Source organism: Ovis aries, chromosome 7, assembly GCF_016772045.2.
Source record: "Ovis aries strain OAR_USU_Benz2616 breed Rambouillet chromosome 7, ARS-UI_Ramb_v3.0, whole genome shotgun sequence".
NCBI lineage: Eukaryota > Metazoa > Chordata > Mammalia > Artiodactyla > Bovidae > Ovis > Ovis aries.
The window spans coordinates 26,657,662-27,594,594 of record NC_056060.1 but is presented as its reverse complement, the minus strand read 5'-3'; the positions used below and the strand labels follow the sequence as shown (position 1 = coordinate 27,594,594).

General features: G+C 42.0%; 5 protein-coding genes, 1 long non-coding RNA gene and 2 other non-coding genes across 8 annotated transcripts; 3 read left to right on the top strand and 5 right to left on the bottom strand.

The window, feature by feature from the left end:
* Positions 1–20,746: 20,746 nt before the first annotated feature.
* On the bottom strand, positions 20,747–36,443 carry LOC101123559 (transmembrane and coiled-coil domain-containing protein 5B). Its single transcript, XM_027972197.2, has 12 exons — positions 36,409–36,443; positions 35,590–35,739; positions 35,159–35,276; positions 34,821–34,871; positions 34,186–34,254; positions 32,556–32,612; positions 32,025–32,084; positions 31,385–31,449; positions 25,546–25,677; positions 22,875–22,950; positions 22,568–22,611; positions 20,747–20,945 (listed from the first exon to the last, which is right to left on the bottom strand). Exons 1-12 carry the CDS (start codon positions 36,441–36,443, stop codon positions 20,747–20,749), a joined length of 1,056 nt encoding a protein of 351 aa, XP_027827998.2.
* Positions 36,444–84,147: 47,704 nt separating this feature from the next.
* Positions 84,148–84,254, bottom strand: LOC114115968 (U6 spliceosomal RNA). The gene has a single exon (XR_003590068.1). It is a non-coding gene; the product is annotated as a U6 spliceosomal RNA (small nuclear RNA).
* A 4,749-nt stretch (positions 84,255–89,003) lies between these two features.
* Positions 89,004–96,511, bottom strand: LOC105612491 (uncharacterized). The gene is made up of 3 exons (XR_009601463.1): positions 95,622–96,511; positions 92,615–92,784; positions 89,004–89,315 (listed from the first exon to the last, which is right to left on the bottom strand). It is a non-coding gene; the product is annotated as an uncharacterized LOC105612491 (long non-coding RNA).
* Positions 96,512–96,523: 12 nt separating this feature from the next.
* RYR3 (ryanodine receptor 3) lies at positions 96,524–672,676 on the top strand. The gene is made up of 103 exons (XM_060419037.1): positions 96,524–96,876; positions 286,170–286,289; positions 317,129–317,236; positions 347,509–347,583; positions 349,823–349,901; positions 358,676–358,788; positions 359,901–360,000; positions 362,797–362,890; positions 370,666–370,740; positions 373,506–373,662; positions 385,620–385,793; positions 389,707–389,828; positions 402,372–402,540; positions 403,893–404,028; positions 405,783–405,878; positions 407,293–407,411; positions 416,881–417,014; positions 419,108–419,349; positions 429,654–429,846; positions 442,852–443,068; positions 448,348–448,452; positions 450,138–450,241; positions 451,708–451,791; positions 453,604–453,763; positions 455,096–455,243; positions 456,102–456,307; positions 456,887–457,061; positions 467,310–467,518; positions 469,105–469,280; positions 470,173–470,209; positions 471,976–472,139; positions 475,678–475,843; positions 482,977–483,063; positions 483,482–483,708; positions 486,716–487,511; positions 490,042–490,242; positions 496,947–497,049; positions 497,846–497,983; positions 521,397–521,670; positions 525,195–525,309; positions 526,792–526,921; positions 528,248–528,351; positions 530,056–530,191; positions 539,189–539,369; positions 540,555–540,666; positions 543,613–543,733; positions 549,336–549,505; positions 552,456–552,676; positions 556,821–556,911; positions 558,781–558,921; positions 560,700–560,863; positions 563,097–563,175; positions 567,176–567,265; positions 569,291–569,437; positions 569,724–569,786; positions 570,947–571,022; positions 571,137–571,260; positions 573,982–574,097; positions 574,632–574,699; positions 575,623–575,744; positions 579,124–579,173; positions 579,551–579,611; positions 582,003–582,241; positions 583,603–583,684; positions 595,708–595,838; positions 602,955–603,275; positions 605,316–605,556; positions 614,306–614,393; positions 614,494–614,586; positions 621,373–621,543; positions 621,835–621,894; positions 624,798–624,929; positions 625,395–625,507; positions 628,789–628,885; positions 630,705–630,811; positions 631,214–631,265; positions 632,258–632,314; positions 633,539–633,638; positions 633,789–633,868; positions 635,251–635,327; positions 637,807–637,880; positions 638,136–638,153; positions 638,574–638,654; positions 639,121–639,209; positions 640,143–640,271; positions 643,677–643,781; positions 645,521–645,602; positions 646,261–647,594; positions 649,675–649,733; positions 650,864–651,035; positions 652,274–652,360; positions 653,574–653,774; positions 655,397–655,527; positions 659,828–659,870; positions 660,319–660,446; positions 660,856–660,916; positions 661,199–661,345; positions 665,503–665,637; positions 666,882–667,038; positions 668,100–668,164; positions 668,562–668,662; positions 670,746–670,797; positions 671,708–672,676. The coding sequence occupies exons 1-103, from the start codon at positions 96,826–96,828 to the stop codon at positions 671,801–671,803; spliced, it is 14,604 nt and encodes a 4,867-aa protein (XP_060275020.1). The 5' UTR covers positions 96,524–96,825; the 3' UTR covers positions 671,804–672,676.
* Positions 632,772–632,844, top strand: TRNAG-CCC (transfer RNA glycine (anticodon CCC)). The gene has a single exon. It is a non-coding gene; the product is annotated as a tRNA-Gly (tRNA).
* Positions 672,677–672,809: 133 nt separating the features above from the next.
* On the bottom strand, positions 672,810–866,021 carry AVEN (apoptosis and caspase activation inhibitor). Its single transcript, XM_042253120.1, has 9 exons — positions 865,910–866,021; positions 859,405–859,922; positions 824,022–824,199; positions 722,995–723,062; positions 683,061–683,131; positions 677,500–677,595; positions 674,702–674,825; positions 674,116–674,476; positions 672,810–673,320 (listed from the first exon to the last, which is right to left on the bottom strand). The coding sequence occupies exons 1-9, from the start codon at positions 866,019–866,021 to the stop codon at positions 673,205–673,207; spliced, it is 1,644 nt and encodes a 547-aa protein (XP_042109054.1). The 3' UTR covers positions 672,810–673,204.
* CHRM5 (cholinergic receptor muscarinic 5) lies at positions 796,587–877,235 on the top strand. Its single transcript, XM_027972196.3, has 2 exons — positions 796,587–797,469; positions 872,579–877,235. The coding sequence occupies exon 2, from the start codon at positions 872,656–872,658 to the stop codon at positions 874,252–874,254; it is 1,599 nt and encodes a 532-aa protein (XP_027827997.3). The 5' UTR covers positions 796,587–797,469; positions 872,579–872,655; the 3' UTR covers positions 874,255–877,235.
* Positions 877,236–885,164: 7,929 nt separating this feature from the next.
* Positions 885,165–902,543, bottom strand: EMC7 (ER membrane protein complex subunit 7). The gene is made up of 5 exons (XM_004010419.6): positions 902,277–902,543; positions 898,425–898,544; positions 891,038–891,176; positions 889,571–889,651; positions 885,165–887,427 (listed from the first exon to the last, which is right to left on the bottom strand). The coding sequence occupies exons 1-5, from the start codon at positions 902,507–902,509 to the stop codon at positions 887,275–887,277; spliced, it is 726 nt and encodes a 241-aa protein (XP_004010468.1). The 5' UTR covers positions 902,510–902,543; the 3' UTR covers positions 885,165–887,274.
* Between the last annotated feature and the right edge of the window lie 34,390 nt (positions 902,544–936,933).

Sequence of the window (936,933 nt, the reverse complement as noted above, 5' to 3'; positions counted from 1 at the left end):
TCATGTCTCAAAGGATTTTTTAAAAAGCAAGTTCACACCTGGAATGGTGGGGTGGGGGTAGGACTAAGGTGATCAGGTGTCTCTGCTAATCATCAGATTTATTACCCTCATCTGGCTCCGTGCTGGAGCAGAGATTCACTGGCTTCTTGCAGAGCTCACCATGACTTGAAATATCCATGTCTTACACAATTCTAGAATATGAAAGAGAGAGATGAGATTAGTTGATTGGAAGATAGTCTTCACTCTTAGAATTTCCTTTCTCATCAAGTTTTATTTTAGAGATCTGTGTATCATTGATTTAGGGCTGCAATCTAGAATTAGTTCATCTTGATCTGTTAAGCTCTAAGATAAGACTCTTTGTGACCCTGTGGACTGTAGCCTACCAGGCTCTTCTCTCCATGGGATTTTCCAGGCAAGAGTACTGCAGAGGGTTGCCATTTCCTTCTCCAGGGGGTCTTCCCAACCTACGGATCGAATCCAGGCCTCCCATATTGTAGGCAGATGCTTTATGTCTGAGCCACCAGGGAAGCCCAGGACAAGACATAAACTGAAGCTACTTTATCTTCACTACATGAAGTATACATTCAAAAAAACCTGGAGGGCTGGGAGGAACCTCCTCTTGTTTCATTTTCAGTAATTTTCCTAAATAAGCTAATGGGTTTATTTTAACTTAATGTTAAAAGTGTTCTTGCAATCTGGATCCTTGGAGGAAATGACTGGGGAGGTTTACAAATTTTAAAAAGCCCCACGGAGAAAAATGACATTTACATAAAGTTAGTAGTAGGCAGAAACTTCCTAAAAATAAACCTCTTTTATAGTATGTATGTGAAAGATTAGAAAGCCATACCACTGCACCAGGTGGAAGCTTTTATGTTGATATAGTTGGGATCACTCGCTCTTCTTTACCCTTCAGCCTCATAATAATGTATAAGGGGAGATGCTGCATTTGATCTTTGAACTCCTGGGGACCTGGAATCTGCCTAAAGATGAACCTGGTAAAACTGTGCATGTAGCCCTAAGGCTTATGATATTAAACCACACCAAAAATCAGTGCTCCGGCTGAGCTAGCAAATCCATTTGAAGTTTAAGTCAGCTATCCCAAATCCTTCACAAACCAGATTCAGAAGGTGGCTCCAACTGGCTAATTTGAAATAGAGGCACTTGGGCAAAGACCTGTGAACCAGAATGATGCACTTTAGAGGACAGTTGTGCCACAATTTGACTTGTTTGGGGGGGAGCGAGGCTCGATTCTGTGTCATCTTTGTGCTTAGTTTTATTTTGTAAAAAGATTTTACAGTTGTAGTTGGAAATAAAAACCTGAGTAACTTTAGATTAGGGACTATGGATTGTACAAGGACGTAGAGAGTGAATATTTGCTTGGGATGAGAGAGGCTTGAGAAAGGGAAATCTTATGGTGTTAACAAAAGCAGTTCCAGGATCCTCCAGAACCCATGTTCTCATCCAGAGAGCCTGAGAAAATAGCCCCTCAATTAAGATTAATATCAGAGCACACAAAGGATAATGGTTTCATTGAACATTCAGTTATAAGGACACTCCTTCTCTCTGACTGGGAACGCCTTGTCAATCTCATTAAAATTTGACATCAGAGAGTAAGGGGACAAGTGCAGGCTAGACTAATTCAAAAGAACAGAGTGGAGAGGATCCCTATTCTAGGATCCTTTAGCTGGAGAAAGAATCCAAGGAAAATGAGCTGATGGTTGGGTTTAGAAGTGTGTGCTTTTTTATATAATGTTCAAATTAAGTCATAGATCATTTAAAAAAAAATCTTAGTTGTCTAGGGAGATCATTGAGTCCATTCCCTTGACTTTGGAACAATTCTGGAAAATTATTTTCATGTTTTATAAATCTAGTTGTCTCCTTTTGAATTTTTAAGTAAATGGTATATGAAGATTAACTTAGCCATATTTTGCACAGAGTTCTTTCTCTGCACCTCACACTTATCCACTGTGTTTTCAGAAATGTGATTACATTATGATTTACTTTAGCCATTTCATCATACTATTCTTTCACATTTCATACTCACATAGTATTAGGAAGAATTTTCTATAACAAATTTATTCACAAACTTATAGTTCTTATTTTCTTTGCATTTCTTCTACAAATAAGTCAAACACACCAGAGTTTTCATTCTGCTGGAGTTTAATATCAAGTCCCTGTGAGTGAAATACATATACCCAAGACACTATACTTAATGGAAGAAGCAATCTGCTGTGTATTCTGAGCATCCCTGCATGTTTGCTGAGTGTGCAGAGAATGCAAGGCTCTGACCACTCATTAGCCAAGCCATTCCTCAGAGTTGTGTTTGTAGCACATAACCTTGAGTTCTGATGTAGTTACTCCCCCTGGACCAAGAGCAAGTTTGCTTCTGCTTATAAGAAGTGGTAAATCCCCAAACTTACCTTAGTGGTAGTCCTGCAGCTTAACCCATTGTGTGTGCAAGTGTCTCTCACAGGCCTCGTGTTGCCCCCGTGGGACTTGGAGAACACAGAGAACCAATCCAAATGAATGGGAAGTTCTGGCTACAGTGAGGAATAAAGCTCTCTGCTTTTGACTTAAAAGTCTTGTCACATCTGCCAGCACCCTACAGCAGGCTAACTGGGTAGCTTTTAAGTAGGGTAAAATTACAGACCCAGCCTGCACAGTGTCCACCAAAGTTTTGTATGTTATCACATGTAACACTCATGAAGCCCCTATGAGACTTTTCCCCCTGACTTTTCTGAAGTCATTCTTAACAAAAAGTTAATCAATGGTCGTTCTAAGAAAGAATGGAAAATTTTATTTGTACCAACCTGGGAGACAGTCTCGGAAAGCTGCGAGGACTGTTTTAAAGAAGTAAGGTCAGGGGGCAGCACAGACATGATTTTGGCAGAGGGGTATGTGCAATCAAGCACACATCTTGGCAGAATGGTACTTCTATTTTCAAGAAACATATATCTTGGTTAATGGTTTTAGTGCTTTTCTACTTAGGGGAAGATGCAATAAACTGGGCTGGTAAAATTTTCCCCTGAAAATAGCTAACTGTCTGGGGGCCTGCTCTGCCAGTTTTCCCAGAGCACAAAGTGTCTGCGTCATCCTGATCTTCACCTTGAATTCTTTCAGAGAGTATTTATTGTAGGTCAATGACATCAAGCCCTGGAGAAACTGGATGGTGGGCAACGTTCTTTATTTCACAATCCCTTCCCTTTTGGTCTTGACTTTAACCAGGGTGTGGGAGACATTTCGTGACCAGTTTGTCCCATGGTGCCAAAGTATTTAAGCTAAGAACTTTCACTAGGTTCAGCCCAGCCATCTCCCCAGGTGGTCTGACCCAGTCAGTTCCGTACCATTTTCTATCTTTAAAGGAAATTATTTATCAGCATTGTACTTATGGTTCATCAAAGACATTTGCACATACAGGGCTAGTGGTTTGTCATCATGACCTCAAACAGGACTGAAAAAGGAATGGGATCTGCTAAGCCATTACATTGCTGGAGCCAGAAGAGCAGGCCTGTCTGCCATTGGAGAGGTCTGGTTAATGCATATTGCAGACGCCCAGTGCATGCCAGAAGGGAAGAGTTCCAAAGAGCAGAGAAAAGAGAAAAAAAAAAACCCTCTGATATTTCTTGTCTGGTCTTAGAGCATGAATTTTATTTCACCACTGTCAACACTCTACTGGTCTCATTTTCCTTTGCTAGGTCTAGAATCCTCTGCCATTCTCTTGTCAGCACCCTCAGCTTCATATGCTTCCCCTGCAAACACCAGGTACCACCCACGAAGCTGGACAATCCCAGGAAACTTCTCCACGCCTGTGCTGTTAAGAGCAGTGCTTTCATCTGCAGACAGGGAGTCACCTCATGTAGGCTCGCTGAGACATCTCTGACTGCTCTTTGCTTGTCTAAGGAGTGTCTCCACCTCTGATCCTCCTCAGGTCCTAAACTTCACTCTTTCCAGCAATCTCTTCCTCTAATTCCTGGACTTCAGTGTCCTATTTCACAGAAAGCATAGATATTCTTGGGAAATGATTTTATCAACTCCCGTACACACAGACCATTAAAGGTGTGTTTGTGAACATGATCCCAACAGCTTCCATTCTTAAAAACCCAAGCTTGTCAAGTCAAATGTTTCCCCCCAACTCATGCCTTTGATCTAGTCTTTGCATATTGAAACAGCACATAAAACACTGACAAGCTTAAACTGGTTTTGCCTCCTTAAATAGGTTGTTGATTAATCAAACTTTGAATTATTTTACAGAGACAATACTGTGCATGCATAGGATGACCTCAGAACCAAGAATTTCCATCTGTGGAACTCAAAGAAAAGAAATATTAAGACCACAGACCTTTATAAATCAAAAGGCCCTTCATTAAGGAAAATCTAGCTTCCAGCAGTGTGGTATCTTAAATGGACTGATTCAAGACTAGCCAATCAGCTTCTCAGTTTGACATTTCCCTAACCCTTTAAATTGTCGTCCTGATCTCGAATGCAAGAGACAGATCTGAGAGACGTCCTTCTTTTCTCCTTGGTGGTAGACTTTGCAATAAAGCTTTTTCTTTTCTCAAAAGCCAGTGCCATAATATAGTCTTCTGTTGCCATTGGGCAACTCTCTCTGGCCCACCAGTCCACTTATGCTTGAACAACCACAGGCTATAAACATTCTCAAATCCCTAGCCTTTACACAAAAACCTTTTCTCTAGACTTCTCCTCTACAATCTCTTCCTCCTTTTCTTTTCTATTCCAGCAAAGATTACTCCTCCCTGTCTTTGCTCCTCTTCCAGGCTTCCATCCATTGCACCTCGTAAGTACTCTGGCAAAATTTAACTAAGATCTTCTGACTGCCCAGTCTGGTGGATCTCTCTCTTCTCTACTCATCTAAGCAACAGGACAAAGGTTACCAGAACCAGGGAGATGCAGGGTTCGGGTGTTCTGCCCTGGTTAAGGGACATAGCCAGAGGCAGGTAACCCCTCAGGGAGTAGCCATGAGAATTAATACCCTTGTCTCACTTTCCTCTCTCCCTCTTATCTGTCTTGGGTACTAGACCCAATTGAAAGTAGGAAGCCCTCACTGATGCAGGCTGAACAAGCCAACCTCTAGAACCAGAGAGAGCAAGTGAAAAAGGATGAGAGCTGACCAGAAGGGCAGATGGAGGGCACGTAGAACAACCCAGCACAGCACACTATGTGAGAAGGGCTTAGTAATATTTTTTCAAATTTTTAATAACCTAAATTTTTGTCTTGGAGACAAAAGAGCAGAAGGCATATATATAGCAATCAAAACAGGGCACAGAACCTAAAATTACAGATTAAATAAATGACTTTAGATTTTCTCCATTTACACAGGCAAAAGCACCACTTAAACTTCTATGATGGGCTCAAACCATGAGACTGAAATGGTATTCTTAAATGATTGTAAGATGCCAAGTATTAACTATAGTAGGAGTTGACATTTGAAGAGGCTGGGGAAAACTGATAGGTAATTTAGAATAAATGACCTTCAAATAGGTTTTGCTGGATCATTTGTTACATAGAGAAGGGAAGAGCAAAAAAAAATTTTTTTTTTCAGTTTCAGGTTAAGTTATTTGCATCATTTTTTGGATACTATTTTTATTGTGTGCTCAGGTATGCTGGGGGAGTATGTGGCATAGCCACCACTGCTGTTTAATTTCTTTAGAAACTGAAATGTTTAGCTTAAAGTGCAAAAATTAGATATTCCATGGCCCTATGACATCCTTTGGCCGAGCTCTGTATTTAATCAGTTGGCAACACCTTCCCTGTGATGTCTGCCAAGGACAGACATCAAAAGTAAGAGCAGTAAGGACCTTGAAGATTCCTGCATTTCACACCAAAATTTTACAGCTGAAACTAAGGTCCAGGGATGCTGCAGGAATTATCCAAGGGCAAGCAGCAGTTATTAGAAGAGATCAAACCAGAATTCAGTTACTCATAATACTTAATAGTAAGTCTGCTCTTATTTCTACTTTCCTAGTGTTGCATGGGGCCACTCAAAATATGGAGCAAATCTTCTCTTAATGCTGTTCTGTTGCCTAGAGGCTCCTTTACCTGGAAGCAGCGGGGAGAGATGCCCAGAGCCCAGTGCTGAGCATTTGGGCACCCATGTCAGAACCCAACTTTGACCCAAAAGCGTACATGCCCTTTTTCTCCTACTGGGCCTAAATTTCTCCTTCTGAAAAACAAACAAGGGAGGGGTGTTAGGATAATATTCCTATAGTCTCATTCGGATCTGCTTCTGCACAAATGCAGAAAGGAAAGCTTGAGTTACTGCTGTGAAATTTTGTTTTAAGGAAATAAAGATATGGGTGTACTATATTTGCAGGGCACTTTAAATCTCTCTACAGATATTCAAGGAGATTTCTAAGAATTATGATTTATCTTTTAAGTGGATTATTTTCTTATTTCTAAAATAAGGACACTTACTGAACTTTAATAACATCAGATTAGAATCACAAAAATTGCTATATATCCACTTTCAAAACTGGCACACTTTCACCCAAACATTTTAGCGGGCATGATGGGAAAGGATGCATCGTCATGTGTTCACCGTTCTGCCTATCCCTCCCGAAGGTTGGAGCCTCTTACTTAGATCTGTACTGTTCTCATGCCATAGCCTTCCTACTCTGGGACAGATCTGCCTTGTACTGGAGACCTTATTGCTAATTGCAGGAAATGTGTATGCCCACAGGCTAGTAGTCATAGTTCAAATCATAGGTTCAAAAGTCATAGGTTTTAGTCAAAGTATATAAATATAGTTCAAAGTCATAGGTTTTGAATCCAGATTCTCATCTGTAGTTAGAGTAAAGTGCTTTCCTCCAATTTCTCTCCTTTAAATGCCCACTGCCAGTTTTTTGTCACTTGAGAATGGGTTGCAAATAGATACAGGCAAAATTGGTCAAACAATCTCTCTTAGGTTCTTTTTAACAAAACAATAACCAAAAAGGTAGTCACTAAAAAGTTAGAGATGACCAAGGATTAGCAGTCCTCAGTGGCTGTAAGCAACCAATTTGGAATCAAGTCTTGAGTCCATACACAAGGTATAGACTACATGCCTCCCTGGATGCTTATACTCTCTGTTCATGCATGGATCAGTTCAGTTCAGTTCAGTTCACTCGCTCAGTCGTGTCTGACTCTTTGCGACCCCATGAATCGCAGCACGCCAGGCCTCCCTGTCCATCACCAACTCCCAGAGTTCATCCAAACTCATGTGCATCAAGTCAGTGATGCCATCCAGCCATTTCATCCTCTGTCATCCCTTTCTCCTCCTGCCCCTAATCCCTCCCAGCATCAGGGTCTTTCCCAATGAGTCAACTCTTCGCATGAGGTGGCCAAAGTACTGGAGTTTCAGCCTCAGCATCAGTCCTTCCAATGAGGTGGATCAAAAATGTCTTGGCCGGATTTACTTTCATAAAAAAAGAGGGGATAATGAAGGGATAGAATTGAGAAAATACTTTTTCATTTTATAATTTTTAATATTTCCAGATCATGTTTCATCTTTCTTTGCATGTCCCACTTTTATAAATGCATTGTACATAATAGGTGTGCTTTTAATCTCCTTTATAAAATATAATTAAGACATATTGGCCTTTGCCCTGTAGAAATCATTTGGAAATCTTAAAAAAATGTGGCCAGTCACAAAACAAAATACCCTTCATTCACAGTAAAAGCCAAATTTCTAATATTCAAACCATTTAACCATTAATTTTACAGATAAGCTCATTTTTGAAATTTATTTCATTACCCAAGTTTCTGGTGTTGATTGGTGATGGATAATAGAAGGGCATGGAGTTGTTGCCTTCAGAACATGGGCTCCCATTTTTAAAAATTTTATTGGAGTATAGTTGATTTACAGTGTTATGTTAGTTTCAGGCGTACAGCACATTGAATTAGTTATATATATACATATATCCACTCCCTTTTAGATTCTTTTACTAGACAGGCCACTACAGAGTAGTGAGTAGAAGAACGTTGACTTCCTGGTTAATTGCTAGCTGACCCTCAAGGCCAGCTGCATTCATGACTGCAACACCAGCTGAAGCTGGGCTGCAGCTTAACCCAATCTGATACAGACACATAATAATATCATGCCATCCATGCTGAAGTAATGAGGTAATTTCTTTCTCTCTGAGGAACCCTGGGGCTCTTTCTATCACGCCTCTGTCTGCCGCAAGGATGTGAGCTGGCCTTAATGTTATTTCCACTGTTGACAAGAAACGCCTCCCTCCCTTCCCACACTGTCTTCTATCTCCGCACATCTCTTCCTTCCTCCCAGCCTCGCTCTGGGTAAAGCCAGCTGTTTCCTGCCTCAAGGCTTTGTCCTTGGTCTTCTTTCTTCTTGGAGTACTTTCCCCTTGGCCTTTAGTTGCCTAGCTCTTGCTCTGTCACGTCAGCAGAGGACCTTTCCAGTGTACCCATCAAATTCATCTGCCCTTTCTCCCCAGCTACATTGTATAACCGGAGAAGGCGATGGCACCCCACTCCAGTACTCTTGCCTGGAAAATCCCGTGGACGGAGGAGCCTGGTGGGCTGCGGTCCATGGAGTCGCAAAGGGTCGGACACGACAGCGACTTCCCTTTCACTTTTCACTTTCATGCATTGGAGAAGGAAATGGCAACCCACTCCAGTGTTCTTGCCTGGAGAATCCCAGGGGCGGGGGAACCTGGTGGGCTGCCGTCTATGGGGTCACACAGAGTCGGACATGACTGAAGTGACTTAGCAGCAGCAGCAACACGTTGTATAACATCGGAGTTTTTCCTGCATATATCACCTTCCACATGTTTTAATTTTCTTGTTATTTATTGTCTTGTTAATAGTCTGTTGCTTTAACTGTTTCTTATTCATTGTCTTGTTTTCAGAGCCAAGAGGTCAGGTACCACGTCTACCTCATTTACTCCTGTCTCCTTCATTACTAGCGTAGTTCTTGCACCTAGTAGGTGTTCATATTTGCTGAAAGAACATACATGGTCTCACCCACTGAGCAGGAGAGGTGGACCTCTAAACACTTTTGCTTACAGCAGTCAGGGTTTGCCTGTTTATTCACGTCAGGTTACCATCGGCATTTTGAGGGTCTTCAAAAAATAAATATTCTTTTACTTATCACTAGAGCTTCTATCCTTCATGCTCAACAAACTCCCTTCACTCCCTGTCTGTGGAAATAGGATTGCTCAGTTTATCACACTATGGCTTGTATAGGTCTTTTCCCACCATTCACCTAATTTTTTTTTTTTGTCCATTATAGACTATTGACTCTGAGGTCCAAATTTGCCCTTTTTGCCTTCTCCGCGAAAATGGATCTTAGCCCCTCAAGTACTGTTCCTTTGCCAACTGTCCAACTGTAAACTTTGCCAGTAAAGGACACTGGAGAGACGCTGCAGGAGGAGAAGATTTTGGTTCCTGGTTCCTGGTTTGCTGTGCACAGATTCAGCAGAGCCTATTAACCTTGTAGAATGTCTATTTCTCCATGGCTGGAGACAGGAGGCACTGCATAAACATTATAGTGGAATAACACCGGGTTGCTAGTCTTAAATTCTAGCACGAGAATTCAGCATCTCAAGAGAACTGTCCTGTCTGTATGGACTGTTGCCAAATCATTTGTTAACAAAGTTTCTTCTAACTTTTCAAAATCTACTGACAATGTGGCAGGGAATATGAACTCCTGGTTCCTCCGAAAATTGCCCAATTTGTCAATAGCTCTGAAAAGCCTAATTCATCAAAAAATCTATTAAGAGTCCCTATGCCATAAAATGTCCAATAGACACTATGAAAGAATATGAGATGAATCAAAGCTAAAGCCCTTCATTAAAGTTGAACAATTATAAGGAGCACAGCAAGTACAAAGTACATATTGGATCCATGAACAGATGAATGGATAACAAAGCATGGCATATACGTAAGTGGAATATTATCCATCCTTAGAAAGGAGTGAATGAGCCTTAAGGACATTATACTAAGTGAAATAAGCCAGGCACAAAGCACATAATTGAATAATTCCAATTAGATGGGGTATAAAATCAAATTCATAAAGACAAAAAGTAGAATGATGATTTCCAGAGGCTGAGAGGAAGAGAGAATGGAGAGTTATTGCTTAATGGGTACAGAGTTTCAGTTCAGGAAGACGAAAAAGTGCTAAAGACGGATCATGCTGATAGTAGCAGAATACTGTGAATAGACTCAGAGCCACCAAATTTTACACTTACAAATGGTTAAAACAGTAAATCTTATGTTGTGTACGTCTTACTGCAATAAAAATAAAGTGACAGTCCAAAATGAAAACCTAAAGGTGTATCTTGACCTGACCCCTTCTACTTCCATACTCACTTCATCCTGATTTTGTGAATATTATGCTTTTTCCTCAGGAAAACAGGACAAAATAGCTCCATAACTACAAAATTGTGCTGTTTTATCCCATAGGCAAATCACTCACATGCTTTAAGTCAGTGATATCCAACAACAATAGAAGGTGAGGTATGTGTGAAATTTTTAATTTTTCAGAGGCCACAGTAAAAGGTAAAAGACAGGGCTCTTCTGGTGGTCTAGTGGTTAAGAATCTGCCTGCCAAGGCAGGGGACTTGAGTTCAGGTCTTGGTCCCATGTACCACAACTACTGAGCTTGTACTCTGCAGCCTGTGAGCTGAAACTCCTGAAGCCTGCGTGCCCTGGACCCCATGCTCCAGAACAAGAGAAGCCACCACAGTGAGAAACCCATGGACTGCAATGAATAGCCCCTGCCTCTGCAAGCAGAGAAAGCCCATGAACAGCAATGAAGACCTAGCAACGAAGACAGTCAGATAAATAAATAAATCTTAAAAAAAAAAAGTAAAAACAAACAGGTGAAATTAATTTTAGTGTTATAGTTATCTAATCCAAAAGAATCCATTAAATCATTTAATTACAAACCAGATTGCAAAGGCTTAGAATGATTCAAAAAAAGTTAAATATCTCTAGTAATTTTCTGTATTGCTTATATACTGAAGTGATATCCATATAGATATGTGGATATTTATTCTGCCTTCCACATTTGGAAAGGCATAAGTTTCTGCTTTACCCTGATCTCTGTACTCTATGGAATAGAAAAAAAAAATGAACAGTCTGAAGAAACTATTAAAGAAGGTTGAGTGCCAAAGAATTGATGCTACTGAACTGCGGTATTGGAGAAGACTCTTGAGAGTCTCTTGGACTGCAAGGAGATCAAACCAGTTAATCCTAAAGGAAATCCGTCCTGAATATTCATTGGAAGGACTGAAGCTGAAGCTGAAGCTCCAATACTTTGGACACCTGATACGAAGAGCCGACTCATTAGAAATGACCCAGAGGGATGATATGGGGAGGGAGGAGGGAGGGGGGTTCAGGATGGGGAACACGTGTATACCTGTGGTGGATACATGTTGATGTATGGCAAAACCAATACAATATTGTAAAGTAACTAACCTCCAATTAAAATAAATAGATTTATATTTAAAAAAAGAAAAAGAAAAGACTCTGATGCTGGGAAAGATTGAAGGCAGGAGAAGGGGATGATAGAGGATGAGATGGTTGGATGGCATCACCGACTCAATGGACATGAGTTTGAGCAAGCTTCAGGAGATGGTGAGGGACAGGGAAGCCAGGCATGCTGCAGTCCATGGGGTCACAAATCATGGGACATGACTGAGTGACTGAACAACAACAAAAAGAAAGCATTCTTATCAACTCAAGGTAGAAGGCAGCAAATGTAGACCCAGGTGGAATACACCAAGCAGTTGTAAATAGGAAAGGAGAATGATCAGATAGCTGGCTTCATATCGAGGTGAACTCTGTTTTCCCACATAGAAATGTCCCTGCTTCTACTTACTTTCCCAATTTAGAAATAGATGCCCACATCTTTCTCTTTGTGTAAAGAATCTGGTGGTTACTCTAAATGCTTTTAGAACAGTGGTTATCAGCCTTGGCTATATATTGGAATCATTTGGAATGAGGGTGAGGGCTTTTCAAAACTATCAGTGACTTTAAACAAAATCAAGATAGCTAAGGTTGGGCCCCAGGCACTAATATTTTTAAATATCCAGAGACACAGAGGAAAGGCCACATGAAGATGGAGGCAGAGACGGGAGGGATGCGGCCAAAAGCCAAGGACACCTGGAGCCACAAAACCTGAAAGAGGCAGTAAGGACCCTCTTCAGGGCTTCTAACATCTGCAGGGAGCCCAGCCCTGCAAACATCTTGATTTTAGACTTCTGGCCTCCAGAACAGCCCATGTCTGGTGTTGCTGCTGAGGAATTTTTTTCTTATTAAATATATGTATATATCCCCAGGTGATTCTAATGTATTATTCTCTAGTGGGAGTCTCTGGTGTAAAGAAGTAACTGAATTTCTCTTCTGTAGACTCACAAAATGTCCTTTTCCTTTTCTTTACTAAATAGTGTTTTGTTTTGTTCTGAGTATCTCTGAAAATCACTGGTTTTAAAGTTTTAAGAATTTATAAATTTCGACCAGGGAGGGTGTCGGAGGTCATCAAATGGACATGCCTACTAATTGACTGACTACCTGGACTTGGGCAATCAGGACTCCTTACCCCTCCCCCATCCTTGGAATGTGTGTTTCACCTGTTCCCCCACCCACTCCACCCACCCCACCCCACCCCACCCCCACACTAGAAGATGCCTCAAGGATGCTGCCTTGAGAGAGTAATATTTTGTTGAAACCATCTGGATGGTACACGTGACTAAGGCCCATTTAAGGCCTCTACAGAAACTCTGAGATTTGTTGGTTGGTGTGGAGGTCTCCTCATCTTTTTCCGCCTAAGACAAACCTCCTCAGTTTCTTGCTTATTAAACTGCTGCCCACCAACCAGGAGTGGTTTGCTTCTTCTGTCTCTCCTTGCCCCTGGTGTATGGGGGCTAGTTTGTGAACCAACAGGGGATGCTCAGGGTTATTTGGGAAATTTGCCCTCCAATCATGTCAATATTTAATCCATTGAAGACAGACATTGCCTGAATCCGCTTTGGAACTCTTTCTTGAGTACCAAATATAAGTGAATAATTAATCACATCTCTTGAACAATTAGTAATCAAGTAAACTGCTGTAAAGATGTTCTCTCCTAGGAGAATTTTCTTTCCAGGTTGAAAGGATTAGTGGAGCTCAACTCTTTCCCTGGGCCTTTTAGATTAATTTATTTACAAGTCCAGGGAGTATCTGAATCACCGTTTCTCATCTTCCTTTAGTTGGAAAGCCCTTCCTTTGTCTCTGAGAGTTGAAATCTGTCTCTCTGTCAAAGCCTATTTCAAATGACACCTCCTCATCCACTCCTTCCTGCTCTAGATACTATTTACTTTGAGCCTCCTTGACACTCTGTATCCTCTTTTTAAAAAATTTATTTTGAATTGGGAGATAATTGCTTTACAATATTGTGTTGGCTTCTGCCATACAATATGAATCAGCCATAAGTATACATAGATCCCCTCCCTCTTGAACCTCTCCCCCAAACCCCTTCCCATCCCACCCCTCTAAGTTGTCAGAGAGCACTGAGTTGAGCTCCCTGTTATACAGCAACTTCCCACTATCTATTTTACATATGGTAATATATATGTTTTCTCATGATGTACTCTTCACATAAGTTAAATAAGCAGGGTGACAATATATACCCTTGACGTACTCCTTTTCCTATTTGGAACCAGTCTGTTGTTCCATGTCCAGTTCTAACTATTGCTTCCTGGCCTGCTTATAGGTTTCTCAAGAGGTAGGTCAGGTGGTCTGGTATTCCCATCTCTTTCAGAATTTTCCACAGTTTATTGTGATCCACACACAAGCTGGAATCAAGATTGCTGGGAGAAATATCAATAACCTCAGATATGCAGATGACATCACCCTTATGGCAGAAAGTGAAGAGTAACTAAAAAGCCTCTTGATGAGAGTGAAAGAGGAGAGTGAAAAAGTTGGCTTAAAGCTCAACATTCAGAAAACGAAGATCATGGCATCTGGTCCCATCACTTCATGGGAAATAGATGAGGAAACAGTGTCAGACTTTATATTTTTGGGCTCCAAAATCGCTGCAGATGGTGATTGCAGCCATGAAATTCAGATGCTTGCTCCTTGGAAGAAAAGTTATGACTAACCTAGACAGCATATTGAAAAGCAGAGACATTACTTTGCCAACAAAGGTCCATCTACTCAAGGCTATGGTTTTCCAGTGCTCATGTATGGATGCGAGAGTTGGACTGTGAAGAAAGCTGAGCGCTGAAGTATTGATGCTTTTGAACTGTGGTGTTGGAGAAGACTCTTGAGAGTCCCTTGGACTGCAAGGAGATCCAACCAGTCCATTCTGAAGGACATCAGCCCTGGGATTTCTTTGGAAGGAATGATGCTAAAGCCGAAACTCCAGTACTCTGGCCACCTCATGGAAAGAGTTGAGTCATTGGAAAATACTCTGATGCTGGGAGGGATTGGGGGCAGGAGGAGAAGGGGACAACAGAGGATGAGATGGCTAGATGGCATCAGTGACTTGATGGACCTGAGTCTCAGTGAACTCCGGGAGTTGGTGTTGGACAGGGAGGCCTGGCGTGCTGCGATTCATAGGGTCCCAAGTAGTCAGACATGACTGAGTGACTGAATTAACTAACTAACTAATATATATGTTTTAAGGCTACTCTCTCAATTTGTCCCACCTTCTTTTCACCCCACCCCCCTCCATGTCCCAAGGTCTGTTCTCTGCGTCTGAGCCTCTATTCCTACCCTGCAAATAGGCCCTTAATGGTACTCGCCTCACTTTGCTTTACCTTACAGTTACTTAGTACTTTCTTCCCCTTGCTAGTAGATTATAAACTCTTTCAAGGTAGAAGTTAGGGAATCAAATACGCAATTCTGCTATGTGCTAGGTAGGTAGGAGAGACATGAAAAATTGTTGAACTGACTCTTTTTCATATAAATTGGTCAGTGGTGATCTTCCCAGTTGGAAAATACCTCAGGAGAGAATATGTTTCTCATGACATAGGAAGTCACTGGTACACTTGGCTCCCTGCTTTTGTTGACTCTGGTCTAGTTTCCTAGACCAGAGATGCTCAGACTGTGCCTCAAGAGGCAGATGGATCTTTCAACACCTTGTCTCAAATTTACCTCTGATTTTCAGACTGCAGCACTGACTGTGAATTGTACAGGGTTTACACTCTAGTGTGGTTTTGGTTAAACTTGACTGAAAATGTAGTTCTAGACCCAAGAGTCCTGGAAGGTAGAGAATCTCCTAACCACCTACATTTGGAGCAGGAGAATTCTAGCAAAAGGAAGGATTCATAGGCAGGAAATCTATTTCCCTTTTCATTAGACCTTCTTGACATTCCCCTCTGCCAAGCTGCCCTAGCCTTCACCTCCATCCTGTCTTACTGCCCCCTGAATTGTGACTCTTTTAATGCCTGCTGAAAGTCACTGCCCTTGTTCCCTTCACTCTTCTGTGAAATAGCTCTGTGGGGCTGAGAAAAGCCTCAGGCCAGATCCAAGCTTCGCTAATCTTCCAACAAACCTCCCAGAAGAAAAATAATGCTGAGCTCCAAACTGGAATCAGTCTCCTGCAGACTGTTGGCAAAGGGTGGACAGTCACACACTAGGGCAGCTTTGCCAGCTGAGCAGGAAAACCTTCCTGCCCGAGCAAGTGCAGGGAGCAGCACCCGCTCATTCGTGGTCCCTCAGGGCTGGCAGCTCTTGAACTCAGGGACCACAGAGCCCACTGAACTCCCAGAGGGAGCCACTAATGTTGTTCTTTCAAGCTGGCAGCCACACGCAGTGGGTGAATGACGTAAAGCATAAAGGCAAGGATTTAAAAAGATCTGACGAAGTTCTAACTGGTGAGTATATATGGTGTGTGGGAGAATGATCCACCAGGAACAATTCAACTGAGCTTTGCAAGAGAGCGATCTGCAGGGGACAGTGGCACCCCTGGACAGGGTCTGGTTCCCTCCAGGTCCAATTATTTTGTACTAAAAGATGTAAGATGAGAGTGGCATGGTTATGTGTGAGAACTAAAGTTTTCAAGTGGACTCCGCAAGGGCTATCTCAGGCAAAGCTGCTCTAGATAGAGTGACTATTCTAATGCTTACTTCAGCTTCCCTGTTACTACCTTGATTCAATACCCTCACCCACCTTCAGGGGACAATGGCCTTAATATTTCTTTCAGCTCCTCCTTTTCCCCTGTAAAATCCAGTTCTTCCACTTTGTATTTGTACTAAGATACAAATGGCCCTCAATGCCTTGATAAAACATTTATAAAAGTTATCTTTTATTTTAATGGGAATCATTAAACTAGAGGAATAATTCAGCCCCAAATGAAAATTTAAGGCAGTAAAAGGAATTATACTGGATCTCAAGAATATAAGTAATGGAAGAGTAACTGACTTATATAGTTCTAATATTCGGCAGATTAATTTTGTATTAGAAGATGACTTCAGGGGTCTAGATTATGTCTTTCTTACTTGCACTGCATGTGTCCCAGAGGAGCCCAGAGGTGGCCTGTGAGCTCTGGCTCTGCCATTTACCATCTGGATAATATCAGGCATTTCACCAAACTAGGACATAGAGATCATAGGCCCAGAGAGGGTATGTGACTATTTGGCTTGTAGAAAATCAGCCACATAACAGAAAGACTGGGACTAATGTCCAAGGCTTACTTCCTTATTTGGTGCTTTTTCCTACACAACACTGGTGATTACAAAAAGATATCATAAAGTGCATTTTTAAAAGGTACTTTTAGTGCTATGTTTGGAATAGGAAAGATGAAGGGTGGGCCACTTCTTAGGGTATTCGATATAATGTTAAAAGAAAAAAGTCTATTCCACTCCAGCCATCTTTATCAAAGAAATTGATCTTTAGCGTGGATAAGAAATTGATCTTTAGCATGGACAAGAAAGATAGTCCAAAATAGTTAACAGGTTCAAGTTTCATGATAGGTTAAAAGACACAAGGAAAGTGCTTAATCCATTTACCTGAAGTCAAGCCTTCAGCCCCAAAGACTTTCCATTTCAGAATACTGGAGAAAAAAACTTGGCAACTGCTGTAACAATTTCCTGAAGGAGAGTATAATTAGCTACTTTAAAGCCAGGGTTAACTAGCTGCCTGGGGTCAATAATTATTACAAAACCGAAGACCTCTCTCCATCCAAAGTTCAGCAATGTCTCCTCTACCAGGCGGCTCAGGTCATTAAATGGACCAGTAACTCCTTCATATAATCTGAGTTTTTATTGCAACAGACTGAAACAAAGCACCCAAACCACCAAATGAAATTTAATAAAGCAAGTAGTAAGTTCTACATGGTTTTTAGCATTATTTTGTTAGTATGACTTTTTTTGAAAATCAGTACAAATAAAAAAGAGAAGATGTAGGATAAAAATAATTCATGTCTGAAAAGGTTAAGAATCTCGGTTGACTGCAAGCTCATATTTTTGAGAGATACAGCAGGCAAAATGACTAATGAAATTTTAGGCAGTTTTAATAAAGTCATAGTTGTTTAAACTAAAGGGAAAGGGCTACAGTATTCTTGCCTGGAGAGTTCCATGGACAGAGGAGCCTGGCAAGCTACAGTCCATGAGGTCACAAACAGCTGGCCATGCCTGAGTGATTCTCTCTCTCACACACACACACACTCTGTGCCAAACAGACCTCATCTGTAGTATATTCTGTTCATCTTGGTGGGTGCCAGGGAAGGGTAAATCAGATAATACAAGATCTAGAAACCATGTCATGTGACAGCTCAGAGGACTTGCAAATGTTCATTTGGAGAACAGAAGGCTGTTCATTTTAGTGACTACAATATATAAGAGGCAGTCACTTTGCTGTGTTGCTATATGAGGTTAACTGCTGCTAAGTCACTTCAGTCGTGTCCGACTCTGTGAGACCCCATAGACGGCAGCCCACCAGGCTCTCCCATCCCTGGGACTCTCCAGGCAAGAACACTGGAGTGGGTTGCCATTTCCTTCTCCAATGCATGAAAGTGAAAAGTGAAAGTGAGGTCGCTCAGTCGTGTCTGACTCTTTGCAACCCCATGGACTGCAGCTCACCAGGCTCCTCCATCCATGGGATTTTCCAGGCAAGAGTACTGGAGTGGGGTGCCATTGCCTTTGAAGGCAAACTCTCATGTAAAAGAAAGAAACTCTTGTGGTTGATTGCCCACCATGTGCCCTCTGCTGTGTTAGGTGTGTTATATCATTTTGTTACAATCTTTCAGAAACTGATGAGTATGTGACGGTTGGATATGATAAGCTCCCATTTGCTGAAAGTCCAATGTCCAGCTCAGCACTGTTAATTTAAAGCAGCAGTAACCACTCTTGTTCTTCCCAGACCTTTGAATGTTTTCCAGGCCCGTCAGGACCCAGCTTCCTACCTGGAGCCAGGCTCTCCTGGTGGCAGAAAAGGTCACTGTGCTTCTGCAATGTGAATTTCCAATACAACTTTAAGGTTTCAGTCCCCAGTGGATTAAGAAAGTGAGTAAGTAAGTGAAGTCGCTCAGTCATGTCCGACTCTTTGTGACCCCATGGACTGTAGCCTACCAGGCTCCTCTGTCCATGGGATTCTCCAGGCAAGAATACTGGAGTGGGTTGCCATTTCCTTCTCCAGGGGATCTTCCTGGCTCAGGGATCGGACCCGGGTCTCTTACATTGCAGGCAGACGCTTTATCTCTGAGCCACCAGGGAAGTCCCCCTGCCCCCACCCCAGTAGATTGCTGACTACAAATAAGTAGGCACCTAGCCACAGTTTTCCTAACCCGGTATTTCCTAGCCAGTCTTTATTGGGATGGGCCCACATCTGTCTAGGATGTGATATGGGAGGGGCTGGGTATTGGAGGGGCACCTAGGCATTTCATGCACTTGCGAGGGACTGTGTGACCAGAGATGGGAATGACGCAGGAAGTAATGTTCTGTGGATACACCTCTTGGCCAGTTGCAGGTGTTTTCCTCACATACACCTGTAGTTAGAATCGGCCGAGTCCTGAAATCCTCCAGCCTGGGGCATGTGTCTGGCCAGTGAACAGAGGATCAGCCAGGATCTTGGTACTAACCACTAGGCTATCCTATTCCTACTTAGCTCAGAGGATTCCAATGAAGAGAGTTTAATGAAGGGATTATTAGAGAGGTGTGAGCAGGTAATCAGCCAATGAAACTCAAAAACAGCAAGAGGCACACTCCATGTTCTAGGCCAGGTACTTGCTGTCTCCTAGTTGGCTCAGCCACCCACCTTGGTACCCACATGCCTTCATTTCCTCCAGGTCTTGGTTATAATACTACTTTCTCAAGGGAAAGTAGTATTTGTAACCGCTGCTCATCATCGTTTCTTTCCTCCTCCTCCATATCCTAATATCATCTGATATTTTTATATTTTAATAATTTATTATCTGACTCTACTCACTACAGATTCCCAGGTGGCTCAGTGGTAAAGAATCTGCTTGTAACGCAGGAGATGGAGGTTTGATCCCTCAGTCAGGAAGATTCCCTGGAGAAGGACATGGCAATCCACTCCAGTATTCTTGCCTGGGAAATCCCATGGACAGAAGAGCCTAGTGGGCTACAGTCAATAGGTTTGCAAAGAGTTGGTCATGATTTAGTGACACACCCACCACAATGAGAGAAGAGATTTTTTTGCTGTTTCATTCATTGCTTTAAATCCAGAGCCTGGACCAAGCAAAAGGTTCAGTGAATATTTGTTGAATGAATGAATGAATGAATACTAATTGGACTTCTTAGAGCTCAGAGAATTGTCCAAGACCCATGTTTCTGCTTCAACTTGTTAATCACACACCTGCCTTTTGGAGGGATTCCTGCTGAAATGCAATAGAGCTTGTATTCGACCACAAGAGGGCGGTGTTGATCAGTTTTTCACTTCTTTTTTTAGGCGTCTTGAGACCATTCATTCACTCTCTCCTCCTTAGACCCCCAAAAGAAAATGTGGGATAGGGTCATGTTTGCAGCCAAAGCGAACACACAATGTGTTTCTTCCACCTTGACATTACTGTGCAAGTGAAATTCAGTTAAAACCTTTTCAAGAGAATGGTCTTGAAAGGAGAAAAGTCACCAGAAAGCAAGGGCTTCAGAAATGCATAGGAGGAAGGAGCTGCAAAAGGAAGTTGCCTCCACTACTCAGCTTCAGTATCCAGTAGACGCTGCTCTCCAAGGAGTCTTTGCAAAGACATTATGCTTGGGGCCATGTGTGCTGATACAGAATCTAGGTATCAGAAGCCCCACCCTCAAGACAGTAATGGTACTGCAAGGCAGAAGTGGGCAGGCCAGTAAGGGAAGCCCGGAGAAGGTGGCAGGTGCAGTTGGAGGATCAGAGGAGGCATTATGGGAAGGAAGGCATTTGAATTATGATTTGATTTTATTACAGCACTTGAATTTTAGGGTAATTTTCTTCTCAATTGAGAATGAGTAACCATCTGTGTACAATGTAAAAGGTCAGCTTTTCAGGCTATCCTACTCCTAAAAGACATAAAATAATATAAAATAAGAGAACTTTAGGGAAGATAATGTATGGTTATCTTCGCTAAAGGACCCGTGGACCAAATTCTCAGACCAACACAGTGAACTCTGATCAAACATATGTTTTATTTGAAAAAGAGACACTCTGGAGAAAAAGCGTGGGAAAAGAATGAAATGAAGAGGTCAGATATCAAAGCAGCAGCCCTGAGTCAGAGCTCCTACTTCTTTCCTGGCCCATTCCCCACCTGGGGGCCGCAGCCATGCCCTCCTCTCCACTTGGGTGCAGTGTGAAGCCCCCAGGTCACTCCAGACTAATGTGGTAGAACTTCTTCCACCTCTAGAGTGAGGAAGGGAAATAAGGCTTCCTGCAGTCTCTTCAAGGTTTCTCTGCTCATGACCACGGGCAGGGCGTCCACAAGGAGGTCTGGGTTTATGTACTGCAGGTAGAAAAGCATGTAACCCAGCAGCCTAAAGAAGATCATGACCATGGAGATAAAATACCTGAAATGCCTGCAGAGAGACATTCATCGTTAGCATGGGGGAAAGAGACAGCCCGGGAAGCAGCAGCAGGAGGTGAACCTCATCTTCATAAATGACCGTGAATCGCTTTCTTTGGGCCAGCCTGATAGGGAAGTGGGGCATGCAGACACAGAGGGTGAGGGCAGGGGGTAGGTGATAATAGAAAAAGACTGATGTAGTCATGAGGACTGGGATACAGCCCTCCTGACTTTTAAGCCCTCCAACAGAAGTATGGCAAAACCAATACAATACTGTAAAGTAAAAAAAAAAAAAAAAAAAGAATAGATGTCCACACAGAAGAGCTGGAGATGCAGAAGGATAAGACCTTCCAGGTACTATATATGCAGGCCTTTGTGGGGGTTGTCACGAGAGATCCAGAGCTGCACTCTTGAAAGTCTCACCATCAGCGGTCCTCCCCACTCTACTATAGCAAGAACTTTTAGAATGTGAAATATGTCTGGGCCATCTCTGACATTAACATCCACAGAAAATGATTGAGTTGTGGGTTGTTGTTGTTTGTTGTTGTTTTTTTTTTTTTTTTGCTAAACATCAAGTGCTAAAAGAAACCAACTCGGGAATTCCCTGGTAGTCCAGTGGTTAGAACTCCATGTGGGCTTTCACCGCTGAGTGTGCAGTTTCAATCCCTGGTTGGGGAACTAAGATCCTATAGGTCACGTGGTGTGGCCAAAAAAGAAAGGAAGGAAGAACAAAAGAAAATAAGAAAGAAAAAGAAACTGAAACAATAATAGGTTGTGTGCATGTGTTTTCTTGCGTGCACCCAAGAAAATTCCGCCCTGAAAACTGGCCCAAGGCTTTCCATCTTTAACTATACTGCTGCTGCTACTGCTGCTAAGTCGCTTCAGTTGTGTCCGACTCTGTGCGACCCCATAGACGGCAGCCCACCAGGCTCCCCCGTCCCTGGGATTCTCCAGGCAAGAATTCTGGAGTGGGTTGCCATTTCCTTCTCTAATGCATGAAAGTGAAAAGGGAAAGTGAAGTCACTCAGTCATGTCCGACTCTTAGTGACTCTATGGACTGCAGCCTACCAGGCTCCTCCGTCCATGGGATTTTTCCAGGCAAGAGTACTGGAGTGGGGTGCCATTGTCTTAACTATACTAAAATGTCACAAATTGAAGTTTTTCATTAAAGTGCTACACAGAGCATCTTAGTCTCCTTGTTTCAAAAATTAAAAAAGAAAAGGCACGGAGTTCAAGTGATTTTTTTTTCTCTAAAATTTTACAGCCTGCAGTAAAAGAACTAAGAAAATTAATGCACCTTGAACTCTCTTTCCAGTAAAGAGGAGAGCAGATTATCAGGTTCAGGATCTGAAAAATAGAAAGGAGCCCTACTATGAGTCTTAAAAGTGGAAATGGAAATTAAAATGCAAGCTTCACCTTAAATGTCTCCAAAACAGCCATTTTCTCCAGCCACCAAGTCCTACATAACTCTGGTTTTCAGAAAAGAAGAAAGGGAGAGATGGCAGAAATCTGGGGCTGCCTGGTATTTTCTGGTTGGTGGATGTGTTTATCCTTATTCTACATGCTCTTATCAAGTCACTTACTGCTACAGAGTGAACACGACCTAGACTAGGAAAACATAAGATTCTAACTTACCTGTACCAAAAGATTCTCTTCTGTTTCTTAATGATGGTCTTCTCCTATGGGAAGCAATAAAAGCCACAGGTGTGCCTGTCCATGTGCTTATAGAAAGGCAGTGTACTAGGGTGGCTAAGAGCTTGACCCAGGAGTCACTGGCTCTGCCACTTCCTAGCCACTGTGGTGTGAAGCAAGGTACTGAGCCTTGTTAATTTCCTACCTCTAAGGTTATTGAAAAGAAGGGAAGGGGTCAGGGGGCAGCAAGGGGGAAGCCAGGGTAGGAAAAGATAGAGGAAAACTCCAATCTGGGGCAAGGAAAACTTACCATATTGCTTTGGATTGTCTCCATCAGAGTTGACCCCGGTTTCACTATTTGGACAGAGTTGTTCTGGGCTTTGCATCTGAGTGACAAAGATCAGATCCAAGAATTAAGCAACATAATCTGTGGGACCAATGAAAGATGCTTTTCTAAGTCAGGCAATGTATGCAATTCATTTCCTAGATTCTTGATAACATTCACAAGGAACAATATTCAAAATGTGTAATTGGTCAATATGCAAAGAAACAGCAAAACGTGGTCCAGTCTCAAGAGAAAAGACAACCAATGAAGGGTAACCATGACACAACCCTGATACTGGATTCACACTGCAAAAATGTGAATTCTATCTCCTGCTGGCAGTTCAAACTTCAGTTCAGGTTTGATATCTTCAGCTGGCCACAGAATGCCTTGGGAGTGCATAGTTTTGGAGGTCAGTTTGTGATTTGGTCAGAGTTTAGATACAACTTGAGACTCTCCATCTCTAGCTCTCTGTTTTTTTAATCCAGCAGTTTGACTACACTGAGCTCTGTCCTCTATTTTCTATCTCAGAGAGACTGTACGGTTCCCTCAAGACTTTTAAATAGACCTTCACATCAAGTTTAGCTTAGCCTCAGACTCAGTTCAGTTCAGTTCAGCCGCTCAGTCGTGTATGACTCTTTGTGACCCCGTGGACTGCAGCACACCAGGCTTCCCTCTCCATCACCAACTCCCGGAGCCTACTCAAACTCATGTCCATCACGTCGGTGATGCCATCCAACCATCTCATCCCCTGTAATCCCCTTCTCCTCCTGCCTTCAATCTTTCCCAGCATCAGGGTCTCTTCAAATGAGTCAGTTCTTCACATCAGGTGGTCAAAGTATTGGAGTCTCAGCTTCAGCATCAGTCCTTCCAATTAATATTTGGGACTGATTTCCTTTAGGATTGACTGATTGGATATCCTTGCAGTCCAAGGAACTCTTAAGCGTCTTCTCCAACACACAGTTCAAAAGCATCAATACTGCAGCACTCACCTTTCTTTATAGTCCAATTCTCACATCCATACATGACTACTGGAAAAACTATAGCTTTGACTAAATGGACCTTTGTTGGTAAAGTAATGTCTCTGCTTTTTAATATGCTGTCTAGGTTGGTCATAACTTTTCTCCCAAAGAGCAACCATCTTTTAATTTCATGGCTGCAGTCACATTCTGCAGTGATTTTAGAACCCCCCAAAATAGTCTCTCACTGTTTCCATTGTTTCCCCATCTATTTGCCATGAAGTGATGGGACCAGATGCCATGATCTTAGTTTTCTGAATGTTGTTTTAAGCCAACTTTTTCACTCTCCTCTTTCACTTTCATCAAGAGGCTTTTAGTTCCTCTTCACTTTCTGCTATAAAGGTGGTGTCATCTGTATATCTGAGGTTAGTTATTGATATTTCTCCCAGCAACCTTGATTCCAGCTTGGGCTTCATCCAGCCCAACATTTTGCATGATGTACTCTGCATATAAGTTAAATAAGTGAGGTGACAGTATACAGCCTTGATGTACTCCTTTCCCGATTTGGAACCAGTCTGTTGTTCCATATCCAGTTCTAACTATTGCTTCTTAACCTGTATACAGATTCTCAGAAGGCAGGTCAGGTAGTTTGGTATTCCCATTTCTTTAAAAATTTTCCACAATTTGTTGTGATCCGCAGAGTCAAAGGCTTTGGCATAGTTAATCAAGCAAAAGTAGATGTTTTTCTGGAATTCTCTTGCTTTTTTGATGATCCAGTGGATGTTGGCAACATGATCTCTGATTCCTCTCCCTTTTCTAAATTCAGCTTGAACATCTGAAAGTTCATGGTTCACAAACTGTTGAAGCCGTGCTTGGGGAATTTTGAGCATTACTTTACTGGTCTGTGAGATGAGTGTAACTGTGCAGTAGTTTGAGCATTCTTTGGCATTGTCTTTCGTTGAGATTGAAATGAAAACTGACCTTCCAGTCCTGTGGCCATTGCTGAGTTTTCTGAATTTGCCAGCATATTGAGTGCAGCACTTTCACAGCATCATCTTTTAGGATTTGAAATAGCTCAACTGGAATTCCATCACCTCCACTAGCTTTGTTCATAGTGATGCTTCCTAAGGCCCAGGACTTCACATTCCACGATGTCTGGCTCTAGGTGAGTGATCACACCATCGTGATTATCTGGGTCGTGAAGATCTTTTTTGTATAGTTCTGTGTATTCTTGCCACCTCTTCTTAATGTCTTCTGCTTCTGTTAGGTCCATACCATTTCTGTCCTTTATTGAGCTCATCTTTGTGTGAATTGTTCCCTTGGTGTCTCTAATTTTCTTGAAGAGATCTCTAATCTTTACTATATTGTTTTCCTCTGTTTCTTTGCACTGATCACTGAGGAAGTCTTTCTTATCTCTCCTTTCTATTCTTTGGAATTCTGCACTCAGATGGGTATATCTTTCCTTTTCTCCTTTGCCTTTAACTTCTCTTCTTTTCTCAGCTAATTGTAAGGCCTCCTCATACAACCATTTTGCCTTTGTTCATTTCTTTTCCTTGGGGATGGTCTTGATCCCTGCCTCCTGTACAATGTCACGGACCTCCATCCATAGTTCTTCAGGTACTCTGTCTATCAGATCTAATTTCATGAATCTATTTGTCACTTCCTCTGTATAATTGCAAGGGATTTGATTTAGGTCATACCTGGATGGTCTAATGGTTTTCCCTACTTTCTTCAATCTAAGTCTGAATTTGGCAATAAGAAGTTCATGATCTGAGCCACAGTCAGCTCCTGGTCTTGTTTTTGTCGACTGTATAGAGCTTCTCCATCTTTGGCTGCAAAGAATATAATCAATCTGATTTGGGTATTGACCATCTGGTGATGACCCTCAGACTAAAAATGATCAGATGAGAAAACCGCCTCTTGCCTTTCCCTTCTTCCAGCTGGCAGCCCCCGCCCCCCAGAATTTGCTTGGTTTTAGTCACTCTCCAGGGCCTTCTGATTGCTCATTCATTTGTTTTATTTTGCTGCTCAGAGTTTGGAACTGTGTCCTGCCAGAGGGTCAGTTCCAGTAAAAACTTTTAGACTTCTCATGGGAATCTTTTTGTAATCATCAGATATTGAAGAAAGGGGAGAAACAGCCCAGATTTCAGGATCTGGCCTTGATGGAATAGTTTGCTTGAGGGTAGTCCATCTCTACAATCAACTATAAGAACTGGACAAAGTACATAAAACAGCCACTTGAATGAATTAAAGAATGCAGTCAGAAGATGAGGGGATACATATCCTGAGCAAAGTAAAGCATACTGAGATAATCCCTCATTCATCCAAGGCCTTTCCCCAAGGGCACTTGCCAATTCCTGGTACAGTGAATAGAGTCCAAGCAGCAAGTGGCAGCATCAATTGACTGAGGAGACAGAGATTGCAGTTTAATTCCCTAAAGGGGGAAAATCCAAGGAAAGAAGAAACCATAAAGAAATGAGTTCAAATATCTGCATGAACTTTCCTTAAGGTGATAGCTGGCTCTTAAGCTGTATATGAGTAGCTCAGGATTCCAAGAAAGCCCAGAGAGCAGAAGATGCCTCAAGAGCTGAGCAAAGATTATAGTAGTCATGCTGTGCTGGGAAGTAGAATTTGGAGTTTGAGACCTGTTACACTTAGACCCTGATGCTGGGAAAGATTAAAGGCAAAAGGAGAAGGGGTGATAGAGGTTGACATGAAAAGACAGCATCACTGACTCAGTGGACATGAATTGGAGCAAACTCTGGGAGACAGTGGAGGACAGAGAAGCCCGGCATGCTGTAGTCCATGGGTCACAAAGAGTCGGGCATGACTTAACAACTGAACGGAGACGGAGACTGGAGTTTAAGACCCTGAGAGGAAAAGTCCAAGGAAGGGTTTCAGTCCTGAGTCTATCTGAACTGTTCCAGCTTCCCGCCCTTCGTCGCTGCTGTTCAATCTCTCAGTCATGTCCGACTCTTTGCAACCCCATGAACTGCTGTGTGTCAGTCTTCCCTTTCCTTCAATATCTCCTGAAGTTTGCTCAAATTCATGTCCAATGAATCGATGATGCCATCCAACCAGTTCATCCTCTGCCTCCTTCTTCTCGTCCTGCCCACAAGCTTTCCCAGCATCAGTCACTTCCAGTGAGTTGATTCTTCACATTAGGCGGCCAAAGTAATAGAGCTTCAGCTTCAGCATCAGTTCTTTCAGTGAATATTAAGGGTTGATTTTCTTTAGGATTGTCTGGTTTGATCTTCTTGTAGTCCAATGAACTCTCAAGTGTCCTCTCCAGCACCACACAGATCGAAAGCATCAATTCTTCAGTGCTCAGACTTCTTTATGGTCCAACTCTCACATACATACATGATTACTGGAAAAACCATAGCTTTGACTATACAAACTTTCATTGGCAAAGTGATGTCTCTGTTTTTTAATTTGCTATCTAGGTTTGTCATAGCTTTTCTTCTAAGGAGCAAGTATCTTTTAATTTCATGGCTAAAGTCACCATCTGCAGTGATTTTGGAACCCAAGAAAACAGAATCTCTAACATGTATACTATCATGTAAGAATCGAATTGCCAGTCTATGTCTGATGCAGGATACAGCATGCTTGGGGCTGGTGCATGGGGATGACCCAGAGAGATGTTATGGGGAGGGAGGTGGGAGGGGGGTTCATGTTTGGGAATGCATGTAAGAATTAAAGATTTTAAAATTTAAAAAATAAATAAATAAAAAATAAAATAAAAAAAGAAAACAGAATCTGTTTATACTTTTTTCCCACCTATTTGCCCGCCACTATAAGGTGATGCCATGATCTTTGTTTTTTGAATGCTGAGTTTTAAGCCAGCTTTCTCACTCTCTTCTTTCACTCTCATCAGGAGGCTCTTGAGTTCCTCTTCACTTTCTGCCATTAGAGTGGTATCATCTACATATCTGAGGTTGTTGATATTTCTTCCAGCAATCTCTCCTTGGGTGAGCTGTTTATTAATTCCTTTGTTTTTGAGGGATAGTGGAACATGAATTTTCAACTGTGCAGAGGACTTGTGCCCCTAACCCCCACATTGTTCAATCTATAAATGAATTGTATTTCTATATACTGTTCAGTTCAGTTCAGTTCAGTCGCTCAGTCATGTCCGGCTCTTTGCGACCCCATGGACTGCAGCATGCCAGGCCTCCATGTCCATCACCAACTCCCGGAGTTCACTCAGACTCACGTCCATTGAGTCGGTGATGCCTTCCATCCATCTCATCCTCTGTCGCCCCCTTCTCTTCCTGCCCCCAATCCCTCCCAGCATCAGAGTCTTTTCCAATGAGTCAACTCTTCGCATGAGGTGGCCAAAGTTAGTAATGAATTAGAAAATCAAATTAACAATTTTCTTATTTACAATAGCATCAAAAATATCAAATATCAAACCTAGGAATAAATCTGATGAAAGATGCACAAAACACTATAGAAAACTACAATACATGTTTATGAAAAAATAAATAAGATCTAAATACATGTAAGGATGAAAATGTTCATGACTTGGAAAACTCAATGTTGTTTAGATATTGTTAATCTCCAAATTTATCTATAGATTCCATATAATTACAATCAAAATCTCAGCAATATTTTTTGGTAGAAATTTAGAAGCCAATTTTAAATTTTATATGGAAATTTGAAGAGCCAAAAATAGCTAAGATAGCCTTGAACAGTCTTGAAGAACAGCATAGGGGTGCAGAACTTAAGATATGCTAAATCAAAACTAATTATAAAACTAAATTGTAATTGTAATCCCTGTCAGTCAGTCAATTCAGTTGCTCAATCATGTCCGACTTTTTGCAATCCCATAGACTGCAGCACACCAGGCTTCCCTGTCCATCACCAACTCCCGGAGCTTGCTCAAACTCTCATCCATCGAGTCGGTGACGCTATCCAACCATCCCATCCTCTGTCGTTGCCTTCTCCTTCTGCCTTCAATCTTTCCCAGCATCAGGGTCTTTTCCAATGAATCAGTTCTTTGCATCAGGTGGCCAGAGTATCAGAGTCTCAGCTTCAGCATCAGTCCTTTCAATGAATATTCAGAACTGATCTCCTTTAGGATTGACGGGTTGGATCTCCTTGCAGTCCAAGGGACTCTCAAGTGTCTTCTCCAACACCACAGTTCAAAAGCATCAATTTTTGCTCCAATTTTTTATGATCCAATTCTCGTATCCATATATGACTACTGAAAAACCATAGCTTTTATTATACAGACCTTTGTCAGCAAAGTAATGTCTCTGCTTTTTAATATGCTGTCTAGGTTGGTCATAACTTTTCTCCCAAGGAGCAAGCATCTTTGAATTTCATGGTTGTAGTCACCATCTGCAGTGATTTTGGAGCCCTAGAAAAGAAAGTCTGTCACTGTTTCCATTGTTTCCTCATCTATTTGCCATGAAGTGATGGAACTGGATGCCATGATCTTTGTTTTTTGAATGTTGAGTTTTAAACCAGATTTTTCACTCTCCTCTTTCATTTTCATCAAGAGGCTTTTTAGTTATTCTTTGCTTTCTGCCATAAGAGTGGTGTCATCTGCATATCTGAGGTTATTGATATTTCTCCCAGCAATCTTGATTCCAGCTTGTGCTTCATCCAGCCTGGCATTTTGCATGATGTACTCTGCGTATAAGCTAAATAGGCAGGGTGACAATATACAACTTTGACATACTCCTTTTCCAATTTGGAACCAGTATATTGTTCCATGTCCAGTTCTAACTGTTGCTTCTTGACCTGCGTACAGGTTTCTCAAGGGGCAGGTCAGGTTGTCTGGCATTCCCATCTCTTTCAGAATTCCAGTAGTCTATGCTTGTAGTCGATGCCTCTATCCTTGTGTAGTACTGGCACAGGATAGAGGCACAAACTAATGGTACAGAATAAAATATCCAGACCAGACTCACACATACATTAATATGTCACCTTACTTATAAAACAAGGCACCAGTGAAAATGCATGCTCTTTTAAATAAATGGTGCCGGGCCAACTGGCTGTCCACACATGGAAAAAATGCATCTTGATCTCTACCTCACACCACACGCACAAATGTATTTCACATGAATGCTTACATTCATTTGAATGTAAAAGGCAAAACAAACAGAAAATTATTTGGGAAAGCATTAAAGAATAGTTTTATTATCAAGAAAAAGTACTGAGCAAAAAAAGAAAAGAAAAAACTTTCATGGATTGGATTTCCTTAAAATTAAGAAATTTTTTATCAAAAGATTCTATTAAGAGAGTAAAACAGAAAAGCCATAGAAATGACTGTAACATGTGTGTGTGTGTCCGTCCATATCTGATGATGGATCGCATAAAAAATATAAGGATATCCTATAAAGCAATAGGAAAAAGATGGATAATCTCCCAAATAAAGGCAAAAGACTTAGTACGAAAGCAGATAACCAAATTTCAAGTAAGCATTTTAAGGCATATATATTAATAATCAATAGTGAAATGCATTATTAAAATAAAAATTAAATATCACTATACTCCTGCCAGAGTGGTTAGAATTAAAAAGACTGTAAATATGAAGTGAAACGAGGAACAGAATACCTGGAACTAGTATAGATTCTCATTGGAGGAGATTCTGGTAATCCATTTTGGAAAATCATTTGACTTTGTTTAGTAAAGCCACAGATATGTATACGCAATGACTTGGGAATTCTACTCCTTGGTACATAACTGACAGAAATGAGCATATATGTCAACCAAAATACATGCACAAAAATGTTTATAACAACTTTAGTTGAATAACCCCAATCTGGAAATGACCAAAATGTTCATCAGTGGTAAAATAGATAAATTGTGCCATATTCTTACAGTAGAATACTATACACAGCTAGGAAAAGGATGAACCACAGAGCCATGCAGCAATGTGGGTAAATGTCAGTGACAGCCAGAGACAAGAGAGAACATACTGAGTTCACGTGAAGTTCAAGATCAGACAAAACCAAGAAGAAATGATAGAAGTTAGAATCATGGTTGCCTTTGCAAGAAACAATGACTGAGAAGAGCGCACAGGGAGCCTTTTGGTGTACTCAGAATGTTCTGTATCTTGATCTGAGTCATGTTAACACACCACTTGAGATTTATGCACTCTCTGTATATTGCATTACACATTATAACATGTAACACAGTTAAAGAGTGCAAGCAAACAATGGAAAGTGTGTCAAGTCCTAAACCATGCAAGTCTACAAATACACAATGTATGTAAATGGCTATTGCTGGGGCCCCCAGTAGGGGTCCACCATGTCCTGGGAAAGGGGTCCACACAGTCAGTTTTTTCAAGAACAACACTCAACTGAGGATGCATGAAAAGAGACCTTTTAAACACCAGCTGCTGAGAAAGGCAAGAGAAAAGCCTGAATGCTGATGAATTTTCAGTACAGAACATGGAGCAGAAGTTGACAGGGATAACTTGGGGGCTGTTTATAGGGACACAAACTGGTCTGAGAAGTACTCTGCCCTTCCAGGACCACTGGGGACTACAGCTTCATCCCACCAATGAGGTCATTTTCCCAAACTTACACTTCTTTTTCAAGAAGCATCATCTCCTTTTCCTTTTCCATCTGTCTCAGAATTTCCTGGTATTTCTTCCCATGGAAATAAAAAAAAAATTGATCATAATCAAGAATTTCTGTATTCTGAATTTCTGTATCAATGACATTTCACTGTCATTGATAAAAGATTCTCTTAAGATTAACTCCTAATTTTCCAAATGGTGCATGCAAGAATGTACACACACAGTATGAAGATGTTCTAATAAAAATTAGGATATTAGTGACTGGATGGATGCATATGGAAAAAAAGGGAAAGAGTTCTCTCTTTGGATCCTGCTTGTAGGAAAATCCCAGCTCTCACACTTACTGTGTTTTCAGAGCACATTACCAAACTTTGAACCTGTGTTCTTGATCATAACAACATGATCCTCAAAGGGTTACTGGACAAACTAATTGAGAAAAATACTGTATGTAGATTGCTTAAAAATATTATATGGGCCAGTATAAATAAATCCTTAACATACACCTGGTTCTTGTTGTTGTTGTTGCTGCTGTTGTATAAACGGTATTTCCCCTAGTGGCAGATTTTAGCCTGAATGAGAAACCAAGGGATCTGTGGCATTGGAACAATTCTGCCCTACTATGACTTGTCCCCAGGGGCAGTGTACCTTTATGTAGTGGGCCTGATCCTCACAGAGCTGATACACAGATTGATAGTCACTCTCTATCTAGAAAAAATGAGAATTAACAAATTTCATGGATTAAATCACAATGAAGCCTGGGCTGCTCCCAACTGGTGCATTGGCTATTTGGCTGGTCACCTAGCAACTTCTTACCAGGGAAAGCAACCACATCATAAAAGCCAGTGATCTCATCATTCATGGGCAGGGTCTAATTTTGAGCAAAGAAAGTTGTTTTCCCAGGTTCTCATATGCCTTTTACATGAGACATCAGGAGATGTTTCAGGGCACTTAGATACGGGCTTCAACAACAGTGTTTGAGTCTTTGAGGTAGAGGGGTATTGTACTTTTAACATAAGCTTTCTTTTCCTTTACCTGCAGGTGAGTCAGAAATTCACTTGCCAGATATTCTTGCTCCTCCCCCTCCCGTGCCTCCAACTGTTCTGTTTCTAAAACTTTTGGGATTCTCTCTCATTTGTACCCTGAACAGACCCTCAGTGGAGGAGACTCCACCTCTACCTTGACCAGTTCCTTCTCTTGACTGGCACAGGATTCTGTTGACTTCTGTAGTTTCACCTGGTAAAGACAGCGTGTGACAGCAGCAGGTTGAGAGCATTCTTTTGTGAAAGCAAATGGGTAATATTCATCTTCCCCCAGACAGGCAATGAGCATGACAATAGTGGTGGTGATGGTTTAGTCTCTAAGTTGTGTCCTTCTCCAGGGGATCTTCCTGATCGAGCGATTGAACCCATGTCTCCTGCATTGCAAGCCATGTCCTGCATTTCAGGTGGACTCTTTGTTGCTGAACCACCAGAGAAGCCCAGGGAATGATGATAATGGCTATCATATGGTGAGGACAGACCATAACAACCTGGAGTGGGCAATATTACTGGCCCATTTACAGGTGCCGCTGCTGTTGCTAAGTCGCTTCAGTTGTGTCCGACTCTGTGTGACCCCATAGATGGTGGCCCACTAGGCTCCTCTGTCCCTGGGATTCTCCAGGCAAGAATACTGGAGTGGGTTGCCATTTCCTTCTCCAATGCATTACAGTGAAAATTGAAAGTGAATTCGCTCAGAATGCCTGACTGTTTGTGACCCCATGGACTGCAGGCCACCAGACTCCTTTGTCCATGGGATTTTCCAGATAAGAGTACTGGAGTGGGTTGCCATTGCCTTCTCCGATTTACAGGTGAGGAGGAGACAAAAGTAAGGGAAGGTTAAGTGCATGACTTATTTGAAATCACACAGTGGCAGAGTCAACGTTTAAGCCTTGGTTTTCTGACTGCCCAGTCTTTGGACCTAATCACCCTTCTTCCTCCAGTCCTACTGAATAAAGTGCCAACCTGTTCCTCCATCTTATACTCCACTGGGTGCACTCACATGCAGCCTGAATCATGGAGCAAGAGAGAAACCTTCTGCCTCTTTTTCAGAGAAAAACAGAACAGGAGTGCTCTGGCATGCTGGGCTCAGCCAAATGGTCATATTCACCACATAAAGCTGCAGAGAGCATCTCCATAGGATTTCTGCCCTCTACTGGGCATCCAGTTCATCTTTTCATTCAACAGATATTTAGCGAGCTACTGCCATGTGCCAGACATTATTCTAGGCACTGGGGAAATAGGTGTGAACCACACAGACAAAACTTCATGCTCTCATTGAGTTTGCCACCTAGTAAAACATTCAATTCAATTAAAAAAAAAAACTCCCTTAAGTTATAAACAATGGGTCAGAAAATCAAATACAATTGTTGACCTATCCTTCTGCAATTGTGGAAATTAGTATTCTCTTCTTCCTCGACTATCTGTGTGTCATTTAGATAATAAATTTTTAGAGGGCAGGTCCCGATGGGCATTCAGAATGTATGTCCTATTGACTGATGGATGGAGAGGTCTCTGGAGCAATTCCCTTCACTTTGGGGCATTGTAGTCATCTCTGCCACCAGTGTGACTAAAACTGAAGTTGCAAATGCTGCAAAATAATTTATGATCCTGCCCAGGTCAGGGGGTGAAGCAGAGGGAACAAAGGACACGGGCTCACCTCTGTGAGCACACAGACAGCCTGGTGGGTTCTTGGAAGCTATTCCTCCCCAAAGTTAGAATGACACCACATCTCCCAGAAAACCGGCATATTTGCTTTTCTACTCACTCACCTTCAATTCTGCCAGCATCTGCTTTAGGGCTTCTTTATCCAGGCCAACATTCTTACATTTCCTTGAAATCTGAAATACCATCCCCCAAATTGTAAACTGAGTGAGGCATCCGGACATGAAAACGTGGGATAGACTTGAAGGTCTCAAAGTAGCAGAACAGTGGTTAATTGATTCAGATCCCAGATGGAAGCTTAATAGAACGCTGTCTCTTCCTTCCTCTGGAATCTGCCTGACTCCGCGCCAGACCTTTTTGTTCCCAGAGCCCATGAAAAGTACAGCACAAAGGAGGCAAGGCAGGTGGGGAGAGAGGGAAGAGAAACTGACGCAGAGCAGCTGTGGGAGGGAAGGGCAATTCTCCACTCTCACATTCCTTTAACCTTCCCATCCCAGAGCTGGAACTCCCAGAGGACCAAGGACGGTATCAATTAGCCAGTTTGTTCTAAGAGATTTGGAAGGCAGACTGGGAGGGAGCACACCCATTTTGCCGGTTCCTCTTCCTCCTGTTTTTCTGACTGGGGAGTTCGGAAAGATGATGGATCCTACTGGGATTCCTAAGAAATGAGCCTTCTTTCAAGAGTGGGCTTATTATCCTGGGACCACCCTCCCTCCCCCCAAAAAATCAGGGCCCACCTTACCTCCTTCTGCACCTCCACCACGCTCCTGCTTAGAATTTCCTTATTTTTTTCCTGGGGAAAGAAAGAGGTAAAGGATAAAAACCTCACCCTGCTCTCAAACCCTCTTCCTCACTGGGCCACTGACATCCCACCCAGGGACGAGGGCCCCACACAGAGGATCTGGGAACTGAGCCCAGGTCTCGCCCCCACGCCGAGCACATCATGCCCAAAACACTTTGCTAGACAGCTGTGATTTCCACAGACACAGCAGGTACCAGCAATGATGGTCCCCTGGGAAAGAGAGAGTGGTGGACTGCAGCAAAATGCATCACACTGTCCTTTTCTAGACACCTCCTTACCAGCTTTGCCGTCTCTAATTCCAGGTCCCGCAGGGCTTCCTCCTTCTTAGATATGAAGTGGTTCAGCTCCTCCCTCTCTCTGGCTTGTCTGACCGACAGTGTGATATCTCTTTCCAGACTGAAACATAGTCACCGAGGGGTGGCTCAATCCAAAGGAAGCTGCCAGGGCCCCAGCTTGAGAAGCTACCGCCAAGGTCTCGGGGAGCCAAAGTGACCACCCAATGAGGTGGCAATAAAATAATGACTTAATGTGGAAATGTAGTGAAAAATCTGTACATAAAACCTTTTGAGGACACCGCTGTTTATGGTTCAGAATTTAAACAACTTGCCTCAATTCTTGGACAAAGAAGTAAACTTTCCTCCCACCCACCTCTTGATCCCAAGGGGCATTCAGATGAGGAGAACTTTCCCATCCAACTACAAAGCCTGACCTTTGAATAGTTTCTTCTTTCTCTTGAATTTTTTTGAGAAGAACCTGATTTGCCTCATCCATTCTCTGCAGGTCCTTTTCAAGGTCTGAGTTCAGGAAGTCCAGGGTCTGCTTTGTGACTTCTAGTTTCGGTATTTCCATCACCTCCTGCCTGCAGGAAAACCATCTTCATTACCAGACTCAGGACAGGAAAACAGATGCGCTGTCATCTCATTTATTGCCCTGTCTTTGGTTGTCACTACGCCTCACCAGCCTTGCATTATCATTGTCCACAATAAATTGATTTCTATGATGTTTTGCACAAAGCAAATGCTTGGAGTCAAATCACATTTTAATTTTAAATATTATAAATGGAACCCATTACAACACAAATCTTTTAAGAAGCAAAAGAAATATTTTTTATTTGAATAATTATATTCTAACTTACTTGTTTTCAAAAAATTTATATAGAGTATGTGGACTCCACGCCACACCTATAAAGAATTCAAGGAAGAGGCATGTTTTCAGTCTTCCTTTTTCAGTCTGCTAAGGAGTTTGTTATATTGAAAACCTTCTGTACTAGTCATATAGGAACATGGACTGGGTAAGAGGCAGGGATGAGGGTCTTTTCCCCAGGTAAGACTGATTTGCTTTTGGAGACATTGGCTGTCTCTACAAGCCCCACTTCTAGTCTGATGAAGTCCAAAGAACTGAAACCAAAGCCTTTCCTCCCTAGGAAGGCTTCCAGGCTTGAGGATACCGTCCTGCACAGTCAAGGTTTTCTATCTTACTCGATTGCAGTAGATGCTTCCCATACTACTTCCTCGTTCTTGTTACTTACACATCATCCAATGGGTCCTGTCCAGCTTCTTCCATTGTAGGTCTCCTATGTTGTTAATATAAACATGTGTTATGGAAACAAAGCTTCTAGTGTTCAACATAGTCATTAGCCCAGGAAGGAGCAGAGAAAAGGTTTGACCAGGCAAGACAGAACCAAGACTAAACCTATGCCTCCTAGACCCTTTTGTATTTCAGAATAAGTTGCAATATTTTGCTAGATTTCAGTAAGCCAGATCATATCTCTTAAATGAATCTCATAAACGAATCCCACTGGAGTACAGAAATCTTTTTGTTTTCACAAAAGTGTTTTTACACTTTGGCTACCTTGCCCCTTTCTTGCCTGCACATTGGCAGGTAAAGTGCTAGGAGAAAGTTTGTATCTATTGGCAAACACACTGAGAGTTTATTTCTAACCCTGACCTTCAGGGAGACTTAGGAAAAAAGAATAATAGAAAAATTGGAGGATATAAAAGAATTGGTTGGCTGATTTCTGTTGGTCTATAGCCATCCTACTTTTTTTTTTTTTTTTTACAAACTCTAGATGTTATGGCTGGGTTGATGCTGAAAGGGGAACAAATAAAGCAGCCTGGGTAACAGGATATAATGACTGAAAGGGGTTATATGAAAATGTCAGGTTCTCAGGGATGGTATCTGCTCCACTGCCTCAAAATTAAAGTTCAGGACTGAACCCAATCTAACAAAAGGAGAACGCCAAATCTCCTTTCACATTCCATCTTCTCTTCCTTCTCTCTTTCTTTGAAGTTTTCTTGTTTTGTTTTTAATTCCCCTTTTAATTCCTTCCTGTACCTTCTTCTCCTTTCATAGCCCTCCCTGAATTTCCCTTTTCTTTTTACTCTCTTTACACATTAGGAAGCCCAGCTTGTGATGACGCCCTTGAGCTCACCCTTCTCTTCTCAACAGAGATTTCTTCTGCTCCCACTGAGATTTCCAACTGAATGTCACAAGTTTCAGAAAAGGCATCTCCTTGATGATGGCATTCTCCACATATACCTGGACCTCTCATCTCTAGCCGGGTGGGGCAGCATGTCATAGTGGATAAGGGTGGGTGGGGTGAAAGCAACTCCTTGTCATCTCTGTAGGCAGAGTGAGAGCAGAGTTCAGAACTTTAGGACAGTTTAATTCTCTTCCTAAAGAGAGATAAGACCCATGGAACAAATTTCTGGACACAATTTAAACTGTTCTGAAACAGCACTCATCTCTATGAGAAACATTCCTTCATTTCCCCAGATCCATTGACCCAGCAGTAGTTTATATCATGCTCATTTCCTTCACAACCTCTGTGTGGTATGTGAGCAAATTACTGTACCCAAATCCAAACCAAGCACCTCTAGTCAATGTAGTCAACAGGTGAGCGGTAGGAACATCTGAGAGCGGGGTAGGAAGAATATGAAAGATGTCTTATCTATGAGCCAAGCAAATCTTAATTCTTAACCAAGTTGGATTTTTGGAGCAGCAAAACAAATTTCTTTATTTTTCCTAGGGAGGCACTGCCAAGTCATTGGGAAGGAAAGCCTGATGTTTCAAAGGTAGTTGAGTATGTGGAAGTCAAGCTGGAAGGAGGAAAGAGGAGGGTTAGATCCAGAGACCCTACTCAACTGCTCACTTATACAGAATTCTATCCTCATTTTTTTTTTTTTGAGATCTTAAATTAATGGAATAGTAGATGGGATTTTACATTATCAATGTCACTCTACTAACCAGTTCTAGATTCCTCTCTGTATTACTGGAGGAAATGAGGCAAGATACAGAATTGGTGAGATATCCTTATAAAGGTGTGTGCTTGGACTTCGTGTCTGTCATTTCCAGCCCTCTTACTTGGTTCACTTCTCCAAGATGTAAGTCTAACCTTTTCCAGCTAAATGATACTGACCTTAAGTCCTTAGAAAGGCCTTGCAGAACATACCACTCTCTCTCCAGGAAAATCTCTCTCTCCTGCACAATTATTGGTCATGAGCTTATCCATCCTTCTCAGCTCAGCTCAGATGCTGCTTCTTCTACACTCTCTCAGATACCACACCCTCAAATCCTGGCAGAATTAATCCCTCCAACCTCTATTCTCTTTTGTTATTTTGTGTTGTTTTTAGGAATGTGCTCACAATGGTCTTCACTCCACAGTTAATCTATAAACTTCTTGAAATAGCGTATTTTAATCAAAGCCATTTTGATTTCCCTCCTGATTTGTGCTGCAGGGGTACCATTTGCAGAATTCAATAGCAATGGTGCCCCCTAGAGTCGTTCAAGAAGAGGATGACCCTGAAAACAGAGAGTGGGTTAGATACAGAAAGCACGCAGATCAAAACCGAATTTCACGGGATTTCACTCTGTCCTGGCACTTTGAAGCTGTGGTACCCAGGTCATTGCTTAAGCTCTCTGAGGTCCGGTTTCCTGATCTGTAAGATGTGTATTACTCCTGCTCCGCAAAGTCATGTGTGCTCAGTCGCTTAGCTGTGTGCAACTCCGTGGCCCCATGGACGGTAGCCCACCACGCTCCTCTGTCCATGGAATTTTCCAGGCAAGACTACTGGGGTGGTTGCCACTTTCTACTCCAGAGGATCTTCCCAACCCAGGGATCGAACCTACATGTCTTGCATCTCCTGCATTGGAAGGTGGATTTTTTACTGCTAGTGTTACCTGGGAGATTAAATGAACTAACATATGTAAAACTCCTAACCTTATGTGTGGCATGTGTAAGTACCTAATTCTCATCATTAGCCAACACAAAATATGTTTCATGTTTTAAAATCTTATATTACCTTTGCACATGGCATATGCTGAATGTTTTTAGAATGAATGAATGAAAGAATGAGTGAATGAACAAGTCATTCCACTCCCTTTATCTAGAACAGTTGATATATCCTCCCTGTCCTTTCCACCCTCCTGGGAGATGCTTACCTGTACACTCCTATTAGTACACTCTCGTTGGCAGTCCAGCATTCTCAACAAAGGGCCACACTCCCCAGGAGGCCAATCTGTAATCACTGGGGATGCAGTTTGAAAGCCTCTGTTAAGCTCCTTAGAGCAGTAGGCACCTCTGACTGAGAATCAGTGATAAAGAACATATTCTCTCCACTCACTGCACCCTCCTTTCCCTAAAGACACCACACAAGGACTTCCTTGGTGGTTTAGTGGTTCAGACTCCACAGTTCAACTGCAGGAACACATGGGTTATCCCCTGAATTGGGTTGTAATTATTTTTATTTTAGCTATTCTAATTGATCTGTGGTAATAGCTCATCACAGTCTTGACCTGCATTTATTTACCTAATGATTAATGATGGTGAACATTGCTTAGTTTACCATTTACATATTCTCCTTGGTGAGATGTCTTTTCATGTTCTTTGCCTATTTTCTTGGATTATTTTTTCTTGCTGAGTTTGGGGAATTATTTATATATTTTAAATACAATCCTTTGTCAAGTATGTGATTTGCAAACATTTTCTTCCAGTCTATAGCTTTTCTTTCATCCTATTAACAGTTTTCACAGGGCAAAATTTTAAAATTTTAATGTCAATTTATGGATTTTTTTTTTATGGATCATGCCTTTGTTTGATCTAAGCCCTAAGTCCTTAAGTTATTTTATTATGTTTAATTTTATTTTTAGTTTTCTGTTTTACATTTAAGTCTATGATCCATTTTCAGTTAACTTTTTGTATGAGGTTATATATTGAGGTTCATTTCCTTGTGTATGAATGTCCAATTCCTCCAGCACTGTTTGTTGCAAAGACTAACATTCTTCCAATGAATTGTTTTTGCACCTTTGCCAAAAATCTATTGGCCAAATCATGGTCTTTCAACAGGTTCAGCTAGTTAAATCCAGTTGTGGTAATACAACATTTAGCTCCTAGGTAAATGCTGTTGTAAGTGAAAAATGTTTTCCTTTTCATTGGAAAAGTAGAACTGTAGAGTTAAATCTTTTTTTTTTTTTTTTTTCTGGGCTTCTATTAGCATTTGGGCTTCCCTTGTGGCTCAGATGGTAAAGAAACTGCCTGCAATGCGGAAGACATGGGTTTGATCCCTGGGTCGGGAAGATCCTCTGTGGAAAAGGATATGGCAACCCACTCAACTTAGTATTCTTGTCGGATATGATTGAGCAACGAACACCGATAAACAAGTAACACTTAGCATTTAGCAAGTGCATATGTATGACTAATTAGTAAAATGTATTTGGATCTTTCTATGGAATAAAACATAGTTTGAGGTCCTAGGCCCCTATACATATCAATTTTTAAGAGTATGGCCCATATGTTCTTTTTCCTGGTGCAGTGTGTGATCCGTGAATGTGAACCACTCGCTGTGAATACAAACCCAAATATATGCCTTCTTGATGTAGTTCTATTCATGTGACCCTGGCAAACAGAAAGAATGATGTATGTATCAAGAAGATAAAGACCTATTTAACACATCCGTTTTAAAAAAAAAAACAAAAACTAAATCTAAAAGCAACTAACTCTTTAGATTACCTACGGCACTCCCTACACCTAGCTGTCCTCTTGTAATGAGGCACCAGAGAACTCTAAGCTTCAGCAGCTTAGGGAAACAAAGAATTGATGGTTTCTATTTATTGTTTTGGACTTCCCTGGTGCTCAAACAGTAAAGCGTCTGTCTATCAATGCAGGAGACCTGGGTTTGATCCCTGGGTTGGGAAGATTCCCTGGAGAAGGAAATGGCAACCCACTCCAGTACTCTTGCCTAGAAAATCCCATGGACGGAGGAGCCTGGTGCAGGCTACTGTCCATGGGGTCGCAAAGAGTCGGACACGACTGAGCAGTTTCACTTATTTACTGTTTTGAGTTCTGACTCTTTATCTCAACAGCTTAGTTTTACTGAGAACTGCTCCTGTTTTGTTCCAGTACCTAAGGCTATAGAGGAGGTCTAGACTAATTTGCATGACTGCAGAATGCAATTTTAACCATTTTCTTAGAAATCCCACACGTCAGAAGGATTTGTACTGTCATGCTATTTTAGGTCCCTACAAATATCACAACATAGCAAGACAAATTGTTGCAGCGTCAAGAATTAACTTTGTTTTCTGATTAAGGAAATTCATTTTCAGTCTTTGGATTGCATAATGGAAGAAGATCAGAAATGTAGCCTTAATACAGTTCAAAAATCTTGCATTATTCTCTTAACATGCAGATATGTAAAAAATGAAATCTTTTGAGATTTAAAACAGATTCACTTATTTTGCATTTTATAACTTTTCATAACATTGAGACTAAGTTGTCAATCAAAGCTAATAGAATAAAATAAAATTTCCTGTATCATTATTAGAGCTGTTCACAAGGTAACAGTGAATCTGCACAATTTGTAATCAAAGTTTATCACATCAGGATGGTAGAGGCCTTGGGAATGCCCATGGAAGCTGGTGGCTGTGTGATGTGGTCTCTGACATAGCAACAACGAATGTCCCTGCATAGGTCTGGCATCAAGGGATGAGGTTCAGTGGATGGCCACCCCTCAGTCCTCACAGCAGTTGGATGGGGAGAATGTCAGTAGGGTCAGTAGGGACCATGATGTATGGCTAACTCTTCTCTCCCATTTTCCCTGAAAGAAAAAAAGGTGAAGATCCTGGTTATAATACAAGGAAGGATGGGTGGCAAGGGGAGGAAGCAATACAAACACATTGATATCAGGTATCCCATTGATCTTGAAAAGGCAGGCTGAGGAACAGATTTGACTTGATGGAAAAAAAAATCTTTTTTTGTACCTTGATTTCTATGGGAACATTCATTCATTCCATTTATGCAGTGTTTTATGATGACCTGTTTTGTTGGGAGTTTTGGGCTTCCCTGTGGCTCAGGCAATAAAGAATCTGCCTGCAATGCAGAAGACCCAGGTTCAGTCCCTAGGTTGGGAAGATCCCCTGGAGAAGTGAATGGCAACCCACTCAAATATTCTTGCCTGGAGAATTACATGGACAGAGGAGCCTGGTGGACTATAGTCCTTGGGATCAAAAAGAGTTGGACACAACTGAGCAACTAACACTTTCACAATTAAAATAACATCTAAATGTTTCCAGTCCCTGTCTTTCCTCCCATTCAAAAAAGAGAATCTTGCGTTTGCTAGCATATTCTTACTCTCTTGATCTCTGTTGATTGATCCCAGAGCAGTTCCTATACTTGAACTGCCAGAGTAGAATCAGAAATGGGTGAGAAAAAGTGAAGAGAGGGGAGAAATGAAGGAAGGTAGCTAAATTGAGCTTCATCACATCAATAAAAAGTGGGAGAGAGGGGAAGGGAAGAAAATGGATTGGGTAGAAAGGGATGGGGAGCGTCTTGACAGGTGAATCAGCCTGAGGGCCAGGTGGTAGAGGACAGAAAGGTAAAGACCAGGGTGCTTCAGTCATGAAATAAGACCTCCCCTTAATATTTAAAATTTATTTAGCAGTTTTGACAGACACAATATAAAGAAATGGAATTGCTCTTTGGCAGTAGGTGGGAGAATGAAGTCTCATTTGGACCTGATGCTGATACTTACAGAAGCAAGGCAATGAGAATCCAGGACTCATAAGGGTTACCCCACAGCATGGAATCCAACAGATCCAGACCCTGGCGAGGGGACTTTCACTTAAGAGGGACGTGTCCAACTTTAGAAGTGGGCAGGCAGAGGAGCAGATTCCAGTAGATCAGATAAGACATGGGTAAAGTCCCGAATCCAAAGGGTAAGGATGGTGCCAGTGGGAACGTGACCAACCAGAGCTACAGCAGAAGTTGAGTGCTATTTCCATTTCTCTACTGCCTACAGGGGTGGGAGGCTCTCATGCTTTGGAAGGAGGTCAGATGAAGTCAAGGAAACCCTGAGCTGATTTTTTGCTGGAGTCACTAAAAGATCTTAAAAGGGGAAATATTTAGTAAATGTTTTTCTACACATTTTCCTCACCTGACCATGCCTCGCTGCTGATTAGTGGGTGTTTATTTGGAATATAAACAAACGATTTTTATGATTGCTGTCACATACCATTCTAAGTATTGGAATTCAAATATATTCAAATTAAACTCATTTAAATTCTATGGATATTTGCATAATGCCTATTGTTTATATAGTATTTGAATTTTGCTGATTGTGCCAATAATATTCTTACAGCAATTTTTCTATATCTAGGATCACACATTGCATGTAGTTGTCCATGTCTTTTTCTTAATCATTATTGAAGTATAGTTGATTTGCAATGTTGTGTTAATTTCCAGTATGCAGCAAAGTGAATCAGTTATACATACACATAAATCCACTGTGTTTTTAGATTCTTTCCCCATATAGGTCATTACAGAGTATTGAGTAGAGTGGCCTGTCCTTATTGATTTTGTGTATAGTAGTGAACATGTCAATCCCAATCTCCCAGTTTATCCACTTCCTCTCTGGTAGCCATAAGTTTGTTTTCTCTATCTGTGACTCTATTTCAGTTTTGTAAATGCGTTCATTTGTACCATTTTTTTTAAATTCCGCATATAAGGAATATCATATGGTATTTGTCTTTGTCTTACTTCACTCAGTATGACAATCTAGGCCCATCCATGTTGCTGCAAATGGCAGTATTTCGTTCTTTTCTATGGCTGAGCAGTGTCCCACTGTACGTATGTACTGCAGCTTCTTTACCCATTCCTCTGCTGAGGGACACTTAAGTTGCTTCCATGTCTCGGCTATTGTAAAGAGTGCTGCAATGAATATTGCGGTGCATGTATCTTTTAAATTATGACTTTCTCTGGATATATGCCCAGGAGTAGGATTGCTGGATCATACGGTAGTTCTATATTTAGGGATTTTTAAAAATTTGTGTTTGTTTTTTGCCAGGCCACCTAGCTTGTGGTATCCTACGTACCCACCAGGGATGGATGAACCTGAGCCCCCGGCAGCAAAAGTGCAGAGTTCTAACCACTGGACTGCCAGGGAATTCTCTATATAGTTTTTTAAGGAACCTCCATGCTGTTCTTCATAGTGGCAGCACCATCTACATTCTCACCAACAGTGTTGGAGAGTTCCCTTTTCTCCACACTCTGTCCAGCTTTATTGTTGGCAGATTTTTTGATGATGGCCATTCTGACCAATATGAGGTGATATCTCACTATAGGTTTGATTTGCATTTCTCTAATGATTAGTGACGTTGAGCATTTTTTCATATGCTTTTTGACTATCTGTATGTCTTCTTTGGAGAAAAGTCTATATAGATATTCTGCCCATTTTTTTTTGATTGGGTTGTTTGTTTTTTTGATATTGAGCTGCATGAGCTGTTTGTATATTTTGGAGACTAATCTCTTGTTGGTTGCTTTGCTTGCAAATATTTTCTGCCTTTCTGAGGGTGGTCTTTCGGTTTTGTTTATGATTTCCTTTGCTATGCAAAAACTTTTAATTAGGTCTCATTTGTTTATTTTTACTTTTATTTTTATTGCTCTAGGAGGTAAATCAAGAACTATCTCTGTTTGCAGTTGTCGTGTCTTTCTAATCTCCTTTTATATGAAACAGTTCTGCCTTCTTGTATCTTCATGACCCTGATATTTTGAAGACTAAGCCAGTTGTTGCATGAAGTATTCCTCATAGTACATAGTCTTCTTAATATTAAAAAAGATACACATAGAGAATATTCTTGTTCAAGGAACCTACGAAATTATTCCACATTGCTTTATTTTACAGATGAGAAATCTAGTCTGTAAGCTAATTTAAAATTAATTTTATAAGAGTACTCCAGACATTACAATTTCATTAGGCAGTTGACACATATAAAAGGTTTGGTGGGGGTTGCAGTACACTCAGACGGTCCCATGGAGGCCTCAGGAGGCTGAAGACTCATGAGACTCGGGAGAGAGAGAACACAGAGCACCAGGTCCCCCGTGAACAGGACCCCTCAGCGGAAGGGACCACTTTGTTACATTTTCTGAAGATGGCCATATGTCTTTCTAGGACTTGACCACTCCCTTATCAGGTAAGGAGCCCAAGTCCCTTCCTCCTCTAATCTGGCCAAACTTGTGACTGTTTTCGTAAATAAAATGCAGTGGTGGTGACACTGAGTGGCTTCCAAGTCTAGGTTAGAAAAGCCCCTGAAACTTTGCCTGGTCCCCTGGAACTTAGCCGCATACTTTGAAGAAGCCTGAGCAGCCCAGGAAAAGGCTCAAAGTACTGGGCTCACAGGTCTGGTTGAGCTGCTTGGAAATAGCCAGTACCAGTTTTCCAGCCACATGAGTGAGAAATCTTGAAGACAGGTCCTCCATCCTCCAATCAAACAGCCCCAGCTAATACCTTGGAAAAGAGACTAGCTCTTCCCATGAGAATCTGCCCAAGTTGTAGATTTGTATAAAAAAAAAAAAGGAAATATCTTAACTGTCTTCAGCATCTAAGTTGTATGTGTGGTTTGTTGTTCCAGAGATGTAGATAACCAGAACACTGTCTAACTTTCAGGTCCTGTGAGCAGGAGGCAAGAAACCAAGAGCAAGGTGCTTAGAGTCCTTCAGACACAAAACCAAGAACAGGGTCTCAGTTCAAGCATTCTGCAACTGCAGGCATCCAACCAGAAGAAGTTAAACAGAGGGCTCTTTCCATCTACTGGACCTCATGAGCAAGACTCAGTGGTCACTCCTGAAAGACTGCAGCTGAGAAACCCCAAGGGTCATCCCCGGTTCCCTGCGTGGCTCCAAGGAGCTTTGCTGGATTAACCTTCACCTTCCTGCACTCCATCCTTGGCCTTCACACGAAACACCACATCTCATCTTTGTCCTGCTTCTCCAGTGTGTTGTGAGTCTCCTCCATGTACTCTCTGCCTCACCCTCAGTGCTTAACTCCAGGTTTTTGAAACTGGGACACTTGAAACTGTGAATGGTAAGCCGGTGCCTCTACAGTATTGACCCAAAGTGTGCAAAGGCAATCAGAGCCATCGTGCCTAAGACCAACCCACCTCCATAAGAGCCACTGCACCAGCTACCCAAGTCCTGAGACTATCTCGGGAAGATAAAAGCTAATCTCTGGCAATCACTTCCCAAACGCGGGGTGAGGTTTTCTCCCACAGGTTGATAGCGGGCCCCTTGACAGTCATAGAAAGAGCTTTCAATCTTTCCTCAAATTTATTAGCCACTCATTTTCCTTTTCTCAAGTACATCAAGGGAGTAGTTGAAAGGCTCAATTGCAATTGATAAACTCTAATTAGGGACTTACGGTTTCTCTAGAGTTTAGGACCAATAGCTATAGACTCTTATTAGAAAATGTAATTAATGTTTTCCCATTACATTTTCACTTATTAGTGGAGAAACCAAAACAGTGGTGGAAAGCTTTTCACGAGAATGAAAAAGTTATGTAAATTACCATTTTTAAGTCTCATTACAGAAGGAAAACACTCTTTTAACACAAGCTTGTTCAGCTAAATGAATAAAAATGCTTCTCCACACTTTTTTTTAAATTCCCATTTTTCTTCCTTGTTTTAAAATAAATTAAGGCTGAAAAAGATATTCCAGTTTCCAGTGAAATCAGTTCCTCATGGATTGGGAAAAATGTAATCATGGTCATAGAGGGCAAATGAAACAAAGATTCCCATGGCTAAGACACAAAGTTAACGTCTGATGATACAAAAGAAGGATAATATTTCACAGTTTTGTCCATGCTGTGAGAGAAGACACTAAAGTTACTGTACTAAGACATATCCCCACCAATCTACCAAAATGACAAAAATTCCACAAATAACGATTCACTGCTGCTGCTGCTGCTGCTGCTCCTAAGTCACTTCAGTTGTGTCCGACTCTGTGTGACCCCATAGACAGCAGCCCACTAGGCTCCCCTGTCCCTGGGATTCTCCAGGCAAGAACACTGGAGTGGGTTATCATTTTCTTCTCCAATGCAGGAAAGTGAAAAGTGAAAGTGAAGTCGCTCAGTCATGTCCAACTCTTAGCAACCCCATGGACTGCAGCCTACCAAGCTCCTCCATCCATGGGATTTTCCAAGCAAGAGTACTGGAGTGGGGTGCCATTGCCTTCACTGAAAGATTCATTGCTGCTGCTGCTAAGTCACTTCAGTCGTGTCTGACTCTGTGTGACCCCATAGATGGCTGCCCACCAGGCTTCCCCACCCCTGGGATTCTCCAGGCAAGAACACTGGAGTGGGTTGCCATTTCCTTCTCCAATGCATGAAAGTGAAAAGTGAAAGTGAAGTTGCTCAGTCATGTCCGACTCTTAGCTACCCCATGGACGGCAGCCTACCAGGCTCCTTCGTCCATGGGATTTTCCAGGCAAGAGTACTGGAGTGGGGTGCTGTAATTTTTACTAAATCTTTAAATGCTGTTATTCCTGGAATGAGTACTATATCAATTATGACCAGTTATTGAGGGTTTTTTTTCTTTGATAATTTTTTTCTTTCAGTTTTATTGAGATATAATTGACATACAACACTGTGTAAGTTTCAGGTGCCTGACATATGATTTGATTTACACACATCCTGAAATGATTATCACAATAAGTTTAGTGAATACCCATCATCTCAAATACATACAAAATGCAAAATTAAAGAAACAGAGAAAAACATTTTTCCCTCTGATGAGCACTCTTAGGATTTACTCTCTTGACAATATTCACATATAACATATAGCAGTGTTAATTATACTTATCATATTGTATATTACATCCCAAGTGCTTACTTATCTTATAAGTGGAATTTGGTAACTTTCACAAAATCCTTCTCAGTGAGCCAGACTTTTTATTTGTTGGTTATTAGCATGAAGATTTTCATCGAAAAATTATAACTTTTGCAATAAAGAATTGCTGCCCTAAAATGAGAAAACAAATGTCCTGAGTGAATGAGGGTACAGGACAGATGCTTTGGATGTGAAAAGGAATTTCACAGCGTTTCAGGAAAGCTGGTCTTCATGGGATATAGAAAGTTGAAGTTGAAGAACTAGTCTTCTCATCTTCCAGGGTTGGCCTTCATCTTTGTTAGCAGACCCAGATTAAACTATATTCTAATTGTGTGTTGTGTGTGTTAGTTAGTTAGTTAGTTGCTAGTCATGTCCAACTCCATGGACTGAGGCCAGCCAAGCTCCTCTGTCCATGGAATTCTCCAGGCAAGAATACTGGAGTAGGTTGTCATGCCCTTCTCCAGGGAATCTTCCCAATCCAGGGATTCAACCCTGGTCTCCCACTTTGCAGGCAGATTCTTTGTCATCTGAGCCACCAGGGAAAGCCAAGATTCTAATTACATAAAAATAATGACAGAATTAAGCATAATGAAAGTTTACTCATGCTGTGTTTTTCCTCTTTAGCTGAAAGTCTTCTGCATTTTTTTACTTTGGAAACGCCTAGTCTCTTCTCAAGATGTAGCTACTTTTTGAAACTTTCCAGGAATCTCCAACTCCTAGAGCAATTAATTACTCTGTCTAATTTATTCTTACAGAATTTTGTATATACCTCCATTATAAATGTATCAGTTCAGTTGCTCAGTCGTGTCCGACTCTTTACAATCCCATGAATTGCAGCACACCAGGCCTCCCTGTCCATCACCAGCTCCCAGAGTTCACTCAGACTCATGTCAGTGATGCCATCCAGCCATCTCATCCTCTGTCATCCCCTTCTCCTCCTGACCCCAATCCCTCCCAGCATCAGAGTCTTTTCCAATAAGTCAACTCTTCGCATGAGGTGGCAAAAGTACTGGAGGTTCAGCTTTAGCATCATTCCCTCCAAAGAAAACCGAGGGTTGATCTTCAGAATGGACTGGTTGGATCTCCTTGCAGTCCAAGGGACTCTCAAGAGTCTTCTCCAACACCACAGTTCAAAAGCATCAATTCTTCAGCACTCAGCTTTGTTCACAGTCCAACCCTCACATCCATACATGACCACAGGAAAAACCATAGCCTTGACTAGACGGACCTTAGTCGGCAAAGTAATGTCTCTGCTTTTGAATATACTATCTAGGTTGGTCATAACTTTTCTTCCAAGGAGTAAACGTCTTTTAATTTCATGGCTGCAATCACCATCTGCAGTGATTTTGGAGCCCAAAAAAATGAAGTCTGATACTGATTCCACTGTTTCCCCATCTATTTCCCATGAAGTGATGGGACCAGATGCCATGATCTTAGCTTTCTGAATGTTGAGCTTTAAGCCAACTTTTTCACTCTCCTCTTTCACTTTCATCAAGAGGCTTTTTAGTTCCTCTTTACTTTCTGCCATAAGGGTGGTGTCATCTGCATATCTGAGGTTCTTGATATTTCTCCCGGCAATCTTGATTCCAGCTTGTGTTTCTTCCAGTCCAGCGTTTCTCATGATGTACTCTGCATAGAAGTTAAATAAGCAGGGTGACAATATACAGCCTTGAGGTACTCCTTTTCCTATTTGGAATCAGTCCGTTGTTCCATGTCCAGTTCTAACCGTTGCTTCCTGACCTGCATACAGATTTCTCAAGAGGCAGGTCAGGTGGTCTGGTATCCCCATCTCTTGAAGAATTTTCCACAGTTTCTTGTGATCCACACAGTCAAAGGCTTAGGCATAGTCCATAAAGCAGAAATAGATGTTTTTCTGGAACTCTCTTGCTTTTTCCATGATCCAGCAGATGTTGGCAATTTGATCTCTGGTTCCTTTGCCTTTTCTAAAACCAGCTTGAACATCTGGAAGTTCACGGTTCACATATTGCTGAAGCCTGGCTTGGAGAATTTTGAGCATTCCTTTACTAGCATGTGAGATGAGTGCAATTGTGCGATAGTTTGAGCATTCTTTGGCATTGCCTTTCTTTGGGATTGGAATGAAAACTGACCTTTTCCAGTCCTGTGGCCACTGCTGAGTTTTCCAAATTTGCTGGCATGTTGAGTGCAGCACTTTCACAGCATCCTTTTTCAGGATCTGAAACAGCTCAACTGGAATTCCATCACCTCCACTAGCTTCACACCATCATGATTATCTGGGTCTTGAAGATCTTTTTTGTACAGTTCTTCTGTGTATTCTTGCCACCTCTTCTTACTATCTTCTGCTTCTGTTAGGTCCAGACCATTTCTGTCCTTTATCAAGCCCATCTTTGCATGAAATGTTCCCTTGGTATCCCTAATTTTCTTGAAGAGATCTCTAGTCTTTCCCATTTTGTTGTTTCCCTCTATTTCTTTGCATTGATCACTGAAGAAGGCTTTCTTATCTCTTCTTGCTATTCTTTGGAACTCTGCATTCAGATGCTTATATCTTTCCTTTGCTCCTTTGCTTTTCGCCTCTCTTCTTTTCACAGCTATTTGTAAGGCTTCCCCAGACAGCCATTTTGCTTTTTTGCATTTCTTTCCCATGAGGATGGTCTTGATCCCTGTCTCCTGTACAATGTCACGAACCTCATTCCATAGTTCATCAGGCACTCTATCTATCAGATCTAGGCCCTTAAATCTATTTCTCACTTCCACTGTATAATCATAAGGGATTTGATTTAGGTCATACCTGAATGGTCTAGCGGTTTTCCCTACTTTCTTCAATTTGAGTCTGAATTTGGTAATAAGGAGTTCATGATCTGAGCCACAGTCAGCTCCTGGTCTTGTTTTTGTTGACTGTATAGAGCTTCTCCATCTTTGGCTGCAAAGAATATAATCAATCTGATTTTGGTGTTGACCATCTGGTGATGTCCATGTGTAGAGTCTTCTCTTGTGTTGTTGGAAGAGGGTGTTTGCTATGACCAGTGCATTTTCTTGGCAAAACTCTATTAGTCTTTGCCCTGCTTCATTCTGCATTCCAAGGCCAAATTTGCCTGTTACTCCAGGTGTTCCTTGACTTCCTACTTTTGCATTCCAGTCCCCTATAATGAAAAGGACATCTTTTTTGAGTGCTAGTGCTAAAAGGTCTTCTAGGTCTTCATAGAACCGTTCAGCTTCTTCAGTGTTACTGGTTGGGGCATAGACTTGGATAACTGTGATATTGAATGGTTTGCCTTGGAGATGAACAGAGATCATTCTGTTGTTTTTGAGATTGCATCCAAGTACTGTATTTCAGACTCTTTTGTTGAGTATGATGGCTACTCTGTTTCTTCTGAGGGATTCCTGCCCACAGTAGTAGATATAATGGTCATCTGAGTTAAATTCACCCATTCCAGTCCATTTTAGTTCTCTGATTCCTAGAATGTTGACGTTCACTCTTGCCATCTCTTGTTTGACCACTTCCAATTTTCCTTGATTCATGGATCTGACATTCCAGGTTCCTATGCAATATTGCTCTTTACAGCATCGGACCTTGCTTCTATTACCAGTCACATCCACAGCTGGGTATTGTTTTTGCTTTGGCTCCATCCCTTCATTCTTTCTGGACAGAATGTGGTCCACTGGAGAAGGGAATGGCAAACCACTTCAGTATTCTTGCCTTGAGAACCCCATGAACAGTATAAATGTATAGCCTGTGTTAAAACATGAGCTCCTAATTTTTTTTGACCACACCCTGCAGCATCAAGGATCTTAGTTCCTCTGCCAGGAACATAGCCACTAAACAACTAAGGATCAAACTCCCATCCCACACAGTGGAACAGTGTGGAAGGTCAGAGCCTTAACCACTGGATGGCCAGGGAAGTCCCAACTCCTAATACTTTGATGGTGCCTACAGGTGAAGAATAAGTCTGCCAGTGCAGGAGAGATGTGGGTTCAATCCCTGGGTTGGGAAGATCCCCTGGAGGATGGCATGGCAACCCGCTCAAGTATTCTTGCCTAGAGAATCCCACGGACAGAGAAGCCTGGCAGACTACAGTCCATAGAGTTGCAAAAAGTCAGACACAACTGAAGCAGCTTAACATGCACACAGGCAAACAGAAGAGTCTAAAGGTTAAGAGGTGTGAGAAGCATTGTGGCACCTGTAATTTCTGTGCTATTTCTTTTCCAATTCAAATGCAACCCATATGTTATTTTTCCTTCAGTAACATTCAGAATAGAGACAAAGAGAAAGCATCAGCAATATGCAAATCAAGAAACTATTCCCAGTTAATGAGTATATATTGGCAGGCATTTTACCAAGCTTACTTAACAAAGCAAATCTCCTAAGAAATAAACTTGATGAGACCTATTATATAACATCTGAACCTGTACATTCGCAAATCAGAAATTAGAACTCTGAAATTAGCAACAAGTGCCTTGATACAAAGGAAACAGCCATTTAAGGCCAGGCCAATAACAGCACTCAGTAGAATCCGAACAAGCAGAAAAGGGTGCAGAGTCAGAAAGAAATAATTCACTCATTTTCTATATGGATAGATTGGAAGTTAATTCTTAAATAACAAGATATAGCATTTTTATTTATTCTCTATCGATCTATCATTTAGACACTGAGTTAACTGAACAGTAAACTATTGTTCTTGTTCATCAGTGTGAGTTCAGGCATTCTCAATCCTTTGATGAAATTTTCAAAAATTGGAAATAATTTCTCAAGTATTATCGTAGAGAATTATCTCAGTCGATTCTACTGATTCAAAAATTGCAAAGGTAATTTGTAAAGGTAACCTTGGTATTCAGAATGAATAAAACAGATAAGCTTTTTTCCTTATAGAATTTTCCCCTAAGAGGCACATTTCTGTCTGATGTGCTATACTGACTCCGAGCATACATTCTCTCTAATTTTATATTCCTAAGTACTAATGTAGTGACTAATATATGTGGGCACTCAATAAGCATCTGTTTATGAGTGGATCAAAAGGGTGCCATAGTTCCTTTCAGCTAAACACCAAAGATGAAGCAGTTGAGTGTTTTACTGATGGGTACATAGTCTATCTTGCTGTTGATGATAAATATCATACAATAAATCTATTGGTACAACAGTGACTTTCATTAAATCAAACTCTGCGTGTGTGTGAGTGTGCGTGTGTGTGTGTGTGTGCGTGTGTGTGTGTGTGTGTGTGTGTGTCTTGATTCTTTACCAACTGAGCCACAAGAGAAGCCCAAGAATACTGGGGTGGGTAGCCTATCCCTTCTCCAGTGGATCTTCCTGACCCAGGAATTGAACCAGGGTTTCCTGAATTGCAGGCGGATTCTTTACCAATTGAGCTATCAGGGAAGCCCTTATATTAAACAGCTCATGTAAATACTGTCCTTTTTTTTTTTTTTTTAATAGTGAAGTCTCTATAATTTTTTAAAAAGTGTGTTCTAGCAGAGAAGATGGCTCTAAATGGGCAATGAGAACTCTGAAATAATACTTTCTCACTTCTGGTTTAGTTTGGAATCCATAAAATAGTGGTAATGAAGATCAAAGATATAGGGTTTCATGCAAAAGAGCATTCTTATCCAAAGGCGCATCAGCTCAAGTTTGTACACACTATTTATGAAACTTCGGATTCTTCATCTCTAAACCAAAGTGGGCCCAAAAAAGCTTTTCTGAATCAAATTCAGATTGATTTGGGTCAGTATCTAAAAACTAGAATCTGAATGAGGATTCATGTCAGATTTTAGTTAGGCTTTCTTAAAGCCATAAAGTACCCTCTTTACTCATGTGTTCCTGCAAAACTAGAAAAGTAGATATTTCCTTTTCTGATAAAGACATATGCCAAGGTCATAACTGCTACTTAAAATAGGGAAGACGGTAGGAAAAAATGAGTCTAATTAGCACTTGGCAAAAATGCAACACTGCACATATTTTTAATTAAAGTTTCTGAAACTAGATTCAATGTCAACACAATCAGTAGTTGTCACCATTTGTATTGACACATCAAGGTAAGATTGTAACTCTGGGATCAAGGAAGAGTAATGAGTAGTGACAGCAAAGAAGTCTTTTATTAATTTGTAGGTTGAGTTATGCACAGAAAACTCTTCTCAGATTAGAGTCAAGAGGTGGTGCACACAAACACGATCAACTTGAAGGACTGAAATGCTAAATAGTTCAACTCTCATTAGTTTGATTAAAACAGCATCTTTTATTCCTCAGAAAATATCCAGTCTTTGAGAGACCACATTTATTGTTCTCAGGCAATGCTTTTGTACAGTAGCTCTAAGTAATAAAATAGTTCTTAAGTTGGAACCAGAAGTATGCTAGCTTGTGGGAAGTCTAACCTAGTTCAAACCAAGAGGCAGGAGGGCTCAGAAATCACCTGATAGCTGTACATAGAACCCCTACGTATTGTCATACAGTCCGACCAGCACAGAGAAAGGGTTGGCCAAATTTCCTATTTTATATTACTGTGCTAATTCACGGAGAAGGCAATGGCACCCCACTCCAGTACTCTTGCCTGGAAAATCCCATGGACGGAGGAGCCTGGAAGGCTACAGTCCATGGGGTCGCTGAGGGTCAGACACGACTGAGCGACTTCACTTTCAGTTTTCACTTTCTTGCATTGGAGAAGGAAATGGCAACCCACTCCAGTGTTCTTGCTTGGAGAATCCCAGGGGTGGGGAAGCCTGGTGGGCAGCCGTCTATGGGGTCACACAGAGTCGGACACGACTGAAGCGATTTAGCAGCAGTAGCAGTGCTAATTCAACCCTTTTATTACATGGAATGGAGACATTGAGGTAAAAAATAAATAAATAAATAAGATAGATCATATGGATACACAAGAACCAACCCTTGCAGGTCTCGGGATCTGGGGTAATTCTGTTAACCATGTTGTTATTCAGTGATTAAGTCATGTCTGACTCTTTGTGACCCCATGAACTGCAGCACACTCAGCTTCTCTGCCCTTCACTATCTCCCGGAGTTTGCTCAAACTCATGTCCATTGAGTCAGTGATACCATCCAACCATCTCATCTTCTGCCACCCCATTCTCTTCCTGTCTTCAGTCTTTCCCAGAATCAAGGTCTGTTCCAATGAGTTGGCCCTTCACAACAGGTGACCAAAGTATTGGAGCTTCAGTTTTAGCATCAGCCCTTCCAATGAATATTCAGGGTTGATTTCCTTTCAGAATGACTTGTTTGATCTCCTTGCTGTCCAAGGGACTCTCAAGAGTCTTCTCCAGCACCTCTGTTCAAAAGCATCAATTCTTTGGCACTCAGCCTTCTTTATGGTCCAAATCTCATACCCATACATTACTACTGGAAAACCATAGCTTTGACTAGATAGACCTTTGTTGGCAAAGTGATGTCTCTGCTTTTTAATACCCTGTATAGGTTTGTCACAGCTATACTTCCAAGGAGCAAGCGTCTTTTAATTTCATGCCTGCAGTCACCATCCACATTGATTTTGAAGCCCAAGAAAACAAAATCCAACACTGTCTCTACATTCCCCCATCTATTTACCATGAAGTGATAGGACCAGAAGTCATAATTTTTGTTTTATGAATGTTGAGTTTTAAATCAGCTTTGGTACTCTCCTTTTTCACCTTCATCAAGAAGCTCTTTAGTTTCTCTTCACTTTCTGCCATTAAAATGGTATCATCTGCATATCTGAGGTTGTTGATATTTCTCCTGGCAATCTTGATTCCAGCTTGTGCTTCATCCAGCCTGGCATTTCTCATTATGTACTCTGCATATACGTTAAATAAGCAGGGTAACAATATACAGTCTTGACATACTCCTTTCCCAATTTTGAACCAGTCAGTTTTTCCATGGTCAGTTCTAACTGATGCTTCTTGTCCTGCATACAGGTTTCTCAGGAGGCAGATAATGCTGTCTGGTATTCCCATCTCATTAAGAATATTTCACAGTTTGTTGTGATCCACACAGTCAAAGGCTTTAGCATAGTCAATAAAGCAGAAGTAAATTTTTAAAATCCCCTTGCTTTTTCTATGGTCCAGTATATGTTGGCAATTTGACCTCTGGTTCCTCTGCCTGTTCTAAATCCAGCTTGTACATCTGGAAGCTCTTGGTTCATGTACCGCTGAAGCCTAGCTTGAAGGATTTCAAGTTAACCTTGTACTCCTTGCTCTCACTCTTGGCTGGTGAAACTGGCCTCTCACAAGGCCTTGCTTTACTGGGGCTATCTGTTTTATCATCCTATGTCCTTATTTTTAGATGAGGAGACTACTTCCTACTACATAGGACTATTGCGAAAATTAATGCACAAATTACTAAAAAGTACTTAGAGCAAATGTACATTTTAAAAATCCATTCAGAGACTTCTCTTTCTTCCAACCTTCCAAACTTCCTGACTCAATCTCATTCTTAGATGATAGCCTGCTTTATATTTCTGTAAATCCAAAACAATGAGAAGAGAATATCCATAAACCCCCACCACCACCTCACCTTGCTAACAAGCATCTGTGCCAAGCTATTCTGCCTCCCATCCTAGCACCACAGAGCAGGTCTGTCTGGGCACTCCTCTGCTCATGCATCAAGCTCCTCCCTCTTTTCTACACAAGGTCACCACCCCTGCAATGTTCCTCTCTCTTCCCTGTATTATCATTTTCTCCTCTCCAGTGCATCATGCCCACCAGGATACAAACCAACCGTAATTTACTCTACCTTGAAAAAATAAAATCAAAGACCTTCTCTTGACTCACATCATCCTCTGGCTACCTTTCCCTCTATCTTTTTCCCTTTACAGCAGAACTTGCAGAAAGAATTGTTTATTCTTTTCCCAGTTCCTCTTGTCATATATTGTTTTGAAACCACTCCCACTGAGCTTTCATTCCCCCCATGGCTCCACCAAAACCGCTGCTCCTGAAGCCATGAACAGTTCCCGCACCTCCAAACCCAGCTGCTTCCCTTGGCCGTCTGCAGCATCTGCCTCTTCTCCCCCTTCACTCTGCCTTCCCACTCCTTGTTTCCCCTCATCTCCCTGGGTCTCAAGCTCAATTTCATATCCTGGTGTTTCTTCACCTCCCAGATCTCTAAATAGTGATGAGATCCAGGGGCAGTTATTAAGCCTTTTTTCTTCTCTACCTACTTTTCCCTAGTTAGTCTTCTTCTGTGTCTTATGCTGGTGTTCTCAAATATATGTCTGAAGGACAGTTATCTCCACATTTATGCCTGCATTGCAGGAGACCTGGGTTCAATCTCTGGGTTAGGAAAATCCCCTGGAGACGGGAATGGCTACACACTCCAGTATCCTTGCCTGGAGAATCCCATGGACAGAGGAGCCTGGTGGGGCGCAGTCCGTGGGTCACAAAGAGTCGGACACAATTGAGCATCTTTCACGTTTGCTGTCACTTTGTGCCTAGTAAGCACCACAAACCTATACCCGAATGAGCATCTGATCATCCCGCCACGAGGGAAACCTGCTCTCCATGGTTTTCCTTGTCACAGGAAAAGGCAATTTTATCCTTCCAGTTGTCCTGTCGGTCTTGATTCCCCTCTTCCTTTGAACTCCACATGTAAATGGGCAGCAACTCCTGTCAGATTCATCTTTAAAATATGCCCAAAGCTTACCACCTGCTTCTCACACTCTCCATGACTCCGACCTCCATCCCAGCCTCCATTGCCTGCCCCCTGGGGTGCTACAGTAGCTTCCCAGCCACCTGGGCCCCAGTAGCCTGCTCTCGGCACGTCAGCCAGAGGGAGCTTTTAATAAAAGAAACCAGCATATGTCACTCTTCTACCTCCCACATCCAGGGACTCTCATTTGACTTAACGGTAAAGGCTGAAGTCACTATAGCGGCCTCTAAATAATGCCCAGCACAAACCAGCCCTTCCCTCCACTCATCAGCCTCTGTCCTTGTCTCCTCTATTCTGCTTATTCTGCAACCCAGCCTTTCTGGTTGCTCAGGGCCTTAGCCCTGGCTGTTCCCTGGGCCTAAAATGCTTTTCCTTGTGACTCATTACCCGGCCTCCCCTTGGATGCTAATTCAAATATCACCTTCTCCAAGGGGTCCTCCTGACCACTGCTTTCAAAATTTAACTCTCAGACTTCCCGGGTGATCCAGTGGTTAAGAATCCATCTTCCAATTCAGGGGACACAGTTTTGGACTCCTGGTAGGGGAGGATCCCACATGCCACAGGGCAACTACGCCCATATGCCACAACTACTGAAGCCTGTGTGCCTAGAGCCTGTGCTCCACAAGAGAAGCCACCACAAGGAGAAGCTCACACACCGCAACAGAGAAGGCCTGCATACAGCAATGAAGACCCAGTGTGGTCAAAAATAAAGTAATCAATTAAAAAAAATCATGCTATCGTCCTGTCCACCGCAACAGAGAAAGCCCGCATACAGCAATGAAGACCCAGTGTGGTCAAAAATAAAGTAATCAATTTAAAAAAATCATGCTATCGTCCTGTCCACCGCAACAGAGAAAGCCCGCATACAGCAATGAAGACCCAGTGTGGTCAAAAATAAATTAATCAATTTTAAAAAATCCTTCTATCATCCTATCCACCCCCCTTTCTTGCCTTATTACCCTTCATAGCATTCATCACCATTTAGTACACTTCTTATCTCACTTGTTTGAAAAATTGCCTCCATGTGAGAATGCAAGTTTCATGAGAGCAGGGTTTTGTTATGCTTTGTTTCTGCATTTTTAGCATGTGGAAAAATGCTTGGAACAAAGTAGGCCCTCAAGAAATATTCAAATAGTGACTGGCGCATGGTAAATGTTTCATAAACATCAGCATCTCAACTGACCAATTGGCATCTGCTCTCAACTGACCAATTTTACTTCTCTGAGCAGAGGGCAGTTCATGGAGAAATTTCAGTTTCAAGAGAACATGCCATAAAGAGGAACGAAACTGAGTCATTTGTAGAGACGTGGATGGACATAGAGGCTGTCATACAGAGTGAAGCCAGTCAGAAAGAGAAAAATAAAGGCTGTATGTTAATGCACATATGTGGAGTCTAGAATAATGGTACAGATGAACCCGTTTGCAGGACAGGAATAGAGACACAGCTGGAGAGAGCAGATATGTGGACACAGGAAGGAAAGGGGAGGGTGTGGCGGACTGAGAGAGTGTCATTGACAATATAAACTAAGTGTGTAGAACAGATAGCTAGTGGGGAGCTGCAGCATGGCATGAGGAGCTCAGCTCAGCGATCTGTGATGACCTAGAGGGGTGGAATGTGGGGGCTGGAGGGGAGGCCCAAGGTGGGGGGTGTATATATACTTATAGCTGATTCACTTTTTTGTACAGCAGAAACTAACAAAATACTGTAAAACAATTATACTCCAGTTAAAAAGCGCGCATGAGAGAGAACAAGGGCTAAGCCAACTCCCAGAGTCCCTGTTTCTATGTTTCTGCAGAGCAAACAGCAGCCTGCTCATACTGCAGCCAGGGCCTTTCACCCTGGCCTTCCGCCTGAATTCCCCCCTGAGAAGCTGGTGAGCTGTGCACGCTGCTGGCCCCCTCTGCCCTGTCCCCCATTTGTCACCCCTGGGGAGAGAAGGGAGGGATCAAGGGCTACTATAACAGAAAAGATCAGAACAACAATGGATGGAAACCAAAGCATCTAGAAGAATCAGTAGGCGGTTAATGGCAGTTCTCTCTGGGAGGGTTTGTTTTTTGTTTTTAAATATTCTGTGAAAAACAAATAGAAGAAAAAGGTTTGAAAACTTTGTTTTATAAAAATGAGAAAGAAAAGTTACATTCGGAACTTCTTCTGCCAGTAGCATATCTCCAGAAAGTCCAAAATAGCAAGCACCCTGAAACTGGAACCTGCTGCCCTGGGGGCGCCTGTGTCCTGAGAGAGGGCTGGAAAAGCATCCATTCCAACACCCGTGGGCAGGAGGTTCACCCTACCTGTTTCGTTTGCTGTGATGCTGTGAGCACCAAGCAATATTCTGATAATTTAGTATCCCAGGAAAATTGCCTGCAGGGAGAGGCACGCGAGCATTCATCTTGTTGAGAGTTACATTTTCTTCATTAAAAATTAATATATTAGCTTTCTGGATTCGGCTTTTAAGATGATGAAATTTTTTTTGCGGATCCTAGCTGAGAACAAGCTCAAAGCCATTTTTATTCAGAAATCCTATTTCCTTCTGGCTAACGTGTTTGCCCTTGTATGTCCCTGGCTGAATGTGAGTCCTGCATCTTACCTGGTAGTCAAAAGTGGCCCTGAATTTCAGGTAACAGCTGCAACCAATGACCGGGCCCCTGGCAAAAGATCAAACATTTTGTTGATATTATGGTGAGCAAGAGAAGGGAGACTCCACTGAAAGAAGCAAATATGTTTATGATGACAGAGAAGTAACTAAACCTCACTTTGGTGGATGGCTACACGTTAAAAATTTATATCATGCCTGTAGCTAAAAATTGTAATCTCCTTCTTGAAGAGTGAATGATACAATTTATGCCTAGCAATATCGCTATAATTTTATTTGCATAAAAATCTCCTGGGGAGCTCATTTTAATTGGAATCCTAGAACCCACTCTCATACTCTGGTTTTGGTCAGCACAAGAGAGTGGACGTTGTTTGGCAACTCAGTTCTGGGCCCTGAAATCCAGCAAGGCTCGGCCCCCTCTCCTTGTTCTGTTTCCTCAGTCTGTTTCTGCTCCTTTTGTCTCCTGCGTGCACGCCTGCTCAGTCACTCAGTCGTGTCTGACTCTTTGCGACACTATGAACTATAGTCCACCAGGCTCCTCTGTCCATGGGATTCTCCAGGCAAGAATACTGGAGTGGGCTCCCCTGCCCTTCTCCAGGGCATCTTTCTGACCCAGGGATCAAACCCAACTCTCATGTGTCCTCTGCAATGCAGGTGCATTCTTTACCCACTGAACCACCTGGGAAGCCCCTTGCCTCTCTGATCTGTTTGTCCTGTAGTTCCTCCCCTACCCCTCAGGTCGGATGTCTGTTAAGCCTCCTTCAGACCTCAGCTCAGCTTCTATCTTTGGTCCATTCTTTCTCCTCAAATCTGTGGTTTGTGATCGTCCCAACCCTGATTTTAGGCCCATGATGGAATGAGAATAGAGGCTGGGAGCCATTGCCACAGGAAAAGTATGTATTCAAGTTTAGAGTCCAGGAGAGAAATAAAGGACTCTGCATTTTAAAATAACTCCAGGAGATTCTGATATACTGTGTGTATTGTGGGAGGTCTTTGGATCACATTTTGAGAAACACGTTAAAAGGCAATATACATTTTTCAAATTACAGATCTTTATCCACTGGATCATGGAAAAAGCAAGAGAGTTCCAGAAAAACATCTCTTTCTGCTGTATTGACTATGCCAAAGCCTTTGACTGTGTGGATCACAATAAACTGTGGAAAATTCTGAAAGAGATGGGAATACAGACCACCTGACCTGCCTCTTGAGAAACCTATATGCAGGTCAGGAAGCAACAGTTAGAACTGGACATGAAACAATAGACTGGTTCCAAACAGGGAAAGGAGTACGTCAAGGCTCTATATTGTCACTCTGCTTATTTAACGTCTATGCAGAATACATCATGAGAAACCCTGGGCTGGAAGAAGCACAAGCTGGAATCAAGATTGCCGGGAGAAATATCAATCACCTCAGATATGCAGATGACACCACCCTTATGGCAGAAAGTGAAGAGGAACTAAAAAGCCTCTTGATGAAAGTGAAAGAGGAGAGTGAAAAAATTGGCTTAAAGCTCAACATTCAGAAAATGAAGATTATGGCATCTGGTCCCATCACTTCATGGGAAATAGATGGGGGAACAGTGGAAACAGTGTCAGACTTTATTTTTGGGGGGCTCCAAAATCACTGCAGGTGGTGACTGCAGCCATGAAATTAAAAGAAGCTTACTCCTTGGAAGGAAAGTTATGACCAACCTAGATAGCATATTGAAAAGCAGAGACATTACTTTGCCAACAAAGGTCCATCTAGTCAAGGCTATGGTTTTTCCTGTGGTCATGTATGGATGTGAGAGTTGGACTGTGAAGAAAGCTGAGCGCCAAAGAAATGATGCTTTTGAACTGTGGTGTTGGAGAAGACTCTTGAGAGTCCCTTGGACTGCAAGGAGATCCAACCAGTCCATCCTAAAGGAAATCAGTCCTGAATATTCATTGGAAGGACTGATGGTAAAGCTGAAACTCCAGTACTTTGGCCACCTCATGCGAAGAGCTGACTCATTGGAAAAGACTTTGATGCTGGGGGGTTTGGGGGCAGGAGGAAAGGGGACGACAGAGGATGAGATGGCTGGATGGCATCACTGACTCGATGGACATGAGTTTGGGTGAACTCCGGGAGTTGGTGATGGACAAGGAGGCCTGGCGTGCTGCAATTCATGGGGTCACAAAGAGTTGGACACGACTGAGCGACTGAACTGAACTGAACTGAATCCACTAGGGGCCATGACATCAGTTTAAAGGGTCACTACCAGTATTAAAAAATAATGAATAGACTAGGACAAAACAGAATAGACCAGAGTGTTACTGAGTCCAAGTTCATACTGCTCACTGCACAACAGGCCAATAAATCAAGAGATGAGTTGTTGGGGCAAGGAATAGCAACTTTATCCAGAAAGCCAGCAGACAAAGTATATGGTGGACACATTTCCCAAAGAATCATCTTCCCTCAGTTAGAAGTTTATGCTTCATTTATACTAAAGAGGGAAGGGTGTGGATAAAGTCCTGGTTCCCCAGAATCTGGAAGGTATGTGTTAATTTCTTTCTTCCTGCATTTATTCACAAATGGGCATGGTTCAGGGTGTTTCCTGTGAGCTAAACAAAAGTAGCTATTACCTGGGAGTCAGGGTTCCCAGAGATGAGCCATTACAAATAATTTAAGCTTATAGGCAACATCCCTTTAGTGATTAACTTATAATAAAATAGAAAGGCTCTTCCCTATTATAAAAGTACATCACAGAAAATAAAATATATTTCTTATTATGTGTGTGTGCTAAGTCACTTCAGTTGTGTCCAACTCTTTTTGACCCTATGGACTGTAGCCCTTCAGGACCCTCCAAGCGCCTCCAGACTCCTCTGTCCATGCGATTCTCCAGGCAAGAATACTGGAGTGGGTTGCCGTGCCCTCCTCCAGGAGATCCTCCTAACCCAGGGATTGAACCCATGTCTCTTACATCTCCTGCATCGGCAGGCGGGTTCTCTACCACTAGCACCACCGGGGAAGCCCATTTCTTATTATAGTTTACAGTTAAACAAACAAAAAAGGAAAAGTCCTGTCTTAAAGGATAGACTTAGGAATCACAAACATGAAAAAATTCTTCATCAAATGCTGATTTTGCTTTCCATACTGGAAGGTAGGTGATTTGTCCCTATCTTTCTTTTTCTTTTTTTTTTTTAAGGTTTATTTATTTTATTTTTGGCTGTGCTGGGTCTTCATTGCTGCATGCAGACTTTCTCTAATTGCAGAGAACGGGGCTACTCTCTAGTGGTGGGCAGGCTTCTGCTGGCAGTGGCTTCTCTTGTTGCTGAGCACAGGCTCTGGTCATGCGGGCTTCAGAAGCTGTGATACATGGGCACAGCGGTTTTGGCTTGTGGGCCCTAGAGTGCAAGCTTAGTGGTTGTGGTGCACAGGCTTAGCTGCTCTGCAGCATGTGGGATCTTCCCAGACCGGGGATCGATCGAACTGGTGTCCTTTACATTGCAAGGTGGATTCTCAACCACTGGACTGCCAGGGATGCCCTGTCCCAGTCTTTTTAATGCTCATACACTCTTCTGGGCCAGTGGTATCTCAAGTTCTGACAGTGTATGGTTCACCGTTGCTATGGCAATTTTGATTTTAGTTCTATCCGATTGCAATTCCTTAACAAACATGGCCCTCCTCAGTCTCTAAGCTTAGTTTGAGATTTAATTAGACAGGGTTACAGACCCCCTCTTAATTTAAGCAGTATTTATTCAAAGATTATTTTATAGAATTTTCTATTTAATCTCTTAATGTAACAGTGGAGAGGAATAGCAATCTGGAAGACTGATTTTAACTGTTTATCACATCATTCAGGAAGTATTCATAGGTGATCAAAAGCTTCACATCCCAGGTGATGATAGAGTGATGGAAAGGAGTGAGATGACTGGGCTGGCAAGCCTGGAGCCCTGTTCCTGGCTCCCTGCTGGCCTCATCTTGCCTGGGAATAGGCCCATGTGTCCTGCAGAAAGGATGGGACATTCTGGGGGAGCCAGGGCAAGAGCAGGATAAAGAGGTTAATATGAGAGGGATCTTCATGTAGGAGCAGATGGCTGGGATTGAAGATTCCAAGAATGGGTCCCAGGACATGATCTGAGAGGTCTGTTTGGGACCAGCCACGCTGCAGTGATTACCAGTCAAAGATGCAGATCAGACAAGCCATACTATTGTAAAGACCAGCAAGCCCCAGGGGACACCTACCGCAGGAACCCAGTAAGATGCATCAGAGACCTCTTAGGAAGGAAGAGACAGCACTCTGGAACCTGAGAGTTTACCCAGAGAGACCAAGTCATCCAAAATATATGCTTTATACTAGCCCCACTGGGAAACTGGACTGTGAATAATCTGATTCAGGAGATTGTTTAAACCCTAAGGGACAGAAACTTTAATTAGCAAATTAAGTAGTAAGTTTTTCTAGCACCTAGGGAGGGCTGAGGCTTATGGAAAATTAGCTACATTATTTTTTTGTCCATTTGAATACAGAGTCTGAGTTATTTGTAACCTTCCTATGTTGACTGAGAAAAACACACATGAACTCCAAGGAAAGTTCTTTCCTGCACTTTTGCTTTATTGCAAACTAAGCTTAGTTGGGGAGCCAAGGGCTGGGTGGACCCAGTCTACCTAAATCACCCAATTCTCCATCCATGAGCTCAAGTGTCACTCTCCATCCTTTGAAGTTATGCCCTGTGGGTATTTATCTCACCCACAGTGACTCACTCGTCAAACGTCTTCCTCTCCCCTAACTCCTAGTGACTGAATCGTAAGGCATGTGTGACCTTCTGTAACTAGAAGTCCAGAGAGTTCAGGCCTGTTTGATTCAGTGGCCCAGCCATGCTACTAAGTCTCCCGTATGTTATCATCAATGTTGTCTTAACTCTCAGGCAAAAGTCGAAACAGTGACAGATTTTATTTTCTGGGGCTCCAAAGTCACTGCAGACAGTGACTGCAGCCATGAAATTAAAAGACATTTGCTCCTTGGAAGAAAAGCAATAATAAACCTAGACAGAGTATTAAAAACGGATACATTACTTTGTGACAAAGGTCCGTATAGTCAAAGCTTTGGTTGTCCAGTAGTCATGTACAGATGTGAGAGTTGGATCAGAAAGAAGGTTGAGAGTTGAAGAATTGATGCTTTCAAATTGTAGTGCTGGGGACTTCTTGAGAGCCCCTTGGACAGCAAGGAGATCAAACCAGTCAATCCTAAAGGAAATCAACTCTTACTATTCACTGGAAGGACTGATGCTGAAGCTCCAAAACTCTGGACACCTAATACAAAGAGCTGACGCATTGGAAAAGACCCTGATGCTGGGAAAGATTGAGGGCAAGAGGAGGAGGGGATGACAGATGGTGAGATGGTAGGATGGCATCACCAAATCAATGGATATGAGTTCGAGTCAGCTCTGGAAGATAGTGAAGGACAGGAAAGCCTGACATGCTGCAGTTCGTAGGGTTGCAAACAGACATGACTGAGCTGCTGAACAACTCTCAGGCTGGGAGAAGATGACTGAGGCAGCAGACATAATGATGACCTTGGGAAGCAAGACCATTTCTTCCTGTGCTTCCTGGTAGCCCTCAGCAGATTTCTCTAGAATCTCATTAGCAGAATTTTGTCACCAGCCTATTCCTAGCCAAATGCTGGCAAGGGTGGAATTACAAGATGACTTAATCTATCTTCAATAAAATTAGTATTGTGGGATCAATAACTACCTATGCCCCTTTCCCATTTTTCCTGCCCCAGTAAAGTATGATTCATTTCTCCCCAGCCCTTGAAATCTTGAGTACTTTCTTGGAGGGAGTGTCCCCTAATCTCTTCTGAAAACTTCAGGCTGGTAGTATCATACCATTCACTGTGTTGAGGCTTCTGGTGCAGAGAGGAAGAGACTTCAGGTCCTGAGGGTGGAAGAGGCTGGGAACTCCACTGAGGAGTTCTGACTCCAGCCAAGAGCTCACTCTATTTATTTCTCTTTTCCTCCCAATATCATAATCGTTTAAAAAGAAAGAAAAAGCTCTCTCTCAGTGTAGGAGCTAATCTTCCACCTCATGTTCGAAGCCTGTTGTGTCAAGAGAATGAACCTCTGCCCGGATTCACCCCTACAGCTTTCTCCTCCTAACTTCCAACTGATTTGCCACAATTAGCCACAAGTTGTGATGTGTGCTTACCAGCTCGACCTAAGCTAGCCGGCCATGGGATCAAATCATCACACTAATTGTTAAATATTTACTGGAGTAGAAAATGGGAAGACTCAACAGTCAGGGAAGAAGCTGGATCTGTACACAGCCAAGGCCTGCAGAGATGAGCTCAGAAGGAGGAAGAGAGGAACATGGTGCTATGTCTGAAGTCTGTGAAACTCTAAGCTCCAGGCCATGAGACTTGCCTCAGTTCTCACTGCTACTTGAACTCTAATAATGTGGAGCTGAAAAGGAAATGACTTGCACATTATCTGTACAGAGTATAGCTTACTTTATAGCTACAGAGCTCTACTATAGTCATTAATGGTCAACTATTATTATAATTCCAATTACATAGTTACAAAATATTACCTCCATTAGAAAGTACACATATTAACTTAATGAACAGAAGAAAACATTCACAAAACTTATTTTTTTTTGCAGCTAATAATGTAAAACTTGTACCTTACTGAAAAATTAAAAATGCAAAAACATGGCAAGAATAAAATAGCCATAATTCCAGTGCCATCACTGGTTATAATCTGCTTTGTCTTACTCAAATAATTTTTCTATGCATATACCACACATACACACACATGCATACTTATTGAGAATATACTTATACTCATTGAGAATATAATACATTTTATTGTTCAGTCGCTCAGTAGTGTCCAATTCTTTGTGACCCCATGGACTGCAGCACGCCAGGCTTCCCTGTCATCACCAAGTCCTGGAGTTTGCTCAAACTCATGTCCATTGAATCAGTGATGCCATCCAACCACTTCATCCTCTATCCTCCCCTTCTCCTCCTACCTTCAATCTTTCCCAGCATCAAGGTCTTTTCCAATGAGTCAGTTCTTTGAATCAGCTGGCCAAAGTATTGGAGCTTCAGCTTCAGTCCTTCCAATGAATGTTCAGGGTTGATTTCCTATAGGAATGACTGGTTCAGTCTCCTTGCTGTCCAAGAAACTCCCAAGTGTCTTCTCCAGCACCATAGTTTAAAAGCATCAGTTCTTTGGTGCTCAACCTTTTTTATTGTCTGGCTCTCACATCCATACGTGACTATTGGAAAAACCATAGCTTTGACTATATAGACCTTTGTCAGCAAAATAATATCTCTGCTTTCTAATACACTGTCTAGGTTTATCATTGCTTTTCTTTCAAGGAGGAAGTGTCTTTTAATTTCATGGCTGCAGTCACCATCCATAGTGATTTTGGAGCCCAAGAAAAGAAAGTCTGTCACTGTTTCCATTGTTTCTCCATCTATTTGCAATGAAATGATGGGACTGGATGCCATGATCTTCATTTTTTGAATGTTGAGTTTTTTCACTCTCCTCTTTCACCCTCATCAAGAGGCTCTTTAATTCCTCTTTGCTTTCTGCCATAAGGGTGGTATCATCTGCATATCTGAAGTTACTGATATTTCTCCTAGCAATCTTGATTCCAGCTTGTGTTTCATCCAGCCCAGCATTTTGCATGATGTACTCTGCCTATAAGTTAAATAAGCAGAGTGACAATATACAGCCTTGATGTACTTACTCCCTTTCCCAATTTTGAACATACTATCTTATAAGTTGCTTTTTTTTTCACTTTAAAGTATATCATGAACACTTTCCCATTTCATTAATTATTTCTCTTGAAATGTATTTTCCTTTTTCCTTAATAATTATTAGTCATCATGATGAACCTGCTATGTTTGGGGAACTTGTGTTTTGTACACACAGAAATTAGTGGGAAAAAAGTGGACTAGAGCCCAGATCTGTAGACTTTTTAGCTTACATTCTAACAAACCATTCTACCTGATGCCTTTCATTTTCTCAAGTTTTCTGACCTTTGGCATAATAATGGGACCACTCACTTGCCATCAGCAATGGTTGTAAACCCTGTTTTTAAATTGCCATCAGCACGTCAGTCTCATAATCTGAAGTCATTTTGATTGTCCAGATAAATGTCCTTTGACTGGGGTCTGAGAGAGGATTCCTTTTCACAAGCCTTTCTTTGGGGAAACATCTTGCCCCAGTATGTTTTCCTAGTCCCTGAGGGCACACTGTTAATTCTGTGTACACACTGGCCCCTTTCTGCCAAACTGTTAACACTTTCATTCCCCTTTTTTCCTGTCTAGCTGGGTCCTGCTGCCCCCAGCACTAGATGGGAAGTACGACTGTATATGCAAATAATGCCACAGGGACCAGGGATATGAATGGGAAAGATGTGTTTAGTGAGAGCCCAAGGTGGAGTTATATATGTGTAGTTATATATATGGGAATTTGGTGTAAAATCTTGACTTCAGCATTAAGAACTGCCAACCATTTGACATAATGTTGCTCAGTGTCCTTCCTGTCAAAATGATCCGTGATGAGTGTCTTCATTTCGTTATCATGGTCGTAATGCAGACTCCCTGCTGTTGGGAGCGTTACTCATTTAATGAATACATACTAGGAGTCTGCTGGTGGCCAGTCATGAAGGAAGATGCATCAGGCAGACACAGAGCCTACCTGCAAGGAGTTAGAGTCTGGTGAGGATGCCCACATCTCAACAGGTGAGTCCAGCATGGTGTCATAAAGGCCAAGCATGCACGAAAGGAGTGGGTTGAGGGGGCTGTGACAGCACCAAGGGGACACTTAACCCAAGACTTAACGCCTCCTGGGGAGGGGAGGCAGCCAGAGAAAGCCTCCCAGAGGACGCTGTCTAGGCTGAGGACAGCAGGAGTGGCCAGAGAAAAAAGCAACGGTGGGAGGAGTTAGTGGAGATACGACAGGAGGAGGGTGACACATGAAAGCTCACGGAAGTCGCGAGCCATACAGATTCTTAAGGAGGCTGTGGAGGGCTGCTCTTGCGCTTCCAGACGCTCAGCACACCCTACTCCAGGCTCCATCTGTCCAAACCCTGAAAGAAAACATGTAGTGCTTGTCACTTAAAGGCATTGAGCAGAACAGAATTTTATTTACGGTATGTTTTACGGAGAGCATTCCTAGCAAACTTAGTGGTACGTTGACACTTGCTGTCCAATCACTAAGTCATGTCTGATTCTTTGCGACCTCATGGACTGCAGCACGCCTGGCTTCTCTGTTCTTCACTATCTCCCTGAGTTTGCTCAAACTCATGTCCATTGAGTCGATGATGCCATCCAACCATCTCATCCTCTGTCATCCCCTTCTCCTCTTGCCTTCAATCTTCCCAGCATCAGGGTCTTTTCCAATGAGTCGGCTCTTCACATTAACATTTAGACACCACTAACTTGAGAGCTTTTTATTGTCCCCATGAAATAATTATATTCAGATAGCTAAATGCTGGGATGAAAGAAAATCCCAACTGTACTTCAATTAAACTTCAACACAAAAAAAATTATAAAAAAGAAAATCCCAGCAAATACTTTGATCCACTACACAACAGAGATGTCCTGTGGTGCATAGGGATACTTACCACTGGGCTTTTTGCTTTTATTAATGTCCCATTTTAATAGATTTTTATCTTCTCTCTGTCCATGAGAATGTCAGACGTCTCTCCTCCCGAATGTCAGTATCCTTGCATACAGGCTTTCTCTCCTCCAGTCAGATGTGGCCTTGAAACATAGGACCATGCTTGCTATAAGTACATGCAATATAAAAACATATAGTCTGTGAGTGAGGAATTCTCTGAAAAATAAATTTCTGCCACCGGGCCTGAATATTGGGAGCGTTTATGGTTTTCACTATTTCCAATCATTTTTCATTCCTTTTCAGTTGTGTTCTAAAGAGGAAAGCTGAATTTATTTAGAAAGGTGAGGACCTCTGTGTTTCGAATACTGCCATCTCATGTCTATTTCCTGATCTGTGGGCCTGTAGACATTCAGTTGGGTTGCAAGTACAGGGAATTGCCATGATGAGTCAGTTGTAAGGTGAGGACCAGAAACCTTATGATCCGAGGATTAAGGGTGGTTCACGAAGATCATGGCATCTGGTTCCATCACTTCATGGGAAATAGATGGGAAAGAGTGGAAACAGTGTCAGACTTAATTTTGGGGGCTCCAAAATCACTACAGATGGTGACTGCAAGCCATGAAATTAAAAGACGCTTACTCCTTGGAAGAAAAATTATGATCAACCTAGATAGCATATTCAAAAGCAGAGACATTACTTTGCCAACAAAGGTCTGTCTAGTCAAGGCTATGGTTTTTCCAGTGGTCATGTATGGATGTGAGAGTTGGACTGTGAACAAAGCTGAGCGCTGAAGAATTGATGCTTTTGAACTGTGGTGTTGGAGAAGACTCTTGAGAGTCCCTTGGACTGCAAGGAGATCCAACCAGTCCACTCTGAAGGAGATCAACCCTGGGATTTCTTTGGAGGGAATAATGCTGAAGCTGAAACTCCAGTACTTTGGCCACCTCATGCAAAGAGTTGACTCATTGGAAAAGACTCTGATGCTGGGAGGGATTGGGGGCAGGAGGAGAAGGGGACGACCGAGGATGAGATGGCTGGATGGTATCACTGACTCGATGGATGTGAGTCTGAGTGAACTCCGGGAGTTGGTGATGGACAGGGAGGCCTGGCGTGCTGCGATTAATGGGGTCGCAAAAAGTGGGACACGACTGAGCGACTGAACTGAACTGAACTGATAGAGGGAAAGGCCACAAAAAAGCAGGAGTTCAGTTCCAAAGAAAACTTCTAAAGTATCAAATCCAAGAGGTGAGTTAAATGCTGAAAACCAAATAGACAAGAGACTGGTAGTTACTCATCACTCTTTATTGTGATTATGCAAGTCACCTGAGTTATCTATTGTGTTGTTAATATGGGCATCTTCACCTGTACAATGTTTCTTGCTTCCTTCTCCCATCTATTCCTACCTCCACCTGGCACTTATCACCTCTCACCTGAACAGTTGCAAGCCACCCAATCAGTCACTCCACTCCACTCTGGCATTACATTATGGAATTTTTTCCCTTAAACTTTATTTTTAAACATATTTTTGGTTCTACAGAAAAGTTTTAAGAAAAGTACCAAGAATTCAAGACTGTCTTTCAGCTAGACCCTTCAAATATTAATATTTTATCACATTTTATATTTTTCCTCTCTGGGTAGATAGATACATATACACCCCACATATGTGTAGTTGATATATGTATTACATACAGATACATATGCATGCATCTATATTTCTGAACCATTTGTCAGTTGCAGAAATATGTCCTTTTACCCCTAAATGCTGAAGGGGACATTTCCAAATATCCTCCCTAACACTCTGCCTCACTTGCCTTTTAGATAAACCCGTTATATTATGTAATCCTTATTCTCTGCCCACCCTCCCACTTGACTACTTGCTCATTGTCTGTTACCATGATTTCCAGAAACTGCCTGTTGGACTGAGTTCCCTCCAACACTAACATGCGGATCTGTCTTCTGATGTCCGAACTCCCCTTCAACAGGTGCACTTTTACATCTGGATTCTTTCCAAGTTATCCCAACTGGCCTTTCCTGGCCCTAGGTAGCCATACAATCTCTCATCCCTGCAGAGTGTTAGCTAATTAAACAACCATCAACAGTAGTCTGTTGATTGCTGGCTCAATGTCAGTTTGACAGGAGCTCTCTAGAGAATACTGAAGGGCTCTAGACTTAGTTCTGTACTGCTCAACTCTTTTATTTTTATATTTTAATCAAGGATTAAAGGAAACTAGAAAAGAATACTCATCAAATTTTCAGATGATCTGCAGCCTTGGGAAATAGTAACTATGAATGAGTGAAAGTCGCTCAGGCGTGTCTGGCTCTTTGCGACCCCATGGATTATACAGCTCATGGAATTCTCCAGGCCAGAATACTGGAGTGGGTAGCCGTTCCCTTCTCGAGGGGATCTTCCCAACCCAGGGATTCAAACCCAGGTCTCCTGCATTGCAGGTGGACTCTTTACCAGCTGAGCCACCAAGAGGAGTCAGACTTTTGATATTTTGAGAATATTCTAAGACCACTATGAAAGGGCAAAACAAATAATATGAGTATTAAAGTTAATAAATGTAGTGACCTTTACTTAGGTTCTAAAATGTAACTTCTCAAGTACAGGAAAGGAAAAATCTGGTTGTCGGTGATTTACACTCGACAATCGAGCAATGTAGAACTACCAACAGCTCCTTTTTACACCATGCTCTCTCCCACTCTCTTGACATTTTTCTTCCATCTAGGTAGTCTTTCCAGTTCTTTCATCTACTCAAGTCTTTCTCGTATTGTAAGACGCAGCCAGCCACCTCCTTCAGAGGCCTTGTTCCTCTTCTGTAGCTCCTGTGGCTCCTCCACCATCGTACTGATCACTTATGCAACACGTAGATGGCCTTTGACTATCGCCCAAAAGGAGGCTGTGAGAAACTCTGAGATCTGGATTAGATCTTCTTCATATTTCCTATCTAGTGCTTAGCCCAGGCCATAGCAAATAGGAAATAATAAGTGAAAGTGCTGGAACAGTCTTGGTCTTCTTAATAGCTTTCTCTTGTTCTCTGGGCTCATTCCTGAAAGACCTAAAATTGCTCCAAGTTTTCATTCTGGATACCACCTCTTTAACGTGTGTTGCAACCTTGCCTGTTTCAGCTTGAAACCATTTCACTATGGATCTTGATTTTTATCGTGACTTGCTCCTTAGCTGTTAAATTTCTATTTTTCCCTTGCTTTCTGGCCTGCCCTCATTCAGGACTCCTTTTTCCATTTTCTCCTTAGCCTGGGCCCCCAAACCCAGGACAAGGGCCAGACTGGTTCACTCCTCTGTCCACATGCCAGATCCTGTTCCAGAGACCCAGCAAATGTAAGAGACATTTCCTTAACTAGCGCCCCCTTGGCCCCTCTCCCTTCCCACTGCACAGTATAGTTCCCTTGGCCAGGATGGTGGCTGGAGCAGCAAGATCTAGGGCTTTAGTTGATCCGGGGTACCAAATATTCTTAGCTTCCCAGGTGGCACTAGTGGTAAGAACCTGCCTGCCAATGCAGGAGACATAAAAATTGTGGGTTTGATCCCTGGGTTGGGAAGATCCCCTGGAGGAGGGCATGGCAACCCACTTCAGTATTCTTGCTTGGACAGTCCCATGGACAGAGGAGCTTGGTGGGCTACCACCCATATGATTGCAAAGAGTTAGACATGACTGAAGCGACTTAGCATGCACACACACCAAATATTCTATAGAGTGTACCCTATGAGAGAAGGCAGGCTACATAATTTCTAAGGTCTCTTTAGTTTCTGCAATTCTGATTCCACGAACTTATAAAGCACCCATTTCAGCCTATATTCTAGTTGCCTGATTGGTCCTACTATATTCCAAACTCCTTGAATATATGGATATTTTGTCTTATTCACATTTTCTACACTTAGAAGGATACACTCATTACAAACAGATTTACTCAATAGGTATCTGTTGGGAAATGAATGGATGAATTGATGAATGGATCAAACAAGAACCCGTGAACTTCTCTAGGAGTTTTTCTGTGATCTTGAGAAGGCCCTCATTTTTTCTCTAATTAATGAAGTGAGCATTAACTAATAATCCTTCTGCCTGCAGTGTTAGAGGAAATAGCTAGTGTATGAAACTAAAAACACTGGAAACATAAAAATGTTAGACAAAAATCATACTAAAAGAGTGCTTCACCAATGATCTTCACTCCTGTCTCAAATCCTTCTATTAAAATTTGACTTTTTTTTTCAAATTATGGAATTTTATAGCAGACATTTAGGGCTTCCGTGGTGGCTTAACTGGTAAAGAATCTGCCTGCAGTGCAGGAGACCTGGGTTTGATTCCTGGGTTGGGAAGATCCCCTGGAGAAGGGAACGGCTACCCATTCCAGTATTCTTGCCTGGAGAATTTCATGGACTGTATAGTGCATGGGGTTGCAAAGAGTCAGACACGACTGAATGACTTTCGCATTAAGGCTCAGATGCATTTTTATCAAAGAGATTTTTTTTACTATTATATTCCTTGTAAGAAATCTTAACAGAGACATAAAACTTTTTTGTAGCATGAGGTAGAATATATGACTAATGACTAATGACTAATATATGACATATGACTAATATGACTTTAGTTCTACTACCTAGAGTCAATGAGATAAATAAAAATATCCACTTCCTTGTTAATCATCAACAACAGTAGCAGCAGCATAAACATGTACTTATTGGGGTCAAATCTAGAGATCATTCACTTGTTTTAGACTGATATGAATTTTGTCTTTGTAGTGGACATCTGCTGAGTTATCTGCCCCAACCTCCAACCCCATCCTATTCACCCTGCTTGCAGTCATGGTTATGTAGACCTCGATGAACCCTTGCCCAAAGCTCATTTATAGACTCTTCCTTTAAAATTTGAATTTGAAATTAAATGTCAGGCTCTCTCCCTGCAGTTGTGTCCATAAAATGTCCACTTTGATGTTCATTTCTGCCATATTTTCCACTGTCTTTTAAATAATCAGAGGAAACCTTCTTCATGTATTCATTGTTTTTAATTATCTCCCTAATGTGTGAGCCAGAGAAGGCAATGGCACCCCACTCCAGTACTCTTGCCTGGAAAACCCCATGGATGGAGGAGCCTGGTAGGCTAAAGTCCATGTGATCGCGAAGAGTCGGACACGACTGAGCGACTTCGCTTTCACTTTTCACTTTCATGCATTGAAGAAGGAAATGGCAACCCACTCCAGCGTTCTTGCGTGGAGAATCCCAGGGATGGCGGAGCCTGGTGGGCTGCCGTCTATGGGGTCGTACAGAGTCGGACACGACTGAAGCGACTTAGCAGCAGCAGCAGCAATATGTGTGCATATATTATTGGTCAGTGCTGATTGCAGCTTTCTGGAGAATATTGAATTAATGTTACTTTGGTTAATATTTAGGTTGCAAGTGGAAACAGTGTCAGACTTTATTTTTGGGGCCCCAAAATCACTGTAGATGGTGACTGCAGCCATGAAATTAAAAGATGCTTACTCCTTGGAAGAAAAGTTATGATCAACTTAGATAGCATATTCAAAAGCAGAGACATTACTTTGCCAACAAAGGTCCATCTAGTCAAGGCTATGGTTTTTCCTGTGGTCATGTATGGATGTGAGAGTTGGACCATGAAGAAAGCTGAGCACCAAAGAATTGATGTTTTTGAACTGTGGTGTTGGAGAAGACTCCTGAGAGTCCCTTCGACTGTAAGGAAAGCCAACCAGTCCATTCTGAAGGAGATCAGCCCTGGGTGTTCTTTGGAAGGAATGATGCTAAGGCTGAAACTCCAGTACTTTGGCCACCTCATGCGAAGAGTTGACTCATTGGAAAAGATCCTGATGCTGGGAGGGATTGGGGGCAGGAGGAGAAGGGGACGACAGAGGATGAGATGGCTGGATGGCGTCACTGACTCAATGGACGTGAATCTGAGAGAACTGCAGGAGCTGGTGATGGACAGGAGAGTCGGACATGACTGAGCAACTGAACTGAACTGAATACTGGAGACACTTAGAGAAAAAAGAGGAAATTAAAAAAATAATTTTATGTATGTATTTTTGGCTGTGGGGGGCCTTCACTGCTGCACAGGCTCTTCTCTGGTTGCAGGGCGTGGGCTTCTCATTGTGGTGGCCTTTCCTCCTTATTCCCGAGCACGGGCTATAGGTTGCAGGGCTCTGGCAGTCGAGGCTGTGGGCTTAGCGGTGGTTGTTCCCAGGCTCTAGAGCACAGGGGCGATAGTTATGATGCACTGGCTTAGGTACTTCATGGCAAGTGGAATCTTCCTGGATCAGGGGTCGGACCTGAGTCTCCTGTATTGGAAAGTGGATTCTTTACCACTGAGCCACCAAGGAAGCCCGAGAAAATGTATTTGAATATCATCAGAGGATCTAGTGAAATCCAAGAACACAGAACCAGACAGTGACAGTATCAGGACAAGAATCCTGTCTGTTTATTAATAATTAATCCTATCTGCTTAGACAATGATTGAAATTCAATTATTACTTCTTTTTTCTTATCTCCTAGTTATTTTCAGTAATTGTTGGCCTTCAGATTCATTTCAAGTAGGTTTGTGAAGGCTGTTTTGGCTGAAAACATCTACTTATAAATCAGAGTGTTTTATTTGCCATCAACAGTGAAAGCTTATTTTCCAGGCTTTCGATCAATCTCAGTAACAAAGAATCCCTATCAATGATACCTCTTTTTATAAAATAGTCGAATAATTATTACTCAGGTTCTTCAAGATCCCAAATTGCTTTCTGAATTATTTACAAGAAATTTAAAAGAAACTATAAGTAGTTTATATTTTGTGGTTTCTTTATTCTGTAAAAATTGTGAGTTTGTATTTTCTACATATGAAAACGCTGTTTATCAAAATGTTGAACTCATCAGAGGGATGGCAGAGAATAAGATTAGCTCCTTGCCACCAGAGGGCAATCTAACCTAATTATGGGGATGCTCAGATCTCAGGAAGGGTGATGGATGGATCAGAACTGGTTGTTGCTGTTTATTTGCTGCTGCTGGTACTGCTAAGTCACTTCAGTCGTGTCTGATTCTGTGCGACCCCATAAACGGCAGCCGACCAGGCTCCCCGTCCCTGGGATTCTCTGGGCAAGAACACTGAAGTGGGTTGCCATTTCCTTCTTCAATGCATGAAAGTGAAAAGTGGAAGGGAATTTGCTCAGTCGTGTCCAACTCTTAGCGACCCCATGGACCACAGCCTACCAGGCTCCTCCATCCATGGGATTTTCCAGGCAAGAGTACTGGAGTGGGGTGCCATTAGCAGTGTCCAACTCTGCGACCCCATAAACTGCAGCACGCCAGGTTTCTCTGTCCTTTACTATCTCTTGGAGCTTGCTCAAATTCATATCCATTGAGTCAATGATGCAATCTAACTATCTCATCCTCTGGCATCCCCTCCTCCTCCTGCCCTCAATTTTCGCCAGCATCAGGGTCTTTTCCAGTGAGTCACCTCGTTGCATCAAGTGGCCAAAGTACTGGAGCTTCAGCTTCAGTGGATAGATATTTGGAGATGAATGAGCTGGATCTGGAGTGAGCCTCCAATTGTTGAGGGAGAATATCACCAACGAGAACACAGGTTTGGAAAATTAAGCATATACATGCTTGCAGTCTTCCATTTCCCCCTCTTCATACTTCCTTGTTTCTAAAAGCCTGTTCATTTATTAGGGACACACTTACTATTTGCTACTTGATATTTTAATGTCTTGTCTTGGTTATTTCTAAACCCTGCCATTGTCTCATTGTTATTGCAATAACAAAAGTTTCTTTAGGTCAAAGTTTATATAGAGGTCTTCCCCTGTGGTCCAGTGGTTAGGACACCATGCTGTCACTGCAGGGTGTGTGGGTTCAATCCCGGTTGGGGAGCTAAGATCCCCATGCCATGTGACCAAAAAAAAAAAAGAAGAAGAAGAAGAAGAAAAGATTATATAGAAAATAACGCACTATAGTATTTGTAACTTACTGCCTAAAATTGACAGAGAAGGCAATGGCACCCCACTCCAGTACTCTTGCCTGGAAAATCCCATGGACGGTGGAGCCCGGTAGGCTGCAGTCCATGGGGTCACAAAGAGTCGGACACGACTGAGCTACTTCACTTTCACTTTTCACTTTCATGCATTGGAGAAGAAAATGGCAGTCCACTCCAGTGTTCTTGCCTTGAGAATCCCAGGGATGGGGGAGTCTGGTGGGCTGCCGTCTATGGGGTCGCGCAGAGTCGGACACGACTGAAGCGACTTAGCAGCAGCAGCAGCCTAAAATTGAAAGATGGCCTCGAGCCCCTCCTAACATGTAGGAACCCCTCCTGTTTTAATGATGCACTGAAGCATTTGTTCTATTTTCTCTCCTGTTACTACAGCAACAAAGTTCTGGTGGCTTAACCCAAATCCCTAATTCTAATCCACATTTTCCTCCTTTGTCCAGTAGTGATGGAAACAGCTTGTTAAACACAGAAAATTTTGTTATGTATTCCCTCGGTTTTTCGCTCTTCCTATTAAACAATATGCATTCTTTTTAGCTTCTTTTCAGACATCACTTGGCGTTACAACTCTCTAGCTTTGTTGTTATTCCAGTGCCTTCTTCTGAAACAAGTGATTCAGTTGATTTCACGTTCAGCACTCTCTCGTCCCAACCCTCTGCATTAGCTTGCCTCTTTGGGTGCCTTGGTGAAGTGGTGGGTGTTTCCTTGTTTTCTTCCGTCTTACTGTAGACTCACACCAGAACCAGCTGTTTGGTGTGAAATCATACTGCTTTCCATTCCTTCAGCAGAACAGGAGAGCAGTCCCCAAACCTGTTTCCAGACAAATAGCAGATCATTACCTGAAATCGGCCCTTTGATTCTCAAATGCAGATACCAGGCGAGTCACAGTCCCCTTGCTGCTGAAAGATCTTTTTTTGGGCAGGCCGATGACAGGGCTCAGTCTACAGGAGCCTGGGGAGGAGAGAAGACTTTGAAGTTAGGTGGCTGCCGTCCTGTCCTCGGTGTGCTTCGCTCATAGCGTTCATCTCTAATAATATCTCATGAAGACAGTCTTTCCTGGGAAACAAATCAGGTGACTGCTGCAATCTGTGTGACGGGCTTCCAAGACGTGTATCACGCTGCAAATATGTAGGCATTAAGGAATATGTTTTCCTGGCTCCAGACATGAAAACCAACTCTGTGCTGACAGTTAACCAGTAACCCAAAGATCCTTGGCAAACAAACACGCTGCCCGGTCAGCACCATCATGCCCTTTCCCTCCAGCAAGAGAAGCTCCTGTCCCAACTCAAACAGGATCTTGTTGGATTGAAGGGGATTGTCCCAAACTCACACACAGCAGAAGGTCAAAGTGGAAGCACTGTGTCTTTAATGCCCCAGTGGCTGTCCTCCATTTCCAGGCTTTTGATGAGAACGAAAAAGAAGCAAGACAAATCTGTGTTTTCTTTCCTCACCCACAGCAATCACTGTGGGAAACAATGTGTCTCTCTAGTGCTTCGAATATTAAACATTAATGATCAAGTAGGAGCAGAAATTTCATTTTCTGGCCCCTCTATTCTGCCTAACACAAAAAAGTGTTAGGCATATAAGAACAATAGCATTTCACATTTTTTCCCAGGTGTTTCGTGGTGCCAGGCCCCTTTGCTGAACATTTGGCATACATTATATCATTTAATATTCACCACAAACGTTTCAACTTGTATTACTAGTATTCATATTTTACAGATAGGGACACTGAGGTTGGTAGAGTGTGAGAAATTTGCTCAAGATCTCAGCCAGTAGGATGAGCTTTGATTCAGCACTTGTAACTGTACTTTAGTCTGGACTTAAAAACTGTACAAGATAGAGCATGTACATAGTCAGTATATCCTGGGTTGTATATCACCAGTCTCTAATCTGTGGTTGATCTATGATCCAGGCTGCAAATATTGGTGTCCTGGCCTGCTAGTTTCTTGAACCAAAGGAAAACTTCAGAATCTCCCAGACTTAGTGACTCCATCCATGCACTGAGAAAAGGCTGCAGGCTTTAGGCTGTGTGTGTGTGTGTGTGTGTGTGTGTGTGTGTGTCTGTCTGTGTGTGTGTGTGTCTGTCTGTCTGTGTGCGTGTGTGTGTCTGTGTGTGTGTAAGGGCAGAGATTCCCACAAGTGTCATTCAGGGTTCCACCAGAGAAATAGAATCAATGAGTTCTGCATTTATCTGTATATCTATATCCATATATGGATACTGATGGCCTCCAACTTATGATGACTTGGCTTATGATTTTTCGACTTTACAATGGTACAAAACTGCTCATGTTGTAGCTCTTGAGACTGATATTAAGCTTCTTGAGCTGTATGACAGAGACCTCCTTACTTCAAATTAATACATTCTGCACAATTGAAGTTGGAGAAGGAAATGGCAACCCACTCCAGTGTTCTTGCCTGGAGAATCCCAGGGACAGAGGAGCCTGGTAGAAGGCTGTCTATGGGGTCGCACAGAGTCAGACACGACTGAAGTGACTTAGCAGCAGCGGCAGCAGCAGCAGCAGCAGCAGCGGCACAATTGAAGACCAACAGACATCAGTCAATGCATTTTATACAGTGTGTGTTGTGTATTCATGGTCCTTCCAGGCTCTATAGAAGACAAAGAAGGAGTATAAAACACAGTCTCTGATGTGGATTTGACCACTAAGGAGAGGAACAGGCTTGAGGCTCTTTGTCACTCTAAATTGCTTCCGATTCCTGAGGCTGGCCAGTCACCCCCGCCCCCACCCCCACCCTCAGGGCACACTATGCTTCTCAGTCCAACAGAAACATAATCAGTGATGTATAACCACAGTTTCTCAAGCATTTGGTTTTAGAATTCTTTACTCTCTTAAAAATTACTGAGAACACAAAGAGCTTTTATTTATGTGAGTTATCAGTCCAGTTCATTTCAGTTGCTCAGTCATGTCCGACTTTGCGACCCCATGAATTGCAGCACGCCAGGCATCCCTGTCCATCACCAACTCCTGGAGTTCACTCAGACTCACGTCCATCGAGTCAGTGATGCCATCCAGCCATCTCATCCTCTAGCTAATGATATTTCTCATGTTAGAAGTTAAAACAGATCAAATTTCTAAAAATAGGCATGTATTAACTCATTTAAAATAATAAAGTTATTGTGTGTAACATTTTATGTAAAATATTTTTTCCTGAAAACATTAGTGAGAAAAAGACCACAGTGATACATTTTTTCAAATCTCTTTCATGGATGACAGTAAAAGAGACCATGACTCTTAAATCTGCCTTTTCATTTCTAATATGTTCTAATATGCTGGTTTGATTGAAGTGGATGAAGAATATATCGTATCACACAGAAATACAGGTGGACATGGACGACCTAGCAGACCCCTTGAGAGTGTGTTGGGGACCTGTTGGGATCTTGAAACCACACTTTTGAGATGACTGATCTTTATGCGGATCTTTAACCATTTTGCACGGTTTAATATCAGTCTGTGATCATGTATGGGAAAAGGCACAGGACTGTGTATGAATATGGGTAGTTGATTAGGTGGCTGAGTAATAGGATTTGAGGAGAGTGAGGAGGAGCTCCTGCCCCAAGGTATTCTCTTTCACTGCCCCTCATGGCGGAGAAGGCAATGGCACCTCACTCCAGTACTCTTGCCTGGAAAATCCCATGGATGGAAGAGCCTGGTGGGCTACAGTCCATGGGGTCTTGAAGAGTCGCACACGACTGAGCAACTTCACTTTCCCTTTTGACTTTCATGCATTGGAGAAGGAAATGGCAACCCACTCCAGTGTTCTTGCCTGGAGAATCCCAGGGACGGGGGAGCCTGGTGGGCGTCCATCTATGGGGTCGCACAGAATCGGACACGACTGAAGCGACTTAGCAGCAGCAGCGGCTCCTCATGGTACATGAACCTGACCATTTGTCTTATCACTGGGTTAAGACACTGGATGCTCTTATTTAAATGTAAATTTACCAATTGGTCTTCAAGTGAACCTGTACGAAATGGCATAAATTGCAATGCTCAGAGCTAGGAATGTAAATGTGAATAAAACAGAATAATAGAGCGATGTATTAGCAACGAGGTCCCTGAGAGAATGGAAAACATGACAAGTAAAGCTTTGATGGGCCAGGGAAGAGTGACTGAAAAAAGTCTGAAGATGGTGTTTCCTGGGACTAATTCAGACCAGAGGGGAGATGGCCAGTATGCATAACTTGAGGGAGATTCAGAATTTTCATCTGGATCATTCATTTTGGATTTCATCAAAGAAAAGCATCACTAACAATTCATTTCTTTACATGAATCAACTCCTCTTTTAAAATGAATGTGTGCTGCCTCTCCCAACCACTATAGGGACTACTTTCAGAACTCTTGGACATTCCCACTGTGTCATTCTGGGTGCTACCAGAGAAATAGAATCAGCAAGTTGTGTGTTTATTTATATATCTATAATTCTGTGGACAGAGGAGCCTGATGGGCTACAGTCATGGGGTCACAAAGAGTCGGACACGACTGAGTACCCGTGCATGCGTGCATACTCCTATATGGATATAGACAGTCCCCAACCTATGACAGTTTGACTATGATTTTTTTGACTTTACAATGGTGCAGTAGAAATCATACTTCATATTTTGATCTTTTCCCAGGCTAGTACGATACTCTCTTGTGATGCTGGGCAAGGGTAGCTGTTGGTCAGCCACACAATCAGTAGGATAAGCAGCTGATGCATTTAAGAACCATTCTGTACCCTTCAGCCACTCTGTTTTCCACTTTCAGTACAATATTCAATAAATTACACGAGATATTCAACACTTAATTATGAGAGAGGCATTTTGTTCGATGCTTTTGCCCAACTGGAAGCTGATGTAAGTATTTTGAGCATGTTTAAAGCAGGCTTAGGCTAAGCTATGATGTTTGGTAGGTTGGGTGTAGTAAATCCATTTTTGGCTTAAGATATTTTCAATTTACATTGTATTTACTGATACATTGTTTCGCTGTTGTTTAGTCACTAAATCGTGTCTGACTCCTTTGTGACCCCATGGACTATAGCTTGCCAGGCTCCTCTGTCCATGGGATTTCCCAGGCAACAATTCTGGAGTGGGTTGCCATTTCCTTCTCCAGGGGATATGTATATGAAAAGAAATTGACTTATGTGATTGTGGGAACTAGGCAAGTTCTAAATCTTCAGGACAAGCTATCAGGACAAGAAATCTGGAAACTCTCAAGAAGGAGCTGATGTTGAAATCCACAGGCAAAATTTCTTCTTCCAGGAAACTTCAGTTTCAACAGTTTAGATCAGTCCCACTCATATTATTCAGGATAATCTCCTTTATATAAAATCAATGGGTTATAGATCTTAATCACACTACAAAATATCTTCACAGCACCAACAGATGAGTGTTTAAATGAACAACTGGGTTCCATGGTCTAGCCACCCTGACACACAAAAATGACCACCCTACCACCTTCTGGCGAATTTGTTTGATCTTGACTTCTTCCTTCCTAAAAACTTTTTATAAATTAAAACTTAAAAACAACCTAGGGAGAAAGAAGGATAAAGGATATATATATATACCTCAAGAAGAGACTAGGAAGAGAAAGCTGGTCAGGTGGAGGGGAATGGATGAGAGAGAAACTGCCAGAGAGACCCAAAATCAGAGCGGGAAAGACAAAGGACAGGAAAACAAAAAGAGGGAAAAGGGATCGTTTCTCAGGTTAATTTCTCTCATCACTAACTTTACAGTGGGAAGTAGAGAAATAATTATCCCCAGCTTTTCATTTTCCTTGCCCTTGGAGCTAAATGGCAAAGTTTGCCAGGTAGGAAAACATAATTCCCAAAGTGTAAGTGATCTGAAACTTATTAACTTTAGCTGGTCCCAAGCTAGGACATTCCGTCTCTATGCCCTTTGTTGACACAGGTTTGGTTCTTCTGAATTTGACCCTAAGGAAAACTTGCCCTTTTCCTCTCTTGATCAGTGCCTTGGGCTCTGAAGTCAGACCGTGTGGAATGCATCATGCCCTCAGTGATCCTGCCCCCTGGTGCTGACAACTTTGTATTAATATTATACACTCTGAGAGTGGGTGGGACCGTGTAAAGTATGAGACAATACATACTGTTTTAAGTCACTAAGTTTTGGAGTAATTTGTAATACAGCAATAGATAATGAATACAAGCTGCCTGTATTTATTTATTTATTTATTTATTTATTTTGTACTTCCTGTTTATTTTATTATTATTATTTTTTTAATTTTAAAAACTTTAATTCTTACATGCATTCCCAAACATGAACCCCCCTCCCACCTCCCTCCCCATAACATCCTTCTGGGTCATCCCCATGCACCAGCCCCAAGCATGCTGAAAAATATGGAACGCTTCACGAATTTGCGTGTCATCCTTGCGCAGGGGCCATGCTAATCTTCTCTGTATCGTTCCAATTTTAGTATATGTGCTGCCGAAGCGAGCACAAGCTGCCTGTATTTAAATCTCACCACTGATTCACTATGCGACCTTGGGCAAGTAACTTTAATTCTGTGCCTTAGCTAACTTACATAAAATGTGGGCAATAATAATAATACTGACCATATAAGACTATTGTAGGACTAAATGATTTAATACATGTAGAAGCCAAATGGTGCCTGGCACACAGTCAATATGAGCTTACTACCACTACAGTGGCTATTACGATTATTACCATCATCATCGTTAAATTTTAGGGAAGGATCATTGTATATATCCTTCCAGAGAAACACACAGTCACCTCCAGATAACTAAGACTAACCGCTGCTCCTTAGGGAGTTAGACTTACATTTTCAACATTAACTTCCCAAGCTCGCGCTAGCTTCATGTGATTCTAAATTTGGAATGGCATGTCCACAAACACAGGTGGTCCCAGAGAGCCTAGTGCCTCAAGGAGCCCAGAATATCCTAAAACATTTCTGAAGTATTTGGAAAATGACCTCTAAAGTGATCCTTTTGTATCTGTTCCCTTTCATCCTGGTGTGATTTTACCCAAGGATTTTCAGCACCCAGTCATGGATTTATCTGATTAAAAAAAATTGGAGAAGACCTCTGGCCTCAGGGATTGGCAAGCCGTCGCTTAACCAGAACTCGGAGAAGAGCCTGCATCTGCCCTTCCTGTGATCTACTCCAGACGCTTGCAGAGTTTTTCCTCTGGGGATGCTAAAATGGGAGGAGGCGGGTGGGGGTGCCGGTTGGGGGTGCGCAGGGGAGTGTCTGCAAGAGGGAAAGACCAAATTAAAGGATCGTTATTGGCCATCTCTCTTTACCTGTAAACAAAGGATAATATTTTACTCTCTTTACTTTCCTAGGCTGTCATTAGAAATGAATGAATGAATGAATATCTGAATGATGATATCTTTAATGCATCTGTTACAGTGAAAGGAGGCTTCAGGTAATGAGTACCTCTGATTAAAAAAAAAAAATGCCAAAAGGTAACAGATGGAATGTTAAGTACTAGCTGAATGAGCCCTGCAATTTTTGCAGAAATGGAGCTGAACTCAGATCTCAAGGAATTCTTCTTCTCCTAGAGATCCAAGAATGCCATAAATGCACCATCTGTTGACCAAGGCAAGGAAGCTGTCACTCAAATGGATCTCAATCTATTCTCTTTTGTCCCTTTCCAATTTGTTTTCTCTAAGCTTGCAGCAGCTGCTGGGATAGAAGGAGCCTTAGAAGCAGTCCCCATAACAGTGCCGCTACTCAAAAGAAAAAAAAACTATCAATGTAAGTGCTTTAAATCAGTCTGCAGGATCTAATGTGACTATTCCACATTTCAAGTAATTAAAAGAATTCTTTGTCTCCTCTTTGCTTGAAATGAAGGCATCAAGTATAGTGATTTGGTGTGGGTTTGAAATGAGATAGACTACGGTGCAGATTCAAATTTAAGTTTAGAGATATTCCTTAACCTCCGCTCTTAATCTCCTCATCTATTAAGCGGTAATAAAAATGCCTACCTCACAGAGTTGTTGATAGCTATTATTATGATATGAAAGGTAATGTTGAAGATGGAGGATCTGTGCAGGGGTGGAGAGAAAGTGAAAGCTGGATCTGCCCTTAGGAGTGCTGCTTGAGGGAGAATGGCAACACAGCCAGAACAGATCGCATTCATATTCCAGGATAACTGACAGAACTTCCAAAGCAGCAAGTCCCAGCCCCTAGGCTTTCGGCATTGATACCTAGCATCTAGGAAACCCTTGGGAGATAACTAGCATCTAGAAAACTCTTGGGCCCAATCAGTGTATTGCTACCTCTTGTAAACTCTACTCTGCCTTTGTTCTTGTAACTGAGAACTAGTCGTCATGTCGTTGTTGTTCAGTCACTAAGCCGTGTCTGACTCTGCGACCCCATGGGCTGTAGCCCGCCAGCCTTCTCTGCCCCCGGAATTTTCCAGGCAAGAATACTGAGGTGGGTTGTCATTTCCTCCTCCAGGGGATCTTCTCAACCCAGGGATCAAAAATGCGTCTCCTGTACTGGCAGGTGGATTCTTTACCACTGCGCCACCTTGGGAAGACAATCGGCATATAGGGCTGAATTTTATCCTATTTACTCCCTAGCATCCATTCTGACAGCCCCAGTTCATGGCAATCTCACCCTTTCAAACAACTTCTACTCCGTTTGCTGGACACTGAGCAAGTCCTAATTTCCATTGCTGCTTACCTTACAGTACTATGTTTCTAGTTTGTCTCAGGAACTAAGCTGCATTTCCTTGAGGATGGAAAGGGTCCTAGGAGCAGGCACTATGGACTGTGCTTCTCAGACTGCTCTGTAGATCTCTAAGATTCTGTGCAGAGAACTGGGTTCCCCACGCAAATCTTGGGCTCATCACCCCCACTCTCTCCTCTCAGCCAGGAGAGCCTGGCTTTCATCTGTTTTGCCTTTGGACTTCAGCAGTGATGATGACTATGTGTATTTATTGAGCATACTGGTAGACAACGCCCCCATGTATCTCCTTGGGCCCTACTATTGTAGGGGACTTACCAGCCCAGTTTCCATCTGCCTGAGGGCTTTCTCTGGCAGCCAGGGCTGGTGAAAGTGCCAGAGAATTCACTTCCCTGGGAGCAGGCTTCAACACTGACTGACCGGAGTTAGTTTATAAATACCTCAGCCTCCTCGTCCTTCTGGGGGTGACTCTGAGGTGGGTGTTCCTTACTAACCCCCAGAGTTCCCCAGTGAGATTAAGTGTCCACTTTCTCACAGGGGAAACTGACTTGATAACTTACCCCTTACTGGCTTTCTTCCCCTGCCTGCTTCTTCCCTGCCCTTCCCTTCATCACTTACAGGTATTTCCTGGGATCAACTCCTAAATCCATGTCTCAGGTCTACTTCTGGGAAACCAGAGTTGAACATAGTGTCTGTTCATTACCAGTCACTGTTCTAAAAGCTTTACAGATAGTGACCACTTTTAATTCTTCAACCATCCTATTAACAATTTTTAATTTTGAAAGTGAAGCAAGGAAGAGCCGGGTGTCGTATCCAAATTCACAAAGCTAATATATGTGGATACCAGGATTCAAAGCATAGGGTTCCAGAGTGGCGAGACCTTGAAATTTGCTGATCTAGGTAGATACCACACCCATTCGAGAAAAATCACAATTTTCTCCAGAAGTCTTTGGCCAAGCTCATTTTCTCTCATTAACTTCTGAATCTTGTCTTTGCTTTTAAATATTTTAAGTCTAGATGACCTTGGTCTCTAGTTTGAGGGTGATTCTGTAGGGGGCATTATAATTTTTAAAAATTGAAGTTTTTAAAAAAAATACTTTAAAAAATACTTTCTTAAATTTTTTTTTAAATAAAGACTTTAAAAAGGGAGGTGGGAGGGGGGTTCATGTTTGGGAATGCATGTAAGAATTAAAGATTTTAAAATTTAAAAAATAAAAAACTAAAAAAAAAAAAAAGAAAAAAAAATAAAAATTGCAGATTGACAATGTTGTGTTAGTTTCAGGTGTACATCAAAGTGATTCAGATATACATATTCATATTCAGATATACATATTCATATTCAGATATACATATTCATATTCATATTCAGATATACATATTTGTTTTCAGATTCTTTTCTTTTATAGGTTATTACAGAATATTGAGTATAGTTCCCTGTGCATATAGTAGGTCCTTATTGGTTATTTATTATATATATATATTAGTGTGTATCTGTTAGTCCTAAATTCCTAATTTATCCCTCCCCATACTTTTTATTTTATTTCTTACAGACAGTAAGAGCAGGGCAGTACAACAGGGAGAAGCAGAGTGTATTGATATCTTGACTGAGTGGTGTTTATTATTTCTGCTGGTTTCCTTGTTCATGTCACTGGAGGAATAAGGCCTTGGTTCTAGAAATTGTTCTTCCAAGGATGGTGGTACCAATAACAGAGATGTAGACGTTGAGAGGAAAAAGAAGACAGCTGGTATGGAAAAGGAGAGTTCATGGGGAGGACTCTTACTTATGATGAGATGAATTCTGCTTTAGTCACGTTGTGTTTGAAGAAACGGTGATACACACAGTTGGAAAGGTTCAGCATGAGGTTAAACAAAATGAGTTTGGGACTTGGAAGAACTGGTAATAAAGATTTGGGCCTAGAAGTGGTGGTAGCTAAAGTTATAAGAAAGGATAAGGCTTGGATTTTATAAAGGATGAAGGCGGGTCAAAGATGGAATATTGGGGAATGCCCATTCCTGATGAAGAAGAGAAGTCATCAAAGGAGGTGGAGACACAGGAGTGCCAGGATAGTGCTGCTCAAGGATGGGCCCTAAGGGTAAGGAAGGAACAGTGTTAGTTCCAAGAAATAGTAACTCATCGACAGGGATAAATAATTCAATGGTCAAGGAGGAGAACAAGAAGAACTAAAATTAAAATGCCATGCTTGGGATGCCTCTCTTAACCCTGGAAATCAGAGACTAAATTATTGAGGTAGAAACTAACATGAGGAAGGTTATGGAAAATGACTTTCACACAATCAATTTGGTCAGGTAATTTAGTAAATCAATCCTCCGCTTTGATGAAGGCTGTCCTGGAACCACCCAATCCCCAAACCACTTCAACATACTGTTTTAATGTATAAGTGTTTAAGTGAGGAATCTTTAAGATTGACCTCAATCTTTACTTTCTGGGTTTGTTTTGTTGTTACTGGTTTAAAGACTAGGAAATCATTCCTTTGGGAACAAGGACTCCAGTTAGCCACTAGAGAATTCCCAAACAGGTATTTTTTATTTCTAAAGAATTAGACCATAGTCAATTCACTTAACATCACAACTTAAGAGAAGGCAAAATAATTGTATTTGATGATTAGGAAGATACTCCAGGATCAGGCTGTACCTCTGGGACATTACCCTGAATTTCATTACAAAAAAAACTGGAAAATAAATACCAGACAAGGAGCCAGAAGGTCTGGGTACAGCTCCAGCTTTCATCAGTTCAATTCAACCTCGGAGAGGCTCCATTTTCCCAATCTGAGAATAAGGAGGTTGATTCCCAGACCAGAGTTTGTCTCTAATGATGTTTGCATCTCCTTTGCAGAAAAGGAGGGTGGATGGGGGAGGGGAGAGAGAGGGAGGAAGATAGAAAGAAAGGAAGAAAGAAATTATGTAGTGAGTTGTTTATAAAGTCAAATTTATTTTTAATTCTAAGATTTGTCATTTCTACTGTTATGCTAAAATGTTCTTTCTTTTATAAAACAATGGTCTAGGCATTCAGTTCAGTTCAGTTCAGTCACTCAGTCGTGTCTGACTCTGCGACCCCATGGCCTGCAGCACACCAGGCTTCCCTGTCCATCACCAACTTCCAGAGTTTACTCAAACTCATGTCCATTGAGTTGGTGATGCCATCCAACCATCTCATACTCTGTGGCTCTCTTCTCCTCCCACCTTCAATCTTTCCCAGCATCAGGGTCTTTTCAAATGAGTCAGCTTTTCACATCAGGTGACCAAAGTATTGCAGCTTCAACTCTAGCATCAGTCCTTTCAGTGAATATTTAGGACTGACTACCTTTAGGATGGACTATTTGGATCTCCTTGCTATCAAGGGACTCTCAAGAGTCTTCTGCAACACCACAGTTCAAAAGCATCAATTCTTCGGTGTTCAGCTTTTTTATAGTCCAATTCTCACATCCATACATGACTACTGGAAAAACCCTAGCATTGACTAGATGGACCTTTGTTGGCAAAGTAATGTCTCTGCTTTTTAATAAGCTGGCATTAGCAATTGGATTTTTAAATGTGTTTACAAAGCAACAGGAAAAGCTGGCAACTTCATGGTACTGCTGACAATTTCCTCTAGATTTTTATTGGTCTATGGACTCAATGGGCTAGAATGCTTATCTCCTCTTCAACTCTAGGTTGAATGAGGCAGGTAGAGTTTAAAACCTCTGACTTTTATTTGGATCTCAGATGAGAGCAACAGGAGGCAACCAGGAGCACTGCCAGTCTCCAAACTCTTATCAGAGTCTTGGAGCGATCTGCCACACTTGTCAGCAGCAGTGACATATTGAGAAGAAATTTCAAAAGCCGAGCTCGCGTCCCAGGACATTGCAGCTCTGAATGCCAATGGAAAATTGTGCATCCTTGTAGAGAGCAAGAAGATTTGCTTTGATAAATTCCTTAATCATTGTAAAGGAAATTTCACCAGCTCAAAGACACTGGAAATGAGATCTGCTCAGCACAGGCTGAAAAGACAAATTAACCCAGAAGTTGGTTATGGAAATATTACTTTAGAACCAGAATAAAAGTTATTTACTTCCATTATTACTTCCTGAAATGTGGGTCTTACCCTGGCACCTGAAATAAATGACACGAAACTCCATTTATCTCCTTCCCACTGTGTACCTGCCTATTTCAGCAGCAACTCTTAAAACCATAGCAGGTCAGAGCAAATTGTTGCTGGCAACAGTTTCAATAAATCTGTGCCACTGAACTGCAGGCAGGAAAAATTAAAATGCAGAAATTAGAAATCAAAGGCATTGAGTTGAGTGTAACTGAGACTTATCTGATTAAGTGTAGTTTCATAGATCTCAATCTCATAAAGCCCTAGGCAAAACCTGACGATGGAGGTGGGCAGGGAAGATTCCACCTACCAGAGGAAGCCATGAATTTCAATATGCCATGGCAACAGAATACATTTCTCATTAAAGATGTGGACATAATACAGCTCGGAATAAAACTCCGTGTGAAACAAACACTGAAAAGCAGTGTCGGCATTCACCGTGAACTCACAACACGTGAGACTGGCCCAGAACGTTTTGCTTATTGGGGCAGGAAATTGGGTCGTGAAATCAGAGGCACTGTGTCTTTCTTGGTGGGTAGAGGCCTCATGACAAATCAAAAGAGAAAGGAACTTTAAGAGAGGCAGGCCTATATACATTGTTTTTAAGATATCCTTTTCCATTATGGTTTATTACAGGATGTAGAATACAGCTCCCTATATTGGCACAGTATTGTAAATCAACTATACTTCAATTTTTAAAAAGGCACACAAATAGATCTGAAGGGCAGGCATTGGAAATCAATACAAAGGAAGAGGAAGGGGATGGATCTGCAAGAGAGATCTCAGGATTTCCTACTGAGCACTTTTACTCTGCTAAGCATTTTCTAATCACTAGGTCATTTAATCCTTAGAGGAACCTTGAGAAGTGGGTCTTTTCATTCCCATTTTCCAGAAGATGAAATAGGTTCCAAGAGCTTAAATCACCTGCTCTGGGTCATAGAACTCAAACCCTCATCTGCTTAGTGTAAACTTTGTCCTGTGTACTAGCCAGAGTACAAGTTTAAGGTTAAATCGAGGTTTTCATGAAGGCAAATGTAAATGAGCAGTGGTCCTATTGTTAATCTATTGCTTTAACAACTGTTCCAGCTGGAAATGCCCAGAAGCTCAGCTCAAAGGAGACAGAAGGTGCGAGGATCTACCCTTCAGGCTTCTGCTGGTGTGCTCAGCTTGCCTCCAAATCCGTAGTTGTTTTGCTGATGTTTAGTTGCTAAGTAGTATCCCACCAGGCTCTTCTGTCCATGGGATTTCCCAGGCAAGAATACTGGAGCAGGTTGCCATTGCCTTTTCCAGGGGATCTTCCCAACTGAGGGATCGAACCCGTGTCTCTTTTATTGGCAGGCATTTTTGTTGTTGTTTTGTTTTGTTTTTAAACCACTGAGCTACGTGGGAAGCCTTCCATATCTGCTGAAATTCAGTTACCCTCCTCTCCTTGGCCCCCTCTTTGAGTGGTTCATTAAAGTGGCGATTTAACCTTATTATATAATCTTCTAATCTTAAGGTGTCAGAAAAAGAATAAAGACATTTTTCATGTGTTAACGGCAGGAAGGTCTTCTTAACTATAGCATCTTGTCTATATTAAGCAGTTGTGATGTTTGTGACTTTTATAAAAGAGATAAAACAGCTATCAGTAGAAGAAGACAAATATTTCCCTGCATCTGTCCCCTTGCTAATGAAAAAAAAAGGAATTCAAGTCAAGGCTCTTTGGTATGGCTTCCAATTCTTTGGACCAAAGGAATCTAGCAACTGAGTAACTTATTGCATAAGATTTTGGAAACTAATGATAATCACGTAACATTAAATTTAAAAAAATAGACATCTGTAAGTTTATACAGCATCATTCCAATCAGGGCCAAATCAAAAGCAGGTGTCCTTTTTAGGAATTATTTCTGTTCATGGGCTTAACTGGGGACAATCCCTTATTGCCCTCCCATAAGTAAAAGAGCTTCACAATTTAAATAGAGAAAAAGCACAGAAATGTGCTTTTTTTTTTTCCTATTTGTTAATGAAAAAAATAAGTAAATCTTCAGTCAATATATAAATAGTACTTACATTTGTAGTGTTGGATCAAAAAAGGTGGCAGCTAGCAGAAGTCAGCCCCTCCTCTACAGTTATTCCATCATTGCCTTTGATACTTTCCCCAGGTGGAATCTGAGTCAACTCAGGCCAAAGTCATGAGCACAATTAACTGGAGAAATGTATTTTCAGTAGATGGATGACTCCTGTAGTTGGGAAGTGAGGTTGAAATGGATATTGAAGACGGATTCAATGTTGTGTAGAGTTTAATATATCTCTAATACGATGGGGAAGGCTATCTCTATCAAGTGTGGCCTCTTAGCTTCTGTGTCTCCAAGCATGGTAGGTCTTAGTCACAAGGCTTGGACCTGCCTTTCCTATGGATAAACCAGCAAAGATTTATGAGGCTCTTGGCCAGAGTAAAGGGGCCAAGGTCTTTGACCAGCAAATAGAGTGAGACTAACTGGCCCTCCTGGAATTGAATCCACAGCCCTGGCCTTATTAATACCACTTGAGCAATTGACCACCATGAGTAATAAAGCATAGCAAATAAGATACTGAATTATATGACTACAGCAATTTTTCATTAATATTCTAAAGCTATATCAATCTTTCTGGTAAAACACATATAAAAGGCCCTGTAACGTGAGAAAATCCTCAGGACCAATACTTCATTTGAGAATTTGCCAGAGGGAAAAATAAATACATGAATTTTATTTCAATAATCAGGCTTGATTTTTTTCAAGCCTTTAAAATATGTATGTAAAAGGAACATATATAAATGTACGTATATAAATACAAGGATAAAAATGTCCAGTTTGGCCCCACAGGCCTCAGAGTTGTTACAGTGTGCTTTCCAGCTGTTGGTGATATTGACTGCTCAGCGCCCCACCTCCAAAGTTGCTAGTTTCCAGGGCTGTCTTTGAACAACTTGAGCATCCCAATGGTATTTTATTGCTCTGTGGACACCTTCCTGAAAATTTAATAATGACAGAGAACTTTCAAGGATTTAAAAACCTGAGAGGCTTGGCTTTTTCCAATGAGACTATAGTAGATGCTGCTGCTGCTGCTGCTGCTGCTGCTGCTAAGTCGCTTCAGTCATGTTCGACTCTGTGCAACCTCATAGATGGCAGCCCACCAGGCTCCCCCATCCCTGGGATTCTCCAAGCAGGAATGCTGGAGTGGGTTTCCATTTCCTTCTTCAATGCATGAACGTGAAAGTGAAAGTGAAGTCGCTCAGTCGTGCCTGACTCTTAGCGACCCCATGGACTGCAGCCCACCAGGCTCCTCCATCCATGGGATTTTCCAGGCATACTGGAGTGGGTTGCCATTGCCTTCTCCACAGTAGATGCTAAGTCCTCTAAGAAACTGAGGTCCAAGTCCTCTAGCTTTCTATGAAGAGTAACTAATTTTCAGAGAGACAGTTTGAAATACAGGGTGTAGGAGAACAAGCCTGATATGTGGTGGTGTTGGGTGGTGGGAAGGGGTATATCAAACTGATGGTTTCCACTTTGCTGCCCTAGAAGCAAGGTGGCACAGGATAAAAAGTATCAAAAAGTATTAGGCTTGGAGTCAGACAATCCATGTCTGAATGACAGCTCTGCCACTTACCAGATGTATAACTTAAGACAAGTAACAATCTTATTCTCTCCCAGGCTTCATGGGAGGACTAACAAAGCCCAATATCTGAAATCTGTCATCTATCTATCTTATCCATCCCAGTTTCTTTCAACTGTCTCTGAAAACAAGGGATTCAGCTGTCGTATTCAGTGTTATATCTGCAGACCTGGATTAAATAAATCCTAACGCGATGAGATAATGTTTTCACCTGATTAGAGCATCATTATTGGTGAATTTGGGGGACATTTTAAAGATTGGAAGAGGATTTCACATAGGGACAAATGTTCTACCTTCCCCCAAATGTATGCTGAGCCCCAGAATCAATCCTAGACTGGATAATTAAACAGCTCACTTTTACACACACTGAAGGAATGTAAGGATCACCCAGAATCCAATTGGATACATTCACAGTGTTAGATCACTCGTTACCACTTCCTTTTTCTCAGAGGTTATTTGACCAGTAAAGCAAGTAGTGTCTTATCTCACATATCTTGATTTCAGTAAAGTGTGTGAAAAGGCATTTGTAGTCTCATAAACAAGGAAAAATTAGGGATGCAAAATACTATGTACATAAACATAGGTTTAAAGAACATAGGTTCTTTACCTGTCAAATAGTCATAAATGAAAGCATGCAACATCACCCAAGAAGGTATGGCAAAGGTAGGCCATACTATAGATTAGTGATAATCAGCACTTCAAATGGTATAATCTAGATTTTAAAAATGTCTTAAGGGACCACAGATAGAAATAAAATAAATTATAATAGAAATATTTTTTAAAGCTGGTACTTAAGTATCAATACTTGGATACGAACAGAATGTTAAAGTCTTGACGTTAGTGGCTTATGTGGGAAAGAAAAAAAAAAAACGACAGAAATTCTAGTTAAATGCACACATAAAGTGTCATTGGTGCTGTTCCAAAGCCAATCCAATAATTAGGCTTTGTGTACAGGCTGTCCAAAGGAGGAGAGCACTCTGATTTAGGAGGAAGAAGACAAACTAGAATGCTTCTAACAAGGCCATCAGAGACGATGGAGGCTTTGGAAACTATGCTATAGAGGCCGGTGAGGGAAAGAGGAATCTTTAGTCAGGAGGTGGGAAAAGTGGATGAGGGTGAGCATGACAGTTGCCCTCCAATATATAAAGGGCCAAGATGTGCAGATGGCTTGGTTTATTCTAGGCAGGCTTCAGAAGAGGAACAAGGGTCAAGGTGCAACCTCTGAAAGGAAGCAGTTTTGGTAAAATATAAAACAACAACAACACATTCTTAGCATCTCTGATGTCCGGCAGAAAAAGTAGAACTGGAGCCCAGGAAAGAGGCCTTAAGGCAGAATCAAGAGAGAGGCTGTCCACAAGGAAGCTGCGAAATTGGTTGGGGTTTCCAGTGTTCTGTGCCACCAGCAGCCCAGAATTGTCACCCATACCTCTTCCCGGTTTCTTTTCAACCTAGGTGTGCAGCTCTTCCTAGCGTGCCTTCTCTTGAAAGCTTCTCTGGCCCTGGAATTTCTCGGCCAGCAGACAGAAGGGGACATCCCGAAACCTCAGCTTTAGCAATCCGACAGCCTCCCAACTCCAGAAAGTGACCTAAGGGATGAGATGTCAGCAGTCCAAAGACAGAAGGGGTCCCACTGTTTCTCTTTGCAGAGTTCCCTGGGCTGGTACCCTAAAATGCAGAAGAAATTTAGGAGAGGAGGGTAGGCAGAGAGAACAGGTTCATGCCACCTAACCTCTGAACTGTGGATGGAATGGAGGAATCCCTGGAAGGTTTTTGAGGTGTAGAGAGATGGTACTCTGTCCACCAACAATGGATAATCAGTTTGGTAAAACATACTGACTGGGTTTTGCAGAGAAGGGGTTCTCTTAAGGCGCAGAAAGGGCCATGCAAGCAGAGGCAAAGGCAAACTTTGTTGTAAATGGACAGACACCTTCATTGCACCGTTTGCTCTCTGCTGTTCAGATCACAGGCACACCCCTCTCAGCCTTCCGCGGCTGGGGGTCCGAACGAGGCACTCAGGTTGGAGCAAAGCATTGGAGCCCAATACACACACACACACACACACACACACACACACACACACACACACACACACACACACAAACATGCACGAGGGGAGAGTGGGCAAAGAGAGAGGGTAGATGCCTAGTCTGGGCACGCTGGAGCTAAGCAACTGGCCTTTGTTTGCGAATCCGAGCAGGGTAGGGGCACTCTCTCGTCGCCGCGGGGCGCACGTCTCCGCTGAGCTGGCTGCGCGGCGCGGTGCGTTGCGGGGGAGGCCCCACTGCCCCCGCCCGGGTCGCAGCGCCGCCCCCGCCCGCTCTGTGCGCCAGGCGCTGCGCTCTCCGCGGGCCCGGTGGCCGCCGCGCACTTGGCTGGGGCGAGAGGCGAGAGGGTAGGCGGGCTGCTTGGTTGGCGTTGGCGCTCTGCAGTGCAGTGGAGTGTTGCCCAGCTCCCTATATGGTCGGGGATTAGCTCGGTGCTGCTGAGGCAGAGCCAGGAGCCGGAGGAGGAGGAGGAGAAGGAGGAGAAGGAGGAGGAGAAAGAGCGCAGCAGCTGCGGGCGCACGCCGAGCGGCTGCCGGGGGAAGCAGAGTCGCCGGAGGCTGGGGCACCGCCGACGCCTCGGGAGCCATGGCCGAAGGGGGAGAAGGAGGAGAAGACGAGATCCAGTTTCTGCGGACTGTGAGTCTCCGCCGCGGGGGCGAGGCGGCGGGCAGGTGGGGAGGAGCGCGGAACCCGGCGAGGAGGGGCTGCGCTGCGCCCAGGTGCCCGATGCGCGGTGCCCGATGCCCGGCGCGTTCTCCGCACCCGCGGGCTGCAGAGACGGACCGGCCACCCACCCGCGGGGGCCGCAAGGGGGCTGCGTGGAAGGGCATCTCTTCCTGCCTGCCCCTTCTTCCCTATCGCCACCCCCACCCCAGACCTCCACCTCCACCCACCTCTACTGCTCTCCCGGCAACTTGCTACTTGATCTGAAACCTTTGATGCCCAAACTTCCAGGCAGGGTTTGCTCATTCATGGTTCTGACCCGGAGGATCAGAAGTGGAAACTGTTGCCCCAGAGTCGACTCGCTCTTTCACCCCAATATTCCACCCCAGGCTCCTGTCGCCTCCTCCATGCACTGGGGAACCGCCAGAAAGAACCAGTGGGGCAGGGGCGAGCTTGGGATACGGAGAAGCCGGCGCCCGCGCTGCGTCCCGGACCTAGGATCGCTTGGAAGGGAATTCGCCCAGCACTGCCCCTCGCACTTTAAGCCCCGAACCGGCAGCTGCTGCTGGAGCGTTGCTTGACTGCTCCGAGTGTAAGAACCGTGGTTTCTCCTGCCCGCTCTTCAGAGCCCCGCAGGACAGGGAAACCCCGGGCTGTGGCTCCGCGTCACTCGGGTCCCCTCCCTGGCACCGGGGGGCGCTGCTCCGCCCCAGATTTTAGGGCAAGTGGCGGGGATAGGGGTGGGGGTGGAGTTCCTTGTAATCACATCAACCTTGCCCCTTAGGAGTTAACATAAAGGTTTTCCAGGTGGATAACAATCAGGAGGGGTGGGAGCATTGGGATGCGTCCCAGCTCTGACTTTCGCCAAGTGACCTTGAGCAAGTCGCATAATCCTCCCTTCCTAGCCTCAGTTTCCTCATAGGTAAGATAAAATTACACCAGCTTTTCAGGGTGATAAGGATTAAATGAAATAGTGAATGTCCTAATGTTTTGTAAGCTGTAAATTGCTCTGTATTAGAGCATTTTATTTGTTGCCTGGATCTCAGGAACTGGAATCCTTTCCAATTCGCTCCCTCTTTTCCTAAATGCCACCTTCAAACCTGGTTTCTGAAGATCCCAGCTGAGCTCTTGTCCATTTTTTGCACCATTTCCCTCTCCTTGGAGTGTTCCCTACAAATCCCTTTAGTTTTACTTCCAAATATGGTTTCTCTTTTGGGGCTGGGACTTGGGTCTTGTTTGGGACCTACTACTCTTTGGTCCTGGAGAAGGAAATGGCAACCCACTCCAGTACCTTTGCCTGGGAAATACCATGGACAGAGGAGCCTGGTAGGCTACAGTCCATGGGGTCGCAAGGAGTCGGACACTACTGAGTGACTTCACGTTTTTTCTTTCTTACTCTTTGATACTGCCTTCTGATACTATAGAATTATCCATCTCTCTATCCTGGCTCTGATCCACAGACCCAGACCTCAGTCTCAGCTCTCACACTTCGAACAAGACAGCCTCACGTTTACCTCTCCTTAGAGCCCTTTTGCTGTGCATCTGCCTGTTCCTCCACACCAACAAAACCCTGTGAAATCCTTAGGCTTTCCTTCCAACAGGTGTTCTTGGTACTGGATGGTTGGCAGCTCAGGTGCTTCCTGCCTTTTGCCTTCCTCAGTCAGTCATTTCTTCTGCTTATTATTAATGATCCTGTAGCTATTGCTGCGGAGAAGACAATGGCAACCCACTGCAGTGTTCTTGCCTGGAGAATCCCAGGGACAGAGGAGCCTGGTGGGCTGCCGTCTATGGGGTCACACAGAGTTGGACACAACTGAAGTGACTTAGCAGCAGCAGCAGCAGCAGCAGCAGCAGGTATTGCTGATTGGAGAAATTCCATTCTGACAGATAGGCTCAGTCCAAATGGATTGATGGCCCAGAAGGTCAAGGTGAAGTCCTGATGGTTTTCTTGAGATCCGATCCTGTGTATTTCTTTTGGCTTCTGTGGCTGTCTTCCTTGAATTTTTCTCTCCATCAGGCAGTGTCTCCTTTTTTTTTTTTTTTTTGGTGCACCTGTAACCAAGGCTTACTGTACAACAATGCTTCTTAAACTGTTTGTGTCAGTGGGTGTCCTGCCCCTAGATCAGAGCAGGTGGGCTTATTTTAAATTGGCAGGAGCCAAGTCATGGCTCCCCATGGGGTTCAAGGTCCCAAGGTAAGAACCTCGGAAGAGTACTGCATATCAGTTATGCCTTTGATCCAGACCTGCAAGTGACCAAGAGGCTAGTGACTCAAAATGTGGTATTGATCCCTTTCCTTCGAATAACCACCTTTAGATGTGTTTCTTAGGAACCCTGAGAAACAGCTTAACGTCCTCATCTTTAGCTTGCTGGGGGCAGAATAGGTGATGAAACGGAGGCACAGGAAATCCAGTGCCCTGGCCATGGTTGCCCAGCAAGTTGCCCAGCTAACAGTTGTCATTCCATAATGTTAAATTCCCACTAGAGCCTGGTATTGAGCATTACTCCAGAGGTTATTTATAATCTTCAGAATATACTGAGATGAGAACTGCCATTTTCTGAACCCTGACACGTCTCCATATCCATGAATTAGGCAAAGTTATTTCTTCAAACCTAATCAACATGAGCTTTTGATACAAGATTTTGACTTTAACTTGCTGCTTTTAGGGCTATCAGGAATCATGGGGCTGTGCTGTCTGTGGGGAAATTTTTCACCTTTGACCAAGACTGGGTTAAAGAACATATTTCAAAGTTCCTCACCTATCTTTACCTTAGAGTTTCTTTCTTTTCCCAAAACAATATCTTTGAAAGCATTTCGACTGTGTGTTAGTCATGTTATGTCTTTTCACCTTAACATTGTCCTGAACCAGAAACTCCTGAACCCGAAGGCGATGAAATAGAATTCTATCTTTGCAACCAGGAACTTCAAGGGTTGCCACTCCAAGAACAGAGGCTTTTAAACCTACTTAAAAAAAAATAGATCATAGAATAGCAGTGTGTCCAGGACCCTTGGGGGTCACAGTGTCCTGTTTATCATGAGAATGACAGAAATGAAAGCAGCTAGAACTATGGGTGACCTGAAATGGGCCAGAATTACTGCAGTAATCACTGCAGGTGTGCGGGCTGGGGCTTCAGGCACTTGCTGCATGGTGGTGTTCACCTTGGTTGCACCCTCTGATTGAAGCCCACCCTCTCTCCTACGTTGGGGGCAGGTCCTACACAAGGGGTTTAAAAGCGTAAGCCTTTATGAACTAAAACCTCCTGTACCCCCAACTCGAAAATGGCTGTGTAAAGCCACCTGTTTCCTCCTGGCTTTCTGAAATCAGTGGCAGTCATCTAAGTCAGTGTGAGCGAGTCAGCCACACGGACAGACCGAAGAATTTTCTTGAAGGCTACAATTTTCCCTCCCACTGCTGCTGGCAGTGGCATCATCCTCCCTTCCGATTGCTCTTGCTGACGTAGCCAGTGTCACTGACGTGGCTCCGAAGCTGCTCAGAAGCAGATAAACCTGCCAGCCTCTGATCTGAAAGCAAGAAGTTTCGGTGAGAAGAGTGACAGTTACCTTCTCTCCAGACGGTTGGTGGAGCGGCTGGCACCGCGTCAGGCTTTGAGAGTGCCAGGGAGAAGATGGTTTCTCCGCCTCCCCCCTCCCATTTTGTTCCCCTTGGACTGCAGCATCCTTGGAAAAAGAGAGAAAGGAAAACCTCCAGGCCTCAGCTAGTTGTTTTTAAAATGCCATAGCCTTCTCTTTGCCAGCCCCCTCTCCACAATAAAGTTAACTGAAACAGAACTCAGCATGAGAGAGACACGCATTTCTATTAGTTTCCATTAAAAATTGGTCAAGTAGATGCCTCATTTAGCCCTCCTCGTAGAAAGTTGTCCTCCTCCATCTAAATTTGCAGCTCTCAAGTGACAGGAGAAGGCACTTGGGCTGAGAGTTGAGACTGCTCCCGTGGTCTTGGGTTCCAGCCTCAAGGGAGGCTAGGACAAATCCCTGAATTTGAGCTGCGGCAACAATGTGAGCTCATGTCGGTCCAGAAAAGGGAGTAGTCCCAGGTTGGGATGACAGTGAACTTGGCCTCCATGGCATATAGATTCCTGCTTGGTTCTGCCCTCAGCTGAGTCTGTTTACATAACAGCGGCATGTTGCCAATGTCGTGCCTTTGATCACTTTTCTCACGGAGGCAGGGGGAGGAGGTGGACACCAGTGATTTCTTCAAGCACAGCGGCTTGGAACGACAGTGTGTGGTGATGGAGGCAGTGCCAGAATGCAGACCCAGTACCAGGCATATGTGGTCGGAAAGCAGGGCTGGGCTGTCCTGTAGAATCAGGTTTGATGGTTAAAATGGCAAAATGCAGAATGTCCCCCTACTCTGGATCTCCCAACATCACTTCCCACCTTCTTGGTCTCTTTTCCTTTGACTTTGGGAAGCTGATCTTATTAAGGAGCTGTAGCAGAATAGCTGGACATCCAATATCCCCTCCTTTCCAGGGAAATGGCCCAGGTGGACGTAAAAGAAAGCCAGGTCCTCCTCACAGAAATTGACTTGTGTTAGAAAGGTCACATCAGCACTGGGGATGGTGGGGTGGTGGTAGCTTCTACCTGGAGGAACTGATTGTCCTGACCAGGGGTTGTCCTGAGGGATTGTGAGCTGCCGAGTTCCAGAGAATGAGGTGATGACAACTGTGAACTTGGAAATATTGGAATGCATTTTAGCCCAGTGTAGGAAGAGGGAGACCGAGAGCAGGTGGGCAGTTGACTAAGGTGTGTCTGATGTTGGCATAATTTTTTTTATGTGAATATGATTGTCGAGCAGGATGAGGACATGTCAGTGAATTACATTTTTTAAAACAATTCTTTATTTCCTTTCCAATACTGAGTTAGAGGAAATACAAATATATTTCTGAGTTCCTTAGGGTCAATCTGAGGGGGAAAATGTTGAGAAAGAAAAGGTGAGAGGAATTTATCTGGAGAGTGAAATACCCTAGTAATTATTTTTAAAGGATTTGTATTTAAATAGATTTTATTATGAGTATTTTTTATTTGCCTCTGTTGCTTTTTTTGTGATCATCTGTTTTCACTGCTTCCTGGGAAGGATTATTCATTTCATCATTTGACTCTACCTTACAGATTAAAGAATGTTGAGTTTAGAAACAACTGGCTCCATCATTTTCTAATTGACCTGCATCCTTCTGCTTGATTCTCCCTCATCTCTTGTGCAGGCCCAGGAATGTCTTCAGAAACCAGCATTCTGGCTCATTTCCTACAATCCCACATCCATATAAACCCTTCTTTATTCGCTCTGTCTTTAAGCTACCCTCCTTACAATATTTATCCAGTAGAGGTGGAATGATGTGATAAAAAGAATTGAACTTGGAGGCAGGAATTCTTGTTTCTGGCCCTAGCTCAGTGTGACCTTGAATGAGTCCCTTAAGAAAATGAAGGTTTTCCTCCCTGTCTGGAGGTAGAACCTGCTTTAATTGCTTCACAGAAGAGTCGCGAGTGGCAGTGGCCTTTCAATAGTACCTCAAAGGAGTGAAGAGGGTGTATTTCGTCGGGTGTTATTGCTGTGTTTCTCTTGCACGAGGAAATCGACCCTGCTTGTGACTGGGTCTTGTTGAAAGGCACATTTCCCTTCATCCAACATGCTCTCTGCCACAGGGCTTCCCCTTCATCCCAGAGTTGTTAAATGGGCTCCAGAGTTGGTCCACCTGCAGCATATCTGGGAAATTACTTGACTAAAACCAACACCCACTTCTCTCAAGCTATTTGACCGAAAGACTTGATTGAGAAGGCAAGTTACTTGGTGCTAGAACCTTCAGAAGGTAGCCCCCACCCCAGGATTCCAGCCACCAAACGGAACATTCAGAGTTATTTTTTGTCTTCCCAGAAAATTACCAAAGCTATGATTTCTCATTGGACCGCCTTTCCTTGTTTAATCCCTTTCTCACTGAATATCTTCCTTTCAAAGCTGTCCTTCTCATTGCTTTTATGAGCCCCTTCCCCCAGAGCATTAGGACCAGCTTTTCTCTAAAGCCAACCCTGCTTTTCCTCCTAGAGATTTTGCTGCTTCAGTCATGTCTGTTTGGGGAGTCAGGACCTTTGAAAAGTTCCTTTTTGGCCGCACCTGGAGGAAGCAGATGCTTTTATGGCAGGATCCCAGCCAGTGCTGAGGCTGCAGGGCACCAAATCTCCCCCGGGAGCCACGTCGGGTCCTTGGGCTGGCATCCTCTCAGTCCTCTCCCTGTTTGAAAGCCAGTGGGGTATTTTAGGGACAAAGACATTTCCAGTCACTGCATCTCCCTTTGCTTCAGTGAGTTTTGCCGTTATAGCACCTCTTCAACTCAGAGAAAGGGAATGAAAAGTGCTGGCGCCTTGGTCCTGATCCTGCCATGGGGATAAGCCTTGGGAGGTGCCAAGCTTGTTTTTTTCCTCCTCTGTCATTTCTGATTCCTGATTATTAGAAAACAAAGTTCAGATCGGCTCTGAGACTGATGATGTAGTGTTCAAAAATAAAAGAGCTGTGCTTCCTCTCCTCACATGCACTGCTTCCCTTGGCTAGCTCAGAGCACATTGCTGACTCCACAGGAATGCTCAGGGCTACTGCCCTTTTAGGCTGGACACGGCCATACAAGTAGGAGACACTGAGGCAGGAGGCCCTGATTTTCTCTTTGTTGGCTCTTTCTTCGTTTTCACCTTCCATCTCCTTGGGCAGTGAACTCCTCTCACTGGTTACAGGCCTTGCAGCCCCCATTCATAATTCTATTTATTGTTGGTCATGCTGGCTCTTGGCTGCTGCGGGGGCTAACCCCTAGTTGCAGTGCACAGCTTCTCATTGCGGTGGCTCCTCTTGTGGCAGGGCACAGGCTCCAGGGCACGTGGGTTTCAGTAGCTGTGGCTCATGGGCTCTCAAGCGCAGGCTCCATAATTGTGGCGCACAGGCCTGGTTGCTCCATGGCACATGAGATCTTCCCGGAGCAAGGATCCAACCTGTGTCTCCTGCACGGGCAGGGGGTTTCTGTACCACTGAGCCACCAGGAAAGCCCCCAGCCCCCGTTTAGGCTTGGCTATTTGAAGAGGTCTTACTTTACTGGGTCCAGTGACCAAGAAGGACAACAAACATTATATCCTCAAATCAGATCACAAAGAGATTCAGAAATTTCACTCAACGGGAGCCATCCCCTCGGGGGTGGCAGCTGCTTGTTGCTGCTTACTGTTCAGAGAGCAGAGGAGGCAGGAGAGAACTCTGGAGACAGAGCTGCTGCCCCTGTGCAGAACCTTAAACACCATCAACAGTTTTCTACTGAGTTTATGTGTGATTTTATGCCATAGGAACAAACCCATGTGATGAGCAAGGCAGCATAGCTTTCAGGGAAGTGTCGGAATGCAAATCTGAGTTGGTGTCAGTGTTACCCAGAAGGCTGTAGTTTTCCTTGGTCTGCCTTTGGGATAAGGCAATGACTCAAGAAATGCCCTCTATCAAAAGATAGAAATGTGAAATTGTTAGCTCAGTGGGTACCATCAGTGATTAGCATCATTGACAGCTGAGCAGAGCCAGTTTCTGAAGCACTAGGAGTTGGATTGCTGTCACCTGAGAACACCTGGGAGAGCTCCTAAGTGGGGCAAGCCTAGGCGAGCACTTCACTGGTTCTTGGGGAACCCTGAGTAGGCAGAAGAAGCATCAGGGCATAGAAGTCTGGCCTGGGGGTGTGTGTGGCACAGAGACCCCCATCTTTATTTGCTTGTGACCTTTGATCAGAGGTGAGGAATCCTTGAGCTACATAGAAGAAAGTAACCAACCTCATTTCAGGCATTGGTAGGATCACTGTTTATAGCCAGAAGTGGTGCTACTTAATACTTTGTTTTAGATAATTCCGAATGAGAGACAACAGTTAGAAAAAGACAGTCTCTGATTGTTGTACAATGAGGTGACTCTATGGCAAATTGAGCACTAAGGCAGTGCTTTCTAGAAGAAGGAAAGAGTTCAAGCCACAAAACTCCATTGTCATTTATCGTGTTTGGTGATGTGTTGCTCATCGTTATCCCAAGCAAATGCTCCAGAGTCCCTGAGACCAATCCAGGGACAATTAGGACAATCCTGCAGCAGAAAAGAATGCCAAGGAGAGCCGCCTATCCTCCAGTGGAGCAAATAGGAAAGGCTCTTACTGGAAGGTACACACCAGTATAAGGCCTGGCATTTACTCCCTGATAATTTCGCAGTCGAGTTCTCTAATGGGCCTGAGCAGAGAGAGCTAGTCAGTGGGACTACAGGAAGAAATGGAAAGTTCTCCGTCAATGGCAAGTAAATGTCTACAGTGTAAGAAGTATTGATTGACACTGCTGTACTCCACACCGTGGACCAGATCCAGACTGTAAATAACACTGGGGCAGTAAGAGAGATCTGGTTGGCCACAGCTTCACATTGAATCAAAAGCTGAATCCAAGAGGTCATATTGAAAGAGAGCGAGCAGTCCTGGAGGACCGTGAGCCTCTCCTAAGCCCCATCATCTCTATCATACAGGACATGTGGCTGTTATTCTGAACTACTGCAGTCGTCCACCTCCAAGTCAGCCTCTCTTCTCTCCAGGCTGCCTGGCAAAGAGGAGTCTAAGAACAAACCATGGTGATGTCTTGAATAAATCTCATTTCTTCACAAGATGAGAAATGTAACAGAGAACATTCCAGTCAAGTGGGTAAACTCGGAGTGAAAGCATTTGCTTTATTCTGGGGAATTCCATCCCTGGATACCTATAGGATTGTCTGTCCTTCCCTGGGTTGCAGTTTATCCATTTCTGAAGATGTGGCCATAATGAGTGTATCTCAGGGATGCCTTGAAAATAGGAGTGAGGTGATCCTGAGTCTCCTCTAGGAGAATTAGATATGTGTATATGGAAGGAGTCACTTGAAATAAAAGATATTTAGTGGCCTCATTGCCTGAAAAGTTTTCTATCCACCTGAAGTGTTGACCATAGATTATAAACTTTAGGAGCACAGAGGTCTCTATTCAGTCTACTCCAAATCCCTGGGTACCAGTAGATTGGTGGACTCACTTTTAAACACTTTTGGGTCCAGGCAGGTAATGAAAATGGCAACCCACTCCAGTATCCTTGCCTGGAGAATTCAATGGCCAGAGGAGCCTGGCAGGCTGCAGTACATGTGATTGCAAAGAGTCGGGCACGACTGAGCTACTAACTCTTTCACTTTCAGGTAACAAAATGTGTGAATCTAGCTTTATTTGCAAAGAGAGGCAGCCCTGATCTACACATTCAAATAAAAATTTTAAACACTGCCAGCCAAGCAAAACATATCTGCAGCGGGATCCTGAGCTGTCTGCCAGTTAGTTTGCAGCCGTGGATGCACCTTTAGATTCTAAGTGAATGTGCTCCCTGGAATGCATGAATATTTTTATGAGTAGGATCAGGTTCACAATGCACAGCAAGGTCCTTGGATGAAAATGTCAACATAAAAGACAATGTATCATCTGTTCACAGTGTATAGGAGAGATTGGCAGGCAGACAGATTAGTAGGCTTAATAAATGATAGACTTGATCCTCAAAATGAATGCAGATTGTTCTAGCCTTTAAATACCCTTTAAAGTTGTCATATAGATATAGATATTGTGAAATACAAGGTAAGCAGGGTATTCATTCAACATTTATTGACCAGCCTGGTCCTGACAAGTGACTGGGAGTTGCATGGATGAGTAAGACATCTTAATGTACCACACCTCTAACAGCTGAAGGTCAAGAGAGGGCTCAGTCTGGTTTTGAGGTAACAAAGATATCAGTCACTTCAGATGCATTTATAACAATTTAACTTGCCCCTACTTCAGTGGTACAGAAATTTTCTTATTAAAATTTACAACCTTAAGGACGTTTCTTAACATCTGTACCTATTTCCACATAGGTTAAATGAGAGTGGTAATAGTGTGTGTCTCCAAGGGTTGATGTGAGAATTAAATGAGTTAATCCGTGTAAGGTACTTGGAAGAGTGCCTGACATATACTAAGTCCTCAATAAATATTAGCTATTAATATTGTCTCAACAATCAGTGGAAAACATTGACCTTAGTCACATTAGCTATTCCAAATGTCATTGCACATCCATTTTAGAGTTGGAAAGTACAAAGGGACCATACCTTGGGATTATTCCATGGTCTGGATTGCTGACATTCTGCTTAAGTATAATATGACCAGGCCTTGTGAATGGAAATGAGCCAGGGATGTACATGGCCCCAAGTGCAGACTGAAAGGTCAGTTCTCAGAGTATCTGCTTTACACAACCTCTTGATGCAAATGCTAACTGATTCATCCTCCAGCAATTTTTGGTTATCTGTAAGAGTGGATGGACAAAGTGGTTTGCAAAATCCTAAACACAAGCGACTCATTGTCCTTGGTTTGGGGAGACTTTTCTCAACCTATGTCTTAAATATAGAAATTTGCTTTTCAGGGAATTCTCTGTATTTTCAGCAATGCAGTCATCCTACTGTAAAGATCAGCTATGCACCTTGCCTGATCCCCTCTCATGTCTGTGGCTGCAAAGTCTGAACCTAACATAAACCTTGATACTTGCTTTAAGGCTCTCTATCCTGAGGGGTCCTGATGCAGGCAGTGGCCCAAGCTTCTGATTTTTACCTCCCTCCTTCCCTACCAAACATTATTGCCATTATTTCTTCTTTGCTTTCTGTGGAATTAAGTTGGATAATGTTGGTTATTTAATCTTTATTAGAAATTTTCCCTCCCTTGGATGAGGGTAGATGTTTACCTAGTTAAGTCTGTCTGATCCTTGTGGTGTGGCAGGTATAATGGGAGTCTAGGCACATGGGCTGGCTAATGGCTTCTTGTTTTTGATTAGGTTTTAACCCTCAATGGGCTGTTTATTTTCATTCTTAAAGCTGGTTCCAACAACCAAAATAATTGGGTTCAGTAGATGAGAAATTATGTTTTAAAAAATTAAAGTGAGAATTCTTCCAACCAATAGAGAATGGGTGGGCTTTTGATTTCTTTGAAGAAAAGAGATTTTGGGGGTGGTGGGGTTACTGAATCTGGGTGTTTCACTAGCAATTAATTTCACTTTTTAGTTGTGAATAGAAAACTAAAGTCTATGGATGAGCTATTTCATTGAATCTAGCCTCAGGTTCCTAATCTATAGAATTAGGACTATCATAATTAATTCATGGCAGAGGTCAGGATGGAATGACCACACCCTGAGATTCTCCAGAGCCATACCCTATTTCATTAGTATTAGTTGCCTGTTTCCTCCCAATACTTGATAATGTCTGGTGCTTGAAAATGTCCTCAGACAGCATCTTTTGCAGAATATAAAACGCTGTCAAGATGTCACACGTGCACGTTAGAACCTGGGCAACAGTGAAGTCTGATTACATATATAGAGAGATGACTTTATAATCAAATACATTTTAGATCAAAGTTATTCTGACATTTATTTTTGTACATAAATATTATTGTGGTGACTTATAATTAGGCATAATTTACATGATTCACATAAATGACTATAATTAGTATAAATTTTGCCTAGCAAGACCATTTTTTAAAAATTGCATGTCTTAGCTCTCCTGTTATTAACAGTTCTGTTGATCGTTTTTCTCGCACTACCACCATTTTCAGATCAGCATTACCTTCATTAACATCAGTGTCAACACCGTCGTCATATATAGTCTTTGATAAGAGAGTTTAAGAGCTCCAGGTAAAATAAACCCGAGTGTGGATTTTGGATTGATTATTTGCACAATATAAGATCCTGATAATTTCCTCATCTCTCAAATGCGCATATTGATAACTTTTCAGGTAACTGTTGAGATCATTGAGGGTGGTAACATTTGTACAGCTGTAATGAGCACAGTATCTCATGCTGTGCCTATGTCCTCCTCTGCTACAATATATAGGATGTGATAGGATACAGATTCTCATGGAAAGTCCTCCCCACAGTGGCTGGGGATTCCCTTTGCCAGGTCCCCCGCTCCCATGCCCAGCCTGTGCTTCTGTGAGTCACCTGGGATCCTGAAGCAGCTGCTCTTCAATGATATGGGAACCGTTTAGAGGGTAGAAAATGTACTTAAAACTGTTTATTTACTACAATTTCTAACTCAATTAATTGGAAAAAAATCTAAATAGCTCTCCCACCTGCTCCCTAGAAGCTTTCGCCAACTGAAATCCTGTGGGCGTGCACATGTTCCTCCGTGGTTTTCTGCACGCATGAAGGTTGCAGTCCCAAATCGTGCTTTTAACGAACAACAGGAACCTGGGCCTGACTCCTGGATGCTTATTGCTGCTGCTAAGTCGCTTCAGTTGTGTCCGACTCTGTGTGACCCCATAGATGGCAGCCCGTCCCTGGGATTCTCCAGGCAAGAATACTGGAGTGGGTTGCCATTTCCTTCTCCAATGCGTGAAAGTGAAAAGTGAAGTCACTCAGTCATGTCTGACTCTTCATGACCCCATGGACTGCAGCCTACCAGGCTCCTCCGTCCATGGGATTTTCCAGGCAAGAGTACTGGAGTGGGGTGCCATCGCCTTCTCCAGATGCTTATTAGGTGATGACAGATACATTTACTGATCCCCAGGCTCTGCTCTGGTCCCTGGTTGTGCTAAGTGCGTGTCACTCATGTTCATGTCCTGGCAGGGCCTCCAGAATACACATCGGAAGGCAGATGTCTCACAGAGTATGAAGAGGCTCCGCATTTAAACTCTCGAAATCAAATGAAAATTAAAAGTAGGTTTATTGAGGTTTTAGAGTTAAAAAGATTTAGGGTTAACCTCTCTTTACCCCATAGGTTAAGTATGTCACTGGGGAAGAGAGGCCCCTTTGCCCGAGACTTCTCTCTCACTGTGTGACAAGGTGCATGAAATTCCTGATTTCAAGAAACTCCTTTAGCTTAAGGCACTGTCTCCATTGTTTGGGCTTCCCTGGTGGCTCAGTGGTAAAGAATCTGCATGCCATGCAGATGATGTGGGTTCTATCCCTGGGTCAGGAAGATCCCCTGGGGAAATGGCAATCTGCTCCAGTATTCTTGAGTGGGAAATCCCACGGACAGAGGCGCCTAGTAGGCTACTTTCCATGGCGTCGCAAAAGAGTTGGACACAACTGAGCAACTAAATAACAACAAAGGTATCTTCTGAGGATAGGGGAGTGGCTTTAGATGTTGCTATGCTTCCTCTTGGATTATCAGATTATCTAAAAATAAAATACTGATCTTTTAATATGGCATGTGGGGCTGAAAGAAAAAAAATGGTCACTGGGGCACTAGCAGTTTCAATTCCACAGTTGGTTACCCTGAATCTCCTAGGGGAATAAAGAGAAAGTATGTTTAAAAAAAGTAAATAGCACCTAAAGGGTAAGGATAAGGAGCAGAGAGGCCAAGCATCATTAACTTCATAATTTTCATCCCAATCTGATTTTGTAAATGTCAGTATCTTAGATGGAACTCAGTGTTTGCAATTGAGTGACTTTCAAGTTAACTGTCTTTTCTTACTGCTAATTTTTCATCACCTTTCACACTTATCAGCATCTAGCATACTACTTAGAGAAGGCAATGGCAACCCACTTCAGTACTCTTGCCTGGAAAAATCCCATGGACGGAAGAGCCTGGTAGGCTGCAGCCCATGGGGTCGCTAAGAGTCGGGCACAACTGAGCAACTTCACTTTCACTTTTCACTTTCATGCAGTGGAGAAGGAAATGTATTCTCCAGTATTCTTGCCTGGAAAATCCCAGGGACAGAGGAGCCTAGTGGGCTGCCATCTATGGGGTCGCACAGAGTGGGACACGACTGAAGCAACTTAGCAGCAGCAGCAGTAGCTGCAGCATACTACTTATTTTATTTATTTAATCTCCTACCACTCAAGAGTCAGAATTGTATCTTTTTTTCTTTGTTATATTTTCAGTACCAAGGATGGTGCTTGGCACATAGTAGGTCTCTAAGAACAGTTGTTAAGCTAATGAACACATTCTCACATGCTGGTCTTCCAGCCCATGTCCCTACCTTACTGTGTTCTCACTGTCTGATTTCCCTGTTCTGTTCCCCACTATGTGCCCTTATAGTTGGTGACACAGAAGTAAGTGAAATGTGGTTTACCATGAAGATAAAAATCCCAGTCATATAATGGAATAATCCAGGCTTGGGGATATGAGGACTAATGTCTCACTTTCTGACCTTAATACTTGCACGAATCAGCTTGTAAAAAAATGAGAATGGCTCTGGCATCACATATATGTTTGCCTGCCTCTCAGAATTAAACACACATGGGACATTTCTAGGTCCTTATGGAAACAGAAAATGAATATGGGACAATTCCATATGTATGGGACATATGTCTGCTCTACATATCATTGATATCAGTTTGATGACTACTGACATTTTTATACTTTTTGTGTTTCTAGATGTTTGCAAATTGATGCTTATTTGAGTAGCTGAAGGCTCTTTTGATGTTGGTCTACTTTGGGAAAGATGTTTATGTGCTTTCACAGTCTTTAATCTGTATAAGACAGAAACCATTAGCCCTTCTGTATGGCCCCTTTATTTCCATGAGATTCTTGAGCACTAGCAACAGCATATACCAGCATCCTCCACTGGAAGATGCATGTTCACTGCACATGCAGATTTGAAGTAAAACTTAGCCACCATTCATATCTACAGATGAAAAGAAGCTGTTTTACTAGTAGTTCAAGTTGTTGCTAATTCAAGATTTATTTTTGTTTGGCTTTGAAATGTCCTTTACTACACTGCTTTTTGCTCAGCTTGTTTCTACTTTTATGCTACCGCTATTTCTATTTCCTCCAAGTACGAGCCCTCCTTTGGAACCTAGAGGTTCTTCTAGACCCTTTGCTGAGATTTCTTCCTGTAGGGTCCTGAGAAAGACTCTGGTGAGGCTCCTGTTTCTTTCATGTGTGAGTCTAATGAGATGTTTTTTTTCCTCCCTCAGTGTCTACTGAGCTAAATGAGAGCTAATAGCTTTCTAAAAGAATCCTAAGACATTTATAGCTGGTTAATGTCCCTTGGCAATCATCTATTAATTTTTATGTTAGGAAGCTGAGATGCTGTGTGTTATTCATTCATCCATCCATCTACCCATCCATACATGCAACAAGCATTTTTGAGTACTTATTATGTGAAAGACACATGCTAGGAACTGAAGAAGACTTCAGTTCAGTTCAGTTTCTCAGTTGTATCTGACCCTTTGTGACCCCATGGACTGCAGTGCGCCAGGCTTCCCTGTCCATCACCAACTCCTGGAGCCTGCTCAAACTCATGTTTGTTGAGTCAGTGATGCCATTCAACTATCTTATCCTCTGTCGTCCCCTTCTCCTCCTGCCTTCAATCTTTCCTAGCATCAGGGTCTTTTCCAATGAGTCAGTTCTTCACATCAGGTGGCCAAAGTATTGGAGCTTCAGCATTGGTCCTTTCAATGTATATTCAGGACTGATCTCCTTTAGGATTGACTGGTTTGATCTCCTTGCAGTCCAAGGAACTCTCAAGAGTCTTCTCCAACACCACAGTTCAAAAGCATCAATTCTTCAGCACTCAGTTTTCTTTATAGTCCAACTCTCACATCCATACATGACTACTGGAAAAACCATAGCCTTGACTAGATAGACTTTTGTTGGTAAAGTAATGTCTCTGCTTTTTAATATGCTATCTAGGTTTGTCATAGCTTTTCTTCCAAGGAGCAAGTGTCTTTTAATTTCATGGCTGCAGTCACCATCTGCAGTGATTTTGGAGTCCAAGAAAATAGTCTGTCACTGTTTCTATTGTTTCGCCATCTATTTGCCATGAAGTGATTGGACCGGATGCCATGATCTCAGTCTTTTTGAATATTGAGTTTTAAGCCAACTTTTCACTCTGGCAAAACATGGTCCACTGGAGAAGGAAATTGCAAACCACTTCAGTATTCTTGCCTTGAGAACTCTATGAACAGTTTGAAGAAGACTTAAAGGGGAACAAAATACATAATCCTATCCTCAGGCAACTTAAAGTTTAGTAGGAAGGCTTAGAATTCTAAAGAACTAACAGTAGACTAAGACAAGGATAAAAGTTATACAGTCTAAATGGTTAATTTTGACTAGAGAGTCAGGAAAATTTGAAAAGAGAGGGAGTATTTGAACCAGGTGGATTCTATAAAGTGTTGGTAAATGGAAATGGGGTTAAAAGTGCATTTCAGACAGAAGGATCACCATCAAGTAACACCCAGAGGTGTGAAAATGTATTACACATTCAGGGAACCCTAAAGAGTAGAGTAGAGGGGTACATGAAAGATTACTGGTGTATGAGAGTGAAATGTAGGTCAGAGTTGGACCATAAAGAAGGCCGAGCACTGAAGAATTGAAGTCTTTGAATTGTGGGTGCTGGAGAAGACTTTTGAGAATCCATTGGACTGCAAGGAGATCAAACCAATCAATCCTAAAGGAAATCAACCCCGACTATTCATTGGAAGGACTGATGCTGAAGCTGAAGCTCCAATACTTTGGCCATCTGATGTGAAAAGCCGGCTCATTGGAAAAGACCCTGATGCTAGGAAGGATTGAAGGCAAAAGGAGAAGAGGGCAGCAAAGGATGAGATGGTTAGATAGCATCACTGACTCAATGAACATGAATCTGAGCAAACTCTTGGAGATAGTGGAGGACAGGGAAACCTGGCGTTCATGGGGTCACAAAGAATTGGACACAACATAGTGACTGGACAACAGCAACAATAGTGGAAAACTATTTTGAGAGCAAATCAAGATGATCTGACCTGAATTCTTTAGGTAATGGAGAACAAACTATCATAAATACAATTGGTTCTGAAGATCTGCTTATGGTAACTCACTATTACCTAACTTTGGTAGAGTAGAACATACAGAGCCAGCTTATGTAAGGGTACTCTTTTCTACTGGTTTCTTCAGTTCACAGTTGTATATCTGATACTTTGAGAATCCAGTTGTCCCTTTATGGACAGATACAGATAACTCAAGCCTCATCATCTGTAAAGACAGGACTTGACAGGGCTTAGGCTATTACCAGCGAGAACCTTCACTGACAGGGTCCTGGCCTTGGCCATGGAATGGAAATGAAAGAAGAGTCTCACGTTGTACCTAAACTTTCCCTCATGGAATGAGATCTATTCTATAGCTATAGATGTTTCACCTTCGCTCAGGACAAGGCTTTAAGGTAACAGAAAAAGAAGTGGGCACTTCAGGAACATCTAGAAAATAGAAACTGACTACAGCTGAAGGTGGAGAAGGAAATGGCAACCCACTCCAGTGTTCTTGCCTGGAGAATCCCAGGGACGGGGGAGCCTGGTGGGCTGTAGTCCATGGGGTTGCGAAGAGTTGGATACGACTGAGCGACTTCACTTTGACTTTTCACTTTCATGCATTGGAGAAGGAAATGGCAACCCACTCCAGTGTTCTTGCCTGGAGAATCCCAGGGACGGGGGAGCCTGGTGGGCTGCCATCTATGGGGTCGCAAGAGTCAGACACGACTGAAGTGACTTAGCAGCAGCAGCAGCAGCACTGAAGGGCTGTAGCTCTATATAGGTGTTACTGAGGGAAGGCTCTGGCTGCTAACAGTTTCGTATCAGCAGTATCCCTCATACCTCAGACAGTTTAACTTTGGCTCCTGTGCTTCTTCCAGAGGCCATTTCTTGACCACGGGGCACCTGAGCCCTAAAGCCACTGTAGTATTGGAATGTGACCCTTTCTTGAGTAGACTTTATAGGCTTTTATACCCTGGTTCTTGCCTTTGCTGCCCTATCATATGGTTATATATAATAGTGAGGAAAAATAGGAGATCAGAATTCAAATCAGCACATTCAGATGGTTTGTTTAAAATTTTGCTAAAAGATTAGTGTGGACTGTTACTGGAAAGTGCTCGCTAATTATTGTTGTCTGAACTAAATAATCTGGCACTTGATCATACTGTGCAAACTTGGTTTCATGAGGCATAAATCTCCTTTTCTCTGCAAAACTAAATAGCTCTCTGGGGGCAAGGTCTTCTTTAGTTAGTTTAATTTCTAACAATTCCCATCAGTGCTCATATGCATGTGCACAGTGGCTCAGTGATTTCTTGCATGATTTTTTATTGTGTTTCTGCAAGACCTCATTGCTTAGATTAAGTATTCAGCACACCCAAATGGTGTGTTTTTACCTAGTTACTCACAAACAGGGATGTCACCTTTAGAAGCTGCAGATTCCATTCTGAATTAGACAGTGCGCACTTCTAATAGGACTGTGACTCGTTTCCCATAAAGGTTAAAAAGTGTGTGTGCGTGCGTGCGTGTCTGTTGGTGGTGGTATGTCCGTGATTAAGGCATTTTAGATTTTTGCTGTTGTTGTTCCTAATGTATCTCCAATGGCAAACAGAGCACTACAGCCTACAGCAGGTACTGAGTAAATACTTACAGAACAACCTAATAAAACAAAGTGGAGAAAATAGGAGGAAACTTTATTTGAAATCTGATACCTCATGTTCTAACTAAACTCAGTCCGGGAAATGGAGTTTAAAGTTGGGAATTAAACATAGCAGTACAAATGGGCAAAAAAGAAGTGATCCTGGATCTAAATACAAAGACCCCGAGGGTCTTTTAGGGCAGCCTGTTTACACAGGCTTGAGACATTGTGGGCCTAAGTCAGGCTGGTCAGTTTCTACTTGTGCTACATTCTATGGAGGCACCATTCTGACCAATCCATCTCAAGAGTAACTAATCTCAAGGTGCTGGTTCTTTAATTTTGGGTAACATTTTTCTTCACCCCCAAATTATTGGGGTACACCCTTTCATGGGCTCCCTTGTCTTCCATTCACCAGCCAAACCTACTTGTACTCCCTCCCCATGCCCCCTGTTTACTTCCAGAACTTACACTAAATAAAGCTCAAAGAAGAATGTCCTTGCCTTTGTTTTTATTTTCTTTGCCCTGGCATCCCCGTTTCTGAAACAGTCTCACGGGAACAGTTGCCCGCATGTCATTTCCCCAGCTTTCCTCCCACAGCTGATGGTGCCTTCCGGCACCCACATGCTCGGGAGTGCTGCTCATAAGCTAGCTCATCCAGGAGGCTAACTATGCTGTGCTTGAGTTGTCTTCTTTTTTCTCCCCTCCAAAGTCTGCCTTCCCAGGGTTCCTTTACATCATGCTTCTATTCGGTATCTTGTTCCTATCGCTATGAATTAGTTTGAGCTAAGATATTAAAGAATTACCAAAACTGCACCTAGATAGTTTTATTTTAAAATCAGTCTTCAATGCTTTGATTCATAAAAGTGAATAATAACTGGGATTTTAGGCATGCTACCAGCAGGATGGCATAGATTGTGGCTACAATAAGAACAGCCACTCACAGCCACCTAGTCCTAGGGCTATCAAGTCCTTTCATCCGTCTTATGGATGTTGTTGCACAGAATTAAAATGAACTAAAGAGCAGTGAAATATTTGTTTTTGCAGGATTATCTCTTGAAAGTACACACTCATTTAGCAACTGGGTTGTAGTCTTAACTATGTCACTGATTCTGCAAATTTGATCTACTGCCCATTCATTTCTAAAATGAACATGGCTAGATAATTTGGTCTAACAGTCCCTGATGATACCAGTAACTGACATTTTATTTATGAACTATCTGCCTGAGTAAGCATTTCATTATTCTAGTATTCAGCAAATATCTTTTGAGTGCCTTCCGTGTACCAGGCACTGCAGTAGGTACTAAGGATGTGATAGTAAGCATGACATGTGAAACTCCTGCCCTCATGAAGCTTACGTTCCAGTGAGCGAGAAAAAGAGCATGCAATAGGGAGTGAATGTGACTTCACGTAAGACTGAAAGCTGTGAGGAAAAGTAATGAGAGGGTAACAGGCAGAAAGGCCGGGGGTCTCCAAACGGAGGAAATAGCCTGCAAGTGTCAGACATTTTTATCTCTCTTAAGCGGCAGGAGGAAACCAACTATTGATATTTTTTTCTTCTCTATACAAATTTAAAAGGAGGTTTCTCTTAAAATACTGTGTTGCCATAATGACACCTGGTTTCACCTGAAGTTAACTATTCTCAAACCTAGAGATAACCAATGCATTTCTCTTATGAAAATGTTTATCTCAAGCTATGCTAAATGTTCTATGCATTTACTCCAAACTGTCTTCAAGTCGGTTCTGCCTCTTGGCTCAGAACCTACTTGACAAACCAACATGTTATACTCAGATATTGTTCCCCTAATCTATGTAAACGAAACTATTTGTATGGTGATTTGCCCTTCTTCAAGATTCAAGTTATTCATTTTGTTGGCCCAGGATGAACCATTTGGTGCCAAGATTATCCCAAAATGCATCTTATGGGTGAGGGGCCTGGTGCCATTCTGAGTTTTAAGACATTCCTTTCTTTCATTAACAGACTGCTGGTGATTATATAACATCCAGCTGAAGACTAGCAGGGGGGCACTCTTTCTGCCCCCTTCTGATGCCTATGTCAGAAGCTTTCTCTATCTCCTTTATACTTCAATAAAACTTTATTACACAAAAGCTCTGAGCGATCAAGCCTCATCTCTGGCCCCAGATTGAATTCTTCTCCTCTGGGGGCCAAGAATCCCGGCGTCTTTGCATGATTCAACAACAACCTTTCAGTAACATATGATCTGAGTATAGAGAGTGAGGGTCTGCGAAGGTCTAGGTGGTTATTTAAGGTGAAATGATTGTAATGTTGGGCTGCCCCGGTGGTGCAAGAGGTAAAGAACTTGCCTGCCAATGCAGGAGACTCAGGTTTGATCCCTGGGTTGGGAAGATTCCCCAGAGGCGGGCATGGCAACCCACTTCACTATTCTTGCCTGAAGAATCCCATGGACAGGGGGAGCCTGGTGGGCTACAGCCCATAGTGTCACAAAGAGTCACATAGTGTCACGACTGAAGTGACTTAGCATGATTGTGAGGTTACATTTGAGTTAAGCTCTGAATGGTATGAGAGAGAAAAGACACAGCGAACATAAGAGAGGAAAGAAAGAAGACAAGTCAGAGCCCTAAGCCTGGCGAGGCTGGTGTGGAACGGACAGGAGGAAGATTGCAGGATGTGAAGTTGGAGGGAGTCAGCAGTGGGATCTCATAAGCCTTGTTGATTGTATCGTGTGGGAATCACATCAACCCTATGCTATGGGCAGGCATTGTTATTATCTCCATTGTGCTTGTAATAAAACTGAGGCTCAGAGAGGATAAGCAATTTCTTCAGGTTCGCACACTGTCCGTGTCTGAGCCAGGGGGTCTGTCTCCAGAGAATCCGCTTTTGACCTTTGTGCTCTGTTTTTAAATAGGAAGTTGAGATTGAATTGAGATGGTGTTCTAATAAGAAGTAGTTGGAGAAATTGAGATGGTGTTCTGATAAGAAGTGGTTGGAGGTTTTTTTTAATATAAATTTATTTATTTTAATTGGAAGTTAATTACTTTACAATATTTTGTTGGTTTTGCCATACATCAACATGAATCCGCCACAGGTATACACGTGTTCCCTATCCTGAACCCCCTCCCTCCTTCCTCCCTGTACCATCCCTCTGGGTCATCCCAGTGCACCAGCCCCAAGCACCCAGTATCATGTATCAAACCTGGACTGGTGATTCATTTCATATATGATATTATACATGTTTCAATGCCATTCTCCCAAATCATCCCACCCTCTCACTCTCCCACAGAGTCTAAAAGACTGTTCCATACATCTGTGTCTCTTTTGCTTTCTCGCATACAGGGTTATTGTTACCATCTTTCTAAATTCCCTGTATATGTGTTAGTATACTATATTGGTGTTTTTCTTTCTGGCTTACGTCACTCTGTATAATAGGCTCCAGTTTCATCCACCTCATTAGAACTGATTCAAATGTATTCTTTTTGATGGCTGAGTAATACTCCATTGTGTATACGTACCACAGCTTTCTTATCCCTTCATCTGCTGATGGACATCTGGGTTGCTTCCATGTCCTGGCTATTATAAACAGTGCTGCGCTGAGGTTTTAAGAAGAGAATGACATGGTTGAAAGCTCTGGCTTTCATGTAGTGAAGGAGTGGAACCAGGGAAACCAGTCGGAAAGTGACTGAAGTGGTCCTGGTGAGGAGGTAGTGGCTTGGTTTGCTGGTAGACCATGGTTTGCTTGCTCTTTGACCAAGATAGATTAAGGAACACTGCGCCATGTCAAAGACATGTGATTATGCACTTGTGCATCTTTGTGCTTATTTTTATTTTCAAAATTATTTAGGCTTAAAAGTCCAAAAACAAAAACAACCCACCCATTTCTTCTACCCACCACCCCATGCCTCTGGTAACCATCAGTTTGTTCTTGGTATCTATGAGCACACACACACACCACACACAAGCACACGCATATGTATATACATATACATATACACACTAAATATTTAAAATTCCACATATAAGAGAGATCATATGTATTTTCTTCCCTCTAACTTATTTCATTTGGCACAATGCCCTTGAGTTTGTCACAAAAGGCAATATTTCATTATTTTTATGGCTGAATAACATATATATAACTGTGATAATTTAATAGTATTTCTTTATCCATCCATCGATGGACATTAAGTTATTTCCATGTCTTGACTATTGTGGATAATACTGCAGTGAACACAGGAATGCATATGTCTTTTTGAGTTAGTGTTTTGTCTTCTTCGGATAAAAACCCCAGAAATAGAATTGCTGGATGATATATCATAGTTCTACTCTTAATTTTTTGAGGAACCTCCGTAGTGTTTTCCATACTGGCTCCACCAATTAACATTTCTACCAGCACCACATAAAATTTCCCTTTTCTGTACATCCTCACCAGCCCTTGTTTTTTCCAATTTGTTTTTAATAGCCATTCTAATGGGCGTGATATCTCGCTGTGGTTTTGGTTTGCATTTCCCTGATGACTAATCATGTAGAGCATTGTTTCATGTAATACCTCTCTTTGGGAAATGTCTACTCATGTCTTCTGCCCATTTTTAAATTGAATTATTTCCTTATTTTGCTATTGAGTTATATGAGTTCTTTACATGTGTTGGACGTTAGCTCCTTATCAAATATGTGATTTGTAAATATTTTATTGTATTCAGTAGGTTGCCCTTTTCATTTGATTGTGGTTTCTTTTGCTCTACAGAAGTTTTCTAGTTTGCTATAGTCCCACTTGTTAATTTTTGCTTTTGTTGCTTTTGCTTTTGGTGTCAGATTCAGAGAATCATTTCCAGACCTATCTCAAGGAGCCTACTGCCTATGTTTTCTTCTAGGAGTTCATGGTTTCAGGTCTATGCTCAAGTCTTTAATCCATTTTATCGTGTCAGATAGTGGTCCACTTTCATTTTTCTGCATGTGACTGTCCACTTTCCCAACACCATTTATTGAAGAAGCCGCCCTTTCCTCACTGTATATTCTTAATGCTTTGTTGTAAATTATCTGACCGTAGATGTATGGGTTTATTTCTGGGCTCTCTATTCTCTTCCATTGATCTATGTATTTGTTTTTGTGCTGGTACCATACGATTTGAATTACTATAGCTTGGTAATAGAGCTTGAAATCAGAAAGCGTGATACCCTCTGCATTATTCTTTCTCAAGATTGCTTTGACTTTCCAGAATTATTTATCTTTGTGCTCTTATCTTTTGCTCCTGTATCTTTGTGCTCAATATGTCTGTTTTAGTTTGGGCTTTATTTGGGATGGAAGAGAGTACATTTGATGATTTAATGTATTCAGATTTATCACTCCTATAAATACAGAGGATTTCACCTCTCCCCAGAGCAGAGCATTCAAGTGGCAGTGCCTTTTTTGCAGTTTTATGAGCTGAGTTGAGAGAATCTATTTGGAAGTTTGGTGTTTGAGATTTTCAGCCTCTTCACTGTGTTGTATATATTTTTTAATACTTTAGAGTTAACATCATTTTTATGGACAAATATTCTCTGTGTCTTTTGAAAAAATAACATTTTAAAATTGATTCATTCTCTTTTAAATATATATTAACTTAGTATTCTTGATGTCAAGCACCTTGGGGTACATTCACATAGTTAAGGCAAAATAACCTATCCTTAAGTTCATTCTATCTATTATGTTATAGCTGTTTAATTTGTTGATGTTCTTATAAAGTAGATCACTAGCTAATTCCACATTTAGGAAGATGTACTGAAGCATAGTCTGGTTTAATTAACTAATTTTTGGTAGCAAATTGGAAATAGACTCTTCACTAGCAAATAAAATAAACTCTTAATAGTTTAACTAGAAATAGACTTTTAGTTTTCTTGATTCACCTAGAGCTAATGCTTCTAACTATTCTGTGACAAAAATATATACATACAACACATTTGTATAGTACATATAGTAATTTTATAATTACTTTAATAAATATATAATTAATTCCGGGGTGACCAAAACATATACATATATATTTTTTTGCATATTAATGGGTGAGATATCCAGTGAAATGATCTTTCAAGTATAAAAACTAAATATGAATATTTATAGACAAAACAAAGCCAAGGAGGCTTACCACCAACAGGACTTAACTGAAAAATATATTTTATGTGAAATAAAAATGATCTCAGGAAGAGGGTCTGGAAAGAAAGAGGAAATGGTAAAAACAAAGCAAAATAAAAATAGTGAACAAGTTGGTGTGAAACAGTAACAATGAGTTTGAGGGTTAAAAGAATCTATGTATATCTACAATTCTAGACAATAATAGCCTATAAATCGGGAAGGAGGTGATTGATTCTTTTATTGTTGTAGGAAGGTAAAGATATTAATTTGAGACTTTAATATAAATATATGTTAAAATTTCTAAATTAACCTTTAAAACAAGAAAGAAAAATTATGTAAGTTTAAAGCAAGTAAAGAAGAAAATACAGTGAAGGAAATGTCTAAAGGCAGAAAAAATGAGAAATAAGAAATCAGATAATCAAAGTAATCCAGATATATCAAATAATTATGATCAACTAAATGGACTTAACATCTAATAAAAGTTAAAGATTCTCAGAGTGGATATATAAAAAAATTCAACTATATTCTATTCATAAGAGACACACTTATGACATATGATTAGCAATGAATAGCATTAGAAATGAATAGATACAATGTTTATCTTCATAAGAGAATCAATTCACCTGGAAATTATAGAAGGTTTAATTGTTATATATCTGAAAAAATAAAGCATATATGGTCAGTGCTATAAGTGAAACTGATAAATCCACCCTTTAGTGGGAAATTTTAATACTTCTTTTTAGTAATTCATTGTTTAAGCAGGCAATCAGTAAGGATACAAAAGATTTTAAAGATATGATTAATAAGACACTACACATACATATGTATAGAGAATACGTATTATTTTCAAACATACATTCATTTCAGTTCAGTTCAGTCACTCAGTTGTGTCCGACTCTTTGTGACCCCATGAGTCGCAGAAAATTACAAAAGTGATCATATACTAGGCCAGGAATAAAATTTCTAAAATTTTTAGAAAATTAATGTCACACAAATCTACCTTCTCATTACAGAACAAGTTAGTCAGAAATCAGTTACTAAAAGCCTTGGGAAAAAAACATGTTTGGAAATTTAAAAAATATACTTTCTAAATGACATATGAATCAAAGAAATCATACTAGATAAGAGAAAACACAGAGTTCAGAAGAGTTATGCAAATACTATGTAGCAGAATTCGTGATGTCACTCAAGGGATACGTAGAGAAAAATCTCTATCCTTAGAGCAAACTTTTTCTGTCAAGGAATAGCTACTAAAATATTACTAGTTACAGACACAGTGTTGTCGTACCTACTCTACTTTGCCGTTGTAGCACAAAAGTAGCCACAGACAATATGAAAACAAATGGATGTGGTTGTGTCCCAGGAGAACTTTATTTACGAAAGCAAGTCTGTGGGCTATTGGTTTGCTGACCTCTGCCTTAAAGACTGATGTTAGAAAAAGTGAGTGGTTGAATTAATGACTAATTATTTAACTTAAAAACTTTGGAAACAAAACACAAAATAGACCCAGAGAAAAGAAGAGGAAGGAAATGGTAGACACTAGCAGAAATAAAAAGAAAGACTCTCTAGACCAAAGCCAAAATCTGATTATTTAAAAAGATTACTTTGGACTTCATTGGTGGTACAGTGGCTAAGAATCTTCCTGTCAGTGCAGGGGATGTGGGTTTGGTCCCTGGTCTGGGAAGATCCCCCATGGCGTGGACCAGCTATCCGATGTGCCACACTGGAGCCCGTGTGTTCTAGGGCCTGTGAGCCACAACTCATGAGTCCACGCACTGCAGATACTGAAGCCTGTGTGCCTAGAGCCTGTCTCTGCCGTAAGAGAAGCATCTACATTGAGAAGCCTGCACACCACAACGAAGCGTGGCCCCCACTCACTGCAGACCCCATTCATTGCAGCCCCCACTCACCACAACTGGGGAAAGCCTATGCACAGCAACGAAGATGCAAAAGTACATAAATAATTTTTGGGAAAAAGACTGCTTTAGCCTGACTGTTCCAGAAGGCAGATCCTTACTTAGGTCAAGACTCAAGTTTTGAATACTTTTTCACTTGAGAGATAACAAGCCCAGGGCTGTGGGCGTGAGGTTAAAAGAAAAAGCGGGGGGCATGTAGAGAAAGCACAGAGAACTATCAAAGGGCATAGTCCATCAGCACATTCATTCAGCAGTGTGACCTAGCATCCAGGTGACAGTGGAGGGGTGAGCCGGTGTGAGCGGGCCCCGTGCAAGAGAGAGAAAGTAGAATGTGGTCAAGAAAATCCAAGAATGCACACTGTGTTACAATACAAAGACTAATAATGTCTTTCAAAGTCTGGTAAGATTGATGTAAAAAGAAGAGAAGGCATGAGTAAACAGTATTAGGAACAATATTGTTAAATCTCTGATGCAGCAGACACTGAAATGATAAGAGAATATAATGAACCACTTTTATGCCAATGATTTGGAAAACTTAGGTGTTAGGTCAAATTCCTAAAAGAGTATAAATTAGTAAAACTGATTTGAAATGAAAAAGAAAATTAGAATGCTCCTAAACACTATTAAATGAATCACTGTATTTAAAAGTTTCCTTCAAAAACTGGGGTCTAGGTAATTTATTAGACAAATTCTACAACAGCAAAAAAAAGAAAGAAAAAAAAATCAAGCAACTGGTAATTCCAATCTTGCAAAACGTTTTGAAGGAGTGTAAAGAGAAGGAATACTTCCAAATTAATGTGAGAGGTCAGTACAACCTTTATATCAAAATCAGTTAACTATTATTTAAGAAAGGAAAGTTACCAAATTCACTTTTGAACACAGATGCAAAATCTTAAACAGAATATCATTGACTGATTTTTATCAACAGATGAAAAAGTTATGAGTGTCCATTGGTATAGCCACTTTGAAAAACAATCTGGTATTGCCAGATCTCATACATACCCAGGCCCCAGCAGTCCTAGATGCAGTCTCTAAACTTACACACATGGACATGTGTTCAAACATGTTCATGATATTGTACAAACAGCCCACATACCAGTCAACAACAGAATGGAAAAGGGTGTGCATACTGTACATATATATTTACGTAGATTTGTAGAGAACAGTGAAATGAATTAGCTACCTGCAACAGTGTGGGCAAATCTTATGAACCCAGTGGTAAAAAGCAAATCCTTGAAAGCTGCAAACAGGTGGTCTCTCTTAAAAACGAGCAAAATTAAATAATGTTATTTATGGGTACACACACAAGTGGTAAAGCTACTAAGGAAATCAGGAGACTGAAAAGCGTGCATATCAAGAGACCTCTGACAGATGAAAAGAAGGAGAAGAGGGCTGTGTAAGATGGGTAATAGGTGACATTCTGTTTCTTATAATGGTGGTGGGGATATGAAGGTTGTTGTTATTATATCATAGATGACATTCCACACACACACACACACGCTCAGAGGAAAAAAATAATCATTTCCCCAAAAGAGTTAAGACTACCACATAATTCGATCCAGTAGAGGGAAGGGTCATGCTGGGTTTGGGGACTGGAGAAATGTGGGGCTCTGTGCCTGTGGAGGGATGGGCATGTGGCTGAAGGGTGGACTGGAAGGGCAGATAGGATTATGAAGATCCTTGTCTGAGATCTGTCTTTCGGAAGGCAGACTTCTGACCATCTTTTGGAGAGAATATGAGAGGGTAAGTCAGTGATCAGGAGAAAACTTATAAAACTTTAAAAGTTTAGCTCTGGCAAGAGGTGACAAAAGGATTATCAAAAACAGTGGCGGCCAGGACAGAGAAGAGAGGAAAGATTTGAAAGGTATTTCAGAGACAGAATGGACAGGACTGGGTGAAGCCTGGTGGATATGGAAGAGGAGAATCAAACGTTAAGATGACCTCAGGGATTCTAGCTGGCATCATCAGAGGGATGTACCTAGGCTCTGGAAGCAAGAGGAGGCGTGTGTGTGTGTGTGTGTGTGTGTGTGTGTGGTCCAGCTCTGGAAGCAAGAGGAGGCGTGTGTGTGTGTGTGTGTGTGTGGTCCAGCTCTGGAAGCAAGAGGAGGTGTGTGTGTGTGTGTGTGTGTGTGTGTGTGTGTGTGTGTGTGTGTGTGTGTGTGTGTGTGTGTGTGTGTGTGTGGTCCAGCAGGGAAGGAGAGAGGAAGATGACAGAGCTTGAGGGATATCCAGGGTTGGCTTGTCCAAAGGACATTTGGTCACTGCCCTCCTAGGACCTGTCCTACTACACTGCCTGCTTCTTCTGGGAAGACAGGAACCTCATACCTTACATTATTCGACCTTCCTTAACTACTCCTGACTTAGTGGTCCCGTTAAGCCCTCTTATAGGGCTTCCCCTGTGGTGCTAGTGGTAAAGAACCTGCCTGCCAATGCAGGAGACATAAGAGATGCTGGTTTGATTCCTGGGTCAGAAAGATCCCCTGGAGGAGGGCATGGCAACCCACTCCAGTCTTCTTGCCTGGAAAATCCCATGGACAAAGGAGCCTGGTGGGCTACAGTCCATGGGGTCACAAAGAGTTAGACACGATGGAAGTGACTTAGCACGCATGCTCACACACACGACCCCTCTTGTGAGGACCACTGCTCTCATATGACTGTCAAAACCTTTGCATAAGATGCAGGTTTGGAGAACTTACCCTCTGAGCAGTATCTGGGATGTGTACATGGTCAGGGTCTAGGAAGCCCTCTTCTTACCATCTGTCCAGCTGAAAAACAGCCATTCTAGGGATTCATTTGTTTCTTTACATCTCAGAAAAACTTGTTAGAATTCCAAAGCCATTTTAATTGAGATAATAGATTCATGTCCAGAGAATCAGAGGACCTGGAGTATTCATTTGCTAGAACTGTCATAATAAAATGCCACAGCCTGAGTGACTTAACAGAAATTTATTTCTCACAGTTCTAGGAGCTAGAACTCCAAGTTCAAGGTGTTGGTCAGTTTGATCTCTCTTGAGGTCTGTCTCCTCGGCTTGCAGATGGCTACCTTCTCTCTGAGTCCCCACATGGCTTTTTCATTGTGTGTACACATTCCGGCCACCTCTCCCTGTTGATATAAGGATGACATTTCTATTTTAGAGGCCTACCCTCTGACCTCATTAACCTTGTGTGTGTGTGTCTGTGTGAGTCGCTCAGTCGTGTCCGACTCTGCGACCCCATGGACTATAGCCCGCCTATCCGTGGGGATTCTCCAGGCAAGGATGCTGGAGTGGGTTGCTATTTCCTTCTCCAGATTAACCTTAATTACGTCTTTAAGGCCCTGTCTTCAAATTCAGCCACACTGGGGAGTTAAGGCTTCAACATATGAGTTTGGAGGGAGGACATAGTTCTGTCCATAACATTTGATTCTCATCAAGGCCTAACCACACATTAGAGGTGCCAGCTGGGGCAAGTGACTTTTCTTGCACTCCTGCCCTCATCATAAAGGAAGGTGCAAGGACTAGAACACTGGATCCCAAACACTGGCATGCATTAGAATCACCTGTATGGCTTGTGGAAACCCAGATTACTGGGTCCCATCCCCATAGTTTTTGATTTGGTGGACTAAGGCAAGTGAGACTTTGCATTTGAAAAAGTTTTCAGGTGCTGCCGGCTGCTGCTGGCTCAGGGACCACACTTTGAGAACCATTAGGATAGAATGGGATAGCTTTAGCATTCTATGGTGATCCAATGGGAAAGTCATAACTTACAGCCTTTGTCAATTGGAGTTGCTCATCTGAATCACATAACCTGAAAGTTGATCCGAGAGGCTGTTTCTCAGTTCTCCAAAGGATGGTGCATAACTTGTACCAATCTAGATACATAAAAGGGAGGTTCTTTCATCACAGAGAGGGGATATCTTACAATATGAAATCTCCATCCCCTCATGGACACGCTGTTGAAAAGGACTGATAATTAGAGGTCCACGCATGCTCAGAGGACTCCAGTAATGAACTTTTACTTTTCTCAAGGTGGTGTCCACAGCCTGTAAGAGAGCAGAAACTCTATCTCACCTGTCATTGCCTTCTGTCTAAAAAGGATTTTTTTAAAAATCAAGAGACAGAAGAGTTCAAAGAGATTGTAAATTATTTCTAGACCAGAAAGCTATTTTTTTTTTTTTAGAAGAGGAAACTGAGGTTCAAGGATGACCTATTCAAAGCCACACGACAAATTAGTGGCAGGGCTGGAACTAGAACTGAGGTCTGATGATTCATCTGGCCAGTTCAGGTGCTCCATACCTACTTAGCATGATAAACAGATGATTCAGCAGGACAAGTAAGAGGGACAATAAAGGAGTGGATGGGCAGGGCTTCTGCTTTCCAGTGGAACAGCAGGTCCTGCCGCCGCAGCTGCGGTGGGGTGGATTACATCAGCATTTAGGAAGGGCTGCGTATGTTACGTATGTTGTGTATGTTACGTAAACGCTCCTGCGGGGAGCCTTCACTGACTTCTGGCCCCTGCCATCTGCAAATTTCCATAGTGTGGGGTTTAGGAAACTGACAATTAGTTGTGTTGCCTCAATCTCAGTTTTCAGAAATCAGGAATAAAATACAAGATAATGAAAGTTATGCTCCTAAAAAGAACTTTGTACCCGATCAAAGTTGAGAGATAGTCTTTCTTCTCAGCTGAGCTGGGATGTAGTGTTCATTTCTTATACTGACATCAAGCTCTGATGCCCATTTTCTGCTTGATGCATTGATATCTGTTGACTAAGGATTGGAATGTTTTAATAGGGGAAATTTCCATGACCTGCAATAGTTTAAAAAATCATTTCAAGGTAATCTCTCATTGATGTACCTGATATTATCCAGTGGTCTTGATGAGGGTAGTTAGAGCCAGTTCATGTCAGTCAGTTTCCTCTTTCATATTCCTTTTTCCATCCCCCAAATCCAGAGTCAGAAACAAGATGCTTCCCTTCAGAACTGCATGATTTTCATTAAAAAAATTTTTTTCCAGCTACCAGAATTTTTGCCTCAGATTTTGGCTCTTATTACAATTTTAATCAAACTATGAATTTCCCAGCCTAGCTCTGAGACTAAACCTCGAAGCCATTTCCAAAAGACAAAGACATTTCTTGATGTTAACTCCCAGCTCAGAGGTTCTGTTCAAATTCTAGCCCCTAGGTCCCTCCTCCTAGGCAATGTTGGAGGACAAATAGTGATCTGTTAAGAGATATTTAGATATAATATCTCAAGGGATTCTAAAGGTGCAGAAGTATAAAACAGAGTTGGTTGTTTTAAATGTTCTGTCTTGCTCCAGCTAATTAAGACAGAAAAAACATCCACTGCAAAGCTCTTTCTGATAATGGAAATGAGGAATGGAGTCAGGAAACATCACGATTTTCTTATTTTCCCATCTTTCCACTATATATATATATATATATATACATACATACACACACATACATGCATATATATATAAGAGCAGTCATCAAGGTAATGCATGCTGCTGCTACTCCTGCTAAGTCGCTTCAGTCGTGTCTGACTCTGTGCGACCCCATAGACAGCAGCCCACCAGGCTCCCCTGTCCCTGGGATTCTCCAGGCAAGAACGCTGGAGTGGGTTGCCATTTCCTTCTCCAAGGCAGGAAAGTGAAAAGTGAAAGTGAAGTCCCTCAGTCATCTCCAACTCTTAGCGACCCCAGGGACTGCAGCCTTCCAGGCTCCTCCGTCCATGGGATTTTCCAGGCAAGAGTACTGGAGTGGGGTGCCGTTGCCTTCTCCCAAGGTAATGCATGGAGCTGTCTTTACTGGGAGTGTGATTTTATAGCATCATCATGGTATAAGTAAAGCCTACTTCCACAGGTCCTCTGAAAGTTCTGAGTTCTTTAAACACAAGGGGATAGCTCTTTGCTTCCCCGCAAGCTCCCAGTTTCCCTCACCTGCCCTTTGTTGTCAAATGAAAAACAAAAAATAGCCTTCATCTTTTATTCCCTTTCTCCTTTGAAGCCTAACAAACACCTCCTTTTGTGTTTTTTTTTTCTCTGTACTGCCTTCTCTGTGGTGCCTCCTGCTGAATCACACAAGAGAATTTATTTTGGGCTATTTTGTCACTATTTTTTGCTCTCCCTCACTCCCCTAGTTTGACTTCCCAGAAACTCACACTTCACCATGTTTTGAATTTTTCTGCCCTTTCCATCTTCAGGGTGATTTGTGATCATCCTTGCCTATTCTTTTTTAACTGTCTGAGGAAAAGAGATTGCTCCTTTAAGTGAAAAAACTTTTTTTTTCCCTTTTTTATTACCTGTCCACACATTTTGAGATTTTCAAAATAGTTGGACATTTATTATTATCTTCTATCCCCATTGTTTTGATTTCAGTTTTCAGATGAAGTAGCCAGGAGTCATGCCATCCCAAGAATAGAAGCAAGCTTTTGCTTCAGTTTCTGATTATCTGGCCCAGTTGCAAACAGCTTGACTACTTAATCAAAAAGATGTCTTGGGTGTTTGCATTTTTCCTGTACAGTAGTAATTTGTGGTAACCTCTGGCTTTGGAGCATGATTAGTGAAATGGAGAAAGGTGAAGGAGGTTTCCAAAGGTGGCAGCTTCTAGCAATCTTATTTTAAGATTCAGAAAGTTCTCTGAGGAAAAAGTCCTGAATTGTTATTGCACACTTATATTCAAAAATACTTATTCACCTGCAGGAATTTTTATTGTTGCTTTTTACAAAGCAGTATTACTGCCCAGTAATGAGAAGTACCAAAGGCAGGAAACTCTTTGCCTTCATTGAAGGTGAAGTTTCCATCCATCCTTGTAAACACCCACAACTCCATTGACTTAGTTTACCATTGTATCTAGTACCAAAATCTGTCAAATGGCTGAACAGATGCTATGGTAGTACTGAGCTGAGTAATAAAAGTTATTGCTTCCTAGAACGTATTTCCCAGTACTGACCGTGTTCCAGATGAAGGCTGAAGTTAGGAGAATTAGACTCCCCAGTGGCTGTATCCACACTGGTAAATGTTTCCTAACAAAGCTCTCAGTTCTCCATTTGCTTGTTTTTAACATATTCATTCTTGGTGGACACAACTTTTTTCCAAAAGAAGTTTTAGAATCAGCCAGTTCATATAGAAAAAAAAAATGTTTATTTTCCGAGGCAAAATATTTTTTCCAGGTGGCATTTAAAACCACTGGTCTCAAAACATTCCTCAAATGTTTCCACTCAACTCTGAAGACTGGTTCTGGGTTAAAGACTTTTGCTGAGTACATTTGATACAAGCATTTTGAAGATGGTTTCTTTAGACAACGTGATCTATTTTCTATTCATTCTACTTTCAGTTGAGTTATTAAATCTATGGCCACTAGAAAGCTGAAATGGGCAAGGAGGAGGGTTACAAGATGTGACTTAATATACAGAATAAAAGAGCAAGACATAAAGGTTATATTTAATAAGTATGAAAGCCCTGGGCTTAGATATGACTACTCCCACATAGGATGACAAAAGTCTGGATGCTGTAGCTTATTTTCAGAGGTTTATTGTTGAAATCCACCTTCCCAATCCTCCCCACGTTTTATAGACATGAAAGAAGAGTTCAGAGATGTGAAATGACTTCCCTAAATTTGCACAGTTGATAAACAGCACAACCAGAAACAGAACTCCTGTTTCTTGGTTTCTAATTCATTTCTTTCTTTTTCTTTTTTTTTTCAGTTGTTGCTTTTTTCAGTATGAAGTAACTCTGTGATATAGTGTCTAAAATATATGGTGCAGTCAGGTAAGAGAAGAATAGAGCAGAGTGTAAACCTGTCTATTCTCAACCGTCAGCTTATGCATTCAATAAATATTTATTGAGTAGCCACTGTAAGTCATGAATTATGCTAGACATAGCATTAAAAATGGCTATTCAGGATATCATTGAACAACTATTCTGTAATTTTGAATCACATTTATAATTCTGGGGGTGCTGTGCTTAATCGCTCAGTTGTGTCCGACTCTTTGTGACCCCATGGACTGTGGCCTGCCAGGCTCCTCTATCCATGGGATTCTCCCGGCAAGAATACTGGAGTGTGTTGTCATTCCCTTCTCCAGGGCATCTTCCCAACCCTGGGATCGAACCCAGGTCTCCTGCATTGCAGGTGGATTCTTTACCATCTGAGCCACCTAAATTCCAGCAGAATTTTGGGGGGAATACCTCTGAACTCCTAAGAATGAAATGGCTGTCTCATGAGGTAGTGTGGTCCCTGTGTCCAGCCAGGAGCTGAGTAACCACCAGGTGGAGATTCAGTAGAGCATTTCTGCCATGAATAACATTACAGCTTAAAGTCCTACTTGAGCAGAGGAGAAGGTAATAGGGCAGAAGAGTGCCTCAGACTTCATTCTCTGTCAAGTGTGGGCTCCACCTGGGTCCTGGCAGAACAATCTACGTCCTGGTGCACAGATATCTCCTGAATTGCCAGCGCCTCATTTCATCAAGCCACATGATAGTCAAGAGAAAATACATTTTTTAGTATTGAAAAAGTTTCAAATTACAAAATTAATATTCTCTGCTTATAGAAGTTCAAACATGACATAAATCCATACATATAATTCTTTATCACATCATCCTCCTATAGAGCAGTTTGGAGTGCATTTCTCCAAATAGTTTCTTCTGAATATACTAACGTATATTATTATATATAACTAATATATTAGTTAGTATATTAGTTACTATATTATTAGTAATATAATAACATATATTATATATAATTAATATATATTATAACATATTAATGTACTCCCTTTCTGAATAAAAATCAAATTACATTATACTGAGTTTGCAACTTTTTAAATTTAATTATCCTAGATATTTTTCCATGTTAGTATATTTATTTTAAGAGGCTATGTAGCATTCTATTGAATGGGAGTATCATAATCTAAAACTATCTTTTGTATTTTTTTCTATTTCTAAAATAATAATACTATAACAACTTCTAAAGGATGTTGAGTTTTCTTTTTTAAAAGATAAATATGACAGGTGACTTTTGGAATACGGAAGAGAGAACAAAACTTTCTTGTTCTGTGTGTGTGTGTTGGGGTGAGAGAGACATAACTGATGGGGAATTGATCATAAAAATTTACCGAAAAAACCAGATTGCAATTTGTAGACAGACAGTGACATTCTGTTGCTCTTACTGACCTAAAGTGGTTTCAGTGCAGTGCTACTGACATGAATGGAGTAGATCTTCTTCTCATTATTTACCTTCATTCTTAAATAAAATATGCACCAAAGTATGGCAGTGCCCTAGGGAGCCGCAAGACCAGGAGCCCCAGGATCATTTGGGAGGGGCATACAGTGATTATTCAAGGATTTACTTCCTAATTTGAATAATTGTATCCAGGGAAATGTTTCAACTCTTGATATCCAAATGTAAGAATTGACATGGGTTTAACTGTATAAGGTCAGAATTCTTCAAAATACGCTATTTTTGGGGTATATCCTGTCATAATTAGAAATCCTATTAACACCAGAAAAAATGGTATGCAAGTTTCTCCTGTAACTCCTCTTTATAAAATACCAGAAAAAGCAGAGGAACCAGCATAATCATATTGCTTTGCTGGTAAATGCCCTAAGAAAATAGTGTGCCAGAAGACAAATTAGTGTTGTGGATTTTTTTTTTCCATAAGCTTTATTTTTTAGAACAGTTTTATATTTACAGATAAAAATGAGTAGGTAGTACAGAGTTCCCATATTACTCCCTTCGGCCTCATGCAGCTGCTGCTGCTAAGTTGCTTCAGTCTTGTCCGACTCTGTGCGACCCCATAGATGGCAGCCCGCCAGGCTCCCCCATCCCTGGGATTCTCCAAGCAAGAACACTGGAGTGGGTTGCCATTTCCTTCTCCAGTGCATGAAAGTGAAGTCGCTCAGTCGTGTCAGACTCTTCGCAACCCCATGGACTGCAGCCCACCAGGCTCCTCCATCCATGGGGTTTTCCAGGCAAGAGCACTGGAGTGGGGTGCCATCGCCTTCTCCTCCCCCTCATACTCTTCTATTATTAGCATCTTACATTAGGATGGTCCATTTGTTACTGTTAATCAACTGATATTGATACCTGATTATTAACTAACATCCATAGTTATTCAGATATCCTTAGTTTTTACCTAATGTTCTCTTTCTGTTCCAGGGTCCCATCCAGGATTCTATACCACGTTTAGGTGTCACGTCTCCTTTAGATTTTTCATGACAGTTTCTCAGAGTTTGTTGCTGATGACCTTGACGATTTTGAGGTGTTCTCATCAGGAGTACTGTAGAAGACGCCTCTGTTGGAATTTGTCTGGTGATGTTTTTCTTATGTTTAGGCTGTGGTTCTGAGTTTTTGAGAGGAAGATCACAGAGGTGAAGTGTCGAGTTCATCACATCATATCAAGCGTACATGCTACCCAGATGATTTATGACTCATGGTGCTGACCTTGCTCAGCGGCTGATGCAATGTTTGTCAGGTTTCTCCGCAGACAAGGTGCTTTTACCTGCCTATCCACACTGGCGTCTTTGGAGGAGGTCACTATGCACAGCCCACATTCAGAGTGGGGAGTGATGCTCCACCTCCTTGGGGGTGGAGCATACATTATTTGGAAGCCTCCTGCATAGATTTGTTTCATCTCCCCTTTATTAATGCATTCACTTATTTTCTTCAGTGTGAAACAGTGCACTGGTCCCCAGTCTTTGTGGCACCAGGGCTGGTTTTGTGGAAGACAGTTTTTCCACAGACTGGGGTTGGGCGGATGGTTTGGGGATGAGTCAAACTAATTAAATTTATTGTGCTAAGGATAATCTGTATTTGCAGCCACTCCCCAGCGCTAGCATCACTTTCTCAGCTCTACCTCGGATCATCAGACAGTCCATTCTCACAAGGAGCACGAAACCTAGATCCCTCACGTGCACAGTTCACAATAGGGGTTGTGCGCCTATGAGAATTTCACGCCACCAGTGATCTGACAGGCGGTGTAACTCAGGTGGTAATGTAAACGATGGGGAAAGGACCCTGAAATAATGGATACTTGTTTTATACTTTGAGTTATAATCCGGTATCACTTTGTTTTGTGGCTCATATTGTTTCAGCTCTTGGGAGTTCTTTCGGTTGGCTTCTGTGCTCTTTTGACATACCCCTGTCATTTTATTTTTCCAGTAGTCATGTATGGATGTGAGAGTTGGACTATAAAGAAAGCTGAGCCCCAAAGAATTGATGCTTTTGATTTTTAGTGTTGGAGAAGACTCTTGAGAGTTCCTTGGACTGTGAGGGGATTAAACCAATCAACCCTAAAGGAAATCAGTCCTGAATATTCATTGGAAGGACTCATGCTAAAGCTGAAAACTCCAATACTTTGGCCACCTGATGCAAAGGGCTAACTCACTGGAAAAGACCCTGATGCTGGGAAAGATTGAGGGCAGGAGGAGAAGGGGACGACAGAGAATGAGATGGCTGGATGGCATCACCAGCTCAATGGACATGAGTTTGAGCAAACTGCTGGAGTTAGTAATGGACAGGGAGGCCTGGTGTGCTGCAGTGCATGGGGTCACAAAGAGTCAGACACTGCTGAGCAACTGAATTGAACTGAGTGAAAAATTTGTTTCCATCCATCCACCATCCATTTACTTAATGGCTCACTTCTGGTCTACACATGTAACAATATCAGAATTATTGACCCTTTGTTTCCTGTGGGAGACAACTAAGTCTACTAGAGGGCAGGGCCATGTGCAGTTCATTTTGCCTTTAGTCTTATAGACTTCATTCATTTCCAAAGTTACATGGAGTAGCGTCTTCTCTGCACCCCTCAGTAAGTTTGTTTCATACATTTGCAATAAAATTAGATTCTTGTTGTCATCATATCCATTCTTTTTCAATGTTTTCTCATCTTCTAAATGATTTTTCTAAATGTGCATGTGTTAGGATTCACTTTTTATGCTGTAAAGTTCCATAGGTGTTGACAGACGCTTAGTATCATATATCCACATTATAGTATCATATGGAATAGTTTCATTGCCCTAAAATCCCCTGTGCTTCACTTTACCCTTCCTCCCTGGACCCCTGGCAATCACTGATCTTTTCACTCTATCTATAGTTTTGGCTTTTCCAGAAGGTCATATGTGTAGTTAGAATTATATAGTAGGTGACCTTTTCACACTGGTTTCTCTCAGTTAGCAATGTGAACTTAAGACTCCGCCATGTCTTTTTGTGGCTTGAGAGCTCTTTTTATTTTGTTAGTGAATAATATTCCATTGGGTGGATGTATCCTAGTTTGTTTATCCATTCACCTATTGAAGGACATCTTGATTGCTTCCAGTTTTGGCAATTGTGACTAAAGCTGCTATTAATAATATTCATGTGCAGGGTTTTGTGTGGACATAAAGTTTCAAATCAATTCAGTAAATACGTCAGAGCGTGAATGCTGAACTGGATAGTAAGACTGTGTTTACTTTGTAAGAGGCTGCCAAACTGTCTTCTAGAGTGGCGGTACCATTTTGCGTTCCCAGCAGCAATGAGTGAGACTTCCTGTTGCTTGGCAACCTTACCAGCATTTGTTATGTCAGTTTTCTGGGTTTAGCTATTCTAATAGGTGTGTGGCGGCATCTCATTATTATTTTAATTACCAATTCCTAATGACAAAATGATGATAAGCAATTATTCATAGTGCTTTTGACCATCTGCTTATCTTCTTTAGGTGTCTATTGAGATATTTTATCTGTATTTAATTGGGTTGTTTGTTTTCTTATTGTTGAGGGCTTTTTTTTTTTTTTTTAAGCCATACAGAATCTTAGTTCCCTGGCCAGGAATCAAACCTGTGCCCCCTGCATTGGGCGCACAGTCTTAACCACTGGATTGCCAGGAAAGTCCCTATTGTTGAGTTTTAAAAGTTCTTGTTATACATCTTTAGATACAGATCCCTTTATCAGATATGTGTTTTGCAAATATTTTCTCCCATTCTATGCTTGTCTTTTCATCCTCTTAACAATGTCTCTCATGTGTTGTTAAATTTTTAGTCTCAAAGAACAGCTTTAGGTTTGAGGCCTTCTGGTGGTAAACAAGATCAGTTGTTCTGATACAGCCAATACTTTCTTCCTCCCCTTCCTGTTTTGATATCCACTGTTCCAGGTTCTCCTGCCAGCCCAAGCCCACCACACTTTGGAGTCTCTTGCATTGACTTAACTGGGCTGAAGCAGTGGGGAAATAGGTACGAAAAACTCAAGAGATTTGATGCTTAGTTCTGGGTCTGCTTATGGCTAGCTATGTGGCTTTAAAAAGATAGAGGTATTTCTTTGCATCTCAGTTACTTTGGCTCTGGTACTCTGTGTGTGTGTGTTTATGCTTCCTCTGATACTCTTTTAGCTAATAGTGAATAAGATATTATTCACAGGCAAAAGCTCTAGTGTCAAAGCTTTTGATTAGTATCACTGAGGCTTAAGGTTGGCTACTACCATTAGTCTTTTTAAAAATTGAAGCATAGTTGGACTTCCCTGGTGGTCCAGTGATTAAGACTCCAAGTTGCCACTGCACATGTGTGATCCCTGGATGGAGAACTAAGAACATGCATGCCATGTGATGTGGCAAAAAAAGAAAGAATTAAAGTAGAACTGATTTATATTTCAGGTGTACACCAAAGTGACTAAGTTATGTACACACACACACACACATTATGTATATATTCTTTTCATATTCTTTTTCATTATAGGTTATTACAAGATACTGGATGTAGTTCTCTGTGCTATACAGTAGGTTCTTGTTGTTTATTTTATATATAGTGGTATGTTTCTGTTAATCCCAGATGCATAATTCCTAATGTATCCCTGCCCTTTTCTGCTTTGGTAACCATAAATTGGTTTCTAAGTCTGTGAGTCTGTTTTGTAAATAAGTTCACTTGTATCATTTTAGATTCTGCATATAAATGATATTAGATGATAGTTGTCTTTATCTGAGTTACTTCACTTAGTATGATAAGCTCTACATCCAGCCATGTTTCTGCAAATGTATTTCATTCTTTTTTATGGCTGAGTAGTATTCCATTGTACTTATGTACCAGATCTTCTTTATCCAGTCATCTGTTGATGGACATTTAGATGACTTCATGTCTTGGTTATACAATTAGCTTTTAAAGCAGAAGCCTGTCCTACTTCTGTTCATGCATGGTGGTGATTTAAAGAGTCAGTGTTAAAGCTATCACTGGATTATTCCTAAAAATATATAAAAGTAACTCTAAATGTCTCACTTAACACATCAGGACTTTGTGGACCCATTTGCTCTTCTCTCAGAATATTATGTTTACCATGGGCTATAAATATCCCCTAGACCTAAATGAGCTTTCCTTTGGAAAATGCTTCTCAAAGTGTAGAACCTACTCTGTAAGGTCATCTTCTGACATTGTTATACCAAGTAGAAAGGTTTAGAACTGCAAACCCAGTATTATTTCATCGTCTTCACTCTTCTGAGATATATAAATGTATTTTTATTTCATTTGAATTTCAGAAAGAACAGCCTTATTTGGAAGGTAGCAATGTACAGTCAAGTCTGTTTTTTTCCTTGGTAAGATATTTCTGTTATTCCATTTGCCAAAGGAAGCAGCTGAAGGAGTTTAAGGAGGATATTGATGTTTTGATCTCTTTTAAAAGAGCTTACTCTTAATGGTGCAAAAGATATATTATGGGGACAAGAGTGGAAACAGGGAAACACATTAGAGAGGGATTATGATGGGCAAGACTAGAAAATGGCTTGGACAAGTGGGGGTAGAGAGACAGCATCAGAGTTGGTGCCTATTTGGGAGGTTGGGCTAAGTAGACTTGCTAAGAGATTGAACGTGATTGGTGGTTGCTGGGATAAGACAACCAACCGCACTGATTCACCCAATACTGTCCCAGTTTTAGCATGGGTCATGTTAGTAGGGAATTATCCACTCTTTAAAATCAGATATTGGATTAACATATCATGAAGGTTCCTCTTGGCTCTAAATTGTGTGTTGCTGTGATTCTGTGAAATACTCCTTTTAAAGCAGTTTTCCCCCAGTTAACAGGAGGTCTAACAGCAATCTTGGTTTGTTTTCGCCAGGGCCAGGGCAGACACTTCAGGAAAAGTCTCCTCTATAAGAATAACATATCCCCCTCACCCCATAACATCTATGTGAAAGAGAGTCCTCTCCCAGTAAGGGAGCTTTAGCTTCTATAAAAGAGATAGCTTTCTAACTGTATAGCCCTGGGAAATGGAAAGCTGTGACTCCTCGCTTTTGAGAGATCTTTGAAGAGCCGTTTGGACATCCATTCATCTGAAGGCTGTTCAGAAGCAAAGAAAAGGTTGACATGACCTTCTGAGATCAGTTTGTGATTCTGGCAAATGGTTTGAGTTCTATAGCAAAGAAGATGGCAAATGCAAAATTTAATGAGTGTTTATTGTCATTACCCAAGATAAATGTTTAACATTCCACTTTCTCAGATACAGGTGACATCCATGAGAATCCTTAGAGATGCATTTGACCTTGAAGCTATTCAATTCAACGTCTCTGCCCCACCTGCCAAGAAATCATTTGTGAAAGAACCATGCAGTGAGATGCCCATTTGTTAGTGTTTTATCCACTCAGTTCTAATCCTCTCTTTGGAATCTGGTCTGCCCCCACCTTTTCTGATATAGCGTTGCTTTCTATTTGCTTTTCTTTCTGCAAACTGCACACGTTAAGTGCAAACATTTTGACTAATGCCATGTGTGAAGCCCTGAAACTACCCATGGGGAAATATCTGGAGTCTTTTCAAATTCTGTAAATGAGAGCATCTTTACAAAAAGAAGACCTGCTAGGTGTCAAGTAGCACTTCATAATGCAGCTCTTGACTCATTATTTGAAAATGCGAGGCCTTTCATCTGCTTTGCAAACCTGCTCTGGTTGATTCAATCAGCTTTCTGAGCGTGGCAGGAAATTGTCGTACAGGAATGGGGGTAGGGAGTAGTTTCTTACTAACTCTTACATACGAAGCTTCAATACTTTGGGTACCTGATGCTGACACATTTGAAAAGACCCTGATGCTGGGGTAAGATTGAGAGCAAGAGGATAAGGGGACAAAAGAAGATGAGATGGTTGGAGGGCATCATTGACTCAATGGACATGAATTTGTGCAAACTTGGGGAGATAGTGAAGGATCGGGAAACGGCATCCCATGGGATTGCAAAGAGTTGGACCTGACTGAGTGACTGAACAGCGAAGAACAATAACTCTTACATATACTGTCTATAAAATAAGGAGATCTTCCTTTCAGAGATGAGTTTCTCCAGGCTGAGCTGGAAGGGTACCCTGTCCTGTGATCCTGATTTCCCTAGAAATTCACAGGTAAAAGGAGCTGGACTTCATTGGCTAGTCTGCGACAGACCACCTTTGAGCACGTTCATCATGCACCCTGACAGTCAAGACCGTGGCATTGCCAGGCAGGCTTATCATCCTTACATCTTCTAAAAGAAGCATGGGATTTGGAAAATTGTGTTTTCAGTATTTAATCATGAAGGTTTCTAACTTGTGGTCATTTAATGGCAAGGAGAATAAAGCATGCTTACAATAATAGCTAATATGTATTTTGTATCATGCAATAACTCATTTACTGCCCTCCTATTGTCACTGTGAAGCATGTTATTAGCTTTATCAAATAGATGAGGTAATTGAGGTTTGGAAAGTTTAGGATGTTTGTCCAGGCTCTTTCTGCTGACGAACATTAGAGATGGGTTGGCTGCTACTCTGGCTACCCCATAAGACAGTCAAAGCCATGGTCATCTTTTCTCCTGCCATATTTGCTCCTGGGATATTACAGAACCAGTCTTAATCTAGTCATGAGACGTCTAAAGGGTCTGGACCTCTCAGGCTGGTGTTTCTCCTACTGCAGCTGCGTTTGTGGAGACCCTTTGTCACTTGAACTGCCAGAAGGAAATGGCTGCCTCTCACCCTGTTCTTCTGGTCTGGGCAGCACTGATGCCAGTGGTACCCAATGGTGCTGAGATACAGAGGATGAGAGCTTGGTATCTCCTGGTACCTATGCTGACCAGGTTCCCACCTCCTCACCTAGCTCAGTTTTGGGATGTTCTCTCCTTTTCCTTTGAAATTACTCATTTATTTATTTATTCAGTAGGTACTATTAAGTACCCACTTCATTCAGGACCCTGTTGTAGATACTGTGAGGGAAACAAGCGAAAGACCTACAGCTAGGACATTTGGATGGAGATGCCTAGCAGATGGATAGTAGAGCTGTACTTGAATTTGGGAGACAGATGAGGACTGTAGCATAGATTCTTAAGTCATATATATGATGAGGTTCGATGAATCTAAGTGAAGCAACATGACTTACTGGAAACAGTTCAGAATTTGAAGTAAGAAAGTCTATGTTAGAATCTCATTTCTCTCTATTCCTGAATGGTTGACCTCTGGCAATCTATATAATCTCAACTAAACTCAAGATTCCTTATCTCTTAAAACAGAATAATTATCATTTCTACTTCACAGCTTTGTCACAAGGAAAGCAATAAAGTATTCTGACATGCTGTTAATGTTCTATCATGATTTATGTCATTGTTGTTATTATTACTATGGTTACTGTCATTAACAAGGGAGAAAGACAAAAGTAGGTGAGGGTGGATCTTCATGGAATCAACCCCTGGTTACTGGTTATCATATTTGAGGTGGGCTTAGAAGTCTGAATTTGAATTGGTAGACCTTTCTCTATGGACAGATGCAATGGTACAATCAGAAGAAACAATGATAGCTAAGAATACATCAAAATAAAATGTATAGAAAAAAATTGTCACGTATTCTCTCTGAATTTTGGTTTCTTCCTTAGTAAAATGGAAATGATTATATATTCAACACATATATGTTTGTTTTGAGAATAAATGAAATTAAAAATGGGTATTCAAAGCCTCTTAGCACAGTCATCGCCCATAATAACAATGCAAGGCACTGGCCCAGTGACTGCTTAGAACAGTCTGGTGTTATGATGGTTGGTTAGTGCTGCCGCTTACTTTGACCACTTACTCAAGTGTTAGTCCCTCAGCTCTCCCATCTGTATATAGACAGTTTATTGTGACAGTACTTGCCACATATTAGGCATCCAACCAGGTATATTATTAACATAAGTTTGTATATTGAGTTAGTATGAGAGTTGAGATCCATGGAAGCTAAATACTGAAGACAGATGGGAACAAATGGGAATTTCCCACCTGTTTTTTCCATTAGTCAGAATCAGTTGTCTAGACTGGTAGGAAGTTAGGACCTGCTTCTGACTATTCCTATATTCAACAGAGCCTGAGGCAAAGGACCTAGAAAAGACAGATGGACCTGGAATTGCCACAGGTGAGCTATTTATAGGTAAAGATGATAAACAGAAGTAAAATTAGAATTTATTGCCCAAAATTGTGTAGGGAAAAGGAAAGATTGGCTCATTTCACTCACTTGCAAGACTATAACCAAATAAAATATTAGATTTATGGGCTTATGGATTCATTAACTTCAGTAAGCATCATAGTCAGGCTGTCAAACAACCAAAGATTTGAACTCCAAAACAATAATTAGAGTGATGGATTGTTATGGTAAGTCACAGTTTGTCAAAAGTAATTCATAAAAGCTATTGTTATAAGTTTATGTAAGAAGTCTTTAGTTGTATTCATTATATCAGAAGCACTAGAATCTTTCTGGAGGGGCTTTCTCTTAGCAAATTTGAGAATGTTTTTGTTAAAGTCTGGCGATTTGCTGACTTTTCAAATTGAAGTATGTACAATAGACCACTGGGATTGAACTGAATGAATGATAAAAATATCATCAATCTGTAAAGCTAGTCTGTTTTTAAAAGGTGTTATCTTGGACTAGATTATCAGCTCTTAGCCTTGACTGAAGGAAGATTTACTTTAGAAATGAATTTAATAATAGCAGCTTATACTTCCTTAGTAATGCTATTGACGTCTGTGATTCTGTTTCTTAAGCCTGGCAAAGCTTCCTCCCTGGACAAGCAGGGTGGGGGGCTCTGGGCCCAGCCTTGGCTCCTGAGGTTCTGGACTGAGGGTGGGGTCAGGCAGAGCTGATGACAATACATCAATCAAGGTGATCTGAGAGGATCTTGGGGGTGTGTTGGAAATAAAAATCCAGGGAGCCCCTCTGAAGAGGCTCCTGAGAGGGGACCAAGACACAGAGTGGAGGCAGGGACACAAGTTCAGATCAGGGGAGTGTATGGAGACTTCCCTGGTGGTCCAGTGGTTAAGAATCCAGTGCAGGGGAGGTGTGCCCAGTCCCTAATCTGGGAAGACCCCCATGCCACAGGGCAACTAACCCCATGTGCTACAACTACTGAGCCCATGAGCCACAACTACTGAAGCTCATGATCTCTAGACCCTGTGCTCTGCAACAGGCAAAACCACTGCAGCAGGAAGCCTGCACATTGCAGCTAGGGAGCAGCCCCTGCCCGCTGCAACTAGAGATAGCCGATGCACAGCATGAAGACCCAGTACAGCCAAAAACGGGCACTGTTGTTGCATTTGGAGAAAGCAAACAACAACAAAAGAACATGTGAAGCTGGGTAAGGAATGAAGGGGAGAGAGTCCGCTGAGTCACTGGGATGGAGTCTCAGACACGTGCAAGCCCTCACGAACTCTGACATCTGGAAAGAAAACCTTGCTTCCAAGTCTTAAGAAATTGTTCAGTAGATAAGATGAAGATTTACTCTCTAGGCACCAAGGCAACATTTAACTGGCTCAGAGGTGAAAGCATCTGCCTGCAATGTGGGAGACCTGGGTTCGATCCCTGGGTTGGGAAGATCCCCTGGAGAAGGAAATGGCACCCCACTCCAGTATTCTTGCCTGGAGAATCCCATGGACAGAGGAACCTGGTGGGCTGCAGTCCATGGGGTCACAAAGAGTCTGACACGACTGAGCGACTTCACTCACTCACTTTCAGTAAGCATCCAATAAATGGCAGATAGTAACAGTTATAATATGGAAAGACAGGATTTCAGGGGCCAGGGTTTAGCAGAGTCATTGATTATCAGGTAGTCTAGTCCAGACACTTCTTTAGAAGGACTGAGTCCCATGCCTCGTGACTTTCCCTGATTCTCTTGGATGGGCCTTTAGGAAGTGGAGGGTGCGTTCTGGCCTTCTTTCTGTCCTGCCTGCCTTTCCTGTCTGCTTGCTGCCACTGTCCTTGTTTTCTTACCATGTGGTCTGGTACGTGACATGTGTGGTATTTGCAGCAAAGAGAGGTCTAAAAATGTTGAAAGAGGGCCTGGCCCTCTTTTCTGATACTTAATCAGGCCTGTATTATTTAGGTACTACCTACTGTACTTCTTTAAGATGACATCAGCTCTGTTCTTGAATGATCTGAGAAAGAGCAAATAAACAAGACCCACCAAACAAACAAACAAGACCCCCTGCTCTTGTAGGGACTTACTTATTTGGGGAAACTTATTTGCCACATTGCTCTTGCTTACTTGACAAGAGAAATGTAAGGCTGTGTAGATCAGAGAGTGATCTGGGCATCACTGTCATCCCCGAGGGACCTGCATGGCACCCCATATTACCCTAATCTGTCATGGATTCTCCTAGGCTTCAGAATTTTTCTAATGTGCAAACACCTTCCAGTTTTAACATTTGAACCTAATTCTATAGACTCAGCCATCCAGATTTCCCAATTTGCTGAGTTTCTGTATTTAAAGTTATTTTATAATGCCTATTTAAAATGAGCAATGATCAAGTTTTCCTGGTGTCTCAGTGGTAGAGAGCCTGCCTGCCAATGCAGGAGACATGGGTTTGATCCCTGATCTGGGAAGATCCCCATGGCAAGGAGCAGCTGAGCCCTTGTACCACAACTATTGAGCCTCTGCTCTACAGCCAGTGAGCCACGACCGCTGAAGCCCGTGAACCCTGGAGCCTTTGCTGTGCAACAAGAGAAGCTCCTGCAGTGCGAAGCCCATGCACCGCGACTAGAAAGTAGCCCTGCCCACTACAACCTAGAGAAACGCCTACTCAGCAGCCAAGACCCAGCACAGGCATAAATAATAAATGAATAAATAATGAGCAGTGATCTTTATACATAGGCTAGAAAATTTAGAATTTATAAATATTTTAATACATAGCTTCTCCTTTCACCAACTTTTAATTACCGTTTAAACACAAACATACAGAGTACTTTCTCCTTCCTGGCATCAGTGTTGAACCTGATCATGTTTGAGGTCTTTTAGATGAGAAGTATTTTACATGAATGACAAACTTGTATTGGATCAGGTTGGAAGCTTCACTGGAAGAAGGGCTGCATCGAAGACCTTTTACAAACCAGTATAGCATTACTACCTTTACCTTAAAGTGTGAGGGACTTGCTTCACCTCTGATTACTTTCTTCTGTGCTGGCAGAGGAGAATGGAGTCAAGTTGGTTCAAATCCTGGCTGAGTGACCGTTAACAACTCACATATTTGCACTGTGCTTTGCTTTTACTGTGATAAAATGAAGATAATGATGCTAACTTCATGGACTTGGCCAAGGAAACTACATTGGATCAAGCAGGCTGGGGCACAGGTGTGGCTCTGTCCTGGGCACTCCTGCCTGTGAGCTCAGACTCAAGCAGCCATCTGGGAAACGTGTCAGGGTTTCTCCTCTGGAAAACTCTCTCAGCCTCTGTTTGTCTTTCCCAGAGTTTGTTTGACAGTGTCTCTAGCTGACTCATACAGAAAGGGGTTCAGGCAAGACTGAAATGCATCAGATTCAGTTCTGTATCCAGGAGTAAAATTCTCTGTTGTGCTAATGATAAAAGAGGCTGCAGAAACATAGCGACCTGACATGATTCAGCCTGGGACCCGGATGGAGCTCAAGTCCTTAATTCCTGCCCTAGAGTCTAATGTTCATAAGAGTTTTGACTGCATATCCTTGTAATGACTGTTATTGAAACAGGGGTAACAGCAGTGTGGAAAAAGTTGGAATAATTTTACCTTGATTTTAACACTATTAAAGCTTGCTTCAGTCACAGTCCCCTGCACCTCAGCAGCAGTTAAACTTGTGAAGATGAGGCCCCTCACAACCCTTTGACCAAGAACACAAAGTGCTGCCTTCCCCACAGGGATGATGGCTGTTCTTCTACCAAGGAAGAGTGATAATCGTAGCTCACAGTGAGTCCTTAACTATATGCCAAGTGCTCAGATAAGCACTTTTCAGGGGCTTAGCGTATTCTAAGCACATTTCTATTCCATCTTTCTTACACTATTCTAAGTACTATTCTAAAGAGTATATCAAGTGCTTAGAGTATTCTGAGTACGTTTTAAGTACTTAGGTAGTTAGAGTACGTGGATTTCTTTTGCTTTTCCTCGGAGCCTCTTGATGAGGTAGGTACTCTTTACTCCCCAGTTTAGCCTGACCCACCTTCTGCCTCCTCCATTCTTATAGACTAGTCCTGGTCACTGTCACTTTTTGCCTGGGTGCTGCAACAGTCTCCTAACTAGTGCCTTCATCTTTCCCCTTCCACCTCTGTTATGCAAAGCAACCAGCATGAGGCTTCAAAAGTATAAATCAGATCATATAAAATCATTTGTTTCTTATACTAAAAAGAAGATACAGCAGTAACAATAACAAACAAATGTTTCCACTCATTTTCCAACATCAGTTCAGTCACTTAGTCGTGTCTGACTCTTTGGGACCTCCATGGACAGCAGCACACCAGGCTTCCCTGTCCATCACCAACTCCCAGAGCTTACTCAGACTCATGTTCATCAAGTTGCTGATGCCCCATCCAACCATCTCATCCTCTGTAATCCCCTTCTCCTCCTGCCTTCAATCTTTCCCAGCATCAGGGTCTTTTCCAATGAGGCAGTTCTTCGCATCAGGTGGCCGAAGTATTGAAGCTTCAGCATCAGTCCTTCCAATGAATATTCAGGACTGATTTCCTTTAGAATTGACTGGTTTGATCTCCTTGCAGTCCAAGGGACTCTCAAGAGTCTTTTCAAACACCACAGTTCAAAAGTATCAATTCTTCATCCCTCAGCTTTCTTTATAGTCCAACTCTCACACCCATACATGACTACTGGAAAACCATAGCTTTGACTAGACAGATCTTTGTTGACAAAGTATTGTCTCTGCTTTTATTATGCTGTCTAGATTGGTCATAGCTTTTCTTTCAAGGAGCAAGTGTCTTTTAATTTCATGGCTTCAGTCACCATCTACAGTGATTTTGGAGCCCAAGAAAATGAAATCTCTTACTGTTTCCATTGTTTCCCATCTATCTGCCATGAAATGGTGGGACTGGATGCCATGATCTTAGTTTTCTGAATGTTGAGTTTTAAGCCAGCTTTTTCACTCTCTGCTTTCACTTTCATCAAGAGGCTCTTTAGTTCTTTGCTTTCTACTGTAAGGGTGGTGTCATCTGTGTATTGGAGGTTATTGATATTTCTCCTAGTAGTCTTGATTCCAGCTTGTGCTTCACCCAGCCTGGCATTTTGCATGATATACTCTGCATAAGTATTAAATAAGTAGGGTGACACCATACAGCCTTGACGTACTCCTTTCCCAATTTGGAACCAGTCTGTTGTTCCATGTCCAGTTCTAACTGTTGCTTCTTGACCTGCATACAGATTTGTCAGGAGGTAGGTATTGTGGTCTGGTATTCCCATCTCTTGAAGAATTTTCCACAGTTTGTTGTGATCCACACAGTCAAAGGCTTTGGCAATAGTCAATAAAGCAGAAGTAGATGTTTTCCTGGAACTCTCTTGGTTTTTCAATGATCCAGCAGATGTTGGCAATTTGATCTCTGGTCCCTCTGCCTTTCTAAATCCAGCTTGAACATCTGGAATTTCATGGTTCACGTACTGTTGAAGCCTGGCTTGGAGAATTTTGAGCATTACTTTGCTAGCATGTGAGATGAGTGCAATTGTGCAGTAGTTTGAGCATTCTTTGGCATTGCCTTTCTTTGGGATTGGAATGAAAAGTGACCTTTCCAGTCCTGTGGCCACTGCTGAGTCTTCCAAATTTGCTGGCATTTTGAGTGCAGGACTTTCACAGCATCATCTTTCAGGATTTGAAATAGCTCAATTGGAATTCCATCACCTCCACTAGCTTTTTCATAGGATGCTTCCTAAGGCCCACTTGACTTCACATTCCAGGATGTCTGGCTCTAGGTGGGTGATCATACCATCATGGTTACGTGGGTCATGAAGATCTTTTTGTACAGTTAGCTCTTCTCTGTGTTCTTTCCACCTCTCCCAACATTCTCTATTCCAGGTTTTCTGCACAGTCCTCGAAAGAGCTGCAGGGTCAGGCCTTTAGTCTCCTGGTCCCAACCGTGCTCAGCTGGCTTCAGTCATCGTGGTTTCCTTGTCATGTGAGGTCCTATGTTTCTGCAGCCTCTTTTCTCATTAGCACAACAGAGAATTTTACTCCTGGATACAGAACTGAATCTGATGCATTTCAGTCTTGCCTGAACCCCTTTCTTTATGAGTCAGCAAGAGACACTGTCAAACAAACTCTGAGTAAGACAAACAGAGGCTGAGAGAGTTTTCCGGAGGAGAAACCCTGACACGTTTCCCAGATGGCTGCTTGAGTCTGAGCTCACAGATGGGTAACCGAGACACAGTTCTGCCTCAGGGCCTTTGTACTTCCTGTTCCCAGTACTTGGGAGGTTCTTCCCTAGGTCGTCATCATCATCGTCTCCTCCTGCTTCTCCTTTTCTGGCTGTCTCTCTCCCATCTCTTTCTCTCATGTCATTGAAGCTTCTGCTCAAAATGTGGTCTCTTCGGAGGGGCCTTCTCTGGCCCTTTGTCTAAAACAAAACCTCTGTTCCTCTGTATCCCCTTACCTGTCTTTATTTTGATGATTAAATTAATCACAATGAGTTCATTGGAAAAGACCCTGATGGTGGGAAAGATTGAAGGCAGAAGAAGAGGGCAACAGAGTATGAGATGTTTGGATGACATCACCAATTCAATGGACATAAACTTGGACAAACTCTGGGAGACAGTGAGGGACAGGGAAGCCTAGCATGCTGCAGTCCATGGGGTTATGAAGAGTCAGACACAACTTGGTACTGAACAACAACAAATGTCTCCTCTTTACGAAATAAAGTTCGTGAGGACAGACATTTTGTTTCATTCATGACCACATATCAGCAGCAAGAACAGTACCCAGCATGTGGTAGTGCCTTATATAGATACATTTTATTTATTGAGATGCCATTAAGTACAATAAAATATACCCACTTAAGTGAACTTGAATGTGATGAATTTTGACAAGTGTATAAAGCTGCATAACCACTACTACAATCATTGATGGAGCAGTCTCCCAAAAGATTTCCTCCTGTCCCTTTATAGTCAGTATAGTCAGGCCCTGCCCACTGCCCAGCTCCTAGGCTCAGGCAAACACTGTTCTGCTTTCAATCCCTATAGGTTAGGTTTGTCTTTTCTAGAATTTCATGTGAGTGGAATCCTGTAGTGTGTACTCTTTTGTGTCTGGCTTCTTTTGTTTAGCATAATGTTATAGATAGGATGTATATCTATCTATTCTAGGTTGATCTGTCTGTCTATGTATCTCTCCACTGATGTTATTTCATGTACCAGTGGTTTGCTTTTTTTTGCTGAGTAGTGTTGTATTATCTGCATGTATCAGTTGATCAGTTCACCTGCTGATGGCTGTCTACAGTCCTTGGTTCTGATGAATAAAGTGAAAGAAAGTGAAGTTACTCAGTCGTGTCCGACTCTTTGCGACTCCATGGACTGTAGCCTACCAGGCTCCTCCTTCCATGGAATCTTCCAGGCAAGGATACTGGAGTGGCTTGCCATTTCCTTCTCCAGGGGATGTTCCCAACCCAGGGATCGAACCTGGGTCTCCCGCACTGCAGGTAGACTCTTTACCGTCTGAGCCACCAGGAAGCCCTGGTGGGGCTGTCATTTATCTGATGAATAAAGTTGTTATGAACATTTATGTAAATCTTCTTGAGGATACATGTTTTCATTCTGTCTACTAAACACCAAGGACTTGCTTAATATATATTTGAATGAAGTTTACAAATGGGGAATTGGAACCTTAAAGAGGGTAAATGACCTTCTGAAGAACACAATTGGCAAGTGGGCAAGCTGTGATTTGCCCCTGAGTGGCTCAGCTCCACAGTGCCTTCACTTTGAATCTTTCCTTGAGGATTTCTATAGCCCCAGGCAACTAAGGAGTCTGGCACGTGCCTCAGAGTGGCCAGCTCCTCTACTCTTGGAGACGAAACAGTAGACTGGGGTCTGAGCAGATGTTGGACGCCCACTTCCTCCCTGATTCTCTTCCCTCTCACCTTCCCTTCCTGCCTCCCTTCCTCAGCTCAGAGCAGTAGTGGCTCTGTTAAGGGAAAGATGGTGCACAGGACAGCTCCTAGTCTAGTTGGAGCACACGGCATGTTCCCTGCTAACTGTAGGCTTCTCGTCCACGTGGCTCATGCGCCTGGAGGCAGGTCATCAGCTGGGCTGGTGTAGTTTTACTATTGCACCTTCATGTGTACAGGGAGAAATAGACACTAGATCGCAGCTCTCCTATTTGGTAAAGCAGCTCTCTCTTCCTCACCCAGGACTCACCACTGTGCACCCGCTAAAGAGGTAACAAAATTATTACAAAGACTAGGACCCCTTGGCAATCTATAGCCTTGCTGGTTGGATGGTGAGCAAATATACACTAATGCCATTTTTGCAAAAGCATTACACAAATAAAACTACCTGACCATGCATGGCTCTCTCAATTCCACCAGTGTGGAAATTATATGATGGTATCAATAGGATAGACTCCACAGGAGAGGATGAAGACGGATAAAGTTCACGGATGTCTCCTTTTGAAGAGTAGCCAGAGCAGAGAAAAGTAAAAGAAAATGCAAAAGTTGCAGGTGCCCAGGCCTCAGGCAGCATCTTTAATGCAAAACATGGACTAAATTAGCAGCAGAAAGGGCTTGCTTCACTGTGAAATTAACAGCTCCCAACCTTGAGGAGCCCTCTTATTTTGTGTTTTTCCCTTCTGGAATGACAGTGCCTTGGCTGATACACAAGCCAGTGGTCCCTGGTTCCCGGTGTGTGAAGAATAACCTGATGCCATGTTAAAAGCATAGATTCCCAGAGCCTACTCTCAGTGATTCTCAGTTAATCAGTCTAGAATGGGACCCAGTAATCTGCATTTTAGCAAATCCCAAATGATTTAGATGATTGTTGTCCCAGAACCATACTTAGAGAAAGAGTGACTTAACCTCAGCATCTTCCTCTGTAAGCAGGGTCCTGTGCAAGCCCCAGGAAGGGAACTGACCAGAAGCCAGCTGATAAGGCACTACCTGAGCCATTTGGCCACTGACCAGGTATCCTTAGCCAGGCAGGACCCTCTTCCAACTGTCTTCATAGTGTCCCCCAGGAGGTGAATCCAACAGGTTAAAGGTATGCGTTTATTACACATTGCTTCTGCCTCCTGTGGTATGTACCAAAGCCTCTGCAGCTCTTGTAAATAAGAACTCCCTGTTGGCTTGTGTTACAGCATTTATTCTTTGGTATTTTTGTCTTCTGTTCTCTTTTGCTTTGCTTGTTCCAAAATGAGCAGCCTGATGTTCCCCATCTCCTCCACATCATGGGGTTCTTGGGAGAATTAAGTGAGATAATGCATGTAAACCATGGAGAGTAGGGCCTGCCACAAGCACTCAGTAAATGTTAGTTGTCTTCATCATCATCATCATTTCATGGGTAAAATCCTGCATATTTGTATAAATGTGTTTATATGTTTAAACCTCTGTTCAGATGCTAAAACAGAGGCCCCAGGACCCAACTCTTAGCCTGGCAGCCAAGGTTGACTGCAGCCTTGCTTATCCATCTTAGCTATCTCTTTCACCCAGTGTTGTAATAGAGTTGAATTGCTCAGTTTCCTCTACTGCATCCCACTCCATGCCTTTCCATGTGGCTTCTCACCCTTGACTCTAGGCTTGAAAGTCTTTCTCTGAAACATTGTATGTTTCATCATGACTATCTTTCAGTGCTCAAGACAAGACGGTAAAGTCTTCCTCCCAAAGTTTCCCTAACCTTCCTGGGATGTATTAATATTTTCCTCTTGTGAAATCTGTATAATTTATTTCCCTTGTCTTATGCCACTTACACTTTTTACATTGTGATAGTATCTGTTGAGCTTCGGTCTTCTCTCCTCTATTAGAGAATAAGGGCAGTGGCTTTAGCACAGGGCAGTGAATTAGTAAACTCACTCTGTCCTAACATCTTCTTCCCCAACACAGTGATCCATACAGAATGGCAGTTCCATGCACGTTGAATAAATCAGCATAGAATGAACATTGCAAGGGTGTCTTGTGTATCCATCAGCAACAGAGAGAAAGCAGGCAGCTTTTTGCAGTGCCTACTGTCTTTGTTTATCTCACTTTATCCTTGGAAATGGCAACCCACTCCAGTATTCTTGCCTAGAGAATCCTGTGGGCAGAGGAGCCTGGTGGGCTGCTTGTCCATAGGGTTGCACAGAGTCGGACACGACTGAAGCGACTTAGCATGCATGCATACATTGGAGAAGGAAACGGCAACCCACTCCAGTATTCTTGCCTGGAGAATCCCAGGGACAGAGGAGCCTGGCGGGCTGCCGTCTATGGGGTTGCACAGAGTCAGACACGACTGAAGCGACTTAGCAGCAGCAGCAGCAGCATCCTTTGCAGAGAGACTTCCTTAGCCAGTGTGGCCAGTGCTCTGGATTTTCCTTCTTACCTTCCTCCTCATTCCAATTAAAATGTCTTGGTTCCGTGTTGATTACTGACTTGCTAACAATTGATAACTAATTTGAGTATGTTAAAGCTTGATAATAGATTCAGAGCTTTCTTCCATTTTAACCAGTTGTTGTTGTTCAGTTAGTAACCTGTGTCTGACTCTTTGCGACCCCATAAGCTGCAGCACGCCAGGCTTCTCTGGCCTCTCGGAGTTTGCTCAAACTCATGTCCATTGAGCCAGTGATACCATCCAACTATCTCGTCCTTTGTCATTCCATTTCCTTCCTTGCCCTCTATCTTTCTGAGCATCAGGGTCTTTTCCAGTAAATCAGCTCTTTGCATCAGGTGGCCAAAGTATTGGAGCTTCAGTTTCAGCCTCAGTCCTTCCAGTGAAGACTCAGGGTTGTTTTCCTTTAGTGTTGATTGGTTTGATTTCCCTGCAGTCCAAGGGACTCTCAAGAATCTTCTCCAGCACCACAGTTTGAAAGCATCAATTATTTGGTACTCAGCCTTCTTTACAGTCCAGCTCTCACATCCATACATGATTACTGGAAAACTATACCTTTGACTTTGGCTTTCCTGGTGGCTCAGATGGTAAAGAATCTGCCTGCAGTGGAAGGAGACCTGGGTTCAATCCCTGGGTCAGAAAGATCCCCTGGAGAAGGGAATGACTCCGGTATTCTTGCCAGTTGAATCTATGCACAGAGGAGCCTGATGGGCTACAGTCCATGGGATTGCAAAGAGTCAGACATGACTGAACGGCTAACAGACCTTTGTCAGCAAAGCAATATCTCTATTTTTTAATATGCTATCTAGGTTTGTCATAGTTTTCCTTCCAAGGAGCAAGCATCTTTTAGTTTCGTGGCTGTCGTCATCATCTGCAGTGAGTTTGGAGACCAAAAAAAGAAAATCTATCACTGTTTCTACTTTTTCCACATCTATTTGTCATGAAGTGATGGAACTAGATGCCGTGATCTTAGTTTTTTGAATGTTGTGTTTTAAGCCAGCTGTTTCACTCTTCCTCTTTCACCCTCATTAAGAGGCTCTTTAATTCTGCCATTAGAGTGGTATCATCTGCCTATCTGAGGTTGTTGCTGGCAGTCTTGATTCCAGCATCTGGTTCATACTGCCTGGCCCTTTGTTTGATGTACTCTGCATTATAACCAGTACAGATCTCTAATGCTCAGTTTTGGGGTGCTGGGAAATCCTTTAGACTGTGGATTCTAGCATACAGGATTCATAGGTTACAATAGGAGTTATTACAGTAGTTTTTCAAAGCCACAGGTATACTAAAGATGTGTGTGCTGACTTAAAAAAAAACAAAAACACTCTTTGAGATATTTATTTTTGTAGTTTTTAATTTAATTTTTAGATGCTTACTCCTTGGAAGAAAAGTTATGACCAACCTAAATAGCATATTCAAAAGCAGAGACATTACTTTGCTGACTAAGGTCCGTCTAGTCAAGGCTATGGTTTTTCCTGTGGTCATGTATGGATGTGAGAGTTAAACTGTGAAGAAGGCTGAGCGCTGAAGAATTGATGCTTTGGAACTGTGGTGTTGGAGAAGACTCTTGAGAGTCCCTTGGACTGCAAGGACATCCAACCAGTCCATTCTGAAGGAGATCAGTCCTGGGTGTTCTTTGGAAGGAATGATGCTAAAGCTGAAACTCCAGTACTTTGGCCACCTCATGCGAAGAGTTGACTCATTGGAAAAGACTCTGATGCTGGGAGGGATTGGGGGCAGGAGGAGAAGGGGACGACAGAGGATGAGATGGCTGGATGGCATCACTGACTCGATGGGTGTGAGTCTGAGTGAACTCCGGGAGTTGGTGATGGACAGGGAGGCCTGGCGTGGTGCGATTCATGGGGTCACAAAGAGTCGGACACGACTGAGCGACTGAACTGAACTGATAATTTTTCAAGCATATGTATGTATAACTGTAATTAGTAAAATAAAATTATTTTTTAAAGGAATTACTAAATACATCTTTTTGCCAGTGTGCCTTTTCTCAATAATGGGGTCTTAGCTTAAAAATCCAGAGAAGACAATGGCACCCCACTCCAGTAGTCTTGCCTGGAAAATCCCATGGACAGAGGAGCCTGGAAGGCTGCAGTCCATGCGGTAGTGAAGAATCAGACACGACTGAGTGAGTTCACTTTCACTTTTCACTTTCATGCATTGGAGAAGGAAATGGCAACCCACTCCAGTGTTCTCTCGAGAATCCCAGGGATGGCGGAGTCTGGTGGGCTGCAGTCTATAGGGTCACACAGAGTTGTACATGACTGAAGCGACAGCAACAGCAGCAGCAGCAGCAGCTTAAAGATCACTATTATGTGTTCAGGCCAAAAAATTTTTGTTAAAAGAGAGGTTATAGCATTGAAAACTTTCTGTTTCTCCCCATTGTGCTGTCTTGTTTGGTAGCCAGCAGCCATGTATGGCTATTATGCACTTGAAATGTGGTGGTGCAACTGAGGACTGAAATTTTAGATTTTGTTTAGAGTTTAAAGCTTAAGTTTAAAAAACGGACACTGAATCCAGCTGTTGGAAATGCTTTAAGTACGTTTGGAACAACGTGGATATAAGGAGCTACTTTTTCAACTGTAAATTTTATAAAATCTAAATACAAATCAGGTATTTCTGGTGAAAATTTAGCATTATAATTGAGGTGTGTAGTAAATCAGAATTATACACCAGATTTCAAAGACTTAGCATAAAACTACATAATATCTCATAGTGACTTTTTAATATTGAGTCCATGCTGAGGTTGGAGAAGGAAATGGCAACCCACTCCAGTATTCTTGCCTGGAAAATTCCATGGGCAGAGGCGCCTGGCAGGCTGCAGTCCATGGGGTCACACAGAGTCAGATACGACTGAGCGACTTTCACTCACTTCATGCTGAGGTGACAATATTTTGGATCTATTGGGTTAAAAAAAATGTTCTGGACAGTTATTTCACCCTTTTCTACATGTTTGAAGTGAGGCTCCTAGAATGTTTATATTACATGTGTGTCTCACGTGATACATCTGTTGGACAGTGCAGCACGAAGCTGTGCAGCTCAGTGGTTAGCTCATCGTTCAGCTCATTGTTCACAGCACAGATCTATTCTTTCTCCGTATTCTCAGTGTTTTATGTGGACCAAAGAGGCTCTGTGATTACCTTAAAACAAGTGATTATACATCTGTGTCTCTTTTGCTGTCTCGCATACAGGGTCATCATTACCATCTTTCTAAATTCCGTATATATGTGTCAGTATACTGTACTGGTGTTTTTCTTTCATGGCAAAGCCAATACAGTATTGTAAAGTAAAATAAAGTAAAAATAAAATTAAAAAAATAATAGTAAAAACAAAAGTGATTAAGCAAAATTTCTGCCTTCTATGCAACCTCATGAACACTCCTTTGTAGGATCCCCATCTGTACCTTTTCTCTAAATTCTCATTTTAGCCAGATCATGATTTTTGTTAGCAGCTTGTAAAACCATGTGCACAATAATGGGAGAAATGCAAGATACAGTAACAGTGAGAATATTCAAATATTTGGACCTGTGCAGGCAAACACATTCAGCTGAAAAGCAGAGGGCCAGACAACGCACTGACATGCTTTACAATAAAGGTCCTTTTCTACGATGGAAAAGAAGTGACAAGATGGACAGAATTTTGTCCAACAAGGAAGCCCCAGATTGATGAGCTGGAGAAGAATGCACTCCAGAAGAAAGTGATTCTCTCCTTAGAGGTTATTAGAAAAAAATTTAAAGAAGACGAGACAGAGAAATTCTAGACTTGAACAAGGCAGACTGTAGAAATGTCAGAAAAAGCAGGAGATATGATTCAATGGTATCTAAAGTGAAGTCACTCAGTCGTATCCAACTCTTACACGGCAGCCTTACAAGGCTTCTCCATCTATGGGATTTTCCAGGCAAGAATACTGGAGTGGGTTGCCATTGCCTTCTCCAGGAGATCTTCCTGACCCAGGGATTGAACCTCGGTCTCCCACATTGTAGGTAGATGCTTTACCATCAGAACCACCAGGGAAGTCCACAGAAATGTCAGAAAAAGCAGGAGATATGATTCCATGGTATCTAGTTCTAACAGAAAAGAGACATCAATAGTGTTGGGGCTTTCTCAAAAAGTAACTCAGTTCAGTTCAGTTCAGTTGCTCAGTCATGTCCGACTCTTTGCGACCCCATGAATTGCAGCACGCCATGCCTCCCTGTCCATCACCAGCTCCCGGAGTTCACTCAGACTCACACCCATCGAGTCAGTGATGCCATCCAGCCATCTCATCCTCTGTCGTCCCCTTCTCCTCCTGCCCCCAATCCCTCCCAGCATCAGAGTTTTTTCCAATGAGTCAACTCTTCGCATGAGGTGGCCAAAGTCCTGCAGTTTCAGCTTTAGCATCGTTCCTTCTAAAGAACACCCAGGACTGATCTCCTTCAGAATGGACTGGTTGGATGTCCTTGCAGTCCAAGGGACTCTCAAGAGTCTTCTCCAACACCACAGTTCCAAAGCATCAATTCTTCGGCACTCAGCCTTCTTCACAGTCCAACTCTCACATCCATACACGACCACAGGAAAAACCATAGCCTTGACTAGACAGACCTTAGTCAGCAAAGTAATGTCTCTGCTTTTGAATATGCTATTTAGGTTGGTCATAACTTTCCTTCCAAGGAGTAAGCTTCTTTTAATTTCATGGCTGCAACCACCATCTGCAGTGATTTTGGAGCCAAAAATTAAAATGTCTGACACTGTTTCCACTGTTTCCCATCTATTTCCCATGAAGTGATGGGACCAGATACCATGATCTTTGTTTTCTGAATGTTGAGCTTTAAGCCAACTTTTCACTCTCCTCTTTTACTTTCATCAAGAGGCTTTTAGCTCCTCTTCACTTTCTGCCATAAGGGTGGTGTCATCTGCATATCTGAGGTTATTGATATTTCTCCTGGCAATCTTGATTCCAGCTTGTGCTCCTTCCAGCCCAGTATTTCTCATGATGTAGTCTTCATAGAAGTTATATAAGCAGGGTGACAATATACAGCCTTGACGTACTCCTTTCCTATTCGGAACCAGTCTGTTGTTCCATATCCAGTACTAACTGTTGCTTCCTGACCTGCATATAGGTTTCTCAAGAGGTAGGTCAGGTGGTCTGGTATTCCCATCTCTTTCAGAATGTCCCACAGTTTATTGTGATCCACACAGTCAGAGGCTTTGGCACAGTCAATAAAGCAGAAATAGATGTTTTTTCTGGAACTCTCTTGCTTTTTCCATGATCCAGTGGATGTTGGCAGTTTGATCTCTGGTTCCTCTGCCTTTTCTAAAGCCAGCTTGAACATCTGGAAGTTCACAGTTCATGTATTGTTGAAGCCTGGCTTGGAGAATTTTGAGCATTACTTTACTAGCATGTGAGATGAGTGCAACTGTGCGGTAATTTGAACATTCTTTGGCATTGCCTTTCTTTGGAATTGGAATGAAAACTGACCTTTTCCAGTCCTGTGACCACTGCTGAGTTTTCCAAATTTGCTGGCATATTGAGTGCAGCACTTTTGCAGCATCATCTTTCAGGATTTGAAATAGCTCAACTGGAGTTCCATCACCTCCACTAGCTTTGTTCGTAGTGATGCTTTCTAAGGCCCACTTGACTTCACATTCCAGGATGTCTGGCTCTAGGTGAGTGATCACACCATTGTGATTATCTTGGTTGTGAAGATCTTTTTTGTATGGTTCTTCTGTGTATTCTTGCCACCTCTTCTTAATATCTTCTGCTTCTGTTAGGTCCATACCATTTCTGTCCTTTATCGAGCCCATTTTTGCATGAAATGTTCCCTTGGTATCTCTAATTTTCTTGAAGGGATCTCTAGTCTTTCCCATTCTGTTGTTTTCCTCTATTTCTTTGCACTGATCACTGAGGAAGGCTTTCTTATCTCTCCTTGCTATTCTTTGGAACTCTGCATTCAGATGCTTATACCCTTCCTTTTCTCCTTTGCTTTTCACCTCTCTTCTTTTCACAGCTATTTGTAAGGCCTCCCCAGGCAGCCATTTTGCTTTTTTGCATTTCTTTTCCATGGGGATGTCTTGATCCCTGTCTCCTGTACAATGTCACGAACCTCTGTCCATAGTTCATCAGGTACTCTACCTATCAGATCTAGTCCCTTAAATCTATTTCTCACTTCTACTGTATAATTATAAGAAATTTGATTTAGGTCATACCTGAATGGTCTATGCCCCAAGCAGTAATGCTGAAGAAGGAAAAAAAGTAACTCAACAACTCATGAATGATCTCCACAAAGAAGAAAAGAAGATATTTAAGAACATATATTTAAGAACTTACCTTCTTTCCTTCATTGCTGAGATCATTTGCAGTTACCTCAGGAATGCTTAGGGAGCTTCTTCAAGAGCTCAGAGGAAGAGAGGACGTATTCCAAAGATGAAGAGAAGGACATGTAACCAAAAGGAGTATAACAAAGCAGCAACACGTAAGAACAGTACTCCGAAGGCTGAAGGTTCAGAGCTGCTAATGCTGGTGAAAACTAATGGCAATTTTAGGAGCCATTTTAGTTCAGCTGGTGCAGAAAGGATAGCAAGAAGGGACAGTCTGGACAGACTTCCTCCTTGAAGCCACGGTGCTTATCCTTGTCTTAAGATGGAGAGAACAAACATTAATTAGTTGTGGGGAATTGAGAGCTCGTGGCTTGTAGCCTGGATGAATTACATCTGAGGGGAACAAAAAACAGTAAGATCACTGAATTTTCTACAGAATTTCTAAGAGATTGAGAGGAGAAGAAAGGTGCTCAGAGCTAGGAGAAAGAGGGATATAAAGTTTGTAGATTTAACAAAAAAGGAAGGAAATGATAAAGACCAGTAAATTATAAAGAATGAATTTGACATCAGTTCCATCCAATACTCAAGAATAGGTTATAAAAAGGGTAGTTTGTGTGAAAATTAGACAAACTATCAGTGATCAATAGATTTAGGTTCACCAAGTGTAAGTAATCTCAGAGAAGTTTATCTTCCTTAATTTGTTAAGATTGAGATAGTTTTTCACATATACACCTACATTTTATACAGTACTTAATAAGGTCTCTTGTGAAAGTGTAAAGAAAAAAGAGAGATGTAGACTGAGTGACACCAGAACTATATCTGGTTACTAATGCTCACACTTAAAGCACACATCATATGTTACTAGAATGCAAACAATTTTATCAGTGAATTAGGTAAAGTTTAAAAAGACATGCTTTTCAATTTGTAGATGTCATGTAGTTTTCAAGAGTAGTTAATATACTGGATGGCAGAATTTTAAAAAATTGTAATAGTTAGGAATGACGGGCCCCATCCAAGGTAAATTTTTTAAAATTAATTTTTACTGGAGCATGGAGACTCTTAAGAGTCCCTTGGACTGCAAGGAGATCAAACCAGTCAATCCTAAAGGAAATCAGTCCTGAATATTCATTGGAAGGACTGATGCTGAAGCTGAAACTCCAATACTCTGGCCATCTGATGTGAAGAGCTGACTCATTGGAAAAGACCCTGATGCTGGGAAAGATTGAAGGCAGGAGGGGAAGGGAATGACAGAGGATGAGATGGTTGGATGGCATCACCAACTCAACGGACATGAGTTTGAGCTAGCTCCTGGAGTTGGTGATGGACAAGGAAGCTTGGTGTGCTGCAGTCCATGGGGTTGCAGTGTTGGACACGACTGAGCAGAACTGAATGGATATTTTACAATGTTATGTTAGTTTCTACTGCACAGCAAAATGAATACCCCCTCCCTTTTGAACTTCCATCCCATTCAGGTCACCACAGTCCATTAAGTAGAGTTCCCTATACTATGTGTACAGTATGTTCTCATTAGTTATCAATTAACACATAAATGTGGAATCTAGAAAAATTATATAAATGATCCTCTTAAATACTTGCAAAGCAGAAATAGATACACAGATGTAGAGAACAAATATATAGATACCAAGGGGCTAAGGTGGAGAAGGAGGGGTGGGAGGAATTGGGAGATTGGAATTAATACATATACACTAAGATGAAATTTTGTAGGAATTAATGTTGGGCTTTGTGTTAATACTTAGTTTCAAAAAACTAAGAGAACCAGCCGCAGTGGTACATGTGAACAAGACTTCAGTTCAGTTCAGTTCAGTCGCTCAGTTGTGTCCGATTCTTTGCAACCCCATGAATTGCGGCACGCCAGGCCTCCCTGTCCACCACCAACTCCTGGTTTTCACTCAAACTCACGTCCATCGAGTCCGTGATGCCATCCAGCCATCTCATCCTCTGTCATCCCCTTTCCTCCTGCCCCCAATCCCTCCCCAGCATCAGAGTCTTTTCCAATGAGTCAACTCTTCACATGAGGTGGCCAAAGTACTGGAGTTTCAGCTTTAACATCATTCCTTCCAAAGAACACCCAGGACTGATCTCCTTCAGAATGGACTGGTTGGATCTCCTTGCAGTAGAAGGGACTCTCAAGAGTCTTCTCCAACACCACAGTTCAAAAGCATCAATTCTTCAGTGCTCAGCTGCCGGGGTCCAGCCCCGGTGGATCCAGGGTGATTCGAAGGTGGGGGGACGGAGTCGGCGTCTTTGGAAAAATACATATTTAATCACAGATATAGAGAGATTAGAAATGGATAGTGTAGTAGGAAGATTAGTGGAGAAAAAGAGGCTGAATAACTTGGATTACGTGGAATAGCATCCATGCTCCAGATGGGAGTTCAGCCAGAAAAATGTGAGTAAGAAAGAAGCGACATGGGGGAATCAGTCTTTCCGGAAACTGATCCAATTTCTTTATTTTTGGGTTTGCTTATATACCTTTTGTTACACATAGGGATGAATACAGAGCCACGCGGGGGTCAGCAGTCCTGACCTTTATCAAAATCAGGTGCTTCACATAAATGTATATAAAAAAAAAAGTCTTAGGGATATTACATCATCTTCTGGCCATGAGTGAGACCTGCTTACATTTTATGATCCTTTCTTTCTGATAACCAAAAAAACTTATTTCTTCCAAGGGTGTTTTTTCTTAAACCAGGCACCACCCTCCAAATAAAGTTACATTCCTATAGGGTGAGGGTGTAGTGAGTTACAAGCAAGAAAGGAATTTATTTAACCCAAGGTTAACATGATTAGTCTTAAAGGTTAACACTTATTTCTCCTATATGCTTAAAGGTTAATACTTATTTCTTCCTATATGCTAGTTATATTCATTATAAGAGTAGGGAACATGGAGATTTAGCAGCAAACATCAACCCAACAAATGAAAATCCTTTCACCAATGCTCCCCTTAAGATCTATTTAGTCTTAAGATATGATAAAGTTACATTCTTACACAGCAAGGACACAGTGATATATAACAAAGTACAGTGATCTATTACAAAAGAGAAAATCCATTAACTCAAAAGGTCTAGTATTGCTAACATCAAAAACTACCATATTTCCTTTGCTATATTCCAAATACATTGATTAATATATTCCCAGGTACCTAAGGATATAGAGGCCTGGCAGCGATCATTGACTCAACAAGAAGAAAAAGTCGTATGCTAATTAAGACTCTCAAAATACTCCAAACTCTCTGTGCTGTTTATGGTTGAGAGGTAGTAAACAATCATGTGCCTAGTGGCAGCAGTATGGATAATCCTGTCACACAAGCTAGTCTGTCAGCAGAGAGGTTTGACCTGAGACATCCTTGTCCCACCCAGCGCAGGGAATTGGCAACAATTATTGACACAACAAATGAAGAACCCTTCACCAAATAATTCCTAACCAACACACTATACTAATAATTTTAACTCCCCAAAATAATTTGCCTTTAGTAAGTCTAAAACATCTCATGCCTCTCAGGTTGGGAGGCTGTAAGCAATCACATGTGGCCGGACAAACCTATACAGGTGGGCTAGATAACCTTCAGAGGAGTCCGTAAGCTGAAATACTCTTGTCACGCCCAAGAATTTTTATTGCCTTGGAGCTGCACGTTTACTCCTTCTCAGAGAGAAACGGTTATGGGGGAGAGCCCCCCGTAAAGTCAGAGGTGTAGGTGAGAGCATAAAACAGACTCTGGTTTTGGGGTTAGATGCTCGGGAACAGGGGGTTTCCTGAGGCTTGATCACGCCTTTGCGTATGCCAAGCCTCCTTCCTCATGACCTTTGCCATGGGCGGAATTCCTCACGCTGGCCCCCGGCACTCAGCTTTCTTCAGAGTCCAACTCACATCCATACATGACCACTGGAAAACCATAGCCTTGACTAGACAGACCTTTGTTGGCAAAGTAATGTCTCTGCTTTTCAATAGGGGTTTTGAATTGATAGTCATCTCAATATGAATTTACTGTGTGATGTGCTTGTTAAAGAACTGATGTGAATTTGGGTAGCACTGTGGTAGACAAAGATAAATTGGAGCACGGGTTTGCTAGGAAAATGACTAGATGTTGATTAGTTTAAGCATTGTGAGCTAGAAGGAACTATTGCACCCATGGAATCATAGAGCTTGGAGACACACAATCAATGGCTTTAACTACTCAAAAAATAAGAGAATTTTGCTATATGCGAGGGATTTGCTATACATAGGCTAAATGCAGAACAATAGGACTAGTTGGTAGAAAATGGGGGAGGTGGATTTGAGCCCAACAACAGGAAGCATTTTCTAATAGTGAAGATGGAATAGAATATCATAGGAGGAAACAAGCCACCCCACCTCTAGAGGGAGGCAAGGATGCCTGGATGACACTGGGTATGTCTCATATCAGAGAGGTCATTCTGTTTAGTACTGGGAGTAAACATTGATTCATTCATTTAAATGCTACTGAAGACATGCAGATTATTTAAGAGCTATGAAAAATAAATAACAAAACGTTATTTTTATTTCTTTAAGTGCATTATTTTCAGCAGCCAGAGGCTGTGATCCCACCAGTGGTTATGTCATCAAATCAGAAAACATGCAGTTTACTACCAGATGTTAACTTCTGTCACATTGCATTTCTGAAAAGAACTTCAGAAACTATAAAGAAAATAAATAGAAAAGAAGTAACTTTTCTTCTTTTCTTAGAGACCTTATCTTTATTTCCTCTGAATTCTTACTCTCCTCCTTTTTTTCATCTCTATCTCCTTTTTCCTGCCCTTTTTCTTGACTCTCTTGTTATTTTCAGATAATTGATTTATTTTAAAAATATTTATTTTGAACTCAAAGTTTTGAAAACCTTTTTTTGTTTAAAGTATACAAGACGATTATTTCATCCACATGTGTATTGCAAATTGATGGCCATAGTTGGGTTAGTTAACACCTCCACTTCCTCACATAATTATCATTTGCATATGTCTGGTGATAACATTTAAGATCTACTCTCTTCACAGTTTTCAAGTATACAAAGCAGTATTGCCAACTATAGTCATCATGCTATAGACACATTATGCCTCCAGAATTTGTTCATCTTATACCTGGAAGCTTGTCCCTTTAACCAACATCTCCCCATTATTCCCACTCCCTAGTTCTACCCTGGTAACCACCATTCCACTTTCTATTTCTATGAGTTTGCCTTTCTTGGATTCTACATATAAGTGAGAATATATAGTATTTGCCTTTCTCTGGCTGACTTATTTCACTTAGTACAGTGTCCTCAGGGTCCATCCATGTTGTTACAAAAGGTAGAGTTTTCTTCTTTCCTGTGGCTGACTAATATTATTCTTTTATGAATCCATCCATCTGCTGAGGGACGCTTAGGTTGTCTCTGTGTCTTTGCTGGAGTGAATAGTGCTACAGTGAACAAGGGGGCACAGTTATCTCTTTGAGATAGTGATTTTGTTTCTTTTGGATATAGACTCAGATATGGGATTCCTGGGTCACACAGTAGCCCTAGTTTTGAGTTTTAAGCCCTAGTTTTAAGTATGAATGTCCATACTGTTTCTTATAGAGGCTGCACCAATTTATACTCCCACCAACAGTACACAGATGTTCTCTTTTCTCCACATCCAATACTTACTTCTAGTCTTTTTTATAATAGCCATTCTAACAAGGGTGAGGTGATATCTCATTGTGGTTTTGATTTACATTTGCCTAATGATTAGTGATACTGAGCACCTTTTAATATATCTGTTGGTCATTTCTGTGCCTTCTTTGGAAAATGTCTCTTCAGATCCTCTGCCCATTTTAAAAGCAGATTTTTGTTGTTGTTGTTATTGAATTGTATGAATTTCTCATAGACTTTGGGTATTAACCCCTTTTATCAGATGGATGGTTTGCAAGTATTTTCTTCTATCCCATAGGTTGCCTTTTCATTTTGTGATTGCTTCTTTTGCTCTGCAGAAGCTTTTCTTGATTTTCTTGATTTTCAAGAACCAGTTCTTGATTTTTGCTCTTCTTGCTTGTGCTTTTGGTGTCATATCCACAGAATTTTCTCTAAAATCAATGTCAAAGAGCTTTTTCCTACCTTTTCTTCTAGTAATTTTATAGTTTCAGGTCTTACATCTTCAATCCATTATTCTGTGAGTGGTGTAATCCAAGGGTCAAATTTCATTCTTTTCTACGTGAATATCCAGTTTTCTTAACACTGTTTATTGAAGAGACTGTCCTTTCCACACTGGATGATCTTGGCTACCTTGACAAATACTAGCAGGTCATATATACATGGGATTTTTTTCTTGGCTCCTGATTCCATTTCATTGGCCTGTGTATTTGTTCTGTGCCAGTACCATACTGTTTTGATACCTGTAGCGTTATAGTCAAGTTTGAAATCAGGAATTGTGATGCTTTTCATTTTGTTCTTCTTTCTCAGAATTCCTTTGTCTAATTTGGTCTTTTGTGGTTCCATGTGAATTTTAAGATTGTTTTTCTTTCTCTGTGAAAATACCATTGGAATTTTGATTAGGATTGCATTGACTGTATGTATGGTTTTTGTCTATCAACACTTTAACAATATTAAATCTTCTGATCCTTGAACACAGATACTTTTTCATTTATTTGTGTCTTCTTCAATTTATTTCGTCAGTGTCTCTCAATTTGCAGTGTACAGATTTTTACCTTCTTGGTTAAATTTATTCCTAAGTATTTTATTATGTTTGATACTATTGTAAATGGGATTGTTTTCTTTATTTCTTTTTCAGATAGTTTATTGTTAGTATGTAGTAATGCAGTTTAGCTTTGTGTATTGTATCAATATCCTGCAGATTTACTGAATTTGTTGATTAATTCTAACAGTTATTTTCGTGGAGTATTTAGGATTTTCTGTGTATAAGATCATCTCATCTGCAAATAGTTTTACATCTTCCTTTCTGATGTGGATGCCTTGCATTTCTTTTCCTTGTCTAGTTGCTTTGGCTCAGACCTCCAGTACTATGTTGAATAGGAGTGGTTAGTGTGGGCACCCTTGTCTTTTTCCTGATCTTAGTAGGAAAGCTTTCAAACTTTCACTGTTGAGGATTATGTTGGCTATGGGTTTGTGATATATGGCCTTTATTATGTTGAGGTACTTTCTTTTTATACCATTTTTTTAAGGTTTTTTTTAATCATGAAAGGTTGTTGAATTTTGTCAAATGCTTTTCCTGAATCTATTGAGATGCTCAGAACATTTTAATCTTTCATTCCATGAATGTGATATATCATATTTATTAATTTTTATGAAAACCATCCTTGCATCTCAGAGATAAATTCTTGCTCATGATGTATGATCTTTTTGAATATACTATTGAATTTGGTTTGATAGTATTTTTTGAGATTTTTTGCATCTATGTTTATCAGAGATATTGGCCCATAGTTTCCTTTTCTTGTATTCTTATCTGGCTTTGGTATCAGGGTAATGCTAGCCTTGTAAAATGAGTTTGGGGGTATTGTGTTGGAGCCCCTGGGTAGGCAGGTCTTGCATCTGGACTAGAGAGTGGGGAAGCTTGATGTTTCGGTATATGGGGACAAGTCTGGAGCCTGCTGTCACTAGTGTGGGCCTGGTGTTTGAGTTCATGGCAGTGGGCCTGGCACCTGGGTCTGCATGGGCAGGCTTGCATGGTGGGTCAACAGGTATCAGGGACCACAGTGTGGGCTCAGCACCTGGGACCCTGGGAGGTTGTCTGATCCTGGGACAGGCCAGGAGCTTGGTTTCCCAGGAGCTGGCCTGGTGGTTGAGTCTATGGGGTCCTCTGGTGGTGGGGCAGATCAGGAGTCTGGGTCCAGGGGGTTTGGCTTGGCTGGGGCCTGGGGCTTTAGTGGTGAACCTGGCTCTGGGTCCATCTGGAAGGTTGGGTTTGTGGGTACCCACCTGGAGTCTGGGTTTGCAGGAGCTCTTTGGAAGCCTGGGGCCACAGGAACTGCCTGGACCATGAATGCTGGCCAGTACTGGGATGTGCTGGGGGCCTGGGTTTCATGGAGAACACTGGGTGCCTCTTTGGATCACAGGAATTGGCTTGCTGCTGGGTTGGGCTATGCTGAGGTCTTGAGTGAAATGAGTACCCACTTCACTCTCCTCTCCTAGAGGAAGGCTATTTCTCTCTGAGCAGGGCTGCAGGACTTGGGGGAAAGAGAGATGGGGGTGATTTGAATCTATGTTTTTTACCCTCCTCGATTCATCTTCTCTTATTTCCATACTTCATCTAAGTGCTATAATTCCTCACCTGAAATCCTTAGATCTTGTGAAGGTATATTTGTGTGAAGATAATGGTTCCAGTTGATATTTCTGGGAGGGGACAGGTATTAGAAATGCCTGTACCAACATTTTGTTGATGTTCCCTTAGGTGATTTAACTTAAATGGTGGGGAAATCCAATTGCATTAATGAGAAAATCTGAACAAGAAAAGAAAACCACAGACCAGTATCCCTGATAAATATATAGTTGTTCCAGTCATGAGCACATGTACACAGAAACCTTGAAGCAAGAAGAGAGAGAAAACGAAGCCCTAGAATACTTCTGAGACTTAGGCTAGACGAGGACCATTTCAGATGAACGCAATTATTGGTTTGATACTAAGGCTGCCCGTAAAGGGACTTGTTCTCAATAAGTTAAACAATGCCTGTGCATGTTGCTGTTGTTTAGTTGCTAAGCCGTGTCCAACTCTTTGCAACCCCATGAACTGCAGCATGTCAGGCTTCCCTATCCTTCACTATCTCCAGGAGTTTGCTCAGACTCATGTCAGTTGAATTGATGATGCCATCCAACCATTTCATCCTCTGCCATCCCCTTCTCCTCCTGCCTGAAGTCTTTCCCAGCATCAGGGTCTTTTCCAATGAGTCAGCTCTTCGCATCAGGTGGCCAAAGTATTGGAGCTTCAACTTCAGCAGCAGTCCTTCCAATGAATATTCAGAGTTGATTTCCTTTAGGATTGACTGGTTTGATCTCCTTGCAGTCGAAGGGACTCTCAAGAGTCTTCTCCAGCACCAGTTTGAAAGCATCAGTTCTTCAGCACTCAGCCTTCTTTATGGTCCAAGTCTCACATCCATTCATGGCTACTTTGTTTTGACTATATGGACCTTTGTCAGCAAAGTGATATCTCTGCCTTTTAATGCCTGTGTATACCATGATTTGGAGAAGGCAATAGCAACCCACTCCAGTACTCTTGCCTAGAAAATCCTATGGACGGAGGAGCCTGGTGGGCTGCAGCCTATGGGGTCGCTAAGGGTCGGACACGACTGAGCGACTTTACTTTCAATTTTCACTTTTCACTTTCATGCCATGGAGAAGGAAATGGCAACCCACTCCAGTGTTCTTGCCTGGAGATTCCAGAGATGGGGGAACCTGGTGCGCTGCCATCTATCGGATCGCACAGAGTTGGACACGACTGAAGTGACTTAGCAGCAGCAGCAGCATGCCATGATTTAAAAACAAAGCAAAATTCACCCCCCTCTTGATGCAGAAGTACAATATTATACATTTCTGAGCTGTCCCCATATCCCTGAAGCTGCACCCAGTGGCCGTGCTGGCTGATCTGATGACAACATATTCCTTTAAGTGCCCAGATTTTGTATGTTGCAAAGAGCTCAGGAGATCTCCGTTCAGCCTCAACATTTTGCAGATGTGAAAATTGAAGCCCACAGAGATAACTGACTCATGTAAAGTTGTGTGGCTTCTCTGCAGCCAGCGATCTCTTAGATTGGCTGTAAAGTTTTCCTTTGCTGTGTTTATGGGACACATAGTCTAATCAATGTATGTATATAGATATTGTTACTAGTGTAGACAGGAAGAGGGAATACAGGCTTGAACTGAACTCTAGTTTTATGGCAGTTTTGTTATTCTGCCAGTAAATTGCAAAAACCCATTCACTTTGCTCAGGTTGCCTAGTCAATCGCTTTGGAAAAGCCAGCCCAGCTACCAGCTCTCCAAGGTAAATCACAAAAAGACATTAGGACTCAGCCTAAGGAACAAACAGACCCCTACAGAGTTTGAACTGCCACAGCTTTTCTGAATATATCCTTTAGACTAGATTCTGGGTCAGAGCCTGGTTTTGCAGTTTGAGGAGGAGAATCTCTCTCCCTGTTACAGTCTCTCCCTCTTTCCCATGCTGACCTCTTTTCCTAAGCCCTGGTGAACCACTTTGCATCTCTCCTTTCAGCATCAGCCAGGCTTATAAGTAAGCTTGGGGTGGGGGGTGCAGGGTTCAGCTTCAGCAGCCCCATGTTGGTCTATGCAGCCTGTATCTGTTGCAGGCTTTGCCTTTGAGACCTTTCTGAGGCTGGTTAAGCTGAGACCATAGGATGTGGTGAGATTTATAGATGTGCTTCCTGGCCCCATTTTAGTGGCGGTCAGTTCAGTGATATGTTCAGTATAAAAAGGGTGCAAAATGCAGTGAGTCGCCCCCTGTGGGTCCACCCCGTCAGAACAGGGTCTCTTCATTCACAGTGTCCACCGCCTGGCGCCCTCAGCAGGGAGAGCAGTGAGAGGGGGTCTCCATCTGATGGTGGATCCTAGTGCCTTGAGATCCAAGAGACAAGCCTGAAGGGCCAATCTCACAGCAAAGTCCAGAAGAGAAGATTTCAGTCAGAGAGAAAGCAGTGTCCCCAAAGCTTTACCTTCCTCAGTGCACCTCAAAATGATGGCTCATTATCAGGCACGTTTAGACGTCAGGAACATCTCCCAGGTTGGGGGAGGGCCTGAGTGATCCCTGGCTTTGTACCAGCACGCTTACAGGCAGCGACCACTTCCTCCTTGGTTGAAGCTCATGTCACTATGTGCCAGATTCTGCTTTACACATTTGAATGATATAAAAATCATTTAATCCCTAAAACAACACAGTAATCCCTGGTTTGCAAAGAATGAGGCTGAATCACCAAAGGTAAAGTTCACTCACCTAGGAAGTGGCCAAACCAGGCAAGCTGGCTCCGAAACTAAGTCCTAACTGCTCTGCTCTGGTGTCCCACGATGGACCTTGCTAGCTTCCTCCTTCCACCTTCTAGCATTCTCCTTACATTCTAGCCATTCCACGGTCACAAGAACCACTGACACTCTTCCACCTCTGTGCCTTTGTTCAGCTTCTTGACCTTGGATACTCCTGGCCTTCTCCCTGTTTGTTAAAACCTACAAATCACCCAAGGCCAGGCCCATATGCTGTCTCTTCCATGAAGCCTACCTTCTCCTTCTAGCTGTAATAATTTCTTCACCTGTGTGCTTAAGGAACACTTTTATTAGACAGTCTTGTCCTGTTACCTTCATGACAACCATCACTTTGTAATCCCTCGTCTGTCTATCTTTCTATCGTCCATCTATCCACCCATCATCTTATCTATTCATTGATCATCCATCAATCTTCTATCTATTATCCATCTATCTATCTTTTGTTGTTTAGTTGCTCAGTTGTGTCCAACTCTTTGTGACTCCATAGACTGCAGCACACCAGGCTTCCCTGTCCTTCACTTCTATCTGTCTTTATCATTCAACTCTAATTTATCATCTGTTGCTCAGGTGTCTCCCTATCCTAGTTGAAAAGGAAAGACATCCTGCTTATTTTTCTTTTCTTTTTTCTAAAATATTCTTTTCCACTATGGCTTATTACAGAATATTGAATATATCGCTTTGTGCTAAACAGTAGGACCTTGTTTATCTATTCTATGTATATTTTGCTTATTTTTTCTAATCACTGGATACCCAACATCTATAAGAGAGCTTGGATTCAAATGTTCATTGAATGAATGAGTTAATAAGTGAACAGATATTTGTACCATTCCTTTAGTTGCTATCACATTCTGCCTTATGTTTTAGTTTTCTTTATGAAGTATTTCTCTGCCAAACTTGGTCATAAACCTCTAAGGCTTAGAGCATGGACAGCATCTGATTCATCCCAGCCTCTATCCCACACCTAATCCAGTGTGCCTAGCACATAGGAAGTACTCCTCAGTGGATATTTGTTACTTGAATTGCTGGGGCCTCCTGACACTTTCAGCCATCACACTGCCATTTATTTGAATATTTCAAACAAGTGTTTCAAAATGCATCTTTTTCTCCCTTGTAGGAGCCTTGGTACCATGGCAACGAAATTGGTTTGACTTGGAAGTATGTCTTAAGAGCTGAAGGCTTGTTCTTCTACCTGCTGCTATAAAAACCATGCAGTGAGACACTTTCCAAAAAGAGCTTTTGTTTCCATCTGAACAGATTTGAGTAGGTAGAGCCCTTCACACTGCACCCTCTGACATGGTTTCCACCTAGTTTCCCCATCTCCACTTCTCACCCCATTACTGATGAGTTATTTTGAGGCCTGTAATCATGATGTCAGAAAATCAACAGTGGTCATCCCCTTGGTGCTCTCACTGGCTCAGAACACTGAAGCCCAGACCTCCCATGCCAGATGTGCTGAGAAAGGTGGCTGGCGAGCCGTGCTGCTTGCAGAATGGACACAGCTGGCCGTGAAGAGTGCTGACTCTCAGTTCTTGGCCAGGTTTCTCATCTTTCATGTAGGTAATCACTGTTGTGGCCCCAGTGTAAAATAAACTTTTTGAAGTGGTGATATGTACCCAGTTTTCCATTTTCCAGCTGGGCATTTTATGGGAATTGTTGTGCCAGGATGCTGGCATCCTTGGTGCAAGACAAGCAAGGCTGGAGCCAGGATGGAGCAAGTCAAGTAAAGTGAGTCAGGTAAAGCATCAAGAGGAACCAGAGGCAAAACAGGACCCAAGGCAAAGTCAACTTTAAGGCCACTTTAGACAGGCAGGGAAAACAGAAGTATACACCGGAAATGAAAATAACTGCAGAAGCAGCTGTTAAGAGGCAGGTGCTACTTCCCACTGTCTACCACCTGCATTCCAGGGAGATTCAGGCCCTAGAATATAAACGCCAGGAGACAAGAGTTTGGGTCTAGTTTATATCCTACTTGATCTCCACCTCCAAGAATAGTTCCTGACACAGAAAGGGTGCTCAGTATATATTTGGTTAATGAATAAATGAACTGAAGACAGATTTTTAAAATTTTATATTTATAGCATATTTAGCAAAAGCATTCACCCACCGCATCCCATGTGATCCTGTAACAACTCTTTGAGGGAATATATTATCCTCTTTTATGAATGAAGAAGCAGGCAGTGGATAAAGGGACTAAACAGTGGGGTCACTCAGCTGGAAAGTGGCATCTCAGGGCCTCAACCCCGAGCTCCTTCTGCACTTGGAGTCAATCACCCCTCAGCAGACAAGCCAACAGGGATGGGGAGCTGGGAGCCAGGAACAGACTGACATCTGACAAGAGACCTCATGTCTGTTTTCTGGGAGTCAGGGGCTGGTTCTTCCAGTGGGCAGTGCAAGACTGGAGACGCAGCAGCTCTTGATGCTTTGCAGGCTGTGGCGAGCGTGGCCAGGTTCTACAAACAGTGCGTCCAGGGCCGGCTGTGAGGTGGGGGGTTGGCAGAGGGCCAGTGGCCTGAGCCAGCAGTGATGCTGCTCTGCTGAGCCCTCCCGAGCATCAGCCAGTTTATTTATGGGGTGTTTCTGCCAAGATACTGAGGCCTGGAGGGCTCTGATACTCACCCTGGCTAACGAGCCTTTTGCCTTCCTGCTGCTGCTGCTGCGTGGATGAGAGCTGATACCTGTGGATGCCTGGCTTGCCAGGCCCTGTGCTAACTGCTCCACATGGGGCCCTTACGGCAATGCCATGGAGGAGGCACCAGTGCTATTCTCAGTCTGTAGACCAGGAGACTCGGGCTTTGATGGTGTCCTTGCCTGACTCCTGAAGCTTTGCCATCTCTTTACTGTATGAATCTGCCTGCAGTGCAGGAGACCTGAGTTCAATCCCTCGGTTGGAAAGATCCCTGGAAAGGGAATGGCAACCTGCTCCAGTATTCTTGCCTGAAGAATTCTATGGACAGAGGAGACTGGCAGGCTATAGTCCATAGGGTTGCAGAGTCAGACATGACTGACTACGCTTTCATATTTTGATCACTATACAGTGCCTAAACAGCTTGCAGGTCCTCTCCTCTTGTGAAGAACCTGGCCTTTCACCGTGTGTCTCCTGCTTCACCTGGACCACTGGCTGACCCTTGTTCCCTCCTCTTCCTTGATCTGCCTTTGCTGGCCTCCCACCTGCAAGACCCTCTCGTTTTTGTCTCTCCTTGTGATTTAAAGCTCCACTCAAGTTTCAGCTCCTCATTGGCCTTCCTGACTATTCCAATCTGGGTTAAACTGTGCCTTCTTCAAAATCATGAGTCCTTTAACTTAGTACTCGAACAATAGATATCCTTGCATTGCTCATGTTTCTGTGTCTATGTTATACCTGAACTGGGTTATATTCCTTTGTAGGCAAGGGCACTGTCGTAGTCCTTTGTTTTGTCCCATAACAAAATACCATAGACTGGTGGCTTAAAAAAGACTTTTGTTTTTTCTCACAGTTCTGGAGGCCAGAAGATCAGGGTGCCAGCATGGTTGGGGTCTGGTGAGGCTCTTTCCCTGATCTGCCATCCAATGGCATTTATGGAGTGTTCTCATGTGATGGGCAGGGGACAAAGCAAAGGGGAGGGACAGAGACAGGAGGAAAGAAAGGAGAGAGGATGAAGGATAACTTACTCTCGCCTGTCTTTCCCTATAAGGGCACTAATCTCATCATGAGAGCCCCACCCTCATTATCTCATCTAAATCTAATTACTTCCCCAAAGCCCTACCTCCTAAAAGCTTCACATTGGGAGTCAGGGCTTCAACAAGAATTTGATGTCATTTCCAATAGAAAACACTATGTCATACTTCTCAGGTGTGTCTCTGCCTTTGGGCCAATCAATGAGTTTACTGACCTGCTCTATTTTCAGCTAGTTTTCCAGGAATGGTGGATTTTTGGTGTTTGAGTCCTCTCTTTCCTAGTTTCTTTTGGATCCACATCTGCAAATTGCTGATGAGAAGAGTCCTAGTTCATCACCTTCTGTCTTAAGAGTGCATCTCTGTTTTAGACTCCCTACTTGTTTTTACCTTCTTTATCATCTCTGTATTAACACCAGAAAGATCCAGATGATTTGAGGTATTTATTCCTAGTTCATCTACCAGATGAGAGACTTTCAACAAATTAAACTTCTTTGAACTTTGTTTCTGTGTCTGTAAAATGGACTGAGTAGTATCTATTTTCTAAGTTTGCCACAGGGTCTAACCAAATTAATGAGGCAAAGGTTCTGGTATAGTAACTGATCCATCTATTTTTAGGGAAAATAGTGTTGGGGATACACCACTGAGTGGAATCAATATATTTTTTTGGACATGTGTCAGATATTGACTTAACAACTGCTCTATGCTTTGTTTTTTATTGTCCAGGATAAGTTTTCAGGAGATGACTTGCTTTTTGTATTCTGATGTGTTTTAAATTGCATATAATCCTAGAAAAAGGCATCATAATGCTTAGTTCTGCTGCAGATCCTCAACACTGAAATTGGATTCCCTTGAATAGGTTCGAGACGATTAAACTGAGGGCTGTTGGAAGCAACAAATGTGGAAGAGGAAAGGCAGTACATGATCTAATTTGTCTCTCAGTCATCGTGGCTACATGAAGATGCGGTCAGTCCTTGGGGTTTGCATGAAGAGGGTGAGAGGGCCCTGTGCTCTTCAGAGCAGTGCAAACCCCCCACCTTTCCCCCACCCACCTCCCGTGAGCTTTCGGGGCTACATCATCTCAGAGCACAATCCTTCCTGAAGTGCCCTAACGGCTTAATTTATAAGTAGCTTACATGGAACTGAAAACACAACGTTTCCTTTTAAAATAGCTAAGAGTTCTGACCTTACAACCTTTAAAATACAATATACATCTCCTCAGCCATTTCACGGCACAGGATTTGGTCCCTACACAGTATCTATTTCTGACTCCCAAGACAAGTGTCTAAGGCTTTTCCTCCCAAGAGCTGCCAATATTTCTGATATTTTCTAAAAGTGCAAGACAGATGAAATGGAATTTGAAATCATTTAAAAATATGTTTCAGTAGGAGTAGAGAATAAGAGGACAGAAACTATCAAAGATAATTAAAATCCACAGATGATTAAAGAAAATAAATCTAATTTTACATGATGGTATAAACCACCTTCCTCATAAGACCTTAAATCAGGGATTCTGGTAGAAAACAGAGTTTCAGTTGGTATCTTTTTATTTTCTCTGTCAAATCTCCAATGGAGCAACTAATCAGTAGTGAAATGTTGAAAAGATAGGTAACTAGAGGGAAGAAGATGAGTAACAACAACAACAAAGAAATCAGAACAGAAAAAAAAAAAGCTCATTTCAGACCCTGGATCCTCAGCATTAGAATAATTGAGTGTTGACTGTGGCTGCCTTCCTAACTGACTGATGTGGGACTGATTCTAGACTCATCCCTCATTTAGTCAGTGGCTGAATGTCACTCACATATATACCCCCCACTCCCCACCCCCACCCACCCAATCCCATTCTTTCTCTGTCTTGCTCAGTGCCATCTCTGTCTTCTTTGCTTCGAGCAGCCCAAGCAGAGGGAAGTAAAAAATATCCATACTCAGTGGCATCAAGAAAGGTGCCAGTTTCTCAACATAGCAGATAAAATGTATTTCTTTGGGACAGTTTGAAGTCATAAATGGTGGCCTGAAATGAATCTCACTGGGGTTTAAAAAAACCAACAGCAAATCTGTGTTTTGAATGGCAATGAAGTAATGTTATAATTGAAAGCAGGTGTGAAGTATATTGCACTGAACATTCAACAAGCAGAAATGTAATCATGGTGGCATGTGTTTGGGGCATTTTGGATGCCCCCCAAAGCCCCCCAGGACATTCAGCAGCTGCAGTCTGCTGCTACACAGCCTTGGCCTTCTGTGGGTTATAGCCAGCCTAAATCAGAGCTTCAAGTTCATGCCTCTTGACTCTAAACCAAAGAAGTGCTATTATTTGTTTTTAAAAGCTTTTTTGAGTACTTGTTATAATCATCACATTATTAAAAGCATAGCTATCATTTTTTATTCAAGTAATATACTTTATTAAATATGTCAAAAGAAAATAGTGTCTAGTGGGGAGGATCCAGCCTTTGGAGTCAGAGTTGGGTTTTAATCCTGGGCTCTATGAATATGGGTAAGTTGAAAATTTTCTTTGAGTCTTTGTTTTCTTAACTATAAAATGGGGATAATAATACCTCCTTTAAGGGGTAGACCTATTTTTAAGTGAGATAAGGTATAGACTGAATGTTTGTCTGCCTCAAGAATTCATATATTGAAAACTCACCCCACGGTGATAGCATTAGAAGGTGGGGGTCTTTGGGAGGTAATTAGATCATGCATGTGGGGCCAGCACAAATGGGGTTAGTGCCCTTATAAAGGAGATCCTAGAACATTTCCTTACTCCTTCCACCATGTGAGGTTCTGTGTATGAATCAGGAAGGAAGCTCTCACCAGATGCCAGACCTTGATCTCGAACTTTCCAACCTCCAGAACTGTGAGAAGTAAATTTCCTTTGTTTATAAGCCACCCAGTCCATGGTATTCTATTACAGCAGTCCAAATGGACAAAGACAGTAAACAAAGCATTTAGAACACCACTTGACCCATGGTAAATACTGAAGAAAGGGCAATGACTGTTACTGCTGTTGCTATTGCTATTGTCCTCCCTGCTCTGCGGATGGAAGAGAGGTTGATTCTTTAGCTGGTAATATAGTCTAGCCACCTGGACTAAGAGATGAGGAGTAGAGATAAGGAAAGAAGTTGTCACAGTCCTCAAAGAACCTTAAAACTCCTAAAAGGAGGGAAATCCAGCTCCATTAAATTCAAGAGAGAGTGAAAGGAGAAGGGCAGAGTTCTGAATGAGGCCAGCTAGGAAAGTTTCAAGGCTCCAAACTTGAACATGGGAGTCGTATTGTGAACCCCTCTTTAAATCCACCACAGTGAGATCAACAGTGGTAGAAAACTGCCACACATGGGGGTAAGAGAGGGAGCCGAGATTTGAGGCAAACATTTTTTATTGAAATAAAATCTTCATACCATAGTAAAATGGGAGGAGCTTGCATGTAAAATTTGAATTTTGGAAATTGCATCCAACTCTATAACCCCGGTTCTGATTAGGACATAGAACTTTTCTGTCAACACAGAAAGATCATTTTTTTCCACTTTTCAAGGAACTTCCTCCTCATTCTAGAGACAGCTACTTTCTAATTTCTAGTACTGTAGTTTTACCTGAGTTGGTATTTTATCCGAGTGGAATCATCACACTATATGTACACTTTCCTTTTTGGCTGCACCACACAGCATGTGGAATCTTAGTTCCCCAGACTGAATCTGAGTGCCCAGCATTGGAAGCCCAGAGTCTTAACCACTGGACCACCAGGGAAGCCCCCCATATATACTTGAGAGCCCTTCAAAGTTGTCCCAAATTGCGACAAAGGGACAGGTCTGTTTTGTTCCCAGTTATTGGATAAGAGCTGTCTCTGGCGATAGAATCTAGCTCTAGTGAGGTAGATCCTTTTTGCAGAAGGAGGCATCTGGAAAGAAACTCAGCTGTGAACCACAAGAGCCAAACACTTGCAGCTAGGGGAATGAGGGTTTTGGTCTAAGAGGGGGCACCTAGGTAGCTCACCACAGCATCCACTACACCGATCTAAGAAATTCTCTTCTGCTGCAACTTCATGCTTTCTTTTTTCCTCTGAAAGTTTCATAGTTCTTTTACATTGTCTATGACTCATCTCAAATTTATTTTTGTGCATGAGCGAGTTAGGAATTGAAGTATTTTTTCTTTCTTTTTTTTTTTTTAAAAATACAGATATCCAGTTGTTCCAGCACCGATTGTTGAAAAGACTTCCCTTTCCCTATTGAATTTCTTGATGCCTTTGTTGAAAATCAATTGACCACATATGTGTGGGTCTATTTTTGGACTCTCTATTCTGTTTCATTGATCTATTTATCCTTATATGAGGCAGTGTTTGAAAGAAATCTGGCAGAAACGGCATAACCCTTTTTGATCAGGAAGGTAATTTAGTAGCTTAGGGAAGCAAGGAAAACAGGATAGTTTATGCAGACTCACTAAGGCAGATTATACAATAATGCCCCCCCCTAATTAAAACCTGAAGTAAATTGCATGGTGTGTGCTCAGAATTGATGAGGCCGTGCCATGGTTATAAAGCAATCTTGAAATCTTAGTGGCTAACTCTTACAGAAGTCTCTTTCCTGCTCACATCACACCTGGTGTGAGCTGAGTGACTCTCCTGGGTACCTCTTCTCCAAGCGATGACTGGGGACACTCCATCTTAGAACTATGCCATTTGAAACTTGAGCTTTCCACGGTGCCATGGACAGGGAAGAGAGAGCTGAAGGTCCGCATGGGACACTTTTAATTGTGTGCCCTAGGTGTGCTCACACCATTTCTGTTGGTATTTAACTACTCCGTACCCAGTCACGCGACACAAGGAAGACTGGGAAACGTAGTCTGTAGTAAACACGAGAATCGTCTCTGCTGCAGGTGAGCCTGTTCAGTGAAGACACGGGCCTTTCCTTGTGGGAAGCTTTTTAGTAGAGCTGTTAAATTCCTGAGATCTATGGCCAGATTTTCCCAGGTTCAATCCTGTTTCTTCCCCCTTACTACATGGGTGACCTTGAGCATGTCACATACATTTCCTGATACCCCAGATTCTTTGTCTGTAGAATGCAATGGATAATAATACTAAAGTAGTTGTGGTGAGAATTTAAAGAATTAGTGTACATATAACCCTTAGCATAGGCTTGGCGTACAGTAAGTATTAATATTTAATGACATTGTAGTTATTATGTGCATTCATAGAAAGCTGCAGGCATTACTTGAAAGGGTTCAGATCCCTAGGAGCCAGTCAGCCTAGCTTCCACCCGTCTATTCAGTGTTTTGTTCCACAAATCCTGGGAACTCTTGGAGGGACCGCAAGGACTGAAACAGCTCTGTGCTCCACTGCCTGTTTCTGAGCCTCACACTGCTTTCTGTTTTCAATTAAAGACATTTTAAAAAAATTCAGGTACAGCTGGCTTACAATATTATGTTTCAAGTGTATAGCAAAGTGATTCAGATATATGTGTGTGTAGTATATATATATATATATATATATATATAATTATAATTATAATTTTTTGATTATTTTTCATTATATGTTATTAGAAGATATTGAATACAGTTCCCTGTGTTATGCAGTAAATCCTTATCTGTTTTACGTATAGGCTTTGCTACACTGCTTTAAACTTACAGGTGTTGTTTCCTGGGATAATGTTAAGGGCTCAGAGGCCATACATAGCAGAATTGTAAAAGAATGTTTAGTTCCAAGCATCTTGGATTGTAAGTATTTTGAAGCTTTCTCATCATCTTTGATAGAGGATAATGTGGTCAGTGATAAGCTGATTTGCAATGACAGCCAGTGAAACCCAAGCTGTTTAAATGAGAAGCAGATAAGGAGAGAGGACCTAGTGTCTTTTTATGGAGCAAACTAGAAAGGTGTACTCAGATTTGTTTGGCTTATCACAAGTTAGTTTTAGGACAGAGGGTAGATTGAAAATATGTTTTATTATGATGATTAATCAGAGTTAAAGTCTTATCTGTGTTACTGCAAAGGTTCCCTTTTCTTCCTTCTAAATAACAGTGGATAAACTACTTCACCCCTCTGAGTGTTAATCTCTCCACATCTAAATGGGAAAAAATTGTAGACAGTATTGATAAAAGGCAACTGATTCTGATAATCTTCTGATCAGGAAAAAAATGATAATCTTCTGATCAGTAGCAGTCTGGCTCCTGCTTGATAATCAAATACAACTGGAGAAATGTTGGTGACATTGTGAAACACTATGGTTTCAAGAATTTGAAATGTTGATGATGTAATATTCTGAAATAAAGATAAATATGACACTTGGTTATTGATGACTAGTCATGCAGCTGTTCCTTATAGTTTAGAAGGACTAAAATTGAAGGGTCATGCTGCGGCGGGGGCGGGGGAGGCTGGGGAAAATTGGACACAAAGGTCTGGTTTGAATTTTTTGTTTATTTGCTTTCAAAGAAGTCTTTTGTTTTTATTCTGTTAACAAAGTGCACTCGACTTTGACTTGGACTGTCGTGCCACCTAGATTTTATCATTGTTTATTTGTTTTTCACTTAATTGGAAGCAAACAATGGAATTAAGTCAACAAAAATAGAACTGAGACTAAGCCATTGAGTTCTGCTTCAGTTCCTAAATTGGTGAGTTCTCTCTCTGTCGATCTTATCTAAAGAGGCTCCTGGTGTCTCAGCCTCAGCAAAGGGACTGGCTGGACTCTGCTCTTGGAGGCAGGAGATAGAACTCTGTATGGGGGGTTCTTAAGCAAGTGCCTATTGCTTGCTCCAGGGAAATCCTTCCAACTTTTTATTTTAAGGTGTTTTCTGGCAGGGAACATTTGTCTTTGAGTGACTTCTAAAGTTCCGTTAGCCATGGGAAGGCTGAACTAGAAATGGCTTTGCGATTAACTACCAAGGTGATAAGCACTCTAGTATTCTCTAGCGAGAGGGCTAAAGATAGCAAATTCCACATGCTGTGCTTATTACCAAAATGCCAGGGAGACAACTCACATTACTTGGGCTTCATTCATCTTACATGGTGTAGCCAGTTGTGTATTTACACGTTGTCAAGCCGAACCCCTTGGAGTGTTCTGCAGCTGGTACAGGCTGTATGGTATTCCTCTGGCATGCAGGACATTCCTTTGTAGCCCATGAAGCAACACATGTACCTTAAGCCTAGTCTTATGGAGATCCAAAATTGTCCTTAGCCTGCAAATCTATCTCTAGTTCTGTTGTTCTCAGTTAGCATCATAGCAGTGAAGCCTTGATAACCAGCTATTTAACAGAGATGGTATTTTTAGGAAGCAGTGGCTTATTGATGGTTTATCAAATCTATGCTATTCACCCACGAATTTAAATCTTAGGATGTAGGTCTGGGTCTTTATCACCTTATAAAGATCAGTTATCTCCTAAATTGTTTCCAGCTTCCTATTTTTTTTTCCTGCCTTCAGTTGATCAGAACAGACTCCTTAAGCCTCTTAAACCTTGAAAGTGTCCCCCATACACAGAAAACACAAAGGCTTTCTGCTGCCCAAATGAAGAAGTCCCACTTCCATAGCTCTGTCATCTGGCTCCACCAGATTTCTAACCTTTTCCTATTAATCTTAGAATGTTGGAGAGAAAAAGGATTTTCTAAGATTCCAATCTTAGAAATGCCCAGCAGCCATACAGAAGGGAAGCTTTGCTCAAGGTTACAGTGGGAATTAGCAGCAGCACCCCTGGAATGGATGCTCTGTGAGGTCACAGCAGTATTTTGCTTATTGCTGACTCTGGTGTCCAGAAGAGCCAAAGATTCAATAAATGTTTATTGAATTAACTCATGGAGGAGCCAGCCCTACACCGCCAGTCATCAAAATCTGAGCTCAGCTGTCTTCCTGTCTCCCTCTCTTCTCGGCAAACCCCACCCTGTTACTCGTCCAGGTGTCTGCTCAGGGCGTACTCCCTACTGTGATGGCTCCGGCTCAGTCTACTTCTTCCTTCAAGACTGAGTTCAGTCCTGAGATAAAAATGAAAGTGAAAGTTGCTCAGTCATGTCCAACACCTTGGAACCCCATGGCCTGCAGCCCAGTAGGCTTCTCTGTCCATGGAATTCTCCAGGTGGAAATAGAGGAGTGGATAGCTGTTCCCTCCTCCAGGGGATCTTCCCAACCCAGGGATCAAACTCAGGCCTCCTGCATTGCAGGCAGATTCTTTACTCTCTGAGCCACCAGGGCAATTCTGTCCTACCACCACGCAAAATCATTCTTGATGGCTCCAGATCTCGCCTCCTCTCACTCAGTGGGCCTCCTGTGGTCTCTGTGCTATTCATGCTCACTAAGCCCAGGCTGCCGTGTGTGGTGCATTGATCCTGGTCACCTAGGGGCACCTTCACCTCCTCACCCATATCAACATCTTCTGCTTTGCAGGAAATCTGTTCGTGGGTAGTGAGCGTGGCAGTGTCACTGCGTATGATGAGTTTCATTCAGGCTGTTATATGCCTCACTCCATCTTCTTTTCAAGTATCTATTATTTCACCTACCTATATGTCTGTCTGCATCCATCTCAGGTCTTGGGTGTGCTGGGATAACGGTAGGTATAACAGTTGTTTCCAGAATGCATGGAGCAGAGTGTAGCACAGGAATCCACAGAGTTCAGATAAAGAAGGAAGGACACCATAGTTAAAATTTGAGTACTTTTAGAAGAGGAGTGAAAGTTGGCCAGACAGAGAAGGGCAGAGAGGACAACACAGGCAGCTGTAACCTAGAAGCACAGAGTTTGGGGAACTGCATGTAGTGTGGTGTGGCAGGGAAAGACTGCACCCATGGGGAAGTGGAGGAGATGAAACAAAGGGTGTCGGCAGCGGCCAGACGCTAACGAACTTGTCTGCAGAAGGGTTTCAGCTTGACTCCGCACTCGTTGTCATTTTGTCTCTGAGAGTACAAGACTGGGAAAACAACATAAATCCTCACAGAGGGGTGCTAATTAAAAATTATGGTTTATACTTGGAAATGAATACCATTCAGGAGGATAAAGTACATCTGTATCTGTTCATATGAGAGAATCTGCAACTTAAAATGGGTAAAAACCATTTATGTAAAATTACAAATATCCATGTATCAGTTCAGTTCAGTTCAGTTGCTCAGTCGTGTCCAACTTTTTGCGACCCCATGAATCGCAGCAAGCTAGGCCTCCCTGTCCATCACCATCTCCTGGAGTTCACTCAGACTCACATCCATTGAGTCCGTGATGCCATCCAGCCATCTCATCTTCTGTCATCCCCTTCTCCTCCTGCCCCCAATCCTTCCCAGCATCAGAGTCTTTTCCAATGAGTCAACTCTTCGCATGAGGTGGCCAAAGTACTGGAGTTTCAGCTTTAGCATCATTCCTTCCAAAGAAATCCCAGGGCTGATCTCCTTCAGAATGGACTGGTTGGATCTCCTTGCAGTCCAAGGGACTCTCGAGAGTCTTCTCCAACACCACAGTTCAAACGCATCAATTCTTTGGCACTCAGCCTTCTTCACAGTCCAACTCTCACATCCATACATGACTCCTGGAAAAACCATAGCCTTGACTAGACGGACCTTAGTCAGCAAAGTAATGTCTCTGCTTTTGAATATACTATCTAGGTTGGTCATAAATTTTCTTCCAAAGATATCACAGAAAAATTGTGATATCTGAGAAACTACTAATAGTAGACTTTCTCAGGGTCTGAGATGAGTGAAAAATTGACATTTCATTGTCTATCCTTTAGTAATATCCAATACTTCATTCTCCTGATGCGAAGAGCCGACCCATTGGAAAAGACTCTAATGCTGGGAAAGATTGAGGGCAGGAGAAGAAGGGCACAACAGAGGATGAGACGGTTGGATGGCAACTCTGACTCAACGGACATGAGTTTGGGCAGACTCTGAGAGATACTGGAGGATTGGGAAGCCTGGCATGCTGCAGTCCATGGGGATTGCAAAGAGTCGGATATGTCTGAGCGACCGAACAACATTAAAAAACTCAAAACTGTATCTGCATCACCTTGACTAAAAGAAAATCCTTACTTAAAACATGAGCAGTTCTTTATACCTAGGGTCACTTGGCATCCTGAGAGATTTTAAATAAGGAAGTGATGTGATATGATTTCCAAAAGATGGTAAGCCAGCACTGGAGAAGGCGACGGAGAATGCTGACAAAGGCAGGAGACCAAGTGGTGGGCTGAGACTCCTGCAGGAATCCCAGGCAGTGCTGAGAGGCAGCAGCGGAAGTCAAGATCAAGTGCAATGGAGGAGCGAAGGATGAGCATGCAAAAGCTCTAGGACAGGCATATGAGGAGCAGGGAGGAGGGCAGCGTGACTACCACGTTTGTATTGTAGCAACTGGCTACCTAGTGTTGCTGCCACTGGAGAGGGAACATGGGAAAAAGAATTTTTATTTTAATGCATGCAGTTTTTAGATAGGTCACAGCTGAGGTGCTTCTGTTAGGCAGTTAGTATTCTTTAAGAGGACTGGTGGTCCTTGTTGGTATCTTCCAAGAATTGCTTTATAGATTTCACACTAATAACATAAATGGACACCCACCATTTTCATGGCATCCACAGCACCTGAGTCTCGCCTTTCAAACCACAGGGGTCCAGTTAGTCTTTAGTTAGTAGGACCAAGAAAGCAGAAAAACGGAAGCAGCTCTGGCCCTGTGTCCTCTGCCCCTGTTTGATAGGGAGGAAGTTCTGTCTCCTTGATCTTGAATATAAGACCCATCCCCCCCACCTCCCGAGAATCTTGCTGTTTGTGATACAGTGTGATACCAGGGTTTGAACCCAGACTAAAGAAAGATGGTTTGACTGCTTACGCTTTTTAAATTTTCAGAGCCCAGCAGTCTAGTTTGTCTGCTTCTCTAGGTACTTGAAAAGGTAAAATGAAGGAACATAAGTTTAGTTTACCAACCTATTTATTAAGTTTATTTCATTTACTAAATAATACATTCCAAAGGCAGCAGGGTGGGGGCGTGTCTCTCCAGAATTATCTGGATACCTCCCCTCTGATTGTAATTCAGTTTCCTGGACATGAATTGAGTACTTTGCACTTGTTTTGACTAATGATTTTCCAAAGGTTGATTGGGGGTGGTATGGGATTTCTAGGGCTATCTCATAAGCATTTAAAGCTAAAGGGTAACTACGGAAGGAATAGGAAAATCAGACTGTAATACAGTAGCCTTGATGTTTTCCCCTCCAAACCTAGGTGGTCCCCAGAATAGAAAGAAGACTAAACCCCTTCCTAGGAAATTTGACATAAACCAGTTCCTCAGCTTTTTCTTTATTCTCCTACTTTTTTGTCTGTATTGAGTTGTTTAATTTCAGCATGTGTACAGCACTTGCCATTTCACTCATGGAAGCGAGATGCTGTGTGATTAGTTAATAAGTGTTTATTGATTACTTCTGGGCCTCTTGGCAGAATTGAATTAGAGCCAGGTGCTACCCCTTTGTACTCATTGGTAATTTTTTTTTTAGTTTCCTTGTAGAAGATGAAGAAATATATTTTCTTTGCTAACAACAGTGACAATGGAAATTTTCTTTCTTACCTCTGTAAATGCCAAGATACTTAAGTGTGGCTTCCTATTTTTAGCTGAATGATGAGCAGTATGATTCAAGTCATTTTCTTTGTAGCTGCCTCCAGTACAGTTTTTATATATAAAGGAAGGAGACCTGAAGTTAAAAAGTGGCTGCTTCTTCCTACAATAAAAAACAAAAGCAAAACCTGAGAGTTTAAAATCTGAATGACAAAGCCAAATATTCATCCTCTATGTTATCACTGATTTAGGGCAGGAATGCCTTGTCTCGTTAAAAATTTTCATGAAATGTATTGATACCACTACCCTCCTTTCTTTTCTCCAAAAGCGCCTACTTTTGTAAAACAGAAATAACACTTTTTCAAGAAGAAAGAATGTATGGATTTAAAAGTCTGAAATGTTTATAATTGTTTTAAAATTTCTAGCCAATTTATATACGTTGGTGACAATTCATTTTATTCGTAAGCCCTGAAATTCTTTCCTTCCAGCACCACTCCCTTGTCTGCTTTATATATTCTTAAAAGAAGGTATAAATTAAGGATAGAATGCCTAAGTTCTACTCACTGGCCTTTGATTCCTTGATGCCTTCATTTTATTATAGCTATGACTTATTTCCAAATAATGAAACAAATTTTAAGGTATCAGAGAGTACATTCTCTTGGAGAACAAATGTTTATATGAATGTATAATATTAATATTGATCATTGCTGTTGTTGTTCAGTCACTAAGTCAGGTCTGACTCTTTGCAACCCCATAGACTGCAGCACTCCAGGCTTACGTATCCGTCACTATCTCCCAGAGTTTGCTCAAGTTCATGTCTATTGAGTTGGTGATGCTATCTAACCATCTCATCCTCTGCCACCCTCTTCTGCATTTGCCTTCAGTCTTTCCCAGCATCAGAGTCAGAGTCTTTTCTAAAAAGTAGGGTCTTTGCATCAGGTGGCCAAAGTATTGGAGCTTCAGCATCAGTCCTTCCAATGAATATTCAAGGTTGAGTTCCTTTAGGATCGACTGGTTGGTGATCATTGCCATATCCAAAATTCATAAAATTGACATGAACTGGTACACTCAAATCTGTTTGAAACCATGCCAGCATGGGCTGAAATGGTAATTACTGAGAAATAATGGGCAGGATGACAGTGCTTCTGCTATAGCTTCCTGTAAGTTGTTGCTTTTAACCATCTTAACCATTTTAAATGCACAGAACAGTATTAAGCATATTCACATATTCACGATTGTGCAACCATGTCCATACATTTTTCATCTATCAGAACTGAAATTCTATACCCTTTAAACAACAATTTCCACTTCCCCTCCCCTAGCCTCTAGTAACCATGATTCTTTATAATTTGGCTGCTCTAGAAACCTTACATAAATGGGGTCATGCAGTATTTGTGTTTCTGTGGCTGGCTTATTTCACTCAAGATTCATGCATCTTGCAGTGTGTGTCAGACCTTGTCTCCTATTTTAAGGTTGAATAATAGTCCATTTTATGTATATACCGCATTTTGTTTATCCACTGATGGCCAATTGAGTTGCCTTTACTTTCTGGCTATTGTGAATAATGGTACTCTGAACATGAGTGTCAGACAGTTCTTCTAGATTCTGCTTTTGATTCTTTTGCATATAATCACCGGAGTGGGATTGCTGGATCATATGGCAGTTCTGTGTAAAATTTTTTGAGGAACCAAATACTATTTTCCATTGCAGATGTATCATTGTATATTCCCACTAACAGTGCACAAGGGTTCCAATTTCTCTGCCTCTTCACCCACACTTGTTATTTTCTGTTTTGTTAGTAGTCATTCTGATGGGTATGAAGTACCTGTTTGCTTTTTGTTACTTGATGCTTAATTATGAATGATTAAGGACCACCAGATAGTTGAAGAGAGTTTGATAAGTGAAAAGAAAGAAAAATGAATAGAAAAAATGACCTCACAGAAAACAGAAATTAGTCAAATGGTAAGAGAGCTTTTTTATGATTTTTCAAGAAATTGTGAGTAGATATGGTACCCATAAAACAAGAACAAACGCTCAAACAGTTAAAATGTGACTTGATAAATAACAAGGTTCTACCGTATAGCACAAGGGACAATATTCAATATCTTATAATAATGTATAATAGAAAAGAATCTGGAAAAGCGGATTCATTTATGCAAATGAATCAATTTGCATATACCAGGAACTGACACGTTACAGACCAACTAGACTTGAAATTTTTAAATGTGACTATTGAAATTTTAAAAATACTGAAAGCATAGAAGGTAACTTTGATACAGTCTCTTACAAAGTAAAATAAAGAGATAGAGTAATGGAAAAAATAAGTCATGGAGAATAAATATAGAAGGATGAGACAGAGAGAACAAACAAACGAGAAAGAAGAAACTTCCCAAGCAGATGTTTAAGATAATTTTTTTAAACTGAAAGACAAGAATGAAAAATTTTTTGAATGTCCAAAACAAATGAATAAAGCATGGTCCGCAGAGAAAACACACAGTTTCAGAAAGTTCTGAATGGAAGTTTTTATGAACTTCTTGAGAAAGAAAATAACAAAATAAACATAAAAACAGGCAAACCACAAGGGAACAAGAATCACAGCAACAAGGGATGTAATTTGTTCATGAGATAAAACTTCAGGTTTTTGAGTGAAAATTTTCAATTTAGATTTGCCTATCCAGCAAAATTATCCGGCAAATGTGAGAGTAGAGTACAGATATTTTCAGATATTCCCTGAGAGGGAGAAAAAACAAAAGAGGAAGGTGAAATTCTGAAAATAATTTCAGCCCAGGAGTGTAATGAAAGAGAGTACCAGGGTAGCAGCTCGGTTGTACTGACTGGTAGCAATTAGTCTTGATTGGAACAGGAGGAAAGGTTGATTTAGGAAGAAGTGATCAGAGTAGGTATAGGTGAGGGAAAGACATTCCCATATAATATATCACCCCCTTTGATTCTCTAGATAATATAAGAAGGTGATACAGATAGACATTATAAGAAGGAAAACAAAAGCTACTAGAAACTCAAGGAAAAGTAAAGAACCATCAGTTCAGTTCAGTCGCTCAGTAGTATCCGACTCTTTGCGACCCCATAGACTGCAGCACACCAGGCTTCCCTGTCCATCACCAACTCCTTGAGCTTGCTTAAACTCATGTCCACTGAGTCAGTGATGCCATCCAACCATCTCATCCTCTGTCGTCCCCTTCTCCTCCTGCCTTCAATCTTAACCAGCATTAGAGTCTTCCAGTGAGTCAGTTCTTTGCATCAGGTGGCCAAAGTATTGGAGCTTCAGCATCAGTCCTTTCAATGAATATTCAGGACTGATTTCCTTTAGGATTGACTGGTTTGATCTCCTTGCTGTCCAAGGGACTCTCAAGAGTCTTTTCCAACACCACAGTTCAAAAGCATCAATTCTTTGACACTCAGCTTTCTTTATGGTCCAACTCTCACATCCATACATGACCACTGGAAAAATCATAGCTTTGACTAGACAGACCTTTGTCAGCAAAGTAATGTCTCTGCTTTTTAATATGCTGTCTAGGTTTGTCATAGCTTTTCTTCCAAGGAGCAAGCATCTTTTAATTTCATGGCTGCAGCCACCATCTGCAGTGATTTTGGAACCCAGGAAAGTAAAGTCTCTCACTGTTTCCATTGTTTCCCCACCTTTTTGCCATGAAGTAATGGGACTGGATGCCATAATCTTCATTTTTTAAGTGCTGAGTTTTATGCCAACTTAATATAACCATATTGTACCATTTAGCTCTCAGAGTGAACAATATTTATGGAGTCATCAGTATATAGATACTGTTTAGCCTAATTCTAAAAGTTGAAATCAATATGGACAAAGTGTGGAAGACAGTCCCTGACTACAAAACAGCATGTAAACGATATCAATCTTACACCATAAAAATGTAAATATGAGGAACAGAAGTTCAAAATTAGAAATTGGATGGAGAAATGAAGGGTACTCATAATCCTTCATTCCCACAGAGTGGGAAATCAAGAAAATCATTACTTATAGCAGATGGAAGAAGAAATGAAGAGAGAATTTGTTGTTGCTTATTCACTAAGTTGTATCCGACTCTTTTGTGACCCCATGGACTCTAGCCCATCAGGCAAGAATACTGGAGAGGGTTACCATTTCTTTTTCTAGGGGACCTTCCCAACCCAGGGGTCAAACCTGCATCTCCTGCAGTGCAAGTGGATTCTTTACCACTGAGCCACCAGCGAAGCTGAAGAGATAAGTATAGTATCTGGGTTTCCCAGGTGGTGGTGGTGCTGCTGCTGCTGCTAAGTCACTTCAGTCGTGTCCAACTCTGTGTGACCCCATAGATGGCAGCCCACCAGGCTCCCCCGTCCCTGGGATTCTCCAGGCAAGAACACGAGAGGGTTGCCATTTCCTTCTCCAATGCATGAAAGTGAAAAGTGAAAGTGAAGTCATTCAGTTGTGTCCGACTCTTTGCAACCCCATGGACTGCAGCCTACCAGGCTCCTCCATCCATGGGATTTTCCAGGCAAGAGTACTGGAATAGAGTGGCATCGCCTTCTCCACCCAGGTTGTGCTAGTGGTAAAGAATTCGCCTCCCAATGCAGGAAACACAAGTGATGTGGGTTTGATCCCTGGGTTAGGAAGGTCCCCTGGAGGAGGAAATGGCAACCCACTCCAAGAGAATCTCATGGACAGAGGGGAATGACAGCAGCTGAGATATAGTAAGGCTGTTGTGATATTTTATTTTAACTCATTTCTTGACCATTTGATTTTAAACAATATGTATAGATTACATTGATTAAATGAGAATTTTTAAGAACATATTAAAAGTAAACCAATAGCAAATAATGGAATGTAATAATAGCACACGACATCTATAAAGAAACACAGAAAATATTTGTTGTACCTTGAACAATCTGAAGGTAAAAATACAATGTGATCATAACTTCATCAAATATGTATAAGTGTGAGCAGAAATTAAAATATAATATTCTGATAAAATAGGTATTGTGTGAAATTGTGAATGATTCTTTCTTTGCAAAATTTAATATTTTTATGTTACTTTTTCAAGGATGCAGTTTAGTATTTATTATTATTATTATATGCAGCTGTTTTACCTTTCAGAAATATTTACGAAAATGTAATGTGACAGTGAATTACATGAGAAAATAGCATCCTATAAATATGCTGCTTTGGCACTAAGAAAGGTCACTTTGGCTATAAAAGAGTTACAATGAAGAGGACCATTTATATAGGCTATGCTGATCAGTTTCCAATTTCTCTCATTTCAAATATATAAATTATTGCTGAAAACATGGTTTATGTTTGTCATAAACAGATTTTATGTCACTAGATGAGTTGGCTTCGTTGCTGGAAACCTCTGCTTTTATTCCAAGCAGTGTCTTCTTGTTGGGAGACAGGAGAAGAGATGGGCTTAGTTTCTAATGTGCTTTGCAAATGAAAGCAATCATCAAGCATAGCCCATCTGTGTTGTCAATTGGAGATTTACAAAATTTGGGGTTGGTATATCCTTTGGGCTGGGCCAAGACTGGCTTCAATACCTGGATACTTGGAGGCATCAGGCACTACACCTGAGCCTCTTAATACTGATGTTTTCCAAACTACTCAGGACTATAGAACTTCCTACTAATTTACTTTTCTTTCTCTATTGATGTTATGATGTTGAAAATAGGGGGAAATGTGTTCTATTGGTTTTCACAATTTCTTATTTACAGGAATGGTAGATGTGCAGAAAAAAGTTAATATAACAGGCCTGAGGCCTATTTTTTAAGGCTCTGCTTACAAGGCTGGCCCTTGGCTAGCATTTGGGAAAATTTGGCACTTGACTCATTCCCTTTAGAGATAAGGGCAGTCCACTGTGCCTAGACTGTTTGCACAATGTGGTCGTGCCAAACACCTGCTCGCTTCTGGAAGTCTAGCATGGTGGTATGTGGTAGGCAGAGGGTGCCTGTGTGACCATACCCCAGTAAAAACCTCATGTGCTGACACTCTGATGGGATCCCTAGACCGAAACATTACACATCATTGCATTTCTAGTTGCTAGAGAAAGGAGAATACACAAATGTACATTTCCACAGGAAGGAGAGGGCAGAAGGAAGCCTGACATTGATTTTTCTGCCTGTCTTTTTCTATTATGATCCAGCTGTGTATTTTTACTATGTGGCTGTGACATATCCTAGCTAAGAATACAGCTATATGCTGAGTTACATGAATCCTAGTGAATTTCCAAATGTGGAGGTGACTCTTTTGGGACCCATAAAATAGCAAGAAATAGATTAATCATGACCCCTTTCTCTCATTTCTCCAAACAACCCCTTATCACCACCAAGTCAAAGATTTAAGAGTAATTTTCAAACACTTTTTCTAACAAAGAACTTGAAGTCCAACCAGTCTGAACCAGTATGTCTCCACTGAGGTTATACTTTCCACTTTACTTTTGAATAACTTTAACATTTCATGTTTTTAAATGGAGTTGATGTTGAGCTGCTAACTGGTATTTGACTCTGATTCTTTGCGATTCCATGGACTGTAGCCTGCCAGGCTCCTCTGTCCACAGATTTCAAACAATTGACTGGTTTGATCTCCTTGCAGTCCAAGGGATTCTCAAGAGTCTTTTGCAACTCCACAGTTCAAAATATCAAGTCTTTGGCACTCAGCTTTCTTTATGGTCCAACTCTCATATCCATACATGACTACTGGAAAAATCATAGCTTTGACTAAACAGACCTTTTTCAGCAAAGTAATGTCTGCTTTTTAATATCCTGTCTAGGTTGGTCATAACTTTTCTTCCAAGGAGTAAGTGTCTTTGAAGTTCATGGCTGCAGTCACCATCTGCAGTGATTTTGGAGCCCAAGAAAGTAAAATCTGTTACTGTTTCCATTGTTTCCCCATCTATTGTGCCATGAAGTGATGGGACCAGATGCCATGATCTTAGTTTTCTGAATGTTGAGTTTTAAGCCAACTTTTTCACACTCCTCTTTCACTTTCATTAAGAGGCTCTTTTGTTCCTCTTCACTTTCTGCCATAAGGGTGGTGTCATCTGCATATCTGAGGTTGTTGATATTTCTCCCCGTATTCTTGATTCCAGCTTGTACTTTGTCCGGCCCGGCATTTTGCATGATGTACTCTGCATATAAGTTAAATAAGCAGGGTGACAATATACAGCCTTGATGCACTCCTTTCGCAATTTGGAGCCAGTCCACTGTTCCATGCCTGGTTCTAACTGTTGCTTCTTAACCTGCATACAGATTTCTCAGGAGGCAGGTCAGGTGGTCTGGTATTCCATCTCTTTAAGAATTTTAAGGGATTAGAAGAGGGTATAGGCTTTCCTAGGTGCTCCAGCCACATTTGCCTTCACTCTGAAACACTGTCTCCTTAAGCCTCAAGGCTTTTATAAGTATTGTTTCTCTGCCTGGGGCACTATTCCACCTACTCTTTACCATGCTCACTCCATACCCTTACATTAGTCTTTGGCTAAAAGCTACTTCTTAAGGGAACTCTTATCCTCACATGTAGATAGGTGTTTGTTGTTTTTTTTTTTTAATACTCTGGTTGTGTTCTGTACTTTGTCTTCATAGCATCCATCAATTAAACCCTTTTTTGATGTCTTTCTCTTCGGCCAGGGGCTGCCTTGGTGGCTCATATGGTAAAGAATCTGCCTGCAATGTGGGAGACCTGGGTTCAATCCCTGGGTTGGGAAGATCCCCTTGAGAAGGGCATGGCTACCTACTCCAGTGTTCTTGCCTGCAGAATTCCATGGACAGATGAGCTTGGTAGGCTACAGTCCTATAAATTTAATGAGAAAAAGATGGTGTCTGTCTTGTTAACTGTTGCAGCCCTAAAACCCAGGACAGTGCCTAGCAAATCCTCAAAAAAATTTATGTTGAGTAAAGGCATGAAGAAACTCTGTTTGGTTGCAGCAGTAAAGGTTTTGGTCTCATTGCACATGTTTGTTTCTTAGGTTGGACTGAGCTACAAGCATATCTTAAGATAAGATTGGAGTACCAGTAGTTTATTTAGAAAGTGATTTCAAGAAGCATTGTTAGGGGAGCTGGGAAGCAAGGCAGGGAAGGGAAGCCAACCCAGGGTGAATAGCAGGTTATCTCTGTGGGCACAGTGATTCAGTCCTGCTCAGGGCCTCCAAGACTGTGCAGAACATGCCTCAGAGTTATTCTGAGGGGTGAGAAATTGGGTATCTAGTCACTAATTCCCTTTTCTATCTTGTCTGAAGGCTGCTTCCAGCCTATTCCATTTGAGGGCCTAGCAGGCTCCTGCCGTGAGGGATGCCTCCTAGGCAAAGAGGAGAAAATGCTTATAATAACAGGACCTCAGCCTTTAGTGGAATGCTGTTGAGGGGATACCATGGTGGGTCACCAACAGCTTCTGGGACAGTCAGAAATGCAACTGGGTGAAATTGAAACAAAGAGTATCTATAATTGTGTCCTGTGGCAAAAATTAAAGGAAAAATAAAACCTTTGCCTGTGCTCAGTTGCTCAGTTGTGTCTGATTCTTTGCGACCCTTTGGACTATAGCCCACCAGGCTCTTCTGTTCATGGAATTCTGCAGGTAGGAATACTGGAATGGGTTGCCGTTTCCTTTTCCAAGGGATCTTCCCAACCCAGGAATCAAACTGTCTTCTGCACTGGGCGTTGGATTCTTTACCGCTAGTGCCATCTGCAAAGTCCCCAAACTTTGTATACGCAGTTGTTATTGTTGCTCAAGTATATTTGGGAAGTGTGTGGGCCAGTGAATTTGCACAAAAAGCTAGCACATGATGTATGTATAGCTGTAATCACAGGAAAGCTCATATTGGCTTAAAGTTGGAGATGTTGAAAAAGGTTCTTTCAAAGTCCCTGAATGAGGGGCTGAGACCATCTCACCTCTGTCCCATGCAGTCATCTCTACCAAGAGGGATGTGGTCAACAGTATTTAAGTGTGTTTTGTAATTGCTCAAACATTTTTAGGAAACAGTCCTCCTAGCTAGAATCTAATAACTGACCTGACTTTAACAAGGAACTGAAAGATCCCAGGACTGAGTATTGGACCATAATCATTGCTTGCTTTCAAAACATCAGCAAAAATATCAACTTTCTATGTACCTACTGACTTTCCTCTCAGTGGAGTGGTTTTATTGCTAGAGCAAGGCTATTGTAAAGACCACAAGAATCGTGCTGAGAACCTATGCAGCCTGTGTGAAAATGCAACATTTTCTATGTCATTACCGGGACTCAGGGGAGAAAGAACCACATATTACAAAATAAGGTGTGGAAAAGGAATAAAAATAGTAAAAGTTGATTATTTGTTGGGAAGGAAGCAATTACTTGTTTTAGATTGAAATTGATCATGAGCCCACTCTAACCCATTATAATTGAGAAGCAAGATGGGAAAAATTCAACAACATGAGGTGACTGTTGAGTTGGACCCCAGGTTAGGAACTCTCTGTTCTGTTCTAGGCCTGGCACATTGCCAGTTTGGTGGCTCTGGGAACCTCTGATGGATGCTGGTGCCTAATGATGAGCTTGAATTCCAATCTTGAATCCTTGTATCACCACATGGCATTTTCTGTTGGCTTTCCTGACTGATCCCAGGGAAAGGGAACAAGCACCACTGAGCAAGGACCATGTGCCTGACCCAACATTAGGTGTTCTAGCATATGGTATCTCATTTAACGCTTCTAGCAGCTGCATAAGCTAGATGTTGCAGTCTCCTTTCAGATGAGGAAACTGACTCACAAAGAAGTTAAGCATTTTTTCCCAAGGCCAGACATCTAATAGGTGGCAGGGCCAGACCCCCATGTGTCTGGCTCCAAAGTTTGTGCCACCCTGTGTGGCACAGGTGACCTCTCCATTTTCCCATGACCTTGGGAAATCAGCTGAAGTGTTATTACCCTTGTTTCTTTAAGCCCATACATTTAACACTGCTCAGCAGTGTCTCCTTCCCAGAGCAAAATAGCCCTTTATATTAGTGTGGTGCCTACCCTATAATGGGCTGAAATGGTGGGGAAGAAAGCAAGGCATTCAGTTCAGTTCAGTTCAGTTCAGTCACTCAGTTGTGTCTGACTCTTTAGACCTCATGAATCACAGCACACCAGGCCTCCCTGTCCATCACCAACTCCTGGAGTTCACTCAGACTTGCATCCATCGAGTCAGTGATGCCATCGAGCCATCTCATCCTCTGTTATCCCCTTCTCCTCCTGCCCCCAATCCCTCCCAGCATCAGGGTCTTTTCCAATGAGTCAGCTCTTCACATGAGGTGGCCAAAGTATTGGAGTTTCAGCTTTAGTATCATTCCCTCCAAAGAAATCCCAGGGCTGATCTCCTTCAGAATGGACTGGTTCGATCTCCTTGCAGTCCAAGGGACTCTCAAGAGTCTTCTCCAACACCACAGTTCAAAAGCATCAATTCTTTGGCACTCAGCTTTCTTCACAGTCCAACTCTCACATCCATACATGACTACTGGAAAAACCATAGCCTTGACTAGACAGAACTTTGCTGGCAAAATAATGTGTCTGCTTTTGAATATGCTATCTAGGTTGGTCATAGCTTTCCTTCCAAGGAGTAAGCGTCTTTTAATTTCATGGCTGCAGTCACCATCTGCAGTGATTTTGGAGCCAAAAAAATAAAGTCTGACACTGTTTCCACTGTTTCCCCATCTATTTCTCATGAAGTGATGGGACCAGATGCCATGATCTTCATTTTCTGAATGTTGAGCTTTAAGCCAACTTTTTCACTCTCCACTTTGACTTTCATCAAGAGGCTTTTTAGTTCCTCTTCACTTTCTGCCATAAGGGTGGTGTCATCTGCATATCTGAGGTTATTGATATTTCTCCCGGCAATTTTGATTCCAGCTTGTGCTTCTTCCAGCCCAGTGTTTCTCATGATGTACTCTGCATATAAGTTAAATGGCAGGGTAACAATATACAGCCTTGACATACTCCTTTTCCTATTTGGAACCAGTCTATTGTTCCCTGTCCAGTTCGAACTGTTGCTTCCTGACCTGCATATAGGTTTCTCAAGAGGTAGGTCAGGTGGTCTTGTATTTCCATCTCTTTCAGAATTTTCCACAATTTATTGTGATTAACACAGTAAAAGACTTTGGCATAGTCAATAAAGCAGAAATAGATGTTTTTCTGGAACTCTCTTGCTTTTTCCATGATCCGGCGGATGTTGGCAATTTAATCTCTGGTTCCTCTGCCTTTTCTAAAACCAGCTTGAACATCTGGAAGTTCACGGTTCAAGTATTGCTGAAGCTTGGCTTGGAGAATTTTGAGCATTACTTTACTAGCGTGTGAGATGAGTGCAATTGTGCAGTAGTTTGAGCATTCTTTGGCATTGCCTTTCTTCGGGATTGGAATGAAAACTGACCTTTTCCAGTCCTGTGGCCAGTGCTGAGTTTTCCAAATTTGCTGGCATATTGAGTGCAGCATTTTCACAGCATCATCTTTCAGGATTTGAAATAGCAAGGCATTACAGAATAACAAAACTCTCACTAGGTTTTAACAGTGTTTCAAATATTTTCTGCAGAACCCAAAAGAGAGTTTGGAGAATCAGAATATCAGAGCATGCGGTAATCTGAATCCAATGATCAGAAAGAAAGAATTTATGTTTCATGATCTAACTTTCCATGTGGTTTTGACTGGCCCAGATTTCAGATCTTTTGTTTTTCAGACACGAGGGCATGGAGGTGGGTAGGTGTGAGACACCTTAGTTTTTTCCATCACTTTGAGTCACAAGTTGTCACTTTGTCTGCTGAACTGACTTTATGTCTTTGGGGTGTTATCCTGTGAAGAGAACTGTAATATCAGTGGAAGAATTCTTTCCTTCATTGCATAAGATTCTTGGCTGAGGCCACAAACTCATTTGATTCTGAAATGATGCTGTATAGAAAAACTCATCTTTGAATCTCTGGGGCTTCCTCCAACTGAAATGTGCCGACTCTGTTTTTCACAAGTCATGCTAATTTCCACATAATGTAGTGATGGCTCAGGCAATAACAAGGGGGAGGGAAATTGATTTTGAAAGCCAATTCTGAGAAATGAATGGAAAAAAAATTCGAATTTGAAAGGTAGGGAGAACTGTACACCATGAGTCATGATGAGTTTTAAAATGCTGATGCCTGGGTCCCAGAGGTTCCGGTTTCATTGGAATGGTATGGTTGTGAAGCTTTGGTACTGGGATTTTACAAAGCCAAAATCTGAGAACCACCAGGTTAGAAAATAATGTGTGTTCTTCCCTGAGTTGTGATGTCAACATAAGTTTTAAAGAAAAACCAAAGTTTACTGAGACATACCAGAAGGCTTCCCTGCTGGCTTGTTCGGTAAAGAATCTGCCTGCCACGCAGGAGACCTGGGTCAGGAAGATCCCCTGGAGAAGCGAAGGGCTCCCCACTCCAGTACTCTTGCCTGGAGAATTCCATGGACAGAGGAGCCTGGCAGGCAACAGTCCACAGGGTCACAAAGAGTCAGACACAACTGAGCAGCTGCCACTAGGCCAAGAAGGTGGTTGTGAGGTCTGATTGAGAGAAACTAGCCCTGCCCTCTTAGTGTGCACGCATCAAAGTGTCACTTTCCATATTAGTCGCAAACCCAGGGGGCTAGCTGGAGCTGGTACCTCAAGGAGTGGACTAATGGGAGAGCACTTCTTTGGAGGTGATGTTTTTAGTTTTCATATTTCTTTACCCAGAGCTCCGGGAGCACTGCTGTGTTTGTAAGAGTTTGAAATCTAAAAGTGGAAGCCATCCAGGGCCATTTTATCTCTACCATGGGCTGCATAACGCACTGCGCAGAAGTAGTTTGGCACCGGGCATTTCTAAATGTCAGACTAGGCTCTCAGATGACTGACAGGCAAACCAGAGAGACAGGCAGAACATAAAATTTGAGCTGGTGATAGAATCCGTGCCGGACCCTTGACTGACAGGCTGCTGGTGACCCAGGCAGCTCTACTGAGTCTTTCCTCTGGAGCTGGAGCCCCACATTTGTCAGACATCCTAGAAATCATATCTGGCTGCTCTCTGCAGTGACGAACGTGGACTTGCTTCACTCTGGGGCTCATGCCTGTTAAGTCCTCTCTGGTTAGTGGAGTGATTTATTTTGGGGACCGCTCACCTCAGAATTGAGTTTTTTGGTCTGCTCTGCCTGTCCCTGGGGACATCTGGCTCAAGTGAGTGGGTGTCAGACTCCACCCACCTGAGCTGTCATTCAGGGACACAGATGTTTTAGAGTCATGCCTTTTCCTTGGATTCTGAAGAGATGTGGGTGTTTTCTGAAGTGATCTTGTATTCAGTTGTTGGCCCACTTGGGTAATTCTGAAGAGTTGGATGTATTCTAACCCAAAGTGTCTCACCTCACTGAAAGAGCCCCGCACAGGCTTTGTTGGGACTGCCCTCATTTAGATTAGAAATTGGAAAATATACTCAGTCTGTGTGGATGGGAGTGGAGCCCCCCCCCCATCATACCCTTGTGGTTAACGCCGTGGGTGGCACAGCGGACCCCTGCCCAATGGGGACAGTCATGGCTTTCGCCTCAGTGGTCTTCTCCTGGCCTCTGCCCGCGGAGAGCCATGTCACCTGCTCTCTGAAGTAATGGGACTTCATCACAAGCTCTCCAACTCCTGTCTCCTCGACTCCACTCTCTAGTTCAGAGGTCTCATGCCCTTATGATCACAGGGTCAGACAGGGGGTGACAGGTCAGGGTAGAAGACACTGGGGGTTCTAGGCACTGTGGCAGACTGGAGAACAGGGGACCCATCTACTGAGAGCACCTGCTCCCGAACTTCAGCCAGTTGTTGCCAAGAAGGGACTTGAGACCCCAGAGTCTCAAGACAAACGGTAAATACGGAATAGTGGGAAATCTCTTGATTGTATATGTTGACAGGAAGTTAATGTTTTAAAGAGAACAAGACAGACAAAAACTTCTATGTGTCAGATACGGTCTGTGGCCGCCGCTTCTGGTCACTCACTCTCAGACGCAACCTCTTTCAGCAGTAAGAAGAATGAATTGTTCCATGGTATGATTTACAAACAGTTCATCTGTTCCCTTGTTGACGAAAATTTGGACTGTTCTCAGCTTGGAGCTATTATGAATAAAGATGTTATAAAGACTCTTGGTTAAAAAAAAAAAAAAAAGGAAAGAAGCAACCTCTTTCTGTGCCTGTGGATCTCTCTATCCCTCTGTTGCCACCCCTGCCTCTTGCTGCCTCTCAAAACTATACATGAACATGTAGGAGGGACCCAGTCCAATATCAGGGCTCACTGTTACCAGTGAGAGAACAGATGATGTGGGTGTGGAGCCCTTTCACCCACAGAAACTTCATCCCACAGGATGGAAGACTTGGGCACCTTCCTCCTTCAACACCCTTTATAATCTTTGAAACCCAACCAACTTCTTTATTTCCTTGGTCAAGAAACTAAGCCAGATGTATTTTGTTAATATCGATCGCTAACATAAAGCAAAGAATAATGTTTGCAGAAGAATTGGAGCTTGTATATTCCCTGAGAAGGAAACAGAATACATTTGATTTTTGTGATCTGTCAAAAACCTAGTATTGCCATGCCCTTCTCCGGGTATCTTCCCAATACGGTGATCAAACCCAGATCTCCCGTATTGCAGGTAGATTCTTTACTGTCTGAGCCAACAGAGAAGCTATCTGACTTAATATTGATAATAATAATATACTTTATTTAAACTCTTTCTCTAGTATCCCATTCAACTCAGGATTCCTTAAAGAATGGTCCTTTATAAATTTAAGGTACCCTTAAATAGAATGTGTGACAAACACACAATGCTTACAGAAACTATTCAGGAACTTTCTTTGTTTCTAAGTTTTGTTTTATTTTTTCAGAGTGTATAGATCGTGAAATGTCAGTGGTCAAAGCAAAGCTGATAGGTTTTGTTATTAGAAACTGTCAAGGTGGCTGTCCATCCATAGCCTTTGTGAATATCAGGTGTGCTAGACTTCAGTGTTCAGCAGTAAGAGGGATTTGTGGCTTTGTAATATCTTTACTGTCAAGAACATAAGTAGCAGACTCGGGAAATAGTGTCTGGCAACCTCAGAGTCAGAAAATTGTGGATCTGAGTCAAAACTAGGTCACTGAAGAATTGTATTGTACTGAAATGTACTGTGGGTCATCCCTGGTAGCTCAGATGGTAAAGAATCTGCCTGCAGTGTAGGAGATCCAAGTTCAATCCCTGGGTCAGAAAGATCCCCTGGAGGAGGGCATGGCATGGGTATTCTTGCCTGGAGTATTCTGTGGACAGAGGAGCCTGGCAGGCTACATACAGTCCACGGGGTCACAAAGAGTTGGACACAACTGAGCAACTTTCACTCACTCACTCAAAATGTACTATGCTTGATAGAAGGCTATACAACGGCAAGTGAAGCTGTACTGGTTTCACTATGTGTAAAACACGTGTATGGCATTTCAGGGGGAGAGATTGTCCCATGCTTTCCTTGCCCAGGCAGGGCAGGCTTTGGTTTCCTCCTGAGGGAATGAGGTTGCGTGGGAAGCACTGTGAAGTGCAAAGGCAGGCAGGGACCTTACGTGAGGCATGATGTGGTGCAGACCCCCGGGGTAGAGCTGAGCCGTGCATCCGGCTCAGAGGCTAGTGAGGCCCCAACCTGGAGGGGTTCCCTCACCCTGGAGAATGTGGGCATCTCCAGCGGTCAAGGCACCGCGGTGCCGATGGGCAAGCACTGTAAGCTGTCACCTGCCCACAGCATGCTAAGAATGGACCTTTCAGATTGTGCTGATATTTCCTTATTTTCTGCCTTGACTGTTTGCTGCTGCTGCTGCATCGCTTCAGTCGTGTCCGACTCTGTGCAACCCCATAGACGGCAAATTGTAGCATTAGACGTAAATTCAGAATCTTGCACCAGGGTTGGGATTTAGTTGAGCAGTAATTGAGTCCTGAAATCACAGAGACCTCATGGTAAAGAATGCAGGCTTAGCACCCATGACACTTGGAGCCAGATCCTGGTATGACCTGTGACAGGGGACCTCCTCTGTCTGAATCTCTATTTCTTTACCTGTGAAATAGAGTTGTGTTGTGGCGAGACTTGGATGACATAATTTGTATCTGCCTGTTACCATTTTAAGGACAACATTTATAGTCCTTGTTAAGGTCTGCATTGCTACAATATAATAAAGCAATTGACCCAGAACAGAGCTCTCTTTCCCTATATTTAAAAATATAACCTTGAATTGTTCATGGGTCACACCTCTTTACCTGTACCTTCCCACTCACAGGCAGGAAGAAAAGTGATATGGCAGCTGATACTAACATAAATCTAAAAGAAAGGTACATTTTTAATTATAGCTGTAGCTATAAAGATATGCATATAAATATATATGCATACATATAAAGATATATGTGTATATGTGTGTGTATACCTATGTGCAAACAATCAAATCCTAAAGCTATATTTTAATGAACTTCTAAAATTGAAGTATTTTTGCCTGGGAAATTCTATGGGGTCACAAGGAGTTGGGCATGACTTAGCAATTAAACCACCACCAAACTTGAAGTAGAACAAATAGAGAAGTCCCTGTATCATAACAATGCAGCTGAATGAATTATTACAAAATCTATATAACCCTAGATCAGGAAATAGAATGGATTATTAGAAGAATCCCCAAAGCCCCTTCCATGCCCTGCCCCTCTCCTTCCCCCTTCCCCCAAGGAGCACTCTGACTGGCTTTGTAACCCTGTGGCTACCTTTTGCTTGTTTTTGAACTAGATGGAATTGTGAACGTATTCTTCTGTGTCTGAATAATTCCACTTAAGAGTTACACTTGTGAAACTCGAACATATTAATGTAAAAGACAAAAAAAAGTGTGTCCTAACACTAGGTAAATATAAGTTAACTGGGACCATCCTGGTTTATATTGTCTTATAATTATTGATGGCATGTTTTTTCACTCTTGAAAGTGTCCTGATTTGGATAAGACATTGAGTGACTAACCCTGCCTACCCCCAAGGTAGAGAGATGAAATCCTTCCTCCCACATACCCTATAGGCTCCCCTTTGGTCACTCCTTTTTCTTTAAAAGCCACGCTCTCAATGATGAAGATAATTGACTGAACCTGTTGCTCTTTGCGTTCACGGGGTTGGAGCGCGCACATGACACCCTGGGCCATTTCCCAGCTTAGAACTTGGTGAAGCTGCAGAGGGCTGAGCTCCATCGTTCATCTGAACTTCCTTTACCGAGACCTTCTTCCTTCACGGGAGCTGTGAGAATCAGGTAAGAGAAAGGGGTGCTTTCCTGAGGTACGGAAGGAAGCGGTAAGGTTTCTTGATTTGTTTGGAGTTGGAAAGAAAAAGAAATAGCTCCCATGGTGAGGTGCCTGAGTTGGTGTCCATTGGGGAGCAGTATTGCTAAAATTATCACTGATTTCTTTCTTGCCCCAACTCACAGTTTAACACTCGGAAGCTATGACCTGAATGAAAAACAGCAGCCTCTGAACCTACTTTTACAAGGTTGTTTTTGTTTTTGTTTTCTTTTTGTGTTTTTCTTGCCTCTTATCTCTGAGTGACTGTTTGGGTCAGTTATACTCACTTAGAACCAAGGCAGCATGGCCAGGTTCATCTTAGAGAAACAACTTGCCAGGCTAGCTGCTTGCCTTTACCACCCACAGTAACCTGGTCACCCTGAAACAGCTTTAGTTACCATAAGAAAATGTTCTGGTTACCAGGACATGTTAAAGGCATTAGCAACCCGGGCCAGATATGAAGCAGTGTTTTTTAAAAAATTATTTATTTGGCTGGGTCATGTAGGTCTTAGCTGTGGCCTGATACATCATGCAGGTTTGTAGCACAGACTTCCTGGTTGTGGCTTGCAGGCTCAATAGTTGTGGTACACAGGCTTAGTTAGTTTCCCAAAAAGGGGTCAAATCCCTGTGTCTTGCATTGCAAGGCAGATTATTCAGCATTGGTCCATCAGGGCTGTTATTATTCGCACCCGGTGAAGTATGTCCCTTGAGCATCTCATTTAGTGTTATCTTCTGCTCAGCTATTATGAGATCTTAAAAACAGCACTGCCTTGTTGGGGCAACCATCCTGAAGGAGAATAGAGTCAAGAAACCCCTGGATGCTTTCCTTCAGATGATGGAAGTTCTGCCTTACGTTTGTAGAGCATTTTTTACTTCTCAAAGCTCATTCAAAAAGTTAATATCTTTATCCTTAAAGTAATAGCCTTGGTCAGGACAGATGTAACTTTCTTGTTGATTTCACAAGCACTCTGTATTGTATGAATTTAAGCCACCTGGTAAAACCCTGTAATATGCCATCCAATCATTACATTCAGCTGTCCCCCTCCCCAGCTGAATACTAAATAGCCATTAAAATGATGCTGTAAAGACAGAAATAGAGATCAATGGAACAAAATAGAAAGCCCAGAGATAAATCCATGTGCCTATGGACACCTTATCTTTGACAAAGTAGGCAAGAATATACAATGGAGAAAAGACAATCTCTTTAACAAGTGGTGCTGGGAAAACTGGTCAACCACTTGTAAAAGAATGAAACTAGAACACTTTCTAACACCATACACAAAAATAAACTCAAAATGGATTAAAGATTGAAACGTAAGACCAGAAACTATAAAACTCCTAGAGGAAAAGATAGGCAAAACACTTTCCGTGTTTTGCAGCAGGATCCTCTATGACCCACCTCTCAGAGTAATGGAAATAAAAAGCAAAAATAAACCAATGGGACCTAATTAAACTTGAAAGCTTTTGCACAATGAAGGAAACTATAAGCAAGGTGAAAAGACAGACTTCAGAATGGGAGAAAATAATAGCAAACGAAACAACTGACAGAGAGTCTCAAAAATATACAAGCAGCTCCTGCAGCTCAATTCCAGAAAAATAAACGACCCAATTTAAAAATGGGCCAAAGAACTAAACAGACATTTCTCCAAAGAAGACATACAGATGGCTAACAAACACATGAAAAGATGCTCAACATCACTCATTATCAGAGAAATGCAAATCAGAACCACAATGAAGTACCATCTCACGCCAGTCAGAATGGCTGCTATCAAAAAGTCTACAAACAATAAATGCTGGAGAGGGTGTGGAGAAAAGGGAACCCTCTTACACTGTTGGTGGGAATGCAAACTAGTACAGCCACTATGGAGAACAGTGTGGAGATTCCTTAAAAAACCAGAAATAGAACTGCCATACGACCCAGCAATCCCACTGCTGGGCATACATACCGAGGAAACCAGAATGGAAAGAGACACGTGTACCCCAACGTTCATCGCAGCACTGTTTACAATAGCCAGGACTATTTGTTGAACTGTTGACAATGTTGTGTTAGTTTCATGTGTATAGCACATTCAGTTACACATTTTTAATGTATATATTCTTTTTAAAATTATTTTCCTTATAGTTGATTACAAAATATTGAGTATAGTTCCCTGTGCTATATAGTAGGTAATTGTTGGTTATCTATTTTGTATATAGTAGATATATTCCTAGTTTATCTGTTCCCCAGCCCTTTCCACTTTGCTAACCAGAAGTTTGTTTTTAAAGAGTCTGCAGAGGCTTAAGGCTCCAAGATCCCTCAATCCAGGGCAGTCGTCCCTAACAGGGAAAGATGAGATTCTTTCCCCATTATCATTATGAAATAGTAGGCTGCAGTCCATGGAGAGTCGGACACGACTGAGCGACTTCACTTTCACTTTTCACTTTCATGCATTGGAGAAGGAAATGGCAACCCACTCCAGTGTTCTTGCCTGGAGAATCCCAGGGACGGAGGAGCCTGGTGGGCTGCCGTCTATGGGGTCACACAGAGTCGGACATGACTGAAGCGACTTAGCAGCAGCAGCAGCAGATAGAGAAGCAAAACATCTACAAATATGTCCTGCAAAAATGATGAAAAGTATTTGCTTTGGGGGAAAGGGGATAGAAATCAGTGTAAATGTTGTGTTTTAAGAGTGCTTTCTTGGTCATAGTTATTTCTGTACAATGTAAGAATATCAGGTGGGAATGACATTATAAGACACTAATACCTTCAGAGTTGTTTTTGTGGTTGATTCATTCACAAATGCCTTCCTCATAGACCAGAGAAAATTTCCAAGAATGGTAAATCTTATATTTGGTAGCATTTTGGGATCAATTATGATCTCTTCCCCTCTCTCAAATCTGTATCCATATGAATAATTGAGCAAGGATATCGACCAAGATGTTAACAGTGATTATCTCTGGGGTAGGACTGTGGGTGATTTAATTTTCCATTTTAGTGGTCAGTGAGTTTTCCATAGCTGTTTCCATTTTATAGATGAAGAGAGGCAATGAATAGCACTGCTGAAGTGGTATGATCAGTAAATACCAGTGGAATTTAGATTTTCTGATTTGATTTTCACTCCCCAAATACTGAAGGTGCAGGGGAGGCTTGCATTCACTTGTTGCATCCGATATGTGAAAAGGTATTCACCAGGTGCTGGGTGTTAACTGTCATATTTGTGCCGATTCCCTATCTACCTTGGATAAATATCTTTTATTCATTGCCTTAACCCAGGCCTCTACTTGAGAACCTGATATATGGAAATACAGACAGTTAGGCTAGTGTTGTTTTTGTTAATACTAGGCTGAACTTAACATATTAAACAGCTTTGCTAGACTTAGGCCACCAGCTCTGGAGATGATCCATTAGGCATAAATCCTGCACAGATTCAGAGCATGTCTCTTAGGACTTGTCCGAAGCATGAGGTGCCCAAGGACTACTACTCAAGGACTCAGAAGATTTGCTGCTGTGGGATATCAAGTTTGTGTTTTTAGACTTGGTGCTATTTGTTGTTATGAAATTGTATGCCCAGTTGGGCCGAGACTAATGAGGCTGACCATGGTGTCAGCTGCAGAGATGTTAGTGGCCAGTGAGTTTCCCACAGATGGAAAGCGGTGGGCAGTGCCAGCCCCTTGGGCTCAGCCCTGACCTTATTGTGTGTGATTACATCCACCATCACATGAATAGAGACAGGGTTATTTAAATGAGCAGTTATTGGCATTTCACTCTGGTACTTTGTGTCTTTTTTTTATGGGACAGCAAAGACATGAATGAATGGCTGGGGCAGCTGATTGGGACATCAAGAATTGTAAAGACTTCACTTCTGAACCAGGACTCTATAAAGAGGTTTGAAATCCAGTCACTGATAAAAGATCCTGTTAGCCAGCTAACTATACTGGTATTTGCTTTTTAACCGTGTATGGCAGCAAATTAAACCTGTGAGAATGCTTTTTCTTTTTTCAAAATTGTGAGCCAATATCTTTATAAGATACTTGGGTTTGTGAAGATAAGCAAATATAAACTGTAAGTAAGGTATATACTTATAGCCGTAAATCTAATACTGAAGACTATGCTGAGAAATGCTAAGATTGATTTTGTTTTTTTCTGTTAGTGGGTATTAGATGCTTTTAGTAATCAGAGATGAATTGAAATACTTTATATGTCAATGGTGAGTGACTGAACTGAACTATATATGCCTGATACATTTTAAATATAAAGTCTCTGAATATTCTTTCAGGTCAAATTGTAAATTTCACTATAGAAAAATAATTCTGTAAGAAAACTTTTAGTAAACATGTGTGATGCATTGATATAAATATAATTTTAGAAAACAAAATGAATCATTTTTCTTTTTTCATTGAAGTAAATAACCATGATTTTGCCTCCCATCAGCTTCACGGCCAATAATTATATTCAAGTATTTCTGTGTATGCTTGATATCCAACGTTGAACTTAAACAGTTAAGAGGAATCTGTTCATAATCAAGTCCATTGTTTTCTCCAGTTTCTTCAAAACATCATCACTCTTAGTTAGATTTGGCTGAGTTCTTTAAATAAATCCTGGATGGTTTCCAAATTAAAGCCAGAAGAGAGATTCTTAGCTAGCCATAATTTTAGATGAGTTATAAAAAAATAAATGGCATTGCCAAAAAGCATATGGAATATCTTGTCAACCTAGAGATAAACAGTTGTTTTGCATGGATGTTTCTCACTTGTAATAGCAGGCCACATGCTCCTGTTCTGTCAGAAGTGTTTTGCTTCTCCCTTTCAAGGGTGATGTGGTAGTAAAAAACCGGTTAGCTTGCATCTGGGATGGTGCCTTTTATTAGAAGAAATGATGACAGTATATAAAATCAAAATATTGCTTGTGCTCTTGTTTCTTAGTTTATACTGGTGACTATAAATGACAGACATATTGGTGATCTTTAAAGGGAAGAAACTCTTTTATTGAACTTTTATGTGTCTGTTTCAAGGCATCTGGTCCCATCACTTCATGGGAAATAAATGGGGAAACAGTGGAAACAGTGTCAGACTTTATTCTTTGGGGCTCCAAAATCACTGCAGATGGTGACTGCAGCCATGAAATTAAAAGATGCTTACTCCTGGGAAGGAAAGTTATGACCAACCTAGATCGCATATTCAAAAGCAGAGACATTACTTTGCCAACAAACGTCCGTCTAGTCAAGGCTATGGTTTTTCCGGTGGTCATTATGGATGTGAGAGTTGGACTGTGAAGAAAGCTGAGCGCCGAAGAATTGATGCTTTTGAACTGTGGTGTTGGAGAAGACTCTTGAGAGTCCCCTGGACTGCAAGGAGATACAACCAGTCCATTCTAAAGGAGATCAGCCCTGGGTGTTCATTGGAAGGACTGATGCTAAAGGTGAAACTCCAGTACTTTGGCCACCTCATGAGAAGAATTGACTCATTGGAAAAGACTCTGATGCTGGGAGGGACTGGGGGCAGGAGGAGAAGGGGACGACAGAGGATGAGATGACTAGATGGCATCACTGACTCAATGGACATGAGTTTGGATAAACTCCGGGAGTTGGTGATGGACAGGAAGGCCTGGCATGGTGCAATTCATGGGGTCACAAAGAGTTGGACACAACTGAGGGACGGGACTGAACTGAACTGACTATGTGTCTGTTTGCTCATTTAATCCTCAAAATAATCCTAAATGCTGAACAATCATCCCTTCTTAACCAATTTAATATACAAGCAACTTATGCAGCTCAATTCCAGAAAAATAAATGACCCAATCAAAAAATGGGCCAAAGAACTAAATAGACATTTCTCCAAAGAAGACATACGGATGGCTAACAAACACATGAAAAGATGCTCAACATCACTCATTATTAGAGAAATGCAAATCAAAACCACAATGAGGTACCACTTCACACCAGTCAGAATGGCTGCGATCCAAAAATCTGCAAGCAATAAATGCTGGAGAGGGTGTGGAGAAAGGGAACCCTCCTACACTGTTGGTGGGAATGCAAACTAGTACAGCCACTATGGAGAACAGTGTGGAGATTCCTTAAAAAATTGCAAATAGAACTACCTTATGACCCAGCAATCCCACTTCTGGGCATACACACCGAGGAAACCAGAATTGAAAGAGACACATGTACCCCAATGTTCATTGCAGCACTGTTTATAATAGCCAGGACATGGAAACAACCTAGATGTCCATCAGCAGATGAATGGATAAGAAAGCTGTGGTACATATACACAATGGAGTATTACTCAGCAGTTAAAAAGAATTCATTTGAATCAGTTCTGATGAGATGGATGAAACTGGAGCCGATTATACAGAGTGAAGTAAGCCAGAAAGAAAAACACCAATACAGTATACTAACACATATATATGGAATTTAGGAAGATGGCAATGACGACCCTGTATGCAAGACAGGGAAAGAGACACAGATGTGTACAACGGACTTTTGGACTCAGAGGGAGAGGGAGAGGGTGGGATGATTTGGGAGAATGACATTCTAACATGTATACTATCATGTGAATTGAATCGCCAGTCTATGTCTGACGCAGGATGCAGCATGCTTGGGGCTGGTGCATGGGGATGACCCAGAAAGATGTTATGAGGAGGGAGGTGGGAGGGGGGTTCATGTTTGGGAATGCATGTAAGAATTAAAGATTTTAAAATTTAAAAAATAAAAAACTAAAAAACTAAAAAAAAAAAAAAAAAAAAAGAAAACTAGTCTGAAAAACCAAAAAAAAAAAAAAAAAATGGGCTTCAGAGCTGCTAACTAATTTGGCCAAGGTCACGTAGGTGGGGGTGGCTGTGATCTGAATCAAAGTTTATGTGATACCAAAGCTCAAATTTGTTGGGCTAGACCATCCTCATTAGCCTGCTGGTTCGTCCACACACAGTGACTGTCATTGAAATGGATAGTTCAATTAGCACAATGACTTAGCACAATAAACATAATACAAAATAGGGACCACTTTTAAATGAAGAATATCTACTTACTACTGTTGTTACTTTTAACTGTCAAATTTGGAAAAGACTAAGCTTGAGTCATTGTGAAAAGCATATAAACCAAGCAAAGTACTTAAAAACCGAAAAGCATTACTGGTATAACAAAGTCTTAATGCAAATGGAAAATAGTTGGGTTCATAATACATTCATAATAAATGTACAAATAGGACTGACACCAGATTTTTGAAAGCTATAGACTAGTTTTTTTTTTTTTTTTCTTTCTTTCTAGACTCTTTTGTGATCCTACATTGCCCGCCAGGCTCCCCTGTCTATGGGATTTCCCAGGCAAGAATACTGGGATGAGTTGCAATTTTCTTCTATTCTTTCTAGACAGAATATGTACTTTTAACCTATACATATAATCTTTGCTTAAAGTCCTCCCCCGCCCTCCACAGCCATTATCAGATATCAAGTGTCCTAGAGGCCATCTCTTGGGGAAACTTGGAAGCAGAATTAAAACAGCATGAGTCAAATGGTCCAAATTTAAGTCCTAGTTGTGGCACTGACTAGTTTGGTGACCTTGGACACATGGAAAACCTTGGTTGTCACATTTGGAAAGTAGAACCATAGTACTTCCTAGGTTGCTGTGAAAGCCCCAGTGAGATAATGTTTATGGAAATACTGTAAATACATAGAGTCCTCTGAGTCAAGAGTGATGATATTTTCTATCAAACATAAAAAGAAAGCTTCAGCCTTGTTGGGTGGGTATTTTTAGTGTGAGCTGTGGCTTAGTGATCTGAGTGAGCAGCCATGGCTGGTTTTCATTTTCTACGGCCATAGTCCTGGTGCCAGAGACAGGCTGTAAACCACACTCTTGACACACTAGGTTAAGTATGTGACTTGGAGTTTAACTGGGTAAGACGTGCTCTTTAAACTGTCTTCTATCCACTCTGTAGGGATATTCCCAGGGACTTTTCACTGAGTTATTTGGCCAAGATTCTAGGCCAAGAGACAAGTTTCTGGGACCACGGGAGATTTACCTTGCCTTCCATAGTGAAAAGAAATATGGCTGAACAAACCTTGAGAACCATGAAATCTCTCTGGTGTGCTGATATAGTCTTTTAGCCCATACATATTATGTATTCAATAGTTTCTCCAGTAGAAAACAGCCGTCAACTCTGGATAGGTCCTTCTCTGATACAAGCAGGTAATGCCTGTAGATAGTAATGGTGTGTATTAAAGATATTTCAAGTACAAAAATCCAACTCAAATGAGCTTGCAGAAATGGGAAAGTTATTTGCTAATGTAATTGGATAGTGATGGTGTTGGCTTCAGACCCAGCTGAACTGAGGATTTAGGTGATGTCATCAGGATTCTACTCCGTATCTCTTGGGCTCTGCTTTATTTTCAGGCAAGTTCTCTCTATGGGGACAAAGAGACCCACAGTGGCTTCAGGTTCTTAGCATCCTCACCACTGTAGATCCTGGGGAAGAGAGTACATCCCTTTCTTCTCTGCCATCTCTGTTAATTCTAAAAAGGACTTTCAATGGCCACACTTAGGTCATGTGCCTACCCTTGAGCTAAGCAGTGTACCTTGAAGGATGTGTTGCTCTGGTCATCAGCCTGAGTTGCCTGCTCATCCCAGTGGCTAGGAGGGTATTCAGCTGTAGTCAGGGGTTAGGATGGAAAGAGCATCGCAGTGTTTCACTAACACTTTGTGTGTTCTGAGGGGCATACGTGGACACAGCAGTGTGCCTGTCTGTGTCTTTGTGTGCTCAGTCCTGTCCAACTCTTTGCGACCCATGGACTGCAGCCTGCCAGGCTTCTCTGTCCATGGAATTTTCCAGGCAGGAATACTGGAATGGGTTGCCATTTCCTTCTCCAGGGGATCTTCCTGGCCTAGGGATTGAACCCACGTCTCTTGTCTCCTGTATTGGCAGGCTGATTCTTACCACTGCGCCACATGGGAAGCCCAGCAATGTGAATGGATGCCAAAGAAATGCTTTCTTCCCTTACGATCTTCTCTGATTAGAGAGGTGATTAGGGAGGAGGGAGTCTCAAGCAGTAGATAACTGATGACAGATAACTGACGCCCTTTGCCCAGATGGCTGGGCCTCTGAGTATTTTAGCGCGCCTCGCAGGAATCCTCCAGCTGGTTTCCCCTCACCTACGGCCTCACCCCACCTCCATAAAACATCTATCTGTGATCTATTCCCATCAATCTCTGACAGTAAAAGGGTTGACCAAATGAGATTTAATTGCCTCTCAAGAACACTTACACTGGAGCTTTTCATTTTAAGGATAAGCTTTTAAGAGTCAAGGAATCAAACAGTGGACAGAGGGTCTCTAAATGGGGGTCAGACAGCGCTGCCCTGCAAATGCTCAAGTACATGCTATGCAGGCAGGCCCCCAGTCTGCTGTGAGCTGCAGTTTCTGGCCCTGTGTTCTGAAGAGTCAGTTTGGATGTGGCTGAAATTTAGCCAGCCGATGAGGACCCTCCTGCTGAAGAGAGGAGAAAGGTGTCAGGCCAGACTATGGATTCCTTCCACGGATGTTTATTGAATTTCTGATACCTGCCAGGTTTGAGTCTGGGTTTTAAGGATATATCAAGGAACAAAAGCAAAGCTCCTGCCCTCATGGAGTGTTCATTCTGGAACAGAGAGAACAACAAGAAGTAAAAAAGCAAATAAATATGTGTGTCAGCAGGGAAGTAAAACGGAGCAGTGGGAGTAGGCTGTGTCTGGTGGAGGGGAGGCGCCTCACTGGACAAAGGCCTGATGGCCGAGTGCGAGCGAGCCTCAGGGGGACCTGTGGAGAGAGTTCCAGGAAGAAGGGACAGCAGGCAGCTGTGCCTGAAACAGACCTTGCTTGACGTGACAGAGCAGCAGCAGGTGAGGTGGCTGGAACCAGAGGGCTGGGGGCTTCAGAGGCCACTGTGAGAACATTGACTTGTGCTGTGAGAGAGACGGGAAGGTCCTGAGAGGTGACATGCCCCTGGAACCCAGTGAAGGCCTGAGAGCTGGGTAACTCATTCTCTGTCATTGGATGGAGTAGGATGGTGTTCAGGTAACTTCATACCAGCCAAGTGGCACCCTTGCTCCTTGGCAGTGGGAGAGAGTGAGTAAAGAGAAAACGGTGGTGTCTGCAGAAAACCAGAATGTATGAAGAAAGGCATTTACTCCTGACATGGCTTCTGGCTTCCAGATTAACCGTGAGTTGTATAGTCACCATCTGAGTGGTTCCTGCAGCACGCATATTCTTCCCTTCCCTTTTTCCCTCACTCGAGAGTCAAATCTAGTAGGATTCTCCTGTACACCATTGCCTGGGAGTAAGGTTCCCAGATTTAGAAAAGAAAAAGAGCACCCTACTAAACCTTAATTTCAGATAAACAAGTAACTTTCCTATATGTCCTAAATGCTATATGCCATCTAGTATTTTTATCTGGCAGCCCTCCAGGGCAGAACATCAGTATTTTTAGTCTGAACCTCAACTGCTACCCTCGTTGAATGAAAAAATGAATCTTTAAGGTTTATAGCCGTTAACTTAAAGTGATTGATACGTGGAAAATATTCTTCACAAATTTGACAGAAATATACACTTGCGCATATGTATCTAGATGGGAGTTTTAAAAACCCTTAAGTACTTCTTTTCCATAATGCAGCAGGGGGTCCACTTTTAAACTGCTAACCTACGGCCTTGCTGTCTGCAAGTACAGACAGGAGAATTCCAGTTATCCGGTTGGTTTGGCCAAAATCCTAGGTGACTCCATTCTCCTTAGAAATACAGGACACAGTCCGGGGCCTCCTCTCTGTGTGCAGCTCTCGCCTCTCTGGTCTCTCACTCAGGCTCCCCCTGGGGGGCCCCTCCCCAGGCCATAGCTTGGAACCCCCAGAGGCAGAAAGCAGGGCCAGCTGGAGGGCTTACCACCCTGCTTTGCCTCATGGCCACTGTCTTCAAAACTGTTGTTTCATATGGATTATCTTGTCCTAGATTTTTTCTTTTTTTTGTTGGCATTTCAAGTGGGAGGATAGGGCTTACCACCCTGCTTTGCCTCATGGCCACTGTCTTCAAAACTGTTGTTTCATATGGATTATCTTGTCCTAGATTTTTTCTTTTTTTTGTTGGCTTTTCAAGTGGGAGGGTAAGTCTGGTCCTTTTGTCTCATCTTGGCTAGAAGTGGGTATACAAGAGACAGTATCTTAGGAGTTTCTCACTCCTGGAGTTCTAGCTATGCTTGCAAAATAGCTAAGTTAAAACCCACCTCTTAGAGGAAATCAATTTATTTTATAGTCTAAAAAGCTACAAGGGAATCAGGCAGTGCTTGTTCCCATTGCCTTTTTCCTTTGGACCTGGAATGGACGAGCATTTCAACCCAAGAGACTCCGAAAAGTACCAGGGTCTGGTGGTCCTAGGATTCAAATCATGTTTATAGCTTGAAGCAGTCCAAAGCAGGGATAAATTCCAGAGAATGTAGAAGTCAAGTTCAAATAGATTCTGTTTCCTTTCTTTCATTGTTTGGTTTTGAACTTGGGAAAATTGTGCGTCTTCACTGCATAAACAGGATCTGAGGCTCTGCGTATAGTGCTAAATGAGAGTGAGAGGAACTATGTAACTGGCCCATAAAATGCAGCTGCTTGGGGAAGACATGTCACAGCACCGATAAAGCAGATATTTGGGCCCAAGCTATTGGCCCATCAGACTCAGGGGCGCTGTTGCTCCTTATGTATTTTTAAATAGCTGAACATGACACTTTACTTCTTCAGAGCGCTTGACAAGCCCAAGGCTCCCTAAATTGGAATCATCTGGGAAGAACTGAACAGGCAGGTAGCCGCTACAGTGGAAATTAATTATTCACCACATGTCAAGATGTTGGGAATGATTTGCTACAAGTTTAGACAAACTTTTTGTCACTCAAGTTCATCCTCATTATTCAAACACAGGACTAGCCATCCATAATGGATTCACGAAGAAAAGCTTGTCAGGCAAAGAAAGTCGACTGCTCAGCGGCACTGAGCGGTCTGTTTGTGCTTCATTGCCTTATTTTCATCTAATTGTCAGAGAGACTTGGAATTGAGTTGTAAACATCTCTTGGAGATGTTGCTCTCCACTGTAAATTGTTTCATCTCCAGAGTGATGGGAGGGGAAGGGGCCTTCAGACAGCGCAGCAGTGGGTGGAGAGCCCAGCCGGGTACACTTGCCATATCCATCCCTGGCTTAGGAGCTCACTGCTGATACCCTGCTTAGGCCCCTCTGCCTGGATTTCCCTTGCTCTGGTTGCTTAAAAGTTGCTTTCCCACTGCTGAAATTGTCTTGCTGAACCCCTGGGAAAAGTTATGAGATAGCTAGACTCAGTGTAAACAATAGATTGTTGTCTCTACACAATGCTCAGCCATCACCTTGACATCTTTGAGGTATTAAGTGACACAGGTAAATGCCCTTCCTGCCTTAAGAAATATGGGGCAGACATTTGTCATCAGAGCAAACAAATTGGCACATTCTAGTCAAATGCACATCATAAGAGGAGTTTGTGTGGCCACATATAGACATGAGAAGGAATAAGGTATAAGCATGGGTAGGTAGGATACTTGTGGGGTGATTAGGCAACATCACCTATTTCTTGGTCATGTTCTGTTTTTAAAAAACTATTTTTCTAAAATTTACAGATTGAATGAAGCTGCCAAAATCTGAATCACAGAATTTACCGCAGCATCAAATTTACCTTGAGTTAATTTACCTGACTGCTCATATACAAACGATCATGAGGGCTACAGAAGTTTCACACTTTCTGAGAGGTGTCTGTGCAGATGCTGCTGAGCAGGTCTCTATCACTGATGGCTTCTCATGGACCTCGCTGGTGGCCATCACCTCGGCAGTAAGCCCCAAGACATAGGGAGAAAACTTTCAGACCTCTTGCAAATGTCTGGTCTGTCTTTCCTGTCTTGTGGAGGTTTTCAATAGTCATCAGCTCCATGAAGACATTTTTAGGCCAAATTAGCCTCCAAGAAAGAATTTGTCACAGTTGTCCGCCAAGGGATCTCCTGTTACCGTGAATGTAATATCAAATGTATGTTTCTTGTGGGTCAGTTACACCTGTTGATGCCACTCACTAGGCTCCTTAGTGAAGAGTTTCTAAGTTATTGAGGATATTTACTTGGGCAAATAGATATAAATACAGCCACTGAAATGAACTAGACATCCCCCTCTCGGACACAATTTTGGGCTCACAGAGGCTATAGTTTCTGGCAAAAGAATGCATCTAATGACCCCTTTGGCCCCAGTTGGGAAGGGCAGCTTGCACTGGTCCCTGACTTGCTGCTGACCTCTTCCATGTGCCAGAGGTATGTTCCCAAGCTGGATCTGGGTTTGGATGCCACTCCACCCCAGGGGGGCAAGCTGACAGTGGAAACTCCAACGCTTGTTAAGCCCTTAGGAGAATCAGCAGCTGGTAGTGTGTGGGTTTCCATCAAGTAAGTCGACTGTCACCATAAGGATCACTTTGCAGCCATCCCTACCAACAGGCCATGTGTGTTGGCCGAGGTCTCCTGCCCTCTGCGGAAAGAAGAGGAAAGGCCCATGGCTTCCCCTCAGGGCCTAGCCTTTGTCACCAAGGCTCAGGAGGACGGGACTCGGGCCTTTTCCTGCCCAACTGGGGATGGACGGGGTTTGGTTGTAGCTCCGAAGCTGAGCAGAGTGGCTAAATTGAGCTCCTGCTCTGCTGGTGCATTTTCAGAACTGTCCTCCGGTTTGTCTGTTTCACACCCTCCCACTTCGGCAGCTTCCTGTTTGCAAACAGATTGGCTTGTTAAACGGAGAAAACCAAGTTTGTATGCATTTGTGTCAGGGGAAGGAGGAGGAAAGCCAGTCTTCCTGGAGGAAGGCGGCTGGGGTTGAGTCTTGATAGAGAAAAAATATTCTGTTCAAGAAAATAAGGTTCCATAGGATGGTTTCTTGTCTTTTCTGTTGTTTTCTTTTTGAGGATGGGAATGGAGTGCCCATCTCTGAGCCTGAAAGCAAGTATATCATCTTGATAGTCATGATTTTTTAATACCAAGGTTTTCTCATGTATAAAATAACTCTACTTTAGGAGAAGAAAAATGAGGTGTTCTTGCAACCTCTTGAATTCTGACATTTGTGCTTCTAGAAGGGGCCTGGCTATGCTTTTTAATAAAGGAAAGTAACTAGTATTTTCAAGGAAACATGGTAAAAACACACTTGTATTGTCAAAACACTTTTTTATTTCTTTTGCTGATTTAGAGGATTCTCAAAAGATTTATGTCTTGGGCAAGAATTCATCCTATTTCAGCAAACTTCTGAAAACATGAACATTAGAAAGAGATTCTATAACAAGTGTGATTTCCAGAAGACTCAAAAGAACTCTGAATGTTCTTTTAAAAGCAGTCATTACAGTGCAGTATGTTAAGTGAGAAAAGTGCCCCAGTGCCATAGGGGCCCTGAGGACAGCGAGACAAGGGAGTAATCACTGCCAGCTAGGGAGTGGGGAGCTTCAGAGAGGAGTTGCCAGTTGAACTAGACTTTAAAGGAAACTTAGAAATAGGTGGAGAAGATAGAACATACTCTAGCCAGAAAGAAAAGCATAGTGAAGACAGCAGGATATGGAAGGGCTGGACAAAGTGGGCTGTAGGAAGAGTTCAGTTTGGCCAGAAAAGGAATCATGTAAAGGAAAGTGATGTGGAGAAGGCAATGGTGACCCACTCCAGTATTCTTGCCTGGAGAATCCCATGGACGGAGGAGCCTGGTAGGCTACAGTCCATGGGGTCTTGAAGAGTCAGACACGACTGAGCAGCTTCACTTTCACTTTTCCCTTTCATGCATTGGAGAAGGAAATGGCAACCCACTCCAGTGTTCTTGCCTGGAGAATCCCAGGGACAGAGGAGCCTGGTGGGCTGCCATCTATGGGGCTGCACAGAGTCAGACACGAGTGGAGTGACTTAGCAGCAGCAGAGGAAAGTGATGCAGGGCTGATAGCTGGGGAAACTGGACTTTAGCCTATAGAAAACTTCCTATAGAATAAGCTACCCTGTAAGGGATGTGTAACTGAAAGTTTTTGAATAGGAGATGACTTCTGGTTTGTGTTTTAAAACAACTAGCTCTGGAGGCAGTGTAATTGAATAACTAGGAAAGGCAAAGGTAGAAGCCCTGCCAAGACCAAGCATAAACTCGTATCCAGAGACATGAGGGCCTTGACTTCAGACACTGGGAACAAGAATGAGGCAAGGTGACGGATCCATAAGATATTTAGATGGTGTAGAGAACAGGATCTGTAAAGTTGAGTTGCTGTAGGGAGTCAAGGCAGTCTGCTGGCTTGAGGGCAGAAGCCAAAATACAGTTCTGAGTTTTAATGGAATGAATGGAGGTAAAGAACAGGCAGCTGTGAGGACAGATGACTCTATTTCCAGAAGCTTGAAAGTGCAGGAAAGCAGAACGTTGATCAGACTTTGGTGGGAGGGCATGGGGGTGGTACACAGCCATCCGCTCTGTGTTTCAAGATGAGGGAAGTTTAAGCTCTTGGTGGCAGTGAGTCGGGGATAGGACCAAGTAGAACAAGTAGAATTATAAGAGCAAGGGGATAGTCGGTGGGCAAAAGTTTCTGAGGAGACGTGGGCAGGGGCTGAGAATCAGGAACTAAGTAAAGGAGAGAAGTCAAAATTTGAAAAAGCCACCGTGACAAATTGAGGTTGCTGAAATCCTCAATTCTCTCAGTAACAGTGACATCGTAGACTTGAAATTCTTAAACTTGAAATTCTTAAACTTGCAACGAGCATCTTAGAAGTATCCGTCCTGTTTATGCCTGCTGTTGACCTCTCTAGAAGGGGTGGGGAGTCCTTTTCAAGTCAGGAGGTTGGAACAGGCTATTGGAGGTGGCTTATGCCAGGAAGCAATCAGCCTGATGTTGGACTCTAATCACAAACATTGAGTTCCTGCTCTCTTCACCTTTTTGTTTCCTTTTTAAAAATCGATATGCTTTTCTTTGGACTTTAGTTTGAAAAGACATAAGGAAATAGTGTCTTGTAAAGTGTTCTTTGACACTTAATGGTGATAGTACCTTTGCCTGATAATGTGACCACATAAAGTACATTTTTTGTGCTTCATCTCGGTAACTTGGGCATTAGGTTTGATTACTGCTAAGAATCCTGCTTGTAGCTCTAAAATTCTGTGGTGGTAGCTCTAAGTTGAATTGGTGCCCATTTATAAGACAGGAAACAGAAGGAAAAAGTGATACAGCGTGTGCTCATCAGTGAGGGAGCCAGTGTCGATGGGCCACATATGTCTAAAGTCCCCGTGTTGCCTTTCCAGGCATCTGGAGCGCAAGGACATTCTGCCTGTGTAAGCAGCATATGCTTCAGCTCAGAATATATGCCAAGCACACTTGAGAACTTTCATATTTTGCAGCTGAAGTACAACACAGCTGGCCTCCTAAATGATGTAAAGTCTTCCTCTCCACCAGCAGAATTAAAACTAAGAGACTGTTATGGTGCCTCTAAGAGAGCAGAGATGCAACCTATAATTATGAATTTATCAGACAATAGGTGACTTCCCGCAAGCAATCCTTAACGTGTTACCCTAATCACACTTTTTCCTTTGGAGAATCCAGCCTTGTTTTCACAAAATTGAGTTGCGTGGAAGGAAAAGAGGATGGAATAGGGGAAATGGATGTGTTGCTCATCCATCCAGGGTGCAAAAAGAAAATTGAAGGGTTTTCTCCTTAAGGAGAAGGGGGAGACAGAGAATGACTTGGTTAGACAGCATCATCGACTCAATGGATATGAATTTGAGCAAACTCCAGGAAACAGTAGAGAACAGAGGAGCCTGACGTGCTACAGTCCATGGGGGTCACAAAGTTTCAGATTTGACTTAGCAGCTGAACAATGACTCCTTACCTGCAGCTCAGCAAACCAAAAGATAGAGGAATCAGAGTGTCGGGGAGATGGGTGTTCAGTAGGTGGCCTGCGTGTCTCAAGCCTAGGGTCCTCTGTATGTCTCTCCACAGAGCTTAATCCAGGCCTGTGTGTCATGCTACTTGTGTTGGTATTTACGTTTAGCCACTGTTTGGTGAAATTCGTTGCCTTTCTTGCTATGAGAGAACTGGAAGGCTTGCGCCATGTAAGGGAAGGAGAAAGGGAGAAGTGTGCATAGAGGAGACTGCAAAGGAGCATCAGGAGCAGTCACAAAAGGACAAGTCATGTGTGATGCCTGCCGCTTACATGAAATGGCCAGGATAGGAAAATCCATAGAGACAGAAGACAGACAAATGATTGCCGGGGCTGGGGAGAAGGTTAAATGAGGAGTGACTACCAGTGGGTACAGCATTTCTTTTTGAGGTAATGAAAATGTTTGAACTTTAGGTGCTAGTGAAAGCTGTGAATTATATCTTAATAAAACTGTCCTGTATAAAGGGAGCTTCAGTAAACCAAGCACCTTAATTGCGGAAGAGGTAGGGCTAGTGCAGGGTTGGGGGGCAGAGGAATGTTGTAAATTGGTGCCATCTTTCACCTACTTTTCTCCAAATCCTTCAGTAATCAGGCTGAGCCCACCCAAGTCAGGGAATTGCATGTGCCTAGAAGTTTATGCTTACAATTCAATTAATTATAAACAAGAGACCAACATGAGAGGGACAGCTCATTTCAAAATCACAAGACTGTGAAAAATGTTTTCCTTGGTGTGATAAGCACAAAGCAGCCACAGTGTAAAAGGACCTGGAGGCACCAAGGCTTTGAATTACCATCATGTTTCACATCACTCCTGACAGTGTTTTCTTTTTATTTAACCCCAGAATAAATAGAACCTATTCTTGCAAGAATGGCAATTTAAAATCTTTTTACTTAAGTTGAGTATGTTTTCCATTATCTGTGGGCTTACCCTCAGCCTTCCATCTGCTTGGGATCCTGCTGAGTTGCTGTTGTTTTATTTCTCCAGAGATACCCAGGGAGTTAAAATGGACAAGTTAAAATGAAAGGGATGTGAGGAAATCCAACCCAGCCACTCGTCAGAGCAGGCACATGGGCAGCAGATCTGGGAGGGCCAGGTTTACGAATCACTCTTAGGAATTAGTCAAGTTCCAGTTTCTAGCTCTTAGGTTTGTAACAATCAGTTCTTAGTAGAACAGTTTGGGGGGACCAACTTCTCAAATATAAAGGATGTGTACACATGCATTAAAACTGGAAATTCAGAGGCTCAGAGGAGTGACTGACAATCCCAGCTTCACGTGTGGGATGAAGTCAGGAAGCCAGAGTTGAAACCTAGGGCTTCCATCCTCTGCTTCCACTGCTCATCATCTTTTCTCCCTGCGGCATCAGCTGCCACCTGGGTCCATCTGAGTGAGGACTTATGAACTGGACGTGCTAAAGGGCATCTGTGAACCTTCTCTGGGCTTGGACACTCGTGACTAAGCTAAGCCACATCCTTCTGAATTGAGCCTATTGAAAGCCTCTATGAGGTTCTGATGAAATGTGGCATGACCTTTAGGTAAACTTCTCAGCTAGGCCCTTTGGGACTCAATCACACAGAATCCAGCTTGTTTCTTTTGGAATTCCCCCAAAGACCAGCATGATGCCTGACATGGTGTCAGATGAGGGCTCCAGGAGAGAAGACTCATACACACAGGTCATTTACTTCCAAGTGGTGGTCAGGGGTCCAGGATGCCCTGGTGGGGCACTGGCTTTGGCTTACTGATAATTAAAAAAACGCTGGAGAAGCAAAATTTTGATATTCCATTCTAATTCTGTTCTTTAGTGAATCTAACATTCTGGTAAAAATAGGATCTTATTAGCATGACCAGAGTGTCACAGGGGAGGTGGAAATTTAGTGGTGATTCCTATCCAGTCAGGCCAGGGGTACTAAACAGACTCCACCTGAAAAGTAATTAAAAGTTTACTTTAAAGTTAGCTGTGAAGGATATGGAATAAGTTTTCCTAGTGAAATAGCGATGTAAATGTGGGTTTTAGGTAATAAAAATTGAGCAGAGCTGGAATTAACTAACTGAGGAAAGGGGGGAAATCTAGGGAGTGTAATAACCACCTAACCTCTTGAAAGAGAGAAAGAAAGGAGGTGATCAGGGAAAGATCTTTCTTAATATAACCCCCCCCATTTCAGTCATAAAGGAGTTCTGTAAACCCTAGATGACATCATTCCTACCTAATGTTGGAATTCTCAGTCCTAAAGAACTAAATTTTCATTTTAAATTATGCTCGTGCAGGGCCTAATCATGCTGACCAGACTCATGGGAGTTTATCAAGTAAAACATCAGTTTGTTAATTCTTATCTAGAAACCTATCTTTCTGATGACTGGAAAACCACCTATTTATACCAGCTGCATCTGCGAGATAGTGCTTTGGAGTAATAGCCCAGTTATCATATGTATTTAGAAGCAGAACAACAGCAAAAAAGGTTGGATTTTAAAGGAGCTTTATTTAGTCACATAAAATGTGGAAGGTCTTCTATTGAGGAACAGACATATTTAGTGGCAAAAATAATAAAATTACCAGTTTGATAGTATTGGATGATTACTAACATTTTTATTTTTCACCTTCAGATTTGATTTCTTTGCAGTGCAACTCAGTGCGTCTTTATAGTTGACCAATTATGAGCGACTTCACTTTCCCTTCCTACTTTCATGCATTGGAGAAGGAAATGGCAACTCACTCCAGTGTTCTTGCCTGGAGAATCCCAGGGATGGGGGAGCCTGGTGGGCTGCCATCTATGGGGTCGCACAGAGTCGGACACGACTGAAGTGACTTAGCAGCAGCAATTATACTTCACTGGGAACACACTTTCAATAAACTGCTTCCCATTTGCCTTCTTAGGGAACTTCTAAGTTTCAAAGTGTGTGGATTTCTTAGTAGTCCCATGAAAGTGAAAGTGAAGTCGCTAAGTCAGAGGCTTTAACCTCTGCACCACCAGGGAGGCCCTAGATATGGGTGATCCTTTGCAGCTTTTCTAACTTTGGGATGTTCTACTTCTTACCTTGTATTCATGCTGAAATTTAGTATCCATTGAGGAAGGGCATTGAGGTGCAATGTATTGGTAGAAGTACCAAGTCTGGTAGACTACAGACATAGACATAATCAATTGCTATATTACAATTGCTATTATAGAGGGATCAATAAATAAAGGCAATGGGCTTGGTTAAGCAGGCTCAGAAGTCCAGGCAAGGCTTCATGAAACTGAAATTGGATGATAGATAAAGAGTTTGCTGGATCATAAAGGGATGGGTGCATGGTGAGCCCTTCCTGAGCACATGGAACAGCATGGGCAAACCATGGTGTGAGGGAGCCCCGTGTTTCATGGGGCATGTCACTATCCCTGAAGCGTAGAATTAGCAGAAGGGGTGTGGCAGATGAGCCTGGACTTAGACAGCTAAGTAGGAGCCAGACCAGGAAAGGCCTTGCATCTCCTGTAAAATAGTTTCCACTGTAGCCTGTAGGTTGTAGGAAGCCACTGAATTCTTTTGAATAGCGTATTTTGAAGGTTCCAGGCTTGTTTCAATATATTGTAATTCTTATCCAGCATGGGGGCCAAGTTCGACACAGTTCTGTAAAGAAAGGTTGCATTTATTTTCTCTGGCAATGGTTGAGGCAACTGCACATTAGCTTTTTGTTTTCTTTGAGGAAATTTTTTATTGTGTTCATATATATATATATACATATATATATGTATACACACACATACACACATACATATATACATACATACGTATATGTTTACAGCTTCCCTGGTGGCCAACATACATTTTAAGTACAATCCAGTGGCATTTAGTACTTTCAAAATATTTGTAATCATCTCTACTGTCTATTTCTAAAACTTTTCCATCACCCAAAATAGAGACTCTAACCAATAAGCAAAAGCTCCCTGTACCCCTCCCTCAGTCCCCTGGTAACCTCTAGTCTGAGTATCTGTGAATTTGCCTATTCTAGACAATTGAATTGTTTCTACCTTTTGGCCATTGTGAATAATGGTGCAATGAACATTGGCCTACATGTATCTATTTCAGTCTCTGCTTTTAGTTCTTTTGGGTATAAACCTAGAATTGGAATTGCTAGGTCATATGATAATCCTATGTTTAACTTTTTAAGAACTGCCAAGATGTTTTCCACAACAGCTGCACCATTTCACATTCCCACTGGCCATGTAGGAGGGCTCTAACTTCCTTACATCCTTGCCAACACTTATTTTTCCTTTTTGATGTTTTATTTTATTATTATGGCCATCCTAGTGGGTGTGAAGTGCAACCTCATTGTGGGTTCATGCCCACTAGTTCTGAGATATGCAAAGACATTTTCTAGTAAGTAATATCAAGCTCTGAAGTCGTTTTTGTCCCTGAGGCTTCGTGTTTCTGTTTTTTGCCATGAAAAATGTTTGATTGTAGATTTTTATTTCCAAATGAATGGTTGTTGGAGCATTCTTTAAAAAAAAAAAAAATTTTTTTTTGTAAGGAAGACAACTCTATGCTCTGAAATGCCCGCTATTGCATTCAGGGTCAATTTGCTAAAACAGCAGCTGCTGGCTATACCAATGTGCTAGTGGTACAAGTCCTGCTTTCTTTGCCCTGGTTCAGATCCTCCACATCTCTGGACAAGTCCTGCTTTCTTTGCCCTGGTTCAGATCCTCCACATCTCTGGGATGGACTAGGGCCCTGGCCTGCTTTCTGCCCTTCCTGCCTGTGATCGCCCTCTCTTGTAGTTCTAAGAGCATGAGCATTGGAGTCAGATCCTCATCAGAGATACTCAGAGCTGTCACTAGATGTGACACCTTGGGCAAATCACTTAATCTCACTAAGCCCTGTGTCCTTACCTACAGAAAGGGGAAGCAGTAGTGTCTATTTGACTGGACTGCTGTAAGGACAGTACATGCTGAGCCCTTGGTATCTGGCTTAGCATGATGAGCACACTCGATAATTGTTAATTTGGGGCCCATTCTGCAGCCAGCAGACTTACCTTTCTAATAATCTGATTATAGAACTCTTCTATTGGAACTACTTTGGATTTCTACTTTCTCAAAACAAACTTCAAACGATTTGGCAGTGCACACAGGGCCTTCACACCCTGGGTTGCTAGCCTTGTGTACTGTCTCACCCCCTTTCCTCAGCCTCATAAGCCCCCGACTGGTAGAACCCAGACACATTCGTGTCACCAAAGCTTAGTGTTTGCTCTTCCCTCTGCCTGACTGAGCCTCGTATAAGGGGTTTATCCTTGATTCTGGAAGTCCGTAAGAAGACGCCCTTCTCTGTGAAGCCCCATCTGGCATGCTGAGCTGGGTCCTAGCTCACTTCTCTATATTACAGTGATTGTCTGTTATCACATGAGTGGTTTTGCATTCCTCTGTCTTACTTATCTCATTTATTTTACGCATCCAGTAGGGGTTTCATCAAGATGTGAATATGGTAATTAGTTACCTGCCTAAGTCCTTTACAGAAAGCAGCTCTACACCCTGTTCTCTGGCTTGACATGGTTTGGGCAGGATTATGGGTAGAATTTCCTTATCTTAAAGCTCATCTGTCTTTCCTGGTATAATCATCAAAACAGACTCCTTAACAGTGAATCTTATTTGCTTCTGTTGATGTTGACCATGGTTTGCTTCTGTTGATCTTGACCAGTTTTTTGTTTCTTTGATTGGTATGTGTGTGTGTTTTTTTTTTTCTGTGCATTATTTTACTCTGTTTTTTTAAACTTTTAATTTGATATTGGAATAACAACGTTGTGATAGTTTCAGGGGGGACAGCAAACGTACTCAGCTATACGTGTACAGGTATCCATTCTCCCTCAAATTTCCCTCCCATCCAGACTGCCATGTAACACTGAGCAGAGTTCCCAGTGATACACAGTAGGTCCTTGCTGGTTATCCACTTTAAATACAGTAGTGTGTACATGTTGATCCCAAACTCCCTAACTATCTCTCCCCAAATCCTTCTTCCCCACGACCGTAAGTTCATTCTGTAAGTCTTGTGAGCAACCATGTTTTATTTATTGAACACCCAGTTTGTAAAAGTCACTAGAAAGCCCCCCTAAGGTAGACAAAGAATTGCATAAGAAGTTTCTGTTAATGAGGCTTCTCAAAATAAATGGTCTTGCTTACCCTGTGGCTTTGAAAAATGTAAAATCTAGTAGGAGAACTTGTAGTCTTTATCATTTCCTTCAGAGGCCTTGGGAATTCTGAGTCCTCATGACATCATTGTATTTCCAAAACAGCTCATCCTTCTTGGTCGACAGATGGGGCCACTTGTAGTCCTGACTCAGCTCCTGAATTTCTGGTGAAATCTGAAGCTAGAGAGATGAGAGGACTCCTGCTGTTTGCAAAGAAGTCAAGAGGGAGCTCACAATAGGTAGCAAGCAATTCAGCAGTAAACACTCAACAAAATAATCCTGTGTCATCTAGAGTCTACAGTGAGTTTTCTTATGCCGGCTGTTTAGTCTGAAACTACTAGGTTGAGGCTCACAATTTTGTCAGTTTTTGTCCTTTAAAAAATGTTCCTTCATTGTTTATAACCTGACTCCCTCATCTTAAAACAAAAACTACAAATTCGGTAGCATTCTTTTGAAAAGACATTAATGAAAGGGGGGGAGGTGAGTCAGGAGAAAAGTGCTAGCAAAAAGCACAGTTTTGAAAATAGACATAAAACTGAGTTCTAAGCTTCTTGACAGTTAAGGCAAAAGAGAATAAAAGAAAGAAAAAAATAAATAAAGACCAAGCACGGAATTAACACTTTGAAATATTATGATTTCAAAAACTTTGAAATTGCTTAGCTGAAAGTTTTTCTTAGTTTTTAAGAAAATATGATTATAGGTTTCCTCTCTGGTGCTTCACATCTTGAGATGATGTTGGATCCACACTTGCAGTGAGAATGGGCTTTTGTTCCTAAGTTTGAAAGATAGCCGGCTACGGGCACTCACTATTATTCCATCTTTTTCAGCTGGTCATTAAAAATGTCATCCCTAGAAATGGTACCTTACCACCGTTTTAGTGGTCAAAGTGTAATGTTTTTGTACTAAAGGCAGTTTAGTAGGTACAAAGTGACACAAGAGTTACATAGTTTATTAACTGCATCTAATTGGATTCAGCCATCCCAATAACTCTCTCATGGTTTATCATCATCCACACTTAACATGGGTAAAACTGAAACTCATAAAAGTTGAGTAAGTTAACTGCTGATTTGTGGCAGAACCAGGATGGAAATCAGGTCTGGGGATTCTCTGGCCTCATTTTCTCCATTCCACCACACTCAACAAGCATTTGCTGGGTCCCATAGTTACTAGCTAATTAGTGCTTCTGATGGATGCAAGGGTTCACAGGAGAATGTGCAGCGAAGCTTTGAACTGAGTGTGTATGGATAGGTGAGTCAGTGGGTGTTCATTAAAAAGATACAGTGGTATCAAAATTTAATGTTGTACTCTTGAATTTAGCCCCAGTCTCATTAAGAGGGCTGGTGTCAGAACATATTTCAGTCTAAGATTCAAACTGTGATGCTTGGTAATTAGTAATAGAGAACTCTGCTCATAGCTATAATTTTATGTGTTTTTAAGTGATCTCTTCAATAAATGTTTATAACTAGTATTCTTTCTTTCTTGAAAAATACATTTTGGGATGATGACTTAAAAAGAAATAAACTTTTATTCTCTGAAACTGGCTATTGTATGGTAGCCCATCCATGGAAGTTTATTCATGACTGTCTTGGAAATGAATTTTTATGCATCTGTGCAAAGCTTGCCTCACGTCTCCAAGTGGGACCAGACACCAATCAGTGGCATCACAGTGAAAGCCAGAGATGGAAAGGGAGCAAGTCCAGATCCACTAATATAATGCAGGATACTGGAGCCAGACATTAAAGAAGTGTTATGACTGCATATCCTTTCCCCTATTCCTGTTGGGAAGTCTTTTTCTAGATAGGAGCTCTGATTCAAAGAAAATAGCAAAGATCAGGTCTTGAGTAACCTAGAAATGTTGGTTCAGGAAATATTGTCTTGATGAACTCTTCTCTTTTCTCTCCTTCCATCCTAAGGCATCTCCTTGACCTCACCCCTTCTCCTTAATCTATCTTAACCATTGTGTATAATAATCTACTGTGTATGTCCAGTATGTGTGTATATTAAGTTCCTTGAAGAAAAGGTTGACATCTTTGTCTTGTTGTAGAAGGCCTCCTGCTATTTTTCAACAACAAGGAATTCCTAGATAAGCCTCATGTTTGTCATACAGGGAGAACTATGGTACATTTCTTTCTTTCTCCACATCTTTCTCCATCTCTTGTATTACAATGTGCTACTTCTATGTCAATGACACAGTGATACTTGACAAGTGAGCTCTTAGTAATTAATAGCAATGGGCACTATCTCAGGTTTAACAAACTCTGCTCCATAAAGGATATCACTTTCTCTCCCTTTGTTTTCTTTATGAAAATTATCTGTATGGGTACAGATATTAAGATCTATACTTTGAAGATTTTAATAACTCTAACCCAAATATTTTGATAAAGAAAATCCTCTATATTGTTGAACAAACAACAAAAACAGAATACCTCAGTCCCTTGTTTCTGGGTCTTCCCATATCTACTTAAGGGAAAATAAATCACCCATGTGGAAGTATAACCAACCTTAATCTAATTTTATTCAGGATTTTTTTTTTCTCTCCTATCTTTGAAAAGGAAGATGTGTGAGAAAAATTCTCAGATTCATTACAATTCTAAGATTACTTGATTCCTTAGTCTTTTCTAGCATTCATATAGTAGTCAGGGCCAATTCAAATTTTTTTTTCTGCAACTTGATTTTTAAGAGTGAATAGTACAATTAAATTTTATTTTAGAGGAAATAGTTTAATGGAAAAAAAGAGTTGTTAACATGACTCTCTAGGGTACTACATTAGGCTTTTCATTGAAGTGGTTTTTGAGAGATAATTGACATATTAGTTTCAGGCATACAACATGATGATTATATATATGCATATGTTGTGAAATGATTCCATGATAAGTTAAAATCTGTCACCACACAAAGTTACAAATTTTTCCTCTTGTGATGAGAACTTTTAATATCTGCTCCCTTTCAGTTCAGTTCAGTCACTCAGTTGTGTCCAACTCTTTGTGACCTCATGGACTGCAGGATGCCAGGCTGCCCTGTCCATCACCAACTCCCAGAGCTTGCTCAAACTCATGACTACTGAATCGATGATGCCATCCAACCATCTCATCCTCTGTCTTCCCCTTCTCCTCCTGCCTTCAGTCTCTTCCAGTATCAGGGTCTTTTCAAATAAGGTGGCCAAAGTATTGGAATTTCAGTTTCAGCATCAGTTCTTCCAATGAATATTCAGGACTGATTTCCTTTAGGATGGACTGGTTTGATTTCTGTGCAGTCCAAGGGACACTCAAGAGTCTCTTGCAACACCACCGTTCAAAAGCATCAATTCTTCAGCGCTCAGCTTTCTTTATAGTTCAACTCTCACAGTCATACATGACTACTGGAAAACCATAGCTTTGACTAGACAGACCTTTGTTGGCAAATTGATGTCTCTGCTGATGTCATTAAAAATATGCTGTCAAGGCTGGTCATAATTTTTCTTCCAAGGAGCAAGCATCTTTGAATTTCATGGCCTCAGTCACCATCTGCAGTGATTTTGGAGCCCAAGAAAAGAAAGTCTGTCTCTGTTTCCATTGTTTCCCCATCTATTTGCCATGAAGTGATGGGACTAGATGCCATAATCTTTGTTTTTCAAATGTTGAGTTTTAAGCCAGCTTTTTCACTCTCCTCTTTTACTTTCATCAAGAGGCTCTTCAGTTCTTCTTTGCTTCCTGCCATAAGGGTGATGTCATCTGGGTATCTGAGGTTATTGATATTTCTCCCAGCAATCTTGATTCCAGGTTGTGCTTCATCCAGCCTGGCATTTTGTGTGATGTACTTTGCATATAAGTTAAATAAGTAGGGTGGCAATATACAGCTTTGATGTATTCCTTTCCCAATTTGGAACCAGTCCGTTGTTCCATGTCCAGTTCTAACTATTGCTTCCTGACCTGCATGCAGATTTCTCAGGAGGCAGGTAAGGTGGTCTGGTATTCCCATCTCTTTAAGAATTTTTCACAGTTTGTTGTGATCTACACAGTCTGTTGTGATCTACACAGTCAAAGGCTTTGGTATAATCAATAAAGCAGAAATAGAAGTTTTTCTGGAATTCTCTTGCTTTCTCTATGGCCCAACGGATGTTGGCAATTTGATCTCTGGTTCCTCTGCCTTTTGTAAATCCTGTGTGAACATCTGGAAGTTCATGGTTCACATACTGTTGAATCCTGGTTTAGAGACTTTTGAGCATTACTTTGCTAGCATGTGAGATGAGTGCAATTGTGTGGTAGTTTGAACATTCTTTGCAATTGCCCTTCTTTGAGACTGGAATGAAAACTGACCTTTTCAAGTCCTGTGGCCACTGCTGAGTTGTCCAAATTTGCTGGCATATTGAGTGAAGCACTTAAACAGCATCATCTTTTAGGATTTGAAATAGCTCAACTGAAATGCCATGATCTCCACTAGCTTTGTTCATAGTGGCCCACTTGACTTCACATTCCAGGATGTCTGGCTCTAGGTGAGTGATCATACCATTGTGGTTATCTTGGTCATGAAGATCTTTTTTGTATAGTTCTGTGAATTCTTGCTACCTCTTAATATCTTCTGCTTCTGTTAGGTCCATGCCATTTCTGTCCTTTATTGTGCCCATCTCTGCATGAAATGTTCCCTTGGTATCTCTAATTTTCTTGAAGAGATCTCTAGACTTTCCCATTCTCTATTTCTTTTCATTGATCACTGAGGAAGGCTTTCTTATCTCTCCTTGCTATTCTTTGGAACTCTGCATTCAATTGGGTATATCTTTCCTTTTCTCCTTTGCCTTTAGCTTCTCTTCTCTTCTCAACTATTTGTAAGGCTCCTTAGACAGCCATTTTGCCTTTTTGCATTTCTTTTTCTTGGGGATGGTGTTGCTCCCTGTCTCCTGTACAGTGTCACCAACCTCCGTCCATAGTTCTTCAGGCACTCTATCACTTCTAATCCCTTGAATCTATTTGTCACTTCCTCTGTGTAATAGAAAGGGATTTGAGTTAGGTCATACCTGAATGGTCTAGTGATTTTCCCACTTTCTTCAGTTTAAGTCTGAATTTGGCAATAAGGAGTTCATGATCTGAGCCACAGTCAGCTCCTGGTCTTGTTTTTGCTGACTGTATACAGCTTCTTCATCTTTGGTTGCAAAGAATATAATCAATCTGATTTTGATGTTGACCATCTGGTAATGTCCAGTGTAGAGTCTTCTGTTGTGTTGTTGTATGAGAGTTTGCTATGACCAGTGTGTTCTCTGGGTAAAACTCTGTTAGCCTTTGCCCTGCTTCATTCCATATTCCACGGCCAAATTTGCCTGTTACTCCAGGTATCTATTGACTCCCTACTTTTGCATTCCAGTCTCCTATGATAAAAAGGACATCTTTTTTTGGGTGCTTGTTCTAGAAGGTCTTGTAGGTCTTCATAAAACTATTCAGCTTTAGCTTCTTCAGCATTGCTAGTTCGGGCATAGACTTGGTTTACTGTGATATTGAATGGTTTGCCTTGGAAACAAACAGAGATCAATCATTTTTGAGATTGCACCCAAGTATTGCATTTTTGACTCTTCTGTTGACTATGATGGCTACCCCATTTCTTTTAAGGAATTCTTGCCCATGGTAGTAGAAATAATGGTCATCTGAATTAAATTCACCCATTCCAGCCCATTTTAGTTCAGTGATTCCTAAAATGTCAATGTTCACTCTTGCCATCTCCTGTTTGACCACTTCTAATTTACCTTGATTCATGGACCTAACATTCCAGGTTCCTATGCAGGATTGCTCTTTACAGCATCAGACTTTACTTCTATCACCAGTCACATCCACAACTGGGCATTGATTTTGCTTTGGCTCCATCCCTTCATTCTTTCTGAAGTTATTTCTCCACTCTTTTCCAGTAGCATACTGGGCACCTACTGACTTGGAGAGTTTATATTCCAGTGTCCTGTCTTTTTGCCTTTTCATACTGTTCATGGGGTTCTCAAGGCAAGAATACTGAAGAATACTGAATCAACTTCCAAATATAGAATACAATGTTATTAATTGTAGTCACCATGCTTTTCATTATATCCCCTTGACTTATTTTATAATTGGAAATTTATACCCACAACCATCTTTACCCATTCCACCCGCCAGTACTTCTCACCTCTGGCAACCACCTGTCTGTTCTCTGTATCTGAATTTGGCTTATTTTTAGACTCTGTATATAAGTGAAATCATACAGTTTTTGTCTTTCTCTGAATCATTTCACTTAACATAATGGCCTCAAGGTCCATCCATGTTGTCACAAATGGCAAGTTTATTCTTTTTTATGGCCTGAATAATAGTCCATTGTGTGTGTGTGTATCTCACAATTTCTTTATCCATTCATCCACTGACCAACATTCAGATTGTTTCTTGTCTTGGCTATTATAATACTGCAGTGAATATAGGGGTGCAGATATTGTTTCAAAGTAATGTTTTCATTTCTTTTGGGTAAATATGCAAAACTATAATTGCTGGATCATATTTTTGTTTATAGTTCTAATTTTAATTTTTTTTAGGAACCTCCATACTCTTTTCCATGGTTCAGTTCAGTTCAGTGTAGCAGTACCAATTTACATTCCTACCAACAGTGCACAAGAGTTCCCTTTTCCCCTCCATCCTTGCACTTCTTATCCTCTTTTTATATATATATAATAACTATTCTGACAAGTGTGAGGTGATATCTCATTGTGAGTTTGATTTGCTTTTCCCTGTGATTACTGAGGATGGGCATCTTGTCACGTACTTGTTGGTCATCTATCTGTGTTCACTGGCAAAATGCCTGTACAGATCCTCTGCCTATTTTTAAATCAAACTGGTTTTTGGTTTTTTGCTATTATATCTATGTGAACCATGAACTTCCAGATGTTCAAGCTGGTTTTAGAAAAGGCAGAGGAACCAGAGATCAAATTGCTAACATCCGTTGGATCATCGAAAAAGTAAGAGTACCAGAAAAACATCTATTTCTGCTTTATTTACTATGCCAAAGCCTTTGACTGTGTGGATCACAATAAACTGTGGGAAATTCTGAAAGAGATGGGAATACCAGACCACCCGACCTACCTCTTGAGAAACATATATGCAGGTTAGGAAGCAACAGTTAGAACTGGACATGATACAACAGACTGGTTCCGAATAGGAAAAGGAGTACGTCAAGGCTGTATATTGTCACCCTGCTTATTTAACTTATGTGTAGAGTACATCATGAGAAACGCTGGGCTGAAGGAAGCATAAACTGGAATCAAGATAGCTGGGAGAAATATCAATCACCTCAGATATGCAGATGACACCACCCTTATGGCAGAAAGTGAGGAGGAACTAAAAGCCTCTTGATGAAAGTGAAAGAAGAGAGTGAAGAAGTTGGCTTACTAAGCCAACTTAGATTCAGAAAACTAAGATCATGGCATCTGGTCCCATCACTTCATGGCAAATAGATGGGGAAAGTGTCAGACTTTATTGTTTGGGGCTCCAAAATCACTGCAGATGGTGATTGCAGCCATGAAATTAAAAGACGCTTACTCCTTGGAAGGAAAGTTATGATCAACCTAGACACCATATTCAAAAGCAGAGACATTACTTTGCCAACAAAGGTCCGTCTAGTCAAGGCTATGGTTTTTCCTGTGGTCATGTATCGATGTGAGAGTTGGACTGTGAAGAAGACTGAGCGCCGAAGAATTGATGCTTTTGAACTGTGGTGTTGGAGAAGACTCTTGAGAGTCCCTTGGACTGCAGGGAGATCCAACCAGTCCATCCTAAAGGATATCAGTCCTGGGTGTTCTATGGAAGGTCTGATGCTAAAGCTGAAACTCCAGTACTTTGGCCACCCCATGTGAACGGTTGACTCATTGGAAAAGACATACTTGGAGGGATTAGTGGCAGGAGAAGGGGATGACAGAGGATGAGATGGCTGGATGGCATCACTGACTTGATGGACGTGTGTTTGAGTGAACTCCGGAAGTTGGTGATGGACAGGGAGGCCTGGCGTGCTGCGATTCATGGGGTCACAAAGAGTCAGACACGACTGAGCAACTGAACTGAACTTACGTATTTTGGATATTTACACCTTATTAGATATATGATTTGCAGATGCTTTCTCACGCTATGTAGGCCATTTCATTTAGTTGATGGCGTTCTTTGCTGTTTAGAAACTTGGGCTTGGCATGGCTCTCACCTGATTATCTTTGCTTTAGTTGCCTTTGCTTTTAGTGTCAAGTCTAAAAACTTGTGAAGACCCAAGTCAGAGTTTACTTCCTTTGTTTTCTTCTAAGAGTTTTATAGTTTCTTTTTGTTATTTTAATCCAGTTAGACTATGTTTTTTTAATGATGTAGCATAGTGATCCAGTTTTCTCCTCCTTTATGGGGTTGTCCATTTTTCTTGACTTTTCAGGTGGCTCAGTGGTAAAGAATCCACGTACCAATGCAGGAAGTACAGGTTCGATCCCTAGGCTAGGAGGATCTCTTGGAGAAGGAAATGGCAACCCACTCCAGTATTCTTGTCTGGAAAATCCCATGGACAGAGGAGCCTTGTGGTCTACAGTCCATGGGGTTGCAAGAGAGTCCAACATGACTTAGTAACTAAAGAACAACCGCTTTTCTCAGCACCATTTACTGAAGAGACTGCCCTTTATCATTGTATATTCTTGACTTGTCACAAATTAATTGACAATATATGCATAGATTTTTTCTGGGCCCTCTATTCTGTTCCACTGATGTGTCTATTTTTATGACAATCATTCTGATTTTGATTATATTTTGATTCTATATTTGTGATAGAGTTTGAAATCAGATAGTATGATTCATCTAGCTTTATTATTTTTTCTCAAGTTTGCTTTGGTTATTCAGAATCCTTGTGGTTCCATACAAATTTCAGGATCGTCTTTAAGCTCTGTGAAAAATACCATTGGAATTTTGGTATTGCACTAAATCTTTAGATAGCTTTGAGTAGTATGGACATTTTAACAATACTAATTTTTTCTAATCCATGAGCACAGAATACCTCTCTATTTGTGTCACTCACAATTTCTTTCGTCAATATCTAGTTATCAGTGTCCAGGTTTTGTATCTCCTTGGTGAAATTTATGTCTGTGTATTTTTATTATTCTTTGTAATTTGCAAATGGGATTGTTTTATAGTTTCTCTTTCTGATATTTCACTATTAGTATATAGATATACTAAAGATTTTGGTATATTGGTTTTGTATCCTACAACTTTCTGAATTTATTAGTTCTAGTAGTTTTTTGGTCATGTCTTTGGACTTTCTATATGGATCATCACATCTACAAACAAAGCAATTTTACTTCTTCCTTTCTGATTTTATGTCTTCTTTTTCTTGCCTCATTCCTCTAAGACTTCTAATACTGTGTTGAATAAAAGTGATGAGAGTGGGAATTCTTGTCTTGATCCTGAACTTAGCAGAAAAGTTTTTCAGTTTTTCACCACTGAGTGTGATGTTAGCTGTGGGCTTTTCATATATGGCCTTTGTTATGTTGAAGTGCATTCGCTTTGTGCTCACTTTATTGAGAGGGTTTTTTAAAAATTATAAATGGATGTTGAATTCTGTCACATGCTCTTTCTGAATCTATTGAGTTAGCCATGATTTTCATCCTTCATTTTGGTTAATGTTGTATACCACATTGATTGAAATGCAGATGTTGAACCATCCTTGCACCCTTGGAATAAACCCCACTTGATCGTGGTGTACTGTCAGGGAATGTTTCACAGGAGGATTCCTACATGCTGTTTCTCACAAGTCCTTTGTTTCTTTTTAAGCGAAACAGCACACTGCTCCCAGGAACTGAGGTCATTGTGTGAGACAGGCTTGAATCTCCTTTAATAAACATTCTCTTTATGACACAGCTGCTTAGTCTCGATCCCCTTTCTTGAGATATGGATTGTCTCCTGACCTTGTGACCTTTATTAATCCCTTGTTCCATTGGTGACAGTTGCTGTACATTTGGTTTTCTGATCTTTATCATTGTCGAAAGAAACTTCTTATACCACAGCCTTTATATACTCACAGAGAAATCATTAAAGCACCTTTGCTCCATCAGCACTTGGGTCCCCATGTCTGTCTGTCTGTCTGTCTGTCTGTCTGTCTCTGGCTCTCTCTTTCACTTTCTTATCGTCGACTCCAGACCGCCAGGAGTCCGTACAATCCTTTTTAATGTATTTTTGAATTCAGTTTGCTGTTACTTTGCTGAAAATTTTTGCATTGATGCTCATCAGGGATATTGGCCTGTAATTTTATTTTCTTGTAGTATCCATGTTTAGTTTTGATATCAGAGTAATGCTGGCCTCACAAAATGAGTTTTAAGTGTTCCCTTCTCTTCTATTTTTTGGAAGAGTTTGAGAAGGATTAGTATTAATTCTCTCTGAATGTTTGGTAGAATCCATCAGTGAAGCCATCTGGTACTGGGGTAAAGTTTTTTTTTTTTTTTTTGCTATTGTTTTATCGGCTACACTGGGTCTTCACTGTGGCGCACAGGCTTTCTCTAGTGTCAGTACACATAGACTTCTCTTGTTGTGGTGCACAGGTTCTGTAGCATGTGGGTTCTATAGCATGTGGGTTCTATAGCTATGGCACGCAGGCTCAGTAGTTGCAGCCTGTGGGCTCAGTAATAGTGATGTGCAGCCTCTCTAGTTTGCGACAGGAGAGCTTAGTTGCCCTGTGACATGTGAGATCTGATCTCCCCAATTAGAGATTGAACCCACATCCTCTGCATTGCAAGGTGGATTCTTAACCACTGGACCACCAGGGAAGTCCCTCAATTAACGTTTTACAAATACCTGAGTAATGAGACCTCATACCAGAGTATGATTTGAGTGTCTGGTGACTTCTGTTCCTTTATGCTATTGAAATTTTCTGCCATTGAAGCGTGAGAATTTTAAGAATAGCGCCTACACAGGAACCTTGTTTCCCAGCCATCAAAATGGCCAGTCACTCCAGAATCTTGGGAAAGAAACAATACTTTATGTTTAAGGATGGGACACTGCAGGAATTTATTTCTCCTTTTTTTCTACCCTGATCCTTTGTATTTTCAAATATTCCTTTAAAATAATTGTTGAAATAGATGATGCAGGAGGCCAATGAAGCTAAATTTTAAATGTATCTAAGTGTTTTTAAGACTCAAACCACCAGGGACCCCAGAGAAATTATAATTTTATTTCCTATCAGTTGTTATGGGTTGATGCGGAGATTTGTGAGAAAGCAAGGAAACATTTTTTAACCCAATTAGTACCCTACATTAGTGAAGTATAGGAGTCACCAAGGGTTGTCATGTAGCTCAAAGAGATTTAATAATTTTCTTATAAACTACCTTCCTTGCAATAATAAAAGCAGCCCCTTCTGAGAAAGGTTAAAAAAATCTGAGATGATAAATTATAAGTATGTATTACTGTAGGATTCCTCTCTTTTTCTTCCACTTAGCTTCTAGGAGGCTAAGCTTTTAATGGTGATTATCAGATTTGAGCTAAGAATGGTGTTCTAATTTACTGGTTTAAAAGTGCATTGATGGCACTCATGTTTTTATTGTGCTTTTAATAAAGCTCTTTGAAGAGAAGAAATGCTCCTCAGAATTATGAATACTTCCCTACCACTCCTCTACATCCCCCTTTGAAACACTATTTTGAGGAACTTCTTCCTTTGTACATTTTGCTTAAATAGATTTATTGAGAATCTTTTGAACATGTACAGGAAAATCACAAAAATCTAATGAATAATTTAAGAATCTTCTTAAAGTGACTGGGTACCTCTGACAGTTGGCTTTTGGAAAGACCAAAATATCATTTTAATATTATATATTATATGACACAAATAAAATTTCTTTGCAGAAGATAGGTTATTATTCGTGTTTCCTTAGGAAATGGAAATAGCAATGGGATATGGGCTTCCCTGGTGGCTCAGTGGTAAAGCATCTGCCTGCAGTGCAGGAGACATGGGAGATGCGAGTTTGAACCCTGGGTCAAGAAGATCTGCTGGAGAAGGAAATGGCAACCCACTCCAGTATTCTTGCCTGGAGAATGCCATGGACAGCACAGCCTGGCAGGCCACAATCCATAGGGTCACAGAGTCAGACATGACTGAGGCAACTTAGTACTAGCACACAGACAGCAATGGGATAAAGACATTTCTTTGGTTTTCTACAATTCCTTCAGCCAGAAGTTCTCCAGAGTACATCGGGCCCTCTGGCTGGGTATGCCTGGGATTGATCTAATACGAAAGGGGTGTTCATTTGACTAAAAGAATGCATGAGATTTCCAGCCAACATCAGAAAAACCTAGGAAAGAGGAAGTGTGTATTGTTTGAGAGAGGTGATTCCTAGTAAGCTCATCAAATATCAGCAGCCTCAGCAAAGTTTAAATTTCTTTCTTACTACTCTATTTCATTTTTACCCACGTTCTCTATCCCTGGTCAGAAAATGAACTCAGGGGTCCAAAAAAAGGGTGGATCAAAGTGAACTGCCCCAGATAAAAATGGTGACAGTATCAAAACTAGCTGAGAATGCAAGGTAACTGGAACTCTCCCTCATTACTAATGGCACTATAAATTGGTACCGCTACCTTAGCAGGTGAATTGGGAGTTTCTGACTCAATGTTGCTGCTTCAGGAGATAAGCATAGGAGTATCCTTCACCAAATAAGAGTATTTACATACCATGGTAAAATATGAAGCAGTGAAAGGGAATAAGCTAGATCTGTTCTAGCTCAGCACAGAGGAATTTCCAATATGCATTGAGTGGTGGGAATAAAAGTTAAGAGATTACACACACACACACACACACACACACACACACACACACATATGCATGGAGAAAGAAGAGCATTGTCTTTTTTTGTGGGGCATAGGGGTGAATCTGGGAAATTTACGGGGCTAGAGAAAGTTTTTGCATCATCAGTGATCTGCTGACATATTTTAGAGAGCAAACAACTGTATTGATTGGAGATAAGAATCTCCAATCTACTGCTGAGTCAATGGGTTACCCCCATGCGTAGTGCTTTCCCTAAGAAAGCAAGCTTTCCAAGAGTTTTCTGATTTGGCTTCTGGTGGCTCAGACAGTAAAGAACCTGCCTGCAATGCAGGAGACCTAGGTTCAATCCCTGGGTCAGGAAGATACCCTGGAGCAGGGAATGGCTATGCCTTCCAGTATTTTTTGCCTAGAGAATTCTAGGAACAGAGGAGCCTGGTGGGCTACAGTCCATGGGGTTGAAAAGAGTTGGACATGACTGAGTGACTAACACTTTCACTTTTAAAAAAGTGAATGTAACAGCTGGCTCTCATTTATCCTGAAATTGCCTCACAAATATTAATTATTCAGTTTCACATGAGAGTAAGTTGATGTTCTCTTCATGGCTGAATGAGTTTTTTAGAGAAAGCCAAGATGAATGTTACGGTAGGAGCTTGTGAGGATTATAGAAATCGTTGGTACCAATGCACAGAGTTGACTAGGACAGCAGGAAAAGAGCCACGTCTGCTTTAAGCTAAAAGGAAGAACAGCCTGGTCTCTAGGGAGAACAGGGGATATTATTGAACTGCATAGATGTTGTCTTGAAAACAACACACCTACATTTAACCTGCCAGCGCTCATCCCATAGCTGTATCATCTGTTTGAGAAAAGTCACTGTTCCAAGATTTTTCCTCCCCTCTGGGTTGTGAAATGTCCTGTCACTTGATGAGTCCTGCTCCAAAGATTTGGGACAAGACTGCACTTAAGTAAGGTTTTCAAACAACTGTGTAACTAGTCCTGAGATGGAGTCAAATGTTTTACCCATCAACTTTTGACCGTGGGAAGCACTTACATTCCACAAGATGCAAAGCTATTATTTCTAGTTCCACTAATTCCACACTGAATTAGTTTGTGTGGAACTATGAAGTCAGGATAGAAAAATCAATAGACTCCAACTCTTTGGCCTAATTTAATCTTACAACCTTGAAAATAATGCCCATCATATTGGCTGCATTAAATTAGTTTATTGATTAACCCTTTCACTTGATTTGTCCATTGTCCTAAACTGTATTTGGAGAAGGAAAGGGCAACCCACTCCAGTGTTCTTGCTTGGAGAATTCCACAGACAGAGGAGCCTGTCGGGCTATAGTCCATGAAGTTGCAAAGAGTTGGCCACGGCTGAGTGGCTGAATACACTAAAATGTATTAACCTTTACTTTGATCAGGTTTTGACTCAGGCTAACATTCTGGATAAAGATGAAATGGGATCTTCCAGTTCATTGCTCTCTCCTGTATAGAGATGCATTTTAAGTTGTATATAGTCAGATATGTGTTTTCTGTTAGTGTGTGTGAAGCATAAAACTGCCACCTGGGCTTGGACCCGGGGGTTACCACACTGCTCAGCTTACTGTCTCCCATAGGAAATCCACTGTTACAGAAGAGCATCCTGGTGTGATATTTTTTTTTTTTACAGCATTAGTATCAAAGGTTAGACCCTCAAGCCCTTTATTCCATTATTAGACCCTGAGTGTACCTTTGAATTTATCTAAAGCTGTTTTGGTCATTCATCATTTCATTTAGTAAGTATGTACTAAGTGTTCAAAACTTGTTCTGTATGCTAGACATCAAAGATGAAAAGAAGTAAGGATGTATTCTCAAAGAATCTAGAGGATATTTGGAAAAATTAATGTATAAATAAATGCAGTGTTAGGAGTATGAATAAAAGTAATAAAAGGTAAAAAGTAAGAAGCAGCCCATTTATTTCTTGATTATGTGGCATCTTTTGGAGTAATGAGTTTCACATAATTCTATATAAAAATTACTTTTAGTGTTTTTAAAGTAAAGTGAATATGTGTGAGAAAGCATCTAACTTAGTAGCTAGTACATTTCAGATTTTCAGTATATGTTGATTTCTCCTTCCTTTTCTCAAGCTCTGAGATGCCTGGTCTATAAATTGATACATTCCAGTTACATTCCTTTTCAAATCTCATCTTCTAGACTGGCAGACTCTTGTATTTTAGTGTGACTTCATTGGGTATAACTTCATCCCCTCGATCATTATACTTAATTTTTTTGAATCTTCTCCAGATCCATTACATTTTTCTTTAAGAAAACAATTTGAACTGCACACAATGTACCAAATACATAAGCACCCTTGTTCTCCAGAATTATAGGATAATATTTTGTACCTTTTCTAATGATAGTTGACATTTTGTTGGCCATTTTTCTGGGCAATAACACGCTGGATCAGTGTCATTAAAAATGTGATGTCATGAAGGCTTCTTTTTTAAGTTGTGCCAGGGAGAAAGCTGTTTAGACAGCTGGGAAAATATGAGTTATTATTTTTTTAGTAAAAATACTGTCTTCTGCTCACCCGTGCTGAAATTTTTTTAATTAATTATTTTTTAAATTTATTCTTTTATTGAAGGAAAACTTCTTTACAGAATTTTGTTGTTTCCTGTCAAACCTCACCCATGGTGAAATGTACTAGTTGTTTTGCTGGTTGTTTACCTGTCACAGCTTCAGAAGCTTGCTCTGCACATCACCTCCAGTGCCATGGGGGCTGTGGTCCTTACTGTTCATATTGCTGCAGAAGCTCTGTGTCATTTGCACATTTAAAGATTTCAAAGTATATTAGCTCCAGGAGGTGTTAGAACTCAGTTGAATCCATTCATTCCTTCCCATATTTCCAGTGAGTCTAAAACTATCTCCTCTCTATTATACAGAACAGCACTGACCAATTTCATGGTGATGTTTTTGAAAATAGAGTTTGGTATGGAACCTTGGCAGTTTTATGATATGTCTCACGCATATAAAAATACATAGTACCTCTATGTAAGGTACAAAGAATAAAATGAACATACGTACTTATTGTTCAGCTTAGCCAACATTATCAATAACCGTATGTGTCTCTAACTGTATTTCTTTCCCTCCTCCCCAGAGGTAACTCCTGGCCAAAATTTTGTATTGGTTATTCTCTTGCTTTTCTTTAAGGTTGGCTACATTTCTCTATGCACTAGTAAACAATGTTTGTATTTTTTTTTAAATCTTTATATAAATGGTGTCATATTCTTCTGAAACTTATATTGTTACTTAATAATGTGAGCTTCATTTATGTTGACATATATAGTTCTCATCAGTTAATCTTCAATTGTCCTTTGGTATTCCAACGCATACATTTATCACAGTGTATTTATCCCGTCGGTGGAGAGTGTAGTATTTGTTATGTGTGTGTTTGTGTGTGTGCTATGCCATGAACATTCTTGTACCTGTGTGAGAGCGTCTGCAGGATATAGACCTATGAGGGAAATTGATGAGCTGTGGGCATCTTCATTCATATTGTATCACGTCAAACTGTATTCCAGAGTGGTGCTAGTTTACGTTCCCACCATCATTGTCTGAATCCACTTTGTTCTGTGTTGTTGCTGTACTGGTTTTTGTTAGACTTGTATATTTTTTGCAAATATGATAGAGTGAAATGGTGTCGCGTGGTGTTTAATTCTTATTACTGTAGCAGTTGGGCGTCTTTTTCATGTACTTAGCAGACATCTGTGTTTTTTTCCTTAATCCCTGCTTGTGACTTTTTCCCATCTTTATACTGAGTTACTTTCTTTTCTAAATAATTTGTAAGAGTTCTTAGATCTTATAATGTACATTATGTAGTAAATGTTAGCTGTTAAGCTGTGGGCTATATGTTACAAATATCTCCCAATTTTGGCCTATATTTTTATATTGTTTATTAATAAAACTGTATTTTTAGTTTTATTGCAGTCAGGTATATTAGATTTGCAAGATAGGTGAAATTGTTTGTTTCCTGTTAAGTGATCTTTATCTATCACAATGCCCAAAGTATTATCTTCTACAATTTTAAAAGTTCTTCGTTTTACACTGAAGTATTTAATCCACTGGAATTGATGTTATATGTGTGGTGAGGTGAGGATCTACTTTTATTTTTCGGGAAGCTAACCGGTTGTCTAGATGTCACTTACTGGAAGGATTTATACTTTTACCTCTATCAGTATCAAGATTGTGTACATGTCTACATGCAGGTTGGTACTCTATTTGATTATAAGCAATAGAAAATATCACTAAAGTGGCCTGTTAGGCTAATATGGAACTCATTTATCTCATGCAATAACTATCTGGGGAAAGGCAGTTCAGGCAGGCATAGCAGTTCAAAAGCATCATCAAGAGCTTGACTTATTTTACATTACAACTCTGCCATCCTTCTCATCAACATTTTCTTCATGGTTACAAGGTAGCTGCTGCACCTCCAGGGATCATATCTATGTCCATGTCTGGAAGAAGAGGGAGAACTGTAAAGGGCAAAGATCCAGTCTTTGTGATGCTTTACCTTGTATTGTTTAGGAAGAGAAATTTTTCCTGAGGAAATCTTATTGTATACAACTGTTAAAAAAAATGCTAGCCTGAGCTTAACGGGGGTTAGGAATTTAAATAGACTGTTTAATTGGGCAGCCTCTGCTGCAGAAGAAAGCAAGATGGAATGAGGTAGAAATAAGTGTTGAGTGAGCCAGCTTAACAGCTTCTGCTCCAGTGGCCTGTTTCTGAGTTTTCCATCGGTTATACTTTTCCATTGGTATTTGCTTATGTTGAATGCAACACCACATTATCTTGCTATAACTTTAAAATAGAGCAAGTTCCCCTTTTTATTCCCTATTTTTCTTCTTTCAAGCATCTTAGCTATTCTTTTTTTTTTTTAAAGAACTTTTTATTTTGTATTGGGGTATAGCCGATTAACAATGTGGTGATAGTTTCAGGTGAACAAACAAGGGACTCAGCCATACGTATACATGTATCCATTCTCCTCCAAACCCCTCTTCCATCCAGGCTGGCATATAACATTGAGCAGAGTTCCATGTGCTATATACCAGAGGGCCTTGTTGGTTATATATTTTAAATATAGCACTGTGTACATGACCTTCCCAAAGTCCCTAACTATCCCATCTTAGCTATTCTTACTTCTTTTACACTCCATGTAATGTTTAGAATTATCAAGTTAAGCAAGTGTGCGCACACGCACACACACACACACACACTGTTTTTTTTTCACATTGTACTGAATTGATATATTAATTTGAAGATAATTGATGTCTTTATATCTTTGTTCTCTTTGATCATGGTCCATTTATTCAGGTCTTCTTTAATCTCTGTCAGTAATGGTTATGAGTTTCTGCTGAAATTGATAGATTTGAAAACATAATGATAACTAAAAGAAAGTGTGGAATCAATGGCACATTACCTTGTACGTCAGATAAATATACAGGCACATAAAACAGTAATCAGCACTTTACAAGGACCTGTACAAACAAGGATACAAATCAAACACGTTAGGATGTTTTTCTGTGGGTGCTCTGGAATTGAAGTAGAAATCAAAAATGGTCCATTGTTGATTTTCCGGGCCAACAGGTGAAGAGTGTTATCAGCTCAATGTTAAAAAAACTGTAAGTCCTATAATCCTTTGTTAATACATTTTTTTCCTGGTTCATTTATTGTTATTTAATTCTTGTTATTTTTAAAAATTTTGTTTTGTTGGTTTTCATGCTTCTGGTTTTTTGGATGTTGATCTTAGAACCAGCCATTTTAAACATTTCTTAATATTTCTGTTTGTCTTTGGATTCTTTGGGCTTTCTGTACATGAAAGTATATACATTGCAAACAATGATGGGGTTTTTCTTTTGTGATATTGCATAGTACGATATCAAACAATACTAGTAATCGTGGATATGCTTGTTTTAATTTTTAAAGGGACTGTTTCCAGGGTTTTTATCACTGAAGATGACTTAGCAAGCTCCCTCCACTTCTTGGTTTGCTGGAGCAGGGAAAAGAGGGTGGGGGTATTGGTTGTTTTTTTAAATTTTTTGTGAATTAATATTCCAGTGCTTTTCTTTACCTATTAAGATTATCATGTCATTTTTCTACCTTATTCCATTAATGGGATTGGTGCAACGTCAGAGAGTATATTTATGTTCTCAATCTTAGTATCCCTGGATTGTGCTCAGTTAGATTATGACACATCTTCTTCTTACTGTATTGGATTCAGTTTGCCATTATTTTGTTGTTGTTGTTTTAATTTTCACTCATAATGAAGCAGTCTTTGTTTTTTCCGCTCTTCTCCTTAAGTGGTTTTAATTTCATAAAATAAAGTAAGGAATATTTCCTATGTCTTACCTCTAATGAAGTGTTTTAAGACTAAATTAACTACAGCCATAAAATGGTTGTGTGACTGTGGACCAGTTAGTTACTCATTAAGTTTCACTCTCCACGTGAATAAAATGGGGACGATAATAGTACCAGTGCAATGAGATTATTGAGAGGATTCATTGAAATAACCTTATGAAGCTTTTAGCTCATCGACTGACATTGCAGGAAGCAAGTTTACAAAAAAAATGATAGAGTTGTATTATCCTTCATTAGTCCCTTTTCAACCATAAACATATGGACGTGTTCATTTCTTATGGAAAACAGGTTGCCTTTTATGTGCTGTAATTACACAAGCATGGATATTTGAAACCACTGAATGCACCAGGATTGATTCCCCTGGAGCCCAGTTAGAATAACCAAGCATTAGAGGGCAGGTCAGTGGGAGCAGAAGTTTGTTCCTTGGCTTAAAACTCACTCCTAATTTGACATCTGCAACTAGCAATGGCTAGTGCAAAACAAATTCCCTTCAGTTTCTTGAATTATAACTTGTCTTTTAACAAATTAAGTTCAACCTTGTGCAAGCTGTTATGGGAGATATGAAGAGAATTGAGACTGGGATGCAGAGTACCGTCTTGAACCGAAGTAAACAAGGAAGCCCCTAGGTGAACGCTTGAGCCTCAGAGCTTCACTGAGGCAGTCCGCTGAGCCTTGATCCCATATACTTTAAGGACGAAATAGCTCAATTTTTCAACCAGGGGTGATTTTGTCCAGTAGAGGGTGTTTAGTGATGTCCAGAGATGTTTTTGATTGTTAGCAACTGGGGTGTTGGTGGCACTCCTGGCATCAGGTAGGTAAAACCAGGAGATGCAGCTGAACATCATACCATACACAGGGTAGCCCTGGTAACAGAGATCCAAAATAGCAATAATGCCAACTCTAAAACCTATTATGTATTTAAGGGACTCTGAGTCATAGCATCTCTAGGTATCTTTTGGGTTTCTTGTTCAAAATTGTAAAAATTGTAGGCTCCATCCCTAGAGATTCCTTTTTCCCCCTTGTTTTATTTGCTGTGTGTGTGTTTTTTTTTAAACTTTTTATTTTGTATTGCAGCATAGCCAATTAACAATGTAGTGATAGTTTCAAATGGACAGCAAAGAGAGTCTGCAACACATATATGTATATCCATTCTCCCCTCAAACTCCCCTTCCATTCAGGCTGCCACATAACGTTGAGCAGAGTTCCTGGTGCTGTACAGTAGGTCCTTTTGATACAGTAATGTGTACCTGTCCCTCCCAGCTCCCTAAAAATCCCTTTCCCCTCAATCATAAGTTCGTTTTCTAGGTCTGTGAGTCTGTTTCTGTTTTGTCCCTAAGTACATTTGGATCACTTCTTGTTAGAGTCTCATATAGGGGACTATCCCTAGAGATTCTGTTTCAACTTGTCAGAACCTTAAAACCTGGATCTTTAAACATGCAAATGAATCTGATGTAGGTGATGCAGGAAGTTCACCTTAGGAAATACTGAAGCAGATACAGTGTGCGCATTTTAATCAATGCATTGACCGAGTACACGGTACAGGAAGTACACAAGCGCACGAAGAGAGGAACGGAACAAGAATAATAGTGATTCATTGTCAGGATCCAGGAGCAGCCAGGCTCTCATTGGCTTGTTCTCCCGGTGCTAACAATGACTTCTCAAGGCACTCGCCTTTGTGAGGCAGTGGCTCCTTACCCCAGTGACAGGCAGAGCACAGCTGAACGATTTCTGTCATTATCAAGCACTTTGTGCTCAGCCAGCCACATCTTCAGGGTCACTTCAGTGGTGAGGATCTGCCATCATTCTAGGCAGGCTACAAACAAGGCTGAGTGCTATGGATTAAATTTATAGTACTCTTCACAGAAATGTATTTATTGCAATCCTGGTTGCTGTTAGGGACAAGAATATCTAGAGGAAATTGCACATCAGGTTTTATTCTCTGTTTGCCAAATCACTCATTCCGGCTTTTGAATCATCTGTTTCTGCAGCAGTGTTAACTAATGTCACTTTGACCAAAAGCCCCTTTGTAGGATTCATCTTTGTATAATAGGTGCTTCTTTAGCTAATACTTACATAGCACTTACAATTTTCCAGGAGTTTTTCTAAGTAGTTGACACAGGTGTTTTAATTTTTGAAACAGCCTTGATGAGTAGGTGCTATTATTCTTCTCATTTTTAAGATAAGGAAATTGAGGAAGATAAGTGATTTCCCCCATAGTCACACAGACAGTGCAAAAGGAGACCGAAGTCAATGCTTCATTCCAGAGCCCATGCTCTCAGCCACTTGACCAAACCAACTCTCTCATTTTCTGTGATTATCGAATTAAATTTACAAAATGCTCATGCCCTGAAAGTTCACTGTTTTAAAGATCTCTGCTTTTAAGTGGATGCTCTGCTTTATACATTTGGCTCTTTAATTCCATGTTATTTCTACAGATGTCCTAAATACCTTACTGCTGTTGATTGTTGCAGATCCTTAAACATGGTCACCATATTGGATTCCATGGGACCTTCTTGCTGGAGACTGAATCATTTGCTTGAGAGTAGGAGAGAGAAGAGAAAAGCTATTAATTGTACAGAAGGGAAGTGGTTTTCAGGCATATCACTGGAATGAAGTGAAATGAAAGTCACTCAGTCATGTACCACTTTTTGTGACCCTATGGACTGTAACCTGCCAGGCTCCTCTGTCCATGGAATTCTCCAGCCAAGAATACTAGAGTGGGTTGACATTCCCTTCTCCAGGGGATCTTCTGCTACCCAGGAATCGAACCCAGGTCTCCTGCATTGCAGGCAGATTCTTCACCATCTGAACCACTAGGGAAGCCCCATCACTGGAATATCATTTAGCAAATTAATTCTCAGTTACCACTTGGGGGTTATTCATACGTATTTCCAAATTTCATTTTTTCTACCACTCAGGTGAGCCATAGGCAATTGACTAGGGTGAAACGAGAGAGAAGGCAAAGGTAGAAACTGATGTGAGTGTTAGGAAGTCACTTTTGAGTGAAACAAAAAATATTTTTTTAACTTCTCAACTTAGTATTTGTCCCCAGTATTTCAAAGTTGACTATAATGATAAAGTAATCAGTATGATAAATTACCCTTTTTTCCATCCAAGAGTGGAAGTGTAGCCAGAGCATGGTTGTGAAAATAATATTCAGCCAGGCAGTTGGCATTTACGTCATGAATTAATTATATCATTTCATTCCATTTCATTTTTATGTTTTCCCAGAACCAAGTTAGCTGTTGAATACAACTTACCTTTGAGCATTTGTGTTCAATTTTTTTTTCATAATATTAGGTAGTTAAAAAACTTAAATATATTTAATGCCCTCATATTTTGCTCCTAAAATTCTTTTCACAGTTTCAAAGAAGAATTCGATTTAAGGATTTCAGCGTGAAATGGTTTTCTGTGATGCTTCTGGCCAAACTAAATGGGAAAGGAGTTTGCAAAGAAGTGACATTCAAAACTGGCAATGCTGATAACAAAGACAATTACCACTACAGGTTATAACTACCTGACTGTATCAGCAGATTGCACATGGCTTGGAAATGTCACCTTTTATTTCCTTTCCTCAAGCCAATAAGTTTTAGACAGAAATTTCCATAAAGACAATACTTCCTTTATCTGGAGGTCACTTATCCAGTATTTGAACATTTAAAATATAATTGGCGATCTAATAATAAGCAGAGGCCTCCAAACAACTGAAATGAATGTCACAAAGCCAAAACACTAAGTGCGTGTATCCACTCACCCCAAAGGGCCGTAACCAAAGGGCGTTTGTTCTTAAGTTAGGTAGCTCTAATTGTTTTGCTCTTTAGGATTTCCAGACCACTGCACAGTAGAAGATGGGAGAAAGGAAGCAATGACAAACTGCACAGGCAAAAGCACACATTTCTAGTTGGTAGCCAGGAAATGAACCAAACCCTGGAAGCCCAAAACAAGCAAAGAGAAGTGCCCTGGGGCTGTTCACATGGGCCACCTAGCACAGTAAGGCCACAGAATCATTATCGAGCTGGATTAAGTGAGCGTAAGTGACCAACGGTGGGCTAAATTATGTTCAGTAGAGGCAGTTTAATAAAGCAAAAGTTTATAATCCATGTTAAAAGAGGTTAATCCATTATGTTGCCCTGAGAAATTAGTGAACAGTCCCTAATAACAGGACAGCATCATATCAGAAGTGTCCCTACAGGGAGCCCAGTCTGGCCTCTGCAATGGCCTGGGAGGGGTGGGGTGGCTTGGGAGGGAGAGGATATATGTGTGGCTGCGGCTGATTCATGTTCTTGTGCGGCAGAAACCAACACAGCGTTGTGAAAATTTAAAAAAACACTGGAAGAAAAAGTGCTGCTAACTTCAGATGGTGGAAACAAGTTGTGATGTTGTTCAGAGTAGTAGTAGTCAGGTTGCGGAGCCCCTGCTTGTTTTACATGACACGGGGACCCCAGAGCCTGGAAGTGATGGAGCGGACACACAGTTAGCATGCCCATCTTGCGAGTGCAGTTGGGAATTCATGGGCTGTGCCGCAGCCACCTGCACGCAGCGGCGGCTGCTCTTTGTCGCATTGTCCCTTATAATTCCCTCTGGTGTTCTGCCTTCATCTAGCTCCTGCTATCTTTGGTGACTTCAGCCTACGTGTTGACAGTTCATCTGGGGTTTCATGTAAGACAGCCTGCAAATCTGTTCCATCCCCACACAGCACAGTTCCTGGGGGAGGCAGCCTAAGTCTGAAGTCAACTTCTCTCACACCCTGCAGGTTACGTTGGGGTGATTGTTGCAGGGCGCCTCATGTGCCTGAAATGAATTTGAGGGCTTTGTGGTTAGCAGTTTGTTGTTTTTTTGTGTGTTTTTTTTTTTTTTTTTTTTTTTTGGTCTGGAAAACCAAGTTGGGACCCACAGTAATACAAGTTGAGTGGTGGTGGGTGGGAGCAGATTTTTTTTCTATGTCATGGCCTGTGAAGAGTCCATACTCAAAGCTGTGACCAGGAGGCTATCACAAACTTGGTCAAGATAGGTAAGTGACACTAATTATTTAGCTCCATGAACGGAAGCTTGTTAGAGCCTGGTTTTCCTAGCAGCAGCTTCTCTAATTAAGCCGATTTGCATTTTAATTACTTTTCTGAAGAAGAGAAGGTTTAAAAGTATTTCATATTTTGCTAATTTCAACCACAGAGCAATAAGGAAAAAGTGCCTCCCAATGCTGGGTTCAGCATTAGATAGCCAGAGTCCTACTTAGAAATCTCCTTTGTTTGGTGGCTGTTTATTAGGACTTTCTAATAAGTCCTAATTCGGAGAAGGCAATGGCACCCCACTCCAGTACTCTTGCCTGGCAAATCCCATGGGTGGACCCTGATAGGCTGCAGTCCATGGGGTCGCTGGGAGTCAGACACGACTGAGTGACTTCACTTTCACTTTTCACTTTCATGCATTGGAGAAGGAAATGGCAACCCACTCCAATGTTCTCGCCTGGAGAATCCCAGGGATGGGGGAGCCTGGTGGGCTGCCATCTATGGGGTTGCACAGAGTCGGACACAACTGAAGCGACTTAGCAGCAGCAGCAATAAGTCCTAATTAGGTGGCTCAGACGGTAAGGCAATGTGGGAGACCCGGGTTCTATCCCTAGGTCGGAAAGATCAGCTGGAGAAGGAAATGATACCCACTCCACTACTCTTTCTTGGAGAATCCCATGGATGGAGGAGCCTGGTGGGCTACAGTCCATGGGGTCACAAAGAGTTGGACACAACTGAGTGACTTCACTTTCACTTTTCAGCCAGTCATGGGACACAGTGTTAGAGGCCCTCCCTGCCCTCAAGGTGCTTACATTCTGGTGGGCAAGAGACAAAGAGAAAGCATGTGATTAAATACAGATTGTGACAGGACCCTGATATATTAACAGTGGTGTGTGAGAGAGGGTAGGGGTTGGGGAGCTCAGCATCAGGTTCCAGACTTAGATCTGAGTGGAGTGGTGAAAGTGAAAGTCACTCAGTCATGTCTGACTCTTTGCAACCCCATGGACTATACAGTCCATGGAATTCTCCAGACCAGAATACTGGAGTGGGTAGCCTTTCCCTTCTCCAGGAGATCTTCCCAACCCAGGGATCAAACCCAGGTCTCCTTCACTGCAGGCAGATTCTTTACCAGCTGAGCCACAGGGAAGCTCAAGATACTGGAGTGGGTAGCCTAGCCCTCCTCCAGGGGATCTTCCTGACCCAGGGATTGAACCAGGCTCTCCTGCATTGCAGGTGGATTCTTTACCAGCTGAGCTGCCAGGGAAGTGAGTGAGCCACCATACACGGAAGCTAGCAGAACTGCATGGCAGGCAGAGAGAACGGCAAGGTCAGAAGCCCTGAAAGGGAAAGGGCTTTACACATTCAAGGACTGAGATGAGACCAGAGTGGGTGGGTCCCAGTGACCCGGAGGGACACTGATGACAGTCGAGGTAGGCATGAAGGCAATGGGCAGGTCTCTCTGGACCTTGGAGGGCACAGTAAGGCATTTGGATTTGTCCTGAGAAAAACTGGGTACTACCGAAGGTTTGTAGCCAAGGAGTGCTTTGATTGTTTAAGTTCTATAAAGATTGCGTTTGACTGCTAAGATGACCAAGGAAAATGAAGCAGGAAGTTTGAGTTCAGCACTGGCCAGAGCAGAGGTGGTTTGGGCTTGGGCTGAAGAGTCAGCCATGAGGATGCTGTGAAATGGCAAGATCGAATGTGGTTTGGAAGTGGTGGTAGTGGGAGCTGCCAAGGAGCTTGATATTGGAGGAAGATAAGGGGGAGGATGGGATTGAAAGTGAAGATTTGAGCTTTGGACAACTGGATGAATGGTGGCATATTTGCAGTATTGAGGATGACACGAGGAAATTAAAAGATCGATCTGGGGCATAGTCACACTGAAATGCCTATTAGCCATGTAAGTGAAGAAATACATCTTACTTTTCTTGATTTGAGGTCCCCCTCTGGGGAATGTGGCAGACGCATGGTAGGCCTTACATCTGGTAAATATCATTAAATTGCAGAGAAGCTGCCTCTCAGTTTTTCAGTCTCAGAGGTGAATGTCAGTTCCCATCTCTCCTTATTTCATTTTGCCACAAGAATATGTACATACACACGATACATACATGAAAACCCTTTTGAGACTCAAGAGATTCAAGAATTGATTTTGATTGAAAAGTTTAAAAATCATGTTGACAAAGTGATTATTTTTTTTTACTTTGAAAATTAAAAAATCAACATAATTGATCCTTATTTTGTACTGGGATACTGGATTGTACATTTTATAGCCAAAGAGGAAGATTGGTGTAAGTTTTTGTACCGTCATAAATAACAGTAGAAGTGCTCTAAGTCAGACAATGAAGACTCTGAAGGTTCTGAGACGCTGAAGCACTTTAGTAGGAGACTTGCTTCCCTTAAGCCTGTACGTGAACTCTCAGGAGTGACTTCAGTGTCTATAGTCCTGGGGACAGTGGAGGCAATTTCTTAAGAATATTGCCACCCCCACACCCCTGTATTTATTTTCTGCATGAAAACGTTTTAGAATGGGAACTAAAAACATATCTTTTCCCCTTATCTGGAGAAAATGCCTTTTATTACTATTGGTCTAATTTCCCTTTTCCTCTTCTCTTGCTCAAATTAGTGTTCTCATGAGAACCAGGCAAAAGAGATTAAGGTAAAAGGTATAAATTGAAGACGTAGGAAAATGGAGCTTTCCCCTCTCAGGTATGGAAACTTTAGAATAAACACCAACATCTCTATGTGGGTGTAAATTGTTTTAGAAATAGACTGAATATACTTGTATTAGTTTGCTAGGTCTGCTGTAACAAAATACCATAGACAAAGCTATGGTTTAAAGAAATAAATATGTTTGCCCACAAATCTAGAGTTGAAGTTGGAGATCAAGGTGTCAGCAGGGCTAGGTTCTTCTGAGGCCTTTCCCTTTGGCTAATGGAGGGCTCTCTCCCTATCCAGTGTCTTCATGGCCTTCTCTCTGTGCCTGCATCTGAATCTCCTCTCCTGTTCAGGAGACCAGTCATATTGGATTGGGGACCAGCCTAATGACCAAGTTTAACCTTAATCACTCCTTAAAGGTTAAGGATTGATTAAGATGGTCATTAAGCTTATTATCTCTAAATGCAGTTGAATTCTGAGGTGCTGGGGTTAGGATGTCAACATGTGAATTTGGAGGAACACAGTTATGCCTGTAACAGTATTTCCATTTTGTAAAGCTCCTCCTCTCCACCCCCCACCCCCATAAAACTCACTCTGGTGTGGAAGCTTCCAGCCTTCTCTTTTATAAAAAGACCAATTGTGAACTGTTGTGGATTCCCATCTCTACTGTCTCCTCCTTGCACACCCTCCCCTTTCTCCTGCTCAAGTCCAGTTTTTTGCTGTTGTTCAGTTGCCCAGTTGTGTATGATTCTTTGTGGCCCTGTGCACTGTAGCATGCCAGGCTTCCTGGTCCTTCACTATCTCTTAGAGTTTGCTCAAACTCATGTCCATTGAGTCAGTGGTGCCATCCAAACCATCTCATCCTCTGTCACCCCCTTCTCCTTTTCTCAATCTTTCCCAGCATCAGAGTCTTTTCCAATGAATCGGCTCTTCCCATCAGGTGGCTAGAGTTTTGGAGCTGTATCATCAGTCCTTCCAATGAGTTTTCAGGGTTAATTTCCTTTAGGATTGACTGGTTTGATCTCCTTGCTGTGGAAGGGACTCCCAAGGGTCTTCTCCAGCACCACAGTTTGAAAGCGTCACTTCTTCAATACTCAGCCTTCTTTATGATCCAACACTCACGGCTGTACAAGTGCAGTTAGAACCTAACTGATCCCCATGCCCTCCCTCCAGTTTGTTTCCCACACAATGTTCAGAGTGATCCGATACACAAATCCTGTTACTATCCTGTTTGATATCCTTCAGTGGTTTCCCATTTTCTAAGAGAACATCTAAACTCCTTAGTATAGCTTCTCATAGTCTATCCCCACTTACTTTCCTATATTCCTCCCAGATTTGCCCCTTGAGTGTTGATCATGAACTGCTGATGCTTGTCAAAGGTGCTGGGCTCTGCACATGCTTCTTCTCTGCCAGGAGCATCCTCCCTTCCCTTACACACACTGATGAATACAAGTTCTGTGATGCCTTCACAGCCTTGATCAGCTGCCTCCTGCTCTTTTCCCAACATCTGCAGTTGATTACAGACTCTTTATGATGCCATATTGTACTTCTCATCCTACACCACAGTTCTTTATTTGCTTCTCTAATTTTGTGTAGAGTGAGAGAAATGAGGTCAAGAACTGTGTTCAATATTGTATTCTAGCGTTTAGCCTGACATTTAAGCTCTTAATCAATAAGAAGGTAAAATATGTACAAATGTTGGATTTAGCTTGAAGGTAGCATGGCAACCCGCTCCAGTATTCTTGCATGGAGAATCCCATGGACAGAGGAGCCTGGCAGCCTGCAGCCCATAGGGTTGCACAGAGTCAGACATGACTGAAGCAACTTAGCATGTATAGGCATAGCTTATATATCACATAGTGTGAATGTAAATTTTCATGCTCTCATGAACCTCACACAGAGAACCCCCTGACTTCAGCCAGCCAGTAGTCATTAAGGTGACTAGATGATAATGATGTTAATTGGGTACAAAGTGACAAGTATCCTTCAGAACAAGTAGAACTGAATATCCTGTTAGTAGTAAGTCAGATGCACTCTCTTTGCCTGAAAGGGCTTCCCTGTCCACCCCATACCCATTCACAAAGTGCTTTCCTCTGAGCAGTACTGCACTCCTGGACTCCGTAGGAGGTCAGGGTGATACTGTGCAGTGCTCTCTGGTCAGTGCAGGCCATCCACTTGTGCTCCCTGTGGGAAGGATGTGAGAATGGCAGCCTGCTTTGGAAATATAATAAGGTATACACCTAAAGCTACATTGTCCAATATGGTAGCCACTGGCCATACGGCCGTTTATTCATATTGAAATTTGAAAAAACTAAAATAAAATTTAAAATGTAATTCCTCAGTGTTGCTAACCACATTTCAAGTATTCAATAGCCACCTGTGGCTAGTGGTTACCATGTTGAATAGCACCAACTGTAGAACATTTCCATCATCACAGAAAGTTCTGTTGTTCAACGTGGCCCTGAACTTTAGATCATAACTTTTTGTTGGCCATTTACTTCAGTATATGACAATGGTAGTCCCATTTAATGTGCACTCATCATGCGTTAGACTCCATAAAATCTCAAGTTGAGCATGTGGAAGTGGAGGCTCAGTGAATTAAGTAAACTGCCCAAGATCCCCAAATTAGAAAGTAATGATTGAAGGCAGGAGGAGAAGGGGACAACCAGAGGACGAGATGGTCGGATGGCATCACCAACTCAATGAACACAAGTTTGAGCAAGCTCTGAGAGATGGTGAAGGACAGGGAATCCTGGTGTGCTGCAGTCCATGGGGTCACAATGAGTTGGACATGACTGAGAGACTGAACAACAAGTGCTAGAATAATAATTTAAAAAATTAGTCTTAAGAATTACTAAATTAATAAGTACAAAATGGTCTTTCACAATAACTTGAACTTGTGTTCACCCACAGTGAAATTAAATAGTTCAAAGCTGATCCTAGAGAGATAGTCTTATGCTCAGCTGGTCTCAGGTTGCTACTGCTCACCTTATCTGGGTCCCCAGTGCCCTGAGGCAGCTGAGTCTTCCACTGAGGGGCCCCCAACCATGAGCAGCTCTTCTTGGAGAAGCAGAAGTCTGTCCAGCTGCCAGACTCAAGAGAATGTGGAGGCAATCCCCATCCTGCCATATCTCATTTAGAAGGAAAGTTTTGAGCTTTTTGTTCCTCCTCCTTTTCTAGAGCTAAATCATGTTTAACTGGGGCTAAGAGTAGGTGAGACTCTGAGAGAGCATAGTCTACCAAAGAAAAGATGCTCTGGTTGAACAAGAAAAGAACCTTGAAGATCTTAAGGATGTCAGTCCTTCATTCATTTTTCTATGTGATTTACAGAACTCCCCGATTAGGGGAGATTATTGTAGCCCTCTTAGAGAAATGGGCAAATATTTCTAAAGGGAACCAAGAAAAAGGCCTTGACATTGAGATCTGAAGGTGACTGAACACTAATGAAATAAGGAAATGCACATAAAATACCAATCATAGAACAGCAGTTTTCACAGATGGTGTCAAAATAAAGAGGGGCCTTTAGCTGATAAAGCAAAGGTGAGATTTATCTGAAAATCAATTCTGTTTCAGCATAGTTGGGCTCCTAAAGAAAATCACAGACAGACTGAGGAAACAGAGGCCGTGGGAAGTGGATTCTGGGCCTCATAGGTGACAGAGGGTGACAGGCGACGGCACTCTTCTCACACTGTCAGATCCTGAGGATAAATGGCTTTGTCTTGGTGGTCCATTCCGATTGATGGACAGGGACTGCCCGGAGAGTGGGGAGAGAATGTGGTGTCCACAGATTCCAAAAGGGAAGCGGAGTACACATGTCAGATTCAGAGTAATTAGTTATCTGCTGCTGTGTAATAAGTTACCCCCAAACTTAGCAGCTTCAAACAACAAACATTTATGATCTGTTACTCTGGATCAGAATCTGGATGTGGCTTAGCTGGGTCCTCTGTCTCAAGGTGTCTCACAGGTCACAGTCATCTCAAAGTTCTAATAGGGAAGAGGTACTTCCAAGGTGACTTACCTTGCTGTCAGCAGCTTCTGATCCGTGCTGGCTTTTGTCTAGTGAGGACCCCACCCCCCACCCCCGTGAGGCTGTGGCCATCCACCAAAGAGAGGAAGAGAGGACACGAAACAGGAAAGCCTCGGTCTCTTCCTAGCCTTGGAAGTGGCATCACACCATTTTGCCACATTCCTTTCATCAGAAAGATGTCCCCTGGTCTAGCCACACTCAAGGGCCAGGGAATCCACAAAAGTGGGGGGATCCCGGGAGGCCATCTGAGAGCCTGTCTGAGGCATATTGTGGTGTGGGAGGGCAGGATATTGAGCACGCTACAGAAATACATTTGTGTTCCTGCTAATAAATTTTAAAATGTAACAGTGCCATGTGTAGTCCCATGCTGCCTATAAAAATAAATGCCATAATGAAACTGGGAAAAACCCCAACAGTTCCCTAAGGTTTAATCAGATTGCTTTTTGTGATAACATCATGAGCCTGAAAGTTTTGACAAAGTGTGTAGGAGGTCAGTAACTTTGGCGCATGGATCTCTTTGCTCCAAAGACCGGGAGCCTGTGCTGGCAGGAAAGGAAGGTATTCAGCCAGAGGGAAGCATTGAATACACTGACATTTTGGAAGAGAGTAGACAAAGGGCAGTCAGGGAAATGGGATAATGCCTAAATGAGGTGGGAGAGTACACCAAAGACAATGGAAACCTGTTTTGAATTTTTATTTAGGTTCGGTCGTATCCTTCCCTATTAGAAAGCGAAGATCCAGGTGTTCTCTCTTCTCTGAGCCCCTTTTCCCTGCCTTCTTGTGGCTGAAGCACTGAAACCTAGAGAGGAGATAGGGCAGCAGCACGGGGCTAGTTCTGTTGACACCTTCACAGGAACACCCCTTTAATGGAAGAATGATCGAGTATCACTTACCTGTGTGGCCTCACCCAACAGGCATGAACAAGAATCTGAGATTCTCCAGTGCCCTTCTATACACACACACAACACACACACACAACACGCAACACACACACACACACACACACAGAAAATCCTGCCAACTAATTAGCTGTTGAGTCTGTTGGCTACACTGGATTTGGAAAAGCAACAGCCTGATGGGGAGTTTCTAACACAATAATTGATTCCTCAGGCTGGGAGGAGAGAGGGGAGGGACTGGGTGCTGCCAAGCCCCAAGCCACATGCTATAGTTTAGTGCGCTGCAAAGCCACATTTCCTGCCTTCATCTCAGGCCTCCCCAAGTTAGATGTTTCTGCACCACCATTTACAGAGCCCTGAGTGCTGAGACGAAACCCTTTGGATCAGCGTGACATTGTCTGTTACCAGAGCTCTAGCACTCCCTGGTCATTTTTGTTCACTTGTTTAAACAGTGTCAGCCTATGGACAATATACGTAGCCTTTGTTTAGACTACAGAGTCCGCAGAATCCTTATCTTTGCAGAAGTGTCAGCCCCAGCTCCCTGTTCTTCGCATCCAGTCAACAGATTTTGGTCATGTCCCATCTGCATGCACCTGTAGGGGGCTGGGAAAGAAAAGCCTTCCCGAACACGTGCTCTGGACCACAGGAAACAGAGCAATGTGTCTCCTATCCCGGGTGCGCCTCATCACCCTGCTCTGAGGTGGGAGGCATACTCAGTGGCTTTCCAGCTCACATGTTCCAGTACCAATTTCCAGCTCACATGTTCCAGTACCTATTTCCAGCTTTGCCATGATCTCTGAAAGAAGCAGAGATGAGATGTGCTTTGGCCCTTAGAGGCTCGTTGAGGGGGCTGGAGAAACCCACTGTTGGCAGAGGCAATGTAAAGATGAGGTGACTTTTCCCCTGATCCCCCTCCAGCAGACCTGGATTCTTTTTTTCTTACTTCTCCACACTGTACATTTCATATCCATGACTTATTTTGCAACTGGAAGTTTGTATCTCTTATTCTCCCTCACCTATTTCTCTCCTTCCCTCAACCCCCTGGATTCTCATTTCATCTCTTACACTGTGTGGCTTTGGGTAAATGACATGCACTCGGAACCTTATTACTTTTCTGTGAAATGTGTGCAAGGTTATCGTCAGTGTTGGTGAAGGACTGTTGACAAAGTGCCCTGCACGGAACCACTGCATAACAGGTGCTCAGTTAACAGTTGCCTTCTTCCTCTTTTCCCCGGCAGATAGCAAGACTGTCAGTCGTTTGTGGATTCAATCCTATATCCTAATCTCTCCTCTCTCTCTCTTTCACCATTATGCACCTTTCAGGATAGTAACAGTCCCCGTTTGCCTGGAAGAGCTCATGTATTTTATAACTGTTGTTTAGTCACTAAGCAGTACCCAAGTCTTTGTGACCCCGTGAACTGTAGCATGCCAGGCTTTGCTGCCCTTCACTATCTTCCAGAGCTGGCTCAAACTCATGTCCATTGAGTCAGTGATGCCATCCAACCATCTCATCCTCTGTCACTCCCTTCTCCTCCTGCCCTCAATCTTTCCCAGCATCGGGGTCTTTTCCAATAAGTTGGCTTTTCGCCTCAGGTGGCCAAAGTATTGGAGCTTCAGCATCACTCCTTCCAGTGAATATTCAGGGTTGATTCAGGGTTGAATATTTAGGATTGATATAAACTGGATGAAGAAAAGTGCCCACTGGCTGTGTAACTCTGTTAGAAGTTGTCAGGACTGTCAAGAAAGGAGCTCGAGTTTAAAAAACCAAACACTGGGAAGGATTGTACCATCATATTAGTGAGGCAAACAAGGAGGTTCCATTAACTCCTGGATTATTAATGGCAGTGGCCTGCCAGAATTTAACTGAATGGAAGAGAACCCAGAAGATCAAGAGGCCAGAGATCAAGTCCAGAGAGGAGCTTGGGGATTCTCTAGCAAGGATGATAGAGCCCCAGGCAAAATGGGAGACTAAAAACACAGCTGAAGACTAAAAGAATCTTGGTCACTAATATTTGTTATGATCAAATTGTTGCCCTGCCTGCATGGTTATGTTACTTCTTACAGTTGTCTCTGATTTAGACATTATTAATTTCATTTTGTAAATAAGGCTCATAGAAGTGAGGACTTATCCAGAGCCGTGCAGCCAGTGAGTAATCAGCACTCAACCTGGGAACTTGGGAATTTCGTTTTGGTGCTTCTGCTGTTAAATCCACTGTCATGAATTTCATCAGACTGTCTAGGACACTGGAAATCTGGTTGAAAGACAGAGAAATGCCTCCATACTCTAACAACCAACTAGAACTAGAGAGTGGAGTAATACTTTGTGGTCCAGGGTATGTTTATTTGTCTCTTTCCCAGAATTATAACCGGTTGCAAAGAATGGGAAGGGTCCAAGCTATATTGGGAATGAAGAGGCAACCTTGGTCGTGGGGTCTAGAGCAGGTGGTTACTTGCTGTCTGGTCAGTGCTGGTGACACCGAGAGTGTCCATTGCAGAACAGAAACAGTATGTTTGTCATTTGACTGACAACATCCAAAAGCAGGACTGATACCGCAGGTGAGGGATTTTATGTTGTTTAGGTTTAAAGTAACATCTCAGTTTTTATAAAGTCAACCAGAAAATCAAAATCAGCCTAATTTCTCCCTCTAAAACATGGTTGTAACTCTGAAGATCAATGTTTTCTATTGTTATAAGGAGACATAGGCCATTAAATGTTGCTTATTCTTAAAGGCTTCTTAAATAAAGTATGGTCATAATAGTGACAAAGTACCATTATCTATTGAATGCTTGTTCTGTGCAAGAAGAGTTCCAGGGTTTTATATTCACTCATTTCTTCTCAAATGATGCCTGTAGAAATTATTTCACCACCAAAAAATATTGAGACCAGAAAGTGATACACTTTGCCAAAGGCCACATGGCTAGATTCAGAGATAGGATCCCAACCTAGCCAGTCTGATTTCAGAGCCTGGTACTCTTCACCACTCTGCTGTAATGGATTTTATATGAAAATTGAAGCAGCAAAATCAATCAACATGCAAGACAGACTTGAAAAACATCTTAATGCTTTAACCATAATTACATGAAAACCTACAGCAATATGTTACTGCCAGTGGAGGTTTTCTCTCGCTGAATGTGTAACTTGTCAGATAAAATTTCCAGAGCAGCAAGGCCCCCAGTATTCTGGCTCTATCTGTTTCCATCTCTTCAAAAACTCCAGGGAGGTTTGCTGCTATTGAAACTAGGATTTTCTTCTTAGGGGCTGCAGCTGGGATTGTAGCTTGGAGCTTCAGAAAGGAATCTAGTGAAGCAACAAGTTGTATCTCTAAGCTCTAAATAAACTAAGACCTTTATTAAAACATCCATTTGTCCAGTGAAATGGAAGAAAGTTGAGAAGGCTAAGTGCCATCTTAAAGCAAGATTCATGGACAAATAAACATTAACCACTACTATTTAGAAGGCTTTTCAGCATTTTGTATCCATTTTGCTTTCATCCTGGCTCAGATGCAATGAATTCCACCAGCTTTTTCCAACTCTGTTAGTGGTTACCTTTAACTGTTTGGGAATTTTTAATATATTCCTCCTCTAGAGCCATCTCCCCATAAAAGTCTGGCATTACATGTGTAGAAAGCGAGAACATCTGTTTCCATGATTGCCTGGGTGAGAAAATCCTGTATATCGATTACTTGTCCATGAAAAAGCAGAAATCTAAAGAGGGACATATGACAATGCTGTAGGTTTAATGCAAAAGTCTGTAGCTTTAATGGTACTGTATTGAATGACAATTTAGCCTCCCTAAGAGTGTACATCTGTATGCAAATGTTGATGATGCCATTATACTGCAAAGTTGTTATATCCATACTTGGAAAATAAGCAGGTGGTACTGCATTATCTCTGTGTTTCTGCAGTAGTCAACACACAGATTTCAGTTTGGCTTTTTTTTTTTTTAATCAAAAGACAAAGCAACAAGGATTTTAAAAAATATAATATTTCTGTACCTGGCTGTGCCAGGTCTTATTTGTGGCACGTGAACTCTTAGCTGTGGCATGTGAGATCTATTTCCCTGACCAGGGATCAAACCCAGGCCCCCTGCTTTGGGAGTGCTGAGTCTTAGCCACTGGACCACCAGGAAAATCCCAAGGATGTTGTTTTTAAGGGAAGTATTGGCTTTAGAGGGGCAAACATGAAATTAATGCTCACACACACAAAGGAGCTGAGATGCACAGCACTGAGCAACCCTTGGACTCAGCTGAAGAGGCACAGCACGTTAAACGTGGACTTTCTTTGGCCATGGGTTCTTTCTGAGGCTCCATGGGTAGACATGGACTCGTGCTGAACTAGGAGTTGCTGGGTTCTTGTCAGGTTTGGGGGTGAAATTGCCCTTGAAAATTGGCAGCTGCTCAAAACCTGAACAGGCATAGTGGGAGTTCAAGTAAGGCTGGAGGACATCCCACTGGTCTGTCCCTTTAGTTCTTTCTAAGGTGGGGGCTCACATGACAAAGTCCTGTGATGACAATGCTGCTGCTAAGTCGCTTCAGTCGTGTCCTACCCTGTGCAACCCCAGAGATGGCAGCCCACCAGGCTCTGCCACCCCTGGGATTCTCCAGGCAAGAACACTGGAGTGGGTTACCATTTCCTTCTCCAATGCATAAAAGTGAAAAGTGAAAGAAGGTGCTTAGTCATGTCCGACTCTTTGCAACCCCATGGACTGTAGCCTACCAGGCTCCTCCATCCATGGGAATTTCCAGGCAAGAGTACTGGAGTGGGGTGCCATTGCCTTCTCCAATGGAGGAGAGAAAACCATGGCTCCTGACATCAATGAGCTACCAGTAAAGAGAAGATTTGAAGGCTAAGAAACAAGGAGCAACACAGTTGTTGGGCACTTTTAAACCAGAGCAACCAAACAGCTTTCCTGTCTCATTCTGACCTCAGTGGATAACAGATGGTCACCATCTTCCATATATCAATCCTTCCCATATTTGCAGATGGATAATAAATTTCCTTTCTGTTTGGAATTCCCAAGGCTAAATAACTCCAATAAAACCTAAAGAATTGATCTCACAGAATGCCAAGAGAGTTAACTAGTTAACAGGCCCTGGCTGTGGGTAGACAGAGCAGGCTAGCACATAACAGAGGAGGTTTTTAATTTGGAAAGAGATGGCAGTTGAGAATGTTGAAACCAGCCTGCTGTTGCATTGCATGTCACATTGGCCTTTTCTTTCCACTGACTTTCCCATCCAGTGGCCTGGCTGAACAAATAAAAACTAGAAATTAGACGATGAACTCGATTGTATAACAGGCTGAGTTGAAGACCCTGGGCCACTAAGCTCATCATTCACTCATGAAGCATTTCTGGGGCACTTTCTCTGTGCACAGCCTTGCTCTCAGCATACAGATGAATCAGAGAATCAGACATAGTCCACATCTTCAGGGGTCTTATAGCCAGCAGAGGGAGTCAGACAAAGCTGCAGTTAGGGTACAAGGTAATAATTATGCAACGAGTACTATGGAAACAGAATGGTGGTCCTTTCCAGATGGGAAGATGTGTCTCCCAAGTCTCAGAAAATGGGCAGTGTCATGGGGATAGGTGTTCTAGACTGAACAAACTGTGTGTGCAGAGACTCCCAGGTGAGGGGAGAGCATGGCACTTCAGTAGTAGCTCCAGGGGACTGAAGTTTAGCATTGAGGGAGGGACAGAGGGGGCATGGATAGGAACTGAAGCTGTAGAGAAAGGGAGGAGCCAGATGAGGAGGAGGAGTCTGAAAGTTACAGGGAAACCAGTGGAGAGATGTAACTAATGGAGTGAACTCCTCAGATAGGCTTTCTGGGGATGTTGTTCTGTCAGGAGCACAGAGGGTTGGGGGAGGGCAGTGAAACAGAAGGCCAGGCTTGGTAAGGAAGCTATTGTGATCCTCAGGACCTAAACCAAGGCAGGAGCAGTGGGAAGGGAGAAGAGAGGAGGAAGAAAGGATATGCGAGAAGGAGAAGCTATGGATGACTTCCAGTTTCCTGCCATGGGCGTGTGAATGCATGTGTGTCCCTGCACGCCCATCCAGGGAGTGCAAAAGGAGCAAGGTTGGGGAAGGAAGGGTAATGAGAGGCTTTGGATGAATTGATTTGTTCATCAGGGACATCCAAATTGAGATAATCATTTTACTGATTCCAACATAGGGGCCTGGGCACAGATAGGAGAGACTGAGGAGTTGTAAGTGAAGGAGGAAACCAGTGACTTGAATGGAGTCACTTGGTAAATAGCATGAGCTGACAAAAGCCTGATGAGCCCTTACCTCTCTAGGCATGAGTGAGGCTGAATGAGAGGTAAGATGATGGGAATGCACTGGGAGGGCCATGTGGTGCCTTAGAAGCCAAAAGAGAAAACATTTCCAGAAAAACGTAGAGATTTGCGGTGCCCATGGCCTCATCAGTCAGTCAGTTCAATCGCTCAGTTGTGTCTGACTCTTTGTGACCCCATGAACTGCCAGGCCTCCCTGTCCATTACCAACTCCTGGAATTCACCCAAACTCCTGTGCATCGAGTCAGTGATGCCATCCAGCCATCTTATCCTCTGTTGTCCCCTTCTCCTCCTGCCCCCAATCCCTCCCAGCATCCGGGTCTTTTCCAGTGAGTCAGCTCTTTGCATGAGGTGGCCAAAGGATTGGAGTTTCAGTCTCAGCATCAGTCCTTCCAATGAACACCCAGGACTGATTTCCTTTAGGATGGACTGGTTGGATCTCCTTGCAGTCCAATGGCCTCATAGGTAAAAAAAAGACAATCAGAAAAGATCCCACAGATATGACAAACTGGAGGTTACTGGAGACCTACAGTGAAAGCAGCTGGCCATAGGAGCAGAGAATATCACACATCATCAAATAAATGGATGAAGCTTTGTCGCATTGTCACAAGGGACAGACCCCAGGAATCCTGGTCTTTCGATGTTGGTTCTAGACAAAAGTATTAGGCACAACTGTCTACCTTGTTAAAGAGCAGCAAAAATACTTTATTGCCTATTTATTTGCACATAATGCCATGTTAAATAGAGGAAAGGGAGAATTAAACACAGTTTATGCTTTCATGGAGCTCACATCCTCTAATGCACAAGTATCAAGATGCTAAAATTGGGTAAATCGACCAAAAATAATCTTCTTTTAATGGCTATTTCTGCAGACTTATGTTTCTACTGAATTTCCAATCACAAGATACTTTAAACACTGCCAGAGGAGACAGTTCTGTATTCTATTTGTAAATAACTGTAATCCAATCTTGATAATTTATGGTCATGTTTAACCCTCACTTTCAGTAAGACCTCCCTCATATCTCATTTTAGTCTTTTCTTCCATATCTTCAGAGCTTTCCTGTCTCACTCTGACCTCAGTGGATAACAGATGGTCACCCTCTTCCATATATCAATCCTTCCCATACTTGCAGATGGATAATAAATTTCCTTTCTGTTTGGAATTCCCAAGGCTAAATAACTCCAATAAAACCTGAAGAATTGATCTCACAGAATGCCAAGAGAGTTAACTAGTTAACAGGCCCTGGCTGTGGGTAGACAGAGCAGGCTAGCACATAACAGAGGAGGTTTTTAATTTGGAGAGGTGTGAAAATTAGTATTACATCTTTCAGTGGGTTTTTATCTTCTCTTTTGATGCTGCACCTGTGACTTTTCTCCCTCATTTGTGTGAATGAGCTCCCAAGAAATTTGGATTCAATGACTGTTGAGATGCTACTCCTTCAAACATGCTATGGTTCTATGTAGACAGTTTTTTTTTACTCCCTGTATCTTGGTTTGGAGGTATATTTGCACAGAGAACCTGATCTTCCATGCAGGGAAGAGGAAAGTCATGAGCACTTTCTTAGCATGTTGCTGGTAGAGATGGATACTGTTTGAGGCTGTTGCTGGTATGGTCTGCTCTGTGCCGTTTAAGTTAGTCAAATCATCAGAGCAACAGTTAGTTGTAACCATGGTTTAGTAGGTAAATCCTGCAGTACAAGAGATGCAGGAGACACGAGTTCAGTCTCTGGGTAGGGAAGATCCCCTGGAGAAGGAAATGATAGCTCACTGCAGTATTCTTGCTGGGATAATCCCATGGACAGAGGAGCCTGGTGGGCTATAGTCCATGAGGTTGCAGAGTCAGACACATGGAGCATGAGATTGTCTTGTCTTGTAGGATAAAACAGGGGCGTTTCTGTATCATTGATCTGCTTAATAAAAAAGAAAGCTAATAATTATATATGTAATACTATAAATCACCTGTATTTCCATTTTTCTTCAGAAATATACTTAATCCCTTCTAATATCTTGTATTCATTCATTCATTCATTATTTTTAATTGACCTATAGTTGATTTATAATGTCATGTTAATTTCAGAGGGACAGCACAGTTATGTATACATATATACACACATTCCTCTTCTGATTCTTTTCCCATATAGGTCATTACAAAATATTGAGTGGAGCTCCCTTCGCTATATAGGAAGTCCTTATTGGTTAACTGTTTTATGTGTGGTAGTGTATATATATATTAATTCCAATCTCCTAATTTCCCAGCCACCTTATTTCTCAACCACCTATACTTCAATTTTTAAAAAGTTTAAAAAAAATAAATGAATAAAAGCAAAGCATAGTGCCACTCTAACTCAACTCAGGGATATACAATCTAAAATTATTAAAGGAAAGGTGAATATTACAGTGACTAGAATTCTGCTTATGTTCAACACGTGCATAACCACCTATAGATGAGCTGTTTGTTTGAAATACATTTACTTCTAAGTCACTCAAATTATGCAACATTGTGTGATCCCAACCATAAACATACCCCACCTCTAGGAAAGAAGAGTTAACATTGCTTTCTCTATTTCCAGGTAGAAAATACAAGGCAAAGAAGCAAATGGATACCTGTTAGCTTTGGGATATCATGTAGCTATTCTGCCTCTCTTCCCAGATCAGCCACTGGGTGACTCTGAACAGTTCCCATATCCATTTTGAGGCTTGTTTGTCCCCAGCTACAAAACTCTTCAGTTTCTTTAGGGAATGTAAAGAGCATTATTAATTCACAATGGTTTTACTTACGCTTCTCTGAAGTTATCAGAAATTCATTCCTACTTGTCCAGGAGGGGTTTGGGAGTGTATTGGGGCAAACAGAGGAAGGATCCACAGGTTTCATGCATAGATGATTTCAGGTTCACTGAAAACAGGTAATAAGTAGTCGCTGGCTGGTTGGCTAGCTTTCTGTTTTAAACTTCTCAGCTCACTGTTACTTTATGATTCACTGGTTTTGGAGGTGTCTGCAAGATGTTAGTTTCTCCTGGTGACTCACTTATAGCTGACAGATCATTGTCCTATCCCCTGTACTTAGGAAGAGGAGTCTCATGAGGCAGTATTATAAATGCCTAGCAAAAGAAAAGAGAAAAGGGGCATCAGGCTGTGTTCTAGAGGTACATACCTGATGAGGTATGTTCTTGAGAGTCCCCTGGACTGCAAGGAGATCAAACCCATCAATCCTAAAGGAAATCAGTCCTGAATATTCATTGGAAGGACTGATGCTGAAACTGAAACTCCAGTACTTTGGCCACTCAATGTGAAGAACTGACTCACTGGAAAAGACCCTGATGCTGAGAAATATTGAAGGCAGGAAGAGAAGGGAACAACAGAGGATGAGATGGTTGGATGGCATCATGGACTCGATGGACATGGGTTTGAGCAAGCTCCAGGTGTTGGTAATGGACAGGGAAGCCTGGCGTGCTGCAGTCCATGGGGTCACAAAGAGTCAGACATGCCTGAGCAACTGAACTGAACTGAACCTGATGAGGGACCTGCCTCATGACAGATGACTGGAGGGCCTCAGATCAACTGTGGCCTAGCTTTTGTGTCCTTGATTAAAAGGAAATGAGGATACTTGCTTCCCCCCAAGATTTTCCTTTTATTGCATCCAGAACTCACTCATTTTCCCCTGAGATTCCATATCTGTATCAGGGCATCTGCCAGTCTTCTCTGACTTCCCAGTTGTCACCTCTGACCTGAGTCTGGAAAGGAGTTCTCCACTCTAACTGTGCGTGGGTCACCTGGTGAGACCATACCCAGTATCCCTCCCCAGAGACTGCCATTATTTGGCTCAGGATGGGGCCCTGGTGTCAGCATATTTTAAAAGTGCTCCGGGTGATTCTCATATCTCCATGGTTGAGCACCACTGCTTTGCAGCAGAAACAGATTTGGTCATTTTCTGTTGACTCATCAAAATGAAAGAAATTGGGAAAAAGAATAATATAGAATAAAAATAAGTTACTTCTTTTCATTCTCATCCAGACAGGCTAGGCTTTGAGTCCTAGATAACTGGGACTTCCTTTTGTGCTGAGGACTTTTATTTTCCAGAGTCTCTTAGAAGTGAAAAACTGGAGTGGTCTTAGTAGGGGATGGGTCCTGAGGCTTGGATGGAGGAGGCAAAGTTGCCAGACCTGGCAAAGCCTTGCTTTTAGAGGCTGGAGGAAAGAGCATGGTGGGGGCTTCATAGGTAGCAGAGATCTCCAGCCCTGCCCATGTACTACCCAGGAGATGGTAAGAGGATGGGACTCAAGATGCTGATCCTGAAGCACCAATACTTGGAGACCACAGTCTCTATGTCTAAGAAGGGCAAAGAACTACTGGATTCCTGCCAGCAAATGGACCACAAAGGCTTAGAAAATGGGTATCTTGACAGCAATTTGATGGACCAAGGACCAGCTGCTTTGCTCCAAATTTTATGGACTGTATAAATCTCCTGTGATTGTTATATAGCTCTGGGAAAGGGAAAGTTTCCCTGAACATGACTGAGATTGAAATCATTGCAAGTCAAGATCCAGAGCCAGATGTTACTATATTTAGAAAAAAAGGCAATATAGTATTATTTTTCACCTGAGATATGGAGTAAATTCTAGTCTGTATGACAAAAAAAATCAAGCAATCAAATGACCCTATTTCATATGCTTTTAATTTTATTGGGTTTTCATTAGATTTTGGCTTGGCCAAGAATTCTGACGACTTTTGCTAATTCTGACATCACTTGCATTTTCTAAGCCTGTTCAAAGGATGTAGTACACTCTGAAATTAAAAAAAAAAAAATTCTTAGGTTCAGGCAGGATTTACAGATGGCAGTGTGGTAGTGATCTAGTAAACAGAGTGCCTGAGGAACCATGGACAGAGGCTTATAATGTTGTACAGGGGGCAGCAAACACAACCATCCCAAGGAAAAAGAAATGCAAGAAGGCAAAGCGGTTGTCTGAGCAGGCTTTACAAATAGCCAAGGAAAGAAGAGGAGCAAAAAGCAAGGGAGAAAGGGAAAGGTACACCAAACTAAATGCAAAGTTTCAGAGAATAGCAAGGAGAAGCAAGAAGGCCTTCTTCAATGGACAATGTAAAGAAACAGAAGAAAACAGCAGAAGGGGAAAGAATAGAGATCTCAAGAAAATTGGAAATATCAAAGGAACATTTCATCCAAAGATGGGTACAATAAAGGACAGAAATGGTAAAGACCTAATAGAAACAGAAGAGATCAAGAAGAGATGGCAAGCATACAGAGAGGAACTGTGCAAAAAACATCTTAATTACCAGATAATCACAGTGATGTGGTCACTCACCCAGAGCCAGACATTCTGAAGTGTGAAATCAAGTGGGTCTTAGGAAACACTGCTGCCAATAAAGCTAGTGGAGGTGATGGAATTCCAGCAGAGCTATTTAAAATCCTAAAAGGTGATGCTATTAAAGTGCTGCACTCAATAGATCAGTGAATTTGGAAAACTGAGCAGTGGCCACAAGACTAGAAAAGGTACATCTTCACCCCAGTTCCCAAGAAGGACAGTACTGAAGAACACTCAACCTACCAACAGTTGCATTCATCCCCCATACTAGTAAGGTCATGCTCAAAATTATGCATGCTAGGCTTCAGCAGTACATGAACTGCCAGATGTATAAGCTGGGTTTAGAAAAGACAAAGGAACCAGAGATTAAATTGCCAACATTCACTGGATCATAGAGAAAGCAAGGGAATTCCAGAAAATCGTCTACCTCTGTTTCATTGACTACACTAAAACCTTTGACTATGTGGATCATAACAAACTGTGGAAAACTCTTAGAGATGGGAATAGCAGACCACCTTACCTGTCTTCTGAGAAACCTGTATGCAGGTCAAGAAGCAACAGTTAGAACCTTGTGTGGAAAAACTGACTGGCTCAAAATTGAGAAAGGAGTATGACAACACCTTTTATTGTCACCCTGTTTAACTTATAAGCAGAGCACATCGTGCAAAATGCTGGGCTGGATGAGTTACAAGCTGGAATCAAGATTGCTGGGAGAAATATCAACAACATCAGATATGCATATGATACCGCTTTAATGGCAGAGAGTTAAGAGGAACTAAAGAGCCTCTTGATGAGGGTGAACAAAGAGAGTGAAAAAGCCAGCTTAAATCTAACATTCAAAAAACTAAGAACCTGGCTTCTGGTCTAATCACTTCATGGTAGATAGAAGGGGAACAGAAGGAAGAGGTGACAGGTTTCCTCTTCTTGGGCTCTAAAATCACTGAGGATGATGACTGCAGCCATGAAATTAGAAGACAGCTGCTTCTTGGCAGGAAAGCTATGACAAAACCAGACAGTGTATTAAAAAGCAAAGACATCACTTTGCCGAAAAAGATCCATATAGTCAAGGTTATGGTTTTTCCAGTAGTCATGTACAGATGTGAGAGCTGGACTACAAAGAAGGCAGACCACCGAAGAATTGATGCTTTCAAACTGTGGTGCTGGAGAAGACTCTTGAGAGTCCCTTGGACTGCAAGGAGATCCAACCAGTCAATCTTAAAAGAAATCAACCCTGAATATTCACTGGGAGGGCTAGTGCTGAAGCTCCAGAACTTTGGCCATCTGATGCAAAGAGCCAACTCATTGGAAAAGACCCTGATTCTGAGAAAGCTTGAGGGCAGGAGGAGAAGGGGGAGACAGAGGAGAGAATGGTTGGATGGCATGACCAACTCAATGGACATGAATTTGAGCAAACTCTGGGAGTGAAAGGCAGGGAAGCCTGGCGTGCTGCAGTCCATGGGGTTGCAAAGAGTCTGACACGACTTGGCTACTGATCAAGAGTATGGTTGTGAATGGCAGGGATGGGTTGCAGGCAAAAAGAATGACCTGGGGCTTGAAGTTCTATTTGCACTTGACTAAGATAAAGAAACAATTGGGTGTTTACATCTTATTTAGGAAAGAGGAAACTACCCCTTGAATTAGTCTTCCAGCTATACCACCAGCCCTAGTAAGGTGAGAAATTGGACAACAGCATGACAGGGTGGGAGTGGTGTCAGTTATTAAATTACTGAAATGCTTTCTTCACCAAGAGGCCTTGGTACAGTAGGAAGGATGTGGATTTGGAGTTACACTGAACAAGATTTAAATCCCTGCTCGCTAAATCAGATGCATTTTTGTCTTCTCCGGACCTAGTAGTGCACAGCGTATAACAGGCATTAATGAATACTTCATAAATTAATGAATAATGAATGAACAAAAGCAATAACGTCTGACTCTAGGCTGTTACTTACCACTTCTGAGCCTATGCCCAAGTGGCTCTGCCTGTACGATGTGCATACTGATGACTAACGTGATGAGGTTCTTGAAATGTTATAAAATGTGAAGTTTTTAAACCTGCACCTGGTGGGTTCTCCTTGTGTTTGATTTGCCTACTGCACATACCTTTCCTCAGTGCTGTATATTCACTGATTGGTGATAGCAAGATCCTCACTGAATTGAAAGCATCAAGTATAAGAAATTTTTGCACACAGTAGTCACCTTTTAGCCCCAGATTAGACTCTGAGAATGAAACACTGAGTTCTGCTCCAGGAGGATGTGTCCAGGCGAATCCCTGTTAGTAGAAACAGGCTTGTCTTGGCTCTCATGAGTCCCTGCTTTTTCATGAGGTGTGTCTTATGATCCCAGACAATGTCTGGTTTTGGTGCTCTTGGTCCACAGCTGTTTACTCAGCTCTGACCCACCATTCTGATCCACCCTTTCTCCCCACCTTTATGATTTTCATTTAACAAGCAGCTGTGGCACGTTGGCCATAAGGTTATTAATGTGAAATGTGAAAGTGAAAGTGTTAGCCGCTCAGTCATGTCTGGCTCTACGACCCCATGAACTGTAGCTCGCCAGGCTCCTCTGTCTGTGAAATTCTCTGGGTAAGAATACTGGAGTGGGTAGCCATACCCTTCTCCAAGGGATCTTCCCAACCCAAGGATCGAACCCAGGTTCCCCATGTTGCAGGCAGATTCTTTACCATCTGAGCCACCAGGGAATGCCATACAAACAAGATGGAGATGAGCAGGATATTATCCTTGCCTGCCAAGCAGAAAAATACCCGGTTAAGGGGGATTTTAACAAGAAATCCAAGAGTTACAACATGGAGGAGTCAGTTCTCTGATAGAAACACATACCGGAGTTCAGTCAGGAGAGAGGAGATGTCAGGAAGGAGAGAGACATATCTCAAACATTCCTGTGTTCTCTTACTCAGATTCCTCTGGTTCTGAATTATATCATCTTATATCATCATCTCTGCAAACCACTGCCACCTAAAGCCTATTTGAGCGGATCTGTATGACCACATTGTCATCCACTTGGACTGGGGGCTCCAGGAGGGCAGATGCCTCATCTTTGAATATACCACTTCACCCCAGGCCATGAAACAGAATCTGGCGCAGCAGCAGGCACACAAGTATTTCTTGCATGACTGAATGTAAGCTGGATGAAATGGATATATATATATATATATATATATATATATATATATATATATATATATTTTTAAAGAAACTACCCCTGGACAGTTGATAGGGTTTTATGAACTATTAAATGATGAAAACACTTTTGCCTTTAAGTGACCTATTTTCCAAGCCTTTCCTTCTCAATGTCAGTCCATAAATTTCATTATAGTCTACTAACTTCATCAAGCATCTTTTTTGAGAAAGGAGCAGTGTTCCCTAGCTATTAGATTGTGTATGGAAATTGCTAGATGCTTTGTTCTTGCTTTCAGATGCAACCTCTGTCAGTAAGTTGATATGCACACAGAGTATATGCTACATGTAGGGTATTTTCGTTCAGTTTGCTTTTTCTACAAATCTTAAAGGGGAAAATTCCAGAAAGTTCACCATCTGAGGCGCTGCCTTATGCCCATAGAGAGAAACTCAATGCTTAGTTTATGTCTAAGAAACAGAAGCAGATGGTACTGTGGCCTGCTCCCCCAAGCATAGGGATTGTTAGAAGATCTGATTTAAAATGGGTGAACTGCTACAGGTGAATTACATAGCCCAGGGAGGTGTTATACCTCAAGTCAGAAACCGGAGATCCCAGAATCAATGCCAAAATTAAAGGAAACTGACATAAAGACTAGATCTAATGTAAAAATGTAGGTATCATTGCACAGTTCATCCGGGTCTCCCAGTAGTGTCCTTGGTAGAGTCAGAATTGGATACTCTTTGTCTCTTTCTAGGGTTTCAAGGCTCATGGTTTCTCAAGATGAAGGTGGCTTGCAAACTCATCAGCAGTTATAATACAAACATGGGAAATTAAAAAGTGTGCTGTTCAAACTCCCTATTTATTTTTTTAAAGTTTAAAAATTTTATTTTATATTGTAGTATAATTGATTTACAATATTGTGATGGTTTCAGGGATACAAAAAAGTGATTCAGCTACACCTGTACATATATCTATTCTTTTTCAGATTCTTTTTCATTATAGATTATTACAGGATATTGAGTGCTATACAGTAGGTCCTTATTGATTATCTATTTTATTGGTGAATAGAAACTCTAATCTTAGTTCTTTGTAGTTTTTTTTTTAGCTTTATTATGGAAAAATTTAAACATACAGAAGTAGAGAAAATAAGAAATTTCATGAACCCATTGCCTATCATCCAGCTATTTTTAACTTATGGCCAATATCGTTTGTCTATGCTTCCTTTCCATGTCTCCTTGCCACTTATTATGAGGATACACTCAGGCATTATATCAGAGAAGGAAATGGCAACCCACTCTAGTACTCTTGCCTAGAGAATTCCGTGGACAAAGCACCCTGAAGTGACTTAGCGTGCATGCATGCATTGGAGAAGGAAATGGCAACTCACTCCAGTACTCTTGCCTGGAGAATCCTAGGGACAGGGGAGCCTGGTGGGCTGCTGTCTGTGGGGTCACACAGAGTCGGACATGACTGAAGCGATTTAGCAGCAGCAGCAGCAGTGTGTGTATGTTAATCCCAATCTCCTAATTTATCCCTTCCCCTCTTTCTTCTTTGGTAACTGTAAGTTTGTTTTCTAAATTTGTGAATCTGTTTCTGTTTTGTAAATAAGTTCCTTTGTATCATTTTGGGGTGGATTTCAAATAAGTGGTATCATGTAATGTTTATCTTTTCCTGTCTGACTTCACTTAATAAGATAATTTCTGGCTCCATCCATGTTGCTGCAAATGGCAAGATTTCATTCTTTTATGGCTGATATTCCATTCTGTGTGTATATACACACACAGAGACACCCACAAATATCCACATATATGTATGCACATGCCATATCTTCGATATCCATTCCTCTGTCAGTGGGCATTTAAGTTGCTCCCATGTCTTGGCTATTGTAATAGTGCTGTAGTGAACTAGGGGTGCACATATAGTTTCAAATTATGATTTTCTCTGGATATATGCTCAGGAGTGGGATTGTAGAGTCTTATGATTATTCTGTTTTTAGTTTTTTAAGGACCCTTCCTGCTGTTCTCCATGGTGGCTGCACCAATTTACATTCCCACCTTTTTCAAATTAGGTTCAGAGCAATGTTAGATCTAGAGACCTACCTTTCCCTATCATAACTATCATCAACCCTTGCTCCCTCTTATGCATCAAACATCATGATTGCTTTAGTATTCTAGCTTTTTCTGTTTGCTCTTCACCCCGGCTGATGTGTCTGAAGAAGAGAGAAACCAAAGGGGTATGTGTATGCTCCTGGGTGTGGTGGTCACTCACTTGCTTTGGGGGAGAATATTCAAAATATCAAGTTATGTACAATTTTATTGGAAAAAAGTGCAAACCTTCCTGTGGGGCCCGAAATTGCCTGGTACCAACTCGATCATTATTTTTCTACCCTGTGAGGGTCAGAAATTTAAATAAATTGACCATTATTTCCCGAAGAAGATGTTACGGGTCACTGCATTCTTCTGTGTTGGCTAGCAGCCTAGTCTACCTGAGAGGGAGTGAACTGCACATGGGAACCCTAGTGCCTGCAGATCTCCCTAATCAACTCAGGGAAGGCTTTCCCACTTTGCCTTCTTCTCTGCAAGTTCCAAAAGGACCAAGCCATGGGAGAGGCTGCATCAACTATATCATCAGACTTCAAATTCAGTCTTCTTGGCAGTGGGAAAAGTTATCAAGAGAAAACAAGACACTCTTTCCAGGTACCTGCCTACAGGCTGTGGGTTGCTTCTTTTGTTTGTCAGCCCTTAATGGAAACCCTTAATCCCAGCCGAGTCTGAGGAATGATTACACAATTCGTGCAAAGGAATAAACCACTAGTCTTTTTCTTGGGGCTGAGTACCTACCTTGTGGGGCTTTCCAGATGGCTGAGTGGTAAAAAGAACCCATCTACCAACACAGAAGACTCAGGAGATGCAGGTTTAGTCCCTGGGTTGGGAAGATCCCCTGGAGAAGGAAATGGCAACCCACTCCAATATTCCTGCCTGGATAATCCCATGGACAGAGGAGCCTGACAGGCTACAGTCTGTGGGGTTGCAAAGAGTCAGACAAGACAGAGTGGCTGAGCACATACTCATGTACCTTGTACCAGGCACTGTTTTGCACGCTGGAGATACAGCGGTGCCAAAACAGTATCCATGGAGCTTACATTCTAATGAGGAGGGAATAGATAAGAAACAAACAAGTGCACGTTCTTAGGTGGTAAGTGCTGGTGGAAGGAAGGCAGATGAAGCAAGATGGAAAGTGCGGAGTGGGAATGGGGTTGTAATTTTATAGAGGGAGAGCCTCTCTGATAAACTGACACTGAGCAGACACCTAAGGGAAGTGAGGGAAGGAGCCCTGCGGGGAACTGGAGAAGAGCATCCTTGGCAAAGAAAAATCCAGAGCAAAGGGTGGGAGGGCGGAGCATGCTTCAAAAATCTAAGCTCCTAGAACCAGGCCAGTACAGCTGAGACTAAATAAGCAAAAGAAGAGAGATCACAGGCAAGTGGGCCTGTTTTTAGGACCACAGTAAGAATCCTGCCATTTTCCTGAGTAAGACAGAAAGCCACTGAAGAGTTTTGAGTACTGGGGAGACAGGATCTCGGTAAAAACCGAGCTAGTGTGTAGGGAAGAGATATGAGTGGGAAATAAGTTCAGAGGTGCTTTCAGTAATCATGTCAAGAGGTGATGGTGTGACCAGGTGGTGTGGTGAGGAGGATGCAAGCTGGTCTAGTCAGATAGATTTTTTAAAATATAAATTTATTTATTTTAATTGGAGGTTAATTACTTTACAATATTGTATTGGTTTTGCCATACATCAACATGAATCCACCACAGGTATACACATGTTCCCCATCCTGAACCCCCCTCCTTCCTCCCTCCCCATACCATCCCTCTGGGTCATCTCAGTGCACCAGCCCCAAGTATCCAGTATCATGCATTGAACCTGGACTGGTGAGAGGTGATGGTGTCAAGAGGTGATGGTGTGACCAGGTGGTGTGGTGAGGAGGATGCAAGCTGGTCCAGTCAGATAAATTTTGAAGATAGATTTGGTAGGATTTGTTGCTGGCATGGAAGTGAGGTGAGAAAAAAGGGAATTAATTCAAGATTTTTCTATTGCCTGAGTACCTGAAGAATGGAGTTGCCATGTCCTGAGATAGATCATCAGGAGGAACATACAAGGGACATGATTATGAGTTGAACCTGTTAAGCAATTGGAGATAAAAGAAGTTTCAGCAGGTTATACAAATTTGAGAGTCATTAGTATTAATGACTGGAGCTTCCTTGGCAGCTTCAGTGATAAAGAGCCCACCTGCCAATGCAATAGACCAGGGTTTGACCCCTGGGTCAGGAGAATCCCCTGGAGAAGGAAGTGGCAGCCCACTCTAGTATTTCTTGCCTGGAAAATCTCATGGACAGAGGAGCCTGGCAGGCTACATACTGTGGGGCTGCATAGTGTTTAGACACAAATTAGTGACTAAACGACAACAATATTAGTGACTACACATGATTTTCAAAGCCATGAAACCAAATGATATCTCCAGGGAGGAGAGTTCAGATAAGGAAAAGAACTCTGAAGAATAACGTAGGGGCACAGCTCCCACATTAGAGAAGATGAGGCGTGGCCAGCCAAGGAACCTGAGAAGGAGATGTTCTTGAATAGGGGCAACATGAAAGAGAAAGTCTACCTTGTGAGCCAAATGATGACTGTATTTTACAAAGGAAGGAATTATCAACTCTATCAATTTTGTCTCTTGGACGCTGGCATTTCCACTGTATTGCATTGTGCAACAAGCAGTGAGTAGTAAGGAACCAGTGATGGTAGCTTAATAATTTTTAAGGTGGGATTAAGAGTATTTCTAGGTCTCATTGAGCCATTGTAGAAGTGAACGGGATATTACAGAGCCTTATATAACATTCCAACTGTTTTCATGTTGACATTCTAGAGTCTACAAGTAAGGAAATGCAGAAATATCTTCATGATGCAACTTTTATATGTAAGTATTTTGTTAATATTACTAGTTTTCAGTATATATGGTTCTTTCATTAAATTCAGAAGTATCTCTGCTTTTCTACTCAGTGCCAGCCACTATGCCAGACACTGAGGATTTACAGGGAAATGAGAGGCTCCTGCCCCTGAGGAGCTTAGGACCTGAGGAAGCAAATAGTTAAAATGATTGACACCTAGGGCACAGTAGACCGCCAGTGCTGTTAATCCTTATGAAACAGTCTGTAGATGGTCCTGTCATCCCAATAACCCACTTATTTTTCATTTAAGAGATGCTTTTGGATAAAGCCTTGGAATAAGCTCTCTCACCCATGTCTGTATATATATTTAGCAGGTAGCTCTAACTGTATCAGCTCCCAAAATAGTGCCTGCTGTTCAAGAAGAGTGGCGAGGCCACATATTCCTTTTTAAAGCAATAAATGGTTATGGATTGTCCTCTGAAGTCCTGTCTGCACTTATATGTGGACCATGAAATCTGCTGGACTGCGCCCTGTCCCACGTGCCCCCGCTCACGAGCTGCTCAGCACCAGTGATGTGCACAGCTAACTATAGGGCTGTCGTCAGCTGCCTAATGATTGACCTTAAATAGGGCTCTCAGCCATTTTGTTTTGTCCCAAAGAGTCCTCTGCAAATGACCCAGAGAGAGGAGAGGGAGCCAGGGTGCCCCCGTCCATCAGCTCCGAGATGGCAAACACAGACCTTCTCTGGCCCTGGTGCTGGGAGTCGGGGTGTAAGAAAGAAGCAGCAGGAATAGAATAGGCAAGCTCCATTCATTTTCAAGTTCAAAGTTCTCTAGTGGGGTATGGGAAGAACATTGTCAGAGGCAACCTGTGATAACATGACATCTCAGCCAAGAGAGCCAAAGGCTGTATATTCTTGTTCAGGGACAATCACTCAGCACCACCCAGGCTGGAGCTATGACAGGAATAGCCAGCGCTTGTGAACCACATGGCTTGAGGGGATGCTGATATACGATATACCTTGGATTTTAATCATTCCCCCCCACTGCTACAAGTTTAAGGATGATGTTCACTCCATCCATCGTTACAATCATGGAACACTGAGAAATTTGATTTTATTTGATTTTAAGTTCTCTGGCTGTTCTCTCTGGCATCATGCTCTCCGATTTGGTTGCTTTTTGTAGTTGGATCACCATGTGAGAGGGCCAGGATATATCTATTTTTATCAGCACCGTCACATGGGTGGGCCTTAGAATCAGGAAGATGTATTTCAGATCTATTGCTAAGGTCAGTCTCTTGGAGTCAAGAGCTGTTTTGGCACCATGATCAGGAGGACAGGCCCCTGATTCATGTAATCCCAGGTTCAAGGTTGGAAACTGTTACTTACATGTGGTGTGGTGCTAGGCAAGTTAATTAAGCTCTCTATGCTTCAGCCTCTTTATCTATGAATAGAGAGAATATTAGGGAAGTTGTAAGGACTAAACTGAGGTGCTGGAACACGGTGACACATAGTGACTGTTCATTAAATGTTTATTCATTAAAATTAGCTAAATCCTCAGAGCTTTGGTTTCCTCATCCTTAGAATGGTTGTGTTGTTATGAGTGTTATGTAATCTAGGAGGGGAGGCTAGATTTCAGCAGAGTGTCTGATATAGAATGAATGGTTATTATTATCAGCAATAACAATTAAGCAACAGAAACTAAGAAATTTTGAAATGGGCTCCAAAGCCTCATTATGGCTTTTCCCCCATTCCTCCTTTATGTTAATATCTATTCTGTTTTTATAACTTTACTCAGTTCTGGCTCATCAGTGAAGCAGTGACCCCTTCTACAAAAACTATTGTTCCATGAGAGTAATCTCTTCTTTTAATCAGATTTCATATTCCAATCAGCCAACATGATTTTACCAAACACATTACATTCCCAGCTTGGATGGGGAAGCTGTTTTCTGCTTTAACAGAGTTTGTAATTAACTGGGGTTGCAAGGTGGAAACACGCCCACTTAATAAGTTATAATTGGGTGCATGATGTGTTTAAGGCACCATGCTTGTGAGTATCCCAATAGGTGTAAAGGTGAACCAGATGGGGACCCTGCCTTCAAGGGGTAAATGGCCAACTGAGAGATGCTGGGAAAGAGAATGTGGATACAGTCTGTCCAGACTGGATACCAGGCTCCACCCCTTGCCACCAGGAGACCTTAGGCAAGTTACTTAACTGCTCTGCACAGCGGCTTCTCATCTGTCACATGGAGATTACAATAGTACCGACATCATAGCACTGACATGAAGTTTAAATGGGTCACTGTGCATAAAACACAGTGCCTGTTACACAGTCAGAGATCAGCAAATGTGAGCCGTTTCCAAATACATAACTGGGGATATGGCATATTATGAATAACCATTATGCAAGAGAATGGTAATAATTGCTATGCAAGTTTGGCAGGAGAGGCATAATGACCTGGACTTCATAAAGAATATGGTATTTAAGCTGAGCTTGGGAGGCCAGCGGATCTGTGATCACAGGAAAACAGGGCAAATCATGGCATAGGGGTAGAGATGGCAAAGACATCTGTAGGGAAGAAGTTGGAAAGTGGAGGTCCTTATATACTGGTTTAAGAAATTTATATCTGTTTTGTGGACAGTGTAGAGAATCATTATGGATTTTCAGCAGGAAAATGATGAAGTCGGGGCTGTGCCTCCAGTAAAAGACCAGAGGAAGACTGCTTTGGGTATTGTTATGGCCTTGTCCTGAGCTCTAGAGCTCCAATGTCTGCTTCCTCTGATCCATATGTTGCAGAAGAGGAGAGAGAGAAGACTCAGATAGGAGGTGATGGTGTTTGAGCCTGGGCTGCAGAGGGGTTGGATATGTCATTGACAAATACAGGAATCATAATAGAAAGATGAATACATGGGAAAAAAGGAAGCCTTTTGATACAATGGAACATATTGGTTTGAGGTATTGAGAAGTCCATGGATCAATAGGTGGATATTTGGAACTATAGAATGCCATCATGTTGGAGGTGTGTGTGTGTGACTGTGTGCATACTAAGTTGCTTCAATCGTGTCTGACTCTTTACAATCCTAGGGACTGTAGCCCACCAGGCTCCACTGTCCATGGGATTCTCCAGGCAAGGATACTGGAGTGGGCTGCTATGCCCTTGCCCAGGGGATCTTCCCAACCCAGGGATCAAACCCTCATCTCTTATGTCTCCTGTTAGGCAAGCAGGTTCTTTACCACTAGCTCCACTGGAGGTACAGATGGCATAATGACTCTCAGAATAAACCTGGAAGCCTGAAGACTGAGTGAGATTTCTAAGGGAAAATGACAAAGACCCACCCTTGAGTGATCCCTGTGTTTAGGAGTGGCAGGAGAAAGGGAACATGGGAAGGATCCATCATAAAGGGAAGAGAACTAAGAGACTATGGAGTTGAATGAAGGAAGTGGGGCTTTCAAGGAGGAGCATTCCATGAACTCTGAGCAAGGCTTATTTGGGAGATGGTAGGCAGTAGGAATGAAGGAAGATAAGATGAGAGGTGGAGGGGAGAACTCAGTGGTGGAGACATTTTCAAAGCCAGGCAGAGACCTTTAGACTTATTTGGTAAAAGAAGGAAAACCTTCTGTGGTCTTATGCAGATTATTTCCTGGGGTCCCAGGAGATTCATAATGCCCACCCAAGGACAGAGGCTGGGTTTGAAAGGTCTTACTGTTTCTGATTATTATGCCCTCCAGCCTATGCTTTCTTCCCTTTAGTTTACCTCTCTTTCTATTATAGATGGAAGCTATTATTGTTTGATATTGACTGAGTTAAGTCTGCTGTAAGTCCTATGAAAAAGGAAAAAATTTATGATTGTGTTTCAATGAAGCAAGGTTCAAACAAGTTGAGAATGTTACCAAAAATAACCCTTATAAATTTATTTATTGTTTGTTTTAATTTTTATTGGAGTATTGTTTCTTTACACTGCTGTGTAACTCAGTTTCTGCAGGACAGCAACATGAATCAGCTGTACTGATTCATATATATTCATGTATACATATATCCCCTCTGAACTGAATTTCCTTCCCATTTAGGTCACTGCAGAGCACTGAGTAGAGTTCTCTATGCTATATAGTTAGGTTCTCATTAGGTATCTGTTTTCTACATAGTATCAACAGTATGTATATATGCCAATCCCGATCTAGTTCATCCCACTCCCCTTTTCCCCCTTGGTATCCATGTGTTTGTTCTCTATGTCTTGATTTCTACGTTGTAAATCATCTATACCATTTTTCTGGATTCTACTTATATGAGTTAGTACACAATATTTTTAAAACTCCCCAAACTTCAAAGCTGTGGTGTTTTCTCTTTCAAAAAAATCAATCATTTTCCTTGGTGGGGTGGAGAAAATAATGACGATGGAAGTGTGCCCTCTTGGAACTGGCCAATTTGCTGAAGGGGAAAGCAAGAATAGTGCAATGAGAAAGCGAGCAAGAGAGAAGAATGCATCTGTAGAGTAAAAGTCCAGTTTTGGATCTTAGAACTGGATTCATTCTAGGTCATGACAAGGAAGTTTCATTAGAGTGTGTTACCAAAACAGAGGGTCAGTCATTAGGTCAAGTTATTCATTTCGAATTTGGAAAACTCAGCAGTGGCCACAGGACTGGAAAAGGTCACTTTTCATTCCAGTCCCTAAGAAAGGCAATGCCAAGGAATGCTCAAACTACTGCACAATTGCAGTCATCTCACACGCTACTACAGTAATGCTCAAAATTCTCCAAGCCGGGCTTCAACAATATGTGAACCGTGAACTTCCAGATGTTCAAGCTGGTTTTAGAAAAGGCAGAGGAACCAGAGATCAAATTGCCAACATCCGCTGGATCATGGAAAAAGCAAGAGAGTTCCAGAAAAACATCTATTTCTGCTTTATTGATTATGCCAAAGCCTTTGTGTGGATCACAATAAACTGGAAAATTCTGAAAGCGATGGGAATACCCGACCACCTGACCTGCCTCTTGAGAAACCTATATGCAGGTCAGGAGGCAACAGTTAGCACTGGACATGGAACAACAGACTGGTTCCAAATAGGAAAAGGAGTACATCAAGGCTGTATATTGTCACCCTGCTTATTTAACTTCTATGCAGAGTACATCATGAGAAATGCTGGGCTGGAAGAAGCGCAAGCTGGAATTAATATTGCTGGGAAAATATCAATAACCTCAGATATGCAGACGACACCACCCTTATAGCAAAAAGTGAAGAAGAACTAAAGAGCTTCTGGATTAAAGTGAAAGAGGAGAGTGAAAATGTTGGCTTAAAGCTCAACATCCAAAAAACAAAGATCATGGTATCTGGTGCCATCACTTCATGGCAAATAGATGGGGAAACTGTGGAAATAGTGGCAGGCTTTATTTTTGGGGGCTCCAAAATCACTGCAGATGGTGATTGCAGCCATGAAATTAAAAGATGCCTGTTCCTTGGAAGAAAAGTTATGCCCAACCTAGATAGCATGTTGAAACACAGAGACATTACTTTGCTAACAAAGGTCTGTCTAGTCAAGGCTATGGTTTTTCCAGTAGTCATGTATGGGTATGAGAGTTGGAATATAAAGAAAGCTGAACATTGAAGAATTGATGCTCTCGAACTGAGATGTTGGAGATGACTCTTGAGAGTCCTTTGGACTGCAAGGAGATCCAACCATTCCATGCTAAAGGAGATCAGTCCTGAATGTTCATTGGAAGGACCAATGTTGAAGCTGAAACTCCAATCCTTTGGCCACCTGATGCGACCTGACTCATCTGAAAAGACCTTGATGCTGGGAAAGATTGAAGGCAGGAGGAGAAGGGGACGACAGAAGATGAGATGGTTGGATGGCATCACCGACACAATGGACGTGAGTTTGAGTAAACTCCGGCAGTTGGTGATGGATATGGAGGCCTGGGGTGCTGCAGTCCATGGGGTCGCAAGGAGTCGGACACGACTGAGCAACTTAACTGAACTGATTCATCTTGAATAGATTGTCCACAAGAACCTTGAAATTACTTGAGATGATGATTAAAGCAGAGTGGAGAAAGGCTGTGGGCTGGCCTCTCAGGTGTCAGCTCCATTATTACAATATTAACATATCACCTCTTATAAAACCTGGTGTACTTCATGATATCCTGGAAGAATTCTTTGCCCTTGGAAGGCACTCAATAAATGTGAGTTGCATTCACACAAAAATGTTTATGAAATTCCCCAATTGTCATTAGAGTCAGATAAAGGATGGGAGAAGTAACTAGTCTGTTGATAGACTGCCAAAGAAGGTGTGGAGATTGGCTATCATGTATCTGAAAATAGAAGATTCTTGGCACCTGAGTAGAAGAGTAATCATCTGAGTTGGCACTGAGGATTGTGAGGGGAGCTAGAGTTTCTGGAAGAAAAAATAACAAAAGTGGGAGAATTTGCAGCCTTCAGTTAAAGGGGCTTCCTCGGAAATAGCATTATCTGGAAATTCCCAGATTTGCTTTAAAGCAAAGGGATAAAGGAAGAGAGATAACAAGAGGGGAGAAAGCATAATCAGTATAGGGATGAGTAAACTAGATAGAGTTGGTAATGGCATAGAGGGGGTTGTGTTCTGTGTTTCACTAGGGAGTGAGAAAATTAATGAAATGGGTTAAATTAACTCATCTCATGATTCCAAATGGTGCAAAGATTTCTGCATCAAGCACTCTTTGGCTCCAGATGTCTGTCTGTTGAAGGTTTGTGGTGCTAATAGCTGCTGTCTGGAGGGAAGGCAGGTACAGGCTGCCATGCCAGCTGGTGTCTACAGCCAGGTCAGTCCAAGGTGTACAGTTCCAGACAGCAGGTGGAAAAAAGTGAACGTGTTTGGAGAAGGGTAAGTTGGCCCAGAGTCACACAGTCACGGGTATCCCCCAGAGTGCTGACTTGGACAGTGCCTGTATGTGAGTGCTCTTCAGGAAGTGGTTACTGAGCCAGGGCAATTCCTTTATTTCTTGAGTTGATTGGTAGCCTAGGTTATGAGGATGTGAATTATAGCACAGGTCAATTTCAGAAGACAAATAGATCCCTGAGGCAGCTAGTGCAAGATGGTTTGGGCACTTTAGGGTGGAAAGAACATGGGAAAAGTGATTATGGAAAGAGATTCTCTAAGACACATATTATAAAGAAACTTTGTTGACTTCCCCTTTGTTTGTGAGAAATCTGGTCCATAGATCTAGTTCTGTGATTTCCAAATGCCTGTTTCCACTGGTGAAGGGTATGTGGGTAGGAGATACTTAAAGTATTTCTCAACAGGGGGTCTTCTTGACATTTTGGATGGAAAAATTATGTGTTTTGAGGACTGCCTCTTGCAGTAGAGATCATTGGATTCCCATGCCCCTGTTTCGTGGCACCTTTCTGAAGTTTTGACAACTCAGAATCCTCCCACATTCCCTCTGCCCCCCAGGGGGGATGGTATTGGCCCTGGGTTCTGGGGGATACTCTGCCTGGGGAAAAATTTCATTTTTTTCAAAGATCTCCCCAAGCCCACATTTCGAGAGAAGTGATATTCTGGAGTTCTCTTCTGTCTCAACTCAAATGAATATTGAATTCTGAAGCAGAGGCTTGAATTTATTACTGACTCAATTTGGTGATGAACGGTGACATTTCAGGGCTAGCAAAAGTATGGAGCCTTTTGTATTCCCTCAATGTTCACCTCATATGTCTGTGATTTGTGACGTTTCCAATTTCCCTGTCACCCCTGGCCAATCCCTGGGCATTGCAGACCTCTTTGTAGGGGTTAGTCCCATTGAATCTCCTCATGTTCCCACCACATAGAGGATTTCATTTTTCCATGTGATTAGATGTATTAGTGAAGAAAAACTAAAAAGCCTCTTGGTAAGAGGAGAGTGAAAAAGTTGGCTTAAAGCTCAACATTCAAAAAACGAAGATCATGGCATCTGGTCCCATCACTTCATGGGAAATAGATGGGGAAACAGTGGAAACAGTGTCAGACATTTTGGGGGAGGGGCTCCAAAATCACTGCAGATGGTGACTGCAGCCATGAAATTAAGGATTTCCTTAATTTTCTTACTCCTTGGAAGAAAAGTTATGACCAACCTAGATAGCATATTGAAAAGCAGAGACATTACTTTTCCAACAAAGATCCGTCTAGTCAAGGCTGTGGTTTTTCCAGTGGTCATGTATGGATGTGAAGAAAGCTGACCACTGAAGAACTGATTCTTTTGACCTGTGATGTTGGAGAAGACTCTTGAGAGTCCCTTGGACTGCAAGGAGATCCAACCAGTCCGTTCTAAAGGAGATCAGTCCTGGGTGTTCTTTGGAAGGACTGATGCTAAAGCTGAAACTCCAACACTTTGGCCACCTCATGCGAAGAGCTGACTCATTGGAAAAGACTCTGATGCTGGGAGGGATTGGGGGCAGGAGGAGAAGGGGATGACAGAGGATGAGATGGCAGGATGGCATCACTGACTTGATGGACGTGAGTCTGAGTGAACTCTGGGAGTTAGTGATGGACAGGGAGGCCTGGCATGCTGTGATTCATGGGGTTGCAAAGAGTTGGACACGACTGAGTGACTGGACTGAACAGAACTGAGATGTGTTCTAGGCACAGTGGAAGAAAAATCATGTCTATTTAGTGTGCCTTTCCAGTACTGGACTTCCCTGGTGGCTCAGACAGTAAAGCGTCTGTCTACAATGCGGGAGACCTGGGTTCGATCCCTGAGTCGGGAAGATCCCCTGGAGAAGGAAATGGCAATCCACTCCAGTACTATTGCCTGGAAAGTACCATGGACAGAGGAGCCTGGTAGCTACAGTCCATGGGGTCTCAAAGAACTGGACATGACTGAGCCACTTCACTTTCCTTTGCTTTCCTTTCCAATACTGTAGGATAGGACTGATACTAACACAAGGGGATCTGGGACTGAGACGGGGAACAGGAGAGCAAGCGCTGAGAAGAAGCATTTCCACCTGGCGCGCCTCTGCTTCCCCCCTTTAATTCAACCGTGCCTGGAAGTCTTCCTTGATGTTTGAAACCCAAGGTCAAGTGGTGGTGGAGAGAGAGCATGTGGACTGACAGGTTGGAGGAGCAAGGATGGAGGGATGGGTAAGGAAGAGGTTTGCCTCTCATCATCAGGAAGGGTTGTGCAGGGGGTGATCATGTTCCTGTAAATGGAGGTCAGCCTCATTTCTGGACCATCAAGCAGAGGAATGCCACTCAAACAAGGTGTCTGCAATTGAAGGAAGGCTGCTTTTGAGGCTGCCACCTAGGAGGACGGTCCTCTCCTTGGGAATTCAGAGTGGCTCTTCTATTTGACCACTCCTCCTTCCAGCCTGGATCCTCAAGGCTTCTCTCAGTCTTCCTTTCCTTTTAGTCTTCCTTAGATGCATATCTAAAATGCATCTCCTTTCCCATATAGATTATTACAGACTACTGAGCAGAGTTCCCTGTGCTATATACATTTGTGTTTAACTGAATCACTCTGCTGTACACGTGAAATTAACACCACATTCTCAGTCAGCTATAACTTAATATAAAAGAATTTAAAATTAAAGGCATCTGCTGGCCCCTCCGCAGCGTCCTCTGTCATCTCTGGCGAATGTGTTTCACTGCATACATCCCTCTCCTCCAACAAAACATGTCTCTTTCCAGCCTGTCATAGAATGGACCTTCCCTCCACCGATCCTGCCTCCCTCTGATCTCTGCTGCCATCTCAGTTTCCCTCATTGTTTAATTGCTTATTTGGAGAAATTGCTTAGGTTTAGTTTAAGATTCCCTCAAGGGTTGAAATCCTCTGCTTACCTGGATGGTGTGCAGTTTGTACATTTCAGAAGTGAGGCTCACGCTGTGAACTTAAGTAGTACCTCTCTTCCAAGTCCTTGCTACCCCACTCCCCAGAGATGAATAGAATCCTGACTCAGGGGAGGAGCTCAGGTATGCCATGCAAGGAAAAAACTCTCCTTTATCTAATATTCAAAGGCATGTGCCCCTCAGCAGACCTGAGGAAGATGCAGCAGGGTGCCTTAGGGGCTTGGCTCTGCGTTGGGAGGTAGTCCCTTGCCCCTCACATGGGTCTCTGTTCCCCTGGCAGGAAGATGAAGTGGTCCTCCAGTGCATCGCCAACATTCACAAGGAGCAGAGGAAGTTCTGCCTGGCAGCCGAGGGACTTGGGAATCGCCTGTGCTTTTTGGAACCCACTTCAGAAGCCAAGGTGAGATTGACCGTCTGCTCTGCACCTTCCCTCTTGACCTCCCAAGCAGTCATCCGGGGATGGGACTGCTGGGAAGTGATGATGAGGGTGGTGAGGAAGAAATTCGAAAGATATACTTATTTTGAAATGGGAATGACCCAGAGAGATGTTATGGGGAGGGAGGTGGGAGGGGGGTTCATGTTTGGGAATGCATGTAAGAATTAAAGATTTTAAAATTAAAAAAAAATAGAATAATAAAAAAAATAAATAAAATAAAGTAAAACCACAATTCTAATAAAGAATGCTATAATGAAAAAAAATAAAATGAAAAAAAAAAATAAAGTAGATAATAGTTTACCAACCTCATAGGACTGTTGTGAAGGTCTTGTAAATGGAATAGTGAATGTAAAGATGTTAGTATAGCATGAACACAGCAAAGGCGCAACAACATTTAATTAATTGATTGTTATAAGAATCATATGGTGAAAATTAATCTCTGCATTCTATTATGAATGAGAAAGCAGCAGATTTATAGTAAAAGTTTATATTTCATAATGTGTGAGTATATGGAATTTAAACAAGTGATAAATGTTTCTCTGTTTGGAAGGAAGTTTGTTTGTTTAAGTTCTTACCTATCAACTGTAGTATGAATGCCCTTATAAGAGAAAAGAATTACTCCGTGAGATTAACACTTTATTTCTCATTTCTCCAAAAATATGTATTGTAGAGGATTTGAATGTTAATAGGCACAGCTAAGTCTAGTAAAGAAGAAGAAAGTGAAAAAAAAAAAAATGGGAAGCAGATCCCATAACTCTGACCAGCCTAGAAGGTTATACAGTGGAATGTGAAGAATTAATAGTACCTATCTTTAAGTGTTCAGCAGCACATGGGGGAGACGCCTTGAGGTCACTGTCAGTCTTCAGGGAGAAGATGCTTTTGTTATGCCCCAAACGCCTTCCTTGTTGTTAATTCCTGGAAATCTAAGTGTGTTTTCTTTACTCCCAGCTATCATTTTATTGCCTTAGCGATTCATGGGTCCTTGGGCCTGTGTCTCACAACAAGCTCATCACTTTCAGTTGTGACTGTGCTGAGATGGTTGTAACTGCCTGCTGTGACCCAGGGGCAGAGAGGAACATTTGCTGTGGTCCCCGCCTGTGTGGCAGCATGTAGTGTTATCTCTCCTCAGTGAAACTTACCTTCCTCCATTTTCATTTGCTCTCTACTTTTCACAAACTGTATGTCAGGTGGCTCTGTGTGCCCCATATGCTCACAGTACTTTGCAGTCCTGGAAAGACCTTTATATCAGTCAGGGTTTTCTAGAGAAACAGAAGCAATAGGATCTCTTCCTTTTTCTGGCTAGGTGGATGGATGGGTGGATGGATGGATACAGATTTATTTTAAGGAATTGACTTATGCACTTTTGAGGGCTGGGAAATCTGAAATCCATAGGTCAGATCAACTAGAAACTCAGGAGTTGAATCTGTCTTAAGGCAGACATTTTTTTCCTCCAAGAAACCTCAGGTTTTATTCATAAGGCCTTTGAATGATTGGGGAAAGCCCACCCACATTATCAAGGGTAATAATCCCCTTTAAAGCCAACTGATTGTAGATGTTAATTATATGTACAAAGTATCTTCACATCAAAACCTTGATTGGTGTTTGATTAAATAACTGAATACTATAGTTTAAACAAGTTGGCACACAATTATCCATCACCCACACCCCCATGCTCAGTTTTTCCTATAGAATGTTTTAAATCAGAAAATGGTTATATTTTCCAGTAAAGCCGCCTGATTAGTATGTCATTTCTCCATGTTAACATGTACAGCACAGACACATGCAGTTTGGCCAAATCCTAGAACATCAAGTGTGCCCTGTGGTGGCCACGCCTCCCTGAAGCCCCTCTGCTCTTCATCACTTGCCTCCCTCCCATGTAGGGAGGTCCCTGGTCCATGAGCACAGACATCTGTCAGTAGCGTGAAGGACAGAGTCACATTCAAATAAATGGCAGAGCAAAGAGACAAATAAGATTTTTATCTTTTAGAGGTCTTAGGTTTGATTTCCCTGAGGTCTTTCCTCATTTACTTTTGCTCTTAGCTAGGTATTTTTCTCTTCATTCCCAGCAGTCTGGGATAATAGGAAAATCATTAGATTATAAGTCAAGAAGTTGATTCTCAGCCATTAGCTCATCATGTGACCACGAGCAAGTCACTCAATCTTGTTTCCAGCTTTTCCATCTTCCAGATAAGATGCAGTCTGGTGTAATGGAAAGAACATTGGTCTGAATTAGAAACCCGTGGTACGATTTGCTAGTCATCCATTGAGTAGGGTGTAGGACATCAGTTTAGGGCATTGCTCTGGAGCCAGACTCTGAGTCTGAATCCTGTGTTTACCACTCACCAGCTAAGCTAGGGCCTTGAGCAAGGTACCTCACCATTCTGAACTTAGTTTTCTTCATCTGCTTAGTGGAAATTTAATAGTAACAACTTAAGAATGTTGTTATTAAGATTTAAATTAGTTAATATTTGTGAACCACCTAGCACAGTGTAAACTCTCTTTCAGTTCAGTTCAGTCTCTCAATCGTGTCCAACTACTTGCGACCCCATGAATCTCAGCATGCCAGGCCTCCCTGTCCATCACCAACTCCCAGAGTTCACTCAGACTCATGTCAGTGATGCCATCCAGCCATCTCATCCTCTGTCGTCCCCTTCTCCTCCTGCCCCCAATCCCTCCCAGCATCAGAGTATTTTCCAGTGAGTCAACTCTTCGCACGAGGTGGCCAAAGTACTGGAGTTTCAGCTTCAGCATCAGTCCTTCCAATGAACACCCAGTACTAGTTTCCTTCAGAATGGACTGGTTGGATCTCCTTGCAGTCCAAGGGACTCTCAAGAGTCTTCTCCAGCCCCACAGTTCAAAAGCATCAATTCTTCAGCGCTTAGCTTTCTTCACAGTCCAACTCTCACATCCATACATGACCACTAGAAAAACCATAGCCTTGACTAGACGGACCTTTGTTGGCAAAGTAATGTCTCTGCTTTTGAATATGCTATCTAGGTTTGTCATAACTTTCCTTCCAAGGAGTAAGCGTCTTAATTTCATGGCTGCAATCACCATCTTCAGTTATTTTGGAGCCCCCAAAAATAAAGTCTGACACTGTTTCCCCATCTATTTGCCATGAAATGATGGGACCAGATGCCATGATCTTCATTTTCTGAATGTTGAGCTTTAAGCCAACTTCTTCACTCTCCTCTTTCACTTTCATCAAGAGGCTTTTTAGCTCCTCTTCACTTTCTGCCATAAGGGTGGTGTCATCTGCATATCTGAGGTTATTGATATTTCTCCCAGCAATCTTGATTCCAGCTTGTGCTTCTTCCAGCCCAGCGTTTCTCATGATGTACTCTGCATAGAAGTTAAATAAGCAGGGTGACAATATACAGCCTTGACATACTCCTTTTCCTATTTGGAACCAGTCTGTTGTTCCATGTCCAGTTCAAACTGTTGCTTCCTGACCTGTTACTCAAGAAGTTTCTCAAGAGGCAGGTCAGGTGGTCTGGTATTCCCATCGCTTTCAGAATTTTCCAGTTTATTGTGATCCACACAGTCAAAGGCTTTGGCATAGTTAATAAAGCAGAAATAGATGTTTTTCTGGAACTCTCTTGCTTTTTCCGTGATCCAGAGGATGTTTAACCATTGGCTATTGTGATTTAGGCCAGATTACCTAAAAAAAATTAAAGAGAACTATACATCATAACCTAAGAATTCTTTGCATCCCTCAGGTGTAAAATAATAACCCATACCACTCAGAAGTGTATTAGGGATGAGAAAAACCCTTCCTAACACCCATTTGACTGATTGTTCTTATTTTGGATTTTCATTTTAAATTTAAAACAAGATAACACAACTGAAGAAGTTTTGTGAGAAATGTGTCATCTATCACGGTATTCCCTGTCACAACTATTATTTTTGTTTTTCACTCTGGCCTTTGTCCACATGTACCCATATATTTTCAAAGTCACACTCATAATGGATATTCAGATGTTCTGCTTTTTTTCTTTCCCATTTCATCTAGTTTCACATTGCTATGTAATCTTCATGGTTATTAAAGAAAAATTCATGTACATGGTTTTGTTGGTTTACTTTTGCTTGCTGGATTATTGTCCAGGAGAAGAATTAATAGCATCAGAGAATAAACAACATTAAACTGGTTTTCCAAAAGGATAAACCAATTGTTAGAGTTGGCACCCATACTATCATTGCATAAGTGTGTGTCTCTTATGTGTATAGTGTGAAGAAAGTGCACCATGAGGGCTTCTCACAGAAAAATAGGATACATTCGTGGAAAGGATAGATAGGTCTTCAGAATTTCCTGTCACCACTACTGGGAGCAGCCTGCTAGATTAACCCATTTTATGTGACTTCAGGCTTTCCTATAGTCAGCTCCAGCTATGCACATCCCTCTTCTGTCCTGTTCCCTCCCTTTTCACTAGATATTTCTCTTAATTCTCTACTATCAGATTTCACAACCAATGGTGCCATTCTTAGGCTCTTGGAAACTAATGTTAACCCTGCAATGAAATGAGAAGGTCTGTTTTTTCCTGAGCCTGGCAAACTGGGTATAAGGCATGGACCTCAAACGTCACTCTTATCAACTGGCTACAGAGCCAGCTGGTGACCTTGGGCCATCCCAGTCAAGGGTATTTCAACTTAGTCGAGACTCGAGGTAAAATTGAGATGAACTCTAGGGAGAAGAAAGACCTTAGAGAAAGAAGACATGAGATAAGATATTCTCTGTGTACAAGTCCTGAGAAAAAAGAGGTCATATTGAAGCAGTGAGCAAGAGGGTAGAAATACAGGAAGCAAAAGTTTTAGAATATCAACACCTGCTATAAACCAGGAACTGCTGAGCCCTTGGGAGAGTTCTTGTGACTTTGAGTCTTGTTTGTCATGGTCTTTTCTGAAGGCCCCTGAAATTGCAGATATTAATTTACAGAAGCACCCTTATTCAGCTTTCCATTCAAATGAGCACAATGTGAGGAGTTAAAAGGTATTTTGTTTTGTAGGGAAGACTCAGTGTTGAAACCAGGGACCAAGCAACATTGAAGGTAAATGTTGCTTCTCTGTTTTTATCAATAGCAACAAATGCTTATTGATGGTCATTTTTTAAAATTATTTACTTTTAATTGGAGAGTAATGCTTTAGAAAATTGTGTTGGTTTCTGCCAAGCATCCGCATGAATGAGCCATAAGTATACCTATGTCCCCTCCCTCTTGAACATCCCTCCCACCTCCCTCCCCATCCCACCCCTCTAGTTTGCTATAAAGCCCTGGTTTGAGTTCCCTGAGTCACACAGCAGATTCCCAGTGACAATTTATTTTACATATTGACAGTCATTTTTAAGTGGAAAATGTACTCCCAGGAATCAGGAATTGACTTTTTTCCTTTGGTTCTTAATATTGTGTCTCATCTATGTTGTATCTGCAGTGTCCACCAAGAGGTTGCCTTTGGTTCAACTTAACATCCAGACTCATAAGATGCTGGTAGACCCCAGTCTGCTTAGTTGGACAAGAGCCACAGCTTGCCTGCTGGGAAGTGTCAGGCACTTCTGCAGAAATCCTTGCAGCCTCCAGGGTCTGCCTTCTCAATCCCCACCCCAAATGACAGCTCAGGTTCAAAGAGACAAGGTCCACATCAGGCAGGTGTAGAGTCATCATGGCTTAAAAGGCTCTGTACCACAGGAGTTGATGTATCTTGTAACAACTCCACAGGCATAGCTTTTGAAGGACCACCCCTGATACAAAAGTCTTCACACTTGAGGAATCACAAATAAAGGGCTTTCTATGAAGTACTGGTGATCTTTCCAGTCCAGATGCAGGCTACAAACTAGGGATCATTTTCACCCTAAGCAATATTCTCTCGTAACATAATTAGCATATCAGTTTAATCAGGTTGTCCTGAGAACAAAACTGGACAATTAACTGAAGGTCAAATTCTCAGGCAAAAAGATGAGAGAGTTTCATATACCTTACCCCACAGGAATCTTCATTGATTGCAGTTATTTATGATTATAAGCCAATACCTTTCCAAATCCTGACTTCTGCATTCCTTAATTGTAGATCACCAAAAAAGAAGAAAAATATGGAAACTCTTTGTTGAAAATCAGTTGTAACAGACCATGGTTTGTTTGTTTCACCAATTTTAGTAATGAAACTAATGTGGATGAAGTGAAACAGTTTACCCTAGTGCCCTTTAAAAGTCAGTGTCATATCTGAAGTCTTTGGGCTCTCTCAGAAAAATGTTCCACCTTTCTGTCAGGGAGCACTGTGTCTTGCTGACCATGGTTTACTCAAAATGAAAAATCCAGTATCAAATCTAATTTTCAAATTGAACATTTTCCAGGAAAATTTCATTCCTATTGTTTTCACTTCCTCTTTTGAAAACTGAATAAAATAGTCTCCTGTGGTTTCTGAAAACTTGTATAGGTACTGAACACCGAGAATTAAACATCTGTGTTTGTGCAAACATCATTGTGTCAATGACATTAATTACAACAGAATTCTTGGCAAAAAAAAAAAAATTTTCTGTTGCTTTTATTATCTTCAGCTCAGAAAGATTTACTGTTTACTCCTAAAAAACTAAGTCTGTGCAAATTTATGGAAACAGAGGCTCAACCTGAAGTTGTATACCTTTTTTTGAACTTCTCAATATAATTTTAGTGTGTAGTCTTCTCAACGGGCTTGAGATCTTATAAAAGCCAAACTATGATAAAACTGTAAAAATTGCATGTTTTTTAATATAGAGATTTAAACATTGAAATTCTGATTTTTTTTTAACTTTTATCAAGCATTATAGTCTGTGTGTTTTGTACTGCTGTGGATGCTTACACACTCTCATTTAATCTTTACAACCCTATGAAGCAAATATTGTTTTCATTGTTTAAAAAAAAAGATAAAGCAATTTAAACAAAGTTAAGTGACTTCCTGAAGATGGTTCGTTCCAAACTCAAACCACTGTCTAATTTCTATAATACTCAGGAATAGAGAGTATTATGATTCTTATTTAATAATAAAGAAGCCATATTTCTTCAAGTGGCTAGATTTTTAAGAATACCCAGGGAGATCTCTATATGCCCTCCCACAACCTTGTCGCATCTGTCCTTTGAACGCCTGACACTCCAAAGTTAGAAATATGTATTTGCTTAAATCAAACCGAATCTATTAAAATGCAAATACTCTCAGTACATGAAGCAATATTGAAATTTTTATAGCTAACTTTTTTACAGATATAAAGATTATCATATTTTTTTCTAGCAAGTACATTTTTTAAAGAGTGATAAGGCAGATGTATTGTGCCTCTGTATTGGGAAATAAGACACAGAAGCACTGTAAATGGGAGGGGCGTGTCAAAACATCCATTGCATTGATTTAGGATGGTTTACCTGTCTTTTCTCCTGCACTCCACCACTCTGTGATTCCCAAAGTTAAAGATTATATGGGTATACCTTAGAGATATTGCAGGCTTGGGTGCAGACCACCACAATAAAGCAAATATTCCCAATAAAGTGAATCACACAATTTTTTTAATTTTCCAGTGCATATAAAAGTTATATTTACATTTTAATATTGTCTATTAACTGTATAATAGCATTATGTCCAAAAATGTACATTCCTTAATTTAAAAGTACTTTATTGCTAAAAAATGTTAACCATCATTTGAGCCATCAGTCAGCTGCAGTAATAACATCAAAGATCACAGCTCACTGTTACAAATATAATTTTAAAGAAGTTTAAAATATTGTGGGAAGTATCAAAACATGACACAGAGACTCAAAGTGAGTGAATGTGGTTGACATATGGTACCAAGAGACTTGCTTGACATAGGGTGGCCACAGCCTTCAATTTGCAAAAAAAAAGGAGGGTGCAATATCTGCCCAATTTGGAACATACTGAATTCAAATGCCTGAAAAACATTCAAGAGGAAATTTTGATAGGCATCTGGATATATGGAGCAGAGAGGTTGAAATGGAGATAATATTTAAGAGATATTGGCTTAAGGTTAGAGAATTATGCTTGGAGAGAGTGAGTGGAAAAATTATGGATTAAGAAGGGAAGAGAAGAGGGCTTGGAAAGTGTAGATATTTAAAGATGAGTAAAAGAAGAGAAACACAGAATAAGGAGGAGAATCCTAAGAAATCAGAGGGAAAGTAGGCATTTGCAATGTCATAGAAGCCACAGAAACCAAGGGAAGACTGTCAAGGAGTATGGTCCACGTGGTAGAATATCAGTAGGAGGCAAAGTAATGTGAGGTTGGAATGTCCATTAGATGTAGTAACACGGAGGCCAGTGGCAGTCTTGGTGAGACCTTACTCAACGGGCTGACAAGTGCAGAGCCAATTAGCAGAGGTGGAGTCCAAGTGGAAAATGGGAAAGACAGCCAGTGCAGATATCTCTGAAAGAGAGAGTGATGGCTGGAGAGGGTCGGAGGATGGAAGGATTTTTATAATAGAAGAGACTTAAATGCGCTGAAGACTTAAGCATGTTCCCATGCTGATGGAAAGGTACAAGTCAAGAAAGAGAAAAAAAAGTGATGCAAAACAGTGAATGGATGATTTAGTGTGCAAATTGCTGATATAGTGGGAAAAGCTGGTATTAAGAACAGAGGTGAGGAATTGGCCTTCAAACAAAAGAAGAGCTCTTATACCATTGAAGAGGAAGAAGGCAAGAATAAAACTAACCCTGTAGGTTTTGTGCAGAAAGTTTTGGAGAGTGAGCCAAAACACTTGGCAGGGGTCCCTAACCCCATGCCATGGATTGGAACCAGGCCACACAGCAGGAGGTGAGCAGCTGGCAAGCAAGGGGAGGTTCATCTGTGTTTACAACTGCTCCCCATTGCTCGCATTACCATATAATCACAATGCACAATATAATAATAATAGAAATAAAGTACACAATAAATGTAATACACTTGAATCATCCTGAAACCATTCCCCCATCCCCATCCTTGGAATAATTGTCTTCCACGAAACCAGTCCCTGGTACCAAAAAGGTTGGGGACCACTGGCCTAGAGGAGACTAGTGCACTTGCTGAGCAGTGTGAGGGCTCAGCTGGAAGAGCCACTTAAGGTTGGTAACCATAACTTTTCAGTGCTACCAGTTTTCCAAATTGTGTCATCTTGTGTACACAGCCCACCAGAAGCATGAAGAAAGTGGATAGTTGAATTCTGCCAGGGTCAAAGTGTTGCTGGGTAAGTGTGATAAAGTCAAAGGGACAAGAGAGTTTAGGAGACTGGACCGTGGTATCTTGGAATTTAAGCTGAATTGGGAAAGAACTGGGAGTGAAAAAGATTAAGGGGTGTCAGTAGTGATGAGAGTAATTGAGTGAGCAAGCCAACTGGAAGGCGGCTGCATGGTTAGACAGTGGGTGTGTCCCTGAGAGGCTTCAGAGGAAACCAATTTGGCTGAAACTAGGGCCCAGGTGTATGATCATGATAGACAGTGGCTGAACTGCAGTGTAGAATATCATTGATGAAGATGAAGAAAAATAGCTGAGAAACTGTAATATATAATAGATTATTCATATAGCCCATTAGTTGCCTAGGGCTACTGTGACAAATTAGCATAAATTTAAGAGACTTCAAATAGAAATTTATTCCCTTACAGTTCTGGAGGCTAGAAGTCTGAAATCAAGGTGTTAACAGAGCTACTCTCCCTCTGAAGCCTCTGTGGGAGGATCCTTCCTGCCCACTCCGGTTTCCGGTAGCCCCGAGTATTCCTTGGCTTGTGACAGCGTAACCTCAGTCTCGGTCTCCATCTTCATATGGCCCTTCTCTCTGTGTGTCTCTGACTTCACCTGGTGTTTTCTCCTTCTTATGAGGACATCAGTCTTATTGGATTAGGCCTCACCCTAATGACTTCCTCTTTTTTTAATTTAAATTTATTTATCTTAATTGGAGGCTAATTACTTTACAATATTGTATTGGTTTTGCCATACATCAACATGAATCCACCACGGGTGTACACGTGTTCCCCATCCTGAACCCCCCTCCCACCTCCCTCCCCATACCATCCCTCTGGGTCATCCCAGTGCACCAGCCCCAAGCATCCTATATCCTGCATCAAACCTGGACTGGCGATTCATTTCTTATATGATATTATACATGTTTCAATGCCATTCTCCCAAATCATCCCACCCTCTCCCTCTCCCACAGAGTCCAAAAGACTGTTCTATACATCTGTGTCTCTTGCTGTCTCTCATACAGGGTTATCATTAGCATCTTTCTAAATTCCACATATATGCATTAGTATACTGTATTGGTGTTTTTCTTTCTGGCTTACTTCACTGTGTACAATAGGCTCCAGTTTCATCCACCTCATTAGAACTGATTCAAATGTATTCTTTTTAATGGCTGAGTAATACTCCATTGTGTATATGTACCACAGCTTTCTTATCCATTCATCTGCTGATGGACATCTAGGTTGCTTCCATGTCCTGGCTATTATAAACAGTGTTGTGGTGAACATTGGGGTACACGTGTCTCTTTCCATTCTGGTTTCCTCAGTGTGTATACCCAGCAGTGGAATTGCTGGGTCATAGTAGTGAAGTTGCTCAGTCGTGTCTAACTCTTAGCGACCCCATGGACTGCAGCCTACCAGGCTCCTCCATCCATGGGATTTTCCAGGCAAGAGTACTGGAGTGGGGTGCCATTTCCTTCTCCAGGGATTCTTCCCGACCCCGGGATCAAACCTGGGTCTCCTGCATTGTAGGCAGACGCTTTACCGTCTGAGCCGCCAGGGAAGTAGACAGTTCTATTTCCAGTTTCTTAAGGAATCTCCACACTGTTCTCCATAGTGGCTGTAGTAGTTTGCATTCCCACAAACAGTGTAAGAGGGTTCCCTTTTCTCCACACCCTCTCCAGTATTTATTGGTTGTAGACTTTTGGATCACAGCCATTCTGACCTGTGTGAAATGGTACCTCATTGTGGTTTTGATTTGCGTTTCTCTGATAATGAGTGATGTTGAGCATCTTTTCATGTGTTTGTTAGCCATCTGCATGTCTTCTTTGGAGAAATGTTGGTTTAGTTTTTTGGCCCCATTTTTGATTGGGTCGTTTATTTTTCTGGAATTGAGCTGCAGGAGTTGCTTGTATATTTTTGAGATTAGTTGTTTGTCAGTTGCTTCATTTTCTATTATTTTCTCCCATTCCGAAGGCTGTCTTTTCACCTTGCTTATAGTTTCCTTTGTTGTGTAGAAGCTTCCAAGTTTAATTAGGTCCCATTTGTTTATTTTTGCTTTTATTTCCAATATTCTAGGAGGTGGGTCATAGAGGATCCTGCTGTGATGTATGTCGGAGAGTGTTTTGCCTATGTTCTCCTCTAGGAGTTTTGTAGTTTCTGGTCTTACATTTAGATCTTTAATCCATTTTGAGTTTATTTTTGTGTATGGTGTTAGAAAGTGTTCTAGTTTCATTCTTTTACAAGTGGTTGACCAGTCTTCCCAGCACCACTTGTTAAAGAGATTGTCTTTTCTCCATTGTATATTCTTGCCTACTTTGTCAAAGATAAGGTGTCCATAGGTGTGTGGATTTATCTCTGGGCTTTCCATCTTGTTCCATTGATCTATATGTCTGTCTTTGTGCCAGCACCATACTGTTTTGATGACTGTGGCTTTGTAGTAGAGCCTGAAGTCAGGCAGGTTGATTCCTCCAGTTCCATTCTTCTTTCTCAAGATTGCTTTGGCTATTTGAGGTGTTTTGTATTTACATACAAATGGTGAAATTATTTTTTCTAGCTCTGTGAAAAATACTGCTGGTAGCTTGATAGGGATTGCATTGAATCTATAGATTGCTTTGGGTTGTATACTCGTTTTCACTATATTAAGTCTTCCAATCCATGAACATGGTATAGTTCTCTATCTATTAGTGTCGTCTTTGATTTCTTTCACCAGTGTCTTATAGTTTTCTATATATAGGTCTTTAGTTTCTTTAGGTAGATACAGTCTTAAGTATTTTATTCTTTTCGTTGCAATGGTGAATGGAATTGTTTCCTTACTTTCTCTTTCTATTTTCTCATTATTAGTGTATAGGAATGCAAGGGATTTCTGTGTGTTGATTTTATATCCTGCAACTTTACTATATTCATTGATTAGCTCTAGTAATTTTCAGGTGGAGTCTTCAAGGTTTTCTATGTAGAGGATCATGTCATCTACAAACAATGAGAGTTTTACCTCTTCTTTTCCAATTTGTATTCCTTTTATTTCTTTTTCCGCTCTGATTGCTGTGGCCAAAACTTCCAGAACTATGTTGGATAGTAGTGGTTAAAGTGGGCGCCCTTGTCTTGTTTCTGACTTTAGGGGAAATGCTTTCAATTTTTCACTATTGAGGATAATATTTACTGTGGGTTTGTCGTATATAGCTTTTATTATGTTGAGGTATGTTCCTTCTATTCCTACTTTCTGGAGAGTTTTTTATCATAAATGGATGTGGAATTTTGTCAAAGACTTTCTCTGCATCTGTTGAGATAATCATATGGCTTTTATTTTTCAATTTGTTAATGTGGTGTATTACATTGATTGATTTGCAGACATTGAAGAATCCTTGCATCCCTGGGATAAAGCCCACTTGGTCATGGTGTATGATCTTTTTAATGTGTTGTTGGATTCTGATTGCTAGAATTTTGTTAAGGATTTTTGCATCTATGTTCATCAGTGATATTGGCCTGTAGTTTTCTTGTTTTGTGACATCTTTTTCTGGTTTTGGGTGATTGTGGCCTCGTAGAATGAGTTTGGAAGTTTACCTTCCTCTGCAATTTTTTTTAGAAAAGTACAACTTTTCAAAACTGAACCAGGAAGAAATAGAAAATCTTAACAGACCCATCACAAGCACAGAAACTGAAACTGCAATCAGAAATCTTCCAGCAAACAAAAGCCCAGGTCCAGACAGCTTCACAGCTGAAATCTACCAAAAATTTAGAGAAGAGCTAACACCTATTCTGTTCAAACTCTTCCAGAAAATTACTTCCTCTTAACTTAATTACCTCTATAAAGACTCTGTGTCCAAATCAGGTCATATTAATAGTTGCCAGGGGTCAATTGTTGGGTGTCATATATTTGAAGGGAGCACGCAGTCAAGGCTGAGCGCCGAAGAATTGATGCTTTTGAACTGTGGCATTGGAGAAGACTCTTGAGAGTCCCTTGGACTGCAAGGAGATCCAACCAGTCCATTCTGAAGGAGATCAGCCCTGGGATTTCTTTTGGAAGGAATGATGCTAAAGCTGAAACTCCAGTACTTTGGCCACCTCGTGTGAAGAGCTGACTCATTGGAAAAGACTCTGATGCTGGGAGGGATTGAGGGCAGGAGGAGAAGGGGACGACAGAGGATGAGATGGCTGGATGGCATCACTGACTCGATGAGCGTGAGTCCGAGTGAACTCCGGGAGTTAGTGATGGACAGGGAGGCCTGGCGTACTGCAATTCATGGGGTCACAAAGAGTCGGACACGACTGAGTGACTGAACTGAACTGACACAGTCCAACAAATACCGATGTGAGTGTTCTAGTCACCAGGAATGGGAATGAAAACGGGCCTGAGATTTCAGTGGAGATGAGGAAGGTGAAAGAAATACACAAATTGCAAAAAGGGAGGGAGCAAGGGATGATGTCACCAGGCATAGGAAGCTTAAAGGAGGAGTTAACTTGTGGAAGAGCAGCGATCTAGAAACACTCCTGGGAAGGAGGAGGACCCAGACCCTACCTCCTAACTCTGAGTTATCTGAAGAATGAGAGAAAGAACATCTGGAATTGAGAGAACCCCAACGGAAGATTGTTCACATTGGGCCAGGGACTTATGTTGTTTTGTGTAGGCAGGACAAAGGACTCATTTCCTATTGGTCTATATGTAAATTCATCAAGTTGAAGGGCTGGAGTCCAATCCTAGGGATGCTCAGATTCTGCAAATCATGGCCACATGGGGCAATTCTTCCCATTCAGCAGCTAACTGGTTTCCTGTCCAGAAATTTTCTTTCCATTTCTACATCCATGTTGAGTCTCATGCTCTGCTGTTTCTAACAGTTAAGAGATAAGGGAAACAGACATCCAGACGAGTAGCATAAAAGTTAAGAGCAACGCACATCAAGTTTATTAATGCATTTGTCATTTGCCAGATATCTTCTCTAGTGAAAAAAAAGGAGGGAAAGTGTTAACCCTGAGATCTTGTCTCATCTATATTGTCCTCCTTCCTGTTTGAGTTATTAATACTGCCTTGATAACATACCTGCTTGAGGCATTACCGTCCCTTCTTTTTATTTAAAGACAGTCTGTACCTTTAGTTGTGGGAATCTTCACAGAGAATTTATTCAGTGTGTAAAGTGGCACCATAGCTCAGCTGCTCATTTGTCATTCACTTGTTCACAGCAGGCAAATGGCCCCAGGTGAATTATGAGTAGGTATTATTCATACCCGGGCTCCTCTGCAGCTCTTAGTGCTTTGCTCTTCAGACCTGATAGCTGCTATTTTGGTCTCGATTAGCAGTATTTTTTCTTCTTCCACCAACTCCTGAACTTACTAATTAGATTACAAAGACTTGCCTTTTTTCCCCCTGTGATTAGAAGAACATATCTTTTCCAGTTGTTACTTTTACATGGAATTAAAATGATGCATTGCATTTATGTTAGAATTTGTCAAGAACCCCAGGCATGTGACATCCACCAGTTTTATTCCTCATGAGTGTTTTAAAACCTGAGGATAAAACCCAAGTCATGCTGATGACCTTTTATGTGAGCTTTTGAAATGATGTGCATGTTCATAGTTCACAGTTGAAGTAATTGTTTACAAAGAACATTGATAGTGATTCAAGAAAACTAGATAGTTTTGCTCTCATTCCAACATGCTTTAAAATGTTACACAAAATAACCTCTCAAATCTGATTTGCCTGGCCATCACATGAGAAGAGTTTTGTAAAGGAAATGTTTAAATTGTTTTAGAAATTAAGATTTTCAGTTTAGTTGACAACTTTATTTCTCCCTTTCGGTAGTTTTCAGTGGTTTCGTTGATTTGTAAATAGTGACCTGAAACAACTATATGAACTGAAATCTTTTTGAGTCATTTGGAAGCAGTATCTTGTTGGTTCTTAAATTCTTGTTGTTGTTTCGTTGCTAACTCATGTTCAACTCTTTGCAACCCCATGAACTGAAGCATGCCAGGCTCCTCTGTCCTCCACTATCTTCCAGAGTTTGCTCAAACTCATGTCCATTGAGTCTGTGATGCCATCCAATCATCTTATCCTCTGCCACCCTCTTCTCCTCCTGCCCCCAACCCTTCCCAGTATCAGGGTCTTTTCCAGTGAGTCGGCCCTTAGCATCAAGTGGCCAAAGTATTGGAGCTTCAGCATCAATCCTTCCAATGAATATTCAGGGTTGATTTCATTTAGGATCGACTGGTTTGATTTCCTTGCAGTCCAAGGAACTCTCAAGGGTATTCTCCAGCACCTCAATTCAAAAGCATGTTAAATTCCTGATGTATAGCAAGCAGTTGATTTTAAATAATTGAAAATGCTATGGAGAATGAGTTTTTCTTCATCCAAATTATTTCAGGGGATGGTTACAAATTGTTCTTAAGACAGTCATTTCAGGATTTAGCTGCTTTCTCTGTTAGGATGTTTTCCAATCAATTTTCTTCCATTCCACATAAACTCAGTTGAGCTTTATGCAAATTCTTTAGATGAGAGCAACTGGTACAAGAAAGTTTTTTGTAAGACTCTGTCAGACAGCTGTTTTTGAGCTATTGAGTGGTTGACAGAATTTAAAAACCCTTGACCCTAATGATCTATTTCTTATTAGAGCACTTTCATCAAAGACTTTAGCCATTAGCCCTACTTTAGCAGTTCACTATACATCCCAACACATTTCTGCTTCAAAATAGAAGAAATTATCTTCTTTTTGGGGTGGTTCAGGTAGAGTACTGCCTCAGAACACCCAGGGTGGAATAATTGATTGCCACCCCACCTCTCCCATCCCAAGAACAGTCACCTGAGACTTGAAATTTGAATTATTACCCTGATAAGTTGTAGCATCTAGGTTCAAACAGTTCTACTTCTTTTGCCTAAAGATGAGAGGTTTTAGAATTTATTGCAAGCTTTGAGACTGAATGAACACAAGAAGGCTTACTGTTATCATTCAGCAAAACATGGCTAAAGAGAATTACTTTTTTTGGTGAAGAATATAACCAAGAAAAATGAGAACTTTATGAGGTCCAAGAGGAAGTTTCCACAACCTACTCTGATCACTTTTCAAGTTGACAAATGAGCACTGTGGTTTTGCTCACTCCCTGGTTTCCCAGATAAATTACGTCATGAATGCTTTGTCTTTAAAGATGGTGATCTTAGCCAACAACTGCAGGGTTTGGCACCGAGCTCACCCAGAGGGCCCTGGTTCTCAGACTTGAATGAGCACATCCTTGTCTTGGGCGGGGCCAGAAATCTGCTTTTATTTTTAAAACAAACTTCTGCCTGGCTTTTAGGCAGTTGGTCCACAGACCTCACTTTTGGAAACTGGGAGGTCTGAATTTGCAGTCATCAGCCTTATACATCTGTTTCCCTGTTTGATTAAGTAATGACAAAGTAGCTAGATGGCATCACAAAATGAGGCAAAGCTACCACCAACCTTGACTTCATTAGCATCATGTTCACACTTAACTGCAGCCTGCCATGGAAAGTTTCCAACTGCTACAGTGATGAATGAACTTGCTTCTTTCCCAAATGTGCAAGTTTACTAGAAAGCCAGACATGGCACTCAGCTTCATCTTGTTCACTGAGAACTTTAGGACAGCTGATTTGAGACATTTATGTTCATGAGGTCTGACAAACTTATCTTGGGTCACCATGAGCAAGGACTTTACATTTTGAGATGTGGCATTGGTCTGTTGGTTTCTATCAATGTGTTGATTCTCATGGTGCTGAGCTGACGCAACCATTGTGTACTGGAGGTGAGTCCTGATGATGGCTTTTCCTTTCTCCTTCCCTCCTTGATAATCTTCTCTCTCCTCATTGTTGATGGGAAACCTCAGTCACCTGGGTTAGCTACCTACCAGAGCTAAGGAAGGGAACTCAAGTTAAGGCTCTGTCATACGAACTTGGATAGATGGACAGGGGCAGTATTCAACATGGTTATTTCCTGGGCACCTTCATCAGATGCTGAGTGATGGGTTGGGTTCAAGTTAGAAGAGACTGAGTCTCCTAATGATTTCCCTATGATTATCAAATCTGGCACATGAGCTGAGTGAAAGGTATCGATGACTTCAGCAAGAGGAGGTTTGGAGAGAATGGCATCCAACAGATCTCCATAGTTCAATGAGCATGTTGATGTTTCTTTGTCCTTCATACGTGGAATGCTTCCAGGTAAGGAAAGCACTAGTGAAGTAGACACAGACCACTCCACTGTGAGAGTGCTTATTATTAAGTGAGCATTTTTAACTTGTGCAGCTACTTCCCGAGGAGCAGTGCTAAATCTCTCTCCAGTGTACATGTTTTAAAATATCTGTTGAGTACTATATTCTCCCTTCCAAATGGGGCCTGTGGTGCGAATCCTTGCAAATATGAACATCTCCTGGTAGTAGTTTAGATCAGATACTATGAGGCAGTTGAAGGGGATGGAATAGTGGAGGACTTGTACATATTGGAGAAAAGTTTTAGAAAATTTTAAACTATTAACATTTATAATTATTATTTATTTCCACAAAGGTTTTTTAAATTGCAACTTTTAGGAACACATATTGAATCCAGAAATGACATTTTAGGGATATTTATCAAAATGAAAATTCCACGGAGGGGACAAAAAAATAAAAACTGCATTTCCATTAGGAATTTGGATTCAACTTGAGAGTAGGAAGGAGGTGTTGGAAGAAAAATTCAAACCATTTGGAAACCAGGCTGTTGTCCTTGGTCTTTGGTGCCCTAAGCTTTGTGTCCGCTTCAGACCCTGAGTCCAAGAGCCTTGTGGAACTGATGCTGCAGCCAAGCAGGACTCAGTACACAGGAGGTTCTCCCTGTTAATAATCTGGTGATCATTGCCCCTAAGGGGGACAGCACTGCTGTTGGGTACCCAGTGTCTCTGTTCCATCAGCCTTTAGTTGAGCTTGGCATTTTCTCTGCTCTGTGGGCACCTCAGAATGTTTCCCCCAATCTTCTCCTTCCTGTTATGCAATGAGAGGCCAAGAGAAACACAGTGTCCTCTCCTGCAGCTGCTGGATACCACTTCTGGGTAATGGAGAAAAGCCTCGCCATGGTTTCTAAATTCTCTAATAACCACGTCATTTCGCAAAAGGGAGGTGAGAGCAAGTGAAATTGCCAAGGAATATGGGGGTGGTACCCTGCTGGTCAGTGTTCCTCCCACCAAAGCTAAAGGAAACCAAGCTTGAGACTAAAACACAAACATTAGGTTGAGACTAGGCTCTCCTGCCAGCCTGCCCTCCTCAGCTCTGATCTCATGGCTTGACATTTCTGTCCATCGCACTTCATTCTTGCTCTACCATCCTATGCCCTCTGCTGCTCTGCTTGCTGATGCTGACACCCCTGATTTATTCACAGCACATGGAACACACATGCTGGTTTCATCTCCTTGCTGACACGCTGTCTTTCCTCTTTCCTGAGCGCTGCTGTTTTTCCAGCATGTAAGCTCTTTGGAATAACAACTTCCATTTCTCGTAGTAGGTCCCACTGAAAACTAGGAATTTAGGGTCCCATTTCTTACTGCAGAGCTTGTTGTATTGCCTGTGCTACTCATTAAGTTAGAGTTTTATTTATGGCCATATTTTTAAGGACCATATAAAGAGTCATTGTTTCCACTCTGTCTATAAACAGTAGGTATTGTTTGCTGCTTCTCCGCACAGCTTGTTTTTTCCAGGTGCAACCGTTCCGCATTTCCACCTTTCGGCACCTTTGTTATTTAACACGCCAACCATGCCAGGCAGGAAAAACTTGGCTCAATCAAGAACCAAATCAACCATCCAGCCTGTCCGTTATGCGTTTTCCCAGCAGGCAGCTTTACAAGCCAGCTGCCCAGCATTTTGACTCTCATTCTTTGGCTGCCCCTTCTTCCTCATTTTAAAGAACACAAGCTTCGCAGCACTGATTTTTGCCAGGCTCTTGGTGGACGTTCTTCCTAACTGTGCCAGAAGCAACTGATGCTTGGCAGAATATTGGTGTCCAGGGTACCTCAGTGTTACTTTTGGTTGGGGCCATAGCAGGCAAGATCATAAAAACAACAATTATGTGTTTTTCAAATTATTGGGTTATTTGTTTGGAAGAAATTCTTATATTTTAATGAATTGAGCTCTCTAACAAAAGATCTAGAGTAAAAAATCAGTTACTGTCCAGGGACCTGAATTTACTTGTTCGGTTCAGTTGCTCCGCAGTGTCTTTCAAATTAGGGTTAGAGGCATCCTGCTTCAGAGTCACCTGGGATATTCTTTTAAAGTACCACCTGAAGAAGTATCTCAGGAATCATAAGTGTCAGCAGTCTTGCCCTGAAGATTCTTGGGCCAACTGTATTTCTACATTCACAATTCCAGAACAAGCTTATTTGTGTTGCCTCTTGTGAGAAATCTCTGAGCATCATCAAAAGGATAGCTGATGCTGCCAGTGTGGCTCATATTTGAATTAATAAATATTCTCCCTGTGAGAGGCTAGACTGTAAAAGATCTGTTGATCAGTGTCAATTAAACAGCCAATATCTGGGCATTTGAGGAATGAAGGAAAGAAACAGTAACTGTGAGTGTTTTTAGTTCTTTATCACTTTCGGCTGCTATTTCCTGGCGGGGCTTCTGTCAAAGGATATTTGACCTGCAATTTGGGTTTCCTGCTTCTAAGTGGCAGTGGCTCCTTGCTCACATAGGAAGTGTTTCAGCCAGTGTTCTACTCAAGTAAATTTTTAACTCCCTAGTAGAAGCTTTCTATTTGATTTTTTTAAATATTAACACTGTCCTGTAACCTGATAATATTCTTTCTTCTTCTTGTGAGTGATCAATCTACTCCAGCCCTTTCCTTCTGAATAATCTTTCTTTCTTGAAGTAAACCTCAGGCCAGCATGACATCAGGTGCTGAAGTCACCCTGCTCAGGACCATGATTTTGCCTAGTAAGTCTCCTTGCGCTCTGGTAGTGATTTTCCACAGGTGTCTGTCCTCCCAGGGATGCTCACTGTTCCTTAGAATAAACAGCCATCAAGAGACTGGTGGATGCCGAGAGCATTGCTTTCCTGTGGCTGATTCCTTGGGCATCAGAAGGCACTTTCTTTGCTCCATTCCTTTAAAACATAATAACATCTTTGTCCTCTCCTCCCCAAGAGAATGTTTTCCATCTCTGAGTTTAAATTCTGTCTGCCTTGCTGTTTACATACTTCGTTTTTGTTAGCAAAGTCCAGGCAAAAGTTGAACTCAAATGTTTTGAATAGTTTCTGTGTATAATATTTTCAGAAAGACCGTTTATCCTTTTCCATAGCAAAATAAATTTTTTTAAACACGTATGCAAGGATTTATACATTTTAAACTTGTTTCACACTAACTCTTAACACAGACAGGCAAAATCTCTTCCTTCAACATATGTAAAATCTGGATGTATGCATGTTCAAAATCTACATATGTATTGTGTGCGTGGTGGAAACTTGTCTCGTCATGCCCAGAGTTGAATTGCTTTTTGGAAGAGAGCACTTACATGGTAAGTCAGTGTCAGATTTCAGAACTGTGTAATGATGGAAATAAGCTTGCCTGCCAGGAGTCTCAACTTGAGAAAGTTCTTGAGCCCAGATAGTCCCACTAACTGCAGTCATAGTCTCTGCATTCCCAATGGCCCATTCCAGACCAACCCTTCCTGAGACAGTCAAGAACCTAATATGAAGTCCTTAAATTATTAAAGTACAAGAATTGGGAGGGCACTTCCAGCCCAGTGGTTAAAATTCTGTGCTTCTACTGCGTAGGGTTGATACCTGGTAGGGAAACTAGGATCCCCTCATGCCACATGGCACAGCCAAAAAATAAAAATTGGGAGGGTGTAGCCTTGTAGAGTTAGAGTCCCACAACATTGGTGTAGAAATGAGAACCTTCTCTTCAGGAACATTGACATAGTATCGGAGAGAGTTGAGTTTGGAATTCCTGCTGCTGCTGCTAAGTCATGTCAGTCGTGTCCGACTCTGTGCAACCCCATGGACGGCAGCCCACCAGGCTCCCCCATCCCTGGGATTCTCCAAGCAAGAACACTGGAGTGGGTTGCCATTTTCTTCTCCAGTGCATGAAAGTGAAAAGTGAAAGTGAAGTCGCTCAGTCGTGTCCAACTCTTACTGACCCCATGGACTGCAGGAATTTCTGACTTGAATGCTATTCTCAGATGTGGTTATGGGAAAGCCTTTCAGCCTTTCTGACATACAAACTATCTATAATTTTGTTGTTAGAGTTGATGTTAGAGTTAAACGGGGTAAAATTTAGTACAATACCTGCTACAATTATATAGATAGGTAAATAGATAAATTTAAAATGTATATATGAATTCAGTTCTTGTTCCTCCACTTGCCCATATTAAGTTTTACCTAATTCTTGTGTATCTCAGTTGAGCCAACTCTGAAATAGTTGTAAGTGTTGGTCTTAGTTGCTCAGTCGTGTCTGACTCTCTGTGACCCTGTGGACTGTAGCCCGCCAGGCTCCTCTCTCCATGGGATTCTCCAGAATCCCATGGGAGAATACGGGAGTAGGTTACTGTTTCCTCCTCCAGGGGGGTCTTCCTAACCCAGGGATTGAACCCAAAGCCACCAACTATTTTTGCAGAAACACAGAGACTGAGCAACAACCTCAGATTTAAATATCCACTGTTAAAAATAAATAAATATTCACTGTTATAACTTTCCTCATTATATTCTACCAAACACTTTGCAGAAGTGACAAAGGTAAATGTGAAAGGCACTTAACTGCATAAATACTTAAACCTGGTTGGGACAAGTTGCAGGTGCTAGTTTGGTTAATGATCGGCTCTGCCTTTAAAGTATAAATACAATGCAAATAATTATGTATTATCGATGATAGAGAAGCACTCCACAAATGAGCTCATGTCTGCTGTAGATGGATGAGATCATGTCTATGAAGCGCTTAAAACTCCTGAAATACAAGCTGTATGTCCCATCTCTAGCCATCCTGATGTTCTCCCATGGAAAGCTGGTCTTATCCAATGCCTTCTGTACCCAGTGGGGCCAGATTGACCTGGAACATTTTCTGGAGGAGAGAATAATTTTCTGCCCTCAAGGGCTTGGGAAGTCTTCTCATCCACAGTCTTTGAGTAGGACTCCATTGAGCCTCATGGAACGAACTCAGGTTTCCTGCATTGCAAGCAGATTCTCTACTGTCTGAGCCACCAGGGAAGATCCCCTGGAGCAGGGAATGGCTGCTCACTCGGGTATTCTTGCCTGGACAATTCCGTGGACAGAGGAGCCTGGCAGGCTACAGTCCATGGAGTCACAATGAGTTGAGCATGACTCAACAACTAATACTTTCATTCTTTTCACATTGAGCCTCATAGGGAGATTTGATCAATCCTGTTTGAGGCACTGTGGTGAAATGGAACAAACGAGTCACGTAGAAGCCAGATCACTGGGGATAGACCCTTCACTAGTAGACATGGTGCTCATGGAGATAAGTTGGAGGTGTGGCTGAATTAGGTGAAAAAGCAAAGGGAAGTAAGGACAGAGGTCCTGCAAAGCCTACAACTTTAATATTCAGCTTCAACTAGTGGAACTTTAAACAGAAAGAAAGAAAGAATCCACACAAGAAAATGGAAAAAGAACTCTCCCATCTTGTTCATTCATTAAATACGAATTCAAGTTCTGGCTCTGTGCAGGAACTGCTTGCTCTTGAAACCCCTCTTCAGGCCACACTCCAGCCTGGGCTGACCTTTTCCATCACAACATTGCTTCTGGGTCCAGCAAAACATAAAACTCAAACTACTCAATTTAGCATTGAATATCAACTTTTATATTGTTTCATAAAGTCTCATGTATGGTAGATCTGTCTCTTCAAATAGCTTAAAAATTCTTTAAGGTTAGAAACCATGTCTTTCTCTTTTTATTCCCCACAGCAGGTGACACAGTTGTTGTTCAGTCACTAAGTCATGTCCAACTCTTTGTGACCTCCTGGACTACAGCACGCCAGGCTTCCCTGTCCTTCACTATCTCCCGGAGTTTGCTCAAACTCATGTCCATTGAGTTGGAGCTGTCATCCAACCATTTCATCCTATGTTGCCCTCTTCTCCTGCCTTCAAACTTTCCCAGCATCAGGGTCTTTTCCCATGAGTTGGCTCTTCACATCAGGTCACCAAAGCATTGGAGCTTCAATATCAGTCCTTCCAATGAATATTCCGGGTTGATTTCCTTTGGGATTGACGGGTTTGATCTCCTTGCCATCCAAAGGATTTTCAAGAGCTTCTCCAGCACAACAATTTGAAAGCATCAATTCTTTGGTGCTCAGCCTTCTTTATGGTCCGACTCTCACATCCATGCATGACTACTAGAAAAACCATAGCTTTGACTAGATGGATCTTTGCCAGCAAAGTGATGTCTCTTGTTTTTAATATGCTGTCTATGTTGGTCATAGCTTTCCTTCAAGGAGCAAGCATCTTTGAATTTCATGGCTGCAGTCATCATCTGCAGTGATTTTGAGAAATTTTTTTTATTAAGAAAATAAAGTCTGTAACTGTTTCCAATTTTTTCCCCATCTATTTGTTGTGAAGTGATGGGACCAGATGCCATGATCTTAGATTTTTGAATATTGAGTTTTAAGCCAGTTTTTCACTCTCCTCTTTCACCTTCATTAAGAGGCTCTTTAATTCCTCTTTACTTTTTGCCATTAGGGTGGTGTCATCTGCGTAGCTGAGGTTATTATTTCTCCTGGCAATCTTGATTCCAATTTGTGAGTCTTCCAGCCCAGCATTTTGCCTGATGTACTCTGCATATAAGTTAAATAAGCAGAGTGATAGTATACAGCCTTAAGTTACTCCTTTCCCCATTTTGAACCAGTCCATTATTCCATGTCTGGTTCTAACTGTTGCTTCTTGACCTGCATACAGGTTTCTCAGGAGACAGGTAAGGTGGTCTGGTATTTACATCTCTCTAAGGATTTTCCACAATTTGTTGCCATCCATACAAAGTCTTTAGCTTAGTCAATGTAACAAATGTAGTTGTTTATTTTTTCATTCCCTTGCTTTTTTTTCTGATCCAATGGGCATTTTCAGTTTGATCTTTGGTTCCCTCTGCTTTTGTAAATCCCGCTCGTACATCTGAAAGGTTCACATACTGTTGAAGCCTAGCTTGAAGGATTTTGAGCATTACCTTGCTGGCTTGGCACAGTACTGCACGCATATTGTTCAGTTCAGTTCAGTTGCTCAGTCGTGTCTGACTCTGTGACCCCATGAACCGCAGTATGCCAGGCCTCCCTGTCCATCACCAACTCCCAGAGTTACCCAAACTCATGTCCATTAAATCTGTGGTGCCATCCAATCATCTCATCCTCTGTCGTCCCCTTCTCCTCCTGCCCTCAATCTTTCCCAGTATCAGGGTCTTTTCAAATAAGTCAGCTCTTTGCATCAGGTGATCAAAGTATTGTAGTTTCAGCTTCAACATCAGTTCTTCCAATGAACACCCAGGATTGATCTCCTTTAGGATGGACTGGTTGGATCTCCCTGAAGTCCAAGGGACCCTCACAAGTATTTTACAACACCACAGTTCAAAAGCATCAATTCTTCGGCGCTCAGCTTTCTTTATAGTCCAACTCTCACATCCATACATGACTATTGGGAAAACCATAGCCTTGACTAGACAGACCTTTGTTGGCAAAGTAATGTCTCTACCTTTTAATATGCTGTCTAGATTGGTCATAACTTTCCTTCCAAGGCATACGTGTCTATTAATTTCATGGCTGCAGTCACCATCTGCAGTGATTTTGGAGCCCAGGAAAATAAAATCAGCCACTGTTTCCACTGTTTCCCCATCTATTTGCCATGAATTGATGGGACCAGATGCCATGATTTAGTTTTCTGAATGTTGAGCTTTAAGCCAACTTTTTCACTCTCCTCTTTCACTTTCATCAAGAGGCTCTTTAGTTCTTCTTCACTTTCTGCCGTAAGGGTGGTGTCATCTGCATATCTCAGGTTATTGATGTTTCTCCTGGCAATCTTGATTCCAGCTTGTGCTTCCTCCAGCCCAGCATTTCTCATGATGTACTCTGCATATAAGTTAAATAAGCAGGTGACAATATACAGCCTTGACGTACTCCTTTTCCTATTTGGAACCAGTGTGTTGTTCTATGTCCAGTTATAACTGTTGCTTCCTGACCTGCATACAGGTTTCTCAAGAGGCAGGTCAGGTGGTCTGGTATTCCCATCTCTTTCAGAATTTTCCACAGTTTATTGTGATCCCCACAGTCAAAGCACATTGTTAGGTTCTCTAAATACTGGCTGACCACCTGATGGGGATGGGAAAGGAAACAGAGGATACTTGGGCTGATTTTGGCTGCTGGGCCTCCAGAAATTCTCCTTTTGTGGAGAACAGGTGTCATTCTCTCCAATTCCTTATGTTTTCCCAGATGAGCCTCCCTCTGCTGACACCCTCAGGGCTACCACTGTATCTTCTCAGAGCCTTTGTTCTCCCATCATCATTCTGTTGCCCAAATGGAGATCCAGGGACAATTTGCTAAATGTAATTGCTATGTGTGTGGTCCTCTGACCCTTGAGGTGGCTTGTTCTTCCTGAATCTTTTTTTTTTTTTGCCCTCTTTTGCCATCTGATAGAAACACTGACCATCTTCCACTCCTCTCTTACATCCAATTAGTCACCAGATCTTCTCTCTCTTAACTTCTGAAGATTTTTCTAATTCACTACTTTATCTCCGTGTCTACCACCATTACTTTACTTCATGTCATTGTTATCTTATAAGCAGTTTATTGCAGCAACCTCCTAACTTGTTTCTCTGCCTTGGTTCTAGCCCCTTCACACTGGAACTGCAGTGACTTTTCAGAGATGCACGTTTGATTCTATCACTTCCTTTACTCATTGGAAAAGACTCTGATGCTGGGAGGGATTGGGGGCAGGAGGAGCAGGGGACGACCGAGGATGAGATGGCTGGATGGCATCACTGACTCGATGGATGAGAGTCTGAGTGAACTCCGGGAGTTGGGGATGGACAGGGAGGCCTGGCGTGCTTTGATTCATGGGGTCGCAAAGAGTCGGACACGACTGAGCGACTGAACTGAACTGAACTGATTGCCCTGAAGATAAAGTTCAAAATCATTGGCAGGGGGACTCATGACCCTCAGTCTAATGCCTGCTTCTTCCCCAACCTCACTTCTCACCTTCTCTCCTTGTTCCTCTCCCCTGCTTTAGCCCCACTCAGCTCTGTGTGCTTCCTCACACACTCCCTTCTCCCTCTGTGGGCCCTTTGAATCATGCTTTAAATCATACTTGTTTTCCCCATACACCACGAGACAACACAGCCTTAAAGGGCAGGGATTATCCTTACACAAAATAAATACTTGAAAAATTATATACATGAACATTTAAGTGAGTTATTGATGTTTGGACTTCACTGCCCTCTGTGGATAACATTTGACATTTATTTAGTACTTACTATGTGCCAGACTATGTATGACTATGTTTAAGTTCTTTAAACATAAAAACTGAGTTTATTCTAAGGAGTAAGTACCATTAGATCTCTACTTTACAGACAAGGAGACTAAGGCACAAAGAGACAAAGCTACCCACCTAATATCATTCAGCTAGTAAGTGGTTGAACACAGATAGGACCTCAGGAAGTCCTGTACTACAATGTTCACTCTTAACCAATAACCCATTAATGTGGTCACAGAGTGTGTCATTGAGTCTTGGCTGTGTGAGAGCCAGATGGATCAACACTAAATGGGAGTAGACCCATGACAATGAGAGAAGAAAGTTCCCTTGACTTAAGCTGGAGACTTGGGGAAGGGGCTCAGCCGGGCAGGTGTGTGCTCAGTGCAATACGTCTGCAACCACAGGCACCATCAGTCACGTGCTCTCAGATAGTCTCGGACACAGAGTCCATTCACGAAGGTTTGAGTTGAGCACTTGCTGTTCCGTGTACTGAAGAAACCAAAAGTAGAATCAGACACATATTTTGCAAGATACCCACAATTTAGTGAAACCGACTGCACCATGTGAACAACTATGTAAGCCACAGAAGACTATAGTTAACAGTGTAATGGAGAGAGGACAGCCCCACTTCTGTTAACTAATTCTCTTCATTTTCCCGAAGGCTTGTCTCATACCAGCTAGTACCCTGGTGAGCGTACAATGTGGGGTTGCTAGGTAGAAAAACGCTATGTGAAGCCAAGAGTAGAAATGTTAAATTCCCACCATCTTGGACTTGGTAAGCCCCAGAAAAATACTTGGAGTACCTAGATTAAGGGAACATGGAGGGTCCATAGGCCTTTTCTTTTGCTCTTTTCTATGTACTGGGGCTAAATGAATACCTAGTTCCTGGCTTAAACAGAGCCCTGGCATTTCAAGGTTTTCTGTAGGACATTTGGAAATGGTGCTTCTCTAGGGTGAGGACTGGGCTGCAGAGAGTGATGAGCTATTTCAGAACAGATGTCAACAGAGCCCTTCTCTCCATGCTGAGAATCATCAAACATATGCCCCACGCCTGCCAGGCAGTGACTGAGGCTCAGGCTCCAGAGCACAGAGACAATGAGCCGGCCTCCTGGGGGCTCTTCTGCTGCAAACAAATTAGCTCTGATGGACCAGTGGCCTCTGCTCACTCTTGGGAAATGTGGAGGTGGGATCCCAGGCCGGTGTGGAGTTTAATTAAGGATGGCAGCTGGCGGAGCAGGTCAGATGGCTCTGTGCTTCATCTCACAAGTTGTTAGCTGCTTTTTGTTTTTCTCCACATATTCCCATTGTCCTCTTCTTTCCCTTGCTAGTGCCCACATGTTGTTCTCAGTGTTTTGGAGTGGTGTGTGACTTTATCCCCGAGTATGGAGAGTACAGGCAGGACCACACTCTAGAGGTGGAAAAACTAAGCTTTGAGGAAAAGATGTAAAACTATGGGAGACACAGGGCTCCTGCAGGAGATGCTTCCTCTCCATGCTCACTGTCTTTCTGTAAATGTACCCATTGGTACCAGTAATTAAATAGCAACCATCTTGGGACCTTTACCTATTTTTAAACTTTAAACTTTTTATTTTGTATTGGGGTGTATATAGCCAATCCACCTTGGGACTTTTAATATCTGGGGGGAAAAGAAAAGTTTAACTGGAGCCTGCCTAGTGTCTGGTATCAGGTTGGAGGATGGTGGTGCCTGAGGAGAATTCCTATCTTTGTCCAAGCAAGCCACACAAGGAGGGAAGAGAGCTGACTTAGAATCACACAATCTTGTATAAGGACAGAATCTCTAGCACTTGGAGCTGTGAAAGTTTGTGTCTTAAAGAGACTGGGATACAAGGGGTTCTTGTTGAAGTGAGCATGAATGTTGGGGTTATTCAGTTGATTAGTCCAAAATGCACCCTTTAAAGTACATTACACCCTTTAAAGTACAGCTACACCTGCTGACATTCCTGAATAGAAAAAATTCCAAATCACATCCTCTAGTGAAGTGAAGGAGGAAGGAAAAACACTCAAACCCTGGCTTTTTTGGCCTCCTATTCTGGGGACATGAGATCCAGATAGACCAAGAAGTGGTAGGGGAAAAAACCTCTGTAAAATCTTGTGAGATGGTATCCTCTTTGGGAAGACTGAGTCAGACAATATACGTTTATGGCATACGATCTTTATGGAAATGCTTTATCATATTATTGTCTGCCACTTGTAATGATGCGATATGTGCTCTAAAAACACTCCCTGAATGTGAAGCCTTGCCCTACATCACCAGCTGTCTGCTTGCTCCAGTCCCATACAAATGAGTTAATTACCTGCAGCAGGAACAAACCTTGAAAACAAAGCAAGGAGTGTGGAAAATAAAGGCAGTTGTCTCCTGGTGGTACAATTTCTCCTTGGTTATATCATGTTCATAAAGAGAACTGGGCAGTTTCCTATAATACCAGAATTCTAGGAAGTCTGGGTTTTTAGGATTTCTGACTGCAGAAACCCTGAATAGGAAAGTATGTAAGTGGCAAGTACTCAAAAGGTGAAGTCGCCCATGGGCCAGTAGCCTTTGGGGTAGGATCGCCTGTACTTGGATCAACCGATACTTGGTGGTGGTGGTTTAGTCGCTCAGTTGTTTCTGACTCTTCATGACTCGTGGACTGTACCCCTCCAGGCTCCTCTGTCCGTGGGATGTTCTGGGCAAGATTACTGGAGGGAGTTGCCATTTCCTTCTCCAGGGGATCTTCCCGATCCAAAGATTGAACCCAATTCTCCACATGTTCTGCAGCGCAAGCAGATTCTTTACTGCTGAGCCACTGGGGAAGCCCACTCTGGGCTTGGGGCATGTTAAAACTTTACTAAAGGGAAAGAGTGAGCAAGTCCAACAAGAAGGATATCTTTGTTTTTGAGGGCATTGAGGTTGAGGAGGAGGAAGAAGGTACAAACACTTGGAAAGTGAGGAGAACTTAAAGATTGCTGATTCCGTATTTATTTTATAAATGAAAATGTTGAAAAGCAGAGGGCTTGTCTCTGCTTTAGCAGCAGGTTTGTTTTAGCTTTTAAGCTGAAGGTTCATGAAAACAACGTTACCTGTCTCTGAGTGTTAGACATAGCTGTGGATGACTTCTGGCCCTCATTCCTCATTCCTGTTACTCTCATGGTGCCAATATTACAGGGGAAACAAAGGCTTGATGTGAAAGATGAATGTAAGCGGTATTCCCAAGGGAAATGGTGCTTCGTGGAACCAGGTGGTAAACTCCTAAAGAGTAGTAATTTTGTTTGCATGTCTTTATATCTTTCTGAATACCAAGCACTGTGTCTTACAGAAATTAAATACTTAAATATTTGCTGATTGAAAATATTCTAATTGTGGAAAAAATCTGCAGTGTTGTCAGCAGCAGGAATAGAGTTGGATGTATGGATTTGAATCCAACTCATCCACGTGTAAGCCATCACCTTGGACAGATGACCTATGTTCTCTGTGTCTTAATTTCCTTTGCTGTAAGCTGAAATACTACTATCTATACATGAAATAGTTGTGTGGGTTAAAGGAAATCACTTAAAGTAAAGCACTTTAAATAGTATCTGGCCTAGAAAAGTACTCAATGAGCATTAGCTGTTACTACAGTCTACAGAGAAGGCTATCTTTGTTTTTGAGAAATGTTTGAGAATATCTGGTATTACCTGAGCAATGATGTAGAATGATTGCTGTAGGGGTCATCAATTCTTATCGTTCTGGACATTTCTTTGTTCAGAATTAAATGTATGTAGCTCCTTTTACACTGTGGTATCCAGATTTTCTGAACAAGTAAACGAATTCCCTATTTTGGTCACTGTTGTTGAAAGCCACACTGTGGTCTTGTCTGCTTACAGATTGTTATGGATAAGATCCCAGTGACTTTCTTCCTTTGGTCCCACCCAGACATCGGGGTCATTCAGCCTTCCCTGCTTCAATAAGGCTGTATGTGTAGTGCTCTCCCATGGGTGCCCCCAGCCCTCACTCAAGTTGATCCTGACATCTTGGTCACTGTTCCCTTGAGACTTTGGGATTTTCTTCTCATCCTACTTTAGAATCCAGCTTGAAACTCATCTTAGCATGAACAAGAAAAGCCTGCCTTTGTACTCATCCATCCATCCATCAAATGTTACTTTGATTCATGGGCTCTTTGCCCTTGAGATGTTACTGCGTGACTGACCGACATGAGTAAGTATCCTCACTCTGGTTTTGTTTCTACAGTATGTTCCTCCAGATCTCTGCGTCTGCAACTTTGTGCTGGAGCAGTCCCTCTCTGTCAGAGCCCTGCAGGAAATGCTTGCCAACACAGGTGAAAATGGCGGCGAAGGGGTAAGTACCTGAATTATGTCCTGGGAGGGGAGGGATTGGGACACACCATAGCCCAAAAGTACACACTTCATTTCATTCCTCCAGTTTTGAACTAGAACACCTTGGTTTTCCAGTTTCCTTGAATCCATCCTCCTATTCCTCTTATTCAGCAGCCCCACTTCCTTTGGGTTAACCAGCTTCCACCAGAAAATAGACTAGATCATCTTAATGCTGCCCAAGCGGGGCGTAGGTCATTGAACCCATAATCCACCAGGATATATGGAGAGGCTGAAAGAGCCTAGGAAGGGGAGGGAGGGTTATCTGTTAGGCTGATTCTTTTTTCTTGGAAAAGTCTTATCAGAGATGTATGACTGTGCCAATGAAGCACAGCCAGATTACAGCCATTTGGAGAGGATTTCCTATAGAATTCAGAGTCATTGACACGTACCCAGATCTTCATGGCTTCACTCAGGATGAGCAAATACAGAGCTGTATTAAGTTTCTATTGTCAGTAAAATTGTTTCCAAGTCTTTAACTAAGGGATAATGGCCTTGCAAAGGTCTCCCAGGCAAGACATTGACCAGAGACTTCAGAATAATCTTTGACCCTTTCCCTAATGACTCACCTAGTTATATTCACTTATCATGTCAAATATTCTAACTCTATGGACTGAATATCTCACATGCAGGCACCACTCTCCTATGCCCCTTAGATACTGTGTTAGATGACTATCCTTTATCTTCTGGGTTATTACATCAGACTCACCACTCTGATTCCTTCTGTGCTTGACCTCACCTACAATTTTATTTTCCCTAAGCTGAAATAATGCTCTTTACAAAATATAGACCTAATCATCCCACTTTACCATTTAAAAATTGTCTTTCTGCCCATTATAGTGAATGAAATCCCATATTCCTTAACTGGGCATAAAGAACTTCAGGATTTGGTGAGTCCTGCTCACCTTGTCTGTCCCGTTTCTCACCACATCTTCCCAAATACTCAGTGATCCAACCACATTGAATTCTTTTCAGTTCCTCAAACATAACCATTCTCTTTGCCTCAGAATCATATGTGTCAGTTCTTCCCTCCATTTAGAACACCTTTCTCCACCTCTCTCTCCCCTTATATGATCTTTACTTCTCTTTCAGGGAACAAGTCTACATATTAGGTCAACGGAGAAACCTATAAGTTGACCCTGAAAGTCTAGGATAGATACCCTTGCTTGAACAACAGTCAGTGAAGAGTTCTTACTACTGTGTACTATAATTACAAGTCTAATTCTTTATACCCTGTAGTGTGTGTAGGTAGGAATATTTACAGGACCTAGCACCGTTTATTATTTGACTTGAACAAACTCATATATAATGAAGTGTCTCATTGGTGGTAGAAGAGACAAGATCTGTAGCCCCAAGAGAACCAATATTTAGATTTAGGTCATCTTTCAGCTCTTAATGTGATCTTACATAAATCTTTTAATCTCTTGGAACCATAGTGTTCTTATCTATAAAATTAGGAAGTATAATTAATTTGCTAGGGTCCTTAACACCAATATTTGTGATTCTTCACTCTTTTGGTTTAGAATAATATGCTTTCATCAACCACGTGAAAATAGCTTTGCTTTGTTCCTTAGAGCATAAACACAGGTGAGATTTTGTTCTTTCCAAGTTTATCTCCCCCTGACATTGACCTCAGTACCCCCAACCTTTCTTCCTTAGGCACACACCCTCAAACATTTCCAACTCAGTGAAATAAATTACTTTTTAATTGCTCACTTTTCCTCTGAGATAATTAACTCATGATTTATAGACATCTTTGGTGAGGAAGACCTGGTTGATTTGGAATATCACCACTTTCAGTGTCAACCAAGATCAGCTAGACCCTGCAAACATATGGCCCCAGAATAGAAATTGGGAAGATAGAAGCTATTTTAACTGGATAATTACCTCATGGGCATTCTCTTATCTTGTTTGTTTACAAATTGCATCTCAAAGGACTTCTTTTTCTTTACCATCAACTTTGTGTAGTTCAGAGAATCCTGCAGGTGGACTTTTAAGTCAAATGAAAAGTTCTGGTTATAATCTTTGCTCTTCTTTGTTGCCAGGAACTTAATTAATAGTCTTGTCCTGGTGTGTCTTTTGAAAAAGAATAACTAATTCATTTTCCGTATAGAATAGAAAGACCAGTTTAATAAGATCAAATGCATAGTTTTGGAATATATGTCTAATACATACCTATAATTACCATCCATGTTCTAGCAAAAGTTTACTCCGTGTAGTTATATATTTCAAGGACCATCTTTAATTCACAATATTTAAAGACAAATAGGTTAAGTCTTATTGGAGGATCCAGTCTCTTTGAAAACTCTAGTCTAAAATAAACAATCCATGACATTTTTACGGTTAAATAGTCATTGGATAACAATCACCATATTGAGTCAGACTCTAAAATTTCCCATGTGCTGTATTGCCATTTTGTGCTATTTTACCAAAGAAAAGAGCGAGCTAATAGTTATTTCCCATCCTGATATATTACTTCTTTGTAATTAATAACTGGAGATCTTAGAGCTAGAAAGAAGAGACTTGAAAAGAGAGCTGGAGCGCAGATAGGAGAGGGTACTGTCTTTAAATGATTTAGATTTTATTATTTGTTGGTGGCTCCACTAGTTACCCGAACAGCAGCTTCAGTTGCTAGAACCCTCTTGGAACTCTCTTTCAATTCCATCTGGGCTCTCAGTCTTTATTATGAAGAATAATATTTTTCATATAACCTCTTGAGTCTGAATGTTTTGCTTTTCTGAAGTGATTGCTGTGTGCACTTACTATTAGTACTTAATTTGATTTGAAATGATAATATTCAGCAGGGGAGAAAAAGAAAAAAGAAAAATCAAGGAAGTAAGTTAACGCAACAGACCATAATGATTCTCTGGGGAGCCAAGGGATATTTGAGTGGGTTGACACCTCCTCTGCATGCCAGTCCATTCTGTTTGGAAAGAGACATTCACTGCTTTTAAATGGATATTACTTACACTAATGATCATCGCTACCACCAGACGGGATGCTTTGAAGAGTGTCATTTTTCCTCCTGGGCATAAATTGGTCTTTGTGTGTCTGTTCACTGCTGCACAGCAATTGGACTTTTTAAAAATAACAAATATTGGTTATTTCTTTATTCATATGATGAGCATACAGAAGTCTTTCTTCAGGGATTGGTGGTTCTGCAGCAATTCTTTTCAGTAACAAAGAAAACAGAGGTGTCTACCTTGGTTTAACAACAGAGGGTTTATTATTGAAACATCCTTAGCTATAGCCAGTAGCACCTGGGACTCAGCTTTATGTTGAAAAGGAAACTGAATGATGAGAAGGCCCCAGGGGGCAGAGGATGTCAGTGCCCCTCAGAGCCCACCCTCGCTAAGCTCATCCTTGGGTCACTTTACCTCTGGTTAAATCCTGTCTGATGTTATTCTGGGGAATATTACCAAGAGATGAATGCTTGGCACTGTGGCCAATTAAATAGCTGGACTTTGATGTAAAATCCCTGCATACAAATATAATATATTTTTACATTAATGGAACCTACAGTGTACGAGGTACCCAGCCATCTTCAGCAGGACAGGGAACTAAAAAGGATGTCACCATCTCCCTCTGAGTCCTCAGTCTTCAGCATCCTATAGCAATGACCCTGAACTCAAAACTAGCAACATGTGCAGTGAGAGAAGCTCCATTTTTGGAGTCAGGTAGATGTGTTTTCAGTCCAAGCTGTACAGGAGCAAGTGACTTCTAGGACAAATTGCTTCCCCTTTCCGTACCTAACTTTCCACACCTTCAAAATGCAACCTCCCTCATAGGATCAGGTGAGAATTACATAAGTGTTGACAAGCGCCTATGGGTGTGGAAATGAATATTGATTCCTCTTTTCATCTCTCGTCTGCTTCCTCCGGTCACCGATCCTTCAGGCATATTCAAATGCCTCAAAGGAAGGATTCCCATGCTATATGACCAGGTGCATGTTAACTCGAGGGCCGTATAACTACAAATGAGTTTTGACATGAATGAATATAATGCTTCTAAAAATGGAAGACCTTGATTAACACAGTTACCAGCTGCACTCCTGATAAGGGCTCAGGTTTTCTCTAAAAGTTGACTTAATCACTGTCAGACTTTCACTACTTAAAACCAGGAGATGCAATATATATAAAAAGAATGAATGTTATGGTTGTATAAGATCATGCTAGATTTCAGATTCTAAAATCTCTAGAATGCAAATACACAATCAGCCTTTTAAACTTGATTGGGAGATGTGACCTGGAAAGATACTGTTTCTGTAAGAACCTCTCTCACAGATAAACTCACTGTGAGGGGGTCTTCTAATTCCCCGTATTACTTATGAGGGAAATTAACACTGAATATGCATCAGAAGGACTGAGGCTGAAGCTGAAGCTCCAATATTTTGGCCACCTGATGCAAAGAGCTGACTCATTGGAAAAGACCCTGATGCTGGGAAAGACTGAGGGAAGGAGGAGAGGGGCCAACAAGGGTGAGATGATTGGATGGCATCCTTGACTGAATGGATGTGAGTCTGAGCAAACTCCAGGAGTCAGTGAAGGACAGGGAAGCTGGTGTGCTGCAGTTCATGGATCGCAAAGAATCAGACACGACTTAGCAACTGAGCAACACTTAATTATGAGACGGTCCCTTTAACACTAAGGAGCTTCAGATTCCTTTCACTTGGCCCTGTCTTGGAGCAGGGAGTACTACACACAGCACAGTTGCTCAAGAAATGCACACATGTGGCGGTACATTTGCCATGCTCAGGAATGACGTGCACATGCTTGCTGAGAAGCTGGAGGTTGCCTCCTGCCCTTGTGAGACCTTGTAAACAGCCAAGGAGGCATAATCTTACATGCTGCTGTATTCACATAGATTTTATTTAAAGTATGTGTCGTGAGATACATTGTAGCCAAGTTCAAAGCATTCATCCTTCTTATAAAGCCACAGAAAATCTAGTCACAGAAAGGTGACAGCATCATTAAGAAAAGAATCTGCCAAAGATGCACCTCCCCTGACGTGGTTAGGTAATGAACAAATCAAAACAGATGCTGAGGAGGGTGACTAGAGGCCTGTTGTCTAAAGTTTGGATTCTGGCTGTGCCCAGATTTAAGACATCTTGTGGGAACTTCCAGAATGAAGAAGGCCAGTCAGAGCCTTACCTCCTTATTCCTGGGGCCCCGAGATCCCTCGCCCCCGTCATCTGTATATTACAGAAGAGGAGGGACAGCCCCCATCAACCAGAGGTCACTTCTCAGTTTTCTGAGGCTTTTGTCTTTCCTCCGTAATTGTCAGAAAACAGCCGGAGTGAGAACTTACTTTGATGTGTGTGTGGGGAAGGGAACAAGACTGAGGGGGGGAATCATGTACACAATTCTAAATAAACTTCATCCCCATTGCCATTGGTTTTTTTTCTTTTTGTTTTTGCATGTTTCTTATATATTTTTTTTTATTTTTAGTTTTTTATTTTTTAAATTTTAAAATCTTTAATTCTTACATGCGTTCCCAAACATGAACCCCCCTCCCACCTCCCTCCCCATAACATCTCTCTGCCATTGTTTAAAAGAAAGAAATCGTTTGATGAGTCAAATCTAACAGGAGGTGTTAGTTGCACCTTTAAAATAGGACACAGATTTTAAAATAGGACAAAGATTTTCTTTGGAGAAAAAATACAAAGACACCTCTGCCTGTTTTGGGATGTCAATCCCAGAACTTGCCCATATATGCCCTTACAGCGGGGGTAGTCAGAATGTGCCAGAATCACCACATTAGGTTTCCAAGTCTGGACTTCCTTTGTACTAGGTGGTAAGACGCCACTGCATCAAGCTCTCCAAGTACCTCCTCGGTGCTCCCACTCAGGACCTCCCCTCTTCAGTGCCAGCGCCTGTCAGGTTGCTCATGCTGGGGATGTTACCCATGCCTGCCTGCTGCCTAACTGGGAAGATCCAGATACCACTTAAATTATTGTTTAACCACATCCTGCTTTTTGTTTTGAAAGGGAGAAAAATAACATGCTGATTTCGGATGCTTCCACTTCTTTTTTAACCTATGGCTGGTCATCCACACCCACTGTTAAAAAAAAAAAAAAAACTACTTTTGTATTAACAGAATCACCAAACCTGTTTGGTGAAATCACTCTTATATGCAAAAGCTTGAGTTTATATATCAAAACCTCCTCTTTACAGTCTGCTCCATGTTAGAGTTTGCTCACATTTGCTAATAGCAGACTGTTCTGGTGACAAAGCTGTGTCGGTGGTTTCGCCCTAGAACTGCCACCTCCTGGAGTTTTGCATGTTAAGTCGCTTCAGTCTTGTCCAGCTCTGCAACCTATGGACTGTAACCTGCCAGGTCACTCTGTCCATGGGATTCTCCAGGCAAGAATACTGGAGTGGGTTGCCATGCCCTCCTTCAGGGATCTTCCCTACCCAGGGATCAAACCTGTGTCTCTTATGCCTCTTGCATTGGCAGGCAGATGCTTTACCACTAGCGTGAGCTGGGAAGCCCTCCACTGACAAGGGCACATCACTAATTAGTTCTGTAAACACTAACTTGTTTGTATTAGTCGTTATTCTAGAGACCCTGGCTCCCATAATATTAGGTAGATGGATAAATGATTTTATTCTCTTTCTGCTTTGTTGTGAACAGAGAGAATTTTTCAAATTCCATCCATAACAGCAACCCTAAAGCTCTAAGTGATGACAACATGGTTTTAATTTTTTGAGACATGAATAGCCTATAAATCTTCTTATGGAAGAATATGAGAGGTATTCTGTAGTTTTGACAGAATTTCTTTCTTCAAGAGCCAGATATTATTTTCAGAAATTATACAATAATGAAAGATCTCCAAACTAAGGTTTTTAATGTATTTTTTTACAGACCAAACTGTCATCAAACTGTGTCCCTTGTCTTCTTTCTTTCCCCTCCTTACTGTTCTCTCATTATATTATCTTATAATTTTATGCTGATATAATGGATTTAAATATTTCTCTGATAAGCTAATACTAATGAAAATGTGCACAAGTAACTTATCTTGTTGAGCTGGCCTTTTGATAACATGATATCATTAAAAGTTGCCATCTGGGAGACTTTACTTCATGGTAAGAAAACTCCTCTTTGGTAAAAGAAAAAGTCTAATTGGTTGCTTGCAATATTTCTAAGAAAAAGAAATTCCAAATTTTCTGATGTACGGTACTGACCTTTGTCCTTGGGTGGATTTTCTTACATAAATATAATTACAAAAAAAAAAACAACTGCTACAGACAAATTTAGGCTACAGCGTGTAGCTTGTTTGCCAGTTTCTTGATGACATCAGCATGGTACTGGAAAGGTAAAATCAGACGTTTACATCTAATGCTGCTGCTTCCTCCTAGCTAAAATCACAAAATACTCACTAGGTCGGAATTTTATTCCCATTGTGGTTTTTGCTCTTCTAAGTATCAGCAGATTCCTCAGATGACTTGAACGCTTTCAGCAGGACTGGTCCACACTCAAATATACATTGACCGTCTTGTGTTTGATTTTGCTAGCTCAGTGGCCTCTTGGAATGGGTATGTTGTTCACTCCTTTCCTGTGTGTGTCTCTGCATGGACAGCTGACTCTAGCTGTATTTGTAATGAGCTAGGCTTCTCACTTGTGAGTGTTCAAGGCCGTTTCCATCCTCTGTGCCTCTGCAATTGAAAAAAGCACCGCACACCTCAATCTGGTGGAATTAGAGGTGCCTGCACACTTAGAAATTTGTTGCTAAGAAACTTGTTAAACTGCTGCTCTGAAATTACAAGGACGGCCTGCCTGTAGACTCATTTTTTCCTTTTCCTTCAAGATATTGAAGTTCAGGTCAGTCACTCAGTCGTGTCCGACTCTTTGCAACCCCATGAATTGTAGCACACCAGGCGTCCCTGTCCATCACCAACTCCCGAAAATTGTTTCTAAAGTCTTTTTCCCTCTGACTATGGTCTAGATGGCCTGTGGCCATACGGTTCAAGTTGATAAGGTGACAGAAGTGTGCAGCCTTGCCTTATTCCAAGCTTCTCGGTGCTTCAGACTCACCTAGTCTATTATGCAAGTCCAGCTCTGCTCCTCTGGAAAGCTGGAATTCATAATAAAAATGGAAAAAGCTAGTTGGATATTTCCCCATTTTTCATGCAGCATCCCCAAAGTGAACCAGCAGAAGAATCAAATGTTAATTTCAACAGTTAAGAATAACCATTAAAGTTAACTAGCTTTTTACATTTATTCATATCCGGAGTAGAAGCATTTTAAAGTAAAGAGGCCACAGAATTAATTTTTAAAGCTCCAGACTCTATCCAATCTACTTCTTTATGAATATAATGTTTCAGCTTTATTGGAATAGCTTTTTCTTCAGCGGATTTTTTTTTTTTTCATTCTGAAGTCAGTACCGCCTGCTTAGAGTAAATATGTCTATGTCATCTTGGGGTTATTTTGCTAATGTTACATCAGCTTGGCTGATGTTACATAAACCCTGAAATTCCTCTTATTGTTGCTGTGGACATTCAAATGCTCTGGGAGTATAGTCATGTCATAATGACCTAAGTTGTCTAAGAAAGCTTGAGCTTCTTTCCCAAGGCTAGATGTAGTTTTCAGTGATTGTGTATGTGTGTGTGTGTGTGTGTGTGTGTGTGTGTGTGCGCGCTCTTAACATTTTAATTGCAAAAAAACAAAACATCTTCATTAAAATTTCTTAGAGGAGTGAGGAAGGATTGGAGTACTTTCTCTGGAACATACTAAGAGGTAAATAGTTGTATTCTTACATGAGATATTTTGAAGAGAAATTTGCTGAACTTAAAATAACTATTTGAAGGGTCAGAGATGAATTTCAGCTACATTTTTAGGAATTTGATTTAATCCTAAATTGTGGAATAGTTGAATTAGGGGAAATCTTTCAAGAGACTTGCTTACCTTTTAAAAATGAAGCACATTGGAAATTCAAGAAATCCTGGGAGAATCGAAAACTTTCAGGTGATTTATTAGACTTTCCTTTGATTGTGAAATTTACTTTCATAACTACCAGGGTTTAAATTATATTTTTGTTGGGAAAATTGAATGAACTAGAAGAAAAGACCTCTTATTTATTTTCATTTCATGAAAGTTTAATGTTAACACCTATTTGCAAATTCTAGTAAAGAAAAATTTACTTGGTACCAGAGAAACCCTGGTCTCAACTGGTGCTTTAATCCTCACTGGAGTAAAAACCATGTAGCCAGTGTCCCAATGCTATGATTACTAATATTTGGTTTTCAAATGGAAGGATCTTGAATGACTAAATGGAATCAATGGAAAGAAAGCAAGAATAAGAACAAGGTTTTGGGAGTTTGTGGGATAAAAGTATTCCTGCTCTGTACAAGAAGAAGAGGAAAGCTAATGGAAGGATGTATCTTTTTACCTGGCATCTCCTGTAGCTGAGACTTAGGCTGGTACTGAGAGGGAGAAGGGAGTGCCTGAGCCTTGTTCCTCAGTCCAGAGATATTGCTCTGATGGGAGGGAGGAAAGTGCAGGACTAGAAGGGGCTGGGCATTCTGGCCCAGGCATTGCTGCTCTCTGGGCCTTGTTCTGTCCCTTTGCAAAATGGGGCTTCTGAACTACATTATTGACTCCTGAGCATCTTTAGACTCTTCCAAGATAAATGTCTATCCATGAGGAAGAATTTGCAAGTCATCAGGGAAATTTGGAAATAAAGACAATATACGAATTGTTTCATTAAGCGAAGTTTATAAATGGAAAGGTCTGCCTTTCTTATTTTCTGTGATTGTGGCCTTTTTAAAAAATGGTTTATTTTTTATACCATTTAAACTTTTATACTCCATTTACAGCTACAATAGAAAACACTGGCTGCATTCTGCATACTGTACCACGCATCCTACACCCAGTGGTTTGTTTTTGTGTTTTTGTTGGCAGCAGGCACTCACATCTTCCTTGGTGGATTACTCTGGGTCTTAGCTCCATGATGGAAGGAAGGGGGCTCTGAGTTCCCAGGCACCAGCTGCATCTCCTGTGTTTTTGGTGTGGAGAGACAAGTGACGACAGAACGTTAGTAAGAATTACCTGCTGCCATTAGTGATATGGAGCTAGAGGCTGGGCTCCCTGCCTGCATTTCTCTGCTGCTCATCTGCTTTTATGAGGTGGAGGGCAGTGGGCAGGAGAACCAGGATGTTGCTCCTGGGAATGAATTCAAAACTGTGTCTGGGGTCAATGTGGCCAGCCCTATGCAGGCTTCTGCGAAGAACAGCCTTTGGGAATTTGCTTGAGGAGGTGTTTCCTCTTCCTGAGCCCTCTGAGTCCTGCTCTCTGGGTGGGGCTGGGCAGTGATGAAAACTTATGGCTTGATCACTACCGAAAAATACCTGTTTTCATGTCTCTGGTGAAATATTAGAAAGGTAAGATGAATGCATGACTTTTTTTTTCTTTAAACTGTGTTTATCTTTAAATAGTTGCCCCTTTTCTGAAGCTTATGACTTGGTATTAGAAGTTTTCAAAATTACAGCTGGAGTGCAGAAATCTCTAGATTTTATCTTATTAGTGGATACAGGTGACTGAATTGTCATTCTTGAGGCACCTATAGTCAGTCAAGCAGGTGGAGCTATCCGTGGTTCTGATTCTGTAAGTTAATGCAGCTTGCCTCGTGTTCATTAAGTTCAAGACTCCAGGGGTGAGAGGACCAGGCATTTTGCCCCAATAATTTGTAGGACTGTTTCTCCATGTTACAACCCCAGCAACTTTACCTTATACCCTACCCTTGTGGGGATATTTCCATGTCAGCTTGCTAAAGGGACTGTTGGGAAACCCTCATCCAATTTTAGGATTTACACAAATTTGGGGGAAAAAATAACCTCATGTATTATAGTATCTCAAATTCACCATTCTTTCTCTCAGCCTTGAACAGGGTCCAGTAACATGTTTCTATACCAATTTCATCCATTTTCAATAATGGGAAAAATGGAGGGTGTATATTTAACAAGATGCTAGCATTTTCAAACCTCTTCCTCCCCTCAGGGTTGTAAATTTTGTGGTGAATTCAGCTCCTTATTCTACTCCTGCATTGTACCCAGGCAGGCCTCAGCCCTAGGTGATGCGAAGGGCCAGAGGGTGGTCTAGCAGCAGGAGTCACAATTCTCTGACCCGAAGTGATTGGCCTGCGTCACCAGAAGAATGAGCAGCTGCAGTTTCCAGTTCATTGTTCCCTCTGGGCAGCCGCTTCAGTGTGTAAGGCAACAGGGGCACACAAATCCATGATTTATTGGCTGCACTCATTTCAGTCAGTGTCGGTGGGAGAAACACTAGGACTGTGGTACTCCCAGGCGCTCTCAAGGATGCAGTCTCTTATAGACATAGAAAGTAAACTTATGGTTACCCGAAAGGGGAGGAGGAGGAAAGAGAAGTTAGGAGTTTTGCATGAACAGATACACACTACTATACATAAAATAGACAAACAGCAAGGATCTGCTATGCAGCACAGGGACCGCTACTCAATATTTTGTGTTAATAATAACTTAAGGGGAAAGAATCTGAAAAAGAATGGATACACACATACACACACACACACACACATAAAACCAAATCACTTTGCAATACACCTGAAACCAACCGCATTGTAAATCAACTATATTTCATTCTTGAAAACATCAATGTTCTAATCATAAGGAAAGAAAACTGAAGGAAAGAATGCACTGTCAAGTTAACCTGTTTATATAAACCTCCAATTCCTTGTCTCAAAACCTCACTCTTTTCCTAGAACACAAATCCCTCTTAAATTTTTTTTTTACTGTATCCTACAAATGGAGCTACCTAGGCCATAGTTGCTTCACCTCTAATGCTATTGACTTAGTTGGTAATTTTTTATTAGATTTCATTAGATTGAGCTGTTCCCAGGGCAACCAGGAATAAGCTCACGTGCTGAATCCCAGAGCTAACAAGTCAATTGGCAACTGATTTCTTGTTTCACTTAGTTTGTGTGTGTGTGTGCTTGCAGGAGTATAAAATGCTCCTGGGTTCTGCCAGTCCCTTTCCCCCATTTTTCTACCTGTCCATAAGGACTCACTGACTTGTATACTTTTTTCAAAAATGCATTCACTTCATTTTAATCCTGTTAATGAACCTTGAGATTTTTCTTTCTTGTGGATAATAAAATATCAATCAACATTCAAGCATTCCTTCACATTTACACTTGTCTTTCCAAACTTATCCTCCTATACAAAAGGAATATATTTCTGTCTGTACTTTTTATTTCATTTATCCACTGTAATACTCTGCTACTAAACTGTAGTTTAATAGAAGAAAAAAAAGCCTCCATTTAATTTCTTGCATTAAATTATGGTGAAAACTCAGTTGCTTAAATCTCTCCTCTAAAGGGTAATGTCCTGATGTTTATTGTGAAACATCCAAAATAAATTAAGAGATTTCCATACTAGACATTCACTCTTGTTTCATCCAGTAAGGGCTGCTTTAGCTTATACTCACTAGCACAAAACATAGGTACACCCATCCCCAGGTGATCTTGTTCTTAGCGTATATACCTATGTGTATTCCTCCAAAACAAAAGACATCCAAATCTGTAAGATCTATTTTAAATATCCTCACTTGATCTAGGGCAGAAGTCTCAGGTTGAGGCCAGTTTTTTCCTTCAAGTCCCAGGGTCCTCAGGAGCAGGGAAGGCTCAGACTCTATCTCCTACACATGGTCCCCAGTCTCCTTGAGGCTGGGACCTTGTGACTCCAGAAAGTCCCGATTGTGGTTCATGAGGCCTTGTGTACCATTCTGTCCCAGATGGAGCACCTACAATCCTTCATAACAGATGTTTTTTTTTGAAAAGTGACCCCTGTGGTAGTTCACTGATAAGGGACAACTTGGGTCACGATGTTATTATAATCAGTGCAAGAACCAAACACATGACTCCAGTGTTCTCCCACTTTCTAAACAGACTTTCTACTTTCGTTCAATGATCTAGTGAGTGAAAAATAGCATTGATATAGGGCTGTCATGATTTGAACTTAGAATCCCTGCTCTAAGGCTGATAGGCGCTCACGTGTACGTTATGGCGACACTTTCACACGCTGTGTCATCGCATACCTGCTTTAGCATCATCTTAGACTCACACCTCTCTCCAGGTACCTGACATGTCCCAAAATGCAGCCTTCGCTTTCTCTGTGATGCTCAGACCCTGTCTGTTTGGCCCAAGGGGGTGCTCATTAGCCCTTTTAGCATTCCCGCTGAGGTCTTTGAGAGCAGCCTTGTTTCCTTGCAGGTGTACGGTAGCCCAGGCCCATCTTAATTTTTTTTTTCTTTTTTGTCACAGACATGAAATTGCATGACTCTTTAAATTCATGGTGAATAATATTAGAGATTAGATTCTGTGGTGACAGCTGTATGTTAGATTGACCCCACCACAACCGGTAGGAAGGAAGCATTTGTATGATACCGAAAAGAAATATTACTTAGAGCACATGGTAATCAAGACTTCATTTTTATGAAGAACATGAATTTAAAGTTCACAATGATAACTCTAGTGTAATTTCAGCCTTACTTAATCTTTCTGCCTTATTAAAACATGAGCACTTGTGAAATTATTTTTGCTCTTTGAGGTGACAGTTTCCCTGTTACACTGTATTGGGCTGTCCTTTCTCCATTTATTTAAAAAGCACTTCGGGGATCCCTTCGGTATACCCTTTCCCTCCTCTGGTTTCATGGCACGATTTTCTAGTGTATTAAGGAAGATCTTGAAAGTGCATAAACAGGTTTATATAGAAGCATATTGATTATTAGACAGTGATAAATTACCAGGAATGTCTTAACTGCTTTCAATCGAGACTGTCTGTTCCTCTGAGTTTCCCTCTCACTGCAGACTCTGTAGATAACATAGTTACTTCTTCAGGTTTCTGAGGATCTTTCATAGTCAAGCAGTGATCCCTCCCAGTGTAAAGAGGAGAAATCCACTGCAATATTCTTTTTATTGCTGTTGTTGTTTAATTGGGATACAATTGATGTACAACACTGGTATACACTGGGACGACTTGGCATACTCGTATTGGAAAACAATTACCATAGTAAGTTTAGTTGATATCCATCACCTCTACATTATTATAATTTTTTTCCCTTGTGACAAGAACTTTTAGGATTTACTCTCTTAGCAACTGTCAAGCATACCATCCAGTAGCGTTACCTATGGTCATCGTGTTATATATTGTATCCCCAATGCTCATCATTCCGAAAACTAGAAGTTTATACCTTTTAACCAGCTTCACCCAGTTCCACCACTCCCAATCCCTTGTCTTGGTAACCACAAATCTGATGTCATTTGCTATGAGTATGAGTTGTTTCAGATTCCACATGTAAGTGAGATTATACAGCATTTATCTTATTTCACATAGCATAATGCCCTCAAGCTCCATCCATGTTGTTGCAGATGGCAGGATTTCCTCTGTTTGTGGTTGAGTGGTAGTCCATTCTACCACATTTTCTTTATCCATGCACTTCTGTTGATGGACTTAGGTTGTCTCCATACCTTGGCAACTGTAAATTGCTGCGCTGAACATGGAGAGTGTGGATATCTCTTTGACATAGTCTTTTCATTTCCTTCAGATAAATACTCAGAAGTGGACTGCTGAGTCATATGTTAGATCTATTTTAATTTTTTTGAATTTAAAATACTGTTTTCCACAGTGGCTGCACTTATTTACATTTCCATCAACTGTGCACAAGGGTTCTCTTTTCCCTGTGTCTTTGCTAGCATTTATTATTGCTTGTCTTTTTGATAATAGCCATTCTAACAGCATAAAGTAATATCATAACATTTCCCTAATGATTAGTGACAATGAGCACCTTTTCATGTATTTGGCCATTTGTATGTCTTTTTTGGGGAAAAAAAAATGTCACTTCAAGTCCTTTGCCCATTTTTTAATGAAGTACTTGGAGTTTTGGAGGTTTGGGGTTTTTTTTTGGTTTTTTTTTTTTTTTTTTTGGCTGTTGAGTTGTCTGAGTTCTTTATATGTTTTGGAGAGTAACCTCTTATCAGATTCATAATTTCAAGTTTCCCCCCATTTCGTTGATCATTTGCTTTGTTGTGAAACTTTTATGTTTCATATAGTCCCACTTGTTTATTTTTCATTTTGTTGCATCTGCTTTTGGTGTCATATGCAAAAACAAATCAAAAAAAGCGTTGCCAAGACTTGTGTCAAAAGGCTTTTCTCTAGGTTTCCTTCCAGGACTTTTGTGGTTTCCGGTCATACATTCAAGTTTTTAATCCATCTTGAGTTAATTTTTGAGTGGTGTAAGATCATTCTTTTACATGTGAATATCCAGTTTTCCCAGCACTGTATTGAAGAGGCTATATTTTCTCCATTGAGTATTCTTGGCTCTCTTGTCAAGTATTGGTTGGTCATATATGCGTGAGTTTACTTCTGGGCTCTTAATTATGTTCCATTAGTCTACCTGTCTGTCAATACTATACTGTTTCGATAAAGGTTGTAATATAGTTTGGTTACACACAAATTTCATTTTTATTTTTTCTATTTCTATGAAAAATACTATTGGAATCTTGGTTGGGAATGCACTGAGTCCATGTATGACCTTGGGTAGTATAGATATTTTATCATCTAATCCATGAACACAGAACATCTTTCCATTTATCTGTGTCTTTTTCACTTTCTTACATTATTGGTCTTGTATTTTTCAGTGTAAAATGTTTTTTACCCCCTTGGCTAAATTTTTTCCTAAGGATGTTGTTGTTTGATCTTATCATAAATGGGATCATTTTATTTCTTTTTCAGCTAATTCATTGTTTGCAGTGTTCTTTCATGTACCAAATCATCACATCACACTCCCACTGGGAAATGATTGATTGATGTTTCTCCAGCCATTGAAGGAGTCAAACATTAGCACAACTGAGATTTAGTTTTGCTTATTTTGGTGTAAGTTTTTCAAATTGTAAACCATGCTTGACATTTCTGAGCCAGTCACTGTCTTCCTCCTCCTCTTCTCACAGGTACAGTTCAGTTCAGTTCAGCTTAGTCACTCATTCGTGTCCGACTCTTTGCAACCCCACGAACTGCAGCACGCCAGGCCTCCCTGTCAATCACCAACTCCCGGAGCCTACCCAAACTCATGTCCATTGAGTCAGTGATGCCATCCAAGCAGCTCATCCTCTGTCGTCCCCTTCTCCTCCTGCCCTCAATCTTTGCCAGCATCAGGGTCTTTTCAAATGAGTCAGCTGTTTGCATCAGGTGGTCAAAGTATTGTAGTTTCAGCTTCAACATCAGTGCTTCCAATGAACACCCAGGACTGATTTCCTTTAGGATGGACTGGTTGTATCTTCTTGAAGTCCAAGGGACTCTCACAAGTATTCTCCAACACCACAGTTCAAAAACATCATTTCTTCAGCACTCAGCTTTCTTTATAGTCCAACTCTCACATCCATACATGACTACTGGAAAAACCATAGCCTTGACTAGACGGACCTTTGTTGACAAAATAATGTCTCTGCTTCTTAATATGCTGTCGACATTGGTCATAACTATCCTTCCAAGGAGTAAATGTCTTTTAATTTCATGGCTTCAATCACCATCTGCAGTGATTTTGGAGCCCCAAAAAATAAAGTCTGACACTGTTTCCACTGTTTCCCCATCTATTTCCCATGAAGTGATGGGACCGGATGCCATGATCTTCGTTTTCTGAATGTTGAGCTTTAAGCCAACTTTTTCACTCTCCTCTTTTACTTTCACCAAGAGGCTTTTTAGTTCCTCTTCACCTTCTGCCATAAGGGTGGTATCATCTGCATATCTCAAGTTATTGATATTTCTCCTGGCAATCTTGATGCCAGCTTGTGCTTCTTCCAGCCCAGCGTTTCTCATGATGTACTCTGCATAGAAGTTAAATAAGCAGGGTGACAATATACAGCCTTGATGTACTCCTTTTCCTATTTGGAACCAGTCTGTTGGTCCATGTCCAGTTCTAACTGTTGCTTCCTGACCTGCATACAGATTTCTCAAGAGGCAGGTCAGGTGGTCTGGTATTCCCATCGCTTTCAGAATTTTCCACAGTTTATTGTGATCCACACAATCAGAGGCTTTGGCATAGTCAATAAAGCAGAAATAGATGTTTTTCTGGAACTCTTTTGCTTTTTCCATGATCCGGCCGATGTTGGCAATTTAATCTCTGGTTTCTCTGCCTTTTCTAAAACCAGCTTGAACATCAGGAAGTTCACGGTTCACGTATTGCTGAAGCCTGGCTTGGAGAATTTTGAGCATTCCTTTCCTAGCATGTGAGATGAGTGCAATTGTGCGGTAGTTTGAGCATTCTTTGGCATTGCCTTTCTTTGGAATTGGAATGAAAACTGACCTTTTCCTGTGGCCACTGCTGAGTTTTCCAAATTTGCTGGCATATTGAGTGCAGCACTTTTACAGCATCATCTTTTAGGATTTGAAATAGCTCAACTGGGATTCCTTCATCTCCACTAGCTTTGCTCGTAGTGATGCTTCCTAAAGCCCACTTGACTTCATATTCCAGGAAGTCTGGCTCTAGGTGAGTGATCATACCATCGTGATTATTTTGGTCATGAAGATCTTTTTTGTGTAGTTCTTCCGTGTATTCTTGCCACCTCTTAATATCTTCTGGTTCTGTTGGGTCCCTACCATTTCTGTCCTTTATTGAGTCCATCTTTGCATGAAATGTTCCCTTGGTATCTCTTATTTTCTTGAAGAGATCTCTAGTCTTTTCCACTCATCACAGGTAGAAGGTACTAATTTTAATGTGCCTTTCTCTTCTTGCCCGGAAAGTTTTGCTGTGTTTTCTTGAGGCTCTAGTTGGTTTTACTGTCAGTCTCAGTCGGTTATCCTATCAATGTCCATGTGATGAATTTACTCTGCGTACAAAGAGTAGAAAATAGATCAGGTAGTGCTTCCTCTACCCAGGGCCTGGCTTCTATTCACAGACCAGAAGAAGAGACTTTTTCCCTCAAAAAAGTTTTATTTTTCTTTCTGACTGAAAAATTAGCTGGTAGCAAGAACACTTAGACTTAAGCTAGGCTTTTGAGAGCAGCCATGTGAATCACACTGCCCAAGTGTTAGATGATTCAGAACAACTAGAAGCGACATTGTAGCTGTAGGGGGGACAGTGGAGTGTTATCAGTGAGAATGCAGAAGGGCCAGGAACACAGAAGCCAGAGCGAGAATAGAAGATTGGACGTGACTGAGTGGGGACGGGGTGACCAAGTAGTGAGAGAAGAAAAGTGAAAGTCCCTCCCCCTCATCTGTTCTGCTTTTTTACCCTTAACTTCATCTCTTCCCAGGCCTGATAAAATCCAGACTGGTGGGAGAGGGGAGGCCAGATTGCAGGTAACACAGCTCAGGAAGGGTCTAGCTGGTCTTAGATCCATGAAGATGGGTGTAGAGACCTAGAAGTCATAGGCCTGGACTCTTGGTTTAAAAGAGTCTGAATTGTCTAGAGCCCTCTCCAAGCAGGTTTTGCAACAGTTATCTGTGTCTTTCCACCTGTCACAAACATGGCTAGCAGAGCTAAGAGACCGAGAGTTTTAGCTGAACATGAGGCCTAGAGCCTTCAAGGACCAGGGGCAGCAGCCACGTTTGTTCTTTGCTTTGGTAGGGTTCTGGACAAATGCTAAATGAAAAATCAGCCACTGGTCCAGAATAAGGCTTCTGAGAACAGGGAAGTATTTGCACTGTAAGCATCATATCGATTACTTATATGAAGGGCCCGCTGTGGCTGGGAAGGTCTCAGAAGGGTGGTGGCTCTTAAGCCTGGTTCTGTCTTAGAATTACCTAGGATTCCTAGGACTCATTGAAGATCTATCAAATAAGAGTCTTAGGGAAATAGCCTTGCCTTTGAGGCTGTTTTCTCTCTCTCTCTCTCTCTCTCTCTCTCTCTCTCTCTCTCTCTCTCTCTCTCTCTCTGTTTTCATTTTGAAAGCCCTACTAATGATTCTGATGGATATCTGGGATTGAGGTGCAATTCTGTATGATCAACCCATGAGAGGTTCTGAAGACCTATTGCCTCTGAACAGTGTGTGGTCCACAGACACATAGGAAGTATTAGGAGCACCTGTTCTATCCATCCACTGGCTTGAACATACACAGAGAACTCTGAGAATCAGCTCCTGTACCTAAGGCCACTTCATATCCTTCAAGGAAAGATCAGGCTTTTGTGTGTTGTTTTTCTTGGAAGTAGTAAGTTGGCCCTAGGCTTATTTGTGAATGCAGAGAGAACAGGATACATTTATCTCTATGCAGCAAGATCATAATTGGGAATAGTGCAAGGGAGTTGGAGGGATAAAGGAAAAATAAGTTGTGTTGATATAGAGAGGGAGAAATAGATTAAAGAGTGCAAAGGAGAAGGAGGAGAACCAAATAACAGAATATACTTAAGTGCATTTCCTTCCTCATAGCCCATATGAATAGAGGTATTTGCACACAGAAGGACTCAACAGTGGTTTTGTAATAAAAACTGACTCCTATTTTGTTAATTCCCAGGATGAATGGTGAATTTTTTTTCCCCTAGAGACATAGTAGATTAAAGATAGAATTTGATTTTTCATGTCAAGGTAATCTGATCTTTCAGATTTTTGTTGGAAATGTTTGTTATTCGTTACCTTGGGTGAAAGGAGATGGTTGAGCAGAGTTTTTGGTGCCACTGGTCTGTCCTTTCATCAGAGGCCTGATGGATGATGAGGATGTGCGGTTCATATAAAAACTAGAGCAGTGACTGGAAGACAGATCTGGCTGACAGGGGCCTTTCATGTCAAGAATGGACTTGGCAATGTCAGGTTCTTACAAATCTGTTAGTGAGCTATAGGAGAAAGGGGGGAAGTTAATTCAGAGAAGAAAATAATCGCTTCACCTCTTTCAAGGTATACTTGTCATCAGTCTAAATGTCATTAATTCCCTGACAAATATCTCCTGTCAATTTGCTCCTTTAAAAGATACCATAACAGGAAATAAGTTCGAGCTGCCACCCTGGCTGTCTGGTGTCTACCTTCTGAGAAAAGCACAGTGCGTCTAGAATGACCCCATGCTCAATCTGGAGGCAGTCCCATGGCCGCTTTGGTTCCCCCTCAATGAAGGATGCTTATCCTCCTGTTTCACAATCAGCATTTGTAAAATTGCAGCCCGAGTGGGAATCTCCAAAAGTCATTTAATTATTTTCCCACATGTCATGGGTCAGGAAAGAGGAGAGAATACGATTGCATATATCCGCCAATCTCAAAGAGCCAGGACCCTTATTTTTAAAGACTTGAAAGGCAGAAGCTTCCTCAGTTTCCTTTAGTCATGAGTACAGGGCCCAAATCTGCACCGTCCACAGGCTCTTCCTTCTCATGACTTGAAGTGCTCACAGGAAATTATGAACTCGGGGTCATCACAGCAGCTCTTCTGTGATCCCTAAGTCATCTGAGCCATCTCTCAAATTTTCCTTACCCCTTCAGCCAGATCTGTGCAAAAGAGAAGCCCTGTAAGCACTTGCCTGAAAGAAAACGCCTTCTTGCTGTGCAGGTTCTTGTTACAGATGATGCTTAAGACCCAGAACTTACATTTCCTCACATCAGGTTCTGGCTTTTCATCCTTTTGTCCTGAACTGTTACCATGTGGCAGTGAAATTAATGACTTGAACAAAAATGAGTGTCAAAATCCTCTTCACTGAGGAAGAATAATTCCAGGTGCATCCATGAGGGAAGGTTGGCTGAATTCAGTGAATTGTAAAATATAATAATTTGGCATTTTATGGTACAAACTATGGTACATTTGGCATTCAGTGCTCGGTCGGGGGATGGATTATTTAGGTTTTGCTTGTGTTTTCTCTGTTTAAGAAGTGAAGGAAATTAACGATGCTAGCCTGACTTTGTGCACAGCTTTTGGAGTATCCTTTCCTTGGGCTCTGGGATATGCAATGGTGGGGAGGAGGCAGCCCTGAAGGGGTGGGAGGTGGGGCTCCCTGGAGTCACAGTCCCCCTGCTGACCTTGAGGGGAGAGCACAGCCACAGACGGGGCAAAGGCTGCCATAGGCCCTCTGCAAACCAGTTTCAGCCTTTTCTCTTTGGAATCGTGTTGTGCCTGCAGCCTGTGAACCGTGGGCTTGTCTTGTCATTAAGGCAACTGGGGAGATGATCAAGATCATTGAACTTGGGAAGGAGGGAGATGCTGCATGTCCTCCTCTTTTCTGAACTTCATTAAAATCCTGTTTCATGATTTCCGTTTTTAACAATATCCCAAGAGGCCCACGAAGGATGCCAAGAAAGTGGCCTCCTTTCATGTGTGTTTATCTTAAGGGCCTGCACTTTCCTGGTTGAGTTGGCCCAGACTCACTTAGAAGGTTTCTTACAGGGGAAACCTCGTTAGGGGACTCTGTCCTGATGCTGTTGCTTTCTCAGTGGCCAATGTCTCAGAAATCTTTGACTAAGAGTTTTAGATCCAGGTTAATTATCTTTTTACAAGTGAAAAATCAAGGTGTCAAATTAAGAGAATGATACCTTAGGCTTTTTAGAATGTCTTTGTATCGTGAAGTAGGGACCCAAATGCTGGACTTGGCAGTTACCTAGCTGAAGAATAGAGTATTGGATCCAGAAAAAGTGGTGAACAAAAGGGTTTAGTGTGCTGCATTGGGTTTTCCAGGATTTCGCATATAGCGAGGGAATTAGGATGGCTGGATGTGCTTGTAGAATTGCTGTTGGCATATTCCCCGGCTCTGACTCCAGATCACAAGTCAGACTAGTCTGTACGTGTGCCTTCTGACCTCGGCACTTTCTAAAGTCCAGTATACTACTTTAACTGTCATTAAAAATGGAAAGCTGTCTCTGTTACCAGAAGTTTCCAGTCTAAGACCTGTTTAGAAAATGCCCCATTAGTTTCTTTGGTGCCATTTGAGCTGGCAGTTCCCATCTGTCTCACTGATTGTACAGTGCTGTCAACCTCTCCTAGAAAAGTAGGATGCTTAAGTGGAGTCTTGGGAATTTAGCCAGAGGGGCATGATGGCTTGTAGCAGTTGGGGAAGGTGGTCCTAGAATCTGATGGCTGGTTGAGGCAGCATTGGAAGCATAGAATAGTGTGGAAACCAAGTCTCTAGGAGCAAGGATGGAGAAAGAAATGGCAACCCACTCCAGCCTTCTTGCCTGTGAAATCCAGTGGACAGAGGCACCTCCAGTCCGTGGTGAGCTATAGTCCATGGGGTCGCAAAGAGTTGGACAGAATTTAGCAACTAAAAAGCAAAACGGACAAGAATGGAATCCAAGGTGAAGGGTCCACTAACAGCCACAGCGGCTGTCAGAAGAGCCTCTGTGTTTGAGATCCAAGCAAGAGTGACTCCCTGGGCAAGAAATTTCCCCTTTGGAGTCTGGGCTAAGCCTGAGGGAACTCAGAGGAGAACAGAGGTGTCTTGGATAAAGCCTGTGTTTCTCGGCTCTCCATCCAACACCAGGGTAGGGCTAGACCATGGAATCAGTGCCTAATTGTTAGCACACTAAGTACGCTTTGCCAGCCACCTTTCAGGCAGGTAAAGTCATTTACAGAGAATCCTGGCAAATTAATCAGATCTCAAGGAACTGAAGTTTTAAGAAAGACAGAACACTTTCGTAGCCCTCTTTTCCTTAAAAACACATGCAATACATTGTTACCCCCCATGCACACACACTTATTACTGAAATGGTCTTTTAGTAGTGGTGCTAAAGAAAAATTTGGAAAAGCAAAGTCCAGTGGTTCTACACCCAGTCAAATGGCTTTCATTTTTATAGGTTTCCTTATCATTCTTGCATACATACTAATAGTGGAAGGCATTTTGCACTCTGCCTTTTCCACAGTGATCTATCAGAACCATCTTCTGTGTTTCTAGGCACCTCTGTAAACTATCTTCTTTAATGGTTGCAGGATAGAACAGCCTGAAGAAGCCCCATGTTTTACTTGACAATATTTTTCTTCTGGATATTCAGGTCCTTTGCAGGTTTTTTGTTTGTCCCACTATGATGCTTTTTTCACAACAGTACCCATTCTGTTTGGCTTTTTTAAAAAATTATTCCCAGAAGTAGGATTACTACAGCAAAGGTTATTAACTTCTTTACACCTCTTTTTATATATCACCAGATTGCTTTTCAAAAGAGTTGTACTCGGTGCCACCTTGTACGGGGTAGCACCAGCTAAATTATAGCTCTGATGGCTTTCACACTTTTTCTCCATTTTTGAAAATCTAGTTGACAAAACATGATACATTATTTTTTTTTTAGAATGCTTTCTTTTTTTATTTTTATTTTTTTATTTTTTTTTTAATTTTAAAATCTTTAATTCTTACATTCATTCCCAAACATGAACCCCCCTCCCACCTCCCTCCCCATAACATCTATTGTCTTTCCTTTCATTACTAGGAGGAAGAAAATCTCTGCCATATGTTTTAATTTTATGCCTGATATGAATCATTTATTCATATCCTTTGCCCATTTCTTTATTTGATGCTTTTCCCCCTACATTTCAATGAGATGGCCATCCTTTTGTCAACGTGATAACAAAGAGTTTCTCCAGTGTATTAAATGTTGATACTTCCATTGTTCTGAAGTTTAGTAATCTTGGTAAAATCCTGTCTTTTATTTCCTTTGAGTTTATCTGTTGCTTCAGAGCATGGAGAAGTATAGGTCTATAAAAGAATGCGGACTGTTTATTACATGCTAGTTGTCATAGAATTTAATTTTAAAATGAATTATTTAACTCTTTTCCATCCAGAATCTATCTTTTATATTTCCTGTGGATCTTACTGAATACTTTTCTGTTTTGCTATCCGCATATCAAAGAGACATTTGCTTAATCATCGTGTCTTCCCCTCATTGTACTAAAAAATCTGCTTTATCATGTGCTGCATTTCAGATTTGTTTATGGACTATCTGTATTGTATTACATTCTTCTTTTGAACCACTACCAGAATCAATGAACTAATTTTGCTTCTTGACATTTCCTAAAACGTGGTTCCTTTTTAAAATAAAACTTTCTTACTGTTTATGTTTGTAGATTAATTTTATAGTGATTTTGTTGAATTCCAAGATACCCTACCAGAATTTTCATTAAAACTACACTGAATCTGTAAGTTCTGTTTAGGAGACTGAGCATTAGCAAACACTAGTATTCTCATTCTATGGGCACCCCACTCCAGTCCTCTTGCCTGGAAAACCCCATAGATGGAGGAGCCTGGTAGGCTGCAGTCCCTGGGGTCATGAAGAGTTGGACGCCACTGAGTGACTAGACCGGAGAAGGCAATGGCAACCTACTCAGTACTCTTGCCTGGAAAACCCCATGGACAGAGGAGCCTGGTGCGCTGCAGTCCATGGGATCGCTAAGAGTCGGACACGACTGAGCGACTTCACTTTCACTTTTCACTTTCATGCACTGGAGAAGGAAATGGCAACCCACTCCAGTGTTCTTGCCTGGAGAATCCCAGGGACGGCAGAGCCTGGTGGGCTGCCATATATGGGGTTGCACAAAGTCGGACACGACTAAAGAGACTTGGCAGCAGCAGCAGCAGCAACAAAGTACACCTTTGCATTTCACCAAATCAGGTTTTATTTTATAGAGCAAAAGTTTGTGGTTTCATTTTGAATGTTTAGCTCAACATCTAGGTAAATTCCTTAAAATTTTAATGTTTTGTACCAACGGTAAATATAACTTTTCGCTATGTTTTCTAACTGAACATATTAGGTTCCTTTTACTTCTGATGCTAGGTGGTTACTAGTTTTTTGGATTTTGTTTTTTTGTGGGTTTTTTTTTTTTTTCATTTGTATGGCATCATGGTTACTTAGTTGTCACCTGTGTCAAAGGAAACCTCCTGGGTGATGTAAAGGCCCCCATGTGTTCAGGAAATACTGCTCTGTGACCTTCTAGCAAGGCCTCTTTCTTTCTTTGATGGCCTAAAAGAATAAGGGTGGGTAGGGGGAGGAAGGAAGATGGAAGTACATACATCACCTCCCAGGAAGTAATGTCACGCCTTACCAGCCCTCCAGGAAGTATCCCCCAAAGCTTTCACAGCTTATGTTAGATCCGCAAGGAGTCTCTCCAAATCCTGGGACCCCCTAAAGTGGAGTCTGGGGTTCCAGATGATAAAAGAAGGTGATTTAGAGATCTGATAGTCTTGAAACATGTATGGCTGGAGAGAAAGAGAGTTACCCTTCCCTTTATTGCCATATCAGGTTTATCTGACTGGGTGACAGTGTCCTCTGGGAACCACCAAAAGAAATGTCAGTGACAGAATCACTTTTGCAATTACAGATGAGATGATTGAATTAATGATCTAATGGAACATTTTACCGTAGGACATGGCATCAGGGCACTTTTGCTGGCTTCTCCCCTTACTCCACTCCAGTCCAATGAGATGGTACCACTTATTCTCATCCTGCCAGTGATGACAGCCAAGGTCACTCCCAGCAGAGACAGAACTGCCATCCCAATAAGGTCTCACTAACCTGAGGTCTGGATCCCCCTTATGAACAGATCCAAGAAGTCTTCTATGTGACTCATCATTGCTTTCCTGGGATGTTATCCAGACTTAGTGTCAAATAATGAGAAGAGTTGGTAGAACTTGTGGTTAGACTCAAGTTCAAATCCAAATTCACAAGCTGCCCACAGGAGAGTTTCTCTTTTCCCATTTGTGTAAAGGAGGCAAAAGGACCACCTCATCCAGTTATTATTCATTCGTTCAGGAAATATGAATATGAAAATGACATTAAGTGCTTGTTTGCCAGGCACTGATAAGTCATATAGACGCGACAGAGGACATACCAAAGACTCATGGAGCTTATGTCCTTGGGGAGAGAGGGAGGAGAGATACATGTCAAAAATAATATATAAGCTAATAAATGCCATGAGAAATAATAAAGCAAAAAAAAAAAAAATGTTGTCCAGTAAGGGGGATTGTCTTTTAGGAAGGATGAACAGAGGAGGCTTCACTAATGAGATATCTGAGCACAGAGATGGATCAGAATGGGAATGAACCATGAGAATGTTGAAGGAAGAGCATTTCAGACAGAGGGAAGCACATGTGCACAGGCCCTGCAGGAGGAATTTGCGTGTCTGAAGAATAGAGTAAGGGCCACATGGCTGGAGCAGAGTGGGTGGTGGAGACCCTCCTCCTGGCAGGTGACGAGGTCAGATAGGTGGAGAGGACCACATTAAGTAGGGCAGGGATCACAACAGCAGGTCAGATCTAGCCTATGCCTGTTTATATACAGCCCTCTAGGTAAAAAGAGCTTTTAATTTATGAAAAAATTGTTTAAAAAAAGAAGACTATGTAACATGTGTCCTGCAACGCTCCAGTTACTTATTGTCTCATCTTTTATAGAGAATATTTTGACAGTTCCTGATGCACAGCCTTAGAGGCCACAGTGTGAAAGGGAATCATGAGAGGAGGGTTGAGTAAGAAAGTAATGTGAGGTGATTGACAGTCTTAAAAAAGACAGCTGTGACTGCTGTGTTAGCTCAGACTGTAACCAGAAAGGGTGCAGCGGGGAAACGCAGTTAAGAGGCCATAGTTAGAGCCGGGGTGAGACGAAGCAGTAGGAGAGACCAGACTGAAAGCAGAAGGGCGCTGAGTAGTAGGTGGATAGAGAATATATTTTGAAGGTGGCACCGAAGGTGCTTTGGATGGACTGTGGCATGTGAGAAAAAGGGAGAAGTAAGGGATGATTCTAAGATTTTTCAGTCTATATCCTCTCTTTAGATTGTCTTGGAAACTGAATGAGAGAGTCATCTTTTCTGTCCTTAGGGTTTGATGCCTCCAGTTTTTACCATTTTGCAGTCAGGGTTACCTTCCTAAGGTACAGTTTTTATTGTTCTCCATGCAGAAGTCTCCCCCAGTGTCCCATTAGCTGTTGAACCATCAGATGGGACTCTCCATAGTCCAACAGCCCCAAGTCTTTGCCAGCTATTCCCTTTCTTCCAACCCTAACCAGTGAATTGTCTACCAGTTCCCCCCATGAACTTCATAGTCTCAACCTCCAACCCTTTGCCTGTGTGGGGTCCTTATTTTTTTTTGTTTGTTACATTGTTAGATGTCAAGGATCCTTCCAGAATATAAGCAGCTCCTTAACACCCTCATCACCTTTCTGGTCTATTCCTATTCCAATGTTGTTTGTCTCCCCTCTTTTAACAGGGATGTCTCTGTAACATGGGTTTTTATGCACAAGCCTTGTCTCCTGCCAGAATACAGACAAGAAAATGTTGTAATAGAGCACATAGTTAAATCCTTCCCTTTATTAAATTCCAGCTCTGCCCTTGGAACCTATATGACTTTGAGCAAGTTACTTTACTTCTCAAAGCCTCGGTTTATGCTTCTGTAATATGGAGGTAATTCCATTGTCACTTTGCAACACTAATCAAGAGGTGAAATGAGGTGACTCACTCACTATAGTTCTGTGCCTGCCATATGATCAGAGCTCGTTTAATTGACACAGTTGTGTCAGTTCTCCTTCACGAAGCTGAGGAGCTGAGACAGTATCTTTCTGTTCTTCCTGGTGCTGTGTTCCCTGGTTTTGTACACAGTAGGCAAATGAATATATTATTTAAAAAATTGGGTGAAATGAGTCAGGTTTTAGACTCAACTCTGAGTTCAGTCCCCCTCACCACCACATCGAGCTGTGTGACATCTAGCTAAGGCAAGAGCCTTATCTCTGAGTTTCAGATTCTTCACATTCCGAGAGTATGAAATCACCCCTACCTTGAAAAATGAGGCGAATAAGCTATGATGGTTGTAAAGCACCCAATGGTTGTAGAGTGTGGTTTGTGCCAAGGATAGTGTTCTCTGGAATGATGATTACCAGAGCTTCTGCAGAAAAAGCTCCTTTGCGGTGCTGCCACTGAAACTTGATCATTCCTTAAAGCAGTGGTCCTCAAAATGTGGTTCTGGACCAGCGGCATCCGTCAATGCCATTTTCCCCAGAACACTTTAGAAACGCATGTTCTCAGGCTCACCCCAGGCCTAGCAAAGCAGACACTGTGGAGTGGAGCCCAGCAGTCTGTGTATTAACAAGCTGATACTCTCAGGCACCTAAGACCCACTGCCTTAGCAGAGAGAGGAGGCGGCTTGTGACGTCCCATACAAGCCCAGTGGGGTAGTTAAGTCTCTCTGCTTTTCTGCTGGCATCAAAATAGAGGCCATGAGGGCCAAGAATGTTGCCAGCATTGCCAGAGAAGGGGAGCACAAGCCCCTTAGTGCCGCTCTGGGGGGCTCAGCAATTCCTGATTCTTTACTTAACGAGTCCTCAAATTGGAGGAAAGTGTAACCCATGATAAACAACGGGAAGTAGAGTTCAGTTTGAGACACAAGACTAATCTGGGAGCATAAAGCCACACCATAAACCCTCACAAGCTATCAATTCACTTGCAGTAGTACAACTATACAGGAAGAATACCAGTGAGACTGACGAGATATGAAACTCTTTCAGTATGACTAATTCTAAAGGAAGCTGTTGACACATTTGTAAATACAGCAACTAAAGTTAGTTCAGATGGTTTCAAGAAATCCTAAAACATTGCAAAGAACATTTAATCTTTTCATAGTATTAAAGTCTAGAGAGCATTTAAATATCTCTATAGCTATGGAAAAAGCACAGCCACATTTATATATAGTTGCTGGCTTCTTTTTAACAAGATACCACATTTATTTTTTCCCTTGTCTTTAGGCTCATGATATGACATGAAAAATCATCTCTTTGACAGGGTGATTCTGTTAATCCAAATTTAATCTGAATAGAGTTGAAGTAGAAGTACTCTGCCTTCTTTCCCCCTTATTGTCTGTGGCCCTAAAGGAGGGTCAGCACAGGAGACGAGCAGACCCTGAAACCAGCCCTTGGGCTGCTGCTCTGTAGCGCTGACTAAAATACCATGCATAAGGGGTGCCCTTGGCTTATGGAAAGAAAATGTTAGAATTTCTCTGTACGATTACTTTTTTTTTTTTTAATTCTACCTTGGCTAGCCAACATTTTTTTTTTCCTTTTTTTGCACTTTAGTTTTTTAATTGAAGGATGATTGCTTTACAGAATTTTGTGATTTTCTTTCAAACATCAGCAAGAATCAGCCATAGGTACACCCATGTCCCCTCCCTCCCAAACCTCCCTTCCATCTCCCTCTCCATGCCACCCTTCTAGATTATCACAGAGCCCCTGTTTAAGTTCCCTGAATCATACAGCAAATTCCCATTGGCTATCTATTTTATATATGGTATTGTAGGTTTCCATGTTACTCTCTCCATATTAATTTTTAATCTCAGGCTTTGAACTTTCTTTTTGTGTGTATTTGGGGATAGGAGCCTATGCTCACATATTTTTTCCTAAAAGGAGTGTGTGATCAAAAAAGTGTGACTGCCTCTGAGGGCAAGTTCCCATGACAGGGAGAGACTTGGGTAAAAGGTTGAAAATGATGAAAAAAAAAATCTAAAGTCTTCTATAGATTTCAGTTTTTCATGTTACCTGGTCACCCATCACTGGAATACATAATGGTTTTGTCTCCCATCATGTCAATACTATTCAGTTCAGATCATGGTTGTGCAAATCAAATAAAAGGAAAAGCAAGAGGCAGACACCAGTGGCTTTATGTGGGGCTGTCTCTTCTTCTTGGGCCTGTCCCACGGCTCAGACTGCCACTGAGTGGACAGCCAGGGTGGTGCTGCCTGGTGGGGCAGAGAGAGGGCATCTAAACGGCCCTGTAAGTGGAGGAGATATCTATTCCCCGTCACTGGTCACCCTTTTAAAGGCCCGGATATCAGAGCCATCACTGGTGAAATGACGGTAAATCAGACCCGTTTAAGTGAGCAAGTAGGAGGCACAGGTGCCTTAAAAAGTCCACAAGGCACAGACTGAGTATATGGTATGCCTTGTCCCCCCAACCCCGTACACTGCCTTTGTGTCACTAGGCTGTAGTTACATCGCATTTGTTTCTCTCTCTCACTGAACGCTTCTGAGAAGTTTCAAAGGAAGGTAAGCAGTACCTATCTCATCCACGTGCTTTTCTGATAGAACAGCTCTGGGTTTCTGCTGATTCCGGGCAGGGGCCATTCTGGAGAAGAGGTTTGGCCCCACCCACCCTCTCCCAAGGATGTTGCATGGCTGTGGTCAACCAGTCGCCTCCCCGCCTGTAGGCTGGCCACTCGCTTCTAGAATGAATTCCTTGGGAGCTTCGCCATGGGTCTTTCCTTTGTAGTGTGTCCTCCAAGAATGCTTTTCCCTCAGAGTGGCCACCCCTGGCCCGTGCTGACACTTCTTGCCCTCTCTCCCCACAGGCAGCACAAGGGGGTGGCCACAGGACCCTGCTGTATGGCCATGCAATTCTCCTGCGGCACTCCTTCAGTGGCATGGTAAGCTCACCTGGATCGCTGTCACCACTCAGGAAGGAGGCTGAGGAGGTGGGAAAGGGTGGGAAGTCAGCGAGTGTCTCAATCAGGTTAAGAAGTCAGCGGGAGTCACTCGGAATGGAAATTATAGTACATTACTGTCTTAGTAACTTACCTCACTTAGCAGTTGTACATCTGTGTTTACTTAACATCTGACCACCTTCCCTGCCACTCCATAAGGAAAAGGATTATGTCTTTTAAAAAAAATTTATGTAACTAAACCTAACTTGATCAAGTGTGGTGCTCTGATAAATGCTTAGAAAATATTTGTTGACTGGATGATCAGATATACCTGGAATAACTGATGACTCACATGCATAAGGATAACCAGCATAGGTGGAAAAGCAATCAAATGGGATTTTTGTAAAATTTCTCTTTTACTAGCTAAAGGAAATAGGATGATATCTGGTCCTTCATTCCTGAATTTGAAGGTATTACGTTAATCCAGAGGCAGGAAGCAGATAAAGAGCAGAGCAGTCACAGAAAGCAGACCAAGCTATAACTATTCAGGGATCTAGAACTAGAATTAACCGAAATTAGATAACTCAATATAACTTGAATTTTTTTTCAAGTTTTAATAAATGTAATTTGTAAAATTCAAATATTGCAGTTCTTTTGCAGGGAGTGTTAAAAGGAATATGGTGACCTCGGTCAAGTATAATCTGAGGCAATTCTAATGATATTTACCCCCAGTTCCTACATGTATCATTCTCCCTTATTATCAGTGTAAGGAACATTTCTTTCTCTAACCCCAGTGAAAAACTGTTACGTTAACTCAGGACTTTATTTTCACACATTTTACACCTGCAGCGGACACTGCAAAATTCGTCTCAAAGCTTGAACTGTCAAATTGGCAGGCAGAACAGCAGCTGCTTCTTAAATAATTTATTTATTGCAGCTTTTTTTTTTTTTCCTGAACACTGGTAAGAAGTTGACCTTTTCAGCCTGAACATTCATCTGTGATAGTCCCTTGTGGCAAAGGACAAACAAAAATGACCAAATGGAAAGTTATCTGAGCAGGAGATGGGGACTGTTAGAGAGTAGGGAAATTTTGCACCCTGGCAGTCTCTAGAACTGAGAGGTGATCATTTTATCTTTAGGAATCTGGTGCTTATCCATAGGGTAAATAAAACCCTAGCACCTCTCTTTTTCTCCCTAAATAGAATAAATAAAAGCTCAGACAGTATACTTCTCTTGGCTTTAAAAACTCAGGCTAGCATTGTGCTACAAAGAGGAAGGTTTGCATTAGTCATCATGAGGTTGGTTGACCTCTACCCCAAGAAATCGCACTCACAGTTAACATGAACCCTATACTAGCCAGTTCCTTTTAGGAGTAGCTCTGAGAATAAAGCCCGTGAGAGATGGCTATACAATACAATGATTCTGTGTTTTCCTGTTGCAGAGAATTAGAATTATAACTCGGGAAGTTTGTGCCAAATGCATATCTGCCTCTCAGTCCAATTCTAAGACCACTTGCCAATAAAGGAGGCAGGGAATAGTCTGTGGACTTTTTTCCTTTATTAAGTTACTTTTGAAAATAATTTTTCAATTTTACATGCACATGTATTTTTATAGTTAGAAAAAATCAGACATTATTTGAGAAGCTTTAAAGCTGATAGAAAAACTGAAAAGCAGAAAATAAATAGAAATGAGGATATTATCATGGATGTTCCCACTGTCCAAAGACAACCTGCTCTCAGTTTGGTGTAATTCACTTTAGCCCGGTTGCTAGGCATTTGAATTTTGCATACGTGGCAACCATACCAGTACGCTGTCTTGTGTATATTCCATACTGTTCTACACTCTTGATAAATACTCTCCATGGTAACATAATATTCCATAAAATGAAGTACCAGAGTTTATCAACCTTTCCATTATTGTTGGTCATTTATGTCCTATTCATATTCTCAGTTTAAAAGTTTCAGAGTATCTTTGAACTAAAGCATATTTCATATTTCAAACTTTTTCTATTTAAGCTTATTTCTCATAGTCCTATGAGTCAAATCACTGGGTCATCAGATAAGAACATCTTCGAGGTTTTAAATACATTATGAAAATATATCCCAGAAGCACTCTAGCCATGAACAATCAAGAAGCCCTCTTCATAGCAGCTCAGTGTTGAAACAGAGAAGCCAGCTAATGGTGAGATGCCAAGATCCAACAGAAGAGTATGACTTTACTAGCATCTGCTCTTATTCCACAGTATCTAACATGTTTGACCACATCAAGATCCCAGACGGATAAACTTGCCTTTGATGTAGGTCTACGAGAACACGCCACAGGTAAGTCAACGTGCCCTAGATCTGCTGCTCAGTGGGATCTTGGGCTGGGGGCGGTTGAGAAGGAGGCTGGACACAAATCATTTGGGATTCCAAACCAACCTGGTTAAGAAATAGGTCTGATAGAACTCTGGAAAAGAAGAATAATAAAGAATATTATTGGAATGCAGAATGAAAACATAGGAATGCAAAATGAAAGTGAGCATGAGGCTTTAACCACAATCTGCCAGAGTCTCAAAGAAAAACAATTTTTAGGGTTAGATACTGAAAATAAGTAGAGAAGTTATTCCTGATAAAACCCAATGGTAATGAATAACCGCTTTAAAAAACAAAGCATAATGAAGGTTTACATAATAAAGTATAGTCTAGATTAAAAAAAAAAACTAGTCCCATTTTATTCTGCATTGAATCAGCTATTTTTAAAGCAGTGTTTCCCAGATATTAGTCAATGATATCCACCTTCATAGATCTGCCATTCCTGTGCATCAACTTTATTATTAATTTATATTTTTCCTTAAATTTACTTTTGTATTTAAAGTTTTATAGACAAAACTAACATCATTGCTGTAAGTAGAAAACTGGTATTGCTTGCTGTAAAAAAGAATATAATGTAAAGAAAACCATGTCACTCAATAATTGAAGAATGTCGGCAAATATTAGAAAAGTGTTCATGGTATACAAGTTCCAAACTGAAAACTTTGTTAGAGTCAAAAGGTTTGAAAGTAGTAAAGGAAATTTCTCTCTATATGACTCAGTGTTGTTTAACTGCCCTCCACCATTAGCACTATACATCATATAGTATGGGAAACAGTGGCTATTTTTTTTTATTTTAGTTCAATCAAAAATGACAGTCAAGTGGTGGATCCTAAAAAAGATGGTAACCAGGATGATGCAGGTTTGAATGAAGAGCAGAGGACTAAGATAACTATCAACAAATGTTTCTAGTTAATCAAAGAAGGGGCTGACTTGCTGTAGGTTATTCCAAAGACCAGTGGAACAATGGATAGAAGTTGAAAACAGGCCCATTTCATCTCAGTGAAGGAAGTCACTCTGTAATACCTGCAGTATCCAGCAAAGGAACAGCTGGCCTCGAGATGGAAGATGTTTCCTGTGGCTGGAAATATTCATGAGCAATCTGCCTGCCAAAGGCATTACGTATGTAATTTCTGCTCCGTTTAGAGTTTGGGCTTATGGACCAATCAGGATTCTTGGTTGCAAACAGCAGAAACTGACTCCGTTAATTCAAGCAGGAAGAGTTTACTGGAAGGATGTTACATAGACCTGCTCTGAAGCTGAGCCCCAGGCTTAGAAATTGGGCAGGAAAAAAGGCCAGGGAAGAGCAAACAGCCTAGGTTACATGGCAGGAAGAGTCTCATTGGAGACAGTCTTTAATATTATGACATTTTCCCCCAAATTGTTGGGGCCAAAGAAGGACAAAGTTCATGTAATTATTCTAAAACTACAGCAGTACCTAAGGAGATGGTCTAAGATTATCTGATTTTACATATGATTTAGAAAAAAAAAATGTATAGTTTAACCTGTTTTTAAAAATCTAGAATTTAACCTAGATTTAATCTGGGTGGGGAAGGAATTGAGGGTTTACCCTGGATCTGTTATTTCTGGATCATACACAGTCATGTCCAAGAACACCTGACGTAAGCCCCCCACATCTCCTTCTCTTCCCCTTTTTATACAGAGCAGAAGAGTGGGCCTGCCTCAGCCCACTAAGTTTGGCTTTTGTTTGTTTGTTTTACTAAAGTCAGATTATATTTGAATGTGATTTGAGGTTGCTTTGTTTTCAGCTAAAGCATGTTATTCTTAAAATATAATTTCCTCTAAGGTGTTGTCAACCTTCACTGAAAATTACAAAATAAGTGAAGTGATGCATTCTGAGTGTCAGCTGACCTCTAAATATAAACCAACTGTCTGTCTTGGAGCACGTAATCGGAAAAGTCATATATGGTTATAATATTTATACCAATAAAATGACTTCAGACTTTTTGAGACTTGGGAAGAAATTTGAAAAATAACCACTTTCTAGTCATGTGTTCAGGAAACCTATTTTTTTGTTTTTAGTTACTAGAGGCCTCAGTAAAAACATAGGGAAATAGCAGAGAATATTACTCATTCTACCACTTTTTTTTACCCCAAATTCCTAAAGTCAAACTTGGTATGAATTCTGCTAACAGATGAGGGAAACACATGCATCAACCCAGGTTCAAGCTGGCTTTTCAGAAGTGGCTGACGTTGGCAGAAAGACGGGGGGACAGGGTTGACCAGGCGTTCATGAAAACCTCAGTTCAGTTCAGTCGCTCAGTCGTGTCCGACTCTTCACAACCCCGTGAATCGCAGCACGCAAGGCCTCCCTGTTCATCACCATCTCCCGGAGTTCACCCAGACTCACATTCATGGAGTCCATGATGCCATCCAGCCATCTCATCCTCGGTCGTCCCCTTCTCCTCCTGCCCCCAATCCCTCCCAGCATAAGAGTCTTTTCCAGTGAGTCAACTCTTCTCATAAGGTGGCCAAAGTACTGAAGTTTCAGCTTTAGCATCATTCCTTCCAAAGAAATCCCAGGGCTGATCTCCTTCAGAATGGACTGCTTGGATCTCCTTGCAGTCCAAGGGACCCTCAAGAGTCTTCTCCAACACCACAGTTCAAAAGCATCAATTCTTCGGCGCTCAGCCTTCTTCACAGTCCAACTCTCACATCCATACATGACCACTGGAAAAACCATAGCCTTGACTAGATGGACCTTAGTCGGCAAAGTAATGTCTCTGCTTTTGAATATGCTATTTAGGTTGGTCATAACTCTTCTTCCAAGGAGTAAGCGTCTTTTAATTTCATGGCTGCAGTCACCATCTGCAGTGATTCTGGAGCCCCAAAAACTAAAGTCTGACACTGTTTCCCCATCTATTTCCCATGGAGTGATGGGACTAGATGCCATGATCTTCGTTTTCTGAATGTTGAGCTTTAAGCCAACTTTTTCACTCTCCTCTTTCACTTTCATCAAGAGGCTTTTTAGTTCCTCTGCACTTTCTGCCATAAGGATGGTACCATCTGCATATCAGAGGTGATTGATATTTCTCCTGGCAATCTTGATTCCAGCTTGTGCTTCTTCCAGCCCAGAGTTTCTCATGATGTACTCTGCATAGAAGTTAAATGAGCAGGGTGACAATATACAGCCTTGACGTACTCCTTTTCCTATTTGGAACCAGCCTGTTGTTCCATGTCCAGTTCTAGCTGTTGCTTCCTGACCTGCATACAGGTTTTTCAAGGGGCAGGTCAGGTGGTCTGGTATTCCCATCTCTTTCAGAATTTTCCACAGTTTATTGTGATCCATACAATCAAAGGCTTTGGCATAGTCAATAAGGCAGAAATAGATGTTTTTCTGGAACTCTCTTGCTTTTTTCATGATCCAGCAGATGTTGGCAATTTGATCTCTGGTTCCTCTGCCTTTTCTAAAACCAGCTTGAACAGCAGGGAGTTCACGGTTCACGTATTGCTGAAGCCTGGCTTGGAGAATTTTGAGCATTCCTTTACTAGCATGTGAGATGAGTGCAATTGTGTAGTAGTTTGAGCATTCTTTGGCATTGCCTTTCTTTGTGATTGGAATGAAAACTGACCTTTTCCAGTCCTGAGGCCAGTGCTGAGTTTTCCAAATTTGCTGGCATATTGAGTGCAGCACTTTGAAAGCATCATCTTTCCAGATTTGAAACAGCTCAACTGGAATTCCATCACCTCCACTAGCTTTGTTCGTAATGATGCTTTCTAAGGCCCACTTGACTTCGCATTCCAAGATGTCTGGTTCTAGATTAGTGATCACATCATCATGACTATCTGGGTCGTGAAGATCTTTTTATACAGTTCTTCTGTGTATTCTTGCCACCTCTTCTTAATATCTTCTGCTTCTGTTAGGTCCATACCATTTCTGTCCTTTATGGAGCCCATCCTTGCATGAAATGTTCCCTTGGTATCTCTAATTTTCTCGAAGAGATCTCAAGTCTTTCCCAATCTGTTGTTTTCCTCTATTTCTTTGCATTGATCACCGAAGAAGGCTTTCTTATCTCTCCTTGCTATTCTTTTGGAACTCTGCATTCAGATGCTTGTATCTTTCCTTTTCTCCTATGCTTTTCCCCTCTCTTCTCTTCACGGCTATTTGTAAGGCCTTCCCAGACAGCCATTTTGCTTTTTTGCATTTCTTTTCCATGGGGATGGTCTTGATCCCTGTCTCCTGCACAGTGTCACAAACTTCATTCCATAGTTCATCAGGCACTCTATCTATCAGATCTAGGCCCTTAAATCTATTTCTCACTTCCACTGTATAATCATAAGGCATTTGATTTAGGTCATACCTGAATGGTCTAGCAGTTTTCCCTACTTTCTTCAATTTCAGTCTGAATTTGGTAATAAGCAGTTCATGATCTGAGCCACAGTCAGCTCCTAGTCTTGTTTTTGTTGACTGTATAGAGCTTCTCCATCTTTGGCTGCAAAGAATATAATCAATCTGATTTCGGTGTTGACCATCTGGTGATGTCCATGTGTAGAGTCTTCTCTTGTGTTGTTGGAAGAGGGTGTTTGCTATGACCAGTGCATTTTCTTGGCAAAACTCTATTAGTCCTTGCCCTGCTTCATTCCGCATTCCAAGGCCAAATTTGCCTGTTACTCCAGGTGTTTCTTGACTTCCTACTTTTGCATTTCAGTCCCCTATAATGAAAAGGACATCTTTTTTGGGTGTTAGTTCTAAAAGGTCTTGTAGGTCTTCAAAAACCGTTCAGCTTCAGCTTCTTCAGTGTTACTGGTTGGGGCATAGACTTGGATAACTGTGATATTGAATGGTTTGCCTTGGAGACGAACAGAGATCATTCTGTCATTTTGAGATTGCATCCAAGTACTGCATTTCAGACTCTTTCGTTGACCATGATGGCTACTCCATTTCTTCTGAGGGATCCCTGCCCGCAGTAGTAGATATAATGGTCATCTGAGTTAAATTCACCCATTCTAGTCCATTTTAGTTTGCTGATTCCTAAAATGTTGATGGTCACCCTTGCCATCTTTTGTTTGACCACTTCCAATTTGCCTTGATTCATGGACCTGACATTCCAAGTTCCTATGCAATATTGCTCTTTACAGCATCGGATCTTGCTTCTATCACCAGTCTCATCCACAGCTGGGTATTGTTTTTGTTTTGGCTCCATCCCTTCATTCTTTCTGTAGTTATTTCTCCTCTGATCTCCAGTAGCATATTGGGCACCTAATGACCTGGGGAGTTCCTCTTTTGGTATCCACATGAAAACCTAGAGCCTAAAATAATTTATTTTACCTCCCTCATCCCTAACCCATTTCATATTCACCTTGAAGAAAGTCAGCTTTGTATGTGTGGGAGAGGGAAATAACTTCCCTGCAGCTCAGATTCAGTTCAGTATGGCCTGGGGTGAGTCTTCTCTCCTTAAAAGGAGGGTTGCTCAGGAACCAACAGAATAGCATTGCTTTGTTTACCCAGGTCATCCTGGGAATGCGCTTTTGACTCAGAAGCCACTTCTGAATTGAAAACAATAGTTGAGTTGAATGTCTAGGACAATGTGAGGAGAAGTTTGGAAGCAGTTTCTTGAATATTTCTGGAAGCGTTTCCCCTGCATAGTGGATAATAAGTGATTTGACTGACTTAACAGAGCTGATGACCATTTTGCCCTTGGTTTTGCTTAAGGAGTTCTTTTTTTCCCTTTCGAAAGTTTTTGTTGTTGTTTTCTAGACATAGATTTAGGATTAGTTTAGAATTGGGGGGAAAAAACATTTTAGGATCCTCAACTGGCTCCACATACCCTACTGACTTAGGGATTGGCCCATTCCTGGGCTCCAGACCACTGCCCTGCTCCCAGGAGAGGGTGAGAGAGCAAAGGTGCCTTCTCCTATGCATCTCTTTAGGACCCCTTCATCCTGATCCCCCTCAGTGGTCCAGTGCACATGATGGATACTCACCTGTCATTTTCCTCTTTGAATGTAGAGACCAGCCTCTTCTGTTATAAAATTTTAAGTCTAGTTAAAGTGTAATCAATGTTATCATATTTATTTATCCAAAGTGAATCAAAGTAATACCTGAACATAAAGAGAGACATAGTGCTCTTTTGCATACAGAAAGCATCTACCTCTTGCCCCGCCCCTCCCTGTTCTGGACCCCCGCCTCTCAGGCATCCACTTTCAGCTCCTCCAGTATGTTCCGCACTGTGTGTAGTCATACGGCTTCCTGCTCCTTAGTTATTCTTTCCAGATTGGGCATGATATATTGATGTCCTAAATGAATAATAAAAATGTACCTCTTGTGCTCCTCTCTTCTCTGTTTTCTCCTTCCACCTGCCTAGTATATTTGCACCTATTTTTTATATAACTATCAAGTCAATATTAACTACTTACATTGGCATAACTGTAACTTTTATTTGCAAATGAGACTCATGATATACTATGGTCAGTTCACTTTGTGGTATTACCTTTGTGCTTTCCACTACTTAATAATTGCCTTGTTTGTTGCTTTACTTTCCATGACCTAGTCATTTATTTCCAAACCGTCCCAAAGAACAGTAACTGTCCCTGATTAGATTCGGTCACAACAGCTATTCTGTTGGTTACATCCTCTTAGAAACATACACCATCATGAGGGAAATTCCTGTTTCCTCTTTCCAAGATTCTGTATTTCCCAGATCTCATGTTTTCCTCCCTTATTGGTTGATCACACCATTTGGGGGGAGCTCGTTTCCAGTAACTTTTACAGAAAATATCCATGGGAGACAACTTGTTGTCTGAAAGTTTCTTAATTTCAGCTTCACAAGTAATTCGTAGAAGCATTCTATATGGGAAATATTTTTTTCTCAGCACCCTGAAGGTTTTTTGTTTCCTTCTAGCTTTTGGTCTGGCTGTTGAGACGTCTGTCCACATTATGCTTCCTGATCCTTTGTGTGTGACCTGTTTATAGTTTCTGAGCTACCTGGATCTTCTCTTTTGCCCTGATGTCTACAGTTCCACAGTGCTGTCTTGTCCTGGATCTTTCTTGTTCTTTTTTTTCCTTTCTTTCTTGTTCTTAGTCTCACAGGACTGGACCCTGGTGTGTGTGCATGCGTGTGTCTGTTCTCCACTGTGCTAGGGACTCTGCAGGCCCCTTCATTCTAAAAGTGTTTGTCTTTCAGCCTTGGGAAAAGTTAAATATCTCTTAGTTAATGTTCTCCCTTCATGTTCTCTTACTGCTTTCTGAAATTCCTCTAGGTCGGTTTCCTAATTTTCTTTGCAGTCTTGTTTCTAATCTGCTTTTCTTCATTGTGGGAAAAATTTTCAACTTTATCCTATAACTTTCCTGTTTCTTTCTCTCTTTTTCAGGATCAAAGAGATTTTTTTCTCTTTGAAGGGACCCTTCATGGATACTTTCCTAGCTGCTTCATGAATGTTACTTTTCCTTATGCCTCTGAGATTATTAATTCTAAGATTTGTTTGAAGTTATCTTTAGCTCTCTGTAATCTTCATTTTTCCCCTTTCCCCACTTTTTGGTTTATTCCTGTTGTTCATGTTAGAGACTTTCCTTACATGTCGGCTTATCCCTGGTCCCAGCTGATGTTTAGATCAAGGCAGTAAAAACCGACAGGAAGCCCCAACTGTGTGAGTGGCTTGCCATGTGTTAAGTTTCACTTTGGGATAATCTAGCAGGGACCTGGAAATTGCACTGGATATGCCCAAACAGCAGTATGGTTTTTGTTGGGTAGTTTTGCTTCCAAACTAAACAGTAATCTTCATTTGGGTCGGGGGTGGTTCAGCATCACAGCTGGCATTCAGGAAGCTGACGAATGGAGGTAGAGGAAAGGGAGCTGAGATTTTACTAATCAGAGCACAGAATTCTAATTATTCTCCATTTTCAGCGATACGCTTTACTTCCATGTCTGACAGTGCCTGATACCTGGAGTGGTTTGTCATTCCACGGATATCACTTATATTCTTCTGTAGAGTGGAGGAGGAAGAGCCGCCTGGCCTGCAGGATAGAGAAAAAGATCAAATGTTCCCTTAAAACTTTCAGCCACTCCTCCTGTTTTCAACCCCATCTTCTATGGTTGCCTTCACAAGGAACTGCTACCTCCAATTTCACAGAATTTCTGGAGAATATGTAGCAGGAGTGGCCTTACTTCTTAGGATCAACTTCTCAACCCATTTTCTGACCCAGAGACTGGAGTTGTAGCTTTGTCTTGGCTAAAAGCATCTTTTGACATTCCTTTCCCCAAAATATCAATTTTTCTCCTTTGCTATTTATTTCTTACCTGTTGTCTTAGACCTTATAGATTTAGACCTTTTGATTTTTTCTGATTTTTTTTTTTTAGTGAAATTACTGATGATTTAGTAGAATTTCATAAGGAAGGGGTGAGGCAAAGATAATGGTCTATAAGTGGTCAGTAGACCAATGAAGTTATTTCTGAAATATTTGTAGGTGCATATGAAAAAAAATATCATTTTTCTGTATGTATTAAAAATATTCAAAGGCTTATGTAGCTTTGGGGCTCCAGTATTCTTCTCCAAACACTATCTTTCTGTTTGTAAAGAAAATGAAAGTGACAAACATAATCAAGAGCAGATGTGGGGGTAACTGGAATGCTTATAGATAAATAGAAATTGAGGTCTGGAGGGTGCGTGCGTGTGTGTTTGTATGTGTGTGTTTCAGGGATTCTCAACAGGAGGAAGAATGAGGGGCAGAGTTAGGGACATTGACTTCTGTGATGCAGTCACTAATTCAAGGAGCCTTTGTGTAGGAGAAGCCTGTTGGTGGACCATTCATCCCGCTTCCAAGCAGAGGTCTGAGGGAGAAAAGGTTCGAATTGGTGATGACCTCATCCTCGTCAGTGTGTCCTCTGAAAGATACCTTGTAAGTACCTCCTAACACAAGCATCTTTCATTTCCAGACTTGTTTCTTTTAGGAATGGATGGCCAGGGAAAACAGAACCACATCAGATTGGGTAGGATAAGATTAGCTTTACACAGTATACTTGAGACGATGAAATTGTCTCTCCTGCCATATTATCATGGGGCCTGGAATGTAACTTTACTTTTTTTTTTAGATTAAAGCACTGTTCCCAGCTTAAATGCCCCCAGGCACTTCCTAAAAAGCCAACAATTGACACAGTAGTTACCTTTAATAGTAGTGTTAGCTGTTCAGTCTTCCAACTCTTTGTGACCCCATGGAATGTAGCCTTCCAGGTTTCTCTGTCCATGGGATTTTCCAGGCACGCATACTGGAATGGATAGCCACTCCCTTCTCCAGGGGATCTTCCTGACCCAGGGGTCAAACCCGGATCTCCTGCATTGCAGGCAGATTCTTTACCATCTGAGCCACCAGGGACTCAGTTTATCACTTTGGTTAGCTCTTGTCTAATTAGGAACAAGCCAGAAAGTGTTGGATATAAAACCATAACTGGAGGGAGAAAGAGAATTGGACGTGTTTCAGAGTGTGGGATGTCACAGTGGTTGGAAGAGGCAGGTGAAATTTTGCCCCTGGTAGTGGTACTTGCAACCATACAAGATGTCAAGCAGCACTGACATCAGGCCCTTAAGGGATGGGGGCAATTCCTTATGGATCAGAGAAATGTCAGAGATAAGTTTTTAAGCTTCCCAGCACCAGTTCTGCCAGCAGATTTTGCTTTGCCTAGACCAAAGGCTGGATTAATTTTTCCCATTTGTAAGTCCCCTTCTCCTGCCAAGGATAAATGTTGGTAACTTCCTGTTGAATTTGAGATCCAGCTGAGGGGATGAAGTCAGCATGTCTGCCACCTCTGTAGCTGAATACTTCCTCTTCCCTGAATAAAGTGCCCCACTTTGAAACTGCTTCGAGATGGGGTGGAGCAATCTCCCACAGCCTAGGTAGAAAAAGCCTGATGAGAGTAAGGCTGTTTAATTCAACCCTTGAAATTCTAGGTGAGCTGCTTCTGTCAGGCCTGGCCTGGTGATTTAAAGGATGTCTCATTTCTGTTTCTGCTGCAGCATCTCTCAATATCAAATGGTAACATACAAGTGGATGCCTCCTTTATGCAGACACTCTGGAATGTACATCCTACGTGCTCAGGAAGTAGCGTTGAAGAAGGTGTGCTTCTCTCTGTGTGTTCACCTCCCAGCCTGCCTGTTTGTCTTATGCTGTGTTTTATATTGACGTATTTTGCGACTTTCCAGTTCTGGCACGGGTGTCTCAGTACCCACTTAGTATGATTTTTGGTTCACCTGAATTCCTTTCTCTCATGTTAATATGGGTTATTTCCTGTCCTGATTTCTGATTTCATGAGCACTTCTGACATGATTTTACAATTCTTTCAATGTACCATTGTTTTCGCACTGTGTGCGTTCAGGACCTTGGAGACATACCTTTCTTCTTCCACTGACTTTTCAGTTTTATTTATGGTTATAAGTATACAGACCTTAGCAGGCTCAATTTTAGAAGACATTATTTGCCAAGAAGGTGATATTTTTTATATTTCTCCCCAATGCATCTCTCTCTACAGGTGGGAGGAGGACTTTCTCTATAATAAAAGGATGTTTGGCCATTTGTTTTTACTTATATTTATGGAAGGCCATTTAAAAATAACAAATGGCATTTTCTCCATATTTTATTTTTCCCTTAGAAGTAAGATCATCAAAGTTTGTTCAGCACATTCTATTTTTTGAGCTAGGCAAAGTCAATAACACCTTTCAAGTTATATAATAAATATACTGGCCTTATTTTACTCATGGGTAATATCACTGCTGAGCAGGATAATCAGATGCCAGTGACCTAAGGGTTATCACATCACATTCTAGCACTTTATAGCAAGATCAGAATTTTTAAAAAAAATACTCATATCACAGGTTCTAACCCTATTTTAAATCTTGAGTCTGTGAAACCTCTTTCTATTAGATGATGTTGGAAAATGGAAAATTGAGAGTTGTCAAGGTGATACCCCAGTTTCAGGAGGCATCACAGCTACCTTGAAAAATGAGGAACAGCAAATTTTTAACTCTTTTGGCAACTGAAGGATGGCTTTTCAAAGGCAGGATGTGTTCAGCTCTCTTCTTTCACACCAGAATTCACCCACTGCTCTAAATATTTTGTCAGTCATTCCCTTCCTCTCAGGAACCAGGGAATCCCAGGTTAAAATATTCCCTGAGGAAGTTTTGACCGAATCTTCTCCACGTTAATTTTGTTCATTTCCACTATAGGGATAATATTAATGCTCAGTCCCACAAGAGGGTTTGTGGAAATTAATTAATTGCGAATCATTTCACAACAATGCTTTTAAAAGTATTGAGTGCCCTTGTGGTAGAGCTTGGGCAGCTGATCACTTGTGTTATCTGACTCTGTGCAAAATGCTCTCTCAGCATCTGCTGGTGAGAAACCCAGTTCAACCCTTGAGAAAAGGAGTGATCCTCCTCGTGACCCTTCTCTCCTGATTATTGCCCTGGTATATTTCAATTAAGAAATGTTGTAATGCGCCAGCATTTGGCAGCTTCCTCGTGCCATAGAATATTGATTGGAGAAGCCTGGGGACTGTAAATGATGGGCTGCAAATGGAGCATGGCTGCGCCATTGTAAAATGATAGATCATTTAATCAAGAATGTGATCATGGAAGGGGTTAACTTTCTAAATAAGTTGGCTGTTAACAGTGCCCCCACAGTATATCATGAATTATTTTAATGCAAAAAAGTATACAATTGTAAATATTTGTACAGTAAAAGAGAGGAAGATGAGAAAATAACTTCTAAACATTTGAGGAAAGCTTAAGAAGAACTTGCCTTACCTGAACAGATGGAGAAAATGAACTAGGGAATATCAAGACTATCCCTGTATAAGATGTATTGATAACACCCTTTTCTCCCCTGGCATGACTTCTCCTTCTTACTGTTATAATCCAACACTTAAAATAGTTTCACAGGCCCTAGAGTGATCTAATTATGTGATTTTCTCAAAATCCTGATACAGACATTGAACATATTAAGTCCATATGTCTCCTGAGAACAGACTAGTTGGGAGAAATTTTTGTTTCAAAGGGATGACAAATTCCACTTCTTCGTGTAAAGTAAAGTTCATACTGGGACCCTTCTTCTGCTACCATGTTTTTTAAATGGAGACTTGCCGTTTATTTGAAGACTATTTGGCCATCATGTCCTTGAAGGTCATTGTTTCCTATCCATCTCTGAACTCCATGGCTATTGAGATTCCTTTCCTTATTGTGGAAACTAAGGGCTAGGTGATACTGCCTCTCTGCTTGGCCACTCAGGGATTCTGGAATGTCATTCTGCCTTCTCTTGGTGTTAGAATAGCATTCAGGTTTGATCTGTGTTTATTTAACATGTTCGAAAACTAGCTACTCCTAAGAAAGCTCAGAATAAGTCTGCTTCTCCTTTCCCAGTATCATCTTACTTTCTCATGACTGCAATTTGATTTGAAACTTACCACAAAATACACACATCAACATTGTAAGAGCTTATCCAGGAACTTGGTGTTGGGTGTATTTATATCCTCAACAGTTGGAAAATCCTTCCTAAGCGTAGCAAGTCAAATTTCCTTTTGGTTGTGTGTGTATGTGTATTTTTTTAACGTATTATTTTATTGAGGCATAGTTGATATACACTGTACTAGTTACAGGTGACCTTTTGGCTTTTAATGACATGAATTAACATTGTTTTCACCTTCCCTTTGGATACTGGGCTTGTTCATCTCTGAATCCCTATTTAACTTTCAGTGAATTGGTTTGACTTTCTTGTCGATTTTCTACCTGAGGCCTGAACTCGTGGAATCTGTCATTTCCCAAATGCTTCTCTCTTTGTGTTTTCTAGAATAACTGACTCAGATATGTTCTCATTATTCAGCTTCCTGTCAGCTCATGGTAGGGTATAATTCTGTTACAGGATACCTGCTTGGTGGGCATGTAGTACGTCTTTTCCATGGTCATGATGAGTGTTTGACGATACCATCTACAGACCAGAATGATTCCCAGCACAGGTAAGCCAATAGCTTCCTCCTCCTCTTGTTGCCTGTCTCCGGTGACTCAGACTAAAAATTTTGCATTTGGATATGTCCACCAATGAATTCTGTAAGTGTTGGTTAACTGACAGACTTCTGTCCAGTCGTGAGCTGCAGCTGTAAAATAGGAAAGGCAGTATGTTCAAGTTTGCTCACAGGAATGGCTATACACACATGCTGCTTCTTAGGCAAGCAATTCCATCATGCTTTTCAATCCCACTGTTTTCTTTGGTTACTCTGGAATCTAAGGAGTTTCTGGTAGCTTTAATTGCAGACCGAAGCCCCCATTTTGGTGTTGGAAATCAGGGTAATCATTCTAGTGAGTCTGTGCAATTACATAAATTATTCAGCAGGTTCTTCAAAGGCAGATCATCTCTCTTACTCCCCCGTTTATGTGCTATGAAGGTGGAGTTCAGTGGTTTCATTCTGCTTATCACCAAATAGGATAGGAGAAACCAAATGTCAGTGTCCAGACAGAGCTGGATTTAGCAGAGGACAGCGCTGAAGGGAGTGTGTAGAGGGAGCTGCTGAGCATGGTGCTTTCTCTGGCCCTCTAGTTATCCTCTCAGTGGATGCTTTTCCATAATGCAAAGTCAGGAGATGGAAGATGTTAATCTAGATCTTAACTTCATGCTGAAGCATCCTTTTGTATTCGGCTTATACATAGAGGAACAGAATATACAAACTTGGCCCCGGTAATTGTGAAACCCTGATGTATTTTAAAAACTCAAGTCTCAGATCCAAATTAAACTGAACTTGGTATAGCAAAGAATCTGCCTGCAATGCCGGAAACCCCAGTTCAATTCCTGGGTCGAGAAAATCCGCTAAAGAAGCGATAGGCCACCCACTCCAATATTCTTGGCCTTCCCTTGTGACTCAGCTGGTAAAGAATCCGCCTGCAATGCTGGAGACCTGGGTTCGATCCCTGGGTTGGGAAGATCCCCTGGAGAGGGGAAAGGCTACCCATTCCAGTATTCTGGCCTGGAGAATTCCATGGACTGTATCATCCATGGGGTCACAAAGAGTCAGACACGACTGAGCAACTTTCACTTTTTCACTTGAGGCAACAGGGAGTCTGATCTCCCAGTTGTCTAATACGTCCTTTGTTTTTGCATGACACCTGTGGGAACCTCACTGATTGCATTTCTTTACTTTGTTAGAAACACAGGTTCACATCTATACGTGTTAGAAACTGTCTAACTCAGGCTCCTGCCAAAGGTCACACACTGGATGATTTTGGTTGGGACCCTGAAAACTAGAGATGCTAACTCTCTAGCCAGGGCTCCTTCCTTATTTCATGTCCTAAATGACACTCAGGAGCACTGTGCTTGAGTGTGTTATTGTACATCTTAGGAACTATCCTTTGGCAATGCTGTGCTGTGCTTAGTTGCTTAGTCATGTCTGACTTTTTGCCGACCCCAGGCTCCTCTGTCCATGCAGATTCTCCAGGAAAGAATACTGGAATGGGTTGCCAGGCCTTGCTCTAAGGGATGTTTCCAACCCAGGGATCGAACCCAGGTCTCCTGCATTGCAGGCGAATACTTCACCATCTGCGCCACCAGGGAAGCCCATCCGTTGGCAGTGTCTATCGTTCTGAGCCTCTTCCTACTCACTCTGTCCTCTGTGTGTCCCTTCGTAGGAACCAGATGTGACCCAGAATGGTGTCTAGGACACATAAAACACAGACCTCTGGCAAGTGCCTGATTAATTCTGGTCCCATGGCTCACAGTTATCTCTGAGTTAGAAAAGAGGCTGAGTTGATGTCCGTTGGAATTAAAGATTCCCTATGCTAAATGACGTTATATGATCCTATTCAACTGCCATTTTCTTGTCCTTATTTTTAAACTGTAAGATTGTGCAGTAGCCCAAGTGCTGTCTCTGTAATATCTTATTCTGCTGCATTAAGGGGAAGGCTTGCAGAACTGAAATTTTGTGAGCAGGTTGTGTAGAGTTGTCTACATCTAAGATGGAACACATTGGAACTCACTAGTTCTTTCTTTCCATTCCTGTTCTTTTTATTTTTTTCATTCCTGTTCTTTTTTTAAGGAAAGAAATTTGGAAAAAATTAAAATAACCTGTACATGGCCCTTTACCCCACTCCCCCCCCTCCACATTTACGCATGCGTGTGCACACACACACACACACACACACACACACACCATTATATTTAGAATGAAATTAGAAGCAGCCCAGGCAGAAACTGTGCTGCTTGGAGAAGCTTGTCATTTTCTGGGCATTCCTGTGGAGTAGTTCAACAAAATCCTGACCCAAAAGAAAGTTGGGACAAGAATTTGAAAGAAGATGCTGGGGAGATGAATTCCCAGAATGGGCCCCAGAGCCAGGCATGAATGCCATCATTGAGTTAAGAGCAAAGGTAGCTTTCCTTTGACTGAGGATTTCATGTGAGCTAATTTGTATTTTAGAATAAAAGAAATATATTAAAAAATCTAGATAAAAAAAGAAATAGATTAAAAAAAATTGTAAGGAAGCATGAAAGGGTTGAGACTGGGTTGTCAGCAGTGGTTCCTTGTACTGGAACTTGGATCTTTGTAGTCACTGGTCTCTCATTCAACATAGGATGCTTTGGCATTATTTGATGTCTTTGTGAGGTGAACGATAAGCCTCATCATTGTCATGAGTCATCAGATAAACCCCCAGAGTGGGCCAGGATGGCCAGGAGTACCAAAATGTGGAAGAGCACAAAGAAATAGGAAATTGAGAATATTCTAGGAGGTCCCCACAGCCAAGATACCATGCAAGTGATTCCACTGTAATGGGGCTGACTTTCCAGAGGAAATCACTTGTATTCCTTATAAAACCTGAGAGCAGCCAAGCCCATGAGAAAGGCTGACTGTCCCAGGGTGCAAAGCCAAAAGGATAATCTAACATTCTGAGCTCTGATCCTTGGCTCTGCTCGGGCTTGTAAAGCACCCTGGGGTAAGTCACTTACTGAAGCCAAGGCTGAGCTGTCAGCCACGCTTTCAGAGCACCTCAGTTCCCCACCCACTCACCTCCTCTCCTGGGGTAATTGTTTTAGAGAGTGGGAGCAGGTTGTTTCAACCCCTGTAACCTTGCAAGATTCACTGGAGCAAGCTGCCTCCTTTTCCTAGACGAGAAGAACTAACCTTCTAGAATTCATAGATGGCAGAGGGGGAGAGTCCTCAAGTCATGTGACCTAAGGTGACCTGCTCCACCATCTCTACCTGAGAGACCCTTTTGCTCTCACTGAGGGTGGAGAAGCATCCGTGAAAATCTCAACTAATTTTCCTGTGGAGCTAGGTCAGTGCAGCCTCATTACTACTCTGGGCCTGGCACAGAGATGCCTGGGATGCTAGAGCTTCCTTTTAAATACCTACTACATATTTCCTGATAGTATGTACATTTGCAAAAAGTTTAGAATGTCTTCTATAATCCTAAGAACCAAAGTTAACTATGGTTGATGTAGTGTTTTATTTTATTCTTGTGCCATGTAATATAGCTTTCCATGCATGTTTATAAGTGTCTATAGACAAAATTTGGATAAATCAACAGTACACAATATTTTGTGCATCCATGAACATCTTTGTACATGTTCATTACTTTGAGTTCAATTCAGTTCAGACACTCAGTCGTGTCCGACTCTTCGCGACCCCGTGAATCGCAGCACACAAGGCCTCCCTGTTCATCACCATCTCCTGGAGTTCACCAAGACTCACGTCCATCGAGTCTGTGATGCCATCCAGCCATCTCATCCTGGGTCGTCCCCTTCTCCTGCCCCCAATCCCTCCCAGCATCAGAGTCTTTTCCAATGAGTCAGCTCTTGTCATGAGGTGGCCAAAGTGTTGGAGTTTCAGCTTTAGCATCATTCCTTCCAAAGAAATCCCAGGGTTGATCTCCTTCAGAATGGACTGGTTGGATCTCCTTGCAGTCCAAGGGACTCTCAAGAGTCTTCTCCAACACCACAGTTCAAAAGCATCAATTCTTTGGCGCTCAGCCTTCTTCACAGTCCAACTCTCACATCCATACATGACCACAGGAAAAACCATAGCCTTGACTAGACGGACCTTAGTTGGCAAAGTAATGTCTCTGCTTTTGAATATACTATCTAGGTTGGTCATAACTTTTCTTCCAAGGAGTAAGCATCTTTTAATTTCATGGCTGCAAGTCACCATCTGCACTGATTTTGGAGCCCAAAAAAATAAAGTCTGACACTGTTTCCACTGTTTCCACATCTATTTGCCATGAAGTGATGGGACCAGATGCCATGATCTTCGTTTTCTGAATGTTGAGCTTTAAGCCAACTTTTTCACTCTCCACTTTCACTTTCATCAAGAGGCTTTTTAGTTCTTCTTCACTTTCTGCCATAAGGGTGGTGTCATCTGCATATCTGAGGTGATTGATATTTCTCCTGGCAATCTTGATTCCAGCTTGTGCTTCTTCCAGTCCAGCGTTTCTCATGATGTACTCTGCACTACTGCGGGCAGGAATCCCTCAGATGAAATGGAGTAGCCATCATGGTCAACAAAAGAGTCTGAAATGCAGTACTTGGATGCAATCTCAAAAATGACAGAATGACCTCTGTTCATCTCTAAGGCAAACCATTCAATATCACAGTTATCCAAGTCTATGCCCCAACCAGTAATGCTGAAGAAGCTGATGCTGAACGGTTTTATGAAGACCTACAAGACCTTTTAGAACTAACACCCAAAAAAGATGTCCTTTTCATTATAGGGGACTGGAATATAAAAGTAGGAAGTCAAGAAACACCTGGAGTAACAGGCAGATTTGGCCTTGGAATGCGGAATGAAGCAGGGCAAGGACTAATAGAGTTTTGCCAAGAAAATGCATTGGTCATAGCAAACACCCTCTTCCAACAACACAAGAGAAGACTCTACACATGGACATCACCAGATGGTCAACACCGAAATCAGATTGATTATATTCTTTGCAGCCAAAGATGGAGAAGCTCTATACAGTCAACAAAAACAAGACCAGGAGCTGACTGTGGCTCAGATCATGAACTGCTTATTACCAAATTCAGACTGAAATTGAAGAAAGTAGGGAAAACCGCTAGACCATTCAGGTATGACCTAAATCAAATCCCTTATGATCATACAGTGGAAGTGAGAAATATATTTAAGGGCCTAGATCTGATAGATAGAGTGCCTAATGAACTATGGAATGAGGTTCGTGACATTGTACAGGAGACAGGGATCAAGACAATCCCCATGGAAAAGAAATGCAAAAAAGCAAAATGGCTGTCTGGGGAGGCCTTACAAATAGCTGTGAAAAGAAGAGAGGCAAAGAGCATAGGAGAAAAGGAAAGATATAAGCATCTGAATGCAGAGTTCCAAAGAATAGCAAGAAGAGATAAGAAAGCCTTCTTCAGCGATCAGTGCAAAAAAATAGAGGAAAACAGCAGAATGGGAAAGACTAGAGATCTCTTCAAGAAAATGAGAGATACCAAGGGAACATTTCATGGAAAGATGGGCTCGATAAAGGACAGCAATGGTCTGGACCTAACAGAAGCAGAAGATATTAAGAAGAGGTGGCAAGAATACATGGAAGAACTGTACAAAAAGATCTTCACGACCCAGATAATCATGATGATGTGATCTCTAATCTAGAGCCAGACATCTTGGAAAGTGAAGTCAAGTGGGCCTTAGAAAGCATCACTACAAACAAAGCTAGTGGAGGTGATGGAATTCCAGTTGAGCTCTTTCAAATCCTGAAAGATGATGCTGTGAAAGTGCTGCACTCAATATGCCCACAAGTTTGGAAAACTCAGCAGTGGCCACAGGACTGGAAAAGGTCAGTTTTCATTCCAATTCCAAAGAAAGGCAATGCCAAGGGATGCTCAAACTACCACACAATTGCATTCATCTCACATGCTAGTAAAGGAATGCTCAAAATTCTCCAAGCCAGGCTTCAGCAATACATGAACTGTGAACTTCCTGATGTTCAAGCTGGTTTTAGAAAAGGCAGAGGAACCAGAGATCAATTTGCCAACATCTGCTGGATCATGGAAAAAGCAAAAGAGTTCCAGAAAAACATCTATTTCTGCTTTATTGACTATGCCAAAGCCTTTGATTGTATAGATCACAATAAACTGTGGAAAATTCTGAAAGAGATGGGAATACCAAACCACCTGACTTGCCTCTTGAGAAATCTGTATGCAGGTCAGGAACCAACAGTTAGAACTGGACATGGAACAACAGGCTGGTTCCAAATAGGAAAAGGAGTACGTCAAGGCTTCATATTGTCCCCCTGCTTATTTAACTTCTATGCAGAGTACATTACTTTAAGGAAACCACATTAAATGCTCACAACAATTCCTTGATGTAAATACCCTATTAGGTTCATTTTACAGACAAGGAAGCTGATGCACAGAGATTTGAAAGAACTTGGCAATTTCATAAAACTAATAGCTTCAAATTCAGGTCTACCTGACACCCAAAATTAATATTTGTAACCAACTCATAATTATATTACTTCCTGGGAGAAACAAATAATTACTGCATTTTTCCTCTTCCCCTCTGTTAATTAACTGTTGTCTCAAGATGTAGATCAAGATTCTCCTGTGGTTTGAGTAATTCAGTAGTGATACGTTCAAATCTTCTACAGTAGAGGCATCTTTTTAAATTAGTGAAATTAAATGAAGTTAAATGATCAATCTTGATCTAAAGTCACAAGATTCTCAGAAAGTATCTGGATTCAGTATGCCCGGAAATCAGGGACCACTATTCATGAGACATACCTTTAAACAAGGATAGTTCATTTAATTTCTCATAATCTGATATGGATAAGTTGGTCCCTATTGTACAGATTTTTTAAAATAGACTTTGCTAATCATCAGATAGACAAACCCAGTTTTACAAAAAGGCTGACTTGTGCTCTTCAAACCTGGCAAAGGCATGAAAAACAAGAAAATACTAAGAAACTCTAAGAGACCAAAAGAAACAGGGAAAACATAACAACTAAATGCAATGTGACACCCAGGATGGGACTCTGGAACAGGAAACAAAATTAATAGAAAAACTGGTAAAATCGAAATAAAGTCTTGAGTTAAATTAGCAGTGATGAGCCAATGTTGGTTTCTTAGTTCTGACAACTCTGCTTCCTATTGTAAGATGATAGCTATAAAGAAACCTGAGTGAGACTTTACAGACACTTTCTGGACTATCTTTGCAACATTTTTATAAATCTACAATTATTCCAAAATAAAAATTTTAGTTAAAAACACTTTAAGATGATTGTTAATGCAGGAAAGGGAACAACAGTATAGTAATAAAACCCTGAACACCACAGTAGCTGAGGATAAAGCTTTGTCCCCAGCTTCCTAGAACAATGGAAATGAGTTCACCCTGTACTGCATGTGTTTTACAAGTACAGATACATTTTATAAAGATATGAAACTGCATCAGGGAGCTGAACGTGAATGAAACGGAGCATTCAGTACTTGATCTGATGATATGTGACTGGACTGTTTTGACGTCTGATGTAGAAATGGAGACGGTCCTTTCACTGTACACATGACAGTCCATGAGTGTCCACGACATGTATGTGGTGAGCATTTCCTTCCCCTTTAGCACCTTTTTTCCCTTTTAAGAGAGAATAGGAAATTGTGTCTGTCTTTGAGGTTTGTTTCTCATTTTGCTTACTATGAGTCCTGAGAAATATAGTGTGTTCTGAGCAGCCTCTGCAGGGAGCTGTCCCCTGCCCAGTGCTGATCAACATCACGCGCGGAGGCTCTAATCTCCACCTCTTTTCACAGGAGGATATACTATGAAGCTGGGGGAGCTGGCACGAGAGCCAGATCGCTATGGAGAGTGGAACCCCTTCGGATAAGGTAATGGAGCTTCAGGGTTGCATTCTTTTCAAGATTGGTTCCCCCCGCCCCCGACCCCTGCCAAGGACAACCTATTGTCTTAAATGTTACATTTGTTCTACAATAGCTGGCAAACTCTCAGAAGTTACTTGGCAGAGGTAAATTCTGAAATGTCTGTGACTTTTGGTTTTGTTTTTAAAGCACAGTGCACAGACATGTGCGCGTGTGCACGCACGCACACACATGATTTCCAAGTCTTCTGCTTTGACTCTGAAGTTAGCAGGCTCTATTGCTTGATCCAAGCCCCCAGCTCCTGCTACCCTTGCAGTGACTATGTTATAAAAGGCAAGCATAGACATGTCCACCGAAAGCCATGGAAGCTCTTCTCCCATTTATTTTCTTAAATAGATTCTCTGGAACCCAGGTGAGTCTTCCTCCTCCCGGTAGCCTTGTTGGCTCCAAAGCAAAGTTAGCTTTAATTGACAGAGTGGTGGCTGTGATGGCATGAGGTAGGGAAGACTAAAACATCACTGGACATGTAGCTCTGAAGAAAACCATATTTACCAGGACTTGTCAGAAACAACTGGATGGAAGGAACAGGACACCAAGACTTTGGAGACAGGTACTTGAGTAAAACATGGCATCTCTACTGCAGCGGAGTTCAGTTAAGCTCTGGACCTTTCTTTTGCTGAGCAGGATCACAAGTTAGGCTAAAGCTAAACTGCTCGGGGTAAGAGCAGAGGGTCGGTGTGGCCATTTTTTGTTTTCTTTCTCTGCCTTTCCCTCTAGCTCTCTGTTCCATATCTCCCTGAACACATGTTCAAAATAAAATCTCTAGTGGGTGGGGGTGTATATGCCTCCAAGGGGTCCTCAAGATAATCCATTGGCGATCAGGAGAAAATATTAGAATTTCTCTTACACACAAATACAGGTACATTCAATTTTACTTTATTGAGGAACTCTAGAAGAGGCTGACCGAAAGAGTACGGTGTCCTAAGGAGTACCCACTTGTTAGCTGGCTTGTGGCATTTATATTCTCTTTCAAGCCTGCTGAAGTTTTTATAGCAACATACTCTGTTTTTTTTTTTTTCAGGATATTACGGGTTGGTTCTTGTTTAATGAACTTTTTAAAAAATAAGTATGTATATATAGTTCCAGTTATGGTTCTTTATTTCTCCAGAGTCTTAAACATGAAGAATTTAAGGCTTCTATTAATGTAATTTGATTCTTTGGTACTCCAAAGAATTAGATCAAGGGGAGAGTCATTTTAAAAATTGATACATGTATTTCTGAAACATTTTGTTCTAACTGAAAAGATAATTAGATACAGATTATTCTGTGAATAATTTCTGCCCTAGCACTTACCATGACTTTTATTGAATGCCAGCCTTTTGATGGAGGACCATATGGTTCTACAACCCATTCAGCATGGACTCTCACTTATCTCAATCATCTTATTCTGCTTTACTTTTTCCCATGAAATTTAACATCTTGTAACATTCCACAATATTTACTTATTTATGTTTATTTGTTTATTATTTGTCTCTCCCTGGTGAGTATAAACAGCATAAACATTCTTATTTCTCTTGAAGAGAGGATTCTTTTCATTATTAAAGTAGGATTGACATACAGTATTATATTAGTTTTATGTGTGCAGTATAATGATTTGACATTTGTTTACATTGCAAAATGACTATTGAAGTAAGTTTAGTTATTATATGTCACCATTACAGAATTGCAATTTTTCTAGCAATAAGAGCTCTTAAGACTTACTTTCTTAGCAACTTTCAAATTGTGATGATCGTCAATAATATATATATTACTATTGCTATATATAGTATATATATATTATTGACTATATATATTATAAAATATGTATATTACTGCCATGCTGTACCTTACATACATCCCCATGACTTATTTATTTTATAACTAGAAGTTTGTACCTCTTGATCCCCTTTAACCGTTTCTCCCACCTCCCCAGCCTCCCTTCTCTCTGACAACCACCAGTCTGTTCTCTGTTTCTGTGAATTCTGTGTTGTTTTGTTCGCTCGTTTGCTTTGTTTATCAGATGCCACGCATGAGTGAGAGTATATGGCGTCTGTCTTACTGTCTGACTTACTTCACTTAGATAGTAGCCTCAAGATCCGCCCATGTTCTCGCAAATGGCACGGCTTCATTCTTTGTTATGACTGGATGCTATTCCATTGTGTATGCGTATATGCCACGTTTTCTTTTTTAATGATGAACACTTGGGTTGCTCCCATGTCTTGGCTATTGTGAATAACGCTGCAATGAACGTAGGGGTGCGTATGTCTTTTCAAATTAGTGGAGGTAGTAAAATACTTGAGTGGAGACTGTGCATTTGGAAATGCCTCACTTTCCCAGACACAAGTTTCTCTTCAAAAGCGGGCTTCTCATTTTTTGTGTGTGATTTTTGGCATCAAGACATTTCAGTGAATGAAGGAAAAATTAGAAGCTTGGAACTTCCAGTTACATTAAACCACGGACCTGCCCAGAGGGCCATGTTCCTTGTTGGTGATCTTAAAGGTTAGAAGAGAGCTCACAGGAGAATGCCATGCTGAGTTGTAGACACTTGATCTTAGCCAGAAGAGTGAGAAGTGATGAGCTGTAGGCAGATAGACAATCCTGGAGCAAGCCAGGAGTCAGGGGATGTACCGTTGAAGGGTACTGAGTCAGACCATATGTAAAAATGCACAGGGTAAACATTGAAAAAGACCTATTTTTTGTGTAAATTCAATTTCTTCTCTCTTTCATCTGTCCAGCTGGAGTGGCAGTAACATCAGATGGGGACAGGCTTTCCGCCTCCGGCATCTCACCACAGGCCACTACCTGGCCTTGACAGAAGACCAGGGCCTTATCCTGCAAGACCGGGGAAAGTCAGACACCAAGTCCACAGCCTTCTCTTTTCGAGCATCCAAGGTGAGGTGGATTTTGACTTTATTCTCAAAGCGAAAGCTCTGAAACCTCCAGGTAGAACTACGACTGCAAAAAAAATAGGCTGGAACAAAACGGAATTGGAAATTAGACCAGTGATAAATACTTTGTTCTTTTATCTTTTAAATTGAATTCGTAGAGGAATGTGTACCCTGGATGAAGACTGAAGTCTTAAGAGAGAAAGGCTTGAATGGAAAGTGGAAAGCCCTAAAAAACAAAAGGATCACGGGAATGACAGTGTTGCTCTGGGGCTACTGGAAAATGTTATTGTTGCTTAATATGTTCTGAATTGTTTTTAATACTTTTAAGTCTTATTAGAGCTTACCTGGTGGCTCAGATGGTAAAGCGTCTGCCTGCAACACGAGAGACCTGGGTTCAGTCCCTGGGTCAGGAAGATCCCCTGGAGAAGGAAATGGCACCCCACTCCAGTACTCTTGCCTGGAAAATCCCATGGACAGAGGAGCCTGGTGGGCTACAGTCCACGGGGTTGCAAAGAGTCAGACATGACTGAGCAACTTCACTTTCACTTAAGTCTTATTGCTTCACTCCCATACAGCAAAGATAACATGGAGGCATGAGTTCCAGTGTTATGTTTATTTAAATCAAAGAAGTAATTTCTCTCAGAGAGATGCAGAGGAGGCTTAATTCTGGACATGGCATCGTCTTGCAGTTATTCATATTAAACAGAATTACTAGTTCTTTTCCTCATCATGTGTTTTCTGCAGATCTCTTAGCTCCACTGTGCCTCGCCTGCCTCTGCAGAGAGCACATTCTGTGGCAGCTAGGTTAACCCCAAACACGTAGATTTGCCATTTGATGTGTAGAGAGAGAAATGTTTTTTTTTAAACTTCTGTCTTTAACGGTCAGCCAAGTTTTGACTCTATGTTACTCAGAGTCTGATCTAGCTGGATGGTCAGAATCACACGCTGAGCCAGCTCCTGATGGACGGTTTGGTGCTCTGTCACTTTAGGATTGTTCTGGAAAGAGCACCCAAGCATGAGACAGGCTCTGCACAGTGTATCCATAGTTATAGCAGCCCACACTTTCTAAGAGGCTCAGCATCTCTGTTGGGAGCTTCATCTCTAGCTTCACTCTTCTTTGCTCCTTTCCGGACACAGATCTTGATTTGTGTTCTCAACACAATTTCCATAAAGGGTTATTGATGATTCTGTTCGTGTAGGACTTGGTGTCAGGCTGACAGCTGAATTTCCATGGGGACATCTCTGTTTCATAATGAATCAGAAGAGGCCAGTTTTTCAGCACCACCTTCCTTGAAGCAGAGGGTCAGACTCCTTTTCCCCTCTCTTATGGCCCTAAAGTATTTGAGGCAGAGAATCTCTTTGGCTTAGAGGTTTTTCTGCCCTAGTTACCCTCTATCAGAGTTAGGCTTTCCTGCACCCATCGTTCAAAGATGAAGAAATGAGAGCTTCCTGGGACTTTCCTGGTAGTACAGTGGTTAAGACTCCGAGCTTCCAGCACAAAGGCAAGGGTTTGATGCCTGATCAGGGAAAAAGATCCCACATGCTGTGTAGTGTGGCCAAAAAAAAAAAAAAAGAGAGAGAGAAATGAGAGTTTTCTGCCCTAAATTTCTTTCAAGCATCTCTTCTCTCTGCTTCTCTTCTAATGGTGCATTAGCTCCTTGACTCCATTCGGGTTCTCAGAACACATCTCCATTTATATTACCGTCACTTTTATTTTTTTAAGATTCCCCACACAAGAAGGATTTTAAATTCAAGTTTATAACCATGGAGTAAAACATTTTTACCTCCAGGAAATGAGTTACCCGGAGTCACTCAGTCGTGTCTGACTCTGCAACCCATGGACTGTAGCCCACCAGGCCCCTCTGTCCATGGGATTCTCCAGGCAAGAATACTGGAGTGGGTTGCCATTTCCATGAGTTAGGGCACTGCAATTGGCTGAAAGGAGCAGCAAAACAAAACAACAGGAAAGTTCTAACAGCAGAGAGGAGTCTTCCCATTCTTCCCTGAGAGACAACTCGGATGTGGGATGTGGAGGGAGGGCAGGCAGGGGAAGCCAGAGAGAGGCAGAAGGTAAGAAGTGACTCATCGTGGCCGACGACCAAGGAAATGCCTGAGAATGCCAGCTTGGCTTGTCCCCTCTTCGAGTATTCCATCCCGGTCTTCTCAGCCCTGGATAGACCCCGACTTGGAGACCTTTACCAAGAAAGAGGCTTCTCTTGTGACAGCAGAAAAGTCGGGTGGCCTTCCAGGCAGCTGGCAGGATCCTGTTCCAAGGGGACTCTTCCCTTCCATTCCTTTCTTGGCTCAGCCTCACAGAGCATGGCTCGGCACTGTGCTGCGGCCTCTGTGGGAAGCCAGAAAGGCTCAGAGCACCACAGAGAGTCTCCGTAACACTCCTTTCACTTGGCACCACTTCCTGCCTGTGAGCACATTTTACCCTCAAAAGGCTCGTTGCTTATCTCCCCCCCGTTCCCACACACAGGGAGGCCAGCAGCGGATGGCTGAAAGCCGTCATGGTACCAGGGGGCTGCCCACATGGCAGGGCTGGACAGAAAGCCGCCCGTGAGTCACACTGTCCAGCGCACTTGGCAGCGCACCTGCATCTCATGGGCGTCACAGAGTCAGAGGTTTAAATAACTCTCAGTGCAGCGGTATTCAGCCCAGTTACCTTTATTTTAATTTGAAAGAAACTGAAATTAAAATGTCCTAGTCTCCATGTCTGATCAAGATAAGGCTGCTTCCCCAGGAGATCCGGGATTCCTTGGGATATCGTGTGGGCAGGGCATTGGGCATTTTAGCCACAAAACTGCACAGGAAGGAAGAACATGCAGGAGCCCATAGTTCTGTCCTCAGCAATCTGAAGAGCTCCTGCGGAAGAACTCTAGAGGTGCCTTCATTTCTCTGGGCCTCCAGACTCCTCCTCTGTAAATGTCTTTTTAAATTTTATTTTATTTTTGGCTGCACTGGGTCATCACAGCTGTGTGCTGGCTTTCTCTAGTTGCCATGAGCAGAGGGATCCTCTCTGGTTGCACTGCGGGAGCTTCTCTTGTTGAGGAGCATGGGCTCGAGGGCTTCACTAGTTGCAGTGCACTACGTAGTTGGCCCACGTGTGAAATCTTCCTGGACCAGGAATCGAACCCGTGTCCCCTACGTTGGCAGGTGGATTCCTATCTACCCGACCACCAGGGAAATCCCAGTAAATGTCTTTTTATCATGCTTGGCACAGGCCCTCTGCCTTAAATACACTCTCCAGTTGCTTCCCCTCACTTGGGAATAGTGATGTTCCCCAGCAGAGGGATTAGTTTGCTCAGGTTTTCACAGCAGGAAGGTGCTGTGTTGTCTTCCTAGCTCTCGGCTGTACCAGGTGTTAGGTGATGGAGCAGACAGCAGAAAGTTGTCTGAGATAGTGGACCAGGTTCTGAAAGGTGGCACAGGGGTTGAGGAGACTCACTGGGAAGGCTGAGAGGAAGAGACAGTATGTTATTTGTGCCTCTGTGAATGAGATTAAGTGGGGGATTATCTGATTATCTGATCTTCTCTGTATGCTGGAGAATCTGAAAAACAAGAGAAGAGACTCCTGGAAGGAGTGCCGTTTAGGTGCCTACATTTCTAGGAGGACACTGAGGGCGCTGGGCTGTGAGTCATTGGCAGTGATGGGCTTCCAACCCCATGTTTCCTGTCAAGTTGTGTTAGCCCATGACAGCTATGACTACATGATCGGGGCCTGGGGACAGCTGCAGGTGTGTGTTCACATCCTCAGCAAGATGCCCTTACGAGGAGGATGGCAGGTATCCATGTGACTCTTGTACCCACAGGACAGGACAGGGACATGACTGAGCCTTACTGGGAGGGGTCAAGGTTAAGCATCGGCTGCAGTGTTGCTTTGTTCAAATGGAATCAAACTGTGGTCTCTGAGCCAACTGTGTGACTGAGCGGAACAGGATCTTGGTCAGAGCTCACATTCCTCTCCTTCACCAGGAGATCCAAATCAAAGTGGAGGTCTGGGAGGTTTTGGAGGCTCTGAATTACAGCCTTGCTCCTGTCCCCTCAATCTGGAAGGAGTAGGGTGTCAGATAGAGCATGGCTTCCAAGTCATCTAGATCTGGCCTTGATTCCCGTCTACCCTCTGTGGAACCTTGAACACAGTTCTTATTCTAGTTGCGCCTCATTTGAAGTCTGTAGTGCAAGGTGCTCTAAGAGCCAACCCCTGGGGACTTCCCTTGCAGTCCCGTGGTTAAGACTTCACTTTCCAGTGCAGAGGGTACGGAGTTGATCTTTAGTCAGGGAGCTAAGATCTCACATGCCTCCAAGCCAAAAACCCAAAAACATTATACAGAAACAATATTGTAACAAATTCAGTGAAGACTTGAAGAGCCAACCCCTGCCTACCCTTCCATAATATCTCTGGCTACCAGCTCATGTTTGCCTTGAGCTCTAACATACTAAGTACATACTGTGTTTGAACATGGTATCTTTTCTCACAGCTAAACCTGTAGCTAGAATACCTTTTAACCCTTCATGTACCATAATCAGCAAACTCCTCCTCATTCTTCAGACAAGTGTCAAGTGCCCCTCATGGGAAGAAGACCTTTCCCCGCTCCTCCAGTGGGGGCCTTTTCGTGACTCCATTATAGCCATCACTCACTTGACCGGGAGCCCCTAAGTGACAAGGAGCACACATCCTTCCACCCGCCTTTTCTGCACCTCTGCACCCCACACAGTGTGGAGCGTGTAGTAAGTTTGAATTTCACTCGCTGAAAGTGGTCGTATAGCGAAATCCTTTCCACTTTAACCTCCATCCTCTTCACAGAATTTTATAGCCATTGTGTAATCATTTTCAATCACAGCACAACCCCGCAAACATTCAAGGAGAGAGATTCATTAATTTGAACATCGAAGTCAAATTTCTGTGAACTTGATTTCGCATCATTTTCCCATGGTCTTGACATTGCAAGGCCATTCCCCAAGGATTGTTTGGTAATGTGATTTAATATTTACTCTGGCGCAGCAATGCTGTCTATTTAGATGTTATGTCTCCGTGTCAGTTTATAACCCTCACTTCCTTTCAGGGAAGGATGAATTAATAATGTTAAAGCAAGCCTTATTATATGAAGCCATTCACTTTTTTATTTTTTAAATGACTCTACCATAAGTCTGGAATGATTGAGATAGAATCTCAAATTTTGCTTCTTTTATTACAAAAAGCCAGACAGCTATCACTGTTCTCAATTAGAGGAAATTTTTTCTCAGTGGGTAAAAGCAATTCAATTCAGTCAACATTTGTCAAATGTTGCCTGCTATATCCTGAGATCTGTGTTCTTGGCCAAAAATGATGTTCCCTTTTAAAACTGCCCACTGCTGTCTCTGCTGTGTGCAGAAAGCATGCTTGTAGACCGGATCATCTACTCTTTAACCTCAGCAGTCCCACCGGAAACAAGGGGGCAGCCGGGTTCACAGCATATCCCTCTGTGAAATCATGGGCGCTGACGTAGTGCTGTTTGCGCCTGTCCCCTTGCTTGCTCTGCAAGTTCTCAGTTGGGGAAAGAGAGGGTATGGAGAGAAGGGGAAAGAGCAAAACATGGACCTTGAGATTCAGTCGTCCCCAGACCGCACCACCTCCTGCAGTTTCCGTTTTTATTTTTTAAGTATTTATTTTTGGCTGTGCTGGATCTTCGTTGCCGCGCACAGGCTTCCCATTGTGGTGGCTTCTCTTCTTGCAGAGGGCAGGCTCTAGACATGTGGAATTCAGTAGCTGCCGCTCCCGGGCTCTAGAGCACAGACTCAGTAGTGGGGCACACGGGCTTAGTTGGTCCGTGGTATGTGGGATCTTTCCAGACCAGGGATCAAACTCATGCACCCTGCATTGGCAGGCGGATTCTTAACCACTGCACTGCCAGGGAAGTCCCTGCAGTTTCATTTTAAATAAAATCTACAAAGCATTTCAAAAATTTAAACTGATAATTTCCCAAGTCTTAATTGTTTTAAGTGGGCCAGACAGAGAGGTAGTCAAGAAGAGCTTTGAGCTTTGGAGTAGAAGAAACCTGGGTTTGAATCCTGGCTCTGCCTTTGCTGTTTAGCCTTCCTGTCCCTGATTGTAAAAGCAAAACAAACAAACAAAACACAGGAGTGAAGAAGTGTGTCTTGAAGGACTCTTGTGAGACCAGGAAGATGACCTGCGAGACCGTTTCCTTATCCGTGAAATGTCAGGAGTGCTGCTTACCTGAAGGTGATTGTGTAGAGAGGGACTGACGAGAAAGATGGAGGAAAGAGCCCAGCACAGTGACCTGCACAGGGCATGCACCTTCCCTGAGGAGACAGGCAAGCCCGCTCCCCTAGCATGCTGGAAACAGCGGAGGGCTGTCCTTGGCCTCCCACCAGCAGAGGCTCTGCAGCCAGCCTTGGGGCCAGTCAGGCTCCTAGCAGCATCCTGCAGTGTGCAATTTTTTAAAGGCCATTCTAAGACCTCCCACCCGAAATCAGAAGTTCAAAGGGGGACTGTATTGGTGGGAAAGTGAGTCTAAAGGTAATTTCTGAAAGTTAATTCTGGGAGTTTTAGGAAGCAGTGATCTAGCCAGCACTGTATTGGTGGCCGACCCCAGCATCCATGAATGAGGCCCATCTTCCCATGTTTCCTTTTCTTCTGAATCTTTTTTGGTTGCTTCCTGTCTATGGAAAGCTACTTTCTTGTCCTCTGTGGACATAGGTGGCTTAAATATGTCAAGTTCAACAAATTCCTATCTAAGTGATAAGCATGAATTAGGACCTACTCTGTTCCAAATATCATGCTCGATTTTTATTACCATAGCAAAAACTGGTCTGTCTCTGTATATTCATTTCTTTTCAACCCAGCATTCACCTTGTGGCTGGAACAATTGTTCTAAGATACAACCCTTGTGTTTTCCCTGCTTAAAATTCTCAGTGGATTCCCATTACCTGCAATAGCTTTTCCCAAGAGGTGTTCCAAACAATGATTTATGAAAAAGATTTAAAATGCTTATGTTAAACAGTTGAATAGGTTGTTTTGGTTCCTTTTGTTCTTCTTTTTGTTTTTTTACTGTAAGACTCATAACAATCTAGTTTATATTATCCTAAGATTCCCTTTCCCTCCTGAAAGAAAATACGGTCCTGTCGGAAGTCCTCTTTTCCCGCAGAAATTCCGTGAACAGCGTGAGTTTGAGAAGCATGCACATGTAGGATAAAGTCAGTCCTTGTTTTTCAGGTCTTTTCTGGACTTCATCACTCTTCCTGCCACACTATTCCTGTCTTACTCCAATGTTGTCCCTTTCCATATTCCTCATGTCCCCTCTTTCCCCTAGCCATGCTCACATCAAGCAGCAATTGGTATGAAAGCCTCCTGAAGTCCCCAGGCACGGCGGATTTTTCTCTCTTCCAAATTCCAGTTGCACCTTCAGTGTGAACTCTATCATTTTGTTGCCATTAGTGGTTTGTGTGTGTGACTCCTAAAGCTTAGACGTTAGAACCCAGAGTTATTTTTCATAAAAGAATAACATATATTTTCAACTTCTTTGTCACAGCATCCTAATACCTAAAACATTAATAGAATCAATGCTTAACTGTGCTGATGGTTACCATTCAACAAATTCTGTTCAAATGACCAACAGGCTTTGGATTTACACTTGGTTTTGCATTCCCTTTCATTACTTACAAGCTATAGGGCTTTGAACAAATTGCTCCAACTCTGCAAGCCTCAGTTTTATCATCTATAAAGTAGGAGAAATAAAAACAGCAGGTCCAGTGAAAGGTTTAGAGAAAATGTTTTTAAAATGCCATGAATAATATGTATCACTGTGTAGGCCCTTGGTAAATTCATGATGGTATTATCATTATAAAGTACTTGGCAAAAATGCTTTGCTCAAAGTAGGCATTAAATACTCGTTCCAGTTACCTTTCTTGTCCCAGAAATTTTAAATCAATCTGGAGAGCAGCAACTTATCATCTAAACTAAATACATGTTTTTGTGACAATTATTATGTGGTCACAACCATTTCCTTATAAATTCTCAGTGGGGACAAGGGATGATGATGGTTATTCCTCTTCAAAACATCGTTAGGGCCAAGTATCCTGTTCCTTCTTAGAATCCACTCATCATCTAAGATATGAAAGGTTGAGGCACATACACAGATAAATTGATGCCCACTGACCAATAAAACAAAAACAAATTATTTGCAGCCTAGCAGAGCTTAGTATGAAATGTAAAGACCAACAAACCTCAGTCTTGCCCTTAGAGGATTTCCAACCGGGCAGGAGACAGGAAGTCTACCAGCAAAAGATTCCTATCACAGAAGATGGTAAAGAGCCTTGGGAGAGAGTAAGGGAGGTGCCATGAAATCAGAGGACATGCACAGTTGGATCTGGGAAAGGCTGATGGATAAGATGTAAAAATGCAGAGACGAAGTAGAGGCCTTCCAAGCAAGGAGTGTAATGTCAGTAGAGGCCCTGAGGGAGGGAATACTTGGTATGGCACACAAACATAGTCCAGTTTGGTTAAAGCATGTGGCATATAAGAACTTTAGAGGTGAGAATTGTATTCCGTAGGAATTGGGGAGTTACTGAAGGGAGTGATCAAAAGACCCCTATCATGTGGGAAGGTTCCCATAGGAAGATTCTGTAGAGGAAGGTTCCAGCCATAGAGTAAATACATCTGGGCCACATTCAAATGAAGACAGAGGGTAGAGCATTAGTTCATGACTTGAGTCAGAAGCTCACCCACCTGTGATCAGCCAAGTCCAGCTTCTCTGTCTCAGGATGCTCTCTTTTCTTTAAGCTGTGTCATTGTTGTGTAGTTTTGGGTAGAGTTGGCTTCGGTGTTGGGTTGTTTGTATGTTTTGGTTTTCATTTTTGTTGCTCCGATTTTTCTTTAAATTAGAAGCAGTCCTAACAATGCTGGCCATAAAACTTTGGGAGTTGATGCTGTTTTGCAAAAGCAAAGACACAGAGACAGTCCATTCTATTATCAATAATGACCCATTTATTTTAGAGACTCTAAAGAAACAAATCTTAGTATTTATTTTATTTTGGCAAAGTCATATTTAAATTAATGAAAAGTGATAAAACAAGTGAAATGATCATAGTCATTCATCATTGGGGAATATGTGCTATTTTAACTATGAGCTCTTGGTAATCACCGTAATTATTCATATTTAACAGTTATAGTGAATAATATTTTTGGTTTGCTGCATTGTCTTTGGTTAGGGAATAAGCTAGAGATGAAACCTTTGACATATTTTAATTACATCTATTGGTTGAGTGTCTGTACAGCTATGGACTTTTTTAAATGAAAATGAAGTATCCATTATTTTATAGAGTAAATGCATTCTTGACCACTTGCCTGTGGATAAATCCTTAAATATCGAATTCTGTTTTCCCATCGACTATGTTATAAAATCAGAAATATTTTCCTTTGGAAATGTTCATTTTGAGAAATGTCATTTCGAACAATCCAACCAGTGCTTCAATATATGCTTAAAATAAGAAGGTTCTTACAGTGTATTGCTATTGCTCAAAATGATCCTATAAATGTGTGCAAAATAACTAATTTTACTTTTTTGAGTGTTTAAAGGAAAGAAGAGCCAAAATGAAAAAATATACATTTGAAAGAAAGATGACTCAGTTGTATACATTTGTTCCTTCAACATATGTTTGTTAAATAATTGATAGGTGCTGGATTCTCTGCATTGTTGTTCCATTGCTAAGTCGTGTCTGACTCTTTGTAACCCCATGGACTGCAGCTATGCATTAGGAATCCAAAACTAACAATCATCTGGCTCAAACCCTTCATTCTCATAGCCTGGCAAAAGGAAACATCATATAAACAAGCATATTTACATTATGGTTTGTTAAGTACTTGATAGAGGGATGAGACTCTGCTGGAGAAATACAGCAGGAGAGACTAACTCTGCCTTCACAAAGAAGGTGACCCCTGAGCAGGGTATTGAAGGGTGAGTAGGAGTTTGGGGCCATGGGAAGAGCATAGTCTCTGGAATCAGACTTCCTGGTTTAACTCTTCCCCTTTCACTACCTCTTGAGTGACTGTGGACAAGCTGTTGGTTTCTCTGTTCCTTCATTTTCTCTCTGTAAAACTGGAATATTTGTAGCTACATCAGAGGCCATTATGAAGTGCCGGCACATGTAACAAGCTGAGAGCACTGCCTCGCACATGTGAAGAGCTCGATGCCTATGTTCCTGTCGTTCCATCATTAAGAATGAGAGTAAGGTTGGCACAAGCAGAGGAAACAGCATGCAGCATTTTTATTCCATGAAAAATTTTAAATGTGCCTGCTGCTGCTAAGTTGCTTCAGTCATGTCCGACTCTGTGCCTAGCTAATGGCTTTTACAAATGAGCAATTTAATGCAAGATGTAGAGAAGAAACGGCAATAGGATAGGGCCATTCAGAGGCCCTGATTAATGAGGAGAGGGACAGAGTTACCAGACTGGTTCTTGACTCACTGTGACAGGCACCTTAGGTTGTGCCCTAGATTTCTCCATAGGGAAATGGTCAACAATCGTTTATTCTATGAAACAATGGATACTTGATGCACAAAGGGAGGATACACACCTGGTACACAGAAATTCCCTCTTCCATACTAGCAATGAGTTTTGTGAAACAGTGGCAATTGGAGAATGAAATCCACTGACTGCAACATACAACTGAGGAGGCCATAGGGAACTACTGTCGGGCTTCCCTGGTGGGTCAGTGGCTAAGACTCCATGCTCCCAATGCAGGAGGCCCCGGGTTTAATCCCTAGTCAGGGAACTAGATCCCATGTGCCCCAATGAAGATCAAAGATCCCACATGTGGAACTAAGACCCAGCAGAGCCAAATAAATATCTAAAAAAAAAACGCCAGGACATGGAAACAACCTAGATGTCCATCAGCAGATGAATGGATAAGAAAGCTGTGGTACATATACACAATGGAGTATTACTCAGCCATTAAAAAGAATTCATTTGAATCAGTTCTGATGAGATGGATGAAACTGGAGCCGATTATACAGAGTGAAGTAAGCCAGAAAGAAAAACACCAATACAGTATACTAACACATATATATGGAATTTAGGAAGATGGCAATGACGACCCTGTATGCAAGACAGGGAAAGAGACACAGATGTGTATAACGGACTTTTGGACTCAGAGGGAGAGGGAGAGGGTGGGATGATTTGGGAGAATGACATTCTAACATGTATACTATCATGTGAATTGAATCGCCAGTCTATGTCTGACGCAGGATGCAGTATGCTTGGGGCTGGTGCATGGGGATGACCCAGAAAGATGTTATGGGGAGGGAGGTGGGAGGGGGGTTCATGTTTGGGAATGCATGTAAGAATTAAAGATTTTAAAATTAAAAAAAAAACAAAACTAAACTAAAAATATAAAAGAAACTAATCCAACAATTACTGCATTAGACTTAAGGCACAGTAGCCCCCTACCTGCTGCAAGAGTCTGTTTCCTCTGCTGATTTCTACAAAAGATATTTATATGATTTTGACAGATATATTTAAAGCCCCAAATGAAGGCTTTTATATAAGATAACTATTAAAATTATAGAAGGTACAACTTGCTGAAAATAAGTTATTTGGCTATTAAGGGTGAGTTATTAAGGTATCAAAGTCAGGATGAGGAACAGTAAAAAAAAAATAAAAATAAAAAATAATGGGGAATTATATAAAACCAGAACCAAAGACAGAACCTATAGGCTGCCTCCATTTCCCACGGATATAAATAATCACTAAAGTAGCCAAAACATGAAATCCATTGATTTTACAATTAGCAGCAGATAAAGGAAGCAAGCCTTTCTAAAATTCTGGCTTGGACAGGCATATCATGATTATCCTGGTAATTGGTTCCTTGGCTTACAAATTCTGCATCAGTGACCTGTTTTATACATTGCATTTCTATTTAATCAGACATGCCTACGTTTGTTTCATTTTCTGTGAAATAGGAAATCAAGGAGAAATTGGATTCCAGTCACAAGCGAGATATAGAAGGCATGGGAGTCCCAGAAATCAAGTATGGAGACTCTGTCTGCTTTGTCCAACATATAGCCAGTGGTCTGTGGGTGACCTACAAAGCACAAGATGCCAAGACATCCCGCCTGGGACCTCTGAAAAGAAAGGTGAGGGGTCAGAAAGGCTGGAAGCAACTAGGCCTGAGAAGTGATTGTGGAAATAAGGTGGGCATGATGGATTTTTACTTCTTAGCTTCCCAGAAGGCTCAGTAGCAAAGAATCGGCCTGCCAGTGCAGGTGTGGGTTCGACCCCTGGGTCAGGAAGATCCCCTGGAGAAGGAAATGACAACCCACTCCAGTATTCTTGCCTCTAGAATTCCATGGACGGGAGAGACTGGCAGGCTACAAGTCCAGGGGTCACAGAAGAGGTGGACACAACCACGAAACCTAAATTCTTACTATTCTGAAGAATTATTTCTGTGACAGAGTGTGTAGCCTAGTGTGGTTACTTTGACTTCATATTCAGTGTGAAAAAGAAAAAGTTAAATAGATGACAAATGTGTGAAGAGGGGCTAGAATACGCTCCTTTGCTCTAAAACCTGTACTAAATGACTTTTGGTGGTATGCTGTTTGGGGATTATCCACATCATTGCTCCTTTCATTAAGTGGATAATTGAGTTGCTATGCAGTTTTCATAATATACAGACTAAATAGAATCCCTACAGAGAGATGCAGATTGTATGATAACAAGCACACAGGAACCAACATGCAGAAAGATGAGATACTGTTGAATGATACCGTATCCACAGGGAATGGATCCAGGTCTCAGTGATCTGTTACAGCCTGCGACAGCAGGAAATCCCACTTGAATACACAGAACATCTTTTTTTTCCAGAAAGTCAACTGCCATAGTAGGGTTTCTTTTGATAGGAATCAGGAAACATATGCTCAAGTCATGCTTAAAAAAAAAAAAAAAGAAAGCCCTTAGAAAGCACAGGTTTGGATAGTCAAGGAGTCCCATGATGATAAGGTTCTAGGAAACATTGTACAATGTAGTTTATGTAGGTCAGCCTAATATGGAGGTGATGAAAAATTTCCCAGAATGCTGGTTATTGTAAGAAAGGAGGTTGGGAGGAACCCATAAGGTAATAGCTTATTTTTGTGCAAAGTGAAGTTTACGAGGAAAAGGGAAAATTATGAAAAGGAGATAGAAAATAGAATATGAAGCCGCAGAGACTCGCTTGTAGAAAACAGAATACGAGGCCACGAAGACTGCTTGTATGAGCCCAGCCCTTCCTCTGCCAACAGTTGTAAAGGCTGGACTAAACATGGAAACAAATAAACCATTGGAAGATTTCAACAGCAAGGCACCCAGGGCGTGAGTGCTGAAGATCCCGCTAGAAGGGAAGTGCACTGAAGCGAGTTCCTCCTGTATCACCGCTTTGCCCTCAGTGTCTTGCTGAGATGCCGCACAAGAAATGGGATCTCCTGTTAGTCCTGTGGGTTGGAGAGCCATAACTGTGGTAAGGTCAGCCGAGGTTTCTGAGACTTAAGGGATCATATTCCAGAGTGCAGGAAGTCACAGAAGCGTGAACCTGGAATTCCAAATGCAGTTTCTCCTAGTATCTTACACGGACCATGAATAGGGTATAAAGCCAAGACGGCAAACAGAAAATGATATTTCTCTATGGTGGAGACGAGCAAAGCAGAGATGTGAACAGCGTGACAGTGGTAGGGAGACAGAGGCTGGGGTACAAAGTCCCTCGGGCCAGAATGGCCTTGAAAATACAATAGACTTTCAGTTGAATTCCAGATAAGGCCTCTACCCCCAGGAGTACGTGCAAATGGAAAATAGATGCCAAAATCTGATCATCTCCCCTAACAGCCTATCAGGAGAAAATGCAGTCCTCTGAAGAGTATGATAATATCATCTAGAGTTTCCACAATTTTTCACATTTACGAAGATAAAGATGATATTGAAAGAGTAGAATTTGTGGATCTGGGCTCTAACTCTGGGTAGGTGGGGACACACTGGAAGGATCCTGTCAACTAAAGGGAGGCCCCAGTTTACGATGTTGGTTTATTGTGCCTCTACCTGCCTTTTTCTTCTGGGACCATAGTCTGTAGGTCCATTTACCCGCTGGAGTGTGGATTTGGAGATGGTTTCAGAAACTCGCTCTAAATGATGCCCTAATGGTAAGCCTTTGTCAGGGCTTCACAGCTCCATTTCCTGAAGACCTCTCCTCTAAAAATAAAAAGGATGTCCAATCTTGTTGATTGTTCTATGAAACAAAATAGGAATTTAGAAAAACCAGTGGGAAATAGACATAGTGAGAAACGTGATGAATGGTAGCTCCCCTTTAAGGAAGCACCTTCTTTCCATTACCATCTTGGGCTTCTACTTTCTGCTGTCAGTTATGGAATTCCCAGGGGAAAAAAAAGGACCTTAGGACCTGAGCTGCAGCGATCAATAGAACACATAATAACAACATTCTAACAGCTGCATTTCCCCATTTCTCATTACATTCTTGTTTGACTGGCCGGTTTGAACATGTTATTTGAACAAGCAAAACATAAGGAGGTGGGTCTTTAGGGACCCAAAAGCTGGGACTAAGGCCAGAGTAAACCTAGGGACATGTAGGTTTACTACATCTCACTAAATGCAACATTGATAAGCAGTTGCTGGGAATCTCAAAGTAATGTTTTGAAAGAGTTGGTGAATCCAATAGTAAGGGCATCCTTTGCTAATGCTTAAGCTATGGTATATAGATGAGATGCAGGTCTCTTCCAAAATGAACATAAATTTATGCAAGCCAGCATGCTTCTTCCTGGGTGAATTCATTAAATCAGGGTGCATTTTCAGAAGAATACAAAATGAGAGATTTTTACCTGGAAATGAGGAAATAGGTTGTTTATTTATGCTAAAAATGAGAGACACCCAAAACCCTTATTCTAAAGATATTTTGGGGGGGGCACATATTTTGTTTAATTAGCATATAAATTGACTGACTCCCACCCCACTTCCCTAGGACCTACAGATGGTCTCATTTCACTTACTCACATCAAGAGGAAACCATGCCAGGAAGTTAGTTGAATCAGAATTTGACCCTGACCTGAATCAGGGTCAAACCATCCCAGTTAATAACCACACATATTTGGTTGGCCCTTTCAAGAGGGAAAAAAAGCACTGACCTCCACACAAAAAGCTGCTAGCCCCATCTAAAAAAAATAAAAATGTATCATGATGTCATTGGTGAGCAATAAGTACACTTAACTTCCTAACAACTGATCTGAGATCAGTAATATGCTGTCCCTTATAACAAGTGTTCATTGAATACCTTTCATATTGTAGGTAACATGCTAAATGACTGACATGTAACTTATCTAGTCTTCCAAACAAACCACTAAAATAAGTCCACCTGCAGACGGTGAAGTCACAGCAGAGAGAGGTTAAATAATTTGCTGAAAGTCACACTGCTGAGAAGTGACCTAGAGGGATTAGAAGTCAGGTTGGCTGGTACCTAAGCCCATGCTTTCAAACCCCCTCTCTTTCCATGAGAAGCAAACTACTGTCTCAAGCTGCTTCCCTGGTTCCAGTCAACTAACCCAGTGTGGCCATCCTTCAGGAGAGAAAGCCGCACCTCATCCCAGTAGAAAGTTTTAGAGGATTTTACTTTAACTTGTCTTCCTACTTCTTTGGTTTATCTCTGGAGTAAAAGGCTCTGAACGTAGTGATTTTTCTCATTTCCAGAGATAAGTTTTTGTGTTCATTTTAAGAGAAAAATCTATCATAAAACTTGTTTTCACCTATTCAAATTGTCCATCCAAGCCCAAGGAATTTATTGTAACTCAAACCATAGTGGCACATAAAATTTTGTTTTCGTCAAAGCACTGTGTCTCAGGAATGAATCATATATCAGTAATAGGGTATATGGGCAAAATAACTTTGTTAATGTCCCACTTTCAAAATGAACGCAGGGGAACTTGGTCCATTGAAGGAATACAAGGGATGAGGAAAATACTGCAAAAAACATTGACTGTCCAATGTAACCTGGCCCTGGTGTCCTTGGCCCTGGGATAGGTCATACTCCATCAGGAAGGCCACATGGATGATGGGTTAACACTGCAGAGATGCCAGCGTGAGGAGTCGCAGGCTGCTCGGATCATCCGGAACACAACCGCCTTATTCAGCCAGTTTGTAAGGTACGTGAGCTCCTTCCTTTTCTCTACTCGTTGGTTCTATTTTGCAGCCATCTGATCCCACCGACCACCCCCTTTTAATACTATGAATTTTCAGGAAATAATTATGTACCAGCAAAGAGTTCTACCAGAAAAAGCTTGGGATTGAAACTTATTTCCAACTAGGTGAGCTCCTACCAGCTTCACTCTCAGCCCAACAAATGCCCAAGCCTCTTTAGTTGGTGTCATTAGTCGGTATTCAGGTTGGTGCCATAAATAGCCAAGGTCTTCTTATGACAATTAAGTGGAAAGAGAGGGAGCGCTGTAAATCCCCTTTGTATTAGCGCTGTAAGTCCCCTTTGTATGAACAAGGGAAGAGAGAGAAAAAAAAATGGACCTACAACCTCTGTGCTATTTAGAAAGGTTTTCTACATCTTTCAAAATGGTTTGGACACGAGATTTGCATCAAATGCTTGGGTTACCCACCTATGACTAGGATTTAGATGGGGAAAGTAACTTAACTACCTACTTGGATCATAATCCTTCCAGCCTCAACAGTGCTGCCAAAATAGAATTCTAGATTGTATTCACCAATTACCACACACACACACACACACACACACACACACATATTCTGTTGTAAACAGTGCAGTGTTGCAAGCCATCCTTCTCTCATAGGAAAATTCTCTCTAAAGCCTAGAGGATTTCAATTGCACATGTGGATCTGCATGAAATGAGAAAAACCTTTGTTAATGTCCCACTATACCTTTATTTTCCTTCCTGTTGAGTCACTGTGATCCAAGGGATATGTATTAGTTAGGATACAGGCTAAGCTGCTATTGTGGTTCAGAATAAACTTATTTCTTTTTCAAGTAATAGTATAGGGGAGGCAAGTGGTTTAGGGAAAACAGACCATCCTGCTACTGGGACAGTTTCCTTCTGTTTTGCTGCTTTGAAATCTCTATAGGTTCTTAAAGTATGTCCAGTTCAGCAGCATCACCTGGGAACTTGTCAAAGACACAAATTCTTGGGGTTTATCCCAGATAGACCTAATCAGACACCTAAGAGTGGTGTCTCAGAAAAATTGAGTTTGGATGGGTCCTCCAGTTGATGCTGATGCATGCTAAAGTTTACAAACCATTACCCTGGAATAAAGGTCTTAACCTTGGCCAGGCATTAGATTCATCTGGGAAGCTTTTAACATCCTGATGCCAAGGTAGCATCTTCAACCAATTACATCAGAATCTCTGAAAAGTGAAAGTGAAGTCACTCAGTCATGTCCGACTCTTTGCGACCCCACGGACTGGAGCCTCCCAGGCTCCTCCGTCCATGGGATTTTCCAGGCAAGAATACTGGAATGGGTTGCCATTGCCTTCTTTTTTTAAAATATAAATTTATTTATTTTAATTGGAGGTTAATTACTTTACAATATTGTATTGGTTTTGCCATACGTCAACATGAATCCACCATAGGATATTCCCCATCCTGAACGCTCCTCCCTCCTCCTTCCCCATACCATCCCTCTGTACTGGTGATTTGTTTCATATATGCTATTATACATGTTTCAATGCCATTCTCCCAAATCATCCCACCCTCACTCTCTCCCACAGAGTCTAAAAGACTGTTCTATACATCTGTGTCTCTTTTGCTGTCTCGCATACAGGGTTATCGTTACCGTCTTTCTAAATTCCACATATATGTGTTAGTATACTATATTGATGTTTTTCTTTCTCACTTACTTCACTCTGTATAATAGGCTCCAGTTTCATCCACCTCATTAGAACTCCAGGAGATCTTCCCGACCCAGGGATTGAACCCCAGTCTCCTGCATTGTAGGCAGGCGCTTTACCGTCTGAGCCTCAGAATCTCTGGGGTGGGATCCAAACACAAGCTTTTTATCAGAGTTCCCCAGATAATTCTAATACTCAGCCACAGTTGAGAACCAACTATCCTAGTGTGTATTCTTCAACCATGTGATTAAAAATGTGTACTATCACCATGGCTGAGGTCTGACCTGAAAAGATGAGAAGAGAGAGGAAATAGAGGGCAAGCCATTTCTTTAAAAAAATAAATAAATAACCCAGAAGTAGATCACCTTATCTTATACTCTGGTAGCTAACACTAGTCACATGTCCACACCTAGCTAAAGGAAGACTGAGAAATATCTCTGGTGGGTTACAACTAGAGGGTCTTGATACTAAATTGAAGGAAGAAAAGCAGACGGTAGGGCTATTCTTGCCACAAGGTGGGACTAAGGCCTGAAAAGCAATGATCTTTGCCTGATTTTGACTCCGGCACTGGTTTCCCATGATTCTTGAGCAAAATATATCCTCCTTTCCATCCTTTACATCCGAACTGCCCCCCTTCTTCACAGAAAGAGTGTAAGATTGAATGGCTTGGTATAGGTAGGAAAAATCAGCTACATGCATACATGAACTTTGCATGCAGTCTCAACTAGACCACACCATTACCATAGGGAGTGAATAGTTGTATCTAATTCTCAATTCTCTCAACTTCTGCCCTTATGTCTTTCTTAAGTCAAGGCCCCTAATTCACACATTTACAAAAATTAATTCAAAATGGATTAAAGACATTATTATAAAACTTAAAATGATAAAACCTGGATGAGAAAACATAGGCTTGAATCATCATGACCTTGAGTTCAGCAATCTTTTATTCAATATCATACCAAAGACAAAACCTACAGAAGAAAAATTAGGTAAATTGGACTTTATCAAAATTAAAATCTTTTTTGCTGTGAAGGGCACCATGGAGAAAGTAAAAAAAAAAAAAAAAAAAAAAACAATTCATGAATATTTGCAAATCATAGATCTGATAAGGGAATAGTATCTAGAATAAAGAACTCTCACATCCCAACATTAAAAAGACAAATAGACCAACTTAAAAATGGATGAAGAATCTAAACAGACATTTCTCCAAAGATGATATGCAAATGGCCATAAGCAGATGAAAAGATGTTCAATACTATCAGCCATCAGAAAAAATTAAATCAGAACCACAATGAGATAACACTTCATTCTCACTAGGATGGCTATAATCAAAAAGGCTATCAGTTAGAAGTGTGGACAGGATGTGGAGAAATTCAACCTACACTGCTGGGGGGGATGTAAAATGTTGTAGTCACTATGGAATACAGTCTGGGAATTCCTCAAAATTTTAAGCATAGAGTTCCAGATGACTCAGCAATTTCATTCCTCAGTATGTGCCCAAGAGATATTAAATATTGATCAGTTGCTTAATCATGTCAAACTCTGTGAGCCCATGGATAGCATCACACCAGGTTTTCCTGTCCTTCACCATCTCCCAGAGCTTGCTCCAACTCATGTCCATTGAGTTGGTGGTGCCATGCAACGACTTCATCCACTGTCATTCCCTTCTCCTGCCTTCAATCCTTCCCAACATCAGGGTCTTTTCCAATGAGTCTGTTCTTCACATCAGGTGGCCAAAGTATTGGAACTTCAGTTTTAGCATTAGTCCTTCCAATGAATATTTAGAACTGATTTCCTTTAGGATTGACTGGTTTGAACTCCTTGCTGTCCAAGGGACTTTCAAGAGTCTTCTCAAACACCACAGTTCAAAAGCATCAGTTCTCCAGTGCTCAGCCTTCTTTATGGTTGAATGCTCACATCCATACATGACCACTGGAAAAACCATAGCTCTGACTAAACAGATCTTTGTCAGCAAAGTAATATCTCTGCTTTTTAATATACTGTCTAGGTTTGTCATAGCTTTTCTTCCAAGGAGCAAGCATCTTTTAATTTCATGGCTGCAGTCACCATCTGCAGTGGTTTTGGAGCCCAAGAAAATACAGTCTCTTACTCTTTTCATTGTTTCCCCGTCTATTCACCATGAAGTGATGGGCCCAGACACCATGATCTTCATTTTCTGAATGTTGAGTTTTAAGCCAGGTTTTTCACTTTCCTCTTTCACCTTCATCAAGAGGCTCTTTAGTTCTTCTTCATTTTCTGCCATAAGGGTGGTATCATTTGCATATCTTAGGTTATTGATATTTCTCCCCATAATCTTCATTCCAGCTTGTGCTTCATCCAGCCTGGCATTTCTCACGATGTACTCTGCATATAACTTAAATAAGCAGGGGGACGATATACAGCCTTGACGTATTCATTTCCCAATTTTGAACCAGTTCATTGTTCCATGTTCAGTTCTAACTGTTGCTTCTTGACCTGCATACAGGTTTCTCAGAAGGCAGGTAAGGTGGTCTGGTATTTGCAACTCCTTAAGAATTTTCCATGGTTTGTTATGATCCACACAGTCAAAGGCTTTAACATAGTCAATGAAGCAGAAGTAGGTGATTTTCTGGAATTCTCTTGCTTTTTTGATTATCCAACGGATGTTGGCAATTTGATCTGGTTCCTCTGCCTTTTCTAAATCCCGCTTGAACATCTGGAACCTCTTGGTTCATGTACTGTTGAAGCCTGGCTTGGAGAATTTTGAGCATTACTTTGAGTGCAGTTGTGCAGTAGTTTGAGCATTCTTTGGCATTGCCTTTCTTTGGGATTGGAGTGAAAACCGACCTTTTCCAGTCCTGTGGCCACTGCTGAGTTTTCCAAATTTGCTGGCATATTGAGTGCAAGAGTTAAACAGCATCATCTTTTAGGACTTGAAATAACTCAGCTGGAATTCCATCACCTCCACTAGCTTTGTTCATAGTGATGCTTCCTAAGGCCCACTTGACTTCAAACTCCAGGTTGTCTGGCTCTAGGTGAGTGATCACACCATCATGGTTATCTATAAGGTCTTTTCTGTTTAGTCCTTCTGTGTATTCTTTCCACCTCTTCTTAATATCTTCTGCTTCTGTTAGGTCCATACCATTTCTGTCCTTCATTATGCCCATCTTTGTATGAAATGTTCCTTGGTATCTCTATCTTTCTTGAAGAGATCTCTAGTCTTTCTCATTCTATTGTTTTCCTCTATTCCCTAGCATTGATCACTTGGAAAGTCTGTCTTATCTCTCCTTGCTGTCCTTTGGAATTCTGCATTCAGATGTGTATATTATTCCTTTTCTCCTTTTCCTTTCACTTCTCTTCTTTTCTCAGCTATTTGTAAGGCCCCTTCAGATAACCAAACAAAAACTTGTACACAAATGTTCAAAGCAGCATTACTCATAATAGGCAAAAAGTAATAGCAACATAAATGTCTATCAACTGACGAATGAATAAATAAAAGGTGCTATATCCATATACCAGAATATTATATGTCTGTAAAAAGGTATGAAGTTCTAACATACACTACAACATAAATGAACCTTGTAAACATTATGCTCAGTGAAAAAAAGCCAGTCACAAAAGACTATTACTACATTTATATGAAATATCTGAAATAGACAAATCTGTAGAAACAGAAAGATCTGGGAATGGTGTGATAGCAGGTGATAAGGGGGGGATGACTACTAATGGGTATGGGATTTGAGGGAAAGCTGATGAAAAATTCTAAAATTGACTTAGGTCATGGTTGCAGAACACTGTAAATATACTAAAAACTATTGTACCATTTGAATAGATTATGGTATAATACATGAACTATATTTCAATAAAGCTGTTATTTTAAAAAATTCAGTGGGAGTCACATGCCTAACAACGGGAAAATTATTTTTAAACAGCTTTATTGGGTTATAATTTGCATATCATAAAATCCATCCCTTTAAGTGTACAACTCAGTGAATTTTAATAAATGTATGCAGCTGTACAGCCATTGTTACTATTCAGTTTTAGAACATTTTCATCACCCCAAAAGGATTCCTTATGCCTACTGAAGTTTATACTAGTTGAGACTCCCAGCCCCAGGCAACCAATCATCTGCTTCTCTCACAGTTTAATGCATTAAACTGATAAACCATACAATATGTGGTCTGTTGAATCTAGCCTTTACATTTAGCATTACATTTTTGAGGTTCATCCCTATTGCAATATGTGATGGTGTTCTGTTCCTTCTTATTGCTAAAAAGTATTTCTGTGAATATGTTTTAAACACGTATTACATATATAAATTGTATACACATACATACACAAAAAGGCATACATGTATGTGTGTATATATATGATTGTGTATATATGTGTATGTGTGTGTCTGTGTATATATATGGAGAGATAACAAGTATACTCATCTCATATACTAAAACATGTTTATAGTGAAATAGCACTATCTTGGTTAATATACCTTTATCATAAGTATTAAATCAGATAAAGTGAGTCCTCCTACAATGTTGTACTTTTTTTCAATATTATTTTAACTCTTCTGATCCTTTGCATTCCCATATAAATTTAAAGGGTGAATTTATCAATTTTTGTAAGAAAGTCTGCAGGGATTTTGATAGATATTACAGCGGATGTATACATCAGTTTTGGGAAACTTTTATCTTAATAAATCTTTCAGTCCATAAACACAGAATGTCTGTCCATTCATTTATTCTTCTTGGATTCCATTCTACAAGATATTAGATTTTCCAGGATATAAATCTTACAATTTTTTATGAAAGCTATACAGTATTTATTTTTGATGCAACTACAAATGGAGGTGTTTTCTTAATTTCATTCATTTTTTTCTTAATTTCATTTCACATTGTTCACTGCTGGTGTCTATAAATATTGACATGTAGAAATTGAGGTTTTAAAATGTCACCCATGTATCCTATGTCCTAGATGAAATTTTTTATTATAGTGAGGGTATTTTTTGGTGTGGATTCTTTAGAATTCTCTACATATGGGATCGTGTCATCTGTGAATAAAAGGAGTATTTTTTTTCCTTTCCAATAAGAACAAATGCCCTTCATTTCTATTTTATTTTGTGTGAATGCCCTGGATAGAACATCTACAACAATATGGAATAAAGTAGAGAGAACAGACATCCTTGTCTTGTTCTTGATCTTAGTGGGAAAACATTTGGTCTTTGACTATTAAGTTTGGTACTTAACTTGTAGAGTTTTCGTAGATGTCTTTCATCAAGTTGAGAAAGTTCTCTTCTACTTCTAGCTTGATGACAGCTTTTTATATTTAATGAATGTTAGTTAGATTTTGTCAAATTCTTTCTATTGAGTTGATGGTGTGGTTTTGTCCTTTATTTGTATAGTTTATTACATTATCTGCTTGAGAATGTGATTGAAATCAGTATTATTGTTGAATTGTCTATTTCTCCCTCAATTCTGTCCATTTTTACTTCACATATTTTGGTCTCTGTTATTGGGTGCTTTGAAAGTGAAAGTATTAGTCGCTCAGTCACGTCCGACTCTGCAGTCCCATGGAGTATAGCCCATTAGGCTCCTCTGTCCATGGAATCTTCCAGGCAAGAATACTGGAGTGGGTAGCCTTTCCCTTCTCCAGGGGATCTTCTCAATGCAGGGATCAAACCTAGATTTCCCACACTGCATGCAGATTCTTTACCATCTGAGCCACCAAGGAGTTTATAATAAATATATCTTCCCCCAGAGTGATTCTTACACAATATCGCCCTCTTTTCTTTTTTAAAAAATTTTCCCCAAGTGTTTCTTTTCTTTGAAATTGAAATATAGTTGATTTACAATATTATATTAGTTTCAGATGTACACTGTGATGATTCACTATTTTTGCAGATTACATATCATTATAAGTTATCACAGGATAATGGCTATACTTCCTGTGCTATGCAATATATCTTTATTACTTGTGTATTTTATACACAATAGTTTGTATCTGATAATCCCATACCCCTATTTTGTCCCTCCCCACTTCCTTTTCCCCTTTGTTAACTACAAATTTGTTTTCTGTGTCTGTGAGTCTGTTTTATATATACATTGATTTGTGTTATTTTTTAGGTTCCACATATACGCAATATTATATGGTATTTGTGTTTTTCTGTGTGACTTGTTTCCCCCTGAATAATATTCTCTAGGTCCTTCTGTGTTGCTGTAAATGGCAGAAGTTTATCCTTTTTTATGGCTGTGTCCCTTTTTATATGAATATTTTTTGTCTCAATTTATTCTGTAGAGCCACTCTAGCTGTCTTACATGCTAGTTACAGTTACTGATTGCATGGTGTATCTTCAGTCCTTTTACTCTCAACTTATTTGTGTCTTTGAATTGGAAATGTGTCTTGTAGATAGCATACTTTGAACCTTTTTTTTCCCCCCGGAATGCAGTCTGACTGTCTTTTCCTTTTACTGGTGTGTGTAATCAATTTATAGGTAGTGTAATTATTCAGATGATTGGTTTCATGTGTGCCATTTTGCTATTTGATTTTTATGTCTTTTTGTTCCTCTATTCTTCCTTTACTGCTTTCTTTTGTGTTAAATTGACATTTTCTAGTATAATTGTAATTCCTTTGAGCATTTCTAACTACTTTTTTAAGTTACATTCTTAGTTGCTCTAGGGAACTTAGTATGTCTTTGATACAAAATAATCTACTTCACATTAATATGAACTTAACAAGTAAATCAACTTTGCTCCAATATTGTTCTCGTCTCTCTCAACTCCTTTGTGACAATCCTGATATATGTATTACAGCTTCATGTGTTATAAGCCCAGCAATAGAGTTTTATAATTATTATTTATGCATTTTTAATTAGGTCTAAGAACAAAAAAGAGAAACATTGGTACATATTCATTTGTTTTATATTGAACTACATAATAACCTTTCAGTTCAGTTCAGTCGCTCAGTCGTGTCCAACTCTTTGCGACCCCATGAATCGCAGCACTCCAGGCCTCCCTGTCCATCACCAGCTCCTGGAGTTCAATCAGACTCAAGTCCATTGAGTCAGTGATGCCATCCAGCCATCTCATCCTCTGTTGTCCCCTTCTCCTCCTGCCCCCAATCCCTCCCAGCATCAGAGTTTTTTCCAATGAGTCAGCTCTTCTCATGAGGTGGCCAGAGTACTGGAGTTTCAGCTTTAGCATCATTCCTTCCAAAGAAATCCCAGGGCTGATCTCCTTCAGAATGGACTGGTTGGATCTCCTTGCAGTCCAAGGGACTCTCAAGAGTCTTCTCCAACACCACAGTTCAAAAGCATCAATTCTTCGGCACTCAGCCTTCTTCACAGTCCAACTCTCACATCCATACATGACTACTGGAAAAACCATAGCCTTGACTAGACAGACCTTTGTTGGCAAAGCAATGTCTCTGCTTTTAAATATGCTATCTAGGTTGGTCATAACTTTTCTTCCAAGGAGTAAGCGTCTTTTAATTTCATGGCTGCAGTCACCATCTGCAGTGATTTTGGAGCCCAAAAAAAGTCTGACACTGTTTCCACACTGCTGTTTATTTCTCAGTATGGATTCTAGTTAGTGTCTGGTGTCATTTGCTTTCAGCTTGGAGTACTTATTTCTTGAGAGGCAAGCCTGCTAGCTTTTGCTGATAGACCTGTGTGTGGATTGGATAATATGTCCAAAGGTCAGGCAGTTTTAAGATCGTCTTGGATTTTACTTTCTGCTTGCACAAGGCCTCCTCATATTCAGCCAGAGATGAATAGATACCTGGGGCGCTCTCTGGTTCTTCCTGAGTGTGTCTGTCTGGGACTTTGCACATGGCCTGCCTCACCCTGTTAGACCTTCTTTTCCTTGGAGCTAGGGGAGAGGATCGGAGAAGGCAGTGGCACCCCATTCCAGTACCCTTGCCTGGAAAATCCCATGGATGGAGGAGCCTGGTGGGCTGCAGTCCATGGGGTCACTAAGAGTCAGAAACAACTGAGCGACTTCACTTTCACTTTTCACTTTCATGCCATGGAGAAGGAAATGGCAACCCACTCCAGTGTTCTAGCCTGGAGAATCCCAGGGGAGCCTGGTGGGCTGCCTTCTATGGGGTCACACAGAGTCGGACACTACTGAAGTGACAGCAGCAGCAGGGGAGAGCATGGGAACTATCTCGGGCTGAAATATCGTAGACTCCCACTATTCTTACCAAGGTTCATTATTGGAAAAAAAAAAAATACTTCTCAATTTCCTGTATACCTTGGTCAATTTCCAGAATCCTCAAACAGTTTTTTGGATGATTTTGTCCAATTTTGTCACTTTTATTGGGAGAAAGAACTCGCTGAACTCCTCATTTCTGGAAGCCCCACCTTCAACGAGAAATTCTTGATTCTCCCTGACACAGGACATTTTACAAGAAAGGAGGGCTAATGAATACCAAACCAGTACAGTAGAGGCGAGGGCTACAAAAGCCCTGGTACTTACATTATGCAAGAGCTGGAAAGTGAAGGGTGACACATAATTTGGAAATAGATTCTCCTCTCCCATCCCTTTTGAGAAACCAACAGTGCGTGTGATGTACAAATGGAAACCAGAAAGAGAGATTGACCTTCTGCAAGAACAAGTTAAAAAGGAATAAAGAATGAAGAAGAAAGAACAATGAAGAAGATAATGTTTAAGTTTCCTGTACTGTCTCATCATCCCCTGTGTGGTTGTTGGGAAATGTCCCATAGGATAAATGAACAGTGTGATGGACCGAGGAGTCTCAGGTGTCCTGCTGGAGAGAGAAGATGCTATCCAGCTGTCCTCTGAGTTTAGCTTTTGGAGGGGAATGATATATAAATAATTATGGTAACTGTATGGTAAATACTCAGAATCACCTGAGCTTTTACTTAAGAAGTCCTTGTCAAAGATCTGAGAGCATAATGGGACAGTGGCTGTAGGGGTTGGAGGAGGGCTGAGCTGAGATGGGGGCCGGTTGTAGTTAGTTCTGAACTGCAGCATCCTCTTGTCCCTGTCCATCTAGATCCATCTGGGTCTCCTCCCCCAGGGTACCAGAGTAGACTGCGAGCATCATGAAGCCATTCAGAGGATGTGTCCTCAATGCCAAGCGTGTATTATGTGTTCTCTTTTGAAGGAAGGAGGCATTTTCCCTGGAGAACTGTCAGATTGATGTTTCTTCAAGAGGCAAGATGAAGTGATCCAGCACTGAGAACCCACAGGGAAAAAAAAATTAGCCCCAGAAGGGTCCTGGCAAACATAAAGTCTACCTTCCTGTGTTTCAGTTGTGAAACTGAAGCACTGGAGTCTTAGAGGCACGCCAAGGACCTCACAGTTAAATGGCAGTGACTATAACCTGCGCTTTCCCACCCTCTGTATAGGGATGTGCTGCCCCATCAAGCTACAGACATGCCTACAGACCTCTTCTTTCCTCCTCATTTCTCATCACACGAGACCATACTCTTCACTTAACTGGCCTGAGTGTCTCTGGTATATGGAAAATATTATATTTTTTAAAAGAGAGAGAGGGATAGAAAAAACTCTGCAACTAGATCAGAAATATTGAGGAAAATTTATTCATTCTTACTGAACCTGGAACTGAGGAGTCATTTCTGATTGAGTTCTTTTTCCCAAACCTTCACCTCATATCCATGTGAGATTCTCTTCCTCACTGTCTCTGAATCCAATAATATCCCAGAGAATCTTTAATGAGCACCTGCCGTGGTCAGAGGACACACTGCTGAGAAGTGCCTCCTGCCTGTAATTCACTCTTCTCTCATTGTGTGCACTTGGCATTTTTATACAGAAGTGGAATTACTGTCATCTCATAACCTGAGTATTTTCAGGACTTGTTTATAAGCTTTGTCTGAGGCCTAGCTCACAATCTTTTCTTTAGCATGTGTCCAGATATATAAGCACATCTGCAGTAAATGTAAAGGATAGCTCATTAGAAAGCAACCACAGAGGAAAACCCCTGATGTTATTAACTCATGGAAAAAGGTCCCATTCCACTAGGGTCTCAGACAGTGGGGTCTCAGATTCAGTTTCACGGACTGCATCCACTCCCCCTTCCTCTTCTTAGCCTTGGCCTCTGAAAAGCTCGCCAGTGTACCTCTCAAGGAGACAGGAAAACAAAGGGTCGTTTTGTCATCTGTGGAGGTTTGTGGCCTCTCTGTTGGAAGGACTCAGTTATAAGATTTGTTTGGAAAATTACGACAGAGGGAGTCAGACCCACATATATATAGGATGGGAGGAACACAACAGAGGGAGGTGGTGGGGATGTTGAAGCAGAGAAGAATGTTGAGAGATGGGACACTGGTAGGGGGTGGATAAACAGAGACAGGCCACACAGAGGAAGCTGAAAAGAGAGAGCTAGGGAGATATCAACACATCAACAAATAGGGTGCCTGCAAACATACAAACATTAAGAGGAAAACACCCACAGAGGTATCACAAAGACACATGGGGAAGACAGAAGACAAAGATGTAGATGGAGGAAGAGCCCCAGTGATGAAACCCCTTCCAGCTGATGCTTAACCTGTCTCAAGAACGTGTGGTAGTCTAAAAGAACTATGTTAATAATTATCTGTAAAAGTACTTCTACTTAAAAAGGAAGACCTGGCACACAGCCAGGGATCCCTTCCATTGATTTAAGAAATGGTTTGAAAATTGAATTAGAAATTCCTTCCCATTATGCTGTTTGTCAGCAAACTTCAATTTGAGGTTATCAGTACAGTGATTATCCCAGGTGCCCAACAGCCGTACCAGTCCCTGTGCCCAGTTCAGGGCAAGGAGGAGCTAGGACCTAGTGGACCCTCGTCAGGGTCCTGCTAGAGACCCACTGCCTAAGCCATGTCCATCTGTGGTTTCAGTGGAAACAGTCGCACAGCTGCCCCGGTCACCCTGCCAATAGAAGAGGTCCTGCAGACCTTACATGACCTGATTGCCTACTTCCAGCCCCCGGAGGAGGGGATGCAGCATGAAGGCAAGCAGAGCAAGCTCCGCTCACTCAAAAACAGACAGAATCTTTTCAAGGAGGAGGTAAGTCCAGAACATTAAAAAGTGAGACGCTCTTTTGTGTCCAGAGCTAAAAGTGCCCCGATGACTGCAGTTTAGAGTCTCCATGCAGTCTCTCTGTCTCCGTGCATGCATGTGCTCAAGAACGAGAAGAGCAAAGAGAGAAAGCTGGAAAGAAAAAGATTCACTGGAAGTTACCCTTTCCTGTCAGCACCTGGATCACATTAGCAGCAAACAATGTCATGCTTGTACTTTGGTACATTCAAACCAGATTAATTTAAAGCTTCAGTGTCACCTATGTATCCAAAATTCGTCTTTTGTAAAATCTCAGCTATGAGAGTATGGCATTAGCTGTGATTCCCAAATTTTGGAAGGTATCAGAATTACCTTAGAACTTTGTTGGAAAAATATGAATTCCCGGGTTCCACCACATCAGAAATGCCTGGGGAGCTGGTTTAAGAGATGCAAACGCTACTATGTCTCAAGGTGAACTTGAGCATCTGAGTCACTAGGGATGGGCATAGATATGGGGAAAATACTAACTTGGGGCTCAAGGAGTCCTGGCCCTAGCTCTGGCTTCATCCCTGGCTGTGTGTGATCTTAGATCACATGGCTTTTCTAAGCTTGGGCATGATGATTTGGCATTAGTTTTACGGCCATGGCCATATTCCTGCGGCCTTGCGTTCCTGTGGACAGGGCTTGTCCTTTGGGCGTTTCTGAAGTTGGCAGTGTGGGAAGCAGACCTGTCCCTACTGAGCCTTCTGAGGTGGGCAGGCTTTGGCTGGGGAAACATTCTGTGTGCCTTTATAGGCTGCTGGAACTACACTTAACATTTCCCTCCTGCTCTTGAAGAACAGCTGGGCACAGATGTTTTTACTGGGTGGCATAGTACCATAAATTAGATGGAAAGGTCGTTTTAGAAAATCCTCTTTGAGTCTTATTGTCTCTAAATTCCCTTTTTGGAGCAGATGAGGAGAGGCACACGTTTGCATCTTAAAGAAAAATAGATCCTATATCCAAGGGCTGTTTCTAGGTGAGTCAGAATCATTTCACACCAGACAAAGCAGGCTTCTGTGAGACTCATTCGTGTTCCCTCTTCCTCACTACGTCCTTGGTTTAAGTTAAACACGTGGGGTCAAGCCCGTCAGAGGAGACTGCTGACTCACTTCCAAAATGGAAGCTATTTAGGTCCCTGAGGCATAAAAATGTATATTTTGTTTTGGGGAGGAAAAAACAAAACCCAAATTGGCACTGTGAAGGTCTGTTTGCACATTAGTATCACCAGCTTTGAAAGGTGAATGATATGGGAGAGGAAAGAACAAAAAGGATCCTGAGGTCTTACGTACTTTTACTTTTTTCCCAACTCGCCTTCACAGGGAATGTTAGCCCTTGTGTTAAACTGCATTGATCGCTTAAATATCTACAATAGCATAGCACACTTCGCAGGCATCGCCAGGGAGGAGAGTGGGATGGCCTGGAAAGAAATTCTGAACCTCCTGTACAAATTGCTCGGTAAGTACATGCCCAGAGCTGTCTCCCTGGGCAGGTGGCTGTGGAGGTCTATAGGCATTTTTGTTGCAGGAAGGCGGAGCCCAAAAGGGGGCTCTTATCTAACATTCAGAAATGAGTGGTCTGGGGAGATATATATGCTGACAAAATGAGAGAATTTGTTGGGAAGGGGTACCTGGACGGAGAGAGGAGCGTTAGGGAACCTGGGAGGACTGTTCGGTCCTGTGGCCCACAGTCTAGGGTCTTATGGTGATGGGATTAGTTTCCAGGTTGTCTCTGGCTAATGACTGTCACTCAGGGTCCTCCCTGGTGGTGCATGCATTGCTCAGCCAAGATGGATTCTGGCAGGGAGGATTCTGGGAGGTCAGTAGGTCCTGCAGAGCCTCAAGGTCAACCCTCTTGTTGTTGTTCATTCACTATGTCATGTCTGACTCTTTGACTCTCATGGGTTACCACATGCCAGGCTTCCCTGTCCCTCACTATCTCCCAGAGTTAGCTCAAACTCATACCCATTGAATCAACGATGCCATCCAACCATAGCATCCTCTGTCACCCCCTTCTCCTCCTGCCTTCTTTCTTTCCCAGCATCAGGGTCTTTTCCAGTGAGTCTCTTCTTCACAGGTGGCCAAGGTATAGGAGCTTCAGCTTCAGCATCAGTCTTGCCAGTGAATATTCAGGGTTGATTTCCTTTGGGATTGGCTGGTTTGATCTTGTTATGGCTGGCCTGAGAAGCAGCATAGGAGATTAGACTGAATTCTGCCCTTTAATGACTGTGGAGGTACAAAGCAGAGGTCCCGAGGAAGAAAATCCTTATCCAAATGCCTCACAAATGTCTGTGAATACCACAGTCTTTGAAAACCAGCAGCATGGCGAGAAAGCCTCAGAGCCAATCAGTTCACATGGACTTATTCCAGAGTCCCGTCTTTAGTACTGGCCTCTGGAGGGAAGGTACTTGGTCTTATAGTGAAAATCTAGTGACAACGTATTCTCTGTCTACCTTTTCAGTATCATCTACCAATGGTCCTCAAAGATGAACAGGCCTCAGAATTAGCTGGAGGGCTGGTTAGAACACAGTTGCTGGGCCCATCCCTGGAGCTTCTGGTTCAGTAGACATAGGACAAGGCCACGAATTTGTGGTTTTTAACACCTTCTCAGGTGATACTGACATTCCTATCCGGGGATCACACTTTGCGAACCACTGTCATGTACTGATGCATTTTAGAGTTTCGTGTTTTGTTATTATTTGCCTATTAGTTTAACCAACCCTTTCAGTTGTACTCATTTGGATGCCTTCTTTTAGCACTGAAGAATAGCAAGTGTTTAGCTAGATTTAAGAAAATGTTAGAGGAAATTGAGATCTGAAGCCAGCAACCAAGCAGATATTGTTTTCTTGCTTATCACTATCTAAAGTAATTTTTTAAAATCTGTGTGTATTTTGTCTCTCTCCTCCATTTCACAAAGGCAGGGAACCTGTTGTGTTCCCACTGCCTTATTCCCAGCAAGTAGACAGATGCCTCATACACAGCGGAATCTCTGGAAATATTTGAATGAATGGTAGTTTGGTTTTTTTGTTTGTTTGTTTGTTTGTTTGTTTTGCTCTTCAAAATGTAGACACAGGAATGTATCAAAAGGCTTGGGAGGGGAAGGGAACTATTTCATTCTTTCTAACTGCTAAGCAGATGGAGTATTCAGCAGTATCCCAAGTTCCCATCACTGTGCCCTTTAACCTACATGATCAAACATGTTCTCATTCACAGCTGCTCTTATTCGTGGAAACAGAAACAACTGTGCTCAATTCTCCAATAACCTTGACTGGCTGATCAGCAAATTGGACAGACTAGAATCTTCCTCAGGTAGGATTTGACAGGAAACACAACTGGAGAAGGTGGGGGTTTTTTTGTTTGTTTCTGTTTATAAGAGAGAGAGTTTAATCTCTGGACAATTTTTTCCCCCACTGGATTACAAGCAATCCTCAGTAATTACTTCAACAAAAGAAACACAATCCTAAATCTTCCTAGTACTCTTAAAACTTTGCTGATCGACTTTAAGCCAGGCATCAAAACTCTTTCCTTTCCTGCTTCATTTTTCACTTTGTGCCCTCATCTCCTCTCCCTGAGCCCTTGAATCATTCCCCACCCAGTTTGAACATGGTCCTCTCAACTGTTTAGAAGCAGGACTGAAAGATGGCCAAGAACTTAGAGGAAATGATACGCCTCATACCCCTGAGTCACCCTCAACACCGTATCTAGAGCCCTTCTTGATGACTCACAGAGAACGTGGACCAAGAAAAGTGGTCATTGTTAGTAAATGACCATGCCATGAGGCCCTGCAGTTTGCTTCCTCAGAGATGAGAGAACGTGACAGGTGTGGGTCCCCCTCTGGCAAGCTGAAAGATTTCAGTGCTCTTTTCATCATTTAGAGATGACAGGAGCTTGAACAGACAAGCCAAGGGAAAGCTCCTCTAGGATTGTTCGCCTCCACATATGTCTTCTAGAAAGAAGTCTCTGTTTCCTCCAGAACCTCCTTCCAGGGCCAGACCACATTTTAGGGTAATTTATGAAAACCTTGGGGGAAAAAAGAGAATCAAGAGGACTCTTCTCAACAAAACCTATAAGGATATTAGCCAACAACTTTCTGTGCATTTCCACCCCAGTGTTAGATGCAGGTACCAGGCTATAAGGGCCACCTGATTGTTTTTCTTACACCTTTGCTTAATACAGAAAACCATCCAGTGTGCCCAGAAAAGGGGACAAAGCCCAGTAATCTTTATTTAGTGAGGTTACAGTTTACTCATATACCATACCAGTGCATCTAAAAAAAAATTCTGGAGTGATTCCTAGAAAAATTCTTTTTCAAGGAACGTTCAAAGCATTTTCTAAATTGTTTGAATGACCTTTAGGATTTGTAGTAAACTAGGTATCCCTTTTTCTGTTTTTAAATTAAGTATTGCTTGGTTTTATTGGGTTAAAAATTCTGTTCTAAAGCTGCTTCTCTATATTTTGACCCAAACGGATCATGTCTTTGTCCAAGAAGAGGGAGGAGGGGTTAGTAATAAATAAACTCACCTCTAAATTAGAGTCTTGCCCCAGGGGCTCCTGAAGTCTATCCGAGATGGCCTCATCTTCCTTCTGGCTGGAAGTATTTAATAGATCCAAAGAATGATGGCATTCTGTCCCCTTAGGAGGATCATTTCTCTCTCAGGTTTCTAGTTATAATTAGCTCTGCCAGTTATTTAATGTCCAAATGATTTTTGTGGCATACATGCAGGTATCTTGGAAGTTTTGCACTGCATCCTCATTGAAAGCCCAGAAGCCTTAAACCTGATAGCAGAGGGCCACATCAAGTCCATCATATCCCTGTTGGATAAGCACGGACGGAATCACAAGGTAAGTATGGAAGGAATCCTGGACAGGGATTGACTTTACCTGCCTTTTCCTTCCCTGCTGCTTAGTAACAGTTGTGTGTTATGGAGAGAGTATTGACTACTCTCTTTCTTGGCTTTGATTTTTTAAAAACAAATTAGAAAAAAAAAAAAAACCTCTGGAAACTAAGGTCCTGAAAGAGAGAGAGTGATGACTACTCTCTTTCTTAGCTTTGATTTTAAAATAAATTTTTTAAAAAATCTCTGGAAACGGAGGTCCTCAAAGACCTTTCTTTCTTAGGAGCACACTCTGAGCCAGTCACACAGGGCCTTGGGTGGTCCCCTCAGTTTCCACCAGCTTCCCAAGCCTGGTTCATCATTACCCCCTTAACACCCAGCTGGTTTGTGAGGCATTCAGCTCTATACAGGGTCAGCTGCAGGAACTGATCCCACCCTCGAGTCTAGGAGCTTAGAAATGAAACAGTTAGTGCCAACTTTATAAAGAAGCTACATAGTAATCAGATTTAGGATAATGTAGAAAGTCTTGGTAACATGGCATGTTCTTAAATGAAATCAGACTTGCCATGAGTCAAAGCAGGTGGAAAAAACTGGGCTTTTCATGAACAAGCCAGAGGGAGCAAGCGGTGGGGCTCTTCCCTAAGAGGAAACAGTTGCATGACCTTGAGCCCCCCTCATTTCAGCTGTAAAATGAAGATAACACCACCTCACTTACGAAGGCAGAATTCTGGGTCAAGTTTTTTTTTTTTAAAGGTCTCTTAAAGTTCTAATTTCTCTATGTGTATGGAATTATATTTCTAAGACACCATGATCTCTGGGGATTAGTGTTTGCTCAGTCATGTCCGACTCTTTCTGACCCTATAGACCATACCCCTCCAGGCTCCTCTGTCCATGGAATTTTCCAGGCAAGAATACTGGAGTGGGTTGCCATTTCCATCTCCAGGGGATCTTCCCAACCCAGGGATCAAACCTGGGTCTCCCACATTGCAGGCAAATTCTAAACCATCTGAGCTACCAGGGAAGCATGATCTCAGGAAAGTCTATTAAAAATATGTCTTATCCTGACCCATTGATATCTGCCCAGTACATGGAAGGGGATATCTTACCAACTCATTAGTGAGCAGGCAGGTACTACAAGGCTGAAGAGGAGCACTTCAAGATCAGGTGGCATATTTGGATGTGAGGGACAGCAGCTGGGCTCAGGCAGAGTGGAGAGAACCCAGCTTGGTCACTGGCCCTCTCTGCTCACCCTCAGCTGGGGGCACTGCACATCCGAGACACGTCTTGGAGTGGGGGGTCCAGGAGAACAAGCCTCTGCAGCACTGCTCAGATGATATGTATCATCCTTAGGAAACAAACAAGCCACGGGCCTTAGCATCTATGAAATTGCTTGGCGAAAAACAAAAGAAATATGTGGGGTTGGTAATTGCTTTCCCAAATGTGGTAAATCAAAAGCAGGCATGAGGCTCCTGCTTCAGCCCAGCTTCACTATGTCCGAACATGCCCCTTCCCATCTGCAAAGTGTAATAAGAGTAATTGATAAGCACCCGAGTAACCCATGGCCTGAGTCGGGAGCCATGGGCAGAAATCAAGAGGAGCTCGTAGAAAGCAAAGCTGCTCTCCTTTCACTGCTCCTGGGGCTGCTTTGTGATCACACTGCAGAACACACTTAGTAGGTAACGAACTTTGCGATGGCTTCTTTCAGCCGAAAGCTACAAGCCCTTACTGGATGGCCAGTCAGTAATGGCAGCTGATTACTGTTCTGACCACGGTATGAGTATTCCACGGTTGAGAATACTGAAACCTGTTGTTGTTGCTGTTCAGCCTCTTAGTTGTATCTGACTCTTTGTGACCCCGTGGACTGCAGCATGCCAGGCTTCCCTGTCCTTCACTATCTCCTGGCGTATGCTCAAACTCACATCCATTGAGGTGATGATGCTATCCAACCATCATATCCCGTCACCTCTTCTTCTCCTGCCTTCAATCTTTCCCAGCATCAGGGTCTTTTCTAATGAATTGACTCTTCGCATCAGGTGGCCAAAGTGTTGGAGCTTCAGCTTCAACACCAGTCCTTCTCATGAATATTCAGAGTTGGTTTCCTTTCGGACTAACTAGTTTGATCTCCTTGCTGTCTGAGGAACTCTCAGTGCCTAGGGACTGAGGCCTAGGGAGCTTTATTTCTCTGCTAGGAATCAATGCCTGACCTGATATGTTACCTGAGTATACTAGCATAGTACTCTTACAGCTTCCAGACTGAGAAGTTCTGGGCAATGATGTCAAAGCTGAGGCAATGTGATCGTGGTACAAAAATAATCTCTTCTAGGATGTCCCATTTTTTTGTTTTCTGGTGGATTTTTTGAATGGGGGCTGGCTTGTCATGAACTCAGTTCCCCCATTAAAGTTATTCATGTACATGACTTTTGTTTTCAAGGGAAACCTAGTCTTAGATCATTACCAGGGATGTTTGTGGTAGCTTGGCAAAGAATGTGCTGGGTGCAGACTAGACTTCCATGGCAGCATTGTATCTTAACTTGGAAAATGCCAAAGCAATGTTCTCCTATCCAGGCTGCTCTGTTTTCCATAGTTCCAGGTGTCCAGACATTTCTGACCTGTTCACTTAGGTTTCCGTGAAGATAGTAATTCAAAATACATAGAATTTTAGAGCCCAGGGCACCTCACAACGCCTCCAAAAACACATGATGATGATAATGATAGTGTACTTTTATTTTGCGTCTGACAAATACCAGGTGCTATGCTCAGTGTTCGCATGCATTTTCTTTCTTCCTTGTTATTATTCCATGAAGTATTGTTTCCACTTGAGGCAAAAACAAGGCCAGTGTATACGACACCTTAAAATATTAACTAAGGTTGCCAGACAAACCAGGACCAAAATTTAGGTCTCCATCACTAAGTTCAATGTTCTTTCCAGTGTTTCTCAAGCTGTAGTCTGGCATGTTCTATGAGACTATGTTTAATTTTGTGTTCCAGTTTTTTTTTTTTATTGTATAAATATAAAAGTCTTCACATAAAAAAATTCACAATCAGAAACCATTTTCGTGTAGTAAGTTAGTGTTTCTCAGACTGGAATTTGAGAGTTCCTGTGGGTCCATGAAGTTGGTCTTCAAGACCATGATATTTTTTGTTAAAGGTTTATAGATACGGTGGGTTTGAGAAACCCCTTACTGTACGGCGCCTCCTCCATTCATGTTTAGAAAGGAAAGGCATTCTTTGCTTCCTTTCTGAGCTGCCTCGGGCTCACCATTGTAGTAGCTATAATGTGATGGCTGTGACATTCTTTGTTTACTGATATGGCAAGTAGTAGTTTAGTTCTCAGCTCTATACTGGCTGTGAAAAGTGTTGCCAGTCATCTAAAGCATGATCAAATTTAGGTCCAAAAGTTAGAGAGAAAGCACAATCTTTGGAGTAAAAAGGACAGAAGTGGAGTGTGCTGCCCCAGTTTCTGAATGAACTCTACCCCATGACCTCACAAGTGACAAGGCTTACTCATCCTCAGCATCTCCTCACCTTCCACTTTTCCAGATCCCATCAAAATTCTGTTTGCCTTCAGACAGTTCAGATGCCACCCTCCCCATGGATCTTTTTCTGAATCCCAGCTGGATGTGATCTCCTCTCCTCCCCTGTGCACCGTGCACTTTGTTCCATGGTGTTTCCACTCTGCCTGTCCTTGCAGGTATATTATGTGTTTATTTCTCTCAGAGACCAAGTTTCCTTTACAGCAGGGACCTTGTGATCCCCATAGTGCCCAGCTCACATTATTACACACAGCAGGCGTCTAATTCATGTTTTTGAGGATGTGATTTAAAAAGGAATGGATGAGTAGAACCACCATCTCCTCTTGTCTCATCTTGAATGGATGGAAGCTCACAAATGCACCCAAATCTCATCTCATCCAACAGATGGCTGTTCATAGCATGAGACACACTTACTATGTTGGTGGCACCAATTTTATTGAGTAAAATGGAGAACTGTTGAGTATTCTGACAGTAACCTTCTAGTTTTTACATGAAGTAAGTATCTAATAATAAAGATGAAGTATGCCCTTCTCCCTGCAACCTAACATACTTCACACCTGCTCAATGTTATCACAGATGAATTTTTTTTTATATTCTTTGTTTCACACGGATTTGGAGCCACCTGTGAGAAAAAAATACATACAGTAAAATAGTCGCATCATTGGTCCTGAGAAAGTATAAATCAGAACTGAGATGTTAGCCCTAATAGGTAGGTGGGGTGGGCATGGCACAAAAGAGTACAAAGGCAAGGAAACCATTAACTCCCACAGATTTGCTGTAACAGCGCCACAAAATCACCTGAGTTCCCAGGCAGTCAAGGCAAGATAGAAGTGCTCCCAACCATTCAGTTCACACATCCACAGGGAGAACAGAATCTGTTCACCAGGGAGAAAGCACTCATTTATCAAGTATAGAATATGACATAAAATTCACCAAATTAAGTACCTTTTGTATTTTAAAAAATAAAGCTATTTTAATAGAAAGCTGAGGACAAAATGCAAGAGCCAAATGCTATTTCCATGGATGTGCAGTGCCTCTTTCTTAATTTTAAATCAGAATTCCCACATGAGCCTGTGTTTGGGGTGGTGACTAATAGAGATTAAATGCGCAAGGAAAGATCTTGGATGAAATGTGGTGTCAATGGTGAAAATGGTTTTACAATTAAGCAGCAGATGAATTTCACAGAGTGGGCCAGGGAAATTCTCAAGCTGGACCAGTGTCTAGATTCAGTTCAGTTCAGTTCAATCACTCAGTCATGTCGGACTCTTTGTGACCCCATGAATCACAGCACACCAGGCCTCCCTGTCCATCACCAACTACCGGAGTTCACTCAAACTCAAGTCCATCGAGTCAGTGATGCCATCCAGCCATCTCATCCTCTGTCATCCCCTTCTCCTCCTGCCCCCAATCTCTCCCAGCATCAGGGTCTTTTCCAATGAGTCAACTCTTCGCATGAGATGGTCAAAGAATTAGAGTTTCAGCTTTAGCATCAGTCCTTCCAGTGAACACCCAGGACTGATCTCCTTCACAATGGACTGGTTGGATCTCCTTGCAGTCCAAAGGACTCTCAAGAGTCTTCTCCAACACCACACTTCAAAAGCATCAATTCTTCGCTGCTCAGCCTTCTTCACAGTCCAACTCTCACATCCATACATGACCACTAGAAAAACCGTAGCCTTGGCTAGACCGACCTTTGTTGGCAAAGTAATATCTTTGCTTTTGAATATGCTATCTATTTCTTCCAAGGAGTAAGTGTCTTTTAATTACATGGCTGCAATCACCATCTGCAGTGACTTTGGAGCCCAGACAAATAAAGTCTGACACTGTTTCCACTGTTTCCCCATCTATTTCCCATGAAGTGATGGGACCAGATGCCATGATCTTCGTTTTCTGAATGTTGAGCTTTAGGCCAACTTTTTCACTCTCCTCTTTCACTTTCATCAAGAGGCTTTTTAGTTCCTCTTCACTTTCTGCCATAAGGTGGTGTCATCTGCATATCTGAGGTGATTGATATTTCTCCCAGCAATCTTGATTCCAGCTTGTGCTTCTTCCAGCCCAGCGTTTCTCATGATGTACTCTGCAGGGTGACAATATACAGCCTTGACATACTCCTTTTCCTATTTGGAACCAGTCTGTTGTTCCATGTCCAGTTCTAACTGTTGCTTCCTGACCTGCATACAGGTTTCTCAAGAGGCAGGTCAGGTGGTCTGGTATTCTCGAGATATCTTTCAGAATTTTCCACAGTTTATTGTGATCCACACAGTCAAAGGCTTTGGCATAGTCAATAAAGCAGAAATAGATGTTTTTCTGGAACTCTCTTGCTTTTTTGATGATCCAGCGGATGTTGGCAATTTGATCTCTGGTTCCTCTGCCTTTTCTAAAACCAGCTTGAACATCTGGAAGTTCACAGTTCACATATTACTGAAGCCTGGCTTGGAGAATTTTGAGCATTACTTTACTAGTGTGTGAGATGAGTGCAATTGTGCAGTAGTTTGAGCATTCTTTGGCATTGCCTTTCTTTGGGACTGGAATGAAAACTGACCTTTTCCAGTCCTGTGACCATTGTGTTTTCCAAATTTGCTGGCATATTGACTGCAGCACTTTCACAGCATCATCTTTCAGGATTTGAAATAGCTCAACTGGAATTCCATCACCTCCATTAGCTTTGTTCGTAATGATGCTTTCTAAGGTCCACTTGACTTCACATTCCAGGATGTCTGGTTCTAGGTGAGTGATCACACCATCGTGATTATCTGGGTTGTGGAGCTCTTTTTTGTAGAGTTCTTCAGTGTATTCTTGCCACCTCTGCTTCATATCTTCTGCTTCTGTTAGATTAGAGAAGCCTAATTCCAAGACAGATAACCCCAGATTCCCACAGTGAAGTCACTGTATCAGGCCGGCCAGTGGGAAGGCTCCATGCTGTGTGGTCATTCAGAGACACACTTTTCTTCCATCTAGCAGCCTCACTGTCCCCCAGGACAGGACTTCACAGATTTTATGTGTTTGTAAATCCCTTGGGAATTGTGTTAAACTGAAGGCTGTGATCTGATAAGTTTCTGGGGGTAAGTCTGAGCATCTGTATTTCTGGCAAGTTCCCACGTGATTCCAGTGCTACAGGATCTCACTTGGAGTAAGGAGACCCTTGGATCTCCACATCCCGCTGGAAAGGGAGAGTATAGGGGCCAGGCCTGAAAGCAGTGCACATCACATCCACCCACTTTCCACTGGCCGGAACTCAGTCACATGACTCCACAGCACTGCAAGTGTGTCTGGGAAGTGTAGCCTCTGTGCCTAGGACGAGAAGGAGGTAGAGTCTGGTGACCACTGGGAAGTACCTGCCACAGCCATCAAGCACCCCAGAGGTCACTGAGATGCTTCCTCTCCATCAGGAAGTACAGATGACCCCTAAGGACTGTGTCTGCATTTCCCCAGGGTGGACTGACCCATCTACATGCCCTTCACTTTCCAAGAAAAATTTATTGGGATATAGTTGATTTACAATGTTGTGTTAGTTTCAGTTGTACAGCAAAAGTGATTCCGTTATACATATATTGATTCCTTTTCAAATTCTTTTCTCACATGGTTTGTTACAGAATACTGAGTAGAGTTCCCTGTGCTATACAGTAGGTCCTTGTTGGTTGTCTGTTTTATATACAATACTGTACGTGTGTTAATCCCCAGTTTCAAATTTATCCTCCCCATACAACGTTTCTCCTTTGGTATTGATGTTTGTTTTTGAAATCTGAGTCTATTTCTCTTTTGTAAATAAGTTCATTTATATTATTTTAAAATTAGATTCCATGGATGAGTGATATCATATGATATTTGTCTTTCTCTGTCTGACTTAACTTCACTCAGTATGACAATCTCTGTCCATTGCAAATGTCAACGTCTCGTTCTTTTAGTGGCTGAGTAGTATTCCATTGTGGGTGCGTGCGCGTGTGTGTGCAAGCGTGCGTGTGTGCGTGCACGTCACATCTTCTTTATCCATTCATCTGTTGATGGACACCTAGGTTGCATCCACATCCTGGCTATTGTAAACAGCGCTGCAGTGAATGTTGGGGTACATGACCCCAAGAAACGCCTGGTAAAATAAAGCCTGAACGCTGTCAGCACATTCTTTGCAGCATCGTTTATTTGTAGGTGATGTACTATTCCATTAGGCTGTGTGCTTTTCAGAGGCTTTTTTTCTCCTCACTGATCCTATTGTATGTGGATTAAGCTCTACTTTCCTTCCGGCTGTGACAGTAAGGCTCCTACAGCCGTCACTTCAAGGCAAAACAGGTGAAAATGTGTGCTAGGCTGGATGATAAGTATTTAATTTCCTGGCCATCTATGGGCTCTTTTCTTAGAGGAACAAATTATCCTCTGGGTTTCCAGTGCCACGGTCATATGTTTCATGGAGTGGTAATAGTGAGAGTCCTCCATAAAACTGCCTTTGCAGTGCTTTTCTGCTTGTCCCATTAATGTGCTCTGTATTTATTTGGAATGGAGTTGACGTTCAGGGAGCCAGGTAGAAAACTGGTTTGTGAGAATTATGGATACAAACCCCATCAACAACATGAAGCCATCCAACCCCACTAAGCATGGAGTCTTCGGTGGCCACTGAAGACTGAACTGGGGCTGCCCCCTCCTTGTCAGCGTAGCCTGCCACGGTCCTGGCTGTTATTCATCCCCTGCCGTTTGCACACTCCTCCCCCTGGGGGAGAGAGGGAGGAGCAGTGCCTGGCCCTGCATGTTTGCTCTGCTACGCTGCTGCTGCTGCTAAGTCACTTCAGTCGTGTCCAACTCTGTGCGACCCCATAGATGGCCTCCTACCAGGCTCCTCTGTCCCTGGGATTCTCCAGGCAAGAACACTGGAGTGGGTTGCCATTTCCTTCTCCAATGCATGAAAGTGAAAAGTGAAAGTGAAGTCGCTCAGTCATGTCCGACTCTTTGCGACCCCATGGACTGCAGCCTACCAGGCTCCTCTGTCTATGGGATTTTCCAGGCAAGAGTACTGGAGTGGGGTGCCATTGCCTTCTCTGGCTCTGCCACGCCAGGAACATGAAATATGGATGAATGAGGATTCAGCGCAAGGAAACTGGGCAGGCAGGCCAGTGCTTGGGAGAGGTGGCCAGGGGCTGTTCCCACTTCCTGGCAGCTGGCATATGAGGTGGTTTAGGAACAGCTCGTGGTGGGTCTGATAGATTCAGGGTCTGCCTGGTTTGCTCGCTCTTATGGTTTATTCTCACTCTTCAGGGGAAAAAAAGCAGGTGAAACGTTTCTGAATAGGGATTTCTAGGAAGATAGGGCTATCTTAGTGAGCTTTCATGGTATCATAGGAGAAGACCAGCATTCGGAATCTGCCCTATTGTCCCCTCTATCCCACCCATGTAAGGATCCCAAGCCTGCCACAAGCAAGGGACCTTAGCCAGATGGAAATCTGAGTGTCTTTCAGGAAGCCCTGTGTGAGTGCCTGCTGACCTTGTGCAAAGTGCCCCCAAGGCCAGGCAGGAGCACGTGCTTCAGCTTGAGGTCCATGGGGGCCCTTCCAGCACCTACCCTGAGAGGAAGTTGTTGCCTCAGCTCACCCCAGTCCTGGACCTGGCTGGAAAAGAAACCTAGACAGGCTGTCTTCAGAGCTCAGACTCTTACCCACTTTAAGAGAACAGTGACCACAGGTGGTGTGCCTAGTTTGGAGGGATGGGTCATAAGACTAGGGCAGAGTAGCTAGAAAGGAACCCAACCTCATTTCCCCAAGGGGCAGCAGGCGCCTGGGCATCACTCACTCATGTCCGGTGAGGCAGGTGTGGCTTCCTTGACTCTGAACAGGTGCTCACACCTGTCACCTGGCCCTTACCTTGGTGAGGCGGGCTTCCTTCCTGTGCTGTGGTCATCAGGTCCTGCCCACTAGGCACCCCCCTCAGGTCCTAAGGTCGGCTGGGGTGTGTCCTGCTGCAGGTTCTGGATGTGCTGTGTTCCCTCTGTCTCTGCGATGGGGTCGCAGTGAGAGCCAACCAGAATCTCATCTGTGACAACTTGCTGCCCCGGAGAAACCTGCTCCTGCAGACACGGCTGATTAATGACGTAACAAGGTAAGGCCACCACCATCATTGCACATGCCCATCTTGTCCCCAGAAAGGAAAGGAAGAGTGCTGATCTCAACTCCAAAGCCACCTACCCATCATCTCCATTCTGATGTGACCACATAAGATAAGACCAGCAAATGTGCACATCTTTTAGGGCCTTGTACTTCAACCCCTTCAGCTGCATTTCTCAAACTTCTCCCCATGGAGTAAATATATCACCTGAGGACTCAAGAATTTGGCCTAAGGGAGTGATCTACCATGTTTTATTTTAAACATAAATGCATATCTTATACCTTCTTCATAACATATTGTATTCTGATGTACCAACATTTTTTTCTAAAACTCTTTTGATAGAGTGGATGTCCCATGTTGAGACCATGGTTTCTTTTATCCTCTGGCACTTGGCCATTTACCCCCAGGGCCATCTGTGAAGGCCAGAATGGTCTCATGAAGAACCCTGGGGGTCATGAACTCCCTGGACCTGGACTAGGGAGCAACTTCAGCAGCTCTCCACCTGGGCTCCCTCCCTACTCTGCAACAAGAGAAAATAATGTCCCCTCCAAAGTGCAGAGCAGGTTCAGGTCTGTAGACACCACACAGGCTTTCTTCTAGGTATCAGTATGGTTCTTCCCTTGCCCACCCAAAATGGACACGGTATTATCCCAGGACAGTGGACCTCTAAGAGTAGGATTCCAAGAAGAACAACTCCAAGTGGTTTGTCCCAAGCTTTTAACCATTTTTCTTCTGGATACACTAGAATCTCTATTCCTTAACAAGATTGCCTAATACTGATGTATCTGCCCCCCACCTTTTTTGTCATAGAGGTTGAATTTTTTTCAGCTTTATTGAGGTATAATTAATAAACAAAAGTGTAAGCCATGTAAAGTATACAATGTGATGATTCAACACATATAAACATTATGAAAGGATTCTCTCTCCCCTAGTTAATTAACACTTCCATCACTTCACACATTTACCATTTTTAAGTGAGAAGATGTGAATTTCGGTTTTATAATACAGTGTTATCAACTGTGTGTGCATGCATGCTCCGTCACTTCAGTCATGTCCCCATGTGACCCCATGAACTTTAGCCCACCAGTCTCCTCCATCCATGAGGATTCTCCAGGCAAGAATACTGGAGTAGGTTGCTGTGCCCTCTTCCAGGGGATCTTCCCAACCCAGGGGTTGAACCTGCATCTCCTGCATTGCAGGAGGATTCTTTACCCACTGAGCCACGAGGGGAAGCCCATTATCAACAAAGTCACCATGTTATATCCTCAGACTTTTCTCGTCTAATAAGTGAAAGTTTGTGCCCTTTTACCAACTTCTCGCTATCCCCCTGCCCCTACTCTCCAGAACTACTTTTCACTTCTCTCTTTCTAGGAGTCAGACTATTTTTTTCAGATTCCATGTGTAAGTGATACCATGCAGTATTTGTCTGGATTATTTCTAATGGTGACTTCTTAATGCTTTTAAGAGACCATTATTATTAATGCCGATGGGGAAAAGCTTAAACCAATTTACCAGAACCTGAATAAGTCATTTCTTACACTTACAGAAAGAGGCGTTTGCAATCATACAACTCTACATGATGTTTTCAGCATCTTTACTTATGGTTGGCACTCAATAAATGTGTGTAGCCTTGAATATTGGAAGATATATCTTTTATAGTTTATAATGGAATTAATGTTGTCCTGACATCTCCCACTAAGAACTTGATCAAGTGTTGGAGGCTTGAAGATTATTCTGCTTTAGAACAAGAGAAAAATCATGAAATTGCTCTTGCTCTCAGTTTAATTGGGCTTTCCTGGTGGCTCAGACCATAAAGAATCCACCTTCAATGCAAGAGATGTGAAGATTGTGAAGATGCCCTGGAGAAGGGAATGGCAACCCACTCCAATATTCTTGCCTGGAGAATCCCATGGACAGAGGATCCTGGTGGGCTATAGTCCACAGTGTCGCAAAGAGTCAGACATGACTGAGCGACTTCACTTTCACTTTGGGGTTTAATTGGGCCCATGCCTCCTATGGTCTGGTTCAGTTTGCTTTCCTATTTCTTAAGAGTCTGTAGGCGCCACCTGTCTCCTGTTTAATTTCAGTATTCGGCCAAACATCTTCCTGGGAGTTGCTGAAGGCTCAGCACAGTACAAGAAGTGGTACTTCGAGCTTATCATCGACCAGGTGGACCCCTTCCTCACAGCAGAGCCCACGCATCTGCGGGTGGGCTGGGCCTCTTCCTCTGGCTACGCTCCTTACCCCGGAGGTGGAGAAGGATGGGGAGGCAATGGTGTTGGTGATGACCTATACTCCTATGGCTTTGATGGACTTCACCTCTGGTCAGGTGAGCACCTTGCTGGAGCTTCGGCCCCTGATTGTTCAGATGGAAATGGTTACTTGTTGAAACGATGCAGACTCAAGTCTCAACGAAGGAGATGGTTAAGTAGGAAGCGCATCACATCTGAAATGAGACTGCCCTGCTGTTCTGTATGTATGATGTTATGGTTTGTTGGCTGTGCTGGGTCTTCGTTGCTGCATGGGGTTTTCTCCAGCTGTGTGACAAGTGGGGGCTACTCTCCTGGTGCACAGGCTTCTCACTGTGGTGGCTTGTCTTCTGCAGATCACAGGCTGTAGGGTGCATGTGCTTCCGCAGCTTAGTTGTGGCACTAAGGCTCAGTAGTTGCAGTTCCCAGGCTCTAGAGCACAGCCTCAGTAGTCGTGGCACACAGGCCAAGTTGCTCCCAGGCCTATGGGATCTTCCCGGACCAGCGAGCGTACCCATGTCTCCTGCACTGACATTTGGATTCTTTACCACTAGGCCACCAGAGAAGCCTGAGACTGTCCTCTTTTAAACCACGAGTCTGTACTTCAGTTACAGCATCTAGTACAGATCCCTTAACTTTTCTCAAGCTCAGTGTCTGCTTCTTTACAATCCTAATTGCATGGATTTGTCGAGGTTACCTGGGCAAACAGGAAAGGAGAAAAAGACTGAGCATTTATTGACTTTGCAGTAAGCTGCATATCTTTTGTACATTTTTTCTTTCATTTTATCCTTACAATGACCCCCTACAGTGGATAATATTGATCTCATACTACAGACATAGAAACTGAACACAAAGATGTTTAGTTAACTTATTCGCAGTCACACAGAGAAGGCTCCATATCTGACTACAAGCCTGTCATCTTGTGGTTGTAACATGTTGTGTTGTAATACACTTTATAAGGTGTCTGGATCTGTACCTGACACATGGTAGTTGCTAATCTCTTCAAAGATTTCAAAACTTCCCTTTTAGATATACATTTATGCTTTCCCCAGAAATGTCCACGGTGGTTGCCTGTGGAGGAGCGATTTGGCTTCTGAATGGGTGGAAATGTAAGACTAACCCTCATACTTTTATCCACAGCAGAGGCTCTACCCCTCCCCTCTCCTATCTACAGCTTGTCTTATCTGTATCTTTTGCAAAACTGGAACTGGGGATATTGTGTCCCTTATAGAAATTCTATGGTAAGCATTGTGCTGTGTGCCTCTTACATAAGGAACCAGGACATACAATCTTCCTTAAATCCAGTACCAGGGAAAAGTTTGTATGTACAAGGCAGACCTATGTATTTTCTTTTGTAACTGAGAACTACAAAATCCATCACATTTTCCTCCTTCCTTTAGCTTCCAGCTAAAACCAATAGCTCAGATCCTAGTGACATGTTTCTTACAGTTGATTTTTACTTTCAACTGATCAATATTTTTTAATCTTTGTGCTATTTGATATTCAGTATAAACATTTTTTACCTCTTAGGAATGATGCAAATGTGTTTGTTTATGTATGTATCTGGGATCATTTATAAGAAGGAATTGCCTGATTCTGTGTTTTGTGTATCCCAGGGGACAGTGTGTTGCACACGAAAGTGGGTACAAAATGGCAGGATGATAGAGTGAAGTGAATGTCTTGTTCTCTTATCCTCCCAGTTTAACTTTCCCTGGTTCCATTTCATGAGGAGTGAAGGTGGGTCTTCTCTGGATTCTCAGAGCCCCACTATAGAGCCATTGTTTCTGTGGTCATACAGTTGTAGTAACCTTTAGCTTAGGTTATCATCAGATGGCATAAGGATCTCGGAAAGTTATCTCTGGGGAAGTGATTTGAAAAGAACGAATGACTCTTCTCGTATACCTACAGCTCCTGAGTTTAATAAAATTGAACCTGTAGGGGGATGAGTGGGGTTGAGGAGAGAAAAGCATTGCCCACTGCCTGCTGGTTGCTGCTCAGTTCCTGCCCTCTCTTCACCACGACCCACGCATATTCTCTGGATCCCAGCTGTATGCGCTCAGTTGTGTCCGACTCTTTGCAGTCACATGGACTATAGCCCATCAGGCTCCTCTGTCCATGGAATTCTTCAGGCAAGAATACTGGAGTGGGTTGCCATTTCCTACTCCAGGGGATCTTCCTGACCCAGGGATCGAATCTGCATCTCTTGCGCCTCCTACATTGGCAGATGGCATCCCAGGTGGTGCAGAGGTAATGAATCCCTCTCTGGATCCTGGGCTGCACTTATGGAGAACTCTGGATTGACTGAGGCAATATGAAGTCCACCAAGACCCTTGGATGGAGCAAATTGGCCCCTAGTTTCAAAGGAAAAGCAGCCATTCTCAAAAGAAAACATTTATTCCATCTTTTCCAGATTTCACAGCCCTCCATGGGGCACTTGACATATCCCTTTATAAAAATTTGCAAAATAAATGCATCAGTGAGTCAGGAGGCAGAGAATCCACTCATTGCACATCCAGAAAGCACTGCTATCAGTGCATTTCAGAACCTGGACATCCATCATATTGTAGGATCAATCCATCCTATTGTGTATCATTCCAGGAATGTACAATGCTCCTTTTCTCCTTCTTATCCACTCAAGACCAGAAAGCCAGGTGAATATTATCCAATAGTAATATAACTTCACCTAGGAGCACTTTGGGGATCTTCATTACTCAATGTTCAGCATCTGGTGAGGTGTCAAGAAACCAGCATCCAAAAATTGGCTTCTTTTATGCTCACTAAAACACAAAGCTTCCTTGGGTCTGGGCATCATCCTGAATTCTCCAGCTTGCGCCCAGATAACATTTATATTGCAGAAGACAAAACAGGTAAATATGTCAGCGTGCGCACCAGTGGAAGAAATAAGGTTTCTGTTAATGACTCCACCAGGACAGCAGTGAATTTTGGACTGTCTGATGAAAAGGTAATAGTTGATGTAGAAATGGAGTGGAAGGGATGCTCCAACTTACTACAGGAGAGAATAGAGGGTGGCGAGGGAGAAATGGTGGATGCTGCTCTGACCATTCTTCTTCCTTTCTTGAGATGTAAATGTCCAGGTCCACTGCCTGTATTTCTTATTGGAGTATAGTTGATTTACAGCGTTATGTTAGTTTTAAGTGCACAGTGAAGTGAGTCAGTTATACATATATCCACTTGGGTTATTTTTAGAGTCTTTTTCCATATAAACTGTTACAGAGTACTGAGTAGAATTCTCTGTGCTACACTGCATATTTTATTAGCTATCTATTTTGTATATAGTAATGTATACATATCAACCCCAATCTCCCAATTTATCTCTCCCCATCCCAATCCCCTGGTAACCATAGTTCGTTTTCTACATCCGTGACTCTACTTCTGTTTTGTAAACAAGTTCATTAGTACCCTTTTTCTTAAGATTCCACTTATGAGTGACATCATGTATCTGTCTTTCTCTGTCTGACTTAGTTCGCTCAGTGTGACAATCTCTAGGAATGGGGAAATGTCTGCAAGTGAAGCAACCAACAAGGGATTAATCTCCAAGATATACAAACAGCTTATTCAGCTCAATATCAAAAGAATGAATAATCCAATCAAAAGATGAGTGGAATATCTCAATGACATGCCAGAGAAGACAAACAAATGGCCAAAAGGCAAATGAAAAGATGTTCAACATCACAGTTATTAGGGAAAAGCAAGTCAAAGTTTCAGTGAGGTATCACCTCATACCAGGCAGAGTAGCCATCGTCAAAAAATCCACAAACAATAAATACTGAAAAGGGTGTGAAAAAAAGGGAACCCTCCTACACTATTGATGGGAATGTAAATTGGTACTGTCACTAGGGAAAACGGTATGGAGATTCCTTAAAAAAACTAAAATTAGAACTACCATATGACCTAGTGATCCCACTACTGGGCATATTCCCATAGAAAGCTATAATTCAAAAAGATACATGCACCCCACTGTTCATAGTCACATATTTTACAATGTCCAGGGCATGGAAGCAACTTAAATATCCATTGCCAGATAAATGGATAAAGATATAGTACACATATACAATGGAATATTACTCGGCCATAAAAAGAACAAAATGATGCCGTTTGCCACAGCGTGGATGGTCTATTACCTTTAAACTTATCTATATGCATAAATTAAGCCACAGCCTTGAGTTGGACTTTACTACTTATTAAAGCACAAAGGATGTTGCTGAAGTTGGAAAGGATGGCAGAGCCCCTGATACTTTTGTCAATAGAGAAATTTAAGAAGCAGCAGCATGACTTTGGAGTGATGCCTGGGTTTAAATCCCAGCTCTTCACTTACTTGGTTTTTTTGACACCCGGCAAATTACTTAACCTCCCAGATACTTGGTTTCCTCAGATAAAATGAAGATGATATAAGACTTTTAGGAAATTTAAATGAGATGAAGGATGCGAAGTTCTTGACACACACTAAATGCAAAATAAATATCTCTTCCCTACTTTTATTGTCTATGAAGTCAACTATCATTGAGACCAAGTGCAGAGTTCCGAGCATCTCCCTCGAGACCATGAGATTAGCTCCATCCTGAGAGGAAACAGAGCCCAGGTTCCATGCTGAATAAGGAAGAAGGTTTCAAAGTGACATCCTGGGAAATATGAATGAGTTTTTCCTCTGTGTAGGAGGAGGGCAGCCTTCGTAGGTCTTCACCAAAGCCTATGAAGTTTCTTTCGATCATCAGCTGTACAAATATCCCCCATCTGAACCCTGCCCAGCCCTCCCTACAGACTCCTGAGTCAGCTCAGCCACTGTGAATATCCTTTCAGAAGAATGGCTCTTTCCTTGTCCTGGCATTGCTTTCTTCTCCCGATACTGCCTTACATATGTAGCCTTTCAGAACTGCAGTTGGGGGTGAATTTGGCTCAGAGTAGCCTATAGAGTAGGGCTTCTAGGTGGTGCGGTGGTAAAGAATTTGTCTGCCGATGCAGGAGATGCAAGAGATGGGGATTCAACCCCTGGGTTGGGAAGATCCCTTGGAGTAGGAAATGGCAACCCAATCCAGTATTCTTGCCTGGGAAGTTCCATGGACAGAGGGGCCTGGCGGGCTACAGCCCATGGGGTCACAAAAACTTGGACATGACTGAGCATGCACACACATATACACACACACATACACAGCCATATAATATATCGCTGGTTAGGGAGCAATTTCATAGGAGGAAATCATACCCCCTCTTCCCTTGTTGTAAATTTTCCCCTTGAAAATTTTGAATAAGCAAAGGAATTCACCTTCTTAAGAGATAAAGTGATACAGAAAGTAGATGAATGGAATAAAATTCTTTCCTGATTCCTTAGCACTTCTGACTCATCAGGACAATTTGATGACAGGGCACCTGCCTCCCTACTAGGATGAGCTCCAGGGTATTGGTTCATCTATCAAAACACAGCCCACTGTGACTTGGACTTTTCCAACCACAGTGCGATATGTAGAGGATTCAAGAAGTAGCTGTAGGACACCACAGTTTTGATGTGTTTGAATCTTCTCTGTTTCCACATGCCTGAGTATTTGTGTGTACGTTACAACATCAAACTCTGCGGTGCCTGGGGCGATGGAAGTGCTGTGTGGCAGTGTTTCCACTTGTCTGCATGACTCATCGGAAGAAATAAAAGCCTGCAGTAACACATCCTTAGGTTCATTTGAAGATGTGTGGCATGTGATTAAGTGGCTTTTTCCTTCATCTTAAAAATGCTAGGCTTGAAATGGCCTTTCAAAGCCCTCTGGGACCTTCCAATGGTCCTGAGCCTATAAGTCAGGGATTTTTCTTGAGACTTACAGAAGCCACAAGGCTTCCCAGCCTGTCCCAATAGGTGGTCTCTAGGATTACTCAGAGTTCCTAATATCTGGCAAAGCAGTTAAAGCGATTTAGAAAAAACTCTCCATGTCATATTTGCCTCTCCTTTCTACAGCATCACATTCCTGTTGGTTGTGCCAAAAGCATCCAGAACATTTTAAATGTATTTGAAAGTGCCTGTTTAGAGCATGGTCTTTCAATAGCGATTTACTGATTTTTCAGTAACTCGGTTTTCAAGTCACTTTCCTGGACTCAGTCCTCAATGCTATGATTCTCTGTACTGTTGTTTTTACCTAATAGTATAAAGGACATAATATCCAAACAATATGCTAGTAAGCTTATCTTCTGTTAACCTAGTAATGGAAGTGTCTGGAGTTATACGAGCAATAGAAATACCATTTATTGTAGGTTGCACTGTGTCAGGCTCTTCCAGTTACTCTCATGGAATAATTAATTCAAAACTCACAGTAACCCCAGGACATTTTTATTTTCATTAGATGGATGAGGAACCTGTGTCCGCAAAGGTAAGCCCAAGCTCACACAGTAAGTAGCAGCACCGGGACTCAAGCCCAGGGAGCCTGCTTCTAGAAACACCCTTTACTGCTATGTGCAACTGCCTCTGGAGAGATACACAGGACAAAAGTCATTGTCTTGTCAAAATCATGGGAATAATAATTTTCTGTGCTCAGTCACTCAGTCATGTCTGATTCTTTGCAACCCCATGGACTGTAACCCACCAAGCTCCACTGTCCATGGGATTATCCCAGCAAGAATACTGGAGTGAGTTGCCATTTCCTTCTCTAGGGAATAATAACCATACTTTAAAAACCTCTTGACAGCATCACTGTGAGCATTACTGTCCCCATTTTGTGGACATAGAAGCTGATTTTTTAATGAAATCACAGCAGATAAAGACTGGGTGTTTGAACTCAGCCCTTTCTGTGGCTCCGAGACTGCTCTCACCCCTAGCCGACCCCCTTGCCACCTCATTACAGGCAATTGGGAAAACAAGCATATTGTTTAAATGTGGAGGTAGGACCCTTCAAAATCATCCGGAGTCATTAAAACCCTCCTCAGGTAGAGATTGCTTCTTCCAGATGGGAACAGTTTTATGAAACAGAATGTACAAAAGCAGTCTCACAATTCCATCATTTTCTAGTTTCAAATCTTTACTCATGTTTTAGAGCTGATGTACTTTATCAAATGACCTTTTACAACATGAATGTTATGTGAAATGGACTCTCTTATTCAAATAGACTTCTCATTACATTGCCCTAAGCACTTGCTAAGCACATACTTCATATCCAGTGATTAACCACAGTCTCCCTTCAGTTTCTGAATAACATTGATCCCAAGTCTATATTCTCTCTATGTTTTAAATATAGGCTCAGACTACGATTTCAGCTTGCCTACAGATGCTCTTAACAAGTATTCCAATGGCAACTGCTACTAGGCTCGCAGTCTCTTAGAATAAGGGAGATAAAAGACAATGTTCTTCACCACAAGGGCACAGTTGCTCATCCTGTTGGTGGTTTTCAACCGGGGGAGCACACTGGACAGATACTCTCCCAGCCATCCTTCCTCGGGAAGGCCCCTGGCGCTGTGGTGTCAGTAAAGCTTGGAAGCTTGGTTTCTGATGGCATCAAAGCACTGCTGTATGAAGGACATCCACCACGAAGGCTGCTCGTCCTCTCTTACTGGCTGAGTCTCAGACTGGCACCAAAGCCAGGAGCAAATGCTGAGAGGGTGGGATGAGAGGGCGCCGGAGTCGCAAGTCAACATGGTCAGTTTTGTCCTAGTTAATGTGGATCTCAGAAAGGTGAGATCTGTTAGTATCTTTGTTTTCTCAGCTGTGTCAGGCCTTAGTTGCAGCACATGGGATCTTTTCATTGCAGTATATGGGCTCTCTCTAATGTGGCATGCGGGCTTAGTTGCTCCTCAGCACGTGGGATCTTAGTTCACTGACCAAGGATTGAACCCACGTCCCCTGCACTGAAAGGCAGATTCTTAACCCCTGGGCCACCAGGGAAGTCCTTTCATTTGTATCTTTATCCAGCAAGGATATGGATACTTTTGAAGTTAGTTGTCTAACTCAGCATTTCAATTAATTCCTGGTTTTCACAAATCCATAGAAATCTCTTAGGATTTATTCAAATGACTGCAGTGATATTTTCCAGAAGTTAAACTAATTGAAAAAGAAACAGTTGAAGCAGGAAAGATTGGTTTTTAATGGAAAAACAAGAGCTCCTAAGAATGGGACAATTATGGCCAGGTTTGCTGAGTTTTAATACCATAGGTTCCCTTCATAACAGTTAATATGACAAGGAAGGAAAGATTCTGGGACCCTGGGGTATCTACACTCCATAAAAGGAGCTGAGAGGTCTCAGTCTTGTCAAATGGAGACAGGAAAAGTATCCAACCTATCTACTCATCAATTTTGCCAAGATTTTTTTAATAGTGTTGATTGTAGGTCCTACAGGCTTCCCAGGTGGCCCAAGTGGTAAAAAAAAAAAAAAAAAAAAAAAAAAAAAAAAAAAACCCACCTGCCAATGCAGGAGACATAAGAGAAGCAATTTGATCCCTGGGTCAGGAAGATCCCCTGGAGGATGACACAGACCCCACCCCAGTATTCTTGTCCAGAGAGTTCCATGGACAGAGGAGACCTGGTGGGCTGCAGTCCATAGGGTCACAAAGAGTCAGACACAACTCTAGTAACTTAGCATACACATAAGTCTTACAGTGAGGAAATTATTCTCCATTCTCAGCAATGCAACAAGGTGTAAAGTTACAAAAACAGAGTCTGAGGCCATCCCAGGCTAATTTGCCAGTGTGCATTGAATGTTTCAGATGCTCTTGCGCTGTTACTGTGCTGATGGTCCAGGTTCTTTATTCCCTGACCACCCCTCCTCAAGCCCAGCCTCTCCAAACTCTAGCCATTCTGCAAATATGTCATATACTCCTTTTGCACAAGCTGTTCCTTCTGTCTGGAATGCTCATTTCTTTCTCATTTATCTAGTGAACCTTTCTTTCTTCATTTTAAACTTGTTCCACACTCCCAGGCTGACTTAGCATCTTCTGCCTCTAAAGACATCTCATCGTGTACACCTTCACTCAAACAGTTACACTGAACTGTAGTTCTTTATTTGAACTATGAATTTCTTCAGGACTGGAACTGGGTCCTCTGTCTTTGATCCCCAGCCCCAGGTACAATAGCTGCCTCATTACTGTTTGTGGAAGGGTGGGAGGGAATAGAGTGTAGTTTTGTGAATTACCCAAAATAATCAGAAGTGGGTACCTAATTTTTCACTAAGGAGAATGTAGTAGTTTCACTATTTTAAAATCCACCACTTGGTTTGGAATCTATTACTAGAATAGCAATAACCACTGAAACCATTAAAGAGTTCTAAACAGAGATTAGGAATATTACATAGCATAGATGTATATACAAGATTTATGAACAACTCATATACTCATCATAAAGGGATTTTTTAATTACCTTTTCATGGTGTTTTATTGTCATTAAAATCTATTTTATGATGAATATTCCATTATAAAATCAAATATTTGCAATGTGATAAATGGAAAAAACAAGTTACAAAACCTACAATATCCCAGTTTGAATATTAATATATATATATGAAAAAGTTAAAAATTTTTATTTTATATTTTTCCCTTATTTATAATTTTCTATATATACAGTTAATATTTATAATGAATGCGTACTGCTTCCATGATCAAGAAACAAGATATATACTTCTAAGTGTTTTGCTTGAAACCCTGTTCAAGGGTTTTTGACGAAAGCTTTTGCCCCTTCATTGCCCCCAATTGAATTGAAAAGTTGGTAGGGGGATGGGCAGAGTGGTTCCAGTAATTTACTTCTAAACCTTCCAGAATTAGATGGTATAACATAGAAAACTTAAGAGATGATTTTCTTACTACTTCAAGTTAGGTCAGGAAATGTTAAATCATCTTACAAAAGATAAGCAACAATAAAAGAAATGAGCAGTACAGCAAATAACAGACAATGGGTTTCCCTGCCTCAGTAAAGTAATAAAATTCTTTAGAACTAGCAAGTAAACTGTTCGTGACTAGACAGTCTTGCCCTACTTACTTGGACAGCTCCTTCATCCAGTGCTGAAGCAGCCATGTCTTTTTGGGGACAGGAAAGAGAGAAAGGTCTTTGAGCATCTATGAATACACAGACACACACACTCACTCACTCTCTCTCTCTCAGAGCCATCCCTGGCAACTCAGTTTGCCCGTTAGACACCATGCCAGAATCTGAGCACACATCAAATGGGTTGAATTCTTGTTTGTTCTCGTTCCTGGCAGCCTGACCGTTTCCTCTGGGACTCATCTCATCATGGCTGTCCATTCGCAGAGCTTAGGAAACCACTTCTCATTGCTCACCTCTCACAGGAAAGGCAAAGTCGCATTTAAATGCAGTGTATCCAGACCTCTGTCCCTCCTCCCTGCCAGGGTGGCCTGTGAATGTCTCCCCAGAGTCCCACATGCCTTCCTCCTGTTCTTTGCTCACCAGGTCGCATACCCAGAGCCGTTGCCTCCATCAACCAGCACCTCCTGCAGTCAGACGACGTGGTAAGCTGTTGCCTGGACCTGGGGGCACCCAGCATCTCTTTCCGCATCAACGGGCAGCCTGTGCAGGGGATGTTTGAGAACTTCAACACGGATGGGCTCTTCTTCCCTGTGGTGAGCTTTTCAGCAGGTGTCAAGTAAGTTATGGCTGTGATTTTATGGAGAGTAGTTGTTCCCCCACCTCCCCATCATTCCTATGAGCTGGCGAGCATGGTAATCTCCTTCAGGGTTTCAGCACCGTAAGCCAAACTCCCCCAAGAAAGCAATGGTGAAAGGGGAGGAGCAATTAAGAGTCACATGTATATATTTTTTGAACACATACTTCCTGCCAGGGTTTATATATAATGTCCTCTGATAAATAGTAAGATGAATAAGATAAATCTTACATAGAAAATGACCTTCATAATTATAAGTATTTTATGCTCTTTATAAAAAGATTTAAAAGATACCACTATAAATAAGACAATAAATACCACCCATAATCCCAGTGTTTACTTATAATCTCTATTACTATTTTGCTGTATTTTTATCAAGATTTTATACTATAGATACATGTATTTTTTAATTAACATCACACTAGGAAGTTTTATGTCTTGATTATATTTCATTCAATAATAAGTAGTAAGTATTTTCCTGAATTATTAAGTATCTTCCTCAAAATGATTTTTATGGCCAATAATACCCTTTTATTTGGCCATCCCATAATATAACCATTACTTTGTGTTAGACTTTCATGCTGATTTCATTTTTATTGTCACAAATGAAATTATTGTCAACATCCTTGAGGATAACTCATTGTCTGCATTTCTGTTTAGTTCCTCCCAGAAGCAGATTAAAAGGTATAATATTTTTAAAGTCTAAACTTATAGTTGCTTGGCTGAAGAGACCTTCAGAAAGATTGTATGAACATTCAGAATTCATGATCAACAATTCTAAAATCTAAGAAGCTCTGAAAAGCATCCATTTGTTCTTTAACAGATTTCACTGCAAAATCTGACCTGAACTCCTTTTATGGCAAAAGCCATCATCAACAGAAATCAGACTGTTTTCAATTTTTCATGTATTCTATTTCTTGTGAATATTTACATTTAACTGCAAAAGTATCAGTGTGTTTAATTATGGAGTACAGCCCCTCACCTAGCTGGAGGTTCTGTCTAATATATACTACATCTTATCTTTGGTCTTTTTTATTTATTATTATTATTATTTGAATTGGCTGCTCCAGGTCTTATTTATGGCACATGGGGTCTTTGATCTTCACTGCAGTATGCAGAATCTTCTTAGCTGCAGCAGGCGGGATCTTTAGCTTTGGCAGAACTTTTAGCTGTGGCATGTGAGATCTAGTTCCCTGACCAAGGGCGGAACCTGGCCCCTGCACTGGGATCAGAGAGTATTAGCCACTGGACCACCTGGGAAATCCCTGTCTTTTTTAAAATCTAAAGTCCCAAGTCTGAAGAACAGCTGCAAAAATTTCAGAAAAAGGATTTGTGCCTGTGGTATCATTTAAAGTAACCCAACTGATTGGCTCCTCATTAACTTTTACTGTTATTGGTTATTTTTAATCTTTGCCAGTTTGAAGAAATTGTATCTTAAAGTTTTAGCTTCCTATTTCTTTGATTACTGATGTGATTTAACATCTTTTATGCTTACTACTCTTACATACTATTTCAGCCCAGTATTTTTTTAAATTTTGTCTTCCCTGCCTTTCTGGTATTAATTTTATGAGCAATTTTTATATATTAAGGTTATTAAACTATTATTGCTTCCATATATTTTCCCAGTTTGTGATTTACCTTTTTAACACTGAGTGTTTTTTTTCCTATTTCTTTTTCCCTTTTACACAAGTAATGCAAGTCCAAAGAAAAGAAATACCAAGAACCCATAACTGTACCACCCAGAGATAATCATATGACTTTTTATTTATTCATCTCAATAATCTTACATTACACTGGGCTTGTACTATGCCTACTGTTGTCCTTCTATCATGTTCCTTGTTCTGTCTCTTTCCTTGTACCAGTTGGATGCTGTATTATTTTAGTCTGAGAATACATTGTAACATTTTTAAGGCAAGACTTCATTATAACGCTCTTGTTGCAAAATTTTCTTATCCATTCTTGATCCCTGCTTGCTAAAGAGCTCATAATTGAGTGGGAAACTAGAGTAAATACAGTTAAAATCATGTTGATTTCCATTAAAAAGGGGTCATGAAAAGAGGAGAGTTGTGGAGAGCATATGCTTAGAGTTGGGACCACAGAAAAATCCATCTGAGAACTTCTAGTTCCCTAGTGCTGGAACTTCCAGAGTAATGCCACTGTGACGGATCTTAGTGCCTCCCGAAGGTTGATAAACCAAGGCATATGCAAGTATTCCGCCCCCCGAAAGTGGATATAACTTTCAATTTCAGGTAAATAAACTATTCAGGAGTAAAGAGTTATCCTTTGAATGGAATAGTTAGCCTTTGGAATCTGCCACAGATATGCAAACATGTATCGGATATCGGGCTTCCCGGGCGGCGCTACTGGTAGAGAACCTGCCTGCCAATGCAAGAGATATAAGAGATGCACGTTCAATCCTTGGGTCACGAAGATCCCCTGGAGGAGGGCATGGCGATCCACTCCAGTATTCTTGCCTGGGGAATCCCATGGACAGAGGAGCCTGGTGGGCTGCAGTCCATAGCGTTGCAAAAGAAATGGAAACGATAGAAGCAACCTAGCACACATGCACGCGTGCATAGTAGGCAGTACAGTTGCACCTTGTTTTATTGCACTTCACTTTATTGCAGTTTTTACAAATTGTAGGTTTGTGGCAACCCTGCATCAAGCAAGTCTATTTTTCCAACAGCGTTATTTTTTAATTAATGTATGTACATAGTTTTTCAAGACAGAATGCTGTTGTGCATAAAAGACTGCAGTATAGTGTAAATGTAACTTTTATATGTACTTGGAAGCCAAAGTATTTGTGTGACTCACCTTATTGTAATACTTGATTTTGTGATGTCTAGAACCAAACTCATAATATCTCCAAGGTACGCCTGTAATGTATGTTTGCAAATACACATACCAGCACTCATACGCATATACATGTACAGGCATATTTATAAACATAGCCATGGAGATGTATATAATATATTGAAATTAAGCATTTTCATTGTTTGAGGTTCTTGTAACAAAAGGAGAACAAGTATAGTAAAACCTTGCTCTAGTTGCTAAATCATGTCCTACTCTTTTGCTACCCCACATACTGTAGCTCATCAGACTACTCTATCCACAGAATGTTCCAAGTAAGAATACTGGAATGGGGTAGTCATTTCATTCTCCAGGGGATCTTCCTGATTCAGGGATCAAACCCATATCTCCTGCTTGGCAGGTGGGTTCTTTACCCCCGAGCCACCTGGTTGGTGACTAGGGTTGTAAATCTGCCCATCACAGGTTCAAGCCAGAGATGCTAACATCAGCATTAAAAACTATAAAGAGTTAAGGGTTATTTACCTGTGTTTCTCTGTGCTGAGAATATTTCCTTGAGAATGTCACCCCAGTTCTTCCTTTTGAAGTGTAACAGAATGTTATCATTTCTGTTGCAATCCATAAGGAGCATGTAGAAAACATTATTGAAAGACACAGGCACTATAAACACAAAGAAGATTGGGCAAGATTCTCTGGCAATCAGGGAAAGCCAGGACAAGCCCGACTGTACATCTTTCCCACTCCATTCCCCAGGAGTAAAGAGAATGAGCAGAAATCTAAGTCCAACGTAACAGCATTTGGATCACCCACCTGCTGGCTCGGTGTCCTCTCTGGAGAAGCAAGTTCACTGATCAGCTAGTTCTCAGGCCCATGCTTCCCCGAGTAGCTAATGGCCTTGGTCACCCAGCATCAGGGCCATCCCTGTTTTCTTTGAGTGCATCCAACTCTCTGGTTTTGCGAATTTTCAAAGAAAGCCCACCTACTTCCCAAGAATCTCACGTGAGAAAAGTGCTTAGCTTGTAGTCAAATCTCTGGAGAAGATGTCTTTTCCAATCTGCTGCCCAATGGAGTTTTCTGTGCATTCTGTGTTTAGCTAACAATACATCTGATCCCACATGTTACATGATTTTTAGTTATTAACCCATCCATCCAGTCTCCCTCAGAGCATGAGACAGGATTTTTGAGTATGTACATTTTTGTTGTTTAGGATCATTTTTTTTTTAATCTTCTTTCGGTAAAAGTTCCTGGTGGCGCAGACGGTAAAGCATCTGCCTACAATGCAGGAGACCTGGGTTCAATCCCTGGGTCGGGAACATCTCCTGGAAAAGGAAATGGCAACCCACTCCAGTATTCTTGCCTGGAAAATCCCATGGATAGAGAAACCTGGTAGGCTACAGTCCATGGGGTCGCAAAGAGTCGGACATAACTCCACTTTCACTTTCTCTTGGTAAAGGTCATGGCTAGCAGGGAAAGAGATAGGGGGCTGAAAAAGATAGGGGGAGAAGATGTTTCTAGTATCTTGTGCCTAGGTCAGTGGGACATGCACCCTTCTCAGTGCACAGGAAAAAGAGAAGCAAAGTTCCAGGATAAGAGTGATGAGACATCTAACCCATTTGGAAGGCATAACTGCTGAGAGAATCTGAAAGAGGGGAGTCCAGATACATTGACTTAAGAAGTTAACATCTTCAACATCAGAACTTCTTGCTTATAGAAATTGAAGGAGCGTAAACTGAAGAGTGGTACTCAGGAACTTGATGTCTCCTAAGGCTCCTTTCTATCAGGAAAAATATCACCTGTGACATATGCCTATCTTTTGTTCTCAGAACATGACATGGTCTGAGCAGAGGTGGAATCACAGTGGGTTGCATGCGTGGGAAATACATTTTACTGAAATACATCCAGTCCGTCACAGGATGTCTTTACTCACGGTCAATGCCAGTCCTCTGTTGAAGTAACCAGTTTGTTTATTTTCACTTTTGAGCAAATGGGATCAAGGTACCTGTACTTACTCTTTCACATCAACTGGTAAAATATCATTTGGTACTGAAACCCAGCCCTTCCCCTCTATATTACTTTGGTTCAGTTGTGCAAAAAGCTAGAAACAGAAAGCAAGATATTAATTCCAAGGTAAAGTATCTTATTGAAAATAAATGTGTTTAATGACAAAATTGAAAAGAAATTAGTGTTTGCACCCAATATAGTAGAATACTTGCATAGTTTTATAATGTCGTTCTCAGCAAGATGCAAGGTTACTCCTATCTAGACAGAGATTTTTCTCCCATCATACAAGAACTCAGAATTGTTTCTCATATTTAACTCCTCTCATTTCCTCCTCTTTATTGGTCTTTACTGAGGTCGTAGTCTTGAATTTATGATCCCACAATTATTTTTATAATTACAAACTATGTTGTTAACAGTACCTGATCAGGATGTCCCTGCCAGAGGCATCAGAGAGCAAAAATCTTTTTCAATTAGATCTACCCACAGTGAAGTCAAAAGCAGTATGAGTAATTACTAACAAAATCCACAAATCAATATGTGCTCTCTTTTCTAACCATTATAAATGTGCCTCCTTAGTTTCCTTCTCATGCTAGTTTGTTTGTGGAGGGTATTATGAGTGTAACAGACCCTCAGTGTAACAACCCTATTTGTACTAGGACAGAATTTGGGATGAAGCATGTGTACCTTGGAGCCCACCCAAAAGGTTGAATTACTTAGATATCAGAAAGCTCTTATTAAAAGGTAATCTCACCCTGCCAAATGGCATGATGGTGTGTGCCACACAGAGAACATTGCGCTAAAGCCACAGTATATAGTGAGATTTGGGTGCTTAGTTTTGCAGAAAATTGATCCGTTAAGCTGCTGTAGTAGAGTATATTTTATAGCTATGGTTAAATTCCCCTTGCGTGTGTGCTGAGTCACTTCAGTCATATCCAACTCTTCGTGACCCCATGGACCACAGCCCACCAGGCTCCTCTGTCCATGGGATTCTCCAGGCAAGAATACTGGCGTGGGTTGTCATGCCCTTCTCCAGGGGATCTTCCTGACCCAGGGATCAAACCCGAGTCTCTTAGTCTCCTGCATTGGCAGGTGAGTTCTTTACCACTGGCACCACCTGGGAATCCCAAATTCCCCATTGATCTATTTAATCTTCATATGTAAGTCTTTTACCAGCCTTTCTAATTTATAAAAACAACACTCTCCAAAGATGGTTGGTATTTGCGGTTGCTGTTTGTTTTCCGCACCAGCCTTGGCTAAAATTCAGGTAACCAATAGCTTAGCTATTTCCAGCTTGCTGTGGTCAATGCTGTGGAAATTATTGCTGAGATAAACATACTTCTGCAAAGAACATGATGAGCACTGGCTGAATTGCCCTGGGCTTTCATCAAACACTGGCCAGAAAGAAATATGAATGTGGGAATGTACATAACTCAAATTGTTCTCCTGTCTTAGCAATGTGGATTAAAGATGCAATTATGAATCATGACTTATGAGTTGAGTTCAGGTCAACAAAAGCTTGCCATTTCTTTCTGCTGCTAACCACAGCCTGTATCCTTTTCTTCTTTGGGACACTGTCCCAACTCCTGGGAGGGATTCAATAAGAATAGTGAGACATCTAGTGTGACTAAAATGATTTCACAGTTTGCTAGTACAGTATGAATAAGGAAACTTAGTCATCTTTTTTGAGTATGGCAAAGGTTTGTCTTGATTTTTGCTCTATTTTTCATTCATGGGTCAGTCCTTCAAACTTAGGGATTTATGTTAGGTTTTCTCATCTCTTCTGCAAATTGGTAAGTAAAAATGCACAAATCTTAAAAGATGAAATTGCAAATGCTAGTGGGGATTTTTTCAATGCCATTTTCTCTGTTTATAAAATTAGCCTAGTAAATAAAAAATTCCTCTATGTATTCTCAAACTTCAGTACTCCCAGGTGACTATTACTGAATCTATTGCTCATCTTTAAAGTAGAGAAATCTAAGGAAGCTTCCCTTATCGTAATCACTTTAGGAAGAAAAAAAACCTTGGAGAGCTGATGGTGTGTCTGAGTTATAGGAAGAACCCTAGAAGATGATACAAGTGCTTTAGTGGAAGAGAAATTGATTAATGAAATTGATTTTTAAAATCTATTAATGTAGAGAAAAATCAGAGGATGAAGAACTAAGTTTAATGACCTCTTAAATTATCTTTTTATTTTCACTTTAATATTTTTTGTGATACTAAGAGATTCAGTGGAACCCAAGGAGCAGGGAAGAATACCCCAAGAGAAGAGAGGTTGATATTCTAATTGAAAATTTCTCATCGATGAATGAGGCCAAAGGATTTAAAAGCTTAACAGTAAGTGCCAGATAACAGATTTATTAGAAAAAGTAGACTAGATAGGTATAACTGTTGTCTCTCTCTCCACGCCTTTAAATCCTTTCTCTGGACTCCTGGATAAGTTCTTGGGCAGGTTCTGTAGCCCTTATTACTCCTTTTAAGACCAGGAACCATCTTGCCAATACTTAAAAATTCCATCTTTTGAAAAGTACAAAAACTCCAGATTTGTATCCAGTTATCGTTTGAGCCCTCCCCTACTCTCCCTGCAGTTTGAAGTGAGGCTCCTCCTCAGCCACCAGCTCCTGTCTTAGGCCCCTCCAGGGCCTAGGGTCCAGCCCAGACTCAAGATAACTGAAGGGTGAGCACATTCCATGGAGTTGATTCAGCTGCCTTGTGACATCAGCCTTTTTGTAGCTGCTACATAATTGCGGCATCTTTCTCTTCTGAGGCTCTTCGATAGGTTTCTTGGAGAGCCCCAGGCTGGGAGCATCCAACTTCAAATCTCTTGACTTGGCTTCCCCACCTGTGCTGGCTGCTCCCTTCTGGCTGACCCCAAGCCTCCTCCGTTCCCCCTCCCCCTCCAGCTATGTGGGCCTCCTGCCTCCCCCAAGCCCTGAGTTTCTGATCTCTGCTTAGTCATTTTCCTTTCCAGGCAGGATTCCTTTCTGATGGCTAGCAGCTGGCTCATCTGTCCCTCTGCTCGTGCCATCACTAGGCAAACATGTCCCTTGCTACGTTCCAGGAACACTCACAAGCTTCTGAGTAGTTCCTTAAAGCCCTCATTTGACTCCAGATTGGAAAGGACTCCCATCCCCTTCTTCATGACAACTTTCTCCAAATGAATTCTTTACCTTTCTTATCAGGAGGTAAGGCTAAAGCTGCACTGATTTCACAGTTTTTTCATGGATCCTCATAGTTGGTCCAGCACCTCACTTCAGGATGAGAAAACATTGGCATCCCCTGAATTAGTTGCATCTGGGACTTCTGCTAAACCAGAGACAAAGGGGGATCCCATTTTAATATCCTCCCATCATTAAATTGGGTTTTAGGTATCTTCTTTCTTGCTTTTGGTTGTTCCCTTTACACCTGTATTTTATCCCTGAGTATTCACTTTGACCTGGTTGCTGGGGTCTCCGGGAGAGGGTTTATGAGGAGCACCGGCCTTCGTGGTGGTTTGTCGGAGCCCTTCCCGCAGACTCTGGGCAGCGAGAGGAGGAGCCCAGATGCAGTGTGCCCACACCGGCTCCTGCCCAGTCCCGCCTGCTGGGGAGCAGGGCTCCCGTCTGACAGGGCTTGGGAAGCCACCCAGAACCCTTCTTTCTACCCACCGAAGCACAGCATAATGGCACTGGAAGATGAATGCTTCAGTAGGCAGTAAACATGTTAATTTTTTATTTTACTATCTTTGTGGCCATTCGAGGCGATAAGATTCAAATTTATAACCAAATTACCATTCTCCTTTTAATAACTGAATATAAAAGCAGCATTGTTCTCCCTAAGTGCTACATGGATTTCTACCTTTCTTGATTTGTTCTCTATCCAGAGGACAATAGCAGATTTTAAAGCATAAGAGAAATGTTAAAACTATACATAACTGGCAATAGGGCTTATGAATAATAAAGTCCATCTAGACGTCCTGGTAACAGATCATTTAGTTGGTCTTAGAATCCATACACTAGTGAGTAACAAGAAATACATCAGTTGTACAAGCTCCTCTTGGGTGTTCAGCTCTTCACTGAAAGAATGCTCAGTGAGAAGGGAAAAGCAGAAAACTTCCCACACAAATTCTTTGCTCAAAATGATTTAGTTTTGTCCCAAAATGATTTAGTTTTGTCCCATAGTTCCAGCCTGTTCCAGCACGTCCGTAACCCAGTCTGTTCTGTTGCAACTGAATTTTGGAAAGTTCACAAATATTAAGGCCTAATTATTATTTCCTGAAGGTTTACTAAATAAGTAACATTGCAGGCTAATGACTCAATTTTGTTCCAATATCATTGTTCATATTCTTAATACACATAGATCGTGTCCTGTTATATAACGGTTAATGTAGGAACACTCACACGGAATAATTGTGGTTCTAATTCTCTATTATTGTTATTTAGTACTTTAAAATGGGAAAGTGGGAGGCTTCATATGATTTCTGTAATTAATTTTAAAACAGCATTTTATAAAATGCTGTTTGAATAAAGAATTTATGTTGGGAAGAGGGGGAAGAAACTTAATGTCTTTTACTTGGAGAGACTTTTATTTTCCAGTTTTACCATTCAGTTCAGTTCAGTTCAAATGCATCCTACTCTTTGCGACCCCATGAATCGCAGCACGCCAGGCCTCCCTGTCCATCACCAACTCCTGGAGTTCACTCAGACTCATGTCCATTGAATCAGTGATGCCATCCAGCCATCTCATCCTCTGTCGTCCCCTTCTCCTCCTGCCCCCAATCCCTCCCAGTATCAGAGTCTTTTTCCAATGAGTCAACTCTTCCCATGAGGTGGCCAAAGTACTGGAGTTTTAGCTTTTAGCATCATTCCTTCCAAAGAAATCCCAGGGCTGATCTCCTTCAGAATGGATTGGTTGGATCTCCTTGCAGTCCAAGGGACTCTCAAGAGTCTTCTCCAACACCACAGTTCAAAAGCATCAATTCTTCGGCGCTCAGCCTTCTTCACAGTCCAACTCTCACATCCGTACATGACCACAGGAAAAACCATAGCCTTGGCTAGATGGACCTTAGACGGCAAAGTAATGTCTCTGCTTTTGAATATGCTATCTAGGTTGGTCATAACTTTTCTTCCAAGGAGTAAGCGTCTTTTAATTTCATGGCTGCAAGTCACCATCTGCAGTGATTTTGGAGCCCCCGAAAATAAAGCCTGCCACTGTTTCCCCATCTATTTGCCATGAAGTGATGGGACCAGATGCCATGATCTTCGTTTTCTGAATGTTGAGCTTTAAGCCAACTTTTTCATTCTCCACTTTCACTTTCATCAAGAGGCTTTTTAGTTCTTCGCTTTCTGTGAAAGTTTTACCATTAGCTGCTCATAATCACAGTTACTCAGCCAACACTGAGACTCTGCTGCAAGGCTTCCCCCTACTAGAATATTCCAGTTAAAGGAAGTGAGACCTAGTAGAGAGTATTGCTGTGAGAGCTTTGCTAGATCATAACGTTCCCACATATCCCTCCACACCCACAGCCCTACTCCATCACCAATTCCTAACAAGCCAAATTCCAAAACAAAGTTGGAATCTAACCACTGCTTTCCAGCTTGGTCTTCATCATCTTGTTCCAACCCAGCCTCGTCTCTCACTGGGACTAGATTGATGTCAGGTGCCTCCTAATTGGTCCCAGACCTGTCTACATAACACAGTGAAACCAGTTCTGTGTTTCTTCTCCTTAAATCCCTCAGAAGCTCCTCACCTGAAAGAAACAGACCCTGCCTGATTTAGCCCTGCCCCCTGCCACCTCGGCTCTTACCCCTTGGGCTCCCCATGTTCTCACTCACACCGCCCTCCACCCACATCGTCCCTACCTCAGGGCCTTTGCACGTGTTCTTCCCTTCACCCAGAACGCTCTTCCTCCAGATTCTGAACTCACTGGCTTCTCCTTTTCCTTTAGGGTTAACAGAAATATCTCCCCCTCACAGAAGCCTTTCTTGACCCCAGTCTAGCACTTCCCTCCTTCCCTGAGTTGTTTCGGTCTCCCTCTTTATTCCCTCATCAAATGCCTCCCAATCAGTGGTTATGACTGTTTGCCTCGTTGGATGCCTGCTCTGTGACACGAGGGTCAGGGTATTCTCTTTTTATTGTTGGTCCACAGTGCAGAGAGCAGTGCAGTTCATGTGGGTTCAGTAAGCGTAGTTGGTTATGCTGAGGGAAAGTGGGAGGGAGTGAATACGTGTAGCTGCTATGTGTGTGGATGGGTTTTTCCTGTGTAAGATTATTGGTGATCCTGCAGGACTGTGTCTCTTGTCATGTCTTAATTACTTAATGTTACCATCATATTTTCTCATCAATATGGTTACAGATGATTTGCAAAAGCTGTATATCTAGTCTCAAACCTAAAAACCTATAAAGTGTCATGTTGAAATATTTCACTTTCACTCTCTTCTTGCAGAGGAACTTTGTGCGCTAACCCTAACCTAACAATATATGTGGGGCTGATGGTAGCCAGAATGCAAAATTAAAATATTTTAAAGATTTCAGTTTGTTGGTAATCAGTGCCAGCTGTGACTGTGGCCCCACAAGGATTCTCCCTTCTTCTTTGGGAGGTCCCTGTAGGCACTGCTGGGGTGGGCCAGGGCATTAGGCCTGGATGCCAGCAAGGCAGTGGTGCCCCCTAGAAGGCTCTGGATCCCTAGTGAGCAAACTGGATGCCCATTTGGCCCCCCATGGCTGTAACCACCTGCTGATACTTTCTCACAGTCTCCCTCATATGGCTACTTTGGGAACTGCAGCCTCTTCAGTATATCTTTTCTATTAACATCTCCTGCCGTGTATACCATTTCTGTTTAATATTCTCGTGTTATTTGATCTTTTTGCACCGTAAACTAGGAATTTCCTATTTCCCCCAAATATTTATAGCATGTTTTCTTTCACTGTTGTGTGAGTAATCTCTCTCAACTAAAAAGACTTGAATTCTCATGCTGTTGTTTCGATGTGATCTTTTCAGAATCTGGCATTATCACTGTTACTCTTTTCAAACTATAGTAATAATATCTATATTAATGATATCTATAGTAATGATTCTCCAACTAGGGTAAGGATGAACTTGATTTTTTAAAATCTAGTGATTTTAATATATGATATTTTTTTTCTTTCTGACTCACTTCACTCTGTATGACAGATTCTAGGTCCATCCACATCTCTACAAACAACACAGTTTCATTCCTTATCATGGCTGAGTAATATTCCATTGTATATAAGTACCATATCCTCTTTATCCATTTATCTGTCAATAGGCCTTTAGGTTGCTTCTATATCTTGGCTATTGTAAACAGTGCTGCAATGAACATTGAGTGTATGTCTTTTCGAATTATGGTTTTCTCAAGGTATATATGCCCAGGAGTGGGATTTCTGGGTCATATGATACTTCTATTTTTACTTTTTTAAGTGCCTCCATACTGTTCTCCATAGTGGCTGTATCAATTTACATTCCCACCAACAGTGTGGGAGGGTTCCCTTTTCTCCACACCCTCTCCAGCATTTATTGTTTGTAGACTTCTTTGATGATGGCTATTTTGATGAGCGTGAGGTGATACCTCATTGTAGTTTTGATTTGTGTTTCTCCAATAACTGGCGATGTTGAGCATCTTTTCTTGTGCCTCTTGGCCATCTACATGTCTTCTTTGGAGAACTGTCCATTTAGATCTTCCGCCCATTTTTTGGTTGGGTTGTTTTCGGTGCTCTGTGATGACCTAGAGGGGTGGGTTAGGAGTGGGTGGGAGGGAGGCCCCAGAGAAAGGGGATACACATATACATATAGCTGATTCACTTCATTGTGCAGCAGAAACTAACACGCCACTGTAAAGCAGTTATACTCCAATTAAGAAAAAGAAAAAATCTAGCAGTTTCACTGTATCTTCATTTTTAAGAACTTAGCTGACGTGGCCAATTGAGAATTGTGGGCAGTCTGAACTGACACTTGGCTCTATCTCCAATTTAGGGTGTTTACTATGATGTGTACTTTAGGGGGTTTACTGTGATGAATCTGACATCATTCACTTCCCAAAAAAATAATTTGGGTTAATCTGACATTGTTCACTTCCCCAAAAAATAATTTAGATGAGGGGAGCTGATCTTTAACTTTCACTTATTTGGGCTGGCATGTTATTTTTTTAACCTCTCTCTTCCTGGTCTCTCCAAATAACACAGAGTACGTTTCCTGCTGGGTGGACGTCATGGAGAATTTAAGTTCCTGCCTCCCTCTGGCTATGCCCCTTGCTATGAAGCCTTACTTCCAAAGGAAAAGATGAGATTGGAGCCTGTCAAAGAGTATAAACGTGATGCTGAAGGAATTCGAGATCTGTTGGGTACCACCCAGTTCCTCTCCCAAGCCTCTTTCATCCCATGCCCCATAGATACCAGTCAGGTAGGTTCAGGCTGCCAACAGCAGGCATCCCATGGAGATAATATAATAGGGTTAAATCCCCCTTGCTTCTTCACCGTTGAACCATTCTTACCACACCTTTTGTAGCATTGTCGTGATATATGAACAGCCATTATTCTTTACATTTCCACCACATGCGACAATTGAAGTCTAAGGATTTTGCAATCCATGAACAAGCTGAGCACTTGCTACACACCAGGCATTGTACCAGGCTCTGTGAGACACAGGCAGAAATGTCTCAAGATTCTCTGGGAATTCGCAACCAAGTTGAAGAAATAAGCAAAAAGAAAAGCACATGTGTAATTTTATTTTAAGTCTGACTTTCAGGCTGTGATTGACTAAGGAGCACTTAATTTAAACAGGTTATCTTATTTAACCAGTAAAACCCAAATACAGTTGTCGTTTGTTTGCTAATAGTTTCCCCAATTTTGCTCCTTATCAAAATATCATGCCACTTAACCTTGGCTTTTCAATAATAAGTCAGTTTTTATTTTTTTAATTTTTATTTTTTAGGTGTATTTATTTTTTTAATTTTTATTTTTACTTTATTTTACTTTACAATACTGTATTGGTTTTGCCATACATTGACATGTTTTTAAAAGACTGTCTTTACTCGAAAGTCAAATAGTGCCTTTTATACATAGCTTAAATATTTTATTGCTACTTTTCTCTGTAGTCTCCTTGTATATCACTGACTTGGTATACTTTTTCTAAAAAAAAAAAAAAAATCTCCATGAGCTCCCCTCCTCAAACATAATTGGGATTTTTGTAAATAATGGAAACACTAATAATCATTATACTAGAACCAGGGAGGTGACACAGAAAGGAAGCAGGTCAAGGGTGCAGGCCCTCTAGAGCAGGTGGCGATTTCTTAGCCCTAGCTTAAATAGCCAAGTAAAAGTGTCAGGCCAAAGTTAGAGTCTTCCAACTGCTCAGGAGATATTAGAAATCTGAATTTTTATATGAACTCGTGCACTTCTTATGAACTACCAACTAATAAATGAAACGGTAATTGTTTATTGTTGTTACTGTAGTAGTTAGTCAATTAGAGAAAATAAGGGAGAGAAAAGAGAACTTGAGTCCGCAGTTTGTGACCTCTGTGGAGAGAGGAGCAAAGTGCTGGGAAAACATAGAGAAACTTTCCCTGAAGGTCTGGGGGAAGACACTGACACTGAGCTAACAACAGAAGGATAAATATTGGGGGAGTTTGTATTAAAACCTTTAACTTCTCTTCTTTTCACAGCTGTTTGTAAGGCCTCCTCAGACAACTATTTTGCCTTTTTGCATTTCTTTTTCCTGGGGATGGTCTTGATCGCTCCCTTCTGTAGAGTGTCACGAACCTCCACCCATAGTTCTTCAGGCAGTCTGTCTGTCAGATCTAATCCCTTGAATCTATTTCTCACTTCCAGTGTATAATCATAAGGGATTTGATTTAGGTCATACCTGAATGGTCTAGTGGTTTTCCCTACTTTCTTCAGTTTTAGTCTGAATTTGCCAATAAGGCATTCATGATCTGAGTCACAGTCAGCTTCTGGTCTTGTTTTTGATGACTGTATAGTGTTTCTCCATTTTAGGTTGCAAAGAATATAATCACTCTGATTTCGGTATTGACCGTCTGGTGATGTCCATGTGTAGTCTTCTCTTGTGCTGTTGGAAGAGGGTGTTTGCTATGACCAGTGAGTTCTCTTGGCAAAACTCTATTAACCTTACAAATAGCTGTGAAAAGAAGAGAAATGAAAGGCAAAGGTGAAAAGGAAATATATACTCATTTGAATGCAGAGTTCCAAAGAATAGCAAGGAAAGATAAGAACCTCATTGATCAGTGCAAAGAAATAGAGGAAAACAATAGAATGGGAAAGACTAGAGATCTCTTCAAGAAAATTAGAGATACCAAGGGAATATTTCATGCAAAGATGGGCACAATAAAGGACAGAAATGGTATGGACCTAACAGAAGCAGAGGATATTAAGAAGAGGCGGCAAGAATACACAGAAGAACTATACAAAACAGATCTTCATGACCCAGATAATCAGAATGGTATAATCACTCACCTAGAGCCAGACATCCCGGAATGCGAAGTCAAGTGGGCCTTATGAAGCATCACTATGAACAAAGTTAGTGGAAGTGATGAAATTCCAGTTGAGTTATTTCAAATCTTAAAAGTTGATGCTGTGAAAGTGCTGCACTCAATATGGCAACAAATGTGGAAAACTCAGCATTGGCCCCAGGACTGAAAAAGGTCAGTGTTCATTGCAATGCCAAAGAATGCTCAAACTACCACATAATTACACTCATCTCACAGGCTAGTAAAGTAATGCTCAAAATTCCCCAAGCCAGGCTTCAACAACACATGAACCAGGAACTTCCAGATGTTCAAGCTGGATTTTAAAAAGGCAGATCAACCAGAGATCAAATTGCCAACATCCGCTGGATCATCGAAAAAGCAAGAGAGTTCCAGAAAAACATCTATTTCTGCTCTATTAACTATGCCAAAGCCTTTGACTTGTGGATCACAACAAACTGTGGAAAATTCCGGAAGAGATGGGAATACCAGATCACCTGACCTGCCTCTTGAGAAATCTGTATGCAGGTCAGGAAGCAACAGTTGGAACTGGACATGAAACAACAGACTGGTTCCAAATAGGAAAAGGAGTACATCAAGGCTGTATATTGTCACCCTGCTTATTTAACTTCTGTGCAGAGTACATCATGAGAAACGCTGGGCTGAAAGAAGCACAAGCTGGAATCAAGATTGCCGGGACAAATATCAATCACCTCAGATATGCAGATGACACCACCCTTATGGCAGAAAGTGAAGAGGAACTAAAAGCCTCTTGATGAAAGTGAAAGAGGAGAGTGAAAAAATTGGGTTAAAACTCAACATTCAAAAAACTAATATCATGGCATCTGGTCCCATCACTTCATGGGAAATAGATGGGGAAACAGTGTCAGACTTCATTTTTCTGGGCTCCAAAATCACTGCAGATAGTGACTAAAGCCATGAAATTAAAAGACACTTGCTCCTTAGAAGAAAAGTTATGACCAACCTAGACAGCATATTAAAAAGCAGAGACATTACTTTGCCAACCAAGATCCATCTAGTCAAAGCTATGGTTTTTCCAGTAGTCACGTATGGATGTGCGAGTTGGTCTATTAAGAAAGCTGAGCGCCGAAGAATTGATGCTTTTGAACGGTGGTGTTGGAGAAGACTCTTGAGAGTCCCTTGGACTGCAAGAAGATCCAACCAATCCATTCTAAAGGAGATCAGTCCTGAATATTAATTGGAAGGACTGATGCTAAAGCTGAAACTCCAATCCTTTGGCCACCTGATGTGAAGAGCTGACTCATTTGAAAAGACCCTGATGCTGGGAAAGATTGAAGGCAGGAGGAAAAGGGGACGACAGAGGATGAGATAGTTGGATGGCATCACCGACTCAATGGACATGCGTTTGGGTAAACTCTGGGAGTCAGTGATGGACAGGGAAGCCTGACGTGCTGCAGTCCATGGGATTGCAGAGAGTCAGACACAACTGAGCAACTAAACTGAACTGAACTTGTATTAAAACCAGAGCTGGGCATCAGTTAAAGAGATAAAAACAGATCTTACATAGAAACTCTTGCAGTAGAGGAAAGGGAACTCTATTATAGAGCTGGGGTCAGTTCTGAATACAACACAGACAAGTGGAGATTTACAGCCAAGGAACAGGGTGGGGTGGGGGGGGGGGGGGGGTGGGCATGTCAGTGATGCAAAAGGAGTAAGTGGAACATTGGGGTTGGGATGGATTCTTACTAAACTGACCTAACAATTCTCACTGAAGGCAGGTCTGAGTGATCTGATATCACCTGGGGGAGGATTGGGGGTGAATAAATTTGATCAGACATGGTGGGTGATCAGATATCAAGGGTGTGGGTTGTCAGTAAACTGAATTAGCAAGATTCTTGCTAAAACTGGAATCCTGAAGACAAGGCCCAAGGATTGAGCCTAGAGAAAAATAGCTCAGAAGCACCCATCTAGAGATTGGGCCAAGGAGAGAGTCTTTGTCATTTGTCATGTGGCATGGGGGCAGGGAGAGTACACATATTATGTGTATTATGGGGAGTACTAATAAGAATAACGGTTGCATATATCAGGGCACAGAACTGTGAGACAGTGTGGCCTTTGGGGAGAATTTAGGGAGGTTTGGAAAGGATGTGTTTGGGAGACTGTGATGAGAGGCCTGGAGAATGGCGCTGTATTCTTGGTCAATCCTTGTGTCTTAGTCGAGGGGCACTTGGGGATGCTCAAGAGGAGAGTGTTTTGATGCAGTTGTATTATTGGCAGCTCATCACTCTGGTCACATTGGTGGGAGTTGGCGAGACCAATTGTGAATGGTCTTGTAATGGTCCCAGTAGAAAATAACAAGGTTGAGTGATGTGAACGAGGGGAGCCTTCAGAAAGATGTTTAGGAAACAAGCATGTTGGGTTTTGTGACTGATTAGGTGTGGTTGGGGGTGGGCAGTGAAAGTGGGAGTATAACGCCAAGACAAAAGACACTAAGATGACTTTCAGGTTTAAGACAATTGTGGGCACATTCATTTAACAAAAGAGAGAAGCTATAAGAAACAAATTTAAAGGGAAAATAATGAATTCTGCTTTGAGCAACATACTGAGTTCACTTTGGTGGGAAAATCCTGCAGGCAGTTAGAATAGTGTGTCTGAACTGCAGGACAGACCATGAATGGAGGCTGGATGGTCAGGCGTGACCAGCTGCAGATGGAGGAGCTCGCTCAAGAAGAGAGCATAGGGGAGATGGAAAGGGAGAGATGGTCCAGAGGAAGCCAAGAGAGGAAGCAGCCTATAAAAATAGCCCCTCTTGACTGACATGTTGTTGTTCAGTTGCTAAGTCATATCCAACTCTGTGACCCCATGAACTGCAGCACACCAGGCTTCCCTGACCTTCACCATCTCCCAGTCTCTGCTCGAACTCATGGCTACTGAGTCGGGAATACCATCCAATCATCTCATCCTCTGTCACCACCTTCTTCTCTTGCCCTCAATCTTTCCCAGGTCTTTGACAATCAGTTGGCTCTTCACATCAAGTGGCCAAAGTATTGGAACTTCAGCTTCAGCATCAGTCCCTGCAATGAATATTCAGGGTTAATTTCCTTTAGTGACATGTAGTGAATTCAACTAGGGTATCTGATCTGCCTAGATTTAATGATAAGATCTTAATAAAATTGATTCTCATAGTTCTGACTTCTCATTTTTTGTTTCCTTTTAGGTTGTTTTACCACCTCATCTAGAGAAAATCCGAGACAGGCTGGCTGAAAACATCCATGAGCTTTGGGGAATGAATAAAATAGAGCTTGGCTGGACTTTTGGCAAGGTATGTGTTTGAGTGGCCTGGCTATAGTGGAGGCAGAGGGGGTTGCCTTTTACCTGGAAGAGTTCTTCAAAGACTCAAATGATAAAAAACAAAAACCTCACGAGCCCAAACCTACTTCTTACTGAGTCCCATCCAGCTCTCACTGTGTCCAGCAGCCTTGCTCAGAAGTTTGTTGAACTGTGGTCAGGTGTGCCAGGGAGACCGGCTCTACACAGGCCGACCCAGGGGTTGGTCTCCTCCTTACTCCCAAATGCTGGGTGTTTTCTTCAGGGAATATCAAGTGTGGTCATCCCTCATCTCCTCCTTAAGTGCCCTCACATCTTATTTCTCTTCAGAAAAAGCTATCCTCTCTGCATGGCTGGTGAAAAGAGGCTGATTCACTGTTTTGAATCAGAATTTGTTTATTGTGGTTTTCAGATGTATCACTAAGATTCATGGACACTCAGAGGAGGTTAAGAAATCTCTTTCACTAGAGAACCTTGTTCAAAGAGGATGTAAATGGACTTTCTTCTGTGATTTGTGTAAGGTCATGTCCAAAGGCAGAAGGATCCATGATTCTAAAGCTTCCTATGACCCTGACACTCTCAAATTATGTACCATCCAGCTTAGTTACTGAAAGGGTCCCTGCACCCCAGCACTTACATATTGATACAGCTCATAAATATTCTCTTTATATGTGACCCCCTCTCTGCTATATGCTCTTGTAATGCCACAGATTTCTCCTTTGAGAATGAATCACGGTTGCAATTAAACACTTACTTCTTTGACGATTGTATTTCTGCCCATAAGACTGTGTCCTGTCCCAGCTCACCGTTGAACTCCTAAGGTCTAGCCCACAGCCCACCACCTAGTAGACATTCAGCATGTGTTTGTGAAATAAACGAACAAATGAATGAGTGAGTTACTGCCTGGATCGGCACTGCACTATTCAATAGCTGTGGGCCACATGTGGCTACTAAGCACTTAAAATGTGACTAGCCTGAATTGACATGTGCTGTAAATAGAAAGTACATGGTGGCTTTTTAAGACTTTCTATGAAAAGCCAATATAAAATGGCTCAGAAATAATTTCTTAATTATTTGTTAAAATGGTAACGTTTTGAGGGTTTGGGTTAAGTAAAATACATTATTAAAATTCATTTCACCTGGTTTTAGCTTTTGCTTTTTGGAGTTTTTTTGTTTGGTTTGGTTTGGGGTTTTTTTTTTGGTTTGGTTTGGGGGGGATTGCTGTTGTTGTTGTTTTGGTTTTCTTATGTGGTTACTAGGAAATTTGAAATTGTGAACGCAGTTCCCATTGGTGGCTGATTCTGAGTCTCCATCAGACAGTGCTGGGCCAGAGTCTGTGGTCCTTTATGTTCTGCAGAATGCTACCCTGCAGTGGCACCAGGGTTCTGTGAATTTGGCACAGGCAGGACCATGAATGAAATTGCTTCTCTGGGAAAGTATGTTCTGAAGGCAAACGCTTGGCTGGAAGCAGTGCCCAGAACACAAGCCACCAGCAGCCCGGGGCCTGCATGTGTCACTCACTAGAGAGAAGGCCGTCTATTTGGCTGTCAGCAAATAGCTGTCGTTGCTCTGCCTGATGCGAATCGCCTGGGCCGTTTCAGAGTGTGTCCTTTCCTGTGTCCCCAGGCAGTGCTGGTTGTGAAAACTTAAAATCATATTCTTTCTTTTGTTGTCACCTAGATGAGAGATGACAATAAAAGACAGCACCCCTGCCTTGTCGAGTTTTCAAAGCTGCCTGAAACTGAGAAGAATTATAACCTACAAATGTCAACTGAAACCCTAAAGTGAGTGCTTAATTGAATTTGGATTAAACAGTGAGTAGATGATTTAATGCCTTATAACTAAACCACAAACTTGTTGTCTCTTGCCTCGAAAACATGATGCAGTCTGACAAATTAGCAGGAATGGGGATTAGTCATGCCACAAAAGGGTTTAGCATAGTGAATAATACATCCACCGTTATTATTTAGCATATACAGTTCTTTAGAGACCATTTGCTATTTGCCAGGGACAAGGAAAATGTAGGCCGAAAAAAGGAAGAGAAACTTGCAAAAGACTGATTGTCTCTTTCGTTGTTTAGTTGCTAAGTCATGTCCAACTCTGGGATCCCATGGACCATAGCCCACCACGCTCCTCTGTCCATGGGATTTCCCAGGCAAGAATATTGGAGTGGGCCACCTTTTCCTTCTCCAGGGGAATTGCCTCTTTTAGTTCATGTATCATTAAGAAAAGAAGATATATAGTAGATTCTAGGTCATATTGAAACTGGACAACTTAACCTAAGTCTCTGTTCTCTCATCTAGAAAGTAAGGATAGTAATAGTTCTTATCTCTTCATAATTGTTGTAATGGTTAAATGAGATGCTGAACATTAAAAAACAAGGATACATCATTTCTAAAAATCAATGGAAAAGCATAGTTTAATTAACTAACATTCAACTTAGAAATAACTTTTAGCTTCTCTATGATCCCACCCACAGTTTCAACATTGATTCAGATCTTCATTAACTTTTTTAGCCCAAGTTTATGTCTCCCTTCTTGAATCCCTTTGTATTTGTTACCTGTGCTCTCTGCCTAGTATTTCTCCGTTCACTCCTTGTCAGTACAGAACTTTTTAACTTCAGGTTTGCTGGCATAGTGATGCCTTGTCTCACAGGAACCCATGTGAAATGTCTTCCATCACAGCAACCCTCCTCAAGGATGGGGCTTTAGTACCTCATGGTGTCCAGCACAGCTCAAGGCACTGTGTGCAGGGAGCACCCAAGAAATGCTTGCTGACTTCCAGGTTTGCTATTAGGGTCCCATCTGTCCTCTGGAATCAGAGAATCAGGATACAATCCTAATGCAGATTCATAAACTAGAAAAGGTCTCCCAGAATGAACAAACTTTTTGTTGCATTCTTATGCTATGCATTCAGGAGATGGCAGACTAAGATCCACAAACTTATCTAACCAGCCACCTATTTTGGTTATTAAAAAAATGTTTATTGTAACAAAGGCAGGCTCTTCATATTGTCTTGCATTTTGTCTGAGTGTTTCCCCTCTGCAGTGGCAGAGGTGAGTAACTGTAACAGAGACCCAAGGACCACAAAGCCTACAACATTTCCTATCTCACCTGTAAGAAAACGTTCGGCAACCTCTGGTCTAAATGAATGAATATAGTCTGTTTTTATCACTTCTGATGGAGGTGGGGGCTCTCCCTGTCCTCTACCTTGCTGCTGACCTTTGTTTTCTCTGTCCACTACATCACAGAACTCTCCTGGCCCTGGGGTGCCACATTGCTCATGTTAACCCAGCTGCTGAGGACGATCTCAAGAAGGTCAAATTGCCCAAAAAGTAGGTGATCTTTTAATGGTTGGCAACTTTAATGCTTCAGTCTTAATGTTTAAACTGGGAGGACAGGAGGTCCATGCACAGAGGCAGGGAACCGCCCCAGATACTTCCAGCACCAGGTCAGGCAGTTCCTCTGGGTGCCTAGACTATACTCAAACCAGCTGAAGTACAGGGTTTCCAGGCTTCCTCTCTTTTTACTCCTCCTGCCTGGACCCACACTACTATCTACTATTGTGAGTTTTGAGCCAGAAGATGTGGCACTCAGAAGGATAAGCTGTCATAGTCTATAAGAATAGCAGTTGGCACGAGAAGTTGAATATGGTCGGTAGCCACAGCAAAGATTCACTCCTCTGGCATTGGGCCAACCTTGCAAATCTTGTAGAAATGGGCCTCTCTGCCAAGATTTAATTTGGCCCCTAAATCTGCATGTGTCCTTCTCTCCCTCTCATCCACTCGTCATGTGTTCTCACACTCTCAGATATGGGCTTGCTGGCACATCCCCTGGCTCGCTTGCTCACTCACACACGTGCCAGCCTTGGAGGTACACACATTCACACCCAGGTGTTGTCATGACTTAAGAGCCAAGGCAATGCCAGCTCTAATTGAATGCTTATCTTCCCCTTCCTCCCTATGAAACCCCAGGCTGCCAAGCTTCACTCTCAGAGGCAGCTCCTGAGGCCTCTCCTGTGTGAGAGGCAGCAGCTGGAGGGGTGGCTGGGCTCAGTGATTAACACATGGTGACCTTGCCCAAGGTCAGGCATCCCTGGAAGGTGGATGAGGGACAGCATCATGCTACGGTAGACCTCACATCTCCTACTGCTCTGAGGTTCTTGGGTAGAGTAGCACCAGTCTGTAAGTCGTCATGTTCAGGTTCTGGCCCTGAGCTGAGCGGTCAGTGGCTTGGGGTCGTGAGTGCCTCTGAACTCACATTCTCACATGACGATGGTCAGTTGCTCTCCTGTGAGTCACTCCACATGGACCCTGCTTCTCTCCGTTCACATGACGCATCTCCCTGGGCTCCTGCTGAGCTTTTCCCATCCTTACATTATCTAGCAAATTACAGACAACTGTGGCTGTGATTCCTGGACTGGACAGCAAACCATGATGGTCATTTCACACTGTCTAATGCTATGATTTTTTTTTAAATTCTCAAAGTGAAGGTTTAGTTTTCTAAAACTGAGCAATCATATTCTGCTACTTTATAAGAAATCATTTGGCTCAAGGTCACGTCCTTGCCCGTGTGTCATAACCTATGTGTTTGTGAAGTGAGGCAAAGGAGCATTGGGTGATGCTGAATTATACTGAGTGTGCCTGTGGTTTGCACACTGAGAAATAAGGATGGGTTTGCACAGACCATCCATTTTCTCCACTATTCACCTCTGATCTGTAACACACATTGGCAAAAAATAGATGATGAATTAAGGGCTGCATCTAAAGACTTGAAATCAAACTGAGCTATCCATTCTGCCAAGGGGAGAACCTGTGCTTGCATGCTCAGTTGCTCAGTCATGTCCAACTCTTTGTGGTACCATGGACTGTAGCCCGCCAAGTTCCTCTGTCCCCAGGATTCTCCAGGTAAGAATACTGGAGGGGGTTGCCATTTCCTCCTCCAGGGGATCTTCCTGACCCAGGGACTGAACCCTTGTCTCCTGCATTGCAGGTGGATTCTTTGCCACTGAGCCATCTGGAAAACACATAGAACCTGTGACTGTAGCCTTATCTTTCTAGTATTCTGACCTGTGCTATTGGTCAAATATCCGAAATGGGGGAGATTTACAGTTCTGTTCAAAATATATATTTTGCATTTACTTGTAGCTACATGATGTTGAATGGCTATAAGCCAGCCCCTTTGGATTTGTCTGATGTGAAGCTGTTACCTCCTCAAGAAATTTTAGTGGATAAGCTTGCAGAAAATGCACACAATGTCTGGGCAAAAGACAGAATAAAACAAGGATGGACCTATGGCATTCAACAGGTGAGAGGTGCTGGGTCAGGCCTGATGGAGAAGCCAGGAGATGTGATCATCTATCGAAAAGGTATTTTGCTTTAGTGGGTATTAGATTGGAAGATGGAGGTTGCCTTTGCAGTCTGTTGCTCATCCCTCAGCACATTCATTATTAATAGAATCATGGGGCTGAATGGAATTCACAATGGGCATGTTGACATTAACTCCAGCAGTGCATAGGCTTACGTGTCATTTGTTAGTCCAGTACACTTGTGATCAGGTTGCCTTGTGAATATGGCCTCTGGCTGCATCTTCTCTGATTCCCTGTCTTGCTGCTTGTCCCATGGAAAGCTGAGCTTTCACGCACTCTCCAAGGCCAATGTAAGGCTCACACGAATCAGCATCACAGCTCAGCAGTATTTTTGGAGTGGTCCCAAGTATGTATCACTGAAGGGGAAACTAGCCCAAGAGAGGGGCAGACCAGCCCAACAACAAGCCTGTGTCCCCTTACTTCAGTCCACAGGGCCAGAATTCCCAGGCAGAGTTCTTGGCTCATCCAAAGGCAGCATGAGAACCCAGCAAGGAGTTAGGTGGAGTTTAGAACCGTGATTCAGCCCTAACCCACCTGGTGCACCTCTCATTCTGAAATAACCCCCTCATCTCAGTAAGGCTCAGGCTCAGGGAAGTTCACAGATGGCTATGTTCACACATGCTCATTCATTCCTGAGCCTCTCAGCCTACACATGTCTGGAACCAAGAAGATGACAACTAGGAAACCATAGCAGGGAAGGGAGTGGGGAATTCAAAACAGCATGTCAGATTATGATGACTTATCACTGCCGTTGTCATTGTCTTCTTAGTCCCCACTGAGGACCGAAGGAGGACTCATACACCTATGCGCTATTACGGTGCAACAGCCCCGCCGTGGCTCTGCCACTATTTCAGATGTTTCTCTGTGAGCAGAGATGCCTCTCTGTGAAGGATCTGTTGTGAGGAGGCCATAACAGTTTAAATCGTGCCTGATCTTTCATAGGGGAATAGTTACGCAAATCCCCATCTGCCTCGCCTTGGGAATGGAGTCGTCTAACTAATTTCATGACACTTCATTTTATTCACAGGCTGGCATTATTAAAATGTGGTTTTTACTGCTGGCTTTGAGTGTTAGTGCCAATTTTCCATTTGTACTCGTTTGATCCTGAAGTGGCAAATATGTTCATTGGTAAATGGCAAGGCACTGGGAGAAGAGCTGGCAGAGTCACATGGGGGAAACCAGGACTGTTGCTGGGAATGTGTGAGTGGGACGAGCTCTTTGTAAAGATGAAATGCATTTTCTCAGATCCTCTTTTCTCTGGCTTCACGTAGGATTTAAAGAACAAAAGAAATCCACGTTTGGTGCCATATTCACTGCTGGATGAGCGTACCAAGAAGTCAAACAGGGACAGCCTTCGTGAAGCTGTCCGGACGTTTGTTGGTTATGGCTATAACATTGAGCCATCAGACCAAGAGCTAGGTAATGAGTGCAGATGGTTCATTCTGGCTCCAGTTTGCGAAACACGTCTTCTTCTGGAGGAATACTGATGTTCAATAGGTCTAACTTGCACTGTTAGAAATACTGTTGGTGCTAAAGAACATTGAAAACAATGGTGAATTTTAGGAAGTAGGGAACCATGTTGATCATAGAGCTGTGTTCCATTGACCAGATATTTCTGTAATGAGCACATCTATGACCCAGCCCCACAGGGAATAAGTTATCCTCCAGCATAGCTGAGCTTTTCAGAATAGTTGGTCCCAAAACCAAGTTAACCATTATTTCTCTTATTTTCCAAACATGAATATCATCTCACGTTGGGGCAGGTAATGTCATCTCTCAACTGAATTCTATCACGATTAAAATCACCACCTTATGAGTATTTAACATGTCACTGCCACCTTATACCCCAGGGGATACCATAGGCACGTGGGGCAGTAAAAAGTGGTTAAGGGGATAGATTTGGAGTAAGACAGACCTCAGTTCAGATCTTGGCTCTCCTCGGTTTATTGGCTGTATGACCTTGAACAAGTGAACCTCTCTGAGCCTATTTCTTCATTGGTAAAATGAAGACAATAATGCTGATTTCATAGGATTATTGGGAGGAAACACTGAGATTTAGTTTCTACTGCGGAGCACTCACACAGTGAATGGTAGTTTGTGTTTTTATGACATGATGACGGCCATGATTCTTTCATGAACTTTATGTTATATTGACTAGCAGGAGATCTGCCATTTGCCTTTGTTGTTGAACATCCTTTGAGGAGTCCTCCCTAAATATTGAAAGCCTGTGTTCTCTCTCCCGCTCTGGCAACCTCTCCTCCCTTTCCTTCTTGATAGCTGACCCAGCTGTGGAGAAAGTCAGCATAGACAAGATCCGCTTTTTCCGGGTAGAGCGCTCTTATGCCGTGAGATCGGGAAAGTGGTATTTCGAGTTCGAGGTGGTGACCGGAGGCGACATGCGTGTTGGCTGGGCCCGGCCAGGCTGCCGACCCGACATTGAGCTGGGGGTGGATGACCAAGCCTTCGTGTTTGAAGGCAGCAGGGTGAGTCTGGCTGGTGTTCACACTCCTCAGTCCAGGTTTTTCTGCTCCAAACATTTCTCCAGAAGTGAGCAGAGCTGAGTATCTGGAGCTCTGGCTTCGAAAGGGAGGAGCCACCACATGGATTGATTTAGACCGCAGTGCGTCACCTAGTGTTTGTCCCTTTGCTGTAGGGCAAAGGGGAGGGCTTGTACACCCTAGCTCTTTCTGTAATCACCTCCATATCTGCCTTGCCCCTGAACCCACAGCCCCTTCTGCAGGGGAAGCTTACAGAACCCTGTGCAGCCAAGCATGTGGGGCAATCTTACCACTCTGTCTTAGGGGGAGTCCAGCTTAGTTACATAGCTGACTATGTATTGGGAGACTTGGGCCACCTTTTCTGATGAGCCTTGTATACCTTGCTTTCCCACATCTGTAGATAGACCACTTCGCCCTGAGCACTGTCCTTGGTAGAAAGGGAAGTATCATGTGGAAATCAGGCACCACTGCCCATTAAGAGAAATTACTCATGGGTCACTTCTCCAACAGCAGAGGGGCCTCTAGGACCTCCATTTCTCTAATCCCTGGGCTCTTGTCTTATAGGGCCAGCGGTGGCATCAAGGGAGTGGGTATTTCGGACGGACCTGGCAGCCAGGAGATGTGGTTGGATGTATGATTAACCTGGATGATGCTTCAATGATCTTCACGCTGAATGGGGAGCTGCTGATCACCAACAAAGGCTCTGAACTTGCCTTCGCTGACTACGAGATTGACAATGGTAAATCCACCAACCTCCCCACCCCTTTCCATGTCCACAAGGTGAAGGGAACTCCAGGGAGCGGGTGAGATCTTCTGCCTCCTCACTCATGGCACACTGACCTTTGCAGATCTAAAGCCCTGCAGTGAAGACAGCTCTTATACTATCATTTTTTAAGAATCAAGACAAATAATAGAGATAGTTGATATATGCAGCATAAATGTAAGTCTGAACTTCCAGCGAGATTGACCAAGGAAAGTGTTAGTTGCTCAGTTGTGTCCAATTCTTTGCAACCCCATGGACTGTAGCCCACCAGGCTCCTCTGTCCATGGGGTTCTCCAGGCAAGAATATTGGAGTGGGTTGCCGTTTCCTTTTCCAGGGGATATTCCTGACCCAGGGATTGAACCCTGGTTTCCTGCATTGCGGAAACTCTGTACCATCTGAGCCAGATACCGGCATAGAATGACCAAGGCTCTCCCCTCTAATCCCCTGCCTTGTGCCTTGGCATGGTGATGTTCCCCAGGTTTCTCAGGATCACAAAGGAAGTGCTGGTTGCATGTGCACTGATATCCCTGGCAGGAGAGAAAAGTCAATGAATTAGAATCACCCTCTTATTCTGATTTGAATTGTCATTGTGAATGTTGGTATAATTGAACTTAATGTTTTGATGAGAATCACTGAAACATGGAAGTTGACTTAGCTGTTCCTTGAATGAAACAGAATTTAATCTGAAACTCAAACATGCTGTGAAACCCAAGCACAGTTGCACTTGTTAATGGCCGGGAATAGACTACAGTCAGGTTGGTGCTTCCAGCTACACAAAGGGGCAATAGGTGCTTCTTATTTCTTGTCTACAGAACTCCCTTATGTACACAAGGCTGCTGGCATCAGGAGTAGGGACACTGGACTGTGAGTCAGCTGGCTTGCTCCTAACAAGCTGTGGGCTCTCAGAAAGGCTTGGTTTGACTCCTCTGGGCTTTGCCTCCTTCATCTGTACCAGGAAACAGGATGATAGACCATATAAATGCCAACATCCACCTCAAATGTAATAGTCTATGGCAGTGACTTAATACCTGCTGTGATCACACCTCTGGTCCTGGTGCTGTGCCACTCTCTGCTCCTGCAGTACAAAGGAGGGGGAGGCAAGGAGGCAAGGAGGCTGAGGGGGAAGAGGCTGCTCCAGGGCAGAAGACCTGGGTTCCCGTCCTGCCTCTGTCCTTCCCCTCCTGTGACATCTCGGGTTGACTTTATTTAACCTCTTTGTGCCTCCTTTCCCCGTCTGTAAATGATTAGGATTCCGGGTAGCTCTAAATTTCTGGCACTTTATAAAAAGAGACAGTTTCCTCTCCCTGCATCAAATGTTAAAATAGAGAAAATTGCAGAGGCAAGAACAGCAGAAATAAATGAGCATATAATTGGGGCTTCCCAGGTGATGCTAGTGGTAAAGAACCCACTTGTGAGTGCGGGAGACATAAGAGACACAGGTTCAGTTCCTGGGTTGGGAAGATCCCCTGGAGTAGGGCGTGGCAACCCACCCCAGTATTCTTGCCTGGAGGACTCCATGGACAGAAGAACCTGGCTGGCTATGGACCATAGGATTGCAAAGAGTCGGACACAAAGGAAACAACTTAGCATGCATGCATATTTTTAATACATATAAAATATTCTCTACAATGAGTTTTAGCTTTATAAATCATTTTCATACTTTGTACAGACACCTATTATCTTCAATATGCATCTCAGCTGGACCTTAAAAGAGCTTTAAAGATTTTTCTAAGAGCCATATATTTGGGATAATAGAGAAGCTGCAAGTCAGTGTATTTTCTTAGAAAGACAGGATGACTGAAGCAATATGGGGTCATGTTTTCATGCCTTCTAAAAAGGTTTAAAATCCGAGTTTTAAAGAATATATTTTTGGAAACACTGGGAAAAAAGTTGCTACAGAAAGAATGGCCCGTGTACTGGTTCCGAGGCAAAGAGGGAGGAAACATGTTGATGAAAGGAGGGCGTTGGGGACGAGCCATCCTCTGTCACTGCTGTTTGGAAGCAGATATTCACCAAGTACCAGCACAGGCAGTGCTCTCTTCATGTTGTTTTTATTGAGTCACTAAGTCGTGTCTGACTCTTTGGGACCTCACGGACTGCAGCACGCCAGACTCCTCTCTCTTCCACTATCTCCCAGAGTTTGCTCAAACTCACGTCCATTGAATCAGTGATACATCCAACCATCTCATCCTCTGTCGTCCCCTCTCCTGCCTCAATCTTCCCCAGCATCAGGGTCTTTTCCACTGAGTCAGCTCTTTACATCAGGTGGCCAAAGTATTGGAGCTCCAGCTTCAGCATCAGACCTTCCAGTGAATAGCCAGAGTTGATTTCTTTTAGGATCGACTGCTTTGATCTCCTTGCAAGGGACTCTCAAGAGTCTTCTCCAGCACTACAATTTGAAAACATCAATTCTTCAGCATACACTCTTCTTTATGGTCCAACTCACACATCCATACGTGACTACTGGAAAAACCATAGCTTTGACTATTTGGATCTTTTTGGAGTCATCAAAGTGATGTCTCTGCTTTTTAATATGCTGTCTAGGTTTGTCATAGCTTCCTTTCAAGAAGCAAGTGTCTTTTAATTTCATGGTTGCAGTCACCGTTTGCAGTGATTTTGGAGTCCAAGAAAATAAAATCTTTCACTGCTTCCACTTTTTCCTCTTCTATTTGCCATGAAGTGATGGGACCAGATGCCATGACTTTAATTTTTTTAATGTTGAGCCAGTTTTTTTCACTCTCTTCTTTTGCCGTCATTAAGAGGCTCTTTGGTTCCTCTTCACTTTTTGCCATTAGACTGGTATCATCTGCATGTCTGAGGCTATCTTCAATGAGACTGGAGAAAAACAAAGAACTAGGTAATTTAAGCTCATCGCCAAGGAAAGGAGCTTCCTGGAGTAGGCAGAGTCCAAAGTCCCGTGACCCTGTGGACTTGGGGAGCTTACTTGTCTATAAGACTTTGGCTCAACATAAGGAAGAGAAAAAGATCTTGTCAGTGTTCAGAGTTTTAAGAACTCCATGAGGTCTAAAGCCTTGATAATCAAAAGTGTGATCTGCTTGTTATAAATGCAGGGTCTCAGAGCCCACGCTAGTCCTACTGATTCAGAAAGCGCATTCAGACAAGATACTCCGACAATTCCCATGTACTTTGAAGTATGAGAAGCAGTGGTCTAAAGTATACACAAATGTAAATAGTAGCAAAATTAAGGAGTTACTTTTCTAGTTCAAAAAAATAAATAAAATGAAAATACAGAAAGGTAACTACCAATACAAAGCGATAGGTCAGAAATGGCAGTTGACCAATATAGGATGAAAATTCTAGAAGACTGGAATTGGAACTGAAAGTTAAATGAAGACTGTGAACTGTCTCAGCAACTACCGATGAGCTTTTTACCCCTAAGAAGGGTCTTCTTCTCAGGGGACGGGGGTGTAAGTAGAGTAATAGAGAGGAATCAGGAAACTGCAGAAAAGAGTGATGATAGCATTTGCATGATTGTGTATGGAATTTATAGAAGACAAAACTGGAAAGAACGAGAAGTTACAGATTATAGCCTTGAATACCAAGACTTGGTCTTTTCATTCAGGAAAACGTATTGTCTAATCTGGGCCCACTCTTCTTGGGCTCCACTCTCTATGACATGGGGGGCTGTCCTAGGGTTTGAGCAGAAGAATACTATAAAGAAAGGGGATGCTTTAGGAGAACTCTGCTTTTAGAGATCGTCTGTGCTGTAATGAAAGAGATGCCTCATCGACCCTTTGTATAGAGAGACATGATTTGACCTTCAGAATAACAAAGTCTATTATTAGGACTCTGTTTTATAATAGAATTGTACTGTATTATGTTAACACATTGTACTGTAGCATCACACTGCACTTTAATAACACGGAGACAGGATAATTGGGAGGCCTTTTCAGTTCTGTGATGGCTCAGGAGTCAGAGGAAGGGCAATTGAAAGGGAGTCTGCATGCAATTCTTTGAAGACAATAACCCAGAGGCTTAGAATAACCATAGTAGTGCCGCTCTTTAACCATAGAGCATCTCTGCATAAAGCGGAAAGAGGCAGCAATTCTTGCCTTGAGCTGTTAGGAAAACCATCTGTTGAATATAAAACATTGTGTGCATTACAGCCCCTCAGAAAGCAAAACCCCCTGTTTTTGTGTGTGTTCTGGTCGCCAACATCCCAGCCTTGATTCAGGCCGTTTACCCTGCTGGGGTAAGTATTTTTAGTCCTTTAGGGGAGGGAATGGGAGCAGGCACTACAATTCGTGGCTGATTTTTTTTCTGTGGGTGATTTATAAGCTGTCATCCCCATCCTCGTCTGCATCATAGATGACATGCTCTTGTCGGCTTCGTTTTCCTAATCATTGTTCTCTACTGTGTTCCCTGGCCTGCACCCTCACAGCTCTCAGTGTTGTCACTGAAAGGCATCTGGAAGCTCAGAAGCTCTCACAGAGAAACCTTTGCTGTTAGTCTTCTCTTTGATCCCATTTAAAGGAAAGGAAGATAAAATTCTGAACATCATTCTGGACCTCAGAACATGATGTCTGAAAGAGTTTAATTTAGAGCTGGTCTCCCTTGCTGCTGCTGCCAGACACCCCCTGGGCACACCCTGCTTCACTACAGCTTCGGTGTCTGCAGGGACAGCCTCCCAAGCTCTTCCTCTATCAGCATGTCAGGGCTTAACAGATCCCCCAGCTCTGGCTCTACCAGCAGCCCTTCCACAGGCAGCAGATGAAACTTTCTTGCAGGCAGAGTCACTGTCGTCTGTGCACAAACACACTGGCACCTAGAGCCCCCCTGTCATTCTCTCCCCAAGTGGGTGCTGTGCTTCAGGAAGTGGCTGTGGCAGGGGAACGCAGCCTCTTGTTCCCTGTGTTTTCTACAGAGCTTGTGACAATCTCAATGCTGTCCCTGAACTCCATCTTTGTGAGGCTTAGAAAATTAAAATTAATGGATAAAACATGAACTGCTGGATGGAAACTCTGAGGAAACACCCCAGGAATGGTCTGGGCTGCCGTCTCACCACTTCTCCCAATGATCTGTTTTTCCACTATTGGGGAGTGATTGGCTCTCAGTAAATTTCTTCAGTTTGACGTGGATTCTAAAAAGGATCCGTGGTTGGTGTGGTCTAGACAACTGGTTTCTTTCCAAGCTCCTGAATTATAAAAAGATGACCTCCTGGGGGTCCCTCTTCCTAATCACACAACCCTATGAGGCCTTGTGATACAAAGTTTATCAGAACCTGGGGTCCTCTGCAGCATTTAAATGAATATGTTCTTGACATTCCTTTCCTCAAACAGGGATGCTGTGTACATCTAGGTTCCAAATAATGCCGTTTGCAAATTTCCTCCTCAGACCTCTTCAATGACGTCAGCATAATTGCATCTACTAGTCTGCATGTCGGGATGGAGTATTGTTGTTCACCTTTATTTTTCCATCTTGTTACATCTCCTGTCTCATTTGAGTTGGGGGTTATAGTTGAGTTGTGTACAAAGTGTGGATGCTTGTGTGTAGGTAACATTGTCCACGGTGATGCCACGTGGCCTTACCAAGTGGATCTGTCCATCCAGGTAAGACCAAACCAACTCCAGGGAGCCATGTGGCCACTTGTGACAGGCAGCCCTTCTCCTGGGGGCCTGGAGTGCTTTGTGGCCGAAGGTTTCCCGCTGCCTGACCTAGAGGCAAACTAGTCAACTATAGGACATTTAGGAAAATCATCCGAAAACTGAAGGAAGAGTTCATCACAAAGCCAGTCACTGGAAATGAGTTAGAAAGCAGGCATCTGGGCCTCGGTCCCCACTGCTCACTCTGGACTGCTCCTCTGGAAGTCTTGTTCACATGCTGGCCCTGCATATGCTCCAGGAGACAGTCCTTTGAGCAAGTTACTCAGCTTGTTAGGCCTCAGTTTCCTCACTGTAAGACAGTCACAATCATATATCCATAAAGTGCTAAGCCCAGGGCCTGACACCTAGAAGGTACTTGATAAATATTAGCTGGTGTGGTTTATCATCATTGTCCCTCCCTCATCTGTCTATCAAGCAGAGTTACTGAGTTGCATGAAGTTGTAATGCCTCAAGTAAGGAAGTTGCGGAGAAGGAGTGATCCTTAGCTGGAGCCTCTCTACCAGGTGGAGGGAGCTGATCCAGTTTTAAAGTACTCCTCCCCGGGAGAAAGTGCTGGTGCCTTTGAGGATGTCGCTTTGCTCTCAGTCCTTTCTGGGGTTTCGCTTCTTTGATGCAAGCCTGGCATTTAGGTTCTTGTCTGCCACTGTACAGAGTTGCCCCGCTGAGCCCACTTAGCTCCCAGGAGGTCCCTGACACTCCCTCCCGTTGCTTTGACTTACCTGACTTTCGCTGCTGCTGGGGAGCCTGTTTTCAGGCAGTGTTCAGCTCGCCCCTGTAGCGGTGGCTTCTGCCCCAGAGGGCCAGGGCTCTGCTCTGTAATGAGGGCAGCCCTCTGCCCCAGGACATGACTGCTGTTTAAATCTGGGGCATTCACCCCCTGTAACCTTCCCCGCTTCTCTTGCCCACTGACTGGCAGCTGGTCTGTGACTCAGAGGGACAGCAAAGTACTGTCCCCTCTGCTGATGTCTTAGGAACAACGAGGAGCCCAAGTTCCTTAGAAAAAGGGCTTTGTGCAAATATGACCTTTTTCCCTTTCTGCGTGCATCTTACATTGTCAGGGTGTCTGTAATTAGGAAGTCACTGATGTGACCTGAAGTTATTCAGAAGTCCTCATGTTTTGAATCTGCTGCTTACTTATCCTATCATTCACGTTATTGGAGAAGAAAGGGAAAGAGTGGCTCTCTTTTTTTTTTTTACTGATTTTATTGAAGTACGCTTGATTTACAATATTGTGTTAATTTCTTTTGCCCAGCAAAGTGGTTCAGTTTTATATCTATACACACACACACACACATATACATACTATATGTGTATGTATATATATATATATATATATATGTATTTTTAAATTCTTTTCCATTATCGTTCATAACAGGACATCAAATATAGTGCCCTGTGCTATACAGTAGGACCTTGTTGTCTATCCATTCTGTATATAATAGTTTTCATTTGCTGACCCCAAACTTCTAAACATCCCTCCTCACCCCACCTCCCCCTTGGCAGCCTCAAATTTGTTCTGTATATCTATCTATGAATCTGTTTCTGTTTCGTAGATAAGTTCATTTATGTCATATTTTAGATTCCATGTATAAGTGATATCCTATGGTATTTGCCTTTCTCTGACTTACTTCACTCAGTACAATAATCTCTAGGTCCATCCATGTTGCTGCAAATGGCAGTATTTTGTCTTTTTATGGCTGAGTAGTATTCCACTGTATATATGTACTGTATCTTCTTTATCCATTCATTTGTCAATGGACATTTAGGTTGCTTCCAAGTCTTGGCTATTGCAAATAATGCTGCTTTGAGTATAGGGGCACAAAAATCTTTCTAAATTATAATTTCATCCAAATATATGCCTGGGATTGGGACTGCTGAATCATATGGAACTCTACTCTTAGTTTTTTGAGAAACCTCCATACTGTTCTCCATAATAGCTGCACCAACTTACGTTCCCCACCAACAGTGTCAGAGAGTTCCTTTTTCTCCACTTCCAAGAGACCTTTTTAAGATGTCATGTCTCTGCTCATATCAGGGATGGAATGCTTCAAAATCAGGTCTCCCAGATAAAGCTACTCTAGTGGTACTTGTCCAGGTTGGAAAAAAAAAAAGTACTGTCTTGCAAGTGGGGATGTCTTACCACACGCCATTCACTCTTCCACATTCCACTTGTCATCCTCATTTCTCTAAGCCCGTGACAACCTCCTTCCTTCACACCTCATAGCATAAAGCAGAGCCCTCTGTCCCAGTAGGCACCCCGAAATTGTGCCAACAGGTAGTCCTTATTCCATGCTAGAGTCATATCTTCAAAGCTTCCTTACTTATAAAAATCTCTGTCTATAAAGGGGGTAGTTTCTTCTATTATAGTCTCAAAGGCTATGAAGCATAATCTCAGAAACAAAGCAATACTCAGGAAGGTCCATGAATCTGATCGACCAGACCTTCCCCCTTCCCAAGGGATGGGGCCACCACCAGTGGTCCTGGGTGGAGGCTGTTTGTACAGACATCACCTTCATTGCTAGGAATTCACTGTAGCTTCTTACTTAGAAATAGTATTAAAAGTATCACATAGTATCTTAAATAAGTTCATAGTTTCTGAAAACAACCAACTCAGCTTGGGAGGGATTTATCTTTCACTTATATGACTTATTTACACAGAAACTTTGTGATTTAGGTAACAGTATATACACACTGGCTTTAGGAAGAGTGAACTTTGGCCTTGATCTCTATGAGTGACTTACTGTTGAACATAAATTCTCCCAAAATTGACCTTTAAATGTCCCTCACATAAACACTCCTTCCTTAGGAGTGACACGGTTTTCTTTTTGGGGGCTCCAAGCCGTGGTTTAGCCTCCAGCCTCTGAGCCCTTCGTGCTTTTCCGAGCAGTCTGCAGCTTCAGCTGCCCTCCGGCTGCCTGCCTCATGTCTTCCCAGGTCTTGGATAATTAGTGCTTTCCCAACTCTGCTGATTTGTTGGTCCACAATTATGATTCATAAATAGCCCACAAACAAGAACACTAAGCGATTAACTTCTGCTTTGGGTCTGTTCTGCATGGCAATGCTTTCTTTATTATGATGAGGACACAGAAAAGAGCTTAGAGAGACAGCAACTGTAGGAGCGAACAGTTTTCTACAGCTCCTGCTTGAAAATCTCACTTTCCTACTTAGGAGGGGACTGTAACTATAGACTGGGAGGATGGGATTTGTAAGATATATTTTGTAAACAAGCAGTCATAGTGCTAGCGTCCAAAACTTCTTAGCATACTCTCAAATGACAAGAGCCATTGTACCTCTCATTTCACTGGAGAAGATGCTGGGACCTAGAGAAATTTGGCAGTTTACATCAAGTCATTCTTTGGGATGCTGGGACCTAGAGAAATTTGGCAGTTTACATCAAGTCATTCTTTGGGCTTCTTGCATTATTTGGGGCAAAATTTAAAATTACCCAGGGTTTAAGTCATGGAAGCAATCTAAGTGCCTATAAACAGATGAATGATTAAAAGATGATGTGTCTGTATATGTATATACATATGTATGTATATATCTGTGTCCACACGCACACACACACACACATGAATATTAGTTAGCCACAAAAAGGAATGAAATTCTGCTATCTGCAGCACCACGGGTGAATCCAGAGAGTATTATGTTTCGTGAAATAAATCTGACAAAGGCAAGTGCTGTATGTTATCACTTATGTGTGAAATTAAAAAATGAAACAACTGAATATATATAACAAAGCAGAAAGAGACTCACTGATGCAGAGAACAAACTAGTGATAAACAGTGGGGAGAAGGTAGAGAGAAGGAGCAAGATAGAGGTATGAGATTAAGAAATACAAACCACTATGTATCAAAGAGATAAACAAGAATATATTGTACAACACACAGGGAAATATAGGCATTGTTTTGTAATAACTTCAAATGGAATATAATCTATTTAAATATTGATTCAGTATGTTGTATACCTGAAACTAATATAATAGTATAAATCAACTATAAATTTAAAAGAAAGTATATCTCCAGAGATAAATAACATAAAATTACCCAGGGCCTAATTGGAGCTAGTGATAAAGAACTTGCCTGCCAATGCAGGAGACATAAGAGACGCGGATTCAACCGCTGGGTTGGAAGATCCCCTGCAGGAGGGCATGGCAACCCACTCCAGTATTCTTGCTTGGAGAATCCCGTGAGCAGAGGAGCCTGGTGGGCTACAGTCCGTGAAGTCACAGAGAGTCGGGCGTGACTGAAGTGACTTAGCACACAAGTAATATCAGTTTTACCTAAGACACAAAGAATATCACTTTTTCTCTTATTGGTTTTACTTTTCCAGATGACATTTATTTACATCTTGGCTGGATGATTATTTTTTCTGCCAATCATTTTGAACCAGACTCACTTGTCTTTCCCATATACCAAGGGCAGCCGTCAACTCCACATGGCCTCCTGTTGTTGAGTATATGGGCCAGGAAGAAAGAAAAGGATGCTGTCCTGTCTTTTCTACTGGGGCTCAAAGCTGTGAAGGAAGCAAGGGTTCTGCTTCCTCCCAGCCTCCCGGGACAGTCCTACAGGCTGACCGAGCTCTCTCACCACTCTGCAGGCTTTGTGCCCATCTGCTCTCTGGGGCTTTCTCAGATCGGCCGCATGAATCTCGGGATGGACGCCAGCACCTTCAAGTTTTATACCATGTGCGGTCTCCAAGAGGGCTTTGAGCCTTTTGCTGTCAACATGAATCGCGACGTGGCCATGTGGTTCAGCAAACGCCTCCCAACATTTGTCAACGTGCCCAAGGATCATCCGCAGATAGAGGTATGCTACACGTGCACATCGTGGGGGGCCCTGGCAGGGCAGGGGGACCCAGGCACTGAGCGCCCACTGATGCTCCTGTCATAGCTGGTGCTGGCCCAGGTCCACGCCCTGCTCCCCAGTCACCTCCTTGCCGGACTCCAGAGCTGTCATTACAGGCACCTTAGCTGTGGCAGCTGAGTGGCATTTTACAAGGGGTAACCAACCACCTTGCAGGTCCATATCCCCAAATCTGTGGGCCACTACATTTTCTCCAGATGTTGCTATAGTAGTATTAGAGCAAAACAGAATCTAGAGTCCTTAAATGTCATTTTCCTAAAATAGTTCAGTACCTGCACTTAAGATGATATGTCCCAGACAATTGTTCTCCTCTGCTCAGGACTTAATGTCTTTTAGGCTGTGTTTAATTCATGCACAACCATCTCCAGCTTTTTAGGTGGAGGCGCAGTAGTTGATTATGGTGCTTGTACCTTGTGTGAGGAGCAGAGAGGCAGAGGAGCCAACGATTGTAAGGATCCTGATTTGGATTCTGGTTCTACATCTCCTTGCCCTGCGTCGCCCACACACACCACGATTTTTTCATGCTGTCAGGGTGAGGTGGGAGCCGATGGGATGTCAGATCAACTCCACTGAAGCGTTAGATTCAAGGGCTCACTTCCATCACAGTGTAAGTCTCCTTCACTCACCACCCAATCCGAATTCAGCAAGCATCAGCTCTTCATCCTCCCTTTTCCCTCAAACCCTTAAATAGTGGAGACTTGAATTTCTCTGATTTCTACCTGATAGTTAACTTTAGAAAGCTGGCTCATAAACTTTTTGGAAGTCATGAGCCCTTTTGACAAACCGATGGGCTCTAGAGACCCTCCACTTAGAAAACTAAGCAGACCCCACAAACCTAGGTAAGCATGCTCATGGACCACAGGATGGGAACTGTCTCTAGAATGCAGCAAGAAGTGCTCAGATCATAAAATCATCATTGGAAGTGTGCTCACTTCCTCTGCTCCCCGTCCCACCCCTACACATACACTTCAAACACCCAATTGTGATCTTTCCTCCTCCACTGCACTCCTCAAAGTGCTCCCGCCCTGGAGCTGAGAATTTCCTCCTTTGTCAGGAGCCTCTGTGAGACTCAGGCTACAACTGTGGTAAAGGCTGGAAGCCCGCTGAGTGGGAGACAGGGTCCTCTGAGGAAACTCTAATGTCACTTCTGGAGTCTTGGGCTTTCCGGTGCCTTCTCCCTTAGAAATTCTCATGCCCACTGACATGGAAAACCTATGGAAAGTTTCTTCTTTAGCCACTTGCCACCTTCCTAAAAGGTCAGCATCAACAAGCACACTGCAACAGCCCTGCTGCCTGGCGCCCCTGACCTTGCAGAAAACCCAGCAGTCTTGTTTTCAAGTCCCTAATCTCCCCAGCCAGAGCTGGGGCTATGATATTTTACTGGGCAGGGTCCTCGTTAGGATAAGTGTAATGGTTGGATTACCACTCATGACAACCTTTGCAGTTTGCAGAAAGCCTTACATAGGTAGTCAGGGAAGAGAGGGTGGGTGGGAGTCGGCTGTGTCACGTGAGGATGGTGGCATTTCCAGGTCGTGAGGATCGACGGCACCATGGATACCCCTCCATGCCTCAAGGTGACCCACAAGACATTCGGCACCCAGAACAGCAGTGCCACCATGATCTACTGCCGCCTGAGCATGCCCGTCGAGTGCCACTCCTCCTTCAGTCACAGCCCCTGTCTGGACAGTGATGCTTTCCAGAAAAGGTGAGGAGGGGTGGCTCCAGCTCTCAGAGGTGCTCAGCATTTCCGGTGCAAGACTGACTTTGTCTGCTTCTCACTGCACCATGGCACAACTGGAGCCCGGTCTGTAGGGTTCCCTCTGCTTTCAGTCAGGAAAGAAATAAGGGTGTGTGCTCACACGTGTGTGTGCCCATGCATGTGTGTGTATGCACACAGTGTATAATTAGGGGGCCAATCAAGCTTAATTATGTCACATCCAGTGGACACGTTTCTGCCTTTCTCAAGCTCTCTCAGTCCCTAGCCTCCTTGCAACCTGTAATTCCCATGTTTTGGAGTAGGAAAGAATGTAAGCGCATGAGAGGATGCAATTATTGTTGCCATTGTGTGAAATTAGAAGCTTCTGTAGGCAAATACTACCTTCTTTGCATAACTGTGGCCAGTGTCCAACCCAGTAGCTGTGTGACTCATGAGTAATGTGACTTCCTTCTGCCTGATAAGAAATATATTCCTTGCTGTCTTTCTTCCCTTTCATGTCTATTTTTAATCGCTGATGTATGGCTGGTGCGGGTTTCCTCAAGAGTTTTACTATCTACCAAGCTTTAAAGAAGCAAAGCTGTTTGAGAGAACAGGATAATGTATCCCAGGGTATCCCTGCCTATATTATTACCATCTCCCCAGCCTCCCCCTTGCCCTACCTTACATCTGGGCTGAAAGACAAAAGTTGGAAGGCATAGTCCTGCCTGCTGGTAGCAGATTGCAGATGAAAAGTTCCAAAATCAGTTGGGATCACTCACATGTGGGAAACACCCAGCTTCCTAAACTTGTCTTCATCATTAAAGGTAGATCAATTGCCTGTCAGACTTGTGGGCTTCTTTATAGAGCTGAAGAACTAAAACATGGATTATCTTCCCCCCAGGAAACAGATGCAAGAAATACTCTCTCACACAACAACAGTAAGTAAATATGCTCAATTATGGTTTTAATTATTTGATTCTTTGCCATGCCTGGTAATATGCCCCTTACAGCAAAGATCTGTCTAGAGATCCTCTTTAATTGCCAATTACTCTGCCTTTTAATATCCATCTTAATGCTTCCAGAACATATCTATGGCATCTCTCAAGTGGGGGAAAGAAAAACAGTTATTCAGTGCAAAATAGAACTCTACCTAGAGCATCTAATTGGGCCTCATTGTATACTTGGTGCCTATTTGCCACCAGGGACCCAGCACTGCCTTTCTGATTGAAAGGAACATCAGTTGAGGGGGAAAAGGGGGGCTGTTAATTTAATCCTTTTGTTTGCTCTTTTATGTAAACTTCTGTGAATCAACTCTCCCATCTCTCTGAGCAGCGCCAGGAATTATATTGAAAGCAGTCAAATGAAAACAAGGAACAGGGAGCCAGCCCAGAAGATGGAGGCTGCTTTTGGTTCTTTTGCTATAAACAGTGGTCAGAAAGCAATGCTTCCTAACTTCTTTCTCTCTTTTGAGCTTTCCTGGTGGTTCAGTGGTAAAGAATCTGCCTCCCAATGCAGGAGATGCGGATCTGATCCCTGGGTCAGGAAGATCCCCTGGGGAAGGAAATGGCTACTCACTCTGGTGTTCTTGCCTAGGAAATCCCATGGACAGAGGAGCCTGGTGGGCTACAGGTCATGGGGTTGCAAAGAACCAGACACTTAGCAACTAAACAACAACAACTCATCTTTCTTTAGCACCTGACCAAAAAAAAAAAAAAAAAAACTCTTTGTAAGAAATGCATGTCACCCCTTCGATAAAGTTATCCTGCAACCCGGATTCATAGGTTGTCAGGCATAAGACTCTTGCCTTGGCGTGTCACACACCTGCTGTGTGCTGAGCACTGCACTGAGTGCACCGTGTCAGCTTCCCCCTTAATTTCCACTGCAGCCCTGGGAGATGAACAATCTCTTGCACTCCAAGGCACAGAAGACAAATGACTTGTCTAAGGTCACACGATTAATAGCTGCCAGGGCCAAGATTCCAGCACAGGTTGTGTCTGGCTGACTCCTTTCTCTTCCAATCAAAAAATTGGCGATAACAACAAATATGAGGACTTCATTTAGAATAAATGTGTTCAGTTTCATAAAGAAAATGGTGAAGCAGTCACTTAACTCAGTGCTTCAATTGCTCTTACAACGTAGTGATAAACTTCACAAATTGTTACAGTGCCTACCTAAGAATGTTTGTAGGTTTCAGCCCTGCCTGTCACTGAGCCTAATGGCTATATGAAGCACATTTGGCCACAATGTGGGCTTTTTCTTTTGTAGCATCCTTTTTAAGACTTGAAAAAATATATCCCTGGACTTCCCTGCAGAAGTGGCAAGTGGGCTTGTTCTCTGAACCTTGACTGTTCTCTCTGAAGGCAAAGACAGTGCCCAGCTCCCCCCAGCAGCCCAGGGAACCAGAAGACAGTGACGGCTCTATGTTGACCGTTGAGTGGCTGCCCCTGATCTCTGCAGCAGCAGCATCTTCTGGGCAGAGGGTGACAGATTAGGTGCCTGATTGTCTAGGTGCTAAAGCACAACAGTAAGCGGGCAAACAAGGAAGCCAAGTTCTCGCATCAGCCCTGCCCCTGATCCAGAGAGCAGTGGCACACCTCCAGTGCTTTCTAAGAAAAGGGGACAAGTGGGCTGCTGTGTAATGTCTACCTCTTGAGCCCATTCCCCCCAGCTGAGGTCACTCACTCCATCTGTGGTCTCTCCCCAGCAGTGCTACTATGCAATCCGCATCTTTGCCGGACAGGACCCCTCCTGCGTGTGGGTCGGATGGGTGACTCCGGATTATCACTTGTACAGTGAAAAGTTTGACCTGAATAAAAACTGTACTGTGACTGTTACTCTGGGGGACGAAAGAGGCCGAGTCCACGAAAGGTAAGAGGACTTCCAAGGGGCAGGTTTGGCCATCAGGTTCCTCCCTCCCTCATCCAGCAGTCCTTTTCCTCTCTCTGCTCACAACTCAAAGAAGGAAACATCCCAACTTCTATATTAAAGAGGGAAAAAAAGCACAGGCTTAAAATCCTTGAGTGAATGAGCTTGGGGTGGGGTGGTGGAGAGCGTACTATGGTGGGAGAAGTTATTATCAGCCAGAATAAAGGGCAGTTTCATTACATATATAAAACATGGCCCAGGAATGGGAAATACAGATGGACAAGTGAGAGGTCTAAGCTCCCTCTAAGTCTTTTCTCTGTGATTTCTGGGCAAGTCCCAATTTCTGCAACATTAGAAAAAGGCAGAGAAAAATCCTCAGGTGCTTGAGGGAAATCAGTTCCAAAGAAATAAAAAGATGTAGCACGTCACACACGGCAGCTGATCAACTCAGGACTCCCCATCCTAAAAGGTGGCAATGACTGGAAGAATAAAGACCATCAAAGAGACATGACCAATTCTGGAATAATTACCGCTGAGTAGAAATTTAGTTCAGTTCAGTCAGTCAGTCGTGTCCGACTCTTTGTGACCCCATGAATCGCAGCACGCCAGGCCTCCCTGTCCATCACCAACTCCTGGAGTTCAATCAGACTCAAGTCCATTGAGTCAGTGATGCCATCCAGCCATCTCATCCTCTGTCGTCCCCTTCTCCTCCTGCCCCCAATCCCTCCCAGCATCAGAGTCTTTTCCAATGAGTCAACTCTTCACATGAGGTGGCCAAAGTACTGGAGTTTCAGCTTTAGCAGCATTCCCTCCAAAGAAATCCCAGGGCTGATCTCCTTCAGAATGGACTGGTTGGATCTCCTTGCAGTCCAAGGGACTCTCAAGAGTCTTCTCCAACACCACAGTTCAAAAGCATCAATTCTTCGGCGCTCAGCTTTCTTCACAGTCCAACTCTCATGTCCATACATGACCACTGGAAAAAACCATAGCCTTGACTAGATGGACCTTTGTTGGCAAAGTAATGTCTCTGCTTTTCAACATGCTATCTAGGTTGGTCATAACTTTCCTTCCAAGGAGTAAGCGTCTTTTAATTTCATGGCTGCAGTAAGAATTATGGATCTTAAAGAAAAACATGTCTTAGGTACACCCATATCCTCCCACCAGTCCACTAGAACTGCCATCAGAAAAAAGATCTTTGGCTTTGGCCAGCAATGCCCCAGAGATGAACTAGCAGACTTTATTTCCACCTCAGTGAGATTTGCCAGAGTCCTTGCCCATACAGACTTATATAGAAATGTAAGAAGTTGGTCGTCATGCTGACCTTTATCCCTAAAAAGTCAGGATGTTTTGCAATCAATGCTCTTTAGATGCTACTTGCTCATCAAAGACTAGGGGCTGAGGTCAGGCGGGACTGCTGTGTCCTGGGAGACCATTGTGGTGGGTAGTTAAGAGGACAGAGTTTGGAAGCAAATTGCCTCCATTTTAAACTGGGTTCCAGTGCTTTCTAGAGGTGTGACTTTGGGCCTGTTACTTAACCACCTTGGGTCTAAATCTCCTCATCTATAAAATGAGAATAATAGTTCTAATCTAACAGAGTGTTATGACGATTGAGATAAAACATAGATAAGTGCCTACAACAGTGCCTTGACCCAAGTACTCAATAAACATCACTCTTATTACCATTACTGAGTGTCCATCATGTTATGAGACCCAGAGGAGAGGCTGCAACCAAATGCAACATCTGGTATGGTTACGAAGAAAAGTATGTGAAAGCCCTTGTCCAGTCCAGACTGAACTCTTCAGCCAAAAGCACAAGAAGCCAGACGGTCTCCTCCCAGCTGGGTCTCTTGCCCCAGTTTTCTGGCTGTGCCACACCAGACTGATAATTGTATTTATCTGAGCCTCAGTCCACGTTCACTGAGAAAAGTATGTGACACGTTGGCACCTAGAATAAGAGGCAGTAAATAGCAGGTGCTCAGTAACTTCACTTCACTTCAATAACGCTTGGTTCTTTGTCTTGTATAATAAGAAATAAACACGGGATCGACTTTCAGATGCTTCCGAGCATTTCAAACTTGAGCCCTTTAACACAGGACCAAAGTGTAGCAGTTCACACTCCCATGTCTTTCATACGTTATTAACTGGATTCTGTAGTCCTCAATGTACTTAGTGCTCTAATCACTGAAAAGTAGTAGTAACACAGCTGCAGTTTAACCTTAATGAAAATCTAGCAATGGCTATAACTCACTTGAAAGGCGCAATCTGCACTGGCTCTGCCTGAGGGTCTTTACACTGGGAAACCAGCCCCACTGGTGTCCTAGAGAAGAGGCAGGCAGAGGAGGTGAAGGCATGCTTATCAAGGGGATTTCTAGCTGTTGGAGAAAGCGATAGACTTCGAGACTCAGAAAGAACCTGGAAGAATTCTAATCAAACTCTTGGCTTTCCAAGGCAAAATCAGATCAACCTTAGGAAGTTTAAAGGGCTGATGTAGTGTCCCATGTAGAGTCACTTTCTCCTTTGTGCGTGCTTAGTCACTCAGTTGTGTCCCACTCTTTGCAGCCCCATGGACTACAGCCCGCCAGACTCCTCTGTCCACGGGGATTCTCAGGGCAAGAATACCAGAGTGCGTTGCTATGCCCTCCTCCAGGGGATCTTCCCACCCCAGGGATTGAACCCAGGTCTCCTGCATTGCAGGCAGATTCTTTACCATCTGAGCCACCAGGGAAGTCCTTTAGCCTGAGATAAGTCATTTGATGCAACTTTAAGTTCTCAGGTCCCTCAGATGGACACACCAGGGCTGGGCTTGCCCTCAGCTGTCATAAGCAGCTCTGGGAACTCATGTACTGCTTCTCCAGAGCCCATCCAGTGGTTGAAATCTTACCATTAAGAAATTTGGCTTTGGGGCTTCAAAATCTTTTGGTTATTATAGTTGGCATTTTCATCTAAATGCCTAGGTTTTCTTCATGGGAGTGGTAGCCAGCTAGCTGAGAAAGGCACCCAAGTGCGTAGGTGTGGAAGGGTGAGGGTGCAGAAGGCAGGACTCCAGACAGCTGGGAGGGCAGGTAGTACAGGTCAGGAGGCGAGAGGACATCAGAGGTTGACCTTATCTACTTTGCAAGTCTTCCGTGGCCCAGACCTGCCATCCTAGGGAACATGGCCTGCATCTCAAGTGTCCAGTGGCCTTTTGCCCTGGCACTGGGCCGGGGCTCAGGACACAGACCTTTTTGTTCCTACCTCTTATACCAAACCTCTAAGTCCACGTGCACCTTTAGTTCTCCCCTCTAATACTGTGGTCCCTGATAGCTGTTTCAGAAACGTGAATTGACAGTGAGCCAGGAAACAGATTACCTGAACACTCTGTTCTTCGAAACAGATAGATTGCCACATTCCTAAACTCAGTGAATTCACTTAAGATAAACAATTATTGAGGGCTGATGGGAAAGCTTCCCTGGAGGCTTTGGGGGCATTTCAGTCCTGAGTCTTGAGTGCAAACTGCCCCAGTCCAGGTTATTCTTTGTCTTTTGCTCTCTTTGGCTCCTAGCGTGAAACGCAGCAACTGCTACATGGTCTGGGGTGGGGACATCGTGGCTACATCCCAAAGAGCGAGTCGCAGCAATGTGGACCTGGAGATCGGCTGCCTTGTGGATCTGGCGATGGGCATGTTGTCCTTTTCAGCCAACGGGAGGGAACTTGGCACCTGCTACCAGGTAGGAGTGGCCTCGGGGACCATGACAGTGGCATCCCGGGCCCGGGTGCTCAGGGCTGTGCTCCTGTCTTCTGTGTGGTTGGCATCTTCACCACAACACATGGAGTTGACGTACCTACGTGGGCCAAGGCCATCTAGGAAAACAGACAAGAACAAAGTGACTTCATTTTGTTCAGAGAGGGAAAGATCTTATTTACTGGTTGATTGGAAATGCTGGTCATCTTTCTAGCAGATGAGAAGGCGTTTCTGTGGCGCTGGGCTCCGAAAGGCTAGTCGTTAATTCCATCCATATTTCCTGCGCAACGCTCACATTACCTACGCTGTAGAAGATGCGAAGTCTAAAAGGCCAACGGAGACACTCCTCGCTTCAAGAAACGTCTGTGCTCAAAATATAGACCTATAAAAACGGATTAATTTGTCAGGGAGTATTCCCTTTGCAAAAAAGGTTATTCTCATTCACTATGGCTTCTTTGCAGGGTCCTTAAAAAACTACATTTATATAAATAGTGTATCTCCCTCTTTCGCTGACTACAAACTGACAGAACTCCTTGGGGAAACTATCAACTATATACATGTAGGTTTACCTGTCATTAACCACAAGAAAGCTAATCTGCTTTAAGTTGGATTTTTCACCTTTGATGGCCAAGTAAGCTTGGGAAAAGCCACAAATTATATCTTCCTTTGGAAGTTTTGCAGTTTAAGTGTTAATACAGGAAAACTTTAAGAAATGGTTCAGAAAGAAACCTAGCCAACCATTTCTCATTTAATCAAGAAAGCTTTTTTTAAATTTAATAATTAGTAATATTCTATCAGCCCAGAGTTCTACAGAGCATACTACGAGAAAGGCTAAGTTAAGGAATTAAATATCTGTATTAAAACTTCTTGACACTTCAAAGGTAGAATGGAAAGCTTCCTATATGTATGGATAGAGTGTTATCCAAGTTCAGAGGAGGAGGAGTCTGCTTCCATGGAAAGTGGTCAAGAAAAATTTATTACAGAGAAATCTTGATTATGAAACAGAATACTTCCAGGTAGAGAGAGAGAGAGGCATGTACTTGGTTGAAAGAAGGGCACAAAAGCATAATGGAGATGAAGGCATAAGAGATGTTTATGTTTGAGGAATGATGGACAGATTAGAATGGGTAATGGTTGGTGATAACAAATTTGGAAAGGTAGGGAGGAATTAGGAAGCAATGAGGAACTCCGAAAGAGTTCTCAGGACAATGGCAAACAGTGTTGAGGGGAGCTCAGCCAACTGCTGCTGCTGCTGCTAAGTCACTTCAGTCGTGTTCGACTCTGCGACCCCATAGACGGCAGCCCGCCAGGATCCTCCGTCCCTTGGATTCTCCAGGCAAGAATACTGCAGTGGGTTGCCATTTCCTTCTGCAATGCATGCATGCATGCATGCTAAGTTGCTTCAGTCGTGTCCAACTCTGTGTGATCCCATAGACAGCAGCCCATCAGGCTCCTCCATCCCTTGGATCCTGGCAAGAGTACTGGAGTGGGTTGCCATTTCCTTCTCCAATGCATGCATGCATGCATGCTAAGTCACTTCAGTCGTGTCCGATTCTATGCAACCCTATGGACAGCAGCCCACCAGGCTTCTCTGTCCACAGGATTCTCTAAGCAAGAATACTGGAGTTGGTTGCCATTTCCTTCTCCAGCTCAGCCAAATACAGGAGATAAAAAGCTCTGCTGTAAATGGCTCCTGTGTCAATGGCTAAACCCCAGATTCCAGAATCAGCCCCAGGTTACAGCCTGCAGGCTGAAAAGCCGCTAGGCAGCCATTTGTCTGGCTTGTGGTTGAAGAGCAGGGGTCTGTAGCTGCCCCAAATCTGAAATGTTAAGTGATTGAAAACACAGGCAGAGCTCTTTATGGGGGCCAGGGACAGCCTGCCAGTGTGGCGGTCTTCCCCAGGACCTCCTGCAGTGGGTAGCCCCCTGCACACTACACTGGGGCTCTTCCTCTTCCTGGAAAGAAGTGGAATCATCACCACTACCCAGCAGCTGGGACCCCACCAACTGCTCCCAGAAAGCGGCCTTTGCAAATTCGGACTTTGAAGCAGAAAGTAGCGTACTGTTCTTCCAGTACTTTCTCATGATTCCACCTTCCCCTCCCCTCTTAAGTCCCCTGAGAGGAGGCTTATATACATTACTACCGTCCTTCAGAATCCATTAGCTTTTTTCCATTAACTTTTGAAATGAGTTTGACTAAAGGGTCCTCCCTGAGCTGCTGAGAGTTCCAAGACATCTAATCACATTTAAGGTCCCTAAATAAATAAATAAAACCCAACCCACGGCATTTGCAGCAGCAATGACTTGCCTGCTTCAGGAAAGAGCCTATGATGATAAGAAGATGTTACGACAAAGAGTAGATCCTGTGCCGTTTGTGTGCTATCTTTCACAGCAGTTCCTGGATGATGTGAAGCTGGTCAGTTTTCTGAGCTGCTAATTGGTATCTGCGCCCCAGAGTGGATGGTGTTACTCCACGTGTAAATCCTCATGACTCTGCTCAGGGCTTCCAACCAGCTCCCACCCTGGGGTGGGAATGGGGAGGAGGTCAGGGCTCTGAGCAGGGACCTCCAGAAACTTCCACACACCCAGCCCCCTTCTCATTCCTGGCGAGACAGTTAACGTGTCCAGCCATGTGTCTGGTCTCCCAGCCCTGGGATAATTGTTATTCTGCAGTTGTAGCCATTTTCATTTTTCAATTATCTTGAGCAGAGCAGGGTAGTAATATTTATACACTGGCTTTCCGTTCAGAAAGGACCAGTAACCAAAATAATAAGTGAGGGATTCTCTCCAAGGTTTCCAGACCTCCCCATTAAATACTGCTACACAATCTGAAAAGCTTTTTCTGTCTCACTTAATGTAATCATGGGAGAAATGAGAAATAAAATGTATGTTCAAGAGATAGTCCTCACTTACTGCCATCCCAGCCGCACAGCTCTGCGAGCAGAGGCCAGCTATAAGATTCAGATTTACGAGAGGGGTTACCTTTCAATTCAGGCTGTTACCTACGCCCTGACCTTCACACATGATTAGAGATAGAATGTCCATCACTGCAAAGACAAAGTAGATCAGCCAGCGATAAAAAGTACCTTAAACACAAAGGGAAGAAAGTCCATGGCACTTCGTGGCAGCCTCACATCTGGACTCGCTGCTTATTCTGTCTGCTTATTCTGTCAGGCTGCAGTACCCCCTTCCAGAACATAAGCTCCTTGAGGGCGGGGGCTGCCTCCCCTGGCGGGTTCACTCCTGTATCCCTGCACATGAGACTGTGGTACCTGGCACCCAGGGAGTGCTTGCTAAGCATTTGTTATCAAACCGACCAACTTGGCTGGGAACCCACTAGATTTTTAGTTGCTGCCTAACAAATTACCACAGAATTAGCAGCTTCAAGTAGCATCCGTTTATCATTTCACGGTTTTGTAGATTTGACTGGGTTCTCTGCCCAGGTCCACACAAGGCCAAAATCAAGGTGTCAGCCGGACTGAGCTGGCTCTGTCCTGAGGCTCTGGGCAACCTCCCTTGCAAGCTCCTTCATGTCGTCAGCAGGACCCAGTTGTGGCTGTGGGCAGAGGTTCCGAGGTCCCCACTTCCTTGGTGGCTGACCCCTCTCTGCTCCCAGAGGTGCCCGCATTCCTTCCCACGTGGTCCCTTCCATCCTTAAAGCCAACAAGGGCACACCTGGTTCTTCTCATGCTTTGACTCTCTGATTTTCCCTTCTGCCCCCAGCAAGAGAAAACACTTGGTTTTAAGAATTTGTGCAATTGGATTAGGCCCACAAGGCCATTGTCTCTATCTTAAGGTCAGCTTGTTAGTAGCCTTGCTAACAGAATCAGTTTTGCCCCATGACATCCAGGATCACAGGACTAACCGAGGGGTCAGGAGGGCTGTCTAGGATATTCCATTTACCACACCATCAGTTGCAGTTTCTTTCCTTATGGACACCCATCAGGTGCTCACACTTTGTGTTCTTATTTTAGTGATTGAAGAAAAGTTTCCATTGTACATTATGGTGGGAATGTACTCTGAGGGTAGAAATAAACCAACCCCAGAGCATCCATCCTACATGCTTTCAAGGACCTCCTCTCTGCAGGGAAGTTTGAGGAGGACCCTGCCATTTGACTGGGTAGCTTATGACATTTGCAGGGATCATTCCTGAGGGACCTAAAAATGTGCCACCTTCTTTAGCCTGTCACTCCCCATCATGGTACTATTTAGTTCAGCATCAGAAATCTCTGAGTGAGTGCATTGCTCTCTCTTCCACCTGGCTGATTCAGGCAAAGTTTTCTCACCCACCAGACCTCTGCTTGCTTCAAGCTGCAATGACTTGAGAGGCACACATTGTTCTAGACTGTTACCTGTTAGAGTATTTGAGAAATCTGGGGCCAGCCTAAAGATGACTCTTGCCTTGTGACCAAAGTAGCACAGCAGCAAATCAGAATTTCCCGTTTGTGTCTCTCACCCATAAACCCAGATCCTGGCACAAAGCAGGTATGAGATAGGCACTAAATAACTGTTAAATGTTCTCAGCAAAGCTTATTTTAGACATAGCCTAAGCAGTTCTCAGAGAAGGCAATGGCACCCCACTCTAGTACTCTTGCCTGGAAAATCCCATGGACAGAAGAGCCTGGAAGGCTGCAGTCCATGGGATCGCTGAGGGTCGGACATGACTGAGTGACTTCACTTTCACTTTTCACTTTCATGCACTGGAGAAGGAAATGGCACCTCACTCCAGTGTTCTTGCCTGGAGAATCCCAGGGATGGGGGAACCTGGTGGGCTGCCATCTATGGGGTTGCACAGAGTTGGACACGACTGAAACGACTTAGCAGCAGCAGGCAGTTCTAGCAGCTCCGTCCCTACCTATTAGTTTTACTAGCATCATCCTTTCATAATCATCCAGAGGTACCTGAAGCATCAGGTATAAAGCAACTGTCTTATCTGAAATGTGAGCTCACTGCAGTGTGCTTGAATGCCATATGCTGGGAACAAGCCTGGTATTTAACCAGTCTGGCCTCTTCATCATAAGCCAACAGCTCTGAACCAGACAATCCTTTAAGTCACTTCCAGTCTTAAAAATGTGTTTATAAATATTATGTCTAAATGCATTGAGGAAGTTTATTATTTACAGGAAGCCTGTAACAAATATCCTGGCAGAAAGGAAAATCACTGTACTCATTTTCTATTGCCTCATAACAAATTACCACAAACTCAGTGACTTAAAGGGCCTCCCAGGTGACTCAGATGGTAAAGAATCTGCCTGCAGTGCAGAAGACCCAGGTTCAGTCCCTGCGTCGGGAACATCCCCCTGGAGAAAAGAATGCAACCCTCTCTAATATTCTTGTCTGAAGAATTCCATGGACGGAGGAGCCTGGCGGGCTATAGTCCATGGAGTCGCAAAGAGTCAGACACAACTGAGCAACTAACACTTTCACTTTACTTTAGTGACTTAGAAGCATTCATTCATTGTCCCATGGTGTCCATGGGTCAGGAGTCAGGACACAATTTATCTAGGTCCCAAGCTCAGCATCTCCCAAGGCTGCAGTCAAGTTGTCAGCCAGGCTGCATTCTTTTCTGGAGCTTAGGGTCCTTTTCTAAGTTCATGTAGTTGTTGGCAGAAATTCAGTTGCTTGCATTTGTAAAACTCAGGTTCCATTTCTTGCTGGCTGAAGCCAGGAGCTTACCACTTTCAGCCCCATGAAACCCCCTAGAACTCCTTGCCACATGGCCCTCTCAAAACATGGCAGCTTACTTCTCTAAGGCTATCTGAAGCAACTTCTCCAGTCTGCTGAAATGGAATCGTCTGTATAATACAACCAATCAAGGGAGTGGCAATCCTTTAGCTTTTGCCATATCCTGTTTGCTGGAAACAAGACACAAATTCTACAAGAGGCGACTGTACAGGGGAGTAACTCACTGGGGGACACTTTTAGGGTATGTCCACAACACCCAGAAGCCCTAACTTGATGGGTCTGGAGAGTTGTAAGCACATCCTACTGTGTGAATTGCTTAGGCTGCCGTCTGTGGGGTTGCACAGAGTTGGACACAACTGAAGCGACTTAGCAGCAGCAGCAGCAAAGGACTTTAGTTGGTGGGATTAAAGTCGTATTTCTTCTTCTGTGGTTCTCCAAGTCTGATCAAAAGCTCCACATCAAAGTAAATAAGTGATAAATGAAGCCCTCGATGTCATAAACATATCACATGCCTCATCTAAACACCAGCTAAAAGGCAGTTGGTGAATCTCACACTATTTAATATAAGAAGTAAAATCATGAGTGAGGAAGGGGTGGAGAGAAGTCTAGAGGAGCCAAGTGAGGAGGAGAGGTTTTGAGGGAGGAGACAGGCTCTGGGGGCAGCTTCTTCATGGAAGCACCAGCGGTCCTTGCCTGCAAAGTTGGCTCTCGAGTGGGGGCAATTCTCCCTTCAGGGACATCTGACCATCTCTGGAGACATTTTGGATTGTCATGACCGTAGTGGGGTGGAGAGTACTACTGACATGTTAGTACGTAGAGGCCAGGGATGCTGGTAACTACAAGGCACAAGACAGCTCTCACACAGAGACTTACCCAGCCCAAACCATCAGTAGGACCGAGGTTGGGACATTCTGCTATAATTCCGCCAGGCTTGCTTGACCAACGCCATGTGCCTTCAGAAAGAATGCTGAAGTCACCTCACTGCCCTAACTCGTCACCTCCCATGGGCAGGAGTAATGCATGATGGTGCTCCCTGAGGGCCAGGAGTCTCCTTGTGAAGAGCAAGTACCCTACCTTGTTCTGTGAGCAGACCACGCACAGCCTCTGGTGGGCAGATGGTAGCTCCTGCCTGTGACTGCCCTCCTGTGCGCTGGAGAAAGCTGCTGGCTTCTCAGTTACCTGAGAGGGAAAATAAAAGGATGTGAGATCACTCAGCCCTGAGTGGAGAGAGGAGTACTGAAGTTAGGAACAGTGACAGTAGCTACCAGTAGGCACCGGGTCTCTGGGAATTTCTGAACAGTGCCCCGTGAGCAGCCAGTTAGCTTTCCTCTTTCCCCTCAAGTTAGAATGAGGGCATTGATTGAAACACTCATGACTCAGCCCCCTAGGATTTTATAATTCTGGGAAAACCTCTGGATTTGTGTTGGTTTCCAGGTGGAGCCCAATACCAAAGTGTTTCCAGCCGTCTTCCTGCAGCCCACAAGCACCTCTCTGTTTCAATTTGAACTTGGGAAGCTGAAGGTATTTATCTGTCCCTTGTCTAATGGCTATACATAAGAAGATGCACAGGTCATTATGAGGAGATGCTCAGGCATGAGGAAACCAGGAAATCTGTGACCTCCTCCTTCTCAAATGCCCCCCTCTACAAACCTCTACACGTCCATGTGAAATTCATGCGGCAGAACATAGGTTCCCACTTTCCCCTTCTCCCACTTCTTTTGGGTTCCAAAAGGATTAATGGGTGCTCCTATAACCCATTATGTCAGGTCTTTATTAGTGCTGGAAAAGCCCTCATTGGTCCCTGGACGCATTCTCTCTCTCTGATGTACAGTTCACTTTAATGTATGGCTCACTGTTGCTTATTGTGGGCCCAGTGGAGTGTGCAGTCACTGAGCATCTCTGAATTGCATGTGTCTGACGCCTTTCTGCCTTGCCCCAGAATGCCATGCCCCTGTCGGCAGCCATATTTAAGAGTGAAGAGAAGAACCCCATCCCGCAGTGCCCGCCACGGCTGGATGTCCAAACCATCCAGCCTGTGCTCTGGAGCCGCATGCCCAGCAGCTTCCTGAAGGTGGAGACGGAGAGGGTGAGCGAGCGCCATGGCTGGGTGGTGCAGTGCCTGGAGCCCCTACAGATGATGGCACTCCACATCCCGGAAGAGAACAGGTAGTACAGGGGCCCATGGCGGAAGAGGAGGGGCCAGGAGGTGGGGAGGCGGAGGCAGGACCCAGGAAGCCCGGGAGGGAAGCGGGAACGTCCTCACTGGCCAAGGTCCAGGATGGTTGCTGATTGCCCAGAAGGGTGGGTTTCTTTTCTCTTTCCCTTCCCCATTTTAACTGTTCACTCAGAAACAGGAGGAGGATATTCACGATGATGTGCCAGCCATGGGGCTTTCACTGTAGCCCTGAGTTCTGCACTCAGGGACATTTCCATGCCTTAAATTTTAAAAAGCATGGTTCAGGAATCTGTTATGATGGCAATACTGGGAAGAATGAGGCAAGCCTAGATTGCTTGGAGAACCAAGAATCAGGCTCCTGGCCCCCCTCCTCATTAAGAGATGCTCCTGTTTTATGGCTTGGGTTCAGTTGAGTGCTGCCACTTGCTGTTTGTGGCTCTTGAGTGATCTACTGATACACCCCAGGCTTCAGTCTCCTCATCAATACAGTGAGATCAATGCTTACTAAATGGATTGCTGGGAGGGAAGAAAGGAAGTTGTGTAGGTAAAATCGAGTTCAGTTTCAGTTCAGTTTAGTCACTCAGTCGTGTCTAACTCTGCGACCCCATGGACTGCAGCACACCAGGCCTCCCTATCCATCACCAACTCCCAGAGCTTACTCAGACTCATGCCCATTGAGTCCGTGATGCCATCTAACCATCTCATCCTCTGTCATTTCCTTCTCCTCCCACCTTCAATCTTTCCCAGCATCAAGGTCTTTTCAAATGAGTTAGCTCTTCGCATGAGGTGGCCAAAGTATTGGAGTTTCAGCTTCAGTGTCAGTCCTTCCAATGAATATTCAGGACTGATTTCCTTTAGGATGGACTGGTTGGATCTCCTTGCAGTTCAAGGGACTCTCACACGTATTATCCAACACCACAGTTCAAAAGCATCAATTCTTCAGTGCTCAGCTTTCTTCATAGTCCAACTGTCACATCCATACATGACTACTGGAAAAGACATAGTCTTGACTAGATGGACCTTTGTTGATAAAGTAATGTCTCTGCTTTTTAATATGCTATCTAGGTCAGTCATAACTTTCCTTCCAAGGAATAAGCATCTTTTAATTTCATGGCTTTAGTCACCATCTGCAGTGATTTTGGAGCCCCCCAAAATAAAGTCTGACACTGTTTCCACTGTTTCCCCATCTATTTCCCATGAAGTGATGGGATTGGATGCCATGATCTTAGTTTTCTGAATGTTGAGCTTTAAGCCAAATTTTTCACTCTCCTCTTTCACTTTCATCAACAGGCTGTTTAGTTCTTCTTCACTTTCTGCCATAAGAGTGGTGTCATCTGCATATCTGAGGTTATTGATATTTTTCCCAGCAATCTTGATTCCAGCCTGTGCTTCATCTAGCCCAGCATTTCTCATGATGTACTATGCCTATAAGTTAAATAAGCAGGGTGACAGTATACATCCTTGATGTACTCCTTTTTCTATTTGGAACCAGTCTGTTGTTCCATGTCCAGTTCTAACTGTTGCTTCCTGACCTGCATATAGGTTTCTCAAGAGGCAGGTCAGGTGGTCTGTATTCCCATCTCTTTCAGAATTTTCCACAGTTTCTTGTGATCCACACAGTCAAAGGCTTTGGCATAATCAATAAAGCAGAAATAGATGTTTTTCCGGAACTCTCTTGCTTTTTTGATGATCCAGCAGATGTTGGAAATTTGATCTCTGGTTCCTCTGCCTTTTCTAAAACTAGCTTGGACATCTGGAAGTTCACATATTGTTGAAGCCTGGCTTGAAGAATTTTGAGCATTACTTTACTAGTGTGTGAGATGAGTGAGTTCAGTTTATGGACATAGAATTAAGTTTTATTTTTGTAAATGTTATTACCCCTTGATCACTTAGACAGAAAAAAAGATGGAGGGCAGAACTACGTTGACATCCATGTAGCTCCCACTTAGGTATTCCACTGGGTCGTGGACAGCAAGAGCAGCACAGGCACTTGTAAGGAAGGAGCAGAAAGGAGTCCTGCCAAGTAAGCTAACTGCAAAGGGTCCTCAGGTTCTCAGTGAGAAGACAAAATGGAAAAATCTAAGCAGAGATCAGAGCCTGTGCCCTGGACCCCCCACACCCATACACAGCTAAAGATTGCTACAGCCAGGATGGGGAAAGTGAACTGACAACACCAGCTCACCTCAGGTTGGAAAGTCTTTCCTCTCTGGACAAGAGTCCAGGCATGTGTTTGTTTTCAGGAAAGGGAAATCCCTATGGCTGATGGTAAATTAGAGATTACATAGATGAGGCAGATGGTAGATTGATGGAGAGCTTTAACTACATGTTCTTCAAGGGCAGAGGATGTCCTTGAGCCTACAAATAAGAAGGCAGAGTCACCTGGCATGGACCTGATGAATGTTTTCAGTATTGAGGTTTGGACATTTCCCTAATGTTGAGGACTTGGATATTTGGTAAGCTAGTGTCTTCTTTTGGAGAAGGCAATGGCACCCCACTCCAGTACTCTTGCCTGGAAAATTCCATGGATGGAGGAGCCTGGTGGACTACAGTCCATGGGGTTGCTAAGAGTCGGAGACAACTGAGCAACTTCACTTTCAGTTTTCACTTTCATGCATTGGAGAAGGAAATGGCAACCCACTCCAGTATTCTTGCCTGGAGAATCCCAGGGACGGCGGAGCCTGGTGGGCTGCCATCTATGGGGTCACACAGAGTCGGACACTACTGAAGCGACTTAGTAGTAGTAGTAGTGTCTTCTTTAACTCTTTCAGATTTTTGAGACCTTTATAGTTAGAAATAGTGGATTATCAAGAGCTGGGATATGGACCAGAACTGCAAGAGGAATAATAACCTATAAGACCTCTATCTGCTCTGCCTTCGTTGGGGGAAATCTGGGGATTCCTATAGTGAGCACTCTGTTGAATCCTGGCATGTGGATTCACACAGAGGAAATTCACATTTCCTCCACATGGAGCAGTTGATTACTTTTCTGTTCCTCAGGTGTGTGGATATCCTGGAGCTCTGCGAGCAGGAGGACCTCATGCGGTTCCATTACCATACGCTGAGACTCTACAGCGCCTTGTGTGCCCTGGGAAACAGCCGGGTGGCCTACGCCCTGTGCAGCCATGTGGACCTCTCCCAACTCTTCTATGCCATTGACAACAAGTACCTCCCTGGCCTCCTGCGCTCAGGCTTCTATGACCTGCTTATCAGCATCCACCTGGCCAGCGCTAAGGAGAGGAAGCTGATGATGAAGAATGAGTACATCATCCCCATCACCAGCACCACCAGGAAAATCCGCCTGTACCCGGATGAGTCCAAGAGGCATGGGCTCCCTGGGGTGGGCCCGAGAACGTGCCTCAAGCCAGGGTTCAGGTTCTCCACCCCCTGCTTCATCACCACCAATGAGGAGCACCAGAAGCAGAGCCCCGAGATTCCCTTGGAGCTTCTCAAGACGAAGGCGCTGGGCATGCTGACGGAGGCAGTGCAGTGCAGCGGGGCTCACATCCGGGACCCTGTCGGGGGGTCTGTGGAGTTCCAGTTTGTGCCTGTGCTGAAGCTCATCGGAACCCTGCTGGTCATGGGGGTGTTTGATGATGATGACGTTCGGCAGATCCTCCTCCTCATCGATCCCTCTGTGTTTGGGGAGCACAGTGGGGAGACGGAGGAGGGAGCAGAGAAGGAGGAGGTGACGCAGGTGGAGGAGAAGGCTGTGGAGGCTGGGGAAAAGGCCAGCAGGGAGGCTCCCATCAAAGGCTTGTTGCAGACCCGATTACCGGAGTCCGTCAAGCTGCAGGTAACCCAGGGCAGCCAGCATCCTGCCTTTGAAAAGAACTAGGGAGGGAGACAGGGCAGCCTGGTGATGGGGATTGGACTGTGGACATGGGCCTGAATGTGGAGTGGAGCAGAGAGAGAGAGAGGGAGAGCACTCCTGGTCCTGCTTGTTTCTGAGCTGGAAGGTACTCTCTAGTGAAAGTGAAAGTGTTAGTTGCTCAGTCATGTTCAACTGTTTGCTGCGCCAAGGACTGTAGCCTGCCAAGCTCCTTTCTCCATGGGATTTCCCAGGCAAGAACAGTGGAGTGGGTTGCCATTCCCTTCTTCAGGGGTTCTCTCTGACCCAGGGATCAAACCCAGGTCTTCTGCTTTGCAGGCAGCTTCTTTACTGTCTGAGCTACCAAGTCTTCTAAACCAAAATGAGAATACCAGCCCTCATCAATAAGGCGCCTGCTTTAGAATTGTTTTTCTGGTACCAGTGATAGATTTTCCCTGATCTTATCTCCTACTCCTTGGGACTAAAGGGTTTGTTGGTGAGATCTTGTCTAGAGACAGGGAGGAGCCTTTGGCTGTGGAATTGACCAAAGGAACTGGGTTATAGGATGGCCACACACATCGCCTACTCTCATGCATTGCCATACCCTGATCACCAGGCTGATGTGGGCCTGTTATACTGGCATTCAAAGAAAATGCCATCTGAGCTAAGAGTCCTACTCACTTAGAGTTGCCCCCTTGGCATCACCTGAGGAACCTCAGTATTTCTCAAAACATAGTCTTACTAGACATGAGCTAGCATCAGTGATGTACTGGGGATGATGGTGACTTTGTCTTTTCAGCATTGAGAAAACAGAAATGAAAAGAAATAAAGGAGAAATTGACATAGTGCTGTAAATCAATTGTACTTCAATAATTGGGGAGGGAAGAGGGAGGGGGGTTCAGGATGGGGAACACGTGTATACCTGTAGCAGATTCATGTTGATGTATGGCAAAATCAATACAATATTGTAAAGTAATTGACCTCCAATTAAAATAAATAAATTTATATTTTAAAAAAAAAAACATTTTTTAAAGAGTAAAAAAAAGGAAAAATGGAGGAGAGGAGTTTGTCTTAGAGGAGTGAGCCTGGTCCAGGCATCCCTGGATTTTAATTCCTGCTCCTTGGCCACTTACTAGCTGAATGAATTTGCCAAGTTAGTAGCTCATCAGTCTTAGCTTTATGATTTGTAAAATGTGGATGATGATATAATAAAACATAATATTAAAATGTTTTATAAACTATAATTTGAAATATATTTAGTATAAAATATATTATAAAAAGTAATCTGCACTTAAGTTCTCTTATCCAATGTGGTGGTGGTGATTTCATCAAAGCCTTAAATATAGAGCAGAAGCATAACAAATTTCCCATATGTACCTTAAACATTTTATTAAAATGTGCTATTCTGGTGGAGGGCCAAGACCTTTTCTTTAATGTGAGTCCCTGACTGGCACATAGAGTTCTCTCCTCCATGGATGTTACCTGTCATGAACCATCTATGATTGCCAGTCTAGGGTCTTTAAGGTACTGTGAGATCTAGAGGTAATCAAAAGCAAGCTGAGTGCAAAATGCTTCTGGATGTTTATGATTTTCCTAATTTTTTATACTTGTCTAACAGTCAATTTTAGCATTTTGTTTTTTTTAAAAAAAAAAAAAACTTGCCTTTCTCAGATGCTCCCTAGTCACTCAACTTCATTTTCCTATTTTATTGACCCACGTGACTTTAAATGGTAATTAAAGTAGAATGGGTGTAAGAGATGGGTCCCAGTTTACCTGGTGGGAGCAGAGGCTGTCCTGCTGGGCGACAACACCCCATCACCAGGGGCCTTGCCTGTGCCCAGACACGCCAGAGGGTGCTCCTTAGTCATATGTGTGGTGTTAAGTGGAGATGGGTGAATAGAACTTCTGCTTTAGTAAAAATATGCAAAAAACACATAAGGTATGGCAAGTGCCTGGCACAGTTTCTGGCAAATAGCTGGTGCTCAGTAAGCTACAGCTGTTGTTTTTCTTATTAGTATAAATTCTAATATGATAAGATTAGCTATAGCAATCCTGATAAATTGATCAAACAGTGCCGATAAGCAAAAGGAATGAAAGATTCTGAGAGAAACCAAAGACTCACTTACCCATCACCTAGAAGCAGAAGATGTCAGGAAAGAGACTCAGTCCTCAGATGGTGGTCTCTGTACTGAGCATAGAGCCCTAGGAGAACACTCTCCTACATGTCTACTCTGTCTACACAGGCAGACGTGCTCTGTGTCTAATGAGCTCATTTTCCTGTTGCAGTTCTGGTCTCAGCAGTGAAGAACTGGGCTCTAGGTTCAAATACTAATCAGAGTCATCCAGTAATAGCCAGCTTGGACTCCAGTAATAGCTCTGTGGTTACTGTGTAACACTGGGCAAGTTCCTCAAATTGTCTAAGCCTCAGTGTTGCCATCTGTAGATTGGGAATGATAATTGCATCACCAGTGGACATGAAGTTTTATTATATTCTCACGTGTGTACACTTTTACAGATGTGTGAGCTGCTCAGCTATCTCTGTGACTGTGAGCTGCAGCACCGGGTGGAGGCCATTGTGGCCTTCGGTGACATCTATGTCTCCAAGCTCCAGGAAAATCAGAAGTTCCGCTACAACGAGCTCATGCAGGCCCTGAACATGTCTGCGGCCCTGACCGCCCGGAAGACCAGGGAGTTCCGCTCACCCCCACAGGAACAGGTGAGAACCTTCCAGCCTGTTCCTAGGGAAGAACTGCACCCTCTGGAGCAGGGTACACACAGCCTTTATGTGAAAGGGGGTGGGCAGCCATGAGAGCTAAGGGAGATGGAAAGACCCCAGCCAGCACCAGCAGACAGGCTAGTCCTGGGCTGAGCTGATAAGCATCTGCCAGGCATCTTGGGTGGGAAGATAACCTTCTGAAACCGCATGGGGAGGGGGCCAGGCTTTTTCCCATCCTGCCATCCCGCATGCCAGGGCCTCTGTCAGTAAGGCAAAGGCCAGATCACATCACATCACTAGACCAGCATCCTGTTTCTCCCTTTAGAAGAATTTTTGTCCAGTCCATCCAAAAGCAACTCCTCTCCATCAGAGAGCAACAGAATATGGTCAGCTTTTCCTGATTCATGAGCGCAGGTGCACAGTCTTTCTCATCTGAGGGCCCAAACCTCTCACCCAGTTATGGAGACCCCCCTGGAAACTGCCCCCCAACTCCAGCTCCAGGAAGCCTGGAGAGCAGAAGTTGGGTGAGGAAGTCCCTCCTGTGATGTTCTGTCTCCATTCTCTGTGGTCCCCGCCTTGGCCTCACTCAGATGGAAAGGCTGCTTGGAAAAGAATGAAAATCCCGAGAAACTTGCAGATAACAGAGGGACATCCTGTAAAATGATAGTTTCCAGTCGTCCCTGCTGCTCAGCTGCTCACATATATCCTGTAAGCCATTCAGCAAGGCTCCCTCAGCGTTCAAGGGAAAAGATAGATCTTTCAGGGAAGAAATTCATTCTCTGTCTCCAAAACCAAATCTTTGGATCTTATACATATTCAATAAGCAGCCTATCCATAAATTGTTGTCAGTATAATTACCACCACTTTATATTAACGACTCCACCACAACTTGGTCCAATTACTTTCCTAAAACCTGTTTTAAACCTGTTTTATAGGCTACAGATATTTATACTGGCTTAAAAAGGAACCGCCTCTCTGGGTTTTTTAAGATTCCTGTGAATGATAGTGGCCTTGATAAAGAGCAGATCCATCACAACCCTTTGCTAGAGGCAAAATGAGAGGCCCTGTGGATGGATGGGAGCAGATACTTTGTGCTGTGCTAAGGAAAACGGAGTGAGTGTGCAGGGAGCAACGTGCGGTGAATTATTCTTGAAGGCTTTACAAATGTTGTCAGGCTGCTTTTAGACTGGCAACAGGTGTGAACATTCCCTGTTTCGGCTGGGCAGTTGCTGACTCACATTTGTGAAACATGGGGTGGCAGATGATGTGGTGATTAAGACACCGGTGTTGGCTGCAGAGCCTGGCTGCCGTTCCGGCTCTGCCATCACTCATGGTGTAGTCTTGAGCATATTACTTCTCTCTGTCTCAGTGTCTTCAGGCTGCAAAATGCAGATAATGTTCGTGAAAATCCCATGAGTAATTCACGTCGATTGCTTGGCAGGAAATCAGCCACGTAGTAAACATTCTATAAGTAGGAAGAGCTGGCATCAGCTTTAGTGTCAGAGGTATTTGCTTTTGCCTCATGCCATCTTAGCTCAGTTGGCAATCATCTGCCTGCAATGCAGGAGTCCCAGGTTCAATCCCTGGGTGGGGAAGATCCCCTGGAGAAGAAAATGACAATCCCCTCCAGTATTCTTGCCTGAAAAATCCCATGGATAGAGGAGCCTGGCAGGCTACAGTCCATGGGGTTGCAAAGAATCAGACACGACTTAGCAACTAAACCATGTTCTATGACCTTCTGTCAGTGAGCCAGTGACTAGAGTTTACACATGTCTTCTGGCATGTCCTCAGCTCAACCAGGACTGCATTGTCCATCTGACATTATCTTTATCGACGCAGCTCATGATCCTGGCTCTTGGAAGGATCCTTTCACTCTTGCTGCGGTCTGCTTCCTTACCTTCTCTTCTGCCATCCTCGGGACTAACCATCACTTCCTCCTTTAACCTTGTAGGCAGTCCTCTGAACAATCATTTCAGACCCCTTTCAGAAGTCTCAAGAACTTCTTTCCTTATGTATTAGACCAGTGATTCTTGAGCAGACATCAGAATTCCTGGAAGACTTTAATAAAACACAGATTGCTGGTCCCGCCTCTAGGGCTTCTAATTCAGTAGGTCTTGGGTAAGTCCTGAGAATTTGCATGTTTAGCAAGTTTTCAGGGGATGCTAAGGTGTCCAGAAATGAAAGAAAAGAAGGGACACTCTTACCAAACTCAGGAGTCTCCTTTGCCACCCCTCCCAGAGTATTCATTTCTAGAAGAATCTGCCAATAGAACTTTCTAAATAATTAAGAATTTAATAAAGAATTTGGAGGATTTCAATCAATTTCAGGGCATAGGAATGCAAGATCACTTGGAAAATAGGATACATAGGAATTAGAATTTTAAAACAGTGATATGATTACCTCACTCTTCTGTAACTTCTGAGAATAAAATAGAGGTTTTCAGCCCTATATCCATTCACTGTTTAAAAAGATGAAATAGAAACATACTTGGGGGGTGTAACTAAGTATAAAGGTAAGTAAAGCTAGGATTAGTCCAGTGATTGTTGGCAAATTATCCAAGCATAGTCAGCAAGCCTTTCACTTTGAAAAGGACTTCATTTAGAGGGTATGACCTACAGCTGAAAATTCAGCTCACTCCCATTTTTAGTTATGCCCTGAGGGCTCCCACTTGCTTCCTAAATGTTCTACCAAAAGGAAAATCTTTCATAAAGAAATTAACTTTCTGATTCTTGGAACCAGATCTTCAGATCTTATTTTAATGAACAACTCATTGATATATGTTGCTGATACAGTTACCATAATTCCACCAATTTTACCACCATGAAACAACTACAAAAATAACATTTCCAACCTGTTTTATGCAACCTGTTATTATACAAACAATACCTCTACTTTCAAAAAATTATTTGCACTAGAAGCTTTGAATAAGGATCTTCCTAACAATATTAAGTAAGGTTCATAGTTTCATAAAAGATATTATAACTGTTTTCACCTAGAAATCCCAAACAAAAGGAGAAAATACCCCTTTGCCTGGTGTTTGGGTTACCGTATATGATAGAGTAAAACGGACAAGATTACCTCTGGTTGTTTGTATTTACTTATTTACGGCTACGGTGGTTCTTTGTTGCTGTGCGTGGGCTTTCTCTCTAGCTGTGGCGAGCGGGGGCTACTCTCTAGTTATGGTACGTGGACCTCTCATTGCAGGGGCTTCTCTTGTGTGGAGTACAGACTCTCAGCGCATGGGCATCAGTAGGTGCGGGTGCAGTAGTTGCGTCTCACGGGCTTAGTTGCTTCGCAGCATGTGGAATCCTCCCAACCAGGAACTGAACCTGTGTCCCCTATATTGGCAGGTGGATTCTTAACCTCTGGACCACCAGGGAAGTCCTACCTCTAGTTATTACTTCAGTGTCTCCAGATATTTACTAACCAGGGTCATGGGTCTGTGGAAAACTTTAGACATCAAGGAATCTGAGTGTTAGCTTTATTTATTTATTTTTTTTACCAAATTTTCATTAATTTCTAATAGCAGTTCTTCCAATTATTGATGTAGGCAGCAAAGCAAATACTTGACTTTGTCACCCACAGAGGTTGTATATTTTTTCATATGGTATCACAGTGGTTCTAATACTTGGTGATATCATTTACATTCATCACTGCTTCAAGATCACAGTGGGTATGAGGGCTGCCCCTAGATCTTTTTGTCTAATGAATTAATAAATAAGTATATAGGTTACTATATCACAAATACATTTTTATGATCTTGTATATATGTTACTATATCACAAATACATTTTTATGATCTTGATAATTAGATTTCATTATACCTGTTTCTCTTTGTAATTCCTTATATTTTATTTTAGATATTTAAAATATTAATTTGAGAAAAACATCCATGAGTTTCACCAGACTATCCAAGTAGGACATGCATGCTCGATAACCCAATTGTGTCTGAGTTTTTGCAATCCCACAAACTATAATAGCCTGCCAGGCTCCTCTGTCCATGAAATTTTCCAGGCCAGAATACTGGAGTGGGTTGCCATTTTCTATTCCAAGGGATCTTCCCAACACAGGAATAGAACTTGCATCTCTTGAATTGGCAGGCAGAGTCTTTTCCAATGAATCACCGGGAAAGTCAGGGTAGTCCATGGCACAGAAACAGTGAAACATCTCTGACATAAAATTGTAAAGGAAAGGATGATAGGCTGGCTTCAAAACATAAAACTGACATGTCAAAAAAAAAATTGTATAAAGACAATTAAAAGCTCACTAAAAACTGGGAAATGTATTTGGAATTGCGACCCCATGGACTGCAGCCTACCAGGCTCCTCCATCCATGGGATTTTCCAGGCAAGAGTACTGGAGTGGATTGCTGTTTCCTTCTCCAGGAATGTATATTACCAAGAGATAATAACCTATAGAGATGTGCAAAACACTTGCCAATTAATTTTTAAAAGATAATCACACAACAGAAAAATGGAGGAAAAACATGGATGGGAAATTTATAAATGATGAGATAAAAACAGTCCTATGTGAAAAAACAGTTCAACCTCACCAATTAAATGCAAATTAAAGCAACAGGGATATGACATTTTTTACTCATTAGATTGGAAACTATTTGAAAATATGTTAACTCTCATTACTGTAATGGAGTTGGCAAAGTAATACACACTCTTGTATAAATCTGGTAATAATGCAAACTGTTGTGAGCTTTCTGGAGAGCAATCTGGCAATTCATATCAAAAGCCATTAAAATGTACAAACCTTTTGATCCAGGCATTTTGCTTCTATGGGTTTATCCTAAGAAAGTGAACAGAGATGTGAACAAAAATTCCATAAAAGGAAATTCAAAGTGACTTTATTTACAGGGGTAAAAAATGAAAGCAACTGAGATATTTCAGAGCAGATCGTTAATTTTACATACATTTTATATAAATCGCTGTTCATCCTTGTGATGAAATGCAGTGCACCTGTAAGAGATCAGGGTAAGAACATTTTTAAATGCTTGAGATAAATTAAGTTGAAAAATTGAGTTTCAAAAATGCCGAGTTAGATTGTAATCTCAATCTGCCTATATAAAAATATTAACTAAAATATAAACAGCAGCTATCTCAGTGGGGAGATCTCAGTAAATTTTCTTCTTTAGCTAATCAAGTTCTGTGTTACCTTTATAATCAGAAAAAAGGAAAAGCTACTTTTATTTTTTTAGCAACTCACAGTTTATGGCTTTATTTCATTAGTGTATTATTTACGTCTTTGTATTCTCATGACCTGTCTCTCCAAAGATCATTTAAAATGCATGCCCTGAATGCATGACTTTCTTCTCAGAATCATGCATTCCTTCTTAAAGGGAAGGATTAGAGCCATAGTCACCAAAATAGTTATTCCAAAGAAGGAGGGTAGAGACAATATTTTGGTGATGTAAAGCAATATGGCTAGAATATTTTCTTTTCCTTTTTTTTGCATGTGTAGTGGGGTGCCCGCCCCCCCCCCCGCCGCCATTGTTGAGGTTTGATTAACACAGAACATTGTATAGCTTAAGGTGTACAACCATAATCACTTGATATGTCTATATTGTAGAAAGATCATCACAGTAATTTTAGTTAACATCTAGAGGCTTCCCTGGTGGCTCAGACGGTAAAGCGTCTGCCTGCAATGCGGGAGACCCGGGTTCGATTTCTGGGTCAGGAAGATCCCCTGGAGAAGGAAATGGTAACCCACTCCAGCACTCTTACCTGGAAAATCCCATGGATGGAGGAGCCTGATAGGCTACACTCCCTGGGGTCGCAAAGAGTCGGACGCGACTGAGCAACTTCACTCTATCACCTCGCATAGTTATGAATTATTTTTCTTACGATGAAAACTTTTAAGATCTATTCTCCCAGAGAGGGAAGGAGAGAGCAGGACAAATTGAGAAAGTTGCACTGAAAGTCGCCCTACTACATGTAAACTAGAGATGGTCAGATGGCATCACCAACTCAATGGACATGAGTGTGAGCAAACTTAAGCCTGGCGTGCTGCAGTCCATGGGGTCACAAAGAGTCAGACACAGCCTAGCAACTGAACAACAAGGAATCAGAGAGAGAGAAAAACTGAGTATATTTTGTACTTCTTTTTTAACTTTGTGTATGTTGCCAAATTAAATTAATAAGAATTAATAGGAAAAAATAAAATAGATAGCTAGTGGGAAGCTGCTGTGTAACACAGGGAGCTCAGCTCAGTGCCCTGTGATGACATAGAGGGGTGAGATGGGGGTACAGGAGTGAGGTGGGAAGAAGGCTCAGAAGAGGGGGGACATATGTGTACCTACGGCTGATTCTTCTTGCTGTACAGCAGAAACCAACACAACATTGTAAGGTAATTATACTCCAATTTAAAATTTAGAAAAGATCTACTATCTTAGCAGTTTTCATGCACAGTGTTGGTATATTACAGCCCCAGACTTACTCATCTCATAACTGGAAGTTTGTGCACTTTTTAAAAATATTTTTAATTTTTTTATTGAAGTATGGTTAATTTACAATGTTTCAGGTGTACCGCGAAGTGATTCAGTTATAAAAAGCTATTTTTAAATGTTGGCTATCTTTACACACACACCAAATCAAGTTAAATAAAGTTTGCAAAGAATGTTAGGTGTCTAAGGTTGGATCTGAGTTCTTTAGACAGACATTGAGAACCAACGAGCCAATCTTTTTCGCCCCTCCAAGATCAACATGCTTCTTAACTTTCAACTGGGGGAGAACTGCCCCTGCCCAGAAGAAATCCGGGAAGAGCTGTACGACTTCCATGAGGACCTTCTCCTTCACTGCGGTGAGCTTCCAGATAAAAGCTTTATCCAAGACAAGGCTGTTCATGGTTCCTTGGTTAGAAGCTCATGGGGGGTTGTAAAGTTAGTTTCTGTTTAAAATGATAGTGCTAATTGTCCAAGAAATGATTCTTTCCAAACTATTTGGGTCAGAGAAGATATAGGACATCATCCTGGAATAATACATGACTGAAACTCCTTCTGTCTATAAGAAATGTTGCTGAGATCTGAGAGGGGACTGGGTCTCTGAAGAAGGAAAGAAAAGAACAGATCTTTATATAAACCTCACCCAATTTATCTCAAGTTAGATAGCTGGGACGCTCTTCCCAGGTGAACCAAGATTCTGATCACCTTTGCTTTTTAGCTTCTGCAATGAAATGAGTATGACCATACCTGCCCTTAAGGATTCTAAACCAGCCATTTCTACTCTGATGTGTATCTGCTGGTTTTAAGTGCCCATCAGCAATTGTGCTGCTTTTGAGAGCTATGTGGATAACAGATGAGTTTTTCATTTGAAGTAACAGGTTGTTAACTGTTTCTTTCTAGATACTCTGGAGCCCATTTGGGGTATGGGTTAGAAAAAATAAAGTCTTGGGATTGAAATTACTTTATGCTTTTGTACACAAGAAATTATCATTTAAAAAGTTAGCCAAAAGACATGTAGATAAATATTTATAGGAGGCTGCCTATAGTATATTTAGAAAGTTCCGAAGGATGGAAAGCAATGTTTCTATGTTCTTTCAATTATCTGGTGGCTTTGTGTACTGTTTGAGGTTGTCCCTCTTTCTGTGGCTTGCTTAGGGGTTCCCCTGGAAGAAGAGGAAGAAGAGGAAGAGGATACCTCCTGGACTGGAAAAATCTGTGCCTTGGTGCAGAGAATCAAAGGCCCTCCCAAGCCAGAGAAGGAGCAACCAACGGAGGAAGAAGAGAGATGCCCTAGTAAGTTCCCATCCCTTTCGATCATGGTGCTCCCAACCCAGGGCTCTTCTAAGCCGTAATTAAAGTAAAGTGAAAGTGTTAGTTGCTCAGTCGTGTCCACCTCTTTGCGACCCCATGGACTGTAGCCTGCCATGGGATTCTCCAGGCAAGAATGCTGGAGTGGCTTGCCATTCCCTTCTTCAGGCGATCTTCCTGACCCAGGGATCAAACTCGGGTCTCCTGAATTGCAGGGAGATTCGTTACTGTCTGAGCCACCAGGGAAGCCCCTAGTTAAGGTAATGAACTTCCTAAACATATATTGTGGGATGGAGAAGGGCTGCTTAGCTTCCAGGAAGCATCTGGGCATTCTGTTATAATTGGTGCTCTTAATGCTCTATATTTGGGGGTCTGCTTTCCTTCTGACTTAAGGAGCTTACTCTCAGAGTCTTCTGAAAGGGATCAGTTGCTTGGTAGGTCTGCTCTTGTCTGTCTACTTTTAAATGCCTGATACCTGAACACAGATTTCTGTTTTTCTTTCTTTTACGTTTTCATAGTCTTCCTCTTGTGACCCTCATTGTTCTTGTCATTTTTGTTTGTGGTTCCTTCGCATTGAAAATTGCCCCATACTGTCTGAGCTACCAGGGAAGCCCCTTAGCAATCAAAGGGAATCGGTTATGGAGTTTGGAGCAGGGGAGTTTGTTTTCGTTTGGGGGCTATGATTTTCCTAATACAACACCCTAGAGGACTTGGACCTTCTATCTTTCACCTTTCCTGAACCTTGTTCAAATCATTTCTCTAATCCTTATAGTACAAATAATTCCTACCATTGAAACTATTCCCATTTTGAAACAAGATCATTGTTTGTAGTACAAGACAGTTTACTGTCCATAAACTATTTATACTTCAAGAGGAAGATTGTCTGCATATTATAATCAGTCTGCCCTGTACTATGAAATTATGCAAATATTTTACTTGTCTAAAGAAGAAGGAATTTTCCAGGTTTAATGTAGCTGTCTTATTCCCTGTTCCTATCCATCTTAGAACATGCTTTCAAATTATAGACTAGAGCAATAGACTGTCAAGATATGATCAGTTTTTCTGAAAACACTACTTTGGGGTTCATACATCCTATTGCCCTTTCTATTGACCTTCCATCTTTGTCAGACTATCTCTGAAGGGAAAGAATCATCCCCATTTATCAGGAGAAGTGTTGAAGCCTCAAAAGAGTGTCTGGGGTACTTGGCAGCAGTTGTACTGGCAACCCTTGATCGGTCCTATTTCTCACCATGGAGGAGGGGAGGTCTTTGGTGAGAACATGCCAGCATGATTCAAAGGTTCAGAAAAGTGAGCTTAGAGTTCCTTTGTGGTTACTGCCAAAGCAGAACTAAGAACAGACTGAACTGACCCACATTACCTGCGGAGAGTCTGTTTTTAAAATGGATGTTCTTTCTAAGACATTATGTCACGACCAGGGGTCCTCCAAGGCAACCACTTCATGTTAGGTAAATAGAGTCCGTTAGATTAGCTCACTTGATTCTGAAGTCTCCCTAACTCTAAGAATGGTTTTCATGCTCCAAGGACTATAGTGTTTAGCATTTGCTACCCTGGGGTTCAGGCAGAAAGATTATGTTGTGTCTGTTCTGGTAGGACACGTGGAACAACCTGGAAGGCCGCTCCAGCATAAAACTGCACGGTTCACCCCACACTTCTTCCCTTCCACAAGCAGCATTATGAGAGGCTCAGACTTTGTGTCATAAGCCTCCTATCCTGCCATGCTGGCCGAGCATGTCTGGTTGTCAGCGTATGGGTTCCCTGCCAGGTGTTCCAGGGACACAGAGCTCCTCAATCAGGGCTGACTTTTTAAAAGAAAATCTTGGAGATGGTTTTACTGCCATATTTCCCCCAAGATTGCTTTTGACTTGATTGAATGGAAATGATGGTTCTGAATACATACCCAGTTGCCATAAAGGATTCTAATCCTTTAAAATACTGGTAACGTCACCCATGTTACTGCTTGTGATTTCCCTTACCCTTGTATTTGATAAACTATTAAAAGTTTAGATGATGAAAATAGCATGCTATGGTGAACTGACAATTCCCAAAATAATTCATACGTATTAGTTTACTGTGTTAGTTTTTGTCACTCTTCCATTGTGTAGTTGATGAACATAAGACTCAGAAGAGTTAAAGGATACTTATTCTTTCCACTGTTACCTGGTTCTAGAATTTCCAGGTGCCTGATGTCAACAGCCCAAGGTAACCACAATGAGTAAAGCTGTGACTTGATCGAGGTCTTCCGACTCTGATTCCACACTCTTTCCATCATCCAATGAAGCTTGCCGTAGAAATTAATAGCATATATATTAATATGATGAGCCCCCAACCTACATATTACATATAGAATGCCTTCTTGAAACCATCATCTTTTTATCTTGCTTATTGTATCTGTGCGGTAACTCACATCTGTGACTCACTGTTATGTGTAGGAATCTGAACCCAACAGAGGTCAGAATTTTAACATCAAAAAACTGACCCAGCCAAAGATCTGGACTCGGGCTTTTCAGGGTAGGTGGTGCAATTTCTCCTCTATGAGCAATTGGTGTTGGCCTGATAACCTGCAGGGGAACCTCAACATTTAGGAAAGAGGAAGAACAGTGTCCTGAAACCCATAAGAATGCTGCTAGCTGGTTCAGTGTTAAAGGGATTTGCCCAAAGTAATTGCAACCTATATTGTGATAGAAGTTGCTACAATCTTATCAAAAATTTATATGATAATGAAGAGGTTAAGAAAAATAGTAGCAGCCCACCATACAAAGTAGCATTTTTTTTTCAAATATCCCAATAGAGCAAGTTGTCCAGAAAATCTTTTGCCTGTTAGTTGGAGGCCAGTGCTTCTCAGAAACACACTACAATTTAAGTAGAGTTTCCTTGAATTTAAATTTGTAACCACTGAGTTTTTCCTCCAGAAAAGGCCAACCAGCTCTTTCTGCTAACTTCTTAGTTAAAAAAAAATAAAAGTCACTTGTCGCTTCACAACTCAAAGTCGGTGCCTTCCTGACCTCTGTGATTCACTGGGTGCTTTCCCTATGGCAGGTGTTCACACTATCTTTTCTCTGCAAAGAAAGCTGCTGCCTGTATCAGCTCTCACCCAGTCATTGAATAACCTGAGGGCCCAAGCCCCAGATCCCACCCTGCCTACATGCTGCAGCCTTTTCTCATGCTGAGGAGGGAAAACAGTCTACTGTTCACCTCCAGAATAAATCCTGGGCCGCAGCACAGATATGCGCAAAGTAAGAGAATTGGGCAGTAGGTGTATCTGTGGTGCTCCGGCAGTGTTTCCAAGCCTCCATGGATTCCCTCCAATCAGCTTCTCCCTGAGATATACACACACAGATGCGTCCTTCAGGAAGTCTCTTTTTTCCACCTCATCCCCCATCTCCCTGCCCCTGCCACATTGTCATAAAATTTCTAATAGGACATGTGCCATCCAGGGCATGACACAAATTTCTAACATTGCCATGTGTCTAACAGGGCAACGTCAGGAAAGTCATGCCCCCTTAGGCAAAGAATTTGTTACTGGGACTTACTACAGAGACCATATCTTACTCGTTTCTACATTCACCTGATCAGCACAAATCTTTTCCACCTCAAATACGTGTTAATCATTTGAGACTCACAAAGATGAAGAAATAGTGGTGCTTACAGAGAAAGGAGGAAATGGGTGTGGACAGTCAAACTCCATACAGCCTGAGGTTGGGTGTGCTGTGGTACAGATGAAAGCACAGATAACGGACAGCAGGTGGCCAAAGGAGGGGAGTGAAAACTCCATAAAGATTAAAAATTGGTAGAAGAAAAAGCAGGAGAGTTCCAGAAAAACTTCTATTTATGCTTTATGGACTCTGCCAAAGCCTTTGACTGTGTGGATCACAATAAACTGTGGAAAATTCTGAAAGAGATGGGAATACCAGACCACATGACCTGACTCTTGAGAAACCTATATGCAGGTCAGGAAGAAACAGTTAAACTGGACGTGGAACAACAGACTGGTTCCAAATAGGAAAAGGAGTACATCAAGGCTGTATATTGTCACCCTGCTTATTTAACTTCTATGCAGAGCACATCATGAGAAACGCTGGGCTGGAAGAAGCACAAGCTGGAATCAAGATTGCTGGGAGAAATATCAATCACCTCAGATATGCAGATGACACCACCCTTATGGAAGAAAGTGAAGAGGAACTAAAGAGCCTCTTGATGAAAGTGAAAGAGGAGAGTGAAAAAGTTGGCCTAAAGCTCAACATTCAGAAAACGAAGATCATGGCATCTGGTCCCATCACTTCATGGGAAATAGATGGGGAAACAGTGGAAACAGTGTCAGACTTTATTTTGGGGGGCTTCAAAATCACTGCAGATGGTGATTGCAGCCGTGAAATTAAAAGACGCTTACTCCTTGGAAGGAAAGTTGTTATGACCAACCTGGATAGTATATTCAAAAGCAGAGACATTGCTTTGCCGACTAAGGTCTGTCTAGTCAAGGCTATGGTTTTTCCAGTAGTCATGTATGGATGTGAGAGTTGGACTGTGAAGAAGGCTGAGTGCCGGAGAATTGATGCTTTTGAACTGTGATGTTGGAGAAGACTCTTGAGAGTCCCTTGGACTGCAAGGAGATCCAACCAGTCCATTCTGAAGGAGATCAACCCTGGGATTTCTTTGGAAGGAATGATGCTAAAGCCGAAACTTCAGTACTTTGGCCACCTCATGCGAAGAGTTGACTCATTGGAAAAGACTCTGATGCTGGGAGGGATTGGGGGCAGGAGGAGAAGGGGACGACAGAGGATGAGATGGCTGGATGGCATCACTGACTCAATGGACTTGAGTCTGATTGAACTCCAGGAGTTGGTGATGGACAGGGAGGCCTGGAGTGCTGCGATTCATGGGGTCACAAAGAGTCGGACATGACTGAGCGACTGAACTGAACTGAACTGAAGAGGGAAAAGTACTTTTGATGAAAGGAGCTACTTCCACAAAGCCCAGAGGCAAATAAATAAATAAATTCATATTCCAAGAGTGGCAGTGAATTGAGATTGGCTGAATTGTAAAAGGAATAGAATGAGGAAGTGTAGGAAAGGCCGGGTGTGTTACAGCAGCGTGTCCTGAAAACTCCAGTGGTTCACAGTCTCAGAGTGTGACGTTGTTGTTACCATGTATTTTATACTACTTGGCCTTACAGCTGCCAGGAGGGAGGGGCTGACACTTACATGGTGTACCCACTGTGTCCTGAGTGTTGCCCTGGCACTTCTTTGAGTATTACCTCATTTAATTCTCCCAAAAAAATAAGCAGTCAACAATGTTTTTCCTATTTTACAATTGAAGAAACTGGTGTAAAGACAGGTTAAATAACCTTCCAGAGTCACACGGAGGGTAGCATATAAATTCAAATCTCTGTTTATCCCACAGCAAACAACCAGATACAGTGGTAGCCAGGTTCCCGTTTGGTACGCTAGGCAGCCAAGCCTTAGAGAAGCGGAGTGATGCGGACAAGGCTCTTGCAACAAGTGAAGAAGAGCCAAGATGAGAATCACGCTCCATATCCAGGGCCCCTGAGTTTTGAGAACTGTGCAGGGATGCTGGGGGGTGCGGTGGGAGAGGGCAGGGGAGGATGGAGAAGCTCAGAGATCCAGGATGCATGGCCAGGAGCTTGCCTCAGTTCAGTTCAGTTCAGTTCAGTCGCTCAGTCGTGTCCGACTCTTTGCGACCCCATGAATCGCAGCACGCCAGGCCTCCCTGTCCATCACCAACTCCTGGAGTTCAATCAGACTCAAGTCCATTGAGTCAGTGATGCCATCCAGCCATCGCATCCTCAGTCATCCCCTTCTCCTCCTGCCCCCAATCCCTCCCAGCATCAGAGTCTTTTCCAATGAGTCAACTCTTCGCATGAGGTGGCCAAAGTACTGAAGTTTCAGCTTTAGCATCATTTCTTCCAAAGAAATCCGAGGGCTGATCTCCTTCAGAATGGACTGGTTGGATCTCCTTGCAGTCCAAGGGACTCTCAAGAGTCTTCTCCAACATCACATTTCAAAAGCATCAATTCTCCGGCACTCAGCCTTCTTCACAGTCCAACTCTCACATCCATACATGACTAGTGGGAAAACCATAGCCTTGACTAGACAGACCTTAGTCGGCAAAGTAGTGTCTCTGCTTTTGACTGTGCTATCCAGGTTGGTCATAACTTTTCTTCCAAGGAGTAAGGGTCTTTTAATTTCACGGCTGCAATCACCATCTGCAGTGATTTTGAAGCCCCCCAAAATAAAGTCTGACACTGTTTCCACTGTTTCCCCATCTATTTCCCATGAAGTGATGGGACCAGATGCCATGATCTTCGTTTTCTGAATGTTGAGCTTTAAGCCAAATTTTTCACTCTCCTCTTTCACTTTCATCAAGAGGTTTTTTAGTTCCTCTTCACTTTCTTCCATAAGGGTGGTGTCATCTGCATATCTGAGGTGATTGATATTTCTCCCAGCAATCTTGATTCCAGCTTGTGCTTCTTCCAGCCCAGCGTTTCTTATGATGTACTCTGCATAGATGTTAAATAAGCAGGGTGACAATATACAGCCTTGATGTACTCCTTTTCCTATTTGGAACCAGTCTGTTGTTCCATGTCCTGTCCTAACTGTTGCTTCCTGACCTGCATACAGATTTCTCAAGAGGCAGGTCAAGTGGTCTGGTATTCCCATCTCTTTCAGAATTTTCCACAGTTTATTGTGATCCACACAGTCAAAGGCTTTGGCGTAGTCAATAAAGCAGAAATAGATGCTTTTCTGGAACTCTGTTGCTTTTTCCGTGATCCAGCAGATGTTGGCAATTTGATCTCTGGTTCCTCTGCCTTTTCTAAAACCAGCTTGAACATCAGGAAGTTCTTGGTTCATGTATTACTGAAGCCTGGCTTGGAGAATTTTGAGCATTACTTTACTAGCATGTGAGATGAGTGCAATTATGCGGTAGTCTGAGCATTCTTTGGCATTGCCTTTCTTTGGGATTGGAATGAAAACTGACCTTTTCCAGTCCTGTGGCCACTGCTGAGTTTTCCAAATTTGCTGGCATATTGAGTGCAGCACTTTCACAGCATCATCTTTCAGGATTTGAAATAGCTCAACTGGAATTCCATCACATCCACTAGCTTTGTTCGTAGTGATGCTTTCTAAGGCCCGCTTGACTTCACATTCCAGGATGTCTGGCTCTAGGTGAGTGATCACACCGTCATGATTATCTGGGTCATGAAGATCTTTTTTGTACAGTTCTTCTGTGTATTCTTGCCACCTCTTCTTAATATCTTCTGCTTCTGTTAGGTCCATACCATTTCTGTCCTTTATCGAGCCCATCTTTGCATGAAATGTTCCCTTGGCATCTTTAATTTTCTTGAAGAGACCTCTAGTCTTTCCCATTCTGTTCTTTTCCTCTATTTCTTTGCACTGATTGCTGAAGAAAGCTTACTTATCTCTTCTTTCTATTCTTTGGAACCCTGTATTCAGATGCTTATATCTTTCCTTTTCTCCTTTGCTCTTTGCCTCTCTTCTTTTCACAGCTATTTGTAAGGCCTCCCCAGACAGCCATTTTGCTTTTTTGCATTTCTTTTCCATGGGGATGGTCTTGATCCCTGTCTCCTGTACAATGTCACGAACTTCATTCCATAGTTCATCAGGCACTCTATCTATCAGATCTAGGCCCTTAAATCTATTTCTCACTTCCACTGTATAATCATAAGGCATTTGATTTAGGTCATACCTGAATGGTCTAGCGGTTTTCCCTGCTGCTGCTGCTAAGTCACTTCAGTTGTGTCTGACTCTGTGTGACCCCATAGATGGCAGCCCACCAGGCTCCCCCGTCCCTGGGATTCTCCAGGCAAGAACACTGGAGTGGGTTGCCATTTCCTTCTCCAATGCATGAAAGTGAAAAGTGAAAGGGAAGTTGCTCTGTCGTGTCCAACTCTTCGCGACCCTGTGGACCATAGCCTACCAGGCTCCTCTGTCCATGGGGTTTTCCAGGCAAGAGTACTGGAATGGGGTCCCATCGCCTTCAATTTAAGTCTGAATTTGGTAATAAGGAGTTCATGATCTGAGCCACAGTCAGCTCCTGGTCTTGTTTTTGTTGACTGTATAGAGCTTCTCCATCTTTGGCTACAAAGAATGTAATCAATCTGATTTCAGTGTTGACCATCTGGTGATGTCCATGTGTACAGTCTTCTCTTGTGTTGTTGGAAGAGGGTGTTTGCTATGACCAGTGCATTTTCTTGGCAAAACTCTATTAGTCTTTGCCCTGCTTCATTCCATATTCCAAGGCCAAATTTGCCTGTTACTCCAGGTGTTTCTTGACTTCCTACTTTGCATTCCAGTCCCCTATAATGAAAAGGACATCTTTTTTTGCGTGTTAGTTCTAAAAGGTCTTGTAGGTTTTCATAAAACCGTTCAGCTTCAGCTTCTTCAGTGTTACTGGTTGGGGCATAGACTTGGACTACTGTGATATTGAATGGTTTGCCTTGGAGACAAACAGAGATCATTCTGTCATTTTTGAGATTGCATCCAAGTACTGCATTTCAGACTCTTTTGTTGACCATGATGGCTACTCCATTTCTTCTGAGGGATTCCTGCCCGCAGTAGTAGATATAATGGTCATCCGAGTTAAATTCACCCATTCCAGTCCATTTTAGTTCACTGATTCCTAGAATGTCGACATTCACTCTTGCCATCTCTTGTTTGACCACTTCCAATTTGCCTTGATTCATGGACCTGACACTCCAGGTTCCTATGCAATATTGCTCTTTACAGCATCGGACCTTGCTTCTACCACCAGTCACATCCACAGCTAGGTATTGTTTTTGCTTTGGCTCCATCCCTTCATTCTTTCTGGGTTATTTCTCCACTGATCTCCAGAAGCATATTGGGCACCTACTGACCTGGGGAGTTCCTCTTTCAGTATCCTATCATTTTACCTTTTCATACTGTTCATGGGGTTCTCAAGGCAAGAATACCGAAGTGGTTTGCCATTCCCTTCTCCAGTGGACCACATTCTGTCAATCCTTTCCACCATGACCCACCCATCTTGGGTTGCCCCACAGGCATGGCTTAGTTTCATTAAGTTAGACAAGGCTGTGGTCCTAGTGTGATTAGATTGACTCGTTTTCTGTGAGTATGGTTTCAGTGTGTCCCTCTGATGCCCTCTGATGCCCTCTTGCAACACCTACCATCCTATTTGGCTTTCTCTTACCTTGGGCGTGGGGTATCTCTTCACGGCTGCTCCAGCAAAGCGCAGCTGCTGCTCCTTACCTTGGATGAGGGGTATCTTAGTGCGCTGGTCACAGCCCCCTGCGCTTAGGCTTGCCTCAGCATCAGTTTATTCTCCACACTGAATAGACATAGACACTAAAATAAAAGCAATTTGATTACCTTCCCAACAGGGTAAAGACAGAGACCCCAGGTCCCTGAGTCTTTTGCTGTCCCATCTGTGTCCCATCTTCATTCCAGGGCTTTCAGCGCTTCCCTCCCTAGCACATCAGCAGACATCATCTATTCTCTCTGTGCTCTCTTCCCTGTTGTCTTCATCGGTCATTTAATCGCCTGAATGTTTTCGAGAAAGTGATTATGAGGCTGGTTGACTGATTTCAGAAACAACAGGCTAATTATCTGCATATGATGGATGAGACCCCAGGAGGCTGTGGAGATGGGCTGGCAGAAGTGCAGTCTCACGGATGCTTTGTGAGGCTGCCTCTGATGGGAATGGGTGTCCGGCCATCTGGGGAAATGGTCCTGGGGGTGACACAGCTGCTTCACAAGTGGGGAGGCTCTGGCTAAGGTAGAAAACCACTGAGAGAGGGAAACAGATTTAGCAGAAATAGTCAAACACCAGGAGACTGTCCACACACGACCAGCCCTGAGAGCCAAGGTCAAGGGCATCCAGACCAGGGGGACTGGGAGTTTTGTGGGGTCCAATTGTGCAGAGATGGGAGAGGCTCATCTCTTGTATGGCCCTAACTCCCACGCTGCCTCAGCCTATAGACCATCTGTAGACAGGAACCTTGATTTGTTTATTAAATTGTAGTGCTTCTTTACCTAAATAAAAAGTAAAGCAAGGATTAGTCTAACAACAGCCATCAGTGTTGGGGAAACTTAATTCCTACCACATCTGTCTTTTCTGTTCTTTCCTGATGATCTGGAGAGTTACGTGATGATTCAGGTACCACCTTTAGCACAGAGTCAGACTCACAAGAAGTTCTTAGCAAATATTGGCTACTACTGTTGTGATGAGAAATAGAGTATTCTAGCAAGCTGCCTAAACTTTTACCCTTATTTCCCAGACAGGGAAGCCAAAAGAGAAGGAAACAAGTGTGCATGTCTACAAATTAAATATAGCTCTGAGATGAAGGAAAGCTGGGTGCTTTCTTAGATGTTCAGCTGCTTGCCATGGAGCCCGGGGAGGCGGGGGAGTGGGAGAGTTGCACATCGCATGCCTCTGGGGGTCTGACAGCCAGTGCCTGTCCACTGGGCCCTGATGACACAACATAAACAGAGCGGCTCTTACTTGTCAGTGGGGAACAATGTCTAGTTGTCTTTGCAGGCTTTGCTTTTCAGGTTTTCAGAGCCTTGCAGCCTTGCTCTCGGGGATCTCTGTAGAATCCTTGTTCTACTGAAATGAGGTGAAAGTGATACCAAATGCGCAGCCCAAGCCAGAGAGGCACCAGGAAAGCTCAGAGAAATTGTTGTTTAGTTACTAAATTGCGTCTGACTCTTTTGTAACCCCATGAATTATAGCCCGCCATGGACTGTAGGCTCCACTGTCCATGGAATTTCCCAGGCAGGAATACTGGGGTGGGTTGCCATTTCCTTCTCCAGGGGATCTTCCTGACCCAGGGATCAAACCTGCACCTCCTACAATGGCACGCAGATTCTTTACTGATGAGTCACCTGGGAAACTCCAGAGATATTAGCATGATGAATTTTCCAGATCTCCTTGAAATGTATGGATTTAACTTTCTCTCTGACGTTTTCTGCTAAGAAGTTGTAGGTATTTGGCCACTTTATAACACAGAGCAGACTTTCAGCCCAGAGGAAGCTCTGGAGCATGGAACACAGAGGGCATGACACTCTCCCTAGTAAATCTTCCCAACTAAATCTAGCGGGTGTTATTGTGCCATCTGACCCCTGACACAGGAAGGGCTCTTTCTCCACCAGCAATCCGGACAGTCATCAGAAAGGCCATCAAGTTGCCACAGCTCATCTTCTGATGTAAGTGATTAGCGATGTGCGGTGAAGCTTTGATAATGGCCACTTCTTCACCAGGGTCAGTAACCACTGGCATTTAAAGATTTTATTTCCTCAGTCTTAGATTTTACTATTAGCAAGTGCAAGCTGGGTAACATCATGATAAGGCCGGTTGGCATTAAAATTCAGTGGTAAAATTCTTAGTGCTTATCAGTTTAACTCAATGAAGACATAGGTGTTCATTTCACCATTTTCATAAATTAGGACAACCCTTTCAAGAACTCAGTGGGTTGGATAGACACAGAATTGTAGAATATTAAACCGCAAGTGACTTGACTTCATACAAGTGAACAGAGCCACAGAGAGGTAAAGCATCTTGACCAAGGTCACACAGGCAGAGCAGGAGCAAAGTACCCAGCACTCTTGTCACTAGACGACACACTCATTCATTTTCTTCAACATGAACTTCATATTGTTCACTTCATTTTATTGGTGAAGAATCTGAGCCTCTGGGAAAATGACTAATCTGCCCAGCTCAGAGTCAGTTAGAAAAAGAGCTAAAGCTTTATAATTTTCAGGATTTATTTCTGAATCCATTTTGGAGTTTATGAAGAGAGCATCTAAGCAGTATAATATAAATTTAAAGCATTAATAAAGATAACTATTTTTCTGAATTTTATGAAGCTATTGAGAGTAAGCAGCACTAAGATGGCAACATAGATGGGTTTAGATTCCAGCAGGCAAGGTTTGATTCCCAGCTCTGTCATTTACTGCTTATGATATTAAGCAAATTTCTGAAACTTTTCTGTTTTAGTTTTCTTGTCTGTAAAAAGAGAATAATAATAGTTCCTTTCTCACAGGGTAGGAGAAGGGAATATAAGAATTCAGTAAAGCGGTGCTCAGTTTAATGTTCTGGTACTTAGAAGTTGATATACCTTTCAGCTCCTGCAGTGAGTATAAAAGGTATAGTTCATACATAAGAACTTCACTTCCATGTTTATCATTTCGGGTGCTTTCAGTGAAAAAAGAACAGAAAACCCAATTCAGATGGAGTAACGGATAAAGGAATTTTATGACTGGTGTATCAAGAGGTGATGGCCCCAGTCCCTTTGTTGAATTAATTCCTTGGCCCTGCTCACCTCCACAGCCAACATGGTGACTGCATTTCTGGGCCTCATCCATGAACAACATTGTTCAGGGGAATGGTGAGAAGGTTTCTTCTACTCTGGTATTCAAGGCAAGAATCCTGAGATCACTTTTGACTGGCGAACTTGATCAGGGGTCAACTGTTGAACCAATGGGCGTGACCTAGAAAATAACACGTGCTGGTGACTTCGTCACCAGAGCCACATTTGGAGGAGGGTTGGGTCCTTTCACAGAGGAACATGGCCATGAGGTAGAGAGGCAGATATCTGTACAAAAGCAGGGTTCTGTTAAGAAGGAAGAAGGGTCAAATAGATGCCGACTCGGTGGTCAGGAATATTCAATATGCCATGATGATCATCACCTACAGCATCTTTCATTCATTCGGTGGGTAGTGCTGAGATGTATGCAGCTCTGCACTTGATGTTCAGAAAGGGAGCAGAGGCCAAAAAGCTGTGTTAAGGAACTAGAGAATGTGCTGTCTGTAGCGTGCATGCGTTATCTAATGGGCCATGGTGGCTCTGTGGCGAGTACTTTCTGCGTTTAATGTCATTCGCGTTTGACACAAGCCCTGGGCCAGATCCAGACAGTCTTCACTTGTGTCAGCAACGCTGTCATGTATTTACTCCAGCTGCCTCAGCAAAAACTTCGAAAACTAGCTCTCTCTCAGGCCTGATGTCTGTAGTGCTTGCTCACTGAAATGCTCCAGTCTGATTTGAATCTTCAGAAAAGGAATCAAATATCCTCAACCCAGGATTGTCTATCCATGAGACTATGTCAGTTTCCTGAACTGCTGTAACAAATTACAAATTTGGTGGTTTAAGGGCTTCCCTTGTGGCTCAGATGGTAAAGAATCTGCCTGCAATGCCGGAGACCTGGGTTCGATCCCTGGGTTGGGAAGATCCCCTGGAGAAGGGAAAGGCTACCCACTCCAGTATACTGGCCTGGAGAATTCCATGGACTGTATAGTCCATGGGGTTGCAAAGAGTCAGACACGACTGAGCGACTTTCAGTTTCACTTTTGGTGGCTTAAAACAGCATAAATTCATTACCACCCAGCTCTAGATGTCGTAAGTTTAAAATGAGTTAGTAGCATTACAGTTCTTCTAAGGAGAATCCATTTCTTGCCTTTCCCAACATTGAAAGGCTGCCTGTATTTTTGACTAGTGGCCCTCCAGCAGAGGTACCAGTCCAGCCTCTGCTTCTGTCATCACAGGTCCATCTCTGACTCTTAACCCGCCTTCCTCCCTCTTATAAGGACCCTTGTGATTACATTGAGCCCACCCAGATAAGTCTTCCCATCTCAAGATCCTTAATGTAATCACATCTACAAAGCATCTTTAACATGTCAGGCAACAAGGTCACAGGTTCTGAGAATTCAGAGCTGAACATCTTAGTGGTGGGGTGGAGGGGCCTTATTCAGCCTACCTCAGGGAGGAAGAAAGCAAAGGTCGAAATACACTTGTTCTTTCCACTTGAAATTGATCTACCACCTGTTATGCCTCCAGAGCATTTGCAGCATACCGCAAGCTGACTTTTAATCACCTAGAATTTAAAAGTAAGTCTATGTAATTTAGAGGTGCATAATTATTTTTCTTTTCCCATTGTAAATGTGAGCATTATAAATTGCTTTCTAAGTTAACTAAGTACAGTGCAGTTCTGTTGGCTCCCTCTCCACAATGTAATCAGAATACTTTTTCTTCCAAACTGACCCAGGTTTAGGAGCACACTCAAAGAAATGTCACACCAGCCTAGGCTTGGGAATATGTAAGATGTTGGGATTTGCTTTGCCAGTGGCCAATATCTGCTGTTTGACATTAAGCATGCACCTCATTGCTTGATGGCCAGTTGGACTATGGTCTAAATTTAGGGACAAAAAGATTCTTTCCAGACCTCTGAAGCCTAAAACTTTAAACCTGTACCTTGAGAATAAATGACCTTTCTCTTATTATAGTTGGCAGTGCAAAGCTTGTAATTTGACCATTTAGAAAAGAGTTATACTAAGGATGATGGGTGACTCCCTAGAGAATTTTCTTGCAAGTTTCACAGAATAATGGACTTGAGATTCTGAGGTTCAATAGCTAGTTATAAAGTGACAAGTGGAAGGAAATAAGCAACCTACCAATAAATACTGGGCTCCCAAACTAATATATTAAACCTAGGTCTAATTTGAAGACACTCTAATCCTTTCTTCTTATATGGAGTATCTGACTAGTCGAGAAATCAAGTAGTGAAGTAGCTGTTTTTCTTTTAGACTATCTTTCAGTCATCAAATCTCCCTAAACAATACAGTGCCTTAGAAATATTTCCACTCTGAGTTAACCTGAGCAGTCATTTAAAATGTGGCTTCTAGATTGTATACTTGATATAATTGCCTGAATGTGACTATCCCTAATTACACTAATTACAACAGTGGAGTGTGAGTCAGATAGTTAATAATTTCATAAACGAAGCCATTTATAATCATCAAGGAAACCACGCGTATACATCTAGCTTCCCAAAGGCATTCTGTTTCATAGGAGCTGATTTTATTTCTCATCAGAAAAACAAGAGCTTGGTTCCATATCTTTCTTTCTTTTTACTTTTTGAAAAAAAGCACTACAGCTTTTTTAAAATCCCATGAGCTGAACCATCCAGTGCACTTGACAAGGCCTTCTTGGAACAGATAAATCGGTGGATAAAAATCCTATGATTGCAACCAAGACTGTGGAAGCAACTTCATCACGTGGTGGGCAGGTTCTAAGTGGAGCAGTTGGACGTCTGTGCACATGTGGGAGACGTTAAGAGGGGCCCAAACAGGAAGGCAAATGGCAGATTGACCTCTTCACCTCACTTTGTGTTTTGCCTAGAGCCTCACCCCCTTCAGGAGGTGTGTTTCTTTTCTCTCTCCCTCTCTCCCCTTTTTTTTTTTTTTTTTTTGTAGTTTGAACAATTTTATCTTCAATTGATTAACCATGTTATGTTAGTTTCAAGTGTACAGAAAAATAATTCAGTCATACCTACACAAGTATCTACTCTTTTCAGACTCTTATCCCATGTAAGTTTTTACAGAATATTGAGCAGAGTTCCCTGAGCTATATAGTAGATGTTTGTTTATCTATTTTAAATATAGCAGTGTATATACTTGTCAATCCCAAACAGGCTATCCCTTCCCCAACCCTTCCCCTCTGGTAACCCTAGGCTCATTCTCTAAGTAGAGAAACAGACTTCCAGACTTAGAGATGTTTTTCCTATGAACACCAAAGTGTTCTCAGTCATGAAAGGGCAGCATTTCCAAAGATGAACTTAGAAAAACAGCAGAAGTGAAATCAGTATTTAGTTGTATCTGTCTCTGCTTAAGAAAGAGATTCAAGTATTCTTGAGAATCATCTCCATTTGCTTTTCTGAAAATCCTTCCAAAATTGTCAGCACTCTACCACTGATACCAGAACAACAACAACAAAAATAAGTATTTACTCATGACTACTTCTGTAAATTATCTTTTGAAAGGAAATGGCATTGCAAACCATCGGAATGTGTTTTCTCTCAGATCATTTCATATTTTCCTTGGAAGATAAATTCATGATAGAATTTTTTCCTCCTTGCTTCTTTAGTCTCCATGCAATATGGACCTACAGCTTCCCCTGTGGCTCAGAGGTAAAGAATCCACTGCCAAGCAAGCAAGACAGGTTCAATCCCTGGGTCAGGAAGATCCCCTGGGGAAAGGAGTGGCTCCCCATCCCAGTATTCTTGCCTGGGAAATCCCATGGATAGAAGAGCCTGGTGGGCTACAGACCCTGGGGTCTCAAGAGTCAGACAGGACTTAGCAACTAAAAAGCAGCAGCAATATGGACTTATTCCAGAAATATAAAGAACTTCAGATAAAGGACTCATCATTAAGGGGAAAAGTAAGAGAGGAAGATCTGATCATTTCTCTTCTCTGATTTCTTTTGGGCGTGTGTATTATAACGGAAGTTGTACCTTCTTATAAATGGTCTCGTTTCTAAATGTCCTGGGAAAATACAGTTTTCCCCATTATTTTACACTTTATTTACATATTTAGTTTTCCCGGCTAGGCTGCTGTGGGTAGTAACTGTGTCTTGAAATAGTTTCATATAGAATACTTTATTCAGTATTGGTCATGTAACAGGAAATGTCATTCAATTGATAAGCTAACTTAGGGGGACATAACTGGAGGTAATTCACCTACTAAGATGAAGTGAAGTGAAGTCGCTCAGTCGTGTCCGACTCTTTGCGACCCCATGAACTGTAGCCTACCAGGCTTCTCCATCCATCGGATTTTCCAGGCAAGGGTACTGGAGTGGGTTGACATTTCCTTGTCCTCTAAGATGAGGACAGGCAGAAATGGATGAGTGAGGTGTGTCCTGAGGTGTGGATACACGTGGCAAACCCTTCTAGAGCAGACCACCCTGGTTTCAGGTGTTGCTGAGAATAAAGTCTTTGCTGAAGGGTCAGCAAATGTCAGGGGCAGAAAATCAGTGTTTCCCTCTACAGCCTGCAGCCCTCCTTTTCTCTGTGCCTCACTGTACTGGCTGCAGAGCAGGCTGCAGAGGGCGTGGCTGCCTCGGTGTCAAAGATACCTGGCTCCCTCCTTGCTCCCAAGGTGACTCATCTTCAACCCAAATGAAAGAGGGAAGCCTAGGGCCCTTCAGGCTGGTGGGGAGCCCTTTGGTAATGAGTGAATAATGGCCCGACCCCTTGCTGACTGCCAGGATTCAATTTTCAAAATAATGATTCTTTAATTTTCATTTTATTTCTCACGTGAGCTGTGTTACTCTCTTTATGCTCGTTTAATTTACCTCTCATCCGGAAACAGAGAAAGCTTCCTAAGGCACAGTTTTCAAGGTTCTGGTCTCAACCACTTGATTAGAATCACAATCTAATGGAACAGGGTTTATCTTAGCCAAAGGGAATGATTTGCCTTCCAGTAACAGCCATCCCCTAAGGTAGACCCTTTTATAGAGACAGTGATCCTCTAAATTTCAGCCTTGAGGCCCCTTTATGCTCTTAAAATTTACCAAGGATTCCAATATGCCTTAGTTTATGAGGATTGTATCTATTATATTACACAAGTGAAACTAAAATAGAATTTAAAACTGAGATTTTTTAAATATTTGTTAATTCATTGAAAAATAAGAAACCCGCTTATGCTTAATGAAATAATTCAGAGAAAGACAAGCACAGTGTATTATCACTTATGTGTGAAATCTAAAAAATAAATGAATATAGCAAAACTGACACAAACTCACAGATTCAGAGAACAAAGTAGTGATTAGCCTTGGGCACAGTGAGGAGAGAAAAGAGGGGAGGGGCAAGATTGGATACGGGAGGAAGAGATACAAACTATTACGAATGAAATAAACTGGCAGATTCGTGTTGATGTATGGCAAATCCGATACAATATTGTAAAGTAATTAGCCTCCAATTAAAATAAATATATTTATATTTTAAAAAAAAGAAATAAACTGTGGTGATATAGTATACAGCACAGAGAATATAGCCCCTATCTTATAACTTTAAATCAAATATAATCTATAAAAATATCAAATAAGTCTATTGGATACCTGAAACTACTATAATATTATAAATTAACTGTACTTAAATAAATACATAATAATAGAGTAAACCCATTACATGTTACATAAAAAACTTCTATGAAAAACAACTAAATAATTCAAAAAACTAAATAATTCAACAACTAAATAATTCAAAAAAATGATTGGTGATATTTTGCATTTTTATAAATCTCTTATGTCTGACTTAGATAGCTGGATTTTTTTTATTCTGATGTCTGGTTAAAGAATTAGCCTCAAACAGATATATAGTTGGAAAGAGAAGAAGTACTATTGGTAGCCTTTTCAGATAATTGTGGATATTCTTTTGATACTATGTTAAGTCTCAGCAAGTAATAGTTCCTCAAAAGTTATTTGCTGTGTGGAATTTGAAATAATAGTAAAGACTTTCTTTTTATTTGGTTATATAACAATCCATTGGTCTATCTTGTTTGTTAAATGGATTCTTTTATCCATGATGTTTTTGTAACACTACACATTGATCATTGGGAAATGACTGGTTCACTGAATTATACAGAGCTTTCAAATGTTGACACAGTTTATTATAAACTATTTCTTAAATTACATTCATTAATATCAACAACTTAATCAAAAATGTCTTTAAATGTTGGGAAGCTGTCAAATTCACAGTGGCAGATAAACATTTTCCAAAATTCTAGTTTTCTTGTGAAAGCTTGAATTTTAAACTTGGCAAGAAGTCCTAAGAGTTGTTTTCCTTGAAGTGACAGGCTTGTTTCATTTTTAAGAAAATATGTGTCAGTTACTCAAGTGTGATTAACCATAGCTTGTCTGTTGTTCTCTTAGTTAAGATGGCATTCCAAGAAAGAAGCAGCTAGTTTAGCTAGCAACAATCATGACAATCACACAGGTGTTTTTCCTTAGGAAAACCACTGGCCTTTGTACAACAGAAGCGCTTTAGAAATATGTATACTCAGGAATTTGTTGTTCAGTTCAGTCACTCAGTCATGTCCAACTCTTTGCCACCCCATGGACTGCAGCACGCCAGGCCTCCCTGTCCATCACCAACTCCCGGAGTTTACTCAAACTCACGTCCATTGAGTCGGTGATGCCATCCAGCCATCTCATCCTCTGTCGTCCCCTTCTCCTCCTGCCTTCAATCTTTCCCAGCATCAGGGTCTTTTCCAGTGAGTCAGTTCTTCACATCAGGTGGCCAAAGTATTAGAGTTTCAGCTTCAGCATCAGTTGTTTGTTGTTAATAAAAGTAATAATCTTTCTATGCCACTCAGAGCATTCTGATGCAAGCAGTACTGGTCATGTTCTGGTAATGCAGCAGGAAAGCATAGCATTTGGTGCTGCTGTCTTGATTTTGTGTGAAGGACCCAGCTGTTGTTTTCGTTTGTTTGTTTTTGCCCCACTAGTTTTACCTACTATTGCTTTTGCACCATTAGTGCAGCTAATCACACAATGAAAAAGACAAATAGCATCTTAGAACTATTATGAAAGTACAACAGGCCTTGCAAACTGCCTGAAGGGTCTTGGAGACCCCAGGGCTCTGTGAACCCAACTTTTATAGTTACTGGCACAGATAGCATAAGAGTTACCTTTTATTAAGCCCATGGTTTGTGCCAGAGGTGGTTATGTGCATTAATTATTTTAATCCCCAGGTATGCAGTTACATGAAGAACCTATCACATTCTAGAAAATGTGTTCTTTTTAACCTCTCTACCCTGGTTCATTTATGCTGTTCTATTGCTGGTTCGTGGGAGCTAATTAAATTCCGAGCAATTTTCAACTGCATTGCTGCCAGGGGTATAAAGCTCCATTTTCTCAGTCCCAGAGGTGTTCAGACCTTTAAAAATTCATGATTCAGCCTAGGTTTGCTTGGTGGGTGCTAGGTCTCCAGCGTATGTCAGGCTGCAAAGTACGCTGTGCTTCTCAGGGCTCTTAACAATGTTTCTCTCCCTGTCCCCAGTTCATTTTCATCTCACAGTTATACTTTCTCTCACTTTCTGAACCTTGTCTCACAACCTGAAACCTTGTCCAACAAGGATGGTCTTAAATTCTGTGCCTTCTACTGAGTTACATCTGCCTATCAATACACAATGGAGAAGGCAATGACACCCCACTCCAGTACTCTTGCCTGGAAAATCCCATGGATGGAGGAGCCTGGTAGGCTGCAATCCATAGGGTTGCTGAGAGTCAGACATGACTGAGCGACTTCACTTTCACTTTTCACTTTCATGCATTGGAGAAGGAAATGGCAACCCATTCCAGTGTTCTTGCCTAGAGAATCCCAGGGATGGGGGAGCCTGGTGGGCTGCCGTCGATGGGGTCGCACAGAGTCGGACACGATTGAAGCGACTTAGCAGCAGCAGCAGCAACAGCATCAATACACAATGATGAGGTGCTTTTTCTGTCAGGAGCTTGGGAGTCACAATTTTTTAACTGAGCATTAGCTGGGTCACACATAGATAATTGTTTAGCCCATTGCCTCACATATACATTAAAGACTGACCTGGACAAAGAACCCATGGGGCATTTCTCATTCTGCCCTTTCAGGTTAAAGAGCTGTTTCCCAGAAATGTACTCACAGACATAGGGAACAGACTTGTGGTTGTCTAGGGTGAGGGGATAGGGGAGAAGGATTGGGAGTTTGGGATTAGCAGGTCCAAACCTATTACATACACATTGAATAACAAGGTCCCCTGTATAGCACAGGAAACTGTATTCAATATTCTGTGATAAACCACAATGGAAATGAAAATTTTTAAAAAGACTGTGTATATATAATATATATATACATGCATACACATAACTGAATCAGTTTGCTATACAGCATAAATTAACACAATATTGTAAATCAACTATACAAAAATAAAATCTTGCCCTTTCCAAAAAAAAAAAAATATATATATATATATATATATATAGCTATTTCTATTCCCATTTGCCCTCTCATGAGGTATTATGCTGAAATGAACCATTCTCTAGGCTATAAATGTTGATTTGGATTGATAAGTCAGTGTGTGGCTAAGAGCTCACCCGAATCTTGAATTAATCCGAAAGACAGGTTAAGGGAATATTTACATGGTTTCACTGTGACTCTGTAGAATTCCCTGTTGAAAAGAGGATGGTTCTTGAGCTGGTTAATACTTCTGGTTGCTTTTCATGTGTGGCAGGGACTGTGGTCATGTGTATTATCTCTGCAAAGGATTTGGTTGTAAGTATTGAGAACTGTAATTCTTTCAGTCCTAAGTCAGGCTTAAGAGGAAACTGTACGTACAGGCCCAGGTAAGCTGATGTTGCATGCAAGAACATCTACGGTTTTGTCCTGCTTTTACTCATTAGTGTGACTATTAAGTAGGAGAAACAGAAACTTTCACATTTGACTGCTGAGAAAACCAGTTCCTGAGAGGAGACCAGGCTTAGACGGTAACTAACTTTTCTCCCCCCGAAAGTTCAGCTATTGTCTAACCTAACAAATGTTAGTCAGCAGTCCCTGCCTGGTGAGATCTCTTAGGAACATCTTTTAACTGTGCTTCTCTCTGCCTTGGGTATCCTTTTTTTTTTTTAGATTTTTAGCTTGTGTCTCCTGTCTAAACCTAAAACTCCCCCAGGGGTGATGGACACAGAAGTAAGGTGAATTAATCCTTTACATCTAGAGCTCTTCTGGAGCTTTGGTAACAAAGTTCAGCTTTCATATCCTTATGATGAGCCATTATTGTATGTAGAGAAGACACCTGCCATATTTAATGTCACAGAGGCAGAACATTATGTAAGACAGGGCGCAGGCTACTGAAAGCACCTATCTGAGCTTATTCCCAGTGCTTTCACTGAAGGACTGCATAACCCTCATCAACCCCTGAGCTCTGCCTTTCTCACTGGTCTGAATTAAGGGTCTTGGTGCCATCTATACCTTGCAGGAGTGTAGCAGGCAGAGCTGGACTTGGACGCAGTAATAAGAGCAGCGTGTCTCACTGTGTTACAGCATCTTCAGGAAATGTGTATGACATGGTGGGGGGGGGTGGTGAGCAGTGCCTCCCAGACGTTCTGGCAGGATCCCCTATCACACTGTCCTCCTGCTCAGATCTGCGTCTCCCTTTTGGTCATCTTCTTACACCGATGCCCATCGGCACTTCTCAGGGGCCATTCAGTTCAACCTGTGAAGGTCCCGGTGCTGGTTTGGTTCCCACCTGAGCCATCTTTCCTCTACTTGTGCAGCCAGTGGTGTTTCTGTGCAACCAGCATGAGCCCTGAGACGTCCTGCATTCACTCATACTGGTTTCTCCCTTGATGCTTGTGAAGCATCTGACACAGTGTCAGCTGACTCCTGCCAAAGATCCAGAACAGCACAGTCAGTTGAGGATGGTGCTCAGATGTCCGGTTGCAAAGTCTTTGGACCTAATAGAAGGTTCTCAGTCTACTTCGCTCTATCCCCTAATGTATTTTTCTATTTGTGTCATCTCAAATATGTTTTAGAGTTCTTGAATCAGTGGTATGGCTTACTCAGTTGGTAACAAAGTTCAGTTTTCATATGCTTATGATGAGCCGTTATTGTATGTAGAGAAGACACCTGCCATATTTAGTGTCACAGAGGTAGAAAATTATCTAAGACAGGGCACAGGCTACTGAAAGCACCTATCTGAGCTTATTCCCAGTGCTTTCACTGAAGGACTGTGTAACCCTCATCAGCCCCTGAGCTCTGCCTTTATCACTGGTCTGAATTAAGAATCTTTGTGCCATCCATACCTTGCAGGAATGTGGCAGGCAGAGCTGGACTTGGATGCAGTTATAAGAGCAGCAGTTATAATATCTATATCTAATGAACTCTGGGAGATGGTGATGGACAGGAAGGCCTGGCGTGCTGTGATTCATGGGGTTGCAAAGAGTTGGACACAACTGAGCGACTGAACTGAACAACTGAACTGAATATATAGATATTATACTATCTATAATGGTAGATAGTATCTTTAGAATACTTTGAGGATGTATTTATGGTAGAGAAATCCTAGCACTTAATGGTGCTTTACTCCCAAGAGGCAGTGCCCAATGTCTTCTTATGTTTTCGTCCATCCAGAATCACTCCCCACTCTATCCTGTTGCACTTATACACAACCCCACCTTAGTGTGTATTGCATTGTATTACAAAATAAGGATAAAATGTAGCTTTTAAGTCAAAATGAAAAGTTGTGAGCACCCTGACGGCAAGAAGGCATCTTATTTTGTCTTTATGTCCAGCATCATTCAAGCATCACTGAATGCCATTTAATCCAAATAGAACATTTGGCCTTCTCAGTTCAAATTGAAGATATCTTTTATTATAATATGGCTCATGAACCTGCCTTTTGGTATGCGTTCTACTTCTCTGTGTGCCATAATCCACCTTTAAGAATGTTTTTAACCCTACCCAGCTGATGTTGTACGTTATCACTGAGTGGAGTGACAGAGGTGCGCAGTGCTCCTGAGCTTCGACAGCCACAGTACTGGTGCTTCCCCTTGTCCTTCCAGCGACCCTGAAGGAGCTCATCTCACAGACCATGATCCGTTGGGCCCAGGAGGACCAGATCCAGGATGCGGAGCTGGTCCGGATGATGTTCAACCTTCTGCGGCGGCAGTACGACAGCATCGGGGAGCTGCTGCAGGCGCTGCGCAAGACCTATACCATCAGCCAGGCCTCCGTGAGCGACACCATCAGCCTGCTAGCCGCCCTGGGCCAAATTCGCTGCCTGCTCAGCGTCAGGATGGGCAAGGAGGAGGAGCTACTCATGATCAACGGGCTGGGGTGGGTCATTCCCATCAAGGGCAAGCTTGCAGAGGAGGCAGTTCTGAAATCAAGTCACATAAAAACCTCTGGGTTCCCCATCCTGATTTCACTCCTTTTGGGATATATGCTCATTAAAGCAGTCCCCTTCAATAACCTCAGAGACCAGACAGTGGGCTACTTGGGGTGAAGGGCCTTGGCCAGAAGTAGGAAGGAATCTTGGAAAAAAGCAGATATTTAGTTTGAATCTGATAAAAATAGTCCCAGGGAAGCAATGAAAAAATTCAAAGGAAGGGACAATGTGTTCAACCCAACATGAGAGAAACTTTTTTGAGCACCTAAGATTTTAACTGGAAATCTTCTGAGGCTTCCCTTTGAATAATTATAGCCTTTTTCCTCCCTTTTCTTGGGAGTAGAGTCATTGTCATCAATTCTTCAAAATGTGTTTCCTCATGACAATAGCTTGTAGATCTTCCTTAGAAGCCACATCACTAGAAAGATTGGATTTTATTTATTTGCTTGTTTTTGTTTTCATAATTTTAATTTTTTGATTTTTAAACAATTTTAAAGGTTGCTTTCCTTTTACAGTTATTACAGAATATTGGTTATATTCCCTGTGTTGTACAATATATGCTTGAGCCTATCTTACACCCAACAGTTTGTACCTCCCATTCCCCTACCCCTATATTGCCCCATCCTCTCCTCCCCACTGACAACCACTAGTTTGCTGTCTAATCTGTGTCTACTTCTGTTTTGTTATATTCACTAGTTTCTTGTATTTCTTAGATTTCACTTATAAGTGCTATCATACAGTATGTGTCTTTATCTGTCTTATTTCACTTAGCAAAATGCCCTCCAAGTCCATTCATGTTGCTGCAAATGCAAAATTTCATCTTTTTATGGCTGAGTAGTATTCCACTGTATATGTACACCACAAGAAAGATTGCATTTTAGATATCAAAAAGATTTCCTTTAATTAGGTAACATAGTTCTATACTGCAGATGAGAAACCTAAAGCCCAAAAAAATAAATTCACTGACTAACACAGGATTGGAAAAGGTCAGTTTTCATTCCAATCCCAAAGAAAGGCAATGCCAAAGAATGCTCAAAATACCACACAATTGCACTCATCTCACACGCTAGTAAAGTAATGCTCAAAATTCTCCAAGCCAGGCTTCAGCAATATGTGAACCATGAACTTCCAGATGTTCAAGCTGGTTTTAGAAAAGGCAGAGGAACCAGAGATCAAATTGCCAACATCTGCTGGATCATCGAAAAAGCAAGGGAGTTCCAGAAAAACATCTATTTCTGCTTTATTGACTATGCCAAAGCCTTTGACTGTGTGGATCACAATAAACTGTGGAAAGTTCTGAGAGAGATGGGGATACCAGACCACCTGACCTGCCTCTTGAGAAACTTCTTGAGTAACAGGTCAGGAAGCAACAGTTAGAACTGGACATGGAAAAACAGACTGGTTCCAAATAGGAAAAGGAGTACGTCAGGGCTGTATATTGTCACCCTGCTTATTTAACTTCTATGCAGAGCACATCATGAGAAACGCTGGGCTGGAAGAAGCACAAGCTGGAATCAAGATTGCAGGGAGAAATATCAATCACCTCAGATATGCAGATGACACCACCCTTATGGCAGAAAGTGAAGAAGAACTAAAGAGCCTCTTGATGAAAGTGAAAGAGGAGAGTGAAAAAGTTGGCTTAAAGCTCAACATTCAGAAAACGAAGATCATGACATCTGGTCCCATCACTTCTTGGCAGATAGATGGGGAAACAGTAGAAACAGTGTCAGACTTTATTTTGGGAGGGCTCCAAAATCACTGCAGATGGTGATTGCAGCTGTGAAATTAAAAGACACTTACTCCTTGGAAGGAAAGTTATGACCAACCTAGATAGCATATTGAAAAGCAGAGACATTACTTTGCCAACAAAGGTCCGTCTAGTCAAGGCTATGGTTTTTCCAGTAGTCATGTATGGATGTGAGAGTTGGACTCTGAAGAAAGCTGAGTGCCGAAGAATTGATGCTTTTGAACTGTGATGTTACAGAAGACTCTTGAGAGTCCCTTGGACTGCAAGGAGGTCCAACCAGTCCATTCTGAAGGAGATCAGCCCTGGGATTTCTTTGGAAGGAATGATGCTAAAGCTGAAGCTCCAATACTTTGGCCACCTCATGCGAAGGGTTGACTCATTGGAAAAGACTCTGATGCTGGGAGAGATTGGTGGCAGGAGGAGAAGGGGACGACAGAGGATGAGATGGCTGGATGGCATCACTGACTCGATGGACGTGAGTCTGAGTGATCTCCGGGAGTTGGCGATGGACAGGGAGGCCTGGTGTGCTGCAGTTCATGGGGTTGCAAAGAGTCAGACACGACTGAGCGACTGAACTGAACTGAACTGAACCCACAGTTTTACCTGAATAAAATCAAGTGCTAGAACCATAGTCTTCCTGCTGCTGGAATTGTCATCCTACCACCCTCAAACCAGCAAAGTAAAGGAGCATCACTGAGATCCAGAACAGGGACACTGGCAGTTGAGGCAGGACGAGGGGATACATGCATTCCTTAAATTCATTTCCAAAGAGGAATCTTACAATAGAGGTGAAGAGACTTTTATGGAGAGAGGAAATAGCTGCAGAATTAGCCTTTCTCCCAGCCCTTGTGGTAGACATAGCTCCACTAAAACCTAGTGGTGTCTCCTTTTAACAGCTGCAGCCCTCTGGAGAAAGGGATATGGGCTGAGAGTAACCACTTGCAAGGTATTACACAGCCAGGTCACAGGTCGCCTCTGTATTTTGATTTGCCTGCAGCTTTAATATGTGATTTATGTTGAATGACTTAAAAACATAATTCTTTTCATGTTTCATTTTGATCATTTTATTGAGTGCTATTATACCAAAATATTGTTTGCACCTAATACACAATTGCCTTAAGAAAAGGGCACAACCCTACCCTACCACTTGGATAACTAAAGTACATAGAGACATAGATATAAGGACACGAGAACAAAAAATAGAAGACCCTTAATACACAGAGGAAGAGAAATTCAGTGGTTTGGGCTATCTCAAAATTATCACAAGCAAAAAAAAAAAAAAAAACGAGGGGCAGCTACTTGATGTCATCAGAAGGAAATATTTAAAAGAAAGAAAGTAGAAATATATGAGCATAGATATTCCTATCAGCTAAAAACATCCCTCCACATATATTCCACCAACCTAGTGCCTTCTGACCATCTTTCCAGCAGATGGCATGTACATCAGAAGTGAAAGTTTTAGTCCCTCAATCGTGTCCGACTCTTTGTGACCCTATGGACTGTAGCCTGCCTGACTCCTCTGCTCCTCTGTCCATGGAATTTTCCAGCCAAAAATACTGGAGGGGGTAGCCATTCCCTTCTCTAGAGGATCTTCCCAACTCAGGGATCAAACTCATACGTTAGTTCACCCTGAATGTGTATGTGTGTGCATTTGTGTATGCTCAACGCTGAATTGTTGTGGCATTGAAATAAGCAAGGGCTGACTTCTCTCTCCAATCATCCTAGAGACATAATGAACAACAAGGTGTTTTACCAGCACCCCAACCTCATGAGAGTCCTCGGCATGCATGAGACAGTCATGGAGGTGATGGTGAACGTGCTGGGTGCAGAAAAGTCTCAGGTAATGCTCCAAGGAGAGTCTATCTTGAATTTGACCCCTGCACGTGGCTGGTGCCTACTGCCTACTGATTCTTCCCAGGGAGGGCACGGGGATGAGCACAAAGCCAAGAAGGAGCAAGGAGATGGGACCCAGCCAGTGTAAGGATTCTCAGTCATTTCACTGGGCTGCTCAGTCTCCTTCACATCCTCTTCTGCAGTCCTGCTCCTTCCAAGATGGAATTCCTCCGGGTTCCACTTAGGAGCCTGGTGTGTTTGGTGCTGTGTCAGAAGGCAGTTCTAAAGGAGAACAGGATTTTAATAACGATCCTGGCACTTTTCCCACTGGAGTGTACGTGTGTCCTGTCTGAGCCAAGCTCCTGACGATGTCGATTTTCTAGCCAGCCCTGCCATAAGGGGCCCGGGAGCTCCTGCTGCTGAGGGACGGGGAGTGCCAGTAGGGCCCACCTGGGCAGGCATTGCACCTTGTCCAGGTCCTTCTCAGAGTCAGAGAGGTTCTAAGGCAACAGATAGGGGATGTTTTTAAATATTGGAAATTCTAGAGTACCTGGTCCTAGGAAAGCAGTGCCACCGATATTGACAGGTGAGCGTTGTGAAGGAAGAACCCAGGAGCCCCATTCACCTTGCTCCTCATTTGCTTCCCTCTGATCTCTCAGGAAAGTGGACTCTCCCCAGAAGACCTCTGAACAAACACCTGTGTGCCTCAGCAAGCAGACAGACTAACTTTTAGAATCTTACTTCCTAGAGCACGTTCCATGATTCTAAAAGTGGAAATCAAGGGCTTTCTTGGATCCTGAGCCAAGGTTAACACTGACACCATTTATTGAGCATGATTGATCAAACAGAAAATGTGGCCAGACCCTGGAGATGCTAATTACTTTGTTAAGCAGGGAAGCCAACCACTCTTGATGGTAATAGAAGTTGGCACTTTGGTGCTAAATTGTAAGAATCATATTATGAATGCTCTAGGAGCCCATAGGAGAGTGGTGATCATGGACAGAGGTAACTGGGGGAGGCTCACAGTCTGAAAGGGTGATGCTGTTGAGGCTTCTCCAGCAGGAGAGGCCGATCTTCACCCAGAAGACTTAGGTTTGATACAGGGCTAGATCTTGTTTTCTGTGATCAGCCATCTCCCTTTCTGTCCCCTCCCTTCCTACTCAGAAACAGTGGTCTGATGTAGGGTTGAACAATTTCACATGACATCTGAGGATGACTAGAATTCTGGCTTGACATCTATTTTTTTTGAAAGAAAGATACTTCAGGAGCTATAATTAGCTCTCGATATTTTTAGAAGCCTCTCATTAGGTGTCTATTCTCTGTCGCTCCTATGAAAATGTCTTGGAAACAACCGGAAGCAAGGAGAAAATTCTTTTTCCCAACTGTTCACAGCTTACAAGGCTCCCACCTAAGACTCTTTGAAGTCAGCCTTTTCAGAAAGGCTTCGTGATAGATTCTTCCCCGTGACACTTTCTACTTCTCCCTACAGATTGCCTTTCCAAAGATGGTTGCTAGCTGTTGCCGCTTCCTGTGCTATTTCTGTCGAATCAGCCGACAAAATCAGAAGGCCATGTTTGAGCATCTAAGTTACCTGTTGGAGAACAGCAGTGTTGGCCTAGGTAGGTCATGTTAGAACTTCTGCAGTTGGCTTGGGTTACCCTTCCCTTGCTGGCCGCTTAGGCAGTAAAAGCAGAGAAGTCACATGTATGCTATGGTATTTTTAAATAGAAGAAGGAATCCTGCCTGGTCTCAAAACATGTGAGATGATAATAATACCATGTCTCTGCTTTCCAACCTAAGGAGAGAAGTCGCTGCCAACGGGCCGTGATGACAGTAACGATGACAGATTTGTTTTGGCTTAGGCACATAGTTTATAGTCACATAGCGCACATAGTTTTGCTTCCTCTCTCTGGGGACCCGGGGTTCATGAAATGCTACCTGAGATTATGGATGTAGTCTGGAGATCCAGCACCTCCAAGCCCATTCAGCTGACCAGGGAGCAATGCTAATAATTCCAAGGTCATGGATCCAATCCCTTCTTGGCAGGCTGGCTGCAGGCGACATGCCTGTCCCATCAGCTAACCAGCCAGTGCTTTCATAGTTGCAAGGCCAGGCCAGGAGCAACTATGGACAAACTGTAAATCCAACACCACCGCTAGGAAACCAGTGCAGGCACTTGTCTTACTCACTCTTCTGTATGTGAACTAAATAAATCTGTGGAAGACACAGATACATTATGTGCACGTGAAATCTGAAATCTCGGGTTTCCTGTTTATCAAATGCAACCTCATGGGATTGCAAAAGGAGGTGCACACGACTTAGGGACTAAGCAACCACAAGCTTAGACTAACCAACCTTTTTATAAAATGCCACCTAAAGTTTTTCTCAATTTTAGCCTAAGAACCAAACAAAGGGAAATGAAAGACAATGTTGGTGACCTGATATAATTCTAAGAGCTAGTCTGTTTCAGGTTATTTTTAAACCCTAGGTGGTGACCCCAGAAATGACCAAGTTATGTGAGCTTGGTTATCAAGTGACATCTGAGACTTTTGAATGGTCTCAAGAACGATGGCCCAAGAACTTCCATGTTAGAAAAGCACTTGAAAATACGTGGCCCCAGTTGCTCCTATGAAGTGATTTTCTAACTTAAGCTATATTCACTGTCAGTAATGAGTGTTGGGGAGGAAGGATAGAAAACAAAGCTGCTCTTGTTTTGTTTTCCTCCTTTCCTAATAAACCACTCATTCTCTCTCAAAAAAAAAAAAAGAAAGAAAGAAAGAAAAGAAAGCTGCTCTTGGATTGGGCGGGCAGCCCCCCTTTGAGGACAGCGATGTATCCAGGTTTTGTGTTTGCTGACCTCTCCTGGCCATTACTGTGCACTGCAACCTCAGCTCAGCGCCGGGTGGCCTCTTTCTCCCTTTCTCTCCCCTTCTCTCCTTCCTCAGCTTCCCCCTCGATGAGAGGATCCACCCCGCTGGATGTGGCCGCTTCCTCCGTGATGGACAACAATGAGTTAGCTCTGGGCTTAGAGGAGCCAGACCTCGAGAAGGTAACTGGCCTTGGGGAGGTGCTGTGCCTGCTCTCCCCTGCTTATAGCACAGCCAAGCCAAGGGAAAGCAGACCAAAGGCTGAGCCTCCATCAGAACCTCTTCAGTGTGTAAGGAAAGTGTGGCGGGATGTGAGTCCTGGGAATCGTGTGATAATTAGGACCGGAGCATCTGCTGTGGACAGGACTTGCCAGCTCCACAGACACCTTCACCTTCTTCCTATCCTGTCTTCACTGTTTCCTTGACTGGACAGCTGATGAGACTGACGATGCACTTTCTCAGTCTGGAGAGGAGCCATCTAGTCAGGAGGAGGGGGACAAGGAAAGGACTGTCCACTGTGTGCTGGGTTTGGGAGCAGCTAGGAGCAGGCATCTGACTCCAACAAAGGGATCAGGAAGGGCTCTCAGCAAAGAGGTGACCCTGAGGGTGGGCAGAAGCTACTCAGTCATACTGAAGACAAGCGTGTGCCAGGAATGTCTGAATTTCAGAGAAGAGAGCATGGTGTGCTTGAACTTCAGAAAGCTGGCTGTGACCAGAGCCCCGAAGCTTGCGGGGAGTGCTGAGAGGGGAGGAGAAACAGAAATGACTGGGCCCTATGCTGCCATTGCTGCTGATCGCAGAGGTCCATACACCTGTGGAATCACTGTGTGCCAGGCCTCACTCAGAATTGAGTCACATGATCCTCAGACAAGCCTTTTTATCATTGCCCCAGTTATAGGAGAGGAAACTGAGGCATAGAGAGATGAGGTAGCATCCTCAGAGTCATCGGGTCCGAGTGTCAGAGCCAGGGTCGAAAGCGCTGGGCTCTGGAGGCCGTGCTGTTACCTGTGATGTTACGGGTCCTCACTCTAGAGCCTCGAGCCACAGAAACCACTGGAGGGCTTCAAGCAGTGGAGAAACACGACACGGTTTTTTATGTTCTGGAACACGTCCTGGTTTTAGGAAGAAGAAGTGATTGGAACAGAAGCAAGACAAACCCCACCCCACCCCATACACACACGAAGTCAGGAGCTGCGCACCCAGCAGCGAGTTTCATGATTGCTATTCTGTGAATGCCCTAGGCATTCCTGGCCTCTGCCTCCGAGACAGAGCTTAGTCAGACTTGGGTATTCATCCATTTACATGGCAATAAATATCTCAGTTTTCATTTAGGTGATATGATGCTAACTGACACCTGTATTTAAAATTAGGTGATGAGTCTCTCAGAAGGGAGACCAGGAGGCAGGGAGGAGAGAGAGAGGGTACCCAGGGAAATCTGTAGAGGAGAAGGAGAGCCCACCCAGTCAACCAGTGACTGGACATTTTGGTTTTGAAATCCCATGGTCAAATGAACAGGCCCAGCCTGCACCCAACATTGTCTCCCCCATGGCGCCTTAGTTAGGCCTATGTTGAAATCCCATGTCCCTCTTGCCAGAACTTTTAAATGGCATGTCCCTCTTGCCAGAACCGGGAAATCATAGCATATGGCTTATATCTACATAGCAGTGATCATCAGTCTTGTCAATTGCTTGGAAACAAAAATGAGTAAAAGGTTCCAATTTCAAATCTGCTCAATTATTTACTTGGAAAGTAGTGGGCTGTCTCCAGCTTCTAGAGAAATGAAAACCCTTCAGTTCCCAGAATTGTGCATGCCTTACCAGCTATATAAAAAACTTCCATTCAAAAAAAAAAACCTGGGCACTTAACTTTTGTTTTGTGCTTGGCAGGTGGTGACCTACTTGGCAGGCTGTGGCCTGCAGAGCTGCCCCATGCTTCTAGCCAAAGGATACCCTGATGTCGGCTGGAACCCCATTGAAGGGGAGCGCTACCTGTCCTTCCTGAGGTTTGCCGTCTTCGTGAACAGTGAGTCTCAGTTTCCCATGCCTTTCAGACCTAGGATGGCACAAAAGCACTGCGTACCAAGAAAAGGAAATTCTTTGCACTGCTTCCTATCTATAAACACGATAGATTGTATAGGTAGGTGACAGCTGATAGAAAAACCTCTGGGACAATCAGGCTAGACAGGGATCAAGAGTGGAATCCAGGGGAGACAGTCCTGAAAGCTAGGACCAGAGCCTACGAGAAGCTCACTACATCAGCCTGCGCTTGTCACCTCTTCGTACCTCTTCTTCTAAAAGAGGGCGCTTGTTAATATCTTGATCTCACTTGTTCCCAGAATTAAATGCAAGGGTGTCTCTAGATTCTTAGAGTTTTGGATGGATGGATGAATGGTGGGATGGATGGGTGGATGATTGGATGGGTGGATGAATGACTAAAAACATGGAAGAGCTGATAGCTGTTAAAGATAACTAAACTCCCAGTAGGGGAAAAAAAAAAAAGAATTGTTATAGAAACACTAAATATCCTTCTTCTTAATGCAAACCACCTCTCATTCATAGTGAATTCCAAGTTGACACAAATTTTGCATTTCCACTAGTTTAATATGCTGAATATTGCATAAAATGAGTAGTTTCTTAAAACTGTACCTTGTCTCCAAAATTGTGTTATGATATTAATACCAGCTTACTTGTATTTACATTATAGTTACAATCTTTCTCCCTTTTCCTATTTTAGAGTTTCTGGCTAACAAACCTAGCTGGGCTAGTTAGTGATTGCAGAGAGGGATTTCTGTGAATAAGCAGTCGTGCCGATTGTTCTATGAGAATTCACCTAAAAATGTATTGGTATCACGCGGGCATTGTCTTGCCATGTGCTCTTCTTGTCTCCTTCTCCCCAACCCCCTGCTTATTTTCCTACATCATAATGCACTCTGTCCTTAATGTTTGAATGGTTTCCAGTGTCCCAGTTTTTTCCCTTTCTTGACTTGGTCACAGACCTTGAGATGCTTGTCTTTTGTCCCCCTAGGACTCAGCCCAGCCAGGTTTTCAGGGATCTGGGTTTTCTGCCTCCCTCTGTTCCATATCTACTGTCTGCTCATCATCGACATTGCTAAACTCCCATTTTCTTCCTCTGTGCCAGTTTCAGAGTATCCTCTGATAGCCTGTCTTACTTCTAGTCCAGATGACTGCATATCCCGAATTAGTGCAGCGTTATTGTGGTAATAAAGGGGATTTTGTGTAGATTTTAAAGATTCATAAAGGCCACCAAATTCTATCAATAGACTGTGTGACACATACCAGATCCAGGAAAGACCCATTTATTCATCTTGGCCAACTTCACAGGAAGATCAAGGGTTTTGAGTCAGTTAGTGGGACTGTCTACTTGGATTATGAAGGTTGAGGAATCCACTGGCTGTTTTCTTACCTGGATGGCCAACGCTTGCTTTTGCTTATGTGATACAACCATATTCAACTAAACTCTGAAACAATATGTTCGGTCCACCCTCTTTGCTTTCAGATTGTTTTATGCCTTTTTAATATACTCTACAGGACAATTTCATAATGCAATAAACTCCTGCAAATCTATTAAACCATCAGTAGGAAGATAGGTGCACTTTAACCTTTATTATGTCTCTTATCAGGTGAGAGTCACATTTGGCTTTGGCAAAGACTATTGGCTTCTGCTTTGAAAGAATTTACAGTCTGGTAAGGGGAACAGACATGGACAGAGGTCACTATAATAAGGAGTGGAGTAAGGTAGGGACAGAGTACTAGTGGGTTTCATGAGGGGACTCTCACATCCTGTTGAGATCAGAAAAGGCCTGTTGGGTAGGTAATATTAGAGATGAGCTTTGAAGGGTCAGATTTCCAGATGCTGAGATGCAGGAGAGGAGCCAGTTGAGCAGTGGCCCGAGGGCTAAAGCGCATGTGCTCAGGAAACACAGTGATCAGCTGGTCTTGGAGGATAGATGCACGGATGATCGTGCTAAGAGACAAGGTATAAAAGGTAGGTAGACAGCTCTGAGGGGGAGAATTGAAATGCCAAGCTGAAGTTTAGTCTTGACTCAGTGTGCAGAGAACTGGGAAACCTTTTCATCAGAAGAAAGACTCGCAACCACTGGGAACTTTTGTGCCCTGGTTAGGATAATGAGTTTCTGAATTGTAATGGCGGTGATGGGAATGGGATAGAGGAGATCCATTTGAAATAAAAAATACGGACCGAATTTATAGGACTCACTGGTGGTGAGGATTATAATGGCTGAGTCCTGGATATTTTGACATAAGGGAAAAAACAGGTCGTTTTAGAGCTTAGATATTTAAGGGAGAAAAGAAGTAAGGGTGGTCGGAAGGACAAAGTGGTTGGAGATGGAGGGTGATGGGCTTGTGCGGTTCGGGGAAGGATTTTGCAGTGTGTGACCCCCCAAATGGAGATGCCCCAAATTGAGGCTATAGAATAGAGATCAATCAGGCAACAGATTGGGACCAAGTGGACTTGCACGTCACTCGCAGTTGAAATGGAAAGAACAGACTGTCCAGGGGAGAACGTAGAGCAGGATTCATATGTGCAAACTGATTCATTTTAAATAACAACCCAGCGAGTTAGATATAGTTATCGTCATCATTTTATGGATAAACACCTTGATGCTTAGAGCCATTAATAAGTACCTTTGCCAGAATCACACAGCTAGTAGACATTTGTGAGGATTTGAACCAGAACAGATTGGCTTCAGAGGCCAAACTTTACTCAAACCATTATATGGCATTGCCTTGTAAACACTGTCTCCTAATGAACAAGGAGAAACAGCATTTTCTCCTTTGAGTTGATCAAAAATTGTGGAATTGTTTAATTTCTGTTTGGTGCTAGTGTTTGTTTTAAAAAAAAATTTTTTAAGCCAAATCAAAAGCTCTTGCTATATCAAAATAATAGAATTAGAAAATTCTCTTCTAACATTATTTTACTAGTTTCTCTTAATATTGGTGTTAAATCTTCTTAAACAAGATTTGTCTTTAAGAGAACTTCTTAAAGCATATAATTTTCTCCACTTTATTTTTATTAGCTTGCTGGGAAACCTTGGGTTGTGTTTAACTCTGGGAGGACTGAAGTTGAGAGGTTTCTAATAACCCAGCAATTACAAACTTTATAGCCTGTCTAGACACTGATGTGTCTGGGTGTGTGATTAATCCCTGCCTAAGTAGGAAAAGATTCCTTACAGATCCACAAGAGGAAGGGGAATTCCCTGGCAGCCCAGTGGTTGGGACTTGGTGCTTTCATTGTTGAGGGTCCAGGCGCAGTCCTTGGTCAGAAAACTAAGATCCCACAAACCATGTGGCACAGTCCAAAAAAAAAAAGAAGAAAAAGGAAGGGGAAAAGTAAACCTGTGCCTCCTTAGAGTCCTTGGAGTGTTTTGGTGTATCTTCCTCAGGCTGCAAACTAATCTGAAGAACACAGTGTGTCCAGCTTCACTGAATCTGTTTCCCTAGGCAGCTTGATCATAACTAGGACATCCATCGTGTGACATGTGAAGAGTACACGAGGGGCTATGAGAAGTGCCAGGAGACACGCGCGAGACGTCTACCCTGAAGTCACTGAAAGTCAAAGCAGCAAGCAGAGCAAACTGAAGAAAAATGATCAAAACATTACATCCATACTAAAACTCAACTACACCCACCTCCATAGTGCCACACGTGGCTGTTGGCAGGCCAAAAAGGATGGTGCTTATTGGAATCTTGGAATATAGGAATGCCTGGGGAAGAAGGCAGATGTTGAACAACATCCGGAGGAAAGAAATGGACCTAGTTTAACAGAGTAGTTAGGGGAGAGCATACTGAGAGGCGCTGAGCTGGGAGCCAGAAACCTTTTAGGGTGTGACATTTATATCTCAATAATGCTGAAAAAAAGGTCTTTTAGGATCAAGAATACAAATTTAGCATGTTAGCTCTGAAGGGCATAGTAGGTACAGATGCTTAAAAGAATCAGCTGGTTCTGTATTCATGTTTTAGAGTCAGAAAAAATGTAATAACCACTCTTCATTGTGATTGGTATTGATGACTGGGGATGGTTAAGATTAAAATGTCTAAGATTTTGTTCTTGTTGTCAAATTTATAATCCTAGGAAATGGACAGCCTCAGTTCTTGCAAACAATGGCTGATAACTGCGTTGGTAATGCAGTGATGGATAATCACCCTCAGCATTCCATTTGATCCTTTCAAGCCTCTAAATGATATTAACAAGAGGCCTGAGCATACAGGGTTAGATAAGTCAGATATGGACCGTGTTCTCATTAAATACACAGTCTAGTATGAAAAATATTGATACCAAAACATTCATTAATTACACTTGTGTACAATGCTTTAAGAAAGAAGATGGGGTGTTTTGGAGGATTCGATCCTCTGGAAATTTCCAGTTTAAGCTGATCCTCAAGGGCAAAATGGAGTTGCATAAGTCAAGGGTTTATGTCAAAGGAATGGAAAGGAAGAGAGCATTCCAAGCAAAAGAACTTAAAATAGGGATTGTGGTTAGAATACAGACAGTAGGAAAAGCAATGGGCAATCATGACATTCTTATTAATCATTCCTGTGATGAGAATGACTGCTTAGGATTAAAATGGGGAGAATCATTCCATTTCCATCTAACTTCCCAGGAACATTGAAAACAAGGCGGTGATACAAAGGCAGTGTTGAGAGACTTTGAAGAGAAGCTCTGAACGTGCACAGTTGCTAAGCTTATTATGCATGTGGAACTCCAGCAAAAACGCTGCTGCAAGCCCTTGGACAAAACTAGTTTACCTCAGATCTCTCTCTGCCTTGAAAAATGCCCTCAAGATCAGTATTCCTCTTCCCCCTGGGGATTTGGTTGGCAGCCCAGCTTACTGAGCTACAGGTAATTAGAAGAGACTGTTCTTTTTTAATCAGACCAAACTTTCTACCTTGCAAAACCTTCAGAAATACTTTTCCTTGGTCCCCTCTCCAACTAGCATCAATGGTTGCACTTCAGTTCCTTCCTCTTGCAGAGTCCTCTCTGCATCCCCGACGGATGACCAATATCCAGTGATCAAGCTATAGCTTCCTGGGTCCATTGTACCAACCAACCTAATTAGCTTAGATCTGGCATCTGGCCCCATCACTTCATGGCAAATTGATGAAGAAATAATGGAAACAGTGAGAGACTTTATTTTGGGGGGCTCCAAAATCACTGCAGATGGTGACTGAAGCCATGAAATTAAAAGACGCTTACTCCTTGGAAGAAAAGCTATGACCAACCAAGACAGCACATTAAGAAGCAGAGACATTATTTGCCAACGAAAGTCCATCTAGTCAAAGCTACGGTTTTTCCAGTAGTCGTTTATAGATATGAGAGTCGGTCTATAAAGAAAGCTGAGCATTGAAGAATTGATGCTTTTGAAGTGTGGCATTGGAGAAGACTCTTGAGAGTCCCTTGGACTGCAAAGAGATCCAACCAGTCCATCCTAAAGGAAATCAGTCCTGAATATTCATAGGAAGGACTGATGCTAAAGCTGAAACTCCAATACTTTGGCCACCTGATGTGAAGAACTGACTTATCGGAAAAGACCCTGGAGCTGGGACAGACTGAAGGCAGGAGGAGAAGTGGATGACAGAGGATGAGATGGTTGGATGGCATCACTGACTTGATGGGCATGAGTTTGAGCAAGCTTCAGGAGTTGGTGATGGATAGGGAAGCCTGGTGTGCTGCAGTCCATGGGGCCGTAAAGAGTCGGACACGACTGAGCAACTGAACTGAAGACATAAGATTCAGATAAAATATGACTACCTTGGCAAATGAATTTCAATAGCATACTCAGTACAGAACTCACAGTCTTAATTCTTCAAATCCTTTTGGACATTGTGGTCCACGTTCCATCAAACTTCATGACACTGATCACTTTGGAAAGAACAAAGTTAATTTCAGCATACTGGTTAAGACAAGGGTTGACCCTTAAATGTTTCCATTCTGAGAACTGAAAGAATCTGAGCACAGTGTTTAAATAAGCTTGACTAATAGGGTTGAGTTTTTCCTCCATTTTTGACACTTAAAATGTCAAAGTTTTAGCTTCATTATTCTTGTAATAGGAAATGACAACTGGGAGTGTAGATATATGTGCTACCTGATAGGTGTTGAGGGCCGACAATATTTGAAAGTCGTCAACTGTGGGTTACATCTATAACTAAAAATATTTGCTTTCAAGTATACTGATTCTCCTGGTGGTTTTCTTTAAGTATTCCACTGTGAATAAACTCTATCATGTATAAATGCTAGGTTGACCTCATGGAAAACATGTCCTTAGAACTAGCATCACTTCTTTATCTGAACTCCTCTTGTAAACAGTACAATGTCAACCTCCCCGTGGGTTCCTTTCCTTCCTGATTCTCTCCACCATATCATTAGTATGACTATTTTACCCTTTTAGCATCTCCTGAGAATTTTCTTCACATGGATTCTGGCTTAGTTAAAAACAAATTCTGTTTTGATACTATATTAGATGAAACTTGAAGAAAAACTTCTTTTTTTATTTTTTTTTAATTTTTATTTTTACTTTATTTTGCTTTACAATACTGTATTGGTTTTGCCATACATTGACATGAATCAGCCACGGGTGTTCTTTACTAAAACATTTAGTCTCTTCTTGAAGGATTGAGCTATAAAATAGTGAATGCATGCTGATGGGCTGTATAAATTCAGTTTAATGAAACTCTATTCTGAATCTAATTACATGGTTGTAAAACTTATGTTGGTGTATACTTAACAATCTTGAATTTTACCTGTGGTATAGAAGGTCAAGTGGTAAGAAAGGGTGTCAGCAGGCCACGCTTAGACCAGGAATACTGGCAGACTGTCTAGGGCTGTGAGACACAGCAGTGTGTTCACATGTGAGTTTGAGTGGGCACAAGTTAATTTCAAGTATTTGGAAGCAAGCTCAGCCCTTCTAATGCTGTGGACATGATGGAAGAAATCTCTGCACATGAGTAAGACTAATAGACTCGCCCTAAAACTAGAAGAGTCACAAGTATCTCAACAGGACAAATGAGACTCGGTGAGCTGGTGCAGTGTGCCTGCTCACACAGGGATTTGCTAAAAATCTGGAGGAGAAGCCCGGCTTTATGGGTTCCCATGCTAATGCGCCACTCTAAGTTGATTCATAAAACTGTTCATTACACAGAACTTAAACTCTTGTGATAAAATACATCCATAAATTCTTCCTCGTACCTCCCTCCAAAAGATGGAGCCTACTTCTTCTGCCTTTGAGTGAGAACTGGATTCAGTGACCCACTTCTCACGAGTAGGATATAGCAGAAGTGACAGTATGTGACAAGGTTGTAAAAGGTATTCAGCTTCTCCCTGACGCTCTCCCTTGGATCCTTTGTTCTGTGGGAAGCCAGCTGGCATGTCATGAGACCACCCAAGCAGCCCTATGAAGAGGTCTCATGGTGAGGAGCTGAAGCCTCCTGCTCACAGCCATGTGAGTAAGCATGGAAGCTGATACTCCACGTCCAGTCAAGCCTTCAGAAGATGGCAGCCCTGGCTGACATTTTTACCGCAGCCTCATGGGAGATCCCGAGCCAGGGCCGCCTCGCTTAGTCACTCCCAAATTCCTGAACTACAGAAACTATGAGATAATAGTTAGTCTTAGCCTGTTAAGATTGAAGATAATTTTTAATGCAAGGATAAATAATTAATACAACAGCGTATCAAGATGCAACCTCTATTATAGAATCGAATCCTCCAATAATATCTAGTAATTTCATTAAAATATTTTTCTTCAGGTTTCATCCAGTACACAGTGTCAAAAAGTCTTGTCTTTGAGGTTTGGCCCAGGGGTGAATTCTCAGACGCAAGTTAAGGTTTCCTGTGAGACAATGAGACAAAAAGTATGTCCCAGGAAGTTTTCTGAACAAGCTGTAAAACTACTTTGGATTGTAAATCTGACTCTGAGAAGCATTGGCGATCCCTGTCCACATGTGACAGTTCACTGCTTAATCACTTCTTTGGGAAGTGATACCTTGTCTTGGTTATCTACGGTTTCTTCCAAAGAGAAATACCAGCAAATACAGTCATCCAATTTTTAGCTCCCCACACAGCAATTCTAAGAATAACCAAGACAACTTTACCAAGTAGATTCTTACCCAGATAAATGATTTCAGAAATGCCCTGAGGTCCATCCCCAAGAGTTTCCCTGGTGGCCCAGACAGTTAAGAATCTGTCTGCAATGCAGGAGACTCGGGTTGGATCCCTGGGTTGGGAAGATCCCCTGGAAAAGGAAATGGCAACCCACTCCAGGATTCTTGCTGGAAATCCCATGATACAGAGGAATCTGGCAGGCTACAGGCCATGGGGTCTCAAAGAGTCAGACACGACTCAGCAACTAACACTGTCATCCCCAAGAGAGACGTACCCCAGAGAGAACAGCTGAGGCATGTCACCTCTCCAGATGCTAACTGAAACACACCAGCTTGAGCTACCCTATTACTTCCTCTCAAGGAAGCAAGGAAATGCCTGTTAAGCACCCCAAGGGAGTTAATAAGACATAAAGGTCCTTTATTCTCTAAGTCACTGGTGAATTAATCAGTAATCCATGGTAGATGCAGTCATGTATTTCTTGCCCTCTGAGGACCTAAATATAGTGAAATAATGTAAACAGCATAAAATCGCGAACTGAGAAGCAAGACTCTGTTCTAATACTGGTTAGTTGTAATACTTCAGATAAATAGATTCTGACCTAATTTATCAAAGCTTTCTCTGCATCAGTATTACCTACTAATCTTAAGAGTATCTGCCAAGCTAAATCAAAACTGTTCTTCTGGCCTTATCAATTAGAAATCAATTCTGGGCGCCTTTGTCAGCAGTCCAGTGGTTAGGACTGCACGCTTTCACTGCAGGGAACACAGGTTCAATTCCTGGTCAGGAAACTAAGGTCCTGTAAGTGACATGGCATGGCCGAAAAAATGAAATCAGTCCTGAGGTTGTCCCCTCCAGGGAGATGGTAATAATGCCTCTTTCCCTTAGGTGAAAGTGTGGAAGAAAATGCTAGTGTGGTGGTCAAGCTGCTCATCAGACGCCCCGAGTGCTTCGGCCCTGCCCTGCGGGGTGAAGGAGGAAACGGCCTGTTGGCGGCCATGCAAGGCGCCATTAAGATCTCCGAGAACCCGGCCCTAGACCTCCCTTCACAGGGCTACAAGAGGGAAGTGTAAGTGAATAGAATTGCCTTCCCGCCTCCGTATGGTTGGTGAGCCCCCCAGTATTCTCACTGCACGCATGATAAAACAAGTGTCAATAACTTGTCCCTGGTAAAGCAGCCCAGGCTCTTTACAGCTGTTGCTCAAACAGCTTAGATCACTGTGAGCTTGTCATCTTGACTCTCCCAGTAAGCCTCTTGATCAGTCCTATCTTCCCTGCCTTCCCTTTCCCCTGCTCCAGACAGGTCAGTTGGCAAATCGAGACGTCGCAACTTCAGGCCCCACCACACCCCACCCCCATACCTCCCCGTGGCATCCCCACCAGAGGAAACTGTGTCTAGGCTAAGAGGCCTGGACCAACAGGCTCCAGTCACTGTCTAACTCCAGCCCGTCTCCTTCAGTATTTCGAACCCCAGTGTTTCACCTCATACCTCTCATACTTTTAAAAAGAGGGAGCAACCTCCACTTCCTCTTCTGAAAGTGTCTGATTTGATTCTTGAGGTAAAAAGAAAGCTGCAGAATGAGAAAAATCACAGCTCTACTAATCTTGGAATTTCACAGTTAAATATATAGTTAGTACATTATCGGCCTTGTGACCTTCCTTTCACTATGTCTCGTGACTATTTCCCGTTTTTCACAGCCTCTAGATTAGACCCCAGAATCTAGAGAAGGGATATAACTCAGCCTAGCTTGGGATATAACTCCAGCCAGGGGCTCTTTTTTCTTCTTTTTTTTTATGGTCATCATTTCTGGTAGAGTTAGAACCCAAAACATAAGCTGTCCCAACTTGCTCATGTAACGTGGGAAAAACTGAGGCCCAGAGTCATATAGCTTCTTAGCATCAGAGCCAGGGCCTGAACTTGGCCTTCCTGACTCCTGTCCAATGAGCTTTCCATGTCTGCCTAGCAGGAAAATGATGGAATGGTTGGTAGACGTTTAGGGGGCCACAGTCCTGCTCCATGAGTGTGTGTGGTCTGCAGGATCCACTCATGGCAGTTAAGTTCATGGGAATATATCTGGGTCATTTGAGCTTGCTGAGTTAAACCACCTCATTGACATCTGGGGGGAGAGAAAGAGTCCAGTGGAAAGGATGCGTGATGCCGAAGGTGAGCAGAGAAAGTATTTCCATATCGTGTCTAGAACATGGTGCCACCTGCCTGACTTCCTTACAGCTCCTTGTGTTGCTTCTGTCTCAGCAGCACAGAGGACGATGAAGATGAAGAAGAGATTGTGCACATGGGCAATGCGATCATGTCATTTTATTCGGCTCTTATAGACCTGCTGGGCCGCTGTGCTCCTGAGATGCACGTAAGTGATGAGTGCCCAGAGAGCAGCTTTGAGGGACTTGAATCGGGAACATGGTAGATTTTGTGAAGGTCATTTCTTCTTCTGTCCCCGGCACGTGTGAATGTGCCTTTCCCTCTGTTCCTTCTAGCCAGCATCAAAAGTAGTTTCTGCCTCTGGTAGCCGATTCTACAGCTTTCTGAGGAATGACTCCTGGGAAAATCTCCATGTCTTATGATTTCTCTGTGCCCCTAGTAGGGCATATCTGCTACATATTCTTGTCTCAGAAGCCTTCAAAACTTACACTTCCATGTGACCAACTTGATTCCATGGTTGTCTCTGTCAGGACACTCCACATGGAAGATCTTTTCTTGATGACCATGGTGTTAGGCATCAGGAAGGTAGTCACGATTCATGTTTGATTATTTCCCAGCGGTAAGCTTTGCAGACATACTGGAAAAGATGATTCTATTTTTATGAGATGTCTTCTCAAACATTCAGTTTCAAACTGAATTTGTGTATTCAAAGTTGTGTTTTCACCTTCCCTTTTTCATCTCTGCTGGGGGTGGAGACACGTACTGGCCCTATTTCTCATAAAGTCTCACATTATTAAGTGAGAGAGGAAATAATCGCTGATTGTAGGAAAACAGAAAACATAGCTTCTTATATTTTAAAAGTACTTGGTGACTGTTTAATAGAACTTTGTTCATCCAGGGCTCAGGTGCTCTCTCTACAGTGTTCACTGCATTTGGGTTATGCCAGTGTCTCCTAAAAGTACTTGCAATGCAGACTGCTGTTGCCGCTGCTGCTAAGTCGCATCAGTCATGTCCGACTCTGTGCAACCCTATACATGGCAGCCCACCATGCTCCTCCATCCCCGGGATTCTCCAGGCAGGAACACTGGAGTGGGTTGCCATTTCCTTCTCCAATGCATGAAAGTGAAAATTGAAAGTGAAGTCGCTCAGTTGTGTCTGACTCCTAGAAAATCCATAGACTGCAGCCCACCAGGCTCATCCGCCCATGGGATTTTCCAGGCAAGAGTACTGGAGTGGGGTGCAATGCAGACTAGGGTGATATAAATAGTGGTTTCTGGTGTTGATGAGGTTATATATTTGGTCACAGACATGATAACAGTGGATATGTTGCCTTTAATGCTAATGAAAAAAAATAGCATTGATTTAAGTAGTAGCTTTCAAATTGTTTTGACCAAAAAAATTATTTTGATCATAGTAAGAAATTTTGGGTTGGGTAACAAGATCATTTGGGTTTTTCTGTAACAAGTTTTTCCAAACAAACTAGTTGACCAACATAATATCATTTACATTGCAACCTACTATACATATGTTCCAGACGCAAAACTTATCCAGATTTTAAAATTTAAAAAATAAAAAACTAAAAAAAAATAAAAATAAAAAAATAAAAAAAAATTAAAAAAAAAAAGATAATGCATTCTAATAGTTTCTACTCTGTTCTAATATATTTCATGCTTTTTAATGCTGGTGACAATCCACTAACTGATTTTACAACCCACTAGTTGGTCAAGACTACAGTTTGAAAGACACTGCGTTAAAGCATTCACTCTTATCTTTCTTCCTGTATGTCATGTGTTATCTGCTTAACAATGTAGCCTGTTTGGAAATCCATCTACAAGTGTTAAGGGGAACTGTTCCAGTATGGAAGAATCGAGGGTAAAAGTACTGTGTGCTTTTGTGACCCCATAAACTGTAGCCCACCAGGCTCCTCTGTCCATAAGATTTTCTAGGCGAGAGTACTGGAGTGGGTTACCATTTCCTTCTCCAAAAAAGTACCATAGAGAAAAGAAAATCTAAATCTTCAAAGGGGAGGCTGATCACAATTCTCAACTTGTAATAGTTTCTAGTTCCTACTGTGGAACTAGCGCCTCACCCACACGGGCCCATCTTTCCATTTCTGTGCTGTTAAACAAATAAAGGAAAATGAAAGGGAGCTAGGGGAATTCTCAGGTGTCCTTCTGTCTTAGGGTGGGGGGTCAGTTCCCTTGATCACCTGTCATCTCTTCACAAAGCAGGTTACGCAATTTGCCTAGTCCCAGGAAGACTGGCTGCATGGGATAGCTAAACTCTCAGAGCCCCACCTGGGAGAGAGTTTCTTCCTTGCTTACTGCCCCTCAGATTCAGCCTCATAAACATACACATGCTTCTCCCCTGACCCCTCCTGTGTGAGTAAGGGGAAGGGATGATGCGGTCATCACTCACAGCTGCCCCTGTGCTCACAGCTAGGCTCGCACATAGATGTCCCCCTGTCTCTTGTGTCCCAGCATGTTACCCAGCTACCTCCTAGGTACGCTCAGTCCTGAGCTCATGACACTTCCATTGCCAGCTAAGAGCCTGTGCCCAGAAGCATGCCTGCTGCCCCCACATCCAGGAGGATGTGGCTGTATACATGCCCACCGTGGCCGTAAGAATCAGGTTATCCATTCCCAAATAACTCCCTTGAGATGCTGAAGCTCTCTCTGACATCATCTATACTCCTCTTGTTGCCCCTATTCCCAGCATTAATCAAACTCTTTTAGGAAAGCAAAACACCTAAGTCATGTCTACACTGAGCAGAATTCCGGGGTCTGGAATCATGGCCACATTGTCACCACACTTGCCATAGCTACCTAGAGCTCCCAGGACTGCAGTCACACTGAGACCTAACAACAGGCTGCCTTCGCTGCTGAGACTACACGACTGTTGCTATCACAGCAAAGGAAGCCACTTGCCCTTCTTGGCCAGAGTTATTCCCTCAGTAGCACCTCTTCTAGAAAATCAAGAGAAAGCGCTTCTTTTTCCCTGTGGCCACCCATGTCTAGAACAATTAGGAAGACAAAGAAGTGTACCCATCCCGTCCCCCCACAAGGAGAATCATTTTACGGCCCAAGGTTTGAAGGTGGGGTGGAGTGGGCATATGGGAACCTCATTTATCTTACTCTCCAACCCTACCTTGCAGCTTATCCAGACAGGAAAGGGAGAAGCCATCCGGATCAGGTCCATCCTGCGCTCCCTGGTTCCCACTGAGGACTTGGTTGGAATCATCAGCATCCCCTTGAAACTGCCTTCCCTGAACAAAGGTAAGGGAATGGCTGAAGACGGAGTCCTGCCAGCCTCCCCAGGGCCACCCGCTCGCAGCAGGACCCTGTGTGCAGAGCAAGGATCCTCCTTACCTCCTACTACAGGGCAGGCTTCACAGGAACAGGATCTTGCTCTTTTTCTGGCGGTTGAGGAGTTCTCTCCTCCCAGCTCCAGCTGGCTGCTTGTCTCCTCTGCTCCTTTGGGTTGAGACTTCCCTACTCCATTTCCTATAAATACGGCTAGCCCAGACCTCACTGTCTTCTGAACTCCAGTCGTCTGGAGAGGGGCTGATGGACTGGGACCAATAGGAGCTCTCCCCAAACCTCCCATCTCCTTTGCCTCTGTGCCCCCAAACTGTGCAGTGAGCTGGGGCAATGGAAGGCTAGGGTCTGCCCCAGGCTCCCTTGGCCATAGTGCTATGCACCTCACGGCCATGGACCATAAAGAGGCTTCTCCCACTGCTTCTCCTGACATTGGGCATCAGTCTGTGTTAACCTTACAAAACTTATACTCTCCCCAAAACACAGAGGCTCTCCATGGCACTCCACCTACTATCCAGTTAGTCTCCCCCTGGCTGATGGAAAAGTTGAAAAGATAGCATGATGCTGCTGCAGTGTTTCGCAAACTGGTGTTCTGCGAGACATTTTGGTAAAGGATGCTAATTGCTGTACATGTTAACAAGGGGTTTGGAGTCAAATAAGTTTGGGAAATACCACATTTTTCTGTCTTTATTTAGATATAACTGACATATACTGTTGTATAAGTTTAAGATGTACAGTGTGATGATTTGATATGTTTATCAAAATTAAGTAAATGCATGCTTCACCTTGCATAATTATCATTTGTTGCTGTTATGGTGAGAACATTTAAGTTCTACTCTCAAAGTAACTCTCGAGTATACAATATAGCATTGTTAACGATGGTCACCATGCTGTACTTTAGATTCCCCCAAACTTACTCATCTTATAACTGCAAGATTGTACCCTTTGGCCAACACCTTCCGTTTCCCTCCCTTCCCCCAACATGTAGTAACCATCCATCTATTCTTGCTTTCCATGAGTTCGATTATTATGAGTTCAATATATGAGTGAGCTCGTACAATGCTTGTCTTTCTCTGACTTATTTCACTCAGCATTATATCCTCAGGGTCCATCCATGTTGCTACACAGGGCAGGATTTCCTTCTTTTATGGCTAAACAGTGTTCCTCTCTGTGTGTCTGTGTGTGTCCTTATGTCCCACGTTTTCTCTATCCATCTATCTGTGGACACTTAGACTGTTTTTTCCTATGTGTTGGCTATTGTGAGTAATGCCGCAATCAGCATAAGGACGCAGATACCTCTTGAAGATACCGATTTTGTTTCGTTTGGCTATATATCCAGAAGTGGCATTGCTGGATCATTTGGTTGTTCTGTGGGTGATTTTGAGGAAACTCAACACTTTTTCCATAGTGGCTGCACAATGTATATTCCCACCAACAACAAGGGTTCCCTTTTCTCCTTATCCTTGCCCACATTTTTTATCCCTTTTTTTTTTTCAATAATCATTCTGATGGGTGTGAGGTGATATGTCCTTGTGGTTTTGATTTGCTTTTCCCTGATGGTGAGTGATGTTAAGCATCTCTTCATGTATCTGTTGGCCATTTGTATGTCTTTGGAAAATGTCTGTTTGTGTCCTTTGCCCATTTTAAATCAGATCATTTGTTTCTGTTGTTGAGGTTTTGAGTTCCTTGTATATTTTGGATATTACTCCTCATTAGATATATGATTTGCAAATATTTTATTGCATTCTGTAAGTTGCCTTCTTATATTGTTGATTGTGTATTGTTGATCATTTCTTTTGCTATGCAAAAACTCATTAGCTTCATTTGTCCCACTTGTCGATTTTTACTTTTGGTGCCATATATCCAGAAAAATCATTGCCAAGACCCTATCAAGGAGCTTACCCACTGTGTTTCCTTCTAGGAATTTTAGGTTCTATTCTTACATTTAAGTCTTTAATCTATTTCTAGTCAACTTTTGTGATAAACTTTTGTATAAGATAGGAACCCAAATTATCTTCATCTCTGATTTTAGACGATTTTATTATAATGTGTCTTCGAGAAGATGGTTTGGGATTGAAATTTGAGGGTGACTTATTAGCTTTATAAACTTGGATGTCCAAATATCTCCTCAGGTTTGGGAAATTCTCAGCCATTATGTCTTAAATAAGCTTTCTGCTTCTTTCTTCCTCTTTTCTCCTGGACTCCAGTGATGGGTAAATTATTTCTCTTAATGGTATCCCTTAAACCCTGTAGACCTTCTTCATTCTTTTTCATTCTTTTTTCTGTTTGTTCTGCTTCCTGAATAATTTCAGATGATTTGTCTCTGAGTTCACTGATTCTTCTGCTTGGTCCAGAAGACGCTCTCTATTGAATTTTTCCATTTAGTCTTTATATTCTTCAGCCCCAATATTTCTTTTCTGTTCTTTTTAATTTTTTTATGTTTTGTTCTATCACTTTGTTGAACTTATATTTTTGTTCTTGCTTTCTCTGTGTCATCAATTCGTTTATCTGGATTCTCTTGTAGCTCTCTAAGCATCTTTAGGATAACTATTTAAAATTCTTTGTCAGGCAATTCATGCATCGCTGTTTAGTTTCAGTTACTAGGCATTTACTGTATTCCTTTTGTGGAACATGTTTCTCCTGTTCTGCATGAACCCTGTAGCCTTGCATAGGTATTGTGCATTTGAGGAAACAGTCACCTTTTCCAGACTCTATGGACTGACTGTGATAAAGAAAGACCTTCGCCTTCAGGTGGGGCTCTTCTGGTATAGGAATGTAAGGCAACTTCAGGTCCAGACAGCACATGACGTCTTGTTGACTCGGGCCCCTGGGGTCAACAGTATTGACGACTGCGTGGTCCTTGACCAGTGCTGCCTGGGGCTGCCGTGGCTGATAGGGCTGCGAGGTCCCTAAGCAGCGCTTCAGGTCCAGCAGCTAGGGACCAGGGCAGGCAGTGGTGGTGGTGGGCAGGGCCAGTGGTACACACACTTGCAGGGACCAGCTGCAGACTCACGTGTACTGGCAAGGGCGGGGCCAGCAGCAAAGGCCAGAGCCAGCTGTGGGTACTCTGGCACGTGGGGAGACCCTGCTGGGTCTCATCTGGGTGCAGGTATGGCAGTGAAGGCCCGGAATCAGAGCTGGGCGGGCAGTGTGCAGGTGCACAGCTGGGGTGGTAACCCTGCAGCTGAAGGAGTCTAATGGTGCCTCATGCTTGCACAATCACAGGGGCTGGGGCTGGCTGCTGGTGCAGATTCAGGGTTCTGGCTGTTGCTGGGGAGCAATGGGGAGAGAGTCAGGTGACTGGGCATCGGTGAACACACAGACCCATGGGACAGAATCCCGTGAAATCTGTATTTTGTGGTGGCTGTGCTGGCTTTTGGTTTCTTCAGTGGCGAAAGCTGCTGGGTCCTCAGCAAGCAGGTCACTGGGAAACACAGATCTCCTACTGTGTGGCTGATATTGGCCACCCCTGCCCATCTTTCGTGTTCCTAGGTGTCTCTAGGCATCTCAGCCAGTCTCTGGGTGGGTGAAACCAAAGCTGGTCCTTCATGCAGTGCCCCAGAAGGCTCTGGAAACCAATCACACACCCTACTCTCACTAACTGGAGAAAGAAACTCTTTCTAGTTGAGTTTCCTTCTTGGCTGAGCAGGGCCAGCCTGAAAATGCAGGCAACGTGAAGCCACCCTTCCCTCCCTTTTTGTGCACTTACTCTAAGATATTTTATTCCGCTATGTTCATTGCAAGGACTGATGCTGAAGCTGAAACTCCAGTACCTTGGCCACCTGATGCAAAGAGCCAGTTCACTGGAAAAGACCCTGATGATGTGAAAGATTGAGGGAAGGAGGAGACGTGGGCAACAGAGGACGCAATGGTTGGATGGTATCACCGACTCAGTGGCATGAGTTTGAGGAAACTCCTGGAGATAGTGAAGGACAGGGAAGCCCGGTGTGCCTCAGTCCATGGAGTCACAAAGAGTCGGACACGACTGAGTGACTGAACAGCAAGTGTTGCCCTCCCTAAGCCCTCCCAAAGCTGGTGTTGCCCATGGAGAGCCGATCTTTGTGGGGAAATCAAGGTTGTAATCTCCTACCCCACCCCATCTTAGTGACGTCATTCTTGAATGCATCACATTTTATAACTTCATGAAGCCTCTGAGAAATCATGTGGTAAAGAAGATAAATGTTGAACTCAGTGTTTCCCTTGAACACAGAACGCTCATTAGTATCCGGGCAAAGCACTGTCTTCAGAATACTGGATGTTTGAGAGATTAATTCCCTGTTTGTAAACAGCTCCCCCTAGTGCTCAGGGGAGGAGACGCAGGCAGCATCCTTGCTCTCCCAGAGTCCTGCATAGATGCCTGGGCTGAATTAGGTTTTGGGCTGGATAGCACCAAATCTTTACAACCCTCAGAGTGTCTTATGAAGTGCAGAATTTATATAAGCTGTGACTTTAGCTTGATCATTCCGGGGCTCTCTTTTCTAGTTTTTGGTCTTAACTAAACTGTAGGAGGAAGACTTTTTCTTTTTTATCCCCTTTAAAGATCCTTTTTGTTCTCCACGTCAAGAAATTTTTTTTTCTTCATGGCATTTTCCTCACTTTATCTTTGACCCTTTTTATTAAAATAAGGTTACAATTCTTGGATGATTTTCTGATCTGAATTTCACCTAAACCAGATAATACTCACTAAATACTGAAAGAGTATGTCCTCAGCTTTGTGCTATCTAGGTTGCAATGCTTATAAGCATGACATACTTTTTAATTTAATCTGCCTTACATTTTTCTCCCTCCCTTTTTTATGTCATCATTGAACAAAGCAGTAAATCAAGCCCTGACTGCTGGCATTTGCTCACCAACCTCAAGCTCCCAATGCAATATCGCTGAGCATAGAGTTGGACAGAGAATTCACATAGCACCCTGCTGTACTGTATTTCCAACCTACAAATACAATAGATGTAAATAAAATCAAATGTAGATTGCTGCTACTGCTGCTAAGTCGCTTCAGTCATGTCCGACGCTGTGCGACCCCATAGACAGCAGGCCACCAGGCTCTTCTGTCTCTGGGATTCTCCAGGCAAGAATACTGGAGTGGGTTGCCATTTCCTTCTCCAATGCATGGAAGTGAAAAGCGAAATTGAAGTCGCTCAGTCGTGCCCGACTCTTAGCAACCCCATGGACTGCAGCCTACCAGGCTCCTCCATCCATGGGATTTTCCAGGCAAGAGTACTGGAGTGGGGTGCCATTGCCTTCTCCGCAAATATAGATTATAGTACAATAATTGGGAAGTGATAAGCTTTGAATATTTATCCTGTTTTAAAATATAATATACTTAATTACAAATTATAATTTTAATAATGGACATATCTAGAATCAGGCTCACTAAATTCCTGAAATTTTAGCAATCAACTCTTCCAAGCCAGTATAAACTGACTCTAGCACATTGTATTATTTCAAAAGTTCCTATTCTTGTCAGGAGAACAAGCCACAGACAGACAAGCTCCGTGTTCCATTTGAGACTGTGGAGATAGAAGAGACAATATGACATTCTCTGTGTTTCTTTCAGATGGGTCGGTCAGTGAGCCAGATATGGCAGCCAACTTCTGCCCTGACCACAAGGCGCCCATGGTACTGTTCTTGGACCGTGTATATGGCATCAAGGATCAAACTTTTCTGCTCCACTTGCTGGAAGTTGGATTTTTACCTGACCTAAGAGCCTCTGCCTCTCTAGATACAGTAAGTGGTTAAAATGAGAAAATTATTTTTTCATCATTGTAAGCAATTAATATTGGAGTTAGAAGTGAAGTTTCTATCCACTCCCTGATCACATATTAGTAGCTTGCTTTAAAGGGTGAGAAGATAGAGAAACAAGAAATGGAGGATCTGAATTTTCTGGTCCAGAGACTTAAATGTGGGTAAACTGGACCTGAGATATTCAGTCTAGCTTGGTCCAGTGCAGTGTCCTTTCCTCGGCACTGTGGTGGTGGTGGCAGAGAGTGGTGCTATCCTGTGCATTGCAGGGGTTTAGCATCATTCCTGCCCTCTGCTGGTACCACATACCAGTAGCACACCCCCAAAGCAATTCACCAGCTGTACCCTGGGAGACACAGCCACCCTCACATGAGAACCATGGCTCTATCACTTATGACGAAGGATGGCTGGCAAGCATGATAGGCTGGAAATACTCTTCCTGCTCTGACTCCTTACGTTATATGCGCTGACCATCAGGAAGGATAATAGTCTGAAGCTCAGGGCATAACAAGGTCAATGTAACAGGCCAAGTACAAACCCAAGTTTGGCAGTCAAGTGTGAGGTAGGGTAATCCATCATCGACAGACATCAAGACAGGAGGCCCAGGAGTTAGAAAACAAGAATGCCAGGTGCTCCAGGTCAGGATGAAGCAGAGAGAGAGAACACTAGAAGTTCTGGGTTTAAGGAGGAAAGACCAACGAGATCAGCTTAAGTTTTAAAACAAATAGTGACCAGCTTAGGGTTGTTTTTGAATTGTATTATCACTTATTCATTTATCTAGCTTCTCGGGGTCTTTGTTGCCGCGCGTGGGCGACTCTCTCGCCGCGGCACCCAGGCATCTTGCTGTCGTGACTTCTCTCATTGCCGAGCACAGGCTCCAGGTACACGTGGGCTCAGCAGCTGTGCCAGGTGCACGTGGGCTCAGCAGCTGTGGCTCGAGGGCTTTGGAGCACAGGCTCAGCAGCTGTGGCACATGGCCTTAGCGGCTCCGCTGCATGTGGGATCTTCTGCACCAGGGATCGAGCCAGTGTCCTCTGCGTTGCAAGGTGGATTCTTAACCACTGGACCCTCAGGGTTGTTTTTAAACAGCCAGTGGCATATCTTCTTGATCAGTTGTAAAGTTCCTCAAAGGCACCACCTGGTGTCCAACAGCAGAAGTGTGAGCTCCGGTGAGGGGTGGTCGGCTAGCCAGTACCTTAACTGGGGTGAATTCCACTTGAACGAGTTACTCAGAAATGGATGGAGTCACCCAGAAGTGGAAAGCAGTATGAGCCCCAATCCGAATGGGCATTCCATCCGTAGCTGTGGCATGGAGATAAGAAATGGTATATCCATGAAGGCATTAGGGGCATATGGCTGTTTTGTAAAATTAAAACAGTTAAAAGCTTCCACTGCTTTTTTTTTTTTTAATCTTTCTTATAAGTTCTTTGATTTAAAAAATAAAAAATGATTAACTTGTGGGACATTCCCAAATTTCCTGATCAAAGCGTTCACTTTGTTTACAAATCAGATAAGCAGCAAATAATCTTCTAGAATTTGGTGTTCAAATCATAGGCTTATCTACACACTAACTTCCCCAAAGGAAGCTTTGTATTCAGTTTCTCAGCACATGCATTTTCATGCATTCTCTTTTGAAAACTTTTAAGCCACTGGCATCAAAGCTCTTCCTCATTTTAAAAACTCTGTCTTTTAAAGAGATAAATGTGGAAGATTAGCTATTTCTTTCCATATGATTACTGCAGCTCCTAGAAGGCAAACTTTTGATAATTAATAGAAATACCCAGAAATATGTACCATTCAAAGAAAACAGTTTATCAAATCATGTTATAGGAAATGTGTTACAGATATACTGGCTGTAATCATCACAGGAAATAAGGATATTTCATCTCTGTGGGCCGCAAGGTTTCTTTAGTTCTTCCTTTAAAAAAAAAAAAAAAAAAGACAGTTAACCATGCTTTGGCTATATTTAACGTCACTAAGTGGGCCTTCCTTAAATCCAGCCTGTCTAAAGGAGCCAGAGAGAATGCTGTGAGTGATGACTACAGCAGAGTTTTAGAGAAGGCCGTAGGTTTCTATTCCATTACACGTTTTCCCATGAAGTGGGTTCCCTTTAGTGATGTCTTACCCTCATGCCAATTATCAGATTTCAGATTGCTCACAGTGCTCATAAACCAGGTGATGGGGTTAGAGCTCCACTTTCTCCCTGTGAAACTGTCACAAAACCAGTGTTTGCGTGCTTGCTGAGCCTGTGGTGGTGGTAGTTTAGTTGCTAAGTCGTATCCAATTCTTGCAACCCCATGGACTGTAGCCTGCCAGGTTCCTCTGTCCATGGGATTCTCCAGGCAAGAAAACTGGAATGGATTGCCATTCCCTTCTCCAGGGGACATTCCTTACCCAGGAATCGAACCCACATCTCCTGCATTGCAGGCAGATTCTTTACCGCTGAGTCACCAAGGAGCCTGTAACCATTTGCTCATCTCGAAATCACAAGAGGACAGCTTGTGAGTCTCTGTAATGAGAGAAAAGAGATGGAGAACCAGAATAATATTATAAATAATAATACAGCAACTTGGAAGTTGGACTTTGCAAACAACAAGGGTGTTGGGTTAGATTGGTCATCAGCTCGTTTTAACAAGCGTTTGGAATTCTTCTTGAATGAAACAAGAGTTTGTGGACCATTTGGAATGAGTTAGCACCAGTCAGCATTTGCTTTTCTTTTGTTTATTATTTCTTTTAACCTGATTCTTTTTTTTTTCCTTTAAGATGCAAAAGATAAACAGTTCTCTTTAGACAGAGTAGGCAGTTATTCAGTCTGTCACTGTGAAACACACATATGAGTACACCTCCCTGCCTTGCTGGTTATGAGCTCAGCACGGGGGAAGCCTGGCCCTCCCTTCCCAGGAGACTGACCAGCATCTCAATCCCCTTTTCCTAGGTTTCCCTAAGCACCACCGAGGCTGCACTGGCGCTGAACAGGTACATATGTTCTGCAGTGCTCCCACTCCTCACCAGATGCGCCCCTCTCTTTGCCGGGACAGAGCACTGCACTTCTTTGATTGACTCTACACTGCAGACAATATACAGGCTTTCCAAGGGGCGATCCCTCACCAAAGCTCAGAGGGACACCATAGAGGAGTGTTTGCTGGCCATCTGCAAGTAAGTGCGCACTCCCATGTGTTTCACTTCTGTGTATGTATCTGTGTCAGCTGCATTCAATTGTGTAACCCTAGACCTGGTAAATCTATGCTCAGACTCTACGATTGTGCTGGGTCCCCTACTTGCCACAGGCTCTTTCTTTGTTTTTAATGTTCTGTTGAAATATAGTTGATTTACAATGTTGTGTTAAGTTTCAGCTGTAGAGAAAAGTGATTCAGTGATATATATACACACACACATATATATATATATATATATATTCTTCTTTAGATTTTTTCCTCTGTGGATTATTAAAAGATATTATTCCCTGTGTCACACAGTAGGTCCTTGTTTATATATATATATTACACAAACACACACACATACACAGGCTTCCCAGGAGGCACAGTTGTAAAGAATCTATCTACCATGCAGGAGATGTGGTTTTGATTCATGGGTGGGGAAGATCCCCTGGAGGAGGAAATGACAACCCACTCCAGTATTCTTGCCTGGAAAACTCCATGGACAGAGGAGCCTGGAGGGCCACAGTCCATGGGGTCACAAAGAGTTGGACATGACTGACTGAGCATGCGCATGTGTGTGCATGCGTACACACACACACACACACACACACACACACGTGTAATAAACTCCTTACTTATCCACAGGCTCCACAGGCTCTTTCTGATGAAGCTCATCTCTTGCTCTGGGGAAGTGATGGGACTGACAGCTGAGGCTCTAGCCCTGAGGATTGGTAGGCCAGAAGATGAGACCAACTTTCAGGCCTGAAGTATTCAGATTAAGAAGTGATAAATTAGGCGGTTAGGATTACACAGTACTATATGTAAAATGTATAACTAACAAAGACCTACTGTCTAGCATACAGAACTCTACTCAATATTCTGTAATAATGGATGTAATATATGGGAAAAGAAGCTGAAAAAGAATATGTGTGTGTGTATATAACCGACTCAGTTTGCTGTAGACCTGAAGCTAAGGCAACATTGTAAACCAACTATGGTAGCAGCAGTAATGTTAGTCACTTAGTTGTGTCCAATTCTTTGCAACCCCATGGACTGTAGCCTGCCAGGCTCCTCTGTTAATGGAATTATCCAGGCAAGAATATTAGAGTGGATAGCCATTCTCTTCTCCAGGGGCTCTTCCCAACCCAGGGATCAAACCCAGTTCTCCTTCATTGCAGGCAGATTCTTTACCTTCTGAGCCACCAGGGAAGCCTAAAATCAACTATACTCCAATATAAATTTAAAAAAAAAAAAGAATGAATGCTTTAGTTCCTAAACTAGAGCGAGAAGCAGGTTTTCCTTTCTGGGTAAGTAGACCTTTACACAGAGGCCAGACTATAAAAGCATGAGTCAAAGCAGCCCACCTCTAAGCCACATAAGACCTGAAACAAACAAAAGAAGGCATCTCCAGTCCCAGTGGGGAATCAAGGCAGGGGTGCTCACTGCCACAGATGGGCAACCAGGGACAGAGTGTCAAGCCACCCTGAGACCCAGAATTGGCAGAAAACTACATCAGATCTCATGAGGTCAAAGGAAGAAGGGCTCTTCCAATGGTGAGCCTCCACCACACAGTCCAGGACCAGGCTCTGCTGTTTAAGCCAGTGGTTTTCCACCTCAGCTATGTATTAGAATCACCTGGGTGTCCAGGCCACATCTCAGTCCTCAAAATCGAAACCTTTAGGGATGGGAGCCAGGCTCCTAGCTTGTGAAGCTCGTCAGACAACTCCGTGATGCAGCCAAGACTGAGAGTCACTGCTGTAGGTTGTCCTGGAGTCAAGCCCAGCAGGCGTCCCTTTAGTGGCCAACTGGGCCTGGCCCTGATTCTTGCTGAGTGGGTTGTTTCCTAGTCACACTAGAGATGACTGTGCAGTGGTGGGACTGGGGCTGCCTAGAAAAAAGCAATTGGTCAGTCCGTTTAGGACATCAAATTAAAAGGCCATCTCACATTTATGTTTCAAATGTAACGTGGTCCTTCTGTTTTAAATGCTTTATTAAAATTAACCTTTAAATGCCATCTGTCATCTAAGGCCTATAGACCTCAACTATTGAGTTGCCTGAAAAATGTGTTCGGGTTTTCCTGCTAGACATTATAGAAAAACTCAAACATTTTGGCCAACCCAATACTTTTATGGGTTAAGCTGTGTCATGCACAGTGCTGTTTGCCTAGGATGTGGAGTGGAGGGGGTGGGCCATCCTCCCAGGCCCCATAAAAGGGCTTTCTCTTGAGATCCTCTACCAGAATCAGGCTCTTATACTCTGACAGCACTTCATTCATTCCAGTATTATTAGAACTGGCAGAGAAGTAAGCTTATTTGGATGCTGTTGGTCCTGGAAGGGAAACACACTACAGGCCTCTAGGAATTAATCGGGTGACTAAGGTTTCCATGCCACCACTTCACAAGGAGGAGCAGGAGCCCCTTGACTGGTGGATATGGTTGGGCATCTACTTTTCTCCTTAGTGGCCAAGGGAATAAACAGTGAGTCTGCACAGAAGTCCTTCCTGTTGGCATTGGTTCTGTAATTGGCTGGTAGCTACGTCCATCACAGCTGTAGGTCTTGTTCAGCCTTTTCCTAGGTCTGAACTCACCAGGTATCTTGGGAACCAAACCAAAAGTCCTGTCTCCCAGCATAAGCTGGTTCCTAGTTTTGTGTTTTTGTTTTTTTTTTAAGTAATGGCAAGACTAAGCTTTTAACAACAGACGAGCTTTGTTGTTAGCATATATGTCTTTTTTTTAATTTAAATTTATTTATTTTAATTGGAGGCTATTTACTTTACAATATTGTATTGGTTTCGCCATACATCAACATGAATCCGCCACGAGTGTCTTTAAAGAATCAGACCAGATGTTGGGAAAATTAGAATTTTGTATCAAACCAAAATTAGAGCTCACAGCCCTATTCCTATGTTCCTAGGAGCTTCTCCACTCCTCTTCTTGGCCATCTGAGCTCTAGAAACAGCAGACAAACTGATACTTACCTAGCTTTATTATTTATTAAGTCAGGAATTAATTCAGTTCGAGATTTATTTTACTCCTTGATTTTATTTGTTAGTCTAAGGTGATACTGCTAATTAGGTAAACAGTGTAAAAAAAACAATTTTATATGTTTATGATTATTACATTTAGAGACAAGCTTTTACTTGCTATACATCATGATTGACATTTTCACTCCAGGGGTTTTTATCGCAAGGCCAGTTCTAGAAAAATTTGTGAAACAGACGAGCTATGTTGTCCATCTCCATTCACGTCTGTCCTCCTTGTTGTAGATGCCTCTGAGGCTCTTGGTGGCATTTTAACATCCAAGATCAGAGTTATTAACTTTGCCTCCTGTCTCTTAGGCATCTCTGGAAAGGGGCCTGTGAGCTGAACTTATGTGCCAAATTGTGTCTAAGTGTGTATTTTATCTGGGAAGAATCCAGAGGTTCCGCAGGGTTTTGAAAGGTTTGGCAGTCTAAAGCTAATGGCTAAATCAACCTGGTTTATCTCTCTTTTCTCTCAGAATTTACTTGTACCAATACCCAGGCCATGAATGCTTCGATGATTCAATTCATTGTTCTCTAATTATTCAATTTGCTTTTTAAAGAATTTTTTTTTTTTTTAAGGACAAACTCTTAACCCAAAGACATGATTTCGATAATGAGAATTTCAGGTTCAGTAACTCAGAGCACCCTTCAAATCACCAGTAGGTGTCCTCAGATTCCACCTGTGCAGCCGGTCACCTCTTGCTTCTTCCTTGGCAAAGTTCAGGAGCGTGGTCGGTCTGCAAAGAGAGTTCTAAAATCACCTGGAACTTTCTTTCTGTTGTATTTCTGTTATATATATATTTCTTTGCCCATAGTCAGCGGCTGTATTTTGATTGAGTGTCACAGACCCTAGAACATCTTGTCGCACAGTGATTAGAATTTAGCCTTAAAGATCTCAAGCCGTGAGCCCCACTCTCTCTTTCTGCATTTTAACTACACTTGATTTTTAAAGTCTTTTACCATCGACTGTGGTTTTATCCATGATCTTGTGATTTAGGGGCTAAGTGTTTTGAAGCTTAGCTCTTAATATACGGTTATCGCTGCTGAGTATTTCTTTCATTCTCTCTCTCCCCCTTTTTTTTTTCATTACATCCTTTGTTTTCCTTATTCTGTGTTGCAGTCACTTGAGGCCTTCCATGTTACAGCAACTCCTGCGACGTCTAGTTTTTGATGTGCCCCAACTCAATGAATACTGCAAAATGCCCCTTAAGGTAAACCTCTCTGCTACAGAAACACAGTCTATGGCACAGGAAACATACCTTGTAAAACATGATCTTCGCAACAGAGGGAGCAAAATACATCTGAAATGGGTTTTACCGCTATGAGTCGATAGCAAACTGAATACAACCTCCAAAATCAAGCCCTGTCTTCTTTATGATTTATTTATTTTTAATTGGAGGATAATTGCTTTACAAGATTGTGTTGGTTTCTGCCATACATCAACATGAATTAGTCACAGGTATACATATGTCCCCTCACTCCTAAACCTCCCACCCCCCAGTCCCGTCCGACTCCTCCAAGTTTCCCTAGAGCACTGTGGAGGGCTGTGGAATCTCTGACAACATACAAGCTGTTGTCAACACACAACATACAAGCTTCTTGAGTGCAGAGGTTGGAAAGAATAATTCTGCTGGATTCATTAACCGCTCCAATTTGCCTTAATCGATTTCCACCAATTACTTGTTATTTAGCAGAGGTTAGTGAAGGGACTTGAATCTTTGTACTTTCCTGCCCTAATTAGGTTTTCAGAAAGTTTTTAATCTCAAAAGGCTTTGAAGTCCTGTGATTCTTCCTTTAGGTACAGGAAGTAAAATGTCCCTTTTCTTTTCCATACTATGTTACCCTTTTTTTCCCTTTTATAACAGATCTTTACATTTTTTTCACTTCTTTTCTCTTATTAGTAAAAAGTAAGGCCACAGAGCCCTGTTTTCATCATCTGGTTCCCTATTTTCTCACAAATTACCAACATTTTATTGCTGGTATGGTGAGCATTCCGGCCTGGTTGAGAAGACACCAGAATCAGGCACCCACAAGGGCGATGTGTTTCATCCTTTACCTCTGAGGCACCTGCTCTAGTTGTATATTCAAAAGGGTCAGCAGTTTCCAGCCGCACCTGAAAATTCTGCCTAGTGATTTCAACAGAACTTTCCTTCTTTTCAGAAATAATCTAAGCAAAGATTTCAGGAAGTGTTTTACTGGGATAAACAGAATTCCAAGAGGCCCTTAGTCCATCCTCTTGTTCCATGCCAGGTAGAAGACAGCTTGTATGTTGTCAGAGATTCCACAGCCCTCCATGGGCTTATTCTCCTGTCTAACCCTAAAACTCTCGGTTTTCTTCCAAAAAGTCCTTTAGATAAAAAACACAGTTTTTACAGTTCAGCTTGGCATTGCTTCCTTGGAATGCCTGTGCCATCAGCTGAATTCTGGCTCCCAAAGGGACATCATCACTAGCACTCAGCAAGCTCACTTTTACCCCTTAGATCAGCGGGATTTTTCCTGGCGGATGTGGATCCTGCCTGCTGGGATGGGACCTCTGGCAGTGTACGTGTCCCCTCTACTGGCCACATGGGGAACTGCTGTAACATGGCTAGACCATCAAAAGGCTCAAGGGAAAGGCAGGGAAGCCAGGGGCAGGAATCAATGTGGAGAAATCTGTGGACCCACAGCCTGCTCCCTGCCCACCCCTCCTCATATCAGCATTACCAGATTTACAAGCAAAGATCTCAGAAAAAATTTTCTTCAGGCCTGACTGGCTGGAACACAAACACTTCCAGAGGGTAGCATTTTCCCATTTGGAGTAGTAACAGTTCCTCTCCTATTTTATAGCAGCCTCTGGGGGTGATTTAGGAGGCATGAGAGTTAATGGGGCAGATTCCGTTTGGGCTGAAGCTCGTGAGGCACAAGAGCAGACCATTCCCAGTGGCGTCCGGGGGCCTCTCTGTAGACGGCCTAACTATTTGCATTGTTGGTTTCACTCTCCTGGTGGGTCTGTGCTGTGTTCTTCTCCCCTGTGTGCTGTCGATGCCTGCGGATCATCTCTGCCCCACCCCGCCGGTGCATACTTGTTCTCAACCTGCCAGCTTCTGACGAATCACTACGAACAGTGCTGGAAGTATTATTGTCTGCCTTCGGGCTGGGGGAGCTACGGTCTGGCCGTGGAGGAAGAGCTACATCTGACAGAGAAGCTCTTCTGGGGGATTTTTGACTCCCTCTCCCATAAGGTAATGGCAGTGCTCCTGGAACAGAGCGGGGTAAGGGCAGCTGGACCTCGGTGATACAAGCACCTACACATAAGAATAGCTGGTTCCCAGTCACCCTCTGCCATGTGCCCGAAACTCTGCCAAGCACTTTGCAAGCGGATCACATGCATTATCCCAACTACCCTGACCCTCATTTGACAGGTGGGAGATCTGTTGGTAACTTGCCAGACTCACAAAGTTAACATGTGGAGAGCTACTTTCAGAGTAAATCAGAAGAATACCTCCAGGTTCCAGGATTAATGACTGACTTCATTCCCTTCCTTCCCTCCTCGCCCCCCCAACCCCGACCCCCACCGATGTTATATGGCTCCCGTTAGCCTGCCTTCACCAAGTTCAAGCCTAGAGAAGTCCTAGCATCTGCGCTGAGGTGGGGACGTGGGATTCCCAGGAGACTTTTCAGGGGAGGAGCTGTCCAGCCCCTGGGGAGGAGGAGCTTGGGGGAGGACTAAGGGCCTCTGCATCCCAGCCTTCCTGTGCGGTCTGATTGGAACACAGCCCCAATCTCACACGTGCTCCCCTTCCCTTAACATATATTTAGATTTGCGATATGACCAGCTTTAGACGAAGTCAGTAACATTCAGGATGGTGTGGCCGTAGACAGGTCACCAGCTTTAAAGTTTTTGGGTATTCATACAGAAGTCGAAAGCAGCAATACAGCTCCACTCTGGTGTTGGTTGTGAGTATGTGCTCAGTCATGCCCGACTCTTTGAAACCCCATGAACTATACCCACCAGGTTCCCCAGTCCATGAAATTTTCTCCAGGCAAGAACTGGAGTGAGTCACCATTCCCTTCCCCAGGGCATCTTCCCAACCCAGGGACCAAACCCCATTTCTTGCCTCTCCTGCATTGGCAGGTGGATTCTTTACCACCGCACCACCCGCACTTAAATGATCTTCGCGCCTGTCTCCCTTTGGTCTACTATAAGCAGATCAAATATTGTCCCTCACCCCACGTGTTTCAGCTGAGATTCCTTCCTGGGCGAGGTTTAGGAGAGGATGGTGATACCAAGCAATCTGCTGACACTATCAGCGTGTGCCCACATTGGCTACTGGGGGGCCCAGCCAAGCTGCTGTGCCCTCTCCAGGCGCAGGCTGGGTCAGTGTCTACAACCGTCTATGGCCAACAAGTTTGTAGACTTTTCTGGCCTAGTGAGAAGCACTTTAACCTTTAGATATTCCTGCAAGTAGCTAAATATGAGATACTGACTTAAACCTTGATTTAAGGTTCCTCAACCTACAGCAACGGAGAAGACAATGGCACCCCACTCCAGTTCTCTTGCCTGGAAACGCCCATGGATGGAGGAGCCTGGTGGGCTGCAGTCCATGGGGTCGCGAAGAGTCCGACACGACTGAGCGACTTCACTTTCACTTTTCACTTTCATGCATTGGAAGAGGAAATGGCAGCCCACTCCAGTGTTCTTGCCTGGAGAATCCCAGGGACAGGGGAGCCTGGTGGGCTGCCGTCTATGGGGTCGCACAGAGTTGGACACGACTGAACTGACTTAGCAACCTACAGCAAATGGTGACTTGAAGGCTTTACAGACTGTCGCTATTCTGTGACAAGGATACCTCAGTTTCCACCAGAATGCATTATAGGTCTTACACGTTCCCCATTTTGGTGAACCTGGGAAAACGCGTGTGTTGGTTTTTCTTTTCTTCCCCCAGCCAATTGGTGAGTGGTTCTGCCGGTGGCTGTGGTTCTGGTGCTGTGCTAACGTGGTCTTTGTCTTTCCTCACAGAGGTATGACCCAGATCTTTTCCGGATGGCCCTGCCCTGTCTCAGTGCAATAGCGGGGGCCCTGCCGCCAGATTATTTAGATACCAGAATCTCAGCCACATTGGAGAAACAGGTCTCAGTGGACGCAGATGGCAACTTTGACCCCAAACCCATCAACACCGTGAAGTGAGTCCAGAGTCGTCTCTAAGCTGGTCCTCTATTTCACCCCATGGCCAGTGTTTCTCTTTCAGAAGAAAGCCAGGAATTTACACTTCCTTCCCTTCTCTCCCTTCCCTTCCAACGCTGTTCACCATGTCCCTTGACACTGCGAGTCACATCAGGTGCTGGATTTTGACCTCAACTCCTGAAGGTTCAATCCATCCGTATCTGATTATATGTTATATTATTCTATTCTGCACTTCTTTTTGGAGGGTGGAGTTGGTTTATTTATTACAAAAAATGGACGCTCTCCACATATGTCTCCCGAGGCATTGTAAGTGTCCTGACAAATGATGCAATTAATTTATTAATGAGTTTTTTGACAAAATCTTTGCTCTTTGTGAATTAGGCCTGTACAGTACTAATAGCATCATACATCAAAGCCCCTCCTTAAATCACACTCAGCTGAGCTCCCACAAGACTTCAGGATGTGAGGGCAGAACAGCCCGGGGGGGTCCTTATTTGAGAAACTGGACCTGCTCTTTACCAATGAATGCTGGATTTTTGGAATGACTCTACAATAATTCCTTTTAATTTCTCCCACTGATTCTCCAGCATGCCTCACTGGTGGTGATTAGGCCATGGACAAAGTATTAGACAAGATCTAGTCGATTTTGCCTTTGGCAATTCTGCCCCAATTATGATTATGGGTCATGGGGCATACAGGCCTCATCTCCAGCTACATTTTCAGTGAAAAGCTCCAAACCTGCTGTGGTATGAGCAGGGGAAAGCAGGCATCTTCTTATGGACCCCTTGGACTTCTGGTTTACGGCAGTAGTTCTCAGATAAGAGCCATAGTCTGAGCCTTTCTCTGGAGCTGTCAGTTTTGATAACATATAAAATTCATCTTTGGGGAAATTAAATACACATTCCATCAGCAGAACCTTGAGCTGAATAAATGGTGGGAAATAGAATTGAACCTGCTGTAAGAAAGAGGTAAAGGATGTGGTATACCTTCAGGCTGGCCAAAGGGAAGGCAGGTATTGATTTTGGAGAACTTGGCCCCGTGAAAACATCAGTGGGCCAAAGGATGCCGAAAGGTGTGACAACATGGACGCTTTTATAAACATTATAAGACAGTGTGAAACTCTAGCAATTGTGTGCTAATGATGACTTGTTCCATGCTAATTTGAGAACTCTGATTTCTTCAGATAGACTTCTGACATCAGAGGTTCTTTGAGTACTATGAATAATGAAGATTAACTCTGACCAAAACTTAAACAAAAAAGGACCTTATTGTAAAAAGATACAGGGTCATTATTAAAATCTAGGGAAAGGCTGACTAAGCAGGCCTCAGCAAGGACAGGAACTAAAGCAGAGTGACCACATGGACATTCTCCAGGTGTCCCCGTTGGATGCGTCACCGTGAAGAGTTTGCTGTCCTGATCTCACTCAACTCAAGATTCAAGTTACAAGTTCTCTGGTGGTCTAGCGGTTAGGAGTTCTGCACTTTTACTGCCGTGACCCAGTTTCAGCACCTGGTCAGGGAAGCGAGAGCCTACAAGCTGCACAGCACAGCCCTCCCCCTAAAAAAGATTCAGATTCCAGAGAGAATGAGTCCAGTTGGCCTCATCAGAGCCAGTCCTCAATGACAATTCACGTAAGACTACATACAATGCAGGAGGACTTGCTTCTTAAAGGGAAGCAAAGGTGTATTACCAACAGAAGGGGTAAAGCTGTGGGGCTAACAGAGATGACAGATGTCCACTGGACTGTCGTGATTCTAGCATTTAAGCATGAATCACCAGACCTCAAAAGGTAGACAGGCACTCTTTTGGACCCCTAGGTACTCTGGCTACCCACCCCTACCATCCCCCGATTAGAGTTGTGAGATGGCAGGGCAGTGTCTTTGATGAATGCATTCTCACAATCTGGCCAGGACAAGTCTGGTCCAGGAGCTGAAGTGGTTCTTAGGAGCCAAGGGAACCTGGGGCAGCTGGAGGAAGGCTGCCTGAGACGCAGAGGCTGCTGCAGAGCCGCCCTCTGATCAGCTGTGGGTGTGTCTGTGACCTGGTCCTGAATATGCCACACCTGGAGCTCAGCAAGGCCACCGAGTCTGGTGTTCAGCTTCAAATCTGGAGTCAGCTGGCTGATCGCATCCAACTTCTGTCGGTTGATTGTTAGTTCTGACTATCTTTTTAGCACATCTGGCTGAAGTGCTTGGGGAGGTGGTAATTTTATTTTTCCCCTCTTTTCACAGCTTCTCCTTGCCTGAAAAATTGGAATACATCGTCACCAAGTATGCTGAGCACTCCCATGATAAATGGGCCTGTGACAAGGTAGGGATTATCATCCAGCCAACAGTTGTCAGGGGGGTAAAAATAACCAGCCCAAGAACATTAAAGTGTTCAGTCCAGGAAATCTATCTGACGCGTCTAAGTGACAGACTTGCCATGCCAAGAGCATTCATTATTTTTGAGTGGCCATTTCCCAGGGATGGTGGAGGTCGGGGAAATAGGTGGTGGCAGCTGCTGGTGCAGCTTTTCTTGTCTCTCAAGAAAATGATTGATTCTGAGAGGGCTGCTGTCTCTCTTCCCGTTGCATTTCCTGGAGCTGGTGCTCAAGCACATGCTTATGTATGTTTGACATAAATGCTTAATGTGGGGCCAGAAGCTTTTATTCAATTTTTTTTTAATGTAGCATTAGGCAAGGGAAAATTGAATGGAAAGCTTTACTCTCACGTTTTGCCGGCAAGCTGAATTTTGGTCTAGGGAGGACACTCATCTTCCCATGACAGGCAGTGCTGGAACTTCCAGACTCTCCCTTATTAATAAGCCCGTCCATCTGGTGTTTAAAATTCTTCACCACATGAGGTCAGGCTGCTTAATAAGTTTAATTGCTCTGTCAGCCCTTTAATGCTGGCAGGCAAGAGGAGAGGAATGTGCCAAAGCCATCCCGGAGTCCTGTAGGCAGCCAGTTAAGCACTGGGGCCATTGCTCAGCTGCAGTTTACAGCCCGAAAGAGTGGACCCACCTCCATAGCACAACTGCAGAAACCACCTTCCTGGTTGCACGCTGGGTGAGATATAGCTTGAAGCCTTGGCTCAGCCTCTGTCATGAGCTGGGCTCAGCTCTGATTCTTTCCTGAGCTACTGTTTGGGGCTCATGACAACAACGATCATTGTATCTGTAGAATGGGCTCATGATTCTAGAACAGAGGTTGGCATGCTTTTTCTATGAAGGGCCAGATAATAACCATTTTAGGATTTGTGGGCCAGACAGTCTCCATTGCAGCTACTCATCTCTGTTGTGGTAGTGCAAAAGCAGCCATAGCCAACATGTAATGAAGGAGCAGCCCATGTAATACACTAAAAACTGTATTTCTAAAACAGGGACTCAGCTGGATTCTGCCCAAGGGCTGTCTGTAGCTTGCTGACTGTTGCACTAGAGCATCTGTGTTTTCTCAGCACGCCTTCATATGCCCATCTGGGCAGCTTTGACTTAGGGACAGGGACACCTCCACGAATCATCCGGTGCATCCCTAGGTCACATGCATTTTACCTTTTTAGTCGCTCCTGAATTTATACAGTTCTGTCTGACCAAGCCATGGTTTTAGACCAGGCTGCACTCATCTTTTGCCCAGACAGTGTGATAGCCTTTCAACTAGTCTGCCCATGTGTATTTTATCCAGTCCGCTCCTCATGCTGCTGACAAGCAATGGTTGCAGTATGAAGGTTTGGTCAGATTCCCCCAAACGGATCATGTTCCCCAGGCCAGTCCCTTTTCCTTGTTAAAATCCCTTAATAGCTTCTAACTGTTTTATTGTCAAAGCAAAAATCCTTTTTGTGGTCTGAGAGACCCTGCCACCATCTCTAGCCTCATCTCTCTCCCCTCATCCTCTGCCTTCCAACCACATGCCTCTTATTTAGGCTCATTCCTTCCCTCCCTTCCCCACCCCCATCTCTCTCTCTCTCTCACACACATACACACTCTCTCTCTCTCTCTCTCTCTCTCTCTCTCTCTCTCTCTCTCACTCTCCATAAGCCTGGATCCACCTTGTCTGAGCCAGGTACCCATCTGTACTCAGGTGAAAACACCATTCATCAATTCCTCCTTCAAAATCTATCCAAGTGTGAATTCCTAGGATACCTCTTTCCCTGATTTCTCAAATATAGGCCCTCTTAGCACCTTGCTGTTTTCCTTCACAATATTTTTAGAACAGTCTGATATGGTTCTATTCATAACAGTTATCCATTTATATACACCAGTTATGAGCTATGCATTTACTGGTGTGGTATTTGATGAATCTCTTTTCCACTATCCTGGAAGCTTCACATTTGCTCACTGTTGCCAGGTGGGCATTGATAATCTGACAAGGAGAAGAGTATTTCCCCTTCCCCGCAGTCTGTGGGGTCCTTGAACTAAATGAACCAGCCATTGTACAGGTTGTGCTTTGCTGTGATGGGCATGAGCACTGGGTGAGAGCATCTGCAGGAGACCCCAGCCCAGTAGAAGGGGGTCCAGGAATGCTTCCTCGAGCTGATGACATGTACAGTATGTGATAGAAAACATTGTTCAGACACAGGGGAGCAAATGCTGTGTAGGCTGTGGAAGCAATGGGTGGCAGACCCTGAGAAGCAAGAGTGTGTGGTGGCTTTCAAGGAAGTTTGGTTCAACATAATGGGGTCACAGAGTAGGGCAGGGGCAGGAAGGCAGGACACGAGACTAAAGGGGCCAACAAGCTCTTTGCTGCAGCCATAGAGGCCAGGAAGAGCTTGGATTTTTACCGTGATGGCAGTTACAAATCAGAAAATTTTAAAGCAGCAGAGTGCTCTGATCAGAGTATTTTATAGAAATAACCCGACAGTGGTATTGAAAATGGAATCCATTAGAGAGGGCAAGACTGGAGGCAGGTACCCATCCAAGTAATCCAGGTGACAGCTGACGGTTGTTTAGCTGCTAAGTCATGTCTGACTTTTCAAGATTCCACAGACTCTAGCCCACCAGGCTCCTCTGTCCATGGGATTTCCCAGGCAAGAATACTAGAATGGGTTGCCATTTCCTTCTCCAGGGAATCTTCTCAGTCCAGTGATCACAGCCACAACTCCTGCCTGGCAGGCAGATTCTTTACCACTGAGCCACCTGAGAATGCCCAAAGTTGGCTTCTTATTGTTGAGTTGCTGCCATGCCTGACTCTTTGTGACCCCATGGACCGTAGCCCACCAGGCTCCTCTGTTCATGGTGTTTCCCAGGCAAGAATACTGGAGTGGGTTGCCATTTCCTCCTCCAGTGGAGAGTGATGGCAGCCTGGGCCAAAGCACTGGCAAGAAAGTGAGGGCGAGGCAGACGATAGGTCTGAGAGGTTGAACACATGTGAACAGGTACAGAGTGAAGGGGATGTTGAGGAAGGCTCCCACGTTTCTGGCTTGGAAAGTGAGTGTAGGCTGATGCTGTTCATGGAGATACAGGGACCCCAAGAACAAGAGCCATTTAGAGAAGTGCAGTGCTGGATTCTCTTTCTGACATGTTGAGAGGTACCTGCAGACAGCCAAGCAGAGCTCAGATAGATGCGGAAGTTACGGATCTGGACTGCAGATACTGATTTGGTATTCATTTACTTATGGACCGGGGCCTAGATTACATACCCCCGGGAACAGTGTGCCCTGAGAAGGGACACAAGCTTGAAAAACTCCCCATTAACAAGTGGGAGGAAGCAGACACTGAGAAAGAGCAGCCAGAAGTCTCTGGGCGGTGAGGTTATGAAAAACAGACTGTGACTTATCTCTGTATCCCCAGTGCCTGGGACAGAGTCTACAACCTACTGTCATAGACACTCAACCAATGTTTGTTGAATAACTTTCGAAATTCGTCAGCTTCTATGATTCTAGGAAGCGTGCTTTGCTACCGTTTTGCTCTGGGCTTGGCGGGCAAGGGGAGCAAACCAAATCAGTTCCTCCATGCCATGGCCAGTAGGTCCATTTATCACAAGGATTCAGCCTTGACAACTGTCCTTGCCTGTGACTGTGACACGTTGACCTGAAAAGCATTGTTCTCGGGCCTTTTGAAGTATCCTTTCTGTCTGTAAAGGGCCTGAAACACAAGCAAGTAAGTGGAGGGGACAGCCACTAAAACAGGAAGAAATAGAGGAGCAGGGTTCAAAACTCAGGGGGCAGAGAGCCTGGCAGCCTTAAAAGATCAATTAGATATTTTGGGGGGAAATTTCCAAGCTCTGTCACGTTCCATTATTGTATTTGTTCAGTGAAAATAGAAGCTGGGCTGTGGGTCACATAGCAGGGCTCTCAGGATGCCAAGGATATTTGAACTGAGAACATTTCTACAGAGTCAGAATGGGTGGAAATACGGCATTTCCCTGGATGAAAATGTGAAGACCCATCCATTGATCCGGCCTTTCAAGACATTAACCGAGAAGGTAAGGACCACTGAGTGGCCGTGCTGGTTTCCCTTCCCCGGGAATTACGTCCCAGCAGAGGAGCTGAGGGCACATTCACGGTCCAGCTCCTTAGAGACTTTTCAGGACTCAAGAAGCTCCTCAGGAGCTGGCCTATGACCCACGGCCCCAGGACCAGCTTTGAAGAGCCCGTTGGAGAAAGAAACACTGGTCAGCACTCAGAAGCTGTACTAAAATACATTTGGTGGTTCACTTGGCAACTGAAATAGGAAGTGCTTTTGTTAGATTATTGGGGGGATTATTTTGTTAGATTTTTTTAGAGGGGGAGACATGAATTCAGATGGAGAGGACTTCCAATCACGAAGGATGACAGGAACAGAGGAGAGAATCCCCAGGGAAATATGAACAGGTCTCATAGTTTGGTTTGCTTTGTTAATTATGAGATTTGGTTCAGCTTAACTCTGAATTCCTATCTTGCCATCAGTAAGAGTTCTCTGTAGGCATAAGATTTACTGTCACAGGTAAAGGATTATATGTATACCTTTATATGCATATTCACTGGCTATCAAATTGTGTATGACTCAAAAGAGGATTGTGCATCTAAGGAACTCTGGTTCCCAAGCTCAGAGGAGAGCTTTGTGCAGATGCATTTTGATGTGCACCATCTTAAATACCTTCCAGAGAACAGAAGTCACTCTTGAGAGAAAGGGGTGGGTGCCGAGGTCCAGCCGCAGCAGAGTCCAGGCTTATCCTCAGGATGGACGACGTCGGCCAATGAAGAAAGATAGATACAGAGATAAAGAAAGAGACACGGGGTGACCAAGCTTCTTCGAGTGAGGCCCCTTACTTTATTCTTCTCCAGGCTTTTATACCCTGAGTTATACATACAGCAAGGTGAAAAAATGCAGAGTCAACTCAACATTCCATCAGTAATAACTTTTATCGACATCAGATTCCTTCCTGCAAAAGTCTTATTTTCTGTACATCATCTTCTATTCTGGAGGCCTGTTGATATTCCATGATCTCCTTTTGATAAAGGTTGGTCAGCCAGAATACCAGAACAATGATTTTTCCTTACAGTGTTTCTTCTTAAATTCTTAGCCTGTGTCACCCTTAAAGTACAGAGTTACATTCTTATGGAGCAAAGATTCAGCAGGTTACAGCAAAGAAAGAACTTATTAACTCAAAGTCTAATGTTGCTAATGCTAAGGCTATTACTTGCTTCTTCTACATCCTGACTATATGCACTCCCAGGAACACAATGGATAAGGGATGTGAGAACTTGGCAGCAAGCATTGCATAGGCCCAACAATGTTGCAAGAGTCTGGATAAAGCTGCCATGTAAGCTAGAATGCTAACAGAGGGTTTGAAACACTCCTTTCACGCCCAGGAGATTTAGAAACTAAAGCCCAAAGTTAACTCTTTTGGTCAGGGACAGACCCCTGCTAATGTCAGAAGAGCTGGTGAAAGACAGAAAATAATAAGACAGACAGATTCTGGTTTGGGGGTAGATGCTCGAGCAGGTCCAGGGGGCCCGTTGAGTCCTGAGGCCTTGCTCATCAGGACTCTTCCGCATGACCTTGTCATGGGTCAGGTGGCCCAGGGATTCCCTCGAGTCCTGCATGACCTTCTCATGGGTGGGATCTCCCGTGCTGGCTCCCAGCAGGCGGGGCCCAGGCGGGTGACACTTGCGCAGTAAGTGCTGCCTGGAGGAGGCAGAGGTGGCAGTGCTGGAGGGAGTGGGGTGGGGAGAGGGGAAGGGAAGAGTTCATTGTCTTCTTGCTTCTCTTTAACCACAAACTGTGGGTAATGTCTGGCACATTCCCCTTAAAAGCCTCAAACTGTAGCGTCTTTTACTTAAAAACCTCCAAAAGGCTGAGGATGTGTTTCAGATGGGATGCTGCAGAGGGTGTTTTGACCCAGTGAGAGGAAGCTTAAGTCAGTTAGCCTCCTCCGCTGTGGGCTCCAACTTCTTTTCCAGGAGACAGGCCAGCCAGAGTGCTGGAGCCTGCCCTACACAGCTCTTCTGCTCCAATGTTCTTCCAGGAGAAGGAAATTTATCGCTGGCCTGCCAGAGAGTCCCTGAAAACCATGCTGGCTGTGGGCTGGACTGTAGAGAGGACCAAAGAAGGAGAAGCTCTGGTTCAACAGCGGGAAAATGAGAAGCTTCGAAGCGTGTCCCAGGCCAGCCAGGTACGACCATCACACCCAAAGGCCAGTGCTCGGCCAGTAGAACCCGTGGAGAATCTGGGAGTGCTCTGCCCAGGCAGCAGAGATGAGGCTCTCCACCCATGAGCCCTGGGAATGCTCTGCTCAGGTAGCAGAGATGAGGCTCTCCACCCATGGGCCCTGGGAATGCTCTGCCCAGGCAGCAGAGATGAGGCTCTCCACCCATGAGCCCTGGGAATCTTTTGGGACAAACCTTTGGCCACTGACATTGGGGATGCTGATAAGAATGATTCTGCCTTTGCTTCCCTAGGGCAACAGCTACAGCCCTGCCCCTCTGGATCTCTCCAATGTTGTGCTCTCCAGAGAGCTCCAGGTCAGTCTTGATGCCTTCAGAGCCAGTGTAACCTACTTTCTAAAACACCTCAAGTACAGGGAATGTCAAACTCCAAAGAGTTTAAGAAAAAAAAAAGAAGGGAGAGAATGCCTGAAATATCACCACTGAAATATCAAAATTAGGGTGGGCCACACTGAGCAGAGGCCACTCATACGAGACAGTCTCAGCAGAATTGACCAACGGTCAGAGGAGGTGAGGCTTTGCACTTCTTGGGACATCAAAATAGGTCATAACTCACTAAGAGGAAGAACAAACAGCAAGTTTCTGTATCAAAACCCAAAACAGAACTTATAAGAGCCAGGAGAAATAACTAGTAACAAAACTAATAACAACTAGGAGAAAACCTATGAGCCGCCCCTGGGTGGGGGTGCTGGCCTGGTCACAGTAGGTTTCCCCAACCTTGAGGACAACTGTATATTCCATGGTGGATTCACTCAGGTTGCCTGTAGTGGTGCAGATGAGTCATCATTGCAGGATATCAGGACTTGAAACCAAGAGAATGAGATTAAAAGCCCTAAGTGGCTTCCTCCCACCTTGTGCACCAGTGACTGTGACGGAGGCAGCTACTCCTCAGAGCACCCATCAGACCAACCCTTTGTACCTTAGAGAAAGTTCCTTTCCAAAGTACACCCTTCATTCCAGGTCACTATCTTATAAGTCTTGTAAAGATGAGTTCTATTTGAGAAATCTCATTTTTGCCCCAGTTTTCTCCAACATGGAGCCATTTTTTAGTTGGCTAAGCTGAAAGCTTTGGGGATTCTAGATTTTTGCTTGACCTCCCACTTACAGCTCGCTTTCTCAGGTCAGGAGTAAGACCCTCAACTCCTGTGACAAATGAAGTGCCACCAGCATGCAGTTTGCAATGGAAATGTGTGTTCTCTCAGAAATGCATCACACTGCCGAGATAATAAGTTACCAGGGAAGGACCGAATTAGAAATTGTTTTCTGTGTGTATGGGAAGATAGAAAACTAATGAGGTGCATAAGCACAGACTAATTAATGACAGGAGACACTTAGCAATGTGCAGTTAGCATTTGGTGGTGCTCTGTTTCCAAGGCTGCCTGAAATAGCCTGGCAGATATGAACCCATTTTTCTTGCTTGCTTTCTCTCTGACCGTCATCTCCCTGGTGGGACCCAGGGGATGGTGGAGGTGGTAGCTGAGAACTATCACAATATCTGGGCCAAGAAGAAGAAGCTGGAGCTGGAGAGCAAAGGTGAGCTAGTTTCACAGCGTCCCCCACAGAAGGTGAGCTGGGGGGGCAGGTGTGTTTTCCCAAAAGAGCAAAGGAAGAGCCAAATATTTTGTCATCTCACTTCACTGACCCCAGGTGGCGGCAGTCACCCTCTTTTGGTACCCTATGATACCTTGACTGCCAAGGAGAAGTTCAGAGACCGAGAGAAGGCTCAGGACCTGTTTAAATTCCTCCAAGTGAATGGCATTGTGGTTTCCAGGTAAGTCATCTTCCAGGTGATGTTAGTGGGACAGGGACAGGCTGGTGTGGTCTCTCCTGCTCTAAATAGTTAATCACCTGCCTGCATAGCAGATCACAGTAAGGACAGCAGTTGGGTCTTTTGAAGTAGGTAAATGTTTTGGAGCATGAAGTCCTCTCTTCTGTCATAAATAAGACTGGTCGATGTCAATTTCTAAAAAATCAAAGATGCATGCAAAGAACCTAGCAAAGAATCATGACAAATTATACGTACATACCTTAAACATTTAATTTTAACCTAAAACATACAAATATGCATTCATTCACAAATCTTGTACTGTAGGCCCCAGACCTTAGTTTAGTTTGTTGTTTTATTGATTGGAATTATAAAGCACATCCATAATGCATCCTCAAACATCTGAAACTTGGGCTTCCCTAAAGAGCGGTGAGAATTAAGGCACATACAAAACTCTGTAAGTGCCACATTCTAGGGTGGTTTTTTTTTTCTTTCAACTTCCTCTCTAAGTTTTACAGTTTTCTTATATCTAGTTCTAAAACTCTGTATGTGGGAACTTACAATTGCAGGTCTTTGTAAAACATGCAACCTAGTTCTCACAGAATCACCAGTTCTCTTCACACTTGTATTTTAATGTTTTCTATGGTATTTAATAAAATGCCATAATTACAATAGAGACCATGACTGACATCAACAACCCTCAAAAAAAGACTCAGCTCCTGGAGAGACTGAGTGAACCATGATTTCTGAAGACTTTATCTCCAGCTTATGTTGATCAGAATCATCTAGATGAAGGTTTTAGATGAGGATGGTCTGGGCTGCTTAAGTCTTAAAGTTAGAATCTGTTTTCCTGCTGGTCAGTATCAGCAGTGGGCTTTGCTTGCCAAGTCCTTTGTAGAATGAAAAGCAAGCAAATGTCCCATCCTGATAAGCCATTTCTCCTGAAAGAAATGTCTGCCCAGCCAGCTGCTGTTTCTTCTTTTGGTTTCCTACAGAATTTTTGCCACTGAATGGCAGAAACCCCAATAAAATTCTATACAAATATTTCTATTGTAGCTCATATGAAAGAATAACAAAGCTTATTTGCCATATTGTTGAGTGGGAAAGGTCAGGCAACAGGGGATAGCCCCTGGGGAAGCTTTTGAGAAAAACTCCCATCATCATTTTAATCCTGTTCCTAATACTGCAATGCATGCGGACTGTGGTTTGCCAATAAATAACTCACTCACAGAAATGAAAAATTCCTCTTTATGATAAGGAAATCTAGAAAACAGGGAGGAGAAGGAAAAAGATCACCGAGTTCAGCAAACATATCCCTTAGCAGCTTACCCTGTGCCAGAACCTATGATGGGCACTTGAATATGCCAGTGAGGAGGCGACATCCTGTCACCAAGGAGAACCCCTTGGTTCCTGCTGCCCAAACCTCAAATCTGCCCCATCCTCAGCTTCCCCATAACTTGATGACAGCCCTTTCTTCCGGGTGCTCAAGCCAAAACCCTTGTCTCTTCTCTTTTTCCTTCAACTTGCATCCACTTCTTTAGGAAATCCTGATGGTCCTCCCTATAAGATACCCAGAATCTAGCACTTCTCACCTTCATGCTGACACTGTCATTGCTGAAAGGGCTTCCTTCCCATGCTCCCTATTTCAACCTTTGGCCTCAACAGAGTACTCCTGTTAGAATATAGATCATACCGTGTCATTACTCTATTCAAAACTTTCAATAGCTTCCCATCTCAAAGCAAAAGCAAACTGCTGAGGACAGCCCATGGCATCCTAGTGACTGAGCCCATTGCCCACCCCATGCCCCTCTGAACTACTCACTTTCACTCCATCCACACTGGCTTCACTCAGCATGCTTGCTCCCACCTCGGGACCTTTGCACCCTCGCTCCCAATGCCTTGAAAGCTCTCTCCCCTGATGTCTCTATGTCTTCACCTTCCCATGTCATCCTTCCAATAAGCCCAGCACTGATTTAACACAACAGTCTGCTCACCCCCCACTTCAGGCACTCTTGGACCCTTTCATCCTTTAACTTTAGTTTTTCTTTTATTCACAAAGCTTATTAACCTCTGTCACTCCATGCACTTTATGCTTTGTTTTATGTAGAGTTCATGTCTGTTCATGGAGAAGGCGATGGCACCCCACTCCAGTACTCTAGCCTGGAGAATCCCACGGATGGAAGAGCCTGGTGGGCTACAGTCCACGGGGTCGCTAAGAGTCGGACACGACTGAGTGACTTCACTTTCCCTTTTCACTTTCATGCATTGGAGAAGGAAATGGCAACCCACTCCAGTGTTCTTGCCTGGAGAATCCCAGGGACGGGGGAGCCTGGTGGGCTGCCGTCTATGGGGTCGCACAGAGTCAGACACGACTGAAGCGACTTAGCAGCAGCAGCAGCATGTCTCTTCATAGCTGGCATGTAAGGTCCGTGAACACAGGGGATTCCTGTTTGCATCTCTGCTTTTGTTCCATCTCAGCATTTGTTGAATAAATGATGCAGATCTTTCTGAAAAGTCTTTTCAGAAATTATTGTAGCTCAGATGTTGCATGCTCATGGAGGCAAGTTCCAAATTCAAGGGGAAATGAGTCAGATGGTGAGTCAGATCACTAAGCCAGAAAAACCATTAACATTTGGAAAACAGAGTTGACACAGGGAAAATTGCTGGTGCACTGAAGTCACATAGCTGTCTCTGTTCCCCTCTGGGGTTTGCCCGTTTCCAACCTAGAGGTATGAAGGATATGGAGCTGGATGCCTCCTCCATGGAAAAGAGGTTTGCCTATAAGTTTTTGAAGAAGGTTCTGAAATATGTTGATTCGGCTCAAGAGTTTATTGCCCATTTGGGTAAGTATCACTGTGAAATGTCACAAAAATGTGTGCTTCTTCTAATATCAAAAAGAATTTGATATTCATTTTTCAAGGAAGGATGTTTTCATGCCATAGTTGTTCATGATTCTTCTAGGCATATGGTTTGGGGAAGGACACAGTGACTGAGATATTCCCCCACACTCCCCACTTTAAAAAAAATCAGCTTTGTCTCGTTTTCCTTCTGGATTTGATTGAATCATTCGTCATTTTTAATATAACTCATCCTATTCTAAGTGTTCCATCTTTTTGCTTCGTGGCTGTGAGATTATGACTCAAGCTCTCTGAAGCTGCCTTCTCATCACTAAGGTGGTGAAATGGGTGGTGATACTCTAGAGAATTGACACAAAAAATAACCACCTCTCACCACTGCCAAGTACTTTGTAAAATATTAGATATTTTGTAAAAATCAAATGGCCTTTTCATGATGAAAAGTTGCTCTGTCTCTAAAACGCTGTGACTGTTTTGGTTTTCTTTGCTCGGGCCAACTTTGTGTCACTTTTGTCTTTGTAGAAGCCATTGTCAGCAGTGGGAAAAATGAAAAGTCTCCCCATGACCAGGAGATCAAATTCTTTGCCAAAGTAAGTGACCCTGTGCATTTAACTATTACTTTCTCCTTGGCAGCCACACAAATTAGGGTACAAGTTGCACAGATTCAGCAAAGATACTCAAAACTCCAGTAATGGCTTTGATCATACAGAACTGTTTGTTGTGGAACAGTCCTGAGGCAGGTTGGTGGTCCGAGGAGGTGGGCAGCCTGCTTTGCTCCATGCCATCACCCAGGGACTCGGGTTCTTCCTCTCATGATGTTCTTCCATCTCCTAGAATGTGATCCCTGACAGTTTGGTCCAAATAGACACAACTGTATCACATCTGTGAGAAAGGGGGAAAGGAGAAGGGAAGGAAAGCTGCTGTTTTATTAAAGTTCTATCCCAGTGGCTAGAACATAATCATTTTAGCCTCAGCTAGCTGCAAGGGAGGCAGGTAATGCATCTTCAGCGGGTGGCCCCATTCCCAGCTAAATTACAGGGGTTTGTACAGCTAAGAGAAAGAAGGGGAGAGTGAACATGGAGGCCAGTGAGCTGTCTCAGCCACATAACCTGAGAAGCAGAGCCAGGATGCTCCAGGCTAGTGGTGCTAGCCCATCCTCAAGTATACTGTTGAATGCCATGCCCAAGAAGCCACATCTGAGTGCTGGCTAAGTACAGGACAACTCTGAAAGTGTTGACTCAGGAACCCATGTGCACTTCTTTGGGTGCTTAGTATCTTGCTCTATCCCTTCACATGTACCCAAGGCCTTTGGTTACAGGAATAGGAAAAGAAAATGTGTTGGAAACTGAGATCCACAGGATAGTGTTTCCTGGAAATTCCAGAACCAGTGTTCAGAGGCTTTTTGCTCACTGAGAAGGAACTTGTTCAGAGGAACCAGAGGAAGGACTTTTGCCAGCTTCCTAGACGTTTATCTCCAGCGGACCTTTCAGTTCATCTCTGGTGGATCTTGCAGGTTCTCCTCCCACTGGTTGACCAGTACTTCACCAATCATCGCCTCTACTTCCTGTCCTCCCCTCTGAAGCCCCTTAGCAGCAGCGGGTATGCCTCCCATAAGGAGAAAGAGATGGTGGCCAGGTGAGTCTACAGGAGAGAAGGGCATGGCGCTGATGTGACTTCCACGAAACCCCAGATTCCTGGAGCTTAAATGGTGAATCTTTGGAGAAATGAGCTGTGGCCTGACAACTGGCAGCTCAGAGGTTTTCGTTATCATCTTTTTTCTGAAAGTGACTTTATTCACACTTACCTGTGTATTATTTTGGCAACCAAGAGAAGTGTGCTGTTTGTGCGTATCAGTAGGATTAGGGGGTGGATTTATATACTCAGGTCAGCTTCCATCCTGAAATATATTTAGAAAAAGGTGAAGGTAATTCTGAAGCTTGGGAAAAGCAAACACACAACATTGAGGAGAAACAGATTAACCCTGCTTTCAATCCCATTCTTATCAGGTTTTTAAAGATTAAATTGCTGTTAAAGAATCAGATTTTACAAATCTTGGTATGGATGATCTGAGATTTGAAATCTAGGCTGGCATAATTCAATTTAAATTTCTAACAGGAAACAAATTTTAATCAAAAGTGTCAGCTTGCCTTCTCGTTCCACTGGGTGAAACATGGGGGTGTCTCAGCAGAACTGAGAACAAAGCAGGGTGCTTCATGATCAGGCTTTGAGGTGGATCCCACCATGCCTCAGGTTTAGGATTTATGAGTGACAAAAGGATGGGTTAGATTTCTAAAGAGCAGAGAGTTAAGGATATGCACAAATAACTGCCCACCTGTGGAAGTATCATTGTGAAACACCACAGTGCTTTAATTTCTAAGAACCACCCAGGTATTATGATCTCCATTTGCAGATGAGGAAACTGAGGTTTGAGCAGGTTCCTGCCAGTGCCTAAAGTGACCCCAGATAATAAGTGAGAGCAAGAATGAAAGCCCACCCCTCTTTATCCAGATCGAGGAGCATTTTCTTCCTTTACTGATATTTGTTAAACAGGGAGAAGCCCATGCTGTCAAAATGAGATGCACTTACAACCAGTTACTGACCTAACATTTCGTAGATATTTCCACAATGCACTAGTGTATTTTGTAAGAAGGAAAATGAGGTGCCAAGTGATATATTCAGATAAGCCAACAGAGGGCAGGTGTGTCTGTTCTCTTCATCTATTTTTCTTAGATTATTAATTCATGGAAATGTAACATTTGTTCAGCCAGGCACCATTTGTCATGGCTGGAATACAACCTGGAGCTGATTAGCCTTGCAAATAGCTTTCAGATCCATCAGCATGCCTGCCGCCCTCCCACAGCCATGGCCGTCTCGGCCCTGAGCACGCTCCCACTCGCAGGCCCCTCTGGTCCCCAGCCGTCACCTGTGCCCCGCCTCTCCTGCATCTGATGCCATGTGTCAGAGCTTTCCAGTCTCTCCCCGGGGACCTCTTCATCACCTTCTAACTCTGAGAGGAGACTGAGGTGCCTGGGGATGCTGGACCTCATAACTCTTGGCAAAGAACAGTGCTTCTACTTAAATGGTGGGCCCCAAAGGTGACCCCAAAAAAAGGGCCTTTGGAAATTTCAGGCCCTGGCCTTGGCATGCCTGAGAGCACTTCTGACAGCAAGGGGAGCCACATCTGTATCAGAATCAAACAACCCGAGGATCTGCTTTAGCTCTAAAAAATGTTTGCACAAAGTAGGTCCACATGGAAGCATTTTGCCAGAAATAACTGAGTTTATCAGCCCCTAATTCTGCAGACTAAGAGGGTCATGTGATGAGTCTCTGCCTACAGATGAGAAAGCTAAAGCACAGAGGAGTGAGGTGGCTTCATCATGACAGCCAGCTAGTCCTGGCAGACACACAGGACTCATATTCCTCCAGGATCCCTGCCAACTCCATGAGTTTTCATCAGATACATAACTCCAGGAAAAAAAAAAAAAAAAAAACCACCCTGGGAAGAGAGAAAAGGCCCCAGTCCATATTTAATTTGACACTTGCTGCCTGCCAAGTTTCTGTTAACTTATTCTGAGCTCTCCTAAGCTCGAGGCCAGGGTTTCCAACTTATTTCCACTGCAAAAACAAATGACTAACCAGGAGAGACTTTGGCTCTGGTTTCCAACAGACAGCCCAGAAAGGCTCAGGGCATTCACTGAGAACCGTTTAGAAGTGAATAAGTTTTCATCCCCACCAACACTTAGATGGATTTCTTCTTCATTTGACTTTCCCACAAAGACTTCGGCCCTGTGTTAGAGCATGAGTTCTAAGACCATGGGAAGGACTTCAACTGGATCTCATCTGAGAATCCCACAGCCTGTGCTGAGTGATTTTATTCTACGTTCCCTCTTCCTGTTCCTCCAGGAAGGACTGCTCTCTGAAAGGGTTGCTAAGTTCTTGTCTAGCTGTGCCAATGTCAGATAATGTCAGCATTCTCAGTAGTCTCCTCCAGGAACACAGGTCAAATGATGGCCATAGTGCTCTAGAAGGGGGGCCATCAGGAGAGTGTTCAGAAGCACCTATGGGCTCTTTGCTGACTACACAAGGCACTCTATTCAGTTCAATTCAGTTCAGTCGCTCAGTCGTGTCCGACTCTTTGCGACCCCATGAATCGCAGCATGCCAGGCCTCCCTGTCCGTCACCATCTCCCGGAGTTCACTCAGACTCATGTCCATCGAGTCCGTGATGCCATCCAGCCATCCCATCCTCTGTCGTCCCCTTCTCCTACTGCCCCCAATCCCTCCCAGCATCAGAGTCTTTTCCAATCTATTAGGCACTGTGAAAAGTAAAAGAGTAAGACACAACTGGACGCCAGCAGGTTCCATAGTAGAAAATGTGGGTAAAAGCATGGAATAGGGTCAAAAAACACGAAAGCATGGCAGGTGGGATTTCCTAGCTTCAAAGACATGGATCAGACAGCAGTTAAGCCTATAGGCTAATGGAGATGACAGAGAGAAGCCATTCCTTGAAATGTTTCTGGTGCAATACAGTATTGCCCATATCTGAATCTTTATTCTAATCCTGCCATCTTGCCCACCTCCCAACTAAGGCCTCACTCAGTGAAGACAATAAAAATGGCTTGCAAGCCATTGCAACAATGGAAAACTCCTTCCAGAATCCTCATTTATCCAAATGTGGATGTTATCCAAATGAATGTTTTTAGTACTCTATAACAAGAGATGGTTTGCAACAGCTGTCTCATTGCAAAAATATTGTAGCTATTGCAGAAGGATTGTTTTCTGTAACACTGTAGATGCCTGCAAGGTACCTTTCATGATTCTCCAATGAAACGGGGGGAACCGCATGTTTTCCTAGTTTGGTCCAGAGGACCCTTTGAGGGAAACACAGTCCATCTTCCTTGGCGGGGGGACATTCTGTGCACTTTGTTTTGCCGTATGGGGGCTGAGGGATGAGGTTTAAATGGGTCTGTCTTGAATCTCTGTCCTTTTCCCACTTACATTTTTTTCTGCTTCAGCCTGTTCTGCAAACTCGCTGCTCTGGTTCGACACAGGATTTCCCTCTTCGGTAAGAGAGGTATTGCTAAAGGCTGCATGTCCTGTGATTACCCTGAACTCATGTCCCACAGACAACCTGAGGCTTAGGACTAAGGTGTCACCTAAATTTGCCATAGGAAATAGGGCTGAAGCATGATAAATGACCTCTGTACCCCTCAAACAGCTTAGATTTTCCACGCCAATGAATGTTTTAAGCTTTGCTTCTAACATCCATCACAAAGCCATGTGTCAAGCCAGAGATAAATGCCTTGGCCCCAAACAGAGCCCTGGCACTTTGCGTATTGGTGGTTAATTATGCTGGGCTGTGGTTTGTGCTTACTGAGAAGATTGGGTTTAAATGACAGGCTGAATGGCTTGGGGAGTAACAGGTGATATGTTTGATTTTAGGGAGCGATTCTACGACAATGGTGAGCTGTCTTCACATCTTAGCTCAGACACTTGACACAAGGTAAGTGTGCCCGGCATTTTCCAGTGTTTTCTCAGGACCCCCCCCTCTGACTCTTTCTCCTCACTTACTATTGGATGGAAGAGGAGATGGGCCACCGCTCTGCAGGAGCCAGGGAGGGAAGGGAAGACAGGGAAAAGATGGAAATCGCCCTGATACCAGCACACTGTTTCTCAGCTCAGGATGGAGAGCCACTGTCGTGGCAGATACTGAATGCTGAAAGCTGAGCATTTGATCAATTCTTGTCTTCTCTGACTGAGAAGTTCATCTTTCAGAAGATAAAACAGACAGCTTGGCAAAATACCACTTTGTACCTAATTCTCCACAAAAATAGTAAAAGCTATCTGATGGGTGGTGAGGCCATAAGGATCCTGGGATAGGGACTCACAGCACTCTGAGTTCAAAATGGCCAAGGAGGGGACGTGATTACTGAAAGATCAAAGACAAAGATAGATTCCAGCCCGAGGGTGGCCTGAGGGTCTGTAGGAAAGACGGCTGAACAAGAAAGGAAGTCTTCCTTCCTTTCACGTACTGGATTGGCCAAAACGTTTGAGTTTTTTTAATAAGATGTTATGGATAAAATTATGCATATAACATCAGATATATGTGTGTGTGTGTACATATATTATGATAGTATAAAGTATTTGATGAGATAAAAAGAGAGGCAGTGCAAAGAACTGGAGGGAGCTTTCCTTAACAGACGCGTTAAGTAGGACTCTTCGCAAAGTCGGGAGAACATGCTTCCCAAAACCCAAGGCAGAAGAGAGGCAACAACCTAAAAGAGCGGCCAGATGATGAAAACCTCTATAAACTACAAATGGCTTTAAAAAATAGTTAAGAGCACTTAAAGGGGATTTTCAGGTTTTCGGAGAGAAACACGTTGTGGAGGTACTAAACCTCTTAAAATTCTTGTACATGTTCATTTGTGTCCAACTCTTTGTGACCCCACGGACTGTAGCCTGCCGGGCTTCTCTGTCCGTGGGATTTCTCAGGCGAGAATAGTAGAGTGGGTTGCCTGTTCCTACTTCAGGGATTCTTCCCAACCGAACCCACATCTCTTGCATCTCCAGTACTGGCAGACGGGTTCTTTACCAGTGCACCACCTCGGAGGCCCAGAAGTACTAACAACACAAAATTTCCAGGATCAGACCAAAGCATTCCAGGGGTGCAGTTGGGATGAGGAATCTTTATTCCCCAAATTTGCAAAATGCCTTAAGAGCGGGTTTTCTTCCTGCAAAACTAAACAGAACCCAAGTCACCGTGTTTTATAGTCATTCCTGAGAAAATCTGAGGAAGATGGTTTATAAATACTTACAGGATAGGAACAAGCCTCACTGACTTTATTTCCTTGCTTTTATGTTTCTGATTGGCTGGATGATACTTGTGAAAATACTGTAGATAAAAAGCATCTGGCCTTGTAGCAAGCCTGTCATAATCTTGTGAATAAGATGTAGAAATACGGAAAATAAAAGATAACTGATAGGCTTTGTTCCAGTTCTGAGTTTTATAAGATAGTTTTGAGGGAAAGCCCCAGATACCCATAGCTAATCTCCATTCCCACATGGTTTTTTCAGTGGTCTGAGTAAGCTGTTTTAAAAGCAGGTAACCCTTCTTCCCTCCCCTTCTCCAAGCTGGAACATCCCTGCAAAGTGATAGAAACCTAAGCTTCAGTTAATTTAATTCTTTGTCCTCTTTTTCTAAGAGGTCCTGCATCACAGGAGAGCTAGTATTTCTAACTAATTCTTATAAAAGTTGCTGAGCCCATGGGGAGCTGAGGAAAAGTTCTCTCTCTATCCTTTTAATTAGCTATTTCCAGAAGAATGTAGCCAGCTGCAATATTATATAGATAGCAGGTGACCAATATCAGTTTCTCTCTAGGTCGTCCTGTCCATTCTCTAAGAATTGAGCAGTGTGTCAATGTAAAGTGTAGACAGCAACCCAGAGCAGTACTACCAGTATATGTGTGCGCACTCAGTCACTTCCAGCTCTTTGTGACCCTGTGGACTGTAGCCCGCCAGGCTCCTATGTCCATAGGATTTTCTAGGCAAGAATACTATAGTGGGTTGCCATTTCCTCCTCCAGAGGATCTTCCCAACGCAGGGACTGACCCTGCCTCTCTTGCATCTCCTGCATTGGCAGGTGGATTCTTTCCCACCGTGCCATGTGGGAGTCCCAGGAGTTGAGCAGTCATACCCTCAGATCAAGCCTGCCTTCCAGTTGCTGGCCCATGCTTCAGGATTCTGTGATCCTAGTTTCTTTTTGGATGCTAATAATTACTGCAGTGACAGGGGTGTCAAATGTCTGCCCAGTTGCACTGAAAGTTCCCAGACTCAAGAAGGCAGATGGCCAAAGGTTCAAGTTATGCTTCTGGTTTTGAACATTGTTTGCTTACAGGACGGTCATGAAGTCAGGCTCAGAGCTGGTGAAAGCTGGGTTACGGGCGTTCTTTGAAAATGCAGCGGAAGACTTAGAGAAGACTTTGGAAAACCTGAAGCTCGGCAAGTTTACCCATTCCAGAACGCAGATCAAAGGTGTCTCTCAAAATATTAACTACACCACAGTGGCTCTGCTCCCCATCTTGACATCCATCTTTGAGCACGTGGCTCAGCATCAGTTCGGGGTGGACTTACTCTGTGAGTTGACCTGCCATCTGTCATGGACTCATGTGTACCCAGCTGCAGATCCTTAGGAAGTGTGTGGTTTATTCCCTTAGGCTGACCTTCAGGGCAGAGTAGAGACAACCATTCCACACTTTTTCCTTGCTAATTTAAAAAAAAAAGGAGTAGACTCTTGGAGGAGATGAGATCCCCAAATATCAGTTTATAAATACTTCACCTTTTCCCACTGTACTCAGGACCAGAGTCTTCCACCCACTGGTTTCACTCTCAGCCATTGTGTGTTCTCTTAATTTGAAAAGGTTATCTGTGAAATCTGTTGAGATACAGGTTTGCTCGCAGACACCAGTTTTCCTATTAAGAAGCTTTAATTTATTCACTGTATATCAGGAGCAAAGGAAAGCTGCTAACATCCCAGTGTCTGAGCCACCAGAAGAAAGACCATAGCTGGTTGGTTTTACTTTGTGTTTAGTACCATGTTCAGCCCTCTTTTTCTGCCACCAAGCTTCAGTTTCACACTGTAAGTGGTGGCGCATGGTTGAATTAGTTTAACCAATGGCCAATAGCTAAGGCTGTGTCTTCCATAGCCCTCAGTAGTGAAAATCAGTTATTTCCTTGGGGTTAGGGGGAGAAGTAGGGGAACATCCAAACTCATTATTCTGTGTCATGGAAACAACACACTTTCTTGTCGAAAAATAAGAAATTAAACTAGTTCTTTGTGTTAAATTAGTTCCAGCTTTACTGTGAGTTCCATACATTAATAGAGGCACGTAGCCTGCCCATTAAATTCTGAGTGCCTAAGTGAAAGATGCTCTTCCCTTGAGAAACATGGCAAAATCATAATACAATTGAATTACCTTTTGTAAAGCATCTATCAGAGAAGCTGGGACAGGTGGACATGAGGTATTTTGCTCTTTCTTGTGAGAAGTAGGGACATTGTACACATCTCCCTGGAAAAGGAACAAAAAGCTCCCTCAAGCGTCAGATTCCTTTCATTCTTCCTTTCAAAAAAAGGAAATAGTGCTCTGGATAAAATTTGACTGCAGTGTCTCCCTCTTGGAGGGGAAAAAAAATACCCACTTGGAAGGATTCACTGGTCAAACGATTCCTTTCCCTGAGCTGTGTGATCTGTATCCGGGGTTCCACAAAGGACCTGGGATGGCACAATGGTGGGTGTTTTCCTTTTGGTGTTTTCTCTTCCAGCTCAGCAACTGGCATTTGAAAAGAGAGGGGCTCTATTTGTTAAAAAGAAAGAAAGAGAGGTCTTTGGCTCTTGAGTGAAGCCAACGAGTTTTCTGTTCGCAGACCCTTGCTGTGTGCAGGAGGTGGACCTCTGGGGTTGATGCACAAGAATGACAGTTCTTGTTTGTTCTTTTCAGTGGGTGATGTTCAGCTTTCATGCTACCATATACTGTGCAGCCTCTACTCCCTCGGGACAGGAAAGAACATCTATGTTGAAAGGTAATGAGTGAACAAAAGAGGCTAACACGTTCGGGCTGAATGTGTTACTGAAGTCTTTAAACACTTAACAGTAGCATCTTTCCAATCCAGCAGAAGCAAAATGCTCACTGAAATGGCTTAGTGATTTTGAGCCTCGCTTATGAAATGTTTATGGCAGTATTTAGAAGTGTTAATGAGGCTTCTAAGATGTATGACTTCCATGGAGATAGCTGGAGAATGTTATGTGGCTGGAGGAGCAATATAGCCTAACTAAATCATGTGCTGGTGGCCAAAAAATGTTGAAGAAACATCTCTTTCTTTATAATCACAACTTTCAGAGAGCTTCCAGAGTTCCTGTGGTTAAAGCTTGCTGAGAAGCTCAAGGGACGTGAGGCAGTTGCTTTAGTGTTTAATGAGTTTCTATGTGATACGGCCCTGGACCTTTACCATTCTTGGCTGTCGGATTAACTATAATTTTTAAGAAGTCCACACTTTGGAAACAGCTACTCAGTGGTCTTGAATCTGAACAGGCTGACTTTCCAAAGTGTTTGAGTTCCCACTCTGCTCTCTAATCTGCCTGGAGCAATGGAGGCCTTGGGCCACCCCTTGCTTTTCAGAATCAAATGTCATGTGTTGTGCGATTCTGTTTAAATCCATGGAGAAGATCAGAAGGATAAACACAGTGTTAGCCAAACTCTAGATCTAGACTTATCCTTGGAAGATTTTTTTTTTCCTTTTTTTGCCTTTTCAAATAAGGAAACTGGAAAGAATTTGATCTGTGCTTAAAATTGCTTAATCTAAACATCCTGTTGATACCCATGATCTGTAGACCTCCTCAATTTATGATCCTTTATCAAACAAACCAGCGATAAATCCCTGTTTCATATCTAAACTTACATAAATTCTAATTGCAGTTTCTCAATAAAGCAAAAAAAGACTTTAGCTCCTTGAAGAACTTAGGATCTGATGACTTGAAATCATGTGCTGATAACCAAAGCATGTTGAAGAAATGTCTATGTCTTCATAATTGCAACTGTTAAATAGCTTCTAGAGTTCAAGAAATTAATTGAAGAACTAACAGCTAATTTATTTTGATTATGACTTTAATTCCTTAGAGTTACATAGCTTTCCTTATTGTTTTATATGAAATATAAATAAATAGTCTTATCCTTTAATAGGAACTGGGCAGACAAAAGTTATACACATATTTTATACCAAATCAAGAGAATTAAAATTTTTAATATTTAATACAGAATTTCACTTAGGGAAGGTGTCTTTACTTTCACTAAGCATTTGTGAATATTTTCTCAACATGTTTTCTTATCCTCTTGGTTTATATGTATGTACGTGTATGCTAACTTAACTTCGGTAGTGTCCAACTCTTTCCTACCCCATGGACTATAACCTACCAGGCTCCTCTGTCCCTAGGATCCAGATAAGAATACTTGAGTGGATTGCCATGCCCTCCTCCAGGGGATATTCCCAACACAGGGATTGAACTTGCATCTCTTATGTCTCCTGCACTGGCAGGCAGGTTCTGTACCACTAGTGCCCCCTGGGGAGATCCTTGTATGTATGTACATGCGTCTATATGTATATGTGTTTTTTTGGTACAATTTTTTGAAAACCTTATGCATTACTCTCTTTTGTTTAAAGAAAACAAAAGTCAAAGAAAGGTCAACTCTGAAATGTCAGACCAGAAAAGAGACTATTCTTCATATGACATTTTATACTTTATTCATATACTCATAGCGCTGGGAATATCGGTGCCTGTGTTTTACATTCCACACAGGCAGAAAGCCAGACTTGAAGAAGCACCTAGATCAAGTCTGCCCCTATTGTCATCTGTTAGTTAATGAAGCAACTAGGATATAAAGATTTAAAATCCTCAAGTTGTGATGCTGCCACCATTAGTGACTTTTATTTATTTTCTATTGTATTGTGAAAGTAAGACATACTTATTTTAAAAAATAAATCAAACAGTACAGACCTATGTAAAGTTAAAAGTCTGCCGCTTTCTTCACCCCAGATCACCCCACCTAGTAGCAGTTTGTATATACCATTCTAGACATTTTCTACATGTGTACATTTTTACACATGTTGCTGCTGCTGCTAAGTCGCTTCAGTCGTGTCCGACTCTGTGCGACACCATAGATGGCAGCCCACCAGGCTCCCCTATCCCTGGGATTCTCCAGGCAAGAACACTGGAGTGGGTTGCCATTTCCTTCTCCAAGGCATGAAAGTGAAAAGTGAAAGTGAAGTCGCTCAGTCGTGTCCGACTCCTAGCGATCCCATGGACTGTAGCCTACCTTTACACATGTTAGGAAAATAATATTGCTTTATAACTTTGTCTTGTTGGATGAAGCTAAAAACTGAATTTCTTTAACATACAACTCATATATTTTTAATTTATCATTAATTAAAATAATTATTAATTCTCTACTGTTAAAAAGATTACCAAGTTTATTACATTTGCATTTCTGGCACTTCCTACCCTTTCAAAGAAAGGCAATGCCAAAGAATGCTCAAACTACCGAACAATTGCACTCATCTCACACGCTAGTAAAGTAATGCTCAAAATTCTCCAAGCCAGGCTTCAGCAATACGGGAACCGTGAACTTCCTGATGTTCAAGCTGGTTTTAGAAAAGGCAGAGGAACCAGAGATCAAATTGCCAACATCTGCTGGATCATTGAAAAAGCAAGAGAGTTCCAGAAAAACATCTATTTCTGCTTTATTGACTATGCCAAAGCCTTTGACTGTGTGGATCACAAGAAACTGTGGAAAATTCTGAAAGAGATGGGAATACCAGACCACGTGACCTGCCTCTTGAGAAATCTGTATGCAGATCAGGAAGCAAAAGTTAGAACTGGACATGGAACAACAGACTGGTTCCAAATAGGAAAAGGAGTATGTCAAGGCTGTATATTGTCACCCTGCTTATTTAACTTACATGCAGAGTACATCATGAGAAACGCTGGGCTGGAAGAAGCACAAGCTGGAATCAAGATTGCCAGGAGAAATATCAATAACCTCAGATATGCAGATGACACCACCCTTATGGAAGAAAGTGAAGAGGATCTAAAAGCCTCTTGATGAAAGTGAAAGAGGAGAGTGAAAAAGTTGGCCTAAAGCTCAACATTCAGAAAACGAAGATCATGGCATCTGGTCCCATCACTTCATGGCAAATAGATGGGGAAACAGTGGAAACAGTGGCAGACTTCATTTTGGGGGGCTCCAAAATCACTGCAGATGGTGATTGCAGCCATGAAATTAAAAGATGCTTACTCCTTGGAAGAAAAGTTATGACCAACCTAGATAGCATATTCAAAAGCAGAGACATTACTTTGCCGACTAAGGTCCTTCTAATCAAGGCTATGGTTTTCCTGTGGTCATGTATGGATGTGAGAGTTGGACTGTGAAGAAGGCTGAGTGCCAAAGAATTGATGCTTTTGAAGTGTGGTGTTGGAGAAGACTCTTGAGAGTCCCTTGGACTGCAAGGAGATCCAACCAGTCCATTCTGAAGGAGATCAGCCCTGGAATTTGTTTGGAAGGAATGATGCTGAGGCTGAAACTCCAGTACTTTGGCCACCTCATGCGAAGAGTTGACTCATTGGAAAAGACTCTGATGCTGGGAGGGATTGGGGGCAGGAGGAGAAGGGTATGACAGAGGATGAGATGACTGGATGTCATCACTGACTCGATGGACATGAGTCTGAGTGAACTCCAGGAGTTGGTGATGGACAGGGAGGCCTGGCGTGCTGCAATTCATGGGGTTGCAAAGAGTCAGACACGACTGAGCGACTGAACTGAACTGAACCCTTTCTGCCTTTCATTTTTTGCTGTGTGACTCCTTATAACACACACACTTCACCCTGGAATATTTTAGGACTGATATTCCTTGAGCTGTTTACCTTGGTTTGTATTTGAACGACGCAGTATGTAGCCAATCTTTGTCAACTGTGGTTTGCCCATTCTAAAACTTTTATTTTGGTTTACCTCTTGGGTGGCCAGATTCACCTTATGTTGCTGTTTCTGTCAGAGCGCTTACTCTTGAGAGTTGGCATATTTTGTAATATCATCCGTCGACTTTATATGTGGACAGTTTGCATGGTATAAAATCCTTGGGTCATAATTTGCCTCCCTCAGAAGTGTACAGACTTTGCTTCTCTGTGGTCTGACAGTGTGCATTCCCGGGACCTGGTGATTTGTTCCCTGCACACATGACTTTGCTGCTGCTCACTGGGTTCTTTCTTTGTCTTGAAGCTCTGTCACTTCCCTGTACCATGTCCCAGGGTTGTCCTTTCCATATCAACCCCTGCACTTCTTCTCAGAACTTAATACCCCCCCTCAGGTTCCAGAATTAGATCTTACTTTATTTAATGAATCTTCAATTTTATTATATTGTTGCTGAGGTTTTTGGTCCCCGCTGTTGTTCAAGGAGGGAAATTATTTGTATCTATTGACTTTTTCCCTAACCTTCCTGCCTCATTTTCTCTGTAGTAACTTTTAGCTAATTGCTCTTTTCTAAAACTGTTTTGATTTGGTCTGTATTTTTCAGTGTGAAGTTATCACACATTTTCTAAGTTCAGCATAGGTCTAAATTCCTCCTCAATTTCCCCCAGCTCTTGTGGGTTTTAGAGGGGAGAAAATACAGTGAAACCTACCATTACCATTTCTCTGCCATGTTTTACTGAAGTTTCTTGGCTAGCAAATGTCTTATAGGGTTGCAAAGGAACCACTCAATATTTGGTTTCCAGCTATAGCATGAATGCATGGTCAATAGAAAAGATTCCAGACACCTCCATGATAGGGTTGACTGTGAGGAGGAAAAAAGTCATTGAAACAGATTAGAGACCTTTTGGGGGGAATATTTTCTAATTGAGGCTAGACTGAGACAGTCACCGGCAGGTAAATTTTCAGATACAAAATTTCAGAGTAGGATGAAGGCTTTTACCATGTGTATTTAAGCATAAAGAATGCTTGAAATTCTTTAACCTGAATATACTTTGATTTTATTATGTTTATTCATTTGGTTGCATTGGGTCTTCTTCGCTGCATGCAGACTGTCTCTAGTTGCAGTGAGTGGGGGGGGGGGTCTGTTCCTCTCTAGTTGCCATATGTGGGCCTCTTACTGAAGTGGCTTCTCTTGTTGAACAAGGGCTCTAGAATGCAGGCTCAGTAGTTGTGGCACATGGGCTTCGTTGCCCCAAGGCATGTGGTATCTTAGTTCCTGGACCAGGGATCAAACCTGTGTCTCCTGCTTTGGCAGGTGGATTCTTAACCACTGGACCACCAGGCAAGTCCCTACTTTGATGAAATGATAGAGCATTTGATGAGGATGGATCAAGAAGACTAAGTTTGGTAATTGACCACATTAAGCATTGAATCTCCATTTTATTTCAAATTAAAACTTTGTTTTTGCCTTCACACTTTAGAGATATTTATATCTGCCTTCCTGCTCTGCCTGTTTTGACCAGTTCTTTCCTGATGAAACATTGCTCTCCCCAAACTGCTGAGATCACTGGTATTGCTGTCTAGAACCTTGCCATGCCTCCACTTTCTGCCCCTTTGCTACCTGTTGCTTACTCTCTTTTGCATCCTCTGGAATTTACACAAAGGAACTTTCAAAATTGCAAAGCACCAGATATGTGCAGGCATAATTATTATTACTAGAATGACTTTGTCTCGGCCTATATCCCTGATGATAGACTGTTGAGAAGCAGGTCCCAATCCGTGGGAAAAAAGTTGAGAGACTGACTTAGGAATTAACAAAACCTGAAATACAAATTGAACCAAAAGGGAATGAGGAGAGGGAGGGATAAATTAGGAATTTGGAATGAAAAAATACACACTACTATGTATAACATAGGTAAACAAGGACCTACTGTATAGCACAGGGAACTATTAATATATTCAGTATCTTGTAATAACTTATAATGGGAAAGAATACACACACACACACAAGATCACTTTGCATTGTAAATCAACTGTGAAAGTGAAAGTCACTCAGTCATGTCCAACTGTTTGCGACCCCATGGACTGTAGCCTGCCAGGCTCCTCTGTCCATGGAATTCTCCAGGCTAGAATGCTGGAGTGGGTAGCCATTCCCTTTTACAGGGAATCTTCCCAACCCAGGGATCGAACCCAGGTCTCCTCATTGCAGGCAGATTCTTTACCATCTGAGCCATACTTCAATGTAATGAAAAAAAAAAACAACTGAAGTCTCTTCAGTCTGTCAGCATTGACCAAGTTCTGTTATATGAAAAGTACTGTTTTTAACAGTAATAACTGAGGGGGCTTGCAGGGAGAGTGTTTCTCTATCGAGGGGTAAACTCTTCCAGTATGCCCTTTGGTTGCTAGGGAGCTGTTTCTGTAGCCCTTGCTCTCTGCTTGGTCCACACCCACAATGCCCCCTGGGAGGTGCTAATCACCACCAGTATTTTAGCAGCAAGTTTAGGCTTCCCTGGTGGCTCAGAGGTTAAAGCGTCTGCCTCCAATGCGGGAGACCCGGGTTCGATCCCTGGATCAGGAAGATCCCCTGGAGAAGGAAATGGCAATCCACTCCAGTATTCTTGCCTGGAGAATCCCATGGACGGAGAAGCCTAGTAGGTTACAGTCCACGGGGTCGCAAAGAGTCGGACACAACTGAGCGACTTCACCTCACCTCACCTTTGTCTAGCTCAGTTGGTCTTGGACCTGGAGGCGAAGGTCATCCCTCTGGTATTTCACAGCCAGGAGCATTAACTGGCAGACTTCTGGGCTTTTACAGAAAAAGCTTTTCTCAGTGAGGCCAGCACTGTTATTTCCCTCTCCAGCTTATTAGCATCGTTGTGTGCTCCAGACTAGAAAATGCCTGTGGTGAGCTGGCAGAAACTCAGTTTGTCAGTAACTAAATATCATGCTTGTCCCTCTCCCTCACATCAGGGAGTCAGCATAACACCAGAGAACCGTCCATTGCCCCCCAAGGATTGCCTTTCATCAGACTAACTCTAGAAATCCACTTTGGGGAGATCATAACTTCAATTTTGGTGAGTGAAAGACAAGAGAAGTAGTATGGATCAATTAAAGTAAAGAGTTCCTTGGGCTACAAGGAGAGCAAACCAGTTAATCCTAAAGGAAATCACTCCTGAATGTTCACTGGAAGGACTGATGCTGAAGCCGAAGTTCCAATACTTTGGCCACCTGATGTGAAGAACTGACTCCTTGGAAAAGACCCTGATGCTGGGAAAGATTGAGGGCAGGAGGAGAAGGGGACGGCAGAGGATGGGATGGTTGGATGGCATTACTGACTCAATGGACATGACTTTGAGCAAGCTCTGGAAGTTGGTGATGGACAGGGAAGCCTGGCATGCTGCAGTCCATGGGGTTGCAAGAGTCAGACATGACTGAGCAACTGAGCTGAACCGAATGGGTAAATTTAGTACAAAGACAGCCCAGGACCAGCTGTATCCTGGATTCCTCTCCCTGCCCCAATTAAAAAGTTGCTCTCAGATTTGATATCACCCCTTGTCACATGAAGACATGTGGCTCTTCATGTTCAATGTGCAGAGGCCCTCACTCCAATCAGCTGTCCTGAGGGTTGGCCTTTCCGCCACCACCATGAACTTAGAAAGAAGCAAAGGAGTGGGAGGAGAGGAGGTGTTGAGGAGGAGAGATGGAGAACAGGACTGGCCAGGGCCTGTTCAGAGATGACGCAGCCTTGCAGAGCTCCCTGGAAGACCCTTGGGCTCTGCCGTCTCCCCAGCCCTGCCCACTCCCTGCCTCCACCACTAATGTGCCATGGGCTCAGTCGTGTCTGACTCTGCGATGCTGCCAGGCTCCCCTGTCATGGGATTTCCCAGGCAAGAATATTGGAATGGGTTGCCATTTCCTACTCCAGGCGATCCCAACTGAGGGATTGAACCCGCGTCTCCTGCCTTGCAGGTGGAATCTTCACCTGCTGAGCCAGCAGGGAAGCCCCTTCCACCACTGATGCAGCTCCCAAATAGACCTTCCAGAGCAGACCTGGATGGGATGATTTAACAATCAGATCTTTCACAGAAGGACAAGGCTGTGCTGTTAGCTAACAAGTGCTTAACTGGCTGAGGGCATTCTTGCTTGCTGGAGGCTGATTTGAAAATGATTTGGAAGCTCAAATACTTCAGGCCAAATAAGTTGTCAGCTAATCCCCTAAAAGCTGAGCTCAAGAATAAGATAGAAAAGAAGGGATAAAATCACATGTATTTGTTTTCTTTTAAAGTAATTAAAAGATCACATTTGTCTTAAGCTTGATAACTTGGCTAAGGAGTGTATGGAAGTTCCAAGGAGTACACAGCTTTCTATCGAAACTCACCCACCCTCTCCCTCCTCCCTCTCTCTGGTCCAGCAGACTCCTCTGGCATCTCAAGCAGAACAGTTCTGTGGACCCCCAGGCTAGCCCCCAACACATTCTGACTCTACCCTAGATAGTCTTGTCAAGGCATTTTTTTTTCAGGACCAGTTAAGATCACATTTCTAACCCAACTCAAATGTATATCCTTTCGCTATGCATAATGAAGTTGCAAGTTGATTCTAACCTTTGTAATGAGACCATAAAGACATGCTATTTTGTCACATTGCAGCCTGCCAGGCTCCTCTGTCCATGGAATTCTCCAGGGAAGAATACTGGGGTGGGTAGCCATTCCCTTCTCCAGAGGATCTTCCCAACCCAGGGACCAAACCGAGGTCTCCTGCACTGCAGCTGGATTCTTTACTACCTGGCTTACTTCTCAGACAACAGTGGCTCCCCTAGCTACCTCCCTCACCTGTCCCCTAGAAAATGCTTGTTATCCTATCCAGAGACTCTTCAGTTTTGACAGTCTGGTGTCTTGGTACTACTGGAATTATTGGCTGTTGTCATCAGTTCAGTTCAGTTGCTCAGTCGTGTCCGACTCTTTGCAACCCCATGAATTGCAGCACGCCAGGCCTCACTGTCCATCACCAATTCCTGGAGTTCACTCAAACTCATATCCATCAGGTCAGTGATGCCATCCAGCCATCTCATCCTCTGTCATACCCTTCTCCTCCTGCCCCCAATCCCTCCCAGCATCAGAGTCTTTTCCAATGAGTCAGCTCTTCGCATGAGGTGGCCAAAGTACTGGAGTTTCAGCTTCAGCATCATTCCTTCCAAAGAACACCCAGGACTGATCTCCTTTAGAAAGGACTGGTTGGATCTCCTTGCAGTCCAAGGGACTCTTAAGAGTCTTCTCCAATACCACAGTTCAAAAGCATCAATTCTTTGGTGCTCAGCTTTATTCACAGTCCAACTCTCACATCCATACATGACCACTGGAAAAACCATAGCCTTGACTAAATGGACCTTTGCTGGCAAAGTAATGTCTCTGTTTTTGAACATGCTATCTAGGTTCGTCTTAACTTTCCTTCCAATGAGCAAGCATCTTTTAATTTCATGGCTGCAATCACCATCCGCAGTGATTTGGGGACCCCAAGAAATGAAGTCTGCCACTGTTTCCACTGTTTCCCCATCTATTTGCCATGAAATGATGGGACCAGATGCCATGATCTTAGTTTTCTGAATGTTGAGCTTTAAGCCAACTTTTTCACTCTCCTCTTTCACTTTCATCAAGAGGCTCTTTAGTTCCTCTTCACTTTCTGCCATAAGGGTGGTGTCATCTGCATATCTGAGGTGATTGATATTTCTCCCGGCAATCTTGATTCCAGCTTGTGCTTCTTCCAGCCCAGCGTTTCTCATGATGTACTCCACATATAAGTTAAATAAGCAGGGTGACAATATACAGCCTTGACATATTCCTTTTCCTATTTGGAACCAGTCTGTTGTTCCATGTCCAGTTCTAACTGTTGCTTCCTGACCTGCATATAGGTTTCTCAAGCGTCAGGTCAGCTGTTCTGGTATCCCCATCTCTTTCAGAATTTTCCACAGTTTATTGTGATCCACGCAGTCAAAGGCTTTGGCATAGTCAATAAAGCAGAAATAGATGTTTTTCAATGATCCAGCAGATGTTGGCAATTTGATCTCTGGTTCCTCTGCCTTTTCTAAAGCCAGCTTGAACATCAGGAAGTTCACAGTTTCCGTATTGCTGAAGCCTGGCTTGGAGAATTTTGAGCATGACTTAACTAGTGTGTAAGATGAGTGCCCTTATGCGGTAGTTTGAGGGTTGCCATTCCCTTCTCCAGGAGATCTTCCTGACCTAGGGATTGAACCTGGTCTCCCACATTGTAGGCAGACGCTTTACTGTCTGAACCACCAGGGAAGTTGGCTGTTGTCATAGTGAAGGACAATTAATGGGATGCTGGGTATGAGTTTCTTTTTCCTTTTCATAGCACTTCTCTTTAACTTTTTATTTTATATTGGAGTATAGCAGATTAATAATGTTGTGATGGTTTCAGGTGGACAGCAAAGGGACTCATATATATATATATGTGTGTGTGTGTGTGTGTGTGTGTGTATATACACACATACACACACACATAGTATTGCTTCTCCCCCAAACTCCCCTCCCATCCAGGCTGCCACATAACAGCCTGGTACGCCTCAGTGAGCAGAGTTCCCTGTGCTGTACAGTAGGTCCTTGTTGATTGTCCGTTTTAAATATAGTAGAGTGTACATGCTGTTGGGCATGGGTTTTGGTGGGAACTGAAGGTAACCATGAGAGCTTAATGCCTTCCTGTCTCTGCAGAACTGCCATAGTGCGGTATGCGTTTGCTCTTGGCTCCAAGCATGCCCCCTCTAGCTGACAGTTTTCTCCATAATGGCTCTGTAATATCCCCCAGTGTGCAGCCTGACATCCTCTGCCCCCAGGGCTTCTCCTGGTGGGCTTCATGCACAGTATCCACATTCATACTGATGAGTTGAAGCTTATCAGTCACAGAGGAAGACAAACAAGAGGGGCTTGAATCCTGTAATCCCTTTTCATCTCTTAATTATTGACCTAATGTGTACCTGTTCTACTAGTTACCTTTGTATCATGTCTAACAAAGGATGCACATTATTGGTTTATTTGAAGAAATTCTTCCTCTTATTTGGAAACTGGCATCACATATGTAACTCACAAGGCAGGTGTGTGTAGTCTGTCTGTGATCGAATGCCAGACAGTGGCAGGGAAAAGATACTGATGGGTGGAAAACGGATGGCTCTGGTGTCCCATTCATCAGGAAGCAACAGATGTCAGCCCCCTTATGGGGCCCTGTGAGCCAGCGCTGTGACTGTATATCATCTCAGTAGCAGAAAGAACCTGCTGGATTAGACAATACAAATCCAGGGCTAAGCCCAGGTCTGAGAGGGGACGCATTCTTTCAGTACTAGCTCTGCTTTGACCAGCTGGTGGCTTGTGGTCCATCACTTACTCTTGCAGCCTTGGTTATCCTGCAGGTAAGTGTAAGTCCTCTTAGCCGGAGAACTAGAAATCTGAACTAGGAATCCCAAGCATTTTGATTTTGATTGATTGTGTCTTTCACAGAAAGACTTAAAAACGAAAGTTTAGTGCATGGTGGACACTCAAGTGTTTGTGGAAGAAAGAGAAGTAATAGGTGTTACAGCTCTTTTGTCTACATCAAGCAATTTGGTTTGGACATGTCATTTATCTTGCAAGGCAGAACTTTAATTTGGTGTGTCATTGGTGTTTTGGGCCCATTGTCTACAGTTCCCATTGGTCAACACAAGCTCTACTTATAACAGGGAATAGACAAAGAAATTCCATGAAGATTTTTAAACATTTTAAAAACTGGGAGGATCTGATTCAATCTGGATGCCAGCCAAACTTGCTCTCAGAGATGCTGGCAGAGAACAAACTACATAGTATATATCACCTTAGTTATTTAAGAACTAGGTAGCAGGGAATGAGACCATTGTAAACCATTGGTTAGTGTCCAGAAAAAGAGGGAAGGGAAGAACATGCAATCCAGCTGAGCTCAAGGCCCAGCATGTCCAGTGGAGCCATCTGTGGGGAAGTGGCCCGAGACATCCTGGGAAAGAGGCCTGGTCCACCAATGCATGGGGCCAGCACAGAGGTGGCATCACTTCTAAATGGACTTCTTTGTTTCCAGGCAGCGTCCTGCCCTTGGAGAATGCCTGGCCTCACTGGCAGCCGCCATACCAGTGGCATTCCTGGAGCCCACCCTTAACCGCTACAACCCGCTCTCCGTCTTCAACACCAAAACCCCCAGGGAGAGGTCTAGTAAGTACCATCCATCAGAGGTCATCACTGATGTACTTAGAGGAAAGCAGTGGGAGAGAAAGCCAGAAAGACAAGGACAGCAGCCCCCAGTCCTGTTGGTTCATGTGGTCTGAGAGGGGCCAGGAGGTCAGAACTGGTGCCCTGTGAGAGGTCTCCATCTTGCTGGAAAACTGAGCTCACAAGCAAGTTCTTTGTTTTCTTTAGACTTTGGTTTCCTCTTTCTGTGGAAAGAGGAGATGGTGCAGTTGGTTTCAACATCCCTTGAATCCTAAGAGCTCAGGTTCTCCTGTCTTCCCTGATCTCCATTCCCTTCCTGCACCTGGGGATGTGACTGTCCTCTGTTCCTCTCCAGAGAGTGGGAGCAAGGGGGTAGCACAGGGCTGCACTGATAACCTTGGTATACTCTTCAAGTCCACAGCGAGGCTGTGCTTCTAAGGATGATGACCATGCGTTCTTCATTTTTATGAAGGATGGATAGGAAAACACAAGAAGGAATTGAAATTCTACACAGAAGAGAATTTGACAGGAGTGTTAGCATACTGAGTTCTAGAACAGTGCTAGGCTATGGTCCAGATCTGCCCACTGCTGATTTTTATAAACGGTGTTTCATTAGAACATGGTAATATCTGTTCATTTACATGTTGTCTGTGGCTGCTTTAGCACTGTGTTGTTGTTGTGTAGTTTAATCACTGAGTCGTGTTTGACGCATTTGTGACCCCATGGACTGCAGCCCACCAGGCTCTTCTGTCCATGGCATTTCCCAGGCAAGAACACTGGAGTAGGTTGCCATTTCCTTCTCCAGGGGGATCTTCCCAACCTAGGGATCCAGCCCACCTCTCCTGCATTGGCAGAGGACTCTTTACCACTGAGCCACCAGGGAAGGCCTCAGCACTCTGTAGGGAAGGAAAAATAATTTTCCGTTTACCCTTCATTGTTCTTGGCTGAGACCTCCCCTCTGAAATAGATTGGTGGGAGGAAAAAAAAACACTTAATTATGGACATGTGTGTACATAAGGGAGCCCCCAAAAGATGTGAGATTCAAAAGCCAGCCCAACATTTGAGACTTATATGCCATCCTGAGGAAAAGGTTAGGAGTCTAGGGCTTCAGACAGGGTGGGAATCCGTGGGAAAGTGAGAAGAGGAAGGGCTTGGTAAGCAGTGTGCCTCACCGTGCTTTTGGTAAGAGCTCTCTTCTCGTACAGTCTCCCGTAACTAAGGTAAACTTTGTTTACAAAGGTAGATTTCCCTTACAAAAGGGTAACTCTGTTTTCAGACATTCTCCTGGATCTTCAGTTTCTTAAAAGTAATCAGCTCAAAGTAATCCAAAGGGGCATATTTGGGGGTGGCCCATTCTGTTCCCCTTCAACTGCAGCGACAGAGTTGAGTAGTGGCAGCAAAGACTGTTGGCCCTGCAATGGCTAAAATATTTACGGTCTGGCCCCTTTATAGGAAAAGTTTTCCCACCCCCCTCTTCTAGAATAACCTGGAACTGGAATCCAAGGCAGGTGGTAAACCTGCTTCTGGGGGATGGAAGAGAAGAGTCCCCATGTATGGATAAGTGTGATCCTGCTGTAGGACAATGGAGTAGATCAGAGGCTCTTCCAATAGGAACCTTGAATGAAACTTGGCCTCCAACTGGAAAGAACTACCTTGACTTGATGTAACATGAAGCAAAAGCTACCACGTGATGGGTTAGATTGATGCGAAGAAAAGCAGAACTCCCCCCCCCCCAAAAAAAATCATAGCAAACCATTTCAAACCAGGTATATTCTGTTCTTAACCAGTATTTTCTTAACATATTGGCACACAGGACCAGCAGATGACTAGACTGTTTTTCAGTTCCATTTGGTTCAAGCCCTCTTTTCAAACTGTCGTGGGTCTTAAGAGTCCTAAGGGAAGAAGGGTTCTTGCTACATTTTTCTCTGTCACTCTTCTTTCCATCTAAGAATCCAGAGTGCTAAGCTTTGGCAGCTTTGTTCCCACTTCAGATAAAAGCAGCACCTGGTCCCCAGTAAACATGACCAGGACATTTGAGACAAAATTGCTTTAAAAAGTTCTCTTGTTGAGCTAAAATACTGCGGAGACCAGTGTTCTCAGAGCTCATTGAGAGCGATATATTGCCAAGTTGCCTCCACGTTCCAAAGTCTCACATGGCATCTCTCAGTTAATTCCCCAATCCCCTCAGCCTCATCTCACCCTTTCTCCCCTTTCATGGACTAGGAAAATTATAGTCCCAACCTTGTTTTTCTCTGCTGTCTTATGATTCCACATGAGTTATGTCTTGCAGCTAAAGTAGGAGTTAAACGACAGAGCAGGCTTTGGTAATGATGAGGAAGGGCTGTGGCATCTGTAGACAGAAGCCAGCTAAGATATTGCTCCCCAACCTTATGACAGAGCTGGATACTGATGTATTTATTCTGCTCCAGCTGTGATTCAAGGAAAAGTGTCTCTGTCTGTGTCAGCAGTGTATAGAGCTTGCACCTTGGGAAAGAGAGAGATCTACTTTGCTCTTGAACTCATAGAGGTAGTTGTTGTTCAGTAGCTCAGTCATGTCCGACTCTTTGTGACCCATGGACTGCAGCATGCCAGCCTTCCCTGTCCATCACCATTTCCCGGAGCTTGCTCAAACTCATGTCCATCAAGTCAGTGATGCCATCCAACCATCTCATCCTCTGTCATCCCCTTCTTCTCCTGCCTTCAATCTTTCCCAGCATCAGGGTCTTTTCTAAAGAATCAGCTCTTTGCATCAGGTGGCCAAAGTATTGGAGCTTCAGCTTCAATATCAATCCTTTTAATGAATATTCAGGGTTGATTTCCTTTAGGATTAACTGTTGGATCTCCTTGCAGTCCAAGGGACTCTCAAGAGTCTTCTCCAACACCACACTTCAAAAGCATCAATTCTTTGGCACTCAGCTTTCTTTATGGTCCAACTCTTACATCCATACATGACTACTGGAAAAACCATAGCTTTGACTAGACAGACTTTTGTTGGCAAAGTAATGTCTCTGCTTTTTAATATGCTGTCTAGGTTGGTCATAGCTTTTCTTCCAAGGAGCAAGAGTCTTTTTTAATTTCATGGCTGCAGTCACCCTCTGCAGTGATTTTGGAGTCCAAGAAAATCAAGTCTGTCTCTGTTTCCATTGTTTCCCCATCTAGTTGCCATGAAGCAATGGGACATAGAGGTAGAGTAGCAGGCAGATTTGAAATTGACCCAGATGGAGGAAAGCCTAGACTGGCTTTGGAGGGAAGGAAATGACTGTGTCCCATTGTTCTCAAGGGCTATTAGAAATATGTTTCTTCTTATCTTATATACCTTTACGTTGATTTAGTAAGACATATTCATAAATTAAAAATAAGTATCTGTCATCGCATTCTCCGTAAGGAAGAAGGGACAAGGTTGTGATTAGTGGTGACACTGTTGTTCATCCATCAGTCACACACTGCGGACTCAGGGCCCAAGTCCTCTGAGCCCATATTTTTCATCGTTCAGTTAACAAAGAGTGAATTCTGACGATGTGTCCAGCTCTTGAAAAGCAGAGTGTACATAAATATGTATTCTGGGATAACCATGTTTGCCTGGAGCCAGACAATGACTGGACTCTGAAAAGGTAGACTTCATTCACTACACACAGTAGGTGGCCTGAGGGAGGAGAGGGGAAGGAAAGGAATGTGACAGATGATGTGAGTCTTTGGTTGAGAAATACAACAGGAACTGAGTTATCAAGCCTTCAGTCAATTGGGCATCTCAATAAGTAGAGTCTCCCTGGTAGCTCAGATGGTGAAGAATCTACCCACAATGTGGGATGCCCAGGTTCAGTCCCTAGAGAAGGGAATGGCTACTCACTCCAGTATTCTTGCCTGGAAAATCCCATGGACATAGGAGCCTGGTGGGCTGTAGTCCATTTTGCTAGCAGAGTTACTCATATTAGGACCTCTTCTATCCTGTAACATCCTGGAGCATTTTTTAACTCATTCAAAATTGTTAAGATCTGTCTAGAAAAGGCTTATCTAGCTGTGTGCTAGATGAAGTCTTTGGTTACGTGTGGCAGTGGTCTATTAATCAGAATCTTGTTGTTGTTGACTCCATTCGTGAGTAGAATTAGATCTCTGTGTGTGTATACTCAGTCGCTAAAGCGTCCAACTCTTTGCGACCCCATGGACTATAACCTGCCAGGTTCCTCTCTCTATGGGATTTCCAGGCAAGAATATTGGAGAGGGTTGCCATTTCCTTCTCCAGGGGATCTTCCCAACCCAGGGATCAAATCTGCGTTTCCTACAGTGGCAGGTGGATTCTTTACCACTAAGCCACTAGGAAAGCCCAGTCAGGATAATAGATTAACCAAAACATCCTACTCACCAGCCAAGTTTACTTTTCAAATCGTTATTGGAAAAGATCAACCAGAGAGGAAGGAGGTCCAGTTTCCATGTAGGTTTCCATGTAATACTACGGAAGTGGTGCTCTCTGATGCTGTCATCTTGAGGGAAGAGCTGCCTGGTGAAAAAAGTACAGCTGTGGACTCTAACTCAGTCTTTCCCAATGGTTCTCTCTTGATAGCATGTATGAGGATCACTCAAAAGGCTTGTTGAAGAATGCCAGGTCCTACCCCTAGAGTTTCTAATTCAGGAAGTCGAGATTCCAAAGGTCCTAACAAGTTTCCAGGTGATGCTGCCATTGCTGGCAGGACAATCTCACTTTGAGAGCCACTGGTGTGGAAGATGAAAGGACAGCGTGTTCTGATGGTTCCCCCTTACAGTCTTGAGTCTGATTCTAACAGGACCCAACTGAGCTGTTTTTCAGGTAGATAACTCAGCAGCATTCATTCTGCTGGTTTATTATGCGGCATTTGAAGTACAAAACACCACCGGAATCGCGAATGTTTCTTCCCCTCGAGGACCAATTACATATAAATAACTTTTAAAGGTCATTATAATGACTCCAATGAAGCAACCTCAAGCAACTCTGAGTTAGGCAGGAGGAGAAAAAAGCGTCTATGACGATGGATTGTCTGTGTGACATTTAAACACACACATGCTCCGAGCCTTCTCATGTATAATTTTATAGCCAACAGTTGTAAACTTCACTTGCATCTGTGGCAGTTGACACTGCTCTGTGTGCAGAGCCTGAAGGTAGAATGTTTGACTTCACCATTTGTATCTATTATCTGACACCATATTGTTTGTGAGAGTCTCCCCAGACCCCCACATTGATGTCACCCCTGATTCTTATTGCTCTGTGGCAAGGTACAGGCCAGGCTTGTCCTCTACAAACGACCAGCATTGGCAATGGATCGTGTCTGACCCGTATAATTCCCTTTGCTGTAAATCACAGAAGTTTGATATTCTTTGGCCTTTGTGCTGCTAATCCTTTTGAATTGTCTGGATTTAAAGGACATTGCTTTACTCCTAACTTCCAAGGAAGAGTAATCAGCCTTCCTCTTACCAAAGGCCATACCAATAGCAAGAAAAAAATATAATTAGGGCAAGTGTTAGGACACCCCTGGCAGGGCCTACTCCATAGCAGGGAGACTCTTCCGAGTCCATTGATTTGCAGCTGCACACCATCCTGTAGAACCGATTGTATCAGCTACAGATTCATTGTCTCCTGGATGAAGGTACCACAAATGCCTTTCCTCCCCACCCCAGCCCAGGAACCAAGATGCCTGTACTATCTTTTCATCTCTTAGTCTATCTGCACAGGATTATTCTGTATCTTTGCTCCAGGCAGTACAATCATGAAGGAAACCAAGACAGACCCTTCAATTGACTGATATTCCTAAAAGCCAAAGCCTTTGCTGTGGCCTATTCTTCATTAACCCTTCCATTCCTATGGACTTAAAATCTAGAAAAGAGAGATTTCACACCAGCAGTAACCCCATGGCACAGGGCCTGAAGGTAGAACCCAGCTCACTAAATGTCACATTTTATTTGAAGTCTCCTGCTTTTTCCTTTGAAATTCCTGAGAACTTTGCGCTTTGCTTTTAATATCAAAAATAATGTCCTCAGATCTTCTGGTGGATCCAATGTGCCCCACTAGTGGATCTAAAAGGCACCACATTTTCCCGTTGCTTCTCTGACTCCCTAGGTTCCGTGGTGCCTGATGCTTTGGCCCCACGCTGAGAAGTTTAGCTTGTGGTTGGAGTCTGCACGTGAGCTGCTGACCAGCATGCTCTGCAGCGCTTCTGATTCATGTTTCTTTCTCAACTGGGCCATGCCTTGCCACACAGAGCCCTTATTTGCATCTCACCCATCAGCAAGTTCAGGTTGCTTCTGGTTTCTCCTCCCATCTTGGAGGAAAAGAGTGTCCTTTGCCTTAAGAACAGGACAGATATCCTCTTGGCTTTTTCCATTTACCATTCTTGTACCTGACAACGTTTCATGTTGAACTCTGTAATCATCTCATCCTGTCTGTCCTTGTTCAGTGAAGTGACCTCAGTCATTCACTATGAGGAAAAGACAGGGCTAACTCACTATTCCTTGCTTTTAAGCCTTCAAAAACAAAAAGGTCTAAGTGATTGACAAGAGCTCTTGGCAAAGGTTACTTCACATCATCAATAACTTCTTTTGTAAACGCAGAAATCAGTGTACATGCACTGTCTCCCGCTCCCCACAGGTTTCAACTGGATGGAAAGCATTGTCTCTGGTCCAGCTAAAAGAATCTTTGATGCAAGAGGTTTCTTTTTCCTTTTCAAAACAGTGCAGACATGATCTAGGTGGCTGAACCACAAATTGGCAGCTCCATATCTATGGGTTGCTTTTCTGCTTTGGGTCCTCCTTTGGCAGTGCGTGCACTGAGGCCAGGAGACAGAAGCCAAGAGACTGACTTTTTCACAGAGAGAAAGTCTTATGAAATGTCCCTCAGCCATGTCTCTGTTATGTTCCTTTAAGATTCAGTTTAAGTTGAATAAACAAACTTGAGCTTGACCTGAATAGACCATCTAGAAGATAACCCAGCCCCCGGAAGCTGCAGCCTTTACAATAGCTCCTACATATCCAGTGCTTACTTGTTTGAGGTTCCGGGGTGGAAAATTATGTCTCAAGATCAAAGGAGGGGTGACAGAGAGAGAAGCTTTGTTTTGAATCACTGTCCCTTTATTATTCCTGTACCCTCTCGGTCAGTTCTGGGGATGCCAGACACAGTGGAGGAGATGTGCCCCGACATCCCCCAGCTGGAAGGCCTGATGAAGGAAATCAACGACCTGGCTGAGTCAGGGGCCCGGTACACAGAGATGCCCCATGTCATTGAGGTCATCTTGCCCATGCTGTGCAACTACCTATCCTACTGGTGGGAGCGGGGGCCCGAGCACCTGCCCCCCAGTGCAGGGCCCTGGTGCACCAAGGTCACGTCTGAACACCTCAGTGTCATCCTGGGCAACATTCTGAAAATCATCAACAACAACCTGGGCATCGACGAGGCCTCTTGGATGAAGCGCATTGCAGGTACCACACATGTCTTTCAGCCCTGGCATCGAGATGCCTAGACTCTTTTTCTTCTCTTAGTCTATCATTAAGCTATCCCCGCTCCCCACCTTAGATATGTAACAGTAAAAAGAACTGACTTATTCCCCTATAGGGCTTCCTGGAGCAAATGCTCCTGCCTGACTCCCCAACTAATCCAGCCCCTCAGATCTCCAGGAAGCCCTTCTTAATAAGCTCTGCAAGACTCTGATGATGATTGCTCATTTGCTTTTGGTACTTAAGAATCCCATTTGCTCTTACAGTAATAAGTGTTCATATTTTCTGGGTAAGTGACCCTGTGTTGTTTTCCACATGTACGAAACTCACTCCCACCTGGGCTGTACTGTTAAGTTTCTAGCATTTGTGTCTTACTTTATGCTTTCTAAGACACTCTCTGATTTAGGCTCATAGTAGCATCACTTGGATTTTGGGTTTGTTTTGTATTCCTCTAGAACTCCTTGCATGCAGTAGGCTCTTAGTTACTTGCTGATTTTCTGTTCTCAAAAAAGGAGAGGCTTGGAAAATGAATAACCACACTTTCCACAGTCAGGAAACCATGAAGATTTTAGGGTCCTCTGTCACAGTAAAGTCAGAGGAGACAGAAGCTAAAGTCATTGCCTTTGATAGACCTGCAATTTAGATACACAGTTTCACCATAGCTGTTTCACCCCTACACTTTCCTGGACCATGAAACACAGCCATTGGGTCAATAGAAACTATTAGCTTCCTGGACAAATGAGTAGATACCCCTCTGCAAGACCAAGGAAGTAAACTACCTACCCTCTTCCTGTCTCTGAAATGAACTGAGATTCAAATTATGTTAATAAATACTTTGGTTACTGATGGCTCCTGGATAGTATAGGCCCCTGGGAACATGTGAATAGGTAAATTGGTGTTCCTTTCTTACCTTTTAGCCCAAGAATATTGTTAACCCTAAAGTAATTTGTTGAGGGCTCTACATTTGTAAATCTGGATTAAGGGAAGGAAGGAAATCAAAGAATGAACTCCCTTAGATTCTCCAGGGGTACGAAGGAAAGAAGTCACAGCACACTGATGAGAACTGAACTTGGCCTGTTATTTCACAAGTGTGTCCAGATCTCATTCAGTCAGGTCACTTCATTCCTGGTGTGTAAACAAAGTCAGTTTTCAAGAGCAACCTCAAATCACCCATATCTGGAAGAACCACTCTGATTCCAGGTCCAAAGCAGAGAAGCACCCAGGTGAGGACCGAGATATTAAATGTGAGCCATCAGACTACTAAGTTTCGACTTCTTGATTAACACATTGCAACAGAGAACTGCCTTCACCTTCTCTTTCTAAAAAAATCTTTTTTATGAAAGCAAAAAATAAGGCACAGTGAGATTTAAAAGTGCTGGGATATAGGCTGTCTCCAACTGGCAAGCCCTACATTAAAGAACTTTGAAATATACAAAGTACTGACTTTTAGTGGCCACCCTAGCCTGCCTCTCAATTCATTATAGATGATAGTAATTTGCTTTTCTTGGGGCCTAGAGGAGCCCCAAGATAATAGGCTGGCAGTTCTCAAGTGTTGGGGGCTGAGAACTATAGTTGGGTTTGTGTATTTTTTAGAGATTTCTCTATAAAATAACCAGAAAGCATAGTGTTAAGTATGTACTCTTGACTCAGCACAGTGCAGTTTATATAGATAAAAGACTTCCTTCAAGGAGTTTATAATGTAGCCAAAGTCACTCTTCTAAAATGAAACAAGATGGTCTATTATGAAGAGCTCAGAGATATAGCAAGGGCCATGCCTGAAGAGTTCAGGGGTGGCTCTTCTCATAACTTGAAGAAGCAAAACAGGAATAGGGACCTTCTCCTGTAGCTCCATCCATGCCTAACCCCACCCCAGCGACTGTGACTTCATGAGACAGACATGCCAAGAGGAAGATGAAGGAAGGGTGCCAGTCTGAGTTAAGGGCTTTCCATAGCCTCACCTTCTTTCCTTTTCTTGACTGTCATAACCTGTGGAATGAGGGGGAGACCCTTTGTTTGCAAATACAGTGTATGCCCAACCGATCATCAGCAAAGCCAGGCCAGACCTGCTGAGAAGCCACTTCATCCCGACCCTGGAGAAGCTGAAGAAGAAGGCCATCAAGACTGTGCAGGAGGAGGAGCAGCTGCGAGCTGACAGCAAGGGCGACACACAGGAGGCCGAGCTGCTCATCCTGGACGAGTTTGCTATCCTCTGCAGAGACCTCTATGCCTTCTACCCCATGCTCATCCGCTACGTGGACAACAGCAGGTATAGAGGCGCCTGGGCAGGGCTGGCCCCCGATGGAAGGGTGGTACTGGGTTTTGTTACAGGCGAGAGAGGGAGGTCACGGCTGCCACCAGCAGCGTCCCCCCAGTCCACCCCCCTGCCTCCATCCCTGCTGTGGGACCTCTGGGCAGCGCTTTCCTTGCCCAGTGGTACTGTATAATCAGTGGCATGGCCACCCGGTCCATCCTCACAGGCCACTGAAGAAGGGCGGCAGCAACCCCTTCCACCCCTCTGCCCTTCTGTCACACACTCATTCAAGAGATATTCAAGACTGTGTGCCAGGTACTATTCAAGAGGACAGGCAAGAACACTACAGAAAAAAGCTGTTGGCCCAGGGAGCTTTCACTCTGGCAAGAGAGTGGGGCGAGCAAATGATAAACAAAGTACTTGGACATTTACAATATACTTCCCTTTGTACGTGTATATTTACCTGTACACTGTACTTACCTAAGTAAATTATACAAGCAAAGCAAATGGAATCAGGAGCGCCAGGTGGCAGTTTCAAAAGAATATTACTGAGAAGGTGACATTTGAACAGAGACCTGAAGGAGGTAAGGCCAGAAACCATGTGAATCTGGGGAAGAGGTCTGTCCCCAGGAAGAGGGAATATCCCTGAGGGAGGGACGGGTGGGGATGTTAGGGGATCACAGGGAGGCCAGAGAGAGAGAGGAGCTGAGGGGTGGGCCAGGGGGCTGAGAGCACAGGGCTTTTCCTCTGAGTGAGATGAGAGGTTGGTGCAGTGTTGAAGCTACACTCTGATGTGATCTGACTCAGCCTTCAAGTACAGTGGTGATGGATCAGGACAAATAAAGGAGGTGAGGAGGCTGGCTGGGAGGCTCACAGTGGCCCAGTCAAGGGCTGAGGGTGATTTGGAGTTGACAGAGCAAACTAGTGGTGCCAGGACTGGGGCAGAGAGGGATGGGGCCACTGCTTAGTGGGACTGGGGTCTCCTTTCAGAGTCCTGAAACTGTTCTGCAATTAGATAGTCATAGTGGTGGTCCAACACTGTGAATGTACTGGATGTTGCTAATGAGTAGTTTGACATATATGTTACTACAATTTAAAAGGAAAAAAAAAGTGTTGGTGGTGGCTGGGGCCAGGCTGGTAGCAATGAAGGTTGACAGAATATGTCAGATTCTAGACCCAACATCTTAAAGGTAGAGCCTTGAGGACATGCAGACTGGAAATAAGAGAAAAGAGATGAGTCAAAGATGATTCTGAGCAAATGGAAGGAGGGAGTTCCCAACAATTAAGTTGGAGGGGATTGTGGGCATGGAAGTTTTTTAGGGGAAGACAAAGAGATCCCTTTCAGACATGTTAATTTGAGTTGCCTCGTCAATATAAAAATGAAAGTGGGCAGTTACGTGAGTCCAGAGTTCATAAGAGAGGTCTGGTGTGGACCTAAGAATTTGAGAGTCACCTACATATTGGTATGTGGTCTTTGAGAGCCATGAGACTGAAGGAGATAAATAAAGGCTTGAGAGGGAGAGAGGAGCGTTCCAAGGACTGAACCCTTGCACATGGGTCAGGCGGGAGAGAAGGGGCCGCGGGTGAGACTGTACACGGGTCAGGCGGGAGAGAAGGGGCCACGGGTGAGACTGAGAGGAAGCCACCAGTGAGACAGGAGGAAACCAACTGCATGCTGTGTCCTAGGTACCAATTCCACAAAGGATCTCCAGGAGGAAAGAATGATGAATAACTGATTGGTGACCTTGACAAGAGCAGTTTCAATAAAGCAATGGAGTTGAAGGCCTCTTTGGAGTAGGGTGGAAGAGAATAGGAGAGAAGGGCTTGGAGATAGCACTACAGACAGCTTGTTCAGGGAGGTGTTTGTTTTTAACTATTTTGGCTGCTCCGGGTCTTCTGTGCAGCGTGCTGGCTTTCTCCAGCTGCCCTGCATGGGCTTTGTTTGTTGCCATCTTATTGCAGTGCGCAGGCTTCTCTAGTTGTGGTGTGTGCGCTCAGTTGCCCCACAGCATGAGGGATCTTAGTTCCCCAACCAGGAATTGAGCCCACGTAGCCTGCATTGGAAGGCAGATTCTTAACCACTGGAACATTACGGCAGTCCCACAGGGAGTTTCACTATAAAGGGGAACAGAGAAGTGGGCTGCTAGCTAGATGCAGAATAGGTTCAAGAGGAGAGTTTTTAAGATGTGAGACTTTTCAACTTGTTTCTTTATGAATGAGAATGAGCCACTGGAGAGAAGAGAAATTGATGGGGTAAGAGGGAGAGAGAATTTCTAAAGCAATGCATTCAAACAGGCAGAGGATCCGCCTGAGATCGTTCATCTACAGTGATGGGCAGGAGGGCAGGGTGCATGGGTGCTGCTGCTGGCAGACACACAGACAGACGCACACACATGCACACACACACGCCCAAATGTATTATGGCTGGCAGTCTGTAGGAGCCCTTTTCTGGTTGCTTCCATTCTCAGTGAAGTAGGAAGCAAGAACATCAACTGAGAGGGAGGGTGGGGAGAATGTCCTTGGAGGGTTGAGGAGGAAGCAGATGATCTGGGGCAATGGCTTTGGCAAGTAGGGGGAGTGGATGGACCAGAGGAGTGCGGTATGGTTGCGAGGCAGCATCAGTGGCCCCACTTGAGATCTGTGGTTGCGGGTTTAAAGTGGGACCATCAGCAAGTTGTGTTTTTCTCCAGCCAACTTGGCTGCCGCGTACAGACTGAGACTAGGTAGAGAGTTGGATTTAACCCTGGTTGGGGTTTTGCAAAATGAGTATGATGAAGAAAAATGGTTTAGGGCATGAAGGTGTATATAATAGGCTAATTATAAACATTGATCATGGAATTTAAGCTGAATAAGGATAGTTAGATCATCACTGACCCAAGGGATGTGATTTTGAGCAAACTCCGGGAAATAGCAGAACACAGAGGAGCTTAGTGTGCTGCAGTCCATAGGGTCGCAAAGACTTATCCACTAAACAACAACACCAAGGAGGAAATGAAAGCATAGGAACGTTATGTTCACGAGCAGGCCAAGGAACAAAGAAGAGCTGGTCCCAGTGGAAGGCAAAGACCAAATAGATAGTTTATTAAACCACACCTTCCCAGAGCTTCGAGACCTACAATGGAAGTTTGGAGTGGCTTAATTTTAAAATACCCCATCGTAGATACTGAAAAGACTTAGAGACATTTGGGGGAACACTGGTAACTTTCTGAGTGGTATGCCATTCTGTCATGGGTAGGGACTGGGTCTGGATATGCCTATTTTAGCATTTATTTCATAAGGTAAGTTATATTTACTATTTAAAATATCTACTTAAGAGTACTTATATTTAGCTTTGCAGAATGAACATATACACACTGTATAGGTGTATGTGTGTATATAATTCCTTAACTATCTATGGGCAATGTTACTCACTTTCTCAAAAGAAATCCTGCCCTCAGCGTCATCATTTTAGTCATTTCCGGTAACATAATTATGTTAGCAGGTTGGCAAAGGAATTTGTCAGTCTAAGGTGAGAGCGAGAATGAGAGTAGAGTAAGATGCTCCTGAAATAGCTCTCTAATTGCATTTACCACTATGGACAATCAAGACTCAAGACAGAGTGTGTTCCACTTACGTAGTATTTGAAAGTTGCTAAAAATGACAATGTCAGAGAGTCTTTGAGGTCATCATTAATTCATTCATCCCCGCTTTTCAGCCTGCTCTTCCCTGAACACCAGGGAGCATTAAAGCTATCTGACCCTCACCTATAAATACTTCCTTCCTATGTGTGTGCCTTTACCTTCCTTGAGTCCTTTCTTCACCTGAAAGAATTGGCTGGCTTGGAAGTACAGGACTGTGGAGTGGGCAGGAATATTAGAGGTCCGCTCATCTAACTGGACAAATAAATACCCCCTTCCTTTTTCCTAGCAGTGCCTTTCCCTCCTCTCATTATCCACCACGGTTATGGACAACAGACAAAGCTGGACCCGGGTGTGCCTTCCCGTTCTAGTGTCAGACATTTCAAGTCACTTTTTTCAACTCCTTCTCATTCATTTTTTTTCCTCTGGTTTTATTGAGACATAATTGACACAAAGACCTCTGTAAGGTATGCAACAGAATGGTTTAACTTACATCCATCGTGAAAGGCTTACCACAGTAAGCTGAGGGAACATCCATCATCTCACACAGGTACAAAATAAAAGACAAAAAAGTCTCTATTCCTTGTAATGAGAAAACTTAGGATTTACTCTCAACAACTTTCATGTAACATACAGTGTTAATCAGATGAGTCATGTTTAACCTGACATCCCTAGGACTTTTTTTTTTTTTTTTGGACTTATTTATCTTATAACTGGATGTTTATACCTTGAACTGCCTTCATCCAATTCCCCCAACTTTGAACTATGTTGAGTTCAGATCTGTAACTCCTATCAGCTCTGCTTTTGCTCTTTAGAGCCACAAAACTACTCCAGTCTCTCCCTAAGCAGCTCTTTAAATATTGAAGAGAGCCATCTTGCCCTGTCTCCCCTTGTTTTCTCTTGTTGTGTTAAATCTTTGTACTTCCTTCAGCCCTGTCACAGCAGTGTGGCAGGTCTCTTTGACATCTGAATAGAAGTTTTGGTGGGTCAGTGATCAGCCTGACAATGACCCAGAAGGAGTGAGAGTTCCAGGCATGCTGTGGTCATAGCCTGGTAACTCAGGCCTCCATCTCCTCAGCCCAGGAGCTTAGAAATCAACATAGGTTCAACAAACCTCTCTACACAAATCAGCTTCTCAGCTTCGTTTCTGGAAATCAGAGACACTGAACAGAGACGAACAGCTTTAGCGCTATTTGGAGTGAAAACTCATCTCTCAAACTGTTGAAGGGAATCCAGGTAAATCCTGTGCGGTGACTGCCTCAGGCTGAATCCTCTACAAAAGGCTCAGGAACGAGGCACAGATAAGCTCTTAGGGCTTAGTCAGACAACCTGACCGTGAATATAGAAGCATGGCTTTACTTTCTTTCAAAAGCCTGATAACTGGCTTTACTTTCTTCAAAAACCTGATGACTTGTCATTTTGAAAATAGCAGTCTAACTCTTCTCACTCTTGCCTTTCTCCAGGATTTTATTCTCCTGGCTTTTGTTTCTGTTTTACCTCTAAATCCAACCTTCTTCCCCACCTACAGCCTTGCATTTCCCAGCTGCCTTTTGGCAGCACAGAGAACAGATGATAAAAGAAACCCACATATCAGCTAAGTACCTCCGAAAGGATCAATTGTCTGAATGTTGAGAGAGATCTTGAAATCTGTGGAAGGCTGGAAGCAGCGGGGACAGAGCCTGGTTACTTCATTTGGGGGTAGGAAAAGATTCGGACACAATGGAGAGGCAAGGTTGGAATCTTCTGCCCTCCTGCAAATATTGTCTTAGTCTGGTTTGAGAGGAGCAGAGAATTTATGTGCCTGGGAGAAAGCATTTAATGGTGGGTTCATGTGACCCACCATTCTGAACCTGAAGAAGGACCCTCACTAAAAACAAAGGGTAAAAAATCCGTCTCTTGCAAGAAGGATGTTCAAAACAAAATTCACTGAGCTGAAAGCCAAGATATCCAAAGCTGCTGCTTTCTCCTGTGAGCAGATGTTCACCTGATGTTTTGTTTTCAGCGTTCCTGCAGGTCACATTCCCTGTGGCTGGACTTTTCCTCGGCAGGGTAGGATGTGTGCCCTCGTCTCTTCCCAGTAGAGGCATAGGGCAAGCCTATAAAGCTCATTTAAGCCAGAACTCGGCAGAAGGAACAGCTGGTACTTCTGATAAAACTTGACACTTGACTCTGAAAAATCAATATGAAAGAAATAAAAAAGCATTACCAATCTCAAGCCTCAAGTTTGGATTGCATTTGGCCCCTAGTGATGGATACCTTATAGAGTAGCTTAAAGTAGAAGTTAAATCTCACACAAAAAAGAAGTGCACTTACCCAACCCATGGCCAATGTTGTTGCTCCTCACCCCTCTCTCTTCCTGTCCTTAACACTGACTTCCATCTTCAAAGTTACTTTATGGTGCAACATGCCAATTAGAGTTTGAGCTGTCATATTTTCATCCCAGAGAGGAAGTAGAAAGGCAGGAGGGCACCTTAAGCTATCTGACGCTTTTTAGAGAGCTTTTCCAGGAGGCTTATCCGACAACTTCCTCTTCCAGCTCATCAATCAGAGTGTAGTTCCACAGATGTCCCTCAGGGGAGGCTGGGTAATGTGATCTTAGCAGCACACAGTGCCACCCAGGGTAAAATGGGGGTTTCTTCCTAAGGAAGAAGATGAGAATAAATGTGGGGCAGATCCCCTGTAGTATCTACCTATGAAACAGAGGCTAGTTGAAGTAGAAAACAAGAAAGGTTAAACAGAGGCATCCGTGAAGCTCGAACTCAAGCAGTAAGGAACTAAGGAGATGAGAGAGGCATCCACAGGTGGTCTTGGCCTTACGAGTCTTTACTTTCTTCCTTAGCCTAGTAATGGGCAGAATGGGCAGAAAGGCACAGGCAGCCCAGGACAACTCAGTCTGATATCCCAGGTGTAGGGAACTGGCTTTTGTTAGCTATTCCCCTGCAGGCACCAAGGGACATGGAGTTTTTTAAACCATTCATGAGAGCCACAGTTTTCTTTAAGAAAGATGATACACAATTTAACTCCTAATGCATTACTTTACACAGATATTTGAAAGCGGCAAATCATCCACCCCTTTCAAAATATAAGGAGAGGGAGAGGGTGGGATGATTTGGGAGAATAGCATTGAAACATGTATACTATCATGTAAGAAATGAATCGCTAGTCTAGGTTCGATACAGGATACAGGATGCTTGGGGCTGGTGCACTGGGATGACCCAGAGAGATGATATGGGGAGGGTGGTGGGAGGGGGGTTCAGGGTTGGGAACTCATGTACACCTGTGGTGGATTCATGTCAATGTATGGCAAAACCAATACAGTATTGTAAAGTAAAAAAAAAAAATTTAATAAAAAATATTTAATTCAAATGTGCAAGATGATTCGAGGCAAGACAACTTTTCGGTTCAGTTCAGTCGCTCATTCATGTCCGACTCTTTGTGACCCCATGAATTGCAGTATGTCTGGCCTCCCTGTCTATCACCAACCCCCGGAGTTCACTTAGACTCACGTCCATCAAGTCAGTGATGCCATCCAGCCATCTCATCCTATGTCATCCCCTTCTCCTCCTGCCCCCAATCCCTCCCAGCATCAGAGTCTCTTCCAATGAGTCAACTCATTGCATGAGGTGGCCAAAGTATTGGAGTTTCAGCCTCAGCATCATTCCTTCCAAAGAATACCCAGGACTGATCTCCTTTGAATGGACTGGTTGGATCTCCTTGCAGTCCAAGGGACTCTCAAGAGTCTTCTCCAACACAAAACCATCAATTCTTCAGCACTCAGCTTTCTTCACAGTCTAACTCTCACATCCATACATGACCACTGGAAAAACCATAGCCTTGACTAGAAGGACCTTTGTTGGCAAAGTAATGTCTCTGCTTTTCAATATGCTGTCTAGGTTGGTCATAACTTTGCTTCCAAGGAGTAAGCACCTTTTAATTTCATGGCTGTAATCATCATCTGCAGTGATTTTGGAGCCCCCAAAAATGAAGTCTGCCACTGTTTCCACTGTTTCCCATCTATTTCCCATGAAGTGATGGGACTGGATGCCATGATCTTTGTTTTCTGAATGTTGAGCTTCAAGCCAACTTTTTCACTCTCCTCTTTCATTTTCATCAGGAGGCTTTTTAGTTCCTCTTCACTTTCTGCTATAAGGGTGGTGTCATCTGCATATCTGAGGTGATTGATGTTTACCCCGGCAATCTTGATTCCAGCTTGTGCTTCTTCCAGTCCAGCGTTTCTCATGATGTACTCTGCATAGAAGTTAAATAAGCAGGGTGACAATATACAGCCTTGACGTACTCCTTTTCCTATTTGGAACCAGTCTGTTGTTCCATGTCCAGTTCTAACTGTTGCTTCCTGACCTGCATATAGGTTTCTCAAGAGTCAGATCAGGTGGTCTGGTATTTCCATCTCTTTCAGAATTTTCCACAGTTTATTGTGATCCACACAGTCAAAGGAAGTGACTAAATTCTATTGTAGTTTAGCCTTCTTGCCACCACTGTGAAATTTCTTAACCTAGGCTAGTATTTTAGATAGGGAATTTCCAAACCATTTCAGAGAGCAAAGGAGTATTGGTCTCTGCATGTACACTTCAAATATCAGTGAAAAACATTCTTACAGATTTATTCATGAAAGTGGCTTTGAAAGGAAAATAGGTGAGGCCTGAACTGTTTATAGAGTACTCATAATTTCAGAGGCTTGACAGTAGCAGATGTCCACAATAAGATTATATGTCACAGTGACCAAGACTTTCCTGATCTGGCTAACCTTGTGGATTAAAGGAGACTAGTCACAAAACTAAGAGTGTAACTCTAATCACCTCTTCAGTTCAAAGGACAAAAAAAAACCCTACTTTTGACCATTTTGAAATGTTGATTTCTACTGTCTGTTTGCTAAGATAAACCTGGCATCTTTTAGTAAAATGGAAATGACTGTTGTAGGTCCTTCAGACATACCTACAACAATTGCATGTCTGTATCTAAGCGTGCGAGGAGTATATTGTTATTTAGCCTGTCTGAAGAATGCCTTTGGTGGGGATGCAGTTTTATCTGGATAAATGTGTGCATCTTATGTTGGTATAATTTTTAGAGTGTGACTGTTTCAATCACTGAGGAATTCCACACGTGTACTCATTTATCTTTCGCCTCAGATCTAACTGGCTCAAAAGCCCCGATGCAGACTCTGACCAGCTCTTCCGCATGGTGGCAGAGATCTTCATCCTGTGGTGTAAATCTCACGTAAGCACACGCGGGGGCCCTGGGCTTGGAATCCGCGGTGAAAGGTACACACCTCGGAAAACTTTCTTATAATGTTTGCTTTTCTGTTCCCCCAACTCAGAACTTCAAGAGAGAAGAGCAAAATTTTGTGATTCAGAACGAAATTAATAATTTGGCATTTTTAACTGGAGACAGCAAAAGCAAGATGTCGAAAGTAAGTCCATAGAAATCAATTCCAAAGGTTCTCCAGCCTTGAACCAAGCTACGTGTCCTGGGTATGTGGAAGGATAAGCCCCTACTGCGTTCAGGTCAAACCACACAAAACCAACAATCTCCACTGTGGTTTCTTTGAGAATGAGCCAGAAGAAACTGCTCTCAAATAAGCATGGGCATCACATTTGATGAATAAGTAGCTCCTTTGTGTGTCAAAAAGTTTGTTTTGAGATATGTCTAAGGCATTTGAGAGGTCTGCAAAACCAAAGCTGCTCTTACTTTTTGTAAAGTAGAAGTACTTCCTGTGTAGAAAAGCTACAAAAAATACTCGGGCCTAGAGCCACCTTTTAATTAGCTGTAAGGACATTACTTTGCTTTGAAGATGTCGTTGGCACATATTCTTAGAATGCACTCATTTTCCTCCTATCTGGAACGTCTAATAACTGCTTTATTTCAGCTGTGCTGACCTCTTAATGCCTTCTATTTATTTTCCATACAAGTTGCACTCAGAAACCCAAACATTTATCCATCCCACTATAGGAAATGTTTGAAAGAGGGCATTCCAAACATCTGTCTGAAAGCAAAGTCACCTACAGGGAGGGGTACAGCAAAAATAGAGGAGCGGGAGCTGGCCCCCTGCTCCTCCTGAGTCAGTTCTGTACCATGAGGCTTTGCCATTTTATGGGAGAGAATTCTCAGACATACTCCTTCGGGGGTATACACAAAAGCAAGGCTTACTTAAATGTGCTGTTTGATTCCCAGCTGTTGTGGCTTACGTGAACGCTCTTCCCCTGAGAAGTGTCCCTTGATGAGGGTTGACTGTATTGTCAGCTGGATGTGGCATGTGACACCTGAGAAGTCCCTCTCTCATGGCTGGTACAGTGCTGCCTTTGGGAACCAGGAAGGTGGAGGTTGCATGGGGACTTCTCAGAAGTGAGAATCAGTTCTGGAAAGATGATAGTCATGGGTTGATAGTGAAGCCCTTGGGACATCTTTCCAAATAACCATTTGCGATAGAAGATCTTTGTATGCCCAGCTCCAGACCCGAGACTGGTATGACACCAAAAGTGAAAACTTCAGCACCCAAAACTTCATGAAGCGTGTCTAGCTCTGGTCAGCTGCAGTCACTCTGAACTTTCTATCCCTTCCATCTTTAAGCTGTATTGAGATTAACACTTCTTCCAGCATCCAAAAATTTATTCTCAGAGTTTAGAATCTGATGTATGCTGATTAGTAAAGTTTGATAAATAAAATTGTGCACTTACAATGCAGAGAGATTAGGTATATATATATTCATAGTCAAGAGGAATCTTTGCTGCAAAGGGATTTTACTTAAGATGTATCCTTTTGTGCTTTAGATAATTTTTATTTGATTTTCCAGAGTTTATTTTGCATTCAACTTCTGGAAAACGGCTACTTGTGTGAGGTACAGGAGGAAGGATATTTTCAGACTCCTGATCTCTGGACATCTGTCCCTCAGTTCTTCTGAAGACTTTTCTTACAGTCATTGCAAGCTCTCCTTTGACCCTGGTCGCCTACAGAAAGTCACTGATGCTCAGATTCCTTGCTTCCTTCGACTTGGGGGTAGATCTTTTGGCCTTTGATGGAACCAGGTAGCATCCATTGTTATTGTCAGCAGATGACAACAAAGCAAAGGAAATGACTCTGATACAGGGATTTGGATCCCAGATGAGCAGAAATGGCAAAGATGTCTTAACCCTCTGGTGATGTGTAGATACTCAGGGTCCTTGGGTTTACGCTTGGAAAGAATGAGGTGACCAAGAATGATGTTCTAAAACTAACCTACTAACAAACTAACCTGAAATTGATCATTCACATCATTGAATGAGGAAAAGAGTACATTAGCCTTGTCAGAAGATAGTGAATCAGAATCAGAACCTGAATCAGAATTCAGATGGAAGGAAGAAAGAAAATCAGGGTCTTTAGGTGCATCTTCCCTGCTGGTAAGGTCAGTTCACAGGAGCAAAGGCTTTCATTTCCATTGACATCGTATGCCAGTTTTTTTCTGAGTGATGTTGGAAAGGGTGAAAGTTACAGTGTAGAGGATGGAAGAACACTCCCTAGATGTTAAATAACATTTGCTGTACTCCCCAGGGTAACAAATATTCATATTGTTCCAGTTGCCTCAGTTGAGACACAAAGTGTGGTAGTAAACAGAACTAGATACCAAAGGAAACAGAAGTTCCAGCTTGGCTTTATGATGAGTATAAGGATGGCCTTGCATCATTCACTTAACTTCTCTGGATCCCAGTTTACCAGTTTGTAGAATGGGCTTGAGCTTACTGCGTGACTTCTCCCAACTCTACTAGTATGCCCTGTTAAAAAGTAAATTTTAAATGCATCTCTTGAATTGAATAATATTACATAAATACAGCACATTATTTCAGATAGGGAGATACCATGCCTCCAAAAGACAGTAACTCATAGCTATTTCTGGTATTTTTTGGATGTAAAAGTATTGATTGAGAGGATGGAGAGAGAGTGTTCTCTTTAGTATCAGCTGAATCCTCACTGCCACCCTGAAATTAAATGTTCTCTCTCCTACCTGATCTGAATAGTCACCTGTGCTTGCTTTCATCTCCTCTCTTAATTGAATTCTGGTGTTGTATAAATGATCGTTGCCTCAGTGCATATGGCAGAGAGATGTGTGCTGGAAAGCTGCATGCCCAGACACACCACACATGCCATTGCAGACAAAAAGGAAGTGGAAAAAATACACAGTGGGCCACACTGTTCACACTTGACTAATGGAAGGTCAGTTCAAAGAGATGTCCTTTTTCCAGCAGCGAAAGCACATTTTGAGGAGAGCTCATTGTATATTTTGTATATATAACACCGGTTTGCAGATATGTCAAGCTGTACATAACTGAGCTGAGCATGTGTGTTTTGTTTTGTTTTTAAACTTGTTTTGTTTTCTGGAAAAATGGCAACAGCTTCCTCAGAGGGGAATGGTAAGTTAGAACACGTTTAGCCCAAGAAATGTCAGTTCCTTGACCAAGATTATAAGCAAAAGAGTTGTGATGCAGGAAATGTTAGGGTGCCTCATTGTTGAAAGCCTCTCCACCCTGTGAGTGTGATTTCAGTGTATTGAGAAAGGACAGGGCCGTGCTGAAAGACATCGTTATGCTCCTCAAGGTTGCAGAATGGCTTTTGTGAGCTTGCTCCTTCCTCCTCAGTGACCCCCCAGTTGGTCACTCACCTGTCTCTCATTCCCCCACCCCTCCACCTTTTCTCATTTGTATCCCCTTGGTTCTTACACTTGTACAGTTCAAGTGCTCTTTGTCCCTCTGCCCGCCTTCTCTCTCCCACTTCCTGTTCTCCCTTTCTTTTTCTCCAGCCTTTCCCCCTGCTATCCACCCCTCACCCTCCACCCACGACCCCCACCCCGCCTCCCCCCTCACTTCCTCTCTCTGTCCTCCCTGTCCCCACCATTCACTCCTCTATCCTCTCTAAGGTATATTTGAAGGTCACAGCACAGGAAGGGAGATGCCCCGTCCTTTGGGTCATGAGGTGATCCTGAACCACCTTGAATATTCCTAGAGTATGGTTTTAGCAAACCTTTATTTAGGGGAAGCGCATACATGGCCCCTTAGCTCAGTTCTCCTCACTCTTTTTGTAACCATAGATCTTCTGGTGGTGATAGTGTGGTGGGTGGAAGGAAGAAAGAAAATCAGGGTCTTTGGTTATGTGACAGATTGTTTGCAGCCCACCCAGGTAACAGGACAGAGGGGGGAGCAGAGAAGGCGCGCAATCTAAAGAGTCATTTGGGTGGCCAGACCTGAAGACCATCTGGGTCTGCACACTCTGGAATGTGTGCAGAGCGTCACACACTCTGGAATGCTGGTCTCTGAGATGATGTACTGCTTGTTCTGGGTGTAAGTCCTTTCGATCCAATTAACCTCCATCCTAACCTCCCGCCCCCTTTTCATGCCATGGTCCACTGGCTTCCAGAGTGGTTGGTTTTCTGTCGTGTTGGCTAAGGAATGGGGGTGGAAGAGCTGTGACTAACATGCTTATGCTTTGGACCCCTGCTTTCACTGACTGACTTCTCCTTGTTTCTTTTCTCTTATCTTTCCACACAGGCCATGCAAGTAAAGGTACAGGTCAAATGCATGACGTGTCTTTTCTGTCCTAGTATTAGAGGGGCCAGACTCTGGCTACCTTCTGCACTGTGATCACCGTGGGGGTGGTCCAGAATGGATTTTCCCACTTGGAGGTCCCCCAGGCCTGCTCCAGGGAAGACAACTGCCTGTCAAAGAGTGAATGTAGGCCTACCCACCCTTGGAAGGGGGAAGCCGGGGAAGCCAGCCAAGCCTCGCCCTATCCGAGGTCTCCTTGCCATCTCTGCTCCCTTCCCGGCTGCCCACTCTGCAGCCAGCACACTAACAGAGATAGGGACGCTGACCAGGGCTCTCAGTGCCCAGGAGACTCCCTCCTCTTACCTACTGTTAGTGGTCCCAGCCCTTCCACACTATACATGTCTGGCTCTTGTGCAGGACTCCAAAGAGTCAGAGAGTTTTCCAAGGATCAAAGTCAAGGATTTGAAATCAGCAAGCATTTGAAATAGCCGTGTTTGCATAAAATGTGCACCCAGTGGAATAAACCCTGGGACAATTTTCTAGTATCCTATACAGGTTATTGCTTGGAAGCATTTCTCTTTCTCTCCATTAACATATGTCTGCTGCCTCTGTCCCAAGACCTTTGCACCAGGTCTGTAGCAGAAGCAGGGAGATGTGCAGGAACCAGGTCACATGCAGCTCTTAGTAAAGAAAAATGGGGCCAGGCAGATGTCAGTCTGGATGTTGGCCCGGACTCAGAACTGCTGTGTGCCCTTAGGAAAACATCACTTAACTTCCCCAAGCATCATGTTCCCCTTTATATAACTGACTTCTTGTTATCTCAGCATTGTTGGGAAGATTACAAATGGTTTATCTAAGTACCAGGCACATTGGAGCCACATCATATATGCAGCATTTATAGTTAGAACAACATGAGATTGGCCAAAGAAAATAGCAAACAAGAAATTATTTAAATTGTATATCAAATCCACAATTTTGCATATTTTTTGTATACGCATGTTACTGTTTACCTCTTATATAATGTCCATGTAACTATACCTCATTTTATATATATATATATATATATGTGTGTGTGTGTGTATATATATATATATATATATATATAAAACTGGGTTCTATCCTTTATGGACAATTTGAGGTATTTTCAAGGGTGATTTAGACTTAAGAGTTTTGCCTTAGGCACAACCTGTAGAATTTTATACCTGATACTAGAACATCTAAGGAACCCAGCAAGCTCTCAGTAAAGGTAGGAATTTCTGTAGGAATCAGTTTTCTAGCTGTGTGACTAGAATATAAGACACTTTGTATCTTGCTTCAACCCCACCCTCCTACACTGCGCCCTTCCACTGCTGTCCTGGGTCTGACCTGTTGTTCCGGAGCACCAGACACAAGTAAGAGTTGTCTGGCAGTATTTGGTCAGACTGGGTTTTGCCTGCCAGGGATTTCACTGTGGTTTCTGCCATGTAACCACTTGAAGGCTTAGCCACCACAAGCTGGGTAAAAGAAGTCACCTCCGTTTTGAGAATACCCATTAATAATACTCCTCCGTCACATTTTGGAAAGTAAACAGGTTGGCGCTAAGGTGGTGTGATTCTGATCCTACTTGGTATTCTCTCAGAAAACCAATCCTCCATAAAGCAAATTCTACTCCAGCCACGGGCCCCAGGTCTTACATGCCATTTTCAAAGGAGAGGTTTGGCCTCTCAGCGGCTCCCAGAGCGCAGAGTGTTTCTGTTATTGCAAGCCACTGTGCAATTACAAGGATGCTGCAAACACTCACGGGCACCTCATAAAGCAAAAGCTTTAATAAGCCCCAATTGTCCCCCATCATGGACCCTGACTTCAATCTCTGCCTCTGGCCTCCCAGCCCTTCCTCACTTCCAGCAGGTGCCCACTCAGCTGGGGCAGAGTCCAGCGATGAGGTACCACATGGGCAGGGCAGAGCCTTGTTTTCCTGGGCCCAGCCACATCCACCTTCTGTGGTGGGTGCAGAGGGTCCTCAGTTGGTTGCCTGGGGCTGCCACAACCCAGTGCATTGGCCTCTTCTTGCAAACCTCCCACTTCGCTGGATAAACGCCCCCGGAAAGGGTCCAGAAAGTATAAGCAAAGGAGGGCGGACTCTCCCAGACTTGGGGCGGTTCCTCTTCATCTCTCTGCACTGTTTCTCCTAACTTTGCCCCAGCCAGATCCCAAAGCAGCCCTACCAACCTGGGCGGTCCCGTTTTCCTGCAGACCTTAGGATGCCTGTGCCCCAAAATGCTCGCTCCAGCCCTGACCAGGAGCTAGTATTTTAGGGCAGATGCTCTCTCACTTGTTTAGTGCTGCTCACATCAGGATTCTCAGTTCTTTTCTGCAGTCATTTTGTCAGTTAGCAAGTCACTCTTTTTGTAGAAACACCGCTTGTTCATTCCATCCGGATGCAAGCGAGCAGAGACCGTGGCTGTCGGTGTTATGTGTCTGGTCACGTGGTTCCGTGAGCATGCGTACAAGGAGAAGTCTGAGCATCAGGGCTGGCCTTGAATGGCCCCTTGGTTGGCTTTGTGTATCACAATCCTTTACTGTCCTCTGAAATGTAGAAAGGCCCGACCTATACAAGGGAGGACCTATATAGGAGGCAGGCTGCCTCCAACGTGAGGCAGTGCCTTTCAGAATCATTGAGCCCCTGTTTGTTTCAACTTCATCACTAGTCTGGAGGACAGGACCAGGAGCGGAAGAAGACAAAGCGGAGGGGAGACTTTTATTCCATCCAGACCTCCCTCATCGTGGCTGCGCTCAAGAAAATGCTGCCCATTGGTCTGAATATGTGCACCCCAGGCGATCAGGAGCTGATCTCCCTCGCAAAATCACGGTACAGCTATGTAAGTCACCCATCTGCTTTGGTAGAGCCTTTAATACAGGTGGTGGTGGTCTGTGCTCAGCCCTCCGTCCCTGGGGATCAATGAACAGAAGCCAAGGTGCGCAGAAGCAACACACCATCATCTTTACAGCTGACTTGGGAGTCAGCACATGCTCTTTCGGATAAGTCTCTGCCTGTTCTCTCCTTTTTGCTTGTAGTAAAGATCCCAGCAAAACTCTTAGTACATCCCTGCACCCCACTTTACATTTCCATGGTAACCTATAGGAATAAAATTTCACATCTCTTTCCACAGAGGGACACAGATGAAGAGGTGAAGGAGCATCTGCGGAGTAACTTACACTTGCAGGAAAAGGTGATGTAGCAGGAAGACAGTGAGAGCTCACGCAGGCTTCTTTCTGGCTGCAGGGCGCCTCACACCCACTTAGCTTACTCATACTTCCTTAATGTGTTCTAAAACCAGTCTCAGAGTACTTGTGCTGAATTGGTAGAACTCTCTGCCTTTAATTTTTCATTTTTTGGTCCTTGATTTTTGTTTTTTTCTTTGCCAGTTGCAAGGAGGTCCAGTAAAACATATCTCCCCACCTCCCACTGTGTGAACATCAAACCATGGCAGGGGGGTTAGATTAGGTCTCAGAATTTACTGACTGTGAGGTGTGTTAGAGTGTAACAGAAAGCTGGGGGAAGTGTTAGCACTTTCACCTTTAGAGATTTGTGAGCAAAGTAACTTTGTGTCTGAGTTTGTATAACCCCCACCCCAAAATCAGACAAAATCAAGACCAATTTTGATTTTAAGGCGATTTAAAATTTTTCCAGGTCTGCAAATCTGAGCAGCTTTTCCCCCAAATATGTTATGCCCTAAGATAGAAGACTAAAATACAAATAGCCTCTCCTTTCTACCCCAACTATATAGGGATGGTGGGTAAAGTAGACTACAAAAAAGGCAGTAAGAAGAAATTCTGTGGCTGCTGCTGCTAAGTCGCTTCAGTCGTGTCTGACTCTCTGCGACCCCATAGACGGCCTCCTACCAGGCTCCTCTGTCCCTGGGATTCTCCAGGCAAGAACACTGGAGTGGGTTGCCATTTCCTTCTCCAATGCATGAAAGTGAAAAGTGAAAGTGAAGTCGCTCAGTTGTGTCCAACTCTTAGCGACCTCATGGACTGCAGCCTACCAGGCTCCTCCATCCATGGGACTTTCCAGGCAAGAGTACTGGAGTGGGGTGCCATAGAAAAAGAAATTCTAAGTGCCAGAAAAAAAGAGGGCAGTCTAAATCTTAGTAATGAAGAGAAGACGATGAAGTGAGGAAAACTCATAGAGCTTTCCTGACCAGATACATATCATAGAGGATGAGGATTTTAGTAATCTGGAAGAGGAGTGTAGACCAAATTTCCCATGCTTGGCATAAATTTAGATCAAATCTGGATGACACCAAATTGTGGAAAATTCTTAAAGAGATGGGAATACCGGACCACCTTATCTGTCTCCTGAGAAACTTGTATGCACGTCAAGAAGCAACACTTACAACCTTGCATAGAACAACTGATTGGTTCAGAGTTGGGAAAGAGTACATAAAGCCTCTGTGTTTTCACCCTGCTTGTTTAACTTATATGCAGAGTACATCATGTGAAATGCCAAGCTGGATAATACATCCCGTGAAATGCCAAGCTGGATAAGTCACAAGCTAGAATCAAGATTGCCAGGAGAAATATCAACAACCTCAGATATGCAAATGATACCTCTCTAATGGCAGAAAGTGAAGAGGAATAAAAGAGCCTCTTGATGAAGGTGAAAGAAGAGAGTGCAAAAGCTGGTTTAAAACTCACCATTCAAAAAACTAAGGTCATGGCATCCAGTCCCATCACTTCATGGCAAATAGAAGGGGAAGAAGTGAAAGCAGTGGCAGATGTTAATTTCTTGGGCTCCAGAATTACTGCGGATGGTGACTGCAGCCACGAAATTGAAAGGAAGGAAGGCAAGCTGACAAATCTAGACAGCATGTTACAAAACAAAGACATCATTTGCCAATGAAGATACATACAGTCAAAGCTACAGTTTTTCCACTAGTCATGTTCAGATGTGAGAGTTAGACCATAAAGAAGCCTGAGCACCAAAGAATTGATGCTTTCAAATTGTGGTGCTGAAGAAGACTCTTGAGAGTCCCTTGGACTAAAAAGAGATCAAACCAGTCAATCCAAAAGGAGATCAACCGTGAATATTTAATGGAAGGATTGATGCTGAAGCTGAAGCTCCAATATTTTGGCCAAATGATGCCAAGAGCTGGTTCATTGGAAAAGACCCTGATGGTCAGAAAGATTGAGGCCGAGAAGGGAGTGACAGAGGCTAAGATGTTTGGAAAACATCCCCAACTCAATGGACATGAGTTCAAGCAGACTCTCAGAGACAGTGAAGGACAAGGAGGCCTGGAGTGCTGCAGTCCATGGGGTCCCAAAGAGCCTGACATGATTTAGCGACTGAACAACACCAGCAGAGCAAGAAACTTACATAAAGTGACTCTTGATGCAGTGACACCCATGAATTGCTTGTAAAAACAGCCACGAAACCACTCAGCCTTGACCTGCTAGAATATGGGCCAGTCAACAAAACTCCTGAATACAAGTTCGTATTTTTAAAAAAAACACACAGTGTGAAAAGAAATCCATGACTATTAGACAGAAAATCAACAAAAGGAAGAATTTAAGCCTAAGCAACTACAGAAAGGAATTTTTTAAGTATTACAGAAATATTTAAAGAGATAAAGGCAGCCATATGAGCTATAAATCATGACTTGGACATTATTTTGTAAAGAAAGGAGAGGGGATGTAGAATTGAAAAAAGACCTCACAGTGATTTACAAAGTTAAAAATAATCATTGAAATTAAAAATTCCATCTATATACGGTAATGGAGATTCCTTAAAAAAACTAGGAATAAAAATTCCATATATAGGTTAAAAAATGTAGTAGATACAGCTGAAAAGAGAACTTATGAATTGGACGGTTGATTTAAGGAAATTATAAGGCAGCACAGAAAGAAAGGGATGGAAGATATGACAGAAGGGTTGAGACATATAGGCTATAATGAAAAGTTCCTATGAAGCATCTACATTGTTCCAGAAAAATAGAGAAATGATAGAGAAAATGGGAGAGGAATTCATAGAAAAGACTCTTGAATACTATGGAACCGTTATAGGAGACAAAGGCCTTTTCTATATAAGAGGTATAAGAGATTGCTCATCTCATGTATGTGCTTCAATCTGCAGTCTGATGATCCAGCTGTAAAGTGGCAACTGAACCTATACAAGGATGTTTTAAAGAGTGAAGAACCTTCCAACCCAGAAAAGACAGTGGAGCGTGTGCAGAGAATTTCAGCAGCTGTCTTCCACCTAGAGCAGGTAAGTAGCGTCTACCCTGAGGCTTGAGGAAGCAAGACCGCCTTGCAGAATACAAAATTTCTCTTGACACTCAGCTTTTAGTTTCGAACACCCTGTAAGCACCCTTATAAGAAAGCAAGAAGTAAGGATCATCCTGGGTCATCCCAAAGTGTCATCTTGGTGCCTCGTGGTAGCAAGACTCAATGCTTAATCCTTCCAATGTTTTACAAAATTGTGCCACTAGTTCAAATAATCTATCTAAGTTCCCTGCTCATTTGTAATGCTACTATTAAGCAGTAAGCAACCAAAAACAATTGGGAGAAGAAAGAAAACCTAAGACTTTTACAAACTGAATCATTTAGTGCTGAGTACCTTTGATTGACCACAGTTGAGAAATCAGATTTCTTCCAGGGTTGAGAAGTCTGTTGGTATTTTCTGCCATCCAGATCAGCTTAGTGTATACCTAGCCATGTGATTTCTTCGTAGGTGGAACAGCCTTTGAGGTCCAAGAAGGCGGTCTGGCACAAACTGCTATCAAAGCAGCGGAAACGGGCAGTGGTGGCCTGTTTCAGGATGGCCCCTCTCTACAACTTGCCCAGGCAAGTATTCTATCTTTTTCTCCTGGCATGTGAGTCAGAGATGAGAATTAAGGTATCTTCCTATAGCTGTGTTCTCTTCTGGCTCTGACACTCATGATCCCAGGGGTAGAGATTGGAGTCCTTTACCTGCAGAGCCATTGCAGTCTACATATAGTAGACTGGCCTACAATGGTAAGTGTAAAACCTGAAAACAGATGAGATTTCCTAGGGCCCCCAAGCCTGCCTCACTTCACCTTTTTGCACTGTAAAGTCAGCTGTGTAAGCATATGGAAGCTCTCTAGTTTTACCTAGGTAGCATTCTTTGTGCAGCTGTAAAGCCATACTAGAAAAAGGAAACTTTTCTAAAAGACTTTACCCCAAATTCCATCCATAGATCAAGCAATGTTTCCATGTTCAAGCACTTGATTGACACCAAAATTATGTTTCTCAGCAAGTACAGAAATGTAACCCAAGAATCCTTCAGCATCATGTACTTGCCTTCAAGATGAAACTAGGGAGCTGTTTAGAGATGTCCTAAGAGGCCAGTCATGAACATAAAGCATTTACCTGGATGTTTAGTCTATACTCTGAAGTCAAAAATATGTGGAGGCTTTTCTGGCATGTGTGTGAACATGTGCCGTGCCAGGAAAGGACAGTATTGGTATAGACTGGGCCATTGGTGGCTCAGAGGTTAAAGCATCTGCTTGCAATGCAGGTGACCTGGGTTTGATCCCTGGGTTGGGAGGATCCCCTGGAGAAGGAAATGGCAGCCCACTCCAGTATTCTTGCCTGGAGAATCCCATGGACCCAGGAGACTGGTGGGCTACAGTCTGCAAGGTTGCAGAGTCTGACACGACTGAGCGACTTCACTTTCACTTTCATTTAATTGTTGACCACTGAGGCCAACTCAGTGTTGGTGGTGTGGCAGCATTCCTATCCTCAGACTAATTGCAGTCAGTAAGTCTGGGCCTGTGATCAATAAACAAAGCTGGTGGTTGAAGAGCCACTGCTTGATCAACTTTCAGTCAATCGGAATATCCTCACCTGGTCAGGAAAAAGACACTGACTTGGCCAAGTAAATTCTGTATCACATGTAAATACATGTGTTTCTTTGGAATCTCAGATGAAAGACTATTCTATGCTTGACATTTTGCTTTCATCAAATTGTGTATGTTGGCTATCATTTGCCCAGAGTGTCCCATATCCCTGTCCTGAGCCAGCTGGCCAACTGAGCTCTCTGAATTAGGGTCTTTGAAGATGGTGGAGAATCATGGCCTCTGAGACACACACCTGCTCCTACAGGACTCTTGAGAAAATAGACTAGTGTCTCTGGAAAGGTTGAGATATCACAAATCAAATAGAATTCGTTAATTTAAGAAAACTGAAAAATTAAGTCAGGCAGTCATGGGCTTGAAGGTTGCTGAAGTCTTGGCAGGCAATTTATAGCCCAGTAGAAGAAGCAAAACTGCCTAGAATTTTTGTCTGTTTTCTACAAGTGGTAAAACATCAGAAGGCATTCGCTTCCCCTTCTGATAGAGAGCCATTCCCGGTGTGCTTTAACATGACCCCCAGAGGGCTCAGCTTTAAGCTCGTATCTCCCAGGCCAGCTCGACAGCAATTACATCTCTCAAAAACAAGCATTTTTTTCTAAATTCACTGAAAATGATAGTACCATCCTTTAGTATTTTGGTTGCTCCTTCAAGAAGTCTGCCACTGAATGGATAATGGTAAGTCCAAGAATCCACTGTCTCCTTGATGAAACATGGCCACCCCCACCCCTAACCCAGCTGTTTAAAAAAAGAAAGAAAGAAAAACCACTTCATTTTACATTGGAGTATTGCTGATTAAGCGCTGTAGTTTCAGGTGGACAGCAAAGGGATTCAGCCATTCATATACATATATCCATTCTCCTCCAAACTCCCCCGCCCCCCCGCCTCCAGAATGCCACAAAGCAATGAGCAGAGTGCCCTGTTCTTTACAGTGGTTCTTGTTAGTTATCCATTTTTAATGTAGCAGTGTCTAACACAGCTGTTTTAGAGAGGCTGCCCTGGATTTCTGCCTAGAAGTTATACATAGGAGGATTATATCCCTAGGAGGATTATACATAGATTTCATAACAACAATAAAAATGAACAAGAAGCTAGTGGTCAGTACCATGCCTTTTCTCCATCTTATGAGAATCGAAACTGTATGGAGTCTTCCAAACTAAAGGGCTAAAGGGATTTATTTTTATCATGTGGAAACTTTCTCTGCTGTGAGTTTTTAAAAGAAAACCTGTATGCTTTTCCCCAGACACACAATTAACAATTTCTTCCTGAGCACCTTTCAACGGGTTTGGCTGGAAAAGGTTAATGAAAAAACTCAGTATGACAGGCTTATACTCATTTTAATGGTAATGTAACCTGTGGAGAGACCCGCTCATTCTTTGCACACTTCTCCTTCCTTGACCATGATTTAACATGATCATGAAACACAAATTTGTACAATTTTTTTTAAAAAAACACCTCTGATTGGTCAGATTTTGAAGAAAGATGGTAAGGGCTATATTCTACCAGAAATTATGACCAAGACTTGATGAGTCTGGTCTGGACCTTCCTTTTCTCTTTGGTCCTCCTCGCATTTTGGTAACCACTTACTTGCTCTTCAGTGGTTAATATTCCCAGAAGTCCGTCATGCCCTGTAGAGAGGGAGTGGCTTGTGCCAGTTCATTCAGTGTTCCCAGGTGCCAGGGCCAGCACTGGAACCCGTGAAGCGTGCAGAAGTTTTGCTGATGAGTACAACACGCCCAAGCTTTATTTCTTGAGTACAGACTGGAGCCCTTGTAGCTGTGGTTCCTCAGAGGCCCTGTAAAGAAGGACACTCTGCTGCTTTGAGTATATCTGAGACTACACTGCTCGCCATCAGCATAATTTAGATTGGATTACCTGGACAGGTGATCAGTCAAAAGGAATCACCAAATTGCCATGTTCACAGATAACTCAGGGCTGTTCCTCGACCTAATGAATTCTCATTAGAGGGGAGACGTGATAAAGACCCAGTGAGACCAGAGCAGGATTAATGTGACCTCCAGGTCTTAAACTAACCATTGTTAGTTCATTCAGAAAGCCGTCTAAATTTTCAGGATCTGCTATGTTAGCAGGTTCTGGTTTCTTTGAAATAAATGCTCACAGTGTGCTCCTGGCTACCCTGACCAATCAGAAGATAAGAATTGTACAAAACTGCTTACTAACCGTTAACCGCCCAGACTAAAACAAGGTGTCCCGTGGACCCCTCTTGACCTCATTCTCACCCCTTCCGCTCAGGCACCGCTCTATTAACCTCTTCCTCCATGGCTATCAGAGATTTTGGATAGAAACAGAGGAGTATTCCTTTGAAGAGAAACTAGTACAGGATTTGGCTGTAAGTACTGACTCAACTGGGAGCAGATATGGGTGCGAATGAGTTTGATCTTTGTATTCATGTATGTGCATTATAACTTTGAAAGATTCACAAAGAATTGGGTGTATAAATTTGAAAGGAACTAACTGTATGAATTCTCAGAGGAAGCCCCGCTAATAATAGTCCTAAGAGCCAGAGGATGAATTTCACTTGGAGGTGCTGGTCCTGTGATCATCCTCCTCCTTATTATTAACAACTAATATTTCTTGGGATGCGCAGCTGTGCCTTGGAAAGCTCATGCTAAGTGAAGTTTTGAGCACCCTTGGTTGCAGGAGGCCAGCCCGCCCTAGCCAAGGCCCTGCATTTCTGGTGGGTGGCTCCCCTTTGGGGAAGGCACATCTAAACGCCCTTCCTGCATCTCACATTTCTGTGTTTGGCCACGCCCCGTCTCTCACAGGCTTCACGTGCTTAAACTACTTGAAACACCATGCAAGGGGTAAAGCTTACTGCAGCAGTATCACTGACCTTCATCCTGGTTCAGAAAGAAAATACACCCTCCTCTCCTTTGGCCAAGCCCTAGTTCTGTTCCTCTTTTTCCTTATTTCTCCCATCCTTTTTCTCTAATCTCTACTCTCCATTAGTCTTACCCTGTGTATCTCATGTTTATGCTTTCCATGTGGCTTTTTCTGTATTTCCCCTTCTCCCTGGCTCAGAAGGTAAAGCGTCTGTCTGCAATGCGGGAGACCTGTGTTCGATCCCTGGGTCAGGAAGACCCCCCGGAGAAGGAAATGGCAATCCACTCCAGTACTCTTGCCTGGAAAATACCATGGATGGAGGAGCCTGATAGGCTACAGTCTGTGGGGTCACAGAGTCGGACACGACTGAGCAACTTCACTTTCACTTTTCTTTACATCTCCCTCAGTTTCTTTTCCTCTTCCTGTCTTTTGTCCTTTAATCCTTTCTCACTCATTCTCTTTCCATTTCTCTTTATGCCCATCAATCTTTTCATACGTTCCTATCAATGAGAAAGACATTTGCTTGATTTTCCCAGTTTCTTGATTAGTGTGAAGTTGACAATGAGCATCATTTCAACCTTCCCCTTCTTCTGAACCATTCACACAACCTATGTAGTTCTCACCAATTTACTGAGTATGGTCCACCCTGCTGGTTCTACCACTGCTGGGAAATCAACTTATTCATCTGGCATCAGCTGCTGTTTCTGTAAAAGGAGACAGAGAAAAGACTTTCTCAGAGGAGAAACTGCAAGGCACACAGCTCCAGGATAGCATCTCTCCAGGACAGCAAGATTTTGGGGATAAAGTTTGAGTTCAGGAAAGAGAAGCATTTCACTGGGTTCAGTCTAGGATAGTAGTAGATGCCCAAATGGCCCCGGTGCTTTGTAACTCCTGCCCCAACCCCATTCCCAGCACAGCTCTCCAAGAGAAATGTCAGGTGTTGGTGGAGAGATATAGCCTCTTCGGTACTCTCCAGGGCTTCCCTCCTAAATGCGGGTGCCCAGAGCTTGCATGAGATTTCTGCTGACTGGAGTCTGGAGTGCCTCCCCTGCAGTCAAGCTTTTGCTTTTTCTTCCATTTTGTTTTTAACCCAAAATTGCAATGTTTATTTAATTGGCTGAAAAATATATTTATATATATATATATTTCACTCCCAGACTTTGCATCCTTAGGGCTTCTGTCCTGAAATAAACATATGACATCACGGTTCTCTATGTGCTTTGAGTTGATGCGCTCTGTGCCTGGTGCTTCACCTTTGTTCGCGTGCGGTGGTATGCCATGTGCAGAAATTCATGCCTGAAACCTATGTGCCTCGGTTTGTGTAGAAATCTCCCAAGGTGCAAGAGGAGGAGGAGGAAGAGGTGGAAAAGCAGCCAGACCCGCTTCATCAGATCATCCTCCACTTTAGCCGCAACGCTCTCACGGAGAGGAGGTCAGCACCGTGGAGCGCCCTGCTCACATCCCAGGCATGGCTGGGTCCTCCCCAAGCTGTCCTCCCCAAGTGGCAGTGTGCACAGAGCAGGTGCCAGATTTGAACAGCCCTCCTTGCTGTCTTGGCCATCCAGAAACCTCTAGGGGAAAATACAAAAACCATAGCCATTTCATCGTAATGCCTGACACCGAGTCTGAAGATGAAGCAACCTGAAACAGTAACTTCATCCCTGAATTCCATGTCAAGCCATTAATGATTCAGATTTTCAGAGTGGTTTCTAAGAATTGGGGTAAGGGAGGAGGGCTTCTAATTAATTCACTGGTATATTAGGATTTATATGCCGCCCAGTGTTTTCTACTCTGTCAAAGTCAGTGTACTAAATATTTCCTCCATTCTTTCCAGCAAACTGGAAGACGACCCTTTGTATACCTCCTATGCCAGCATGATGGCCAAGGTACACCTGGTTTTCTTCCTGTCATTGCAGTCTTCCTGCTTCCCTTTGACCTCTTCAGCCATGTGGAAACCGTCACATTGAGCAATTGGCCTGGGACTTGGGTCATGGCGTGGGCTCTAGGCTTTGCACAATTCACGTGCTCTGCAGGCAACATTAGTAAACTGTTCTACCATCATCCTGTGAAAACGATGCTTGCAGAAACAATGGGTTCTGGTGCCTGGGTTCACATGACACTTCTCAGCCAGCTTCACAGGGTTCAGACATCCAGATCATCCTCGAATTTTCACTCGATGCTCAGAACACGTCCAACGGTTCAACCATGTCCGTAGGTGAAGGAAATGCAGTACATTTGAAAACAGGCTTAGAAACTAGAGGAAGTAGCTAGTGTTCTAGAAGAGATGAAGTGACCAGAGAGGATGTTCCTAGGTCACACGGGGTCAGTGGCCTCTGGAATGCTGAGTGATTGAGCAAACCTACTGCTTCTCCGGTGGGAGCACTTCCTGTCGGGCAGAGATAGGGGTGTGTAGGGGATGTGCAGGAGCACCCAGTCCTCTGGCAGGTGCTCCATGGGGTCACTTTGGGATTCACATCCTGGCTTTCCCTAATCTTATGGCCAAGCCTCTGACTCATGTTGAGAATGGGCCGGCTCTTTGCACCCCTATCTCTTGATTTACACCAGAACTTTACAGAACTCTCCTAAGTAGGAGAGTTCGGGTCTGTGGTTAAACCAGGGACATCTCCTTTGACTATGTGATCTCAGTGTTCCCATTTCCCTTTTCTGAACTCCTTGGTAACCGCAAAGGTGGTGTTTAGAGTAGAGTGTTGCCTGCTGGGATCCGAATGTTCTCAGTTTTACAGAGTGCTGAGGTCCTGAGGTGCCTGCGAATTACAGCCCGTCCTCTGCCCTCACACAGTAGAGCAGAGTCCTGTTTACTAAGCCCACCTTTAACCTAACTGTTTGCCTCCTCCTCTCCTGGCTGTGTCGAATCCAGAGTTGTCAGAGTGGGGAAGACGAAGACGAGGAGGAAGACAAGGAGAAAACATTTGAAGTGAGTTCTCACTAAGCTTGAAGCCAACCAGGAGGGCCTTCGGGGGTGGATGCTGACATCAGCCATGCAACTCACCCACTGTTGTCAGGCGGCAAGTATGCAAGTCGGCCTGGATGAGTGCGCTGCCTGTGGTTGCTGTCTGTTGGCCTAAGGAAAGGTAGCAGGCAGCCAGTAAACAGATGGTCCTTCAAGTTTGTTCTTGTAGGAAATCTCCTACATCGACCCAAGTATGGGGCCATGGAAGGGCACGTTCAAACATTCAAAAGTGAAAATTCACAGCAGTGGAGACACTGCATCCAGCGTCTCTTTTACACTATTATTCTGTAAATGTACTTAATGACGATCTTGATTTGGGGCAGTGTGGGACCCTGAGTCTCTCAAAATAAAACTCCATTAGTTTTCTTGTACTGTTCTATAGACGAGTATTCAAGAGCAGAAGTAAATGAATACAGGGATTTCTCTGGTGGTCCAGTGGCTAAGACTCTGCACTCCCAATGCAGGGGGTCTGGGTTCGATCCCTGGTCAGAGAACTAGATCCTATATGGTGCAACTAAGACCCAGGGCAGCCAAATAAATACGTGTATTTTTTTTAAGTAAATGGATACAGTTCTGGAAAACTTTGGCTTCTAGCATGTCACATTTGTTAAGTGTGGTCTGAGCTTTCTGGATAAGTAGGCGTATGCTGTGCTCAGATGAATTCCAGCTGAGCCCTCAGCAAGTTGTCCTTAATAACATTGAAAACAAACCGTTTTAGTCTGAGGTCACTATTTTTTTTTTTTTTTTTTGCTGGGTCTTCACTGGGGCATGCAGGTTTCTCCAGCTGTGGTACATGGGCTTAGTTGCCCCATGACATGTGGGATCTTAGTTCCCGACCAGGGATTGAACCTGTGTACCCTGTTTGGGAAGGTGGATTCTTAACCAATGGATCACCAGGGAAGTCCCTGAAGTCACTTTCTATAATCATAGCATCACTGGAGAATGGACTGTGTTTTGTACTTATCAGTACAGAAAGTGGAAATTTCAGCATCAAAATGTGACTGAATTATGGATGGACAGTTTTGGAAAACTGGGTCACATCTAAAAATAAACTTCCAAGATCTGTTTTGTTCAAAATTATGTGTGTTGCCTTCCTAGGCAAGTAAAGAATCTCTCTCTCAACTCATCTGACTACAGTGAATTCTCTGGGGGTAAACAAATCCCCTTCCGCCCTGCTATTTTTTCCAGGAGAAAGAAATGGAAAAGCAGAAAACCCTCTATCAGCAAGCCCGGCTGCATGAGCGTGGAGCCGCCGAGATGGTCCTTCAGATGATCAGCGCCAGCAAAGGTGATTTCAGAGACTTGTGCATGGGTCCCTTAACTAACACTGAGATGTCACCCTGTGACATGAAGTCATTATTAAAGAATCTGGATAAAGCCCAGTGGGTGTGATTTACCCTGTTTCCTTGGTGATTCCATCTAATCTTTACTTCGACAGGTGAGATGAGCCCCATGGTGGTGGAGACTCTGAAGCTGGGGATCGCCATTCTGAATGGGGGCAATGCCGGTGTGCAGCAGGTAATGGGGGCTCACAGGAGGTGGTGCAGACTTCCTGGGGTATTTCCAGTTAACAGCTGTCACACTTTGGGGAAGAGAGGTTGACTCTGCTGCATGGATGGCCACTGAGAATCACCTTTGCTGGAGTTTTGTCCTCAGTGGCCAATTACGTTGAGTAGCTGAAAACAGATAAAACCAGGACTGGGAGTCTGCAGACAAATATGTGCTTACTAAAGAAGGGTTATCTAGGGTTCAAAAAGAAAAACATTACATTTGTTTCATCATTAGGTGATTTTTTGAAAAAATATACTCTAGAGGAAATTTTCTCAGCCTTTGGTTTTTATTTCAACACTTTCATTTATTAGTTGCCTTACTGTGAGCAAGAAGCTTGATCAGTTAAGTGACATTCATAACCCCACACACTTGTTTGTTCAGTCATTCATATTAACAGCTGCTTAGTGATCACTGACTATGTACTAGGGCCAGGCTCTCTTCTGTGGGTAGAGGATGTAGCAGTGGATCATGAAAATAAACCTCCCTGCCATCACACATTAAAAGAGAACACACAGAGATATACAGTGGAGTGCCTGGCACATGGAATTCATTCAACAATCTGACCTGGAACTGGCTGCAGATGGTAGACATGCAGTAGTGTCTCCTGAGCACTCCAGGCTCTAGCTAAAAATAAAAGCATCTGTGTGCACAGGAAAATGAAATTTCAAAGACTGCTGGCATCCCCAGGGCCTTTGAGAATTTCCAAATCCATAACTACCACTATTGCACATAATTTTTCCCAGGCTTTAATTCATCACAAACCAAATTTCTCATTAAGAACTACCATTTCAAAGGCACCCCTCACTTTCTATTCTCTTCCATCACCACCCCATCAGTTGACTTTCTTAGAGAGCCTTTAAAAAAGCTAAGAAGATTCTTACTATGCCAGACCAAGTTTCTAGCTTGCCAGTAACAGAGAACAAAGGAAGCTGTCTCTTTGTGAGAAATACTGTGCTCTCAACTAGTTTCATTACTAGCTAAGCTCCTTCCTCCAATGCATTAAACATTGCATGAGCTGTTCAGATTTTACCTCAGTAACCATAAACATTACTAGAGCCTAGTCCTAGAACCTGTTCCAAAGAGAAGAGGCTTCAAACAGTAAATCTTTGAAGTCAAAGATCTACTGTACCATCAACACCAGTGGACCTTTATAAAATAAAACATCAGCCCTAAGAGATTCTAGTTCTTTAAGTAGACAGTGGGGCTCAGGCACATGAAAGGCTCAAGTCCAGAGGTGGAATATTTTCATGCTTACCCAGGGTTACAAAACCACCTCCTGAATCTCACTTGGTCAATATTTGTGCCAGAGTTTTCATTGCTTTTCCTTTTCAAATGTGTCTCCCTTACAGAAAATGCTAGATTACCTAAAGGAGAAAAAGGATGCTGGGTTCTTTCAAAGTCTTTCTGGTCTTATGCAGTCTTGCAGGTAAATATGGGAAAACCACCCATAGCACTTTTTAAAAATTATTTGCTGTTCAGGGAAAGGAGCATGGGATGGGAGAGTGCCACATAAACTGGCTTATCATGGAATTATTGAGAAAAGAATACCTACTTCAGAAGAGGATGGGCATTATTCCTCTAGCCTTCAGGATTACCTTCAAATAGCATTCAGAAGGGAAAATGTCACACACACACACACACACACACACACACAGAGCTTACCTGTCTACATCTGTGTAGTGTTTGAATTGCTCTTACCTCCTTTTTCGTTACGTTGTTTTCTTTGGAGCTGAGTGTGAGTTTCTCTTATTAAACCTGTATACTCGTAAGTCAAACTAGCAAAGAGTGGAAAAGAGGAATACTTCAGTGTGACTCAAGGCTCTGTGTTCATTACATCCATTAGGTACTTTGTTAATCTCTATCCTTAACAATTCTTTGAACCTGAAGAAATATTTAGTGGGTACATATTTTGACAGAGGTACATCCTGATGTGGGAACATTTTGACATTGTCTGAAAAAGCATTAAATTTTCCATTTATGTTACCCAGTTGTGTAAGCCTCCCCTCTGACAGATGAACAATAGGTAACCAAAAGTCATAAGGTTACCATACTCGCTTGTTTCAGAAACAAGCCAGCAGTCTTTCTAAGAAAAGTGTCAGCTTATTCAAGATTCATATATATATATTGAATCATCTGCAACTCATTCCAAAAGAAATCAAAGTTATAATTACCTAGCTTATTTGCTTCCAAATAATAATTCTTAAAATTGGAACATTGGTCCAGTTGAAAATTTGGGGGATGGACTTTCTAACTTGGTGAACTTCATAATATTGCTAGTCATATTGGCTTGGGAAAATATTGTACCCCTGGGTTGTAGGGAACATATCTGAGCTGCAGTACAATCCCTTGTGTTCAGCTCCATTTTCCCCTCACCAACAGCCAATTCGTTTATTTCAGGAAAAGAAAATGTAATATTGCCAGACCTGACTCACTGAGGATAAAATAGTACCTGTGGACTCAAAGATGGCAAAAATCAAGGCAGTTCAGTTCCATATTGCTCATGAAATTCTCAGTTAAATTTCTGAGCTCCCTTAGTAGTCTGTAGCACTTAATATTGCTAAGCTAATTTATAATGATGTCTTAGAGGGATAGGTGACATACTCTTAGAGGCCAACTGAGTCTTACCAGAAGTTTTAAGATATTTTAATGGCTTTTTGCTGATTATAAAAATAATACATATTTGTAAAATAGTGAGCCATTCAAGAAATTAAAATTTGAAATGGGTATTCGGGGATGGAATAAAGGTCAGAAATGCCTGCTACACAGATTGTCTCCTGAATCAGCAGTGATGCTTCAAAGCAGCTATGTCCAAATGTCCTGTGTCCATATTCTCCTCCCAAAATTGAAGGATGGTGTTGCATTATTTTTTTTACAGACCCTTTTTACAGCAGGATCTGGGAAAAACCAACATGAGAGCAATAGGAATTTTCACTTTCTCTGTAAAATTTATCTAAATTCTAGAACATATGTGACTCCCTAAAAGGGGGAGAGGGGGTGCTGGATTTTTCCCTAGAGTCTTTTCAAGCCAACAGTCATTTTCTTTGCCCAGTGGTTAAAGGAAGAGGGGAGTTTACAGAATCTTACTGGGCTCTGCCATAGGCTTCCCTAAGGTCTATATTCTTGTGAAACGTTGTGGTCTTAAGTTCTATGAAATCATCCATACTGTAGAAAGAGATAGACTCTATTAGAGAAACAGAGTGAGCCTCAGTTGGATATCATATGATCCTTATCCTCATGGCCACAGCTTTGTGGTTGACCTAGGGGTTCCTGGCTAAGCAGGAGTTGGTGGTGGTTGTGACTGGGAAGGTTACGGAAGGTGAGGGCCAAATGAAAACCAACTTGTCACAGGTTCAGGAACACATAGGGACACCATGGCCTCTCAAAAGCATTATCTTGGCTATTATTGGCTCCTGAAGCATAGAGTAAAGGAGGTGGCCCTTCAGAATCTGAAATTGTTGCTCTCTCCATGGATTTTTATCCTAAGCACTAAAAGCCACAATTCCTTGTGTTTCTCAGGAAAAAAAAAAAATGTAGATGAATGTGGGAAGAACGTGAATTAGTGCAGTTTAAAGTAATCTTTCCCTTAAGAAATCTTAGATGCAGGTTATTCCTTCTTTATTTGGAAAGCCTTTCTAAATCTTCAACCATAAGAAAGGATTCCAACCGGACAAACGGTGACAGTCACTGTAAGTGTGTCTGACCCCTGTCCTCGCATGTGTCAAGAGCTGTGAGCTCCAGGCACTGCTTGTCACAAACCCAGAGAACCGTTAGACTCAATTGCACTGTAATGTAATTTATGGTAATACAAGGACAGGATATTCTTAGTTGATGGCTACATTGACATTAAAAACCCATTTTCCCAGTGTGCATAGCCCTGAACCTTGTTTTCTTTCGTCTGTTACAAGTGTCCTTGATTTGAATGCATTTGAGAGGCAGAATAAAGCTGAAGGCCTGGGGATGGTTACTGAGGAAGGAACACGTAAGTAACTGACAAAGGTGAAGGCTGCTCTCTTTCCGATTAAAATCCTGGTTAACTATTTATGGTTAGAGTTCCTGCTCACTGCTACTTAACCTCCAAGGACTTGCTCCATTTTAGCAAGATGTTTCCATCCGTAGTTTTGATAAAGCACATCCAGGCTGATGTGTTCACAGAACCAGTCTTAGCTAAAGACGCTCGATCTTGACGTTCGTGGTTTTCTTACTCTGTGTTCTTCTGTTTTTCTCTTATCACCAGTCATTGTTCGTGAGCGTGGTAAGTTTGAATCTCTGGCCTGAGTTCCTGCCATGTGTGTGAGTCCTAAGGGATCTTATTTAATTGGCCCAGCACAGACACATCTTCGGTTTGGTGGTTGCATGTTGAGTTTAAATCAGCAGTCTGTCATTTAATTAAAGAAGTGTCTTCCATCTTCTAAAGCATGGGTTGTGGACTGTGAACCGTTACTGCCAGCAGCCTAGTTGTTTTCCTTCCAAATGCATCCCAGGGCTGACAATCCTAGCTTTGTTGGGCATTGCCTCAGTTCCCATTTAAATTGGATTTGTCACTATTCATCCAAAGTTCCCTTTCCACACAGCTCTGACACAGTTCCTTGAGCATTTCTGCAGTCATGTGTATCCGAAGGTATTCTATGTTGAAAAAGCAAACAAATGCTTGCCCATATTCTGTGTTTTCAAGGTGAAAAAGTACTCCAGAATGACGAGTTTACACGAGATCTCTTTAGATTCCTACAGTTACTTTGTGAAGGACACAACAGTGGTAAGTGGAACACATTGATTCGTTAAGGGAAAACAACATTCAGGTGCAAAATTATGATTCATTTCGTGTTGCCACCCTTAACACAACCAATTGCTAGTTCAAGGACAACAGTTAATCCATTCCTCAATTTAAACAACGCAATGTAACATGAGTTTTAAACTTCATGGCTAGTGTTATTTAGTGCCGTCCAGGCTAAGTTGCTTCCTTAAGTTGCTTCAACCTTCAAACGTTGAAGTTACATGCCCACCCCTTGCTGTCAAGTTCCTCAGAGCTCATGAAGTCCAGTTTCTGGTGTCACTGGGATGAGTGGGCTCAGGGTGGTGCTCTGACCACCTGCCAGGACCCAAACAGGGTGCCCTTGTCAGGCTTTCCACATAGTGTGTCTCTTCTGAGCTTAGCTGAGAGGGTAAGACTTGCTCCTCAGCCATGACAGGGATGAGCTCTGACCCAACCCTGGCGTTCTCAGATTTCCAGAACTTCCTGAGGACTCAGATGGGCAACACCACCACCGTGAATGTCATCATCAGTACCGTGGACTACCTTCTGCGTCTGCAGGTGAGTGGGTGCTGGATGGTAGCACACCTCGTATACTCTTCTAGAAGCTAAAGACGTTACAGAAGGCCAGGGACAACTGAGGATATGGTCCAGCCTGAGTGCAGAAGATACTGTAATCCATGTCCACACACTTATGGGAAATCAAATACCTAAATGTGAGTTTGAAGACTGACATGATAAGAGGGAGCGGTTAAATGCGAAATCTGTTCTAGCCTGCTGGTTTACTTTATTTTAGCTGGTGTAAACTTAGCCACAGTGCTCCAGAGCTATAAAACAGTCTGTGAGTGAAAACAGAGTTTCCCTAGGAAAAAGAGATACACAAAGTGATGGGAAATGAGTGTTCAGACATCACTTGGTTTAATTGTTGGAAGGAAAATCCAAATAATTTCAAGATCTACACAAACATAAAAAAGGATTCTCTTTTTCTCTTTGCTAGTTTCTCAGCCTGGTTCTGCCACTTACCAGTTCATGACCTGGAGCAATCTATTGAGCCTCCTTGTGTTCCATTCTCCTCATCTATAAAATGAGGAGTGTACTGTCTCATTGGGTGGTAGTAAAGATGAAGAGGTTTAACACATGTAATGTGCTCAGAACAGTGCCTAGTACTGACGGTGCCAGCTATTATGTTGCTGAGTATTTGGGTGATCATATTTATCTTTAATGTAACATTTTGCATTGTGAGTAAATTGTCCTGTAACATGGTCACTCAGCTCCGACTGAACACTGTCCTCTCTTTCACCTGTTCTTTCCTGCGGAGGGGAAGTATCTGTGCTTGGGATCTGATGTCTCTGTGCTTTTTCATAGAGTCCCAGGCTCCTGTCATAACAAAGTGGTCACGGAAATGTAGGATGCTCTTGTACTCTTCCTGAACACGAGATTTAGCTTCACTTACTAATATGTGAGACATACTAAACTCTCCTTGTTTGTTCTTAGGAATCAATCAGTGATTTCTACTGGTATTACTCAGGGAAGGACATCATTGATGAATCTGGACAGCACAATTTTTCCAAAGCCCTGGCGGTCACCAAGCAGATCTTCAATTCGCTTACAGAATACATCCAGGTATGTGCTACGAAATATTTGCTTGCAAACGAAGGTAACGTTGTTAATATTCCCATATTCTGTATTCCCTGCAGAATATTGGCTGCATATGTGGACTGTGAATCCAGCTCTAGCACTGACAGTATTTCTTATCTATCAACAGGAACCAATAGTACCTATACTCTATGAAAAGCTGTAGCTTATGGACCCAACTATCACTTGTATATAGCATTGTCACACTTGATTCGCATTGATTTAGTTAACGTTTTGCTTTCCCTCCTAGACTGAAATTTTTTGCAGACAGAAAATTTCTTAAGTGTTTTAAAATTCTTCATTTCTGGCACGTGTGGCACATCGTGAGTGTTCAGTAAGCAGGGAGACTGGAGTGGAGAAATAATTGATAGTATGAAGGAATAAAGGGATCAATGATATTATCTTGAGCCTTGATGTTAAAAACAGAGTTCATGAGAGCCTACTCATTTGTCAGAAATCAGCTCTATGGAAAAGGAACTTCAGAAGCACATATGCTAAGTACAGTGACAGGCAAATCAACAGGTGAATTTCAGGGTGAATATCTACATCTTACAGCATTATGTATTCATTGCCTGCAGTGGTCTCATGAAGGGAATAGAGGACGTCCTCAGGCAGAATTTGCTGTAAAATCCGTAATCATATCATGGTCCTCTGTAATGGAATGTAAGATTTTTTTTTAAGATCTGTATGATGAGCCAACTGCCACACTCAGATCGTATCTGCTTACTGAAACAAGCACAAGACTAAGACTTGAAAAGAAGAAGGAGTTCAAGAAGAGATCGATCCGTCTTTACTCAAGGATTATAAAAAAGATAGGGAGACACAGCTAGGAATGTGTGACCGAGCTGAAGTTTCACGGCACGTGAAGATCATTGAACAGAGTGACAAGCATCTGATTTGCTCTCTGTAGAACCCATCCTAAGCTCCAGAAAATTTCATGGAGCACTTAGCCCAAAAGTAAAAGAAGATTCACCCTTCTTTGGGGTGAATCTGAGATTCTTTAACAGTCAGTTTTATTTCAAAAAAGAACCTAGAGGCGTCTTGGGATCACATACCACAGGTACATGAACAGTGAATTTTAAACATGCTTAGTTGACTTCGGGATGTAGGCAAAATTTCTCCTGCTCACCTCTTCCCTGGGAATTCAGCCAAGCCTTTTCTAGAACTTGACACTAGAACACTAGTATCAGTGTTCCTTTTGAAAATTGATTGCGTGATTTGGAGAGTAATTAAAGGGTAGAAAAATACAGGAAAAAGCATAAGGAACATAGGCGGAATGTGACAGAAGACTCAGTGTATAAAAAATACATAAAATAGTCTCATTGAAGAGGTGGAGAGTAAGATGCTGGCCTAAGAAACCTTGGAAATGAAAACAGTCTGAAAGACCAAAGGCAAGAATAAGCACTTTAGTTGATGTTTTTCCTATGTGGGTATGTGTTAATAATTCTGAAACTGTACATACAGTGGATTGGCCAAAAAGTTCATTTGGATTTTTCCATATAATTGTACAGAAAGCCCTGAATGAACTTTTTGGCTAACCTAATATAATGGAAATGAGCCAGGTTTCTCACTGACGAGCAAGCAGAGGAGACTAGAGGATCCCTATGGGAATGAAGGAGAGTTAGAGACACCCATATGCTAAACTCATGTTCATCTTAACATAGATATAAATGGTTACATATGGAAATATTTATGGATATGTGTATATACATGGATTAGTAAAACACATCTATTTCTGCTGCTCTGTCATCCAGGAGGACTTAAAAAATGATACCCCAGTAGCAGGAAATACAACTAGAGCCTAGTTCTTGGTTCCTAATACCACTCTCCATTGAAAAGAAATAAGGCTTCTTAGAGAAATGGCTGATTCTAGAACTAAAGCAAGAAACATACAAGATGAGCCTGGAGGATCCTATAGTGCAAGAAAATGCTAAAAAAATAATGGTGGAGGTATGTCAAAGGGATACAGGAGCCAACTGAAAGAGCTCCCAATGGCCAAAATTAGAAAAATTAGAGCTACAAAATAATGTAAATAAAGTAATATTGAATTAAAACCCAAAGCATAAAATGAATACATGAAGCCTATACTGATGTAAATAAGTGCTAAATAAATAAGAACAGACAACTCTTCATTCAGAAGAATTCCAAATGATTTATTTTTAAAAAGAAAAGAAACAGTGGTTCAATAATGATCTTCAAAAGTAGGGAAGGTTATTAACATAGAAAATGCAGAGTCGTCATCAAGTCATCCCTGTTTGGCTTTCAGAAAAGATAGACATGATATACCTGACATGTAGGTTAATGATAAGAAAATCCTAAAAGTAGTTTAACATTCATAATTCAGAATATTTTTTACTTGAGTAAATAGCCATGTGGCCATCACATTTAATGAGTAGCTTTGCCTGCAGACAGTGGAAACACATGGGCCTCGTTTTCAAATTGTGCTCCTTGGAACCCTGGAGCTCCTCAGAACTCCTCTTAGGCCAAGGTGGGTCCTGGAGTTGGCAGGAGTATCCTTCAGCCCTGTTTCAACCAGAGCATTTACTTTTATTTCTTAATATAAATTAATTTATTTTAATTGGTGGTTAATTACTTTACAATATTGTTTTGGTTTTGCCATACAGCAACATGAATCCACCAGAGCTATACACGTGTTCCCCTTCCTGAACCCCCCTCCCTCCCTGTACCATCCCTCTGGCTCGTCCCAGTGCACCAGCCTCAAGCATCCAGTATTGAACCTGGACTGGCAATTCGTTTCATATATGATATTATACATGTTTCAATGCCATTCTCCCAAATCATCCCACCCTCGCCCTCTCCCACAGAGTCCAAAAGACTGTTCTATACATCTGTGTCTCTTTTGCTGTCTCTCATACAGGATTATCATCACCATCTTTCTAAATTCCATATGTATGCATTAGTATACTGTATTGGTGTTTTTCTGTCTGGCTTACTTCACTTGGTATAATAGGGTCCAGTTTCATCCACCTCATTAGAACCGACTCAAATGTATTCTTTTTAATGGCTGAGTAATATGCCATTGGGTATATGTACCACAGCTTTCTTATCCATTCATCTGCTGCAACCTAGCAACAGAGCATTTACTTTTAAAATAACGTTTTTTAACATAAGAACAAATGCTAAAGAAAATCTCTGAAAATCACCACACTGTGAAGTTCCTAGTGACTTTTCCTCGAAATAGGATCTTAGGATGGGTTGGGGGGTGGGGCACACACAGTGGAGGTGGGGGAGAAGAAATAAGTAACCTGGGAAAATACTGAGCTACAAGATATGTGACCTTTGGAAAGAGCTGATGTCAGATGCCCTTGCTAAGGCCAAGTTCAGAGCAGCTTGTGATGCTTCAGTGAAACGAGAATGTCCTCCTCTCCCCAGGGCCCCTGCATTGGGAACCAGCAGAGCCTGGCTCACAGCAGGCTGTGGGATGCAGTGGTCGGCTTCCTCCATGTGTTTGCTAACATGCAGATGAAACTCTCCCAGGTACTGTGGCCTGTTCCCCATTCCCCATGTGTCATTGGTGTGAAATGCTTAGTCAGTCCCCACCCCCTGGTCTTCCCACTGTGGATGTGGCTGCTTGACCAACTGCCTGGAAAAGCCAAGCAGATCAGATCTCATTTGTAAAACGAGGGCCTCAATGGGAGATGGGAACGAACACCTCTTGGGGGGTCCCAGACAGGCTTTTGCATGAACACAGCTTCCTCCTTTGTGTACCTCCCACCAATCCTTTCCATCATTGCCTCAACAGTTGCTTTTTATGGTGCTGATCCCTTGTGCTTCCTTGTCACTGTTTCACAGTTTATGAACATGATCCACCACCTTGTCCGATCTGTCCAATGTCTGCATGTCTTTAATTCACATCTCCCTTCTCTCTCAACCTTTGCTGCCCCTCCTCCCCATCTCTGCCTTTCCTTCTCACTCCCCATCTCTCTGGCAAGATGAATTGGAATCACTCAGGGCATTTATTACGAACAAATAAATGTAGTGTCTGTAGTAGCTGATCGCCTCTCTCCATGGCAACACATGCGGGAGAGCCTTAGGATATGTTTCAGGCTGATTAGAGTCACACTGGCAGCATTCATGTGAATAATGTGCACCTAAAATTTTCAAGGCTGTCACATCTGCCTCTCTCTTTTGGAATGTGCTGTTCACCCCTTTCGTTTTTCCCCTTTTGACTCTGGCCTTATGGGAAGAGAGAGTTCTTGGGAGGGCTGCCAGCTTGGCAGTCATACATCCACTGCTGTGTCAACCCCACAGGGCAGCGTGGTGCAGAGTCTCTAGAGACAAAATCCTGACCCTGCCACCTCCTCATGGGTGTCTTCCGGGAAGTCACTTCCCCCTTCCGGTTTTTACTTTCATCATCTAGAAAATATTGGGAGTTAGATGATGACCTCAGAGGGCTCTTCTAGCTCTAACAGTCTACACTTCTGTGATGTTTTGTGGATATCTGTGACACTCTCAAAAGGTGGGAGGAAAGCCTTCTGAAATCTGAAGGGCTAGCTAAAGAACTGTGTCCTGGTGAGATAGCGTCTGTAAAAGAAGTGTGGCCCAGAATCCATATATTTAATCTCACCCTCAGATTCCCCACCTCAGACCTTCCAAGGGTTGTTTCCCTTCTGTGACACAGGTATCAGACCCAGAGCCCACTTGGCAATGCCCTTGTCTGCCATGCTGAAATGAAAACCAAACAGACTGGTATCAAAACCATCCGGAGGAATAGCCTCAATGATACAACATTTTAAGGGATGAATGGTACCCAGATCACCACCGATTAGAATCAAGAGAACCTAAATTAAACAAAAAAGGAGAACCCATTTGGTGATTGGAACCTTGATAATTTAATTGGATTGCAATAGTATTCCCCAAAAGCTCACTGGTAATTCTTCAGTATGAAAAATGGCAACCTAAGCTACTAGAGATGCCTAATGGGTCTTTGGTGGATTGGGTTGTTCAGTAGTTTTGGACAATTGGTGTATCTGACAATGTTGTGCTAAAAGGAATACTGTAAAGGAACTCTTCTGGATGAGCCCTATTAACAGCGAGCCTCCTGATGCTACAAAGAGAGGATGCTAAGATGTCCGCATCCACCATGAGAAGGGAGCTCATTCTGGAGATGGACACAGCCTTCACCTGACCTTCCCAGAGCAGGCTCTCCTTGCTCACTGCCCTGTACTTTGCTGAGGGATCAGATAGCTCAGGGGTATCTCCTGTTTCTGTTCTAGGATTCCAGTCAGATCGAGCTGCTGAAGGAACTCTTGGATCTCCTTCAGGACATGGTGGTGATGCTTCTGTCCCTCCTGGAAGGTTGGGCTGTTTGGTATAACTAGGCATTCACACGACTGTCATTGGTCTGAGCACTAACCGTACTAATCACGCAGAGTATCCTTCTGGCAGGTCATTGATGCCAGATGACATTGGTTAGAAAACCAAATTTTCAGAAACAAACAAAAGAAAATGAGTGAGGGGCACATGGCCTGATGGACAAAGCCTGAAACCAACTCATTTTGTATCAATAGGAAAGCCAGAATGAACTGGGGAAAACCTCCAAGCTTTGCTCTTCCCTATCCTCTCCTCTCCCCATTGCTTTTCAATACATCTGGCTGCCAGTGTGTATGCCAGCCATCTAGTTGGGCACCCTCCTAGGTCTAAGGGGATTAGAGGGGCACCACTTATCCCTATGTGTCCCTGATAATCTGACAACAAAGCCACTCTCCAGGCCCCAGGCCAGGTAAAAGGCACTGGCCTGGCCGTCTCCTCCTTCCCTGTGTTTCTTTCCCCTTGGCTCCTAGTGGTATAGTCTTTATGGCTTGCTGCTCCCTCCTGCCCATTTCCAGATCATCATGGTCAGAAGAATAGCTGACCAATTTGGGATAGAAGTCTTCTAAAAATATCTGCCTGACCCGTTCCATGATGACTTGGGTTTACTTATGTATCTGTGTGTCTTTTTGAACCTGCCTCACAGGGAATGTGGTAAATGGAACCATTGGCAAGCAGATGGTTGACACACTGGTAGAGTCATCTACCAATGTAGAAATGATCTTGAAATTCTTTGACATGTTCTTGAAACTTAAAGACTTAACCAGCTCAGACACCTTCAAAGAATATGACCCCGACGGGAAAGGAATCATTTCCAAAAAGGAATTCCAGAAGGCCATGGAAGGGCAAAAGCAGTACACACAGTCGGAGATAGACTTTCTCCTTTCGTGCGCAGAAGCTGATGAAAATGACATGTTTAATTACATCGATTTTGTGGACCGGTTCCATGAGCCAGCCAAGGACATAGGGTTTAATGTGGCAGTGTTATTGACAAACCTCTCTGAGCATATGCCAAACGATTCTCGCCTGAAGTGTCTGTTGGACCCAGCAGAAAGTGTACTCAATTACTTCGAACCATACCTGGGACGCATTGAGATCATGGGCGGGGCCAAGAAAATTGAGCGTGTTTATTTTGAGATCAGTGAGTCCAGCCGAACTCAGTGGGAGAAGCCCCAGGTGAAGGAGTCTAAGCGACAGTTCATCTTTGACGTTGTCAATGAAGGCGGGGAGCAAGAGAAGATGGAGCTGTTCGTGAACTTCTGTGAGGACACCATCTTCGAGATGCAGTTAGCATCGCAGATCTCGGAATCTGACTCGGCCGACAGGCCAGACGAGGAGGAGGAGGAAGAGGGAGACTCTTCGTACGTGTTGGAAGTGGAGGGCGAGGAGGAGGAGGAGGAGAAGTCTTTGGAGTGTGCCTCTGCATTTGCGATGGCTTGCGCCTCAGCGAAGAGAAGCGTGGCCAACTTTCTGAAGAGGGCCACCCTGAAGAACCTCAGGAAGCAGTACAGGAAGGTGAAGAAGATGACCTTCAAGGAGCTGGTGAAGCTGCTCTTCTCTTTCTTCTGGACGTTGTTCGTGGGGCTCTTCCGCTTGCTCTTCACTATAGTGGGAGGGATCGTTCAGGTCCTCTGGGGCACAGTGTTCGGAGGGGGACTCATAGAAGGGGCAAAGAATATAAGAGTCACCAAGATCCTGGGCGACATGCCTGACCCAACCCAGTTTGGCATCCACGATGATGCGATGGAAGCTGAGAGGGCAGAAGTGCCGGAGCCGGGCATCACCACGGAACTTGCGCACTTCGTAAAGGGGGAGAAGGGAGATGCGGACATCATGTCAGACCTCTTTGGACTCCACCCAAAGAAAGAAGGTGGCTTAAAGTATGGGCCCGAAGTGGGTTTGGGTGACCTTTCTGAGATTATTGGCAAAGACGAACCCCCTACCTTAGAGAGTACTGTCCGGAAGAAAAGGAAAGCACAGGTAAGCACATGACTTGTTTATATCACCCTTCTTTATCCCCAGAAAACGACTTGCCACTCTACCTTGCAGTCAATACTGATACCAGTTCTCTAGGAGCAGATAGTGTATTAGACACCAGCTCTTCCCTGATGACCCTAATCTGATAATGCCAGCTTTGTCGTGTCTGAAGAGAAGAGACTTAGATGGTTGTCTCAATGTCTAGTTGCTGAATGGTCTTCCAGTTTACATTGTAAGAGTTCAAACAGGGTGATCCATGACCTGCCGCTTGCTTCCACACCTTTTATTAGGTTAGTTTGCAAGGCGCACAGGTTCATTCAGTAACGGAAAGAGTAGAAAACCAGGTACACCATAAAAGGAGCCCTTTCTGATAAGGTCATATGTCTGCGGTCTCCTGAAGGATCCAGATGTTAGCATACAGTTTACACAGGGCCCAGTAGTTTTGTCATGCTGGGGACATTTTCATCCTTGTGCTGCCCCCACTATCCAATTTGGACTTTGAGTTGGTGAACTAGATTGAGTGAATAAGATAGCAAGAGTTCAGAGCCCTTTGGCCATCGAAAGTTCTGGATGTTGCAGTATCCAACTCACAGCATCATTCTAGCAGTAGTAGAGTATGGAGCGAAGTGTGAAGAGATCAGAGCCCAAAGACAGCCTTTATTCATGAACTATATTACTGTTTACCAAATAGTTGATGTACACTTATCACTGTTTTAGGCTCTGGGAATACAATGGTGAATGAGAAATGCATTGTTCCTGTGATTTAGTGAAAAAGGTTGGCATTGGACAAGTCAGTACAAGCATGGAGAATATTAAGAAGGAGGACCATCAGTGCTATGGAGATGTGTAAGAGAGGTGTGGAACATCAAGAAAGGAAGCTTCAGAATCATAAACATTCTGAAAGTATTACTTGATTTACTCTCTTTTGCTCCCTGGTGTAACCCAGGGATTAGAGCAGAGTTTGAAACATAACAGGGAGTCATTCGAGGCCTGCTATATGCCAGGCTGTATTCCTGGGATATGGGAACACACTGGTTAATAAGAGAGACAACAGTTTTGCTTTCATGGAGCTTAACTTCTAGTGGAAGACAACAGCAAATAAATAATTACCATTTGGAGCACATGCTGAAATGAATGAACAAGATTGTGTGTTACAGAGTGATTATGAGCCCTACTATAAATAGGATGCTCAAGGTGCATCTGAAAATGTGTCATCTGAACCAAGTCCTGAAGAATGGCAGACACATCAAAAATCAGGACAGTCATATTCCAGGCAGCGGATATGGCTTGTGCTAAGGTTCTGGTACAGGGAAGCATGTCTCAGGAAAGAAAAGGAGGTCTGGGTGTTTGTGTTGGAAATGAGTCAGATGGTACAAGATGAAGATAGAGAGAAAGGCCATAATCATAATGGCTTTAAAGGCCTTAATGTGGAACTTGAGAGCTTCCCTGATGGCTCAGCAGTAGAGAATCTGCCTGCAATGCAGGACCCATGGGTTCGATCCCTGGGTTGGGAAGATCCCCCGGAGGAAGACATGGCAACCCACTCCAGTATTCTTGCCTGGAGAATCCTACGGACAGAGGAGTTTGGTGGGCTACAGTCCATAGGGTCACAGAGTTGAACATGACTGAAACAGCTTAGCACACGAAGGAGCTTGAATTTTATTCTCAGTGCCACAGTCATCCATCAGAGAGGGTGGGGTAGTGGCAGAGGACTGAAGACAGGGCAGGGATGCTGTCTGATGGAAGCGGGTTCTGGATTAGACCTACCGTGACTTGTGTTCCATCTCTCCCTGACCCTGTGGAGCAGTGGGACCACTGCCACAGGGCTCAGGCAATGTCCTAGCACAAGTTTTCTCTTTAGATTGAATAATAGCAGGGATATTTTCAACCCTGAAATCTTTGATCTCTCCAGAGCCATGTAATGCATAGCGGGACACTTATGTTCTGTGATCCGGAGAACTGCCAAAGCATAAAAAGAGAGAGCCATTGGGATTTCTGACCAGGCACAGTGGCTAGTGATATGGTTCATCATCATGAACATATTTATTTGAGGAAAGTTTAACTGATTGTTATTTTTGTCTAGGCGGCAGAAATGAAAGCAGCTCATGAAGCAGAAGGAAAAATAGAGTCTGAGAAGGCAGAGTAAGTTCTTGGTAGCTATTCTAATCGCTATGATCGATAATTCTCAATATTATCTACTATTCTGTGGCTATGGTATATAGAAAGCTTGAGTTCTATTAACAAAAGGAACAGATATTGTGCAAGCTTTGGAACATTTCTTTTTTCCTTTTTTGTGACCGAGTGATATTCCATTGTGTGCGTGTGTGTGTGTGTGTGTGTGTGTGTGTGTGTGTGTGTGTTTATTCATTCCTCTACTTATCACTTCAGTTGCTTCCATATCTTGGCTATTGTAAATAGTGCTGCAGTGAACATTGGGATGCATATATCTTTTAGAATTATTATTTTTGTTTTCTTTGGATATATACCCAGGAGTGGGATTGCTGGATCATATGGTAGCTCTCTTTTTAGTGTTTTGAGGAATCTCCATACTGTTTTCCATAGTGGCTGCACCAATTTACATTCCCACCAACAGTGCACAGGGGTTCCCTTTTCTCCGCATCCTCAACAACATTTATTTCTGTTCTTTTTGATGATAGCCATTCTGACAGGTGTGAGATGATAGCTCATTGTGGTTTTGATTTGTATTTCCCTGACAATTAATGATGTTGGTCATCTTTTCATGGGTGGATACATTTTTTTTTACCCCAGCTAGACAATAAACACATTCTAATAATTGTGTTCACTTCACAGTCCAAATAGTAGATCAGGGTTTCACCGTCTGACCAAGCAAATGATCAAACACTCACGCTTAGCAACTTCATATAATGATGATGGTGCTATCTATTGATAGTAATTACTGAATAACTGCTACACACCAGGCCTTTTGCTAAGTTCTTTTATGCGATACTTCATTTAATTCCTAACACAAACTTGAAATAGGTACTATTGGCAATTCTCAGGAAAGCTTAGAAAATAAAGGACAGCATTTCTGAAGGGGAAAAATTTTGATAAGGCAAATTTCCAGAAGACTACTAAATTTATATGCACACCTGTGACCATGACTCATCAAAGCAGAAAATCAAGACCTGAGATTCCCGGGCTCAGGGAATAATGTGTCTCCCACCCTCTCAGCCCAGATTTCTCTTTAGTACCCCTGTCAGGGTCAGGCCTCCCTCTGCCCTCTGTGCTGAGTGGCATTGTCATTCCTGCAGCATGGAAGATGGGGAGAAAGAGGACACAGCCAAAGAAGAAGAACAGGCCGAGGCCCTGTGGGCAGACGTGACCAAAAGGAAGAAGCGACGATGTGGCCAGAAGGTTGAGAAGCCTGAAGCCTTCATGGCCAATTTCTTTAAAGGGCTGGAAATCTATCAGACCAAGTTGCTGGTAAGCACTCTGCCCCTGTCCCACTCGGGTGCAGGCACTGGCGCGGGCAGACCTCAGAGAGGTGGCCACTGCCTTTGTTTCACTATTTGATTAGTTGTGCTTCCTCATCTTTCTCATTCCTCTTCCTTGCCTCTTCTTGATTACCTGCTTGTCCCTTCTGTGTTGGAAGGAAGAGAAAGCGAAAATGTTAGCCACTCAGTCATGTCTGACTCTTTGAGACCCCATGGACTGTAGCCCGTCAGGCTCCTCTGTCTATGGAACTCCCCAGGATCCTCCTCCAGGGGATCTTCCCAACCCAGGGATCAAACCCAGGTCTCCTGCATTGCAGGCAGATTCTTTACCATCTGAGGCACAGTTAGAGGGAAAGGAAAAGGGGAAATGCAAGCACTCTAGCTCCTATGCCCTGCGCTCTCTCCAGGAGGGAGAGCTGTATGTGTGCCCTGTGGGGACTTGACCCATGCCAGTCAGAAACTTCAGAAGTAGTGAGATCATTTGGATGCAGAAAGAACATTCCTGTGGTGTGGTAGGTTGTCATACTAGTTCTAAAAAGCTCTGTTACTCCACAGGTCCTCAGCCCAGCTTGTAATATCCTTTCTCTGGCAAAGTGCCCATTGAGGCCAGTTGCTAAAGGCTGGGACCACACCCTCCCAGCACCACTGGTGGGAGCCTTTTCCACGGAGAGTGAGCACTCCGCAAGCAGCAGCCGTTCCCGTCCTCAAGTGCTGGTGTTCCCACTGGGCATGGGAATGGGGAGAGGCAGGGGAACTTGGGCTGTGACTTTCAAAGGACAAGGACTCTCAGCCATAGTCTGGCTCTAGTTGGGGTAGGAGCTGCAGGGTTCTTTTGTGGGACTAGATCACTCATAATTTCCAAATTGACTACTTCCTTTGTGGAGTGCACACACACACACACGCACTCACACGCAGGCGCGCGCACACACACAGACACCCTTCATAGCAGCATTTGAGACCTTTGCTAAGGGTATGTTTAGGCGTTTGGTTTCCTGAGCTTTAAACTAAGCAGGGTTCCCTTGAGCATCATTCTAAGCAGTTTTTTAAAAATCATTTTTTATCCCCCATCAAATAAGTCGTAAGAAGGCCAGGATTGTCCTTGATGAGTGGTTACAGAAGAGCAGGACTAGCCCTGTGTAGCTCTCCTCTGAGAAGACCCTCTGTGTGAGAGGGAAGGTCCCTCCCCTGCCAGCACTCTCCTACTGCAGCTTGTCCTTTTCTTTTCAGCACTACCTGGCCAGGAATTTCTACAACCTGAGGTTCCTTGCTCTGTTTGTAGCCTTCGCTATCAACTTCATCCTGCTCTTTTACAAGGTGATACTTCATTTGGGGGCTATTTGCTGAATAGATTATATGCTTTTTTAAAAAAGTAAAAGGAGTTATGCTCTTAATTTAAGCAAACATTCTAATATCTAAGGAAATTTCTAAGACACTAGGTTTTAAAAAAGGATACTGCCTTTAGCAACGGGGGGAATGGAGACAGGTTGCAAGGGAAGCCAGTTAGGGCACCATTTCAGTCGTTCAGGATTGTTCTAGTTGTTACTTAATTCTTCAGATATTTGTTGGATGTCTGCAATGTGCTAGACCCTATATTAGGAGCTATTACGTATTTCAAACTGAATAATAAATACAGTTCTTTCTGTGAGGAATAAAAGTAACAGTCAGCCATGATAGCTGACCCATATGTTAGAACTATTACAAAGAAAGAATGAATAGAAGTTGGTTTCTGGATGTGGAGGAGAGGGACGCATCAAGATAAATGGAGATCTTAAACATTGGTAAGTGAGTCTTGTCACTGTGGGTGCATAATAAATGTTTGTAGAATGAATTAATGAATGTCATAGGTCCTGGATTCTTGACATAGTCTTTAACTGCCTGTTGTCACTTGCCTCTCTCCCTTCCTATTTAAAACCACAGATCTAATTTCTATAAAACATGCTCTTACCCACATCAGTCTTGCATTTGACAAATGAATGGCTTGCTATTGCCCATGGTAGAAAAATGGAACTGTGTCGAAGGGCATGGTGAAGCCTGGCTTTAAACACATTGAGACTGAAGTGATTCAGACAGGCAGGCAGGTGCAGACAGCCAGCAGGGAGCGGGACCTGCAGGGTGACAGCCTCAAAGGCGCTGACCTGGGAGTTACTGTGTCAGGACGGCTGTGACGTTAACAGCCTCTAAGAAAGAACAGAAATGTTTTGTGTGTGCTATGTGTGCACTTGTGCACACGTGTTTGTCTTAAGTCTCCTCCCAGGCCATAGCGTTTCAAAGATTACCTCCTGCAGCAAAGGGATTGCAGAATAGGTAGTAAGACGTTCCTAACTTTTAAGTTTGGGGCTTGTTTTCAAGAGCGAGGATTTGTCTCTTAAAAATATTGTTGGAATAAAGTACTTAAAAACCTTATTCACTCATCAGGTAATATGGAGTCACTACTATTTGTACAGCAAATGCCAGCAATATAAAATGTATGGGGAGAGCCTAGGGGCAGAGGTCTTTCTGATGTTTCTAAGAGGGTATCTTGGACCAGGTCACCGAAGAACCTTTAGAAGAAGAGACAGAGGATGTTGCAAACCTGTGGAATTCCTTCAGTGACGAGGAAGAGGAAGAGGCGGTGGTGTTCTTTGTCCTGCAGGAGAGCACTGGGTACATGGCGCCAGCCCTGCGGGCCCTGGCCATCATCCACACCGTCATCTCTTTAGTCTGCGTGGTGGGCTACTACTGCCTAAAGGTAAGTTGCCAGGCACTCAGTCTAATCAGAACCCTTGGGGAAGAAGTGTGTTAGTTTCTGGTATACAACAAAGTAATGCATTCGTGTGTGTGTGTGTGTGATTCATTCATATGTTCAATCATATATATGAATATATTCACATTCATTCATGTATATACACATACACACGCACACATACATACACACGTTTTTTCATATTCTTTTCCGTTATGGTTTATCACAGGGTACTGAATGTAGTTCTTGGCTTTCTCTGCTTCTCCTCCCACATCATCCGTGAACCAACAGCAGTCACTGATTCTGCACTGTGCAGTGCTCATGATCAGCCTTTGCCACCTTCCTATCCTGAGTCCTTTATTTCCTCAGTGTTGTTTCCTTGTTTTAATAAAAGGGTAAGCAGCGACTGTGTTTAATGTCCTGTGATAAAGCGTAATAGAAAAGAATATGAAAAAGAATGTATGTATGTGTATGTATATATATGCATATGTATATATACATATATATGAATCACTTTGTTATATAACGGAAATTAACATTGTAAATCAACTATACTTCAATAAAATAAATTTTAAAAATAAAGGAGAAGAAAAGGGTAAGCAGTAACTCTTTACAAATCATTATCAAAAATTTGCCTTTTTGTCTTGGAAATAGAGGAGTAGTGTGAGGGATAGAGAGATCATGAGATCTGAGAAAGCATTATTGGCAAAAACAGTCTGGAGACCAAGGTCTCAGGGATGTTGCCAAGTAACTAGTAGCTTCCCAGCTGATGAGACGCCCTGGCTCTATCTGAATTAAGCTTTTGTGGCTTGTGGAGCTTTGACTATCCTGCCTTCTTATATCCTGAGATTCCAGTGGTATCCTCCGATCTTACTAACTAAAGTTTGTGTGTCTGGTGATGGTTGGGGCAAGTGGGTTATTTCCCCAGTATTCCCTGTGTACGTACCTCCTTTGTGGTAGGTCTTTATAAATGTGCCGCCATTTCTAGGCTAGAAGCAAAGTCATAATTATAAGAGAATGGGAAGCAATGGTGGAGAACAAGTAAATGTGCCGGGCAGGAGCTCTTCTCAGAAGGTACATCAGGAAGAAAACTTCAGTAGCTAAAGACTGTATACAGAGCCCAGTGGGTCCTCTCATTCTATTAAACCATATTGCACTAACCAAGTTTCAAAGACATGAGAATATGGTCCTAGCCATTGAAGGTAGTTGGAACTTTTACCATCTTATTCCAGCTGTTCAATGTAGTTGATTGAACTAGAACAGTTTATTGTCCCTTCTAAATCTTGGTCAACCTCCAGCCTAAAGAGTTTTAGGAGACGTAACTCATTCAGCCCTGTGATTCATCTACATATGGCCTTCTCACCAGCACAAGCCAGGAAGTCCAGTTTGTAGTACTGTCAGCTGTTTGAAGGCTGGCCCAAATCAGATCAGCTCTGGAGAGGGAGGTATATGAGCCAAAGGAGTGAAAGGTGATTTATTTAGCCTTGGACCCACAACTAGGCACCCTAAGAATCCCACTGCAAAGAGATTGCTGCCCTGACACTGGAAGGCCCATTTGTGAGATATGCATGGGAGAGGATGCTGTCATTAGAAAGCCTGCTCTGAGTACAGTGTCTTCCTGCTCCTAGGTCCCTTTGGTCGTATTCAAAAGAGAAAAAGAAATCGCCAGGAAGCTGGAGTTTGATGGCCTGTATATCACTGAACAGCCTTCTGAAGATGACATCAAGGGGCAGTGGGATCGCTTGGTCATCAACACGCCGTAAGTTTTGCCCCAACCCCAAAAAGGAAAAAGGAGTTTCTACTGTAAATAAAATAATACCTTTTCAGCAGCCCTGGAGATTGATTAATATAAGCCTTCCTTTGATTTCTGGGACTTGTTTTCTCCCCTGCCTTTTCACAAAGTAGCGTCTTATTCCTCAAACAGTTGTATGTATGCTATGCATTTAATGGCAGACACAGGATATTATCAGAAGGTGCTTAGCATATTTAATTAACACCAGACAGTCCAGCACAATACTACTTAATCTAATTCTCCATGTTTGAGTTATAGTGTTTCCTTGGCCCAGGAGTTTGGAGATCAAGCTGATCAGCTTCTTCAGAGTCCCTAAATGGCACAGCAGTCCTGTGACAGCAGTCTCAGAAGTCTTCTCCTAAAACAGATAGCCCAGTGGATACCAGAACTCCTCCCAATAGAATTTAATAAGCAGCTCCATGGGCAGCTAAAATAGGATCGTCTGGGTGATGATGTTAAGACCTGTGGCGTTAAGCCTGCCTTCTTGGCGGGCATGTGTATAATTGCTAATGTAGGACAAGGCATTGATTCTGGAGGCAGAGAGGCAGAGTACTGAGTCAGCTCTGTGACTTAGGTTCTGTGACCTAGGGCAAGGGAATCAAGTTCCATAAACCTCAGTTTCCTCTTTGTTAATAGACCTCCTACAGTCCCGGGATGTCACGTGGCTGTACGTTTCCCTCCACTGTTTAACAAAAAAATGGCCGTCACCAATAAGTCAGACAGGGAAAGATAAATACTGTATGATATCACTTATATGTGGAAATCTAAAAAATACAGCATACTAGTGAATATAACAAAAAAAGCAGCAGACTCACTGATAGAAGGACCAAGCAGTGATTTCCAGTGGGGAGAGGAGAGGGGGGCGGGGTAATGAGGGGTAAGAGAGTAAGAAGTCAAAATGTTTAGGTGTGAAATAAGCTATAAGAATATACTGTACAACACAGGAAATATAGTCAAATGATTAAGATTATAAAGTTATACATATTTTAACCACAGTAAAAATTTAGAGAAGACCGTCACCACTAGCGAAGGTGATGCTCTAATGCCAGTATATTCACAACAGGGAAAATGAGACCTGTAAGATAATGTGCTGAAAGAAAAGTAAAGCAGCAGGGCTGAGTATATAAACAAAGGTAACTTTTGAAACACGGCTGCACCAATAAAATATGTACATCTAGAAGCAGCAGCCCTGACTCTTGGGGGAAGAAAATGCTGCCTATCCAAAGTTAGTTAAGCAAATCGAGAGACGCCGCTTTGCAAAGGCACCGCTGAGCTTTGTAAAATAGTCCCTAGTAAGGGAAGGCTTGACTATTAGGGGAAAAAAGGTGAGAGCCTGCAAATCAAAAGCATGTCTCTGCCTGTAGGTCACTGCCAATCTCCTCACTTAAAACTAAGGGAAACTACTAAGACTAATTTCTGAGCCCTCATTATTATAGTACAAAAATTTTGAATATTAATTACAGAAAGCTTACCAAAGACAGATCATTTATCAGTTAATGCTTATGTTTGTGGCACAGGATGATATGGCCTTAGAGTCCCAGGAAAAAGACAGTGCAGTTTCTAGCAATTTATCCTCAGGAGATAATGAGACAAGCACACTAAACTGTTTCGACAAGGATGGTTGCTAACATTTATTTGAAATGGCTGAAATACCCATGCATAGGGAAAGGCGTTGTATAAGGAGAACAGCTGTTTGAAAACATTTCAATCAGTGAACCTTTTTCTTCACAATAATGGTATCATTGTACATGTAGTACTTTGTAACCTGCTTTTTTAAAGTTAACTGTTATGTCATAGAGAGCTTTCATATTTTTATGTTGTTAAATACATGTAGGAGAAGATATAGAATGCATGTCTATTTTAAAGTATAGCAATAAAACGAACTACAAATCTTTAAAATTGAAACATCAGTGAAAACTTTGAAGTCTTAGATATTACCCTCCCTGTCCTCCCCAGACCCCAGCTAGACACTCTCCTGATTTTAGTGATACTCATTGTTTTGCTTTAGTGTATAGTGTTACCACTTAGGCATGTGTCCCTAAACATGTGGTTTCAGGTTAACTAGTTTTGAACTTAATATAAATGGAATCAAACTATATGCATTGTACTGTCACTTGAATCATTTGTTAGCACCCCATTCAAGAACTCAACTAGGTTGATGTGTGTGGCTGTAACTGGTCATTTTCAAAACTGTGGCACTTTCCATTTGGTGAGTATATATTTGTATATTTAGCTGTTTTCCTGACAGTGGATACTTCAGCTGTTTTCAACTAGTGGCTGTTACAAACAGTACTCTAAAGAATATATTTATACCTGGTGCACAAGTAAAAGAGTTTCTCTAGACTAGAGACCAGGAGACGAATTTGCTGAATAGTAGGATCTGCAAATATTTATCCTCATTTAAATTAAAACAGCACCCTGTGAGAGTTCCTGCTTCTCTGTCTCCTTGTCAGCACTTGTCCTCAGATAACTTTGCTAATCTGGAAATAGCATTATAGATGTGTGTAATAGCATCTTCTTGTGCATTTTGCTAATTTCTAAGAGACTGAGCCTCTTGTTACTTTTCTTGACCATTCCTATATAGAAGTATCACTTATTTATGCATTTCCCTTCTGAAGGTTCTTTGCCTACCCCTCACTTAAAGGAATATTACCAAGTGGAATTGTGCTTTCTACCTTGTAGGAGTTTACATGCCTAGTCAGGGGACAAGAATATTGAGATCAAAGTAAGATCACATCTGTGAAAGGGGCTTGACCAAAGCCTTCTGTCACTGGCCCTTCAACATCACTTGTGGAATCCTCCACTTATGCCAAAATGTGGCCAAGGCTGAGTTGTACGTTACAGACAACTTGTATAAGATTTAAGAGAAAGGAGATATCAGTGTGGCTAGAGGAAGGGTGGCTTATTTTTGTTTTATTTATTTTAGGTTCTAAAGATAGGACATGAAAAATACCAAGTAGCAGAAAAATGGACAAAGAAGAAAATCAAAATAACTATTTCCATCTTCCATAGATAAATCTATTAGCAGTTTACTTTGTAAGCCCAGCATTTGTTTTTTGCTTTTAAGAATCATTTGGACATTTAAAAGCAAGACTGTTTCAAATATCCAAAAAAAAATTTTTTTAAGATTGCCACCCTGTTGTGAGAGAGGTGGCATTTGCTCAGGGTTATTCTTCTGAAAGGTCCGTGGACGGAGGGTGGCCCCCCTTCCTCATCACCAACTTGGGTGGCCTCTATAGAATAGGGGTCTGTTGTGTTCTAGAGCTAACAAGAATGATTTAAATGAAGGAAGACATAAGTAAGAATGCTTATGTCAAGGGCAGAGGTTCCTTGGCTGCAAACTAGACTCAGATGGAACCTCTCTGGTAGGATTTAATCTTTCTGGATAGGAGCAAAATATTTTAAATGGTTTCTGCCAACACACCTGAAAGTAACAGTTCTTTCTTGACTCTAACAATAAGAAGCTATTTGCAGTGGAGCTGGTACAAGCTGCCTAGCAGAAGAACGAAGTTCCCTCGTGGGCTTTAGGTTTGGATGGTGTAGGCACCATCTCCGAAGGAAAGAGGGATCTGATGCCTGGAGAAGGGGGAAGCTGTACCCCACAGGAATTATGCTGGAAGGGAGAAGAGAGGAGAAGAACACGCCATTAGGAAAACCCCCATGTAATTAGCTAGTGGGGATTTCCAGACTGTAAACTTCACAGTTAGGGACTTTGTCCACACTTCCCACCACTGTGACTGCAGCACCTACCCCAATTACTGCTGTAAAGTAGGCACTTGAGGTGAAAGTGAAAGTCACTCAGTCGTGTCCGACCCTTTGTGACCCCGTGGTCTATACGGTTCATGGAATTCTCCGGGCTAGAATACTGGAGTGGGTAGCCCTTCCCTTCTCCAGGAGGGTCTTCCCAACCCAGGAATCAAATCCAGTTGTCCGGCATTGCGGGTGGATTCTTTACCAGCTGAGCCACAAGAGAAGCCCAAAGTGGGCATTTGATGAAGCTTGATTGCATGTGTTTCCTGGCTCTTAACCATAATTTTGAAGTAGAAAATGCAAAGTAGCTCTTCAGGTATTTCAGATGAGAACTCACCACAAAGTGAGATCAGAAATCTGGTAGACCTGTGGTGACTCTGAACTTCAATCAAGTCTTGAATTCTTCAATGAACAGGACAAAACCCAAAAAGATCATAGGTCCAGACACTCGAAAACTGCCAAGTTTCTTGATGTGCTTGCCTTGATGTTAAGCAAATCTTTTCAATTTCTTTTTCAGATCTTTTCCTAATAACTACTGGGACAAGTTTGTAAAGAGAAAGGTATGTCTTGTCAGGGTGGCAGGGGAATTCCATGACCTCCAAAGAAATGTAAATTTCTTCAAGTTCTCCAGTAACAAACATGGATAAATTTAATGCTGCTTTTATGATGGTATCACAAGGAGAGTAAGTCAACAGGAGGGGTTTTTATATGAACTTATGTCATTTGGGGGCTTAGTTCCTATACTCATGCTTTAAACAGCTTAACACAATCACTTCTCTATGTCCTAGGTTTTTTCCTCCCTTCCAAAATGATAGCCAGAAAAGCAGCTTTCACTTGTCTTTATTGCTTCTGTTTTCTGTGGGGGTTACTCATTTTCTTTTGATTTTGATTCATATCAACCCCTTGGAAGAGCCCAGAGTGTGACACGGCTCTGGAGACATCGGAGCTGGAGAACACACTGATGGTGGTGCATGACCTGAGCTCACCCTGCTCTCTTCTCTGCTTTAGGTGATCAACAAATATGGAGATCTCTATGGAGCAGAACGCATTGCTGAACTCCTGGGTTTGGACAAAAATGCCCTTGACTTTAGCCCAGTGGAAGAGACCAAAGCGGAGGCGGCCTCCCTGGTGTCATGGTACAGAGCTTAGGAGTCAAACCTCAGAGTCTGGCTGCCTAGACCCTTTGTCTTTCCAGTTGTCCTCCCTGTGCTGGAGGCAAAACTCGTAATCATGTCTCAGGCTCTGGTTTAGCCTAAGTATTTCTTCTAGTTTCTAATATATTGGGGCAGCAGGGGGATACTGCTTTAAAAAAAAATGTGAAGGCAGCCTTCATGCCTGATAGAGCTGAAGGAGAAAGACATTAAAATTTCAGGATGTGTGATTCAGCCACTCTCATTCTCATGGTGAACACATACAACTTCATAAGGCTCAGAGCTATTTATAGATTTATTAAACCCTGAGAGAGAAAAGAACAAACTTTTTTCCCCTTATTAAACACTTAAATCTTGACATTTATAAGCTTTGAAATGACTTGTTCCCCTTTAGGCTAAGTTCCATCGACATGAAGTACCATGTCTGGAAGCTGGGAGTTGTTTTTACTGACAATGTAAGTATGGCATCTGGGAAAGTGAAATCCTGTGCCCCCAAGTCTAGGGATGTCATTAGATGCTACAAAGAAACAAGCTATGGAGGCAGCCCAGGAAGATGCAGGGAGTTCTCGTGGAAAACAGACACCCTTAGGCTGTGGGGGGACACTTCTCTCTCATGCGATAGTATAAGGCAGAAGGGGGCTTCACTTGGCAATTCTTGGGTCAGTTCACAGCCCAAGATGAGAAACAGTGGGTTTCATGAATGCCTGAAAAGCTGCTCAATCTCTTCCACTCCCCAGTCCTTTCTCTACCTCGCCTGGTACACAACCATGTCAGTCCTGGGCCACTACAACAACTTTTTCTTCGCTGCTCATCTTCTGGATATCGCGATGGGCTTCAAGACTCTGAGGACTATTCTGTCATCTGTCACTCACAATGGCAAACAGGTATGGGGTTTCTACTGGTGCAGAATGGGAGGGACCAAGATACGGATAGGAAAAATCATAACCAATAACAGGTAGTACACTAGTGTATGACAGGAAGATATGTGTCATAGTGTATAATGTGCTTTTTGTGGTCAAACGCTTGAATGAATAGTGATTGGTTTTGCAAAATTACAGCCAATTAAAAGGCAGAAGACCTTGATTCAGAAACCTTTAACATTTATATCAGTGTATGTACTTAGAAAAGTCACTAGGTACTTCTGATGGAAGTATGGAAGTGAAGTCGCTCAGTCGTGTCCGACTCTTTGTGACCACATAGACTGTAGCCTACACGCTTCCAATTAAGAACCAATGACAGGTATCTATGAAAGTGAAAGTGTTAGTTGCTCAGTTGTGTCCGACTCTGCAACTCCATGGATTATAGCCCACCAGGCTCCTCTGTCGATGGGATTCTCCAGGCAAGAATACTGGAGTGAGTTGCCATTCCCTTGATCTTCCTGACCCAGGGATCGAACCTGGGTCTCTGGCATTGCAGGTAGATTCCTTACTGTCTGAGTGCCAGGGAAGCCCCATAGATATTTATCTACACACATATACACAGCCATATGCAGACATACATAGCTATATATACATCTATGTGTATCCGTCTCTATATATCTGTATAGTCTTGCTCTATAGCCAGTCTCATCAGTATCCAGTCTGTCCACTACAGAACTGTCAGGGTCAATCCCTTCATTAAAATTCCCAAATGGCTCCTCCTGTCAACAAACTCTGTAGCTTTTCACTCCTCATTAAGTGCAAACCCACGAATGAGACCTGTTCCCTCACATCTCTAAATCTTTCTAGGGGGAAAGAAGGTGAAGTTAATTACAGCCATGCCATTATGGGAAACAGTAGAGCAAGTCCTCAAAAAACTAAGTATAGAACTGCCATATTATCCAGCAGTTCCACTTCTGGGCATGTATTTCTCTCTCAAGGAAATGAAATCAGTACCTTGAAGAGAGATCTATATTCCACATGTTCATAGCAGCATTCTTCCCAATAGCCAAGATATAAAAACAACCTATATCCATCCTGGATAAACAAAATTTGTAATGGACATAGAGCAGAATATCAGCCGTAAAAAGAGAAACTTTGCCATCTGCAGCAACATAGATGAAACTATAGGGCATTATGCTTAGTGAAACAAGCCAGACACAGGAAGACAAATACTGTACGGTGTCATCTGATGTGAAATAATAAACAAGGCAAACTTCTGGAACCAGAGAGTAGAGCAGTAGTCACCAGGGGGTGTTGGGGGAAGTGGCAGTATTGGTCAAAAAGTACAAACTTTTGGTTATTGAATAAATTAGCACTGGGGATCTAAAGTATGGTGATTACAGTTAAAGCTACTGAATTGTATACTTGAAATTTGCTTAGAAAATAGCTCTTCATTGTTTTCAGCACACACATACAGGAAATGTGTGAGATGATGGACGTGTTCATTAGCTTGAGCATGGTGATCATTTTATAATGTATGCATGTATTAAGTCATCACATTGCACACCTTAAAAAATGAAAATTCCAACCAGAAAAAAAAGTTATATTTTAAGTGCTCTAAAATGAAAGGGTGCTAGATCATCAGATATGATGATGGGTTGTTTCTTCTAGGCTTCTGGTAGCAGCAACAGTTTCCTGGTTGTTTCTTGGTTGACACTAAAAAAGAATGGAGGGAAGGTAGAGATAGACATTTGCATTTGCCACAAAAGCTAAAAGTTTGGGGAGGTGATGATAGAACCGATGATACAGATGTTTGCTTAGAGTGGTAAATTCTTCCTTATAGGATCTGTAGAGAAATAGCATTGTGTATTACTTTTCCATATGTGTCTTGGGAAGTTTTATCCTATAAAAGTGGCCTCTCCCAAAAGGTGATTTATGGAATGCCAGTTCTCCAATATGGTTTTTTTTTTTTAATCAACAGAATTATTTTCTTCCCCTTTACCCAGATATTGAAAGCTCACGTTTTGTTCATTTGGCTTAGTGGCGTTACACAGCAAAAGCACACCTTAAATGAAAAAGATGAACAATCACTTTTTATGTGGGCTTGCTGACTAAACCCTGACAAGATGGTGTTTAAAAAATGTGCCTAGCTTGTGCCAAGTGTTGCAACAGGCTCACAACCAAAGTAGATGGTCATCTACCAAAGTAGATGTTATGCTCACTTGAGAAAGAGAACTGAGACTCAAGGGAGGCTAAGTATTTCACGCAAGAGCACTCTAGCACTTCTAAGCCAGCCTCTCTCTGTGAAGTCTGCTATTTAAGATATGAGTTACTAAATTCATTGTGCAAGAAGTCACTGAATCTGTCAGTTCTGGTACTTATCTTGCCTGCTTCCTTTTGTGTAGCAACTTGAGGGCAAAGATTTTATCTTGTTGATCTTCCATCAAATGAAGCCCAACACCTATTCCCTGGCGTAGGCCAGATGAGCAGGTCTTCTGTAGACCTCATTTATGGTGCTTCCTAAAAGCCAGGAAACAAACAGGCCCTATGACTCCAGCAAAGGTCCAAGGAGGTTTCTTCATTACGAAAGATGTCACTCTGAAGTTACTGTAAGAATTTTTATGGTTGAGCAAAGCTGTGACAGTTACCCAGTTCATGGTTCATTATGAAATATCATGATGTGGGGATAGATACCCACCAGCCCAAGGAATCTGTAGTTTCCGTTTTTTACAAATGTTATTGAAGTATAGTTGATTTACAGCATAATGTTAATTTCTTCTGTACAGCAGTGTGACTCAGATATTTTTTAAATTGAAGTATAGTTGATTTACAAATGTGTTAATTATCTTTAGAAGCAGCATTAGAATTTATAGTTACCAATGCAGGTAGGGAAGGATAAATTAGAAGTTTGAAATTAACATATACACATGACTACATATAAAAAAAAATTTGGAGAAGGAAATGGCAACCCACTCCAGTATTCTTGCCTGGAGAATCCCATGGACAAAGGAGCCTAGTGGGCTACAGCCCACGGGGTCGCAAAAAGTCGGACATGACTGAGCGACTACCACACACACATAAAATAGAAACAAGGACTCACTTTATAGCACAGCAAACTATACTCACTATTTTGTGATAACCTATAGGGAAAATATGAAAAAGAATATGTGTGTGGGTATGTGTATAACAATCATTGTGCATCAACTACAAATTAAAAAAAGCAGCTACATCATGAAGCTGCAGGTCATTGCTTTCTCTGTAAAAAACCAAAGTAACCACCCTTAGAGCGCCATCACCCTTCTCATCCTTAAATCCCTCTGTAGTTTACACGTGCCTCTGTGCAGCACCCCAGGCGTCAGTCTGCCCAGGCTGTTGTAACAATATACAGTAAGTCCCCTACATACGAACTTTCAAGTTGTCAGTGTGCCCTGTATGCCAGCTATTGTACTGTACCACTGTACTTTTCAAGGTACTGTAAAATTTAAAATGTCTTATTTTTTGTGTTTGTTACGTACTACTTACCTGAAAAGTATTATAAACCTGTTATAATATATAGCCAGTTGTGTTAGTTGGGTATCTAGGCTAACTTTGTTGGACTTATAAATGCCCTCTTGGAATAGAACTCATTCGTACCTAGGGAACTTGCTGTACTCAAGACTGGAGGCTTAGACAACAGATGTTGATTTTGTCTCAGTTCTGGAGGCTGGAAGTCCAAGATAAAGACGTGGGGAGCTTGGTTTCCCTGAGGCCTCTCTCCATGGCCTGCAGCTTTTTCACTTTATTATGCTTCAGTGCATCCCTCGTATCTCTTGAGTCCTAACCTTCTCTTCTTGTTAAAAAAACCAAGTCAGATTAGAGCAGTGCCCACCCTAACAGCCTCATTTTAATTTAATCACCCCTTTAAAGGCCCCGTCTCCAAATGCAGTCACATTCAGAGGTGCTGAGCATCAGGGCTTCAGCATACGAATCTCAGGGGCCCAATTTAGTCCGTAAGAGCCCATCATTACTCTTTTCTCCCAACAAGCCTGGTTTCTTCTCTGGTCTCATCTCCCTTTTGGCATCTGGAGTGTCACCGCCTTCGTTCCCGTCCCCTCATCGTTCCACTTTCCTGTTTCCTTGGAGTCTCCCACGAGCCTTTAAGGGGAAGACCCACTGCCTCTTCCGTCTCTCTCTGCTCCCAGCTGGTCCTGACCGTCGGTCTCCTGGCCGTGGTGGTTTATCTCTATACCGTGGTGGCCTTCAACTTCTTCCGCAAGTTCTACAACAAAAGTGAAGATGACGACGAGCCCGACATGAAGTGTGATGACATGATGACGGTGAGTCCCTGCGGGGCTGCCCAGCCTGGCGGGGAGAGAAGGGCTGTGGGCAGAGTGGCAGCGTGGAGACAGAGATGAGCACAGAATGCTGATGTCTGGTCCAAAAGCGCGGCGGGCCCTGGAAAGACAGAAGTGGTGGAATATGCCACTTGTCTGGGTCCAGCTGGAAGGAGCATACAGGTAGGTGGGTTGTCATCTGTCCACGTTTGTGTGTGGTGAAGCTGTGAGTTAACCCAAGTCTGTATCTCACAGAAGTCAAGTCTGGATCCTTTGCCTTTGAGAGCTGGGAGCAAAGAATCCCACAAACCTGGTGCTCAGTTTATTTCAGCAAGCCAGTGGGCCTTCTTTCAGAACACATGTCATCTGAAAAACGTCATAGCAGTGGGATCAGGTTGGGGCAGCAGGGTCCTTTCAGGGCAGCCTCTGTGGGGCTAGAAGGGCCTAGCTGCAGCAGCATCTCTAGACATTTATAGGGACCAGATTGCAGGAAAAGAATGTGTGTATTAGAGACCAGTGACAGTACACTGCTCCCCTGCCCCCACTGTGATCATTTCTCCAGAAAGTGGAGGCACTTTTTGGCTAAAAACCCTCCATGTCCTTTCTCAGGGCAAGCACCCTGAGACAGCAACACTACAGGTCGCTGAAGCCGCAGTGTGGCCAGCCCAGGCTCCGTGCTGCCCCTGGTTTTTGATTTACCAGCCCTAAGATTGCCTCCCACACTTGCATCCCGAACCCATCACAGCCTGTTAGGAGGAGGGACAGGGGGCAGCCTGGTCTGTGAGCCCTACCTGGTGCACGCGTGCAGCTTGGGAGGAGATGCTGTAGGGAGCCCCACGCTCCTAGGTGTGCAGAGAATGCAGGAGGAGGGCAGACTTTTCCTGGAGGCTGGCACTTAAATGAGATAAAATTCATATCTGCCATCCTCCTCAGAGCCTAAAGTCCTTTTATCTTATACACGCCTAGAGTGAATTCTCATGTGTGTGTCCAGCAGTTCAAAACTGTTTTATAGAAAAGGAGCAAAAAATATCTTTTAAAGGCTACATGGAACAGCAATCTTTCCATCTTTATAGATACCAGAGGGTGCGAGCCCAGAGTTAGCAGTATGAATATGTTACTGTGAAGTGTACTCTTCTCCTGCCTCAGGGCTGTCATATTTTTAATTACATGAATGATCAGACCATCTCCATAACAACAAACGAAACTCTGCAGCTTTTACTCAAATTGCCATGATTTTTCTTCTCTAGTGTTACCTGTTCCACATGTACGTGGGAGTGAGAGCTGGAGGTGGCATCGGGGATGAAATTGAAGACCCTGCTGGGGACCCATATGAAATGTATCGCATCGTTTTTGACATTACCTTCTTCTTCTTCGTCATTGTCATCCTGCTAGCCATCATCCAAGGTATGCTTACCAGTTACGTTGTATGCACGGGGCTCAGTCTAGTTCTCTTTACCTTTCTGCATCTATCACTTAATTGTTTTCTGTAAAGAGGTTCGTGCGTTCACTTACTTGTTAATTCAAACGACATTTCTAGACATCTACTATATAGAAGCCCAAAGATATACCCAGGTAGTGATACAAGAAACTTGAACATCCTTGCAGAGGACCACCCTCCTTCACTGCCAAATCTGAACTGATCATTTCCATCTTATCCTGCTTCCTAAATATCTCCCGTGGTTAGTATGGGCCCTCATGATTTCTGTCCTGATCATTTATCTCCCAGGCAATGGGGTGAGGAAGGAGCAGAAGGAGGAGCTGTAAGAGTGTGACATGTTTTTTCCTTCTTCGCAGGGAGAGGTACTGGTATGTTAGTAGCTTGTCAGGAATCAGAGAACGATGATGATAGATTTAAGTCATGCCCAGTCGAGAGACCTATAAGCCATACAGATGTTGAGGATCAACAAGCAGTTAACTCTAATATGTCTTTTAGGAGACAAATCAGGAATGGTATAAGGTAAAAAAATATTACATAAGGACATATAAAATAAGTATTAATGAATGCAAAAATAAAAGACATAGGATCCATTAGTGGTGGTGGTTGAAGATGGGGGTGTAGAGATTTCCCAAAAACAAAAGCAAAAAAGCAGAGGAGGAACCCCAGTTGATACACATCAGTGCCTGAGGGGCTAGAAGAGGAAGAGCCGATAAGGAAGAAAAGGAACAGCCCAGCAAACAGAGGGACGAGGAAGGAAGGATGAGAAGAAAGAGTCGAGGAGGAGTGAGTAGTTAGCATCAAATATTGCAGAGAGGTGGAGTAAGAGGAACCATGAAAAATGATTAACCAGGATACAGCATCTGAAAACACAAGTGGGTTTTGTCTTTGTTTTTTTTTTTCTGATTTTGGTTTAATTGTATCATTCAGCTTCATAATTCCCCTTTTTATTTTTTAAACAAAGTGGCCTCTGCTCTGAATTACTAGACAGGTTATGCAAAGCATTCTGTTTTCATATTTAAAATTCCAGGTCTTATCATTGATGCTTTTGGGGAGCTGAGAGACCAGCAGGAACAAGTACGAGAGGATATGGAGGTACCTACCTTTCTAATCCCAACTCCATTTTTGTATCTCACAGCAAATGGATTTTTTAAACAATAGGTTCTGCTATTCCTCAGCCCTAGGCAAAACTACTACCCAAGTTTGTTTTCCATGCCTGCCCTTTTATCTACGCCCATCCTCCAGCTCTGGGCATTTCTTCTGCTCCACCCTCTGTGCCCTACCCTCCCACCTGCTGCCTCTGTCATGCTCCAGGCTTGGGCGAGAGCAGGTACCCTCCACTAGCCAGACACTGTGGAGTAGGTGACTAACAGCCTGAAGCACGAAAGGGAAATATTTTTCAGTATCTCTCAATTCAGTTAGAGATCATCACCCTTTTTCCAACTGCCTGGAATGTCATACCTACTCACGCCTTTTCTGTTACTTTTCTCAGACTAAATGCTTCATCTGTGGGATTGGCAATGACTACTTTGACACGACCCCTCATGGTTTTGAGACACACACACTGCAAGAGCACAACTTAGCCAACTACCTGTGAGTATCCTTGGTCAGCGCAGGTGACAGGGGTGGGGGAAGAGCAGTGAGTCAAATGCAGCTTATGTCTTACAGTTCACACTCTGCTAATGTCTTTTCCTCCTTGGTCTCTGGAAAGCAGGAGCAATTAGGAAAGAACCTGCAGGAGTCCCCATGAGCCGTACCTTTGCCGTATACCCTGCCCTCCACCTGGAATTAGATCCCATTCCTTCCCAAGGTCCTATTCGCTTGGGGATTTTTCCTAGCACCTTATTTTTTAATCCTAAACCAAGAAAAAAGGCTATGGCCCCACTTTTCCTTCTCTTCCAGAAAAAATGGAAAAATGTGCCTGTTCACAGTCTCCAATTTCTCTCTCTCTTACTCTCCTTAGAACTCACTCACTCTCCCCTGCAGTTGGCCTTCCTCCCCACCAATTCCTATTTGCTCTTGTCAAGGTGGCCCCTGACCTGCACGATGCTGGATTCCAGGGTTAATTTCCAGGCTGGGTTTAAGATGTGTGTGTTTTCACATTGCTGTATCCCAGCACCTGAGGCCTGGCACCCAGTAGGTAAATAATAAATATCTCATTCGGGCAGAAGGTATTCAGAATCTATTGTGTGCCACAAACTGCCTAGGAAACTTACAGAATTTGTAGGGAATATACATCAGCTGACAATGCAGATTCTGTAAGTGATCATCATTTTCAAGAAAAGAAACTGCTGGGCTCTGCTAACTGGCCTGGCCCTTCCCCTCTGTGTCTACCCTTTATTGTTTAGAAAACCCTAATCTTTCTTTAGGATAGAATGGGCCTCGCCACTGAGGGAGCTTATTGTCAAAGAGAAGTAACAATGTCTTTTTGCTAAAATGAGTTTAAGACAGAAACACAGGTTTAAAAAAAAAAAAATCACTGACCCTTGGGCATACCTTTCCTCGAACCATGAGTGTTCATTGTTTTTTGCATCTTCATGGAGGTGATCAGGATGGATGTACTTCTAGAAAAGGTGAGCCTGTGGCTCATCTCAGGCCCGTGGATAGAGAACAGTTGGGACTCTCGAAGGTACTTCCCATGGCACTCTGTACATAATAGTTTATTTCCTCTGTGCCCCTCCACTAGCAAGCTTGAGGGGAGAGAACTGGTCTTATTCATGCTTAAAACTTCCCCCCACCCCTAAAAATTGTGCTTTGTGAATTAAATGTGCTCGGAAAGCAATAATGTCCTATATGGCAAGATACTGGTCACGTTTCCTTTCTTAGTCTGATAAAAGGAAGGAAAGTAGTTATTGCTTCACTGTGGGCCACAATCTGAGTCTATAAACCTAAGAATATCCTGGGAGAACTCAAAATCTGGGGCTCAAGCTCTCCTCACCCTCCCAAGGATGCTATTTATGCTTTCTCTTCCTTTCACCAGCCTCACGGTTGTTATCCTGAAGGGCACAGGTCGATTCCCTTGGATGCTGCCTCTGAGATCGCATAATGTGAGCTGAGAGGCCAGCCCCAGCCTCATGATTCTGTTTTCCAGACATACTCAAACCTGAGACACAAGCCTCCTGGTTAGAGCAAGTGGACTGGCCTACCTCCATTGTCTGTAAAAAAACAACAACAATAAAACTACACTTCTGGAAAAATCAGGGCAACTGAATGAGAGTCAATACTTTTATCAATACTTTTCTGTGACGTATCTTTGAGATAGACATGATTTCAATTCTGCATTCCTATATGAGAATAAACTGGCCAACTAAAAATTATATGGTTAGAGTTCTGGCTACCATTTTATTGTTTATATTAGGGTTTTTTTAAAAAACAATAAAATGGTAGCTACAAATGGTTCCTCAAAAGTGATCTTAGCTCAAGGTTTGGTGATAGTAAAAAGGACCTCTTCACAGAAAGGCTCATTTTGAGATTTTATGTATATTATTAGAAAATAATGGTGTATGTTGTCACGCCACGTTTCCCCAATTCTAAAAGGTATGGTGAGTGGTCAACATGATGCTAAACAACATACTGATCCTCTCTCCAGTTCACTTGAGAAAATGAAATTTAGTTTTCTAACCAAAGTATCTAATACTGTTTCCCTTGGTTGGTAAAGCTTTTTTCCTCGTTCCAGGTTCTTCCTCATGTATTTGATTAACAAAGATGAGACAGAGCACACGGGACAGGTGAGAAATATATAATAGAATCACACCCCTGTGTTAGGGCTTCCCCTTCCTAAGTCAACACTCAGTAGAGAAATGACCCCATCCATCTCTTCTGTGCATTTTCCCACTGCTTCCTGCACTGTTAATACCATCTCTTTGTGAATTACAAAGTCAGATTTTAAGGTGACTCCCATCTGTTTCAAAAGGCCCCCTGGTTATCCTTCCCAGCAGACACTGGCGTTTGCTAAGCCCTTAGGGTTGCTGGAGGTGGGGAGAACGTTAACAGAGAAAAAGACAATGGGAAGCGGAGTGGGCGGTGCAGCAAAGAGCAGGTGCCTCAGAGTAAAATGGTGGGAGAGACAGCACGAGGAAGACAGCAACCTCCTCTGTGGGTGACTCAGGGACGCGAAGGGGTGGGTGCGACAGAGTGTGCATCAGAGGGATTCTGTGACTAAGTATGAACAAGAAACAAAGGCAGAGAACAGGGGAGGAAAACGCAGGTTACCGAAATTACTGGCTTTGTAGGAAAACGCCATAGCTCAGACACTTAGAGGCAACTGGCATCCGTATCTAGCTCGGCCCTCCTGGCCCCTCAGCACGCACTCATCATACATTCTGCCTCCTCGCGATTACAAATGATGTGGAATCAACTCACTGCTAAATCTTTTAAGTATTTTTAGTGGCAATCACTGAGTTGGTTTCACTGGGGGGTTTTTGTTTGGGATGGTGGTGGGGAGGTGGTGGTTAGGAGAAGGCAGAAATGACTTCTTGCTCCCAAAATAGCTGGGGGTGGGGGAGCGGTGGCTGGGAATAGAGCAAGAAAGAACGTGCCAGTTGGGCCTCATATTTATCCACATCAGTATTCCCAAAGGGAGATGCAGAGACGGAAAACTGGGTTTCAGCTTACTGTGGTTGGTTCTCACTATTTCAGGAATCTTACGTCTGGAAGATGTACCAAGAAAGGTGCTGGGATTTCTTCCCAGCTGGTGACTGCTTCCGGAAACAATATGAAGATCAGCTTGGATAAATGGGAGTGAAAGAAGCCTCCACCATACTCTGGATGGTCAATAAAATCCTTCTCTGACAATTCTGCAACACATTGGAAAAGTGACATTTCCTAAAGGCCTCCCACACAAGGAAGAGTTCATTACACATTTGTGCTATTTTGGAATTGACTTGGCTTTTTGTACCTAATGGACTTATATTGTGGGAGATGACCTGTCACAATGATGGCACAGCATCAAGGAAGCTCTAGTGGAAAGTCTTCATGTTTTTCAGTTCTAACTAGTATGTTGGGATGACATCACAAGGGAAGGGCTGGAGAGGTAGGAAGTTTTAGATGCATAATACCTGGAATTTTAAACACCTGAATGCCATGTGACAGTAACCCACTAGTGAGTCATGGTCTGAGCTACAAAAAAAAAAAAAATCATTTTAACTGCAGTCTAATTTTTCCCATGGTACTCGCTAGTGAATGTATCCAGAATCAGCTTGAAAAGCTTTAAGCAGTTAAAGAAATAGAAAACAAAAACAAAAACCCACCACTTTGTCGACACTGAAATATCGATTAAGTGCCTTAAAAACCTCTTTAGATATAGCTATGCAAGTTTTTTATGTTTATGTTCAAGATGGACAGTTCCATTAATCAGTTGTGTTGATCTTCTCTTACTTTATGAAACTGCACTGGAAAAGTTATTCATAAGATTTTTTTTTCAGTAACAGCTTACCAATTGCTGTTATTAGAAGTACTGTACTGAAAATTCAAAAAAAAAAAATCTCAACCTTAAGCCAAACTGAGCAATGCTTTATGGTCCCTTGTAAGTAGTGGAGCTGCTCTATTTAGGTGAATCTCCTTAAGTGACATGAAGTGCCCACTGCAATAAAGTCATCATAGACACCACTCCACGGCTTGGCCTCTTGTAATGAACCACCTTCTGGATGATTCCCAACCACCCTGTGACTGCAGGGAAAGGGACATGGGAGTAACAAATAGTGCACAGCTCCCCACACAAGAAAGAAAGAAAAAGAAAATCTACAGACCAGTGTTTCTTTATTTTGGCCAAATGCATGCCTGGTTACTTATCTCTCTCCTCTTCATCAGCAGCACCTGCTATGCTGTAAACACAGAGAGGAAGAAACTGGAAACAAGGGCCGAAACATCTCTTGCCCTTACGACATCTATTCAGTTACTAAAGCCAGAGAACAAATGTAGCGAGCCTCTTAAATGTCTACTTCAGATGTTGCTGAACATGGAGGAAGGCATCTACTGTGCTAAGCGTGATGGCCACATGGGCTTGGGGCCATGCTTGTAAACCAGCTGTTCTAGGACAGCCTTGGGCCTGCACACCCTTTACAAGGCAACCGAAATTGGCTTCAGGCAGTTTTCATTTTCTTTTCCCTCTCTCTTTTTCCCTTTCTTTCCTTGTCATTAGGAAATCATGCTGTCCAACCAGTCTTCAAGCTCTTCCTCGGTAACATTTCTGGATATACTTGGTTGCCCCGAGGTCATGTTCTTTTCTTCCAACACAGATGGGTTTGCAGGTTCTAAGAAAATAAATGCAATGTTAACTTCACGTTAGTCTTAGAATTGAGGGTTAATGCTTCCCTGGGGTTTGATCCATGCTAGAAATCAACCAAGTTGTTAACTTTGCTCCCGGTAAGAGAAAACATCCTGTCATCGTGCCTACTCCCTAAGAAGATCCAATAATACCTAAACACGTTCATAAGTGGGATAGATTTGCTCTTCTATTTATTTGAATGGTGACTCTCACAGTTCATGAGGTTTTTTTCCTTTTTAAAGACCAACAGCTCTGTTTCTTTTTTACTAAGCAGCGATCCTGGAAAGCCATCAGAGGGTCCTAAGGGCAGTGTATGGACGGGGCAGTCACTAGGCCTCTCCCTGTCAGATGGGCCACCATCTCACAGAATGAGCATGTGAGGAACCCTCCTCCTTTTTAAACAAAAGCAGAATAGCAAGCGAGAAGCACACAGACTTGGTCCACAGGCCTGTTCAGTCGATTAAAAGGTCTGCTGCTGCACAGCTGAGGCCACAAGGCTCTAAATGCCTTTTATAGCATGAGTTCAATTTGTAGCCCCAGGTTTAAGATTGCAGTCAGGCAGGTAGCAGCTTTGGAAGGCCAGTATTATCGAGTGAGAACGGTGTCAGAAAGGTCAGCTCAGGGGGAAGCGGAGATGTGAGCACAGAAATAGATGTCAGTGAATGAGGCCAGATCGATGGCAGACACCGATGAAGATGTGTGGGGATGTGATGAAGGTGAAGCTATTCTCAGAAAACCACCAGAATCAACAAGATGGGTGGGAATAAAATGAAAACCATACCTGCTGCTTCTTGGGCCACCTGCCCACTCTTCTCGGATCCCAGGTCCTGAGCTGTCTGGTCTGATAAGACGTCCCCTCCCTCTTTCACAGGCGCATCCAAATTAAGCAGCAGATCTAGCTCTTCTTCCAAATGATCTGCGGCCAACTGCAGCAGGGAAGTGGGGTTCTGAGAACCCTTGGAAGGCCCCGATCCTGGGCCATCTTTACCCGGGTACATGGGGAAGCCGGCGGTGGTGGATTTCATCTCCGAGAGGGACCCCTTTCCTCCAGGCCCCAAGGGCCCCTTTAGCTGCATCCCTAGTCCCTTGCCATCATTATTTCTCTTTGGTTTCACCTGCGGGAGCTCTAAAGGCAGGGCAGTCTGAAAGAGAAGCACAATATCTGAGTTAAAACTGTGAGTCCTGCCCTATTTGCTTAAGCAGGAACTAAAGCAGAGGAAGCCATCAGACTGCGTGGAGTAGGAAATTCAGTTCAGACAGGAAGGTCACAAAGTGTCTCCATCCAGGTTTGCCCCAGCACCCCTTCTAATTAATAGGGGTAAATGTGGGACACCTCCCCGCTATATCCACCTCAGCCTTGTACTCACCAGATTAGAGCTGAAATCAAAAGACCCATGCGTTCCCATCACTGGCCTGAGATCAGACAGAACCACAGGTCTATGTGAATACACACTTACGCCTGTGATGAGGCGTAAGTGACAAGGCAGACATCTGTAAAAGGCTCGGAGGAGTAACAAGTAAATCAGATCTGCTCATTGTACTAAAATGCACAAATACAGGGGTGAAGGGACACATTCACTAAGAAGAAAAATAATGTTACTAACGGTCATTCGTGAGTAAAAACTGCCAGATGCTAAAGAAAACATTCTATCTGATTACATTTGTAAAAACTCCCCAAACAGGCAAAACTAACTCTTGAATATTAGGAGTCAGGACAGTGGTTTCAGGGAAGTACTGGTCAGGGCTGGGTGGGGTGGGGGTGGTTCTGGGCGGTGGCAATATTCTGTTTCTTGATCTAGATGGTGATTCCATGGTTATAAAGGTTTACATGTGCACTTTTCTACACGTTATAATTTAATGGAGTTAGACCCTCCCCCCAGGTGACTGTACTGTAGAAGAAGACTGCAAACCACAGTTCTGGAGGGAAGACTGGGGTGACCAGCCTGGCAACAGTCTAGGTTCAAAAGGAGGTTCGGCTGCTCTTGGAGCCACTGTCCCCTTACTTGTACATTTAAGCATCCCGGGCAGATCCAGTTTGCTAATAACTCCTCAGGGCTTTTAAGACAGTACAGCCTTGCACATGAACACTCACCCAGCACTGTCAGTAAGCAGGGTGAAGCTGGGATGTGGGCCCCGGTTGCAGTCTTGTAATCACTCAGATGGTCTGGACTGGCTGTCCAGCATTGTTTTTGTTTGTTCACTCCCCGGGTGAGTAAGGTACAAACAGTTGAACTGCTCTACATAACGGGGGAGGGATGGTGTTTTAAAACTATTTAGCCAGGTTTTCAAAGTTCCTGTAACTACTTTCCTCTTAAGGCCTGCCATCCTTCACTTTGGATTTCTCGTAACACTTCCCCCCACTTCTCTCCTCAGTCCTGGGGTCCCCATCACCTTCACCCCAATGAGGTCCTGTTGACCATTCTTCATTTTGTGGGACCGAACCAAGTATGTCCGAACTCTAACCATCTCTGGACACCCAGAGGAAAAGTAACACTTGCCCTATCATTAAGACAACCCCAAACATTCCTAAAGAAGCCCCAGGGTGATTCCCCATCAGAGGCAAATGCCAGCCTTTCTATTTCTCAGCCCCAAACTGTCCCCCAGCCCTGAATTCGACTTGCCCTAAACTTGAGGCAAGTTAAGTGCCATAGAAACAGCAACTGGATGGGTAACCAGTTCATGGTGATGTTTAAGCTCGGCATCATATTCATTGTAGAACAAAACTGATCATTTTAGTTGCTCGGATTCTATTTAGTACTGCCCAGGGTTTCACTTAAAAAAAAAAAAAAATCCAGTCAAGTCTCAAAGAAATTTCGAAGTTCCTTCTGGTTTAACTGTTGGACCTTTCCTCTCTTATCCCATTCAGTGGCCCTCTTACCTACCTTACACTGGTTGTAACCCCCAAATTTATATATCTAGCCCTTAATTCTGAACTATAGGTTTCTACATTCAATTTACTATTATTTTCACTTTGAAATCTCAGAACAAACTCATACTCTGTCCAAGCCTCACTGATACTAGCCACCACTGGGTCGCACAAGCTGGAACACCCAGAATTCTCTGCCTGCTCCTGCTCCATCACCAGCATTTCACCAAGTCCTATTAATTTTACTTTTGTAGTTCAGTTCTTGGTTAAGTCCAGTTCCCCACCATTGCTGGTCCAGGCTACAGTATTACTCACCTGAACCATGCCAGAGCCGCTTAATTCGCCTCTCCTCACCCCTCTACACTTGCATGGGTGTGCATATGCAGACTTCCGCATAAACACACCCACCCCAATCCCACAGTCTTCTCTCCATTCTGCAGCCAGAATGCTCTTTGTTATTGTTATCATTATTACTAGCACTGCTATTACAGATCTGATTGGGTTGCTGCTAAGTTGCTTCAGTCGTGTCCGACTCTGTGACCTCATAGACGGCAGTTCACCAGGCTTCGCCATCCCTGGGATTCTCCAGGCAAGAACACTGGAGTCGGTTGCCATTCCCTTCTCCAGTGCGTGAAAGTAAAGTCGCTCAGTCGTGTCCGACTCTTAGCAACCCCATGGACTGCAGCCTACCAGGCTCCTCCATCCATGGGATTTTCCAGGCAAGAGTGCTGGAGTGGGGTGCTACCCTTCTTTAAATCTCAACTCTAATGTTCCTATACTTTGGCTCTCAGTTTATCTGTAACTTCTTCAGAAAAGTCATTCCTACATCATACCAAAGTAGATCAGGTTCATTATTACAAACTCTCATAGCCCATGGTGCTTATCCTTCACAGGACTTAGTGCAATTTGATAACTTGATTAATACCCATCTTTCCCAACAGATTAAGCTCCATGAGGGCAAGAACCATGTCAGTCTATTCACCACTGTAACCTGAGTGCCTAATACAGAGCCTGGCACATAAACATTTTGGGTACAACACAAGCCAGACTCCGTACTTTGACATTTCATTCAATTCTGTTACATTTTATCCTTTAAAATGTTCCAAATCAATAAAACAGGATAAAAACTTTGAAAAGTATTTCATTCTCCCTCAAAACTTTACAAAATTCTGATACAAAACCCTCAGCCTGTTGAAAGGAAAAGCTGATCCTGAGACATCCTGCAGGGAGATATTTTTCAGTTTCCTTCTTCTCCTGCCCTAATTTATACCAGCCTCAAGATGTCATTAGGGTTCTTACCTGAACCAATTCAGCAGCAACATTGAGTCGGAGTGAGAGAGGCAATTCTTGAAGGGCTCGAACCAATGACTCACAGTCCACATAAAATGCTGAATTCTATAGAAAACAGAGAAATTGATCAATCAAGATGACTATATATGACCTTTCAGAAATAAAAGGGCACAAGACGATAGTAGTAACTGTAAATAAATCATCCACTACTTTTAGCTGGGAGTAATCTGATCATAAATCACACCTGATATGGTTCTAATTTCTATCATTTCTGCATGAAGATAAGCAAAACCAAAACCACCTTCTTGAACCACAGCTCAGGCGGTCAGAGTAGCAGCAGGGTAGCAATCACTCGAATCAAGACTGTATGGTATGGGAATTCCCCAGTGGTCCAATAGTTAGGACTCTGTGCTTCCACTGGGCTGGGGGCAGTATGGGTTTGATCCCCGGTCAGGGAACTAAGATCCTACAGGCTGCACTGCATGGCTAAAGGGGGGAAAAAAAAAAAGACTACATGGTAACCTGGCAACTGTGGATGTTCTTGAAATTACAGAGAAAATTCAAAGCATTTAATGAAACGTAACTGGACACCTCCTCCTTATTCAGATGGCTGGCCTTTGGGAGAGCAGTGGAGGGCTGTCTCGACAGTGACTTGGGGCTGACAGGCACAGCCAGAGGAGCCCATGTGCATACACTTTTCCAAACAGAAATCGGGGGATGGAAACTTACCCTCCAGCTGGCAGCTCTATGTGTGAGGCCAACACTAAAACTCCCTGGGACTCCATTCCCATTCACAGGCACAAAGTCCCTTCCAGGCAATGCCTTCACAGATTGGAATGCCTTCTCAAACACAGTCAGATTATCTCATGACCCCTAACAGCTGCTTCCAGGTACGCTGGCCATCCAAGAGAAGGGAAAAACTAAAAGGTGGGTGAAATCACCACATTAGAGTCAGATACCACCAACCACCTCATCCACCAAGGACTGTCACAGGTCTAGGTAGAACTGTGCCTTCTGCTGTGATCACAGACTTCAAGTTAGAGGAGAAAACCCAGGGGTCATGGAGTCTCAAATCCACTATAAGGATGACTTGGGTAGATGGGTTTATGATGACTGGAGGTAGGGAGCCATTCCTGGCGTTCTCAAGAAGAGCCCCAGCCTAAACCCAGACTCATTCAAACTCCTGAGCCTCACAACAGAAGTACACAGGGATCAAAAAATGCAGTATGGCTTTTCAGCTGCCCTTTTGAAAGTTTCTGGAGATGGCTAGCTCTTAGGGGAGCAATGCCGGCAGCAGCAGATGTGGCCCCTTGCCCTGGGAAAAAAAAAAAAACCTCACATCTAAAAATAGAGAGAGTATTTAGGGAGCAGGATGGAGGAAAACAGAGCTCTGGCAGGAGAGCAGGAAATTCAGCGCACACACATGCCCTGCCTCGGTCCTGCACTCAGCACACACAGGGCTTCATTAGGGCCAGCACGGCCAGCCTTTGTTTTGAAGTTTGAAGAAAATCTCTCAGACCACTAGAAAAATGTGATCCCGAATGTGTAAAACATGAGTAAATCGCCTCATTACAAAACGGAAATCTCACCCTTCCCACTGCTGAGGTGTCTGCAAAGACACCACGTATAGACCCCCTGCTCCCTCCACCATGCCTGCCAACTACTCAGAGCTGCTAACCACTCTCAGGCCTCCAGAGGAGGGCCACTGAGATGTGCTGCAGTCCAGCTACAAGAGCTCAAAACTCCACTTACAGCCTCTAATCAGACCATCATACCTTCCTCAGCAGCTACAGAACTCATTGTCCACATGTGGGGACTCAAGGCCACTTCACAGCGGAAGTGCCCAAATCAAGCAATACTTAGGAGTAAGCTGGGGTGCCTTCCATGTACAGAGTCCCATCCAGAACTGCACTCTTGGGGTGAAGTGAGGGAGGGAATATATGCCATTAGGAGCCACGTGCTCAGGAACCACCACATGTCACCCAGTGCTTGCCGGTGCTTGAAGAAGCTCTATGGAATAAACAAGTCACTAGTCAACAGAACTGAAAAGTAGAAAGAAAAGAAAAAAAGCCTCAGATGATTTTTAAAAAATAATGGGCCTATTTTTTCACCCTACAAAGTTCTCCTCCCACCTCACATTCCTTCCTCCCATATTCCCACACTGTCCAAAGAACAGGTCTGAAACCCTCACTCAGGGATTGAAGAAATGGGGCCAACACGGCTGAAGCAGGGACCCTGACTGCCAGGCCGCATCCCCCTCACCCTGCGCATGAGCCACAGACTTGTGAAGGCCAGTCACAGCCACGGTGCTGGGCACTCTCCTGCCAGGGGCTTCCCCAGGACCCTCTGTCAGCTCTACTTTCTCATGTCACCAGCTGCACTGGGGACAGGGAAGCACATGAGGAATAGACAGACAGGTAGGTAGACAGACAGATGGATAGCCAACAAGCAGACAGGTAGGTAGGCAGACGGACAGACAGGTAGGAGATAGATATACAGACAGATCCTCCTCTTCTTTTTCCCTCTCAAGTAAGCAAAAATAAAGAGAACCAAAAGAGGAGTGAAGTGGGACACAAAGCAGTTCCGATGGCGAAGTGATGAATTCGGTTTGGGGCGTGTCCTACTAATACTTCAGCTCAACACACTCATGGTCAAGACTGCCTTCTTTTGCTCCAGCAGCTGTCTCTGCTCACCTCGTCATCGTGCTGGGGAGCTCAGAGCCCCTGCAAATCTTTCTCGTCCTTATGTCTCCTCTCTGGCCTGTGACGTATTCTCCCTCGTCCTCCACACAGTCTCATCTGTCAGTGAACTGTCTTCCCTGCCACAGCCCCACGCTGTCAGCCCATATCCCCTCCCGTTACCCAACACAATATCCTCCCACTGCTTTTCCTCCTCCAACCTCGGACCTCTTCAGTCCCTCCTTCCCAAAACTGTGGAGGTCCAATCTAGCCACTTCCATTTTCTTGCTAAACAATACTCTTCTGAACAAGTAACAGTAGGAATAAAGGCTAATTTTGAGTGCTTCCCATGCGTCGGGAACTGCACAGAAGAACTTTTATTTATAACCCAATCTAATCCTCATGACAACTCTGAGTTATACTTAATGATTAGTTCCATTTTACAGATGAGAACTGGGATTTACACTCAGGATTGTGTCTCCGAAGGCTATGCTCTTACCCACATGCTAAACTGCCCCCAGATGAAAATGAAAACCAAACTGCTGGTACTAAGTGGCCTAGACCTACGCTGGAAGCCTCCTCTTCTGAGAAGACCACAGTCCAGCTATGCTCCCAACTCTGAGCACAGCCTGGACTTTCAGATCTCATCGTTCTCCTGTTGTTCCCCAGAGAGGACCTACCAGAACCATACTCATCCACCAAGGCCCATTCAAATGATCTTCATCCCATGCTCCTACTCTCAATCACTGCCAGTCCAAAGCAGAGTTCTCCCACCAAGGCAATGGCACCCCACTCCAGTACTCTTGCCTAGAAAATCCCATGGATGGAGGAGCCTGGTAGGCTGCAGTCCATGGGGTCACTAGGAGTCGGACACGACTGAGCGACTTCATTTTCACTTTTATGCATTGGAGAAGGAAATGGCAACCCACTCCAGTGTTCTTGCCTGGAGAATCCCAGGGATGGGGGAGCCTGGTGGGCTGCCGTCTATGGGGTCACACAGAGTCGGACACGACTGAAGCGACTGAGCAGCAGTAGCATTATACCAATTGTCTTACGTTGCATTCTTTTTCATTTATCATTTAAATATTTATTGATCATCTACCACATGTCATCTACCACTATGCTAAGGCAAGGGGCCTAGGGTGGTGAACAAGCATGAGCTTTGTCTCATTCATCTTTGAATAAAGGGCATCTGATAGAATATATAATAAAGAACAAGTGCTCAGTATTTTGATGAATGAAGAACCTTAGAATCATCTGAAAATCTTAAGATAACTAAAATGTTCTCTTTTAGCCAACATGGTTCTAAGGAATTGAAATGCGAGTTATTTGGCTTTCACTAAATTCTGTTAATCTCTTTTTAACTTGTCCTACAACTCTAAACCATACTCAGTTCAGTTCAGTTGCTCAGTTGTGTCCGACTCTTTGCGACCCCATGAACCATAGCACGCCAGGCCTCCCTGTCCATCACCAACTCCTGGAGTTCACCCCAACCCATGTCCATCAAGTCGGTGATGCCATCCAACCATCTGATCCTCTGTTGTCCCCTTCTCCTCCCACCTTCAATCTTTCCCAGCATCAGGGTCTTTTCAAGTGAGTCAGCTCTTCACATCAGGTGGCCAAAGTATTGGAGTTTCAGCTTCAACATCAGTCCTTCCAGTGAACACCTAGGACTGATCTCCTTTACGATGGACTGGTCGGATCTCCTTGCAGTCCAAGGGACTCTCAAGAGTCTCCTCCAACACCACAGTTCAAAAGCATCAATTCTTCGGCGCTCAGCTTTCTTTATAGTCCAACTCTCACATCCATATATGACCACTGGAAAAACCATAGCCTTGACTAGACAGACCTCTGTTGGCAAAGTAATGGCTCTGCTCAGGTACATCCCAAACAGGCTCAAGATAAACAAATATTTTTAATTTCCAACTTTTTCTATGTTGTAATACATACTCTTTGTAAAGTGACAGGCAGTTATTTTACAAGTCACTTCCCTCCCCTCTGTCTTTCTGAAAAGTCAATGTCCATCCCAAACAACTGAACATAACACCAGTCCACCTAGGAGTGCAAGTCACCTGTTGTGCGTGTACTGAGCTGACAGGAGAATGGGGAGGAAGGGACCACACCTTACTCATCAGGTCTGCGCTCAGTCTCCTGTCTGAAGCTGTGGGCGGACTGTCTGATCACTGTACCCGACAGTATGCTCCAGCCCTGGGGTTGGGGAGCATATGCCAAACCACCACTCAATTCATTCTCTGTGCATTTTTACAGGGTGAAAATACCTGTCATCTCTCATATGAAAAGAATCAGTGAAATCCTGCTTGGAGAATCATCAAAACTCCTTAGGGAGGAAAATAAGGCAGGAATACAAAGAAAATAAAGTGTGTGGGCTTTATGGATTCATTGAAAGACTGTGATACTTGTTCTTATTTTATAGCTTTCTGCTCCTAATTATAGATAAAAGAGTTATTTAAAACTACGAAGTTAAGGATTCTCTTACGTAATACCAAAAACAGTGTGGGAGAAAAAAACTGAATTCTCAACTAATTCTAAGAGGAATTTTCACAGAAAGGGAAAAAGCGGAAGGCAAGGTAATCCACTCAAAATCATAACCATAACCTTCGACCCTGCAACCCAGTCTGTATGAACTATAGTCACAGATGAACTGTATGAGGAGTTCACACAGTGGCCTGGTATGAAGGTCAACTCCAGCTCCAAGAACTTGTAAAATTTAAGCTCCCTGAAAACTTTCTGAGCAATTTAGGTAACTGAGACTGTACACGAAGCACTAGACTCTTCTCTATGTGAAGACTCCATCTAAACAACAGTGCAAAAGATGCTGGTCTTTATCCTTGAGAAGAGCTAACCCACATTCAACACAAAGCTTCGCCTTACCTGTTTGGGGCATGACACTTCACCATCCCACTCTTTCTCCTCGGCAAACCGAAACTGTGAGAAGGAGTCCCCTGGGAACAGAAAAAAACACACAACTTTATATCAAAGCCAAAGGCGAACACTCAGTTCTCTAAATTTCCCTTTGGAAGGAAAAGTGCTGTTTCTGAAGAGCTGACCATTTAATAGAAGGTCCTGGTCCACAGCTTTCCACAGCAACCTGTGTGTAGGGGGCACTTGAAAATATTGTTGATAGCTGTATTCATTGTTTTATTCAACTCTCAACAAGCCACCATCCCACACACTTGAGAAACAGCTTAACAGTCCAGGCCTGCAGACATGGCCATCTACCCATTTTAAGCATATTTTCATCTCTCTATAATGTATGCAAGGAAACTGATATGTATAATTTTGGGGGTAGGCAAGTAGAAAAGGAAGGAGAAAACCAGAACTGAAGGAAAGCAATTCTCCACTGACCCATAATATGACGACTTAAAATATCTCTTTGAAGTGAGGTTACCAACCTCAACCATCACTCCAAAAATCACCTGGTAAGAATGTCAGATGCAAAATAAAACCCAAAGGATGTGCCTTAGATTAGTCAATGTGAATCATGACGCATGGCTGGAATGAGCATGAGCTCCTGGAATAAAGGAAAATGAATCAAGATAAACAAGCCTGACAGATGATTCTGCATAAGGAGCCTGACACAAGGCTTATTTTGTAAACGTGTATTTGCCTGACTGTTTGCATTAGGGATAGCTAATTTATAAGCAAAGAATTATTTCTCTACCTAGCTTTCAGGATCCTCCAAAATGTGGTCCTACCTCATTAATGCACATTTACTTCCTCTTTCTTCAGACTTTCTGCTCCAGAGTCAGCCTCTTTTCACATTTTGAACATACTTCATTTTCTATCCTATCCTCATTTTTCTTTTAATCCTTCTCCCTTGTCTGAAGACCCACACACTTCTACCCATTCATATCCTATTTATATTTCAAGATTCAGGTACAGGCCCACTTCCTCCTCCTATGATATCTCTCAGGTTACTTAACCATGGAATCCATTCTTTACTTCTAACTTAAAAGGGGGAGAAAAGAAGGGAAAAAATTCCAAATTAAAGAGACAAAGATAAAATTCCAAATTAAAGAGACAAAGATAAAACCTCCAGCATCTAACACTTGACAAGATCAAGTTCAAGGTAAAACAGACCAAGAACATCAGTCTTTATCATGAGGAAGGATAAAATCACAATCATTAGTCACTAGCAAATCAATTTGATCTCCCAAAAGTATGACATAAAGGATCTGAATTGATAAGGTCTTGTCTGTGCATGTGGATATATAAGTGTGTGTATACATATATGTATTGTGATTCTATGTGGATACTTCATAAATATTTGTGCAATATTGGTATTTTAAAAGGACTATAGAAAGGTTACAAAGAAAAAAACCTTTAAAAATACCCTAAAATGTAGCAGTCATACAAACCATATTTGCCAGTGATTATCATTTGTAGCACATATAGGCAAAGAGCCTATCTCTCACATACAAAGAATTTCTGCAAATTAACCAGAACAAAACCACCTAGTAGGAAAACAGGAAAGGGTGTGAGAATAAGAAATGCAAGTGGCTAATATGTATATATGAAATGAGTCATGAATAAGTAAAAAATCAGTCTGGTAGATTTTTTAAAACTTGGTCAAACAGCTGAATATTTTATGAAATAGTGTTACTTTTGGCATTCATGAACTTCTATATTAAAAATGATCCTATGACTGCATGGATCCTATACTATGTAATCAGTACTAGATATCATCAGTCATTAGTTCAGTTGCTCAGTCGTGTGTGACTTTTTGCAACCCCATGGACTGCAGCATGCCAGGCTTCCCTGTCCATCACCAAGTCCTGGAGCTTGCTCAAACTCATGTCCATCAAGTTGGTGACGCCATCGACCATCTCATCCACTGTCATCCTAGATAACAGTAATGCAAACGAGGCATGCTCTATGTATTTTTAATATCTAAATATTCAACTTCAAATACAGGTAAGTTTCCAACAGTGGCAAATAGCTTGTTGGAAATCAATGCTCTTACAGAAAACAACTAGGAACATTCCCCCACCACCATCCCAAAAAATCTACCTGAGGACATTAGAGAGTTACCAAGGCAGTGAGGATGTGAGGGAGAAAGTTCCCAGATTGAAGAAAAGCACAAAGAGGTGAGTCTAACATTTAGACCTGCTTTTCCCTTTGAGTTTAGTTTCCAAAGTGATACTGAGAGACTGAAAAATAAAGCATCAAGTAATAGCCAGGAGGTTGTAAAACTACCGAGAACTTCCACTAGTTTTATGGCACTGGGTGGACAAAAACGGGAGTTCAGGGCCCATGGGTGAAGAAGAGTCCTGGAAAATCAAAACTTTTAGATGAAACCCTTGAGGACTACATCTTAGAAGTAGGGATGAAGGAGAAGAGGCCAGCCTCACAAAGTCTGGGGCAAAGGAGTGAATCAACTCAATCTCTGATTCTGACTAAAAGAAGCAAGAGTAAATCCTTTTTGGAGAAAAATGACATTATCAATAGCCTAGAATTATCTCTACTATATATTATATACAGTATCCAAAATTCATTAAAAACCATCAGGTATATCAGGAGATGAGACCAAGATAACAGAAAACTAGAGAGAGGAGTAAACCAACCAACCAACCAACCAACTCCAATCAAAAAATGGGCAGAAGACCTAAATAGACATTTCTCCAAAGAAGACATATACAGACAGACAAAAAGCACATGAAAAGATGCTCAACCCTGCTAATTATTTAGTTCAGTTCAGTTGCTCAGTCGTGTCCAATTCTGCAACCCCATGGACTACAGCACGCCAGGCTTCCCTGTCTATCACCAGCTCCTGGAGCTTGCTCAAAATAACGTCCATTTCATCGGTGATGCCATCCAACCATCTCATTCTCTATTGTCCCCTTCTCCTCCTGCCTTCAATCCTTCCCAGCATCAGAGTCTTTTCCAATGAATCAGTTCTTCGCATGAGGTGGCCAAAGTATTGGAGTTTCAGCTTTAGCATTATTCCTTCCAAAGAAATCCCAGGGCTGATCTCCTTCAGAAGGGACTGGTTGGATTTCCTTGCAGTTCAAGGGACTCTCAAGAGTCTTCTCCAACACCACAGTTCAAAAGTTTCAATTCTTCGGGGTTCAACTTTCTTTATAGTCCAACTCTCATATCCATACATGACTACTGGGAAAACCATAGCTTTGACTAGATGGACAAAGGTCGGCAAAGTAATGCCTCTGCTTTTTAACACGCTGTCTAGGTTTGTCATAACTTTTCTTTCAAGGAGCAAGCGTCATTTAATTTTATGGCTGCAGTCATCATCTGCAGTGATTTTGGAGCCCAAGAAAATAAAGTCTGTGACTGTTTCCATTGTGTCCCCATCTATTTGCCATGAAGTGATGGGACCAGATGCCATGATCTTCGTTTTCTGAATGTTGAGTTTTAAGCCAGCTTTTTTCACTCTCTTTCACTTTCATCGAGAGGCTCTTTAGTTCTTCACTTTCTGCCATAAGGGTGGTGTCATCTGCATATCTGAGGTCACTGATATTTCTCCTGGCAATCTTGATTCCAGCTTGGGCTTCATCCAGCCTGGCATTTCGTGTGATGTACTCTGCATAGAAGTTAAATAAGCAGAGTGACAATATACAGCCTTGACATACTCCTTTCTCAATTTTGAAACAGTCTGTTGTTCCATGTCTGATTCTAACTGCTGCTTCTTGACTTACATAAAGACTTCTCAGGAGGCAGGTCAGGTGGTCTGGTATTCCTATCTCTTAAAGAATTTTCCAGAGTCTGTTGTGATCCACATAGTCAAAGGCTTTGGTGTAGTCAATAAAACAGAAGTAGATGTTTTTCTGGAACTCTCTTGCTTTTTCTATAATCCAAAGAATGTTGGCAATTTGATCTCTGGTTCCTCTGCTTTTTCTAAATCCAGCTTGAACAGTTCTCAGTTCACTTACTGTTGAAGCCTGGCTTGGAGAACTTTGAGCTTAAAATTTTTTGAGAACCATTTAAAAAAAAATCCAGTTATCAGACACAAATCTTGTGGTTTTTGCAATGTAAAAATTTCAAAAATAGGAAAAACTATAAAAAATCACAATGACCTTCATAAAGTCATTTTTTTCTGTTCCATTATGATTTATTACAGGATAGTGAAGATATTAATAGTTTCCGGTGCTATAGAGTAGGATCTTGTTGTCTATTTTGTATATAATAGTTTGCATCTGCTAATCCCAAACTATTAATCTATCCCTTCCCAAACCCCTTTCCCCTCTTGTGACTGTAAGTTTGATTTCTATGTCGGTGATTCTGCTTCTGTTTTGTAAATAAGTTCATTTGTATTGTGTTTTAGATTCCACATATAAGTGATATCGTATTGTAATTGTCTCTCTGACCAATAAGTCATTCTTGATTGATACCAAATACTCACATAAAAAAATACAAAGAAAAGAAAGTGAGAAAAATAAGATATTTAAGCCCTTTTTGTTTACAGTAATCAAACTTCAAAACAACACAATTTTAAAATCTTAATGAAGCACATAGAGGCTAATCTTAAAAAAATAAGCTGGTTAAATGACTACTAAAGAACGTCTTACATGGAACCATAAAAGACCCCAAATTACTAATGCAATCCTGATGGAAGTCAAGCAGGAGGCACAGTGCTCTTAGACTTCAGACAATACTGTAATACAAAGTTACAGTAATCAAAACAGTATGGTATTGGTATTATACAAAAACAGATATATGGATCAATGGAATGAAACAGAGTGCCAAAAAATAAACCCACATACCGACAGTCAATTAATCTTCAACAAAGAATGCCAACCTCTCTAATTCTCTCACTAAAGATGAAAGTATGTCCAGATTTGTCAAAATTACAACTACTAGAATCAAGAGTACTTCTAGAAAACATGTTACCAAAACTCTTCTTCTTATATCGAGACATACAAAACAATGGTAGTATTAGTAAATGTGTTACTCCTATATCTTGTACATCAGACATTTGGATTCCTTTAAATAAGGAAGCATGATGTATTCACAAAGCATTCAATTCTGCTCCTGCTTTACTCGCTGCTTGAGAGAGTTCCTGTCTCTCACACTAACAGCATGAATCAGAATGAAGAAGTGCAGAATGGAACCCGGTGAAGAACAGGGAAAGCCAACTGTCGCTGACATGGAATAAACAGGGTGAAATGTGTCTCAGGGGTCATAAGCATTCAAAGTTTTAGACACTCACCTGCTGAGTGTTCAGAAAGTAATTAAAGCAGAGCATAATGAATAGAACCAGAAGCATAAAACGAGTTTAGCATTTTCTTCCTTCTCTTTCTTCAACGACTAATTTCATGATGTATAAGAGGCTGTGGAACTGCCTTGCTGTTTACTTACACCATATTCTCAAACAAGATGGAGACAAGCTAGTGTTTATTGCATAAGGTGCTTGAATAACAGCAACAAAATTCCATAATAGTCTACTTTGCAGCTAGTGTTTATTATACAGGCTGCTCGAACAACAGTAACAAAATCCCATAATTTTCTACTTTGTAGATAACAATAGCAAAATGGAAGGCCTGCTAAATCCAATGATTATTTTTTATGAAGTAATTTATTCACTAGAATCTGCTGAAAATGGGAGAAGGGGGAAAAGAGGGATTTAAACAAAACTGATGCACCTTGAGAGTTCACATTTTTCCTGTGTTATAAAAATCCCATTCTATTGCAACAAAGCTGAAGTTGGTGTAATACAATAAAAGCTGAGATACAGGTGATACAGAAACAGTTCTGTGTCTCTTGAAGTTCAACAGCATCGCTCTACTGCCACATTTCTGGAGCCAAAATTAATGACAGATTTTTTTTTTTCTAATCAATTAACTGCAAAAAGCAGCAAAAAAAAAAAGTTAGAAAGTTAGGTATATGTGATCTTAGGTATCAGAAAGAATATTTCAAGCAGTGCACAATGCACATTAAAACATATTCAGCATCACTAATTATGCAAATCAAAACTACAATGAGATATCACCTCGAACCAATCAGAACGGCCAGCACGAAAAAGTGCACAGCCTTTCAGCCTGTGGACACTGTCAAGTAAGCATCACTGAAGTCTCTCCCTGCTCCACTGCCATCATGTCTAAGTCAGAGTCTCTAAGAGCCTGAACAGCCACGGAAGCTCTTCCTTGGTGGACTGGGCTTTGAAGCAGCTGATGAGAGCCTGAGGAGCCATTCTGAGCAATGGGGAACGCTCACAGACGGTGTGGTATTGAGGGATCCAAACACCACGTGTTCCAGAGGCTTCGAGTGTGTCACGCGTGCCAGTACGGAGGAGGTCGATGTGGCCAAGGAGGCAAGGCCACGCAAGGTGGACAGAAGAGCTGTGGAACCGCAGAGGGCCGCCTCAAGGGAAGATGCTCGAAGACCTGCTGCTCACGTCACTGTGAGAAAGACTTTTGTTGGTGGCATTAAAGAAGACACTGAAGAACATAACGCAAGAGATTATTTTGAATAATATGGGAAAATTGAAGTGATTGAAATCATGACTAAGTGGCAAAAAGAGAGGCTCTGCTTTTGTGATTTGATGCCCATGATTCCATAGACAAGACTGTCATCCAGAAATACCACACTGTGAATGGCTACAACTGTGAAGCAAGGAAAACCCTATCTAGGTTAAGAGATGGCTAGTGCTTCATCCAGCCAAAGAGGTCTAAGTGGTTTGGAGACTTTGGTGGTGGTTGTGAAGGTGGTCTTGGTGGGAATGACAACTTTGGTCGTGGAGGAAACTTCAGTGGTCGAGGTGGGCAGCTGTGGCAGTGGTGGATATGATGGCAGCGGGGATGGCTACAACTGATTTGGTACTGATGGAAGCAATTTTGGAGGTGGCAGAAGCTACAGTGACTTTGGCAATTACAGTCAATCTTCAAATTTTGGACATAAAAGGAGAAAACTGTAAACAGAAGTTTGGGCCCTTATAGTGGTGGAGGCCAACACTTTGCCAAACCAACGAAACCAAGGTGGCTATGGCGGTTCCAGCAGCAGTAGCTATGGCAGCAGCAGAAGGCTTTAATTACTGCCAGGAAACAAAGCTTGGCAGGAGAGGAGAGGGAGAGAAGTGACAGGGAAGTTACAGATTTGTGAACTCAGCCAAGCACAGTGGTGGCAGGGCCTTGCTGCTAAAGAAGACATGTTTTAGACAATACTCATGTGTATGGGCAAAGAACTTGAGGACTGTACTTGTGATTAACTGCATAACAGGTTATTTTAGTTTCTGTTCTATGGAAAGTGTAAAGCATTCCAACAAAGAGTTTTAATGTAGATTTTCTTTTTGCACCAATGCTGTTGATTGTTATATATATAACAGTTTGAGCACAACACTGAATTAATATGTCTTAAAAAATTATAAATATTAAATTCTGGAAAAGGGGTGGAGAAAAGGGAAGCTTCCTACACTGTTGGTGGGAATGTAAGTTGGTATAGCCACTCTGGAAAACAGTATGGAGGTTCCTTAAAAAACTAAAATTACCTCCTAGAGTAATGGAAATAAAAACAGAAGTAAACAAGTGGGACCTGATTAAACTTAAAAGCTTTTGCACAGTAAAGGATACTATAAGCAAGCTGAAAAGACAACCCTCAGAATGGGAGAAAACAATAGCAAATGAAAGAAGTGACAAAGGATTAATTTCCAAAATATATAAGCAGCTCATACAATTCAATACCAGAAAAACAAACAACACAATCAGAAAAAGACCTACATAGACATTTCTCCAAAGAAGACATACAGATGGCTAACAAACACTTGAATAGATGCTCAACATTGCTCATTATTAGAGAAATGTGAATCAAAACTACAACAAGATATCACATCAAACTGGTCGGAATGGCCATCATCAAAATGTCTACAAAAACTGCTGGAGAGGGTGTGGAGAAAAGGGAACACTCTCGCACTGTTGATGGGAATGTAAATTGAGACAGCCACTATGGAAGACGGTATGCAGATTCCTTAAAAAACTAGGAACAAAACCACCATATGACACAGCAATCCCACTCCCAGGCATATACCCTGAGGAAACCAAAATTGAAAAAGACACATGGTTTATTGCAGCACTATTTACAATAGCTAGAACATGCAAGCAGCCTAGATGTCCATCAACAGATGAATGGACAAAGAAGCTGTGGTACATATACACAATGGAATATTACTCAGCCATAAAAAGGAACGCCTTTGAGTGAGTTCTAATGAGATGGATAAACCTAGAACCTGTTATACAGAGTGAAGTAAGTCAGAAGAGAAAGATAAATATCATATTCTAATGCACATATATGGAATCTAGAAAAACGGTACTTGAGAATTTACTTATAGGGCAGCAATGGAGAAACAGACATAGAGAATAGACCTGTGGCCATGGGGAAAGGGGGGAGAGGGTGAGATATATGGAAAGAGTAACATGGAAACTTACATTGTTATATGTAAAACAGATAGCCAACAGGAATTTGCTGTATGGCTAAGAGACTCAAACAGGGGCTTAGTATCAACCTGGAGGGGTGGGATGGGAAGGGAGATGGGAGGGAGGTTCAAAAGGGAGGGAATATATGTATACCTATGGCTGATTCAGAGGTTTGACAGAAAACAACAAAATTCTGTAAAGCAATTATCCTTCAATAAAAAAAAATTAATTTAAAAAAAACCTAAAAGTAGATCTACCATATGATCCAGCAATCCCACTCCAGGAAATATATCTGGAGAAAACTCTAATTCAAAAAGATACATAAACCTCAATGTTCACAGCAGCACTGTTTTCAACAGCCAAGACATGGAAGCAACCTAAATGTCCATTTACAGATGAATAGATTGAGAAGATATGGTATATGCATGTGTTATATATTACTGAGCCATAAAAAGAATGAAATAATGCCATTTGCAGCAACATGGGTGGACCTAGAGATTATCATACTAAGTGAAGAGAAAGACAAATACCATATCATATCACTTACATGTAGGCTCTTTAAAAAGATAATACAAATAAACTTATTTACAGAAACAGACTCAGACAGAGAACAGACTTGTGGTTATCAAAGAGGAAAGGGCAAGGGGAGCATAAATTAGGAGCTTGGCGTCAGCAGATACAAACTACTATATGCAAAATAAACAACAAATTCCTGCTCTATAGCACCGAGAACTATATTCAACATTGTGTAATAAGCCATAAGGGAAAAGAATATGGGGGAAAGGGCAGCGCACAATGCTTCAATTTCGAGGATTCCATCAATGAAACTCATGATCAAATAAGTCTCCACACCCAGCAGTTCATGAGGAGATAAATCTTCATCTAGTCTATTACCTAGTTTTTATCCAGTTACTCTTAGAAAGTACAATTGTGCGGAGTACCCTTACCCTCACCGGTATTCTATTCTGGCAGAACTAACCAAATAATGTGCTCCTCCACCTGCCTCAGCCAAGCTGACATCTGTTGAGCATCACAACTGTGTAGGATGTGGTACAGAGACTATAGGAACACTCTAACAGCAGACGGTGGCGAGAAATGAGAATGCCTCTACATGGTCAAAATCAAACCTGGCCACTAAAAACTGTCATAAGCAAGTTTTAATTTTATTTGAAATTGCAGATTTTTTTTCAGGTATTTCAGTACATCCATTCTGTAACAGTGATATTTAGCTTTAGCTGCAGCTGAATATGATTCAACACTTGACATTTTGGCCAGAATGCATATTTAATGTGTATACAATAGTCAATTAGTGACATTTTATAAGGTCATTTTTTTTAAATACAGTAGTTTATAGAATGTATGTACATCATGGTGACTACAGGTAATACTGTACCGCATAACTGAAACTTGCTAAGAGAGTAGATCTAAAAGTTCTCATCACAAGAAAAATAAAACTGTAACTATGTACGGTGATGGATGTTAACTAGACTTATTGTGGTGATCACTGTGCAGTATATACAAATACTGAGTCATGATACTGTACGGTTGAAACGAATGTTATATATCAATTATACTTCAATTAAAAAAATAATATAGCTTTGTATGTACTGCCAAGGAAAGATGCCCATCATCTCAATTGTTTCATGAAAAAAATCAAGTTTTAGTACAGTATGAATAATATACACACATGTACATACACATATGCACATGCTATATACGCGCATACATATGTGTACATATCACAAAACACTAATACATGCATAGAAATAAGTCAAGATGATTCTATTTTAAGAATGATCCTCTCTCAGAGGGCAGGGTTGAAGGAGACTTATCCTTTCTGTATAATACATATTCCAGTTGAATTTTCCTTTGTAAACAATAAGCACGTGTTACTTTTGGAACTGAGCCAAACAAAAGAAGGAAAGCTAGGAAAAAGCTGAAACTTCTTAAGGGCAAAGACCTTCTCAGAATGCATTTAAGACAAAACATCCATAGGCTTCAAGAGCTGCAACACTTGGTGTCATTCATTCTAACCCTCACTTTCTAGAACAATAAAGAAACTTAGGCTCAATGGCCTGACTGGCCAGTTAACGACTGAACACTAAGACCTCGACTCTTAACATTCATTATTATACCTATAACTAATAACAAAGCTCTTTCCATTATTTCTACTAGTCTTCTCAGCCATCTTAGTTCCCTAGGGAAAAAACATACTCAATAAATATTTCATTTACTGAGTAGTGACATTTGATACACTACTATTGATATGTTAACAATATTTGAAGATATGAAAATCCAAACTCAAAAACAGAATTCCTTGCTTTAGGAATCATTTCAGGGGTTCCTGTAAGTAAGTACTTTAAAAAATAAGAGTATTTTTTATAAACCTCTAAGTATTATAACAGCAGTAGTATCAGAGAAATAAAGGTGATACACCAACCATCACTGTATGGTTGTATACCCAGTATACTCACTCTGCCTGACTTTGCAAACTAGTCTAACACAAATTTTAGGATCAGTGACAAAGTGGACACCAAACCTGCTAGACTTCCACAATACCAACATGCTATCAAAAAATGTACCCTTTAGTCATAGATAAGACAGCTTTGCATGTTAGGCTTACCCTTTCAGCTATATCAGCATAAAAGAGCTTTCACTCAAGTAAAAGAACTTAACATAACCAGTAAAAGTTCAGGCACAGTCTTTATCTGGGCAAAGAAACCTACAAGACTTTCAGTTTCAAAAATACAGATCAGATGTATATAAAGAGCAAATGTGGAAGAAGGAAAATGTACCCAGTGGAGTGGCAATTCCCATAACAGACATCTATCCTAGGTATTTGGATCTTTTCCTTACCAAACTGGCCCAGACCCTTGTGGTATGTCCATTTGGAAACCAACTGTAGAAAGCAAGAGGAATGTAGCACTACTTCTGGATGAGTATTTCATTTTAGGGCTTCCCTTTTGGCTCAGATGGTGAAGAATCTGCCTGCAATGCGAGAGACCTGGGTTCAGTCCCCAGGTTGGGAAGATCCCCTGGAGGAGGGCATGGCAATCCACTCCAGTATTCTTGCCTGGAGAATCCCCGTGAACAGAGGAGCCTGGAGGGCTGCAGTCCAAGGTGTTGCAGAGTTGGACACGACTGAGTACCTAGGCACGCACACACTTCATGTTGAGCTCCATTTTCCTGGCTCTTCTTTATTGTGCTCACCTTCCTTTACATCCTCCACAGCCCTCAGAATATGCCCTCAATCAGGACACCATGTCTATGGGAAATCACAAACAACTTTATAGGCTGACAAGTTCACAGTCTTCATAGAAAGATACTAAGTCCCAATGGTCAACATCATAGCTGCTATAGAAAATGGAACATACCCTTCTTCTCTCTGAATTTCTCTAGCTCATCTATGAGACATAACATATTTGGAAAGGCAAGGTAGATCCCAAATGCACACAATGACACAGATCAATCCAGAGATGATCCACAGTTTAGTCTATAAGGATGCAAAAAATTCCTTGCCACCCCTGATTTCTAGCTTCCAGTGGTGAGTCTTTCTATTAATAGATTCACAGGTCAAGCACTCCAGTATTTACCCTAAAACAAAGCAACAGCTAACACTTTGGTCTTTATGAGAAAAACTATAAAAGCCACAACAGTGATGAATTTTAAAAGTTAGGTTGTTGCAAAAGATCGAGAAAGTTAGAAAACTCTCTCCTCTAGCTCAACAGTGACCTATAATTAGCTTTCTCACCAGGTATGGGGCCCCAAAGGCCCTTGAGCATCAAATATCCACATTGAGCACTACATAATAGGATGTGCCTATCTTCCCAATGCCCCTAAAAAGGTGCTTCCCCATCTGCATGGATACATTGAAGGAAAAGTCAAATATACTCAGGTACCACAGAAGGGTTCTAGGCTTTATGAGCAAAGGATGATGCTGACATTCTGGAACTTAGAATCTAGCTTGTTTTCCCCAAACAGTTGGCAAATATTCCGTATTAACCCTGTTCCACAGTAGACAATTTAGTAAAATTTCTCAGATCAACTGTTTTCAGAATACAGGCCAACACCAAACTCTGGTAGATGAGAGTAGAACTCAAAGATCAGAGTAAATGTTCAGACAAGGCTGAATAAATCAAAGAATATGAAGACTATTCCTCACATGGACAGTGAAGGCATAAGATCCTAGAACTGATCTGTAGCAAAAAGCACGTCAGTGAAGGTGATGTCTGGATGCATGTAATGAAACCCGAAAAATTTTGGCTTTAATAAGATAAAGCCCCCACTGTTGCTTCAAAGAGAGGGGCTTGGAAAGACCATGAAGATCAGAAGCAATTGCTCCTAATCCCTTGGGGTCCCTTGAGGTCTTGCCCTGCCAGTGCCTTCCTGGAGGCCAGACCAATATCCTATTGCCTTCTATACTGGGACATTTTTGTCACAGCTGAGCTATCATGGGATGAACTTCCTAACATCTTCAGTTGATCAACTTAAAAGTGCTGAAGACTTGATGTCCTACAGGGTCATCCCTGACCATCCACCAGCTCCCAGCTCCCACCAAATACTTTCTTCCAAACAGAGTGTAGGGAGACAGAAGCTTCAGACAACCTTTCTGAAGATACCAAGTAGACAGGGAGCTGGCTTGTTATCAAGCTATGGTAATTCAGAATGCACAGCTACATTTATTCTCCACCTCTCCTGCTTCTACAAATGGCATTAGCGGTAAAGAGACCGCTTGCCAATGCAGGAGAAGCCTGAGACAAGGGTTCGACCATTTCTGGATGAGTACTTCATTTTAGAGCTTCCCTGGTGGCTCAGATGGTAAAGAATCCACCTGCAATGCGAGAGACCTGGGTTCATTCCCCAGGTTGGGAAGATTCCCCTGGAGGAGGGCATGGCAACCCACTCCAGTATTCTTGCCTGGAGAATCCCACAGACAGAGAAGCCTGGTGGGTTACTGTCCATGGGGCTGCAGAATTGGGCACAACTGAAGCAACTTAGCAAGCAGAGCAACATCCAGCAACAAGATAAAAGGTTCTATTTCTGTCAACTAAATGAAGTTGAAATTTAGGTGGTCAAAGGCTGGGATGGTGGCCCAGGCTCCCTCCAGCTCACTGCTCTGCTACTCCTATGGAAGCACTTCTTGCCACGATCCCATATGATGACCAGAATGTCTGCTGCTGCCACCAGAGCTGACACCAGATCCTCGCTCAAAACCTGTCAGTTTGGTTTAGTCGCTCAGTCGTGTCCAACTCTTTGTGACCCCATGGACTGAAGCACGCCAGGCTTCCCTGTCCATCACCAACTCCCAGAGCTTGCTCAAACTCATGTCCATTGAGTCAGTGACACTGTCCAACCATCTCATCCTCTGTAGTCCCCTTCTCCTCCCACCTTCAGTCTTTCCCAGCATCACGGTCTTTTCAGGTGGCCAAAGTATTGGAGTTTCAGCTTCAGCATCAGTCCTTCCAATGAGTATTTAGGACTGATTTCCTTCGGGATGGACTGGTTGGATCTCCTTGCAGTCCAAGGGACTCTCAAGAGTCTTCTCTAACACCACACTTCAAGAGCATCAATTCTTCAGTGCTCAGCTTTCTTTATAGTCCAACTCTCACATTCATACATGACTACTGGAAAAACCACAGCTTTGACTAGATGGACCTTTGTTGGCAAAGTAATGTCTCTGCTTTTGAATATGCTATCTAGGTTGGTCATATCTTTTCTTCCAAGGAGTAAGTGTTTTTCAATTTCATGGCTGCAGTCACCATCTGCAGTGATTTTGGAGCCCCCCCCCCCAAAATAAAGTCTGTCACTCTTTCCACTATTTCCCCATCTATTTGCCATGAAGTGATGGGACCGGATGCCAGAACTTATATAGGACTGGGGAAACAGACTCTTGGAGGGCACAAACAAAACCTTGTGCACACAGTTTCACTGAGTTAGACACGGCTGTGGTCCATGTGATCAGTCTGATGAGTTTTCTATGATTGTGGTTTTCATTCTGTCTGCTCTCTGATGGATATGGATAAGAGGCTCATGGAAGCTTCCTCATGGGAAGAGACTGACTGAGGGGGAATGTGAAAAAAAAGTGAAGGTGAAGTCACTCAGTCATGCCTGACTCTTTGCGACCCCATGGACTGTAGTCTACCAGGCTCCTCCATCCATGGGATTTTCTAGGCAAGAATACTGGAGTGAGTTGCCATTCCCTTCTTCAGGAGATCTTCCCATGAACCTGGGTCTCCCACACTGTAGGCAGATGCTTTATATCTGAGCCACCAGGGAAGTCAACTGATGGGTGGGGCCATGCTCAGTAAATCTTTAATCCAATTTTCTGCTGATAGGCAGGGCTGTGTTCCCTTCCTGTTGTTTGACCTGAAGCCAAACTATGGTGGAGGTAATGAAGATAATGGAGACCTCCTTCAAAAGGTCCTGTACACATACTGCCCCACTCAATGCCCCTGACCCTGCAGCAGGCCACCACGGACCCAAGCCTCTGCTGGAGACTCTTAGACACTCATGGGCAAGTCTGGGTCTATCTCTTATGGAGTCACTGCTCCTTTCACCGTGTAGGGCACCCGAGATGGACAGGTCATGATGGTGAGTTCTGACCAAACGCGGTCCACTGGAGAAGAGAATGGCAAACTACTTCATTATTCTTGCCTTGAGAACCCCAAGAACAGTATGAAAGGCAAAACCTGTCAACTCCCACCTTTAACAGGCGTTAACCTAAATGTTTAAGTCACAGGGTCCAGAGATAAGAAAGCAAGCTACAAGGAAAACAAAAACCAGACAGAACCAGCTGGAACCACGATGGCAATGAATCTGACCTCCAAAAGACTCCAAGTCTCATTATATGTGGATTTTACTACATTAGCATATTAAATAACATACCTACCACAGCCAGGACTGGAAATCAAGGACCAAAAATGGATAAAAAGGGAGAGGCATCCCACTTCCTCTAAAGCCCTGCCCCTTCCCTTTAGATGAATACATATACTTCCCCACCATTAGCCACCCTCCTCTCCTCTTTGTCTTTAACTCTTTAAATCAAGTGCCTCTCATCACCTGGCCAAGAATTTCATCTGTGAACGAAGCTCCTGCTTCTCCGTTCTTTGGCCACTGAACAAAGCTTGTGCTGCAACGATCTCAAGCTTTGGTTTTGTTATTTGGCTACAGAAACCCAAACAGAAAAAGAACCTTTTACCACCAAGGCAGAGGAATGGCCTCGGCCGGGTTGGGGTCTGAGCAGAGTCCACACACTTAGTTCAGTAACACTATCCCAGCAAAATTCGACACAGCAAGATGGACGAAGCATTGGAGAAAAAGAGGCAAAAGGCGTGTAGCAGCCGTCTGTTAGGTTTTCCCAGAAGCTACCACAGAATATTTCCACTGTCTCTTTCAGCTAGAACTGTATCTATCCCTTTATCAGGCCACAAGGAAGGCTGGATACTTAATTTCTTCCCCAGTGGCTATGTGTTCAGATAACAATCAGGGGTTTGAGTTAAAAAGGAAGACTGCATATGAGGTGGGGAAGCAACTGCAATCTGTGACAGACTATGAGAGGGTCCTACTCAAGAGGTCATTAATAAGAGTCAGCTGCTAGTTAGTGACTGTGTGCACCAAAGCATGAGTTGCTTCCAATGATTTCAGAGAAATTCTTGTAATTTTCAAACTTCTCAAACTATAGTTAACATTAATTTTAGACAAAATGTGCCTTTCAACTTTTTTCCCAATTCTGTTATGAAGAAAGTGAAAAGTGAAAGTATGAGTCGCCCAGTCATGCCTGACTCTTTGTGACCCCGTGGACTATAGCCTGTCAGGCTCCTCTGTCCATGGAATTCTCCAGGCAAGAATACTGGAGTGGGTAGCCATTCCCTTCTCCAGGTTATGAAGTAAGAGTGGAATAAAGTTCTAGTTTCCAGCATAATCCAAAATTAATACTGTTTACTGCCATTCTCAGGGAAAATGAGCATAATGTGATGTTAAACAACAGTGACTTTAAGAGGAAAAATTCATTCAGTAAATTTATGGATTTTTTTCATACTTTCATACCTTTTTCAGCACAGCTGTGTCAAACACAACTGGATGCAAACAATATAAATAGAGAAGACTTACCCCCTTGTTTACGTGCTCTCAAATCCTGAGTTCAACAAGAAAAGAGGAAACTACAGAAAAATCAACAAACAAAAGAAAAGTACATTTAAATTCCTTTTCCAAAGCTTTAGTAAGGTTTGCACTCTCTCCCTTTGTTTTAAACATATATTCTCATAAAATAAGTCACTCGTGGTGCTAATTTCCTCAGAAAAGATTTGGTCCACCTAAATCTTTCCTTAGGCTTTTTTATTTATCTGACACCCAAAATGCTGACTCTGTTGGTTATCACAGCTAATGAAACCATCACACATATAATCTAAGGTTCCAGGTCTAACCACACAAGGAGTAGACTGCCCCCTAATCTCATTAGCAATCGTACAATGACATACAATTCACTTCCAGAGGGAGTAGCGGAGAAAGAAAAGCCGGATCAATGCCAAATCATCATTATCTAGAAGGCAGCCTGTATTTGTAGGATGCCACTCAGATTCAAGCACATGCCCGCACCCACGTCAGTGCAGGACAGAAAAAGGCACAGTCCCACAAGGACAATCACATTCTCCCTTGCAAAGGTCACTGCAAAACTCCCAGCAACCTGGTCCCACAGTGGAGTCAAACCTTCCCTGAATTTCCTGGCCAATCATCCATTCCTCTCTACTATTTAATTTTCTTTTACTATGTTGAGTACTTTTTTTTGAAAGTCAATCTACCCCTATTACCACCCACACCTCTCAAACATAAATACTATGTTCTACCTTAATCTGCCCAAGTTTTCCTCTTGGAATTAAAAGTTCTCCATCAAGGTAAATGTTAAATAATTAAAATCCCCAAACACTGCAATCCCATGATGAAGCAGACATCAGATGATGCCCTCAGAGAAAACTGAGCATTTGTGAGAGGAAATGTCTGAACCGCTTTCTATCAGGAATATGAAATGACTTTCAATTTGTGGTTTACTGGCTAAATGTAGGCCAGACTCTCATATATTAAAGGATAAAGAAGTCTTATCTATCAGCTTTGATTGGTTTCACCATTTTCTTACTATGTATCAGCTCAGTTCATCTTTCTGATACTAATTCACATCTTCATAGTATAAAATCCAAATTCACGTTCATATCTTTAGCTACTGACTGGTCTTTTCTCTCCTTCTAGCTTCTACTTTCATTTAAGATTCTGTAAAGTCTTAAATCATGTAAGAATTCACTGCTCACCAGCACAATATTTTTCATAAAATCTCCAACTGGGCAGCTCTAGTAAACACAAACAATGCCAAGCTGAAGACCGAAGACCATTAGTCAATATACTGTTTTCTTTTTTTTTTTTAATTGGAGGATAACTGTTTTATGGGTTTCCCTTGTGGCTCAGCAGGTAAAGAATCCGCCTGCAATGTGGGAGACCTGGGTTCGATCCCTGGGTTGGGAAGATCCCCTAGAGAAGAGAAAGGCTTCCCACTCCAGTATTCTGGCCTGGAGAATTCCATGAACTGTATAGTCCATGGAGTCGCAAAGAGTCGGACACGACTGAGCGACTTTCACTAACCCACTCACTCACTGCTTTATAATGTTGTGTTAGTTTCTGCTGTACAACGTGAATCAGTTTTATATATATATATATATTCACATATGTCCCCTCCCCATGCACACACACACACAGACACACGCACATGCACACCTGCCCCCCCCCCCCCCCCCACCGTCTAGGTCGTCACAGAGCACTGGGCTGAGCTCCCCGTGCTACACAGCAGTCTCCCACTATCTCACACATGGCAGCGTAGACATGTCGACGCTACTCTCTTAATCCATACCAACTTCTCCTGCCCCTCCTCCCCAGTGCCCACAGTCCATTCTCTACTTCTGTGTCTCTATTTCTGCCTTACAAATAGGTCTATCTATAACATTTTTCTATATTCCATATATATGTGTTAATATATTTGTTTTTCTCTTTATGACAGACCCTAGGTTCATCCACATCACTACAAATGGCCCAATTTCATTCCTTATGGCTGAGTAATATTCCATTGTATACATGTACCTCTCCATTCCTCTGTCAATGGACATTTAGGTTGCTTCCTCGATATACTTTTTTTGAGGTCAACTCATGCAGGCAATGTAGAACCTGTGGAAGCTAGTTCTGATTAACTTCACGACTCAGATCCTTGCTTTTCTTTTTAAAATTCTCTTATTTCTAGCTCTTGGGTACACCAGGAATGAGTTCGGTAAGGCAACATCTCCCCAGAGGAAACCCAGAAGGAATTTGGGGCACTGGAGCAGCAGAAGGCAGGCCAGTGTGGCTTAAGCATGGTGAGGGGTAAAGAGGCAAGACAAGGCTGGAGACAGGCTGGGTCATATTCTTCATGTGACGCAACACTGTCCAACCAGGTATTATGTTCCAGTGTTTAACACTGTATTTCACAATAACAACCAGGCTTAGTGAAATCCAGCTCGTCCTAGTTCTTACCTGTTAAACACATTTTACATGAGTATCCACCCTAATTCTCATACTAATTCTCAAGGACAAGTACCCTTACCATTTACAGATTAATAAGACAACAAAAAAGAGTAAAAACAATTTTAAAAATAAAATAGCAGGGTCTGTCAAATTGTCACCTTCAAAACAAAGAAGGTGGAAGATAGAAAAGTTCTCTGCATAGAATAATAATTGTCCTCATTAATGTTACCATGGCTACACGTCATCTCCCCCAGCCATGTCTGAGAAGCAGAAATGTAACTAGGATGCTAAGGAATTTGGCAAGCTATCCTAACTAGTAATTAGCTCAGGGAAAAATCTGGTGGGACCTCTATGAAGTTTGGGCACAGAAAAATCTCCATGCTTAAGAACATGCCACTTTCCTATTTAATATCCAGAGTCACTAATCTGGAAGGCAGACCTTCACATTGTCAGTGACAGACGGGAGAGGAAATGAAAGAGAATGAAACTGGGGAGTACACACCTCATAACGTGATACATCCCTATCACCTGTTCCAGATTGGCAGAGAGGTGGCATTTAGCCTTCCGGTTCTCTGTTCCTCTAACTCACAGATTCCAGCCCTGGTGTTGCCTGGCACTGGCTTCTGAACCCTGTTTCCCAGACTTCAGCTATTTCAGATCAGTTGTTTTGCTCAGCACCTTTCCTGATGCAACTCTTAAATATGAATCTCATGCTCAACATCACTCATTATCAGAGAAATGCAAATCAAGACCACAATGAGGTACCATTTCACACCAGTCAGAATGGCTGCTTCAATAAATGCTGGAGAGGGTGTGGAGAAAAGGGAACCCTCTTACACTGTTGGTGGGAATTCAAACTAGTACAGCCACTATGGAGAACAGTGTGGAGATTCCTTAAAAACTGCAAATAGAACTGCCTTGCTGCTGCTGCTAAGTCGCTTCAGTCGTGTCTGACTCTGTGTGACCCCATAGACAGCAGCCCACCAGGCTCCCCCGTCCCTGGGATTCTCCAGGCAAGAACACTGGAGTGCGTTGCCATTTCCTTCTCCAATGCATGAAAGTGAAAAGTGAAAGTGAAGTCACTCAGTCGTGCCTGACTCTTAGCCATTGCCTTCTTCAGAACTGCTTTATGACCCAGCAATCCCACCGCTGGGCATACACACCAAGGAAACCAGAAATGAAAGAGACACATATACCCCAATGTTCATTGCAGCACTGTTTATAATAGCCAGGACATGGAAGCAACCTAGATGTCCATCAGCAGATGAATGGATAAGAAAGCTGTGGTACATATACATAATGGAGTATTACTCAGCCATTAAAAAGAATACATTTGAATCAGTTCTAATGAGGTGGATGAAACTGGAGCTGATTATACAGAGTGAAGTAAGCCAGAAAGAAAAACACCAATACAGTATACTAACACATATATATGGAATTTAGAAAGATGGTAATGATAACCCCCTATGTAAGACAGCAAAAGAGACACAGATGTATAGAACAGACTTTTGGACTCTGAGAGAGAGGGAGAGGGTGGGATGATCTGGGAGAATGGCAGTGAATCATGTGTACTATCATGTAAGAAACGAATCGCTAGTCTAGGTTTGATACAGGATGCTTGGGGCTGCTGCACTGAGATGACCCAGAGAGATGATATGGGGAGGGAGGTGGGAGGGGGGTTCAGGGTTGGGAACTCATGTACACCTGTGGTAGATTCATGTCAATGTACGGCAAAACCAATACAGTACTGTAAAGTAAATAAATAAATAAAATAAATAAATATGAATCTCAGCCTATGTTTTGATGACATTTGACTTCCAGCCTCTCCCAGTCCATCAGGAATCCATTTCATGGCTGTTTTGTTCTTCACATAGATGGCCACTACATATTTTGACGATAGCTGGCAAGTGTTCAACACTGAAGTGCAGAACTATGAAGCCAGAAATGCAAAAGGCATACTTGGAAGCCTTAGTATTTGTTTTTACTGAACAAATTTTGATGGGTACTTTTGGGGTCCTGGCATTATTTATGGTTTGTATTGGAAAGTCACAAATTACCTTGTATTGGGTGGATCTGTTTAAGAAGGTCAGTAGTGTCAATGTTGATTCTCATTATTTACAGCTGCCTGGGTGGGCTTCCCTGGTGGCTCAAAGGTTAAAGCGTCTGCCTGCAATGCGGGAGGACCCAGGTTCATCCCCTGGGTAGGGAAGATCCCCTGGAGAAGGAAATGGCAACCCACTCCAGTACTCTTCCCTGGAGAATCCCATGGAGGGAGGAGCCTGGTAGGTAGGTTATAGTCCATGGGGTTGCAAAGAGTCAGACACGACTGAGCGACTTCACTCACTCACTAGAGTATACTTGGCTTGCTTTTATCTAAAGTTTCCTTTCCACACCAGAAGAAAATCTGATATACAAAAAGTCAAAGTTATAAGAAAGTAACTTGGTAAGTTGGACTATTATTTATTGACTTTTACCAAAGGATTTACCAAATATATTTACCAAAGGATTCATGAATGGATTCAGATACTAAGATTCCTTGACATATTTAAAATGTGACTGAATTTCCAAAAGCTTTACTTAACACTTTTCAGAATATGTTTATTGTTCAATGGCAGGAACATCGGTGGATTTTCTATTAAGAAACATCTGTTGTTTGGATGCTAACTCTAAAGTGTTCCTGATTTGATGTTCATGTTTGTGTTTTACTATATACTCAGAATAAATACTTTGATTTTCATGGGTACTGTCAAAAGTAGTAATGTCTTTTCAAGGCTTCAAAGCTCAAAATGGAACCTGCATAAATGAACTATTAGTCTCTCTAAATCATTAATATGTCTCTCATGGTTTAAAAGTAGGGCAAGCGTAGTAAATGTTGGGTTTGTGTTTTTGCCTTTTTAAAGCAAGAACTATTTTATAAATCTTTTTAACACAAAACTATATAAGAAACTTTAGATAAGGTGCCAGTAGAATAAATCTGTTTACTAAATTTCATTTGACAAGTTTTAGAAATTACTTTTAACATAATTAACCAACTTTGCTCCATTTCATGTTTGCTGTGTTTCCAGGGGATGCCACTGGGCAGAATTCAGCAAGTTAAAGGCCTATATGCTTTCAGCACTCGTATCTGCAAATATAGTCCCACTTGGGGCTTTCCTGGAGTATTAACCAAACAGCATGCTTTAAAAAAACAAAAAAAAAAAAAAAAAAAAAAACTTTTGTATATGCCTCTAAAGTATAAGGTCTCTTTTTTAATAACACAGGAATAATATCATATATAAAATAGCAGTAGTTAAAGAATAATATTATAAAACACATAGATAATATTTAAGTATACCCATAAAATGTTTTGGGTTTCTCTTAGGAGGGGGAGGGGTGGAAGAATGTTTTTTTTTATAGTTAATGCATTCAAACCATAATCCAAATAAATTCCCCACAAGACATTCAGTTGATTTGTCTCTTAAATCTTTTTAGTATTCATAGCTTTTTTGTTGAGGAAAACTGAGCATCTGACCTCTTGGTCCTTTCACTTGCTGTATTTCGCCGATTGGCACTCTTATATTATTGTCTAATCTATTCTTTTATTCCTTGTATCTCCTATAAACTGGTAGCTAGAACTAGAAGCTTGATCAGACTGAAATTCAATTTTTTGGAAGGATGCTTTTTAAATCAGAGAAAATTAATTGAAATGTATAAGGACAGAATCCAATTTCAGATAAAGGCATAATGTTGCATTTTTGGAGTTATCTGGACTGAAGTATCCCTATGTTTGCCAGAAATTTTTAGGAAAGGGGTATATCCTAAAGTTGCTCATCAGTAGTATCATTTAACAGTGAAATTAAGATAAGCTTCCATTAGAAGGGGAAAGTTTTATAAAAACTGAAGTGATCGATAATAATGCACAACCTATATGACCATCAATAATAACATCACATAAAATCCAGAGTCATTGACAATGAACTTTCATTCAGATAAGAGCAGATTAGATCATGAGCAGCCAGGGAAATGACTGTATACAGACAGTCCCCAACTTATGATGGTTCAACTTATTTCTCTACTTTCTGATGATGCTAAAGCACTACTTAATCTATACTTTCAATTTTTATCTTTTCCCCCAGGCTAGTGATATGCTGACACTCTTTGGTGATGCTGGGCAGTGGTAATGAGCCACAGCTTCCAATCTACCACATAATCATGAGAGTAAATGACAAAAACACTTACATCCATTCTGTACCCACACAATCATTCTGCTTTCCACTTTCAGTACAGTATTCAATAAATTACATGAGATATTCAACACTTTATTTACAAAACAGGCTTTGTGTTAGATGACTTTGCCCACGTGTGGGCTAATGTTAAGTGTTCTGAGCATATTTAAGATGGACGAGGCTAAGCTATGATGATCAGTAGGTTAGTATATTCAATGTATTTTCCACTTAATAATACTTGCAGCTTACGTAAGCTCACTGTAAGTCAAGGAAGGCCTGTATTTGTAACCAGTTTTGAACTCATCTTGTTTTCCAAAGAGAAGAGGTAGCAGAAGGAGAAGAGACAAGTGCCAGCTTCCATGCCACTCTTCCACCTTGGTTATTTAGACATGGAATACAAAGAGAAACAGATGCATGCCCAGGGCAAATTCAGAAGAATTCTGTCCGAGGAAATTGCAAAAACTGGTGCAAAAGTAACTGAGATTTCTTTTTTATTTTTTAATATAAATTTATTTATTTTAATTGGAGGCTAATTTCTTTACAATGTATTGGTTTTGCCATACATTGACATGAATCCATCACGGGTGTACATGTGTTCCCCATCCTGAACCCCCCCTCCCACCTCACTCCATTTCACAATTTGTATGGAAATAGAAACTGAGATTTCTAAAGGGGGAATTATAAGCTGTTTAAGGTTCTTTGGTCCATGCTCCGGGCTGGCTGCTTTGTGGGCTCACAGAATGGCATGACTTGCTCCTGCAGAATTCACACGTGGAGAGAAAAGAAAGGGTGTGTGCACCCACCACATATGGGCCCTCTATTCCAATACACACACCACCTTAGGGTTCACAAGTCTGATCCTTTCATCTTCTTGCCTAAACATGATGTATAGACTGCCTTCTTTTCTCACACTAATCCAGGGATTCTGACACTGAAGGGAACCTAAACCTTTCCCTCCTCCATGTAGCTGGTCCCAATAAACTGTAGTAAGCATCCTTTTGTGTTCTGAAATTTTAGTGAATGATACCTATTAAGTGCACGTATTTACAACTGTCATTGTGAAGCTATAATCCCACTAAAAGTCTTTACGTCAGAATTGAAATGGAATTGTAAGGTGGTATTTTGCTACAAAATAAAATTTCAATTTCTATCGCCTCCCCACTTCAGGAGAAGATGTTAAGGTTTTCTCTTTTATGGTGGAGAATACGGGAAAAACTGATTTGAAATGTCAACGTTTCTAAGTCCAATATATATTTTAAACTATTTAAATATAATAAGTTCTGGCATTGCTTTCCTTTGGCTTCTTTTTTAGAGAGGTCCATCTTCCTGCCAAATAAGAAGTAGATTTTTTTTTTTAATACTTGTGACATTTAAAAGCTAATAATCCCATTTATAGATGTAAAGCCCTTCAAGTAAATTCCTGTCTCTAGAGAAAGATTGGATTATGTAGTTTACCTATGTTTTGTTATTGTAACTAAAACTTCTCTGAGAACTTGGTTATTTAACACGGTTAATTTTTGCTTTTCTTGGGTTGGTTGCTGGGCCTGTGATCCCCAAATGGCATGAAGACCACAGGAGGCTCGCTTCACAGTGGTGCACCTAGTAATGCATACTCATAAACCACATCAAAATATACACCAGCCATCAATGTGAAGAAAAAAATAGCTGTACCACAGATCCCAAAATAAAATGGCAGAGAGTAGCATTATACAGAAGGCCATCAACACAAAAGGAGGACTCTCCTGTGAAGACTTTTCAAAGTTCTCAAAGCAGGTCTGCCCATCAAGGACTATGAAGAGCAGCGTGTATGGTATACAAGGCCACATGATCTTGTACAAGCAGGATCCAAGATGCTGTGTCTGCTCTGACGCTAAGAACCAGCGCTAAGAACACATCCTCAACTGCTCCTGCTACCCAGGACCTGGGCAGGAATCCACAGATGACCCGTCAGCCTGACAGAGGTCTCTCAACAACGCTGCCAGCACCAGGGGACTGACGGCACGTCCGAGTCTTATCTGACTCCAGAGTGTCAGACCCAATGAGCATGTCACACCAACACTGCTGACGAGGGACACGCTCACTGGATGTTGCGAATACAACAGGAAATTCACAAAGCACACATTTGAAAGTTTAAGGTCAATTTTTTAAAAATTTCATAATGTTTTAAAGAAATAAAGGTTTGCCTGACAGGTTCAATGACACCATACTATGTCATGAAGAAGTCAATGATACTTCAAAGGCAAAGGACTGGGTGCTAAGGGGAAAACTGAAATCAACCTTAAGGATACCAAGTCAAATTCTTATAATTTTCAAGAAGAGGAAAAAGACAGAAAGATAACAAAGAATTAAAGTGAGCAAAATTGGGGATGTTAATTTAGAGAAAATTATTTTGGTAAATCAAAGTATAAGTAACACATATATGCCTTTCTGGTTAAGTACTTAGTCTCTGAAGTCAGACTGTCTTGAGTTTGAATGCTGGCCCCACTATTGAGTGGCTGCGGGTCTTTAAGGGAGTTGCTGATACTTTGTGCCTCTGCTGCCACTGCTGCTAAGTCACTTCAGTCGTGTCCGCCTCTGTGCGACCCCGCAGACGGCAGCCCACCAGGCTCCCCGTCCCTGGGATTCTCCAGGCAAGAACACTGGAGTGGGTTGCCATTCCCTTCTCCAGTGCATCAAAGTGAAAAGTGAAAGTGAAGTCGCTCAGTTGTGTCCCACTCTTTGCGACCCCATGGACTGCAGCCTACCAGGCTCTTCTACCCATGGGATTCTCCAGGCAAGAGTACTGGAGTGGGGTGCCATTGCCTTCTCCTTCCTGTCAAATGAGGATAATCATAGTTCACAGTTTAGCAGGATTATGAGGATTAAATGACCTATGCACAGTCACCACTGGCAGACAACAAATGCTTCATAATTTTAGTTGATGTCAACATAATCACTGAGCAGTAAGCAGATATTATGATTCTGCTCCATCCTGAGATATTTGTGCCCCTAAAGCCAAGCACTACCAGGGCTCTCCCAAAAATGTTATTCAGGCTAAAGTTCCTGTACCAATTTTGGAAAGATAAACAACAAAGAGAAAAATCTTTTGCCATGGGACTATAGGAATTGAATAAAATGGAAAGAGTAATAGCCAGTATGGTGACTCTTTGAAAGCTCACATGTGCTTTCTACTGTAATGAATTTCTTGAATGAGAGTGAATAAAAAAGTGGTTAGAAATTCCACTTGAATAAGTAATTGCCTTAAAAGATCAATCATCTACTGTCAGATATCAAATGTTGAGCCTAACTTATGAGACCTGCAGAAAGAACTGGCATTGTTCCAAGGCATTCAAAGTATTTTCAGTACACTGATATTAAAAAACAAAGACAAAACCATGGTAAATTATTCATGCATCACAATAAAAAGAAAAATATAAATACAAAATACTAATTTCTTTTTCTTTACCTAGAAATAGCTCTACATCAAATATCAGTATATAATTTATCATCGTGCCAGAAAATTATTTTGGAATAAGAAGGAAAGACACAAAATTCACCCACCAATTATCGTTCTAATGACCAAATCAGCCGCATATTCATCTTGCTCATCTGCATAATTCATTTACAGTAATATAACCAAATTTGCTCACAATCATACACATACATATATTTTAATGGTATTTAATCATTTAACTCAGATGACCATTATATCCACTAATGTCGGCAGGAATCTCTTAGAAGAAATGGAGTAGCCATCATAATCAACAGAAGAATCTGAAATGCAATACTTGGATGCAATCTCGAAAACAACAGAATGATCTCTGTTCATTTCCAAGGCAAACCATTCAATATCACAGAAATCCAAGTCTATGCCTCGACCAGTAACACTGAAGAAGCTGAAGTTGAATGGTTCTACGAAGACCTACAAGACCTTTTAGAACTAATACCCAAAAAAGACGTGCATTTCAATATAAGGAACTGGAATGCAAAAGTAGGAAGTCAAGAAACACGTGGAGTAACAGGCAAATTTGGCCTTGGAATGCAGAATGAAGCAGGGCAAAGGCTAATAGAGTTTTGCCAAGAAAATGCACTGGTCATAGCAAACACCCTCTTCCAACAACACAAGAGAAGACTCTACACATGGACATCACCAGATGGTCAACACCGAAATCAGACTGATTATATTCTTTGCAGCCAAAGATGGAGAAGCTCTATACAGTCAACAAAAACAAGACCAGGAGCTGACTGTGGCTCAGATCATGAACTCCTTATTGCCAAATTCAGACTTAAATTGAAGAAAGTAGGGAAAACCACTAGACCAGTCAGGTATGACCTAAATCAAATGCCTTATGATTATACAGTGGAAGTGAGAAATAGATTTAAGGGCCTAGATCTGATAGATAGAGTGCCTGATGAACTATGGATGGAGGTTCGTGACGTTGTATAGGAGACAGGGATCAAGACCATCCCCAAGAAAAAGAAAGGCAAAAAAGCAAACTGGCTGTCTGAGGAGGCCTTACAAATAGCTGTGAAAAGAAAAGAAGTAAAAAGCAAAGGAGAAAAGGAAAGACATACGCATTTGAATGCAGAGTTCCAAAGAATAGCAAGGAGAGATAAGAAAGCCTTCCTCAGTGATCAGTGCAAATGGAGATCTCTTCAAGAAAATTAGAGATACAAAGCGAACATTTCATGCAAAGATGAGCACAAAAAAGGACAGAAATGGTATGGACCTAAAAGAAGCAGAAGATACTTAGAAGAGGTGGCAAGAATACACAGAAGAACTGTACAAAAAAGATCTTCACGAACCAGATAACATGATGGTGTGATCACTCATCTAGAGCCAGACATCCTGGAATGTGAAGTCAAGTGGGCCTTAGGAAGCATCACTACAGACAAAGCTAGTGGAGGTGATGGAATTCCAGTTGAGCTATTTCAAATCCTGAAAGATGATGCTGTGAAAGTGCTGCACTCAATATGCCAGCAAATTGGGAAAACTTAGCAGTGGCCACAGGACTGGAAAAGGTCAGTTTTCATTCCAATCCCAAAGAAAGGCAATGCCAAAGAATGCTCAAAGTACCACACAATTGCACTCATCTCACATGCTAGTAAAGTAATGCTCAAAATTCTCCAAGCCAGGCTTTAGCAGTACATGAACTGTGAACTTCCAGATGTTCAAACTGGACTTAGAAATGCCAGAGGAACCAGAGATGAAATTGCCAACATCTGCTGGATCATCAAAAAAATAAGAGAGTTCCAGAAAAAAACATCTATTTCTGCTTTATTGACTATGTGAAAGCCTTTGACTGTGTGGATCACAATAAACTGTGGAAAATTCTGAAAGAGATGGGAATACCAGACCACTTGATCTGCCTCTTGAGAAACCTGTATGCAGGTCAAGAAGTAACAGTTAGAACCAGACATGGAACAACAGACTGGTTCCAAATAGGAAAAGGAGTACGTCAAGGCTGTATATCATCACCATGCTTATTTAGCTTACATGCAGAGTACATTATGAGAAACGCTGGGCTGGAGGAAACATAAGCTGGAATCAAGACTGCTGGAAGAAATATCAATAACCTCAGATCTGCAGATGACACCAGCCTTATGGCAGAAAGAAAAGAAGAACTAAAGAGCCTCTTGATGAAAGTGAAAGAGGAGAGTGAAAAAGTTGGCTTAAAACTCAACATTTAGAAAACAATGATCATGGCATCCAGTTCCATCACTTCATGGGAAATAGATGGGGAAACAGTGGCTGACTTTATTTGGGGGGGGCTCTAAAATCACTGCAGATGGTGACTGCAGCCATGAAATTTAAAGATGCTTACTCTTTGGAAGGAAAGTTTTGACCAACCTAGACAGCATATTAAAAAACAGAGACATTACTTTGTCAACAAAGGTCTGTCTAGTCAAGGCTATGGTTTTTCCAGTGGTCATGTATGGATGTGAGAGTTGGACTGTGAAGAAGGCTGAGCGCCAAAGAATTGATGTTTTTGAACTGTGGTGTTGGAGAAGACTCTTGCGAGTGAGTCCCTTGGACTGCAAGGAGATCCAATCCGTCCATTCTAAAGGAGATCAGTTCTGGGTGTTCATTAGAAGGACTGATGTTGAAGCTGAAAATCCAATACTTTGGCCACCTGATGCGAAAAGCTGACTCATTTGAAAAGACCCAGATGCTGGGAAAGATTGAGGTCGGGAGGAGAAGAGGATGACAGAGGATGAGATAGTTGGATGGCATCACCGACTCAATGGACATGAGTTTGGGTAAACTCCAGGAGTTGGTGATGAACAGGGAGGTCTGGCGTGCTAAGGTTCATGGGTTTGCAAAGAGTCAGACATAACTGAGCGACTGAACTGAACCGAATCATTAGGCTAAGATTTGCTGGGAAGTAAAAAAAACACTACATAAGGTGACCAAATATGAATTTAGTTTACTTCTTACTTAGATAATAATTAACTGACTTAATACAAAGGGAAACTAAAATATCTTTTGAAATAACATATCAATATATTTACTATGAAAGCATTTTTTAATGAATAAATAATTTTTTAAAACTGATGTCTGTCACTTGCAGCCACCTCTTCCCAAGCTATAATAACAAGAATTTAACACCAGCCAAGGGAGTTTACCTGAAAAACTAGAGAAATTCAATAGAAGGCTCATCATAAGACAAATGAAAAAAAAGTCAGTAACTTTTCCACATACTGTCAATAAACACAGTGGTGGGGAGGAGAAAAGAACTCCTTCATGAGTTCAACAAAACTTAACAATGTATACTGAGACTTACATGAAGAAAATTATAAAACTATGTAGAAAGATTCTTGTCTATTCATTTAACAAAAATTTACATAGCAATAGGCTATATTAAGAGCCAAAAGTACACTATATAGGATATTGCCCCCTTGAGTTCATGGTTATATAAATAAGCAATCACAATATTTAATGAAAGACACAATATCCTAAGGGAGTACTAGGAGGAGGGGGAAATAGGGGATAATTAATTCAGGTTGGGCAGTGTTAGGACTCCTAGAAGAGATGATGCCTAATCTGAAAGATGGCAAAGTTTTGTCAAAATGAGAGAGTGAAAAAATTAAGATATCGTGGGTATCCACAGGCAGTTTGGTGTTACTGGAGCAATCAATTTGAGGAAGGAGTAAAAAAAGATAAGGAAAAGGTATAAATGGAAAAATAACATTACTAGATGAAATCTTACAATTGTGAAAATGTCAGTTTCTCTCCAGTATTTATACTCAATGCAATTCCAATAAAAAAGCCCAGCTTGGAGGAGAGGGAGAATGTGTCCACTCTCCCGTTTCAACTGCAACAGTAAAATGTGTCAGGACAGTTGAGACGTCTCTGAAATTTTTTAAATAAAAAGGAAGAATAAGCCCTACCTATCAAATCAAAATAGCAGACTGTAAAGTTATAGTCATTAGACAGTACAGTCCTGGCAGAGGAATAGGAAAATAAAACGCACACTTCAGAAAGAAACCCAGACATACAGCTTTGTACGTGATGAAGATGGCACTGCAAATCAGTGGGGAAAGAACATAATAGCCAGTGGGTGGTACGGTGTTCTTATCCACATGCACAAGGCTAACATCATTAATATACTGAGAGCACGAACACACCAGTTCAGAAAACACACTGAAAAAAATAAAACACTCAGAACAGAACAACTGAAGACAAAGGAATAGACAAATGGGGTGAACACAGGGAAAGACGCTCCAACTTACTAGCTGCCAGAAAATTCAAGTTTAAAAATCATGAGACCGCTCCAGTTTTTGAGCATGAGACACAAAAATTTTAAAAACTGATAAATCCAGGATTATTTAGAATGTGGAGAGATGGGGCATTGTATATTGCCAGTAGAAATATACCTTGGAACAAGTTTTTTGAAAGGTAACTCGGCAGTACCTTAAAACTGACCAAAGAAAATCTACTTTTAGAATTCAGTGTATATGTGCAAGCATTGCTTATAAAAATGAAAAACTTGAAGCAATAACCAATGGCAGATTCCTAACATAGAATACCAATCAAGTCATTAAAAAGAATGAGACAGGTCTGTATAATTAACACAGAACTGGACATTTGCAGTGCACTGAAGCATCAAAAGAGCAAGCTAAGAACACCATTGTATCAGGGGTCCCTGAGACCACCCTCAGGTTCAACAAAGGACTCATGGGACTCAACATACAGGTGTACCCATAGCTTTATTACACCAAAAGAACACAAGCAAAATCAGGCAAGGGAAAAGAGGCATGGATGAAGTCCAGAGGCACAAGCTCCGACAGTGCTCTCCCAGTGGAATCACCTGGATCTAATTCCTCCAGTTACGAAATATGGCAACACATGTAAAATACTGTCCATTGGGGAAACTCATTAGGGACTTGGTGCCCAGGGAGACTACTGGCAGCTGATCACAAAGGCACTCACTGCCTAGGCCTGCTCCAATATTCCAGATATCCAGAGGATAGCGGGTGTCTATCATAAACTATACTGTTTGTACAAAAAACTTAGCTACGGTGAGCCACTCTAATCAGTTCTGGAAATGGTGAGAATCCTCCCAAATTCCAAGTTCCCAGAAATCAGCCATCAGTCAACCTGGCAGGCAGGCCATCCTAAAGGTAAGCGATCCCAGGCCTACTTTGTTAACACTGCACAACCATGAAAAGTAAAAGCAAACCACATGCTGGGGAAAAGATGCATTAGAGTTGGGACAACCACGTTCTAGTTCCATCTTCACTAACTCCATTGTCTCATCTGGAAACGTCATTCTTTCTTTTATATATTGGTTCAGTGTTTATTGAGCATCTATTATACACTGCCCTAGATGGGGGGTGATGCAGAGGTGAATCAAACAAAGGCCTTGCTGTCTTGGAGCTGACATTCTGTCGACACACGTAGTCTGTCCAGCGGCTGTCAGTGCTGTGCAGAAAAACAAGCAGGGTATGAAGAGCTGGGATCAGGGAGGGAGGGTTGACTGCTAAGTCATTATGGAGAGGTCAGGAAAGGCCTCTCTGATGGTTAGCACTGTGCTGCCTCCTCAAGGAAGCAAGGATGGGAGTGTCTAGATTTCTGGAAGAAGAGCATTCTAAGAGGAAGGGAAACCGGCAAAGCCTCAGGAGGATGCTCCACACATGTGAGGAGCAGCTGAGCCCAGAGTAACTAAATGATTATGGGTCATTACCTTTCTTCACAGGATTGTGAGAGGACCTGAAACAATCTGTAAATGTACTTTATAAGCCAAATTGACATTTTTATTCAATGGCTTTAGCCTTGAGGAATTTAAGGTATCATCTATAGGAAATACACTGGGAATTCTGCTTTTTGCCTATTTTGGTACTCAGGTAAGATGTACTCTTACAGGTATTTATAAGAGATTATTCTTTTAATTTACACATACAAGAAAATTTACCATTCAGAAAATATTTATCGTATTTTACATTTTGAACATTTGCCATTTAGAAAAAGTAAAAACATCAAGAATCTATTCTATTAATAAAGCTATTAAAATGAGCCTCTTTACCTATTGCACTACAAAGACTTTGAGTGACAAATATATTACATTCAACAATGTCAGTACCCCATTATCCTATAGTGAGAGGCTTCTCTGGTGGTTCAGACAGTAAAGTATCCACCTGCAATGCAGGAGAGCCAGTTTCAATCCCCGGGTCGGGAAGAGCCCCTGGAGAAAGGAGTGGTTACCTACTCCAGTATTCAGCCCAGAGAATTCCATGGACAGAAGAGCCTAGCGGGCTATACAGTATATGGGGTCGCAAAAAGTCAGACATGACTGAGCAACTTTTTTTTTTCATCCTGTAAGGATGACCTTTTAATCTAAATCAGTGTAACGAACCATTTCCAGCCAATACTAAAATAACTTCCTTTAGCATCCAGCAGACTTCCGGCTTTTCTGCCCTCTCCACTGTTGGCTTGTGAAGTCTGGCTTTGTTGCTTATTTTTGCACACACTATGAGGTCAGCTCAGTTCTAAAGAATCCTTCTGCCAGTGTAGGAGACATGGGTTTGATCCCTGGTTCAGGAAGATCCCACATGCTCTGGAACAAATAAGCCCATGCCACAAGTGCTGAGCCTGCGCTCTAGAGCCTGGAGCCGCAACTGCTGAGCGCACATGCCGCCACTACCGGGGCTCGAGGGCCCTGCAGCCCACGCTCCACAGCAAGGGAAGCCACCGCCGCGAGGAGCTAGCGCGCGGCAACCGGAGAGCAGCCTCCCCCTCGGCAACCAGAGCAAAGCCCACGCAGCAACAAAGACCCAGTGAAGCCCAAAATAAATCAACACGATTAAAAAAAAAAGGAAGAAGTTCACATTGACCCCTGGATTCACCCTCTCACATGCCAATATAAGTCATAACTGTCTGTTTTTCTGCCTTATCCTATTCGAACCAATGCATATGAAATACATTTCTGTGTGGAAAGAACCATCAGCGTCCAACTTGTATTCTCATCCCATTACATCTTCCTTACTTCTATTTTTATTTTTGAAAAACACTAAGTGAAGTGTTAGTCGCTTAGTCGTGTCTGTTTGTGACCCTGTGGACTGTAGCCCGCTAAGGTCTTCTGTCCATGGAATTCTCCAGGCAATAATACTAGAGTGGGTTGCCATTCCCTTCTCCTGGGGATCTTCCTGACTCAGGGACCAAATCTGGGTCCCCTACATTGCAGGTAGATTCTTTACCATCTGAGCCACCAGGGAAGCCCTGAAGTATTATTCTATTGAGCTATGATTTAATGGTCAAATAATATGCAGGGTAATTTGAATCTTTAAAGTTTTGGTTTGGCCTACCTGTCAAAAAAATAAAGCAAATAATGTAAGAACTGTGGTGTTCTGTGGGTCGAGTCTTTCCAGACTTATTACGCAGCTATGGTTCCTTTCCCTCACCTACACGGAGAGAAAGTCTGGTGTCCAATTTGACCATAGGAGTGGGTTGAGCAGTGGTAATCACAAAGCCTGGTTGTGAAAATTACGTGCAAACAAATGTACTTCCCAACACTGGGGTAGGGGCACAGCAAGGCAGCTGCAAGCTCAGTGTTCTGCAACACTGAACTTCACCCCAAACCAATCTACCATAAGGTATTAACCCAAGTTTCCTTCCTCATGAATCACACTGACCTCACTGGTAGTGTCAGCGCATCACTGATAGTGCCTCAGTTTTTATTCTTTGATAATGTGAATTTTTTTTTCCTGTTCCTTGAGAGCAAAGGGGTAATGCAAATGATCTGATCTTTGCGGGGGATCCACCTCATCTTGCTCCATGCAAAGCCAAGGTCATTTCTGCACCTTATACACACCTTCTCTAAAGCAATCATCGCAAGTACAGTAACCATCAGAGCTTATTGTTTTCATTATCACGTCCTCCTGCGACTGTGCAGTTTCTGGCACAACAGTAGGCAGTGAGTAAACGCGTATTTACTATATGAATAATGCATAAACCTGTGCATGCAAGAGTGAATAAGCAAATGAGTAACGTACAAATCAAAGAACAAGCCAGCAAATGATACAAGGAATCTACGTGACATAAAGAATGTAGAGGATAGAGAAATGAGAAAAACAGTAAACATTTCATTTTCATAAAACTTGCCAGAAGTTAAGGCAGAAACATAAAATGCAGAATTATATTTGCAATCAGAACCTTCTGTTAAATCAAGGACCTCAACTGAGAACAAGTGGGAAGGAAGAGAAGCTACAGAGATTTTCAACTGGAAATTCACTTATACTGCCCAGTCAAAATGAAAAATATTGTAATACCACCATCCAAGGCAAGGGAGTGGTACAAATTTATGAATATGATCATTGCAGGAAAAAGTCCTACAGCCAACTAATTTTTGACAAGGACAGTGAGAAAACACAAAGGAAAAGGACGGTCTTGTCAGTAAATGGTGCTGGGAAAACTGGACAGCCACATGCAAAAAAATGAAACTGGACCCCTGTCTTATACCAGTCAAAAAACTACCTTGAAAATATGTTAAAGACTGTAATTTAAGACCAGCAGCCAGAAAATTCCTTGAAGAAAACTTAGGAGAAAAGGTCCTTGACTTTGGTCTTGGCAAAGATTTCTTGGGTAAGACATCAAAAGCATAGGCAATGAAAGCCAGTGGGACTACATCAAACTAAAGAGCTTCTTCATACAAAGGAAATCATCCACAAAATGAAAAGGCAGCCTACGGAATGGGAGAAGATATTTGCAAACCATGTATCTGTTAAGGGGTGTGTATATGTATGTATGTGTATATGTGTGTATATATATATATATATGAAAAAAGCAAATAACCCATTTGAAAATGGGCGAAAGACCTGAACTGACATTTTTCTAAAGACAACATACAAATGACCAAGGGTACATGGAAAAGTGTTCAAATCACTAATTATCAGGGAAATGCAAATCAAAATCACAATGAGATCACCTTGCACCTAATAGGATGGCTATTATCAAAAAGACAAGAGGTAACCAATGTTGGTGAGGATTTGGAGAAAAGGAAACTCTTGTACTCTGTTGGTGGGAATGTAAATTAGTGCAGCCCACTACAGACAACAATACAGTGGTTCCTCAAAAAGTTTAACATAGAACTATAATATGATCCAGCAAACCCATTCTGGGGTATCGGTACAGCCAAATGAAATTAAATCAGAATCTCAAAGAGATACATGCATACCCATATTCACTGCGGCTTTATTCACAATAGCCAAGATACAGAAACAACCTAAACATCCTCAAACAGATGAATGAATAAAGAAAATGTGGTCTTTGGAATACTGGAATATTAATCCATTAAAAAAGAAAAGGAAATCCTGCCATTTGCAACAACATAGATGAAGCTAGAGGGCATTATGCTAAGTGAAATAAACCAGACAGACAAATACAAATACTACATGTGGAATCTAAAATGGAAAACATACAGAAGCAGAGCAGAATGGTGGTTGCCAGGGGCTCCAGGGGGATATAAGCCAAAGGATACAAATTCTCAAATTAAAGAATACGTTCTAAGGATCTAACGTGCAGCATGGTAACCATAGTCAACAATACAGTACTGCATACTTGATAGCTGTCGAGAGTAGTCTTCAGTGTTCTCACCATTGGGGGGTGGAAAAAACAGCAAACTATGCGAGGTGATAGATATATTAATCATCTTGATGTCATTTCACAATGTTTATGCACAGCAAAATCAATACATTGCACACTTTAAATATATACAAGTATATTCACAAGAAAGCTGTGGGGGGGGAATCATTAAAAAGGAAAAACACTAAAATATTTATTAGAAAACACAGCTTTAAAATATTCCACTTGCAAACTAGTCCCGTATGCCACAACTACCGAGCCTGTGCCCTAGAGCCCAAGAGCCACAAGGACTGAAAGCTGTGCGTGCCTCGAGTCCTTGCTCAGCGAGAGAAGCCGCCACAACGGGAGGCCCACACAACACAGCTAGAGAGGGGCCCCCATTCGCAGCAAACTAGAAAAAGCTCTCATGCAGCAATGAAGACCAGTGCAGCCAAAAATAAACACAATTTTAAAAAAATAGAATATTCCACTTGTACAAGGACCTACTGTGCAGCACAGGGAAGCATATTCAATGTCTTGTTATAACCTATAATGGAAAATAATCTGAAAAATAATACATATGGATGTTTGTAGGAATGTGTAACTAATCACTTTGCTTACACAGGAAACATATAGTTCCTGTGAATCAACTATAGTTTAAAAGAAATAAAATATTCTACTTGTTATTAATAAGCAAGTTTTAGAAACCTTAATATATAGAAGATTCATGCAAATACCAGTCCTACTTGTATGATTAAGCAGTATTTTCCAGAAGATTTTCTACTTTTAAACTATGTTTTGCCATACATAATGAGCTAATATAAATTCTTCAGAAACTTCCTTTTGTTCTTTTTGCACTTTATCTTTCCTGAATAAAAACTGTGGTCACCACTACTAGGAAAATGAAAATGGTCTGAGATGTTTCCGAGCTGATGGGAGGAACTGCAGCAATGGGCAGGCACCCCTTAGGTTCTACGCTCAGCAGCACCTCTGAGCAGCTACTTCTGATTTCCACTAAATGTAAAATAAATGGAAGAAGCAGTTGGGAGAGAGCATGGCAATAGGGTTTCACCAATGATACCAAGTTCCTTCTCAAGGTTTCTCCCACAGAAAAGAGCGGAAAGAAGGAACAATCCTAATGCCAAGAATTTTAAATAGCTCTTCACCAGCTCCTAAGGGTAGAGAACTGGGAAGAAGCTGCTGGATCTTATCACATTTCCAGAAGGAGAGAACACTGGTTCCAGAACACTGAGGCACTCTCAGACCTTTCTCGGAATCTCAGTTTCCACGACAGGAGCACAGAATGGGTGGCTTAACAGAAATGCATTCTTTCAGAGAGGCTGTACGGCCACACTCTCTCTGTAGGCTCTAGAGGAAGATGCCTGCCTGCCTCTTCCTAGCTTCTGAAGTTACTGGCAGTCCTTGGCATTCCTTGGCTTGAAGCTGTACCACACCAACATCTGCATCTGTGGTCACCGGCCTCCCTCCTTGTGTCTCCCTTCTCTGTGTCCAAATTCCCCTCTTCTTTTAAGCTCATTAGATTAGGGCTCATCCTAAAGCGGTATGACCTTATCTTAACTCAACTGTATTTGCAAAGACGTTATTCCCAAATAAGGTCCTATTCACCAGTACTGGGTGTGTGTGGCGGGAGGGGTGGCTGTTAGGACTTGAACATATCTTCCGAGGGGACACAATTCAATTCCTAACACTCACAAGTAGTTATGAAACAAGGCAAAATATGACAAATAATACAATAAGAAGTATAAAGTACTTTCATTCAGAAGCTCTAGTGGAGTTAAGAGAGGGCTTTACAGTATATGAATTACAGTGTTTGAGACAGTCTTGGAACAGCAGAGTATGATTTGTGTCAGCAGATATGCAGCAGAAAGGTGGGACATTGTAAGTTAAGGGAAGAAATGCTATGATGTTTTAAACCAGAGGCAAGAAAGGGTGGATAAGCAGAGAGGAAGCCAGTTTGGTGAAAGCATTAGCTCTAAGTGTGACACACTGAAAAGGTAGGTGGGAACCAGGTAGCAAGTGGTCAGATATCTAAATGAGGAGCCTGGGGACTTCCCTGGTGGTCCAGCGGTTAAGAATCTGCCTTCCAATACAGGGGATGCAGGTTGGGGAACCAAGATCCCATACGCCCCGGGGCAACTGAGCCTGTGCTCCACAACGAGCGAAGCCTGAAAGCCTCAACGAAGAGTCAATCAAGCCTGAATAAATAAATACACAAATAAAATGGGCAGTCTTACTACACTCAGGAGATGCCTGGGGGCCACCAAGGGACTAAAAAATGGTAGAAAGAGCCCTCTTTTATCACCACTGCCTGGTTATCACATGGAAGAGGTTCACGTAACATGACAGGAGACTTTGCAAAGTAATTCACTGGACGGTTCATATCACGCCCAGGTAGTATGTGCTTGTCACTCAGTCGTGTCCAGCTCTTTGCAACCCATGGCCTCTAGCCCACCAGGCTCCTCTAACCCACCAGGCTCCTCTGTCCATGGAATTTTCCAGGCAGTAGTACTCGAGTGGGTTGCCATCTCCTCCTCCAGGGGATCTTCCCAACCCAAGAATCAAACCCACCTCTCCTGCACTGGTAGGTACATTCTTTACCACTGAGTAGTTATTGGACTGTTCATATCACTCAGGTAGCACTTACTGATCCCAGGCTAAGAATTTTCCCTACTTATTCGGCTATCATCTAATATCAGAATTAGAAACAGCTGTAGGGCCCCAAACATTGTGACTACCTGTAGTCTATTTCACTCATCTGCTGAAATGTTTCAAGTTTCCTCTTGAAAATGCAACATTCATTCAAAAGTGTTTACACTATTTGCTTCAGTAAAAGCCTTCTCTAGTATTAACTTGCAAGCTAGCAAACAAAATTTAGTAAGGTTTCCAACTCAGAGGAGAACAATTTTTGTAGGTAATTCCTCTCTCCAAAGGAGTATTTCTGGAGTGTAAACCAACTCATTCTTTTGAGTTACAAAGCTGAGGATCCTCAAGCCATAGCTATGTTATTTTTTACAAACAGAGAGAAAGTCATGTGCAAACAAGCACACAGAGTAAAGGATCTAGCTGACAATAATTCTGCTGAAATTCACAGGGGGAACGCCAAGGTCACAACTACTGCCTGTCCTCTTGTCTAGCATCCCATATCTGTATTTAAGAACCTTCTCCCCGCCAACCCCCACTTCTTGTAAGCCCTCTTCTAGGATTATGTAATTGCAATTGCTCTATAGAAAAGAGTCCTTGAAACCCTCTGGATTTAGAAGGTCACCTCTCCCACAAAGCTATATTGTGTAGCTTTCAAATGTTTTCAATTCTCTGAGATCAGAGCAACTCTAGTACAGCAAAGTAGATGGAGAAACATTTTTATTTATTTTAAATACAAAAAATCTGATTATATAGCTGAATCAGTTACTTAAAATATCATTTCATTTTGGTGTCCTATTTCTCTTCCACCACAACATAATTTTCCTAAGGACTAAAGCTTCACATTCAGCTACAAGTGATAGAGATCTTTTATAAAGTAAAAGAATGATAAAAATATAAACTTTTAAATAAAAAAGCTTAAATCAAATTCTTTTTCTAACTCCTAATCGATCAACTTCACAAACAGCAGCATCAGTCAATTGCATTACCAGTGACTAGCTTACCGTATCTTCCTCAGTAGGAACTGTAAGACGTCTCTCTCCCTTTCTCACACAGATGGCCCAGGCTGGGGCTAGGGAGAAAGAAGTGGTGAGCCAAAGAAATCTGAGTATGTCCCTCTAACTGGACTTCAAAAGCAAATACAAATCATGTAGGGATAAGCCACTGATTCATATTTTTCATGCCTTTCCTACCATGGAAATCATGTAGGGATAAGCCATTGATTCATATTTTTTGTGACTTTTCTGCCCTCAATTGAGAGCCTTGCTTTCTAAATTTTTCCACTTCATTTTCAACAGTTTTGAGATACAATTCATATACTATACAATTCACCTACTTAATAAGCACATTTCATTTTTTTACAGAATATTCACACAGTTGTGCAACCATCATGATAATCAATTTTGGAACATTTCATCATCATAAAAGGAAACCTGTACCCATAAGTGGTCACATCCATTTCTTCCCTATATCCCAAACCCTAGACAACTACTACATTTTCTCTCACTGCATTTGTCTAATCTGGAGATTTCATGTAAAAGGAACCAATCTGTGGTCTCTTGTGACTCTGGCTGCTGTCACTTAGCACAATGTTTCCAAGGTTCACCCAAATTATAATACATACCAGGGCTTCACTTCTTTTTAATGCCAAATATTCCCCTGCATGAACATAACATTCTATCTATTCAGTGAACAGTTAATACTGCTTTGTTTTCTCTGAATCCAGATTGTGCTTGCTTTTACATTTCAAGTAAAATAATTTCTGCCTGAATCTTATGTCCTTATCTTTAGCTGTCTCTATCGTTGGATGATATTTGCCCCCAACAACCTCCCAGAATTGCTAAAGCACTGCCACCTATTTGACCAGATCTGAATCCCCTTCCTTATAAACTATCTTCTTCCTACAATCAAAGCAGAAAATGCCAGCTATTCCATTTTTACTTCTCTAAAACATAGGCACGTAAACAAGGCCACATTGATCACAAATATTCATCCCAATACTTGAATCAAAAGCTAGTGACAAGGATAAGGGACCATTATTCAGAACCCATTATTAGTGTTGGGTGGTCACAACTATAACCAGGCTCCAGAAGGACAGAGCAGTGCCTGGTGTGGGCAACACTGGTGTCGGTGGTGCAAGTCACAGAGTCCCTCGGCGCGGTGGCAGCAGCTCCATCAGTTCTGCAGGGTAATTTGAGGCCCTGCTCCCGGCCCTCTAGCCCCGGGCCTGGTTATCAGCCCCTTCCAGAGAGTCTGGGAGCTGCCAGTACCTTTCTAATAAACTCCTTTTCTGCTTTAAATTAGCCTAAGTCAGTTACTATTCCTTACAACTAAGACCCTGATTGATACAGTATCTTGATCTACTTAATTTTGGGTATTTGGGGCATTATATAATCTAACTATAAACTTCCTATGAGTGAGTAAGTGAGTGAGTGAAGTCGCTCAGTCGTGTCCAACTCTGCGACGCCATGGACTGTAGCCTACCAGGCTCCTCTCTCCATAGGATTTTTCCAGGCAATAGTACTGGAGTGGATTGCCATTTCCTTCTCCAGGGGATCTTCCCGACCCAGGGATCGAACCCAGGTCTCCCGCATTGTAGACACATGCTTTACCGTCTTCCTATAGATAACTATAAACTATAACAACATAGTTATACTTTGTAAATATAAACTATCCTATGTAAGGAGAATAGATTCAGGGGAAAAAAAATATATATATATAATATTAACTCTTTGCAGTGAATAGATGCTCATTTGTTCTAAAAGAATGACTGTCAAGGAAAAACTCAGCTGTTTTCCTTTCTATATAGGGAAAAATCCCATTCTCTTTTGCATCTTTCTTTACCTTTAGAAAAAACACTTCACTGCTAGTCATCAAATATGTGGAGGTTTTTCCCCACAACAAGTAATTCTCTGCATCACCAGCTGGGTGTCCTACCACTCAACATAATTCTGACACTGTGTACCCAGAGACAGCATCAGATCCCACAGGTAAGGGCTCAGCCCACCAGATTGTCCCCTCAGACACACACACACACACACACACACACAGCTCACCAGACTGTCCCCTCAGACAGACAGACAGACAGACAGACAGACACAGACACAGACACACACACACACACACACACACACACACACAAGTCCAGCTGCAAGCCCAGGTTGTCACCTGTGCTTCCAAGCAACCCACTATAGACTGGAAATTCTGATGACCTCCCCCCGCCCTGCTCCACTGGATTCAATTAATTTGGTAGTACAGTTCCCAGAACTCAGGGAAACATAACTTTCATTTACCAGCTTATTATAAAAGGATATGATACAGGCTACAGATCAAAGCAGATGGAAGAGATGGTATGGAGAAAGGGCTTGGAGTTTCCAGGCTCTCTCTGGGAGCACCATCCTCCCAGCACCTCCAAGTGTTCACCAGCCTGGAAGCTCCCTGAATCTCATTTTGGTGGAGCTTAGGGAGGCTTTATTACATAGGCACAGTTGATTAAATCACTGGGCATTAGCAACAGACTCGACCGTCCCTCCCTCTAACCTCCCCAAAGGTCAGGAGGGTGGACTCAAAGTTCCAACCCTCTAATCACAGGGTTGGTACTCCTAGCAACCAGCGACTATCCTTAGGTGGGGTCTGAAAGCCATCTCACTGATATAAACAAAAGAAAAACTTTGGCTCTCAGTTGCTTAGGAGATTCCAGGAGTTTTAGGAGCTCTGTGCCAGGAACAGGGAGGAAAATCAAATATGTATTTTTTAATTACAAATCACATGGTACATAAAAACAATATGAACTTTAAGGTCAGAAAGAACTACTCTTCATTGCTTATTTGCTGTGAAATCTTGACGTTATTTACATATCTGGGTCTTTGTTTTTCTCACTGGAAAAAAGTGAGGATGATCACACTCATCCTGTAGGATGAGAGGTAATATAGGCAACACACCTACTCTAGGATCTGACATGTATCCGTGCTAACTAAACTTTTGCAGTTCTACCGTCACGATCTGTCCCATCCTGCCAATGTCAAATCCAAACTCATCTCCAGGAGTTCTTTCTTCCCAGCTAGAGGAAAGTAAAACTCACCCGTGGACCCAATCTACCCAAAGCACCGAGCCCGGTGAAACAACACCCTCTGTATCTTTAGTACGCTAGTAAGCACACTGTCTTCCCACATTTCTTTCTAATTTCTAGATTGTCTGAGTATCTCCTATACGTGAATTACTGTCCTTATATCCACAAAGGCATGTTTATATTAAGCTGTTAACTTTGACTTTTGTAATGTAGCTGTCCTAACAAAAAGAAAATGATTAAGGCCGAGTTCAAAGCCACTCAGTTATCTAAGAGTAGGTGCTTGCTTCCTTTGACTTGACTGGACCTGGAGTCAAGCGCACGGGTGTCTGTCCTCCTGCTTTGTCAGATGGGTGGGGTGGGCCAAGTGCAGGGAAGACAAACACTAAGGAGGAGATGAAACATTCAGCCCCAGAAAGGAGAAGCCCTCCACGCCGACGCATTCCAAAGAGTATCAGAGACACCCGAGGTTTTCACAATCCTCTGATTCAACTGCTGCACTTTACAGACATAAAATATGAGGTCCACTTTGGTCAACTGACTTTCCAAACTCAAGCAACTGTTAATGACAGAGCTAAGGACCAAGTTCTTCTGGATAGTTCACAGCTTTCCCCACCAAACCATGCATGATAAGAAAAATGATGAGGGACTTGGAGTGTCTTCCCCATCAGCATCAGGACCACAGAGCCTTGTATTACAGCATTCCAGGAATCAGCAGAATGTACCGCTGCTCGCCCAACACCAATTCTCTGCTGACACCTACGAGGCACCAAGTGGGCTGGTCTCTCCTTAAAATTAAGCCTTCAGATGATGGAACTGGAGGCCATCTGCCTCTCTCCCCATTCAGACACTGCAAGTTTCAAGGGCAGACACCTAAGGTCATGATCATGACAGGCTCTGGGGATAAGGGGTACCTCATAGGAAAGCTTGAGGTACCAAAGTTATCTTGCTTCCAAACTGGATTATGCTTTTTAAATGATACATTGGTTCTTAAGGGACAAGGCCAAACCTCTGCACCTTTTTCTGCTAACCCAGTCCATCCGGAATGAAGGAAATGTAGCCGTGCTTTAGGCCAACATGCTGTGAGCGTCCTCATCATTTATGCAGTGGCCCACCCTGAAAGCACAGCTTTTATCTTGCCCTGTGGTTTCCATTCCCCTCACCCCACCATACTGACAAGGGTCAGTCAGTTCAGGTCAGTCGCTCAGTCGGGTCCAACTCTTTGCGACCCCATAAATTGCAGCACACCAGGCCTCCCTGTCCATCACCAACTCCCGGAGTTCACTCAGACTCACGTCCATCAAGTAGGTGATGCCATCCAGCCATCTCATCCTCTGCCATCCCCTTCTCCTCCTGCCCCCAATCCCTCCCAGCATCAGAGTCTTTTCCAATGAGTCAACTCTTCGCATGACGTGGCCAAAGTACTGGAGTTTCAGCTTTAGCATCATTCCTTCCAAAAGAAATCCCAGGGCTGATCTCCTTCAGAGTGGACTGGTAGGATCTCCTCACAGTCCAAGGGACTCACAAGAGTCTTCTCCAACACCACAGTTCAAAAGCATCAATTCTTTGGTGCTCAGCTCTCTTCACAGTCCAATTCTCACATCCATACATGACCACTGGAAAAACCATAGCCTTGACTAGACGGACCTTTGTTGGCAAAGAAATGTCTCTGCTTTTCAATACGCTATCTAGGTTGGTCATAACTTTCCTTCCAAGGAGTAAGCGTCTTTCAATTTCATGGCTGCAGTCACCATCTGCGGTGATTTTGGAGCTCAAAAAAATAAAGTCTGACACTGTTTCCACTGTTTCCCACCTATTTCCCATGAAGTGATAGGACCAGATGCCATGATCTTCGTTTTCTGAATGTTGAGCTTTCAGCCAACTTTTTCACTCTCCTCTTTCACTTTCATCAAGAGGCTTTTGAGTTCCTCTTCACTTTCTGCCATAAGGGTGGTGTCATCTGCATATCTGAGGTGATTGATATTTCTCCGGGCAATCTTGATTCCAGCTTGTGCTTCTTCCAGTCCAGCGTTTCTCATGATATACTCTGCATAGAAGTTAAATAAGCAGGGTGACAATATACAGCCTTGAGGTACTCCTTTTCCTATTTGGAACCAGTCTGTTGTTCCATGTCCAGTTCTAACTGTTGCTTCCTGACCTGCATACAGGTTTCTCAAGAGGCAGGTCAGGTGGTCTGGTATTCCTGTCTCTTGAAGAATTTTCCACAGTTATTGTGATCCACACAGTCAAAGGCTTTGGCATAGTCAATAAAGCAGAAATAGATGTTTTTCTGGAACTCTCTTGCTTTTTCCATGATCCAGCAGATGTTGGCAATTTGATCTCTGGTTCCTCTGCCTTTTCTAAAACCAGCTTGAACATCTGGAAGTTCACGGTTCACGTATTGCTGAAGCCTGGCTTGGAGAATTTTGAGCATTATTTTACTAGCATGTGAGATGAGTGCAACTGTGCAGTAGTTTGAGCATTCTTTGGCATTGCCTTTCTTAGGAATTGGAATGAAAACTGACCTTTTCCAGTTCTGTGGCCACTGCTGAGTTTTCCAAATTTGTTGGCATAATGGGTGCAGCACTTTCAAAGCATCATCTTTCAGGATTTGAAATAGCTCAACTGGAATTCCACCACCTCCACTAGCTTTGTTCGTAGTGATGCTTTCTAAGGCCCACTTGACTTCACATTCCAGGATGTCTGGCTCTAGGTAAGTGATCATACCATCGTGACTTTCTGGGTCATGAAGATCTTTGTACAGTTCTTATTCTTGCCACCTCTTCTTAACATCTTCTGCTTCTGTTAGGTCCATACCAGTTCTATCCTTTATCGAGCCCATCTTTGCATGAAATGTTCCCTTGGTATCTCTCATTTTCTTGAAGAGATCTCTAGTCTTTCCCATTCTGTTCTTTTCCTCTATTTCTTTGCACTGATCGCTCAGGAAGGCTTTTTTATCTCTTCTTGCTATTCTTTGGAATTCTGCATTCAGATGCTTATATCTTTCCTTTTCTCCTTTGCTTTTCACTTCTTTTCTTTTCACAGCTATTTGTAAGGCCTCCTGAGACAGCCAGTTTGCTTTTTTGCATTCCTTTTCCATGGGGATGGTCTTGATCCCTGTCTCCTATACAATGTCACGAACCTCATTCCATAGTTCATCAGGCACTCTATCTATCAGATCTAGGCCCTTAAATCTATTTCTCACTTCCACTATATAATCATAAGGGATTTGATTTAGGTCATACCTGACTGGTCTAGTGGTTTTCCCTACTTTCGTCAATTTAAGTCTGAATTTGGCAATAAGGAGTTCATGATCTGAGCCACAGTCAGCTCCTGGTCTTGTTTTTGTTGACTGTATAGAGCTTCTCCATCTTTGGCTGCAAAGAATATAATCAATCTGATTTTGGTGTTGACCATCTAGTGATGTCCATGTGTAGAGTCTTCTCTTGTGTTGTTGGAAGAGGGTGTTTGCTATGACCAGTGCATTTTCTTGGCAAAACTCTATTAGTCTTTGCCCTGCTTCATTCCACATTCCAAGGCCAAATTTGCCTGTTACTCCACGTGTTTCTTGACTTCCTACTTTTGCATTCCAGTCCCCTATAATGAAAAGGACATCTTTTTTGGGTGCTAGTGCTAAAAGGTCTTGTAGGTCTTCATAGGGCCGTTCAACTTCAGCTTCTTCAGTGTTACTGGTTGGGGCATAGACTTGGATTACCGCGATATTGAATGGTTTGCCTTGGAAATGAACAGAGATCATTCTGTCGTTTTTGAGATTGCATCCAAGTACTGCATTTCAGACTTTGTTGACCATGATGGCTACTCCATTTCTTCTGAGGGATTCCTGCCCACAGTAGTAGAGATAATGGTCATCTGAGTTAAATTCACCCATTCCAGTCCATTTTAGTTCGCTGATTCCTAGAATGTCGACGTTCACTCTTGCCATCTCCTGTTTGACCACTTCCAAATTGCCTTGATTCATGGACCTGACATTCCAGGTTCCTATGCAATATTGCTCTTCACAGCATCTGACCTTGCTTCTGTCACCAGTCACATCCACAGCTGGGTATTGTTTTTGCTTTGGCTCCATCCCTTCATTCTTTCTGGAGTTATTTCTCCACTGATCTCCAGTAGCTTATTGGGCACCTACTGACCTGGGGAGTTCCTCTTTCAGTATCCTATCATTTTGCCTTTTCATACTGTTCATGGGGTTCTCAAGGCAAGAATACTGAAGTGGTTTGCCATTCCCTTCTCCAGCGGACCACATTCTGTCAGACCTCTCCACCATGACCCGCCCGTCTTGGGTTGCCCCGTGGGCATGGCTTGGTTTCATTGAGTTAGACAAGGCTGTGGTCCTACTGTGATTAGACTAACTAGTTTTCTATGAGTATGGTTTCAGTGTGTCTGCCCTCTGATGCCGTCTTGCAATACCTACTGTCTTACTTGGGTTTCTCTTACCTTGGACGAGGGGTATCTCCTCACCACCGCCCCTCCTGACCTTGAACATGGGAAATAGCTCCTCTAGACTGCTCCTTGGATGCAGGATGGCTCCTTCCAGCCACCGCCCCTGGCCTCGGACATGGGGTAGCTCTTCTTGGCCACTGCCCCTCGGGCATGGGGTCCTCCCAGCTTCTGCCCCTGACCTCAGACGTGAGGTAGCTCCTCTCGGCCGTTCCTGCACCGTCACAGTCTGGCACTCTCAGCTACTGCCCCTGATCTCGGACGCTGGGTAACTCCTCTTGGCTGCCACCCCTCAGGCATGGTCCTCCCGGCTTCTGCCCCTGACCTCAGATGTGGGGTAGCTCCTCTCGGCTGCGCTAAGTGTGCCGGTCGCACCCAAGGGTATACAAGTCTAAATTCAGCTGTTTGTAAGCATCGGAGAGCAGAGGTTGTTCCTCTCAGGTCCTGATAATCCTTGAAAGTAATGAGGCACTTGCTGCACTCCCCTAAACCTCTCAATTCCCAACATTACAAGATTTTTAAAAAGGTGAAAGCGTTAGAAGAAAACATGGGTAAAACTTATTTTTATAACTCAGGGGTGAAGATGGCCTTTATAAACATGATACAAAATGCCTATGACGCCACCGCATGTAAAGCATCTGTATAGTCAAAAGACAGATGACAACAGAAGAGAAACAGCCGCAACACAGCAGATGAAAAGACTGCTCACCTTCTACAATGTAAGCCTTATCAATCAACTTTTAAAAATGTTTAAAATAGTAAAATAGACACAACACAAAACATACCATTCTGATCATCTTTAAGCGCACAGTTCAGTGGTATTAAGTACATTCACACTGTTATACAACCATCACATCATCCGTCTCCAGAACTTTTTTCTCCTCCCACACCGAAACTCTGTACCTGTTAAACAATGAGCCCCACTCCCACCTTCCCCAGCCCCTGGCAACCCGCATTCTACTTTCTGTCTCTATGAATTTGACTACTCAAAGGACCTCATGCAAGCACAATTATGTGTGTCCCTTTCAGTGACTTATGTCATTCAGCATGTTTTCGGGGTTCATTCATGTTGTAGTATGTGTCAGAATTTCCTTTCTTTTAAAGGCTGAGTAACATTTCATTCTATGTATAGACCACATGGGTTTTGGTTTTTTAAAGAATTTTATTTGGCTATGATGGGTCTTCATTGAGGCAAGCCATATCTTTGTTGCCATGTGTGGGCTCTTAACCATGGCATGTGAGATCTAGTTTCCTGAACAGGGATTGAACCTGAGCCCCCTAAAGTTCGGAGAGTGGACTCTTAGTCACTGAACCACCAGGGAAGTCCCTACACCACGTTTTATCCATTCATTCAAGGGTCATTTACTCAGTTTCCATATACCAGCTACTGTATACAAGTCAATGTTTTTAAAAGACAAAGAATCCAGTTAATGGACAAAACTCAGGAGGTTAAGAGCCCAGCTCCTGCAGAGGACTGTTGCTGGGGAAGAGATACCAGCTGAGACAGGAGCAGTCCTGTAGGTCTAGAGTGACAATGCTGGAGATCTGAAACGTGATTCGTGTCCCTCGCACAATGCCTGCTGAGTTCTGAAGATGCTGCAGGACTAACGCGCTTCGCATATTTTTACTATCCTCTCCAACAGCCTGCCACCACTCTGAGCTGCCTCCTGGGCTGTCCCTCAAATGACCTCCCCAAGCAGTACTTATTTTTTTGGCGCTTGAGGCAGTTAGTTATCTGGTCACAAACCTGCCTAAGTTCTGAGTGGCCAGGTCCTACACCTGTTTTTCCCTTAAGCCTTATTATTTTAGTGTGTGATTTTGCAAAATTCCAGATTCCTCAAGAAGGCATACAGTAGAAACAGCTTCACTTCCCTACCCAGGAACAAAGAAGACATTTCGTACCTTCTACTTTAGAGAGAGGCAGAAAGCTAGGCAACAGGCAAGCAATTTAGAGAAAAATACTAAAGTAGAATACTTAGGGGACATGGGAGGCGAAGTAAGAGCTCTCACATAAATAAACTATTTGCCCATTTGTTACTATAAAATGATTTTACACTGAATTAATACACTAACAGTAACATGAATGAATAATGATATGTTACTAGTTCAGGGTTTGAACCAGAAAGCAGGAATCTTTTCTTCCCATTAACAATAACACTTGCTGGAAGATACAAAATTGTCATCTACAAAGGTGAGAGCTTCTTAATTGCAGGCACTGTCAGCACACTGTTCCTCGGAATTAGCAATTTAGCTTTAGAAGTGAAAGAATTTTGGCTAGATACTAAAAAGTGTCAGTTATATTCTTACCCCTGTCAAGCTACCAGTTAAAAATCATCTATGTATTTTTTTTAGTGTTTAAAAATCAATACACTTTTAGAATGACTAAATTACTATAATCTAAAAGGTATCTAAAATTATAAACACAACTTTACATTTAGGACTCCTCTTTTTAAGCATTAGAAGCCTATGCTTAGTAAGCAAGGTGTACACGCATGCTCAGTTACTTCAGTCGTGTCCAGCTCTTTATGACCCTATGGACTACAGCCCACCAGGCTCCTCTGTCCATGAGATTATCCCCGCAAGAATACTGGAGTGGGTGGCCATTTCCTACCCCAGGGGATCTCCCCGACCCAGGAATCGAACCTGCATCTTCTGCGGCTCTTGCACTGGCAGGTAGACTCTTTACCACTTGGGAAGCCCGAGTAAGCAAGGTACTGCCTATTAAAATGAGTCACTTCCAGGGGTCCCCTTGGCCTCTGTGGGAGGCACACCTTCCTTCTTTTTCTCTGAGATCTGTTAATGGGGAGCTCCTGGTAGTAAGAACAGAGAAAGTGGGCAGTTGTGAGTTGGCTGGGAACTTTGTCGGAAGACTACTGAGTTGTCTATTTAGAAATCAGTCCCAGGGAAGATCAGAAGAGAAACAAAAAAATAATACAAAGCAAACCCATTTGCCACATATCCAGTATCTGCAAAGTTTGGGCCTGGTGCTCTAAGAATCAGGAGAAAAGCGGATGGACGTTAGTTATGGGGCCTGAAGATCATGCTCCCAGCACTGGTGCCTATTTACCTGTCCCGTGGCTAAAGTGACACCAGCAGAGGCTTCCTTTCTCACAGACACTAGAGGAATTTCTGCTCCAGGATTTTAGAAGGTGACTGACTGCACCTCATCTCGTAAATGCCCAACTCACCAAAAGGAGCCTTACTCATTCTGCCAGAAGGAGATCTGTATCAGGGACACCGTGGTGAGGCTGGAATAAAAGGAACATTCTACAGAGTGCACTGAGGCATTTACTCCTACAGGGACGGACCTGAAAAGAAATCAGAGTTGTCCAAAGTCCAGCCAAGAGGAGGCAGCTCTGACGAAGATGGAGGGGACACACGAGTTCCACCACCACTGCCAACTACTCATCGTTTCAACTCTCTATTTGCCTACTTCTGGGCAGATATCAAGATCATGAACATCCACTATTAAAGTGCCTTGAGCTCTTTGGAAGGAAAGTAACCTTATAGGAATGAATCATGACTCAGCACTGAATTAGGGGAGAGAAGCCAAAGCAGTAAAAACAATTTCAAAAACTAAACTGCACTGCTGACTCCAATTCATTAAAACCCTCTCACAACACTTGCAGACATTAAATCAATGTTCCTTATTCCTCTGGGGACCAGCTCTAGCACTCCCACTTTTCTTTAGCATTCTCAGCACCAAAACCCTGTCTGTGCCCACACTATGGTAGGGCTCAAGCAAAACACACGGGTAAAGCTTGCTCCACAGACTGGATTATCACCATGAAGGCAGGAGATAAAAACCAGCACTGGAAACTTTGTGAGGAACAACAGAGGACCACAGGCACGACATGCTCAGCAAAATCAACAGTGTCATTAGCTGTCTCTCTCATCTGTGACACTCTGTGTTGCCTTTATTTGGATGAGATACATTTAGACCAAATATTTTACATAGCCTTTCACAGGGCACTGCACATCTTTCATTCAAAATGACTCCGAAATAATGCAATGCCTGGAAAAAGAGGCATTTTATCCAGTATGCCAAGACCAAACGGGAATAATTCTGTTAAAAGCATATGTGACATTTGAAATCTAAGGCACTCCTGGGGCCAGGGTCTTAAAATAAGAAGCTCTGCATCATAAACTGAGACAGTTAAAGAGTTAAACACAGTGGTTAATATCACAAAGCTTGCAAAGTTAGAGCATATATTATTTAAACATTGAGAAGCCATTGTGTATTTGTCTAATAGGCAATATGAGAAGATTAAACTCTTTTTCTAAATTGCACAGAAAAGTGGGGTGGCAATTAAGAATCATCTTAGCAAACTTCCCAATCCTTAGAGGCTGACAACTAGCTGGTGACTTACATAGTTTCCTTCATTATTCTCAGTTATATATTGAGAGAGAGAGAGATGAAACCCAAGTCGGTTTACTCTTTTCAGAGTGGATCTTCCAATAACTAGAGCTGAAGGAAGTAAAGGGAAGAAACTCTAGGCTTCAAGAAGGATCTGTGACACTTGTATGTTCCCTGCGTGGTGTAAGTTACCTGTGGGTCTTTGGAAGCTGAAACTGTACAAGGGAAAGGAAATGAGAGAGACGTGTGCCTGAAATGCAGCTCCACAACTCATCAGCTCTGTGACCTCAGTAAGGCTAACTAAACCTTCTCATCTGTAAAATAAGAGTTAAGCCTATCTACTTCATAGAATAAGTCCAGCAGAAGCGAAAGAACACAGAACCTTTCAGAAGAGCACAGTCGTTAGTGCTCCCTACATGCTCTCCCTGTTCACCACTTACCAAGGTAACAGACCACAGCTGGAAGGCATCCTGCGCAATTTAGTAGTTTTTACTTACTATTTTAAAATGATCAGTTATGGGACAGCAGTTATTAAAATTTGGTTTATGAAAAAAAAATTTTAAATATAAGAAATGGAAAACATTTCGTAGCAAAGGTTATTTAAATATAGGCATCTGAATGAGATTCTTCACAAAGTTATTACTTATAATTATATATATTATTTTTAATATATAAAATATGTTATTTATTATTCATAATTAAATGTTAGGGACAATTCTTGGTAAAAGGGCAAAACTACAATATGACACACTACCAAGTATGGATTTCCCCCAACACGTAACCTAATTCCTCTCAAAGAGGGCACCTTAGTTGCTGTTCTGCCCATGTGGAATGCTTAGCTGTTCTAATCTTAGCTCTTTCATGTTCTCTTTGAAGGAAGAAGCTTGTCTTTCACTGCTAATTGACCAGATCAATCATCACACTCAGCCTGATGACACACGACACTCACGTGTACGATGCTGATGGACTGATGTCCTGATGGCACAGGGAAAAACCTGAGTCCTAGAGGTCAGTGACTAGAATCCATATTTGGCAAGATCCTTCTAAAATTCATTAGCAAAAATAAAATACTCATTTATAGTCTGAACATATTATTTAGATATTGTTGCATAAAAGACATAAAAGGGAAAAAATAATATAAAGGGGCTTTAACTTAAACATAGCAGCCATGTCCACTTTAAAACAAAGGTGAAAGTGAAGTCGCTCAGTCGTGTCTGGCTCTTTGCAATCCCATGGACTGTAGCCTACCAGGCTTCTCTGTCCATGGGATTTTCCAGGCAAGAGTACTGGAGTGGGTTGCCATTTCCTTCTCCAGGGCATCTTCCTGACCCAGGGATCAAACCCAGGTCTCCCACACTGCAGGCAGACGCTTTAACCTCTGAGCCTTTTAAACAAAGGATGAAACCAAATGTTCAACTTTTGAACTGACTGGTAAACATACATATAGATGCCAAATAATACTGATTACCAAACAGTAAGCATTACAATTGTTCAATTAAGGAAGAAGGTTAATAGAGAAAACCAAAACATCATTAATTTGGGACTGTACAGCACATTATAGAACATAAGGGGCTTTGAGCAGATTTACATTCCTAATTATGTTTTGCTTAATCTAATATTAAAATTGCCTTGCGGTATTTCCTCAGCCTCGTGGTGGTACGACTAGCAATACTTTAAGTGGCAAGTGCAGGGAGCCTGGGAGGAGATCTAACACAGTAAGTCTCTCATATACAAATCACCTGAAGTCATTAAGGTTTACGTGTTTATACTCAGCCCACTGAGTCATAATAAAATGACCAATAATATAATTAGTCTTGGCATCTTGAGTGCTTTTCCCATAACATCAGAAACAAGGCAAGAAGGCCCTCTCCCATCACTTTGAGAACACAAAAGGAGACTTGAGTGCATGAAAAGCTGCCCCCTGCTCTTGCTAAGGACATCTCAGCATCATCAAAGGGTACCAGAATGGAAAATGAGACCTACAGACAATGTAAGTAGGTGAGGAGACATAAAACACCATTCTTCTACTCTCAATTTTAAAAAGACAAATGATGCTTAAAGCACAAGTAACAACATTTTAAGGAGGAGTTCATTACTGTATGGGGAAGTAAACAATAGCACAAACAGTGAGGAGGAAGTGAATGGGATTAAATTTACATTTGAGGACTCTGAAGAGTAAAATGTCAGTTCTTCTTAAGTTAATGTATCAACTTCAGGAAACCCCCCAAGATGGCAATGAGCTCTTTTACAGTATTTTTTTTTACAGTAGTTTTATAGTTGTTCTTTTTTTAAAAAAAAAGTTCGAATGTGAAAATAAAGATACAAGAACAGCTAGGAGGACATCAAAAAGAGTGAGTCATGAAAAAATATTAAAACACATTAAAAGCCTCTTTGGGGGCTTCCCTGGTGGCAAAAGTGGATAAGAATCCACCTGCCAATGCAGAGAACATGGGTTTGATGCCTAGTCCAGGAGGAGTCCACAAGCCACGGGGCAACTAAGTCAGTTTGCCACAATTACTGAGCCCGCGCCCTAGCCCAAAACCTGCCACTACTGAAGCTCATGTGCCTAGGGCCCATGCTCCACAATAATGAGAAGCCCAAGCACTGGGACAAAAAGTAGACCCTGCTTGCTGCAAGTACAGAAAACCCGGAAAAGCAACAAGGACCCAGCACAACCAAAATTAAATAAAATTTCAAAAGAAAAAGTCTCTTTCATTAAAAGGGTATGTAGTACACAAATACACAGAGATGCCCCTGGAATAGAAAGTCCACAATAAACCCATCTCTGCCATAGGAGCGAGATGTATCTCAAGCCACTGAGGCAAAGATAGTTGTTTGAAAAAACAGGACTGGTACAAATGGATATTTATTGGAAAAAAGGTAAAATAAGACCCATTCCTCAAACCATACAGGAGAATAAACTCCAAATCCACCAGAAACCTAAACGTAAAATATGAAACTCAACAACTACTAGAAGAGACTATAGGTGGATTCCTCTTTAACAGGAGTATAGAGAAAGGCTTTTTAGAAAGGATTTAAAATCCAGACGCAAGGAAAAAAAGACTGATAATTTGTCTACATAAAAACTTTTACATAAGCAAAATTGAAAGACAAAGTGGGGAAAAAATATTTGTAACATACTACAGAGATAACAGGTTAATACTGAGCCCAGCACAGCACAGCTGTGACAAACCTAGACAGTGTATTAGAAAGCACAGACATTATTTTGCCAACAAAGGTCCATATAGTCAAAGCTACAGTTCTTCCAGTAGTCAAGAATGGATGTGAGAGTTGGACATAAAAGAAGGCTGAGCACTGAAGAACTGATGCTCTTGAATTGTGGTATTGGAGAAGACTTGAGAGTTCTTTGGACTGCAAGGAAATCAACCCTGAATATTCATTGGTAGGACTGATGCTGAAGCTCCAATACTTTGGCCACCTGATCTGAAGAGCCAACTCATTGGAGAAGAGCCGACTTATTGGAAAAGACCTTGATGCTGGGAAAGATAAAGGGCAGGAGGAGAAGGGGATGACAGAGGATGAGATGGCTGGGTGGCATCACTGACTCAATGGACATGAGTCTGAGTAAGCTCCAGGAGATGGTGATGGACAGGGAAGCCTGGCATGCAAATCCACCTACAGTCCATAGGATTGCAAAGAGTCGGATAAGACTGATCGACTGAACAACATCCTCCTCTAATACAAAAGGGTTAATATCTTTTAATTTTTCAAATGTTATTGAAATATAGTTGACTTACAACAAAGAGGCTTTTAAAACAGAGGAATAACACGAATACAAATCCTACAGAAAAACAGGAAAAGACAATTCACAAGAAGATATAAAATGTCCCTCAAAATATGAAAAGATATTCAACTTGACCCATGATGAGAGAAGTGCCAATTTGAACAATTGTAAGATTCTATTTTCCAGCCACCATATTTGCAAAGTTTAAAAAGCTTGATAATATACTTCATTGGTAAAATTATGGGAGTCATTGCGGGTGAGAATGCAAAATAGAGGAGAACCGCGTTATAATATAGCTGCATATGCAGTTTCCCTTTGGTCCTGTAATCCCACTTCAAGGAAGGTACCCTGAAGATGATCCTCAACTGTGTGAGGGTGTATGTCACATGGTTATTCACTGCAGGGCCATTTATAACTGAAACAGATTTAAAACCACCTAAATGTTCAAGAACAGGAGAACAGCTGAGCGCATTATTTTCAATACACACAGCAGAGTACTAAGTAGCTAGTTAAAAAAGCTAGGATCTCTATGAACTGACATGAAGTAATTTCCCGGAAATACTGTTGAATGCAAAATAAGCAAAGTGCAAAAAGAGTACATATAACTTGCTACTTAAAAAAATCTTTATTGAGATATAACTCACACCACCATACAACTCACTCATTTAAAATGCATAATTCAACGGCTTTTAGTAGCCACAGCCACTATTACGATTTTAGAACACTTTCATCATCCCAGGAAGAAATTCTGTACCCATTAGTAGTCACTTCTCGTTCACCCAGACTCTACTCTAGCCCTAGGCAACCACGTCTTTACTCCTTTCAGTCTCTGAGATGTGCCTATTCTGAACACAGTGTGTGAGAAGCAAGGGGAAATGGAGAAGGCATAATATTCCCATCCTTATGAAATGAAACATGAGAAAGACAAGCAAGAAAACAGTGAGGGAAATTATCCACAAGGGGTGGGAGAAGCAGGGTAGAAGAGACACTGAAGGGAGTGAGGCTTCTTTGGATGTATCTCGTACACCAAAGTCTTAACCTTTGGAAGCTTTAGCAATGTTATATATACAACTGAATTAGTATGGGTGGGTAGAAGAGGAAGCATCCAAAACAGAGGAAAAAAAAACTTCTTTGTATTATATTTCAAATAAATATCATAACCACACTGAAGGAGCAGGGAAGGGAGGAATAACTGACTCAAGATATTCATTTTGAAATAAAAAGGAAATTTATAAATACCATATTTGACTGTATACTCTTAATTGTGGGGGGAAACAGCAAGTAAATCCCCATCTCCTTCTGGTGGCTTTGATTTCTGTAGTGGAAAATGGGAGAAGAGGTTTGGAAATTAGACTAGTATACCAGATGAATTATAGGACTAAGCAAATAAATGAATGGGTTAATACTGCTGAGTGCCAGAGTTCTCACTGTGAAAGAAGGAACATACAAATATGAAGGAAAAGGCAAGGAGCTTTGGGGATAGGGTGGAATTCGAAGTTCTAGTATGAATTTACGACCATGAAAGAAAGAAGATATCTGTAGAAATATATACGTGCCTATATGTGCACTGCTGTATGTTTAAATATATACACACATTCACGCGTGCCCTACCTCTGACCACCTAGGCAAGGCACCCCGGGAGCAATGCGCACACCTAGCACCACATCTTGGTCTTTAAAACCATCAGCACTGAAAGGAACTAGAGCCCCTGAGACAAACAGCCACTTCCAGGATGGGGAGAGGGCAGGTTCAAGATGAGTTTGGAATATTCTGAATGATGGAAAGGAAGTACCCCCCAAAACTAGGAGGCATATCATAAGCATACAGCAGCTAGCTAAAAGGGGCTTCCAAATGACCAAATTCAAGATAATTTGAAGTGTGCTAGAAGCATAAAAAAACAGATTTCAAATGTTTAGTACTCTCCCACCGAAATATATATGTGTATAATACCTCAGTTATTTTTACATTGGTTAAATGTTGAAATGATAACATTTTGAATATATCTAATTAAAATATATTATTAACATTAATTGGAATTTTCTATTTTTTATAATTTGGCTACTAAAAACCTTAAAATCACAAATGGCTCCTATTATTGAACGGTATTGTTATCCATTAAGAGATTAAAAAAAGATTAATGTTTTAAAATGAGCTAAACTATAATGTCTAGCTTATAGACATTACATGTCTGGGGCTTCCCAAGTGCCACTAGTGGTAAAGAACCTGCCTGCCAGTGCAGGAGACTTAAGAGATGCAGGTTCGATCCCTGGGGAAGGAAGATCCCCGACAGGTGGACACAGCAACTCGCTCCAGCATTCTTGCTTGGAGAATCCCATGGACAGAGGTGCCTGGTGGGCTACCGTCCATAGGGTCCGAAAGAGTTGGACACAACTGAAGCGAATTCACACACATAATGTCTAGAGCTACATTTGGGTATTAAAAATAAAAGAAAAAAAACTTTTTGAAAACATAGGAAGTCATTACTACAAATCGGTACAATGGTTACAAACAGAGAAGGACTAGGCTATGATGAAGCTGGTGTGCAAGAACTGTGGGGTATGAAGTTTTATTTCTTGACCCAGGTGGTGATCACAAGGGTATCTGCCTTGTGCTTAAGCTATAAATTTATTCTGTGCAGTTTTCTGTACCTGTTTTATTCTAGAATTAAATTATGCAACAAAAAAAAATACGAAGTAAGATATTTCACTTTAAACTTTCTTATGTAAAAGCAGATTCATTTAAGTATCTAAGAAAAGCAACGCAGAAACCACTAGCAGACCTGGAAAAGAGTAACCACCTTTTAAAATTTTCTTGAAGCTTCTTTAAAATGACCATAAATGTTTAAGCTCATTTAGCCCCTCCTCAGTACTTTCAAAATCAAACTGATGTTTTAAATCTAGCAACCTTCTTCTAAATCTTATTTGTTAGACAACACATGCTGAACATTGCTATAACTTGTGTTGAAGAAAAACAGAGCATTTTATAAAATTTAATGAAGCATGTTATGGCTTTCCAGTTTTTTTAATTAAAGCATTTTTAAAATAATTAAATTTCTTATCAATTATATCATTTCAAATGACTGAACAATTCTTCAACAGGGAGAAAATTAATCTTTTTTTAAACAGAGGTTAATGCTGTTGACTTCTCAAATATGACTAGTATATGCCTCTGCTTTTGTCCGTGTTTTTAAGAAAAAGATCCCTATTAGTATCCTGCTGACAAATTTTCTAAGAAAGAAGAAAATAAATTCTAGACGCTACTTCAAACTTCAATAATGTCTGAAAACATTGGGTAATGGTCATACTATACAGCAAAGGCAAATACAGTAAGGTAATTCCAACCTTAGAAAGATTAAACATTTCTCTAAAAGTAGGTGTGTAACTTTCATCTATTTCAGAATCATCGAAAGAGCTTGTTTAAAATGGAAATGCTCAGGTCCTCTCCAAAAGTGACTAAATCAGAATTTACAGGGTAGAACTGACATATATAAAATTATCCCCAAATCTCAGTGGAATATTAATTCCCCTTAGACAGAAAACAAGAAGGGTTCCCAATGGGCCATATGAAGGCTGAGCCCTACTTGGCTAACACCTTAGCAATCTGCGACTCGGAATATGATCACATAAGGAAAAGATGGGCAAGCAAAAGGCATTTTCTATGTGTGGGATGCTCTTTCCAGATACGTGAGATTCAATATACACACATTCTTCAACTGATCATTTTATGGAGCACATTTAACCTCATTCCCTCAAGCATTACAAAGGACCAGTAAGAACAATTTCAAGCTACCTATAAGCAGCTTTCCATCTAACAGCAGGATTGAATTTATAAGGAATGTAGGTTAAGTATCACTTCCGCAGAATACATATAAACTTCCGTGACCTATTCTCAGGTTACAGACTTCTGTCTCTTTGGCATCCTCTCAGTATATGCGCTCTTTAGGAGCCCTTACCAATCTCTTATTTATTCATCATCCACCCCCTTTCCCAGAGCTAAGCGACTACGTGTATTTACTCTCATCAGCACCCCTTATTCCCTTCTACTCTGGTCCAGCAAAACCCTAACCTTGGATTCAAGGCACTTCTGCTTCTCTAGGCAACAGGGCACTAGCGAATAACTACGGCATGAGGGTTTGTCCTACTCATTGTGATAAAATATACGTAAAATTTACCAAACTAATCATTTTTAAGTGTACGGCTCAGCAGTGTTAATTATGTTAATACTGTTGCACAACCAATCTTCAGAACTTTCTCATCTTGTGAAACTGACACGCTATACCCATTAAATAACTCCCCGTATCTCCCCTCATCCAACCCCCACAACCATTTCTACTAACCACCTCTATGGGTTTGAATACTCATCTAAGTGGGATCACACAATATGTGTCTCTTTGTGACTGGTTTACTTCACTTGGTCCTATCATTTTCTTGTCAGTACTCTACAGTATCCCTTTTTATAGCAGTCTCATTCCTAATTTTGACTGCTCTCTTAGTCCTAGTATTCTCTTTCATCTTTCTCCTACTACTTTTACAAGGACAGGCCTTTATTTCTGATTATAAAAGTAATCCATGTTCAAAGAAAAATACTTGCAAAAAAACAAAAAAGGCATTGTTTCCTGAATTCCTAGTACCTAAAAAGAATCACTATTAACATTAATGATATTATAGTATTAATAAGGTCCTTAGAGTCATTATTTTCTGTGTCTTGTTTCTGTACACATATGGATGTAGAAAAAAAAATTTTTAACAAACTGGTGTTATAACATACATACTGGATTTTTCTTTCCTGTTGCCCTGTTGGGTTCTCCTCACGCTCTAGGTCAACTCCTGCAAAGACCATCAACTGGGTGATCTTTCTGCCTTTAGTCTTGTACTTTTAAACCACATGCCATATATTCCACCAGAGAATCTTAATTTGCAAATTTCACTGTTACTCTTCTCTTAAACTCCTGAGTAACTAGTATGTTGAAGACAAATCTAAGATCTTTAGGACTCCCAAGAGGGCACTGTTACCTGCTCCCTGCCTGCCTCATCAGTCTGACCGCTAACCACTCCCTACTGCCTCCTTACCGTTCAGGAATGGGCACACACATCCTCCCACTCTGCAATATACTGAGATGGATCTCTCCACGCCCTGGCTTTTGTTTTTCTTTCTCTCTGGAATGACTGTCCCTCTTTCTCCTTTATCCAGCTCACTCCTATGTATTTTATTTTATTTTTTTTTAGTTTTTTATTTTTAAATTTTACAATCTTTAATTCTTACATGCATTCCCAAACATGAACCCCCCTCCCACCTCCCCTCCCATAACATCTTTCTGGGTCATCCCCATGCACCAGCCCCAAGCATGCTGCATCCTGCATCAGACATAGACTGACGATTCAATTCACATGATAGTATACATGTTAGAATGTCATTCTCCCAAATCATCCCACCCTCTCCCTCTCCCTCTGAGTCCAAAAGTCCGTTATACAGATCTGTGTCTCTTTCCCTGTCTTGCATACAGGGTCGTCATTGCCATCTTCCTAAATTCCATATATATACTGTATTGGTGTTTTTCTGGCTTACTTCACTCTGTATAATCGGCTCCAGTTTTATCCATCTCATCAGAACTGATTCAAATGAATTCTTTTAACGGCTGAGTAATACTCCATTGTGTATATGTACCACAGCTTTCTTATCCATTCATCTGCTGATGGACATCTAGGTTGTTTCCATGTCCTGGCTATTATAAACAGTGCTGCGATGAACATTGGGGTAAAGCAATCATCGTCGACCTTCACTGTCCCCTTCCAGAAGGGTTCCCTTTGCCCACTCCTGCCTGCATTAGCGCCCTCTCCTGCTCACTGTAACAGCCAGGACTTCCCTCTTCTACTAGACATACCACGTGGTGCCCTACTGACTCTGTGTGCATGTCTGTCTCACCACCGGACTGTGAGCCTAAGGGCTAGGGCCACATCATCTTCGGATTTCTAGCACAGTGGCAAGTACATAAAAGACTCAAAAAAATGCTTGATGATTAATTTTCTCAATACACCTCCTCATTTTTTCACTAGCTAAATTTTTATCCACCCTTGACAATTTTCAGTGCTTTTCTACAAAGTCTAGCTTCAACCACTTATTATGACCAAATTCCTTCCACTGAATTTCAACTTTAAAAAAAGTGACACTCTCTACAATTAAGATTCTCATTCCTTTAGGCTGCCAAGAGAGAGAAGCCAAGTCATGAGGTCCAACCTCCCTAGAGATTAACTTCAAATCAAGAAATATTTACAGGACAACTGCTTTGTACCAGGCTATACTTATTGCTGGGGAAACAGTATGTTTATAAACTGCCACTGACACAGGCCGTCAGAGAGCCCTGTGATGGGGGAGCTCAGACCGCATGAGAGTACAGCCATTTATTTTTTAATAACATTTTTACTAATTATAAAAGTAAAAACAAGGTCTTTACAATTTCAATAAAGTATGCTGAAATTATACATAAAACTAAAATTACCTGTTATTCCACCATAGTTAGACAACCCATCATTGTATTTTCATCTGGCCATGCTCTGTGTTTAAAATTTTATATAAATTGTACATATTCTAAATATACCATTTAAAATCAATATTAAATCACAAATGTGTCCAAAGTTACATATATCCTTCTGTAGCCCAAACTTAGTGGCTGTATGATGCTCCCTTTTATAGTTATCACACAATTTAACCATTCTAACGTTCGGAAATTTAGATGGGTTTTTACTTTTCATCATAAATGATGATTCAATTAACTTTATTATGCATAAATCTTTATCTGATGCTTTATTTCTTATGATAGGATCAGAATAGTAAAGTTTTTAAATATCTAGAAACGTATTAATACTTTAACTAAAGGATCTATCAATTACATTGCCAATAACAATATGAGAGTGCCTCTCACACTATACCTTCATCAACAGTGAACATTATCTCATTTATACTTACTGATTTCATATGAAATATTTTACTTTTAACCATTTTAATCTGTATTACATTGATAAGTATATCAAAATAACATCTGATCTCACTCGTTAATAACCCCCTCTTGTCCTTAATAGTCATAGTTTTAAAATCTGCCTCTTAGATTCATCAAAAGAATCTCACTGAGTTCATTGATCTGATAGACTCACGCTCCTTACCATGTTCTGTACTTACACAGTCATTATTGCTGAATACCTAAAAGCTTAGAGAATAATACCTACATTTTATAAGCTTTCAGACAGGCCCCCCTCCTTACCAGTTCTTGTCTTAGTGAATATGGCTTCCATTTCCACGTATCTATTTCCTCCGTTTATCACTTTCTATATCAAGTCTTTCTCCAATTTTTTTTTAAAAAAGGGCATCCTACTTTGTACATATACTTCTTTTCAAGTTGCTAGTTATTACAACAAGAAATAGGCTGATGTCAGCACTCTCCTTGTGGCCACCTCATTAAGCCTTTGGGGATCCCACAGTTTATTGAAGGGAAAACTTGGCCAGTCAGGCAGGATCTCCATTACAGAAAACCTGGCTTAGGAAATCAGTGTGCTCGGAGAATGCTTCTTGTGTTTAGGTAGCATGAATTCCTCAGGCATCAGAATTCATCTCAGTTCAGTTCAGTTCAGTCGCTCAGTCGTGTCCGACTCTTTGCGACCCCATGAATCGCAGCATGCCAGGCCTCCCTGTCCATCACCATCTCACAGATCTCAAATACAGTCAAAATCTCTTGAAGGCATAACCAGCTTCCCTGAGTAACTTAACCTCTTAACCACCAATGAATTCCTGACTTATTCTAGGACATTTAAAAGAAAAACTGTTGGCTCTTACATATCTCAACAACAATGACAGAAACTAACAAAAAGAAGCGGCAGCAGTTCTCCTGCAGGCCAGACGCTGTTCGACACTCTTCACACATCACTCACTTAACTTTCACAGCCACCACACGCAATAAGCACTATTATTGCCCCATTTTACAGATGGGGAAACTCAGGAACATATAACTCACAAAAAGGTTAGACATGAACAATCCTGGTGGCCCAGGGATTTGTATTGTCTACAGTCCTCCACCCTTACCCACCCTGAGTCTCTGCAGTGCTAGCCTCAGGCACAATTGACATGTCTGATTTTTAAAGATAAACACAAAACACAGGGATACAAAGAAAACAAGTATCTCGTCAACCTGCAAAATATGGCCCTGACCATATTACATTATTATTATTAATCAAGTACTCTCAACACTTGAACCAACTCCTAATAAATAACCTCTGCTATACTGTACCCATGTACTTAATGCATATACAACAGTGTCCATCCTTCAGGAGCCTGCAAAATAATTAGGGAGAAAAACCGTCATGTTACAGGTGGCATATGCAAACAATGACTCAGCATTATATTTCAGAAAAGAGCCTCCTGTAAACTGGTTGGCAGAACAGGTAAGAACTCATCCAGAACTGAGAGAGGACTGGAGCTCAGGCTTGAGTGAGAAAAGCAAGTGAGAGGGGGCATCCATGGCAGAAGGAACTTTCCAAAAGTCACAGGCATGATGGAGCCACGTGGGAGGGAGACGTGTTGGCAAGGAGAATTCTTTAGGAAAATGGAAACCAAGAGAGTTGGACAGGTAAGTGAGAACCAGACTGCATTACCTTGAAATGGTGGAAGAAGATACTTCAAACCACACCCCACAGAGTGGCGGCAGAAACGGCGAGAAAGCAACAACCCAGTAAGGCTGAGTCAGAAAGATTCATCTGGATACTTGACTTCCTACTCTGAAACTATATGCGTAAGAATCATGCTCAAAATTTAAGCATATCCACAAATTTCCATAAATGTTAAGAAAAAAGAACAAAAGAGAAACTCAGGGCACATGCTACAATTGACATGCTTTACTGTCCTGCCTCCCTCTCCCACAGCACAAATGTTTGGATGTGAGCAGGGGTGGCAAGGAGGGAGGGGGACACAACTAGGGGGAGAGATCGGGAAGTGGTTAGTAGCAAGCCTACAATTCATTTTCTCCCTTTTGGGGGTTAGGCAGACTGGGGTATGGAAATGCTTTAGGGGAGAAAGAGAGCAATTAACCCGGTCAAGTCTTCTTGTGAACAGCTAGTGTTAGAGCTCTTGACAAAAAAAAAAAAATCAATTTATGTTCATTAGCAGGAGAGTCCTTATCTATGGAATCCTTTTAGCAAGATGTACCTGATTCATCCGGGCTTCCCTGGCAGCTCAGACCGTAAAGAATCTGCCTGCAATGCAGGAGCCCTGGCTTCAATCTCTGGATCAGGAAGATCTCCTGGAGAAGGAAATGGCTACTCACTTCAATATTCTTGCCTGCAAAATCCCATGGACAGAGGAGCCTGGCAGGTGCAGTCCATAGGGTCACAGAGAGTCAGACACAGCTGAGCAACTAACTTTCACTTTTCTTTTTTTTCACCTAATCTGTCTAGCATGGATCACTTATCATTAACAAATCTGGAATCTTTGGATTTATGGAGGATAATCCCTTGGAAAATATGTCACATAAGTTTTGTCACCATCAGAACACAAAATGGAAATGCTTCCCAATGGAAACGCTGTCCTAACACATCACAGGCAATGCTTAGGGATGTGGTAACTGTAAGGCCAACCAGAAGATCCTTTTGCAGCCAGAGAGGACCTGGGGAGTGGACGGGGCAGTCCTGGTCCTCATCATGCTTTGTGGAGCCTCAGGACCATCTGTGTCCTTAAAACATTGTTAGTAAAGACTAATGGGAGGTACGACCTGATTCTTGTGAATCTGATTTGACAATCAAATCTTCAGTGTTATCTTAGAGACCTTCTCTTCTAAACAGATATTTCATGAAATACTGTTTTCTGCTTTACTTTTGAAACATAGATGTTTCTCCCCTTCCCTCTTTTTTTTTGGGGGGGGGGTGGGGGGGGGCGGGGGGTCCTGTGACCATATCCTAAAGACATTCACAATTCCCTGTACAAAGCTCAAAGTTTTGTTAGGAATAAACAAGTGAATGAATGAATATTAAATTTATATCTGCTTTATAGGTACTGTAATTAGTATCATGTGTACATTTAATACATATCAATTTAAAATAAATCTTATGCTTTCTGAGTTAACTTAAGAACACATATTTTACAGATACAAGTTTTATACAATAATTAGCAAGCTTTCACAAGATTAAAGCAAACTACATTAAAAAAGGATACACTGAAAAGACGGGTATATAATCTTGGTAATTACCATGCTTTTGTTCCATTTCAATGAAATATCTTCATTAGGCAGAAAAAAGAATTACTAATGTAAGATTTAGTCAAACATTGTTTTACCAACTAAAGGAATGAGTATTAACAGTTGGGAACTCATTCTCTCTCTGAAATATGTATTCACTTCCAAAACGTTGATGGTAATTATATGTAACCTTACAATAATAGTCAAGCAGATGCATTAATGAGAAGTAATCACAGTTACTTCACTTAGGCATACTAATTGATTTATTCTGTGATTACTAAATTGCAAGAGCCTGTGATATCACAAATGCGGAGCAAAGATCAGAAAAGTTTTTGGCAAAGGAACAAACACTATTCTAGGCTTTGTGGGTTTTTATAGTACATCATTTTAAGGTTTACTGTGACTGCTGGAATTCCAGTTGAGCCATTTCAAATCCTAAAAGATGATGCTGTGAAAGTTCTGCACTCAATATGCCAGTCTCTGCCACAACAACTACCTCACTATTAGAGTGCAAAATCACTCATAAGCAATAAGCAAATAAATGAGTGACTGTGTTCCAATAAAACTTTATTTACAAAAGTCGGCAATGGACCAGATTTGGCCCTCAGATTGTAATTTGTGCACGTATGAGGCAGAGCATCTTCATCTCCACCATCCACGTACTGAACGCAGAGGACAGGGATGTAGCCTGGCCCCTGTCCTCCAAAAAGTAACGAAACTGGCCAATAACAAAAGCAGCATATACTGAGCATAAAAAAGTTGAAACTTTAGGATTTCACAAGCAAATAAGAAAACAGCTGAGTGAATTCTATGTGGAAAAGTTTAAAAGTGGTCATGCAAGTGTGACACAAATTCTGAGAGGAATGGAGGGCAGGTGGAAGAGTTCAGGTGAGGTGGGCAGCTCTACCTAAAGTAGGAGGCAAGGTCACTTTCAGACCCCAGGAGGCCTGTGTGTGACTCCTAGGTCAACAATGAGAGGCTGTTAGATTTAACACAACTCTCAAGAGTACCACTGTCCAGGAGACCTTTCTGAAATGATGGAAGCATTTTATGTCTGCTCTGCCCAGGAACCAGTCGGCAGAGTCTGGTGGATTTCCTGAGAACCTTTCATTACATTAAATCATACCTCATGTTATGCTTTTTATAGTACATCATTTTAAGGTTTACTGTGACTGCTGGAATTCCAGTTGAGCTATTTCAAATCCTAAAAGATGATGCTGTGAAAGTTCTGCACTCAATATGCCAGAAAATTTAGAAAATCAGCAGTAGCCATAGGACTGGAAAAAGGGTTTTTATTCTATCTAATCCCAAAGAAAGGCAGTGCCAAAGAATGTTCAAACTACCACACAATTGTACTCATCCCACATGCTAGCAAAGTAATGCTCAAAATTCTCCACGCCAGGCTTTAACGGTACATGAACCAAGAACATCCAGATATTCAAGCTGGATTTAGAAAAGGCAGAGGATTATGACCCAGCAATCCCACTGCTGGGCATACACACTAAGGAAACCAGAATGGAAAGAGACACGTATACCCCAATGTTCATTGCAGCACTGTTTATAATAGCCAGGACATGGAAGCAACCTAGATGTCCATCAGCAGACGAATGGATAAGAAAGCTGTGGTACATATACACAATGGAGTATTACTCAGCCATTAAAAAGAATACATTTGAATCAGTTCTAATGAGGTGGATGAAACTGGAGCTGATTATACAGAGTGAAGTAAGCCAGAAAGAAAAACACCAATACAGTATACTAACACATATATATGGAATTTAGAAAGATGGTAACGATAACCCTGTATGCGAGACAGCAATAGAGACACAGATGTATAGAACAGACTTTTGGACTCTGTGGGAGAGGGCGAGGGTGGGATGATTTGGGAGAATGGCATTGAAACCTGTATAATATCATGTAAGAAATGAATCGCCAGTCTAGGTTTGATGCAGGATACAGGATGCTTGGGGCTGGTGCACTGGGATGACCCAGAGAGATGGTATGGGGAGGGAGGTGGGAGGGGGTTCAGGATTGGGAACTCATGTACACCCGTGGTGGATTCATGTTGATGTATGGCAAAACCAATGCAGTATTGTTAAGTAAAATAAAGTAAAATTTAAAAAAAAAAAAAGGCAGAGGAACCAGAGATCAAATTGCCAACATCTGCTGGACCATAGAAAAAAACAAGAGAGTTCCAGAAAAACATCTACTTCTGCTTTATTGACTATGCCAAAGCCTTTGACTGTGTGGATCACAACAAACTGTGGAAAATTCTTCAAGAGATGGGAATACCAGACCACCTGACCTGCCTCCTCAGAAATCTGTATGCAGGTCAAGAAGCAACAGTTAGAACCAGACATGGAACAACAAGACTGGTTCTAAATTGGGAAAGGAGTATGTCAAGGCTGTATGTTGTCACCCTGCTTATTTAACGTCTATGCAGAGTACATCACGCAAAATGCCAGGCTGGATGAAGCACAAGCCGGAATCAAGATTGCTGGGAGAAATAGCAATAACCTCAGATATATAGGTGACACCACCCTTATGGTAAAAAGCAAAGAAGAACTAAAAAGCCTCTTGATGAAAGTGAAAGAGGAGAGTGAAAAAGTTGGCTTAAAGCTCAACATTTAGAAAACTAAGATCATGGCATCTGATACCATCACTTCACAGCAAATAGATGGGGAAACAGTTGAAACTGTGGATGACTGTTTTTGGGGGCTCCAAAATCACTACAGATGGTAACTGCAGCCATGAAATTAAAAGACACTTGCCCTTTGGAAGAAAAGCTATGACCAACCTGGTCAGCCTATTGAAAAGCAGAGACATTACTCTGCCAACAAAGGTCTGTCTAGTCAAAGCTATGGTTTTTCCAATTGTATGGATATGAGAGCTGGACTATAATGAAAGCTGAACACTGAAAAATTGATGCTTTTGAACTGTGGTGTTGGAAAAGACTCTTGAGAGTCCCTTGGGCTGCAAGATCAAACCAGTCAATCCTCAAAGAAATCAACCTGAATATTCATTGGAAGGACTGATTCTGAAGCTGAAACTCCAACACTTTGGCCACCTGATGCAAAGAGCTGACCCACTGGAAAGAACCTGATGCTGGGAAAGACTGAAGGCAGAAGAAGAAGGGGACGAAAGAGGATGAGATGGCTGCATGGCATCACCGACTCAACGGACATGAGTTTAAATGAGCAAGCTCTGGGAGTTGGTGATGGAGAGAGAAGCCTGGCTGCAGTCCACAGGGTCACAAAGAGTCAGACACGACTGAGTGAACTGAACTGATGACTGTGTTCTACTACTTTAACAGATATGCTCGAGAAATTTCTTCAAAGCATTCTGAAGCAGTGTAAGGATTCAGAACACACTCCTGCTTCTCTTTGTAGAGTATTCCACTGTTTTCATGGATCCAGAATTACTGGCATTATTTGAAGAAGGAGAATGGATACATCTATATGTATGGTTGAGTCCCTTTGCTCTGCACTGGAAACCATCACAACATTGTTAATCAGCTATACTCCAATATAAAATTAAGTCTTCTTAAAAAAAGAATGAAGCTATTTTATATGTACTAATATTGGACAATTTCTGATATATAATGTCAGAAGAGTAAAGTAAAGAATATGGTATATATTTTTAAGAAAGGAAGTCCTCTCTGTTCGGTAACACACTGGTACTACTATTAAAACACATTCCATGAAACCCCATGATCAACCACTGCAACAAGGACCAGAGCAAAGTGTTCACTGAGTGCTGTCAATTCAAAGATGAGTCTGCATGAGAAAACTTGAAAGCTCTGTAATCTTAAAGCTCATGTCATGAAAGAAACCTAGGAGAGGTATTCCCAAATGTGGCTGAAGCAGGGCCAGCAGGGTGAAAGCAAGAGATCAACCAAGGCAAACAAGGCTGGAAAGCTGGTGGCAAAGTAGCCACGAAAGAATTCGAAACAGTGGTGGGAAATGCCTCGGCCAGCAAGCTCTGAAGAACGCATTTTGAGGACTAACAGTACAGGAGTTTGAAACTGAGTAAGGGGAACAGTAAGACAGGCAGAGAGCTCTCCAAGAAGTAGCTGATCGGTGGGGAGAGAAGACTTGCTCTTGGTGGACCTTCAGAATCCTGGACACGGAGAATGGGATGCTTGACCCAGAATCAGCAATTACGCCCAGCACATAAAGTGTACTTGTTCTATCAGTCTTAGTACCTGCGTCTCACTTGCTCTCTGCTGCATTCTGCCTCCCACACTTCTCTTTATTCCCTCCCAGGTCTGTATGTTGACTGTCAGTCACTGAGGCACCGTAATGCTGGTCTTAATCACCCAGGAAATTTAAAGTTATATTGCCAATGTCCTGACTTCCTATTTTGAGTGATGATTTCAAGCAAGCTGCCCACACCACATAGCTGTAAGTACTCTTTGAACAGAAAGGATTGAGATCAACCTCTGGGTCAAGGGAAAAAAGGAAAAACACTGTAGCATGGGTGCTGGTGCCAGCCTTGTGGGCAACCAAAGAGGCGGCGGTTAGTTTTCAAGGCTGCTGAATTGACAAATGCTTCAAGGATCATTGGATTTTTAATTGTTTAAACCAACCATGAAGCTAAAGCAAGAATTCTCTACCACCACTGCAAAAGACGAATTTGTTCCAGCAAGCAATCTAAATGTGCACACAAAATGGGGAAGGGGAGCCATTACCGTGACTAATTAGTCTTTACTACCCTTTTCAAAGATAGATCAAAACAGCCTTTAACAAATGTCAATTTAATTTTACTGCTGAAGATTAGCAGCAGGTGATAAATGGGAAACACAGTGTCCCTAAATACACAGTGTAGCAGATCAGTCTAGTCTTCGCATATCTCAGAAGGGAAATTTATTCAGAACAAATAGGAACATAAGGCATTAAACTACTAACAAACCAAATAAAAAAGTATATGGTAACAGACTGATGAATAAAGTATGCTCGGTTAAAACTGGCACAACTGCTGCTAAAAAAGAGAGAAAAAAAAAAAAAGAATCCACCCAGTCCTTTCTTCATAAGTGCTGCTGCAAATCAAGCATCTGCTTGAGACATACCAAAGGAGTCCAATAAAGGCACCAGCATCTTGATGAGCAGATTAAGTAACTGCCTCAATATGACACGGTCAGTCCCCAGGACAACAGGAAACAATTTAAAATGTCTTCCATCATATTACAAATAACCTTCTGCTATCTTTCTTTGTCCCTCTATCCGTGGTTTCCTAACCATTTAGGAGTAAACAGAACCATGGTCCAGAGCTGAGGAGACTTTATTAGGGGGATAAAATCTGATTCAGGATAGCATCTTGACAGCTAGTAACTTGAGACAAGGAAGTAAACCATGATACAAGAACTGTTTTGAGGAATGACAAAGAAACACTTGAGTAATCCTTAGTGACAGCTTATTAACCAAATACTGATTTCAGGTCCAGTTTAAGCCAAGGAAAAGTATGGTCCTAGACATAAAGAGACTTTCCACGAAAGAATGCTAGCAAGAATAAAACAGGCATAAATTATAGTCCACAACTCTTTAAGCAAAATAGTCCCTCTTTCTTTCACATGAAACGGCCTATAAATACTTTTTTTGCTAAATATAAAATGCTGTGGAAATAGTCACTTGGACCCAAAATTGAAACTATCACAATGAATATACAATTCTGAATAAAAAGCAATCTGTGATAATTCAAGAAATACTAAAGGCAGATTGCATGGTAATCATAAAAGCCATGATGTCATGAATTTTAAACTTCCCCTTTTCTTCCCTGACAGATCATATACTTGACTTGCATACACCACCCATTCCTTAGAAAAATTAGAAGTTACAAATAGGTGCTTTTCTTTCAGAACGACTACAGTGAAAAGCATGGTGCAAGCAATGAGTAAGTTATCTATAGCCTGAATCATAAACCATTATCCCTCCTCACTTAAAAGAAAGGAGGCAGCTTTCAAAAACTGAAATTTAAATATTTCATTCGATTTATAAGATCTTCGTATGGATTTATTTTGAAGTTATTTCAGTCCAGCATATGACCATCAAATTAAGAGACATTTTTAAACCTATTTATTTGCCAAAAAGAAACTATGCTGAATATCTTCACTAAAATTAGAATAAACAGTATGGCAGCAAAATCAAGCATTTATATTTAAAGTTTTCATCTCTTTTTCTTAAGAGATTGGTCATTAGAATCGAGGAGTAAGCAGAACACATCATCTAACTGCTCAGAGCGATTTCTTTCTCATGTCTAGAAGTATAGCTGCTTTGCCACAGACAAAACAGCTCGCCATCACCAAGATAAGCCCTTTAGCAGAGGCGAGGGCTCAGAGAAAACGGGATACGAAGCTCACAATCGAATAAGCCCGATTCTGAGATGACACTGATCTCCAGGGAAATAAATTACAATGAGAAGTAGTATCTAGCATCCTACGAAGTCAGTTTCAACAGACTCCTAGTCTGTAAGAGCATCTTTCCAGGTCAGCATGCAGGCCAGTAAGGCCATTAATGGTACAAACAAGTTATTTCTGACCGACAAGAATGAGCTAAAATCTGAAGAATAAAAACAGACTCTAAAAACCTTTGGTCTTCTCTGTAATACATACTACATTAATATATACTCAATTTGGCAAGTTCGTAACCACTATTTCTAAACCAACAAAAGTCTGGAGTCTCAATTTCCAACCAGTGGACACACATGTTTAAAAGTCACACAGTAATCTTCTCAGTTACATTCACACACACAGAAGAGAGTTTCAAAACAACAAAGTGTTAGGCATACTACAAAGTACACCGGTAAACTGTCTCCTTAAGTCAATACTGTTTTTAAACTCCACGTCTTGGCATGTTAGTGTTTTGTTAAACCAATGCAGCAGGCATCTTCAAATTAAATAAATAGAACATATCAAAGACACTGCATGTGGTACATACAAGATTTCATGAGTCTTATTTCTGACGGGTGAGGGGAAGGGATGGCAATATAAGCTGCATGTTACTTGGATCCTGTTCAAAACAGTTTGAAAACCAATGCCTTAAGCACTGCCTCTACAAACCAGAACACGAATAACCAGTGCCTGACATGAAGGGAACCCTGAGAGAATCCTGTTCCTTCTCAGAGCTTGCAGCCCCAGAACCACAAAGGTTATTCTAAGCAGGTCACAGTCACTGCGCTGTTGGAGGAGTGGGAAGTATTCCCAAGACAGCTCTTGTCTACACACTGCTGGAGTAGAATGGTCTTTCAAAAGCAGAAACAAGGCTATGAAGCTCTGAGAGAACATGGTCAGACCTAAGTGATCTGCCCAGCTCCATGCAGAGAAACCCTAGGCCAGGACATATGGCAACTATATAACGGCCAGAAACAGAAGCTTTCGGTATTTCAGTCATCATTACAGGATGAGAAGCTACGAGAGAGGCAGCTGGGTTATCATCACTATGATACAAAAAAACATCCTGTCCATATCTTTATCAAATGGCTGTGAACCTGACAAGTCTAAAATGCAGACTAAAACATTTTTTCACCTGTAAGGTTCAATCTGTTAAAATGACCATTGTTTTCCAACAGACTCACCCTAGTTCCCATTTACCTTTACAATACTTATGAGATGGACTTTCCTGATGTTTCCAGCAGCTGGGACTTAGTGCTTCCAGTGCAGGGGACCTAGGTTCAAACACTGCTCAGGGAACTAGATCCCCATGCCACAACTAAGTCCTCCCCCTGCTGCCCATCCACCACAGCCAAAATAAATAATTTTTTTAAAAAATACTGATGATTTGTGGCCTATGATTCAATCACTTTCTAACATCACTAGTCACATTATTAACACTAGCTGGGATGAAGGTCTCTGAGAAGCTATTTTTTTCTTTTTTTTTTTAAAGCTAAAAGTGAGAAATCAAAAGGAAGTTCAGGACAACTAAACTGCAGTCAAGACTTTACATCTTTTAGAATTAAGGCATCTAGGAAATGGAAACTCTTTGTTCAAAAGGAGTCAAATAACTCGGTCTTCAAAATAAGCTCAAAGACCCAAAATTGCTAAGATTCTATGAGAGATTATTTCTCTCGAAAAAAACTAATCTTAAAATAAAACTAATCTTAAAATAAAATAATAAAATAAAATATTAATAAATGTGCAAGTCTGTTAAATGTATACTGCCAACATGCTTTTTATGGCTACACAAAACTTTAAATAGGTACCCTCTCAGTGTCAGAAAAAGTTCTAAAAGCATTTGAAGGAGAACACAGTGAAGTCTCATTCAAAACATTATCTGAATTAAAAAAAAAATTACCAAGTCACTAGTGAGTCCTGCTTGCAGTGAAGATTTGGATCATAAGATATGAAAACAGTTTAACCAGCCTAGATTCTACTTATCAAACAAGTCTAAAATTAAAAATTAGCATCAGCAAAAAGAGGGACCCATAATGGTAAAAAACTGGTTTAAGAAAAGGAATTTTCACTGCTAAAGAAATCCCTCTATGTCCATTGCTGAGGCTCAATCAATTATTTAGCAAAAGTACCTAATAAAAGAAAGATAACATGATCAAACAGATCTCCGGGAGCTAGATTACAAGCAATTTTTCTAGGAACCCAAAGAAAAGAATCTGTAGGTGAGGCGTGGGGACAAAAATCAAACAGTGTCACCTATATCCAGTTTGGGTTTATTTTGTTTTTTATATTGATCTATCTCAAAATAATCTCGGAAGGCTATTCTTAGCAATACGAACACCAGCTGGCTCCCTTCATAGCAACCTCTCTGCTAACTCTCTGCAGAATATTACCATCCTCACTAAAGAAGATAACCAACTGGTGAACAATGAATGTATTCAACTCCTTGCATCTTGAAATCAATATGCTACAGACACAACCTGAATATAATGTATTTACCTAGTGTCCTGGTTACACAGCCTCTCAAAAAGGAAGTAACTTAATGAAAACAACACAGGTTCTATTATCAGAAAGATGTGGTTTCAAACACCATTTCTGCCACCTTCTGATTGTGTAACTCAGGAAGTTACCCACCCAAATCCTAAACCTCAGCTTTCTCAACTGTAAAGGGTAAATAAGAATATGTACCTCATATGGTTGAGTGAAAATCAAATGAATCATGTATGTAAAGCAAACAGTGTACTGCCTGGCAAAGTATAGGTCTCAAATATTATTTACTTTGAAAATAATCATGCCCATCTCAAATCCCAGAAATAATTTGATTTTCAGGCTGTTCATCTATAAAATAGGAAACTGAAACAGATGTCTCTAAGGCCCCCTTCAGAAGTGGTGTGATTCAAAGTGCTACGGTTCCACGGTAATAATGGGCAGATATGGTGCATGTATTCTGATGGCTGTATTTTCTTTTGTTTTAAATCACAAATGCACAAACTGAAAACTTTGAGACATTTTCATATAAAATTGCTTTGTCATAGTTGCCATGAAAATAATGTTTCAAGGCATGGAAAGTCAGGCATAGCAGTCCTTTTTCTAGGAACCTATCACGTAAGTATAATCTTCTGTGATAAATCTATCACTAGAGTAAGTGAAGATGTGTGTACATGAGCGTTCATAGTCTATTAGTCAAAAACTAGGAAGAACTTTAATAGAGAAATGTTTGAATTACAATGTATTCGTAGAAGGAAGTTCTAAGTAGCATTTCTTTTAAAGTCTTATATTGTTGCATTAGAAAAGTTGCCAGATATATATAGCATGATATTAAAAACGTATAACAAGGAACTATTGTTTAGTACATGGAACTCTGCTCAATGTTAGGTGGCAGCCTGGATGGGAGGGAGGTTTGGGGGAGAATGGATACAGGTATCTGTATGGCTGAGTCCCTTCCCTGTTCACCTGAAACCATCACAACATTGTTAATTGGCTACACCCCAATACAAAATAAAAAGTTCAAAAAAGATATATATAGCATGATCCCTATTGGGAATTTTTTTACGGTTGTGTATGTGTATATATGCAAATGATCATAAATATTTATAAATAATCAGTCTACTTCATTTCTACGTGTGGAGAAAAAAGGAACAATATATACAAATCTGTGGTCAGAAAGCAGAGATGGATGGAAGCAGGAAGCCTTGACTTCATAAAATATGAACAGAACGGAAGTGTTTAGAGAGGTTATGACTAATTTTTACTTCCTTGAATGTGTTTGAGTATTTTCCAAATTTTCTATAATGTACCATGAATGTTGGACTGTTAAGAGATTCTCTATCATTTTACTTTTTTAAAAAAGTTATTCTTATTGAGTCAAGATGTGATCAGACATTACGTTCTGTAATGCCACTGGCAAGAAATGTGTCTAAGAGTAACTGTTTAATTTCCTGAAGTCACAGTCATAAAATGAGCCACTTTCAAAATTTTAAAAATCAGAAACAATATTTGGAATAGGACGGAACTTCCTTAAACTGATAGAAGTCATCCAAAATCTTCAACAAACATACATAATGCTGAAACTTTGGAATCATTTCACATCAAGTGAAAAACAGAACTAGGATGCCCTACATCACTGCATCCATTCAACCTGTGCAGAAACTAGTGTGATAAGAAAAAGAAATCAGTGAGATAAAAAGTGGAAAGGAAGAAACAAAACTGGTTTTGTATGCAGACGACCTGCCCAGCTACATGAAAAATGCAAAAGTGTCTGCAGACAACCCACAAGAATTAATGAGAGTTTACTAAGGTTACTGAATCAAATGTGCTCCACTGATAACTAGAAAATATAATTGATAAAAAATCCTATGCATCATTACACCCAAATTATTAGAATAAATGCATTAAAATATATCAGACTCCTATGGGGGCAAAGTTACAGTATCTTATTCAAAAATAGAAAAGAGCTAAATAAATGCAGTCTGTGCCATGATCATGAGTGAGGAATCTCAATATCAGTTCAGCCCAAATCATCTATAAATTCAATGCAAATCCAGACATAATTCTTAAGTTTGGGGTTTTTTAAATGTTTTTGTTTTATACTGGAGTACAGTTGATTAATAATATTGTTACAGTTTCAGGTGGACAGCAAAGGAACTCAGCCATACATAAATGAGGATCCATTCTCCAAGTTTGGGGCTATTTTTCAGTTTGTGTGTGACAACTAACTAGGACTAAATTTCACATAGAAGGGCCAAGAATGGCCTAGGAAAGTTAAAAGCATACCAAAGTGGAACCTTGCCTTCTAGATATTGAGACTTAGTATATAATTATAATAATTATGACAGTGTGGGACTCTTACAGGGAAGAGCCAGTTTTGATTCCATGTTGGATCTGGTTTCTTTTTCTTTAACCTTTGCTTTGCATTGTTTTTGTTCACTAAAAGGATACTGTCCTTACAAAATGGCCTACCTAGGGGAACGCTGCCCCTCTGCCTGAATTTTAAACCAAAATATCTTTGTTCAGGACCCTGTCCACCTATGGATAAGCTACAGGAAGGAAGAAATTAACACCTCTTGTCCCTGAGACTGGCTATTCCAGGAGACATAAATAAGACTAATAGGCTTTTTACTGTACTTTCTCACCTCCTCACTTCTCTGTTCTATAAAACAACCTGGCATCCAGACCCCATAAGGGGTTATTTTGAAACATCAGTCTGCCATCCTCTTGGTCTGCCTCCTTTCTGAATACAGTTGTATTCCTTGTCTCAGCACCTCGTCTGCAGACTTATTGCCACGTGGTGAGCAAAGTGAGCTTGGATTCAGTAACAGGAGTGATACAATTAAAGATAAAACAGTGATTAAAAATTAAGACTCCAAAAATGGACCTCTGTGTCATTATAAATCAGTGGAGAAAGAAAGGCTGATGCAATTAAAGATGCCAGGACAACTGATGAGCTGTACAGGAAAAAAATAAAACAAAATTCTGCTAAGGACTGAACAGTGTCTCTCTAAAATTCCCCCAATGTGATGATATTAGATACAGCCTTTGGATGGCGATCAGATTTACGAGATCATGGGAATGGGGTCCCCTTGATAGGATTAGTGAGTTCCCTTTTAAGAAGAAAAACTAGAGCTTGTATACTTTCTACCCATCCCCACCACTACTGTGTGAGGACCCATAAAAGGTGACTGTCTGCAACCCAAGGAAAGAGCAACTGTGCTGGGACCTTGACCTTGTACTTCAAGTCTCCAGAACAGTGAGAAAATTAATTTCTGTTGTTTCAGCCACCCAGTCTATGGTATTTTAAGGCAACCTGAGATGATTAATACAAGTGCTTACTTCACACAAAAAAGCTATGACAAACCTAGACAGCATATTAAAAAGCAGAGATATCTTTTCGCCCACAGAGATCCATATAGTTAAAGCTATGGTTTTTCCAGTAGTCATGTATGGATGTGAGACTTGGACCATAAAGAAGGCTGAGTGAAGAATTGATGCTTTTGAACTGTGGTGCTGGAAAAGGCTCTTGAGAGCCCTGTGGACTGCAAGGAAATAAAACCAGCCAATCCTTAAGGAAATCAATCCTGAATATTGATTGGAAGGACTGATGCTGAAGCTCCAATACTCTGACCACCTGGTGCAAAGAACTGACTCATTGGAAAAGACTCTGAGGCTGGGAAAGATTGAAGGCAGGAGGAGAAGGGGACAACAGAAAATGAGATAGTTGGATGCCATCACTGACTCAATGAACATGAGTTTGAACAAACTCTGGGGGACAGTGAAGAGCAGGGAAGCCTGGTGTGCTGTAGTCCATGGGGTCACAAAGAGTCAGACACGACTTAAATGACTAAACAACAACTTCACACACACACACACACACACACAATCACATAAGAAATAAAGTACTAACTGTGAAAATTAAGGAATTAGAAAAGAAAGCAAATATATAAGATAGATTAGGGAAGAAAAGAAAGATTTCTTGAATTAATAGACCTGAAACAATAAAGGGAAATGCTGATAATTTAGTTACTATAAAATGTAAATGCTACATTCAGCAAAGGACACCATAAACCAAAGTAAAAAACAGGCCACTCTCTTTGCATCATGTGAGAACACAATGAGAAGTCAACAGCCTAGAAGAGGGCTCTCACCAGAACCAACCACACAAGCACCTTGACCTTGGACTCTCCAGCAACCACAACTGTGAGTAACTTGTGTTGTTAAAAGCCACCAAGTTCATGGTGGTGCTTTGTTATAGCAACCCAATCAGACTAAGACAGATGAAGACAAACATTAATTTTTCTCTTTTATAATCTGTTCAATATGAGTCCCATCTAAAAAACACTCGCCTAATTCACAATCTCAAAGTTTTTCTGATTGTGTCCAGAATTTTTTAAATTGTAGCTCTTATTTTTCCAGTTTACAAAGTAAACAAAGAACTCCTACAAACCTAAACTACTTGCTGGACGTTTACATGGAATCTCTTACCAGCACCTTATTAATCAAATTGAGAATGCACTGACTATACAATCAGAGTAAATGATACAGTTACTTTTTCAGTGAACTCTAAATGTCTCACTGAAAGCATCAAGTGTCCTGCCAAACCCCCAGCATCAGATACGCCTGTTTCCTTTAGTGGCGCCATCACTGCCCAGGCCGTGAAAGCCTTGCAACCTCCCAGCAGTCTCTTACTCTTCCCTCTGAAGTTATCACCAAATCTCCAGTGCAGTCACCAGAATTTAGTTAAATTTTAATAATCAGTTGTAATTCATGAACTGCCAATGTGTAAAATGGCACCATTTTAGGAGATATGATCAGAGGCTAGAAATCAGTATCAATCATTTTTTTTATGGAGTAATATGCACAACTGAATAAAAGATGCAAAAGATAAAGCCCTCTACAGAGGTAAGCTCTAAAGGAACAGGAAGGGAGAGAAGGAGGGAGAGCTCACAGCCACACTAAGAACTTGCGAATGCATTGGAAAGAATTTTAAACTAGGAAATCAAGAGACACAAATTCTAGTCTAAAACCCACCATAAATTAGCTGTGAATGAAGCAATTGACATAAAAACCTTTAGTCTTCAGCATTCTCATTCTTAAAAACAAGGTGAAATAATTGTTAAAAGCTCTAAAATTCTATGATTCTAAACTCTTCTCCATGGATGGGGAAAACGTGGCACACTGAGCTAAAAATAACAATTCGGATTGATGGGTAATGTAAATTGTTATAGCATCTCAGTTTCCTTTAAACAATCTTGAAAAACTATTAAGATATTTACTATCTCTTTTACTATGCAAAATTCAAAAGAGTGTAAAATCAAATAAAATAACACCAAACATTTCAAGAAAACAAGCTTCCTTTTCTTTTTTCTCTTAATCAAACACTTTCACTTCCTGCCTGTGTTCTGAAGTGCAAATAAGAACAATGTTAGGGGTTACTGATGGGCAGGATCTCTCCTCTCCATTGCTTTCTGTCCCCAAAGCAGATTTCAGTCAAACCTATGAGACTGGACAGCAGAATGCCAATGCAGAATCTAGCTGAAGTGTCTATGTGATCTGTGAAATTCTTATCTGTTACGCTGACCATCAGGGATTCAATTTTATTTGGACCACACATCCATCCTGTAACCTACAACAAAACTCTGGTTCTAGAAATGCCTAGTCCATCTTTCTACTGTTTGTCCTACTGGGTATTAGTCTGGCAAGATGCCGTAAGAAAAAAAAAAAAAAAAAGCCATGTTTCAGAAACGCTGCAGACTATACCTCATTCTAAAGCAATTAAAAATGAACATGCAAATACTAAAGGCTCTAGGAAGTCCTAAAGATGTATATTGATCTGATTTATACTGTTTAACATTTTAGGAATCACTGAACTAAAATGGACTGGAATGGGCGAATTTAATTCAGATGACCATTGTATCTACTACTGTGGGCAGGAATCCCTTAGAAGAAATTGAGTAGCCATCATAGTCAAAAAAAAAAAAAAAAAAAGAGTCCGAAATGCAGTACCTGGGTGCAATCTCAAAATGACAAAATGATCTCTGTTCGTTTCCAAGGCAAACCATTCAATATCACAGTAATCCAAGTCTAAGCCCTGACCAGTAATGCTGAAGAAGCTGAAGTTGAACAGCCTATGAAAATGTACAAGACCTTCTAGAACTAACCCCCCAAAAGATGTCTTCTTCATCATAGGTGACTGAAATGCAAAAGTAGGAAGTCAAGAGACACCTGGAGTAACAGGCAAATTTGGCCTTGGAGTACAAAATGAAGCAGGGCAAAAGTTAACCGAGTTTTGCCAAGAAAACAAACTGGTCATAGCAAACACCCTTTTCCAACAACACAAGAGACAACTCTATACATGGACATCACCATATGGTCAATACAGAGATTAGAGTGATTATATTCTTTGCAGCCAAAGATGGAGAAGCTCTATATATAGTCAGCAAAAACAAGAGCGGGAGTGGACTGTGGCTCAGATCATGAACTCCTTATTGCTAAATTCAGATCTAAATTGAAGAAAGTAGGGAAAACCACTAGACCATTCAGGTATGACCTAAATCAAATCCCTTAAATTATACAGTGAAAGTGACAGATTCAAGGGATTAGATCTGATAGACAAGAGTGCCTGAAGAACTATGGACAGAGGTTCGTAACATTGTACAGGAGGCAGTGATCAAAACCTTCTGCAAGACAAAGAAAGGCAAAAATGAAAATGGTTGTCTGAGGAGGCCTTACAAATAGCTGAGAAAAAAGAATTCATCCATCTGAATGCAGAGTTCCAAAAAACAGCAAGGAGAGATAAGAAAGTCGTCCTAAGTGAGCAATGCAAAGAAATATAGGAAAAAAACAGAATGGGAAAGACCAGAGATCTCTTAAAGAAAATTAGAGATACCAAAGGAACATTTCATGCAAAGATGGGCACGATAAAGGACAGAAACAGTATGGACCTAACAGAAACAGAAGATATTAAGAAAAGGAGGCAAGAATACAAAGCAGAACTATACAAAATAGATCTTAATGACCCAGATAACCACGATGGTGTGATCACTCACTTAGAGCCAGACATCCTGGAGTCTGAAGTCAAGTGCTCCTTAGGAAGCATCACTACCAATAAAGCTAGTGGAGGGGACAGAATTCCAGTCGAGCTACTCAAATTCTAAAAGATGATGCCATTAAAGTGCTGCACTCAACATGCCAGCAAATGTGGAAAACTCAGCAGTGGCCACAGGACTGGAAAAGATCAGTTTTCATTACAGTCCCAAAAAAGGGCAATGACAAAGATGTTTAAACTACCGCACAATTGTACTCATTTTACATGCTAGCAAAATAATGCTCAAAATTCTCCAAGCTAGGCTTCAACAGTACATGAACCGTGAACTTCCAAATGTTCGAGCTGGATTTTAAATAGGCTGAGGTACCAGAGATCAAATTGCCAACATCCGCTGGATCATCAAAAAAGCAACAGAGTTCTAGAAAAACATCAGCTTCTGCTTCATTGACCATGCTAAAGCCTTTGACTGTGTGGATCACAACGCACTGTGGAAAATTCTCTAACTGATGGGAATATCAGACCACCTTACCTGCCTCCTGAGAAACCTGTATCCAAGTCAAGAAGCAACAGTTAGAACCAGGCATGGAACAATGGACTGGTTCCAAACTGGGAAAGGAATACGTCAAGGTTGTCTATTGTCACCCTGCTTATTTAGTTATATGCAGAGTACATCATGCGAAATGCCGGGCTGGATGAAGCACAAGCTGGAGTCAAGACTGCTGGGAGAAATATCAATAACCTTAGATATGCAGATGACACTACCCTTACGGCAAAAGGGTAGAGGAACTAAAGAGCCTCTTGATAAAAATGAAAGAGGAAAAACTGGCTTAAAACTCAACATTCAAAAAATGAAGATCATGGCATCTGGTCCCATCACTTCATGGCAAATAGATGGGAAACAACAAAAACAGTCACCGACTTTATTTTCTTGGGTCCAAAATCACTGCAGATGATGACTGCAAGCCATGAAATTAAAAGACGCTTGCTCCTTGGAAGAAAAGCTATGACAAACCTAGACAGCGTATGAAAAAGCAGAGTCATTACTTTGCCAGCAAGGGTCCATCTAGTCAAAGCTATGGTTTTTCCAGAAGTCAGGTATGAATGTGAGAGGTGGACCATAAAGAAGGTTGAGTGCTGAAGAACTGATGTTTTTGAACTGTGGTGCTGGAAAAGACTCTTGAGAGTCCCTTGGACAGCAAGGAGATCCAACCAGTCAATCCTAGGAAATCAGACCTGAATATTCATTGGAAAACTGATGCTAAACTTGAAGCTCCAATACTTTGCCCATCTGATGCAAAGAAATGACTCATTGGAAAAGACCCTGATGCTGGGAAAGACTGAAGGCAGGAGGAGAAGGGAACAACAGAGGACAAGATGGTTGGATGGCATCACCGACTCGATGGACCTGAGTTTGAGCAAGCTCCAAGAAATGGTGAAGGACTGGGAAGCCTGTGTGTTACAATCCATCAGGTCGCAGAGTCAGATCAACTGAGCAACTTAAAAACAACATACTATTTAATCTAAGGTTCCTCAACCCCAAGTCTTTCTTCACAGAATATCTATTAACACCTTATATAATCAGTGCTCCAAGGAAACCACTTTAGAAGCTGCTTGCCTAAACATAATTTGCTCAAAATGTGATGATATTTAATTCACACATTGCTAAACAGAATGATTCATTTTCTGCAGCTAGCATTTTACATCAAAGAGTCATTTACTCATTTCTCAATATGAAATTAGTTCTTCAACATCTAGTTGTTTGAGGTTAAGTAAACAGTGAGGCTGTCCCCTGACACGGGCACCTGAAACCTACTAACCAAAGAATATAGCCAAGTGTGACAAGAATCATCACCAGCTGATCCAAGTACTCAAATTACTATTACCCCATCAGAACGTAACATATCCATTCTAGTCTGGTAGCTTTAGTATTAGTTTTGGTAACTGCACAGTTGACACTTAAAAAATGAAATACAGCTTTGAAGCAAAAGGTAATTAAAATACAGCCAAAGAAAGTCACCAGCAGAGGAAGGGTGACTTAAAACCTGAAAATGGACAGATCTTAAGATACATTGATATACCACACCAAAGAAGAAAAATTTATGAGTGAATAAAAAAACATAAGACTTATGGAATAACAATCTTACAGTCACACATTGAAAACATAAGTCATCACTTGAATTAAGATTGACTTAGACCCACACAAGATGGGACAATACTTGCAAAAAGCAGAACACTTTGTTAGCTGCCTATGCTCTTCAGTTTTTCACCATTTTCTTTCTTGACAGTAACTGCTCTTTCTCCCTTCAAGCCATGGCAAAGAAAAAGAAAATAAAGGCAAAGCCTACCCTAAATCACACTCATCAAAAACACTTGGTCCTAGGGGATTAGCTAACAAAATGCTGTTCATCGAGTAGTTGTTTAAATCCACTCTACAACTTTAGTGGCACAAATCATCATGGCATTTGAAGACTTTCTGTCAGATCCCCCCAAAAATAAAAATGTTCAACCTGTCCTCATTAAATAAATTCACAGTTACTAAATCCAATTACAACTATGACTAAATACAGCGAAGAAAAAGCACTGAGCATTAGCTGCCAATGTCAACTTCTACGATTGTGTCATTGTGTCACCGTTTTCTTTAGAGTAATGCATATTCTTCTTGCTGTCAATTCACATTTACCATCCTACTTCAAGCTCCTTTTCAAAAATAATCACTTTCAGGGAATCTTGTGTTGCTAACATAATTAGACTTCACTTCCCTACTAAATGCCTGTGGTACTAAGTGTTAAAAGATGAAGTTGTTCTTCGTGACATGCTGCTTTGGGAAGATGTTTTTTTATCTTCACGTACACGCATGGATTCTTCTCAACTAGATTTATCCTGAGGATTTCTTTTGCAATTCAGAGCTTCTCAAATGTGTTGTTTTTTGTTTTTTTTTAACCAAAGTACTCCTTTTGTTAAAGGATCTACTACAGAATCAAAATTTATTTGAAGGCTTCTGTTTTACCTTTCAAAGTTATTCAAAATGTAAGAGTCAATATCATAAAAATAAAAATGTGTTAATGTTGGTGAGGATGTGAAGAGGGTGGAACACTTTTACACCACTGGGAGTTTGTAAAATGTGACTGCTATGGAAAACAGTTAGAGAAGTTCCTTCAAAATATTTAAAACAGACGATCTATCACATGATCCAGCAATTCCACCTCTGGAATGTATGTATATATACACAGACATATACATATTGGAATATATATCTCCAAAGGATTGAAACGAGTCTAAAGGACGTAACTGCACACCTACGTTCACAGCAGCACTATTCATAGTAGCCAAGACGACGACGCAACCCACATGCCCACTGACAGGTAAGTGAATACATGAAATATGACATATACATACAATTTTGCATACATTATCATGTATAATATATTAAGGTGGAACATTATTCAGCCTTAAGAAAGCTGCCTTACTGAGTGACTTAGCACATACACACAGTTTGCATCTACTAATCCCAAACTCCCAATTCTTCCCTCCCCAGACCCCTCCCCTCTTGGCAACCACAAGTTTGGTCTCTGTCTGTGAGTCTGTTTCAAGGATAAGCTCATCGGTGTCATACTTTAGATTCTACAAGGATAAATTCTTTTTACTCTTCTTACAGCATTTCTACTGTCTCAGCTATGCAGCCCTGAATATGGCTCACAGAACAAAATCTACTTCTCTCACGTTTCCTGCTCAATTCACCAGATATCAAGCAAGCAATGGGTATGTGGTGAGTGAAAGAATACAAAGATTAACTAGGCCATGATCCCTGCCCCGGGGCAGATAGGAGAAACCAACTGTACCTAGCTCAGTACTGGGAACCTATTATCTGTGCAATGCATCGACCAGGTCTACAGTTCTCCTCAATTATCTCCTAAATTGTAGGAGGAAAGTGGGATTTCTCTGGACTGATGTTTCTCTGGGCAAAATTCCCCTATAATAAGCACAAAGAACAATACCCACATGTGAGACAGAAGTCAATATAAATTTTAAAACATTCAACGAGCCAAAAGCTCTTTTGTTAACAGAAAAACTTGAAGTAAAAATGACAGAAATGACCTTCCACTAAAGCAGATATATAAAGAATCCTTAAGGCATTTAATAGCCTACCGCAGCAGGGATGGACTCTCCATAGCAACAAGAGACAGCAAACCCTGTTCAACAGAATAGAAATACACAACTGGATAAAATACAGAATTTATGGCAGCAACAGCAATAAAGAAATGTATTAGCACAAATTCCAAAATATAATTGGATAATGGATAATTAATTCCAAATTATCCATCAGACCAGTTGAATTCAGTTCTGGGCAGTGTCTCATAATGATAGCACCTGGGGTTGTCCCCCGACAGTAATAACCCAAGTTATTCTCTTGTGGGTCTTTTTGTGTATGGCAGTAGCAATTTTGTCATAAATCCTAGTATTTCGATTCTGGGTACAACCACAAGAGACAGTCTCTAAAACCAAGCTTACTTTCCTTAATAATGGTATATGGCAGATTGTATTACCACAGAAACGGCACTTTACCTCCAAGGGAATCTGATAACATGGGGATTATGGGAAAAGCGGCTTTGCTCCATCCTCAGGGTCTCATCTTAGGCCTTCATCATTTCTGGATTATTATAAAAGCCTCCTACCTGCTCTCCCTTCTTCCAGTCTTGCACGCCTCAAACCCATCCCAGTTTATACTCAAGAGTCAATCTTTCTAAATCCAAAACTTATCACAGCACTCCCCTGCTTAAGATCCTCCATGGTTCACAAAGCCTTTAGGGCCTCTGACATGGCATAGAAGACTTTTAATGATTTAGTCCCTGTGTGACACATTAAAAAAGCACAACACTTTATTTTCAAATAATTTCAAACTTTTTGAAATACTGTAAGAATAGTAAAAAGAATTTATCCTTATAGAATCTAAAATATGACACCAATGAGCTTATCCTTGAAACAGACTCACAGACAGAGAACAAACTTGTGGTTGCCAAGAGGGCAGGGGTCTGGGGAGGAAAGAATTGGGAGTTTGGGATTAGTAGGTGCAAACTGTGTGTGTGTGCTAAGTCACTCAGTCGTGTCCGACCCTGTGAGACCCCATGGACTGTAGCCCACCAGGCCCCTCTGTCCATAGGATTCTCAAAGCAAGAATACTGGAGTGGGTACTGCAGTGGGTTATGCCATAGCCTCCTCCAGGGGGTTTTCCCGATCCAGGGATCAAACCTTCATTTCTTATGTCTCCTGCATTAGCAGGCAGGTTCTTTACCACCAGCGCCACCTGGGAAGCCCAGATGCAGACTACTACATACAAAATGGATCAACAACAAGATCCTATTGTATTGCATAGGAAACTATATTCAATATCCTGTGATAAACTATCATGGAAAAGAACATCAAAAAGAATGCATACGTAACGGAATCACTTCGCTCTACAGTAGAAATTAACACATTTCTACTGTATCAGCTATACTGATTCTTTCATCCAAATTCACCACTCACGAGCCCTGAGAAACAACCTCAGTGAGAGCAGGAACTGTGCATTTTATTCACAGCGTTTGGCACAGAGTTTATATTCAATAAAACTCATGGAAGAAATTAATCTGTAAGTGGATTGACGGAGAAGCTGATGAAGGGCAACTTCTGGTTAAAGAGAGTGGACTAAACACAATGTTACCTCTACTCTTTCCTGAATATTTACTTAAATAACTGTTAATCCTAAAGACAAAGAGGTGGCAGCAGCCAAATGTGGGAAGGCGACTGACCTGGCAGCCCAGCCATGTGATCCTCAGAGGCTTAGGATCGGAGGCACGAGTGTCTGTGACACTCGGGCAGAAGCAGGGCTGCAAAGGGAAAAGCGGGCTGAAAACATCTGGGAGCGACTCGTCTCCCCAGAGCTCCTGCCCAACATGACACAAACATGGAACCAACTTTCCCTTCCAGGTCAGCAGGAAAACTTCTCTAGAGAAATGTGTTCAACTGATGGACAGTGAGCAACCACTCTGTGCCAGGCTCAGTCCTGGATGCCCAGAAATCTCCATGGCAACACAGCCAAGGCCTGTCCCCATGCAGCGTCTGCCTTGTGGGGGAGACACAAGCCCGTGGACCTGTGATAACTGCTCTGGGGCAAGTGGCAGTGGGGCAGGGAGGGTGCCGTGCTTCTTGCTGGAGAGCAGGAAGCCGAAAGGAGAAGTGAGCCACGCAGACCCCCAAGGGAAGAGCACCTCAGACAGACACAGCGGGCTGGACGCACAGACCTCGACAGGGCAGCACGCTCAGTGAGCAAACAACGAGGAAGCTGATGTGGTGGGGGAGGTGACGGGGGAAGTGAAGGTGAAGGGGGCAAAGGGGGCCTTAGATGGCGTGAGGGCTCAGATCACAGAAGGATCCACTGATTTCCCCAGCTGGCTGCATTCTGGAATCACCTGGAGAACTTAAAAAAATGTGAGTCCCCTCTAGCGTCTCTGATTTGAATTTTTGATAGGTATGGGGTGTGGCTGGTTATCAGTAGTTTCAAAATCTCCAAGAGGGGTTTCAATGTGCGGATGAGGTTAGGACCATGGAGTCAGTGGAGTTCTGGGCTCAAGGACACCAGGCATAGCTGGCGGAGCAAGTGGGGGCTCCACTGGAAACAGGAGAGTAAGAAAAAGGTGACAAATCCCCAGCCCCTCCACCTCCTTTCCCACCTAATTCCAAGAGACCACTGATGGAAAATCCTGGCAGCCAGACCTTTGCGCATCCACTGGAGACTGACTTGGCAACAGTGAAAGCCCCAGCACGAGGCAGGGAAAAGCCAAACAGGGCACACCTAGCGCTTTAATTTCTTGAAAACCAAGAGGCATACACACCCCAACTAACAGAATAGGAGAAATGAAAACCTGCCGTAACTGCCGAGGAGAAAAAGATGAGGAAACTAGAAATATCTGTAATATAGATGTGCTGGGGGACTATGTAATTAAGTAAGTAATTTAACCATGAAGTATGACTGCTTAGACACCGTTGAACACAATCATCTGGGACAAAACTGAGAGGCAGGCTCTGTAATAGATGGAAACACTGCAATAGTTTTTACTAGGTAGAAAATACATGAACAATTACAACAGTATTAAAGCCTTTTCTTTTTCCAGAATGATATAAAATCTCTTAAAACTATACGTATAACATACTCAAGTATATATACAATTAGATATAAACATAAGACCACATGCTATTTCTAAAAATATCTAACACACTTATGAGAATATCAAATCTCTTAATTGCCTGTACCAGCTGCCTCACTGTACAGAAGCAAGCATCATTACACAAATTTATCTTGTATACTTTAAAAGTAAAATTTCAATACCTAAATATCTAAAGAACATCAATATTTTAAAGATGCCAGTGAGGCAGAAGGCATAAAGTACCAATATTTTTAAGTAATACTTCTAGTATCTTTTAATAAATATCTAAAAATGTAAAAAAAAAAAAAAAACCCACCCTCTCTGTACTCATGGATATTATGGCAGGAGTTTGAGATCTTAAGAGTGCATCTAAAACAAAGTGTAATTTTGGAGGGTTGTTTAAGCATGACAATTCAACTCATTTCCACAAAATTTATTTACTGATGTCTTACTATAAGCCAAGTAGTCCATCAAATGCTGACACCTCAAAGATGAGAAGTATTGCCTCTGTCTTCAAGGAACTTAAAAGTCATGAGGGAGGAAGACACCGCAACACTTCAAGTTGTGAGAATGCGGGTCCAAGGGACAGAGCCAACACAGGAAAAGGAAGGAAGGCCTGACCGCGCTGGGCTATCAGGGAAAATTCCAAGAAGAAAACAAGGATGAGTGAGAGTCTTTAAAGAAAAGGGGAAAGCTGGTTAAGGGAATCATCAGAGGAAACACCTGGTTAAAAGGGAGAGAGTCTGGTATGTTCCGGAAACTGTAAGCAGTTGCTACTGTTGAAAGAAGAGTGAACTGCAGAGCGGAGGTAGGGCCTTGGCCGAGGCCAGATCTAGGGAAGTCTCGGGCGGTGCTCCTGCCTGCATTTCCAGCACCAAAACCTGTGTGAAGGCCTCCTTGAGCAAAGAGGCGAACACTGTTCAAGGAGTAGCTTGCTTCAAAGTATTCCTGAAACAATTTCTCAACAGTTACTACTTCGACCATGCCGATGTAATACTTACACTGTCAATGTAATACATTATTCCCTGAACAAAAATTAAAGACTAAACAAGCCTTCAAATCCCTTCATTCATTTCCCTTTCCTTCCTTGTAGAATTTCATCTCATTATTCTGGAGCCCACGCTCTTCCATTCTCATCAAACCTGTCTCCTTGAAGACAAGAGACATTATACCCAAATGATTCCAAATACATAAGAAGCGAATTTCCTTCCCAATCTATGCCAACAGACACACACTCTCAAACTGAAGTTCTGCATTCACACCCTTCAGCACATTTTCTCTACAACCTGAGTAATCCTACGACCTCTATGCCCATTTTCTAACTCACATTCTTTCTGAATTCACTTAGTTTATACTAAACATAACACTAGATCCTTGTCGGGAATTACGCTACTGATTTTATGTCGACTATATTTCCAGTTTATTTGAGTGCAACATTGCTCTTTAGGGTTCCAGGAGAATAAAGAGTGGTGATAACAAACAAAAAATCACCTATGGCACTGTTGATATGATATATCCTCTCCTGTTGCTGCTGCTAAGTCGCTTCAGTCGTGTCCGACTCTGTGTGACCCCATAGACCAGGCTCCACCATCCCTGGCATTCTCCAGGCAAGAACACTGGAGTGGGTTGCCATTTTCTTCTCCAATGCATCAAAGTGAAAAGTGAAAGTGAAGTCACTCAGTTGTGTCCAACTCTTAGCGACCCCACAGACTGCAGCCTCCCAGGCTCCTCTGTCCATGGGATTTTCCAGGCAAGAGTACTGGAGTGGGGGGCCATTGCCTTCTCCAATATCCTCTCCTACATCCTCGCAAACTTTGATCTACTGATGATTACTCCTTTTTCTTTCATTTCAATGTCATCCTTTATGGGCTTCTTCTTTACAACCCACTTACAAGCTTAAGTTTCCTATACTTGAAAATGTTTGAAATATTCTGTAATTCACGCACGTCCTTTCCTTGGATTGTCCGTCCCTCGACCTCTGCCTCTTCTCCAATAAACTTCTTAACATGAGCTAAACCTACCCTCCATTCGCTTCTCATTCATCCTTCAGATCCCAACACGCTGGCTTCTGTACTCACTGCCCCACTGAACTGCCCTCACCACGGCGACTCTCAAGCCACAACTATCTATTATAAATCCTCATCCTGCTTTACTGCTCTACGGCACTTAACATCACTTCTCCTTGAAACCTTTGCCTTTTTCATTTCCATCAGAAACTCTTTCCTATCTTTACCCCTCTCTCAAGTCCAAATTCCTCTTCTGTACATCCCTCAAATATTGATGCTCCCTAGGAGTACCTCTCAGTAAAGGTTTCCAAGGAGAATAATCACTTCCTATTTTGTGCTCATACCCTTTCTGTGTACCTCTACCAGATGCTGGTCACATATTTGCATACTTATCCACTCCACTAGTCTGAAAGCTCCTCCAAGGCAGGAACCAAGTCTTGTTCCTCTTTGTGCCCCTACCAACCTCCCCAGGGCTCTAGCACAGTGCACAAACACATGGTGTTGTTCAACAGATGTTTCTGGAATGAACAACAAATCAGTAATCAAGTTAACAAGACTATTCGTATTTTTTAAATATATGTGCATGTAATACTGAGATAATTCAGCTTACAGTTCCTACAAATAATCCTTCTTACAGTTCCCATAAATGAAATTTATTTTAAATATTTAACCAAATAATATAGAGTGTCTATAGTTTATCATTTTAATTACCTCTACAGCATCCAGTTCATCTGGTCTCAAAGGCCATAAAAAGTTACAAGGTACCTTCAGCCAAATGAGTCAGCATGGCCTCAAAAGCCAAATTCACTTTATGCCAAATAGCAAGTATCTCTAGCATCTATAATAAGGGATGAAGAGGGAGAAGGAGGAGCAGGCACCGTGTTGGGCCACAAAGGTGGCAAGAAAAAGCCCCTAAAGCAACCAAGAAGCATACTGAGGAGACAGATGAGGAGGATAAGGCATTCAGGCAGAAAAAGAACTAGAAGCAAAAGAAACTGAAGGAGCTACAAGTGAAGGCAAGGAATTCCCTGGTGGTCCAGTGTTCAGGACTCGGTGCTTTCACTGCCAAGGGCCCAAGTTCAATCCCTGGTTGGGAAAATAAGATCCCACAAGCCCAAAGGAGAGGCCAAAAACAAAATAATATACAATAAAAGCAAAAGCCATGGGAAAAGGGCCCCTGGCCACAGGTGGAATTAAGAAATCTGGCAAAAAGTACACTGTTCCTTGTGCCTGAGGCAATGATGATTCTTAATTCCATTCCTGTTTAAATTTAATTCCATTTAAACATCTGGATTCCCTGCCAGAACATCTGTTGCCACATATAGTTAGAATGAAGTACTGTCTTGGAACCTACTGTACACTTAAGAATAACTTTTTGTTAAAAAAAAAAAAAAGAAGAAGAAGAAAGAAACTAGGGAAAATTTTATTATTTAGCTACTCCCAACTATGAGGGAAAAGATTCTTACCAACCCAATTAGGGTCACCCTAGAACAAGCCAAGCAAACCAATACGCAGAAAAAGATGGAGGTGGGGGCTACTTCCAAAGTTCAAGGCCCACATCCACTATTGAAGTATCACACATACAATGAATATAAAATATTCAGGAAATTATTTAGGAAAGACCATGCAGCAGAGGAGGAAACTCTGATAACTAGACTTCAAAGGTAAACTGTATCTTAACTAAGAAGGATGTTTCTATTCTTCAGGGAAATCACTCTTCACCTCCATCGATGAGGCCGGATAAGACCAATGCCAAACACTAATTTCCTAAATACCTACCACACACAATTCACTCTTCTCCACTCATGTAAGCACAGCTCTAGAGCTCAGAAGTCCATTCCATTTCAATAGCAAGGTCTCCAGATCACCAAGGGTTTATGTGACTATAGTAACAGAAGACGTGCTTTAGGACCAAATCCTCTTTATCTGGCTTAGTTTTTAGCAATGAGTCTATGCCGAGGTGGCTACATATTCAATAGATAACAGCAGCTCTCAAATGAAGGTGGGGGGAGTTGGGATGAGTAATATTATCTTCAATTAGAAAAATGCCAGTTCTGTTTTCCACATCCAAGAGGAAAGAAAAATTCGCTCTAATTTTCAAGGGTACAGATGGAGGGACTTGGAAGAGGCAAAGCACTGAGAAGAGAGCAAAACACCTTGCAACCTACCTCCTGAACTATTGGAAGATGACTCCTAAATTTATCCCACTTTGTCTATATAGATGTTTGCCCGTAATTGGTAGCACCTGTAGTATTTATTGGTTACAGGCAAATATGAAATTAAATCTCATTTACTGCAATTTCAGTATTTCTCCTCTTTCTGAGTCAGACATCGGCACACTCAATGGCAAAAATTATAATGAATCTCCGAAGAGAGATGAAATTGCATAAATAATGATAGAGTTACTTTTTTTAAATGGTTCCCAAACAGCATAAATAGAGAAAGAGAGTAAATATGCATTTGATTTTTGTATAACAACTCAAATTAACCTAATTTTCTGAGACAGCTGAACTGGGTATGGGATGAAACTGTCTGACTGAGGAAAACAATATAGACAAAATGTCAATCAATAACTACATCTGAGTGTCTAACACAGCACTATAAGAAGACAGCCACATACACACAAGAATGCCAAGTCTGACCTGACCTTTGTCCACAGAATCTAAAAAGGGAAATAAACAAAACATTTCAAGGAGTACCCCAGTATTAGTAAATAAGATTATTTCATTTACTTTCAATCTGACAAACTCAATTCTTCTTAATTCAGATGAATAACACCTGAGTTATCAATGTCACCATTTCTCAATCATTAGCTCCCACTTAGACAAGTCTCTGAAAGGACCACTGACAAGTATCAGATGGTTATCTCCCTACAACTTTGCACTGAAAAGGGTACAAAACATCTTGGTTAGTGACTGCCTATTCAAGAATTCAATACAAAATGATATGCTTACCTTTCAGACACCATAGAGGATACATGGTTGCCTTTTTTTTTCTTTTTCCTAACAGCACCTACAGCCTTGCCCATCAAAAATCCTATAGGATCTGTGCTCATCAGCATTCAAAGTACTCTCTTAAGGTTTATCTTTTTGCTAAAGCTTTTCCCTTAGTGACTCAAACTATTGAAATATACTTGGGCAAAGGATTAAGTTTTTTAAAAAATCTAGACAGTGACCAGAGTGTGAGTAAGAAGGAGAATGTAAATTAAGCTAACGTTCTGGGTTGAGCAGATAATTACAGTCTTTGATAGGAATGCAAGCAGACAAAAATCTCATTAAATATTTGGTGCCCTATTTGCCCCTAATACTTATAAAATCTGAAGGCATAATCCACCATGCATAACACTTAAACCATGGAGACTGCAGAGAATGATAACATCCTAGACCAAAAGGTATCTCAAGTAGCCATCTGATCTCACCTGCTGCCTCCAACACTAAACTAGTCACGACAAATGACAATAACCTCATTTTAAAGAGGATCATGAATTCTGGAATTCAGAGAATAAAATGAGCAATGAAGCGGAACTAATAAAAGGAGGATAAGAAAAATGAGGGGAGGCGAGGGAATGGAAATTAAAAATAAAAGTGTGTGTGTGCGTGCTCAGTTGCATCTAACTCTGCAACCCTATGAATTGCAGCCCTCCATACTTCTCTGCCCATGGCATTCTCCAGGCCAGAATATGAGAGTGGGTTGACATTTCCTACTCTAGGGGGTATTCCTGACCCAGGAATCGAACCTGAGTCTCCTGCATTGACAGTCAGATTCTTTACCACTGAACCACCAGGGAAGCCTAGATTATTATATACCTAATAGTTCGTATCTCTTACTCTCCCCTACCACTATATATTGCCTCTCACGGCTTCCCTCTCCCCCTGGTAGTTCAGTTCGGTTCTTTTCATTTGCTCAGTTGTGTCCGACTCTTTGAGATCCCATGAATTGCAGCACACCAGGCCTCCTTGTCCATCACCATCTCCCTCCAAACCCATGTCCATTGAGTCAGTGATGCCATCTAACCATCTCATCCTCTGTCATCCCCTTCTCCTCCCGACCTCAGTCTTTCCCAGCATCAGTCTTTTCAAATGAGTCAGCTCTTCACATCAGGTGGCCAAAGCATTGGAGCTGCAGCTTCAACATCAGTCCTTCCAATGAACACCCAGGACTGATCTCCTTTAGGATGGACTGGCTGGATCTCCTTGCAGTCCAAGGGACTCTTCTCCCCCTGGTAACCACTGGTTTATTCTCTGTATCTGGGAATCTGCCTCTTTGGTATATTCACTAGCGTGTTGTCCACACATTACAATCTTTAAGAGCCTGTGCCCAGACTTGCACTTGCCTACAACATGGTGAGAGTGTGGGCAAGTGGACACATGCTCCTGGGTGACCCCAAGACCACCATTCTGTTAAATTACAAATATCTCTTGCTTTTTCAAAATCAAGCAGTATTAGTTCACCTCTCTCCCAATCCTTAAATATGTTACCTATTCTTTGGCAACCAACAGAGACAGAGGGGTGACTGGCCACTATTATCCTAAACATTCAGTGTAAATGTAACTCACTGTAAGAGAAACTAAGAGTGGCGATAAGCAACTAAAACAGTAAAAGATGCACTTCATTCATTCACATCTTCAAAGTATCCTCTATAAAGATAAATGAAATAACAACTGTCCTTAAATTATAATTTATTGAGAGTGCTAAATGTGTTTGATTTAAAACTCTATCTTGGTGCTTGGATGCTCAGTCATGTCCAGCTCTTTGTAATAACCCCATGGACTGTAGCCCATCAGGCTCCTCTGTCCATGGGATTTTCCAGGCAAGAATACTGGAGTGGGTGGCCATTTCCTACTCCAGGGGATCTTCCCAACACAGGGATCAAACCTGCATCTCTTATGTCTCCTTCATTGGCAGGCAGATTCTTTACCACTAGCACCGTATTCAGTTCAGTTCAATAGCTCAGTCGTGTCCGACTCTCTGCGAGCCCATAGCCTACAGCACGCCAGGCCTCCCTGTCCATCACCAACTCCCGGAGTTTACTCAAACTCACGTCCATTGAGTTGGTGATGCCCTCCAACCACCTCATCCTCTGTCATCCCCTTCTCCTGCCTTCAGTCTTTCCCAGAATCAGGATCTTTTCAAATGAGTTAGCTCTTCGTATCACGTGGCCAAAGTATTGGAGCTGCAGCTTCAACATCAGTCCTTCCAATGAACATTCAGGACTGATTTCCTTTAGGATGGACTAGCTGGATCTCCTTGCAGTCCAAGGGACTCTCAAGAGTCTTCTCCAACATCACAGTTCAAAAACATCAATTATTCGGTGCTTAGCTTTCTTTATAGCACCATGTAGGTCCCAAAACTCTTTTTTTTTTTTTGGGGGGGGGGGGGGGTCTGTGCTGGGTCTTACCTGCCGCATGTGGCATCTTCAGCTGTGGCATGAGTGATCTGGTTCCCCAACCAGGGATCAAACCTGGGCCCATGCATTGGGAGTGTGGAGCCTTAACCACTGGACTATCAGGGAAGGCCCCCAGAACTCTATCTTAATGCTTTCCTTAAATAAAACATGTGGGGTATAACGCAACCTTCTGCGGTGACCCTGATCAGTCATCATAAAGTGACCCTTTTAAGACTACGATACCTCAGGGCTGTTTGCCTCCACCGTAAGGAACACTGAGTTTTGGCTTCTGACGTCTAGTTTCCCCATCTTCTCCCCAACATGATTCTGCCGCTGTCACTCTTTGCTATTGTCTATGTGCTTGGCCCCACTTACCCTGTTCTCTTTCAATTGATTGACCCTACTCTTTTCAGCCTCTGTGTCTCTGCTCCTGCTGTTTCCTCAACCCCAATGCCCTTCTCCAGCTGCGCCCTTGCCAACATGGCGTCTCAAACTTTGTGACGTCTGTCAGTCTGAAAGCTGAAAAATATGGATTTCAGTTCAATTTTAATTTGCATTTCTCTTGTCATGAGTGGGTTGAAAATCTTTTCACATATTTAAGAGCCATTTGCATTTCATTTTCTGTGAATAGTCTGCTCATAGCCTTTGCTGGTTTTTAATAAGGTTGTTAAAACTCATCACATACATGTTGGAAATCAGTTCTCTGTAATGAGTTATAATCCTCTCCACCAACCCCCACCACCATGCATATAATCATATGTCTTTTGGCTCTGGTTATCATTTTTGGCATGCAGAAATTCTAAATTTTTATATAAGTAAATTTAACAGTCTTTTATGTTAATCCACCTGTAGTGTGGGAGACCTGGGTTCAGCCCCTGGGATGGGAAGATCCCCTGGAGAAGGGAAAGGCTACCCACTCCAGTATTCTGGCCTGGAGAATTCCATGGACTGTACAGTCCATGGGGTCACAAAGAGGCGGACACGACTGAGCAACTTTCACTTTCCCCACTCTGACATTAGAAAAGAATTTGTCCGTGATTTGTTCTAATACTTTCATGTGATTTTTGCTTTACATTTAAAATTCTGAACCACATTGACTTTATCCCATTATACAGTCTGAGGTTTGAATCCCACTTTTTCCCCAGATGGTGACTCCACTTGAACCATCATCACTGACTAACAAAGCCACCTTTTTCCCCAGTAATAAGAAATGTTTGAAGTTTGGGGTGTTTGATTATGTCATGATTCTTTGGTGCTTAGAATTTCCAGAATAATGACATTGAGGTAAGCTATAATTAAGAGCTATTTAGACTTTAAAGCATGCCTTATATCTTTTTAAAGTACAAGAATTTATTTTACCTGTGAGATCCTTGGGGCAGGTATGTAGGACCCACGCACCTTTCTGTGACTAGCATATAGTAACTGTTTAATAAAGGTCCTTTGAATGAATAGTGATCTACAGTTTCTACGACCAAGTACAGACTTAAATTCTCTCAGGATCTGGAGAGAGTTGCATCATTGTTGATTAACTATGTATATGCCCTGGAGGATATTTTGCCAAATTTCCCCTATCCACTGCAGTCTTTTCTTTGACAAAAGCCCTTCAATCTAGTCAAAATCTAGTAACCTCACTAGAGTTCATTAACAGTCAATCACAGTTCAACTAGTTATACTACAATCACTATGGAAAATGATTTGACAGTTTCTTAGAAAATTGAGCATATATCTACCCTATGACCCCGCATTTCTACTCCTAGGTGTTTACCCAAGAATGATGAAAATATGTGACCACAAAGAGACTTGTACGTAAATGTTCATGGAAATTTTATCCATGATAGCCCAATACTGGGACTAAAACAAATGTGTTTGAACAGAATCAATAAACCAACTGTGCTGTATTCAGACAACAGGACACTACTCAGCAGCAAATAGGAATAAACAGCATGCAACAACACAGATGATTCTCTCAAAGCATTACACGTATGAAAAACAGCCAGACATAAAAGAGTGCATTCTGTGTACCTCCATTTGCATGCCATCCAAGAAAAAGGGAAACTAATCATGATGATAGAAAACAAGCCACGATTCCCTGAGGAACGAGGAGGAAAGATCGCTCTGGATGGATGGTAACACTTTCTATCAGTGATTTTCAAAGTGCTGGCCCTGGACCAATAGCACCGGGGGATTGCCAGGGATGTAAGTCGTAAGTCCCTGCCCCAGACATACTGAGTCTGAAACTGAGGGTGGGTCCAGTGGGAGCGATCTATGCTTTAACAAGCCACCCAGGTCTTTATGAAGCTCCCTGAAGCAGAGTCACTCTTCTGTACCTTGTGAGTAAGGGTGAGTACCCAGGTGCATACAACTATCAAAACGCAAGTAAATGTTCACTTAATCCAAGCACTTTACAAGCAAATGATACCTCAATTTTTAGAATTTGGATATAATTCCTCAAAAACTATCTTTAACCCAAATCTGTCTCTACCTCTTGTTTTCTACAGCTTGACATCTGGCAAAATAATCCACCTGGAAGTCTGAATAAGAAAACGTCCTCTTCTACTGCTTCCACTCCTTTGCTCCATGCAGTTAATCACCGCATCCGGTACGTCTACCTCTGAAATGCTTCCCGGCCTCCATTTCTAGTCTTCCTCATTCAACATCCCAATTCAGCAGACCTCCTCATTGGCCTAACCAAATAGCCTATCTCTCTCATTGTCTGATTTGGTCTCTAAATTGCCAGGACTATTTCTCTCTGTCAGCTCAGCACTTTCTTACTTTTTTAAAGACTTTTCCTATTTTTTTAAACACCATGGCTCCAATCTATCTCAAGCACAAAGTCTACACCAAAAACTTTTAGTAACCTTTAGTAAACTATGCAGTACTTTAGTAAAAATGCAGTACTTGGATGCAATCTCAAAAATGAAAGAATGATCTCTGCTTGCTTCCAAGGCAAATCATTCAATATTATGGTAATCCAAGCCTATGCCCCAACCAGTTAATGCTGAAGAAGATGAAGTTGAACATTTCTATGAAGACCTATAAGACCTTCTAGAACTAACACCCCCCCCAAAAGATGTTCTTTCATTATAGGGGATGGAATGCAAAAGTAGGAAGTCAAGAAACACCTGGAGTAACAGGCAAATTTTGCCTTGAAGTACAGAATGAAGCAGGGCAAAGCTAGCTAATAGAGTTCTCCCAAGAGAATGCACGGTCATAGCAAACACCCTCTTCCAACAACACAAGAGAAGACTCTACACGTGGACATCACCAGATGGTCAATACTGAAATCAGGTTGATTATATTCTTTTCAGCCAAAGATGGAGAAGCTCTATACAGTCAGCAAAAATAAGACCAGGAGCTGAGTGTGGCTCAGATCATGAACTCCTTATTACCAAATTCAGACTGCAATTGAAGGAACTGGAGAAAACCATTAGACCATTCAGGTATGACCTAAATCAAATCCCTTATGACTATACAGTGAAAGTGAGAAATAGATTTAAGGGAGTAGATCTGATAGAGTGCCTGATGAACTATGGATGGAGGTTCATGACATTGTACAGGAGACGGGAATCAAGACCATCCGCAAGAAAAAGAAATTCCAAAAAGCAAAATGGCTGTCTGAGGAAGCCTTACATTTAGCTGTGAAAAGAAGGGAAGCAAAAGGCAAAGGAGAAAAGGAAAGATATACCCACTGGAATGCAGAGTTCCAAAGAATAGCAAGGAGAGATAAGAAAGACTTCCTCAGTGATCAGTGCAAAGAAATAGAGGAAAACAACAGATTGGGAAAGACTAGAGGTCTCTTCAAGAAAATTAGAGATACCAAGGGAACATTTCATGCAAAGATGGGCTCGATAAAGGACCGGAATGGTATGGACCTAAAAGAAGCAGAAGATATTAAGAAGAGGTGGCAAGAATACACAAAAGAAGTACACAAAAAAGATCTTCACGACCCAGATAATCATGATGGTGTGATCACTCACCTAGAGACAGACATCCTGGAATGTGAAGTCAAGTGGGCCTTAGGAAGCATCAATACAAACAAAGCTAGTGGAGGTGATGGAATTCCAGTTGAGCTATTTCAAATCCTGGAAAGTGATGTTGTGAAAGTGCTGCACTCAATATACCAGCAAATTTGGAAAACTCAGCAGTGGCCACAGGACTGGAAAAGGTCAGTCTTTATTCCAATCCCAAAGAAAGGCAATGCCAAAGAATGCTCAAACTACTGCACAATTGCACTCATCTCACATGCTAGTAAAGTAATGCTCAAAATTCTCCAAGCCAGGCTTCAGCAATACGTGAACTGTGAACTTCCAGATGTTCAAGCTGTTTTCAGAAAAGGCAGAGGAACCAGAGATCAAATTGCCAACATCTGCTGGATCATGGAAAAAGCAAGAGAGTTCCAGAAAAACATCTATTTCTGCTTTATTGACTATGTCAAAGCCTTTGACAGTGTGGATCACAATAAACTGTGGAAAATTCTTCAAGAGATGGGAATATCAGACTACCTGACCTGTCTCTTGAGAAACCTGTATGCAGGTCAGGAAGCAACAGTCAGAACTGGACATGGAACAACAGACTGGTTCCAAATAGGAAAAGCAGTTCGTCAAGGCTGTATATTGTCACCCTGCTTAGTTAACTTCTATGCAGAGTACATCATGAGAAATGCTGGGCTGGAGGAAGCACAAGCTGGAATCAAGACTGCTGGGAGAAATATCAATTACCTCAAATATGCAGATTACACCACCCTTATGGCAGAAAGTGAAGAAGAACTAAAGAGCCTCTTGATGAGAGTGAAAGAGGAGAGTGAAAAAGTTGGCTGAAAGCTCAACATTCAGAAAACGAAGATCATGGCATCTGGTCCCATCACTTCATGGGAAACAGATGGGGAAACAGTGTCAAACTTTATTTTGGGGGGCTCCAAAATCACCACAGATGGTGACTGCAGCCATGAAATTCAAAGACGCTTACTCCTTGGAAGAAAAGTTATGACCAGCCTAGATAGCATATTCAAAAGCAGTGACATTACTTTGCCAACTAAGGTCCATGTAGTCAAGGCTATGGTTTTTCCTATGGTCATGTATGAATGTGAGAGTTGGACTGTGAAGAAAGCTGAGCACCGAAGAATTGATGCTTTTGAACTGTGGTGTTGGAGAAGACTCTTGAGAGTCCGTTGGACTGCAAGGAGACCCAACCAGCCCATCCTAAAGGAGATCAGTCCTGGGTGTTCATTGGAAGGACTAATGTTGAAGCTGTAACTCCAATACTGTGGCCGCCTGATGCAAAGAGCTGACTCATTGGAAAAGACCCTGATGCTGGGAAAGACTGAGGTCGGGAGGAGAAGGGGATGACAGAGGATCAGATGGTTGGATGGCATCACCAACTCAATGGACATGGGTTTGCGTGGACTCCAGGAGTTGGTGATGGACAGGGAGGCCTGGCGTGCTGTGGTTCATAGGGTCACAAAGAGTTGGATACGACTGAGCAACTGAACTGAGTAAGCTTTTAGTAACAGCCAATATATCCAGTCCTATCCCAAGTCACTGGGTCCCTTGGACCTCACACCGTACCCACCCTGGCACAGTCAAGATTCTCCTAAAATGCCAACCATGCTCCTGCTTCCAAATCCTTCACTCAAGCTGCTTCCCATCTCTAAAGTGCCCTCCCTCTCACCTCCCTGCCTGATGTAATCCTAGCTGTCCACTAAAATCCAGCTAAAATATCATCACTTTTGTAAAAGCTCCCTATCTTCATACCCCACACACAATTAGTTGCTTCCTTTCCTACTTCAGAGAATGTGTATCTATCTATGTCTCACTCTTTTTCTCAGGAACATTTCAGTCTTCAAGTCAGCAATTCTAGGTAATCTCCTTATATCACATCACCACTTATGACCTTTCAATGGGTTTCTATCACCTACTAGACAAATTGTAAATTCCTCAGCAGAAAGTCCAGTTCGAGTCTGCCTTTAGGTCCCTCAGTCTCTCTCTAACCCCCCACTCACAGTCCCGAGAGCACTGTAAGGAAGCACCCGATCTCAAAGCACCACGCTTTCTTGAGTTTCACACTCCTGTGCTTGCTTTCCTGCCTAGACCTTCCCAACCCACTCCCACCTCCTCTTTCCCCGATCTCCCCTCATGCTCTCTAGTGAAAGAAGAGTGCTAGGGGTCAAACTACAACAAACCAGTAACAGGACACCAGGTTTGAGAATAAGGAATAGGCAACAAAGAAGATGAGAAGCCAAGGAAACCTCAGTCAGAGCCAGAAGGAAGAAGAAGCTGAGCTGGCCTCTCCCATCAAAAGCTGGAGACGCGGGTAAAGCCTGGGGTCTGCCCTCGAGAAGCTCTAGTGGACAGACATAAAACAAACGTCTACAGTGCAGTGTGTGACAAAAGAACGCTATTATTTGAGGAAGGACACATATCACATACACAAAGAGACACATAAATAAAGGCACATCAATGTGAGATTTAATCAAAGATCAAGGAGATCCCTCTTCAACTCCAATACCATCACTGCTGGGTGTATTAACTACTAAATCCTTGTTGAATTATTTGCCCTCAGGCATGTCATTTAACCCTTCAGATCTTCAATTCCCTTATTATGAAAGAAGAGAACTTGATCAGATATGGAGGATTTTTTGAGCAATGCAACATTCACAAACAAAAGCAGAATCCCAGAGACACTAAATATGTGGACTTTGTCAGCAGGAGGGGAAGAGAATGACTTCCGGGTACTCAAGTAGCTGGGAACATAAAACTGATGGATGGGATTTTATGTCACATCAGTGAATATGACATTGAATTTTAAAATCCTGAAAACTACAGCTTATATGGATCTGCTGACACAACCTCAACCATACTAGCAAATGCACTCCCATAATCAGGTTGTTATGGCAACAAGAATACTTGGGTTAAAAAGAGGAAGAGAATATGTGTGCGTGTGTCTCAGACTGTTGCCACTCTTATTATTTTAAATGTTTTTGCACATAATCTCAATCTAATTCTCCACTTAGCACACAACAAGCCTCTTGTTAATGTTTCAGGATAAACAAGGAAAATAAAATGAGCTTCATAAAACTGATTCTTCTGGAGGGGTTCAAAAAACACTGAGCCAATACCTATCCCCAGCACACCTCTTCTCCAAAACCTCCCTGATCTCTCCAGCTAAAACTGTCCCCTCTTGCATGCAAGCCCCATTTCACTGACTACTCCACATCACACTAAGGATAACATTGTTTGTTTCTATGCTGTCCCCTCTGCCTCTGTGTCAGCTGCCTGGAAACAGTTTATCCTCAGTGACCTTTACCTATCCAGCCTAGATTGCTTCAGATATTTTAGGTGCTAAATTGTTCAAAGACTAAAACAGCAATCCTATCAAATTATAAACATGAAATCTCTACAAAAGATGTTTTTACTTTATCCAACATATTTCTCATAAAACATATTTCACTTCTGTTATTACTCATGAGAATTTGTTTTATGAGAGGAAACTGACAAGCAACTGGTATGTCCCCTGGAAAGAACTATAGGCTGGGATTCCGACTCTTGAGGTTCTACTGCTCTACCACGTCTACTTTCAACCAGTTGCAAGATCTGCATCTTTGGGTAAATGCCAGCTTCTCAGATGCTCAGCATTTTCATCTAGAAAATGAGGTGTCTGGATCATCTGAGGACAGCCCTTTCTGCCAATGAGCCAGGGTGATCAAGAAACCAAAAAACAGAGAAATCTGGACATGTCAAAACTCGTTCATAGAAGAATTTTAAAAATTATTCTCAACGAAGTAAGGCTAGGGATGGAAATATGCATGGGCATATTCTCTCCTACAGTGGCTTTTTCAAACCACACCCTGTACAGAAAGACTGATGTGTCCATTTCTTTCCTACCCCCCTGGAATACCTGCAAGGAGAGAAGTTATGATGAGTGTGTACTACACGTAAATAGTACAGACAAGAAAAATAAAAAGTGAGGTTAGAAGTCATCATTTAAGATAGAGAAAAAGGCCTATTTACAAAGATTACATGTAAGAGTATGTTGACTCACACACAAAAAGTATTTAAGTATTTAAGAAGGTAAAACACTGATCCACAGCCCAGACTGTTCAACTGTCTTCTGATCTTCCTCTTCCCAAACCTGCTCCCCACGGAGCTTCCCTGGCTTCAGCAAATGGCATCCCCATCCAGCTACTCAACCCAGACTATTGAGCACTCACGATTCCGTCACTTCACTCTCCATCACTCCTCAACTCATCAGCAAGTTCTTTCATATTCCAAAATATTTCTTTAATCTTTCCACTTCCTTTCTTTTCCACTGTTATTACCTGAGTGAGTCTGAGGAACTGTGATGGACTGAATGTGTGTCCCCAGATCCATATGTTGAATTCCTAATCCTCAAAATGATGGCACTAGGGTGTGGGACCTTTGGGGAGTAATAATGAAAGTAAAAGAGGAGAGTGAAAAAGTTGGCTTAAAGCTCAACATTCAGAAAACGAAGATCCTGGCATCCGGTCCCATCAATTCATGGGAAATAGATGGGGAAACAGTGGAAACAGTGTCAGACTTTATTTTGGGGGGCTCCAAAATCACTGCAGATGGTGATTGCAGCCATGAAATTAAAAGACGCTTACTCCTTGGAAGAAAAGTTATGACCAACCTAGATAGCATATTCAAAAGCAGAGACATTACTTTGCCGACTAAGGTCCGTGTAGTCAAGGCTATGGTTTTTCCTGTGGTCATGTATGGATGTGAGAGTTGGACTGTGAAAAAGGCTGAGCACCGAAGAATTGATGCTTTTGATCTGTGGTGTTGGAGAAGACTCTTGAGAGTCCCTTGGACTGCAAGGAGATCAAACCAGTCCATTCTGAAGGAGATCAGCCCTGGGATTTCTTTGGAAGGAATGATGCTAAAGCTGAAACTCCAGTACTTTGGCCACCTCATGCGAAGAGTTGACTCATTGGAAAAGACTTTGATGCTGGGAGGGATTGGGGGCAGGAGGAGAAGGGGACGACAGAGGATGAGATGGCTGGATGGCATCACTGACTCGATGGACGTGAGTCTGAGTGAACTCCGGGAGTTGGTGATGGACAGGGAGGCTTGGTGTGCTGCGATTCAAGGGGTCACAAAGAGTTGGACATGACTGAGCGACTGAACTGAACTGAAGATTCAGATGCAGTCACAAGAGTAGCACTCCCAGGAAGGGATTAGCGCTCTTAGAAGAAGAGACAACAGAGCTTCCTCTCTTGGCTAGATGAGGGTACAGCAAGAAGGAGCCCATTCGCAAGGTGGAAGGAGGCCCAGAACCTGACCATGCTGGCATCCTAAATTTGGACTTTCCTGTCTCTGAAACAGTGAGAAACAAGTGTCTGTTGATTAAGACACTAGTCCATGCACAGAGAAAATCTAAATGTCCACTGAATGGATCTGAATGGATAAAGAACATGTGGTACCCATATACAACAGAGTATTATACTCATCCATTAAAAAAAAAGAATGAAATCATGCCATTTGCAGCAACATGGGTGGACTTAGAGATCACCATACTAAGTGAAGTCAGAAAGAGAAGGACAAATACCATACGATACCACTTATATATGATACAAATGAGCCTATCTATGGAACAGAAACAGACTCACAGACACAGAAAAGAAACTTGTGGTTGCCAAGCAGGAGAGAGTGTGAGGAAGGGATGGAGTGGGAATTTGGGATTAGCTGATGCAAACTATCATATAGAGAATAGACAGACAACACTACATTCAATACCCTGGGTTAAACCACAGTGAAAAAGAATCCTTAAAAGGAATGTGTGTATAAATATATATAAGACTGAATCACTTTGTTATACAGCAGGAATCGACACAACATTTACATCAACTATATTTCAGTAACACATACTCGTGGACTACAGAAGATGTATTAAACTTGGATTAAGTATTTCTAATAAATTTTTACTTAATTTAAAAAAGACACCAATCTATGGCATTTTGTTACAGCAGCCCAAGCTAAGATAGCAAGCAACATATTTTGCCTAGATCGTCACAATCATCTCCTTACTAGTCTACCGATCTCTTAATTTCTTACCATGCCACATGGGACTCAGAGCGCTTTAAAAACACAGCAAATCATGGAATGCCCCTGCTTAAAACCTTCCTGCAACTCTCCCCTTATCTTCAGGCATATCATCACATAGTTGTTATCAATATTATTTTCACCTATTCACGTCCACACTAAAATGGATCTACCATTTCTCACTCACAGAGCTCCACTCTAGAATTTATCTCTAATAGCTTTATATACTACTACCTAATCTCGGGGCTTTTCTCTTATTCTCTGTGTTTCAAATAATCTATTAAAATGTTAAATGAAACCTGTCTCAGCTCCTAGAAAATTCCCAAAGCTTCTCCATTCCAAGAACTGATGTCTATCTCTATACAGTTCTCTCACCAGCTCAGACAATTGGGCTCAAACATCTCCAAAATTATATATTTAGCTATTTACTAAGGATTTTAAAATAGATTTTAAAGTATAAACTTTGTCAAAAATCTTTTAAAATCTAAAATATAACCCCTTGTTTCTACTCATCCATTTAGCTATTTACTTCTAAAATCAAGCTACTCATCTAAGTATTCAAGGATTGCACACTTTTAAGAATAGATCTCCCATCCAGAAAGTTACTAATCTATTATTTTCAGAATTCCCTCTGGAACCTCTGATCCAGATAAGAGACTAACAAATTGCCAAGTTTTTTATACCATCACTGTTTATGTAGAAATTTTTAGTGCTTTCCAAATTTCACCCTTAATTTCTTTTAAAACTCACAATTGCCATTTACTTCAAAATACTTATCCACATAAAAGCTTCTATGAAATAGAGTAATCATTAAGCTGATAATGACTGCATCAAAATTTTGGCCTTCCTACTCTGGAATGGATAGCACTGAAAATAAAAACTCCAGTTAAATAGATCATTTGAAAGAACACTATAACTTACTGTGTAAAATAAGTGATTAACCTATCTCTGAAGTTCTTCCAATACAAAAATTAAATTAAGCCCCACAATCACAATAACTGCTGGTGTTTATTGAGCATTTCCAATCTATGTGGCAGGTGCTACACTGGGTACTCTTCATGGATCACTCAGAATAGGACTGTAAACATGAAACTGGGAAAGCACCCCTAACATATAAGAAATGCAAACAGGACACAGATCCTTCCTTAAAAAAATGTCTGTAGTATAAAGCAACACGGAAATGGAAGATCCTGAACTGTGGGGATTATCTTGTTCCCCAAAACTGGGGAGGCTGACCCCTATCTGAGTGATTCCCTAAAGACTAATGCCTAGAGCCACTGAGAAGGGCATTAAAAACAAACAAACTAAACTAAACTAACAGAGCCTATCCAAACAGTCTGGTTTGCCCCAGAGAGTGGGTTCCCTGCCAGACTGATAAAGCTGCACTATAAGGGCTTTCACTATCAGAGAAAGCAAAAGTGATTTCACAATAGATGAAGAGCTACAGAATTTAAGAGTTTCATAGAGCTTTGATAAACCTGGAAATCTGAAGGGCCCTAGTAACTGGGATCTAAAAATATATGGACTTCTCTGGTGACTCAGTGAGAAAGAATCCACCTGCCAATACAGGAGACATGGGTTCAATCCCTGGCTTGGGAAGATCCCCTGGAGAAGAAAATGGCAACCCTCTCCAGCATTCTTACCTGGGAAATCCCATGGACAGAAGAGTGTGGCGGGCTGCAGTCCATGGGGTGGCAAAAGAGTCAGACCAACTTAGCAACTAAACAACAATAGAAAGGATATCATGTGGCCACGCCTAACATTAGTTTTGTGGCCATGCGCTCACTTTAGTGTCCCACTAGGCTGCAGGGTTCTTAAGGGCAGAGGCTTTACCTTTGTTTGTTTGTTTGTTTTAATCTATCCCCGGAAATAGCCTAGTCTGGGACCAGGAACATTAGAAGCACTTAATATTTAATGAGAAATACTAGTAAGGCAACGGGGAGCCTGGTGGGCTGCCGTCTATGGGGTCGCACAGAGTTGGACACGACTGAAGCGACTTAGCAGCAGCAGCAGCAGTAAATGACATCCCCAGGAATGTATCTACCCCATTCACTGGGGTGAGCCTGGTAAAACCAGCCTTCTGAAGTGTGGTCTGCAGACCTCTAGTGGTCATCTGCAGAACTCAAAATCTGAAGGACAGATGGGATGGAAAAGGTCAAATGCCAGCACACAGGTTAAGCCCAAGATAAGAGAAATAAGTGAGTGCTATGGTAATGAACTAAAGAAGTTTAAAAGTGAAACAAAAAACTAATCCAAAGAAGATAAAATTTCATGTGAAGGACTGTTTGCTATCAACTTTATTGTAAAGGACAAGTCTAGCTCATATCCCCTCATAGCACCACACTATTTAAAAACTTTTAATTAAATATAACTGACTGGTATTCTAAAACATACTACTATTGGAGAGCCTATAAAAGAATAAAATGAGTAATTTTAGACAGAAAAAGAAATCACCCTTTTTAAAACGCTAAGCATGGAAGCTAGAAAGGAAACATTCCTTCTTTATTAAATCCCCTGTCCTTCTCTCAATGACAGTCCAGCTCTTAGGGTCATCTGCCGGATCATCTGGGATCTCAGAGAAACTGCCGACCTCATTTTGATAGTGTTGATTATGCACTCTCAGAATTATACTGAGAGTCTCACACATAAAGAAAAAGGCTCCACTATCTTTTTCTTAATGTTAAGTAGTTAGAACAGGAAAAAGGAGTCCAAAATGGTGGTGGCTAAAAGACAAAGAAAGGAAAAGCCCATGTAATTGGAACAAAAGAAAATCTGAGGACCAGAGTGAGAACCTCAGGTGAAACAAACAGCCCTCCTGGCTAGCCCAATTTACATAGAGCAGGCTCAGAGGGAGGAGAAAAAAACATATAAAAAGGGGAGACAAAATGGAAGTCTGCTCTTCCTTTGGGTCAGCCCTCCCTCATACCTTGAGGATGTATTTCCCTCTGCTTGCCAAATAAAACGGAGCTGTAACACTGGTCCACTGTTCCAAATCTTTGCTTCAACAAGACGGAACCAAGGAAATTACACACTCCCCCAACACTGAGTAGGGCATCTTACTGCCATACCATAGTTCAACATACTACTAGCTGTATCAAACTAAGCCGGTTACTTAACTTCTCTGTATCTGCTTCACCCTTTGTAAAACAGGATTGATAACCGCCTGCTCCAAAGCTACAAAAACTAGATGTATTATACACACAAAGAATATAGAGCTGTATCGTGTAACTAGGAAGAAATCAAACATTTGTTCACTTTTACAATTAATGGGTGAAAGTGATACAGAATGACCCAAGTAGACCAACAAAGATTTGATGTCTTTAATAAGAGCAACTGGAAAAACAAAAAAAGGATATTTATTTTAGAAAGAACTTGTGGGATTCCAGAACACTCTTAAAATGCAACTTTTTTCTTTGTTTATTAACTGAAGATAATCATATTCAACTGAGATTAAAGATATTTTAAATGCCCTAAAAATCAGTAGTTGCCACAGAAGAAGTTCTGAAACACAAATCTGAAACACATCTAAGGATTGGAGAATATAAAGAAGGGATTAGCTTTTACTTTTTCTTTCTAAAAGCAGTTATAATTTGGCAAAGACTCAAAAACAGCTGTGAATATACTTCTTGGTATGGACCAAACATTTTTGCAAGAAAGAACTTTGTGGGGCAAAATCATGTATCTTTTTATGCATGAAACTCTTTTATAAATCCATAAAGACCAGGAAACATCTGAAGTTCTTTACTCAGTTTCGTAGTAGAAATGGGAGAGTTTAGATCAACTTAAATTTAGAGAACAAAGGGAGTTGCTAAATGGGAGATGGGAGTTGAAATGTCTGAACAAAGGAAAACTGAGCTTTACTGTGCACATCAACGAGAACATGCAAGTCCCTGAGGCGTTCCCTCCACTTCCTGTGAGGGTGGGGAGAATAAGCCACACACCCAGCCAACTGCTCAACCCATCAGAGCTTTGAACAGTGGTATTCACAGAGACAAAGCCTTACTTCGAAGCAGAAGGTCCATCCTACAAAAAAGCAGAAGTTTTTGGCTCATCTTTTTCTATTCAGTTTATGTACACAAAATGGTCATGGTCATTAACTACTTACCAAGCTTTCACATATGTAGATAATAAACACATTTACTCCTTGTCCAGCAAGATTTAAGGGACAAGGCATAATTTCAGAATATGAAGAAATGCTATACGAAGTAACCAAACAGTCATGTGACGGGAGATAGGGCCGGGGTGCACCACTGTGGGCGGGAGAGCAGAGCTCTACAGCCCTCCAGATATGGGAGCATGGTCCTTACACGGGCTCTGAATCTGGGTATAATTTCCATCCATGCCCTTTTAATGGCTCCCCATATTTCACCTCCCCATTCTCATTTATCCAGCCAACCAGGAAGATGGAGAGGGAGAGAAAGAATCTGGATGAAAATGAAGAAAAAAATCTCAACAGCAAAGAACACAGCACACAAGTTATTTGACAACCTCATATTATTACACTCCGGGAAAAGTAAAATAGGCAGCCAAATGCTCTGGTTTGTCAGAAAGGAACTGGGAGTTCAATCTAATTGGAAAATAAAAATTCTTAGGGAAAAAAACGTATTACTGGGAAATAACTATACAATTGGCAAAATTATATTATCTTATGAATATTGTATAATTACACAGTATTACAGTCATTTGTCTACATGCACACAATGACGTCTCTCTTTTTAAATCATCACAGAACTTTAAGACACATTTAATTGCGGAAAGTGGCTCAATAATCAATGGCTTTAAATTGGAGTGTTTATTAGAGCAATGTTCTCTTGTGTTTGACAAAGTAAACCAGCAAGATGGTCTTTCTCAGCAATAAAGCAAAAGTAACTGGAATGTGCTTGACTGAATACGCCCAGCCCCAAAGGTAGGTACCACGGCTTGGGCAGAATCCTAAACTACATACTCCAAAACAAGTCAAAACCAAAACTTACAGAAAGCAATGAACCTAACCAATGGCCAATCATTACCATACAAAATTATATTCCTTTTTTAGTATCATGCATAATGTTAGAGGGCTTCCCTGGTGGCTCAGAGATTCTAGATGGAAAAATATTCAAAAAACATGTTCTCTTCTATGGATATTCATATTATGAATGTGTCTAGAACACAATAAAACTAAATTTTATCTCCTCATATGTGATCATCTAAGACAGTGTTTAAAATTCTAATGCTTAACAACTAAATATAATGAGTGGGTTACATCTAGATCCTAATTTAAAAAAAGAATCTATGGAAAGAGACAGTTTCTGAGACATGAGAAGTTTTAAACAGGCTGCATATTGTTGTTGCTCAGTTGTAAGTCATGTCTCTTTGCAACCCCATGGACTACAGCACACCGGGCTTCCCTGTCCTTCACTGTCTTCCTGAGTTTGCTCAAACTCATGTCCGTTGAGTCGGTGATGGCATCCAACCATCTCATCCTGTGTCATCCCCTTCTCCTTTCGCCTTCAATCTTTCCCGGCATCAGGGTCTTTCCCAATGAGTTGGCTCTTTGCATCAGGTGGCCAAAGTATTGGAGCTGCAGCTTCAGCATCAGTCCTTCCAGTGAATATTCAGGGTTGATTTCATTTAGGATTGACAGGTTTGATCTCCTTGCAGTCCAAAGGACTCTCAAGAGTCTTCCCCAGCATCACAGTTGGAAAGTATCAATTCTTTGGCACTGGATATTATATGACCTCAAACAATTATTAATAAGTACTCCTTTGTTAATTATTATTAAGCATGATAATGGCACAGTAGTCATGTGAGAAAGCATTCACACTTTAAAAATATACTTACTGTTTACGGAAAGTCCCAAAGTGGAAAATTTCCATAAACTGCATCTTTTGCCTTTTCTGAAGACAAAACTGGGGGACACAACCTTATGTTACCAGCATGGACTTGGGTTAGATATAAGAATTTCCCGACAAATGAATGAGAGATACTGGATGATAAAATGAGTGACCAACAAAGAACAGACTTGAAATAAACTAGTTGGCAGGGGTCATGCATATGTCACTTATATATCCTAAAGTACCCAGGGGTGAAATGAAATTTACTTTAAAATACCTTAGCTAAGGAAAAGAAAAAAGCTAAATAAAGCTAAAGTGGCAAAAATCTTTTTTTAATTCTTTTTACCTGAACTATAATTGCTTTAAATATTGTGTTATTTTCTGCTGTACGACAATGAGAATCAGCGGTATGTACACATATCTCTCCTCTCTCTTAGCCTCCCACTCCCATCCCACCCTCTAGGTCATCACAGAGCACCGAGCTGAGCTCCCCATGCTTTCAAGCGCTTCCCACTAGCTATTTATTTAACACATGGTAGTGTATATATGTCAATACTACTCTCTCAGTTTACCCTACCATCTCCTCCCCCGCACTGTGTTAATGTGGCAAGAAAAATCTTCATAATATTGAATCTGAGTAGTAGGTTTATGGACATTCATAGATTATTTTTCATTGTTTTGTATAAGTTTGAAATTTTCATAATACTTTTTAAAAATATTTGAAAGCATCCTATTGCCCAGAAAGTCTCCTAAAGGGACTCTATGAACAAGTAGGAAAAAAACAAAAATCTTGTGATATGTTAAAAATGAAGTAAAAATTATGAAATTGACGTTTTAGGTCTATTAATTTATACAACTACTCAAAATTCCATGTAACTTAAGAACATCTTAAAAGGAAAACTCTGCTAAATTTTTATGTCAAGCGATGCTTTATTCCAAAGCAACAAAATCCATGTGCCTAAAACATATGTAAAAACATAAAAATATATATTTCAGAAAGCAGCTTTTTCTCTGCTTTCCCTCGGATTTATGTCTGAATACAGCTGACAATTTTTTTTTTACACATCTTTCACAAAAAGCAGCCTTTTTACTGCTATAATTTTTTAAAACTCACAATATACTTTTCCATCTCAAAGACTCTTTAAAAATTATTTTCCTTCTTTAGGGAAAGCTATATCATGTGTAAATAGCTCAGCAAAATCCCAGCAAATAATGCAGAGGTAAAACACCAATTACTTTCTTCCAGCCAAAAGGATTAACAGAGGAAAATGAACATTTTCAAAAGCATTTTGGAGACTTATTCCAGCTACCTCTGCGCTCAGCTCTTTTTCCTCCCAAGATACGTCACTTAACTGTCTGTCAAAACAACTCTTGCCCACTCTACCTGATCACATTCCAAAGCTGCAGCTTTTCCTGGATGCACTTCTCAATGACAAGCTGCTCAAACACAGAGCACCTATTTAACCGAATGTGATCCTCTGCTCCTTCCTTCTTTCCGTTCAGGGCACACTGCTGTCCATCAGGAGAGGTAATTAATGGGTGTATTATGTATGAAAGCGTCAGCCCATCAGTTTGCTGTCTGGTTTGAATAGCTCATATCAGCTCTTCATTCATGCCAAGCGTGCTCACTGTCCGGAGATTATGACAAAGCTGTACCTCCTTTTGGATTTTTCCCTCACTACTCACAGAACAGTGGACCAGAACTGCGTGTTACAGAAACACGAGAGGAACAGAAGAAATCCCTCCATCCTCTGCAGAAAGGAAGCTCACGGACTGAAAAGTTGATAAAGGGAAAAACATGGAAAGCAAGAGAATGCAAGAGAACAACATCCATGTTTCTGATCCAGACAATTTGTTTTAAGGCAACTTGATTCGAGAGCATGTGTAATTCTGAAATATGAACAGAACTTTTGCAGAAGGTAAAATGTGTATAGAAAGACTCAGGATTTTCCAATTGATGAAACAGTCAATGAATTTTTAATAAGTTCTGGACATTCAAGTTGTCTGTGGTCAGACCAAAGGCTGTTATCAGAGACAGGCAAAATTTACCCTTCTGGTTCTAGCATCCTATCCAGAAGGAATCTTCATCTACTGCATGCCATCCTAACTAATGCTAGAGGATTACCAGGAATACAGATACAGAGACTCGGCAGGAAAGAAAACACGGTGGTAAAAGAAGACAGCAAAGGAAGCAGAGAAGGCATTGCAGGTATTGAAGCTTACTGTTTTCAGCCAGAGTTCAAATGACTGAGCTTCAAGCAAACCACTGCCAGGTAAGATTTAATCTTATGACATTACTCTGTGTCTCAACCACTGAAAGAAACCTGCTGCTGAATGAGCCCGTAGATCTGAATTCCATGTGATCCTCTTAAGCTCTGTGCACATTTAAGCCTTGGGAGGTAAATGCTTGTTTTCACTTATGCTGCATAAACTAATCATCCATAACTAGGTAAGAAAATACTCCAAAATTCCATTCATTGTTTTCAATAAATTTGTCCCATCTTTGTCTTCATTTTTAAAAGCCCAATTTTGGTATATTTAATAGCTTGGAGAAAATGCCTGAAGAAAGCCCTACACGGGGCATAATAGACATTCCAAATTGCTATTTACCAAACATACTTAAATGTAACTTGTTTCCCAGGGCACTTAGTAGAACAAAGAAAACATAGTGTGTTTTTAAAGTAATTTCTATTGAAGCAAAAGAACAAAGCTCAATGACTGATTTTTATCATTAGCAAAAACACACACACACACACACACACACATATCTGTGATGTCATTCTCATTCACACTCAAGAAAAACAATCTCTAGTAAACTAAGATATAGCACTTCAGTAGAATATCCTAAAGTTCTGGGCATATTTTCATTACATTTATAAATGAAGACTTTTTTTGATTTAACAACAGAGCAAAAAAGATGTCTGATATCTTAATACCTCAAAAGCTTTATCTCAGATCAAATGGTCCAAACTGTACAATGCAAAGAACTACCAAAGCCAAAGAATTTTAAAGGGTACAGTGCCTTTTAGAAATTTCCTAGAAATCACTCCATAATGAGACTTTTAGACTATCTTATGTTTTAAAAAAGAAAAGGGTTGGTCAGAATTTGAGTTCCTTAGATTTTTAGCAAAAGTTCAACCATATTAGTTAACTTCAATAGGAAAAGTTCAAAGTTTAAGCTTTTCATAAAGAAGCCCTATAAGGGACTTCCCTGGGGGTCCAGTGGCTGAGACTCTGAGCTCCCAGTGCAGGGGGCCCAGGTTCGATCCCTGGTCAGGAAACTAGATCCCACATGCTACAACCAAGACCCAGAGCAGCCAAATAAATAAATAAAATTTTTTTAAAAAAAGAAGCCCTATAAATAATATGCTTCTGTTATCTTAGAAGACAGAAGAGAAACAACAAAAGCAACTAAAGAGATCTTCCGATATATAAGGAAATTTACCTAAAGTAATTATTCAGCACTTGCCTAGTACAGTCAAACGTGAAATTATTCCACATCACTGAATTCTTTCCTTATTTCAAATTTTAGTTGATAGAGTAAATTACATGACCCCATCACTCTTTCCAAGACAGTCTATAAGTCACCTTAAATATCCTAAGTCTTTTGCACTGGTATTCATTACAGAAATCCACCCGTCATTTTCCAGTAACAGCAGCAATTCGGATACAAGCATAATAGTGTAGTGTACCAATTCATTGCTAAGAATGTTTCCTTAAAAATTTCAAATGCTTACTTTGTATATCAACCCTAACTGACAAAGAATTAAAGTACTGTTTTCTAACGCCACTGAGATGCACCTGAACCCTTAAGAATTCTTTTCTTTTTCCTCATTATGATACATTTTGTAAACTGACATGCTTTGAAAATATGCATATATTTTTAAGTTAAAAAAATAATACTTTAACCCAATTAAAGAACTGCTTAATTAACTTAGAGAAAAACAGGAGAATAACAATATTAGGCTCAAACAATTTGCTTTCAGTTAAATAGAACTGAAGAGAGTATAAAATTCCATTCCTCAAGTCTTCTGGATTTTATTTACTCACTAAGGTACAAAGAAACCCCTGCCTCACCAGTCTGGGGACTCTGTTTCTATGGTTTATCTTCTAAAGAAAATGGATAGACAAACCCACCTTCCCTTTAGCCTGGTTAGCATCAGTCCCAATGAATCCTCATTTTTCTTTCCCATCTAAATCGATGTTTCTCTATAACTCATTCTGAATAATGATTACTGAGATTTAAATAACAGATTTCAAAAAACTCATTTCAAAAAACAGTTTATTTCAAATTATTTCAATATATAGTTTCTTCATTTTATGTGAAAAGGTGAAGAATAAAAACATTAGCTAATTTTTAACACATCATTTATCAAGTGATTCAAGTGAAAATTGCTTCAACTTTAGCATCCCATGGTACAGACAGATAAGAGATTTTATGCTAGAAGATTTGGTGTAATACCTAAAGATTTCATTTGTTTATGGGATTTTTTTGTGTTGTATGTTGATAGATTTAATAACTGAAGAGATTTTGAACATGCTTGGGAAGTATTCAATGACTGTTTCTGTAATTTAGGATGCTTTTATGCACATATGCTATAAAAGTATATTATAAAAGTAATATTATTGTGTATTAATGGATTCATAGAAATAGAGCAAATATTTTGGCTACTATATCCTTGCAATGATATTTATCACCGCTTTTTTAGCTTCCGCTCTTTTTAAGTCACCCAAATGCTACACTTTTTATTTAAACCATGAAAGTACATAAGTAAGTGTATAGGTCAAAATAAAGTACATCCATTTAGTGTATTTGTTGACTTTTTTTAGATATGTTATCTTTGTCTGGAATACAAGCCGCATGATTTTGCACAGAAAATTAGAAATATTCCTGTAAGTCATTTTGGAGTGTTAATATTTAATGCAAAGGGACTGGTACTACATAATATTTTTAATTCAATAAATATTTACTGATATCTAAATTATTATAACTCCCCAATTTTTCCTTAGAATTTGTGAATTTCCCTCATTCCAGTATCATGGAAAAGTTTTTCAACCTTAATCCAACAGGGTATTCCAACTAGCTGGTATCTTTCTTCCTTATCATGGTTAATTTTTCTTCATGAAATGACCAAATCTGAATAAGGCTGATGGTTCATTATGGAGATTCATCTCCTCTCCGGCTTCTTCCTGCCGAGAGAGTCTCATCTTTGGTTTGCAGCATCACAATCTGAGCTGGGGAAGTGGCTTTGATAGCAAACCAATGATTATATCCTTTCAGTGTAAACGAGCTGCAAGAGATGTGAGCACTACCATTTCAAGTCCTGTCACAGAGACTCAACAGAGACGCGTGACAGGAGCCGAGCCAGGGAAAGAGGCTTGCCCTGCGTTTGTCACTTTTACAGTATCAACCATTAAAGATAAAAGTTCCATTTCACAGTTTATTTGATTAATAATTCAAAGGAGGAGTAAACATGTTAATAAAAATTCACAGATGATGATAAAAGGGGAGGAGGAAGTGCCAGCGAGCAACCAGGCAATAAAGAGGGACCGAGAGAGTAAGGGATGGACACCCAGCCCCACCCGAGTTCAAACAGATACGGACACTGCTCAGGAAATGGCGAAAATTATCAATACGCTCAAAACAGGAGAGAATCTCTCTGAATGAGAAACAGCCCCTAAATATAGGTTATAAAATGACCTGGTGACATAATTAATTAGTGTTAGGCACATACACAGTACTGGGACATGGAGATGTGAGAAGGAAGCTGGCGAAATCCTTTTAACAAAACATGAATTCATAAAACAGGGAAACAAAGCTACTGTGGTCTATAAAAGTCTTCAACCAAAATTTGCAAAAAAATTATAAAAGTAATTTGGGAGTTAGAGTTCAACAAAGGAGACAAAATGAGTGCCCCTCTTACATACATGTAAACACTACACAGACCATCTCTCCTCTTTTTATCTTTTATGCAGTTTTAGCTGCAAAGGAGAGAGCAGAACCACCAGTCCTTCCATAGTGAACACATGTGCAGTTTATCCTTTGATTAGTTGCAGTAGCCGTAATTCAAAATATCACTTATGTCTTAGCCTCCTAAACTCAGAGTCGACATAAAGATTACGTGCAAAAAACAACTACGTGAATTCCTAGAGGCCAACCTGAAGACACATCTATAGTTACTTGGTTTGCTTAAAATGACGCGGTGTTAGAGAATTCCTAAAGCAATCTTCCAGTCCCATGCACTGGTTAATTACCACCACTATGTTATTCAACAGTTGTTTGAAGATCCTGCCATCCTCCACTTTTCATATGGTATTGAAGGTATTAGTGAAATAGCTTGATAATCCAGATCGAGTATTACCACTTTTATAGACTCACAGTGTGATGTCACACTGTTGTCATCGTCAGAACACGTGGGCTTCCTATTTGCTGACCATCATTATAGGGATGTAGCATTGACTAACATGCTCTTCAAGTAGCAAAAGTCAAAGCCAGGTTCCAATTCAGTTATCTTTATATGTATATACAGATATATGTAGCAGTTCAGCTCAGTCACTCAGTCGTGTCCAACTCTTTGTGAACCCATGGACTGCACACGCCAGGCTTCCCTATCCATCACCAACTCCCGGGGTTTACTCAAACTCATGTCCATTGAGTCAGTGATGCCATCCAACCATCTCATCCTCTGTCATCCCCTTCTCCTCCCGCCTTCAATCTTTCCCAGCATCAGGGTCTTTTCCAATGAGTGAGTTCTTCGCATAAGGTGGCCAAAGTATTGGAGTTTCAGCTTCAGCATCAGTCCTTCCAATGAATATTCAGGACTGATTTCCTTTATGATTGACTGGTTTGATCTCCTTGCAGTGTCAAGCCAACAATCACACCTGTCACACCATATTATGGTCCAGGACTTCATCAACAGTCCAAAGGGACCAATAACTGACCTTACTATTAAAAGGTGATTACAGAGGAATTGGGATAAGCATTTTTGCAAAAGAAATTAAAGCAGTACTACAATCAGCTTGCTACTCAAAGATCAGAATGGGGAAGTGGCATACCTACAAATCTTACATTTACTCTGTGCTCTATGTGAGGAATGCGTCTAGATAGGCATCTAAGTCTTCTGAGTTTGAGAGCCACTGTCATCTGTTAAATCTATGCCAATAATGGTGATCTCGTTCAAACAGGGACAAAGGCTGAAATCTATGTTGCACCTGATCCTCTCATAGAAAGTAAGATAAGAAGAGCACGGAAGCAGGCCAGCATCACTCAGAATTCACCAGCGTATGTGCTGGTGTGGAGTCAGCCACAGTCTCTAGAGATGGGCAGGATAGCCAGGTAGATGCCTCCATTAGTCCTCAAGGAAACCTGTGGTTTGATGTTAGTGTGCACAGCTTGAGGTGTTTAGCTTTATCCCATCATTTTTTAGCAGGGTTGCATTCTTCCAAACAAGATCTCAGATACGAAAGCAGATTTTCCCTTGCTGGGTTGAGATAGACAGCCTGGAGCTCTGTTAGCTAGAAAGTCCCCTTTGTCCCCCATTTCTCCTTGCTCTCCCCTCCCCACACTTCTCGGAAAGGCTCCTGAGGCGTATTTGCTGTATTTGTTCTGCCATCTAGAGGATCCGCAAAAGCGTTCCTCCGCATTTTAACACACATAGCTGAACCCATATAGAGACTGCCGAATGCCGAACACTTTTATCTAAAATTCCTGGAATGAGTTACGTCAAGCCCTAGCTTTGCTAGCCCAAACAGGCACGTGTTCCAAAACAGTGCTGGCTAGACATGCAGACTGCTGCTCAATTATTCTGTTGCCTCAACAGTGATCAAGCAACCAAGAACAAGGAGTCAAATTACAAGTTGATAAACAAGGACTAAACATCCGTAATTGGGGCTAGGATATCCCAGAAGTAACTAAAATTCACAAAATCTCAGAAAATCTCAGAAAATTGTATCATTTGCAATCAAGAAGTAAGGCATGGAAATCAAAGAGTGATAATTTGTCACAAAAGGAGTAAAAAGCAATGAATTGTTGGAAACCCAAGAAGCTTTCTTTGCAATATTCTTTTATTTATAATGTTGTGCCAGACATTTCAGTTGCCTTCAGTTGATTCCAGGTTTGCGGGTTCTGCAATTTACTTTGAGTGTGAGATAGGGTTTAAGTATTTAAACTGCAAACAGTACATAAGCAAATGTGTTATCTAGCAGAACAGAGTGGATAAGAGCAACCTCTTTTTTTCCAAGAGGAAATATCATTTTCCATCCCTCCATGTTTCAACTATGGTGACACACTGGTTATGTAATAATTTATTCATTTCCATTCACTGACGATCCCAAGCACTATTTCCTGTTTACTAGGGAATTCTCACAACTATTATTCCAAAATCTCAAATGATTCCTATTTGAAGCTAATCTTCTACATGAGCAATGTCTTCTTCTTCCCTAAAATGTTTTAAAATATTTTGAAATATTTTCTTGATATTCTGTTTTTAATATTTTACTTTGAATTACCTCAGACAGACAGCCAGTACCCATGTGCTTCCCACCCAGCTTTAACAAGTATGAATTTTTGCCATCTTTGCATCATGTTTTATGTTCCCTTCATAAATAGGTCTGTGAACAAAAACTCCAGCTGGCGATATAACTGTTTTCTCTAAGATAAGCATATTAGAAGCTAGTTATAATTCTACACCTTTATTTAGGTTTTTAATTATCAGAAGGATACTTAACTAGTTATTACAGAACTATCTTCATTACAACACGTTGAATAACTGTAAATATCAAGACAGAGACAAAGATTTTTTGTAAATATATTGTACCCTTCCTATCTGAGACCACCAGCTGAACTTCTGAAATAAATGTCCTAGACAACAGAATGATAGGCAGTTTCTTTTAACTCCCCACTGTGTCAGCTTCCTGTGGTGCAGTAATATCCTGGGTAGAAGTAAAATAATCAATATTACAGGGTCCCTGGGAAGGAAACTGACTCTCAACAGTGATTTCTTATGTAGAAAAGAGATGACCTCAACTTGCGGTCACAAAGGCATAAACCAGGTATGGTAAGGTTAATACTGTGTTTTTTAAAAAATGCATTTTTGGCTCAAGTTGATACCAAAGAGGTATAGGAAGATCGAAAATATACATCTCCTCACTTGAACAAAAATCAAGACACTCCCCTTTTCAGAAAGAAAATAAAACAAAAACCACAATAACCACATTTAAAGGGAATATAAAGGCTAGACTTCTTACAGGGAGACAAGGAAGCCTGCCTTCAGGATAACAATTGGGAGTGAGCTCACCTCTTAAAAAATACTGTTTCTCAAGAGGAAAGGTGGAGGGTGGGATAAATTAGGAGTTTGAGATTAATATATACACACTGCTGCTGCTGCTAAGTCGCTTCAGTCGTGTCCGACTCTGTGCGACCCCACAGACAGCAGCCCACCAGGCTCCTCCGTCCATGGGATTTTCCATATACACACTAGCATATATTAAACATTAGAAGCAGCAGGACCTACTGCATAGCACAGGGAGCTCTAATCAATATTCGGTAATAATCTCTATGTGAAAAGAATCTGAAAAAGAACAGATGTATGTCTAACAGAATCACTTTGCTGTACACGTGGAACTAACAACACTGTGAATCAACTATGCTCAAATATAAAATACAGATTAAATTTAAAAAATACTGTTTCTCATACACTGTTGTCATAGAAAGGTCTGATGTAACATATCAACAAATGCTGGAGATGAGACAGTTTCAAACAAACCCTCCTTTCCTCACCACCTCCGGCTCCTACTCTCTCCTGCCTTTATCCACTAGCACATCAAATACTGTGCATCACAATAAGTTCCAACTTTATACATCCACTTTCTCTCTCTTTAGGAGGCTCTAACACTTCAGAGTCAGGCTACCGAGTGCCTTCATGCAGCACAACGCATGTGTTCTCTTCCTCAAGGACACTTTGAAAGAAAGGATGGCCCACGCACATTTTCCTTTTATGCCCCTGTATCTCTGTGAGATTTTGAACCTTGAAACTCTATCTCTATGAATGGAGAATCACAGCTGCTCTATTAAACTCTAAGTTTCCAATAATAAAAATCTTCAGATAAGTGAGTCCTCTCTGTTAAGGCAGCCAGGCTTCAATCAGAAAGACTTTGAAAATTCACTGCTCCTGTTTAAAACTACAAATGCACTGGTCCAGAAAAATGGGGGATCAGAGTAGATGATGAGAGAAGAAAATCTCTCTCTAGGTAGAGATCCGATATAGATAGATTGGTCCTTCTGACCAAAGTGGCTCTTATGCATTTTTATCATTTCCTGAAAAGCCTTAGAACACATTGTAGTCCTAGAATATGGTAAATCTATTGCAGACAGAGGAGCGCTCTCGTGATTTTTTTTTTTTTAAGGGAAAGAAATACACTTTTAAAAATGGGGAAAAAGGTGAAAATTAAACTGTACAAATCGGTCCTTAAAGGATCTGAGAAAAACAGAAATCAGTCTCAGTTTTTTTCCTTTCCTACAGTTCCTCCACCCATGAAACACGAGAAGGATAGAAACCACACACATGGGGACCAGGTAGTAGTAATATTTGCCTTCACACCGGGTCTAATTGAAGCAAAGATGGAAACCTGGCGCAGGAGAGAGACGTGCGCTCGTATCAGGGAGGACTAGAGGGAAGGGGCAGCAGAACAAGACAGCCCAAATCAGACAACACATGGGACGTTTTTGGCTTATGCGGTATCCCAAGTTTCCTTTTCATCCTATATGAATGTTTGGGAAAGTTTATATACTTGAAAATATTGTGTAATGGTAGTTCTTAAATCTCTATTCTCTGGGTTTCAAAACAACTCACTGTTTCACTATGATTTTGAGCGTTAAAAAAAAAAGAGCATAAGAATAATAGGGGCAAAGGTTCATGATATTCTGGTTGAATTAGTACTATTTTTTTTTTTTAATGATCCCCTAGTAAACTAGTATGGCTCATAGCCACCAGACAGTAGAGATGAGGGACAAGAAAATCAAACAGGTAGAGATGAAGATACATTGCTTTAAAGTCACATCAGGAACAGCAAATTCTCTAGGAATGATACTGTATAGCTGACAGACGTGCATACTCCTACACAATGGGATTTAATAATGTCTTTTTGTTAGCAGTTTACCTTTCAAGTACCAGTGCACAGAGAATGTCCTAGCTTGACAAGACCTCACCCAGCAGCCTGCTCTAAAATGATTTCACTTTACCTGTTGTTTTTAAGTAAGAGTGTCCTAGCATGGTCCCTCACATGAACGCTCCAAACGGACTGCCTCTCAAGCAACGCTCCCTCTCATTTCTCCAACTGTGGCCCAATGGTCATAGATGATATCAACACAAAATATGAATATAAAATATACAAGGATGGGCCTCCTGAGAGAGGTACCTCGAGAGCAGGCAAAGCATAAACGAGTACCTAAAAGCCTTGGGCAAGTACCTAAATGGGAAAGAAAAGAAAAGTGCCACAGAGGAAAAGAGAGGCAGAGGTGTAAAGGTAAATACATTTTACCTTTACAATGTATTTAGTAAATACATTTACTAAAGGTAAAATGTGTCCCTCAAAGTGTCCTATTTCTCATTAGCTACACAGAAAAAAGGCCCCCAAATTACTTCCTGCTCTCAGCAGAGGTACAGACAAGTCCATGAGCTGTTCTCAAATTCCATTTACATCATATACAAATTAAACCATTAAGAATATGATGAAAACTACCAATGTGCCATAGCACTCTTACTTCAAAATGTAAGGGAAAAGACTGTTGCTTAGTCACTAAGTCATATCTAACTGTTTTGTGACCCCATGTACTGTAGCCCACCAGGCTCCTCTGTCCATCAAATTTCCTAGGCAAGAATACTGGAGTGGGTTGTCATTTCCTTCTCCAGGGGATTTTCCCGACCCAGGGATAGAACCCTCATCTCCTGCATTGCAGGTGGGTTCTTCCCACTGAGTCACCAGGGAAGACCAAGGGAAAAGATACAGCTCTCAGTAAGGTAACTCGTCTACTCTAAAACTGACATATGACAGCTTCCAATCAAAACTCAAGAGAGACAAACCTGGGATTCAGAAATGCTTTGCAATGCTTTACTCTCTCACTTAAAAACAGGGATCACCAAGTTGCAAAAATGTTCAATGGTCTACTGAGGTTACAGCAGACCAGTTTATGTATGAGTATTACAATCAACTTTTTCTACGACTCCTCTAAGCCCTGGCAACAATCTCTTTGGATTTTCTCTCAAAATTATGGTTCAGTTCAGTTCAGCCGCTCAGTCATGTCCAACTCTTTGCGACCCCATGAACTGCAGCATGCCAGGCCTCCCTGTCCATCACCAGCTCCCAGAGTTCACCCAAACTCTTGTCCATCGAGTCGGTGATGCCATCCAGCCATCTCATCCTCTGTCGCCCCCTTTTCCTCCTGCCCGCAATCCCTCCCAGCATCAGAGTCTTTCCCAATGAGTCAACTCTTTGCATGAGGTGGCCAAAGTATTGGAGTTTCAGCTTTAGCATCAGTCCTTCCAAAGAACACCCAGGACTGATCTTTAGAAAGGACTGGTTGGATCTCCTTGCAGTCCAAGGGACTCTCAAGAGTCTTCTCCAACACCACAGGTCAAAAGCATCAATTCTTCGGCACTCAGCTTTCTTCACAGTCCAACTCTCACATCCATACATGACCACTGGAAAAACCATAGCCTTGACTAGACGGACCTTTGTTGGCAAAGTAATGTCTCTGCTTTTGAATATGCTGTTGGTCATAACTTTCCTTCCAAGTAAGCGTCTTTTAATTTCATGGCTTCAGTCACCATCTGCAGTGATTTTGGAGCCCAAAAAATAAAGTCTGACACTGTTTCCACTGTTTCCCATCTATTTCCCATGAAGTGATGGTGAGATGTCTAAATAAGAAATCCAAAAGGATAATATGAAAAACAATAATGATGTCTTGTCAGTTTTCCTAATGAATCAAATGAGTTTCATTTACACAAACACAGCACATGGGTTAATAATTATCTTCTTGCTTGAGTTGATAATTATCAGTCAAGAAACTCATTTCCATATCAAAGCTCCAGACTACTTCTGTCATAATAAGTCAGATAGTTGAAATAAATCCCTATTTAGTTTTCCATATTTTTCAGTATAAATGAAACAAATGGCAGGTAATAAGAGCCATGTTTCCATTCTCATGACCAGATAAAAAAGCACCAAGCTATCCAACAAAGCTAACTTTTTAAAAGTAGCTAAATGTTTTGTTTTGCCTTTTCTTTTTCTTTTATTATGGGGAAAGGCAGGAGCACAGAATATAACTATTCCCAGATCATGAAATGACTTGATTTCTATACAATATACGAAAAAGGGCCTGAACGCAGAGTCAGAAGGTAAGAGTTTAATAAAGAACAGTGATGGGTTTTGGAATCAAGCTGACAGGTAATTATAATGCAGTTCCATAATGTAATAGTTATGTGACATTAGGCAAATTAACTTGAGTCTAATTTGCCACATCTGTAAAATGGTCTAATACCAACCCTGCAGGGTTATCTTGAAGTTAAATAGAATATTGTATACAAAGTACCAAATACCTAGTCAGGTGCTCTACAAATAACCATTTTAACACATTTGTTGATGTGTATACCTTATCTAGGGCTTCCAGGATTGTGCCAGTGGTAAAGAACCTGCCTGCCAATGCAGGAGACATAAGAGACGCAGGTTTGATCCCTGGGTGGGAAGATCCCCTGGAGGAAGGCATGGCAACTCACTCCAGTATTCTTGCCTGGGGAATCCCATGGACAGAGGAGCCTGGCAGGCTACAGTCCATGAGGTCACAGAGTCAGGCACAACTGAAGCAACTTAGCGCGCACACACGTACCGCATCTACCTCCTCGACCTCAAATTAAGGCAGTTACTGTTATTCAACATAAGTTAGTATGAAATGGCCCCAATACACTTCACAGCAATGTTGCCTTCTCCACTGCAAATTCCTGCAAGTGTACCCCCTCTCACCCAAACCCTACTCTGATGACACCAAGAATGAGAAACGCTGTGCTCTGCAAAGAAAAAAATAAATGAAGGTATTTCTGACAACAGCTCATCACTGAAATTATTCTGGAGCAAAGCAGTAACCTGCTTAAGGGACCAAATTTCAGTCTAATGGTCAGATTCAATACGACGGACTGCTGTTAAATCATCACTGCCAGATCGTATTCATATTTTTCTTAAGATCTTACAAATTTTTTTAAATGCCGTAAGTCCTTTCTCATATCTAGCACTGTATCAAATACTACTATTCCAATTTTCTCTTACTCAAATATCTAAGTAAGAATGCATTCAGATTATGGGACTGCTGAGAATAGCAGTACCAAATAAATGATTATATCATACATCAAAATGTCATGATTTTTTTCCCCTTATCAAAATCTACCTTATCAACCCTAACCACAGTATCTCTCTGTCTGGACAGCCCCCCAGGGGCAACAAAGTCTAGAATTACCCCCACTTCCATGGAAGATCAGCCACGTAGGTGGTATATACCGGCTCAGTGAAACATGCCTCTTTCTCATCTGTCAACTTCTGCTAGGGTAGCTTTCAAAAGATGACACCTCCAAATTGCATGGACACCATGCCTGTCTCTTGCATAAGAAGTTCAACATTAAATGAGGTTTTCTTTAAACTGTAGTTGATTTACAATGCTGTGTTAGTTCCAGGTGTACATCACGGCGATTCAGTTATACTTATATATCTATCCTTTAAATGAAGATTTCTGACCAATGGATTTTAGACATGTATACATGTCCTTTGGAATGAAGCTGTTCATATACACACACATATACACATACACACATGCATATATACACATATATTACATACACACAACATGGGTTTCCCAGGTGGCTCAGTGGTAAAGAATCTGCCTGCCTTACATCTATATATATTTATATATACACACACATACATATGTACCTTACTTGGGAGCCAACACATGCTCAGAGATAAATAAGCATTTTGTAACTGATTAATGAAGAAATTAAAATCAGTTGTTGATGTTTTAACCTTGTTTAACAGATGTACCCTCATTCACCCCACTCAATGAATATAAATACTTCCATTCTTCAAAGAAACTGACAGAAAGACCAATGACACGAGAATAGCACCATTTACGCAACAGATAGCCCTGCAATAAAGCAAAAATAGATAGAAAAAGTCAACTATTCAGTATTACAGCATTCCTGCGTATCCCAGACAACTCTCAGCCTCATTCTGAGAAAACTGGTTCCCCTGAGGCTTTAAAGAGAAAAAAACCATTTGCGCAGCCTCAAAATATTTCCCCCAAGATGTTATTTACTTCATTATTTTAACCTACGCCCACAAGCTGATACTCCTCCTGAGTAGGTAAAGCTTAATTCCCATTCCCCAGGGAGTGAGTAGGACCCAATGATCAGAGAGTAGGAAGTTATTTGACAGTGGAGAAACCTGACAAATACCATCTTCGTCAAGGGATCAGAGTCAACACTATCACAAGTACTACACGGAATCATGTGTGCCAACAAGAAAGGCACATCGCCTCTGTGGTATCCCCCCCAAATCCATAACCTCAGTCTAATCATGAGTCAACATCAGAAAAACCCCAATTAAACATGCTACAAAATCCCTAACCATTATTCTTCAAAAGTATCAAGTCCAGAAAAGACTGAAAGATGTCACAAACTACAGGAGACTAAGGAGGTAAATAAACGCAATGTGGTATCCTGCATTAGAACAAAGGAAAAACATCAGAGAGGAGAAAACAGGGAAATTCAAATGAAGTGTGTTGTATGCCAATGTGATTTTCTTAATTTTGATAAAGGTACTATGTTTAAGATGTTATTTAACATTAGAGAAAGCTAGGTGAAGGATATTATTGCAACTCTTCTGAAAAATCTAAGTAGTGTTAGAAAATTAAAATATCAAAAATTAATAATTGGGCCTCAAGTGAAGATGGCAGGCTTCCCTGTAGCTCAGATGGTAAAGAATCTGCCTGCAATGCAGGAGACCTGGGTTCAATTCCTGGGTTGGGAAGATCCCCTGGAGAAGGGAATAGCAATTCACTCCAGTATTCTTGCCTGGAGAATCCCATGATCAGAGGAGCCTGGCGGCCTACAGTCCACAGGATTGCAGAGCGTAGGACACAACTGAGCAACTAAGGGACGACAGGATCTGAGGTTGGAGGGATGTTCCCACAAGCCAAGGAACATCTGGAACCATCAGAGACTGGAAGAGACATGGAACCGTTTTTTCCTAGAGCGCTCAGAGGGAGTATAGTCCTGCTGATAAGCTGATTTTGGACTTCTAGCCTCCATAATTATGAAAGAATAAATTTCTATTGTTTAAGCCAAATAAACAAACGGGTCTTCATATCATTTAGTATTAAATAAATCCACATGTAAGATATTCTGCAACTTTACCACCTTCCTCACTTGGAATAGATTTATGCTAGGCTACAAAGTAAGTCGCTTTTCACTGAAGACTATCTTCCCAGGGCTACAGTTCTTAAGGAAGACAAAATGTAGTACCAAATGTATGGCCCACTGACACAGTAAATCACACCCTGCGCTTCTCAAGGGAAGCACTGAAACCACAAAAACTATCTACTTCACTAGTAAATAATCGATGAACAGATGAAGAAAAAAAGTCCTCAAACTTCATGATGTTAAGAGACTAGCAGTATCATTACTAAAAATGAAATACTTCCCTCCATGTACAATTCATAGGATGCAGTATTTAAGGGATGATAAATGATGGCCAAGAGACTATTAAGTCCCTTTCACAAGTGCCAATGAAATATGTAAGATACAGGTTTTATTTCCAAAAGTAATTCTCACCACAGATCATGAAAAGCAGTAAATTGACATCCTCACTATTCGTGGAATGCACATCACACTCAGCAAGTGAATCAAGCAGTATATATTAATATTTCACCAGCATCAGTTCCATTCTTAGGTAACTGAAAATGCTAAGACCAATGTAACAAATCACGTGAAAGCATTCCTTCCATTCTCTTAAAAGTACGACAATACACTAAGAATATACAATGCAGTATCCTGTATGTGTTCTAATCTTTTGATTCATGTCACCTTTCAACTGGAAAAGGTACATTTGAAGTTTCTTCCCAGCAAATTCATTTATGATATTGACTTTTAAAAAACAACAAAAGAATCAATTGCTCTAGGCAGTCCTTGGATCTGTCTCTTGCCTCAGCAGTGTTGGGTGAGATAGACCCAAGATTTGTCCCCAGTCTCCAATCCCCTCTTCAGCTGCAGCCCCCAAGACCATCTCTATGCCACCCCTTGCTTCCAACAACAGTTAATACCAGGTTTTGTGGTTGGCTCCTTGTCCCCAGTCAACCATGAGCTCCCAGATACACCAGAATTATTCCAAAAAGGTCAAAGCTGCAATCACCCACCTGGTCAACCTGCATCTGTGGGCTTCCTGTACATCTCTCTCTGGGTTTCCATTCCAACTGCAAAAGTGTGGCCGGCCAGAGGTACTGGGAAAATGCAAGGGTGCCATACATCTCTAGAAGATTCAAAATCAGGGCTGTGGCTGAGTCTTCTTCTGGGATATGCAGAAGCTGCCTCAAGATGAGTGGAGTCACAGCCTTCGTGCCTAGGAAGAGATCTTGAGACCAGAGGAAACCCTGAAACAGGTCCTGCTGTGAATCTGCAAGCCCTGGGTTCTGCCCACAGAGATGCCGACCTGACTTCCTGGAGAAATGCTTCCTGGATCACAAGGTGAAGTTCATCAAGGACAACCACCTGACAAACTCCTCAGGCCAGCCTGAGGCAGGGCTGGGTGAGACCTCTTTGAAATGCTCACCCTTAAGCATGACTGAAAGCCTCCAGGGGCAGCACCTTCTAAAGACTTGCTGCAGCTCCCTGGCCTCCCGACCTCAGCCTGAGTCTGCCTTTAACTTCTTAACCAGCCACAAACCCTCTTCTAAGCTGCAGACAAAGTGTAAACAATAAAGCTTCCTTTTGCAGAAACAAACATACGAGAGAATGTGTATCTTAATGACATATATGTAGATTTTAATGGACTGTATCAAATGGGAACGATACCAACTCTGAAGCCAGGCATAAGTTTATCAGCTACATGTGAATACTATACATATTTAACACTGCTGTTTTTTAAGACTTCATTTCAACACACCTAGAGATAATGAAATCTATCCTACAGTAACAGTTCCAAATCAATGATACTGAATAAAGCCTTTGTATCACGGCTTATACAGAGCCTTCCCCTGGCAGGTATCCAGGAAATGGTAGTACTTATTGCCATCAGCTTCTTAGCTTAAGGTCATTTGCTGTCACAGGGTCACTAATGGCCACAGGGATCCATTTACACATACATCTCTTGCTTATTTAAGCCTAACTCTTCTGAGAATGCTGGATGTGTTAACTTAATGCACTTGGGTAAAATGCTATAGAACCTTTGCAAAATTTAAAGAAGCCAGGAAAATGAAATGATAGGGTTAAAAAAAAATTTCTTGGGAGTTCCTGATGGTCTAGTGGTTAGGATTCAGCACTTTCACTGCCACGGCCCAGGTTCAATCCATGGTTGGAGAACTGATATCCTGGCAAGCCCTGTGGTGCAGCCAAAAAAATTTTTTAAATAAAAAGGACAATAATATTCCTTGATAAATCACCTTGCCTGTCCCTGTGCAACAGGAAGGACCACTGTTGAATCCATCCCAGTCAAATGAGAATATACCCATATTGAAAGATTTCCAATTAAAACGATTCTACAACTCTCCCTTACATGCCTAGTTAACACTTCATATACAAAATACACATACGTTTCCATCTCCCTGACATTTTAGTTGATCGCATTTGGCTTTTTTTACTGTCTTTAGGGCCTGGTGCACATATGACATAATTATTAAACCACTTCTCAGACTTCTTAGCATCATAAACCTTTCATCAGAAATCCAGTTTTTCCCATTTTTAATCATCTTTCAAGTTCCCTGTGTCCTCTCTGTAGTTGTAGAGACCTGAAAGAGGTCGACAAATCCCATAAGAGAGAAAACGGACTAACAGTCACTGTGTTTTACATTCTGTGTGTCAATATTGTGCTGTTATTTTAATGATGATCCTATGTTAATGGCCCGACCTCAAACACAAAACTAGCTTTTCTCAACCATCACACTTATACGATATATTGTACTCCAACAGTTTGCTTGTCTTTGCCTATAAAATAATTCTTAGCTTTTTATACCACTTTATAGTCTAAAATTCTACATGACTCCTGCAACCATTCTGGATTAAAGCAAGGCAGGTATTATTTCTAATTCACAATTTAATAAAAATAAAAAAGGAAGTTCCGAGAGTTTCACTCCCTCCAGAGCATGTAGTTAGTAAGTGACAACCAGAACCAAGACAGTTTGGCTGACATCCATCGATCCAGTGGACTTCTACTCTACAACCAAAATACACATAGGACACTTCAGGTACACTTACTGAAACAGAGAACTTTGTTATCACAATCCTGTGGTTATATCTGCCCTTCTCTTAGCTTTAAATTCATGTTCCATGCCTTTTATATTAGAAGAGGTTCTACTCTGACCTTCATTAAAGGCTTATACCAAAATAATTCATTTAAAATCTTTCTAGAGTAAGTAAAGAAACTTATCAACTTCCACTTAATTATGACATTGATCATGGGCATTTATTTGCTCTGTTTTCCAAAAGCCTCCATTATATGACGGTAATTTTTTAAAGGGAAGTATCAGTCCCCAAGAATAAAGAGACTGATGGGGTAGAGTCGGAATGAACATGCCAGATGCTGTTAGAATGTAACTCGCAGGCTGGACGATGCAGACAGTCAGACATTTATCAACCAGAACAGCATCCGGAATACAAGTAAAGTCCAAAAAGATTCAAGAATGTGCTCTCATTAAGATTTCTAGTAAGAATAATTTATCTAACAGTGTAGGTAAACATTCAGTTCATAAAATGAACTTGAGACACCGTGGTCTCTGCTAGTGGACCCTGCAGCTAAGCGCTGAAGGACTAGGCTCAGGAAGACAGCCACTAGAGCCGAAAACGGTGCTGGTAAAGAAATGGCAGCTCTGGGACCAACACCCACCAACAAACCAAGTGTGATTCGAATAACTTTAATTTGCCATGAGATAGATGTTTTAAGGAACAGATCAAATTGGATGTAAGCTGGGTACCTCTGGAGATAATAAAATTCAAAATGCCTACAAACTTATAATAGAAATATTAAGAAAGTCAAAGTCAGAACTCACGAAAATAAAGATAAACCTAAAATCAGAAGCTCTTCATGTAAAACTCCTTCTGATGAGTATAAAATGTCTGATGACTGTTAACTTTAAAAAATAATGTAAAAACAGATCCATTTATATGAAAGAATTCTCAACTGGCACAACCTGTGGTGACAAAAGAAATATTAGTAGATAAAGGTCAAGCACAAAATATTCAAATGAGAAACATATTTATGAAGCATTTAAGAATTCATATTATAGTGTCTGATTTTGCTAAAAAGTTTAGAGACCTCTGACCAAAAGTATAAAGACAGATCATCTAATGCTTTTCAAGGAAGATTAATTTGCAAAATAAATAAATAAATAAAGGAGAGAAAGAAGGCAAAATAAATCATAAGCTAAATTAAAGCCTAAACAAGAGGAAAAAGGACAGTGCTGTAAATGCTGAAATGAAATCTCTACAATAAAAGATTGGATGTTTTCTGAAATTTTTTTGGATGACTTAGATGATCTGACCTACAGAGAAGATCAAGACTTCCTCTTTTCAAACTGTAAAGAAATAACGTGGATAGACTTTATCAAAGGTGAAAAAGAGAGATATAATCCCAGTTCATGAGAAAGCAATAGAAATAATAGATAAGGCTGAAGAAGCCAATAATGGTGACCTCCAATTAAAGAAGAGAGAGAGATGAGGCGTACGAGGAGAGCTACAAAACACAGCCCTGAAAAAATCATGGTGGATCAACCAGAATCCCTCAACAAATGGAAATCAAAAGGTCACAGACTTAAAGGAAAAGCAGTTAGAGCAGCATAGGTTGCATCTGTCGAAAGAAAAGTACAGTTTCAGAGCAAGGAAATGAAAACTGATAGCGATGGCGTACATGGTAAAAAAATGAGGCAGCTGGACCAGTAAAAACAGTCAAAGAGCCTCCAACAAAACAACAGAAAGTACAACAGTGCCGGAGACCAGCAGGGCAGCAAACACATTTCTAGGTATTCAGCTGCTTCTATCTTTGGAGGTTTGCAAAAAAAGAAAATCAAATTAGACCCAATTCAGTGTCCAGCTAAAAGAAAGGAAAAGACTTTTTTGCTTCTATGGTTGAAACTTGTTTCTGTTCTTCAAATAAAGACTGTTTTAATGTATAGTTCTGCTTGTGTTACTTCAAATGATTCAAATAGCAATGAAAAGTTTTTCCACTAAGTTGCCTTTGTAATATGAGAATGTTAGCAAAAACTAATAAAATACATACCAAATAAAAAGAGGGAAAAACAAAAGAACTGAATCAAGGAGGTCAAATACAACTCAACTATCTTGCTGCTTCACCGAAAAAAATGTTCCAAATTTAATTAAAAAATACAGGTGCTAGAATGACAGCCTTCTTTTCCTTTTTGGTCTAACTGCTGGCAAGAGGATATAGAAGCAAAGAAATCAAATACCATTATAATTAAAACCTCCCCCCCAAAATGAACTTTCATAAAATTATCAGGAAGATAAGATAGTAGCTTCTTATGAAGGTCTAAATTGGTTTTATTCAATGACCCATGAATCAGGCAGCATCCCATCCATAGGATAGATAGGCTCCTTCCTGTAATAGCTTCAGATAAAAACATGCCTAGACAGATGTGCTGACCAAACTGTAGTCTAATCATTTCATTTTTATTTGTCCCAGTTAAACGCCTTATAGATTTGCACATAAAAGACTGGTTTTCTCATGTTTATCTTCAATATTGCCCCAGTGCATCCTATTCACACTGTAAACAGTTTTCCAACTCTGTTATCCGAGGCATCTTACATGGGAAAAAAAAAAAAAAAGCATATGGCATGATTTTAATAACTCACCATTTGGGGGGGAAAAAGGAGAAGGTAGAAAAATTGCTTAGAGATCTCAGTTTTCATGCATCAATGTGAGAGCATGGTACCCTTTTTAAAACTTTTAAAATATAACTTAGAATTGCAAGGATGTTGTTCAAAAAGAAGAGCTAAAAGCATGATTAGCTATAAGCTGAAGGCTTACAGAAAGAGTACTAAAAAGATATCTGAAGGCTCCCAATCCTATCAGAAAAAGTGGGACTTCAAGCAAGCTAGTCCCCTTCCCATATCCTCCATTTGTAAAAATGGGATGCCAGAGCCCCTGGCCAGAAACTCAACGCAGAAAGCACCTGCACGTTGACAACACAGGCTGAAGGCGCAAAAACAGGCTGCCTCTCTCAAAAGGCTGCTTTCCGTCTGCAGTGGTGTCTGAAATTCTACCGTAAGAAATCCATTTGTAGACGTTTTTCCTCATAGAGATACATAAGCAATACATACACACAATTAAAGATTAAACAAACATAAGTAACTACTATCCAGATCAAGAAACAGAATACAGCCGTCAGCAGAGCCATCTCCCTCATCCCCACTCCCCACACCCACTACACACCCCTCCCTAGTTATTACCCCTCATCTCTCCACTGGAGGTGACCACAGTCCTGATTGTTATACTAATCATTTCCTTGATTTTCATTTTACCATTTAAACATGCATCCCTAAATAACACCATTTACTTCTTTTTCCTCATGTTTGAACTTTATATGAATAGAAAGAATCCTACTGAGGTACTGTATGCTTCAGTTATATATACTTGCACCCAGACAACAGGACGTGAATGGGGGGAAACATACCCTTTCTCACCTTAGACTCATGACCATCAACGTCCAATGGGCCTCCATTAGCTCTCAGCAACCATACCACATTTTCCCATTTCATTCAAGTTCCTACACCCTGGTCTCCTATTTGCTTCTTTTTTTTAGTATTTTTTTTAAAATTATTGAAATGTAGTTGTATTACAGTACTATGTTATTTCAGGTATATAGCAAAGTGATTCAGTTATATTTTTCAGATCATTTTTCATTACTGAATAAGATATTGAATCTAGTTCCCTGGGCTATACAGTGGGATCCTACTGTTTTTCTATTTTATATAAAGTAGTGTGTACCTGTTAATCCCATGCTCCGAATTTATCCGCCCCTCCCCTCTCTTTTTGGCAACCATGATGTTGCTTTTGCTATAGATCACTATCTCTTAACTTCTACCCTCTCCTCACATTTCCAGTATCTCCTCTCTGACTCTCACTCATAGCTTTCTTATTTCACTAAGAAAACAGAAAGAACCAGAATAGAGCTTCCTCAAATCACATCTACTCAACTAACTATGCCCAAACAGTGTGTGTGTGTGTGCTGAGTCGCTTCAGTCACGTCCAAAGTTTTGTGACCCTATGGACTGTAGCCAACCAGGCTCCTCTCTCCACGGGATTCTCCAGACGAGAATACCGAAGTGGGCTGCCACACCCTTCTCAGGGGATCTTCCCAACCCCGGGATGGAACATCTCTTATGTGTCCTGCATTGGCAGGTGGGTTCTTTACCATTAGCGCCACCTGGGAAGGCTGAGTATCCTCCAATCACAGCTGAAAAACTGCCCCAGCCCCTAGCAGTGGGCAATCAACTCCATCTCTACAACTGATTCCATCATCCCATGTAGACCAAAGAACCCAGATCCTCAATTCTCATTTCTTCTCAGATTATTTTTTACCTCTTTCCTGGATGTTTTTATCAACCAGTAAACATTCAATTACTTCTCCCATGTTTAAAAAACACATTTTGATCCACTTCCCCCATCAGCCCATTACTCTCCTTCCCTTTAGAACAAAACTCAATATTAATAGTTGTTTATACTTTCTCTGCCCTGTCTCTCCTTCCATATTCTTATTAAATGCAAGAAAGAGTTTATCCCACCACTCCAATAAAACTGCTTTAGCTAAGATCACTAGTAAATTCAGCTGTCAATTCTTGCTTGTCGACAGCTGCATTTGACACTGACCCCTCTTTTTTCCTGGAAACATGTTCATTCTCCTTTGCTGGTTTTTTCTCATCTGTAACCACTAGACACTGTAGTACCCAACACTCAGTACCTTTCTAGCCAGTAATTCCCTTGGACATCTCACACGTTCTTGTGACTTTCAACACTGTCTACAGGCTGGCTTCACCCACATGTGAATCTCCTATCCAAACCTGGGTCCTGAACTCCAGACACCTTCATCCAACAACTCGCTTGGCATTTCCAGCATTTCCTGCCGGGTGCTGTGCTCCAGTCCAGACGCCGTCTCCACTGGTTTTCTCCCTGTTCTGTCCAGAGGTTGGTCTATACCGGTCACAGCTACAGGTTTTCCTTGCCTTCTGACTTTCAGTAGGTTAGGCTTACGGGAAGCCGTGGCAGGACAATGGAGGAAAAAAGGGGTCTAAGACCAGAGTACTTATTGCCCTGTCCTTCTCCTGGTGGAGTCACCTTTGCTGGCTACATCTTTTGACCAAGGTGATTCATCCTTTCAAGGTAAACATCTCACATGATGCTCTCCTTTAGCGTTCTAGTAACAAGGATGTTAACATCTCTGTCTTTACCCGCCCTCCCAATACCGTACTGTCTTTGTTTTCTCTACATCCTACCCACACCTTTGTAAGTGATTCCTTTGTTAAACCTGCCTTATAATTATACTGAGTGTACCATCTATTTCCTACAGGATTCTGACTAATACAGATGTCTAACTGGCATCTCACTTTTAACACATGTACACTGAGCACCTCCTACGGTTTTATCCATCTCAGTTAATGTTAACCCCCTTCTTCTAGCTGTTCAAGCCGAAATCTTGGCATCATCTTTATGCATCTTTTCATCTCATACCCACATCTGCAAGTCCAATCTCATACCCTACATTTGTGCTTGCTCTGCATGCAAAGTCAATTCAGTCATGTCCAGCTCTTTGCAATCCTATGGACTGCAGCCTGCCAGGCTCCTCTGTCCATGGGATTCTCCAGGCAAGAATCCTGGTGAGGGCTGCCATGCTCTCCTCCAGGGGATCTTCCCGACCCAGGAATTGAATCCATGTTTCTTACGTCTCCTGCATCGGCAAGCGAGCTCTTTATCACTAGCACCACCTGGGAAGCATTCCTTCCAAAATAGACGCAAAACTCCACCATGTTTCACCACCTCCACAGCTCCCACCCCTGGCCCCCGCCACTATCAATGCCTGTCTGCATGACAGTCGGCCTTCCATATCTGCAGGTTCCTCATCCATAGATGGAAATCTGCAGATGCTGAGTCCACGGAAACAGGGAGTTGACTGTGCTACATACCACCTGCTACACCACAGAAACAGCAGTTGACTGTTACATAAGGAGCTTGAGCATCTCAGATGTCAGTGTCTGCTAAAGGTCCTGGAACCAATCTCCCATGGGAGATTCCAATACCCTCTTTATTCCAATACCCTCTCTGGTCTACCTGCTCCTTCCCTCATCTATCTTCAGGCTTTTCCAACTCATCAGATAGACTGACTGTTAAAACAAGAGTGAGCTGTATCACTCTTCTCTTCAAAACCCTCCACTGGCTACACATTTCACTCAGAGGCAACATCTTTATAACGGTCTACAAGTTTCCATGGGATCTGGTCACGTGACACCTCTCTGACTTCACTGCCTACCTACTTACTTTGCTCCCGCCATGCTTCCTCTCTGTTATTTCCTTTACTCCTGTCTCAGAGCCTTTGAACTTGCTCCTCTCTCCGCCTGGAGTACTTCCCACAGACATCCTCAATGCCTGCTCCCTCACCTTCCTCAGGTCTTTATTCAAATGTCATCTGATCGGTATGACTTTCTCTGACCACTTTTATAAAATGGTAACAGCCCCTCCTCACTTCATTTCTATCCTAATTATAGCCATTTAATATCTTATACAGTTTCCTTTTCTTTATTGTGCGTCTCCACCCTCTAGAATGTTAACTCCATGAGGCAGATATTTGTGTCTGTTCTGTTTCACTTCTGTATGCTCATCCTCTGAAATGGTACCTGGAAATGGTGGGTGCTCCAATAATTGTCGAAGGACACTCAACTAGATACCACTCAATCAACTGGCCAAAAGAGAAAGAAAAAAGTTATAACGGCTCTACATATTGGCAAAAACTAGAAAGTTCAGCTTGTCTTCTCTTTGGAGAGCAATTTGGCAGTATCTAGGAAAGTTCATATTGGGGAAGGGAGATGGCAACCCACTCCAATGTTCTTGCCTGGAGAATCCCAGGGACGGGGGAGCCTGGTGGGCTGCCGTCTATGGGGTCACAGAGTCAGACACGACTGAAGCGGCGGCAGCAGCAGCAGCAGGAAAGTTCATGATGTGCACGTCCATGATATTTTTTCTGGGTTATAAATGTATTTATACAAACTAGGACAGTATACTAAAAGTCACAATCATTCTAAGGAATATGGTCAGCCTATCTACAGGACATTCTTAATGTTTTATGATTATAGAATGAACTCCACTTATCAAAAGTAAACCAACATAGCCCTACCCCACCAGAGGAAGAAAGATGGCAGCTCTTCTCAGGCTTACACTGCAGTGAAAAGAAAATGATAGACCAGCAGCAGAGTGGGGAAGAAATGAAGCACATATCAAGATGTGATGGCTGTGATTTCCCAAGAAACTAATTACAGATAAACAAGCCACTCAGGAAATCAGTGAGTAAAGACAGGCTATAAGAAAAATACATATGAGACCCAAACCATGCCAGGCTTTAAGTTATAAACAAAACACTAAAATAAGTAACCAAAATCATAAGCCAATGCACATAAGAGTTGGGTTAGACTAGAATTCTGAATTGCCTTCAAACATTTATACTGTATATTTTATTTTATCACTACACAAGTGATTCAGTCAAATCCACTGGTAGGTAGTCCACATGTTAACTTTATTGCACAACTTCAATTTTCCCCCTAAATCTTTTAGCAAAACAGCCGATTAAAACCTGAAACTGACCAGCTCACATTTCACCTTTCTCATATTTGAAGAGCTTATAAATCCACAACTGGCCAACATGCAGACAAGAAGGAAACACCCATCTGAGTGGCAAAAAACCCATCACTGAAGAGTCAGCAAGTTGGACGCCACCAACCACACAAAGGGGTGATGCTGTTGGCATAAACATAATGACCCCAGGCTGAATCTGTTCTGCTGCTGCTGCTGCTGCTGCTGCTGCTGCTGCTAAGTCGCTTCAGTCGTGTCCAACTCTGTGCAACCCCATAGACGGCAGCCCACCAGGCTCCCGCATCCCTGGGATTCTCCAGGCAAGAACACTGCAGTCGGTTGCCATTTCCTTCTCCAATGCGTAAAAGTGAAAAGTGAAAGTGAAGTCACTTAGTCGTGTCCGACTCTTAGCGACCCCATGGACTGCAGCCTACCAAGCTCCTCCGCCATGGGATTTTCCAGGCAAGAGTACTGGAGTGGGGTGCCATCGCCTTTTCCATCTGTTCTCCTACTCAAATCTAATTCTCTCTCCCCTTACCTCTTCCTTTCCTACTCAAAGGGTTTATTCTATTAAGTTAGAAGAGAATTCACTTTATGATTCTTAGTTTGGTACAGGCATTTAAAAATACAGGTAGATGAGAAAAAAAGGTACAACCTAACTGCAACATAAAAACTGGGAAGAAGAGGGAAATTAAAACCAACTATCTGAAAATACTATTGTCACTTATTTCTCTGCTTCTCACAGCTTCATCCGTTACTTTTTTTAATCTGGAAATTTTTTGAGGCAATTATAAATTCACATAGTTATAGGAAATAATACAACAAGATCTCCTATACAGTTGGCCCCAATGCTAACATTTTTCAAACCTATATAGTTGAATATGTCACTCAGGAATTGACATTTGACATAGAATCCAATTTTATGCAGACTTCCCCTGTCTTATTTGTGCTCACTTGTGTGTTTTATGAGTGTGTGTATAAGTTTGTGTGTTCACTACCACAATCAAGATATTGATCAATATGAGTGCTGCAAGGCATATGCATCCCCCAGCCTCCCTCATCCCTAACTCCTGAAAACCACAATCTATCCGCCATTCGTCACTTCAATTCTTAGGCCGTAGCCTGGTAGCAAATAGCCTTCTGTACAACCAGCTCTGCTCCATTTCCGGCCACTACTCTCCAGCTTCACACTGCTGCGCATCACTCCAGGGAGTCAATCTTAAACAGATGGTCATAGAAGTAATGAGTTTTTCGCCTTACTGATAAAGAAGACTATTCAAAAGCAAAAAAGTTTGGTGTTCAGGTACACATGGCTCCGTGTGCCTACCCACTAGTATGTATATTCCTGGCTATAAAAGAAGAATGAACATATATTCTAGAAACATAATAAAGCTTTGTATAAACTTAAGTACCTATTCCTCTGAAATCAAAGAAAACACTTCTGTCTCTCAGCCTATCCAGTTTAGCGGGGCACAGTTGAGCATTTCATTCCCATAAAGCCTTTTACCCATTTCAACCAGAACTTAAGTCAGCCTACATCAGTATGTGGAAACCCAAGGCTTCCACTGAAAGAAATATCACTGTTTCCTTACAAACCATCAGATACTGTCCTTTACCTGGACTTAAAATCCAAACAATGAATGCTAGTTATTAAAATGCTATTTAAAAAGGAATATAAACGTCCATGCAACTTTCATAGCACTAAGCAGTATGCAGCTGGGATTCATACCTGCAGAGCTGAGAAGAACACTGAAATCTGTCCCCCTCTGTGATTCTCCACTTTCATTATCAACTTCTTTTTCAGTATCTTGATAGCGATCCCAGTTAGAGACTATCTTCCTTTTAGAATAATTTCCCTGTTCTTCATTCTCTTCTCCGTAGGTCTCTGCATCACTGTCATCTTCGATCTGCAATCATTAGAGACAAATCGATAACCTGGCAGTAGAAATGTTGACCTTAGTCGCCTTAGCAACAAATGTTTAAAAACAAAACAAAAACACAGTACATAAGTATCACGATAAAGAGTACATTATATAAGCCAAGCTCTCTGGAAACATTAAATAGTATTTTAAGAGAACCCCATTATATCATACATTGTGCTTTCTGGGCAAACTTTTCATTTTGCTGTCAAAAGAAAATCTGATGAGTTCCTACCTAAAATTTGTGTGACTGAATCTCTAAAGTCTACCCGAATGTATCCTATTTCAAGAGTTATTTTTCACTGAAATAATCAAGGCTGTAAGAGTCACAGGCAAAAGACTTAAAGGCGAAAATCACTTCTTCCAATTTACAGATTTTACAAACACACCCCATAAGTACATTTTATAAGCTTTAAATGGGAGCCCTGCTCAGATGCATTCCAGACAACAGTTTCCAGTCTTGGGCATTAAAATGTTGAGAGAGCATGCAGAAAAATGCAGAATGTGAGAAATTACAAAAGATAAAGGTCTAGTTTCTTCAACAAATAAATTACAAGGGGAAAATGGTGGGAGAAGGGCGGGGAAAACCTATAGATTAAGAGAGCTTAATGGACACATAGCTACTGTAATGTGGGAACTTATTTGTACTCTGATCCAAATATATAACTCGTGGGAATTCTCTGGCAGTCCAGTGGTTAAGAACTGATGCTTTCATTGCCATGGCCTGAGTTCAATCGCTGGTCAGGGAACCAAGATTTCACAGGCTGCATGACATGACCAAATATATATATCAAACAATTTAACTAGAAAAAACTCATTTCTAATGCCATTGAAGAAATGTGAACAATAACAAGGTATTTTCTTATATGAAGGGAATATTTTATTTGCTTATTGTTTGGTATGATATAATTATTTGTCACTGACTCGATGGACGTGAGTCTGAGTGAACTCTGGGAGCTGATGATGGACAGGGAGGCCTGGCGTGCTGCAATTCATGGGGTCGCAAAGAGTCGGACACGACTGAGCGACTGAACTGAACTATTTGTTAAATATTTTATCTTTTAGAAATAAACACTGAACTATTTATTGATGTAAAGATATGATGTAGGACCTGCTTCGAAATCATAGGTGGAGAGTACTGGTGGGTAAAGATGAAATAAACTGAGCATAATTGATAATTTCTGAAGCTGGATGATAAGTATATGGAAATTCATTATATAATTCTACCTACTTTAGCACATATTTGAAATTTTCCATAATAAGAATTAAACTAAAAAAGATGCATATAGAACCTAAAGACACAATTCAAACGAGTAGCCCAAAGATTATAAAATCTTTATGAAATACTATAAAACTTGTAAAACACATTAAAATAATCCATTTGTACAAGATGAGTTAGACTTTACACTTTTATTGACACAGGAACAGGACATGTATATTGCATAAAATTAGGAGGGAGAGACAAGCCAAAAAATAAAAACCCCAGGTTCCCATCACCTGGGCACACCACTACAAACACTTTGCTGTACACTCTTTCAGATCTTTTACAATGTTTGTATTTATATATACTTTTGGTAACCAGACTTTTTCATCAATATCCTCCACCTCTGCTCTTCAGTAAATTTCATTTTCTATAGCATCCAGACTATAGAGGGAAACGTCCAAATTTCCCTAACTGATCCCCCAAATTTCCTTTAGAGTTGGTTTTTCCAAGACAGTATTCAAGACCATGCATTATATCTCACTGCTTGTTTATTAAGTCTCTTTGAATCTACCACAACCTCTATTTTTATGATATTTATTTACTGAAGAAGGCAAAAGGACCCACGTTCTATCTGGTTATTTCCTTGTGGCGTTAGTGTATTAATTTATAGGAAATAGTGGATAAAAAACATTTTAAATCTAAATGCCCAACAGACTTGAGTTAAACATTTTTGGCTAAAATACATCACAGATGGTGAATAACATATGATAAATGGCTGAGCCAACATGAGTAAAGTGGGAAAGCAGAAAGTGTTAGTCGCTCAGTCATGTCAATGCTTTGTGACCCTATGGACTGTAGCCCACCAGACTTCCCTGTCTATGAAATTCTCCAAGCAACTATACTGGCGTGGGTAGCCATTCTCTTCCCCAGGGGATCTTCCTGACCCAGAGATCAAATCCGGGTCTGCATTACAGACAGATTTTTTACCATCTGAGCCGCCAGGGAAGTCCCAACATTAGAAAAGCTAAGATTAACCAATGATTTTGTATCATGAAGCCTGATCTACCCACCATAGTGAGGTTTTTCCCTGTTGCATCAAACAAATTATCCGTGTGGTGTTATTTTGGTCCACTACAAATTTCAGGTTGCCCATCAACCATTCACATATCAAATTTAAAACTAGTCAATAATCCTTGCCTGAATCAAATTTCATAAGCTTTCATGAAGCAATGGAGTAAGCAACCTTTCAAGATCACTTTCAGCCCTCATATGTCATCATGAACCTCCTGGACAGCACAAAAAGATGGCAATCCATGTTATAATCTAGAGATCTTGAAGGCTGCCTGAAACTTAATGTGAAACCTAATGTCAAACCTGCCTGAAACATTCCTGAAAGCTTCTCAGAACCAAAAGATGCTGGCAAATTAAAGATAAGTGACTGAATGAGATCTGCTATATAAATAACCAATATCAGGAACATGTCAAGGAAAATACCTTGCAACTGATGAGAATCTGGTAGGTAGACTACAGCTGAAAGTATCTGCAGGGTTTAATTTGGGAAAATTCAATATTCTTTTGTTGACCCACTGGGTAAGGAGAGTTCAGAGAGGCTTCTCCAGTTAGTAGCAAACTTTGAACACAGATATAGCCCATGACAAAATGTAAACCTGAGCCAAATAATTAGCTCGATGTGAAAGGATTATGATCTGAAACACCCAAGGAACTATTAACCAGAAATAAGCACTGAAATGAGAGACTGGAGATCTAGATAGAATTAATGATCCTGCCATCACCATCATTTAATATTTACAAAGTGTTTATAATAGCTTGGGCCTTGCTGCTGAATGACTCACTAATCCCCAACTCAGAAGAATCACCGAACAAGAATCTCATTATCTCCACCTAAATGTGGAGACAAGAGTCATCATTAGCCTCCATCACAAGAGGGTAGTAAGAAGTAATACAGTCTGGAAGACATTTGATGTAACTTAGAGAAAGATATATCTTAAAAACTCCTAGAGATTTTATGTTTACTTCATTTTGCAAAAATCTGGGACAGGATAAAATCTGCAAAATCCCATGAAGGGAGAAAGAGCAGAACAAATAAGAAAATACTGATGAAAGCAATGTGAAAACTAAACAGGAAGGCATCATTACATAAACATTATTATGAAATGTCTGGTGTATACTGTGAACTACAAGACGCTGATGAAAGAAATCGACAGTGCAAATGAATGGAAAACTAGTTCATGCTTATAAATCTGAAGAATAGTTAAAATGTCCATACTATCCAAGGCAATCTACAGCTTCAATGCAATTCCTATCAAAATTCCAAAGGCATTTTTCACAGAAATAAAACAAACAATCCTAAAACTTGTGAGGAAACACAAAAGACCCCAAATAGCCAAAGCAAACTTGAAAAAAAGAGCAAAGAAGGAGGCATCACAATTCCTGGCTTCAAACTATATTACAAAGCTATACCAATCAAAACAGTATAGTATTGGCATAAAAACAGACACAGTTCAATGGAACAGAATCAAGAGCCAAGAAATAACCCCCACACATATGGTCAATTAATTTACGGCAAAGAAGCTAAGAATATACAATGGAGAAAAAACAGTCTCTTCTTCAAATGGTGTTGGGAACACTGGTGCACTACGTTCAAAAGAATGAAACTGGGCCCCTTATCTTACACCATATGCAAAAATTAACTCAAAATGGGTCGAAAACTTGAATGTAAGCTCTGAAACCATAAGGAGAAAACATAGGTGGTAAACTGCTTGACAGTAAGTTTTTGGACTTGACAACAAAAACAAAAATAAACAAGTAGGATTACATCAAACTAAAAAGCTTCTGCACAGCAAGGGAAACCACCAACAAAGTGAAAGGCAACCTACAGAACGGGAGAATATTTGCAAATCATATATCTAAATCAGCTTCTCCTTTAATAACCGATTTTAAAAGCAACTATAAAATACTAAGTGCATAATTATATTTCGGTATGTAATAAACCCAACAATAAGGCTCTTGCAATAAAAGCTATAAATATATGCTTACTCCTCTTTCTTCTCTCATATTCTTTAAGAGATATAAAATTATATAAGGTAATAATTATAACAAAATATTATTAGCTTTGTGACATATGAATGTAATATATATAAAACAATAGAACAACAAAAAGGGGGGAAAGAGGAATAGAGCTCTCTTAGAGTAATATCTCTATATCTCACTGGAATTAACTTAGCTGATGAAAATTCTAAGTTAAAATATACATGGTAAGCCCTAGAGCAACCACTAAGGAAACAACTTCTTTAAAAAGTGGGGGGAAAATTAAAAGAATTAAACTGTTGCACTAAAAATATTCACTTGGTGCAAAAGAAAGCAGTAAGAGTGGAATAAAGGAATGATACACACGAGACCTGTGGAAGGAAAAAAGTGAAACAGCAGATATAGATACCCAACTGTGTCAATAATAATGTTAAATATGAATAGATTAAAGAAAGAAAAAGGGAGAAACAGAATAGATTCTTTTAAAATCCAACTATATGCTGTCTACAGGAAATATGTTAGATTCAAAGATTAAAATATCATTAAAATGAAGTAAAAGAATGGAAAAAGATACTCTATGCAAATAGTATGCAAAAGAAAACTGAGGTGGCTATACAAATTTCAGACAAAATAGACTTCGAGGAAAAACTGTTATAAGAGACAAAGAACACTGTTCAATGATAAAAGGGTCAATCCATCAGAAAGATAACCACATTTAAACATATGCTGCTAACAAGATGCCCTCACAACACAGGAAGCAAAAACTGACAGAGTTATGGGGGAAATATTAATAGTTCAGCAATAATATCTGGAGACTTCAACACCCCATTTTCAGTAATGGCTACAGCTAAACAAAAGGTACCAATATACACAGCAGAACCAATAAAAAGATTTCCTCACCGAAGGTTCTACTTTTCTAACAATAATTTACATTCATTTACAACAACTTAAATTTAATTGGCCAGCCTATGAACACTATGTTTGATCGACATTATTTTTAAAACATCCTCTTACTTTCCTTTTTCCAAAAGAGAAACAGTCAGTATTTAAGGATTATCTTTATCATGAAGAGCTTGCAGATAAGCCAGTATAATTTGAGACCCTACTAATACATACCTAGACAACATATCCTCTTTAAAGCCTTTTATACTCAGGAACCTAGTTTCTGAAGGTCCCTGTTCTATTTTCTTCTGGAGTAAATGAGTATAGAAAAGGCTTTCCTGCTTTGAACCTAATAAGGAAGTTGAAAAGAGTCAATCACACATTTTTCAACAACCTTGTTTGTTCCTCACAAAATGTTATTATACCACAGAAGGGAACAAGTGAGATTTTATATATATATATATATTCAACTATACTCCAGTATAAAATAAAAAGTTTTTAAAAGTGCTAGCAAAAATAATTTTTAGTATCATTTCAAGAAGCTAAATTTTAATAAATGACTGAATAAAAAATATACTATGTACATAGTATACAGGTATACCAAGAAGGATATATCCATTTATCATTGTGTATTAAATAAAATACATATTGGAGCATGATCATATTTGAAAAAGTTAGTAAGTATAATATATGGCATATATATATGTTATTTACTGAGCCCAGAACAATGTACATAGCGTTAGAGCTCCAAATTACTGTGGCCATTAAGAACGGGAAAAAAAGTGATCCAGACTGTATTGAAATTCCACGGTTTTTCCAGCACAAAAACTGTATACAGCCTCTTTTCTTGTCCCTCCTTATGATCAGTGTATGCGAAAGAAGAGAGGGAAGAGGCCTCTGAGAACACAGAAAATGGTAATCCCACCTTCAAAGCAGCTGTTCAATGACACTTCTCCACAGGGCTCCTCTTCCACCCTCCTGTCCTGTCCTGAAGTCGCTCAGTCGTGTCCAACTCTGTGACCCCACTGCTGCTGCTAAGTCGCTTCAGTCATGTCCGACTCTGTGCAACCCCACAGACGGCAGCCCAACAGTCTCCCCCATCCCTGGGATTCTCCAGGCAAGAATACAGGAGTGGGTTGCCATTTCCTTCTCCTTGCGACCCTACTAGTCCTTACATTTTTCTCAAGTCCTTCTGTCTCACCTGTGTAACTGTTTCCAAAATGGCCTAAAAACAGGAGGCAGAGAAAGCTAATTACCATGTGCTGGCAGCCCACCTAAGAGCTCGAGAGTTTATTGCTTTCATGACTTAAGAGCAGTCTGGGAAATTGGGCTGCAGTAACTTTCACTGGGCCCACTGGTGATTTTAAGCTATCTTTTGTGTAAGTCCTTTTATGGAAGTCCTTATGGCAAGGAGGATGTGGGTGGCAATAGAATGAATCCGTTTCATTTTATCTGCTTTACAACGTGAGCTCCATTTAAGAATTCAGGCTAAAACAGGTTTAAAAGTTACCAAATTAATCCACCTTGTAAGTCCCAACTCTCAGGTAAAATTCCACAAATTCGATTAACATCAATGGTTTTTTCTAGTAAAGGCACTAAACGTAATTATAACCAAGACAATTTGCTTCTTGCTATGGTTACGATCTCAATCACACGATAACTAGAAATCCAACCAAAAGGCCTGCAAGTAAAAACTTTGCTTTATCAAAACATTTGACTAAGAGGTTTTCTGAACACAAAAATCATCAGCCTTCATATGTAGAGTGCGTGTAGACTGAGCGTCCCTGGGTAAGTCCAGTGTACAAAACATACTCCTCCACCACAGCCACCACAGTTCACTCTTCCCACGAAGCAAGCGGTACTTCAGGCACATCAGCCTCTGTTCAGTCTTCCCAGGGATTGCCTGCATGGGTGTAACACTGCAAACAGCCAGGCTTTCCTGTTTTAATTAACCTGTCTTTACTGAAGTATAGTTGATGGACAATATTACGGAAGTCTAAAGTACTCTACGTAGTGATTCACGATTCTGAAAGGTTAATATTTCATTTATGGGGCTTCCCTCGCAGCTCAGTTGGTAAAGAATCTGTTGGCAACGCAGGAGACCTGGGTTCACTTCCTGGGTCGGGACGATCCCCTGGAGAAGGAACTGGCAACCCTCTCCAGTATTCTTTCCTAGAGAATCCCCATGGACAGAGGAGCCTGGCAGGCTACAGCCCATGGGGTCGCAAGAGTTGGACACAACTTAGCGACTAGAATCACCACCATCATTTCGTTTTAGTTATTGTAAAATATTGCCTATATTCCCTTTGCTGTGCAAGATATCCTTGTTTGTAGCTCATTTTATACCTTCTAAACCCCTGCCCCTGTCTTGCCCCTCCCCACTTCTTCCCTCTCTCTACTAGTAACCTCTAGTTTGTTCTCTACAGGCCAGATTCTTTTCGACTCTGTCTCAGTTAAATTTTCACCTTACTTCTCTATCAACTCAAGGTTGGTTTCCTTAGTTACTGAGGTCTCAAGGTCATCACCTTCCACTTTCCAGAAAAATCACAGGCCACTAAATAGCTCTTGTTTATCTGGCCAACTTTAAGACACTCTCCAAACTTTCAAATCACCAGAGAGAACTTAATTAGTAAAGAATTATCAATCTAGAAAGAACCTGGGTAACCCTGGCCCACCTTCTGCCCTCAAGCAAGATCATGTAGATATCACATTGGGCCTGTCTACCTGGGTCTGCGTGTTCTCTTACCTAAATTAACCATATTTCCTCCTTCATAACAACAAAGTTCTAATTCCTTAATCATTATCACTGATTATTCTACACTTCTAAAATTCTCCATGACTGTACAGAAAAGATGTAGCCAGCCAGAAACTGATGATTCAAGAACCAGCTGATGTGTGAAACCACCTTTCCTACAATGACACCACCTTGTATCTATCAAAACTCATTCATGAAATTATCTTTAATCTCAAAGAAGCCCTGGAAGACAGAGAAGACCTTACTTACACATAATCAATTACATGTATACAGATGAAATACAGTTGAAACAGGTCATATCCACTCCCAAAACTTACCAACCACACAAGGATCACAAAAATGTATCCACGGTAACCTGTTCATGTTAATCACTGGAAATAGCAAGATTCATAGAATGGGCAAATGGCTTGATAGTAATAAGTCACTTATAGTTAAAAGCAATAAAAATGATCAGAGACTGGCGGAAGACACACATAATCAGCGACATGAAGAAAAACATGCATATTTAACAGGGAAGTTGATTAGCATTTACAAAAATGGTTGAAACTGAAATAAAAGATGATGTCAATGGATGAGACTGATAAAGCGTGAAAAAAAACTATAAACAGGTGTGATTTAAATCTTATGCTGTCTATCCTTGTTAATTAAAGAATGACTGCCACCATCTGGTAGAGTACACTTCTCACACTGCCTCACAACTCAAACAGACTACAATTTTCACGGCACTTGCCATAATGACTTTCAAAGTTACAGCTGTGAGGCTAGAAATGTGTGTGCCTTCATACAAGTTCCATATGTCACCTCATTCAGAGCCCTTGACTGAAACCTATAAGCAAAAACCTATAAGCTTAACTAGGTCAAATTTCCCAAGATAAAAGAACACTTTTTAGCTGTTCTCTCTCTAAAGACAAGGGCTTAACTCAGGCCCTACTCAGTGAGAGCTGTTTAATTTGCCGTTTCACATGAAAGGACAAAGGGACCTAAGGGAATTCCCTTAAGTCCCTACCATATATAATGCGGGGCAGCCTGTACACACACTGACCAAATGAGGAGGGATGGATCACCTGAAAAGTCGTCCTTGGTGCATATGTCTTATCTGACACTTAGATGAGCCGATGTACGCTTCCATGCTTGCTTCCTACCATCTGAAGCTCATCTTTTGAATCTGTCCTCCCACTCAGCTCTTCCCTGATGAACAGAATCTGTACACAATGCGTAACAGTTCTCTTTTGTGGGCATGCTGATTTTTCTTTTAACACGACAATCTTCTATCTTCAAGAGCACTCACACAACAGCATTAACCTGAAAAGGACGCAGGCCCGGTCAGTCGGCTCCCTGAGAATTCGGACGACGACTTCAACACCATATTTAGAGATTTCAAAGGCAAGTATTCTGTAGAGGGCATTGAAGACAAGTGCCTGCGTTAACCATGAGGCCTGCATTTGCCACATGGCATCTGCAGGACGCTCAAGCTGCCATGCCCTTCTCTTCAGGCTGAACTGCCTTTTCTGTTCCTCTGCCATCAACATAATGACATCATGAGTACACATCAGTAAAGACCCTTTCCTTCCCACCCACTGTGCTTTAACCAAAATTGAGAAATGAGACAAAGAAAACACACTTTCCGGAGGCAGAGAAATTCGCTAGATGATATCCCCCGTGAAAGGACAGCATGCTATAATCTGCATTTCTCTTCTGTTCTCTTCAAGTGTGACCTTTAGGAAGCTCTCCCAACATTAGGGAGGAAAAAACTTTAATTAAAAGAAAGGGCAGCAAAGACCTGTAAGGAAGGGAGAGAGCTTTTTACCTGGCATTAGAGAAAGGTGGATTTTCTCAAAGCTCTCAATCCACAAGGACAAGACGCAAACCCCAGGACCAGGATTATGGAGTGCACACAAGCCGAGCGCCTTGAAGCTGGGCCGCAGCACAGTGAGCCTCAATAACCGTGTGTGGTAGAATTCTCTTGGAGCTAGCAGTACTGACATTACTTGTGCCTCCTCTTTGTAAGTGAGAGACTCTCTCCGCCTCATAGAAATGCAAAGCTAGGCTGAATTCCACCTTGTCTTGATCCCCACCAGCAGTGTGGGTCTTCCTTTTGTGAAGGAAGCACAAATTAAACTCACAGTATTGCTCTCCTCTAACAGGGCGACCTGTGAGTGGAAAATCTTCACTGAAACTCTCAAGAGGCATAAATATGAAAAGCCTCTTAGAACATCAGCTCTAACCTTAGCAGAAGGAAAATGCTGTCTCTTCCCGTAATATGCTCGGCAGAAAAAGGCGCATCTGCCCCCAAAGAGTAGTCCCACTGGTATGTCTAAAGAGGCAACACACTGACGAAAGCAACTTGAAATTCAAAGCCCTCCCCTGAGAGCATCACAGTCACCATCACAGTTTTGACAAGAAGAGAAGCGAATGTCGGGAGTGTGATGTATCATTAAGACAGTTCTGAACGGGCACTCAGGGAAAGCCCTAGAGAACAGAAGGGACAGGAAGAAGGCCTTGGGTCTGTCCCAAAGAAAATGCAAGATAAAGCTTGCTTCTTTCTGCACACCACCCTCAAGACCAGCCTTCAGGCGATATTCACAGCAATTCAGTGCATTAAAGGTTAACAAGGAAAAGGGAAATGCCTCTTATTATTTCTAACGGTCCTGAAGTCACTCAAAAAGCAGTAAGATCCAGAGCGGTAGATTTTGTTACCTGAGTCACACAATTCACTTGGAAAGACATCACAGGGTCACCAGTGTGCTGAATAGACAAGCTCTCCTCTCACCACTGAAGAAAGCTGGTGACCTCCTCAATGCCAAAGTATGTCATGTGAAAAATAATCACCCTCTTGGTCTGCAATACTTATCTTTTTAGGATCTGATAAAAACTCTAATTAGATGGTCTCCAATAATTACTCCCTTTTATCAATTTCCATAGATTAAAATACAAAGTTTAGATAAATGGAGTCCAGATAACTACCACCACCAAGATACAGGACAAAGCTTTCCGTCACACCACCCTCCAAGCTTCTCTCAACCTAGTACATTCGCAGCGGATTCATCCATGCTGTTCGGAGTAACAGTGGCTCATCACTTTTCACCACTAACTTCTAGTCCTTTGTCTAGTTAGCGTATTCATTCACCAGTTAAAGAAACCTGTGGTTGTTTCTGGCTTCTGGCAATTACGAATACACAATCGCCATACACATTCAAGCATACGAGTTTCCATTTCTTCGGGGTAAATACAGACCTAAGAATGGGATTGCTAGGTCATATGAAAACCTGGTAAGAAACTGCTGGGATTTGATAGTCGGTTTTTTGAAGCCATTCTAACAGACATAGGGTTTCCCTGCCAATGCAGGAGATGCAATTTCAATCCGTGGGTCAGAATATGCCCCGGAGAAAAAAGTGGCAACCCTCTCTGATATTCTTTTTTTAAAATCCCATGGACAGAGAAGCCTAGAGGGCTACAGTCACAAAAGACTGGGACACCACTTAATGACTAAACAACAGATATAAAGTGGTTTCTCTCTGTGGCTTTACTTTGGATTTCCCTAATAACAAATGCCGTTGACCACCTTGTGCTATTTGCCATCAATCTATTTTCCTGGGTATATCATCTGTTAAGTCTTTTCCCCATTTTTAATGAATTATTTACTTTCGCACTGAGTGTTGAGAGCTCTATGTATTTTCTGGATACAATCCCTTGGCTGGATAAGTGATTTGAAAATATCTTCTACCAAATCTGTGGCTTGTTTTTTTAATAATAGAATTTATTCTTTATTAATAAAGCTTTATTAACTTTAGGGTTTAGTAACTTTCGGGTCACAGCAAAACCGCATGAAAGGAAACAGCAATTTCCCACATAGCCCTGTGTAGCTTATCTTTCTACTTTCTCAACAGCATCCTTCCCAAAGCAGAGGTTTTTAATTTTCAGGAAGTCCAACTTAGCTATTTCTTTTCTTTTGCATGTCATCCTTTTGGTGCTATATCTAAGAAATGTTTGCCTAACCCAAGACCACAAACATTTCCTCCTATGGTTTCTTCTAAAAGAAGAATGGCTGTCTTTCCATTCATGTCAAGATACTTTAATTCATGGAGGAAGCAGGGTTATAACGGTTGCTTTAAATTCTGGCTCAGAATGCCATGATCTGAGTCATCTATGGGGCTGGCATTTGTGAACTGTCTTTTGCCTCAAGAATTAGTCACATTTTCCTGGTATACTGTAAAACTCTGGATGTAGAATAACATTCTGAATATGAAGTTGTTTAGACTCTGGGTCCCGTTAAAAATCCTCTGGAGAACGTTATGGTTTTGTTTGTTCCGTTTTATTAGGCAACCGATCTGGTTGGCTTCAGACAGTAAGTTCTGTCTCATCCTCTGTGGGCAATAGCTCAGTGTCATCACAGTTCTCAAGGTTTTTGCTCCACTGCTGCTTCCTGTCTGCCCCACGTGCAGTTCTGAGTGGCCGGTTCATGCTCCAAGAGGATCCCCTTCCAGCTCTTTCCTCTCTAGGACTGTCCCAACCCTCTGGCCCAAAGGTCGGGTTTCTCTTAATAGTTCTGGCTGCCCACACTGCCCCTCAAAGAGCAAAACAAAGAGAAGGAAAAAAAGAAAACGGACATTTTTGCACGCTCTTTGGACTGCAGGAACCCAGTTTCCTGGTTCCTCTGGCCAGAAAGACAGACTTATATTTCAGCTGCCAGCACCACCAGCCAGCCTGGCTCTCCAAAGTGTCTGCTGCCCCATCCCATTCACCCACGATTCAAAGGAAGGAGGGGACCTCCCCCCATCCTCTCCAGCTTGCATCTTCCTGGTCTTCTGGTTAAAAAGATGGAGGAACTCCCCTTGGTCTTTAGCTACCATGGACACAGCTCTCCTGAGAGCCTGCCTTAGATTCAAGACTGGAGAGAAAAAGAAAACATTGAGAAACTCTCACCCCTGGTCCTGTATACAGGTTGCTTACCCGGGTTTCCACCCCCAGTACCACCTGCCAGCTCTTCGCTTTTCCAAGCCATCAAGTAACCTGTCCGCAGTGCTGAGCTGCACACGTCGTCAGCAGCTCTCCCTTGGTGTGCCCTCCCGGTAGTTCTGCTGCTGCTCGTGGAGGCAGCAGCTCTCTCGACCTCTTAAACTATGAGACGTTCCACACACCTGAGCTGAGGGCTGGCCTGTTTCTCACCTTCCACTTGACAGAATCACCAGGGGAAAGAGAACCCCGTCACTGAGTCTCATAAAACCACGACACTGGCTCACACTTCTCACTCTCCTCTTAGGTGTCACGATTTATCTTATACCCTCAAACACACAGGGAAGAAAACCAAAACTTTCTGACCTCTGGAACACTGTCCTAGTCTACTCCTCACTCTGGAGGCCTCGCCGCTTACACTCCCAGCCAATCACATGGGGTGTAAGAGGCCGGGGGGGGGGGTGGGAACTTTCATTGTAAGCAGCTGCTCACCAGGTATGCTGCTAGAGACTAAGAAAGACTAATCCACACACGTTCGGGCTGTTAAGGGCCCCCAAAGAAAGAAAGCCGATGTTGGAAATTCTGATAGATGCTTCTTTCTTGGGCGGAGGCATTTAAACTCCTTCTGGCTCTTGTCACTGAAGGCAAAAATAGAGTACCGTACGCAGAGAGGAGCCCAGAGGGCGGATGTGGTTTCAGCTACACTCAGCCTCCCTTTCCTGCTTTCAGTTTTAGCAGGAAAACCAGAAAAATACAAACAGAAAATAAACATGAATGTTTCCAGAATACTCTAATGCCATGCTTAAATACAAACTCCATTATTCGGTCACATGAGAAGTATCCACTGAAAGTCTACACTATGCCAGGTACTGTTTGATGTGCATGAAACATTCCCTGCCCTCTTGAAGCTGACATTCTACTGCAGGAGTCAAACAACCAACACATAAACAGATATATAATGTTTGTATAACTACATGCATAAAACACAGCGCTTTCAGGTAGTGACAAATAGGACCCTACAAAGATAAAGTAGGTAACGGTTTAGAGAATGATGAAAGCACTATTTTATATAGAATCAGCAGTGAACCGTCTTCAGAGACATTCAAGCAGAGAACCAGATAAATGAGGGAGTAAGCCATGCAGGGACCAGGGGGTGAAGAGGCAGAACAGTCAGGCGCTCAGGAGAGAACTATCTTGCCACATTCGAAAACCAGAAGTGAAGCCAGTATCCTGGCTACAGAGTGAAGGAGCAAGCTCTGAGAGGTTCACAGGACCCAGAGCATGAAGAGCCTTACAAAGCAGGGTGAGGAATCCAGATTCTATTCTAAATGTGAAGGGAAGGGAGACCCAGAGACATGAAAAACGCAAGGTTTAATCTGATCATCTCTCATTCTCTGTCCTAACCAAAAAGATTACTTTCAAACTCAGAGCTAAACCTAATATTCAAATCCACTTCACAGTTGGCCTTCACAGATTAAGAAGCCAATACAAAGTCAAGTCAGAGAGTTTAAGAACAAACCATAATTAATCAACCCCCGAAACACAAGTTATTTTTCATAAATAATGTTCTCAAATGCCAAATTATTCCTTTTCTACTAGGAAACAGAATTGACAGCATGATTTTTTGTTAATTATAATAAATTAATATTGGTTCATTAGTTGTAACAAATGTTCCATACTAATGTGAGATGTCAATAATGGGAAAAAACAGCATGGGATATTTAGGGACTCTCTATACTAGTCTCTTAATTTCTCTAAATCTAAAACTGTTCTAAAAAGTCTATAAAGTCTATTTTAAGAAATATATTTATAAAAAATCTCCCTGCAGGATACATGCTCTGAGACCACATACCAACAAAAGCAGTCACCTTATCCTCCTGCTATGAGTTACTCAGTTGGTACAACAATGAGACTGAAAATCAGCCTCTAATCAACTAAGTAATGCGAGCTGTAGCTCTTCCACTTTTTCCCTCAACAAGCACTATCCATACCCTACCTATCTCTTAAGTATATGAACATGTCTAGAAAGTGTTAGGCATGCTTACTTCTTTCAATAAGTTCACAATAGCAACGGCAAATAATTACTATTATGGAGAAATGGAGCTGGTACTAAGAATAAAGCAAACACGAGACATTTTTAAGTTGAGCAGAAGTGAGAACATTACATCCCAGAGCCTATAATACTCTAGAAATCTGAAACAGTGGCCCAGCTGTAGGCTAAGTACAGGTGTGACAAACCTTATTTAGCTCAAACACTTGGGTGGGGGAGGGTATGTGGATATTTTAGAGGGAAAAAAGCTAACGTGCTTATTATTGACCACAGAATAGACAAGATTTTTGTTTTTCAAAAGAGGACACAGGTTTAGGCAATTGAGAAATACATACCATGATCCTTCCAAGAAAACACAGGCTGAAAGGTAAGAACTAACAATTTTCCAAGCAAAATTTTCTTATACTTTATTAAATATATCACTTTCTGCCTGTGATAGGCAGAATAATGGCTCCCCAAAGATGTTCATGTCCTAAGCCCCTGAATCTAGGAATATGTTTGGGTAGACTGCAAAAGGGCCTTAGGATTGCAGATGGGAATTAAGGTTGCTAATTAGCTGATCCTGAAATAGGGGGATTGCTCTGGAATGTACAGATGGGCCCAATGTAATCACAAGAATTCGTTAATAGTAAAAGAGGGAGGCAGAAAAGAGAGAAAGGGAAAGAGATGGGACTGCAGAAGTCAGAAAGACGCTATGTTGCTGCCTTGGAAGACAGAGGAAGAAGCCAAGAGCCAAGGGACTTAAGCAGCCTCTAGAAGCAGGAAACATTCTCCCTGGAGCCTCCAAAGAGGAACACGGCCCTGTGGACATTTGATTTTAGCTCAGTGAAGCCCACAGTGGGGCTCCAGAGCCATAAGATAGCCATCTATATTGTCCTAGACCACTACGTTTTTGGTAATTTGTTACAGCAACAATGAAAACGAATATGCTGCCTCTAAAAAGAACTCTGCTGAGTTACACAGTAAAGACTTTTTTAACCCAGTATCAGATGGCATCTTTACCATAGGCTAGTTTAAGGGGGGGAAAGGTGTCATTTGCATATGAAGTAAACAATCACAAATAAGAGAGTCTAAAGATGAGTAACTGAAAGAACTGATATATGTAAGCCTCAACCAAAAGCAGGCTGGACTACTCACTTCAGAAACAGTCAAGTGGTCTTCAGTTCAGTTCAGTCGCTCAGTCGCGTCCGACTCTTTGCGACCCCATGAATCGCAGCACGCCAGGCCTCCCTGTCCATCACCAACTCCCGGAGTTCACTCAGACTCTCATCCATCGAGTCAGTGATGCCATCCAGCCATCTCATCCTCGGTGGTCCCCTTCTCCTCCTGCCCCCAATCCCTCCCAGCATCAGAGTCTTTTCCAATGAGTCGGCTCTTCCCATGAGGTGGCCAAAGTGGTCTTAGTTTGCATTAAAATTCCCATCAGTTTCTTAATCTATTTCATCTGAAGTCTTCACACTAACCAATATAAAACTATTTATGGTTAGAAAACCATCTGTATTAGTCGTGTGGCTTAAACAACAGAAACGTATTTCTCATGGTTCCAGAGGCTGGGAATGCAAGGTCAAGGCGGCGGTAGACCTTGTGAGGCCCTCAGGTCGGTGAGGACCTCCCTGGCTGCTTAGATGCCTGCCTTCTCGCTATCTCCTCACAAGTCAAGGAGAAAGGGCTCTGGTGTCCCTTTCCTCACAAGAGCACCAGCTCGATCAGATTAGGGCCTGCCCTTACGACGTATCACCTCCTCCTAAGCCCTGTCTCCAAATGCCATCACCTGGGGGCTAAGGCCTCAAAGTGTCAGTTTTGGGAGAACAGAAACATTCAGTTCATTACATCATCAGTAATCATTATTTAGGTCAAGAAGCAAAAAAGGAACATATTTTGCCCAGAAAATATTCATTAGGGAAAACTATTAAGTCACATACATTAAGAAACTAAAAAGTGGGAATATAGAGAGCTTCCAAATAGTATATTAATAATCAACTTATATTTATTAACATGCTAATATATGTGTAGATATAGAGAGGGGCACAGGCCAACTGTATGTGTTTATACAACATATACAGTCAGTTCCTACACTAAAAAAAGAAAGATGCCTCTTTAATTTGTTCTTTTAAAGTAAATCTGTTTTTAAGGGTATACCAGCTTTGGAAGTGGGAAATACAGATGACTAAGGCACTAAAAGCCACTGTATACATAAACTGCAAATATAAACTCAATTTCTACAATCCAGAAAATGAAAGAAGTAGTGTAAACAAAAGTCCATGTATCAGAAGAGGCACATAACTCAAAAGAGACGCACTCCCAAAGTTTGCTGTTTATTCTTAAAAAATTTATTCTGTAAGCTCTGCTGCTGCTGCCACTAATGCCAACAATCAATAAAACTACACTGGAATTTCACAAATATGATAATACAGACCAGGTCTGGAGTCCATACCGCAAGTCAGTTTCAGTCAAATTTTTCATCTAGGAAACCTACGTTAAGGATAAACAAAGCGCCATATTAAACTCACACATGTGCTCACCATCCTTGCCTGAATTACCCTTAGCCATGACATCTGCACCAAAGCTCACAAAGAGATAAGAAACTCCAGCATCAAAAGAAGATTTTCTCCTACAACTTGTTTCTCTGATTCCCACCCTTTTTTCCTCTATGGTTATGGCTGCACTAGTCTAACAAAACATGGGGAGGAGAAACATGAATTGATGAGTGTATATCATTTCTCAGATTCTCAGTCTGGTTTGAAATAGTATCAACAATCTAAGAAACAGTCAAAACTGAGGAGTGAAGAATTATGATCACAATCAAGAGTTTGTTGCTGCTGTTCTGATCTGCTCCGTTAAGGTTTGAATACACTCGGGTTTGCGCGCATTCCAAGGTTGTTCAATCCATCACTGAAGTATGAAAACGAATGTTACTCCCATTTGGAAAAAAGTTGGACTGCTTACCCCACCTGCTGTTCAAGGCTAAAATTGCTTTGGCTTTGAGCAGACACACATTCGGTGCAGCAGATGATGCCTGGGGGTGGCCTGAAATTTTATGTTCATTGCTGTTTTGGAGCCGGACAAGGGCCTTGGAGTTCATACATCTAGTTCAACCTGCATTTGACAGACGGCTCAACTGTTCTTTATTTGATTAGGCCAAAAAGCACTTACACATTCGCTCTTATCTCTATTATTCACTTCTTATTTGAAAAAAAAAAATCCTTTAACTTTTGTAGAGAGAAATGAAGCATCATTTTTTCAGTCATTTTTAAGCAGTCTGCTCTACAGAGCACATCTCAATCTAACATGATTTTTAAGCTACAGGATGATTTCACTGATTATAAACTATACTGATATTCTAAAATTGAGTGAAGTGAGAGAGAGAATGAGAACAGATTAATATTTGTTTGCTACAGAAGTCCCAATTTTAGAAAGAAAAGAAATTGAGAAGGGAAGGGACGTGGGATGCAAAAGTTTCCCAGTTTTTTTAATATCTTTTGATATCTTTTTAATATCACAGAGCACAGGAGGCCACTAAAGGAACTGGAATCTGGGGGATGGAAGCAAGGCTTTTCACAGCCTGGGAAGTACAGTGTGGTAAAACCACACCCCAAGACCAAGGATACTGGGCAGAAACTTCCATTTCTGTTTCATCTGGTGAAAATCTTAAATACCCAACCTCATAGTTTACTACCGTCTCTTCTGCTATCTCTAAGAACAATAAGATACATACAGAATAAACTACAAAAGCTTAAGTTAATAAAGTTCTAAGGGATAAACTAAAATTCAATGTAGCCTATTTGCTATAATAGAAAAGAAAGAAATATATGCTAGGTAGGAAAGCATGAAAAATACATAATTCTTCTAAGAGGGAAATAAAAATTCACAATTCATTATTTTAACCATTCATAAGCAACAGCAAAAAAAAAAAAAAAAAAACCATTCTTATCCTAGAAGTTACAAACCTCAAGTTCAAGTATTCATCCCACCACCAACTACGTGGCTGTATTACTTAAACAGCCTAAAGTACACCCAACTACTAATTTCTTCATCTATAAAATCACATTTAATACTGCCTGCCTCCAAAATAGCGAGGTTCTGATCATCATTTAAATGTAGCGATGACTTTGAGAACCTACTTTGAAAAAGCAATTCTAGTTAACTTGATGTTCGATTTGTTTCTTTATTCATATGAGTAATGCCTGTTCACAGCAACAAAAATTTAAAATACTACAGAAGGATATGCCTCTTGAGAAACTGTATGCAGGTCAGGAAGCAACAGTTAAAACTGGACATGGAACAACAGACTGCTTCCAAATAGGAAAAGGAGTACATTAAGGCTGTATATTGTCACCCCGCTTACTTAACTTATATGCAGAGTACATCATGAGAAACGCTGGGCTGGAGGAAGCACAAGCTTGAATCAAGATTGCCAGGAGAAATATCAAGTACCTCAGATTTGCAGATGACACCACCCTTATGGCAGAAAGTGAAGAAGAACTAAAGAGCCTCTTCATGAAAGTGAAAGAGGAGAGTGAAAAAGTTGGCTTAAAATTCAACATTCAGAAAACTAAGATCATGGCATCTGGTCCCATCACTTCATCACAAATAGATGGGGAAATAGTGGCTGACTTGATTTTGGGGGCTCCAAAATCACTGCAGATGGTAATTGCAGCCATGAAATTAAAAGAAGCTTACTCCTTGGAAGGAAAGTTATGACCAACCTAGACAGCATATTAAAAAGCAGAGACATTACTTTGTCAACAAAGGTCCATCTAGTCAAAGCTATGGTTTTTCCAGTAGTCATGTATGGATGTGAGTTTGACGGTGAAGAAAGCTGAGCGCCAAAGAACTGATGCTTTTGAACTGTGGTGTTGGAGAAGACTTTTGAGAGTCCCTTGGACTGCAAGGAGATCCAACAAGTCCATCCTAAAGGAGATCAGTCCTGCATGTTCATTGAAAGGACTGATGATGAAGCTGAAACTCCAATACTTTGGCCACCTGCAGCAAAGAGCTGACTCATTGGAAAAGACCATGATACTGGGAAAGATTGAGGGCAGGAGGAGAAGGGGACAACAGAGGATGACATGGTTGGATGGCATCACCGACTCAATGGACATGGGTTTGGGTAGACTCCAGCAGTTGGTGATGGACAGGGAGGCCTGGCGTGCGTGCTGTGGTTCATGGGGTCGCAAAGAGTTGGACACGACTGAACCACTGAACTGAACAGAAAGATATAAAGGAAAATCCTCCTTTTCTACTAGTCTTACTCCCAAAAGGTAACCACTACATGTTTCCTGTATAGCCTTCCATTCTATGCCTATGTATAAATATCCTGTTTTTACACAAATGTAGTAATACTATACTTACTTTTCTGAAGTAACCTTTTCCCTTAATATTAGACATTTCCTGTATCTATCCTATTATTTAAGAACAGTAATCTCTGCATGGACATAACATAACCAGTCCTTCTTCACAGAGATTTAGGAACTTGTTTCTAGATTGTCCTTATTTTAAACAATGTTGCAAACAACAGTCATCTATTTACATAAGCTAACTATTCAGACATATATATAAGAGAAATTGCTAAATATGGAATTGCTGGACCAAGGCTATATAATCAGATACCTTTAAAAAATAACTTCTCTAATATTTAATAACTGACCAAAAAAATGGCAAAGGTAAAAGTGGCAGGACTTCAAAGTGTAAGCAAAATTAAGATCCAAGTTTGAATAATACATGCAACAAATGGGTTTAAAACATAAATAAATTAATTTTTAAAAAATTTTTAAACATAAATAGAGAACAAAATAGTGAAAACGGGTGCTATGTAAGACTCCTGGATACTCTAAGTCCTGTTTCATTCTCATAGCTTAAAAACTCTGTTGTTTGCTCAAACTGTAAAGTTTAAATATTTAGAACAAGGAAAATATAAAATCCAATGCGATTTAAAGCTGTTGTACAGATCTGGCCCCTGGGAGAGCAGTAATTTTTCAGTTACTAAGCTTTCAACCATCAAAAGAAGGGTACTTCAAATAGCGTAACAAAGGCAAACGAAACATAATTCTGCTGACCTGAACTCCCCAAATGGCACTGTCTAAAAATACACTACCTCTCTCAGTTCAGTCACTCAGTTGTGTACAACTCTTTGCGACCCCATGGACTGCAGCACACCAGGCCTCCCTGTCCATCACCAACTCCTGGAGTTTACTGAAAGTCATGTCCATTGAGTCGGTGATGCCATCCAACCATCTCATCCTCTGTCGTCCCCGTCTCCTCCCACCTTCAATCTTTCCCAGCATCAGGGTCTTTTCCAATGAGTCAAATCTTGACATCAGAAGGCCAAAGTACTGGAGTTTCAGCTTCAGCATCAGTCCTTCCAATGAATATTCAGGACTGATCTCCTTTAGGATGGACTGGTTGGATCTCCTTGCAGTCCAAGGGACTCTCAAGAGTCTTCTCCAACACCACAGTTCAAAAGTATCAGTTCTTCGGTGCTCAACTTTCTTTATAGTCCAAGTCTCACATCCATACATAACTACTGGAAAAACCATAGCTTTAACTAGATGGACCCTTGTTGACAAAGTAATGTCTCTGTTTTTTAATATGCTGTCTAGGCTTGTCATAACTTTTCTTCCAAGGGGCAAGTGTCTTTTAATTTCATGGCTACAGTCACCATCTGCAGTGACTTTGGAGCTCAAAAAAAAATAAAGTCTGTCACTGTTTCCATTGTTTCCCCATCTATTTGCAAGGAAGTGATGCGTCCAGATGCCATAATCTTAGTTTTCTGAATGTTGAGTTTTAAGCCAACTTTTCACTATCTTCTTTCACTTTCATCAAAAGGCTCTTTAGTTCTTCATTTTCTGCCATAAGGGTGGTGTCATCTGCATATCTGAGGTTATTGATATTTCTCCCGGCAATCTTGATCCCAGCTTGTGTTTTATCCAGCCCAGCAATTCTCATGATGTACTCTGCATATAACTTAAATAAGCAGGGTGACAATATACAGCCTTGACGTACTCCTTTCCTAATTTGGAACCAGTCTGTTATTCCATGTCCAGTTCTAACTGTTGCTTCCTAATCTGCATACAGATTTCTCAGGAGGCAGGTCAGGTGGCCTGGCATTCCCGTCTCTTGAAGAATTTACCACAGTTTGTTGTGATCCACATAGTCAAAAGCTTTGGTGTAGTCAATAAAGCAGAAGTAGATGTTTTTATGGAACTCTCTTGCTTTTTCGATTATCCTTTGATCTTTGGTTCCTCTGCCTTTTCAAAATCCAGCATGCACATCTGGAAGTTCACAGTTCAAATACTGTTGAAGCCTGGCTTGGAGAATTTTGAGCATTACTTTACTAGCGTGTGAGATGAGTACAACTGTGCAGTAGTTTGAGCATTCTTTGCATTGCCTTTCTTTGGAATTGGAATTAAAACTGATCTTTTCCAGTCCTGTGGCCACTGCTGAGTTTTCCAAACTTGCTGGCAGACTGAGTGCAGCACTTTCACAGCATCATCTTTTAGGATTTGAAATAGCTCAACTGGAATTCCATTACCTCCACTAGCTTTGTTTGTAGTGATGCTTCCTAAGGCCCACTTGACTTCACATTCCAGGACGTCTGGTTCTAGGTGAGTGATAACACCATCGTCGTTATCTGGGTCATGAAGATCTTTTTTATATAGTTCTTACATGTATTCTTGCCACTTCTTCTTAATATCTTCTGCTTCTGTTAGGTCCATACCATTTCTGTCCTTTATCGAGCCCATCTTTGCATGAAATGTTCCCTTGGTATGTTTCATTTTCTTGAAGAGATCTCTTGTCTTTCCCATTCTATCGTTTTCCTCTATTTCTTTGCACTGATCACTGAGGAAGGCTTTATCTCTCCTTGCTATTCTTTGAAACTCTGCATTCACATGGGTGTATCTCTCCTTTTCACCTTTGCCTTTCACTTCTCTTCTTTTCTCAGCTATTTGTAAGGCCTCCTCAGAACACCATTTTGCCTTTTTGCATTTCTTTTTCTTGGGGATGGTCTTGATCCCTGCCTCCTGTACAATGTCACGAACCTCCATCCATAGTTCTTCAGGCACTCTGTGTATCAGATCTAGTCACTTGAATCTATTTGTCACTTCCTCTGTATAATTGTAAGGAATTTTATTTAGGTCATACATGAATTGTCTAGTGGCTTTCCCTACTTTCTTCAATTTAAGTCTGAATTTGGTAATAAGGAGTTCATGATCTGAGCCACAGTCAGCTCCAGGTCTTGTTTTTGCTGACTGTATAGAGCTTCTCCATCTTTGGCTGCATAGAATGTAGTCAGTCTGACTTCAGTATTGACTGTCTGGTGATGTTCATGTGTATTCTCTTGTGTTGTTGGAAAAGGGTGTTTGCTGTGACCGGTGCATTCTCTTGGCAAAACTGTTATCCTTTGACCTGCTTTGTTTTGTACTCCAAGACCAAATTTGCCTGTTACTCCAGGTATCTCTTGACCTCCTACTTTTGCATTCCAGTCCCCTATAATGAAAAGGATATCTTTTTTGGGTGTTAGTTGTAGAAGATCTTGTAGGTCTTCACAGAACCGTTCATCTTCAGCTTCTTTAGCATTAGTGGTTGAGGTATAGACTTGGGTTACTGTGATATTGAATGGTTTGCCTTGGAAAGGAACAGAGATCATTCTGTCATTTTTTGAGATTGCATCCAAAGACTGCATTTTGGACTCTTGTTGACTATGATGGCTACTCCATTTCTTCTAAGGGATTCCTGCCCGCAGTAGTAGATAGAACGGTCATCTGAGTTAAATTCACCCATTCACCATTTTAGTTCGCTGATTCCTAAAATGTCTACATTCACTCTTGCCATCTCCTGTTTGACTACTTCCAATTTGCCTTGATTCATGGACCTAACATTCCACGTTCCTATGCAAGCAATACTGCTCTTCACAGCATCGGACTTTACTTCCATCACCAGTCACACCCACAACTGGGTATTGTTTTTACTACCTCTCTAGCTTTCCCCCTTTATCTTATAAATCCTCTACTTGTCCAAACATCACAATGCTATATCATATACCAGCCTTCAAGTAGCTTACAATTAATGACAGTAATGTACAAGTAAATAACTGACTATAATAAAATGAAGATGAATACTAAGTGCTCTATTTTACAAAGTAAAACTGCTGATGAAATCTAGAAGCTTCATAAAAAAAAGGTGACTTTTAATGAACTGAGGGTGTGAAGATGAATAAGATTTTGAAAAAGTGCGAAAAAAATAATCTATTAGTCAAAGTTTGGGTTGCAAACTGTAAAAATCAATTATGGCTAACTCAGGCAGAAAAGAAGTTTACTAAAAGAATTCCAAGTAACTTGTAAAATGAGAAGTGTAAAGGTTGAAAAAATAAATAAAAACAAAAAACAGCAGGAAACAGGCAACTGAGAACCCAGCCACTTAACAGAAATAGACTAGTGAGAATGCCTCGGTAACCGCCGGAAACAGGCAACTGAAAACCCAGCCACTTAACAGAAATAGACTAGTGAGAATGCCTCGGTAACCGCCATAGTGAATTGTCCCACATCTGTATGTCATTCCCTTGAGATTCAAAGCCTAATAAAGTGCATTATTGGGTCAACTGGAAAAATCTCAATAAGATTAGACAACAGTATTGTAAAATACCGTTTAATTCTTGATTTTGATAATTGTGCTAATGTTATACATGGGACTGCCTTGCTTTTAGAAAATACAACTGCAGTGTTTAGGGGTAAAGGGACATCATGTCTATCATTTACTCCTAAAGATTCAAGAAATCTTTAAGAAAAAAACAAAACAGTGTGTGTATATGTAGAGAGAGAAATAGGTAAAAAGACAGGAACATAACCTGTCCAAGCTAAAGTGATCCTCTTTCCACAGGAAGCCCTCTGTACGATGCATGACACCATTCAGTCCTTCCACCCAAAGATAATCCCTATCATTTGTAAATGCATAGCCTCTTGCCCACCTGACTCATCTTATTTTCTAATCCAAGTTCATTTGTAGAATCCTCTTTCCAAAATGGCATGTATTTACATTTCTAATAACACACAACTATAAAATACACTGAATGAAGGGAACGGTAAAGTTCCACAAACTCTATTTTCCCCACTCCTCATAGATTAGCAGCTTGATATGCATCATACTCTTCTAGGATATTTTAAATGCGTGTCTATATCTTACAATTATCCAGTAAATACCTATTATCTTTTTTCCTTAAAAGTCTTATCATTATATCTTTCCAGTTTCATTTAACATCAAAATGTTAAACAGTGGTTATATCTGGGTGGTGATATTATTGCACTTAGTCCTGTCCTACTCTTTGCAACTCCATGGACTATAGCCTGCTAGGCTCCTCTGTCCATGGGGATTTTCCAGGCGAGAATACGGGAGTGGGTTGCCGTTTCCTTCTGCAGGGGATCTTACCGAACCAGAAATTGAACCAGGGTCTCCTGCATTGCAGGAGGATTCTTTACCAGTTGAGCTACCAGGAAACCCCCATGGTAGTTTTTATTTTCTTCTTGGTATTTTTCTGTTATTTAAAAGAATAGGTAGAATGTTTGGTCTTAGAAGATACATTTTTCTCTGATACCAAAGAGAAGGAAAGGTAACAGATTGATTTTAATAACATGGGGAAGCATGTTGAAAGAGGTCAAATCTGAGATGAGTTTAGAATTGAAAAAGTCACATAATGGAAACCATGATGTAGTGTGCATCAGTCACACATAAGTGAGTTTCATCCAGGATATACTAAAAAAATAACTAAATTAGGAGCCAAAATCTTCAGAAGAATCATGAAAATAGCCTCATAAAATGATAAAATATATTTGACTAAATAATTAAAAATCATTAGCTTTTGCCTACTTAACATATTCTGACATATGTGATCAATCCCAAATTGACAGCTTCAAAAAAAAAAAAAATCTCTCATATTAAACACTAAAAAGTCTCCCAAGACATTTTTAGTCTTAAAAAGATCATGGCATCTGGTCCCAATACTTCATGGCGTATAGATGGGGGAAAAGTGGACGCAGTGGCAGATTTTGTTTTCTTGGGCTCCAAAATCACTGCAGATGGTGACTGCAGCCATGAAATTAAAAGACGCTTGCTCTCTGGGAGAAAACCTATGACAAACCTAGACAATGTATTAAAAAGCAGAAACATCACTTTGCTGACAAAGGAACTGTGGTGTTGGAGAAGACTCTTCAGAGTGTTGGACAACAAGGAGATCCAACCAGTCCATCCTAAAGGGAATCAATCCTGAATATTCACTGGAAGGTCTGATGCTGAAGCTGAAGCTCCAGTACCCCTGGCCACCTGATGTGAAGAGCTGACTCACTGGAAAAGACCCTGATGCTGGGAAAGATTGAGGGCAGAAAGAGAAGGGGGTGACAGAGGATGAGATGGTTGGATGGCATCACCGACTCAATGGACATGAGTTTGAGCAAGCTTTAGGAGATGGTGAAGGACAGGGAAGCCTGGCGTGCTGCAGTTCATGGAGTTGGAAAGAGTCAGACACAACTGAGCGACTGAACAACAACAATGCAAGTTCATGTATATGACTAAGTGTGTAGCTTTGCATTTGACCTGCTTACTCTGAGAAGACTGCATGGGTGAGGACAGCAGAGTGAATGCAGATAAAAGAACCACCTTTTATTGTGTTCATCTAATTTCAGTCTTTACAATTTTGTAAGGTAGACACTCTTACTCACCCTATATAGTAAGGGGACTGAGCTTTAGAAAGTTTATGCAACTTTCCTGAGGTTTTACAACTAATAAGTGGGGGTTGGAAGGTAGGATTCTAAGCATCTGCTAAACTGCAAAACACATGGATCACCATGAGATATAACCCCTGAAAGAAAAATGAAAAAACAAAAACACAGGTGGGAGAAAAAGGAAAGAAAGGAAAAGAGACAGAGAAAAATAAGAATACTTAGTAGGTTTTGAAAAATTTGTGTATCTATAACAAGGATTAAGCCTTTTTCAGTAGCATAAAATAAGAGTAGGTTTTTATTAGCCCAAATATTAAACAATGACATGTTTTATAAACCTTGTAGTAAAAAGAAAGAAAAAAGAGAGAGAGAGAGACTGAAATAATCTAGTCCTCAATATTGCAAGTCTAGCTACTGGGATGTGAACTTTAGATTCACTAAATCCATGTTTTAAATGAAATTCACACTTTATTAGACTTTGAGAGTGAAGGCTAGTTAAGTATTTTACATTTTTCCAAATTGCTGATGTTAATGGTCCTTTCAAGCCAGAGACTATAGACAGCTAAATTTGGTCACTATCTCAATATACATCCACTGACAATCTCCCAGTGTAACTTTTCACAGCTAAATAGAGAAATGGAGGAATCACAGCACTGATATATCCAAGAGTATACATAAATTTTTGATAAAAGTTCTGCCATCCCAAAGCTTTGCCTATATTAATATTAAAATGTGGTTCCTATCCCTCAATATAAGTTTGACTTGGTACTAAGGAGCAGACATATTTGTATCTGTCCTTAATAGCAAGAAGATGAAGGCAAGATTAAATAGATTAACAGGGAATTCATTCTATCAATCTCCTATGTTCTAATTTTAATTCTATTTGCACATACCAGTGATGTGACGTGGATGGTACACAGCATCCTTGGGAGTACTGTTCTTTACAGAAATCATCTTAATTAATTTAAGGTTGACAAACATTAGGTCAGTCAAATTCTAAAAACAGCATCCTTGCAACACCAGGATAAAACTTCGTGTATCAATTTGTATTTCTCAACATCCTTTGACACAATCCACTCAAAAGTGAGAGACTGATTTCCCTTGCAGCTCAGCTGGTAAAGAATCCACCTGCAATGCAGGAGACCTGGGTTCAATCCCTGGGTTGGGAAGATCCCCTGGAGAAGGGAAAGGCTACCCACTCCAGTATTCTGGCCTGGAGAATTCCGTGGACTGTATAGTCCATAGTGTTGCAAAGAGTCAGACACGACTGAGTGACTTTAAAAAAATAAATAAATAATTAAAAAAAATTTTTTTTTTAAGTGAGAGACTGTCTGTAACAATTCCCAATGCAATGCCTCATGACACCTATTTGGAATATATTCAGACCGAAGTTGTTATTTCCATCCAAAAGGAAAAAAGAAAAAGTATTAAAGAACTTATTCTTGGTACCTCAATATACACACACAAATGGCTCTAACAAAAGAGAAAGAAATTTTAAAGAGAATGAAGGTAGTGCCCTAATAAGTTAATCGGTGCATGTGTGCCCAGTCACTCAGTTGTGTCTGACTCTGCAACCCCGTGGACTGTAGCCCATCAGGCTCCTCTGTCCATGGGATTTTTCAGGCAAAAATACTGGAATGAGTTGCCATTTCGTCCTCCAGGGGATGTTCCGACCCAGGGATCCAACCTGTGTCTCCTTCATTGCTTCTATAAAATGGAAATAATTGTGTCAATATGGTCTGTATTTCTGCCGTTGGAAATCCAAAGTGCATCAGAAAATAGTGACACCTGAATAGAAAACACCTCCACAGCCATTTAATTTCTTGAAAACAGTAAGTCAGGCAGGCTGTGGTGCAGTTATGACCCAACAACTTACACAGCCTCTCTAGAGGCTACTTACCCAGGATTGTGAAAAGTAATCACTACTTTTTCTAAAGAAAACAGGAAAAAGCAGAAATGGTTTACTACCTAATTCCCCAGGAAATAGCCTGGTAGTCTCGAATTATGAGCTTGCCATTTTCCATCCTAGCAGTAGTTTAAAACAAAGACAGTAACATTACTAAGATTGACAAAAGTTGGAAAATTGAAAACATTATTCTGCACATGTCAAGAAACCAAAGAAAAACAAAAACACACCCCAACCCTCTTGGTGAATAACTGCAATAAACTATATATTGTGCTCAGTTGTGTCCAATCCTTTGTGGACTCATGGACTATAGCCTGCCAGGCTCCTCTGCCCATGGGATTTTCCAGTCAAGAAAACGAGTGGATTGCCATGCCCTCCTCCAGGAGATCTTCCTGACCCAGGGATCGAACCAGATCTCCTGCATTGGCAGGCGGGTTCTTTACCACTAGCACCACCTGGGAAGCCCCACTATATTACTAAGCAGGCAGGGGGGGAGTGGGGGTTAGTATTGTGATTTTTTTTTTCCAACTTTGAATAGTGAACAAGGCAAGCCCTGGTTGTCTAATACAAATCAGAATGTCAAGAACTGAGGCAAGATGACAAGGCAGCTCAAACAAGAAGCACTGAGCCAAATGGGAGCTGGGGTTCAGGATATTCAGGAAGAGCATCCCTAAGGAGGAGACCCTGAACAGGGCCTCTGACAGGCCTGCAATTAGCAGAGTCTTCACATATTGATTTCCTCTGTTTCCAGGCATTACCTTTTTCACAGGGCTCCACACAGGTTCCAGATAGAAAGGAGAGCTCGTTAAGTAATGTGATCTTAGTCCCCAGGCCTCAGATGGAGCAAGCAGGGGCCTGGGGGTTCATAAAGATTTTTTCAATGGGTTTTTGAGCACACATACTTTTAAAAGAATCAAGTTCCAGGTATTCAAAGTCCATACTCTTTCCTAAGAGAAGCCTATCTTGGAAATACAGGACATAGGGACTTCCCTCACAGCCCAGTGGTTCAGACTTCACCTTCTAATGTAGGGGGTGTGGGTTCCATCCCTGGCTGGGAAGCTAAGAGCCCACATGCCTCATGGCCCAAAAAAAACCAAAACATAACACAGAAACAATGGTATAACAAATTCAGTAAGGGCTTTTAAAATGGTCCACATCGAAAACATTTTTTAAGAGAGAGAAAGAAAGAAATACAGGACACTTAGCCCTTGAGGGCAAGGAAACCTCTTCTTGGCCATTCTCAGTCTGTGCTGTGTTCCCTGAACCCCAAGAAAAGGTAATTTGAAATATAGGTGTAGATGTTGAGAAAGTGTAATTCTAAAGACCATTCCCAAATAAGTAGTTTCCAATTCCTTGTTTTCAGCAAAATTAAAGTGGGACCTAATCTAGTTGGCAGCTGGCAGAGTCTTCAAATGTTTTACCATGATGATTCTGGCATATAACCAGAAAGGCATTCAGAGAACTGAGTGACACTTAGGATGAAAGCTCAGCCATTGCCATCCACCAACGTATGAGAACTATGTTCCTCAGTACCGATACCTTTCCCAACAAAACTTTGGAAGAGAATTGATGGTGAATCTTGTCTCATTCAGCCAATAAGTAATATTCATTCATGGACACTCAACTAAACTCACTAAGGAAAATGAGATGCATTCACAAAATTTTACATTTAACAAGTGCTAATTGAAATATACTGCCATAAATCAATGTGATTTTAATTTAGTCTAAAAGAAAAAACTTATACCCAAACCTTAAGGTTACAAAACATTTTTTAAATTTATTTTTAATTGCAGGATAATCGCTTTACAATATTGTTTGGTTTCTGCCATACATCAACATGCATTAGTCAAAGGTATACATAGGTCCCCTCCCTCTTGAACCTCCCTCCCACCTCCCACCCCATCCCACCCCTCTAGGTTGTCACTCTGGTTTGAGCTCCCTGAGTCACATAGCAAATTCCCGCTGGCTATCTGTTTTACACATGATGATGGATGCTTTTCCATCCCCCTCTCTCCATTCATCCCACGATCTCCTTCCCACCCTGTGTCCACACCTCTGTTCTCTATGTCTCAAGGTTACATTGTTTCAAATCACAGTTTTTTATAAGGAAGCAGAAAGGGTCATCACTAAAAAATTCTCAAGTTCAAAAATATATTACACTGGGCCCAATTCTATGGGAGATGTGAAATTAAAATACAGGTTAGAAAGAATAAGGAATAATATCAATCTTCTCACTGCTAAAGAGTTTATTCATGTGGTTCTTAAATAGATGATGGTATACAAACTTCCAGTTATGAGATAAATAAGTATTAGGGACTTAAGGTACAACACAATAAAAACAATTAACACTGCTATATATTATATATATAAGTTAAGAGAGTAAATCATCATAAGGAAATTTTTTCTTTTTCTTGAATTTTGCATCTATATGAGGTGACAGATATTCACTAAACTTATCATGATAATCATTTCATGATGTATGTACCCAAATTATGCTGCACATCTTAACTCGTGAAGTTATATATCAATTATAACTCAGACTGGAAGAAAAAATACCAAAAAAATAAAAGAAAAAGGTGGAAGAACAGATATATAACGATAGTGAGTATTAAATGACTATAGTGTTTTCAGTATATATTTATTTTATGTTGGAAATTTTATATTCTGAAACAATCAGAACCATTGATTTAAAAGTTCATTACAAAAGTACAACCTCTTACATAATTTATCAAAATATTTTTAAGCAGGCTATAAGCGGGAAGTTTTGAGGATCAGTTGCCTGTGTTGATAATGAAAACACGTATATGAAACAATGGCCAGCGAGAAAAGCAGACCTCCATCAGGTACATTAGCAAGGATAAGGATACCAAAATAGTTACAGGGTTGGAGCGGCAGTTCGTAGCAGCAGGGAAGAGGGCCAATTCCGTGATTACCAAAAGCTAATCTCAAAGCAGTCTTCTTTTGGGACACTTAAGCACGTTCAGTTTCTAACCTAATTTATTTCAGGCTTTCTGAAAATAGGAGCAATGCAGTTTAGAGGCTGTCATTTGAGTTTGAGCTTTAATAGGCTCTCAGTCTCCGAGAGCTGGCTGACATGATGCAAGCGACTCCCTTCAGCCCCAAGGAAAGAGCAGCTGCCTTTGACTGCCAGGAATTGATTTGCCATCGTTTCTTCTTACCGGTTCACACTAAGCTTGAACACCAAAGTCAGAGAACTCCCTTTTACTAAGTAAAATAGTAGCAGTAAAAACGTCGGAAGCATCTAATATTAATGACTACTCATGCAAAGGATTTACATCACTGTTCGCAAAGCAAAAATGTTTCATCAAAAAAAAAAAAGCCTTCAAGTCTACTCTCCTTAATGTAATCATAAGCAATTGTCTTATATTTTACTGGACATAAGTAATCTAAAAATGGGTAAAAGCGACTGACATAAACATGGAGCAAGAAAGCAAAGATCTGACACCCACAATAATTGAAAATGGTTATGTGCCACCTTAAAACCTTATAATTATATCAAACATCAGGAAAACAGGTATGTGAAAAGGATCCACACATCCCCTCTTCAAATCTCAAAGTCACTCCAGAGCTAAAATGCCTGGGTAGAGTTCAGGCTCTGCGATCTGGGAGTTGAGTCATACTGGGTAAATTACCTAACCTCTCGTAACTGTGCCTCAGTTTTCTGATCTCGTACTAAGTGCTCAATAAATGTGAGTAACCATTAATATTACAGGGAAGGAAAAAATTTCCAATGACTGCCAACAGGCCTTGACTTACTCTCTGTTAATAGTTCATCAAAAAGATTAAACTAAGAAAATGCTCCTGCTGCTAAGTCACTTCAGCCATGTCCGACTCTGAGCAAGAAAACACTAGTACTTGGGAATTTTTAAGTTAATGATTGCATTAAGTACAATATTACACTTTTAGCAGATATTCAATGGAAATAAGTAGCCTTATGACATGCTTACTCAAACTCCATAGACTTGGGGTTCACATCTATAGAGGGAATGATTTAAGAGCAAATGCCTAGTAGGTACAACATAACCAAGTTACTGTGGGATATCACGTATCAAGACGTTGTTTTGTTTTGTTTTCCATTTATAAGTCATGTATCCGTAGTAGTCGAAAGCAGAAAGCAAAGGGAACAGACAGTATTATACTCTGGAGTTAGGTACCTGGTCCTTACAAAACTAAAACTCTGTTGTAAATTTTTTCTTTCTAATCATTTCAGTGAGTCTCCATTTGGAGTACAAATGCACCATAGGATGTGAGAACAAGAAGGCAAAGGCAGCTTAACCAACTTTGTCCCATTTAGTCTTTAGGCATCAAGAATGGTATTCTTAGCAAGCCTAAATAGGAACAGCACTTCAGAACCTGAGAAGCAGGAGTGACTTAGAGGCCACCAACCTAAACCAAAATGAAGGAATAATCTTTCCAACCTCTCTTCATCCAGCTGTACCTGAAAATATGATGGTGATAGCAACAGTGTCTGCAGCTACTCCCAGGTACTGTGCCAAGCATCTACGTTTAAACTGTAAAGTGAGAAAATACTAAAAGAAAATAAGAGACGGAATTTTCCAGACCATTCTAAAAATAGATAAAAACCTGAAGTCTTAATACAACAGTTACTACATTAGGGCAAATTTTCAGTTATTCATCTCTAGATGATCTATCATTTTACTCAATTTAGTTCAATGAAGACCAAGTACCAAAGAGACCACAACTACAATTACTGTTAAAACATGATCCCTGCAACCAAGGATTGTCGGCTTTGTTCTCAGTAGGCAGTAATTGATTCACAAAAATATGAGAAATAAAACACAGTCAAGGGCTGTGCATGCTTAGTCGCTTAGTCGTGTCCAACTCTGCAACCCCGTGGACCAGGCTCCTCTGTCCATGGGATTCTTCAGGCAAGAATACTGGAGAGGGCGGCCATGCCCTCCTCCAGGGGATCTTCCCAACCCAGGGACTGAACCCACATCTCCCGCATTGTAGGCGGATTCTCAAATGAGCCATCAGGGAAGCCCTGGGCAAGGGCAGCTGGGTGTAAATCCCAGCTCTGCCACTACTAGCTGCAAGAGCTTAGGCAAGACAGTTAATCTATAAAAACAAGATTTTATACATATAAAATTTATATTGTTTTGTTGTTCTAGTTGCTAAGTTGTGTCCAACTCTTTGCCACCCCATGGACAGTAGGCTGCCAGGCTCCTCTGTCCATGGGATTTGCCAGGCAAGAATACTAGAGTGGGTTGCCATAAAGTGTGTATATGCATATAAATAAATTTGTTATAAAGTTGAGATGGTTGGATGTCATCACCCACTCCATGGACATGAGTTTGAGCCAGCTCCGGGAGTTGGTGATGGACAGGGAAGCCTGGCATGTTGCAGTACATGGGGTCACAAACAGTTCGACAGGACTGAGGGACTGATCTGAACTCAAAGTTGTTTAAACAACTTCAAGTTGCTAAAAAAAAGCTGTAATAAAGTTTAATATACATTATGTTATAAAGACAAAATGTGATATATACAGTGTGCACTGGACTGGTCAGGTTCCTTTATTTCCTGGTGAGTTAAGAATTTCTTCATACCTCTCAAATTTTACTCATCATCTACCTTAATCAAGGTTGAATATGCCAAACCTAATTTTAAGCTTTTTAATTTTCTTCCAATTCTCTTTCTGTACACAACTCCTTTCTTTAGGGACATTCTGTTATGCCCTTAAGATACTATAAATACTTCAGTAATAGGAAATTCTAACCAAAAATAAATTTTCACTCTATGCACATGGGAATTCAAAATATAAAGATGGTTTTGTACTACAAATGTTATAATAACAGCAGAATAGTTCATAAAGACAGTAATTTAACTCCTTTAGCTAAGATAGCAGTATAGTAAAAGTCTGTCCCCAAATCATTCCCTGCTTCAAGCTGTAAGAGATTTCCAACTATGAATGTGTGAATACGGCCGATTATACTATTAAAATTGAGACCTGACTGCTGAAACATTTACAGATTGATTGCAAGTTCAGACAGATTAAGACCACTGACCTCTACTCCTATACATATAAAATAATAGATAACTACGCTATTTTAAAAAAAAAAAAAAAAAAAAAACTATGTATCTGATCCTGGCCCCAAATAGTATAGAGTCCAGCCCGTCGGGGTCATTCTTTCATTCAATAAACATTTATTATGCGACTACTGTGTGACACGCAGTGAACAAACTGAGCCCCAAATTTCTTCTTTCTTACTAACATAAACGTTTCTCTGCAAGGTCAGGCATCAGGAGACCAAGCCCTTGCTGCCCCTGGCTGCCCTGCCCGTCACACTGACACCGTACCCGAACCCAACGCGCCCCCTAGACTTGCGGACCCACAGGCTCGACCGCTGGGTTCTTTAATAACTGGGCCAAGAGCCCTTAGGTAGGCTGAAGAAGCCCTCCGCCCCGAACCGCCGGGTGTCCAGCGGAGAGGCCGGCAACAAGGGGCTCACACCCGCCCGCGCCACGTGCGCAGCCCGGCGCGCGCCCCCGCCGCCCTCCGCCCTCCCGGCGCAGGCGCCGTCACCGCCCAGCTGGCGCGCGCCCCGGACGCCGCTCCCGGTTCTTGGTTCGCGGAGGGGTCCCTCACCGGCCCCGGTCCCACGCGGCTGCGACCCCCGCTAGACCCCACCCGCCGTTGCCTCTTACCGGTTCGCTGATCCTGGCGCCGCGGCCTCCCGGCTCCCGACGGCCGCCTCGCGGGGCGCCTCCTCCTCGGCCACCGCGGCCGCCCCGGAACCCGCGGCCGCGGCCTCGGCGGCCGCCTCCATCTCCACCGCCACCTCTCGCTACGGCGGTCCCGGCGCCCGCCCGCTCGCGGTCGCGATCGCCGCCCGGCCGGCCGCGGCCGGGTCGGCGTCCCCGGCCGCCCCGAGCTCCTCGCTCCGCCTGCATCTGGCTGCCGCCGGCGATGCTGAGCGCTGGAGCTGGCCCCCGGCGGAGACGCCCTTGCCCCACCGGAAACGGGCCCCACGGAGGAGCCGCGAGCGCCGGGCCTGGGTGTCCGCGAGCGCGGGGTGCGGGGCCGGGGATGGAAGCCGGCCGCGGCGGGGGCGGGGCTGCCCTGGGGCTTGGCAGGTGGGGCCGGAGCCGGGACTCCGGGAGGGCCGAGGGTTCGTAGGAGAGGCCTGACCAGTGGGAGCTGCAGGTCAGGAGCAGGGGTGTTTCTAGGGGAGGGGCCGTGGTAAGTAAAAGGATGGGTTATAAAATAAACAGCTAATATGAATTCATTTTTTGATTAAAATAAAGAAATATTGATATGGTGTATTTGCAAAGGGTCTGTAAAAGTATATATCAAAATATTAGTGTTACACCCCCCTCCCAAAGTCCAAGCTTCTACTTATCACCTTAGGACACGCTAATAAATTGAGAAATGAGTTGTTCGGTGGGGCAAGGAATAGCCACTTGGTGGGGGAGCAGCAAACCGAGAAGAGGATGGACTCCCACCGTCCAAAGAACTGTCTTGCCTGAGCTAGCGTTTTAGGCACCCCACTGCAGTACTGTTCCTGGAAAATCCCATGGGCGGCGGAGCCTGGTGGGCTGCAGTCCATGGGGTCGCTAAGAGTCGGACACCGCTGAGCGACTTCACTTTCACTTTTCACTTTCATGCATTGGAGAAGGAAATGGCAACCCACTCCAGTACTCTTGCCAGGAGAATCCCAGGGATGGGGGAGCCTGGTTTGCTTCCATCTACGGTATCGCGCAGAGTATCGCACAGAGTCGGACACGACTGAAGCGACTTAGCAGCAGCAGCAGCATACTAAAAGGGGAGGGAGGGGAGGGAGTAAACTCAAACATTTACTGATTCCAGTCGGCCTTAGGAGGGGCCTGGTCAGGATGTTTTTTGGGAGCTACACAAAGGCGTTTAATGCTCTTTACCTGGGAGGCAGGTAATGAGATGGGCTATTATATACAATTGAAGCTTATAGGCAACAGCCCTTTAGAGATTAACTTGTAATAGAATAAAAATGTTCTTCCATATTACACTAGTGGTTAGCTGTGCTGAGCCTTCCAGTGAGTTGTTTTTCCTTTTTTTTTCTGTTTAGTCTCCTGACTTTCACGAATGAATATGTGTAATTATTAAAGTTATGCTGAACTCCGAGTTCAGAAAGAGGTATGAAGAAGGTAAGGGAGGACCTTCAGGTGAGAGGCGGAGGCTGCAAAAAGCCACTGGGAGTGGAGAGACAACCTCAAAAGAATTTTTGTAGAAGCGACTCCTTTAGCTCACACTGAGTGCATGAGCATTAATTCTCTTATCAACCCTATGTGGTAGGTACTACTGTCATCCTATTTTACAGATAAGGAAATATCCCTAGAGAAAGTAAACCACTTGTCTGCTATGACACAGCTATGGTAGTGGTGGAACTAATAATCTTAAGCAAGCTCAGTTTGTTCATGTGTGTGTGTCAATGTCATTTATTTAGTAGAAAGTTTTGGGGACTCAACCATGTTTTGTGATTTAATATTTTGTTCCTTCCTATTGCTAAGAAGTAGTCCATTTTATGGATCCACTCTTAACTAAGGAGGAAAAGGGCAATCGGTTATATGGATACATGGGAGCCATTTTTAACTTTGTATTACAGAAACCACATGAAAATAATACAGAAAACCATTTACAGCATCCCTCATCCAATCAGTGTGGCAAAACACGGTTTCTTCCCAATCCTTTCTTACCCTTTTTCACATTCATATACAGTTAACACTACTCATTGCTTCTAATTATCTACTCTGTGTTAGGCACAATGCTTGAAGATTTTTTTTTTTTTAAAGAAAAAAGCCACAGTCCTTGTTCTCAAGTAGCTCACTTCCCACAAGGAAGATAATAACTGTAGAGAGAGGACTGCACCATTGTACTGAGTACAGTGAGAGGTTCAAGGTAAAGGCCGGAAGGAGGAAAAGTTAGGCTGCCTAAATGAGTTTTCCAGGGCTACCTGAGAAACAGACCCAGGAGCCAAGCTCTGATGGTTGAGCTGGAGTTTGCCTTGTTGATAAATGGAAATAGGGAACTACTGAAGGATTATAAACTGGAGAGAAACACAATCTTAAAGTAAAACAGAGCATATTTCTAAGTATTGATACTTATAGCGCTTCCCTATAAACCTCACAGCAGCCTTATGAGGTACTGCTGCATGCGTGCTATGTCACTTTAGCTGGGTCTGACTCTTTGCAACCCTGTGGACTGTAGCCCACCAGGCTCCTCTGTCCATGGGATTCTCCAGGCAAGAATACTGGAGTGGGTTGTCATGCCCTCCTTCAGGGATCTTCCCAACCCAGGGATTGAACCCATATCTCTTATGTCTCCTGCATAGGCAGGTGGGTTCTTTACCACCACCTGGCAAGCCCCATTAGGTACTACTAGTGTTATCCATGTTTCACAGATGAAAGATCTAACACAGAGATGTGAAATAACTTCCAAGATCACAGAGCTAATGGATTGATTCCACAGCTAATAATAGAATGATTGGAACCTAGAGCTGTCTGACTTCAGACTGTATGCTGTTAACTAACCACTATGGTTCAAACGGTAAAAAATCTGCCTGCAATGCTGGAGACCCGGCGTTCAATCCCTGGGTTGGAAAGGTCCCCTGAAGAAGGAAATGGCAACTCACTCCAGTATTCTTGCCTGGACAGTTCCATGGACAAAGGAGCCTGGTGGGCTACTGTCCATGGGATCACAAAGAGTCAGACACGACTGAGCTACTAACTTTCACTTTCATACGCAGAAAACCAGTCCATATAGGACAATCAGAATTCTAGGCAGCCCTTAGGAAACAACTGGAAGAGTCCAAGTGACAGATAACTAGGGCCTAAATTAAGTTGCGAGCTAAGAAAGAAAACGAGACAGATAGATGGGAGAACTGGTAGGCTTCTTGTCCATTTCTAAGGGGGAGGTCAGGGTAAGAAGTTAGGGGTGATACCCAGGTTTCCTGTTTGAGTGACCAGGGAGTTGATGATGCCGTTAGTCAACAGAGGAAATACAGGGTTATGAGAGGAGATGTGTCAGGATAATAGTATTTTTTAAACATTATACTCTGCATTTTTCTTTGTTACTTCATTGTCTTAATAATAGCATGTTTGTCAGTAGACACTATTACTTCTCACCCAATACATCAGTTTTTCTTTCTTTTCCCTCTCTAATACTCTTCTGCGTCTTTCCCCTTTATCCCCACCCTATCCTATATTTCTCTCTTTTTTTAACCTTCCCTTTATTTGTGAAATTAAGACTGTCAGCGACACTCAGAATTAAGTTATTCATTCTTATGCTAAACTCTCAAATTCACACTCCCACCCCTAGAGAAACACCAAACGGGCAGATGGGAATAGTAGCAAGAATTTTATGCTTTTCTTTGCACCCCATAAAGGAACTAACAGAAGAATCCATTGGACAACCTGGGCCCTCATCCTCTGTGTGGCCAGGAGCTATAATGGTTTGGTACATTATCTCTTCCTAATTCTACGGAAAGTGGGCTGCTTGATCCCGGTTACAGTGGGATTTCTTAAATTATTTATTTATTTTTGGCTGGGCTGGGTTTTCGTTTGCTGTGTAGGCTTTTCTCTAGTTGCTGCGAGCGGTGGCTCCTCTCTAGTTACGATACGTGGGCTTCTCGCTGCGGTGGATTCTCTCGTGGAGCTCAGGCTCTGGAGCTCAAGCTCCAGTAGTTGTGGCTCATGGGCTTACTTCCTCCAAGCCATGTGGGATCTTCCAGGACCAGGGATTGAACCCATGTCTCCTGCATTGGCAGGCGGGTTCTTTACCAGTGAGTCACTAGGGAAGCCCTACAGCGGGAATTTGTATACCACAGAAACTGGCAAAATTAGGACTTTTGGAAGTGGGAGTGGAAACATAGTTAAATATTTATCAGCATGCCACAGGCCTAGGCTCCCCCCGAGAGGAAGAGCCACATAATTAACCTCACACCAGACAGCACAAATCGGGGCTTGTCAACTTTGGCACATTTAGGGCTGGGTAACGTTTTGTGTGGTGGTGGCTTGTCCTGTGCATTGTAGAATTTCTAACAGCATCCCCAACCTCTACCCACTAGGTGTTACTCACCGGCAACCCTCCCTCTCCCCACTTATGACAACCAAAACTGTCTCCAGACATTTGTCCCAAGGGACGAAATCACCCTGGTTGAGAACCACTAGCGCAAATTGATTTAACTATATGACTGTCCTTCTAGACACCTCCAAAATTATGAGGTTGAAAAGATCAGTGGGTTTTACGTTAAGCCAACCTCATTAGGACATGGAGAGACTTGATTTGTGGATAGTAAGAGCTAATATTTATTTTGTGCCTGGCAAAACTCCAAGCACTTTACACAGGCTAAATTTAATCTTCATTACTATTTCTATCAATAATAGAAATACTACTATTCCTACTTTACAGATAAGAAAACTGAGTCACAGAGGAGTTCAATCATTTGCTCAAGCTAATGAGTGACAAAATCGAGATTCATACCTGTTCAGTCTGGTTTCAGAATCTGTGTTCTTCAGTCTGTACTTTAGATGCCATCAGAAGTGCAGAAACTACATTACTTTGCCCTCCCCATCTATCAGTTCAAGGGTCTTTTCAATTGAATCAAGAGTGTTTAGGATATGGAGAATTCAGGAGTCTCCTGCTAATACCTAATTAGAGGACACCACTAGTAGAAATTCTTTTAACCAGGATGTTGAGTGTATTCTCATCTGATTATGATCCACATTGGAAAAGTGTCTGTCACCTACTACACTGCAAAAAGAAAAAAAATAATAGAGATCTTTTAGTTTTATAAATAACAAAGGGAAGAAGGGAAGGAGGATTTTCTGCTATTGCTTTGACGTGATAGTCCTGATTTTAAATATATGCCACTGCATGAATAAAAAATTCAGTTTTCCCTTAGGTAGTATTCATGAGATACAAAAGCAAAGTCCTGAATTACATAGGTGAGTCCTTAAGAAAACAAACCATTTTTTGGCATATTTTTACATATATATGACCTATGATGTCAATTCCTTAAGGCAAGAGTTCTCAAAATGTGGGCAAGTAGCATAGTGTCACCTGGGAACTTATTAGAAATGCAGATTTTGGACTTTCCGGGTGATCCAGTGGTTAAGAATCTACCTGCCAATGCAGGGAACATGGGATCGACCCCTGCTCCAGGAAGATTCCACATGCCCAGGGGCAACTAAGCCCATGCACCACAGCTACTGAGCCTGTGCTCTAAAGCCCGCCCGCCCAGAGCCTGTGCGCCACAACGAAAGAAGCCAGTGCACCGCAGCTAGAAAGCAGCCCCTGCTCGCCGCAGCTAGAGGAAGCCCGCGCTAAGCGATGACGATCTAGCACGGCCAAAAAATTAAAACAGAAATGCAAATTCTCAGGCTTTACCCCAGAGTCAGAAATGTGAGGATGTGGCCCAGCAATCAAGGCTTTAACAAACCCCTCCTCAGGTGACTGTGATGAATGCCCGTTTGAGAACCACTGTCTCAAGGTAGTATTGGGCATTTAAATATCACAAGAAAGCCTCCTGATTCCTAGTCCAAGTCTATGGATTCCATAAGCGCTCATTGTCTAATGAAAGCAGATATTATGATAGGATCTTTTTAAAGGCCCTGTCCCCTTGCAAATATTAACATAACTTTTCTGGGGAAAAAAAGCAGTTCCTGATTCTTCTCTCTGTAGGCAGGCAGATTTTCTACAGGTTAGCTGACTTCTGATGCATAGTCTATGAACAATGCAAATTGGAAAACACTGATAAGGTCTCTCAAAAAAGATGTCCTTTTATTTACTTTGTGTTTTTAACAGCTGCATCCACTACTGAGGGATGCTCTCAGGCTGCAGGGGAAGGGAGTCTGGCAGGAGCCATCCTTTCAGGCCAGGATCCAGCCTATAACCCAGTGAAGATGAAGGCAAGCGAACTGTCTGTCAGCTCACAAAGTTGCTTTGGCCTTGAGCTGGAATCGGGGGTAAAGAACTCCCCAAAATCAACAGAACAAACTCTCAACACACAGAATTCATAACCTGATCCCTTCTCCTCTCTCCCTCCATCCTCATTCCCAGCTGCTGTTCTTGCTTTCTATATCACAGAGAAATAGAAGCAATCAGAAAAGACTTTCCACCACTGCCGTCACCACAAATCCTAGGCTGCCTGTCTGTGCCTGTACACATGTACCCTACCTCCTCGCCTGTTCTCCAAATTGGTCTCAGCTCCCATGCAAGGCCAAGGCCTCTGCGACTGTACTTGCTCCTCTGCCTGCTCACCTACCGGAGGACATCTCTCCAGCAACATCGGATAGTTGCTAACTGATAAAGCAGTTACTCACATTAGGCTGCAAAAATGCTGTATTTCCACCTTTCTTAAAAAAAAAAAAAAAAAAAAACTCTTGTCCTTGCATTCTAGTCCAGCTTCTGGCCCAATTCTCTACTCCTTTCTAAAGCAAAGCTCCTCAGAAGAGTCATCTACAGCTCTCATTTCTCCTCCCACTCAGCCTCTAATTCACTACACAAGGCTCTCATGCCCACCACTTTACCAGCGTGATTTATGATCTCCATGTAACTAGATCCAGTAGGTCTCAGTCTTAATCTTTCTTTTTTTTAATTTATTTTTTTACTGAAGGATAATTGCTTTACAGAATTTTGTTGTTTTCTGTCAAACCTCAACATGAATCAGCCATAGATATACATATAACCCTTCCCTTTTGAAAATCTTTCTTGATTATCAGTTTCATTTGATGCAGTTGATCACTCCCACTCTTTGAAACATTCTCTTGTTGCTTCCAGAACACACCAGGCTGGGGAATTCAAAGATGCATATATAAGGCACATCTCCAAGTCTGTTAGGAAGACTTGGACAATACACTCGAGAGTGTCTGAACTTCCAGAGTTTTACATAAATCCATTTGTGGCAGTACTGCCCAGACTTGCCCATGTCCTGGCACACATAAAAAGATAACACCTGCCCAGTACTGTGAGATGAGACAAGACTGATCTCAACAGAAGGCAACCCACCTAGGCAGCTCCAAGCCCTGAGGGTCACAGCACATGCGTTGAAGGACTCCAGTTCCTGTCTTCATGTAAAGCAGTCCCACCTCTGTTTTCCAGATACAATGAAAATACAATCATTTGATGACCTCGGTAACAGACTTTTCTGTCGCATAACTGTAAAGGCTCAACAATTCTTATGTCCTCTTTTTCTTAGAATTGTAAAAGTTTAACTCCTTCAGTTCAAGAACTGTTGTATAGCTCTTATGTACCCCATGGCTTGTAGCCCAGCGGTAAACACAGAACATGTTTTTAAAAACATATCAGATTAAAATTCTGCTTCAGATATTATTGCTTCAGCAACACCAAGACATTTTTCATAAGTGAAAACAGGTTTATTTAGAGAGATACACATTCCACAGGCAGAATGTGGTCTGTTTCATAAGGCAAGAGCAGCCGACAAGCCCTTTCTTAATCACCATACACTCTTGGACAGCATTCTATTCTATCAAGAGTTAGGCAGAACTCACCTGCCAGAAGAAACCAAAAATGACAAGTCCAGAACCCGCCTTAGTCACACATGTTGTCGCTGGAAGTTGGAAGCTGTTTCTTATATCTAACTTGATGGCAGGTACCGTGTGTTTACACTTACTTTCTATGATTTATCTTTGAAAAGTAGGAAGGGGAAGCAGTATATGAATATTCTGTATAACACATGATCTGGTGATAGTGGTGTCCTGACATCATTGGACTGTAGATGCTACTGAAGTTTTCCACTGTGGTTGTTATAGAAACAGTGAGGAGTGGTTCAGGCATAAAGCTTCTCAGAGAAGTATTTTCAGAAGTATTCCAGAAGTCATCAAGGCCACTCCACAAGGAGAGAAATTCATTTGGTACAGTGTTACCTTTTTTGTTTTATGCTGTTTTACTTCATTTGTTGACAACAAAGAAGCAAGAAGCAATCTACCAAGGTCAGGAACAAGAACGCTTTTATTTCTCCCAGATTCTTGTTTTTTGTTCAGTAGTGGAAAATAAACCAGGGAGGATTATCTGCTCTCTGTTGATTCAGGCACCCTAGAAATAAACATACTCTCAACACTATGGTGAAAAACGGTAACTTTTAAACTTTGAGTAACAAGTAAGAAGGCTTCCACGGTGGCTCAGAGGTAAAGAATCCACCCGCAATGCAAGAGACTCAGGTTCAATCCCTGGGTCAGGAAGGTCCCCAGGAGGAGGAAATGACGATCCACTCCAGTACTCTTGACAGGAAAATCCCACAGACAGAGGAGCCTGGTGGGCTACAGTCCATGGGGTCGCAAAGAGTAGGACATGACTGAGAGATTGAGCGCACAGGCACTCAACCAAACAAGAACTCAGAAGAAATCTCTCCCCCACTATAAACACTTACACACACACACACACACACACACACACTTTAGATTCACCCCTCCATAAATACAGGTTTTCAGTCAAAAACCTTTCAATGATTCAAAAAGCTTATTGTCGAATAGTATGATGCCTTAAAGTCTGTTTCCACCCTCAACTACCATCCAGCTAGTGGAACAAAAAGAAATCAATCTTTCAGTCATAGAACCTACTTCATGTCCCAAATGACTTTGTTTGTGGAAAGGTCTGTACATTCCTAGCAGCTTAGGAATTGGGGTGGGCGTAGGGGGAATCATTCTCCCAAAAGTGAAGCAGTGGGAAAAAATGAAAGAACAGAGGGAACCAAAGGTGGAGAGGAACTATGTGTTAATTTCAAACAGGAGCAGTAAAAATAACTCGGAAGGCAGAGGGGGATCTGAATTGTTACTGGACATTTCAGTTGGAAAATTCCAATTTCAACAGCACATTGTAAGCTGTGGTTCCCCTTTTCTAGGAAGTTCAGAAATTACCCTCAGCCTTGCTATGTACAGTTCCTGGATCAGCAGCATTAAGAGGTTTCTAGAAATGTGGACTTGCAAGCCCCACCCTTCTTCAATTTAACAAGACCCACCGCCCCCCACTAGGTAGTTCATGAGCATTTTGAGAAGCACTGATTCTGTTCTGATCCTGGGGGTCTTTCAGATCTAATGTGCTCACCTTGAATGGCACAGATCTAGAGAGGCCTTCCACCCTGGCTCCACGTGAGACTCACCCGAGTAATTTCACAGCAACATAGACCCATGTCTCTTCACATAATTAGATTTTGAGTTAATAGGTCTGGGGTGGGACCCCAGACATTAGTATTTTTAAAAAGCTCCTAGATTGTCCTAGTAAATGGCTTAGGGTAAGATCCACTTACTTAGACTGACTCTTCATTTTGTAATAATTAAAACCCCAAACTGCCACTAGAAAAGGACCTGGTGGTATCCCTACATTATTTGATTTGGGAGTCCTCAAAACAATCTGTAAGGTGGATACAACAGATATTGTTGTACTTTTTAAAAAATATTGTTATGTCTGTTTAATAGATAATTGCTGAGAGCTGCTTTCACTATACTATATTATAGAGCAGTTAAATAACTCTTTTCCTGGCTGAAAATAGAGGAAAGTCAAGGCTGAAAATTAACACAACATCCAGTGTTTTCCATTGTGAGTCTACAAGAAAAGCCTGAACTCACTTTAAAGAATAAATCATCAGTGCCAACCTCTGAATTTTATATGTGAGGAAACTGGGCCCCAGAGATTAGTCTCAAATCACAAGATTTTAGCTGAAATGAGAACTCAGATCTCCACGGTCCTAGTTTAATATGTTTCCCACTGAACTGCATTTCCCAAGTGCGATCCATCTTGTGGGATTACACAAGATACTAACTGCTGTTCCACTGAAAAATGTTAGATATGCTAAGTCACCTCTGGGTTAAAATAAATTCAGGAGTGTCCTTGACCTCAGGACCTCTCAGCCTTCACTGGGCTCCTGTGTCTTCTGAGTCTCTCAGAGCTTTTAGATGATATTTCCACAACTTACCAGACTATGGACACAGTTTTTTCAATCAAGAATCTTAAGGTGGTCCTATTCCAATGAGCCGGAGAAGGCACTGGCAACCCACTCCAGTCTTCTTGCCTGGAGAATCCCATGGCTGGAGGAGCCTGGTAGGCTGCAGTCCATGGGGTCGCTAAGAGTCGGACATGACTGAGAAACTTCACTTTAAAACTTTTCACTTTCATACACTGGAGAAGGAAATGGAAATCCACTCCAGTCTTCTTGCCTGGAAATCCCAGGGACGGGGGAGTCTGGTGGGCTACCGTCTACGGGCTCGCACAGAATCGGACACGACTGAAGTGACTTAGCAGCAGCAGCAGCATTCCAATGAGCAGACTTTGAGGAGGACTGTAGGCTACTTCGGAGAAGGCAACGGCAACCCACTCCAGTACTCTTGCCTAGGAAATCCCATGGACGGAGGAGCCTGGTGGGCTACAGTCCAGTGGCAAGGAGTTGGACACAACTGAGCGACTTCACTTTCACTTTTCACTTTCATGCACTGGAGAAGGAAATGTCAACCCACTCCAGTGTTCTTGCCTGGAGAATCCCAGGGATGGGAGCCTGGTGGGCTACTGTCTATGGGGTCACACAGAGTCGGACACAACTGATGTGACTTAGCAGCAGCAGCAGCAGTAGGCTACTTGGGTTGAGTGGTTGGAAACAATTTGTTCTGCCCCCAGAGGTAGGGCACCAGCTCTAGTAACTGAAGGGGAGAGTATCATCAGTACCATGAAGCATCTGGAACGGCTGGCTCAAGGTTGCAGAAATATGGCCTCATCGTTTTATTCCACCTTATCCCTTCCTTAATAGACCATGCCTCAGACCCATACCCGCAGTAGGAAGAGTCATTTTTGACGTCCTTCTTGCCGGATTGCTACCTTATAATGAGCATTTTCCTGTGTCAGTCTCTATGCAAAGCACTTAACCCGGATTATTTTGTTTAATCTTTACAACAATCCTATGAGGTAAGGACTCTTAGTGTTGCTGTTTAGCTGCTAAGCTGTGTACAACTCTTTTGCAACCTCATGGACCACCAGATTCCTATGTCCATGGGATTTCCCAGACAAGAATAATGAAATGGGTTGCCATTTCCTTCTTCAGAGGATCTTCCCCACCCAGGGATCAAACCCACGTTTCCTGCATCGGTAGGAAGACTCTTTACCAGTAAGCCACCTGGGAAGCCCTAAGGGCCACTATGAATGATCTTTTTTTCCATTTATCAAAGTGCTTATTCCATTTATCTGTGGGGGGCGGGCGGCGGGGAACTTTTTGAGGAATTTTTAGGAACAAGGGAGCTAACAAGTCTGAAATGTGCAGCGCAGGCCAGTAGGCTGGAAATCCAGCAGGAGTTAATGCTGTAGAATTGACTCTGAAGGCAATCTGGAAGCAGAATTCTTTCTTCTCAGCCTTTTCCCTTAAAGATTTCAACTGACTGGAATCACCCAGTCATCAGTTATGGAAGACAATCTGCTTTACTTGAAATCTACTGATTCAGCATGAAAACACAAACGACCCTGAATAGCCAAAGCAATCCTGAGAAAGAAGAATGAAGCTGGAGGAATCAGGCTCCCTGACTTCACACTATACTACAAAGGTATAGAAATCAAGACAGTATGGTACTGGCACAAAAATGGAAATACAGATCAATGGAACAGCATAGAAAGCCCAGAGATAAACCCACACAGCTATGGTCACCTAATCTATGACAAAGGAGGCAAGTAATACATAGAATAAAGAAAAGACAGTCTCTTTAATAACTGGTACTGGGAAAACTGGACCGCTACATGTAAAAGAATTAAATTAGAACACTCCCTAACACCATACACAAAAATAAACTCAAAATGGATAAATGGATTAAAAACCTAAATGTAAGATCAGACACTATAAAACTCTTAGAGGAATACATAGACCAACCACTCTTTGACATAAACCACAGCAAGATCTTTTATGATCCACCTCCTAGAGTAATGAAAATAAAAACAAAAAATAAATGGGACTTACTTAACCTTAAAAGCTTTTGCACAGCAAAGGAAACCATAAATAAAACAAAGAAGACAACCCTCAGAATGGGAGAGAAACTGTCAAAATACATGCTGTTAGCACTGATTACCTTGGCAAGATAATATTAGAAGAAAATTTTGCTTTCTAAGTTATACGATTTTACATTGGTTGAACTTTTACAAGGAACGTATTACTTTATAATCAGAAAAAAAATTTTAAAACAATTTGTGACATTGCAAACAGCCCCAGAATGGAAGAGGGGGGATCATCATCTTTAGCCGCTGGGGCAACGTTTGAACCTTTTAGATGAAAACGGGGTATATGTGGGGAGTTTGTGCATTAAATCAGGGAGAAGTGGTGTAATGCAGGCTAGGCTCACAACAGTGCCTCAGTAATGTTTAATGACTGAATTTATAATTAAACTCAATAATGTTTAATAATTGGACTTATAAAGTAGGTACAACTTGTCTTTTTCCCAAGCGCATGAAAAAATAGGTACTTACCACCAGAGCTTAAAAAACAGAGGCTCTTCCCTCAAAAAAGTAAGACCATAGTCTAAGGCAACTTAACATCACCCGTTTTCCCCTCTACTGCCTTCCAACAATTCAATTCCTTTTTGTTCCCATTCTGATGGCCCTTGTCATCGTACTGTTTTTTTAAATTGCCTGTTGGAACCACAAGAGGGCCTCACGTACAAGAAAGGCTCTCAGGCTTTGGTAATTATAAAAAGCAAAGGGAGGAGACACCTATAAAAAGTGTCATCAAAACTTTAGAAATTTCAGCATCTTGCTCTCAATAGGTGTGGGACCACATTTAATGTCCTGTTGGAAATTATAAACAACAAGTGGAAAATAAATTCATGCTGGTTAGTGGAGCTAATGACTTTCCCTCTCTTCCAGGTGCTGACCAGAAGAGGTGGGATAGAAGAGAGAACCGTCTAGAACCTAAGACTCCTGATGTAGACTCTTGCACCAGGATGGAAGGGGAACCTTACCACAATGCATCTACCGTCAACAGCACCCCAGTGAGTCACCAGCCTTTGGAACGCCATGGGCTGTGGGAGGTCATCACCATCGCAGCCGTCACGGCGGTGGTGAGTCTGATCACCATCGTGGGCAATGTCTTCGTCATGATCTCCTTCAAGGTCAACAGCCAGCTGAAGACAGTTAACAACTATTACCTGCTCAGCTTGGCCTGTGCAGATCTCATCATTGGGATCTTCTCCATGAACCTCTACACTACGTACATCCTCATGGGACGGTGGGCTCTCGGGAGTCTGGCTTGTGACCTCTGGCTTGCGCTGGACTATGTGGCCAGCAACGCTTCTGTCATGAACCTTCTGGTGATTAGTTTTGACCGTTACTTTTCGATCACAAGACCCCTCACGTACCGGGCCAAGCGTACCCCAAAGAGGGCTGGCATCATGATTGGCTTGGCCTGGCTGATCTCCTTCATCCTCTGGGCCCCCGCGATCCTCTGCTGGCAGTACCTGGTTGGGGAGCGGACGGTACCTCCAGATGAGTGCCAGATCCAGTTCCTCTCTGAGCCCACCATCACTTTCGGCACTGCCATTGCCGCCTTCTACATCCCTGTTTCTGTCATGACCATCCTCTACTGCCGCATCTACCGGGAAACAGAGAAGCGAACCAAGGACCTGGCTGACCTCCAGGGCTCAGACTCTGTGGCTGAAGCTGAGAAGAGAAAGTCAGCTCACCAGGCTCTGCTCAGGTCCTGCTTCAGCTGCCCCCGGCCCACCCTGGCCCAGAGGGAAAGGAACCAGGCCTCCTGGTCATCCTCCCGCAGGAGCACCTCCATCACTGGGAAGCCATCCCAAGCCCCCAGCCCGAGCACTGAGTGGGCCAAAGCCGAGCAGCTAACCACCTGCAGCAGCTACCCCTCCTCAGAAGACGAGGACAAGCCCACCACTGATCCTGTCTTTCAAGTGGTTTACAAGAGTCAGGCCAAGGAAAGCCCAAGGGAAGAGTTAAGTGCTGACGAGACCAAGCAGACTTTTGTGAATGCTCAAAGTGAAAAAAATGACTATGACACCCCAAAATACTTCCTGTCTCCAGCTGCTGCTCATGGGCCCAAGAGTCAGAAGTGGGTGGCCTACAAGTTCCGACTGGTGGTGAAAGCTGAGGGGACCCATGACACCAACAATGGGTGCCGCAAGGTAAAAATCATGCCGTGTTCCTTCCCAGTGTCCAAGGACCCCTCAACAAAAGGCCTCGATCCCAACCTCAGCCATCAGATGACCAAACGAAAGAGGATGGTTCTCGTCAAAGAGAGGAAAGCCGCCCAGACCCTGAGTGCAATTCTCCTGGCTTTCATCATCACTTGGACCCCTTACAACATCATGGTCCTGGTTTCTACCTTCTGCGACAAGTGTGTCCCAGTCACCCTGTGGCACCTGGGCTACTGGTTATGCTATGTCAATAGCACTGTCAACCCCATTTGCTATGCCCTCTGCAACAGAACCTTCAGGAAGACCTTTAAGATGCTGCTGTTCTGCCGATGGAAAAAGAAAAAAGTGGAAGAGAAGTTGTACTGGCAGGGGAACAGCAAGCTCCCCTGAAAAGTAACGACTCCCCTCAAAGGAAAACCATGATCAAGGTCCCCTGAGGATGGGCAAGCTGATTCTGGTTTACTTTCCAAAAAGACATCTGTCCTTTTGAGTCCCTGAGAACTTTGTAAAGGATCAAGGTCTACTGTCAAAAGGAAGGAGTCACGGCTGCCGCAATCGCTGCCATACTGAATGGCCCTTGTCTATGACCAGGACGAGAGTGTCTGATGCCACTGGAGCTTGCCACCGAAGTAGAGAGCCAAACTCATGCGCCTTCACAGGAGCAGGCACCCTGGGTCACAGTGACCAGTGGCCGAGGGAGCTCCTGCCTAACCTTCTGTGGGGGACAGCAAGAATAGAAACCTAGTCCCAGAGTTTTGTGCGGTACGTTTGTGTCTATGCAGCAGGCTCATCTCAGCGGAAACCGGGAAGATGAAGTCAGTGTCCCCTGTTAACAAGAGCGATATTCAGCTGGTTTCTGGGACTCTATTCCTTTATAAACTGATCAGTATTTATTATGCTGCTATTGTGTTCTGTACTGTGGTGTATTTTCCTGTTTTTACATCTGAGTGAAGCTCTTGCTCCTCCCTTTCACAGCTGATGCCACTTCCTGGTACCCATGGAGGCCAGGCTGGTCCCCACAGAACCACCCTTCCCCTCAGAGTCTCGGGTCTGGAAGGACACTGGAACCCGATCACACCCAGTCCTACAGAGGGGCCTCTATTCTGCTAATAAAGACCACCAGGTCTCCACAGTCAATTATTTTGCTTTTACCAATGGGAAGTTTTTCCTTTTACACAAACAAATACTATGTATTCTAGTTTGTGCCCTTTTGAACCCATTTACTGAGGCTCCTCCTTAGGAAGATTCATTGTGTGAAAGCCCTTTACTGGGTAAAGACCTTCTCCAGTCTATTTAATCACGGTTCTCAAATGGTTTTCAGAAGCCTTACATTCTCATTTCTTCACAAGGCAAACCTGAGGCAAAATGCGCAAAACAAATTTGGTTTCGCTCCGTGCTTTTGAACTTCTTCCAGTCCTTTTGGCAGGCCCTCATCCAGACCCCCAATTCACACCCCGCACAAGCAGGTCACTGTGATGCTTCCAGTCAGAAGTGCTATTTAGAGAGACAGTGGGGGAAAGGCTGTTTCTGTTTTTTTTTTTTTTTTAAAAAAAAGATCTTTCAAATCATGGCTCAAAAATGACTGACTTATTCATTCATCTCCAGATTCCCCAAAACAAGAAGCCCCCAAAAAATACAGTTGGGGTCTAGTAAAGCTGGCTATGGTCATTAAAAATGACCATGTTTTCTTTACAAGCAAAAATGTAGGCGACAATAATATATAAAAATAAAGTTATAACACAGGGAATTCCCTGACGGTCTAATGCTTAGGGCTCCACACTTCCACTGCAGGATGCACAGGTTCGACCCCTGGTCAGGGAACTAACATTCTGCATGCCATGCAGTGTAGCCCAAAAGGAAAAAAAAAATGATCAAAATACATATAAGTATCAGGATTATCAAAAGAAAATTTTAATTGAAATCTGTGTATATAAATAAACCAAATCTAAGAGTTTCCTTTGATAATCCTGAAAATTAACTAACATGCAAAAAATTAAAACAATACAATAGGGCATAGAATTAATGGTCCACAAAGAAAGCAGCAATATAGCACACAGCAAGGATTTTAAAGTTGAAGCACTTCTGTCAGACAGAAGCTCATATGTAACCTGTTGACTATAGCTGCAGTTGTATGTAAAAATCACTGGACTTCCCACCTAATGTGGGCCAGTTCTTTTTCAGCCTCCTCCGCTAAGGGGATGTAAAAATAGCAGGCTTGGTCATCCTGGGAATTTGGTAAGTGGATATAGGAGAGCTTCAACCTTCCACTGAAGAGTGAATTGGCCTCCTCAAGGGAGTCCCAAGAAGGCTTCATGGAAGTGGAAACCCAGGCCTCTCCAGCCCTGTAGGAACTTAATGCTGAGATGGAACATCTTAGAAGCAGCGTAGCTGCTGAGTCTTTATGAAGGGCAGGTTGATGCCTGCCAAGAATTTGATAGAGAATATTAATGAACTGACTCAGTTCTCCAAGACAAAGTCTCCCAGGTCTATAGGATGCCAACAGGGCGTGCAAACCTGTTCCACCAGCTCTAGATAAACAGTTGATTCTTTTTAGTTTAAGGCTTTGACTCCTGACAAAAGTGAAAATCCCTCCAAGAGGATAGTGCTCTGAGCTCATTCACTGTTCACAGTAGAGAGAGAGATTAAGCTAATCCAAACAAAAGGATACAGAATGGAGGGGGAGGGTTGCTGAGGGCACATCTTTCTCACTCCACAGTTACCTAGAACTTAAGACTTTTGGTTCGCCTTTTGTGAAATTAATTGAGAGGCCTAGGTCTCCTTCATTATAGCTTTGGGAGGCAGCCAGTTATGCAGACTACCTATGTCCCTTAAAAAGACAAAAAGGACACTTTAAACTACTAGGGGAAGCTAGACTTCTTTAGAATAGGGCCTCTGGTGGGGTCCTCAGAATGAACAGCTCCAACTGTAAACTACAGGGACCTGACTAGTGGTGGGGTGTGGGCCGACTTTGAATTATAGGCCTTCTTATGTCCCATCTCCGAAGCTCTATTTGTGGTAAATTATGTGCAGCCTTGATTAGTTGCCTATTGGATGCTGCCATGTTGCAAATATTGTGGTTTGTTTCTCCTTGGTGTGAGTTTGATGGCTTGTCAAGGAATCTGTTTTCAGTACAGTTTTTGGTTAAAGCGTTTTGTCAATACTCCTGGCTTCTGCTTTGCTGCTTTGGTGACTGTCCTTTGAGGGTGATGCTGATGTTTGGCTCTGTCATTGTGAAATCTGTACCTGATCTCCAGCTAGGAAAATACCATTGTCTCCTGTAAATATTGGAATTACAGCAAACGATGTGGGAACTGGGCTGCTTTCCTGTATTGTACTAGCATTATTCTGGATATTAAAGAAATGTAACCACACAGTGGTCCAAGGCTAAATGTTAAATAAGAAAATGGTCTCAGTGAGCTTGCTAGATCCATCTATGTTAAAAATTACACACACACTCACGTGGCCTGGCCTTTTAAGAGCAGAGGCATTGATAGATAATGTAGACACGTGTCCCCCTTGTCACCTTTGTGATTTCCCCCTTTCCTCTCATATACCAATAACCAAATTAAGATGAAATAATGCTGACAAAATTCCTATGACTAAAATGCTTCCATTTCCCTCCAGGACAAGGGAGATGAGGCAGGCCAGAATTCTGGAGTAGCTTTTCCCTTCTCCAAGGGATCTTCCCAACCTAGGGATAGAACCTAGGTCTCCTGCATTGCAGATGAATTATTTACCAGCTGAACCACAAGGGAAGCTATGGCAATCTACTTGTTCAAAAGGTCCTCTTCCTACTTTATATGTCCCTCGAACAAGCCTCACATCACCAGATGCCCTTCGGCTCCTGCTAAGAGTAGTTCTCCAGAGTTCAATTCCCAGACTTCAGCAATGATTTTCTAGAGAGTCATCCTGCATGAATCCATCTCAGTGGTATTCCAGCAAAGGAATGACTCATCTCTAACAAAGAGCTGCTCATACTCAATCCATTTATCCCCAGTATCACTCAATGGGGAGCTGGTGGGTTTTTTTTTTTTAAGCAATCCCATATATATCCAAAGACGGGTTTATAGTCCAGCTATTTTCAGTGAAAATTCATGACGCTACTGACCATGGTGTGCTAACTACAGGCCAGTGCCCCTATTGCAGTTTACAGCAGACTATAGTGGGAAACACTATGGCTGGAAGACAGGTTTGACCCAGGATTTGGAGGACTACTCTTCTCCCTGAAAAACTAGATCGCAATGACTGGAAAATGTTTTTGTTGGAGCCTTTGTACCCCAGAAGTAGAGCCTATCCTGGAGAGTCAGAAAAAAAAAAAAAACTATACTATGTTTTGTTTTATAGTCATTTTTATGATATTAATGATTAATAAAATAGCATATAATTGCTTATAAATAAGCAAATAACAAAAAATTACCAGTAATTCTACTACCCAGAGATAACCTCTGCTAAATATCTAAGGGTTTCTCCTTGTGTACAGAAACAGATATTTTAAAACACACAGAGCTGCTAAGTACTGTTTGGCGTGGATCATATCCAACATTTTACTTAAACGCTCTCAAATAATTCTTTGGTCTTTTTCTTTTTCCTCAGTTTGGTTTCCAGGCCTTTCAGAAAGGAGTCTGACCCTGTCTGGATATAGCCTAACCCTCCTACTCCATAATCCAATCCCTTCTTAAGGTAGAGGTCAGGTAGGAACGCAGAAGTTAGAGAAGGTACCAGTAGGATTCTGCAAGGATAGTTTCAAAATCAAATACACACAATCACACACATACTTACATACATAAAACGAGTACGTGTGAGGATAGAGAAGAGCCTCGAGTTCAAAGTGGCAGCAGTTGGTTTGGAGTGGGAGGGCTGAGAGCATACTGGGAACTCAGAGTCCTCTGAGATGCCTTGAAGAAGAGCAGAAACTTCACTCCCAACCAGTCCCCAAAGAGGATGAAGAGGAGAAACTGTTTCACGCCAGAGATCTCTGCTGGATCACATCATTTAAAGACATGAGGTTGGGTCAGAGGTGGGCAGAAAGCAAGTGAGGAGGGAAGGCAAGACTTGTTTTTCTTCCATTAGTATCTCAAAAGTTTTGGGGTCCTTGAGGTTCCTACTGGAGTGCAGGCTTTGGGGCAGTGCTTTTCATATCCCCCAGTTTGTGTGCTCAGTCGTTTCAGTTGTGCCTCACTCTGCAACCCCATGGACTGTAGCCCACCAGGCTCCTCTGTCCGTGGGATTCTCCAGGCAAGGGTACTGGACTGGGTTGCCATGCCCTCCTTCAGGGGCTCTTCCCAACCCAGGGATCAAATCCGTGCCTTCTGCGTCTCCTGCACTGAAGGCATACTCTTTACCCACTGGTTATCAACAGTCAGCCACTCTGGGTGGCCACGGACCACCACGCACGGGGTTCTCCCTCACCTTTCGTCTTGAGAGGAGTGAGGCATCTTTGAGAAGGTAAGGTAAATTCAAGCCCGCAAGGCCTCCAGGTCCTCCCACCTCTTCAGGTCCTACTAGACCCTCTCCTCCTCCGCAAGCGCTCATTACACGGCTCTTTCAGTTCCTTCAGGGGCCGACCTCCCTCCCAGCTCAGTTCACACTGAGGAGCTCCTCTCTCTCATCCCTTCTTCTCAGGCTCAGCCCTGTTAGTTCCTATGTAGTCTTTCATACAGGTCACTTTCTCAAAGGAGAGGTCCTACATTGGCCCTCTACCCTCTCATCCCGTGTTATGAGCTTTTATAGCACCCAGCACTTTTCCATGGATCACCTATCAAGGTCTTCATTACACACATGGACCTGCTTGGTTATTCATGTCCATTTCTCCTGCTAAACTCTAGCTCTAAAGCCAGAGTTCACGCTATTTTGATCAATGGTGAGTCCCCTCACTTAACAGACTTTGGCACATGGAAGAAGCAGACAGCTGCAAGGTTAGGCTCCAGGGTTTTGTGGGGGTTTTCCAGCATAGCTAGTACCTGTGTGGGTCCCTGAGAAGTAGAAGCTGAATTCACAAGTCTCTGATCTCTTTGATGATTTGAGTTGGGAATCCCTAAAAATGATGGTGCTTTATGCTGCAGCCACCACAGAACTGTTTTAGTGGACTTAGCGTCCTCCCACACCTCCTTGAGGATAGGATTGTTGCATCACTAGTACTTTACCATCCAGGTACCTTACAACTCAGAGAGGGAAGTCAGAGAAGTAAAAAGGTGGTCCAAGAAAATGAAATTCTATAATGGTGTAAGCACAGGCGTGAAAAGGAACCAAAAAAAAAGGCTCACATCCAAGTCATAGGGGCATCTGGAAGACTTTTGTCAAGGGTGATTTCCACACTAAGTCCTAACGAAAATGTAAGAAGTAGACAAGAGAAAGGGGTAGGGGAGAGGCAGAGAGTTCAGAGGAAGAAATAAAAAGGCCCAGAGGTGAGCACACATGTAGAGCTTAAAGTGGGGAAATGAGGAAAATTCAAGATTCATGCAGGAAGAAAGTGACAAGAAATGAGTCCGTATGGACCATGGTCAGAGGGTTTATCTTGAAGTCTATGGAGAGTCTACAAAGGATTTTTAATTAGGGACTGACGCCATCACATTTACCTTTAGGTTTGCAGTGTCTGAAGAAAGACCTTTAGATTTACAGTGTCTGAAGCTCTAGGCACCAGAAATTAGGACTAGAACTGCTTTCTCCTGGAAGTCAGTTTCTCTTGACTTACACCACCCTCTTCTCTGAGTGTTTGGAAGGAGAGAAGCAAGTGCCCAGATCATGCCAGCAGAGGGAGGCAGAGGGCGTGCAAGTGAATTAGATGTAAGGCTGTGTACTGATGGTGTGCATGTGAATCTTTAGTCTTTTCAGTTTAGCTTGTAAGAGCAGCACTGTAGGAAATGGTTAACAGGATTTGCTCTAGGTTACCAGCTACTGAGTCTGGGAAAATTTTAACCTTTGTTTCCTCATCTGAAAATTAAAGTGAAAGTGAAGACGCTCAGTCGTGTCCGACTCTTTGTGACCCCATGGACTACAGCCCACCAGGCTCCTCCGTCCATGGAATTTTCCAGGCAAGAGTACTGGAGTGGATTGCCATTAAGAATATTAATAATGACAGGCTTTCACGGAACACATATAAATAGGGTTAGTATAAATATTAAGTGGGATAATACACATAAAGTATTCTAAACAGTTTTACTTATGAAGTAGATATTTCTTTCGTTTTACAGATGAAATCTGTAGTCCATTTTACATTTGATGAAATTGAGGCTTGGAAAGGTTTCTTTTCTAAGATCATATAACTAGTAATTGATGAAACAAGGACATGTGTTCACCCAATTTCTCCCTTAACTCAGAAAGTTCCTTGCGACCCATTCATTCAAGATGATATGGAGGCAACACAGCCCGATTTTTCACTGACTGAGGGAAAAGGAGAAGGCTTTCAGTAGATTAGAGATAATTTTAGTCAGCTCTGGAAAAGTACATGAGTTAGGACATGTGGGTTCAAATAATAGATACCTATTGGAACTAGCTTAAGAAAAACACATAAACACTATACTAGACAGGAGACCCTGGTTCGGATCTGCTGGAGAAAGGGATAGGCTACCCACTCCAGTATTCTGGCCTGGAGAATTCCACGGATAGGGGAGTCTGGCAGGCTACAATACATAGGGTCTCAAAAGTCAGACACAACTGAGTGACTTTCACTTTCACTTCCAGACAACGTAGCAGAGCTCCAGGGAATGTAAGGGAAAGAACACAGTGGCCCCAGGAAAGGATCTGAACAAAGGCACAGTTCTCAGAATTCATCTTCCACTTCAGCTTGGAACCTGTTTTCTGTAGTGTGCGTGATAAAGAGCCATGAACATCTTACAAATTTGTATGTTGCAAACTACTTCTTTAATCCCTCAGTTTTCATTTCAAGTTCCCTAGAGACAGCCTTTGGCCTATGGCCTAACCTGGATGGCAGGCCCACAAAAGCACAGTCACACAGCACAAACAGAGCTGCTAGGACGACACTTCTTTGGATTGCATTCTTTCCCAGGGTACAACCAGTTACAGGCATAAGCTGGATGACAAGTCAACAGATGTACATTAAAGGAAGGAAAGCTCCTACAGTCAGAGTTTAGATTTTCCTCTGCCCTTCCCCACTGTCCAATTTTGTTGATATTCCTCCATAATGTATCAATTCTACCATTCCTCACATTCTGAGAATAAAATAATTTACTTTGGGGGAAAGGAAGACGTTTAAGAGACCAGTGCTGTGCTATGCTGAGTCGTGTCCATTGCAACCCCATGGACTCCTCTGTCCATAGGAATTCTCCAGGTAAGAACAGTGGAGTGTGTTGCCATGCCCTTGTCCAGGGGATCTTCCCAACCCAGGGATCGAACTCAGGTCTTCCACATTGCAGGCAATTCTTTACCGTCTGAGCCACCAGGGAAACCCAAGAATACTGAGTGGGTAATCTATCCCTTCTCCAGGGGAACAATTCCCCAGGAATTGAACCAGGGTCTTTCGCATTGCAGGCAGATTCTTTGATAGCTGAGCTACCAGGGAAGCCCAAGAGACCAGTAGGTGTATATATAAACCCTCCTAAGAGGTAACTTTTGCCCAATTTTTTAAGACTGCCAAGAAAAGTAAATCTGGTCACTGGCACTTCACCATTTTGTTTACCATGCCAACAAACACTTCTTCACAAGAAACTAATTCCTTTTGCTGTATTTAAGTCCATTTTGTTTTTTCAGACTTTACCAAGGGGTACACAGTTCATCAGAATTTGCTTTATAAAGATTAAGCATTTGAAAAATCCCCTTAGCATTCTTTACCAAACCAAAAAATTACAGCCATTTTAATTCTTCCTAAAGTATACCTAGTTAATATAGTCAGGGGTCAGTAGAATCATTTGTATAGAAAAGTATGAATATTAATCCCTGGCAGCTTTTCTCTAGACCTGCTTGATGTATCTTACTATAGAGGCTAACTAACACTGAGCACAGTACTCTTCAAATCAGATAAATGATAAGTAAGGGGTTAGGGTGCAGAGTCAGAGAAGGGATTCAAGAGGCTTTCACTGAACCCCTGCAAGAGCAACAGAACCTCCATAGACTTGAAACGCTGTCCAGCAGCTATTTGCTCCCCCAATCTCTGGAGTTACCATGGTCTTTCTCCCAACTGGGCATCTGTCATGCTCTTTGTGAGCCAGATTCCTTAGACCATTGATTCTGCTTACTTGTAGCTCAGGATCAACATACCACCTTCTCTGATCCAGTACCACCCAACTGACTGGCTCAAGTCCCAACCTCAGTCCAATCAGCTATGGGTGAGAAGACAGGTCCAGGCCTATAGAGAGACAAGCGCAAAATGAACTTTTTCTCTTTCCTATGTATGATGCACATGATTTCATAACAGTGATTGCAAGGAAGCTTTCCTTATACATCTTCTCATGGTCCCTTATGAATCACCTCAAAACACTTTTAAGAATGACTCCATTTCTTAATCTTCATGCCAAATTTTAATGATCATTTAATTTTAAAGATTTTATAACTTTACTAGTTATTTCAAATATATTTTAAAATATCCAAATATATACAGTAGGAGCTCATTGAGTGGAATTACTTTATATATATATATATATATATACATACATACATATAGGTATATATATATACATAGAAAATTTTAATTTCAGCATTACCTAAGGAGATATAGATGTGAATCTTCAGTCACTACTAGTTTATAAATTTTAGTTCAAGTAAATGCTTGTCAAAGTTTTCTGTTGGAAGTGCTGTGCACAGCTAGTATTTTGGCTCTGCCCATTCCTCTTGTTTACCACTTAACATTATTAATTTACTCCTCCATCTTCCCAGGTTTGCCTCGGCTAGCCCAATCCTACCTGACTGAAGGCATTGGGAAAGGTTTCAGTTCCCTATGCTCCCATGATAAAGTTGTTACTGTGGGAAAGGAGATAAGCTAATACTGGGTGCTACTTGGGGGATGGGGAATTTTCCCCTAAAGTAGCTATTTTAGTATTTCATCTTTCTTTTTCAGGAGTATTAAAACAATGTTCATAATTTATAGGCAACATATGAATTTCAAAAAATCTACCCTTCTCAAGTTCTCTAAATAAGTACTTATACCAATTGGATATTCTCATAAACCTTACAAATTAAAACAATACTTGGATAACAATAATCACACCTAAAATGCTAAAAGGAGAGCACAACTAGGTCCTGCCTCGACATGCTCTTTGAATAGCACTAAAAGACTGGGTCACCAGTTTCTATTGTGTTCTCTGAAGTTAGTGGTTAACAGTATTTTATTGGGCTAAAATACGAAATGCATATATAAGCCATCCTAAAAGATGAGTTTTTGCCCAGTTTTTAAACAGTTGATCATAACCATGCAAAAATGTGACTATGTGACCTGGAAGGCAACTTTTAAAAATGAAAATATGGGGTGGGAGGTGGGAGGGGGGTTCATGATTGGGAACTCATGTACACCCGTGGAGGATTCATGTCAATGTATGATTTAATAAAGAATTTTAAAAAAAGAAAAGAAAAAAAAAAGGAAAAAGAAAAAAAAAAGAAAATAGTTGTTTTAGTTTTTTCTTTAAGATATTTAATAAAAATATTTTCAATAGTTTTTTTTAGTTGAACACACACATGCACACACAAACAACAAAAAAAATCCCAAACTTTCTGCAAGTTTGAGTAACTACTTAAATGAAAAAGGTCTCCTTTATCATTATTGACCTCTTCGGGACCTTGAAACCCTTCCAGTTACTAAAAAGTATACTGAATGGTTGCTTCTTCTCTCCTGTCAGAGGAAACATAAAAACCAAATGATTACATACTTTACTACTTTGGGCATGTTAGGTAAAACACCTAATTTTTTCAAAATGTTAACCAGACTCGAGATGAGTCCTGAGGTTTTGACTCCTACAAAACTGAAAATCTGGGAGCTGTTGATACATCCTAGGTACTAAAGAAGTTCCTGACAAGAATGGGCAACTAATTTCTGATTTGCACAAAGCTGCTACTCAGGTTTAATTTAGCTGAAGTGAAAAGTTTTTAACCACAAAGGTTATATTTAAAAGGAGATAAATGTAAACTGAATCTAAGAAATACTTTTTAAAAAGAGAAACATAAGTCTCCATGTGGGGAATAGCAAAAAGAACCCAAGGAAGTAAAAAGAGAAAAAGTTGGCACAAATCATACAGTTCTTAAGGATAAGAAATAATAAGAACTGGGTTTAAATTATATTGGAATTTTGGGTCTGAAAAGGAATTTACAGGTCTAATCCAAATCTCAGTTTTACAGATGAGGAAACTTGAGGCCCATTTATTCATTCAACAAACATTTATTATGTGTCTGCATGCTCAATGTTGGAAACACAACAATGAACAGGACAAGAGATGGTTCAAAGTGGGAATCTGACTTGCCCAAAGTCACAAAGCAAGTGAGCAACTCAACAGGGGCTCTTTGCACTCAACTCCATATTGTCTAATATACCATCATTTCTCCACCTGTAAGCACACTAAGTATTTGATGAAGGGTCTGTGCAAAGATAAAATTTTCATATACAACTGATGCAATAACATTCTGTAATATGATAAGGGGTATATATATATCTATATTATGTTCAGATTGTGTTAAAATCTATATAAAATAATCACATATACTTTTTAAATTAGCATGGAAGTACTTTCTAATTTCTAGCTTATCATGTATTCCATGTGCAAATTCTGACAATCCAAATTTTCAAACTTTTGAACATAATTTCTGGCCAAACAACTATGACTCTTACTATATTCTGGCTCTTTTGAACTGCAACTTTAATTCAACTCATCCTCTGATATTTTAGCTATTTCAATAAATAATTATTTTAAAAGACCTAGTTCTACCATTAACCAGTTTATTCACCTTATTCATTCACAGCTTAACTAGTATGGTAACTTCAGTGTATGTAATATAATCAGAGATACAGTTTTTTAAATGTCCTGAATCAGAACTTTTTTTTTTTGGCCAAGTCACATGGCATGCAGGATTTAGAGCCCCAACCAGGGACCGAACCTCTGCCCCCTGCAGTGGAAGTAGAGAGTCCTAACCCCCGGACAGCCAGGAGATTTTTTTTTTTTTTAATTACTTTTAACTTATTTTTTTTAAAGAAAACTCAAATACCTCATTTCAAAATGAACAATGGCCAACAAAGACCCAGCACAGTCAAAATAAATAAATGAATAAATTAAAAAAAAATTTTTTTAATGAACAATGGTACCTATTATAAGAAGGAAAATAAGAGTTTAGAACCAATCCTTTTTTAAAAAACTTAATAATCCTAAGAAAGCAACAGGGGGGTTCTTTAACAGGAGAAGATAGGAGCCCTACTAGAAGCAATACTGTGACATCAGAGTTCTTTAAATTAAAACAATCCAAAAGAAAAGTTGCCATAACTTATCAAAATAAAAAGGTTTTGAGATACTCCTAACTGCAAAGTAGTAATTTATATTCCAGTACCTCTGAGAATCAATAATGGGGAAGATGAGAGGATTTGTAAGGACCTCTGCTGTACTACCAACATGACAACATGGAGCTGTGAGGTTGATTTTCCATCCTCAGACTCTGTAAGGCTCTCCTACTCCTGCGCTTCTTTCCCCTGACCACTCACTCTCTGTTATTATTTGTGTTGCACTCCATACATAATAAGCTCTATTGAAGACAGGCACTGGGTATTATCCATCTCTCTATCTTACCTTGAATCACAGTATAGAGCTGATGTTCAATAATTGTAAAGTGAAACCACAGATGGTAACCAGAATTTAGATTGATAACATCCACTCTAATTCATACATCCACACTCTGAAACCAGCTTGTAATAATGAAAGTTAAAACTACATCAGGAATATGTGGTTCTACTTCAAATATCAGGGAATGTTAAAACTACAGGGCAGGACTAAGAATTTTAAACGGTCTAGTTACACAGAAACCCATGGTGCATGCTATTCTGAAAATACCAAGCACCCTTTTTAAACAGGAAAGGTTAAGTTCAAGCCTCAGATAATGAGAGACAGAAGAAAATTGTAAGGAATAAAGGAAACATTAAAGTGAAAAAAAAAATGGCAAGATAACTTTATCTCTGGATTAAGACTTATTTTAATATACATAATGTATCATACTTCATATAATTTATTAATGTCATTTTCTATAGGACACTGTAATTAATTCAGTGACATCAATATTGACCTCAAACAGACAAAGGATGAAAGCTGGGTGTCCTTGTGTACCAAATACAAAACATGTGCTAAAGAGTTATCACGCATAACAGTTATAAGAGACCGACTCTAAGGATGACTCAGGTTTACAGTAGTTGCTTCACACGCTTTTCCCTCAGGACATGGATGCCACCCAGTGTTACTGTGATTGTGCAAATGCCATCTCTGGCCTGCCCGACTACCTCCTTTTGCCAGCCCCACTTTTGCCTGTTTTACTGCTGCCACTGCTAGATTTGCCAGATGACTTTGAAGAGAAGAGTCTTGTCATGAACTCAGAAACATCAGGCAGTTCGTGGTTGGAATTCAGCATATTCATTGACTGCTCCATCTCCTGTGGGAAGACAAAGCACATCGCTATGAAAGGCACAGGGATCCTTCAGGTCATCAGCAACTAACACTTCCATTAAGGAAGGAGGAGAGAAATGAAAGAGGTACTGGTTCTGAGCAATGACGTAATGTCACACCCAACAGCATTTCGAAACCATGCTTCATGCTCCCCTTGGATCACTCAGCATTCTGATCCTCAGTAGATGCTCAAAAGTGTTGCCTGGGGTTTGATTCCATTTATGTTTTTGTAAAGGGGATTTTCTCTGATAATGGACATAATGTGATTATATTCCTGCCACCTTATTTTGTTTTCTGGTTAAAATACTTTGTTTTAACAAGTATTTTTAAACTCATGCTTCTTCTAGATGCACTTAACTAGAAATCTTTAACTATGTATCAAGCTATCAGAAAAGTTTGAAGATAACTATAGTATTTCCAAGACTTGATTCCTAAGGGCCTTAGTAAATCTATGAACACTGTATGACTTGAGTGACCTCAGTTACAGCATCTAAAGCAAGCAACACAAATGTTAAAATGTTACCATCACTGGCAGGACCTAAGGAAATAGTACTTTTATTCTGAGGTTTCTATCCTACCGGTTACTGGGCCAACTAATCTCTAAAGTACTGTTCCACTTTGGCAATATTAATGTCTGCTTCATTTGAATTTCATGTGACATTACAAAAGTGAACTCATAATTGTATTGGTTCAGACATGGAAAAAAAAAAAAAGAAATACCCCATTATCTATCATTTAAAATTGAGTTTTTAATTCAATTATTAGCTAGCGCTTTCTCCCCAAAGGTAGAATTTATAGATGAGTTTTCAAGGAGAAAATGCTTTAAATAAGGCCAGGAAAAGAAACATTACAAATATATATGAGATATATTAATATCCCCAGTAATCAAGAATTAAACGTATATGGTAACAGGTTTTGAATCTCTGCAAAAATATACCAACTCTATTTTTGAATCTGTTCAATTCTGAAGCTCTTGAATGAACAACTTTTTATACTGCATACTATGTGAAAAGCATTTTGCAAGAAATGAATTTTTAACCCAGTGTGACTTCTAATGCTTCCTTCTGTTGATACCACAGAGAGTTAACTGCCTTAACAGATACAAGGATACAGGAGGTACACTTTCCGACCAACACTGAGGCAAAGATGCCAAAACTTAGCAATAAAACATTTTGAAACATCATAAAGCGTTCTTCTTTCATGAAGTTTTCTTTTGCCATTCCAGCATGGGATATATGCCTTTACAGAACTTAATCAGCTAGTACCTCAGCAGACATTTTTATTTACGGATAGCTTATTTTTTTCTATTTAAAACACATGCACAATCCTCTGCTGGAAAGAAGAGTGCTTTATAAATCCATTCTATTTCCTTTATTTAACTGAGCTTGTTGACAACAGAGATGACATATAACCCATCTTTGTATCCCCTGTATCCAGAGCCTAAAAATTGATAATAAATATTTATTCAGTAATCAATAGGTGTAAATACACCAGTATATTAAATACAACAGAAAAACTTGGAATTCAGGAGATGTATGTTGATGGTTTGGGGTGAAGAATAGATAATTTTTGTTTTCAATTCTGAAGATTTTATACAGAAGCCAATATTTAAAAGAGACGAGACGGTGGCACTAAATTTGAAGCATCTTCCTTGGTAACTCCTAGCCTCCTCACCAAACAGTATGATCTTGTGGTAGAGTTTGAAAACCACTATTCTATTTTTCTCCTGTGGTTTATCCAAATTTCTTTTGTGTATCTGAACATATAAGCTAAAGGTATATACTCTGAAGAACTTTATAAAATAAAGGTAGATTATAAGAAGCTACCATTTAGTGAAATATCTAGATTAGGTATACCAGAATCATTATGCATTTCAACTATTTAACAATTGAGGCACAAAGAAGCAAATACTAAACAGAATGTCTTAACTATATGAAGAGATCCAGGCTTTTATCAGAGAGATCCAACTGAATTTATCTGGTTCAATGGAAACAATTAAATACCAGAAACATATAATACTATATCAACACAACCTGTAGATGAATTTGGCTTGGGAATTAGCTGGACAAATGCAAGCCATTCAGCCACAATGGATGACCAGGCATCAGAACATGGTTCAATCATCTTACCCGCCTCATGTCAGGATCACTTGTGTTGACCACTTTAGGCAGAAGCACAAATATCAATAACGGAAGAACCATCATCATAACCTGTGAAAGAAAAAAAATTCAGAAAATGTTTTTCCCACTTAACTGAGGTACAAAATCTGGACTTAACAACCAATGATGGAATTAAATACTGTAAATAGAATAAAACTAGCAGTCACCACTTCAATTCTATTGAATGAGCCCTGCTGACAGCAAGGTCCACTGTCGTAATATAAGAGCTTTATCTATAAGTTTGTGTGGACTTTATACAGACACCTCGCTTCATATCTGTGCTACCTATCATTCTGCAGAGTTCAGAGTTTTATTTAACACAAACAGTTTGCAAACAGAACTATTTATTCATTTTCTTCAAACTGCAGTCTGCCACTGAGATTGGTGATTGTGATGACCAGCTGAGCTTTTTCCAGACGACTTGCGGCTTTTGGAGAAAACAAAATAATCCCTTTCTACCGTACAATATACTACTAGGCAACTACTATAGCAGACAAGTTTTTAAAAATGACCTAGGATCTTCTCGCACTGCATACGTCCCCATGGAAATTTCAGAAATGAGAACATGAAATATATTTCTCAATTAGCTTTGGAGTCTCACTATTGATTTCGTCCATCCACTCTACCCTCCTGCTTCTTCAGGCCTAACTGCAGATTCCAGGTACTGATTTATTCCTCTCAAAGGATGTACGGCCTGAAACATCCCTACTTGTGATCTAAATAGCTACCATCAAGAAATATGATTAACACTTACATAATTCTCAGGTAATAATTCAAGTTTCAAAAAACAGCAAAAGAAAAAAAAGTTAACTTTTTTCTGAAGAATTTTGCTATTAGAATTTTATATTAGTGGATACCATAATATCATTTCATGAAAATACCAAGTACTTAGAATACCACAGAATAACTTTTCTGTTCATTCCATATTCAAAAGAAAGAGAGAGAAAAAAAAAGTATGTGTCCCATCAAGAGGGCAATTTATTAAGTGATGGCACATTCATCAATAGTCTAATACGCAGGTAGTAGGAAGGAGAGCTAACTCCATGTGTGACTTACCACACATGTGACTTATCACATGACTTATTACACGTGTGACTTATCACATGACTGTGTGTGTGTTTAGTTGCTCAGTCGGATCTGACACTCTGCAACCCCATGGAGACTTACCACATACTCATTCAATGTGAATTTTAAACATAACTATTTATCTAATTTTTGCTGCACATTTCTATGTCAAACCTACCATGCCATTCTTGATACTATTTTTTTCATTATGTATTCCCAAAGCTATTATTTTCTTGAAATTCATAAACTAGTCACAATAATCCTTTCATCCAACAATTTGATCCCAGCTTTCCTATCACATGGTTAGTTTTTCAATTGACTATAAGCAAATTAGAGATTAGTAAAGGTGCTTTATTATAGCCTGATACATACCATTGGGTTCATCAGAAAGTCTGTCCAGCCCCAAGATTCTCTTTTAATAAAGTAAGAAGGTGGGCCTGAAGATTTCATTTGGAGAGGATAGGGCAGTCTGACCACTTCTGATGTTTTGATGTAATTCACGTATCTCGCTCTGATAAAGCAACATGAAAAAAGCATCAGTAATCCTATTACAAGCATTACTAGTTAAAAGAACTGTTTATAATATATTAGCAATGCCTTAATTACCTTTAGCTTTTTCCAGAATGCTTTGGCATTTGAATTTTTGATCTTGAAAATCTGATCAAAGTAGCCTCATCTATATGTCTAAAATACTTAGCAAAATGTAGAGAAGACACTAGATTTGGAATCAAGAGACCTAGTTTCTAGTTATAGATCTGTTAATACCTAGGCTTACAAGTTTTAAGTTCTTAATGTTTCTGGTTATACCAGAAGTTCTTCTGGAATTCTTCCAGCTCTAAAGCTCTTTGATTTTATTTAATAATAAACTTATTTTGCTATAAATATATAAAAATGTTAGAATTTTTTGATTGTCTGAGATATGCATTATGCTGCTGCTGCTACTGCTGCTAAGTCACTTCAGTCGTGTCTGACTCTGTACGACCCCATAGATGGCAGCCCACCAGGCTCCCCCGTCCCTGGGATTCTCCAGGCAAGAACACTGGAGTGGGTTGCCATTTCCTTCTCCAACGCATGAAAGTGAAAAGGGAAAGTGAAGTTGCTCAGCCGTGTCCGACTCTTAGCAACCCCATGGACTGCAGCCTACCAGGCTCCTCCGTCCATGGGATTTTCCAGGCAAGAGTACTGGAGTGGGGCGCCAGTGCCTTCTGGGGTATACCTAATTGCCAAGGGTATTTTGCAGGAAAAACATGATTCAAGAAAGTCCTGCAACAGTACCATAGGTGGTAACATTACATTTTTACCAGACATGCTATGAATTTTAATCACCCATGTCCACACATATTTCAGTGTACTTTTTAAAAATTGCTTCCCCCATTTCCTCTTATCGTTTCCTTCTGGAGCTTCTATTAGACAAGTGTTAGACCATTTCATTCTTCTATGGCAGGGGAGGAGGGGGCGGGGAGCCTGTGCGGGGTCTTCTCTGCTGAGCAGGCTTCTCATTACAGTGGCTTCTCTCGTTGCGGAGCACTGGCTCCAGGGCTGGAGGGCTTCATTAACTGCGGCTCCTGGGCTCTAGAGCACAGGTTCAGTAACTGTGGCGCAAGAGCTTAGTCACTCCATGGCATGTGGGATGTTCTTGGATGAGGGATCAAACCCATGTCTCCTGCACTGGCAGGCGGATTCTTTACTATCGAGCCATCAGCGTAGCCCTTTTTCATTCTTTACTCCACATCTTGTTAAACTCTCACATTCAGAGTCCTTTCCTTCATCTGTATTGATTTCTGGCTAATTTTTCTGATCTGTCCTCCAACTTATCAAACTTCTGGTCAGTTGCTCAGCACATCCATTGAGTTTTATATTCCAAAGCATACACTGACTGCAAAAGTTGTTTTTTGTTTCATATGGTCTATTTGGTATTATCTATGGTCTATTTTGCTATTATGGCAATAAGCGTTTTTGTTTAAAGCATTTTAAATCTGCTTTAAGCCATTTTGTATTGTCTATATCCGATAGTTACACTGTCTAGAGTTCTCAGGGCTTCCCTGGTGGCTCAGTGTGAAGACTCCACCTGCCAATACAGGAGACATGAGTACCGTCCCTGATCTGGGAAGATCCCACGTGCCATACAGCGACTAGGCCCGAGTGCCACAACCACTGAACTTGTGCTCTAGAGCCCAGGAGGCGCAGCTGAGGAAGCCCTTGAGCCCTAGAGCTGGTGCTCCACGACAGGAGAATCCACTGCACTGAGAAGCCCTCACACCACAGCTGGAGAGTAGCCCGTTTGCTGCAACTAGAGAAAAGCCAGCACAGCCAAAAATAAATAAACAAGTAAACAAAATTAGGGTTATCAGAGGTCTGATTCATCTTCTAACTCCATGGACACTGTTTTCTTGGGGATTTTTTATAAGTTAAGTAGACTTTACTTATGTGTGGGTGTGGACAGAGAGTATCTGCCTCAAGAGAGGTTATGCACTTGTCTGTGCCAGGAGTCCAGGATTATGACCAGGGACCATCTTATTAATTTTTCAGACTGGAATTTTTTGGATCATGCAGGAAGTAATAAGTGCATACCCCAAATTTCAATGAGGGTATGACTATCAATTTTCAGGATAGATTTTTTCCTCCAATAGCCAGGGCCAGGTTGGGAATCTGATCTCTTGGATTTCAGGCCAAGGGTCGAGGCAGGAACCAAGTCTCTAGTCTGACTGACTCCTAGCATGCCCAAAGCCTGCCTTCCATCCACACACTGATAATAAAATCTAAGCATTTCGATGAGAGTATAACAAATCCCCCAGGTGGGAAAGCAGTTTATTCTCTGGGGAGTTCCCTTACTTTTGGGGGAGTTATACATTTAAAATGAAATTTTTATCATGTTTTATCCAGCATTTCTAAAATTTTTCATTTGGCCAAAATGTCAGAAATGGAAGTTCCATTTATCTGAAACTAATTAATCATACACACTTACAAAACACTGGTCAAGAATATCAGTATCTTATATAAGTCCTTCTTTGTTCTCTATTCTGTCGCCCACCCCCCAATTATTAAACTGATAAGGGCCTTTTTTTTTAAGCTATGCTTCAAGTATCCAGTCATCAGGAATACATCTGCGAATATGAATCCCACTGTTGCAACCAGTCCTTAAAAGTTAAAGCAGGTAGTACTCTTTATCCAAGGTGAAAAGGCGAATAAAGCTTTGTATTTTAGGAAAATATGTCTAACAAGCAAGACTACTTTATTCAAAAGAGGAAAAGATACACCCAACTGAATGCAGAGTTTCAGAGAATAGCAAGGCGAGATAAGAAAGTCTTCTTAAGAGAACAACGCAAGGAAATAGAGAAAAACAATACAATGGGAAAGACTCTCCAAGAAAACTGGAGATACCTAAGGGAACATTTCATGCAAAGATGGGCACAATAAAGGACAGAAATGGCAAGGACCTAACAGAAGCAGAAGATATTAAGAAGAGGTGGCAAGAATACACAGAACTATACAAAAAAAGGTCTTACATGACCCAGATAACCATGATGGACCATGACGGTGTGGTCACGCACCTAGAGCCAGACATCCTGCAGTGCAAAGTCAAGTGGGCCTTAGGAAGCATCGCTACAAACTAAGCTAGTGGAGGTGATAGAATCCCAGTTGAGCTATTTCAAATCCTAAAAGATGATGCTGTGAAAGTGCTGCACTCAATATGCCAGCAAATTTGGAAAACTCAGTGGTGGTCACAGGACTGGAAAAGGTCAGTTTTCATTCCAATCCCAAAGAAAGGCAATGCCAAATAATGTTCAAACTACCATACAACTGCACTCATTTCACACGCTGCTGCTGCTGCTGCTGCTAAGTTGCTTCAGTAGTGTCCGACTCTGTGTGACCCCATAGATGGCAGCCCACCAGGCTCCCCCATCCCTGGGATTCTCCAGGCAAGAACACTGGAGTGGGTTGCCATTTCCTTCTCCAATGCATGAAAGTGAAAAGTGAAAGTGAAGTCGCTCAGTTGTGTCTGACTCTTAGCGACCCCATGGACTGCAGCCTACCAGGCTCCCCCGTCCCTGGGATTCTCTAGGCAAGAACACTGGAGTGGGTTGCCATTGCCTTCTCCGATTTCACACGCTAGTAAGGCTCAAAACCTTCAAGCTAGGCTTCAATAGCACCTGAACCGAGAACTTCCAGGTGTACAAGCTGGATTTAGAAAAGGCAGAGGAACCAGAGATCAAACTGCCAACAACCATTCGATCATAGAGAAAGCAAGAGAGTTCCAGAAAAACATCTTTTTCTGCATCACTGACTACACAAAAGCCTGTGTGGATCAGAACAAACTGTGGAAACTTCTCAAACAGATGGGAATACCACATCACCTGACCTGCCTCCTGAGAAAACTGTATGCAGGTCAAGGAGCAACAGTTAGAACCGGACATGGAACAAGGGACTGGTTCCAAATTGGGAAAAGAACACATCAAGGCTGCATGTCACCCTACTTATTGAATTTATATGCAGAGAATATCATGCAAAATGATGGGCTGGATGAAGCACAAGCAGGAATCAAGATTGCCTGGAGAAATATCAACAACCTCAGATATGCAGATGATACCACTCTAATGGAGCCTCTTGATAAGAGTGAAAGAGGAGAGTGAAAAAGCTGGCTTAAAACTCAACATTCAAAAAACTAAGATCATGGCATCCGGTCTCATCACTTAATGGCAAACAGATGGAGAAAAAATGGAAACAGTGGCAGATTTTATTTTCTTGGGCTCCAGAATCACTGAGGATGGTGACTATAGCCGCAAAATGAAAAGATGCTTGCTCCTTGGAAAAAAGCTATTACAAATCTACACAGCAAATTAAAAAGCAGAGACATCATTTTGCCGACAAAGGTCTATATAGTCAAAGCTATGGTTTTTGCAGTAGTCATAAATGGATGTGAGACCTGGACCATAAGGAAGGCTGAACTCCTAAGAACTGATGCTTTCGAACTGTGGTGCTGGAGAAGACTCCTTGGACAGCAAGGAGATCAAATCAGTCAACCCTAAAGGAAATCAACCCTGAATATTCATTGCAAGGACTGGTGCTGAAGCTGCAATACTTAGGCCATCTGATGTGAAAAGCTGACTCATTAGGAAAGACCCTGATGCTGGGAAAAACTGAAGGCAAGAGTTGGGAGCAACAGAGGATGAGACAGTCGGATGGCATCATTAACTCAATGGACATCAATCTAAGCAAACTCCAGGAGATAGTGAAGGACAGGGAAACGTGCCGCGCCACATTCCACGGGGCTGCAAAGAGTCAGACATGACTCAGCAACTGACCAACAGCTTTATTCAAAATTCAAAGCAAAAAGGATACATAAAAATAAATTACAGTTTTTAATCAACAAATGTCCCGTTTTAACAACTCTCATGCCCTTCAGTATTCAGCTTTTTGTTTGTCTCGTCTGGCCACTCGGCTTGTAGTTTAATTCTCCAACAAGGGGTTGAACCCAGGCTCACTGCAATGACAGTGCAAAGTCCCCACTACTGAACCCCAGGGAGTTCCCAGTATTTTTAAAAGACTCTCACACTTATATATTTAGTGCATATGGTAAATCTACAAGCCCCCTTCCATGTCCACACTTACAATCCTAAAATATATAAAAAGTCATAATATGTTCTTTACAGTTTAGATATTAACATACTCGTTTTATATATAAATATATATTTTTAAAATTTTATGCCTCTAAAAGGACATGAGAAAGTCAATAGCTAATGAGATTCAGTTACTTTGAAACAATCCATTTATTACCCCCAAAATATTTATAAACATATTTGCAGGATATTACTCAAGTTTTACCCTTGCTCTGAGTAGCCAATAGCAAGTAATATTAGAATCTGGACAAAGTAGAATATTCTAAGACAACAATTTAACTTCAAAAGTATATGAGAAAGTAACTTGTTTCTAAATAGTTATTTTTCATAGCATCACGTTTCATAGCATAGCATACTAATAGCATAGCATTACTGGTTTCATAATAACACTAAGAATTTAAATTAGAATAACTGTGCTCACTACACATGCTAAAAGAGGAAAAAGAAAACTCTCCCTATCCATTATTGGGAGCTGACATCAATGAACTAATATACAGCTGATATAAAGGATGTATGATATAAAACTCAACATATGACTGACTATTTTAATTACAGCATATTTACATATTATACTTTTAAAATGTTCAATAATCAAAAAAAAGTAAAGGAAGAAGGAAAGCATTTTAGGAGTAAACGTTAATTCAGATATAAATATTATGGTACAAACCAAACACCTCTCTTACATCAACTCAATCTGAGGTCTCCACAAATCAACCTCAATATGCTAGGCATGTGAAGAAAAGGTCGGTAATAAAATACCGTTCCCCTAACCCCCAAATTATTTTTGCCTTTGTGTGACCTCTTCTTAATTACTGCATGCATGCTTAGTTGCTCAGTTGTGTCTGACTCTTTGCAACCCTGTGGACTGCAACCCGTTAGGCTCCTCTGTCCATAGGATTTTCCAGGGTAAGAATACTGGAGTGAGTCGTCATTTCCTCTCCAGGGAATCTTTCCAACCCGGGGATTGAAGCCGAGACTCCTGAGTCTCCTGCACCAGCGGGCAGATTCTTTACCACTGAGCTACCTGGAAAGATTTATTACAGCAACACGAAGTAATTTTGTGATAGCCCAAACAGAGAAGAGATATTACCATTTTAAATTGTTTGGTACTTGTCAATTACAGCTCAATAAAGCAAACAAGCAAGCAAGAAAACGGCTTCCTATACCTCCTGGTCAGATTACACCAAAGACAGCGCTATTGGCCCGAGACTAATAACAATCAACTGGGCTTCTAGCAGCAGAAGGCTGAATCTGGGGTCTGTGGTATTCCAGAATTAGAGCCTGAATTAGTCCAAAGTTTTCACTCGACTTCAAAGCATGTGTTCATCTACTTGTGAAAGCGAAGTCATTCAGTCATGTCCGACTCTTTGTGACCCCATGGACTGTAGCCTATCAGGCTCCTCCGTCCATGGGATTTTCCAGGCAAGAGTGCTGGAGTGGATTGCCATTTCCTTCTCCAGGGGGTCTTCCTGACCCAGGGATCGAACCCAGGTCTCCCGCATTGCAGACAGATGCTTTACCATCTGAGCCACCAGGGAAGCCCGTTCATCTACTTGGAAATTCTAAAACTTTTTCCTGTCCTCCAGCCTCTAATACTTTACTTTTTCTCATTATGATCCTCATTTTGAAATAAACTCCATGAAATTATCAAAATATCCCAATGAAAAACAAATGATAAGTATTTTCAACTTAGAAAAGTTAAATTATTTCCAACTTTAATAACTGCATTTCAGTTAAAACTTTCACAGTGCTTTCGCTCCTATAGTAAGTAATCTTACCTCTTCTCTATATAATCATATCAGGAGTTTTAAAATAAATATTAAGCCAGAGCAGGAGACAGTTCAACTGTACAATATTATCAATGCTCAAATTAGAACAATATAAAGTGAAAGTGAAGTCAGTCGCTCAGTCGTGTCCGACTCTGTGATCCCATTGACTGTAGCCTACCAGGCTCCTCAGTCTATGGGATTTTCCAGACAAGAGTACTGGAGTGGGCAATATAAGGATGCTTTAAATGTTTTAAGGAATACCTGCAGTTTAAACAAGAAACCTTTCAACCTTAACTATAAACTCTGATAGGAATATATAATGAGGTATTCAGGAGCCTAGCCTTTGGTAAAAATAAAATCAGCTGTCCTTACCTCATTTTGCCTTTTGAAGTGATATCCACTCGGACAGGATCAAACCTGTAAGCTGGAGAAATAACTTCCACTACATAAGATCCAGAAGGTATATCATGAACCACAAAACTCCCATCTGTCCTGGAAAAATGAAAGTATCATTATTTAGTCATTTATGATCAACAGTTTATTCCTTTGCTTTAAATCATCAGTTAACTCCCAAACCAATACCCCCCAAAATGACACAGTATTTAGCAAAACAAAACAAACCCAAACTGGTGAGAGTTGTTCCACATTTCAGCTTCCATAATTACACTGCATGGGTATGAAAATGCCCCAGACCGTTCCACAGAGCGCCCTGACACAGAAAGCACTTCTATTCCTTCTGCAGGATAGAGATGAGAGGTGACAGGGGTACAGGTCCAACTCTAAAGTCATGTCTTCATTCAAGAGAATGAATATGTTATTCCTACAATATTGGGGTTCCAATTCTGCCAAACCCCTCCAACAATTTCTTAATTAAAAATGGCTTTTTTCCCTAGTTTTAATTTGTATTTTCTTTTTTCTTTGTTACAAAAAAAAAATGTAATTAAATACTGCTTGTTTCACTTGTTAAAAATAGTTCCCATCTATTTTGGTTACTTCTTTTGGGCTATGTATAAGTTTAAAATGTTTATGGGAGTTAAAGCTTCCCTGGTGGCTCAGAGGTTAAAGCGTCTGCCTCTAATATGGGAGACCTGGGTTCGATCCCTGGGTCAGAAGATCCCCTGGAGAGGGAAATAGCAACACACTCCAGTATTCTTGCCTGGAGAATCCCATGGAAGGAAGAGCCTGGTGGGCTACAGTCCACGGGGTCGCAAAGAGTCGGACACGACTGAGCGACTTAACTAACTAATGGGAGTTAAAACCATCCACTTTTGCCTTACTGATTTCTTCTAAACCTTCTAGACTAAGAAAACTACCCCATCCAGAACTAGTCATTTCAGGTTCACAGACCAAAATTAATTTGTTTAGCTAGTGAGAAACTGCCATTCTGATGGGAAAAAAGTTTATGATTCAGGAGAACAAAGATTCTAAAAGGACTGACTTTATCAAAGAGTTGCCAGTCTCATAATAATGTTAAAATAATGTTCCTTAAATCATTAGGCTCTTTCAGTTAAAGCAATGATTCTGTCACATCAACCATGTTTACTAAAAAGTAAGAGTTCCATACTATTTCAAAGTACACACTAAACTGAAACAGAGTTAAAATATAAACATCAAGTTAACTTATTCTGGACTGGATGTCTTCTATTTTCCCTTAGATCATTCTCCACCCTTCTCCTCTCCCAACAGCAGGAAAGGGAAGAAAACGAGCTTAGTATACTCTCCTCCCAGCTCTTTCCATGCAAGGTCCCCTAACTGGCTTTGGCAAGGGACCCAGCTCCTCTCTAGGCCGTTCTTTCCTCTTTTCTAGATTCCAGTAACCTTTATTTCCTAGCCTCCATTCAGGCTTAGAGGTGACAATAGCCTTGAAGTTGTGAACTTTGGAGTACTGCTTAATCTGATTGTTTCCTTACACCATGACTACCCTGGTTAATCCTTTCATTAAACTTTCCTTGAATTACTCTAATTTTTCAGTTTCTTGACGGGACCCTAACTGAATGAATTTCAAAACTTTTTTCTAGGTCCAGAAAAAAAGAGAATTCAATTAATTCCTGTGCAACACAAATAATAGCAGAACTAATGGCATAAACTAAAAGCAAATATATTTTTCATCCTAGGGTAAACAGTTTACTTTAAAAGATAACATACACATTTTACAATGAAAACTTAAAACCTGGTATTTAAAATGTATTCTGCAATACACAGACCTTGCTGGATTCTTGATGTGAAAGAACAAGCACAATAAAGTATTTCTGAAGTAAGTGGGGAAACATAAAAATGGACTGGGTACTAAATTACATTATTATTATTTATTTTGTGAAACAAATAACGGTACTGTGGGGTTTTTTTAACCCTTATCTTTCAGAGATACATCACAGTGTTTTTATAAGTGAAATTATATTATGTTTAAGATCACATTAAAATATTCCAGAAAGAAAGTAAAGAGGGGCAGATAGCAGAAATGAAATCAAACAGTAAACTGTGATGTGTTCCTAAGTTATTCTACTTTAGCATATGTCTGAAGTTTTCCATAATAAACAGTTCAAAAAAGTTAAGTATATAATCTTACATAAAGCATAGCACATAATTTCAAAAAGCTGAAAACTATCTAAATGCCCCCAAACAGAGGACAAGATAAATTAAGTTCACACACACAGTGATGAGAGCAAGAAGTGGCATGTGCAGTCTTCAGCTGAAACTCCCCTAATCTTCATTTAGTAAAGTCTCAAGTCACCTCCAACAAGCATAAACACAGTCAAAATTGCATGCTAGTTATGTATAACAGGTACAGGACAAATTATCTATCCCTCTTCCAAAATGGTTATCACAATAAGCCCCTCATATTAATTCTCAACCTTTCTACATATAAATGAAAGAACACGAAAGGGCACCAGAAGCTGCTCACAAAATAATAAATGAAAAAAAATCAAGTCATAAAGCACTGTATATTGTATATTAGTATTAAAAATGTCATATAATTCCAAAAAGATACAATAAAATGTTAAGGCTTGCTATCTCTATTCTGTTTATATTTTCTTCAATAAACAAAGCACAAATTATTTTCAATAAAAATAATGCTTATTTTAAAAACTGTATATGGCAGAAGAGAGATCAAATGGTTAATCACGGCTAATTTTCTACAGCTTAATGAGAGTTTTATTATTAAAAGATCATTTATTAGGGTGAAACTTCAAGAATGGCCTAATGCCAGATTTTTAATGATAAACAGCACTTTAAAAATGATAGTAAGCTTCTCTTCATTATTTATTAATCTGAGTTTGAAATTCTCATTCAAAGGCACCCGGAGACTCTGAATGTTTACAAAACAGATTTAGAATTAAATTGTCTTGTTTTCAGATACCACTTGTCAGTATACAAACCCATCAGAGGAACACTTCCTTTACCAGATACTTTCAGTTCAAAGTTTCACTTTCCAAGCAGCAATTGAAAAGATTTAAAATATCATATTACACTATACCTAGTCATCTGAAAAGCAAGCTGACACAGAACTACAGTGCTAATAAATTCACCACGTCTTTTAAATATAGGCTCAAATCCTATTTCTACTCATTGCCAGACAGAAGTGCATAAACACTGTAGAGTCTTACATAAATGACAACAGCGATGTTGCAAATCCCTCGATAACGTCAAGTGTAAAAAAGAACAACAATCCCACTTCCAGGCAAAAAAGGTGCTTTGATTAGGGACTTCAGGGCCCATTAATTTTAGAAGTAGCAACATTAGCCTCCAGTCTGTGTCATCACTAGAAGCCCTGTGGGCTTTGAGAATTCCCACTTGCTTAGCATCATTCTACACAACATGAAGCTACCAAAAGACTGAAATGAAGTGCAAAAAGAGGCCAAATTCCGGGGAAACCAGATGAGATGCAAAGGAAAGATTCATCAAAAGACAAATAAAGGGGTCCACCTATCCCCAGGGCCCAGAAGTGGTCGTCCCCATCCAGGGCTAAAAGGGAGTTAAAGATAACTGACTCCGCCGCTCTGGCCCTGGGACGAGCACCTGCCATCCTCATTTCTGTGGTGCAGGATCGGGAAGGGGAAAACGTCAGACTGCCTGACAAGGTACCCCCGGCACAGACCGCTAACGGTGCTCGCCCTTTCACCCTCGGACAGCGACGTCGTCCGGTTTTGACACCTAGCGCCCCCAGGGAGAATCCCCTTTCAGCTTCCATCCCAGCTGCTTTCGCGCTGCCCTCAGGATGCTCACTTCAGAAAGCCGACGTGCTCTTCTCCGTCTACCAGCACTCGGGCCGCCGAGATCCAGTCCTGGGGTTTCACTCCAGGGACAACCGCACGCCCCTCAATCTTGAAGCGATCTCCAATGCCGACCCCACTCCCTCCTGACCCGTCAGAGGTAGACCCAGACACGTCCGAGCTCTGGGCATCCCTTGATAGTAGCAGCAGGAGGACGGAAAAGAAGGCCCATAGCGTGGCCGCCATGACAGCAGCTCTCGGCGGTCAGGCCGGTAGCCCCGGAAACCCTCCCCGTCTCTCGCAGTCGCCGCAGCCGCGAGCTGATGTCGTCATCTCTGCGCGTCGGGTTCGGGCGCCCGCTATGGGCTCAAACCGCAGCGCAGGAGTCTGGGCCAGTCCACCAGCGAGATGCGAGTGTTGCGGCGACGCCCGCGCGCTAGAGAATGGAGGGCGCTGTGAGGTGCGCCACTTAAGGCAGCTGCCCACAAAGCGAAAGTGAAGTGTGAGATGTTGTGGTCCGCACTGAGAGCGACGAGGATCTTAAGTGTGTGTTCCCTGTTAAGTCCATTCAGTCGTATCCGACTGTTTGAGACCCTATGACTGTAGCCCTCCAAGCTCCTCTGTCCATGGAATTCTCCAGGAAAGAGGGGGAGTAGGTTGCCATGCCCTCCTTCTGGGGATCTTCCCAACCCAGGGATCGACCCTCATCTCTTATGCCCCATGCATTGGCAGGCGAACTTTTTTTCCCTAAATCACCAGCGCGACCTGAAAAAAAAAATTCAGACAGAGAGATGAGGATCTTAAATAGTGTCTGCAAATGAGGTTCTGATTTAGATAGAAACAAGTCCAGAACAGAGCGTTTAAAAAGCCCTGAGAGATTCCGCAAAACGTGCAAGATGAAAGGCACCCGTTTGTATGTTTCAGTTCAGTTCAGTCACTCAGTCGTGTCCGACTGTTTGCGACCCCATGAATCGCAGCACGCCAGGCCTCCCTGTCCATCACCAACTCCCGGAGTTTACCCAAACTCATGTGCATTGAGTTTTGTCAATGCCATCCAGCCATCTCATCCTCTGTCGTCCCCTTCTCCTCCCGCCCCCAAGCCCTCCCAGCATCAGGGTCTTTTCCAATGAGTCAACTCTTCGCGTGAGATGGCCAAAGTATTGGAGTTTCAGCTTCAGCATCATTCCTTCCAAAGAACACCCAGGACTGATCTCCTTTAGGATGGACTTGTTGGATCACCTTGGAGTCCAAGGGACTCTCAAGCGTCTTCTTCAACACCACAGTTCAAAAGCATTAATTCTTTGGCACTCAGCTTTCTTTACAGCCCAACTCTCACATCCATACATGACCACTGGAAAAACCGTAGCCTTGACTAGACAGACCTTAGTCGGCAAAGTAATGTCTCTGCTTTTGAATATGCTATCTAGGTTGGTCATAACTTTTCTTCCAAGGAGTAAGCGTCTTTTAATTTCATGGCTGCAATCACCATCTGCAGTGATTTTGGAGCCCCAAAAAATAAAAAGTCAGCCACTGTTTCCACTGTTTCCCCATCTATTTCCCATGAAGTGATGGGACCGGATGCCATGATCTTTGTTTTCTGAATGTTGAGCTTTAAGCCAACTTTTTCACTCTCCTCTTTCACTTTCATCAAGAGGCTTTATAGTTCCTCTTCACTTCTGCCATAAGGGTGGTGTCATCTGCATATCTGAGGTGATTGATATTTCTCCCGGCAATCTTGATTCCAGCTTGTGCTTCTTCCAGCCCAGCATTTCTCATGATGTACTCTGCATAGAAGTTAAATAAGCAGGGTGACAATATACAGCCTTGACGTACTCCTTTTCCTATTTGGAACCAGTCTGTTGTTCCGTGTCCAGTTCTAACTGTTGCTTCCTGACCTGCATATAGGTTTCTCAAGAGGCAGGTCAGGTGGCAAGAATACACAGAAGAACTGTACAAAAAAGATCTTCACGACCCAGATAATCACCATGTTGTGATCACTCACCTAGAGCCAGACATCCTGGAATGTGAAGTCAAGTCACATTAGCCTTAGAAAGCATCACTAGGAAAAAAGCTAGTGGAGGTGATGGAATTCCAGTTGAGCTATTTCAAATCCTGAAAGATGATGCTGTGAAAGTGCTGCACTCAATATGCCAGCAAATTTGGAAAATTCAGCAGTGGCCACAGGACTGGAAAAGATCAGTTTTCATTCAATCCCAAAGAAAGGCAATGCCAAAGAATGTTCAAACTGCCACACAATTGCACTCATTTCACATGCTAGTAAAGTTTGTATGTTTAAAGTAGATAAAATCTCTGCACAGAAAAACAGCTGGAGAAATATGTACTGTTAACAAAGGGTTACGTCTGGTGAAAAGGGAAAGAGTTTGAGGGAATCTATCTGCATTTATTTATCTACATTACACCATTCGTCGAGTTTTGAATGCTTTACCATGATAACAAATGAGTAGGGGGAATAGACTGCAGCACGCCAGGCTTTCCTGTCTATCACCAACTCCTAGAGCTTACTCAAACTCATGTCCCATTGGTGATGCCATCCAACCATCCTCTGTTGTCCCCTTCTCCTCCTGCCTTCAATCTTTCCCAGCATCAGGGTCTTCTTAAATGAGTCAGCCCCTCCCATCAGGTGACCAAAGTATTGGAGTTTCAGCTTCAGCATCAGTCCTTCCAATGAATACTCAGGAATGATTTCCTTTAGGATGGACTGGTTGGATCTCCTTGCAGTCCAAGGGACTCTCAAGCGTCTTCTCCAACATCACAGTTCAAAAGCATCAATTCTTAGGGGCTCAACTTTCTTTATAGTCCAACTCTCACATCCATACATGACTACTGGAAAAACCATTGCTTTGACCAGACAGACCTTTGTTGGCAAAGTAATGTCTCTGCTTTTTAATAGTCTGCCTAGGTTGGTCATAGCTTTTCTTCCAAGGAGCAAGAATCTTTTAATTTCAAGACTGCAGTCACCATCTGCAGTGATTTTTGGAGCCCCCCAAAATAAAGTCTCTCACTGTTTCCATTGTTTCCCCATCTATTTGCCAGGAAGCAATGGGGCCATTGCCATGATCTTAGTTTTCTAAATGTTGAGTTTTAAGCCAGCTTTTTCAGTTTCCTCTTTCACTTTCATCAAGAGGCTCTTTAGTTCTTTTCCCTCTCGGCCATAAGGGTGGTGTCATCTGTGTATCTGAGGTTATTGATATTTCTCCTGGCAATCTTGATTCGAGCTTATGCTTCTTCCAGCCCAGCAGTTCTCAGGATGTACTCTGCATGTAAGTTAAATAAGCAGGGTGACAATATACGGCCTTGATGTACTCCTTTTCCTATTTGGAACCAGTCTGTTTTTCCATATCCAGTTCTAACTGTTGCTTCTTGACCTGCATACAGATTTCTGAGGAGGCAGGTCAGGTGGTCTGGTATCCCATCTCTTTAAGAATTTTCCGCAGTTTATTGTGATCCACAGTCAAAGGCTTTGGCATAGTCGATAAAGAAGAAATAGATGTTTTTCTGGAACTATTGTGCCTTTTCGATGTTCCAACATATTTTGGCAATTTGATCTCTGGTTCCTCTGCCTTTTCTAACTCCAACTTGAACATCTGGAAGTTCACAGTTCATATACTGTCGAAGTCTGGCTTGGAGAATTTTGACCATTACTTTGCTAGCCTGTGAGATGATAGCAATTGTGTGGTAGTTTGGCATTGCCTTTTTTTGGTATTGGAGTGAAAACAGACCTTTTCCAGTCCTGTGGCCACTGCTGAATTTTCCAAATTTGCTGGTATATTGAGTGCAGCACTTTCACAGCATCATCTTTCAGGATTTGAAATAGCTCAACCGGTATTCCATCACTTCCACTAGCTTTGTTCGTAGTGATGCTTTCTAAGGCTAATGTGACTTGACTTCACATTCCAGGATGTCTGGCTCTAGTTGAGTGATAACACCATCGTGATTATCTGGGTCATGAAGATCTGTTTCATATAGTGCTTATGTGCATTCTTGCCACCTTTTCTTAATATCTTCTGTTTCTGTTAGGTCCATACAATTTCTGTCCTTTATTGTGCCCATCTTGGATGAAATGTTCCCTTGGTATCTCTAATTTTCTTGAATAGATATCTAGTCATTCCCATTCCATTGTTTTCCTCTATTTCTTTGCACTGATCACTGAGGAAGGCTTTCTTATCTCTCCTTGCTATTCTTTGAAACTCTGCATTCAAATGGGTGTATCTTTCCTTTTCTCCTTTGCCTTTCACTCCTCTTCTTTTCTCAGCTGTTTGTAAGGCCTCCTAGACAGCCATTTTGCTTTTTTGCATTTCTTTTTCTTGGGGATGGTCTTGATCACTGCCTCCTGTACAATGTCATGAGCATTCGTCCATGGTTCTTCAGGCACTCCGTGTATCAGATCTAATTCCTTAAATCTACTTCTCACTTCCTCTGTATAATTGTAAGGGATTTGATTTAGGTCATACATGAATGGTCTAGTGGCTTTCCCTACTTTCTTCAATTTAGGTCTGAATTTGGCAATAAGGAGTTCATGATCTGAGTTACAGTCAGCTCCTGGTCTTGTTTTTGCTGACTCTATAGAGCTTCTCCATCTTTGGCTGCAAAAATATAATCAATCCGATTTCGGTGTTGACCATCTGATGATGTCCATGTGTACAGTTTTCTCTTGTGTTGTTGGAAAAGGGTGTTTGCTATGACCAGTGCATTCTCTTGGCAAAACTCTGTTAGCTTTTGACCTGCTTCGTTTTGTACTCCAAGACCAAATTTGCCTGTTACTCCAGGTATCTCTTGACTTCCTACTTTTGCATTCCAGTCCCCTATAATGAAAAGGACATGTTTTTGGATGTTAGTTCTAGAAGGTTTTGTAGGTCTTCGTAGAACCGTTCAACTTCAGCTTCTTCAGCATTACTGGTTGGGGCATAGACTTGGATTACTGTGATACTGAATGGTTTGCCTTGGAAACGAACAGAGATCATTCTGTCATTTTTGAAATTGCATCCAAGTACTGCATTTTGGACTCTTTTTGTTGACTATGATGGCTACTCCATTTCTTCTAAGGGATTCTTGCCCGCAGTAGTAAATATAATGGTCAGTTCACTTCAGTTCAGTCGCTCAGTCATGTCCGACTCTTTGCGACCCCATGAATCACAGCACGCCAGGCCTCCCTGTCCATCACCATCTCCCGGAGTTCACTCAGACTCACATCCATCGAGTCAGTGATGCCATCCAGCCATCTCATCCTCGGTCGTCCCCTTCTCCTCCTGCCCTCAATCCCTCCCAGCATCAGAGTCTTTCCCAATGAGTCAACTCTTTGCATGAGGTGGCCAAAGTACTGGAGTTTCAGCTTTAGCATCATTCCTTCCAAGGAAATCCCAGGGTTGATCTCCTTCAGAATGGACTGGTTGGATCTCCTTGCAGTCCAAGGGACTCTCAAGAGTCTTCTCCAACACCACAGTTCAAAAGCATCAACTCTTTGGCACTCAGCCTTCTTCACAGTCCAACTCTCACATCCAAACATGACCACAGGAAAAACCATAGCCTTGACTAGACAGACCTTAGTCAGCAAAGTAATGTCTCTGCTTTTGAATATACTATCTAGGTTGGTCATAACTTTTCTTCCAAGGAGTAGGCGTCTTTTAATTTCATGGCTGCAATCACCATCTGCAGTGATTTTGGAGCCCCAAAAAATGAAGTCTGGCACTGTTTCCACTGTTTCCCCATCTCTAGAGCCAGACGTCCTGGAATGTGAAGTCAAGTAGGCCTTAGAAAGCATCACTACGAACAAAGCTAATGGAGGTGATGGAATTCTAGTTGAGCTGTTTCAAATCCTGAAAGATGATGCTGTGAAAGTGCTGCACTCAATATGCCAGCAAATTTGGAAAACTCAGCAGTGGCCACAGGACTGGAAAAGGTCAGTTTTCATTCCAATCCCAAAGAAAGGCAATGCCAAAGATATAATGGTCATCTGAGTTAAATTCACCCATTCCAGTCCATTTTAGTTTGCTGATTCCTAGAATGTTGACGTCCATTCTTGCCTTCTCATGTTTGACCACTTCCAATTTGCCTTGATTCATGGACATAACATTCCAGGCCCCTATGCAATATTGCTCTTTACAGCATCGGACTTTACTTCTATCACCAGTCACATCCACAACTGGGTGTTGTTTTTGCTTTGGCTCCATCTCTTCATTCTTTCAGGAGTTATTTCTCCACTGATCTCCAGTAGCATATTGGGCACCTACCGACCTGAGGAGTTCATCTTTCAGTGTCCTATCTTTTTGCCTTTTCATACTGTTCATGGTGTTCTCAAGGCAAGAATACTGAAGTGGTTTGCCATTACCTTCTCCAGTGGACCACATTCTGTCAGAACTCTCCACCATGACCGTCTGTCTTGGGTGGCCCCACATGGCATGGCTCATAGTTTCATTGAGTTATACAAGGCTGTGGTCCATGGGAACAGGTTGGTTAGTTTCTGTGATTATGGTTTTCATTCTGTCTGCCCTCTGATGGAGAAGGATAAGAGGCTTATGGAAGCTTCCTGATGGGAGAGACTGACTGAGGGGGAAACTGGGTCTTGTTCTAATAGGCAGGGCCATGTTCAGTAAATCTGTAATCCAATCTTCTGTTGATGGGCAGGGTTGTGTTCCCTCCCTGCTGTTTAAGCTGAGACCAAACTATGGTGGAGGTGATGATGATATTGGCGACCTCCTTCAAAAGGTCCCATGCGCGCACTGCTGCACTCTGCCCCCAACCCTGCAGCCGGCCACTGCTGACCCACGCCTCCACCAGAGACTCCTGGACTCTCATGGGCAAGTTTGTGTCAGTCTCTTGTGGGGTCTCTGCTCCTTTCTCCTGGGTCCTGAGTACAAGCTTTTGTTTGTGCCCTCCAAGAGTCTGTTTCCCCAGTCCTGTGTAAGTTCTGGCAGCTGTATGGTGGGGTTTAATGGCAACAGCATTTAACCTCCAAGAGGGCTTATGCCATACCCAGGTCTACTGCATCCAGAGCCCCTGCCCCTGCAGCAGTCCACCGCTGACCCATACTTCTACAGTAGACACGCAAACACAGTTCTGGCTCAGTCTCTGTGGGGTCTCTGGGTCCGGGTGCACACAAGGTTTGTTTGAGCCCTCCAAGCATCTCTGGTGGGCACAAGGGTTTCTGTTGGCCTTAGACATTGCCATTCTTAGAGTTGGCCTCCCAGAGAAGAGCAGCAAGAACTGGGGCAGGGGGTGGGGGGGGGTGGGGGAAACAAACAAGAGATACAAGAGCCAAGGGCTCTGAACTCCTTGGCAGGGAGTAGTGATGCAACCTCCAGGGACCACCCCATACTCTGTTCTGAGTGTCGGCAACTGCAGCTTAGGAGTACTCTCCCTGAGTCTTCTGAAGACAGCCATTTCTTCACATTTAAACTTTTGAAGGAGCAGAGATGTTTTAAAAAGATCATGTGCTCCAACCCTCCCCACAAACACCAACCATCAAAACTATGCTAAACTATAAAGTTAAATTTCACTGTTCTCAAGTGGTACAAAAATTTACAAATATGCAGAGATGAAAATAGCTTCATCACAAATTTTTCCTGTTTTCTTTCACACATTTTTGGTGACCCTCCCTTGCTGATGCTTTAGGCACATGTTCAGTTTGATTACTTTGTAATTAGTATTCATCTTAAGACTCCAGGTAGAAGCTGGAAAGTTTACTTTTTATTTGGGGCAAAGGGCGGCAGAGGACCAGTGGCACAGTGTAACTGAATTCTCTGTATCCTCATTTCTGCCTTTCTCCTTCTGTCCCTACCTTATTGTCACTCTAATACCAAACTATCCAATGATTTGACCCTTCAGTTGCCTGGTTTATACCTCTCCAGAGGCATTAGAAGAATTGATTTCAAACTGTCCTGCTGTAGAAGACTCTTGAGAGTCCCTTGAACTGCAAGGAGATCAAACTAGTCAATCCTAAAGGAAATCAACCCTGAATATTCATTGGAAGGACTAATACTGAAGGTCCAATACTTGCCCTGATGCGAAGAGCCAGCTCATTGGAAAAGACCCTGGTGCTGGGAAACACTGAGAGCAGGAGAAGGGGGTGGCAGAAGATGAGATGGTTGGATGGCATGACTGCCTCAGTGGACATGAGTTTGAGCAAACTCTGGGAGACAGGGAAGGACAGGGAAGCATGGCCTGCTGCAGTCCACAGGGCTGCAGAAAGTTGGGTACCTTTAAGAGACTGAAGAACATGCAAGAGGCAGTAGATGGAGGAGAGAAGCCTAAATAATGCTTTCTGATGGTGTGACATTCTGTTACCTCTGATGTTTTTCAGGTAAACCACAGGGATTGCATAGATATTCAACTCCAAATTATACAAGTTATTCCATAATATGACATATAAAATAACTATAATTACAATGAAATATTTTATTCCATAATATAGCATATAAAATAAAATATAATTATAATGAAATATTTTAGAAGTATTTTGTACTAGACTTACTCTGTTTGCCCAGTCAGATCCACTTGCTACCCTTGACTCCACTTTGTGCCTGGAAGGATTGCAAAAACTTGATTCCTTTGCCTTCTGAGTGCTTCCAGTTGGATTCAGCCAATAGGAAGCATGAGTAGCACATCCTTTTTAGTTTTCTTCAATGTCCATACTTCCAATAAAGTTTAACAAAGGGGTAATTTACAATCACCACTTCACATCTTCCATCTGTTTTCTCAAACATCCTGACCCATGTGAATTTCAAGCAGACCTACTTTATTATGGAAAATGATGTACAAGTGAGAGGTGATCAGTTTATCTATCCTTCAGGATTTTTGCTTTCTCTCCTTATTTTGCTGCCTGGTTCTTGGCTTCTTCAAATCATGGCCACAAGGGGGTGAGCAAGGATAGGGACAGAGGCAGAACTCTAAAACCAAACAAGGGATATTTATAAGCATTGGATTATACCACAGAGGTTGACTCTGGGTTTTATAGGTAATATTTATTTTCTTTTTCAAAGAGTTATGTTTCTGATTTTAAAAAATATTTTATAATTACAAATATAAATATAAATTATTAAAATATAAGCCTATCTTTAAAAAGAAACTAAAATTGCTAAACTATATATATATATATATATATATATATAGTAGGATTTGTTTTGAACTCTTAAGATTTGAATCAGCCAAAAGGCAGTTGCCACCCTTATCCAGAGTTTTCATGGTCACTTAATGTGGAATCTTTGGTGATGATTCTAATCTCTTTTCCCACTGTCTCAGTATTCTGTTTGTCAGCATCTCATGGTGTCATGGTGCTTTTCAAACTATTCTTCACACTTTTGCTGTCATAGTAGGTTATAAGGTGTGACTACAAAGTAATGAGGATCATACTTTTAGCTTCTCTGCTTATATTTAAGTCAATGGATTTATGTTTAAAAATAAGAGTATACTAGCTGAATGCTTGGGAAACTTTAGCTGTGCTAATCCCCAAATACCCTGCTACTTACTTTAAGTGATTTCTGCCCTCTGAGTTTTCAAACCTCATTTACTTCAAGTAGGTTAGCTAATCTTTTTCACTCAAGTAACCTGGAGCCAATTCCCTTAATATTTAAAAATGCCTATCATCCACCAGGACCTGAGGTTTGACTTTCTAAAGTTCCCTCTGGAAGTCTTCTGAAACAGACTTAGAGTTCAAGAGGCATCAAATTTGTCTTAATTCCTAGAGAAGTAAAGCACAATGGAGATTTCAGTTTTTTGTTTTACACTGAATTCTCATCTCTTCCACCACATTCTGTGAAAATATAAGTATAAGAAAGTAAGAACGTGTGGAGATATGCTAAACAGCTTATAAATATGAGGAGAAAGCAATCATCTCTGACATTAAGAGGCAAAAAGTTAAACATCCTGTGTTGTTCTAGCAAAAGTGCTCTGAATTTGCTAAAATATACAGATTGTTAATGCATTTGAACAGTAATGAAAAAGCTGAAGTGTTAGAATAAAGAAGTTATGTAACACTAACTGCCTTCTGTGCTTTGGGGCTCTTCTGGCCTGGTGGACCCACTTGGCACTAACTTGTGTTGCAGGGTAGGAATCTTCGATGCAACACAGGAACCAAAGCTAAAGGACTGACTCCAAGACCAGGCACAGTACCTGAGAAGTAGCTGTAGTTGAACTCTAGGCTCACACAAGGCCTTTTTGTAAGCCCTCCTTGTGCTTTCTTTCTATTGTCTGCCTCACATGCCAACCCTTAGAAAACATTTTCCCTCTATTTACCCCTGCGCATAAAAAGTCTGAAAGCTAGATATTCTTCATGCCTTGATTTGAGTATTACTGCTTTTCAATAATGGAGAAGGCGATGGCACCCCACTCCAGTACTCTTGTCTGGAAAATCCCATGGACGGAGGAGCCTGGTGGGCTGCAGTCCATGGGGTCGTGAGGAGTCGGACACGACTGAGTGACTTCCTTTTCACTTTTCACTTTCATGCATTGGAGAAGGAAATGGCAACCCACTCCAGTGTTCTTGCCTGGAGAATCCCAGGGACGGGGGAGCCTGGTGGGCTGCCATCTGTGGGGTCGCACAGAGTCGGACATGACTGAAGCGACTTAGCAGCAGCAGCAGCAGCAGCTTTTCAATAACTGTGATAAAATACAAATGGCATAAAAGTTACCATCTTAATCATTAAGCATACAGTTCAGTAGTGTTAAGTATATTATTTACATTGTTGTACACCAATCTCCAGAACTTCTGGAACCTGCAAAACTGAAACTCCATACCGTTAAACAACTCTCCATTAACCCTGTGGGCTTCCCTGGTGATTCAGATGGTAAAGAATCCGCCTGCAATGCAGGAGACCTGGGTTCGATCCCTGGGTTGGGAAGATCCCCTGAAGGAGGGCATGGCAGCCCAGTCCAGTATTCTTGCCTGGAGAATACCCATGGACAGAGGAGCCTGGCAGGTTGCAGTCCCTGGGGCCGCAGAGTCAGACATGACTAAGCGACTAAGTATGCATTAACCCTGCTCCAAGTCCCTGGGACTTCAGTTTCTGTAACTTGAATACTCTAGATAACACATGTAAGTGAAATAATACAGTATATGTCTTTTGCAGCTGGCTTATTTTACTTAGTATAATATCATCAACATTCATCCTTATTGTTGTTGTTGTTTAGTCACTAAGTCGTGTCCATCTGTGCGACACCATGGATTGCCGCACACCAAACTTCCCTGTCCTTTACCGTCTCCCAGAGTTTGCTCAAACTCATGTCCATTGAGTTGGTGATGCCATCCAACCATCTCATCCTCTGTTGCTTTCTCTTCCGGCCCTCAGTCTTTCCCAGCATTGGGGTCTTTTCCAATGAGTTGGCTCAATATGTCATAATTTCCTACCTTTTTAAGACTGAATAATATTCCACTGTATTTTGTACGACATTTCTTTTTAATCCATCTGTCGATGGGCTTTTGGGTTGCTTCCACCTTTTAGCTATTGTGAATAATGGCAGTATGAATGCGGATGTACAAATATCTATTCAAGTCCCTGCTTTCACTTTTTCTGAGTATATACCCAGAAGTGGGATTGTTGAATTATATGGTAATTCTATGTTTAAGTTTTTGAGCAAGCACCATATTATTTTCCCCAGCAGCTGCATCATTTTACATTCCCACTAGCAATGCACAAAAGTTCCAGTTTCTCTGTATCCTCCACAACACTTATTTTCTGTTTTTTTTTTTTTTTTTTTGTTGTTGTTGTTTTAAAAAGCCATCCTAATGGCTGAAAAGTTGTTCTCACTGTGGTTTTGATTTGACCAGTGCTATGATCTGAATATCACCTCAAAATTCGTATGTTGAAATCCTAACTCCCAAAGATGATGATATTAGGAGGTGAGGCCTTTGGGAGGTGACCAGGCCATGAGGATAGAGCCATCATGAATGGGGTTAGTGTACTTGTAACAGACACCCCACAGAGATCTCAGGCCTTCCCACCATGTAGAGACTCAATGAAAAGATGACCATCTATCAACCAGGAAGTGGGACCGCACCAGAGTAAGACCGTGTTTGGTGCCTTGACTTAAACAGTCAGAAATAAATTTCTGTTGTTTATAAGCTACCCAGTCTGTGCAAGCTTGTTACAGCAACCCAAAGAGCCTAAGACAGCTAGTGATGTTGAGTATCCTTTCAAGCGCTTATTAACTATGTGCATGTCTTCTTTGGAGAAATGTCTCTTCAAATCCCTTGCCTATTTTTCAAGAGGTTTGTTTCTCTGTTGCTGAGTTATAGGAGTTATATATCTGGATATTAACTCTACCAGATATAGGATTTATAAATACTTTCTCCAATTCCATGAGTTCCCTTTTCTTTCTGTTGATAGTATCCTTTGATGTATAAAGTTTTTAATTTTGACATAGTCCAATTTATTTTTACTTTTGTTTGGTATTATATCCAAGAAACTGCTGCCTAATCCAATGTCATGAAGCTTTTCCCCTGTGTTTTCTTCTAAGAGCTTTATAGTTTTCTTATTGTCTTTTTTGACCATCTTTCCACATTTGATGGAAGATTTCTCTGCTTCCTGTAAGGTCTGAACTACTCATTTCTTGATGAGTACGGTTGTTGGTTAAAGATTTTTTAAAAAAGGCAAACAGTATTACTTTTGGAGAAGTCTCTCCTACTAGAATGAAGAATATTTCCTAGGTAGAGCTTCTTCTAAAACTGACAGTGCTCTTGATTTTCCCATGCATACATATCACCTGAGGATTTGTTAAAATGCACATTCTGATTAGCAAGGCTGACTAGGGCCTCGGGTTCAGAATCTCTAACACACTCCTTTCTGTTGCTAGCCTACGTCAGGGAGAGCTGCGGTCACTGAATTACGGCCCTCTGTTCATGGGTGGACTATGAGGATCCTCCAACTCAGATGCTGAAACACGCATTCTTTCCTTAGTTCTTACCACATGACAAACAGCTCCATAGAATTTCATATAGCATTAATTGCTATTGTGAATTATTAAGATCCATTAAAATGTGGTATCCATGAGCAACATTAGCAGAGTATTAGAGCTTACAATAAAAGTTTTACCATGATTTCAGAGAGCCCTAGGCACTCCTGCCTTTGTAGACCTCTTCCTCCATTAAAAAAATAAGAAAAAAAATTGTAATTCTATTCTATGACTGCACTGATATAAAGACAAATATAATCCAGGATGATTCATTATTGTATATCCATTCTTGTTTTATTTATTTTCTTATTTTAAAAGAAATCAAGGCATTTGTGGGCTCCTGAAAGCATCCTGCACCCTAGGCACTGTGTCTACTGTGCCTAATACATGACTTGACCTTGGTATATGAAGATTCCAAATTAGAATTCCACAGAAGACTGGCAGCTGCATAGGGCTTGGCAGGTTGTTGAGCTCCCACAATTAACGAGCAGAGGCAGATAGTTAGAATTCCTACAATTTTCACATGGACTGCTGTCTGAAACAATACGTCAGCAGTGCTGTGAGTTGGTCATAATTTTCATCTGCTCCTCTTCCTACTTTTTGCTTGTAAAATTAGTGTACTTTATCTGTTAGTTTGTGTGGGATTTACCCAAGGAAGTTTGATACAAATCAATATATTTTTGCCTATTAACTTTCCAAAAATCAGACTGTAAGCTATATATTATTATTGTTCAAATGTCAATTAGTCTCTTGCTAAACAGGTAGTGTCCCATGGTGTAATTTTCAGTTATCAGAGCACCCTCATAAGTTCATACTCTTCTCTTAGAAAATAAATACAAGTGAAAAAATGATTTTTCTTGTACTTTGTTTTATATCTGAAGAATCAGCTTGAATGTTGAAAATGTCATCAGTGATGGTAGGAATCTAGATAGAATCACAGGCTAAAAAAGTGACGGCAAAATATCTTGAATAGGTAGGTTAAAAGTGACGAAAAGAGATCACAATAATTTCAGGAAAGATGATCCGTGATAGAAGGACAAAAGTCTGGAGGCAGCAGAGGAGACAGAGGAGAATGCTGGTCCCAGAGAAAGGATACTGGAGAAGGGACTGTCTCTTGGACATAGTTAAATTTTACCGTAAACTGTAACTGAACTGCAGAGTCTCTATGCTAGTAAATGCTAATAGAGAGTGTTGTTTCCATGTGTGATTAAAGCTTCTTTCACCCTGGCCAGTCCATCTGAATGGTCACAGTAGTAACTAACACTTGTCTTGCTTACCTTCTAAAATGTGAACCTCATATCCCAGAGTACCTACAGCAAGAAAGTCCTAGGAAAATGTCTCTTCCCAACACTGATTTAACTTACTAGCTTCCGCCTGTATCTGATTCTCATTGAGTCCAGGCCACAAAAAGTTAACATTAGTGGCAACTGCACCACTGGTTATGACACACTTGCTGTTTTTCTCTTGGGCTCCAGAACAAGTTCTAGTCTGTGGGAAAGGATGGTGAGAAGGAAATGTATATTTAAAAGAAGAAATGTTAGAACTAGAAGTTCTTGGGCAGTGAGGACATGAATGTCCTTTTTCCTTTTGAGCTGCAAAGGAACAAATGAATCACAGGAACTTGATGTACAGTATATTTCTCATTTAGAAGAGACCGGTCAACAGCCACCAGGGTTTTAGAGGATCTGAACAATGCACAGAGAAAGTACACATGTTAAACTTTAAATCTGGCTACTACATCTAATATATCACACTAGTGGCCTTAACATAAAAGGAATTTAGAATTTTAACAAAATGCAAGATCACATTCCTTTTCCTGTCATATGGGGCCTCTATATTTAAATATAGAGTATTTAAGAGTACAAACTACTATAGATAAAATAGATAACCAACACGGACCTACTGTTTAGCACAGGGAACTATACTCAATATTTTGTAATAGCCTATAAGGGAAAAGAATCTGAAAAATTATATATATATATATATATATATGTCTGAACTACTTTGCTGTACACCCAAAAGTAACACATTGTAAATCTACTATGCATTAATACATACATACATAAATGAAAAAACGCCCACATAAAGAATTACTAAAATTTATTTTTAAAATATGAATCAATGAATTTAGTCCTATAATTCTAAGAAAATAGTCTGACAAGATGATGACCTGGCCCTTAGAACAGTCTCAGCGAGGCATTCTGTGAACTTTCAGAAACTAACAATCAGGGAGTTACTTTCTTGACCAAAGGTTTTGGCTGATTTGATTTGAGTAAGAAGTTCTGATAAGGGGGTCAGAACTAGGACTCATGTATGGAAGCTCTAGAGAAATGGATTTCACCTCATTATAGGGAAGAACTTTCTAAGTCAGACAGAAGAGACTGCTCCCAGGAAAAGCCAGCTCTCTAGCAGAAATAGGCCACTTGGTGGAGATGCTGTAACAAAGAATTCAAGTAACATATGGTTTGTCCATGATGACTGTAATCTTGGGATTTTGTGATTCTTTATTTGGAGTCTGAACAGTTGTTGTTTTAAGCTGCTTGAGATTTTATTAATAGTGGTTACAGGAAATATCTTTCACATGCCAAGTGAAAAAGATACAACAGAGTACTAGTTATTATCACAAATAAACAATCAGGGAAAAGAATGAGATGACAGTTTCACTGTGATGGGTCATAATGCAGACATTGCCAATTAACAATTATTAACTGAATTTAGACAGGATAATGGTTTGGAATTCATGAATTATCATTTACTCATTCTCAAACTACTATAAGTAAGTCTATAAACTTGAGAATTATCATTCCTAAAGAATCTTCCCACTGTTCACAGACCCCAGTAATTTTCAAGCTTCTATGTATGTCAGAATCACTTGAGCAGCTTATTAAAGATCAGATGGCTAGTCCCCACCCACAGAGATTCTGACTCAGTAGGTCTGGGGTGGGGCCCTGGGTATTTTCATGTTCACAAGCTCCCTGGGTGATTCTTATGGCATCCCAAATTTGGGAACTGCTTATCTATTTCAGAAGAAAGCATTTGCATTAAATAAGTAGTCTAGTAAAGCTCTTAGAAAACAAATTATAATATAAACGCTAAGCTTTGTTGTTTTAAGCAGAAGACATTCTGTGCAGCTATTGTTAGCAAATTTCCAAAAGCAGAAATTAGTCTGTTCATATATCAGGATGCATCCCTTGTGGCTCAGAGTCCCTTGTGGGAGTCCCTTGTGATAAAGAATCCACCTGCAAAGTGGGAGACCTGGGTTTGATCCCTGGGTTGGGAAGATCCCCTGGAGAAGGGAAAGGCTACCCACTTCACTATTCTGGGCCTGGAGAATCCCATGGACTCTATAGTCCATGGGATCGCAAAGAATCGGACATGACTGAGCGACTTTCACTCATTCACTCACTCATCAGGATACTAATTTCTCTCCAGCTCCAACTCAACACTCGAAGCATTGTAAGGGTTAAAAGATACACACACAGGCTTTGAAGTCAAACCAAGGACTGAATATTGGCTGTCAATCATGAACAGTGAGATTTTGGCTGGGTACTTCACTTTGCTGAGTCTCAATTTCTTCATGTGGAAAAAACAGGAATTAGAGTACTTGTCTCACAGGGTTGTTATGAGGATTAAATGAGATAATGGAAGTGAGGTTTTTATCACAGCTACAGGCATGTGGAAAGCACTGAATAAACAGAAGTGCTGTTATTATGGTGACCAATCCTAGATGATTTCAGTGTGATCTTGCTGTGATTAATGCAGGATAAGAAACAGAATCAATTTAACGACCTTCCTGTGACCATGTATTTGTTTCAGGGGAGGGTGAAACATACATGTGCTTTCATTATACACACTATAATCAAATGTTTTATCTATTTTAAAGTAATTTTATCTTGTCTCTTCCACTCTGCATTTGTTTATATCACTTAGAAATAAACTCACCTATAGTCACATAAGGAGATCATTTTACAAAAGAAATTAATAGCCTAAAATGGCCACCTGTGTGATATCCTAGGCCACACAGCAGACACAAGCTATGGAAATCCAAGATCTTAAAGAATAATTCTTATATCCCAAACAAAATTCTCCTCAAAACCAGAATGTTTTTAAAAATAGTTAACTTATAATATGTTTCAAGTGTACAACATAGTGATTCAATATTTTTATAGATTCAGAATGCTTTTCTAAAACAAAAACTAATCTTACAGCAACGGTCTTACTTCCTAATTCCAGACAAAAAAGTGATAACGGAAATCAGCAAACAGTATTAAACACTGTCCTTTCAGCTGGAGTACTCTGACCCATTACATTAAAATGAGTATGAACGATTTTCAGATAAAGAATCTTCAGCAACTAGATTTCCAGAAGAGCAGTTCAATTCCCCTATCCCAGACTTACCCAACTCTGGTTTTCAAAAGCCCCTAATCTTTTTCAATCCCAGACACTTTATGATGGGTAAGAGTGGGGTTGAAGTAAGGTAAAAAAAGGCCCCAGAGCTAACAGAGGTTGATAGTGCTGACATCAGAATTACTGAGCTCCCTGATTCCATCTCTGTGTGGAAACTGGTCAGAGGAGCAACTGATAGGGTGTGACCAACATTCGTGCCTGATCTACTAGGAGAAATACGGAAGAGCTGTTGGAGGTTCCTGTTTTATTGTCGTTATCAGCACACATCAGTGAAAGGGTTAAAGGTACTCTGCTGGCTACCTTATCAAGCAAGCATCTTCCATTAATTCTGCAACAAAATGGTCTTACAATTCATGATCCGTGTGTTAGGCAGCAAATCCCAATGGCAGTAACAGGAGGGTTTGCAGATGTGCTCGCTGACAGCATGGCAAGGTCCTGTTACAGGAATTCTATTACTGACTGAATTGTCCCCACAGAAAAACAGGTGCGAGTTGGCGGTACAGCCAAGAATGGATGACTGATAAGTACAGACACCTGGGACTTACCCCAATGTTCTGGTTTAGTAAAAACACCCAGGAGCCATTTGTTTACTCATTTATTCAACAGATTTGTGTTGAATGCTTCTTATTTAGGATGCATGGAGCTGGTTGCTGGAGGTACAGCGGTGTGATAAACAGATTGATCCTACCTAAGAGCTACTGACAAAAAAATAAATAAAAATGCAGTATTGAAAATTTATGTGCCGTGGTAGCAGCAGTGCAGAGTACCCTCAGAGCAGACAGAGTAACACTCACATGAACAAAAACTGGGGGAATCCCCTGGTGGTCCAGTGGTTAGGACTCCGTGCTTTCACTGCTGAGGACCCAGGTTCAGTCGCTGGTGGGGGAACTAAGATCCCCTAAGCCATGAGGTGTGACAAAAAACAAACAACAGAAAAGTGGAAGTGAAGAGGAAACTAAGAATCAAAGGTTCAAGGGAGGGTTGTTTTTGGAGGAGGTGAAGGTAGTTGGAGGCAAAAGGCAGAGAATGGGGAAGGAATGCTCTTGGCTGAGGGAATAGCAAGTTTGAAAGCTTGGAACTGAAATTTCAAAGTGTGTCAGATGAACTGGGTAAAGAAAGCACAGCGCCTCGGTGCAGGTATGATGTCAAAATGAGATGAGGCTGGAGAAGAAAGCAAAGCCAAGAAAATGAGGGGTCTAGCAAGCCAAGGTATTTTATCCTGAGGCAATGCACAACTGCTGACAGGTTTCAAGTCTTGGTCTCCTTCCATGCTGGACAGATCTCTGTAGCTATTTGGTACAAAAGACAAGGGAAATTTAGTAATTTCCTTCATCTCCTCCCTCAAAGACAACCTGTCAAGTAGGTTCATAAAGCTTTATCTTAGTATTTTCAAATTTACTAAAACCATATGAAGGTGCGGGGAGGCCCAGTGAGGTCACTGGCAGCACTGAGTGGAAGTGCTTCCATTTGAGCAGATTCTGAGCCAGACTGAAGAGGGTTTAGGCATCTTTGCACTGTAGGTGTTGATACTTTCACCCCTTAACTTTATCAAGCCTGTCTAATCCTAACTAACTGTAAAATATGGAGAATACAGATAGCAGTTTGGTTGACATCAGTAGTAAATAAAAACTACTTCAATTAGAAAATAAAGAATTTCTGTCCACAGTAAGTGTATAAAGGTTTTGTCGAAACAAATTTGGCATTTGATATATACTGCTTGCAATTTGAGTACAGAGATCATGTTTTCCAGATTCCTTCAAACTAATCAGCCTATGTCCAAATATACCTACCAAAAAGAAAAATATAAACAAAAGCAACACACACAACCACACCCCTCCCTCCACAGGCTTTCCGCAACTTACATTTTAGTTTCTTTTTCCATGATCCTCCTTAGAGAGCAAACAGAGCCTTGCATATAGCAGGTATGTAGAATGAGGTCTTTTAAAAATGAAGATACGGTTTTAAAACGCTACTTTTAAGTGTATAACAATCTGTTGGCCAGAACACACTTGGTGATTCAATTCAGATTTCCCACTCTCCCAAACAAGTAAAGTAGTAGGAACTTCTGAAGAGATCAACCCAAAGGATCTTCAACAGGGACCAGAGGCTCACCAAAGGGATCCTAATTGTGCTGACTTCACTTTCCACTGCGAAAGCTTGACATTTGAAATATACTATTTGAAACTGTAATCAAGCACAAACTTATGAGGCCTTCCCAGGAAAAACGCCTCCGTCTCCTCTGCCTGCCTCTTGTTTCTAAGAAAATTTTAGCCTCCTAGGCCTTCCCCGTTCCAAAGAGCACATTTAATCAGACAAGTGAGAAAATCTAGAAACAAAGGGAAACAGTCAAACATGGCAAAATAACAATATTTTAACCACTAAACAAAGTCAAGGATCTTTGGTTCCTCCTCAAGGGCTAAAGATAATATTCTGAGTCACGTTGCTGTTGTTCAGCCACTAAGTTGTGTCTGACTCTTTGAAACCCCACGGACTGCAGCAGGCCAGGCTTCCCTGTCCTTCACCATCTCCCAGTTTGCTCAAATTCATATTCATTGAGTCAGTGATGCTATCTAACCATCTCATCTCTGCTGCCCTCTTCTCCTTTTGCCTTCAAACTTCCCCGAAATTGGGATCTTTTCCAAGGAGCTGGCTCTTCCCATCAGGAGGCCAAAGTATTGGAGCTTCAGCATCAGTCCTTCAAATGAATATTCAGGTTTGATTTCCTTTAGCATTAACTGGTTTGATCTCCTTGCTGTTCAAGGTACTCTCAACAGTCTCCTCCAGTACCATAATTCGAACACGTCAGTTCTTCACTGCTCAGCCTTCTTTATGGTCCCTCTCACATCCACACATGACTACTGGAAAAACCAGAGCTTTGACTATATGGACCTTTGTTGGTAAAATAATGTCTCTGCTTTTTAATATGCAATCTAGATTTGTCATGGCTTTCCTTCCAGAGAGCAAGTATCTTTTAATTTCAAGGCTGCATCCACCATCCGCAATGATTTTGGAACCCAAGGAAATAAAATCTATCACTGCTTCCATTTTTTCCCTACCTGTTTGCCATAAAGTGATGGGACTAGATGCCATGATCTTTGTTTTTTGAATGCTGAGTTTTAAGCCAACCTTTTCACTCTCCTCTTTCACCCTCATCAAGAAGCTCTTGTTCCTCTTCACTTTCTGCCATTAGGGTGGTATTATCTGCATATCTGAGGTTATTGATATTTCTCCCAGAAATCTTGATTCTGCCTGTGATTCATCCAGCCTGGCATTTCACATAATAAGCAGAGTGATGATATACAGCCTTGACATACTCCTTTCCTAATTTTGAATCAGTCATCTGTTCCACGTTAGGTTCTAATTATTGCTTCTTGACCTACATATGCAACTTGTTAGGGGACAGGTAAGGTGGCCTGGTATTCTTCTCTCTTTAAGAATTTTCCAGTTTGTCGTGATCCACATAGTCAAGACTTTAACATTGTCAACGAAGTAGATGTTTCTTCATCTGGCTCACGCTTTCAGAGAAAGCATGAAATTCCCTTGCTTTCTGTATGATCCAATGAATTTTGGCAATTTGATCCCTGGTTCCTCCTGCCTTTTCTAAATCCAGCTTGTCCATCTGGAAGTTCTCGGTTCATGTACTGCTGAAGCCTAGCTTGAAGGATTTTGAGCATAACCTTACTAGCATCCGAAATGAGCACAACTGTACAAGTAGTCTGAGCATTCTTTGGCATTGCCCTTCTTTGGGATTGAAATGAAAACTGACCTTTTCCAGTCCTGTGGCTACTGCTGAGTTTTCCAAATTCGCTGACATATTGAGTGCAACACTTTCACAGCATCATATTTTAGGATTTGAAATAGCTCAGCTAGAATTCTATCACCTCCACTAGCTTTACTGGTAGTAATGCTTCCTAAGGCTCACTTGACTTCACACTCCAGGATGTCTGGCTCTAGGTGAGGGACCAGACCATCGTGGTTATCCAGGTGATTAAGACCTTTTTTTGTATAGTTCTTCTGTATATTCTTGCCACTTATTAATCTTTTCTGCTTCTGTTGGGTCCTTACCTTTTCAGCCCTTTATTGTGAGTCGTATCACTTAGCTATTGTGCATATACTAAAACCTCCACCAGGTGCAAAAAGTTAACTGCATGCTGACCACAAACACATAGATACCAGACTGGTTGGAACAGAAGGTTGATACTGTTTGCCTCAGCACCAACCAATCAGAAGAATGTTCACAAGATGGTCACATATCGTATAACCCTCTCCTTCACCTTGTCTTTAAAAACCTTTCCCTGAAAGCCATCAGAAGTTTGAGGCTTTTGAGCACAAGCTGCCCACACTCCTTGCTTGGCTTAGCTTGCAATAAAATGCTGCACTTCCCTTCACCACAATCTAGTGTCATTAGACTGGCTTTACTGCCAGTGGGTGAGCAGATCCAAGTTTAATTCAGTGACAAAATGATTAACTGCTAACCTTGAAGAGTAAATGACAGATTCCTGGGCTTTTCAGGGTGCTCTGTGATACTCCCAACTTAAGCCACCATCCTTTACTTTTCTGAAAGAACAGGTCACATGGAAGGCCTAAGACACAGGTTGGCACAGAGCTGCCTTACTGCCCATGTTCTAGTCTTAATTTTTCATTCTGTCATCTTAGGCAGAGCCAACATATTTCTTATGTTAAAATCTTAAAGAGAAAAAAAAGCACAAAATGATTGCAAGTTTCTTTTACAGAGGCTTCTGATGTCATCCTATCTCACTTTTTTCTTTGTACTGGCTCTTACAATCAAATTAAGAAATCATAATTTGTGGTATTTTCTAATTTTCATGATATAAATACTCCCACCACGAGCAACGACAACTATTGTGTCATGCCACTGAAGGGAGAGCTGGGCTACGCACAGCTGACTTTTCCAGAAGTTAGTGCAAGCTGGTTGCAGCATACCAAAGCATATGATCATAGTTGAGTCACACCAACAACACATCAATCGAGTCATCCCCACTTAGGATCCAGTCATGGCAGAATAGATATGATCTGTTCCTGTGTGCCCTGCCCAAATTCCTGACTCCCAAAATTGAGAGGATAATAAGATAATTGTTTATTTTTAAGCCACTAAATTAAAAAACAGTTTTATTTGAAATCTAATTCACATACCATATAATTCACCCATTTTAAGTGTACAATCGAGTGCTTTTAGTATAGTCATAGAGCTGTGTGTCCATCACCATAATCAATTTTAGAAAATTTTCATTACCACCCCCTCAATCCTACCCTCTTTAGCTGTCACCTCCCAATCCTTCCTTAAACCCTTTCCCCAAGCAACCAATAATCTATTTTCTACCTCTACATATTTTCCTATTATGTCCAGATCATACCATGTGACTTTTTGTGACTGGACTAATTTACTTGGCATACTGTTTTTAAGGTTCATCAGTGTTGCAGCAGATATGAATATATTATTCTTTTTATTATCAAATAATATTTCATGGTATGAATATACCAAGTTATTTGTTATTAGTTGGTAGGTATTTGGATTGTTAATCCTTTATCTTAGTCCATCCAGGCTGTAACTCACAAATTAGGAATCTTGTTTTCATTTTGTGACCTTACTATATGGTGTTCTAGTTACAAACAGAATGAATGACGAAAGGACTTTCCATACTACTCCTTTAAGATTTCCTGCTTTGTGGCTATATCTGAATAATGAATACATTTACATACACAAGGACAATGAGACAAATGATCTAAATTAAATTGTGGTAAAAACAAAGTAGATATAACAGCTACACAACTGTTCCTTTTCTCTACCTTAAGGCACAGGTTTACTAGAGTTATTTTAGCATCAATTTTCTTTCATAGTTTTGCTTATATTTATTAGGGTATTGGTAGATTAGACCTGATCCTGCCAATTTTGATGCAAAGGAGGTTTTGCTATCTACTACAACCTCCATAGTTATGGAAAAATATAAGCAGGAACACCTTTGATTTCTTGCTATACTTAGCAAAATAAATTTTAAATGAAAATTTTATTGTACCACCTATAACTGAAAAGGCATGACACCATGGGAATGATTTTGTGTGGTGCTGCAGTAGCACAGACACATAGTAAAAGTATACATAACAGGTATGAACACAGAGATGTATTTTAGATCTCATAGAAAAATGACTGCTATTAAGAACTGAAACTTAGCAGAAACTGATCAAAATATCTATACTTAATATGTATCATAAAAATATTAGATACATGTGCTGGGAGAATAAAACATTATTTGAAGAATCAAAAAATTCACATATATCAGGGATGATAGTAATACCTAATTAAATGCCATATTCAAATGTCAAATTTTGTTTAGACTGCCCCACCTCCACTCTTCTTTCCCACCTCCTTTCTCTTACTATTTTAGGAGAGACTAGTTCAGTGGTTCATAGTCTAGTTGTCTGCTTTGCCAGTTTGGGGCAAGTTAGTTAAATTCTCTGTACTTCTATCTCCTGATAAGGACAGTTATAGAACCTATTATGTGGTGGCTTGAGGACAAAATACATATAAATTGCTCAGATCACTGCTTGGCACACAGTATTCAGTAAGTGTTAGATACTATCATCATCTCCAAAAACATTTTCTTCTGAGGGCCTTCAATTGTAACAAAGACTTCCAGAAACAGTGAAATGTTTGTGTCCTTTAGTATTATCACTTTTTGATCTGTAATAAGACATAGATAAGCACAGTATCAACAAGAAGTCAAATGATTAGAAAAATGCTTACTAAAGTAAAGCTGCAAGCACTAATAACTCTTGGAAGAGAAATGACAGGGGAAGAGAATCGATTCTCATAACCCTCTGACTTGGGCAAACTGTCTTGGGTAAATAGACATAAAATGTTGGAAGAGCTCATGAGTGGAAATCAAGAGTTGCAAGTAGGAGTCAAAAATGTGCTTATGGGACACAATTACAGCTTTGCTGTTGCTTCACAGAAACAATGTTTAAGTTCCCTGAAAGTGCTGAAGGGATCACAAACTCAATCAAGTGACTCAGCAAATCCTGTTAGAAGGCAAAGTATTCAATGAGTACTCTTCCAACTAAAGTGTTGTAATATTTATAAATATAGAAACCTAAAACTTATAATCAACCAGCTGTTGCGTATTTATTGAGATCTTTAATATCTTAAAAAAAAAAAGGTGGGGGGTGGGGTGGGGAGGGAAGACCAGGCTACAGTACAGGAGCTAAGCTCATTAAGGATTAGGGATTTAGTTCTACTTCTGGCACAGCCTTCAGAAACATAAAAAGGTCTCAGCTGATGTAAAACATTGTCTGAATCTCCCTTCCCAAGCCAAATTTGACATCACTTTATCAAGATACTCTTTCTCTGTGAAAGCAGAAGTTATTATCATGAACCGGAGTTGATTATTATTTTGGGTACTGAGCTAAAGTCAAACCCACATATGTAGTTCACATATGTAAAACTTACTTCACTTGATAATGAGTCTGTTTTTAAGTATTTAAATCTCAGGGTCCCCTGAGCCTAATCCAGTGCTCTTTTCCCCTGTCACACTCCTTGTGATTCCGCACATGCTAAGGAACAGCTATCTTTTGAATCTTTAAAAGGGAAAACTCAAACTCCCCCTAAGAATGAAACGTTCAGCAATTTCATTTGAAATAGTTCGGGGAATGTATTTATTTCAGGCAAACCACACCCATACAGAGGGAGTGCTTTTGGCATATGGCTTTATCTTGTACATTAGGAATGCAGTCTGCAGTCACTGAATAACCACTGTACAATGCCAATTTCACAAGGCAATGGTACTTTAGCTAAAATAGTTGTCTTAGTGAGGTGAGTGGTAGGTATACTTAAAGGCTATGATTTTTACCTAATTTATATATCACTTTTAATAAAAGACAATGGCATCACAGACCCAAAGGAGAGCTGCAGTTTTGCTTTTACATACATTCATCATTAAAACATAACTTTCCCCTGAAAAGTCAAAAGTACCCATTTAGAAAGAATGCTGCTGCAACAATTCGGGAAAGAACAAGTGACAGATATTTAGAATTTAACAAGCAAGCTATTACTCAGATGATATAGGACACAAGTACTGAGGGCACATGCAGCCTCGCAGACTTACAGTCTAAATATGAACAAGGGTGCACATGACCTGCAAAAAATCAAAGTAACATAAAGGAAGGTGAAGAGAAGCTTTATTTTTAGCAAAAATTTGAAGCATATCAGCTTCTTAAGGGATAATTTCCATCGGTATCTAAAGGTATTAATGGCTAAGTGAGACAATTATTAACTATAGGCACTATGTTTAGAGTAGACGTCTAGAACTTATTGATCTTATATAACTGAAACTTTACACTCATCAAACAGTTATTCTCGATTTCCCTCACCCCTCATCCCCTGGCAACCATCATTTTCTACTTCTCTAAGTTTGTTTTTTTTAAATGTCTCATATAAATGGCAACATGTAGTATTTGTCTGGAAATGAGTTATCTCACTTATCATGTCTTCATGTCCAAACATGTTGTTGCAAAAGGTAAAATTTTATTCTTTTTTAAGGCTGAGGAATATTCCATTGTATGTATACAACAAATTCATTTGTCTGTCAGTGCACATTTGAGTTGTTTCCTTATCTTGGCTACTGTGAATAATGCTGTACTGGGCACTTAATATTTTGATAAGAGGATATTTCTTGCCACACATTCACACACACAAAATTTCCTTTCACACAAGGAAAGTTTTGGAGGTGATGGATGTTTAGTACTTTGTGACATAATAAACATCAAATTGTGTGTATTAAACGTGCATTTTTGTACACCCCAATAAAGCTGTAAAAAAATTAAAATAAGCTTAAAGATGATCTGGAAATGATGTAATCAAGAGTTACAGGGAGGGGAATTCCTTGGTGGTCCAGTGGTTAAGACTCCATGCTTCCACTGCTTTTATAGTCAGTCTTAATAAACTGTGGAAAATTCTGAAAGAGATGGGAATACCAGACCACCTGACCTGACTTTTGAGAAATCTGTATGCAGGTCAGGAAGCAACAGTTAGAACCAAACATGGAACAACAGACTGGTTCCAAATAGGAAAAGGAGTACGTCAAGGCTGTATATTGTCACTCTGCTTATTTAACTTAGATGCAGAGTACATCATGGGAAACGCTGGAATGGAAGAAGCACAAGCTGGAATCAAGATTGTCGGGAGAAATATCAATAACCTCAGATATGCAGATGACACCACCCTTATGGCAGAAAGTGAAGAGGAGCTAAAAGCCTCTTGATGAAAGTGAAAGAGGAGAGCGAAAAAGTTGGCGTAAAGCTCAACATTCAGAAAACGAAGATCATGGCATCCGGTCCCATCACTTCATGGGAAATAGATGGGGAAACAGTGGAAACAGTGTCAGACTTTATTTTGGGGGGCTCCAGAATCACTGCAGATGGTGACTGCAGCCATGAAATTAAAAGACACTTACTCCTTGGAAGGAAAGTTATGACCAACCTAGATAGCATATTCAAAACCATAGACATTACTTTGCCAACTAAGATTCAGCTAGTCAAGGCTGTGGTTTTTTCAGTGGTCATGAATGGATGTGAGAGTTGGACTGTGAAGAAGGCTGAGAGCTGAAGAATTGATGCTTTTGAACTGTGGTGCTGGAGAAGACTCTTTAGAGTCCCTTGGACTGCAAGGAGATCCAAGCAGTCCATTCTGAAGATCAACCCTGGGATTTCTTTGAAAGGAATGATGCTAAAGCTGAAACTCCAGTACTTTGGCCACCTCATGAGAAGAGCTGACTCATTGGAAAAGACTCTGATGCTGGGAGGGATTGCGGGCAGGAGGAGAAGGGGACAACAGAGGATGAGATGGCTGGATGGCATCACGGACTTGATGGAGGTGAGTCTGAGTGAACTCTGGGAGATGGTGATGGACAGGGAGGCCTGGCGTGCTGCAATTCATGGGGTCGCAAAGAGTCGGACATGACTGAGCGAATGAACTGAACTGAACTGAACTTTAGAAGACAGATCCTTAAAAACGTCGCTGAGATTTGTCAGAGTACTCTGCCTGTTTTCCTACAGAAATTTTATACTATCTGATTTTATGTCGCTGTGATTTATGTGAAAGGTTGTTCTGCCAATCTTTCTTCAAGGAGTTTTATAGTATCCATTTTTGTTTTATTTTGAGAATGTTCTAATATCAGCTTTCTACCTGTACCTGTCCAGTTTTCTCAGCACCAATTATTGAGACTGTCTTCTCTCCACTGCATATTCTTGCCTCTTTTCTCATAGATTAGGTGGCCACAGGTATGTTGGTTTATCTCTGGACTTTCTGTCCTGTTCTACTGAAACATATTTCTGGTTTTGTGTCAGTACTATACTGTTTTGATTACTATAGCTATGTAGTGCAGTCTAAGGACAGAGAGGCTGATGCCTCCACGCCTTTCCTCCTTCTCAAGATTGTTTTGGCTATTTGGGGTCTTTAGTGTTTCCATAACAAATTTTAATTTTTTCTAGTTCTGTAAAAAAAAAAAAGCCATTTGATAGAGATTGCACTGAATCTATAGGTTGCCTTGGAAATTATGGTCATTTTAACAATTTAAGAACATGGTATATCTTTCCATTTATTTGCATTGCCTTCAATTTCTTTCACCAGTATTTTATAGTTTCCTGAATACAGGTCTTTTGCCTCCTAGATTTATTCCTAGGTACTTTATCCTTTTCAAAGAGATGGTAAATGGGCTTCCTTAATTTCTCTGATATTTCATTGTTAGTGTATAGAAATGAAACAGATTTCTATATATACCCTGCAAGTTTACTGAATTCACTGATGAGCTCTAATAGTTTCCTCGGTGGCATATTCAGGATTTTCTATGTATAGTATCATGTCATCTGCAGTGACAGTTTTATTTCTTCTCTTCTAATTTGGATACCCTTTCTTTTTCTTCTGATTGCTGTGGCTAGGACTTCCAAAACTAAGCTGAATAAAAGTGATGAGAGTTGATATCCTTGGCTTGTTCCTATCTTAGGGGAAATGCTTCCAGTTTTTTCATCACTGAGTATGATGTCAGCTGTGGGTTTGTCAGATATGGCCTTTACCATGTTGAGTATGTTACCACCATGCCTACTTTCTGGACAGTTTTTATCATAAATGAACATTAAATTTTATCAAAAGCCTTTTCTCCATCTATTGAGGTAACCACATGGTTTTTATTTTTGTTACTACATGTGATACAATCAATGTATCATACTGATTGATTTATGGATACTGACAAGCCTTTGCATCCCTGGAATAAATTATTTTCCCACTTGATCATGGTGTATGATCCTTTCAATGTATTGTTGCAGTCAGTTTGACAGTATTTTGTTGAGGATTTTTGCATCTATGTTCATCAGTGGTATTGCTTGTAATTTTCTTTTTTGTGATATCTTTGTCAGTTGGTATCAGGGTGAAGGTGGCTTCATAGAATGAGTTTAGAAGTATTTCTTCCTCTGCAATTTTTGGGATAGTTTCAAAAGGATAGGTGCTAACTCTCCTTTCTAAATGTTTGGTAGAATTCACTTGTGACGCCATCTGATCCTGGAATTTTGTTTGATAGAAGTTTTAAAATTACTGATTCAATTTCATCTATTGTGATTATTTTCTGTTTCTTCTTGGTTTAGTATTGGGATATTGTGCCTTTCTAAAAATTTGTCCATTTCTTGGAGATGGCCTATTTTATTTGTATATAGTTGCTTATAGTAGTTTCTTACGATCCTTTGTATTTCTGCAGTGTTGGTTGTAACTTCTCCTTTCTCACTTAAGATTTTGTTCATTTGGGCCCTCTCCCTTTTATTTCTTGATGACTCTGGCTAAAAGATTACCAGTTTTATCTTTTCAAAGAACTAGTTTTTCGTTTCATTGATCTTTTCTATTTTCAGTTTCTTCCATTTACTTCAGTTCTGATTTTATGATTTCTCTGCTTCTACTAACTTTGGGTTTTGTTTGTTCTTCTTTGCTGGTTTAGATGTTAAGTTAGGTGGTTTATTTGAGATTTTTCTCATTTCCTGAGGTAAGCTTGTGCTGCTATAAACTTCCATCTTAGAAATGTTCTCGCTGCATCCCATAGCTTTCAAACTGTCATGTTTTCATTTGTCTTTAGCTATTTTTTGACCTCTGATTTGATTTCTTCAGTGATCCATTTGGTTCTTTAGTAGCATATTTAGCTACCACATATTTGTATGTGTGTGTTTTGCAGTTTTTCCCTTGTAGTTGATTTCTGGTTTTATAGCATTGTGGTCAGAAAAGATGCATGATATGATTTCATATCATACTTTCTTAAATTTACTGAGGCTTGTTTTGTGGCCTAGCATGTAATCTATCCTAGAGAATGTTCCATGTGAACTTGAAAAGAATGTGTATCCTGCTGCATTTGGATAGAATGCTCTCTATATGTCAATAATAACACTAAAGATAGCCATCAAATCACACGCTGCTGCTGCTGCTAAGTCGTTTCAGTTGTGTCAGACTCTGTGCAACCCCTTAGATGGCAGCCCACCTGGCTCCTCCATCCCTGGGATTCTCCAGGCAAGAATACAGGAGTGGGTTGCCATTTCCTTCTTCAATGCATGCATGCATGCTAAGTCTCTTCAGTTGTGTCTGACTCTGTGCAACCCCATGGACAGAAGCCCACCAGGCTCCTCTATCCATAGGATTCTCCAGTCAAGAATACTGGAGTGGGTTGCATTTCCTTCTCCATCAAATCATAAGAGAAGAGAACAAAAGAAGGGGAAAAAAAACCTACAAAAACAAATCCAAAACAATTAACAAAATGGCAATAAGAACATATATATTGATAACTGCCTAAATGTAAATGGACTAAATACTCCACCTAAAAGACATACAGAGGCTGAATGTATACAAAAACAAGACTCATATATATGTTGTCTACAAGAGACTCATTTCAGATCTAAAGACACAAAGAGTGAAAGTGAGGGGATGCAAAAAGGTATTCTATACAAATAGAAATTAGAAGAAAGCCAGAGTAGCAATACTTAGACAAAACTGACTTTAAAATAATGACTGTTAGAACTTCCCTGGTGGTCTAGTGGTAAAGAATCTGCCTGCCGATGAAGGAGACATGGGTTCAGTACCAGGTCTGGGAAGATCCCACAGGCCGTGGGGCAACTAAGCCTATGAGCCACAACTACGGAGCCCACATATCCTAGAGCCTCTGCTCTGCAACAACAGAAACTGCTGCCAAGGAGAAGCCCAGAAACTGCAACGAAAGCCCATGCACAGCAACAAAGACCCGGCACAACCAAAAACACACAAATAAAATAAAAACTTCTTAAAGGAAAGTTACAAGAGACAAAGGGCACTATGCAGTCATCGAGGGATCAGTCCAAGAAGACATAACAATTGCAAAGTCTTACCCAATAGTATGGTTTTAGACCATGGAACACAACTCTTTGGAGATAGGTACTATACCTAACCTTTCTGTTTAACATCAACATGCATATAACAAGTAAACTGTTGATCCTGGACTGCCTAACTACCTCAACCAGCCAGTATCTTATTACTACCAGATATCTGACAGCTTAATGTCTCTGATTTAGCATCTGGAAACAATGACAGACAGTTTACAGAGAATTTTAGACACAGCCTCAATCACACCCATTAGTATTCATTAGGACATGAATCCACCTTTTGAATTTTCCAGTAAAGTTTCAGGAAACTGGGGGCTCCCCTGGTAGTCCAGTAGTTGAGACTCTGTGTTTTCACTGCAGGGGGCATAGGTTTGATCCTCAGCTGGGGAACTAGGATACTGCATGTTGTGCAGTGTGGTCAAGAAAGAAAAATAAGTTTTAGGAAACTTACTTGAAATATGATATATAGGGAGCTGTATAATCAGCATGACTAACAGGAAAAAAGAAATTTCTATTAGTTTTACTTGAGGAAAAAAAAAATTCCACAGATTGAAGTTTAATTTTGAAACTCTGTTCTTTATAAAAATTTTAAATACTTGTTAACTTCTAATTGCTGAATGTTTCAAATAGGTTTCTTTGGTATTTGTAAATGTTTAGCTTATAGTGGCTGTACATATATTTCTAAACTATCAGTATTATAAAATAACATTAACTTACATCAGCATTAGTGAATATTACTAGTATGTATTTGAGGAAGCTTTTCTTTCCATATATTCAGCTGTTGCCTTTTACCTAAAATAAGAGATGGAAAAGATTGATCAAGAGATAAAAGTAGCAGACATGAAACTCATACCACATGTGATTTGACAAATGGGCGTGAGCCAGCTGTTACAAGCAGCTCATGGAAGCTGTATATATTTTATAAATATCTTAATTAAAGTATTTGATTTCAAAGATACAATGCAGTTCCTCAAATATCATACTAGTCAACAGCTGAATTAACATTTTAAGAGGTACTAAGGTGTGTCATTTAAACACAAATCTTATAACTGAGTCCTCCCATATCAACTTATATTTGCAAAGAATTATTAGGTCCCACTATCTAATAAAAACAGAAAAACAAAGTCACACTATTTTCATTTAGTTCAAATTACAAAAGTGTATCATTTGTTCAAGAAAATCTTAGAATGGTTTAGTACTTCTCTAACACATTAGCTACTCTCTTGAGGACTGCATCAAACACACATCAATTATTTTAATAACCATAGTTTTCACTATTTAATTCCAAATTTACATCAATAGGTAATAAGACTTACAGAAAATTACTTTAAATAATTTGACCAATATAATTTCTAGTTCTGAAAAAGTTTAAAGCAAACTTTTGCTGTATCATATTTTGAAGATTTATAGAATGAAGTCATTACACATATTAATCTAACTACATTCTGATTGAACCAAAATTATTAAATTATTAGACTAAGGCAACAATAACATGGCCCTGAATCAATACTATCAGACATTCTTAAAAACCTAACAGGTTAAGATGTTTCAATTGCTATCCAGTCACCTTTAAAAACTAATTTTATATTTTAAAATGCTCATAAATAACAAAACAAAAAAGTCATGTAGTATTTGAATATTTAAAACTTAATTAGAAGGGTACTAAATAATTTTCTATTGATCTGTTTTGCTGTTAATTGGCTTTGAAAGTGAAAATCAAAGAAAGCAAAACTATACTAGGTTAAATCACCAAAACTTTAAAATATGGAGAAAAAATTTTATTGCTTTTCTTTAAAACACTTAAATGGTTGTGAAAGCAAGCCAACATAAATTATGACTTCAGAATTGATGAAGACTAAGGAACACTACCTAGTTAGTAGTGTTCAGTTCAGTCGCTCAGTTGTGTCCGACTCTTTGTGACCCCATGAATTGCAGCACACCAGGCCTCCCTGTCCATCACCAACTCCCGGAGTTCACCCAAACCCATATCCATCGAGTCGGTGATGCCATCCAGCCATCTCATCTTCTGTCGTCCCCTTTTCCTCCTGCCCCCAATCCCTCCCAGCATCAAAGTCTTATTCCAATGAGTCAACTCTTCGCATGAGGTGGCCAAAGTACTAGAGTTTCAGCTTTAGCATCAGTCCTTCCAATGAACACCCAGGACTGATCTTTAGGATGGACTGGTTGGATCTCCTTGCAGTCCAAGGGAATCTCAAGTCTTCTCCAACACCACAGTTCAAAAGCATCAATTCTTCGGTGCTCAGCTTTCTTCACAGTCCAACTCTCACATCCATACATGACCACTGGAAAAACCATAGCCTTGACTAGATGGACCTTTGTGGGCAGAGTACAGGATAATGTTCATTCAGTAAAAGTCATTTGTGTGTCTATTTGTAAGAAAATCCCACTCCCTTTATTCTCCATAAAGATATAGTAATTTTATGACTGATTATATATAGCATAATAGGTTGATCTTAGGCACAGGATAATATACATATTATATATGTATTTGAGCATGTGTTCATCAACATGCATAATTACTAGTTTTACTTACCTTTGTTTCTATTCACCATTAAGTAATGCTTTTCTCCATTTCTAGCATTGTGACTTTCCTCCACAATAATGCAATGATTACTTTTTAAAAAATTATTTATTTATATTTTATTTATTTTTTTAGTTTTTTAAATTTTAAAATCTTTAATTCTTACATGCGTTCCCAAACATGAACCCCCCTCCCACCTCCCTCTCCACAACATCTCTCTGGGTCATCCCCATGCACCAGCCCCAAGCATGCTGCATCCTGCGTCAGACATAGACTGGCGATTCAATTCTTACATGATAGTATACATGTTAGAATCCCCATTCTCCCAAATCATCCCACCCTCTCCCTCTCCCTCTGAGTCCAAAAGTCCGTTATACACATCTGTGTCTTTTTTCCTGTCTTGCATACAGGGTCGTCATTGCCATCTTCCTATATTCCATATATATGTGTTAGTATACTGTATTGGTGTTTTTCTTTCTGGCTTACTTCACTCTGTATAATTGGCTCCAGTTTCATCCATCTCATCAGAACTGATTCAAATGAATTCTTTTTAACGGCTGAGTAATACTCCATTGTGTATATGTACCACAGCTTGCTTATCCATTCATCTGCTGATGGACATCTAGATTGTTTCCATGTCCTGGCTATTATAAACAGTGCTGCGATGAACATTGGGGTACATGTGTCTCTTTCAATTCTGGTTTCCTCGGTGTGTATGCCCAGCAGTGGGATTGCTGGGTCATAAGGTAGTTCTATTTGCAATTTTTTAAGGAATCTCCACACCGTTCTCCACAGTGGCTGTACTAGTTTGCATTCCCACCAACAGTGGAGGAGGGTTCCCTTTTCTCCACACCCTCTCCAGCATTTATTGCTTGCAGATTTTTGGATCGCAGCCATTCTGACTGGTGTGAAGTGGTACCTCATTGTGGTTTTGATTTGCATTTCTCTAATAGTGAGTGATGTTGAGCATCTTTTCATGTGTTTGTTAGCCATCCGTATGTCTTCTTTGGAGAAATGTCTATTTAGCTCTTTGGCCCATTTTTTGATTGGGTCGTTGCAGCAACAAAGAGCCACCACAGCCAAAAACTAAAGTAAAATAAATCATATATATAAAAACATATGGAATCTGAAGAGCAGTTATTTAGGTAGAAGAGAAATTATTCAGTTAGAAGCAACTTATTAGATGGACTATGTAGAAAATGTTTTAAGAGTCAGGTTATTCGGAATTGATTTGGATGGGGCTGAATCTTTAAAATCTTGGTTCTATACAGACTTAACATTCATAGTAGTGATCAATGTTATGTCAGTTTCATAAATAATGGCTGAACTATTTATTCTGAAAATTAAGAATTGATGGTTAGAGGAAATATGCTATAAACAGAAGTTGAAATTTTGTTTCGGAAAACAATCATTTAAATTAACC

What these genes read in the sequence shown, in the direction of transcription:
- LOC101123559 (XM_027972197.2), bottom strand. Translation starts at nt 36,443, where the DNA reads ATGGAAGAAGCTGGACAGGACCCATTGGATGATGT. An exon ending in AATTAGAGACGGCAAAGCTG is followed by an intron (nt 34,872 to 35,158) that starts GTAAGGAGGTGT and finishes TTCTTTCCCCAG; the next exon opens with GAAAAAAATAAGGAAATTCT. An exon ending in AAGAGAAGGAACTGGTCAAG is followed by an intron (nt 32,085 to 32,555) that starts GTAGAGGTGGAG and finishes CATTTTTTCTAG; the next exon opens with ATAGAGAGTGACTATCAATC.
- RYR3 (XM_060419037.1), top strand. Translation starts at nt 96,826, where the DNA reads ATGGCCGAAGGGGGAGAAGGAGGAGAAGACGAGATCCAGTTTCTGCGG. An exon ending in AGATCCAGTTTCTGCGGACT is followed by an intron (nt 96,877 to 286,169) that starts GTGAGTCTCCGC and finishes TTCCCCTGGCAG; the next exon opens with GAAGATGAAGTGGTCCTCCA. An exon ending in GGACCTTCTCCTTCACTGCG is followed by an intron (nt 497,050 to 497,845) that starts GTGAGCTTCCAG and finishes TGGCTTGCTTAG; the next exon opens with GGGTTCCCCTGGAAGAAGAG.
- AVEN (XM_042253120.1), bottom strand. Translation starts at nt 866,021, where the DNA reads ATGTTGCTGGAGAGATGTCCTCCGGTAGGTGAGCAGGCAGAGGAGCAA. An exon ending in AAGTGTCATGCCCCAAACAG is followed by an intron (nt 677,596 to 683,060) that starts GTAAGGCGAAGC and finishes TGTTTTCTATAG; the next exon opens with AATTCAGCATTTTATGTGGA. An exon ending in TTGCTGCTGAATTGGTTCAG is followed by an intron (nt 674,826 to 677,499) that starts GTAAGAACCCTA and finishes AGCCTTTTACAG; the next exon opens with ATGTCTGCCTTGTCACTTAC.
- CHRM5 (XM_027972196.3), top strand. Translation starts at nt 872,656, where the DNA reads ATGGAAGGGGAACCTTACCACAATGCATCTACCGTCAACAGCACCCCA.
- EMC7 (XM_004010419.6), bottom strand. Translation starts at nt 902,509, where the DNA reads ATGGCGGCCACGCTATGGGCCTTCTTTTCCGTCCTCCTGCTGCTACTA. An exon ending in ACTTCAAAAGGCAAAATGAG is followed by an intron (nt 891,177 to 898,424) that starts GTAAGGACAGCT and finishes TTGCTTTATCAG; the next exon opens with AGCGAGATACGTGAATTACA. An exon ending in GTGATCCTGACATGAGGCGG is followed by an intron (nt 887,428 to 889,570) that starts GTAAGATGATTG and finishes GTCTTCCCACAG; the next exon opens with GAGATGGAGCAGTCAATGAA.